General features: G+C 43.7%; 15 protein-coding genes, 6 long non-coding RNA genes, 2 other non-coding genes and 1 pseudogene across 95 annotated transcripts; 9 read left to right on the top strand and 15 right to left on the bottom strand.

Annotated features, from left to right (window-relative positions):
- Positions 1 to 103,916: 103,916 nt before the first annotated feature.
- Positions 103,917 to 115,613, bottom strand: LOC147380381 (uncharacterized). The gene is made up of 3 exons (XR_015168770.1): positions 114,876 to 115,613; positions 105,868 to 106,042; positions 103,917 to 104,726 (listed from the first exon to the last, which is right to left on the bottom strand). It is a non-coding gene; the product is annotated as an uncharacterized LOC147380381 (long non-coding RNA).
- Positions 115,614 to 120,188: 4,575 nt separating this feature from the next.
- MRPS6 (mitochondrial ribosomal protein S6) lies at positions 120,189 to 186,078 on the bottom strand. Of its 2 annotated transcripts, none has more exons than XM_086413931.1 (3): positions 184,846 to 186,078; positions 136,423 to 136,562; positions 120,189 to 120,751 (listed from the first exon to the last, which is right to left on the bottom strand). In XM_086413931.1, exons 1-3 carry the CDS (start codon positions 185,347 to 185,349, stop codon positions 120,562 to 120,564), a joined length of 834 nt encoding a protein of 277 aa, XP_086270057.1. In that variant the 5' UTR covers positions 185,350 to 186,078; the 3' UTR covers positions 120,189 to 120,561. The 2 variants fall into 2 exon arrangements, with proteins under 2 accessions (XP_086270057.1, XP_086270065.1); XM_086413939.1 differs by lacking the exon at positions 184,846 to 186,078 and adding an exon at positions 184,333 to 184,518.
- Positions 150,955 to 184,518, bottom strand: SLC5A3 (solute carrier family 5 member 3). 2 transcript variants are annotated; one of them, XM_086413909.1, is made up of 2 exons: positions 184,333 to 184,518; positions 150,955 to 162,241 (listed from the first exon to the last, which is right to left on the bottom strand). In XM_086413909.1, the coding sequence occupies exon 2, from the start codon at positions 161,899 to 161,901 to the stop codon at positions 159,745 to 159,747; it is 2,157 nt and encodes a 718-aa protein (XP_086270035.1). In that variant the 5' UTR covers positions 161,902 to 162,241; positions 184,333 to 184,518; the 3' UTR covers positions 150,955 to 159,744. The 2 variants fall into 2 exon arrangements, with proteins under 2 accessions (XP_086270035.1, XP_086270045.1); XM_086413919.1 differs by lacking the exon at positions 184,333 to 184,518 and adding an exon at positions 162,625 to 162,835.
- Positions 186,079 to 201,521: 15,443 nt separating the features above from the next.
- Positions 201,522 to 201,628, top strand: LOC147380378 (U6 spliceosomal RNA). The gene has a single exon (XR_015135437.1). It is a non-coding gene; the product is annotated as a U6 spliceosomal RNA (small nuclear RNA).
- Positions 201,629 to 311,635: 110,007 nt separating this feature from the next.
- Positions 311,636 to 336,640, bottom strand: LOC147380377 (uncharacterized). The gene is made up of 3 exons (XR_015168754.1): positions 336,470 to 336,640; positions 314,709 to 314,869; positions 311,636 to 312,917 (listed from the first exon to the last, which is right to left on the bottom strand). It is a non-coding gene; the product is annotated as an uncharacterized LOC147380377 (long non-coding RNA).
- Positions 336,641 to 374,720: 38,080 nt separating this feature from the next.
- ATP5PO (ATP synthase peripheral stalk subunit OSCP) lies at positions 374,721 to 382,105 on the top strand. Its single transcript, XM_086413868.1, has 7 exons — positions 374,721 to 374,778; positions 376,118 to 376,168; positions 377,115 to 377,225; positions 379,406 to 379,535; positions 380,221 to 380,333; positions 381,562 to 381,648; positions 381,925 to 382,105. The coding sequence occupies exons 1-7, from the start codon at positions 374,743 to 374,745 to the stop codon at positions 382,036 to 382,038; spliced, it is 642 nt and encodes a 213-aa protein (XP_086269994.1). The 5' UTR covers positions 374,721 to 374,742; the 3' UTR covers positions 382,039 to 382,105.
- Positions 382,106 to 396,047: 13,942 nt separating this feature from the next.
- ITSN1 (intersectin 1) lies at positions 396,048 to 639,788 on the bottom strand. 10 transcript variants are annotated; one of them, XM_086413813.1, is made up of 40 exons: positions 639,522 to 639,788; positions 638,691 to 638,852; positions 565,526 to 565,585; positions 563,307 to 563,399; positions 562,264 to 562,327; positions 550,727 to 550,887; positions 540,406 to 540,585; positions 538,598 to 538,694; positions 535,168 to 535,268; positions 531,960 to 532,023; positions 528,968 to 529,105; positions 527,297 to 527,412; positions 522,839 to 523,101; positions 519,928 to 520,077; positions 519,702 to 519,842; positions 512,086 to 512,173; positions 511,824 to 511,963; positions 490,673 to 490,800; positions 486,262 to 486,491; positions 485,129 to 485,250; positions 474,589 to 474,836; positions 472,395 to 472,554; positions 468,526 to 468,731; positions 467,211 to 467,293; positions 462,908 to 463,074; positions 459,085 to 459,130; positions 456,569 to 456,690; positions 453,062 to 453,179; positions 450,940 to 451,131; positions 427,114 to 427,235; positions 425,185 to 425,291; positions 418,414 to 418,597; positions 416,370 to 416,468; positions 410,170 to 410,337; positions 406,037 to 406,249; positions 403,909 to 404,030; positions 402,822 to 402,904; positions 402,416 to 402,499; positions 400,245 to 400,418; positions 396,048 to 396,557 (listed from the first exon to the last, which is right to left on the bottom strand). In XM_086413813.1, exons 3-40 carry the CDS (start codon positions 565,551 to 565,553, stop codon positions 396,409 to 396,411), a joined length of 5,151 nt encoding a protein of 1,716 aa, XP_086269939.1. In that variant the 5' UTR covers positions 565,554 to 565,585; positions 638,691 to 638,852; positions 639,522 to 639,788; the 3' UTR covers positions 396,048 to 396,408. The 10 variants fall into 10 exon arrangements, 8 of the variants coding, with proteins under 8 accessions (XP_086269939.1, XP_086269932.1, XP_086269941.1 ...); XM_086413806.1 differs by lacking the exon at positions 638,691 to 638,852; XM_086413815.1 differs by lacking the exons at positions 638,691 to 638,852; positions 639,522 to 639,788 and adding an exon at positions 607,612 to 607,822.
- Positions 639,789 to 640,680: 892 nt separating this feature from the next.
- Positions 640,681 to 674,518, top strand: CRYZL1 (crystallin zeta like 1). 5 transcript variants are annotated; one of them, XR_015168745.1, is made up of 13 exons: positions 640,681 to 640,741; positions 649,422 to 649,493; positions 651,077 to 651,154; positions 651,879 to 651,951; positions 653,989 to 654,033; positions 655,687 to 655,755; positions 664,315 to 664,448; positions 665,574 to 665,685; positions 667,942 to 668,040; positions 669,702 to 669,823; positions 670,944 to 671,049; positions 673,403 to 673,470; positions 674,013 to 674,204. XR_015168745.1 is itself a non-coding variant. In XM_086413847.1 (13 exons), exons 2-13 carry the CDS (start codon positions 649,428 to 649,430, stop codon positions 674,110 to 674,112), a joined length of 1,050 nt encoding a protein of 349 aa, XP_086269973.1. In that variant the 5' UTR covers positions 640,681 to 640,741; positions 649,422 to 649,427; the 3' UTR covers positions 674,113 to 674,518. The 5 variants fall into 5 exon arrangements, 4 of the variants coding, with proteins under 4 accessions (XP_086269973.1, XP_086269975.1, XP_086269974.1 ...); XM_086413847.1 differs by having other exon boundaries at positions 673,425 to 673,470; positions 674,013 to 674,518; XM_086413849.1 differs by having other exon boundaries at positions 673,421 to 673,470; positions 674,013 to 674,518.
- LOC147380373 (uncharacterized) lies at positions 667,836 to 675,065 on the bottom strand. Of its 2 annotated transcripts, XR_015168749.1 has the most exons (3): positions 674,501 to 675,065; positions 671,252 to 671,326; positions 667,836 to 668,098 (listed from the first exon to the last, which is right to left on the bottom strand). It is a non-coding gene; the product is annotated as an uncharacterized LOC147380373 (long non-coding RNA). The 2 variants fall into 2 exon arrangements; XR_015168750.1 differs by lacking the exon at positions 671,252 to 671,326 and having other exon boundaries at positions 674,501 to 675,017.
- On the top strand, positions 674,973 to 684,942 carry DONSON (DNA replication fork stabilization factor DONSON). 4 transcript variants are annotated; one of them, XM_086413841.1, is made up of 11 exons: positions 674,973 to 675,455; positions 676,207 to 676,287; positions 676,511 to 676,612; positions 677,218 to 677,421; positions 678,328 to 678,506; positions 679,720 to 679,898; positions 680,522 to 680,603; positions 680,712 to 680,816; positions 681,663 to 681,861; positions 683,043 to 683,255; positions 684,170 to 684,942. In XM_086413841.1, exons 1-11 carry the CDS (start codon positions 674,973 to 674,975, stop codon positions 684,305 to 684,307), a joined length of 1,965 nt encoding a protein of 654 aa, XP_086269967.1. In that variant the 3' UTR covers positions 684,308 to 684,942. The 4 variants fall into 4 exon arrangements, with proteins under 4 accessions (XP_086269967.1, XP_086269968.1, XP_086269969.1 ...); XM_086413842.1 differs by lacking the exon at positions 676,511 to 676,612; XM_086413844.1 differs by lacking the exon at positions 674,973 to 675,455 and having other exon boundaries at positions 676,207 to 676,429.
- Positions 684,943 to 685,014: 72 nt separating this feature from the next.
- On the bottom strand, positions 685,015 to 715,982 carry SON (SON DNA and RNA binding protein). 16 transcript variants are annotated; one of them, XR_015168638.1, is made up of 15 exons: positions 715,675 to 715,982; positions 712,705 to 712,871; positions 705,066 to 710,969; positions 703,613 to 703,773; positions 701,569 to 701,715; positions 701,187 to 701,375; positions 693,999 to 694,109; positions 692,866 to 692,982; positions 692,010 to 692,386; positions 691,740 to 691,843; positions 689,459 to 689,538; positions 688,687 to 688,834; positions 686,825 to 686,896; positions 686,608 to 686,723; positions 685,015 to 686,145 (listed from the first exon to the last, which is right to left on the bottom strand). XR_015168638.1 is itself a non-coding variant. In XM_086413785.1 (12 exons), the coding sequence occupies exons 1-12, from the start codon at positions 715,812 to 715,814 to the stop codon at positions 686,086 to 686,088; spliced, it is 7,332 nt and encodes a 2,443-aa protein (XP_086269911.1). In that variant the 5' UTR covers positions 715,815 to 715,982; the 3' UTR covers positions 685,015 to 686,085. The 16 variants fall into 16 exon arrangements, 6 of the variants coding, with proteins under 6 accessions (XP_086269911.1, XP_086269894.1, XP_086269914.1 ...); XR_015168646.1 differs by having other exon boundaries at positions 685,015 to 686,092; XR_015168645.1 differs by lacking the exon at positions 691,740 to 691,843.
- Positions 715,983 to 716,074: 92 nt separating this feature from the next.
- GART (phosphoribosylglycinamide formyltransferase, phosphoribosylglycinamide synthetase, phosphoribosylaminoimidazole synthetase) lies at positions 716,075 to 743,331 on the top strand. Of its 5 annotated transcripts, none has more exons than XM_086413837.1 (23): positions 716,075 to 716,239; positions 716,526 to 716,623; positions 719,723 to 719,908; positions 720,988 to 721,083; positions 721,558 to 721,732; positions 724,977 to 725,088; positions 726,058 to 726,126; positions 726,631 to 726,756; positions 727,833 to 727,920; positions 728,481 to 728,566; positions 728,731 to 728,899; positions 731,859 to 732,090; positions 733,976 to 734,070; positions 734,365 to 734,474; positions 734,817 to 735,015; positions 736,053 to 736,304; positions 736,597 to 736,749; positions 738,753 to 738,959; positions 740,046 to 740,183; positions 741,177 to 741,307; positions 741,549 to 741,690; positions 742,348 to 742,463; positions 742,546 to 743,331. In XM_086413837.1, the coding sequence occupies exons 3-23, from the start codon at positions 719,764 to 719,766 to the stop codon at positions 742,735 to 742,737; spliced, it is 3,033 nt and encodes a 1,010-aa protein (XP_086269963.1). In that variant the 5' UTR covers positions 716,075 to 716,239; positions 716,526 to 716,623; positions 719,723 to 719,763; the 3' UTR covers positions 742,738 to 743,331. The 5 variants fall into 5 exon arrangements, with proteins under 5 accessions (XP_086269963.1, XP_086269965.1, XP_086269966.1 ...); XM_086413839.1 differs by having other exon boundaries at positions 716,083 to 716,239; positions 719,756 to 719,908; XM_086413840.1 differs by having other exon boundaries at positions 716,108 to 716,260; positions 719,756 to 719,908.
- A 4,136-nt stretch (positions 743,332 to 747,467) lies between these two features.
- Positions 747,468 to 758,851, bottom strand: LOC147380369 (uncharacterized). Its single transcript, XR_015168753.1, has 2 exons — positions 758,206 to 758,851; positions 747,468 to 747,991 (listed from the first exon to the last, which is right to left on the bottom strand). It is a non-coding gene; the product is annotated as an uncharacterized LOC147380369 (long non-coding RNA).
- DNAJC28 (DnaJ heat shock protein family (Hsp40) member C28) lies at positions 758,796 to 762,196 on the top strand. The gene is made up of 2 exons (XM_086413846.1): positions 758,796 to 758,875; positions 759,798 to 762,196. Exon 2 carries the CDS (start codon positions 759,848 to 759,850, stop codon positions 760,988 to 760,990), a length of 1,143 nt encoding a protein of 380 aa, XP_086269972.1. The 5' UTR covers positions 758,796 to 758,875; positions 759,798 to 759,847; the 3' UTR covers positions 760,991 to 762,196.
- Positions 762,197 to 777,661: 15,465 nt separating this feature from the next.
- On the top strand, positions 777,662 to 814,545 carry TMEM50B (transmembrane protein 50B). 20 transcript variants are annotated; one of them, XM_086413638.1, is made up of 10 exons: positions 777,662 to 777,762; positions 778,190 to 778,373; positions 779,084 to 779,265; positions 784,609 to 784,870; positions 796,144 to 796,283; positions 798,262 to 798,374; positions 799,659 to 799,726; positions 806,668 to 806,760; positions 809,565 to 809,622; positions 813,069 to 814,545. In XM_086413638.1, exons 5-10 carry the CDS (start codon positions 796,185 to 796,187, stop codon positions 813,112 to 813,114), a joined length of 477 nt encoding a protein of 158 aa, XP_086269764.1. In that variant the 5' UTR covers positions 777,662 to 777,762; positions 778,190 to 778,373; positions 779,084 to 779,265; positions 784,609 to 784,870; positions 796,144 to 796,184; the 3' UTR covers positions 813,115 to 814,545. The 20 variants fall into 20 exon arrangements, with proteins under 20 accessions (XP_086269764.1, XP_086269848.1, XP_086269745.1 ...); XM_086413722.1 differs by having other exon boundaries at positions 812,854 to 813,094; XM_086413619.1 differs by lacking the exon at positions 778,190 to 778,373.
- LOC147380367 (uncharacterized) lies at positions 784,548 to 810,030 on the bottom strand. The gene is made up of 2 exons (XR_015168578.1): positions 809,978 to 810,030; positions 784,548 to 784,754 (listed from the first exon to the last, which is right to left on the bottom strand). It is a non-coding gene; the product is annotated as an uncharacterized LOC147380367 (long non-coding RNA).
- A 6,113-nt stretch (positions 814,546 to 820,658) lies between the features above and the next one.
- On the bottom strand, positions 820,659 to 820,783 carry LOC147380365 (small nucleolar RNA SNORA20). Its single transcript, XR_015135404.1, has one exon. It is a non-coding gene; the product is annotated as a small nucleolar RNA SNORA20 (small nucleolar RNA).
- An 8,315-nt stretch (positions 820,784 to 829,098) lies between these two features.
- IFNGR2 (interferon gamma receptor 2) lies at positions 829,099 to 860,500 on the bottom strand. Of its 4 annotated transcripts, none has more exons than XM_086413572.1 (7): positions 860,265 to 860,500; positions 851,019 to 851,151; positions 843,484 to 843,692; positions 839,069 to 839,214; positions 834,864 to 835,023; positions 834,003 to 834,160; positions 829,099 to 830,124 (listed from the first exon to the last, which is right to left on the bottom strand). In XM_086413572.1, exons 1-7 carry the CDS (start codon positions 860,341 to 860,343, stop codon positions 829,894 to 829,896), a joined length of 1,116 nt encoding a protein of 371 aa, XP_086269698.1. In that variant the 5' UTR covers positions 860,344 to 860,500; the 3' UTR covers positions 829,099 to 829,893. The 4 variants fall into 4 exon arrangements, with proteins under 4 accessions (XP_086269698.1, XP_086269705.1, XP_086269721.1 ...); XM_086413579.1 differs by lacking the exon at positions 829,099 to 830,124 and adding an exon at positions 832,121 to 833,248; XM_086413595.1 differs by lacking the exon at positions 829,099 to 830,124 and adding an exon at positions 832,121 to 833,015.
- Positions 860,501 to 865,799: 5,299 nt separating this feature from the next.
- Positions 865,800 to 917,020, top strand: LOC147380363 (uncharacterized). The gene is made up of 2 exons (XR_015168488.1): positions 865,800 to 866,475; positions 914,643 to 917,020. It is a non-coding gene; the product is annotated as an uncharacterized LOC147380363 (long non-coding RNA).
- Positions 917,021 to 918,737: 1,717 nt separating this feature from the next.
- Positions 918,738 to 949,430, bottom strand: IFNAR1 (interferon alpha and beta receptor subunit 1). The gene is made up of 11 exons (XM_086413568.1): positions 948,918 to 949,430; positions 942,920 to 943,040; positions 935,701 to 935,882; positions 933,248 to 933,405; positions 933,000 to 933,141; positions 931,348 to 931,462; positions 928,362 to 928,561; positions 928,096 to 928,253; positions 924,332 to 924,482; positions 923,691 to 923,836; positions 918,738 to 922,463 (listed from the first exon to the last, which is right to left on the bottom strand). The coding sequence occupies exons 1-11, from the start codon at positions 948,985 to 948,987 to the stop codon at positions 922,224 to 922,226; spliced, it is 1,683 nt and encodes a 560-aa protein (XP_086269694.1). The 5' UTR covers positions 948,988 to 949,430; the 3' UTR covers positions 918,738 to 922,223.
- Positions 949,431 to 1,016,215: 66,785 nt separating this feature from the next.
- On the bottom strand, positions 1,016,216 to 1,046,427 carry IL10RB (interleukin 10 receptor subunit beta). 11 transcript variants are annotated; one of them, XR_015135177.1, is made up of 8 exons: positions 1,046,289 to 1,046,427; positions 1,043,806 to 1,043,929; positions 1,039,070 to 1,039,227; positions 1,037,405 to 1,037,571; positions 1,030,761 to 1,030,908; positions 1,030,439 to 1,030,635; positions 1,023,181 to 1,023,338; positions 1,016,216 to 1,017,222 (listed from the first exon to the last, which is right to left on the bottom strand). XR_015135177.1 is itself a non-coding variant. In XM_086322432.1 (7 exons), the coding sequence occupies exons 1-7, from the start codon at positions 1,046,335 to 1,046,337 to the stop codon at positions 1,017,073 to 1,017,075; spliced, it is 954 nt and encodes a 317-aa protein (XP_086178558.1). In that variant the 5' UTR covers positions 1,046,338 to 1,046,427; the 3' UTR covers positions 1,016,216 to 1,017,072. The 11 variants fall into 11 exon arrangements, 10 of the variants coding, with proteins under 10 accessions (XP_086178558.1, XP_086178589.1, XP_086178636.1 ...); XM_086322432.1 differs by lacking the exon at positions 1,030,439 to 1,030,635; XM_086322510.1 differs by lacking the exons at positions 1,016,216 to 1,017,222; positions 1,030,439 to 1,030,635 and adding an exon at positions 1,018,975 to 1,019,247.
- Positions 1,046,428 to 1,047,927: 1,500 nt separating this feature from the next.
- IFNAR2 (interferon alpha and beta receptor subunit 2) lies at positions 1,047,928 to 1,082,470 on the bottom strand. 3 transcript variants are annotated; one of them, XM_086322401.1, is made up of 9 exons: positions 1,082,245 to 1,082,470; positions 1,071,433 to 1,071,524; positions 1,067,971 to 1,068,012; positions 1,066,240 to 1,066,363; positions 1,064,342 to 1,064,514; positions 1,062,088 to 1,062,242; positions 1,060,472 to 1,060,640; positions 1,053,938 to 1,054,068; positions 1,047,928 to 1,049,483 (listed from the first exon to the last, which is right to left on the bottom strand). In XM_086322401.1, the coding sequence occupies exons 2-9, from the start codon at positions 1,071,485 to 1,071,487 to the stop codon at positions 1,048,740 to 1,048,742; spliced, it is 1,593 nt and encodes a 530-aa protein (XP_086178527.1). In that variant the 5' UTR covers positions 1,071,488 to 1,071,524; positions 1,082,245 to 1,082,470; the 3' UTR covers positions 1,047,928 to 1,048,739. The 3 variants fall into 3 exon arrangements, with proteins under 3 accessions (XP_086178527.1, XP_086178543.1, XP_086178534.1); XM_086322417.1 differs by lacking the exon at positions 1,053,938 to 1,054,068; XM_086322408.1 differs by lacking the exon at positions 1,066,240 to 1,066,363.
- A 48,598-nt stretch (positions 1,082,471 to 1,131,068) lies between these two features.
- LOC147380359 (histone H4-like) lies at positions 1,131,069 to 1,131,389 on the top strand. Its single transcript, XM_086414902.1, has one exon. It carries the CDS (start codon positions 1,131,078 to 1,131,080, stop codon positions 1,131,387 to 1,131,389), a length of 312 nt encoding a protein of 103 aa, XP_086271028.1. The 5' UTR covers positions 1,131,069 to 1,131,077.
- An 11,344-nt stretch (positions 1,131,390 to 1,142,733) lies between these two features.
- LOC147380358 (small ribosomal subunit protein uS15 pseudogene) lies at positions 1,142,734 to 1,143,334 on the bottom strand (annotated as a pseudogene).
- Positions 1,143,335 to 1,153,433: the final 10,099 nt, after the last annotated feature.

Genomic DNA, 1,153,433 nt, shown 5'->3' with positions numbered 1-1,153,433 from the left:
TGATGGGGGTGTATCAAAGGGACCCAGGAGCAAGCTGAAGGAGCTCTTAATAGCCAAAGTCAGAATTTTTAGCAACAAAAATTTTAAAATAGTAATGGATTAAAACAGTGTATAAATATATAAATCAGCCCATAATGATATAAATAAATAAACTGGGGAGAACTGACAAATTTCCTGTGCACAGAAATTGCAATTAATTTATGTAGAATGGAATATACTCTCCAGGAGATAAAGTGTAACTCCTTATTCCTTAAGTGTGGGTATTAAATTTTTTTAAAAATTGGGGACAAGTGTTTTACAATGTTGTGTTGGTTTCTGCCACATGGCAACATGAAACAGCCATAAGTACACATATGTCCCTTCCCTCATGAGCCTCCCTCTCACCCTCCCCAACCTTATCCCTTGGGGTCATCACAGGGCACAGGGCTGGGTCCTCTGTGTTATATAGCAGCTTCCCACTAGCTATCTATTTTACACATGGTAGACTGCATAGGTAGCATAACCTCTTGATATGATGTGAAGAAAGTGGCACTTTACATCTATGGTCATCCTCCCCCAAACCCATCAGTTCAGTTCAGTTCAGTCATGTCCGGCTCTTTGTAACCCTATGGACTGCAGCACCCCAGGCCTCCCTGTCCATCACCAACTTCCAGAGCTTACTCAAACTCATGTCCACTGAGTCAGTGATGCCATCCAACCATCTCAACCTCTTTCATCCCCTTCTCCTGCTGCCTTCAATCTTTCCCAGCATCAGAGATTTTTCAACAAAAATGAGTCAGTTCTTCGCATCAGGTGGCCAAAGTATTGGAGTTTCAGCTACAGCATCAGTCCTTCCAATGAACAGTCACAACTAATTTCCTTTAGGATGGACTAGTTGGATCTCCTTGCAATCCAAGGGACTCTCAAGAGTCTTCTCCAACACCAGATTCAAAAGCATCAATTCTTTAGTGCTCAGCTTTCTTTACAGTCCAAATCTCACATCCATACATGACTACTGCAGAAACCATAGCCTTGACTAGACAGACCTTTGTTGGCAAAGTGTAGCCCCAGTTTAATCATGAGGGAAACCTCAGACAAAACCCAATTCAGAGACATTTTACAAAACAGCTGACTCGTTTCCCTCAAAACTGTCAAGGTCATTAAAAAAATAAAGTCTGAGAAATTGCCACACCCAAGGGGAGCCTAAAGGGACACAATGACTAAATGCCATTTGGGATCTGGATGGGATCCAGAAAAGGGGTATTAGGGGAAAACTGCGGAAATCTGAAAAAGCGGTAGACTTTAGTGAAAAATAACACATCAATACTGATTCATGAATCGTAACAAACGTACCCTATGAATGCTATATGTTAATGATAGGGGAAACTGGATCTAGGGCATTCAGGAATTCTCTGTGTTATCTTTACAATAATCCTACAAATCTCAAAATGAGATTTGTTCAAAAATAAAATGTATATTATTGGGTTGACCAGAAAGTTCACTTGGGTTTTTTCCATAGCATCTTACTGAAAACCCAAATGAACTTTTAGCCAATCCAGTCCAAAACAAAATTCAGTTCAGTTCAGTTCACTTGCTCAGTCATGTCCTACTCTTTGTGACCTCATGAACCGCAGCACACCAGGCCTCCCTGTTCATCACCAACTCCCAGAGTTTATCCAAATTCATGTCCATTGAGTCGGTGATGCCATCCAACCATCTCATCCTCTGTCATCCCCTTCTCCTCCTGCCCTTAATCTTTCCCAGCATCAGGCTCTTTTCCATTGAGTCAGCTCTTCACATCAGGTGGCCAAAGTATTGCAGTTTCAGCTTCAACATCAGTCCTTCCAATGAAAGAAACCTTACAAAAAGAGAAAAACAAAACCTGGGCCAGAGAGTCAGCTCTCTCTCCAGCATCACCAGTTCTGAAGGTCCTGGGACTCTCTGTAGCTCTTCTTGGCCACCATAGTTTCGACAGACTTTTTCTTTTCTATCCTAGATCCCCCTGGCTCTGTTCCTTGGATCCACCCGGGGTACCCTTCTTCTGCCATCCTTGGTACCAGGTCACAGGAACCAGCTGAGGAGCCTCTTTTTGTGGGCTGCAGTCCATGGGATCGCTAAGAGTCAGATACAACTGAGCGACTTCACTTTCACTTTTCACTTTCATGCATTGGAAAAGGAAATGGCAACCCACTCCAGTGTTCTTGCCTGGAGAATCCCAGGGACAGGGGAGCCTGGTGGGCTGCAGTCTATGGGGTCTCACAGAGTCAGAGATGACTGAAGTGACTTAGCAGCAGCAGCAGCATCTCCAGGTCCAAGTCAGGCATCCCGGGCAAGATACGAGGTTAATTAACACAGGTTTTCATTCAATGTCACTGAACACTTAGAGATACAGCCTTGTAACACCATTGCCTCTGCTCCCTTTTGCTGGCTTAAGCAGGAGAAGCTACAAGAAGAAAAGGCTACTTTTCTACCTAAGACAATGAGAGAAGAAAAATAAAAGAAGACTCAGAACATTCTGAGCCTCTGAAATTCCAACATCCCCTTGACCTTTCCTTAAGGCAATGCACAAGATCCTTAGCTGCAAATCCCTTTCAGAAAGCTGCAAACTGTCCATCTGGCCCATAAAATTTGTCCAGGCCCTAGCCTCATACCATAGAGTTCTCTCTGTCTCTGTCCCCCTTCTCTGCTGCCCCATCTTTCTCTGCAGCCCAAAGCACCAGCTCAGTGCTACAAAGACCTCAGGGAAAGCAAGGAAAGAAGACATCACCCAGGAGCTCAGGCAGAGGTGTCAACAGGTGGAGGGGGAAAAAGTGCACCCTCCAAAGAAGAATCATCACGATGGGCTAGAAAACCTCCAGGGTCTTAAATAGGGCCCACAGCTACGGGCTGTTGTGGTAGACGGAACAAGTTGGGGTCCCAGGAGGCAACAGTCATGAGAGGGTATGGAGAAATCAGAGATTATGCCAACTTCATTCTGGAAAAACAGTCGCAAGACATCTGGGAAAGAGCCAAAGAAAGGGTGAAGGAGAGAAAAAGGAAATAGGATGTATTCAGTTTCCTGTGGCTACTGTAACAAATGACCACAAACTTGGTGACCTAAAACAACAAAATTTTCTTTTCTCATGGCTTGGGGGTGGGGACAGAAGTCTGACCTCAAGGTGTCAGAGGGCTGTGTTCCCTCCAGGGGCTCTAGAGAGGACTCCTTCCAGCCTCTTCCAGCTTTTGGTGACTGCAGGCCTTCCTAGGCTGGGACAGCATCAAGCCCATCGTTGTCTCCATCCCCACCTTGCCGCCCCCTCTTCTCTGTGTCTGTGATTCCTCTTCTATCTCTTAAAAAGACACTTGTTTCTGGATGTAAACCCCATCTAGATAATTCTGGATGACATCTCAAGCTGCCTACATTTACTTAACCATACCCACAAAGATCCTTTTGCCACATAAGGTCACATTCAAAGGATCTGGGGCAAGGATATGTTTGGGGTGAGGGAGGAGGGCACCGTTCAAGCCACTGTATAAAACTTGGAAGAAAGGGCTCTCCTCCATGTGGAAAAGCAAATACCCTCAATGTGCTTGGTGGACATTTGATGAGGACGTTCTTTTCATTCACTGGACACAGCAGAGCTGGGAAGCATCTGTGCTTCATTGGATTTCAACTTCGCACACCAGAAAAAATACAGAATCCGAGCCTCCACCTTACACTAACTGAATGAGAATCTCTAGGGAGTGGAGCCTGGATATCAATTTTTTTCAAAGCTTCCCTGGTGATTCACTTTTTCTTTTTTCTTTGTCTGCACCATGCAGCATCTAGAATTTTGATTCCCTAACCAGGGATGGAACCCGTGCACCCTGCAGTCTTAACCACTGGACTGCCAGGGAAGTCCATTCCCTGGTGATTTTAATGTGCAGCCAGGGCTAAGATGCTTTCGAACTGCGGTGTTGGAGAAGACTCTTGAGAGTCCCTTGGACTGCAAGGAGATCCAACCAGTCCATCCTAAAGGAAATCCGTCCCAAATATTCATTGGAAGGATTGATGCTGAAGCTGAAATTCCTTTGGCCACCTGAAGGGAAAAACTGACTTATTAGAAAAGACCCTGATGCTGGGAAAGATTGAAGGCAGGAGAAGGGGATGACAGAGGATGAGATGGTTGGATGGCATCACCGACTCAGTGGACATGAGTTTGAGTAAACTCCGGGAGATGGTGAAGGACAGGGAGGCCTGGTGTACTGCAGTCCGTGGGGTTGCAAAGAGTTGAACACGACTAAGCGACTGAACAACCACCATAACAACAAGGGCTAAGAACTGTGTTGCTAGATGAGATGGGAAGGGAATGGCACTGATTCTTTTAAAATGAGGCTCCCAGCTCACCCTCAGGGCAAACCAAAGCAGAATTGCCACCATGTCTGGTCATCACCAACATTCAACTGTAGGATGTGCCATAGGACCTGTCCCTCAAGACCAGGGACAGCCAACGACATAATGGAGTAGATTTTCTTGGCTTTCTTTAGCTGGTGTCTGTGCAGTCTCCAGACACGTGTGCCTCTTACCACTCTGCACCGCCATAACTCCCTGGCCACAGTGACTCATGCCTCTTTGCATAGGAGGTCCTCCTTTTACAAACGGGAGTGTTCCAACCAGTGTGCATAGGGATCTCAGCTGAACAACAGAGTTTTTCTAAAGGTGCTCTCCCAGATGAAAATCACATCTCTGTCTAATCAAACTGTTTCTTTTCTAATTAGTTTATGCATGAACTCTTAGATCAGGTGAGAAAGACAAGAGCCAACTCATTAAAGTTATGTGATTTATACTGAAAGGAAAATTATATGTGTGTTTACCTAAAACATGCACTCTTGGTCAGATCATGAAACATGGATCACACAGTACTTAGAATGGAGTATGAATATACTTTGACTGTTTTTAATAACACTCTTTTACACAAGTAACATCAAAGGAAGCACTAGTTAAACAGAAATGAAGCCAAATTGGCTGGCCTTTTAAGGGAAACAAGTAACTCACTATCCTGTAGTGACTACTGAAACAGTCACTTAAAGACACTCCCTAGGCTTGAAACCACTTAGTCTCAAAGCTACAGGCAAAATCGGAGTGGACAGTGCCCCATTGTTGAGAATGAGGAAAAGATGACTGGATACTTCTCCAGGTTGACATTCTGACTTAGCAAAAAAGAACAGTGAAGACAAAATAAAAAATACTCCCAGGTTAAGCCCAACCATGAGCTCGTAGAGGGAGAGATGTCCACAGCAGAATTCCATGGCACAAACACCAGAGTCTAATGTTCTCAGAGAAGAGCATAAAATAAAGAACATTACACTTCTTTTTCTTCTCCCAGAATCTTTGCCTACCACAAGGTGATCCAAAAATAGATGGTCCATTTACAGAGGAAAAAGAAATAGTAAACCAAGATGTGGTTGTCATTAGTTCTGCCTTCTAGTTTTTCCTGGATCTCCTCTTGGGACCGTATAGGCTGTAGGTTCCTTGCCAATGAAGTAGGGTGTGACCATGGAACTCGCTTTGGCCAATGAAATGGTGGGGGAAGTGATACTTGTAACTGCAGCCCAGAGCCTTTAATGACCTACACATGATCTGACACTCTTTCTCATTTTCTTATGACCAGCAGCATTTCAGAGAGTGATGGCTTCAGCAGCCTGGACCCTATAGTGAGGACGTGAGGAGAAACATCAACTGGTCAACCCACAGTGGAAATGTAGCATGCGCAAGAAATGAACCTCTGTGGTTATGTCACTAAGCTTTCTGAGATGTAGTGAGTGTATTTCAACCCAGCCTAATTAGTTTGTATACATGATGTGAAAGAGAAATGTTCAGCTTCATACAATTCAACTATGAAATGGCATTTTGTATTTTTCAAATTAGCAAAAAATTTTTAAAAAGGAATTCAATTATTAAAATCCAATGCTAAGAATACCAGAAATTGTAAGGTTTTCTTTTTTTTTTTTTTACTGCACCACACACAGGGATTAAACCTGTCTTAACCACTGGACTGCTATGGAAGTACTCAGAAATCTTGAAAAAGCATTATTGATAACTATATAATTTGATGATACATTTCTGAAGCATTATCTAGTACAATCTAACAAGAATAAAAAAACCAATGAGTTCATTTGTTCATTTTTCAGATTCCACATATAAGCAATATCATATATTTGTCTTTCTCTGACTTACTTCACTTAGTATGACAATCTCTAGGTCCATCCATGTTGCTGCAAATGGGATAATTTCACTCTTTTTATGGCTGAGTAATATTCCATTATGTACATATACCACATCTTTATCCATTCATCTGTCAATGGTCACTTAAGTTACTGGGGTCTCTTTGTAAGGCCTAGGCCCACTCATGAGTGCTCTACCATTATGACTGCCTTAAGGGTCCACCTCTATCATATTGGGTATTAGGCTTCAACATGAATTTTGAGAGGACACATTTGATTGATAGCAAATACACACCAATCTGAAACCAGATGACAAATTTGTTAAGAAAAATGAAGGATAGTGGTTAAGGATGTACAGGCTAGCATCAGACTATCTGGGCTGGAGTCTTGATTTTGCTACTTCATTACTGTGTGACTTTATCCGAATTTTCACCTTCTCTGGGTCTTGGTTTTCTTATCTATAGAATGGAATTTATCTCACAGGACTGTACCGAGCATTAAAGAAAACAATAGGGAAAGCATGCAGAACAGTGTCTGGCACACAATAAACTCAATAAATGTTAATAGTCAGTTCATGACATTTATGGTTGTTAATAAAATCAGAAGGTACACCCTGAAGAAGAGAGAAAGCTGATCGTTTGGCCTAAACTTCCTTCTCCATAGTCATGGGATTCTGAATATGGTGTTTTAGTAGTTTTCAGAAAGGAAAAGATTTTTGCAAGGAAGGCCAGGTTCCATCCACTGCATGTTAGCTCTTGGCCACCATGGCTTGGCATGGGCCAACAGGAGCCATGAGAGTGGCAGGAACACAATAGCTTGTTTTCTGTGTCTCTCCTAATGTGTGAAACAGATGCTGTCTGGCCAGTCTCCACTCCGGGCTGTCTTCAGGAGGAACGAAGCCCTGCAACTCTGGCTCACGGCTCCAAGTTCCCAGTGGATGTGATCCCCATAAATCAGGCCACCGATTCCAACCTCCAAACCTGCAGCAGAGGAGTTTTTGGCAGAAGCTCCTATTTTGTTAGCCTATGACTTTCCGTCTAATCATTTCGTTCTGTAAAATCCAACTGGTGGTCGCTAGAGGAATGATGGTTTTAGCTGCGATTTCTCGTTCACACTGAGCATGTGTCTCCTGTCTGCATCCTTTGGTGAGTTCCAAAGCAAGAAGAGCAGATGATAGCAAATTCCTCCCAGCAGACTCCGGTCCTGGAATGGAGGCCAAGGAAAATGGAACATCCAGACCAAGAGCTCTTAGAGCTGGGACAGACCCAGGGCAGGATCAGCCTCCTGCCCATCACCTGTTGGGGGCCACCTCACCCTTGAGCCCTGGGGACCCCTCACCACCCAGCCCTGGGGGCCATCTCACTGTGGAGTTGCCTCCTTGCAGGAGGTGAGCTTGGCCTCAGTCATCTGGATATTACATGTCCTCAGGGCTATGACACACCCAAAGGTCTGCCTCTTGAATTTTCCAGAATCATGTTCACAGGCCACGCTTCTCATTCTCTCTAGGGAATGTGCTCTCTCTTCTGTCCCTGTGTTCCTTGCCCCCCAGACTTGGGTGTCTGTAAGACAGTTGGATGGCCTAAAAAATTGGCAGTTTGAACCCCGTTCCATCTGCTGGCGAAATGACCTTGGCCAAGTCACTTCATGTCCCCGGATACCAGTTTTCTTCTCTGGCAAATGTAGAGGAAGTGTGATCCCTAAGTCCTTCTGAGCGCTGCATTTTCCATCTCCCTGAGCAGATGGTGGTGGGTCAAAAGCAAAGGCTCACCGCTGCCCCCGATGAGTGGACCTCATCCTTTCAGGGAGAGCTGGGTATCCCACAGCTGGCCTGGCACCCCCACCCTGGCCCACAAACCCGGTGAGCGAATCCGGACAGGCCCCCAAACCCTTTGCATCATCAGCAGTTGGAGGAATGAGCCTGATGAGAAGACCCCAGGATGGGGGAAGGCAGCTTGTCTGAAAAAATAAAGGAGTAAATACATTAGAGTCCTCTTGCAGGGAACATGCTTGGTAACGAAGCTTCACTCTGTGGGGAGAGTGGTGTGCGAGAATGTGGGGCACGTATATGTGTGCTGTGGTATGTGTGTCTGTTGTGCGGGGTGTGGTGTGTGTGTATACGGTGTGGCATTGCTATGTCTGGGGTGTGTGTGTAGTATGGTATGTGTATGCCTGTAATGTGTGTGTGTGTGTGTGTGTCTGTAGTGTGGGGGGTGTGGGAGGTGTGTGTGGTGTGGTGTGTGTGTCTGTTTGTGGTATGGGGTGTGTGGTGTGTGTGTATGTCTTTCTGTGGTGTGGGGTGGGTGTGTGTGTATGTCTGTAGTGTGTGTGTGGTGTGGTGTGTGTGTCCGTGGCATAGGGTGTGTGTGTGTTTGTGGTGTGGTGTGGGGGGTGTGAGAAGTGTGTCTGGTGTGGTATACGTATATCTGTAGTGTGTGTGTGGTGTGGTGTGGTGTGTGTGTCTGTGGTGTGGGGGGGGTGTGTGTGTGTGGTGTGTGTATGTCTATAGTGTGTGTGTTGTGTGGTGTGTTTGTCTATGGTATGGGTGTGTGTGTGTGTGTGTGGTGTGGTGTGTGTGTCTATGGTATGGGGTATATGTGTGTATGTGTGTGTGGTGTGGGGTGTGTGTGTGTGTGTGGTGTGTGTATGTCTATAGTGTGTGTGTGGTGTGGTGTGTGTGTGTATATCTGTCTGTGATGTAGGGTAGGTGTGTGTGTGTGGTATGCATATGTCTGTAGTGTGTGTGTGGTGTGGTGTGTGTGTCTTTCTGTGGTATGGGGTGTATGGTGTGGTGTGTGTATGTATGTCTTTCTGTGGTGTGGGATGGATGTGTGTGTGTGTGTGGTGTGTATGTAGTGTGTGTGTGGTGTAGTGTATGTGTCTGTGGTATGGGGTGTGTGTGTGTGTGTGTGGTGTGGTGTGTCTGTCTGTGGGATGGATGTGTGTGTGTGGTATATGTATGTCTGTAGTGTGTGTGTGGTGTGGTGTGTTCTGTCTGTGGGGGGGGTATATGTGTGTGTGTGTGCATTTGTGGTGTGTGGTATGTGTATATGTGGGTGTGTATATGTGTGTGTGTGTGTGTGCGTGCGCAACCAGATCCACCTTTTCAAGAACTGTTGAGGCTAGGTTTTACTTGGGATCAGAAAAGTACAATAAAGGACATCTTTTGAAACATCAGTGAAACTTGAATATGGACTGTATATTACATATTAGTATTGTTCCTGTGCTAAATTTTCTGAACTTAACAATTGTACTGTGTTTATAAAAATGAGAGTCCTTATTCTTAGCATTCGGGGATGAAGGATCACAGTGTCTGCAACTTATTCTCGAACAGTTCCATAAATAATAATAATAACGTAATAAGTCTGGATGCAGGACTAAAAGAGCGCATGGCAATGTTAACCATGGGTAAATGTAGGTCAAGGGCAGACAGACGTCCACTTTACCAGCCTCACGACTTTTCTGCAGGCTTGACATATTTTAAAATAAGAGGTTAAAAATAAAATGAAATTTTAAAAGAGTGTCTAGGGATTTAAAAAACATCTTACTTTGGGATTAAAGGCAAGGGGTACAAAGACAGGTGAGAGCCTCTGATCCTGAGTTCACTGGCCCTCTCGGGTTTCAACCCCACCACGAGGGCCAAAAGGCGGAGCCAGGCTCACACGCTGTGTTTCAGGAGAGAACCAACGAGGGAGATCCATTCCTCCCCCCAGAAGACTGCTGAGGATGGGAAGAAAGGCAGGCAGTTCACAGATCAAAGACCGCCCTAGTGGGCGGGTCACAGGACGGCCCTTAGCCCTGCAGGCGAGGGTGCCTGCTTCTGGGGGCATCTATTCTGACTCCAAGTTCCAAACGGGGCTGCTTCTCAGACAAAGCTTCCCCTCTCCCTGCCAAGCATCAGTGCTCTCTTTACCTCCTTAACTTCTGGTTTTCATTTCAGTGACTACTGGGGTGAGCCCAGCAGTGGACCAGGCTGCCCTCAGGAGGCAGAAGGGCTGGGCCCTTGTCCACTTCTGCCACGTGGCCCCAGGTCAACACCTTGACCTCAGCTCAACAGAGGTCGTGGAGATGCAAGACCTGTTCGGAGGGATTAGATGACCATGGGTCTTTTTGAATGTCACTCCCTTTCTCAAATCATTTTAACTGTCCCCATTAAAAAAAAATCATTAGGGTCACTACAGAGTGGGCATCTGCCACCACACTGCACAGACAAAGGGCCCTCCCGGTTGCCTTTTTTTTCGGTGGCAGTTGAGATGGTGGTGGTGGTGGTGGTGCTGGTGGTTTAGTCGCTAAGTGGTATCCAACACTTGTGAGCCCATGGACTGTAGCTTGCCAGGTTCCTGGTCCGTGGGATTTCCCAAGCATGAATACCAGAGGGGCCACCCGTGAAAGGAGGACTTGGAAGACAAGTCCTGGTCTGGCTCTTTCCAAACTTTTTACTCCTTTTTACCAAGATGGCAGCACCTAGCTTCACGAAGCTCTGGAAACTTCTCCCTCACCTCTGCAGGTGCATTCTCCTTTTCTTCCTCCAGTTTTCAGGCATCCTGTGAGTCTATTTTGGTTTCATACAGCCAGGAAGGGGCTAAGCTGGGGTTCCTATTCCCAACCCTCTAGGCTTCTTTCCTGGAGGCAGCCTCCAACCTGGAAGCAACCAACAAGACCCTCCCAGCTCCAAGAGTCCCAGGAGCTCTGAGTGGTTTCCCAAGAGACCACAAAAGGTAGACAGCTTTGTCTGTCAGGGTGGGCAGCAAGAAAATCTGCTCCCCAAACAAGGGCTTGAAAAAAGATAAATAAGTTTGAGAAGGTATAAAGGAGGAAAGCAACCCTGAATATTCACTGGAAGGACGGATACTAAAACTGAAGTTCCAACACTTTGGCCACCTGAGGCAAAGAGCCGACTCATTGGAAAAGACCCTGATGCTGGGAAAAATGGAGGGCAGGAGGCGAAGGGGACCACAGAGGATGAGATGGTTGGATGGCATCACCGACTCAATGCACATGAGTTTGAGCAAACTCTGGGAGATAGTGAAGGACAGGGAAGGAAGCCTGGCATGCTTCAGTCCATGGCCTCACAAAGAGTTGGACATGACTGAGTGACTGAGCAACAACAAAGGAGGGAACTCAGCAAGCATCCCTCCCCCAAAGTCAGGGCACCAAGGAAAGTCCCTCCTACCACATTCTCTCCCTTTCTCTGACTCTATGTGGCATCCCTAAAGTAAATAAACCCTTTGGGTTAATTGCTAGTTCCATCCCAGGTTTCAGACTCCCACCCCTTCCGAATTTTGAGTTTGGACCCATTACTCTTCTCCCCTCTCCTTTCCTCACCCTGTACATACACTTGAGCCCCACTGATCCATCGCATGCTAAGGCCTTTCAGGTGTGTCTGACTGTGCGACCCTAGGGACCATAGCCCTCCAGCCTCCTCCATCCACGGCATTTTCCAGGCAAGGAAACTGGAGTGGGTTGCCATGCCCTCCTCCATCTTCCCACCCCAGGGGTCAAACCTGTGTCTCTTATGTCTCCTGCACTGGCAGGTGGATTCTTTAGCACTAGGACCACCGGGGATATATGAGGTCATGGCAACCAGGGAGAAAAAGAAAATTCCAGCAGACCCCTATCGTTTTTCTGCTCTGGTCCTTCGTCTCTTGGATCACTCGCCTCTCTTCCTTGCCTCCATCCAGCTGACCTGAGCTGGAGTGTCAATGCCCCCATCCATCCAGCCACCCCACCAGGGAGCCCCAAGGCGCCTTCCCCTCACCCATCCCTGCCCTAGGAGAAAAGGTGTGCGGATCACAGCACCTCCCATCCACTACGTGGAGTAAGAGAAGGCAGAGCACACTTCTGTTTGATACAGGCCCTTGCTAGGGTCCTCTACACAGCACTCACTATCATCCTGCCCACCCACCCCCACCCTTCCTACATCCCAGAGCATGGTCTTCAGGATGATCCTTTAAGGAAGAAAATGTTGCCCAAAACACCTTGAATTGTGGGAAGACATCAATAACACTAGAGATATTATTATTTCTTGATAGACTTACATTTTAGGTTCACAGCAAAATTAAGCCAAAGGTACTTAAACTTAAGATTTCTCATACACCCACCTCCACACGTGCATAATCTCCCCTGATATCAACATCCCTCATCAGATGTGATATCCCTTGTGTTACAATCAATGAATTGACACACAAGCGTCTCCCAGAGCCCACAGTTTACATTAGAGTTCCTCTGGGTGTTGTACATTCTATGCGTTTGGACATATATATGTTGGCATGTATCCATCCACCCATGTAGTCTCACTCAGAGTATTTTCACTGTCCTAAAAATCCCCTATGCTCTGCCTTTTTCTCTGTCACCCCTCCTCCCTAACCCTTGGTAACCCCTGATCTTTTTACTGTCTCCATAGGTTTGCCTTTCCAGAATGTTACATAGTTAGAATCATACAGTACATAGCCTCTTTGGGTTGAGCTTAATAATATGCTTTTATATTTGCTCCATGTCTTCTTATAGCTGATAGTTCATCTCTTGATAGCTCTGAATAATACTCCATTGTATGCATCAACTTCTTTTTTTTGGAGTATAGTTGACTTACAATGTTACCTTAGTTTCTGCAGTACAGCAAAGTGAGTCAGCGATATGCATGCATATATCCACTTTAATTTTTTCCCCCATATACATTACTACAGAGTATTGAGTAGAGTTTCCTGTGCTGTAGAGCGGGTCTTTACTGGTTATCTCTTTTATATGTAATAGTGTGCATCCCTCTTCCCTTTCCCCCCGGTAACCATAAGTTTGTTCCCTATATGTCCCAGTTTATTTATTCCATTCACCTACTGAAGGACATCTTGGCTGTTTCCAAGTTTTGGTGACTACAATAAAGCTGCTACAAACATTCATGTACAGGCTTTTATGGGGACAAACGTTTTCAATTCATCTGAGTAAACACCAAGGACCATAACTGGCGGATCATATGAGAAGAGGTGGTGCTATTACTAATTGTCCCTTTCAGCAAAGGCTCCATCCTCCTTGGTTCCTTCTGGGGGCTGCCTCCTGCTTCACAGCCCCTGGTTCTTAGCATCTGCTTCACTTGACTTTTTTAATACAACTTAAATTTTTTTTTAATTTCAAGATAATTGTAGGTTTGTTCCCAGTTGTAAGAGATAATTTGGGAAGCTCCCTTCACCCAGTTTCTCCCAAGGATAACATCATCTTGCATAACTAGAGGATAGTATCACAAGCAGGAAATTGACAGAGATGAGGAGGTACAAGTTTATTTAACCATTCACCCACTGAAGGGCGTCTGGGTTGTTTCCAGTTAGGGGCTATTACAAATAGAGCTGCTCTGAATATTTTTGTCGAGGTTTTATTTTTGTGAGCATAAGTTTTCATTTCCCTGGGATAATGTCCAAGAGCGAGAGATTGCAGGGTCATATGGTAAGTGCGTGTTTCGTTTTGTAAGAAGTTTCAAGATTCTTTTCCAAAGGAGCTGTGCCATTTCCATTCTTACCAACAACGTGCGAGTGATCCAGTCTCTCCCCATCCTTGCCAGCAGTTGGTGTTATCACTGGTTTTTATTTTAGCCATTCTGATAGGTGTACAGTGATAACCTGTTGTGGATCTAATTTGTATCTCCCTATTGGCTGATATTCATTGGGAGGACAGTTGCTGAAGCTGAAGCTCTAATACTTTGGCCATCTGAAGCAAAGAGTCGACTCTTTGGAAAAGACCCTCATGCTGGGAAAGATTAAAGGCAAAAGGAGAAGAGGCGGCAGAGGATGAGATGGTCACCTACTCAATGGACAAGAATTTGAGCAAATTCCAGGAGATAGTAAAGGACAGAGGAGCCTGGCATTCTGCAGTCCATAGGGTCACAGAGTCAGACACAACAAAAACCATGGCTAATGGTGTTGAACACCTTTCCACGTGCATGTCTGCCTTCTACATACCTTCTCTAACAAAACATCTGTTCATGTCTTTACTTGTTTCATGATTAGATTGGTTAGGACTTTTTGAGTTTTGAGAGTTCTTTATATATTCCAGATATAAATTCTTTGTTGGGTGTGTGTGGTTTGCAAATATTTTCTCCCAGGCTGTAACTTGTCTTTCTGTTGTCTTCACAGGGTCTTTCACAGGGCAAAGGTTTTAATTTTTGAGAAGGTAAAGTTTACCAGTTTTTCCCTTTGTGGATCATACTTTTGGTCTCAAGTCTAGAGACTCTTTATCTAGCACCAGGTCCCTATGGTTTTCTTCTATTTTTTCTGAAAGGTTTATATTTTACATCTTGTATTCAAGTCTATGACCCACTTTGAGTTGTCAGTTCAGTTCAGTTCAGTTCAGTCGCTCAGTCATGTCCAACTCTTTGTGACCCCATGGACTGCAGCACGCCAGACCTCCCTGTCCATCACCAGCTCCCAGAGTTTACCCAAATCCATGTCCATTGAGTCGGTGATGCCATCCAACCATCTCATCCTCTGTCGTCCCTTTCTCCTCCTGCCCTCAATCTTTCCCAGCATCAGCGTCAACTCTTCGCATCAAGTGGCCAGAGTATTGGAGTTTCAGCTTCAGCATCAGTCCTTCCAACTCAGAACTTTGAGTTGACTTCTATGTAACACCACAAGTATGAATACCATGTGTGAGGTTGAGGCTGAGGTTCATTTCTGTGCCTGTGAACATCCAGTGCTCTAGCACCAACTTGTTGAAAAGACCATCCTTCCTTCATGGAGTGGCTTTGACCCTTTTGTCCAAAATCAGTTTGACATATTTGTGTGGGCATTCGTTTAACATTCGTTTTGCCTTTATTCTTTTTTAAAAACTCCCCTGCCTGGTGGAAGGCAACTGGCTGGGCATACTCCAAAGTCTCGGAAACTCTGGATAGACAGGTAGACACTACTTCAAGCAGTCTGGACACAAACTCCCGCCCTGCTGGGAAGCACCAGGGGTGTGGCAAGCGGTGCCCTAACTTAAGAAAAGCAGGAAGCGAAAATGGTCTGAGGAAAGGCAGGTACCAATCAGGACCTAACTAGGTTTTATGAAAATGGAAATCATTAGCTTCAAATGCTAAAATAAATAAGTGTATCAGTTACAAAAAAAAAAAAAGGAAACAAGAAGGATAGGTCTGTTTCCAAGGAGGTGGCAAAATGAGAGTGAATTCCAGCTTTCCTTTCTCTAAACCAGCGGTCTCCAACCCTTTTGGCCCTGGGGACCAGTTTCATGGGAGACAATTTTTCCATGGACAGGGTGGGAGTGGGGAGGAGGGATGGCTTTGGGATGATTCAAACACGTGATATTTATCGTGCACTTTATTTCTATGTATTATCACATCAGCTCCATCTCAGATCATCAGGTATGGATCCCAGAGGCTGCGGACGGTGGTTGTAAAGCCCTGAGCTGCTCTGAAGGCTGTGGAGGGCAGTGGTGGGAGCGATGGCACCATTAAGTGTGCAATTAAAGCCCCAGGGGAGTGCCCTGGTGGCCCAGTGGTTAAGGCGTCATGCTTCCAATGCAGGAGGCATGGGCTCTATCCCTAGGTGGGGAAATAAAAATCTCACATACTGAGTGGTACAACCAAAAACCAAACCATTTTTAATAGCCAATTAAAAAAATACTTAAAAAAAAACAACCCACCTGAGAGACAAAGCCATTCCGGGCCACCAGTCATGGCCAGGGTGCACCTGTTATGGCATTTCTTGCAGCTCAGGGCAACATTTATTTCCAGACATGCTTTTCTTAAGAGTTTTTGGTTCTCCTGGCAAGTGTCAGGATTCAGTCTCCTCTCAAGAACTTCACCTAGAGCTAGAGGAGCCAGGTGGAGCTCGTTGTGAGCCAAGAATCCACCCTCTTCACTTCTCTGCTGCTGCTCTGGCTTCTCCATCACCCTACCTTTCAGCCAGTACCCACGCCAGGATGGGTAGGATGGGGGAGAGTGAATACTCCAATCAGAAGGCTCCCAAGGTGGTCCATTTTCATTCCAGGGCCAAGTATGAGAGACCAGGCCCACAGAAACAGAGCAGAGCCCCTTTGCCCTGCAAAGTACAAGGCTCAGAAGCACGGCTCTGTATCTTTTTTTTTTAATGTCAGAATGTCAAAAATTAGAACAGACGTCTCGAAAAGCAAGACATTGCCCTTCACAATTCCCCACTCAGGCTGGCTTTCTGAGCCACCTTAAAGAAATGCAGAGCTTCCTTCTGTGTGCCTCAGAATCTCCTAGAAACAAAGGCTATTCAAGACACAGCACTGCTCAGGTTCCAACGGTAGGTCTTTCTGCCTCTTGCTAGGCAGAAATGCCTGGCAACCAGTGTTCTCAGGGCAAAAGCGTCAAGAACATCACAGACTAAAATGAACACGTGCCAAAGCCATCAGCTCTTTTGACCCCCATCCTTCCCCAGATGTGTTCAAGAAGAACAGCCCAGGGTGAAGCCTTGTCAAAGAGCAATCTCCTCTGGATATTCACAAGACAAACTAGGAGGGCAGTCATAATTAGAGTGTCATAAACATACCACAGCTAATAAGTGACATAAATAACCATATAAATGTCAAGCTGTGAATCTGAAACTTGACAGGACCTTTCAGATCCAACCAGAGCTTGGCACCAGAAAGCATTCTCTGAATTTGCACATAATCTGTTTTTTGCAGCTCTTTTGAGAAGGAGCTATTTACCCAGTAAGCATGTTATTCTCCACCAGAGACTCTGGTCATTCCAAGTCAATTAACTGCATTCCAAAGAAAACAGGAGGAATTTAAAATACAGGATTTGAAGGTTTGTGAGGGAGATAGAGAAGACAGGAAGGGTCCTTGTAAATTGTGGTTACTAATACGTCCGCAATGCCCTGGAGTTCTGGACAGCAGACGGCACTGAGCCACTTGATTTTTTTTAAGAGAAAAAATTCCATGTTGTCGCTCAGATTTTCCCTTGGGCAGTGTGGCGGAGGCTGTCCAGCTCAGTTTCAGGATGGCACCAAAAACTGAGTGCTCTCTCCAGAGACACAGCGCAGAGGCAATCCACAGAGCCATCCGTGGCGCCAGAGTCCTCACAGACTCAGACCACCCCCTCCCCCACCGCCCCAAGACTTTCCCTTCTTGCTCCTTAATTTTTGTCATTGAAAATTAAATTCATGTAACATAACATCAACCATTTGAAATTGTACAATTCAATGGTATCGACTACATTCTCAACAGTGTACAACTACCACCTCTATGGATTTCCAGAATGTTCTTGCCTCATCCCATTAAGTCACTCCCCACCTTCCCCTTCCCCTAGCCCCTGGCAACTGCTAATCTGCTTTCTGTCTCTATGATTGCTCAATCCCAGACATTTCATGTAAACGGAATCAGACAATATGCGACCTTCCGTGACTGGCTTCTTCCATTTCGTATCACGTAGGATATATCAGAACTTCACATGGCAAAGTAATATTCTGTTGCATGGATATACCACAGTTTGTTTATCCATATCCATTCATCAGTAGAGGGACATTCATAACAACCTCCTAGCTACTGTGAATAGTGCTGTTATGAATACCGAAGCACAGGTTTTTGCTCGAATACATTTTTAGTTTCAGGAGATATATACCTAGGAGTTGGAGTAGCTGGGTCTTACGGTAATTCTATGTTTAACTTCTCGAAGAAACATTGAACTGTCTTTCCCCCACTTGCTTTTTTTTTTTTTTAAACTTTACATAATTGTATTATTTTTTAAGTGCAGTAATGCTTTCATTTAAAACTGTGTTTTCTCTATTGTTGGAACAAGGGAGACAAGTGTCCCTGGTGGCTCACTCGGCCATCTTGATACTGGAAGTCCATGTTAAACTAACCTTCCGCATCACTGGAGCTCCTGAAGAGGGCCTGGTCTTTCCCTACTCACCCTCCCTGCCCCAGTAAGAACTGGGGCTGAATGCTCATGGTGGGAGGAGAAGGAAGGACAGAGCTGAAGAGGCAGTGGACTCCAAAGAGAAGCACACACACACCATGGCTGCACTACCGTCACCCACCAGAACGCTAGAAGAAGACTTTAGAGCTTCTATTTTGATTTATTTTTATCTAAAAAGTAAGAAAAAATGAGGGGGGGGAGCAATTACTGTCATGAGTTTAATGGTATTACCCCCCATCAAAAGAAGACATGTTAGGGTCCCAACCCCAGCACCTCAGAAGTTAAGTGAAGTGAAAGTCACTCAGTCATGTCTGACTCTTTGTGACCCCATGGACTGTAGCCCGCCAGGCTCCTCCGTCCATGGGATTCTCCAGGCAAGAATACTGGAGTCGGTAGCCATTTCCCTTTTCAGAATGTGACTTTATTTGGCAATAGGGTCTTTACAGAGTTAATCAAATTAAAATAAGGTTGTCAAGGTGAGCCCTCACCCATTATGACTGATGCCCTTTAAAAGGGGGAAATTTGGTGGCACAGATGGGAAAGCGTCTGCCTGCTAAGCGGAAGACCTGGGTTCAATCCCCGGGTTGGGACGATCCCTTGGAGAAGAAAGTGGCAACCCACTCCAGTATTCTTGCTTACAAAATTGAATGGACAAAGCGGCCTGGTAGGATGGTACAGTCCATGGGGTTGCAAAGAGTCAGAGACGACTGAGCGACTTCACTTTTCTTTCACTTTGGACAAGCATACACAAAGAAAGAGAGAAAAAGATGACACAGAGAGAGAATGCCACGTGAAGATACAGGCAGAGATCAGGGTGATAAGACTTAAAGCCAAGCAATGCCAAAGGTTGCCCGCTGGCCACCAGAAGCTAGGAGAGAGGCCTGGAGCAGGTTTTCCTTCCCAGCCTTCAGGAGGAACCAACCCTATTGACACCTTCTTCTTGCACTCTCAGCCTCCAGAGCTGTGAGGACATAAATCTTTGTTGTTTAAGCCACCCTGTCTGAGGTATTTGATTATGGCAGTTCTAACAAGCTAATATCCTAATCTTTAACATGAAGGTGCTCCTGGGTGCCCCTACACGCAGCATTGGGGGCTCCTTGAGAGAGGAGCTGGCCTTCCCAGGTGGTGCTAGTGGTAAAGAGCCTACCTGCCAGTGCAAAAGATGCAGGTTCTCCACCTGGATCGGGAAGATCCCTTGGAGGAGGGCTTGGCAACCCACTCCAGTATTCTGGCCTGCAGAATCCCATGGACAGAGGAGCCTGGCAGGCTACAGTCCATGGGGTCGCAGTCGAATGTGACTGAAGCCACTTAGAATGCAAGCACGAGGGAGAAGGTAGTTATACTCCAGGGATGAGGAGCTGGCAAGCACCCCCCTGCCCCTGGGCAGAGTGGCTAGAAGCAAATTAAGTGGATTTATAAAGATTGGAAATGACAACCCACTCCAGTATTCTTGCCTGGAGAATCCCATGAGCAGAGGAACCTGGTGGGCTACAGTCCATGGGATTGCAAGAGTTGGACACCACTTAGAAACCAAACCACCACCACCACCATAAAGATTGGAGCATCTCATTGTGATGTAATCAATTCTTATAAAGCAAATGAGTAGTTTAAGGATTTCTACTAAGAAACCTGGAAAATCCCATGGGCAGAGGAGCCTGATGGGTTGTGGTCCTTACGGTCCAAAAGAGTCAGACACGAATGAAGTGACATAGAACACACGCACTGAGAAAGCCAAGCGGAAATAATGCCGAGGCCAGAAGCGCAGGGAGCAGAAAGGAAAAGTAGAGCTGACCTGTTTCCTACACACAGGCTTCCCCCCACCACCCTGCACCATAAAACACTGGGAGCTGATCAGAACCCACAGGAAGATGCCAGAAATCATATCCCTTCTGTTAACCATGAATCTCCAATCTAAATTTATTTTATGCCTTGGTCAATATTAACTAATGGTAATATAAAACCACCGTGATTAACAGCACTTTGAAAATTGTTTATTTCATCTTCTTCCTCTGTTTTAACCTTGACTTGATGTATATTTTATAATTCTCATAAGATACATTAAAGTCCCTTGGACTGCAAGGAGATCCAACCAGTCCATCCTAAAGGAGATCAGTCCTGAATATTCATTGGAAGGACGGATACTGAAGCTGAAGCTCCAATACCACTACCTGATGTGAAGAGCTGACTCATTGGAAAAGACCCTGATGCTGGGAAAGATTGAAGGCAGGAGAAGAAGGGGGTAACAGAGGATGAGATGGTTGGATGGCATCACTGACTCGATGGACATGAGTTTGAGCAAATGCAGCGAGATGGTGAAGGACAGGGAAGCCTGGCGTGCTGCAGTCCATGGGGTCACAGAGTTGGACACAAATTAGCAACTGAACAACAACAACGTTATAAATAAATGTATGGGGGTAAGTATCCCTCCCACACACAACTTTTTACTAAATGAGTGCATAATCATAAAAGCTTGGAAACCACTGATTTAGGGTAAGGGCTGCAGATAGATGTGGGACACTTAATCAGAAGGTGCTGGAGCCCTTGTATCTGACCTTCAGCCAGAGACAGTTGCTGTTGGGATATGAGAGAAGTTCTGGACCAGAAAATTCCCCAAGGATGATATGTTCAGATCAAGGAAAGAACTTGGCTTCCCAGGCAGTGGAACCAGCACAGAGGTCATTGGCAGAGCTGTCTCATAAGTCCAGTGACACATAATGGCTGAGAGATGGAAAGGACTTCCCCACATACCAGGTGCACCACACAACCATACCGAGCCATGCATGCACCAGAAGAGGAAGGAGCCAGGTTTGCAAGGTCACAAAGATTCCCACTAAGATGAGAACTTGGCAGGGTGGTTTTCCCACTGCCTGTGGCAGTGGAAGGGGCAGACTGGAAAGGGGCACGTGAAAGTGATTTCTAATGTATTTCAAGGTTGGTGAGGAGACAAATGGGCTTTCCAGGTGGTGCAGTGGTAAAGAATCTGCCTGCTGATTCAGGAGATGCAAGAGATGTGGGTTCAATCGTATGGCTGTCTTCCTATAAGGACGCCACTCAGATGGATTAAGACCCACCATACTCCAGTCTGGAGATGCAGGAGATGAGTTAAATCCCTGGGTCAGGAAGGTCCCCTGGAGGAGAAGAACACAACCCACTCCAGTAGTCTTGCCTGGGAAATCCCATGGACAAAGGAGTCTGGGGGTCTACAGTCCACAGGGTCACAAAGATTATGACACGACCAAGTGCAGATCTGGAGGAGACAAACATTCTCCAGCAAGTACTGCCACATAGAACCTGGAAATCTCAATTGATAACCTTGAAGTGAAGCATTTAAACACTCAGGGTTAGGAGAGGGGTGGTGAACAATCTATGGGAATTCCAGAATCCAGATCCCTCCTCGCTTTCTCCACCTTCCTAATCTGAACCTCCCCACTCTCTCCTGACCCCAAAGCAGAAGTGAGTGGGGAAAATCCAGCAAAGCAAGAAGCTTAAAGAGTTTCCAGTGAAGCAGGAGAAGGCAAGGTTCTCAGGCAAAGAATGGAGAAGGAAGGGAAGTCAAGAAAAAAGGAGAAATGGATGGGACTTTGGGGTCTTAGGGGCATGTGTGAAAAGTGCAGGGTTGAGATGAGGTTGCTGTGGGATGCCCAGAAGGTATGAGCAGTAAGCCCCACCTCCAGAAACACACATTCACGCGCACAGGGATGAATTGGCTAGATAAGAAGCAGTGCGCTCATGTTCTTGGGTACAGCACACCTTAGGAGCATGACACCATGAGGCTGAAGACGAGAACAGATGGAGCCTTATCCTACACTCTGAGCAGGTTTCCTTACAGAGGTTAGGAGAACCCGTCCTCTCCAATGGTGATTTAAGGGAGCTTCAGTAATAAGAATGGCAAGTAAAGGACTTGCCTGGTGATCCAGTGGTAAAGAATCCACCTTGCAATGCAAGGGTCGCACGTCTCATCCCTGGTTGAGGAGCCAAGATCCCACTTGCCTTGGGGCAGCTAAGCCCACATGTGGCAACTATTGAGCCCAAGCGCCACGGCGAGGGGGTCTGTGCACAAGATCCTGCCTGTTGCCAGCAGGACCCAAGGCAGCCAAATGAATAAATAATCATTTTTCTAAAAAAAAAAAAAAAAGAAAGAATGGCAAGTCAAAGGATATTACACTTGCCAATGACCCAACCAACCAATAAGACAGTGTCCTCATCACTTAAAAAAAACAAAATCTGACTTTTTGGGGGCAGTTATTGGTGGTTCTTTGATTTCATAGTGGCCTATGCCCCTGGCAATCAACCACTCCAGGATACTCTGGGAGGCCTTCCCTGTGTTCCCCTGGGAGGCCGATCCTGCTGTTGACGATACCCAGATGTGAACTTTCCCCACGGAAACAGTGACCCACCAACCAGGGTGCACTCAGGGTCGTCTCTGGCTTCCTGTTGGGGGGCGACCACAGGTGCTCTTGGGAGGGTCCACGTGGACCATGAGAGGCTAGAGACCAGTGAACAGGAGCAGCTAAGCGCCTCTGAGGCCAAGGTAGATGAAAAGGTACGCGGGAGAGAGGCTGTCTTGTGCCCCCAGCTGCTCCTACAAGAACTTAGATTTGCTCTGCTGGATCCAGGGGTGTCCTGAGTGGGATCACCAGCCTCTCTTGTGGATGCACCATGATTGAGCTCGGGGGAGACGCAGTGGTGCCTGCCGCTCCTTGACCATCGCTCAGAGCTCCAGATGAGGCTTCTCCTTTGTCTCTAGAGAGGGATCCTTCTCGAGGGGGGGCCTTGGGAACCCCAGATGCACCTGGTTCCAGCTGGCAGCTTCATGGAAGGTCCCAGAGGGAGACCATCAGGGCTTGCGTACCTGGCTTCTCCAGGCCCAGCCCCACCAGTGCTGACTTTGAAAGAGATATTTACCCTAAAAAGCTGGAGCAAAGGGAAGATTTCACCGCCTCTTATTTCGTGGAGTTGAGAAAAACATCCAACATTTCACTGACAGCTGAGCCCGTGGCGCCTGTGCTTGTGGCCTGCTTCTCTGGGGAGCTCCCTCTTCACAGAGCCCTATCTTGGCTTCCACAGCTCTGCTCACTTCCTCTCAGACTCCCAGGGGAAAAGAAGAGTCTCAGGAACATGCCTTGACCTTGGTGAGGTTCCCCAAGCATTGCAAGGGCCCCAAGCTCGAGACAGGCCTGGCTCCACATGCTATCTGTGTGATGGCACCTCCCAAGTCTAGACCTCGAGCCAAAGCATCACGCGTGTCTTGACTTGGAGGAGCCCAGGAGACCCTCCTACCTGCCCCAGCTCAATACTCAGCAGAGTCACAAGTGCCCCAGGGCAATCCAGAGCCATCTGCTCGGCTTGTTCACACTTGTCCCCACCCCCACGTAGGTGCTGCTCTTGTCCCTATGCCACCCACACTCTCCCCAGAAGACTGCAGGCAAAGGCTCTCCACCCCACATCCCACCACTGTTCTCCCCTTTCCATCCATGCCAGGTGCTCTCTGCCTCCCGTGCCTCCCATCTTCTCGGGAGCCTTGTGCTATCAATTTTCCTGTCTCTGGCTTATTTCTTCCATCTTGTCTCTGGTCTAGACGCTTCCCTTCAGTATTTTTTTTTCCCACTTTTTATTTGGTTGCATTGGATCTTCACTGTGGCATGCGGGATCTAGTTGCCTGTCCAGGGACCAAACCCTGGCCCCTGTATTAAGAACTCAGGGTCTTTGGCCACTGGACCACTGGGGAAGTCCCATTCCCTTCAGTATTTATATCCCCTAGATTCTGCACTCCTTTAAAAAGAAAGAAAAAGAGGAAAACAAAAGGGTAGGAAAGGAGAGGAGAATAGTGGAAGGGAAAAGAGAAGAGAGGGGAAGAGAAAAGAAAAGGAAAGAAGTCTCTCCAGCTCCAACTCCTACCCTCTCTTGTTCCCTCCATCACAGCACACTCACCGGAAATGTGGTCTATCTCTTACCTGCCATTTACTCCTTACCTCCTAATGATGGCTATATCCCATCATTTCAATGAAAGGGTTCTTGATAAGGTCACCAATTATTTCCATTTTAAACATGATGGCCCCATTTGGGGCCTCTTCTCACTTGGCCTCAAGCATCACCAGATGACTAGTCCAATGTGAGAGTTGGACTATAAAGAAAGCTGAGCACCGAAGAATTGATGCTTTTGAACTGTGGTGTTGGAGAAGACTCTTGAGAGTCCTTTGGACGGTAAGGAGATCCAACCAGTCCATCCTGAAGGAAATCAGTCCTGAATGTTCATTGAAAGGACTGATGCTGAAGCTGAAACTCCAATACTTTGGCCACCTCATGCAAAGAAGTGACTCATTGGAAAAGACCCTGATGCTGGGAAAAATTGAAGGCAGAAAGAGAAGGGGACGACAGAGGATGAGATGGTTGGATGGCATCACGGACCCTATGGACATGAGTTTGAGTAAACTCCGGGAGTGGGTGATGGACAAGGAGGCCTGACGTGCTACAATCCATGGGGTCGCAAAGACTCAGACACAACTGAGAAACTGAACTGAACTGATACCCTCCTTCCTGGTTGGCCACACCCTCCTTCTTGGCTGGCCACGCCCTCCTTCCTGAAACACACCTCCCCCATCAGGCTCCTTCACATCATTTTCCTTTCCTGATTCTCTGGCTTCCTCTCCTTGGCCTCCTCAGGGTTTCTTCCTCCTCCACGTGACTATTATACGTTGGAGTTTTTTAAGGCTCCATTCTAGGCCCTCTCCTCTGCTCCCTCTAGTCTCTATTCCTGGATAATCTCACTTCCGTCACTGTAAATATCATGCAAATGTTGATTCCTTTTATCTGCAAAGGCATGAAATATCAATGGCCGTGTCTCTCACATTGTATAAGCATCTTGGGCCGGTATAGTGGTGCCATGGTTTGGGGAACCAGGCTCCTTCAGTTATTATGCAAATATATCAAAGAGCCACACCTAGATCCAAGGAGGACTGAGAACTCGAAGCTTTATTCTGGGTGATCACATGCCCCTTTAAACTTCTCTTAATGTGGAAGAAGGGGAAAACCAATTTTGACAGAAAGCTAGCAGAACCAGCCACAGGGATCAACTAGATCTGCCAACTTTTTATTTTGTCAAATAAGAACATTTTTTAAACCTACCACTTACTGCCATCATTTCGCAAAAGAGGACACATTTAATGCCAAAATTGGAGAAGACATAATCTCAAAATAGAGAACAGACTCCTAAATTAAATGAATTTAGATTCATGGAAGACAGCACTGTATTACCCTCATTTTTCTCTCTCCCCTCAAAGCTGACACAGCAGCCAAGCCTCCGTCTCCTGACCTGAACTGAGAGCCATGACCGAGGTGTGGCTGGTAGAACGTTGTCAGCATCATCTTTACCTCCTTACACCACCCTGGCTTAGGGGGACAGCTGTGATTGACCCCGGCGTGGTCTGACTCCCAGTTGCCATGTGGTACTAATATGGAAACCTAAGCCTTCACCCTCTTAAGTCCCTTCCCACTGCCAGATGCCCGAGGGGACCCAGGTCCTGTGTAGTTGGGGTTAACTGCAGCGTCTGGAGAACCTAATCCCTTGCAGGACTGTACGTTTTATCCGGGTCTCCAGAAACTTCAGCAGCATCACCTCTGCCACCCACTCCCCGAAGGTGCTCCAAACAGGAGAGCATCCCCAGCAGAAGCAGCCGTGTCTGTCTCTTTTTAGGCCAATCTTGAAAGGCCACACCTTTCCTAACAGGTTCCCCTCTTCTGCATCACATCCCATCCACAGAGAACGTGTCCTCGACGTGTCCTCGGGAGACCAGCCCAGATGACCTTGAGGGACACTGGGCAGTGTATTATCTATGAGGGGCCTCATCTCTCACAAAAGACTCTTGTTTTGTCTTGATTTGCTCTATTTATTTTTTGAAAGGAAGTACTTTATGTTATTTCATTGGCCCTGCAGCACGTGGGATCTTAGTTCCGCGGACAGGGATCGAACCCACAGCCTCTACAGTGGAAGCACAGAGTCTTAACCACCAGACCAACAGGCAAGTCCCTTGATTTACTTTGGAGACCTTGGTCCTCTCCATTCTAGGATCCCAACATTTCTCCAGGGAGCCTGTACCCCCCACCCAGTGTCCCGGAGTCCCTCAGGCGGTCACACAGGTGAGATCGTGGAGTAGAAGCGAAGCTCAAGAGCTGAGAACTGCCCTTGGCTCAGGGCGGTGGGGGAGGCCTCTTCCACGCCCCTTTCTGCTCCTCCAGTCAATCGCAGAGTATGTCCTGGAGAGTTGAGAACAAGCCTCAGCTCTCCTGTTGCAAAGGAAATCTTGGAAGAGTTGGTTTGCCATCTTATTTTTTGTGTGTTCTGTCTTTTGAAAATGAAACCTTTCACTCGCATAGTCTATTGCGTATTGTGCGCGTCTGCGTGCTAAGTCGCTTCAGTCCTGTCCGACTCTTTGCGACCCTATGGGCTGTAGCCCGTCAGGCTCCTCTGTCCATGGGATTTTCCAGGCAACAGTACTGGAGTGGGTTGCCATTTCTTCCTCCAGGGGAACTGCCCGATCCAAGGATCGAACCCACATCTCCTGCTTTGGCAGGCCGATTCTTTACGGGTGAGCCACCAGGGGAACCCAGGAGGGGCTCAGAGAGCCTACAATCCCACGGCTTTGTTTTCTGGCGGAGGAAACTGAGGCCCTGAGAGATGACGTGACTGCGCAAGCTCACAGCCCGGGGTCCAGGACTCAGGACTCTGCGCCGTGGGCTGGGTGCCACCACTGCGGAATGGGACCAATGGAGAGCTAGCCTGGAAAGCGGGAGTCAGGTCTGGAAGGATTTGATGCTTCCTTCCAGCACATTCAAGGTCGTCTACCCTCCTCCCTGTGCTTCGCAGCCCCTGCGCGCCATCCGCAACAAACCGAGTTGATAAACAGAGAAGAGTCGCACAGGAAACTCTCACGGGAGGACTCTTAGAGATCCTCTAAGAAAAATGTCCTCTTGTTTACAGTAGAGTGCATCCTAGGTGCAATGCCAACAGGGTTTGCTTCTTTGTTTATTTTAACCAAGAAGGGAAATTAGTGGCCAAAGAATATTTTGATAATGAATGGAAAGTTAGTCATGACATTTTTGAGGGGGAAAAATATAAATAAACTTTTAAAAAACTGAGAGCGGTCTCAACAGATGATAGAGGGGACTCACGCGTTTCCACCAACTTCAAGAAATATTTGAGGGGCCTGGAGTGCACACTGTGGGTTTTGGATTCTCCCCCACACCCCACACACTGCAGTGTTAGGCTTTGTGTGTGCCTGTGTGCTCAAGTACACGTGTGTGTGTGTGAGAGAGAGAGAGAGAGAGAGAGAGAGAGACAGTTATCTCCTAAAGCCATCCTTGTTAATGGAAAGGTTTTAAATATTTGCAAATGGATCTCAGAACTTTACAGAACAAAATGGTATCTATTTCAAAACAGCCTGGGAGTTTTTGGTGTCTGCTCTGGTCTGGTAAATTTCCACTGTGGGCAGAGCTGCCCAGTTTCTCATTCCAGCCCAGCTCACTTCAAGTGGCACGATTTGATTAAGCATTTCTCCACTTTTAATTGCGTGCCAAGACCTCAGGGCATCATTTGTTGGGTGGCCCCGAGTGGGCTGAGTCGGGGGCAGAAAGACACGTCCGTCCAGAAAGGTCTGTGCCTGACCTTGTTCTCCAGCATGATTCCGTCTGCTACCTGGCAAAGCCTTCCTGTTATTATGAACGAGCCTGTCTTGGCCAGTGACGTTTTCTAAGGTTCAAGGTGAGGTGCAGTCAGGGGAGCGCCTGGATATGAGGCACTCTTGGCCTTCTGGGAAGCTGGGAGGGCATCACCCTGCATCGGCTGAACTCCACCCACCACCTGGGAATGGCAGCCTTGTGCTGCCCACTTGCAAACTCTAACAGCACCATCTTTTAGAAAAAGGGCTGTTTAAGAATATCAAAAAATCTTAACCCCAGAGCACAGTTTCTGCCTCTGTGAGATGAGGTCATAATAATACCACCTCATGGGGTTGGGGTAGGAGTTAAAAACATTGCAGACGGAGTCCCAGAACTCGGTGAAACCGCTCAGTGAAACCGCAAATCGTCTTTCGAGATGGCACCCTTGACGGTCATGGTATTTATGATCTTCATCCTCCTCCTGCTGAGAGCGGTCATTGTGTTCAGCAGTCATTGTGTTCAGGGAGGTGGGCATCCACCCCCTTCCCGGGCAGCTGTGCACTCAGGGCAGGGCCTCAGGGAGCCATGCTCCACTTCAGATGCCTACTGATTTCCTCTAGATGAGCCTGGTGCACAAGTATGGGCCCGTAAGACGTGACCTGCAGGTTGGGGTCACAGAGAGGCAAGGGTTGGAAGATTCTCTCTCCCAAGAAAAAGCCACAGGAAGAGAGTCTCCTTCGTCCTTCAGGATGTCATGACTCAAGTTGATGCCATCATCTGGAGTCAGCTGGAGGATGAAGCCAATGCCAAGGGTGGCAAAGCACAGAGAAGGAAAGAGACTGGGTCCTGGAGGACATGACCATCAGGGTCAGTTGTCCAGCCAGCCTCAGGTCCCATGGCCTTAAGCTTCTCAGCATCCTGGAGTGTATCCTGGCTGCTTACAGGTAGTTCCTAGACAGACGAGCTGTTGCACACCAAGCACACTCACCGTGATGCTCTTCTCCAAGTCCTCTCTGGCTGGAAATCTTCTTTGCCATCCTCCCAACAATCAGTCAACCCCCCAACAGTGAGTCAACCCCCCAACATTGCACCATCCCCCCAACAGTGAGTCAACCCCCCAACAGTGCACCATCCCCCCAACAGTGAACCAACCCCCCAACAGTGAGCCATTCCCCCAGCAGTGAGCCAACTTCCCCACTAAAGAGCAGTGATTCCCTCTTCTTCACAAGCAGGGGGCTGACATGCCCAAAGGGACGAAAGACACACACCGGTGGGAGGTTTTCCTGAACTTTCCCAGAAGAGTGAAGCCAAGGGAACGAAACTGAAAACCTCAGCAGAGATGAGAAGCCTGGCTCCCTAGAGGGGAATGAAAAGGGAATTTCATCTCTGAGATTTGCAGAAGAGCACTGCTGCTGTGAATCTTTGGATACTGCTCCTGGGGCGCCCTAAGGAGCTGTGGACTTCTCTGGGGGAGGGGCAGAATTGGCATTATAACTGCTCTATTCACTGGGAGGCTCTGGCCACAAGTAACAGAATCCCCAGCTGCAACTAGCAGCACCAATGCAGGAATGTACTATCTCCTGTAATAAAACCTCCCTGGAGGGGAGCTTTGGAGCCAGTTGAATAAGTGGTTCAGGGATGTCAACAAGGACCCAGTTCTTTGCCTCTCTCCACTTGCTTTCCATGTGGGCTTCATTCTCTGTCTGGTAGCAACAAGGCTGCAGGAATTCTAGGCATTTTAATAATGACCCCCACCAAGAAAATAGCTGGCTTTGCATTCCATGCCACTCAAGTACTGCTGACTAAAGATGAATAGGCTTTGAAGAAGGACAAAATCCAAAGTCCCAGGGCCCCAAGTGACAGTGAGTTCCAGCGAAACATGTGAAAGTCTATGAAAAGACAGCCTGTGGCCAGCTACCCAGGGCAAAGAAGGATGTTCAATATCATAGTGACCTGCTTGGAATTTGGAAACAATGTCCCATGTCCCAGCCATTTACTACAGCCTCTATTCCAGATTACTGGAAAAGGAGCTAGATTTGAGGAGGTCCTATAGCAAGATACTTTAGAAGTCATCCAGGCAGCAGTTAAGCACACCTCGTCTGGAGCCTGCATCTCCCTCAGATTCTATGGAATGAGTTATCCAGGACAACATTCTGCCTATGAAGCCTTTGGCAAGGAGACTCATCTGTCCATAAGTGTGCATGTGTGCTAAGTTGCTTCAGTCGTGTAAGACTTTTTGTGACCCTAAGGATCACAGCCCACCAGGTTCCTCTGTCCATGGGGATTCTCCAGGCAAAAACACTGGAGTAGGTTCCCCCTGCCCTCCTCCAAGGGATCTTCCCAACCCAAGGATTGAACCTGCATCTCTTACATCTCCTGCATTGGCAGGCGGGTTCTTTACCACTAGCACCACCTGGGGAAGCCCTCTGTCCCCAAGACTACACTACTATTTCTCAGCCTCTGGGTTTCAGGACCCTCTGTTGAAAGTCAACTCCTGGGGAAGGAAAAGATAGACTTGATGATGAATCAAATCTCTTTTTCAGAAAAAAAGAGAAATTCCCCCCAAAATATAAGAAAAATATTTGCAACACATATGACAGAGGTTTCTCTTGTAGCTCAGTCAGTGAAGAATCTGCCTGCAATGCAGGAGACCTGGGTTCAATTCACGGGCTGGGAAGATCCCCTGGAGAAGGAAATGGCAACCCACTCCAGTATTCTTGCCTGGAAAATCCCATGGACAGAGGAGACTGGTGGGCTATAGTCCACCAGGTTCTGAGTCAGACACGACTTAGCAACTAAACCACCACCACCATGACAAAGGTTTGAGATCCTTATTTTATACCAAACTCTTTAACCAGTTTTTAAAATTAAGCACACACAGCTTATATCATATAAAACAAAATGATACTACTCACTATAATTTAAAAAAAAAAAGAGTTACAAAACAAGACACATTTGTTTCTATTTTTTTCTGTTTTTTTCCTCCCATTTTTGTTGTTTTCTTTATAAAATGGTAGAGAAATGCCACACAGTGGCAAGTAAAGTGGCTTTGGCACTATGTTGCTTGTTGTTTAGTTGCTAAGTCCTGTCCCCTCTCTTTGCGACCCCACAGACTCTAGCCTGACAGGCTCCTCTGTCCATGGGATTCTCCAGGCAAGAATACTGGAGTGGGCTGCCGTGTCCTCCTGCAGGGGATCTTCCCCATCCAGGGATTGAACACAGGTCTTCTGCTGGGCAGGTGGATTCTTTACCACTGCGCCACTTATGATGCACTGCTAATGGTGATACAAATTCAGGCAACCTTTCTAGAAGTCAGTTTAGCAAAACAGAGCAAAAAGATTAAAAAATGTATGTATGTAACCCTTGAACCACTATTTCCACATCCAAAAATGAATCCTAAAGAAATAAGTGTGCCAGGCAGTTCTGTACACTCCAGAATATTCAACACAGTGTTCCTTTTGACATTAACATGTTAGAAAATACTTAATATTAAATTAAGTATTAATGTTTAATGAAATCTGAATTAAATAGATGGATGATGGGACATCCATTTCAGAATCTTCAGTCACCAAAAAATAATGTAAAATAATAATTTGTCAGAGAGACAATGTTAAGTTAAAACAGAGAGCTATAAATCGTTAAGGTTATTGCAAACTTTGGTAACTATTTGCATGGTGTAACTCTGTGTTAGCATTATTTTCAAATTTTCTGAGCACACAGTATATACCCAAGATACATGTTCACAATATTTAACAACTGATTTTTAAGAATGAAGGGCCAGGACTCCCCTGGCCATCCAGATTCTGCACTTCCAATGCAGGAGGCATGGGTCTGATCCCTGGTTGGGGGAGATCCTTCATGCTGCACCAAAAAATATGGCCCCCCCAAAATTAATTAAAATAAAATTTTAAAAAATTTATCACATGATGCTTAAAAAAAATGAAACTATATCCCCAAATACACGAACTGGAATTATTTTTATCAATTACTTAGTGTATCAACTATCCCCACACAAAGTAATTACAATTAATTAACTCATTTTCATTATTTAACTACAACTAAATAATTTAACTTTCAAATAATTAGCTTTATTTAATTACCTACACAGTATAGCTTTACTAACTTCCTTGCGTGTTTGCCTATTTTCCACTTCTTTTCTGGTGAAACTATTTTACTTATCAAAAAAATCAAAAAACAATAATACAATTGAATTAAGAAATAAAAAGTTCAGTGTGTAGGTATTTTTGAACCACTGTCTTTCATTCTGCCTTCCCAGCCTCTGCTCCATGTCTGGTCTTCGTCTGGAATCTCAAAAGCAACTCAAGCAAGTATGTTTCTCAAAAGCCCTCAAAATCAAATCTTGATATCAATAACCAGATGTTTGTCCTTGACGAGGTGTCAGACAGTGCTATTCCTGCACAACCTGGAGATGCCAAGCAGAGGGGCGCATTTGGAGGCCCCTTAAAGTCCTACCCACCCAGTGGTGCTCCCAGTGTTGGCAACAATTATATGGCTCCCACACTTTGGGGCAGCAGTCCATCCCTGTCTATTCAAGGTTTAATGCACAAACCTTGGACCCAACACTCATTCTATAGATCTGCTCACACACTTACAAAAAGGTGTCTGCATAATACACTCCCTGCAGTGTTTTTTGAAATAGCAAATGTCTGAAAAACAGACCTGATGTCTATCAATAGAGAGTCATTGCTTCCAAGCGTGCTAAGTCACTTCAGTCCTGTCCAACTCTTTGTGACCCCATGGACTGTAGCCCGCCTGGATCCACAGTCCATGGGATTCTCCAGGCAAGAATACTGGAGTGGGTTGCCATGCCTTCCTCCAGGGGATCTTCTCAATCCAGGGATGGAACCTGTCTCCTGCATTGCAGGCAGATTCTTTACCATGTACCGGAAATCCACTATAGCTACTGAGAACATGAGGTAAAGCTACATGTGTGGATAGAAAAATATATCCAAACTACAAATTAAAAATTTAAGTCTGCAAAACAAGTATCTTGATCTCATTTGTGCTAAAAGAGGGGTGCGGGAAGACCTGTTTGCACATATACAACATTTCTGGAAAGGTCCAGGAGAAGTGAGACTTCTGGGGCTTGGGGAGGGAGGGGTGGCTGGTTGGGACTCTTTTTCCTTCCACTTTACAGCCTTTGGTAATGTTTTCACTCTTTGTCACGAGCAATAATAACTTTTAAAGCTCTGCCTCCTGACGTTTTAGGGCAGGCCTAGACAAAGTGAGAGATGCAGACCACCGAGCCAGGGGAGCGCTCTCAAGTCTGGGGCGTTCGTTTCCACAGCAGAGACGTGCCCACAAAGCAGTGAGGGTCATCTCAGGGCAGTGCTTCTCAAACTTTTCCACAGAAGTACCCCCGATGACAGAACAGAACAAACACAGAGCCTCAGGGGAGGAAGGAAATTGGCCCAAATCTCTGCTTCAAGCAAAATTTCTTTCGCATTCAGACTATCTTAAAATTTCAGGCTAATTTTGATTTTTTTTACTCCACAATAGAGTCATCTTTGAATTCTTGTAGAAAATAACTTTCTCCTCAAATCTTGTTTGTGGAATTCTGGTCACAATATTGGTAAATCCTTTACTTCCACTTTAAATGGATAAAGGTTCCTGTTAAGATAAAACTTAATGAGAAAAAAATTTATTCGTAGTCTCTAAGGGAAGAAAAGTAAAACTGGTGATGGGAACTCAAGATGAGGGATTTGTGGAAAACTGTGCCTCTGTGTGTGTGTGTGTGTGTGTGTGTATTCTCAGTTGTGTTTGACTTTGTGATCCCAAGGACTGTAGCTCACCAGGCTCCTCTTGTCCATGGAATTTTCCAGGCAAGAATACTGGAACGGGTTGCCATTTCCTACTCCAGGGATCTTCCCGACCCAGGGATCGAATCTGCATCTCCAGCATTAGCAAGAAGATTCTTTACCACATACTAGGACTTGATAAAGGCCAAGAGTTGCAAATTTAATGTTCATGTGGAAAAAAAAAAAAGTCTGATCCTGACTCTAGAGCACACAGAGTCAGAACTGGGCTGCAATTTGCAAGCACTGTTTAGACCTGAGAGAAGAAAAGGGTTAGGATTGGAAACGTTCTACCCACCAGTCTGAGAAGTGACAAGGAAGCTGTTCATCTACTTGGACTTTGAGGAAGAAAAAGAGAAAAATACTGGATATCAGAAATCCAGGCCAGTGCTGTTAAAGAAGGTAAGTTCATACTATTTGCCTGGTAGAGTGACTTTAAGCCACACCAATGTTAAAAGCAGTCCAGCAATTAAGAAATTCATATGGACCCTGGAAGAGGGAGCAAAAGCTAAAACTGTTTTCTAAAGGTGGTCCTCAAACCCAGGGTACTGGGGCTTACCATAAAAATATGAACCACACTAAAGATAAACAGAATTAAAAACTTCATGAGGAAATGAATCACCATGAGGGAGAATCACAGATATAACAAATAAGAAAAATTGCATATCAAGAACCAAAGATAATAGGATAGTATAAAAGAGATATCTAATACATTTAAAAATATAAAGGAAAAAACATAAACTGTAGAAACAGAATGCAAATAGAACAGGAATATTGCCAGAGGACCAAACAGAAGTCTGAGAAAGGAAACATATAAACTTTCTATAGGAAAATGCAATTAATGTAATTATAGTTGCCATAGATGAAGAGAGTGTTAGGGAACTGGGAGATTAGAGGAAGTTATCCAATATGCCCCCAAAAATAAAGAGATGGAAAATGTGAGAGAGAAGTTAAGAAACATGAATATTTGAATGGGAAAACCCAACATAAATCTAAAATGAGTTACAATACAAAAAAGAAAAATTAGGTAATAATCAAAGACATAATGGCTGAGAATTCTTCAATAACAAAGTTAAGACATGAACCCACAGTTAAAGCAGTATTCAGTTCAGTTCAGTTCATTTCAGTCGCTCAGTCATGTCCAACTCTTTGAGACCCCATGAATCGCAGTACGCCAGGCCTCCCTGTCCATCACCAACTCCCAGAGTTCACCCAGACTCATGTCCATTGAGTCGGTGATGCCATCCAGCCATCACATCCTCTGTCATCCCCTTCTCCTCCTGCCCCCAATCCCTCCCAGCATCAAGTCTTTTCCAATGAGTCAACTCTTCGCATGAGGTGGCCAAAGTATTGGAGTTTCAGCTTTAGCATCAGTCCTTCCAGAGAACACCCAGGACTAATCTCCTTTAGGATGGACTGGTTGGATCTCCTTTCAGTCCAAGGGGCTCTCAAGAGTCTTCTCCAACACCACAGTTCAAAAGCATCAATTCTTCGGCGTTCAGCTTTCTTTATAGTCCAACTCTCACATCCATACATGACCACTGGAAAAAACATAGCCTTGACTAGACAGACCTTTGTTGGCAAAGTAATGTCTCTGCTTTTCAATATGCTATCTAGGTTGGTTATAACTTTCCTTCCAAGGAGTAAGTGTCTTTTAATTTCATGGCTGAAATCACCATCTGCAGTGATTTTGGAGCCCAGAAAAATAAAGTCTGACACTGTTTCCACTGTTTCCCCATCTATTTTCCATGAAGTGATGGGACTGGATGCCATGATCTTAGTTTTCTGAATGTTGAGCTTTAAGCCAACTTTTTAACTCTCCTCTTTCACTTTCATCAAGAGGCTTTTTAGTTCCTCTTCACTTTCTGCCATAAGGGTGGTGTCATCTGCATATCTGAGGTTATTGATATTTCTCCTGGCAATCTTGATTCCAGCTTGTGCTTCTTCCAGCCCAGCATTTCTCATGATGTACTCTGCATATAAGTTAAATAAGCAGGGTGACAATATACAGCCTTATACTGAAACCTAAAAAGGATAATTAAAATGAATGCATTCCCAGATACATCATAGTGAAACTACAGAATATCAAAGACAAAGAGAAAAATAAATCTTCAAAGGTTTTGAGGACAAATGAGAAAAAATTTAACAAGGCTAAGAGAGAACAAAATTATATAATAAACGTAAAACATAGAGAACATCTTCTTCTCAAGTGACCACAGGACCAACCTCAAAATTTCCAGAAACAAAAACAGAACAGAAAACATTCTTTAATGACAATGCAGAAATTGCTGTCAAAAATACAAAAACAAAAAGCCCTAGCTAGAGGAAATCTTTAACCATTCTTTCAAAGAAATGTTGAGTCTGAGAAAAAATATTAATACAAACTTATATTGCAGATAACAGAAGGTCGTAATAAAAAAGACACACCATCAGTATTTATGGCAATACAGTTAAAGCAGAGCTTAATGAAGAAGCATGGTCTTATATACGTTTACTACTATAATATGCTAAGTCACTTCAGTCGTCTCAGACTCTGTGTGACCCCATAGACAGCAGCCCACCAGGCTCCCCCGTCCCTGGGATTCTCCAGGCAAGAACACTGGAGTGGATTGCCATTTCCTTCTCCAATGCATGAAAGTGAAAAGTGAAAGTGAAGTCTCTTAGTCGTGTCCGACCCTCAGCGACCCCATGGACTGCAGCCCTCCAGGCTCCTCCATCCATGGGATTTTCCAGGCAAGAGTACTGGAGTGGGGTTACTAATATAAAGTAACATAATAAAAGCAACATAATAAAAAAGTTAGAAAAAATCAAATAAACTGAAGGATATACGAGCTGAAGGAATAAATTAATAAATTTAGAATACAATGATCATAAAACAAGACTGTGGAACTATTTAACAAATTCAAAAATTTGTTTCTTTGAAAAAACAAAATATCAATAAAATATACAAACTTATGGCTGATAAAATCAAAAGGAAGGAAGGCAAATATACAAAATGAGATTAAATGAATCCAAACAACTGGATAAACCATGGAAATTAAGCAAATCATATTAAAAATAATTTGTCCAATGTTATAAAAATAAATTTTCAAATACATTTGAAATCATGGATGAAAAGGACAGTATCCTAGAACTGAGCTCTCCAATACAGGAGCTACTAACCGCATGTGAAAACTGAGCATCTAAAATGTGGCTAGCCAAATGTTCTTAAGGAAATAACCATAATACCAAAACCTGAGAAGGATTTCACACAGAAGACTCATAAATTAATTTCACTTACAGATATTAACGCAACAAACAAATGATGACAACAGCAAAAACTAAATAAAATATTGACAGTTAGTGTACTTGACCTTCCAGGTAAGAATACAATGGACCAGAAAGATCAATGCTCTCTCAACAATAACACCAGTCAGATATATTTGAAATATTTGTATTTTAAAGACAGTGGAAAACTATGAGAACAACAAGGACCAGACAGACACAGAATTTTCAGAGGAAGAAGAGATCATCTCAAATCACCTGGCAATTACCAGGTAACTAATGTCAGCTTGGCTCAAACAGAAGGACACTATAGGGTAAGGTGGTTGAGTGGCAACACTGACTCAATGGACATGAGTTTGAGCAAACTCTGGGAGATAGTGAAGGACAGAGGAGCCTGGCATGCTGCAGTCCATGGGATCACAAAGAGTCAGACATGACTGAGCAACTGAGCAAAAACATATGGTAAGAGAAATCGGTAGAGTTTTTGGTTAGTGCAAAGGGTTGGAAGTTGAAAGAACCCAAAATACAAGACTAATTTCCCCCTTGAAACATTTGTTAAGTTCCAGGGTAGTCGAGATGCCTGGGGGCTGGGGTAAAAAGGCAGAATGGAATATTCTGCAGTCTTGTAGTTCCTTAGGAAGCAAAGTCCCATCAGAAAGAGAGGTCTGCAAAACATATGACCAGTCTTCCCCTCAAGACATTTGCCAAATTTTAACTTGTTTGGGGTGATGCTTAGCTCAAACAGTCAAAAAAGAAGGACTTTCAGGGCAAACCCAAGGTGGAATGCATTTTGCTAAAGTAGAATCCAGCCCCTACCCAACTCGGTCCCTGAGTAGACTGAAGCAATCTGCTCTTTGCCTTAACTGCAGAACAGAAGGGAAGGGCAAACTTCACTGTAGGAAGATATCATCTGAGGCCTTTATGAGTCTTTAAAAAAATAGTAAATGTATTGAAGAAAATAATTAGAATCTATGAAGATAAGCTTGAGCAAGCTCTGGGAGATGGTGAAGGGCAGGGAAGCCTGGCATGCTGCAGTCTCTGGGGTTGCAAAGAGTCCGACACAACTGAGGGACTAAGCACTGCACTGCAGAATATTCTCTAACACCACACACACAATAGACTCCAAAGAAAAGACCTAAGTATAACACTGGATACCATAAAACTCCTAGAGGAAAACATAGGCAGAACACTCTTTGATATAAATCATAGCAGTATTTTGTGGGTCTGTCTCCTAAGGAAAAAAAAAAGAAAGCAGAAATAAACAAGTGGGACCTAAACAAACTGAAGAGCTTTTGAAAAGCAAAGGAAGCCATCAACAAAAAGAAAGGGCCACCTACTGAATGAGCAAGTGAAAGGAAAGTGAAAGTGTTAGTCACTCAGTTGTGTCCAAATCTTTGTGATCCCATGGGCTGTAGCCCACAGGCTCCTCTATCCATGGGATTCTCCAGGCAAGAGTACTCCAGTGGTAGCCATTCCCTTCTCCAGGGATCAAACCTAGGTCTTCCTGACCCAGAGATTGACCAGATCTCCCACATTGCAGGCAGATTCTTTACTATCTGAGCCATTGAATGAGGAAAGATATTTACAAGTGATTTATCTAATGAGTTAATACCCAAGATATACAAAGAACTCATACATCTCTACATCCAAAAAAAAAGTTAAAAGATGGAAGAGGATTTAAGTAGACATATTTCCAAAGAAGACATGAAAAGATGCCCAAGATCACTAACCATCGGGGAAATGTAAATAAAAACCCTAATGAGATATCACCTCAAACCTGTCAGGATGGTTATTATCAGAAAGACAACACATTCAAGTCTTGGTGAGGATGTGGAGAGAAGGGAACAATCATGAACTTTTGGTGAGAATCCAAATTTGTACAAAGGAAAGCAATATGGAGATACCTCAAAACACTAAAAATAGAATTCCCATGAAAGTGAAAAAGTGAATGTGTTAGTCACTCAGTTGAGTCCAGCTCTCTGTGATCCCATGGACTGTGGCCTACCAGTCTCCTTGGGATTCATCAGGCAAGGATACTGAATTGGGTTGTCATTTCCTTTAGGGAATCTTCCTGACCCAGGGAGCAAACCCAGGTCTCCCACACTACAGGCAGATTCTTTACAGTTTAAGCCACCAGTTCAGTTCAGTTCAGTCTCTCAGTCTTGTCTGACGGTTGGCTTTTGTGACCGCATGGACTGCAGCACACCAGGCCTCCCTGTCCATCACCAACTCTCAGAGTTTACTCAAACTCATGTCCATTAAGTCGGTGATGCCATCCAACCATCTCATCCTCTGTCACTCCCTTCTCCTCCTACCTTCAACCTTTCCCAGCATCAGGGTCTTTTCCAATGAGTCAGCTCTTCGCATCAGGTGGCCAAAGTATTGGAGTTTCAGATTCAGCATCAGTCCTTCTAATGAACACCCAGGACTGTTAGGATGGACTGGTTGGATCTCCTTGCAGTCCAAGAGACTCTCAGGAGTCTTCTCCAACACCACAGTTCAAAAGCATCAATTCTTCAGTGCTCGCATCCATACATGACTACTGGAAAAACCATCTAACAGAATGTGGTCCACTGGAGAAGGGAATGGCAAACCACTTCAGCATTCTTGCCTTGAGAACCCCATGAACAGTATAAAAAGGCAAAAAGATAAGACACTGAAAGATGAACTCTCAGGTCAGTAGGTGCCTAATATGCTACTGGAGATCAGTGGAGAAATAACTCCAGAAAGAATGAAGGGATGGAGCCAAAACAAAAACAACACCCAGTTGTGGATGTGACTGGTGATAGAAGCAAGGTCCGATGCTGTAAAGAGCAATATTGCATAGGAACCTGGAATGTTAGGTCCATGAATTAAGGCAAATTGAAAGTGGTCAAACAGGGGATGGCAAGAGTGAACATCAACATTCTAGGAATCAGGAAACTAAAATGGACTGGAATGGGTGAATTTAACTCAGATGACCATTATATCTACTACTGTGGGCAGGAATCCCTTAGAAGAAACGGAGTAGCCATCATGGTCAACAAAAGAGTCTGAAATGCAGTACTTGGGTACAATCTCAAAAACGATAGAATGATCTCTGTTCGTTACCAAGGCAAACCATTCAATATCACAGTAATCCAAGCCTATGCCCTGACCAGTAACACTGAAGAAGCTGAAGTTTAACACTTCTATGAAGACCTACAAGACCTTTTAGAACTAACACCCAAAAAAGATGTCCTTTTCATTATAGGGGACTGGAATGCAAGATTAGGAAGTCAAGAAACACCTGGAGTAACAGGCAAATTTGGCCTTGGAGTATGGAATGAAACAAGAGTACAGAATGACCAGTGCATTCCCTTGGCAAAATAACGCACTGGTCATAGCAAACACCCTCTTCCAACAACACAAGGGAAGAACTCTACACATGGACATCATCAGATGGCAAACACTGAAATCAGACTGATCATATTCTTTGCAGCCAAAGATGGAGAAGCTCGATACAGCCAGCAAAAACAAGACAGGGAGATGACTGTGGCTCAGATTATGAACTCCTTACTGCAAAATTCAAATTTAAATTGAAGAAAGTGGAAAAACCACTGGACTATTCAGGTATGACCTAAATCAAATTCCTTATGATTATACAGTGGAAGTGAGAAATAGATTTAAGGGACTAGATCTGATAGAAAGAGTGCCTGATGAACCATGGATGGAGGTTCATGACATTGTACAGGAGACAGGGAGCAAGACCATCCTTAAGAAAAAGAAATGCAAAAAAGTAAAATGGCTGTCTGAGGCCTTACAAATAGCTGTGAAAAGAAGAGAAGCCAAAAACAAAGGAGAAAAGGAAAGATATAACCATTTGAATGCAGAGTTCCAAAGAATAGCAAGGAGAGATAAGAAAGCCTTCCTCAGAGATCAATGCAAAGAAATAGAGGAAAATAATAGAATGGGAAAGACTAGAGATCTCTTCAAGAAAATCAGAGATACCAAGGGAACATTTCATGCAAAGATGGGCTCAATAAAGGACAGAAATGGTATGGACCTAACAGAAGCAGAAGATATTAAGAAGAGGTGTCAAGAATACACAGAAGAACTGTACAAAAAAGAGCTTCATGACCCAGATAATCATGATGGTGTGATCACTCACCTAGAGCCAGACATCCTGCAATGTGGAAGTCAAGTGGGCCTTACGAAGCATCACTACAAAAAAAGCTAGTGGAGGTGATGGAATTCCAGTTGAGCTATTTCAAATCCTCAAAGATGATGCTATGAAAGTGCTGCACTCAATATGTTAGCAAATTTGGGGAAGTCAGAAGTGGCCACAGGACTGGAAATAGTCAGTTTTCATTCCAGTCCCAAAGAAAGGCAATGTCGAAGAATGCTCAAACTACTGCACAACTGACTCATCTCACAGGCTAGTAAAGTGATGCTCAAGATTCTCCAAGCCAGGCTTCAGCAATATGTGAACCGTGAACTTCCAGATGTTCAAGCTGGTTTTAGAAAAGGCAGAGGAACCAGAGATCAAATTGCCAACATCCGCTGGATCATTAAGAAATGGTAAAGACTTAACCCTTAATCCAGAAATGAGACAATTGTTTGTTCACTATCACATCATTTCATTTTCTACCAGCAGCACTAGCCAACACAATTAGACCAAAACAAAAGTTGAGCAAAACAAGTAAGACTATCACTATTACAGGTGATTTGTTTTGTACTTTGAAACCCCAAGGAAAAATGTGTGAAAACAACTACAATCAATAAGAGAATGAAATAGGATATGTAAAATTAATATGCAGAAATCAATAGCCTTTGTTTGTATAAACAAAATAAATGAGTCAATAAAATGGAAGAAAATACCTCATATACAATAAAAAGATAAAACTAGCTTAAAAGATACATATTTACATAATCTTTTAAACATTCATAAGAAAAAAAGACAGAGATACAGAGAGAAAGACAAATAAATGAAAAAACATACCATGTTCTTGGATAACAAAACTTAGCTTTGTGTCAATTTCCTTAGCACATAAATGTTAATGGGCTTCCCAGGTGGTGCAGTGGTAAAGAACCTGCCTGCCGATGCAGGAGATGCAATAGACATAGGTTCCATCCCTGGGTCTGGAGGATCCCCAGAGAAGGAAATGACAACCTGCTCCAGTATTCTTGCCTGGGAAATCCCATGGACAGAGGAGCCTGGCAGGCTACAGCAAAGGGTGTCTCAAAGAGTCGGACACGACTGAGTGACTGAGCACATATATGAATGTTAACTAATAAGTACCATCCCAATAAAAATACAAAAAGCAATTTTTATCTATACAAAATGATTCTAACTTTCACATGGAAAAATAATCAATAGCGTGGGTAATTCTGATAAAGAAAAGGAGAAGGAATAGCTACACCATATGTTAAAATATACTTAAAGTCTTCAATAACTAAAACTTTGTAATAGTAGAATATTATTTTGTCAGACCAACAGATGGCACAGAATTGAAAATCCTGAAAAATACCCAAATATATATGGAAATGTTTAAGATAATGCAGGCATCTCAAACACATGGGGAAAAGATGGACTATTCAAAAAGTTGTGTTGATACCAAACATTTTTTAGATAGATTTTGCATCCACAGTAGAACAAATTCCAGTTTTATATCAAAGTTTTAAATATAAAAAATAAAACATAAGAACACTAAAGCCAAAATGGAAGATGAGGGAAGTCTTGGTTTTCATACTTTTCAGCAGTATGAAAAGGCAACATCTAGAAGTCACAATATAAATGGTTGACAATTTCGACTACAAGGAAATCAAAATTTTCTGCATTGCAGGAACAAAACTAATTTTTTAAAATACCCAAACAAACACAAAATGAGAGATACAGGTAATTCATACCACAAAGAGCTAATTTCCCCAATACTATATAAAGAGCTCCTGCATATTGATGAGACAAAAGACCAAAAAACAATATAAGGATAGGCATGAGTATGGACATTTTACACAACACATATTTGGTTTTGAAACATGAAAATATACTCAACGTCAACCATAAGAAATATACAAATTAAAACCACATTGATTTTTAAAAATTTACCAGAAATGGCAAAAATCTGATGACAAAACTCTATTGGTGGGCCGGGAGACACAGATCTTCTCCCTCCTACATTGCTACTAGAAGCAGAAATTGTCATAGCCCCTGCAGAGAGTAATTTGGCAACATCTGTCCATATTAGAGATGCATTTACCCTTTGACCCAGCAAAAATTTCACTTTTAGGAGTATACCTTCTGTATATACATGATTATGTACTCCATGAAGAACTTCAAAGTTATTTGTGACAACGCTGTCTAAAAGCAAAAGGCTGCAACAACTTAAATGTCCATCTAGAGGGGATCTTTGTACATTTTGGATTTGTAAGAGATAGTAAAGAAGAATGATGACATTTTGCCATCCTGGACCATCATGGAGAAGGTCTAAGACATGCTACCTGAGAAGAACGAGGTACAGAATGCTGGATCATGAACTACTAAGCAACTGGAAAAAGAACTGGGAGTTGGTTAGAAACGAATGAAAATTAAAACACAACAACCCAAAACCTGTGGGACACTGTAAAAGCAGTGCTAAGGGGAAAGTTCATAGCAATACAGGCATACCTCAAGAAACAAGAAAAAAGTCAAATAAATAACCTAACTCTACACTTAAAGCAACTAGAAAAGGAAGAAATGAAGAACCCCAGGGTTAGTAGAAGGAAAGAAATCTTAAAAATTAGGGCAGAAATAAATGCAAAAGAAACAAAAGAGACCATAGCAAAAATCAACAAAGCCAAAAGCTGTTTCTTTAAAAGGATAAATAAAATTGACAAACCATTGGCCAGACTCATCAAGACACAAAGGGAGAAAAATCAAATCAATAAAATTAGAAATGAAAATGGAGAGATCACAACAGACAACACAGAAATACAAAGGATCATAAGAGACTACTATCAGCAATTATATGCCAATAAAATGGACAACTTGGAAGAAATGGACAAATTCTTTGAAAAGTACAACTTTCCAAAACTGAACCAGGAAGAAACAGAAAATCTTAACAGACCCATCACAAGCACGGAAATTGAAACTGTAATCAGAAATCTTCCAGCAAACAAAAGCTGGGGTCCAGACAGCTTCACAGCTGAATTCTACCAAAAGTTTAGAGAAGAGCTAACACCTATCCTACTCAAAGTCTTCCAGAAAATTGCAGAGGAAGGTAAACTTCCAAACTCATCCTATGAGGCCACCATCACCCTAATACCAAAACCTGACAAAGATGCCACAAAAAAAAAGAAAAGAAAAGAAAACTACAGGCCAATATCACTGATGAACATAGATGCAAAAATCCTTAACAAAATTCTAGCAATCAGAATCCAACAACACGTTAAAAAGATCATACACCATGACCAAGGGGGCTTTATCCCAGGGATACAAGGATTCTTCAATATCCGCAAATCAATCAATGTAATACACCACATTAACAAATTGAAAAATAAAAGCCATATGATTATCTCAGTAGATGCAGAGAAAGCCTCTGACAAAATTCAACGTCCATTTATGATAAAAACTCTCCAGAAAGCAGAAATAGAAGGAACATACCTCAACATAATAAAAGCTATATATGACAAACCTACAGTAAACATTATCCTCAATGGTGAAAAATTGAAAGCCTTTCCCCTAAAGTCAGGAACAAGACAAGGGTGCCCACTTTCACCACTACTATTCAACATAGTTTTGGAAGTTTTGGCCACAGCAGTCAGAGCAGAAAAAGAAATAAAAGGAATCCAAATTGGAAAAGAAAAAGTAAAACTCTCACTGTTTGCAGATGACATGATCCTCTACATAGAAAACCCTAAAGACTCCACCAGAAAATTACTAGAGCTAATCAATGAATATAGTAAAGTTGCAGGATATAAAATCAACACACAGAAATCCCTTGCATTCCTATACACTAATAATGAGAAAATAGAGAAATTAAGGAAACAATTCCATTCACCATTGCAGCGAAAAAATAAAATACTTAGGAATATATCAGCCTAAAGAAACAAAAGACCTATATATAGAAAACTATAAAACACTGGTGAAAGAAATCAAAGTGGACACTAATAATGGAGAAATATACCGTGTTCGTGGATCAGAAGAATCAATGTAGTGAAAATGAGTATACTACCCAAAGCAATCTATAGATTCAATGCAATCCCTATCAAGCTACCAAAGGTACAGTATGGTACTGGCACAAAGACAGAAATATAGATCAATGGAACAAAATAGAAAGCCCAGAGATAAATCCACGCACCCATGGACACCTTATATTTGACAAAGGAGGCAAGAATATACAATGGAGAAAAGACAATCTCTTTAACAAGTGGTGCTGGGACAACTGGTCAACCACTTGTAAAAGAATGAAACTAGAACACTTTCTCCGAGAAAGTCTTGTTGAAACTTGTTGCTGGGTCAACAACAAACTTGTTGACCCAGCAACAAACTTCCCAGCACCACTTGTTAAAGAGATTGTCTTTTCTCCATTGTATACCACTTGTAAAAGAATGAAACTAGAACACTTTCTTGGAGAAGGTGATGGCACCCCACTCCAGTGCTCTTGCCTAGAAAATCCCATGGGTGGAGGAACCTGGTAGGCTGCAGTCCATGGGGTCGCCAAGAGTCAGACACGACAGAAAATTCACTTTCCCTTTTCACTTTCATGCATTGGAGAAGGAAATGGCAACCCACTCCAGTGTTATTGCCTGGAGAATCCCAGGGACGGGGGAGCCTGGTGAGCTGCTGTCTATGGGGTCGCACAGAGTTGGATACGACTGAAGCGACTTAGCAGCAGCAGCAGAACACTTTCTAACACCATACACAAAAATAAACTCAAAATAGATTAAAGATCTAATCGTAAGACCAGAAACTATAAAGCTCTTAGAGAAGAACATAGGCAGAACACTTTCCGACATAAATCACAGCAGGATCCTCTATGACCCACCTCCCAGAATACTGGAAATAAAAGGAAAAATAAACAAATGGGACCTAATTAAAATTAAAAGCTTCTGCACAACAAAGGAAACTATAAGCAAGGTGAAAAGACAGCCTTCAGAATGGGAGAAAATAATAGCAAATGAAGCAACTGACAAACAACTAATCTCAAAAATATACAAGCAACTCCTGCAGCTCAATTCCAGAAAAATAAACGACCCAATCAAAAAATGGGCCAAAGAACTAAACAGACATTTCTCCAAAGAAAACATACAGATGGCTAACAAACACATGAAAAGATGCTCAACCTCACTCATTATCAGAGAAATGCAAATCAAAACCACAATGAGGTACCATTTCACACCAGTCAGAATGACTGCTATCCAAAAGTCTACAAGCAATAAATGCTGGAGAGGGTGTGGAGAAAAGGGAACCCTCTTACACTGTTGGTGGGAATGCAAACTAGTACAGCCACTATGGAGAACAGTGTGGAGATTCCTTAAAAAACTGGAAATAGAACTGCCATACGACCCAGCAATCCCACTACTGGGCATATACACTGAGGAAACCAGAATTGAAAGAGACACGTGTACCCCAATGTTCATCGCAGCACTGTTTATAACACCCAGGACATGGAAGCAACCTAGATGTCCATCAGCAGATGAAAGGATAAGAAAGCAGTGGTACATATACACAATGGAGTATTACTCAGCCATTAAAAACATACATTTGAATTAGTTCTAATGAGGTGGATGAAACTGGAGCCTATTATACAGAGTGAAGTAAGCCAGAAAGAAAAACACCAATACAGTGTACTAACGCATATATACGGAATTTAGAAAGATGGTAACGATAACCCTGTATGTGAGACAGCAAAAGAGACACAGATGTATAGAACAGTCTTGTGAGGACAGCCTCATAGAGAAGGAGATCTGCCAGTAAGGGAAGGGAGGGCCCTGGCGGCCACGCCCTGCCCCCGCCCGCCCGGCCCCCAAGGGACACTAAAAACAAAACCCTAATAATTTATTAGATGTAAAGCCCCTTCCTTCCCCATCCCCTGCTTTCATTACAGTATTTAAACCTGGGGACTTCACCCCTCTCTCCCCCACCACGGAGGGAGGGTGGGTGGGAACTCCCCCCCAACCTCAGTGAGGAGAGCCCTGAGCCGCCCCGGGGCAAAGAGGGGTGTGGACAGGGTTCCCCCAAATCAGTACCCCCCTGGGCTAGTAGTATGATCAGGAAAGGGTTAGTGAGAGCCAAGAGGGGTACCTGGTGCCATGGCTGGAGACCTGGTGGGGGCAGACGGACCAGGGGCTGCCCGCCCCAGTTCTTACCTCCCCTCCCCTCAAGTCCCGCTGGGATTTAGCACCCCAGGGAAGTGGAGCCTCCAGCCCCTAGGGGGTTGCATGAGAAGGGAGAGGGTGCTGAGCGGAAGGAAAGAGTCCAGCTCTGAGCCAGGGGGACTGACCTGGGGGTTGGGGGTGGGCATGGCTAACACTGGAAAATGGGATTTTGCACTGGTTTTTTTGGTTTTTTGTGGGAGAGGGAGAGGGTGGGGCAATTTGGGGGAATGGCACTGAAACATGTATAATATAAGAAACGCATTGCCAGTCCTCGTTAGATACAGGATGCTGGTGCACTGGGATGACCCAGAGGGATGGTAAGGGGAGGGAGGTGGGAGGGGAGTTCAGGATGGGGAACACGTGTACGCCTGTGGTGGATTCATGTTGATGTGTGGCAGAATCAATAATATATGTAAAGTAATTAGCCTCCAAGTAAAATAAATAAATTTGAATTTAAAAGAAAAGAATTGGGAGTTGGGGGAAGACTGTATTCAATTCGCTCGTCTGTGCAGAAGAAGCAAGGAGGGGGAGAAAGGGAGGGAGGAAGGGGAGGAGGAAGAGAATCTCTAGAACGATAAACAACAAATTAATAGCAGTGGCTACCTTTTGTTGGGGGAGAGATAAGAACTGAGCAGATGGGAAAGTATGCTTTCCATTGTGCAATGTTGTATAATTGTTGATTTCCTGAACCATATGTTATACTACTTATTCAAAACGTTAAATGAGTAAAACGTTTCGTTATGAGGAGGAGGCCGAAGACAATGGCCCCTCTCTCTTCCTCTCGCCCCCAGAGCGGCAGGGCTCCAGCTGAGCATGCCTGGTTGTCTTGGTTTCACAGAGCCAGCCCCAGTGGGCATAGCTGATTCTCTGAAGGTTATGGGACTTGATAAGGCCTGCCCAGGGAGGGCAAGGGTGATGCTAGAGCTGGAAGCCCAGGGCTGGGTCACCCTGCAGTGATGAATCCTGTGATTTCAGAGTGGAGCCCCTAACCTCCAGGGAAGCGGGTAGGAACACAGCTGGCCAGGTCTTCAAAGAGTTCTGAGTGTGGCAAAGCATTGTGGGCTTTTCCGAACTGGCCTCATCCAATGTCTCCATCCTTGATCACCCTCCTTGCCCGGTCAGAGCAGCTCAGATTGTGGGCTGACAACTCTGACCCGCCCAGGAGAGGCTGCAGGCCGGCCGGACAGGGGAGAGGAGACCTCTCTCTCGACTTCAGGCGCTCCCTCTGTCCACATCGACTTTCACCATCCCTGGCCGCCTACTAAGATCTCAGCACAATCCCAGGAGGCCCCTGGGGTTCCCAAAGCTCCCAGTTTCCTCCTGCTTGGGGGGGCCCTCCCTACAATTTAGCAAGTCTGAGAAACTGTTTTATATTGGTCACTTACTACTTTTCTGCAGCTAAACCAGATTCCTGACAGGACTGTGGCCTCTTTAAAGCATGCCTCTGCGTTCTACTTCCTCCTGTTCTCCAGAGTCCCCAGCACATTATCAAACACAGCAAAGCTTTTGATAAATGCTTGCAGGTGGATTTCTTTTTTTTTTTTTTTGGACTTCCCTTGTGGCTCAGCTGGTAAAGAATCCACCTGCAATACAGGAGACCTGGGTTCGACCCCTGGGTTGGGAAGATGCCCTGGAGAAGGGAAAGGATACCACTCCAGTATTCTGGCCTGGAGAATTCCATGGTCCATGAGGTCGCAAAGAGTCGGACACGACTGAGCGACTTTTACTTCACATGCAGGTGGCTTTTCAGTATCCAAATTAGAAAGAAAGCTGCATTGCAGTCAGTTAAGATCCAAGGTGGCTCCTCAGCTGTGCTGTCCAATGACTGCTCAGAACTTTCATGGTGAAAGCCCTCCAGCCTTTCCTAACAATCCAGGCTCCCTACCTCCACCCAGCCGGTCCCTGACCTCAGCCCCATCACTCAGTCCCCTCTAGGGACAGTACCTGTTCCTCCAACTCAGAGGACCACAGTCCCACCTCAGGCCCTTTGCAACCTCTGGCAACCTCCCCACCCTGCACCTTAAATGCCTAGAATGTTCTTCTTCCAGAAATCCATAGAGCTTACCCCCTCACCTCCCTGTCAGGCCTCTGCTGAAAGACCAGCTCCTCAATGAGGTCCTACCTCCTCACTCCCTTCAAAATCACTCCCCCTGTCCCCCTTGCGTGTTTTAGTTTTCTCCACTGGAAACACACCTTTGTTTTCTTATTTATCATCTGTCTCCCCCATCACAATGGGAGTGTCCCAAGAGCAGGCACTGTTGTGTTTTCTTCACTGCTGTATGCCCCAGCACATAGTAGATATTTAGTAAATATTTACTGACTACATTAATACAAGTATTGATTGATTAGCCATGACTCTCCATCAAAGTTTTGTTGTTCAGTTGCTCAGTCGTGTCCAACTCTTTGTGACCCCATGGACTGCAGCACACCAGGCTTCCCTGTCCTTCACTATCTCCTGGAGTTCCTCATGTCCACTGAGTCGGTGATGCCATCAAACCATCTCATCCTCTGTCATCCCTTTCTCCTCCCGCCTTCAATCTTTCCTAGCATCAGAGTCTTTTCCAGTGAGTCAGTTCTTCACATCAGGTGGCCAAAGTATTGGAGCTTCAGCTTCAGAATCAGTCCTTCCAATGAGTATTCAGAGTTGATTTCCTTTTAGGATTGACGGGTTTGATCTCCTTGCTGTCCAAAGAACTCTCAAGAGTGTTCTCCAGCACCACAGTTTGAAAAGGTCAAAGTTAATTCAACTAAATTAACATAGATTGTTCATGCATGTGGACTAAAAGAAACAACAACACTTGGATAGATTTCTTGACAGCTTTATAGACATAATTTCACTTTCTTTTAGTGTCAGGAATTATCCAAATTTTGCAGAGATAAAAACTAAGATTCAGGGAAGTTAGGAGATTCTCCAGGACCTTCAGCTGGGCACTAGCAGAACTGGGGTGGCTGTTTTTCTGGTCTCCTGTCTCCTGAAGCTCAGCTCAACTCATCTAGCTCAGGACTGGGGATGGCCCTTTCTTATCTTTCTGTTCTGCAGGTTCTTCCTGAAGCTTCATATTCTCCTTTAAGAAGAAACACCTGTATTTTCTCCTTTCCTTCTGTTTTCCCCCTCCCAGATCTCAGGGCACGTTGTCCCCTTGCCCTCCCAGCCCCTCTCTAATCCCAGAGGAAGCCTTTGTGACTGTCTTCTGGCAGAGGCTCTCCTGGGCACTCTAATTTTTGGACTCTGTTCACTAGGTTCTTTTATATTGTGAGGAGCAAAAACAGGCCTGGATCCCATGAAATCATGGGGATTTATGGCAGTAATTCACGTGGAGTTAAGAAAGATAGGGATCTCATAACACAGCCCAGCTTCATGGAAATGCTTGCCCAGCAGCCTCGCTCCAGGGGCTGGAACACCGGGCCCCGGTGTCTCCTCTGCTCTGTCTGGCTAACTTCTGTCCTTACAGCTCCGATCGGCATCCCCCTTCTACCCCGCAAAGGCAGACCACGATGTCCCTCCTTTGTGGCCCTGCAATTATCTCTGGATCACTGCACTGGTCCTCCTGTCCTGGGTCTCTGCACCTTCACGAAATACACACCTTTGCTGACTCCTAACCCTTCGCTCTCTAGGACCCACCGGCCCCCTCTAAAAGGGCGCCCGCAGTTCGCGGTTGGATAGAAAGGGGGCCCCCAGCTCATTCATTCTCCGCACACATATCGGGTTGCAAAGCCCAGCGGAGGCACTTGGAGGGGACAGTTGCGCACTGAACAGTTGTTGCCTGGGTGGGCGAGGGGTGGGGGCAGTGGTTTATATTTATATCACACACACGCGCGCACACACACACACCCCGTATGAGCGGAAGATGCCATCATAGCCCCCCTCCCCCGCTCCCCGCAATGATTCAGGCTTCGCCAGCCTTTTCTTGGATTGGCTGAAAGCATCTTTCGCAGAGGTGCGGAGAACCAGAGAATTATAAAAACGCCGCCTGCCCTGGGACTCGTGTGACAGCGCCCCGAAACCGGGCGGCTTTGGGGGTTCTCGCAGCGGCGGGGCCCGGCCGGGGATCGCGGGGAGCCCAGGGCTACAGGATGCGGGGCGCGCGCCGCCGCCAGAGGCCGCCGCAGCCGCCCCGGGCCGGCGCATGGAATTTTCCACCGTTCAGCTCCAGCTTGCATGGTCGCGTCTCATTGGCCGAGCGGGGGTGTCTGTCCCCGCTGGGGGACGCAGATTAGATTAGCCTGGGAGCCCTCCTCAGTGGGTTTGGCAGGGCTCTTGATTAATCAGGTCAGCGGGGCCAGGGAAGGGGGGGACGAGGGGACGGTACGAGCCAGAGGCGCCCGCGTCTTGTTTTCAAACCCAGCTAAGCTCCGGCCTTTGGATGTCACCTTCCCGCACAGAAAATGCTCCAGGGAGCCGGGAACGGTCAAGGGCAGCGATCAGAATTTGTCTCTTTCATAGTAACATTCCCCTCAGAACCACTGGAAAAGAAGATTCCAGAAGCCCGAGTCCCGCCGCCTCCCCCATCCCTCGCCGCACCCCCCGCCCCTCTTTTGAGTCTCCTTCTGGGTCTGGCATTTAACCCTTTGAGCCGCAGAGCCTTCCAGGGATTCTCCTTGACAGTGACTTTCGCAGATGCCCCCATCCAGATCAGAATTTCAGAACCAAACCAGGATCTGCGCACACCCATCCTCCCCTCCTCCCCTGGGGTCAGTCAAGAAATGCAGACAGCGAGACAGAAATAGGGAGAGTGACTCTTTTCTGCGCCTTGAAAAATCGGCATGAGCTGCCCCCACACTGATGTTCAAACAGGCAGCAAGACCTGAGAAACCATCGCTGTGCTCTGCTAGATTGTCTGCGAGTAATGGGGTTTATGCATGACCCCCTTGTGTTGATTTATGATTTAAAAACTCCCCTTGTTTTGTTTTCTCCTGAAGTTTCTGGCATGAGGGAGCTCCTTTCTGAGACTTAACTGTTAAATCTGCCGCAAAGGCCCGCCCTGGCCCTCAATGGATGTATGGTGAGTGAATGAAGGATCTTCCCTGCAGTCTAGGTCCTTAGAATGACCGCAGTATGAGCTTCTGGGTCCTAGTGTTGGTTGTATAATTTACTGGTCATATGACCTGAAACCACTCAATTTCTTTGAGCCTCAGATTCCTTGCTTTTAAAATGGTGTTCATAGGTTCCTCAAAAAGTTAGGTAGAGAAATACCATTTGACCCAGCTATTCCAGTCCTAGGTATATACTGGGAAGAATTCAAAGCAGGTACTCAAAATCGATGCTTGTACAGGAATGTTTATTGCAGTATTAGTCACAACAGACAAAAGGTAGAAACAACACAAGTGTCCAACGATGGTTGAACAGAAGCAAAATGTGGAGGACTCTCCATACAATGAAATAGTATTCTACCACAAAAAAAGGAAGGAAGTATTGATGACAAAAGGACAAGAGGTGGCAGGGGATGAGATGGCTAGATATCATCACCAACTCAATGGACATGAATCTGAGCAAACTCTGGGAGACAGTGAGGGACAGGGAAGCCTGGCATGCTACAGTCCATGGGGTCGCAGAGTCAGACACGACTTAGTGACTGAACAACAACAAACTGATACACCCTACAACCTGGATGAGCCTCAGAAACATTATGCTAAGTGAAAGATATGAAAGGCCACCTACTAGACAATTCTCTTTATACAATATGTCCAGAATAGACCCATCTAGAGACAGAAAGCCAGAGAAGGCAATGGCACTCCACTCCAGTACTCCCCCCTGGAAAATCCCATGGACGGAGGAGCCTGGTGGGCTGCAGTCCATGGGGTCGCTGAGGGTTGGACATGACTGAGCGTCTTCACTTTCACTTTTCACTTTCATGCATTGGAGAAGGAAATGGCAACCCACTCCAGTGTTCTTGCCTGGAGAATCTCAGGGACGGGGGAGCCTGGTGGGCTGCCATGGGGTCACACAGAGTCGGACACGACTGAAGTGACTTAGCAGCAGCAGAGACAGAAAGTAGTTAGTGGGGTTGCCAGGGGCTGGGGGAGCAAGGAATAGTGAATAAATTGCTTAATGTGAGTATGGAGCTTTCTTTTGGGGGTGATGAAAATGTTTTGGAACTAAAGGTCCATCTAGTCAAAGCTATGGTTTTTCCAGTAGTCATGTATGGACGTGAGAGTTGGACTATAAAGAAAGCTGAGCACCGAAGAATTGATGCTTTTGAACTGTGGTGTTGGAGGAGCCTCTTGAGAGTCCCTTGGACTGCAAGGAGATCCAACCAGTCCATCCTAAAGGAAATCAGCCCTGAATCTTCATTGGAAGGACTGATGCTGAAGCTGAAGCTCCAATACTTTGGCCACCTGATGTGAAGAACTGACTCATTTGAAAAGACCCTGATGCTGGGAAAGATTGAAGGCAGGAGGAGAAGGGAATGACAGAGGATGAGATGGTTGGATGGCATCACCAACCCAACGGACATGAGTTTGAGCGAGCTCTGGGAGTTGGTGATGGACAGGGAGGCCTGGTGTACTGCAGCCCATGGGGTTGCAAAGAGTCAGATGCGACTGAGTGACTGAACTGAACTGAAAGGTGATGGTTGCGTGGACAAAAAAAGTGCTGCCTGCCATTTCGGTAAACAAAGGATGTGGCCTGCTATCCTGGTACACGAGTGGTGCTAGCTATCAAGCCACAGCCACTGCAGTCACCCCACTGTGCGCCTTGAGGGACATTCAGGATGAAGAAAACAGGATCCTGGGCCTAGACAGTTAACATGCACGTCAAAGGAATAATGCCGATGACCCCAGACTCGTGCATCTTCCCATCCATAGAAAAGCACTAAAATCACTAACTTGAGATGTCTGACTTCAGTTGTTAGCAGTGATCATTTGATGTTCCATTACTTGTTTTGTTTTTCAGCAAATGAAAGCGAAAGTTGCTCAGTCATGTCCGACTCCTTGTAACCCCATAATTCTCCAGACCAGAATACTGGAGTGGGTAGCCTTTCCCTTCTCCAGGGGATCTCCCCAACCCAGGGATCCAACCCAGCTCTCCTGCATTGCAGGTGGATTCTTTACCAGCTATCAGGGAAAAAAAACTCTTGCATAGCCTGACCTCTTCAGGACAGTTGCTCACAGCCACCTGAGAGGCTGTCTTCGGGTCCTCAGTAAGGTCCTTGAATAAACCAAAACTCGCAACTCTTAGGTTGTGTGGGGTTTTTTTTTATCGACAGTTGCACGACATTGTGAATGTACCAAATGCCACTGAAACGTTCACTTTCACATGGCTAGTTTTATGTTATATGAATTTCACTTCAATACAAAAAATGCAATGGGGCTAATATAGAAATACCTGACTGAGGATTAAATGTGACATCTATAGAGAGATATTTGAGCAAGTTAAACATCTTATTCTTTGATTCCCTCTACCTCATGCTCTGGGTCACGTGGATCTGTGAGAATAGGGGGTTTTGGCATGATGTTGATCTGAGCTCAAGCACTGGAGTCTCCACAGTGGTCTGTCCTGCACACAGGAAAGCCTTGAGCAACCATGAAAACCACTGAAAATGTAACGAATGCTGGGGAAGGGGTGCAGAAAAGGGAATCCTCCTACACTGTTGATGGGAATGTAAATTGGTGCATCTACTATGGAGAACGGTAATGAGGTTCTTTAAAAAACTAAAAATAGAACTACCATATGATCCAGCAATCCTACTCCTGGGCACATAACCAGAAAATATGAAAACTCTAATTAGAAAAGACAATACCCCAGGTGGTGCTAGTGGTAAAGAACCTGCCTGCCAATACAGGAGACATAAGAGCCGCAGGTTCAATCCCTGAGTCAGGAAGATCCCCTGGAGAAGGAAATGGCTACCCACCCCAGTATTCTTGCCTGAGAAAATTCCATGGACATAGGCTGCTGGGTTACTGTCCACAGGGTCTCAAATGGCTGGACATGACTGAGCACAAATTATTAATTAGAAAAGATACACGCACCCCTACCTGGAAAATGGCAACCCACTCCAGTATTCTTGTCTGGAAAATCACATGGGCAGAGGAGTCTGGTGGGCTACAGTTCATGGGGTCACAAAGAGTTAGACATGACTGAGGGATTAAACCACCACCACCATCATGAACCCCTGTGTTCATGGCAGCACTATTTAAAATAGCGAGACATGGAAGCTACCTAAATGTCCATTGACAGATGAATGGATAAAGATGTGGTGTGTGTGTGTGTGTGTGTATAGGCTTCCCTGGTAGCACAGATGGTAAAGAATCCACCTACAGTGCAGGACATCTGGGTTCTATTCCTGGGTCAGAAAGGTCCCTTGGAGGAGGGCATAGCAACCCACTCCAGTATTCTTGCCTGAAGAATCCCACGGACAGAGGAGCTTTGGTGGGCCACAGTCCATAGAGTCGCAAGAGTGGGACATGACTGAGCAACTAAGCAGCAGCAGCATCATATATATGGTGTATATACGTGTGTGTGTGTGTGTGTGAGTGTGTGTGATGGAGTATTACTCAGCCATCAAAAGGAATTAAATAATGCTATTTGCAGCAACATGATTGGATCTAGAGATGATAATAATAATAACTGAAGTTAAGTCAGGCAGAGAAAGACAAATATCATGATACCACTTATATGTGAAACCTAAAAAAATTTATAAAAATGAACTTTACTAGATAGAAACAGACTCACAAAGAAAACAGACTTATGGTCACCAAAGGGGAAGGGGCAGGAGGGATAAACTGGGAGTTTAGGATTAACAGATATACACTATGATACGCAAAACAGATGCCCAACAGTGTCTTACTATATAGCACTGTATTCAATATCTTGTAATAACCTTTAATAGAAAAGAATCTGGATATATATATATATATAACTGAATCAGTAAATCACTGAATATATATATATAACTGAAAAACTTTGCTATACACCTGAAATGAACACAACATTGTAAATCAACTATACTTCAAAAAAAACTCTATTGAAAATGCTGACTGATAGGATGGGTGTTTAAAAAAAATTAATACAGACTTCAGAGAGAAACAACCACAGAACCAGCGCTGCAGCTCAGCACTCAGGCTGGGAGCCCAGGGGCCCTGCCAGCACTACCATCACCATGTGTGGGACCTGCAGCTGAGGACCTGCATTTGAGGCTCTTTCCAGGACTCAGTTTCCTCATCTGAGCAATGGGGTTTACTGACCTCCCTACCACATAGGGCTGCTGTCAGAAGTCGGTGAATTAACACACGTGCTCAACAGATTTTAACAGATGTTATCAAGTATGAGGCAAACAATGACAAGAAAGAATTGGGTGTTTGGGTTCTGCAGGGGGCTGGTAGGGTGAGGAAAGCAAGGGGCCACTTCGAGCATTTAAAGCAAAGGCAGGCATTTTGAAGCTTTTTTGAAGTTGCTTTAAGCAGTTTGCAGCACTGCTGGGTGGGAGAGGATAGAGGAAATTGGGGGACAGAGGATAATGACAAGGGAGAGAAGTCACCCATCGAAGGGATTATTCTGAAGATGAAGGAAGGAGGAGCTGTCACTACTGGGAGTGGCTCAGAAGTGAAAAGGACCCAGAGATTCAGGCGTCTCCAGAGGGCATGGGGCTGGCTTTCTTTGTTGTACCAGTGACAGAGGCACTGGAATTTTGTTCCTTGCCACAGGACACCGGGGAAGCCCAGCTCTCAAAGCAAAATCTGCTGTGTTAGGCAGACTCCCTCGGAGGAAAACCACCAATGAGCTCAATCAGTGGACCCGCCACGCAGGTGGCCCAGCACGCCTCGTCTTGTTTCTGCCAGAGTTGAGAGTCCCATCGTGAGAGGGAATCTTGCCGCAAATCAGCCTTTAGCAGCAAAAGGGAGGGCTGCATGGTGCAGAATTTAATGGGAATCAGGACATTTTGTGGTTTTTCTATGGTGCCCATGACTTAGTGTCTATAACATTAGTCATCATCCTAATGGTTTGCTATGACCAGTGTGTTCTCTTGGCAAAACTCTGTTAGCCTTTTTTCTGCTTCATTTTGCACTCCAAGGTCAAACTTGTCCATTAGTCCAGGTATCTCTTGACTTCCTACTTTTGCATTCCAGCCCCATATGATGAAAAGGACATCTTTTTTTAGTGTTAGTACTAGAAGGTCCTGGAGTCTTCATCCAACCTTTCAACTTCAGCTTCTTCGGCATTAGTTGCTGGAGCATAGACTTGGATTATCGTGATGTTGAATGCTTTGCTTTAGAAATGAACTGAGATCATTCGGTTGTTTCTGAGATTGTCCCCAAGTACTTACTGCATTTCGGACTCTTTTGTTGACTATGAGGGCTACTCCATTTCTTCTCAGAGTCAGACACAACTGAGCGACTAAACAATAAACCCTCATGGCCCTTCTTCCCTCACTGGAACTGGAGGCCTCCTGCTCCTGCCCACTCCTCAGAGACATGTCAGTGTAAAAACCCAAGGGTACCCCCAAATGACGCACTGGTCTGTGATGCCACTCCCTGCGTGGTTAGCCCATGCCCACAAAGCCCAGTTCCCCCAGTCTCAGGGAAGGGCACCCATGAACTAGTGCTCCAGAGTGAACAGGTTACCAAGCCCCAGAGGTATGTGCTGTTTGGGTTTTCTTGGAAAGCACTGTCTTCAGTCTTTCTTAAGCAACTGGAAAAAAAAAAAAAAAATCCACACAACCTGAAAGCTGAGAGTTGTGTTTTATTCGGGGCCCTTACTGAGAACTATCACCCAGGAGACAGCCTCTCACATAACTCTGAGGAACTGTTCTGAAGAGGTAAGGGAGAAGCCAGGTATAGAGGAGTGTTTACTGGAAAAATAAAAAACAAGTAGTCGAACATCAAACGATTATTGCTAATCACAAAAAAAACCAGACATCTCAAGTTCATCATCTTAGTGCTTTTCTGTGTATGAGAAGAAACAAGAGTTTAGGGTCATCAACATTATTCCTTTGATGTGTATGTTAACTATCTAGGTCCAGGAATCTATTCTATTCCCTTGGGGTGCTCCGCAGGCAGTGAACGCAGTGGCTGATGGCTTGATGGCTGGCAATATTCATTGTTTACAGACATGGCAGGCAACATTTTTGGGGTCCACATGTGGATAAAAAGATAGAGATAACAAGTGTATCAAATCAATGTGTGTTCACACCTTGAACTTAAACAATATGTTATGTCTGTTATATCTCAATAAATCCAGAAAAAATATACAGATATACTCTTAGCAAGGGCTTCCCAGCCCTTGTGGTAAAGAAGGTGGTGCTAGTGGTAAAGAAACCGTCTGCCAACACAGGGGACATAAGAGATGTAGGTTCAATCCCTGGGTCAGGAAGAGTCCCTGGAGGAGGCCATGGCAACCCACTCCAGTACTTTTTCCTGGAGAACCCCATGGACAGAGGAGCCTGGTGGGCTACAGTCCATAGGTTGCAAAGAGTCAGACAAAACTGAAGCAAATTAGCATGTACACATACTGTTAACAGTATTTAGATACTGAAACTCTATGAAAGACTGACTATAAAATAGCAGAGGTGTCTACCTCTAGGAATAACCTGTATAGAACAGTCTTATAGACTCTGTGGGAGAGGGAGAGGGTGGGAAGATTTGGGAGAGTGACATTGAAACATGTAGAATATCATGTAAGAAACGAGTTGCCAGTCCAGGTTCGATGCGCGATACTGGATGCTTGGGGCTGGTGCACTGGGACGACCCAGAGGGATGGTGTGGGGAGGGAGGAGGGAGGAGGGTTCAGGATGGGAAACACATGTATGCCTGTGGCGGATTCATTTTGATATTTGGCAAAACTAATACAATTATGTAAAGTTTAAAAATAAAATAAAAAAAAAAAAAAAAAGGAATAACCTGAAACCACATTTCTACGTGATTTTTATGCCTATGCCTCCCTTCCCCCCTCCCCCTGCCACCCACCCCCCTGCGCTCCCCACTCCTACCCCACCCCCCTGACATTGACACAGGTGAAGTACTTTGCCTGGGATGACAGGAAACTCACAGTTAAATGTACTAAGCAAGCAAGTGGATTCCGTTATTTGGAGTCATAATTGATTTCAGGTACATTTTTATTTATAATGGCTGAGCAGTGCTGCCATTCAGGATCTTAGTTCTACAGTCTGGGGTTGAACCGTGCCCCCTGCGTCAGGAGCATGGAGTCCTAACTACTGGACTGCCAGGGAAGTCCCTTAATTTTTTAAATATAAGTAATACATGTTTATCTTCCCCCAGCAGTTCAGTGGTAAAGAATCCACATGCCAGTGCAGGAGATATGGGTTTGATCCCTGGGTCGGGAAGATCCCCTGGGGGAGGAAACGGCAACCCGCTCCAGCATTCTTGCCTGGAAAACCCCATGGGCAGAGGAGCCTGGCGGGCTACAGTCCATGGGGTCTCAAAAGAGTCAGACACAACTGAGCATGAACACCACCCAATACATGTTCACTGTAGAAGTTTTAAAAACATAAGTAAGCAAGAAAAAGCATTTTTTTGAACATTCAAGTGCCCTGATGTTGCCATTCAGAAATTATTAAAATTTTTAAATTTCAATTTACACTACTTTAATACTACTCGCGAGTGTGTACGCACACACTTATGGGGGGCGGCAACTGAGAAGGGTGAGCTTGGCGGTCCCCATGAGCTCATTTGGGCAGGGGGAGAGTTAAGAGGTCGGTGTTAGACGTATCGGGGTGTGGGGTCAGGAAGCTCTGTAGCAAATGAGGAGGTCAGTGTGAGTGTGACTGCTAGCACGGCCACTGGGCCCCCGTCTGCCCCGAGCCACAGCTCAGCCCCGTGGATCAGCCCGTGTTCATCCTCCTCCTTCTTGGCAGAAAGCAGCTGACTCCACACTGCACAAGACCGAGGCAGCCGTCTGCAGCAGAGTGAAGCATGCATCTGGGCCAGGTCTCTCTGAGGCACCAACAGCAAGAGCTGAGGCTGGGGCTGTCTTTACACCCCTTTGCATCTGATGGAAACCAAGAGGCCAGAGAGGGAGAATCTGAGGGCTCATGGTCCTAACAGATGGAAAACATTCCTAAGTCTCACTGAGGAGGAAGGTGCTACCACCATGCAAATAAGGGCCACCAGCCTGGGGAATCTGAGTAACTACCATTAAAGAGGAAATGGCAACCCACTCCAATATTCTTGCCTGGAGAATCCCATGGACAGAGGAACCTGGTGGGCTACAGTCCATGGAGTCGCAAGAGTCAGACACAAATGAGCGACTTTCACTTACTTCACCATTGAGGTGACTTCATTTTTTTCCCAAATACTGGTGAAGCCTGGGAAAATTAGTGTGTGGTATGTGTGTGTTTATTTATATTGTATATAAATATAAAAAATATTTGTAAGAATATAAAATTGCATCATACCATAATTTGATGAGTAAATTGATTTCTTCATTTAACAAGATTTTTCATGTAGATAAAGAGATAACTACAACGGTTTCCAAATGCTAGAGACCAGTGAAGGTGTTCCAGGGCCCCCAAAGAAGGGAGAGAAGATTTTGCAGGTGGAAGAGAAGATACGAGTTCCCAGCCTCAATTCTCCCAGAATGGTTGCCTTTTAATAGTTCTGTATACTAGGATCCCATGAAAGACTGGATATTAAAAGCCGGAGATGTCTGCTACCTTTGTTGCTGTTGTTCAGTTACTAAGTCGTGTCCGACTCTGCGACCCCATTCATGCCAGGCTCCCCTGTCCTTCACTGTCTCCCAGAGTTTGCTCTGATTCATGTACATTGACTCGGTGATGCTTTCTAATCACTCATCTCCTGTCGTCCCCTTCTCCTCCTGCCCTCACTCTTTCCCAGCATCAGGGTCTTTTCAAAGGAGTCAGCTCTTCATATCAGGTGGCCAAAGTACTGGAGCTTCAGTTTCAGCACCAGTCCATCCAGTGAATCTTCAGGGTTGATTTCCTCTAGAATTGACTGGTTTGATCTCCTTACTCTCCAAGGGACTTTCAAGAGTCTTCTCCAACACCACAATTCAAAAGCATCAATTCTTCGGCACTCAACCTTCTTTATGGTCCAACTTTCACATCCATACATGACTACTGGAAAAACCATAACTTTAGTATGACATAATTTTGCTGTATGGCATTTCATTGTGTGGATAAATGATAATGAGTTAACCAAACCTCTCCCTTTCAACAGTTAGGTGGCATGTAAGTTAGGACTTGTATTCAGAAGCAAATATCACATTCCTGAGACACCAGGACTCAAACAAATTAAGATTTTTTTTCTTCATATAATGAAAAATCTGCAAGAAGGCAGTGCTGACATCAGGGTTAGTGGGTAATGGATCTCCAACATCCCGTGAGAATTCCAATTAAGATAAAAGGGGACAGGGGAGCAGAGGTCATAGCTCACAAGGGGGCTGGCAACTGAGTTGATTCCCTTCATAAAGAGGTTTCCTGGAAAAACCTCTGAGTGATGCCTGCTTACATTTCATTGTCCATCTCTATTTGCAAAGAGTCCAGAAAACATTTTTAGTAAGCACCATCCTCTCTTCTGCTCCCACAAAACTGGGGTTCAGTTACTAAGGAAGAAGATTAGAAAGACAACTAGACCATTGTCTGAAAATCCTTTTCACTAATATCCTTGAAGCTGCACCACAGCCTACATTTTAACAAGATCAAGTCTCAGAAATGAAGTTGGTCCCTCAAAGGACAATTCTGTGGATTGTTCTACAACCCCCCAGCAGCGTCTAATAAACAAGTAACAAAAATATTGGTGTAATCTCTATTATGAATCTTTGCTCCTCTAATAAGCAAAATGCCTTCATGATTGTTTTTCCTAGGCTTTTAAAAATGTTTTTAAATGATACAAGCATCTTGTTTCCATTCTTATCAATGTGACCTGAATGCTCCAGAGCACTGCTTCTTACATTTTCATGTGTGTTCAGTTCAATTCAGTTCAGTCGCTCAGTTGTGTCCGACTCTTTGCGACCCAATGGACTGCAGTACACCAGGCTTCCCTGTCTGCCACCAACTCCTGGAGCTTACTCAAACTCATTTCCATTGAGTCAGTGATGCCATCCAACCATCTCATCCTCTGTTGCCCTCTTCTCCTCCTGCCTTCAATCTTTCCCAGCATCAGGGTCTTTTCCAAAGAGTCAGTTCTTCACATTAGGTGGCCAGAGTACTGGAGTTTCAGCTTCAGCATCAGTCCTTCCAATGAATATGAACTAAGTACGTAATTAAAATGCAGAATCTGATGTGACAAACTGGGATCAGCTGAGGTTCTGCATTTCTGAGAAGCTCTTAGATGACGATGTGGTCCACATCACACCTCAGAGCCCAGAGGTCCTAGTGCACTTTCATCAGAAGACAGAAGACATGTGTACTTTTGAGTCAGAACTGCTCTCTTCCCTAAGCAGAGAAGGTCAAGAGAAAGCATCCCAGGCAGGGACTTGCTTCCCAAGTCAAATCTACACCCATATACCACTGCAGAGGGAATAACTCAGGCCTGCTCGATTCAACAGGAGGTTTCAGAGTGAACTAGGCGGTTCCTGGGGAAAGTGAGGGCTGCCTTGAACAGATTAAAGTCAGAACAGGCTGGGGTGGGGGTGAGGTGGAAGTCAGAATAAGAAAATCAAGCATCTCTGCAGCTCTTGTCCAAACAGAGCCCCAGAGACTGGAGGGTGCCGCTGGTGGGAATCAAGGCAAATTGGAAGTGGTCAAACAAGACATGGCAAGAGTGAATGTCAACATTCTAGGAATCAGCGAACTAAAATGGACTGGAATGGGTGAATTTAACTCAGATGACCATTATATCTACTACTGCAGGCAGGAATCCCTCAGAAGAAATGGAGTAGCCATCATGGTCAACAAAAGAGTCTGAAATGCAGTACTTGGATGCAAGCTCAAAACCGACAGAATGATCTCTGTTCATTTCCAAGGCAAACCATTCAATATCACAGTAATCCAAGTCTATGCCCTAACCAGTAACGCTGAAGAAGCTGAAGTTGAACAGTTCTATGAAGACCTACAAGACCTTTTAGAACTAACACCCAAAAAAGATGTCCTTTTCATTATAGGGAACTGGAATGCAAAAGTAGAAAGTCAAGAAACACCTGCAGTAACAGGCAAATTTGGCGTTGGAATACGGAATGAAGCAGGGCAAAGACTAATAGAGTTTTGCCAAGAAAATGCACTGGTCATAGCAAACACCCTCTTCCAACAACACAAGAGAAGACTCTACACATGGACATCACCAGATGGTCAACACAGAAATCAGATTGATGATATTCTTCGCAGCCAAAGATGGAGAAGCTCTATACAGTCAACAAAAACTAGATCAGGAGCTGACTGTGGCTCAGATCATGAACTCCTTATTACCAAATTCAGACTTAAATTGAAGAAAGTAGGGAAAACCACTAGACCATTCAGGTATGACCTAAATCAAATCCCTTATGATTATACAGTGGAAGTGAGAAATAGATTTAAGGGCCTAGTCTGATAGATATAGTGCCTGATGAACTATGGAATGAGGTTCATGACATTGTACAGGAGACAGGGATCAAGACCATCCCCATGGAAAAGAAATGCAAAAAAGCAAAATGGCTGTCTGGGGAGGCCTTACAAATAGCTGTGAAAAGAAGAGAAGCAAAAAGTAAAGGAGAAAAGGAAAGATATAGGCATCTGAATGCAGAGTTCCAAAGAATAGCAAGAAGAGATAAGAAAGCCTTCCTCAGTGATTAATCCAAAGAAATAGAGGAAAACAACAGAATGGGAAAGACTAGACATCTCTTAAAGAAAATTAGAGATACCAAGGGAACATGTCATGCAAAGATGGGCTCGATAAAGGACAGAAATGGTATGGACCTAACAGAAGCAGAAGATATTAAGAAGAGGTGGCAAGAATACACAGAAGAACTGTACAAAATAGATCTTCATGACCCAGATAATCACGATGGTGTGATCACTGACCTAGAGCTGATGTGTGATCCACATCCTGGAATGTGAAGTCAAGTGGGCCTTAGAAAGCATCACTACAAACAAAGCTAGTGGAGGTGATGGAATTCGAGTTGAGCTATTTCAAATCCTGAAAGATGATGCTGTGAAAGTGCTGTACTCAATATGCCAGCAAATTTGGAAAACTCAGCAGTGGCCACAGGACTGGAAAAGGTCAGTTTTCATTCCAGTCCCAAAGAAAGGCAATGCCAAAGAATGCTCAAACTACTACACAATTGCACTCATCTCACAGGCTAGTAAAGTAATGCTCAAAATTCTCCAAGCCAGTCTTCAGCAATATGTGAACCGTGAACTTTCAGATGTTCAAGCTGGTTTTAGAAAAGGCAGAGGAACCAGAGATCAAATTGCCAACATCCGCTGGATCATCGAATAAGCAAGAGAGTTCCAGAAAAACATCTATTTCTGCTTTATTGACTATGCAAAAGCCTTTGACTGTGTGGATCACAATAAACTGTGGAAAATTCTGAAAGAGATGGGAATACCAGACCACCTGACCTGCCTCTTAAGAAATCTGTATGCAGGTCAGGAAGCAACAGTTAGAACTGGACATGGAACAGACTGATTGCAAATAGGAAAAAGAGTTCATCAAGGCTGTATATTGTCACCCTGTTTATTTAACTTTATATGCAGAATACATCATGAGAAACGCTGGACTGGAAGAAACACAAGCTGGAATCAAGATTGCCGGGAGAAATATCAATCACCTCAGATATGCAGATGACACCACCCTTATGGCAGAAAGTGAAGAGGAACTCAAAAGCCTCTTGATGAAAGTGAAAGTGGAGAGTGAAAAGGTTGGCTTAAAGCTCAACATTCAGAAAATTAAGATCATGGCATCCGGTCCCATCACTTCATGGGAAATAGATGGGGAAACAGTGGAAACAGTGTCAGACTTTATTTTGGGGGGCTCCAAAATCACTGCAGATGGTGACTGCAGCCATGAAATTAAAGGATGCTTACTTCTTGGAAGGAAAGTTATGACCAACCTAGATAGCATATTCAAAAGCAGAGACATTACTTTGCCAATAAAGGTCCGTCTAGTCAAGGCTATGGTTTTTCCTGTGGTCATGTATGGATGTGAGAGTTGGACTGTGAAGAAGGCTGAACACCGAAGAATTGATGCTTTTGAACTGTGGTGTTGGAGAAGACTCTTGAGAGTCCCTTGGACTGCAAGGAGAGCCAACCAGTCCATTCTGAAGGAGATCAGCCCTGGGATTTCTTTGGAAGGAATGATGCTAAAGCTGAAACTCCAGTACTTTGGCCATCTCATGAGAAGAGTTGACTCATTGGAAAAGACTCTGATGCTGGGAGGGATTGGGGGCAGGAGGAGAAGGTGACGACAGAGGATGAGATGGCTGGATGGCATCACTGACTCGATGGACGTGAGTCTGAGTGAACTCCGGGAGTTGATGATGGACAGGGAGGCCTGGCGTGTTGCGATTCATGGGGTTGCAAAGAGTCGGACACAACTGAGCGACTGAACTGAACTGAACTGAACTGAGGTCAGTCTGCTGTGACCTATGACACCAGGGCTGGCTGGGCAAGGACAACTCTGCTGACGTGGAGTATGATCAGGCGGTGTCAGGGTCCATCCGATGTACCCAGGCCACATGGGAACAGCATCCGACACTGAGCAGGTCACAGCTACAACACGTGAACAAGAGGAGCCCTTCTTGCCCTGCGGCAAATAATCAGGGCGGAAAACAGCATTACTTGATATCTATCTCCAAGGTAGTGCGAATGAGTGGATCTCCTGGCTTGGTTTCTTCCCTCGAAGCCGATTTTTCAGTTGCCTCCATTTCCTCCTTGATCCCAACTACATTGTCCAACATGTTTGAGTCACTCTGAAAACAAGGCTGCATGTGGATATCGTGGAAATAAAACCATTTCCATGAGACACAGTGTGTCTTATTAAACTCTGCTTACAAGAGCTTCCTAAACGGGCAGGGAAAAAAGCAGCAATTTTCAAAAGTATGAAAACCTACTCATTATCCATTAGAGAGAAGCCAGTTGAAGTTAGGAGCTTTCAGCTTCGGGCAGAACAAGAGTTTGAGGCTCATCTTTTCCATGGAAAATGCTCTTTTCAACTTTGCTGCTCTTAGCCACAAGTTCCCCATATGAAGCCCACACCAGACTTTTTAAGAATGATATTGTTCTAAGATGGGCTTCCCAGGTGGCGTTAGTGGTAAAGAACCCATCTGCCAATGCCGGAGACCTAAGATGCAGATTCAATCCCTGGGTCAGGAAGATCCCCTGGAGGAGGGCATGGCAATTCATTCCAGTATTCTTGCCTGGAAAAACCCCACAGAGGAGCCTGGCAGGCTACAGTCCATGGGGTCACAAAGAGTTGGACATGACTATATTTGACTTAGTACACACATTGTTCTAGGACTAAGGGGTTGGGAGAGATAGAGGTTTTCAGAGGATGAGAACTTTCTTCTGTCCCCTTGGCCAAACTGATCGCCATCTGCTTATTCAGTCCAAGGATCCCAGCCCTGCCAGTCACTGTCCCCTGATGCGAACTTGCCAGAGGTCATTAATTCAAACCAAAGCTTCCCACTTGCAGGCACCAGGTCCCATTGCTGCCCTGTCTTTTGCAGTGTCCATCGCAGGGGGTGAGATGGTTAGATAGCATCACTGACTCAATGGACATGAATCTGAGCAAATTCCTCCAGGAGACGGTGAAGGACAGGGAAGCCTGGCGTGCTGCAGTCCACAGGGTTGCAAAGAGTTGGACATGACCTAGCAACTGAACAACAACAATCCCAGCTTTTCCTTCCAGCCATCCTCCTCTACCACCATCCACTCAGCTCCTGCAGAACCGGGGTAGGTGTACAGCAAGACGCACACCTCATGGGGGTGCACCTTTCCCCATCCATTTCGTGCACAGGTGTCAACACAAATGTGCTTAGGATAGAAGGCTGGAGAAACGGGGGGCGGAGGGGGTCAGAGGGTTATGCAGGGATCTTGTGGTTGCCAAAGCCCAGGAGAGAATCCTCCTCTGTTACTTAGAAACAGCAGTCAAAGGTCACAGCCGCCACCTCTTGAACTTCTGACCGCTTGATAAGAGCAGTTAAAGATGCTTAAACGGGACTTCCCTGGTGGCACAGTGGATAAAAATCCACCTGCCAGTGCAGGGGACACAGATTTGATCCCTCATCTGGGAAGATTCCACATGCCACAGGGCAACTAGAGCCTGTGCACCTCAATGACTGAGCCTGTGCTCTAGAGCCCACGAGCCACAACTAATGAGCCTCTGTGCCACAGCTCCTGAATCCTGTGTGCCAGAGCCCATGCTCTGTAACAGAAGAAACAGAGCAATGAGAAGCCCGTGTCCCACAGCTAGAGAGTAGCCCCTGCTCATCACCTCTAGAGAACACCCATATGCAGCAACGAGGACCCAGTGCAGCCAAATATAAATTAAAGTAAACAAATAAATAAAGGAGTGTGTACATGCCCCCCCCCAAAAGGAAACAACTGCAAACTTAAACCAAAAAAAAAAAAAAAAAAAAGATGTTTAAATACTCCTTCACCAATCTTCCCTTCAATGAACAGTTCAGATACATCTTTTTTTTTTAATTAATTTATTTTAATTGGAGGCTAATTACTTTACAATATTGTATTGGTTTTGCCATACATCAACATGAATCTGCCACGACTGTACACGTGTTCCCCATCCTGAACCCCCCTCCCACCTCCCTCCCCATCCCTCTGGGTCATCCCAGTGCACCAGCCCTAAGCATCCTATATCATGCATTGAACCTGGATTGGTGATTCGTTTCACATATGATATTATACATGTTTCAATGCCATTCTCCCAAATCATCCCACCCTTACCCTCTCCCACAGAGTCCAAAAGACTGTTCTATACATCTGTGTCTCTTTTGCTGTCTCACATACAGGGTTATCGTTACCATCTTTCTAAATTCTATATATATGCGTTAGTATACTGTATTGGTGTTTTTCTTTCTGGCTTACTTCACTCTGTGTAATAGGCTCCAGTTTCATCCACCTCATTAGAACTGATTCAAATGTATTCTTTTTAATGGCTGAGTAATATTCCATTGTGTGTATGTACCACAGCTTTCTTATCCAGATATATCTTCTAAATTTAGAAAGTGTTACAGTTACTCAGTCGTGTTCAACTCTTTGCGACCCATGGACTGTAGCCCACCAGGTTCCTCTGTCCATGGGATTCTTCAGGCAAGGATACTAGAGTGGTTTGCCATTTCCTCCTCCCAGGGATCTTCTTGACCCAGGATCAAACCCACATCTCCTGCATTGCAGGCAGATTCTTTATCCACTGAACCATTGGGGAAGCCTCATCTTCTAACAGCTCAACAACTGCTGTCTTGGACTGCCAGCCTGAACACCATGGGGGGTGGGGACAACATGAATTCTCCTTCACTCTGAGGCAAGGGTGGCTTGATAAAAACAGAAAGCCTTGAGAGAGAACGGACTGAGTCGTCACTAAGTGCCAATGGCATCAAGGCTAAGATACACTGAAAGGCTTTGGGGATTACATCTGCTAACAAAGACAATGAGATTTTGCCCTCACCTACGGAGGGCATGGCAACCCACTCCAGTATGCTTGCCTGGAGAATCCCATGGACAGAGAAGCCTGGTGGACTAAGGTCCATACGGTCACAAAGAGTCAGACATAACTGAAGTCACTGAGCATGCACACACACAGAAATTCTACTAGTCAGATACCTGTGTCCCAACTGAGAGTCAGTTTTTTGGAGGGTAACTTTATTCTCAGGCATCCTTTCCCTGGACTCACTATGCCAGGTGGGAAGTTGCAAGGTTTGGTTCATTCCCTGTTGCACTGCTTTCGGTAGCTCGAATTTACAATGTGGAATTTGTAAATTCCACGTGGGCTCTTCTGTAAGAAGGAGTGGCTCCTCTGTAAGGCCAGTAGTCAGAGGCAAATCTTTCTGCAAAAAGGAGAGCTTGCCACAACAGGTCTGGAGATAAATGACCCTGTAAGTCGACCCAGCTTTGCCACCTGTGCCTGCTCCGTGGATGCCTTGGGGAAAGAAGCAGTGAAAATGCATGAGTAGATCTGGATTCTGCTCTGCACCCCGAAGTGTGTGTGAAGTGTATGTGTGTGTGTGAACCTGTACACACACATTTTCATTTTCCAGGTACCAGTACCTGCCCCATGCACCTCGCAGAATTGGCTGGAAGATCAAATAAGAAATGAATAGGTTAGAGTCTTCCAGAAAAAAAGAGAACCAATAGCACATGGAGATAGAGATGGCCTGAACTTACATACAAAACAGAAACAGACCCACAGACCTCAAGAACGAGCTTTGGTAGCCAGGGTAGGGGAGAAGGTATCGGGGAAGGGATAGTTAGGGAGTTTGGCATGGACATGCACACACTGCTATATTTAAAATGGATACCAAACAAGGACCTACTGTATCGCACAGGGAACTCTGCTCAGTGTTAGGTGGCAGCCTGGATGGGGCGAGTTTGGAGTAGAAGGGATCCATGCATATGAATGGCTCAGTCCCTTCACTGTTCACCTAAAACTACTGCAACCCTGTTTGCTCACTGGCTATACCCCAATACAAAATAAAAAAGTTTAAAAGAAAGAGAGATGGAAAAGAGTTATTATCAGGAACTGACTCCTGTGATTGCAGAAGCTGACACGTTTCAAGACCTGCAGGGGGAGTTGGCAAGGTGGAGACTCCAGAATGCAATGGTGTAGTTCAAATACAAATTGAAAGGCCTGAGAACCGGAGAGACAATGGAGAAGTTCCAGCCTGAAGACCAGGAGACTTAAGACCCACAAAGAACTGATGCTTCAGTTCAAGTCCAAAGGCAGGACAGAGCTGACATCCCAGCCCAAGTAGTCAGGCAGGAAGAGTTCTCTCTTCCACGGGGCAGGATCAGCCTCTGTTCTATTCAGGCCTTCAGCTGATTGGATGAGGCCCACTTCCATTGGGAAGGGGAATCCACTTATTCAGTCTACCAATCTAAATGTCGCTCTCATGCAAAAACACTCTCTGAAAAACGTTTCAAGACCTGCAGGGGGAGTTGGCAAGGTGGAGACTCCAGAATGCAATGGTGTAGTTCAAATACAAATTGAAAGGCCTGAGAACCGGAGAGACAATGGAGAAGTTCCAGCCTGAAGACCAGGAGACTTAAGACCCACAAAGAACTGATGCTTCAGTTCAAGTCCAAAGGCAGGACAGAGCTGACATCCCAGCCCAAGTAGTCAGGCAGGAAGAGTTCTCTCTTCCACGGGGCAGGATCAGCCTCTGTTCTATTCAGGCCTTCAGCTGATTGGATGAGGCCCACTTCCATTGGGAAGGGGAATCCACTTATTCAGTCTACCAATCTAAATGTCGCTCTCATGCAAAAACACTCTCTGAAAAACATACCAGAACAATGTTTGACCAAATGTCTGGGCACCCTGTGGGCCAGTCAAATTGATGCATAAAATGAACCATCACAGTGGAGTCAAAGACTGGGTGAATTCTGAAAGAATGCCCATTTCTGGAACCCAGCAACCCAAGGTCAAGCTATCGCTTTGTTATTTTCTAGTTGGGTGATCTGTAGGTTCTTCAAGTCTCTCTGGGGCTGCTGAGATGGGGATAATGAAAGGGTCAGCCTATGTACATACATGACACATACTAGGCACCAAAGCATTAGTTGTTTTGGATGCAAAAAGGTACTTTTTAAGGTTTAATTCGTCTTTTGCATTTTAAAAATTTATTTATCTATTAGGCTGCTCACATGGGATCTTCAATCTTCATGACAGTCCACAGGATCTTTAATTGTGGCATGTGAACAGTTAGTTGCAGCACGTGGGATCTAGTTTTCTGATCAGGGATGGAACCCAAGCCCCCTGCATTATAAGTGCAAAATCTTAGCCACTGGACCACCAGGGAAGTCCCTGTCTTTTGCTTTTAATGTGTATTATTATTTTAGGCAACAGAGATTGTTGGACATAGAACATATAGGAGGAAAAAGAATGGCATTAATATCAAGAAGAAAAACAGAATAACAGACCAGCGGGTGACAGAGACCTCATCAGCATATCTTCACTACTACATGAGTGGACCAGGGTCTGGGAGTTTCTGGGAGACATCAAAACTACTTGACTGTGGGACTCCTCTCCTCTAAGGGAAACTTATTTATTTTTCCTGCAGGTTTATGGGCCCATAATTTACCTTGGAGCCCATGGGAGGATGGCTGTGGTCTTTGTAGAATATGTACATGTTTTACATGAGAGGCATGAATATTGGATGATAGTGAAACCTAATACATGTGGGACCTGATATACCTTCATCCTCCACAAAAGCAAAATATTTTCCCATCTGGAAATCAAGTTGGAAAACCTCTCTCACAGTTGGTTTGGATGTGAAAGTCATGGTAATGGCTGCAAAGATGGCCTGTTGGTCCAGATAAGACTGGAGCCAACCTGACACCTCATTGCAGGACTGGTCCCTCTTCCAAAGTCCTGTTAAGCATGTGGGTGGTGTTAACAGCATCCTGCTGGCAGCTAAAACAGACCAGGAGAACAGCCTAATGGTTAGAGAAAACCTAGATGGTACGGCAAGCAATGTAGTGGCCAGACTGGCCAGATGAGACTGCTGGGGGCCAGCAGGATGGCTCTTACCGAGTGTGAGATATTTGGGGTTTGGCAAACCCTAAGAAGCTGGCTGCCAAGCTCCACTGCCCCTTGTCCCCCTGGTGTATTTCAAAGGAAATTAAGTCCACATGTTTCTGATTTGCTGACACTTAAAGCTCATCCAAAGGTGATTTTGCAAGAGTGGTTTGGACAGGAGAAGCCTAGAGAAACTTTAATTATTATTGTTTTTTTTTTTCATTTTTGAAATGCAGACCTGTATGCTTACATAACAGATGCCATGCCTACAAACCCGGAGCCCAGTTCTGCCTTCTAAAACTTTTTGTCCTGGGCCCACCAGAAACAGATAATTGGAGTCAACTAGGGGAGGTGAACAGTGCCTTTAATATCCAGTCTAGAAATCCACCTTTAAAACGGCACTCTCAGTGGCCATTTTTGATTGGGCTGAATTAGAACTGCCAAAACTAGAGTTCAAAGATACATGCACAGTGTGGATTCTATAGACTCAATTATTTCCTCAGACTCTGGCCAAGGGATGAAAACAAAAACTCAAGATGGCATCGACAATACGTCTTGGGAACCCGGGTCCAAGGATGGGCGCGTGAGGCCTCAGGGACAAGGGACCGTCGCAAAGGTGTTCTGTGGAATGTTCTGAAGCGTCCTGCCACTCCCCTAAATGTAACCCGGACAAGCAGCAACCCAAACTTTGCTTCAGGGAAAATGGAATCATACAACACGCTTAGAAAGAATTAGCGCTTCTGGACGCGACCTGTGACCTCTCCAAGTCCAGTCACCTGAAAACTACCAGCCAGAGAAACCTTTCTTCTGAACCCGGGGTTAACAGTCGGGCTTCTCCCATCCCTGCCTCTGGCCACTGCATGAAGCTTTTCCTGAAGATTCACCTCAGAGGCAGCTTCCTCCACGGCTCTGAGTTCTCCTGACAGAAGTGATGGCTATGTTTTCTCCAGCCGTTCCCACCCCTCTTCCCAGCCCTGGGCCATCCACGGCTTGGTTGGCAGTTTACACATTAGGCTCTGCCATTGGTATCCCCCAGCCCCTAGCTCGGGGTCTGGTAGAGGTAAGTATGCCTCAAATCTGTGATGGCTGAGGTGGTGAAGACCGAGATGAAGAGCAAGAGATAGCTTAGCCCTCCCCCATGTCCGCTCTCTGCTCCCTCCCCCTTCCCCAGTACTGGGAAATCAGTACCTGTTCACTGACCAACTTCTCAGCCTTTGCCACCCAGACAGCTCACTGTGTCTGTGCACCGTGAACCATACAAGCTAAGAGCAATGAGAGAGTTTTCAGCAGCTCTGAAACCAGTCCCCAATGGAATTAGTCTGCGAGAGCTGCCATAACAACATATCACAAGTGGACGGCTTAAAACAGCAGAGATGTATAGGCTCCCAGTTCTAGAGACTGAAAGTCTGAGATCACGGTGCCCACAGGGTTGGTTCCTCCTGAGGACTGTGACGGAGGATCTGCCCCAGGCCCCTCCGTTAGCTTCCGGTGGTTTGCTGGCCATCATGGACACCCCTCGCCTGTGGAAGACCGCCCGGTCTCTGCCTCTGTCCGCACATGGCCTACGCCTGGTGTGCACATCTGTCTCTGTATTCTAATTTCCCCTTTTTATAAGGAAGCCAGTCATACTGGATGAGGGTCCACCCAGATGACCTCATCTTAAGCTAATTGTCTACAAAGACCTTAATTTCCCAATAAGGACACTTTCACAGGTACAAGCATTAGAACTTCCACATCTTTGGGAGAAACACAATTCAACCTATAACACCACACTTCTGGCAGAGAAAAAAGGCAGCTGAAAACTGACACTGGAATACGGTAACTATTTAGATTTTAAATTGGGATGCTTTATGAGAATGAACTGGCTTCCCACATGCCCAGTGGTAAAGAATCCACCTGCCAGTGTAGGAGATGCAGGTTTGATCCCTGGGTTGGGAAGATGCCCTGTAGCAGGAATGGCAACCTGCTCCCATATTCTTGGCTGGAAAATTCCATGGACAGAGGAGCCTGGTGGGGTACAATCCATGGGGTCGTAGAGAGTCGAACACAACTGAGCAACTGAGCACATGCACACACACATACACACACCCACCCGAGGATGAAAGAGGGCACCATTAATAACTCTGCAAGGACAACAGACATAGATCGGGACTGTCCCCGGCAGGCAGCTAGGGCATATGGCCACCATCTGGAGCGAGGCTTGCTGCCCAGCCTTCCCCAGGCAAAGGTGCCCTGGACCTTCACTTCAAATCCCTCTTTGTTTGTGTTCTTGACAAGTCCAGTCTGTTTTATACACAGACGCTGTGATATTGGGGGATTAGCTGTATTCCGGGGGTAGTTAATTCACTGTTTTCAGTTAGCAAATGCAAGCCCAATCTCAGCAATTAATTTGGCTGGATCAAATCGGGCCCTATTACACCTGTTCCCCTGTTTAATTAGTCTCTAATCCTCCCGGGGGATTGAAGGCACTGGGGACCATGCCCTAACCCTTAGATTAGGAGGGCAGCGTCAGGTACCCCCTGCTGCCACCATAATGGAACACCCCTGAAACAGCTGCAGACCTTCCATCTAGAAATTCGCCTTGACAACTGTGATCCTTCCAGCATGGCCGAGGAAACATCCCTTCTTTTGTTACAGACTCTCTTTCATCTCCTCCCGAGGGAAGGAAATGAGCGGTGGTGCTTCTCTCTGAGGTAATTGTTGGCCAGGAGTCAGCCAGTTAAGGCTGCCCATCTAATTAACAGGGTCTGTTATGATTTATCAGGATAATGAGGTGGGGAACAAAGACATCAGTATTTTTTTTTCCCTTCCTGATATTTTGGCCTCTTTTTTCCTTTTGGAAGATGACCCAATGTTAATGAGAAACGAGTCACTTATGGTTGGGGTGCAAATAGAGAGATAAATGACATCAGTAATTAAGTCTCAATCCCTCTTTGGTTTACAGAGCCATTTGTCAGGCACTATTATTCAATTAATTAATTCCATTAGGGCAACCACATTGCCCCAAAACCCGCCATTCAACCACCAGCAAGGATAATTTGTATGGTACAAAAATAGAATGATTAATAAATGCACAGCAAACCACCAAGCCTTCAAATCCTCGATGGTTCAGTGGTTAGAGAATCCACCTGCCATGCAGCAGACACAGGAGACGGGGGTTTGATCCCCAGGTCGGGAAGGTCCCCTGAAGGAGGAAAATGGCAACCCACTCCAGTATTCTTGCCTGGAGAATCCATGGACAAAAGAGCCTGGCAGGCTACAGTGCAAAGGGTCACAAAGAGTCAGACATGACTGAGTGACTAAGCACACATGCACAAACCCCCAAAGAAAGTGTTAGCCACCACGTATGCTCATAGCTAGGAGCATTCGATTTGAGAACATGAAAAGTCAAAGCTATGGTTTCTCCAGTAGTCATGTATGGATGTGAGAGTTGCACCATAAAGAAGGTTGAGTGCCGAAGAATTGATGCTTTTGAACTGTGGTGTTGGAGAAGACTCTTGAGAGTCTCCTGGAGAATAAGGAGATCAAACCAATCAATTCTAGAGGAAATCAACCCTGAAGATTCACTGGATGGACTGGTGCTGCAAATGAAGCTCCAGTACTTTGGCCACCTGATGTGAAGAGCTGCCTCCTTTGAAAAGACCCTGATGCTGGGAAAGAGTGAGGGCAGGAGGAGAAGGGGACAACAGAGGATGAGATAGTTGGGTGGCATCATCGACTCAATGGACATGAGTTTGAGCAAACTCTGGGAGATATAATAAAGGACAGGGAGGCCTGGTGTGCTTCGATTCAAGGGGTCACAAAGAGTCGGACATGACTGAGCAACTGAACAACAACAAAAGTGCTCACAGCCAGCCATGGACTGGACAAACGTTCCGGGTATCATCATGGACTGGACAAACGTTCCGGGTATTTCTAAGTTCAAATGCCTAGAAGGCAAAAGAGGGACACGGATTGGTCCGAGACATCTTTTTATGCTGTATCAGTGGTCACTGTCAAGGCCTCGGGTCAGCTGCCATCTGTGACCAGAGAGGGAACAAGAGGATATGAACGTGGTTGCGTAGGGCCCATTCTTGGGACAATGCAGTGGGAGGAAACACTTCCAGAACAGCAGCTCCCACGCTGCACAGTCAGTTTCTGTCTGCTTTTTGTCCTCTCTCTACCCATCCATTGCTCACTGTTCACAACTCAAGTCAATTCTGTCTCCACTGATGCTCGTGTTAATAAAAAACAAACCCACATTCTCTTTGATTCCCTTACTCTTCCTGCTTGCCTTTTCAGCTCCTGCCAACTCGTCTCAGAATCCTTTACCTCCCTCCCAGTGAGACATTTGACTTCAGAAAAAGATAAAGTAACAGTTCAGAACTACGTTTTACTAAAGTCTAACTAAAGGAATTGGTCTCATGACATTCTAAAGAGAAAGGCCAGCCACTCACCATAGTCTTGACAAATCCCCATTTACCTCTTCATTCACGTCCACATCAACCTCTTTGTTGTTGTTTTGTTGTTAAGTCACTAAGTCATGTCTTACTCTTTGTGACCCCATGGACTGCAGCCCACCAGGCACCTCTGTCCATGGGATTTCCCAAGCAAGAGTACTGGAGTGGGTTGACATTTCCTTCTCCAGGGGATACTCCTTACCCAGGGATTGAACCCACATCTCCTGCATCGGCAGGCAGATTCTGTACCAGAATCACCTGGGAAGCCCAACCTCTCTTTCTACCACCAATATTAGCATTTATTGCCTTATTCTGCTTTGATTGGTTTCTAATATTACAGGACCATTGGGAATCTCTATTTTGTTTGACACAGCAATCTTTCAGCTGGATTCAGGATTAAGTATGCTAGCATGGCGGAGAAGGCAATGGCACCCCACTCCAATACTCTTGCCTGGAAAATCCCATGGGCGGAGGAGACTGGTAGGCTGCAGTCCATGGGGTTGCTAAGATTCGGACATGACTGAGCGACTTCACTTTCACTTTTTCACTTTCATGCATTGGAGAAGGAAATGGCAACCCACTCCAGTGTTATTGCCTGGAGAATCCCAGGGATGGGGGAGCCTGGTGGGCTGACGTCTATGGGGTCACACAGAGTCGGACATGACTGAAGTGACTTAGCAGCAGCAGCAGCATGCTGGCATGGGAACCTGTCTATCACTCCCAGGAAAACAGCTCACATTCCAAACAGCTGACTTCCAAAGTCAAGAACATAATCTGTTTGTAAGTTGGGTTAGCTACTTACACAGTCCTAGCCTCTTTCTCATCTCTGAGCTAATCAAGTAATCTTTGGTTCCCTAAGCCCATCCTCTGGGCAGGAGTGTGAAATCAACATTGAAGGCCACCAAAGCTTGAATGCCAGGGTGTGAAGGAAAAGACCAAGGGCAGTGGTTTTCAGACTTGAGCCAGCATCAGAATCTCCTGGAAGGTTTGTCAGACCAGACTGCTGTAGAGGTGGGGTGGGATTCAAGAACTGGCATATTTAACCTGCCTCCTGGGGATATGTGCCTTCAGAAAATGATGGTCTCGTTCAGGTATCACACTCAGAACTCCTGGACTAGACCATACAGGTCCAGAGAGGTACAGGGAGGGAACTGAGCTGCCAACCAACAACCTGGCTAATGCAAAGATTCTTCTTCTTTGGGATGGGCCATGACAGAAGCAGAGAAGCCCTACCTACCTGGTCTCCTCCACTTGTACCTAGAGACAGAGACCATGCCTAGAGTGAGACCAGCAATTTCCTTGGAATACACCAGTATCACTTACAGCTTTATGACCAGATCTAGAAACAGTGCAGAAGTCTTCTAGGATAGGGGGACTTCTGAATGCTTGTCAGAATGCTCTGTTTTATTTGTTCTCTGCTTCTCCTTGATGTCATACATACAGCTGTTCGACAGGCTTGATGAGACTTAGGGATCTTCTTATACTGGTCTTCGTGGAAGACTCAGATACTCATGAACCTGTTAGAGCTGGATGGCAATCTGACAATTCTAACTTTACATGTCACTGTAAACCCAATGGCCATCCAGTCTAGGATTTCACAAACTTTTCTTTGAACCCCATTCACAGATCTATTGATGTGTAAGTAGCTCAGATAGTAAAGAATCTGCCTGCAATGCAGGAGACCTGGGTTTGAGCCCTGGGTCTGGAAGATTCCTTGGAGAAGGGAAAGGCAACTCACTCCAGTATTCTGGCCTGGAAAATCCCATAGACAGAGGAGCCTGACTGGCTACATTCTGTGGGTTTGAAAAGAGTCAGACAGGACTGAGCGATCAACATTTGCACTTTCATAGATATACACAACCCAACCAACCTCTTAAGAATTCATCTGTCTTCACTCTAGATTATCTTAGCATCTTACCCTGAGTTCCTCACAGAAAGCAGAAAGCAGAGCCTGTGACAAGGACTTTTGTAAAGAAAGGCTATTCTGTAGAGTGGTCCCAGCGGGCAAGAGTCGAGGGTAGGAGAGAGTGAAGCAGGGGAGGAGGGACAGTAAGTGGCCATGTGATCCATTACGTCTCTGGTGCTGACCCCCTAAGAAGCTGTGTAGAACTCACACATGGATTTTCAGACTGAGGGAAGAAAAAGGGAAGCACTGTCCCATAAACTCCTGTTTCCTTTCAGAGCTGTTTCATGAAGTGTTGACACTCTCACAATTTCCAGGCTGCACACACATGTATACCAGGTAATGTCCAGAGAAAGCCAGTGCTGAAAGGGAGACACAGGATGCAGCTGAAACAAGGCACCCTGTGGTGATAGCTGCGCAAAACTGGTTGCCTAGCAACAGCTGGCATCAAAGGTGGGCCAGAAGGTGAGAGGCAAGCATAGAAGATGTCCAAGATGCTGTACTATGAAAAAGAAACTGGGAGTAAAAACAAAAGTTTATATTTTATCCCCATATATTGTTAATCTCATATTAGTATCATCTTCAATAGCCAACACATTTCAACACTGAATAAAACGTGAGGATTAACACTGGATTTCAGGAGTGCATGTCTAAAACCCAAGAAACTTACAACTTACCTGCTGCTGCCGCTGCTAAGTTGCTTCAGTCGTGTCCGACTCTGTGCGACCCCAGAGATGGCAGCCCACCAGGCTCCCCCGTCCTTGGGATTCTCCAGGTAAGAACACTGGAGTGCCTTTTCATCTTGCTAATAGTTTCCTTTGTTGTGCAGAAGCTTTTAAGTTTAATTAGGTCCCATTTGTTTGGCAAAACTAATACAATATTGTAAAGTTTAAAAATAAAATAAAATTAGAAAAAAATAAAAAATAAATCTTGATATAGGTAAAAAAAAAAAAAAAAAGAACACTGGAGTGGCTTGCCATTTCCTTCTCCAATGCATGAAAGTGAAAAGTGAAAGTGAAGTCGCTTAGATTGTCTACTTGAAAGTTATACAGTCGTGTCCGACTCCTAGCGACCTCATGGACTGCAGTCTACCAGGCTCCTCCGTCCATGGGATTTTCCAGGCAAGAGTACTGGAGTGGGGTGCCATTGCCTTCTCCTACACCTTACCTACATGACCTATTTCTAGAATTTCTACCATTTCTGTGCCCAATGTTGTTAGGAAACACTAACTAAACAATAAATTTTATGTCAGCCACTTCAAGGCCATCGAATACAGGGAGGACGTCAATAAATGAGTTACTTTGTGTTAACTGTTTGACACTCAACATTAAAGTATAGTTTTGGAGCATCAAAACTTGCTTTCATGACCTCATATCTGAAATTCTTATACTTTGTGCTTTAAAAAATCAACTAAACTGCTATTTATAGTCACTTCTGTAGGATTGGTTTGCTCTTGATTAAATGAAAATCAAATGTAGACATAATTGGAGCTGTCTTTTCTTTCTGTAACACTGTTGTGGAGGTCCAGGGGCCTCTTCAGAGGGTCAGACTTTTGAAGCGAAGAAGAAGATGGTCTTTAGATAAAGTGAACAGTATCGTCGGGCAGTTTGCTGAATTATTAACACCAATTTCAGCATCTGTGTTGCTAATGCTTCTAGTCTCTTAACAAATGATCCATTCAAGATATAGACCAAAGCACATATGGCGAAGAATAAAGGCCATTTGAAGCTGTACATCAATTAGAAGCAAGGGGGTGGGGGTGGTGGGGATGGGGGTGGTTCAGCTCACAGTGAAATCGGCCGGAGCATGCTCAGTTGAACTGCTCTCCCTGACGCGCATGTGTACATGATACCCACCCGGGGCGGGGTTGGGGGGAGCTCTGCAATCATTCTGAGATGAAAAATGAGAAGTATTTAAATACTTTCTGAAAACTTCCTATTATTAAAATTTCAAAAATACACAGAGTACTAGAATAATGGGGCCCTCAGATACCTCACCCAGCTCGATTATGGCCAATCCTAAATATCTTTTCTTCTTTAAAAAAATTTTTAACAAGCATCATTTTTGCTTCTGAAGACAGGAAACACGGGAAGATTTTCATGACCCCCTGAGGGTTTGTGACCTGCTGGTTCTCTGGTTCACTGACCTCGTTCAATCCTCTCTTTATGCAAGGGAATGCTCTGTCTCCCATTCTCTCTGGCTATCTCTCATGCTTGTAGCCAATTAAGTGGACTGTGTCTATGATTTCAGCCATGGTGACATATAATCCCAGTGCTAAAGGATGGAATTTTCCAAAGCAAGAAGCAGCAGAAAACGAACAGAGGAAACGTTGCCATGAGCAAAGGCTTCTCAACAGTGTCTCCAACTGTGCTACAAAGGAACCCAGCGTTTGGATGAAGAGTGGGAAAAAAAAAATCTGACAATGAAGTGATTGTTCTCCCTACACAAGCAATCCTATTTCTGACCCCTCCATGAGCTGTGCTGGCAACAGGCAGGCATCGCTTAGGTCTTCCTCAAGTGGTGGGCGACCCCCAAAGGCAAAGGGGAAGGGACGGGTTGTTTCCAGGAAACCAGGATCCCACAGCAGCATCGCAGACGCTACCACTTTTTCCTCACTGCTCACCAAACAAAGAAGGGGGATGAGCAAGGCAGCCGCTCACCTGTCTCATTTGTTCAAAGAACCCAAAGCCAGCAGCATGGATCTGCTTCTTGCTTTTTTGTCCAACCACTTGCCTACTACTAGAAAAACAACCGAGGGCTGCCAAGAATCTGCAGTCTTCTAAATCTCAAAATAATGACTAGCCTATCCAGTGTTTCCATCCAAGAAATTGTTGGTTCCTATACAAGAAAACCCTTTGGGGTGAGAGTCAGGAGTCCAGGAAAGGCATGTGGTTATTTTTTGCCACACTCTGGAAAGAAAGGAAAATCTATTTTTGACATCAGCTATTCAGATTTCAAATAACATCAGTCTGTAAAGCATACCTAATTTAAATGTTGATTCCAAATTTTACTTAACTTTAAGGCTTTTGGTTTCCTCTAATCTTTGCTTCAAGCACACACACGCTCTCACACTTATCTTTTCTTGGCATATATGAGCAAAAAAAGTTTTAGAACAGGTTAAGGAGTGAACACCCCCATTTCCATCTGACAACTTTCATCTTTAAAAAAATAACAATAAACAGGAGTGATGGAGCAGAGAGCTTGATTTCTTCATTCAGATTACAATGTCTGTAAGTCTGGTCACGGTATTCTATACAATTGGTAGTTAAAGACTATTTTTATGAGCTATAATGGGAAAATGAAATGCAGAGGGGTAAGGGTGGGAGGAAGAACTCATGTGATGGTTTTGAAATATTCCAGCAGGTGTGTGAGTATTTACATATCAACCCTGAACTGAAGGCAGAGATCAAACCTAAAGTTCACTGAGGGCTTGTGAAGATAAATAAAGATTGTAGTATCACTGACAATCTAATTACCCCATTTGTATACAGACACAAAAATGACTTCACCATGTGGTGGGCCCCTTGCCAGAAGAAAAAGCCAAGAATATGTGTTTTGTTGTTTTAAAGAGAAAAATATTAATATATATATATAGTTCCAAGAATCATGAAACCATTTGTAGTCCAGAGTTCAGTTAGTCTTTTAGTTGAAAAACAGAAAGGCACACCAAAATGATTCCTCCCATGAAAGAATGAAGTTGTTTTTGCCTTTAAGTCGTTTCAAAGGCAAAGAAAGTTACTCTTCTTCGGAGATGTTGGTTTCTGTTGTTTGTGTGTGTGCATGCTTAGTCGCTCAGTCATGTCCAACTCTCTGTAACCCCTTGGACTGTAGCCCACCATGCTCCTCTGCCCATGGGACTCTCCAGGCAAGAATACTGGAATGGGTTGCCATTTCCTTCTTCAGGGGATCTTCCTGACCCCATTGAACCTGAGTTTCCTGCATTGCAGGCGGATTCTTTACCATTGAGCTACCTGGGAAGCCCCTGTATTGTTTATCTAAAGTGAAATAAAAGCACAGAATCAAAAAAGGAAAGCAGCTTCCCCTGCCCTCCTCACCTCTGCTTTCACCCACCCTCTCTGAGCCCCTTGGGACTTTGGTGAACATGCTCTTAGGCTGTCACCTTATCTCCTCGAGCTTTTTTGGACAAGTCTTCTAACCCCTGGCAGCCACCTTGACCCATCATTGTAGCCCCCACAGGACTTAACTAGGAACTGAATCAGTGTTGTTGAGTGATTGAATGGAATTGATTTAGTAACTATGAGATTTAAGTCATGTTTGTCAAATTAACCTCTTTCTATGAAATCAGGAGAGATGAAAATAAAAGAAAAAAAAGTCACACTTGTAGGTTTTTTATCAGACTTAATGAGACTTGGAAATAATAATGCAGATATTAAACTAAAAGGAAACAGAATTAGAAGCCCTATCGGGTGACCAACTTTGCCAGTTTGCCTGGAAGTGCTCCCTTTAGGACTGAAATTCCCACACCCCAGGAGATGCCTCAGTTCACTTCCAGGCAAACCTTGAAACAGGTCTTCCCTCTGCAGGCCATCAGTGATTCTTAGAGACCAAAATCCAAATGTTGACTTAGTTAGAACTCTGCAAGATCTGCAAGAGCGCAGCACAAATGCATGATACACGGTACCCCGGCCCTTCCGTGAGTCTCTATGTAACCCCACCCCCATTTTGCCGCACTTAAAAAATGTGATGATTTTTCTGTTTACTCATTGTCTGTTCTTCCTACTCAACGTGAGCTCCATGTGGTCAAGAGAGTCACCTAGCCAGGAACTCTAGAACAGAGGCAAAAAGAGGACATTCAAGAAAAACGGGCTGAACTCTCTCCCAAATCATGGAATCTAATAGAATGGCTGTATTTTACTGATCCTAAGATACACAGTTTTGCAAAATATATGTACATTTTTAATATTTATTTGGCTGTGCTGGGTCTTAGTTGCGGCACTCAGGGTCTTCAGTTGTAGCATGTGAATTCTTAGTTGCAGCATATGAATCTAGCTCCCTGACTGGGGATGGAACCCAGGCCCCCTGCCTTGGGGAATGCAGAGTCATAGCCACTGGACCACCAGAGAAGTCCCCACAGTTTTGCAAAATTTAACATTTCTGGAAACCAGGGGCATCTGAACCAATGGCGTCTTTCAAAAGCCATTGGCCCAGTGGCAGTCACAACATGGCAGCCATGGCCTTTGCATGTCCATCCACTTGGTCATAGCTGTTTATACTGCCTTCACTTCTGCTTAGGTATCTGTTAGTTTAACCTGTGTGCTTAACTGCCATTCAGAATGTTCTCCAAAACTTTTTCACTGTGATTCAGCACTGAAATGACAAGCTAGTTTGTACACAGAAAGGCACAGAGGCCAAGCCATAGGAGGTCAATGTGATATTGCTGAAGAGTCTTTGTCACAGAGAAATGATCATGAGTCCACGTTTTCTTGTAAAGGAATAACCAAGTGCCTTAGAGACAGCAGAAAGGAAGATACTCACGAAGTCAGGCAAGCTCTGCTACTTTCTATTACCAAAATATTTGTTTCATTGCAAAGCCCTCAGAAGAGATGAAGATTGATTTCAAAGAAATCTGGTGGGATTGATTCATATGGCTCTCAGGACTGTTGTTAAAGGCACGGTCTATTGAAAGTGTTTTTCCCTTCTTATCGGTCCATAAAATAACGGTAGATTGTACAATCAAGAGCATCTTAGACTTGACTTAATGAAATGACTTACTAGCTTTTCTCATTCTTTTATTCAGGTCTATGGACCAACGAGGAGATTGTTGGTACGAGATAAGGTCAGCGAAGTGTAGCAGTTCATCCAGTCTGTGCAACTTTTCCAGAAACTTCTGGTGATTGAGTTCTCCACCAGCCCTGCTACTAGCTGAGCACAAGCAGGGCTCTCCAGTTCCATTTCCAACTTTAGTTTTCAGGGCTCCATAAATTTCCCACTGGTGCCCCTCATGTGAAGTACCATGTGAGCATCCTCAGCTCGACCCTCACCCCAGACTCCGTGTTAGCCTGAATAATCCCACTTGCAAAATCTTATCATTGTCTCAGCACTGCACCTACCAAGTCCTGTCCTACAGGGCACAGGAAATCTCAAACACTAATTCCCACGTGCACTTTTTTTTGGATAGTAATCTACCATCTTTGATAATAATAATTCTGTGCATAATTCTGGAGGAAGGATTGGCATATTTAATTGTGTTCCCTCTGTTATTGTTGTTGCTCAGTTGTTGTGTCTGACTCTTTGTGACCCCAAGGACTGCAGCATGCTGGGCCTACCCGTTCCTCACCATCTCCCTGAGTTTGTTCAAGTTCATGTCCATTGAATCAGTGATGCCATCCAGCCATCTCATCCGCTGCCACCCTCTTCTCCTTTTGCTTTCAATTTTTCCCTCTATAGGATCACAATTAAATATACTGTTCCCTTTACAGGATGGGCTTCCTTGGTGGCTCAGCTGGTGAAGAATCTTCCTGCAATGCAGGAGACGGGGGTTAGATTGCTGGGTTGGGAAGATCTGTGGAGTAGGAAATGGCAACCCATGGACAGAGGAGAATTCCATGGACAGAGGGCCCTTGCAGGCTACAGTCTATGGGGTCGCAAAGAGGTGGACACAACTGAGCAACAAACATGCTACAGGATGGAAACAGGAGATGCTCAAAAATAAGGCAGGTACTACAACACAAGACAGTCAAGACAGTCATTAGAGTCCAGTTCATAATTATCAACAGTGAGCACATGTTGGATTAAACAAAATGTGCCCATTTTTCTTAAAGTCTTTAGAGTCTCTCAACACATGGGTTTGTGTTTAAGTCATTTCATAGTTCATTCACTAATTATAGGCAGAGAACATACTTTGCATGATTTCAGCTCTTTAAATTTTTTTTGAAAATTATCTTTTTTTTTTAATTTTATTTTATTTTTAAACTTTACATAATTGTATTAGTTTTGCCAAATATCAAAATGAATCCATCACAGGTACACATGTGCTCCCCATTTTGAAAATTATCTTACAACACAGGATCTGGTTTATTTTGGCAAAGGTTCCATGAGCACTTGAGAAGAATGTATATTCTGTTATTTTGGAGTGGACTGTTGTATAAATGGGCTTCCCTGGTGACTCAGACTATAATGAATCTGCCTGCAATGCGGGAGACCTGAGTTCGATCCCTGGGTTGGGAAGATCCCCTGGAGAAGGGAAAAGCTACCCACTTCAGTATTCTGGCCTGCAGAATCCCATGGAAAGAGGAGCCTGGCAGGCTACAGTGTTCTATAAATGTCAATTAGAACCAGTTGCTTACAGTCTGATTCAGTTTTGTAAACTATACCCTTGCTTGTCTTCTGTCTGCCAGTTCCACTGATCACTGCAAGAGGAATGTTGACGTCTCCAGCTATTACTGTACATTTGTCTGTTTCTTTTTTCAGATCAGTTAGTTTTTGCTTCATACATTTCCAAACTCGTTTATTTGGTACATATCCATTTAGGATTGTGTGTCTTCCTGTGAATTGACCCTCTTATCACTATATATTGTCTCTTTTTATCTCTGGTAGTTGTCTTTGCTGTGAAATCCTCTTTGTCCCATATTACTCTAGCCACTCCAGTTTTCTTCTGAATGTGCGTGTGTGCTAAATCGCTTCATCATGTCTGATTCTTTGCGATCCCATGGACTGTGGCCCACCAGGCTCCTCTACCTATGGGGATTTTCCATACAAGAATACTAGAGTGGATTCCCATGCCCTCCTCCAGGGGATCTTCCCAACCCAAGGATCAAACCCGAATCTCTTATGTCTCCTGCATTGGCAGGCAGGTTCTTTACCACTAGTGCTACCTGGGAAGTCCTTTTTTTCTGAATAGTGAGATACATACATACATATATATATATATATATTTCCATCTTTTACTTTTAGGCTACTGAGGTCATTATATTTGAAATGAGTTTCTTGTAACAGTATATAATTAATTTTTGAAATCTGTTCTGATAACCTGTCTTTTCATTATGCTCAGTCCATTTACATTTTATGTAATTATTGGTATTTAGCATTTAGGTATACCATTTTATTATTTGTTTTCTCTTTGTCTCTTTATTTTTAGTTTCTGTATTTTCCCTTTTCTTCTTTTATTTTAGGTTCTTTAAACTTTGTTTATTTTCAATTTTATCTATTACATTTTTACTATTTTGTATAACTTTTAAGCTGCTATTGTAGGGATTAAAATATACACACTCAACTTTTCATAGTCTATGTAAAATCAATATTTACCACTCTAAGTGATACATTATCATTATATAGGTACCGTTACCCTCCCTTCTTTATGTTGCCATTGTTGTATTTGTTATATCAATATACATTGAAATCATACTGCTACTGCTGCTAAGTCATGTCAGTCATGTCCGACTCTGTGCAACCCCATGGACTGCAGCGCACCAGGCTCCTCCATCCATGGGATTTTCCAGGCAAGAGTACTGGAGTGGGGTGCCATTGCCTTCTCCCTTGAAATCATACTAGACAATGTTATAACTTTTGTTTTTCACCATCAAACAAAGTTAAAGAACTCAAGAGGAGAGGAAGAGTCTATCACATTTCCCTAGGTATGTACCTTTTCTGCTGCTTTTCCTTCATTTTTGATGTTTCAGCTTTCCTTCTGGTGTCATTTCTCATCCCGAAACAACAGAACTGGTGACAGTGAAGTCTCTTGTGTGTTTTTCACCTAAGAGTGTTCTTATTTCATCTTCATTTCTGAAGGATTTTTTTTACTGGACATAGAATTGTGTGTTGACAGTTTTTTAAAAATGTTTCATTTCCTTCTGGAGAGATCTGTGACTTTTTGAATCATGTTCTCCTATAAGTGTTGTTTTTCTCTGGTTGCTTTAAATGTTGCTTTTTCTTCTTTACTTTTCATCAGTTTAATAATGATGTGTCTGGGCATGGATTCTTTGGGTTTCTCTTGTTTGGGGCTTCTTGGACTTGTTGTGTCCGTAGGATTATGCCTTTTTACAAATTTGGCAGGTTTTCAGCCATTGTTTCTTCATACATTTTCTATGCACCGTATCCTTTCTAAGACTTCTATGGTAAGATTGTCAGACTATTTGGTATTTTCCCACCAGCTGATGATATTCTGTTCTTTTTTTACCTTTAATCTTTTTCTCCGTATTTTTCAGATTTTATAATTTCTATTGATTCATACTTAAGTTCACTGACTCTTTCCTCTGTCATCTCCATTCTGCTATTGAGTCCTATCCTGTGACATTTTTACATTGGTTGTAGTCTTTTTTCCATTCTTCTTTATATCTTTTATTTCTTTTCTGAGACTTTTAATCTCCTCATTCATTTTAAGAATATTTCCTCTTATGTGTTGGGGTACTTTTATAATAGTTGCTTTAAATTCTGTGTCATCTAAGTATTGGCTTCTGTTAGCTGTCTTTTCCCATACAAATTGAGATTTTCCCAATTCTCCATATGTGTTGAGTAATTTTTAATTGTTTCATGAACATTTGGATGATTATAAGACTTTAGATTTTGTCTATTTTTTTCTAAATCAGAGTCTACCAGATTGAGTTCCACCCAGTCTTCCATGGGTTATGGTTCTAAAATAAGTCCTGTTTTCCAAGATTTCAGATATGAGCCTATGTACACTACCCAATAACCAGTCTGAAACCTGGGCGATGGTCTATTTTGTAGTTCTCAGAATTTATGGTGTGCTATTTGAGGTCAGATCTATTCTTGTGCATCTCAGGGGTGAGTCCAGAAGTTCATAAACAACTTCACGGTTGCTTTCCCTAGCGCTTCCTTCTCTCTGGTACTTTCCAGTTCCCAGGGGCTTCAACTTTTTGGCCCCTTAGCCAAAAAGCTGGTGCTCTACTTAGCCTGCTCTTCTATGCATTTCCCACAGCTGCATGTGTGTCCAGGGACAGCAATAGGAGGACGGAAAGGACAAAATGCATTGGGAGTGTGCTCCACACTCTTGGGCCCACAGCTCTTCTAATCAAAGGGAAGATCCTCCTCCCTCAGTTTAAGGATCCTTTGAGCTTTCATGCCCCTGACATGACAGGATGGCTGGGGGTCTGGGGCACAAGAGAATGGAGAAAAGAAAAACAAAACAGGGAATTTCTCCACCACTTCTCAGTACTAGGAGACATGCTTCCTGCTCCCTAAGGCAGGACCTGAATGGGATTCTATAGGTGTGTGTGCACACTCAGTCACTTCGGTCGTGTCTGACTCTTGGCGACCCTATGACTGTAGCCCACCAGGCTCCTCTGTCCCTGGCATTTCCCAGGCAAGAATACTGGAGTGGGTAGCTTCCTGACCTAGGGATCAAACCCGTGTCTCCTGCATCTCCTGCATAGCAGTCAGGGTCTTTACCACTGAGTCACTGGGGAAGCCCTGTCGGCACCAGTGCCCATCTCTGGGTTTAGAGCTGTACTGAATCTAGGCTGGGGGTGTTCTGGAGGGGGAAAAAATGGTAACTCATCAAGAGTTTGGGGATATTTCAGATTCTGTCTTCTTACAGTCTCTAAACTACCATTTGCTTTTCAGACAGAGTGAAATGTGCTTCACTCCTCATTGCCCCCCCCAGTTGGAGCCCAGCATGTTTTATCTCATGCACTTACTTACAACTTAAGATCCATAGGCCTCTTCAGCTTCCAAAGAGGTGCCTGGCTTAGTAAGGACTTTTAGTCAAAAGGGATAGACATATCAACAATGACTTGCAAATCAGCACTGTGCATTCAAAAAAGAACCAGAGCATGGAAAGTGTCGGTCATGGTGAGTAGTTTTGAATGGCCAGGACCTGAACTTCCCTTGGCTTTTGAGACCATGGCAGAAGAAAATCACATTGTTTCATTAAACAGCATTGGTAGACTATTAAATTCAATGAAACTCTAAGTCCATTGGAAGCTGTCATCCTGATGATATCCATGAGAGAGGCCAGTTCTAAGTCTCCATCGCAGCTCTATACATAGACTCTGCTGTGTAGGCATTTCGCATTTCAATAAGGAATCCATTCACTTTGTATGCTTGGCAACAAACTCTGGGGTGGGTATGTATACCTTTGGATAGCTATTTTAAATTGCTGTTTCAGAGATCCAAAATTTGGTGAGGGAAAGCAAAATAGAAAAATTGAGAATGCAAAAGAACAAAAGGAGCCAAAGGAGAAAATTCCATCTTTTCATTACTATAAACTAGAAGGACAACCACAAATTACAGATACAATCAGTATAATACATTTCTCTGTGCTTTTTGAAAAATTCATATTTGTCGGAGCTGAGGATAGAGAAAGGAAATAAATATGATGAAACAGAGGAAGTGTGCTAAGAAATAAAAAAGGAACTAAATTCCCAAGGTAGGTAAATCCAGTATGCAATAACACGGATTCAAATCCCCAAGAAAAACATAACACAGGCCTGTGATAAGATATTCAGTGAGTTTGCCACAGAGACTGGGCTGAATCTGACCTCAGGCTTAGAGTTCACTTCACTACCATGCAGCAGCAGGATATATTTGGGAGGAGGGCAGAGAAAGACCTGTATTCATACTAGAGAGTTTGTTTTTTAACACAAGCTATGTCAAACCTAGACAGCATATTAAAAAGCAGAGACATCACTTTGCCGACAAAGGTCCGTCTACTCAAAGCTATGGTTTTTCCAGCAGTCATGTATGGATGTGAGAGCCGGATTATAAAGAAGGCTGAGGGCAGAAGAATTGATCCCCTCCTGATCCTGCCCTCAAACTGTGATGTTGGAGAAGACCCTTGAATGTCCCTTGGACAGCAAGGAGATCAAGCCAGTCAATCCTAAAGGAAATCAACCCTGAGTATTCATTGGACATGTTAGAGGAAACCCACTGACTGAAACCACCCACCCTGACCAGGCACCATAGTTACCATTTGCATGAGTTGTTTTATGACAGGAGGTCCTGGTAAGGGGCATGGAACTAATAAGCCACCACCAACCAGAAGAGTTCAGGAAAAGTAAAAAGGTGACACCATATGTCCAATCACCTCCCACAATCCTTGCTGGCGTCCATTTTGGCTGAGCAATGCGTGGGCCACCAGGAAGGACTCTGAATCAGAATGCTTGGCCAAAGACAACCCGGAAACTAATCCCATCACTATAAAACCCGAGACTGCGAGCCACGTGGCAGAGCAGTTCACCTGGGTTCCCTTACCCTGCTGCTGTCTGCCCAGGCGCCCCTTTCCAATAAAATCTCTTGCTTTGTCAGTGTCTCCTTAGACATTCATTTCTGAATGTTAGATGAGAGCCCACTTTTGGGCCCTAGAAGGGATCCCCCTTCCTGCAACAAATGGTGACTCTGACGGGGACTCTTCTTCACTATGACTGACATCCTGACCACTCGAGGTACTCAGGGACCAGCTTGCCTGCTGATGGACCAGACGCAGCGACTGCAGCTGGGACCCTTTTGTCCCTGGTCCCCTCCTGATCCAGACAACTGGCCAGAATGCCCTGACTGGGTAAGGAACAAGAGATTTTATTGACCTCTCTCCCCTCCTCTCTCTCTTTCTTCTCCTTAACCCTTCCTATCTTTCCCCTTTTTTTAGTCCCCCAGTCCTGGACGCAGGAATCTGGTCAAAGGGCCTCAGCCTGAGCTGAGGATTGGAGACTAATCACCTCCTCTTGGCAGAGAACTCGAATTCTGGTTCTGTTCTGGTTTCTGTTAGGACCGAGTTCCAGTCCTCCCTTCTCTGGAGGCCTAAAGTTCCATAATGCCTGGGTTCTGCAGCTGGCAGGAGATGCCTGTAACACGCCTTTTGCCCCCCTCTCCCATCTCCCCCCCCTTCTTCTTTCAACCTGGCTTCCTTTCCTCCCTTTGAAATCCTTGAAGACCTGAGATATTTTCACTTACTCTGTTCGTACTTGGATCTGAAGTTCTGTGTCTCTTAGGTTTTCTGAGAGACTGTAATCTTGTATTAAGAGAGGGTATGATTAGGACTGCCAGGTCTATGTGTATGTGTTATACTCTGTGTTCTGTGTTGTGATTTGTGATGGCCATTTTGCTTTGCGTGGCCACCATTTGGTTTAGACCTGCTGCCATTTTGTTAGAACTTGATTTTCTTTCCCTGTGCCTTGAGACCAGGGCCCTCAGGAACACTTATCTAGACCATCTCTAACTCCTGAGACTGAGGAAAAATGGAAAGCAGGCTTAAAAAATTTTATTGATTCCAACTGTTATTTATAAACCAATGAATTTTACATTGTAATATCAAATTGATGACTAAGCTTAGAAAATGAAGCTAGATCTTACATTGTATCGTCTGTATACGTATATGTCTCAGTGTGTCTTTGTCTCTGGATGATATCTTTGAGATTAATTTGTAAATGAGCTCTATTTAATTGGCTTAAAGAAAAGTAAGTGCTTACAAATCAAATAATTATAAATTAAACAATGAATTCCAGGTTCATGTGAACTGGGAAATATTCAGTATTAAATTAAACCTGGTAACATAGACATGTCTTTAGAACCATCAATAAGTATAATACATCTGTTGTACCTAGGTTTACTAGAGGTCAAATAAGACTGTATTCTGTTACAAATCTGTCAACAAGAAATGTACCTCATTGTAGAAAATACTTTAGGGAAACTAAGATGTGTTTTCAGTAGAAGAAGGTATGGAAAAAATACTGAAAAGAGTTATGCATGATAAGGATTTTCTAAAATTGGATTACAATTAGTTGGTTAAATGGTTTTCTTAGGAATGACACAACCATAGGAAAACTGGTTAGAGCTAACTAGGTCAAAGATGGTAGAGTCATTTTCACTAGACACTGAGCCTCAGTATATACACCCATTGTGACATAACAGCAAGTTAAATGATATACCCATCAGCATTGACTAAATCTAACTAAATTGACTAAATGGTCCAAACCCTTTTGATTGATTTTTTTGACGAAACTTCCTAAATCGAATTCTGTTGAAGTTCTTTTGACCTCTAGCTAACTTTGGGATACTTCAGAGGGCCCCTGAAACATCCCAAAGAGAGATATTAAGCTAATTGTGCTTATTTGGTTGGTTAAATTACATGGGAAATATTATCAAATGAGTGAAAAGTCCTCTCAGGTTATAATGTATGGTAAATATTACTAACATAGATATCTTAAAAATTATATGGAATTCCTAACATTCTGATATGTCCTGGTATTCTAATGAGAAACCTGATGACTTCACAAAAGGTAACAAAAGGACTGAATGAACAAGTGAATATGCTTATAACTGTAATAGTTTCTACCTGAAAAAAATTACAGGTTTGAATCTGTGTTTTCCAGGAGTAGGGAAAACCTTCCCATCAAACTAATTATGAGAGTAATTTGGTAAACATACATTATAAACAAATTAAAACAATTATATTTTCTATCTGATTCCTCCAGAGACTGGAAACTCTTAGGTTTCCAGTAACTTTGTCGGATGAGTTAGTAAGTTTATTTCACTAACAGGTACAGAAATCTCAAGGAATTTTTGAGAACTTGAAAAGGGAGGAATTTACTCTGTTAGGCAAAATCTGTGATAAGCCTTTGGCAGGACTTTCCTAGCCCTGGAAGGTTTTATTTTAAAAGTTCAGTCTGCGACTCTATAAAAGTTTCAGCAAAGCAAAAAGGTCTATGATCAATTATGGTTATATAAAAGAGGAGAGTGAAAAAATTGGCTTAAAGCTCAACATTCAGAAAACTAAGATCATGGCATCCAGTCCCATCACTTCATGGGAAATAGATGGGGAAACAGTGGAAACAGTGGCTGACTTTATTTTTTTGGGCTCCAAAATCACTGCACATGGAGACTGCAGCCATGAAATTAAAAGACGCTTACTCCCTGGAAGGAAAATTATGACCAACCTAGACAGCATATTAAAAAACAGAGACATTACTTTGTCAACAAAGGTCCATCTAGTCAAGGCTATGGTTTTTCCAGTGGTCATGCATGGATGTGAGAGTTGGACTATAAAGAAAGCTGAGCGCCGAAGAATTGATGCTTTTGAACTGTGGTGTTGGAGAAGACTCTTGAGAGTCCCTTGGACTGCAAGGAAATCCAACCAGTCCATCCTAAAGGAGATCAGTCCTGGGTGTTCACTGGAAGACCTGATGCTGAAGCTGAAACTCCAATACTTTGGCCACCTGATGCAAAGAGCTGACTCATTGGAAAAGACCCTGATGCTGGAAAAGATTGAGGGCAGGAGAAGGGGATGACAGAGGATGAGATGGATGGATAGCATCACCGACTCAACGGACATGGGTTTGGGTGGACCCTGGGAGTTGGTGATGGACAGGGAGACCTGGTGTGCTGTGGTTCATGGGGTTGCAAAGAGTTGGACATGACTGAGTGACTGAACTGACCTGAACTGAAATCATCAGGCCAAGTTTATTGAGACCAGACCTATATCACAAACAAGTCTTAATTTGGTTATATTTGGTAAAAATGACAGTGATTTTAGGAAGAAAAAGATGTTTCAATGAATGTTAAATCCCAGTTTGTTAATGGAGGTCTATATCTAGTAAGACTCATTTCCTGGATAGTTCTTTGCTGTTACGCGATATTAATGTAAAATTTAATCGAATTCTTAAAGAACACCCTAAGTTTGTTTCTGAAGCTTATCTCAGTAATCTATCTTTGGATAAAGATCAGATGCCTCATGACCTGCAACCAGGACTGGAAAAAGACACAATTTAAGGAACTATCTCCAACCTGGACAGAAGGACCTTTTTATCAAGTACTCTTAGCTGGCACATGCACAGTGAAACTGAAGGGAAACTGACTCGTAGATTAATTCCAACTTCCAAAGGCCCCTACACTGGACTGGTCTATAGACAGGACAGCTGACCTGATCTCACCTTAAAATGGTGCTCAAACAGAGGAGAAACTGCACTATACCAGGATGAGAAGAACCTGACATCAGAGGTAGACAGCTTACCCAAGATGCTGGACCTGATTTGTATGATCAGTTATAATGTTTTCTTGACTTCTTAGACCTTTGCATATAAATCAAATGCTTTTCTGTCACAGGCCTGATCCTATGCTAGTTTTAGAAATCAATCCAGTTGTTGGGTCTGTGGCCTGTTCAGTTCAGGGTTACCTTGGTAAATTTCTCTACTACAAGGCTCTAACTGGTTGGCCCTGAGAAAATTTACTTAAAAAAAAAAAAATATATATATATCATCATATTCAGGTCACTATTGATATTACTAGATGGGATCCCCTCACCTGGACAATTGTTAATGCCTGTTCTGGCCCTGGTCGTAAATTTGAGTTTTCTTCTAGTACTCAAACTCAATCAGAGCAACAAGCAAAGTTTCAGCAAAGGAAAAAATCTCCCACAGTTATGGGATGGATTTATATATACACCAGGCTATGGTAATTTAAAGTCTCCTCTATGTTGGAAACAATTAAATCATACTAAGGATAATCAGTCTAATAACACTAGGAAACTGGGCTATGTGCCTTATAGACAGTGCCAATACGTAATTTCCCTGGAAGATAAAGATTTGTACAGAATAGACTAAGTCAGATGACCTGGGATATATTGGGCTACGTCTAATGAAAGTTCTTAGCTTAAGACTTACTTACGACTTTACTAATACTGTTGGCTATATTATTTGTATTTTGCCTGTTTTACAAAATTGCTGTTTCTTACACTGCCAAATGTGTGACTGAGGCCTCTGATAAAATAATATATAGTTCCATATGAGATCAATGATGGTAGCAGTGTAACTCCAGATATGGGAAGAAACAACAAGAGGAAATGTTTTCCTGGACCAAGAAGCTAGTAAGACAGGTGGTCCAAAGAATTCTGGGTACTGGGTACTATTTTATGGCCTAGTCCAGTAATAGTACATTGAGTGGCCTGTCAACAAAAATCTTTGCCTGACCTGAGAATGAACATTCTCAGCACTGTGGGATGAAATGGTCATGAAATGAGCCCCCACCCCCCACCCCGCACCCACTGCCTCAAAATCATGGTCAAGTGTATGACCAAGAAGGGGCCCTGTCAACTGAAAAGTGACACTTGCCATCTACGTCTACAAAGATTAAATCATGGCCGCTGCAGCTGCTGACCTTCAACACCCCTGAAAGGAGTTCAGGATTTAAATCAGGGATGAGGCACTCTGTACTCTGGGAAAAACTGGCAGAACAGGCCTTCAGATAGTTAGATCTTTTCAGGAGACGATTTTATGAGTCCCAATTCTTGCATCTTCTCATACCTAGAAAAATACTGACATTGTTAATGATGACATCTGCTTTGGCTATTAAAGAGAATTTTACAATTAAAAGTCAAAAGAGTAACTATGGTTTAGACATCCAAGGAAATAACTAGGTGATACTATGGGTGTAATTTCAGACTAGACCTTGTATTGCTAAACACTTGAGTTTTCTGAGTTGTGTCAGGCTTGGATGCCACCAGACATTCTCAAAACAATGTCTGCTGGCAGCTAGTAACTGCAACCTTGCTTTTTATAAAACTAGGCAACTGGCTACGTGGCAACAAGTCTCCCCGAAGTGCCAGGTCCAGACTGAGTTTCAGGACTATTCCCCTGAAAAGAAATGAGATTTATTTTTTCCATTAAAATTCCAGTTGTCACTCATCCAACTACTTCTAATTGGGTCTGTTACACCAAAATGGCAGACCAAGAGATTGAAATTTTAATCATACAAGATTTAGATCTAGGACTTGGCACTCAGAAATACTTCCAATTCAGACTCTATTCTCCAAGCTGAGCCAGTCCTATGCCCCGTTTTGGCAGGAAGTTATCACAGTCATAGCTGCCCAGTTCCCTGAATTAAAAACGTGCAGGACTCTGTGGGTCTCTGGAGTAGAGATCTGTTCTGTGTTCTCCATTTCTTGTCTATACGATATAGGCTTCATTCAGCCTCCTTGACCTTCCCTGAGTTCCAAAGGGTGGATTCAAACAATTGCTAATCAGGGAAGGGAGGGGATACAGAAACAGAGGAGGAACAATCAAATGGTGGTACAGCTTCCAGACGGGGTCCTGGTTCCTACTCAAAGAAATATGCACAGTGATGTCTTTGAGTTCTTCTACAGAACTGGAGATCCAACCAGTCCATTTTGAAGGGGATCAGCCCTGGGATTTCTTTGGAGGGGATGATGCTAAAGCTGAAACTCCAGTACTTTGGCCATCTCATGTGAAGAGTTGACTCATTGGAAAAGACTCTGATGCTGGGAGGGATTGGGGGCAGGAGGAGAAGGGGAGGACACAGGATGAGATGGCTGGATGGCATCACTGACTCGATGGATGTGAGTTTGAGTGAACTCCGGGAGCTGGTGATGGACAGGGAGGCCAGGCGTGCTGCGATTCGTGGGGTCGCAGAGTTGGACACGACTGAGCGACTGAACTGAACTGAACAGAACTGGGGCTCCCACCCAGGTGGAGGATGGTAACTTCAGAATGAGCACAAGATTCCTGGAGCACAGCTCTGATGCCTCACCACCAACCAATCAGAAGAAAGTCACACACCCTGCAACCCTCAGCCCAAATGTTTCCTTCTGTTTCTGGGGCCCAGGGATGACCATCCTTTTAGGCCCCCTGTTTGGCCCTGTCCATTTCATCTCTGACAGGGGCCAACACCTTCAAGCTAAACTGCTGTTCTTACAAGGGTGAATGCTGGTTTCAGGCACAGAATACTTCAACTCAGATCAGGCAGAGAGAGACTTCTGCTCTGCTAGGCAGGCCTAAGCCCAAGCACAGCAGGAAGAAATTACAGAAGAAAGAGACCTCTGCCCCAATTCCCAAGAAGTATCTTTAGCATGAAGTCTCTCGGGGGAAGTTGTTAGGGGTAACACACTGACTGAAGCCACCCACCCTGACCAGGCACCATAGTTACCATCTGCATGAGTTATTTTATGACAGGAGGTGCTGGTAAGGAACATGGAACTAATAAGCCACCACCAACCAGAAGAGTTCAGGAAACGTCAAAAGGTGACACCACGTGTCCGACCACCTCCCAGAATCCTTGCTGGCATCCATCTTGGCTGAGTAATGTGTATGCCACCAGGAAGGGCTCTGAATCAGAACAACTGGCCAAAGACAACCTGGAAATTAATCCCATCACCATAAAACCCGAGACTGTGAGCCACACAGCAAAGCAGTTCCCCTGGGTTCCCTTACCCTACTGCTCTCCACCGGGGCTCCCCTTTCCAATAAAATCTCTTGCTTTGTCAGCACATGTGTCTCCTCGGACAATTCATTTCTGAGTGTTAGACAAGAGCCCACTTTTGGGCCCTGGAAGGGATCCCCCTTCCTGCAACAGAAGGATTGACACTGAAGTTGAAGTTCCAATACTTTGGCCACCTGATGCGAAGAGCCAACTCATTGCAAAAGACCCTGATGCTGGGAAAGATTGAGGGCAGGAGGAGAAGGGGACAATAGAGGATGAGATGGTTGGGTGGCATCAGTGACTCAATGCACATGAGTTTGAGCAAAGTCTGGGAAATAGTGAAGGACAGGGGAGCCTGGCGTGCTGCAGTTATGGGGCCACAAAGAGTCAGACACGATTTAGAGACTGAACAACAACACAAAAGACAATAAAGAGATAGCTCATTTAATTTATCTTAGGAAAGCATTTGCTGTCTCTTGCATTACAATCTGCTTGAAAATGAATATAGGGAAAAAGAACACATTGGGAAACTTTCATTTAGGTACTCAACAAACCTTTACTGAGCATCTACTACACACCAAGCCTGCACTAAGCTCCAGGGATATGTGAAGGACTGAACTGTGTGCTCCAAACTCATGTTACAGCCTCAATATGCAATACGTCAGAATGTGACTCTTCAAAGAGGTAAATAAGGTTAAATGAGGTCATTAGGGTGGGCCCTAATCCAATCTGATTGGTTCTTTAAAAGAAGAGGAAATTTGGACACACAGAGAGACACCAGGAACATGCACACATGGAGGAAAGATCATGTGAGGGCACAGCAAGAAGATACCATCTGCAAGCCAAGGAGAGAGGCCCCCCAAAACCAGCCCTGCCAACACCTTGATCTTGGACTTCCAGCCTCCATTTGTGAGAAGGTTCTATTGTTTAAGCCACCCGGTTTGTGGTCCTTTTGGAGAAGGAAATGTCAACCCACTCCAGTACTCTTACCTGGAAAATCCTGTGGACGGAGGAGCCTGGTAGGCTACAGTCCTTGGGGTCGCAAAGAGTTGGACACGACTGAGCAACTAATACAGGTGGGAGATGAATAGAGGTTACAGGAACAAGAGGAAGCTGGCCCTGGGACAAAAGATCACAATACCCAGAATATAGGGTGGGGTGATGACCAAGCCTGTGGGCCCATAAACAGAGCACAGAGGGAGAAAAGACATGATTCCAGGAAATAACTAAGAGAATCAAAGAATAAACTCAACTTCAAAACTGTCAACACCACTACCTCCTCTAGAAACTGGATCCATCCTGGGCTTGGTCAGACTGAAAAATGCCATCTGAATCTGAAACTATCCCCTTGCTGACATAAGTCTCCCAGTCAAGGGGTTTGAGATCCTCTTGCCTTCCAGGTGTAAACCATCCCCAAGCAAGTACTGTAAAAAGTGCTAACAGTTTCTATCCCTCCCCAGCCTTGAACTTTCTTATGGTGGTGCCAGTAAACAAGCTGATCTGCATGATCAATAATCTGACTGACCCCAGAACATAGAGCACAAATTCAATAAAATGAAAATCATGAATAAAATACAAGAGCTAGGGAGTACATCCTCAAGAATATTACGTACTGGGAGAATATTAGCAACTGAATATTGGGAATTCCAAAAAAGGAGAGAAAAATAATATGGCGAAGCTAACTTGAAAAACAATGAGAAGAAAACAACTAAATAAAGACCAACTTTTGGACCAGAATGTAAGTAAACTCTAAGTACCAACTAAGAAAGATAAATAAAAATCACTTGAAAAGCAAAAAAAAAGAAACCAAACCTGGGCAAAATCTGGTAAATCCCCAAACTCTAACTACTAGAGAACAAAAATAAATTATTAATATAAGGGATGTTATGATGCTGAAGCTGAAATTCCAATACTTTGGCCACCTGCTGCAAAGAGCTGACTCACTGGGAAAGACCCTGATGCTGGGAAAGATTGAGGACAGGAGGAGAAGGGATGAGATGGTTGGATGGCATTATCAACTCAATGGACATGAGTTTGAGCAAATTCTGGGGGACAGTGAAGGACAGGGATGCCCAGCATGCTGCAACCAATGGGGTCCCAAAGAGTCAGAAACAACTTAGTGACTAAACACATAGGGAAGGGAATTTGAATGGTACTGGATCCTCCTGGAAGCAGTTGGAGCCCCACATAGTGGAGCCAGGCTTACAGCTTTTGAGAGATAAGACTGATCCAGGATCCCTCTGCCAGCTAATATGACACATACAGGAAGCTAAGAAAAGAGACTTTGGGCACTTTGCAAGGACTTAACAAATTTCTAACCATGTCCCATTTTTAAGAAAAGATTACGAGGACTCGGGATTAGGAAAAATCAAATTATCAAAAAAGATACACAGGTGAGCTTCTGATTACCAGTGAGGATGGGGGCAAAATGGGTAGAAGAGCTAAAGAGAAAAGAAACAAAAAAACTTGACTCATCCAGGAAAAATAAGGAAAGTAAAAATACACAAGAAGCTTTAGCATATGGTTTAAAAAAACAAAGAGAGAGAGAGAGACAAGATGAAAAATAAGACCAAAGATATCAGACATCTTAATAAATGTGACTAAATCCTCCACTAAATGAAATATTCTGAAATAGTTTTTTTAAATAATTTTATTTACCTACTTACCATTATTTTTTGGCTTACTGATTGTTGCTGTGTGAGCTTTTCTCTACTTGCAGCTCCCAGGCTCTAGAGCACAGGATCAATAGTTGTGGTGCTCAGGTTTTTAGTTGCTCTGCAGCACGTGGGATCTTCCTGGATCAGGGATTGAACCTGTGTCTCCTGTATTGGCAGGCAGATTCTTCACCACTGAGCCACCAGAGAGGCCCTGAAATAGTTTTAAAGCACTATTTGTTATATGCTCTTTATGAGAAACAGCCAAACAAAATTACAAAGAAAACTTGAAAAGAAAGAGATGGGAAAATATACCAGTCAAGACTAAACAAAAGAAGGAGACAACCTGAAGATCAGATAAAGTGGAATTTAAGACCAACAGCTTTAAATAGGACAAAAAGCAATGTTTTATAATGATAATAGGTATAACTCAGAATGTTACAAGCCATTATATATTCTTTATGACATTATTTCTAAATATATAGGGCAAAACTTTCCCAAAGTTAAAAAAAAAATGGATGAATCCATAGTCCTAGTAGGATATTTTAATGGCTCTCTTCAAAATTACCAGATCAAGTTGTCAAAATGAAGACGTGGAGACACTGAGTAACCAATAAGCTGCATGTCATCTGCTGAGAAGTTCAGACTAAATTTAGAAAAATTCTTTTCAAACTCTTATAAATGATTTGACAAAAACGGACTGATGAGCGTATTAGTTCAGGCTGCTATAACAGAATAGGACAGACTAGGCAGCTTAAACAACAAGCATTCATCTCTCAGTGCTCTGGAGGCTGAAGTCCAAGATCAGAGGGCCAGATGGTCAGGCTCTTGGTAAGAGCTGATTTCTCGTTGTAGGAGGGAGAGAAACAGGCCAGGGGCTATAGTGGGGGAGGAATAGAGAGGGAGGGCTTTTGTCTCTTATAAAGGCACTAACGCCGTTCATGAAGGCTCCATCCTCATGACCTAATCACCTCCCAAACCCCCCTCCCCGCCCCTCCCCAGCCAATTAATAGCATCACACTGGAGATGAGGGCTTCAACATATGAACTTTAGGGGATGCAGACATTCAGTCCATAACAATTAGGCCACAAAGAAAAAGGTAAAAATAGATAAAAACATCCTGTTCAGTGTGGAAGACTGAGATAATAAGAAAGGATGACCTGCTCCAAATGGATGGAAATACAACTGTATTTTGTTACATAGCTGAGCTCAAAACCGAACAGAGACCGGAACAAAAGGGTGGTGACATAGAGCAGTGAGCAGTAGCTAAAATATTAAAGCAGTCCAAGGCCTGACAGAGTCAAACATGGGTTTGAACATCTGGGCTGGGATTGGGGGGCCATGCTGGAGGGTCAGGCGAGGTGGGGAGCCAAAGGAGCCACCGGCATGGAGCCACGAGTTACCAAGAGTGATCTGTCTCCAGAGACCAAACTATTAATAGAAGAACTCTCTACCCATGGATCCAGGAAGCTTATCTCAGGCCCAGACCAAGCCATGGATGGAAAAAGAATGACCCATGAGTAACTGGAATAAATGAATATATGACAAAGTTTCCTCCTGTCCATGAGATCAGAACTGTCCCCACACTCATTATCTGGGTGCAGGAGCAAGACTACTTCTTGGTGCCTAAATCTTTTACCTATTTATCAACTTCAACAGTATGTATCAGAGCTACAGAAACTGCACATGTCTATGTGTTCTGCTTCTTCACCCAAGGACACAGTTGTTGGAGAAGGTGAAACCACACTGTAACAGGTTCTTTTCATCATTACCCCTCACCCTGCTCTGCTAGCTGGAGGTCAAGTGCATCCTTCAGGAGATGGATGCCTCACCACTCCTGCCACTTCTGTGCTCGGCATCTCACGTTTCGGAAACTCTCAGGAGGCAGGACTTTGGGGACAGAAGAGCTGGGGGCTGCAGAATATATTCTCTAAACCTCAGTTTCCTCATTTGAAAATGGGAATGATAAGAGCTATTTTTGAAGATTATCATGAGAATCAAATGAGATATATAGAATAACTATAATAAACAAATGAATGCTATCATTATTATTATTTAGATATAAATAGTTTCCTTGATTTGAAGTAAAAATTGCCCCCGATGATTTATTTTTGGTTTACATAGCTTGTTAAAATTCTTTTTTACTGCCAAATTTTATTCCATTGTATGGATGTATCACATGATATTTATTCATTCATCACTTGAAGGACATTTGGGTTGTTTCTACTTTTTGGTTATTATGACTAATGCTGCTATGAACATTTGTGTACAAGTTTCTGTGTGGACATAAGTTTTTCAGTTCTCTTGGGTAGATTCCTACAAATAGGGTTGCTGAATTATATGTATGTATGTATATGGTATGGGGCTTCCCTCATAGCTCAGTTGGTAAAGAATCTACCTGCAATGCAGGAGACCCCGGTTCAATTCCTGGGTCAGGAAGATCCCCTGGAGAAGGAATAGGCTACCCACTCCAGTATTCTTGGGCTTCCCTTGTGGCTCAGCTGGTAAAGAATCTGCTGGCAATGCGAGAGACCTGGGTTCAATCCCTGGGTTGGGAAGATCCTCTGGAGAAGGGAAAGGCTACCCACTCCAGTATTGTGGCCTGGAGAATTCTATGGACTATGGCTAATTTTTGAGGAACTGCCAGACTCTTTTCCAAAGCAGCTGCAGCAGCTTAAATTCCCACCAGCAGTGTATAAGGGTTCCAATTTCTCCATGTCAGTAGGGCAGTTTAACCAAGGCACAGCTGAACTACAGAAAAATGGGATATTCAGCATCCCCAACTCTTTCCTGGAGAGCATCACAAGTTGATAAGGATCTGCTTCCCTTTTATTTGTATAGATTGAAGCAGAAACAGTAAAGTTCGATCAAAGTCTTCCTCCTAAATTGTGCAGATTCCAGGCAAGGCAAGCACCCTCCTCTGTGATTCCATTTTCTCTCCCAGAAATGAAGACAGAGGCAGAAGCAGCTCATTAAAGTACCTGTTTAGTCCAACACAGCAGAAAACACGGTAGAAAACAGTAAGAAATGCGGGTTCAAACCTAAGATTAGCACATGTAACAAGGCTTCCTGTGACATACAGCCAGATCTTCTGCAAGTCTGAAGCTTCTTGGTTCCAAGGAGAGAGGTTTTTCTTATTCCCTTTCTAGGACTAAGAAAGCAAACACCAGGGAAGTAAGCTGGAGAGCCAAGGTGGCTATAACCAAAGGGTGGTAGCAAAATGCCTAGTTAAGTAATGTCTTCAACTGGTTTCACTAGAAAGAAAAGCAAAAGGAATAGCAGGTCCAGACTTCTCTTAGCCAAAAAATAAAAATAAAAAAAACAACCCTTCACGCTCTAAACACTGTGCATCCTTGGAGACTATCATCAACCAAGGAAGAAATGGACTTTGTATGTGATGCATGGGGTCAGCCATACTTTGAACCTTATATCCACTTGCATTGAATTGAAAGGGTTCATACAGAGAATTCTTTTGAGTGTAAAATGTAATTCCATTGGTCACAGGCAAAAAACCATCGCAGTGCAGAATGACTAATCGGATGCTACACTTTTTTTCTGCAATCAACTACAGGAGGAAAAAAAAAAAAAAGACAAATGGAGTATTCTTTGATGTGTTCCTTCCCCTGTGCAATTCAAAACACAAGGTGGTAGAGTAATAGAATTACAGACGCCATAATGGAAAAAGACACTTCACTATCACGAAGCAGTATTATTCCATCCAAGAAAGAAAACAGGGGGCTAGAGAGCCTGTGCCTCTCCCTTTCAAAACCAAACAGTAATCAAAAGCAAACAGGTTCAAAAACACAACAGAGATAAAACTGGAATTTGCAGCTGTGAAGAGGGATGCCCCTGGGGGTGAAAGAGCCCCCACACAACGAATGAGCAGAAGTGTGGCGTTTTGTTTTATTCGAGACAAGACTATGAGGGGCTCGGACCCCAAACACTCCACAGTTGGGTCCCGCCGTGTGACACGACATCTGAGCCTTGGACCGGGGTCAGGTGAGCAGCCCCACCGTGGTGGGGGAGGAGAGTGTGGGGTCACTGCATCCTGCATGACACCCAGCCCTGCAGGTCCGAAGCCCGCAGGAGCTGTGTGTTACCTTCTAAGGCCTGAAAGGGTGGGTCAGTGTCTCCTTGAGAGAGGGAGGAGGCTGCTTTCTTTTTTTAATTTTGTTTACTTTTAAATTTATTTATTTCAGTTGGAGGATAATTACTCTACAATATTATGATGATTTTTGCCATACATGCATGTCCTCTCTCCTAATCCCTCTCTCACCTCCCTCCCCATCCATTCTTCCAGGTTGTCACAGAGCACCGCCTTTGGGTTCCCTGCGTCATACATCAGACTCCCACTCAGAGAGGCCTCGGTTCAGCCCAGTCACTCAGTCGTGTCCGATTCTTTGCGACCCCATTGCCTGCAGCACGCCAAGCCTCCCTGTCCATCACCAACTCCTGGAGTTTACTCAAACTCATGTCCATTGAGTCGGTGATGCCATCCAACCATCTCATCCTCTGTCATCCCCTTCTCCTCCCGCCGTCAATCTTTCCCAGCATCAGGGTCTTTTCCAATGAGTCAGTTTTTCGCATCAGGTGGCCAAAGTATTGGAGTTTCAGCATCAACATCAGTCCTTCCAATGAATATTCAGAACTGATTTCCTTTAGGATGGACTGGTTGGATGTCCTTGCAGCCCAAGGGACTCTCAAGAGTCTTCTCCAACACCACAGTTCAAAAGCATCAATTCTTTGGCTCTCAGCTTTCTTTATAGTCCAACTCTCACATCCATACGTGACCACTGGAAAAACCATAGCTTTGACTAGACGGACCTTTGTCGGCAAAGTAATGTCTCTGCTTTTTAATATGCTGTCTAGGTTGGCTATTGCTTTTCTTCCAAGGAGCAATTGTCTTTTAACTTCATGGCTGCAGTCACCATCTGCAGTGATTTTGGAGCCCAAGAAAATAGAGGCCTAGAAAGTGAAAATGAGCGTGTTAACCACTCAGTCCCATCCACTCTTTTGCGACCCCATGGACTATAGCCCGCCAGACTCCTCTGTCCATGGCTGCAGAGGCCGAGCTGAAGAATAGGATTTCAGAGGCAGAGAGGTTCAGGGGAGGTTAAGGTCCTCATGTGAATGTGGGGGAAGGTGGCTGCTGCTCACGGGGGTGAGGGGGGAGAGCAGAGGGTGGCCAGGAGCCACTCCTCTGTCTCCTCCAGGCACAAATACTGGAGTGGGTGGCCATTCCCTTCTCCAGGGATCTTCCTGACCCAGAGATGGAACCCATGTCTCCTGCATTGCAGGCAGATTCTTCACTGTCTGAGCCACCAAGGAAGCCCGCTGGCCGTTTCCTGAGAGAGGCCTAGAAGGAGATGTCAATGCCATACAAGGCAGGCTCCAGGCTTGCCTGTGTCTCTGCCTCGGGGCAGGGCAGGCAGGGACCTTCCTCGGACACCCTGCCCCTTGGGTCACCTGCGTAATTTGTACGATGCTTAAGCCTCTCAGGGCTGACCTCCTTCCCTCCTGCCCTCACCCTGGAAGCTGTTGGCACAGCCTGAGTTGTTGGTTCCTCAGCTCACCTGTTCTCTCCTAGACCCTCGATGGCTCCCCTACAGAGCTCTGCCACGACCCTGCTCCCATGCCAGCCCCACTCTGTTTTAAGGGGCCTTTCCTTGGCCCCCTCCATGGAAGTCATTCTCTGGCCATGGCCGAGGCCTGACCCTCCTCCATCCTGGTCCCCTCCAGCATCCCAGGACCGGTGCTCCTGTCGCCACTGCCGGGCTCTGTTACCGTCAGGGAGGAGCCGTCACGGGTAGCTTCTTTGGCTCCTGGACACCCTCTGCCTTAACCCCTCACCCCAGTGAGCGGCAGCCACCTTCTCCTACATCAGGACCTTAACCTCCCCTGAACCCCTCTGCCTCTGAAATCTTATTCTCCAGTTTGGCCTCTGCATCCACCAGGGTTCTCACTCCAGGATCCTAATCGTCCTGTCGCTTGGAATTCCCTCCTTTTGATTCTGGCAGCACCAACTTCACCCACACTCAATCCTACAGACCTCGCTCTCAGCTAGCCTCAGTTAAGGCTGGAAAAAATCCAGTCATCTTTTGCTCACCAAGTATTGGCTCATCATCAATTACACAAGAACTGACGAATCCTTCTCCTTCCAATAATGACCAGAGAAACCTCTATACAGAGAGAATCAGCATTATGCTCTTAAAGTTGTTCTCCTAGCGGGACTTCTCTTTCCTCTCAAAGTATTCATCTTCAAAAAGCGAAGCCTGTGATTCCTACAAAGACATAAAAGGAACACATGCCCAAGATTTATTTAACTTGTGAAAATGAGCCAATCAGTAGGATAGAAAAGATGGTGCAAAGGTCATTGGTGGACTTTCCTGACCTTTAAAAACAAAACAGAATGTCAGAAGGATGGCTGGATCATTTGATAGATACTCTACCAAACTGATGAATGCCCTAGATGAGAAGAAAACCATAACCTTTGTGGTTTTCATTTCTAAGGGACAGAAATGGACAAGTTAATATGTCCCACTACTGTGTCTGGGTTTCTCAACTAGTAAATGGTGACAGAAGACACAGATAAATTCCCTCAAGAATTAAGTGATTCCTGGGTGAGCCTGTCCAACAATGCCCCTAGTTGACATGGGGAGGGCATGCCCTCTTGCCTTATTTCTGAGGGTTGGGTAATTTTTCTTGACCATCTCTAAAAGAAATTCTGAACTAGTTATCTCAAAATCTCCACATTTATTCCTTCTTGAACATAAGAAAATTAAAAAAAAAAAATCCTAAGTGCATCACTCACACTCCATTGGGCTCTTGATGACCAAACAATGGTTGTCACTTGGTGGAGTTTCCAACAGCGTGGCTCAGCAGGGGACTGGCATGCTGGCAGCACTGGCATCACACAGATGGCCAGCAGCTCCCCCAAGACCAGTCCTGGCCAAGAGCACAGACACTGCACGTCCCAGGGCAGGTTGTTCAGGAATGGACTCAGTGAGCTTATACTTTCATGGAGACATCATAGGATTGGAACTTCAAGGAACCTTCTGGAAAGTCTCCCCCAGATTTTCTAGGATGGATGGTGTTTCCTATATTTAGTTCTCCCAGGACTGAGTGAGCCCACAGTCAGGTCAGCCCAGGCCAGGCTCTCAACAGCCTCCCTAGCGAGGATCTCTTCTTCAAACTCTCAACCAATTCCAGGCCATTTCTTCTTCTGCCCTCTGTGCAAATGATTTAGAATTGATCAGTGGCTTCATCTAAAACCTCCTGACTTACTTAAGCTTTTTAAGCCCCAATTTCTTTTATGCTAAATAATCCAAACTGTTATGATCCTCTTAATTCTGTTATTAGCTGTGCTTTGCTGAGCCCTCTTGGGTCTCTTCTAAGACCTGGAAGAGCCTAATAAAGCTCCCAGGGACCATGACTTCACAAACCAGGTCTACTATCCCCTGTGACATACGAGCTTTCTCTAAATCACATGTTTGCAGAAAACATGGGAAAGTTGCTGTGATGACCCCTTGGGTTGTTTCTCCTGCTGTTTTGCTTGCTCTTTGTTGTTATTGGTAATATTTCTACTGTGTGCTTCAGCACATAACGACTGTTTTTTTTTTTTTTTTTTTTCATTTAGCAATTATAGTTAGCAGAAAGAAGAAAATTAGAAATACCATCATGACACTTCTCAGAGGCACCTGCTGCTGGTAGGTTGGTACTTAGCACTTCAGGCTTTGTTGTTATTGTTGATCAGTCAACTCTTCTTGTCAGACTCTTTGCAACCCCATGGACTGCAGCACACCAGGCTGCCCTGTCCTCCACTATCTCCCGGAGTTTGCTCAAATTCATGTCCACTGAGTCAGTGCACTATCTCACCATCTCATCCTCTGCTGCCCCCTTCTCCTTTTGCTGTCAATCTTCCCCAGCCACAGGGTCTTTTCCAATGAGTCGGCTCTTTGCATCAGTGACCAAAATATTGGAACTTCAACTTCAGCATCAGTCCTTCCAGTGGATAGTCAGGTCTTTTACCCTGATCTCTTAAGACAAGATCAGACCGGACTAGACTGCTCTTAAGCACCTTTTTTCATCCAGTAACAGCCGGGGTCCTACGCTCTCCCCCTGGTCGGGGCTGTCTCACTCATTTAGGGCTGTTGAGTCACCATCGCTACAACCCAATTTAAAACAAAAGCAGCTCCTAGTCTCGGAATCAGTCATAGCAGCAGTTCAGATTGGCTTAGGGGTCAAAATAAAATGAATCTACCAACACTGATTTATTTAACCTGAAGAAAAGCCAGCCCAGTAAGTGGGGGAAAACACCAGCAAACGCTCAAGACCTGGGCTGACATATTTATTCAAACCCCAAACTCTCCTTTGTTCTGTCTTCTGAGTCCACCCAGGTTTACATGAGAGACCTTCTCTGGGGCACTGTGGCCCCCACAGTGGGTTTTCTAGGCCGCCATGTAAGGGTCCCAACACGAGCACCGGCGGATCATTGCTGTTGTTCTAGACAAGCTTGCCAAATGCCTACCTGGTCCTTCTTTATGGATGACCCCCATGCTGGTTGCTGTTCTTCCAAATTGGTGCCAATCTAATGCCCTTTCTGTGCTCAAAATTATACCAGACACTGATTTCCTATTATTCCTATCAATATATATTGATATTATTAATACTGACCCATCCATATATTTATTACTATCTTTGTAAAGCTGTTTCTCTTTTTTGGTACAATTCTACTTTCATGTTAAGCTTCTGTATCTAAGACACCACTTCATCTTACCTTCATTGAGATATCACTAATATTTTCCCATGCTGTTATATGTTTTTAATGGTGGCATAGTAAGTTGATAGGGCCTCCCTGGTGGCTCGGGGGTAAAGAATCCACCTGCTATACAGGAAACCCATGCAGGAGACGGAGGATGAGATGGTTGGATGGCATCACTGACTGGATGGACATGAGTTTGAATAAGCTTGAGGAGTTGGTGATGGACAGGGAAGCCAGGTGTGCTGCAGTCCATGGGGTCGCAAAGAGTAGGACACAACTGAACGACTGAACCGAACTGATCCAGGACAACGCGAGTTCAATCCTTGGGTCAAGAAGATCCACTGGAGAAGGAAATGGCAACTCACTCCAGTATTCTTGCCTGAAAAATCCCATGGACAGAGGAGCCTGGTGGGCTACAGTCCATGGGGTCGCAAAAAAGTCAGACACGAGTTAGCAACTAAATGACGAATAAGTTGATACACGATTTAGCAATATCCTACAGTAGAACATTCAGGTGATTTTCAACATTTTGATTTTATCAAAGAACAATGTGGTGACTCTCTGTGTCAAGCATGATTCAAAGTAAATGCTCACAAGTGGAATTGCTCGGCCACAAGCCATGCATTTATTGGTGGCTTTTGTTACCTACTGCCAACTCACTCTTGGTAGGTCATGATTTTACATCTATTTTGCTGGACTCATCCTTATCCAGTTTTGACCAATCCATTCTTCCCCTGAGACATATGGGCGACAGGGCCATTGAAGCTGGCTCTCGGGATGGGAGGTTTCAAAGTCTAGGACACTAACTTTAGATCCCCATGTTCTCTTGGAAAATTCCTCTTCGTTCATCCAACCGCAATGTTCCAGGCACCACTCCATGAACCAGCCAGATAAAATTCATACCCAACAGAGCTTACATTCCGTCTGGGAGGAGACAGTATGTGTGTGCTCAGTTGCTAGGACTCTTTGCAACCCCATGGACTGTAGCCCGCCAGGCTCCTCTGACCATGGGATTCTCCAGGCAAGAAAACTGGAGTGGGTGGCTCTTTTCTTCTGGGGATCTTCCTGACCCAAGGATCGAACCTGGGTCTCCTACATTGGCAGGCAGATTCTTTACCATGAGCTACCAGGGAAACCCAAACAACGCGTATATCAGATGGCAAAGTAAGCACAGTGGTGAAACATACAGCAGGGGAAGGAGGAGGGGAAAGCAGGGGTGTGAGCTGCATTTCAAAGAAAGGTGGTCAGGAAACAGCCCATGGGGAAGGTGATGCTCGGCCAAGCCCTCAAGGAGAGGGGGTGCTGTGCCCCCATCAGGACTGGGCACTCCGATCGTGCACACACAAGACATGTGGTCTTGAGACAGTCGCTTAACTCCTCTGTACCTGTGTTTTCTCCACATGGCGTAAGGATGTTAAGAGATTAAATAGAATGAAGTAAGTTAATGTTCATAAAATACTTGGAACTGGCATATAATGGGGCTTCTCTGGTGGATCAGACAGTAAAGAATCTGCCTGCCAGTGCAGGAGACCTGGGTTCTATCCCTAGGTCAGGAAGATCCCTTGGAGAAGGAAATGGCTATTCACTAGAGTATTCTTGCCTGCCAGCAATTTCACTACAGCTTTGTTTGAAACACTATAAATTTAGACATGCCAATTAAGAGGCAAGTGGCCACAGTTCTCTGCAGTCACACAAGGCACCTGATATAACATAAGAGATCAATGAACTAGATCTCCATGACAGGGCACAAGATGATACTGTTGAAGGAAAAAAACCATGTTGCTGAAGCCTCCAATATCCAGTCAGTTCATTAAAAATCTAGTTGGTTCATTCAAAATCCAGAAAGCAGTATTATGAAATTATGATAATATATATGTACATATGGGATTCCCTGGTGGCTCAGAGGGTAAAGACTTTGCCTGCAATGCAGGAGACCAGGGTTCAATCCCTGGGTCAGGAAGATACCCTGGAGAAGTGAATGGCTACCCATTCCACTATTCTTGCCCAGAAAATCCCACTGACAGAGGGTCCTGGCAGGCTACAGTCCATGGGGTCACAGAGTTGGACACAACTGAGCAACTGTGTATATACATATACATATATATATAGTAAAACATAAAAGATGGATATAAATAATACATACTGACTTGAGAATGATGGCTACTTCTTGGGAAGGAAGGAATAGATGAGAAGAGATACAAAAAAAAAAAAGGACTTCAACTATATCTAATATTTTGTTTCTTGAAAATAAAAGACCTGAAAGAAATACAGCAAAAATACATCCGTTCAGTCTGAGTGATAAGGACCTCAAGTCTGTTATAGTATCTTCTGTTCTTTTAGGGATGTTTGAATTTTTTTCAAGTAGACTATTTCTAGTGTATCAGTCCATGTACAAGTTTTAAGAAAGCAAACAGCATATGGATGGTGCCATAAAGTAAGGGCAATCATGATTAGAGCATCATGTTTCACCGCAATGGAGATTCAACCCAGAACCATCATGGGATGAGGAGGGATAAGGGAGCATTAAGTAAACAGAGATTCCCTAGCCATTTTGCAAATCAGACTATGTAACTTGTTCCACATTATTGTATTTACACTTGGAAAGAAATAAATGGAAGGGACTTCTCTGGTGGTCCAGCAGTTAAGAATCCACCTGCCAATGAGGGAGGCACAGGTTTGATCCCTGGTCGGGGAAGATCCCACATGCCTCTGAGCAACCAAGCCTGTGCCCCATAACTACTGAGCCTGCACTCCAGGGCCCAGGAGCCGCGACTGCTGAGCCTGCGCTCCAGAGCCCGGGAGCCACGACTGCTGAGCCTGTGCTCCAGAGCCCGGGAGCCGTGACTGCTGAAGCCCTCACAATCTAGAGCCCGTGCTCCACAAGAAGAGAAGCCACCACAATGAGAGGCCTGTGCACCACAGCTAGAGAGGAGGGATTAGGGGGGATAAGGGATAAGGGATAAGGCAAGCTCCCCACTTGCCACAAGTAGAGCAAACCTGCACAAAGACCCAGTGCAGCCAGAAATAAATAAATATATATATATATATATATATATTTTTTTTTTTTAAGAAATAAATGGAAGAGGAACAAGCTTTCAGAACACTGGCTGTAACTGCCTACTTAATAAATTCAGCACCTTTTTGCAGTTGTTTTAAGGTAATTAAAACGTATTTGATTCAGAGGATGTGATGAAAACCCTTGAGATATCATAGAGCCCAAGGAAGGGGGCAGGGGCTGCTCTACTGCTGATCTAATTATCCCTTTTCATGGCCTTAACTAAACCCACCAAATTGCCTGCTTCTAAGGCTGAGACACAAATGGACAGTGTCCAGGCTTTTGCTGGCCACATCGCCAAACCCTTCTGCCAAGGTTCTTTTCTAAGTGTTCCTTTCAAAGAGCGGGTCCCTGGCACACGTAGATGTGTGGCGCTCTAGCGGATGGGAGCTGGTGAAGGAGAATGCAAGTGTGATGAGAAGGGAAGGCAGGACAGTGAAAGATGAGCCAGACACACAGAGTAAGAACAAGGGTGGGAATAAAAATCTTCATTGCAGATAAAAGTTGGAGAATTACTGGACGACCAAAGAGGTGCTCAGCAGAAAAAGCACAAACCCGCATCAAATACAGTCCATTCTCATCGTCCATGATATTTCTGTCATATAAAGTAGCTGCTAGTGCTAATTTAGAGAACTGGAAACCTCTGTTCCTAGGGCAAATGCAGGGCTAGGCTCCTGTGAGCCTTTCGTCACAACAGCTGTGTCACCCACCAATAGATAACCTTGCTTTATGTGTGTTTCATTTTAATGGCATCTTCGTAGGAGTAGTGTTCGTCATTCAGTCGTATCAGACTCTTTGCGACTCCACTTACTGTAGCCCGCCAAGCTCCTCTGTCCATGGGATTCTCCAGGCAAGAATACTGGAGTGGGTTGCCATGCCCTTCTGCAGAGGACCTTCCTGACCCAGGGATCAAACCTTGGTCTCCTGAATTGCAGGTAGATTCTTTACTGTCTGAGCTACAAGGAAGTCCCTTAATGACATCTTACTTAATACATGTTGTTGATCCATATATAGGAAAAGAATTCCCCCCAAAAAAGTGGATATACAGAAACGTATAACTGACTCACTTTGTTATATACCTGAAACTAACACAACATTTTAAGTCAACTGTATGCCAGTAAAAGTTAAAACCAGAAACATTGGACAAAGCCAACAGCACTATAACTTGGGCCTGAACAAAGCCAACCTAACACACACATTTTTTCCATAAGGCACATCCCAGCCTTTTTGTGCTCAGGGACACTAGACAGCATTTCTGCATGAATGGTAGGTGGAGGGGACATTTTACACAGGAAAATCACAACACTAAATTGACTGAGGAAAAGACACTTATTCACAGCATAAGAGCTGAAGCAAGAAGTCACCTGGTCATCCTTGCCTGGGAACAGACACATTGGGAGACTCAAAATTTAAATTCATAAAAACAGAATCTTTGAATAATGAACCCCCTTCGTACCTCCCTCCCCGTCCATTCTTCCAGGTTGTCACAGAGCACCGCCTTTGGGTTCCCTGCGTCATACATCAGACTCCCACTCAGAGAGGCCTCGGTTCAGCCCAGTCACTCAGTCGTGTCCGATTCTTTGTGACCCCATTGCCTGCAGCACGCCAGGCCTCCCTGTCCATCACCAACTCCTGGAGTTTACTCAAACTCATGTCCATTGAGTCGGTGATGCCATCCAACCATCTCATCTTCTGTCGTCCCCTTCTCCTCCTGCCTTCAATCTTTCCCAGTAACAGGGTCTTTTCCAAGAAGTCAGTTCTTCGCATCAGGTGGCCAAAGTAATGGAGCTTCAGCTTCAGCATCGGTCCTATAAATGAATATTCAGGATTGATTTCCTTCAGGATTGACTGGTTGGATCTCCTTGCAGTCCAAGGGACTCTCAAGAGTCTTCTCCAACACAATAGTTCAAAAAGTATCAATTCTTCAGCACTCAGCTTTCTAGGGAGAAAGCAATGGCAACCCACTCTAGTACTCTTGCCTGGAGAATCCCAGGGACAGAGGAGCCTGGTTGGCTGTCGTCTACGGGATTGCACAGTCGGACATGACTGAAGCGACTTAGCAGCAGCAGCAGTAGCAGCTTTCTTCATGGTCCAACTCTCACATCCATACATGACTACTGGAAAAACCATAGCTTTGACTAGACAGACCTTGGGCAGCAGTTAATAGTAGCAGTTACCCTCCATCCAAAAAGCGAAATCTCATCTTCCACAAAGAGGTGCGTACACTTTGGGATCCACAGGGACACACAGTGCTCCATCCAAGTCAGATCAATACGAGTTTATGGACACAGTGGTCTCCCACTTGGCATGGAGAGCTCAAGAACCCATTTTGTATTAATACAATCCTCACTTCTGGCATTATCCACTAGACAATGCATCCTTGTCTTTTCCACTCACAAGGCAACTACAGCTTAGAGTGAAATCTCCGGGAAATGAAGTGAAATCATAATTCCTGCCAAAGAAGGGGCAAGCTTAGCCCCAAGTGTTCTGGAGAAAGGGGTTCAATTGCAATACGCAGATGACAACTCTGCTCCCTTGCAGCACCCCAAAGGTCTCGAGGACTCTGGACACTTGGTCTGGCTTCAGGAGCTCGACTTTTGCTAATCTCCCTGTTGGGTCAAGAGGAGCTGGAAGCATACAAGGTTATCAAGCTATTGCTGCTGGTACTATAAACAGGAAATCAACCCTGTATTCATTGGAAGGACTGATGCTGAAGCTGAAGCTCCAATACTTTGGCCACCTGATGCGAAGAGCTGACTCATTGGAAGAGACTCGGATGCTGGGAAAGGCTGAAGGCAAAAGAGACAGGGGCGGCAGAGGATGAGATGGTTCGATAGCATCACTGACTCAGTGGATGTGAATCTAAGTAAACTCTGAGATAGTGAAGGAGAGAGGAGCTTGGTGGGCTGCAGTCCGTGGGGTCACAGAGAGTTGGACACGACTTAGTGACTGACCAACAACAACTATAAGTTTAGGGGCTGATTTAGGTAGTTATGGGGCAACTCTCCCAAAACCAGACCTCACCACCACCCAGGGACTTCCTGGTCACACCATTGTCCTCCCACGTACTAATGGGATGCCTCGCATTTGTGTTTGGGTCTAAGTCATGTGCCTTAAAGCTTTGTTCTCAGAGCCAAAAAGAATGCTGGCAATTCAAGTGCAGCCAATGGCCATGCTGGCCTCAGAGGCTCCCTTGGCTGTTTCCCTGTGGTCAAGTACAGCGCCTATTCTGTCTAGAATTAGAGCGACAGCCCCACCGAACCCCCTGGCAGGCTACGGGAACAACAGGCATCCTTACCCGAAGACGAAGAGTGTGCAAAGAAGAGGCCTCTGAGAAACTCTCCCCATCTCTGCATCCCACCAGTCAGCAGGTTCTTAAGTCGCTGACTGAACACCCCAAGCCCCAGCAGACTGGGCAGTGGGATCTGGGCCAGGGCCGGACAAACTTGGAAGGACTCTTCAAAAGCAGCTCATGCAATGGAGGCTGAAAGAAGAAACAGTCCGTGATCACACAGTCCATGCGGGTCTCTAAGCCCAAGTGCTATGCTCATTCCACTACTACGTTTGCGTTTTCTCCACAGTGACAAACAGTCTCGCAAACAGACCTGGACACCTGCTGCCACCGGCACCATGGCAGCCTGTTCCCAGGTCCACTCTGCTGCTGGAGGACACCCGGAAACCTTGCTCAGCCCTCTTGGTGCTTCTCCGTGAGGAACTGGTAGAATCATGTCTTTCTAACCAACGTGTGGGCACCATGTGGGCTGGCCCATCGCGAGGCTCATTGCATAAGAATATGCGCAGGACTCATTCTTGGCTCTTGGAAGTCGTCCCTTCAGTTCAAGAGACCCTTGGCAGCCATGAAAGGCCTCTCCACCAGCTGATGGCAACTCGGACCCTCCCTGAATCTGCAGGGTGTCCCGCACCCCACGCCTCTCTTGCCATCACACCACACCTGCCCGCTCCCAGGTGCTTCCAAAACACATTTTTGGCACCTCCCATCTCCACCACCCCTGCTCCATACGAGACGTCCCGTGCCTGCTCAAAGGCCATCTTTGCTGGAAAACTACCCCACCCCCACTCCCTGGACTAAGGAATCCAGTTCTTTGTTCGTATAGCACTCAGTTTGCATCTCATATCAGGGCGGAATAATTTCCACCTTCCCCAATCCGTGACAGCCTCGAGGTTAGGGTCACGGCCCACTCATCTTTGTATCCTGCCCAGGGCAGCGCCTGCCCTGTGCATCGCCCATACACACACCCCTCGGGGAATGCGGAGAGGAAAAAGCTCTGTGGGAAATGACAGAGCAGTTTGGAAAAAACAGGACAAAAGGAGGCCTGGTCTCCAGGGTACACACTAACTTTACTTCCGACGTTCTCAGGACTTCCCTTTGAAGACCTGAGATTAAAGCAGGTCCCAGGAGTCCCAGCTCCACTCTCCCTCCTACAGGGATGAAGCCAGGGGCCCTGGTCTGGTGGCGGGATGGGAAGGGCCCGGGGCAGAGGTCATTCAGAGCACAGTCTGGGCTGCAGACTGGCAGTGTCCACCTCTGGAAGGGTGTGGCGTGCCCAAAATGGACGTTCAAATGACCAGTCCCACCTCTTCCAGTAATCATCTCGGGGTGTGTGTGCGCACACGCTTAGCTGCTCAGTTGTCTGATCCCACGGACTGCAGCCCACCAGGCTCCTCTGTCCATGGAATCTTTCAGGCAAGAATACTGAAGTGGGTTGCTATTTTCTTCTCCAGGGGATCTTTCCCACCCAGGTAATGAACCTGTGTCTCCTATATTGCAGGCAGATTCTTAACCTGCTGAGCCTTTGGGTCACCTCGGAGGAGTCACTTATCTTAGCACTTGGGTGCCCCATCTGCAAAATGGGTATAATATGCGCCTTAGGGTGTTGAGGAGGGTAAAGGAATAATGCCCACACTGAGCTTTTGCTGAAGCTGTGTCTTGTGTCCCTCAGCTGTGTCAGGATGGATGGATCACTGCTCTTCTGGAGTAGCTCATGCTTCCAACACCTCTTATCATCAGCATTTCACCTTCATCAACACAAACCTGGTCTTTCAGCAAAAGGCTCGCTTGGGCTCAGTGGTTCTTCCTTGCGGACATTTCAGGGTACAGGACTTGATTGTCTCAAGCTCAGATGCTTGCCCAGTGCTTCCCTGACTCATGTCTCTGCGAAGCAGCTTCCAGGGCACACCTGGGACTAGCTTTCTGGCCTACAGTCTCCCTTTCATTCTCCACCTTCCTGAGCCCACCTCGTGCAAAGAAAACAAAAACAAAGAGCAGAGCTTCAGAAGTTCAATCCTGTTCAAAGTGGACCACAAATAGGGTGACAAGTGTGAGAAAGAGGCCCCCAGAGGCAGCTTTCCAGAACTGTGGAGTCACCCCAAGGCCTGGCTTCTTTGGCTTCTGCAGTTCAGTTCAGATGGCAGACTCCTATCCCTTTGCATTTATTCTCGAGGGTGTCCCGTCAGCCTCCCAGATTTGGCCCGACTCCTCATCACACCCCCTCAGCTCACAGATCCAGGTGTCTGCAGGTGCTGCGCCCTCTGCCGGAACCACCACATCACGTGACTCGCTCCATATCCCGCGGGTCTCAGCGCCCCCCGCCCCCTCCCACCCACATCCTCTGCCCTTTCCCTTCGTGGCAGCGCCCACAGTTCTCTGCCTTCCGAACTATCAGTCCCCAGGACCGTCTTGTTCACTGCTCCATCCCCAGCACGCCGCAAGTCACCATCCACTGAAGGAGGCCGGCCACCCAAACATCGCCCCTGCCCACCACCCACCTGAGCAAGAGGACGCCCCCCAGCCCGGGGACGACCTGCACATGAGCCCTGCCGCAACGGGCAAGGGTCGCCCTCAGCGCTGAGAGTCCAGCTATGAATCAGCACCTGGGGGGGCAGGGGGGCGGCGGCAGGGAAGGGACAGTGGCTTCATTCCGGAGCTTCCGAGGAGGGGAACTGGCACACGCACGGCTGTCCTACTTAGCCAGCCTCCTTCCGAACACTTTCTAAACTGTGCCGTGAGATTCCGCACACCTGGTGACCTGGAATGCCCAACAGCATCCATCCATCTTCCTGGGGACCAGCAAGTGCAGGAAAAGGAAGTGGCAGTACCACCCCCAGGCCCCAAGGGTGGCTGCTTACCACCTGCGTGGCACGTGGCACACGCTCACCCCAGAGTGCCTTGTTTATAACCAGAGAGGACAGACAGCCTCCACGCTACCAGACGGATAAGACGACATGGTGTCAGGGTCCCCAGCTCAAGATCTGGGCAGTCACTCGGAAGTTGCAGGGTCAAGGTCAAACCTCTTGGGAGTCTTGTTTCCTCATCCAGATAACAAGGGTACTGCTGCTCTATCAATGAGCTGAAGAGGCTAAATGAGGTACAGACTGTGTGTGTGCAGCATGGAGCACACACGTAACAAAAATGCTCTAGGAAAAAGCAAGCTTGCACCTCGGTCATGAGCACCTGAGTGAATCTGCATCGAGACCCAGACCATTGGTAGAGAATCTGTGCTCCCTCCAGCCTTGGCTGAGCGCCTGCACTCTCAGGAAATTCCGAATGAAACAGGAAGTAGCCCATTTTCCCAGATAATCTCTACTTTATCCCTTTTATTTCCAGTGTCCAGTTCTTAATGACCCTCTTTACTGAACTATTGCTCTTCAAAGAGACTTTTTTTATAGCTTTTTATGCCTCTGGAGGAAGTGGAAGTTGGCTCTTTTAAGAGAAAGCCACGTGAGGAATTCGAGGATCCAGGGCAGCATCACGGAGGGAGGCAGCCCCAGGCGAGTTCAGAGCTGGGCGAGTCAGGAACCTGTTTGCTCATCTGTCAGTGCTTCAGCATCATCGTGGTTAGAAGAGGCAGAGGCCCAGTCCCCACCCTCTCCACTCCTACCAGGATCTGTCTGTAGAATCAGTACAACCGGAGATCTATCTTGGCAACTGACGCTTCTCCCAACAACCTAGGTGCAGAAGCTTTGGGTTGTGGGCAGACACCCTGTGCAGGGCCCTGCTCTGGGAAGATGGAAAGGCTGGGCAACTTCTTCCAAAGCACCAGCCGCTGGGAGGAGATACAGAGACTATTCCATCTTCACCCATCCTCACTCGCCACGGAAGGTATCCCACTGCCAGGGAACCTGGGGCCTCGGCTCGCCAGGCCTGGGGCAGAGACCAAGGAAGTCAAGGTGTAAGTTGCTCACACATGTTCTACTCTTTGCGACCCCAGGGACTCTAGTTGGCCAGGCCCCTCCATCCATGGGATTCTCCAGGCAAGAATACTGGAGTGGGTTGCCATTTCTTCTCCAGGGGATCCTTCCTGACCCAGGGATCGAACCCGGTCTCCTGCATTGCAAGTGAATTTTTTGCCGTCTGAGCCACCAGGGACGTACGTGCAACTTGGTGAAGGAGAATTCTCAGACTGGGCTGTAAATTCAGGCTCACAGAACAGATTCTCTGGGACTGACCAGACATGAAATCTCAGTTGGTCTCCTGATCGGTTTTCTAGTAGGTTGAGAGAAGAAGGGCTTGAGGCAAATTAGAGCACGCCTGCTGTGTTCTCGTCTGTCATTTGCCTCCCTGCCAATGTAGTCAGCCGAGAAGTCAGAATGCTGGACGCTGACTTCATTTGCTTCTCAGCTTTGCTTTCTCTGGCTTGGTATTATTTATTCCTTTATGTAAGTTCTACTAAAGCTAACCACACAGAATATACAGGACACCCAGGTAAATCTGAATGTCAAACAGACACAAATAGACAATGCATCATTTTTTTTTGGTATAAGTGTATTACCATGTAATATTGGGGGCATACTTAATGTGAAAGCTGACTTGTCATTTAGCTGAAATTCACATTTAATTGGCCATCCTGCATTTTTATTTGCTAAGTAAATTAATTCAATCAATTTCAAGCAAAGACTGGTTGCTTCTAAGTCTCAAAGTATAACATTTCAAAAACCCAACTTCTCCTCTGCCAACATAAAGAAACTCTTCAAGCTCGTGTTTTTATTTTCAGGATGTTTTTTGTTTTTTTTTTTTTAAAAGGTCTATAAGTATCAAATAAAAACAACAACAAAAAAGATGCATCTTCTAATAAGTGCCCAGACTTAAGAGTTCAGCGTGCCGCCGGCCACAGGCACTGGCACCAGCTAGCACTTCAGGCATCTCCAACTCAACTGCAATCAGCCTCCAGGCCATCAGGGTGGCGGGGAAAAGCGACGGGGTGTAGAATTCAGAGGTGATGACTTCCCCAAAGAGGCCTGTGGGGCTGAGGGGTGGGGAGCGGGCAGTGCTAGTGGCAGAGGAACGACAGGATGCAGGGCCACCGCCAACTGCCACCTGGCATGCGCCCCTTCCCCAAGAGTAGCACCTGCCACAAGGATGAGCAGAGGAGCAGGCACTGCCCAGGGGTCAAGGAGCAGACGCACCCCACCTGCCCGTGCCCCGGCTTCTGCCAGGCTTGAACCTGGGCTCCTCCCAACACTACCAGCAGTCTGGGCGGACTGGAGCTGTGTCTGAGGCCTCAGCTGGTGCACAGTGCCATGGAGGGCCAAGAGGCCAAGGGTCTTTAAAAAAATCACACACTTTCACTCAGATCGAAAGTGACACATATAATACAGTGGTCTTAAAATTTTATTTTGCATGGGTGTATACAGTGTGAATAATGACCATGCAATCCAAAGTAGTTTTTATGAGCTTTGCTCTTCAAACTGGGGTTAGTGTTGCTGTTGGGCAGGAAGTCCTCACTGACAAATTATACTCATGAAGTGAAAGCAAGGAGGACGTGCTGGTGCCAAAGATTACCAAGTGGCCCTAAGGAAGTCAGCCCCCAGTTCTCACAGCAAAGAGGACCAAGAGCTAAAAGTACCTCTGGAAAATCCAACAGCGCCAACAGCACCCTCAGATATAAAGATTAAGCCTGTACACTATCTATCCGTGGTGCTCAAAAGTGAGAGAATTAAACAGGAGGCTAAAGTGTGGTGCCTTCTCACTTCCTCTTCTTGGTGGAATACAGCTTTTCTTCAAGTGGCACCGGGACGATCCCTTCACATTCTTTCACTTCCTGGGTCAGAGGGTGTTTTACAACATTTGGTCTAATCACATCAATGTCTCTAGACAAGTGCTCCATTATGCTTGCAACAGTTGTTGTTGGTGCATAAAAGTCCACCAAGAAGTACCTGCAATAAAATAAACATGTGTGAACGGCTGCATTCGGAAATACAGCGATTTCACAATCTTGGTCAATGTTTTCATTTTATGTCTCCCCACATAAAGACATCAACTACCCACAAATACCCATCTTTGTCACAAAAGAAACTGCCAGCGGACCAGTTAAACACAAGTGCAGCAGCATGCCCAACCTCCCTTTCCCATTCACTCTACTGAATTTTCCAAACCATGAGTTGACACTTTTTGTGAAAACACCTACAAGTCTTCTAATTTTCCACAGAATTTTACAAGTGACTTGATGCACCTATGAGAACCATGAGCCATATTCACAAACCATGAGCCATATTCACAAACAAGGAGAATGATTAAGAGAGGCCTAAGACTCATCTATGGAGAAGGAAATGACAACCCACTCCAGTACTCTTGCCTGGAGAATCCCATGGACGGAGGAGCCTGGTGGGCTACAGTCCATGGGGTCGCTAAGACTTCCCTGGTGGCTCAGATGGTAAAGCGTCTGTCTACAATGCGGGAGACCCAGGTTCAATCCCTGGGTCTCATGGACCCAGGCTACAGTCCATGGAGTCGCAAAGAGTCGGACACGACTGAGCGACTTCATTTACTCACTTAGGACCCATCTAGGCCATTCGGTACCTTCAGGAACTGACAAGGAACAAAAAGAAAATAACTTGAATCTTGTGGTGAGAGAAAAGAATTTAACATTCATCTACTCAGACCAGACTAACACAGATAAGGATCTCTTACAGCTCACTGGTCTTAAAAGATCAATAACTTTATCAGTGGTTGTCTGTACACGGATACAAAGGAAGAAGCGCCTCTATTCCCTGCCCACCCCACCCCTCAGTTCTAAAAATTTAAGCCTCCCTTGTGCTGTTTAGTTTGGACCACAGTGCTGTTAAACGGACAGTTTTCAGGGTGGTATTTCAGAATTCTTCAGTGTTCCAGCTGGCTAAGATGACCTCTGACATCACTTACTTGGTTCCGGCCACACTCTCCTCCCAGGCATATTCCTATCCAAGGTCTCTGCAGGCGCTGTGCCTCTGCCGGAAATGCTCTTCGCCCAGGTCCACACGGCCCATCCCTCACCTTCACCACATCTCGGTCCAAGAGTCACCTTGTCAGAGAGGCCTGCTGCCCCACCCACCTGGCCTCGGTTGCTCTCCCCTCCCTTTCTGAACGCTGTGGTTCTGTTACCCCCACCCGCACCTGATCACCACCGACAGTGTGTTTGTTTACAGTCGGCCTCACTGCACTAAAACAGAATGGCCCTAGGAAGGAGGGCTTTGTCACTACACCCCCAGCACCCTGAACACAGGCTAACACACGTCAGATCCACAGTAAATACCTCACCGTGATGTGTTAGCCTGAAGGGTGGAATTCTCACAGAAAGCAGGAAACACCAAACTGAAAATGAACAAACTCAGCAAGGAAGAAAGTTATTAGACAAACTATGGCATTTTGTGTAATTCTACACAAACTCAGCGTTCAAAACTCGTAAGGAAACTTCCTAACTTCACGTGTGACCATTCACAAGCTTAGTGGGAAAGTCAATCAAGTAAAAATAATTAAAAGTTAAAGGACAGAAAAACATATCATGCAAAAACACTAATCAAAAGAAAGTTCAAGTAGCTACAGTAATATCAGACCAAGGAGACCAGTGAACAACAACAAAAAATTACCAGGGGAAAAAGCAGACAATACAGAAAGATGGGTGCCCCAAGAAGACACAACAATCCTCCATGTGTACGTAGAGGTAACAGTTTCAACATACAGTAAATAACAACTAACAGAAATGAAGAAAAGAGACAAGTCCACAACTAGAGCTGAAAACTTCTAACATGCCTCTCAGTGACTGACAGATCTAGTACGCAGAACATCAGCAAGGATACAGAACAAGCGAACACCACTCAACCAACTGGATCTGATATTTATTGAACCCTCCACCCAACAACAGCAAGATATTACACATACTTGTTCTCAGGGTGTATAAAACATTTACTAAGGATGACCATATTCTGGGCCATAAAATGAGTCTCAGTAAATCTAAAGGGACTTGAGTCATGCAGATCTTGAGAAAAATCCCCCAAACACATAGAAACTAAACATGCATCTAAACAACCTATGGGTCAGAGAAGAAATCAAAAGGAAAATTACAAAGGACTCTTGACTGAATGAAAATAAAACAACACATGAAAATTTGGAGAATGCCACTAAAGTAGTGCTTAGGAATAAATTTACAGCACTAAACATGTAGGTAAGACAAGAATAAAGATCTCAAATTAATGATTTCAGCTTCCACCTTGAGAAAATGGGAAAAGAAGAGCAAATTAAATACAAAGTAAGACCAAAAAAGAAAATAAAAATCAGAGCAGAAACCTCTGAAACACAAAAGAGAATATCAGTGAAACCAAACACTAGCTCACTGAGAAGATTGATAGAAGTGATACAACTCCAATCAGATTGATTAGAAAAAAGAGTTAAGATACAGATCACTGATATGTGGGAATAAGAAAGGTGAAATGACTACAAAGTTTACAGATACTGAAAGGATGATAAGTGAATATCATAAAAAATATTTTACAATAAACTTGATGACCTAGCTGAAATTTCTTGAAAAAATACTATCAAAACTCACTCAAGAAGGAACAGATGACCTGACCAGCCCTGTATCTATCAAAGAAATTAAATTTGTAATTTAAAATCTTCCCATAAAGATTACAGGCACAAACAGTTTCACTGGTGAGCTCTACCAAATATTTAAGAAAAAAATATCAATTCTGACACAAACTGATCTGGGAAGTAGGAAAACACTTTTGAACTTGTCCTAAGAAGTCAGCATTACCCTGGAATCAAGATCAGACAAAGACACTTTTTTAAAAAGAAAAGAAAAACAGACCAGTGTCCCTCATAAACATAAATGAAAAAATTCTAAATAAACCTCTAGCAAATTGACTACTATAATAAATAAAAAGAACAATATATCCTGACCAAGTAGGATTTAGTTCAAGAAGGCAAGATTGGCTTAAACATCTGAACATGAATGAAATCAATCATATTAACAAGCTAAAAAGCCATGTGATCACTCCAATAGATGCAAAAAGGCAAAACCCCATATCCATTCCTGATAAAACCCTCAGCACACTACAGAAAGATGGAATCTTCTATGACCTTATATAGAGCATCTGTGGAAAACCCCACATCCGACATCATACTAACTGGTCAAAGTCTAGGTGCCTTCCCCCTAAGAAAGGGAACAAGCAAGAATGTCTACTCTCACTGCTTCCATCCAACATTTTACTGAAGTGCAAAAGAGTAAAAGGCATCTAGATCGATATGGAAAAAGGAAAACCATCTTTTTGCAGATGTCATAATTATGTGTACAGAAAAATCTGAAGCTTATAAAAAAGATATCAAAACTCTAGTTTAGCAAGATACAAGATCAATAAACAAAAATCAACTGTATTTCTATATACTAGCAACAAATAACCAGACCTTGAAATTATAAATGAAATATTTAGCAATAAATCTGACAAAAGATATGCAAGACTTCTACACTGAAATTACAGAACACTGCTGAAAGAAGTTAAAGAAAATCTACATAAATGGAGAGGTATACTTTGCTCATAGGTAGAAGATTCATTTTATTTAGATGTCTATTCTCCCAAACTGATCTAAAGAGCCAAAAATATCCCAGTCAAAATCCTAAGACTTTTTGTTAGAAATTTACAACTGATTCTTAAGTTCATAAGGAAATCCAAAAGACCAAGAACAGCCAACACAACTTTGATAAAGAATAAAGTTGAAGGACTAACATTACCTGATTTCAAGACTTACTATGAAGCTATGGTAATCAAGGCAGTAAGGTATCTGCATGAAGATAAGACAAACAGATCAACAGAAGAGAGTTCGGAATAGATCCATACACGTAAGTATGCTGACTCGTGACAAAGGTGCCAAGGCAACTCAAAAAATAAAGGACAGACCCTTTCAACAAAAGGTACAGGAACAATTTGATATCCACAGGCCAAAAAATGAACTCTTTGATCCATACTTGTACCATATACAAAAATTAACTCAAAATAGAATACAGATCTAAACATAAAACATAACATTATAGAACTAGAAGAGAACCTGAGACAAAATCCTTGTGACCCTGGATTAAGCAAAGATTCTTTAGAGAAGACACCAAAAGCACAATTTCCATAAAAGAAAAATCTGATATTTTAGGCCTCGTCAAAATTAAAAACTGCTCTTTGAAAGAGACTCTTTAAGATAATAGAAAGATAAGCCATACACTGGGACTTGCATGATAGAGGGCTTATTTCTAGAATATTAAAACCTCTCCAAGTTTAATTTAAAACTATTTCTAAAACTATTCTAAAAAAATGCACCAACAATTTGAAGAGGCATTTCGCTGAAGATATACAATGGCAAAGAAGTGTATGAAAAGATGCTTAACACCACTACTCATCAGAGAAATACAAACTAAAACTACAAAGAGTTACCTACGAGAATGGCCCAATGGACAAACCACAAAGAATGACCTATTAGAATGACCACAGCAAGTGCTGGTGAGCATGCAGAGGAATGGGCACGTTCATACACTGCCAGTGGGAATGCAAAATGATATGACCAACTTCGGAAAACAGCCTGGCATTCTCTTAAAAAATAAAACATATACCTGCCATTATGATCCGGAGAAGGCAATGGAACCCCACTCCAGAACTCTCGGCTGGAAAATCCCATGGATGGAGGAGCCTGGTGGGCTGCAGTCCATGGGGTCGCTAAGAGTTGGACACGACTGAAGCGACTTAGCAGTAGCAGCAGCAGCCATTATGATCAAGCCACTCCATTCCGAGATTTACATTCCTAGATACACCCAAAGAACAACTCGTATATTGATGTTTATAGCAGCTTAACTTTTAACAAGCCCAAACTAGAAATAACACAAATATTCATTAACATGTAAACTGATAAGCAAACTGTGGTATATCCATAAAATGGCATACTACTCAGCAATAAAAAGGAATAAACTGTTCATAAATACCAGTGATGAATCTCATAATAATTTTGCAGAGTAAAAAAACCTACATCTTAATTATGGAGGTTTCGTGGGTTTACATGTTTATGTGCAGTTCGCTGTGTGCCATTTCTACCTCTATAAGGCTGCTGAGTTTTAAACAGTATGCAGAAGTTGAATGAGCAAGATTTGGTGAATGACTTGACGCAGAGTGGTGGGAGTAATCACAGCTGATGAAGATACCAAAGGTTTTTCAAGAAATGAAATATTAATAAAGACACCAATTCCTCCACTACCTGGGCAAACTTCTTGAAGCACTGCGTTGCACATTTGCTCAATGAGGAGACCACCATTTGGGCTTCCTCTGAACGTTACACACCAACCTGGCCACACTTTCCAAGGTTTAGCTCTACTTGTTTATTTCTACTACACATAGCAGGCAATAGTACTGCAATCACCCAACTGAAGAACTGCTCGTTTGTTCAATGGCTGATTACTGATTACTTATCTTGGTAAGGCTCTGAATTAGAGCCTAAGAAATAAGTGCGGAAAAGTTAGTCGCTCAGTCATATCCAACTCTCTGCGACCCCATGGACTGGAGCCCACCAGGCTCCTCTGTCCATGGGATTCCCCAGGCAAGAATACTGGAGTAGGGTGCCATTTCCTTCTCCAGGGGATCTTCCTGACCCAGGGATCGAACCTGCATCTCTTGCATTGCAGGTGGATCCTTTACCATCTGAGCCACCAGGGTAGCCCAAAGTAAGTGTGCTAAGTCGCTTCAGTCGTATCCGACTCTGTGCGACCCTACAGACGGCAGCCCACCAGGCTCCCCTGTCCCTGGGATTCTCCAGGCAAGAACACTGGAGTGGGTTGCCATTTCCTTCTCCAATGCAGGAAAGTGAAAAGTGAAAGTGAAGTCGCTCAGTTGTGTCCGACTCTAGCGACCCCATGGACTGCAGCCCACCAGGCTCCTTGGGATTTTCCAGGCAAGAGTACTGGAGTGGGGTGCCATTGCCTTCTCCAAAAGTAAGTGTAATCAACCTTAAATTACCTTCTCCTTGTCCACCCCCAGCACAGTACCCACTCCTCCAACCCCCAAATAATTATGCCACCTGGTGGCCAGGGCTGGGAACTCACTCACTCAGCATGGCCTCCAGCATCTCTCTTCCTTTGTAATCCATTCGTTCTTTTATCCTGTAGTCATCAGAATGCCATGGACAAGCTGTGACCTCACCCTCTGCCTGTCAATATCCCACTGTGCTTAATCCTACAGCAGGGAGTTTTACTTTAAATATATACGCATGCTCTCTGAGCTCCCTTTTGCTCAGGGTCCCCTAGAAGTGTCCTCTTTTTGCTTTGCTCCACTTAAAGCCCTGATGGCCTGATAAGTGCACTGTGAACTGCCATCTCCTATATGGGGTAATCTATGGAGGGAGATGCTTATGAGCAAGGGACTGACAGGCTCTGGGTACACAGCAACCCCGGCAGCTACCACAACCAGCTCCCAAGTGTCCCAAGTCCCCTCCCTCCAGAAAAGTACACAGAGGTCTCTTGCACTAGTGAGTTAAGCCTACCCTTCCTTATGGTCAAGTCATTCAAATACCATATCTGGGGTTCGGAAGTATTGTTTTCTTCCGTTTTCCATTCTACTAGGCGTTTCTGTGGGCTCGCCTCCAAGTCTCAACAGTTTCTGAGAGAGAGTGTGTTTACGACAGCCAGCAACCAGCCCAGCCGCCACCAGTCACTTCTCATGCAGGCTTCCTGGGCAGGGCTCCCCGTCCACCGGCACTCGTCAGATAATGCCGAGAAATAACCCCAGCCTTCGGATGCCACTTTGTGATAAGGGGAAAGAAGATCCCCAAGGACGGAAACCAGAGGCCAGATGGATCAGACACCTCTCATTTCAGAAACAGAAAGGAAAACGTCTCAGGTAGAACTTTCTTTTGAACAGCTCCTGAAGAAGAGGGAGGAAGTGGATGCTCCACTCCACATGGCAACTCAGGGAGTGCGAGCAACGGAAGCGTGCGGGTGCTGGCTGGGGCCCACGAGCCTCTCCCCAGCAACAACCAGCGCTCCAGCCTCTCTCAACACGGTTTCCTATGCCATACCCTCCTTTGAATTTCACACCGATTAAGTCATTCGTTCAAGGTCACTCAGCTTACTAAGTGGCCACTGCCAGAATTCTAACAGCCACCGAGAGCTCTGGAACCTGAGGGTTAAAGAATCAGAGAACGGAAGGGCTGGAGGGGACCACGGAGACAATGCAGTCCAACCCCTGCCACTGCTTTCGAGAGAGCTGAGCTGCACTGAGTCACAGGGTGAGAGGCAAGCTCCAGACCCCCATGGCTCCCTCTCAGTCCAAACTACAGCAACCAGCCTTTTGGAGGGTTCTCAAGGATAAAGAAAAAGCCCAGGAAAAAGGCCTGGAGAGCCTAAGCTTGGCTTTGTGTGGCAGGGGGGAGGCTCTATGACTTCCAAACCCCCCCAGCCTTCACCTTCTTTTTACCTATTCTGTCTTCCCTCTCCCAGTCACACGCGCCCAGCAATCAACTCCAGACAAAAGCACTGGCCAAGATGCAAATGGGCTTGTGCCCACAACCACAGCTGTGACACTCATTTCACGCTTATCACCCTGCTGATCTACGCCCGGGGCCCATGTGGGCAAAGACAGCTTCCACTCCCATGCTCCTTATTACATCATGGAAATTTCCACCAAAAGGAAACACCACCACCACAGGGAAGGGGAGGCGTGGCTCACAGATGGGCAGGTCTTGCTTCAGTCAACACTCCTGGGCCAGAGCTGAACCTCTGATCTCCTCCATCTCCCCCCCCGACCCCACCCCCTGGGAACCAAACTGCCGCTCCCCACCACAAGGGAACCAAGCCAGGGTCCAGAACAATCTCTGTCTGCCTTAGCGGTCCAAGCTCATAAATCAACAGTCCACCGTGGCTTCTCCACACAGGGGTGCCCTGACCAGTTCTGCCAGGACATACTCTTTTTCTCACTGACTTGTCTCGGGCAAACTTAACCTGTCAGTGACCATCGATGATGGGCAAAGCTCAGCAGACTAAAAAGATGAGGCACTCGTGGCCTTGACCTGAGTCCGACTGGGCACAGAAGTCACAGGACCGCTGTGCTGGCGGAGACCCAGTCTTCCACAACCCGTGCATGTCTTCCTGTCCTGCCGAAGGCTGTGGAAGGGACATGGCGGTCATGGACACCGACTCCTGGCTGCTGGGGTTTCTAACCACAGGGGACCTGAGGAATGACCATGGGACTTTCTATACGTGAGGACGTGAGGCTCAGCAACAGCCTACACAGGGTTGTAGGCCTGGGCAGCTTCTGATGCCTGCAAGGATCCTTCTCCCGTGAAAGCACAGGTCCAGGACAGACCTGTAGAGATGGGAGTGTGGCTGACAAAATGACCTCAGCACGCCCTCCCACTGAAATCCGCCATGGAGAGGCCATTCTGAAATTCAGATGAAAGGCTGTTCTCATTGTTGTTCAGTCATATCCATCTCTTTGCGACCCCATGGACTGCAGCATGCCAGGCTTCCCTGTCCTTCACCATCTCCCAGAGTTTGCTCAAACTCATGGCCATTGAATTGACGATGCCATCCAACCATCTCATCCTCTGTCAGCCTCTTCTGCCCTAATCTTTCCCAGCATCAGAGTCTTTTCCAATGAGTTGGGGTGTTTGCATCAAGTGGCCAAAGTATTGGAGCTTCAGCTTCAGGGCTGTTCTAAGGAAGGCGCCAAAAGAGGGGCTCCATGTCTCCAGAGGAATCTCTGCCCCTCCTTTACCCACAAGATTATCCACGTGGGCTGCCTGCCCTAAACCAGCTAGGCAGGGTCAGAACGCAGACCCCCAATGTCACATCACATGGTCACTCTTTCGTCACCTCCATCCTCACGATAAGCTCCTCGTTCAAGGAAGTTCAGAATTATGACTGTAACTGCCTGGCCTCGACGGGCCCCAAAGCTGACATTTCAATAAGGGGGAAAAAAAGAAATCAAGTTCTCCAAATAGCTAGTTCTCCCTTCTCCCCATTTACTCCAATCAGTGATGAAATCAATAAAATGAATGGATCACTTTGGAAAAATCCAGTGTAGTAATCTGAAGTCTAATCATAGTGTATACTCCCAGGATCTTCAACCATGCTTTCGGTGGCACCAGGGAAATGGTTCTGTGTACCAGGTAGGCACGATAAGTACTGCCCTTGCCTTCAACACAAAACCCGGTGGTGCTGGCACTTCGAGGTGTGTTTTCCCCACGTGTGGTTCTAATGATAGGATCACTTTATCCGCAAGACAGACACGAGCTTCATCCCAGCATCTCGTCTTTCCACAGAAAAGCACTAGGGTTTTATGCGGCACCAGCTCTGCAGAAGTAGAGCCAGGAGATGACTGATACCAGGCAGGGAGAGAAAGGGGCTTCCCTGGTGGCTCAGACAACAGAGAATCTGTCTGAAATGCAGGAGACCTGGGTTCGATCTCTGGGTTGGGAAGATCCCCTGGAGAAGGGAATGGCCACCCACTCCAGGATTCTGGCCTGGAGAATCCCATGGACAGAGGAGCCTGGTGGGCTAGAGTCTATGGGGTCACAAAGAGTCAGATACGAGTGAATGACTAACACTTTCACTTTCAAGGAGAGAAAAGGCAAAAAACGGTCCAGTACAAGAGTGCATTTCTCATCACAGAGTCCCACGTTCCAAAGCTGGAGAAACGGGGGAGCCGTCTCGTGGGCAGAACTGCCCACGTGGTCTTGAAGGTGATAATTCACCCTCCTGTGTATTTCTGAAGACACTCACTACAAAGCTCTCCACTACGAAACCCCACAGAGACCAGAGAAGACCCCATCAACAAGGGCTTCCCCAGGACGGGCTGAGCCCAGCGCCACCAGGACGCTCCAGCCCAGCCCGGTTTCTCGAGGGAGCCAGCAGCACCGAGCATCCTTTCGGCTTCTCCTCTCTATGTGATGAGCCCGGGGACCACTCAGTCGCCTCCTGACACAAGGCTCAGCTGGCTGCCAGCCCCCGGCCCACCCAAGGGGCGGAGGGAAGAAACGTGCCTTCCTGCCATGCTCCTGTATGGAAAGGGTGTATTTGGTTTTCATTTCACTTTTGTCTTCACCCTGCATTTACAAGTTTTCCATAAAAAGTGCCTGCTTGAGTGTGAGTTACGTTCTTTGTCTGTCTCTCTCAGACACAGCCACACACGCGCTCACGGCCTCCCCTTCCCCCGCGGCAGACGAGTGGAAATTTCCAGTGAAGCGCGCAGCCGCTCACAGGGAGTGGGGTGGGCGAGGGGGCGGGGGGAGGAGAGGGCTCTGCAGCCTAGCCATGCAGCGTCATCAAGCCTTTCTGAAGAGAAGAAACAGACCCAAGTGAACGCCACTGCCTAGACTGCACGGGTTAAACCTTGCCAGATTCAGGCTTCCCTGAGGCAGTGGACTGTTGGCCCTCAAACCACCCTCTGCGTGGAAAAGCCCCCGTTTCTTTTGATATCTACTGGGTCTCGTACATTTGAAAAACCACTAAACCTGCTGCAGAACGCTTACACATCTTGAGACACTGCCACCGAAAAAGAGAGCGAGACCAGAACAGTCCTGCCTTGAGACCCCGTCATGAAGCACCTACATGCAAGAACGGGGTCAGGATGGTGGCCTGGGCCTGATGCTGGCAGCAAAGCGCAAGAACAGGGAAACGTTAGCGAACAGGAAAACTACAGGGGAGAATCAATCTCGAGAGAGAGAGGGTGCCAGTGCTCCTGGAGGACTCTGCAGACACATTTGGGGAGCGAGTCAGTAAAATTCCACTGATTCACCACAGAGCCAGTTATTTTTATCGTTCTGCTTACCCGTAAATAGAAGGGCATCTTATATGTAGGCCAGAAGATCTCTGCTGTAAGCACCTACTCACCTTTTACAGCAGATGAGAACAGAGAAAGAAGGGACAAAACAGGCCAGGAAAACCCCCTTCACTACTTAAGCATTCATAGACACACATGTTCTGGAGTCAGCCCAGTGGCACTGCAGGACAATCAGACGCGGTAGAAAACAGTCAAAGCCAGCCGGGGCATTGGGGAGAGGGGGGTTCTTTTACACACGAGCTGAGGCCCGATGCTGCCATACGGACCAGGGTTTCTTCTAAGGTTCCCTCTCCCGCATGAGGAATCACTCTGAGTCTCAGTCCAGCCCCATCTAGTGGAAAGAGAGCCCTAAGCCAGGCTGTGTGGCCCGGGAGGAAGACGCTGTGAGGCTGCAGGCGGAGGGTGACGGACGCATGCTACGCCTCGGTGCGGTGCCTGCCCCTTCTGAACAAGGGTCTAAACGAGCAAGTACTCCCGTGGCTCCCTTCTGAGCATGTCACGCTGGACCCTTGTAGACACCAAGGAACACAGGGAAGAATTTTCCATAACACCAAACTTGCATTTCCCACAAAGTCAACACGGGTACAAAGGTGAGCGTGTAAAGGCACAAAGCAAAGAGAATCTGTGCCACCCCCCCTCCCACCCCGCCCCGCCTCCGAGACCCAGGCAAAGCCTAGCTGGGACTAAATCCCAGGCCTTCTCGGACCTTCCTCACCCAGCTCCCTAACCACGCTCCCTTCAGAGGTTTCCAGACACTGCCTGGTGAAACAGGGCTGGGGGGCTGGTGACTGAGGCTGGAAGCGGCCATCTAGAGAGCTGGCCCAGGAGACCCAAACTCCCCAACCATCCCAACCCAGCCCCAACAGTGACAGGGTGTCTGGTCAACGGCCTCCCAGTTCCTAATTTCACATCACCGGGGGACAAAAGTGATGCGTCCAACTCTACGGACCCTCAGAGATGATGAGATTAAAAGTAAGTTCCTATGGATCAGCCTAGGGAACTTAACCATCCAATTGTTCCAGTGAGAAAACAGGTCCCCAGTTATAAACAATAAACACAAATTCCTGGAATGTAACCTGCTCCCTAAGTCAGGACTAAGTTAGTATTTGGAATACAACGATTACATGTTTGGGGGCATAATCGCTGGTAATAGACTTGCTATAATAATAAACACCGGGTACCACCTCCTCCTTTTGGAAAACTCCCGAAATCACCTAGAGAAGCCCTACCTCTCCCACCTAAGCACTCTCTCCTTCTTTCAGGCCTATTTGGCATGTGTGCAGCAGGGGTGCGAATCTGGGGGAAGGAGGTGAGGGTGGCAGGTGATCGCTCAACATGAGGCAAGTAACTGGAAGAGGGACGGCTGGCAGGCAGCCTGGCCGGGGGGACCCTTCCACACAGAGCCCCTACCCCGACGCACCCTTGGCTGGTGCCCAGGTTAGCAATAGGCAGGCAAGTCCTCAATTCAACTGAAAGCTCCCTGAGGTGAAACCATGACGATCACAAGAACCATCCTGAGACCTAGGAAGACCACTAGGATGTATCACTTCTTCCCATAAAATGTAAAGGCAACAAGCCATAAGACCCACAGCACCACAACACAACATGGATTCTTGGGGGCATCAGGGCTCACTTGTCAACCAGCCAAAACCTGGCTCTCACACATCAACTTCAGGATTCAAATCAGCACGTGCATGCTCAGTCATGTCTGACTCTGTGGCCCTATGGACTGTAGCCCGCTAGGCTCCTCTGTCCATGCGATTTCCCAAGCAAGAATGCTGGAGTGGGTTGCCATGTCTTCCTCCTGGAGATCTTCCCAACCCAGGGATCAAACCTGTGTCTCCTGCATCTCCTGCATTGGCAGGCAGATTGCCTACCACTGCGCCACAGGGCCCCAGGAAAATTACAGATCCATTTCACAGCCTCCAGGGCTGTTTGGAAAGAAAAACTTCTGACGCTGATAAACGTGTAACGAACAAGTCTGCTCTGTCTCTTCTCAACCACGTCCTAAAAGCAAGCCTTGACTGTACCTAACACACCCTGGCACACAGTCTGCTAAGCACACGTCTGTAACACCTCCTCTGGCTATGCCAGTGCACAGAAAGAACTCTCCAAGTGAACACCATGCCCACTACAAGTGTCGCTGGGGTCAAGAACTGTGGAGCACAGCAGACCGAAATGAAGCTCCCCACTACAGACATCTGGCACATCGCTCAATTCTAAATCTCCGACCCGGGGACTCCAGACTACACGAGCGCCCCCATCTCATTACCAAGAGCCACTGTGAAGAGTATCAGCGAGTGTTACAAAAACAAAAGAAACATGGTCAAGTAAAACTGACAAACGGAGACATCTTACGAAGGGGACTCTTGCCACTTATACACTAAGGTATGTTGTCAACCTCCAGGAGGATTAGATCATGCAAGGTTTCCCATCTTTTTTTAAACAAACCAACCAACCTAGTGACATGTGGAATCTTAGTTCCCCGACCAGGGATCAAACCCTTGCCCCTTGCACTAGAGGCACAGAGTCTTAACCACTGGACCAGCAGGGAAGTCCCCGCCCCACCCCTTTTCTTTAAGGCTCCCCACATCTGACTGATCACACACAGCCTCCATTTTTTGGTGGAGCGTATCTGTATCACTAGAGTTTCAGAGACCACACTTTGGAAAATATTACCTCAGACAATTAAACCCCACATACTGCTTTATCCTCAGCAAAGCAAGCTTAAAAAACATGACCCGCCCCGCCCTCCCCAGACTGGTGCTGGGCAACGCCTTTCTGTGGAGACGTGAAACAGATACGGCCTGATACACGTCAAGGATGCTACTTCTCCTTTCCTAAGGAGTTTGAAAGTAAAAACAAACAAACACCCTCAACCCCCACCCCAGAAATAAAGTTCTTAACTGTAAATGACCACAGAGTCCTCGAGGGGCACAGGCACCTTGACAGGAACCCAGGATGTGGAGCCAGTGTTGTCAGCAGCTCTGGCTTAATTTCAGGTGAGCTCTTTTCAGAGCTGAATTTATTCTACCCTTGAAGGAGACAGAGAACCACCCTACCCCAGCACGGCACACAGAGGCCGGGAAACAGTGAGTCAGTGCCGTGGCTCTCAGAGCGTGTTCCGCAGCACCCTGAGAAACGCAAATTCTAGGGTGCTGGCTGCACCAGCCCTCAACAAGGTCAGAATCCTCTACGTGGAAAGGGGTTTGTGCTGTGCTTAGCTGCTCAGTCTTGTTAAGACTCTTTGCAACCCCATGGACTCTAGCCCGCCAGGCTTCTCTGTCCATGGGGACTCTGCAGGCAAGAATACTGGAGTGGGTTGCCATGCCCTCCTCAACAAGGTCAGAATCCTCTACATAGAAAGGAATCAGAGGAAAGCATTCCTACTGTACATTCCTGCAAGTAAATAAGGAGGAAACTGGCTTCTCTCCCTGTTCAGTACCTCTCACCACAGAACCTTGCTAATAAGTCTTGGCCAAGTTTTATCGGCTTCTCTTAAAAAAAAAAAAGTGGGGGGGGGGGGTGGGCGGTTGGCAAAAGGATTCATAGCCTGGCTATTAAGACCAAACTTTTTGGTTAAGCTAAAAAAAAAAAATTCAGACACACAATCTCCATCGCTCACTGCTGTTATGATGGTGGAGAGGAATAAGCCACCATGCATTTCTGTTGCCTAGCAACGCCTCAGGCACGCTCTTTAGAGGTGTTCTGAACACTAGCACAGAACAAGGGGAAGCAATCAAAAGATGGCACGTGCCATCCGCGCCACATCTCGGCTGAAGGTTTACAGGCAAGGAAGAACACCCGGGGTGAGATGAGACTCCGCCTGGGCCATCACACGCATCGCACCTGCACAAGGCCACGTGCCCCACGTGACTAAGGGCAGTGTCATATGACACGCAGTGTGTCCCACAGAGCATGTCCTTCGAGGTCATCTCGTTCCACCCCTGTGGCAGCATGGACGGGAGAACGACCACCTGAGTTCCTTCCAGAGAAGCTGAGTGGCCTGGTTTAGGCCACACAGCTGGGAGAGCCAGAATCAGGTCTAGTCCTGGGCTTTCCCAACAAAGCTAAAAACTGATTCCCATGTCTCCATCAACCCACTTCTAGGAAACACAACAATGTAAGATTCCTCCTCCAAACAGAAACCAGGGGCACAACTTTAGAGATGCGTCAAACCAACCCAACAAACTGACCTCAGAGCATTTCTCCAAGACAGTTACTGCTACAAAATCGAACCCTTGACATGTTTGAGGAACTTGCTATATACTATATGGAAAAAAAAAAAAAACCATTACAAAATATTGTGATTAAAATTGGTTGGAGTAGGTAAAACCATTCTTTTGGGGATTTTAAGCTCTAGTTATATACATTGGTATTAAGAAGCGCATCTTGCTTGTTATCTGCAATCTTCGTAATTACAAAGGAAGCACTGAGTAGGTGGACAGCATGTTGCTCAATGAGGTGTTTTAAAGGCAAAAGTTAAAGAACTATCAAGGGAAGACAGTGCTTACGCTGACAACAAAGGGTTCCCACAATCAGAAGCTCATGAACGTCTTTTCCCTGGCACGGCCCCTTTCGGGGCTCTGGTTAGTTCACTGTGGGTGAACATGCATGCACCCCATTTGCAACAGAACATGCTGGGGTACACAACCTGCACGCCGCCTGGCACAGTGGGGTGGGCCTGTGAGCACCTCGTCACCTCTGAGACGAGCTCCACAGTGCTCCTGAGGCGTCAGGCACGGGTCTATGACCCGCGGAGGACTTACCCTCCCCTGGTGTGCCGCTGACTGTGGGCCGACATCTTATAGGGAAGCGTGCGCTCGCCCAGGTTCTCCAGGCTCCTCACCACCGCCCCTCTGTCCATCAGGGCTTCCAGCGTCCGCTTCAAGGCCGCAGCAGTCTCAGGCTGGGGTTTGTTTTGGTTTTTAAAAAGAAGAAGAAGAAGAAAAAAACACATGAGAATCAGTGTAAGAAGCAGAATGATTAAAGTCTGGTCAGTTCCGATCATAACAGCTCTATTGGAAGGGATCTTTGGGTAAAATCAACAGAAAGTATTTCTGGCTAATTTACAGTTTGTTTTTTTTTTTTTTTAAAAGAGAGAGAGAGAGAGAAAGATACATTATTGTAAGGATACAAATAGCTCACAGATACGGAGGAAAATCTGGAGAGGCAGGCCTTGGAGAGTTCAGGGACCACAGCAGCTCCAGGGGTCTGGGAGGCAGGGACTAACCAGTGGCTTCTTCAGAGCACCTTGGCCAGGGTGAGTCAGCACCAGTCACTGCCAGTCCTTGCAGCCCAGGACTCAATATTCAAACTCCGGGGAAAGGGCATCCTCTCGGCAGGACGCTTGGACCGGCTGTCCCACCAGAACCATAGACAGCCAGTGGGGAAAGGGGCTGTCTCCCAAAGAAAAAGTAAGAGACTGTAAACCAAAACGGGGAAAGGATGAGAAAGACCCAATCTCTGCCCGCATGGAGCTTACAATCTAATGAAGACATGAACACCAAAAACCCACGTTAAGAAGACCAGAGGGCAGGAGGCAGGAAGTGACACGGGGGCCAAAGAGCTCGTGAAAAGAGAAGACACACTCGGCTGGGAGAAGGGCTCCACTGAGGAAGGAGGTCTGGACAGGAGCCCTGAGAAATGGCCACGGGGGACGCAGGAGCACACCACGCGGGCACTGAGGAAAGGAGCAGAGACAGAAAGGAACGAGACACAGCTCGGAGCCCCACGGGACGAGGTTCAGGACGAGGGAGGGCTGAAAGGCGAAGACTGCCGGCTGCGTCCAAGTACAGAAACAACTAAGATCTGTGACCGAGACCCCAAATTGAAATGATAGGAAACTCCATCATCCAGAGATAGAAGATTTTCAACACTGTGGTGAATTTTTTTCAGGTTTCTATGCATATGTATATACCAAAAGCTTTTGGAAGAAGAGATACTTCACAGGGGTAAACTTAAGAAGACAACTAAATAAAGCAAGGTGGAATATGGGGGAGAGATGAGGCCAAAGAGAGGCCCCAGACATGGTAGCTGAGAGAACGGGGTTACTGTTAACAGCTAAGGGAACAGCTGACCTCTCAAGATGCGAGCGTTTAGCTGAAAACCACAGGGCAGGCTATAGGGTTATGTTTCAGCGTCGTCAGCAGAGAAGTGCTACCTGAGACCCGGGAGCAGGGAGGGCGTGAGAGAGGGCGTGGGGCGAGCAGCAGAGACCAAGAGAGCCTCGGGAAGCACAGACACTCGGGGGCTAAGATGAGGATTCCAAGTGAGAGAAGCAAAGAGCAACAGGAAAACCAGATCAGCTTTATCACAGAAACTAAGGGAACAGGGAGCTGCCAGAGAAACAGCATGGAGAAGGAAAGCCCACAGTACGGGGACCACACGGTCACTCAACAATCTTGCCAGAAGCTGGACTGCCAAGGTAGAGACGTGACGGAAAGAGAAAACACCAGAGTCTGAGGTGCAGACAAATCTGAGCAGAGTCTGAGGAGAGAAAACAACGAGCAGGTCAGCAGTTAAAGGGGAATGGACCAGCCAAAGGATAACAAGAGGGATGTTTTCATACATTGCCAACACGATGTGTTGCATAACTGCTACATGACCTGGTCTAGTGTTTTACTGTTACATATATTTAATTTTCATCAGGACCAAAAAAAAAAGGGAGCAAAGAAGGTTTACAGATTTGGCAATTGGGCCTTTGAGAGATGTCATGACTTAGAGACCATGTGGCCATTAACAACTGGAAGAGCCTGATGTGAAGAAAAGGAACACTGAAAAAGCTGAGTCAGGGAAGAAGGTCAGAGGACGAGGAACATGACAGTCAGACATGACTGAAGGAACGCAAGCAAAGAAATCTTGAAATGCAGGAGTGAACTTCAGAAAAGGCTACCTTCCGGTGGCTTGTTTTGGATCAAATGAAAAGAAAACTGCAAAAAAAAAGTTTAACGTGTACAACCTGAAGAAAACCCACCACGTACCTGTGTAATTTCTTTCTGACAAACACTGCTAAAATGCTGTGAATGCACTGTTAGTTCAAGGTTTAGAAATAAAAGTTCTACTTGAATTTCGTATTGTAGCCCACTAGGGATTTTTTTTTTAATTCCTAATGAAAATTATGTGTATTTACATACTTAACCAACCTTATGATAAACAGAAATTTCCTGGAAAAAAAAAGGGGGGGGGGGCCAAAATCTGCTTGTATTAACACTGGGTAAAAATCTATAGCAATTTCTCCATAGACATTTTTGTATAGCTCTAATCGAGTGGAGCCTAAATTCTTCTCACATTTCATTAGTTCCCAGACATTTCCATGTTCTGCAGAAACCTCATATCTAACAGGAGGGGAATATTTCATTTCATTAAAAATGCTATTTCTTGACTTGGTATTACATCAATTAACTTATGATAAGACAGATGGACAGTCTATACAAATTAAGAACGAATAAGGGAAACACACACACACACTCTGACTAATTACAGCCTTCTGACTAGCTCCTCAAATCATAAATTTTAATTCAGCTTTGCCTGATTAGAAAGGAATATATCTCAATGCCTCTTGCCTTGTTTAAACTCCGACTGAAGAGTTTACAGTATGAAACATGGAGCACCTCTTCTGAAGTAAGAGCTTGTAAAATCAAAGATTTTCTTCTGTCCAGAAAAGGGGAAAGGCTACCTAACAAGAATGTAGCTCGGGAAAACATCAAAACACACTCTAACTTTGGCACGTCAAGGTCAAATGGCCAAATGGCAAACTGCTTGAATGGCCACATTCATTTCACTGTAATTCATGTTACCAAAAGTTAAAAAAAAAAAAAAAAAGACGAAGGAGGGGTTAAAAGTCTTGTTTGTGAAGAGAGCTGCTCAATTTGTCCTATATACCTGCCTCATCAACTCGAAGTCTGGGCCTGAGGGCTGAATCTTAGCACGCCAGAATTGCAAATAAAGTTTTAGCGGCACATAGCCAGCTCAGGCATTTTACATAGTGCCCATGGCTGCTTCCACGCTAAAAGCAGACTTGAAGTTACAGCCGAGACTGTATGACCTGCAAAGTGGAAACTAATCTGGCTGACCTCTGCTCCACTGTTACTGGGTTGAGGGGAAGCGGGCAAGACAGGAAGCGGGCAAGACCTCAACCCACTCTCCCTAAAATGTGCGGCAGCCAGTATGGTGAGCCTGGGCCGCTGAGCTCCAGACCCCCCAGGATGGGTCCTCAGGTGGACGCGCTGGGCACCAACGTGCTGAGGGACATCAGCCTCACCACACAAGCACGCCGGGATGCAGACGGGTTTCTGCAAAATCCACCACTCTCCATCCACTGGCTCCTTATCCAATCAACCCATGAGCCCAGGCATCCAACTTTCCTCATTTGGTGAAACTCAGAAATCTATTAAAATAAAAATGCTAGGATTCTTAAAAAAAAAAAAAAAAAAAGTTCTGTTCAACAAAGCACAATGTTCAATTTGTTAAAAACAAACAAACAAACAAACATATGTCTACAGGAAGCACAGGACCTTGCTGGCGTAATTCTCATTTACAAGGCTTCTGAACCCTTTAATTCCAACTATTCTGAGAGAGGTTGTACACACGTGCTTCTTGCGGGCTTCTCTCACCCTATCTGTAAAGCAGCTCCTTAAGACTTTCCTCCAACCCACCATATGTCAATGAAACACAGTTCTGTTACGGCACAGATTGGGAAGCCGAAAACGTTCACTTGAGAAAAAAAATATGGAAAAGAAACAGTGAATGAACATGAATGGGAACTAGAAAAACTGAATTCCAGTCACAATTCCTTCACTAATACTACGCAACTCTGGATAAATTATTAAAATCTATCCATTTTAAAGCTGTGCTTCAGTTTTCTCAGGTGCTAAGTCAGTGGCTCTCAACCACTTTTCTGTCTCTGTTGAGTTTCACACAAACAATACTTATGCCACAATTCTCAAAATATCCTGGGGGCACATAAAAGTTTTGTGTGTGTGTGTGTTTACCAAGTCTTTTCTCCCAGTGTTCCTCCTTCTGATACCCTATCATCCAGAGGTGCCCATCCCAACCCCAGACTCTTTAAGTCGTTCTCCTTCTTGCCTGGAGAACCCCATGGAGCCTGGCAGGCTACAGTCCACAGGGTAGCAAAGAGTAGGACACGACTGAGCGACTATCACTCACTCCACTCACTGATTCAATACAGCAACGTGAGATTCAGGAGAGCATGCACATTTGTCCATCTTGCACACGACTGTTACCACAGTCCGTATTGCTAGAAGAGGCGCTAGAAACGGGCTGTTAAATAAATTACCGCACCTCCTCCCAAGGGGGCCTCTTGCTTACCTATTCCCAGTTTTACCCTGGAGGGACATGAAGTTTCCTCTTTTCTCTAATACAGTCTGAAGCCGCTTTTCACATACAACACAGCTTACTGTCAGGGCAGTGACTGTAACACCGAAGCAACATTTCAGTGTGGGTGTTTTCTGCACCTGTCTCATGTATGCCAAAGTGCTGCTAACACTAATACTACAGTTTAAAGGAACCCAGAATTCATTTAGTACAAGTGGAACTAAATAGCTCATGTACTTCAGGAATAGAAAGTTCACATGTACATAATCATAAATGTTAAATTTGGACTGTTTTAATAATCTGCTGGTAAGATACAGTATTATCCAAAAAATTTACACTAAACAATACTTTAAAAAAGACAGTTCATCCTAGACAAAATTAAAACTTAAGCTAAAATTTTGAACTATTATTAATTACTGGAACTACTGGTGTTCAGCCTACCGAAGATGACTTAGGGAGAAACTTCAAATATTTACAGGGCTACTATGTAAAAGATAGACATGTTTTGATTGGGCCCTAAGACTTAGACTGGAATCAAAAGATAAAAATTACAGAGAAACAGAGCCTTGATGTATAACAAAAACACATTTCTGAAAATTACAGCCTTGATGTATAAACAAGAACACATTTCTGAAAATTACAGCTACATCAAAGTGAAACAGGCTGCCTTGTGAAGCACTGACCTACCCATCACTCAAAATGCAAAGACATCAGGTGACCATCAGATCACTCCTTGGACCAGGTGGAAGGTTAGACCTGTCCCAGGCAGGAATCCTAGAGTGGGTTGTCATTTCCTCTTCCAGGGGATCTTCCTGACCCAGGGATGGAACCTGCGTCTCCTGCATCGCCTGGCTCTCTAGCGCTGTTGTCACCTGGGAAGCCCCCTAAAGCCCCTGCTGAGATTAAACTCCAATACTACTCTGGCACCACTAATCATTCTGAAGGACACTAGGAAGTAAAATGGCATTTTTAAAAACACTCCAATTGCATGGTGGTAAAGAATACATTGACTACGAGTAAAATCTGGTGGTGCCTAGATTTATACTAAGGCAACAGCTGTTTTACCCACTGTTGTCTTTGCACCGATCCCCTGAAAATGTCCCTGGGAAGCCCAAGGCTCCTCAGATCACAATTTGAAACCTGCAGCTCTAAGGACTCTGATAGGCAAAGCTGCTATAATAAACAAAGAGCAAGAAGATGAGGAAAACAAAGGAAGAGCATCTCCACTTGCCATCAGCAGCATTATTTAAGCTGAGTTCACGGGAGTACCATGAGCAGCACCATCAGTCAATGGCCAGTGTTTAATTGAACGTATTTTCATCCCAGAAGAGAAGCCTGTCAACAAAACTTATCTCATAAATTAGATTCTCTGGCAAACATGGCTTTGAATCAGTGGTATATGCAGCTATCACTACAACACCCTCACGTCCCACCCGAAAACCATACAGAATACACAATATTTTTTTTAAACATTTATTTATTGTGCTGCACCAGGTCTTAGTGGCAGCATGTTGGATCTAGTTCCCTGACCAGGAATGGAACCTGGGCACTCTGCACCGGGAGAGCGGAGTCTTAGCCACTGGACCACCAGAGAAATCCCCAGGAATTCACAATACTTAATGGCATACAGCACCCACTCATATCTCACCTTTCTCACTCTACAAAGAGGAGCCCAATTCCTGGGAGCAAGGAGGATTTACAGAAGGCAGAGCCAAGTCAGAAAACTGGCAAAACCTGTGAAAATGTAAATGTAAAAGCCTTTCCCTATCTTTGCTGCACCTTAATTCCAAGGTTTGTCTCCTTAAAATAATTTCCTTGAAATTTACATTTCCAAATAGAGAGACTTGTGCCTGGAAATTCTGCATTGAGATTCTCACAACAGTTGGAAAAACAAAATCTGTGAGCACCTTCCAACAGAAGAACCAGATTCCAAGGAAGCTGTGTCACTGGCAATCCTGGGTTAGAAAAGAGAGCAGACACCACTTACCTCCAGCCCTGCCTAGCATCCACAGAGCCCGACTCTGGGTATGAGTCCATGGGAACTGTTTCATCAGATATTTTTTATGACTCAAGAAAATCTCTTTGCCCCACAATTTATTGAATCAAGAGCTGCAGTTCTCACAGTAATTAAGGATTAAAACTGTTAAATACAGAAGCTATTTTAAAAATCTGAATAAAATTCAGTAAGGACAAATGTAAACTAAAAAAAATTTTTTAATGTAAAGATATATAAATACATGCTGGAACATGATTATACTTATCTATAATGGACTATTATACACTATATAACTTGTAGGTTAAAGCGGCTAGAAAAGTAACTCTTAGAGAACTTTTAAAGGTCAAAGACAGAAAACACTTTAGAGATCTTAACTGCTCTACTACTTTGTCCATGAATCATATTTAATAAGACCATTTTTTAAAAATGTAAAATAACTATGAACAAAAGACTCAACAGACTTTAAAAGGCAGAGAAGAGGATGGGAGAAGAGACGGGAACCAAAACACATCAAGTGTAGCAGGAAAGTAACAAATACTGTAACGCTGTGAAAAACTATTTCTTTTTATATGCCTCTGCTGTGTGCTTTACAAAACCGAAAATACCTCAAAATTTTAAAATATTGTTAAATACATTCACAGTTCAGACATTCCAAGTGGTGGTCATTTAGCCATTAAACCAAAAGCACCCTAAGAGCTGCTGAAAAATGTGCTAAGTGAAAAAGCCTTCATGATTATGAGATTCAATGTTTTACATAATCATCTTTTATAGTAAACAATTATTGGGGGGGGCATCTAGAAATCTCTACTGGGGAACAACTTTAAAATAATCTTAATGGCATAAATCAGCTGTAAGAGAGAACGTGCAGACATTCACATCTGGAAATGGAGTGAGAATAAATTGGATAGATCTCCCATACATACAACACTCTGTGGGTATCAGAAATACAGGTTGAACCTTGTGAAACTGCCATTTGGGGAGGACCAAGCAGTCCAAATAGTGACTATTTCCTAAGGTTCAACCTCATATTTACCCACCCACATTCCTCTCCAAGTGTCTCCCTCAGGACAAGGATTTCCAAGTCACTCATCAGGTAATCCACCTCCAAAAGAAATGCCACAGGATAAGAGACACAGAGCCCCCGCCCTTCAGAGGGCTGTGAGGGGGACACGCAGATACACATGAGTAACTAACAAAAGGGGAGGGCAAACACTTCTGGGGGGGCGCGGTTAGAGCTGGCAGACTTCAGCCAGACTCCGACGGCTAAGCACCTCTTCAAGACGTGGGTGGAGGGTTAGCTAGGGTCCTCTCGGAGCACGTGTGGGATGACAGTTCAACAAGCAGCAGCTTCTGATGGAATCTGCATTTGGGACGGAATCCACGTGGGCACTTTACTCAGTACAGGTGGAAGCCTTGCTTTTTTCCACTCATGGCCATTTTTCGCCTAGAACACTTAAGACTTCAGTTTCTTTGAACACACTTTCGGTAAAAACAAACTTTCTGGAGGGCCATTTGGCAATATATATTAGTTTAAAATGTGTACACCTTCAATCCTACAGTCACTCCTAGGAAATTACTCTAAGAAAACTACGATACCCATGCACAAGAATTTAGCTACCAAAATACCACAAAATTATTAAGACAGTAAATAGATGAAAACATAGTTGTCCATTAATAGGAGTTTGGTTCAATAAGTTATTTTCACTGATTGAACAAGTACTATGCAGCCATTAAAAAAGTGCTGACCCTAATATCCTTAAATACTGACATAAAAACATTTTAATAAAATAAAGAAAAAAATCGGCATGCAGGGTCAATACACAGCTTCTTTCCGGAAGAAAAAAGTACTAAAATATACACATATAGCTTCTGGATGAATATACACCTAAATTGTATTAGTTTTCCTTAAGTAGTAAGATGAGAGTATTCCAGTCTCTTCTTTTTATGTTTCGTTATATTAATTATATTAATTTCTTTTAAAATGAAAAGGTGTTTTAAAGACAAACTTTTAGGATGGGGGTGAAGGGCAAATTCAGTTTTAAGAAGAATTTCTTCCCCTAAGCCTATGCCAACTGCTATCTTCTTAGATGCCATAGTTTGTGAATTCTGTGTCAAAGCCTTGAAACTATGCCTCAACACTGGGAACTCCACCGACTCCATATCCATACACATTTTAAATATTTTAACAATCAGGGTGGTACAGATAGCTTTTCCGGGTTTACTGAAAGAGTCTTGCAAACTGTACTTCAAGCATCACAAGCGCTTGCAACTGGCTGCTCCGTCTTTGGGGAATGAGAGGGAAAACTGGATCCCTGAGATCTCTGAGTCTAGAATCAGGGCAGACTGAAGAGATGCGATGGGGAAAGGCCAAGTGTGGCCTTGAAAAACACAACAGCCAAGGAAAGCAAGAGAATGAGAACAGTTAAGACAAGCTGCCCATTCTACGGCCAGGCAGCCAGGGCTGAGATTCTTGAGGATCTGGGAAAGCTAACACCAAAATGTATGCTTTGGATGATATGAGGAAAATAGAAAGAACCCAGGGAAGAATGGAAGAAAAAAAAAATCAGAGTGGTCAGTGTCCAATGACTGCCAAGTTCAGCACAGATGAACACTGTGCCTACAGCAGAGTGCAAATAGTAAAGTCGGGTCACGGTCCGCGGCACGGTCGAACGTGCGGGTATAAAAGGGTTAGCCGCAAGATTGGCACCATGCCTTTAAATCACAAACTGGACTTACCTTAAATGCAGTGGGCGTCCAAAGGACCCCTGCAGCTAGTCTGTGCAGAGACATCAATAACGGCATTGGTGTCAAAGGTTATAAATGAATAAATTTAAAGAACGAGCAAGAAAGAACCCGTGATTACAAGAGAGCCAGAGAATGGCTACCCACTCCAATATTCCTGCCTGGAGAATCCCATGGACAGAGGAGCCTGGTGGGCTACAGTCCATGGGGTCGCAAAGAGTTGGACACGACTGAGCGCAACACACGAAATGACTAGTTGTCGGCTATTTATGTGCCTGGGTTATCAGTAAACATGGGCTTCCCTGGTGTCTCTGATGGTAAAGAAATCTGCCTGTTATGCAGGAGACCCAAGTTCGATCCCTGGGTTGAGAAGATCCCCTGGAGAAGAGAATAGCTACCCACTCCAGAATTCTGCCTGGAGAATCCGAACAGAGGAGCCTGGAGGACCCCAGCCCATGGGGTCACAGAGAGTTGGACACGATTAAGCACACTAGCGCTTTTCTTTTCACTCATCAGGAAACGTGAGTAGTTCAATCGCAATGTAGTTTTTCTTCCTTAATAAACCTACTTGTGTCCAAGGTCTCAACTCAAAAAAGAATGTCATTCAGAGGTCACTTAGGGCCAAAGTGGGGGCTCGTTTGCCCATAACCAACCATTCCCTTTGTGATTCGGGTTAGTCAAGGGAAAAGGGCGGAATCCCCAAGGCATTGCTCTAGATCTCATCAGAATCATCTGCGGAGTCTTTAAAGGGCACTCTGTTTCACCCTCAGATATGCTGATTCAGTTAGACTGGGGGTTCAAAAACCTTGGGCATTACAATTCTTCAGAGTGCCCCAGGTGTGAACAAAGGTGGGAATGACATTCTAGTAGCAAGTTGGCTGGCTTCTCATCACTCCAAAGCTGAATGATCCTGGCTGAACTATAGTTAACAGAGGATTTTCAGCAATGCTCTCCTCCAATTTTAAGAAGCATAAAAGCTCCACTTTTCTCACAGTAAGAATGGAGCCCTCCCTGAATGTGAAATGACAATTTTAATAGGTGACTACTTGTGGTTAATACTACCTGAAAAGGTGGGAAAATGCCAAAACTGAAGTATCCATGTTTGCTATTCTGAGAACATTGAAAACCCACAATCCTTTTAAAACTGGGGGATTTCCATTTCGGTCCTCTTCATACCCCCTCCAGATGCACTTACAGATGAATAAAAGATAGGAATCAAGAAGACTGGCAGGAGTCCTGGTTACCATGGCAGCAAGCAGATGAAATGCCACAGCTCATGAAACTGATAGTGAGAGCAGGCATCAGGTGGACAGCATGGAGCAGCACCTGGCTTATTGACTGCTCTCCTTCATGCACAATTCAGTGCACAGCCTTCGCCTTATATTTCAACCCGTTCAGGGCGCAGGAGGGGACGCAGCACTGGAATGACAGGGAGACCAGGGAGATAAGAATCAGCAAAGGGCTTTGATACTAGAGAACAAGGGTTATCAGCAGAGTCAGTTTAGCTTCTGTGAATCTTCTAAGTGTCACTGTATGTATGGGTTTAGCAAAAAATATCAGCCGACTGGTTTAAGGGAAATTTTTTTAAAATATGCCTCGAAAAGAGGCAGATACGTGGGCTTTGGCAAGAGAGTCAGATTTGCGTTATCTTGGTGAACAACAGACCCAAACTGTGACTATCCTGCAGGGGTGCTTAATTCAAGCAATGGGAGGAAGGTTCTTACAGGACTACATTGCTCTAAAGAGAAGAGAAAGGGCTTAAAAGCACAGAGGAATTCAAGAAATCAAAATACCCTTCAAGAATCAGCTACTTCCAAGGAAAAGTGTGCCTCTCCTTCCCTAATCCTGTGTGTGTGTCTCACTCCACACGCATCTTGAGAGTGCCATTATTTAGGACACCCTCTTCCCCAACCAAGCCTCTCCAAGTGGCTTTCTGTTCCATCGTCACCAGGTGCTGGAAATCCAAAGAACCTGGAGCACAGGATGCAGTCGACCAATGTCTGATGAGTAAGTGCATCAGAGTATGTGGAAAGACAGATGGACGTTACTAACTGTACTTAATTCAACTAGAATGGAAAAATGGCCTCAACTAAAAAATGAAAATTCAAATGAAATAAGATCTTCATTGCAAAAAGGCAAACAGCACACACATACACATATATACAACTACACATTATATATATAATATATGTATATAAAGGTAGAGACACGTAAGAAAGTTAAGCATATCTTGTTAGTCAAAATCAGAGACATACAGTCAAGGAACTAGGAACAAACAGGTGGAGGGTGGAAATAAAGACACGGTGGGAGACTCAAAATGGTGCCTCCAAACTTCTGAAGATTCTTGGGATGCAATAAAACCAGTGGACATTTGACTCTTAGAGTGTACCAGAGAACATTACAACACAACTGAGACTCCAAACACCTATCAAAACTTCTGTTAATGAGTCAGCAAGCCCCATGTAAAGACAATAGTATTTTACAGAGAATCTGCTATCGGGCATGACAATAAAATCTCAAATGAGAGCTAGAAGGAGTAAAATCCAAAGTTAACGACAGACCTCATTCTGTTCTATTTCCTTTTCCTATCAGTCTAAAATCAGCAGGATCTACCCTGGAGTACTGCATTCAAACTTGGAGGTCACATATAAAAGTTGTCTAACTCCCAAGGTAAGCAGAATTTCTCAGTTCCCACTGTGCTTCTGGTTGACAACATGTTCTTTCAGGATAAGGCAGAAATGGGCAACAGGCCCTGAAATTTCGAGCTTCAAAAGCTAAGTGAAGAGTGGATACCAGGATTCCCCAGCAAGTTAGGAGGATTCAACAGAAGCATATTTCACCCCCTCTTGAAAACCTAGGAGAACTCCTGTTAAACAGTGTTGCTGTTAACACACAACTCTACAAGAATGAGGGAGAGGAGGGGAAAACAGCAGTATGATTTTAAGAAAAAGAAAGCAGGTGGAGAAAAAGCACCAGTGGGGAAAACCAAGAGTCAACCATACTTACACTGTAGAATTCCCAAGACCTGGGGACCGGCAACACGGAGTACACCTTTGAAAATGAGGGTGAGTCGGGAACTAAAATAAAGCTGCTTGAAGTTTATGGAGTAGTTGGACCCCTAGATGCATGTTTGGAGGCTGAGTCTCTGGAGTGGATACAACAGAGAAATACATGGACTGGAGGGCACAGACACAGCTGTTAAGAGGCGATATCATGCACACTCAGTCATGTCTGACTCTGTGACTCCATGGCGTGGACTGCAGCTCTCCAGGCACCTTTGTCCATGGGATTCTCCAGGCAAGAATACTGGAGTGGGTTGCCATTTCCTCCTCTAAGGGATCTTCCCAACCCAGGGATCGAACCCACATTCGTGTCTCCTGCATTGTCAGGCGGATTATTTTACCACTGTGCCAGGAAGTACTCAAGAAACAATGGAACGTGCCACAGAGAACCCAAACTAGCTTGAAGGGACACCTGCTAGCTAAATCTGGAAACATCTGAGCAAAACAATGACAGTAATGAATCATAACCTACTAAATAAGGCAGTACATGAGTTCAAACTGATAGATAAACGGGGAGAAGAGGAAATTCTTGATTTCAGTATAGTGAAAAAAAGAAAAAGAAAGAAAAATCACTGTTTTACACCACCACAGGAATAACTTGCTCAGGCAAGAATTATCAATGGATGCTAAAACTATGGGCTAGTTTGATGAGGAATAATAAGTTATTTATGTGAACTCTGTGAAAGCCACTCAGTCATGTCCAACTCTTTGCAACCCCATGGTCTATACAGTCCATGGAATTCTCCAGGCCAGAATACTTAAGTGGGTAGCCTTTCCCCTCTCCAGGGGATGTTCCCAACCCAGGGATCAAACCCAGGTCTCCCACATTGCAGGCGGATTCTTTACCAGCTGAGCCACAAGGGAAGCCCAAGAATACTGGAGTGGATGGCCTATTCCTTCTCCAGCAAAATCTTTCCAACCCAGGAATTGAACTGGGGTCTCCCGCATTGCAGGTGATTCTTTACCAACTGAGCTATCAGGGAAGCCCAAATTAGAGTTTATCAGGGAAAGTGAAAGTTAAGTCGCTCAGTCATGTCCAACTCTTTGCAGCCCCATGGACAGTAGCCCACCAGGATTCTCTGTCCATGAGATTCACCAGGCAAGAATACTGGAATGGGTTGCCATTTCCTTCTCCAGGGGATCTTCCTGACCCAGGGATCGAACCCAGGTCTCCCGCATTGCAGACAGACACTTTAACCTCTTGTGCCACCAGGGAAGCCCAGGGAGATAAACCCAATTATCTCCCCCACAACCTACTTATTAGCAAAAGGGAAGATGTTTACTAGATAGTGGAGAGACACAGTACATACCACTTGAATCAAATATCAAAGTTAATGTCAACAATAATGAGACAACACATCACACACCTCCCAATGTGAGGCTTTGTGGACCTATTATTATTGCTTATGTTGTAGTCAAAATGTAACCAAAAATGTATAGTGAGTCAAGTCATGAGGAGAACAACCCTAAATAGGAGTGGAATTCACAAAATGACTGGCATCTAAACTTCAAAAATATCAGTACTACAAAAGACAAAAAGAACAGCTGAGAAACTATTTCAGACTAAAAAAGATAGACATTAAAGCTAAATGCAATGAACTGGTTTCCAAACTTAAGAATATAAAAAAAAAAGTTGCTATAAAAGGACATTTAACAGAGTAACATTTGAATAAAAGCTTTAGATTAAAATATTGTACCACTGTTTTCAGATTTTGATAATTATTTTATGCTTATATGGGTGACTGTCCTTGTTTTAAGAACTATACCCCCAAATACTTAAGAGGGTAAAGGGGAGTGAGGTCTGCAACTTATGTTTTCAAATGGTTCACGAAAGTGTCTGATGAGAGAAATGACAAAGAAGCTGTGGCCAAACGTTAACTACTATAAATCTGGATGAAAACGATTTCTGGGTTCTTCACACTATCCTTACAATTGTCCTACCATCTGCAATTATTTCAGAATCAGAAGTGAAAACACTGAGCGTATTTTTATTTACTCTATATTATCAGTTAATACTTGCGAGTCCATGCTTACCAAGGTGAAGAAGAGCAATAAGCAGTAGGGGAAACGTACTGGAACTCTTCATGAGCTAAGAGAAAAGGAACTGAGGCGCAACCTCGAGGACGGGCATGTGTTCGTACTGAAAATACTCAGTCACAGAAATGTAAATTTTTCATTTTATTCAAAGTTGGTACAGAAGTGCTAACGTTTCCATAAAATAATTACTATACTTCAGTTACAGGACAAAATACCACAGAAAGGAATATACTTTGCAAGAAATGTAGTTCATCTTAAGTTTCCAAATACTTTTAAAGGCTAATGCAGCAGCTGGCAAAATAACACACAGTACACAGAGAACAGTGTATTTTACAGAGTCAGTAATGAAAACTGACAGCTCTTTAGCAGATATGCTTCATTTTTTTTTAAAACAATAACACTTTTAAAAACACATTAAACCAAGATCATACATGTCTACAATTTAAAAAATCAGATTGTATACAATAGAAGAGTCAAGTTAGAATTGTCATGTATGGTTAACAATCCTAAATCTACAATTTCAATTGTATTCCTTTCAATATGGAAGTTACCTGGTTTATACCAAATTCTTCTTTCTGTTCGCAACTAAAACATTATACAATGAGATGGACTTGGTAAGTCAAACCTTAAAAAAGAGAAAAAAAAAAACAAACACGCTGCAGACAATGACGGGTACACTGGAAATCAGTTTACAATTCAAAAAACTCACCAATAACTCAACAACTTCATTTAACATCACATTTGGTCTACAATGCATAACTGACGAAACAATCCATGTACACAATACACACCCCAGTGCACAGACTGGTCTCATAGAACGTGTGAACAAAGCTTTAATAGGCAGGACACTGGGAAAAACATTTTTCATTGTAGACATCTGTTAAAAATGCGTTAATACTTACATATCAAAATTACTAGATAGAAGGCAGCAGTACTCTGCTGACATTTGGCTTAAAAATAAAGGAATGAATGAAGCAATTTCACAGGATATTAGAAAAGGAATTGGTTTTCTTCTTGAAGAAGACTACTAACTTTTGCACAGCAACTATTTTTGATATCCACCTTATCAAAAAAAAAAAAAGGAGAAGCAGCAGCAGCAGCACTGAGAAACATAGCACAGTTCACATGTGACTGCCAACATAGGCCCAGGCAACAGAAATGGGACATTCAAGCAAAGAACGGGTAAATCCCTCGCTTTCATTTCTGAACTCTGTTGGCAATCCATCAACTGAAGCAATATTGGTGGGGGGAAGCAGGGCAACAGGTTCCATACCATCATCTGACACGAATGTAATATTCATTATTTAAAAAGAAAATAATAAAGCTTTTGCATATTAACAACCCCACAGAAAAGTCCATGAGCAAAAAAGACTAGTTGATCTGTTTGCCACTCAAAAGAGATCTCATAGTGAAATGAGAAAGTTCTAACTGTACGTATTTACACCGCGACAGCCACGTGCACCTATACTAAAGCAATCATTCATGGAAATTAGAGATGAAAGATATTCTGCCAAAGGCATCTTCAAAAGCATCCTTTAAGTTCTTAAAAACAATTGTAGATTTAAAAACAAAATTTAAAGGTACAGAGCACATTCTATATAGTATATAGAACTAACAGGTTATTACTCCTTTGCCTTATCCCACATGGCTAAGCCAAAGATGTTCCTCACACCTCTCCTTTTCCCTGTATTTCTCGTTCCTCTCAACTCCACCAAAGCCTGAGGTGCTACATTAACTGCTGTAGGGACACACCTGCTGGCTCTTTGCTGTAGGCCATACTCTCTCCCTCAAAGTGCTCAGGCTAATTCTTCTAAACCATGTTCCATTAGTCTACACCCGCTTGAATCTTCTTTCCATATTATTATTACAGTTGACTATCCCTAAGATAAATATATGAAACAGAGCAGAGTGGGAAAAAGGTAGTCCCTTGTCTCCATTGAGAGTTTTCCTATCTTTTGATGTATAGGCAAGATCCAAGAGAGAAATGCATTTATTCATTGCCAATAAACAGGGGCTAACTATTCAAATGAAGTGAGGAGTAAAATAAGGGCAATGCCGAGTGCAAGAAAACACATTATTTTTCTTCTTTTGCAGGCATATTCATAGATTTCATCTAACCTAGTCTTGTAACACAACAGGCAAAAGAATCCTTTAGACTCTTACAATCAATGTGAAAAGCAAAAAGTAGTTGATTTGGCAGATGTCTCACTTTGTTTGATGCTTGTGACACCTGGATCGAATTCTGCTCTATTAAAATGAAGGTAGTCAGGCATATGAAAAAATACCTTCATTAAGCTTATTAAACTTATACAAAGATTAAAGATTAGTATTTGTCCTATTAAAATGTGAGATTTCTCCATGATCTCAGGGTGCTATTGACAGGAGGTAAAATTTCCTACAGATTTATGATTAAAAAAAATAACCCAAAGGCTCTACAGCTTAAAGCATAAGTTTGTCAAAATGCTCCACCCACAGAAACCTACAAGCCTGTTCCTGTTTCTCCAGTTCGATCGTAGGGAAGAGCCCACAGGCCCCATTTTAGCTGGTAACCCCCCAGTACAACTGCAGCAGTCCTGACACTAGTATTCTCTCCTCCACCAAAGCAGAACACAGGCCCTCAGACTAGGACACTGACCCTCTTATGACTGAGGACCCCTGATTCAGGTACCTCTCACTGGCCAGGGCTTGCAGCACTGCGGTGCTCATCCCGACAACTCCGGAGATGACCCATGGCAGGCTTCTTATGCCGGGCACTTGTGGGATGCTGAGAGTACTGTTAGCCTTGTGCTTTCCACACGCGGAGTTACACACATGAGGGAACATGGTTTTGTGCTTTCTATAAAACTTACTTTAAGCTTTGTTATCATGGAATGTGAAACTCTTGTCACATGTATGTTCTCAGACATGCCTACCCAACCTACACTGGAAAATGATAAAAGTTAAAAGATACTCACAGAATAAGTAACCTTAAATCTTTAATTAAGGATATAAAGGAAACAAACACAGATGAATAAATAACATTTAAGCTGCAACACAAGCTAGACCTACCTGGTTCTTTGAACCTAAATAAAGGCTGCATGTAAAATATGTAAATATAAATGTATTTTCTTTACTAGTCATAGCAAAATTTAAAAAGAGGAATTATGTAAGAGTTATGTTTCAAGAAAGGGAAAGGTGTGAACTAGCAGATTAAATATCAGCAACTGAAAGGCGCTAATCAAAACATAAATTTCAGAAGCTGATTATATTAAGGAATACCCTACAGAATGGCCTGTGCCAGTTTGGGATTTCAATACTCTACACAGCAATGAGCTTAATTTCAGTTTCCAACTACTAAAACAAAAAAGTGAGTTATTAGTGAACATTCCACTTACAGAGGTATAGGCGACACTGATATACTGAAAAATTATCCAGACAAGTTTCTCCAGAGGCAATAAAAAAAGTAAACACTCCTTTATCCAGCAGCACTTGGGTATACAAGGTGAATTTACCAGGGAAAATACAAGTCTCCAATAAAGATGTGGTTAGCTACTCTTGATCTGTGCTGTTGCCGAAATCACTGAAAAATGTACTTCCCTCATTGATAGAGTTCACTCTCTGTAAACTGTCTGGGTGGGGGGGGGGGGGTGCCATGGCTCCATTATCGGGGAAACAATTACAATCCAGGGCTTCTCTGAGGAGAGCAGGGCACTGCACCTACACTAGCAAGAATCTGAGGCCACTGTGCTTTGTCTGATTTATTCTAGCATCCCTCTACCCAAACACACCATAAATCCAGGTAGCCAAATCGAACCTCAGACGTCATTACATAAATTAAGGTTACTGGTTTAAGTCAAGTCTCAGATTATGGTCCTCCCTCCAAAAAATAAAGTGCATGAGATGAGAAATGATGCAGATATATCAAACCTTTGTGTTTACTTCTGAACAAAAGACTACATGCCAATGGTTAAGGCTATTAGTTACCAGATAAATGGGGCACTTAACCCGAAACAAAAAGCTAAACCCTATCTTTTACAAAGGACTTGAGATGGACACAAACATATAAAATTATATCAATTCACACAACATTCCTTTAAAGGTGAATCAGTAGTTTAAAGCCTTATTCCCAGCATTGGAGAGAGAAGTTTAAATAAAAACATTTATATGACAATGTGAATAATGGTGTGAGACTCAGCACTGGCAAAGCCTATCAATTATTTTGAACCTTAGCTAAATTCTGTTCTGCAGTCAAAGTAACTGAAAGTAACTCTTTCATCAGAGGTGAGAGTTTGACCAAAAAAAATACCAAATTAGGAGAAGTTAGCTTAATGGAGGAAAAGGGGGTTGGCAGCCCTGAGTTAAGTCAACCAAGAAAACCAAGCGTAGTGATTAAAACATCAACCGTAGTGATTAAAAGATTACTTCTTACATAATCCAGCTTCACACCTAACTAGTACAGAAGAGTTTCTCTATATGCCAACTGACTAGTTCCAACTTTTTACCTTTAATTGCTGCAACAAGGCTTTTTGGCATCAAAACAAACCCCATTCCTCTCTACATTGCGATACCATCATTTCCAAGGGACTGGTGTGAATTTTAACTACTTCTGCCTAATTTTTGAAAAGTGAGCTTCGAGAATAAAATTCTGATGAATTATTAGGGCTTTTGTTATTAGTGAACACAAAGTCTGAAAATAAAACTCTGGAGCATTAACAGTTTAAGCTAATAGATATTTTAGTATATTTAAACACAACTACTATTTAGTGAATCATTCTCTGGATCCAGGCCTTCAAATCTGGGGCAGAGCACCACTTGTGCACACCATGGCAATAAGCCTGAAAGTGAATTAAGCTGACAAAAGATCAAAATAGGAACATGTTAAGTGTTCAAACAAAGAATAGGTGAATTAATTAAAGCAACGTGAAAGAAGACAAATCAAGGGGAAAACCAGTCTCTCTCAATGGTAGGTGGGCCGACACACAAACAGGAGTTAAGTCCTATCTCTGACGTCTGCTCAGGCTAATGTCAACATTAAAAGGACAAGCAACTTAACACCCAGCTAATGAGAAATCTTATGAATACTGAAGCCTATGGCTGCTACACCCAGGTACTCTTCTCAGCATCTCATCTAGTAGTTTTTCCGACTTCAGAAAATCTTGTCCTGGCAGGTCTCTGTAGTAACATAATTTAACAGCAATGGTCTTTAAACATCTCTCAACCCAAACTCGGAAATGCAGAGGTGTCACTGCTAAATACCTGTGTGGTCATTTTCAGCCATCATACCTCAGATGAAAATGACACAGGGGAGTACAGCGTGAACAAAGGAATGCCAAGTGGGAACATTAATGGGTCTAACTTTTTAATAGCTAATAATATAGCAGGTCAACAGGGTGGTGAAGAATGAAAGTAACCTGTATCACGTGATCTCTAAAGAGAGAGGATCCACAAAACTCAATATAGAGAAGATAACAAGGGACCGAGAACTGTAGAGACTTAAAGGTTCTAACCACCCTGGACAAGACTTTTCCAAGCCCCTACTCAGCCTCAGGTTAGAGAACTGAGTAGCAACCTTCCTCCCCAATTCTTAAAATGTGAAATTTCATCAAGCAACAGGCCCCTGTTAATTACTTCACATGCCATCCCTGAGAGTTAGGGCTTTGTGACCCAGGCCAGCCTCTTTCTGCAAAAAGACAATGGCGCCTTTGAGCCAAGTGAAAAAGAAGCCTTGGGAGATGAGATATGCTGGACGGAGGCCAAAGGACACAGCAGCACTGCTACTGCTTGATGCTTCTCTAACCAGAAGATAAGAGTGGTATCTTCACTAGCAAAGAAAGGCTGGGGAAAAGATTGGCTCTGCTGTTTCAAAAGCCACTTACTATCTCAGGGTAGAAAGACAAAATATTCTTCAACAGGGAAATGAGACATTCCACAAAGGAACCCATAATCACTCTGCATGCCAGGGCAACAAGCTCTTCTCATCAGATCTTGAGACTAAGACTGCCCGAGAGGACAAAATCTAAGAACTGGGGATACCAGATGAGACAGTATTTTTCTTCACCTTTGAATACCAGTGTCCTCACTTCATTCTGACTTTTAGCTAACTATTTCAGTCAATCACTCTTAGCCAGTTCTCAATCTTAGCTTGAGCCAATAAGAAAATATATACATGTTAACGTCTAGGTATCAATGTCATCACTTAGGACCCATTTAGTGTAAAGTATGACTATTTTGCTAGCTTTATGAGAGACTATGTATCATTCCATGATCATTCTAACGAAGTAAAGACTGAAGAATGGTCCCTTGAAATGAAGCGGCAATCAGGAATTCACATACTCATTCAAGCATATTATCTATTACTGGGAAGCAATAAGAAGGGCAAGCTTCAGGGACTTCAGTCTAAATAAAGTGATGTTTACACTGGCAAGAATAAACAATCCTAATGGATATGCTAACAACCATTCCTTATTTACAAACATTAGTACTCTAAACTTGACCTACTGCTATATACACACAAATAAGATACAAGATGATGTATTTTACGTATCATACTAAGACAACAGCAGAGAGAAGGCAGGGGGATGCTAAGACCCCAAACTATTAGGAGTCAACATTAAACAAAGCGGGGGAAATCCACTTAGACACCACCTATTCATTTATGCTTTTAACAGAAGAGATAAGAAGGCTGCTCAGCCAATATGTCAAACCTCACTGCTGAGTTACACAGCAATGTGTTCAAAGAAAAATTTTAATTTCTACAACTTAATGGCAATTTGAAAAATCTAAGATCTTATTATTTCCCCAAATACCAAAAGGCTGTCTCAAAAGAAGAACAGTTCCTTTGAGAAAAGAAGAGGACAAACCATAAGTCCAGACTTGGACACCTGGTTTTCTGTTCTTCCCAACAGACTTTGTAACCTTGAATATGTCACAGCCTTGGCCTCCACTTGAGGACGGTCCTTACTTTCATTTGGCCCCCAGCTTATTAAATCTTAAGAATGAAACTAAAAAAAATTTCACAAGGCACTCTAATAAGCTCTCAGAAATCATACTATTCAAACACAAATTATTTTCTCAACTACAGACTCAGTCCATCACAAAGCCCCCTGGAGATGGGAAGACATTATACTACCTAGTAATTTCTAAAACTCAACTTTGAACTAATCAAGTCCATCATAATGAACTTAGTTTACAAATACAAAAAAATTTAAAGTCATCATGACTGAGTTTTGATTCAAAATCTAAAAAAGTATCTAAAAAAGTAATAATTTTCCCCTAAAGAATACAAGGTTAATAAAATCATGCAATTTAAAAAATATCAGAGATTACAGAAAAGTCAAAGAAAGTAGATACAAAATTAGTTTCCTTCATGTGCCATGGAGGAAAAAGGACAGCATGCACAAAGAACGACATCCTGTGGAGAGCTTTTCTCAAACGTCTTTTGTACCCTGTGCTCATGAAGGGGAATCCACCTGTGAAAAATGGATTCTCTTCCAGGAACGCTGGAACTGGATACTGAGCCATGCCAAGACAGAGGATCCTACAATTACACAAGTCCTGTAATCTCCATAGGACAAACTACTAAATCCGTAGAAGCTCTCTGGAATCTGTCATCCATTCTACAGAAAGGCTATACTGCAACCCCACCAGTGGCAAAGCATGCACTCTTCTGAGTTTCCTGTTACTGATGGCCTGTTTGCAATGAAATATCCTCATGCTCTAAGTCACTGTAACTGTTTAAACAAAAATGCAGAGGCTGCGTACATACGTTGTATTAAAAAAAAAATTGGAAAAAAACTTATGAAGGATACATTATGATCTCAGAATGATATTTTCACTCTAAAAACTCAACTTCAATGTATCACAATCTAATCAAGTGGGGCAACCCAACACAAAAGCCAAGTTAACTTTTCTTCAAATTTCCGGACATATCTTCCAATGGATCCACTAAGGAAGGTTAACGAATTAATAAAGAATGTTACCAAATGACAAAAACAAAGCTAGAGAATTAATGGTGTACAAGGAGTCACCTGTTCAGCTTAGCTGATCAAACACTGCTTTAGGGGATGCTAATTTTCAAACTATATAAACAATCTTAACTTGGTCAGTAAATTTGGGGATCATCAGCAATGTTAACTTCATTTTCTGCCCCCCATAATCATTTACAATACAGTCATGACATACAACTTTATAAAGACAAGACTACTTGGTGATCATTTGAGTGTGGTTCACTTAAACTTCAGAGGAGGGAAAAAAAAGAAAAAAGAAAACAAAAACAGCTGGAACTTTCCCCCAACATTCCATATACTGGTGGTACAGGAACAGCTACAAAAAACATTCCTCTTCCTTTCTTCCAGCATACAGAATCCATAGGCTCATGCTAACAAAACGAACCTGGCAAACGAACTTGCCCTGAAACAAGTACTCCACAAGCACATGTTAGATTTTCAGTACATAATGGATTATACAATGTACAAATTCAGTTCTTTAAAATGGGAGTAGGGATTACAGAGACAGAGAAAAAACTTTAAAATGAGCAAGTCTTCTATTTCAGGGTAAGAAGGCCTACCAAGATTTGGCAGTGCAGACAGTGTATCTTACTCACGATACCTTAGCATATAACTCTGCTCTAAGTGCTCTATGAGAATAATTGGTCTCTCCTCACTTTGGTATGGAAAATTTTAAACCACATTTGCACAATTCAGTCTGTTTAAACAAGTTTTACTTCATTTAGGTTGAAAATTTACTTTCATCCATCTCTGGGAAAATAAAAGTCTTGCAAATAGATGATTTTTCTGCTAAGTAAAATTTGGCTAAAATCTACAGCGTAAACAATGCCTGAGAGATGCAACAGTTACATAAGTTTGCAGGGTTTTTTTCTGTTGTTGTTTTCCAAAGACCAGTATTTTCTTAAGTTAGTGTCTCATCATATCCTTAAAAGTTCATAAGGAGAAATAAACAAACATGAAAATTCCAAGTGAACACACAGCAAAAAGTCCAATATTGAGTATTACTTTAACTTGTGGAGGTTCTTCCAACATTTGTAAACAAACAGCCTCCTCCTCCATCAGGTCTCTGAGACTCCTCTTGCTGAGGCTCTTACTTTTAAAGCCACAAAACCAATCGATGAACTTCCAGTACCGGCTTCCGTCCTCTGCTTCTTTCTTTCTCTCTTTCTCACCCATGAGAGCTGCCTGCCCGTTGGAATACGCATCCACGGGTGTTTCTGCCTCCGAATGACCTAAGGAAGCCACTGGGTTGCCCTCCTCTCTGCAGGTCACCAACAGATTCACATCTTCCGGCTGCAGGCCCTTGATGCTGTCCTCAGACTTCCCATTGGGGATGACGTGGTTGATGGCCTCACTATTCTCACTGCATCTCAGAATGCTCTTCTCTTGCATTTTGTATGGTTCATCTTTCGGGGAGCAGCTCTCCTTGACCACCAGGCTCTTCTTAGACCAAAAAGTGGTGGTGCGAATCTGTTCCTTCGTAGGAGGTGGTGTGAGAAGGCTAACAATTACAGTAATGAGTCCTGTGATCCAAAACAACGCTGTGGCCACATACATGTAATGGATGTCTTTAATGAAGACTGGCCTGTTATCAGGTTGGTCACATTCCGGGGCACGGTAGGCAAAGGCCAGTGTCAAGCGGACTGCTCCAAGGATAAAGCCCGCCATTCCACCATAGAAAGCCCCTTGTTCATTGCAGCGCTTCCAGAAAATGGCCAGAAGGAACAGGGCTGCAACTGGGGGCGTCAGGTAGTCAGCTACCTCCTGGATGTAAAGGTACATCTGGCCTCCTTGCATCTCCACGATGATGGGCACCCACGCGATGCTGATCACCACCATGAAGGCCACAAATATCCTGCCCACGATCATCAGTTCCCGGGAACTGGCGCTCTTGCGGATGAGTTTGTACACATCGAGGGTGAATATGGTGCTGGCGCTGTTGAAGATGGAGTCCAAGTCACTCATCAGAGCGGCAATCATCACGGCCATCATCAGGCCCCGGAGGCCCACGGGAACCAGCTTCATCACGAGGCGCGGGTAGGCAATGTTAGAGCACCCAGCTCTGCTTCCACACACCTGCATGCAGTGCTCGGGGTTGATGCAAGCTATGTCATCGGCAAACAGTATCCGGGAAATCATTCCGGGGACCACTATGATAAACATTGGGAGAAGCTTCAGGAAGCCGGCCATCAGGGTGGAGCCTTTGGCATGAGCAATGTTTTTGGCTGCTAGGACCCTCTGCACGATGACCTGGTCGGCACACCAGTACCAGACTGAAGCCGGGGTCTGCCCAAGGATGAATCCAGGCCAAGGAACATCTTCATCTGTTGGGTTCCGCAACATTTTCAGTGCGTCTTTCTTGGGGTGGACATTACAAGAATTTGTGTTGGAAAGGTTGTACGTCAGCAAGATGGAAGTGACATTGGGTGAGGCCAACATGTACCTTCTCTTAACTTCCTCAAACCCGCCAATCTCCATCATGCTAATCACCATAAGTGTGAGTGCCCCAACGATCATGAGCAGAGCCTGCAAGGTGTCTGTGTAGATTACTGCGACAAGGCCTCCGGTGACGGTCAACAAAGCGGTCATGCCAATGAGCAGGATGACAGACACATAGAGGTTCCAACCCAAAGACTCCTGGATAAAGAGGGCACCCGAATACAGATCCACAGAGAGCTTGGTGAAGATATAGAGAATCAGAGACAACGCTGCGAAATAGACCTGAATCCTATGGCCACCAAATCGCTTGGACAAGTATTCAGGCATGGTGTATACCCCCGACCGGATGTAAATCGGGATGAAAACCCATCCCAGAAGTTGCAAAAGCAGCAAGGCATTGAACTCCCATGCGCCCACTGCAAATCCACTTGCCGCTCCAGATCCTGCCAGCCCAATGAAGTGCTCACTCCCAATATTGCTCACAAATAGAGAGGCACCAATTGCTACCCAGGTCATAGAGCGCCCCGCCAAGAAGTATCCACTCACGGTGCTTCTATTAGATTTCCACATGGCAAAAAAACCAATGCACATGACCAGGATAAAATACAGGGCCACTATGGCAATGTCTGCTGTCTCCAGTACAGCCCTCATGTTTGGTAACTTTGCGAATACAAGCGTCCAATGACAGAAGTGTCCGACTTTTTATTTACTCATGAGTAACCCCAGCCAAGTCTGGAAACCATACGTGAACTGGACTACACAGAGCAACACAGCAGGTCAAAGTCTTTGTCCTTTGGTTTGCTGTCTTGATGGTGGTGGTTGTGATAAACTTTGAAGGAGACAGTTTAAATTTTCCTCCGCTTCTTAATTGGGATTGAGAACTTAGCTCGTCCTCTTAATCCACTCTCCACAAGACCATCAGCATTTACTCAGGGGCTGGAGGAGACATTCTGAGTTGCAGCTAAGTCTAGTGAAGCCTACTGTACCAACCCTGCAAGGCAGCAAAGACAAAAGACAAAGATTGAATTAGAGGAGGGGCTCACCAAGCGATGAGGAAACTTTCAGTCTAACAAAACGGCGCAACAAGACATTATTGAAAAAAAAAAAAAACTTTAAAAATATATATACTTTAGTTCCACAGGAAAGAGCAATCCATGCTATCACTTAATGTCAGGAAGAATATTTATCATTTTGAACTGAAAACAAAAATACACTGTCCTAAATAAGTGGTCTAACTTCTCTGGCAACAACAACTGCCCATCATGACACTGCCCTTTCTTCTCTTACTGTGGTAGTCTCAGACTGGAAAAGCACCGAGGTCGTAAAGCAACCTGGGGGAGGGGGACTCTAATTATTCATTATAAATAAGGTCACCTATATGAATCTTCAGTCTTCCCAGGTGGCTCAGTGGTAAATAATCCGTCTGCCAATGCAGGAGACACAGGTCGATCCTTGCGTCGGGAAGATCCTCTGGAGGAGGAAATGGCAACCCACTCCAGTATTCTTGCCTGGAAAATCCCATGGACAGAGGAATCTGATGGGCTACAATCCATGGGGTCGCACACAGTTGGACACGACTTAATGACTAAATGACAACAAAATGAATCTTCAGATACTGCTGAGTTCTAAGAGTAATGAATTTTGTAGCTAAGTTAGGGTCCTGGATAGAACAGGTATTTACTAGGTATTATCATCCACTCCCAAACACAATACCAAGTATTGCTTAATCTAGGTAGACTACTGTCACAAAATTTCCCTAAATTCCTACTACAAATGTACATCTGTGCTAGTCATCACACATTAACCTAGAAACTTGACGTGACTCCTGCCTCAAAGGGAACCAGATGTTCCTACAAAGACAGCAACATACAATTTATAAACAACCCTAAATTTTTATTCTGCTAGCTAGAAAGAAGACACTGAAAAAAGTGTTTTTTCTTGTTGAAGGGTATACAAGGCAAGGAGAGGAGGGAAAAAGAGAAAAATTTTCTGGAAGACTGAAAAACAACATCATTATTGTTGTATCTTCCAAACCTAAACAAAATAGACATCTGTAAGCCATTAGGTAACAAATTATTGTCAATATTAATCAGATTTTTTCAGTCCCGGATTAAGAAAATCACTGAAAAACCGACATTTAAATTTACCTAAAATTGAGTTTATGTGAATATGACAGGTTTTCTCCTGGAAAAAGAGAGAAATTCTGAACCTTCAAAGTAATTATAATTGGAGCTGAGGAACAATATGAAAAACATTTTGTTATTCAATCTAATGCCTTCCACATGTTAACTCCTAAAGTGATTTCTCCTTTTGAGATAAGGCAACCTCAGAGTGAAATGTTTTTCTATGCTTGACAAAGCAGATGCTTTTTGATGAACCTAGATTATTTTCCTTTAAAAATTAGTAGCAAAGTTATCAAGTCCTATAAATGATACTAAAGCCATCTCTTTTCAAAACAGACCACAGTACAAGTCACTTAACAGCATACCTCTTAAGGAGCTGGAAAAAAAGCTTAAATATAAATGCTCTACTGTATTAGTTATTAAGTCTAATTAATAATAGTGCCACATAGAAATGTCTTAAACCCTTCTCTATGCCTTTTTGAAGCTTAACACACTACAACAACTATACTAAAAAAAACTGACCAAATAAAATCCTTCGTCCTAAAACTCAGTGTCAATAATGACTGGCATGAGTAAAACTGCCACAAACAAAAACACACTAAAAGCTGGGACTTGTATCACTTTATTCTTGCCAAATCCTGAAACTGGTAGTATTTCTATGACTACTTTCTCTGACCCTGAAACATTCCAGTTATTTAAAAAAAAAAAAAACAAAAACCTGGATATTATTTAGGAAGAATTACCTAAATTTCAAACAAAATCTAATCAAATAACTAATTAGCAATTATTATTTATAAAGGCACCTTTAATGTTTCACTGTAAGAACTAGGTCCTCAACTACAAAGAAAACTGTAGCTGGCAGTTACGAGATTCTTCCCTGTCATCAACAGAGCTCCCACTGCCACCCAACATCCAGCCACACCCCTGCCATTCTCTTCCAACTTACACACAGATAAGCCTAGTTCACTGGTCCGAGGGCCATTTCAAGTGTCTCTCTTCTCAACAGCAGTAGTTGGCCATCTCCTCAAGAAGGGACAAACACCCAGTGTGTTTATTTTTGTTTGGAGGGAAAGTGGAGTGGGGTACGCACTGTAGTGGCCACTACAGCAGCTTATTCGTTCAAAGAACAAAGCGCTCAGACACAAAATGAGCCCTTCCTTCTCCAATCACTAGGAAGCACTGCAAATCGACCACACTGTTTCCCATTGTCAAACATGATGCAAGTCAGACATCTAACCCATACTGCGCTCCCTGATGAACACTTAGGCTGGTCTAACCCCTAACTTCCCTAGAACAGCAAGCGGGTCAGCTAGAGAAAAGATGTTCTTTCTGCCCAGAGCAGGGGTGGCAGGAAGAGGCAAACACTAGCTCAGGGCTTGAGTTCGCAACGCTTTCTGCCTCCTCAGATCCTTCAAAAGCCACTGCCGGCAGCCCCCATCTCACAGGACACCGTCAGTCTGTGGACAGACTTAAGATTTTTCCAATTTAAACAAAAAACATCCAGAAATCAGCACCTAGTTAAGATTGGAAAAGGAAAATAGGTCAAATCAGTTTATAGAAAGATGTAAAATACTACAAGGCAATGCACCAAATTCATATCTAGTCATTTAGAGATTGTCACAGCCTTGAACTTCAGCCTTTCAGAAAATGAACTGTGCAATTCCTTAAAATGGTCTCAAATAAAACATACAGTATGTTTTGCATATTTTTTCTCACTCTTTTTAAAAGCAAACATTTCTACAACAAAAATATAATGAACACTATCCAGAGTTCCTTTACTGTTAGAAAGAAGCCACATGGAAAAATTTTTTCTCCAGCTGCTAAAAAGAAGCCTTTTAATTTATGTTTTCATATTTCTAGGACTAAGCTGGTTCACAGTTGAGAGAAATCCCTTAAGTGAGAAATGTAGGACAAGGAATAAAGTAGGTATAGTAACGATAAGTATGTGAGCTGGTTCCTTCGTAATGCATTTTTAAGAAAACAATATAAGGTAAGTAATAGTCACAGAATGTATAAAGAAATAGTCCCCTAGTTATAATGGCCACTGTAATAAATTCAGCCAATTTCAATCAAACACAAGGGTGTCGTGAAACAGAGAGACTCCTCCCAACAGGAAGGGGCTTCCTTCTCAAAAAGCAGTGTTTTATTGGGAGTTCTTCACAAAATTAGAATACAATCTTGGTACATGAAAGCACCATTTCATGTACTTGGATGAACTAAATTACAACTGAAGAATTAATCCAGATAGAGAAGCATACATAAATATTTGCTGCTTGAACTAGAATCAAATAGCAAAGACCAAATTAACATCATCTATTAAACTCCTTCATAATATATCAAAACATAATTAGTTATAATGACCAAATCTAACATCTCTCTTCTATTATCTAGGGAGACCATACAATTTATCTTCCAAACTAGCAAGTTATTCTGGGACAGTCCATCAAAATAGGATGTATGGTCACTCTAAAAAGAAAATCATCTGCTATAGAAACCAAAGAATAAGTAAAACAATTCCTAAAGCCATCAGGGCTCCAAATCATAATCAACTCAATGAGGCATGTGGACTGAAAAAGAGTAGACAATGACGATCAAAGTGACCAAACCATGATCTTTTTAGCTTTGGGCTCAAAAAGGACAATCTGAACAGGCAGAATCCAGTACTGTCAAAAGTCGGCTTGCCAAGTCTTGTGCATTTGCTGACCCAATGGTCTGATAAGGAGTAAGTAACACCTAGGAAGTATGTCATCTTGCCCGGTGCAACAGACAGGTGTTCAGTGAATGTCACTTCACCATCTACAACTTGCATAGACTGGAAGTGGTGCTATAAGCCTCTTTCAAAGTAAACTGCCAACGATACCCCTGGCATTTTAGGAGCTTCTTGTGCTGTGCCTGCTACGTGCTCAGTTGCTCCGTCATGTCCGACTCTTGTGACCCCATAGGCTGTAGCCCACCAGGCTCCTCTGTCCATGGGATTCTCCAGACAAGAATACTGGAGTGGGCTGTCATTTCCTCCTCCAGTCCAACTCTTTAGGACCCCATAGACTGTAGCCCTACAGGCTGTTCTGTCCATGGAATTTTCTAGGCAAGAATACTGGAGTGGATTGCCATTGCCTTCTCCACAGGAACATCTCAGAAATTATTTATTGATAAAAGATGAAATAATGTATTAAATACGCAGTTCTCTCACAAATATTTTAAACTGACTCCCAACCACCTCATCAACTATTAGTGCCTATCTACAACACTTCATTCAAATAAAACTCACTCAAGTAAAACTCAAGAAAAAAAAAAAAAACCTCACTAAATTTATATAAAAATCTACTTTTCAGACATATTTTTCACCTTGACTCGAAGTCCAATAAACCCAATTCCACTAGTGGGACAGGTTACTCGTCTGGGTATGTAAATGCTCGTAACAAGACCTTCCGTTGCCCAATCCCTGCTTACCTTAAAAACGTACAGTTGGCTATAAGAGCAGTTTATCAGTGACACCAAAATGAAAGCTGAGTGCTTCTAATAGAACTTAGATCAATTCCAGCCTATTCAAAATTACAAGTGGAGCTGGAGATATTATCTGTAGTCATATAACAGTCCCTAAAACTTTTAAGGAGTCTGCCCTTAAATTTCTTTGGCAAAGTATTTCAACTATGCCTACAATCTCGCTGAGCTTTTCGAAGTATATAAGAAATGTTCGAAGCCCTGAATTAAACTCAAATGGCTTATTCTGAGGGTTTATATTCTGAGGGTTCCTAGTCCCCGTGTCCCATCACAGGGGAGGGAGGTGAGGCGGAATGAGCAGGGATTAAAGCCCCACTCCAGCAGCCTCGACCAAGCAGAACTTTTCAGCCAAGTACTGGTGGGAAGGGGATTAGGAGGGATGGCTTCCCAGGTAAGTAAACTAATTCTTCAAATAAAATCTTCTTCATCTAGGAAAGTTCATAAACCATCAGACTTATCACTTCATCCATATACAAAAATCCCCTGAGATGTAGTCATTTTAATTTGTTTCTACCACTGCACAAGTGTGGCTCACAATGGCTCTTTTTGGTTTTGTTTGTTCTTCTAAAGAAGTCTCAGCGAATGAAGGCGGCCTTTTGGGTATGGGGGCAACTTTGAAACTACCACGGGTTTCAACCTTTATTGGATGATACTAGAACATGTGTATGGAGCAAACTCCAATAACCTATTTCTATGAGAGAAATGAAAACGTAAAATAACAGAGCTGTAGTGCCTATGGTACCGTATCATGTAATCCCAACGACTAAACATTGGTGTTAACTTTGAATGGGGAAGAATTCAAAAGGCTCAGCGCGGTTTGCTTATAAAAGATTGATTATCATGTTAGTTATACATAATGGAGATTAAAAAATAAAACCTTGGCACTAAGTCCTGACACCTTGCAGGTATTGTGCTTAAAGTGCTTTCTGCATTACTTTAATCCTCACAATAATTGTAGGAGAAGTACAATTATTATGATATTACACACAAGAAAACTGAAACCAGTGAGGTAGTGTAACACCCCAAGATACAGTTATTTGTGTTTACATCTGGATTTGTACTCCCATCTGTGTCTAAACTGCTTCTTCACTTAATCACCACACAATACTACCTTTAATGAAAAGGGCAATTTAATAACAGAAACAATATTAATAAAAGATCGTTCAACATCATCATCAAAAAGTTTAAAAATTTTTGAGCTTGCAGAGAAAACACCTGAGATGTATAAATAACAAATGTTAACAGAAGAGACTGCAAAAAGTACATAGGATAAAGTCCAACTTAAATATCTATGTATAATCATACGTGATGGATATATGTACAAAGAAAATAAAGAGATTAAAACAAAAATAAGTCCCAGGTACAGGCTTCCTATATAAGTACAAACATGCAGATCAGAAAATCCAGCTAGAAGACCAAGGTTTAACCAGTTTCTCATCCAAGACGAAGGCTTTTGCTTCCATTCTCTTTTTCAGCGTTAGAATTAAAAAATTAAGTCTCAAAGTCTATTCTACACCTGACCTTGTTACCATGGCTATATGAGTCTCAGTCATCCTTTCTTCTGCTAACTTCCTTCCTCTGCTAACCTCCATCTTTAAGACATTAGACTGAAAGAGTCAGCTCTATGATCTATAAACATGAGTTCTCATAGTAAAACCTAAGGACCACTTTTCTTACTGAATGAACTGTTTGTAACCACCTATCCTTTTCTCGGAGTACGCACAATTTGGCTCATCCACTCTGAAACTATTCCACTGAATTCTTCCTCATCTCAGAGAATGTCAATTCCATCCTTACTATTATTGCTCCAGTCAAAAATTAACAGCGATCCTTGAAGGCTTGGGCTTCCCTTGTGGCTCAGACGGTAGGTAAAGAATCCACCTGCAATGCAGGTGATCCAGGTTCAATCCCTGGGTTGGGGAGATCCCCTGGAGAAGGGAAAGGCTCCCCACTCCAGTATTCTGGCCTGGAGAATCCTATGAACTGCAAAGACCATGGGGTTGCGAAGTCGGACATGACTGAGTCACTTTCACTTGAAGGCTTGCTCACTTTCCCTCCACCCACACACAATCAATCATCAGCAAAATCTGCTGGCTTTATCTCAAAAATATACCCACAATCAGAACATATAATCTCAACTGCTAGCACCCTGACCATTTCCCTAATCATCTCCATCTCTCCTTAACCTGATTTATTTTTTCCCCCACAGCATGCAACACCTTCTAACATACTTTAATAAATTTTCCTTATGTATACTGTCACCTCACTACCAGAATGTAAATTCCAAGAGGGCAGAGGCTAGTTTCTCAGGTTCACAGATGTGGCTGGTCTGTCTAGATCATTATCTTACACACTACAAGGCTCAAATGTTTGTTAAATGAATCCAATATTAATGAGTAAGCACCTGATCAAGAGTATTAAACTTCCAATAGTCTATACAGTCATCAACAACTGGGTTTTAAAGCAGTATAAGAAGGTAGATTAAAAGGCCAAGAAGTAGGTCAGCATTTCCTCCCTGAGGAAAGTGATTTGCAATCTCAAACAGCAGTGGTTGAGAGTGTACAGAATGACAAGGTAAATCAGACTAGGCAAGCATGCTGCCCTTTGTTCCGATAAAAACCTCAATGGGCCATGACACAATAGAAACCTGTCTGGAGCCACCATCTCATCTATCTACCTACATTCCTTCGCTGTGCTAACTCCACTTCAGAACGTGTCCCAGATCTCACCTCTGCAATCATCAACAGCCGCTTCACCATGAGCAGTGACACGTGCTTCGTGTGTTACAGCTGTTTCCATGCTGGTGTGGGCAAGCAGCACCTCCCTCAGCTCCCTCGACACAGGCCCCAGCGTCCTGCTGATGTCAACACAGGAAGAATCTTTCCCATCTCTGCCTCTCCACTAACACCTGAAGAGTTCATTAAAAACTTACTTTAATAACTGCTACTGCTACTGCTGCTAAATCACTTCAGTCCTGTCCGACTCTGTGCGACCCCATAGACAGCAGCCCACCAGGCTCCCATCCCTGGGATTCTCCAGCAAGAACACTGGAGTGGGTTGCCATGGCCTTCTCCAATGCATGGAAGTGAAAAGTCAAAGTGAAGTCGCTCAGTCGTATCCGACTCTTAGCGACCCCATGGACTGCAGCCTACCAGGCTCCTCCATCCATGGGATTTTCCAGGCAAGAGTACTGGAGTGGGGTGCCATTGCCTTCTCTGACTTTAATAACTAGCACTTCCCAACTCGAGTGCCAGGCACCACTTTTATACAACATGCACCAGATCATTTAATCCTCACAAGAGGTAGGCATGATGACTGCTCCCAATTTACAGATAAGAAAATTTGAGGACATATTAAAAGAATTACTAAGGAAGTCCAGAACCATCCTCTGCGAAGTAAAGATGAAGAATGTATCCTTTCACAACACTCCCCAGGAAGATATACGTAAAAAGTAGAAATAAATACAAGTCAGAAAAAAAAAAATCTGCTAATCAATTCAGAGGAAATGAGGCCATCTGAGAATCATCTTCTGTAATCCCTAATGAAATAATGTTCTGAGGCAATGGTTATGGTTGATGCTAAAAGGTGAAAATGTCTGATGGGGACTTCAGAACAGATGGATGAAGTTGACAACAGCTGCCTTCTGACATGATGCTATACCCCAGAACTCTTGCAAAAACATCAAGTAAATACAACCTGTCGACTCTGCTGGGATTCAGATTTAAGCAAGTCAATTGTAGTGACACATCTCAGACAATTTAGGACATTTGTATATGGATATCACATGTTAAGGAATTATAGTTGGGTGGCAAAAAGGCACTGTTTTTTGTTTGTTTTTAAGCCCTTACCTTTTAGATATATACTAAATATTTACAGGTGAATTTTTGTATCTGCATTTGCTTTGAAAGACTCCAGCAAAAACTGATTTAGTATGTGCATGCACATACACACGTGTGTGTGTGAGTTGCTCAGTTGTGTCCAACTCTTTGTAACCCCAACTGATTCAGAATTATCAATAAATGCTAAATCCAATGGAAGACTGCTGGAGAAAAGAATATTCAGCATCAAGTTTGTCACTCCATAAACCACTTAATAATTTCTAAAGGAAAAAAAGTACATTAATAATGGAACAATCTGGTGGATATCACCCTAACCAAATGATTGCATGACATCCCCAAGAGTGGGACAAACTGACCTGTCTCCTGGTATAATACATTGGTATCCCTGTGTAATATTCCTGCCAAAAATGTTTAATCTATCTCTAATCATGAGAAAGCAACTAGACAAATTCAAATCGAGGGACTCTCCAGACCAGAGGTCCTGGACTCTTCAAACTAACAATGTCTTTAATGACAAAGAACGGTTCAAGATCTGTTCAAGATCAAGGAGACTACATAACAACCAAATGCATGAACCTTGATTGAATACTGAATTAAAGAACTAAAGGCTAACACTGGAATAAGGTAACCTTGAACACAAACTGAACATTCTGCAATTGCATTGCAGTAATGTCAAACCTGATTGTAATGGTCATGCTATGGTTAGAAAGTCCTTATTCCTAAGAAAGGCATGACAACAATACCTGCAACAAATGGTACAGATAAAGAGCCAATAGGGCAAATTTTAATCCCCAGTGATCTAGGGGAAAGGCATACAAGTGTTAACTGAATGGTTCTTATAACTCTTCTAAAGGTGTAAAATTTTCAGATGAAAAAATATAAAGTACTCCAGCAAAAAATAAACGAATAAAAGGAAGGAGTGGTGGAGATAAAGCAAGAATGGTAAACACTGATAACTGTTGAAGCTGGGTGATAGGTACAATACAGAGATTCGTTAAACGAGTTACTTCTGTGTATGCTCGAGCCCACGTCTTAATTCTCACTTCTACAAAACGGAAAAAAACATGTACTTCAAGTCAACATCATCAAGACAGATTACTAATCAAGGTGGATTACTAGGTAAAAGTCCTGTGGGAAAGAAGCAAGCATTAAACAACCATCATATACAGTCAATTCTTTCGGGAAAGGCTTGGAGATGACCTATAAAAGAGAAGCCTGCTAGACTGAATGCATGTTAATATAATCACCCCAACATGTCTGCACTCATCTCTGCTCTTCTGCCCACAGCTAGTGGCCAAGGCTCGCTAAAGTCTCAGCCTTGCCTGAGCACTGTAACAAAAATACATTACGCCACATTTTGTCCCTTCATCTTGATGTTTCTCTTCACAGCATCTACTAGTCTGTCTCCCTCATTAGAATGTAAGCTCCAGGAAAGCTGGAACTTTTTCCTATAGTTTACAACACAGGGTAGTGGTAGGCACTCAAAATAGATGTGAAACACTTCCTTCAGTCTAAAGTGACTTTTTAGCTCTAATACTATTACAGTGGATGCAGTGATCAAAAGTTTAGCTTCTAGCTTTGAGACTGCCTTTAGGATCCTAACTTGGCACCTTACTGAGCTGTGTGGTCCCGGGTACCTTTCTGCTTCAGTGTTTTCATGTGTAAAATGGAGAATACACACACACACACACACACACATATAATACACACACACACACAATACACACCCCTTGCTTAAACCAGCCACTGAGGATTAGGTATTACAAGCCGTAAGTTTTATAGATGTGGGACATCCAACCATGTCAACTTGTGGTGGTTTACCTTCATGTTTTCCATCTTATCTTACTTGGTTCCAATTTTATGTTCCTAGAAAAACTGTTCCTAGAAGAAGAGAGGCCAAGAAGTTTCTCATTTTTCCATGAGACTGAGGCCAGAAAACGTAAACACAAGAGTCTTCCTGGTAAACCAGATTCTAACTCCCAGGAGGCCAAGTCATAAAACAGAAGATCCTGAAATTGGGATGATTCCTCAGGCAGATGCTTTTGGTTAGAAAACTTTTAAATCTTCTAATCTTCTCAAAGGTTTGGGGAATACAGGATTTTCAAGAAATAAACAACAGGACCATAAACAGGCTAACGGTTTTTGGAAGGAATGGTCGAGATTATGCCCTGAACAGAACCTAAGAAGTGAACATAAAACTGAGGCATGGTTTTGTAGATTACAAATCCAGCTGATTTTTCTCTTACATTTCAAAGACAGAACAAGTAAAATACAGAGAAATAAGATCAGAAATGCTTTCCTTGGATGTCAGAAGGCAGGAGATCTTGAAATTGTAAGTAACTTCCAATTATTTTATCCAAATCAGGTAAAATATTTAATAAAGGAAAGGCTATTAGGAGGAATTTCTTCACTTTCATCTTCTTAAACTGGATTTGCACAAACTCCTGGTCCTCAGTCTACACATAAGAACGCATTCCTGAAACCAATCAGGCTACGAGAGTCAACGTTACAAAACTGCACTCTCGTGTCACTGCCAACAAAACAGAAAACAAACAGTATACCAGCACAAAGAATGAGAATCAGAACCACCTACTACTGGGTCATAGATTTACCTTGGTTGAAGCCAACTTTTTTAAAACGACACTTAAGTACACCTTCCCTGTAATATGTGCCTGACAAAGATCCTACCTCCAAACTTAGTTGACCACCACACAGCCAAGGTGTTCTCGTACTAAACTGCTGCTGCTGCTGCTCAGTCGCTTCAGTCGTGTCCGACTCTGTGCAACCCCATAGACGGCAGCCCGCCAGACTCAGAGCAATCTGGCTGTTATAGCTGCCCTTGGGTTTCCACACGTGACAAAATCAAAGCATTTTAATAGCCAAGGAGACATTTTCAACACTGAAGTCTAAACAAAGTTACAAAACCAGGAATTTTTTATTTTTTTTGGCTGCACCACGGGGCTTATAGGATCTTCACACTCGGCAGTGATAGCTCAGAGTCCTAACAACTGGACCACCAGGGAATTCAAAACCAGGAATTCTTGATGCTAGGGCACAGACAGGCAAATGCCAGTTTATGAGCATTGAGTGCTTCAGATGGAGGTTTTAAGAAGCCTCTGCTTTCACTTGCGATTCCATTTTTAAGCTCTCATCCATGTCAATCTCTACTGAAATGTTCCCAAAGTGGGTAGGGATTCCCTTAACTAGGGCACTGTAATCGTAATAAAAATGATGAGGGAGATGAGTGGGAACAAGTCAATTGTACCCTGGACTTGAAAGGTAGGGAAGAACAAACTGGACCCAAGTTTATCTGCAATCTGCTGTAGAGTACCTGGAGTGGGAGTGGGGAAGCAACAGTCAGGGTAATGACTTGGTTTCCGTTCTATGGAAACATGAAGCCTGGCCAAAAATTGTAATGTCACATCATCCCCTTGATCTACACTCTGACTAGAGGAACACCTAATTTTTTTTCATAGTAATACTATATTCCAAGGATCATGTGTCATATAAGCTAACGTGAATTTCATAGACATACCCTGAGGAAAAATGTCATCTTCTAGATAAAGCAGACTCTTTCAAGAAGCATTATTTCAAACCTGTAGGACTTCAGTACAGCAGTTGTAAACCAAACTGTACTAAGGCATCCTTAAAATAAGCAATCACCCAGATGTCTAAAGACAAAGTGGACTATGAATACCAATTTCTGACAGTTCATACTAAGTCATACCTCAGTCTTTGTGTGACTCTCTGAAGTCTGTACACTTGGCCTAAATGGGCATACATAATCCACTAGTCCAAATAAACTGATACTCCTTTTAAAGACCTGGATGTGTTTGCCATTTACTATTAGTCCTATTGTAAATCAATGGTCAATTAACTAGATGGGTTCTGTCAATGTGAGCAGCAATTTCTGTAAGCTAAATGCTGAAAGAGGTCCAAAGGCAATTAAGGATGTCTTTAAAGAACATCTAAAACCCATTATCTAAATCAGAAATTACAAGATGTTAGCCAAACCTGACCAACAGATACATTTCCTTAGATCCATGGTGCAAACATCTAAAAATGTAACAAAGACAAAAAGTAACCCCAAAAAATCAACTTCCTGTAGTATCTGGAGTTTTGGCTAAGAATAGGATAGATAAAGACAAGCTGGCAAAACCAGGCCCGCACTCCCCATGGCAATAATACACAGTGGTAGTAGGCGCCAGCACCACCAGCATGAGCGAGCACGCACGTGCACGTGCGCACACACACCCCTGTAGCAGCTCCACCATTTTGCCACAGGCCCACTAACTCCTTTCAGTCTCTGAATTACAACATCACAAACTCCAACAAAATAATCTAAGGCTAATTCATACTTACCAGTTTTAACACACCGAAGTCACGAGAATTCAATACATAACCTTTCTATTCCTCAGACAACTTTGTTAACAGTTTTCATTGACTCATGAACATATTTACTTCACACTGCCATCTCCAAACACAATGAAAATGATTTTAAAATTACCAGCATTACTATTCAACCTTCTTGGTCACATTCTTATCTCTTCATCCACTATTATACACTCACACACATTTCTCAAATCTGCTTAATAAGTGTTCAATATTTTGTATCATCCAGTATCTCATTATGGAGCTTCAGAGTAAAATAATCCAGTACAAAGAAAGTCACAAATTAAGTCTGAAACAAAGTTGGGCTTAAGAGGCTGACAGTTAAATATACATCAAAATAAAATGTGCATTCTCTTGTAAATGGTCTTGAAGATTTGGATCATAGGTACCTCTGGCTTACAAGATAATTATTTAAAATTCAATCATGTTAATGATATATATACATTCCAGCAACATATGCTATAATGCAAAATACTTTTAGTTCTTTTATAAAAATAAAGTCTGTACCAATAGGAATGGGAAAAAAAAAACTTTTAAAAAATCAACTATTAAATGGAAAGATGTAGTCTTATAATACATTGCTCCATCAAAAATTAAAAGTTAAAAAAGTAAATGAAAAGAAAAATACTAACTGAAGGTATCACATGGCAACAGAAATCGATTAGGCTATGATCCACCAGCTCCACGCGTCGATTCTACTGAAACAGGGTCATTCCTGAAGTTTCAGCAGCAATTCAGCAAATAGCAATCAAAATTTACTTGAAGATTAAGATACTAAGCTTTCCCCTCACCTGCCTCAAATCATTTTGACACTTACAAGCCTATCTAAAGTAATTCTTTTCTTTAGATTTTCTTCACTTTCTCCAACCTTTCCTTCACTTACAATACACGTAAGTCTAACTAAGTACAAGGTCAGATGACAGACAGAGATGAACACAAAGTCCAGCTTCAAATAGTTTAGTTCTTGATGAGGAATCCCACCCAGTGCATTCAGCCTGGCAAAGGCTGGCAGCTGCTGAATCAATGCTGCACATCTGTCTGACAGAAAGGCTGTTCCATGTGGTGGAGTTCATTCACCGGACCCCTCACATACATTCTACATTTCACGGAGGCAAAAGCTCAGCCTTACTTAATCAGCATGCAAGCTATCAGGAAGCATGGCTCATGTTCACTTCTAAAACTTTCACGTTCAATTCAAAAACTTCTGAGCAAGTGCTATATGTCAGGTTTGACTCAAGTCTTGGATTCTGGTAACTTACACATTAACAAAATTTATCTTCTGGAGTCTCTTCATTAATAAAGTGGGAATAATGGAAAATTACACAGTAAAGTTTAATACCTTACCTGAGAGAACAAAGGTACCTTAATGACACACTGAACACCTACTGCCTCCAAGGTTATGTTACCAACTTATCTTCAAAGACCCTCCAACTGACGGATCACTCCCATTTCACAGACAGAAATGAGGATCCAAGAGGGTTACGATTCCTTGTAGGCAGGTGCCAGGAACCAAACCCAGGTTCATTGTCTCTAAAGTTCTTTCTGCTGCCCCAGTGTCAGTTCTTTGTTTATTCCAACATAACACAACCAGGACCTTCATTTCAGACCTTTTGCTCTTCTATTCATTGAGAAAACAAAAACTGGAGCACTGACTAAAGTGGAAGCGTCTGTATCCAAAACAATCATACACAAAAGTATTAAGTAAAAAAGGGATTAAAGCTGCAAGAGGAAATTCTTAAAAAATCATACATACCTTAAACATTTTACCTACATTTAACATATAAGTGTATTTCCCAATCTTAGTATGGGGCCAAGCCCTTGAGAGAACGGGACTGATGACGTAGAGCTCCTTGCTGAAGTTCCTTCTGCTTGATCTAAAGCATTATCTATAAATCCATCATCTACCATCTCCATTCCAGTTGCACCAAAGTGCAAAGCTTTAAGGAGTCCTTGTAACGCAGTCTACATACAGAATCATCCTGGACTATTGTTATCTTCTCTCCAACACTTTATGGCAGCTATTCTACAGCCATTATTTTAGGGACTCACCTTCAGCATGTTTTTCCAAAGAATCCAACTTGGTTTTCGGGAGAGGAAAAAAAAAGTTTGTACTCATTTAATCAGTTTACATATTTAAATTATTATAAGAGCAAGACTACCTGCCATGAAATAGTCGTGGAAACCAACACAACTTCTGGTAAGCATACAACTCCCTCAGTGCAACATGCACTGATCTGAAAGCAACTTACTAGCACCAGAGGTCAGCATGCTGTCTCATAGTCAAGAACTGCTTTAGACTGATGAGAACAGGAAACCCCAAGGCAGCTAAATAAGCATCAACCTTGTGGGTAAAGCAGAGCAGACATGAAACAGACCTGTCCCTCAAGCACATGTACCCTACCAAAGGGGATATGAAACATTCACCAATAAACTGTAACACTAACGAGAAAGCTGTCCACGAGATAAGACACAGAAACACACCGTCCAAGTTCAAAAGAAAGATCACAATTCCTAACAGTGCAGGTCCACAGTATTTGTTTCATATACCAACTGAGTCAAAATGAACTTGAGGTATGTTTTCTTGGAGACGATCATTCCAAGAAAAGCAGTGTCACACAAGCACCAAAGGAAATTAAAGGGAATGATATTTATAGGGATATACAGCAATTTTCTTTACTCAGTACTGTACAAAAATGGAGAATGAAAGAAATTAAAAGATGAGGTTAAAATAAAAGACTGGAGTCGTATTACAGGTGGCCTTGGATGTCAGACTTCATTCCGAATATCTCTGAGAAAGAGCAGATTTCTGAACGTGCTGTAATTTGGCAATGGTGTTGACACAACCAACTGATATGGGAAGGTGATGAAGTAATCAAAAAGGCATCACTACACAATGCTTTGTAACAATGGTTTGTATTATTTCCCTAAAAATGCATCCCAATTTAACTTTCAAAGTATTTCAAGAACTTGTATCTCTGCACCCCAGAAAGCATATTTATAGGCATGGATTACCCTCCCCTCAGCAGTATGAGATCGTCTAAGAAACTGCAAGAATCCAAGCAAGAAACCTAAGTAGCTCAGCTAGAGCAGAGAAGACTATATGGGAATGAGACTGCAGGAACAAAGAGTTGGATTGGTTTAGTCCCATGTGACAGAAAACAGGAGCCACAAACAGAAACAACTCAGGCAAGTTTGGGGGTAGGCGACTCATTAAGTTTGAACCAAACCAAGTTAGCAGTGCCATGGGAATATACCAGCACAGAAAAGCACAAAATGCCAGAGTTCTTGGCTTGTTACCAAAGAAAGGCAAACCATATGAAGGTCAAACCATACGAAGGCAAAGGTACAGTACAGAAAGAGGAGGGAAAGGAAGGGATCAAAGCAGAAATCTCAGGATATAGCACCGTAGGAAGTTAAGACAAATGGTGAACCTAGGAAATTATAACTGTTTCCTCTAAATCAGGGGTCAGCAAACTTTTTTGTTGTTGTTGTAAAGGACCAGATAATAAATATAAACAAATGAATATGGTTATGTTCCAACACACCTGTATTTATGGACTCTGATATTTGAATTTCATATAACTTCCATAAAAACTTTTAATTTTTTCCCAACTACTTAAAAATGTAAAATCCTTCCTTAATCCCACAGGCCACACAATGCAGGCAACAGGTTGGATTTGGCCTGTGAGCCATACAGTTCGCCAACTGCTATTTGGAGCACAAGAAGGATATCAGGACTGGATTAACTGTCTTTTTCCAAACTTCTGACGGTAGTTTTCCCTTCAGATAAATTGGTAACTTACCAGATATTCATTAAATGTTAATGACTTCTTTAAATCTGACTAATTCCTTCAATTTGATTTCCCTGAGAAAGATTAACTACATGTGTCGGCAAACAGTCCCTGTTGGTTTAGAATTGCCTTCCACTGAACAGATGCATTCCTCATGATGAACAGATAAATCCTACCTGTACTACAAATACAATGAAGGTACTAGATGAAAAACATTACTCTAGAATTTCTTCATTGCTTTCCAACTTAAGTTTTCCTTAGAGTGATTTTATAATCTAAAGGTTGAGAAGCTTCAATGGTAGTCTGCATTGTGATTTTGAAAGGCAATAAATATCTGCTTTGAATGTGCGAGTCACAAAGAAAAAAAACAAAGTTTAGTACAGAAAGTCAACTTATGACCAGCAGTCTTCACACATACAAACCATGTTTGTTGAGGAAGGCTTCCTCAGCCCCCAGCCACTCCTTGTACCTTAGCTGTAGCTCAGGGGCGGGGACAGCATTCCTTCTTCAATCGCTTGCTGCAGCAATGAGCTGGAACCCAAGAAAATTTTAGTACCAAGTCAAAGTACGACACTGCTTGCCCACAAGGCTCAGTTCTTTCCTTACTGGGTAACTGTTTTAAGTGATCTGATTGCAAGTAGACAAAGCACGAAGGCTGGTTACTGAAGATAAAGATACAAGCTAAGCTGTTAAGGGCAGACTGGTGAGGAGGAAAAAAAAAAAAAGACCAGTCATCTGACAACTAGAACAAGGATGTTTCCATTTGAACTTCTGTCTGCCACCACCTGACAGCAAAAATACCACTAGTTCCTAGTTATCAAATATTGCCAAGCAAGCCAAGCTACAATGACCTACGGTTGGCCACTCTCATAGTGAGTTCCCAGTTAGACCCTATGCCTCCAGAAAGTATCTAAAATGCTAACAGTTTGCGGAAACTACTTTCACAAGACACTAAACTTGGGGTGCTGCTGCTGCTGCTGCTAAGTCGCTTCAGTCGTGTCCAACTCTGTGCGACCCCATGGACTGCAGCCTACCAGGCTCCTCCGTCCATGGGATTTTTCAGGCAAGAGTACTGGAGTGGGGTGCCATTGCCTTCTCCTAAACTTGGAGTATAACTCTAGAATACACTTTTGCCAGGTCTTCTAATCAAAAAAGCTTGACTGAGGAAAAATATGACAAACTCTTCCCTGCATTATCAGAAAACCTATTGCTTTGTTCAATTATAGAAACTAGAATATAATTATACTTCTATTTCTAAATGTATAAAACCTAAGTCATAAACTCGGCACGTCATAAACTCTTTACTTGCAAAGAACTATTTCAATGGGCTACCTTAAAATTTAAAATATAATCTGACTTTCAATGAAATATGAAAGATATTGAACATAAAATAACTTGTGAAATCTGTTTTAATAAAAAAGATTTTCAAAGTAGCCATCTGCTTTTACTTCTATTTGAAAAAATACACAAGAGGATATATAAATGCTATTTTATTGTACACACCTATATTTACTTACAACTAAACTAAGAATTAGAACTAATTATTGTTTAAACCATTAGCCTTTAATTCTTCATGGAAAAATTCCTGAGTAGCAATGAGAAGAGTTCAGGAAAAAATATTTTCCCAGGGCTTTTACAACTCGAAATATTCCAACTGGTTATCATCCTTTGGGCAAATGTGATAACACATGTTAAGTGTTCCTAAACTAAGTAACCAAAAAATATAAATGTTCTGCATAGATATCTTTTTAACCTCAAAATTCCTCTTCCTGAGCCTATCCCAAATGTACAAATTTTTCTACAAAGTTCAGTTTTTCAACACAGTACATGCCTTTAGTTAAAAAACTGTCGATTCATTCTTTTACCTAGCTTAAATGAAGTGCCAATCTTTTATATCAAATTTCAAAGTGAACTCAACAGACATAACCCATTTCTCAAACTCTCAAGAGAAGGGACCTCAGAAATCAGAGTCATATCTCACCCACCGAAGTCAGGACCTCTCATCTCCTCTATCGACCTAAACTTTCCACAGCAAGAGGTCAGCGGGAACGTGGAGAGAAAAATCATCTCACAGGTAATTTGTTAATTTTTCAGTTGTTGAAAAATGTCTTCCAGAGGCTGGACTGAGACTGCTTGCAGTGTATGGTCTTTCCTCTGCAGCCATGTCCTTCCACACTACAGCCTTGAATACTGTGTTTGCAAGAAGTTAATGTAACTCTCACAATGCTAATCTATGATAAGCTTCTCAAAACCTTTTTATTCTGGAAACTCTTCTACATAATGGTCTAATACTGGTCTAAGCATCCATCTTCTCAAATGGCTTTAATCATGACCTTTAAAAGTCTAATTTCACCACGTCCATGACTTTACTGCATCAATTTTCAGAATTAAAGTTATCTACTTTTCACATCAGATTACGGAAATAAGACAACTTTATATATACATGTTTAATAAAACTCAAGCTAAATGGTACCTGCAAATAAATTTCTTCTTGGGAGGTCTGGCATCTACATTCCTAAGTGCACAGACTTGCAAGTGCAAAAAAAGCAGAGACCCATGCTGACTCCCAACTGCAAACAGAGAAAAGGCACTGAAACGTTTAAGTGACTAACATACAACTGAATATAGTTCAATAAGGATTCATTCTACCTACTACACCCTGAAGTCTTCCAATGGGGACTCACAGAGAGACTGCTACAATGCAGTGGGGCTCCAACACAAGAAATGCTATGAAAGCCTCAACACAGTGTCTGCCTGTTAAATTCAACACCTCTTCTATGCTCAATTTTAAGGACTCTGAGCTAGGGAGTCAAAGGAAATTCAAGAGTTGGGAGAAGGAAAAGTAATACACCCTAAAGAGAGGAGGAATACTCTTCAGGCCTACGGTGGTGGTTTAGTCACTATGTCACGTCCAGCTCTTTTGCAACTGCATGGACTGTAGCCAACCAGGCTCAAACGCTCTTCAGGCCTATAGAATATCCCCCCCAAAAAAGAAACAGGAAAATCTCTCTGGAAATCTATGAAAAGACTGCAAAAATTAGTCTCAATATCCGCATCTAAGAATTACCTAGAGTATTCCCTCCATTCCAAAATACATAAATGACTTGAGGGAGGTGGAAATTAAATCATCAAAAAGGTACACCATAAGAGACATACACATTTCAGAATCTAAAAATATAAAAGATGTGTTACTTAAAATTGGGGAATTACATACAACACGCTACCTACAACAGAACCACAAAACTGCTGCATATTAGAAAGGTTTCCCTAAAGCCTGTCAAAGTTCATCGTCGCATTTTTCACTTATTTCCCCCAAAGTATTGATCTTATTTTAGAACTCAATTTTCCCAAATTGAAAGCAAGCAGAACTTGGAAGACAGGAAGTTTTATGTTTGTTACTCAAATTGACAACCTACTCAAAAGTTTTATGAATACAAAAAAGAGAGGGTTTTTTTTGTTGTTGTTTAATCTTACTTTATTTAGGTCAAGGATCTCTTCAACACAACTTCATCATCGTTACAATGTCCTTATCTGCAGCCATGGAGGCCTGCGCCTCCAGGCAGGAGTTCACCTTGATTATCTGCAAAGCACCCCCACACCACACTTGCCAGGATTTCAAGAAAGGTTAATTGAATTATTATTTTAAACTGCACTATGTAGCTTATGTGAAATAAAAATATGTGTGCTCCACACCACAGATGATTGAATAGTGGTTGGTACAGGATACCAAAAAAAAAAAGTATATAACATAATAAATACATTTAACATACTAGAAGCTCTGTGAACAAATGTACAGTACTTGGCAGCTATGCTAAACATAAAGAGTTCTGAATTTTCATTTCAAAGGTTTATAGAATAAACAAACACTATACACTTTGACTCATGATACTTGCTTTCTCCCTAAAACAAGGTTAAAAGAAATTTCAATACATTTCCCAGGTTCTGATACCTCCTAAAACGGGTAAGTTAAAAGGAAGATTTTTTTTAATTGTTCCTATTCTCTTTAAGCACTACATTTTAGAGGGAAGTGGGCCAAGAAAGCGGTAATACTTAAGAGGCTAAACAATGCAACCTTACCGTCTCCCAAATTCAGGAAGAACAAGCTTGAGGCCACAACAGCATGCCTGACCAGTCTCTCCAGACCTGATCCAGAGACACTGGTGCCTTCCCAGCTCATAGTGTGCCAAGAACGTAAAAATTTCCTAATGCTCTGGGATTGGTAGTTTTCCAATAGCCCCAAATTTAAGTACCACCTAACTTTCTAACAGCTCGTTTTCAAAACTGACCCGAAATATACAATGTGCCCAAGTCTCTGGCGCTGTTAAGAAGCTAGCTATGTTCCCAAAGTCCAAACATTAACTTTTGTTGTTGTTGTCGTTATCTATACCTGCAAGGGAAGGGGGGGAGGGGGGAGGAAAAAAAAAAGCATACACCACACGCTACATTACCAAATTCACAGAAGAATGGGGGTTTCGGCGACGGCTTGAGGAGCACCTGACCCAGAACAGAGAACGAAGAGCGGCTCCGGGCTGCGGGGTCCCTGTCCTCGGCCACACCATTCCCTGGAGTAGAAAGGGCTTGCAGGATCGCTTAGCATCCCTCCAAATCTGAAATCCCCTACCTCAAGAGCAATCAAAAGCAGGGCGGGGGTAAAGTGGGGAAGCCAAGTTTCTTTCGGAAGGCGCAAAAATAAAAAATAAATAAGGCCACAACTTGGATGAATGAAAACTGGGCTAAGGGCACCCGGAGCAGGACTGCCGCTGAAGTCAGAAAAAGAGAAAGTCAAAGAATTTTTTTTTTTTTTTTAACGTGAGAGCCGGTTCTACGCGACCGTGGTCCAGACACAACCGCGCGCGCACGCACGCACGCACACACACACACACACGCTTTGGAGAAGGTGTTATTGAGCACGGACGGTTCCGGGGCGGCCGGCGGGCGCTACAGTGGAAGACGGGCGGGCGGGCGGCGGAGGCAGGCTGAGGCGAGTGGGCGGCGGCGGAGCGGGGCCGGCGACGAGGCAGCTTCGCGACGGCGGGCGCACGGGGGGCCCCGGGCTCCGGGCCCGCGCTGGCGCGTGTCCTCCCCGCGGACCTTCTCACTGGGATCCCGAGGGCCGGCCCGTCCCCCCACCTCCCGCCGCCCGCCCGCCCTCCCGCCCGGCGAGGCCGCGTGCGAGGCACACACCCTCCCGCGCCGGCACACCCCCGCCTCCCGCGCGCACGCGGCCTCGCCGGGCCGGCGGGGGCCTCCCTCCCTCCACAAGCGCCCCCTCAAGCGAGAACGCCCCCCGCCCCGGTCCCCCCGCCTCCCTCCTCAACCTCCGGCCGCGCGGGGACTGAGGGAAGGGGCGGCGGCGGCGGCCTAGCGGGGAAGGCGGGCTCTGAGGAGAGGTGAGATGGTGGGGGGGGGGGGGGGGGCGGTAGGAAGGTCACTTACCCGCTGCATGGCTTTCAAGATCAAAGCCAGCTCGTAGCGGGGCATGCCCGAATGGATGGCGCGCGGCTTCCGCACCGAGCCAGCTCCCGGGACACCGGAGGGGTGGGAAGGGGGTGGGCTGACCCGCGCGGAGAAGCTGACGGGCTCGGCTGACTGGGCCGGAAGGCTCCCGGGCGGCGACAGCACGCTCTGGCCGCGCGAGCCCGGGCTTAAAGGCGCTGGCAGCTGCGCAGACGGAGCTGCCACGCCCCCTCGGCGGGCCACACCCCCCACACGGGCGCCAGCCACGCCCCCTCCTTAAGGCGGCCGCGCCGCGCCCCCATCGAAAAGCCCGGCTCTCGGCGGCGTGCGGGCCCCACTGGGGCCCTTTCCCCGCCCCGCCCCAGCCCCCAGCACCCTAGCCGGGCCGGCGCGACGGAGCGGAGACGCGCCGCGGGTCTCTCCGGCCGGAAGCCGCAGGCAGCCGCCGGCAGCCACCGATAGCCTCCCTCCGACCCTGCGCTGGCTACGTACGCTTCTCGAACCAGCTGGAACTTTCCAGGCCTCCCGTCGCGTCCTGGGCGGCGGGCGATCCTGCCCCCCCGTGTGCGCGTGCGCTGCGGTGCGGTGCGATGCGGTCCGTGCGCGCGCGCGCGCGCGCGCGTCCCTACTCCGCGACTCCGGAGCGCGAGGGGCCTGGTCCACGGCCACGCTTCTCCGCGCGGGAATGTCTGCGGGACACGGGGTTCTCCTTCCCCGCACCCCCCGCCCCACCCAGGTTCTGGAACGTTCTGCGGCTTGGATTTGCGCCCCCCTCCACACACCACCACCCCCGACTCCGCAGGGGGTGCTACCAGGGTGGGCTGCCCTAAGCGCCCTTGCCCACAAGCTCTCCTTTTCCAGCGTGGCTGCCCGGGGGCGGCTTCCCGGGACCCCTTCGCCGGGAAAAGTGGGCGCCTGGCGCCGGCAGTGGTGGGAGGACTCCCCTATTCGCCCCATCCCTCGCGGGCTGCCTGACCTTGGGGCCGGCTCCTGCATAAAAGGGGGATGTGAAAGACACCTACTTTCTAGGGGCCGTGATAACCTGCGAGTGACTTGATGCTCATAAGCCGCTGAGAACGATGCCTGGCACACACTGGCATTTGTTGTTGTGTCGCATAGCCTGACCCACGTGTTGTTGCTAAGGACAGGCTAATACTCCGGCTCAAACCGATATTCTTTGAATGTTTACTGGGCGTTCACTTAGAGAACCAAGCTGAAAGCTTGGAAGGCCATTTGGTAACCGTCTGGGATCGTGCGTGCCCTGGACGCAGTGCCACTCCACCCCCCAAACATGCACACAGCTCACTGCCCAACAGCCTTGGCTGTGCTCGCCCTGGCACGTGGTGGTGGTGGTGGTTTAGTCGCTAAGTCGTGTCCGACTCTTGTGACCGCATGGACTGTAGCCCGCCAGGCTCCTCTGTCCGTGGGATTTTCCAGGCAAGGATACTGGAGTGGGTTGCCATTTCCTTCCCCGGGGGATCTGCCAGACCCAGGAATAAAACCAGGAAGGGAACCGGGGGTCTCCTGCATCACAGGCGGATTCCTGCATTGCAGGCGGATTCTCTACCAACTGAGGCAGGAGTTGGACTCAATGCATCTTTCTCAAGCTACGCTCCTGATACCCCTGCAACTGTCGCCCCTGCCCATGCTTGCCCCATTAAAAGGGTCTATAGGCAAGATGTTGTCAACATTTCAGTGCTTTAATAATAAGGAAAGCTTACTGAGCGCTTACTATGTGCCAGGCACCACAATGCGGCTTTTATATGTGTCTTATTGGTGCAGGCTACTATCCGTGGGGTCACAAAGAGTCGGGCACGACTGAGCGACTTCACTTTCACTTTTCACTTTCACTTTATCAGTCTCAAACAGCTCTATGAGGCAAGAACTATTATGGTAACCCCTCCTTAGGGATTTAGAAACAGGCACGCAAGACCGGCCCCAGGTCTGATAGGAACAGGGACCGAGTTTGGAGCCAGACTGACTATATGGAGGCTGAGCTCATACTGTTTTGCAGTAGGTCTACCATGTACTCTGTGTAAACCAAAATTGAGACTCCATTTACCATCTTATCCAGACACCTTATTGGTTCTTATCCCCAACCTCCCATCCACCACCAAAGGTGAGGATGGTTTGAATACAACCACTTCTGTGATACCTGGATTTTGACATTTTCTTTGACCTCTCCATCACCTTGTCCTTTCAGGGAGAAACCATGGAGGCAGTAGTACAAATTACCTGGTTAGTGTATTTCGCCTTTGGTTAAAGAGAGTAGGATAGTGTAAATAAATAAAAAGAAGGAAGTAAGAAATTTCTGAACCTTCAGAAGTGAGTTAGGTACAGGTTTCCCAGGATGGTTCCTACCTCAGCTGTCCCTCTTGATGTGAACCACATGTCCAAGTTTAAATGAGAAAATGTGGACCCCCGAAAGATACGCCAAGCCAAAGACCAGGGCAATACCATGAGCTGACCTTAACTTTTAGCATCTCCTCTAGAGTCGCCATAATTTCCCCTAATGCCCAGGGTTGCTTGAGAATCTGGTTTCCTCCCCTCCTCCCTCTAACCTGAAAAGTAGCATAAGGAAATTAGCCTGATTGCATAATATTTCAACAGTCAGCACCCCCAACTCTCCCAATCTGGTGACTGACTGCCTGAGGGCTCATCGGTTTCTTCTGAGAAGGAGAAAAAAGAGTTGTACTCCTTTGATTACTTGAAATGTTGGTTAAAACATGCTTACTGCAGTTGAAACATGTAAATAAGAAAATATATTCAGTAGCCATTTACTGTTCCTTCTTTTTTGGTTGTTAGTAAATTTTCTGCTGTGTGCTCAGTTGCTTCGCTGTGTCTGACACTTTGCAACCTCATAGACTAGCTCGCCAGGCTCGTCTGTCCATGGGATTGTCCAGGCAAGAAATACTGGAGTGGGTTGCCATGTCCTCCTCCAGGGGATCTTCCCCACCCAAGGATCGAACCTGAGACTACTGTGTCTCCTGCGTTGCAGGCGTATTCTTTTACTGCTGAGCCACTGGGAAAGTCCCATTAATACATTTTACAACCCTTCAAAAAATTTTTTAAGCACAGTAGCAGAATACTGGTGGGTTCATTTAAAAAAAATAATAAAATCATAGAGAATGCTGCTGCAAATTGAGTGTCTTTCTATGATAACTATAAGTGTTAATTCACCAAAAAAGACTTTTTGAATTTTGTACTATGTGTAGACAGTTAGTGGGCTTCCCGTGGTAGCTCAGATGGTAAAGAATCTGCCTGCAGTGCAAGGAATCCAGGTTCAGTCCTTGAGTTGGAAAGATGCACTGGAGAAGGGGATAGCTACCCACTCCAGTATTCTTGCCTGGGAAATCCCATGGACAGGGGAACCCGGTGGGCTACAGTCCAAGGAGTCGCAAAGAGTCACACACAACTGAGAGACTAATACACACACACACAGAGTCATTTAGAATTACAAAATGTTTCTGCAGTATTCATTTATTAATTTTAAAAATTGCTCTGATACTTAGAAATAAGCTTAACCAAAAAAGGTGAAATGTCGATGTACTGAAAACTACAGAACACTAATGAGAAAAATTAAAGCAGACACAAATAAATGGAAAGAGATCCATGTTCATGAGTTGGAAGAATTAATATTGTTAAGATACCAGTACTACCCAAAGCAATCTACAGATTCAATGCAATTCTTATCAAAATCTCAATAATAATTTTAGAGAATTTTGAAAAACCAATCCTAAAATTCATATGGAATTTAAAAAACAAAACAAAACAAAACCTGAAAAGCCAAAGCAATTTTGAGCACGAAGAACAAAGCTGGAGGCATGGTACTTCCTGATTTCAAACTGTATTACAAAGTTATAGTAAGCAAAATAGTACTAGCATAGAAACAGACACATATACCAGTGGAACAGAATAGAGTGACCTGAGATAAACCCACAAGTATAAGGTCAACCAATGACCTTAACAGGGATCCAGGAATAGATAATGGGAAAAGGATAGTTTCTTCAGTATATTGTGCTGGAAAAACTGCATGTCCACTTGCAAAAGAATAAAAATGGACTTGTCTTATACCACCCACACATGTGCTGGGTGCTAAGTCAATTCAGCTGTGTCCAATTCTTTGCGACCCTATGGACTGCAGCCCGCCAGACTCCTCTGTCTATGGGATTCTCCAGGCAAGAATACTGGAGTGGGTTGACATTTCCTCCTCCAGGGGATCTTCCTGACCCAGGGATCGAACCCACATCTCCTGTGGCTCGTGCATTGCAGGCAGATTCTTTACCACTGAGCCACGAGGGGAGCTTCATACAACCCACACAAATCAACTCAAAACAAATTAAATATATATATATATTTGAACTGTGGTGTTGGAGAAGACTCTTGAGAGTCCCTTGGACTGCAAGGAGATCCAACCAGTCCATTCTAAAGGAGATCAGTTCTGGGTGTTCTTTGAAAGGAATGATGCTAAAGCTGAAAATCCAGTACTTTGGCCACCTCATGCGAAGAGTTGACTCATTGGAAAAGACTCTGATGCTGGGAGGGATTGGGGGCAGGAGGAGAAGGGGACAATAGAGGATGAGATGGCTGGATGGCATCACCGACTCGATGGACATGGGTTTGGGTGAACTCCAGGAATTGGTGATGGACAGGGAGGCCTGGCGTGCTGCTATTCATGGGGTCGCAAAGAGTCAGACATGACTGAGTGACTGAATTGAAGACTTGAAACCATAAAGCTCCTAGAAGAAAACATGGAAGAAGCTTCTTAACATTGGCTTTGGTAACAATTCCTTGGGGACTTCCGTGGTGGCCCCATGGTTAAGAATCTACCTGCCAATGCAGGGAACCTAGGTTTGACCCCTGGTCTGGGAAGATCCTTGGAATTACCATCTGGGAAATGCAAATCAAAGCCGCAATGAGATGTTACCTCACACCTGCTGAAAGGACTGTTACCAAAAAGCCAAGAGAACACAGTTATGGCAAGAGCCTGGAGAAAAGAGAACCCTATACACTATTGGTGAGAATGTAAATTGGTGCAGCCACTATGGAAAATAGTGTGGATGATCTGCAAAAAAAACAAAAAAAAAAAAATAGAAGTACCATATGACCTGGAATCCTTCTTCTTTTTCTATATCTAAAAGAATTAAAATCAAAGTCTTAAAGAGATATCTCACTCATGTTTGTTGTAGCATGATTACAACAGTGAAGACAGGAAATAAAATGTCGAAGAATGGGGCTTCCCTGGTGGTCCAGTGGTTAAGAATCCAGCTCCCAACGAAGGAGGTATGGGTTCGATCCTGGCTCCAGGAAGATGCTGCAGACCAACTAAGCCTGGGTACCACAGCTACTGAGCCCACTCTGGAACTACAGAAGCCCAAATGCCTGGAACCTGTGGTCCCCAGCAAGAGAAGACACCATAGTGAGAAGCCCAGGCACCACAACAAACAATAGTCCTGGCTCACCACAACTATAGAAAGTCCATCGCAGCAAAAAAGACCCAGCACAGCCAAAAAATAAAATAAGTAAATAAATCTTTTTTTAAAAAAAGTCCAAGAGTAGATAAAGAATATGTGGTAAATGGGATATTATTCAACCTTGAAAAAGAGGAACTTTGCTGTTTGTTTGCAAAGATGGGCTCAATAAAGGACAGAAATGGTATGGACCTAAAAGAAGCAGAAGATATTAAGAAAGAGGTGGCAAGAATACACAGAAGAACTGTACAAAAATGATCTCCATGGATGAACCTGGAGGATATTATGTAAGTGAAATAATCCAGACACAGAAAGACAAATGCTATACGATGCCACTTACATGAAATATCTAAGGTAGTGAAACACACAGAAGCATACATGGGAAGTGATTGGCAGGAGCTGCGAGAAGTGAGGAACCAGAAGGTATTAGTCAAAGAATACAAAGTCTCAGTTTGACAAGAAAAAAAAATTTTTTTTTCTGTAATTTAGAGTTTCCTCAAAATTCTCCAAGCCAGACTTCAGCAATACGTGAACCGTGAAGTTCCAGATGTTCAAGCTGGTTTTAGAAAAGGCAGAGGAACCAGAGATCAAATTGCCAACATCTGCTGGATCATTGAAAAAGCAAGAGAGTTCCAGAAAAACATCTACTTCTGCTTTATTGACTATGCCAAAGCCTTTGATTGTGTGGATCACAATAAACTGTGGAAAATTCTGAAAGAGATGGGAGTCCCAGACCACCTGACCTGCCTCTTGAGAAAGCTGTATGCAGGTCAGAAAGCAACAGTTAGAACTGGACATGGAACAACAGATTGCTTCCAAATAGGAAAAGAAGTACGTCAAGGCTGTATATTGTCACACTGCTTTTTTAACTTATATGCAGAGTACATCATGAGAAACGCTGGACTGGAAGAAGTGCAAGCTGGAATCAAGATTGCCGGGAGAAGTATCAATAACCTCAGATATGCAGATGACACCACCCTTATGGCAGAAAGTGAAGAAGAACTAAAGAGCCTCTTGATGGAAGTGAAAGAGGAGAGTGAAAAAGTTGGCTTAAAGCTCAACATTCAGAAAACGAAGATCATGGCATCCGGTCCCATCACTTCATGGGAAATAGATGGGGAACAGTGGAAACAGAGTCAGACTTTATTTTTTTGGGCTCCAAAATCACTGCAGATGGTGACTGCAGCCATGAAATTAAAATATGCTTACTCCTCGGAAGGAAAGTTATGACCAACCTAGATAGCATATTCAAAAGCAGAGACATTACTTTGCCAGCAAAGGTCCATCTAGTCAAGGCTATGATTTTCCCAGTGGTCATGTATGGATGTGAGAGTTGGACTGTGAAGAAAGCTGAGCGCCAAAGAATTGATGCTTTTGAACTGTGGTGTTGGAGAAGACTCTTGAGAGCCCCTTGGACTGCAAGGAGATCCAACCAGTCCATTCTAAAGAGATCAGCCCTGGGTGTTCATTGGAAGGACTGATGCTAAAGCTGAAACTCCAGTACTTTGGCCACCTCATGCGAAGAGTTGACTCATTGGAAAAGACTCTGATGCTGGAAGGGATTGGGGGCAGGAGGAGAAGGGGATGACAGAGGATGAGATGGCTGGATGGCATCACCGACTCGATGGACATGGGTTTGGGTGAACTCCAGGAGTTGGTGATGGACAGGGAGGCCTGGCGTGCTGCAATTCATGGGGTCACAAAGAGTCAGACACGACTGAGCGACTGAACTGAACTGGATTGAAACGTTTTATATGGTATATGTTTAAGATTCGATTAGCCAGAAATTGTAATTCATTTTCAACTAAGTTTTTGTGATAGGGAATAAGTGGTGCAGTGGTAAAGAATCCACCTGCCAATGCAGGAGATGTAAAAGACTCAGGTTTGATACCTAGGTTGGGAAGATCCCCTGGAGAAGGAAATGACAACCCACTCCAGTATTCTTGTCTGGAGAGTCCCATGGACAGAGGAGCCTGGTGGGCTACAGTCCGCAGAGTCACAAGGAGTGAGATACAACTGAGCACACACACTACATTACATTATTAGAAAAGAAAAAATAAGAAGGGAAGTCAAGAGAGTTCCCTGGTGGTCAGTGGCTACTCCGTCCTCTCAGTGCAGGGGACGCAGGTTTGACCCCTTGTCAGAAAGCTAGATCCCACGTCACAGCTAAAGACCCCACGTGCCACAACCAACACCTGGTGCAGCCAAAGAGAAGCCCAGGTGTCAAAATCTGATCCTTTTCCAAAAAGGAACTTCAGTGCATGCCCTAGGCCAGTGTAATCACCTCTGCCTTCTTATTTTATATTCCTGTATAAGGAGACTTGACCTTGAGTTCACACAAGATCATTAATTCTCAAAGATACCTCAAAACTAGACCTGAGTTTCTAACTACAGCCCTTAGAAAGTGAAGAAATGTGAATGTTTCCAATCAATGGAGAAAAAAAATCCCATGGTGTCACCGAGTCATATTTAAAGCTGTCAGTCATGGCTCTCATCAGCCTATCAGCTTCTCCGTGGTGAAAAAGGGAGCCACCATTTCTGGCCAATTCAAGCTCTGTCTCCCAAATCCCTCCTCACTGAGACCTGGGGCTGTTTTCTTCGCTAATTGCTCAGAGCCAGACTGTGGCCCTGTAAAATCCTGTATCTCTGCCTGGCTGCTCAGTACCACCTTTGTTCCTCAAACAGTGGCTCATACCCAAGTCACAACATTTCAAATGTATCTTGTTCCTAAATGTTTTACCAGTGAGCCAGTGAAAGAAAAAAAAAAAGCGTTAGTCACTCAATCGTGTCCGACTCTTTGTGACCCGTGGACCATAGCCCACCAGGCTCCTCTGTCCATGGAATCTCCCAGCAAGGATACTGGAGTGGGTTGCCATTCCCTTCTCCAGGGGGATGTTCCTGACTTAGGGATCAAACCCAAGTCTCTTGCACTGCAGGCAGATTCTTTACCGTGTAAGTACCCGGGAAGCCCCGTGAACCAGTGGTGTTTCCTGTCCCCCACTCCCGACACCCTTGCCCCCACGTTTAGATCCTTTCAGCCGTGTTGATTTGCCTGCGGTTGTCTGTCTTCTCAGCAAGCCTCCCGGAAATATCTAGACTAATCTTTACCTCTCTCTCACCCCATCAACTTGCATGTGCTATTGGTTGCGTGCCTTGCGGAATGAAACCCTGTGGGCAACATACATTATTAGGTAGGCATTAGGCAGTCCCTAAACATTTTCCTCCCTTTTGATCCACCAATTTCAAGTTATTTTTTAATTTTGAAAAAATAAGGGTTGTTTTTTTTAATTTTTTTGGAAGAGGGGCAGCTCAACTCTGGGCTTCACTTACAAAGAAAAATAAAAAGATAAAGCAAAAGTTTGCCTAAATGAAATGTCGGAGAAGGCAATGGCACCCCACTCCAGTACTCTTGCCTGGAAAATCCCATGGACGGAGGAGCCTGGTGGGCTGCAGTCCATGGGGTCACACAGAGCCGGACACGGCTGAAGCGACTAAGAAGCAGCAGCAAATGGAATGTTCTCTTATTTTCACCTTTGCCCACCCTCTCCTGCACATAAATTATGGGATGTTTGTGGGAGACATTCTCCTTAGCACAGTATCTTTTTTTTTTTTTTTTAGGAAACAAATACTTAATGTATTTTTTAATTTTATGACTGTAAAGAGACAATACTTCCTGTATCTCCACTTACTGAAGCAGTTAGTTTTTCTTCTAACTTTATCATGAAATATCCTCAACTGCCTGTTGGAGGCCTTTAAGTGTTCTTAATGTTAAACGTCAATAATGTGGGAGGTATTAAACAGCTTTGTGTTCTTTCTCCACAAGTGCAAAGTCCAAAAGAACACATATAGGAGGATTTTAGATTTATAATAGTAAGATGAACAAAGGCCATGAGCTGGAGAAGCTTGCAGATGGATCAGACAGCATCTGCAGAGGTCTTGGAGGGGCCAGGCTTCCAGGGTGAGGTGAGAGCACCCAGAAAAAATAAACTAGGGGGGCAGTCATTCAAGGGTAGGCCTGCTCAGCATGGGGGAGTTTCTAAGCTGGAGGTAATTGGGGCTAAATGGATTCAAAGGGAGCAGGTGTGCAAGTGTGCACCTGTGTAAGCAGGAACACACTCAGAGGTCACCGTGAACCGGGCTCGTGGAGGTTGAAGGAAGGAGTGTGAGGGATGGAACCTGTCAGATTGGGAGACTGACAGGATATTTGAGGGGCAGCTAGAAAGGCAAGGGTCAAGAATAGCGAAAACATTCAAAGGCTTCCCCTTGTTTTGGTCATACTCCCGGGTGATGTTTCCTCAGCTCCTAATTCATCACGCTTATATTACAACTCAGCGTGTTGGTGTTTTTTCCTCTGGTTGTTTTATCTTCGTAAATCTTCATAGCAAGTGTATAATCTTCTGTAGAGCCCAGGTGATGTCTTTTACTGCTCAAAATAATCTCCCCTTTCAGAGAACTTTAACCAAAGGAAGGAAGACGATAGTCCTGAAGCCTGCTCAAGAAGCACCCCCAAAATGACCTGGCCACCCGAGGGATGTCGAAAGGTGGATGTTGTGACACCATGGGTCAGCACTTCCTGTGGTAAGAAAGTCAACATATAAGCACCATCTCAAAGTCTAGCCCTCTGGGAGGAGCATCGCCCCCTGTGTTACTTGGGCTCTGTTGATGGACACTGGCGAGAATGTCCCCATTATCATCAGACAGGACTGAAGAGACATTTAGTAAAAAAAGCAAAGCACATAGGCACTAGATTATAAGTAATAGCTATGCAGCCCCCTGCTGACGCAAGGTCAAGTTTGCCTTGGCAAAACAGATCTATGCCCTTGTTCTGAACTTTGTTGACCATCCTTGTATAAAGGAAGAAGAGGACAGCCAGCTGAGAGGGTGTAGGAGGCAGAGGGGATTCCAACAGAGAAGATATTCAGAAGGTAAATGATTATTTTTACTGGAGAAGGTATTTAGTAAGTAGCCAGCTTCCTCAAAAGCTGCTATGAGGAAGATTCTGTACTTTAGAATGTATCAAATCTAGATAGAATGTTTTCCTATTAGATAGTATCTATTTTTTCAGATTGCCCATATTTTTTGAGAGTCTCTAAAAGAAATTCATTAACTTTATAATGCTTGAAGTTATTTTCTTTGAAAGTGAAAACTGCTCAGTTGTGTCCAACTCTTTAGGACCCCATGGACTGTAGCCTGCCAGCTCCTCTGTCCATGGGATTCTCCAGGCCAGAATACTGGGATGGGTAGACATTCCCTTCTCCAGGGGATCTTCCCAACCCACGGATGAACCCAGGTCTCCTGCGTTGCAGGCAGATTCTTTACCACCCAAGCCACCAGGGAAGCCCAAGAATACTGGACTAGGTAGACTATCCCTTCTCCAGGGGATCTTCCTGACCGAGGGATTGAACCAGGGTCTCTTGCATTGCAGGCAGATTCTTTACCGGCTGAGCTACCAAATACTGGAGTGGGTTGCCGTGCCCTCCTCCAGGGAAACTTTCCGACCCAAGGATCCAACCCAGGTCTCCCGCATTGCAGGCAGATTCTTTACCGTCTGAGCCTTATAAAATCGTAGCATATTATTAGCTTCTACAGGTAAACCTCCTTCCTTGTGCTGCTGCACTGTGCTGTCTTTTTAGTCATGTCCAACTCTTTGCGACCCTATGGACCATAGCCCATCAGGCTCCACTGTCCATGGGATTCTCCAGGCAAGAATACTGGAGTAGGTTGCCTTGCTCTCCTCCAGGGGATCTTCCCAACTCAGGGATCAAACTCTGCTGTCTCTTATGTCTCCTGCATTGGCAGGTGGGTTCTTTACCTCTAGCGCCACCTGGGAAGCCCAACCTCTTTCCTTACAGAACTGTAAACCAGGGGTTGGTTTGCAAACCCTAAGCAGTGGGCCAAATCTGTTCTGCCGTCTGTGTAAATAAGGTTTTATTACAAGAATACAGCTAGGTGACTTTTTCACACATTTTCAAGGGGCTGCTTTCATGCTATAACTGCAAAGTTTAGTTCTCAACAATTTTACAGGCCACAAAGCCTAGAATATTAAGTATCTAACCTTTAACAGAATGTTTGCTGACCGCTGTTACAGATAAAAAGACACATAAGAAACATGCCAACAAAATACAACCTGTGGAACTTTTCTGAATCCTGATTTGAACAAACCCAAGATAAGAAAACATTTTTAAGATAGGAAAATGGACATGGGCAGATAGATTATAATAAAGAAATATTGTTAATTTCATCAAATTGGCCATATTTTAAAAAATAAATACAATGGCAACAATAGCAACTATTTATGCTGCCAGAAGGAAAATAATTTTCCGCACATGCAATTAAGATTACAGGATAATTGGGAGCCATTGGGTGGTTCCTCCCACATTACATCAGCTTGAACTTTCAGCCTAGGTTTACTGAGGTCTTAGGAGAACATTGAATAAAGAAGTCCACAACTGACCTTAAAATCAAATATGTAATCACTAAAAAAAAAATTCCCCATGTTAACTAAACACTCATCTATAATATTATTGCAGATGGAACAAGTCTTTTTAGCAATAAAGAATCGTTACATAGAGCGCTATTATTAAATGATTCCTACAAAGGGTGAACTTTTGGGATAATTAGTTACTTACAAATCCTTTCACTTGTTTTTCTTTACCCCTCTCCACCAAAATGTCCAGCATGTAAATGAGAGGGCCCTTGGGACCCAGAATTACAGTTCACCTCCATCAGTAATATTCCTGATTGATGTTGGAGAGTAGCCAGGTAGGGACTCTCCTCCAGTTACAAATGATTCTGTGATTAAGAAATGACAAGTCCCTGGATGCAGCAGAGCAGAGCAGTTGGCCTGATGGTGAAGAAGACCAGCCCCTGACTACAGCGAGGACCAGGCACCCTCCTCCCTTCCCCAGCTCATCCCACTCACCTGGATCTCGGAGGCACATCCTCATGCCAGGGCCGAAGGATCTTTCTGGAAATAGATCTCATTCCGTTTCTCCGCAGCTTAAATACTGCAGTGGCTCCCTATTGCCCTCCGGCTCAAACTCCTCCTTGTGCGGGGTCCTCCATCTACCTCCGCCACCTGCCACTCCTCACCTCGTCACCCCACTGGATTTGCAAGTCCCTAACCCCTGCACGCACCTCCCCTCCTGTCCTTTGCCCTCTGCTTGGAACACACTCCACTTCCTCCACGTAGCCTACTCCTATCCTCCTTCCTTTTTGAAAAAAAAGAAAAAACTACGAGTTATACAGACAGAGATTGCATGAAGCACATATGAAGAATTTAGGGAAAAATTATTCAAGACAAGCATCCTGGATTCCCCCATCCCAGAATCCTCTTCTGTGCCTCTCCAGAAACAGCCCCAACTTGCCCCCACTTTCCCTGCTTTTCTTTTCTTTTCTTTTTTTTTTTTGATATTTATTTATTTTATTACCACAGATCTTAGTTACAGGGCTCAGGCTTAGTTACTTTGAGGCATGTGGGATCTTGGTTACCGGACCAGGGATCAAACCCAGGTGCCCAGCACTGCAAGACAGATTCTTAATCACTGGACCAGTAGGGAAGTCCCTCCTTGTATTTCTTTATGGTCTTACCATCTATGCATATATTCCCTAAGCAGTATCTTATTTCTGCCTCCTTTTAAAATGTTGCATTCGTGACTTGATTTCCACCCCCCAACATTGTGTTCGTGATCCAAGTTATTGAGTGTAGCCATAAATTCACTTCCTTTCCTTGCTGATACTATTCCATTGGACCACAAGTCTTCTGTTCTGCTGATGGACATGGACTGTTTCCTTTGTGGGTGCTGAGTACCAGTGATACTGCTGGGCACATTTTTGTACACACAGACCAGAGCATCCATGTGCATGGGCAAAAATTTCCTCTAATTGCCATCCCCAGGAGTAGAGCGCTACCACCCAGGCCATGCAACTACTTCAGCTTCCTACATACCGCCAGTGGTTTTCCCAAGCGGTGGTACCAGTATGCACCTGCATTAGCAGCATGTGTGGTTTCGCTAATTCATCTTCTCTGCTCCTGTGTCAGTTTTGACCACTGCACTGCAGAAAAGGAAAGGAAAGTGAAGTCACTCAGTCGTGTCCGACTCTTTGCTACTCCATGGACTGTAGCCTACGAGGCTCCTCCGTCCGTGGGATTTTCCAGGCAAAGGTACTGGAGTGGGTTGCCATTTCCTTCTCCAGGGGGTCTTCCAACCCAGGGATTGAACTCAGGCCTCCCACATTGCAGGCAAATGCTTTACAGTCTGAGCCACCAGGGAAGCACTGCAGAAAGTTTTGCCCTCATTCTGAAAGTCTGGATGAGATGCCTTTGTGCTCCTTTAGCACCTGTGCTCACCTCATGGCCACACGAATCCGACCCTATGGCATATGCACGACAGGTGTGAAAAGATGCGGCTCAGATCCCTAGCTGCTGGCCCCTGGGACCCCCTGCTCCACTCGTGCTAAGACCACACGTCCCTCAGACTGCTCCCAGCCAAGGACTGAGCACAGTGAGGGTACCATTCCAGGCTCAGTTCTATTACCCCCAGGACTCCTCTGATGGATGACGCGGGCTCAAGGACTTCTCAGTGAGCTGGCACGTCCTTTCTTGGAATTGCACTGCAGCACAACACTCTCTGTCCCCACCTCCTCTCCCCCACCTTGCACAGATGTACTGTAATGCAATCTGAAAGCTCTCCCACCTTCTCTGGTTCCCTCCTTCATAGGTCTGTCCTCGATAGGCATTTCCTCCAAGAAATCTCTTACGTGAACATGTTTCTACTCTCATCTGAGGGCAGAAGAAAATTGCTCGGCCCAACCTGGATACCTCTTTTATTTCCATGGGTGTAGTCCGAAACTGTACTTCCTTAATTAAAAGGTGTGGCCAATGTGCAGCAGTGAACGAAGGAGCTAAGATTTTCTTTTCAGGAGGAGAAAGCAAAGTCTCCTCCTAGGTCATTGGCTCGGGAACGCTCTGACCTCTCATTCCACAGTTCAAAATCCTCTGAGCACAACCCCACCTATCAGACTTGTGAGAATCCTAGAAAGGGGAAGGGGCCAGTCATCAGTGGCCTCTCAGCTGGCTCCTGTGATCCCCACCTACTGGTGTTATACTTTAGATAATTCCCTGTCCTTGAGTGTGAGCCAGATTTAAAGACTAGCTTCTAGAGTAGTGAATACAGCAGAAGTGACAGAACATGACTTCAGAGATGAGGTTATAGAAAGACTGAGGCCTCCATTATAGTCTCAGAGATGGAGTAGAAAAGACGCTAGGTTCTGTATCAGAAGACTTAAGTGTAGTTTTTCTCTGTGTGGCATGGCCAATACTGATAATACCTCTTTTCATCTTCTTTATCTGTTAAAAGGAACAATAAAAAAAAATTAAAAATTAAAAAAAAATTTTAAAAAAGGAACAATAATACCCAACTAGCTCCTATTTTTGTTTTATACAGGAAGTTATATAAGAGAAAACTTTCATTGAATGTTGCTCTATCTACCTTTTTTGGACCAACACAATGATCACAGCAATCTGATGAGTGGATACTGTCATCATCCCCATTTTATAGATGAGTAAACTGAGGCACAGAGATATTAAAGAATTTGCCTAAAGTAATATCTGGATAAGGGAAAGGCTACCCACTCCAGTATTCTGGCCTGGAGAATTCCATGGACTGTACAGTCCATGCGGTTGCAGAGTCAGACACGACTGAGTGATTTTCACTTTTCAAAATAATATAACCAGTGGGCTTGCCTGTTGGCTCAGCAGTAAAGAATCTGCCTGCAATCCAGGAGCTGCAGGAGATGTGGGTTTGATCCCTGAAGAAAGACCCCCTGGAGAGGGCACGACAACTTACTCCAGCATTCTTGCCTGGAGAATCCCATGGACAAAAGAGACTGGTAAGCTACAGGCCATAGGGTCACAAAGAGTTGGACATGACTGAAACAACTTAGCACGCAGGCACGATATAGCCAGTAGTGCTGGAGCCAGGATGTGCCCATAAGTAATTTGGCTCCAGAGTCCACATCATGAACACAACCCTATTATCTATGGGTGAAAGCACTTTATCTAAAACATTATAGGAATATAAATCATGCAGTGACATATTGGTGTAAAGATAGACACAACAACCATCGGAGCAGAATAGAGTTCATAAACAGACCCACACACATATGGTTAACTGATTTTCAACATGCTTGCAAAGGCAATCCAGTGGAGAAAGGATCATCTTTTCAACAGATGATTCTGGAGAAACTTAATGTTTTTATTTGAAAAAATGAACCTCAATCAGTACCTCACACCATAGGCAAAAATTAACTAAAAAAATTTATCATAAACCTATTTAGGTAAAACTTAAAGCTATAAAACTTTCAGAAGAAGAAAATCTTTGTGACCCTGAGTTAAAGATTTCTCAGTTGCAATACCAAAAGCACAACTCATAAAAGAGAATAGTAATAAACTGGACTTTATCAATATTTAAACCTCCTACAACTTGAATAGACATAGTTAAAAAGCAAGCCAGGGACCATGAGAAAATATTTCCAAGTCATGTGTATGATAAAAAATTGCGTCCAGAATCTACAGAGAAACTTGAAACACAACAGTAAGAAAACAACTCAGTTTTAAAAATGGACAAAAGATATGAACAAACGCTTTGTCAAAGAAGATGATGAATGAGCTCGTGAAAAGATGTTCTTCATTAGTCATTAGGAAAATGCTAATTGAAACCACAGTGAGCTACCACTCACTACAATGGCCTGAGTTTGTTTTTTAAAGCAACTATTGGTGAGGAGAAGGAGCAACCGCAATTCTCCTGCATTGCTGTTGGGAATGAAAATGGTGCAATCATTTTGGTAATTCCTTAAAATGTTACATATAGACCTAGCCTAAGGCCCAGGCATTCTACTATTGGGTGTAAATACCCAGTGTAAATACCTTAGGTGTAAATACCTAAGATGAATGAAAACATATGTCCACATGAAAAGACCTGTATAAATGTTCATAGCAGCTTAACTTGTAATAGCCAAAAACTTGAAACAACTAAACAACTCAGATGACCTCAATAGACAAATAAATTGTGGTATGCTCATGCGATGGAATACTACTCAGCAATAAAAAGAATAAGAGTGAGCTATTGATCTGTTCAACAACATGGGTGACTCTCATTATGTGGAGTGAAAGAAACCAGACAAAAAGAGTACATACTGAATGATTATGTTTATATAAAATTGTAGGAAATTCAAACCATAGTGACAGAAAACAAATCAGCAGTTGCTTGAAGGCTTGAAGTAGAAGTGAATGAAAGAGTCTATGAAGGGGCATAGGGAAACTTTTGGGAGGAGATAGATATATTTATTATCTTGATTAGGGCAATGGTTTCATGGATGTATACATATGTCAAAACTTAACAAATATGTGCAGTTTTGCATATCAATTATAACTCAAAAAAGCTGTAAAGCATAAATCACTCACAACATTATTATAGCCTAAGAAGTAATTGTAAGTCATTGCCTGACTTACCTCTTCCCTCATCTTCTGCTTCCTCTTCCCCAAATTCCTGGATAAGGAGTCAAGACCATATTTACCTCTGGTATTCATATCAATTAAGGAAAGAAAAAGTCCATGTGGAAAGAATTTTGTTAAGTTCTACAGGAGATACAAAGTTGGATAAGAAATAGTTCATGTCTTCAAGAAGTTATAATCCAGTGCTCACTTCAGCAGCACATATACTAAAACTGGAACGATACAGAGAAGATTAGCATGGCCCCTGCACAAGGATGACACACAAATTCGTGAAGTGTTCCATATTTTTAGAAAAACACCAATACAGTATACTAACGCATATATATGGAATTTAGAAAGATGGTAACGATAACCCTGTACGTGAGACAGCAAAAGAGACACAGATGTAAAGAACAGTCTTTTGGACTCTGTGGGAGAGGAAGGGGACGGATGATTTGGGAGAATGGCATTGAAACATGTATAATATCATATAAGAAACGAATCGCCAGTCCAGGTTCGATGTATGATACAGGATGCTTGGGGCTGGTGCACTGAGATGACCCAGAGGGATGGTATGGGGAGGGAGGTGGGGGGGGGGTGCGGGTTCAGGATTGGGAACACGTGTACACCCGTGGCAGATTCATGTTGATGTATGGCAAAACCAATACAATATTGTAAAATAGTTAGCCTCTAACTAAAATAAATAAATTTAAATTTTTAAAAAAGAAGTTATAATCCAGATAGAGAGGATATAAGTATGTTTAAAGTTAAATTATCTAACAAAGTATAAATATCAATTCTAAAAAATAGAAAACATTTAAAAAGAGAATGATTAAATGCCTAGTGAAGCATACAGGCAAACGATTTCCAAAGAGTTACTTTGAGCTGGGATGGTTCAGGAATGTTTCGTGTAGGATGTGGGATCTGAGCTGGAATGTGAAGAATGGGTAACATTTAGATAGACAGGAGAAGTAAAGAGAATAAACATAAGATGTTTTGATGGGGTCAGAGGATGGTGACATTGAGTGAATAAGTTGGATGGGAAGAAAGGCTTTTATAGAAGAATCACAGAATTTAACTGTTCAAAAGTAGAACCAGAGTTGGAGGGTCTTGAGTGTCAGGCAGTCTAAACTCCCAGCCTTTATTTCATCTTAACATGAAGAAGAACTTGTGAACTAGTGAATTTTTCAGGGTTGGAATCATTCAGCAGAGAGTATACAAGCATTAGTGAGGAATATAGAACAGAGATAACTTCCCTGAACAGACAAGTTCTTCCCAATCACAAGACATGGGTCACAAATTCACAGGCTTTTCAAGAATCATTAGGGGTGGCCCTGGAAATTTGTCTGATAGTTATCTTGGTTCCTCCTGGAGGTGGTGCCTGACTTCCACGTGAGAGTCAACAGGGACCTTATTTTTCCCCTAATCCACCCTGCCTTCCTTCAGCCAGGGAATGGATGATCTAGGTGCAACCATAAGACTTTCTCCCATAATTCTGACTCCTGAATGAATGACTCAGGGACATGAGGACCAGTTAGAAGTCATTCATCATTCTGGTCAAACCTTGGTCTGCTCCATGGCTGTGGCTATTCTTCCTGCTAACCAGCACTCCGGATACTATTGATCCCTGGCCAGTACTCTGTGTGCTTAGTTGCTCAGTCATGTCCAACCCTTTACCACCCTTTGGACTGTAGGCCACCAGGCTCCTCTGTCCTTGGCATTTTCCAGGTAAGAATACTGGAGTGGGCTACCATTTCCTTCTGCAGGGGAATCTTCCCAACCCAGGGATTGAACCCTCATCTCCTGTGTCTCCTGCATTGTACGCAAATTCTTTACCTGCTAAGCCATTGGAGGCCAGTACTCTGGTATATGGTTAATTCTGTGATTTCCCCCCAAAATACCATTCTAGCAAGTTTTGTTTTTGCCTAAGACATGAGAGTCTGTTTCTATTGCTTAAAGCCAAGAACCAGAACTGACATGGAAACCTTTGGATCTTAGTGCTTCACTTCCCTACATGCTTTACTGGCCTTACTTCAGCCACCTGGGATCATATGGAGCAGATGGAGCTATTGTCTTTTCCACATGAGTTCTTTCTAAGTCTTATGACATCTCTCCAACCTATCCTAACCTTTTCCCTCCCTAGGCTAAATGGTCCATGTTCTTTTGGGCGTTTCTCATTTCGTATGAGCTGGATTGCTTCACTAGCCTGCACACTTTTTCCAAGGGTACTTCACATTCACATTTAGACCTCTGTGACTCAATAAATCTTTGTTGAATGAGTGTTTCACGAATTTAAAGTCTTCCTTTTGGCTGCACTTCCTGTTGTAGAAAACTATGTAAAGACTGTGTTATAGTTAAGGGACTGGCTCAGCTACTGAAACATAAGTCAAAATAATAGGGACTTAAAGAAAATGGTTTATTTCTCTCACGTGGAAAGGTCTAAATGTGAGTAGGTCTGGGGACCCTAGCTCTTTCTAGATTTTTGATCTCCATTTACAATACATGACTTTCATCTTGAGTTCCGGCATGGCTGGACCTGCTGCCAGAACCACGTTCAAATTCCAGGAGAAAGAAGGGAAAAAGAAGAAAGGGACATTCCTGTAAGGAATGTTCTGAAAGTTACTCCTGTCATGTCCACTCCTTTTTTAATGGGTCAGAACTTAGTCTTATGGCCTTGCCTTGCCTTCAAGAGGGGCTGGGAAATGTAGTTTCTGCTGGGAGAGAATGGTGAACTAACAGCTTTAACTACAGACCGTGTAATGCAATTTGGGGATCTCCCAGTAGACTAAGTATAATGAGATGCTATACAAGTCACAAGTGGTTAATTGACTGTAACTTTCTTACACCAGTTCTGGGCATTTTGCAAGTGAAGAACTGACTCATTGGAAAAGACCTTGATTCTGGGACAGATTGAAGGCAGGAGGAGAAGGGGACAACAGAGGATGAGATGGTTGGATGGCGTCACCAACTCAATGGACATGAGTTTGAGCAAGCTCCGGGAGTTGGTGACAGACAGGGAGGCCTGGCATGCTGCAGTCCATGGGGTTGCAAAGAGTTGTACATGACTGAGCCACTGAACTAAACTGAACTGTCAGAAGTCACAAGTGGTTAATTGACTGTAACTTTCTTATACTCAGCATTGGGTATTCTGCAAGATTTATCAGGCCAGAGTTACTCTAATAAATGAGTTTTAGGTAAATGCAATTTTGTGAACTTCTCAGGGGACCCACCTTGGACCAGTACTTATAACCCTAAGGTCAGATCCACACCGGAAAGTTCCTCTCATTGAGACAACCAAGTAGCCATTTCTTTTTAAAATAAAACCCTTGAGTTTGCTTAGTATGAAGTGTATATTTTCAGGCATATTATATAGCATTTTTTGGTTACAAATAATAGAAACGGACTGTTTTGTTCAGAAGGGAGAGATGAATTATTATTAGTGTACCAGATGTCTCCCAAGACTCAAGGCTATGTGCAGCTGACTGGGCTTCAGGAACAGACTAGAACCCAAATGCTCCCCATCTATCTTTGCTTCAGTTTCTCTGCCATGAGCTTGATTCTTCTGTCTCTAAAAGGACCCTTTGCCCCTGCTCTCCAGTCTCCAAGAGTAGACAAGAGCTAGTCCCAGTTCCTACATATGATTCTTCTAGCCACCTAGAGAGAGTCTGAGGCTCTCTTTCAGCTGGCACTCCTATTAACCTTGCTTAGGTTAGTGGTCACCTTGGACCAAGGTGGACCAAATCACATCATTATGACAGCTAAGATACCTCTGAACTCTGTAGATACGGGGATTTGGAGTGGGGAGAAACAGTATGCAGCCAGGAGAAGCCTAGACAAGCATCCCAATAGGCATCTTGTGCGCCCATGTGTGCATGGAGGAGTATCACAAGCAGAATGAAATGTACAGATATGACCGTGAGACTATGACACAGACAAACTGGAAACATGATGTAATGGGGTTAGGGAGAAACTGAATCTCCCTCAAGACATTCTTGGTTGTAAATAACAGAACCTATGGAAAGGCTCATAAACATGGCACTCGAGATTTTTGTAACATCTGATGAAGGCTTTTACGTGTCAAGGATCAGGCTTCCCTGGTGGCTCAGTGGTCAAGAATCTGCCTGCCAGTGCGGGAGACATGGGTTCAAGCCCTGATCTGGGAAGCTCCCACGTGCCACAGAGCAAATAACCCTGTGCACCACAACTATCGAGCCTGTGTTCTAGGGCCCGTGAGCCACAATTACTGTGCCCATGTGCCTCAGCTACGGAAGCCTGAGGACCCTAGAGCCTGTACTCTGCAACAAGAGAAACCACCGCAATGAGAAGCCCATACATCACAGCTAGAGAGTAGCCCCCTCTCGCCACAACTGGGGAAAGCCCACCTACGGCAACGAAAACCCCAGTACAGCCAAAAATAAAATAAATATACGCAGAGAATCACCTATACCTACTTGTTTTAATTAATATTCAAATTGTTGGATTTTTTTAGATTCCTGGAACTTATTTATCTTAGATTCCTTGTACTTTGGAGAAGGAAATGGCAACCCATTCCAGTATTCTTGCCGGGGAAATCCCATCGCAGAGGACCCTGATGGACTGCAGTCCACGGAATCTCAAAGAGTTGGACATGACTTAGCAAACGAGCATGCCTAGTACTTACTTATCTTATAACTGGAAGTTTCTGCCTTTTGGCTACCTTCATCCAATTCAACTTCCCCCAGCAGCCACCCCTGGTAACCACAAATCTATATTTTTGTCTATGAGCTTGTTTGTTTGTTTTTGAGGTGTAATTGACCTACAAAACTATGCTATTTCCTGTTATACAACATAATGAGTTGAAATTTCTATCTATCTCAAAGAGATCACCATAAGTCTAGTTATGATCTGTCAGCATATAAAAATATTACATAATTACAAAGATATTATAATTATTCTCCACATTGTACATTTTATATGTGTGACTCATTTATTTCACAAATGGAAGTTTGTACCTCTTAATTTCCCTCACTTATTTCTTTCCTCCCTCACTCTCCCCTCTGGCAACCATCTGTTTATTCTCTATAACACTGTTTCTGTTTTGTTCTGTCTGTTCATTTGGTTTATTTTTTCAGATTCTCCATATAAGTGAAATCGTGTAGTATTTGTCTTTTTCTGCCTGATTTGTCTCACTGAATATAATACTCTGTAGGTCCATCCACATTGTCATAAAGGACAAGATTTCATTCCTTTTTATGGCTGAGTAATATTTCACACACACACACACACACTCCATATCTTCTTTATCCATTCATCTATTCATGAGCATCTGGTTGCTTCCACAACTTGGCTATTGTAAATAATGCTACAATGAACATAGGGGTGCATATACCTTTTCATATTAGTGTTTTTGTTTTCTTCAGATGAATATCCAGGAGTGGAATTGCTTGATCACATGTTAGTTCTATTTTAATTTTGGGGTGGTCTCCATACTGTTTTCCATAATGGATGCACCAATTTACATTCCCACTAACAGTGCATGAGGACCTGCCTTACTGCAAATCCTCTCCAGCACTTGTTGTTTCTTTTTTTTTTTATAATTGCCATTCTGACAGGCATGAGGTATTCTACAGTAACGGAAGTTCAGAGAAAGCTGGAGTAATAATACTTACATCAAGCAAAATACATTTTAAAACAAAGGCTGTGACAAGAGACAAAGAAAGATATTATATAATGGTCAAGGAATCAACCCAAGAAGAAGGTATAGCAATTGTAAATATATGTGTACCCAACATAGGAGCACCTAAATACATAAAGCAAATATTAACTGACAGAAAGAAATTGACAATAACACAGTAATTATAATAGGACTTTAACACCCCGCTTACATCAATGTGACATCAATGTGACAGATCATCCAGACAGAAAAATCTAAGGAAACACTGGTTTTAAACAACACATTAGGACTTCCTCAGTGGTCCAGTGGTTAAGAATCCTCCTGCTAGTGCAGGGGACACAGGTTCAATCCTTGATTCAGGAAGATTCCACATACCATGAAGCAATAAAGCTCATATGTCACAGTTGCTGAGCCTGCTCTCCAGAGCCTGTGAGTTGCACAAACTACTGAAGTCTGCGTGCCCTGGGGCTTGTGCTCCACAGCAAAAGAAGCCACCACAATGAGAAGCCCATGCATTGCGATGAAGGCCCAGCACGTTAGACCCAATGGACTGTATATATAGGGAGACAGCATTTCATTCAGAAGAATACACATTCTTTGCAAGTGCTCCTGGGAATATTCTCCAGGATAGATCACATGCTAAGTCACAAAACAACTCTCAGTAATTTTTAAGAAAATTGAAATCATATAAAGCATCTTTTCCAAACACAACACTGTGAGACTAGAAATCAACTATAGGAAAAAAAAAAACCTGCAAAAAACACAAACAATTGGAGGCTAAAAATGTGCTACTAAACAAGCAATGTTTCACTAAAGAAACCAAAGAAGAAATTCAAAAATACCTGGAGAGAAATGAACATGAAAACACACTGATCCAAAATCTAGGGAACACAGTAAAAGTGATTCTAAGAGGGAAATTTATAGCAATACAAGCCTACCTCAGTTCAGTTCAGTCACTCAGTCATGTCCGACTCTTTCCGACCCCATGGACTGCAGCACGCCAGGCCTCCCTGTCCACCACCAGCTCCCAGAGTTTACTCAAACTCATGTCCATCGAGTCGGTGATGCCATCCAACCATCTTATCCTCTGTCATCCTCTTATTCTTCCACCTTCAATCTTTCCCAGCGTCAAGGTCTTTTGCAATGAGTCAGTTCTTCACATCAGGTGGCCAAAATATTGGAGGTTCAGCTTCAGCATCAGTCCTTCCAATGAATACTCAGGACTGATTTCCTTTACAATGGACTGGATCTCCTTGCAGTCCAAGGGACTCTCAAGAGTCTTCTCCCACACCACAGTTCAAAAGCATCAATTCTTTGGTGCTCAGCTTTCTTTATAGTTCAACTCTCACATCCACACATGATTGCTGGAAAAGCCATAGCTTTGACTAGATGGACCTTTGTTGACAAAGTAATGTCTCTGCTTTTTAATATGCTGTCTAGGTTGGTCATAACTTTTCTCCCAAGGAGCAAGTGTCTTTTAATTCCATGGCTGCAATCACCATCTGCAGTGATTTTGGAGCCCCCCCAAAATAATCTGTCACTATTTCCACTGTTTCCCCATCTGTTTGCCATGAAGTAATGGGACCAGATGCCATGATCTTCATTTTTTGAATGTTGAGTTTTAAGCCAACTTTTTCACTCTCCTCTTTCACTTTCATCAAAAGAGGCTCTTTAGTTCTTCTTCGCTTTCTGCCATAAGGGTGGTATCATCTGCATATCTGAGGTTATTGGTATTTCTCCCAGCAATCTTGATTCCAGCTTGTGCTTCATCCAGTCCAGCGCTTCTCATGATGTACTCTGCATATAATTTAAATAAACAGGGTGACAATATACACTTTGACATACTCCTTTCCCAATTTGGAACCAGTCTATTGTTCCATGTCCAGTTCTAACTGTTGCTTCTTGACCGGCATGCAGATTTCTCAGGAGGCAGGTCAGGTGGTCTGGTATTCCCATCTCTTTAAGCCTACCTCAGAAACAATAAAAATCTCATAATAATTTAACCTTACACCTAAAAAAACTAGAAAAAGAATTACAAACCAAAAACAAAGTTAGAAGGAAATAAATCATAAAGATCAGAGCAGCAATAAATGAAATAGAGGTTAAAAAAACAATAGAAAAGATCAAAGAGCCAGTTCTTTGAAAAGTTAAACAAAATTAGTAAACCTTTAGCTCGACTCTTCAAGAAGAAAAAGAGTCAAATCAATAAAATCAGAAATAAAAAAGAGAAGTTACAACTGAAACCTCAGAAATACAGAGAATGATAAGAGATTACTACAATTATATGCCAATAAAATGGACATCCTAGGAGAAATGGATGAATTCCTAGAAATGTACACTCTCCTGAGACTGAACCAAGAAGAAACAGAAAATACGAAGGGAGACCAATTACCAGCAATGAAACTGAATCAGTAATTTAAAAAATTCCCAGCAATGTAAGTTCAGGGCCAGAAGACCTCACAGGTAGTATTTATTAAGATTATTTCTTTAGAGCTGTTTTCGATTCATAGAAAAATTGAACAGAAGGTACAGAGATTCCTCATAGACTCCCTGACCTCACACATACATAGCCTCCAGCACAGTCAACACCCCCCACCAGAGTCATACTTTTGTTATAACTGATAAACCTGCATTAACACATCATCACCCAAAGTCCAGAGTTGTATTCGAGCCTTCTATGGGATTGGACAAATGTGTAATGCCACGTTTTCACTGTTACAGTATCATGCAGAGTCTTTTCACTTCTCTAAAAAGCCTCGTGCTCTGCCTATTCATCCTTTCTTCCTTTCTAACCCGTGGCAATCATTGAATTTTTTTTTTACTGTCTCCATAATTTTACCTTTTCCAGAATGTCACATAATTGAAATAATACAGTGTGTAGCCTCTTTAACAGAGAAGGCAATGGCACCCCACTGCAGTACTCTTGCCTGGAAAATCCCATGGACAGAGGAGCCTGGTAGGCTGCAGTCTATGGGATCGCACAGAGTCGGACACGACTGAAGTGACTTGGCGGCAGCAGCAGCAGCCTCTTTAAACACAATACCAAAGGCACAGTCTATGAAAGAAAGAACAACTCAGTTGTGAAATAGGCCCAAGATCTTAACAGACACCCTATCAAAGAAGATATACACATGGCAAATAAGCATGAACATACGCTCTACATCATGGGTTACAGGAAAATGCAAATTAAAATGATGGGAAAATATTACAACACACAGATTAGAACGGTCAAAATCCAGAACGCTGAGAGCGTCAGATGTTGGTGAGGATATGAAGCAATAGGAAATGTAGGAATTCAAAATCATACCAATCATACAGCCAGCATGGAAGACAGTATGGTGATTTCTTATAAAACTAAACATATTTTTAACATACAATCCGTCGTATTTCTTGGTGTTTACCCAAAGGAGTTAAAAGCTTATATCCACACACAAACCTGCACATGAATGTTTATAGCAGCTTTATTCATAACTGCCAAAACTTGGAGCAACCAAGATGTCCCAGAGCAAGAGAATGAAGGAAGACACTGCGAAGTAAAATGGAGCCGCTTTTATAAAAGGGTTTTTAAATGAAGCTGAGAGAACATTAAGATCATACATACTCATCCTCCCCAGGTGGAGCCATGAACTTTTGAACTGGGCCAAAACACAATTATTCCAAGGACTCTGCAAAAACACCTGCAACTTATCACATTAATGAACTTTTTCTTCCCTCTAGCAATCAATCATGTCTAGCCAAGACTTACTTCTGCCTCCAACTCCAGATAAAATTCTTTGTAATGCAAACTTCTCTTCTTTACCTTTAAAAGCCCCTGACTTTTACTCACTAGTGGGACTCTGTTTGGATTGCTAACTGAACGTGTGTGTCTTGAATTGGAATTCTTCAATCCCCAATAAACACTTTTTGTTTGATTATTGCCTCCTAAGTTTATTTAGGTTGACAAAACTATGGTACATCCAAACAATTGGATATTATTCAGCAATAAAACATACATGGACTGTGAAGCCACGAAAAGACATGGAGGAAATATAAATGCTATTAGTAAGTCTAAGACGTCCATCTGAAAAGATGTACATTTTTAAACATTTTTAAAAGGTAGGATTTTTGTAACCATTTATGTTTAAGGGGTTTTGTAACCATTTATGATGGTGACTACAGCCATGAAATTAAACAAACGCTTACTCCTTGGAAGAAAGGTTATGACCAACCTAGATAGCGTATTGAAAAGCAGAGACATTACTTTACCAACAAAGTCAAGGCTATGGCTTTTCCAGTGGTCATGTATGGATGTGAGAGTGGGACTGTGAAGAAAGCTGAGCACCAAAAAATTGATGCTTTTGAACTGTGGTGTTGGAGAAGACTCTTGAGAGTCCCTTGGACTGCAAGGAGATTCAACCAGTCCATTCTGAAGGAGATCAGCCCTGGGATTTCTTTGGAAAGAATAATGCTAAAGCTGAAACGCCAGTACTTTGGTCACCTCAAGCAAAGAGCTAACTCATTGGAAAAGACTCGGATGCTGGGAGGGATTGGGGGCAGGAGGAAAAGGGGACGAGAGAGGATGAGATGGCTGGATGGTATCACCGACTCAATGGATGTGAGTCTGAATGAACTCCGGGAGTTGGTGATGGACAGGGAGGCCTGGCGTGCTGCGATTCATGGGGTCGCAAAGAGTCGGACACGACTGAGTGACTGAAATGAACTGAATAGAACTGATGATTGAAGGGAGAAATATCAATAACATCGGATATACAGATGACCCCATCCTTAGGGCAGGAAGCAAAGAGAAATTAAAGAGCCTCTTGATGAAGGTGAAAGAGGAGAGTGAAAAAGCTGGCTTAAAATTCAACATGCAAAAAACGAAGATCATGACATATGGTCCCATAACTTCATGGCAAATAGATGGGGAAACAGTGGAAACAGTGGCAGACTTTATTTTCTTGGGCTCCAAAATCACTTTGGACAGTGACCGCAGCTATGAAATTAAAAGACGCTCCTGTGAAGAAAAGGCATGACAGATCTAGACCATGTATTAAAAAGCAGAGACATCACTTTGCTGACAAAGGTCCGTCGAGTCAAAGCTATGGTTTTTCCAGTAGTCATGTACGGATGTGAGAGCTGGACAATAAAAATCACTGAGCGCTGAAAGATTGGTGCCTTTGAACTGGTGTTGGAGAAGACTCTTGAGAGTCCCTTGGACTGCAAGGAGATCAAACTAGTCAATCATAAAGGAAATCAGTCCTGAATATTCACTGAAAGGACTGAGGCTGAAGCTGAAGCTCCAATACTTTGGCCGCCTGATGCAAAGAGCCAACTCATTGGAAATGACCCTGATGATAGGAAAGATTGAAGAAGGAGAAGGGGATGATAGAGGATAAGATGGTTAGATGGCATCACCAACTCTATGTACATGACTTTGAGCAAACTCTGGTAGTTGGTGATGGGCAGGGAGGCCTGGCGTGCTGCAGTTCATGGGATCACAAAGAGTTGGACATGACAGAGTGACTGGACAACAAATGTTTAACACAGAATTTTTTCTTAATTAATATAACATTATTTGTTTCCATTTTTCTCTGATTAATGTTGAACTGACTCTTAAATTTAACATAGGTCAATTCAGTTGCTCAGTCATGTCCGACTCTTTGCGACCTCATGAATTGCAGCATGCCAGGCCTCCCTGTCCATCACCAACTCCTTCGAGTCGGTGATGCCATCCAGCCATCTCATCCTCTATCGTCCCCTTCTCCTCCTGCCCCCAATCCCTCTGAGCATCAGAGTCTTTTCCAATGAGTCAACTCTTTGCATGAGGTGGCCAAAGTATTGGAGTTTCAGCTTCAGCATCAGTCCTTCCAATGAACACCCAGGACTCTCACATCCTTTAGGATGAACTGGTTGGATCTCCTTGCAGTCCAAGGGACTTTCAAGAGTCTTCTCCAACACCGCAGTTCAAAAGCATCAATTCTTCGGTGCTCAGCTTTCTTCACAATCCAACTCTCTCATCCATACATATCACTGGAAAAAAAATAGCCTTGACTAGATGGACCTTTGTTGGCAAAGTAATGTCTCTGCTTTTGAATATGCTATCTAGGTTGGTCATAACTTTCCTTCCAAGGAGTAAGCATCTTTTAATTTCATGGCTGCAGTCACCATCTGCAGTGATTTTGGAGCCCCCAAAAATAAAGTCTGACACTGTTTCCCCATCTATTTCCCATGAAGTGATGGGACCGGATGCCATGATCTTCGTTTTCTGAATGTTGAGCTTTAAGCCAACATTTTCACTCTCCTCTTTCACTTTCATCAAGAGGCTCTTTAGTTCCTCTTCACTTTCTGCCTTAAGGGTGGTGTCATCTGCATATCTGAGGTTATTGATATTTCTCCCAGCCATCTTGATTCCAGCTTGTGCTTCTTCCAGCCCAGTGTTTCTCATGATGTACTCTGCATAGAAGTTAAATAAGCAGGGTGACAATATACAGCTTTGACGTACTCCTTTTCCTATTTGGAACCAATCTGTTGTTCCATGTCCAGTTCTAACTGTTGCTTCCTGACCTGCATATAGGTTTCTCAAGAGGTAGGTCAGGTGGTCTGGGACTCCCATCTCTTTCAGAATTTTCCACAGTTTATTGTGATCCACACAGTCAAAGGCTTTGACATAGTCAATAAAGCAGAAATAGATGTTTTTCTGGAACTCTCTTGCTTTTTCAATGATCCAGCGGATATTGGCAATTTAGTCTCTGGTTCCCCTGCTTTCTCTAAAACCAGCTTGAACATCTGGAAGTTCATGGTTCACGTATTGCTGAAGCCTGGCTTGGAGAATTTTGAGCATTACTTTACTAGTGTGTGAGATGAGTGCAATTGTGCGGTACTTTGAGCATTCTTTGGCATTGCTTTTCTTTGGGATTGGAATGAAAACTGACCTTTTCTAGTCCTATGGCCACTGCTGAGTTTTCCAAATTTGCTTGCATATTGAGTGCAGCACTTGCACAGCATCATCTTTGAGGATTTGAAATAGCTCAACTGGAATTCCATCACCTCCACTAGCTTTGTTCGTAGTGATGCTTTCGAAGGCCCACTTGATTTCACATTCCAGGATGTCTGGCTCTAGGTGAGTGATCACACCATCGTGATTATCTGGATCGTGAAGATCTTTTTTGTACAGTTCTTCTGTGTATTCTTGCCACCTCTTCTTAATAACTTCTGCTTCTGTTCAGTTCAGTTCAGTTCAGTCGCTCAGTCATGTCCAACTCTTTGCGACCCCATGAATCACAGCATGCCAGGCCTCCCTGTCCATCACCAACTCCCGGAGTTTACTCAAACTCACATCCCTCGAGTCAGTGATGCCATCCAGCCATCTCATCCTCTATCGTCCCCTTCTCCTCCTGCACCCAATCCCTCCGAGCATCAGAGTCTTTTCCAATGAGTCAGCTTTTCGCATGAGGTGGCCAAAGTACTGGAGTTTCAGCTTCAGCATCAGTCCTTCCAAAGAAATCCCAGGGCTGATCTCCTTCAGAATGGACTGGTTGGATCTCTTTGCAGTCCAAGGGACTCTCAAGAGTCTTCTCCAACACCACAGTTCAAAAGCATCAATTCTTCGGCGCTCAGCCTCCTTCACAGTCCAACTTTCACATCCATACATGACTACTGGAAAAACCATAGCCTTGACTAGACGGACCTTTGTTGGCAAAGTAATGTCTCTGCTTTTGAATATGCTATCTAGGTTGGTCATAACTTTCCTTCCAAGGAGTAAGCGTCTTTTAATTTCATGGCTGCAGTCACCATCTGCAGTGATTTTGGAGCCCCAAAAAATAAAGTCTGACACTGTTTCCACTGTTTCCCCATCTATTTCCCATGAAGTGATGGGACCGGACGCCATGATCTTCGTTTTCTGAATGTTGAGCTTTAAGCCAACTTTTTCGCTCTCCACTTTCACTTTCCTCAAGAGGCTCTTTAGTTCCTCTTCACTTTCTGCCTTAAGGGTGGTGTCATCTGCATATCTGAGGTTATTGATATTTCTCCCGGCAATCTTGATTCCAGCTTGTGCTTCTTCCAGCCCAGTGTTTCTCATGATGTACTCTGCATAGAAGTTAAATAAGCAGTGTGACAATATACAACCTTGACATACTCCTTTTCCTATTTGGAACCAGTCTGTTGTTCCATGTCCAGTTCTAACTGTTGCTTCCTGACCTGCATACAGATTTCTCAAGAGGCAGGCCAGGTGGTCTGGGATTCCCATCTCTTTCAGAATTTTCCACAGTTTATTGTGATCTACATAGTCAGAGGCTTTGGCATAGTCAATAAAGCAGAAATAGATGTTTTTCTGGAACTCTCTTGCTTTTTTCATGATCCAGCGGATGTTCTCCTAAATAATCAACCCTATTTATAAACTTATAATTTAATTTCCTGAAATATTTTAAGTGCATTTAAAATTAAAATATATCTGTCTCTCTAAAACACTTCAAACATCTGCCATGACAAATGTATAAAACTGACAAGTGAAATCTTTCTACGTCTTTAAGCAATTACTGAAATTTAATAATTTAATCTACTGAATGAAGTTTCTTAAGACTCATGGTGGATGACTGCCAAATATTTTCTGTTGTTAATTCTCCCATTTCTTCCTTTAGCTAAAATCCCCGGGTTTCAGCTGGATACATGTCCACCCAACCGTAGGGTGCGTTTTGCAGCTAGTGTGACCATGTGACCAATGAGACATGAGCAGATATGATGTGTGCTCCTTTAACATCTTGCCCTGGACTCACTTCTTTCCCACTTCCCTTGGATGTCGTGGTGTGCCAACATTATCCAGGTTGATAAAGATAACCCCTCAGGCCATGGCAGCGCCAAAGTACAGAAGGACCCAATTTCCTAGAGACCTCACATAGCAAAGTTGCTTGGTCCACTGCTCTGGACCACACACCACCTGACTGTTACAGGAGCATGAAGTAAACTTCTATCATCTTTTAGCTATTGTACTTTAGGGAGCCCCTTCCCTGCTAGCCTAGCTTATTCACAGATGAACAGCTTCCCTGATAGCTCAGTTGGTAAACAATCTGCTTGCAGTGCAGGAGACCCCGCTTTGATTCCTGGGTCGGGAAGATCCGCTGAGGAAGGGATAGGCTACCTACTCCAGTATTCTGGCCTGGAGAATTCCATGAACTATATAGTCCATGGAGTCGCAAAGAGTTGGACACAACTGAATGACTTTCACATACACAAATGAACGAATTGTTCTAAAACATGTATGTCATACAGTATTACAGTCACAGTCATAATCCAGTATTGGAAACATCATTACATTCTTTAAAAAACACTAACCTGTGAAGATAGGTTGATACACAATTTCTCCAATTACAAAGGAGAAGGGTGTTCTGTAAGACAATGTAATTCTTTTGAAAGTAAAGTGGTAAAACAGTAAGAAAACTAAGGTATTACTAATTTGATGTTCGCTATCACTCATCCTATGTCCACGTAAGGAGAGGCTATCCACTTCTATATTAGTCTTGTCCGTGATGTTCTACATGATGAACACTTAGGCCATGATGATGGCATGAAAGTGTTCCACACAGTTCTTGATGCACAGTTATTAGATTTTCATACAAAGACACTCACATACACACAAAAGATATGTTCATGAACTGTATGGCTTGATGACTGTTTACTGTACATTAAGTGGAAGTGAATCATCATAAAGGTCTTTGTCCTTGTTGTCTTCATGTTCAAGAGGCCAAGAAGAAGAGGAGGAAGAGGCAGCAGAGGCAGAAGAGGTGGAGAAGTGGGGAGGGGAGCAAGGAAGTGCAGACACACACGGTGTCACTTTCTGGAAATGCATCCTGAGTTCAGTCTGACTTCTTTGTTTTTTCAATTCTCTAAAAGTGTTTCTACCTGGTTCCGATCATTCTCCCACTGTTTTTTCAGTTTTGTCCATATCATAAGAGGATACACATTGTAAAAGAAGTCAAAAGCAGTCTTCAATAATCAGAACTCTTTTATTCTTCTACCAGATTGTCTGACGTCAACTTGTTTTCTGGCACTGTCTTTTCTGTCTTCTTCTTCATCATTTGACACTCATCTCCATCAAGTCATCTTCTGTTCATTCCTCTGGTGTGGTGCCTATTAGCACTTGAATTTCTCCAAGACCCATATCTTGGAACCCTTTATCCCAACTTTTTTTTTTTTTAATTTTCCCATATCCACAATCTCTTTCATGATTTCCTTGATTGGCTCTGTCATAAGTCTTGTGAAGTCATGCACAACATCTGGACAGAGTTTTCTCCAGCAGGAATTCATTGTTTCAGGCTTGACGGCTATCGCAGCTTTCACTACAAAAATGATGCCATCTTCAATGATGTAATCCTTCCAGATGATCATGATGATCTTTCTCCTGGGGGTCCCTTCTATAGCACTGACAATCCCTTCCATAGAGTACTGGATATAATGATACTTCAAGGTTCTTACGATCTAGAGGCTGAATTAGAAAGGTGACCAATAGACCAATTCAGCATCACGGTGAGTTCATGGGATTCTGGGTGGCCAGGAGCACTGTCCAATTAACAAAAGGATTTTAAAAGGCAGTCCCTTACTGGCAAGGTAACTTCCTAACTTTAGGGATAACACATTGGTGGAACCAATTCCAGAAAAAAGCGTGGTTGTTCAAGTTTTTTTGTACAACCAGCAGTCCTGATCAGAAACCCACCTGCATTTGCACAAAACACTAGAGTTGGTTAGTCTATCACTTCCTACCTTAAATCATGGTGCTCACTTCTCTTCTTTACTAATAAATGTTCTTTGTGGCATTTTATCCCAGAATAGGGCACTTTCATCTGCATTTAAGACCTTCTCAGGCACATTTCTTTCTCCTCAATGATGTCTGGGAAGTCATCTGCCTCTTGGTCAGCAGAAGTTGCTTCTCCTGTTATCTTGACCTTTTTTACGCAAAGTCTCTTTCTAAAATGATCAAACCATCCTTTGCTGGCATTAAATCCTCCTGTGTTAGATCTTTCACCTTTCTTTTGCTTTAAGGTGTCATACAATGACTATGCCTTTCTCAAACTATGTTAGAGTCCATAGGAATGCTAATCCTGCATTCCCACAACAGCTGCATTTTCAATACCAGATAAAAAGATACTTCATAAACCTCAAGGTTTTCACACACACTGATATAGCTTTTTTTTTTTTTTTAACCAGAGTCCTTACATTGCATTCATTTGTCTTGAAATGGTGGGCCACTGACATCTCCATGGCACATGTCAAGCAAGTCAGCCTTTTCTTGTAATGTCATGGCTTTCCTCTGCTTCTTGGGAGCACTTCCAACATCACCAGTGGCACTTTGTATGGGTCCCAGTGTGTTATTCAAGGTTTACAGTATTGCACTAAACCCAATGAAAAGTGAGCCAGAACCATGGTCACTTTTTACTTTGAAACACAATATATTTGAGAGAGGAACTGCTCACTTGGAGATGATAAGCATCACATGGTGTTTTAACCAGATATCACAGCTCTTGAGCTCACATACAACAGAAAGTGGCTATGAAATCGTTACAGTAGCACAGTATATACCACAGTTTATTTTATGCAGTTATGATTTATTACTGTATCTTTACATTTGTTTGTATTTCTCTTAGCAGCAAATGGTACCATGTGTGGTCTGTAAGTGTTGGTGTACATGCTTTGATAAAATTTAACTCTTTATAATAGATTTTTGCATATTTTACTGTACAAGAAAAATCTTCACTATCCAGATCATCACGATGGTATGATCACTCACCTAGAGCCAGACATCCTGGAATGTGAAGTCAGATGGGCCTTAGGAAGCATCACTATGAACAAAGCTAGTGGAGGTGATGGAATTCCAGTGGAGCTATTTCCAATCCTAAAAGATGATGCTGTGCAAGTGCTGCACTCAATATGCAAGCAAATTTGGAAAACTCAGCAGTGGCCACAGGACTAGAAAAGGTCAGTTTTCATTCCAATCCCAAAGAAAGGCAATGCCAAAGAATACTCAAAGTACCGCACAATTGCACTCATCTCACACACTAGTAAAGTAATGCTCAAAATTCTCCAAGCCAGGCTTCAGCAATACGTGAACCGTGAACTTCCAGATATTCAAGCTGGTTTTAGAAAAGGCAGAGGAACCAGAGACCAAATTGCCAACATCTGCTGGATCACTGAAAAAGCAAGAGAGTTCCAGAAAAACATCTATTTCTGCTTTATTGACTATGCAAAAGCCTTTGACTGTGTGGATCACAATAAACTGTGGAAAATTCTGAAAGAGATGGGAGTCCCAGACCACCTGACCTACCTCTTGAGAAACCTATATGCAGGTCAGGAAGCAACAGTTAGAACTGGACATGGAACAACAGATTGGTTCCAAATAGGAAAAGGAGTACGTCAAAGCTGTATATTGTCACCCTGCTTATTTAACTTCTATGCAGAGTACATCATGAGAAACACTGGGCTGGAAGAAGCACAAGCTGGAATCAAGATGGCTGGGAGAAATATCAATAACCTCAGATATGCAGATGACACCACCCTTATGGCAGAAAGTGAAGAAGAACTAAAGAGCCTCTTGATGGATGTGAAGAGGAGAGTGAAAAAGTTGGCTTAAAGCTCAACATTCAGAAAACGAAGATCATGGCATCCGGTCCCATCACTTCATGGGAAATAGATGGGGAAACAGTGGAAACGGTGTCAGACTTTATTTTTTTGGGCTCCAAAATCACTGCAGATGGTGACTGCAGCCATGAAATTAAAAGACGCTTACTCCTTGGAAGGAAAGTTATGACCAACCTAGATAGCATATTCAAAAGCAGAGACATTACTTTGCCAACAAAGGTCCATCTAGTCAAGGCTATGGCTTTTCCAGTGGTCATGTATGGATGAGAGAGTTGGATTGTGAAGAAAGCTGAGCACTGAAGAATTGATGCTTTTGAACTGTGGTGTTGGAGAAGACTCTTGAGAGTCCCTTGGACTGCAAGATCCAACCAGTCCATTCTGAAGGAGATCAGCTCTGGGACTTCTTCGGAAAGAATGATGCTAAAGCTGAAACTCCAGTACTTTGGCCACCTCATGTGAAGAGTTGACTCATTGGAAAAGACTCTGATGCTCAGAGGAATTGGGGGCAGGAGGAGAAGAGGACAACAGAGGATGAGATGGCTGGATGGCGTCACCGACTTGATGGACGTGAGTCTGAGTGAACTCCGGGAGTTGGTGATAGACAGGGAGGCCTGGCATGCTGCGATTCATGGGGTCACAAAGAGTTGGACACAACTGAGCGACTGAACTGAACTGAACTGATGGTAATAAATGATCAAATGGACTAGCATCTATATGTATTTTGTACATTCATGACTTACCTTTTCCTTTCTGTCTTTTTTTTCCTTTGGGCTATGCAATTTACAGAAAAATTATGTAAAATTTTCAAATTGTTGCAAATATCAAGAAAAAATTTTCCAATGTATTTATTGAAAAAAATCCACATATAAGTGAACCTGTGCAGTTTGAATCCGTGTTGTTCAAAGGTCAACACTATTTCAAAGGATCTAAGATATCTTCAATTATAAGATGCAACATTATTTTAATATCATTCAGTTCAGTTCAGTCGCTCAGTTATGTCCGACTCTTTGTGACCCCATGGACTGCAGCACGCCTGGCTTCCCTGTCCATCACCAACTCCCGGAGTTTAGTATCCTAGAGCTCTTAATATCATTAAGAAAGAAGAAATAGCACCATTTATAATTATATGATATCATTGACTGTAGAATACACTCCAATTTCCAAGATGCTAAAATGGATAAAATACAGCAGTACTCTGGTCTTGATTAGTTCATTTTCTATTCTGATCTCCACATTTTCCAGAGGTTACAAAATCACTAACCCAACAACCAAGAAGAGGATATTTGCTATCTCAGGCCAACTGAGTCTAGTTGTGAAAAATTCAGGACCTTGAAGTAGTTACAGATTCAAGTTTTTGGTAGAGATGTGAAGACTGGTAGTGGACGTGGGAGCATGGTAATTCTAAAATGATTCTTCCTGAGCAGCTGTGAAAACTAGGGTTGAGACATTAGAGTTGGAATCTATCTGCTGGGTCAAAAGGAATTTCCTTGCCTACACATTTCACCTACAATTTTGTTTTCATTAACACTATATCATATGTTCTCTGGGTGGCTTTCAAGTTTCTCCTTTATACTCTTTTAATTGAAGTCTCTTTCAACTTTTTGTCCCCTGATATGAGTAGACATACCCTATAAATATATGCAGATTCACACCCACATACAGACAGCAGATTGCAGCTCATCACTTATCTGTAAGATGAGAGTTAATTAAATGCTGACATTCTTTTTATGTTTTTGCCTGTCTCATTGACCATCATTTTGTAATTATTGCAACAAAGAAGCAAAACCCAGGAATTTACTAAGGATTCCAGAGTATATCCTAGAATCCAGAAACAGAAGGTGAAGCTGAGGCTACTAGAACTAGATGAGACTAAAGAACTAGATGTGACAGTCTTGGTGTTTCTGGGACTCCATATATCCTCCCTGCTCCAGAAGTATCTGATGCTGTCTCCCCCTTCCCCCACCCCATCCTGTCTCTCTGCTTTTCCACCCAGCCCTAACTCCCACTGTGGAAGGTGGCTGTCTCATAGCCCGACTTCCCTGAGGACACATGTGCTGAGTTCAAGTGACTGTTGACATTGACCATCATCTTTGGTCTGAAGAAGGAAACTCACTTGAGATCCACCTTGGGAGACACCTCCACCTTGAATCCAAGGGAGTGTGGCCATGAAGTTCAAATACTTGATCCTCAGAAAAGAGCTGTTCTCGGCGGTTTGGGGATAGTAGAACTTGCCGGTAAAGGGTATGGTGTCAAAGCTAGACTTTCTGGATCCAAACTCATGGTCCCACGGTGTGACCTTGGCCAAGTGGGCAGATTTTCTGGGTCTCAGTTTCCCCATCTATAACACAATCAGGCCCAAGGCAAAGGACGGTGGTGAGGATTATATGGTAGCACGTGGAAAGCGTGGAAAACCTGCCTGCCATGTAGGAAGTGTTTCATAGCTGTTTGCTGTGTATTCTGATCAAAGAGACAGACAAGAAAACAGATGGATATTGCATGAATTTACTCCCCATCACAGGCACTAGAATTATTGCATTCACTAATTAACCTATCTACCTACATATCAATCTAAATCAGATTCTCTGGTTTGGCTCCCACCACCAGGCCTGACGAGGGACTCTATCTCAGTCATGACTTGCCCCTGGGATGTTCATTCTCTGTATAGAGCAAAGGGATGCCTCCAAAGGCAGCAAAGCCCCAGGCCAAGCACTAGTGTGGAGTTCACATGGACTCACCATGGAGTGGTCAGTTTACATGCTGGGGGGCTGGACCCAATGACAACCAAAACCACACACCTTTCTGCCTCCTGAAGAAAAACATAAAAGGTAAAATCAGCAAGGCTTATTGATTGAGTGGACATGGAGGGTGAGGCAGAAGAAGGTGTCAACAGGGACTTCTGGGCTCTGATTCTCTCATTGGATGGATACTGGTGACATTTAGGGAGATGACATGAAAGGGAAATCACAATTTCTATTTAAGGCAAAAAACAGGAAGTTTGGTAGTATACAGAATCAGGCTGCCTGGGTTCCAATCCAGTTCTGTGCCCACTAACTGCACATCCAGGCAAGCCCCTTGGCCCCTTTCTCAGGTTTCTTCTCTGACAGTGAGGAAGGTACTGTTGTGAAGATGAAATCTGCGTCCATGTGCGAAGCCTCTGAGACAGTGCCTGGCTCCGTCAGCATCAGCCTACAGAACATTAATGGGTTTGTGGTGCCTCTGGGACGTCAGACGGATGTGGGCTGCTGGTCCTGGCTCCTGCAGGACGCCCAACACACAGAGGGCATCCAGTAAGTATCTGTCGACAGCACAAGGCAGCGTTTCTCGCATTTTGTCCAGGGGAAGGCTATGGGTGTCAACCTGTGAGTCCGGGGATGGGAGGTACCCAAGCCTTTAGCTCAGTGAAGCTCCCGGGAACAGAGACTAGAGGAAGAAGAGCATCAAACTTGAGGCTATGGGTTCCATTTGGGACACAGATCACAGCCATTTCTGCCCCCAGGCCCCCTCCCCCTAAGGAGTCCCATGACACACTCAGTCGTGTCGGACTCTTTGCGACCCCGTGGATTATACAGTCCATGGAATTCTCCAGGCCAGAATACTGGAGTGGGTAGCCTTTCCTGTCTCCAGGGGATCTTCACAACCCAGGGATCGAATCCAGGTCTCCCAGATTGCAGGCGGATTCTTTACCAGCTGAGCCCCAAGGGAAGCTAAGGGGTCCCTTCAGGGGGCCTAAATTAAGAATATTCTAGGAGGAATTTCAAGACAGCTCAGTCTTCAGACAAACGGCGGCCTCCCCATCCTGGTGTCGTCTGGAGGAGGGGGGCATTCTCCTTTCTTGGGTCCACAGCTGTGCAAAACAACACGGCGACCCGTGGGCGTTTCATGTCCCTGATAATCCAGCCCCCAGAGTGCGTGCGCGCGTGCTCAGTCGCCGAAGTCGTGTCAGACTCTTTGCGACCCCATGGACTGTAGCCCGCTATTCTGCTCTGTCCATGGGATTATCCAGACAAGAATCCTGGAGTGGGCTGCCGTTTCCTTTGGTGTTTTGCGTCCCCCGTAATTCGTCCGGCAGAGAGTCAGCTCTAAGGCCGGCTGGCTGCCCTGTTCCTGCGGTCCAGTCCTGCTTTACCGCTCCCCCCGGTCCCCGCTCCCTTTCCTGCCTCTGCCGCCATCCACACACCTCCCGGGTGGAGAAACAGGCCTCGAACCTTGCTGCTGCTGCTGCGCCTTCCTGGGCCAGCTGTCTGCTGGCTTGCCTCTCCAGAGCCTCCTGTGATACCATTCCCCTGCCTTTTAAACTGGAGGATAATTGCTTTACAATGTTGCATTCGTTTCTGCTGTACAACGAAATGGATCAGCTATATGTGTGTCTATATCCCCTCCCTCCCCACCGCACCCCCTGCCATCCCACCCCTCCAGGACATCACAGAGCACCAAGCTGAGCTCCCTGTGTCATGCAGCCCCTTCCCACTGCAGCAGCTTTACACATGCCAGTGTAATCTTAATCTCCCAGTTCGTCCCACCCTTCTGTCCCCACCCCCAACTGTGTCCTCAAGTTCATTCTGTCTGCGGCTCTATTCTGGCCCTGTAAATAGGCATCTGTGTATCATTTTTCTAGATTCTACATATATGCGTCCAGTTGCGATATATGTCTTTCTCTTTCTGACTTTGCTGTGTGGATGGCCTGGGAGTCCACTATGGGGAGCCAGGATGGTGTGCTAAGGGGCTCCAGACTGGCCCCAAGAGGCTGAGTGCTCCACCCCCAGGAGTGTACCGGGGTGTGACTTCGTGACAGGTGTCAGGGACAGGGTGTGGGAATGGCCCTCAGGAACTTTCTGGTAGTTCTCCCTGCTCAGTGTGCTCTTCACAGCCTGTTTTTAATAGCTTTTGCACATTCTGAATGCCAACACCCCAGGACAGAGCCGTATCTGCCCCACCTCGAGGAAGGGGTCTAGTCTCCAGGGGATGCCCTGCCTAGAAGGTTCGAGCTTATTTCTGTTCTTGAAAAGCCTGAGAAGAGAAGATAGCTTTCCAATTAGACTTCAGGGCTTTTAAAGTTTTTATTATGTGTATTTTCCATTGCCAGATCAATATAACCTCATTACAGAAAAATTGAGAAATAGTTTTTTTAAAAAAATGCCCGTAATCCCACAATCAAACCCAGCCACTGTTGACATTTTAGAGTTTCCTTTCTAGACTTCTTGTGCATTTTTATTTACATAATTTTAATCACACTACACACATCATTTTGTATTCTCTTTCCTTCCTTAATATCTTACCAGCAACATTTTCAGATTCTTTAATTATCTTTGTGACTATTATAAAAACTGTTGCATTAGGAACTTCCCTGGTTGCCAGTGGCTAAGACTTCACACTTCCAATGCAGGGGGCCTGGGTGTGATCCCTGGACAGGGAACTTGATTCCACATACTGCAACTAAGACCCTCCAGAGCCAAATAAATAAATACTTTTTTACACCTATGTGTTATATTCCATCCGAGGAAATGCCATTGTCCTCTTAATCATTCCCCTGCTTTTGGCCATTTTGCTTCACCATTTTTCATGCTTCATTCTTTTTTTTTTTTTAATTGGAAGCTAATTACTTTGCAGTATTGTATTGGTTTTTGCCATACATTGGCATGAATCAGTCACGGGTGTACATGTGTTCCCCATCCTGAACCCCCCTCCCACTTCCCATCCATTCCACCCCTCAGGGTCATCCCAGTGCACCAGCCCTGAGTGACCTGTCTCATGCATCGAACTGGGACTAGCCATCTATTTCACATATGGTAATATACATGTTGATGAAAGTGAAAGTGGAGAGTGAAAAAGTTGGCTTAAAGCTCAACATTCAGAAAACGAAGATCATGGCATCCAGTCCCATTACTTCATGGGAAATAGATGGGGAAACAGTGGAAACAGTGTCAGACTTTATTTTTTTGGGCTCCAGAATCACTGCAGATGGTGACTGCAGCCATGAAATTAAAAGACACTTACTCCTTGGAAGGAAAGTTATGACCAACCTAGATAGCATATTCAAAAGCAGAGACATTACTTTGCCAACAAAGGTCCATCTAGTCAAGGCTATGGTTTTTCCAGTAGTCATGTATGGATGTGAGAGTTGGACTGTGAAGAAGGCTGAGCACCAAAGAATTGATGCTTTTGAACTGTGGTGTTGGAGAAGACTCTTGAAAGTCCCTTAGACTGCAAGGAGATCCAACCAGTCCATTCTGAAGGAGATCAGCCCTGGGATTTCTTTGGAAGGAATGATGCTGAAGCTGAAACTCCAGTACTTTGGCCACCTCATGCGAGGAGTTGACTCATTGGAAAAGACTCTGATGCTGGGAGGGACTGGGGGCAAGAGAAGAAGGGGACGACAGAGGATGAGATGTCTGAATGGCATCACTGACTCAATGGACGTGAGTCTCAGTGAACTCCGGGAGTTGGTGATAGACAGGGAGGCCTGGCGTGCTGCGATTCATGGGGTCACAAAGAGTCGGACACGACTAAGCGACTGATCTGATCTGATCTGAATATACATGTATCAGTGCTATTTTCATGCTTCATTCTTAAAACCAATCTGAAGATGAACATCTTTGGGCATCGGTTTTTTTCTGCATTTAGGAAGGCCTCCTTCACTCAGCATCCCAAGGAAAAATTTCCTGAACTGTTTATGGCCTTAAGGTCACACAGTTTTCCCAAAGAGGGCACAGCAGGCTGGAGCAGCCCTCAGAAGAGAGCCAGAACTGGGGGGAAAATAAGGCCCACATAGCAAGCATCCTAAGTTCTCAGTCTCCAAGAAACTACAACCAAACTTCCCCAGAACTAGGGAAAGAGGTCAGAGGACCCAGGAAGAGAAACTGGGAATGGCTGAAAACACCTGATTTATGTGGAGATCTGTGCCAGAGAATGTGAGTAATGAGTCTAGACGTGGTAATTGCCCACGTGTGCAGACGGTGCACTTGGACCTGCACCGCCCTGAATTGCTCAAGTGCTCTGCTGCAGAGGCTGGGCGTGGGAGAAGGATGGGTGAAGGCCATGATCCCAGGGGCATGACACTTAGAGAAGCTCTACTGTCCTGGGAGATGGCATCCAAAGTTATAAAAAGACAGAAACCGCCCCAACCCAATGGTTCCTGGAAGTCACCCCACCTAGCACCTCACCCAGCGTGAAAAGTATTAGTCACTCCGTCGCGTCTGACACTTTGCGACCCCATGGTCTGTAGCCCTGCCAGGCTCCTCTGTCCATGGGATTTCCCAGGCAAGAATACTGGAGTGGGTTGCTGTTCTCTTCTCCAGGGGATCTTTCCAACCCAGGGATCAAACCTGGATTTCCTGCATTGCAGGCAGATTCTTAACCGTCTGAGCCACCAGGGAAGCCCTGACCTCACCCAGGGCATCATGTAAAGAGGGAGCCCCTGCTTGTGCCAGGCTGCTTGCCTTGGTCCGTTCCTTCAGGCCACACTCCATCCTGGATTTTATCCTTTCAACTTTCATTCTTATTGGTCATTCTTGCATGCTTCAACGGTGTTCATAGGCAAAATCCTTTTGCTTTGGACTTTGGTTCCTTCAAATCGTAGTTCACCATCCAACATCTCTGAGCCCATCATGGGCACCTCTCTGCTTCGTCCTTTCACATGCCTCCAGGACCTCTGCAGTACCCACCCTGGAGGGCCCCTTCCCTGGGTTGTCTCCTCACTCACAGGCTCCATGCACTACCTCAACACTGCTGGCACCTAGAGAGATCTTCCAGCCCAGATCTCTCTCTTGGGCTCCAGGCCCACATTTTGGCTGACTATTGACATCTCTACCAGGATGTTCCAAAGCGACTCAGATTCAAGACTCCAGCTGAATCCAGTAACTCCTCTTTGGGTCCTGTGTCTTGTGCGTGACACTAACAAACATCTAGTTCTTAAGCCAGAAATTTGCAACCCTTCTAGCCTTGACTCTGGAGAAGGCGATGGCACCCCACTCCAGTACTGTTGCCTGGAAAATCCCATGGATGGAGGAGCCTGGTAGGCTGCAGTCCATGGGGTTGCTAAGAGTCAGATATGACTGAATGACTTCACTTTCACTTTTCACTTTCATGCATTGGAGGAGGAAATGGCAACCCTCTCCAGTGTTCTTGCCTGAAGAATCCCAGGGACGGGGGAGCCTGGTGGGCTGCTGTCTATGGGGTCACACAGAGTCGGACATGACTGAAGTGACTTAGCGGCAGCAGCGGCAGCCTTAACCCTACTTCTTACTTCCCATCATTTAATCAGTTGCCAAGTAACACTCAAATCCATCTCATCTTTCTGATCTACCTCACTCCAGGGTCCTTAAATTCACTCCTGATCACCCCTCACTGACTTGAGTCTTCTTCTGCTTCCAGAGTGGTCTATTTCAAATGGCATTCTGAGCAGGTCCCCCCCTACTGACACTCTCACTGGCTCCTGGATACTCTGGAGTAACATTCCAAATCCATTCACTCATTCAAAAAATATTTACCCAGGTCTTACCATCTGACAGGCACTGTGCCAGCAGTGGGTATACATTGATAAATAGAGAAGACATGGTGATATAAAATTCAATGAAATCCAAAGTCATCTGTGAATGGCTCTTCCACATATCCAGCTTAACCTCTCAGTGCATCCCTGCCTTGCACCAGACGGTTCCCCCAAAGTACCACTTCCTTGCTTTTAGTAAGTTGGTGCCCTTTACAAGCTTCCCCACATATTTGGATGATTATTATGTTCCTCCTAACTCAGCTGCATTCTCAGCTCCTCTTGAAAGCTTTCCCTCACACCCCACTATAATCCTGTTCATATTCACCTGCCCTTCCTCTATGCCACCAGCATCTGTGTTTAACTCTACAGTTGCACTTACTACACAGTGTAGTATTCTCTTTCCCACCCACACCCTATACACACACATACACATACTCAGAAGCTCCTTAAGTAATGGTTATTTTTTTCACCCATACCCAACAATGTGTGGTACATAGTCAGCATTTGGTAAATGAACTAGATAGATAACAGACTTCATTCTTATTATTGAATTAATATCATATTTAATGTATGGTGACTCTTGAACAACCCAAAGTTGAACTGTGGGAGTCTACTTATACACAGATTTTTTTTTTCATTACATATACTATATATTTGGGGGAGATTGGCAACAGTTTGAAAAAACTCACAAACTGTGTAGCCAGCCAAGAAAGATCTTAAAAATTAAGAAAAAGTTAGGTATGTCATGAATGCATAAAATATATGTAGGTATACATACAACATACAATATATGTATTAACTGACAATTATTTTATCAGCAATGCCTCTGGTCAATGAGGCTGCTAGTAGTTAAGTTGAGGGGGAGTCAAAAATTATACACAGATTTTTCGAATGTTGCAGGGCATCAGTGTCCCTAACCCCAATGTTATTCAAAGGGTAACTCTTTTATTTACATAATTCATTATAAATGCAAGCAACTATATTAATCACTTTGGATGTAACGTAATAAGCTCCAGAGGGACTAGCATTAAGCTCACCTGTTCAGTGCTTAGTGAACAGTTTTCTTGACTGCCCACCGTATGTCAGGCATCATTCTTGCACTTGAGATACTGCAAAGTTAGCAAGTCCCTCTCCTACTGAAGCTTGTATTTGTATAAATGTATAAATATGTATAAATATGTGCTGTTGTTCTTGTTTAGTCACTAAGTTGTGTCTGACTCTTTTGGGACCCCATAAACTGTAGCCCTCCAGGCTCCTCCATCCACGGGATTTTCCAGGCAAGAATACTAGAGTGGGTTGCCATGCTCTCCTCCAGGGGATCTTACCAACACAGGATAGAATCCACATCTCTTACGTCTCCTGCATTGAAGGTGGGTTCTTTACCACCTGTACCACCCGGAAAGCCCCTATAAAAACATTTTGTTGTTCACTTATGCAGTCGTGTCTGACTCTTGTGACCCCATGGACTTCAGCACACCAAGCTTCCCTGTCCATCATCATCTCCCGGAGCTTGCTCAAACTCATGTCCATTGAGTTGGTGATGTGCCGAGGACCAGCCCCGGCTGATCCAGGGTATTCGAAGGAGAGACGGCGTAGGCGAAAATCAGGAGACAATTGCTTAATTAAATGTTAATTAAGGATATAAAGAGTAATAGAATGAGGATAGCTCAGTAAAATTCAGTGAAGAAAAGAGGCTGAAATAAGGATAGCTCAGTGAGGAAATTCAGTGGAGAAAAGAGGCTGAATAATTCAGCCAGAAGGTAAGAGAAAGAACGACATGGTGAGACCAAGTTTCGGTGAACAAGGCCCGCACTTTATTTTCCAAAGTAGTTTTTATACCTTAAGTTATGCATAGAGGATAATGGGGGAAGGGGTAGAGTCAGGCAGCAAACCAGGCTTTCTTCCTGCAAACTTATCATATGCAAAAGCTTAGGTGATTTGCATCATCTTCTGGCCCGGAGGCCTGTTAACATTTTAAGACCTTTTCTTCAGAAAACTTATTTTTCTGTAAAGGTGATTGGTCAGGAGCCACCCTCCAAAAGCATTAGATAAAGTTGCATTCCTACAGCGCAAAGGTGTGGTGGGCTATAACAAGAAAAAGAATTAACTCAAGGGTCCCAGGTTACAAACATTAAAGCTACTACTTACACCAATTATATTAATCAATACACTGCCAGGGACACAGCAGGTAAGGGATATGGAGACTTAGCAGCAAACATTGGCCCAACGAGTGAAAATCCCTTCACCAATACAATTTCTAATCAATCTTTTAACTACTCAAAAAAATCTGTGTTTAGACAGTTTAGAACATCTCCTGCCTCTCACAGTTGGGAGGCTCTGAACAATCACATGTGGCCGGAAAAACCTATTCAGGCAGGCTAGAGGACTTCCAAAGGAGTTTGTAGGTTAAACACTGTCACACCCAGGAATTATTAACTGGAGCTATAAGCTAACTTTTTTCAGAGAGGTAGTGGGGGACAGCCCCCCGTAAAGTCAGAGGTGTAGGTGAAAGCACAAAGCAGAAAGTAGGCAGACTCTGGTTTTGGGGGTAGATTGCTCGAGAATTTCCAGGGAGACTCCTGAGGCTTGATCCCGCCTTTGCGTATGCCAAGCGTTCTTCCTCATGACCTTTGCCAGAGGCGGAGCTCGCTCCCCGCAGTGATGCCATCCAACCATCTCATCCTCTGTCGTCCCCTTCTCCTCTTGCCTTCTCTCTTTCCCAGAATTAAAGTCTTTTCCAGTGATTCAGTTCTTTGCATCAGGTGGCCAAATGATTGGAGTTTCAACTTTAGCAACAGTCCTTCCAATGAATACTCAGGACTGATTTCCTTTAGGATGGACTGGTTGGATCTCCTTGCAGTCCAAGGGACTCTCAAGAGTCTTCTCTGACACCACAGTTCAAAAGCATCAATTCTTTGGCGCTCAGCCTTCTTTATGGTCCAGTTCTCACATCTCTATGGACATTTGTTGGCAAAGTGATGTCTGCTTTTTAATACACTGTCTAGGCTTATCATAGCTTTTCTTTAATGCCATGAAGAAAATCTCAAAATAATGGGAGAGAGCACTGAAGGAGGCAATGAAGAGGCACTCATAATTAGCTAAAGGATTCATGAAGACTGGACTGGAAAAGGTCAGTTTTCATTCCAGTCCCAAAGAAAGGCATTGCCAAAGAATACTCAAAGTACCGCACAATTGCACTCATCTCACACACTAGCAAAGTAATGCTCAAAATTCTCCAAGCCAGGCTTCAACAGTACGTGAACCGTGAACTTCCTGATGTTCAAGCAGGATTTAGAAAAGGCAGAGGGACCAGAGATCAAATTGCCAACATCTGTTGGATCAATGAAAAAGCAAGAGAATTCCAGAAAAACATTTACTTCTGTTTTATCGACTAGGCCAAAACCTTTGATTGTGTGGATCAAAACAAACTGTGGATAATTCTTCAAGAGATGGGAATACCAGACCACTTGACCTACCTCTTGAGAAATCTGTATGCAGGTCAGGAAGTAACAGTTAGAACCAGGCATGGGACAACAGACTGGTTCCAAATAGGGAAAGGAGTATATTGTCACCCTGCCTATTTAACTTATATGCAGAGTACATCATGAGAAATGCTGGACTGGATGAAGTACAAGTTGGAATCAGGATTACTGGGAGGAATATCAATAACCTCAGATATGCAGATGACACCACCCTTATGGCAGAAAGTGAAGAAGAACTAAAGAGGCTCATGATGAAAGTGAAAGAGGAGAGTGAAAAAGTTGGCTTAAAACCCACAACTCAGGAAACTAAGATCATGGCACCTGGTCCCATCACTTCATGGGAAATAGATGGGGAAAAAGTGGAAACAGAGGTAGATTTTTTTTTTTCTTGGACTCCAAAATCACTGCAGCGACTGCAGTCACAAAATTAAAAGATGCTTGCTCCTTGGAAGGAAAGCTATGACAAACCTAGACAGTGTATTAAAAAGTAGAGACACTACTCTGGCAACAAAGGTCCATCTAGTCAATGGTATGGTTTTTCCAGTAGTCATGTATGGGTGTGAGAGTCGGGCCTTAAAGAAGGCTGACTGATAAAGAACTGATGCTTTTGAACTGTGGTGTTGGAGAAGACTCTTGAGAGTCCCTTGAACTGCAAGGAGATCCAACCAGTCAATCCTAAAGGAAATCAGTCCTGAGTGGAAGTACTGATGCTGAAGCTGAAGCCCCAATCCTTTGGTCATCTTATGTGAATAACTGACTCATTAGAAAAGACCCTGATGCTGGGAAAGATTGAAGGCAGGAGGACAAGGGGACAACAGAGGATGAGATGGTTGGATAGCATCACGGACTCGATGGACATGAGCTTGAACAAGCTCTGAGAGTTGGTGATGGACAGGGAGGCCTGGCATGCTGCGGTTCATGGGGTTACATGGAGTCGGACATGACTGTGAGACTGAACTGAACTGAACTGAAGAAAGAAGCAACTAGTGAAGCTGCTCTAAACTATCTCCACTTTAATCTTGTGTGACTTGGTCCAAATTTCTGAGCTTGGTCCTTCCTTCCTCCCTCCCTCCCTTCCACCTTTGTTTACTTTTAGTTGTGCAAGTGATACATACAGCATCCACACACCAACAAGGACTCAGGCCTCTCCCTAGAAGTCACCACTGTTTTTAGATTTATACAAATACTTCTGAAATTATTTCTATGTACTATAGAAGTATATGTAGTTGGATATGTATGTATGTACTACAAAAGTGCATGTATGAATGTACATACAAAAATATATAATAATGTTTTGTTTTGATATAAATGTATCACATTGTGTGCATCATTATGAAATTTGCTTAGTTTTCTCAAGGGTAACAGTATGTCTTCAAAAGCTCTCCAATGTCAGTATGTATAATTCTACTTCATTTTGTTAAACTGAGGCTCAGCATCGCTAGACACTGTAATTTACATGTATCTTAACATATTTAATAATTCTTTTTTCTTTTTGTAATTGTGTGTGTGTGTATGAGAGAGAGAACCCAAGTACAGAAAAGGAAAAAAAAAACATATGGCTTAATTGTTTAAGTGAACATCTCTTTAGTTCAAAACAGAATATTACCAGCCGCCTAGAAGTCTCCTCAATACCCCAATCATCATACCTGTTTGATAAGAGTAGCCATTATCCTGGCTTTTATGGAAGTCACTTCCTGAATTTTAAAAAGTTTTTAACCTCCTAAGCTTATATCCCTAAACATTATAGTTTAGTTTCACTTGATTTTTGAATTTCATATAAATGGAAATTTGTAGTATGCCTTCCTTTGCATTTGGTTTCTTTGTTTATGACGGTAATCCGTGTTGTTACATACAGCTGAAGTTCATTCATTTTCATTGCTCACTTTATTTTGTGAATATGTTCTCATTCAGTTATGCACCCCACTGTTATAGGACTTTTTGACTGTTTACAGTTTGAGGTTCCTGGGAACTTTTTCCTGGACATTCTTGTGCATACACATGTGCATGTATTTCTATTGGGCATAGATATAGGGGTGGAACTGTAGGAATATAATGTGTGTGTACTTTCAAATTCAGAAGTAATGCTAACCTGTTTTTCAAAGTGGTTGCATTTATTCTTTTATTAGCAATGTATGAGAGTTCCCTTTGCTTTATTACTTCGCCAACACTTAGTATTATCAGTCTTTTTAATCGTAGCCATTTTGATGAATCTGTTGATTCTCACTGTGGTTTTAATGTGCACCTTTTTGATTTAGAGGTACATTGGCCATTTGGATTAATGTCTTTTGCCCATTCAAATTGTTTGCCTCTCAGTTATCTTTTTCTCATGTGCACATGTGCTCAGTTGCTAAAACTCTTTGTGACCCCATGGAATGTAGCCTGCCAGGCTCCTCTGTCCATGGAATTCTCCAGGAGAGACCACTCCAGGAGTGGGTAACCATTCCCTTCTCCAGGGGATCTTCCAGATGCAAGGATCGAACCCAGATCTCTTGCATTGCAGGCAAATTCTTTACCATCTGAGCCACCAGGGAAGCCTTTTCTTATTGGTTTATAAAAGTTGCTTTTAAGAAAAATCTTGAATGGTTGCTTGCCCTTTCTCTATGTTAATGGTATCTTTGGTTGAACAAAAATTCTTAATTTTAATAAAGTACAATTTTTTAATCTTTATTTTGATGGTTAATACTTTATGTGCCCTCTTTAGGAAGGTTTTTTTTCTCTCTCAAAGTAGGAAAAGAGTATACTCTATTATCAACTAAAAGTTTGGTTTTATCTTTCACATTTAGATCTAGAATACATCTGAAATTGAATTTTATGTATGATGTGAGATATGGGTTGAACTTTTTTCTTTCCATGTAGATATTCTTTGTCCTATATCATTTGTTGGAGAGAGCTGTGTTAAATACCCAGGCTCCAAATATGCATGAGTGTGTTTCAAGATCTCTTTATATTGTGCCATTGAAACATCTGTCTACCCACCCACAAATACACATTATTTTAATTAATGTGGTTTCATAACTTGATATCCAGTAGAGCAAATCCTTCTGCCTTATTATTCTTCTTAGGAAAGTTTTGCAATTCTCTGTCCTCTGCATTTCAATGCCACTAGATCTTTTTGACACATGGTATGATATTATTTATGAATAATGAGATTTTTATATTTTCCTTTCTAATTCATCTCTCTTTCATTTCCCTATCTTGTTTTCTCTACATTGGCTAGGAGCCCCAGCATAATGCTGAATAGGAGTAAGAGTGGACATTTGTGTCATATTAACATCTTCAAAAGGAAACCTTTTAACATTTCATCCAATAAGTATGATGTTTGCTACTGTAGTTTTTTTTCCTTAGATAACTTTTACCACCTTGGGGAAGTTCTCGTCCATTTCCAATTTTCTAAAACAAAATTTTATGGATGATAAATTTTATCAAAAGATTTTTTTCCAAATCCCTGAGGTAGTCATAATTGTTTTAATCTCTTAATGTAGCAAATTACACTGATTATTTTCTAATGTTATTCACAGAATAAGTTTAATTTAGTCAAGATATCATTTTTTCATAATGCGGAATTTGGTTGGCCAGTGTTTGGGTGTTTTTTTTTTTAGTTTTGTCAACTTTATTTATTTTTTAATATAAATTTATTTATTTTAATTGGAGGCAAATTACTTTACAATATTGTGTTGGTTTTGCCATACATCAACATGAATCCACCACGGGTGTACACATGGTCCCCATCCTGAACACCCCTCCCACCTCCCTCCTTATACCATCCCTCTGGGTCATCCCAGTGCACCAGCCCAGAGCATCCTGTATCATGCATCAAACCTGGACTGGCGATTCGTTTCACATATGATATTATACATGTTTCAATGCCATTCTCCCAAATCATCCCACCCTCTCCCTTTCCCACAGAGTCCAAAAGACTTCTATACATCTGTGTCTCTTTTGCTATCTCGCATACAGGGTTATCGTTACCATCTCTCTAAATTCCATATATATGCATTAGTATACTGTATTGGTGTTTTTCTTTCTGGCTTACTTCACTCTGTATAATAGGCTCCAGTTTCATCCACCTCATTAGAACTGATTCAAATGTATTCTTTTTAATGGCTGAGTAATACTCCATTGTGTATATGTACCACAGCTTTCTTATCCATTCATCTGCTGATGGACGGCTAGGTTGCTTCCATGTCCTGACTATCATAAACAGTGCTGCGATGAACATTGGGGTACACGTGTCTCTTTCAATTCTGGTTTCCTTGGTGTGTATGCCCAGCAGTGGGATTGCTGGGTCATAAGGCAGTTCTGTTTCCAGTTTTTTAAGGAATCTCCACACTGTTCTCCATAGTGGCTGAACTCGTTTGCATTCCCACCAATAGTGTAAGAGGGTTCCCTTTTCTCCACACCCTCTCCAGCATTTATAGCTTGTAGACTTTTGGATAGCAGCCATTCTGACTGGCGTGAAATGGTACCTCATTGTGGTTTTGATTTGCATTTCTCTGATAATGAGTGAGGTTGAGCATCTTTTCATGTGTTTGTTAGCCATCTGTATGTCTTCTTTGGAGAAATGTCTGTTTAGTTCTTTGGCCCATTTTTTGATTGGGTCGTTTATTTTTCTGGAATTGAACTGCAGGAGTTGCTTGTATATTTTTGAGATTAGTTGTTTGTCAGTTGCTTCATTTGCTATTATTTCCTCCCATTCTGAATGTTGTCATTTCACCTTACTTATAGTTTCCTTTGTTGTGCAGAAGCTTTTAATTTTGATTAGGTCCCATTTGTTTATTTTTGCTTTTATTTCCAATATTCTGGGAGGTGGGTCATAGAGGATCTTTCTGTGATTTATGTCGGAGATTGTTTTGCCTATGTTCTCCTCTAGGAGTTTTATAGTGTCTGGTCTTACGTTTAGATCTTTAATCCATTTTGAGTTTATTTTTGTGTATGGTGTTAGAAAGTGTTCTAGTTTCATTCTTTTACAAGTAGTTGACCAGTTTTCCCAGCACCACTTGTTAAGGAGATTGTCTTTTCTCCATTGTATATTCTTGCCTCCTTTGTCAAAGATAAGGTGTCCATAGGTGCGTGGATTTATCTCTGGGCTTTCTATTTTGTTCCATTGATCTATATTTCTGTCCTTGTGCCAGTACCATACTGTCTTGATGACTGTGGCTCTGTAGTAGAGCCTGAAGTCAGGCAGGTTGATTCCTCTGGTTCCATTCTTCTTTCTCAAGATTGCTTTGGCTATTTGAGGTTGTTTGTATTTCCATACAAATTGTGAAATTATTTGTTCTAGCTCTGTGAAAAATACCGTTGGTAGCTTGATAGGGATTGCATTGAATCTATAGATTGCTTTGGGTAGTATACTCATTTTCACTATATTGATTCTTCTGATCCATGAACATGGTATATTTCTCCATCTATTAGTGTCCTCTTTGATTTCTTTCACCAGTGTTTTGTAGTTTCCCATATATAGGTCTTTAGTTTCCTTAGGTTGATATATTCCTAAGTATTTTATTCTTTTCGTTGCAATGATGAATGGAATTGTTTCCTTAATTTCTCTTTCTATTTTCTCATTATTAGTGTATAGGAATGCAAGGGATTTCTCTGTGTTGATTTTATATCCTGCATCTTTACTATATTCATTGATTAGCTCTCGTAATTTTCTGGTGGAGTCTTAAGGGTTTTCTATGTAGAGGATCATGTCATCTGCAAACAGTGAGAGTTTTACTTCTTCTTTTCCAATTTGGATTCCTTTTATTTCTTTTTCTGCTCTGACTGCTGTGGCCAAAACTTCCAAAACTATGTTGAATAGTAGTGGTGAAAGTGGGCACCCTTGTCTTGTTCCTAACTTTAGGGGAAAGGCTTTCAATTTTTCACCATTGAGGATAATGTTTGCTATGGGTTTGTCATATATAGCTTTTATTATGTTGAGGTATGTTCCTTCTATTCCTGATTTCTGGAGAGTTTTTATCATAAATGGGTGTTGAATTTTGTCAGAGGCTTTCTCTGCATCTACTGAGATAATCATATGGCTTTTATTTGTCAATTTGTTACTGTGGTGTATTACACTGATTGATTTGCAGATATTGAAGAATCCTTGCAACCCTGTGATAAAGCCCACTTGGTCATGGTGTATGATCTTTTTAATGTGTTGTTGGATTCTGATTGCTAGAATTTTATTAAAGATTTTTGCATCTATGTTCATCAGTGATATTGGCCTGTAGTTTTCTTTTTTTGTGGCATCTTTGTCAGGTTTTGGTATTAGGGTGATGGTGGCCTCATAGAATGAGTTTGGAAGTTTACCTTCCTCTGCAATTTTCTGGAAGAGTTTGAGTAGAATACATGTTAGCTCTTCTCTAAATTCTTGGTAGAATTCAGCTGTGAAGCTGTATGGACCTGGGCTTTTGTTTGCTGGAAGATGTCTGACTACAGTTTCAATTTCTATGTTTGTGATAGGTCTGTTAAGATTTTCTATTTCTTCCTGGTTCAGTTTTGGAAAGTTGTACTTTTCTAAAAATTTGTCCATTTCTTTCAAGTTGTCCATTTTAGTGGCATATAATTGCTGATAGTAGTCTCTTATGAGGAGAAGGCAATGGCACTCCACTCCAGTACTCTTGCCTGGAAAATCCCATGGATGGAGGAGCCTGGTGGGCTACAGTCCATGGGGTCACTGAGGGTCAGACATAACTGAGCAACTTCACTTTCACTTTTCACTTTCATGCATTGGAGAAGGAAATGGCAACCCACTCCAGTGTTCTTGTCTGGAGAATCCCAGGGACGGGGGAGCCTGGTGGGCTGCCGTCTATGGGGTCACACAGAGTCAGACACAACTGAAGTGACTTAGCAGTAGCAGCAGTCTCTTATGACCTTTTGTATTTCTGTGTTGTCTATTGTGATCTCTCCATTTTCATTTCTAATTTTATTGATTTGATTTTTCTTCTTTTGTTTCTTGATGAGTCTGGCTAATGGTTTGTCAATTTTATTTATCCTCTCAAAGAACCAGCTTTTGGCTTTGTTGATTTTTGCTATGGTCTCTTTTGTTTCTTTTGCATTTGTTTCTGCCCTAATTTTTAAGATTTCTTTCCTTCTACTAACCCTGTAGTTCTTCATTTCTTCCTTTTCTAGTTGCTTTAGGTGTAGAGTTAGGTTATTTATTTGACTTTTTTCTTATTTCTTGAGATATGCCTGTATTGCTATGAACTTAGCTCTGCTTTTACAATGTCGTGTTTGGGATTTTTGCTTGTGGATTCTAGAGTATAATTGACTTGAATTTTCCTTTCTCATAATGTCCTTGTCAAGTTTTGACATCAAGGTTGTGTTTTACTCATATAACAAGTTTTGGAGAATTCCTCCTTTTCTATTTTCTAAGACCATACATATAAGACTGGTGTTATTTCTTCACCAAACATTTGAATTCACCACTGAAGATTTCAGGGAACAGATTCTGACTTTCAGGACTGTGGAATTATGTAGTGACTGTTTAAGTTTTCTCAATTTAATCCACATGACATCATATCTGGACAATATTATTCAGAGTTTATATTATGTTAGTGAAAGAGTAATTGCAATTTTGGATTATGAATTTTAAATCATTGTAACTAGGCTCAAACACATCTTTACTAGTCAAAATAGGATCCATTACAATGAACACATTTTTGCCAATGAGAAATAATTTTGTTTATTCCTGTAATGTAAAAAAAGCATTTTTAGCATCCTGCTAACTGTGGAAGCACTTTTCTTACAAAAAGTTGTAGAGATGCTTGAAGAAGAGGTAGTTGGTTGGTGAGAGATCAGGTGACTATGACAGATGAAGCAAAACTTCACAGTCTAATTTGTTCAACTTTTGAAACTTTGGTTGTGCAACATGCTACGGTTGGGTGTCATTGTGGAGAAGAATTGGGCCCATTTCGTTGACCAATGCCAGCTGCAGGCATTGCAATTTTCAATGCATTTCATCAATTTGCAGAGTGTAATTACCAGATGTAATGGTTTAACCAGGATTCAGAAACTTGTAGTGGATCAGACAGGCAGCAGACCACCAGACAGTGACCATGACCTTTTTTGGGCACAAGTTTGGCTTTGGGAAGTGCTTTGGAGCTTCTTCTCAGTCCAGCCACAGAGCTGGTGGTTGCCAGTTGTCATATAAAATCCACATTTTTGTCGCCCTTCACAATCTGAGAAATGGTTCGTTGTTGCACAGAATAAGAGAAGACAACACTTCAAAATGACATTTTTTTAAATTTCCAGTCAGCTCACCAGGCACCCACTTATTGAGGTTTTTCACTTTTCCAATTTGCCGCAAATGCTGAATGGCCATGGAATGGTCAACGCTGATCTCTTCAGGAGCATCTCGTGTATTTGTAAGAGAATCAGCTTTGATGATGGCTCTCAGTTGATCGTTGTCAACTTCTGATGGCTGGCCACTACACTCCTCATCTTCAAGGCTCATTTCCTTTGCAAAACTTCTTGAACCATCACTGCCTTGTACATTTGTTAGCAGTTTCTGGGCCAAATGCATTGTTGGTCTTAAGAGTTGTCTCCGCTGCTTTAAGACCCATTTCGAACTAAAAAATAAAATCGCTCGTTTGTTTTTTCTTTTTCTAACATCATTTCTATAGTCTAAAATAAATACAAAATAAACATCAGGTAACAACTTATTAGCGAAAACAAAGCTAGAAATGCACATTAAAATGATGTGTAACATAATCACATATATTTTAAAATGTATTCCAGTATCAAATAGCAAATTCAACAAAAAAGGGAAATTTTCTTCATCCAGTTAAAAGTAATTTCTTCTGTTTGCTTAATTCTTCCTCTACAGTTTTTTAAAGTAAACTGTATAGTTAACCTTTTACTACATAAGCTTATTAAACTTATGCCTTAATTTTTGTGTCAACAGAGACTACAGTGGAGGCTAGTATGATGTTTGGCAGAAACCAACACAATTCTGTAAAGCAATTATCCTTCAATTAAAAAAATAAAAATTTTTAAAGGGTGATGGGTTTTTGTGATTCAACTAGGCCTAGTGCAATGGGACAGGCAAACCTATTTGGAAACTGCTGGAGAAGGAAAAACAAAAAGTCACTACAGAAGACATGAAGGAACTTTCAAAAACATTCTTATTTTCATCCTTATCTTAGTCTGTTCAGGCCACTAAAACAAAAACATCATAGCCTCATCTTCCCAGGTAGCACTAGTGGTAAAGAACCCAATGTAGGAGACGTAAGAGATGTGGATTCAATCCCTATTCAGTGCTCTATAGTGACCTCCATGGGAATGGAGTCTAGAAGAGAATGTATATATGCATACGTATGGGCTTCCCAAGTGGCTCTAGTGGTAAAGAACCCACCAGCCACTGTAGGAGATGTAATAGCTGTAGGTTCGATCCCTGGGTCAGGAAGATGCCCTGGAGGAGGGCATAGCAACCCACTCCAGTATTCTTGCCTGAAGAATCTCATGCACAGAGGAGCCTGGCAGGCTACAGTCCATGGGATTGCAAAGAGACTCAACGGAAGCAACTTAGCATGCACACATCGCTGATTCACTTTGCTGTACAGCAGAAACTAACACAACAGTCATGAAATTAAAAGACACTTACTCCTTGGAAGGAAAGTTATGACCAACCTAGATAGTATATTCAAAAGCAGAGACATTACTTTGCCAACAAAGGTTCGTCTAGTCAAGGCTATGGTTTTTCCTGTTGTCATGTATGGATGTGAGAGTTGGACTGTGAAGAAGGCTGAGCGCCGAAGAATTGATGCATTTGAACTGTGGTGTTGGAGAAGACTCTTGAGAGTCCCTTGGACTGCAAGGAGATCCAACCAGTCCATTCTGAAGGACATCAGCCCTGGGATTTCTTTGGAAGGAATGATGCTAAAGCTGAAACTCCAGTACTTTGGCCACCTCATGCGAAGAGTTGACTCATTGGAAAAGACTCTGATGCTGGGAGGGATTGAGGGCAGGAGGAGAAGGGGACGACAGAGGATGAGATGGCTGGATGGCATCACTGACTCGATGGACATGAGTCTGAGTGAACTCCGGGAGTTGGTGATGGACGGGGAGGCCTAGCATGCTGCAATTCATGGGGTCGCAAAGAGTTGGACACGACTGAGCGACTGATCTGATCTGAACACAACAGTGTAAACCAACTATACTCCAGTTTAAAAATCAGTTAAAAAAAAGAACACTAATCATATTCACGAAGGATAATTAGGGAGTTTGGAATGGTCATGTACATACTGCTGCTGCTGCTGCTGCTAAGTCGCTTCAGTCGTGTCCGACTCTATGCGACCCCATAGACGGCAGCCTACCAGGCTCCTCCGTCCATGGAATCCAGGCAAGAGCACTGGAGTGGGTTGCCATTTCCTTCTCCAATGCATGAAAGTGAAAAGGGAAAGTGAAGTCGCACAGTCATGTCTGACTCTTCGCAACCCCATGGACTGCAGCCTACCAGGCTCCTCCGTCCATGGGAGTTTCCAGGCAAGAGTACTGGAGTGGGTTGCCATTGCCTTCTCCACATGTACATACTACTATATTTTAAATGGATAACCCACAAGGACCTACTGTATGGCACAGGGAATTCTGCTCAATGTTATGAGGCAGCCTGGATAGGGGGGGATTTGGGGGATAATGGATACGTGTAAATATATGGCTGAGTTCCCTTGCTATCCACCTGAAATTATCACAACATTGCTAATCAGCTATACCCCAATATAAAATAAAAAGTTCCAAAGAAAAAAATCTTAACAACAACAAAAAAAGCCAAATTATAGATCCGGGGTAGGGGGGCAGGGAATGGCTCATCAGTTGAAGAACTGAAGCCTCCAGCCACCAGCCGTGGGAGTAAACCGGGAAGCCAATCCTTCAGTCCTAATCAAACCTTCAAATGAATGCAGTCCCTGCTGAAATCCTGAGCCAAAACTACCCAGCAAAGCCGTTCCTAAATTCCTGGCCACAGAAATTGTGAGATAATAAGTATTTGTTGTTTTCACTTCAGTTCAGTCCCTCAGTCATGTCTGACTCTTTTCGACCCCATGGACTACAGTAGTCCAGGCTTCCCTGTCCATCATCAACTCCCAGAGCTTGTTCAAACTCATGTCCATTGAGTTGGTGATGCCATCCAACCATCTCATCCTCTGTTGACCCTTTCTCCTCCTGCATTCCATCTTTCCCAGTATCAGGGTCTTTTCCAATGAGTCAGTTCTTTGCATCAGGTGGCCAAATTATTGGAGTTTCAGCTTCAGCATCAGTCTTTCCAATGAATATTCAGGACTGATTTTCTTTAGGATAGACTGATTGGGTCTCCTTGCAGTCCAAGGGACTCTCAAGAGTCTTCTCCAACACCACAGTTCAAAAGCTTCAATTCTTTAGAGATCAGCCTTCTTTATGGTCCAACTCTCACATCCAAAAATAACTACCGGAAAAACTATAGCTTTGATTAGACGGACCTTTGTTGGCAAAGCAATGTCTCTGCTTTTGAATATGCTGTCTAGGTTGGTCATAGCTTTTCTTCCAAGGAGGAAGAGTCTTTTAATTTCATGGCTGCAGTCACCATCTGCAGTGATTTTGGAGCCCAAGAAATAGTCTCTCACTGTTTCCATTGTTTCCCCATCTATTTGTCATGAAATGATGGGACCAGATGCCATGAGCTTTGTTTTCTGAATGTTAAGTATTAAGCCAACTTTTTCACTCTCCTCTTTCACTTTCATCAAGAGGCTTTTTAGTTCCTCTTCACTTTCTGCCATAAGGGTGGTGTCATCTGCATATCTGAGGTTATTGATATTTCTCCCAGCAATCTTGATTTCCCCTTGTGCTTCATCCAGCTCAGCATTTCTCATGATGTACTCTGCATATAAGTTAAATAAACAGGGTGACAATATACACAGCCTTGACATACTCCTTTTCTGATTTGGAGCCAGTCCCTTGTTCCATGTCTGGCTCTAACTGTTGCATCTTGATCTGCATACAGATTTCCCAGGAGACAGGTAAGGTGGTCTGGAATTCCCATCTCTGTCAGCTTTTTCCACAGTTTGGGACTTCTCAGGTGGTGCTAGTGGTAAAGAATCCATCTGCCTGCCGATGCAGGAGATCTGGGTTGGATCCCTGGGTCAGGAAGATTCCCTGAAGAAGGAAATGGAAATCCACTCCAGTATTCTTGCCTGGAGAATCTTATGGACAGAGGAGCCTGGCGGGTTACAGTCCCTAGGCTCGCAAAAAGTGAGCCTGAAGTGACTTAGCCCTTAGCACAACTGAAGTGACTTAGAACAGCACAGCACAGTTTGTTGTGATCCACACAGTCAAAGGCTTTGGTGTAGTCAGTAAAGCAGAAATAGATATTTTTCTGGAACTCTCTTGCTCTTTCAATGATCCAACAGATGTTGGCAATTTAATCTCTGGTTGCTCTGCCTTTTCTAAATCCAGCTTAAACTGGATTAAACTTAAGTTTAAACTAAATCCAGCTTAAACTTAAAATGGAAGTTCTTGGTTCATGTACTGTTGAAGCCTGGCTTGGAAAATTTTGAGCATTACTTTGCTAGCGTGTGAGATGAGTGCAATTGTGTGGTAGTTTGAGCATTCTTTGGCATTGCCCTTCTTTGGGATTGGAATGAAAACTGATCTTTTTTTTTTTTTTTTCTGTTTGTTGTCATTGTTTTCTTTTTTTTTTTTAACTTTACAATATTGTATTCTTTTTGCCAAATATCGAAATGAATCTGCCACAGGTATACCTGTGTTCCCCAGTCCTGTGGCCACTGCTGAGTTTTCCAAATTTGTTGACATATTGAGTGCAGTGCTTTCATAGCATCATCTTTTAGGATTTGAAATAGATCTATTGAAAATTCCATTACCTCCACTAGCTTTGTTCATAGTGATGCTTCCTAAGGCCCACTTGACTTCATATTCCAGGATGTCTGGCTCTAGGTGAGTGATCACACCATTGTGATTATCTGGGTCGTGAAGATCTTTTTTGTATAGTTCCTTGTATTCTTGCCACCTCTTCTTAATATCTTCTGCTTCTGTTAGGTAGCAGAAAGATATTAATAAAGCATGTTTCTGTCCTTTATTGTGCCATCTTTGCATGAAATGTAACCTTGGTATCTCTGATTTTCTTGAAGAGGTCTCTAGTCCTTCCCACTGTGTTGCTTTCTTCTCTTTCTTGCGTTGGTCACTGAGGAAGGCTTTCTTGTCTCTCCTTGCCATTCTCTGGAACTCTGTGTTTAAATGGATGTATCTTTCCTTTTCTCCTTTGCCTTTAGATTCTCTTCTTTTCTCAGCTATTTCGAAGGCCTCCTCAGACAACCATTTTGCCTTTTTGCATTTGTTTTTCTTAGGGATGGTCTTGATCACCATCTCCTGTACAATGTTAAAACCCTCCATCCTTAGTTCTTCAGGCACTCTGTCTATCAGATCTATACCCTTGAATCTGTTTGTCACTTCCACTGTATAATCATAAGGGATTTGATTTAGGTCATACCTGGATGGTCTAGTGGGTTTCCCTACTTTCTTCAATTTAAGTCTGAATTTTGCAATAAGGAGTTCATGATCTGAGCCATAGTCAGCTCCTGGTCTTGTTTTTGCTGATTATATAGAGCTTTTCCATCTTTGGCTGCAAAGAATATCTGATTTTGATATTGACCATCTGGTGACGTCCATGTGTAGAGTTTTCTCTTGTGTTGTTGGAAGAGGGTGTTTTCTATGACCAGTGCGTTCTCTTGGCAAAACTCTGTTACCCTTTGCTCTGCTTCATTTTGTACTCCAAGGCCAAATTTGCCTTTTACTCCAGGTATCTCTTGACTTCCTACTTTTGCATTACAGTCCCCTATAATGAAAAGGACATTTAAGTCACTAAAAAAAAAAAAGCAAACAAACAAAAAAACACTAATCATATTCACAAGGATTCCACCACAATGACTTAATTGTCTCCCAAGGGCCCCACCTCCCAATATACTGCACTGGGGATTATTAGGTTTCAACACATGAATCTTGGGGAGGACACAACCATTCCATCTACAGCAAATTTTTTGTTCACAAAGCAAGCTGCTATAAAAATGAAGAAGATATCTTAGAGGCTTTTTTTTTAAGTACATCAAAATAACTTCAATGGGGATGCTGAATAGTATAAAGAACAGATCTGAAATCCAATGCATGAATAACTAAAAAAAAAATTTCAAAAAAACAAAAGTCAAAGAAATAGACATTTTAAGACTAAGATAAGAAATATGAGGAAAGATCTAAGAGAGTCAGACACTTAAATGGGTTCCAATAGACAATAATTTACTTGGAAGAGAAGCCATAATCCAGTAAGTAATAAAAGAAAATTCCCCTGTGCCAAAGAAAGACTTGCATTTTCACATCAAAGGAACACAACAAACACAAGTCAGGAATACTAAATAGAAGACGGTCAACCGAAACTGCCATGGTGAAATGTCTTTCATTTCCCCCAGTTTCTTTGAGGGATAATTAACAAATAAAATTATACATATGTAAAGTATATAATATAATGAGTTGATAGATGTGTACACTGTGAAATAATTATTGCTCTGTCTTGGGTTTGGAGACAAGATCGTAAGGAGGCAAGAGAGAACGAACCAAGATAGAGTCTACTGCAATGATCCAAGAGATATGTGTTTTGGACAAGGATGGTGTTAGCAGAAGAAGTGGAGATTTACACTGAAGACACAAACAACAGAATTTGCTGGTGTATTGAATGTGCAGGGTATAAGAGACAATACAAATTTGATTCTCAAGTTGTTGACCTGAGTAACTGGATTAATCATTTAATTAACATAAAAACTGGATTAATAAGGTGTCATTTTCTGAGATGGTGAAGAAGAGAGGAAGACCGAGTCTGGATTTGGTTTTGGACATGTTAAGTTTGAGATGCTTACTGAACATCCAAGTGGAGACGTCAAACTGGCAGGTGGAATTTAGGAAAAAGGTCAGGACTGAGGATACAAACTTCAAAATCTGCGAAAGATGTTGTTTAAAGCCATGGGACCGGGTGAGATCACTTAAAGTGTGAGGTACATGAAGACCAGAGGTCTGAAGGCTCACTCTTGTGGTATTCCAGTATTAAGGAGTTCAGAAGAGAGAATCAAGCAAAAGAGAATGAGAGGAAATATGCTAGAAGTAAGAGAACAGTGGGATTCTATGTTGTCATAGAAGCCACAGGAGGAAAATGACTTTAAGAAATCAATTCGGGGACTTCCTTGGTGATCCGTGGTTGAGAAACTGCCTTGCAATGCAGGGACAAGGGTTCGATCCCTGGTTGGGGAACTAAGATCCCACCTGCTGCAGAACAACTCAGTCCCTATGAGCCACAACTAGAGAAGTCTTCACACTGCAACAAAGACCTGGCACACCACAACTAAGACCCAACATAGCCAAATAAATAAATGAATGTTGGAAAAAAAAGAAATCCGTACAAAAAATCATTGACAGTGTAGTTACACGACTTAATTTAATATTGTTTGAAGGAGGCTTGAAATAGAAGACAGTGTTTTCTCAAAAAATTTTCTGAACAGTCTGAGGAGTAGTTTGCTGCTGCTGCTGCTGCTAAGTCGCTTTAGTCGTATCCGACTCTGTGCGACCCCATAGACAGCAACCGACCAGACTCCTCCATCCCTGCAATTCTCCAGGCAAGAGTACTGGAGTGGGTTGCCATTGCCTTCTCTGGAGGAGTAGTTTGAGGTGGTAGTTAAGAGCTTGGGGAAAATGAGACAAGGTGTTTAAAACAAACAAGGTACCTGGCACGTGACACTCAATAAGTAATACTTATATTTCCACTATCATTATCAGCTACAAAATCTAGGTTGTAGAGAGGTGAGTAGGGAGAATAAGAACATTAAATTCTCAGACTGTGGAAATAAAGAAAGGAAGGTGATTTATAAATGCTATTTAATTCTTGATGTTGATGGATAAATGAAATGTGGCTTAAAATAGGTTTGTTAAAAACTTAGAATATCTAGGGACTTCTCTCATGGTCCAGCAGTTAAGAATCCAGCTGCCAATGCAGGGGAGAGGGGTTCAATCCCTGGTCCAAGAAGATCCACATGCCATGGGACAGCTAAGCCAGTTCCACACAACTATTGACCCATGTATCCTGGAGCCTGTGCTCGCCAACCAGATAGGCTACCATTGTGAGAAGCCTGAGCACCGCAACTGGAAGGGAGCCCTTGCTTGCTGCAGCTGGAGAAAGCACACATGCCGCAACAAAGACCAAGAGGGGCCAACATTTAATTATTTAATTAAAATTTAAAATACCGAAGAATAAATTTTTCCCCCACCTTTTTAACATTTTCTTTTCTTATTTTTATTTAAGTTTTATTGTGGTTGTTCAGTCCCTAAGTCATGTCCAACACTTTGCAACCCCATGGACTGCAGCATGCCGGGCTCCTCTGTCCTCCACTATCTTTGGAGTTTGCTCAAACTCATGTCCATTGAGTCAGTAATGCTATCCAACCATCTCATCCTCTGCTGCCCCATTCTCTTCCTGCCCTCAATCTTTCCCAGCATCAGGGTCTTTTCCAATTAGTATTTTTGCATTAGGGGCAAAGTATTGGCGTTTCAGTTTCAGCATTAGTCCTTCCAATGAATAGTCAGTGTTGATTCCCTTTAGGATTGGCTGGTTGGATCTCCTTGCAGTCCAAGGGACTCTCAAGAGTCTTCTCCAACACCACAGTTCAAAAGCATCAAGTCTTCGGTGCTCAACCTTCCTCATGGTCCAACTCTCACGTTTATACATGACTAGTAGAAAAACCATAACTTTGACTATACAGAGCTTTGTCAGCAAAGTGATCTCTCTGCTTTTTAATACCATCTAGGTTGTCATAGCTTTTCTTTCAAGGAGCAAGCATCTTTCCATTTCATAGCTGCAGTCAACATCCAAAGTGATTTTGGAGCCCAGGAAAATAAACTCTGTCAATATTTTCCATTGGTTCACCATTTATTTGGCATGAAGTAATGGAACTGGATGCCATGATTTTAGGTTTTTTTAATGTTGAGTTTCAAGCCAGCTTTTTCACTCTCCGTTTTCACTTTCATCAAGAGGCTCCTTAGTTCCTCTTCACTTTCTGCTATTAGAGTAGTATCATCTATATATTTGAGTTTATTGATATTTCATCCGACAATCTTGATTCCAGCTTGTGCTTCATCCAGTCTGGCATTTCACGTGATGTACTCTGCATATAAGTTAAATAAGCAGGGTGACCATATACAGCCTTTCTCAATTTGGAATCAGTCCATTGTTCCATGTCCAGTTATAACTGCTGCTTTTGACGTACATACAGATTTCTCAGGAGGCAGGTCAGGTGGTCTGGTATTCCATCTCTTTAAGAATTTCCCACAGTTTGTTGTGATCCACACAGTCGAAAGCTTTAGAGTAGTCAATGAAGCAGAAGTAGATGTTTTTCTGGAATTCTGTTGCTTTTTCTATGATCCAGCATTTGTTGGATATTTGATCTCTGGTTTCTCTGCCTTTTCTAAACCCAGCTTGAACATCTGGAAGTTCTTGGTTCACATACTATCGAAGCCTAGCTTGGAGAATTTTGAGCATTAGTTTGTTATCATATAAGATGAGTGCAATTGTGAAGTAGTTTGAACATTCTTTGGCATTGCCTTTCTTTGAGATTGGAATGAAAACTGATCTTTTCCAGTCCTGTGGCCACTGCTGAGTTTTCCAAATTTGTTGGCGTATTGAGTGCAACACTTTCACAGCATCAGCTTTTAGGATTTGAAATAACCCAACTGGAAATTCCATCACCTCCACTAGCTTTGTTCATAGTGATACTTCCTAAGGACCACTTAACTTCACATTCCAGGATGTCTGGCTCTAGGTGAGTGATCACACCATCATGATTATCTGGGTCATGAAGATCTTTTTTGTACAGTTCTTCTGTGTATTCTTGCCACCTCTTCTTTATATCTTCTGCTTCTGTTAGGTCCACAACGTTTCTGTCCTTTATTGTGCCTGTCTTTGCATGAAATGTTCCCTTGGTATCTCTAATTTTCTTGAAGAGATCTCTAGTCTTTCCCATTCTATTGTTTTCCTCTATTTCTTTGCATTGATCACTGAGGAAGGCTTTCTCATCTCTCCTTGCTATTCTTCGGAACTCTGCATTCAGATGGGTATAGCTTCCCTTTCTTACTTCCCTTTTGCTTCTCTTCTTTTCTCAGCTGCTTGCAAGGCCTCCTCAGTTAACCATTTTGCCTTTTTGCATTTCTTTTTCTTGGGAATGGTTTTGATCACCACCTCCTGTACAATATTACAAACCTCCATCCATAGTTCTTTAGGCACTCTGTCTATCAGATCTAATCCCTTGAATATATTTGTCACTTCCACTGTATAATCAAGGGATTTGATTTAGGTCATACCTGAATGGTCTTTCCCTACTTTCTTCAGTTTAAGTCTGAATTTTGCAATGAGAAATTCATGATGTGAGCCACAGTCAGCTCCCGGTCTTGTTTTTGCTGAGTGTATAGAGCTTCTCCATCTTTGGCTGCAAAGAATATAATCAATCTGATTTCAATATCCCGGTCTTGTTTTTGCTGAGTGTATAGAGCTTCTCCATCTTTGGCTGCAAAGAATATAATCAATCTGATTTCAATATTGAATATCTGATGATGTCCATGTGTAGAGTTGTTCCTTGTGTTGTTGGAAGAGAGTGTTTCCTATGACCAGTGCATTCTCTTGGCAAAACTCTGTTAGTCTTTGCCTTGCTTCATTTTGTACTCCAAGGCCACACTTGCCTGTTACTCCAGGTATCTCTTAACTTCCTACTTTTGCATTTCAGTCCCCTGTGATGAAAAGGACATCTTTTTTTGGTGTTAATTCTAGAAGGTCTTGTAGGTCATCATAGAACCGTTCAACTTCAGCTTCTCTGGTATTAGTGATTGGGGCATAGACTTGGATTACTGTGATAATGAATGGTTTGCTTTGGAAATGAGCCAAGATCACTCTGTCATTTCTGAGAATGTACCCAAGTACTGCATTTCAGACTCTTTGCTTGATGATGAGGGCTACTTCATTTCTTCTAAGGGATTCTTGCTCAAAGTAGTAGATATAATGGTCATCTGAGTTAAATTCACCCATTCTGGTCCATTTTAGTTCGTTGATTTCTAAAATGTTGATGTTTACTCTTGCCACCTCCTGTTTGACCACTTCCAATTTACCTTGATTCATGGCCCTAATATCCCAGGTTCCTATGGAGTATTTTTCTTTACAGCATCAGACTTTACTTCCATCACCAGTCACATCCACAACTGGGCATTGTTTTCACTTTGGTTCCATCTCTTCATTCTTTCTGGAGTTATTCCTCTGCTCTTCTCTAGTAGTAGACTGGGCATCTAGGCACCTACCAACCTGGGGAGTTCATCTTTCAGTGTCCTATCTTTTTGCCTTTTCATACTGTTCATGGGGTTCTCAAGGCAAGAATGCTGAAGTGGTTTGCCATTCCCTTGTCCAGTGGATCACGTTTTGTCAGAACTCTCTACCATGACACATCTGTCTTGGGTGGTCCTACACAGCATGGCTCATAGTTTCATCGAGTTAGACAAGGCTGTGGTCCATGTGATCAGTTTGGTTAGTTTTCTGTGATTGTGGTTTTCTGTCATATTTATTTACATACTATAAAAATCTCCTTTCTAAAGTTTACAATTCAGTATATTTTAGTAATAGTCACAAAGTTGTACAACTGTTACCATTATTTTACTATAATCACCACAAAAAGGAACCTCCATACCCCTTAGCAGTCCAGTCCCATTTTCCCTTCCCCACAGCGACCTATCCCTGACAATCACAAATCTTCTATTTATCTCTGGATTTTCTTATTCTGGATATTTTATATTAATGGATTCATACAACTTGTGGTCTTTGATATTTGATTTCTTTCATTTAGCATGATGCTTTTAAGATTCATCATGTGGTATTATGAATCATTACTTCATTCCTTTTATTAGCAAAATAATATTCCATTATATGGATATAACACATTTTGTTTATCTGTTCATCAGTTGATGGGATTTTAGGTTGTTTTCACTTTGTGTGTGATACTCTGAACAACGTATGAACATGAATGAACATTCATGTAGGAGGATTTGTGTGAACATATGAGGTCATTTCTCTTGAGTATGTATCCATGAGAAGAATTTCTGGGTCATATGGAAACTATATTTAACTCTTTGGTGAAATGTTAAACTCTTTTCCAGAGCAATTGCACAATTTTGTATTCTTGTCAGTAATGTAGGAGGAGTTTAGTTTCTCCACATCACTGTCAACACTCATTATTGCCTGTCTTTGATTATAACAAACCTAATGAGTGTGAAACAGTATCTTATTGTGGTTTTTATTTGCATTTCCCTAGTGATTAATGATATTGATCATATTTTCATGAGCTTAATAGCCATTTGTAATCTTCATTGGAGAAATATCTATTCAATTCTATTCCCACTTTTAAGTTGGATTATTTGCCTTTTTATTGTTGAATTTTAAGTTTTTTCACATTCTGAATACTAGACCTTTATTAAGTTTATGATTTACAAGTATTTTCTCCCGTACTGTGGCTTGTCTTTTCACTTTCTTGATAGTGTACTTCAAAGCACACATTTTTAAATTTTTTATAAAATCCAATTTATCTATTTTTCCTTTAATTGCTTGTGGTTTGGTGTCATATCTAAGAAAAAGTTGCCTATTCCAAGGTCATGAAGATTTACACCTATATTTTTTTCTAAGGGTCTTTCCTGGTGGCCCCGATGGTTCTAAAAGTTCTTCAGTTTTAGCTCTTTTTTTTTTTTTTAATTTTTATTTTTTATTATTTTTTTTTCTAATTTTATTTTATTTTTAAACTTTACATAATTGTATTAGTTTTGCCAAATATCAAAATGAATCCGCCACAGTTTTAGCTCTTATACGTAAGTCTTTGATTCATTTTGAGTTAAATTTTGAAGATGGTATGAGGTAAGAGGTACAATTTCATTCTTTTGCACTGTGGATACCCAGTTGTCCCGGCATCATTTTGTTGAAAAGATTATTTTTCCCTCATTGAATTGTCTTGCCGTGCTGTTGAAAATTAATCAACCGCAAATGTGTGGGTTTATTTCTGGACTCTCAGTTCTAGTCCATTGTCTACATGCCAGTACCACACAATCCTGACTATTGCAGCTTAAGTTTCAAAGTTGGAAAATGTAAGTTCTCCAGATTTCTTCTTTCTCAAGATTGTTTTGGCTATTATGGATCCCTTGTATTTTCATATGAATTTTAGGACAACCTTGACAATTTTTTCAAAAAGCAAAAACTTGAACTGTGATAGAACTGTGTTGAACCTGAAAATCTCTTTGGGACGTATTGCCATCTTCCTATCTGTGAACATAGGGTGTCTATTTATATAGGTCTCCAGTTTTTTTCACCTAACATTCTGTAGTTTCTAGTGTACAAAACTTGTACTTCTTTTTTTAAATGTATCTTGTGGATGCTATTGTATGTGAAATTGCTTTCTTAATTTCATTTTTGGAATGTCCATTGCTAGTGTATAGAAATACAATTGGTTTTTGTATACTGATTTTGGTTTTCTTTTTTGTAGATTCCTTAGGGTTTTCTATATATAGAAACTTTTTCCTTTTAGTTTGTTAGCCATAGTTTCCTTCAGCTTTTTAGAACATATTTAACAAGACTGACTTACTTTGCATAGTAAATCCAATATCTGTGCTGCCTGAGAGACTGCTTCTATCAACTGCTTTTCTGCCTATGTGAGATATTTCCTTGCTTCTTTGCATGTCTCATAATTTTTTGTTGAAGATTAAACAAATAAAATAGCAAATTGATTGCTAATAAAACTGAACAAATTGTTAAACAAATTGAACAAATCAATTGTTAATAAAATTGAACAAATCTGATTTTCAGATTCCATCCCAGGTTTTGTTGTTGTTGTTGTTTGTTGTATGTTTGTTGAATTTTCTGAACTAATTCTGTGAAGTGTATATTCCTTGTTGTATGAGAACACTGAAGTCTTTGATTAGTGGTCAGTTAATGATTCAGGAAAGGAGTATGTCAAGGCTGTATATTGTCACCCTGCTTATTTAATTTATATGCAGAGTTTATCATGTGAAATGCTGGGCTGGATGAAACACAAGCTAGAATCAAGATTGCTGGGAGAAATATCAATAACTTCAGATATGCAAATGACATCACCCTTATGGCTGAAAACAAAGAAGAACTAAAAAGCCTCTTGATGAAAGTGAAAGAGGAGAGTTAAAAAGTTGGCTTAAAACTCAACATTCAGAAAACAAAGATCATGGCACCCAGTCCCATCACTTCATGGCAAACAGATAGGTAAACAGTGGAAACAGTGAGAGACTTTATTTTGGGGGGGGGGGGTTCCAAAATCACTGCAGATGGTGATTGCAGCCACGAAATTAAAAGATGCTTGCTTCATGGAAGAAAAGCTATGACCAACCTAGACAGTGTATTAAAAAGCAGAGACATTACTTTGCCCACAAAGGTCCATCTAGTCAAAGCTATGGTTTTTCCAGTAGTCATGTATGGATGTGAGAGTTGGACCATAAGGAAAGCTGAGCACTGAAGACTTGATGCTCTTGAACTGTGGTGTTGGAGAAGACTCTTGAGAGTCCCTTGGACTACAAGGAGATCCAACCAGTCCATCCTAAAGGAAATCAGTCCTGAATATTCATTGAAAGGACTGATGCTGAAGCTGAAACTCCAATAATTTGGCCACCTGATACAAAGAATTGGAAAAGACCCTGATGCTGGGAAAGATTGAAGACGGGAGGGCAAGGGGATGACAGAGGATGAGACGGTTGGATGGCATCACCTATTCAATGGACATGAGTTTGAGTAAGTTCTGGGAGTTGGTGATGGACAGGGAGGCCTGGGGTGCTGCAGTCAATGGGGTCGCACAGAATCCCCTATGGGTATCCATTGCCCAGATTTTCCTTTTAAGCTTTTTGGTTAGCCTCTTGCTTGTCCCAACTCTTATTCTACCATCTCAGGTGATCATGCTGTTCAATAATTGCCTCTGATTGTTTTCAACACACACCTCTGTGGAAAAGACTGTTGGCACTAGACGAACTCTGAATGAGAGAAAATACAGACAGTCTCACTAGGTGGGGGGGTCTCCCAAAGAATTATCAGACAGGTCAATTATGACATTACTCAAAGGATGGGGCTTCGAAGGAGCTTCAACCCCATTCTGCTCCCTCCAGTAGCTGTTGGGTTGCTGGTTTTCACTGTGATTTCAGGCTGTTGGATTTTGAAGCTGCTGTGGTGCTGCGGGTGGTGGTGGGGGGGGGTGCTCTAATGGAATATGACAGGAGAAAATTACACAAAGCTCATTGTTCCCGCCAGGATTCAGCTATTTTTCTTGAACAAATGCTCCCAGATTGCTGCAAGCTTCTGGTTAATTTCCAGAGTTCTGAAAATGTTGATTCTAACTTTTTTGCCAGCATTTTTGTTGCTTTTATGGAGGAGAGAATTTTTGGAGGTCCTTATTTCATCATTTTTTGCTGGCATCTTAAAATGCAATTTTGATGGAGACCTTCAAACCTCTAAAAGTATGCTGTCTAGTACTGTAGCCATTAGCCACATGGGGCGATTGAACCCTTAAAACATGGCTAGTGCAAATTGAGATGTGCTGTAAATATAAAATACATACTGAATTTCAATACAGTAAAAGGCAATACAATAAAAAAGAATTTTAAGTATCTTCTTAATGACTTGTTACTTTGAATATATTTTTTAAATTGGAGAATATCTGCTTGACAATGTTGCATTACTTTCTGCTGTACAACAGTGTGAATCAGCTATAAGTATGCACATATCCCCTTCCTCTTGGACCTCCCTTCCACCCCACCCCCACCCCACCCGTCTATGTCATCACAGAGCACTGAGCCGAGCTCCCTGTTTTATACAGCAGCTTCCCACTAGCTACCTATTTTGCACATAGTAGTGGAGAAGGCAATGGCACCTCACTCCAGTACTCTTGCCTGGAAAATCCCATGGATGGAGAAGCCTGGTAGGCTGCAGTCCATGAGGTCGCTAAGAGTCGGACACGACTGAGCGACTTCACTTTCACTTTTCACTTTCCTGTATTGGAGAAGGAAATGGCAACCCACTCCATTGTTCTTGCCTGGAGAATCCCAGGGACAGGGGAGCCTGGTGGGCTGCCGTCTATGGGGTCCCACAGAGTCGGACATGACTGAAGCGACTTAGCAGCAGCAGCAGCAGTGTATATGTCGATGCTACTCTTTCAATTCATCCCACCCTCTCCTCCCTGTGCTGCGTCCACAAATCCATTCTCTACATCTGCATCTCTATTCCTGCCCTACAAATAGGTTCATCAGTACCATTTTTCTGGATTCCATATGTATACATTAACATGTGATACTTGTTTTTCTCTTTCTGACTTACTTCACTCTGTATAACAAACTTTAGTTTTGTCTACATCACTGCAAATGACCTAATTCTATTCCATTTTTATGGCTGAGTAATATTCCATTATATATATGTACCGCAACTTCCTTTTTTTTTTTTTTTAAGTAATGATTCCATTTAGCTTGCATAATTGTCAAGCCCAAAGAGACTTACAGGTGTCCTGATCAAACAAAAAATCACAAAGAATCAAATAAAATGAGCAATAACTCCCATGCCCCTCTGTGATTCACCTGTATGTTTGGAATTCAGCACCTGCTACCCTCGTATTCATAGCATTGCTGCATCTCTTTGCATACATCCACGAAGACTCAAGACAAGGCGCATACCACAACTTCTTTATCCATTCATCTGTCAATGGACATTTAGGTTGTTTCCATGTCCTGGCTGTTGTAAACAGTGCTGCAATGAACTGCACTGGGGTACCTGTGTCTTTTTGAATTATGGTTTCCACAGGGTACATGCCCAGTAGTGGGATTGCTGGGTCATGGGAGTTTTATTCCTGGTTTCTTAAGGAATCTCGATACCATTCTCTACAGTGGCTACATCAATTTACATTCCCATCAACAGTGCAAGAGGATTCCCTTTTCTCCACATCCTCTCCAGCATTTATTGTTTGTAGATTTTTCTATGATGGCCATTGTGACCAGTGTGAGATGACACCTCATTTTAGTTTGATTTGCATTTCTCTAATAATGAGAAATGTTGAGTATCTTTTCATGTGTTTGTCAGCCATCTGTATGTCTTCTTTGGAGAAACGTCCATTTAGGTCTTTTGCCCACTTATTGATCAGGTTGTTTGTTTTTCTGATATTGAGCTGCATGAACTGCTTGTGTATTTTGGAGATGAATCCTTTGTCAGTTGCTTATTTGTGATTATTTTTTCTCATTCTGAGAGTTTTCTTTTCATCTTGTTTATAGTGTCCTTTGCTGTGCAAAAGCTTTTAAGTTTCATTAGGTCCCATTTGTTTACTTTTGTTTTTATTTCCATTACTCTAGAAGGTGGGTCAAAGAGGCTTTTGCTGTGATTTATGTTAAATATATGTTGAAATAATATATTCATTATCTTGGATTAAGTAACATATGTTATTAAAATTAATTTCATATTTTAATAAACCATTTTTAATGTGTGTGGGAGTCAGAATTCTCAGATGATCCCCAATGAGTCATGTCTTCATGGCTGCTAGAAAATTTTACATTACATATGTGGCTCTCATTAGCTTTCTATTGGAGAGTGTTGTCTGGAATGAAAAAAGCACAAAGGAAACTACTAATCTGGTAAAATGAAACAAAAAATCTATTAAAAATTAGAAGGAAATAGCAAGAAAGAATACTAAACAGAAAACATGAAACATGGCTACAGGAATGAGACTAAACATATTTGTTAGATTCTGTATGATGCAAGGAAAAGTGAAAGTTAGTCTCACAGTTGAGTCTGACTCTGCTATCCCACGGACTATAGCCTGCCAGGTCCTCTGTCCATGGAATTCTCCAGGCAAGAGTACTGGAGTGGGTTCACATTTCCTTCTCCAGGGGATCTTCCTGACCCAGGAATTGAACCCAGGTTTCCTGCATTGTAGGCAGATTCTTTACCAACTGAGGTACTAGGGAATTCCTAGTATGATGGAATACTCCGCGGACATTGAGGTGATAGGCATTGTCTTGACTGGTTCGTGGGACATGGACTCTGAGATGGAGGTTTGGAGGCTGGAGCTTTGCTGGGAAATGCCCTCAGAGACAACACCTGTACAGGAGTGAAAGGAGCAGGAGGACATAAAAGGAGAAATTCAACTGAAATACAGGTGGACCAGGAGTCTCAGCTGTACCCACTGGAGACTCTGACGCTGGGAAGGCCTTTCAGAGTGAAGGCTGAGCCTTTAGAACCCTGCATTGACCAGCCCCTGGATGTGATCTGTCCCCTGGGAGAACGGGTCACTTTGAACAAGAGCAATTCCAGGGCGAGGACTTAGCTGTGATCTGTCACCAGTGAGCTTCCAGACAGCTGAGGCAATGAGTGTCTCACTTTTGAAACAGGACCTGGGGAGCACACCACACCATCCACTGTAGTGTCGTACATTAAGTGAAAATAAGCAGATTTTACATACCGGTTCATATGTTAAGTATTAAAAAGTATGTTTATATGCAGGCAAATCACTAGCAGAGACTGTTTTGGGAGAGCTAAAGGAAGAGCTTCTTGATGTGGGTGAAAGAGGAGCGTGAAAAAGCTGGCTTAAAACTCAACATTCAAAAAACGAAGTTGGTGGCATCCAATCCCATCACTTCATGGCAAACAGATGGGGGAAAAGTGGAAACCGTGGCAGATTTTATTTTCTTGGGCTCCAAAATCACTGCAGACAATGGCAGCAGTCATAAAATTAAAAGACGCTTGCTCCTTGGAAGGAAAGCTATGACAAACCTAGACAGCATATTAAAAAGCAGAGACATTACTTTGCTGACAAAGGTCCATAGAGTCAAAGCTATGGTTTTTCCAGGAGTCAAGTATGGATGTGAGAGTTGGACCGTAAAGAAGGCTGAGGGCAGAAGAATTGCTCCTTTTGAATTGCAGTGTTAGAGAAGACTCTTGAGAGTCCCTTGGACTGCAAAGAGATAAAACCAGTCAATCCTAAAGAAAATCAAACCCAAATATTCACTGTAAGGACTGATGCTCCATACTTTGGCCACCTGATGTGAAGGCTCATTGGGAAAGCCCCTGATGCTGAGAAAGGTTGAGGGCAGAAGGAAAAGGGGGAAACAGAGAATGAGATGGCTGGATGGCATCACCAACTCGATGGACAAGGGTTTGAGCAAACTCTGGGAGATGATGAAGGACAGGGAAGCCTGGCATGCTGTAGTCCATGGGGTCACAAAGAGTCAGACATGACTTAGTGACTGAACAACAACAAAGGAAGGGTTGGCAGGGGCTATGATGGGGAAAAAATTCATACTTTCAGCTATTCTAGTTTTTTACAATCTTCATAAATTATGGGGATGCATGCATGTGCACTAAGTTGCTTCAGTCATGTCTGACTGTTTGCAACTCTACGGACTATAGCCCATCAGGCTCCTCTGTCCATAGGGATTCTCCAGGCAAGAATACTGAAATGGGTTGTGGGCCCTCTTCCAAGGGAATCTTCCCGATCCAGAGATGGAAGCCACACCTCTTACATCTTCAGCACTGGCAGGTGGGTTCTAGACCACTAGTGCCACCTGGGAAGCCAATGGTGGACAGTGAACAGATGGAAATAAACAGGTTTCCAGTACAGGTATCCCCTGTGGTGACCAACTGTGGGTCAGGATTACAAAGCTTCCAATTAGAATTGCCTTCTGAATTTTGTCTCCAACGTGTCCCAAGACTCAAAAAATAGACAACAGCCCAGGGGGTTCTGACATTAAATAGAATGATCCCATCTTTACTGGCCCTTCTGGGCCAGAGGACAGCTGCCTCATTGTACAAAACTCATCTTTTTTAGGCCATATGTCTGCTTATTTTATTATTTCAGTGACTTTCTTACTGACCCCTGCAAAAAAAAAAAAGGCTAACATCCCTTCTGGACCTTGTCAGGGTCTTTTCTCAACTTGATTTTCTCAATCATCTAAACAAAGACAACACTTAGGGAGTCCTTTCATCCTGAAAGAACCATGGAGGCTTTTCCAAGCAAAGGAATGCATGGCACCTGATGCCACACCGAATGACAACTATTTAATGACTACTTGCCCCAAACAACAGCAATTTAATGATCAGTGTAATAAAAAGCATTGACCAATTAGAATGAACACAGACCCTTGCGGACATTGGAAAGTGTCCAGTCAATGGTTATTTGGCAACCAACATGAAAGTAGTTCAATATTTTAATAGACTGAGCTGAACATGCCAAATATCAGTCCTGACCACGGGTGCAAATGCAGACACATGACCAGGAGTGGAGGTCAGTTAAGCTTACTGGGTGAACGAATGGTCTCAAATCCACAGTGGCCTCATGATCCTTCTAATTAAGTCCAGGAACATGTCAGATGGACAGGAAAGCACACGCACGTCATTCACTTATGGCTCGCCCACCTGGTTCCCCATGATTTAACATGAGTCACCAGCATCTGCAGGTCTGTTGTGCACTTCAGTTCAGTAAAGATGGAGGAGCCCAAATACAGGGCGAATAGTCTTCATTCATGGAGAAGGCAACGGCACCCCACTCCAGTGTTCTTGCCTGGAGAATCCCAGGGACGGGGGAACCTGGTGGGCTGCCGTCTATGGGGTCGCACAGAGTCAGACAAGACTGAGGCGACTTAGCAGCAGCAGCAGCAGTCTTCATTCGATAGAAAGTCCATGTGTGCGCTACCGGCTCCAACAAACCAGGATTGGGAGGCAGGAAAAGGAAAGGGGAGGGCAGCTATTACACTGTAAAATTCCTCCGGACCTGGGGTAAATTGAAACATTGTTTTAAGGAATTGTAGGTATTTCCAGGCAGGAGAAATATGAGATCAGCTCCATCGAACTAATGTTGACTTTAATTTTAAGTAGTGTTCCTTGGGCAGAAATCTAAAACCATTGTGGACAAATGGTTGTTCTAAAACACCTCACCGTGGGCAGAGCACTGAGGGTTTAGGACGTGCTGTTGCTTTTTACTAAATTGAAGAACTGCACAAGCTGTCTCTTTCCATCGCCTCTGAACTTGGTCCTTTGACCCCTGTATGGGTCAAATCAGGTGATGAGCCTCTCCAAAGTCTCATCTCCCTACTCAGCCCAAATTGCCTCCCTGGGTATCCTTCTTCTCTCTGAGTTACAACCTTCTCCTTGCATACCATCCTCCCGAGAAGTACACCCCCCTCCCTGAGTCCCAACCTCCTCCCAGGCTCCAACTCAATCTCTGGGTGCTCATCTCCTCACTGGTGCCATTTCCCACCAAGGACAAATGCTCTCTCATTCTGCCTGAATGTGTATTGCCTCCCAACCAAGAATAATTATCACCTGCTTCCGTGTGGCCCTGGCAGTGGACCAAGCACATTCATTCACAAAGTCTCTTGGACCCTCTTCATCACCCTGGGAGGAAGTCAGGGTGGTAGAACCTTCCGTTTGACAGATGAGGAAGTGAGGACATAGCGAGAGTAAACAACTCCGCCCTCTTCCCCATCTTCAGACCCTGGTGCCCTGGTCTTTCCATGGTGCTCTGAGGCATCACGGCGCCCGCCGGGGTGTAGACTTTGTTCCACCTGAAGAGGACACGTGAGTGCCCGTACCCCCATGAGGCTGGCACATTCCAGAACCACAGGGTCAGGCTCTCAGGGTGTCTAGTTTGGGAAACGATGGGGAGGTGTGAGCGCCTGAAAGAAGTTGCCCTACTGTTTCCCGGCCTCGCTTCCAAAGAAGCTGAGAAGATCAAGAGATGATGCAGGTCAAGCGTGTATTGTCAAGACTGGTCCAACAAGAGGCCGGCGTTGTTGCGAGTTTGGTAGAGACAAGGCTCAGGAGGAAAATCTCCTTGTAAACCCTGCGCAGCCCTTTTCCCGCCAAGGACAGTTACCCAAGCAGTTCCACCTCTCCCTTGGCAGTGTCAAGCCTGGGGCCCTGTCCAAATAACTTCCTTTGCAAGGCCATGCACCACACCTCCCAGGAGGCTTCCACTTTTGTGCAAGCTCATGCTCATACCACATGCCGTGCTCACATTCCAGAGCTTTATGACTGCGCAGCAGGGAGAGGACTTGTCCTGCCGTGTGCAAAGAGGGTGCCCAGGCCAACATCCGGCCAGGCTTGGCATGGGATCCCCATTCAGTCACTGCTGAGGGACCATCCAGGACTGAGATCCAGGATGGATCCAGCCCCCTGATATTTTACAAGACTCCCCTTGGCTCCAAGGGGTCCCAAACGACAGCCAGGATCTTGAGTTCCAAAGGTCATCGGAACAGCCAGCAGACCACCGAAATATACCAGGGTTTATACGGATGTAAGCTCAGAAGCTCCAAAGGATGTACTGAATTTAAGACGGGCTCATAGGAAAGATATGGCTTAGAAGGTTACAGTCTATGCAGGTACTACTATGTGGGTATTGTAAATGGAAAGGGATGGGAGTAGTGTTTCAGGAAGCTGACAGGCCATTAACAACAACAACAAAAAAACTCAGTGATCTGAATGGGCTTGAGGATCATGGGGGGATAAACCAGCTGACCCCCAAATTCACACCAGATCTCTCAGGTGTCAAAACTGGGCTCGCCAAGATTGCATCTAGAAAACAATTGCCTCTTTGTTCTTGAGTTTAACCTCAGAAAACTACCAGAATCTAGAGAGATCAGGGTTGGAAGTGGTCCTGGCGAATTTTCTATAGGTGAAAAAAAAAAGCGAGAATAACAGTGACAACAACAAACACCAGCAGATCTGGCAGGATTTTCCCTCCCTTCCCTGGGGCCTTTTCTCTGAGTGTTTTATCAACTACTGTTGTGGGAGGCATCTGGGCTACTGGTGTTTTTCTACTTAAAGGAGCAAGAAAATTCCATTCACTGAAGAATAACATGGTTGACTGCCCCAACGGGAAAGGCATTCAGCGTGCTGCGTTCTTGCTTTCTGGGTCGCTGTCAGGACCCCGAGGTCCAGACTGGCTGGCTCCTGTTCCCTGGGTCACCCAGGCCTCTGGGGTTGTGACTCCCACCCACAGAGAGAGTACAGTGCGTGCTAATGGGGCACACAGGGACAGAGGGAAGAGGGTGGGAGGCAGGTGAATTATTTCCTTTTCAAGAAAAAAAAATAAATAAAGACAAAAAAAATCCTTGCATAAATCTGTCCTAGAGCTCACAGTGTGGGCTCTGGAAATACAATCAGGTCCTGGAATCATCCAGAAAGCATCCAGGAATTGACTCCCACCCATCTCAGCAATCTCAACCTTATTATTTTTTGTGTGTTTTTTAAAAGAGGATCAACTATCAAGTGTGTTGGTGGATATATAAAATGGTATAGTCACTATGAAAACTGGACATTTTCTATAAAGCTAAACACACACCTGCTCTATGCCACAGCAATTCCATTCTGAGGTATATTTACCCAAGAGAAATGAAAACACACGACACACAAGGACCTGTGTAAGAACACGCCTAGCAGCTTGATTCAGAAGAGCTCCACATTAAAATGTATCAAGAAGTGAATCGATAAATCCACTGTGATAAGCCTCTGTCCATGGAGTTCACCAGGCAAGAATACTGAGCCCTTCGCCAAGGGGTCTTCCCAACCCAGGGATTGAACCTGGGTCTCCTTCGTTGCAGGCAGATTCTTTACCATTTGAGCCACCAGGGAAGACAGGTATAACCATACAATGGAATAATAATAATTTCCTGTTGCTGGTATAACAAATTCACACAAACTGGGTGACTGAACACAGACTTATTCTCCGATAGTTCTGGAGGTCAGAAGTCTGAAATCACTTTCACAGGGTTAAATACCAAAATGTTGGCACAGCTGGTTCCTTCTGGAGGCTCCAGGAGAGAATGTTTCCTTGCCTTTTCCAGCGTCCAGTGACCCCTCCTGTATTCCTTGGCTGATGGTCTTTTCACAGTGTATCACTTCGATCTGTGGCTCTGGTCACATTTCCTTCTCATCCTCTGAGGTCAAACCTCCCTCTTCCTCCCATGTATTTGTGACTACACTTAGGACTACTTGGAAAATCCAAGCTAGTCTTTCCATTTCAAGTTTTTTGCTTAATCACACCTGCAAAAGTCCTTTTTGCAACACAAAATAAGATCCATAGGCTCCAGGAATTAGAACCTGGATATCTTTGAGGCCAGTATTCAGTTGACCACAGGGAAATACTACCCAGGAGAAGAGGATGAGCTGCTAACACAGGCACCATGAGTGAAGTTTGCAAACAGGATGTTGAGCGAAAGAGGACAGACCAAAAAAAGAGAAAACATGTATGATTCAATTTATATGAAGTTTCAGAAGAGGCATAAGTAATCTATGCTGATAGAAATCAGAACAGTAATTGCCTAGAGGTAAGGTAATTTACCGGGAAAGGACACAGAGAACTTTCTTGGGGGATGAAATGTTCTGTATCTTGACTGGCAAGTGTACAGGAATGTGTACATTTATCAAAACTCATGGAGCTGTACACTCCAGATCTGCACATTTCATAGTGTCTAAATTGTTCCTTGGGCTTCCCCAGTGACTCAGTGGATAAAGAAATCCACCTGTGATGCAGGACATGGTGGAAACTCAGGGAAGGGGGAAATGGCAACCCATCTCAGCATTCTTGCCTGAAAAATCCCATGAGCAGAGGAGCTTGGTGGGCTGCAGTCCCAAGGGGTCACAAAGAGTCGGACACAACTGAGTGACTGGGTACAAACTGTTCCTTAATGGTAAAAAAAAAAAAAAAAAAAAGAGTGTAAACAACAAGGAAAAAAGGAAGAAAGAGGGCAGGCAGAGTAAAGCAAAGCTCAATGCATATTTTTTAGGGAAGTTTAATTTTTTTATTTTGGCTCTGCTGGGTCTTTGTTGGGCTTAGTTGCAGGCTTAGATCCCCCTGGAGCATGTAGAATCTTAGTTCCCTGACCAGGGATCAAACTCACGTCCCTTGCATTGGAAGGGGGATTCTTAACCACTGGACCACTAGGGAAGTCCCAAGACCAAAGTCTTTAGGACACATTTTCCTCCCTCACTATCACCAAGACAAGCTCTTGTAGTAGAAGGAACCTGGACTCAGAGGAGGGAGGACCTGGGATCTCACGCACTTGAGGTCAGCCAACCTCCTGCAGCTTGTAGCATTTAAGGTACCTGAAGTCTACCTTGAATAAATTTACAAGACAAGACACCCAATGAAAAACCTTAAATATACTGAAAACCTCCTTCCTCTCACAAGTGAGAGAATAACTATTTTTTACATATCAACGGTTTTCACTTTCTTACTCCCTTCTAGAACTTTTACACAGTTCCGTATATTTTCTAGATCATTGTTATCATGCCAGACGGATCATTTATTCTCTGCCTTTTTCATTCAACATCACATAAAAAGATGTTTCTGTTTTGCTAGAGAGTCGTCATAAACATCCTCTTTGATCACTGGATGATATTTCAGTGAGGTGACTGAAATCATAATTCAGTTAGCCTTTTTCTTTTTATTGGATATTAGGCTATTTTTTTTTTTTTTTTTTTGCTCCCTGTGGAAAAATAATGGAGCTCTGGTTGACTTTGTTCTTCTTTTGAATTATTTAAGAAATGAATATTGGAATAAGAAATCAAGAAGAGGAGAAGGAAGCAGCAAAGAAACCTGTAGCACAGAATTCAGAGCTTAAGGGACCTCCAGAATTATCTAGTCTAAAATCCTAATTTTACAGCAGAAACCAAGGTCAGGGCACATCTGAAGTCCAACACTCCAGTTGAGTCACGGAGTTAAGACCCAAGCTCAGAAGCCCTGAATCTAATTCAAACAAAATAAGCACAAGCTATGATCTCTGCTTTGCCTATACAGCAAGCATCAACAGGGACAAATTTCTCCCATCTAACCTTGTCTTAAAGTTGTGTCTATCAGATAAATTGTGAGAGAAGTTAATTTAAACAAAAAAGAATAGTTGATTAACAGAGACACAGTGTCGTACACAAATTAAATAAACAACGAGGGCCTACTGTATAGCACAGGGAACGGTATTCAGTATCTTATAACAATCTATACCGGAAAAGAATCTAAAAAAGAATGGATATATATATATATAACTGAAGCACTTTGCTGTACACCTGAAACAATGTAAATCAACTATACTTCAATTTTAAAATTACTTAAATAAAAAAAAGAACCTATAATGCTGGCATAAGATTAGAATTTAAGTTACCCTTTAGTTCAGCTGGTAAGGAAAATACTACATCTGAAAAATGGAAAGAAGAGACTTGTCTTTGCCTTTGTGTGTCTGGGAGATCCTCTGATCACATGGGTGTTGATGTGAAAGACGGTTGGCTCTCAATTAACTGGACTAATAGCAGGAAACCCTGCGGTAGATCACAAAAAGGAGAACCAAAGGCAAAAATAATTTGCAAGTGCCTTACATAATTTTCCAGCAACAGATTCACCTTCTTACATTTGCCACAAAACTTGGGTTCCTAGAATATTCATCAGTTGGAGCATAGAACGTGGCTTGATTTAGATCTTGTTAGGAGGAGGAAGATAACAGCTATTTACAATGTGCCTACTTAGTGCCAGGCAATAAACCAGACACTTTTCATACCCCTCCTGGTGGATTTTTATCCCCAGTAAGTAGGAATCTGAGCCTAGGCTACAGTAAGTAACTTTCCCAAGGTCACTCAATTACAGTATCAAAGTTGCAGCCCCGTCTGAAGCTGAAACCCACATTTTCAACCCAACCGGAAAAATCAGATCACATTTTGTTCAACAAATATTTATGGGCCAACTATGTTTCAAATCCTGCTTGCTAAGTAGCAAGGGTATAAAAATAAATAAGAGAAATAGCATTCCTAGTAAAGCACAATCCAGCAGGTGAAAAGAGAAGCAGTGACGCATAGTAGATTCTGCATAAATATTGGATCAATGAGGGAATGAGTCCTCTCGGGTTTGTGAAGCTGTTCATATCTGTCCGGTGGGTCAATGACAGACTGGGAGATTTTTTTTAATTTTATTTTTTTCAAGTATAGTTGATTTATGATGTTGTGTTAATTTGTGTGTACAGTAAAGTGATTCCGTGGTACATATATATACCTTTTTTAACATACGCTTTTCCATTGCGGTTTATCACAGGGCATTGAATATAGTTCCCTGTGCTCTTCAGTAGGACCTTATTGTTTATCCGTCCTGCATATAATAATTTCAATCTGCTAATCCCGAACTCCCAATCCATCCCTCCCCCTTCACTACCCCTTGGCCACAAGTCTGTTCTCTACACTGTGAGTCTGTTTCTGCTTTGTATGTAGATAAGTTCATTTGTGAATGACAGGCTTTAAAAAATGCCAATTGTCATAGTCATATTCTTGATTGTTTCTTACAGAACGTGAATTTCATGCAAATATTCAATCTTACTCTAACTCCGACACAAAAAGTATTTTGATTCCCACTTCCTAGTGTGTTGTAAAACATTATCCAAGTCTGAGTTTCCTAAAACCCAGACCAGTCTTCACCTAAAATAAAATATAATAATCTAAAAGGGTAATAACTTGTTTAAACAATGTAACTAAATTCATGATTTTTAAATGGGAATATTTTGTGTTGTTGAGTTAAAAAAAAACCAATTGACTAATTTAAAACAGTTTAGTAATAGGAAAATTTGTTATTTCTCATTAAGAAAAAAATCTAGAAAAAGCACATCCCCAGCTTGATTAAATTGGCTATTTGGTGATGTCATCAAGGACTTAGTTTCTTTGCATTCCCCACCCACCCTGCCCCCAAAACTTCCATCTTTAGCTTGCTAGATTAATTGCCTTCAGGTTTGCACTGCGGCTGCCGTAATTCCAGACATCACATGAATGGCTTTTCAACTCCAGCTCCCAAATGCCTCTCCCCAAACTGCAATGGTCCTAGTTCACACCGTCGCCATTTTGATCCCAGACGATTGTAGGAGTTTCCCATAGTGCCCAGCTGTGGAAACCCAGATATTATTGTCATTTTCACATTAAACATTTCGTTTGTCCTTATTACCCTCGAAAGAAAATCCAAACTCTTTAACTTGGTTTACATGGCCCTTCAGGATCTGGCCCAACCTACCGGCTAGTTTCATTTCTCCATATCTCAGCTTTCCAGGTGGCTCAATTGTAAAGAATCCATCTGCCAATGCAGGAGACATAGGAGATACAGGTTCGATCCTTGAGTTAGGAAGATCCCTTGGAGTAGGAAATGGCAACCCACTCCAGTATTCTTGTCTGGAAAATTCTATGGACAGAGGAGCCTGGCAAGTTACAGTCCATGGGGTCACAGAGTCAGACATGACTGAGCGCACACACACACAGGTTAATACTCCAGCCAAACCAAATGCTATAGGGTAAATGATTGTATCCCCCCACCTCAAATTCTTATGTTTAAATCTGATCCCCAGTGTGATGGTATTTGGAGATGGGGCCTTAGGGAGGTGGTTTGTTATGAAGGTGAAGCCCTCAGGAATGGGATTAGTGCCCTTATAGAAGAGACCCCAGAGAGCTCCCAGTCCCTTCTCATGAAGACAATATGAGAAGATGGCCAACTGAGAACCAAGAAGAGGGCCCTCACTACACATCAAGTACGCTAGCAACTTGGCATTGAACACCCAGCAACCAGATCTGTGAGAGACAGATGTCAGTGGCTTGTAAGCTCCCTAATCTAGGATACTGTGTTATAGTAGCCCCTACAGACCAAGACACCAAACCCATGTGTGCTCTACAGCTCCTGGTCCTTGCTTATGCCTATTCCTCACCTAGAATATTCCTTCCTGTTCATCTAACACTTACATTTCCCAATAATTCATTCAACAAACATCTGCTGAGTGCCTACTCTGCACCATGAACTAGTCTAGGTACTGAGAATAAGGATACTGTAGGGAACAAAAGAAAGTATCTAAATTTATGACCTTATATTTTGGTTGAGGGAGACAGACACAAAGCATAAACAAGTAGCCATGTAGTGTGTGTCAGACGGTAATAAGCGCATTGAAGGAAAATAAAGCTAGATGGGGGACAGGGTGTACAAGAGGCTGGGCTAACTTTTTAAGTAACGTGGGTATGAGAGTCCTCACCCAGAAGATGACATTTAAGCTCAGCTTGGACATTCCTTCTTCCTAGAAGCCTTCTTGAAATTTTCCAAGTCCAGGTTAAGTGCCATATTTATGAACTTCCACACGATCTCTATTTCCCCATTATAATACTTCACATGTCATAGAGTATTTTTCTGTTTATTTGTGTGTGTCAATTGTAAACTCGGGGGCACAGGGAATTGTAGATATTCATGCTGTTTGCTGAACCCACAAATGAAGTGACCACCTACATTATTTATAAGTGCTACAGATAATTTATGTAACGTTTATGGCAGTAGTGCTGTGTTTTTACAAGGCACTCCTGCACACTTGGCCTCATGTGAGACAGGCAAGTGGCATTGTCCCCTTTTAACAGACTCTCCAAAAAGTTACATTTCTTGCCCAGGGTGTCACAATGAGAAGAAATTCCAGCTCAATCCCACCCTTCACATCTCCAGAACCAATGTGCTTTCCAGAAAAATCCCACTGCCTTCCTGAAGCATGTTCTGTAAAAACACGAGCCACTGACCCAAGCACACTTGGCGTGCTCAGCCAACGTCTATTCACTTTTTATCACGAAAAGACCTTGGCTCTTCCCCGGGGTTCCCATATTCCCACCCCCTAGGAAGCTTTCACCAAATGCTAAAGCCACGGTGTAAACCCAGAGGTAAACCTTCAGGAATTCCTTGATGGAGCTGCTACACGGTCTGCCTGCCTTTTCACACTATTTTCCCAAATGTTTACTGTAAGCGTACTCCTCCGAGTATGCTTCTAGCAGATCCAATTCAGACAATCACAGAGTGGGGATCCACTGAAATACTCTCACTGCTGGCACTTTTCAGCTGATGTTGCCTTTGCGATGTGTTAATTAAAACATGTGGGGTTCATAAAAGCTGCAGGCAGAATCGCAGATGGGAGTCATTTAGCAATAATGAACACCCTCCGGCCCCAGCCTCCCCACCCTGCTTGCTGACAAACTGTCACTACGTTTGGACAAGAGGAACTGAGAAGGGGCTGACTGGGCAAAAAAGTCAGTGTTTGGCAAAATCTCTGCCCCTTAGAGCTGTCCCATGTCAAAGAAGCACAGGGGAGGGAAGTGAACCCAGGCTCCCCTCATTTCAGAGAAGTGATTTAAGCGGCAGGCAGGGTTGAACAGTTCTTGGTAGTTTTCCACTTGCTGCTCACAAGTCCTGACCCTCTTTGGTTCTTTGTCACTTGGCTCCATAAAAACACCCACTTCAGGGAACTTGAACACTTGCTCACACCACCCACCGCCCCACTGGCATGTGGGGAAGAGGGTTAGAAGTTCACATACTCTCACGCCATTGTTTTCTTGCGTGGTTCTCTGGACAGGCACCTCTAAACGAGCCAAACGCTTGTCACTGTTGCCGCATGATTTTGTACCGGTGGCTTCCTTCCATCCTCCCATCCTCCAGGCAGGTGGGCAGCGGGAGAGAGTTAACTATTTGATAAACAGTTTACAAAATGAGTGGGCACGGACAATAAAGCAAGCCTGGATGCTCTGAAATGGGCCGCTTGGTAATCAGAGGGCTTCTTTCCACCTGCAAGACTTCTTTGCAGTTGAATAGACACGGCACAGAATAAGCACTCTTATCTTTCTTGGGGAAATAAATGTTTTCTCAGGGAGCTGGAAAATTCTCCCGTAAGTATAAACATTTAGAGGGGGAAGAAAAGAGATAAACTCCCTAATTCTAGTAACTAGGGGTAACCTATTGGATCATATGTTCTCGCTTCCATCACTGTTTATGTCTAAGGTCTGTGCAGCCTGAATTCCGCCCACGTTAGCTTTCAAGAAGGAAGAAGCAATCCTTCCATTCCTTTCCCTGCTTCCAACTCAGAGCGTTCAAACAGCTGGACGCCTTTGAAAAAAATGACTGTAATCATGACAAAAACATACTACTGGCAACACAGAACTGAGAGAGAAAAGAAAAACATTTTCTGTGATCATTTTTCCTTTGCATTTCTGAAAAGTGAGGGAAATTTTCATTTAAAAAAAAAAGGCCATAAAACTGTCTCAGGATCCCCTCCACATAGATGAGAGAAGACAGCCATGAAAAGAAATTACAGAATGAGAAAACAACACTGTTCTGATCCTCCTCTGCTTCTTTTCAGAAGTGAATCTTTCCAGAAACTTCTAAACATCTAATAAAAAACCAAATCTTTATAAGTTATGAGTGACTTTTCAGAAAGGTGTCCCATGGCCTCAATTATATGACCAACAAAAATGAATAAGGTAAATCCGAATGGAAGCAAGAACTCAATCAAAATGAATCAGCTTCTTTCTCAGCTAGAGATTCGTCTAAAGGATTGTGTTGAACCATTATTCTTGATGATTGTGGACTGACGTTTCTGGAAATATAAGTGTCCTGGCCAAATGGGAGACAGAGAGTGTGGTCAGAAGAGTTCCTTGGAGTTTGTACTCAGTTCAAATACAGACTGAGTCATTTCCTAACTGTGTCCTCTTAAGCAAATCACTTGGCTTCTCTAACCTGAGTTTCCTCATCTACAAAACGGAAGTAAAAATAAATACAGCCCCGTCCATCATAGGTTCTCAAAAAGATGAAAAGATAAGACAAAGTGCTTCAAGACACTAACTTCTTGAGATGGCACCTGGTATCTCTTATGCAGTTGTTAAAAGAAAACCTCCATTATTATTACCATATGGAGGAGTCACAAAGATGATTAACTGCTGCTGGTACACCTGACTTCTCCTCCTGGGTACAAGAACTTGAAGCTAAAGCAAACCGATGGAGGTTTTCCCATATAGAAGCATGTTTAATGTAGACTCAAAACCAGACTGAATCATATTTGCAAAATCAGCTAACAAACTTCCATCATGTCAGGTCCCATGGGGAGGTTCCCAGGGGTGAAAACTAAATTTTGTCCTCCCAGAACTCATATGTTGGCTACTGAGTGAAGTAAGTCAGACAGAGAAAGAGAACTATTATATGATATGCCTTATATGTGAAAGTTTCCCAGTCGTGTGTGACTCTTTGTGATCCCATGGACTCTATAGTCCATGGAATTCTCCAGGCCAGAATACTGAAGTGGGTAGCTGTTCCCTTCTCCAGGGGATCTTCCCAGCCCAGGGATTGAACCCAGGTCTCCTGTATTGCAGACCGATTCTTTGCCAGCTGAGCCACAGGAGAAGCCCAGATTCCCTTATAGATAGAATCTAAAAAGAAATGATACAAATGAACATATTTACAAAGCAGAAACAGACTTACAGACTTAGAGAACAAATTTATGGTTACCAGGGGGGAAGGTTGGTGGGAAGGGATAGTTAGGGAGTTTGGGATCAATATATACACACTGCTGTATTTCAAACGGATAACCAACAAGGACCTACTGTATAGCACAGGGAACTCTGCTCAATGTTATGTGGCAGCCTGGATGGGAGGGTAGTTTGGGAGAGAATGGATACACGTATATGTACAGCTGAGTCCCTTTGCTGTCCACTTGAAATTCACAACATTGTTAATTGGCTATACTCCAATACAAAATAAAAATATTTTTAATTTAAATTTTAAAAAATTCATATATTGGATGTCCAAACCCCCAAGTGATTGTTTTAGGAGCTAAGTAAAGGTTATATGAGTTCACGAAGGTGGGGTCCTAGTCAAATAGGATTAGTGGCCTTCCTAGAAGGTACCGCAAATGGTGCCCCAAATGCAGGCAGCAAAGAAAAGCCATGCAAGGACAGAGCAAGAGGGTGGCCATGTGCAAGTGATGAAGACAGCTCTTACCAGGATCTGAACCAGCCAGTACGTTAATCTTGGACTTCCCAGTCTCCAGAACCAATAATGAATGCTGTTGTTCAAGCCACCCAGTCTGCAGTACTCTCTGTTTTTTATGGGAATTAGAAATAACTAAGAGAGAAAGATGTCACTTTCTTCTTTCCCCACCAGCAATAAATTGGAAGTGTGCCTTAATGAATACAGAATGCCTCCTTTCCCAAATAGCTCTGTCCTAGTCTTGAAGGATGGCCGGTGTATGTAAAATTTATAATGGTTTTATCTAATTTTGGAAGATAAATACATCAAATACCATATTTTAGGTGAAGTAACTTTCACATGGGGAAGAAAATTCACCTCGCACTGGAGAGCTATGATGTACACAACTGTCAACTGGAGAATATATTTTGTTGCACGATTTGAAACTCTTGGCAGGACTGAGCAAGAAAGCCACTCCCGACGACTTTTGTAAGAAACCTCCTTGAAGCTTGGAGGCTTAGTTCTCTGCTGACACACATTTCTGCAACCGATTCACATGTCTGAAAACAGATGTTATCATCAGTTATGGAAATTATAGTTTCCCCAAGGGAGCGGGCAGTGTACCAAGAGATGAAAATATAGATAGAGGATGAGTAAATTCTAAAATGTTCTAGTAATTTCTGCAAAAACAAGTTAGGTGGCCTCCAGCTCTACTCTGAGCAAAATGTTGCACAGTCCTTTGAACCCTCAATAGGTGGCTGGTGCCAGATAGTGGCAAAGATTCTGGGCCGGGAGCCAGGAAGTTCCAGTTCAAATCCACTAGTTCGATGACTATTCATTGAGGACCTAATACACATTATGGTAAAGTGGAAGGGAACAGAGACAAAACAAAACTAACAGGTCAAGTCCTGGCCCTGCCCTTGACCAGGGCCAGGTGACCTTGGGGGAGTTGGTCACTCTTCCTGTGCCTTAGTTTACCACGGTTGATGGGACAGACTAAGAACAGTATCTGCACATCTTCAGAGGCCCCATGTGTGTTTGCTGCCATCATCACTGCCACTTGAGCCAGGGTCCATCCCAGGTTCTGGCCTTGCCACCCCCTTTCCAACACTTCAGAGCTCTGTGTGACTTTCCATGAAACATTTAGTCTGCCAGTGCTTCAGTTTCCTCATTCGTAGATTGGAGAAGGCAGTCAGATGAAGTGAAATAAACTATGCAAAATGCATGGTATAAAATGATTGTAAGGTTAATATTGGAAGGAAATCCAAAAAGAGAAGATGTACGTACACATAGAGCCAATTAACTTTGCTGTACAGCAGAAACTAACACAGCATTGTAAAATAACTCTATTCCAATAAGGACTTCCCAGGTGGCACTAGGGAGTAAAGAATCCACCTGCCAATGCAGGACATGCAAGAGACGCAGCTTTGATCCCTGGGTTGGGAAGATCCCTTGGAGTAGGAAATGGCACCCAACTCTAGTATTCTTGCCTGGAAAGTTCCATGGACAGAGAACCTGGCAGCCTACAATCCATGAGGTAGAAAAGAGTCAGACACGACTGAGCACAAATACTGCAATAAAAATTAATTAATAAACATAAGGTTAATATTCTTTTTCCGTTCCTTTCCACCTCCCTCACTCTCCCATCACCACTGAATTATTCACCACAGACCAGGCTACAGACAGACCCTGATAATGTCCGTGGGTGAGGGAGGGCATTGTGATTCCTTTTGTGAGCTTTGTCTCTTTGATCATCTGTAGTCAGGGTCTTACACACATAGCACACAGTGGAAATAGAAACAATTGTCTAAATCAGGGGTCTGCAAACTTTTTCTGTAACGGGCCAGACAGTAAATATCTTCGGCTTTGTGGGACACGTGGTCTCTGTCACAACTATTCAACTTGTGGAATGTGTGAAAGCAGGCTTAGACAATCTGTAAACAAATGAACACAGTTGTGTTCTAATAAAACTTTATTTACAAAAACAGGCAGTGGGCCAGATTTGGCCTGTGAGCTGTACTTTGCTACCCCTGATCTAGACTCATCCATTCAACAGATACTCTGTTCCTCATACATGAAAGATACTGTCCCAGGTGCTGGGGATACTGCTGAAAATGAAATAATGTCCTTGCCCCAGCCATATCATCAAGGTATTTATTCTTGTCCATTTCTCACACCGAGGAGACCAAGTGAAGACACTTTTTCCAAAAAGGAATCATCATCTGTGTAAGAGGCTACTAGAAGTGTGAATGAACTGAGGACTGAGAAGTGACCACCAGATTCAACAGGGAAGAAACCGTCGGGTGACGAGAGCGTGTCCCTGGAACAGTGGAGATGGAAGCCTGTTGAGTGAAATCCAAGGCGACAGAAGGCAAGGAAGTGAGGACAGGGCAGAAGTGGGCTGTAAACGGAAGCACGGGGCGGGGTGGAGGGCATCGGGGACTTGGGCGCAGGGAGGATTTTTTTTTTCTGGCTTGTGCTGGGTCTTCACTGCAGCATGTAGGCTTCTCATTGCGATGCCTGCTCTAGTCGCAGCACACGGGTTTAGTTGCTCTGGGGCATGTGGGATCTTAGTTCCCAGACCAGGGATCAAACCTACATCCCCTGCATTGGAAGGCAGACTCTCAACTACTGGACCACAGGGAAGTCACATGTTGTTTCAAGATGAGAACCTTTGGGCATGTTTGTACAGAGCAAGATGCAAAAGTCATGTGTGACTCTTTGTGACCCCATAAACTGTAGCCCGCCAGGCTCCTCTGTCCATGGGGATTCTCCAGACAAGAATACTTGAAGATGTTGCCATGCCCTCCTCCAGGGGATCTTCCCAACCCAGGGATCACACCCATGTCTCCTGGCATTGGCATGTGGATTCTTTACCATCTGAACCACCAGGAAAGCCCTGAGGGAGATAAAAACATTCAAGACAGCCATCTCAGAGGGTAGGAGAATGTGTGGATCAGTGACAAGGAACCAGCTTGCCAGGCAGCACTGAGGTCCCTCCAGAAGAGTGGCCAGCCAGCAGAACTATTGACCCTCGTGAGAAGAATCGTCCCACTAGGACCCTTGCCAGACCACTGGCCAGCCTACAGAGTGTACCCCTTCAGGTTGGATGTCTACTTCTGGTGCCATCAGTGATGGCCTTGGGGCAGGAATCGCAGGCTGCTCCCTCTGCTTGACTGTCCATGACTCTTCTGTGTTGAGTGGGGGTTATTTCCCAGAGGGATCTGTAGACATCAAGCCCTAGAAGTGGGTGAGAGTGGATAACAGTCTGGGGTTAGGTCTGGGAATATCCACTTGGCATCATGTGACTTTGATTTAGCCCATGACAATGAAATCCAGAAGTTGTACAATACTCAGAGTGTCCAAGACAACACTCAGATCCTGCTCTATTTTTTTCTTAATTCTTACATATCTGAGGTGGGAGGCAACTCCAGTCTTGTACTACCATCTATTCTGTCCTTAATAGTCCTTAATATGCACCAGACATTGTGCTTATAACCATTAAAATATGTTCTTTCAAGTCATCCTTAAAACAATACTGTGGTCAGAAGTGCTACTGAGTCCATTTCACAGATGAAGTATCCAAAGTTGGGTATGCTCAAACGCACATGGCAGAACACATAACCAGGCCAGGCAGACCTCAAAGTCTGTGCTCTCAACCACAAGCATCAACTGAATATACCTCTCATTCAGTTAGATACGGGATTTGACTGCAAGTAGCAGAAACTCCCAAAATATCAACTTAAACAAATTAGGGTTATTTTTCTCCCCTCATGTAAAAAATAAAATTCAGTGGTAAATAGTGCAGGACTGGTAGAAGCAGTACAACACCCTCTAAGTGTGACATTTCTCCTATCTTTCTGTATGCCTATCCTCAGTTTGTGAACTTGGCACTCATGATCTCCTCATGGCTACAGGGTGGCAACTCCACTTCCAGCATTCCATCAGCATTCCAAGCAGAAGAAAGAGATGGACAGAGGACAAAAGGTGTATGTCAATTTATTCCCTCCCACTTCACCTTTCTTTCTGTCTTTTATAGAGTTTACCTGGAAGCCCCACGCCACAACATCTGCCTACATCACATTGGCTGCAGCTGTCCCCAGCCCTCTCTGGCTAGTCCAACCCTAGCTAGTCCAACCTTAGCTGAGTCCAACCCTAAAGAAAGATGGTGCTCTGCTGCCACTTCCATTGTTTCTCCAGCAAACCCCCTTTGCCAGCATTGGTGAGGCACTATGAATTCTTTAAGATTAAAAAAAAGCCATGTAGTTATCACCAGAATGTTTCTGTAAGTGTGCAGTGTGGTTATGTCACAGAGAAGCTCTTACTTATCATCTGTAGGAAATACTGAACGTCTTCAGAATGACTAACTGGCCCCCATGAGGAACAAGGTACCAAGAACAGCCCAACTGTCAAAATTCATCCACGGATTTCCCAAAGCATGCCCCAAGGGTCTGGATCTTCACAAAGGGGACAGGCACAACTCTTCCAGGCTCACTGCACCAAGTCTTTAAGAGCTAGAAGAATTTCCTTCTCTTTCTTCTTGGAAAGAAGACTCCTCCCCTTTGAAAAAGAGACTAAGGAATTTATGCTTCCAAGGAAACCAGACGCTCTTAAATCAGTTCCATGTGCATCTGGAGGGTTGACGCTAATGTGTTTAAGGCTTGATGACAACATCTTGCATTTGTGTGGTCCCTTTATTACAATTGATGAGCCAATGTTGATACATCATTATTAACTGAATTTCATAGTTTACACGAGGGCTCATTCTTTATCCGTACTTTCTATGTGTTTGGACAAATGTATAATGATACATATTCACCATTGTAGTACCATACAAAGTAGTCTTTTCACTGCTCTAAAAATCCTCTTGTGAGCCACCTTTTCATCCCACACTTCCCCCGGCCCTTGAATGCCACTGACCTATTTACTATCTCCATAGTCTTCCCTTTTCCTCAATGTCACACTGTTGAAATCAAATAGAATGTAGCTTTTTCAGATTGGCTTCTTTCACTTAGTGATACGCATTTAGGGTTCCTCTATGTCTTGTCATGGTTTGATAGCTCCTTTCCTCTAACTGCAGAATACTATTCTATTGTCTGGATATACCACATTATTTATCCATTCACCTACTGAAGGACTTCTTGGTTGATTCCACTTTGGGGCAATTAATGAATAAAGCTGCTATAAACCTACCTGTGCAGGTTTTTTGTGTGGACATAAGTTTCTAATTCCTTGGAGTAAGTATTAAAAAGTGCTACTGCCAGATTGTATGCTAAAAGAATGTTCAGTTTTGTAAGAAACTGTCAAACTGACTTCGCAAGTGGCTGTACCATTTCACATTCCCATCAGCAGTCAATGAGTGTTCATTTTGCTCCAAATCCTCCCCAGCACTTGCTGTTGTCAGTGTCTTGAATTTTAACCCCTTCAGTATTTTTAAATTCATTCATTCAATAAACACTTAATGTGTACCTACTGAGTGTCATACATTAGATAGAGTCCTCTCTTCAGGTGCTCAGAGCTCAAAATACTTTTAGCTTTAAGGCTGAAAGTTTGGGAGAGTCTTGCATCTTTTTGATCAATGGTTTCAAAGCTTTATCTGGCATCTGAATCATTTAGAGGGCTTGTTAAAACATAGACTGTAATGGGCAGGGGTAGGAGGCAAGGCGTACATCCAGGGTGTCTGATTCAGTAGGTCTGGGATAGGACCCAAGAATTTATATTTCTAACAAGTTCCTAGAGGTTGCTGATGCTATTGGTCCAGGAGCCACACCTTGAGATCACTAATCTAGATGCTTCTTGATTTAAAGAAAAACATCACGTGAGACAACCACAACCTCCATAGTAAACTCTATTTTAAGACTTTGGGGACACACCTGGTCCCAGCAAAAGTTCATGACATCTATGCTTCACCTGCCCCTAAAAGTTCTCAAGACTCTCTGAAGCACCTTAGTTTAAATACTGTTTTCCTTCCAGAACAGAAAACATTTGATAGGCTCATCATCACTGTCAGGGGAAGCAGCTCTGTGGTGGAAAACCCTAGCACGAAGATTCCTTCTGGAACCTCAAGCACACATTGACATCGGAGGCTATGTTAATGCATCCTGATAAGCATAAATCACAGAGATGGAGGTGGGAGAAAGTGGCAACAGCCGTCTCGTCCCCCTGGTGCTAAGTTTTGTGCTGAGCCCCCATTCGCCAGGTGACCCCAAGACCTCCGTCACTGATGGTTCACATCTCAAAAACAGTGTCATCTGCAGGACAGACCTGACTGTGACCCCAGGAGTCAGACCATTCTGCAGCCACTTCTTGGGCTCTGCCTTTACAGCCTGTTTTAATCACAGCCTCGTCTGCATCTCTGTCCTAAGAATCAGTGTCACACTCAAGGTGATGCTGCCTCCAGAGGGAATCCAGTTTTCATTGTCATTCTGCTTGCCAGCATTTGTTGTTCGTGACTGTGCCAGACACTGTGCCAGGCACTCCACATGCCTTCTGCTGAATCTTCCCAAAGGCCTCCAAAGGTGGGTCCTATTGGCATCACCATCCCCACTGTGAAAACACAGGCTCCAGGCCACATAGCTAATAAGTGACAGAACCAGAATTTCAACTCAGCTCAGGCTGATATAACAGACCGTAATGTAGAAGGGCAGATATGAGCCAAGCTACTAAGATATGGACCTAGAAGATAGGAGGTAGAGTCTAGAATCAAGAACAGAGACTTCCGTGAAATGGATCTCCAACTGGAAATGGACTTTCGCCTCCCGGTTGCTGTGGAGCTCTGTGCATACCAAGGGACAGCACTTCTCTTGGGCCACGCAGAATAGAATTGTTTACACTTCATTCGTCTCTCCTGCTCTGGAGTCTTGTCCAAAGACGGCACTGGGAAAGGTATATCCTTAAGAAAGGGATGGATGGATGAAGAGTGGTCAAACAGCACATCTAGCCCTGAGGTCTTGGTTTCTAAAGCTGTTCTCCAATATAAGGCTCCAGGGCTCCTTAGAGAAGTGGCTGACTGTAGGACTGGAGCAGGAAATGTACAAGATGAGCCTAACGTGGGATGCAGTACCAGAAAGTAATATGAGCAAATAGGGTAGGGAGTCCCTGGAAAAAGAGAAATGGGAATGGATTTCTTGACAGAAGAGAAGCCATTTTTGCCTTAAGCCATTCTGTGATCTAAGCTTGACCACAGTGCTTGCCCTTGAACAGGTCTCAGTAGTTACTAATTGTAGAGGAACAAAAGAATAGAGAAATAAAACTACTGGTTTCAGGCAAGAGAAGTAACCATAGCTTAGATAAAGTATCAGTTGTAAAGACTCTCCAGCTTCCCAAGTGGCTCAGTGGTAAAGAATCCGCCTGCCAATGCAGGAAACCAGGATTCAATCCCCATGTCAGGAAGATCCCATGGAGAAGGAAATGGCTACCCGCTGAAGTATTCTTGGAAGTCCCATGAACAGAGGAGCCTGGTGGGCTATAGTCCATGGGGTTGCAAAAACGGTCGGACTTGACTCAGCAACTAAATAACAACAAAAACTCCCAGTTCTGTTTCAATGCTAAATATTAGCCTGTAGGCTCAACCACCAGATCAGCTGGAACTTAAGGGATGATGGTGTTGGCCTTTTCTGACCCTCACGACTTCAATCCACTAAAGCTTGAACTCTGTCAACAACCCAAGCCTGTTCATGAATATGCATATACCCTTAGCTTAAATGGAGAAGGGAATGGCTACCCACTCCAGTATTCTTGCCTGGGGAATCCCATGGACAGAGAAGCCTGGAGGGCTACAGTCCATGGGGTTGCAAAGAGTCGGACTCCACTGGACTAACACTTAGCTTAAAACTTTCCCAGTTTTCTGTTCAGGGAGACACTGCTTTGGGAAAGATCTTCAGTGTTTTCCTTACTTACTGAAAGTAATAATAAATCCTTCTTTCTCCTGATCTTTGGCTTGGTTGTGTTTTTTGGCTGAACAACCACCGAGAGACAAACTCAGTTTTGGGGTAACACGGGGGAGGAGGGGATCAGTACAGAAAAAGGAAAGCATTTAAAGTTCACAATATGAATATTTTCCCATGAAAGATTCATGTTATAGATGGATCGTTGCTCTAATAATCGCTGTATTTTCCTGACCATATTACTTCAGTATAGCTAAATAGTGTAAGTCAGTACAACTATCCCAAGGCACACACCTTTCCTTGGAAAGAACCAGCATGGATTAATACAGAGCCTCCATCCCAGATTCACAATCCCTGAGCAGAGGAGGATCTCTGAAAGTCGTGGTCCTTTTCTTAGAGGCCCTAGTTACGTTTTTAACTTCTATCAGAACCGCCACACTGCCCCAGGCAGCCACAACAGGTGGATGATGCCAAGTACCGTGGTTATTCTATGCGGTGGGTAAAGGTCTGCACTTGCTTTGTCTGTATTGATGATCACGGCATATCACACTCAAGCAAATAAACAATTCAGAAGGAAAGTTGCCCTACTGCGGTTGGCCAAGAGGCTGGGCCAGAGTTCCAACAATTCAGTGAATTCCATGTTTGACAGCAAGGAGTCAGTCCTGCCTTACTCCCAGCAGAGTGACGCGTCCATCCACTCCTCCTTCCCCTGTATTGATCACATGGAAATGAACCTCTGTCGATTGTGTTTTCCAGGCTTCCTGGCTGAAGGACAGCATTGGAAAGAGACTGAGGAGAAGGAGGAAGGGAGAACCCAGGGGGCCACCCTCTTTCTCTCTCTGCTTCACGGGCTGTCTCAGCAGCTGCTGCATCTCCAGCATGGCTCCAGCTCCCACCAGACACGCCCACCATGGGTGCTGAGTGACTCGGCTCCTGACTCTGCTAACACCCTCCTTCCTGAGTCCCCAGCCTAGGGGACTGGGGGCCTCCTGCTCTTGCTGATTTTTGGATTCCTTCACTTCCCGTTGCTTGGCTTCTCAGAACTTTCATCACCTGTGTAACCAATTTCCTGTATTAAACATCCTCTATTTTAAATAGTTAGAGTGGGACTTCACTGGTTGTGCAGTGGTTAAGAACCTGCCTGCTAATGCAAGGGGACACGGGTTCGATCCTGGTCCGGGAGGATCCCATATGCCGCAGGCAGCTAAGCCTGTGTCCCACAACTACTGAGCCCATACCCTAGAGCCTGCTAAGCCTCAACTACTGAGCCCACATGCTGCGACTACTGAAGCGCGAGCACCCTAGACCGCGTGCTCTGCAACAAGAGCAGCCACTGCAATGAAAAGGCTGTGCACCATAACTAGAGAGTAGCTACAGCTCGTAGCAACTAGAGAAATTCCACATGCAGCCACAAGGACCCAGCACGGCCATAAATAAATAAAACTTTTAATAAATAAATTTTTAAAAGACTCAGAGTAGATTCTGATTTCCTGATTAAACTTTGCAATGTCTAACACCTGATATTTTTCATTTTAATCCAGATCAAGTAAAGGAAACACATACATTTTGAGATCACTTTTCATCAGCCCTGGACACTTCATATCATTTATTTCATAAGTGTTTATTTGAACGAGGTGGATCCCCATCACTGTGACGGAGTAATAAGAGGACCTGAGACAAGGGTGCGGAGAAGGCAGTGGCACCCCACTCCGGTACTTTTGCCTGGAAAATCCCATGGATGGAGGAGCCTGGTAGGCTGCAGTCCATGGGGTCACTAAGAGTCAGACACGACTGAGCAACTTCGCTTTCACTTTTCGCTTTCGTGCATTGCAGAAGGAAATGGCAACCCACTCCAGTGTTCTTGCCTGGAGAATCCCAGGGACAGGGGAGCCTGGTGGCTGCCGTCTATGGGGTCACACAGAGTCAGACACGACTGAAGTGACTTAGCATAGTATAGAATAGCATAGAGAAGGGTGCAGAGAAGCTTGGCTGGACTTTATAGAACCTCCTGGCCCAACAACTTCAGCAAAATCAACGTATCTCCTCTAAAACTAATAAATTTGTGGGCTATACACTTTCAAGGGCTTCTCTGGAGGCTCAGACGGTAAAGAATCCACCTGCAATGCAGGAGACCCAGGTTCAATCCCTGGGTCAGGAAGATCCCCTGGAGGAAGGCATGGCAACCCATTCCAGTATTCTTGCCTGGAGAATCCCCATGGACAGAGGAGCCTGGCGGGCTCCTGAGCAGCTAAGCACAGCACAGCACACACTTTCAGGACTCTCCAAAGTCACACAATGAAGGAAACAACATTCTTCTTTGCTTGCTAGGTTGTCCAGGACACCACCTTGGTGTTTCTAGGTTAACTAGACAAACTACAAAGAGCTTCCTTGATGGCTAAAAGATTCCTCCGTTCATAAGAAGAAAGATGTAGTTTTGGCCTAATGTTGATGTTTTCATTTTGTCTCATTGACTCCATGTGGCCAGTCCCTAGATGCCATGGTTTGGGATCTGTTAGAGAACTAGAGTGGTTTTGCAGTAATTAAAGACTATTTGTTTGAAGAGCCACTTGTTACTTTGTAGGGGAAGGGTTATTTGTTTCCATTGCTGTCTAATGCAATAGGCCTTGCCTAAGGTAACCAGACTATGCCAAAGCCTTTGACTGTGTGGATCACAATTAACTGTGGAATATTCTGAAAGAGATGGGAAACCAGACCACCTGATCTGCCTCTTGAGAAACCTATATGCAGGTCAGGAAGCAACAGTTAGAACTGGACATGGAACAATAGACTGGTTCCAAATAGGAAAAGGGGTACGTCAAAGCTGTATACTATCACCCTGCTTATTTAACTTATATGCAGAGTACATCATGAGAAATGCTGGGCTGGAATAAGCAGAAGCTGGAATCAAGATTGCCAGGAGAAATATCAATAACCTCAGATATGCAGATGATACCACCCTTATGTCAGAAAGTGAAGAGGAACTATAAAGCCTTTTGATGAAGGTGAAAGCAGAGAGTGAAAAAGTTGGCTTAAAGCTCAACATTCAGAAAACGAAGATCATGGCATCTGGTCCCATCACTTCATGGGAAATAGATGGGGAAACAGATGGGGAAACAGTGGAAACAGTGGCTGACGTTATTTTTTTGGGCTCCAAAATCACTGCAGATGGTGATTGCAGCCATGAAATTAAAAGACGCTTACTCCTTGGAAGGAAAGTTATGACCAAACTAGATAGCACATTCAAAAGCAGAGACATTACTTTGCCAACAAAGGTCCGTCTAGTCAAGGCTATGGTTTTTCCAGTGGTCATGTATGGATGTGAGAGTTGGACTGTGAAGAAAGCTGAGCGCAAAAGAATTGATGCTTTTGAACTGTGGTGTTGGAGAAGACTCTTGAGAGTCCCTTGGACTGCAAGGAGATTCAACCGGTCCATTCTAAAGGAGATCAGTCCTGGGTGTTCATTGGAAGGACTGACGCTAAAGCTGAAACTCCAATGCTTTGGCCACCTCATGTGAAGAGTTGATTCATTGGAAAAGACTCTGATGCTGGGAGGGATTGGGGGCAGGAGGAGAAGGGGACGACAGAGGATGAGATGGCTGGATGACACCACCGACTCGATGGACATGAGTCTGAGTGAACTCTGGGAGTTGGTAATGGACAGGGGAGTCCTGGCATGCTGCAATTCATGGGGTCAGAGTCGGACATGACTAAGCGACTGAACTGAACTGAACTGAAAGGTAACCAGATAGCTTAAAACTAAATTTTTCCTAACATAAGCAGTGCAGATAAGGCTTCCCAGGTGGCACAGTGGTAAAGAATCTGCCTGCCAATGTAGGAGACACAAGAGATGCGGTTTCGACCCCTGGGTAAGGAAGATCTCCTAGAGGAGGAAATGGCAACCCACTCCAGTATTCTTGCCTAGGAAATCCCATGGACCGAGGAGCCTGGCAGATTACAATCCATGAAGTCACAGAGAGTTGGACACAACTGAGCAACTTGGCATAGCACACACACACACAAGCAATTCAGATCATCCAAACTTTATCAAAAAATTTTTGACTCCCTGCTACATTGATCTAACATGAGCATCCTTTCAGCAACCAAACGTCATTCTAGATTCAGGTATAGTGCAAACTCCAAAAAGCATGCTTTTTGAGGACCAAGCAACTCAGACTCTTGGATGATTATATGTGCAAGGATCTGCGTATGAATACACAGGCCCATATCCCTTCTATCATTAAGCTCCTGAACAGTAAGTTTCACTAAATTGCTTTTTTATCACTTGAAAACTGCTTGCTTCAGAAAAATGAGAAACTCAACAAAACAGTTTTATTGTTTTTCTCTTGCTTTTATCAACATGTTGCAATCACATATACTGAAGGACAAATTCTTTCCAGAAGAGGCACAGAAACAACTTCTTAGAAACACTGTATTTGGCAGATGGCGACCTATAACTGAGAAAGGACAAGATACACGCCATTAGTCAGCAAACACAAGACACATAAGTTTCCCTGTCTTTTGTGGTTCAAAATTTCCCGTCAATGGACATACAAGTTCAAAATGAAACAAATGTCATTCTCTTTACATCCCCGGCTCACAAACTTCAGGGTATATCAGGATTGCCTGTGGGTTGGCACAGTGCAAGTTTTTGGCTCCAGTTCTCACATATTTGGTAGTTAGGAGCCCTCAAATCTAACTGAAACAGATCCCCAGGTTCTGATGCAGGAGGATCTCAAGAACATGCTTTGAGAAATGCTGAATGAGGCACCACTCGGAAGACACAGCCCCAATTCCTGAACAAAATGCATTTTTACCTTACAATTTCCATTTTAATCGACAGGTGCCACCAGCTGTTCACGCATGCTCAGTCACTAAGTCGAGTCCCACTCTTTGCAATCCCACGGATGGTAGCCCGCCATGCTCCTCTGTCCATGGGATTTCCCAGGCAAGAATACTGGAGTGGGTTGCCATTTCCTTCTCTGCGGGTCTTCCTGACCAGGGATCCAACCCATGTCTCCTGCATTGGCAGGAGGATTCTTTACCACTGTGCCACCTGGGAAGCCCCTGCCACCAGCTGCGCTGTAGTTGAATTAGCTGATGAGGACAGGTGTGCTAGGAATCAAACAAAACCTTCACTTGGTTCATACACAGAGGGTCCTTTCTCTTGTCTGAAATTCTTGTGGGGACACCAGAGGTACACCGAGTACTTTCACCCCATGTGCTCTCTCCCAAGGGGGGAGAGGTCATTTGAAGAGCAATCCACTTACCCTCCTCAACCGGATTTCCTTGGGAGACTCAGCAAGTATTATTTTAGAGCACGGCTCTCTGCCCAGACCTGGAGGTCCTCTCCTAATCAGTGCCTGGACAAGGTCTGACAGCCTGGGCCAAATTTGGAACAGGTTTCTGAAAGCCAGTATTGGAGTGTCTGTGATTGAGACCTGCCAAATCGTGTGTCAGGAATGTCTAGTTCCTTCCCCGTGAAGAGTGACAGTGTTTAATGAAGAAACACAGCTCTGAAAATTGAGACATTCCCTGCATTGTCCATATTCATTAAAACTGGAACAAAGCCCCAGGAGACGCAGACACCTCCTATCATTGACACCTCACATTTTCCAGTGGTTATTTAACATAAATGCCATGGAAGCTATTCTACAAGGACATACCACGTGGCAGCATCTGCCAGGCTGCTGTTCCCTCTCTTCTTGTCCAACCTGATCCTGGCAGGTGGCAGGAAGGGGGGCTGCAAATTAAATGAAAACTTTAAGAACAAGATTCTGGCTGCGACATCTACTCCACGGATTACCCAGGGGATAGGCATTTTATTTTGCTAAATGAAAGGGCTAGTTTATATCTTCCCTGGATCATTTTCTAACCTAACTGCAGTGAAAACATTCTCAGAAAGAAAGACTCACTTGTCCACTTGCCCTTTATATCGCCACTGGTCATCCCACTCGGGGAACTTGGGCAGGGATCTGCTGGGTCTGCTTGCGGACCAGGCCAGCAAACTCCTCCAGAAGGTGACTGACACCAGCATTTCACTGTATCCCAGTCAACCCAGAAGCCCTCAGCAGTGTCATGTGTGAGGGTAGATGGCGTTCCAAGCCCATCTTTCACGGAGGGACACAACTTGTTTCTGTAGCTCCTCTAGACAAGGACTCACATCTAACTCAAGCTGGACAAATTCTACAGACTGGGTTTTTTGCTTGCTGGTTTGAGGCTTTATTTTTGCTGTTAGGCATCTAGCGGTTTTCCTCTGAAAGAATCCATGAAAAGATGGTTTCCCTATATAGCACAGAGAACTATACTCAGTATCCTATGATAAACCATAATGGAAAAGAACACTTAAAAAAGAATGTATATATATGTATAACTGAGTCACTTTACTGTACAGCAGACATTAATACAACAGTGTAAATCAACTATGAAAGTGAAAGTGTGAGTTGCTCAGCCATTTCTGACCCTTTGTGACCCCATGGACTGTAACCCACCAGGCTCCTCTGTCCATGGAATTCTCCAGACAAGAATACTGGAGTGGGTTGCCATGCCCTTCTCCAGGGGATCTTCCTGACCCAGGGATTGAACCCGGGTCTCCAGCATTGCAGGCAGATTCTTAACCGTCTGCACCATCAACTATATTTCAATAAAAAATGAACAAAAAACAAAAGCAAACAACAAAACAAAATGAACAAAAAATAAAGGTGGCACTCCAAGAACCCCAGGGAATCCCCTGAGCCTGGTTCATGGTAGGAACACCCAAGCTTCCTTCTCAGAATTAAAGCAAAGGAGTGGGCGTGGCCAGTATCTCCCTCCCTCCCCCGCCCCCCACCCGCGACTCCTTCTACTTTCCTGCTTCTTCCTCTGACAGCAGCTGAGTGGCAAAAAGAGACCAATCCTAGGAAGCGTTTGCATCCCAGCCCTCCAACCCACCTGACTGCCAGCCAACTTCTGAGCTGTTCTGAGCCACCTTGCCTCCACTGATAAAATCAGTGTGGGTAATCCTTCAAAGGGTTGGGGAATGAATACAGTGAGCTAGGGAATTAGAAAAAGGGACCGAAAGGCTGGGTCTTTCTGTTTGGTCTTTTTTCCGTGACAGGGGGAAAAGATTCGAGGGTTGGAGGAAACTGTGGTTGTTCATGGGGTCCTTGGAAAATCTCTTCCTTGCTGACACATTGGGGTGTCTCTGTTTCAACCACACAGCTGTAGTGATGCGTCAGTCGTGTCTCTGCAGAAACCTGCCCGTCTAGATCCAAGTGCACTGCACACAGTGTCCAGGGGCCTTCCATACAGCCTCTTAGATGACGATGATGAAGAAACCCTTTCCTGCCTGGAGGAACACAGTAATGCTTCTCACTAAAGGTGATCCAATGTTCATATGAACATTCTTCGTGTATATGTTGAGTGTAAATGGAAAACAACCTTTAAAACAGTCATTTTAGAGTTACATAGCTGAGGCACGACTGAAGCAACTTAGCAACAGCAGCAGCAGCAGCTGAGGCTTTAAGGAGTCTTCATGTCTGAAATTATACGAATGTTTATGTGTACTGTGAATAGAATGGTATTTCCAAAGAGAAACCCTACAGCTGTACTTCCAGTGAAAATATGTGTGTGTGTATGTGTGTGTTAGTTGCCCAATCTTTGCAACCCCATGGACTGTAGCCCGCCAAGCTTCTCTGTCCATCGAATTCTCCAGGCAAGAAAACTGGAATGGGTAGCCATGTCCTCCTCCAGGGGATCTTCCCAACCCAGGGATCAAACCCATGTCTCCTGCACTGCAGGCTGATTCCCTACCATCTGAGCCACGAGGGTAACCTAATGTGGGCCAAACAGGTAGTTTAAAATTTTCTAGTAACCATGTTACATAAGTAATTTAATCAATTATAATATATTTTCTTTAACCTAATAATCCAATGTATTATCATTTGAACATGTCACCAATACAAAAAAAATTGTTAGTGAGATTTTACTTATTTCTCTCTCTCTCTCTCTCTTTTTTCTTTTTACAACAGTTCACATTCTTGTGTGCGTCTCGGTTCAGACTAGGTCTATTTCAGGGGCTTTACAGTCATATGTGGCTCTCATACTGGACAGAGCATCTCTGTACCTTTTTTCAGCTTTTCACATCCCATTGCTAACAGGGAGCATCACAACACAGCAGTCAACAGCAAAAGATTATCGCTGAAAACTCCAAAACTGAATTCTTGGTGGTCCCAGTAACAATTTACATTTCTCCTTATGAGCTCAAAAGGGCTTTCAGATAAATGATCTCATCAGATCCTCATAACATGAACCTCATAACATGAACAAGGAAGATGTCATTTCCTCATATTACAGCTGAGAAAACTAAAGCCTTAAAAACATTGAATAATTGGCCAAAACTCAAAGAGCTAGAGGTTGGTGAGTTAGGAACTTGAACTGACTCTTGGGATTTTAAATCCCTAGGTCTGGCTGAGAAGGAGGCAGCCGCCTCCCTCTGTCATCACACTTCTGTGGAAGGGACGTCTGTTTGCATCCCCGGCCTAAACATAAAGTCCAAGAAGGCAGGAACTGATGGACTCTATGCACAGTGCCTGGCATGAAGCAGAGACACAGATCATATACCTGAATTAAATCCAACTGAACCAAGAGAGTCATCCACACCAGACCCCTCATAGACATCGCCCAAATCACCCCACCTCTGAGAATTTTTGTGGAGCCCCAGCTACAAAAACCACCTACATGCTAAGGTCCTGAATTGACTTTGTTCACCCTTTGATGCCCCTTTATTTCCCAACACACAAAACAGGGGGATTTTTTTTTTCTGGGCTTCATGTGGCTCTGTTTTAATTCTCACTTTGTACTTTTAAATGGGAATTTACATCTCTAGTGGAAAATACACCTTGAAAGTAGATTCAAAGTTCCTTAAAAAACTAAAAATAGAAAGAACTACCATATGACTCAGCAATCCCAGCCCTGGGTATATACCCAGAGAAAACTGTACCTCAGAAAGATGCATGCTCCCAATGTTAACTGCAGCACTATTAACAACAGCCAAGACATGGAAGCAATCTGCTTGTTGGTTGACAGAGGAATGGATAAAGAAGATGTGGCACATATATACAATGGAATATTACTCAGCCATAAAAAGAAATAATGCCACTTGCAGCAACATGGATAGCTCTAACGACTACCACACTAAATGACATAAGTTTGGAAAAGACAAATATCATATGATACCATTTATATGTGGAATCTAAAAAAATTATACAAATGAACTGATTTATGAAACAGAAACAGACACAGATTTTGCAAACAAGTTTAGGATTACCAAAGAAGAAAGTTTGGAGGGAGGGATAAATTAGAAGGTTGGGATTAACATATACACACTACTAAATATAAAAAAGATAACCAACAAGAACCTATTGTATAGCACAGGGAACTCTACTCAATTCCCTGTAATGACATATATGGGAAAAGAATTTGAAAGCGAATTGACATATGTATATGTATAACTGAAGCACTTTGCTGTACATCTGAAACTAACACAAAATTGTAAATATACTTCAATAGAATTTTTTTTTAATTTTAAAAGAAAGGAGATTAAGTCTGACTTGTGCTTTGGATGCCAATCTCTACCCACCCAAGACCACCTGGAGGAGCCCAGCGACCACCCGTGAGCCTGGTGAGGCACAGCACGAGGGAAACGCCTCATTGCCCCTCCACACTGCCAGCTGAGCTGGGCTGAATCATACACATTCAGGAGAGTGGTAAAACCCCTGACAAGCACTGTCAGAGGATAGCTTGAAACCTTGGTGGAGACATGAATCTGTTCCCAGCAGCCTCCAGCACAGTCTCCGGCTGGCCCCTGGCTCACTTCTCTACCTCTGTCAGCACCAGCCCCCTCCACTGAAGGTCCCTTGCCTGCCTGTGCAGCACCCTGGCATTTTGGGTGGCTGTGCCAGGGTTTCATGGAGACCCTGGGCCAGGTGCTGAGAGCTGCTATCTTCCCCGAGGTGTTAGGATGTCAGAAGGCGGCAGAGATCCAGGTCTGACCCTGTCTGCCCCACGCCTTCATCAGCTGCTTCTTGCCACCTTGCCACTGGGCATGAGAGAGGAACTTAGAGGAGGAGGGTACAAGCAAAAGCTTATTCTGAACTTTGTGTGAGCTCCTTAAGTCAGACAGGCAAGCATTCCATAGCTCAGGACCTCACATGCGCCCCTACAAATGCAAACTGTGATCCAACTGAATCCCATACTATTTCTGTCAAATGAGTCTTATTTTTGTAATGCTTCTCCATGAACTAGTTTCTCTGGAAAACACCCAAAATCATGTTCACATTTTGTTTGAAATAATATTTTAAAAGCTTTGTTAAAAGAGCAAACCGAGCGAAGTGCACTGAAAGAGCTGTGATTAATTCCATCAATATCTGAGTACCTGTTGTTCCTGAACGTCAAAGTTTTAGACACTAGAGAGACCGAGGTGATTAAACCACAGAGTCTCTTGTGAAGGTTATAATCTAGTGGGCGAGGGCAGACAAAAAAATAAGAAAACAAATCAATGAGATCACTGTTATAATCACTGTTATAATGGTTATACAGCCAATGAAGAGCACAGAACAGGGTAATGGGGCATAGGACCACGCTGGGATGGGGAAGACCACTTAGAACGGTGGTCTGAGAAAAGTTTTCAGAGAACTTGACACTCAGGTTGTGGAATGAACGACTAGGGACAGACAGCCACATGAAGATCTGGGGAGGAGTGTGTTACACAGAAGGAATAGCCAAGGCAGGAGTGAGCTTGGAGCCTTGGGAGAGGCCAATGTGGCCAGAGTGGGGTGAGCAATGGAGAAAATGGTGAAGAATGATGTTGGGGCTCACTGGGGGCCCCATGATGACAAGTATGGATTCTACTATAAGCAGCAAGCAAAGTCATTGGAAGGCACCACAGTGGAGCAATGCAAGCGCAATCAGGCTTCCTAAGACCCATCCCAGCTGCCACTGGGGATGGATGGTGGAAGGGGCCAGAAGGAGAGCAGAGAGCAGGGGGGCCAAGCCCAAGATGGCAGGGAGAGCACAGCATGAGTTGACCCCCCTACTGATGTGAATGTCTGTTTCTGCATGACATTAGTCTGCTATCAAATAATCATTCTCATTCTCTCCATCCCCACAGAGGGCACAATTAGTATCTTCTAGAGCCTGATGGAAACAGTGACAGACTTTATTTTCTTGGGCTCCAAAATCACTGTGGATGGTGACCGCAGCCATGAAATTAGAACATGCTTGCTCCTTGGCAGAAAAGCAATGGCAAACCTAGATGGCATATTAAAAAGCAGACACATTACTTTGCTGACAAAGACCCATATAGTCAAAGCTATGGTTTTTCCAGTAGCTGAGCACCAAGTAATTGATGCCTTTGAATTGTGGTGCTGGAGAAGACTCTTGAGAGTCCCTTGGACAGCAAAAAGATCAAGCCAGTCAATCCTAAAGGAAATCAACCCTGAATATTCATCAAAAGGACTGAGGCTGAAGCCAAAACTCCAGTACTTTGCCCACCTGATGGGAAGAGCTGATTCATTGGAAAAGACCCTGATGTTGTGAAAGATTGAAAGCAGGAGGAGAAGGGGACAACAGAGGATGAGATGGTTGGATGGCATCACCAACTTGATGGACATGAGTTTCAGCAAAGTCCAGGAGTTGGTGAAGGACAGGGAAGCCTGGCGTGCTGCAGTCCATGAGGTCTCAAAGAGCCAACACGACTAAGCGACTGAACAACAACAACAATGGTTACCCTGAGCTGATACCCTCGTCATGGGGTAGAGAGTCAATCTTTCCACAGGAACAGTACAGTCGCTTCCATGTGAGTAAGAGCAACAGAAAGGCATCTTTGTCTTTCTTTGATGTGGGGAATTCATAAGATGCTGGAAGCCACAAAGGGCATGGCCTTATTTCATGATTAGATACTAAGACACATCCTGGGTGGAGCTCACTTTGGTGAGACTGAGACCCTGTCTGCAGGGATCAGACTGTGACACTTGCTCTCCACGGTCCCCTGGATTTTCAGCTTACCAGTCAATTCACCCTGAAGATTCTGCACTTCCCAGCCTTCATAATCACATGAGCCAAGTCTTTATAATGAATCTTTAAAAAGTTTTTTACAATAAATATAAATATATACACATATAAATCATATAAGATTTAGATAAATCTTATGCTACATAAGATATATACATGTTTCCTATAAAATAGTGTGTTAGTCGCTCAGTCATGTCTCACTCTTTGTGACCCCCATGGACTGTAGCCTGCCAGGATCCTCTATTCACTGGAATTTCACAGGCAATAATGCAGGAGTGGCATGTTTATACTTTATCTTAACTTATATAAATCTTATACTTTCTTAATATGTATACAATTATATGTACATATATATGTATACAATGATAATGTATATAATTAAATATATAATAGGATAGTGTATATATCCTTTCTCTGGCCTGACAAATAGAGCATGGTTGAAGAGTATCCTCCTAAGGTTCCCATTCCTGCTGCAATGGAGAAGTCACACAATCCATTACCTGTCTCGTTCAGAGTGAGCTGAATGGAGATAGGAAACCCCAAATCTAGGAAACAAAAGAAAACCAGGGACAGCAGCCAGTGTCATTCTAGGAGGATAAAGGAGGAAAAACGGTTTGAGTTCTGCTCTTTCCTCCAATTGCCTTGGAGCAATCAATAGCTGCTCTCCCCCTTCAGAAATTAATAGTAATAGCCCAGACTGCTGGTCTAGGAGCAAAAAAAAAAGAAAAAACAGCTCAAAAGTCCTGTTCCTGTGAAGCGTTTCTGAACACAAGTGAAAGCTGAGTAGACTCTGCGTTCCCTGCTCTCCCAACCCAGGGCTGGGATGATCATCTCTGAGTTCCTCTATCCAGGGCTGCCTCTACCTCAGACTCTGAAGGGGAAGACTGGGGCTCAAGAATTGCTTGGTGGATTATACCAAATATGAGTGTCCTATTTGGGGCTTTCTCTTGGACTTCCCCCTTTCCTTTCCTTGTTCATGAGAACAAAACAATAAAAAACAAAAATAGGGGGAAATATAAGGTATGAAAATTAAATAACGGGAATAAATAACACAGTAAGTCTTCTACGTGGTTAAATGGATACAGCTGGAGAATGAATTAGTGAGTTGGAATATCAGATGAGATGTCTCCAGAAAGAAAATAGGGTTCAGAAATAGAAAATATAAAAGAATAGTTAAGAAAGTTGTAGAAGCACCAGTATCCAGAAAACAGGAGTCATGGAATAGAAGAAAAAATAAAATAAAAATGGAGAAAAGAAAATATTTGAGGAATCAATGGAGATAAAGTCTTCAGAATTAAGGAAGACAAATAACTTCAAACTGAAAGGGTATATAGAATTCCAAAAGGAGAGAGAAGGAAAATCCAACACTTACACACACTAGAATGAAATTTAAGAAAAACCACACTCAAAGAAACGGAGAAGGCAATGGCACCCCACTCCAGTGCTCTTGCCTGGAGAATCCCATGGACGGAGGAGCCTGGTGGGCTGCAGTCCATGGGGTCGCACAGAGTCGGACACAACTGAAGCGACTTAGCAGCAGCACTCAAAGAAAAAAATTTGAAAACTCTCCAAAAGAGCACATCAACTGCAAATGAAAAAGAATAAAATGGACATCACATTTTTTAAACACAATGTTAAATGAGAAAAGATAACAGAGTATCAGTTTTAAAGCATTGGAAAAGATGCTTTGAACTAGAATTCCATTCCCATCAAGGTTGTCATTCAAATATAAGAATGTAATAAAAATATTATCTAACATACAGGCTTGAGGAAATCTGCCATACTAAGAGTCACATTAAAACTTTTTGAAGATATTATACTCAGGAAAAACACATCCAAAAGAAACTGCAAGAACTATGTGAAAGAAAAGGGATCATACATCTTGGAATTTTTGTTGTTGTGGATATTAATATGGGGAAAATGTTCAAAGGATATGAAAGCATGTTTAAGCTATATAAAAGATACAGATATGAAAATGTCTAAATAACAGAAGCAGAAATCTTCTATTTTAAATCTTTTTACTAAACTTAAAATGAAGACAAATACATCAAAAAAATAAATAAATATAAATGGTCTAAATTTTCCAATTAAAAAACAAATTTTTAGATCAGATTTTAAAAACAAAATTCACATATGTACTATTTGTGAGATATATCTAAAGCATTAAAACATGAAAAAGTTAAAAATTAAATAATTTTTAAAAGGTAGCAGACATATATTAGATAAAACATACTTCAAGACAAAAGGCGTAATTAGGACTTGAGGATCACTCAGTAGTGATGAAAGAGTTCTCCAAGAAGACACAGCAATTCAAAATATGATTGCATCTAATTAACTAGCTTCAAAATATAAAGAGAAAGAATAGAAATTCAAGGGGAAATGGGCAAATCCACTTCATCGTGGAGATTTCAACTATTTGATAGGTCTCAATTGTTTAAAAGTTGGGCAGATAAAAGTCAACAACACAATTAACAAACTTGACCTAATAACCACAAACAGAATTCTGTACCCAATAATTAGAAAATGCACAGCCTTCTCACACATGCATGAAATACTTTTTTTTAAATCTTCCAATAATCAATGAAGGATTCAGCTGAGTTCATAGAAACTCAGGAAAAAACAACATTTCCTAGCTTCACTACATATGGTCACATGACTAACAGCAAGTGGGATATGACAGAAGTGAACTATGTGACTTCCCCACGAGACCCTTAAATGGCATCCTACTGCCTGGCTCAAGAAACAACCAAGAGGTATCTTAGATCACGCAAAGGGAGCCAAGCAATAAGACAGAAGGATCATGGGTTCCCAGATACTGAGGGCTGCTAGGCTGCTTATACTGGGGAGATTTTGCGAGGAAGAACATTCGATCAAGTTGAAATCTCCTCTTGCAGTGGAATGAGGTCCTTCCCGTTTTGTCTACCTCAGGACACAGAATATGTGTTGGAACTGGCACATCTAAAGCAAAGCACACCAAATTCACTCCAGAAAGAGAAGACACTGATAAGCACGGTAGACAGGAAACCAGTCTTTGCCTTGCAGCAAAAGCTTAGATGCCAGTGGAGATTTTGAAGGGGGATCTCCATATGAGATCAGAATCTTTCACCAGTCAGTTCTAGGACACCATCAAATAAGCAGGGCCCGGTGAGAGGAGTCCTGCCCACCCTCATTCCCACAGAGGGGAAGTGAAGTGAAGTGAAGTCGCTCAGTCACGTCCGACTCTTTGTGACCCCGTGGACTCTAGCCCACCAGGCTCCTCCGTCCATGGGATTCTCCAGGCAAGAATACTGGAGTAGTTTGCCAGTTCCTTCTCCAACAGAGGGGAAGGGCAGAGAAATAAAGAGGAACCAAGGGAGAAAACACGTGAAGGAAGTGACAGTGACTGGTATGGGAGGCCAGCCGTTACAAGGCAGGCTCGTTCTGCCAAAACCATATTTGTTTTGAGGTTGGATTGGAGGAAGGAGCACTCCTTTGTAAAAAATAAAATAAAATAAAATAGTTTCTGAATGCAACAGGAAAACTGGGAGGCAGGTGGTAAGCGTAGGCCATGGTGAAAAAATAAACCCCTTCATCACAAATTGCTGAAGATGGGTGAACACAAGACTGAAGAGAACTGAAGATGGCGAATGACTCTGAGGAAAAAAACTCTCTGTGGTGACGTCGACAGCCTTGGAGTCACGTGATAGGGGACAGCTCAAGCTTAAAGTCCCGGCAGAGAACCCCAGCCCTCTCCGCAGTCACGGGGGCGGTCATACCAGGAACTCTAGAAACACAGGTCAACTCATGAGGTTGAAAAGTAGCCATCTTTGATGGTTGTGCTGTCTTTTCTTTCCAAGGATTTCCTTAGCTGGCTAACATGTAGCACCCACCACCGGAAAGGGGTGAGGCTGGAGATAAGCCTGCTCCCAGATTCAGGGGTGGGGTGTGCGCAGCAAAATCCCAGCAGCTGGAGGCATCTTAAGTGCCTTCTCTCCCTTCTGGAAGCCCTTCCTACCACCTAGACCTTTTCTACCTTGTCCCCTTCTTCCTCACCCCAACACACCCAACCCCTTCCAGAACATTCTTTCAGAGCCCTCTTCTGAACCCCCACACTCCACACCATAAAGCCACTGGAATCCTATGGTGTGTCTGAGAAGGCAGCCATGGAAAGTCCAGAGCAGCACTACCTCCCCAAGGCTATTTACAATTTAAAATAGAACCCTATAGAACACCTCTTGAGAGTCCCTTGGACAGCAAGGAGATCCAACCTGTTCATCCTAAAGGAAATTCATTGGAAGGACTGATGCTGAAGCTGAAACTCCAATCCTTTGGCCACCTGATGCGAAGAACTGACTCACTGGAAAAGACCCTGATGCTGGGAAAGATTGAAGGCAGGAGGAGAAGGGAACAACAGAGAATGAGATGGTTGGATGGCATCACCAACTTGATGGACATGAGTTTGGGTAGACTCCAGGAGTTGGTGATGGACAGGGAAGCCTGGCATGCTGCAGTCCATGGGGTCACAAAGTGTTGGACACTTAGAGTCACTAAGTCAGACTTAGTAACTGAACTGAACTGAACTGATAAAACACCCGTGGGTGCACACGGGCCAAGTCACCTCAGTCGTGTCAGACTCTGTGTGACTCTATGGACTGTAGCCTGCCAGGCTCCTCTGTCCATGGGATGCTACAGGCCAGAATACTGGAGCAGGTTGCCATTTCCTCCTCTGGAGGATGTTCCCCAACCAGGGGTCCAACCCAAGTCTCCTGCATTGGCAGGCGGGTTCTTTTACCACTAGCGCCACCTGAGAAGTCCCATAGAACACCCGTGAGCCTCCAAGTCGGTACCTCAACGTTGGTGAGGTGTCTGAATCCAGGTGAGGTATCTGAATCCCTGTGGAGCTTTACAAAATATAGATTTTGGATGGCCACTCCTCATCTGGGTAAACAGAATATCCAGAAAAGGCGGTAAGGTGGGAATGTACAGTTTTCAGTCATTTGCCTAAGGGATTCTGATATCTGCCAAGGCTGAGAGCCAGGGCTGGGGGCAGTATCAAACAGATTTTGATACTTTGTAGCTCCAGCTTTACTGACTCACAGGTCTAGAAGGTTAAAGAGATTGAAGATGTACCAAGACCTACAGAGAGACTTCCAACTGTTGTTCTTGCCTATTAAGGGCCTTAATTGGCTTGCTAATAGACATTCTCTGTTTAAGGACATGATCCTGAACACAGACGTTATCAACTTCAAATGTCATTTTCGTCGAGTTACTCGTTGAACTCGATTGTGATCCCCCATCATGTCTTCAATTAAATTAAAACCAGATTTCCCACGGAGGCTCTCCATATGGCCCTCCCCTGCTTAAAAAGCTTCTTCTTGTGTCCGTGTCCCCTAATTGAGTTCTTCTATTCCCTCTTCCCGGAATCTTCTCCTCCCTGTCGTACCACAACCTCTCCTTCATCCTTTAGGATGGACACCTACACCTCCATCTTCCCTTTCTAGGAAGCCTTCTACATCTTTTTCAGTAAGGTTTGCATCTTCTTCCTCCAAGCCTGCCTCTACCAGAGCTCAGATATATTGTCCTGGGATATCTACACCTCCCTCCTCCCAAACTTTGAACTCTACAAGTGCTGGAAATGGGGCTTGATCATCACTGTGTCCCCAGTGTCTTGCACAAAGCCTGTGTGTAGTAAACGGTCAATAATAAATGCTGGAGGAATTAAATGAAAGTACAAATGAAAAAAAGCCCACTTGAAGCTCATGTAAACAATGCTCACTCTCTCTTCCATCTTCCTCAAAATTTCATTCTTTTGGCATGAAACAACCTGAAAACCGCACGCCTACCATGAGGGCAGTGATGGTGTCTCCTCTATTCTCCCCTGTCTGCCCTGTGCCTAGGACCAGGCTTGGCATACTGTAGATGCTAAAGAGCTCTCTGTTAACTAGGAGTCAGTCCTTCAAACTGATTGCTCTAAATCCACCTCCTGTACCCAACTCACCCCACCCCTCCCAGCACTGTCCCCACCAGTACCCGCCTCTTGTTGCCACATCTTCATGGTGTGACTGAGTCAAACAAACCCATGCCTGAGTAAACTGAACATTTCAGGAGCTTCCTGCCCCAAAGCAGATATGATCTGATGATCCACTCACCACTCAAGCAAAGACAAAAGTGTCAGAAGGAAAAGCCACCTTTTGTAAATCTCCATCCATCCTGCCATTCTGTCTCCATCTAGAATTATGGTATAAATATACTGATTTGGAGCTCAGGGAAAATTTTTTCTAAGGTGATGCAATCCAGAAATTGATTATGTACTCATTTTCCCCTAGGTACAAAAGAGGGAAAAAAGAGTCTGTTGTGCAGATTTTATAGGTAACTATTAGTTATTATTAATAGTCAGGTAACGATGTGAGTAGGTAGAAGAATAGAGTATTCTGCTCCATTAAACATGGTAGAGGATTGAAAATTGCTGTTTACATCATTCATTCCCTATGTTTCCAAGAATTAGAACATAATGAAATACACTTCCCAGTTAAAACCTATTGAACATGAGCCGATCTTTCGTCATTTTTACAAAAGGTACAGAAGTCCTGTGGTTAAAGGACCCATTTGAAAGGGTGCTGTGTGCGTTGGCTGGGCACACGCTGCCCCTTCCACATGCACTGGGTCTGTCTGTGCCTTGGCGCTCACCCTGTAACAGCTTCACATCGATAAACTCCAGTGACTCCTTGTACTGGCCTGTTTGCTAATGAAATCAGCCACTGACCTCCCGCTCTGGCTCTTGCGCTCCCAGGCTTCATCTTCTTGCATACTCTAATGGGAAGCTCAGTTGTTTTACTTTATACTACTTTTTCAGTTTTCACCTCCTGACATTTATATTTCTTAAGGTTAGTGCTACAAAGGACTTTGGGTACACCCAACAAGCCATAGCTTTTATGAAACAGTGCTAGAGGGCCACGTACCACAGGATAAAACAGCAAGAAAAACCTTATGCTTTGAGCTTAGCATAATCCTTTTTATTAAAACACCTGCATTTTGATGGCTGTCACTGTGAGGTGAGGAAGATGAGTTCACCACTGGAGACATTGGTGAAAAAATCTGGAAGACTGATCTAATGAGACCTTGTCGTTAAGCCTGGAGTCCATAACAGATGAGTCACTGCATGGCTCTGCTGATATTTCTAATAATAACATCAATAATGATAATAATAATGGCTACCATTTTATGAGGTAGGTATTATTATTCCCCTTTTACAGGAGAGAAAACTGAGGCTTAAACTGTAAAAAGCCAGGATCGAGAGCTCATAACTGAGGGTGCTGATACTCTGACCCATCTGTGTGATGCTAAAGCTCATTCTCTTCGCTACTCTAACGAGAGGTCAATGCCATCCCCATCTTGTGCATGTGTGTGTGCACACACACGTCCCATCATTAGAGAGAGTCTGTGATTATTTTGGTTACCCAGCATCCTTGCGTTTGGGGGATCCTTCATCCTGTGGATGCATCTGGTGGGAGGCAAGGTCAAGAATGTCCTTGTACAGAAGCTGAACACGTGAACTACTCCCATTCCTGCTACAGTTGCCATTAGGACTCAAGCACATAGCCCAGGCTCAGCCCATCCGGGATCTGACTCAGGAGTGATGATGGGGAGAAGAAGGGACCACAGGAAGCCATCCCAGTGAAGCCGCAGAGGCCTCCACGCCACAGGGCCAAGGGCCAGTGCTCAAGGTGTCCGTGTGGGGACCTGGTTACGGTCTTGGCTTCCTTCTGTCCTGTCTGCCATCTTCTGTTTTGCTTTATGAGCTTGGCTTGCCATCAGAGTGGGTACACAAACCAAGACCAAGCATCTCAACGCTGAGGGTATCAATGCCAACCAAGTATTTCATGAGGATGCCTGAGGGTGGAGAAGGGCTGAACAGTCAGCGAGCCCCTCCAGCCCCCACCCCATGACTCCTTAACTCCACACGTGGCCAAAAGTGGGAATAGGGCTAGACAGCCTTTCCAAGCAGGACAACTCCTTTAATAGTCTGCTCGGGCTGCCATAGACTAGACAGGTTAAACAACAGAGCTTTACTGTCCCTCAGCTCTGGAGGCTGCAAGTCCAAGATCAAGGTGCCGGAAGGGTTGGTTTGCGGATGTGTCCCACATTTTCTGGCTGTGTTCTCATACGGTCATTCCTCTGTGCCTTTTTGTGTCCTATCTCCTCTTTTCACAGGACACAAGTCTGATTGGATTAGCACCCTTTATGGCCTTATTTTAACTTAATCACCTTTAAAGTCCTCCATCTCCAAATATAGTTACATTCTGAGCTACTGGGCCTCCTTAGGGCCTCCACATAAAGATTTGGACAGGGAACACAATTCAGTCCATCGCAGTGTCAAATAATTTCGTTTGTCTTCATTACACTTTTGTGTTTGTGCATTAGTCGCTCAGTCGTGTCCGACCCTTTGTGACCCCACAGACAACAGCCCAGGCTTTGCAGGTGGTGCTCGTGGTAAAGAATCCACCTGCCAGTGCAGGAGACGTAAGAGACGCAGGTTCGATCCCTGGGTTGGGAAGATCTCCTGGAGGAGGGCATGGCAACCCACTCCAGTATTCTCACCTGGAGAATCCTTTGGACAGAGGAGCCTGGAGGGCTAGAGTTCATACTGTCACAAAGAACTGGGCACGACTAAAGCAACTTAGCACACAGATTGTAACCCACCAGGCTCCCCTGTTCAGTTGTGTCTGACTCTTTGCAACACCATGGACTGTAGCCCCACCAGGCTCCTCCATCCATGGGATTCTCCAGGCAAGAGTACCGGAGTGGGTTGCCATTTCCTCCTCCAAGGGATCTTCCCCACCCACAGATCACACCCGCGTCTCTTAAGTCTCCTGCACTGGCAGGCAGGTTCTTTACCACTAGCACCACCTTGGAAGCCCGTCTATTGAATGGGGGTATGTTAATAAAACATTGAAATTGGGGTTTCATTCATCACAGCATCACCGAGATTTGAAATCTGGATTTGAGAAAGTGGGAGACACATTAGTCTTTAGACAACAACAACGGGGCACAGTCTGGGTCAGCCCCTCACAATGTCTTCACATCCCAGGGTCTGATACCCAGTGGCTGGGACCTGGTGTCCAGTCAGGGTGATGGTCCAAAATCCTCGCTGGCTGCTGCAGTAAGGAGGCTTCCCAGAGAGGAACAGCACCCCGTCCCAGCCTGCCTGTCTGGCCGTCCTGTGTCATGTCCCAGCTTCTTACTGATCACTTGGAGCCTGTAGGCGTGGACTCTGTGCTCTCAGCCCCATGTCCACCTTGAGGTCACCAGCTGCTTGCAGCCAGACTCTGTCCTGCTCCCTGAAGGTGTCACACAGCAGAAACACTCACCTGTCACCAGGCTGGGTCCTCAGCCACCAAAGTGTTTACCTGCCAAGTGAGCCTGCATTTAAGTGGAAAGAAGTGATTACCAAAAGGGTTTTGCTTTCAACTGAGGCTAAACAGCACCTGTGGGGCTTCCCTTGTGGTCCAGCGGTGGAGACGCCACACTGCCAATCCAGGTAGCATGGATTTGATCCTTGGTCAGGGAACTAAGATCCCACATGCTGTGCAACACTGCCAGAAGATTAAAAAAAAATTTTTTTATCCACTGTTTAAATAAAATGTGTTCAAAAGAGATTGAGGGGAGAACTGGTGTGTCCTTAGCTGAATTAGTTACCCATTACCACAGCCTTGTCTTTCTTCTTTGTTTTAAAGTGAAAGTGTACTCCGATTTCTGGACTGTAGCCCACCAGGCTCCTCCATCTATGGGATTCTCTAGGCCAGAATACTGGAGTGGGTTGCCATTTCCTTCTCCAGGGGATCTTCCCAACCCAGGGGTTGAACCCAGGTCTCCCACCTTGCAGGCAGATGCTTTAACCTCTGACCCACCAGGGAAGCCCTTTGTTTTAAATGTAATCCACAAAGCCTCCCCTCCAAGCTTGGACAGTAGACACCATCTTTTCCCCCAGAAAAATGACTCCTGGGAGAACTGCAGACCTTCCAGGGAACTCTGATGCTCTTAGCAACACCCTCCCCACCCCCTCCCTTCTCCTTTTGCAGATCGAGCAGCCTCCATGGAGGGTCTTCTCCAAGGATAGCTTCCTCTCTGAAAGAGCTGCCTCTAACCCAGAGGCCATGTCAGGCTGGGAAAGGAGACTTGGGCTGGATTTCTGAAGAGAGGAGCTTCTTCTCACTCGAGGCTTACTGACTCGGGGACCTTGGGCAAGTCATGGTAGACTCTTTTCCCCAGCTCTAAAAATGGCAACAACAGGATGGCCCAGCCAACCCAGGAAGCTCTTTGAGGAAGCAGACAAGATAACACACCAGTGAGTGTCTGGGAGCCACACAGAGCTCTTTAAACACTTGTCCCTTCCCCTTTTCTGCCTGCCAAGGTCCCACCCATCCTGTAAGGCCCATCTTTGCCTGCAGGTGGGGGGAAGTGGGAGGCCTGGGGGCCTGAGATTTTGCTGTGGGAATGATCCTAGAGACTAGAGCCAGCATGACCTGCAGGCACAGCTGCAGGTCACTTGCCTCCAAGGACTAGAGAGACGTCTGTGGGAATCCTGCCTCGGACGTGCTATGATTTAGAGGGGGTTGAGACATGGGGCAGCAGAGGGTGTCCTCACAGAGCCCCAAATCAAGAGTGGACTCAGTCTAGCTTGGCGTCATCTTCAGATTGATTTGCATTAACTGACACTCACCCAGGCTACCAAGAGAATCTTGTCGAGAGAGGATTGCTTAGAGGAGAACTGGTTCTGTTGGCCTCAAAGACTGGCTTTGAGCCCCAACGGAGAGAAAGCTACAAGAGTTTCTATTTTTGAATAAATGGTGTAAACGGGTGACAGTGGGTCTTTTAGTCTCTTTGGACTGCTGTAACAAAATACCATAGGTGGGGCGGCTTAGAGACAACAGAATTTCTTTTCTAACAGTTGTGGAAGTGGAAGTCCAAGCTCGGAGTGCTCGTGTGGTCAGGTGAGGGCTCTCTTCTGGGTTACAGACCTCTCACTGTGCGCTCACGCAGTAGAAGGGCCGGCGAGCCCTCCAGGGTCTCTGCTGTAAGGGCATTAATCCCATTTGTGAGGGCTCCACAATTATGGTCTAATCACCTCTTGACACCATCACATTGAACACTAAGATTTCAACATAAGAATTTGAAGGGTGGCACAACAAACACCCTCTTCCAACAACACAAGAGAAGACTCTACACATGGACGTCACCAGATGGTCAACACCGAAATCAGATTGGTTATACTCTTTGCACTCAAAGATGGAGAAGCTTTATACAGTCAGCAAAAACAAGACCGGGAGCTGACTGTGGCTCAGATCATGAGCTCCTTATTGCCAAATTGAAGAAAGTAGGGAAAAACACTAGACCGTTCAGGTATGACCTAAATCAAATCCCTTATGATTATACAGTGGAAGTTGGAAAAAGATACAAGGGACTAGATCTGATACATAGAGTGCCTGATGAACTATGGAAGGAGGTTTGTGACACTGTACAGGAGACAGGGATCAAGACCATCCCCATGGAAAAGAAATGCAAAAAAGCAAAATGTGTGTCTGGGGAGGCCTTACAAATAGCTGTGAAAAGAAGAGAAGTGAAAAGCAAAGGAGAAAAGGAAAGATATAAGCATCTGAATACAGAGTTCCAAAGAATAGCAAGAAGAGATAAGAAAGCCTTCCTCAGCGATCAATGCAAAGAAATAGAGGAAAACAACAGAATGGGAAAGACTAGAGATCTCTTCAAGAAAATTAGAGATACCAAGGGAACATTTCATGCAAAGATGGGCTCGATAAAGGACAGAAATGGTATGGACCTTAACAGAAGCAGAAGATATTAAGAAGAGGTGGCAAGAATACACAGAAGAACTGTACAAAAAAGATCTTCATGACCAAGATAATCACGATGGTATGATCACTCACCTAGAGCCAGACATCCTGGAATGTGAAGTCAAGTGGGCCTTAGAAAGCATCACTATGAACAAAGCTAGTGGAGGTGATGGAATTCCAGTTGAGCTATTTCAAATCCTAAAAGATGATGCTGTGAAAGTGCTGCACTCAATATGCCAGCAAATTTGGAAAACTCAGCAGTGGCCACAGGACTGGAAAAGGTCAGTTTTCATTCCAATCCCAAAGAAAGGCAATGCCAAAGAATGCTCAAACTACTGCACAATTGCACTCATCTCACACGCTAGTAAAGAAATGCTCAAAATTCTCCAAGCCAGGCTTCAGCAATATGTGAACTGTGAACTTCCTGATGTTCAAGCTGGTTTTAGAAAAGGCAGAGGAACCAGAGATCAAATTGCCAACATCTGCTGGATCATTGAAAAAGCAAGAGAGTTCCAGGAAAACATCTATTTCTGCTTTATTAACTATGCCAAAGCCTTTGACTTTGTGGATCACAAAACTGTAGAAACTTCTGAAAGAGATGGGAATACCAGACCACTTGACCTGCCTCTTGAGAAATCTAACTGTCAGGAAGCAACAGTTAGAACTGGACATGGAACAACAGACTGGTTCCAAATAGGAAAAGGAGTACGTCAAGGCTGTATATTGTCACCCTGCTTATTTAACTTATATGTAGAGTACATCATGAAAAATGCTGGGCTGGAAGAAGCACAAGTTGGAATCAAGATTGCTGGGCGAAATATCAATAACCTCAGATATGCAGATGACACCACCCTTATGGCAGAAAGTGAAGAGGAACTAAAAAGCCTCTTGATGAAAGTGAAAGAGGAGAGTGAAAAAGTTGGCTTAAAGCTCAACATTCAGAAAATGAAGATCATGGCATATTGTCCCATCACTTCATGGGAAATAGATGGGGAAACAGTGGAAACAGTGTCAGACTTTATTTTTTGGGGCTCCAAAATCACTGCAGATGGTGACTGCAGCCATGAAATTAAAAGACGCTTACTCCTCGAAAGGAAAGTTATGACCAACCTAGATAGCATATTCAAAAGCAGAGACATTACTCTGCCAACAAAGGTCCATCTAGTCAAGGCTATGGTTTTCCCAGTGGTCATGTATGGATGTGAGAGTTGGACTGTGAAGAAAGCTGAGCGGTGAAGAATTGATGCTTTTGAACTGTGGTGTTGGAGAAGACTCTTGAGAGTCTCTTGGACTGTAAGGAGATCCAGCCAGTCCATTCTGAAGGAGATCAGCCCTGGCTGTTCTTTGGAAGGAATGATGCTAAAGCTGAAACTCCAGTACTTTGGCCACCTCATGTCAAGAGTTGACTCATTGGAAAAGACTCTGTTGCTGGGAGGGATTGGGGGCAGGAGGAAAAGGGAATGACAGAGGATGAGATGGCTGGATGGCATCACTGACTCGATGGACATGAGTCTGAGTAAACTCCGGGAGTTGGTGATGGACAGGGAGGCCTGGCGTGCTGCAATTCATGGGGTCACAAAGAGACACGACTGAGTGACTGAACTGAACTGAACTGAACAAACATTCATTCTCCAACTGAATGCAGAGTTCCAGAGAATAACAATGAGAGATAAGAAGGCCCTGATAGCTTAATGGTAAAGTATCTGCCTGCCAATGCAGGAGACGTGGGTTCGATCCCTGAGTCGGGACGATCCCATGCAGTAGGAAATGGCAACCCACTCCAGTATTCTTGCCTGGAAAATTCCGCGGACAGAGGAGCCTGGTGGGCTACAGTCCATGGGATCACGAAGAGTTGGACATGACTGAACAAATACTCTTGCTGCAAAGTGTCTGGCTGCCACTCTTACATGAACATTTTAAAGAGGTTTAAGAAAACAACAGAGTAGAAGGGACAAGGGATCTCTTCAGGAGAACTGGAGATGTCAAGGGAACATTTCATGCAAGGATTGGCATGATAAAGGACAGAAACAGTAAGGACCTAACAGAAGCATAAGATATCAAGAAGAGGTGGCAAGAATACAAAGAATACACAGAAGAACTATACAGAAAACGGTCTTAATAACCTGGATAACCATGATAGTATGGTCACTCACCTAGAGCAGACATCCTGGAGTATGAAGTCAAGTGGGCCTTAGGAAGCATTACTAATAATCTAGTGGAGGTGATAGAATTCCAGCTGAGCTATTTCAAATCCTAAAAGATGATGCTGTTAAAGTGATGCACTTAATATGCCAGCAAATTTGGAAAACTAAGCAATGACCACAGGACTGGAAAAAGTCAGTTTTCATCCCAATCCCAAACAAGGACAAAGCCAAAGAATGTTCAAACTACTGTACATTTGCACTCATTTCACATGCCAGTAAGGAAATCCTTAAAGCTGGCTTCAGCAGTACATGGACCAAGAACTTTTAGATGTGCAAGCTAGGTTTAGAAAAAGCAGAGGAACCAGAGATCATATCCCTTGAATTATAGAGAAAGCAAGGGAATTCCAGAAAAACATCCACTTCTGCTTCATTGACCACACTAAAGCCTTTGACTGTATGGATCACAAGCTGTGAGAAATTCTTGAAGAGATGAGAATACCAAACCATCTCACCTGTCTCCTGAGAAAACTGTATGTAGGACAAGAAGCAACAGTTAGAACTGGACGTGGAACAATTAAGTGGTTCAAAATTGGGAAAGGAGTATGGCAAGGCTGTACATTGCCACCTTGCTTAGTTAACTTAAATGCAGAGTACATCATGCAAAATGCCAGGCTGGATGAATCACAAACTGGAATCAAGATTTCCAGGAGAAATATCAACAACTTCAGATATGCAGATGATACAACTCTAATGGCAGAAAGTGAAGAGGAACTAAAGAGCCTCTTGATGAGGGTGAAAAAGGAGAGTGAAAAAGCTGGTTTGGAACTCAACAGTAAGGAAACTAAGATCATGGCATCTGGTCCCATCACTTTATGACAAATACAAGGGGGAAAAGTGAAAGCAGTAAAAATTTTTATTTTCTTGGGCTCCAAAATCACTGCAGATGGTGACTGCAGATATGAAATTAAAGACACTCTCTCCTTGGAAGGAAAGTTATGACAAATCTAGACAACTAGAAGCAGAGACATCACTTTGCCAACAAAGGTCCATATAGTCAAAGCTGTGTTTTTTCCAGTAGTCATGTATAGATGTGCGAGCTGGACCACAAAAAAGGCTGAGCACCAAAGAATTGATGCTTTTGAACTGTGGTGTTGGAGAAGACTCTTGAGAGTCCCTTGGACTACAAGGGGGTCAAACCAGTCAATCCTCAAGAAAATCAACTCTGAATATGCATTGGAAGGACTGATGATGAAGCTGAAGCTCCAATCATTTGGCCACCTGATGCGAAGAACTGACTCATTTGAAAAGACCCTAATGCTGGGAAAGATTGAAGGCAGGAGGAGGAAGGGGCACAGAGGATGAGACGGTTAGATAGCACCACTGATTTGAGCAAACTCTGGGAGATAGTGAAGGACAAAGGAGCCTGGCGTGTTGCAGTTCGTGAGGTCACAAAGAGTTGGAAATGATTTAGCAACTGAACATTAACAAACAAAGATTAAGGAAAAGTAAGAGAGTTAGATGTGGTGTGATGTGAGGCGTGTGTTTGTAGTATGGGGATGTGTATGAGGGGTGTATTGGGTGTGTGTGTTGGAGGGGGTGCTGGTACGTGATGTATGTGTGTGTGAGGTGTGTGTTTGGTGTGCGGGTGGTATTGGGTGTGTGGTGCGATGTACGTGTGGTGTGTGCATATGTGTGTCTGGTGTTGGTATATGAGTGGTGTGGTGTGGGGAGTTGGTATGTTTGTGGCATGATGTGATGTGTGTGTAGAGGATATTAGGTATGTAAGGTGTGATGTATGTGTGTAGGGGTGTGTGTGTGGTATGATGTGTGTGTAAGGGGTGTGTGTGTGGTGTGATGTGTGTGTAGGGGTGTGTGTGTGGTGTGATGTGTGTGTAAGGGGTGTGTGTGTGGTGTGATGTGTGTGTAAGGGGTGTGTGTGTGGTGTGATGTGTGTGTAAGGGTGTGTGTGTGGTGTGATATGTGTGTAAGGGGTGTGTGTGTGGTGTGATGTGTGTGTAGGGGGTGTGTGTGTGGTGTGATGTGTGTGGTGTGATGTGTGTGTGGTGTGATGTGTGTGTAGGGTGTGTTCTAGGGGAGCAGCAGCAGGGAGGCGCCCTGGTAGCAGGTCGAGCTGGGAGGAACCACAGGCTCCCCTCCAGCCCCTCCTCCTGTGCACCCCTTCCCCCAGGGCCACAGGCTCCTTCTCTTCCTCTTCCCATCAGCCCAGCGCAGGGAAGGGAAGAGGGAGCAGGAAGACACACCAGTCCTTCCAAGGTGCCCCTCCATTTCTTCCTCCTCTCCTCCTGCCCCTGAGACCCTGTGCCCAGCCTCAGCCTGGAGAACAGAGGTGAGTGGACACTTTCTTAGTAAGCAGTTCAGTTCTGGGCCCTGCAGCACAAAACAGACCTCTGTCTTCTTTGGCTGGAAAAAAATGTTGGCAGGACAAAAGCACACACACACAGTAAAAGCAAAGATGCCACTGACCCTTCCACTGTTGATGTCCCTCGCTTCCCCAGATGCGTTATCTCCAAATATAAAGTACTGTGCGCGCCAGGCCTCCGGCACAGCGTGGGAGACAGAAACAGACTCACGGGGACAGGAAGCGCACACACCGGGGGGCCGTGAGTGACACTGGCGACGGGGCCGTGAGTGACACTGGCGACGTGTCCGCTGCCTGTGGAATCAATCCTGAGTCCCGCACAGACACCCCCCACCCCCCGGGAGGTGAGGCCAAGGCCAAAAGCCAGGCCTGGAGGCTGAGTCCTGAACACACAGCCGGGCTCTCACCAGAGCCGCGGAGCAGGGGCCCGCGAAAATTATGCGCCCTCATGTGCCCAGTGGGGCGGCTCATGCGCCTGCATATCTTGGACCTTCCCCGGCCGGTGGGGATGGCTTGCCGGAGTGACCGGGGTGCGGCAGGGCCAGGGGCAACTTTGTTTTTTGCAAACACCGTTTCCCGTAAATAGCTTGGTTAGAACTAAAAACCAAAGTGGAATGCATCCAGGCTCCAGAAACACTCTCCTGCTGCATTCCCTGGGCTGAGACCATTCTCTCCTCCGACATATGGCCTCCTCAAACTTCCTCCTGCAGCTGCTTCCAGCCAGGCCTCCCTTCACTTCCAAAATGTTCTTCAAAGGACATCCCAGCAGGAACATACAGCAGGCTGTTTGGTCATCCAAGGAAAAAAAAGCCTTGGTCAGAGATGGCTCCAAGGACTTCACTGGCGGTCCAGTGGTTCAGACTCCACGCTTCCAATGGAGGGGGCACAGGTTGGATCCCTGGTCCGGGAACTAAAATCCTACAAGGCCATTTGGTGCAGCCAAAAAGAGAAAAAGACATGGCTCCAATCCATCCAGGAAATTAAAAGTCTGCCGTGTGAAAGGATTCTTCTCATCGACTCCCTCATGGTGCCCTGGGGGCATAGTTCCATGGGGGTTTTACCCCAAAAATAAGAGAAGTGGAGAGGTGACAGGTTCACACTGTCAGACCAAGGGATCCTTTGACCCCACATTCTTCGCATCCCTCTAGAACACTGAGCATAAATAATACATTTACCTACGTAACTCAACCCATTTGGTTGTATATCAATGTTATTGTGAGTTCCATGTGAGTTATTATGAGTTCATGGTGTGTGTCTGGATCTAAACTGAGATGCCTTGGGAGGGAGGTGGGAGTGGGGTTCAGGATGGGAAACACATGTACACCCATGGCTGATTCATGTCAATGTATGGCAAAAACCACTACAATATTGTAATTAGCCTCCAATTAAAATAAATAAATAAATTTAAATAAAATTTTAAAAAAATTTAATAAAGTAAAAAGTAAATAAATAAACTGAAATGCCTTTTCTGCTCCCCTAAGAGACAGTAGAATGTTCTCTGAGGATCAAAGAGCTGTAAGAGCCAGCCCATGGCGCACTGGAAGAATAAGGGGCTAGAGAATAAGGGCAGGAGAAGAAAGGGTTCAGGACAAGAGGTAGCCTGAAGGGGCCAGCAGACCCATTACAGCAGAGTGAGGAGTTGTCAGGAGATTTGAACTGGGAGTGAACAGGTCCCCTAAGCTTGACTCTTCAGCCAGCAGGGCCAGGCAGCCAGGAAGAGGGACTTGATTAAGATCAAGTCCAAGACCAGGGGACCATCCCATGCTGACAGGCCTGTCCTCTGCCCCATGAGTACTGCAGAGGTTCTAGTCAGCTGACCCATATCCTCACTCTAGGGTCAGCTCTCTGGTTCTGGAAGATCTGCATGAATGATGGCCATGAGTGACCTACCAGGAGAGGTCCCCGAGGGGACCAGAGTGGGGGTACCACTGGCTACCCCCAGGGCCTCCAATCATGCAGGAAAGACAGAGAAAAACAAGCAGCTGGCTTGTTCAGGAGGCATTATTGCATTTAACAAACCAGGTGTTCAGACATTATCTGGGAGAAACCGAAATCCTTATACATGCTGATGGAAGTGCAAAATGGTGCAGCCACTATGAAGAACAATCTGGCAGTTCCACCACAAATCAAACATATATATATGCCAGCCGCTCAGTCCTGTCCAACTCTTCGTGGCCCCAAGGACTGTAGCTTGCCAGACTCCTCTATCCATGGGATTTTCCAGGCAAGAATATTGGAGTGGTTGCCATTTCCTCTTCCAGGGGATCTTCCCGACCCAGGGATCGAACCCGTGTCTCTTGTGTCTCCTGCACTGGCAGGCGGGTTCTTTACCACGAGTGCTACCTGGGAGGCCCCCAAAGAAGGATGCCTACCAGCACTGTTTCTGCCCTTAGGAGAAGCCCCGGTGACCCAACAATTCCGCTCCTAGGTATGTACCCAAAAGAACTTGAAAGCAAGTGTTCCAGCAAAAATGTATACAGCAATGTTTGTAGGAGCAGTACTCATAAGAGCCAAAAGGCAGAACAATCCAAAGGTCCATCAGCGAATGAACAGATAAGCAAAATGCAGCGTATTTACACAATGGAGTATTATTCAGACATACAAAATGAAACACACATGCTACAGCATGAGTGAGTCTTGGAACCATTATGCTACGTAAAAAACCCAGACACAAAAGGCCACATGTTGGGTGCATCCATGTAAAGGAAATGTCCAGAATAGGTAAATCCATAGATACAGAAAGCAGATTTGTGATTGCCAGGGGCAGGGGGTGGGGCTGAGCAGAAACGGTGAGTTACTGCTTGGCAGAAACAAGGCTTCTGTTTGGGATGATGAAATATTCTGGAACTAGAATGTACTTAAGGCCACTGCATTGTACACTTTGAAATGGTTAAAAAGGTAAAGTTTCTGTTATGTCTATTTTACTACAACTGGAGAGGAAAAGGGAGGCTGGAGGAAAAACAAGTTATCTGGCAATTTTTCGAGTTCGCAAAATTTGATTTATTGGAAAGAAACTTGATCCACTACAGATGAGATGCTAAGTGTCAGGCTTTTAGTCATGCTATGATGTCAGGTTTGCTTCATCTGGAAACAACACTTTGCGAAGTGCGTGCTGCGTCCAGGGCTCAGATTTCCGCTCATCCTCATGGTGACACCGAGAGAGGAGAGATGGGGCCGTGGTCACTTCCTTCCTGCAGAAGGAGCTGAGGTCCAAGGGGAGCAGCAACAGTGACATGCTGAAGGTCACGCAGCCTCAGGATGACAGCCCCTAGTCTCTGGGTCCAGGGCTCCTTCCCCCCCAGTCTCCTCGCTGCCTTTTCCTGTGGCATCTCAGGCCTGAGACTTGAAATTCCTGGCAGAGAACCTCTACCTGAAACTCAAGAAACTCCACAGTGGGTTGCCTGAGCTCACTATGACATCAGAGATGTTTGTGTTCTTCTCCTGCCCAAATTCTGCCCATGGGGAGGCAGCCACTCCACCCAAAGGCATGAAGATCATAAAACCAATAAAGGAATTTTTTTTTCTTTTTTCCTCCCCAAGATCAGTCTCCTGGCTGTGTCCTTTTTTTTTCGCTTTTGATTTTGGCTGCGCTGGGTCTTCATTGCTGTGCACGGGCTTTCTCTAATTGCCGTGAAATTTCTCTAATTTCTCTAGTTGCAGGGAGTGGGCTTCTCCTTGCAGAGGCTTGTCTTATTGCGGAGAATGGGCTGTAGGGCTTGCCGGCTTCGGGAGCTGTGGTGCATAGTCTTAGCTGCCCCGCAGCATGTGGGATCTTCCTGGACCAGGGATCGAACCCATGTCCCCTGTACTGGCAGGTGGATTCTTAACTGCTGGACCACCAGGGAAGTCCTGGCTGTGTCCTTTTAAAAAACATCTCAAGAACTCAGGCATGCTTCGATCAACGCACGTGATCTTTGTGTGTGCAAGTGTCATGGATAGAACAGTGTGTCCCAAAGGGTGTGCTGAAGTTCTCACCCCAATGCCTGCGAGTGTGGCCTTGTTTGGAAATCAGGTCTTTGAAGATGTGATCGAGTTGGAGGTCACACTGGATAAGAAGGGGCCTAATCCAGTGACTTATGTCCTTCTAAGAACATGATGATGCCGAGACACAGGGGAGAAGGTGTGTGAGAACAGAACCAGACTGTAGTGAGGCAATTATAAGCCAAAGGATGCTTAAGATGGGGTGTCAGAAGCCACAAAGAAGCAAGCTGGATCCTCCTGTGGACCTGCCAATCCCTCCATTTCAGACTTACATGTTCTGAAACAGTGAGAGAACAGATATTAAAGTTATGCTGTTTGTGGTCATTTGTTACAGCAGCCTACAGAGGAAAACAAGGCAGGACGCCAGCCATTTCACGTGGAAGTGAAAATGTTAAGTCGCTCAGTCATGTCTGGCTCTTGGTGACCCCATGGACTGTAGCCCATCAGGCTCCTCTGTCCATGGGACTCTCCAGGCAAGAATACTATAGTGGGTAGCCATGCCCTTCTCCAGGGGTTCTTCCCAACCCAGGGATTGAACCTGGGCCACCTGCACGGCAGGCGGAGTCTACCGTCTGAGTGCTTCTTGTGGACGCTCTGACCTCAGCCATCCAGGAGATGCTAAGTAGGCCTGAATGCAGGAGGTGAGCAACCCTGGCTTGCTGGTCCCCTGGACTCGCAGGGGCAGTGGCTGACCCTTGACAGGCACTGCCCAGGCCTCAGCCCCCGCGCCTCTTCTCTGTCTTCCCTCTCTCACTCAGTCCCTAGGCCACCAAAGTAGCCACAGATGATACATCAACCAATGGGCACAGCTGGGTACCTAGAAAACTTTATTGGTGAACACTGCCATTTGAATTTCATACAATTTTCATGTGTCAAAAAGTTGATTCTTTTCAACATTTTTTTTCCATAACATTCAAAAATGTAAAAACCGCTCTTAGCTAGCCCTTGGTACAAAAAGAGGCAGCAGGCTGGATTTGGCTCATGGGTGGTAGTTTGCTGACCCCTGACCTAGACAACCTCCTTGGGTCCCATGTGGTTTGGGAGACTGCACATGCCTCAGGGCAACTAGGCCGTGTACCACAACTATTGAGTTGGCAAGCTCTAAAGCCGAGCAAGAGCAGCCACTGCAAGGAGAAGCTAAATATGTATCAGTTCAGTTTCTCAGTCATGTCCGACTCTTTGTGACCCCATGGGCTGCAGCACGCCACAGGCCTCCTTGTCCATCACTAACTCCCAGAGTTTACTCAAACTCATGTCCATTGAGTTGGTAATGCCATCCAACCATCTCATCCTCTGTCATCCCCTTCTCCTCCCGCTTTCAATCTTTCCCAGCATCAGGGTCTTTTCAAATGAGTCAGTTCTTCACATCAGGTGGCCAAAGTATTGGAGTTTCAGCTTCAACATCAGTGCTTCCAATGAACAATGCACAAATCTGATCCCTATCTTTTACCCAGCCTTCTCTCTGAGCTTTAAAGGCCCCAATCCATGCCCTCTTGGATGTCTAATATGCATTAGACTTCCCAAATGTAACATTCTAGATGCAACTTTTTATTTCCCTCCCCACTTGAAATTTATCTCATCCCTCTGGCTCCCGTCTCAGTTAATGGGGTTACCACTGCCTATCAGGCCAAAACTCTGTAGTCATCTTTGACTCCTTTCTTTTTCTCAAACTCCATGTTCAATCCATCTGCAAAAACTGTCAACTCTGTACTACCTTCACAGTATACCCGTATCTGACAACTTCTCCCCACCTCCTCTGTTCTCATCCTTATCCAAGCTATCAGCACCTCCCAATTCACCGCTGGAGTCTCCTACCATCTGTTTGCCACACAGCAGCCAGTGAGGTCCCTTTGAACTTGAGCATCCTGTTCACCTACCCTCAATCCTGCTTCTCATCCTCCCAATGCTCCCTGCCACCCTTAGAATAAAATCCAACACCTGAAGATCAAAGCCACAGTGAGATACCATCTCATACCACTTAGGACAGCGAAAGATCATCTATACCATTTTTCTAGATTCCAAGTCTGTGCATTAATATATGATATTTGTTTTTCTCTCTCTGACTTACTTCACTCTGTGTGACAGTCTCTAGGTCCATCCACATCTCTACAAATGACTCAATTTTGTTCCTTTTTATAGCTGAGTAATATTCCATTGTCTATATGTGCCACATCTTCTTTATCAGTTCCCCCGTTGATGGGCATTTAGGTTGCTTCCATGCTCTGGCTACTGTAAATGTTTGCAAAACAGAAATAGAGACACAGACATAGAGATCAAACGTATGGACACCAAAGGGGAAAGGGGAGGTGGGATGAATCGGGAGGCTGGGATTGACATATATACTCTATTGACACCATGCGTAAAATAGATAAGCAATGAGAACCTACTTGTATAGCTCAGGGAACCTTACTCAATGCTCCTTTTAAATGTTTTCATCAGTTGGCAATGCAGTTAACAGTAGGAAAAAAAAAAAAAAAACAATTCTCCCCAAGAGTAAAACCACAATAACTCATGACTTGTTAAACCTAGATGTCATGGGGGAGAGGAGGAAATGCAGAGGAAAAGGGAAATTTACTGATTCTTGGAAAAGAAGAAGCTTCAACTCAAAACTGCATTATTCACGGTAACATCACTCATTGTGACAAGCTGCTGTGTTTTTCATGAGGGTGGAAGATGTGACTCTTCAGGCGAATCAGATGGTATGAGGATGGTGGAGTCCCCTCTCCTCAATGAAAATGGAATAAACTCTATTTTCAGGGCGGCCAGGTGTGGGTCTCAAGGGAGGGATACAGAGGGTGACGCTGTTCTGGGAGCAGTGCCTGGGACGGGACATAGAGTGCCCCCGCCTAGGAGGGTGGGGTACTCCTGGGGCTCGAGCCCTCCCCACAGGCTCCCAGCAGACTCTGTCCATTGAGGTGAAACAGTGAAACAGGAAGTGGGCGGGCAGGCCAGGCGCTCCGCTCTGGGCACTGGGCTCGGGCTGGGAGGAGGGCAGCGGAGACTTCCACAGCGGGGCTGTAGGAAATTTACCAGGTGGAACCTGGGGAGGGAAAGAGTGCATGTGCTTTCCCCAAGAAAAGCCCTGAGGCACTTAGGCCAAAAATAGGTGAGCGTGTGTGTGTGTGTGTGCGCGCGCGCGCGCGTGCATGTGTGAGAGTGTGTGTGTGTGCGTGTATGTGCATGTGTGTGTGCATGTGTGAGAGAGAGTGTGTGTGGTGTGCATGTGTGAGAGTATATGTGTGTGAGTGTGTATGTGCGTGTGAGTGTATGTGCATGTGTGAGAGTGTGTGCATGTGTGAGAGTGTGTGCGTGTGAGAGGGTGTGTGTATATGCATGTGTGAGAGTGTGTGCGCATGTGTGAGTGTGTGAAAGTGTGTGTGCGTGCACGCATGTGTGTGCGCATGTGAGTGTGTACACATGTGTGAGTGTGTGCGTGTGCGTGTGTGTGTGTGAGTGTGGGGGGGCCCGCGCGTGTGTGTCAAGTTCTGGTCATTTACGAAGCAGGCTCTGCGGCTCTCGCCTCCTTAATCCTCCCACCCCTAGCGCTACCCCCGGCCCCCAACCTCCGCCTCTTGGGTGTTCCACGTGTCTGAGCATGCCTGGCAGCGTGTGAGGTAACATTCCACACCCCCACCTGCCGCACCCCCTCCCAGACGCTAATCTGCGTGTACCAAGCTGTCGAAGTGTCAAGCTGAAAGGAACGGAAAGTTAGGCTGACAAGCTGGGCTGAAGGCTGAAAACAACAACCGTCATCAGCGGGCGGGAGGGGCTGTTGTATTTACAGTCTACTCTGATCCCTGCCGCCGGAATGTATCCCCGTGGGAGGTAGCCAGCGGAAGACAAGTGAACATCGCAGGAGTTGTTTTACCCCAAATATTAAAAAGCCAACCCAAGCAACTGAGGGGCCCATCACTGGCTCCCCACCCCCCAGCGCTGTTGCACAGGGAGCCCAGCCCCGCAGTTTCCTGAGAACCGCAGCGGATGCAGAGTCGCTCTGGCCCTCCGAGCAGAATAAGCGAGAGAGGCATTGGTTGTGTGGGGAAGTGGCAATGACCTGTGGGAGGCAACTTCCACTGAAGGCAAAAATGAGGTGATTTCACCCAGCTCTGCAGATCCTTGAATGTAACTGAGCAGGAGAGGAGGACCACGTGGAACACTGCTGAAAGGTGGACAGGTTACTTTCATGAACGCTTGCTGTGGGCCTTCTGGGCACACTCAGGAGAAAACTGGAGCTGGTTATATTCAAAGGCAACCAGGCAACAAGAAAAGGTGGCATCGTGGGTGAAAGCCAACAGACAAAAGAAACACAAAGATTTCAGATCCTTCAATTACTAGACACAGACTCAGTCAATTCTGTCTAAGAAATAATCAACAAGATTGACAATTTTAGCAAAAAACTGAAAATGATAAAAAAAGATCCTTCTCCAGGGGATCTTCCTAACCCAGGGATCGAACCCAGGCCCTCTGCATACCGGGGAGATTCTTTGCCACCTAAGCCACCAGGGAACCCCCCAAAAGTATCACAATTGATATTAAAAAGAATTTCTAGTTGTGAAACATACATTAGTTAGAATTAAAGATTAGAGGATGATTTTTTTTAATGATTTTTGTAATGATTACTCACCTGAGGATGTTAATGGGCAAAGTTTTTTAACTTTTATTTTTGGCGATACCAAGCAGCATGCAGAATCTTAGTTCCCTGACCAGAGATTGAACCCAAGTCCCTTGCAGAGGACCAGAGAATCTTAACCCCTGGGCCACCAGGGAAGTCCCCTAGTAGATGATTTTAATGACACTTTTAGACACAACTGCAGAGAGAATTTGTTTCCCAAGACTAAAGCAGAAAAAGCTATCAAAATTATATTCTGGAAAGACAAAATGATTAAAAAGTTCAGGTCAGTTCAATTGCTGTGTCGTGTCCAACTCTTTGCAACCCCATGGACTGCAGCACGCCAGGCCTCCCTATCTATCACCAACTCCTGGAGCTAACTCAAGCTCACGCCCATTGAGTCAGTGATGCCATCCAACCATCTCATCCTCTGTCGTCCCCTTCTTATCCAGCCTTCAATCTTTTCCAGCATCAGGGTCTTTTCCAATGAGTCAGTTCTTCATCTCGGTGCCCAAAGTATTGGAGTTTCAACCTCAGCATCATTCCTTCCAATGAATATTCAGGACTGATCTCCTTTAGGATGGACTGGTTGGATCTCCTTGCAGTCCAAGGGACTCTCAAGAGTCGTCTCCAAAACCACAGTTCAAAAGTATCAATTCTTTGCTGCTCAGCTTTCTTCACAGTCCAACTCTCACATCCATACATGACTAGTGGTAAAACCATAGCCTTGACTAGACAGACCTTTGTTGACAAAGTAATGTCTCTGCTTTTTAATATGCTGTCTAGGTTGGTCATAACCTTTCTTCCAAGGAGTAAGCATCCTTTAATTTCATGGCTAAAATCACCATCTGCAGTGATTTTAGAGCCAAAAAATAAATAAATAAAGTCAGTCACTGTTTCCACTGTCAGGTATTCCCATCTCTTGAAGAATTTTCCACAGTTTGTTGTGATCCACGTAGACAAGGGCTTTGGCATAGTCAATAAAGCAAAATAGATGTTTCTCTGGAACTCTCTTGCTTTTTTGATGATCCAGTGGATGTTGGCAATTTGATCTCTGGTTCCTCTGCCTCTTCTAAAACCAGCTTGAACATCTGGAAGTTCACAGTTCACATACATGTTGAAGCCTGACTTGGAGAATTTTGAGCATTTCTTTACTAGCGTGTGAGATGAGTGCAATTGTGCAGTAGTTTGAGCATTCTTTGGCATTGCCTTTCTTTGGGATTGGAATGAAAACTGATCTTTTCCAGTCCTGTGGCCACTGCTGAGTTTTCCAAATTTGTTGGCATATTGAGTGCAACACTTTCACAACATCATCTTTGAGGATTTGAAATACCTCAAATGGAATTCCATCACACCCACTAGCTTTGTTCTTAGTGATACTTCCTAAGGCCCACTTGACTTTGCATTCCAGGATATCTGGCTCTAGGTGAGTGATCATACCATTGTGATTATTTGGGTCATGAAGATCTTTTTTATATAGTTCTTCTGTGTATTCTGAGGTTACTGCTGAGTTTTCCAAATGTCCTGCCATATTGTCTCAAGGCAAGAATACTGAAGTGATTTGCCATTCCTTCCTCAAGTGGACCACGTTTTGTCAGAACTCTCCACCATGACCCGTCTGTCTTGGATGGCCCTACACAGCATGGCTCACCATTTCATTAAGTTAGACAAGGCTAACTGGGAGAAATATCAATAACCTCAGATTTGCAGATGACACCACCTTTATGGCAGAAAGTGAAGAAGAACTAAAGAGCCTTTTGATGAAAGTGAAAGGAGAGTTAAAAGTTGGCTTAAATCTCAACATTCAGAAAACGAAGATCATGGCATCTGGTCCCATCACTTCATGGCAAATAGATGGGGAAATAGTGGAAACAGCGCCCGACTTCATTCTTTTGGGCTCCAAAATCACTGCAGATGGTGACTGCAGCCATGAAATTAAAAGATGCTTACTCCTTGGAAGAAAAGTTCTGACCAACCTAGACAGCATATTAAAAAGCAGAGACATTACTTTGCCAACAAAGGTCCATCTAGTCAAAGCTATGGTTTTTCCAGTAGTCATGTATGGATGTGAGAGTTGGACTATAAAGAAAGCTGAGCGCCAAAGAATTGATGCTTCTGAACTGTGGTGTTGGAGAAGACTCTTAAGAGTCCCTTGAACTGCAAGGAGATCCAACCAGTCCATCCTAAAGGAGATCAGTCCTGAATATTCATTGGAAGGACTGATGCTGAAGCTGAAACTCCAATACTTTGACCACCTAATGCGAAGAACTGACTCACTAGACAAGACCCTGATGCTGGGAAAGATTGAAGACAGGAGGAGAAGGGGACAACAGAGGATGAGATGGTTGGATGGCATCACCAACTCACTGGACATGATTTTGAGTAAGCTTCAGGAGTTGGTGATAGACAAGGAGGCCTGGTGTGCTGCAGTCCATGGGGTTGCAGTGTCGGACATGACTGAGCAACTGAACTGAACTGAACTCTGTGTATTCTTGCCACCTCTTCTTAATATCTTCTGCTTCTGTTAGGTCCATATCATTTATGTTTTATTGTGCCCATCTTTGCATGAAATGTTCCCTTGGTAAATCTCATTTTCTTGAAGAGATCTCTAGTCTTTCACTGTGAGTAGATTTAATAAACATTTAATGTAAGTATCAGTTGGAGTAAAAAGAGAGAAAGGCATAGAAAGAAATATTTAAATATAGGCTGATAGATGATTATCCCAAACTGATGACACTCACCCACAGAATCGAGACCAACGAACTCCCAGCAAGACAATAAAAAATATACCCTTATATTCGGAAAAGAGAAAAAGAGACGGGAAAAGAAAATCTTAAAGCAGCCTGAGAAAAAAAGGAGCTTGCCTTTAAATAAGTCATCTATAATTCCATAATTGCACTACTATAACACAACCACTGCAAGCAATTAAATGTATTCCCCTCCACTAATCTAAGGAAGAGAAAAACCATTAAAAGAAGCAAGTGTGAAAGTGTTCATTGCTTAGTCTTGACCCCACTCTTTATGACCCACGGACTGTTAGCCTACCAGCCTCCTCTGTCCATGGGATTCTCCAGGCAAGAATACCAGAGTGGGTAGCCATTCCCTTCTCCAGGGCATCTCCCCAGTCCAGGGATTGAACCTGAGTCTCCTGCATTGCAGGCAGATTCTTTACCATCTGAGCCATCAGGATAAACATTCAACTGACTCCTTAAAACACAATGAAAGCTAGAACACTGTGCAACGATGTCTTTGATTTACCAAGAGAAAAACGCTAAATCCTCTACCCATGGAAAATATCCCTCAAGAATTAAAGTGAAATTCAGACATTTGGGGATAAGAAAAAAATGCAAAAAAGCATTCACCACCGGCAGACCACCATCTGAAAGGAAAAGGAAAATAACTCCACATGGAAGGTTTAAAGTGTAAGAAAGAATGAGAATGAAAGAATGATGAATACTTTCATGTGAAAAAAAGTGGCTGGACTGTCATCAAATCAGAAGTGTACTTGCAACAACCTAAGCTTGGGTTCGAGTCATTGACTTCGAGGAGCCTTTTGTGCATGTATGCATGTGTTTAGTTGCTTCATTCATGTTCAACTCTTTGCAACACTGTAGTCTGCCAGGCTCCTCTGTCCATGTGATTTTCCTAGCAAGAACACTGGAGTGGGTTACCATGCCCTCCTCCAGGGCATCTTCCTGACTCAGGTCGAACCTGCATCTCCCGCATCTCCTGCATTGCAGGTGGATTCTTTTTCGATGAGCCACCAGGGAAGCCCCAAGGAGCCTTGGACAGACCTCAAAGATCAGGCCAGCAGCCATCCTCAGCTGAAGCTGAGCCAGCAGGACCCACCTGGCGACTTGATCAGAAGAGGCATGTCATGTCCAGCAAGATTCAGAGAAAGTAAAATGGGTATTCTAACATGAGCCAGAAATGGAAAGTCACAAAGGCATTTGCCATGGTAGGTGCTGGTTTGCAACAACACTGATTCTCTCATGACTCTTCAGTGTGCCCCAGTGTGAGAAACTTCAAGGGTCTGTTTATTCAGGCTTGGTTAATGACCACCCAGTCTCTCCAGTAATCAATGAAAAAAACTATACCCAGCATAAGAGGAAAAATCTGTATGGTCATGTAAGTTGGAGGGGACTTCCCCACTGGCTCCGTGGTAAAGAATCTGCCTGTGATGCAGGAGATGCCAGTTCGATCCCTGGGTCAGGAGGATCCCCTGGAGGAGGGCACGGCAGCCCCCTCCAGTGTTCTTGCCTGAAGAATCCCATGGACAGAGGGGCCTGGCTGGCCACAGTCCATGGGGTCACAAAGAGTTGGACACGACTGAAGCGACTGAGCACACACACAAGCACGTAAGTTGGAGATGACACTGGCTTGGAGTGGAGTGGTGGCCACGCAGGTGAAATATGAAACGTGTTTTGGAGGGATAGGAGATCTGGGGTGGGGACCAAGGATCACTCAAAAAACTTAAGAGACTAGGGGGTGCCTTTGACTGAGACGAGAAAGACATAGAAAAGTACACTTTATAAAATTTTGGGACAAGAGTCAGGAGAAAGCAGGTTCAAATTTTCCATTTTAGACTTTTACATTGATAACACCTGTGAGACCTCCAAGTGGAAGACATCACTTTTGCAATTGGAGCCCAGAGGAGGGGTTTAGGCTACAGATATAAACCTTGGAATTATTAGCACATTATAGATGGTATTTAAAGCTAGGGTATGGAGAAAATTCATCTAACAAAAATGTGTACAAATTTAAAATACACATAATTTTTAGAAAGAAAATAAAAATCATCCATCATCCATGAACAGATATCATCTAGAAATGATCTAACCACCTAATTATAAACTTATAGAATTTTGTATTGTCCACATATGGAGAAGGCAATGGCACCCCACTCCAGTACGCTTGCCTGGAGAATCCCATGGATGGAGGAGCCTGGAAAGCTGCAGTCCATGGGGTCGCTGAGGGTCGGACAGGACTGAGCAACTTCCCTTTCACTTTTCACTTTCATGCATTGGAGAAGGAAATGGCTGCCCACTCCAGCGTTCTTGCCTGGAGAATCCCGGGGACGGGGGAGCCTGTTGGGCTGCCGTCTGTGGGGTCACACAGAGTCGGACACGACTGAAGTGACTTAGCAGCAGCATATATGTATCACTAGGAAGATAATGTTATTGATATTTAATTGGCCTTAGCCACAGTTTCCTTATACCCGTGACCCCCTCTTCTTTCCTAAAACCTTTATGGGGAGCAGTCGAGCCATCTGATGCCCATTGCCTCAGCAAAGGGATGTGATAATAGACTGTCTTCTAGGTTTTAAGTTTCCAAGGGCTTCCCTGGTGGCTCAGATGGTAAAGAGTCTGCCTGCAATGCAGGAGACCTGGGTTCAGTCCCTGGGTCAGAAAGATCCCCTGGAGAAGGGAATGGCTACCCACTCCAGTATTCTTGCCTGGAGAATTCCATGGGCAGGAGCCTGGTGGGCTGTAGTCCATGGGGTTGTAAAGAGTTGGATACGACTAAGCAACTCACACAAGGGACATGGAAAGGATCAAGATCACTGTTAGGTGACAGGTTGCAGAGTGCCCAGAGAACACATGTTCCAGCTTAAGTGAAGTTCCCCTGGAGTGAGAGGAGAGGGAGGACCACTGGGAAGCAATGGGCCTCAAGGGCTGGTGGGTCCCAGTGAGAAGGACCCTCTATCCCCACCCCAGGGCAAGTGCTGGACTGACCTCCCTGTGGATCTGATAGCAGGGGAGTCCTGTGCCTCTTTGCTCAGGTTCCACCCAGCAAGCAGGGCCTAGACCCCAAAGAGAGAAAGGCTGCCAGGTGAAGGGGCCCTGGCCCCATCGTAAGGGAGAAGCAGGGGCAGGTTACTGTGCAGCCAAGTGTGGATGGGAAACGCAGAGCTTATGGACCACACAGAGCTTCCGGCAGGGGAGGGATCCTTGGCAACCTGTGTGGACCAGTGACCATGGACAACTCCACGGACATTCAGCAAGGACTGGAGGGACCCCCGGACATACCTTGGCCCGTCAAAGCCCCTTGGGACATATATAACCCTAGGGAAAACCTGGAAACCTAAGATGACATAGAATCATGGGGGCTCAAGACAGGAGTTAAATTCTGCCAGGGAAGAATTTCTAAAAGTCATACTTCCTGTGGTATATCAATAAACTACTGGAGGTGGGCTTTGCAGAGAGGTTGGAGATTCTGCAAGAGCAGGTAAAAGTGGAAGAAACACCATCCATTCCTATTCATGGTATAGCATCACATCCCCAGGGTGATGGGGTTTGGGAAGGGTGACGGGGAGGAAGGGAAGGACAGAAGGAGGGAGGGAGGCAAGAGAGTAGAGGGAGTGAGAGGAGAGAGCTAAGACAGAGGGCAAGCCCTCTCCAGTACCTGCGACACAGGTGGTGAGCCTGGGGAAAACGCCAATCACGCCCACTTCACCCATCACTGGCACACCACCTCACTCAGTGTTCAGTTCAGTCCAGTCGCTCAGTTGTGTTCAACTCTTTGTGACCCTATGGACTGCAGCACGCCAGGCCTCCCTGTCCATCACCAACTCCTGGAGTTTACTCAAACTCCTGTCCATCGCGTTGGTGATACCATCCAGCCATCTCATCCTCTGTTGTCCCCTTCTCCTCCTGCCTTCAATCTTTCCCAGCATCAGGGTCTTTTTCAATGAGCCAGTTTTTCGCATCAGGTGGCCAGAGTGTTAGAGTTTCGGCTTCAGCATCAGTCCTTCCAATAAATATTCAGGACTGATTTCCTTTAGGATGGACTAAGACTCTAATAAACGTTTGTGGAATGACTGAATGGTAGGAACACAATAAATATTTGTTGAATAAACACACATACAGTATATGTGAGATACAGTTTGTTGAAGCAACTTATTCAGGAGGTTGTTGGGGAACAAAAATAGAAGAAAAAAAATTGATCTCATCTAAATCCACCATCCCCTGAAATCAAAACATTAAATCTTTCAGTACTCCCTCCTGCTGTGTTCTGGATCAAGGTGGAGTCAGAACGTCAAGCTGTGATTGTTTTTCTGAAAAAGTTTTCCTTCTCTTGCAATGAGCATTTGCAGTTGCAGCCATTAGGCTCCTAGAGGTTGGAGTCTCATGCCCAAGTCCCTGCTGTCAGTGTGAAGGGCTGGATCCCATGCACTTTGTTGACACCTGTGCATTGGGCCTGTAGCCTCCCGGCCCAGTGGTCCTTATGGCAGAGGCTGACCCAGCCCCAGCGCAGGTGGACCCTGTTGTGGTCCTGACACGGGCACTGCCATCCCTCCATCAGAAGTCCCGGTTTCTCTTCCTCATCTGAGTGGTTGATCTTAGAGATGGCTTTCAGCTTAAATGTTTGGTGATTCTCAGCTTCTTTGGTTAAAGCAGCTGATTGTCATGAGGGATTGATTCCAAACCTGTGTGTCAGCACTGAAGCTGTCATATGAAGAAGCCTGGACCTCCCCAGGACGTGAATCCCAGGCGTGAAGAATGTTCTCCTGTCTGGCCAATGAGCCAGGCTTAAGAGAAACCTGGAGTAACAGGGAAGTTTGGCTTTAGAGTATAAAATGAAGTAAAGGCAAAGGCTAACAGGGTTTTGCCAAGAGAACACACTGGTCATGGCAAACACCCTCTTCCAACAACAAGAGAAAACTCTACACATGGACATCACCAGATGGCCAACACTGAAATCAGATTGATCATATTCTTTGCAGCCGAAGATCTAAAAGCTCTATAATAGTCAGCAAAAAACAAGACCAGGAGCTGACTGTGGCTCAGATCATGAACTCCTTATTGTCAAATTCAGACTTACATTGAAAAAACTAGGGGGAAACACTAGACCATTCAGATGTGACCTAGATCAAATCCCTTATGATTATACAGTGGAAGTGCAAATAGATTCAAAGGATTAGATCTGATAGACAGAGTGCCTAAAGAGCTATGGATGGAGGTTCATGACACTGTACAGGAGACGGTAATCAGAACCATCCCCAAGAAAAAGAAATGCAAAAAAACAAAATGATTGTCTGAAGAGGCCTTACAAATAACTGAGAAGAGAAGCTAAAGGCAAAGGAGAAAAGGAAAGAGATATCCATCTGAATTCAGAGTTCCAGAGAATAGCAAGGAGAGATAAGAAAGCCTTCTTAAGTGAACAATGCAAAGAAATAGAGGAAAACAATAGAATGGGAAACACTAGAGATCTCTTCAAGAAAACTGGAGATACCAGGGGAACATTTCATGCAAAGATGGGCTCAATAAAGGACAGAAATGATATGGACCTAACAGGAGCAGAAGAGATCGAGAAGAGGTGGCAAGAATACATAGAAGAACTGTACAAAAAAAGGTCTTAACAATGGTGTGATCACTCGCATTGAGCCAGACATCCTAGAGTATGAAGTCAAATGGGCCTGAGGAAGCATTACTACTAACAAAGCTAGTGGAGGTGATGGAATTCCAGCTGAGTTATTTCAAATCCTAAAAGATGATGCTGTTAAAGTGCTGCATTCATTATACCTTCAACTTTGTAAAACTCAGCAATGGCCACAGGGCCGGAAAAGGTCAGTTTTCATCCCAGTCCCAAAGAAAGGCAATGCCAAAGAAGGTTCAATCTACCATACAGTTGCACTTATTTTGCATGCTAGCAAAATAATGCTCAAAATCCTTCAAGCTAGACTTCAACAGTATGTGAACTGAGAACTTCCAGATATTCAAACTGGATTTAGAAAAGGCAGAGATCAAATTGCCAACATCCATTGAATCATAGAAAAAGCAAGAGAATTCCAGAAAAACATCTACTTCTGCTTTATTGACTATGCTAAAGCCTTTAACTGTGTGGATCACAACAAACTGTGGAAAATTCTTCAAGAGATGGGAATACCAGACCACCTGACCTGCCTCCTAAGAAGCCTGTATAGAAGCGGGTCAAGAAGCAACAGTTAGAACTGGACATGGAATGACAGACTGGTTCCAAATTGGGAAAGGAGTATGTCAAGGCTGTATATTTAACTTATATTTAAGCTATTTAATATATTATTACATTAAATAATATATTATTTACATAATATATTAAACTGCTTATTTAAACCTCTTTATTCAACTTATATGCAGAGTACATCATGAGAAATGCCTGGCTGGATGAAGCTCAAGCTGGAATCAAGATTGCCAGGAGAAATATCAATAACCTCAGATATGCAGATGATACCACCCTAGTGGCAGAAAGTGAAGAGGAGCTAAACAGCCTCTTGATGAAGGTGAAAGAGAAGAGTGAAAAAGTTGGCTTAAAACTCACCATTCAAAAAAAGAAGAGCATGGCATCCAGTCCCATCATTCCATGGCACATAGATGGGGAAACAATGGAAACAGTGACTGACTTTCTTTTCTTGGGCTCCAAAACCACTGCAGATGGTGACTGCAGCCATGAAATTAAAAGACGCTTGCTCCTTTGAAGAAAAGCTATGGCAAACCTAGACAGTGTGTTAAAAAGCAGAGACATCACTTTGCTGACAAAGGTTGATATAGTCAAAGCTATGGTTTTTCCCAGCAGTCACGTATGGATGTGAGAAATGGACCATCAAGAAGGTTGAGCATCAAAGAATTGATGCTTTTGAACTCTGGTGTTGGAGAAGACTCTTGAAAGTCCCTTGGACAGCAAAGAGATCAAACCAGTCAATCCTCAAGGAAATCAACTCTGAATATCCATTGGAAGGACTGATACTGAAGCTGAAGCTTCAATACTTTGGCCACCTGATGCAAAGAGCCAACTCATTGGAAAAGACCCTGATGCTAGGAAAGATTGAGGGCAGGAGGGGAAGGGAGTAACAGAGGATGAGATGGTTGGATGGCATCACCGACTCAATGGCCATGAGTTTGAGCAAACTCAGGGAGAGAGTGTAGGATAGGGAAGCCTGGTGTGCTGCAGTCCATGGGGTCACAAAGAGTTGGACATGACTTAGCAACTGAAGGACAACAAAAAACCAATACAAAATAAAAAATGTTACAGAAAGAAAAATGTCACATCTGATTATTATCACGTTGAGCTTAGAACCAGAAAAAAATTGCATTTGTGGGTTAAAAAAAAAAGGACTCGCCTAAAGCTGAAATGCAATGAGAAGTTTATAAATGCAGGTTATAAACAGGTGATGGGTGAGATGTGATTTATACTCTAAGACCAGCTACTCTTGAGAAGAGGAAGCATCTGAGGCAAGTTAGAGCAGAGGTGAGTTCTGTGTTTTTCCCTGTGGTGCTGGTAACAAAGAAGGAAAGGATGGGGTCAACCTGGCAGGCATTTCAGAGCTGTCATGGACCAGACCTGCTGCTGGTTGAGAGGTGGCTCCTGAGTGATCAGGGAGCCGCCGGGTGCCCTCTCTGCTCGGCCTCTCGGGCTCAGCATTTCCGGTTCCGGCCAGTCTGTCTTGTTTCCTCATCCTCATTCCTCCAGGCTTGGACCTGGCCACTTCCTACCTTCTGACACTTGACTTTGAACAATCCTTTTCCTGTGTTTGTCTCTTTTCCCTCGTCACACCAACACCCAGTTCTGCTAGAAGCGTCTGTGTGTGTCTCATATCCAGGTGGGCCCAAGTTCTCAGAGGGTCCTTCCCCTTGTGTCCTACGTCACCTCTGATGATGCCCACGTGGGCATCTCCCGCTTGGACCCCACCCCCTGACTCCAAAATTCATATCTCCAGCTGCCCCCTGAGTGCCTCTGTTGCAACAGCAAAGGGGCATCTCAGACAAAGCTTGTTCAAGACTGAGCTCCTCAAATGCCCCCCAAACTTTGTTCCCTTCTGATGCTTCTCCTTTCGGGCTCTACTCTCCAAAGGCATCCTCAGCCTGATCGCTTCTCACAATCTCCCCATCGCTCCCTGCTTCAAGCTACCTGCATCTGCCACGTGGATAATGGCCACGGCCTCAGATGGAATCCTTGAGTCTTCTCTCTGATGTCACCTGCAGCTGCTCTGCCCCGCTCACTCCCCTCCCACCATATGCTCTTCCTTTGCCACAGGGAGCTTGCTCCCCCAATCAGAGTCTCTGTTTGCCTGGAAGTCTTTCCCCTATGTATCTGCTTGGAGCATCCCCTGTCTCCTTACACAAATCCCCCTTCTTGGTGAGGTCTTTCCTGATCATCCTAATGAAAACAGAAAATAACCCCCTTCCCTGATCCCTGACTTCCCCCTACCCCAGTTTCCTGATCTATGTCCCCCATAGCACAGATGATCTTCTACCATTCTATAGGTTTTTGTTTAGGGGAAACTTACTAGTTTCGTTTTGCTATCTTTTTGTGTATCGTCTCCCTCTTCTTGCTGGAATGTAACTCCACAAGGTAGGAGTGTTTGTTTACGTTGTCATCCTTGTGTGCCCGGCTCCTGAAACACTTGAGCAGAGCCAGCTTGCACACAGCCATGTTGGCCTTGTGCTCAGGGGGCCCTGCACTTGGTTTAATGCTCTGCTGTTCATATTTTGAAATCCTTAATACATTCTGAATAAACCCTCCCCCCTATTTTTATTTCATGTGAAAATTATACTGCCAGACATACAGTAGGCACTCCATAGATAATTCATCCCTCGGCCAGGTGGAGTCCCTTTTTAAGTCATCTCTGAAGCCTGAGAGGCAGTGCTCCACCAAGAAGGACTTTCTTTATAAACAATAAGGATGTGTTTGTTTATTCCTGACCTCACCACACAGCATGCGGGATCTTAGTTCCCTGACCAGAGATTGAATCCGTGCTCCCCGCAGTGGAAGTGTGCAGTCTTAACCACTGGACCCACAGGGAAGTCCCCGCCAAAAAGGACTTTTAAACCTCAGGAAGCAAGTGGTGAGGCCCTGGGATAGATAGGGACCCCGAAGCCCTGAAGTTACCCCCGAATGTGTCCACACACATGGGGACTGGCCCCAGAGAAAAGAGATGGAAAAATAGTCTTATTTGGGGCCAGAGTCTAGAAAGCTGTGAAAAGCTAGGGAAATCCATTTTGAGTAACACCTTTAAAGAAGAAGAGAAAATGAAAGTGGTTAATCATAGGATGAGCTTTGTTAGACAAAAATGGCAATTCAGGTAGAAAGACACATTTACAGACATCTCATGGGGGCGGGGTCTGGTGATTAAGTCAGAAGCTACCATCTGCATCCCTGGGAACTTACAAGCTAAAAATGGGGACTAGACCTTATTTATGAAATACACAGAAAACCATTCTACAGGAGCCAGATGAAAAGATGGCAGTTCCAAATAGTTCATGCTGGTATTTGTCTTTGTGGTTTCATCTGAAAACAGAGTATGCCTGAAATTCTCAGAATTTATAAAATTTATGAAATACATAATAATACGATATAGACTGTAAATGTGAAAATAATCAATAAATATATAAACATATCCTCTGCTGCTGCTGCTAAGTCACTACAGTGTCTGACTCTGTGCGACCCCATGGACGGTAGCCCATCAGGCCCCTCTGTCCATGGGATTTCCCAGATAAGAATACTGGAGTGGGTTGCCATTTCCTTCTCCAGGGGATCTTCCTGACCCAGGTACTGAACCTATGTCTCCTGCATTGGCAGGTGGATGTTTTACCGCTCAGCCATCAGGGAAGCCCTTATGACTACAATAAATAATAATACGTACTATGTATAATATTATGTAAGAATAAAGATTGAGAAATACATATAAAGATATAAGTATTAAAACTGTGAGCTTGCTTTTTGCACTCAGACCCACTTCCCTATGGTATTAGGAGGCTTTAATTGGCAAATAAGAGAAAGCAAAACCGGTCCAGCTTAGGACAAAAGGGGATTTTACTTATTAATGTAGTATTTCTGCTCGGGGATGAGCAAGGTTGGGAATTTGTCCACCACCCTTGGCCCCCGACGGAGAAGGCAATGGCACCCCACTCCAGTCCTCTTGTCTGGAAAATCCCATGGATGGAGGAGCCTGGAAGGCTGCAGTCCATGGGGTTGCTGAGGGTCGGACATGACTGAGAGACTTCATTTTCACTTTTCACTTTCATGCATGGAGAAGGAAATGGCAGCCCACTCCAGTGTTCTTGCCTGGAGAATCCCAGGGACGGGGGAGCCTGGTGGGCTGCCGTCTTCGGGGTCGCACAGAGTCGGACAGGACTGAAGCGACTTAGCAGCAGCAGCAGCCCTGGCCCCTGAAGCTTGGCCCTCCCAGACAGCATTCCTTCCAGCTCTGGCTGCAGATCCTGGGTCCTCGGCCAGAGAAACGTGATGCCTCCCTCCCAAGTCTTCATGGCCTGATGCCCAGAGGGGCAAAGGAAGCATCTCTCTCTCCCAGCAGGGACATGTGAATTGTGGACGAGCTGGCTGGCTCTGCTTGGTCACATGTCCTTCCCTTGCCCTTCTAGGTTGGCAAGAGCCAGGAGGACCCTGATTGGCCAGAACTGCATCATTGTTGCCACCTCCTTGGGGGCACTGAGGCTCAGAACCACACCAGCTTGGGGAGCAACAGCTTCTCAAAGGAACAGGGAAGGAGAACAGCAATCATTTTCAAACAGCCCTTCTTTCACCATGCTAACAAAAGACATTTTCTTTCCATAAATGATGCAAAGCACCGCTTTTTAAAGAACATTTATGAAACCTTTTCTCCTGGATATTTCCATAAACCAGGTGTTTTGCATTCCAGTCAAAGACTTGGATGAAAAATTCCCCAACCTAAAGATCAGCTTATTTCTTATTTTAGGAGCAGTTGATAAAATGTGGGCTCTGACAGTAAACTGAAAAACTTCTGCACAGCAAAGGAAACCATCAAAATGAGAAGGCAACCTACTGAATAGGAGAAGATATTTGCAAATCTTATATCTGATCAGGGCCTAATATCTGAAATATATAAAGAACTCATACAGATCAATAGCAAGCAATCTGATTTTAGAAATGGGCAGAAGCTATGAAGAGACATTTTTTTCACAGACAATATACAGACGACTGAGACACAGAAGAAAAGATGCTCAATATCAGTCATCATCGGGAAATGCAAATCAAAACACAATGAGTTGTCATCTACACCTGTTAGAATGGTTATTATAGTATTTTAAAAGACAAGAAATAACAAATGTTGTCCAGGGTATGGAGAAAGGGGACACTCTCACACTGTTGGTGGGAGTATAGATTGGTGCAGACACTAGGGAAGACAATATGGATGTTCCTCAAAAAAATTAAAAATAGAACTACCATATGATCCAGCAATTCCACTCCTGGGTATTTACCTGAAGACAATGAAAACACTCATTTGAAAAGCTATATGCACTCCCATGTTCACTGCAGCATTATTTACAATAGCCAAGACATGTAAACAAACTCAGTATCCACCAACAGATGAGTGCATACAGAAAACGTTTACATACACACAATCTCATACTTTCTCTATATGTACATAATTAAATATTACTCAGCCATAAAAGAGTGAAATATTGCCATTGAGGGCACTATGGTGAATAAAATAAGTCAGACAGAGAAAGGCAAACATCACATGATCTTACTTATATGTGGAATCTGAAAAAAGCAACAACAGAGCTCATATATACAAAGAGAAGATTGGTAGTTGCCAGAGGCAGGGATGGCAGGTCGTTGGGTGAAATGGCTGAAGAGGCTCAAAAGGTACAGAGTTCTAGTTTTAAAACAAGTCATGGTGACGGACGCAATGTGCAGCATGGTGACTACAGTCGACAACCTTGTATTACACAGTTGAAAGGTGTTAAGACAGTAGATCTTAGAAGTTTTCATCACAAGAAAAAAGTTTCTAACTATAGATGGTGATGGGTGTTAACTAGACTTAATATGGTGGTCTGTTCGGCAATATATAAAAACATTGAATCATTATATTGTACACTTGAAACAAGTATAATGTTACATGTTCAACAGACCTCAATTAAAAATGGAACAAAACAAACAACCACAAAACATGGGCTCTGAAGTCAGACAAACCTAGATTTAAATCTTGTTTCTGTTGTGGAGTGTAGCAACTTGGGAACATTATTTAGGTGGTGTGGGCCTCACTTTCCTTGTCTGTAAAATGGGGTAAAATTACACCCCTCTTAGTTTTATGATAAAGATTAGATAAGATTACATGTGTTAGGAAATATCACAGGGTCTCAGTAGATGTTCTTTTATTTATCTTCCCCTTCGAGTACTAAACGGGCAGTTCTTTACCCCTTGGGAAGTCTTAACAAAAGTTTGTTTCTTTCCCGTGTAACAGTCAGCAGTTCAGGGCTGTTTGGTCAGCTTACTTCCTCAATGGCTACTGGACCATATCTGTGTTCTAAGGAGCCTGCTCCAATGCCTGTCATCTCCTTGCAGCAAAGGAAAGGTGGAAAGGACTGGGAATGGAGAGGGGATCATCCTTCCAATTCTTTGAGGGCCAGGTCAAGAAATGACTCCCCTTACTTCTGCCAACAGTTCCCTAGTCACATGACCAAGCCCACTGCAAAGCAGCCTGGGAAACACAGTCTTTAGCCAGAGGGCCATGTTGCCAGCTACGATGTTACAGCATGAAAGGACAGAAGAACCCAAATTAGGGGATGGTCAGCTGCCTACCAGAGCCACTCAGGACCTCATTAAAAAGGCAGGAGTGATCGTTACCTTTCGAGAGGGCTTTTGCTGGATTCCCGCAGCAGCAGGGCATGATACAAAGCCAAACACCCCACGAACCAGAAGGGAATTTAGGAAATGATTCAAGCTCCCTGGGTGACTCATATATTGAACATCCTGGAGAGAAAAGTAGCCATACACCCATTTGAGGCTTGGGGTTTAGTTTATAATAATAATAATGACTTTGGCACAGAAAACTTCCTGAGGGTTAATGAATGACTGGCTTCGATTAATAGCCCAAATCGCTGCCTGAAGTCTATCAACTCCTTCCAGCTTCATTTAATCTACAGGAAATTCTTTGTACACCCAGCTATTACTGCTTCAATCTCACAAAATAAAAATGAAAGGATGCTTCATTGGAACTTGGGGGGAAGGGGGAAACTTGGTCCCCATTGTGTGTGGCCTCCAGGCTATTATTACTTTTTTTCAGGCAAATTTCCTGCCTTTTTTTTTTCCTTCTCTTTCTGGCTTCCATTTGCTTCAGTGGCAGCAACAGCAGCAGCAGCTGGCCCTCTAGATTAGCTTTAATCCGCTTGCTATTTATAGCACACTCTGTAAACCTCATCATACTTGTGATTCCCTATTTAAACGTGTCTTCCTCACTAGACTGGGAGCTCCATGAGGTCAGAAGTAGAGTAGACTCTCGACTGGGCACGGCCTGGCCACAGCCCGGCTCAGTAACCACCTGTTGAATTTAACCAAACAGAGTAGTACTTAATTCTGAACAACTTGCCACCAGTCCCAGTGCATGCCTCCAGCCCAACCTGGGAATCTCTGCGTTTAGCTGGATTTAAGATAGTGCACTTTTAGCCCATCAAAATTTAATCAGAGTTTCCCAAAATAAAAACTTGAAACAGGCAAGTTTGTAGAAATCGCTGTAGAAGATAATGTCTAATGCCATCAAGCTGTCAACTGTGAAGAGAAACCAGGGACATGCTAACATAACTGGTGATTCTTCGTGCCTGTAGGGACACCCACTTCTTCCCTGGCCTCCAATTCTCTTCCAGTAGATGTCACTGACAAAATAAGCATGTTTCCCGTGGCAAAGTCCTCTGGTTTAGGGAATTAGAGTTAGGGGTGCCACTAGATTTCCTCTACCATGGTATTTAAACTCCTACCTTCCTTTTTTTTTTAAAAAAGATTTGTTTATTCATGGCTGTGCTGGGTCTTTGTTGCTGCGCATGGGATTTCCCTACTTGTGGAGAGCAGGAGCTACGGTCTGGTTCCGGTGTTCAGGCTTCTCGTTGCAGTGACTTCTCTTGCGGAGCACAGACTCTAGGTTCACGGGCTTCAGTAGTTGTAGGTCTCGGGCTCTGGAGCTGTGGGGCACAGGCTTAGCTGCCCACGTGGGATCTTCCCAGACCAGGGATTGAACCTGTGTCCATTGCGTTGACAGGTAGATTCTTAACCACTGGACCACCAGGAAAGCCCCCAAACTCTACAGTCTTGTCTGGCACACAGTTGGCATCCATGAGGACCTGCTAAGTGAAAGAAGAAGGCCCCAAGCAAAGCTCTCCCCAGCACATCTTGCCATTGCCGCTTGGTGAGCCAAGCAAATGCAGTGGTATTGGCAGGACCTCGTCTCAGTGGAGGATGGCCACCCAGGTCATCCATAATCTACCTTGATTCCACACTGGTCCCTCCAAGTGAGCTTCAGACAGCTCTCCACCTCAATTTTCTAATTAAAACAAGTCAGGACTTCCCTGGTGGTCCAGTGGTTAAAACTCCTCACTCCCAATGCAGGGGGCCCAAGTTGGATCCCTGTTTGGGGAACTAGAGCCCACATGCTCTAGGACCTGGCACAACCGAATTCAACAACAACAAAGCCAAGCGAGTCCCAGCTACAGAAAAGCCCTGGCAACAGAGGAGGTGTTGGTGGCTTTAAAACCAGCAGTGGAGACTAAGTTGAAGAAACAGGAAGCCTGGCACAGTCAGCGGGTGGGGGGAGGTTAGGTGGGAATAGGATTAAGGCTTTAGAAAATGCGTGTTTCCTTCTGTTGTCCTCTCAAGAGCTGATAAGGGGATTTCAGAGTTTTTGAGGTGGAGGGAGCCTTGGAAAAGAATGAGGGCACTTAATCAACTAAAGAGACTTTCCCAACTCACCTTTCTCAGTGTTGTTACACGGTATGTTTCCCCAAGGCAAAGCTGCCAAAAGTAGAAATCAAAGCCCATCACGTTATGCTGTGACACACTGTTGTCTTCTGGCTAGGGGTCTTTGACTTTTGTTTTTCTCTTCAACCCAGGACACGAAGTGTGCCGTGATCTCTCAGATAATACCATGATATTGTGTCCAAGTAACATGCATCCTAGACAGAGAAACCTGGAGTGCTATAGTCCACGGGTTACAAAGAGTTGGACACAACTGAGTGACTGAACAACACTATGCATCTAAATAGACATCATTTGTACATAAACATAGAGATTATTAAGGCTAAGTGAGGCCAACGGTTCTGTATCAAAGAGAGTAGCATGTAGCGACGTTTTCACATGAAAAGATCATTGATAGCTCAGCAAGACTTTCCTGATGAATTGCTTTCTCGGAAGATGAACCAAGGACAGACAGCTGCGATTCTTCTTGGAGAGCTTTCAGAAAGAGATGCTTTCCCCATTCCTTCTAGTAAGCAATGGAGACATTCCTTCACTTCTCTGGACCCCAGAGTCCTCGTTAAGTGAAATGAGATAACTTTCTCAGCCTACTCTTTCTGGGGTTTCAGAAGAGCTAAAAATGAAAGAGAAAATTCAACAAGGTCAGGTGAACAGGCGTCAAGGCTGGGCTCTGGCACAAAAGTGACCAGCATCTATTCATGGACGAGCTTGCCTTCTCACCTCCTTCAGGAAAGCCAAATGTTGAAGTTCAGGACCTCCCATATTGCAGTCCTGGCTGCAATTCCATACGACTCACATTCTGTTATTTAGCAGGACTCTCAAGGATCTTTGCTTTCTTGCAAACCTTACTTTTAGTCCACTGCTGGAGGTGAGCACATGGGATCGAGAAGGCCGTCACTTTATATCACAATACGAGGACTGCAATGTGGGCAGAGAAAAACACAGCCCAAACCTGAGCTTAATGACACCTTTTAAAAGCTACTGGTCCTAGTCACGTTTTTACTTGGTGTGTCTCAATTTCCTATTGGCTATAGTTTAAGAAACGAATGCAGTTCGATGATATGCTGTCTTTCAGATGCTTCCCTCTCTTCCTGCTAGTGTCCTGCATGCCTTGTGCGCATGCACACACACACACATGCTCAGTTGCTCAGTCGTGTCCAACTCTTTGCAAGCCCATGGACTGTAGCCCGCCGGCTCCTCTGTCCATGGGGATTCTCCAGGCAAGAATACTGGAGTGGGTTGCCATTTCCTCCTCCAGGGGATCTTCCCAACCCAGGGATCGAACCTGTGTTTCCTGCATTGCAAGCAGATTCCTTACCGCTGGGCCACCGGAGAAGCCACACACACACACACACACACACACACACACACACACACACTTGCATCTTACTTAATTTATCTGTTTTCCAATTATTGCACCTGAACTGCTGCAGTCTCAGAAGCAGCATGAAATAGCAGAAAGAATGTGAGGCTTAGAATCAAAAGGCCAGAGTGTGAATTCCAGCTCCACTTACCTGCTGGGTGGCTCAAAGCGACTCACAGTAAAGCTCTCTGTTTACTCATTTTGTTAGTTTCCTACTGCTGTACGTTACCACAAACGTGGGCTTGAAATAAGACTCATTTGTCCTCTTAGAATTCTGGAGATCAGAAGTTCTGCAACTGACTTCACTGGGCTGCAGTGCTCTGTTGGCAGGCCCACGGTCCTTCCGGGGGCTCCGGCGGGGAGTCAGTTTCTTTGCTTCCTCCTTCTTCGAATGCCACATTTCCTGCATTTCGTGATCTTTGGCTCCCTCCTCCATCTTCAAAGCCAGCAGCTTAACATCTTGCTTCAGTGGTCACATTGCCTTCTTTCCTGTCGGACCTCCCCCTTACCTACCTTTTTTTTTCTTTCTTTCTGACCATGCCCTGCGGTATGTGGGATCTTAGATCCCTGACCAGAGATCGAACCCATGCCCCCTGCAGTGGAAGCCTGGAGTCTTAACAACTGGACCACCAGTGAAGTCCCTCCCTCCACCTTCCTTTTATAAGAAGATTTGTGATGGTATTTAGTGCCCATCTGGATGATCCAGGATAATAGCTTTAAGACCTTTAACTTGATCACATCTGCAACAGCTCTTTTTCCACATAAGGTATAGTCACAGAGTCCAGGAATGAGGCCATGGACATCTTTGGGGGCCATTTCAGCCTTCCGTACTCATTTATTAAGATAGTAACTCCTATCCTAAAGGACACGGAAGTTTGTTTCTATTTAGTTTTTGTTTTCAGCTGTGCTGGCTCTTGCTTGTGGCACTCAGGCTCTTGCTTGTGGTGTGTAGGCTTTCTCTCGTTGTGGCACGCGGGCTTCAGTTTCTCTGAAGCATGTGGGATCTTAGTTCCCCATCCATGAATTGAACCCACATCCCCTGCGTTGGCAGGTGGATTCTTAGCCACTGGACTAGGGAAGTGGGAAGTCCCAGGACACAAAAATTTTTTAAAGGCAAATGCACCCAGTAGAGTTCAATAAATGCCATTTAGTTTGGAAGAGGGAGAGATTGCCCTCCCACTGGTCAGTCTCTACTGATGGACGCAATTAAGAATGAGAGAGCCACAAGGAGACCCAACCAGTCCATCCTAAAGGAAGTCAACCCTGAATATTCACCGGAAGGACTGATGCTGAAGCTGAAGCGCCAATACTGTGGTGAGCTGATGTGAAGAGCCGACTCCTTAGAAAAGACCCTGATGCTGGGAAAGATTGAAGGTGGAGGAAAAGAGGGAACAGAAGATGAGATGGTTGGATGGCATTACTGACTCAACGGACACAGCAAACTCAGGGAGACAGTGAAAGACAGGGAAGCCTAGCCTGCTGCAGTCCAGGGGGTCACAAAGAATTGGATACAACTCAGTGACTGAACAACGACCACGTTAAAGGGAGCAAAAGCATGAGGGAAAAAATACGTTTTTCTAGGACACGTATGTAAAGATATAAAAAAAAGAAGTTATTTTCACAAGTCCAATTTATTTTCTAAACATACAGTGCTATTCTACTTACCATGGCAGTTAGTATGACAATATTTTTAATGCCTCTCATCCCTATTTACTAATGTTTTGGTCTTTGTTATGGGTTTTTTTGGTTGTTTTGCTTTGTTTCATTTGTTTGTAATTTGATTAACAGAAATACATTTAAATCTACAAAAAAAAAAAAAAAAAAAAGGATGACAGAGCCAGGGCTGCTGTGGACTAGGGAGTGACTAAGGGCTGAGCTGGCTATAGATGCCAGTGATCTTGGCCACAGAGTGACTCCAGGAGCAAAGTTCAGAGGAAGGCAGAAGAGGCTCCAGGAAAAAGACCCAGGGGTTTCCCTGGTAGTCCAGTGCTTAGGACTTGGGGCTCTCACTGCAGTTGAGTTGGTTCAATCCATGGTCGGGGACCTAAGATCCCATCAGATCCCATGAGCCATGCCCCCCGACAAAAAAAGACACCTAGATGCTCATGATCATAGTGTCAAGGCTCGCTGACCTTGTTTGACCTTGATGTGGATTCATTTCTCCCAAGTGGGAAGATTATGATTTTTACTAGAGATCAATAGTGTTTTCCTGGTGGCTCAGTGGTAAAGAATCCACCTGCCAATGCAGGAGACCCAGGAGACATGGGAAGATCCCCTGGAGAAGGAAATGGTAATCCACTCCAGTATTCTTGCCTGGAAAATCCCATGGACAGTGGAGGCTGCCGGGCTGCAGTCCATGGGGGGCTCACAAAGAGTTGGACACGACTGAGCACACGCATTTGTAGTACGAGTTACCCTATGATGCTGGGAGGTGTCAGGCTGAAAACCACCATCAAGAAGAGTCTTCATGCATTTGGGGCTCCAGCTCCAGCCACATCAGCAAACATCTTCTTTCATTTCCTTGAGCTGGATGTTCACCAGGCAGTTACGATGTTATTATACAGGAAGAGAAGACACACAAACATCTTTTGTTCTGCAGAAGGCAGTGTGGTCATGTGCCCAGTGGGCTATTAATCCTTACTTAATCCTTCTTCCCCAGGAAGCTTTATTATCCTGGGGAATGCAAGTACTGTTCGGCATCCTTAGGGCAGGGGGCTGGGCCAGTGGGTGCGGCCACTTCCCTGGAAATCTGTCACCCTCCTTCTGGCCCCTGGGGTAGAACTGCCAGTGCTCAGAGATGGAGGTATGTTGGGAATTCCATGGGGGCAGCCAGGAAGAATGGGATCACAGGCCTACAGTTGGGAAAGAGGACAAGGCCCGGTGAGGAGCTCCCCTAGGGAACACGTGGGTCCCCCAGGTTCAGTCATGAGATGAGGAGTTGCCATTGGGCTCCCACCCGATGCACCTGTGAATTCTAATCACAAGAGCTTGATGTATTTATCGTTTGATGAATTGCCTGAGCCTGACTGATACTGTTTCAGTTTCTGTAAGGGAGAAGGGCTTCCCAGGTGTCACTAGTGGTAAAGAACCCACCTGCCAATGCAGGAGACCTTCAGAGACCCAGGTACAATCCCTGGGTCAGGAAGATCCCCTGGAGAAGGGAATGGTAACCCACTCCAGTATTCTTGCCTGGAGAATCCCATGGACAGAGGAGCCTGGCCAGCTATAGTCCATGGGGTCGCAAAGTCGGAGTCAACTGAAGCAACTTAGCAGGCACACACTTGAGGGAGTGAAGTGAGGCCCCCATGTGGCTCTTATTCCCTTTCCAGGTGCTTCTCCAGATGTCCCTCCATGGACCCTTCTGGTAACTCAGCAGGTGACTGAGATGCAACGTCAGAGGTCTCATTCTTTGTTCTTCACCCCACAGGAATCAGACCCAGAGAGCTTGAGTAGTTTCTCAGAGTCACACAGACTCAGACTCAGGCCCAGAGCTGACTGTGGCTCAGATCATGAACCCCTTATTGCCAAATTCAGACTTAAATTGAAGAAAATAGGGAAAGCCACTAGACCATTCAGGTATGAGCTAAATCAAATCCCTGATGATTATACAGTGGAAGCGACAAATAAATCCAAGGGATTAGATTTGATAGACAGAGTCCCTGAAGAACTATGGACCTATTGTACAGGAGGCAAGGATCAAGACCATCCCCAAGAAAAAGAAATGCAAAAAGGCAAAATGGTTATCTGAGGAGGCTTTACAAATAGCTGAGAAAAGAAGAGATGCAAAAGGCAAAGGAGAAAAGGAAAGCTATACCCATCTGAATGCAGAGTTCCAAAGAACAGCAAGGGGAGATAAGAAAGCCTTCCTCAATGATCAATGCAAAGAAATAGAGGAAAACAACAGAATGGGAAAGACTAGAGATCTCTTCAAGAAAATGAGAGATACCAAAGAAACATTTCATGCAAAGATGGGCACAATAAAGGACAGAAGTGGTAGGGACTGTTAGAAGCAGAAGATATTAAGAAAAGGAGGCAAGAATACACAGAAGAACTGTGCAAAAAATATCTAATGACCCAGATAACCATGATGGTGTGATCACTCACCTAGAGCCAAACATCCTGGAATGCGAAGTCAAGTGGGCCTTAGGAAGCATCACTATGAACAAAGCTAGTGGATGTGATGGATTCCAGTTGCGCTATTTCAAATCCTCAAAGATGATGCCGTGAAAGTGCTGCACTCAATATGCCAGCAAATTTGGAGAACTCAGCAGTGGACACAGGACTGGAAAGGTCAGTTTTCATTCCAATCCCAAAGAAAGGCAATGCCAAAGAATGCTCAAACTACCACACAATTGCACGCATCTAATGCTAGGAAAGTAATGCTCAAAATTCTCCAAGCCAAGCTTCAACAGTATGTGAACCGTGAACTTCCAGATGTTCAAGCTGGTTTTAGAAAAGGCAGAGGAACCAGAAATCAAATTGCCAACATCCGTTGGATCATAGAAAAAGCAAGAGAGTTCCAGAAAAACATCTATTTCTGCTTTATTAACTATGCCAAAGCCTTTGACTGTGTGGATCACAACATACTGTGGAAAATTCTTCAAGATATGGGAATACCAGACCACCTTACCTGCCTTCTGAGAAATCTGTATGCAGGTCAAGAAGCAACAGTTAGAACTGGACATGGAACAATGGACTGTTTCCAAATTGGGAAAGGAGTACATTGAGGCTGTATATTGTCACCCTGCTTATTTAACTTATATGCAGAGTACATCATGCAAAATGCTGGGCTGGAAGAAGCACAAGCTGGAATCAAGATTACCAGGAGAAATATCAATAACCTCAGATACACAGATGACACCACCCTTATGGCAGAAAATGAAGAAGAACTAAAGAGGGTCTTGATGAAAATGAAAAAGACAATGAAAACCCTTGCTTGGAACCCAACATTAAAGAAACTAAGATCACAGCATCGGGTCCCACACTTCATGGCAAATAGATGGGGAAACAATGGAAACAGTGACAGATTTTATTTTCTTGGGCTCCAAAATCACTGCAGATGGTGACTGCAGCCATGAAATTAAAGATGCTTACTCCTTGGAAGCAAAGCTATGACCAACCTAGACAGCAAATTAAAAAACAGAGACATCACTTTGCTGACAAAAGTCTGTCTAGTCAAACCTATGGTTTTTCCAGTAATCAAGTATGGATGTGAAAGTTGGGCCATAAAGAAGGTTGAGTGCTGAAGAACTGATTCTTTTGAACTGTGGTGTTGGAGAAGACTCTTGAGAGTCCATGGGACTGCAAGGAGATCAACCTAGTCAATCCTAAAAGAAATGAATCCTGAATATTCATTGGAAGGACTGATGCTGAAGCTGAAGCTCCAATACTTTGACCACCTGATGAGCAGACTCATTGGAAAAGACCCTGATGCTGGGAAAGTTTGAAGGCGGGAGGAGAAGGGGACGACAGAGGATGAGATGGTTGGATGGCATCACTGACTCAGACGTGAGTTTGAGCAAGCTCCAGGAGTTGGTGATGGACAGGAAGGCCTGGCATCCTGCAGTCCATGGGGTCATAGAGTCGAAGAGAACTGAGTGACTGAACTGAACTGAACTGATCATTCCTAAAGGATATTTTCTCTAGATACAGAATTCTGGGCTAACAATTCTTTAACCACTTTACTATTCTAATGTTTTCTGGCCTCTGTGGTTTCTGGTGACAAATCCTCAGTCATAGTTCCCCTGTATATATATATACATGCAGGAGACATAAGAAATGTGGGTTCGATCCCTGGGTCAGGAAGATCCCCTGGGGGCAAGGCATGGCAACCCACTCCAGTATTCTTGCCTGGGCAATCCCATGGACCGAGCAGTCCATAGGATCGCAAAGAATCAGAGTCGATTGAAGCAACTTAGCATGCATGTGTGTGTGTGTATATATATATATATATATATTTTCACAACTCTTTACCAACGAGCCCCTGGGGAAGCCCCTTATATGATATGTTACTTATATCTGGCTGCTTTCAAGAATTTTCCATCACATTTCATTTTCAACTGATTACGACGTGTTTAGGCATAATTTCCATTTTGTTTATCCTGTTTGTGGTCTATTGAGCTTCTTGCATCTACAGATACATATTTTCCACCAAATTTAGGATATCTCAGTAATTAATTCTTACATATTTTGTTTCCACTTTGGTTTCCTTCCTCCCTTCTTTTGGTGCTCCAACAACAAGAATGTTAGAAATATTTATCATTGTTCCACAGGCTGCTGAGATTGTTAAATTTGTTTTTAATCATTTTTGTCTTTATCCTTCAGATTTAATAGTTGTTTAATTTATCTTCAAGTTGACTGACTTTGCCATCTCTACTCTGCTATTGAATCCATTCAATGAATATTTTAATTTCAGATATTACTATTTTTGTCTCTAAAATTCCTCTTGCACTCTTTTTTAGTGGTTTCTGTTATCTGCTGACCACTTCTACTTTCCATTTGAGGGTGTTTACCTTATAGGTCTGGTTCTGATAACTGTTTATGACATATACTTAAAGTATTTGTCTGATGATTGCAATATCTGCGCCATCTCAGGGTCAGCATCATTAATTGCCTTTTCCTTGGAGAAATGGTGTCATTTTCCTGGTTCTTTGTATGTCAAGTAAGTTTGCACTGTATCCTGTACATTTTGAATATTATGCTGTAAAACTCTAATCCTGTTTAAAACAAGCAAAAAACTTCCACAGAATGCTGACTTTTGTTCTGTTGTGTTTATTCTGTTTATACAGGCAGCCGACCCATTTGCGTTCAGATCATAAGTGCCGTCTTGTCTTCTGTTTCTGGGGTCCCTTTGTCAGGTCAGTGGTCAAAACCTTTGCAGCACTGGACATTCTGCCAGTGTTTGCCCTGGACATTCGCAACTCTGGGCCAAGCTCAAGGTTTGCATGGGTTCACACACAGAATTATCCAGCTCGCTCATCCTACTTCATAGCTCTCTGGACTCCCTTTTCTTGTCTTCTGGCCAGAAGATAAGATTTTTCTCAGAATTTATGATCACAACTAGACTGCCTTCTGATGAAAGTTGGGACATGAAAGGAAGAAAAATGAGAAATTTACCCCTGAATGAGTCATTCTTCAAGTTTTGTCTCCCCTCCCCAATCTGATTGCTGTTACCTGAGAGTCCTCTAGTAATGACTCATTTTGTCCAGCGTTTGGGCTGTGATCAGTGGGAGAGATAGACTTAAGAGGGTACACTCCAGGAGAGGAACCTGTACCAGGAGAGGAAGCTGATGTTTCTTGCATTGAAGTTATTTTTAAAAGCACTTCAGATACTTTTGGATATACCTAATATATCCTTCTCTCATCCCTTTTCCTCCTTTCATGTCCAGAAAAACACCAGGCTGAACTTGGACTTCATTGCTCCCAAGTGTTTCATGATTTTAATATGTATAATACAAAGATTGTGTAGTATAGTCTTACAACTTTTTAAACATTATATAAAATGGCCTTATAACGTAAATGCCTAGTGTACAGTCAACTTCTGTAAATGTTCCATAGCTGCTGCTGCTGCTGCTAAGTCGCTTCAGTCGTGTCTGACTCTGTGCGACCCCATAGACAGCAGCCCACCAGGCCCCGCCGTCCCTGGGATTCTCCAGGAAGGAAACTGGAGTGGGTTGCCATTTCCTTCTCCAATACAGGAAAGTGAAAAGTGAAAGCGAAGTCATTCAGTCCTATCTGACTCTTAGCAACACCTTGGACTGCAGCCTAGCAGGCCCCTCCATCCATGGGGTTTTCCAGGAAAGAGTACTGGAGTGGGGTGCCACTGCCTTCTCCCCATAGTTGCTTAGAAAGAACATATATGCTCTATTGTTGATGTAGAACTACATGTCTGATTATTGCTCAAGCTTCTTCATTGTATGGGCTTTCCAGGTGGTGCACCGCCTGCCAGTGCAGGAGATGTAAGAGACCCAGGCTTGATCCCTGAGTAGGGAAGATCCCCTGGAGAAGGGAATGACTACCTGCTCCAGTATTCTTGCCCGGAGAATTTCATGGACAGAGGAGCCTGGTGGGCTACAGCCCATATGGCAAAGAGTCAGTCAAGACTGAAGTGACTTAGCACACACGCAGGCTTTCACCGCATTGTTCAAATCTCCTAAAATCTTACTAATTTTCTGTCTTCCTGCTTTATCGATTACTATGGAAGATAAGGAGATCAACCCTGGGATTTCTTTGGAAGGAATGATGCTAAAGCTGAAACTCCAGTACTTTGGCCACCTCATGCGAAGAGTTGACTCATTGGAAAAGACTCTGATGATGGGAGGGATCAGGGGCAGGAGGAGAAGGGGACGACAGAGGAAGAGATGGCTGGATGGCATCACTGACTTGATAGACGTGAGTCTGAGTGAACTCCGGGAGTTGGTGATGGACAGGGAGGCCTGGCGTGCTGCGATTCATGAGATCGCAAAGAGTCGGACACGAATGAGTGACTGATCTGATCTGATCTGATGGAAGATATGTTAAAATCTCCCACCATGACTATGAATTTGCCCATATTTCCCTGTAATTATGTAAGTTTCTACAATATATATTTTAAGGTGACCTTGTTAGGTGCAATCCAGGGGGATATATCTTGTGTGTGCGTATGTTAGTCGCTCAGTCGTGTCCGACTCTTTGAGACCCCATGAACCCACCAGGCTCCTCTGTCCATGGACTTCTCCAGGCAAGAACACTGGAGTGGGTGGCCATTCCTTTCTTTAAATTTACTTCTTTATTGTTTATTTTCGGCTGCACTGGGTCTCTGTTGCTGCGTCACCCGCTTGCTCTAGTTGTGGTATTCGGGGATTACTCCCCAGTTGCAGTGCTCAGCTTCTCACTGCCCATGGTTTCTCATGTTGCAGAGCACAGGCTCCAGGGCAGGTGGGCTTCGGTAGTTGGGGCACACGGGCTCAGCACTTGTGGTGCATGGGCTCAGCCACTCTGCGACATGTGGAATCTTCCCAGATCAGGGATCGAACCTATGTCCCCTGCTTTGGCAGGTAGATTCTTTACCACTGAGCCATCAGGGAAGTCCCAGGGGGATTGATCTTAACGAATTGTTTCTTTTATCATGTGTAGTGAGTATTTTTCTCCCCAGTAGTGCTTTTATGCCTAAAGACTATTTTGTCTCATTTTATTGTAGCTACACTAGCTTTCTCTTGATTTGTATTCTGTTGGTATGTGTTTTCTCACTATTTTATTTACTCTTGAATAATGTATTCTACGTATAATATTCACAATGATTACTCATATATTTAGGCTTATTACTATTGCTTTATTTTGTCCTTTTCTCCTTACCCTACCTTTTCTTTTTCTTTTCTCTTTTTCTCCTTCTATTGGGTTGTTGCTGCTGCTGCTAAGTCGCTCAGTTGTGTCTGACTCTGTGTGACCCCATAGATGGCAGCCCACCAGGCTCCCCGTCCCTGGGATTCTCCAGGCAAGAACACTGGAGTGGGTTGCCATTTCCGTCTCCAATGCATGAAAGTGAAAAGTGAAAGTGAAGTTGTTCAGTCATGTCAGGCTCTTTGCAACCCATGGACTGTAGCCCACCAGGCCCCTCCATCCTTGAGATTTTCCAGGCAAGAGTACTGGAGTGGGTTGCCATTTCCTTCTCCATTGGGTTGTTGAGTTTTCTTGATTTTTCTTTCCATTTATGCTACAGACATATATTTTTAAAATTCCACTCAGAACTTACTGGGCTTCTGATCTCTTAGGATTCAAGTCTTTAATAAATTCTAAAAAAATTTTGGCCATTGTCACTTTGAGAATTGCTTCTTCCTCGTGACCTATCTTCTTTTTGAAAACCCCATTATCCGCATATGGAAAATCTCTTCCTGTCCTACTTGCCTCCTCAGCTCAGCTCAGCCCAGTCGCTCAGTCATGTCTGACTCTTTACAACCCCATGGACAGCAGCACGCCAGGCCTCCCTGTCCATCACCAACTCCCGGAGTTTACTCAAATTCATATCCATTGAGTTGATGATGCCATCCAATCATCTCATCCTCTGTCGTCCCCTTCTCCAGCCTTCAATCTTTCCCAGCATCAGGGTCTTTTCCAAATGAGTCAGTTCTTCACATCAGATGGCCAAAGTATTGGAGTTTCAGCTTCAGCATCAGTCCTTCTAATGAATATTCATGACTGATCTCCTTTAGGATAGACTGATCTTAACCTTTCATATTTCCCATCTCTTAGTCTCTCTGAGCTGCTTTCTGTGAGATATCCTCTACTCTACCTTCCAGTTTCCAAATTCTCCTTCAGGTTTGTGTGACTTGTCCACCGACTCTTTAATGACTATATACTTTTCATTTTTTGTTAGTCCTATTAGATTCCTTTTTCAGAACGGCTTTATTCTTTTTAACAATGTCTAATTCTCTTCATATATGTTTAATACCTTCTGTTAAGTCCTGACTCATTTTAAATATATTTATTTTATAATTTTTTTGATGGTCCTATTAGCTTAAGTTGTTAGGATCTAATCTCGCAGTGGTCATCTGCTGGCCCAAGCTCATGCTGGATTGCAGTCTTAGTTTGTGAAATCATATTTAGTATGCTTCTATTTTAGCAATCTAGAGCTCCCTCGATTGAGGGCATATTCTCTGAGGAGGTTTTTTATTTGCTTCTCACAGGCATTTCAGGGATATTAGTACTGCTTGGGAACAGTTTTATATTAATTTCTCAGCTTGGAAATTCCCAGACCAAATGTACAGTGTACATTTAAACCCTGAACCTATATGAGGAATTTACAGTAATATCAATAAAACATCAAATACCTAGGCATTAATGTAATGAAAGTTGTACAAGAGCTTTTCCATGTTCATACATTGGAAGATTCAAAATTATAAAGACATAAACACTCTACAATTTGAGATAGTTAGAGTTTTCAAAGTAGTCATAATTTTTAAAAAATCCCAGAAGGTTTGGTGACTACGCATGGAAATCAAAAAGTTGATTCTAAACTGTACATGTAAATGCAAAGGATCAAGAAGAACCAAGACAAGCTTGAAGAAAAAGACTCTCTCTACCTGATATCAAGACTTATTATAAAGCTAGGTAACAATATACAATGTGATATTGTCATAAGGGTAAATAAACTGACTAGAGGAAGAGAATTCAGAAACTGACCAATATGTATATGGTCACTTGATTTATGGCAAAGATGACAATGCAGTCCAAGGGAGGAAAAAATACAATTTTTAATTAAATGTTGGAATCAACTGGGTAACTAGATGGGGAAAAGTGATATCAACCTATATATATACAAAAAAATCTATACAAAAAATGAATTCCAGATGGAATGAAAGATAATAAAGCTTCTAAAAGAAGACATAGGAAATATCTTTATTACTTTGGAGAAAAACAAGCATTTCTTAAATAGGTCATATAAAGCAAGTGCTATGAAGAAAAGTCTGATAATTGGACTTTATTGTTAAAAAGCAGAGACATTACTTTACCAACAAAGGTTCATCTAGTCAAGTTTATGGTTTTCCCAGTAGTCATGTATGGATGTGAGTATTGGACTATAAAGAAAGCTGAGCACAGAAGAATTGATGCTTTTGAATTGTGGTGTTGGAGAAGACTCTTGAGAGTCCCTTGGACTGCAAGGAGATCCAACAAGTCCATCCTAAAGGAGATCAGTCCTGGGTGTTCATTGGAAGGCCTGATGCTGAAGCTGAAACTCCAATACTTTGGCCACCTGATGTGAGGAGCTGACCCACTTGAAAAGACCCTGTTGCTGGGAAAGATTGAGGGCAGGAGGAGAAGGGGACGACAGAGGATGAGATGGCTGGATGGCATTACTGACTTGATGGACATGGGTTTGGGTGAACTCTGGGAGTTGGTAATGGACAGGGAGGCCTGGCGTGCTGCAGTTCATGGGGTCACAAAGAGTCAGACATGACTGAGCGAGTGAACTGAACTAAAACTCAGGGATGTCTGTTCATCAAAAAACATCACTAGAAGAGTGAAAAAGCAAGTCATGAGAAATGATACTTGCAATATATATACCTGACAAAGATCTATATTTGAAGTAGATAAAGAACAATAAATCAAATAAGAAAGAACAAAAAAATTAACAAAATACTTGAACAGGCATTTCATAAAAGCATATACAAAACTGCCAAAATACTTATGAAGAAGTATTCATTCTCATTAGTCATCATAGAATCACAAATTTAACCAGAATGGCTCAAATGAGGCAGAGAGGAAAAGACAATATCAACTGTTGAGGAAAATATGGAGCAACTGGAATGCTTATGCACTGGGAATTTAAAATGATCAACCACTTCAAAAAACTGTATAGAAGTGTCCTCCAAATGTGAGTTTATGAATACCTGCTGCTGCTGCTGCTACTGCTAAGTCACTTCAGTCGTGTCCAACTCTGTGCATCCCCATAGACGGCAGCCCACCAGGCTCCCCCGTCCCTGGGATTCTCCAGGCAAGAACACTGGAGTGGGTTGCCATTTCCTTCTCCAATGCATAAAAGTGAAAAGTGAAAGTGAAGTCGCTCAGTCATGTCTGACTCTTAGCGACCCCATGGACTGCAGCCTACCAGGCTCCTCCATCCATGGGATTTTCCAGGCAAGAGTACTGGAGTGGGGTGCCATTGCCTTCTCCGTTATGAATGCCTAAGGTCCATTAATTTTTCTCTTATATATTTGTCCAACAGAAATATCTTATGTTCCATCAAAATTAATGTACTAGAATATTCAAAGCAGCAGTATTCACAATATCCCCAAACTGGAAGCTAACACAAATGTCATGGATGAACCTTCAAACCCAAGTGCCAAATTACCGAAACCAGTATCCCACCCCCCGGGTTATCCCTGCTTCTGTCATGTGCTTGATGTTGTAGTTTGCTATTCCCTCTTCATTTGGCTTCTGGGGATTTCCTTTATTTCCTTATGATCTCAGATCTTTACTTAAAAGGCTGAACCTGACAGCTCATCCAGGACATCAGGTGGATTTGCAACAGAAATGTCACCAGGCCACATAGATCATAACACGCCCTTTCCATGTCCCTACCAAGATATGAAGTCTTCCTGACACTGTTTTTATAGTCTATATGTGATGTTTCATTGTAAAGGAAGAGGAGAGGGAGAAAGCGAGAGAGAACATACTTTCACTTAACACAAAAGAGACTGGGGAGCTTAGTGGGGGAAGAACCTCTTCCTGCATGTCCTCTGCTAAGAGGCCCAGGTGTAATACATTCCACATCCTTGCTGCCCTACCTGGCCAGACACCAACTGCTTGACAGCTCTCAGGACCCACCTCTGGTCCCATGAGGTTGGCAGCTATTAGTGGAGCCTCCCTCACTCAGATGAGCAACTATTCACCCCCATCAGACCCCAGGGTCCTGTGACCCGGGCTGGAATTGAGGCTGTCAAGCCCTACTGACAGGTGTGCAAAGAGGGTGGGCGTGAGAACAGTCACGCCCCCCTTCTGCTCCACCTCCACAGTCCTTGTGAAATCCCCTTCAAGGTCACACCCTTGTGATGGAAGAACAGATTTAATACCTGGGTGCAGCTTGCACTTCTTGTATCCTAAGTTTCAACAGCCCATGAGGTCCTGGTGCTATGTCCCCAGGCCATGTCCAAAAGAAGAAAACTGTTGGCCAGCTGGGGAAAGAGTTGTTCCTCCCAGGGAGCTAGGCTGGGCCCCAGAGGCCATGATTGTGAGCTTCCTGCAAACCACCTCTCTGTGGTTGAGTGGAAGTTGTTCAGTTGCTCAGTCATGTCTGACTCTTTGTGACCCCATGAACTGCAGCACACCAGGCCTCCCTGTCCATCACCAACTTCCGGAGTCCACCCAAACCCATGTCCATTGAGTCAGTGATGCCATCCAACCATCTCATCCTCTGTCGTCCCCTTCTTCTCCTGCCTTTAATCTTTCCCAACGTCAGGGTCTTTTCTAATGAGTCGACCCTTCACATCACATGGCCAAAGTACTGGAGTTTCAGCATCAAAGGCTTTCACATTTTGAGGTAGAATTGGGGCTTCTTACAACCCACTGTCACTTCTAACACATAGCAAAAGAAAATGTGTGGGTAAACAGCTTCTTTTCCAGAGAGATGCTTAGGCCAAAACAACAACAGATAAGAGTTAAAAGTTCTGGAGTATTTTGTGTGCCAGGCACTGTCCCAAGAACTTTAAATGGATTACCTCATTTGTCTCAAAATAATCCAAAAGGTATGTATTATTATCTCCCACTTTTCCTGATGAGGAAACTGAGGCTCCAAGAGGTTAAATAAATAACTTGCTGGAAGTGACACAGTCAAGCGACAAAGCCCGGGCAGAGAACAAGTAAGTCTGTCTCATGTTCCTTGACCAGACTTCTAGATGTAAATATTTCATCATTGATCCTGGCCTCTATGTCACCTCCACTGCACAGAGTGTCCTGCCTTTGGAGCAATCTTTTCTATCTCCTCATGGGAGGAGCAGAGACCCTCCCTGGTAGGACTCCCAAGGGCCCTTCCTCACCCATTTCCTCTGCCTGGCCACCAGGGCAGCCCTCCTCCCCATCCTCATAACCAGAGTCTCCCAGATGCACTGGCCCACCTGTCTGTTTTGATTTTACTTTGCTAATCAGTCTTCTCCCTCAACTCTGAGCTGCTGTAAACCTAGACGGATCCCTTGTTCCTCTTCCCAGGCTCCGAAAAAGGACTGGCTGCCCCACGAACCATGGGACGTGGCTCCCAAAAGCTAGTGCTGGGGGTGGTCTGTTTGGCTCTTCCTTGGCTGGAAACGCCAGGTCAGGAAGGCCCAGCTTTCCTTCAAGGGGAGTAGTTTCTCTAAGTGAAGGGTTCAGATTCTTGAGGGTGAGAGGTGGAGTCTTTAAATGTAAAAAAAAAGTAGAATTTTTGGTAATAACTGAGGAGGACTTGCTGGCACTAACCATCTTCAGTGGTTGTGGTTTAAAAGCTAAAATTAGAAAGTCACCTTCAGATAAGGCATCCCACATATTTCTTGTTTAAAAGATCAACCTCAATGGGGCATTAGACATAGCTTTAATGGCTTCAGAGCAGAGGGAGCATAAAGTTTGCCAGAGCTGTTGGAGGAAAACCCAGCAAAGTCATCCTCCTAGGTTTCCAGGGAACACCCTTCAGTTTTATTAGACCTCTATCAAATTCCAGGTCTTGACCACCACCAAAATCTCGCAGTCAACCAAAGGTTCCTGCCAGCCAACATTGTTCAGTTTTATAAGGAAGAACAATGGTCCAATGTAAGGCCCCCAAAACCAAGAGATAACTTTAAGGAAGGTGACAGACATCATAATCAACCCAATCATCAAGCATCAACCTTGGCAATCCAGCTGGATCCTGTCCTGATTATCCACTGGAAAAAGTAGGCAACATAGAATTCTTTGTTGGGCTGAACCAGATGACACCTTAAATTCCCTTTCGACTGAGAATCATCTGCGATTCACTCAATCCTTGTAATTGTTGTTGTGTTGTTCAGTCACCAAATCGTGTCCTACTCTTTGCAAGCCCACGGACTGCAACACACTGGGCTCCTCTGTCCTCCACTATCTCCTGGAGCTTGCTCAAATTCATGTCCATTGAGTAGGTGATGCTATCTAACCATCTCATCCTCTGTCGTCCCCTTCTCCTTTTGCCTTCAGTCTTTCCCAGCATCAGGATCTTTTCCAATGAATCAGCTCTTCACATCAGGTGGTCAAAGTATTGGCGCTTTGGCTTCAGTATCAGTCCTTCCAATGAATATTCAGGGTTGATTTCCTTTAGGATTGACTAGTTTGATCTCCTTGCAGTTCAAAGGACTCTCAATCCTTGTAATATCTGTCCCTTAATAAACCCAGGAATATTAATGCGTTGACACACTCAACCCTCCCCAAAACCCAGTGAAGTGGTTTTTATTAACATCTTTTTCAGAAACGGGGAGAGAAACTTGCCAGGCTGCCAGAGCTGGTTGGAGAAAAGAAAGGATTTGAATGTAGGTTTGTCTCACCCCAAAGCTGATACTCTTCCTGTCCATCCCTCTGCCTCTGGCATTTAATCAGCTTATTCAGCCTGCTGCCTCTGAAAAGGAAGTAAAGGATACAGACAGCTGGGGCCCAGGTGGAGACCCCACCCAGAGAAATGGGCACTTCCGGAGCAAAGCTGCCACTCGATGGGCCTTGTGATTGGCAGCCCCCAATGGTTAACCACAGGGCTGTCTCCATTGTAGAAAGAGGCTCCCTTTGTCCACACAGCCCTACGCGCAAACAATAGCTTTATCACCCAGGAGACCACAGAACAAAGGGAGGGAGGTAGATATGGACAGAACAGGGTATAAATAAGATGCTGTATGGGCAGAGAGAGGAAAAAAAAAGATTTAAAGACAGAACACACCAGGATATCTGACATGCAGGCTTTTAAACTATGCCTACGCTCTTTATGTGTAGAGCATACACAAATGAGCCTGTATTTTCAACTACGTCACATGCCTTGCTTTGCAACCAAAAACAATATTTGCGCTTCATGTGCTGCACTGTGGTGTTCCTCCACAGAATCACCTGGCACAGGTCCTGTACTCTAGATGCAAATGAATGCTTTTGTGGGGGAGGGGCGGGAGGGCGGGGGGTGGGGTGGGGGCGTGTTCTGGATGCCACACTGGCTAGCTGACATTGCTGGGCATGATGGATGCTGCCAGCACCGTTGCTTAGCAACCCAGTACCCTTCAAGACAATCCAGCGGTCTCGCTGGCTCGAAGAAGCAAGCAGGGTTGGTTCAGCATAGCACTGGACATGGAAAGATAATAATGGCTCTGTTCCAGTTATTAATAATCATTGTTTCTGATTTCCTGTGTAGCTCAACATACCTGAGGACACCCAGAGCCCTGCACTAGACTAGAGCTGAAAGAAGCCCAGGGTTTTTCAATGACTTCCAAATCGGCTTCAGAGAGTAGTGGAATTTTACTGGCTGGTCCCATGATGCTCCTGCAATCCTGGTCTTTTCCACAGCATAAAGGCAGATCTCCATGCCGTGACTCACCAGCATACCTCCAGATAACTGTTTGTCAGCCCTGTCATGAGTCATGCTTTCTTCAGCTTTCTTTTTTTCTCAAAACTGAGACACTTGACATTTTAGAATGGGGCTGGGGGAAGGTTCTGATATTTTTTTTTTCCTGTAAGTCCGTCTGTGGCTTTGTGTGCAAGTGTGGGGGTGTGGGGGACAAGGTGAGTAATGGCTGCAAGAACAGGTAAACAGGGGTGGAAAGCCCTGGAAAGCTTTCCAGGTAAACAGCACCTGGAAAGGCATGGAGGGAAGGCTGCTGTCGTCTGTATCACGCAGGGACGGAACGCCCCTGGGCTGTATTCTAGCAGGAGTGGTACCCTGGGCGGCAGCCTGCCCTCCACCCGTTCCTTTCCAGGATCAGACTGCTCCCTGCATCCCAGACAAAGAGAACGGCTTCACTTCGTGCAGTGTAGATGACGGCATCACTCTAAGGCTGTTAGAAAAATTCTGCCTGAGTTCTAAGGAACACAGGAAATTGAGATTTTTCTGATGCAAAAGGCGAAGCTCAACTGCCACCTAGAAATTGTGCTGGACAGAACAGACAGCAGAATTCCAGGGTTCTCGTTCTGACGTTCACTGGGAAAGGGATGAACTTCCATTTATTTTGCATGGCCCAGCACAAGTCTCTTCTCCTCTGTGAAGCCCTCAGCCTTGTAGATTTATTCCCTTAGCACACCCCCAAGTGTGAGCACCTCACGGTCAGGCAGTATTTCGTATGTATCGTGTCAGTCCTGCCCCATACCAAGATGTGCACACGATGTTCAGCGCATGCTTCTTGTTTGGAGGATAAATAACAAAAGAATTAATTAACCAGTCCAATAACTAAATCCAGTTAACCTCTGGCAACCTTTATTTGTTCCCATGCTTAACAATACACAGTCCACTCACAGAAAAGAAGTAGCAAATGGAAGCATTTTGAACATTACATAACACCATGTTATTACAATGCATCATTAGAAAAAAAAAATGATGATCAAAAGTGTCTCCAAAGGTAGGAATCAGGTTCAATTCTATACCTGATCGCTAAAGTAGGGAAGGAGAACATTCAAGTTAATACAAATACTTCTCCTATTAGGTTGGAGTAATGCCTAAAATTTCTAAAGTATTTCCTTCTTTGGGTTAAGACATTGCAGATCCTTGTTTAAAATGTAAGTGCTGGACTTTCCTAGCAGTCCAGTGGTTAAGATCCACTGCAGGGGGCACAGGTTCGATCCCTGGTCAGGGAACTAGATTCCACATGCCACGTGGTCAAAAAACAATGTAAATTCTCTCTTACAGCAATCACACGTTAATCCGTTATTAGCCTCAAGCGTTGTAGTGATACGTACTAAATCCACTCCAGAGAGTAAAGGACATGAGACAGGAAATTAGATTTTACTCTTCATTATGAAAATATTCAAACATACAAAACTAGAGGCAATAGTATAACAAGTCTTTTTTGTGTTCATCAGCCAACTTTAACAACTGTCATCCTAAAACTGATCTTGCTTCATTCATCTACTGCCCAAATCGAATTATTGAGAAGAAAATCCAAAACCTCCTAGTAGTTCATTTATACATATTTCAGTATAGAGCTCTAAATATAACCTCCTTTCAACATAACCACGAAGTCAGTATTATACCCAAGGTAATAAAAATAATAATTCCTGTGTGTGTATGTGTACTCAGCTGTGTCCAACTCTTTTGCAACCCCATGGACTGTAGCCCACCAGGCTCCTCTGTCCATGGGATTATCCTGGCATGAATACTGGAGTGGGCTGCCATTCCCTCCTCCAGGGGATCTTCCTGATACAAGGACTGAACTCATGTCTCCTGCGTCTCCTTCAGGCAGATTCTTTACCACTGAGCCACCTGGTAAGCCCTAATAATTCCCTAATATCATCAACTATCTGGTGAGTAATCAGTGCTCAGAAGTTTCCCTAGTAGAACAGTTCAGGGAAAGCAACGCTGCATCAGAACACGGCAGGGACTGAGCCTAGGGCTGGTCTTACCCCTGGGGAGGAGACATGAATTTCATCACTTTCACTGTGTTGTTTGTCTTTCAGTGTCACAATTGCCGAGAGCAATCCACACATGAGGAAAGACATGAATATGTAAACAAAAATATGAATTAGTCTCCCTACTGGCCAATGGCATTCACCAGCTGTTATAAAAATAATAAAGTTTCCCTAGCCTGGCAGTCGTAGCACTTGATTGTTTAATCCTCCCATCAGCTTCACCTGACCATAGGTAAGTCAGAGGTACTTCTTGAGCCTCAGTTTCCTTGTACAATGGGGTAATAGTAGGACCTACCCCAGAGGACTCTTAAGAGCACTAAAGAACATAATGTATGTAAAGCACTTAGAAAAGCTCTTGGCACAGTAAACCTGTAATGAACATGAAGCACTGTGTTGTTATTTCCCAGTCTCCTTGGAAACCAAAGCTTGGGCAAGCTGATGCTTGATGAGGAATATCCGAATGGCCTTCTCTTGGCGGCCTTGTCTGCTTGACAAAATACTGCACCTGAAATATTTTAAGCTAGTGTTCCTTACAGTGTGCTTTTTCAGACCACTGCATCTAATCACTCTGAACAAGTATTTAAAATGTGGACCACTATGCCCAGAGGATGAGATGGTTGGATGGCATCACCAACTCAGTGGACATGAGTTTGAGCAAACTCTGGGAGATAGTAAAGGACAGGGGAACCTGGCGTGCTGCAGTCCTTGAGGTCGCAGAGTTGGACATGACTTAGTGACTGAACAACAACAAGACCCTAGGCAATTCTTAAGAGCAGTAAAGTCTGAGAGGGCCTGCTCTCAATTTATGGCTTCCCAGGTGGTGCTAGCTGGAGTCTGTGTAGAATGACTTTCCTAAGCAGAGAGGAAATGGGGTGTCTGAAAGAACACGGGGGTAGCAGAAGGGACCTGAGACCAGTGGAACTTGCCATATCTCCCTAATGGAGCCACAGAGGGAGCCAAATGGGACCTGGAGAATGGGAAAATATTTTCCATTAACCAACTGATGTATGATGTTACTCACTTGTATTTTTATCCCAATTCTAAGAATCTAAATATAGAATTCCCATTTGGTGCTTCCAAAAGAAGACCACGTGGTCTAATGATGTTTGTGACAAAGGGCATCATTCATGAGAGTCTCATCCATTCATTCACTTAACAAATATTTGTTAAGTGTCAATTATTTGCCAGGGACTGCACTGGCATAAATGAGTAAAAAAAAAAAAAAAAGCAGTAACATCTCCTGCCTTCTTGAGCACATAGAGGGCTCCAAAGTAACCAAGGACAAAGAAGAGACAAGGAGAAACTTGAAGCTCCCAAGAGCCTGGAGCGAGGAAAGGACCTTAATGGACACAGTTCCTTCACTGAACTGGTGAGAAGACAAAGACTCGAAAAGATGCAAGAGTCCTGTGTCACCAAGTGTCACGGGAGCTACAAAGGCACTTGTTTCTCAGTTCGTAGAACTCTTTCTGCCTTGTCTGTTTCACGCCTTCCTGCACCAAGAAAAGCAAAGGAGCAAAACAAATACTGAGTTGCCTTTTCTCCATGTCATTAGAGTGAGTCATTTGAATTGAAGGCGACAAAAGTCTTCCCACTTAATGCAACGCTTTTAAATGTTCATTTTTCATTCAATTTTAAAACAGCCTACAACACAGCATGCAGAGTGGGATCTCGTTCTTGTAAGCAGTCTATCTGTGGTGCGCATGTGTGCAGAGAAAAATGGCTGTACAAATCAAAGGTTATCAGTAGATACTCCTCAGGGGCTAGAGTTAGGGGTGCTTTTATATTTTCTCCTTTATATTCCTAGAACTTTCTCAGGATTTTCTAAATCTTCCACAATGAACACAAATCACTTCTGTAATGAATAAAAACGTTATTTCAACAATAAGGTTTGGTTCTGTGTTTAAGTCACAAGATTTCCCTTTTGGGGACTAAATCGATTCTCATGAAAGGTTTCCAGAATCTTTTTGTCCAGAAAACAACTAAAAATTAAACTCAGTGTTGGTATCCCAACAGAAGAGACCAGGCACATATGGTCACCTATTGACAGGACTCCTCTGGGCTGTTCCTTGGATGTGTCTGGGCAAAGATTCAGTGTATGTAGTCTTGAATGCAATCAACTCTTCTACAAGTATTTCCCGAGCCCTTCCAAGTTCAAAGAACTGCACTGTGCCTTGTGCATAAAACGCATAAGACATGACTTCAGTCTTCAAGAAACTCAGGGTTTAGCTGAGGAATGAAGGCGCAAATGTTTACAAACTTTAGTAACAAAACATGAGCAACAAAGCGATATTGGAAAATACACTGTGTGTGTGTGTTGTTTTTTAACACAAGTTCTTTTTAAGTGTTTTTTTTTTTTTTTTTTATTTTTGGCCGTGCCGGGTCTTTGTTGCTGCATGGTCTTTTCTATAGTTGTGTTTTTTCTCTAGAGCAGGGGCCGCTCTCCAGTTTCAGAGCAAGGACTTCTTGTGGTGTGGTGGCTTCTCTCGTGGAGCCAGACTCTAGGGCAGAAGCTCAACAGTTGTGGCGTGGGGGCGTAGTTGGTCTGCAGCATGTGGAATCTCCCCAGATCAGGGATGGAACCATGTCTCCTGCACTGGCAGGTGGATTCTTTCCCACTGAGCCACCAGGGAAGCCCTACACTGTGTGTTGAACCAAGAGGGCAGTTTCTTCCAGAAGCCAAGTGGCAGAGAGGAGATGAAGGACAATGGGAAGCCGTGGTGGATTTTTAGCAGGGAGGTGGTGTAAGATTTGTGTTTCAGGAATACTAAGGTCTGTGCAAGGCACGACCATTTTTGAACGGGGAGACTGAGGAGAGGGAAGAAAACAAAAGCAAAAGCGGTCAAGTGAAAAGAAGGCTAAGTTTGGGGTTTCAGCCTCTAACAAAGCAACCTTGAACATGTCACGTTACTAGATTCCTCACCTGCCAAGCGAGACAGCAGGACTAAACTCTCCAAGGTCCTTTGCAGCTGTCAACATTCTTTAGTTCCACCACCCAGGCAAGAATGATAGAGGCCCGAATGAGGGTGTTTCCGTGGTGAGGGCATGAAGAGTTTTACTCCAGTAAATGCCTCTCAAAGGGAGTGGCTAGTTCATCTTCAGCACAGACACCAGAAAAAAAAAAAAAAAAAAACAGATCAGATTTTTGACCCCCTTACCCTTACTTTTAACCCCTTAGGAGGTTTGGCAACAAATCTTCTCTTTCTTCTTTTTTTAAAAAAATTGAGATATTATTTATATACCATGAAATTCACCATTTATTTTAAAGGATACAATTTAGTGGGCTATAGTATATTCATAAAGTTGTGTGCAACTATCACCACTATCTAATTTCCAGAACATTTTCATCACCTGCAAAGAAGATATCTGGAGACTTCCGTGGTGGTCCAGTGGTTAAGAATCTGCCTTGCCATGAAGGGGACGTGGGTTCAATCCCTGATGAGGGAACTAAGAGCCCCCATGCGGCGGGGCAGCTAAGCCCATGTATCCCACAACTACTGAACCAGCATGCTCCGGAGCCTGAGAGCCACAACCGGAAAGCCAGTTGTGTGCTGCAATGAAAGGTCCCGCATGACACAGCAAGACTCCAAGTGCAGCAACTAAGACCCAACACAGCCAAAGAAAGAAAGAAAGAAGCACTTCCCTGGAGGTCCAATGGTTAAGACTCTGCACTACCATTGCAGGGGGGATGGGTTTGATCCCTGCTCGGGGAACTAAGATCTGCACAGCATGCCTAAAAGGAAAGAAAGAAATCCCATACTCATCAGCAGTCACTCCCCATTTCCTCTCCCCCAGACCCTAACAACCACCAACCTGCCTTCTGTCTACAGATTTGTCTCTTCGTGGACATTTCACATAAATGGAATCATACCATCTGTGGCTTTCCGTGTCTGGCTTCTCTCACTCAGCACGCTGTTCTCAAGGCCTACCCTGTGGTCACAAGTGTCAGTACTTCATTCCCTTTTTAAGGCTGAATACTATTTTGTTGTTGGGAGATGCTACATTTTATCTATCTATTCATCCACCAGCAGACATCTGGGTTGTTTCCACTTTTCAGCAGTGTACTGAATCATACATACCCTTGTTTATCAGAGGTAAAATTGTCACATAGCTTCCACTATTTGAATTTTAAAAGAAGTGGAAATTTTGGGTGGAGGGAGCATAGTGAATTCTGGATGGAGACAAAACCCACTTCATCTGCGGTAACCGTTGCAGACACCTCTCTGACAAGCTTTTCCATAGATACTGCAGGGGTAAACAACAACTTTGTATCTCCAAAGAGGGTGTGACTTCAAGCAAAAATTTTTGAGCAGCAAAGCCCATTCCATGGATTTAAAAATGCCACAGGATTAGGGGATAATCTTAGCTTTCATGCTCTGCCAATGAGAAGGCATTGAGTTTGGACCTCCCCAGGCATGACAGAAGCCAAGTCTCAGCCTAGGTGTGACCTGCCCTTTGGTCTGTAAATAGCCAATCCAGACCCTTGCCTATCTGAGTTTCAACATAACTTTTCCTTTCCCAGAGTCCAAGTTTCCTCACTGTATCTTTATGAGCTGGAAAAACATGAACTGTCACTGAACCGTCAATGTTCATGTCACATTATAAGACCCAAGATATCTTTGTCTTTTCCTAGATCAAACTGAAATTTTATAAGTCCAACAAAACATTTATCAGGTTGGCATGAGACCTCTAAGCTCAGGCCTTCTTAAATGGGATGGAGAGGGTGGTGGGGGTGAGGGGGGTCAGCTGCATGTTTTCTTCCTCTGGTCATTTAATATAATTTTTCAATTATCACATGGACCCCCTCAAAAAAAACAATGGAGAGTCTTAAGGTTGACAGCTTTATCCTCAAGGAAAAAAAAAACATTTACTGAGCACCTACTTTGTGCCAGGAAGAGTGGTAAATTCCACAGTCTCTTGTAATCCAGGTGAAAACCATTAAAAATTCACCATAATTTGCCAGAGGCTGATGGGGACAGAGAATGGGGAGGTATTGCTGAGGTATTGCTGGATTAGCATTCTGACTAATTTCTTTTCTGACTGAGTGAAAATGTTCCTAGATCAGATACAGTAGCGATAGACGCACAGAGGCAAAGCAGCCGCCTGCACTGCAAAAGACTCAGGAGACGCAGGTTCCATCTCTGGGTCTGAAAGATCCCCTGGAGAAGGAAACGGCAACCCGCTCCAGTATTCTTGCCTAGGAAATCCCATGGACACAGGAGCCTGGTGGGCTACGGTCCAGGGGGTCGCAAAAAGTCGGATACAACTGAACACGTGTCTCATCGGTAAATATACTAAAAATTACTCGGGTGTACATTTAAAAAGGGTACATGAATTTTATGGTATTTAAACTATATCTCAATAAAATTTAAAACTGAGATAGTAATAATGCCCCACCACTGTGTTACAAACAAGACTGAGAAAACCACGCCGGGGGGTAGAATAGAACATAGGTTTTCTTTTAAATCTGTAGTAAATTTCCCTGTATCCTTGTCAACTTGCCCAAATTTCCCAAAGCCCTCCTCTGCTGCTGCTGCTGCTAAGTCGCTTCAGTCGTGTCCGACTCTGTGTGACCCCCATAGATGGCAGCCCACGAGGCTCCTCTGTCCCTGGGATTCTCCAGGCAAGAGTACTGGAGTGGGTTGCCATTTCCTTCTCCAAAAGCCCTCCTCTAGCTGTTCCCAATCCCCAACTTTACGTGGTTCAGTGGACACCCCCTGTTCACAGACTTTGGTGGAAGTTCTCTTAACTGCATTGCACCCGAGAATGTCTCGAGAGAATGCTGCCTGACTTACAAAGTGATTTGGAAATATGCTGCTGGCTGTGTTTTACGCATTGTATCAAGTGTTTCTAACTTTGTACTGGCTGGGACCATGAAGGGCACAGTTTTCAAAGGTTGAAGTTAATAATTTCACACCAGAAAATGATCAACTGGGACCGCGGAGCAGCAAGCTGCCTGAGTTGCGATATTCCTGAGTCCTGGAGGCAGCCTCACCTCTAGAGGTGACACAGTGGCCACTGGTCGGCTTTGAGGCTGGTTGATGTAGTAGTTGAGCCCAGGGTTTCTTGGAGACAAGCCAACTGTGACATAATCACAGGTATGTTAATTAAGCTCTCTAAAACCTCAGTTTCCTCATCTGTAAAAAGGGATAGATAACCTATAGGTTTTTGAGAAGACTCAATAAAATGCCTGGGCTTCCCAGGTGGCGCTAGTGGTAAAGAACTCGCTTGCCAATGCAGGAGACAGAAGAGACACTGGTTCGATCCCTGAGTTGGGAAGATCCTCTGGAGGAGGGAATGGCAACCCACTCCAGTATTCCTGCCTGGAGAATCCCACGGACAGAGGAGCCGGGTCAGAAAGAGTTGGACATGACTGAAGTGACATCACACACACACACACACACACACATACACACACTAAAATGCACCACTGACAAAGTGGTGACTGCTATTAGAGAGCTGTTGCTTTTCAACTGTCCTTTAGGAAGGCAGATGTTCACCTCATCTGAGGACCCTCAAGGAGGCTGGCAACCCGGCTGGGTATATTCTGATTGTCTTCCCTCTTAAACATGTCACATTCTAAAATAAGGCAGCTAAGGAGCATGGGTCCATGGATACCCTGGGGGAACTCGGTCAACATTCCACGATGGAACCAACAAACCAGGTTTCCACATTCACCATTTGGACTCCCCTGATAGCTCAGTCGGTAAAGAATCTGCCTGCAATGCAGGAGACTCCGGTTCGATTCCTGGGTCAGGAAGATCCACTGGAGAAGGGATAGGCTACCCACTCCTGTATTCTTGGGCTTCCTTTGTGGCTCAGCTGGTAAAGAATCCACCCAGGAGACCTGGGTTCAATTCCTGGGTTGGGAAGATCTCCTGAAGAAGGGAAAGGTTATCCTGGCCTGGAGAATCCCATGGACTGTATAGTCCATGGGGTCGCAAAGAGTCAGACAAGACTGAGCAACTTTCACTCACTTCACTTAGACTTGAAGCTATTTAAGCTCAAGGGCCCACTCCTCCCAGGTTGTCAAAGGGTGGTACCAGAGAGTCTGTCAGAACCACATGGAGTGTTTGTTTAACAAAGGCCGTTGCCAGGCTCTCCCTTCACCTGTGCCTCCGGAGAGGGAACCGGCCTGACAACAGCTCCTCGCAGCCTCTTCTGCATGCTGGATTTGAGAATGCTGAGCTTCTGTCGTCCAAGTGCCTACAACCGTCAATGTTTAGCACACAGCAGGTGCTTAAGACATTCTTTCTTAATAAATAGAAAGTGAAGGTGTTAGTTGCTCAGTTGTGTCCGGCTCTTTGTGACCCCCATGGACTGCAGCCCACTGGGCTCCTCTGTCCACGAATTCTCCAGGCAAGAATACTGGAGCAGGTTGCCATTCCCTTCTCCAGGGGATCTTCCCCACCCAGGGATCAAACCCAGGTGTCCAGTACTGCAGGCAGATTCTTTACCATCTGAGCTACCAGGGACACAATAACATTAAATAATATTAACAGAAAAAAGTTAAAGGCTAAGTAGAAATCATGAATGAGTGAATGAATGAGACAGTCATGTGTATCTAGCTTATTCGCTTGTTCTCACTACATTGTCCCTAATGGGGAAACCACCAACGTTTATTGAAGGAATTTTCCCCCAGTACAAAAGCAATATATGATTGATGCTTAAAACTTAGAAAATAAGAAAAGCACCAAAGAAAAGACGAACAAGTGATAACCATCTTTGGGTATATTTGTGTGAGGCCTTCTGGCTTTTTTAAAAATAATTTTATGTAGTTAGTTATTTTTGGCTATACTGGATCTTCATTGACACGTGCAGGCTTTCTCCAGTTGCGATGCTCAGGCTTCTCGTTATGGTGGCTTCTCAACTTGGAGACCACAGGCTCTAAGCAGCTGTGGCCTGAGCATAGTTGCGACACCGCATGTGGGGTCTTCCTGGACCATGGATTGCACTGGTGTCCCCTGCACTGCAAGGCAGACTCTTAACCACTGGACCACCAGGGTAGTCCCTTTCTGGCTTTTTGTATGATGCATATAAGTGTGTGTTTACCAAAAATATCATCATGTTGTACACCGAATACTCTTTTCAGCCTGCTTTTTTTAACTTAGCAATGCATTATGAATATGTTCTCAGCTCAGGGATTCTTCCTCACCATAATTTTAAATGGCAGCAAGGTATTCTTTCAAACTGTGGTGTTGGAGAAGATGCTTGAGAGTCCTTTAAACTGCAAGGGCATCAAACCAGTCAGTACTAAAGGAAGTCAACCCTGAATATTCATTGGAAGGACTGATGCTGAAGCTGAAGCTCCAGTACTTTGACCACCTGATGAGAAGAGCTGACTCATTGGAAAAGACCATGATATTGGGAAAGATTGAAGACAAGAAGAGAAGGGTACGACAGAGGATGAGATGGTTGGATGGCATCACCGAATTGATGGACATGAGTTTGAGCAAACTCCGGGAGATAGTGAAGGACAGGGAAGCCTGGTGTGCTGCAGTCCATGGGATTGCAAAGAGTTGGACACGATTTAGCAACTGAACAATAAAATAATCTTAAATGGCAGCAAGGTATTCTATCTAGACATACTACAGTTTATGTAATCTCTATGTGGTCATTGAACATTCGAGCTCAATAATTAATTTAAAATAAAATGTACATGAATACTCCAATTCACGTCTTCAGTGGACATCTGTGCTTTTCTAAATTTCACAGCTGATTTCAATCAGCAGCCAGGACTGATGGTTCCCACCATGAGAGGCTATTTCTAGGATGTTCTCTCAGGAAACCTCTGGAGTTGGAACACAAATAAGGAAAATTTCCATGCCTCAAGAATGTCAGCAAACCTGGCTTACAAGAACTCTGTTAATTCCAGGAGGCATAGTTCTGTCACAGATCACAAGAAGAAAGAACCTTTGTGTTCTTGTCATCATCACAAGTGGACCAGTTTGACCCAGTGCCACCAAAAGGGTATCAGATTTATTTCTGGTAAACAACCACTTTGAGAACTATACAGTGATACTCTGCCAACTGGAATGATTTATTTTTATCATTTCTTTCCCTTTCGTTGCTTCGATTAGTTGCCAAGATATGAAAGGAGGAGCTTGCTGCCTCTTAGGAGCTCAGATATAGAAGGGATTCCTACAGATGTAAAGATCTAAAGATTAAAGAAAGCCCAGAGTTTATAAAAATCATGTTGCAATTTAGTTTATTTGATTTTTAGCCCAATACCCATACCAATGTCTTCTCCAATATGTATAACAAAAGTGAAAGTGAAGTCGCTCAGTCGTGTCCAACTCTTTGCGACCCCATGGACTGTAGCCTACCAGGCTCCCCGATCCATGGGATTTTTCCAGGCAAGAGTACTGGAGTGGGTTGCCATTTCCTTCTCCAGGGGATCTTCCCGACCCAGGGATGGAAGCCCAGTCTCTTGCATTGCAGACAGATAGATGCTTTACCTTCTGAGCCACCGGGGAAGCCCCATGTATAACAAAGGGAAGGTCATTTTTTAAAAAGTTAAAACCTGGGAGTTCCTGGGTGGTCTAGTGGTTAGGATTCGGCACTTTCATTGCTGCGGCCTGGGTTCAGTTCCTGGTTGGGAAACTGAGATCCAGCAAGCTGCACAGCATGGCCAAAACTCTTTTAGAAATAAAAAGTGAAAAACTGATTCAAAGGGAACTGGCAAGCTCCTTGAAGGCAGAGTCTGTCTTGGTTGCTTCATTCCCTGGAGCATCTTGATCTCTAGCATGCGGCTAATGTTAAATGAGTTAATGCCCGAAAGAATGAATGAGGACATGGTCCTCTTCAAGCCATACAGTATAAATGATTGGAACTATTCAGTGTTCCTGCAGATTGGCCTTAATCTCCAAAGACCACCCAGCAATAACTCCCCCCATGGCTGAAAACTCAAAAAATGTAGTGTTTTTATTTGCCTCACAATTCGAAGGACAGAATCAAAACCCCACACAAATATGTCACCAGTCTCCCCCAAGGAGGTACTGTCAATTGATATAATAATAATAACGCAAGATGCTGCAAGTAAGAGTTTATTTGCAGCCTTATGAACTGCAATTCAGGGGGCTACCCCAGCAGCTTAGTAGTAAAGAATCTACCTTCCAATACAGGAGACCTGGGTTCGATCCCTGGTCCAGGAAGATCCCACGTGCCTCAGAGCAACTAAGCCCATGTACCATAACTACTGGAGCCTGTGCTCTAGAGCCCGGGAGCCACAATTACTGCGCCCATGTGCTACAATTACTAAAGCCTGCTCACCCTAGAGCCCGTGTTGCCCAATAAGAGAAATCCCTGCAATAGAAGCCCGTGCACCACAACCAGAGACTGGCCCCCAGCCTCTGCAACTAGAGAAAGCCCATGCAGCAACAGGGAGGACCCAGTACAGCCAAAAACAAGGAAATAAATGCTTTCTTTAAAAAATAACTGCAATTCAGGAGTCATGGATTCAGGTTACTAAGAAAGTGTTCTGGGGAACAGAAAAAAGTTGCCTGGAGAGAATTATGATTGATTCTGATACAAATCAGAAAACATCTGTCCTTAAGGAATCACAGTCTGTTTTAGGGCTTCCTTGGTGGCTCAGACGGTAAAGAACCTGCCTGCAGTGCAGGAGACCTGGGAAGATCCCCTAGAGCAGAACATGGAAACCCACTCCAGTTCTTGCCTGGAGAATCCCCATGGGCAGGGGAGCCTAGCGGGCTACAGTCCATGGGGTCACAGAGAGTCAGACATGACTGAGTGACTAAGCACAGCACAGGGGTCTGATAAGTAGGCAGGCTGCCATGAGCTTCGGGTAGATGCTCTGGATGACTTGATTAAGTCAAAGGTCAGATTCCATCCAGGGTAAGACGTCCATAGGTCATCCTCTTTGGTGGCCTCCCGTTTCATTTCAAAGAGCTCTCTTAGCAATACCAACTCCATTTTGATCTTCCTTTCCCAGTACCCAATTAGCCAAATGAAAAGTCTCGGTATTCCTTATCACTTTCGGGGCACAAGGGCTATCTGCAAGGTCACATTAATTCATTTGCTACAGAGACAGTGGCAGGTGGGGAAAAAGCCTCCTTTATTCTCAAGTCACATCATCCATGCCGTTCCCAGGCGCTCAGCTCCATGAGATTGGCTGCAACCTCTGGGCTGACCACTGTTCTCCATCTTCCTTCACTAAAGTGCATCGTCCCAAACAGAGCTCCAGCCTTACTTACCAGGAACCTCAAGGCAAGCGTTCCTCCCTGTGTGCTTCTTTATTGATAAAAACGACAGAGTGGTTAGTCTGCCACTAGGGCTCATCACCACTTTCTTGGGAGGTGCATCCCACTGTGGGATCCGGGATAATCCCATCTCTCCTACGGGGCATTCTGAAATCTGACTACATCACACACTGACCCATGTTCTAGGAGGGCTTCTCCTCCTGTCTGTATACGTTTCATTCCCTGATTTTATTTTTCCTTTTACTATGTTTATTTTTCCTTTTACGATCACTGTGTTAATCGCTCAATCGTGTCCAACTCTTTGCAACCCCATGGACTATAGCCCACCAGGCTCCTCTGTCTGTGGAATTCTCCAGGCACGAATATTGGAGTGGGTTGCTACTTCCTTCTCCAGGGGATCTTCCCAACCCAGGAATCAAACCTGGGTCTCCTGCATTGCAGGCAGATTCTTTACCATCTGAGCTACAAGTAATTGTGGAAAAAAAAAAAAATATATATATATATATATATATTGCCAGTATGTATATATATATACATACATATATATATAATCTTTTTCTTTATCATATAATTTCTTTTTCACACCAAACTCCTACAAAGCCTTCACTGTTCCCACATTTTTACTCACACCAGATATATATATACTCCTTTTTTTCTAAAAGGAAGCAGTACTCATTTCTTTCTTGTTTACCAGCGTATCCTGAGAGTTGGATGTTTTAAAACCACAAATCTGGCTTCTCTGTGACCTCCCAGATGAGGAGACAGGTTGAGACACACCAGCTGTGGCCCCTCCCTCTGCAGGCCAGCTCCTTCGAGAAGGGCCTGGTTTTGACAAGAACCATTTCCCAGCTTTCAGAAGCCATGATGAAGCTCTGCTCCGCTGTTCTGGACCACCACTCAAGAAGGAGATGAAAATAAGAATTAAAATCCCATAATGAAGGATAACCCAGCTTGGGACTTCCTGGAAGTCCTGTGTTGAGAATCTGCCTTCCAACGCAGGGGCCGCAGGTTCAATCCCTGGTCGGGGAACTAAGATTCCACGTCCTTTGGGGACAACTAAGCCTGAATACCACACTGGAGAAGCCACAGAGAAGACTCAATACAGCAAAAAACAAACAAACAAACAAAAAAGAATGACTCGAGTCTGTGCTCCTCCTGCCTCCCTAGAGAGACTGTATTTAGAGAAACGACCTTGAGAAAGAGAGGAACCGCTCAAGTTCATGGCGCATTGCCTTGATGCTAGCACTTGGTCAGACCCTCCTCAGGCATTCAGTCACATGACCTGTATGATTCCTGCCCCTATTCTCCAGGTGAGGAAACTGAGGCACAGAGCTGGTGACTGGCAGGGCTGGGATGCCAGCCCCAGGCAGTGGGGCTGCAGAGTGCGGCACTACCATCGCAGCCCCAGCAAATAACGACCAAACCACGGGGACCCAAGGGACCCCTCCCCCCTCACCTCTACCCCCCACTCCCAGCCCCCGTCCTCGCCCACCACCACCTTAGTCCCCAGAGCCCCCCCGCAGGATCGCCAAACAGAAGCAAGCAGGGAGCTGCAGATCGCTTCCTTACATCCGAAAGGCCCCCAACATGCATTGTTTACTGTGGTCACTGGTCTCCTCAGATTACAGGTGGCATTTTTATCTAATCAACAGACAGAAGAATGCTTTGCATTGATCATTTGCTCATTCCTGTCGTCATTACCATCTCCCAGAACAGGGCACCCACTGAATGGTATAACCTGTCTCTGAACCGACCCAGACCCAGAAAGAAAAAGGCACTTTGATAAGAAGGACTTAGGTGGGGCCGTCTTCGGTGGTCCCGTGGTTAGCACTCCACACTTCCCAGTGCAGGGGAAACGAGTTTGAGCCCTGGTCGGGGAACTAAGATCTCACATGCCACCCAGCACGGTCCAAAATACTAAATAAATAAATTATCTATTTATTTATTTAAAAAAAAAGACAGAGATCCGCTCTAGCCCAGAGGCGAAGTTCTCCTGGATCTGTGGTGGCAAATGTCAAACCTGCCTGGGGAAGCTTCAGGACTGCGAAGGAACCAGGGCCAGCTGCAAAGAGCATTGGAGGGTGGGGGCCCCTGGGGAATGCAGAGACTGGCTCCCCCACCAGGCTCTGTGACAAGAACAAGAAACTGTACCTGTCTAAGCCCCGAAACACAAGGAGCCCGGATTAGAGCATCACTCAGAAGTCAGTTCATGAGTCAATCTCATAATACTCTGATTCACGCTTGCTTGTGTGAGCGGTGACACGGAGGTTTGAATGGCGAAAGCTCTAGAAAAAAGTCATGCCAAGGCCAGAGGCGGAATTGACAATGTGAGGAGATGGCGCCCCCCAGTGTCAAGATGATGCCTCGGAAACCTAGATCAGGCCGAGCATCACCCGTGACCTTGAGCACCGAGTAGGTGATGCTTCAAGATAGGCACAACCACCCGCGGCCCCGGAGAGGCCCAGGGAAGATGCCTGTGGCCAGGGAGGGGGACCGCTTCCCGCAGTACCTGGTTCGCCTCAGTCACCGTCTGGATCCCCTTTGTGTGCTGCGGACCCACCTAAAGCAACCTTCTCCAAAGACTCGAAAATACCACCAAGCCGTATTTATGTTTGTTGGTTTGTTTTTATGGTTTTGCCATACATCCACATGAGTCAGCCATGGGTGTACATCCTGTACACCTGTACATCGGGTTCCCCATCCTGACCCGCCCTCCCACCTCACTTTCTCTGTAGTAGATGCATCGGATCCCAAGGATAAAAAGTTTAAAATCATATGGCCGCAGCACCTGGGGTCCCATTGTCCACTTTCTGCAACACTTTTTCTTGCCCAAAGCCAAGTCAATTCCAGCCCAGGGGCCTCTGCCCGTTGACAGGACTCCTCTCAGACCCCTTTAACGCCATAGACATGCGTAGAGAGCTGCCAGAGGCACGTTCCCATTCTCAAGGTTTAAGTGGAAAAACAAGCTACATATGGAGTTCTAAATTGGGGCTGCCAACCTGGGCCCCCAGGACAGCAAGTGGCTCTGGTCTGCTGTAAAGGATCCATGTACAGTTCTCAAAATAAACTCGGAGGGGAAAAGAACTAAAAGAGAGAAAAAACTGATGCGAAGTTCAGTCCAAGATAAACATCCAAATGATGCAAACATTTCCTAGGTCCTTTCAGTGTAAGAAAATGCATGGGGACAATCTTAACACCCTTTGTTCTGAAGATACCATCCTTAGATACATTGTGCAAAACTGAAGAACAGGTTCCCTGGGCTGGGGGAGTCTAGTTGAAGTTAACCTGGGGAAGAAAACTTAGAAATCCTTTGGTCTAACTTTGGAGCCCGGTCCTTCCTGGAACTCATCAACTTGAACTTCACCCTACAGGTCAGAAGCTGAGCGTTGTCAGAAACTGGAATGGGTGGGTCTCTCCTTCATGGGGCAAATCGTTAAGGGACAGGACCGTGGCATCCCCCTCTTTTTTCCTTTTGATTATGATAGCAACACTGCGCAGTATAGAAAAAACAGAGAATGTAGTTTGGAATTTTTCCCTCGGTGTCATTAAATATGTTTCTATGCCACTAAATACTTTTTGAAAATCTCGTGGTAATGGTTGTACAGTGTTCCATTTTAAAAACCATTCTCTTATGCTCAGACATTTGTTTCCAATTTTTTGTCATTTTAAACTGAGCGCAGTGAACGTGCTGCCCGTTAACCTTTATCCAGATTTCTGAGTTTCAGAAGGTTCTTTCTTGGGTCAAGGGGAAAAATCACTTCATTTTTTTTACACATGTGCAACTGAGGGTCTCGTGACACCATGCTGCTGTCTTTCATGTCAGCATATGGTGCCTTTGCAGAGAAAATAAAATGGTGACAAATGTTTGTTTTGAATTGAAAGTCAGCATGAAACAAAAAAGCTGAGATTTGATGTCTGGGTTTCACCACCGCTAGAGCCCCAGACTATGACCTTGGGCAAGTCACTTTAACTCCATCAGCCTCAGCTGTTAAAATAACTATCTTAAATTTAAGTTTGTACAGGAGGAAAGAGCCTAAAAATAAAGTGCTAAGTCGTTTCCGTTCTTCTACGGGACAAAATTCTTTTCTTCTTTCAAATTCTCTACTCTTGCACAGAAGAAGGTTTGACATTGCCGCAGTTGGGAAATTGCTGTCAGATGGTACCTGGTGGGGGCTTCCCAGGTGGCGCTAGTGGTAAAGAACCTGCCTGCCATTGCAGAAGATGTAAGAGACTCGAGTTTGATCCCCGAGTTGGGAAGAGCCCTGGAGATGGGCATGGCAACCCACTCCAGTATTCTTGCCTGGAGAATCCCATGGACAGAGGAGCCTGGCGGGCTACAGTCCACAGGGTCGCAAAGCATCGGACACAAATGAAGTGACTTAGCACCCATGGTACCTGGTGAGAATTTGCTTCTGAGACCCTGGTCGGTCATTGCTGGGCTTTGTCTGCTGTGAGAATTCAGCAGACGCCCAGGAATCTAAGAGCAGTGTAGGGCGGTTTGACTGCAGAGGCATCAGGTTCAGAGTTCTTTCTGTGTTTCTCCACTTGTCACATCATCAAGATGGAAGCAGCATACACTGGCATCAAAATCCCATGCCGAGACTGGGACTTCCCTGGCGGTCCAGTGGTTGGAACTCCAAGCTTCCAATGCAGGGAGCCTGGGTTCAATCCCTAGTTGGGGAACTAAGATCCCACATGCTTCACATGGCCAAAAAAAAAAAAAAATCTTATGCCCAGAAGTACATCCTGAGACCCAGAGCTGCCATTTCCTAGACGAGCTGCCTAAACAGGATCCAGAAAGTTTCAGCACATATAAAGTAGGGGAGCGGTACCAGACTCCCTTTATCTTAGAGTTATCCTGAACTCTGGGATTTCTTTGGAAGGAATGATGCTAAAGCTGAAACTCCAGTACTGTGTCCACCTTATGCGAAGAGTTGACTCATTGGAAAAGACTCTGATGCTGGGAGGGATTGGGGGCAGGAGGAGAAGGGGATGACAGAGGATAAGATGACTGGATGGCATCACTGACTCGATGGACATGAGTCTGAGTGAACTCCGGGAGTTGATGATGGACAGGGAGGCCTGGCGTGCTGCGATTCATGGTGTCGCAAAGAGTTGGACACGACTGAGCGACTGAACTGAACTGAACTGAACCTCAAAATAAAAATGAAACCATACACATGCAGCCACTTGATAAACCCTTAAATTCAAATGACCACAAACTACTATTTTAGCAACATACAAAGGGCTGAAGTGAGATGGGGATAAATGCAAAGGAGACAGAGGGAATCTCCCTGTTACTATGCAACCTTATAGCTTACTCATAATTAATTACCAATGCCATAATTTAGAGTTTTTCAAATATAGTTAGTCCCAGAACTTTTGACTTGAAGTACATCTAATAAGGCCCATACATTAGAAAACATGGCCTTGGGGTTTGGTTCCAGGTAGAACTTAAGACCTGCGAAGGCAAGCACTTTGTCCTGTACCCTGCTGTACCTCCAGGCATAGAAGAGCTGCCTGCACTTAATGTTGTTGCTGTTGTTGAGTCCCTCAGTCATATCCGACTCTTTGTGACTGCATGGATTGTAGCCCACGGGGCTCCTCTGTCCATGGAATTCTTCAGCAAGAATCCTGGAGTGGATTGCCATTTCCTTCTGCAGGGGATTTTCCTGACCTGGGAATCGAACTTGTGTCTCCTGCATGGGCAGGCAGATTCTTTACCACTGAGTCATAGGTGCTCAATAAAACGTTCTGCATAACGAATACACCTTCCCTTAGACTTATTTGAAAACAGCCTCCCAGAAGAATTTGCAGAGGGAAGTAAAACAAGGGTTTTTTGCACTGCTAGTGAAAGTGTAAAGTGGTTAAAAGTTTTGAAAAGAGCATGCCCTCATTCATCAAAGACTTTTTAAATTATTTACTTGCTTATTTGGACGCATCAGGTCTTAGTTGCAGCATGCAGCATCTTTGGCCTGGGGGACTAGTTGAGGCTTTCAAACTCTTAGCTGCTGCCCATGGGATCTAGTACCTTGTCAAATCCAGGACCTTTGCATCAAGAGTGCAGAGTCCTAGCCATTGGACCACCAGGAAATTCCCTCATCAAAGACTTTTAAAGTGTTCATACCCTCTCACCAAGTTGTGCCATCTCTGGAAATCTACTTGGAAGTTATCCTAAGTATGAAGAAAAAAAAGTTTGTGTCTAAAGATGCTCAGGAGATGAAGTACTGTTTTAAAAGGGGGGAAAAAGGCAACCATCTGAATTATGTTCAAAAGTTATTGAATTATTACATCACAGAATATCCACTTGATGGGTGAAAATCTTTTTTTTTTTTTTCTTTGGCTTGCGTCTCACCCGTCCAATGACACCCCGGGCGCGGTGGGGTGGAAAGGAGCGGGCAGGGGCAGGGGCAGGGCTAGGGCGGGGGAAGCTGGGAGGGAGAGAGAAGGAGAGGGCGGGCGAAAGCCCGGAGCGGGAGTGCGGGTGAAAATCTTATAACTAAGAAATACGATTATATCATGCTGGAAGCGTGTATTTATGAACCATATATAATTTAGTACACTTTTTTCTTGTATTAAGGAAAAAGGCAAGATACTAAATTATACATACTGTGAGTCCGTATATGTGATAAAAACAAAAGCAAAATAAAGAGCATTATTGAGTGCTAGTCGGTCAGAAAATTGTTCTATATCTTGTTCATTTTTCCTAACAGCCTGTAAGGTAGGTGCTATTATAATACTCACAGATAACAACACTGAAACACAGAGAAATTATATAACTGGGTAAAGGTCAGTGAAAGGACTGGGATTCTAGCCTGGGCAGTTCAGGCTACTCTCTGAAAAAATAATGGGAGACAACACACTAAAATATTGACAATGGCTGCCCTCAGGTGGTCCAAAAGAGGGCAAGTACATTCCTTCTACTTTTCCGCATTTTAACAAGTTTTTTGTAATGATGAGAAAACTGCACTCATCATTAAAATCAATGACTTTTCACGTAAATTAATGACTTAATAATTATAAGATATATAATTCATATATAATAATATATAATATAATGTTATATTATATATAATAGATATATAATTATAGTAAAACTGAGCAGAAAAACACCTTAATTGACCATAGGGCCCCATTACTGCAACCCAGAAACTCCAACCATGCTCCGACTGCAAACTCTCTTCCTTACAGAAAAGAAAAATGACAAGTCCAAGTTCGATGCATGAAACAGGGCACTCAAAGCCAGTGCACTGGGACAATCCAGAGGGATGGGATGGGGAGGGTGGTGGGAGGGGGGGTTCGGGATGGGGGACACATGTACACCTATGGCTGATTCATGTTAATGTAGGGCAAAACCACCACAATATTGTAAAGTAATTAGCCTCCAAATAAAATAAATTAATTAATTTTAAAAATAAGTTTAAAAAACTAGTGTTCTTTTTATGGGGGAAATGGGTTGAAAATAGGTTGTTTTTATGAATGCAGAGAAACTAGCCAAAGCTAGTGTTGGATTCTCAGTTTCAATGTCACACTTTACTCAAACACCAGTTCTATTTTTAGGTCTGCTTCTCAGCTAATTACTCTGCCCTACCCAGAAGGAAGTATTTAATCACCAGAACCTCACGCGTCCGCACAAACCAAGGGGGTCAATGTTGTACTCAGGAAGATGGGGTGGACTGGGGATGGCGGTCAGCAGAAGCAGTCACGGTCCGAGTATTAGGGTCCGCGGCTTGAGCTGCAAAGCTGCATATACAGCATATACAGAGTGCAAGGACCTGCACTTGATACACACTTTGGCGCGGTAGGAAGAAAGAGTAAACATGCTAATTGTGCTAGTGATGAATGTGAAACACAACAAATGCCACCCTACTTATCCAAATGGAAAGTTAAAACTAGGGGCAATAACTCTATTCTACACTAAGGGCCAGTAAGTAACTCAACAATCTCATTTCCAGATGCTCTCCGAGCCCTCTAGCCTCCACCCCCACCAGCTCTGAGGACCACTCGCTTCTGAGGACTACAACTCCCAGCCTGAGGGAGACCCCGGGCATGCGGCCTGACGACCTACGCCTACATTTCCCAGCAGGCCGAGCGGCTACGCTGACGCACGCGTGCGCTCTCTGTCTCTCTCGCCGACTCGGGTTTGACCTACAGCTGCCAGGAGAAGATGGCCGCGCTAGCAGTGTCCGGGCTGTCCCAGCAGGTGAGAGGACGGAGGTCCTGAAAGCCAGCGGGAAGAGCCCTCCCGGAGTGACCAGCACTGGACCCCCAAGCCCCACGGTTCCAGGCCACACCTGGGGAGCGTAGCGGCCGTTCAAGGTCGTGCGGTCGGGAGAGTGGGGGCAACGCTGGGCGGCCCTGTTTCCCCCCACCCCTCCTTTCCACGGGATGCGCGCGGGACACAGTGGACGCTGCACGCTCGTTTCTAACCTTGGCGTCCTCTGAGCACAGCCCCGGGAAGGAGCTGGTTGAGAGACCCAGGAGAAGGGGGATCTATCTTTGTTGTTGTGATTAAACGACTGCTAGTATTACTGGGTCAACAGTAATCCTAAAGAGTATTTGTAAAACGTGTTTCACATTTTTATGAAGAAAATGAGGTTGGAAAGTTTACATGACTGGTTTTTGACTAAGTAAGGGTAGAACTGAGATTCGAACCACAGAGTCACAGAAAAATTTGTGCTCTTTATGTTATACGATGCTTTATATATATATTATAACACCTTGTACCTTCCGTAAATTTTCCCTAAGTGTTATATAAAGTCTTTTAGCCCTCTCAGCTGTATAGTACACTCTGGAATTATTTGAAGGTGGAATTATTTGAAGGTGACCTATACCCTTGCGGGTGCTTTTTAAACTCTGGATTCCAACTCTTGATAGACAAGATACCATTTCAACAATATCAAGGTTAGTATCTTGGTAGGAAACAAGCTGGAGAATTCATCTTTATCTTCAGATAGCTTTTGGAGTCTTAAGAAGGTACCTCTCTCGCAGATAATGCCTGGAATCGTCCCACTTGTTACTGGAATCGTGCTCCACGATGGTAACATAAATGCTGGAAATCTTGTCAATTTTTTTTTTTTAAGACTGACTTCTGAAACTTGGGCTTCCCTGGTGGCTCAGTGGTAAAGAACCTGCCTGCCAATACAGGAGACATGGGTTCCATCCCTGGGTGGGGAAGATCCCCTGGAAAAGGGAGTGGCTACCCACTCCAGTATTCTCACAGCGGGGGAATCCCAGGGACAGAGGAGCCTGGTGGGCCGCAGTCCATGGGGTTGGAGAAGAGTCACACACAACTGAGCAACTAAATGTTTCTCAAATTTAGTGTTTCCTCTCCCTTACTCGTGAGCCAGCCTCACAGTGGGAAGGCAGTTTTCCCGTGCGGCCTGTAATGACTCTTCAGTGGGGAAATTTACTCCTGGGTGAAGAAGAGCAGCTTAGCCTCATAAAATCTATGTGTTGATATAAGGAAACACAAGAAGTGAACCATTTACTATTTTTTACTATCAGTAACCTCATTCAGTCTTTCTGTTTTTGTGTTAAAGGTGCGATGCTTCAGTACATCTGTGGTCAGGCCATTTGCCAAGCTTGTGAGGGTATGTCAGCTTATTTTTCTGTAATTGTAAAGCAAATAAATGTATGTGGTTTCAGACAACAATACATTTAGGCATGGATTTTGTACAGTTAACACTTAAATCTTTCTGCATGATTTGTGGTTCCCCAGACATGCTGGGGAGTAGCGGAGCTAGGGAACAGGATAGTGTTGAATGCCTGTCATAGACCAGGCCCACGAAAAAACCTTTTAAGTTGGAGAATTTCTTAAAACACAGTAACAGTGATGGGAGGTAGCTGGTCTTCCCATTTTACAAAAGAGGAGGGGTTATTCAGCTTAATCTCTGAGCTGGACAGAAACTAAATCTTGCTCATTAAAAACCTAAGCTTTTCCAGTACAATCACACAGTACCACTAAGCATATGTAGTCATACATTGATGATACTGTGGTTTAAAAAGCCTGTGGTTCACTGTAAAAAATAATTCAAGCATCAGGCACTTAGTAAATTGCTAAAGGGCTCCATTAAACTGAACATTTATGGAGATACTCTAAGGGAAATCTGCAGTATTGCTATGAAATGTATAAAACTGTGCTTGTATGTGTCTCATAAACACCTGTTTTCCGGCTCTAACGTGTTCAAAACTGCCTTCTATCAGTGTTTAACACCGCCTAAACTTGGAACTAAGTAGTTACTGGATTCGAAGGAATCCTAAGTTTATCTCAAAATTAGCACGGTTGAATTTTCTGTAGAATGGAAAGGGACTTTAGACACCATGTTTTCTAAGCCCCTCATTTTAAGAAGAGGAATTGAAAGCTCATAGATGGAGTGACATGGCCAAGGAAACATCCCTTACTTGTTTGAGAATTGTCATTCAGAGTAGCATTTTACAATAATTTTAAAATTATAAATATTTCTGCTCTTGATACCATGATATGGTCTTAACTGATTTTCCTTTTCTCTTCTTGCCTTACTCCACCGTTGTTTAAAGCCACCTGTTCTGATATATGGCATCGAAGGCCGCTACGCCACAGCTCTGTATTCCGCTGCATCTAAACAGAATAAACTGGAGCAAGTAGAGAAGGAGTTGTTGCGAGTAGGAGTAAGTAGCTTTCCTGTTCATTGTTAAGTTCTCATTGTATGTTTTTTCCTTAGATCTTTGACTGTGCATCCTTAATGAAGTATATCCTAAGAGAAAAAGAATTGCAAAAAAAGGGAAAGAAGAAAACATTTCCTGTAACCATGTTGATAGTTATAATACTGGGTAAAATTGTTCTGAACCTATTTATAATAGGTATATGTAAGAATGTTAATGTTAGGAACCGAGATTTGGGGCTCAAGAGAAGAAATAGAAAATCTAAATTTTAAGAAACAACTGCCATTTCAAAGGAGGGTTAAAAATTACCTTGAGCATTTATGCTTGTACTACTCGGTATTTCCAAAGTAGGCTTCAGGATATATTATGACCTTGTTTTGCTGGGAATTTATTTCCCTTCTGAAGTCTTTTCCTCAGCGTCAGTTGTCATTTTATTCCCAAGATGTGAGGGAAAGTGAGCAGAGCCCACTGGACCGCACATTAGTGAAGGTGCCCGAGCTGCAGGACGATGACAGAACGACGGAGGAAGACCAGGAGACTGCGGGGGAAGCTGATTTGTATTTTTTTGTAAACATGAAGAGTACATGAACTGAGTTAACAGGAGCCTGCAGTGTGGCTTAAACAGGAGGATCGCCACTGCAGGTTCCCTGAGTCGTCTGATAGTTAACAAGTCGCTCCAGATTTTGTTGCTTCCCCTTCTTTTACTTTCTAGTCACCACCTAGAGTTTGTTTTTGTGTTTTTAATCTTAGAAGGGGAAAACCCTCACAGACTAGCTGTATAGAACAACACTTAGGCGTTTTGTGCATTTTTTCATTTTGAGCTTTTGTGGGAGCCTTTGTCCTAATGCTCAGTAACTCTAGCTCTGTATCCCTCCCTCTGTCCAGTTATCCAGTGTGCTTGATCTTCGCTGGTACCCTCACCTGTTAGGATGTTCACAGACGCAGCAGCCTGACTTGGAGATGCTTCTGGGCTGGGGTAGCTGGAGTCTACAGGGTCGCACAGGCTTTTGGGGAGGTGATGGTTCCTGCCCTCTGCTGTCATGCACACCCCTCGTAAACCTGTGATGTTCACAAGCAAGATAGCACCTGGCTTGTGGGCCTTAGAATAGGGTTTAATTAAAACTGAAGTCCGTTAAGCTGTGGAGACATACAAAGGCGGCAACCTTAAGACTCTTTATGAAACAAAATCAGCCATTTTTTGGCGCCAGGAGGAAAACGTGATGCTGCCAGGGTGTCGCTAACGGTCCGTGGATGATGCAGCAGAAATGGTTAGAGACCTGAAGCTGGGATGGCTCCAGTTCCAGAATGCTTGTCGTCGTATAAGCCAGCAGTGTGTATGGGAAAACCTTGTTTTGGGGGGGTCACTCGAGTTGAAGTTTTAACATTAGATGGCAATGTAGGCACGTAGCTAGAATCAGAGGCAGAAATTGTCCAGGAGCCCAGGAGAGGGGTTGATCGAAAGGTCAGTGGAGGTGTGTGACCAAGAGATACCCACATGGAAACAGCAGTTGGTTTGCTGGAGCTCTGGCTTGACGCTGAGGGGAGCAGAGTGCTGGAAGCTGCCCGTGGTCCCGGACTTGACGTTTGTGATGTAGTGGGACGGCGACAGAGTCGTCTCTCTTGTGGTCGTGGAGACAGAGTGGTCTCTCTTGTGGTCTTGGCACTCTGAATTTTTTGGCCGTTTTTCCTCCCAGGAAAAGCACCAGAGCTCCCACCCAGCAGTGGGTTGGTTTTCCCGAGCTCTGGGCAGCTGGCCGGAATCCGGATCAGCCTTAGAGGGAGAGGCCCCCGAGGGAAAGGCCAAGGGGCCGCCTGCACTCAGTGCGTCTCGTTAGGTCTGCGTTGTGTGTGGGCATCACTGCACCCTCTTAGCAGGGAAAAATCAGAGTAATACCCACAGTAGATACATTACAGTATGCCACAGATCCAGTCTCATGGCTGCTTAGTTTTTTAAAAATAATCTCTCTTGAAAAGCAAAAATCAACTTCATTAGAATGGTTTTAAATATTTTCACACAATACCATATCCTGTGTAAAATCATCTGTGGTGCATTCTTAAAGGCAAAAATTTATTTGACTAAACTTTTCTAATTTTATTCATGAAATGCATGATTCATCAGAAAGCGTGTGTACAGCAGCTGGCATCATTTATGTTCTAGAGTCTAAGATTATTTTTGGTCCTTTTAGCAAATCTTGAAGGAACCCAAAATGGCTGCTTCTCTTTTGAATCCCTATGTAAAGCGTTCAGTTAAAGTGAAAAGCCTAAGTGACATGACGGCAAAGGAGAAGTTCTCTCCTCTCACGTCCAACCTGATCAGTAAGTATTAGCTCTTTTTTTGAAGTCTCTGAAAATTCTGCTCCTGAAACTGTGATCCCTGGACCAGGAACACCACCAGCCTTTGGCAGTGCAGAGTCTCATTACCCGAACCTGCTAAACCAGAATCTGCATCTTCACTGGCCCCCGAGTGAGTCGCTTGCACATGCAGTTTGAGGAGCACTGTCGGAAGGACGTTAAGATGCAGGAGTGTCTCAATGCGTAGTTTCACCCCTTGGAGGAGGCCAGTGGGATCCCTGCCGAGAAAGTGGTTTACAGCCAGTGGCTGCGTCTCTGTCCTTAAAGATATTTGCGTTCTTTGGTACATTTTAATTGTTTTTCAAATCCCTTGATCACTCAGAATCCAAAGAAAATGTGTAGTGAATATAAGTATGTTAATTTGGGGATTCATGGGATAAACCTGAAAATCAGATTTCAAGCTGTGATGAAGAAATCTATTGCAGATTCGTTTAAGAGACACACCCCTTTACACATTTAAGTCCTCGTTGGTGCATTCTTTTAAAAAAAAAAAAAATTGAATATTCTTTTTAGATAACAGGTTGCAGCTTCTCCATCCACATCCTTAACTGACATTGAATATAGTATTTTAAGGCCATGTCAGTTTGCGTTTGAGGTGAATATACTGCTTCATGAATATGACTTAAGTGAAAAATGTTCACTTTCCCAGATTTGCTTGCTGAAAATGGTCGCTTGAATAATACCCCTGCGGTGATTTCCGCATTTTCTACCATGATGAGTGTCCACCGTGGAGAAGTACCATGCACAGTTACCACTGCATCTGTAAGTAATGAGTTGTTGCCACTGCATTGTCTTGACTTTCCATTTTGTAGAACAAAAAGAAAAAGGCTAAAATCAAGAAATCGGGGAGCCTGGCATGCTGCAGTCCATGGGGTTGCAGAGAGTCAGACACAACTGAGCAACTGAACTGAACTGTCAGTTGGGAGGTCTCTTCATTTATACCAGCTTCTGTGAACATGGCAACCCACTCCAGTATTCTTTCCTGAAAAATCCCATGGACAGAGGAGTCTGATCGGCTACAGTCCGTGGGGTCACAAAGAGCCGGACACAGCTGAGCAACTTCACTTCCCTTCTGTGAACCTCTGCTTTACAAGGCCCGGCAGGTGTCTCCCTGGTGCTTCCCTATTCAGCGGTTATTCGTGAAGACTGCAGGTTGGGTTAAAATGTGTCAGGAAATACTGGTTTATATTCCAGTACAGGTTTGAATTATTTTTTAAACATCATGCTCAGTAGTTTACTCAAATGTAATCTGTTCATCTTTTGTGGTGATGAAGCAGAAAGTATAAGGCGCACGGGCCCCATTGGTCTTATGGACTTGCTGAAGTAGAGTATAATAATAGTCACCATTTATTGAAATACAATGTGCTGGGCACTTTATAATTTTTTTACTTAATGTCAAAGGTCTGCGTGAAGCACAAGTATTGTTACCCTTATTTTACTAATGAGGAAACCAAAGCGCAGGGAAAGTAAGTTGCTTGCTGGAGGTCACAGAAGGTGGAGCTGGGATTTGAACCACAGTCCTGTCTTCTAGTAGTCCCTGCTCCTTACGTGGCACTGCCTCGCTGGAATGAGTTTCATTGTTGTCCAGTGCACAGTGGAGTACGTTGTATTTCCCTTGTATTCTCTTTGCACTGTAGTTCATTGTAGGAGAACAGTCTGTTGGGCTTAGTTACCTACCAAGCATGGTAGAGTTACTTGGGGTATGCAGCACCTGATCTTACCTAGATGAGTGTTTGTAGTGCTTCAGAGATTCTGACTCTCCAAGAGCGTAACCAATGGTGCTCCTGTGAGGCGGGCTTTCACACGCCCGAGACCAGCGCCGATGAGTGCCTCTTGGGGTGCGCCTCCAGAGTGGGTCCCCAGATACCGAGCACAGGAATTCACACAGCCTGTCTTGGTGAAATGTTCCCAGAGGGAGATTTTTCTCTCCTTCTACTGTAGTAACTTGTTTTACTTTACCTGAATTTAAGGATGTTTTGTCCTTTTTTAGGCTTTAGATGAAGCCACTCTGACTGAATTGAAAACGGTCCTGAAGAGCTTCCTAAGTAAAGGCCAGGTTTTGAAATTGGAAGTTAAGGTAGGTTTTTAATTGTGTACAGTACATTTCCTGAGGTTGTTTGGCACTTAAAATGGACTGGAAAGTGAGAGCAGATTATGTAAAACTGCCTATAGTAGAACCTTTATGTTTATTTTCAAAATAGACTATTACTGAATCCATTCACAATTTGACTTCTTTTTCCAGATGTAATTATTACATGTTACAATAGACTTTTCAGAGCACTTTTTTTTATCTTCTTTTTCATTAATGAAATGTCAGCGTATTTTCACATTTCCAACCTATTTTCTTTCCTAGATTGATCCGTCGATCATGGGTGGAATGATTGTCCGTATTGGAGAGAAATACGTTGATATGTCTGCAAAAACCAAGATTCAGAAGCTGAGCAGAGCAATGCGGGAGATTCTGTAAAAGTGTTGATTTTCTAAAAGTGAGAATTCTTAAACTTGGAGCAACAATAAACACTTCCTGAACAGGGCACACTGTGTTTACTGCCTTTTAAAGCGGAAGTGCAGGGAGCCTTAGTTTTTATCTTTCTCTCAGGATCCCCTTAAAGGTTAAAATGCCCTTTGAAATTTAGTTTTTGTCGATTGTTCTTAGAAATTGGATGCTTATATATCCCTTAGGGGAAAATAGCCTTCATAGCAGGCGCTATTAAGTTCTTCACGTGTCTTACCTCATCCCTTTGTCTCTGAGTCCAGAGCCTGGGCAGGGGCTGAGCCTGCAGGTGAAGTTAAGGTCGTCATGTCTTGAGTTTTTCAGCTGTTGGTTTCATCTTGATTCAGAACTGGAAGTGGCCTCAGCCCACGCTGGTCAGACGCCGGCCGCTGCTCCTGCTCTGCCACTTTGTGCTGCTCACAGCCTCTGCAGCATGTGGGCCGAGCCCCTCGGCCGTGCTCCCGAGGCCACGTGCCTGCCACGTGCCTGGGCTGCTTAGCCGTCCAAACAGGGCCGGTTTGTGCTCACCCGAGTATTCTGACAGGTTCATATGTCCAGCCTGTGCGTTCTGACGAGCCGAAAGTGATCCGTCCTCCACTCCACTCTCCGTGTAATTCTAAGTTCAGAGGCGGTGATGTCTATAAAAGCTTCCAGAGAGATTCTGGCCAAAAACACATGTCTCTTCTGGAATCGAGAGAATCTAATTAAAAGCAGTGACTGCTATCACTGGGGCAGAGGTCCAGGTGAGAGCCGTGCACTCAGCAGGCGGCAGGTTTCTCAGCTCGCCGGGCGCCACAGCCCTTGGAGTGTCCTCTGAACCAAGGATGCCCGGGAATGTCAGCCCAGGACAGAGTCAGGACGTTTCCCCTCTTGGGCACACCAGTTCCAGTACACTGATGGTTAGAAGTCACTGCTCTTGGGTCGAGCTTCTGCCCGTTGTGTGTGTGTGAGTCGCTCAGTCATGTCCGACTGTTTGTGACCCCATGGACTGTAACCCACCAGGCTCCTCAGTCCATGCAGTTCTCCAGGCAAGAATCCTGGAGTGGGTTGCCATTTCCTCCTCCAGGGCATCTCCCCCACCCAGGATTGAACCCAGGTCTCCGGCATTGCAGGCAGATTCTTGACCATCCGATTGGTTCTGCAAGTTAAGGCCTTCCCAGCCAGGTTGGGGGAGCCAAGCACACAGCAAACTTTCCTGCTTCTCTGAGGGTTAACAGTCACCCTGAAATTGCCAGAAGATAACATCTCAAGAGACAACCTGATGCATACTAAGCCACCGCATGTCAGGTCATAGGACATCCTGACGGGACTAGAAGGCTTGTGGCCACAATAAGCCTTTCTCCGTGTTTCTCCCAGACTGAAAGTGACCTCACCAGGAGTAACAAGCACTCTAGAACCGTTCAGCAGGAGGTTCCATAAGGGGATATGACGTGCACCCACAGTGCGCCCCCTGACTAGACTGTTCTGCTCTGCAGCAGTAGGCGTGAGGGTTAAGGACGCGTCTTAGAGCCGTCTGGGGGTGCACATGCAGGCCTCTGCTGTTTAAATCCCTAAAGCCTCCTGCTTTTGGGGATCAACTTCCACCCCGTACGTGGAAGAAGCTGTAACATCCACTTGGTGAGTAACTGCTGCAAGAGTGAAGCGAGGTCATGACGAGTTCAGTACTGGGTCTCCCAGATGTAAAGATGTCGGTGAAGGGTGTTGGTCCCTGGCCTGACAGCCTCTGATTTTGGGCCATCTGACCCCAGGGATTGCCTGACTGGCTTCACACAGCACCTGACAGGAGGTAGGCACTAGACCAAGTCCATCTAGAATCGCCTGCAAAATCTCCCATCTTCAAGGATGTTCAGAAATCCTGTTCAGAAAACCTGTTCAGAAATCCTGGTTTCTAATAGACCATTAGGGTGACTGACTCGATCAGTCCCCTAGGAAAAGCTCCCCAGTAAAATGCCCTTAATTTGGACCTAATACCCGCAAACTGAAGGCTGCTCTGTGGTTTCCAAGACTGCTTCATGTTACATCTTAAATATTTAAGCTTCAGATGGCTCAGACAGGAAAGAATCTGCCTGCAAGCCAGGAGATGCACGTTTGATTCCTGTGTTGGGAAGATCCCCTGGAGAAGGAAATGGCAATCCACTCCAGTATTCTTGCCTGGAGAATCCCACGGACAGGAACCTGGTGGGCTACAGTCCATGGAGATCGCCAAGAATCAGACACGAGCGAGACAGACCTCACTCTGCAAGTGAGGGAAGAAATGGAGGTTTGCTCAGGGCCCCCGCCCCCAGCCTCCCCTGTATTGTGTTTGTTCCTGCTTGCCCCTGGCCACTCCCTGGCACGTGGTGCACCCGCACTGGAGCCAGCAGGCAACACTGAGCTCAGGTGACTCTCTGGGCCCCTCGCACTTGGTCCCTTAGACACTCTTGATTCGCCCTTTAAGCCAGGCCAGCTCTTCCCTGAGCTTGCCCTCCTACTGGCCTCAGAGGGAAGAGCGCTGTCCGGACAGCAGCCGCCTCAGGTGCCCATTCCTTGGTCACCTCCAAGTGTTTGGACAGCGAACAGATTCCCTTCCCAGAGCCACCCGTCATGGGCAGAGGCAGGGCTGTGCCATCTAGGAAGTCCTCAGGGCACTGAGGGGCCCGAGGCCACCCCCTGCACCTTGGGCAGGGACCAGTGTGCCTCCACCTGACGTGACGTCACCCTCCTGGCTATCACAGTGCTGAAACGAACTTCCTCCTGGCAAAGCAGCTCCACCGTCAGCACGTGCAATGGACAGAGACACCACTGCAGGCCTCTCCGTCCTCTCCCAGGAGCCAGGAGGGCTCAGGCTGGCCTGTGGCCCCAGGATCCAGCCACCTAGCTGCGGACATTTGCCAACTTCCCTGGCGATTCCTGGTGCTGGAGCTACTAAGTTCCGGCAGATGAAAAGAGAGGAAAAGTGTCCCTTCCCAACTGGCCTCACGAGGACCGGGCTCGCAGTTCCCTTTCCCTCTCACTAGATGTGGACGCAGTGGAAAGTGCAGCTTTTACCTCTTTACTTCAAGGTAAAAGTCAAATGATCGCAAGGCCCTGCCAGGCCAGACCTCGGACCTCTGGGCTATTAACAGGAGGGAGAAGAAACCTCCCACTGACGCCACGGGAGGGTGGTCTCTAAGGGCTCAGCAGCTGCGCCTGTAACGCAGCCAACACTGCTGGTTCCCCAAGACCATCTGCCTTCCTTCCGGCTTGCCTCCTGACAGGGGTTGCACACCGCACACCCGAGGCAGACCACAAGCTTTGAAGACGTGTAACAGCTGATGAAATATCTCTGCCGGTAATACTGCCCAATCCAGAATCCAACTCAACAAACTCCTTGTTGATTAAGCACATAGAAACGGGGGGAGGGAAGTGACGAAATGCTTCAAACACTACCTTGTGTGCTTATCAGAGATGAACCTAGAGATCTGTGTACAGTGACAGTCTTCATGGCACTTTTTTTAAATCTAGATAAAAATTTTAAAGCAGCCTCAACACACAACCATTCAGGATTCTTTTTAAAACTTAGGGTAAACTGGAATATATTCAAGCAATGGGATACTATGCAGTTCTTAAAAATCAAGATGTTCAAAAACAGATAGATGACAGATACAGCTGTATAGTGGAGAAGGAAATGGCAACCCACTCCATTCTTGCCTGGAGAATCCCATGGACAAAGGAGCCTGGCAGGCCACAGTCCATGGGGTCACCAAGAGTTGGACACGACTTAACAACTGAACAACCAAACAGTCTGCTCAGAAAGGAAGAGGGGCAGAAAGAACCCAAAGCAATCCATTGTAACAAGGTTGGTTTTTCTCCTTTTATTCATGAACTATGTGAATTTAAACCGTACAGGTCAAAATGACCAAAGAATTGTTTGGAAGAGATTGTTCTTTTAGATTCCAGATACACAGAAATATCCATCTGTATTGATGTTGCTACTGGTTTAAAGAAAACAACACTCAGTTACCATAATCTTGATCAGTCAAATTTAACATTTCTTACATAATAAGGTGCCAAAGGAATGCTCAGAGAGCAAACCTAACCTCAGCTTCTTTTAAACAGAAAAGAAACCTAATGTCTTGGCCCTGCTTCATCAAACAAATACAGAATTCTACAATTTATAATAGTGTCTAGTAATTTTTGGAACTCCATTGACATTACACACCAAACAATATAGTCTCCCTTTGATGGGAAATTAAACAATACCGTTATTTGGCAACAGAAGTATATTACAGTTAACAGGGTGTCCGTCGGGGAGGTGGAGTGGCTCATCCCACCCCCCGGGCAGGGCTGTGAGGGGAGCAACATGCCCCCAACACTGTGACCCATCTGCTGCTGGAAACACAAGGGACTCGTGTCAGGACCGATACATTCTTCTCTAAATAGGTGAAGGCTAACTGGAATGGTCACTGCTGAGCAGGACGCCATGTTCTCTGGCTTTTCTTGACCCCAGACTTTATTGGAACAAGCAGGACCCAAGGGATGGTTGACTGGCTGACTCATCTCCACGTATAGCCCTCTTGCCACACCAGCCATGAGGACTTGGTGCCAAGGAAGGAGGTCAGGACTTACTCTGGGTGGGTCGATAGGAGCTTATCCACTTCTGCTGGCTAGCTTTAGATGGCCTTCCCAGGCCACCTTGGACAAAGAGGTCCCTAAACAGCTCCATGTTTGGAAAAGAAGTCACTCACATCCACCCAGACAGTTCCTCAAGGTGATTTTCAGATCACTCCTATGATAACAGATTCCACGAAGCTCCCAGAAATCACAGCTCCCTGCGCCCCCTGAACCCTGAATTCCAGGAGGTCACTTACACGCCAGCATTTGCCAATTTGAGGTGTATCAAAAAAGGACTTGGACTGTTGGTTGACAGCATTGGGAAGCATACAGCTCATTGAAAGAAATGTTGAAAACCTAAGGCACGCATTCCCTATACGTCCTTTCAAGCCAGGGCCCTCAGCGTCCCACACACAGCGATCTGTATGCAACACCCGCGGCTCACCAGGAACATGGCCTTTTTCACCGCTCCATCGTTCGCAGCCTGACGAGGGAGGCTGACCTGACAGGGTTGCCTCCTCCTGAAAGGACCTCTAAACGCACCTCTCGGGGGTTTGCATCTTGAGTTTCATAGGATTTTGCGTTGTATCCATCCTTAGGTGGCCTGTGGGGACATTTCCGGTGGCAAAGGATACGAAGTCTGTGCCCAAGAAGCAGCCTGGACCTCTGACCCTTTTCTGGGACAGGGCAAAGAGGAAGGCCTCTTGCTTTGAGGTCTCCATCATGGACACAAGCAGCTAGAAGGCTGCTCTGTGCTGCCTGTCCTGTGTGCCAGGAACAGCTTAACCCAGAAAGCCTCAAACTTCATCCTTCACCCAACACAGGAGAGCCACAGTGGGGATAGTGAGGATGCCTCCAGGAAAGGAAAATGCAAACACCAAAGGGATGCATTGAATCTATTCAGAAAGAGAACTGCAAAGGGTGACCCAGAAGTCAGGACATTCGGAACTTTCTAGAAGAACGATTGCTCCACCCAAGATTCCTGGCCCATCTTCCAGAACCTATGGAAGCTTCCAGAGCACATCACTCAGATCTGATGGGAACCAGACTCTCAAGCCTCCTATCCTTCCTGACACAAGCACCTTCCCGAACAAGTTACCTGTTTAATGAAATACAGGGGTCTCACCCAAGGTCATGGCTAGAGGACACTCATCATCTTATCATAACACCACCCGTTGCATTCAACTTCACATTTTCTTTGCCCCTCCAAAATGACTTCTTTGAATGTCTAACATATGCAACTCTGGTTTTCTTTTTAATATATGAAATTTAGTTGGGTCGAACCCAAGTAATCTGATTAAGCACTCTCTACTCTTGGAATAGGTTTTTTAACTTTTTCTATAGTTTTATGCACTTAAATTAGATTCCTAAAATACTCTCATATACATACAGAAAAATAATCTCTCAATGACAAATCACATTTTACAATAACAAGTTAATTATTTATAACTACAGAATCTGCATTAGTTTATGCAACACTTAACAGCATCACCTCTTACACACCATATGTACATTGAGTCATAGACATTCCCATAAACTTACGGCAGAGATTTCTGGACAAACCATTGAAAGAGCATAACTTTTTCCACTTTACGTAGTGGAATTCTGCATTTTTCTTAGCTGCAAACTATATAAAATGCAGAAAACCAAGAGCTGAGGACTGCTTATCATACACGGGACATTCTGTTGCAGACTCTCATCTGTATACATGTATTTACACATATGCTAACCACCTATAGATGTGAAGATATACGCTGATGTAGCTAAGGCAACAGGACATGAATTATGAGATCGCCAACTTCTCTGTCCAGGTAGGACTATGAAAGGGTAGAGAAAGGGCCCAAAGGGTACAGATCTCAGCCTGCTTGGGCTTCAGCAAAGAAGATCTGAAGTTGGTTTTACAGTTTAAAGACACTTGGGCTATTGGCAATGTACATTTTAAATGCATGTGTTAAAATAAATATCGTTACCAAAGATCTTGCTAGAATATCTACTGTCTGATAGTGAATATTTACCAGACAACATTTTAAGATGTTGATTTGTAAAATGTACAACAAAATGTTCACTCGTGAAAACTAACACTGACACAATATTAATTAAATGCCTCTAGAAAACACTTTCTGAACTTTCAGTAGTCCGGATGATTGCAATACAAGTAGAAACAAAGCTATAATTTGTTATTTCATTCAAAATGACACAACCAAACCCATGCAAGATGAATTTGATATCTCTATTCAACTTTCTGTCAGTATTTTTACTTAGCAAACTTTATAATCCCAGACAGAATCAGGAAACATAGACAGGATTATTGCTCTGTGTAGGTAGACGTGAAACTGATTTGCAAAGGTCAAGCAAGGGTTTTGGAGTGTCCTGCTAAGCGCTAGAAAGTGCTAGTGAAAGAAAGTAAGACCCAGCACACAGCGGGAGGGGCGACTCCCGTGTCAGCTGCCTCCCTGGCAGCTGGTCTTCTAGAACCCGAGGCTACTCACACAGTGGGGTCTCTCCTCCCGTCAGCCCCCTCATAGGCGGGATCCTATGGCAGACACCCCAACTGGGAAGTAGCTGCATCTCAGTAGCAGGTACCTGCAGACACCTGTGTACCCAGCACCCAGCCTGGGCAGGCTTCACTCTCTCCAGGAAGAGGAGATAGAGGAGCAGCATCCAGCCCCGGGGAAGGGGCACCGGGCACCACCCACCCCCACCAGCTCCCTGCTTCTTGTTGCCATCACTCAGATGGTCACTTGGAAGGCAGAGGCTAGAGGAGCCTGCCTGACCCAAAAGCAAAGAGGAGAAAAGCCCCCAGTGGACGACTAAAAGGAAGGGTTTTATTTCCGATCAGTGGGTTAAATGGTAAGGACTTGGAGGGCTCTCGGCACCCGTGGCCCGCCCTGGACTGGGAGCCCACAGACCAGGTTCATCTGTCATCTTGGGGCTTGAGTCCTACACCTCTGACTGATCCAGATCATTTGTGCTTTTAAAAGCAGACATTTTGAAAAGTGTTACCAGCCCAGTTCTCCACAGCCTGCCAGGGAGACTTTGCAAAGTAAGAAGCAGAAGGTGAAGCCCCACCTGCTTCAGAAACCAACTGAAAAGACAGTGACCAGGGCCGGCTTCGTGGGCGTATGATCTGTGCAGTCACAGGGGACCCTGTGCTTAGGAGGACCCGCTCCTGGTTTCATTCTCTGCTGTCATCACCTTGAAATTCTTCACAATTCTCAACAAGGGGCCTCACCGTTTCATTTTGCACTCAGCCCACGAATTCTGCAGCGGGTCCTGACCTTGACTGCAGGAAAAGTCAGACCCACCTGTTCACATATCCACTCGTTCCCCCTGGTGCACACGCAAGCACACACACGCGCACACGCACACACCATGCAATGATCTGCATTGCCCCCCTCAGCTCCTTGACATCTGAAATCCCAAATGTTATAGTCTCCACCTAGAAACTCTGCGATCCAGTCTAAGCAGAGGGGACCTGACTTCTCCAACCCCTTGTTGGGGTGCCTCCTCCCCATGGACCCACCGCGGCTCGGCCCAGCAGTAGGCAGAACACCTCCAACTTCACACCTGAGGCCCCTGCAGGGCTGAATCTCAAAGAGGCCTTCACCAAAGCAGATGCAGAAAAAGCATAAGGGCTGAGGACCCCTTATCACCCCAGCCCCGGGAGCAGAGAAAGGCAAGGTGTCACCAAGTACCGCAGGAGTGCTGGCTTCGAATCCCAGGCTCGCCGCTAAGCTCCCTCCCCCACCACCCTGCTCAGACCCAGCAAGTCCCTTCCGATTTGCACAAGAGCATGGGCTGCCGTCTATGGGGTCGCACAGAGTCGGACACGACTGAAGCGACTTAGCAGCAGCAGCAGCAGCAGCAATGCCCGGGGAGCTGCACTAGGTGGAGCCAACGGCCTGAGATCCGCCAGTGGGACCGGCTAGTTTCCAACGCCGGGGAGCGCGCCTCCTAGCGGTGACAGTGGGTAGAACGGCAGGGGCTAGCTCCTCAACCAGACGCGGCAAAGCTACCATCCCCCCTGCCCCTGGTTCCTGCATCACCCTCTCTGCCCCAGGCCCCTATTCTGTTTAGACTGAGAAACAGGAGGAAATCAGGGCTTTGAGTATGAGAGGGAAAATGCAAAGGAACATAGCTTTAGAAACAGCCGCACAGGAATGTTATTCTTTTTCAGTGAAAAAAGTACAAAACCAGAGTTCCTAGAAGAAAAATATGCATTCTTTCCACTGCATAAAAAGAAACCCTGGTTACTGGGTAAGTTCTCAGTAAATATCAGAGAGAGAAGTGCTCGATTATTTTCAAGGCTGACCACATATGCCCACTTCTGAACAGGTTTATTTGGTGGGCTTTGAATCCTAAAATAGTCACACATTTCTGATGATTTCAACAATATAGGCTGGTATAGAAAGTAGAACAAAATCGTTTTAAAAAATGACTCACAAAACACCCTGACATATACTAGGGGCAAATTTACCCTGAAATCTGACAACCACACATAGTGTTGAAAAAAAATTATTCTGTGGGTGTTATCTGGTTCCCCGAGGCCAGATTAAAGAGGGTTCCTTTCAGTGCAGGAACGAATTGAAACTGCATGTCACTGAAATAATTTTTGGAGGTGGAGGTGAGTTCTTACAAGCACTGGGTGTTATTCAAATGACTTAAAATAGATCTACAATGAGGTTGTGAAAGCCACAAAGGCAGACCCCCTCCTCACCACCTCCCAGCCCCTTGGATAGTGGTCAGACCCAGGAAAGGGGACTCCCTGAATGAACAATGTATTATTAACATTACTGACAGTGTTACCAAGAGGTCACAACCCAGGGATAAGACTTGCCAGCTGTTGGCATCTGGGTTTTAATACTCCCGAGATAGGGTGCTGTTAGAAGTTTTCTATCTTTCATGCAGGATGAATTTTCCAGGCTTATTAGGAATAGATTTTGGCTCCCAAAGGTAGCAGATTATGTACCTTAGTTGAGCCTGGAGACCTACGAAGATATTCCTGGATCTGACACAATGCAGGGTGAGGAAGTGAAAGTTCTAGAATGTTCCTTTCCTCTAGCTCAAAGAAATGGCTGCTTTCCAAGTGCAATAAACATCCCAACCATACTGACACAGTACTAAGCAGCCCCCATAAAACATGGCTCTGGGCACTGCCAGCTGAGTCTTGGCAGCTGACCTGAGCCATACCCTGCAGCCAGGAGAAGCCGCTGGGTGCAAAAAGAGGACAGTTTTAGTTTAACCAAATACCCTTTAGGGTGACTCAGACCACAGCATCTGAGGGCTTCACCATGTCCCCAGTTCACCAATCATGCTTCTGCTGGGTAAGAATTAAAGTCCTAATCCTAAAAGCCAGTCAAGAATATCCAGCCTCCTCTGTCGTCATTGCCTCACTTTCCTGCGCAGGAGGCTCTGAACTTGTAAAGCAAGGGCACCTGGAGCAGGCAGACCCCACGCTAAGCTCACACTAGCCTCAAGTCTGAAGTGACCCTGCCACCGCGAAAGCACACAGGGGTCCATTTCTACATGCCAGTGTCTGCTGTAAAGCTCGTCTCCAGCCCCAAAAAGAAGGGAAAATACAATGAACTGACATAGAATGAAAATCTACTTGCTGTTCCCAGTGGAAATTCTTAAAACTGTTACATGCACAAAAGAAACATCCTTTCTGTGAACCAAAAAAGCCCAACCAGCGAGGGAAAAAACCATCTGGAGTAGAGAGAAGTCTTTTTCTGCTTCTCAAAGTACAGGCAGGTGGTGCTAGCGGTAAAGAATCTGCTGCAGTGTAGGAGACCCAGGTTCGATCCCTGGGTCGGGAAGATCCCCTGGAGAAGGGAATGGCTACCCACTCCAGTATTCTTGCCTGGAAAATTCCATGGACAGAGAAGCCTGGTGGGCTACAGTCCATGGGGTCACAAAGAGTCGGACATGACTGAGCGACTTTCACTTTCACAGTACTGGCGAAACTCTAAAATAGACTCCCAGGTCTCCGTCCGGATAAAACCAGAAGCATTTCACTCCCTCCCTTTGCTTTGTTGTCCAGCTCCACTGGATTCTAGAACACCCCCACTCTGCTGTAGTCAGTGGCTTTATGCTTGCACCAGTCTACTCCTGGAGAGACAGGAGTTTGGGGTACCAGGTCACCAAGACAATGCAAGTGGTAATTTACTCATTTTTGGATGGATTTTTTCTCCATTAAATTCGATAGTACTAACCAGCTGAAATGAGTTACCTTCCTAGACTTAGGTCATGCTTAAATTGTTCCAAACGCAAAGAAAAGAAATAATTCCCCTTTTAACATGAACATTCCTTGGAAGCATAGCTCTCTCCTCTGCCTTCAGAGGTCAGGGACATGTAGGATGCCTGGCCCCAGTCTCTCAAGCACATCTGGATACCCCAGCCTAGAAAGATCTGTGTGTGTGCATGTTTGAGTGTGTGTGCCTGAGGCCAGCCCTGAATCTGAATGAACCACATCCTCAGGCTCTGGTGGGAGGGTCACAGCTGCTCTGGTTCCAGGAGACATGTTGCCCACCTGCCTGACAGAAAGACCCTGCCCCAGAGGGACTGGGAGAGCTGGTTGACAAAGGAGGCCCAGCCCAAGGGCTCCTGTCCTCAGGGCACGTCTCTGTTAGCAGTTCCCTTGCTGGGCTTAGACGAGGTCAGTGTGGCTCAGAGAAGGAAGAAACTCAGGATGTCTGGAGGGCTGGAGTCAATGCCAGAAGGGAGTGGCCAGGGGAAACCCTGTGTGTGGAAAGCAAAGAGCTAGGACACAGAAGGTGTCATTTCATCTCTATGAAATACAGCCCCGGCTGCCCAAAAAGGTAGACGCGAAGGACTAGTCTCAAAGAACTGGAGACTCCATGCGTCATCCACATTCCTGAGTCACAGCTGGATCTGACAGGCAGCCTATCTCATCCGTAAGGAGGATCAGTCACCTTACAAATCAGCCTGGTGAGTACAAGGGCACTCATCCAGAATCGCTGCCCCGGAGGAGCACCGCAAGGGTGCTCAGTACAGTCACCTGGGAGAAAAGACTCACATATTGCTTCTTCATGCGACATTAATTCCGATAATGGGACTCTGCATGGGTGGGTGAGCTGGTGGACCAAAAAAAGGCGACAAGATGTTTGTCACTGAGCGCATCACATCCACCCTACATGAATGGTGATGCCCAACATCCACACGCAAAGAAAGCCAATGAAGAAAAGGAAGGAAGAAAGGCATTGCTCTGGTGACCCAATATGACTCCGTGCACACAGGTAACCCTTCTTTTTCTACCATAGTCACGTATCCTCCATAAAGACACTGAACAAACTGTATTGGGTATAGACATTGGAAAGTGTGACTGGTAGGTCTATTCATAGGTTTCACTTAAAACGGTTTCCTAACAGCATCGAAACATACATATACACTTAAAGTATCCGAACCATGCTTGCTGCTGGAAAGTGGTAAATGAATGCATGCTTGAAGTTGAACTTGGTCTCTAAGGTCTTCAGCTGAGAGTTACTAACTAAAGGGTAGATCTGCTTGTTTCAAAAAATACTTATGTCTGTTGTTCTTGATACAAAAGTCTACACTATCTTTAATAAATAAATAATAAAGTGTATCTTAAAAGTATGAAATGTAAACTTTGTTGCCCTTTCCGACACATACATTTTAAAAATTGCTTGAATGATGACAGAGCTCTTATGGGAAAGGATGACATGACACATTGGGTTCCCCGCAAAGTGGGTAGTTCACTATCTTTTTTTTTTTTTCCTCTTTTTTGGCCACACCATTTGGCACGCAGGATCTTAGTTTCCCAACCAGGGCTGGAACCTGCACCCCCAGCAGTGGGAGAACAGTCTTAACCCCTGGAACCACCAGGGAAGTGCCAGTGCTATCTTTAGAATGCATTTCTACAATCCTAATTAAATTCTAAGGACCTACAATCAAGGAGAACACCGTCTCACCCAGGAAAGCTAGACTCCAGGACTGAGAGAACATGCAATGAACATTTCATGAAAAAACGACAAACTGGGACTATGGGAGCATTAACATGCAAACAAAGAACGATCCACGCTTGCCACGAGCAAATCAATTCTTACCTAGTCAACCAGCCTATCTCCTGGCATTTAAGGAGAAAAACTGAAAGAACTCAAACTGGCATTACTCAGCCACAAAAAGGAACGGAACTGTGGCCGTTTGCAGAGATGTGGATGGACCTAGAGACTGTCAGATAGAGTGAAGTCAGAGAGAGAAAAACAAGTGTCATATATTAGCATATATATGCGGCATCTAGAAAAGCAGTATCGATGATCTTATGTGATAAAGACATAGAGAACAGATGGGTGGATACCAAGGGAGAAGGAGGCGGGGGGGTGGGCGGTAGATTGGGAGAGTGGGACTGACATGTATTTATACACTACCATGGATAAAATGGGTGACTAGTGAGAGCCTACTGCACACCACAAGGAGCTCCACTCAGAGCTCTGCGGCGACCTAAATGGGAAGGAAACCCAGAGAAGAGGGGACATATGAATATGCATGGATGATTGACTTTGCTGTACAGCAGAAACCGACACCGCAGTGTAAACCAACTATACTCCACTAACAATTTGAAAAACAAAAAACTCAAACCGAACTTGGCACATGGTCATACACTCCTAATTCTGGCATCACGCTGTGCGTCCTTCCGTTACTGAGAGGTTGGCTGTGTACGGCGGGCTTTGGGAAGGAGTCTCAGGTCTCCTTCCCTGGAACCGAGGGGCTTGCCCACTCCTAGCGTCTCTCCCCCACCACAGTAATAGATTTCCTCCGCGGATTGTCAGTTTTCCTTTGCACACCTTGGGGACACCTTTGGGAGGAACGTACCAAAGACACGTGTGGAAATTGCCCATGACAAGCAGGCAGGAAGAGGCTCAGAGCTGGTCACCAGCAACCACTCTTGTTCTGAAACACAGGACCTCCAAGCAGAAAGGGAATGTCCAGCAGGGCTGGAGATGGGGACCCCATAACACCGTCAACAGCCTTTCAGGTGAGCTACAGCGACCTAGTCCCACATAGTATAACTAGGTAGACAACCTCCCTTAACCCTCTTCCAGGGGTGTGGGAAACCAGGATCAGGCCTCCTGGCAGTAGCCAGTGATAGTTTCCATTGACAGCTACCAGTAAAAAGATCTGGAGGAGACTGGAAAAACCCTAACAACACGCCTGCCGGAATCTACCATGGATTAGACCAGCATCTGATCGGAAGACCATCTCCCCAAGTGATCAGACCCAGGGCAGCATTTCCAATGAGGTCCCAGTGGGGAAATGAGATTCTGAAGCAATGACATCATCAGTGGGATCATTTCTAAACACACCAAGGACTAGACATCCTGGAGGGCCTGCTTGGAGGCTGGTGGAGGTAAGAAGCAGGAGGGTCCCATGAGTTCTCCAAAAATACAGACATTGCATTTATGAACCTATTTTACAGTAACGACTCAAGCCTCAGGCCCAGGGACGGGCCGGACACCCCACCAAACATAGTTGGGGGGTGATGGGACTTCAAAGACCCTAGAAGCCACGATGAGCCCCGCAGTGAGGACAAAGGAAAACACAGTGCTGTTTCCTAACATGGGAAATGATTTAGGGGAAAGGATTGTCAAGAAGTTTGGAGGAGCCTGTCTTCTCTGCCCTGTTGCCCTGTGGCCGAACACCAAACGCCGGTCCTTGAAAAACCATGCTGTTTCCAGACAGGCAGCATCTGCTGCCTCGGGCTGGAGTTCTGCCAAGCACGTCTGGGTGGGCTCCCTACGGCTCATCGAACAACTGCAGGTCCAAGCGGACCACGATCTCTCCCGTGGGAACTTCGTGCAGCAGGAGACACTTCGTAACGGGACCCTTGGAGCCCTGGTCCTTCTTGATGTCGGCCACGCGGATCTCCGTCCGACCCAAAAAATCTGAAAGGACAGACACACATACCCTCCTCAGAGAGGATTCCTTCTCATCAGGGCAGGTACCTGGCATACTGGGAGTGTCCCAGCGAGGTGTTACGCTCTCTTCTTCAAAAGGGAGTTAGTTTCTTGGAATCCAGGGACTACAGTGACAGCATCATTTTTAAATGGAGTGAAAACAAAAAGGTACTGGGCTGGGGATGAAGAAGAGTCTAGAAGAAACTCAAAATACAGATTTTTTCCTTGCACCCAGGGGGCCCCTAAAGGGCCAGGAGCTTCCTGGGAGGCAACGCAAAACCAGATATCATAACTGCTGTGCAATTTGCAATATATATGAAATTTAAAGAAATCTCCCAGGAGAAAGTCAGTTGTTTCTTTTTTTCTCTCTTCACTTATTTATCTGGTGGGGAGGAGATGATAGCACAGGAGCTGCGGGCTCCCAGCCGAGCTCCTAGGACAATCTCAACACCACTGTTTCTCTTATCTTTGGCTATACCATGCAGCATGTGGGACCTTTGTTCCCCAACCAAGGATCAAATCCACACCCCCTGCATTTGAAGCCCAGAATCTTAACCACTGGACCTCCAGGGAAGTCCTTCAACACCACTTTTCGTCAAATATCAAGTGTCAGGGACTTCCTGGGTGGTCCCACGGTTAGCGTGCAGAGCTTCAACTGTAGAAGGCACAGGTTGATCTTTTGTTTGGGAACTAAGATCCTGCATGCCGCATGGCAGGATCGAAAAAAATTATATATATATATATATATAGAGAGAGAGAGAGAGAGAGAGAGAGTCAGTAATGGACATGAGAATGTTTGAAATTTTTTTAATGCTATGCATTAAAATGATGGTACCAAATGGGCTTCCAGACAATTCCTTGCTTTTTTCATTCAGCAGTTGGCAATATACTATGATACAGGCACTCTTGTACACGAAATAGCTTCTCTTTCAAGGTTTAAAACCTGGGAACTTTTTCTGGTGGACGATACCAGTGCATGTCGCCCCTTGTACATTTCAGGAATAACCTCTGAAACAAGAGCTACACTAGGGTTTGCAACGGAAACTCCAGGGGCGCTGCCACTGTGTCATGATATTTCACTATTTAATAAAAGAATCCAGCCTCAGGTCTTTATTTATCAGAATAAAAATTGCCAGTGAAGCACCATGGTTAAGAGTCCAGACTTGAGTCACACTGTTCTTAGTTCAGTTCAGTCGCTCAGTCATGTCTGACTCTTTGCGACACCGTGGACCACGGCACGCCAGGCCTCCCTGTCCATCACCAACTCCCGGAGTTTAGTCAAATTCACGTCCATAGTGTCGGTGATGCCATCCAACCATCTCATCCTCTGTCGTCCCCTTCTCCTCCTGCCTTCAATCTTTCTCAGCATCAAGGTCTTTCCCAATGAGTCAGTTCTTCGCATCAGGTGGCCAAAGTATTGGAGTTTCAGCTTCAGCATCAGTCCTTCCAATGAACACCCAGGACTGATCTCCTTTACAATGGACTGGTTGGATCTCCTTGCAGTCCAAGGGACTCTCAAGAGTCTTCTCCAACACCACAGTTCAAAAGCATCAATTCTTTGACACTCAGCGTTCTTTATAGTCCAACTCTCACATCCATACATGACTACTGGAAAAACCATAGCTTTGACTAGACAGATATTTGTGGGCAAAGTAATGTCTCTGCTTTTTAATATGCTATTTAGGTTAGTCATAAGTTTTCTTCCAAGGAGCAAGTATCTTTTAATTTCATTCCTGCAGTCACCATCTGCAGCAATTTTGGAGCCCAGGAAAATAAAGTCTGCCACTGTTTCCATTGTTTCCCCATCTATTTGCCATGAAGTGATGGGACCAGATGCCATAATCTTAGTTTTCTGAATGTTGAGTTTTTAAGCCAACTTTTCACTCTCCTCTTTCACTTTCATCAAGAGGCTCTTTAGTTCTTCTTTGCTTTCTGCCCTAAGGGTCATGTCATCTGCATATCTGAGGTTATTGATATTTTTCCTGGTAATCTTGATGCCAGCTTGTGCTTCATCCAGACTGGAATTTTTCATAATGTACTCTGCATATAAGTTAAATAAGCAGGGTGACAGTATACAGCCTTGACGTACTCCTTTCCCTATTTGGAACCAGTCTGTTGTTCCATGTCCAGTTCTAACTGTTGCTTCCTGACCTGCATATAGGTTTCTCAAGAGGCAGGTCAGGTGGTCTGGTATTCCCATCTCTTGAAGAATTTTCCACAGTTTGTTGTGATCCACATAGTCAAAGGCTTTGGCATAAATCAATAAAGCAGAAATAGATGTTTTTCTGGAACTCTCTTGCTTTTTTGACTATCCAATGGATGTTGGCAATTTGATCCAACTGCCTTTTGTTCCTCTGCCTTTTCTAAATCCAATTTGAACATCTGGAAATTCATGGTTCACATACTGTTGAAGCCCGGCTTGGAGAATTTTGAACATTAGTTTGCTAGCGTATGAGATGAGTGCAATTGTGCGGTAGTTTGAGCATTCTTTGGCATTGCCTTTCTTTGGGATTGGAATGAAAACTGACCTTTTCCAGTCCTGTGGCCACTACTGAGTTTTCCAAATTTGCTGGCATGTTGAGTGCAGTACTTTCACAGCCTCATCTTTGAAGATTTGAAATAGCTCAACTGGAATTCCATCACCTCCACTAGCTTTGTTCATAGTGATGTTTCCCAAGGCCCACTTGACTTCGCATTCCAGGATGTCTGGCTCTAGGTGAGTGATCATACCATCGTAATTATCTGGGTCATGAAGATCTTTTTTGTATAGCTCTTCTCTGTATTCTTGCCACCTCTTCTTAATATCTTCTGCTTCTATTAGGTCCATACCATTTCTTTCCTTTATTGAGCCCATCTTTGCATGAAATCTTTCCTTGGTAGAGTGTTCTGGTCATGCTCTAACATTTAGCCAGCTATGTGACCATCTCTGGCCCATAATTAATAGTAACTAACTCACAATGAACTAATTCATATGAAAGTCCTATAAAAGACAAAAGCCACGTGGAGCAATTTAAGCCTCGCACAGATCATGTCTGCATTGGACCCTCACTCCTAGCCCTCAGTTATCCTCCCTTGAATATAATCAAGTTGAGGCCATAATCTTTAACCTTACTCTCTTATTTTTATTGGACTGAGGAAGATAGAGACAAGTGTCTTGGAATCGTTGGCCAGACCCATTTTTTTTTTCCAGCTTCAAGCAGTAATAGGAAGTTGACTGAAGGAATGATGCACCCAACATAATTTCATTCCTTTGATTAAGCTGAAATGTCACCCAAAGGGCATTGATGAATTCTGCCACATTGTTCGTGCGCTAATGCTCTTCTTGCTCAACTGGATAGTTTTATCGTTTTCACCAAAGCTTTTAGCCAAGGACTAAAGAATTAGGCTGAAGCTTTGGGGGTACAGCCCTCTCTGCAGTTATCTGCTTTAGGGAAGCATGGGACCATGATCTTTGTCCTAGGGAAGCTGGACCACTCTAGACCAAGCATGCTTTGTCCACCTTCTCTGAAATGCTCTGGCATCAGTGAAGGCCTTTTCCCAGGGGAGGCCAACCTCATCTCTCCAGCAGGAAGCCCAGGAAATTCTGCACAGCAAGTTCCCAGGTAGAAAATGCCAATCCATGAAAGCCAAGGGGCAGGGACAGGGGCAGGGTGCCCAGGGCCACTGTCTACTCACCATCTGGCGAGAACTGGTCCCTCTCAAACACAGTGATGCACAGCACCTCCTGCTCCAGGTCTCTGATGAAGAACTGGCAGTTGGAATTCCACTTGGGATTCAGAGTGTCCTGGATCGTCTTGGTGATGTGACACTGGGAGCCCATGGTCACCTCGCAGTACGGGTTACTCTTTCCTGGAGGGGACAGAGCCTGGCTGTTCTGGGTGCCTGTGGCAGGGCCACAGCCCCGTGGCACCTCTTCCCTCTACACCCCTCATTCCAACCCCCCTCCAATGCCATGCTTAAGATGCAGCATAAGATAGAGAATCCAGAGGAAAACTTACATAATCCAGCATCTTAAACTATATTAACACTTAAATATTTATCACACTTCATCACATAAGTGGGCTTCAAAACTAAATCTTCCCTGTCTCCTCACTTTAGCTTAGATTGTGTCAAATCTGCAATCATCCCTCAGTATCTACAGGGATTGGGTCCTCAACCCCACAGATACACAAATCCTCAGAGGCTCAAGTCCCTTATATAAAATGGTCTAGCATAAACCTGCCCATATCCTCCATCCACTTGAAATCATCTCCAGGTTATATATAATACCTAAATCAGTGTAGGGCTGTGCTAAGTCACTCAGTCGTGTCCGACTCTGTGCGACGCCATGGACTGTAGCCCACCAGGTTCCTCTGCCCATGGGATTCTCCAGGGAAGAAGACTGGAGTGGACTGCCATGCTTAGTCTCCAGGAGATCTTCCTGAGTCAGGGAGCGAACCCATGTCTCTTCTGTCTCCTGCACTGGCAGGCGGGTTCTTTACCACTAGCACCACCTGGGAAGCCCATGGACAGCAGAGCCTGGAGGCTACAGTCCGTGGGATTGCAGAGTTAGACACGACTGAGCGGCTGAGCACACACACAGATAACTGCTTTACAATGTTATGTCAGCTTCTACTGTACAGCAAAGTGAATCAGTTACTTGTATAGGCAATGGCACCCCACTCCAGTACTCTTGCCTGGAAAATCCACGGACGGAGGAGCCTGGAAGGCTGCAGTCCATGGGGTCGCTAGGAGTCAGACACAACTGAGCAACTTCTTTCACTTTTCACTTTCATGCACTGGAGAAGGAAATGGCAACCCACTCCAGTGTTCTTGCCTGGAGAATCCCAGGGACGGGGGAGCCTGGTGGGCTGCCGTCTATGGGGTCACACAGAGTCGGACATGACTGAAGCGACTTAGCATAGCATAGCATCCCCTCTTTGGATTTCCTTCCCACTTAGCTTACCACAGAGTGTTGAGTCCTCCTGGCTTTAAAACAAATTGGCCCCTAATCCTAAATTTCCTTCCACACTGGGTTATTCCCATCCACTGTTTTGCCTTCCAGAGAGATCTGAGTGGCTGCCCTCTGACAACACAGTCAACCCCTCTGCAGATTCAACCGACTGCAGAGCGAAAACATTCAAAAAATGGAAATACAGTGAAATTCCTATGTAAATAGTTGCTGGTGTGTGGCAAATTGAAGTTTTGCTGTTTTGAAATTTCAAAAATGTTTCCAAATATTTTCGTTCTGCAGTTAGTTGAATCTGCAGGTGTGGAATCTACAGATACAAGGGGGGCTGACAGTGTTGTGAAAAGGCAGCCACTCAGCTCTCTCTGAAAAGCAAAACGGTGGATGGGAATAACCAAGTCTGGAAGGAAATTTAGGATTAGGGACCAATTTGTTTTAGAGCCAGGTGGACTCAACCCTCTGTGGTAACCTAAATGGGAAGGAAAGCCAAAGAAGAGGGGATAAATGTATTCATGTAACTGATTCACTTTGCTGTGCAGTAGAAACTAACATAACATTGTAAAGCAATTATCTGTGTGTGTGCTCAGTCATGTCCAACTCTTTGCAACCCCATGGACCGTAGCCTCCAGGCTCCTCTGCCCATGGGATTACCCAGGCAAGAATATTGGGTTACCATTTCCTTCTCCAGGGGATCTTCCCGACCCAGGGATAGAGCCCACATTTCCTGTCTCCTGAATTAGCTGGTGGATTCTTTACCACTGAGCCAACTGGAAAGCCCCTAAAGCAACTATCCTCCAGTAAAAATTAATTTTAGAAAATAAAGTAAAGCCAAGTGGAGGAGATACAGCAAAGGCTTCCCCCACTCACACAGGCTAGACGGGGCTTCTAGGGCCCTTACCATGGGAGCGACAGGGTTTCAGCTCAATGCCTTCAACCACGTTCACCATCAACCTTCCGATGCCTGTGGCTCTTTGGGAGCGGACTGTGATGGGATGAAAAACAACACAAAACGCTCCTGTTTAGCGTTCACGGTATTTCCAGTTTGCCTCGTGATTTATTTTATGCCCCTCTTCAAGAACAAGTCTCCCCTTCCTCCCTTAAACTCTTGCTTCCTCGATCCTGGAATCCGCCCTCCACGCCTCACCCCATACCCTACCCTCCCTCTTCTGCCTGCCTCCACCCTCAGGCTCTCCTCAACCCCCAGGTCCACCTTCCAGCTCTAAGTGTTCTGGGCCTGGCCAGATGGCTCTCTGCCCCCCAACTCTGCGGGATTCCCATGGCCCTGCTGCCCAGCTATGCGTTACCCAGGTACGCCTTCTCCCGCTTCTTCTTCTCTGTCTCTATGTAGAGTTCAGAAGCTGCTTTGATTTTCTGCACCCAGGCAGTCCTTGGAAAGAAAGAGACAGAACTCAGGCGTCAGGTCGGTACCAATTCAGTTTCCAGGACTCTGCTTTGTTCTTTTGATTTTTACAACAAAGGCTCAGCATAGAGAGTCTGGTTTTATGTCACATGGACCTAAGGATGATTTCTACCATTCATAACAAAGGCACAAGTGACGTTTTTATTGATTTGCTCCAAACTTGGGTTTGTGTCCCCATGGAAGCAAATCTACAGTGATAAACACTGTTGCTGTCGTGCTCACAACAGCTCCTCTTCTTTCCTTACTGAAAAACATCACAAATTTGCCTAATCTGAGAAGGCTAGAAGGATCTCTCTCACTAAACCATCCAAAGAAAGAAACAATTTCCCAGATAAGCAGCCACTTTCTGTGAAGGAGCAAACGTACACGGGGAAAGCATCCTGGCGTGATTTTGTTCTTCTCCATTTCTCTGAGAACCATATGCATGATAACTTTAGCCAATTTCTTGCTTGGCACAAACGCTCTTGGGATGTTGTTGGTCTTGTGTCAAGTTCACCCTTCATAAAAATACTCTGTTTCATTAGGCTCCAGGAAATAGCCCTGATTAAGGCAAACATGCCCTCAGCTTCTAGGATCCAGGATGTCTGTCCAAGGGAGCCAGACATCAAGGGGGTCAGGATTGGGAGGTCTTCTATCCCCTGAATCATTTTCCTATTAGTTTCTGCCACGTGGGAAACTTTGGGAAATGGGAGAGCCTCCATTATCTCAAAGAATACTGAAAACTGCTGTTCAAAAAAATTCTCAAGCCAGATTCATTTCAATGTATTTCCTTTTGAAAAGTTAACTTCTGAAAGACGCTGGAAAAATGAACTAAGACCACTTCACTGCATGCCCCACCCCCACCTCCAGCCAGATGGGATGGCGCTGCAAGTGAGGGGATGTTGGCACCCACTGATTAATTAACTGTCCCACATCCATCCTACACCTAGTGGAACCCAGGTGCCCAGGGCCAGGGAGGAGTGGGGTCTTACCTTTCATTTATGCTCTCTGCTCGGAGGGTGTAGACTCGGTCAATGTGGGAAATGTGGAAGATGGGTTCATCCCCAGAAGGGTCAGTGGGCAACTTCACTAGAACCTCATTTAGGAAAATAGGCTGCAAAATAATGCACGGGCATTACAAGACCAGACTGGGGGTCTGTGAGGACGTGTGTGTGCTTAGGTGCACATGATCCAGTAAACGAAACTGAAGGTGAGGGGTGTGTCCGTTTGTGTCTGGGGGGTGGCGGTGGTTTCAGTAAACCATACTGAAATAATGATTTTATTTGGAATGATAAGCGACTCATTGGAAAAGACCCTGATGCTGAGAGAGATCGAAGGACGGAGGAGAAGGGGATGACAGAGGATGAGATGGTTGGATGGCATCACTGACTCAATGGACATGAGTTTGGGTAAACTCTGGGAGTTGGTGATGGACAGGGAAGCCTGGGGTGCTGCAGTCCATGGGGTTGCAAAGAGTCAGACATGACTGAGCGACTGAACTGAACTGAATAAGTGTTGATATCAATTTTCAGATAAATGGAAATTGTAAATATGGATTCCCCCCCACCTCCATTCTGCAGGTACTTTTTTCCCCTCATCTGGCTAAGGTATTATTTCCCAAGTTTCTACTTGTGAATTTTTATTTTTACTTCCCCACTTTTCATACTGAAGTCTTTAGAAGGAAGTCGATATGGGCAGCAGCCTACGCTTAAGGAGTACTCTGCTACAAACATCAACATACAAGGTTTTATGCAAAGATAAGTTTTCAAATGAGTTGCAGAAGTACTAGAGTGATCAGTAACCTGGATGGTATTGCAGGTATTTCTAAAGTCCTCCAGAATAAGAACCGATGAGTTTGTTTTTTCCATGGTATATCCTAGTCAGCAAACAATCTCCATCAACTTTAGATGTATTATGCATTTAGAAAGTGTTAGTCACTCAGTCGTATCTGACTCTTTGCGACCCCATGGACTGCAGCACGCCAGGCTTCCCTGTCCATCACCAACTCCTGGAGCCTACTCAAACTCATGTCCATTGAGTTGGTGATGCCATCCAACATCTCATCCTCTGTCATCCCCATAGCCTGCCAGGCTCCTCTGTCCATTGAATTCTCCAGGCAAGAATACTGGAGTGGGTAGCCATTCCCTTCTCCAGGGGATCTTCCTGAACCAGGAATCAAATCCAGGTCTCCTGCATTTGCAGATGGATTGTTTACCATCTGAGCCACCAGGGAAGTCCCCATCAACTCTACCTCCAAGCAACTCCCGCCAAGTTGTTCATACAAAGCTGCTAGTGACAATCTACATAAGTACATTGTTCTTTTTCCCAAAAGAAGGCTAACTGCTGCTTCAGAGAAAATTCTTCTGTGAAAACACCCCCACAGAGATAAATTTAGAAAAACAATACCCTATGACACGAAAACACACAAACACAGCCATACACACAGAAGCAGATCAAATAAACAGCTCACGAAAACTGTCCACACATGGACTATTTACATCTGCTTTTGTTGGAAAAGATGAGGGGCACAGATGTTCCAAGCCATCTTGAGAAGTTTGGAGGGGGATCTGGGAATGTTTGGGAAGTGGACACTGAAGTTCTAGTCTAGAGCTTTCCCACGCCTGCCTCATCAGTACAGTGGACTGTGAACCCCATCAAGACAGGACGTGCCTTAGTCACATCCAAGGGGACCCACAGCAGCCGCTTGGCAGCTAATAGATGTTTGTCAATTGAACTGAGTATTGTTCTTTTTCTGATGGGTTCCCATGGTGGCTCAGTGGTAAAGAATCCACCTGCCAAGCAGGAGACATGGGGTCCATTCCTGGGCCTGGAGAAGGAAATGGCAACCCACTCCAATATTCTTTTCTGGGACATCCCATGGACAGAGGAGCCTGGCAGGCTATAGTTCATTAGATCTCAAAGAGTCAGACACAGCTGACCAACTCATCACACACGCACCTTTGCTGATAACTGCTGGACCCGTGCTTGTGGTCTCCCTAAATCCTGCCTCACCTCCTCTGTGCCACAGATCCCAAAGCCCGCTCGAATGGTGACTCCCTTTAGACATGGTCTCCTCCCCCCAGCATCAAACCTGATGTTGCCGTCTAGAGTTGGACTTACTGTTTTGTACATTTTATACTGCAGGTTTGATTTGGGGCTGAAGACTTTGTCGGTGCCCGAGGAGCCCAGGGGCTTGATGATTTGGGTCAGCAGCAGGAAGTCGTTGAAGAGGAAGCCATACAGCTCCTTGTTGCTCTTGGCCTTGTAGAGCTTCCCACTGTGCAGGAACTTGCGCGGCCCCAGGCAGTTGGTCACGGAATTGAACACAAGTTGCTGAGGAAGGGAAACAAAACCCAAAGAAGACACGATGGAGTGAGGTCGTTTTTTTGTTGTGGTTGTTTTTTTGTTCGTTTGTTTTTTCGCATCTGAAAGCCATGGGCTCCATTAGAATCTGAGGCCCGTATCTTAGGCTCAGATCGAGGACGGCTTTGAAGACTTCAGGCAGGGGCTTTGGGAGCCAAGAAGTTAAAGGCGTGGTTTGGGAGACTGCATGTGCCAGGATGAACCCTGGCTGTGATTCCTAGTGCCCTTCCTTGAGGTCTAGTGTCTCAGGGTGACTTTTCTCCCTTTTATTTATCGGGGAAACAGGGCAGCCGGAAGACAGCTCTCCGTCCTCGATGAGCGCACGCTGTGTGCAGGCTGGTTCGCCAGGGGCGGCATGAGCCGGCACCAACCACGGCCCACACAGGCTCAAAGGGTCATGCCTGCTGCTGGAAACAGCGCGCCTCTCTCTGCACAGTTCCACAGGACAAACGCCACTGTCCAGGGCACGGCGTGAGTCCAGGCCCCTACCGCGTGGGTGGGCTGCCAACCGCGGTGGTGCTGGCGGAGGCCTCAGAGCCAAGCAGGACAGGAGCTGTGCTGGTGCACGTTGGAGCTCACCCAGCTCACTGCTCCTGAAGACAGGGAGGGGACAGCTCTCTTCCTGCCACCTCCCAAACTTTGGAGACAGCTCTAAGCACTGAAATGCAGCTCTACTGCTCACCCCTGGGTGCTGTCATCCTTGCTCTGTCACCCCCCCGGGCACTATCATCTTATGCTCTGCCATCCCTCTGGGCTCTGCCATCTCATGTTCCTACACACACACACACACACCCCTGGTTCTATCATTTCATGCTCTATCATCCCCCCTGGGTTCTATCATTTCCCGTGAGCAGGTTCTCAAGGGGCAGAGGGAAACTGTAGAAGATATGACCTCACTAAGGACCCCCTTCTGGCTAGCGGAGGAGAGACTGAGGGAGGGGAAGGCCACAGCGGTGCCTCAGAAGCAATATGATCCAGGCAGCAGTCAGACCTTCAGGGTTTCCACCTGCTCACACTTGGGCCCCAAGAGTACACTCCATCCAGCAACCTTCAAGGCTGAGGCTCTCCGCAGCTATAAACCCTACACATGTCCTGAGGAGTATTAATGAAGAGTTTACAACACACGTCCCCCCATGTTGCTGGCTACCTGTCTGCCTCTAGTGTGGAAGAAAGAATCAACAGTGCCTCTGTGACCAGAGACCTATAGGCCTCACAGGAGAGAGGCCACTCCAGTCCCCTCTCAGGTACAAGGAGGAATGAGTGCCCACAACCTCCCACCGAGGTTCTGAGGGAGCCCGAACAACTGAAGATGACACCCCAAAGGGAGCCTTCTAAGAGTGGGCCTCTGAACAAGAGCCTGGAGGTCAATCCAGTCCTTTTTATTTGCCAAGAGGGAGTTCAAGCCACTTGGGGCAATGAATCCAGTGAGTCACTTGGATGAGGTAGAGGTGGTGTGGTTTATTCTTACTCAAAGGTCAGAGCCTCCAGTTATTCAGGCTGACACCGAACATATGTGAATTGGAAACCGTCTTTATAGTTCTTGATCTTAAGACAAGAATGCCAAAGACAGCATTTATGTGAAACTTAATCACTGGTGTATGCTTAGATCTGGGCCAGGAAATGGAAGCCAACATGCCTCGTTCCCATGACCACGAACCCTGACCATACAGACAAAACAGACCTTACAGAAAGCTGGTGTACAATAGTCAGGAAGCACTGGTCACTTAAGAAGGACAACAGTCTATTTCAAAGAGGGTATATACACCACAGAAAGCAAATGACAAGAGTTTATTTTATTCTTAAGGTTTTGTGGGGGTGTTGGCTGTGCCTCAAGGCGGGTGGGGTCTTAGTCCCCCTAAATTGGTGCCCCCTGCAGTGGAATTATGGTGTCCTAACCACTGGCCTTCCAGGGAAGTTCCTATTCTTAATGTTTTATAATGAAGACTCAGGCCTCACTGAGTCCTGTGACTGCAGCCATGAGATTCAGGGAAGGGCCCCTTTCAAAGTACACAATGCGGGGAATTCCCTAGCGGTCCAGTGGTTGGGACTTTGCGCTTTCACTACTGGTGCAGAGTTGATTCCCTGGTTGGGGAACTAAGATCCTACATTCTGCATGGTGCAGCCAAAAAAAAAAAAAAAAGAGAGAGAGAGAGAAAGAAAAAGATAAGAGAACATCTTTTAAAAAAGAAAAAGTGCACAGTGGCCCTTCAGCTCAGTAGATCCAGGAGCAGTTCAAGTCCACTGTCTTCAAGATCACCTTAGTGCTCCTCGGAATGATGCACAGTTCTTCCTTGCCCTGCCTTCAACTTGCCTTAAAGCCTGTCGCCTGTGACCTTCCATTCCTCACCCACGCCCCGCACAGGCTGAGGCCTCCACTGAAATGCCCTCCCCTGGATTCTTTCCTGGGGAGATATCTTCATCCTTGAACACGGAGCCAAGTCTCACCTTCTCAACCTGTCCCTGAATCCTCCACGACTGTTCCTTCCTCCTCGTCCAGTGTCCAGCAGCACTTGGCACCCGGATCTGCCTCATCATTTCTCACACTGTGCTGTAAATGTTGGACCTCTAAGTGATCCAGGACTGCAGGTTTCTTGAGATGGGGTAGGTCACATCTCACTGATCTTCATGTCCTCATGGTTGGTACTGAGCAGTGTTTAGTACCAAGCAAGGCACATGGGCCCGGTGCTCAGTAAGTGCTGAATAAATGAATGAATAACGGAGCCAACCAACCAGTGACTACGCCTGGATCGCATATCAACACAGTTCCAAAATGGGAACCCACATCCATCACCTTGGTTTCCACATGGCTGCTTCCATAACTTTGCCTATCCCACACCTACGTTGAAGGGGACAGGAGGTAGGGCAGGGAGGTAACAGTGCGGTAACTTCCTCAGGTAGGGAATGTCTTTGATGCTCGTAAGAAGAAAAGAGTCATGGGGAGTGTGGGTAAGGGAGATGGTCTGCCTGGGCATTTTGGTAAATCCTAGTGAATTGTGTAAGTACATGAATGTGTGTGTGTCTGTGGATGGGTGGGTGGGTGGGTGTGTACAAAGAGAGAGAACAGCAGAGTGGATGCGACTAAGGGAAAGATTAGGGTCAAGAAGAGAATCAGATACTATAAGAGGGTATTTCTGGCAGTATCGTGGACTAAAGACTGACTCAACCAATGAAAAATGTTAAAATGGAATTAAAAAATATAGAACTGTACTTTTTAAACACAAGCAAGCTGGTAAAAATAAATATAAAAGCAAAAACAATTTGCAGAAGCAGAAAATGGCATGGAAATGTGAACCCAGAAAGATAAATAAGCACCAAAGCTGGCTTTAGCTTTGAGAGTCTTTCTTAAATCTGGTGACCCTGAGCCTCCATTTTAAAGGCTACTGGGGGGAGAAGGAGAAAACAGATATATCTAGTGTCTGCATGAGGTGAGGGACATAACAAGAGATCCCAGAAAGCTGTATCACAGAGGAAAAATGACAAGTAAACTCAGTAGAGATGGGAATAGCAAGAAAATTTGCTTGTTTGTGAATTTGCCTTAACCAACCAACCACAAGGTTGGTTGTGATTACTGAGAATTTGTAACCACAATACAGCTCTCACACAAGTTTAAAAATGGCCATTTGTGAAAGGAACAAGACAAGAAAAACCAGTAGGTTAGAGAAATAACTAGAACTGCTGAAAAGGCAAAAGAAAACAACTGAGAACAAAAAATAAAGAAAAGAACGGAAATTGAAAACTCAGTAGATGGCTTAAACAACAGATCAGATGCAGCTGGAGAGAGATTAGCAAACTGGAGGTTGCAGAAGAGGACGATTCACGATTTCTCTTGTCCTCCTCCCGGCTGGCTGCCGAGACGCAGAGGGGCAGCCCAGGTCCCACCCAAGGTTTACCTCCGACAGGCCTTCACACAGCACGTGGGCCTGGATCCACTCCAGTCTGTCCGAGTTCTCCTTCTCCCGCACCCCTTCGTTCACCTGGGAGCACAGCTCCTCCGCCTTCTCCAGGGCGTGCTTCAGGTGGCTGTGGTCTGGGTGGTTTTCAGGAGTGTTTTCCAGGATCTACATCGGAGAACAGAAGACAGTAGCCTTAGGCAGCGAGCAGGCCTGGGGTTCACTGTTCTGGAAGGCTCGCCCCAGCAGAGAGAGGGCTCTGTACAGACCTTTCCTAGACACTGCCAACGTTTACAGCTACAGCTCTGAGCACCCACCTTGGCAACGACACGGAGAGAGAAGGCCACTCTTTGTTGGCATGGGACCCCTATGGGAGCAGGGGCTGCCAGATTATCTATACTTGGGGTATGAGGAGGGCAGCAGCTGCAGCAAGGGCAGTATCACACCCCACATGGATTCCTCCAAGGAGAATCATTCTTCCCTGAGTCGGTGCACAGCTGCAGGCATCTGTGTACCTATGGAACTTCATGCTAGTGGGTGCATCGGAGCAAAGGTGCATTTTTCTGAATGAATCATTCCAGACCAGCAATTAAGAGTTCAGTTCTAGAGCAAGAGCTTCTGGATTAAAATCCCTGCTCTGCCACTGACCAGTCATGATATGGGTCAGTCACATAAATGTTCTGAGCCTCATTTTCTTCATATGAAAAATAGGGATACTACTAGCACCTCCTTTGGGCTTCCCTGTAGTTCAGCTGGTAAAGAATCTGTCTGCAATGCAGGAGATGCTGGTTCAATTCCTGAGTCAGGAAGATCCACTGGAGAAGGGATAATCTACCCACTCCAGTATTGGCTTCCCTGGTGGGTCAGATGGTCAAGAATCTGCCTACAGTGTGGGAGACCTGAGTTCGATCCTTGGGTTGGGAAGATCCCCTAGAGGAGGGCATGGCAACCCACTCCAGTATTCTTGTCTGGAGAATCCCATGGACAGAAGAACCTGGCAGGCTACAGTCCATGGGGTCACAAAGAGTCAGACACAACTAAGCAACTAAACACAGCACACAGAACCTCCTTTATAAGGTTGTTGGGAGGACTACGTGGCTTGATACAAGAAAGCACTTTGCAGAGTACTTGGCTCTTTGATGGTGCTCCCATCAGATTCTCAAAGGAGTCTGAGGACACTGAAAACAGTCCTCGTGGGGAAAGACACGAAGACTGAGGAAGCATCCTAAGCCACTTTGCAATGTACTAGGGGCATGTTGAGTGTGCACTTGCTCATGCCTTATCCATATACAGGCTTCCCTGATAGTTCAGATGGTAAAGAATCTGCCTGCAAGGCAGGAGACATAAGAGATGCAGGTTCGATCCCTGGGTTGGGAAGATCACCTGAGGAGGAAATGGCAACCCACTCCAGTATTCTTGCCTGGAGAATCCCCATGGACAGAGGAGCCTGGTGGGCTACAGTCCATGGGGTCACAGAGTCGGACATGACTCAGTGGTTAACACTGTCCACATATAAATAATTCAAGTGGGTTTTACCCTGAATAATATCTCATCCCCAAGGTATACTTTGGTTTAAGGTCCTAAGTAGGCACTCGATTTGGGAAAAACACCCAATCTAGGTATTGTGAGTTCCCCAACTTCCCTTGTGGCTCAGCTGGTAGAGTCCACCTATAATGCGGGAGACCTGGATTCCAACCCTGGGTTGGGAAGATCCCCCAGAGAAGGGAATGGCTACCCACTCTAGTATTCTGGCCTAGAGAATTCCATGGACTGTATAGACCATGGAGTTGCAAAGAGTCAGACACGACTGAGCAACTTTCACAATCATTTCCAAACCACAGCTCCAGCTCTGGGTGGATCCTGGCTATACATTCAAATCCCTTTGAAAAGTCCTGACCTTAACTCTGACCATATCAAAATCCCCAGGGGTAGGACTCAGGCATTGGAATTTTCTAGAGCTTCCCAGGTAATTCTAACGTACAACTGAGTCTGAGGACCACTGCTCTAGACGGGAATCCCACATAGCAGATTGTGTGAGTTCATTTTTTTTCAAAAATGAAAATAGATATATTGCTTTTTCTCATTGTAAAAGTACTATTGTATAATGTATGAAAGTTAGAAAATTTAGAAAGTTATAAAGAACCTAAAAAAACACCTTTAATTGTGCCATCAGATAATAATCTCGGTCTTTCCTGTCCACTGACTTCCCAGGTGGCGCTAATGCTAATGAATCCTCCTGCCAATGCAGGAGACACACAAACACATGTTCAGTCCCTGGGTTGGGAAGATCCCCTGAAGAAGGGAATGGTAACCTGCTCCAGTATTCTTGCCTGGAGAATCCCACGGACAGAGGAGCCTAGCAGGCTCTAGTCCATGAGGACACAGAGATTTGGACGTGACTGAGAATAGCATATTGAAAAGCAGAGACATTACTTTGCCAACAAAGGTCCGTCTAGTCAAGGCTGTGGTTTTTCCTGTGGTCATGTATGGATGTGAGAGTTGGACTGTGAAGAAGGCTGAGCGCCAAAGAATTGATGCTTTTGAACTGTGGTGTTGGAGAAGACTCTTGAGAGTCCCTTGGACTGCAAGAAGATCCAACCAGTCCATTCTGAAGGAGATCAGCCCTGGGATTTCTTTGGAAGGAATGATGCTAAAGCTGAAACTCCAGTACTTTGGCCACCTCATGAGAAGAGTTGACTCGTTGGAAAAGACCCTGATGCTGGGAGGGATCAGGGGCAGGAGGAGAAGGGGACGACAGAGGAAGAGATGGCTGGATGGCATCACTGACTCGATGGACGTGAGTCTGAGTGAACTCCGGGAGTTGGTGATGGACAGGGAGGCCTGGCATGCTGTGATTCATGGGGTCTCGAAGAGTCGGACACGACTAAGTGACTGAACTGAACTGAACTGAGCGACTAAGCACACATACACATTCTGTTTGTTAATACATTCTGCCTAGATACAAATACATATAATTTTTTAAGAATAAAAATTAGATCACACTGCCATACTACACTACCATTTTGTACTTTCTTTTTCCCCACTTCATGGCAGTTATAGCATGTTATTAATATACATGAATTATAGATCATCATATGATGATCACTTCACATGAATCTAAATCATAATTTTAAAAAATTTTTTATTGAAGTATATTTATCATTTTCTATAGGATTCTATAATATGTCATTGTAAGGATGAGCCACAATGCATAAAACTTCATATTTTTCAGTATTTCTCTGATTAATTCTTTAGAATAAATTCCTAGAGATGGAAACGCTGAGCCAAAGAGAACATGGAGTTTGATGTATACATCACCCTCCAAAGGCTGAACCAGTCTACCCTCCATGAGCAAACCTGCCAACACTGTGGACTCACAGTCCTTCCAATAAATGCGCACCTGTCAAGCCAAAAGCAATGTATTTTCTTGTTTAGTTATGCATTTCTTTCATTATCAGAGAATTTGAATTTTGTGTACATTTAGTGCATAAGTACATTAAATGAGAAAGCTAACATTTATGTACTGCTTAGTATGAGGCAGATAGACATAGATTCATTCACTCACTTAACTTTCTCAGAACACCACGCAGTAGGTACTATCAACGCCTCTATTTTACAGATAAAGGAATTGAGGCCCAGAGAGGCAAGCTAAGTCTCCCAAGGACACGCAGCAGTGGTACGGGAGATTCGGATCCAAGCAGCCTGGTTCCTAACAACACATGCTTTACTACTATTCCACACTCCTCTCAGAGATGCCTAGTTAAAGGTTTTACCTATTTTTCTTTTTTTAAAACCTATTTTTCTATTAGGGTATTTGTCTTTTTCTTTTTGAGCTGTAAGAGTGCTTTAGATACAAACATACACACACGATCTCTATATCTTTCAGTATCTACTTGGATACAGTTAAAGTGTTTACTCAGTTTATATCTGTCCTTTGTCTTTTAATGTTTGTTATATTTTGTTACACGGAATTTTTTAAGAAAATGTTTATGCAAATAATAATGTTCTTGATATGCAAGATTCAAATAATACAGAATATTGAGAACCACTGTGCTGTCTCCCTTCTGCTTTCCTGCCTCAGAGGGAAACATGCCCAGAGCAAAGGGCATCCCTTTAGATGCTCCACACACATTTAATACCCATCCAGAGTTTTTCCAAAATAGACCCTACTGCAGGATGGCTTGTGAGGGGTTTTGTCTGTTTGCTTGTTTTACTTAATAGCATTTTCTAGATATCACTCCAACTAACACATAACAGTCTCTTTCATAGTACAGATTCACCACTTTAAGTACTCTCCTTAATGAACATCTAGTTGTTCCCAGAAGAAAGTATTTTTTTTCAAGTTGCTGCAACTTTAACTCCTTTAAAGCTCTGTCTTTGGTGCCGTGCTAAGAATTTCCCCATCTTACTATTATAAAGAATATTTTTTGCAGCTTTCCATCTGTATCTTGTAACGGCCACCTTTTAAAATTCTGTTCTTAGTTTTGCTAGTTTTCCAATCATTCTTTTGGGTTCTCAAGGGGGTGGAAATCATGTTTCTGCAAAGAATGATAATTTGTTTTTTCCTTTTTAATACGTATGCTTCTCAGTTCTTCTCTTGTTTTTGTTTTTCTTCCCATTGACTAGATCTAGAACGCCTATTTTAAAAACTTGTTTCCAACATCAATTTGCAACTAAATATTGTGGAAAGTAAACAAAGTTTTGAATTAGTTTAATAGTAACCATATGTTGGAGAAAAGGAAACGGTAGATTGAAAGCGTCTTTCAAAACTAATTATTTAACTCAGCCAATGTGACCACAGTGTACTCTGTGGGGTAGAACTGGGGTTGGACTGAGGAGATGCTTACATGAGACAGAAACTTGTGACATATAAGCGGATTCAGCAAATAAGTAAATATACTGAGGATAATGAGAGCAAGGCTTCTCATGGAGAAGGGAGTTATATACATAGAAAGGGGGAAGGCTAGAATAAATTCTATGATATCAGATTAGAACAGGAACTACTGGTGCAAACTCATGGCTTCTAACATATACATATATGATCTTAAATATATGTTTGTACACTTATGTGTATGTAACAGTGTGTATGGATGTATACACACATATATGTTTCCCAACTCTGCCACTGAGAGACTCAAGAGGCAACAACACCTCGGAAGCAGTGAGCACACCAGTTACAGATGTGGGTTTCTAAATTCCTCACTGAAAGGAACCAGATCTAAAACCTCTCTCCACAAGCCAGCCTCCCTGTGCTTACAGAATCACAGGCTCAGAGGGTGTCCAAGTCTGTTCACTCACTTTAAGGATGGGCACACTGAAACCCTAATTTCTTCTTTTCTTTTGGCATTGGCTTTCTTGAAATGACAGGAGAACAACAATCATCTAATATCAACATAGAGTATCTCACAATGGCTTTCTGAAGACAGGTGGTGGAAACTGTATTCTTTTCTCTCTTAGAGCTTCCCTGATGGCTCAGATGGTAAAGCATCTGCCTGCAGTGCAGGAGACCTGGGTTCGATCCCCAGGTGGGGAAGATCTTCTGGAGAAGGAAATGGCAACCCACTCCAGTATTTTTGCCTGGAAAATTCCATGGATGGAGGAGCCTGATAGGCTATAGTCTGTGGGGTCCCAAAGAGTAGGACACGACTGAGCAGCTTCACTTTCTTTTCACTTTTCTCTCTTTCTTATTAGGAAAACCAAAGCATCAAGACCCTGCCTGTATTAGGGAAAGAACTGACTTACAAGGTGGAAGCCACGTGTTTGTTTGCACAGCTGATGTGTGTATTATTAGCTCTGTTCACAATAAACCTTTCTGGGGCTTCCCTGCTGGCTCAGACTGTAAAGACTCTGCCTGCAATGCAGGAGACCCAGGTTCAATCCCTGGGTTGGGAAGATCCCCTGGAGAAGGGACTGGCTATGAGATCCAGTATTCTTGCCTGGAGAATCCCACAGACAGAGGAGCCTGGTGGGCCACAGTCCATGGGGGTCGCAAAGAGTCAGACACACTGAGCGACTAACACTTGCACAGTAATCCAGCTTTTCTTTCGGAGTTACCATGCAGACACCTCCTACAGCCTGTTGGTATACGGTTTCTACACAACAGATACCCAGTGTGTTGGCTGGGAACCTGCCCATGACCCCAGATCCCAGACCTGCTGAGATAGCATTCTTCTGCTTGAAAAGGCAAGGCAGTTACTTACATTTTTAATGATCAGTGGGTATCTCGTTACTCGTTGCATAGGCTTCAGTATAAAACTAGACAGGGGCATTCCCTTACAGCGTGGGTCCATGGCCAGTCTCTGAAAAAAAAGATATATATTTTTTTAATGTACTTAAAAAGTCTGCAAAATCCGGTAGTGATATCACACCGTTATTCATGACTCCCCACCCATCGCATTGTCTCATTTATCTGGACGACAACTGGGGAGCCTGGAGCTGGAAGGACCGGGCTGGTTGCCCTGGGCCAGGGGGAGGCATGTTCCAGATGGAGGGTGGGAGCTGACTGTGGGTGTGACTCAGCGGCAGGGTTAACCCCTGCTCCCTGGTCCCGCAGACCTTCCAGGCTCCTAACTTCCAGAGATGAGATTCTAGCTTTACAGAGAATAGCCCATCTGGATACCTGCCAAAACTCTACAGCATTCCTAGAACAAGGAGAGTCGCAAAACTCTAGGGTCAGAAAAAGAATGCCCTTGAGTGCCAGAGACACTGCAAGTCCCAAGTCTCACTGTACCCACGGGTAGGAGCCCCCAGGCAGGGTGGGGATGGCGAAGCTGAGACGCGATGCTCAGGCCCCTGGGACTCCGGTTGTCTCCACTCTGGACTCCTTCACCTCTTTCTTTTCGCTTTTGTCAACTGAACTGGAGGACAATAGTCCTTCTGCACCAAAAAGGTGACTCTTTGTTCTATAAGTCACAGGGGTTATATGGTGACAGCACTCTGGTCAGGCTAATGCCTTAGGAACAGGTTTAATGCCCTAGGGCCTGTCAGCACCTGGACCCGGTCCAGCCATGGACACCCTTATTCCAGGAACTCTATGCAGCTGCCAAAGGCAGGACAAAGTCCCGCAGGGATGAGGCCGGGAGAGGTGATGAGGCGTGGCACAAGCAGGGGAGGGGGAATAAGGCCCCTCCCTGGGCTGAGGTCAGCGTTTCCCTGAAGTTCAAGTGCGTGCAGTGATGGACTCATTCTGCCTGCGCCCAGGGGAGACCCTTGGCCCTTGGGGGGACCCCCAGGTGGCCCATGGTACCCACCAGCCCAGCACTACCTCCAGTCTCCAGCCCACCCTAGGCCTACTTCTTGGCCATGTTTCTTCTTTAGAATGACTTTAGACGTTCCATTCACTGGATAGCAAATCCAAGCATTTAATATTAGAAACAAGAAGAGAAAGAAAGAACGAGAACACGTGATGCTGTAGCCCAGAAGAGATGGCACATTCCCCTCTCAGTGATGATGCCACAAACACGGTTACAGGGAGGGTGGGAAAGCCTCCCCCCACCTCAAATCCAGAAGGCACAAAGATAAGCTTGTTGTTAGTATGCTGACTCTGCTGCCCACTCATCAGAATGTGCCTGTTTAGCACAAGTCACTTTAGTCTCCTCTCTCCACTCTGGGAGAGGTGGGGGCTGATGGGGGGGGGCTGGCCCCGCCAGCAGGGACCATCCCCACCAAGGCCGGGTCCCGGGGCAGCAGGCCCAAAGCCCGAGGCCCCCAGCAGCTTGGGGTCCCCTCCCCACAATGTCCCCTGGTCACACATGACTCTCCAGACCCTGGTTACCCTACAAAGCAGAGGTCCTGTCATCTCACACTCACCCCCGCTGACTTCCTAGGGCTTGAGCTCATGGAAAAGAACCAACTAGGGTGGGGAAATTAAAGGGTCCATTGGGATTCCCTTTGCAGCAAAGGGCAGAGAGCAGCAGAGAAATGAAGATACTCAGATTCAACAGAATAGCAGACCTGAGACCTGCCAGTCCTCCTAGGCCTGAAAATGAGACAAAGGATTTTAAATCGGTATTGCAAGAACACCACGTGCACCTGGACTGCAGACTGGAGTTTCCAGGTCAGCGCTGGTCCCTCGCCAAACCCACCCCCACGGCCCCAGTCACACCCATCGGTGGGGCCAGCCCCCACTCCTGTGCAGCTGAGACCTCGCCCTTGTTGGCCTCCCGTGCACGTGCGACCGCACACCAGCTGCCTGCGGATGGCCCCTTGCGGGGGCAGGGGCTTGGCTGAGCCAGGGCTCCTCACTTTGACAAACTCCTTGAAGTCTGGGGCCTCATCAGTCTTCTGCTGGATCAAGGCGGCCCCATTGAGCTGGCAGCTGCAGAAGCGGATGTAGGGCTGCATGTGTGGCAGCTGGGCCGTCAGGATGTCTCCGATCATCTTCACGGGCATCTTCTCCCCAGACATCTTCTTGCGGACCCTCAGCGCTCTGCACGGAAACGCAGCAAGTGAGCACCCCACCTTCGCGCTCTCTGATGGGAACATGGCACACGTCTAGGTGGCACAGAAATGGGATGTGTGTGAGGGGCACAAACCCAGGGCCACTAAGCATCTATGTGGGAGACAAGGGACAGAAAAAGAAACGAGTCTAGTGCTACAGAGAGGTGTCCCTGCGGCATTTTTCTTTTTTTGGCATGATGGTTATCTGCTGGCTCTTAGAAAGAAAGACTAAAAAAAAAAAAAAATTTTTTTTTTTTTTGCCAAACAAGTCAGTATAAAAGACAATATTTTCGTGTGGAAATATATAGAATCTTTCTTAAAGAGAAAAATAATCTGGACATGATCCCTGGGTGGATGTCTTGCTTGATGCATGGTCCATCCAGGCTGGTCTGGCCCCAGCCCTGAATCCATTTCCAGGACCAGTGCTGTCACCCAAGGGAAGCTGTTGTGGCCAAGGGCCGTGGAGGCTCAATTTCAGATCAAACAAAACACAATGCAGATGGCAAATCAACTGCCACAGGAAAAGAATCCCACTATGTTCATGAAAGCCAGGTTTAAATGATGGGCTGAACTATCTGTGCTTCACGGCTTCACTCCTGTGGCCAACTTGCAGTTGACCGGATTAAGAGAGCTCTGAAGAGAGAAGGCTATTTATATGCTAATGGAGCAATGGACCTGGAAGTTGAGAGGGGACCAGAGGGGCTGCAAAGTGCTTGTTCAGGAGTTCTCTGTAGTCTGAGTGCTTGGGGCCGTGGGAGCCAGGACGGTGCATCTCACCCTCCTAACTTGTATGGCAACTCCTAACCAACTACGATAAGAAGGGTTCGGTACTGAGCTTCTACACAACAGGGACAGCAATGTACCCGGAGGCGGGGCCACAGCACGGGAGGCCACGGGCGAGTCCTGCTCACCCTAGTGACTATGGATGATCAACAGATGGTTGGATAGAACAGAATGGCGTAACACATGATTTCAATGTAAGCGTGGGAGGACGTTACTCTGAACTCCTCTGGTTGCCTTCATGGTTGTGGGTAGGGCTATGTGATTCCCCAAAGGTGCTGCGGTCTTAGTATCAAAGACTTCAGATCACTTTCTTTCCCCCACATCTTTGGTTAAAGAAAAAAATTTAAAAATCTTTGTACTGGGCAAGCAAGCTAAGGAAAGAAACTTTAGGGACAGTGCCTTATATGGTCTAAACAACCAGTGATTCCCTCCTTAAGCAGATGCCATTGTGGGAAGAGGTGCTGGCCATTGCTGGTTGGCTGGGGCATGAGGAGTGGCAGCTTGGTATCCCCAGGATGGCCAGGTGGCGACTGCCCATTGGGTGGCTGGTGTGGAATATCTCCCAACATGTAGAAATTGGCTAAAGGGCAACATCGCCACCAATTCTGGGGGGCGAGAGCGGTGAGTAACCAGGTTATTAATACAAACTTGGGAAGATGGAAACAGGAAGAAATTCCATCATTCCGTGATTTTCCAATGAGGAGTAACATAGTCTTTCTGCAAGGGAATAAAAGTGTTTTTACCTGCCTCCCTCTTTTTTCTTTTTTTCTAAATGATGAGGAGACAAGAAAAAGGGAAAAGGAAAAAGATGACACGCGGATCATCACTGTGTTGAGGAAGTTAAGCCGGGTCCCAGGTTCTGAGGCCCACACTTGTAGACTTGAGTTGATCTTGCATGGCGGGCAGACAGGGCCTGCAATGGACCAGGCACCTCTTAGGGTTAGCTGCGGGCCTCCTTCTGGGATGTTCTACCGCACAGGACTGGGCTTGAGTGGGTGGAACAGGGGTCACCAAGCTCAGGGGCCGCATGAATGCTGCAGCCACAGCGCCGCCCCTTGGGGAGCTAATCCGTAATCTCACAGAAAGCTCAATACATGCAAGGTCTTCAACTGTGACAGAAATCAAATCAGTCAGTGAACGCATTGGAGTGCTCACTGTTTGCTGAGCAAAAGAGTAACTCTCTGAAGCCTGAGGATCAAGAGAACGGGCAAGAGAGTTGGCTTTCATGAATGTGTCCTAGGCATCAAACACTTTTTTTTTTTTTTAACATGTATGACTTATTAGGTTGGCCAAAAATTTCATTCAGGTTTCTCCGTAAGATGGTATGAAAAATCCATTATGAACCTTTCGGCCACCCCAACAGTATCCCTCTTGACTGTTGGGGAAACTGAGGCACGTGGCAATCGAGTCACTTGACCAGAGTCACACAGCTTAGAGGTGACAGGAAACCCTGGAACTCGGGGTAGGGGAGGGATCTGACTCCAGAGCCCATAGAGTATAAGCACCAAGAGCAGCCCCACCTCCAAGCTGCCCTGGGCTCCTGGCCCCCCTCGCTCCAGATGTCTCCTGCCATTCTGCCAAGAGGGGCTTCCCCAGCCCCTCTGGTCTGCCCTCCCTGCTGGCCTTCCTCTCCCCTCCTCCAAGGCACTCCCATCTCCCCTCTCACCCTGTCCATGCCCAACCAAAGTCCTTCCTTCTCCCCATCCTGTCTTTACCCACCAAGGTATCTTTTTTTTGGTGTATACCTTGGAGTATAGTATACCTTGGGCTTCCCTGGTGACTTAGATGGTAAAGCGTCTGCCTGCTATCAATCCTTGGGTCAGAAAGATCCCCTAGAGAAGGAAATGGCAACCCACTCCACTATTCTTGCCTGGAAAATCCCATGGATGGATGAGCCTGGTAGTCTACAGTCCATGGGGTTGTAAACCGTTGGACACAGCTGAGCGACTTCTCTCTCTTTGGAGTATAGTTGCTTTACAATGTTGTGTTAATTTCTGCTGTACAGTGACGTGAATCAGCTGTACATACATCCCTTCCCGCTTGAGCCTCCCTCCCCACCACCATCCCACCCCTCTGGTCATCATGAAGCATGGAGCTGAACTCCCTGAGCTATATAGCAGGTTCCCACTAGCTATGTATTCAAGGTATGTTTTCTAGTTCTAATCCATTTTTCTTTGTTTTTCTGCCTTAAAGAAAACTGTGTCTTCTTCTTCTTAAATTATTCTTGTTATCTTCTTCTTTAGAGAAGGCAATGGCAACCCACTCCAGTACTCTTGCCTGGAAAATCCCATGGACGGAGGAGCCTGGTAGGCTGCAGTCCCTGGGGTCTCGAACAGTCGGACACGACTGAGCAACTTCACTTTCACTTTTCACTTTTCACTTTCATGCACTGGAGAAGGAAATGGCAACCCACTCTAGTGTTCTTGCCTGGAGAATCCCAGAGACGGCGGAGCCTGGTGGGCTGCCGTCTGTGGGGTCGCACAGAGTCAGACACGACTGAAGCAATGTAGTAGTAGTAGTAGTATGTTCTTCTTATCATACTTAAGTTGGAAACTGAATACTTAATATTTAAGAAAAACTTTTTTTGGAGAAGCTCTTTCATTTATTTTTATTTCTTCAAGCAAGGAAACAGGAAAAGATCCCGATAAAAACAGTTTCCAGCACTTGGTTCCACACGCCCTATCTCACTTCTGCATCCCTTCTCTTATCTCTTCTAATAGCCACTCCTAAGGGTCTGCATCTAGCTCCTAACTGTAAAAGGTTCTAGATTCTTCTGTCCTACTCTGCTTTCGAAGGCAAATTTCTCAGCTCTCTGCTCACAGGTAAGAGAGCCCAGAAGCAGCATTAGTAAGAAGTCTGAGCGCCCCAGGTAGCTCCCTTTTATGTTCATTATGTTTGTTTCTTATTTATCTGTTTAATAAACCCTATGTCCCCCTTTAAGTACAAGTTGTCGCTGGCCCTTGGATCAGGAGTGGTGCATAAGTGACTGTCCACTGCAGCCCTCCAGGGAATGAAAGTGAAAGTGTTAGTTGCTCAGTCGTGTCCAACCCTTTTCGACCCCATGGATTGTAGCCCACCAGGCTCCTCTGTCCATGGAATTCTCCAGGCAAGAATACTGTGGTGGGTATCCATTCCCTCCTGGTGGCTCAAATGGTAAAGAATCTGCCTTCAATGCAGGAGACCCAGGGTCAATCCCTGGGTCGGGAAGATCCCCTGAAGAAGGAAATGGCAACCCACTCCAGTATTCTTGCCTGGAGAATCCCCATGGACAGAGGATTCTGGTGGGCTACAGCCCACGGGGGTCACAAAGAGTCGGAACACGACTGAGCAACTTCACCTTCTTCAGGGGATCTTCCCAACCCAGGGATCGAAACTGGGTCTACCACATAGGAGGTAGGTTCTTTACTATCTGAGCCACTGCCTTAAATTCTCTTTATCCTCAAATGCCTCCCTCTTCCATTGTGCCGGAAGCCCTAAATCTTCCCATTGCTGGGATTAGTCCTTTGCACAAAGAAGGTAAGTCTAAGCAGTGAAATTGTATAATCTACAATATGGGTGCCCATCATACAATTCTTTCCATTTTTTCTGGTATGTTTGAAAATTTTTCATAATAAGATGCTGAAAAGGGAAAAAACAAGAAGAGAAAGAAAGAAATCAGGTCTCCAGAAAGCTCTTTCTAAATACAAGTATTAATATTTTATCTGGAAGATGAAAAGCTTAGCCAAACTAACCAATCAGGTCATCAGAGATGATAGAAGACGGGGGTCAGAGATGCCTGATGGGGCCGTGATTGGCAGGGTACCAGCTGTACACCTGATCTACTTGCTCCCTGGAATAACCCTGCATGCTAGACTGGGCAGGTGCTCTGACTGCAATCCTACAGCTTCTGAAACAAAGGGTCGGGGAGTTATCTGCCTGAGATAACTGCCCAAAGTGAGCTAGAAGGTGCTGGAGCCCGGATGAAAAATTGAGATGCCTCCCTTCTGGTTTCACCTGCTTTCCATCGAGGGCAGAACCAGGTGGAACCCCTAGTAGGGCCCTGAGTGTCATCCACAGAGCAGCCCGGGGCCCTGATCCCCTTCTGTGTGACCTTGGACAAGTCACTCAACCTCTCTGAGCTCGTTTCCGCAGCAGCAAGAGTGCTCTCAGTTCCTACCTCTGGGGCTGTGGAGCGCATCGGCGCTGATAGGAGGAGGGAGCACACGGGCCTGGCCTTGACAGAGCCCAAAAAAGGGGCTTCCAGTTCCCTGTCAGGAGCAGGAGGGAGGGTTAAAGTGCGAAGACAACAGAGAAGCAAGGGGGATGCTGAGGCGGGGTTTAGGGGCTCTCTGGAACATCAGACAGGTCTCCCCTCTCCCCACCCCTCACACACCCACCCAAGGAAAGCAGTGTTAGCGCGTAGGTGTGTTTTCAACAGAAGGTCTTTGTGTGCGTTTCAAAAGAACTCATCTCCCACCCCTTTAGGTTGAGTACTTGTAGGTTCAGGGATAAATGAGCCCACCTGCCCCCAAGTGACAAGGCAGCCTCTCTCCGAAGGCAAGAGCGGGTACTCAGCTCACCCCAAGGCCCAGGCCCAGCACTTACTATGGACCAGGCACTTGGTGTCTAAATGCTCCTTAATGAGAACCCTACGTGGTGGTTACTACCCCACTTTACAGATGAGGACACTGAGGCTCAGGGAGCACAGGTGGCAATCAGAGCAGGTGGGCGACAGCAGGGCTGAGAGCCCAAGAATCCGACTCAGATCTATGCTAGAAGACTCTGCAGAATCTTTCTCAAGGGAGATTAATGGAAATACCCCCTCTAAACCATCCTCATCCCATCATCTTTGATTATTTGTCTTCTAGAACGTACAGAGAGAGGATGTTCTGCTTTTGCTTCACGTCCACCTTGCCGCACCGCTCTGTCCATCCCTTCATCCACGCCCAAACACGCTCACAGTGGAGGGCTGAAATCACTTTAGCAAATCCCAGGGACCACACCCAGGAAAGAACTGCTTCCCGTTTACATGAACCTAGAGATCAGGAGGAACCACCAGTTCCCAGGGCCTGTGTGCTGCCTCTGGGATCCCAGGACACCATGGACCTAATCTGTGTTCTAGCAAGTGTTATACGGAGGCCTGGTGGACACAGATTTGGAGGTTTGTTGTTTGTCTTTTTTTTTAGGGATTGGATGATACAATCCAACCCCTTCCTTTTACAGGTGGGGAAACTGAGGAAGGGCGGTGAGTTGGGCTCCAAGCCCAGGTCTGTAGACACCTGGCCCAGTGTTTCTCCCTGGCCCCGCAGCTGCGACTGGGAACTGAAATATGAATAAAATACCCACTGCTTCAGGCCAGTATCTCAGAGGGACATCCTGAGAACCACTGTGGACCGTGGCCATGGACGGTCCCACTGATTCCCATCTTCAGGAGGCAAGAAAGTCCCAAGAGACCAACGTGTCCCCCTGTGGATCCTGGGTCTGAGGGAAGGCATGAGGGCTGCCGCTCACCCCGGGTGGGGCCGGTCAGGGATCAGAACCCAGGATCAGCCCTTCTCTGTTCATTCTAGAACCACGGTAAAAGTAGGAACTGGGAGACCCGAGAAATCCACCCTCCCCAGGGAGAAACTGGGACTGTGATTCTAGAAGGCATCAGGCAAGAAAGAGTGATGGTGCCTGTGAGCAGAAATGAGGAAAAGATGTAGGAAGACACGCAGGGGGGGCATGCACGGAGAGGACACACGCGTGAAGCCACGCGGGGGTGCTAGTGTGTGAGCGCGAAGCCAGGCCGGGGGTTAGACAGGAGAGGCTTACTTCAGTAGTTTGATATTACACATAATCAGCTCCTTCCAGTTAACAAAAATCATAGCACCCTCTTTTTCTGTCAGCAGCTCAGACTCCATCAGGGGTTTCTGAAAGATCTACAGATGCAGAAAACGAAGCAGTTCAGAAAGCAAACAGTTAGCTTGAAATTCAAACACACGCAACGCACCGATCTGTTCGGAGCAACGGGAAGGCCTGAGGCGTCTGCAGCCCTGCTCGGAGGCTCAGAAGCCGCAGAGTTTCTGAAGAAGGTGGTCCTCCCTCTGCCTGGGGGGAGGGGGTGCATGGGAGCGGGGTTCCCCATTGGGTCCACGCACAGGTTTACAAGGAGGCCCGCTAAACTCTGGAGGACCGGCCTGAACTCAGCTGGGGGGTCTGGACAAAGGCACTCACGCTCTCACTAGCTGGCCACGGCTGGACGTGGGGACTGAAAGATGCCCTGGGGTCGGTGGGGGGTGGATCCCGCATTCCTGGCCTGGCATCAGCGGCCCAGACAAGCCTCAGGAGCTCCCGGGGAGCAGGGCCTCCAACCAGCAGCCTCAGGGACGAGATGGACCCCACGGCCCTGCCCACAGTGGGGCTGGACCTCAGGCAGAGCCAGGGGGTGCAGGCCTAGCCCCGAGGGGGCGCAGCTCCTCTCCTGGGCTCCAGGAAGTACAGATGCCTGCCCAAGCCCCAAAGGGGTGGGCCACTCGCAGTACATCACGGATCTCAGCTGAGCCCCCCAAGGAGAGGTTGTTGCTACCCCTGGAGGCAGGCCACTCACTGCAAGGTTCCTTAGGGACCTAGTTTATTACAGACCTTAGTTTATTTCAGCCTGTCTTTGAAATAAACTTGGCTGGGCTAAGGCTGATCCCCAGGAGCCCCTACCCTTCACGGGTCCTTAAGCTGATGTTGAACCGGGCCTCCACCAGGCCACGCACAACGTACCACATTTCAGGGCATGACACACATCCTCGACATGCAAGACTCCTAGTGACAGTCCTGTATCTTGAGAAAGGGGTGCTTTTTCATCCCAATGCTTCCTAAGCACTCACGATGGCCTTGGGGGCCATCAACCCACCCTGCGTCTGGGACTGCTCAACACTGGGGCAGTGAGCCTTGTCTTCCCTGGTCAGTTATGAGGAGATGATCAGAGGAGACGGTTTCATGACTTGGTGGGGGGTGGGGGTGGGGTTCCCACACTCTCACAGTACTTCGCAGACTATAGGGGGACCCAGACACCCAGCTCGGCAAGCACCTGACCCCTAACATGCCAATGTCCCACAGGTCTGGACCAAAAGCTTCCCAACAAGCAGGGGGTTCCCAACTCTGCATCTTCTCATCCGCCTGGACCAGGCAGCCAAGGCCTGTCAAGAGCTTCCTGGGAGGAAAGCCAAAATGAGGCATCGTCCTGGACGGGGTTGCGGGGTGTGTGCACGGGGCCCCAGGGAGGAAACATCTTCATTCCCTTTAACGGACGTTTCTCGGGAGTCATGGGCGGCATGAGGGATAATGCAAGCCATCAGCCCCGCTGGCCACCGTTTTGAAACACTACTGCCAAGGGCCGGGAGGTGGTGCTCTGTGGCGTCGGGTAGTTGGTGGCAAGTTCTCTGAGTGGAGCCCTGATGCCCACCTCGCCGCTGTGAGTCCCACCCCAGGTCTCCTCGCCCCGACACCCACCTCGCTGCTGTGTGTCCTACTCCAGGCCTCCTCACGGGCTTGTCTGTCCCTGGCTTGAGGGACCTCTGCCCTCTCTGTGGACAGGACTCCCAGTTGGCCATGGATGAGAAGGAACCCTCTTCTCTCGGGACAGCGTCTCTTACGTGACATCCCGTCCAGAGGCTCCCACACACCTGAGAGCTTCTCAGCCTGGGAAGCAGGACCCCACCTCCTTGACAGTGACCCCAGCCCCCACCCGGCACCCCCAGCCGCCCTCACCTCTGTGACCAGCTGCAGGTCATTCACGTAGTTCTCCTCCGTGACGATGAGCTCGTGGATGTACCCCTGTCGCTTTCTTTCAGTTGGGGTCAGCATATCCAAGAGGTGTAAGTCTGAGCACCCTGCAAAACACAACCATGGGGACCGTTTAGTCCAGGCCTGGGGAGCTTCACGGGGAAGGTTCCCCAGGGCCCTGCGGTCTCGCATCAGTGGGACCGTTGTCGTACCCTAAACAGATGGGTCCAAGTCCTACCCCAGCACTTTGTGAAAGTGAGCTTATTTGGAAATAGGGCCTCCAGATGCAATCAAATTAAGATGGAGTCACACTCGGGACTCCACAGGGCAGCCCAGTGGTTAAGACTCTGTACTTCCATTGCAGGGGGCCCAGGTTCAGTCCCTGGCTTGGGAACTAAGATCAGTGCATGCAATGTGACGTGACCAAAAAATAATTAACATTAAAAAAAAAAAAGATGAAGTCATATTCAGTTGGGGCAGGACCTAAGTCAATATGACTGTTGTTCTTATGGACACAGAGACAGACAAGGAACACCACGTGACAACAGAGGCAGAGACTAGAGTGACGTGTCTACAAGCCGAGGAATGCCAGGGATTGCTGTCAGCATCAGAAGCTCATGGAAAGGCATGAAACGAACTCTCCTCTGAAGCTGTCAAAGGAACATGGCCCTGCCCAAGCCTTGATTTTGGACGTCTCACCTCTAGAACTAGCAGAAAATTAATTTCTGTTGTTTTAAGCCCGCCCAGTTTGTGGGCATCTCTTTTTGCCTTTTCATACTGTTCATGAGGTTGGAAAAGACCCTGATGCTGGGAAAGATTGAGGGCAGGAGGGGAAGGGGGCGACAGAGGATGAGATGGTTGGATGGCATCACGGACTGCATGGACATGAGTTTGAGCGAACTCCGGGAGACAAGAAGCCCAGGGAAGCCCAGCGTGCTGCAGTCCATGGGGTCGCAAAGAGTCAGACACAGCTGAGCGAGTGAACAGTAAGTTTGTGGTCATCTGTTACAGCAGCCACAGGAGACTAACACAGACGGTACACGCCTGCTTCAGCAGAACCGCTGAGAGTGTTGAGAGTGAGAAGCCGTAGTGACAGCTGGCTGACATTCCCCGAGGGCTCACACCGTGCCAGGTGCTGTCCCAGGAGCTAGATCCTGACAGCTGTGTTTAATGCTCACTTAGATCCTACAAATATCTCCATTTTACAGACAGGGAAACTGAGGCTTCGAAAGGTTGCCTCACCCAAACTCTGTCAGCAGGGTGATGATGGTGAAGCCAAGACAGGACCCTGACACCGTGATCAGAGCCTGGGCTCCTACCTCAGATCACTGCTGCTGGGTCCCAGGTACATTAGTGGGGCAGATGGTTGTCTCAAGTTTGGTTTTTGGAGGATGAGGCAGCTATGCTGAGACTCTGAAGAGGCCTGGGGACAGGGCCAATGTGGGCACATCCAGACACCACTGGGCAAACTCTCCTGGACCAGGCTGCGGCCCTGCACCCACGGGACCTGGGTGGCTGGACGCAACTGTGGCTGCAGCTTCCCAGGGGAGTAGGTTCTGTGGCCCTGTGCCGGGTGGGAGTGGGCATGCACAGCAGGTGATGCCTGCCCTGGCTTCTACTCACTTAGCTGGTTATTGGGGTTTGTCCGCTTCTAATGTTCTCAGGTTATAATCCTAGGCTGCCCCCTGACTTGGGCACACTGGAATGCTGGGTGGAGAAACTCGATTCTCAGGGGTACCCCCCATGCAGGTCTGGACCCACTTCTTCCAGGTCAGGGTTCCCCTACCCCCTTCTTTTTATCAAGGGTTTCTTTTTTCAGTCACAGAAACCAGATTTGTAAAGAAGACTGGGAGGTGTCTTGGATGCAGGTGGGGGTGAAGGCACAGAGTCCCATTTCAGTCTCTGTTCTCATCCCTCCTTCTCCCACAAGGGGGCACCATGGAGCACAGTGTGAAACCCTGCCACCAGACACCAGCCGTTCTCGAAGTGGGGTCCCCAGGCCAGCAGCATCAGTAGCACCTAGGTGCTAACTAGAAATGCAGATTCTCAGGCTTCTGCTGAATTGACTGTGGGATCAGGGCCCAGGAGTCTGATTTAACAAGCTCTCTGGGTGACTTTTTAGGGACACTAAAGTTTGAGAGGGCTTCCCTGGCAGCTCAGACTGTGAAGACTCTGCCTGCGATGTGGGAGACCCAGGTTCGATCCCCAGGTTGGGAAAATCCCCTGGAGAAGGTAACAGCAACCCACTTCCATATTCTTGCCAGGAGAATCCCATGGACAGAGGAGGCTGGTGAGCTACAGTCCATGGGGCCGCAAAGAGTCAGGCACAACTGAGTAACTAACACACACATGGTTTGAGAAGCCTGCTCTGAAATCTGGTTCCTCAGCTTCCATCTTTCCCTGAGGGAGTTTCTCCGTTCATGACTGATCTAGTCCAGATGCTGGAAGCTTCTGGAAAAAGAATGATTCTTCTGGGGTGAATGGTAAACGCTTCATTGTGCCCGAGATTGACTCCAAGTTCAGAGTCAATCTCGGGCCCTTCCAACTTTCAGTTTTGTCCCCTCCCCTGGCCAACTTCCCTTTCTAGAATTCTAGAGCATCTCTTCCTAGGCTAGGACAATCCCAGGATGGGCAGATTGATGCTGGGAAAGCCTCAGGGATGAGCCATCATCATATTAACACCTGGCACACCCTTCCATCCAAGACCTCATTCAAAGCCACTGCAGTGCGGCCCGACTACAGTTCCACAGGGCCCCGGGCCGAGAACGAACCTTTGCTTAGGTCTGCAGATGCTTCTGGACCTTGAGCCCTCTGCTCAGCCACCAGCTCAGCCCAGCTGTCCTTCCTGCCCCGGCACAAAGTGTTTTACTTAAACAATTGCATCGACAGTGAATCCTCAGGAAGGAAGCAAGTCATGATTGCTCCCTTGCTGGCCTCAGCCGCCCTCTGCTGAGCTGCTGCACGAGCCCCAGCTTACAGGACGCTGAGTGATATCACCGATTTCTTTGTCTTTCATGAAGAGAGCCACCCAAAGAACACTCCTGAGATTGGCAGGAAAATATCTCCCTTCTGTCCTGTTCTCACCCAACTCTCCTGTCAGGGAATCCAAGTGCCCAGCTTCAAGGTCGTTTCTTGTTAAAGGGTAGAATACCGCCCTTGCACTTCAGAGACATGTATGAACGTGGCGGAGCAGTCTCCCCTGCAATTCTCAGCACATTTCTTTCTGCAAGGGTATCAGGATAATGGTAGAGACCAGTAGCTCTAAAGCTCAGCTCACACCCACTATGCAATGCCATTTGTAGGGATACAAACATCAGCCTAGTAGTGGACACTGGTTAGACCAGTCACCCCAACATCTGTGTAGATCACAATTTCCCCTGGAGAATCTGGTGGATGCTAGAATCCTTACCCCTCCAAGAAAACTTATGGATACAATGCACATGATATACAGACCCATTCTGCACACAGTTTTACAGGATTCATAGACCTTCTTGAAGCTTGTTCATGGATTTCATTCCTTCATTCATTTGACAAATATTTACTGATATCTTAACACAAGTCTGGCACTAACTGCCAGGTGCTGGGAATTCAAGATGGAAGAGGAGAAATGCCTGACCCTCAGAACATACAGCTATGAACTCAGGGTCTTCAGCTAGGGGTAGTGCCCTCCGCAGGCTGAAGAGGGTACTCTCCCCCACAGGCTGAAGATGGTACTGCCCCCAACAGGTTGAAGGTGGTACTGCCCCCCACAGGCTGAAGATGGTTCAGTTCAGTTCAGTTGCTCAGTCATGTCCGACTCTTTGCAACCCCATGAATCACAGCACAACAGGCCTCCCTGTCCATCACCAATGCCCAGAGTTCACTCAAACTCATGTCCATCCAGTCAGTGATGCCATCCAGCCATCTCATCCTCTGTCGTCCTCTTCTCCTCCTGCCCTCAATCCCTCCCAGCATCAGGGTCTTTTCCAATGAGTCAGCTCTTCACATGAGGTGGCCAAAGTACTGGAGTTTCAGCTTTACATCAGTCCTTCCAATGAACACCCAGGACTAATATCCTTTAGGATGGAGTGGTTGGATCTCCTTGCAGTCCAAGGGACTCTCAAAAGTCTTCTCCAGCACCACAGTTCAAAAGCATCAATTCTTCGGTGCTCAGCTTTCTTCACAGTCCAACTCTCACATCCATACATAACCACTGGAAAAACCATAGCCTTGACTAGACGGACCTTTGTTGGCAAAGTACTATCTCTGCTTTTCAATATGCTGTCTAGGTTGGTCATAACTTTCCTTCCAAGGAGTAAGCGTCTTTAAATTTCATGGCTGCAATCACCATCTGCAGTGATTTTGGAGCCCCCCAAAATAAAGTCTGACACTGTTTCCCCATCTATTTGCCATGAAGTGATGGGACCAGATGCCATGATCTTAGTTTTCTGAATGTTGAGCTTTAAGCCAACTTTTTCACTCTCCTCTTTCACTTTCATCAAGAAACTTTTAGTTCCTCTTCACTTTCTGCCATAAGGGTGGTGTCATATGCATATCTGAGGTTATTGATATTTCTCCCTGAAATCTTGATTCCAGCTTGTGCTTCTTCCAGCTGCACTTTGCTGGAGCAGCAGTGAAGAGATACCCCACATCCAAGGTAAGAGAAACCCAAGTAAGACTGTAGGTGTTGCGAGAGGGCATCAGAGGGTAGACACACTGAAACCATAATCACAGAAAACTAGCCAATCTGATCACACGGACCGCAGCCTTGTCTAACTCAATGAAAGTAAGCCATGCCACGTGGGGCCACCCAAGACGGGAGAGTCATGGTGGAGAGGTCTGTCAGAATGTGGTCCACTGGAGAAGGGAATGGCAAACCACTTCAGTATTCTTGCCTTGAGAACCCCATGAACAGTAAGAAAAGGCAAAATGATAGGATACTGAAAGGGGAACTCCCTGGATCAGTAGGTGCCCAATATGCTACTGGAGATCAGTGGAGAAATAACTCCAGAAAGAATGAAGGGATGGAGCCAAAGCAAAAACAATACCCAGTTGTGGATGTGATTGGTGATAGAAGCAAGGTCCGATGCTGTAAAGAGCAATATTGCATAGGAATCTGGCTGAAGATGGTACTGCCCCCATAGGCTAAAGATGGTACTGCCCCCCACAGGCTGAAGATGGTACTGCACCACCAGGTTGAAGGTGGTACTGCCCCCACAGGCTAAAGATGGTACTGCCCCACCTGCCCCCCACAGGTTGAAGATGGTACTGCCCCCTACAGGCTGAAGGTAGTATTGCTCCCCACCAGGTTCAGGGTTGCACTGCACCCACACCCCAAACTCCAAATTCTTGGTTGTCATAATGACTGGACTGAACCAGGGCAGATGACTGGTAATATATGGGACAGAGAAGGGCTCACCTCAAATGTCAATGCTGCTGCTGCTGTGTCGCTTCAGTCGTGTCCGACTCTGTGCGACCCCATAGATGGCAGCCCACCAGGCCTCCCGTCCCTGTGATTCTCCAGGCAAGAACACTGGAGTGGGTTGCCATTTCCTTCTCCAATGCATGAAAGTGAAAAGTGAAAGTGAAGTCGCTCAGTCGTGTCCGACTCTAGTGACCCCATGGACTGCAGCCTACCAGGCTCCTCTGTCCATGGGATTTTCTAGGCAAAAGTACTGGAGTGGGGTGTCAATAGCACCCCACTAAGAAATGATGACATTCCTAGAAACTGACAACTCTGCAGCAAGAATGGGGCATGTGACCTGAGATACACAGAATGACTGACGAAACAGACATAAGAACCAGTGAGGAAAGATGACAGGAACTGGCTTGCTTTGGATTTTGGCAATTCATTCTTCAGAATCTTCAAGTGTTACACAGTGTGGTTGGGAAGAAGCTCAGAGCCAGGAAACAACAGGAAGTCCAGGGTGGATTTGGGCCATTGGTCTAAGAATCCCAGCTGCTGGGGCCAGTTCAGGGTGAACTGACCATCTCCTACTCATGGGGTCAGAGGGCATGAAAAGGCTGTATGGCCTCCTACTCCAGTCAGCTCCAGCCTTCAGTCAATCTACCCAACAGGCAGAGAAGTTTTGGAGGTCAGTGCTGTGTGAGTCTGGTTTATTGGCCCCAACAAATCCCACCCTTCACTGCCCCCCCTACTAGCCTGCCTGGAGAGAGAAGGATGGTCCAGATGACCTCTCCAGGACCCAGAACACAATGAAAAGTAAAGATTTGGGGGTGGGGTGAAGATTCATCTCAGCATTATGTGCCAACAATGCTGGCTTGGAACAGTCTTTTCAGCTACTGAACCAACCCATAGGATACTGTTTTAAAAATTCTTGCTGGTGAATGCCAGACCAAGAAAACCATTTAAGACTTGAAACAGGCGCTTTGAACTAAAAAATATCCTTCCTTTGAAATTTTAATACTTAGAAAAACAAGAGAGCTTAAAAAGCAAACCATTATTCAGAGTAGGGTAAGTGGAAAGGACATTTCAAATGAGAGGGTTTTCTTTAGGGGTGGAGGGACGTGGTCCTTCTCTCTTTTGGGAACCAGAATAAACATTCTGTGCTGACTTCCTTTCCCAGTGAAAAATGAGAGGGTAAAACACAGCAAATAAATTCCACGGACATCTCAGTGTGATGGAGGGACTCTTATAACTAACTAGAATCCACTCACAGCTGAAATAATATTGCAATGACTTCAGGCAGTTAGAAATGATCCCCAATTACAACCCACATAAAATTCCTAATCTATGTGCTATCCCTTATAGCTTCATGCAGTTACATACATTTGCAGAACAGAGAGAACCACAATGCTCCTCCCTGCCCCCCAGAAAGGATTCAAGTCTGGAATACTAGAGAAAAGTACCTTACCCCCAAAGATAATCTTGTCCCTTTAATGGGACATTGTTCACAGGGACAGCATAATCTAAATAAATTGCTTTATTACAAAAGTAATGCATGAACATACGCTTATTGTAAACAGTTCAAATGACATAGAAGGGTAAAAAGCGAGAGTTGCTCTCTCCAGAGCTCCAACTATCCTACTTCCTTTTCCAACAGGGACCAGAATTCTTAAAACCAAACCAGGCCCCACAGCAAGCTGGCCACAGAGCAAAGCAAATAAACAGGCCTCATTCCTGTTATGAATGGGCCAAAATATACTATGAGATGGTCAATAAATATGCATTAAATTCCCCTTGAAGTCCAAGAGACACAGAAAGCAAGGCAATGTCCTTGTCCTCAAGGAAACTCACAGTTCTGGGGGAAACTTGATGTGAAAATTAAATATAAAATAGCAAGCAATAAAGAATGGCCTGTGGGCTGTGCCGATGGTGGAGGCTGCAGGAACTCAGAAAAGTAGATGTTCTCTGTCCTGTTGGAGGAAGGTTCTACGAGGACCTGATCATATGTGTGCCAGGTTTCCATATAGCTGGGGAGGAGGGGGGCATTATGCTGGGGCATGGGGCCAGAGTGCCAGGTACATGCAGGGATGCTGCAAAAGATAAGCCAGGGGCGCGGGCAGGGTAGGAAGTAGATGAAGTGAGAAGTGGATTAAAGAGGTCATAATGCCAGAGGGATCGAGAAAAGAGCAATATGGAAGCTTGGGCCCTGATTTTTCATCTTTAAGGGAAAGGATCTACTGATATCTCTGAGGACCTTCAGCCCAAATCCTCTGGCTAAATGGCCCCAGGAAATTTCCCGGGTGGTCCAGTAGTTAAGACTTTTTTCTTCCAATGCAGGGTATGTGGGTTTGATGCCTGGTCAGGGAACTAAGATCCCACATGCCACACGATAAAGCCAAAAAACTTTTAAAAATAATAATAATAAATAAAATGCTATTTGTGACCCAATGGACTGTAGCCTGCCAGGCTCCTCTGTCTATGGAATTCTGCAGGCAAGAATGCTGGAGTGGGTAGCTCTTCCCTTCTCCAGGGGATCTTCCCAATCCAGGGCTCGAACCCAGGTCTCCCACATTGCAGGGGGATTCTTTACCGTTTGAGCTACCAGGGAAGCCCACCCCTCCCTATTTAAAAAAATTAATTAAAAAAATAAATGGCTCCAGGTTCGGGGGCCAGTTAACCCAGTTTCTGGAGCTGGCATCTACACAGAAGGCATCTCCAGGGTTGGCCTGAGCAGAGGAAATGGAAAAGCCACAGCCCTGGTGTCTCCTGCCAGGTGTGAGCTTAATTCCCTCCAGGCTACCTAGATCCTCCTGGGAAAATGAATCTAATCTAATGTCCTCCACCTCCAGGGCACAGTGGCATGTGTGAGGCAGCCCATCATGTAGGGAAGGCAGATGAAGCCCACAATGGATGGGTCGAAAAGAAGACTCTGTGATCAAAGCCGTTTTTCCTTGCCCTGCAGCTGATGTCTGAGCCCCTCCTCTCTGACCTGTGCTCTTATGTGTATGTGTTCAGTCACTAAGCCACATTCAACAATTTGTGACCCCACGGACTGCAGCATGCCAGGCTTCCCTGTCTTTCACTATCTCTCAGAGTTTGCTCAAATTCATGTCCATTGAGTGAGTGATGCCATCCACCCATCTCATCCTCTGTCGTTCCCTTCTTCTTTTTCCTTCAGTCTTTCCTAGCATCAAGGTCTTTTCCAATGAGTCAGCTCTTGGAATCAGGTAGCCAAAGTATTGGAGCTTCAGTGTCAGTCCTTCCAATGAATATTCAGGACTGATTTCCTTTAGAATGGACTGGTTTGATCTCTTTGCAGTCCAAGGGACTCTCAAGAGTCTTCTCCAGCACCACAGTTCAAAAGCATCAATTCTTTGGCACTCAGCCTTCTTTATGGTCCAACTAGCACATTTCCGTATATGACTACTGGAAAAACCATAGCTTTGACTGTATTTATGCATTTTCACGGTATGACCGTAACTGTGCTTGATGCTGGGATTCAGTGATGAAAGAAGTAAGACAGGTGTTTGTCCTGCGGGAGCCTTGGTCCACTAGCAGCTGAACCATCTCATCCACACTCTGATCTTTGCCGATGTGCAGTCATCTCGTAGAAGGCACCATGCCCCTTGTCATCCACGCCTGAGACCTCAGAGTTGCAAATCCCTAAGATTGGATTTTTATGTGGGGGTCTAGAGATGCCAGGTGGACATGGAGGCCTGTAGCGAGAGTTGGGGAAAATTCCACCCAATGACACCAAAGCCCCCACTGGGATATGTCTAGCTGAGATCAGGCACCCTTCTCCAGCCTGTCCTGGGTATCCCCCATGGCCTTCGACTCAGCTGCACTCAGTCCCAATCCAGAATCTTAAAAGTTGCAACGTGGTTTCCAGATTAGCTTAATTCTCTCCCAAGAAGGAGAATCCAGCTCCATGGACTGCTAGGTAGTTTCATGACTGTTGAGAAGCAGTGAAAATCCAATTACTCTCAGGGATAAGTCATCTCTTTATTTTGCATCAAGAACTTTAGTAATTTTTTTTCTAATCAAAGGCATATCAGTCATGACTTTATAACTAACGCTGGAATTCCTGGCACGCTGTCAAGCGCCCCACTGGTCTGCACTTGTTAGCTCATTCCTGGCCTCTTTAATGTCACCCACCATCCTTATTTCCCTTTCTTTCTGAGTTCCTGCTTTCAATGTGCGCCATCATGCAGTATTTTAGGGGTCCTTGGTGTTGTCATTATTTAGTTGTTAAGCCGAGTCTTACCCTTTTGTGACCCCATGGATGATAGCCAGCCAGGCTCCTCTGTCCCTGGGATTTTCCAGGCAAGAATACTGGAGTAGGTTGCAATTTCTTCCTCCAGGCATCTTCCTGACCCTGGGATCGAACCCACGTCTCCTGCCTCTCCTGCACTGACAGGTGGATTCTTCCCACTGAGCCTCCTGGGAAGCCCTTAGGTGTCCTTACTAGCCACCTTAAATAAATCCTTTGGGTACACAAGGCAGATTAAGGTATTGGAAGTACAAACACACTTTTATTGCAGTATGATGAAGGAGGCTGTGGTTTTGCTTAGAGGGATCTAGGAATATTTTTCAGAGGAGGAGGAATTCAAGTTGGGCTTCATTGGGCAAAAGGGTGGGTGGGTAGGAGTGAGTAAACATAGAGAGGGAGCCATCAGTGAAAACAGGGGTAAGAGTGGGGTGGTGGGGCCAGGAAGCAGGTGAGGAAGAGGGAAGCAGAGGCTGGGGTACCAAGAGGGAAGGAAAGTTAGCATGGATGCTACTCTGAGCCACACGGTTCCAAGCACAGTTCATGGACTCACGGAATCCTCCCCAATAATCCTATGTGCTAGCTATGGCTGCTATACCCCCTTGAACAGATAGGGAAACGGAGGCACAGAGATGTTAAGGAACTTGGCAGAGCCTCTGTTAATAAAAGGTAGAGGGAATCCGACCCCCGTGTTCTCGGTCCTGATCACTCTGCCTCTCGCCTTGGTGGAAGGGTGATGAGTCAGTCGGCCAGACTGCTGGAACAAAGACGGGGTGGCTTAGACCACAGCCATGTGTTGTCCCACAAGTCTGGAGGCTGGAAGTCCAAGATCAAGATGTGATCGAGTCTTGGCCGGCCGTCTTCTCCCTGTGTCCTCACATGGACTTTCCTCTGTGTGCCCTCATCCCTGGCGACTCTTGGTGCCCAGAAGTCTTCTTATTAAGGACACCAGTCAGATTGGATGAGGGCCCATGCTGATGGCCGCATCTTAATGACCCTTTAAAGGCCCCATCTCCAAACACAGTCATATTCTGAGGCATGAAGAATAAGGGTACGCACTTCAACACGTGCATTTTGGAGCCACATTTCAGCCCCTAGTAAGCGGGGAAGTGCGGTCCAGGGGGCTCTGGATGAAAGAGTGAGGCACCTGCACTTTGTCGGCGGGGGTTGCTGTGCGGGTTTTCTGTGCAGGCTCTCTCTAGCTGCGGGGAGCTTTCTCTTCATTGTGATGCACAATGGCTTCTTGTTTCAGAGCACAGGCTCCAGTGTACGAAGACTCAGTAGTTGTGGCACATGGGCTCAGTTTCTCCATGGCGTGTGGAATCGTCCTAGATAATCAAACCCATGTCTCCTGCATGGGCAGGTCGATTCTTAACCACTGGACCACCAGGGAAGCCCAGTGTCTGCATTTTTGTCTTTGGCTGGGGAGCTCAGGAAGGTCTGGCTGTACTTTGGGAGGGTCACTGCAGCAGCTACAAGAAGGATGGAGGCGGGTCATGGCTCTTGAGTTTGGCTGCACATCAGAATCACTGAAGAAGTGAAAGTGAAAATCGCTCAGTTGTGTCCGAGTTTTTTTGACCCCATGCACTGTAGCCTGCCAGGCTCCTCTGTCCATGGAATTCTCCAGGCAAGGATACAGGAGTGGGTTGTCATTTCCTTCTCCAGAGGATCTTCCCAACCCAGGGATCAAACCCAGGTCTAGTGCATGGCAGGTGGATTGTTTACCATCTGAGCCACCAGGGAAGCCCAAGAATACTGAAGTGGGTAGCCTATCCCTTCTCCAGGGGATCTTCCCAACCCAGGGATCAAACCCAGGTCTCCTGCATTGCAGGTGGATTCTTTACCAGCTGAGCTACCAGGGAAGCTCAGAACCACCTAATGAGACTTTAAAAAAGCCCAGTGTCCCCGCTGTACCCCAGATCCACCAAATCTTACTGGATGGGGTGCGACCTAGGTGTCCATAACTTGTGAAGCTTTCAAGTGGTTCTGATGTCCAGCCAAGAGTGAGGACCACGCCATGATGGGAAGCTTGCTGGAAACAAGGTGCCTGGTGTGGAAAGGGAGCGAGATTCAGAAACTAGATCTGTCCAGGCACATGCCAGATGAGGGTGGCCACAACCACTGAACCGAATGCAGCCCAAGGCAGGTCACTCAGGGCACTTGTCCAAGGAGACGTGATGGCCGTGACCACAGAATGCCATCCTCTGAGGCCATCCACACGCCAGAGTCCAGAGAACCTCCGATGCTTTGTTCCCGGAGACCACACTGCCATCACCAGACTCCAGCACCAGGGCCAGAGCTTGAAAGGTCACTCTGCTTGATGCCCTCATTTTATGGATGGGACAGTAGAGTCCAGAGATGGATGAAGATCAGGAATAAAACTTCTGCCATCAGGAATAACTTTTTGCTCTTGCTGTCTTGGGAAATGCAGACTCACCAGGAAATCGTGAGCTTGTAAAACAGCAGGTCTGAGAGTAGTCCATACCTGTGGCTCTCCCAGTCCATTCCCAGATAGCCCAGTTGAGAGGAGACTCCCGTCCTTGGAGCTGGAGACTGCTGGGGGCCGGTGGCAACCAGGCTGGGTCAAGGCAGCTAGTCCCAGGTTGACCAGTCCCAGGGAAACTCCAGCCCAGAGGCAGCTCTGGACACCAGACCAGATCAGGGTGGTCCATGGACAGGTGGGGACTTCTCACCGCGACGGAACTTTCTTCCCAAGGGTCTAAGAACAGCCTGGTCCCCTGCGGTCCTCCTAACTTGGCCAACTGACCCCGCCAGAACACAAGAGACCACCTGAGCCCGTGACATCTCTTGCTCATTTGTCAGCAACGGCAGAGAGGCACCCAGGTCCCTGCTTTCATGGAGCTTCCATTCTAGCGGAGGGGAGACAGAAAACCAAACACAGAATCAATACATAGTATTCAGGATGGTATAAGACTGATGAGTAATAAGTCTCACGATTAAGAAGCTCATTGCCTGGTCTAGGGTCTTCTGTGGATTTATCCTTTCAACAGTGGTGCTTCCCCAGACACAGCTGGTGTGCTGTTCTAAGCCACATGCAGCGGGGAGACTGGACACTAGGGAGGGGGCTTTCCTTTCTCTCCAGCCTTTCTGGGCAGGAAGGAGTGAGCCTGTGGAACAACAGGGTGGAAACAGGACTGTTCATTCTGGACACTTCCTAAGCAAGGCACTCTGGGTGATACCCAGGTGGAGAGGTAGGTTCCACCTCCAGTTTCTAAGCTGACAGGGAGGACTTGGTGTCAGGCAATACTAAATACAAAGGCAGCTCCCACTGCTATTGATTCACGTTTGTAGGTCTTCATGGGATAGGGCCTGGCTCCCGAGAAGCTCACAGTCTAAGGAGGGAGTGTCTGTGCGTCAGTCTCCATCCACTCAGTTTAGGTACAACAAGTGACTGGGATTCAGCAAAGTGCTCAGACATGGCGGGTGAGTGGAGCTGGCCAAGGCAGCAGAGAAAGAAGGGGTGGAGGCAGGCAAACAGCTGGGGAAGATGGGGTGAAGGCATTCAAGCCGAGGCCCACCAGTGGCTTCAGCTTCATGCAAGAATCTTGGAGACCGTGGGGATAGAAGGTCTGGGTAGGTGAGACTCAATAGGCAAAAGGAAGGGCTGGATGATGGGAATCCGTCGACTGAAGCCTGAGCACCACCTCCCACTGGATGTGCAGGCACACAGAGCCCTGGAAGGAAGACGAACCTCGGGAGGTTGACTTGTGCCATCTCCAAGGCAGAGAAAGCCTCCACATCCATGCCATCTCCCAGCCACGATGCCACAGTGGGGACCGGTGATGAAAGCAGACCTCTCCATCACGTAATCTGGAAGTCAGATGAGACGGTTTTCCAGAGAGCGAGCTGGAAACCCACTGGGGCATCAGAAGCCTGGACTTCTGTTTAGGGTTAGCGTGGTGATCCCAAAGGTGGCCGAAAGAGCTAGAAAGAACATTAGACCATGAGGCGGCAGATCAGCCTGGGACTTCACCTCTTTAAGCACCAGCGTCTCCTCCCGGAAGCCAGAGTGGCCACAGCCCCTGCCCCTAAAACCCGTTTTGATGTCAGAAACCTGGAAGGTTTTTAGGTTAACAGCAGTCACCTAATAATGGTCCTGTCAGCAGATTAGAAAGGAAGGCCCTGGTTGGAGAAGGCTGAGCACAAATGGGCAAATAGGTGGGACTAGGAGATCCAAGCAGTCCATCCTGAAGGAGATCAGTCCTGGGTGTTCATTGGAAGGACTGATGTTGAAGCTGAAGCTCCAGTACTGTGGCCACCTAATGCAAAGAGCTGACTCATTTGAAAAGACCCTGATGCTGGGAAAGATTGAGGGCGGGAGGAGAAGGGGACGACAGAGGATGAGATGGTTGGATGGCATCACCGACTCAATGGACATGAGTTTGGGTGGACTCCAGGAGTTGGTGATGGACAGGGAGGCCTGGCGTGCTGCAGTCCACGGGGTCACAAAGAGCTGGACTCGACTGAGCGACTGAACTGAACTGAACTGAAACGAGGAGAGAGTTGGGCCAGGTGAGGGCCTCACATGGGTGGGAGAAGGAAGTAGGATCAAGCAGGGCCTCACAGATCAAATGCAAGATTTAGGACGTCATCCCAGGAGCACTGGGACACCCCTGGACAATTTTAAGCAAAAATAGTTGCATGCGTATGTGTGTCCTAACATTTACTTATTTATTTGGCTGCCTCTGGTCCTCGTTGCGTCATGCAGGAGTTTTCACTGCTGGATCTGGACTCTCTAGTCACAGCGCCTCGGCTCCGGAGTGCACTAGCTCAGTCGTTGCAACATGTGGGCTTAGTTGCTCCGAAGCATGTGAGATCTCAGTTCCTCAAGGGATTGAACACACATCCCCTACATTGTGAGGTGGATACTTAACTACTGGACCGTTGGGGTGACTCCAGTTGTTAGGTTCTCAAAATAACTCTCTGCCTGTGGTATGCAGAAGAGGCTGGAAGACGGGAAGCAGGGAGCAGGTACCAAGTAGAAGACTTGTGTGTCTTTATGAAAGGAGCAGGAGAAATCCATCAGCCCTCAGGACCTTTGCACCTGCCATTCCTGGGGCTTAGATTGCGCTCGCCCTTAAGGCTTGCATGCCGGCCCTCCATGCCCTCTGATCTTCCGCCACCTGTCGCCTCTTCAGAGAAGCCACGTGCTCCAACCCTGGCCCTCCGGCACACGCAGCCCATTTCGGCCACCACCGACTGCAATGATTCTGAAACGAGTCTGCTCCTCCTCCCGCTCCTGCAAGCTTCAGGAGCACAGGTGCCTCGTCTGCTGGGGTTCTGCTGAGCCCAGTCTCATCACCTGGATCTGTATTCCTCAGCTAATATTCCCCAGGAAGGAGCAGCAGGAGAGGAGCTGTCTGCTAGAGATTGCAGGCAGGCTTGTCTCAAGGGTGGCGTCCTGAGCCTTTGATACAGCGGTCAGGAGGTGGGTGGGGAGGGAGGGGACAGACAGATGTCCTTCTGCCCCTTGACGATGGGGCGCGGGTAGGGGGAAGGTTACTGCCAGAGATCACACCAGCGGAGGATTCAGACTTTGGGGTTCTTCTCATGGGGGCCTCAGGACTCCAAGGTAACACCCCAGAGAGGAGGCAGAGAAGGTCTTCTGGCTGCGCCTCTGCTGCTGAGGCCGGAGGGTCAGTGAGCAGGGCAGAGGTTCCCAGGCCCAAAGATCCGGATCCTGAGAAACACAGGGAGGCAGGAGGGAATTAACTTCCTGTCTTCAAGCGTGCTGGGGGCGGCTGCTCAGGAGACGGTACCGCGGGGAAGCACCCCCTAGGGACACACATTCCTTAGCCAAGCCGCATGGTTGCTTTAAAAAAACATCGAGCTTCTGGCATGTTTGGGGGCCAAACGTTCCAGTCTCTGCTGGCAAGAGAACACAAGGCCGCAGAACGCAGGGATGAGAAATAAAGGACCCAGTGACTCAATGCCTGTGTGACAGGTTTATTGTGGTGCGCCGCCTGGGCCTGCCAACCAAGCCCACAGATGTGACATTTGAAAGCCGCATGCATTCCACGGGCTCTGTTGGCCTCCCCGCTGCCAACCAGCCATGTGAAATCCGGGGCAGCTTCTCCCCCTCTGCTAGGAGGGCTGCTGAGGCTGGGGCCCAGGGCCTGGGTGTCCCTGCACGTTTAGAGAGCACGGGAAGGTGTCGGGAAAAAAAAAAAAGCTGCTGGCTTCGACATGGGTGGGCCTCCCGCTGACACAGAGGGGGCCCCCGCTCTGCACACACGTGAATGAGGCAGTCTGACAGTTTTCGGGGAAGCTGTCCAAGCTCTCTGAAATCCCCATCTGCAAAAGCATGTTTTCCGAAAAGTCTTAAAATGCACACAATCTATAGGCTGCCTGAGTTGAATGCAAGAAAGCAGGAAGTCAGTTAAATGCATTCCGTGATTCTCACCAACCAGGCACAAACGCCTCTTCTCCCAGCAACGGTAACAACAAGGCTAATATCTATCGGGAGCTTAATATCTGCTAGGTGCTACTGTGATCTTTCCATCTGGACATGAGGAAACTGAAGCACAAAGAGGACTAAGTAATCTGACCGTGACCACACAACCCGTAAGAGGCAGAGCTGGGATTCAAACACGCGCTGTCCTGCCATCTTGTCCTGCTTCCTAGCCTCTAAAAGGGCCCAGGATACAGTTATGTGGCTCCCTCATGCTCCCCTCTACTACTCCCCAGAGGAAAATAAAACATTCCAGGGAATCCCCTGATGGTGCAGTGGTTAGGGTGGCTCAATGGTAGAGAACCCACCTGCCAATGAGTCAGGAAGATTCCCTCGAGAAGGAAATGGCAACCCACGCCAGTATTCTAGCCTGGGAAATCCCATGGACAGAGGAGCCTCGTGGGCTATAGTCCATGGGGTCGCAAAAGAGTCGGACACGACTTAGTGACTAAACAATTACAACCAGTGGTTAGGACTCAGTGCTTTCATTGCTGTAGACTGTTTCAATCCCTGTTTGGGGAACTAAGATCCCCTAAGCCGCACAGCGCAGCCAAGAGAAAAGAAAAGGAAAGAAAAGCAAGTTTTCCAAAATTTTAAAAGAAATGGAGCCAAATATTACATTAATATTGTAGATAAGTTGTGTTATTATATACGGCAGCCAAGGAATGAAAATTGAGAAGCTAGGCTGGGCACAGAGCAAGGAGGGCAAGGCTGTCTTTGGAAAATCCGCCTGCAGTTGGGGTGAGAAGGACTAAAGGCTGAAGAAGCCAGTGGCATCTCGAGCCTGTGTGTTGAAGGGGTTCGAATCCTTCCCTCCCACGGAGCCCCAGCCAGGGGAGGACCACGCAAGGGGAAGGGGAACTGGTTCTCCGTCTTTCCACAGATGCAGCCCCTGATGAAGAGAAGGCAGGCGGCTCTGAGGCCCTGGCAGAGATGGGCTGCTTTCTCAAAATCACCCCGTGAGAGAGGAGCAGAAGGCAAATCCGGGAGCTGCCTTTGAGAATGTCACTACAGCTCCCGGACCCTCAGCGCCCTCAGCTACAAACTGCAGGCTGGATGCCCAGTGCTCTCCAAGATTCCAGCCTCACCAACTAATCTACCTGCCACCACCCTGGCCCTTTCCTGTGAGGGGAGCCGGGACTGCAACAGAGTGGACTGGTGTGCATGAAAGCATGGGGCAGGGCCCGAGGGGGGAAAGGACAGCTTGGGCCTTGTAAGCGGAGTCACGTTACGCGATACTGAGTGGCATAGCATCCTCCATGAACAATGGCAGCTCCTCCTCCTGGGTCTGTTAGGAGAAGCTACATCTAGAAGATGCTCTCATTTTTAAAAGCACTGAGAGGGTAACAGGCAGGAAGGCCAGAGGTTCCCAAGTGGCAGGCGGTAATAAACTGCACGTGGCAGATGTTTTTTTTTTTTTCCCTTCTCTACACAAGATGAAAAGAGGCTTCTTTTAATTCTGTGTTAAGGACATCTGGTTTTGCCTTGAGCTAACCAATGTACTTTTCTTATGGAAATGTTTTTCTTAATGAAACTATGTATTTGCTTTGCAATTTGCCTTTCTTCAAAATGGTTCTGCCTAAGACTAACCTTTTTTTCTTTTCTCAAACCTTGGGCTGCTAATGGCTCAACAAACCAGTATTCCTGTCAATTGTTTTATGGCCAGGGTGGGGAATGACACGTCTCGTGCCATCCTATCTCAAAATTGCCTATTGTGGAGGGGCCTGGTGAAACTCCCTCAGCCTTGAGGTGTCTCTCTTATCTGATTAATAGCTTTCTAACAGACATAAAACACCTTGCTAAAAACTAGCAAGGGGGCACTCTTTCTGTCCCCTTCTGACGTCTATGTCAGAAGCTTTCCCTATCTCTATTATACTTTAACAAAACTTTGCTACACAAAAAGCTCCAAGTAGTCAAGCCTTGTCTCTGACCCTGGATCAAAATCCTCTCCTCCAGAGGTCATGAATCCTAGCTCAACACAGGGCTCGCAGCAGCAACCTTTCAACATGATGGGCTGGGTCAAAAGGAAGGGACACTTCCTCTTTTGAGGCTCTGACACTATGTGCCAAGCAGATGTGGGAACAGCAGCCGTCAGCCTCTACCAGAATCTTTGATAGAGTTATACTTGTCTGCTTGCTGGTGGCACTGTGACCAAGCTACTGATGTGGGCGTTTAAATCACAGTCTCTCTGTGTCTGTCACACACACACACACACATCCAGCCTGTTGACAACATAAAATAACATTGCTGCTGCTGCTGCTAAGGCGCTTCAGTCGTGTCCGACTCTGTGCGACCCCATAGACGGCAGCCCACCAGGCTCCCCGGTCCCTGGGATTCTCCAGGCAAGAACACTGGAGTGGGTTGCCATTTCCTTCTCCAATGCATGAAAGTGAAAAGTGAAAGTGAAGCCGCTCAGTCGTGTCCGACTCTTAGAGACCCCATGGACTGCAGCCTACCAGGCTCCTCCGTCCATAGGATTGTCCAGGCAAGAGTACTGGAGTGGGGTGCCATTGCCTTCTCCAAAATAACACTGTAGCATGCTTAACAGGAAGTTGTATTGACACAACAATTTTATGGTTGATTCTCATCTTCTATAAACAACACAAATTTTTGTGACTGAAGTTATATTATCTTTAAAAAAATGCCTGAGTTTTCAATTCAAAGAACAGAACCTTCTTAAGAGGCAACGGAAACTTCTGAAATGGAATTGCCACACACCCAGGAAAATATTCTGGAAATCCGCTTTTTATGTGTGGCGTTTTCTTAAAGAAAGCCCCAACAGAGGCCTGGCTGCAATGAGATATTCACATGGAGCTGTTGTGATCCTTGACTTTATTATGTTTCTCTAGCCTACCAGATCCAAAACATCAGACATTTCTAAGAAAGGGCTATTTTTCTGGACAGTTCTGGAACCGCTGGCATTCCATGCAGTTTCCATAAAAAATTCTCTTGGGTATTTTGGGAATGAAAAAGAATGAATAGGATTAACTTATCACTTTGCTAGAAGGGAAAATGAATATTCACTGTCCTTCAGAAGTGATGTTCACTCCTCCAGGAAGCAGGACTGACTGAGTGTCAGGCCCGTTCCCCAGCTGAGACTGGGGCTGGCACGGAGACCAGGCAATGCCCCAGCATCCCTGGTCCTCAGCCTCCTTCACTGACCACTGATGGAGCGGCTTCAGGAACAGCACCTGCCAAGGAGACTTGCTCTGGGGAAGCTCACGCCTAAAAGGGAAGGCAGACACAGCATGGTCTCCTCTCCAGCGGGGATGGATTGTATGAGAACCTGAACTCAGCGCTTTCCTGTTTCACTAATCCCTGGACCCACCCATTCAACAGGCTTTCTTGAGCACCTGCCCTACAGCATGCCTGGTTGTATGAGTGTACTAGGTTGAGTCACATGCAATCGCTGTTTTATAGGTAAGAAGAATACTGGCAAATGTTTCATATGGGTAAACCGCTTCGATGGGCTTCCTAAACAAGGGTTAGCAGGTTTTTCTTCTGGTGGCACCCGAGAAGGTGGTTGTGGTTGTTGTTCAGTCATTAAGTCATGTCCGACTCTGTGACCCCATGGACTAAAGCATGCCAGGCTTCCCTGTCTTTCATGATCTCCTGGAGTTTGCTCAGACTCATGTCCATTGAGTTGATGAGGCTGTTTAACTGTCTCATCCTCTCAAGCAGAAAAGAACTCACCAAGCATTTGTCTGTTCACCCGCTAACAGGGAACGTGAGCTGGGTCTAGACCGCTGTAAGAGAGGTTAGTTTTACCCTACCGATGATGTGCTGTTGCCATAGTAATCCTGCTCAGTTTGAGAGGAACCGCAGAGGACCAGTTACCACTTGGTAGGGGATCTGGGCCTGCCCTTTTTTCTCCCAGAACAGAGTGGACATGCAATGACATACAGCTCTGTAACCTTACAAGGGAATGAATCCTTCCTTTAGACTGGCTTCTCCCAGACATCGTTTTAAGCAGAGGCAGCGTGGGCCTGGAGCGTGGGCCACGTGGCCACCTTCAGCCCTGTGGGTTCTGCTCTGCACAGCAGAGACAGCCAGACACAGAAAAGCAAGTCAGAATGGCAAAACGAAGGCCCTCTCATGTGTCCATGTGCCTCTGGGGCAAAACTGTACCTAGAGTTCAGTCGTAAAAATATTCACCCAGAGCAACCAGGGGAATACTGCCCACAGCAGCCAGAGGGATGAGAGACCAGGCTGTCTCAGCCCTGGTACTGGTGACACGGGACCACGTCCGCTGTGGGGGTCATCCTGTGCATTGAGGATCTTCAGCAGCAACCCCGCCTCTACCCACCAGAGGCTGTCATCTTCCTTCCCTCTGGTTGAGAAGCCCAGGGTCAGAAGGACACTATGATCAAATGCAAACTGCATGATCTGTGAGGGGGAAAGAGCAAGATTCCTGGAGACAAACCTGTGTCAACACAGCCTAAGAGGGTTGATCTACAGACAGGGGGATGGAGAGAGAGAGTTGTGGAGAGTATTATCGTGGATTACCCACCTTGACAATTGCATCTCTGCTAGCCAAAACTCAAAGCTGGAAACACTGACTTATTCGGGTGAAGGGGGCGGGGTAGGGGGTGGGAGCAGGTGGTCCTGGACAAGAGACAGGGCTTTGCTGACCAAGAGGGTGGGGTGGGGGGCAGTGATGGGGATCTCTCCCTGCACCTTGGGGCCCCTGTATGACACTTCTGCCTCAAACAGCCCCTTCTCTTCCCAGCTTCATCTGGCTCCTTCTCATCCTTAGGTCTCCCTTCTTTCTGGAAGGGTTCCCTGATCTCTCTCTGCAGCTGCCCTTCCCGAACGTTGGCTTTGGATGTCCTCCTCAGGGTCACCTGGCACCCGTTAGCTGTCCTGGCACATAATGCATCAGCTTCTCTCACACACACACACACACCCCTCATATATTTATGTACATACATGTATGCAGCAGTTTGGTTTTCTGCTTGTTCCTCCCATTAGAAAGTGAACTCCATGAGGACAGGGACCCAGTCTTCACTGATGGAGCGGCACTCTCTGCCCCAGAACCCAGAGCAGCGTCCACACCTGGTAAGTCTCTCCCCGCAACTATTTGCTGAACTGATGAAGGAACTCACTTTTCCACTGAATGGCAGGGGAGGACCAATAAGCGAGGTTCCTGAACGGATTCAAGCCGTGGTCTGTCGTAGCCAACAGTTTCATCAGGGTGTACACCCGTCTGTTTCTGCAAATTCAACTGGAGTTTGCAAGGCAGATACAGATGGCAAACAATGGCATGGAAGATGTGAAAGTTTCAGGATGTACTTACATCTGTCAGCTCAACAGACCCTTTTGTGATACACCTTTTGGGCAAATGTGTGGTTCTCTGAGTCACATCGCTCACCTGTCAATGTATCAATAGCACATATGAAAGCCCGATGAGAGAGTTAAGCTCAAAGCTGAACTGCCGTCTTTTTTTCCCTATTTTTGGCTGCACCATGCAGCGTGCAGGACCTTAGTTCCCTGACCAGGGATCGAACCCCTGCCCCTTGCAGTGGCAGTGTGATGTCTTAACCACTGGACCACCAGGAAAGTCCCGGGAGTTCTATTCTTCAAAATCAGTATTAGGAAGGGTACCTGTCTGCATGTTGATCAGGGAGGGGCAGGTAGCAGGGTAAGAGCGAGGGTCCCCATGGCATCTGTATCATAATGGACACGTGGGCAGCAGGCCACCTGCTTAGGTCTAGTCTGGCTGGTTCCCCATCACCACTGCCACCTTCCAACATCAAGAACACAGAGACATTTCCGTCTAACTTTTATATGAAGAATTTAATTATCTATACACATAACTAATTCAAAAGGTTGTATTACAGTTGTTAAAGCCGCAGGTTTATATATTTATATATTTTACATTCATATCCATGAAAATACTGACGCGCCAGCGAACGAGGCGGTGTCCTCGTTCTCGGCACCGTGTGAGTGGAGAAGGACCGCTACACAATGCCAGCACAGAGTCCCCAAGGGGACAGACGTAAAACAGAAGATCACTACTGTTAAAAAGTCATTAGTAGAACCGCTAGGTTGTGCTTGAGGCTCCCTGCCCCCCGCCCCGTTTTCTGTGCTGTCAGCAACGGCGTTTTTATTGAGAGCTTCCAACTAGTGTTTAAAAGACACACATGGCTTCAGCTACAACATCCAACACATCAACGGACCATGAGCTCCATTTCATATTAACCTGTAGAAATTCCACAGTCTAGTTAAAAAATGTAAACATTGGAAATTAATTGCAGGGAGACTCCTATACATTCTTTCTTGTCAAGAAAATTACTTGTTTGAAATCGTCATTCCATGAAGTCACTGGAATAAAACTTGGTGTAACAGAGACTAAGGCGAGATTGTAGATACTGTTGACCGTGACAACCTCAAAGGTATCGTCTACGGATTTATGGTATGAAAATATGCAAAATTAAAAACCCCAAACAGAAAACACCAACTCAACCAGATAAATCTGAGACCGAACAAAAACACACATACTTTCTCATGGGGCTACAAGGTCACTGTGCAAAATAAAATTAATGCAATGTGATTAGAGCATCATACAAGGTAATAGCTTTTGCCATGGAAAGAACTAATTTCATATGTACAGGATGTATTATTACATGCTCAGCAAGGTACATCTGATACACACAAACAAGCACAAAACACCTTCTGTTTAATTGGCCTCATTCTACACGTCTTTAAAACAGATATACTGAACTCCTCTGTACTTCTACAGTAGGGGGCAACAAACCCAAACTACACAATTTAGTTGATAACACTGGACAGAATGAAAAACAAAAAATACATCAAGTCTCAGATTTATGGACATTTGGAAACATTTTTTTAATAGCACATGCAGCATTCCTTGATAGTGGGTCTTTTTGCAAAACCAAAATAGCAAAGAAGTCATTCATTTTTTTTTTTTTATTAAAAGGCTAAAAGATTTATTGAAAAATAATTTGAAAACTATTGAAAGCACCTGTGCAAAGGTGGGGGGAAGTCAATTTGAGTCACTAGGAAAGCCACAAAAGGACCCACTACCCTGTGTATTTTTGTAATTTTTTGCTTCTATCTCTGCAAGTAATAACTCAACATTGTCATCACATGCAACTAAGGTAAAATGAGGTAAACTGCTCTGCAGTGAGTTCTTCTACTCAGAAGGCAGTAGGTGATCATGCTGGAAGTCACATGATCAAGGCTGCATCTCCCATCATCCCTCGGGGCAGTGATATGGGATAGTGGGTCTCTTTGAGGACTTTCAAGCCTGAGGGGGGGGTGGACAACATATGATTCCTAGAAAAAGGAGGAAAACAACACATAAGCAAAACAAAACAATGAGCAAAATTCAAGCTAGGAAAATGAGTCAGGCATGTAAAACAGCATGGTGCCAAAATGATTAAAAAGGAAAAAAAAAAAAAGAAAAAGGGGGACGGGGGAGGGGGGAGGGGACATGCTACAGAAGGAATGATTTTTAAAACCAAAAACAAAAAAACCAACAAAACGAAAACCCCACGAGATAAAAGTCTTGCATTATGAGGAAGGTCTTCAAAGAGACTGTTGCGAATGCAGCAATGGTCTAGCTAAGTTCTGCAAACAAAGCTCAGCAGAATCAGAGCAATGCTGCATGTTTCACCGTGAGACGCCAGAGAGGAGAGGCAACCGGGCGGCCGGGGCACTTACATTGCTGGCTGGGGTCCGTGTCCGTGGTCAACTTCACGTAGTTGGACGGGAAGAGCCCCACCTGCCCGTGGACTTCACCCTTCCACCAGTCGGGGTCCTCCTTGTTGAGGACATTGATGACCTGGCCCTTGCTGAAGGCCAGCTCGTCGTCGTTCTGCGCGGTGTAGTCGTACATCCCGATCACCTGGCACACTGCGGGAGACAGGCCCGGTGAGCGGGAGGGGGCGCGGGCTGCCTGAGGCTCTCCGGGCCTCCCGTGTCCCGACCGTGTCCTTGCCCGAAGAGGGTAGAGCTACCTGGAGGGCTCGGAGGGCTCTGTCTAAGTGTGAGCAGTGGAGGAAGCTGGAGGGCTGGAGACCAAGACAACAGCAGAATGGCAGGCCTCACCTTTAGTTCCCATCCCGTCTTCCTCTTGCATGTGTTCCGCTGTCCGCAGAAAACGGGCAGGGGTAGGGGAGAGCTACCAGGGAATCATTTCTGTTTGAGGGTGGTGATGTTCCTTCAGGATGCTGACTCGGAATGTTAGCCCATCTGCACACACTGCTGTGGATCATGGGGACTTGAACCCAGCTCTTTTTTTCCTTTTCTGATTTTTTGTTGGATTGTTTTTTGTTGTCTGTTTGTTTTTTTAAGGTGGAAGGTGATTACCAGCTGACCTCCAAGAAGTTCAACTCTTGTGCTCAGCTGTGTCCGACTCTTTGCGACCCCATGGACTGTGCCCTGCCAGACTCCTCTGTCTGTGGGATTTTACAGGCCAGAACGCTGGAGTGGGTTGCCATTTCCTTCTCCAGGGCATCTTCCCGACCCAGGGATCAAACCCACGTCTCCTGTCTCTTGCGTCTCCTGTGTTGGCAGGCAGACTCTTTACCACCAGCACCACCTGGGAAGCTCTCAGTGAAAAGGAAAACCAGTGCCTTATTCTGCTGTGCTTTTGTGTCTCAGAATCTTGTCTCCAAGAAGCAATTTCCACATTCAAGGACAATTCTCCTTTTCTCATTTTCCCTCAAACCTACAGGAGGTTACACTGCTTTTATTCCCTGACATTTTTACACTTCAGAGAAGTCTGCCTAGTTAGGTGTTACCCCTGTTCATCTTTCCTGACCAACCTGTATACAGGCTCAGGCTTTAACGATGTTCCAGCTAATCCCATCCCCTTGGCAAACAATTTCTGTGGGTTTTAACCAACCTGATGAAGGGCATGCCACTAGGCCTCCCCAAGGGAGAGGAGACCCAGTGGGCACCACACCCCTCTGCCTACAAGAGAGGCCACGGCTCAAGCACAGGGGCCCAGCTGGGGTCAGCAATCAGTCACAAAGTTGACCAATCCTTTCATTTCTTGCAAAGGCTGCCAAGTTTTGATCTGATTTCACTGGGGATGTACAGCACAGACATTTAGCCACAAGGTTCTGGAAGGAAAAGCCTGTGTTTCCACAAATACCACCCAAGATTCCATTAATGGCTTAAAGACCCAAGCAGAAGTTGGCTGCCCTTATCTCACCCTCTCACACATTACCGAAGCATCTAATTTGGTCTCTTCAATCAGAAGATAGCCAACCATCTCAGCTGCAGGGCCCTCTGTTCCCTCTTGGTCCCTTTAGGAGAGCGTGTATAACATCCTGCCCATTAAGCGAAGCCCCTCTGTTCACAGGAAATGTCACAGGGGAGCTATTTCTGTCTTTACTGAGCAGCACATGACAACCAACAGACCCCTGTGGCCTCTCGGCTCAATCTCCTGACCTATTTAGACCCCGGCCATTTATTTTTAGGAGGCCCTTTTTGTCTCCCCCCAACCCCCCACCGCCGCCCCAGCCCAAATCCCAATTTAAATAGTTGGAAGGAAATCAAGAGAAAAATCTGGCTTCAATAGCACAGCATTCAGGGCCCCTTTAGGAAGCCAGTTCCAACAAGGAGTCTGTTGTACCCAGCACAGCAAAGCTGCTTAGATATTTGGTCCTTTTGAAAAACATATTCCATATCACATTCATGGGGTATCAGCCCCTCCAAGTACAAGAGGCGGTTACAGCCGATGTGAAAGACAACTTTCGCCACTCCACAAGAGAACTGAGTAGGAGGCCTACCAGGAAGCACAGACCATTTTCTGAGCAGAGTGTAAACCACTCACCTGTTGGGAAAGCTGTTGGCTTCGGTGGGTCTGTTGGAGTGATTTTGCTTGTCCCAGGGCTTAAAAGTTTGACGTAATTAGCAGGAAACCAGCCTATCTGGCGCTTTTTCCCACGTGCCTAATAATAAAAAAAATTACATTAAAACGTTTCAAAGCTTCATCCTCTTTCATGGTGTAGTTTGCTTCTGAACATGGTGTGCTTATGCCAAGCTTGCTGCTGCTGCTGCTAAGTCGCTTCAGTCGTGTCCGACTCTGTGCGACCCTGTAGACGGCAGCCCACCAGGCTCCCCCGTCCCTGGGATTCTCCAGGCAAGAACACTAGAGTGGGTTGCCATTTCCTTCTCCAATGCATGAAAGTGAAAAGGGAAAGTGAAGTCACTCAGTCGTGTCCGACTCTTAGAGACCCCATGGACTGCAGCCTACCAGGCTCCTCTGTCCATGGGAGTTTCCAGGCAAGAGTACTGGAGTGGGGTGCCATCGCCTTCTCCGTATGCCAAGCTTAAGCATAACTAAAACAGAATAACATCAATAGACTCTATGGATTGCTACATTACAAAACGAAAACACCACAGCTGAAATTCAAATTGTGGCAGCCGTTGGTCGGCAAAGCCCGGAGTATTTTCCTACGAGCTCGATGGTGTGGGTCACAGTCAGAGGACAATGCAGCACTTACAGGACAGAAAACCCTGCTTGCTGAACACCTCTCAGATGTCAATTTCAGGTAGGGCAGAGATTATGGTTTATGTCAACGTTATATATGGATTTTAGGAATAATAATAATAATAATGGCAGTAACATGTACTGGGAGCTTCTTATGAGCTAGGCCTGTGTTAAACATCTATCATACATGTACCTACACAACAATTCCAGAAGAATACTACTACTACAATTTCCATTTCCCATGTCCCACTTTCACTATTCCCAGTTCTCAGACAAAAAGAGTAAGGCTCAGAAAAGTTAAGCGATAACCTCAATGTTACAGGCTAGTCAATGGCAAGCCAAGATTCACACTCGCATCTATGATCTTACGGATATTAACTGTACATATACCAGATGATGGACATGCGATATATGCAGGATACAAGGGGGCTAAGCTTGACCTTGCCTTCGAAAGCCATCAAGCCTGTGTGACAGATGAGTCATGTTTCCCACTGCCAGTCCTTTCTCCTTCACTTTAATCTAATTCAACACAAAATCCATTCATTGAGAGCTTACATGCTGGGAGTTGCTGGAAATGGATAGTATGTGACTTGAAGGAACTTATAATAAAGCTGGTGAACCAAGACTTGTCATCCTGACATAATTCTAAGAGACAAAGACTCTAATTAGGGATGATAAGTGTCAGAACTACCCTTCTGCACACCACCATGAGCAGAGAGTTCAAAACAATTTACAGGGCACACACGCACGCCTCCCCTCTAACCTACTCTCAAAATAAGAAAATAAAATTCAGAGAAAAGGAAGCTTTCCATACCTCACCCTTACCCTCTTATCTGATGCAATCTGTCGTGAAGGATACTTCTAGGTTACTTTTAGAAAGTAGATCAGATTTTACTTTCTTTGTGGTCTGATAGACTTCATGCTCTTGGCTCAAGGACTAAAGCTTTTATCTTCACGCTGAACCCACCCATGGTTGAAGCCACTTCTTTAAAAGGTCCCCCACATTCATCTATCTGGTAAACACTGCCGTGGGGCTCACAGAGACACCACCATTTCCCGCATCTGTGCAGTTTCCCAAGGGCAGAACACAGAACTCACTGGCAACTTCTATTTTTCTTTAAAAAATAACTTCTGTTATTTTTTGGCCATGCCTCTTAGCGTGCAGGATCTTAATTCCTTGACCAGGGATTGAACCCGTGTCACCTACAGGGGAGGTGCGGAGTCAACCATTGGACCACCAGATGACGTTCCCAATTTCTTCATCCGTGTAGTCGCAGAAGACAAAGTCTGGTGAGAGCACCAGAAGCCCTCCTGGGCAGACAACTGAGGGTTGCAAGGACCCTCTCAAGACTCTTTCGCGTAAGGTACTAGGAGTGAGAGGATGAAAAAATACGGTTTCTGCCCTCAAAGAGTTGATAACCTACATGAAGAAGAAACATGCATGGGAAGCTAAGTAATAGTATTGGCATCAATACTAAATGTCAAGAGAAGCTCGGGCATAGGGGCCACCAGGGTTCACGGGAAGATGTCGCCTCGGGTAGGACGGTCACAGAAAGCTTCTGGAAGAAGTGGGTTCTGGCCAGCTCTTGAGGAAGGAGGCGGAAAGGACCATGTGGGGAGATGCTCTGGGCAAAGGCAGGAAGAAATTGGGGTCTGAGGCTGCTGCTTGTCTTCAGGAGAGTAGATCACCAACCGCGGCTGGAGCAGAGACGTCACTTTGAGAGCCAGATGGGCAAGACGCATGGAAGGGCAACAGGGCACACCTGTGAGCAGGCTGAGGAGGAGGGCCACGGGGACCCCCGTAAGTCTTCAGAACAGGGGAGTCATCTACGCACAGGAAGGCCACTAGGCGACAGCTTTCTCCAGGAAACGACACCACAAGTCTGTGGAAGGCCTCCCCCACCCAGCAAAGGAAGAGACATTAAATAGGGGAGGGAGGGAAGTCCTGGCAGTCCAGTGGTTAGGACACAGTGCTTTCACTGCCACGGCCCTGGTTCAGTCCCTGCTTGGGGAACTAAGATCCCACAAATTATGTGGCACAGCCAAAAAAAATCAGTAAATTTAAAAAACAAAAAAAATTTTTTAAAGGATGAGGGGAGTGGATTCCCCTCAATGAAATACTAAACCAATAAACTATCTTGTCCGCCCTGCTGGATGGGTTTTTTAATGGCTGCCCACCAGTGAGATCCCAGGGGAAGTTCTGCCTTTGGCTACTCCAGGCCGTACCTTCTATTCCAGCCAAGATACCTTTCTTTTAGTCTACCAGCCCACTCTTCACTCTCTGGCACTTTAGTTTCTAATTTTAATCTGCCCCATATGCACAGAAAGTGCTGTATTTATTTATTTCACCAAAATGTAGATCTTTGCCTTCCTGATCAAGGTTTACCTTGACAGACTGATGAACTGAGGATGGACACACAGACACACACACACACAGAAGAACTAAAACTGTCGTGCCACACAGATGTGGCTGTGACTACACAGGCCACTGTGGCGTCACACCTCACAGCACCGCGGAGGGGAAGCTCTGCTCCTGTATTGCTGTGACAGTAAGGATGAAACTCTCCATCACGAGCTCTCTCCTTCCCACCACTCACTGTCTCAACTTAAGAATCCAGCAGATACACATACATCTTCAAAAGAATCCTCAGCTCTCACATTTCTGTTCCTGGCTGCCCAAGGCTTAGGAACAAACTGGGTTTAGAGAACATGGCATCTCTTGTTACACAAATGTAGGATTCAGACAGTGTGGGGGTATCTGCGCTTTGCCATGAAATAGCATCCCTTCAAAATCTTGCATGCTGAAATCCAGGCAGGGGATTTTAAACCAATGGAAAAGACACTAACCTGTAGCTCTCCTTCCCACCATCCACCTGGGTTCTTTTTCCGGATCAGGATCAGCTGACCGGGGGCCAGGGTAAGCTGTTCAGGACCCGTAGCTGTGTAGGAGGCAATGACCTGCGCGATTTCTGGAAAACAAGACCAAACATGGTAGAGTGTGTCGTTAAGAGTCAGGAGAAGGACAGCCAAGACACAGCCACCTCCCAGGTTCTCAGGTAAACGTCCTCAAAGCCAGCACACAGGGCCGGTCTTCTACTCAACGAAGAAGGCCCTGTGGGCTCCCATTCCCCGCAAGGCAAATGCAGTGCTCCAGGACTGGACTCGCCTTCTGGTTCTGCCTGGTGTGCCCGAGGGTCCCCTCATCTCTTGGAACCCACCAGCTTGCCCCCACAAATTCCCCACCCACCCTGCCCCTCAGGATGCCAACAGCTGAGCCTCATTTAGCCCCACCCGCCTTCCGGCCCCCACACAGGGCTTATTATTATCACACGGTCCACAGAAGGATGGTTGAGTGAATCAAGGAAGTCAAGTGAAGCCATTCCACCCGCCAGAACAGCAGAAAGACAAACTGTGTTCTTGAGAAGCCACCGGGGGCAGGCACTGGCTTGACTTCTACACCATGACTTTCCTCAGCCTCTCTCTTCCGTCCACAAGACCATTCCCTCTGTGGCTGACACTTTAAGGGCGATCCCTGAATACCAGCTAGGGATCACGTCAACGGAAGTTTACTTCTTTTTATTGCAAGTTAAAGGAGGATCCTAGAGTCAAAAGGGGGATTTTAAGCAAAACAGCAATTCCGCACAGAAAAAATGAAAACAGTTCTGTACTTTTCCTGACTGAACAGTTTCATGGGAAAAAGTCCAGCAGTACCACAGACCAGGCTCTGAAAAAGTACACTTCTCCTGGCACAGGAGGTCGACTACGAAAGGACAAAACCCTTCTCTGACTGAATTCTGGCGCATCCGCAGGGACTAACTTGTGGATTTCTAGATGCAAGACGGAACAGACTGTTCTATTCCTCTACACTCTCTCCCCATCGTAACTGTTCTCAGAAGAAAGAGATGAAGACACAAGGAATGAAGTAAAGACAGACAGAAGGAGAGAAGTAGAAGGCCCGTCTCTGACAGCATTTCCTGCATTAAGGAACATAACCCGGGCCCTCTGCCCACCCGACCCTGTGCTGTAATCAGCGGCCACCACGCTAGGAGCACTGGGACGTCCCGGTGCAGGCTGGCCCTGTCAGACGCATCCCAGAACTCAAGGAAGCAAGAGAGAGCCCAGCTCACTCATGTCTGGGCTCCCCTGAGAGCCCAAGATGGGAAATCTGCGCTGGGGACGAGAACTCTCCCCCAGCCCACCAAGGATTAGCTCTAGACTCCAAAGAGTTCTCAATTCAGAAAACATCCAAATTATTACCCTATTTGGCCCCTGGTGTTCCCATTGCTCAAAGGACCTGGCCTGTGTAGCTGGTGACCTGCCTCAATACTCTTTTCCTTTTTTTTTTTTTGAGCAGCTTGCTGATTTCAGTGGGATGTTAAGCCCCTCTGGACCCTTTGGAATGACCATTCAAAATGTATAGGGTTGGCCAAAAAGTTCATCCAGGTTAGCCTGTAAGATGCGATGGAAAAACCCAAACAAACTTTTTGGCCAACCCCATAGCATACTCAGGGTTAAAACAGAGATTTGACTGGGGTGGTCTGATATCTTGAGTCAGTCTGAAATCCTACAACTACCGAAAAACCCACTTTTCCTTGTCAGGTGAGCCTGTCTGGAGGCTGAGCGCCAGGCACAGATACACAAGTCCCTCTCTCAGTGCTGTGGTGACTCTCAACCTGTAATTTCTCAAGGCTGTAATAGCAAAAGGGCTCAAATGACCTAGGTGAGGAAGACAGGTCATACCAACCGTATGATTTCCCAGCTGCTTCTTTCTTCTCTTGTTCATGTTTCTATTAATAGAACATGTGATTTTTGTTTAAATAAAGTGAAACACTTTTGAGTTCAGGGGGATGACTATAATTTTGTGCCTTCACTGTGTACCTGAGGAAAACTACTCAAAAGCTTCTAATTCATAGGCCCCACTGTCTGATAATACGTGCGGCTCCTCTAATCTCCTCCACTATTTACATCCTGGGACTGAATATGCTTCAGGAAAGGAAAAAGTACTGAACCCAATGAGAGAAGGATTAAGTAGCAGCTGACCCCAAATCCTACAGTTCCAAGCGTGACGTCTCACCATCTTGCCTGAATTATTTCTTCACATCCCAAGAGAACATTCTGTCTGATTAATGTCCCTAATACCCCATGTGTGAAGCAACAGCCATTATTTCATAATCATGGATACACATTATTAATGGATTCCAAGGAAAGGATCTATTCCAACCACTCTTAGGACAGATTCTTTAGTCTTTACTTTTCTTTCTTTTTTTTTTCCAAAAAGGTTTCTAGCCCTAATAAAAGATTGGGAGCAACTATCAATTACATTAAAAACATTGAAAAAATAATCATCAGGGTTTGTCACTTACCAGGTTTTTTTCCTAAACTCCCTGTTTTCCCAGCAGTTCCAGAGCCCTTGAAACAGAGCAGAAGGTCTCATTTGCATACTGAAGAGTTTTGGTCAAGCAACTTAAAAAACGATGAATGATGTCACGAACCCGCGTGAGCCCCTAAATTCCTTTTTTTCATTCTGGAGAAACACAGCAGCATTTTATCTCCTGGCATTACAATGTGTATCAAGGAAAACATGGGGCAAAGTAAGTACTGTAAAGCACACAGCCTTTACTCTCTTCTTGAGGGGAGAATAAGCAGTGGCACTGTACAGATCCCCCAGGGCGCGGGCACTGACTGTGTGTAACTCGAGTGTGGCCTGTCCCCGTGTCAAATCAAACGGGGGCTGCCCCACCAGGAGACTGCCGGTCTACATCCTAAACACTAAGCTCATGTTTGATGTCCAAGTGGTTAATTAGCAAACATTTCACAGACAAAAAGTACAGAGGTTACAGCAGACATCCATGAGCTCGATACCCCGACTTAGTACGTGAACATGTTACCATTTTAGTACATCTGCTTTAGGGCTTTCTTTTTTTTTTTTTAAAGAAGGAAAACAGGATAGTGGCGATTCAAACACCCCTGCCCCCCATTCTATTATCCCAAGAGGTGGTCACTCTCTCCTGTGAGTCCTTTCTACCCAAACTTTACACTGTTTAAACACTAAAATTTCTCTCTTAATGCTGGACACACAGTGCATAGAAGCAGACAATTTTTTCCCCAACTTCTAAGTGTTCCAAAAGTGCTCTCGGGTTGAATTCCTTCATGAATACTCATGGAATTTTAAACTAGCTGAGCAAGCCAAGCCGGCAGAGACTTGGCTGGGACAAGGGCCAGGCCGTAATCTGTTGTTACAAAGTGCTTTATTCCGAATTAATTTTCACTTGTGTGTCACTATCTTCCAGTAAATTAAGTATTCCAATTAAAATAGAACAAAGCGAACGGCTTAATTAACTAAATGAGAGTAACTGTAAAATAAAAATATGTAATTTATCTACCAGGAACACAACTTCTCGTTGTCCCTTTATTTATACTGAAATTCAATAACCATCTAACAGGGAAAGTTCAAATTAAAATGTTTACTCTGATTATGCTTTCTGTATTAACAAAGATATATATATAAAATACCCATCTCCCTCGGAATTTTCATAGGCTACGTATCAACATGAAGGCATACTAATGCTACAAAATTCCAAACGGCCAGTTAATTTCCCATTGCAGGCTTATAATAGGCTTTCTCTGTTCTATAAAAAGAACAAAGCGATTGGCAACCCAGTGATGGAGTTCCAGCCATTTTAATGTGCTCCCTTTTAAACACCACAGCCAGCACTTAAGCTGAGACAGACTCAGATGGCCATGTTTGGCTCTGGCACTTCTCAAGAATGCAGTAGAAAAGCTGATCCAGGCGACATGCCCCAGCCCTGCTCGTGCAGAGAAGGGAAGCAGGCTTAGGAAAAACCCCCCTCTGCATCCATGGGTCAATTCTGGTATCTGAGGCTCGGGCTGGTTTTTAAGTTTGGCATGATATTGCCTTATGCACTGAATTCTATGTCCAAGTAGGATGAAAGATTTTTTTAGATTTTTTCATTATTATGAAATAATGTAGCTAGATGTTTGCCCAAAAATCATTAGCACTGCCAGTTCTTCGGTGGCTGATAATTTAAGACGCCAGTTAAAAAAGCACTTTACAATTCAACTTACCTTTAGAAAATGTCACAGTGCATTTTTTCTAAACTTACTGACTTGGGATGGTTTGGGTAGAAAACTCAAGTTTATTAAAGGATAATACAAGTAATGGCTTTGGTGTTTAATTGATCTCAAAGGTAAAGCCACTTTAAGAGTTTCTGTGCATGGGAGCAGAAATTGAGTTTAGTTTGTAATGTTTTCCCTCTGCTCTCCTAAAATATCATCTCCATGGTTCTTACTGGATCTAACTAACTGGTCTGGATAAGAGTTGAATTTTCCCTCTCCTGGTCTTCAAAGGATAATACAATGACTGTCTTACAGACAAGAAGTATTTTCATTCCAGCTTTAGCCAAATTCTCCAAGGGGAAGCGGACTTATGCAAACCCCTCCAGGGGAATTTCAGCAAGCTGCTCTCAAGACCAAAGGAAGGGAAAACAAAAAACCCCCCAAACAATAATAATACTCCCTAAAAAAAGAAAAAAAAAAAGCCAAAACAAAAACAAATAAAAATCTCAAGCAAATACAACCACTCCAGGGAACTGTAGGGAAGCAGAGAAGGCAGACAGAAGGGGGAATCACAGTTTATCACCAGGCCCAGCCTTGCACCCCAAGTGGCTATGGGTCTGGTAAATGGCTACCTTTATGACCTGAAATTCCCCCTAACTTGAAATTGGCCACTAGGAGATGGGCTCCCATACGCCAGGAGGCCCGTGCCACTATTTCATTAATTCTGTATCATCTCAGGACGACATTTTATGCAACTGAATTTTTAGGGCCCCATTAACAACAGTTGGGAGCCACTTTCAATTTGTAAGCATTGAAAATAAACTGAGTCTCTGCTCAATCTCTGATCAGGAGATACCAAGGCCTGGCCAAAGGCCTTAGTGAAATCTTGTGTCTTGCTATTGTGTAGGTAAAAATATAAATTCTAGCAGTAAACATGATTTATATACAAATTGTAAATTTATCCAACTAACTTTTTGAAATAATTCCAACGAATTGGAGCTGATAGGAACAAGGATATCCAAAATTTATAGTTCTGAGTCCAACCTGTAATAGATTTCCCCCTATTATATAGACAGGTGGCTTCCCTGATAGCTCAGTTGGTAAAGAATCTGCCTGCAGTGCAGAAGATCCCATTTCTCTTCCTGGGTCCAGAAGATCCCCTGGAGAATGGAAAGGCTACCCAGTATTCTGGCCTGGAGAATTCCATGGACTGTATAGTCCAGGAGGTCGCAAAGAGCTGACACGACTGAGTGACTTTCACTTTCACTTTTCATATAGACAGGACTTCATCAGTCTTGTATTTATGTGGGTATATTTCCTAAAACTCTACAAATGTTATTAATACATTTTTAACCTTTGGTAATATGATATTACAAAATAGTTGCTTTTCTTCTGGTACTGTTCAGCTCAGTCATCTTCACATATGCTTAATCCTCATAATCACTTGTATTTTTTCATTTTCTTCTGTCTTCCCTTCCCCTGAATATATCAATGTGTTTGTTACAGATTTCTAAGAACTCATTTATGACTAAGGATGTTAACCACCTGTTATGCAATGCAAATGAGATACCATATTTTATTGCTTTCAGTTCACTATGGTGGTTTATATTTTGGCTGTGTATTCAAGTATAACCATGTTGTGTTTCATGAAAGATAAATAAATTCTAAAAACTCTCTACTACCCAATATTCTGGGGCTAGTATCACCAAAATACATTTGTTTACATGGGGGAAATACTGCTGTGTATCTTTCTTGGGGTAGCCCAGATCAGTGACCATGGAGACTTAATCAAGAACATTTACTCTAAATTCTAAGTCAGTTACATTCAGGAACAGGGAGGAATCCTGAACGTTATCCCAGCTGACGCAGACCAGCCTCATTCAGGGCAGCCTCCTCTGAGCCTGGGGGGGTTCTTTTGTTGGGGGAAGCCGAGGCTGAGCCTGCAGCGTCACTAGGCAAGCTCACACAGCGACACGCCACACTGGGTTTGCAGCCACGCTCCAGACCTTAGCAAAACCCAACAACGATGTTCCACCGGCGCACCTCACGCCTCCCTGAAAAGAGAGTCACTGCACAGAAGGGGAGAGGAAACAGTTAATGTGGGTTTACCTCCGAATCTTTAAGCCTCACATAGTTAGAAGGGAAGACGCCGGACTTGTCGCCCACTGTTCCTGTCCACCAGTCACCATCTTTCTTGGTAACCAAAATCACATCCCCTTGCTGAAAGGTTAAATCGCCTTGCTCAGAACTCTCGTAAGTGTACATGGCAATAAATTCTGGTGGGGAGAAATATTGAGATACGGAGAGAGCTTGATTGTTTACAGAAATCCCAGACAACTTTGCAAAAGCAAGTTTATGAACAAGGACATTAGGATAAGGTCCAGTCAAGAGAAAGCCTAGTCACAGATAAAACACAGAGTTGCAGAATCCCCTGGGCTCCAAATTGACCAACCTGCATATAAATTTCAGTAATTGCAGCCAGGGAGACAATTCCTGTGAAGACCCAGCCCCAGAAAACAACAACAGCAACAAACCTGCATGTCCACCAATAACAGTACAGACACTGATCTCCAACTTAATGCCATGTTTTCTTTTTACTTGGCATTTTTATATTTACTTTTTTTTTCTTCAGGATTAAAAAAAAAAAGTGCAGTTGATTTACAATGTTAATTCCCGCTGTATAACAAAGTGATTTGGTTATACATATATACACCTTTTCTTTTAATGTTTACTTTGAATTAACATTTATTGAGTGCCTAGGTTGTGCCAGTGTTAGAGGCACTGACATGCAGGCTCTCGGTAAGCTCATCAAATATCTGTAATTCACTTTTTGAAGGTACCAAGTCACCATTTTAGAAAACTTTTCGATGTGGTATATCCTTTATGTAAATTAAATAAGACACTTTTCAAAGTGCCTCGGTGAAAACCTAAGTCCTTTTGTGCCATACTACACAGATGGCAGAAGCTGTTAGAACACATAATTTTAAATATATATTATTTAGTTAAAAATGGACATCACTTGTCATTCAAACAGGAACAGGTAGAATGGGCTGCTGATAAAAATAGTATCTACCCAATCCCAGGAAATAATCACGGCTTTCTGAACAAGATGAAAAGACAAATCACCGTTTCTTACATGTTATTATTCATGTAATTTAGTCTTAAAGGTCCAGAATTAAAGTTCTTTACTGTCTTGAAGGTGAAGGCTTTGCATTCCAGAGGAAATTTTTCTTCTAAAACCCCTGATTTTTCTAAGGCTTAGAAACCAAGTCATAATCTCAGAAAGATCACTTGACACAAAATTCTAGACACTATACTAGGTACAGAATAAAAGATTTCTAGAAAGATGAACATACATTTCCTGTTTCTACTTTTTCTCCATTTTATCCCAGGCTTTTTAAAAAAAGCAATTAAAAAAATAACAAAGTTTACCCAAAGTGTTTGTTTTATAACAGATGGTGTGTTTCTAAATTTCTTATGATAGTCCTTAAATGCAGAGCTTAATGTCAATTAATAGGCAGAGATTTAGTCTGGAGCACTCCACTGGCTAATTGTAAGAGCCTTTGCAGGAGGCACTAATGGAAACTAAAATAAACACTAGCAAACACAAACTATCCTGATGCTTATGCTAATGTGGGCAGCTCTCCAAGGGGCCACTCCAGCCTCAGCTGAGGCCAGCAGACCCCCAACATACAAGGTCATCCAAACACGCTAGGGGGAACAGAAGCCTCTCTGTCTTTAGCCCTCCAGCACCGGTGACACACACCTCCACCGTTAAAACTGGCAAAAGGATTTCCCGCACAAGGAAATCAAAGTTTGGCAGCTTGAATAAGGACACTGCTTTTTCATTAATATATTCCTTTTTCTGATTTCTCAGTATTTCGAACCTTCCCTTTTTATTTTGTTCTTTTACTTGTTCCTTAGCTCATGTCTGGCCATTTAAGATCGGATCCTTGGCCATCAGTCCTTTTCCCAGTGATTCCTGCACTTAAAAGTCACTTTCTTAAGAACGGATCCAAATTTTGAAGTCACTTTTGAAATCCTTAAGAAACTTCATAAGCATGAACTCTGGCTGAACTTCACACTGCAGTAGAAGATACCAAGGAGACTGGGAAGACTGTGGCTTTACAAGCCCTGCATGTACACGGGCATCTGTGAGGACCTTCAGGATCCAATGAAAGTGGGGAGACAGGAAGACAGATATGGGGGGCTCCTCACTACTCAGACCCTCCTCATCAGACATGTAACACAGGGTACTGGCCATTCCCAAGCCCATATTTTAAAAGCTACCCAAACTGACCATCTATTTAATTTGGTTTCTGGTGTCTCAGCTGGTAAAGAATCCACCTGCAATGCGGGAGACCTGGGTTAGATCCCTAGGTTGGGAAGATGCCCTGAAGAAGGGAAAGACTACCCACTCCCGGATTCTGGCCTGAAGAATTCCACGGACTGTATAGTCCAAGGGGTCGCAAACAGTTGGACATGACTAGCTGCCTGAATCACTGGTTACTTTCAATCTGATTACATTTAATACAGTATTTATAAACATATCCCTAATATATCTAAGTGCCTTTTCCTAGAATATCAGATGCCATCGTCCTCCCATACCCTTCCAGAAGCCAGAAATCTTTCCTAATATTTCTAATACTGAAATCACTGTAAAATGGATGTAATAAATGAGATTAGACATATAACCCTCTGCTGTTGCCCAAGTTAAGGATGTGGGTGGTCCATCTGTGACCTACTTATCGAGGCCTCAAGCATGGAGGCCTCTACATGTTTCAAAACAAAGCGGCATTCATCAACACTGTTGTCAGATGAGGACGCTCACTGCTCTAAGTGGCTCCATCAATAATCTAGGAACTGAAGCAAAAAGGAAATACGAGCAGCATTTAGTGACTTTTATTCTAAAAGCTTACACTATTGTCTCATGATTCCCATGATAATTTGCTACCTCAAGTGGCGATTATTACGTTCCTTTTACAGATGAGAGAGTTGAGGCATGACTAAAATTATACAGTCACTAGGTGTGAGAGCCAGGATGCAAACTCTGGCACACCACTGAGACGTAGTGGCTGTAACCTACTGAATCTGGGCGGGGGGGCAGGGAGTATTGCTTGACACAACACTGACTACATGAGCTGTGTTTAAAAGACCTTTTGAAAAAAAAAAAAATAAAAGACCTTTTGCCTTGCTCTCCCAACAGTGGCTATAAAAAGTCATTAGGATGACAAAAATGTATGAAGAGAACTATACTAATGATTGTTTTGGTGGTAATGGCAAAAACTGGATACAATAAAAATACCAGATTTATTTAGTGATGATGAAGTTTTTTATAGCTATACCTATAAACTAAAAAAATTTTTTTACTTCTGAAATTCCTCTTGAAAAAGTAACTTTGTCACTATTTGAAACATCATTAAACCTTAACCCTTGCTTTAATAATTCTATTTTTCATAAAGCAAAGTTTCTAAAGAATAGAAGTCTCATAATGGCAAACAAACTAAAGATTCTACAAGTATTCAAGGAAACAATGAAACACTGCTACAAAACAGGTTAGACATCTGTTCTCAACAAACACTGTTCCTACTTCCGACACGGAAAGCCTGTCTGACTTGGGTCATGCTCACTCTTCAATTAGTGCTCTGATAATGGCTAGACCAGATGTAGCAAAGACCTGAGATTTTTACCACTAGAACCTGAATTATGTAGGTTTTGTTCATTGTTAAACTTATGCCATATACTGGCATATGTTGGATGGGCCAAAAATTTCATTCAGATTTTTCCATATGCTCTTATAAAAACCCAAACAAACTTTTTGGCCAACCCGATATAATCCAAAAGATGGTGTCACGAAGTAAAGATGGGGGAAACAAAGCAATTAATTACTTTTGTAAGAAACACTCAAAATAAAATTTTTAGGCCTAAATAATCTGTTGTGGTTATTTCCATGGAAAACAGAAATGACACTTCTGTTTCATTTGGGTACAAATGGCACTGATGCTACTGTGACAGCTTTACTGAACAGCCCAGTTATGGCCTTAAACCAAAATATTTATCTGTAAGTCAGAAAAACAGCAAGCATCACAAATAGGCTACAGAGATGCTCAGAGACCTTGATCTTTAGTGACTTTGATGGGCCTCTTTCAAGAGTCAAAGGGCTTTTAATTGAACATCATCAGAAGATTCGGTTTTTATGAGCAATATATCTGATCGTATTTTGGAAAGTCCCTGTAAAGTACTATGACTTTATAAGGAGCTAAACCTCATTTTACCTTCAGGTTTAATATAATGAACGTAAATTAAGGCAGATTCTTTAAACATGAAATCCAACCTCGTTTTCAATGTTCACTCTTTGTATTACATAATCGCCTCCACCGTCTAAAGATCTTAATTTCACTCAAGTTCTCACCTTCTCCCGAAACGGCTGGCTTGGCTGCTGGGGAAGCTACCCTCTTTAGACTTGCAGGACTTTCTGAGGGACCAGAATCCATGCTGGAAGAGGGAGGGGAAAGTATTTGAATTTTACTTTTCATCCTCAAAGAAAACAGTACAAATAACAATGATACTTTCTTTTTAAAACTGCTTTAACATTTATAATTATTTTTTAAAAAAGTAGTTATTTGTCCAGGTCTTGATTGTAGCATGTGGGATCTAGTTTCCTGACTAGGGATTGAACCTGGGCCCCCTGCATCAGGAGTCTGGAGTCTTGGCCAATGGACCATCAAGGAAGTCCCCACTTCACATTTAAAACCTTGATAATCTACAGCTGAAATAGATGCACTTTGCTAAGTCAAAACACATCACAAAGGCCCATGGTGGCCCGACTCTAAGCTCACATCCTTGTCTGTCAGCACTTTGCTTTGCTAGATACACAGCCAAAGCACTGGTCTATTTCAAAGTACAACGGACATGCTCATTCAGTATTTTTGAAGAGATTCTCTTCTTAAAACTCTTAATTCATTTTGACCATCTATTTGGTTAGAACAATGAAACAATAACCTTCAGGGTAAGGTTTCATACCATAAGGTTCTTAACAAAAAAGATAATTCACTCTTCTAATAATTTCCCCCAATTCTTTGGGCTTCTAAATATTTGTGGATATCTGGCACAGTAAGTGAAGTGAAAGTGAAAGTCACTCAGTTGTGTTCAACTCTTTGCAACCCCATGGACTAGGCAGTCCATGGAATTCTCTAGGCCAGAATACTGGAGTGGGTGGCCTTTCCCTTTTCCAGGGGATGTTCCCAACCCAGGGATCAAACCCAGGTCTCCCACATTGCAGGGGGATTCTTTACCAGCTGAGCCACAGGGAAGCCCACGAATACTGGAGTGGGTAGCCTATCCCTTCTCCAGCGGATCTTCCTGACCCAGGAACCAAACTGGGGTCTCCTGCATTGTAGGTAGATTCTTTACCAACTGAGCTATACTAAGCATGAAGAGGAACAGAATCTCCAGCAAACCCGCGAGACTGTCCCAGGTCTCAGGGTAGAATTTCCTCTTGCACAAGTCAATGAAAAACAAGATGCAGAGGCTTCTGGGTGAGGAACAAATGACCATCATCTGCAAGAGGCTCTCTTCTGTTGACACATGCCCTAACTTCTGCAGTGAGAAGACCCAGAAGACGAAATGATCCAGCAACTCCTATCTGTGAATCCTAACTAGTGCAAACAACAGTTTCATGCCAAACACGGCATTTGTCCAGTGGAAGCAGATGAACACAAGCATACCTTGTCGATTTCCTTATGGGCCCTGAAATGAGTTTCACGTAGGACTTGGGGAACCAACCCTTCTGGCCTTGAACTTCTCCAAACCACCACATGTCTTGCTGCTCCAGTACGGTGATGACATCGTTTTTGTTAAAATTTAAATGGTTGTCTTTCTTGGCTCTCCACGGATACAGGGCTTGCGCCTGTAGCCCCTCCACCTTTTCACCCTTGTGTGGAAGAACATAAAGGACCTCTTGTCACTTTGTGATCTGTTATCAGTTCAGGTGCTGCAAACACCATCACCTTCCCTCCCATGGGTACATGCGGGTACATGTGCAACCACAGAAGACACCCCCCCGCCTCCTCCCCTCCCCACTCCCCCGCAGTACAGCGTGGCTGCCACGTGCCCCCTGGTTCTCAATAGCTATTTCCTTCCCAAAGTGGAGGTGAAAACCTGCCAGCCTGTTCACAAAGCCATGGCCGGCCCATCTAGAAGTCTCTATTTAAAGCAGCTAGGAGATCATATTTATTCTGTTGCACCTGGCCGAGTGCCTTTTCTATTTTGGTTCTATTTTTAATTCTCAAGTTGCCCAGGGCAATCCCTTTCCCGCCAGTTTCCAACTGGATTTGGATGTTTAGTGAAGGGTTAATACCAAAGCAGAAACCTTCTGAAAGCTCAAAAGGCAAGCAACTCATATCTTAGTTTAGGTGGACACAGGGAAACGGGTCTTGGGTTGGGTTGGGCTTGTCCTAGCTCCTTTTTAAGACAAACAGGGGTTGGGCAAGCATAAACCCTCTGTAATCCCATGTACTATAGAGCTATATGAAAACTCTATATGAAGATGAACAGAATGCCATCTCTGCCTCCCCAAAATAATCCAGGTTAAAATACTTTATTAAGCAGAAAGCATGATAAAAATGGGCAGTAGGACATGGCCAAGGAACTCATGACTAATGAAGAAGAAAGAGATACAAACAATCATGTCTACCACTGGGCAGAAGGAAATATGCTAAAAAGAGGTCGCAACCATTCATGGTGGGAACAGAGAGAAAAGATGGATGAAAGCTGCCTGCAGGCAACAGGGCCTGTTTCCCAGAGGTGGCAGTGTTTGAGCCGGGCCTTGAAGGACAAGAAGGATTTTGATAGCTAGGGCTTCGGGGGGAGTGAACTCCAGGTGGAGGGCATGACCGTGAGATGCTTTCCTGCCAAGGTTCGAGGAGGAGGAGCAGGATCCGGGGGTGCGTGTGGCCTAGTCTCATGGAGGGGTGCAATAGGAGATGAGGCTGGAAAAGGCAGGGGGAGGCATTTATTATCTCTTAAAAGACTATCACATAAAACTATCACAGTATATTAAGACAATACTATTATAAAAAAATATGCCAACTTTCGATTATACATGTATTCATAAATGGACAAGAACAAGGGATAAAGCCTAAGGACAGCTCATTCAGAACCAAGCTGGACTTGCCTTCAGAAGATACTTATTTTCATAATGACATTTAACTATGATTATGCCTGATAAGAGAGAATTTATGATAGATTGAAGAGTTTCGGCTTTCATGCTGGCAACTTTCAACTCCTGGTCTCCATGGGTTCTCGTCTGCTCAGACCCATGACATCCCCATTTCCTTCCATCTCAACTGTCCACTCGGTCCAGTCTTCAGAAGAGAGGAGGGTTCTCTGGATTGCAAACACCCCGAGGACCACTGCGTCTCCACCTCCCGTTTCTCCGGTCGTGCTCACAGGGCGCTTCCCACCTGGGCCGCGGAGCTCATGGCTTCTGTGTCCCCTAATTTTCCATCTTGTCTCTGCAATTTCACCTGGGCCCTCGCTGGTGTATCGTAACCTCTCACCCTGAGACATCTTGGCTGCACCTGCCCTGTCTCCACCTCCCACACGGAGAGCCTGGAATCAGGCAGAACACAGACTCTGGGTTCAGACCCCAAGTCCGTCCCTTACTAACTGTGTGACCTGAAACAACTGCTCAGTCTCTCAGCTGTAGGCCTCTCAGCTCATGCCTCTCAACTGTTCACTCTCTCAGTTGAGGCCTCCGTCTCCACATCTCTAGAACACAGACACTTTCTTCAAGAAAATTTAATAAGCTCCATCTGCAGAGCTGCTATGAGAGTAATCATTATAACAGGAGTAGTTTCTATTACTATCAGTTCTTCCAAACGATACAGTATTGCTGGAGAAAGCCAAGACAACGTGTGATGACAAGTCACAGACTCAGGTTAAATTCAGCCAAGTCACGCTTCATCCTTCTTTGCTCAATTCCTATTCTGCATGCCCCGCAGGCCCTGGGGGCCCCTCCCGAGAAAGCCGCCTGGAAGCACAACCTCAACTTCCTTCCCTCTTTCTCCAACCTCTCTTCACCCTTTCTCTCCCAGAAGGAAAAAGAAAAGCAGCCTGCGTTTTCTCTGCTTGTAATGCTGTTTCCCCTTAGACGCTCGACTTCTCAGTCTCTGTTTCCACTGGCCACACAGCTGCTCCTTGTCCTCCTTCTACACGGCTCCCTGTCTATCCTTTCACCAGCCCTTCCCACTTTCCCACCTATCCTTTTCTCTGTATCCCTTTGCAATCTGGAGTATCCTCTTTCCCAGATCACAAATACGTGCCGCCTGCCTCTTTGTCTGGACCACCGCCTTTAATAATACAAGAACTGCCACCATCCGCTGTTCTGGTCCTGCGCCCTCCTCCTCCACCAGAGTCATCACTCTGAGCGTGACACATGTGCTACCTGCCGAGCAGGACAGATGCAAAGGCAAAGAGCACAGCTCCTGTCCAGAGCCGCCCTTCTTTCCAGGTCAGAGAAGACACACGCTGTGTGCGGTTTCCCTCCTTCCCCTGCAGTCTCGCTCCTCTGAAGCGCTCACTTCACTTCCTTAGATCTGACTGTGTTCCCATTTCCCAGACAGGAAGGCCTGACTGTCTCACTCTCACCTGGCAATCAGTATGTCGAAAATCCAACTCCCTCCTTTCATGAAAAGTCAATTTCTCTTTCGGCCTGACTTGTTCCCTCTTAAGGTCAAATCTCTCCTCAGTCTTTTCCTTTCCTACTCCCACAGGCGTTGGGATTCCACCCCTTTAACTGTTGTCACATCCCTCTGTGCTCCCCCGTCGAATCTTTCTGCACACCTCCACGTGAGTCTTCCCAGAGCCTGTGTTCAAGCTGCTTGTTCCCAGAGCAGAAATTGTCCTTGACCCCTAAATGCCTGCCAGATGGGCAATTTCTCTGTTTGATTACTTATAGAAATGTCATTTCTTTTATCACATTAAGTAGAAATATTATCCTTTCAGCAATTACTTTTCTTAATGAGGCATTTAAGAGCTTTGCATTTAATCTGCAGTCAATCTTCTCTGATAAATACTCAGTGGTCTGGCCACATGGATGGACCCCATGTCTTTCCCGAATCACACTCTGGCCTCCTAAAGAAAGCCTCTCTCCTCAGGGCAGTTTCTGTCTGCATGCCAGGTCTCTCCACTTTCTAATCAGCTCTTACCTCCTGTTCGAGATGGAGTTCAAATACCACGTGATCAGTGAAGCTTCCCTGAACAATCCAGGAGCGTAATCCAGTTTACCCTCCTCTGAATAGTCACGATTCCCTCCACTGGGAAAACGTGAACTGGATCCTTGCCTGCCAGCCATGCCAGATGCATATAATGAGGCTTACATTTTTTTTTGGCCACACTACATGGCTTGTGGGATCTTCGTTCCCCGACTGGGCATCGAATGCAAGCCCTCTGGAGTGAAAACGAAGCGTCCCAACCACTGGACAGCCAGGGAATTCCCAAGGCTTACTCCCAATGACAATGACGACAAGCACTGGCTGAATCTTTCCTCCTCACACAGCATGTGGGGGCCTCCCGCTCCCAGCAATGCTGTTACCTGGCCTAGAACAGGAGACGGAGATGAGCCCGTGGCCGTGGCTGGAGTGAAGGCCGACCTCTGCCTCAGCTGCCCGGCGCTTGGTACGGTGAGGGAGGGCTGGGTTGCCCATGCGTCCCAGCTGTCGGTTTCTGGTTTCTCATTCGTGCTGGTGGGCCACCTGGAGGGGAAGTGCAACGGCGTGAGCGGCAAGGACTTCCAAACGTGTCAATGCTCCTCCCACAGCAGACACACCGCGACGTGCGTGGGGCTAGTTCAAGAGCAAGGAGGGGGTAAGAGCACTGGACTTGGGCTTGGGTCAGAGCGTCACACACTAGCGATGGGTCTCAGACAAATGACAGTAGTTTCTCTGAATCCTGATTTCCTTGTTGATCAAATGGGAACAGTACTGCGTTACTCTGGTTAGCTGTCAGGGTGACATGAAATCCTACGTAGGGAAATACTCTGTAACCTGAAGGCACCAGAGAAACACCCTCATGTGACCATTATATTCATTTGCAACAACAATGCTAAATCAGCAAAAAAGAAGTTTCATGTCACATAGGAAGTCCTGCCAGGCTGGCAGCTGGTGCTTCATAATACCATCTCTCTGTCCCAGCACCACACAGCAGGCACTGGGCCACGAGCCTGGACACCATGGTAACCCTATAGGTGGTATCCTTAGAGCAACCTGTTGGGCGCAGCTCAGGAACAGTTTTAATTTTGTGATTTTATAATTGTAAATAAACACATCTGTGCGAGTTGCCGATTGAAATGCAATGGACTTTTGAGAATCTTTATGAGAGATAAACAAATTTGCAAATCAAAGTATTTCCTTTGATAGACGGCAGGCACATCCTGATTCTGGGTCCAGAAATAAGATGCCCAGGAGGATAGCCAGAGAGCCGCAGATCACACATTTATTGAGCAAGAGAGGCATGCTGCCTAGACCCACAGCAAAACGAAATCCTGAAAAGAGTGTTTGTCTTCTATTTTACTGTCAGCTTTAATTTAAAAAGTCAGAGCGTTTTAAGGGAATATAAACTAGTTGCTATACATAAAATAGATAAGTGACATGATTACTGTAGAGCACAGGGAACTATATTCAACATCTTGTAATGACATGTAACGGAAAAGAATCTGAAAATATACATATATACATACATATACGTATGTGAATCACTTTGCTGTATACCTGAAACTAACATAACAATATAAATCAACTATATTTCAATTTTAAAAAAAGATCAGGAGAGGAGAATTTCAATGTGGTTTCAGTCACGCTAATGGAACACTACTTTTTAGCAGAGATGAGACAGGGAGGAGCTTCTTGAGCACTTTCAATCTTTTACGTGAAAATACAAGTATGAAAACTATTGCTATTCATTATATCCTTCCCTCTACTTTCTCCTGCTCTTGGTCATTACACACCTTCTTTGCTGTATTTGATACACTTTCTCCAGCATTATGCCCCGACTCCTTACTTTCTATTTGTTTTTTCTGAAAGATGATTAGACTTTAAAACAAATTTAAAACATTTCTTACATCACTTTTACTTGAAGGGCAGTATAAACTATTTTTAGACCAACGGCACAGCTGGATCAATCCTATAAGTGGGAGCGTGGCAGCCCTCCATCTGTCCTTTGAAACCTCTGCTTACACACTGTTTTTAATGCCATTTCCTGATGACCAAGGGCATGGCACCAGTAGCTGCCAAAGGCACACATCTCTTTGCCCTGCTGTCTGCTTATTCAGGACTGATCAAAGAGGAAAGCCTCAGAGGAAACAGCCTTCTATCTTACTCAAAACCACATGACAAAATTCAATTTCTGTTTCTGTCCAGCAAAAAAAACCACCACCAAAACAGTGCTATTTCCATGCAGGAAATGACTCTAAATATTTGCTGACATGGGTATCAAGCAGATTATTAGGAAATTGTGTTTCTCCATTTCTTCCACAATAATGAAAGATACAGACAAATGAGTGAATGAAACAAGGGTAAGAGGCTTTACTTTATCCTAGGGAAAAATCACTATTAAGCCATGATATAATTAAATCCAGCTCAGAGAATACAATCCACAAATTGCCAAAAGACCAGTCAGAGAAAGAGGCCATGAACAGTACTCAAGAGGTACAACCCAAGGACTGAAACAGCACTTAAAAGATCACTAATGTGGGATTTCAGAAATCATCAGAAATGGCATCCAACACGTACGTGGAGCTGAAGTCGGCCCAGTTGTTGGGGGTCTCGGAGGGCTCTGCAGGGGTTGCGGATGAAGGGGCGGGGGTCTCACGCACAGCCACTTTGGGTGTAGGGGTGGAGGCCGCCTCAGTCACTGGTTTGACTGGGGCGGGAACCTCGTTTTCTGGGATTTTCTCTGCGTAGTTTGCAGGGAACCATCCCGTCTTTCCTTTTAATTCTCCTCCAAGCCATCCCGGTTCTCCAGTTTGGCTTTCGTCCACCTGCAGGAAAGTCATAAAGTTTAATTTAAGTGGAACTAAATCACCCCCTACAGACACCGAACACTCTTAACAGAACAAAGCCCCCATTTCTGACCTGGTCAGACTAACACACAGCACAGACCTTTCTCTGTCTTTTTCTTAGTCTGAGAGTCTGGAAAAATGGTCTCTAAACATTACCTCTAAAGAAACAGTAGGTGCTATAATTCAAGTTCTTACTCTTTTGTGCCTGTTTATCTTTTTCTTTTTCTCCTGATAATAGCAGCTAGGAAAAAGTGCCTGGAGTCTTAAGAAGTCCCATAATTAAAACATTTTGAGCTACTCTGAATTATAAAGTGATGTGACAGACTTCATCACTCAGGAACTCAAGTAATTATTAAAAAGTAATTTGACTTAGGTTTATTATTTAAAATGGAAAGCAAAGGGTGCAATCAATATAAATGTAGCCCTCTAGAAGTCTCTAATAACTAAGCAGTCCTTATTCCGCACACAGACAAAAGGGACAGAAAACATAGTCTTAGATGTTTCTACAGGCAATAAAACTGGCCGTGTGTAGTCTTTTGAAAGCTCCACAGATACATGAAGAGAAAATTAAGGAAATGATTATTTAGAGCAATGATTAATTTTATTAAAGTCCTATTACTTTCTTTTGCATAAATTTTACTGTAACATTCACAAATGTGCACAGGAGAATACAGGATTCTGCTGTTTAAAAATTTCAGAGGAGATTTATTACAATTGGGCTTTTAATGTTTCCATTTTATCTTAATTCTGACTCAAAAGGATTAGTCAGAATCACCAGAATGACTCTAATACTTATCCTTCCAAGTTATCCTCACTATTTTTGAGCAACAGGAAATCAATTTGAAGATAATTACATTCCCTAGTAGAAAATTATTTTCATTACAATAAGTCAAATAAAGTTCTGTCAGAGATCTTATCTTATTTTATCCCGTAAAATACTGTCTCAGGAAATAAGGCACTGAACACTTCATTGGACCTGAATATTGCTCTTTTGAAATCACAGAAATGAGTGCTAGGGTTTCAACAATGACTTTGGGAAAGAGTGGTAAGAAAATCCAGTTTTCTAACCCATTCAAATATTCAGTAAAACAAAACAGAGGGAAGGGACATTTGTATACCTATGGCTAATTCATGTTGATGTTTGGCAGAAACCAAAGCAATATTGTAAAGCAATTATCCTTCAATTAAAAATAAATTATTAAAAAAACACAAAATAAATATGGAACCACATATTTATTTGTATTCTGTGTAGAGTAATATGGCATGATGTTTATTAACTTATTTGAATTAAAAAAAAAAAAAAAAGACCCTGGGATAGGCATGGGGAAAGTAGAATTCAGGGCTTACTGAATTATTTCTACATGTTGGTTATAAAATAATCCATAGGAGAGCTTCCTTGCTGCTCTACCTTAGGGAAGCCTTACTGTCATAGGTAAAAGCAACTTTTAAAGCTGAGAAGTCTCCAAAAGAGAGTTACCCAGAGATAAAGCACAACACTGCTTCCAAAAGTTCTATTTTTGGCTTTAGAGTTCCAGTACGAACACCCCCACATTGTCTTCTTTCTTCCTCTTCTGGGCAGCCCCACGTGTTTCATGAGATGAGGATTCAGAGTGACATTTTCCCCACTTGGATCTTATTTTCTGCTAAGCTAAAGTGGCTAGATGCCCTTCCTCGTTGGTTGATATTTACCAGTGACACTACGACGCATTGTAACTTGCTAGCTGCTTTGTGTTGGAAACATAGCTGTTTGTAGGCCAGGCTTTGCCAGGGCCTCCCCAACTTCTCAGCTTCAACAGACAAGCTCCTGCCCTTTCCGTGTGTCCCAGGACCGAGGGGAGGATGGTCAGCAGTGAGTGAGGAGCTGGATGCAGACACACAAGCACTTTGCCTCAAGACCGCAAAGTCTCATGATCAAGGGTAGGGCTCTGCCATCAGACTGCCTCAGTTTTGGTGTTTCGGCTGGGGCCTTGTTGCTGAGGCCTTCTCTAGGTGCAGCCCGTGAGGCTACTCTTTGTGGCGGCACACAGGCTTTTCACTGTGGTTCACAGGCTTAGTTGCCCTGTGGCATCCTCCTGGAACAGGGATTGAACCTGTGTCTCCTGCATTGGCGGGCAGACTCTTCACCACGGAGCCACCAGAGAAGCCCCCTGTTGTTGTGCAGTTGCTCAGTCATCTCTTGACTCTTGGCAACCCTACGGACTGCAGCGCACCAGGCTTCTCTGTCCTTCACTATCTCCCAGAGTTTGCCCAGACTCACGTCCATCAAGTCAGTGATGCTATCCAACCAGCTCATCTTCTGCTGCCCTCTTCTCCTCCTGCAGCCCCTGCTTCAGTTTTAGCACCACTTCTACAATTTATTAGCTGGCTGACTTTGGGCAAGTTTAATTTCTTGGTGCCTCGGTTTCCTTATCTATAAAATGGAGGACAATAACAGTACCTGTTTTATAACAGTTGTAAGAAGTATCCAGAACACTGACTGGCATCTGAGATGTGCTTGATGACAGAGTCTCTTCTTTTTTAAAGATCTTTCTTGATACAAACTATTTTTAAAGTCTTTACTGAACTTCTTACAATATTGCTTCTGTTTTTTATTTTGGTGTTTTGGCCACAAGGAATGCGGGATTGTTGCTCCCTGAGACCCTGTGCTCAGACCCACACCCCCTACACTGGAAGGTGAAGTTGTAACCACTGGACCGCCAGGGCAGTCTGACAGACTTTCTAAAGCCATCTCTCCTGTTGTCCAGCTCTGACTCTACCGTAGTTCTCTTTTGTCCTGCAAAAGCCTGGGCTCTGTCTGACCCTGGTCACTTTAGGTAACCAGAGATTTGGGTTCTCTATGGGGAGGTCCCTGCTCTAGAAACCTGTCTGGTACCCCAGGCCCTCTGGGCTGGCCTTCCTGGCTTCCTGTAGGGGCTGGAATGTGATCCCAGATCCCAGCCTATCTGAAACCCCTTACTGGTCTGTCCTAGTTAGACCTCCTTGAGTACCAGCTGCTTTACTTAATGATGTCCAATGACCCGCTGTCATTTCCTTGAGACACGGGTCTTACTTGGTTAACCAGATTTTTGGCTGACACCTGGAATTGGATCTGAAGCCCTGAGGGAATGTTCCACCTTACGGGCAGGTCGAGCTCACATCCTAGTTAATTACAACCAGCCCTGCCCCAAAGATGACAGAAAATGAGCACCACCATTGAGACGTGCCTGTGTGTACTCAGGAAGAGGAGAGGGTGCCATGCCAGCCCCTTATCCTTGCAGACAAGAGCTTCTGCTACCCTTCAAGGCAATAATGAAACCAGCTTGTCACTTGTCACCAAGGAAATCCATCACTTTTAACCTAGGAAACTGTTTGCTAATTGAACAAACAACAGTCTCAATGAATTTAATTTATTCTTATAGAAATCCACTAATTTGAATGACCAATTAAATTTTAAGGTTCAGAGGATAAAATAAAAACTCACATTTAACATTAAATTAAATTAACCACTTAGAAAAAGTCTAAAGGGTCTTGTATGAAAATGAGAAACATTTCCTCCTGGAGTTGAAAAGCTTTACTCAAAATGCCAACCAATTGTGAAAAAATGTTATCTATAATTAGGATAGAATAAGCACAGTCAAACACATAGACTTCTTTGTATACGTCTATGGTTGGCTATAACGTGAACATATACGTGCATGGGGTAGATTCATCTATCTGTGGCTTACGTCGATCACTTACAAGTGAGGGGATTTTTGTGCTAATAACATTGGTCTTAATACAATTTCGCTTAGCCAGCCCACTGTAACACCTCAAAGCATCTGCGGTCGTTCTAGTGAAATGTCAAAGTAGGAAGCACAAACCCCAAATGTTGCTTAAAGGACTGGGAATATGTTAGGGACCTCGTTTATGGACTGTTAATAATTAGGCACTGCATACCAGAGAGCACTGAGGCGGCAGTATGATGAAGGCAGCATCATCAGGTTCAACGACCGAACCCCGATACCCAATAATATCAGATCTCCTTTCTCAGTGTCTATGGCACCATGACCGCCATCTCTGTTAGGTGACACTAAGATTTCCAACGCCTCTGACCTTGTCACAAAGAAGGGTAGCAGAGGTTCTCTCTCTCCTAACAAGCAGAACAAAGGCTGTGGACAGTAAACACGTGTAAACTGTGTACAGACTTAGACCTGCTGCTGCCGCTGCAAGGGATATGCTGGGGAGTATGGAGATAAGCACATGCTTCATGCGTTTGCCAGTTTGGAAATAAAAGGGTTACCCCTAAACTCCTGGATGAGGATACTAAAGCTGTTTTCTAGAGACGCAGCCCTAGAAAACGGACTTGTGAACACAGTGGGGGAAGGAGAAGGTGGGCCGAATTGAGACAGTGGCGTGGAAACATATACATTATCTGATGTGTAAATCAGTTAGCCAGTGGGCATTCGCTGTCTGACGCAGGGAGCCCAACCAGGTGCTCTGTGACAACCCAGGGGGAGGGAAGGGTGGGAGGTGGGAGGGAGGTTTAAGAGGGAGAAGACGTGTGTACACCTATGGCTGATTCATGTTGATGTATGGCAGGAACCAGCACAGCATTGTAAATAATTATTCTCCACTAAAAAATAAATAAAATTTTAAAACATTAAAACAACAACAACAAAAAAAAACCACCTGTTTTCTAAAGTGCTAATCTAGAGGTCAGCCAAAAAAATTTTTTTTAAATATTTATTTGACTGTGTCTGGTCTGAGTTGTGGCATGCAGGATCTCCAGCTGAGGCACGTGAACTCTTAGCTGCAGCATGTGGAATCTAGTCATGGAACCAGGGGTTGAACCCGGGCCCCCTGCACCGAGAACTTGGAGTCTTAGCCACTGGATCACCAGGGAAGTCCCCTTAACTTTCACAAGGACTCAAACCTGCAATTGTAGCACAAAGGCAGCTGTAGGCAATATGGAAATGAACATGCCTGAATGTGTGCCAGTAAAACTTTATTACAAAACAGGCATGGACTGGATTAGGCTCACTCTTGGAATCAGTGTATACTGGTCCCTCAAAACAGCAACGGCTCAGATGTTAAGGTTACAGAAATCTAAGAAAGGCAGGAAAGAAACAGTATTGACTACATTAAAAAAAAAAAAAAAATTCTCCATCAAAAGAAGAGAAAAAATGAGTTTAAATTGTTATAAGAGTAACACTAAATTAAAAGATAAATAATTTTTTGAATGAATGGGCTGGTTGATGGCTAAGAACCCCTAAAGAAGTCTCTTTTTTTTTTTGGATGGTTCTAAGAAAATGATATTTTTCAGAATGACTTGGGATTAGTTCTGACAGAAAAGAGATTAGGCAAGATCAGTGGTACCCAAAACTCCCTGACAGAACCACCAGAGAAGATTTTGAATTCTTATTGTTCAGTCACTCAGTCATGTCCAACTCTCTACGACTCCATGGACTGCAGCACACCAGGCTTCCCTTTCCATCACCAACTCCTGGAGTTTGCTCAAACTCATGTCCGTCAAGTCGGTGATGCCATCCAACCATCTCATCCTCTGTTGTCCTCCTGCCTTCAGTCTTTCCCAGCATCAGGATCTTTTCCAATGAGTTGGCTCTTCATATCAGGTGGCCAACATATTGGAGCTTCAGCTTTAGCATCAGCCCTTCCAATGAGTATTCAGGTTTGATCTCTTTAGGACAGACTGGTTTGATCCCCTTACTGTTTAAGGGACTCTCAAGAGTCTTCTCCAGCACCACAATTTGAAAGCATCAATTCTTCAGTACTCAGCCTTCTTTTTGAATTCTAAATATGGATTAAAAGTTCCCAGAGTCTCTGGGAGAGAGTCCTGGATTGGTTTTTTTTGTGTGTGTGGCCCAGATGGTAAAGCATCTGTCTGCAATACAGGAGACCCGGGTTCGATCCCTGGGTTGGGAAGATCCCCTGGAAAAGGAAATGGCAACCCACTCCAGTATTCTTGCCTGGAGAATCCCATGGACTGTGGAGCCTGGTGGGCTACAGTCCGTGGGGTTGCAAAGAGTCAGACACAACTGAGCAACTTCACTTTCACTTTCACTTTAAGATCCCTGAGCAGGACTGATGCATTCAGCCTTGCACCATTTAAAGCCAGCTGAGTTAGATGATCAGCCTGTGTTCTTAAGATAAACAAAATGGCAGTGAGCAGCATTGTTCTAATCTCTCATGCTATTATTTCAATACATTGTGGATATCAAATTGGGCTTTTTCACCCTCCAGGTAATGGGACCTCCAGATCAGAAGACAGGCCATAGATTTTCAGAGTATCTAAGCCTGAGCTGTTAAGGTCAACTCAACTAAGATGCCTCCACTCAGAAGTCTTCCCAGAGCACATCCATTCACTCTGATTCCTTTTTTCTTTTATATTCCTAGCAGCAGTAGTGAGCATTCACTGGGAACTTCATCACACACTGGCTTTTTCATGTGCTTCTCCCTATTTTTCTAAAAAGATTTGAAACATCTGAATGGTAGATGTTACCTTATATTTCTTTGTATTATCAACAACAGTTAGAAGAGGATTATATATGAAATACCACCTAATTTTTGTTAATCATGAAAAAATACTTTTGGAGAAATCTGAGCTGATAATCAAGATTTTAAAAAGCAAAATATTTTTTAAAGCCTCTTGCAAGACTGCCTGCATTAAAACAGGATACAAGTTGCTAGACCTCTAAAATCTCAACATGTATAGTTAGCTATTTTTCAAAGTTTGAGAAATATGAGAATTTGATGATGACTATGCCTACAAAAATAAGTGAACTCCTGATTACTCAACCAAGAGAGATTGCTAAGGATGTTCTACTATGTATTTTTCACAACTGTGTTTCTTAACTACAAAGTTCATGAAATAAAAAAACTGTTACTCTTACAAGTCAATTTCCACTTTGAGTGTCCAATTGTTAGCCTCACAAAGATAACACAGCTGAATGCCACTTGGGGTGTCTTGTTGCGTTCTGTGATATAAAATGAAGGTACCACTCCAGTCCCTTCAACAAGAGGCTACAGGATGCCTCACAACAAAGTCTCTTCATCACACATTTGGGATGTCGGAGATAAAGTAAACAGTAACCCGGGCCTGGGTAGGCACTCTGTTATATTTGTCAAAGTCGGATTTACCTTTAGTGCTTTATTAAAAATGATAAATGTTGATAAAGTTGTAAATATGAATATGGTGATGGTGGCTTAGTCGTTAAGTTGTGTCCAACTCATTGCAACCCCATGGACAATAGCCCATCAGGGATCCCAGTCCATGGGATTTCCCAGGCAAGAATACTGGATGGGTTGCCATTTCCTTCTCCAGGGATCTTCCTGACACAGGGATTGAACCGGAGTCTCTTGCATGCCAGTGGTATAGAAGTACACAAAATTAAACCCCCCCCCCACTACTGCCAAGTAGTAACCACTATTAACAGTTTGATGCCTACACTGCGAAACTGTAAACTATATATACATATAAACGTTTACATACACACACACACCTGGTTTTTTATTTACCCAAATACAATTATACTCTATATATTGTTTCTGCTTTTTTACTGGAGAGTTTATTCGTATCAGGTTGGCCAAATTGTACAGAAAAACACAAACGAACTTCGGGACCAACCCAATACATGTAGATCTGTGTAATTTTCGAAAACATCTTTATTGTTTAGCTGTATTGTAATTTATTTAAACCATCTCCCTTCTGAGGGATACAGGGCTGTTCCTTTTTAGCTTTTACCAGCAGTGCTGCAGTGAATATCCCGGGACACATTTATCTGTGCACTTGCCAAAAACAGCCTATAGAAGGGAGAATAACAGAGTTCCTGGGTCAAGGGGAATGAGAAATTTAAGACTGAATAAGCGTTGCCAAATTGCCTTTCAGCTGCCTTAGCCAATTCATATGACAATGCTCACGATGTGTATTATACTCACTTTTCTATACTGTTGACAAAGCTGGATGTTATCAAACTCGTAAACTTGCTCAGCTGAGAGACGAAAAATGTTATCTCATCTTTAACATTTCCATTTTCCTGATCACCAAAGAAACATTTTTTTGTATATTTTAAAAATGTGCATGTATTTCCTTAAAGCTGTAGGTTTCTTTCATATTAACTTTTCAGTCTTTATGTATCATGGATGGCAACCCTTTATCTCTCATATATTTCGCAATCTACAGGATTTAATTTTGTAATATTGTCAAATCTTTCCATATTGGTCACTGATGGCCTCCAGTTTTAACCCAGAAAGTTTTTTTTTTAATAACTTTTAAAAAAGAATTTTATCTTTTAAGTTTAACCTACTTATTAACCTACTTATTTTCGCCCATGTTCTGAGAGACTTGACCTGATAATTTGCCAATACGGAGCCTTCAAGTTAGTCCTTACATGGAAGCTAAAGCAAGCAGAAATCTGGCACGCAAACTTTTACACTTTTCTTTTCTTCTTTTCCTACTTCAAGCACAGCCTACTACACAAACTCAAAACATCTTTTTACTGCCAAGACAACACCCAAAGATATGTGTACTTACACAGAATTAAAGTCATTTAAAAGAACAAAACATTTAATAAGATACAGACTTCCTGACAGTGAGAAGGCACTCACCCATTCCCCTTTAACCTCCACCAGGAAAGCACAGGTTTGAAAGCAAGGCAAAACATATGTTTAATGAGATGTTTCATTCTTACAGTATATCTACAGTTTATTCTTTCAGAGGGGCTGGGGCTTAACTAGTTAATTTAAGGAAAAAGGACTCAATATCACTGTAACAAGACTATGTTTCCTTCAAAAATAGCAATATTTACTCATTAAAATATAGATCATCTGTAACATTTCCTTATCATAACACTTGGTTAACACTTCCTTATCTCAAAAAGAGAGTATTACTTTTTCTGCACTTTGTGCTGCAACAAAATCCAGTTTCAAAAATGTTAGGCTTTTTTTTTTTTTTTCTTTTGAAAGCAGTGTAAAAAAAAATCAACCTTGTAATAAGGTCCTATCTGCTACAGCATTGTACCTTCATACTGTTTAGATTCCTGCTATTGATTGGTATTTAGATAAATTACAGTTCATCTGCTTTAAAAGGCAGCCTGAGGTCATCAGGACAGAGAAGATGGGGAAGAAGCTGAGAAAACACTGCCTGCCTCGGGTCACCATTCGTGTGGAGGGTGTTCTGTGAAGAATAACTGAGGCTGGTGCCTGGGCATCCAAAGTTCAGGTTCCATTACTGTGAAGGAAATGTTGATTTTGAAAGATTCTGGACCTTTAGATGTAACCTCCTTATTTCCAGACCAAAAGAACTAGAGAAAAAGCTATCAGAAAATAAGAGGAAAGGGCATCAGCTTCTCTGAGAAACAAACACATTGCTCCTTCTAAATATTTTGATCCATGAAATATCACATACTCTAAATACAGATATTATACATAAATGCAAAATGAATGTATGAGTAATTACTGTGGCTACACGACATCCTTTATACTTCAATGACATAGGGTCCCAGTATGGGAAGTGTGTTTGTCTCAATTATTAATTTTCACAGTTCTTTGAAAATTCTGAACCATTTCCATCTTAAAAAAAAAAAAAAAAGCCAACAGTAATGCAAAGTTTGACCACTTCTAAGACGTACATTAACTGGATTGAGGAACTACTGATTTCTTTTAGGAAAGAATTCAGGTCAACCACATTCCTTTATTCTTTCTCAAACTGGTTACTATTGCTTTAGTTACAATCACAAGATTATATTTAATTATTTTATATATATATATATATTTAATTCTTATATTTAAAGAAAAAAGCTATGACAAGCAAAATCCTAAACTCTTTCATCTGTTCATTTACAGAGTAGGAAAGCAGATTAACTGTATTTAGTTCATTACTCTTCAGGCAATTCAAAGTTTACATGAGTAAAGGGAAAAAAATAGATAGAAAAGTTATCACTGGCAACTGTGATCAGATACTTTGCATTTAAAACTATTTCTGAAAGACTACTCATAGTATCTCAGTAAGAATCTAAACTCTGAAATTACCAGAGCTTTACAGATTTGAAAATACACAAGGCTATGTCAGGAACCCATTTTTCTTTAACAATTCTATTTTAAGGTGATGCATTTTTAAATGCTGTCTCTCATTCAAATAGAAAAGGAAGAAGACTGAGTCAGTACTTCAAAAACTCAAATGCTGGATTACTGGATTTCACACTCGCCCACAATTTTACAACTGTCAAATAAAGTACAAGAAGAGGACAGATGCTAACCATCAACAGAAACCAGACTTTCGCTGGAGGCTTTCTTACCATGACTATATCTCCCGGCTGGATCGTGATTTCATCGTGACTCCTGGACTCAAAGGGATAAAGTGCTCGGTAATACACCACTTTTATATTCTCCTGTGCAGAAATCGTAAGTGGGCCTTTTTCTGTTTATAAGGAAAGGAGGGGAAGGGGACAAAAATGAAATGCTACATGGGACAGAAATGTATGACACAAGCCAAATTACCGACATCTATCTCCTCTGCTGTCTGTCTTCACATCTGAACCACTTCCATCTACTCAAGGAATTTCTGGAAGACATTCAGTGAGGATGTGTCTGGTTCTGAAACCAAAGGAGAGCCAAATCTGATGTCAGCAGCTCCATCCCATCTGAGAGGTCATTAGTGGACGCGAAACAAAGGTTACTACGGTGCTAACGCCCCCGCTCTCTGCCTCCTGGCTTAGACACCAGCAGCGCACATCTGTAAGGCATCAAGACCTCTCTCCCCCAACGCAGGGTGTCTAGCAGGATGCAGTAGACTGAATGTGACGTAAATCTCAAATCAGTCAACTCATACGGGAGGGCTAAGAAGCACAACTTTAATTGCCCCTATTAAGTGATATAGAAATGTTGAGGCTGCAGGCCCCATGCGTGGTCATATAAAAGGTAAGTTAGGAGGCCATTTGTGTTCAAAGGGCAAAAAACATTCAAAAGGTAAGACCACAACTGGACGCAGTACAGACCAAGAACAGTGAATGCCTCCTGAGTACAGGCCAGGAGAAGAAATACCAATTCCTGCTGCTGAGACAGCTCTGAAATTCCCAGAGAAAAGAACACACTGGAGAAGCAGCAGGTTCCTCTTTGGCAAGAAGGGTAATGATCTCCATGTGGAATACAGCTGTATGAATGGCACTTGGCAATGAAATTTCATGCCACTGCTGTCTGCAAACGACTTCTGGATGCCAGCATAATTGGGCCAAGGGTTGCCATGGTGTGGGCCCCTAAAAGAGACCTCTAAACTGATGCTAGATAATGAACATCTGCACTGTCCAAAAAATGACTGACCTTCTCACGACTATGAACGTAGCCAAGACAGAGCCTGATCAGATATGGCTACTTCCCCGAAGGACCTGGGAGGAGAGTGCTTATTTGCTAGCCTAATTCTGGTCTCTCATACCTGCAGTGGACCAGGGTGCCTGGACAGCGGGCTTAGCTGGTTCTTGATGCTGGTGGAAAAGCCGACTCAGCTTGTCTTGCATTTCCGGTTTGCCCTTCTCCTCACTGTCCTTCTTTTTGACGCTCTCCTCCCTTTTGAGCTTCTCCTCCTCGTGGGGTTTTCGTGGCCGCTGCTGCTCATCCTCCTGATGCACGTGCTCCAGCCACTGCTGGTCCCTTTCCTGAGCTCGTCTGTCAACAAAACGCCTGGTTACAGCATGGAAGCAGCTCCATGTTAACACTGCCGTGACGTCTCTTTCCATAAAGAGCTCTATCTAGTCAATGGGATGCTAAGCACCAAGGGATACTGTTTGTTCTTCAGGTGAACGATCTGAATCAACAAAACAGAGGCTCTCAGGGCTCCCCTTCTGGGTAAGACGAGATCACATGATTTAGAAAGACACAGAAAGAAAATTCCTGATGTCGTTTATAAAGGGATTAGAGAACTCAGGAAAATACTCCTCCATTTAAAAACTGGAGCCTATTATACAGAGTGAAGTAAGCCAGAAAGAAAAACACCAATACAGTATACTAACGCATATACATGGAATTTAGAAAGATGGTAACAATAACCCTGTGTACGAGACAGCAAAAGAGACACTGATGTATAGAACAGTCTTATGGACTCTGTGGGAGAGGGAGAGGGTGGGAAGATTTGGGAGAATGGCATTGAAGCATGTATAATATCATGTATGAAACGAGTCGCCAGTCCAGGTTCGACGCACGATACTGGATGCTTGGGGCTGGTGCACTGGGACGACCCAGAGGGATGGTATGGGGAGGGAGGAGGGAGGAGGGTTCAGGATGGGGAACACATGTATACCTGTGGCGGATTCATTTCGATATTTGGCAAAAGTAACACAATATTGTAAAGTTTAAAAATAAAATAAAATGTAAAAAAAAATAATAATAAAATAAATAAAAGCATGGTTCGCAAAAAAAAAATAAATAAAACAAAATTTTAAAAATAAACAAACAAACAAAAAACTGGTATATAACTGCAAAGAAAAATACACAAACACACAGGAATATAACTTCCATGGATAGAAAGTATACCCAACACTGCAAGTGAAAGATTGCTTAGAGAAGTCTATGAACAATTAGATCATGGAGGGCACATGCCCGTTTATGTAGCACATGAATAGCTCTCCAGAACTGAAACAGAAACCAAGAGGTTATTCTGAACACTGGAGGTAGTAACCATCCTTTACTAAGCAACAGTTTCTATCTTTTACTGAATTTGACTACTTTGTTCGTCAAAGTAGCCGACACAAAGAGATAGAGTGCAATTAAATCTAGGCCTTGAAAAGTATGATGACCTCAGTATGAAATCCATAGGAAAAGACTAGGAATGATAAATTTTTCTTACCAAGAATTATTTTTCTCGCATTCCACAACATTTTACAAAATCAGAAAGTTCCTTAAACAATCACAATTTATTTATTTTTGTCTGTACTGAGTGGCTTGTGGGATCTCAGTTCCCAAACCAGGGACTGAACGCAGGCCACTGCAGTAAAAGCACTGAATCCTAACCACTAGACAACCAGGGGACTCCCTAATGATCACACTTCACTTTTGGGGGGGGCGGGGCCCCACACTGCATGGCATGTCGGATCATAGTTCCCTGACCAGGCATTGAACGTGCAGCTCCTGCACTGGAAGTGTGGAATCTTAACCACAGGACCACCAGGGAAGTCCCGATGACCACACTTTGAATGAAACTAATGTGCAATAATAAATGATACCATGTTATTAATAATTAGTCTTCCACATTTAAAAAAAATATTTATTTTTATTTATTTGGCTGTACCAGGTCTTCCCTGGTGGCTCAGATGGTTAAGAATATGCCTGCAATGCAGGAGACCTGGTTTCAATCCCTGGGTCGGAAAGATCCCATGGAGAAGAGAATGGCTACTCACTACACTATTCTTGGGCTTCCCTGGTGGCTCAGAGGGCAAAGAATCCACCTGCAGTGCAGGACATCTGGGTTTGATCCCTGGGTCAGGAAGATCCCCTAGGGAAGGGAATGGGAACCCATTCCAGTATTCTTGCCTGGAGAATCCCATGGACAGATGAGTTTGGAAGGCTCCAGTCCATGGGGTCACATAGAGTTGGACACGACTGAGCGACTAACACTTTCACTTTCACTTCCCCAGGTCTTAGTTTCAGGATGCAGGATCTGGTTCCCTGACTGGGTAACAAACCTGGGCCCCCTGGATTGGGAGCCTGGAGTCTTAGCCACTGGACCACCAGGGAAGGCTCCACATCTGTTAACTACTTTAACTCTCCCACCTGGTGCTCCGTCACTCAGTCTGTCCAGCTCTTGGGGACCCTGTGGACTATGGCCTGTCAAGCTTCCCTGTCCATGGGGTTTTTCAGGCAAGAATACTGGAGTGGGTGGCCATGTCCTCCTCCAGGAGTTCTCTGTGACCTAGGGATTGAACCCGGGTCTCCTGCCTTGGAAGGTGGGTTCTTTACCACTGAGCCACCTGGGAAGCCCACCAGGTAGGCAGGTCCTAATCATCCACATTTTACAGAAGAGGAAAATGAGGCAGAGGGAGTGAAGGACTTGGCCAAGGTCACACAGCCATACAGGCCTCAGGATTGACCCAGGCCACTCGGTTCTGTTCACAACCTGAATCCGCTAGCCTTGTGACACAGCCAAGGCACAAAGGTCATTTTGTGGAATCAGGAAACAGCCAAGGGAACATAACATAAACAAAGAGAACTTTCATTCTCCATTTAAAAATATTATATTTATTTCTACTCGAATAATCATGAAGATTCAGTGCAGTAGAATTCTTGTTAGTTTAAATCTTAAGCATTTCAGTTACAATTTTCAAAACATCTTTTAAGAATGCTATAAAAAACATTTTTTTGGAGGGGTAAGAATGTTAATTGTTATTCATAACACAACAAAAAAAACACAATAAAATTTGCTTCACATATTTCACTAACAAAGGGAACCATGTGGACACAGTGAGGGAGAGAAAGGGTGGGAGGAATTGAGAGAGTATCACGGAAACATACATATTACCATATGTAAAACAAATATTACCATATGTAAAACAGGGAGAATTTGCTATATACACAGGGAGATCACCCCAGTGCTCTGTGACAACCTAGAGGGGTGGATGGGGTGGGAGATGCGGGGGTCGCTCAGGAGGGAGGGGACATGTGTATACCTGTGGCTGATTCATGTTGATATATGGTAGAAACCAACACAATATTGTAAAGCAAATACCTTCCAATAAAAAATTAAAAATAAAATAAAGTATATAATCATGTAATTTCTGAAGTTAAATTCTGGGTACTATTTATCATATAATTGTACACAGAAAATTTAAACTTTCCATATGATGACACTGTATCTTTATTTCTACTCTGTAGGGATATAAAATTTTGGTGGAACATATTATAAATAATCAACTTTATAGATAAAAGAATGGAGCTAATCAACACATCCAAGGGGATAGGTCTAGGGGCATAATCCTAGACCTAGCCCCAAGAAAACCATAAAGTAGTCCTCTAAATTGGTTTGAGACCCTACCTACTTACCCACTGGCATGTAAAAACAAAACCAAAAACACCAGGTGCAAAAATTACTATTTCACTAGTAATTTACCAGATGCAAAATATTACTAGCAAATAGAAACAGACACAAATATTCAAACAGAAACTAACAAAAATATGTCTGGATCTTAAGCAGCAGCAACAGCAAATTTTCTCCTTTTGACCTCAAATTTCATTTGCTGTTGAAAAAAGGAAGATGGTGGTGTACACTATTCACCCCACTGGAGAAACCCTGTGCGGCCAGTGAGATCAGGGACTTTGATTTCAAACCCAAGACTCTGATGGTTATTGTTATTAAAAGGCTGTGAACTGGAAACATATGTTGGTCACTGGCATGCAAACAGGCATAACAATTGGCCCAAATCCTTGTGTAATTCCATTTATCTACATAATCATAACCTGAGAGATCTCTGAGCACCAACCGAAAACTTCAGAGGTTACTTATATACGCAAAGATTTACATGCATATGTGCTTTTGCTTGTTTTGTGTTTAGTTGTTAAGTTGTGTCTGATGCTTTTACAACCCCATGGACTACAGCCCACCAGGCTCCACTGTCCATGGGATTTCCCAGGCAAGAATACTGGACTGGGTTGCCACTTCCTTCTCCAGGGGATCTTCCCGATTCAGGGATCAAACCTGTATTTCCTGCACTGGCAGGTGGATTCTTTACCACTGAGTCACACACATTAAAAACTGAGGGCTCTTTCTGGTGCAGTAAGAACTTGGAGAAGTTCAGCGAAGAGTAGTGAGTACCTAAAGTTCCTTCCAGATGGGTTCACAATCCACTGAAAAGACTCACCTTTGGGCTTCTTCTTTTTGTTTTTCTAATTCCAGGATCTTTCGTTCTTGTTCCTTCTGTTTCAGTCGTTCAGCCTCTATGGACTTCTGTTTCTGGAGCTGCTGCTTATTATGTATTTCTCTAAGTTCCTATAAATAATTAAGAAACAGTTCATGTAGCAACATGTGTTGGGAGACATTTCTACTGTTTATCAGCATGCAACATTTCATAATGGGGAAGCCTGAACACGTAGGAGATAATGCTTCAGGTTTCAAAGACATTAACCCGGAAAACTAAAGTCACCCTACACTGACATGACTGATCTCCAGAAGCTGTTCGAGGTCTTATTTTAGGAGCCATAATACCCTGCACCACGTCCATGAGGTGTTTTAGAAGGAGCTTACGAGGGATGAATATTAGAGAAACTATACTGCTCAAGACACAGCAACAATAATAGAACACAACCAACTTTAAGAATGGTGATGACTATGAACGGAACCTTAAGATTCTTTTGATAATAATCAACACCAACCTTCATCGGCTCTGAAGATACACACATTTCTTCACACATTCCCTCCATCAAACCATGAAAACCTCGGCTCCTCCTTGTGACACGCTGCTTTAAAACAAAGGGACATCCTTCTCCCCAACAACCTTGAGTCTTCCCCTGGGGTCTATTTTGCTTCAAATCAGACATCTTCCAGAGCATCTTTTACTAAAACTGTGAAGTTGTCAGCTGCCCCAAACTAAACCAGTAGTCAGATGGAAGGTAAAAACCTATAATTTGACCATTCCTCTAGATCTGATTTCCTCATGTGACACTAACACAGGAATAACAGTAATTTCCTCAGAAGGCTAGTGAAAATAAAGTGTATGTTACAATATAGAAAGTATTCAAGTCAGAAGCTGAAATAATCAAAAATATGAAGAACAAAGAAATGCCTGTTGGTGAGGGAAAATCCTCTGATTCTATAGGAATCAAATGGTCACTAACAGATTCAGTCACCAAATCTCTTCTTACTTGTGTCAATAAAAAAATCAGACATGCCCAAGTGTCCAGCAGAACCATGAGTAAAGTTCTAGTTGACCTCCTGGTCTGTCCAATGAGGCTGGGGGCGGCGGGGGGGGAGGTGGGGGGGGCGGTGGCCCCAGGCTCTATTTGGTGCGATTTAAGAATGAAGACCTGCACTGTCTTCTCTTGCTTTGCTCATAGGTAAGTCCATGTGAGGAGGTTTCTTCTGGCCTTATTTCTACCTTTAGAGTTAATTCACAGCTCAGGCATCAAAGGCAGAAGAACTCTCTGGAGAAGATCAATGTTAAAATGCATTTATTCCTAGAGAAAAGCCCTAGAGTGAGGGTAACCTTTTCCCACAGGCTAAACTGTTCTTAAGATAAAGTTAAACTGTATGTATAAGCATTCAGTATACCATAAGTGACAAGGAGAAGTCCTAAAAGGGATCCATGGGATATGGGAAAAAAGTGTAACTGGCGATCAGGAGGTTAGGGGGAGCATGTACTAGGGGAGGAGGGATGGATGAAGAGGAGGAGGCTCTCCAGAGAAGGAGAAGGACAGAAAGTAGGAAGGGGCTTCAGTGGAGAACCCGGCGGATGAGTCAGGAAATAGCCAGGCAGGATGAGCAGGAAGATGCAACTTTGTAAGGTCAATATTCCTTAGGGCAACAGCCATGGGCATGTGACTTCCAAATTATGATGGGTATCTGGGACAGGGGGCTTCCCTAGTGGCTCAGTGGTGAAGAATCCACCTGCAATGCAGGAGACACAAGTTTGGTCCCAGAAAGATCACGTAGAGAAGGAAATGGCAACCCACCCCAGTATTCTTGCCTGGGAAATCCCATGGACAGAAGAGCCTGGCAAACTACAGCCCATGGGGTTGCAAAAGAGAGACACGACTTAGCGACTAAAGAACAACAACAGCAACTTGGGTCTCAAGTTCAGCTATGGAGGGGCCATGGAAGGCCAAGAGTGGAGACTAGAAAGTGATGATTAAGTCTTGCTTTGTGTACAGTTCTAAGAGAAGAAAATCAGCACCAGGAAAAAAGAATTCCATTTTTAATCTTCTTTCTCATGGCTGTACTATGGGATATAAAACTGATCTTGAATCAAACATAAATAGTAATCTCTAAACATATGAATGAAAAATCTGGTTAATATTCGGGATTTGATATTTCAGAGACAAGTGGAAAACAAGGATCAATTCCTGTTAAGAGTTGTTTGCACTCTTGGTTCAAGTTAATATCTCTACGAGAAAAGGAAAAACTGCAGTGGAGTAGTATTAATTGAAACTCTTTATGTCCTAAGAGAGGAATCCAAAAGTCAGCACACAGAAGCAGAAGATATTAAGAAGAGGTGGCATGAATATACAGAACTATGCAAAAAAGGCCTTAATGACCCAGATAACCATGATGGTGTGCAATCACTCACCTAGAACCAGACATCTTAGAATGTGAAGTCAAGTGGGCCTTAAGAAGCATCACTATGAACAAAGCTAGTGGAGGTGATAGAATTCCAGGTGAGCTATTTCAAATCCTAAAAGATGATGCTGTGAAAGTGCTTCACTTGATAAGCCAGCAAATTTGGAAAACTCAGCAATAGCCACAGGACTGGAAAAGGTCCATTTTTAATTCCAATCCCAAAGAAAGGCAATGCCAAAGAATGTTCAAACTACTGCACAATCGCACTCATCTCACATGCTAGCAAAATAAAGCTGAAAATTCGCCAAGTTAGGCTTCAACTGTACGTGAACAGAGAACTTTGAGATGTTCAGGCTGGAGTTAGAAACGGCAGAGGAACCAGAGATTAAATTGCCAACAACTGCTGGATCACAGAAAATGCAAGAGACTTGCAGAAATACATCTACTTCTGCTTTACTGACTATGCCAAAGCCTTTGACTGTGTGGATCACAACAAACTGTGTAAAATTCTTCGAGAGATAGGAATACCAGAGCACCTTACCTGCCTCCTAAGAAATCTGTATGCAGGTCAAGAAGCAATAGTTAGAACCAGACATGGAACCACGGACTGGTTCCATATTGGGAAAGGAGTATGACGAAGCTGTATATCGTCACCCTGCTTATTTAACTTATATGCAGAGTACATCATGCGAAATGCTGGGCTGGATGAAGCACAGCTGGAATCAGTTGCCAGGAGAAATATCAACAACCTCAGATATGCAGATGACACCACCCTTATGGCAGAAAGCAAAGAGGAACTAAAGAGCCTCTTGATGAAAGTGAAAGAGGAGAGTGAAAAAGCTGGCTTAAAACCCAACATTCAAGGACTGGGGGTTTACCTTAGGGCTTCCCTGGAGTGCAAAATTAAAGTCTGGAAAGATGGGTCCCCAAAGGCTCAACTGCAGCCCACATGGAAGGGCCCCTCCACTGTAATACTTTCTACCCCCACAGCAGTCAAGGTACCAGGGCATGACAAGTCAAGCCATGGAAGAAACCAGAAGAGGACACTCAATATACCTGTGAGCCCCTGGGAGAGTTCAGATACCTATTCAGGACTACAGATGAGTGCCATTCTAATGAACACCCCCAAAATTAAGTTTCTGGGGATAAGATTTCTCAGGCTAGCTCTAATGAGCCAACACAGCTTGGCAGGGGTTATACTCCAAATCAGACAGGAGATAGATCTCCTGAACCCTAAACAAGGAGGGACTTGAGCCATCTTGAATGAGAAATGTTGTTTCTGGGTAAATACCTCCAGCCAAGTTGAATAAAGTCTTACAGTCCTCAAGAAAAACATTCAGATCCTATGGGATCTCAAAGAACAAGCTGGAGAGTTCTCGGGGTGGCTACAATCTCTTTTTAGGGGATCCTTCTCCCGGCGAGGGGGGATTTGGAGTTGACCAGTGTCCCTACTAATCCCTGTCATCACCATATTGATGTTGCTTGTGATTGCTCCATGTATTATCAATTGTCTAACCCGTTTCATCTCTGCCCAGGTCAACTAGCTACAACATGCAGTGCCAGTTCAACAAAGATATATAAAACTACACCCGACCACGGAAAATATCAATCACGCTTAGATGGACACCGCTAAAAGGACTCTGAGGCTTGAGACTAATAGGGGGAGGCCCAATGCCCCTTGCTGTCCCAGCTCAGCAGGGAGTAGCCAGAGAGATCTCAATGCCCCTATTGCCAAAGAACTGGGCCTCCCATCTCTTGACGGGGCAATGTTAGGTAGTTAGAATTGGCAAAACGAGTCCAAAATGGCGTGGCTAAAAGACAAAGAAAGAGAAAAGCCCACAGAAGTGGAACAAAAGAAGATCCACAAACCATAGTGAGAACTTCAGGTGAAACAGACACGCCCCCTTCTTGGCCAACCTAATTTGCATAGGGCAAACTCAAGGGGTTGGGGGCAGGAGACAAATGTATAAAAGGAGGAAGCCAAGATGGATTGAGGCCTTTCCTTTGAGGTTGGTGTGCCATCACACCTTGAGGGTATACTATCCTGTTTGCCGAATAAAACTCTGGCAAAACCATGTTGCTAAAAAAAAAACAACTCAACATTCAAAAAACAAAGATCATGGCATCTAGTCCCATCACTTCATGGCAAATAAATGGGGAAACAATGGAAACAGTAACAAACTTTATTTTCTTGGGTTCCAAAATCACTGCACATGGTGACTGCAGCCATGAAATTAAAAGATGCTTGTTCCTTGGAAGAAAAGCTATGACCAACCTAGACAGCATATTAAAAAGCAGAGACATTACTTTGCCAACTAAGGTCCATGCAGTCAAAGCTCTGCTTTTTCCAGTAGTCATGTACAAATGTGGGAGTTGAACCATAAAGAAAGCTGAGTGCCAAAGAATTGATGCTTTTGAACTGTGGTGTTGGAGAAGACTTTCGAGAGTCCCTTGGACTGCAAGGAGATCCAACCAGTCAATCCTAAAGGAAATCAGTCCTGAATATTCATTGGAAGGACTGATGCTGAAGCTGAAGCTCCAATACTTTGGGCCACCTGATGTGAAGAACTGACTCATTGGGAAAGACCCTGATGCTGGGAAAGATTGAGGGCGGGAGAAGGGGATAACAGAGGATGAGATGGTTGGTTGGCATCACTGACTCAATGGACATGAGTTTGAGCAAGCTCCGGGAGTTGGTGATGGACAGGGAGGCCTGGTGTGCTGCAGTCCATGGGGTCTCAAAGAGTCAGAGACACAACTGAGCGAGTGAACTGAACTGACCTGACCTGAACACAAAGAGGGATGGCCTGACATCTCACTGGCCCAGTGGCTGAGACCCTTTAAAAGGAAGGGTAAAAGATGATGAAAAATAGAAATTTATCCTATTTTCAAAGTTCATTTTCAATCACACAAAATTCTCAAAAAGGTTCAGAAAAAATAATTTATGGTGTGCATGCTCAGCAGCTAAGTCATCTCGAATTCTTTGCAACCCCATGAACTGTAGCCTGCCAGGCTCCTCTGTCCATGGGATTTTCCAGGCAAGAGTACTGGAGTGGGTTGCCATTTACTTCTCCAGGAATCAAACCTGTGTCTCCTGCATTGCCAGGCAGATTCTTTACCGCTGAGCCACCAGGGAAGCCTGGGAATGAAGATAACAGGATTTTATTCTCAGGTCCCTGATGTGGGCCAGCAGCTGAAGCAGAGTTGATGATCTTCAGGGTTCTTTTTTGTTTGTTTTGTAGTTTTAAGATCTATTAAATTCTTAGATACTGTTCATCACCATAAAAATTTATTCTAAATTTATCTCAATGTCTCTTTTATTTATGATTTTATTTTTATGGCATAAGCTAAAAAAAATGCATAACTAGTAAGCAAAATCGGAGAAGGCAATGGCACCCCACTCCAGTACTCTTGCCTGGAAAATCCCATGGATGGAGGAGCCTGGTGGGCTGCAGTCCATGGGGTTACTAAGAGTCGGACACGACTGAGTGACTTCACTTTCACTTTTCACTTTCATGCATTGGAGAAGGAAATGGCAGCCCACTCCAGTATTCTTGCCTGTAGAATCTCAGGGACGGGGGAGCCTGTTGGGCTGCCGTCTGTGGGGTCGCACAGAGTCGGACACGACTGAAGTGACTTAGCAGTTAGCAGTAAGCAAAATAATTCTGAGCTGAAATTAAACACAAAAGAGTAAAAAATGACAGAGGAGGAATAACATTTTAGTTTGATGTTTAGGGACCTGCTGCTGCTGCTGCTGCTAAGTCGCTTCAGTCGTGTCCGACTCTGTGCGACTCCACAGACGGCAGCCCACCAGGCTCCCCCGTCCCTGGGATTCTCCAGGCAAGAACACTGGAGTGGGTTGCCATTTCCTTCCCCAATGCATGAAAGTGAAAAGTGAAAGTGAAGTCGCTCAGTCGTGTCCAACTCTCAGCGACCCAATGGACTGCAGCCCACCAGGCTCCTCCATCCATGGGATTTTCCAAGCAAGAGTACTGGATTTGGGTGCCATTGCCTGTATATTAAAATAGAAAAGTTCTTATTTCATTCAGGAAAAGTGTATTTTAGGCATAGTGGTATTCAGAATATTTAATAACATGTAAACACTGCATAAGCAATAGCCAATTAGGATGGACTCCAGCCATGGTGTACCAACGCATAGGGTAGACCATAGGCACAAATGAAGATTTTTCATTTTACTAAAGAATTATACGGCCCATTTCTATACTGGGCTCTAGTAATAGGAGATCTATTAATTTATGGATCAACAATTACCAAATACAAAGTCTTGACAGATGGGAACAAAGCTAGGAACATATTATGAGGCACTATAAAATGAAAAGCAATCAGAAATAAATTTAAAGAATAGGAGAAAAACCACTCTAACGAGACAATTTTAAAACAATTTTTAAATGTATCAAATACTCGAAGGAAGATATTTAAAAAAATTTTAAAGCACATTTATTTTGAGTATAAGAGAATTAGAGGATAAGCTGAACCTATCTTTGGAACTGTCTAAATAAGCTGCAACTTCAAGCACCTCCAAGGCAATGGAGTTTGCAGGAGCCATAAAATAACAGATGTCAAATTAGGTAACAGAAGGCTCTGACATCTTATGATCCAGATTTGAAGATTGAGAAGTTTTTCTGTCATTTCCTTCACCCGAGTCAAATACTGCTGAGATACACAATCAAATATAAGAAAATCAAGATGCTATGAATAGGAAGCCGTTCTAGATCTTCCTCTTTTTCTTGGACTTAGGAGTTTAAGAAGGCATGAACCAAAATAAGCAGAAAATGTATGATTCCTAAGCTGATTACATTCTTAAAAGTTGAACTTCTTCTGAGAAGGCAACCTATAGAATGAAGAAATATGAACTAAAAACTAACAACGACCCACCTTTCCAGGCATGACAAGGAGCAATGGGTCCCTTCACATGGGAGCAGAGAGCTGCCCTGATCATTCATTCTTTCTCAATACTGTTTCAGAAACTCAAGTATAAGTACTCTTACTTTACAAGTTGCCTTTTAATTTTTTCTGGGAAAACATTTTCCAGGTGGCAGATCTCATGTCATTACATTCTTGCTTTACTTAGGAAATGAGCAAACTACTGGGAAAAGCAGCTAAGAAAAACATCCTCACACAAATCATAGCAGCTATTGGGCGATTAGCCTGGCGTAAGTGACCTTGTAAATTCTACCAAATCTTGTCAGAGTTATTTCTCTATTATAACTAAGATAAATAGAACAAATCAGAAATTACTATGAATCAACACTCATACCTCACTTGTAGCTCTTCCTCAAATTAACCTACTTTCTACCAGTTTTTTCTATAATCACATATTTATTTTATTAGCTGGATATTCATCTAGCAATATCATTGTATGTGTACAACTCAGTTGATCTTTCTTCTGTGTTCTACTCAAAGGTGTATGTTTAACGCTAGATATGGTGAACAATAGCCTAATATTAACTCCTAATAAAGTATGGAGACTTTATTAATAAATAAGAAATGATTAGCCATTGAATAAGTTCCAACTATGGACAAATATATGGGAAAAAGAAAACTTCAATAAAATGTGTAGTATATATAAATTAAGATTTTTCTTTTCATCAGTAATATCTCCAGAATCCGAAGACAGAGAGGAGTTTCTTATCCGGTGTCTATAAATGAGCTTTAGATTGGTGAACATTATAAGACTGCACGCAAACTGGGGTATATGGGCATCTTTCTTGCTGAGAAGGCACACAGCTGCTTTTATTAGATTCTCAAAGAGGTGTTGGATCAAGCACAGATATAAACCACAATAAGCAAATGACTGGCAAATAACGATTGTCTTGTGTTAGTTAAGATAAATGAAAATCAGGTTGCCTCTTTCTTCTTTCAACTAAGGGGGAAAAGTCACTTATTTCCCCTAAGGAATGAAGATATTTGCACCAAAAAACATCTTTGGATATCCTGTGGCAGACAGCCAAAGTATTTCAAAAGCAATATGCTTCACAAATTGAATACTCGAGAAGATCCAATTTTTTGCCCAGAGAAACATGGCTCAATTTCAAGTTCACTAAAGACAGTTGTCCTATTGATAGGCAAGTGGCACAGAATCACTGAATTAAAAAACTGTGACTGTTTCTCCTTCATTTAGTCTTAGACTCTCAAAAATAAATGTATTATGTGACCTGATATTACATGAAATATAGAGAAGTATCTACCTTCACAATATGAATGGCATTTCTTTTCATAAACATGACTTTGCACAAAAGTTTGTGAATAGAGGGGGGAAAATGAAGTAGCAATATGGAGTCTATGAAAGACCAGCTATTTATGGAAATACATTGCTATTTGGTCATCTAACTCTTGAAGTATTAGCCTGCTTCTGGTTTGTTTGTTTGTTTGTTTTTCTCAGACTATCTCTTGGAACAGAAAGACAAAAGCAACTGGTTAATTAGTAGAAATTCATGGGCTTCCCTGGTGGCTGAGATGGTAAAGAATCTGCCTGCAATGCAGAAGACCTGGGTTCGATCTCTGGGTTGGGAAGATACCCTGGAGGACAGCATGGCAACCCACTCTAGCATCCTTGCAAGGAGAATTCCACGAACAGAGGAGCCTGGCGGGCTACTTGCATGGAGTCTTGAAGAATGGGATACAACCAAGGGACTAACACTTTCACTGTCATGAACTGAACACCACAAATCAACATACACTGTGGAAGACACATTTCTTAACAACAATCTTGGTACTGTCAACAATGTATTGACCACAGAGGTAGTCACACATCTTTTGTTATCTGAACATCACTCACCACAAATGTTTCAAATATCCACTTACATCAGGCATTAGTCTCTGCAAAAATCACCCGATCATTTATGTGTTAATAGTAAATGGACCACATAGGAAATTGATCTAGGTACCAGCATCAGAAACTGCAGGTGTTTGTTTTGTCTAGACCTAATACTTACAGAAAGCTAGAAGTGCTTTTTATTTTTCTCTCCACACTCCACCCAAGAAACTCAGCCTGAGTCTTTCCTGGCTTCCACAGAAAACTTCAGTGCATGCCAAAAAACTCAAAGCCTCCAGACCTTCCCTGTCCTTGGGAATCAGCTTGATAAGGGAGAGTACAATTGGCAGGTCCTTTTCTAGGCCTCACCTACAGCAAAGGGAAGGTGCTACAAAGAGTAAACAGATGATTCCACACTGGAAAAAAAGCCTTGTAAACTGTCCCGCTTCTATACAAACGTTGGGGGTGATTTACAGATTGCTCAGGTAGGCGTGCTTCTGCATAAATAAACGCCACTTTATTTCTCACCTAAGGACACTGCGTAGCAGACAAACTCAGAATTTTTAAAAGGATTCGGGGTCTTAAAATATGGTAACTTATCCCAATTAAGTGGCTGTAAAACAAATGGAAAATCAGTAAAGAAAGCCAACCAACAAACCTCATGAAGACTGAGGAACTCCTACCAGTGTGGAAAAATCAGAAATATCACTATTTCAAAACAGAAGTTTTACTCCCATCAAGATGAACTGATATTCCATTTCCTGCAAAATTATAAAATGTATTCATTCTTGATGCATGAAAAGCAGGAGTAATATAAAAAAAAATATTGATTGGAAATATATATATAGAGAGATAAATAGACTGGTTATTTGAATTCTGAGAACATGCTTAAAGATTATTTCTAAGTCTGTGGTCAATATTCAACCAAACAGAAAGTCCAGCTCCCCATGGCGCAAGTTGGCAGTCAGTGTATCACAGTGCCATGGGAGAGTCGAAGAGGAATGAATGGGTGTGTGTGTGTGTACATGTGTGTGTGTTTGTAAAGGGATGAGAGGACAGATAAACAAAAAAGGAGAGAAGAGCTATTAATAGAAAACCCTGTCTTTTCTGCAGTAGATATATAGCTAACAAAGAATCCTCTCTCACGTCTCCCAAGAGTCTTTGCTAGGTATCCTTATGCTCCCAGAAAGAGAAAACTGACTCTATTTTGTCCTGAAAATCTGAGTTTTCCCCAAATGTCTCAGCTTTATCTATAAAGCAATACGCCTTTATTTTAAAGTGCATGTCAGTCTGAAGGATCTAATTGTCAGGAGTTTGGCTAAAGAAGAGAATAAGAAAACATTTTTTAAGTTGTCTTTTTACCCTCCCTGGTCAGGAAGCAACAGTTAGAACTGGACATGGAACAACAGACTGGTTCCAAATAGGAAAAGGAGTACGTCAAGGCTATATATTGTCACCCTGCTTATTTAATTTCTATGCAGAGTACATCATGAGAAATGCTGGGCTGGAAGAAGCACAAGCTGGAATCAAGATTGCCGGGAGAAATATCAATAACCTCAGATATGCAGATAACACCACCCTTATGGCAGAAAGTGAAGAGGAACTAAAAAGCCTCTTGATGAAAGTGAAAGAGCAGACTGACAAAGTTGGCTTAAAGCTCAACATTCAGAAAACGAAGATCATGGCATCTGGTCCCATCACTTCATGGGAAATAGATGGGGAAACAGTGGAAACAGTGTCAGACTTTATTTTTGGGGGCTCCAAAAATCAGTGCAGATGGTGACTGCAGCCATGAAATTAAAAGACACTTACTCCTTGGAAGGAAAGTTATGACCAAACTAGATAGTATATTCAAAAGCAGAGATATTACTTTGCCAACAAAGGTCCATCTAGTCAAGGCTATGGTTTTTCCAGTGGTTATGATGGATGTGAGAGTTGGACTGTGAAGAAAGCTGAGCGCCAAAGAATTGATGCTTTTGAACTGTGGTGTTGGAGAAGACTCCTGCGAGTCCCTTTGAATGCAAGGAGATCCAACCGGTCCATCCTAAAGGAGGCCAGTCCTAGGTGTTCATTGGAAGGACTGATGCTGAAGCTGAAACTCCAATACTTTGGCCACCTCATGCAAAGAGTTGACTCATTGGAAAAGACCCTGATGCTGGGAGGGATTGGGGCAGGAGAAGAAGGGGACAACAGAGGATGAGATGGCTGGATGGCATCACCGACTTGATGCACATGAGTTTGGCTGAACTCCGGGAGTTGGTGATGTACAGGGAGGGCTGGCGTGCTGTGGTTCACGGGGTCGCAAAGAGTCGGACACGACTGAGCAACTGAACTGAACTGAACTGAACTCCTTTTGTTAAGTACTTTTTTAAAATCTCAAAAGAAAACCCCCCACTACTACTAAAAACCTCAACCAACCAAGCAACAAGCCTACTGGTATGGCACAGAAGCTAACACACAATGTTTGTTAATTATTTCGAGTCTTGGGAGTGTTTAATTACTTTTCTACATTGAAGGAATCTGCCTGAAGTCTCCATAATCACAAGTACATTCAATGAGAGTTACAGCATATTATTACTTCTATGCAAAAAAAGTCTTTTCAAAAGGATCATACAGGTAAAAATAAAATTTGATCTTGAACAAGCCACAAAACAGCCAAACATTACTCTACTAATATGAGAAAACAACATGGTTATTTGAATTCACACTGATTTCTCTTGCTGTCTCTGGATCTCCTCTTTCTGGATCTTCTCCTTTCTGTCCTTGTTTCTCTGCACATGCATTTTTTTCCTGACATCTCATTCTGTTCTGCAGTTCCTTCTCCAGCTCTTTTCTTTTCTTCCCTGGTTGCTAAACATTTTGCCTTTCACTGCCTTCATAATGAATGAGCCTGCCATTGAAAGCAAGTGTCTGAAACCAAGAGCATAAAAGCCTCAGTAAAGCCAAGAACCTTATTTACTATAACTGGCATTCTCATCTCAACAACAATTCAGTTCCTAGGAGCAATTTTTAGAACTGGTAGCATTATAGGCAGAGTTTATATTTCTAATAGCATCTTGTATCTAATTTACAAAGCCTGGATTTCCCAAGTATATTACGGAACATAATTCTTAACTCTGAATCAGTCCTAAATACTCACATTTTTCTGAGAAATAAAAGATTATCCATTTTTGGAATAGTATACTGACTATACTATCTGCTGCTGAAAATATGCATATTGACCCAAATAATGACCAAGTATGGTCTTTCAAATTTTTGCAGCCACATGGCAAATTCAATGATCTAAAATATGCTTGGTATAAAGACTACAGTATATAGTACCTTATCCATCTCGTAGTTCAGAGCTTCCATCACACACCCACACCAACAGACACACAATTTTCCAAGAGGAAAGATTCACTCATACTCCACGATTTATACTAATTAATCATGATTAACTTTTACAAAGAAGGCTTATTAGCACTTCACAGTAAATGCTGATTTAGACACTGAGCACTCATCTGCATGGGGGAAACTGAAGCACAGAGCTGGAGATGGTTCACCATCCTTAGTTTGAGAAAGATGTGCATTGTCTGAGCAGTGCAGGGAAAGCTTTAGAAAGAAGTCTAAAAGTGGATGACGCTGCCCAGGAGAACCGCCAGGCACTGAAACACTGCGTCCTCCATCGCCACTGACTGGAAAAAACGCCATTCATGCTAGAACTCGGCCAGCACACAGTGCCTAGCGGGGACCAACAAGGACTCGACTTTTCAGCACAAGACGTAACATCTAGACGCTTTGTGTCGATTCTGTTTTAGCTTACAATAGAGTCCTGACAACTATTAAGCTGCACTTTATGTTGCTGTTCTGTATCATAGTGAGGATATTAAAATATGGAACGTTAACCTGTAAGGGCCAAAGAAAACTATGCCAGTAACTACTAACATTGCCAAAGGAAATGTGAGGTCAAGTGCTGCTCTCTAAAAAGCTCCTATTTGTAATGGTATTTGACACTTGCTAGAATCATAATTTTACACCTACAGCTAAGCACTGTAGGTAAGAAAAATAATGATCAGAATGATTCTATGTGCCCTTAAGGCAAATAGATTCCCCAAAAAATTGTCTTGATTTTCCTGCAAAATGAGATAAAAAGAGAAAAGTCAAAGATAATTGAATTTTTAAATTGAGGTTTCTAGAACATGAATATGAAATTATTGATTCCTAAGCATGATAAAAGTTTCTGCATATAGAATACATTTTAAAAGCAGAAAATTTGATAGATAAATTTGGTCCACTGAAATTTACTGTTCACACAAAAGGTAGTAAAAATAAAAGGCTATCAGTTGGAATTCGAGCATAAAAGCTTTAATGTCAGAGTGCCATCGTTTCCTCCCTTTTTGATAGACCTACAAAAGCCAAGTTTATTCATTCTTTTTCCTTTTTAAAGTCATTCTTGATTTTGGGTGATAAATCACAAAGACATTTCTGACTTGGGATCATTTCTGGAAAACATAAATATCATATCTATAAGGTAGCTGTCTACTACAAAAGGATGCAAAAATGTATGCTCAGTTGCTCAGTCGTGCCTGACTCTGGCCCTGCGGACTGCAGCCCTCCAGGCTCCTCTGTTCATGGGATTCTCTGGGCAAGCATACTGGAGTGGGTTTCCATTTCCTTCTCCAGGGGATCTTCCTGACCCAGGGATCCAACTAGTGTCTCCTGCATTGGCAGGCAGATTCTTTACCACTAGCGTCACCTGGGAATCCCGCATGGAAAAATAGTCTTTTCTAAGAGGAAAAAAATGAGTCTTCAATTTCCATTAGGTGAAATAGAAATGGAAAGGTCCACGATTCTAGAGGCCATATGATCCATAGCTCTGACCAGTTCTTGACCAGAACTGTAAGTATGGTTTATATTTTTAGATTGCTACCAATCTGAAATATCTATTAATTTAACTGTAAAAGTAATTGATTTGCTCTTTAATTAATGACTTGAGTACTTCCATCATTGGTTATCAGAAACTGAGTGAGTAGGCATAAATGTAATTCTTGCTTAACTGAAGAAAAAAGGAGCAATTCTCAAAAGAATGAATCTGAACTAGACAGCTGGCAGACAGGACTAAACCAGACGGCATATTAAAAAGAAAGATAGAAAGAAAAAGGAAACAGCATATCTACCCTCTAAACCCTTTCTCATTCAAGAAACTAAATACAATTACACTTCCTGAACACAGTCTTATGCTTGAGAATCTGAGCTAAAACAGGGTACTATTGTTCCCTGTGCTATGTGCTGTGCTCAGTCACTCTCTGTGACCCCATGGACTGTAGGCCCCCAGGCTTCTCTGTCCATGGGTTTTCCAGGCAGAGTACTGCAGTGGGTTGCCACTTTCTTCTCCAGGGGATTTCTTCCCGACCCAGGGATAGAAACCGCACCTTCTGCATTGGCAGGTAGATTGCTTACCTCTATGTTATTGTTCCCTTCATGCCGTTATTGCTAAGGAACGGGACATGAACGTGAGTGTGCGTCAAAAGAAGTGAATTTGTACCAAATTTGTAGTTTTGTACCAAAGAAACTATGAGAGTTGGATTTTGCTAAATGGAACCCTCATTTATGGGGCTAGAAATTGAATACAGGTTTTAATGTTCTGATCAATGATTTCTTTTTTTGGCCATGCCCCATACCACGTGGCATCCTTGTTCCCAGACCACGGATCTAACCCAAGTTCCCTGCACTGGAATCTCAGTCTTAACCACTGGATGACCAGGGAAGTCCCCTTTGATGAACTACTTTTAAAAGTCTACGCTCTACAAGTATTTCTCCAGTGTCACCATACTAGTAGATAACAGGTGAACTAAACTTTCTTTCTATAGATGAACAATTTATAGGAATATAAAACAAAACTAAGTCCTAATTAGTTTTTTACTCCTAGTTAGTTTCCTAACACACTGAAACCATACTCACAGAAAACTAGTCAATCTAATCACACTAGGACCACAGCCTTGTCTAACTCAATGAAACTAAGCCATGCCAGTGGGGCAACCCAGGATGGGTGGGTCATGGTGGAGAGATCTGGCAGAATGTGGTCCACTGGAGAAGGGAATGGCAAACCACTTCAGTATTCTTGCCTTGAGAACCCCATGAACAGTATGAAAAGGCAAAATGATAGGATACTGAAAGAGAAACTCCCCAGGTCAGTAGGTACCCAATATGCTACTGGAGATCAGTGGAGAAATAACTCCAGAAAGAATGAAGGGATGGAGCCAAAGCAAAAACAATACCCAGCTGTGGATGTGACTGGTGATAGAAGCAAGGTCCGATGCTGTAAAGAACAATATTGCATAGGAACCTGGAATGTCAGGTCCATGAATCAAGGCAAATTGGAAGTGGTCAAACAAGAGATGGCGAGAGTAAACATCGACATTCTAGGAATCAGCGAACTGAAATGGACTGCAATGGGTGAATTTAACTCAGATGACCATTATATCTACTATTGCGGGCAGGAATCCCTCAGAAGAAATGGAGTGGCCATCATGGTCAACAAAAGAGTCTGAAATGCAGTACTTGGATGCAATCTCAAAAACGACAGAACAATCTCTGTTCGTGTCCAAGGCAAACCATTCAATATCACAGTAATCCAAGTCTATGCCCCAACCAGTAATGCTGAAGAAGCTGAAGTTGAACAGGTCTATGAAGACCTACAAGACCTTTTAGAACTAACACCCAAAAAAGATGTCCTTTTCATTATAGGGGACTGGAATGCAAAAGTAGGAAGTCAAGAAACACCTGGAGTAACAGGCAAATTTGGCCTTGGAATACGGAATGAAGCAGGGCAAAGACTGATAGAGTTTTGCCAAGAAAATGCACTGGTCATAACAAACACCCTCTTCCAACAACACAAGAGAAGACTCTATACATGGACATCACCAAATGGTCAACATCGAAATCAGATTGATTATATTCTTTGCAGCCAAAGATGGAGAAGCTCTATACAGTCAGCAAAAACAAGACCAGGAGCTGACTGTGGCTCAGACCATGAACTCCTTATTATCAAATTCAGACTTAAATTGAAGAAAGTAGGGAAAACCACTAGACCATTCAGGTATGACCTAAATCAAATCCCTTATGATTATACAGTGGAAGTGAGAAATAGATTTAAGGGCCTAGATCTGATAGATAGAGTGCCTGATGAACTATGGAATGAGGTTAGTGATATTGTACAGGAGACAGGGATCAAGACCATCCCCATGGAAAAGAAATGCAAAAAAGCAAAATGGCTGTCTGGGGAGGCCTGACAAATAGCTGTGAAAAGAAGAGAAGCAAAAAGCAAAGGAGAAAAGGAAAGATATAAACATCTGAATGCAGAGTTTCAAAAAATAGCAAGGAGAGATAAGAAAGCCTTCCTCAGTGATCAGTGCAAAGAAATAGAGGAAAACAACAGAATGGGAAAGACTAGGGATCTCTTCAAGAAAATCAGAGATACCAAAGGAACATTTCATTCAAAGATGAGCTCGATAAAGGACAGAAATGATATGGACTTAACAGAAGCAGAAGATATTAAGAAGAGATGGCAAGAATACACAGAAGAACTGTACACAAAAGATCTTCACGACCCAGATAATCACGATGGTGTGATCACTGACCTAGAGCCAGACATCCTGGAATGTGAAGTCAAGTGGGCCTTGGAAAGCATCACTATGAACCAAGCTAGTGGAGGTGATGGAATTCCAGTTGAGCTATTCCAAATCCTGAAACATGATGCTATGAAAGTGCTGCACTCAATATGCCAACAAATTTGGAAAACTCAGCAGTGGCCATGGGACTGGAAAAGGTCAGTTTTCATTCCAATCCCAAAGAAAGGCAATGCCAAAGAATGCTCAAACTACCGCACAATTGCACTCATCTCACACGCTAGTAAAGTAATGCTCAAAATTCTCCAAGCCAGGCTTCAGCAATATGTGAACCATGAACTTCCTGATGTTCAAGCTGGTTTTAGAAAAGGCAGAGGAACCAGAGATCAAATTGCCAACATCCGCTGGATCATGGAAAAAGCAAGAGAGTGCCAGAAAAACATCTATTTCTGCTTTATTGACTATGCCAAAGCCTTTGACGGTGTGCATCACAATAAACTGTGGAAAATTCTGAAAGAGATGGGAATACCACACCACCTGATCTGCCTCTTGAGAAATTTGTATGCAGGTCAGGAAGCAACAGTTAGAACTGGACATGGAACAACAGACTGGTTCCAAATAGGAAAAGGAGTTCGTCAAGGCTGTATATTGTCACCCTGTTTATTTACCTTACATGCAGAGTACATCATGAGAAACGCTGGACTGGAAGAAGCACAAGCTGGAATCAAGATTGCTGGGAGAAATATCAATAACCTCACATATGCAGATGACACCACCCTTATGGCAGAAAGTGAAGAGGAACTGAAAAGCTTCTTGATGAAAGTGAGAGTGGAGAGTGAAAAAGTTGGCTTAAAGCTCAACATTCAGAAAACGAAGATCATGGCATCCGGTCCCACCACTTCATGGGAAATAGATGGGGAAACAGTGGAAACAGTGTCAGACTTTATTTTTCTGGGCTCCAAAATCACTGCAGATGGTGACTGCAGCCATGAAATCAAAAGACACTTACTCCTTGGAAGGAAAGTTATGACCAACCTAGATGGCATATTCAAAAGCAGAGACATTACTTTGCCAACAAAGGTTCGTCTAGTCAAGGCTACGGTTTCTCCTGTGGTCATGTATGGATGTGAGAGTTGGACTGTGAAGAAAGCTGAGCACCAAAGAATTGATGCTTGCGAACTGTGGTGTTGGAGAAGACTCTTGAGAGTCCCTTGGACTGCAAGGAGATCCAACCAGTCCATTCTGAAGGAGATCAGCCCTGGGATATCTTTGGAAGGAATGATGCTAAAGCTGGAACTCCAGTACTTTGGCCACCTCATGCGAAGAGTTGACTCATTGGAAAAGACTCTGATGCTGGGAGGGATTGGGGGCAGGAGGAGAAGGGGATGACGGAGGATGAGATGGCTGGATAGCATCACTGACTCGATGGATGTGAGTCTGAGTGAACTCTGGGAGTTGATGATGGACAGGGAGGCCTGGCATGCCGTGATCGTGGGGTCGCAGAGTCGGACATGACTGAGCGACTGATCTGATCTGATCTGAAGTCCTAATTTCTTTTTTATACTCTCTAGGCTGGTTTCCTCTAGGGAGAGGAAGGTTTAGTATGGACCAAATTCATACCATCAAACCTGATGTGTGGAATTACTGGACAGTTGAAGTGTTTTGGCAAGGTAGAAGTAATTTTTGCCAACGTTAGCGAGGATGCTGCGGAGGACACACAGAAGAAATCCCAAAGGGTCAGAGTGCTGGGTCGCCTCATTCGTCTCATCTTAGGAGAAATTATAATTGCTAATGGTAACAAATTCGCCTGTCAGTGCAAGAGACACAGATCCGATCCCTGAGTCGGGAAATTCCCCTGGAGAAGAAAACAGCAACCCACTCCAGTATTCTTGCCTAGGAAATCCCATGGACAAAGCAGCCCAGAGGATGACAGTGCATGGGATCACAAAAGAGTCAGACACGACTTAGTGACTAAACACCAACAACAAAGTGAATAAGCTCTAAAGTAAAAAGAAAAAGAAAAAAGCTTCACATTCGCCAATGTGATTATAACAAAGAAAACAGACAGGAGATACTCAAGAGGCTAAAATCTTAAATCTGCCTCTGAGCTGTCTCAATCAAATTATACATCTTTTTTCTTTTTTTGCAAAAGAAGGAAAGAGTGGCTTTATTTCTTTGCCAGGCAAAAGGCTACAGCCTCAAGAATTGTTCCCTTCAAATTATAAATCTTTTGATCTTCAGTGTACCTGTTTCTGTTTTGATCTCACCAGGCTGGAGAGGAATACTAGAAATAACAACTGTCAGAAACATAATATGGTCACTATGTCCTCCAAACTTTTGTTTTAAATAATAAAACAATGTAGCTACATACTGACTTGTGATTTTTTTTTACTCTCCACACTGACTTAAATTTAAAGTAATAATGGAAAACTAAAAGTTACAACAGAAAGAAATATTTAAAAACAAGCATATTCGGGTTTCCCTGGTGGCTCAAATGGTAAAGAATGTGCCTGCAGTGTGGGAGACCCAGGTTCGATCCCTGGGTTGGAAAGATCCCTTGGAGAAGGAAATGGTGACTCATAGCAGTATTCTTGCCTGGAGAAGTCCATGGATAGAGGAGGCTGGTGGGCTACAGTCCATGGGGTCACAAAGAGTCAGTCACAACTGAGTGATAAACACACATATTTGGAAAAAGGGCCAGTAGAATAAAGGTCTAAAAACTCTCCTACTACTAAAGTCAGCATTAGTCAACTAAACAGTGAGACTGACTCACATCACATCTGCAGGGTGTTCTCTTTAGCAATGACAACAGTACAACAGCAAAAATAATCTGTAAGTTATCTAGGCATTATCAAATCCACCGACCAGAGGCCATCTTCTGACATGTGAACCTTGCTTTGGGCCAAACTTTTAGAGAAAGGAAATTTAAGAGTAAGGCATAAATCTGGAGTACTGCCTGGGTCAGAAGACACCTGAATACTTAAGTTTATATTCCAAGAGACTATGAAAAAGGATTGCTGGTAATAGTGACAAGTAATAATGAGAGGTAATGTCAGTGTTTCTATTTATTCTAGAGAAGGAGAACTGACAGCTGTAATTCCAATACTTATATGACACATAATCATATATGGACACATACAGAAAATATATACAGTGCACATACACACATATACAAACATATATTCAGTGTAAGCATGAAAGCAATATTTTAAAAAAACTCACAAAGGTAAATTGGCTCAAATAATATTTCCCCTAAGATCATCTTCCTGGAATTGTATAATTGTGAAAACCTCATTACTTATTACTCTGAAAAACAGTACAAATACCTCAAACTCAAATGTCTAGACAAGCTGGCCTAGAATCAAAATTTTAAAGTCAACTAAAAATCTCAAATATGCTTTCAAATTTGTTTTTGTATTTCTAATAATGAAGAACAGAACAATGAAGAAAAGTACTTAAACCTTTCCTAAGTATCAGAAGCTAAACTGGCCAGAAGCAAGTATAAAGGATTTTAGGTTGGAAACAGAAAATACTTGAGTGGGGGGAAAAAAAGTGTAAAATCCAACTTTTTAAAAGAACATAACTGATTAAAAACTTTAATATCTACTTAAATCTAAAGTATGTGATTGCTGTTAATAGGAAATAAGCTGCTTGTATTTCAAGATATTTTATTACAGGATAATAATCACTCTTAATTATAAAGCTGTCACGTTAAACCAAAAGCACCAAATCAGAAAAAGGCTGTGATTTCACCACCGGTACCTTCCCTGGGAGCTTTGGAATTTTCCTGTTACACTGAGAAAATTTAACAAAACCATGCACCACTTCCACCACAGAGACAAAGGTAATTACTCCACTAATCCATAATATTTTATTAAAGTGTGAGGTCACAAAACAAGGATCTATTTATATTCAAGGACAATCCTGAAGGTAAGAATTGGCGAAAAAAATTCTTAGCTTTCAAAGAGAAAACAGTTCCTTTTCAATCTTCTTCAAAGAACATAAGAAAGATGCAGCTTTTGGAGCCCAGCTTTTGGCAATTCAACTTGATGGCATTCTCAACAGACACAAGGATGAAGATGTGCAAAAATGCATTCATGTGAAAGACAGATGTCAAGTCGGGGCCACTTACTCAGCCCTTTATTTAAAGAGGCCAGATTCATTTTTATTTTTTAAAGGACAAAAATTCAACTCAGATTGTTTAATGTTCATCAATAAATGTGACGGCTTTTTATGAAGGCTGACAAACCAGCAGAATAAATTTTCCTGCCTGGAGGTCAAATATCAACTAACCATCTTGGCCACGTAGAAAAAATAACAAAGTAAGACATACATGTGGGCACACACAGAATAGGTACCTTCAGCTGATTGTTGAAAATATCAATCTCCTGTAATTTTGACCTAGTTTCTTTCTCCACTTCATCCAGTTGGTCTCGTAGCTGCTGCCGAGCCAGTTCTTTCGCTTCTAAGGCTCTTTTGAGTGTGAGAAGTGAATCCCCTGTTTTAGAAAAACATGGTGAGATAAGAAAAACAAACTGGCAGTGAGGAAAACGGCTTTTCAGGTTCTCATTTCTTGCCTGTGAGGAAGGAAAATGTCAACTTTAAAAAGAAAACACCTACTGTGCAAACTGTTTTGCTGAACTTGTTTCAATTGGTCATTGAGTATCTGTTTTTCTGGAATAAGTCTTCCAAGCATTTGCTGGGACTCCTAGGAGAGAAAGAGAATGCAGCAATGAATGGTGGAGAAAACTACCATGTTTAGATCCAAAGTCCGGGCAGGCAGAGGTCAATTTTCTGCTCTTTCAAAGATTCTCCTAACCTCATCCCAAATCGACTACAGTGAAACTGCATTTAATCACTAGTCAGGGTTGTTGTTGTTTTCTTGCCAAAAAATTAATTGTTTGCCAAATGCTTTTCACTGAAATAAAGTTTAAATAAGACAGTTATAGCTCCCTTGATATTTCTTACATTTTTATTGACTTACTGCCTATTTATAAGCTTTTAAAAGTGAACCACAAGTACAACTCAGCAGAGAAAAGGGAAAGGAATGATCTCTCAAATTGCACTAGGATCAAATACAAATGCAGTTACCCTGATATTTGTAAACTGACTCAGTAGTTTAACCAGGAACTGTTCTGTCAGGAACTTTGATCCTTAATAGGGCTGAACTGAGGGTGACCACACACCTGAAGTCAGAAACAGAATTCAAACCAGGACTTTAATAATTAGAATCTTAGCTGCAATATGTGGCTCCACCACTGAGGATAAAGCCACAGTTTTAAACAGCTGCACAGAAATCTTGAATCGACTATTTTTTAACCGACATAGATAAAAGCTAAACCATATTGTACAGGACTGTGAGGCATTTTCATGGGTGACTTGAGAATCAACTGTATTTGCCTAAGTTCAGCTTAAATTATTCAATGTAGTTTCTACATATATAAGAAAAAAGACAGCTTTTATAGGCTTTATTAAGGAATATTTGACTTTTGGGGCTTCCCGAGTGGCTCAGTGGTAAAGAATTTGCCTGCAATGCAAACCTAGGTTCGATCTCTAGGTTGGGAAGATCCCCTGGAGGAGGGTATGGCAGCTACTCAAGTATTCTTGCCTGGAGAATCCCATGGACAGAGGAGTCTGGAGGGCAACAGTCCATGAGGTCGCGAAGAGTCAGATATGACTGAAGTGACTTAGCATGCACGCACGCATGTATTTGACTTTCATTTTTACTCTGACTTAAGAAAAATAAATCTCTATGTATTAACTTTTCATTTGAAAAGTAAAAATGTCTTCATGAAAAATTTTCACCTGAGGCTAAAAACCAGTCCTTTCTGGAACAACCACCTTTAGATACCGACTGGCTTGTATGTAAGAAATCTTTGTGTACTATACATCCCAACCGTAGGGCGATACAGCTCAGTGGAGAACATTTGGAAGCATCTTCTCACATGAATAATTCACACAAACAAAAGTACTCTCCCCAATCCCATCAAATTTAGACAGAACAGAATACACAAATCAGAACATTTTCCCAAAAAAGCATAGCCAACTGGGCTCCTCCTCTTATTCGCCCCACTAAACCAAGGCCACGTCTCTGACCAATCCCCAATTTTCTTTCCTGAACCAGGGCAAACAAGGAAGTATCAAGATGAAGCCCGGCTCGAAATCACTGAGACACGAAATCTTAACCAGTGGACCACCGGGGAAGTCCCAACATTACTTCTAAATGTACAATCTAACTTTCTAAAAATAGGTCAAATCAGTATGAAGGGGTACTTGAATCATTTGCATAGCAAGAATCTGCTAATACTTATAAACAAAGAAAACCAATATATCATTGCCTACTATGTACCTGACTTTCTTCAAACCATGCATTATTTTTAACTTCACTGCTTTTTCAGGAACCTTGATTTGTATTTTATTTTCAATAACTAAACACACTAAGCATCAATCATAAACATATGTATGGATACACAGCATTCAGAGATAATAAATAAACCTATGGTTTTCGGTCCTAAATTTTCTAAGGGCATATTTTATGAAACTTCTCATTAATAGTTAGTGAAAGACACAGAGAGTTAACATAGAAAAGATCGTATTTGTGCATGCATTTTAAAATATTTTCAAATAATTTCTAGCAGTGAACTTCTGATACTATTTACATTATATGTCATATCCTAATATTTCAAATCTCAAATTAATTAGGATTTCTATGATAATGAGGAAGGACACTGAAGATATGAACAACACTAAGAACCAACTTGATCGACTTACATTTGGGGGACACCCTACTCAGCTTCAACAGAGTACATGGAACATTCACCAAGACAGATCACATGCTGAGCCATAACATAAGTCTCAATAAACTTAAAAGGATTAAAATCACACAGACTGTGCTCACAGATCATACCATAAATAAACCAGAAATCAATCAGACAGCTCAGAAAAAAGAAATTCAAGTATTTGGAAACTAAACTGCATAATTCTAAATAACCCTTCAAAGAAATGACAAAGGAAATCAAAAACAGGTTCTGAATGGAATGAATATAAAAATACAACATGTTAAAATTTGTGTAATATGGCTATGATGATGCTTGGAAGGTAATTTACAGCTTAACATGTTTATATATTATCAGAAATCAAGAAAGGTCCAAATTCAATAATCTAAGCTCTTCTTAATAGGCTAGATAGAAGCAAATTAAACCCAAAAGAAGTAAACGGAAGGAAATAATAAGGAGCCAAAGTAAATGAAATAGAAAACAGAGACACCATAGAGAAAAAAACAATAAAATAAAACTATTTATTTAAAAAACATCAATAAAGCCAATTAGTTCCCAGCTAGACTGTTGGAGAAAAGAGGGAGGTGGAAGAGAAGGGAGAGAACAAAGAGGAGAGGAGGAGTAGAAATGGGAGGTAAATGACACAAATTTTCAACATCAGGATGTAACATCACTACAGACGCTACAGACTTGCAAAGAATAAGAGAATATAGTAAACAATTTTATACAAATAAATTTGTTAACTTAGATGAAACAGACACATTCACTGAAAGATACAAATTATCAAAAGAGAATACAGCACAAATAGAAAACTGGAATAGCCCTGTATCTACTAAACAAATTTTGCAATTATAAATCCTACCACAATGAAATGTCCAGGTCATAAGGCTTCACTAGTGAATGCCACCAAAAATTTAAGCAAGAAACAGTAATCCCTCAGTATCCATGAAGTACTGGTTTCAGGACCTCCACAATAAAAAAACCCAAGGACGTTCAAGTTCCTTACATAGAATAGCTAAGTATGATTGGCACTCTGAATCCTAGGGTTGGTTGAATCTGCACAGGTGGACCAACTGCACTGAGACTGGAGTCTGATAACTATGAAAGGTGGCGAGACAAAGTTTTTAAGAAATATATAGGGTTTTAATTTTCCCTGGTGGGTCAGATGGTAAAGAATCTGCCTGTAATGCAGGAGACTCGGGTCCAATCCCTGGGTCAGGAAGATCCCCTGGAGAAGGGAATGGCTACCCACTCCATTATTCTTGCCCAGAGAATCCCATGGACAGAGGAGCACGATAGGCTACAGTCCATAGGGTCGCAAAGAGTTGGATGCAACTGAAAAACTAACACTTTCATACTTTCATACAGGATTTTAAGAGAGAAGCTGAAAGGGTTAGCTAGGGAGGCAGGGTGGTGTCAAGTTAAGAAGGAAAGTTTTGAAGTAACATAAACTGGGTTAAATTTGGATTCTTGTTGCCCAGCTAGAAACTGATTCTGAAACAGAATATTCCCTTCTAGAATCTTCACTTTCCCACTTATGAGAGTAATGATACTGCCCTTACTAGGGTATTGTGGAATTCTATTTAATATTCACATTAAGGTCTTCACATGCCAGGCCTTCAATAAACAGTAGCTACCACCACAGACAGTCTAACATCCAGTCCATCTGGATTCAGCAAGTCTAGGATCAAATTTCCATTCAAATATGCAGACACAAAGGGACTATCATACTATCCATTTTACATAAAGAACTTGAGCATCCATGGATTTTGGTATCCTCAGTTAGCTTGGAACCAGGGCACCATGGATATCAAGGGAGGACTACCATTTCATATAATTCTTAGAAAATAAAAAAGAATATACCTTATTTACTTCCTTATTACCCTGATACCAAAGGTAGATGAGGACATTATGAGAAATGAAACTAATATCCCCTATGAATTTAAATAAAAAAACTCATAATAATAATAAGTTGATCTAAACAATAATTTTTAAAACAATAATATACCATGACTAAGGGCAGTTTCATTGAGTTAGACAGGCTGTGGTCCATGTGATTAGATTGATTAGTTTTCTGTGATTGTGGTTTTCAGTCTGTGTGCCCTCTGATGGAGAAGGAAAAGAGGCTTATGGAAGTTTCCTAATGGGAGAGACTGACTGAGGGGGAAACTTTATTTTTTGGGGCTCCAAAATCACTGTGGATGGTGACTTGAGCCATGAATTTAAAAGACACTTACTCCTTGGAAGAAAAGTTATGACCAACCTAGACAGCATATTGAAAAAACAGAGCCATTACTTTGTCAACAAAGGTCCGTCTAGTCAAGGCTATGGTTTTTCCAGTAGTCACGTATGGATGTGAGAGTCGGACTATAAAGAAAGCTGAGTGCAGAAGAATTGATGCTTTTGAACTGTAGTGTTGGAGAAGACTCTTGAGAGGACCTTGAACTGCAAGGAGACATAACCAGTTAATCCTAAAGGAAATTAGTCCTGAGTGTTCATTGGAAGGACTGATGTTGAAGCTGAAACTCCAATACTTTGGCCACCTGAAGCAAAGAACTGACTCATTGGAAAAGACCCTGATGCTGGGAAAGATTGAAGGCGGGAGAAGAAGGGGACAACAGAGGACGAGATGGTTGGATGGCATCACCAACTCAATGGACATGAATTTGAGTAAACTCTGGGAGTTGGTGATGGACAGGGAGACCTGGTGTGCTGCAGTCCACGGGGTCGCAAAGAGTCAGACACGACTGAGCAACTGAACTGACTGAACTGAAGGGCAGTTTACCCCAAGAATGGAAAGTTGGTTTAACATTCAAATTTTAATCAATGTAAAGCACCATATTAATAAAATAAAGGAGGAAAAAACACTTTAAAATCTCCACAGTTGCAGGTCAACAGAGGGAAATAGTGGTAAAAGGACAGATGTAGATCAGCGGAACAAAAGAGAGTCTAGGAAAGATTTTTACAAGTGTGGTCAGCTGATTATCAACAAACTACTAAGGTTTTTAATAAACATTGATAGAACAAAGTGGGTGTTGGTATGGAAAAAAGTGACTCTCATTACCTTACCTTGCACTTAACATAAAAATCAATCAAAACTGGATCACAGAACTAAGTATGTTAGACAAAAATATAAAACTTTTGGAAGAAAACATAAGGGAAAAACATCTTCAATCTTGGGGTAGTCAAAGCTTTCTTGGATAGAACATAAAAAACCGTAAAAGAAAAAATAAATTGAACTTTAAAAGTTAAAACACCTGCCCTTTAAGAAACACCATTACAAAAATGAAAAGGCAAGCCAGAGACTAGGTGAAAATATTTGCAAAACACCTATCTGACAAAGGACTTCTTATAAGACTATATAAAGAACTCTGATAATAAGATAAGCAACCCAATAAAGGATGAGTTAAAGATTTGTTCACAAAACACATACAGAAGATGCACACTAATACACATAAGAACCAACAGCCAACAGCATTCAGCCTTCAGGGAGATGCAGATTAAAGTTACATGAGACATTGTTGCCCACCCACCAGAGACGCTAAAAACAATGACAAAAGGGAGTGTTGGCGACAGTGAGGAGCAGCTGAAGGGCTGGTGCACCACTGGTGAGAATGTGAAATGACACAACCACTGTAGAAACAGTTTGATAGACTCTGACATGGCTAAGCACATACTTATATGACAGTAATTCCCCTCCTAAAATTTAACCAAGAGAAATAAAATATATTTCCACATAAAGAAATATAAGTAAATACTCATTGCAGCTTTAGTCATAAAGTCCAAAACTGGAAAAAACCTAAATGTCCCTCAGCAGGTAATGGGATAAATAAGGAAATACTACTCAGTGATGAAAAGGAAGAAAAGCTATGACCAACCTAGACAGCATATTAAAAAGGAGAGAGACATTACCTTGCCAACAAAGTAATGCCAAATTTTCCACCTAGTCAAAGCTCTGCTTTTTCCAGTAGTCATGTATGAATGTGAGAGATGGACTATAAAGAAAGCTGAATGCCAAAGAATTGATGCTTTTGAACTGTGGTGTTGGAGAAGACTTTTGAGGGTCCCTTGGACTGCAAGATCAAACCAGTCAATCCTAAAGGAAATCAGTCATGAATAGTCATTGGAAGGACTGATGTTGAAGCTGAAGTTCAATACTTGGGCCACCTGATGCGAAGAATTGACTCACTGGTAAAGGAGGAGATGGGGACGACAGCGTGAGATAGTTGGATGGCGTCACTGACTTGATGGACATGAGTCTGAGCAAGCTCTGGGAATTGGTGATGGATAGGGATGGGGTCACAAAAAGAGTTGGACAAAATTGAGTGACTGAACTGACTGAACTGATGAAATGGAACAAAGGACTGAGTCACTCAAAAATATGGATAAATCTCAAAACTGTCAGGCTGAGAAAAAGAAGCTGAAATTAAAGTCACGGTGTCCAAAACTGATCACCTTTTAGGACGGTATGCAGAACAGTATCTACATGAATTGGATACCCCCTCTAACTCAACACTTAAAACCAAACCAGATGAAATTTTAACAACTTGGTGGTGAAAGCTGAATAGGTAATAAAATGAAAGCAGAACTGCTTAGAGTACTCCATTGTGTCTCCAACTATTCTCTATACACGTATCTCTGGAACTCCTCCTGATATACTTAATTGCACTTCTTTATTGTGGTTATCATGGTAAAGCCAAAGTCCCAGGAGTAGACTACAGGTCCTGCATGATCCAGCCCCCAGCTGCTCCAACCATAGCTGTCTCCTTGCTGTAACTGGCATCCCAGAGACCAGCTTATAGCCTTAGTTCTTCTGCACAACTGTTGCCCTACCTAGAACTTGCTCTGCTAGATGTCCATCTGGCTCAGCCATTCACCTCTTTCAAGTCTTTGCCCCAACATCATACTCACAGAGATGCCTGACCTGACCACATTACTTAAAATCACAGTCCTCTCTATTGGAGACTCTCTTCCCTACTCACTCTCCAGAGCAACTTTCCCTCTTCTAATAGAGAACATGCTAGTCTTATTTCCTGAGTACTTGTCTACCCTGCAGACAGAAGGTAAGCTCCATGAGGGCAGGGTTTGTCTCTGCTATCCACTGCTGGATCCTCAGTGCTTACCGGTGCTTGCACTGAGTTGGCATGCAGCAGTCCCAGCAAGTGTGCTGAATTACCAGACAGCCTACTTTCAGAGGATGAGCTGATTGGACGGCATCACCAACTCAATGGACATGAGTCTGAGCAAATTCTGGGAGATAGTGAAGGACAGCGAAGCCTGGGTGCTGCAGTCCATGGGGTCACAGAGTCAGACACGACTTAGCAACTGAGCAACAAGTACTTTCAGGCAAGTACCCTGTCTGCTTCATCTTGGCCTGCTGGATGCTTGCTGCGTGAATAAGTGAATGAAGTGAATCAAAGAAAGGAAGCCAAAAGGCTTTTAAGGGACATATTTTCTCACCTGTAATTGCTGTTGTAGGTGGGTGATTTCTGCAATTCTCAACTCTCTAGATTTGTTTGTGCTCTCAATTTCTTGCCTTTGGGTTGTCAGTCGACATCTGATATCCTGAAGTTTTCCTTCTAATTGATGTTTTTTATCATTCTTTAACAAGTGAAAAATAATAAGAATCATTAGCATTTAACAATTCAATGCAAGTGGGTTCCCAAAGCACAATCAAACTACTCACTAGAGCTTCTAATTCAAATTCCAAAGTCTTTTTCTTTGCTTTCAGTACAACTATGTCTTCTTGTTCTTTGTTTCTTTGATTTAATAGTTCTTGTCTTCGATTCCGTTCCCATTCAAGCTGTCTTTGCCTTTCAAGCTCCCGTTTCGCAGCCTGTGACATACACAAACAGACGATTTATTAACTGCTCAGTTCTTACACTCTTCAATGTCTCTTAATAAACGTTACATCTCGTAAGTCTTTTCTTTTAGGGATGAAATGGTATTAAACATGACAAGTGATTTTCATTATAAAACAGCACAACATTTCATACAAATATGTTATTACTTCTATGGGAAAAAAGAGAATATTCAGAAAGGCAATCACAGTCACATGGGTTGAGAACAAAAAGGACTATTGGATCACTGACATTCGATTCCTTAGGTCTTTAAGGATGCTTGGTGTAGTAAGTAAACCTGCTCTTCCTTATTTACTGACTCATAAAAGAAAACAAGGAAAATTATGGGAGTTCCTTGGTGGCTAGGGCTCCGAGATCCCAATGCAGCATGCCCGGGTCCAATCCCTGGTCAAGGAACTAGACACCACATGCTTCAACTAAAGATCCCACATGCTGCAACTAAGACCTGCTGCTGCTGCTGCTAAGTCGCTTCAGTCATGTCCGACTCTGTGCGACCCCATAGACGGCAGCCCACCAGGCTCCGCTGTCCCTGGGATTCTCCAGGCAAGAACATTGGAGTGGGTTGCCATTTCCTTCTCCAATGCATGAAAGTGAAAAGTGAAGTCGCTCAGCCTAAAGCAGCCAAATAAATACAACAAAATTATCTTTTCAAAAAAGGCAAGTTAACCTAGGAAAACCCCCAGAACTAAAACACAAAACAAAAAAAAACTTTCTTCCATCAAACGAGTAATTATTATTTCTTCTGTCATAGGAGAAATTATTTATCTCAAGCTTTAAAAGTCCATGACTCCTATGTCCCTAATCATTTGTTTCCTTGTTAGCACAGAAGGCTCTGTAATTTTTCCAGCAACGTCAGCTCTCTTCAACCCTGACTCTGATGGCTGCTGGGCAGAGGAAGTGTCAGGGCACCTGGCACTCTTCATTGTATCATAACTGCTTCTTACATATTTGTGCTCCAGCTACACTGTAAGGGCCTGGAGGACAGGTGGGTACCTAGTCACCACAACATCTCCAGGAACTTAACCAATGCCTGGCACATCGTAAATGCCATTATATAGTTCTGAACAAACACTCTGAAATGCTTTAAAAAAAAAAATTAAAGAAGGAAAGGTGGCCTATCTTTTGGTTGTCATTCTGGAAAGGAAAATCTTGCTATTATCTGTGTGTATGTGCCTAAATGAAAAGGCACCTTAGAAGCTAGAAGTTTTCAAAAGCATTCATCAGGAGATGAAACCATATTATTTTTTTATAAAGAAAAAAATCCCTCATCTTTAAAATACATTTCATCCACACAAGAGGATCACGGCATTGCTTCTGTCACAACATACTAAAACTGGAAAGACAGACAAGAGATTGGCTTGGCCCACATCCAGGTATGGCACCAAATTTAGGAAGCCTTCCATAAAATACAGTAAAGATTACTAGACTTGTTTTCTAAAGTGGAAAAAGAAAAAGGTGACAAACACTTTAATTATCTAGTGTGGTACCATTACAGTGGTTAAAAAAACAATTTCAGTAAACGCTCAGCCTCTCCACCATATGAACCTTTCTATTTCTATATGTGTATATGAACGCAGAAAAAAGGCTAAAAAATACATAATTGATAGCAATAGTTTGTCATAAGACTCAGTTATCAAAAACTTGTATATGAATGTTCACAGCAATGTTATTCAAAATACCCAAAAGGTAGAAAAAAAAAAAAACAAATGTCCATCAAATTGATGAGTAGATAAATAAAATGTTGTCTATCCAGGTAACGGAATATTACTCAGTTATAAAAAGGAATAGGTATTTATTCAATCTACACACTGGATGAACCTTGAAAGTGAAAGCCAGACACAAAAAGCCACATATTCTATCATTCCGTTTATCCAAAATGTCCAGAATAGGCAAAGGTGTAGAGACAGAAAGCAAATCTGTGGTTGTTCAGGGCAAGGCGCAATGGGAAAGGGGAGTAGTAACTCCTTAATGGTTAACGAATTTCTTTTCAGGGTGATGAATCAGTGGTGATGGTCACACAACTTTGTGAATAACTAAAACTACTGAATTGTAAAAAGAAAAAAACAAGACTGGGTTAATGTATTATTGTTGTGTTGTGCTCAGTCACTCACTTGTCTCTGACTCTTTGTGACACCAAGGAGTATAGCCTGCCAGGCTCCTCAGTCCATGGGATTTTCCAGACAAGAATACTGGACTGGGTGCCATTTCCTTCTCCAGGGGATTTTCCCATTCCAGGGATCAAACCCGCATCTCCTGCACTGGCAGGCAGATTCTTTACCACTGGCAGGCAGATTCTTTACCACTGAGCCATCAGGGACGGCCATATTTTTATGCCTTCTTAAAATTTTGTTTCTTCAAACTTAGATGGTATAAAGAATCTGCCTGCAATGTGGGAGACCTAGGTTCGGATCTTTGGGTTAGGAAGATCCCCTGGAGGAGGGCATGGCAACCCACTCCAGTATTCTTGCCTGGAGAATCCCATAGACAGAGGAGCCTGGCGGGGCTACAGTGCACGGGGTCGCAGAGAATTGGACACGACTGAGCGACTAAGCACATGGCATGTGCGAATCTCAGTTCCCCAGATCAGGGATCGGACCTGTGTCTCCTGCCATCTCCTGCACTGCAGGTGGATTCTGTACCTGATGAGCCATCAGGGAAGGCCTGATATACTACTGACACTTAAACGATTCTAGAAGAGCGCCCGTGTTAATGACACGACTGTTTCCAGCTGCTCACCTCCCGCCTCTCGATTTCCTTCCTTCGCTCCTCCTCCCTCTGCCGCTCCAGCTCCCGCTGCTTCTCTAGCTGCTTTTCCAGCTCCAGTTGTCTTTTGCGCTCCTGCTCCTGGCGCTCCCGCTCCTTCCTCTCCTGCTCTGCCCGCTCCAGCTGGGCCAGGCGCTCCTGCTCTTTACGCTGCTGCTCCAAGAGAGCTTGTCTCCGCTTCTCCAGCTCCAGGTTGCCCCGTTCAAAGTTCTCCCGTTTCTTATCTTCAAAGGTTACTTTCAGACAAGAGATAGGACGATTATGAAAAGCCATATGATGTTCAACAGACACTTTCAAACGAAAAACTCCACAGCACATCGTCAATGAGTAACGGACCTGCAGATACGAACTCCCTAAGCTTCCCGCCCGCCTCTGCCCTCACGAATAAGCACCAGGTACAGGCCCTTTCACTCAGCGTCTCCTTTACATACCCTCCCCTGCAGATGAACCGCATCATAGCATTCAGAACGCCCAAAACTCAGTTTCTGGAATAATCTTTCAACAGAACTTCTCCATCACTCATTCTCCATACCTTCCCTGTTACTTTATCCTTTCCTTTTTCTATGACCTTGGTTCAGCAACTGACCCTCTCTCTCCTCTATACCACAAACTTCTCCTTTTCTACCTCTTTTTCTTTGGCCAGCAGTCGTGAGGTATCTTAATTCCCCAACCAGCAATTGAACCCTAGCTCCCTGCATTGGGAGCCCAGAGTCTTAACCACTGGACCACCAGGAAAGTCCTTCCCTTTCTATCTCTTTTTCCTTTGCATAAAACTGTGCCATTCTGTTTTCAATTTTAACAAACAGAATGGTTTCTGGAAATAGAGGTAAGATGATATGTCTCCTCCTGGGTTTCACACTGAAGAGCAGGTTGTGCCCTAATCACTATGCAGAGGACACTCAGTAAACTAGTTTTTCCAACCTATTATTCAGTTTCCTTCTTTGAAGAACACCAAGGTAATGAATTTTAGACGATCCTCAGGTCAACAATTTTTTTTCTCTGATCCTTGCTAACACTGTTTGCACCCATTTTATTTTACTTTAAAAAAAAAAATTCCATGCTCTATGTCCCTTCTGTGTTTTCAGCAGTGTCAACTCAGCTTTTTGTTTGCCTCACATGCTTCTCCTGGGAGCCAACCCCAGACACTGGAAGCTCTCGCTCCCAGCCTGTGCAGCACGCCATTCCCATTGTTCCCAATCTATTTCAAGAACTGTCACTTCACACTTTGTCTTGAGATATGTATCTGTGAGCATCCTTTTGGCTTCTTCCCACGTTCCTGCCTGGCCTCCACTGAAGACACTTTCCTTAAACAAGGCAGTTAGATGAGAGATCAGAGATGGTAAGCACGTTTTGTTTTCTTGTTCTTTTTGCTCCTTTGTGGTTTCAGAAGAGGCAACACCCATTTCACTCCCCCACTTTAAAACTGCAAGTCCTCTCAGCCAGAGAAAGGAATGAAGTAAATGATACATGCAAACCTAGACAGCGTATCAAAAAGCAGAGACATCACTTCACCAACAAAGGTCCGAATAGTCAAAGCTATCTTTTTCCAGTAGTCATGTATGGATGTGAGAAAAGTGAAAGTGGAAACCACTCAGTCATGTCTGGCTCTTTGCAACCCCATGGACTATACAGTCCATGGAATTCTGGAGGCCAGGATACTGGAGTGGGTAACCATTCCCTTCTCCAGGAGGTCTTGGACCACAAAAAAGGCTGAAAATCGAAAAACTGATGCTTTTGAACTGTGGTGTTGGAGAAGACTCTTGAGAGTCCCTTGGACTGCAAGGATATCAAACCAGTCAATCCTAAAGTAAATCAGTCCTGAATATTCATTGGAAGGACTGATGCTGAAGCTGAAGCTCCAATACTTTGGAAACCTGATGCAAAGAGCTGACTCATTGGAAAAGACGCTGATGCTGGGAAAGATTGAAAGCGGGAGGAGAAAGGGACAGCAAAGGATGAAATGGTTGGATGGTATCACCGACTCAATGGACATGAGTTTGAGCAAACTCTGGGAGATGGTGAAAGACAGGGAAGCCTGGCATGCTGCAGTCCATGGGGTTGCAAAGAGTAGGACACAACTGAGCAACTGAACAACATTGTGGATAAAATCTCAAAAATACTACGCTAAGTGAAAGAAGCCAGACAAAAGAACACCAACTGCATAATACTATTTCTATGAAATATTCAGAGGGGGTAAATCCAAAGACACAGATAGCAGGCTGATGATTACTAGGGACTGGGGAAAAGGGAGAATGTTGAGTAACTAGCTATGGCCATTGTTTTGGACTGAGTGTTTTCCACCCTATCAATTCAGACGTGGAAGCAGTGGGCTGGTATTTGGAGAGGGGACCTTTATAATTCGGGTTAAGATAAAGTCATGACTATGGAACCTTCGTTATGAATTAGTGGCCTTATAAGAAAAGAGAGAGTCATCTTTCTCTTTTCATGTGCTGCTGCTGCTGCTGCTAAGTCGCTTCAGTCGTGTCTGACTCTGTGTGACCCCATAGACGGCAGCCCACCAGGGTTCCCCGTCCCTGGGATTCTCCAGGCAAGAACACTGGAGTGGGTTGCCATTTCCTTCTCCAATGCATGAAAGTGAAAAGTGAAAGTAAAGTCGCTCAGTCGTGTCCGACTCTAGCGACCCCATGGACTGCAGCCCACCAGGCTCCTCCATCCATGGGATTTTCCAGGCAAAAGTACACACCCAGAAAAGGCCAAGTGAGGATCTGGTGAGAGTGCAGCCATCTGCAAGTCAGGAAAAGCGCACTCACCAGGAACAGAATTGGATGACATCCTGATCATGCACTTTTCTATCCTCTAGAACTGTAAGAAGTAAATTGCTGCTGTTTAAGGCACCCAGACTAGCTGACTTTGAATGATCAATATTATGTTAAGCAAATTTTACCTCAATTAAAAAAAACAACAAAAACTGAAAGTCCCTATATACCTTTTTAATTCCAAAATCTGGCCCCATTTCTGATACACAGAGGCACATAATAAACAGCTGTTGAAAGAAAGAATGCATTAACCAAAACCTCTAATAATGTCACATCTTGTTCAACACTTGAAATGTTGGACTTCCCTCGTGGCACAGTAGACAGGAATCCACCTGCCAATGCAGGGGACATGGGTTCGATCCCTGGTCCAGGAAGACTCCACACACCGTGGGACAACTAAGCCTGAGAGCTCCAGTTACTGAAACCAGCTTGTCCAGAGCCTTTGCTCAGCAACAGAGAGAAGCCACTGCAATGAGAAGCCCGCACACCATAATTCAGAGTTGACCCAGCTCACCTCAACTATAGAAGGCCCTTGCATGGCAATGAAGACCCAGTGCAGCCAAAAAATAATTAAATATCTTCCACCAACAGAAAAAGAAAATTCCAAATTCTAAGGATTCCTGTTCTTATTTGCTTGAAGACTTTATTCCCATGATTATTAACCTGAAATGTTCCTCTTTCCCAGCCCTGTAATGACCCTGTTGATCTTCAAATCTCAACTCCACTGTGACCTCTTCCATAGAGATTTAACTGCCAGTGTGTTTGCCAGTCTGTGCTAACCAACCACAAGTAAGCTCTGCTGTGTATCTATAATTCTGCCTTCATGAATTTATCACAGTTATGCATTGCTTTGATGGTTTTTATATGGATGTCTTAAATCCTCAGTTGTATCCTAACCTTCTAGAGGGCATGGACCATGTATTATTAACGTTTAGATTCTTCACTCTACTCAACACACTTCCATAAAGAACATTTTCCGGAAGCAGTTTCAGTAAACAAAAAGTAATTTAGTTAAGAGGAGGGCGGGAGAGCTAGTAGTGTCCTCAGCAGGTCGATTATTCCCTGAGCACCTGAAATGCAGCAAAATGACACTGACAGGGTATTTACCATTTTCTCTTGACTCCATAATAAATTTCATCAGGGTGTCTTAGTATCAATTACCATCTCATATTAATAATTCATAACCACCAGAGAATATTTTAATAGTATGATGAATTTCTCATTGTAAATGAGGGTAATTTAAATTAGGTTCCTATTAAATTTAAAATAGCTTCTTGCTATCAAGGAGCTTTCGATTCTATAACAACATGAGAAAACAATAGACGGCAACTTTATATTCTATTTCTATACTGGTGGTATTAAGCCATTACCTTAAAGACTTATCAATTTTCAGTGCTTAATAGATAACATTTATAAAATTTCTGGTAAGTGTTAAATAGATTTCAATTTCAGAGCTAGAACAAAGGTGCATCAGTACATTCTATACATATATTAAAATCCAAAAAGCATATGCAAAGTGTCTCCTTTCTGACTAAGGTCAGGTAAAGAAACATAGCAATAATGTCATTAGCTAAATACATTTTACCTCCATCTTTGCCCTAGAGACAGAAAATCTCTAACAGGCTGTAAAATTCCAGTATGAAGACTGTCTTACCAGGTAGTTTCTTTTCTAGTTGTTGCTGTTCATCTTCCAAAACTGGTTCCTCTGGCAACCTCTGATCCACCGAAGTTGAGGTTATGACAGATATACCACTACCAGATCGAACTCTTCTGCAATTGTGGAAAAAAGAAAATGGTTTCACGTCTAGCTGCCAAGATAGAATTGAGCAAACCATGAAAAACCACCTTTTAAAGATTATGCCATAGAAAATGGAGCAGATGACATTTTTGGTGAGGAAAAGATAAAGATGTGCTCTTCTCCATTTATATAAAGAGTTTTTAAAAAATGAATATCTGAATGTCATCAGACTATGAATCCCAAGTTCATTTAAGTATTTAGAACCATCACAAAATTAGGACAATTTCAAAGGATTAAATCAGTTAACAATCATCAAGTGGTTGGAGCAGTGTCTGAGACATAGTTTCCTTCCTGTGGAATATTAAATTCTTCCAAGGGAAGACTAGCAACTCCGCTAATTGTGAGCATCTCCTTTCCCTTTCCAGAATCTCTACATTTGCTCTCTTAATAAACACATGGAATGACTACACTTAATAGTCCTTAAATCACATAGTTTACCAGCTAGTTTCACTTTCCCCATTATCTGTCTCTTTTAAACCAGTCTACCTATCTTCTTTCTATGCTTTCTTTATGTCAGCTTCCACCTTGCAGCTCAGATGGCAAAGAGTCTGCCTGCGATGCAGGAGACCCGGGTTTGATCCCTGGGTTGGGAAGATCCCCTGGAGGAGGGCATGGCAATCTACTTCATTCTTCTTGCCTGCAGAACCTCCATGGACAGAGAAGCCTGGAGACGGACACAACTGAGCAACTAACACACACACACACATACACATACAAACATACCCACCAGTGTTAAGTGTCTCTTATGATTCTTGCAGCTGTGAGATTTTATGAACAAACTGTCCAGCTACTGGTTTCTTCCTACACCGTGTTCTCAGCTTCCCCGTACTTCATATGTGCTGACCGCAATGGTTCCATGTCTCATACTTTTATGGAGACTTTGCCCCTAATCTTTCCCGACATTGGAGGAATCGGGACAGAAATTCTTATCTGGGCTTCTTTTGTTCTTCTGTGCACTTGTAAGAGCTCAAATTTGTCTTTTGAGTTAAAGCTTTGAGAGGCAGTTGTCTGAGAGGGCTATGCGTACACGGCTGTGTGTGGGTGGGGGATACCAGTCCTCCCAATTGGACTCTGAACTACCCTCTTGACCTCTCCACTGAGATTGTAATTCAGACCAGGATAATTTTCTTTCATTATTTTGCTGATTATAATTTCTACATTGCCAGCATTTTGTTACCTCTGGAATGTGTAGAATTCACAGGCAGAATCTCCGTTATTTATTTTCTATGTGCAGGCTGATGTTTCACTTTAACATTTGATGAGTTTTGATTACATGGATAGTCTCAAAAGCACCAACTTTGTGATGTTATACTTGATTGTTTTACTAACAGTCTATTTAAGTACTTTAAAGTACGGAACAGGCAAAGATTAACACAAAAGCTGCCTAAGAAGATTCAGTTCAATACGTGGAGATTTCATTCACTTGCCAAGAAGAAAAAATGCACATAAGATATACAGCCAACAAAGCCAAGTTTGAAATGAACATACTTAGCACACAATTTCTTATGAGAACCAAATATTCCTTACCTAAAGGAAGGTGGAATGTATTCTGGGGGCAGGACCGGTGGCAGTGGTTGACCAGACATAGCTACATCAATGAGGTGCATAGCCAGGATAAATTCTTCTGCTGTGAGTTTTCCATCTTGATCAATGTCAGAAAGATTCCTATTCAACAGAAAGTTCATTGTAATCTAGTTTCATGAAAATGCATGCTCGTTACTATTCACGAGTGATTTCAATGATCTGTTTTCTCATTCTGACTCTATGCCAGTTGAGTCCTTCTGTACCTCCATTTATAAAAATCGTACCGACTTCATACCACTGTTACAAAGACAAAATGAGACAACCCATCTAGCTGGGATGGTGCTCAGCATTCAACAGATGTTAACTGTGATTATAATTACATGCTTCTCAGTCCTTGCACCCATTTAAGCTATGTCATACTCACATTCCATGTGTGTTTAAACACCACGCTCCACAGACTATCAGGTCAGATACTAAATGTTTAAGCTTTGCAGAACACACAATCACTATCACACTGAATTCTGCTGCTCCAGCAGGAAACTAGCCACAGACAGTATACAAAGAAATGAATGGGCATAGCTGTCTTTACAACAAAACTTCACCTACAAAATCAGCTGCAGACAACATTTAGCTAACTGGACCAACCCCTGATCCAGGACTCCAAGGGTGGGTCTTCACGGCCTCCAACCAGAGGCAAGGTGTTTTCTGTTCCTTAACCTCACGATTTAATCACCACTGTTCTTTATAATCTTAATTTAGGATTAGCTAATTAAACAGACCTTCCCCAGCAAGTCCAAGAATATGACTTTTTAAAAAAACAACTGGACACCAAAAAGAGAATGCAAGACAACAAAGCTGTTTGCTAAGATGTCAACAGAACAGACGCTACACTGAGCAACTAACTGGGCTTTGCTGATGCCATAAATCAAGAAACTCCTCCAAAGTCTGAAATTTCCTCAGGTGGCATAAACTTTTTTTTTTTTTTAAGGTACAATTTCCGTAATATCCACCCCTTTTATACAGTATGGTTCTGTGAGTTTTGACAAACACAATCAGTTGTATGGCTACTACAATGAAACAGAACAGTTTCATCACTGCCCAAATTTCCCTGTCTCTTTACAGTCACCCCTTCCTTGCCTCCAGATGCTGGTACACACATTTCATTATATGCTAGTGTCATGAAAACAACCAGCCTCCATAAATGTGAGGTCTTTAGCTTTTATTTCAGAGGGTCCTAGGATACTGGTACACATCCAGACTTCAAGAGGTCTGGATGTGTCACAAAGATAAGATGTTTGCTAACTGGTCTATTATTACTCTAATGCAAAAGGTAGGCTCTTTAATACAAAACAGAAAGGGCCAGGCTGGGCTTGACCTAGAGCTTGACCACTTATGAAACAACCAAATCAACGTGCCTGCAGCAAAATTAGGATCCTAGCAGGTAAGCAGTGCAGACCGGGTTTATCTTCCTGGCAGAATCAATGAATAATGCATAACTGAGAGAGAAACACTCCTGAAGAAACCATTCTAGTTAATATTTAAGTGTAAAGAATCCTACAGGATTTAGGCAATGCTCATCAATAGCTACTAAAAATCATTACAGAGAACCCCCTGGTGGTCCAGTGGATAGGACTCTGCTTTTCCATTGCAGAGGGTACAGGTTTGATCCCTGGTTAGAGAACTAAGCTCTCGTAAGCCACGCGGCACAGCCGGAAAAAAAACAAAAATTAATTACAAAATAGACATTTGTGTGCCTCCTGATAAAAGTACTCAGTATCATCTCTGATGCACTTTGCAAAAAAAAAAAAATCAAATTTGAATCTGACAAGTGGTTCTCCTCAGATCTGAATCAGTAGTTCTCAAACACTGATTGATTTGGTACAGCAAAGAACATCTGTCAGTGTCTGGAGACATTTCTGATTGTCACATGTTGGGGACGAGGGGGATCATACTACTGGAGTCGGCAGAGGCCAGAGACACTACTTAACCAGCAAAGAGTTATCATGCCAAAAATGTCAACAGCACTGAGGTGGAGAAACTCTACCTTAGATCTAATTTCCAATCTACAGGAAATACAAGAATGAATTAACACCACAAGGGTGCAATCAGCTAAAGGTGGGTGGAAGAAAGCATAGGACAAATGATCTGGGGGTTTTTTTGGTGGGGGTGGGTAAGGGAAAGGGGAGAATAAGACCAGGGGAAATTTATAGGTTAAAGGAGACTTAAAAGGTGTATCAACCATCTGTTACAAAATATAGATTTATTTTAGTCCTGATTTGAACAAATCAACTATAAAAAATTATGAGACAATCTAAGGAATTTAAACACTATCTGATTAACTTAATGATAAGAATTCCTATTAACAGTTTTAAGTGGACTTTTAGTATTATGGTCATGTAGAAAAAAAATTCCTATGTCTTCTCAAGATACAGGCTGAAATATTTGCAGATGGAAATGATATAATGACTGAGATTTGGCTTAAAATAATTGAAAGAAGGGGAGAGGCAGGACTAGCCATGAGGGGACATTTATTTAGGATGTGTTATGGAGGGATTGGGGGCAGGAGGAGAAGGGGACAACAGAGGATGAGATGGCTGGATGGCATCACTGACTCGATGGACGTGAGTCTGAGTGAACTCCAGGAGTTGGTGATGGACAGGGAGGCCTGGCGTGCTGCGATTCATGGGGTCGCAAAGAGTCGGACACGACTGAGCGACTGAACTGAACTGAACTGAACTGATGAGTTCTTGAGAATTCATTATATTAATCTCTCTGCTTCTGTATTTTTAAAAATCAAAAGAGGGTAGTAAAAGGGACAAGTTTAAATCATTTTAACTACTGAATCATTGTGAGTTAAAACTCACTGAAAAATTAAGCATACTCCATATATCACCCCTTATAAATAACAGTGTCAATCTAAAGACTCATTAGGCCCTATCTATTTAAGAAATAAAATTTCCACTTTATATAAACCAAGGGACTTTTCATTCCTTACCATATTGAAGCCAGCTGAGCCTGTGGTAAACTTGATTGCATAAGAATAGTTCTTGCTTGGGGACCTAAATGAAAGCCAGGAAAAAAAATAAAGATGAATCAGCAAATCTTCACTGTCTAGGAAGATCAGTGTTCTGCACACAGGTACTATGCAATCTCATGCAATCACAGTGCTTTGAACAATATTTGCTATTACCCAATGGGCTTTTCAATAAGGAAATTAAGCCCCAGTGAAAAAGGGAAAAAACACAAAGCATAGCGCCTGGCACACAGCCAATAAATTTTTGTTAAATAGATGTTTAATGAGGAATGAGTATGTAAAAAATAAGAGTTTCAATATATAACCTGCCCTTTGGTCCAGGTGACCATCTCTATTTGTATCAGGTTTTTATTCACAAAGCTGAACTCTCTAAATGCAATATCATCTGCCACCCTCTGCCACCTCCATCATGATGACTATCAAATTTAGACAAGAGTCAGAGAATCTCAAAAGAGGAAGTGACCTTAGAGAAAACTCTTCTACCCATTTCATTATGCAGACTTAAAAAAAAATTTGCTCATGGTTGCATAAATGGCCAATATCACAGCCATTTCCTAGGTTTGTGATAAAGAAGAATTCCTGGAATTTCAACTTTGCTCTCAAAATTAGCTCTCATTTCTTAAAATACTTGTGTATATATCTTCATTTCTGGCATGAAACTAGCTTTAGATACCAGGAAGCCTACAATGGAAGATTTTGAATGTTTAAATAAACTAGTGTTAAGAAGAGAGCGACAAATGTCTCATGTCCTTCAATGATTTCCAAGGGGTGGGCCCAGGATGACAGGTAATAGATCAAGGAATGCAAAGTGGTAGCAATTATGCTGGGGAGATTATCATGTATAATATTTTGCTTGGTCTTCGGTATACTGGAATGAGGAAAGTTCACCGATCATTTTATTTAGTCTCTAACACTGTATTTAGAGGGCTTCCCTGGTGGCTGAAATGGTGCCTGCAATGCAGGAGACTGGGATTCGATTCCTGAGTCGGGAAAAATCCCCTGGAGAAGGGAACGCTACCCACTCCAGTATTCTTGCTTGCAGAATTCCATGAACAGAGGAGCCTGGCAGGCTACAGTCCATGGGGTTGCAAAGAGTCAGATATGACTAAGGGACTAACTCTTTCTTTCACTGCATTTAGAATACTGGCAATATAAAAGTAGAATCAGCATAAGTTTAGTGAAAGCTTTCATTTATACTTGTAACAACACTGTGCCCACTACAGAACTATATAAAAGAAAGTTCATATTTCACTTACTTGATAAAAAATGTAACAATAAACTTTAAAAACTAGCCCTGGACCTGGATATCAGGAGATATGGATTCCACTCTTGACTCTTCCACTCTCTAATGACATGTGACATTAATAAAATCACTTTCCCTCTCTAAGAGGAAGTTCTTTCGTCTCTGAAATGAGGGAAATGATCTAGAACGGGAATTGGTAAACCACAGTCCATAGGCATTCTCCAGTCCTCCAGCTGTTTTTGTAAATAAAGTTTCACTGAAACATAGCTTGCCCATTCACTTAACATATTGTGGCTGCTTTCATACTGCGATGGCAAAGCTGAATAGTTACAACAGTGTATGACTGAAAGCCTAAACTATTTAGTATTTTGCCCTTTAAAGAGAAAGTCTGTGATCCCTATTGTCTTTTGCAATTCTAATATGGGACTCTGTTAAGTCTTAAGGTCAGGTTAAGAAACATTAAACTAGATCAGCAACAGTGAAGACAGTATCTTAGCATAACAGAGCAACCTCCTGCGGAAGCCTGCATTCATGAAAAGAGTACTGGCTTAGAAGAAAATATTAAGGATATAAATGAAATCTCAAGTTCACAAAGCCTATAATGGGTACCCATGATTGGGCAAGGAAGCAGGAATGTAAAGGACAGAGATAATTCAATGAAGTCAAAAGTTTAGTTCAAACAATGACTAAGACTTTTTAGCTTCTGAGATTAGCATATGAATAACCAAATAACACAGTCACTGTTTCAGAATGCAAGGAGATAATAAAATACCTCTTTGAGAAAAGGACTAGCAAGAATAGCAGCTCCAGAATTCTGTTGTGCGTATGTTAGTCACTCAGTCCTGTCCAACTCTATGCAAACCCACGGACTGTAGCCACCAGGCTTCTCTGTTCGTGGGACTCCCCAGGCAAGAAAACTGGAGTGTACTGCCATGCCCTCCTCCAGGGGATCTTCCCAACCCAAGGATCAAACCCAGATCTCCTGCATTGCAGGCAGACTCTTTAACATCTGAGACACAAGGGAAGCCTAGAATTGTAGAGCTACTTATATCACTTTGATTAAAGAAGAACTCTTTTTTTTTATGAGTGTATCTTTTAAGACCATGCAATAGTATATACATCAAGTTGGGAAGGAACAGGGGGATACCCATCTAATGAGGTGTATCAGATAAATCAACTCAGGGAATCTTCACCGACTCAGTGGACATGAGTTTGAGTAAGCTCCAGGAGTTGGTGATGGACAGGGAAGCCTGGAGTGCTACAGTCCATGGGTCACAAAGAGCTGGACATGACTGAGCAACTAAACAACACCACCCCTTATTAGAAAGATTTCTGGACAGCATCATAAAATCATTTGAGTCTTTCTGATGTAGACAACAGAACCTTTTTTTTAATTCACAGAGAGCATGTAACTTAACTCTGACCTTTTATACATGAAGAGATAAGATCCAAGTAGGTAAATTGAACTCCAGCTGGTAAGTGGCAAGGCCAGGTTCCAAACTCCCCAATCATTCCCCTTTCACCCCGCCCCTGCAGTCATCACTGATTCTTTGAGTAGGCAGTTTCAAGTTGACCTCCAAAGCTGGACTTCAGAAGGTGAACCAGGTTTCCTTCATAGCAGTGTTCCTTTCTAGTGCTTTGATTTGCACACTCGTGGCATTTGGGATGCTGGGGGATCCTTGGTCTAGGTTCTATTACCAAGAAGCAAAAGCCTGAGGCAGTAGAGAATGAAGTAACTGTGGCCTTATCAGTTGATGAGAACTTATCAATCAGTCGATGAGATAAAAGGAACAATGAAAACACTGTTTAGAAAGAAGTACAGGTAAATAGAGCAAAGTCTGGAAAATCTTTGGCCCAATATCTAGAAACAATTTACATTTAGAATGGAGACCATGTTTCACTAAATTAATTCTTATGTGTAAATACCTGTTAGGTGTCCACTCATGGTTTTGTCATGACTATTGAAGAGCTGTCTGTATTTCAGCCTGGATGACTGAGGAACAGCCCACTCAGCTGTAGGAGGGACACTGTGGGAGGAAAGACAGGAAAAGAGGGTGAACAGCAAGGACCTGCACATTCCAGTTCTTTAAAAAGTAAGAACTTTCTAGAAAACTAGCTTTAACATTTTATTCCGTTTCTAATCACTATTTCAGAATTTTCCATCATGATTTTTTTCATTTCTTAAGGTTACAACCCTTTCTCTGCATACAGATAAGCTCATTATTTTGAGCTTCCTATTACTTTGAGTAAACAGGACAGACCAAGTGGCTGGTTCAAGTTATACATACAATTAAACTAATTTAAAGGTTCTACAAAAGGATGGAAAATCTCCTAGGAACTGAGGTGATCACAGTAACATCCAGTCTTCTTTTGGTTTTAAAAGCCATGTGGACAGCAAACAAAAGCAACTGCCTTTAAAGGTATTAATTTTTTAAAAATGTTTAACAGTCTTACACCAAAATACATGATGGATTTCCTAATGAGGGGAAGTTATTTCATTCTGAGAATTTACATGCCCACATGTGGAGTTTCCGAGAGAGGAGAGAACACTTCTCGGCAGCGTAGAAAGGAAGGGAAGGAGTTCTGCTTCTGACTGCGACTCAGGGCTGGTCTTTCCTGCCAATGTGTAGCACCCCTGACCTCAGGAAACCCCTGACCAGCAGCCAGCTCGGTGTAGATCTCCCTGGTGATCAGTTCCTTAGATCAGTTCCCACACAGTATCACACTGGTTGTACCCACGGTTTGTTAAGAGCCCGCTGTTTATATAGGGTAATTTAAACATGATGATTGAGCTGACAGTAAAAAAAAAATGGCATTCCACTTCCAGGACAGATTACAACTAACGCCCCATGTGCAATGTCCTTTCATTTCAACAAAAATATCTATTTCTCACATGTTAAAGTGAATTTTTAATCCTCATTTATGTACTTTATCTGTGTCCTTATTCTTACTATGTACACTGCTTAAAGCACAGAAACTGCTCCCAAACACTTGAAAAGTACTTATAAAAATTTACTGTTTCAAGTTTTATGTATTTCTCTGTAAAATCATTTACCGAGGTCTATTCTGCTGTGCCTATTTCTGCAACAAATCTCTCATTTTAAACTAATATTTTGCAGATTCCAACTCTTCCCAATTTGTCAAGAAGCCAATTATCTCTCCCCTCCACCCCAGGAATGTAGGATATAAAACGCAAAGTGCCTAAGACTACACATATCAAATCATAGTTTTCTGCCAAATTCCTGAGAACGTAAACAGGCCTAAAAAGGCATGATCCAAAAAGTTAGATGCCACATCACACAAACTTTCTAGAAACTTAAGATACTGAAGGAAACTATTAAAAAAAAACAACAACAGTGTTTTTATAACCAAGCAGAATGCTGTAGGGTCTTCCTCGGACAGACCTCTCCCCTCATGTTCTCTGCCTCTCTCTTTTTTCCCTCTGCCTGTCTCTTGTTTGTAGAAAAGCTGTGGTCTCCCAGGCCCCACTTGAGTCACAGAAATCTGGCTCAAGAATTAATGATTGAAAGGATGTGAACATGTAGTGACAAAAGTCACAGTTGGGCCAGGAGAACTGGTAACAATTTAATCAGCAGATGCGCCATACGGCAGTCATAATCCTTAGTTCCTCCCTGAAGTACCTAGATAACAGGGTCTGAGGCACATTCCTGACTTGTTTTACAGATGATAAAACTCCACCAAAGGGAAGCTGGAAGCTAAGGACTGATAACATCAATCACCCGCCTCTTGCTGTTGCTGCTGTTCAGTTGCTAAGTGGTGTCTGACTCTGCAGCCCCATGGCCTGCAGCACGTCAAGCTCCCCTGTCCTTCACTAGCTCCCCAAGTTTGCTCAGATTCATGTCTGTTGAGTCAGTGATGCTATCCAGCAACCTCATCCTCTGCCACTCCCTTCTCCTTTTGCCCTCAATCTTTCCCAACATCAGGGTCTTTTCCAATGTGTGGCTCTTTGCATCAGGTGGCCAAAATATCTGAGCTTCAGCTTCGGCATCAACCCCTGTGGCATTGCCCTGGTACCTCACCATCAATTAGAGGTGTGCAGAAGCTGATCAAACACACCGTGACTCCCTTCCTTCACCTGGCCTTTAAAAATGGTCCCTTGTTGGGAGTTTGGGGTTTCTGAGCGTTAGCTTCCCCAGACTCCTTATCTGACGCCTTACAACCTATATTCGACAATTAACCAAAGTTACTAGGGCAAATTTTAAGAACATTTGCCTTAAAGTCAGAAAGACCTCAGTTCAGCTGTTGGCCCTATCACTTATGAGTTACCTTGAGCAAGTCACTTACTCTCTGAGCCTCCTCATTCATAACACAGAGAAAACCATAGTCATCTTCTGGAGAAGATGGTGAGCATTAAAAGGGTTACTGTGCATAAAGCATTTGACACAGTGCTTTGCAGCTTATGGATTTTCTTTATATTAATTTTTTAAAGGTAATGAATTTTTGAGTTATATTCAACATGCTCTTCTCTTTAAAGAGGAAACATGACTTGATTCACTTAGGAAAGATTCATAAAGAGGACTGAAACAAGAAAAGATATAATCAATCATTTTTATCTACATCTTCTCATTTGAAAAGTTTTGAGACAGCTTATCAAGAGACTTAATTTTTCATTTTAGAGCAGCATTATGCAAGGGGAAAATATGGGTAAAATAAAAACATAAAAGATAATGGGAACCAAGACTGGCCAAAATACAAGGCAGCAGGTCACATAAGCTTTACCAAAATCGAGCCACATATCCAATTAACAAGAGCTCTTCTCTAACTTGAATAACTCATTTCATAAAAACTGATCTAAGTTTTGCCAACAATCCACACAGGCTTCATAAGATTATCTGAGATAAAATTAGAGCCAGTTTTGACTCTGAGTTTCATATAAAATATTTTATACATAAACTTGTTTATTTTACAGCGTGAGGCACTTCAGTGGCTGTGGCACACGGGCTTAGCTGACCCGAGGCCTGTGGGACTGAACCGCTGTCCCTTTCACTGGCAGGGGATTCTTAACCACTGACCACCAAGGGAGCCCCGACACAGAAACTTTCAAATGACCGACACAAAATAGTTAACCATGGACTACTACATATTTATCATCCTCATGGGAAAAAAAAAAAAAAACACTAAATTTTTTAAGGAAAAGTAGTGTTTCTGATTCTGTCATTGCTACAACAAACAAATAATGAAATCTAGAACATTATCCAGAATTAAGACAAATATTAGCATGCTACAAAATAAAAGAAGATAAGTAAGGAACACGTAGCTAATTCATTTTCAAATTTATGAGTCAATCAGACAACAGTTTCAACCACAACATCCATTTGCAAACAAGCGAACTTACCTGGCCACATCGAATGACTGTGCCTTCTGCAGTTTTGTGTTTAACTGCGACCCTGGGCCCGATCTACTAAAGGAAGAACTCTTTGGCAATGTGGCAGCTGGAAAAATAAATGTTGGATAATTTTAATTCTACAAAAATAACAAGTTTCCCTTTTAAAAATTAAAATGCATTGTCATCAAAATTTTTTGAGTCATCAAATAATTTCTAAGGCAGAAATTATTTCTCCCTTCTGACCATTCTAGACTCAAAAACAGTCATTCCCTCCTTGCTTCCTGCCCTCTAGCCAAAAATGTTTTCTTGTTCCTTCGTAAAACCACCTTACTAGGTAGTAATGTTTACATCCACAAAGTTGGGCTCTTCATTAAACATTTAGTATTACATTTTATAGTATCTGTTCCTACAGCTGAAGAAGCAATAGCTTAAATAGATAGCTGGCATATTTGTAACTGCACTGAAGCAGCTGAAGCATCAGTTCCAGAGTCAGAGCCCAGAAGTCACAGACCTGTCTCGGCCAGAGGACACGTGATGCCACAGAAGGCCAGCCTCTGCGTCTGAGTCTCATTCAGGCTATGTGTCAGGAGAAAAACTCTGAGCCTTAACCAGCATTTCTCCCAACCTGGCCTACAGCCTTGCAACAATCACCATTTGACACAAAAGAAAACAAGACACGGGGCGTGGATTCACTGTTAACACGGGAAAAATAATCGCAAGCACTTTTTCAGCTGCCATGTCACCTACAGTCATGGTCACCTATGAGAGACAAGCTACCTGTGACAAGAACATCTTAAAAACAAAAGATCACAGAGACACATCCTGACAGATGTAATAAATCCAGGGGCGTAGGCAGACTCACAGATTAGGCTTAAACCCACACTCCATCATGACTGAATGTACTCAGACTTATCTAAGTACTTAAAAGATCAAACAAGAAAAAAATTTCCATATTGATATGAACCCACTCAGATTTGTCAGACTAAGGCTATCTACATCTACACTTTATGCTTTTCTCTGTTGTCACTGTTTAGTTGCTAAGTCATGTCCAACTCTTGCGAGTCCATGACGTGTAGACCACCAGGCTCCTCTGTCTGTGGGATTTTCCAGGCAAGAACACTGGAGTGGGTTGCCATTTCCTCCTCTAGGGAATCTTCCTGACCCAGGGATCACACTTGAGTCTCCTTTAGGCAGATGGACTCTTTACCACTAAGCCACCTTTTCTTTAAAGGGAAGAAAGACTTTGAATAAAGTCTCAAAATGAAATTAGCTAAGCCAGACACTTTGTAATCCTTTGTTCAGTTAAGCAAGCATGAAATACTATAAGCTTAATATAGTCATTCATTAGATTTCCTTCCCCTCTATGCCTGATTCATTATACCTCTTCAAAAAAAAAAAAAGCCAATGTTCTTTTTTTATCTCCCACATAATTCTACTCCTAAGAGATTGGCTTGTTTATTAGCAGTTCATGGCAGCTGAAGAAAGGTAGTAAGTGATACATGGAACTAAAAAGTGTTCAAATGCTGTTCAAACTTGAGCTGCTCTCATCAAGCCCTTGAAAGGGAATTATGCTCTTGGTTTTAGCTGTTGACTTCACTTTTGTGCACAATGGCAGCCAAGGGTACGTAATTTCATGCCCTCTCTCTAGACTAGCTGTTCCCCAAAATGAGACATTAAATGAAAAAAAAAAAAAGATGAATTCTTCTGGAATAAAATACTATGTAAATATAATCCGAGTGTGAAAACAGAAGACTTAATGAGAATGACGAGTAAAATACATATGGAACTTCAGCCTGTGGCTTTAGCAGGTCACATACCAGGATGAGCAAATGCAGGCAGAGGCTGTATGACCGGGGGCGCCCCATTGGCCAGGGGGGGCACCCCTGCTGCAGGAACAGATGACACTAGCGGGGGAGACATCCCAACAACAGGAATGGAGCCCATTGGCACAGGAGCAACAGCGGTCAGCGGCGGCATGCTGGCAATACCTCCCATACCTATGAAGGGAAAATCCCAATAAAATTCACATGGAACCACATTTCAGCATTCAACAATAATTAACCCAGGAATGCATGGAGAGGAAAACCCTCTTCCAGTCGTAATATACTCCCATTTAAAATCTGAATTCAGATTAATCCTTTTGAAAAGTATTAAACATTGTCAATGATCAGATGGAAAGGGCTCAAGACCCCAGCTTAAAGAGAAATCTACTGGCCAATGTTCACCAATAATAACCACAGTAGACTGAAAGCCAGCAAAGGGAAATCAATTCATAAATTCACAATGAGGTACTTTTTGTAAAAAATCCTAATTGGTCACCAGAGGAAATCTATTTATTTTGAAAACTAGTAAATAAAGGCAGAAAATAAACCATTAACCCACCTTCCCTTTACACATTGAACCTCAGAGGAATCAAACATTTGATGAGAAAGTTTCTGTTTATAAAAGTATTCTAACAACAAAAAAAAAGATAGAACTAAACTAAATGTCTCTATTCTTTTTCCTTTTTCTATCCTAACTTGTGATATTGTGACATTATAAGAAGTATAGATCTGATCTTTGGCCCCAGGTCCTTATTCTTGACAGAGCTCTGGCGTGCATGTGTAGTTGCTCAGTCATGTCCAACTCTTTGCGACCCTATGGACTGTAGCTCACGAGGCTCCTCAGTCCATGGGATTCTCCAGGAAAGAATACTGGAGTGGGTTGCCATTTCCTTCTCCAGGGGATCTTCCCAACCCAGGAGTCAAACTGGCATCTCCTACATTGCAGGCGAATTCTTTACTGCTGAGCCATCGGGGAGGCCAGAAGAACTCCTAAAATCCTTTTCATTTCCTGACTGATAGGAACATCTTCTGCCAAAATATTTGGTCTTAGTCCCTGGTTCATGACACTAGAGCTTTTAAGATCCTTGGAATCTCTGGAGTAGGAAGACTGTCATCTTGTGTTTGATGAGACATCAGGGGAGAATAGACGGGGGAAACTGAGCTAATCAAAGGCTGATGATTTCATCAATGAAGCCTCTGTTATGAAATTCCCATAACAACTCCTACACGATGGACCTCATTTCTGTACTGTAGTGGTTATCACATTCGCCTCACAACTCCTACACAACAAGGTCTGGAGAACTTCCAGGCTGGTGGACACATCCAGGTCCTGGATGACAGAAGCTCCTGCACTCAGTACCCTTTAGGACCTTACCCTACACACCTCTCCATCTTCCTGTTCATCTGTACCCTTTATAATATCCTTTATAGAAAACCAGCAAATGTAAATACAAGTTTCCCAAAGTTTTGGGAGCTATCCTAGCAAATTGAAAAAGTGGGAGAAGGGTTTGCAGGAGCCTCTGACTTGAGTCAATCTTAAAGGAAATCAGTCCTGAATATTCATTGGGAGGACTGATGCTGACGCTGGAGTTCCAATACTTTGGCCACCTGATGTGAAGAGCTGACTCATTGGAAAAGACCCAGACACTGGGAAAGATTGAGGACAAGAGGAGAAGGGGGTGACAGAGGACAAGATGCTTGGATGGCATCATCGACTCAATGGACATGAGTTTGAGCAAACTCTGGGAGATGGTGAAGGACAAGGAAGCCCGGTGTGCTGCTATCCAAGGGGTCACAAAGAGTCAGACATGAGTTAGCGACCAAACAACAACTCTGTAGTCTTGACTCTGGAGCCAAGTCACCCCAGCACTTGTGACTCAGATCTAAAGTGAGGTCAGTCTTGTGGGACTGAAGCCTGTGGAATCTGACACTAACGACCAGAGTGAGTGTCAGAATTGAATTTAATTATAAGATATAAAGTCAGTGTCCGCAGAGTTAGAACGTTGGTTGGTGTGTTTTTTCTGGATACAAAATTCTTGGCCGATTCCTTCCTTGAGAATCTTAAATATGTCACTCCATTTCCTTCTGGCAGGAAGAAGTCGGAAGATGCTCTAATTCTCTTTCTTGTTAGCCATGTGCTTTCTATTTGCTTGTGCCCAAGTGACTTTTTGTTTTACTAGAATGAATCTTGGTCTTGATCCTCTCCAGGACAATATTCCTAGGCACGTGCTTTATTTGTTCAAATTTAGTTTCAAACCTGCCGTGTCAGGAAAGCTGTTCTCATTTCCCTTCCCTTGCTCTGGTTTTCTTCTTCAGAGGCCCCATCTAACCAGCTAGTCAGTTCTTTTCACCTTCATCATTTGGCACTTGTTCTCAAATTCTTTTTGTCTCTTTTGTCGTTTCCTTTTAATGCTCGAAACTGTCCTCTTTTTTTTTTTTTGCTTTCTGTTTCTCTTCAGTCTCTCTCGTGCTGCCTCTGGTTCACTCTTCATTTCTGAAACAACTTTTTCTTTTATGTCTCATTCTTTCTGGAGCGGTCACCTGATTTCTGGAGTTTTAAAAAATTCGGATCGATGCCAGTCGTTCATGACTTGCACCATTTTCTTAGCGCCTCTCGGCTTGTTTTGAAATAGTCGGTCACTGGTGCACAGCCACTGTCCATGAGGGTGCTGCTGGTCTCTCCGTTGTCTCCTCTCTAATAATAACTGTGTGTGGGATTTGACCCTGCCTGATGCTGCCTGTTGCTCCTTTTGATGTGTGAGCCTGGCTTCCTGGGTGGGTTCAGTCTCCTCCCCCATGTAGGTCTGGACCTTCTCATCCTCCTGTCTCTGCTACCCTGCCCTGTTTAATCTTTACTCACTCCCAGTCATTCCTCCTTGGTGTGGGATCTGATCATCAAAGGCAGCCTTGTCGGTCAGTTTGAAGAGTCCATAGGGACCAGATCTTGCAAGTCTTCTAATCCAGGGACAACCCCCATCATTATTGTCTTAACACCATGATTTGTCCATTTCAGTTACCTACTCAGCTTTTAAATTGCCCCTCTTACCAAGTGACGGCCTCTTCTGAATGAATGGCATTTTCTGGATACCTCTAAACAAACACATCCCCCAGGCAAGGTTTTAGATGCCATCTCTTAATTCATGAAATTTTCCACACTCTCCTCAACCACTGAGTTTTCCCCTTGACTCTAAAAACACCGGAGCCTTTCCAACCATCAACATGCTATCCTTTAGCTGACAGGCTCCACCTCACGGTTAAACTTTCCGCCCTCCCAGGCCTCCAGCAGGCTTCTGTCCCTACCACTCCAAGGAAACTGCTCATCAAAGTGAAAGTGAAAGCGTAAGTTGTTCAGTAGTGCCCGATTCTTTGCAACCCCATGGACTATAGCCGGTCAGTCTCCTCTGTCCATGGGATTCTCCAGGCAAGAATACCAGAGTGGGTTACCATTCCAGGGGATCTTCCTGACCCAGGGGTTGAACCCAGGTCTCCCACGTTACAGGCAGATTCTTTACTGTGAGCCACTAGGGATGCCCAAGATCAGGCCCAAACCCATCTTATCAAATGTCAAATCCAATCACTCTCGTGTCCTATTCTTACTCAGTCCCTCAGAAGCAACTCTTCCCTGGTGGCTCAGCTGGTAAAGAATCCACTTGCAATACAGGGGACCCCGGTTAGCTTTCTGGGTTAGGAAGATCCCCTGGAGAAGGGATAGGCTACCCACTCCAGTATTCTTGGGCTTCCCTGGTGGTTCAGATGGTAAAGAATCTGCCTGCAATGTGAAAGAGTTGGGTTCAATTCCTGGGTTGGGAAGATCCCTTGGAGGAGGGCATGGCAACCCACTCCAGTATTCTTGCCTGGAGAATCCCCATGGACAGAGAAGCCTGGCAGGCTACAGTCCACGGGGTCACAAAGAGTCAGACACAACTGAGTGACTAAGCACAGCACAGAAGCAACTCAAACATGGAGACCCACACTTGAAACAAGGTGTGATCTTAAGTGTTCTGCATACTCTAGCTACACTCTGTCCACCTAAATGAAGAGGGACACTGAATCACCGGAAGTTGAGCTTATGCAGGAATAGCAGAAGAATTGCAATCCTGATATCTTTCTTTTTTTTCTCTCTCGGTTGGTAGGCATGTTGGATCTTAGTTCCCCAACCACGGATCGAACCCGTGCCCCCTGCATTGGAAGTGATGAGTCTTAACCACTGGACCAAGAGGGAAGCCCCAAGAATTGCAATTCTAGACATACCAACTGTAGTAAGCTACAAGTGAGTCCTTTGAGGGTTTGGGGTGGGCTGGATTTATGGATAAGGATCATAAAGAGGAGGGAATTCAGTTAGAATCCAAGCAGTAAGTTCATTGGCTTGAGGAAGAGAAGAAACTCTTGGTGGAGGTTCATCCGTCAACAGATCAGTTTCCGTTTTCTGTAAATCCCTGATCAGTAGTACCTCTGTTCTTAAGTTTCATTTTCCTGAGGATTCATGCATGAGATTCTCCACTGTATATATCCTCTGGTTCCATTTAAGATTGAAATCCTCTCCCAACTTTCTCTCTAAGATCCTATATCAGTCCCAGGGCTTTCGTTGCCATCCATACTCAAACTCACCAGAGCTGAGAATCCCTCCTGCGTTGCAGACATACAGATTTATCTGCCTCCCTAATATCTCGACTGCGAAATCAGCAAGGCCCTTCAAGCCTAATATGGTCAAAATCTGATTTACTTTTCCTCCACAATACAGGATATGATGAAACTAATTCTAAGCTATTTTTCACATTGATTATCACTGGCCAGATCTAGATTACCATAATCTCTTGCCTATGGAAAAAGCCTCTTTATTGATGTTCCTGATTTTAGGCTTGTCCCCTGTAATCTAGTCTTCAGATAACACAAATGACAAAACAACAACAACAACAGAAAAAACCCACACAAAAAAACCAAAACCATCTTCAGATAACATAGATTATATTTTTTTAAATGTCCATCAGCCATTTACACCCTGTTCAAAAGCTTTCAACTGAACTTACTTAGAAAAAAATGCTAACTTTTTAGTGGTTTCAGAGGTAAAGAATCCGCCTGCAATGTGGGAGCCCTGGGTTCAATCCCTGTGTCAGGAAAATTCCCTGGAGGAGGAAATGGCAACCGACTCCAGTATTCTTGCCTGGAGAACCCCATGGACAGAGAAGCCTGGCAGGCTGCAGTCCATGGGCCCGCAAAGAATTGGACATGACTAAGCGACTTTCAGTTCACTTAGTGGTTTTATTAGGTCCCAAACCACCTGGCTCCTACTTTACCTCCCCGACCTGAAGCCCTAAGGACACCAGGTGCAAGCCTCTCATTATTGTTCCTCTGACACACCAAGCTTTGCCTTAGGACCCGTTGTTTTTTCCAGGTGGGTTCTCTTCCCCCATACCTAAGGCAGCTCAAAAGTTATTGCCTGGGTAAATTCTCCCTAACCACCTGGTATCAGGAGAAATAACAATAACCTCAGATACGCAGATGCAGCTCTGTCATAGGCACCCTTATGGCAGAAAACAAAGCAGAACTAAAGAGCCTTTTGATGAAGGTAAAAGAGGAGAGAGAAAGAGCAGGCTTAAAACAACATTCAAAAAACGAAGATCATGGCATTTGGTCCCATCACTTCATGGCAAATAGATGGGGAAATAATGGAAACAATGACAGACTTTATATTCTTGGGCTCCAAAATCACTGTAGATTTCAGCCATGAAATTAAAAGACACTTGTTCCTTGGAAGTAAAGCTATGACTAACCTAGAGAACATATTAAAAACCAGAGATATTACTATGCCTACAAAGGTCCATCTAGTCAAAGCTATGGTTTTTCCAGCAGTCATGTATGGATGTGAGAGTTGGACTATAAAGAAGGCTGAGTGCCAAAGAATTGATGCCTTCGAACTGTGGTGCTGGAGAAGGTGCTCAAGAATCCCTTGGACTGCAAGGAGATCAAACCAGTCAATCGTAAAGGAAATCAACCCTGAGTATTCACTGGAAGGACTGATGCTAAAGCTGAAGCTCTAATACTTTGGCCACCTGATGCAAAGAGCCAACTCACTGGAAAAGACTGATGTTGGGAAAGACTGAAGGCAGGAGGAGAAAGAGATGACAGAGGATGAGACGGTTGGAGGGCATCACCGACTCCATGGACATGAGTTTGAGCGAGCTCTGGGAGATGCTGCAGCAGTCCATGGAGTCGCAAAGAGTCAGATACAACTGAGCGCCTGAGCAACAGCCACCTGGTCCTCTCTGCACCTCTCATGAGTACATGGGTGCTGAGTTGCTTTAGTCTCCACTCTTTTCAACCCTATGGACTGTAGCCTGCCAGGCTCCCTTGTTCATGGGATGCTCCAGGCAAGAATACTGAAATGGGTTGCCATGCCCTCCTCCAGGGGATTCTGACCCAGGGATGGAACGCAGGTGAGTTCTTTACCACTACTGCCACCTGGGAAGCCCTGGGTCTCTGTCATGTCACCCTGTTTCACAGAACTATTTGTCTATTTGTTTCTTCCCCTAACTTGCCAACAAGTTCCATAGTAACTGGGGTCACAATGTTTTACTCACTACCCCCTTCCCAGCAACTAGGACACACAGTCGGGACTTAAAGATATTGATTGGTTTGACCCAGTAAAACTGTGGACTCTGGCAAAAAACAGAAACAATCACAACAACCTCTCCCTGAAATATCTGAGTTCAGAGTCAAAGAAGAATGATGGTGTGTGCAAATACACTGAAGGGAGAAGGTACGAGGCATACTCATCACAGAATGTCTTGGAATACGGCCAGGCACCCTTAAGCAAATCACAGTATCACTGCACCCCATTTTCCTCTTCTTAACAAAATGACTATTCAACCTCTGCTGCTGCTGCTGCTGCTGCTGGTAAGTCGCGTCAGTCGTGTCCAACTCTGTGCAACCCCATAGACAGCAGCCCACCATGTTCCGCTGTCCCTGGGATTCTCCAGGCAAGAACACTGGAGTGGGTTGCCATTTCCTTCTTCAATGCATGAAAGTGAAAAGTGAAAGTGAAGTCGCTCTAGCCAGCCTAAATTCCACGGTGCGTTAACATTTGCATTAACCTCGGGAGAGTGATGAAGCCCTGTGTCACTCTGATGATCTGGTGATAATGAAGGTGGGAAGAGAGAAGGAAAAGAGGAAACCAAAGGCCTTGAGGACAACTGAGTTTAAAGAGGCTCTGCCTCCCTTTCAGAAACATGAAATAAAGTGTTCCTTGTGAGTCGTGTGTGACTCTTTGCAACCCCATGGGCTATAACCCTCCAGGCTCCATGGGATTCTCCAAGCAAGAATACTGGAGTGGGTAGCCATTCCCTTCTCCAGAGAATTCCCAGGGAGAGACCCAGGGACTGAACCTGGGTCTCCCACCCTGCAGGCAGACTCTTCATTGTCTGAGTCACCAGGGCAGCCCCTTGGAACATGCTTAGGTGTTCAGCTTCTTGGCGTCTCAGTTCTCTCCTTTGTGTGAAAGGGTTGACAATCCGTTGCACACTTTCAGGGTTACTGTTGTGACCAAAAAACACGCTACATGTGAAGACAGACCACAGGGCTAGAAAACCCATGGTCAGACAAAGTCTCATACTAATTATAAAATACTGATAATAGTAATAAGTTATGTTTTCAATTAGCCAGAAGAATCATAAGAAAAAAATTACTTTGGCAAAGGCCAGATTTTTGAGTAAACTTGGGCAAAAGTGGGGATTGGGACCATGTACTTTTAACTTCTCTTTATCGTCTGTTATTCCCTCACAATTAATCCTCTGGAAAAATTTACTGAGGTCGATGTGACAAGAATGACAGGAGGAAAGGCAGTGGAGAAGCCAAGGGGAAGAGCTAAGGTCTGAATGGCAGGAGGGCAGTTAAGAAATCCCAGCTTCCCAGAGACCTCCCTTGGGGTTCAGTGGTTAAGATTCCAGCGCTTTCACAGCAAGGGGCACAGGTCTGATCCCTGGTCGGGGAACTAAGATTCTATATACTGCGAGGCATGGCCAAAAACATTTAAAAAATATTTTTAAGTTAAAAAAAAAAAAATCCTGCATATGTATACCTGTGGCTGATTCATGTTGATGTTTGGCAGAAATCAACAATATTCTGTAAAGCAATTATCCTTCAATTAAAAAAAAAAAATCCTGGCTTCCTTTAGAGGCTGGGCAGGTTACTTAAGTGACTGTAAAACCCTCTGTACAATGATGGCACTGCTCCTGAAAATAAATCAGCAATATCCCTAGAGCTGAAATTCCTACAGCAGAACGGAATAAGAGAAGACATATTACATGTCAGAGGAAGAATTACTGACACCTGGGTTTGAGGGAAAAAGAGGAAATGGGATGCCTGTGGTTATCTGACCCTTTCTCCACATCAAGGTTTCTTCTTGCAGCCTCGGAAGGGAGGCCAAAAGCAAACCAAACACCCTGTAGTTCTTTTAGCTACAAGCACCGTCAGGCATTCGGAGCAACCACCCCTTTGAAATAAGCTGGTTAACGGAGGGCTCAGAACTGGGAATACATGGTGGAAGATGGCCAGGGAGGGCGCTGGTCCCTCGGAGCAGCCCACAGCACTGTTCACCTCTGCCCTTCCACCTCTAGCTCTCCTGTGACTTTGCATTGTTCCTCCTTCTCTTGGATCACTGTCTTATTTGCCTAACCCAAAACCTGGACCTTTCCCCTAACATACCCAGACTTGTGGCACAAACTCACTGAAAGAAAGGCAATGCACAGTGTGCTTTTAACAGTGAACCTCTTAAGAACACCATTTATTTATCTCAGCTTATCATTAACTGTGGGCTTCCCAGGCGGCTCAGTGGTGAAGAACCCGCCTGTAGATACAGGAGACGTAGGAGATGCGGGTTTGATCCTTGGGTTGGGAAGATCTCTTGGAAGAGGAAATGGCAAACCACTCCAGTATTCTTGTCTGTAAAATCCCATGGACAGAGGAGCCTGGCGGATTACAGTCCATGGGGTTGCAAAGAGTTAGACACGACTGAGGACACACGCATCATTAACTGTGTCAGAGACAACCTGAATGACTATGATTGCCCCCTCCCAAACCTCCTTCACTTTATCACCTGTCATCAGATATATCAGGATGAAGGGAGAGAGGGAAACTCTATCCACCATTTTTCTGTTTTGTTTAAACTGTCTAAGAACTTTCCCAAGAATCACGTGTTGGATCTTATTACTGTAATCTTTAAATCAAGCTAAATAATTAAAGCCTAGGGTGAGAACAGAGAAGAAATCAGAACTGTTGGGGACTTCCTTCATGATCTAGCAGTTAAGACTCTGCTAGCTTCCACTTCCCTGGTGGCTCAATTGGTAAAGAATCCGCCTACAATGCAGGAGATCTGGGTTTGATCCCTGGGTTGGGAAGATGCCCTGAGGCAGGGCATAGCAACCCAGGCCAGAATTCTTGCTTAGAGAATCCCCATGGACAGAGGAGCCTGGCAGGCTGCAGTCCATGGGGTCACAAGGACTAAGCGACTAAGCACAGCACAGCACAGCTTCCACTTCAGGGGGCACAGGCTCAATCCCTGATCAGGAAACTCAGATCTGACATGCCACACAATAAGGTTCAAAAAAGGAAAAGAAAAAGAAAGCAGAGTTGACTGTGATCTTAGTCAACTAATTATCATTTAATTTTCTTTTTTTCTTTTTGGCTATATCATAGGGCATGTGGTATCTAGTTCCCTGACCAAGAATTGAACCCATGCTTTCTGCATTGGAAGCTTGAAGTCTTAACCACTGGACCACCAGGAACATGCCTACCAATTAATGTTTAAGAAAAATATCTGACTAAAAGATGGCATTTTATGGAATTATGTTTTAAATTGGGATAATAATTTTCATTCCCCCCCACCGTGGCATTTTGTGTGAAGAAGTAACATAATGTAACCAAGTGCCTCAACTATTATTACAAAAATACATTTCTCTTGATACTATAAACAAAAGGAGCATAAGGAAACAAAACAATGCTCCAAAAAACACAAAACCAAAGGGAAGTATGTGAAGATGTGAAGAAGGGTCAAGAATCCAATAGGGGCAAGAAAGAGAGAAAAGATGCAACAGACACTGCAAGTTTAATCCTTTTTCCCTGACAATCTGCACCTTTGCTTTCATTTCTTTCTTTTTTTGCTTTCTCCCCTTCCAGCATTATCTTTGTGCACAGGGCCATCATTTTTCAGAGTGAATGTCTCCTAGAATTTCAGTGCTACAAACTGATATGGCAGGGAGAAGGAAATATTTATTTTAAAAACATACAATGAAATATATGAACTGATTCCTTTTAGACTCACCAAAGGCTGGTGCACTAGAAATAGCAACTGGTTGCTGTTTCATGACAGGGGGAAGTGCAGAGGGGAGCTGATATCCTTGGAGCTTCAGCTTGATGAGTTTCATAGCAATGGAAAACTCCACTTGATCCATCCTTCCATCATTATTCATATCAGCGAGCGCCCTGCAGAACAACAGCATGGGCTCAGAATGACTGTGACCTTAAAAGAACCTTTCCCAAACCACCAGTCCCACCCACACAAAAACTAGAGAGTCAGCTCCCTTGGTCCCAGAGAAAACAAAACAAAACTTGTTTACCAAGCTGTAGGGAAAAACTGAATAGGTTTTACATAACGACGAATTATGTTTTACTGTGTTAGTCTTCACTTATACACATGCATTATTTATATGATACACAAGGTAATTTTCAGTCTGAATGTCAGGACATATACTATGGACACCAAATGGAGCTTGTTTTTGGAGCAATGAAAATGTTCTCAATTGGATATTGGTGATGGTTACACAACTCTGAATAGACTAAAAAAACACTGAACTGTACATTTTAAAACTGTGAATTTTGTTAAGCTATTATGGGGGAAACAAAGGTATTTGGAAACAAGAGTTTATTTCTAGATTCTTGATTAGATTGCATCAACTCATCTATGGGGCTCTACAAACCTCACCACGGGGATGTGACATGCTATGCTCTACTATAATGTAATACTGGCATACTTTTAAAGCTGTGAAAATTAATTAAATGAGCTTATAAACACACTATCTGAAAGTGGTGTTCAAACATAAATGGTCAAGCACAACTTTCAATAAGCTGTTTATAGAGTATTTTTCTCAACAAAGAATAACCAAACAGAAGAACAGAGTCTGGACTTGCAACTGGAAACTACGTTTTGGCAAACTGAAACTGCATGTGACTTAACCTCTTCTGTACAAAAAATGGTCCTTCGGATTTCATTTGTTGAAGTCTAGATATCAAAGGCCTGAGGATTTATTTTTTAAAACCTGTCTTAACAAAATTTTTATTTGAAACTTCAAATGTTAAGACCAGTTACTCCAATTAAAATACTTAATCCTTAGCCATCTTTTAAATGAGCCACAGACTGTGTCCACAAAAGAAAATTACGTTACGTAGAAAATAACCCCATATTGGCTGGAGTTAATGCAAAGTAGTAAAACATGAGGCACAGAGAAAAGTGTCATAAAAAGATTACAAACCTTTAAAAATGTTAAAAATTCTAAAAGTCAACACTATCTCTCGGGAAAATTTGTAAAGCTCATAAAATCATAAAGGAAACACTATGGCCACACGAACCATCCTTCTGCCTCAGATAGGAGCTCCCCTGCCAGCAATGAGCCCTCCAGCAAACCACATCATGGAACCCGAATTTCTCTCACTGCTAGCGGCTTCAGCATCACTTGCCATGTTTCTTGAGCATTTGGACTCATGCGTCTATGAATTGCTCATTCACATCCTTTGCCAAGTTTTCTGATGGACTGCACGTCTTTTCCTTGTCAGTTTAAAAGAGCTCATTGTACGTTACACATCAACTGTTTATCTGTCAGTTGCTGAAAGAATTTTTTAAACTTGATCCATTTTGTGTAATTCTTCAGCATACAGAAATTCTACATTTTTATACATGTAAAATATTTCTTTGATAACATAGCTTTCTTTTCTGAAACTGTATTACTTTATTACATTTCAACCTTTAAACTGACTGTAATTGCATATATGTGTGGTATGTTACCCCAGGGTTCAATCAGATTTCCATCAGATAGATGGATACTTAACTTTCCCAGCAATGTTTAGGAACCAATCCATTCTTTTCTCGCTGAAGCATAAAAATATTTTTGTGGTTTATTAAATGTTTATATGAAATGAGATCTATTTCTGGATTATCTACTCTGAATAATTTCCAGGTCAACATGACAATAATCTGATTGCACTGACTCCAGTATCTGGCAAGACTTATATAAAAAAAAACTTGTGTTGATGTTTGGCAGAAACCAACACAAACACAAAACACAACACAAACAAAAAATTAAAAAAATAAATAAAAAAATTGTTGGATGAACCTAGAGATTGTCATACTGAGTGAAGTCAGAGAAAGACGAATACCACATGACATTGTTTATATGTGGAATCTTAAAAAAAACAAAAACAACAAGAGTAAAATGAACTTATCTACAAAGGAGAAACAGAGTTACAGATGTAGAAACAAACTTATGGTTACCAGGGGGTCAGGCAGGGAGATGTAAATTGGAAGACTGGGGTTGACATACACACACTACACCATATAAAACAGATAACGGATAAGGACCTAGAGTACGGCACAGGGAGGTCTACACAATGCCTTGTAACGGCCTACACAGGAAAAGAATCTAGAACAGAGTAGATTCATGTGTATGTGTAACCAATTCACTTCACTATACAGCAGAAACTAACACAACACTGTAAATCCCAAGAAAAGTGTTTTTAAAAATTTGCTTGGCTATTCAGACATTTCTTTTTCCCTATGAACTTTAAGATAATTTATCTATTCTATAAACAACTTTCTTGAAATCCAAAATGAAACTGCATTAGATATATTAATTTTTATAGAACTGACATATTTATGATAGTTTGTCCAAAGAAAACAGTACATTCAGTTCTCCTGATGTTAAAAACATTACATCACTTTCTCCATATAAGTAATTACTATTCTCGTTAAATGGGGTCTTAGGAATTTTATCATTTCTGTCACTCAAACAGAACAGGTTCCTCATTTCCATATTTAGACGCTTATGTCAAGCACAGAGAACAATTTTGCTTTTAATAATCATTTCTGCTGGCTGATCAATCTTACCAAACTTCTGTGAAACTTACACAATCACCTAAACAGCAAAAGAGTTAGCTTTCGTTTCCTATAGTTATACCCTTCCTCTCTTTCACTGTTCTTACTGTCTCCATCACATTACTGAGTGGGCATTCCAGCGTAGTTCTGAATTTAAGTTAAATGGCTGTAGTGTTTCACTGTTTAGTGTAATATTTGGTACTGATTTTTAGAATGTAATCTGACATATTTAAGCAGTTCCCTTTTTCTACTAGAAATGCTTGCTATACATTTTATCAAATGTTTAATCAGCATCTGAAGACCTGATCACACACATCTTCTTTTTCCTTTTATCTACTGATATAATATGGATTTCCCTGGTGGTTCAGACGATAAAGAATCAGACTACAATTCAGGAGACCTGGATTCAATCCTTGGGTCGGGAAGATCTCCTGGAGAAGGGAATGGCTACCCACTTCAGTATTCTTGCCTGGAGAATTTCATGGAGAGAAGGAACCTGGCAGGGTACAGTCCATGGAATTGAAAAGAGATGGACACGACTGAGCGAAATAATGTTGAGGGAATTCCTTGACCTTGAACAAATCCTGGCATAAACTCAAGTTGGTCATAGGTTTTATACATTGTAGAATTCCATTTGCTAAGATTTTGTTTTCATTTTTCCGTGTCTATGATCATAATTGAGATTAGTTTCTGGTTGCTTTATTTTTAGTCTGTTTTTCAGGTTTCATAAAGTAAGTTGAATCAATAAAATGAAATGGTGAGCTTTCTTTTACCAATTTTTCTTTTTTGGGGGACACTGTGCAGCATGTGGGATCACAGTTCCCTGACCAGGGATCAAACCTGTTGCCCCACCCCACAGTACAAGCATGGAGTCTTAACCCCTAGACGGCCACAGAAGTCCCTCGAATATTTTTTAAAAGACATTCAGGTATTTCAAATGGTTTTCACAGATATAATAAAGGTTCCCAATGATCAATACTGACATGCATACTTTACAAAAAAAAAAAAAAAAAAAAACCAGCAGATAGATTCCTACTTTCTATTCCCCACACTACTGCTCCCAAAACACATTTTCTAGAGAGAAACAAAAATATCTAGTGTGGGATAATGAGTGGGTTAGGGGAAAAAGACTTTCTAGTAATGACATAATTAGCAAAAGCCTAGATGGGAGAGGAGAGGAAACACGTAATGCTCAGGTTCTAAACATTCACTAAAATCCCAAAACATTTCTAACAATTTTGTGTGAATTTTTTAAAAAACTTCTTCTGCCCAACTAACATAACATAGCTGTTGGGATTCCTTGGTAATAAAAATTCAAAGGTCTTTTTAGAATTATAACAGTTACTCCTACAAAGCTCAACTCTCTCCAATCCCTCCTAAGACACTGGAAAAGAGTCAGAATTCTATTTCTCAAATTTTCTCTGCAAAATATGATTTCAGCTCTGCTATCCACTTCATCTCCTGTGTGTGTGTATGCTCGATCACTTAGTCTGACTCTTTGCGACCCCATGGACTGTAGCCCGCCAGACTCCTCTGTCCATGGAATTCTCCAGGCAAGTGCTGGAGTGGGTTGCCATGCCCTCCTCCAGGGGACCTTCCTGTACCAGGGACTGAACCCCTATCTCCTGCACTGGCAGATGGATTCTTTACCACTGAGCCACCTGGGGAGCTCGCTTTACGTATGTATAGTTATTTCTCAGTTTACTCAGTTCTAATAATCACCCCAGAAAACTAACTAAAAGTCTGAGAATCCTGAAATTAAATTCACACAACTTCCAAAGTTAAAAAATGTCTGATAAAAATATTTTTAATAAAAAGTGAAACAATATTTATGACTCTTGAATACAAACTGATCTTAAACACGATGTTTAGTCTGATATTAAAATCTATATATAATAACAGGCATGGTGGAGATGAGAAAAGGTCCACAAGTATACTGTATTAAGGGTAAGTTTTTTGTTTGATTTGTACAAATAAACCACACATTGCTCTTATATCCAATGGGAAAAAGTGCTTCAACTCCAAGCATAGGAAAATCTGGCAACACCTGCAGAACTACATATAGATTTACTCTTTGATGCAGCAACTCAATCCTATGAATTTACCCTGAAGGTACACCTCCAACAATACAAAAACACATGCTTTAGCTCATTCTTCGCTGCATTATTTGTAACTGTAAAATATTAGAAATAACCCAAATGCAGAAAACATAGGAAACTGGTTGAATAAACTATGGTATACCATTCACAATAAGTATTACATAACTGTAAAAAGAAAATATAATAAAGATCTCTATGCGATGATATGAGTGATTTTTAGGATATGCTGTTAAGTGAGAAAAGGAAAGAACAAAAGAACATTTATAGGAGGTTACTTTCAAAGCAGAAGGAAGAGGAAATAATTTAAATTCACATACATATTAGGGACACGTTTTTTCCCCACAGAAATAAACAACAAAAAGATAATAAGCTTTTGGAACCTTGCTAATGTGTTACATATTCAAAAATTAAAATTAAGTCCACAAAGATGAGAGCAGATCCCTGAACTGAATAAAAACTAAACCAAATAAAACTGGGGTTGGGGGTGGGGGTGGATAAAGGAGATTGGGACTGACATATACATACTACCATATATAAAACAGATAACTAATAAGGACTTGCTGAATAGCACAGAGAACTCTGCTCCATACTCTGTAATGACTTATATGGGAATTGAATCTTAAAAAAAGAGTGGATGTATGTTCATACATTAACTGATTCACTTTGCTGTATAGCAGAAACTAACACAACACTGTAAATTAACTATATTTCAACAAAAATTAATTAAAAACAAAACAACAACAATAACAAAGAAAAATACAAATAAACCTAGTAGTATTTTGAATGAGTACATGTCCACATAGGAAAAAAACATTCAAGTAACTTCTGAACACAGCACTTCATACATCCTCAGTCTGTAAACAAAAGAACTATGAGGTAACCTTGAACGCCACCGAATGGGTTTGGGGTTTGCGGTGGACAGGCGTGTAGCTCTTCTGAAACTTACCTTGTCTGTATCACACGATTCAGAGGAAAGAAGGACCTGTCTCCACTCCATCTCATTCACTGCATCAGACAGTTCCTTTAGGAGGCCACCTCACCCACAAAGGCTCATCACAGGCTGCTCACCTCCCCTGTCCAGATTAATCTGGTCCAGTCACTCACCATCTCTTTGTTTATTCACACAACAACAAAAAAAATTTTTGGCTTTGCAGCACAGCTTGTGGGATCTTAGTGCCCCAACTAGGGACTGAACTCAGGTCACCTCAGTGAAAGTGCGGAGTCCTAACCACTAGACTGCCAGGGAATTTCCCAACAAATATTTTTTGAAAAGATCACTTACTAAGGTCTCCATTCAGGAACTGGGCTTACAACTAAGGTAAAGACAGGCAAAGTTCCTGTCCTTGTTTCAGTGTAAGCAGACACTCCACAAGAAAACCAGTCAGACTACTCAACATATTGATAAGTGCTATTAAGAAATAAAGCAAGGGGACTTCGCTGGTAATCCAGTGGTTAGGACTTTGCCTTTCAAGATAGTGGGTGTGGATTCGATACCTGGTTGGGGACCTAAGATTCCACATACCTCGTGGCCAAAAAAACCCACCAAAACATAAAACTGAAGCAATATTGTAACAAATTCAACAAAGACTGGTTCACATAAAAAAATCTTAAAAAAAAAAAAAAAAGAAAGAAAGCAAAGCAATCGGAAAGAGAAGATGTTGGCAGGAGCAGGTAGGGAGAGGGAAAAATTTTATTTTTTTGCCTTTAAAACTTTTTGTTTTGTATTGGAGTATAGCTGATTAAGAAACAATGCTGTGATAGTTTCAGTAACCAGCCAAGGAACTCAGCCATGCATATACATGTATCCATTCTTCCCCAAACTCTCCTCCCATTCAGGCTGACACACCATATTGAGCAGGATTCTCTGTGCTATACAGTAGGTCCTTGCTGGTTACCCATTTTAAATGCAGCCCTGTGTACATGTCCATCCAAAACTGAGAGGAAAGTACTTTAGACAAGTGCTCAGGAAGCCCTTCTCAGGGAAGGTGACCCATGAATCGAAACCTGATGGGTAATCAGCCAGATATGTAAGGATCTAGAAGAGCTGCAAGGCAGGGAGAGAAAATGCCAAGTGCAATGACCCTGAGGCATTTAAAGAATATAAACAAGGTCAGTGAAACCAGAGTGCAAAAAATTAAGAAGAAAATGGTACAAAATAAAAGAGGGAAACAGCCAAGAGCCCAGTTCACATGGGCCTATGGCCTTGGTAACGACTTTGGGTTTTCTTGTTAATGAAGAGTTTTAAATGGATTTACCTTTTGGCGGGGGGCAGGATTTACTTTTTTGAAAGATTGTTGGGTTGCTGCTTGGAGAATGGAAGCTAAAGGGACAAGTGTGAAAGAGAGACTCCAGTCAGGATGGTCAGATCGTGGGCACAGTTATTCGGCCCACTGTGACAAATCAGGATGGTAGCAAAGGAGACAGAAAGTCAGGGGCCAGATTGGGGATACAGTCTAATGAAGTCAAAAGTATACGCTGATAGACTGGTTGTACAGGGTAACGAAAGGAGAGCAATCAGGCATGGCTCCCACCAGCTGGAGAGATGCTCACGAACATGAACTGAGATGGTGAAGACTCAGGAATGTTCTGGATGACTTCTGGGGGAGCCAGGGACTTTAGCAAACTGATCTTGCTGGGGGCTGAAGGCCCTCCTGACGTATGTTCAGAGGTTCCTAAATGGTATCCTAAGGGGTGACTGCCCTGATCCCTGCCCCTAATTTCTGCCTCTGGCTTCCTCCTCTTCTCTCGGGGCTGTTTCCAAGCAGTGCTCCCTCTCTTCCCCTCACTTCTCTCCTTAACAGCTTCTGTCCCCTCTTTCCATGGCCCCTACCGCCTCTGATTCCAAAGCCCTCATTCAACTTCTTTGTCTTCTCTCTACCTGTCTTCTATTCAAGGCTCTTGTCCATTGCCCTCTGCCTTGTTCTTTCCTGTCTCCACACGAGCCTAAGGTTGGAACGATGTTAAGCATTTAAGTTGCCAAAAGATAAGAGGATATTGGTGGCTTTCCTTTCAGCTCCTTAGTAGTAAGACAATTTCTAGGGAGAGGAATCATCTTTGGTTACTGTTATAACTTGGCTTTAAACACACCGACTTGACTCCATCCTCTGAGGGAGAATTTAGGATTTCCTGTATTCTTAATTAGAAACTGGACTGGACAGATACATATCTCCAAAGTATTAGTAGGTTACAGTTCCAAAGCTCATAAATAAATTAACTGGAGTACAGTTTCTACATGAATTCTAAGAGAGATTCCCCAGCAGCCCCCATCACTTCTACATTTCAACTGTGGTCTAGAGCAAAGAAAGAAAGGCACAAAGAGAAAGAGAAACTAGAAAAAGTTCCTAATTCTCAATACAAAAATTTTCTTCTTCTCCAGAGGAGTGGCACAGACTGCCTAAAACTCTATAGACTCAAACCCGCTCCTCTACCAAAAGGGGAAGGGCTTCTTTTGAAGCCTTTGACCTTATCAGAAAAAACAAGTGAGAACACAAGATTAGTATCAAAGATAGGGAGGAAAACCTACTTCATCAGGTCAGCTGTTATTTATAAACTTAAAAACCAAAACATGAAGAGGTGAAGTACTGCTCAGGCTTATAAAGGGAACAAGAAACTGTGCTGTGTGTGCGCAGCCGCTCAGTCGTGTCTGACTGTGTGTGACCCCAGGGACTGTAGCCCACCAGGCTCCTCTGTCCATGGGATTCTCCAGGCAAGAATACTGGAGTAGGTTGCCATTTCCTCCTCCAGGGGATCTTCACGACCCAGAGATCAAACCTGCATCTCCCGAGTCTCCTGAATTGGCGGGTGGATTCTTTACCCATTGAGCCATCTGGGAAGCCCTGAAGAAGCTGGTGCTAAAAGACAGATCTTCCTCACACTCTGCATCACACCATTCCAGCATCTTAGCAGGACATCTGTGCCTCATAAAATTTACAATGACCTTTCAAAGCTATTTCTTTTGGGAAGATACTTAAAGGTGTGTTTTTTTTGATTTGGGGGTTTTTGTTTGGCTAGGAAGGGGTCTTAGTTGTAGCATGTGGGCTCCAGTTCCCCAGCCAGGGATCAAACCCCAGCCCCCTGCATTGACAATGTGGAATCTTAGCCACTGGACCGCCAGGGAAGTCCCAATAGGTGTGTAAGTGTATTTTGTTTTGTTTCTTCCCCCTAGTAGTAATTCTCGATGAAACTAAAATATGCCATCACAAATTTAACAAAATGTCAGAAAAGAAAGATAAAAAACATTTTGGATTTAACCTAAGTCTGCCAACTCATTATCTTCACTGTTAACACAATTTTTCACAATGAAAAGAAAAAGTTGGCAAAAATTACTTTAGTGTACTCTGGTAAACAAAACAGAAACAAACAAACAAAAAAAAGCAGTTTTGTTTTGTTCTTTTTTTATTTTTGGCTTGTGGCATCTTAGTTCCCTGACCAGGAATTAAACCCAGGCCCCCAGCAGTGGAAGTGCAGAGATGTAAGCTCTGGACTGCCAGGGAATTCCCCTGTGCCCCACCCCAATTCCTGCACCAAAGAAAAAAAAGTTTGGAAAATTAACTGTGTTAATGGAAAGAAGTGAAATTTATTAAATAATACTTTGTTTTTCTCCATTACACTTATTAACATGTGACACTTTTTATGCTGTTATTGACCATCTCCTTCCACTGGATTACAATCTCTATGAAAGCACAAATTGTGTCAGTTTTGTTCACAGCTATGTTCCCAGCACCTACAACAGTCATTGGTCCATAGGAGACATCTGACAGATATTTTTCCACTGCTGAGTGAACAAATGTTAAGTGAGATCTCCTTGCAGTAATTCATCACAAGACTGCTTCTTGAATGAACCTTCACAGATTGTAAATACAGTATAGGAGCAGAATTCAGTGAAAGAAATTAATCTGGAAAAAGAAGAGTCTAGTGAGTGACCTTGGTTGATTGCATGAAACATAATCACCAGAACACAAAGCAGAAGTTTAACACAGACGTCACAAGTCTTTCCCATTTAGACTTAGGCACTTAACAGGGCTGCCAGTGCAGGAGATTTAAGAGATGCAGGTTTGATCCCTGGGTTGGGAAGCTCCCCTGGAGCGGGGCATGACAATCCACTCCAGTATTCTTGCCTGGAGCATCCCATGGACAGAGGAGCCTGGCAGGCTACAGTTCATAGGGTCGCAAAGAGTCAGACACGACTGAAGTGACTGAGCACACTTAACCAACATGTCAGTGACACTGCTCACTGATACATGAGTGTTCTCTCTGTCTACCTCTCTTTGTGTGTTTTTCTCTCTACCTGTTACTTGATTTCAAAAACCTTGTTTGATTGTTCTGCTTCAAATAGATCAGAACTTAGTACAAGAAGGGTATAATAGTTAAAAGGGACAGTCTGGGAGCCAATATGCTGACAACCAGGAAAAAGAGAACAAAGCAGACACCAAAAAAAGCACAGGAATCTGGGTATCATTTAATTTCAATTCAAATATATCCACTCACAAATAATACATAAATTCCCATGTAAGTTTTGTTATGTCAGAGCACAGTAAATCATTTTCATACTGATGACTTATAATCAGGCTTATGTACTGTAGACTCCACTTAAAGGCAATAAGGAACTACATCAACTTTATTAATTTTCATAAAATTAAAAATATTTTAAAGTTAATGAACTAAGGGGACAAGCAATTGGTTGGGTAATTCAGTCAACGTGGAACACCCAATCCCTGATGATGACAGCAGGTACCTTCCTGAAGTTTTGTTCTGAGGACCTGTAATGTGCCAGGGCCCACACTAAGGTCTTTGTATACAGTTTTCTCTGCTAAACCACTCAATACTCCTATAAATAAATATGCATCTTCCCATTTTCTAGATTTGAAAACTGAGGCTGACGGGGAGAGAATAAATACACGTTTCAAACCATAAAGATAGATAGTTGTACAGATGACACTACAGCAAGCTGTCTCCACAATACTAAGAAACCCAGGGAAATGAAGAATCAACTGTAAGAACCATCCACTGCAGGAAAGCATGGCCTCTTGGCCAAAGAATTCACCACAGCTTCCCAAAGTCATAGGCCTAGTACCCAAAACTATATTGGCCACTCTTTTTCATTCACTCTTTTTCCAATGGTTTCAAAAGACTGAGTACTTATTTGTGCCAGTTAATCAAGGGATTCACCAATATTTATTATGTGCTCACCTTGTACAACATTGTAATAAATACTGGTTTTTTCACTCTTTCATTGGTTATTTCCCTATTGAGCCTGAAATATTTTCTTTGCCTTTTATTCAGTGAAAGATACAATACCATCACATTACAAACCAAGAAATGTGGGACACTCAGTTGAGCATGGGTGATGTGAATGAAGCCAAAACAATTGGTGAGAAAACATTAAAATGCAGATTTCTCAACTGGGAAGTCAAATTTACAACAGTGTTATCTTGCAAATGTCACCACTTTTTCAAGTTCCATATCAGAAAGATAATTTTCAGAAGTATTTCTCTGCTGGAAGCATATTTCAGACTAGAGATACATGTTTTCCTTCAATAATTTAAGAAATTAAGATTAGATATTACTGAACTATTTTTTTTTACAACCTTCTGTATATATGAAGCTCCAACTTACCATATCTGTGCTAAAACAGGCTGAGGTAACCCAGATTGAAAAAAAAAGTTTCTAGCTTGATCACCTGTAAATTAAATGGATAAAGTTTTAGAAGAAAATAGTGGATGACAGAAAAGTCCTATGTCAAAATTACAAAAATGAAAGAGGCTAATAATCTAGTAAATACGAAACTGAATACATTTTAAAAGCCAAATGATAAGTTTGTAAGTAACAATAAAATGAATACATCAGCATGGACTTCAGAACGTAACACTTAAAAAAAAAAGTGTGTACCATTATGTAAGGGTAGACTGTCTATGTTAATAAATCTGCTAGTAATTAAAATGGTAACAGCTACATATTATGACAAAGTGTACCTCCAGGACTCCCCAAGAAACTGCTGACCCATACTCCTACTTTACAAAAGGGGTCTTTGCTATTCCCATTTACCTACACTTCAAATTATTGGTACTGCTAACATATTTATGGAGAATGAGTAACAGTGATCAAAAGAATGACATCAATGACTAAGAATTAATAAGTTAAAGAGAACTGAGACAAACATACACAAAAACAAGTCTCCAGGAAATCTAGATTTCATTTTCTCTAAAGCTAATTCCTGAAAAGTAATCAAACAGGAAAGACGAGAAAAGGCAAAGTACAAAGGCATCTTTAAGGACACAGTAATAAACAAAATGTTTTTAAATGTTCATATCTCTTAATTTACTCAAGCTTCTCAAGCCAAGGTCAAAGTCAGAATTCAGGAAGTGTTTTTACTCAAGGACCACAGGCCAATGCTACAATTACTTAAAGAATGTATCCATTAATTTCACCAATTCCCACCAGTGATACGGCTAAAACAGTGACTTGGCATCCATTAAAAACTGCAGAAAGGCTTGAGTGCATCGGAGGAAAAGTAACTGTGAAAATACAGAATCCAGGCTAAGTCAAATAAGTAAAGTACATCTTTGGTCATAGGTGCCGACCTTCACTCTGCATAATAGACTTTCCACAGATATATGCACTACGGTAAGTAAAAATGTAAAAATACTGACTCCAATTACCAGTAATAAATCCAGATATTGGCTTTAAACTATGGAACTGTTGATCATGCTTTGCTCTTTCCTCTACAGTTATGGCCCAAATATCCAGGCTGCCTACAAGCCAAAGAAAAGACAAAGGAATTATTCAACGAAAAAAGAAAAACAACACGCTCACACACAGTTTCCACAACACTTATATGGTCAGTATATTATAAACCATTTGATAAATTACCATCTGTTTGTCCTTGGAAGTTGAGTAGACACATACACAGTACTATGTATATAATAGATAATAATAAGAACTATACAGCATTGGAAACTCTACTCAATACTCTCTAATGTCCTAAATGGGAAAAGAATCTAAAAACAGTAGATATAAGTCTATGTGTAACGGATTCCCTTTGCTGTACAACACCAAGTAACACAACACTGTAAATCAACTATACTGCAATAAGATAACTTTTTAAAGGAGAAAAAAAAGAGAAAAGTAAGAGTAAAGCAAGCAAAGAAAAAAAGACATTAACATACATTCTTTGTGAAAGTTATGGAAAAATTGAGCTTCACTAAATTAGTATTCTAGTTGATTCCATGAAAATCTTTTTGGAGTGATAAAAATACTCAAACACTAGACTTCAGTAACTTTTATAGAATGTAGATTATAATTCACTGAAACTGATTTTAAAAATGGGAAATGAGTATCTTGGGGGGAAAAAAAAAAAACAATGACAAACCAGAGAAAACAGGGTTAAGTTCTTCAGTTTCAACTCTTGGACTGACCAGATGTTCCCTCATTTCTGAGACTGTCCTCACTTTAGGGCTCCACCAGGCTCCTCTGTCCATGTGATTCTCCAGGCAAGAATACTGGAGTGGGAAGCTATTCCCTTCCCCAGGGCATCTGCCCAACCGAGGGATCAAACCCACGTCTCCTGCACTGGAGGCAGATCCTTTACCATCTGAGCCACGAGGGGAGCCCACTTTAGTTACAAGGTCTCCTCACATGAATTCACCAAAATAACTCTTGATTACATTAAGAAAAAGGCTTTCAGGAGTTCAGACGTCTTCCCAAATGGTGGGAACAGACAATACGTGACGGGGCAGGTCTGATGACAGTGATGGTCAGCACAGCAATTCATTCCGTCCCTGGAAACGTACTTGCTGAAAGCCTTGTATGTGCCAGGCACTGCGACAGACATCAGGGAAAAGAGGGCGACCCAGGCAGATCAGATCCCTCACAGGTCCTACAGTCCTCAACGTCTGGGGCCCTGTCAAAATTCGTCGAGTAAAAGCAAACCCCAACAAACAAACAAACAAAACAAAAACGTGCTCAGTGATTAAGAAGGGGGACAAAGACAAAACACAAAATAAAATAGTAACATGAATGGTTTTGAAAAGATTGCAGATTTCTGCACTAAGAATCCCACAGAGACTTTTCCTGACGTGATCACAGGAATGAGGCTTTGGGCTGCCTTACTCTCTTCATGGTGACCAGGTGTGACAGTTGCCAAGAGATACTTTGGGAACTGTATCTCTTTAAAACAAAACAAAACGTGGCCAGTAAGGGAAACCAACATTTAACACTTTCCTAATAATCTTAGGGAAGATTACCTGAAAAGAAAATTTTGTGCAGATTGATGTTTCAAATAGATAAACTAAAGCAAAACAAAAATTGCATGCTTCAAATCCAGTCTTCCAAACAAAGTACAGAATATAAATGACCCAGTAACCCGAACAAATAAATTGCAGAAAACAACAAATCAAAACAGAGATGGGGGAGGGGGATGGTTCACTAACAAAGCAACTAAAGAGACACATGAACTAATTCACTGTGTCTTGTTCAGATCCTGAGTTGAACCAAACTGTAACAAAAAAGTAACACCTAAGGAATATCAGGGAAATTTTTAACAGTGACTCGATAGTTGAAGACATTAAGGAATTACTATAAATATCATTGGAGTGGTAACAGTATCATAGTTATATCTTTAAAAGTGTTACCTTTTAGAAATGTCCACTAAAATGTCTGTGGATGAAATGATCTGATATATATATGCGAGGTGCTCAAAAGAATCCAAGTGAATCAATATTGACCATAAGTTGATTGATAATCACTGAAACTATGCAATGGGTTGATTGAACTATTCCCTCTATTTATGTGAATATTTGAAATCTGCCATAATACTAAGTTTTTAAAACTACAGTTCCAAAGTACATTAAAAAAAAAGAAAAAATCTTTGAAAACTTACCACCAAAAGGTGTGGGAAACTGAGCCATGGTTCTGTTACTTTCACCTTGCTAAGGGACGCCTGCAATTGAAACGCAACATTTAAGTTCATGAAAACTTCACTTCTAGGTACTTATAAACACACTGACAGGCTGTCTTTAATGACCTGAAGACTGACACTAGAGCTAGGAGATAACACTGCAAATGAAGGTTACCACTAAGGGTTCATTCATTCATTCCTTCTCTGCACAGCTTCTTAGTCCCGGGTGCAGTGATGGGCACTAAGGAATGTGGATGAAAGCCTCTAGGGCAACAAGAAACTCTCAGTCTGGTGAGTGATCCTGTACTATTATCCCACTCATTGCATTGTTGAATTTGTTATTTTTTAAATCTATCTTTTTCCTAACCACCACATATACTAGTCCATCTGCTTGATGGTTACAACAACTGCTCTTTTTCATTAACACTAGTACACGCAGTGCACTGTCTTACCTTCTTCTTTTTTTTTTTTTTTTTGGTGACTCTTTGCGAACTCATGAACTGTTATCATCAGCAACAGATGCTGGCAGTCATTTTTCCTGAAGCAGCAGACCCACTTCATTTTTGAGAACACACACACACAGGATGTTCTCAGTCCTGTCTGACTCTTTGTGACCTCATGGACTTTAGCCCACCAGGCTCCTCTGTGGAGTATTCCAGTCAAGAATACTAGAGTGGGTTGCCATTTCCTCCTCCAGGGGATATTCCCGACCCAGGGATCAAACCCATATCTCCTGCGTCTCCTACGCTGGCAGGCAGATGCTTTATCACTGAGTTTCCTGGGAAGCCCAAGTACATGCTGTGAGGCATGAGGGAAAAAAACTAAAATAAAAAAATCTGAATACAAACTATTAAAGAATTTCCATTTGGGGGACTTCCCTGATGGTACAGTGCATAGGAATCCACCTGCCAATGCAGGTGACACTGGTTAGATCTTGGTCTGGGAAGGTTCCACATGCCTTGAAGCAAATAAGCCTGGGCACAACTCCTGAGCTGGTGCTGAGAGCCTGCACTCTGAAACAAGAGAAGCCATTGCAACGAGAGGCCTGGGTATCACAGTGAACAGCAGCCCCGCTCACCTCAACGAGAGAGCAGCCCTGCTCATTACAGCTAGAGAAAAGCCTGCGTAGCAATGAAGACCCGGCACAGTCATAAAGAAAGAAATAAAGAGAACCGAATGGAACATCTGTGAAGTAGTTAGCCTGGAAAACTAACCAGAATGAAGCTGGGGGGTGGGGTGTACTGTCCCACACAATAAAAGCTCTGGTAGACAAAAAAGACCACAGAAGGGAAACCAGTGGGTTTGTTGTGTTAAAGTGTTGAAGCAGACCACAAGAAAACTGAATGTGGGAAATAAGTAATAGAATTTTGCCAGATAAGCCCAAAAAGCTTTTATTTTTGTACAAAAAAGTCAAGTGTAAGCATTTATCAAATGGAAGTTGAAAGTCTTATATTAAAAAAAAATCTTATATTAAAAAAAAATCTAACAGTGAGGTTTAAAAACACAAAACAGGAGTGAGTGAAGGCAGAAGTTCAACACATACAATGGGATTTCAACCCATACAACCAGTTCAGCTAAGGTGAGCTATCTGTAACAGGGGATATAGAGCTATCAATAATATAACCCCCGAGCCAAAGACTGGTACAGTGAGCAGTGGGCAAGCAAGCAAAGCTTCATCTGCATTTACAGCCACTCCCCTTCACTCCCATGACCGCTTGAGATCCCAAATAGCTGTGGCCTTAGAGGTATGTATGAGTCAACTCGAACTCTCCATATGTTTAGGATTGAAGTCAAGGCAGAATATCCTGAGATTGCCATAAAAGCACTGAAAAGCCTGCTTCCATTTCCAGTATCCTATCTTTGCGAAACATGAGATTATGGAGTAAACTGGACATAAGCAAGCACACTTTGGATGTCACTGTCTCCCATCATCCCCAGATGGGACCATCTAGTTGCAAGAAAACAAGCTTAGGGCTCCCACTGAGTCTGCATTATGGTGAGTGGGATAATTATTTCATTATATATCACAATGTAATAATAAAAGAAGTAAGAATTATCCTGAAACTGTATTTCCCTCTGTGGAAAAACTGTCTTCCATGAAACTGGTCCCTAGTGCCAAAAAGGTTGGGGACTGCTGATCTACAATGAAAATACACAGGAACGTAGGCATCTACATAAAGGAAACTAGAGATGGGTGTTCTTCTCCCTGAAGAATCAGGGATGCAGGGCCATTGCCTCAGGACAAGTGCAGAAAGCTCACCAGCTGATGCAATATTCTGGGGAAGATCTGTTCTTCATCAGAGAAGGCAGCACCATGCACACAAGCCTGTCCACCCAACTTTATTAACACTTAGCATTTCTATTTCCTGTAGCCTTTTCTCTATAAATATATAATTGTTTCCTTCTTTTGCACACTTTACATTATAAAAAAATACTTTCCCCAAGTTGGGCTTCCCTGGTAGCTCAGCTGGTAAAGAATCCTCTCCAATGCAGGAGACCCCGGTTCGATTCCTGTTGGGAAGTTCCACAAGAGAAGAGATAGGTTACCCACTCCAGTATCTTGGGATTCCCTGGGGGCTCAACTGGTGGGTTCAATCCGTGGGTTGGGAAGATCCCCTGGAGAAGGGAATGGCTACCCACTCCAATATTCTGGCCTGGAGAATTTCCTTACAAAGAGTCGGACATGACTGAGCGACTTTCACTTCCCCAAGTTATTAAAAACCTTTCATAAACACATTGCTGGACTTACTTATATCTTTTTAGAGTGAGGCAAACATTCCTATATTTACATATTAAAAAATAGAAAAACACTTGGACTAAATATTGAGCAATCAAGAAATAGTAAATAGTAGTTTGAAAAGTTTGGCTAAATGTTAGGATTTTTAAGCCAAAAGCTAAAACATGTTTGAGAAAAGTCTTTAACCTTTCTTCATTTCAGCTTCAGAAAGGGGAGCTAATCACAGAAAGTTACAAAATAAATATGATTCTGAATTTCAATATTTACATTAAAATTCAAATTTTAATGTATTTAAAGTAGAAGACACCTCTGTAAATTTATATTTATAAAAGTGATAGGTCATCCTTAAAACAGTATTAAAATGTCACTTTGCATAAAAACTGTGTTAAAATACATTTGTTATTTGATTCAGTGTTTTGCTATTATAAAGGGAGATTACTCAAAAAATATTAAATGATTTCAAAAAATAAAATACAAAATATGTATAATTGGTCTCTAGCACACTAAAATACAACAAAAAAGGCAAAAATTAATTATGAGGAATAAAATTTCTAAACTCAATTATTGGCACAATTTAAAACTTTTAACTTTATATTAAATAAACTTTGCAAAACATCTTTAAAAATAGGTATGTCATATAATTCTTCCTAACTTCCTGGAGGTTTGAAAATTTTCTAACACATTATAAAATTAAAGGGGGGGAATAGGTAAATATAAAAATGAGCATTGGGATGAGTTAATTCAAACGTGTACTCATTCACAGAAAAAGAAATCCTCACAATTACACAATTCCAGTAATTAGCAGAATTCTAACAACCAAAACAGAATTTAGTTAAGGATTAGTGATCGAAAGACCAAAATGAGATTATGAGCATACAGTATCTATTTTTATACTTAATTAATGCCCACACTCTCACAACATCTTGGAATCATCTTATATAAAGAAGCAAAATGGGTGAGAGGACTTGGGAGACTGGGGTTGTGCCTATACACTATTGAACTATGCATAAAATAGATAACTGATGAGAATGTACTGGATAGCACAGGGAACTCCACTTAATGCGCTGTGTGAACCAAGTGGGAATGAAGGCCAAACGGGAGGCGATACATGTATGTGTATGGCTGATTCATTCTGCTGTACAGTAGAAACTAACAGGGGCTTCCCTCGTAGCTCAACTGGTAAAGAATCCACCTGCAATGCAGGAGACCTAGGTTCAATCCCTGGGTTGAGAAGATCCACTGGAGGAGGAAATGGCAACCCACTCCACTGTTCTTGTCTGGAGAATCCCATGAACAGAGGAGCCTGGTGGGTGGGGTTGCAAAGAGGAGCCTGGTCCATGGGGTTGCAAAGAGTCGGGACACGATGAAGCATAGCACAGCAAAGAAACTAACAGAACATTGTAAAGCAACTACACTCCAATAAAAATTATTCTGTTTTAAAGCAAGAAGGAAAAGTCCCAATAACTAGACAAGCAAAACCTACAGAAGAGGCAGAGACTTGAACTAATGCTGTGAACACATCACTGAACTATGTTGGTTGCTAGATTCCTAACCAGAGAATACTTGGTCTCAATATTTAAAGATATAATCTTAATATAAGAGAAGGTATTTTATGTACAATGGAACATTTATAAGCACTATTCTTTTTGTTGTTATTTTTGTTGTTTAGCCACTAAGTGCAGTCCAAATTCTTTGAGACTCCATGGACTGTAGCCCACCAGGCTCCTCTGTCCATGAAATTTTCCAGGCAAGAATACTGGAGTGGGTTGTCATTCCCTCTTCCAGGTACCTTCCCAAGTCAGGGATCACACTCTCATCTCCTGCATTGGCAAGAGGATTCTTTACCAAACACTGAGTCTTATCAAATCACTGAGCTTTACCGAACACTGAGCCAAAGACTGATTCTTTACCAAACCAGCTGCTGCTGCTAAGTCACTGCAGTCGTGTCCGACTCTGTGTGACCCCACAGACGGCAGCCACCAGGCTCCCCCGTCCCTGGGATTCTCCAGGCAAGAACACTGGAGTGGGTTGCCATTTCCTTCTCCAATGCATGAAAAGTGAAAAGTGAAAGTGAAGTTGCTCAGTTGTGTCCGACTCTTAGCGACCCCATGGACTGCAACCTACCAGGCTCCTCCATCCATGGGATTTTCCAGGCAAAGTACTGGAGTGGGGTGCCATTGCCTTCTCCGAACCAGGGAAGCCTTAAATTTACAGTATTCCAACAGTTCTAGATTGCAGGCAACTACTCATGCTGCCAGAGAAAGGCAAGCTGGCTAGAAGGTATCAGAAGTCAGAGAGGTAAGGAAACAAGAGACTATTCTTCTTCATATTTAAAATAACTTTATCACTGGCCTGCATTTTCACAGATCTATTGTCTACATGCAGTTCACAGTGTCCTTTTCTAATATTCAGGCTAATTTATTTCAAGCAGATTTTCGTGGTACTAAGGCAATAAACTTTACATTCATTTCTTACAAAAATTTATTTTTAAAATTTTGTTGTAAAGTTGATCAAAAGGTTTAGTTTTATGTTAAAGGACCTACAGGATAGCAAGGTACAGAAGAAAAATTTTTAATTTCTGGAAATTTGGCATCAGTTAAACATTGAGAAAGAAAGGAAAAGAAAACTGTCAAAATGTGAGACAAAAATGAAAGTATAAGCAACAATAAAATACCTTGTAAGGTACAAAAATATTTTCAGGAATACACAAAAGTACATAACATATCATGATATATCTGGTATTTGAGAGTTGTGATGGTCTGGTTTCAGGCGCTGTTCTACTCATATTCAACCACTACCATCACCACCACTATCCCACCCCATCCTACTCCCTCATTCTAGAATAAAAATGGAAAGGAATCACAAAAATTAAAATTAAAACAAAAACTACATCCCCCATATCTCTTACTTTTGGAGGCCATTACATCTCTAAGAATTCAAAATTAGAAAACCTTAAAAAACGAAATCTCTATTATTTAAAAAAAAATAAAAGTCTGCAATGAACAGAAAACAACTAGAGGAGTTTAGACCCCTGCATTTTAAGCAAGCCTTACACCAAATTCCAGTCCTGTGAAAAACAAGCAGGAGAAGAACAAAAGGCAGAAAGTTGCCCTGTAAGATTACACATAAAGGCAAGATGTACACAAAGGTCTTTTGAAATACAGAGAAAAGGTACCGAAAGCCACACAATACATGGACAAAGGAACTGACAAATCTCAAACATACAGCCAACCTGATCAATGCTGAATTGTCATGTCTGAAGTCATGGACCTCAAATGCAGCTTCTAAACGTGCCACTGTTTGAAGTTGAACAAGATGGCCTGTAAGGGATGTGCAGCTTGCTCACGAGTAAGATTTTAAAACTGCATGAAGGGTAAAGAACCCAATAAAAGAGAGAACTGAGTTCAAAGAGACAATGTCAATGTTCTATCTGAAAAGCTGGAGTGAATATTCAAGCTGTCCTCTCAAAAGAGAACAGGCATGCCTCCCAGGTTTCCGTTGTTGGGGGAAGGGGTGGTGGCCGGGGAACGAGGTGAGAAGGGGACGGGTCAGGAGCGGCCAGTGGCCAGCAAGCACTGTCAGGCCCAGCTGTCAGCACGTCTCTGGGCAACACACACTGGCATTTCAGACGACGCGTCCACTCACCCCTGCTTACGTTCCACAAAGAGAAATGCCAAGGCATCTTGCCTATGGAGCTCATGGAGCAGATTTTTAACCTTAGTTCTCCTAAATCACCCTTATTTTAATATTTGCAATAGGAGAGAATTCAGCAGGGAGCAATAAAACCAAAGCATAGCTACAAAGTTGAAAAATGAGGGACAGAAAACAAAAAGACAGAATAAAGGCATTCTTGTTTTAAGAGAGAAATGGAAATTAACCAGCCCCTCTCTGAAGCTTATTGGCACCTCCAGACCACCAACCAGTTGCCAAGTCACATCTAAGAAGTAAGTCATTAACTTACAGCTTGTCTAACGCTTCTAAGAAATCAGATTCTAGAACACTCACTAAGCTGCAGATAGGATAACCATTCATAAAGCTTCAATAAGTGAGGGACTTTATTTCTTCCAGAAGGTCCGATTTTCAAGAGGGTTATTAAGAATAAAACAGTTATCACTGGAAAAAAAAAAAAAAAAAACCAAAACAGTATCATTGAAAGGCACTAAAAGCTGAAAAAGTAATTTCTGGAAGAAAGCAGATTACCCCAAATCAAACATCACTAATTTTAAGAATCCATGAGTGGATATGTATATATACAGCTGATTCACACTATTGCACAGCAGATACTAACAAAACACTGCAAAGCAATTATATACCTATTAAAAAATAATTTAAAACAACATAAAATTAAAAACTATATAAGATACCATCAAAAAAAAAATCGATGAGTGGGAGAGGGGCATTTCAGACTAAATTTTATTTTAAATATAAATCTTTTGGAATTTTAAGATTATCTGCCAATTAATGAGATTATATAAATTTAACATATTATCAACTCACTTTCCAGTTTCTTCCCAAATAAAAATAAGGGACAAAAAATTGAAAATTTCACAGGTAACTGTAAACAGTTATCACATGGGGGAAAAAAAAGTAATGAACTCGGTAATGGGAATGTTGTCCTCTGTGTTATGTGGATAAATCTGGTCACTAAAAGGAGACGATCTAAAACTTTTCTTCCAAATAAAAACCGAATTCTCAACACACTGCAAGGCACAAGCATATTTTAAAAAGAAAATATTTAATAATAAAATAACCTTCCATGTTATATCACCAGAAATGATATCACCCTGTCTTAAATCAACACAGTGTACCGGTTGGCTACTCTCACCTTTATCGCTAAGGTAAATAAGCTATAAACCTCTAAATACAAGCAGCAACCAAGAAGGGTCTTATCAGTTCTGCTTCAGGAACAGTGATCAAAGCAAGGCAGAGAAAAGTCTTAGAGGAAGTCTCAGTTTTGGAAAAGAAGTCAAGAAACTACCCAGAAAGCACCAATTGTGCAAAACAGTGCTGTAACACTGAAAAGAGCAAGAAAGCAGAAAGGCCTCCTGCAAGAATTTTAAGACTCATTCCACAAAAATAGTGCAACAGCTGCAATCAGATAAATTAAATATGAGTTTACAGAGCACAGTAAAAGAAGAAATGAAACATACACATGCTGCACAAAAAACAACCATGTGCTAGTATTGATAAACTGCTCTACATTTGAATATACTCATCAAAATGAAATTTGCCTACATGGAAGCCTTGATAGGTAAACAACCTACCTGTCAATGCAGCAGACTCAGGTTCCATCTCTGGGGTCAAGAAGATCCCCTAGAGAAGGAAATGGCAACCCACTCCAGTATTCTCGCTGGGAAACCCCATGGACAGAGGAGCTTGGTGGGCTGCAGTCCACGGGGTCGCAGAGTCAGACATGACTGAGCAACTGAGCATGAGCACAAAGCTTTAATAATGAGCACACAATCGGGAAGCCAGCGAGCATGTCACATCTTCGACATCTTCACAGATGCAGTGCGTGACAGTTAGACCAACTAACTCTCCTGATGCCAGCAAGTGGAAACCTCAAGGGAGATGTGTTTCAATCTCTTATTAGAGTCTGTGCTAAGGACTGGTAAGTGTTTACCCAATCAGGAGATAAAGGAAATCTATAGGGCTACCTGTTAATAATCTCATCCATGCATAGATGCTGGCTGACTCCTGCTACAGCTGAACATTAATTTACCAACAGGTAAAGAACACCCATGAAATTAAAAGATGCTTGCTCCTTGGAAGAAAAGCTATGACCAACCAAGACAGCATATTAAAAAGCAGAGACATTACTTTGCTGACAAAGTTCCGTCTAGTCAAAGCTATGGTTCTGTATGAATGTCTGTCTAGTCAAAGCTAGTCATGTATGGATGTGAGAGTTGGACCATAAAGAAAGCTGAGCACCGAAGAATTGATGCTTTTAAACTGTGGTGTTAGAGAAGACTCTTGAGAGTCCCTTGGACTGCAAGGAGATCCAACCAGTCCATCCTAAAGGAAATCAGCCTGAATATTCATTGGAAGGACTGATACTGAAGCTCCAATACTTTGGCCACCTGATGCGAAGAACTGACTCATTGGAAAAGACCCTGATGCTGGGAAAGACTGAAGGCAGGAGGAGAAGGGAAAGACAGAGGATGAGATGGTTGGATGGCATCACTGACTCGATGGACATGAGTTTGAGCAAGTTCCAGGAATTGGTGATGGACAGGGAAGCCTGGTGTGCTGCAGTCCATGGGGTCACAAAGAGTCGGACACAACTGAGCGACTGAACTGAACTGACCTGAAAGAATGAGGGATGTCCAAAGAAAAAGCCTTACTGCAACATCAATGAAAAGTGACTGAGTGCCATGAATGAAAGTAAAGGACAATACAGTCATTAACAAAAGCCAACTGTGCCCTGGTAGGTGACCTAAAGGACGTCTGTGCAGGACAAGATTTATGACACAAGGAACTTTTAGGGCTAAAAAACTATTCAGTGACATTAGCATCACTAAACACTCAGCAGACTGCAGCCAACAGAAAACCAGAGTGTTTCAAGAGACAACAGATACATGATTCAAATCTTTAATTTCACTTCACTTGACTGAATTACACTGAAATATATTTATGCCTGAGAAAAAAAGACAAAAGCTGAAAAGAATCCTGGTCATCATTTACTAAGGATTTCACCCAATTTAAGTGGAAGTGGCTAGCTGTACCATTAAAGTACAGAAAAGAAACTTAGAAGTTTCTGTTAAAAATCACAAATACACTGTGCTCTGGAATAAAATTGAAAAAGAAGAAAATTCAAAAAAAAAAAAAAAAAGAAAATTCCAAGTTTTCTCAATTTCATACTTTCTTTAAAAAGGTTCAATTTCTCATAATATGAAAAACCTTAGAGAAGCCACTTTTATTCTTAAAATGCGAATTCTAGTTCAGTTTATCCAGAATTACAATTTAAGCATGTTTCAACATGTATAGTTGACTGCATTTGATCTAAATGTTGTGGAATCCAGTAGAGCTGTTTATAATTCCAAATAACATTCAAAAGATTTTGAAAAGATAACTATTGTTACTGAAGGGAAGAAAAGTTAATTTATTCAATATGCAGTTCACTGATTAACATTCATCTGTGTGGACATTATTAAACTAACGCTTTTATTTCCTCTCTGACAAAGCTTTTCTTATTTCCTTTACACCCCAACCTTTAAAATGGACCTTACAAAGTTTTTGTCAAATGGAAATTTTAATTGAGAATTTGAGCCAACTTAATTAAGGTCAATCCAGCGTGGAAAGTTCACCACAAAAGAATGAAGTAAAACCTCAAAATAACCAAGTTAATTATTGCAGATTTCCAATATTAATAACTGTAACAACTAGAGCCCCCTCTCCCACTGCTGGTGGGAGGATGAACTGTTATATCTCCTTTGGAAAGCAATGTGACAATAATGTTCCAAGAGTGAAAAAATGTTCTTTACCCATGTAACCAATAATTCAACTCCTGGGAATGTGCCCTAAGAAAATAATTAAAATGTCCAAAGCTGTTTACTGTGACCACTTGCGGTCCAGTGGTTAAGAATCTGCCTGCCAGTGCAGGGGACATGGGTTTGATCCCTGGTCTGGGAAGATCCCTCCCACCATGGAGCCACTAAGCCCGGGTGCCACAGCTACTGGGCCCATGCTCTGCAGCAGGAGCAGCCATCACAGCAAGGAGAGAGCAGTTCCCGCTTGCCGCAACTAGAGAAAGCCCACATGCAGCAACTAAGAGCTAGGGCAGCCAAGAACAGGGAAACAAAATGTATGATAAACTGAAAAATTATCTTTTATGTTCAGAACATCTGAACATTAATATTTTCTCCCTTCTGTGGTTATATTTCAATAGGTGAGATCCAGGAATTTGACTGAAAAATGTTATTCTGCTGTGTACAGAAAAATAGAATTGTATATAGATAGATAAATGGTCACTCCATCTATCTGGAATTCTAATAAAGCTGCTCCCTCCTTCTTGCCACCTGAGTATGTTGCTGCAGTGGAATTCATGGCCCTTACATCAGCACTGGCAGCAGCAAAGCCAGGAGTGATTCTCAAGAGAGGCAGACTTTACTAACTGTCAGAGTAGGTTAGCAAGGATTAACTGAGCCGTCACAGGCACAGTCCAGTTCAGAACAGGATCACCAGCTTCAGGCTGGCTGTGGATCTTGTGGAGTTATGTACACTATTTCTAAGCTTTAGAGTCTTTATCTGGAAAATACAGATAATAACAGTACCTAGTTTATTGACAAAAAAAAAAAAGAGGTGGATGAAACTGGAGCCTATTATACAGAGTGAAGTAAGCCAGAAGGAAAAACACCAATACAATATACTAACGCATATATATGGAACTTAGAAAGACGGTAACAATAACCCTGTGTACCAGACAGCAAAAGAGACACTGATGTATAGAACAGTCTTATGGACTCTATGGGAGAGGGAGAGGGTGGGAAGATTTGGGAGAATGGCACTGAAACATGTAAAATATCATGTATGAAACGAGATGCCAGTCCAGGTTCGATGCACGATACTGGATGCTTGGGGCTAGTGTACTGGGACGACCCAGAGGGAGGGTATGGGGAGGGAGGAGGGAGGAGGGTTCAGGATGGGGAACACATGTATACCTGTGGCGGATTCATTTTGATATTTGGCAAAACTAATACAATTATGTAAAGTTTAAAAATAAAATAAAACTAAAAAAAATAATAAAAGTAATTGATGAAAGAAAAAAAAAAAACTCATCATGACAAAGACTCTCTCCCTGATCAAACTTTCATCAGGCTCCTCTGAGCCCGCTTCTGGATGAGGGCTCAGCCTTGGCCCTGCCCTGTCCTTTCTTCCTAGCCCAGTTTAGCAAGAATCCTCTAGTCCGTTTAACAGAGCATCCCTACCTTTGATACCTAATTACATCTGATAACTGATCAAGTTCCTCAACTCCAACTTTTGATGTACCAGTCCTGGGCTTGCCTTTTGCAACATTCCCATTAGGTCAATATAGCAAGAATCCCCCAACCCATGAATGCCTCCTTGTAATAAATTTCCATCCACTGACCACCCCTTCCACCGCCGACCACCCACCCTTCATCCTGCCCCTTGGCTATAGATCCCCACTCATCTTTGTTGTACTCAGAGTTGAGTTACAATTCTCTCCTCTGTTGCAACAGTCTTCAATAAAGTCTTCCTTACAATTTTAACAAGTGTCAGAATAAGCTTTTGTTTAACAAGGGGAAATGAGTGTGAATGTAAAAAAAATGCTTGGAACATTAACTTACGCACTTCTGTTCAGTCATGATTCTCACCCAGTAAATATAAAAGACTAACTTAATGTTTAAACGCTAAACTGTTCAGCTTAAATCAAGTAATGGCTACTTATTACACAACGGTTTTTACTTTTTTTGGCTGTGCTGTGTGGCATAAGGTATCTTAGTTCTCCAACCAGGGGTCGAACCCGTGCCCCCTGCAATGGAAGTGCAGAGTCTTAACCGCTGGACCTCCAGAGAAGTCCCACAAAACTGTTATTGTGATAAAGATCCACAGAGAGCAACATTTAGGTGCTGCCTCAGAGAGCTCAAATTTAGACCAGGAACAGAGAATCACTCTAAGCGTGCGTCATACAACAGTGCGCGGCAGGTCAGGGTACAAACTCGGCAGAGAAGAGAAACTGATGAACGGAGTGTAGTGGAAAGGTCACCAGATGGGCTCTGAAGGAGGAAGACAAGTTGCAGAATCACTATCAAGGTGGAAGATGAACACTCAGGAGGAAGGAAACCACCCCAAGGGCAAAGGGGTAAAGGTGGAGCTGAGACTAGACTATGCCCCACTGGCAACACCTGGGCAAGGGAGCTAATGAAAGATGTAGCAGGAGAGGGCCAGGATCAGATTCACCTTTTCTAATTAACTTTTTCCGGTTTGTGCCCCTCTGGCAACTAAGAAGCGGGATGGGGGAAATGGCAGTTAGAATCCAAATAAATGCATACTATGGAATTGGCAAGAAAACATAGACACTGCCCATTAACAAGAACAAAACTGACAAGGAAAAAAACAAAACTGAGCACAGACACAGTTTGTAGAAATACACCAAAGGAAAAAAGATACAAAATTAATATGTCATCATTAGGTAACCTTAAAGATTTTATTTATGGTACAGCTATTACAAACTGGTAACTATTAACTACTGAACTATTCTTACAAAAGAACTGAATTTATCCCCTGCAGAACTCTACCCACACTCCCTCTCTGTCTTCCCTTCATGACCTGGCTAATTCTTCTTGCTATTCTAAACTCAGGCCACATGTCCTGTTTGAAAGTTAGAATGGTTTAAGTGGACTTCCTCTATTGTTCTTAAATGCTCTAAGCTTAGGTCTAAATCCACTGTAAACTGTTTGTTTAGTGTGTGTTCCTTAGACAAGACTTTAGTCCCTTGAAAACAAGAACCTGTTTCTGCATTTCTAGCCCTGTTACATGGCTCTAGCCATGTAATGACATGAATGACTCACAATGTATACTGAATGAATGGGTCTTAGAACAAATGAATAAAGGCTGAAAACTCCATGGGGTCACTCTTCCATCTTCAGTGGTCACCTGCATAAACTGAGAACTAAACAAGGAGTCTTTCTGCAGTCAGATTCCTGATACATTGTATAATCCTGCAACTCTTAGGAATCAAACTAATTTCAAATCTCCAAAGTGCATAAAGAAGGCTGAGTGCCGAAGACTTGATGCTTTTGAACTGTGGTGTTGGAGAGGACTCTTGAGAGTCCCTTGGACTGCAAGGAGATCCAACCAGTCCATCCTAAAGGAAATAAATCCTGAATATTCATTGGAAGGACTGATGCTGAAGCTGAAACTCCAATACTTAGGCCACCTGATGCAAAGAACTGACTCATTGGTAAAGACCCTGATGCTGAGAAAGACTGAAGGCAGGAGGAGAAGGGAAAGACAGAGGATGAGATGGTTGGATGGTATCACCAGCCCAATGGACATGAGTTTGGGCAAACTCCAGGAGAGAGTGAAGGACAAGGGAAGCCTGGTGTGCTGCAATCCATAGGGTCACCAAGAGTCGGACAAGACTTAGTGACTCAACAACAACAACAAAGCAAAAACCAAATACTGATTTCAAAAGTTCCAAGGAATACAAAATATTCCAAGAAAGACGACAGAAATGAACTAGCTCCCTAAATTTCACAGTACTATATTAGTCACTCTAATTTTCACATCAATTATCTGGAGTTAAGACAGAAATACATAAAACATATTCCAACTAATGAAGCTGATGCTTAAACATATGCCTTTTCAAGAAAAAACTAAAGCTTCATAGTTTTATTGAAAACACTAATGACTTTTTACTTTTTTCTTAATTTAATATTTTAAGAGAGGTGAAGCAGCTTCTTCTTCTTTATTAAATAAAACAGGCAACCATGCTCTAGAAACTTGCTATTTTGGAAGCAACAATCAAAACGCTCCCAAGGTTTCTCTTTATCTGCTCAGAGCACAAGTTTCTCTTAGAAAGTCTTCATTGATTTGGCCCTAAAATCAAATAAATTCAGCTTAACATCAGAGGCTTCCTCCGCTTATTTTATTTACTCAGTACCAAAGTACATTGTCACTGCTTTTTAAGGACCTTTTCAAAGCCAGGCAGTTGTCACAGGATGCAGACAATTCAAGCTGTAGGACACAATGAGGGCCACTGACAACCACCCTGTCTATACACTTACGCCTCCTGAGCAACTCCTCTCACTTGTTCTCAAAAGTTAATTCATTTCCAAATGAAATTAAAAGACGCTTGCTCCTTGGAAGAAAAGCTATGACCAACCTAGATAGCATATTAAAAAGCACAGAAATTACTTTGCCAACAAAGGTCCATCTAGTCAAGGCTATGGTTTTTCCAGTGGTCATGTATGGATGTGAGAGTTGGACTATAAAGAAAGCTGAGTGCTGAAGAATTGATGTTTTTGAACTGTGGTGTTGGAGAAGACTCTTGAGAGTCCCTTGGACTGCAAGGAGATCCAACCAGTCCATTCTGAAGGAAATCAGCCCTGAATATTCATTCATTGGAAGGACTGACGCTGAAGCTGAAGCTCCAATAATATGGCCACCTGATGCGAAGAACTGACTCATTGGAAAAGACCCTGATGCTGGGAAAGATTGAAGGCAAGAGAAGGGAATGTCAGAGGATGAGATGGATGGATGGCATTGCCGACTCAATGGACATGAGCTTGAGTAAACTCTGGGAGTTGGTGATGGACAAGGAGGCCTGGTATGCTGCAGTCCATGGGGTCACTAAGAGTCAGACAGGTCTGAGGGACTGAACTGAACTGAAATGTAACAGAAACTAACCCTTTGAGTAGGTCAACATAATAATGTAACAAAGGGGACCACCCTGTGGGAAAAAGAAACCTCCGGGTTCCCTGAAGAACCACTTCCCCAAATCCTCAGACCCTCAAGTTCTGTAAACTAGAATCATCCAAACCTAAATATACCATGGCTCATCTCCTTATGGGAAAAGCTCACGCCTACAGAAGCACTGAGGTGAGACTGAGGAATCCTTTAAGTAGTACCAAAGTTTGAATTCTTCAACCACCCCACTCCAGCACTCTTGCCTGGAAAATCCCATGGATGGAGGAGCCTGGTAGGCTGCAGTCCACGGGGTCGCTAGGAGTCGGACACGACTGAGCAACTTCCCTTTCACTTTTCACTTTCATGCATTGGAGAAGGAAATGGCAACCCACTCCAGTGTTCTTGCCTGGAGAGTCCCAGGGATGGGGGAGCCTAGTGGGTTTCCATCTATGGGGTCGCACAGAGTCGGACACGACTGAAGCGACTTAGCAGCAGCAGCTGCAACTATGTACAAGGTTGGACAACCATTGTTAGGACTCAGAGCAAATGAATCTTCTGTGAAATGCACATGACAGTGAAAAGTGCAAGTCGCTCAGTGGGTCCCACTCTTTGTGACCCCAGGGACTATACAGTCCATGGAATTCTCCAGGCCAGAATACTGGAGTGGGTAGCCTTTCCCTTCTCCAGGGGATCTTCCCAACCGACGGATCGAACCCAGGTCTCCTGCATTGCAGGCGGATTCTTTACCAACACAGCTATCAGGGAAGCACGTGAATTTGGTCCAAACTTTTCTCAAGAATACAATCCAAACCAGAGAAGGAGAATGATTTCATCCGTAAGCACACAGTAAGTCCAGAAAAATGGAGGAGTCTAGTGACATGGCCCTTGTCACAGATCTGCTCTGTTAATGCTTGCCACCTAATGCAAAGGACTCATTCTGACTTTCTGAGACAGCACAAAGCTTCCCTAAAGTGGTTAGCCCAGTAGATCACCCACCCTGAAGTGTAAGACATAAAATATAAGGTTGGGGGAGGGGAGAAGACAAACATCGCATTCAAGACAGCCAGGCAGCAGGCACACTGATTGAGATCCCCCAGTCCCAGACAGTGAGACTGGCACTGCAAACAGTAACTCTACCCTGAAAGGGGAGAAGCCAGAGGACACAGAGGCGAGCACTTGGTGCGGGTCAATTGCCTGACCATTAACTGAGCCATCTATCCACACTCGCCACTGTGCACTAAAAACAGGACACAAGATGGCTTTTATAGCATCCCCAGCTGCTAAAAATGTTAAGAAAACCAATTTCAAAACACGCAGCAGAACCTGTACACTGGGAAAAGAGGAAAAGCAACATGTGCATCCAGTGTCAAAAACACAAATCAAGAGAAACGAGATGTTCATAAAACACCTCACTTTTATATAGCTCCGATCTGTGAAGCAGCTCAAATATTTTTGCAAATTAAAGAAAAAAATTTAATTATAGGACTTCTAACAACACCCCTGTGAAATAGGTGGAATGCAAATATAATTACTTCTGTTTAGCTACTGAAGACAAGTAGACACATATTTAATCACACGAAAGTCAGAGTCCTGATCGAACTCAGTCCAGGACTTTCAGCATCCCATACAGCCAAGTTACCAGTAACTTGAGTGATCTTAATAAAGTAAAATATAAAAGTGAACCCCACGGTTTTCTATGCTCAAAAACTAAATTCTAAGAATTAACAATTAAGTCAAAATTGGTTTTAGTTTTAGAAGGAAAACAGTTCAAGAATTCCATTTCACCTGTTGAATCTACTTTTTAAAACTTTCTTTTTCAGGAGTCAAGAAACCATTACGACAATGATGATTAAAGCCACTTAAATTTAGAAATCATAGAGAAAAGTGAAAAGTCAGTTTCTCACACTCACCAATATAAACATAACAGTTTTACGCCTCCTTCAAAGGACAAAAGGAATTCAGTCTAAAGTGCAAGGTCAAAGTATAGAAAAAGACATGCTGGCCTGGGAAATCAATAGGTTTAACAACAAAAGATGAGTCAACCAATACTTGCAGATCTCAGGGTACTTGAAAGAATATTTTATGTTGACCCAGGAAAGGAATTAAATCATCCCACTGATGGCTAGGAAAAGAGATCACCCTTACGTGCCTCATTTGCGCTTTTTAAAAAGCTATTATTATGAGGTGCTTTTAAAAGCTAGTATATTATTACAGCATTAAGGGGCACTTCCTAAATATATCCAGTATAGCTAACTCCTCTCCAAGCCAACTCCTGGTGAAATAATTCTTTCTTCCCTTCAATACTGTTTAGATAAGGCACAGACAAGGCAGTGCAGGATAACTAAACCTGAACTTGCTACAGGAATTTCCAAACAGATAAGAACTTAAGAACTTAGCAAATACCTGCCATTTGAAAGACAAGAGAAACTTGAAGAAAGTATCCAGAGAAAATATGAGCTCACAAGGTAAGCTCTTCAATGTAGAGTCTGTCTCCTTATAAATCCTATTCAGCCCTGAGAGACTATGCCAGTGCCAAGAAAGAAAATGGCTTCCACTGTCACTATCAAAAGCAATCCACTTTAATGAAATGATATGACGTCTAGAATCTTTCAAATAATCTAGAGTTGGGCTGGCGGGAAAGATGAAACAACTCTGACCAAGAATTAACACTTACTGAAGCCTGATAATGGGGGTTAGTGGTTGGAATTTTTCATAATAAAAGGTCAAACAGAGAAACAGAAGAAAGCTCACTTAAGAAAGCAAATGCCTCTCCACTAGCCTATTTGAGTAAGGCCAGCTTATAGAAATGCATAACTGAGAACTGAAAAGGAATGTATTACGTCAAAACTTATTTAAATTCTTTGTGGTTATAAAACAATTAGGACGACCTGTGGTTTTTCTGTTATTCACACAGGTATGAGAGGATGAATTAAGAAATTACCTGTTTCTACATTACTATGTTTTCTCCTTTATGTCACTGCAGTTAAGCGTGATTAAAAAGAATGACCGATCTTTTTTTCTCTTCATTCTAGCAAAAGATACTCTAAAATGAAGGAAATTGAGATACCCTGGGGAAACTGTTTCTACCCCCAATCTAGACTTTTAATAAAGCTTAGCAAATTTCAAACTAACCTTTACATCAGTTTCTAAGAGTTAAGCTTCAATTAATTAAGCTGATTTTTAATATATTACTTTAATCTTGATAAATATTCTCACAAATTGTGTTAGCACATATTTGGAAATTTTCATTCTTTTAAATTCTGCTCAAAATTGCAACACAAAAGAGACCAAAGGCCTGATGTCTTTTAGTCAACAGAATCAGTACTCTATGATGAGTGCCGTCAATTCCACTTTCGCCTCCAGAGTTGATTTCAGACACTTGACAACCAAGATTAATGTCTGACCTGTGAGCTGATCTTACAATGGACACTTTTTATTTTTTTTTAAGGAGATAAATGTTAGACAAGTATTCACATGGAAACTCAAAAGTTATCACTGAAGCCCCTTTCTTTAAGAAGTTATCAGCACTCTTTTCATACTGAATTTACCAGGATACCTTAATAGAACTGGAAAAGTTAAACTCTAGGATGAGAACCCAAGAATCACTTGCGGGGCCCACATTCCTCTCCAGCGGTTGTCGCATGGAGCTTCATTCTCCTGCTCTTCCCTCTTTGTTCCTTTGGATCTGGAAGCCTGACTTAGAGGCATCTGCTTCAACAGCAAACATGCAGATTATTTAAACTGCCCTCTCCACACATTCCTAACTTATCTGGTGGAGCAGGCATTTCAAAACTAAACAGCTGTGAAAATTAAAACAGAAAAATTCACCAAAATTCAAAAACTGGTCACTGACCTCGCTGAGGCTACACTTGGTATTTCAAAATATTTGCAAATTACATCAAGCACAGGAAGTCTGGAATCATGTCATCTGTATGGTAACTTTAACAGGCCTGATCAGATCCCTTTGTAAAACGGACACAAACTGTATCTTTCAGTTAACATATAAGGAATTTGGTCCACACGTTTCAAGAGACAAACCGGTCCTCAGATCTATACTGAGACAGCAAATATTTCATGCATGTAACTCAGCAGGGTGGATCACCAGCAATGTGAAGGGCCTGATGACTCAGGACTCAGCCATGTTTCCAAAGCTTAGAGGGAAGATGATTAATGATACTGAAGAACAAGGCATGGTGAACTTTTACAATGGGTTGCTTACAAAAAGCTCAGTTGCTAACTAAGTGCTTTGACCTTAGATAAAGAGGGTACTCAACACAGAGGTTTAAGCAGGGGCTACATTCTGGAATGACTCACATTAAACTTATCTAGTATATTTCAAAAAGATAACAGGACTCAAATCAACTTATTAGCAAGTTTTGACTTTTCAAAAGATTGTGAAAACCCCAAGCTATGAAAAAGTGATTACATAGTAAATGAAGAAAAATAAAAGATTAAAAAAGAAAATAACCCTGATGCCCCAAGAACTGACAATCTGATCTTTGAACCACCTCCCACCAAAGTTTTCAGGACTCTGGTGTACTTTTCACCATTCTTCTACTCATTTCCATGCTTGCCTCATGTGTGAGAGAAAAGGAACAAGATGTAACTTTACTGAATGAATAGTTCATACGGAGGAAAGCAGAAAAGGGAAAGCTAAAATTAATTTTATGACTCCTTTATTTAGTCTATGACCCTTCCAATTGTTAATTCATGATACTATGTGTTAAACAAGAGATACAGCAAAAAGTAGAATAAGCGATCACAATATGACTATAAATATGGACAATGTTCAAACAGCACATAGAGAAAGAAAGGAGGAAAAGGAAACACAGTGCAATATACAATAAGCATTATCAGTCGTGGTCCTGAGCTGCCAGATAGAAGACAGTCCTTTCCTCAGTTGTATTTAATATAAATTTTGTATAATGGACATGTGGGTGATTAAAAAGCAATTTCTTTTATGGTAAAAATGACCCCTGAAGAATCATTTTTCATATAATAAATAACAGGCATAGTTTGTGGGAGCTTCTCTCTATAAAACTGTTTCAAGCAGCTGCAAAGGGCAGTAAAGATAATGAAAAGTATGGCTTTCCTATTATTGTTAGAAGTCATTGTCCACTAATCCAACAAATGTTTACTGAGCTGTTATCATGTATTAAATCCAGGGTCTGCTGAGATCCCCAAAATGGTAATTAAGATAGTCAATACACACTATCAAGGTGTTTGAAAATACAGGTTGCAAACCTTCCTGCCCTACCTCCAAATAAATATGCTTCAAAAAAAACCCTACGAGACTTCCTTGTAAAGTGACTACATCCAAAAATATACTGCAACAGATAGAGTGATGATCAAAATATTTGCTGTCCTTCCCTTGCCAAATCCTTCCCTAGCTGCTCATCCCTGGAGCACATTACATTTCTTGGACCCTGAGGCCATGTTTGACCACATGACTTGCTTTGGCCAATGAAGAATGAGTTCAATTCAGTTCACTTCAGTCTCTCAGTCTTGTTGGACTCACTCTTTGCGACACCCTGCACTGCAGCACGCCAAGGGCATTAATATAAGAAATAAACTTTTGTTGTTGGAAACTCTGGGGATTGTTACTACAACATAATTTAGCCAAAGTTGACTAATTCATACATTCCTGACTAAGCTCTGATACATTAAAGACATACCAATGGGCAGGAAGAAGAAATAAGTAACCTATAGTTTCCAACTTAATCTTTCAAGAAGTAGATAAAATTTGGCCCCCAACCAGGTAATCACTACTGTACTGCTTGTTTTGATTTGTTTTCTTCCAAAAGTCTGGAAAAGCCAATCTGTTGTACTTCAAGCATTTGCAGGGACTTGCCTCATGGTCCAGTGGTTAAGAGGTCACACTTCCAATGCAGGCGGCAAGGGTTCGATCCCTGGTAAAGGAACTAGGATCCCAAATGCCACGTGATATGGTCAAGGAAAAAAAAGCACTTGCTTTTTGTTGTCCTCTCATTCAACATTTTAGAGATGTATGAAATTCCCTTCCTTAAAGAAAACACTCAAAATGTGATACAATGAAAATACTCCACAAGACACAGAGAACAAGAAATGTCCAGAAGAATGAAATCTACTACTTTTCTTTCAAACAAATTAAATATAAGAATCATTGCTGTACACCTGGAACTAACATAATCTTATATATAGGTCAATTATATCTTGATTTAAAAACACTTAACTCAAAACATGGTCCACTGGAGAAGACAATGGCAAACCACTTCACTATTCTTTGAGAAACCTATGAACAGCATGGAAAGGCAAAAACACCTGACACTGAAAGATGAACTCCCCAGGTCGGTAGATGCCCAATAGGCTACTGGAGAATATTTAACCCCAGAAAGAATGAAGAGATGGAGCCAAAGCAAACAAAACACTCAGTTCTGGATGTGACTGGTAGGGGAAGTAAAGTATGATGCTATAAAGAACAATACTATATAGGAACCTGGAATGTTAAGTCCATGAATCAAAGTAAATTGGAAGTGGTCAAACAGGAGATGGTAAGAGTGAACATCGACACTTTAGGAATCAGTGAAGTAAAATGGACTGGAATAGGTGAATTTAATTCAGATGACCATTACATCTACTACTGTGGGCAAGAATCCCTTAGAAGAAATGGAGTAGCCATCATGGTCAACAAAAAAGTCAGAAATGCAGGACTTGGGTGCAATTTCAAAAAAAACAGAATAATCTCTGTTCGTTTCCAAGGCAAACCATTCAATATCACAGTAATCCAAGTCTATGCCCCAACCACTAATGCTGAAGAAGCTGAAGTTGAACAGTTCTATGAAGACATACAAGACCTCCTGGAACTAACACCCCAAAAATATGTCCTTTTCATTATAGGGGACTGAAATGCAAAAGTAGAAAGTCAGATACCTGGAGTAACAAGCAAATTTGGCCAGGAGTACAAAATGAAGCAGGGTAAAGGCTAACAGAGTTTTGCCAAGAGAAGGCACTGGTCACAGCAAACACCCTCTTCCAACAAAATAAGAGAAAACTCTGCACATGGACATCACCAGATGGTCAATACTGAAATCAGACTGACTATTATATTCTTTGCAACCAAAGATGGAGAAGCTCTATACAGTCAGTAAAACAAGACCAGTAGCTGACTGTGGCTCAGATCATGAACTCCTTATTGCCAAATTCAGACTCAAATTGAAGAAAGTAGGGAAAACTACTAGGCCATTCAGTTATGACCTAAATCAAATCCCTTATGACTTTAAAGTATAATTGACAAATAGATGCAAGGGATTAGATATGATAGAGTGCCTGAAGAACTACGAACTGAGATTCATGACATTGTACAGGAGGCAGTGATCAAGACCATCCCCAAGAAAAAGAAATGCAAAAAGGCAAAATGGTTGTCTGAGGAGGCCTTACAAATAGCTGTGAAAAGAAGAGAAGCTAAAGGCAAAGGAGAGAAGGAAAGATATACCCATTTCAATGCAGAGTTCCAAAGAATAGCAAGGAGAGGTAAGAAAGACTTCCTCACTGATAAATGCAAACAAATAGAGGAAAACAATAGAATGCAAAAGACTAGACATCTCTTCAAGAAAATAAGAGATACAAAGGGAATAATATTTCATGGAAAGATGGGCAAAATAAGGCACAGAAATGGTATGAACCTAACAGAAGCAGAAGATATTAAGAAGAGGTGGCACGAATACACAGAAGAACTACACAAAAAAGATCTTCATGACCCACATAACCATGATGGTGTGATCACTCACCCAGAGCCAGACATCCTGGAGTGCAAAGTCAAATGGGCCTTAGGAAGCATTCTGCCATAAGGGTGGCGTCATCTGCACATCTGAGGTTATTGATATTTCTCCTGGGAATCTTGATTCCAGCTTGTGCTTGATCCAGTCTAGCATTTCTCATGATGTACTCTGCATTTAAGTTAAATAAGCAGGGTGACAATATATAGTCTTGACATACTCCTTTTCCAATTTGGAACCAGTCTGTTGTTCCATGCCCAGTTCTAACTGTTGCTTCTAGATCTGCATATAGAGTTTTCAGGAGGCAGGTCAGGTGGTCTGGTATTCCTATCTCTTTCAGAATTTTCCACACTTTATTGTGATCCACACAGTCAAAGGCTTTGGCATAGTCAGTAAAACAGAAATAGATGTTTTTCTGGAACTCTCTTCTTTTTCAATGATTCAATGGATGTTGGCAATTTGATCTCTGGTTCCTCTCCCTTTTCTAAATCCAGCTTGAAAATCTGGAAGTTCACGGTTCATGTACTGTTGAAGCCTGGCATGGAGAATTTTGCTAGCCTGTGAGATGAGTGCAATTGTACAGTAGGTTGAGCATTCTTTAGCATTGCCTTTCTTTGGGACTAGAACGAAAACTGATCTTTTCCAGTCCCGGGGCCACTGCTGAGTTTTCCAAGTTGGTTGGCATATTGAGTGCAGCACTTTCACAGCATCATCTTTTAGGATTTGAAATAGCTCAGCTGGAATTCCGTCACCTCCACTAGCTTTGTTTGTAGTGATGCTTCCTAAGACCCACTGGACTTCACATTCCACGATGTCTGGCTCTAGGTAAGTGATCACACCATCATGATTATCTGGGTCATGAAGATATTTTTTGTATAGTTCTTCTGTGTATTCATGCCACCTCTTCTTAATATCTTCTGTTTCTGTTAGGTCCATACCATTTCTGTCCTTTATTCTACCCATCTTTGCATGAAATGTTCCCTTGGTATCTATTATTTTCTTGAAGAGATCTCTAGTTTTTTCCATTCTATTGTTTTCCTCTGTTTCTTTGCATTGATCACTGAGGAAGTCTTTCTTATCTCTTCTTGCAATTCTTTGGAACTCTGCATTCAAATGGATGTATCTTTCCTTTTCTCCTTGGCCTTTTGCTTCTCTTCTTTTCACAGCTATTTGTAAGGCCTCCTCAGACAACCATTTTGCCTTTTTGCATTTCTTTTTCTTGGGGATGGTCTTGATCACTTCCTGCTGTACAATGTTATGAACCTCAGTCCATAGTTCTTCAGGCACTCTATCATATCTAATCCCTTTAATCTACTTGTCACTTCCACTGTATAATCATAAAGGATTTGATTTAGGTCATACCTGAATGGTCTAGTGGTTTTCCCTACTGTCTTCAATTTAAGTCTGAATTTGGCAATAAGGAGTTCATGATCTGAGCCACAGTCAGCTCCCAGTCTTGTGTCTGCTGACTGTATAGAGCTTCTCCATTCTTCACGAGAACCTAGGGGAAAGAAGCAGTGACTGATTGAGACCTACCTGCTAGTAGGTCTCCTATTGAGGTATAGTTTGGCAGTGGTTTGCTGGAGGACAGAGGCATTGGCAGTAGCAGTGCTGGGACAAGACCCTTGTTTTGAGCCCTCTTGGAGGTCACCATTAGCCCTGCCATAGAGCCAGTAGATTCCACGGCTGGGTCACCTCAGCCAAACAACTAACAGGGAGGGAGCCGCAGCCAATCAGCAGACAATTGGATAAAAGTTTTATTGAGCCCTTCCCACCAGCACAGTTCAGTTCAGTTCAGTCATTTAGTCGTGTCCGACTCTTTGCGACCCCATGAATCACAGCATGCCAGGCCTCCCTGTCCATCACCAACTCCCGGAGTTCACTCAGACTCACGTCCATCAAGTCAGTGATGCCATCCAGCCATCTCATCCTCTGTCATCCCCTTCTCCTCCTACATTAGAGTCTTTTCCAATGAGTCAACTCTTCGCATGAGGTGGCCAAAGTACTGGAGTTTCAGCTTTAGCATCATTCCTTCCAAAGAAATCCCAGGGCTGATCTCCTTCAGAATGGACTGGTTGGATCTCCTTGCAGTCCAAGGGACTCTCAAGAGTCTTCTCCAACACCACAGTTCAAAAGCATCAATTCTTCGGCGTTCAGCCTTCTTCACAGTCCAACTCTCACATCCATACATGACCACAGGAAAAACCATAGCCTTGACTAGACGGACCTTTGTTGGCAAAGTAATGTCTCTGCTTTTGAATATGCTATCTAGGTTGGTCATAACTTTCCTTCCAAGGAGTAAGCGTCTTTTAATTTCATGGCTGCAGTCACCATCTGCAGTGATTTTGGAGCCCCCACCAGCACAATAACCAGTTTTTCCTAGCTAGCCCCTCCCATCAGGAAACTTGCACAAGCTTCCTAGCTTCATCCACCAGAGGACAGACAGAAGAAGCAAGAAGAACTAAAACCTTGCAGTCTCCAGTACGAAAAAACAATCACAGAAAGTTAATCAAAATGAAAAGGAAGAGGATTACGTCTCAGATGAAGGAACAAGTTCGTTGTTTAATCGTTCAGTTGTGTCCAACTCTTTGTGACCCCATGGACTGTAGCCCACCAGGCTCCTCTGTCCATGGGATTCTCTAGGCAAGAATACTAGAGTGGGTTGTCATTTCCTTCTCCAAGGGATCTTCCCGACTCAGGAATCAAACTCATGTCATGCATTGGCAGGTGGGTTCTTTACCACTTATGCTACCTGGAAAGCCCAAGGAACAAGATAAAAGCCCAGAAAAACAACTAAGTGAAGTGGTGATACACACTTCCAAAAAAAGAAATAAGAATAATGAGAATGAGAATGATCCAGGATCTCCGAAAAAGAATGGAGAAGATGCAAGAAATGTTTAACAAAGACATGGAATAACTAAACAACAACAACACAAAAAAACAAAACCAACCAGAGGTGAACAACAGACTAGAAGGAATAAACAACAGAATAACAGAAGCAGAAGAATGGATAAGAGACCTGAAGGATAGAATGGTGGAAATAACTGCTGCAAAACAGAATATAGAAACAAAGAATGAAAAGAAATGAAGACAGCCTAAGAGATCTCTGGGCCAACATTAAACGTACCAACATCCACTTTATAGGGGTTCCAGAAGGGCAAGAGATAGAGAAAGGACCTGAGAAAATATTTGAAGAGATGATAGCTGAAAACTTCCCAAACATGGGAAAGGAAATAGCCAATCAAGTCCAGGAAGGGCAGAGAGTCTAGGCAGGATAAATCGAAGGAGGAACACATCAAAACATATAGCAATCAAACTGACAAAAATTAAAGGAAGGATAAAACATTGAAAGCAACCAGGGGAAAATCACAAACAACATAAGGGAACTTCCATAAGGTTATCAACTGATTTCTCAACAGAAACTCTACAAGCCAGAAGGGAATGGCAGAATATTTAAACTGATGAAAAAAGAAGAACCTACAACCAGGAATACTCTACCCAGCAAGACTCTTAACCAGATTTGAAGGAGAAATCAAAGCTTTGCAGACAATCCAAAGTTATGAGAATTCAGTACTTTCAAACCAGTTTTACAGCAAATGCTAAAGAGATTTCTCTAGGCAAGAAACACAAGAGAAGGAAAAGACCTACAAAAAATAAACCCAAAACATAAGAAAATGGTAATAGGGTCATACATATCAGTAATTACCTTTAAATGTAAATGGTTTAAGTGAACCAACCCAAAGACAGTCTGGCTGGGTGGATACAAAAACAAAACCTGTATGCTGCTGCTGCTAAGTCATTTCAGTCGTGTCCGACTCTGTGCCACCCCATAGACAGCAGCCCACCAGGCTCCCCCGTCCCTGGGATTCTCCAGGCAAGAACACTGGAGTGGGCTGCCATTTCCTTCTCCAAAAACTTGTATATATGCTGTGTATAAGTGACCCACTTCAGACCTAGGGACACTTAGACTGAAAGTAAGGGGATGGGAGAAGATACTCCATACAAATGGAAATCAAAAGAAAGCTGGAATAGCAATACACATACCAGACAAAATTTAAAAAGAGACAAAGAAGGACACTACACAATAATCAAGGATTCAATCCAAGAAGATATAACAATTATATACGCATTCAACACAGCACTTCAATATGTAAGGCAAATACTAACACAACATAAAGGGAGAAATTGACAATAACACAATAATAGTGGGGGATTTTAACACTCCATTTCCATCAACGGACAGCTCATCACACAGAAAATTAATAAACAAACATAGTTTCTTTGTCATTTAATCCAGCTAAATGACACTGTAGACCAGTTGGACTTAACTGATATATACAGAGCATTCCATCGAACAGCAGCAGACAACACATTCTTCTCAAGTACACACAGAACATTCTTCAGGACTGACAAAATGCTAGGCCACAAGCCAAGCCTTGGTAGATTTAAGAAAGTCAACTTCATATCAAGCATCTTTTCTGATCACAAAACTAAGAGATTACAGATAAATAAACTATAAGAAAAAAAGCTATAAAAAACAAAAACATGTGGTGGCTAATCAATACACTACTAAACAACCAATGGATCACTGCAGAAATAAAACAATACCTACAGACAAAAGTGAAAGCACAATGGTACAAAACCTATGGGAAGGAGCAAAAACTATTCTAAGAGGGAAGTTTATAGCAATACAAGAACAGTATGGCAGTTCCTTAAAAGACTAAAAATGGAGCTCCCCTGCTATCTTACTTTTGGGCATATATCCAGAGAAAAACATGATCCAAAATGATACATGTAACCCAATGTTCACTGTAGCACAGTTTATAATAGGCACAATATGGAATGTTGTCCATTGACAGAGGAATGGAAGAAGAATGGATAAAGCAGATATGGTACATACATACAATGGAATGAGCTTCTCTGGTAAAGAATCCATCTGCCAATGCAACAGACTTAAGAGACACAGGTTCGATCCCTGGGCCAGGAAGATCCCCTGGAGAAGACAATGGCAACCCACTCCAGTATTCTTGACTACAGAATTCCAGGGACAGAGGAGCCTGGTGGGCTACAGTCTGTGGGGTCACAAAGAGTTGGACACAACTGAGCAACTAACACACACACACACAAATTACTAAGCCATTAAAAAAGATGAAATAATGCCCTTTGCAGCAACATAGATAAACTTAGAGATTGTCACTGAATGAAATAAGTCAGACAGAGAAAGAGAAATATTGTATGACATCTCTTATAAGCGGAAGTGTTAATCATTTAGTCGTGTCTGACTCTTTGCAACCCCATGGGCTATAGTCCATTGTAGCCCACAAGGCTCCTCTGTCCATGACATTTCCTGGGCAAGAATACTGGAGTGGGTTGCCATTCTCTTCTTCATGGGATCTTCCCAACCTATGGATCAAACCTAGGTCTCCTGCACTGCATGCAGATTCTTTATCACCTGAGCCACCAGGGAAGCCCCCTTATATTACATGTGGAATCGAAAATGAAATGATACAAATGAACTTACAAAACAGAAAGAGACTCAGACATAGAGAACGAACTGATGGTTGCTGAGGGGAAGGGAGCTTGGGATGGACATGTATACATTGTTATATTTAAAATGAATAACAAACAAAGACCTACTGTTTACAGCACATGGGACTCTGCTCAGTGTTATGTGGCAGCCTGGATGGTATGTGGGGGTGGGGGAAAATGGATACATGTGTATGTATGGCTGACTTCCTTCACTATTCACCTGAAACTATCACAACACTTTAGTTGGCTATACTCTAATACAAAATAAAAAAAAATTCCTAAAAGAAAGGAAGAGTTACTGAATTTAATACAGTATCATTTCAAGAAAAAAGCTGTACATGATAAAAAAATAACTTTTTATTTTCATAAAGTGTATAATCAACAATGAAAACAACAGTAATAAAACTTTACACCCCCAATGCTATAACATGAAAACACATGAGGCAAAAACAAAAGGCAATCTCTTTGAAATTACTGGTTAAAATGTGGCAAGCAGTAACATAAAACACAATTGATAAGAGTTTGTAATTAACAAGAGTAGACAGAAACTAAAATACTGATTTTGTCACAGGACAACTGTTACAAAATCAACTGATATTTAGGGAGTAGCCACCTGGTACAGAGTATACAGTGAGGAGTTAAACAGGAAGTCCAGAAGTCATAAACTATACAACCATATAGATATAGATCAAGGAGAAGATATGTTTATATGTATGAATAACACACCTAGAACATAAATATTTGCACAGTAAAGCTGTACAAATGCTTTGGCTTGAGATTCAGGAAGCACTCTTTTAAAAGGGTAAATATAAGATTATACAATCTCATAATCATCTTAATTATAGGATTAATAACAACCTTTGCTAAATAAAAATTTTTTTAATCTATGGTATGCAATTCAGTATGTAAAAAGGTACCCTCAAGCAGGAAATGTTTACAATCAAGCTGTTCTCATACCTGGCCTTCAGCCCAAAACATCAGGAACCTTATCACCAATATACTTAGGAAGTGAATGCAACACTGACAGAAATGTCAAATTAAAACCTCCTCTTTCTTTACGTCTTCAGAGTGAAGTCCAATCTTCTAAGGAAATTATCTTTAAATTTTTGTTAACCAAGAAAACTTATTGTAAATGAAGCTTCACACCAGCTCGAGATTGAAAAGCTAGGCTGCTCTGATTCAAATGTGAGTAAGGAAAGGCCACTAGACCATTCAGGTATGACCTAAATCAAATCCTTTACGATTATACAGTGGAAGTGACAAATACATTCAAGGGATTAGATCTGATAGAGTGCCTGATGAACTATGGACAGAGGTTCGTGACACTGTATAGGAAGCAGGGATCAAGATCATCCCTAAGAAAAAGAAATGCAAAAAGGCAAAATGGTTGTCTGAAGAGGCCTTACAAAGAGCTGAGAAAAAAAGAGAAGCTAAAGGCAAAGGCGAGAAGGAAAGATATACGCATTTGAATGCAGAGTTCCAAAGAATAGCAAGGAGAGATATGAAAACCTCCCTCAGTGACCAATGCAAAGAAATACAGGAAAATAACAGAATGGGAAAGACTAGAGATCTCTTCTGAGAACAATGGCTGTGATTTGCTGGAGCAGCCGTGAAGAGATACCCCACGCCCAAGGTAAGAGAAACCCAAGTAAGACGGTAGCTGTTGCAAGAGGGCATCAGAGGGCAAACACACTGAACCCATACTCACAGAAAACTAGTCAATCTAATCACACTAGGACCACAGCCTTGTCTAACTCAATGAAACTAAGCCATGCCCATGGGGCAACCTAAGACGGGCAGGTCATGGTGGAGAGATTTGACAGAATGTGGTCCACTGGAGAAGGGAATGGCAAACCACTTCAGTATTCTTGCCTTGAGAACCCCATGAACAGTATGAAAAGGCAAAATGATAGGATACTGAAAGAGGAACTCCCCAGGTCAGTAGGTGCCCAATATGCTACTGGAGATCAGTGGAGAAATAACTCCAGAAAGAATGAAGGGATGGAGCCAAAGCAAAAATAACACTCAGCTGTGGATGTGACTGGTGATAGAAGCAAGGTCCAATGCTATAAAGAGCAATATTGCATAGGAACCTGGAATGTCAGGTCCACGAATCAAGGCAAATTGGAAGTGGTCAAACAAGAGATGGTGAGAGTGAACGTCGACGTTCTAGGAATCAGCGAACTGAAATGGACTGGAATGGGTGAATTTAACTCAGATGACCATTATATCTACTACTGCGGGCAGGAATCCCTCAGAAGAAATGGAGTGGCCATCATGGTCAACAAAAGAGTCTGAAATGCAGTACTTGGATGCAATCTGAAAAACGACAGAATGATCTCTGTTCGTTTCCAAGGCAAACCATTCAATATCACAGTAACCCAAGTCTATGCCCCAACCAGTAACGCTGAAGAAGCTGAAGTTGAACGGTTCTATGAAGACCTACAAGACCTTTTAGAACTAACACCCAAAAAAGATGTTCTTTTCATTATAGGGGACTGGAATGCAAAAGTAGGAAGTCAAGAAACACCTGGAGTAACAGGCAAATTTGGCCTTGGAATACGGAATGAAGCAGGGCAAAGACTGATAGAGTCTTGACAAGAAAATGCACTGGTCATAACAAACACCCTCTTCCAACAACACAAGAGAAGACTCTACACATGGACATCACCAGATGGTCAACACTGAAATCAGATTGATTATATTCTTTGCAGCCAAAGATGGAGAAGCTCTATACAGTCAGCAAAAACAAGACCAGGAGCTGACTGTGGCTCAGACCATGAACTCCTTATTATCAAATTGAGACTTAAATTGAAGAAAGTAGGGAAAACCACTAGACCATTCAGGTATGACCTACATCAAATCACTTATGATTATACAGTGGAAGTGAGAAATAGATTTAAGGGCCTAGATCTGATAGAGTGCCTGATGAACTATGGAACAAGGTTCATGATATTGTACAGGAGACAGGGATCAAGACAATTCCCATAGAAAAGAAATGCAAAAAAGCAAGATGGCTGTCTGGGGAGCCCTTACAAATAGCTGTGAAAAGAAGAGAAGCGAAAAGCAAAGGAGAAAAGGAAAGATATAAACATCTGAATGCAGAGTTCCAAAGAATAGCAAGAAGAGATAAGAAAGCCTTCTTCTGCGATCAATGCAAAGAAATAGAGGAAAACAACAGAATGGGAAAGACTAGAGATCTCTTCAAGAAAATCAGAGATACCAAAGGAACATTTCATGCAAAGATGGGCTCGATAAAGGACAGAAATGGTATGGACCTAACAGAAGCAGAAGATATTAAGAAGAGATGGCAAGAATACACAGAAGAACTGTACACAAAAGATCTTCACGACCCAGATAATCACGATGGTGTGATCACTGACCTAGAGCCAGACATCCTGGAATGTGAAGTCAAGTGGGCCTTAGAAAGCATCACTACAAACAAAGCTAGTGGAGGTGATGGAATTCCAGTTGAGCTATTCCAAATCCTGAAAGATGATGCTGTGAAAGTGCTGCACTCAATATGCCAGCAAATTTGGAAAACTCAGCAGTGGCCATGGGACTGGAAAAGGTCAGTTTTCATTCCAATCCCAAAGAAAGGCAATGCCAAAGAGTGCTCAAACTACCGCACAATTGCACTCATCTCACACGCCAGTAAAGTAATGCTCAAAATTCTTCAAGCCAGGCTTCATCAATATGTGAACTGTGAACTTCCAGATGTTCAAGCTGGTTTTAGAAAAGGCAGAGGAACCAGAGATCAAATTGCCAACATCTGCTGGATCATGGAAAAAGCAAGAGAGTGCCAGAAAAACATCTATTTCTGCCTTATTGACTATGTCAAAGCCTTTGACTGTGTGGATCACAATAAACTGTGGAAAATTCTGAAAGAGATGGGAATACCACACCACCTGATCTGCCTCTTGAGAAATTTGTATGCAGGTCAGGGAGCAACAGTTAGAACTGGACATGGAACAACAGACTGGTTCCAAATAGGAAAAAGAGTTCATCAAGGCTGTATATTGTCACCCTGTTTATTTAACTTATATGCAGAGTACATCATGAGAAACGCTGGACTGGAAGAAGCACAAGCTGGAATCAAGATTGCCAGGAGAAATATCAATAACCTCAGATATGCAGATGACATCACCCTTATGGCAGAAAGAGGAACTGAAAAGCTTCTTGATGAAAGTGAAAGTGGAGAGTAAAAAAGTTGGCTTAAAGCTCAACATTCAGAAAATGAAGATCATGGCATCCGGTCCCACCACTTCATGGGAAATAGTGGGGAAACAGCGGAAACAGTGTCAGACTTTATTTTTCTGGGCTCCAAAATCACTACAGATGGTGACTGCAGCCATGAAATTAAAAGACACTTACTCCTTGGAAGGAAAGTTATGACCAACCTAGATAGCATATTCAAAAGCAGAGACATTACTTTGCCAACAAAGGTTCGTCTAGTCAAGGCTATGGTTTTTCCTGTGGTCATGTATGGATGTGAGAGTTGGACTGTGAAGAAGGCTGAACGCCGAAGAATTGATGCTTTTGAACTGTGGTGTTGGAGAAGACTCTTGAGAGTCCCTTGGACTGCAAGGAGATCCAACCAGTCCATTCTGAAGGAGATCAGCCCTGGGATTTCTTTGGAAAGAATGATGCTAAAGCTGAAACTCCAGTACTTTGGCCACCTCATGCAAAGAGTTGACTCATTGGAAAAGACTCTGATGCTGGGAGGGATTGGGGGCAGGAGGAGAAGGGGACGACAGAGGATGAGATGGCTGGATGGCATCACTGACTCGATGGACGGGAGTCTCAGTGAACTCCGGGAGTTGGTGATGGACAGGGAGGCCTGGCGTGCTGCGATTCATGGGGTCGCAAAGAGTCGGACACGAGCGACTGATCTTATCTGATCTGAGAGATCTCTTCAAGAAAATTAGAGATATCAAGGGAACACTTCATGCAAAGATGGGCAGGATAAAGGACAGAAATGGTATGGACCTAACAGAAGCAGAAGATATTAAGAAGAGGTGGCATGAATACACAGAAGAACTATACAAAAAAGATCTTCATGATCCACATAACCACAATGGTGTGATTACTCACGTAGAGCCAGACATCTTGGAATGGGAAGTCCTGTGGGCCTTAGGAAGCATCACTACAAACAAAGCTAGTGGAGGTGATGGAATTCCAGCTGAGCTATTTCAAATCCTAAAAAATGATGCTGTGAAAGTGCTGCACTCAATATATCAGCAAATTTGGAAAATTCAGCAGTGGCCACAGGACTGGAAAAGGTCCATTTTCCTTCCAATCTCAAAGAAAGGCAATGCCAAAGAATGTTCAAACTACCGTACAATTGCACTCATCTCACATGCTAGCAAAGTAATGTTCAAAATTCTCAAAGCTAGGCTTCAACAGTACATGAACCGTGAACTTCCAGATGTTCAAGCTGGATTTAGAAAAGGCAGAGGAACCAGAGATCAAATTGCTAATATCCATTGGATCATTGAAAAAACAAGAGTTCCAAAAAAACATCCACTTCTGCTTTATTGACTATGTCAAGGCCTTTGACTGTGTGGATCACAACAAAGTGTGGAAAATTCTGAAAGAGATGGGAATCCCAAACCACCTGACCTGCCTCCTGAGAAATCTGTATGCAGGTTAAGAAGCAACAGTTAGAACTGGACATGGAACAACAGACTGGTTCCAAATTGGAAAAGGAGTATGTCAAGGCTGTATATTGTAACCCTGCTTATTTAACTTATATGCAGAGTACATCATGAGAAACACTGGACTGGAAGAAGCACAAGCTGGAATCAAGATTTCCAGGAGAAATATGAATAACCTCAGATATGCAAATGACACCACCTTAATGGCAGAAAGTGAAGAACAACTCAAGAGCCCCTTTATGGAAGTGAAAGAGGAGAATGAAAAAGTTGGCTTAAAACTCAACATTCAGAAAACAAAGATCATGGCATCCAGTCCCATCACTTCATGGCAAATAGATGGGGAAACAATGGAAATAGTGAGAGACTTTATTTTGACTTTATTTATTTCACTGCAGCCATGAAATTAAAAGATGCTTGCTCCTTAGAAGAAAAGCTATGACCAACCTAGACAGCATATTAAAAAGCAGAGACGTTACTTTGTCAACAAAGGTCCATCTAGTTAAAGCTATGGTTTTTCCAGTAGTCATGTATGGATGTGAGAGTTGGACTATAAAGAAAGCTGAGTGCAGAAGAACTGATGCTTTTGAACTGTGGTTTTAGAGAAGACACTTGAGAGTCCCTTGGACTACAAGGAGATCAAACCAGTTTGTTCTAAAGGAAATCAGTCCTGAATATTCATTGGAAAGACTGATGCGGATGCTGAAACTTCAATACTTTGGCCAGGAGGAGAAGGGGACAACAGAGGATGAGATGGTTGGATGGCATCATTGACTTGATGGACACGAGTCTGAGCAAACTCTGGGAGTTGGTGATGGACAAGGAAGCCTGGTGTGCTGCAGTCCATAGAATCACAAAGAGTTGGACCCAACTGAGCAACTGAACCAACTGACTGAAGGAAAGAACACAGGCTGGGAGTGGATTCACAAATGGCTACATCCCACCAGGAAGGAGCACCACGAGCCAGGCCCTGGGCCAAGCACAAGGCATCGGAAACAAAACAGAGTCTCTGACCCCAGAGAGCTTACACCTGAGAATGGGGAGTCAGCTAATAAGGAAAATAAAAAATATGACCGTTTCACACATACAGAACCACTAAGAAAATGAGGTAGGGGAACAAGGCAGATGATGCCTGGAGGTGGTATGTGGGATTTCTTTGTGTGCTTGGGTAGTCAAGGGGGACCTCTCTTAAAAGAACAGGGGTCGCTTCTGAGAAGGTTAAGTCAGTGCAAAGATCTGTGGAAGGAAAAGAACCTATCCAAGGAAGAGAAAGAGGCCAGTCCAGCTGGAGCAAAGGGAACCGAAGGAGTGTAGAAACAGAGGAAATTGGAAAGGCAACGGAGGCCAGAATACAAGCCTGTCCTCAAGCAAGGCTTGGATTTAAGTGTAATGGGAAGGCTTTGAAAGGCTTTGAGCAAGGGAACAACTTGACCCGATTTACAGTGCAGAAGCTGCCGTGTGGAACAGATTCCACGCAGGCAGAATGGAATCAAGAAAACTAGCGAGGAGATCATGGCAGATATTCATCTGAGATACAGCAGTGGCCAGGAGTAACATTTTAACAGTGGAAACAAGAGGGATATATTTTAAACAGAAAGCCCACAGAAATTAACAATGGAATAGATATATACAGTACACAGAAGACAGAGGAATCAAGGAGAGCTGTGATGTTTCTGGGTGTATAATGGGGTGGATGAGGGCACCATTTACAAGACAGAAAGGTCTAGAGTGTACAGATTAGACTGGGGACAGCATCAAGAATTCTGTTTTTACAGATGGTCAGTAGGCACATAAAAGATGCTCAACATTTCTATTTATTAAAGAAATGCAAATCAAAACCACAGTAAGGTACCACCTCACACCAATCAGAATGGCCCTCATTTAAAAGTCTACAAATGACCAAAATGGAGAGGCTATGGAGAAAAGGGAACCCTCCTACAGTGTTGGTAAGAATGTTACTTGGTGCAGCTGCTATGCAAAACAGTATGGAGGTTCCTTAAAAAACTAAAAACAGAGCTACCATATATCCAGCAATCCCACTCCTAGGCATTTATCCAGAGAAAAAGATACTTGTACCCCAGTGCTCACAACAACACTGTTTACAATAGCCAAGACACAGAAACAACTTAAACACCCATCAGCAGAAGAATGAAAATGTGGTACCTTTATGCAATGGACTCTCACTCAGCCATAAGAAGGAAGGAAATGCCGATTTGCAACAACGTGGGTGCAACTAGAGACTACCATAGCAGTGAAGCCAGGAAGACAAACACCGTATGATATTGTTTACACGTAGAATTTAAAATATGACACAAGAACTTCTCTACAAAACAGAAACAGACTCACAGACATACAGAACAGACTTGTGGTTGCCAGGGGATGGGGGGGAGGGAAGGACAGATTGGGGGTTTGGGATTAGCAGATGCAAACTATCATATATGTGTGAATTGAATCACTGTGCTGCACACCCGAAACTAACACGACACTGTAAACCAGCTATGTCTCAATAAAATGAATCAAAAACAAAAAAGAATTGTTTTGATCATGTTAATTTTAAAGAGCCTGTAATTAGGTGCCCAAGAAGATCTGCCCAATAGGTGCCTCATTGGCCACTGAAGTCTATATATTCTTGGGAGAAGTTGGAGCTGGAAATATCCACATATCTCTCATACCTCTATTCCCATGGCAAACCCTTCAAGTCTTCTCTGAAATCCCAATGCCCCACAGAGCAGTGTGAAAACTCAATGCTTACCTCCAACTGGCTAAACTAAATTTGCCTAATTTTGCATAGTGTGGCCGAAAAATTAAATGAGGAAAACGTAAAATGCATTTACCCACACTAGAATTTGTTGACAACAAAACAAATTACAGATAGGTTAAAGATTCTAGTGGAAAAAAAAAGAAACCATGAAAGAATGCAAGAAGAAAATACAGGTTAATATTTATAAAATCTAAGTGAGAGAGGGCTTCCTTATTTGACCAAGGGCAGAAATTCTTAAAAGAGGAAAATAATGGTGGATTGAGGGGAGGGATGTTTAAATACTTCTAGAAAAGAAAATATCACAAATCTTAAAAGCAAATAAAAAATTGGGAATAAGGAAATATCCTTACATATTTATATAAGGAGCTCACACAAATTAAGAAAAAATCATTAACTCCAAAAAGAAAACATGACAAGGAAAAGAGAAAATTCAAAAGAGAAGAAATATAAGTGAACAATTAACACATGGAAAAAAAGTGCTAAACTTCTTATCAGTAGAAGGAATTAAAATAAGGAGACAGTATTTGTCACCTATCAAGCTCATAAATATGAAAATGGCAATGAGTGTAGACTTGGAGTCTGGACAGTAATTACTAAACTCTTTGTGATGACAATTTGGTAATGTATCAAGTGAAGTGAAGTGAAGTCGCTCAGTCGTGTCCAACTGTTTGCAACCCCACGGACTGTAGCCTACCAGGCTCCTCTGTTTATGGAATTTTCCAGGCAAGAATACTGGCATGGGTTGCCATTTCCTTCTCTAGGCGATCTTCCCAACCCAGGGATCAAACCTGGGTTTCCTGCATTGCAGGCAGATGCTTTACCATCTGAGTCACCAGGGACGTCTTAGATTTTACATGCTCTTTGACCTACCAATTCCACTTCAGGGAATTCATCCAAAAGGCAGGGGTATTGGAGGGTTGATGGGAAAGATTTAGGCACAAATTATATTTATAAGATGCTTCAGAATCACATCTAATGACATGAAAAGATATTGTACCTTAAAATAAGGGTTTTTAAATCATAAGGTCAGAATAATACAAAGTAATAAGAATATTCATATAAAGAGATCACTAACAATAAATTATAGGAAATCAACACTGGTTGTGTCTAGAAAAAATAACTGCTCTTTACGATCTTTTTCTTTCATTACAATGAGCATATAGCATTTAAAAATAAAAACTTTGTTTGGGGGGAAAACAAAACTAAAAATCCTTCCCATAAAAGATAAATTGAATAAAAATTAGCAAAAATTTAATAGGAGATCATTTCAAGTGATAGAATATAATTGGGGAAAATTTTCATCCTTTCTAGAATAGAAAATTCTCTGTATTTACATATGTTCCATTATAAATATGCACTATTATTTTTTTTTAAAGTAAAAGAAACTTAAAGATGGTTTTCCAATCTTTTGTTATCTGAAGTTGAATGACCGTTACAATGATCTCACTGTGTTTTAAAGGGTTTATGCCCTGTTCTTCATGGACCAAACCCAGTTTTTCTTTATAATTCCAACTAGCTTAGAGGGCACAAAGGGGTTCTCCTGAAATATGAAATACACTGCATCTCATACCTCCTTTCCATTTACTACCTTTAGTGGACTTCAGTGCTTCAGCTCCATGGCTCTCAAAGTCTGGTCCTAGACCTGCAGCCCCAGCATAAACAGGGAGCTGGTAAATGCAGATTCTTAGGCCCACATCAGACCTAGAGAATACGAAATAGGGCAGGGGGCTTCCCTGGTGGCTCAGTGGTAAAGAATCTGCCTGCCAGTGCAGGAGGCATGGATCCAATCCCTGGTCCAGGAAGATCCCACGTACCACGGAGCCACAAACCCCTGAGCCTGGGCTCTAGAGCCCACCTACTGCAACTACTGAAGCCCACACTCTAGAGCCCTTGAGCCACAACCAGAGAAGCCACCACAATGAGAAGCCCGTGCTCTGAAATGAAGACACAGCACAGCCATAAATAAATAAATTAAATTTTAAAAAAACCAACAGGCTAGGACTCAACAGTGTGCTTTATCAAGATCTCCAGCTGACTCTGATGCGTGCTTGAATTGGAGAATCACTGTGTCAGCCCATAGAGCTTTGCGCCTTCAGTATGCAGAAACTGTCTTGTGTGTGTTGCGTGCTCAGTGGCTCAGTTGTCTCCGACTCTCTGACCTCACAGACTGTAGCCCACCAGGCTCCTCTCTATCCACGGAAGCATCTATGCAAGAGTACTGGAGTGGGTTGCCATTTCCTCCTCCAGGAGATCTTCCCAACCCAGGGATTGAACCTGAGTCTCCTGCATTGGCAGGCTGATTCTTTACCACATGGGAAGCCCTCCAGAAACTCTCCCAAACACAGTCAAATCATTTTTCAAATTTATATCTTTCAAAATCCTAATGGTAACACATTAAATCATTCAAGAGGACTGAGCTGCTAGATCTCGAATCTTAACAGCTGGAAACAACATTTAAGAAAAATAAAAAGATAACAAGGAAAGAAAACCATACCTGTAGAAATGCCTTAAAGGGAGCAGTGAGTCCTAGAGACATCACTTCAAGCCTTCGACAGCCTTTGAGGTAAACACACTAGGCCTCCTCAAGGAACACACTAAATTCAAACTCATTTAATTACATGTGTCAGTCAGGGCCTCACAATCAAACAATCAACCAGACTCCTGTGTAATAACAACACTGAAGCCATACCTAGACATAAATACAATAATCAGGTGTGCCAAAAATATGTGAAACATTGTTACTTGAATTGACTGATGAGCCCACCTGGAGCAAGATCTACTGGCGTTTGAAATGAACAACTATTAATATAGTTGCTTATCTGTGATGGAGGTATAATCATGATAGAAATGAGACAAAGTCTAACCACAGCCCAAGGAAGTACCAAGTTTTCTGCCACATTCATCACTTCAGAGAGTCAGGTACTGAGCCAGTGCCAGAGACAAAATAGTGTCTAAAATATCCCTCCTGCCCTCCAGAGGCCTGCAGTCCACTTGGAGATTGGTAAACACCAGACTGCGACCTCCACTCACCCTGGGACAGAAACGTCACATGCCTTATCTCTAATACTCGTGGTTAAGTCACTTGGTCAAGGCCACCCAACTCCCTACAAGTCCATGCTCTGTTCTCGCCTCTCCATTCACGTGTAACGTCAGCACCAAAGGGATATGAGTATGTATGCACTATTGCACACTACATGAGACTGCGCTAAGAACAGACCTTTCCAGGTGGCGCTAGTGGTAAAGAACCCACCTGCCAATGCAGGAGACGCGAGAGACAGAAGCCGAAAGAGACAGGAGACATGGGTTCGATCCCTGAGTCAGGACGATCCCCTGGAGGGAGGGCATGGCAACCCACTCCAGTATTCTTGCCTGGGAGGTGGGGTCACAAAGAGTTGGACACGACTGAAGTAACTTAGCATGCACATGCTAAGAATAAAGCCAAGAATAAAAATGATTTTGTTGCTACTAAAAAAGAGACATCGAGTTCAGTAAAATCAAGTAGTGTCAAGCCAAGTAAAACAGTTTATAAATGGTACTGGTTTTGAATAGGAAAAATTACCCATAGAAGAACAACCAAGGGCAAGGCCAATATGGATCAAAATATCAACACTAATTATATTGAATGCAGAGATTATAGGCAATTATTGGCTCAATTTGAAATTCTTTTATAACACAAATTGTTTTTAAAAATGATCATCCAACATTAAAATAAAATGCTTTTTTTTTTTTTTTTTTAACCCAGCCAAGATTCCATTAATCAGCAGTTCTCAATAAGTATGTTCCACTCCTCAGGAGATGTTCAGAAATACGTGGGGGTATTTTTGGTTGTCACATTCACTGGGAGGCACCACTGGCATTTAACAGGCTACTCAGAACAGTCTCATACAAGTAACCATCCCAAGCGACTTGAATGTCTGTCTAGACATTCCTGTAGGGGGAAAAACCCATTTATAAGTATCTGGGCCTAGAACCAAACTCCATTTTACACATTAACACAAAAGACATTTTGCAAGTTTTTACTTGCAAATGTCCTGGGGTACTAGTAGTGTAAAATACTTTGATTTCTTCTTTAGAAAAAGTTGGGCAGTACATTGAGAGATTTCAAAGTATGTATATGTTATTGATAAATTTAACTTGATGAAAAGAAACTTGTTGTTTAGGCACTAAGTCGTGTCCAGCTCTTTGCGACCCATGGACTATAGCCTTCCAGGCTCCCCTGTCCATGGGATTGCCTAGGCAAGAATACGGGAATGAGTTGCCATTCCCCTCTCCAGGAGATGTTCCTGACCCAGGGATCGAACTCCTGTCTCCTGCTTTGCAGGCAGATTCTCTAGCACTGAGTCACTTGGGGAGAATAAAGGAAGCATTACAAAAAGGGAATGCTGGGTCTGACAAGGTTGAGAGCTTGCTGTGATGACCCAGGGAATATGTACGCAGTGAGGAGAATCCAGCTGACTTCTATTAAGCCAGACATAGAAGAGATCCGCAAAAAATGCAGAACAAGGCCATCCTTCTCACTACAACTCTTTGTTGTGAAAAATAGGGTTATTCTCATTAGTTATTTATGCTAACTTGGAATGATTTGAGTTTTAAATGAATAAAAGTGTTAAAAATAAGTAAATTTTCAGTTTCACTCTTACTATGGGAACATCAATAAAGAGAACAACCATAAGCAAAAGCTCTTTGATAGCCTTCGGTACATTTTATGTGCATGGAGGGATTTAAGATGAAAATGTTTGAAAACTGTTGCACTTATAGAAAAAGATAAGGAAGAAGGGCTTAGCTGGCTGGAGAGACCAGGTCACAGACCAGAGCAGTGGCTGGGTAGAGTGGGGAAACTTGGAGAACCAAACCAGATCAACAGGGCTGGATTACAAGCGGTGAAAGAAGAGGGAGGGATTCCGGATGAGGCAGAAGCCTTGCTTCAGGCAGCTGAGTATACACAGCCCAAAGAGATTTTAACATCATAATCATAAACATTTGTGTGTCATAAAAACAATTTTTCAGGAGAAAGTAAACCCACAAACGTAAAAAAGAAAAAAAAAAAAAACCAGCACAAACAGCCCTTTTCCATGCATATGCAATAGTAGAAAATACCTTCTTCTCTCCCTGCTTCTGATACGTGTAAACAAACCAGAATGTTTGGACTCTAGTCACGAATCTGACTGAGCCCAACCCTGGGTATCAAGGGTGGACCTGGGCAGTGTCCGCCCCCCTCCCTCCCCCGGGGCAGCATCTCCCCACCACCACCCCCGCCAGACCTCCTTCAGCCAGCATCTTCAAGGAGTCCACCCACTATTTCTTTAAGGATTCAGTTTCAAGAGCCTTTTAAAGCAGAGATGTTCAAAGAAGCAGGAAGGCGGGACCACCTGCGGCCCCATGGCAGGCTTCTGCAGGAACTCCTGGGCAGGCTGAGCCTCTCACGGCCCCCCAAGGACTGTGCTGTCCCTCTCAGGGCTCAGGACTGAGAACGGATATGGCCACGCAGCAAAGAAAGTCCCTTAAGGAAATGTCCAATCACGCCCAATTTTTAACACTCATGGAGCCTTCCCGTCACATGAATTGCCTGGAAGATCCTCAGGCCCCACCCTACTTCCCACATCACCCCATTGTGGACGTCGGACCTAGACAGGGATCTCAGGCAACAGGACTGAGAGTAGGGAAGAGAAAATGGAAGGAGGTGGGAGGACACACCCTTGAGTCCCCTGGGAAATCTCTTGGCCACATTCCCCTCCTAGCCTGGGGCAGGAGGCTTGGATTATTCTGCCTCTTCCAGCCCCAGTGATGACAAGCCTGGAGGAGCCCCAGCAAGGTAGGTGACATTCTCAGAGGCCAAGGGCTTTTATTTTATTTGAATCCCAAGGACCCCTACCACCACTCATAGCTATACCGCCTATTTCCAAGTTTCTTTTTCAAAGGTTTTCCTAGGGATTCCCTGGTGGCTCAGACAGTAAAGCATCTGCCTGCAATGCAGGAGACCTGGGCTCAATCCCTGGGTTGGGAAGATCCCCTGGAGAAGGAGATGCAATCCATTCCAGTACTCTTGCCTGGAAAATCCCATGGATGGAGGAGCCTGGTAGGCTACAGGACATGTGGTCAACAAAGAGTCGGACACGACTGAGCGACTTCACTTTCACTAAGGACCCCTACCACCACCAACAGCTATACCACCTATTTCCAAGTTTCTTTTTCAAAGGTTATCTTTAACACCCTCCCCCACCACAATCCTTTCTCTCATTTCTAGCTGGTAGTAAAAAATCTCAGAATAATTCAAATGGAGTAAATGCGGGACTCCATGACAGAGATTAGGAGAAAACTGTGAAAAATCTAAGTTAGTCCAAAGAACTGCAGAAAAGGGGAGAGATGCCCCTGTAAGCCACATGCTGAGGCAATCCCTAGGAAGGAAACATCCAGCTAGAAAACTGGACCGGGGCATTTAGGGGAGAATGGATATATGCATACATATGGCTGAGTCCCTTCGCTGTTCACCTGAAACCATCACAACACTGTCAATTGGTTACACCCCAATATAAAACAAAAAGTTAAAAAAAAACAAAACTGGACCAGAGGCATCCTGGGGCAAGGAGTCTGGCCCCCTATAGCTCCCCATCCTCCTATCCTTGCTCCCCACATCTTTGCTGGAGCCTCTGCCGAGGCTTCCCCCCGGCCCTACTACCGCCCTCATACAGCACTACTATAAGGGGGAAGTGTGGGCAGGCCTTCCAAGTGGGAACTGTCTATGTATATTCCCAGAGAGCTATTATGCACACACAGACGTAGTATACAGTGCTAACAGTGCAGATTTTGGAGTCAGACTGCACAGGTCCTAATACAAGATCAGCCACTTACCAGTTGTGGGATCATAGGTAAGTTACTTCACCATTATAACTACTTTCTCTGCAGAAAGTGGAGAGGATGAGATGAATTTTCACATGGGGAAACACCTAGAACACTGCCAACACACAGCAGGCACTCAGTAACATCAGCTGTGATGACGCTTCAAGCACTTTGTGTGTTCTAGAAGTTTGGGGGAACTGATTACAGTAATGTTAACCAACATATCTAGTATCATTCCTATTGTAAAATGCATTCAAATTTAAAAACCATAGACTTAACCAATAATCGAGACGCTTTTCCTAAACTGGAGACTTAAAAGTGTCCCGAAAAGAAAATCCTAGTTCCAGATCTAATAACCTCCGAGCAATAAGAAGGTAAAACAACCACCACCACCAAAAAAAAAAAAAAATCATCTAGCTTACAACTATTTTCCCTCTATTTTCAAAAATGTATAACGCAGGCACCTCATATGATTTTTTTTTACTAGTAGTATGTAACATTTTTGCTAAGATACTGATTCACCAACGTTCTGGCCTCAGGACTCTTTTTACTTTTCCTTTTTTTTTTTTAAGATTTTTTGGTCACTCCACACAGCATGTGCCTGACCAGGGATCAAACCTGTGCCCCTGCATTAGAAGGGCAGAGTATTAACCACTGGGCCACCACTTAAAAAATTGAGGAAACAAAGAGCTCACCTTAGAAAATCTAAGAAATAAACATTATTTAAGCATATAAACCATTAGCCATTAAAGGAATGATGCCATCAAGTGCATATAGCTACTGGAAAACTACACTGAACACATGAAGAATGAGAGTAAAAAAGGGAAATCGAAACTTAACTATCATTACAAAAATAATCTGAATTTGCAGACCCTCTGAAAGGGTCTCAAGGATCCCCAGAGCATCCAGACTCCACTTTGAGAAGCCCTACACTAAGGAAGAAACAAGTATCAAAATTCTCATCACTTTCATTTTCTACCTTTTCTAGCTGTACAAGAGAATAATTATGGTACATTTCACTGAACTATATATGAAATGAAAATGATCACATCCTAAAATCACCAAAAAATCATTCAATATTCTGACAAAATTGCCACTAGGTAAACTAAAATGCTATTTTTTCCCTTTTTTAAAAACAGAAAACTTACCATTTAAATCATCTTAAAATGGACAATTCACTGACATGTAACACATTCACAACGTTGTGCACCAACACTTGGTTCTAGAACATTCATCATCTCCGAAAGGAACCCCGCATCCAGCCCCTAGCAACAATCAACACTAACCTCTTTCAGTACATCTGCTGATCCTGAGAATTTCATACAAATGGGTCTTACGGTACACGCATGGCCTTGTCTGGCTTCTTTCACTTGGCATGTTTTCAAGGTTCATCCATTTGTAGCAGGCACCATTCACTCCGCCTTATAGCTGAATAATATTCATTATAAGAATACACCACACTGTGTTTGTCCACTGACAGACAAAAGTTGATGGACGTGAGTATTTCCACCTTTTGACTGCTGTTAATAGTGCTGCTATAAAAATTTCAGGTACGTTTTAGTGTAAACACCTGTTTTCAATTCTTTGGTTCTCTTCATACCCTGGAATGGAATTGCCGGGCCATGTGACTGTGTACTTCGCTCACCCAGGAAGAGCAGTAGCACAATTTTACATGCCTACTAGCAATTCCAAGTTTTTCGCATCCTTGACAAAGGTCTATTTTCTGTTACTGTTGCTTTGTAACAGCCATTCTAACGAGAGTGAAGCGGCATCTCATGCTTTAGATTCCCATTTCCTCTAAACACACTGAACATTTCCTCATGTGCTTGTTCGGCATCTTTGCAGAAATGCCTAGGCACATCTCTTGCCCATTTTTTAAATTGGGATATTTCTTTTTCTTTTAGGATTTTAAGAGTTCTTATTTTTTTTGTCAGTAGATGAAAGCACTTTAAACCTACCGGGCTTAAGAGGTCCTTTCCTCTCTACCAGGCTTAAGACAAATGCCAACTTTCCAGATGGTGAAAGAGCAACTAAGAAGTTACAAGAGGTCGCAGAACCAATTGTCGATAATACTATATAATGCCTCCATTTACGTCTTAAAATGGGAGTCCAGGATTGGGTCACAGATGATGATAAAATAATAGTCATTTTTCAAAAAGCACTTTTTAGTGAGACACCATCCCAAGTACTTTAACACCCTCACAGCAACCCCACAAGGTAAGAACCGTGACCTACCTCATTTTATAAATGAGGAAATAGGTACAGAAAAGTTAAATAGCTGGCTTATGGTCACACAATCAGTAGCTGGGGCAGGCTGCCTTCAGAATTTGTGCTCTTAATCCCTTTGCTATACTGCCTCTCAACCATGAAATAACACGCCTTGCCTGGATGCCTAACTGAAGACTTTTTTAGAAGCTGCTAGTAGCTACATTTTTGATCTGTCACTTTCAAGTTCTAACCTCCACTGCCTGCACAAATCTTGGCTCCAGAATTCTTTAACTGAGTTTAGGGAATGTCACAAAGAAAGAAGCCGAAAGCCAGAGGGGTGAATGTCATTTTATCATTCCAATTTAGATCTTTTCTAAGATTTTTTAATCCAACAAAGCCTATTCATAGGATAAATGTGCCAACAGACTATTTCTAAGAGCATGTGGCCAGCATCTTGACTGCGATTATCAGAGGTTTCAGTTACTACAAAGCCAGGGCTGAAAGGTCCATCTAACTCAAACCCATAATTTGCAGTATAATTATATAGCAGTAAATGGGTTTGTAAACTGAATCTCAAACTTGAAATCTAAAAGGTAATATGTTTCATAATAAAATCAATATGAACACAATGCCAGAGTTAACAGATTTCATTTTTTGAGCAATAATTACAGGCATCACTGACTGATACTTCCAGCATTGCTGCAACTGCCTGGAGTTATGGGACCTCAGAATTTGAAGGAACTTTATGGCATATCTAAAATAATCCATCACGAACAATTCCTGTTTCCTCTAGAATTAAAAGCTGGACTAAAGCCCTGAAGTGTGCCTATCTGATAAATGGTTCATGTCATAATGTTACTCTCCTATTTACGTCTGTGGTAACTCAAGAATTTTTTAAGTTCAGCTACCCAATACGCCATTTGTAAATATTTTCATGACTACAAAGGGTAGTAAATGTGAGGTTCTGTTTTCTCATCTGCAACATAGGTATTTACCATCTATTTACCACTCATCTCACTGAAGGGCTTCCCCTGTGGCTCAGCTGGTAAAGAATCCACCTGCAATGCAGGAGACCTAGGTTTGATCCCTGGGTTGGGAAGATCCCCTGGAGAATGGAAAGGCTACCCACTCCAGTATTCTGGCCTGAAGAATTCCATGGACTGTATAGTCCATGCGGTTGCAAAGAGTAGGACACGACCAAGTGACTTTCACTTCACTTCACTGTTTCACAGTATGGTGGGAAACAGATTTTAGATGGGATATGTGAAAGTGCCTAGCAAAATCCCAGAGCAAGAACAGGTGCTCAGTAAACATTCCTTTGTGTGTGTGTGTGTGTGCACGCACATGCATGCATGGGAGGGGCGGCAGTGAGTTAATGGGTGTGTGCATGGGGGATGGGGTGGGGATGGGTCTGGGTCAGATCACCAGAAGTCTTCCAAAGCATACTGACATACTTTACATAAGCTAAGCACAACTCAGATAACTTATCTAAAGATCACTTATCTGATGAACTTAGCTGTGGTTCAGTTAGTTCAGTTCAGTCGCTAAGTTGTGTTCCCAAGGACCGCAGCACGCCAGGCTTCCCTGTCCTTCACCATTTCCCTGAGCTTGCTCAAATTCGTATCAACTGAGTTGGTGATGCCATCCAACCATCTCATCCTCTGTCATCCCCTTCTCCTCCTGAACTTAGCTGTATATAACCCCAAATCTGCTGCTGCTGCTGCTAAGTCGCTTCAGTCGTGTCTGACTCTGTGCGACCCCATAGACGGCAGCCCACCAGGCTCCCCCGTCCCTGGGATTCTCCAGGCAAGAACACTGGAGTGGGCTGCCATTTCCTTCTCCAATGCATGAAAGTGAAGTTGCGCAGTCATGTCCGACTCTTTGCAACCCCATGGACTGCAGCCTACCAGGCTCCTCTGTCCATGGGATTTTCCAGGCAAGAGTACTGGAATGGGGTGCCATTGCCTTCTCCGAACCCCAAATCTAGATGATGGCAAAAGATCTTACCATTTAATAATGAGGAAAATGCTGATCATTTGTGTAGTTATTAAAGGAAATCAGATTATTCTTCAGGCAGGCCAGTCTATACCATTTCTGATAGAGCCGAAGACACTAAAGAAATATCTCACCACCTGGTTACTCAAATATTTCTCTGAATTAGGGCTAGGAAGGTTCAACATGCAAAACAGCAAGTATCTGAACAAAGCTTAAATCACAAGAGGGATGTTTTCTTGTTATGATGGCATTGTGAAGAACTGTAAATCCAAGGCATCCCTGGTGGGTCAGTGGTAAAGAATGCAGGGCACACGGGTTCGATTTCTGATCCAGGAGGATCCTACATGCTGCTGGCAGCCCCGGGGCCACAGCTACTGAGCCTGTGCTCTAGAGCATGTGCTCCACAAGAGAAGCTACCGCAACGAGAAGTCAACGCACCACAGCTAGAGAGTAACCCCGACCGCAGCAACTAGAGAAAGCCTACGTGCAGCAACTCAGCACAGCCCAAGATAAATTTTAAAAATAGCCTACATGAAAAAAAAGTCTTAAAAAAAATTGTAAATCGAGGGATCTAGGAAATAGATGGAGATAGTCAAAAGCTGGGAAGTGGGGTGGGAATCAGAAGGAAGATGACTAATAGCTGGGGTAGGACCTTCTACTTCAGGGAGACCCAGCAAGCCCAGAAGGATATCACCCAGAGTGAGGGAGGCAGAAGCAAAGGAACATTCTGGGTTGGGGGAAATGGAGTGTCAAGGCAAGTGCCTGTGACAAAAGGACCACTTTGTGAGATGCAGGTGGCCGGAGTCAGGGAAGGTGAGGTACAGCTGGAGAAAAGGAAAAATCAGGAAAATCAGCAGGGACAGAGCACAGAGCGCTCTTTAGACCATGCATAAAGGTTCAGACTTCATCCTGTGAGGTAGCAATTGGTGTGGTCTGGGGAGTCCCTGGAGTTCCCAAGCCCCTGTGAGGGATTCAGGTCGAGATCATCATAGCACTCAGACATCACTTTCCCTTTTCACCGTATTTACGTGCACTGATACTGACGACAGCCACCTCAACAGAGGCACCGAACTGAACTACCGGTCACTGTATTCTTTACCCCCACGCACTCACATTTATTTTTTTTTAATTTAATTTTATTTTTAAACTTTACAATATTGTATTAGTTTTGCCAAATATCAAAATGAATCCACCACAGGTATACATGTGTTCCCCATCCTGAACCCTCCTCCCTCCTCCCTCCCCATCCCTCTGGGTCCTCCCAGTGCACTAGCCCCAGGCATCCAGTATCGAGCATCGAACCTGGACTGGCGACTCGTTTCATACATGATATTATACATGTTTCAATGCCATTCTCCCAAATCTTCCCACCCTCTCCCTCTGCAACAGAGTCCATAAGACTGTTCTATACATCAGTGTCTCTTTTGCTGTCTCGTACACAGGGTTATTGTTAGCATCTTTCTAAATTCCATATATATGCGTTAGTATACTGTATTGATGTTTTTCCTTCTGGCTTACTTCACTCTGTATAATAGGCTCCAGTTTCATCCACCTCATTAGAACTGATTCAAATGTATTCTTTTCAACGGCTGAGTAATACTCCATTGTGTATATGTACCACAGCTTTCTTATCCATTCATCTGCTGATGGACATCTAGGTTGCTTCCATGTCCTGGCTATTATAAACAGTGCTGCGATGAACATTGGGGTACACGTGTCTCTTTCCCTTCTGGTTTCCTCAGTGTGTATGCCCAGCAGTGGGATTGCTGGATCATAAGGCAGTTCTATTTCCAGATTTTTAAGTAATCTCCACACTGTTCTCCATAGTGGCTGTACTAGTTTGCATTCCCACCAACAGTGTTAGAGGGTTCCCTTTTCTCCACACCCTCTCCAGCATTTATTGCTTGTAGACGTTTAGATCGCAGCCATTCTGACTGGCATGAAATGGTACCTCATAGTGGTTTTGATTTGCATTTCTCTGATAATGACGCACTCACATTTAAATAAACTAATTTTCAAAAAAATTTAAAGACAATTTCAAGTCAGAATATCCCTGATGAGTTATTAAAAACATTATATTAAACGTTGATCCTTGAGTACATGTGTTTAATACCAGTCTGAATAAAGGGGAGGCGTCATAAAGCATTTCTTTTATTTCTGTAACTTGTGGACTGTTAAGCTTCCCGACTACTTAAGGACCGAACCACTGCCCTTGGCAGTGAAAGCAGAGTCCTTACCCTTGGATCGCCAGGGAATGCCCATGAAGCGCTTCTATGGCGCACCAAGAAACACACTTATGCAAATGAGTTACAAGGTGAACTAGCCGCTGTTTTTCATGGATCACAATGTTTACTTAGCAGAATGACAACAGAAAAACTACGGTTATTCACACTTGAGTACTTGGCAGACAGTTTCTCAAAAACGAGAGCTCTACAGATGACTCAGTGGTAAAGAATCCTCCTGCCAATGCAGGAGATACTGGTTGGATCCCTGGGTTGGGAAGATCACCTGGAGAAGGAAATGGCAACCCACCAGTATTCTTGCCTGGGAAATTCTATGGATAGAGGAGCCTGGAGGGCTACAGTCCACAGGGTCGCAAGAGTCAGACAAGACTGAGCACGTCCTGTGATCGTGTGTTCTCAAAATGAAGTGGGCCTGCTGCTTCAAGAAAAATGACTGGCAGTATTTGATGCTGTAGAAAAAAGTTAAGCTTTGCATAAACATTTAAAACTTGGAAAACAAGTATCTGCCATTGTGAGCTTTCCCCAAATTTAGAGAATTTTCTAATAAGATGGGCAGTATTTCTGCTTTATTGACTATGCCAAAGCCTTTGACTATGTGGATCACAATAAACTGGAAAATTCTGAAAGACATGGGAATACCACACCACCTGATCTGCCTCTTGAGAAATTTGTATGCAGGTCAGGAAGCAACAGTTAGAACTGGACATGGAACAACAGACTGGTTCCAAATAGGAAAAGGAGTTCGTCAAGGCTGTATATTGTCACCCTGCTTATCTAACTTCTATGCAGAGTACATCATGAGAAACGCTGGGCTGGAAGAAGCACAAGCTGGAATCAAGATTGCCAGGAGAAATATCAATAACCTCAGATATGCAAATGACACCACCCTTATGGCAGAAAGTGAAGAGGAACTAAAAAGCTTCTTGATGAAGGTGAAAGAGAAGAGTGAAAAAGTTGGCTTAAAGCTCAACATTCAGAAAACGAAGATCATGGCATCAGGTCCCATCACTTCATGGGAAATAGATGGGGAAACAGTGGAAACAGTGTCAGACTTTATTTTTGGGGGCTCCAAAATCACTACAGATGGTGACTGCAGTCATGAAATTAAAAGACGCTTACTCCTTGGAAGGAAAGTTATGACCAACCTAGATAGCATATTGAAAAGCACAGACATTACTTTGCCAACAAAGCTCCGTCTAGTCAAGGTTGTGGTTTTTCCAGTGGTCATGTATGGATGTGAGAGTTGGACTGTGAAGAAAGCTGAGCACCGAAGAATTGATGCTTTTGAACTGTGGTGTTGGAGAAGACTCTTGAGAGTCCCTTGGACTGCAAGGAGATCTAACCAGTCCATTCTGAAGGAGATCAGCCCTGGGATTTCTTTGGAAAGAATGATGCTAAAGCTGAAACTCCAGTACTTTGGCCACCTCATGCGAAGAGTTGACTCATTGGAAAAGACTCTGATGCTGGGAGGGATTGGGGGCAGGAGGAGAAGGGGACGACAGAGGATGAGATGGCTGGATGGCATCACTGACTCGATGGACGTGAGTCTCAGTGAACTCCGGGAGTTGGTGATGGACAGGGAGGCCTGGCACGCTGCGATTCATGGGGTCGCAAAGAGTCGGACATGACTGATCGACTGATCTGAACTGACTGAAAGTTAACAAATGGGTTTTCGTTATATTGGTTAATGAAACATTTGGAAGATCCATATTACTCAGTAAAGCAGTATTTTCCAAATGACCAACACATGATGGTACAAAATCACAAAGGAGGAAAATATCCATTCAAATTGCAAGATAGATGAACAGATTTTATTGTAACAAAATATGAAGTTTACTAACATAACTTCAGATTCCACACAACCACTAACCCTTAAAAAACCACTATTGCTAAATTTTGGTATAGTATCAAAGAATAACCACAGTTTTCTGGAAGTGATATTAAAAGACTCCTGCTTTCTCCAACTGTGTTATCTATGTTAAGACCAGACTTTTGTCAACTACTTCAATCAAAACAACATTTCACAATATTCCACTACTGAGCAGATATGAGAAGCCAGCTGTCTTCTATTAAGTGAAACATTAAAGAGATTTTTTACGTTAAGTGTACAATGGATTTATGACAGATATTTTCAGTAAATAAATTAGTACTTTTAACATTCTCAGTTTTAATCACTAACCTGACAAAGAGGGATAAAACTCATGTAAAGAAAAGTTCCTTGGGGTCTTCAGTAACTTTTAAGAGTATACAAGAGTATTTGTTGTTCAGTCGCTAAGTCATGTCCGACTCGTCGGGACCCCATGAACTGCAGCATGCCAGGCTTCCCTGTCCTTCACTATCTCCAAGAGTTTACTCAAACTCATGTCCATTGAGTCAGTGATGCCATCCAACCATCTCATCCTCTGTCGCCTCTTTCTCGTGCCCTCAATCTTTGCCAGCATCAGAGTATATAAAAGTATACATCCCACTATACTACAGCACAAGTTTGAAACCCATCCCTGTAAGAGATGAAACCCCAGGGCAAGATTTCATCGTGAAGCAGCACTTGTACCACAACACACTTCTCTGGCAGCCTCGTGCAGGCGAGACCCAGTGGATAAGAGAAGCCAGACCAGTCAGGAAGCGGCAGGCGGTAAGAGCAAAGCAGCACAGTGAAGAACGCTAACTGCCAGGGCTAAGACAACAGCAGAAATACAAGAGAAAAGAGTAAATTCAAAAGATATTGTTAAGGCAGAATCAACAAAATCTAGCAACTTCAGAAGTGGAGAGACTTGGCTGCTGACTGCATGGCTGGATTGTAACTCACTATCCACCCGTCTGGCTTAGGGATAGGTACTAAGTCTATGCCAAATACAGTCAACCCTCCGCATCCATGGGACCCTCAGCTACGGATTCAACCACCCTTAGATGGAAAATTTCCAGAAAATTCCAAAAAGCAAAATTCAAATTTGCTGAGCATCAACAATTATGTGTGTAGCACTTATACTGTATTACACGCATGTATGCCTATTTGCTCAGAGAAGGCAATGGCACCCCACTCCAGTACTCTTGCCTGGAAAATCCTATGGACGGAGGACCCTGGTGGGCTGCAGTCCATGGGGTCGCTAAGAGTCGGACACGACTGAGCGACTTCACTTTCACTTTTCACTTTCCTGCATTGGAGAAGGAAATGGCAACCCACTCCAGTGTTCTTGCCTGGAGAATCCCAGGGATGGGGAAGCCTGGTGGGCTGCCGTCTATGGGGTCTCACAGAGTCGGACACGACTGAAGTGACTTAGCATAGCATAGCATAGGTTATATGCAAACACTATGCCATTTTATATGAAAGACTTGACTATCCAGGAATTCTGGTATCAGTGCAGGGCCCTGAAACCAATTCCATCACCCTGCAGATACTGAAGGACAACTGTATAGATATCTACAGACATTGTAATCCAGATATGTGTTCTAATGACACATCTCGAACACCAACTGGGTTTCATACAATTCAATTTAGGTAGACCCCACAGATACCCTGGAGGCTCAGATGATAAAGAATCCGCCTGCAATATGGGAGACCCAGGTTTGATCCATGGGTTGTGAAGATGCCCTGGAGAAGGGAATGGCAATCGACTCCAGTATTCTTGCCTGGAGAATCCCATGGACAAAGAAGCTGGCGGGCTGTGGTCCATGGGGTCACAAAGAGTGGGACACAACGGAGCAAGTAACACTTCCCACAGATTAAGGGCTCAGTTCCACCTCAGATGCCCAAGTCTCAAGGGTCCCCAAGCTACCAGCACTTCTGCCAGGCAAGCTACAAGTTCACAGGGTCCCACAACCACACCCAGCCCTGTTTCCCCAGGTTCAGTAATTCACAACTCACACAACTGAAGAAATCGTCATACTGGTGATTACAGTTTCATTATAAAGGATGTAACTCAGGAACAACCACTTCGGTTAAGAGAGCAGAGTGTGGGGGAAGCGAGGTGCAGAGACTCCACAGCCTCTCCTCCTCCATAGAACACAGGGGTCCACATTCCCAGCTCAGTGTTCTCCAAACCAGAAGCTCCCTGAACCTTATTATTCTAAGAGTCTTGGATGGGATTCCATCACACAAGCATGAATGACTAAACAACTGGCCATGAGACGGAACTCAGTTTCCAGTTTGTCCCTTCCTCTTCCTCGGAGGTGGTGGTGGTAGTGGTGAGCTGAAAGACACTTCATTAACACAAATTCAGGTTAAGGTCCAAAAAGTTTCTTTTTAAGATTTTTTTTTTCCACATGGGCCATTTTTTAAAAAGTCTGCATTGAATTTGTTACACCATAGCTTCTGTGTTATGTTTTGGTGTTTTGGCAGTGAGGCATGTGGGATCTTGGCTCCCCTACCCTGGATCGAACCTGCGCCCTCCTCCACTGCATTGGAAGGTCAAGTCTTAACCACTGGACCTCCAAGGAAGGTGTTCAGTTTGAATAACAGAAGGCATTCCTATCAACTCAGGGAAGTCCAAAGGTTTTAGGAGCTCTGGAACCAGGAACAAAAACTATCATTTTCTTTTTTTTTATTATACCAGGGCATGGTTGTTGATATACGGCAGGTACTCAATAAACAATTGCTAAAGAATGAACAAAAGGGCAGATAACAGCATCATTCACCAGAATGGGAAATACAGGCAGAGAAAAAGGTTGTCAGAAGAAAGGCGGTGGTGAGCTCTGAGTTGGACCGACTGTGTTGGAAGCACCCAAAGATCACAGGCGGAACTCAGATAAAGGGTTAGACCTTAGAAGAAAGGTCAGAGCTCCAGGTATGAACATGCAAAGATAATGGGACTTAATCCTGGCAGCCAGAACCGACAGTGGCCATATGACCATCCTAGAGAACAGTTCAGTTCAGTTCAGTTGCTCAGTTGTGTCCAACTCTTTGTGACCACATGGACTGCAGCACACCAGGCCTCCCTGTCCATCACCAACTCCCAGAGCTCGCTCAAACTCATGTCCATTGAGTCGGTGATGCCATCCAACCATCTCATCCTCTGCCATCCCCTTCTCCTTCCTCCTTCAATCTTTCCCAGCATCAGGATCTTTTCAAATGAGTCAGCTCTTCACATCAAGTAGCCAAAGTAGTGGAGTTTCAACTTCAGCATCAGTCCTTCCAATGAATATTCAGGACTGATTTCCTTTAGGATGGACTGACTGGATCTCCTTGCAGTCCAAGGGGACTCTCAAGAGTCTTCTCCAACTCCACAGTTCAAAAACATCAATTCTTTGGTGCTCAGCTTTCTTTATGGTCCAACTCTCACATCCATACATGACTCCTGGAAAAACCATAGCTTTGACTAGACGGACCTTTGTTGGCAAAGTAATGTCTCTGGTTTTTAATATGCTGTCTAGGTTAGTCATAGCTTTTCTTCCAAGGAGCATCTTTTAATTTCATGGCTGCAGTCACCATCTGTAGTGATTTTGGAGGCCAAGAAAATAAAATCTGTCACTGTTTCCATTGTTTCCCCATCTATTTGCCATGAAGTGATTGGACCGGGTGCTATGATCTTCGTTTTCTGAATGTTGAGCTTTAAACCAACTTTTTCACTCTCGTCTTTCACTTTCATCAAGAGGCTCTTTAGTTCCTCTTCACCTAGAGGTCAGGGTAGGATCAAAAAGGGTAGAGAAAACAGCCTTGGGAACAATAACGTTAAGGACTAAGAAGTCCTAGATGTAAGAGAAGAGAACACACAGAGCGTAAGATGGAGAAAGGCGAGGCAGAAAAGTGTTCCTACAGAACATGTTGAAGGTTGTGGAAAGATCGAGAAACAGACTGACAGAAGATGGTGCATGGAAACGAGATACAGGAGGCACAGGCAGGCTGCAAGACTGTAACACGCAGCCAGGAGCAGGAGACACCCGGCACAGAAGGCAGAGACGAGAGATGCGACAGGCAGCGCTGAGGGGCCAAAGCTGAGCGGCCGGGAAGGAGGGAGCAGAGGGCAGGGGGCCATGGAGGCCCCGGCGGCAGAGAACAAGCAAGATTCAGATTGCGGCTCCCAGATGGCCCTTCCGTACACGCCTGCAAGGCCCTGCACGGCCTGAGCTCGCCGCCCTCTCCAGTATTCCCACTGCAACCACAGTGGCCTTCTACTCAAACACGCTGTGCCCCTTTATGCCACAGACCCTGTCACAAGCTGGCCCCTCAGCCCAACAACTTCTTTCCTTCCCTGATGACTTCCTAGACATCCTTCAGATGCCAAGTAAATGTCACATCTTCCCTAGACTGTAGGACAATGTTAGGTCCTCTTGGACACTTTCGTCACAGCATTTCAAACGGTGAGGAATCATTTCTTTCTGCAACTGTGGGGACGGGGGGTATGTACGTCTGTCCTAATTAAAGAGTGAGGACAGCAACCTGTCGCCGCTGTCCCCTAGCTCCTACCATAGCATCTGCACACAGCGGTCACACACGACGGGGTTGCAGCACTAATGAGGGGCCTTCCGAGCACAAGCACGAGCCAGAGTCTCCGAGGAAACCGGGGAGGACAGCATCCAGAACCCGGGGAAGGGAAGGCGACATCTGCCTCTTCCTTCACTCTCATCTCAAAAGGCAAAGCGTGGATCAGATAAATTTACAAGATCTGCCTGGGAAGCGGGCACCTGGACCGGACAGGAGGAAGAGCCGCTCCTGAGAGTGAAGCTTCTGAGACATCCGGGGAGGGCTGGGGAGGCCTGAGGAAAAGGGCAGATCTGGAACAGCGTCTATGCAGAAAGGAAAGAAAGGTGAGGAAGAAACCTATTTGCAGGGGAGGAACAGAGACGCAGATGCGGGGGAATGGACTTGTGAACGTGGGGTGGGAAGGGGAGGGCAGGACAAGCTAGGAGACTGGAATTGATGAACACACTGCGGGGGTGGGGGCAGGGGGCTTCCCTGGGGACGCAGATGGTAAAGACTCTGCCTGCAATACAGGAGACCTGGGTTCAACCCCTGGGTCGGGAAGACCCCCTGGAGAAGAGAATGACAACCGCCTTCAGGATTCTTGCCTGGAGAATTCCACGGACAGAGGAGCCTGCAAAGAGTCAGATATGACTAAGTGACTAACACGCACGTGTGTAAAATAGATAGCTAGTGGGAAGCTGCTGTATAACATAGGGAGCTCAGCTCGGTTCGTACCTGTATATGTACCTGTATACATACAGCTGATTCACATTGTTGTATGGCAACAGTGTGAAACGAACACAACATCGCAAACAACTCTATTCCAATAAAAAATAGTAAAACATAATTTAAATATATATAGAATATTGAGAGTGAAGAGGAAAAAAAGAATTCTTAGCAGAATACAACCTGAGGAAGAATACAGCTAAATGGGTAAAGACAAAGTCTGCAAGTTTGTATGGTCTTCTTTGGCTGATTTTTTTTTAAGGTTTTTAAAATTAATTTATTTTTTATTGAAGGATAATTGCTTTACATGCCTGATTTTTAATATCACAAATACAGGAAACAGAACCCAGAGAGTTGAGCTGGTCAAGCGAAGGAGGTCGGTGGATCAGAAGTGACAGAAGGACAATAGGGCAAGGAACTAGCTGGGGTGACCCACCCTGAGGTCCCAGCTGTAGGGGGTAGGAAATGAGACGAGGAGGAAACTGACAATCTGAGATTAAAGGAAGAAGGTCCAGGAACCAGTTTTTGAGTGGAATTGTTGTAATCAGAATGTGGGAAATAAATTACACTGCAGATATATAATTTAAAAAACAAGTGCAACTGTTCTCAAGGTACCATAAGCTCTTACCACCTACTGTTATCAGTCTCATAGGACAAAACAAAACAATTCTCAAAAATAGGCCTGTGCCCTTCTGAAAAAGGTCAAGTTGCTATTTTCCTTGGAGTCTAACCTAAAAAAGCAGACACATTAAGAAATAATACCCCTACAAAGAATTAATCTCAAAAATATACAAGCAACTCCTGCAGCTCAATTCCAGAAAAATAAACGACCCAATCAAAAAATGGGCCAAAGAACTAAACAGACATTTCTCCAAAGAAGACATACAGATGGCTAACAAATACATGAAAAGATGCTCAACATCACTCATTATCAGAGAAATGCAAATCAAAACCACAATGAGGTACCATTTCACGCCAGTCAGAATGGCTGCTGTCCAAAAGTCTACAAGCTGTAAATGCTGGAGAGGGTGTGGAGAAAAGGGAACCCTCTTACACTGTTGGTGGAAATGCAAACTAGTACAGCCACTATGGAGAACAGTGTGGAGATTTCTTAAAAAACTGGAAATAGAACTGCCTTATGACCCAGCAATCCCACTGCTGGGCATACACACTGAGGAAACCAGAAGGGAAAGAGACACGTGTACCCCAATGTTCATCGCAGCACTGTTTATAATAGCCAGGACATGGAAGCAACCTAGATGTCCATCAGCAGATGAATGGATAAGAAAGCTGTGGTACATATACACAATGGAGTATTACTCAGCCGTTAAAAATACATTTGAATCAGTTCTAATGAGGTGGATGAAACTGGAGCCTATTATACAGAGTGAAGTAAGCCAGAAAGAAAAACACCAATACAGTATACTAACGCATATATATGGAATTTAGAAAGATGGTAACGATAACCCTGTATGCGAGACAGCAAAAGAAACACAGATGTATGGAACAGTCTTATGGACTCTGTGGGAGAGGGCAAGGGTGGGATGATTTGGGAGAATGGCACTGAAACATGTATAATATCATATGTGAAACGAATTGCCAGTCCAGGTTCGATGCATGATACAGGATGCTCAGGGCTGGTGCACAGGGATGACCCAGAGGGATGGTATGGGGAGGGAGGTGGGAGGGGGGTTCAGGATGGGGAACACATGTACACCCGTGGCTGATTCATGTTGATGTATGGCAAAACCAATACAATATTGTAAAGTAATTAGCCTCCAATTAAAATAAATAAAATTATATTTAAAGAAAAGAACAAAAAAATAATAAAAGGGTTCATTCCTAAAAAAGAAAGAAATAACATCCCTTTCCAGCTCCAGCTTTTTCCTAGTATACATGTTTCCCCGGCAGTTCCAGACAAATCATAAGTTAGAATGCCTCCAGATACGAGCCAAGAGAATGTAACCTACCTTCGGGCATGAAAAAAAATCTGTCATTATAGTAGTAGTCAAACTGATAAAGTAATGCCCACGGTTCTAAACCAGAAGTGATCTAGCTATATTATAGATAAGCAGCACAAACTTCATTCTACCTAGAGCAATCACAGGACAGTAGTAAAATATATTTCATTTTAAAATGAATGAACAATACAAATTCTTGGGCAGCAGAGTGAGCATTTAAATTTAAAAAGTAAACTTTATTGAGAAGAAAGTTCATGCACACATTGGGTTGCTTTGATGTTTTTGTATTATAGTTTTACTAAAGACTATCATTCAAGGGGGAAGTTCCCCTGGAGGAGAGCCTGGCAACCCACTCCGGTATTCTTGTCTAGAGAATCCCGTAAACAGAGGTGCCTGGTGGGCTACAGTCTATAGTGTTACAAAGAGTCAGACAAGACTGAAGTAACTTAGCAGCACACCATTCAAAAGGGAAAAAAAAGAAAGTCACCATCAGCCCCTTTCTGTCTGATCGCTGCATATGATGAGTGTGTTGGGTATGCATTTAGCCTGCCCAGCGTTCTTTCTTCTTGTAGTTGATCCACTTTCTCTCCTGCTAATTCCAGGGGTCTAGCTACTGACTTTACTAGCTACTTTACTTTACAACTGGTACAAAAGGTGGACCCAAAACCCAGGACAGCCAATGAGTGTCTTGCATTCCCTTGGCCATGGTGACTGGTTGAGGCATGGGATCATGCCAGGACAATCAGAACCCTTGGACCTAACAGACAGATATGTAACTCAGTAATAGTTGTTGTTCAGTCGCTAAGTTGTGTCCGATTCTCTGCAACCCCATGGACTGCAGCTTGCCAGGCTTCCCTGTCCTTCAGTATTTCCTGGAGTTTGCTCAAACTCATGTCCATTGAGTCGATGAGGCCATCTAATCATCTCATTCCCTGTCGTCCCCTTCTCCTCTTCCGGCCCTCCATTGGTCCCAGCATCAGGGGGTCAATACATTTCCCTTTTTTACTGAAGGCAGTTTGGGCTTCTTCCACTTGCAAATGAAAAAATTCAGACAATACAATTATGAATAAGGAGAATTACAGCACTGAGTTTTCTTTCTTCTACTACAATTCTTTCTTACTCTTCCTACCATTCTTTCTTATATATATTTTACTTATTTATTTGGCTGTACTGGGTCTTAGCTGCGGCATGTGGGTTCTAGTTCCCTGACAAGGGATCAAACCCAGAACCTCTGTGTTGGGAACGTGGAGTCTTAGGCCACTGGAACACCAGGGAAGTCTCTATCATTCCTTTTTTTCCCCCATCCCCATCCAACTTCTTCATTATAGCAGACTACTTAAATTTAGCACTGAGTACTTACGACACGACTGAAACAAAAAGCTAATTTGACAATAAGCCTAGCCCCAGGTAAATTCTTTACGATCTGAGCCACCAGGGAAGTGGTAGCTCAGACATTAAGAGTCCGCCTGCAATGCAGGAGACCTGGGTTCAATCGCTGGATCAGGAAGAGAAGGGAGAAGGGAATGGCTACCCACTCCAGTTTGTTGCCTGGAGAATGCCATGGACAAAGGAGCCTGGCAGGCTACAGTCCATGGGATCGCAAAGAATCAGACACAACTGAGGGACTAATACTACCACCCACCAGGTAAATTACACTGTGATTCAATTTCTTGATATTTAGATAGTAAAGTTAAGAGTCTTCTTTCAGTTTCTGGAAGAGTACATGCTTAAACAGATGCAGTATCATTTCTTTCATGAGGTCAAAATGTTATATGTATATGAAGGGAAATTACTCCACCAAAATTCTAGGACATTTTGAAATAAATTCAAAATCTCTTCCTTTTTGTTTTTCTTCACAAGAGATCTGAACTGACTTAAGAAAGGTCACCACATGTGCAAAATGGACTTTCTAATAAAATCGTAATTGTGTGAATTAGCTTAAATTTGTGCACTTCTGCTTCTCTTGCTATCCTTAATTTTTTAATTTAATTTTTATTTTATATTGGAATATAGCTGATTTACAATACTGTGCTAAGTGTCAAGTGTACAGTAAAGTGATTCGGTTATACATAAACATATACTCAATCTTCTTCAGATTATTTTCCCATATAGGTTATTCCAGAATACTGAGTAGAGTTCCCTGTGCTATACAGTAGGTCCTTGTTGATTATCTATTTTATATATACTACTGCTAAGTCGCTTCAGTCATGTCCGACTCTACGCCACCCCACAGATGGCAACCCACCAGGCTCCCCCGTCCCTGGGATTCTCCAGGCAAGAACATTGGAGTGGGTTGCCATTTTCTTCTCCAATGCATGAAAGTGAAAAGTGAAAGGGAAGTTGCTCAGTCATGTCCGACTCTTCGCAACCCAATGGTCTGCAACCCACCAGGCTCCTCCGTCCATGGGATTTTCCAGGCAAGAGCACTGGAGTGGGGTGCCATCGCCTTCCCTGTTACATATACTAGTATATCCTTAATTTTTGATGTTGCTGTTATATGGAGAAAATAATAATAAATTCACAACGTCCTCAGATGATAGTCAAGAAATACAAGAGATAAGGTAGGATTATAGAAAGAATACAGGGCTGAAAATGAAGAGAAGGTTTAAACAACCCAACCTCAGCTGGCTTCAGCTAAAAGGTATATAGCAGGTGGGGTGGGGGGAGAGCTGTTAATCTTAAGAATACAGGACTTCACAGAACTTCACAGAACATGAAAACACCCAGCCCCAGAAAGGACTGGAGGAGGAGGTTTAAAGTAATCTCAGGTGGTATTCTCTCTTCCTGCTTCTATATACTTAATTTAATCTCTCCATCCATAAATTACCTTTCTCTGTCCCCAGACACAACAGCAGAACACAACAGCCTAGAACTCCCAAGTTTTTACGCTGGGCCCTGTGAATGCAGTGAGGTCGAACCCTCACTTGGGCCCAAAGTCAATTTCCAAGAAAAGGACACTGATTGGACTAGCTTGGGTCAGGACCGAACTAAACCTGATTAAATCCTCTGTGTATTCTGTGGGGAGGAAGAAGTATGCAGGGGAGTGGATGTCTAGATTTGAGGACAGTTAAGGGATCTATGTCGAGTTAGACACTCCAGAAGTTCCCATTACACAGTCCTAGCACTGTACCCTGGTTTTTTCATCATCACAGGAAAGGAACTGCTCACCAAAGTCCACTTGTGACTTTTTGTAGCAGAGTTTAATAGAACTCAAGAGAATTAATGGAATTTAAGAAATTAGAGGCTGACTAGCATCCACCACTGGTTTGTTTTTTTTTGGGGGGGGGGGGCGGCGGGAGAAGGTTCATGTCAACAAGAAATAAAAGCCAAAAAATTATAAATTCTGGAAATAAGAATTATCTTTTATAAATATGACAGTCAATATGATAAACGCAAGAGAAATTAAAAAAAAAAATCATGAGGTCTTAGAGAGCTGAGACCGCTGTCATGGTTCAAGGCTGGACAGCCACAGCACTGCCAGATACAGAGCACGTGCTCAAACAGTCCCACTGACCAAACCCAGAGCTTCTCAACCGTAGCTCTTTAACACGGGTTACAGATGTGCTCCAGGTACCAAGGCCCTCAGGTTCGGGGGATGACACCTGCCATGAGTACTATTTACTAGGACTAATGGGGTGCAAATATTATATAATATAACAAAAGTTGAGACACACTAAATAAATGACCAAAATACTACTGGAACTCAAGAGTTCTAGCAAGGTGGTGAGTTACCAAGTAAATCTGAGTAAGGTCAATAAACATTTAATCAGTGTTCAACTCATTTTTGCTTTGCAGTCGCTAAGTCATGTCTGACTCTGCGACCCCATGTACTGTAGCCCACCAGGCTTCCTCTGTCCATAGGATTTCCCAGGCAAGAATACTGAAGTGTGTGGCCATTTCCTCCTGCAGGGGAGCTTCCTGACCCAGGGACTGAACTTGAGTCTCCTGCATTGTGGGCAGATTCTTTACCACTGAGCCACTGGAAGCCGCAGGGAAGCCCAGCAACTCAGTAACTGTACCAAAAAGAATGCAAATTAAAACAAACAAAACTGGCTAGGATTTTCTTTTTTTTTGAGAAGGCTTTACCCAATGCTAGTAAGGAAACAGGAGATCAGTACACACTGCCAAGGCAGCATACCCTTAAGGCTTGGGAGTATACTCCAATATACTGAGAGAGTTGGAATAGAGATTGCTGGGAGAAATATCAATAACCTCAGATATGCAGATGACACCACACTTATGGCAGAAAGCAAAGAGTAACTAAAGAGCCTCTTGATGAAAGTGAAAGAGGAGAGTGAAAAAGTGGGCTTAAAACTTAACATTCAAAAAACGAAGAGCATGGCATCCAGTCCCATCACTTCATGGCAAATAGATGGGGAAACAAGGGAAATAGTGACAGACTTTATTTTCTTGGGCTCCAAAATCACTACAGATGGTGACTGCAGCCATGAAATTAAAAGACGCTTACTCCTTGGAAGAAAAGCTATGACCAACCTAGACAGCATGTTAAAAAGCAGAGACATTACTTTGTCAACAAAGGTCCATCTAGTCAAAGCTATGGTTTTTCCAGCAGTCATGTATGGATGTAAGAGTTGGGCTATAAAGAAGGCTGAGTGCTGAAGAACTGAGCTTTTGAACTGTGGTGTTGGAGAAGATTCATGAGAGTCCCTTGGACTGCAAGGAGATCCAACCAGTCCATCCTAAAGGAAATCAGTCCTGAATATTCACTGGAAGGACTGATGTTGAAGCTGAAACTCCAATACTTTGGCCACCCGATGCAAAGAACTGACTCATCTGAAAAGACACTGATGCAGGGAAAGACTGAAGGTGGGAGGAGAAGGGGATGGCAGAGGATGAGATGGTTGGATGGCATCACCGACTCAATGGACATGAGTTTGAGCGAGCTCCAGGAGTTGGTGATGGACAGGGAGGCCTGGCGTGCTGCAGTCCGTGGGGTCGCAAAGAGTGGGACAGAACTGAACGACTGAAGTGAACTGATACTGAGAGAGAAACAGGCTACACAACTATACGTAGCTGAGGTTATAAGCTGGCAAGGCAACAAAGACTGAATGCAGCCGTCAGGTCTGCTCTGCCTGAATCCCAGTGGGTTATTAGTAGTTGTGTCTCACATAAAAATTGGGAGATTTCACATTAAATCTGTATTTCTAAATTTTCAACTTCTCTTAAAGACCTAGAAGGCGTGGAAGCACCAAGACACAACGGGCCGGGAATGTGTGGGCTGACCGACTCTGCGCTGTCCCATCTCCAGGTCCCAGAGTCCCAAACAGGCCTGCGAGTCACCCAGACCAAATGCACCTATGCTTCTAGGCGATCTGAGCAAAGCTGACCCTTCCCAGCGTATGGACAGGCATCATTTCTGGTCAGGGAGATTTGGAGTATGCTTTTTTACACCCTTACCTGTATTTTCCAAAGCTGTCTTCAATAAACATGTATCGTTTTGGTAATAAGAAAAAACGTGTTATTTTTTTAATCTCCCAAATCACAACTGCAATATCACTTCATCACTTCAGTTGTTGTAATGAGATCACAACAACTAAAGATAACAGATAATGACTATGGTTTAAAACTAATTGAACTAAGGGAGTAACATAAGGTTACAATTACCGCAGTATTTCCCTTCCTTTGATACTAATTAAAACACCAGATTGGACAGACAATATTAGCACTTAACAAACTGGATCTCCCTTCAAGTGCATAGCTTCTATAGACACTCAATTCATCAAAAAACCCTATTCTAAGGATTCATTTCCATACATTAAGTTTCTTTCACCAAAAAATGCAAGCAGAAAAATCTCTCCTACCAGAAATCTGCAGCCATAACCTCAATTAAGTTAATGGTTAAAAAGTTAAATTCCCGATCTTTATTTTACACGATGTTAATCGATCCATAAGAATAGTGATTTTACGGGGTTCTCGTCCTCAGAGAACTTCAAAAAGTTTATACAAATCGCCATTCATCTCACCCCATCAAAGAGTAAATCACACTACCTTCACGGTGAAGAAAAAGTACAACTTTCAGGTAACCGACAGCAAGGGGTGGGGTGGGGGGGTCTGTTAGTTCAACATCTCCCTCTCAGTTTCGTCCAGGCCACTCCCACATAACATCCAGAGGGATCTAGTCAAACAAAAGGGTCTCCCCTGCTTAAAACTGACATCAGCATCCTGCCTCCTCTGACTCTGAGGAAAATCCAAGCCAGAGCCTGTCTGCTTTGTCCCAGGGCTCACCTGCCCTGGGGCCAGCACATGGCTGCTGAGTGTCCACCATGCCCTGGACCCTGCTCCCGGTTGTGAGGCCAAGCCTTCCTCTCTCGTGGAACCCACCCCTACTCAACCGCCCTACCAAGTTCTCCTCCTCAGTTCCTCTGATCATCTTTTTTTTTTCATTTCTTTTTTTCTGTTTTGAGACCGCTTACATTTGTTCATAATTTGATTTATGTATCTATTTTCAGCCATGCTTGGTCTTCGTGGCTGAGAGGGCCCTTCTGTAGCTGCAAAGAGCAGGGGCTGCCCTCCTGCTGCAGAGCACAGGCTCCAGCACGTGGAGGCCTCAGCGGCCGCGGCTGCAGCACAGGCACAGAACTGTTGCACACAGGCTCCGGTGCTCCATGGCCGGTGGGTCTTCCCAGATCAGAGACCGAACACGTGTATCCTGCGCTGACGGGAGGATTCTTCAGAATATCCAAACAGCAATTTTATTAACTGTATCTCAAGGTATCTGAAAATAAGCAGTACTACCTATAACACACTTATTGTTATTGACTGGCTTTGTTTAACAATACTTTTTTGTAAGTGAAGAAGAGAGGAGGAGGGAATTTTAATCACTGAAGCCTGGTATACATACCAGGAATATACCACTAATTGTTTGGTCAACTTTTTACTAGCTTTACAGCTTTTATATGTCAGTGATCAAAATGGGATACTCCAATTCTGTAAGAATGGAGCAGTTGACTTTCAAATGATTCCAGAAACTGAAAGGCTACTTGCTTCTAAAATCTATTATCTTTACAGGAGAAATGAATTGATTTTTATAAAACAGTGGATGCACAACAAATACTCTTGTTATAGATAATGCACAGGAATGGGTACATGTGTGTGTTTATTCAATGGCTTATAATACATTACCCTTGTTACAGGGTTTCCCTGGTGGCTCAGTGGTAAAGAATGTGCCTGCAATGCGGGAGATGTGGGTTCAATCTCTGGGTCAGGAAGATCCCCTGGAGCGGGACTCGCAACCTACTCCAATATTCTTGCCTGGAGAATCCCATGGACAGAGGAGCCTGGCGGGCTGCAGTCCATGGGATCGCAAAAAGTCAGGCACAACTGAGCAATTAATGCTTTTACTTTCACCCTTGTTAGAATAAAGCAGGTCAGAAAATCTGCCTCAGAGAGAGGTGAGCAGGCCTCTACACAAGCACAATAAATGGCTCCAATGGCATCTTGTCCCCTACCTTTTATCATAAGATCCAGTGTTCTCCTTAACCAGGCCGGTGAAAACATAGCAGAAAAGCCAGTTGTCTTTGCCCATTTCCTGCAGTTGTATACACCAGTCACCAGAGGGACTTGTAGGCACAGTGCAGGGATGAACACAACCATCTCTGAGAGAGAAACCAGTCAAAATGCTCCCCAAGCCACAGAGAAGCCAAAACTGGCCCTCCTGCATGAAGGAGAGGATGTTTAATTTTAACCAAGAATAAAAAAAAAAAAATTCTGACCAACTGCTGTGACCTTGTAATTTTCACATTCAAATTCAGGTGAGTCTGAAACTATCACATCCCTCGGTTCAGCTCCTGGCTCCACCACTGGATGAGGACTGAAGGGGCCTCAGGACCACTCCCACCCGGCCGGGTGGAGCCCTGGCCCACACAGCACTGCGAAGGGTTTTGGTAACCAGCTTACCACTGAACTGGGGTGGTCCTGCCTCGCTCAATAGCACAAACTCGGGCCAGAGAGCTGAAGCCAAAATGATTTCACCAACCCTCTCTCTGGGAGATAAGCTGGCAAGGTAAGCTGCCAATCATTAATCCTACTAGAAAAAAAGGTGAAGAGAGCGATGGCGAATTCAAACAGATTCAGTTCAGTCGCTTAGTCGTGTCAGACTCTTTGCGACCCCATGGACTGCAGCAAACCAGGTTTCCCTGTCCATCACCCACTCCCGGAGTTTACTCAAACTCATGTCCATTGAACCTGTGATGCCATCCAACCATCTCATCCTCTGTTGTCCTCTTCTCCTCCCGCCTTCAATCTTTCCCAGCATCAGGGTCTTTTCCAGTGAGTCAGTTCTTCACGTCAGGTGGCCAAAGTATCAAACAGATTAACTTAGTGGAAATTCACTTTGTTAGCAGCCTGCTGCTGCTATGTCGCTTCAGTCGTGTCCGACTCTGTGCGACCCCATAGACAAGCAGCCCACCAGGCTCCCCTGTCCCTGGGATTCTCCAGGCAAGAACACTGGAGTGGGTTGCCATTTCCTTCTCCAATGCATGAAAGTGAAAAGTGAAGTCGCTCACTCCTAGCGATCCCAGGGACTACAGCCTATCAGGCTCCTCCATCCATGGGGTTTTCCAGGCAAGAGTACTGGAGTGGGGTGCCATTGCCTTCTCCGTGTTAGCAGCCTAGTCATTAGCAAGAAAACATCAATGATCTTCTACCATCACACTTTAGAAGGGTTTAAAAAAAAACAACAATCTCCCAGTGGATGGGTGACATCTCTACAGTAAGGCCTTGCATTCCTGAACTGAACTTCCACCAGACACTTCAATTCTCCAACAAGGCTGATGTGGAAATGTTTGTACAGGCTCCCGGCTGCGTCCCTAAGCTCACTTCTGTCCCTAAGCCCACTTGTCTTGTGTTTCCAAGGCAGGTCCACATCAAGTAAACTGCCTTTTCCAACTGTGCTAGTCTCCTCTGTGACTCTGATCCTGTTTTTCATATGGGGGGTGTTAGGAAAACTACTACAGAATAAAGGGTAGCATACTGCTTTCAGAGGTGAATGCTAGACAGGATAGGAGGCTTATTTGTGAGCTAAGTTTTGAGACTAACCCCTTACTGAGAGGGCTTTGAATCCGTGTGCCAGCTACTTTATAAATGAATACATGCCAGGAAACTGCTAGGTTAGTCTCAAACAGAAATCAGGAATGCAAAAAGTCCCCCAACACCCGTACAACATTTGCAGACAAGAGGCAGTCCAGCGCTGTGGAGTTTGGGCTCTAGAGTAACCATTCTGCAGTCACTTGCTGGCTCCTGTGACTTAACAGAGGGTATTTTGGTTTTCAAGTCACATTCATCTAAAAAACGAGAATTTGTAAATATTAAGTGAGTTTATGCTTATAAAATGCTGTAAACGGACTTGATAAGCGTTAGGTGTTATTCTTACAGGTGTATGAATATCCAGCTTCCAGATCACATCACCGACATGGTCACAATAACAACCCATTCTTCTTTCTAAAGATAAAACAATTCCCTAGGTTGGTCACTTATTAAGTCAGTCCTCAAAAAAAAGGAAGGGGGAGGGACATGGCACTCTTATACAACATGCTGAGTGTAGACTGCTACAACCTTTCTAAATGACTAACTGAAAGGATGTATCAAAAACCCTTAAACCATAATATGTACTTTGATCTTACAATCACACCTCTAGAAATTTATCCTAAAGGAAAAAAAAATCTCAAAGATATATAGAGATGCATAGAGGACAGTTATTGCAGAGATAATGATAATAGCAGTGGGAGAAAAATAATGTTTAATAAAAACAAATCGGCTGGGGACTTTCCCTGGTGGTCCAGAGGTAGAAAATCCACCTTCCAATTCAGAGGATATGGGTTCAATCCCTGGTCAGGGAACCAAGATCCCACATGCCTTGGGCAACGGAGGCTGTATTAACAAGGAAGACCCGACACAGCCAAATAAATAAATAAATCATAGATCTGCAAAATGGAATATTATTCAGTCAACATTACAACTGACTACATAGAGAAGAAAAGATTCATAATGAGATGCTAAGAAGCACAGGTTAGGAAACAACCAAATGTATACCAGGATCCCATATTTGCTACCCTAAGTTATATATACTGACAAACAGCATAGAGAAAAAACAGTTTGGATAGAAATGTATTCAGGTAGTGGACCTCTAAGTATTTTATGGTTTTTTACTCTTTACTTTCCTGTATTTCAATTGTTCTACCACAAACATGCAATTTTAAAATACAAGGGATCATCTAACTGATTAACAGATTCTTTCTGAAATAGTACTATTAAGCTGAGAGGGATGACAGGCTTATCTTTATTTAGAAAAAAATCTGCATAGAACCTGATGTTTTATTAGTTAATGTTTAGTTATTACTGTAATTTTAAAATTACACATATTCAGTGCCAGGAAATTAGCAAGAGACTTCTTTTTAAGCAATGGATTCTACTTACTACAATAAAGTACATTAGTACAAAAACTGAACAGACTAGAGTTTCATACATTTTTATATATCTCAATATTTTATCATCATAACTAACATATATTAAATGAATGTGTCTCAAGAACTTAAGTGAGAACTTAGAAGTATTAAATTTTTTAAACTATTGTATTTGAATTTAATTTTTAAAATTTTGGCCGTGCTGGGTCTTCCATGCTGCTTTCTTTAGTTGTGTCAGGGGGCGCAACCAGGGCGTCCCTGGTGGCTTCGATGGTAAAGGGTTAGGGTTAAAGCACAGCACAGCACTGCACAACTAGAGTTGTGGTGCCTGGGCTTCTCATTTTGCCAGGCTTCTCTTCTTTCGGAGCACAGGCTCTAGGGCATGTGGGGTAGCCGCTGCGTCACACTGGGCTTAGCTGTGCCATGCGCGGCATGTGGAATCTTCCCAGACCAGGGATCGAACTCATGTCCACTACACTGACAGGTAGATTCTTAACCACTGGACCACCACGGAAGTCCTAGAAGTATTACATTTTACTACAACAATTCCCATTTTCAGCTGAGAAAACTGAGGCACTGAGAGGTTGCTGCTACTGCTGCTAAGTCGCTTCAGTCGTGTCCGACTCTGTGCGACCCCATAGACGGCAGCCCACCAGGCTCCCCCGTCCCTGGGATTCTCCAGGCAAGAACACTGGAGCGGGCTGCCATTTCCTTCTCCGATGCATGAAAGTGAAAAGTGAAAGGGAAGTTGCTCAGTCGTATCCGACTCTTAGCGACCCCATGGACTGCAGCCTACCAGGCTCCTCCATCCATGGGATTTTCCAGGCAAGAGTACTGGAGTGGGGTGCCATTGCCTTCTCCGACTGAGGTTAGGTGACTAGATCAAAGTCACAGACCGTGCTGTGTGGTGCTTGGCCGCTCAGTCATGTTTGACTCTTCACAACCCCATGGACTGTCGCCCTCCAGGCTCCTCTGTCCATGGGGATTCTCTAGGCAAGAAGACTGGAGTGGGTTGCCATGCCCTCCTCCAGGGGATCTTCCCGACCCACGGATCAAACCCAGGTCTCCTGAATTGCAGTCAGATTCTTTACCATCTGAGCCACCAGGGAAGCCCAAGAACATTGGAGTGGGATCTTCCTCACCCAGGAACCCAACTGGAGTCTCCTGCATTGCACACAGATTCTTTACCAGCTGAGCTGGTAAAGTCAGACTATGTATGGTCAAACCCAATATCCTCTAGAGGTTGCACTCTTAACTATCCATACCCTCAACTACACAGCAGAAGCTGTTATTTATGGGGCCTATGCTGGGCTCTGACAGAAAGGAGTGAAGGTCATATATTAGGAGTATGAAAAATAAAATTGGAAAATTACTAATTTTCTTTATTTTGGGAAAAAACAATTTTTTATTGCATTATGTTGGACTTATCATAGGCTATAAAATGGCATTTTGATGTACTGATACCAAATAATTTACCATTATGCTGTGACTTAAATTTACATTTTGAGTCTAAGCAAACATTTTGCTAGGAGCCTTCTTTTCAGCTTATCATCTTGAGTTATGCTTGGGAAAGGTTCTCTCCTTTCAGAGCCAACCAAACTTACAGAAATGACTGGGGTGTGGTACTTATGACCAGTTTATAAAGTGACTATGAAATGATAAGATGAACTTTACAAGTAAAAGTTTAAAGGTGTGGCCTCACTGTGACGTAATTCACCCAAATATTTCATAGAGTTCCTCCAGGCACTACTCTAGGAGGTACAGTGATCTCTGCCCTTCTGAGATGTATTATTACAGGTGCCTTACATATCTGAAGGTCATGGTGTTTTATTAGATGTCCAAGGTATGAAAGTTATTCTGTCACTTTAAAAACATGCCATCCTCTTCAGGACATGGTCTGGGGCCACTCAGTGAGAAGCAACCACAATGCCAGTGGTTCTCCAATGCTACTGTGTAAGAAAACTTCCTGCAGAACTTGTTGGAAATCAGATTCCAGGAGTCTGTATTTTTACCAAGAACTTCAGGTTATGTTGATGTAAGTGATCTGAGGTCTAGACGTTGAGAAACCTGCCAGTAAGTGGAACTATTCAGAAGAGAAAGATCATTCACAAGAGAAGAGCCCTACGGCAGTGGAATGTGAACTGAGTAATATAAACCCAACCGACCTGTAATTAATTCCCTATAATTCACAAATCCACATTAAAGCTGAGTAAGAGTAGAGGGATTTAATGGCACCTCCTCCTTAACCCCCTTTATGGAGATTTGAGTTTGCCTCAATCTAGTTATTTGGAGAAAACATGAATTTAAGCAGAGTTTTATTTCCGATAATAGAGGGATAAGCATTAAGAAAAAGGAAATTGCTAGTCAATTGCAAAAAAAAAAAAGCTAAGAGAGACAAACATTTCAGGGAACTAACTTGCTACCACTCATTTTATGCCCTATTTCACAATGCTTAGTATCTGAACAATCCACAGAGTTCCAAAGTACATCAAAAATGTGTTCATTTCCTCTCTTACTCAGGCAGAATAATAACAGACTTTTGTGAAGGTACCATGTGCCTCAAAAATTTCAATAGATACATTCTTAAATAAAGAAATAGCCTTCAAAAACAATTCTATCAGAAATTCACCCTACTGGAGCTACTTATAGAAGTCTTAAATAGCTTTTGGACCATCACTAAATTAGTGTCCTTCATTTCTGAATTTGGATTACCTAAAGTTTTTGAGTTCTTTACAACTGTCCTACAGAAAGAACTCAATATTGAAAAATGTTTTTCTTCTTTTGTTATAAGCAAACAATCATAAAAATAACATAAATGTTTCAGGTGAACTATTAAAAATTTAGAAACAAAACAGAGTATTTTGTTCTCCATAATAAGTAGAAATCATAACTTTAGGAGGGGTACTAAAGCTTCTGCACCTTAAGTCATATTAAAAATAAAGGTATCCCAACAAATATATTCCTATTTCAGACAGTAAGAGTAGCACTACATAAACCAGCCGGGCTGCTGGCTCCATGGTCCCATTTCCTACCCTCAGATCCTGTCCACTACATAAACTCTGAGCCTGGTCTTCATCCTTTCAAAGGGATTAGTAAAAACTGCCTCCCCGATGACAGAATTGAGATTTTCCAGATGCATTTTTGGCACGGTACTTCTTATTATTATCTATACTTTTTATTGCGCTTGTTTTTATTATTTGGACGTCCCGACCACGTAAACATTAAGAGCAGGATGCCAGCAGATTAAGCACAAAGAAACGCAACTATTCGGAGTCGCATCTATTTAAATTTTCAGGCTGGTGCTGCCTCCAGAATAGCACCGAGGATGGCAAAGTTCTAAAGGAAACTTTCATATTCAGAGGCTATCAAAAAATCTCCAGAAGCGTCAACTCAACACAGACGCCCCTAATGGTTTTTTTCAAAAGCAAAGCCTTTAGTCTGAATCACAACAAAAGATGCCCATAGGAAATGTAATCTACGAAGGTGCTTCCTAATCCAAAAGGTAAACAAGAAGTAAGAGGGAAAGGCGCAACTCCATTCCTCGTCGGTTACCTTTTCCTGGGGATTCTGATTGCATTTTCCTCGGTCAAGCCAGACAGAGCCTGGTAACTGTGGCTTCGGTCCACACTAAAACCGTGTCAGTGCGTAAAGAAGGGGAAAGGGAAGCGGCCGACACCGGGGACGCGCTCCCCCCTTGAAAGGATGAGCCGCTTTCTGTGAAATACCACCGGAGTCAAGTCAGTACCAGCAGGAGGACGCGGGGCCAAAATGGCATTGACTGCCCTTCACTGACAGGGTAGTTTTTTTCTTTCTTTTTTTTTTTTTTTTTTTGCGGGCGGAGGAGACAGAAGAAGGGATGAGCCGGGGAGGAGAGGCCGGGCATTCCGGATCCCCGGCAGCCTGGCGGGGAGGCGAGGCTCGGCCGGCCCGCCCCACTCGGGCGACCGCGGGCAGCGAGGTCAGCCCTGCAAGGGACCCCACCGCCCCGCGTGCCCCTGGAGAAAGGACGGGACCTCCCCCCAGCTCGGCCGGCCACGGCGACCGATGCCCATTCAACCCCCCGAAGCCCGTCCCGCGGCCGCCGCCCACCCCCCAGCCTCTGTCCGCCGCGGAGCCCCGGCCTCCCGGCGCGTGCCAGCCGGCCGCCACCACCACCACCCACCCAGCCACCCCCGGCGGCCAGGGAGGATGGGAAGGACGAGGCACAGGGGCGCCTCCTGGGTGCGCGACTCAGGGTGAAGGGCGCCGGGAGGGACTCGCACACCGGCCCCGGGGTCGGGGAGAGGGGGGTGGACGGGCGTCCCGGGCGGCCATCGCGCCCACCCTCGCCCCGGCCGCCTGCCCGGTGCAAAGCAGGCCGAGGCGGTCCAGCCCTCTCCTCACCTCATCTCCAGGCGGGTCCACGCTGCCGCCTCAGGGGGACAAAAAAAAATCAGTGCAGCTCAGTCGCCGCGGGAAGGGGACGCAGGAGCCGCAGCCCCGCACACCATCCCCGCCCGCCTCTCGGGGCGTCCCTGAGTCCGCCCGGGATTCTCCCTCGCGAGCCGCCGTACTACCGAGCAACCAAGCTGCGCGCCCTCCCGTCTCCACCTCAGCTCTTGGCCTCCCTTCGCTCCCCTCCCTCAGTCCCTCGCTCCCGCCTATCTCCTCATCTCCCCCGGGACCTGCCTCCCCCGCGCCCTCTCCTCCCCTCCGTCTCCGCCCACGGTGGGTAGGTGGGGACAATGAAAAAACAACCAATCGGAAGAAAGGACTCACACCTCCTCCCGCCCCCTCATCTAGCCCCGCCCACCACGGGGGAAACGCAACTGAAAAAAAAAAAAACCTAGAAGAGGAGGGAGTGATAGCCGGATCGACAAATCAGCAAGCTCAGAGGGGGCGGGACCTAGTCGCCCCAACCCCCCCCCCCGCCGCCCCGCCCCCTTTCCCGAAGCGGGCGTCTGGCGTAGGGTTTCCCGACGTGCCTAGAGGCGTCTGGTGTGGGGCTTCGGGACGTTTTGTTCCATGGTCTCGGTGCCATTAGGCTGTTGCTGTGCGAGGCGAGGCACAAGTTAGGACACCTTCAACTAACTAACGGCAGGTGTCATAGGAGAGAACAATGTGGAGGCACAGGGAGGGCGGGGCACAGTCCCAGGAAGGAGATGGGGATACGGTTGGAATGAGGAAGGGTGTGGTCTTGAACATATTTACATAAAGCTGAACCCCTCGGCCTCTAGGACTTCGCGCATTGATTGGTAGCCCCAGGTGCGTCGCCTTGGAGCATGCCGGGAGATGTAGTTCCGCGTTCGGTTGCTATGGCGGTCTTCTCGCATTAATTGGTAGCCCCAGGCGCGTCGCCTTAGAGCATGCCGGGAGATGTAGTTCCGCGTTCGGTTGCTATGGCGGTCTTCTCGCATTAATTGGTAGCCCCAGGCGCGTCGCCTTAGAGCATGCCGGGAGACGTAGTTCCGCGTTCGGTTGCTATGGCGGTCTCTAGAGTCCGAGACTGACGAGCGGCCTGGCCAATGGGAACAGCCTCTGGCGCTTAGGGGGTGGGCCCTCTGCTGAGGGGCGAGAAGGTGGCGGAGGTGAAGCTGCAGGCCGTTAGTGCCGCTCCGAGCCAGGTGAGCACCGGGAGACGCGCTACGTGTCTTGGGAAACCGGCCTTTGGGCGGAAGCTCGGGAGACGCCCCGCGGGACCGTCCAGCCCTGGGGCGCAGGGTGGTTTCCGTTGCACCCCAACCTTCTTAACACCTCTCGGGCTCAGGCCTAGCTGGCTTAGCTGAGGCCGCTGAGGGGAGGGAGATACTTGATTTGCCTGACGATTTCCTGGTTTTTACTGGTTTTGATGGTGGATGTTATTTCAGTTTGCATCTTCCTCCACTTTCATGGAAGCAAAAGTCTCGAAGTTCCCTTCCACCGAGACTCCCAGTTTGGATTTTACCCACTCCCGCGTCTTTTTGTTTCTATACTTTTGAGTTTCTTTTTCTTTCTGGCTTACTACTTCTAACTACTGCTTTCTCCTCCGTCACTTTTTTTTCCCCCGTTGAACAATTACGTAAAGCAGGGGCATTCGGTTTTATGTAACTCTAGGTCCAGATTTGCCCTCCAGATTTAAGCTAAACGGAGGAATACTCTGGAGCAACGCGTGAAAATCACCTCAGAACCGTTTTGAAGTGCAGACTATGATGCTGTGGGTGTGGGCGGGCCCTGAGAATCTCCATTTCTGACAAGCTCTCGGGTGCTGCTAGTCCAGGTTATGGGCAGCAAGGTTTGCACATTTAATGGGAGCCACTTTTTTTAAATAAAGAGAAATATGTGAAATTAATGCTAGAGTTTTATTTAACCCAGTATATCTAAAATAGTATCATATCAGCACACAATCAAATGTTTAAAAATCAAGATTTTGTACATTCTCTCATTTTCTTCACATTTGAAGAAACCTGATAGACATCTTTTGCTAACAGTACATCTCAGTTCTGACTAGGCATAGTTCAAGGGCTACTGGATGATACAACCCACTGCAGAAATTAAAAGGTGTTAAATCTTAGGTTGCCCGTGACAAAACCCCTTACTGCTCTGTGAGATGGACTTTGGAAGTACTTTACCAGGTCTCAACTCAATTTACAGAAATAATAGCACGAATATCCAGCATTCATTTAACACTTCCTTTGTGCCAGGTATTGTACTGAGTGCTTTGCATGTATTATTTAAGCCTTTCTGTTACTATCCCTGTTTTACAAGTGTTGAATTTAAGGCCCAGATAGTTGAAAGTATTTAGTGTATGTGGCGGGGAAGGCAATGGCACCCTACTCCAGTACTCTTGCCTGGAAAATCCCATGGACGGAGGAGCCTGGAAGGCTGCAGTCCATGGGGTTGCTAAGAGTTGGGCATGACAGAGCGACTTCACTTTCACTTTTCACTTTCATGCATTGGAGAAGGAAATGGCAACCCACTCCAGTGTTCTTGCATGGAGAATCCCAGGGACAGGGAAGCCTGGTGGGCTGCCATCTATGGGGTCGCACAGAGTCGGACACGACTGAAGTGACTTAGCAGCAGCAGCAGTGTATGTGGGTCGTACACTGAATAAGTAGAAAAGCCAGGATTCAGAAGTAGGGTCACTTAGGACTTCTAAATCCTATCCATCAATCACCGCAGTGTATAATTATTACATTTTGTCACTAATTTCAATTCATTGATGCCTCTGCTCTAGTTTATGGCTAATCCTGAGACATTCAGATTTCAAACAGAGGGGGTTCACCATACAAGGCAAAGTTCCTTCAGTTGTAGTGACCTATTTTGGCAGTCTTACAACTCTCTGTGCTGTCCATTCAATATCAAAGTTCTAAATTGAAGAAGAGCGTTCCAAACCTCAAGGAGATATATAGGCCTTTAAATCAGTACTATATGCTGGACAGTAGTGTGTCTTGGTTCATCTGTATACCTCTTTGAAAGAAGGCTTGGGAATTCTTAAAATGTTTCACCTTGCAATCACAATGTTTTGGGGTTTGTTTTTGGTGAAATCTTTCATTCATTGATAAAAGTGAATCTTTTCTTGCTCATGCGAACTTCACATGGAATAGTTCAAATACATCTTTATTTAGTATTTTTGCAAAATGATTTTCTTCTTGTACATTGTAAAGATGACATCTCGTTAAATTATTTTCCCTTGATGGTGAATTTATTAGTAAATATTTAATCAAAAGTACAGTTCCTACTTTGCATCTGAAGTAATGATTAAAGAGCCTATAGTGATTTAGAGAATTAAATAAATGTTGGCAGACTGCAGTAAGATTGGTCTGTGGAGAAGAGGATCCCTTGCATCGGTTGGCAAGGAGGGAGAGTGTAGTAACAGTAGGGAGGGCCCTCAGTTTACCTTCCTCATCCTGTGCCTTGTCCCAGTGCCACATGATTAAGCCAGCGGGGAAGGGAGACTGGCATTCATGGCACCATGGGCTCCACTGTTCCCCAGGAGTACAGTATGGAAAAATGGAATGCCAACTCAGAAATATAAATGAAAGTTATGTTTCCGTCGTTCTGAATCTTACTGTATTAAATGGCCCTACATCGAATACAAACTGGAGCAGTGACTTCTAATCTACGAATTAATGACCATCCCGCTTTCCCAAAGCAGTACCCACCCCCCAGCAGTACTGGCAAGGGGGTCCACTAGTAAGAATTCTTAAGTGAAAAGGTATTTTGTAAATCAGCAAATAACAAAAGTTAAGCTCTCTTGGAGGGAGGAGAATTAATCAAAAATTCTTTTGAGATTCAGAAGAGGTCATTGTTGGAAGCCACTTGTTGCATGGATAGGCAACAGTTTGACATAGCTAATTAAATGCCTCTTGTCTTGCTTCCACATAAAGCCTTTATTAAAAAATTATTTTCCTTTCCTAATTCTTCACCTATCTTTAGATCTCAGCTTATGTGAGATGTCAAGAGGATGCCACACTTGTATACAAATTCAGTCAAGTATGTCTTGATAATGTCCATATAAATCTAGACTCTCATAATCAGAAGACTGATATGGTCATCTCATCCCCATGCCCCTCAACTGATGCTTGAATCTCCTTTATGATGCTGCTGTAAATGTGTATCCAGCCTCTAGTTTGGAGAAGGCAATGGCACCCCACTCCAGTACTTTTGCCTAGAAGATCCCATGGACGGAGGAGCCTGGTAGGCTGCAGTCCATGGGGTCGCTAGAGTCGGACACGACTGAGCGACTTCACTTTCGCTTTTCACTTTCATGCATTGGAGAAGGAAATGGCAACCCACTCCAGTGATCTTGCCTGGAGAATCCCAGGGACAGGGAAGCCTGGTGGGCTGCCGTCTATGGGATCGCAGAGTCGGACACGACTGAAGTGACTTAGCAGCAGCAGCAGCCTCTAGTTTAAATCCATCTAGTAATAGACCATGTCACTTCAAGCATCTGCCTAAGTTTTGTATACCTAAAATGTGAAAGTGAAAAGTTCTTATGATATGTGCTACTAGCTAGAAATGATTTCCAGAGTTTAGCTAGGTGTGAGCCACCATCACAGCGTCTCCCATGCCCATCTTGTAACGGGCACAGGAGAGCAGTACAGTGTATAACGCCAGTGTATTCATTGTTTATGTGTCCTTGGAATTTATAGATTTCTGGAGACTGTCTCCAGCACAATGTAGAGATGTCCCTTCCTCTTTAGGAAGCAGAGCTGACCTGTCCAGATAGGACTACCAGTCTCCTCTACAGCCTGCAAAGTATGTGGTATTTGAACCAGACCTCCAGCTAGTTTCTGTTTTGTTGACCGTAATAGGTTTTAAGGGTACATGGTTTAACATTCTTCTTTACCTGATATGTGGATATGTGTGAAAAGTCCCACAGGTGGTAAGAACATGGTTAAAACTTAAGCACCTCTTCAGTATAACTGAAGATTTACTCAGCCTGGCAAGATGATGAGCATAATAGGGCCACATTTCAGAGCTGACTTCATCTGTTGTTGTTTTTTTTAAAAGTAGCCCAGCTGCTTGACAGTTTGTCTGCTTTCCTTAAAGTAAAAATGAGGGTGGGTGAAGCATAATACTTCACTGTATTATGAAGTTTGTGTTGGGAATAATGAAAATTTGAACACATAAGAAGAGTCTGGACTTTGAAGTTGTCCACAGGTGTGTTGTCCACAAGGAGAGAAAGAAGCCGTGCAGCGGCCTGTGGCGGTAGCCCAGGCCTCAGGCATCACAATTTTGGCCTGTCATTGTGCTAACATCTAAGATGAGCACTTAAGCCAGGAGATTAAAAAGGAAAAGGAAGCCTAGAGGAGGGAATTATGGGAGACTCTAAGATACCCTCGATGGCTGAAGTTGGCACAACAAAATCTCGTTTGGGGGCGGGAAAAGTAAGTCTGGTTTTATGACTGTTGAATTTGAGGTTGAGCTGATACTCAGAACACTTTTGGTCTGAAGGTATAGATAAGGATTGATCCATAGAGGTTTTACTTACAGTCATTAATAGATGAGCTCCTTGGGGGAGCGAGTATAGCAGGGGAAGAGCAAGCGAGGCTCGTGTCGTTATAACTAAGAGGAAACCATTTGAAACGTCTTCCCATTGATTTTTTTTTTTAGAAATCCTTTAAAAGATTAGTACTTTCATTAACTACTTTCTTGGTATTATTTATGGTAAGTGTTTAATTTATGCAAAGTCTTTATTCTGCTTTTATACCAAAAATTATTTGTTTTTGTTTCTCCAGATTTATAATAGGTTTAATATGTTGATAGTATAAAAACTTAAAGTATTAGGAACGTAATCTTCAATTTGTGGACTTACGTCAGATATATTTAAAATTGGATGTAACTGAAGAATTATCAATAACCTCAGATATGCAGATGACAGCACCCTTATGGCAGAAAGTGAAGAGGAACTAAAGAGCCTCTTGATGAAAGTGCAAGAGGAGAGTGAAAAAGTTGGCTTAAAGCTCAGCATTCAGAAAACTAAGATCATGGCATCTGGTCCCATCACTTCGTGGCAAATAGATGGGGAAACAGTGTCAGACTTTATTTTGGGGGGCTCCAAAATCACTGCAGATGGTGACTGTAGCCATGAAATTAAAAAACGCTTATTCCTTGGAAGGCAAGTTATGCCCAACATAGATAGCATATTGAAAAGCAGAGACATTACTTTGCCAACAAAGGTCCGTCTAGTCAAGGCTATGGTTTTTCCAGTGGTCATGTATGGATGTGAGAGTTGGACTGTGAAGAAAGCTGAGTGCCGAAGAATTGATGCTTTTGAACTGTGGTTTGGAGAAGACTTTGAGAGTCCCTTGGACTGTAAGGAGGTCCAACCAGTCCGTCCTAAAGGAGATCAGTCCTAGGTGTTCTTTGGAAGGACTAATGCTGAAGCTGAAACTCTAGTACTTTGGCCACCTCATGCGAAGAGTTGACTCATTGGAAAAGACCCTGATGTTGGGAGGGATTGGGGGCAGGAGGAGAAGGGGATGACAGAGGATGAGATGGCTGGATGGCATCACCAACTTGATGGACGTGAGTTTGAGTGAACTCCGGGAGTTGGTGATGGACAGGGAGGCCTGGCGTGCTGCGATTCATGGGGTCGCAAAGAGTCAGACACAACTGAGCGACTGAACTGAACTGATAGTAGAATATATAATTTTGAGGTTAATGACATTCATTTTTGGAAATAGCATGATAAATAGTATATATTTAATTTTTATTTTTATTTTACAAGGTGTTCAGTTATTGTATTTCCTGTGTGCCAATGTCTTTATGTTCAATAAAAATTTTATTAAATAATGGATTAAGTGTTCCATTTAATCTGGACCACTCCCTAAGAAATTAAGTGGGTTTTGAATACCATTTGTTGTACCATTTCTCTGTGGTGAGAACTCAGTTTTCCTTTTTGGGCTTGCAAAATAAATATTTCCTTAATTTTCTTCTGGTCACTTTTATAAAAATACTTCTTTTTCTTCACTTTGTAATTTTGAGGGGTGGTTTTTGTTCCCACCTGGTTCCTTATTGAATCAACAACTAAACATTACTTTTTTCTACCAGCCAGGCTGATTATAACCTAATTTGGAGGAACTATTTAGATGATCTGACCAAAAATATGGGCATTATTATGTATATAATAGTCACCTTAAGGGACACCACGGGTACATACAAACAGCTTCCAGGGTCTTTCAAGTTGGGGTGCATACAGTATGAGACTCCTGTGACTGCTGATCTGAGAGAGATGCTATTTGTTTCAGATGCAGTGGGCAGAGAAGACAGTGGCTTCCAGAGTCACAAAGGGAGATGTTTTGAAATCAAGGTGTTGATGTGTAATTATTTCATTTCTCAAAAAGGCAATTCTAGTGGCTCCAGATTGAGTGAAGCAGAGTTTTATTTATTCAGTAATAATGGGATATTGATTCTTCAAAGCTGGGAGAACCCACTAGTTGAATGAATAAAGCAAGGTTTTGTCAGTATGTAATGAAATCTAAAAGCATGGAACAGATGGAGTAGACTGCGTGTCACTGGGAGGTGATTTCAGAGAGGGAGTAGGACTTGAGCTTTGTTTACTTTGCAGAATCCGTAGAGTAAGTACAGCACAGTCTCAGAGAGCAAGCAGGGCCTGGAGCCTGGAGACAGCGGCGGCCATATGGTATGAAGTTAACTTGGCTTCCCAGGTGGCACAGCAGTAAAGAATCTGCCTGCCGATGCAGGAGACGCAGACCCTGAGTCGGGAAGATCCCCTGGAGAAGGAAGTGGCAACCCACTCCCGTACTCTTGCCTAGAGGATCCCATGGACAGAGGAGCCTGGCAGACTACAGTCATGGGGTCACAAAGAGACACGACTGAGCACACACGCACACATAATGCCTAGATCAGACGGGATGTGTTGGAAGAATGAAGGAGTAAGGTAAACTAGGGACAGTGGTATGCATCTTAGATGGCTTGACAGCTAGGAAGAAGTTAGATTTCTGTCATCGGTAATACATAGCTGCTGTTCTATGCTTAGGTTCTTCCCCTCTCCCTTACAACCCTGACAAACTTACTGATGTGTGTACACACACACACACACACACACACACACACACACACAGATCTTCCTTAACCAGAAGCCTAGAGACATGTAAATTCTCTTTGTGTCTAGAATGTGTACTCGTTTCTGTTAGTTCCAGCATTTGATTACCACCTACTGGAAAGCAGCAACCATTGCTGAACTGCTTAGTAAAAACCCTCTATAAAGATCCTTTAGACCCATTACGATTCAGCTTGCAGAGCCAGCTTCATAAGAACAGTAGCTCTGCAGTCACACTGGACTCACAGTCAGAAGGCACTCATGCTTGGTTTGATGCTTGGCTGTTACCATCTTGAAATTTTAGTTTCTGAACAAGGTTCCCCACATTTTCATTTTGCAGTGAACTCTGCAAGTTATGTAGCTAGTTCTGTCAACAAGCACTTACTAATTATGAATCCTGAACTAAAGGAGATAGGGTTCTAGTTTTACATCTAATGTTAGCAGCTCAATAGAAACCATTAAGTATAATGGTAAAGGTAAATGACTTTGGAGTTGGTAGCATCTGATTTGTCTCAGCTCTGGCCCGGCTGGAGCCATGAGACCCTAGGAATGTGCCTCTGTAAGTCTCAGTTTCGTCGTTCATAAATTCAATAATACTGTAGTACTTTCATCAAAAAATATGTATAAGAATGTTCTTAGCAGGATAATTTGTAAACGTGTTAAACTGGAAACCATCAGATGTCTATCTTTAGTGCAGTGGACATTTAGTAATTCATACAGTGGAATACTATGTAACTGAATGAAATAAATACAACTGCAGGCAATAGCATGAGTGAAACTCATAATACTGAGAGAAAGAAGGAGCATAATTCATATAAAGTCAAAAACAGACAAAGCTAATCTCCACTTGAATATCAGGATATTGAGTATCCTTAGAAGGGGGATAGTGACTAGAAGGGAAACCAAGGACCTTCTGGAGTTCTAGTGACATGTTTCCTGCTATGGCATGGCCATGTTCACTTTGTAAAGTTCACCAAGCTATATACTTAGGATCTGTGAACTTTTCTCTGATTTTATATGGTACCTCTATAAAATTTACATTAAAAAAGTCTTGTCATACAATTACTATGGAATTAAAGAAACAGTTGTGGAATCCTTAGAGATGCTTCAGGATGTCCACAGAATACAGGTTTAATTGAAGGCAGGAGGAGAAGGGGATGACAGAGGATGAGATGGTTGGATGGTATCACCAACTCGATGGGCATGAGTCTGAGCAAACTCAGGGAGATGGTAAAAGACAGGGAAGCCTGGCGTGCTGCAGTCCATGGGGTTGCAAAGAGTTGGACACGACTGAGCAACTGAGCACCAACAAATGTCTTGTAAATGGATACAGAGGAATTAGGGACACAATTTCAATGACTGTCTTGATTATCCACTTTTTCCTTTCCAGTGGACTTTTTTAAGACTTTGAAAGCCCTTTAAATGACACTTTTGGTTATTAAAATTGAGCCCTCTGGCCTGCACAGTTTTTTTTTTTTTTAGGTACATCTCATAATTTTTGTTGAATAGTGAGATGAACTTAAGTCTTGGTGTGAAAGGCTGAATTATAAGCCCATTCTCAAATGCGTACCTGAGGTTATTGCATATTCTCTTGTTTGATTGCTTTCAAGAACTATTACCTAAATTCATTTGAAGACTGCAGTTAAACTGTCATTTTATCCTTTAGAACTATTTTTCATTTTATGCTTTCACTTTATCTGGCATATGTTTTGTTGGTTAGTATATTTCATGTATATTTTTTCTTTTATCATTTTTAGGTGACTATGAAAGGCTTGTATTTTCAACAAAGTTCTACAAATGAAGAAATAACATTTGTGTTCCAAGAAAGGGTAAGAAAAATGATTTAATCTTTAGATGGAACAAGATAGTGTATTTTACAAATGTCACAGACCTAGTTTTAAATACCCCGTTACAAATTATTTTTGAGTGGCACCCTATAAATTAATTTTATGTGAAAACAGTGGTCGATATGGTATACCTATATTTTTAAAAGAGTTGCTGCAAAAGAGTTTTTAGTTCCTCAGTGTGGTAGTATAAAAGATAATAAGAAACTAAACAACTTGAGTAGTCTTATGTATTGCAAAATTAACCCAATTTATTCTGAATACCACAATAAAACGAGTTTTTAGATTGCAGCCATATTTCAGAAAATACTTTCATATTGTGAAATTAAAGAGGTGGAAAAACATTGTTTTTCACACTAACTTCTAAGCATTGCAAAGTTACTTCATGAACTAAGCTTTAAAGGTTTCCAGTTTTTTTTTTTACTACTTTAAGGATAGAGAGTAGAATTTTTATCTATTAATGATTGTTTGAAAGGTTTGTGGCGGGCCAAAGACATTCCACTATTAGTTTAGGGACAAAAACTAAATGCGTATGTATTTCATATTGTATGTGTGTTTCATAGTAGTAATAAGAATCTCTGGATAACGAATACAATTCAGTTTTTCTTTTTCATCTTTCAACAACTCCAAAATCACTTAGATTAGGAGTCTAATCAGTTTAGTTTCTACCATTGGGTCAGGATGGAGGTCCAAGAGGTTTGATTGGCTCTCGGAAATAATTATCACCAGGTTCACACAATCATGAGTATAAAATTATCGATACTGCTGAATATCTTCACATAATTACCAAATATTATCAAATCTGAGTTTTAAAAAGGGAAATCCCAGAATACTGTGTTCATGTCAAATACAGTGATCACTTGGTTAGAACACAGGAGGCACTGCGCAGGTAGCTGTTCTAGCCAACTAGCCAACACTTGATCTAATTTTGGGGCATATCAAGGATTGAAGAAAGCATTTTAATTACTGATGTCATTGGTAGATGACACTAAATACCAACGTTTGAAATACCTTTGCCTTTGAAGTTATATCTAGCTATGGAATATGAGGGGTAAATTAAGTTCCATCAAGTTTGTATTTCAACCCCAGAGTCCCATGGGGCATGCTAAAATGTCCAAGACAGATGTTAAATAAGGTAGAAATCAACAAGTGACACTAAAGAACTTTCTATATAGCATTAAGAAAATTCCATGATCAGTACAGTGCATCTATTAAGTATATATGTGTTTAAGGACATCCCCACATGTTGCTTTGAGATTTAAATTGAACTGAAGGACAGTATTTATTGCTCTACTTTGTTATCCTCTGTTCATTGCCTGCAATATATTCTTATCCATAGCTTGGAAGTACATTTTCAGATTAGTACCCTAAGACTTTTGAAATTTTTTACCCCGAATTCCCTACATTCTTTTGTATTATATATTATAAAGTAATTGTTTGTAGCTTTTTCAGTTAACTTTGGTGTAAGATTTTGAGTCTTTTTTATTTTGTTCAGTTATATATGAAAATTTTTGCAACATGAAAGCAGTATTCTCAAAGGAATGTGCAATTTTATCATTTGACTCTAGGAAAATCTTCCTGTTACAGAAGATAACTATGTGAAACTTCAAGTTAAAGCTTGTGCTCTGAGCCAGATAAATACAAAGGTATGAATACTAAGATATTGGTGCTTTGATTTGGCCAAAAGTCAAATATATTTGGTATACAAAAATTATAATAATAATAACTGACTTCTGAGTACCAAGAAATTATTCCTAGAAGAATTGAACAGCTAGGAAAAAAACTTACCATGTATTTCTATATTAATTAGTATATTATTTCTATATTAATATATAGGATTAATATCTATATAATATATATTAATAATATAGAAATAATATACTAATTAATATAGAAATACATGGTAAGTTTTTTTCCTAGCTGACTGAGCGACTGATCTGATCTGATCTGATTAATTCTATATTAATATATATACTAATATGATTTCTATATTAATCAGGAAATTCCATCTAATTGAACTCATGTATTTTATAATATTATATGAAAATATTTTATATGTAATTGTGTTAGATGGTAAGTTTACAGATAGAAATATCTCTATGTATTTTCTAAGATAATGGAGATTAAATGGTAGCTAATTGATTTGCTCACACATTAAAATTATACATATCAACGAATCCCTTAGCAAACCTAGCTTCCTGCTCCAAAAAGGAACCTATTTTGTGAAGATACTTGCTTTTTGTCTTGATGCCAAAAATGGAGTCATATTTGCTTTTTCTGTGGTTTGATTTTTGCTCCTGCTTTTCTCTTGTATGAATAGAGGTTAGAATTTATTCTTGACAATAAGTTCAAGCCTTTGTCATTATTTAGCTTCTTGCAGAAATGAAGATGGAAAAGGAATTCTTTCCTGTTGGGAGAGAAGTTGCTGGAATTGTGTTAGATGGTAAGTTTACAGATAGAAGTATCTGTATTTATTTTCTAAGATAATGGAAAGTAAATGGTAGCTAATTGTTTTACTGACACATTAAAATTATATACACTTATTCAATACAAAGAAACTATACAGAAGTGTTTTTCCTTTTTTAATTAAAAAGAAAAATAGAACTTAATGGTATTTTGTAATTGAGCTTATTACAGTTTAGTAAATAAATATTTAGAGATTATGTATTTAAATCCACAAGTAATCATTTGGAATAGCATGACCAGCATTGTCCTTTTTATGATGTTTACAACCCAGCATAAATTACTTGTGTAACTTGGCTTTGGGTCAAAATTTACATAATGCTCAATAGCTGCACTCACATTATATTTTTAAGGTGTGCCTAAAATTGAGTATTTAAAAGGTAAATAGGGACTTACTTCCCTGCCAATCCAAGTGGTTAAGACTCTAAGCTTCCACTGCTGGGGGCACAGGTTTGATCCCTGATGGGGAAACTGAGACCCCGCATGAAGTTCTGGGCAACAGTCATAGGCAGGATACTTGGCAGAAGAAAAAAAAGTTTGTCAAGAAAATTCCCCTTCAAAAATTGCAGGATAAAAGATATCTAACAAAATCTTTTAATGATGGCATCAACACTGACTCCTTCCCCCGCCCCCAAAAAAATGAGGTGGGAGGGTAGGCAAGGGCCAGATCATGTTGAATCTCATCTCTCAGGTTGGGTTGTAGAGAACGTATTAGGGTGACCATATGAAGAGTGGATTTGAGGCAGACCGGACTGTAGGCAAGAGCACTGTTTGAGCCATAGACCCAACAAGCAAGAAATGACAAAGTCCATAACCTAGACAGATGTGGCAAAGGTAGTGTGGATACATTCAAGAAATACTGGGAAAGTCAAGTCAACAGAACTTAATAATTGACTGGAACAGGAGAATTCAAAACGCGTAAAGGCAGGAAATGATTTACAAGATTCTGGTTATATCTGAAAGTTGTCAGCGTATCGGTTGTGTTTGAAATCATAGAATGGTGATGAGCTCATGCAGGGAGAGGGAGGAGATGAAGGAGACACACAGATTGCATGGACCCCTTGGCAGTGCCACCATCTGAAGGACAATCCTTAATAAAAGGAGTATGAAGGACACCATGAAAAAAGGATCAGGGTGATTTTAGGAAGACAAGAATCTGCAGCAGGAAGGAAAGAGAAAAGCACAGAAAGCAAGAATATTAGGGGATGGAGGCACAGGCAGGATCCAGAGATGCAGCAGATTGGGACCCTTTCGCAGCCAGCCAGCCAGAGGTGCCACTCCCAGATGGCAGACTTCTGCCTTACTTCTCTGCCACACCTCAGTTTCCTCGTCTGTTAAACAGGCCTAATAATACCTACTTCATGGGTGTGCCATGAAGATTAAATGGGAATACACACTAAAATGCTGGGCACAAGTAGACATTCAGTGAGGTTTGGGTTTTTTCCTCCTGTTTCCTCTTGTAACTATTGGAAGAAAAATATTCTACAGAATTGACTGATGGTGGAGGCCTTTTCTCTACATACACAGGGGAAGTGTAACTTATCACTTCTGTATAGTCCTCAAATTTCTTGGCCCCATTCTGAATTTATTTCCATAATCCCAAATCAAAGTAATTGCATATGTAACTCTAACCAGAATTGCCATTGCATGTCTGCACTTCTGCAGCTAAAACCATGACAGATTGGACTAGCCGCAGGAGGAGGGGAACCCAGTGTACCCAGTGTAATCGTCATAAGAGCTGTGAAATGGATTATTTTTCTTTATGCCTTCATCCTTAGCTAAACAGAGAGATAGCCTGCTCTATGGTGTCAACAACCGCACAGCCCAGATTTTGCAGAGAATCCACATTTGAAGTGTTACATCCTATGGTCCCTTGCAGACTGTCAGAATGTCCTAAAAGTTCTTTACCTTTTCTCTGAGTCAGTGACTTTTATCAATCTATGGCTTTTGAATTTTAATTATTATGTTATATTTAATAACCTCATAATAATGATTATTAATTTTCTCCACATTTTAGTTGGAAGCAAGGTATCATTCTTTCAACCAGATGATGAAGTAGTGGGTAAGTTATAGGTCATAGTCTTATTTCAAGTCGTTTGTCTTACTATTGTCTCCTTTTTCTGTACAATTGCCAATGTTTACTGTGACCTTGCTTCATATACAAGTACTTACCTAAGATTTGGAATTTACTCTCAAGTATCCATTGATGAAGAGAATTGAGAGTTTGATCTCAATAGCAGAACATTTACAACTTTTCAGTATTTGGCTATAATGGGATAGAAAGAGACTTCCCTGGTGGCTCAGATGGTAAAGAATCCGCCTGCAGTGCAGGAAACCTGGGTTTGATCCCTAGGTTGGGACTATCCCCTGGAGGAGGGCATGGCTTCCCACCCCAGTATTCTTGCCTGGAGAATCCCATGGACAGAGGAGCCTGGCGGGCTGCAGTCCATGGTATTGCAAAGAATCGGATACAGCTGAGCAGCTGAGCTCACACAGGATAGAAAGGTGGCGACAGTTGTTGCTGCCCTTGGTGCAGCCCTTCCTGGACAGAAGCTCGGTCTATAATTAGACTGATGACTCCAGAGAAAGGAAGAGTCACAGGCCATCAACATGAAGACTACTGACTGACTTGGCTCTGCAGGTGCTCTTTTGTCCACATCCGAGTAAATTGTATGTAGCTGCTCCCTTACTACCCTCGTAAAACCAAAAATTTGCTGAAGACATTTATTCTTTTTTTTTTAACTCTATGGTTAATACCATTTTGCAAATATATTTCTTTATACTGTGTCCTAGACATTCATACACACAACTATGAAGTAGTTAAGAAGTAGTTTTTGAAGTTGCCATTTCTCTGTATATCATGCTTGAAGCTGTTAAGATAAATGTGTAGGAAAGTTTTCATCAGCTTTTAACAGAATTGCCTTTGATTTGAGCATTTTCTTTGAGAATTTATTATTTCCGTCTTTATTATCTGCCCAGGAGGGTGGGTAAGGGACTTCCCTGGGGGTCCCGTGGATAAGAGCGCACCTTGCAATGCAGGGGACAGCATTCGATCCCTGGTCTGGGAAGGTCCCACATGCCCAGGGGCAGCTGGGCCCAACTGCCGCGACTACCGAACCCTCACTCTAGAGCCCGCAACCGCAACTCCAAAGGCCCATGCACCGCATCTAAAGAGTAGCCCCTACTCACCACAACTAGAGCAAGCCTGCGCACAGCACTGAAGACCAGTGCAGCGATAGATAAATAAAATTTTAAAAAGAAAAAAGAAGTCAGATGACATTGTATTATTCAAGATTCCGTTTGTAAGAGACCAAAAATAAAATCCAACTGGCTCAGGAGAAAATGGGATTTTACTGGAAGCATACTGATGAATCCTGTAGAACCAAGGTTAGCCGTACATCAGGGGTCAGTTTAATGAGGAGCCCAGATGCCACCCCCATCTCTGACTTGGCTCTGTATGTCAGCCATCATCTCTGTCATCACTCAGGTGAAAGAGGAAGAAGAAAAAGAAAGATGTAGTATAGGTATTATAGTGCTCATATCAGAAAATAAACTGTCCACTCTGCTTCTGTATTTCTGAAATCTCTCCTTACTAGTGGTGGAAGCTTCCTCAAAATTCCACTGAGGAAAATGTAGACTAATGCTTACTGGCCTCTCATTAGGAGTGAGTTCACTTTTAGATAGTTGCCCTTATGTTTCTCATTTTAATTTTCAGGAATTCTGCCCCTGGATTCTGAAGACCCTGGACTTTGTGAGGCTGTTCGAGTCCATGAGCATTACTTGGGTATGTGGTTGTGCAGTGTTTTGGAGCTCATAAGTCTTACTTCCCAGGTGTGTGATTTTTATTAACAACACAATTGCTTTGCATCTGCTGTGAGTGTGCCTAGGAAATAGCTATTGGGTGGTCGTCATTTGACTACTTCTAGCTTAAATTTTCAGAGAAGGCAATGGCACCCCACTCCAGTACTCTTGCCTGGAAAATCCATGGATGGAGGAGCTTGGTAGGCTGCAGTCCATGGGGTCTCTAAGAGTCGGACACAACTGAGCGACTTCACTCTGACTTTTCACTTTCATGCATTGGAGAAGGAAATGGCAACCCACTCCAGTGTTCTTGCCTGGAGAATCCCAGGGAAATGGGAGCCTGATGGGCTACCATCTATGGGGTTGCACAGAGTTGGACACAACTGAAGCGACTTAGCAGCAGCAGCAGCAGCAGCAGCTTAAATTTTCGGAGAAGGCCATGGCACCCCACTCCAGTACTCTTGCCTGGAAAATCCATGGACGGAGGAGCTTGGTAGGCTGCAGTCCATGGGGTCGCTAAGAGTCGGACACGACTGAGCGACTTCCCTTTCACTTTTCACGTTCATGCACTGGAGAAGGAAATGGCAACCCACTCCAGTGTTCTTGCCTGGAGAATCCCAGGAACAGGGAAGCTGAGTGGGCTGCCATCTATGGGGTTGCACAGAGTCGGTCACAACTGAAGCAACTTAGCAGCAGCAGCAGCAGATTAAATTTTATATCTCTAAACTTTATTTTGAAACTGAACAGTGTTCCTACCTCTATATTTCCCTTACATTGTTCATGGTAAGAGGTTTGAAAAGCAGTTTCTCCCTTGGCTTTGAAATTATATCACTAATCAGAAGTTTTTACTTTTTTTTCTTTGTTATTAAAATTTTCATATGTATAAAATCTAGACAATACCTGTAGTCTGAGTCAGGAAAGACTCAAAACACTTATTTTTGGTTTCTGTTGTTAATATCCTTTGGCCAATATTCAATTTAACTTAAGTGCTAATTTTAAAATTTTCTTATCAGGTGGCCAAAGTATTGGTTTCAACTTCAGCATCAGTACTCATTGGAAGGAGGAGTCCTCACTGGAAGGACTGATGCTGAAGCTGAAACTCCAGTACTTTGGCCACCTGATGCGAAGAAATGACTCATTGGAAAAGACCCTGATGCTGGCAAAGATTGAAGGTGGGAGGAGAAGGGGATGACAGAGGATGAGATGGTTGGATGGCATCACCAACTCGATGGTCATGAGTTTGAGCAAGCATCGGGAGTTGGTGAAGGACAGGGAGGCCTGGCGTGCTGCAGTCCATGGGGTCAAAAAAATACACAACTGAGCAACTGAACTGAACTGAATTTACTTCTTAAATATTTAAATTAAAGTGAATAAATTATATAGACACACAAAACATGCTGCATCTCCTTAAGAATCAGGGGAAAGCACATTAAAACCACTGCTATGCATCCTTGAGCCTGACAAAGTCATAAAGTTTGACATTCCAAGTGCTGGCAAGGATGAGGAGCCACAGAATCTTTTGAGCACTGGGAGTATAAATTACTAGAAATGCTTTAGAAAAATTATTTGGCCTGATCTAATAGGTGATGATGTATTAACAACTCAAACCTAGTAACTCTGCTGGTACTTTCATGCCTCAGAGAGGCCTGATGTGCACCAGTAGACATGTGCAAGTGTCCATGTAGCAGCATGGTTTGTCACTGGAATAAAAAGAGAAAAAGCGTCAGTGTTCATCACCAGGAAAATGGATAATCAAAGATATTTCTAATTAACTCATCAGCAAAAGTGTATTAAAAAAAAAGTGTATAAATAACAGTCAAACATATCAAGATAGATGAACCTCACAAGCTGTGCTAAGTGAGAAAAGCAAGTTGCAGAAGTATACAACAGTGTGATACCATTTTATTTCTATAAAGTTCAAAACTACAAAATTTAATGAGGCATATCTCATTTAAAGATATGAGGAACATGTAGGGGAAAAGTCATGTGGAAGTTACCTTTGTGGGCGAGGAACGAGGATGTGAACACAGCATATCCACGGCCTCCAATGGGAGTCTTGTTTCTTCTTATGCTAGGATTCATGGTTTCTTCATAACTTACCTATAAGTCATCGTACATTCTTTCGTATTCTTGAACTATTTCATTAAATTTTTTCCTAAGTTCTTTCTTGAATAATATAACTGGTAATCAGACTATGTGGGGCCAATTTGGGACTCTTAAATTTGGATTTTGGACTATTAATAGTAGTAAATTTATATACCTCCTAGCAAGTCTGGTCTTCCACCAAATCAAAAAACTAGGTTCCAAGCAACTCCCTGAAGATGTCTTATTAATCTTGTTGCAGAATATTAAGGATAGAGGTAAAAAATTGAATAAATTCTTCCAGCTCTTTTGTGCTTTCAATTCTCAAGCCATTCTGTCAAACATAAAAAATTTATTTGTTATACAAACATTTCATGCAGCTCAATATAACAACAACAAAAAAAAGCCCAATCAAAAGATGGGCAGATCTAAATATACATTTCTCCAGTGACGACATACAGATAGCCAAAAAGCACATAAAAAGATGCTCAACATTGCTAATTGTTAGAGAAATGTAGATCAAAATTTCAATGAGGTATCACCTCATACCAGTTGGCATGGCCATCATTAAAAAGTCTACAAACAATAAATGCTGGTGACAGTGTAGAGAAAAGGGAACCCTCCTACACTGTTGGTGGGAATATAAGTTAGTAAAACCACTATGGAGAACAATATGGAGGCTCCTTAAAAAACTAAAAATAGAACTACTCTATGATCCAGCAATCCCACTCCTCGGCATATATCCAGTGAAAACCGTAATTCAAAAAGGTGCATGCAACCAATGTACTTTACAGCACTATTTACAATAGCCAGGACATGGAAGCAACCTACGTGTCCATCAACAGAGTAATATCAGTTCAGTTCAGTTCAGTCGCTCAGTCGTGTCCGACCCTTTGCAACCCCATGAATCTCAGCACGCCAGGCCTCCCTGTCCATCACCAACTCCCAGAGTTCACTCAGACTCACATCCATCGAGTCAGTGATGCCATCCAGCCATCTCATCCTCTGTTGTCCCCTTCTCCTCCTGCCCCCAATCCCTCCCAGCATCAGAGTCTTTTCCAATGAGTCAACTCTTCGCATGAGGTAGCCAGAGTACTGGAGTTTCAGCTTTAGCATCATTCCTTCCAAAGAAATCCCAGGGCTGATCTCCTTCAGAATGGACTGGTTGGATCTCCTTGCAGTCCAAGGGACTCTCAAGAGTCTTCTCCAACACCACAGTTCAAAATCATCAATTCTTTGGCGCTCAGGTTTCTTCACAGTCCAACTCTCACATCCATACATGACCACAGGAAAAACCATAGCCTTGACTAGATGGACCTTTGTTGGCAAAGTAATGTCTCTGCTTTTGAATATGCTATCTAGGTTGGTCATAACTTTTCTTCCAAGGAGTAAGCGTCTTTTCATTTCATGGCTGCAGTCACCATCTGCAGTGATTTTGGAGCCCTAGTCTGACACTTTCCACTGTTTCCCCATCTGTTTCCCATGAAGTGATGGGACCAGATGCCATGATCTTCCTCTTCTGAATGTTGAGCTTTAAGCCAACTTTTTCACTCTCCACTTTCACTTTCATCAAGAGGCTTTTGAGTTCCTCTTCACTTTCTGCCATAAGGGTACATATATCTGATGGAATATTACTCAGCCATTAAAACAGCATGAAATAATGCTATTTGTAGCTATGTAGACAGACCTGGAGATTATCATACTAAGTGAAGTAAGTCACACAAAGGAAGACAAATATTATATCACCTATATGTGGAATCTGAAAAAACACACTCACAGACTTAGGAAAAAACTTATGGTTATCAAAGGGGAAAGAAAGGTAGGTGGGTGAAATACATTAGGAGTTTGGGATTGACGTATGCACACTGGTGATGGTGGTTTAGTCGCTACGTCATGTCTGTTGTGACCCCACAGACTGTAGCCCACCAGGCTCCTCTGTCCATGGGATTCTCCAGGCAAGAATACTAGAGTGGGTTGCCATTCCCTTCTCCAGGGGATCTTCCCGACCCAGGAATCAAATGTGGGTCTCCTGCATTGCAGGCAACCAGCTGAGCTGAGGGAAGTCCATCATACATGCACACTACTACATATAAAATAGATGATCAAGAGAGACCTACTGTATAGTAAAGGGAGCTTTATTTAGTATTCTCTGGTGACCTACCTGGGAGAAGAATCTGAACAAGAATGGGTATGTTTATGTTTATAATTGAATTCTTTTCTGTACACCTGAAACTAGCACAATGTTTGAGTCAAATATACTCCAATATAAAATAAAAATTAAATTAAAAAAATTGGCACACATTTTCAGCATTATTTCTTGGACTTGTAGAAAGAATTGAAATGATAATTACAAAGAATTATAATACTGTTATTATTGATCCATATATGGCTCTCTATTATTAATTTTCTTAGTTTTTATAACACAATAAGTACTTGTGGACCACCTAATACAAAAGCAAGGATCTCAACATTAAACCACATCTAACCATGTAATTTTAAAGCCTCTGCAATTTTAAATGTAGTTTTATTAGTTAGCATTATTTTGATCTGATAAAACTTCTAAAATGTATTTTTAATTGGAGGATAATTGCTTTACAGTGTTGTGCTGGTCTCTATACCTGTGAATCAGCCACAGATATACATGTTTCCCCTCCCTCTTGAACCTCCCAGCCCCTCGTCCAGGTTGTCGCAGAGTGCTGGGCTGAGCTCCCTGTTGCACAGCAACTTCCCTTCAGTCGACTGCCGTACATAACAATGGCGTGCATGTCAGCGCTGCTCTGTACATTGGCCCCACCCTTTCCTTCCCCCTCTGTCCACAAGTCTGTTCTCTGTGTCTGCGTCTGTGTCCCTGCCCTGCCATTTTTTAAGCACTAAATTTTTTATTTCTTAATGAAAGTATAGGTAGTACCAATTCTTATGATGGAAGATAATCTCAAAAATATAAGCAAGTTCTACATAGACTGAACATGCACTGTTAGAGTAGATGGGCTTTAGAGTCAGACTTTCAAACTTGGACTCCCCTGGTGGCTCAGACAGTAAAGTGTCTGCCTACAATGCGGGAGACCCGGGTTTTATCCCTGGGTCGGGAAGATCTCCTGGAGAAGGAAATGGCAACCCACTCCAGTGTTCTTGCCTGGAAAATCCCATGGATGGAGGAGCCTGGTAGGCTATGGTCCATGGGGTTGCAAAGAGTCTGGATATGACTGAGCGACTTCCCCTTCTTTCTTTCTTTCTTTCAAACTTGTGGCATCAGACAAATTATTACCCTGAACGCCATTTGATAATCAGGAAAATTGGGGAAATTGCTGTCTCAAATTTATAAGGATTAAAGTACTGTGTGAGATATCCCCTGGTGCTTAGTATATTTTACTGTTTTAATGCCTTGCTGTCTGTCTGAACGTTTTCATTGTGTGCTTGGATGCTTTACGTCCCCACTAGATGGCACTGGTTGGCCAGTTTAATTCTAACTGTCCAACCCATCTGAATCTTTTGCCTTAAGAGGAAAAATACTTAGGGTAAACACTATTGAAAGTGTTATACACTTGATATCAGGTAAAATTAGAAAGGATTACCTATACTGTGAAAAAATCACATTAAGTATACACATTCATAAAAACAAAATATTAAATAATTAAACATATTAAGGAACAGCTTTGTTGCTAAGTCACTTCAGTCATGTCCAACTCTGTGTGACCCCATAGATGGCAGCCCACCAGACTCCCCCCGTCCCTGGGATCCTCCAGGCAAGAACACTGGAGTGGGTTGCCATTTCCTTCTCCAATGCATGAAAACGAAAAGTGAAAGTGAAGTCGCTCAGTCGTGTTCAACTTAGTGACCCCATGGACTGCAGCCTACCAGGCTCCTCCATCCATGGGATTTTCCAGAATGGTCAGAAAATATAGAGCTAATGTGGCTTAAACTATATTAGCAGTTTACGTTTTGTTTCAAGTGCAGTAGAAAACCATTGATGAATTTTAAAGAAGTGTGAGGATGTTATTTATGTTTTTAAAAGATCATTCTGACACTGCTGCATTTCAAAAACACCACTAAAGAGATTGAAAAGAGATGCCATAAAGTTGAAAATAATATTTATAACACATGAGCAAGCAAATGACTTACCTAAAATATACTACGAATTCCTGCAAATAAAGAAGAAAAAAGACAACAACAATAGAAAAATTGGTAAAACACCTGAACAGTCACTTCACAAAAGGAATTCTAGGGCTTCCCTGGTGGCTCAGTAGTAAAGAATTCACCTGCCAGTTCAGGGGACACGGGTTCAATCCTTGTTCCGGGAAGATCTCACATGCCAAGGAGCAACTAAGCCCAGATGGAAAACTATTGAGCTTGTGCTCTAGGGCCCAGGAACCACAACTACTGAGCCCATGTGCTGCGACTACTGAAGCTCGAGTGCCCTAGAGCCCGTACTCAGCCACGGGAGAGGCCATCGCAGTGAGGAGCCCACTGGCCGCAACTAGAGAGAACCCGAAGACCCAGCACAACCAAGAATAAATAATAAAGAAATAATTTTTTTTAAAAAAAGGAATTCTGTATGGCCCGCAAACATGGAAAGGTGCTCAACTACATTAGTAGGTGGGGGAAAGCAAATTAAAATCACAGTAAGAAACCATGACACACCCATATGATGGGCAAAAATGTGTAACACCAGGGTAGACAAGGATGTTCAAAGCAGCAGCTTTGTGAGAGTCAATTCATAAGCCACTGTGGAAGTGTTCAGTGATGTCAAAGGCAGAGTTCCATTCCTCAGTAAACACCCTGTAGAACACCTGTGTATCAGCACAGGAGTACTTTTATACATGAGCACTCTTAGTTAAGAATGCTTAACTCCCGAAAAGTTAAGAATACCTAACTACCAAAAACTGGGGGAAAACAGAAATGTTCCTTAACTGGAGAGTGGATAACCCATTCATTCTATTAAATTAGATGTTGCCATAAGACATCAAAAATGAAAAGCATGATAGCCTAGTGGCATTTCCCCAGCTCAGTGGTAAAGAATTTGCCTGCAGTGCAGGAGATGTAGGTTCTATCCCTGGGTCAGGAAGATCCCCTGAAGAAGGAAATGGCAACCCACTCCAGTATTCTTGGCTGGAAAATCCCATGAACAGCGGAGCCTGGCTGGCTACAGTCCATACCGTCCAAAGAGTTGGACACAACTGAAGCAACTTAGCATGCGTAGCCACAAGTACCAAAGAAGGATGTCTTAAAAAATGATAAGCAAAAAAAGAAGATAGAAATAAATGTGTATAAAAAAAAAAAAAAAGAAGTGTGTATAGTACAGTTCCATTTAGATAAAGTTCATAAACAGGCAAAACAAAATTATGTTGTTAGGAATGTATATGCCGAGTTGATGGCTTTTGATCAATTGATCAGTAAAGAATTAATGCTTTTGAACTGTGGTGCTGGACTACAAAGAGATCAAACCAGCCAATCCTAAAGGAAGTCAACCCTGAATATTCATTGGAAGGACTGATGCTGAAGCTGAAGCTCCTATACTTTGACCACCTGAAGCAAAGAGCCAGCTCACTGGAAAAGACCCTGCCTGATGCTGGAAAAGATTGAGGGCAGGAGGAGAAGGGAGCAACAGAGGGTGAGATGGTTGGATAGCATCACTGACTCGATGGACATGAGTCTGCATAAGCTCTGGGAGTTGGTGATGGACAGGGAAGCCTGGTGTGCTGCAGTCCATGGGGTCACAAAGTCAGACACAGCTTGGCGACTGAACAACAACTTGCGTTTGTTAAACTAGAATGGTTGTGACCTCTGATGTCAGTTATAGCTCAGTTTTTTAAAAATGCCTTTGGTGGGAGAGGCGAGGCTGTCAACATGAGGGCTGTGTTCTCTTCTTCAATCAGAATGGTAGTTACTCGTGTACTTGCTCTATGTTTATTCATCCAGCTATACTTTGTTTCATGTTCTTTTCTGCATGTTTTACTTCAACCATAAAACATTTTTAAAAATGCACACTGATTCCTGCATTCACAGGGGAGTGTGCATGGGCAAAAATGGCAGCAGAGAAAGCATGCTGCTGCTGCTAAGTCGCTTCAGTCGTGTCCGACTCTGTGCGACCCCATGGACTGCAGCCCACCAGGCTTCTCCATCCCTGGGATTCTCCAGGCAAGAACACTGGAGTGGGTTGCCATTTCCTTCTCCAATGCATGAAAGTGGAAAGTGAAAGTGAAGTCGCTCAGTCATGTCTGACTCTTAGCGACCCCATGGACTGCAGCCCACCAGGCTCCTCCGTCCATGGGATTTTCCGGGCAACAGTACTGGAGTGGGGTGCCATTGCCTTCTCCCAGAGAAAGCATAGTGGAGGTGAAAGATCCTGGAGTAGAGGCTTGGACCAGGGCCGTGGTGGCAGCGGAGATGGACGCAAACAGATCCAGGAGGCAGGTCTAATGGGCTTTGCTAACAGATTGTTTCCTCTTGTTCTTTGTGATAGTTCACAAACCAGAAAAAGTCACGTGGACAGAAGCTGCTGGAACCATCCGGGATGGATTACGAGTCTATACAGCCCTGCATTATCTTTCTCATCTCTCACCTGGAAAATCCGTGCTGATAATGGACGGAGCAAGTGTAGGTATTAATAGTTTTGTTAAAAAACAGACCATCATATCAATGTATGGCAAAAACCACTACAATACTGTAAAGTAATTAGCCTCCAGTTAAAATAAATAAATTTTTTTTAAAAAAGACCAAAATAGGATACTTAGGAAATTGAGAAATGGGCCATCCACTTACTAATACAATGTATTGCCAGTTAACTGATTCACTGATTTCCTATACCAAACTCCCATTTTCTAAAATAAGCAGCTTTTATCAATAGATGATAAAAGTGTTTAGTTTCCTACTGCTTTGAATCTGCTATTACTTTAAAAAAGCAGACAAGCCATTTTTATTCATGCCTGTTACACAAAACTTGAAATAGCTCCTAAAATCTTTGAAGCTAGACCCCAGGTCTCCCTGCCTATTTTGTATCATATCTCTCATATTTACACTTATGTGATTAAGGTGCTTCATTTATAGATATATCACACAAGATCAAAACTGTACTAATTTAAACATGTTATATATATGTAGTTATATATAAACATCATGTTTATACATGATAAACATCAAAATATAAAGACACTAAAAGATTACATAAAAATCTAAAAATGTTAGATTTTATATCTGACTGTTGATGAAAATGATTTTTCTTTGGAAAAAAAAAAAAAAGCAGTCTTCGTTGGCTTCAGCCCTGTGTCCAACATCAAGGTAGTAGTTATTTCCCTGAACTAACTTACAGGTCAGCAAAAGAATGGAACTTTTGAAGTGCTTTTATTTTCAAAGAGAGGTTGCTGGACTTGTATATGTACCATTTAATTAGCTTAGTACATTATGCTGACAAGGCCCTTAATGGTGCATTTTTCTCTTTCCAAGGTCGTGTTCTGAATTCGACCTGCCTCCATCCTTGAGGTTATGTGCTACAGTCAGACTAGCTGGGAGCCTGTAGCACACAGAGCTTTTCCTTGAGGCAGTCTATCAGAGTTTCCCTTTCTAATAAGCTTGTCCTATTTTTTCTTTGTATCAGACAAGATTTTAAAATATACTGAAGTAGCACTAAACTGTTACTCTTTATTAAAAAAACAACCTAGTAGATGAATTAGACACAGCCTCCGCCCTCTCTCTTGTAACCCCATTGTGTATTCCCCCACACAGGCACTTGGTACAATAGCCATTCAGTTAGCACACCACAGAGGAGCCAAAGTGATTTCAACAGCCTGCAGCCTTGAAGACAAGCAGTTTCTTGAAAGATTTAGGCCTCCTATAGGTGAGTAATAGTACTCAACACAGACTTGAATACATAAAATTTTGAAGAGATATCATATCACCTTGAAAACTCTATTTGTAAAACAAACTGCAAAATGCCAAATGCGTGTCATTTTTAAAATGCACTTAGTTCCTGTGCTAAGTCCAAGGTTACTTAAGTTTACATTGTAATTATTTGGGTTTTTCTGTTGTTGTTTTCTTTTGGCCACACAGTGTGGCACATGGGATCTTGGTTCCCCAGGGAGAGGACCCATGCCCCTCTGCTGTGCAAGCACTAGACCCCTAGCAAAGTCCCAATTACTTTTCAGAGTTTTTTCTTCTTTGCCCCATTATCAACTTAGTCAAGTTTGAATTAGGTGAACTTTGACACAGTTCAGAAACACCTGATACCTCTTTAATTTTTTTAGTCAATAAGTCATATTTTTGTATCACTTTTCGTTTCTCAACCTCTTTTACCCGGTGATATATACCTAAAGGGGCCCACAGAGAATGAGATCGATGGATGGCATCACCAACTCAATGGACATGAGTCTGAGGAAACTCCGGGAGATGGTAAAGGATAGGGAAGCCTGGCATGCTGCAGTTCGTGGGGTTGCAAAGAGTTGGATACAACTTAGCGACTGAACAACAAATGTCCCTAAAGTTGCCTGTTTCCTGTGATTCGCTGGCATGGGAGATGAGCCAGTTAAACAGAAACCCAGGTCACATATAGTTTAGGATAAACAGGATATGGCATCAGCTGGGGAGCTCTTGAAAGGACTGACCCTATCCCAAAAGCAATGAACACGGGAAAGAGAAAGAAAATAGAGATTGACAAAATAGAATGGAGATGGGAATGGAATTTAGTAGACTGGAGTTAACAGAATTAACATTGGAGATTAACAGATGAAGAGAAGAGCAGAGTGTAAGGCCTGCAGGAGGGAAAGTAAGATTCACTGGGTGTTGACATGAATGATAGTTCCTTAAATCCTCAACAACCCTGTGCCAAGTAACTGGGAAACAGCATCTCAGAATTTAGTTTTTCCAAGGATGTGCCAGGGTGTGTACCACTAGGCCTGGAATGGGATTTGAACCCAGGCCTGTCTAACAGTAAAGCCTGGGTTATTTCCATGGTTATGTTATGCTTTTGGCAGATAACCAAGAAATGGAAAGAAGGTTGAAACAGGCATTGAGAAAGGAGGGAGATAAGAAAAAAGGAAAAAAAGAAGAGATTGAAAATGGAGGGGAGGAGCATAAATAGTACTGTGGACAAGGAGCAGTTTCCTCTTGGTTAACCCTGCCCTTCCCTCCTGTCTCCCCACGCCCACCCCCAAGACTTCAGTCAGTACTGGACTGACTACACCTTGAACCTGAGCAGCTCTGAGCAGAATTCTCTGTAATGAGAAGGTATTCAAAGATACAAAAATGAAATAGAGATGTATCTTCATTTTCCAATTCAAATTCTGAGGTTTTTTAAAAAATATTTTATTGTATTTGGTTGCATCAGCTCTTAGTTGTAGCATGTGGGATCTAAGTAGATCCCTGATCAGGGATTGAACCTGGTCTCCCTGCTTTGGGAGCAGTAGTCTAGCCACTGGACCACCAGGGAAGTCCCCAAATTCTGAGATGTTTTAATTCTCATTGGCTTGTTCTCTTAATATAGTGCTTTAAAACAACCAGTTAAAGTTAGTTTTATTTTCACTAACTCTGCTTAGAATAATCCTGTTTTGTTTTTTCACCTTCAGGAATTTTTTTGTTTTGTTTTGGAGGGCAAGTCAGGGGATGCCGGTACAGGTTGGGATTTCTGTGACTGAGAAAGGATAAAACTGCCTGTAGTAGAGAAGTACCAAATCCAGAATAGATCTTTGTACTTTTGAGCTCTGAACTCTATTAAATCTGAACATTCTTAAGAAATTGTTTAATCTTTCAGTTCATATCTATATAAGTACATTTGCTAAATTAAGAGAGTCTCAGTTCTGGCAAAATACCCTTTACCTATAAAGAACAGTCCTCTGTGTCAACAGATCAACCTTGGAATATGTTATCTGTAGAATGCTCATATTTTAATTTATTGACTATACCAGTTTCTTCATCCTTTCATCCTTACCAACACTGGGTTAGATGAGTGAAAAACAGGATAATTCAGATTCAATAACTGCTTCAACCATTTAATTCATTTCAGAGATGAGAAATTTATTTGCTTTTCTTGCTCTTGCTCTGGGAGCTATGTTGATCACATAGGGAACAGTACAATCGCCTGACTTGCTGTCCTTTGCAGCTCGAGTGATCGATGTTTCTAACGGGAAAGCCCATGTGGCTGAAAGCTGTTTAGAAGAAACAGGTGGCCTCGGAGTGGACATTGTCCTAGATGCTGGAGGTGGGCACTTTACTAAATCAGGAGTCTCTGTCATTTTTTGTGTGTTATGGATAAATTTCTGGGAAAAAAATAGAACCAGGAAGTAATTACTTACACATTTATTAAGTTGAGGTCAAGAGTTTTTTTAACTTTTTGAACTGGAGCTTCATTTTATTCCCATTTTAAGCACCATCAGAAGAGAGAACATGCTTACCTTTTAAAAAAGTATGCATGCGTGCTTAGTTGCTTCAGTCATGTCCGACTCTGCAACCCTATGGGCTATGGCCCACCAAGCTCCTCTGTCCAGGCAGGAATACTGGAGTGAGTTCCTATGCCCTCCTCCATGGGATCTTCCCAACTCGGGGAGTGAACCCTTGTCTCACGTCTCCTGCATTAGCAGGCCGGTTCTTTACTGCTGGGGGCTTCCCTGGTGGTTCAGTCGGTAAAGAACCCACCTGCAATGCGGGAGATTTGGGTTCAATCCCTGGGTTGGGAAGATCCTCTGGAGAAGGGAACGGCTACCCACTCCAGTATGCTGGCCTGGAGAATTCCATGGACTCTGTAGTCCATGGGGTCTCAAAGAGACTGAGTGACTTTCACTTTCACTTCTTTACTGATGGTGCCACCTGGGAAGCCCTTTGGCGTCTAGGCATGGGAGTTTAAGTATCTCTGCAAGAAATCTGGGGCCTCCCTGGTTGTGCTTGTAGTGGTTGTGCTCAGTCACTCAGTCATGTCTGACTCCTTGTGAGCAGCAGCCCGCCACGCTCTTCTGTCCATGGTATTTTCCAGGCAAAAATACTGGAGTGGATTGCTGTCTGCCAGAGGGCTTTTCCTGACGCAGGAATTGAACCTGCGTCTCCTGCATTGGCAGGCAGATTCTTCACGGCTTTGGAGGTTCTTGGATTAGTTCAGGTCTCAGTCAGTCACTTGTTTCTGCTATGTGTGGCTGCCTTCTGTGGGATGGTGAGCTTCTGCAGTCCCTTTTTGGACAATGCAGAGAATTTTTTTGCATTTTACCTTTCTTGAACTTTTGCAGTTTAACCAATAGTTATTTAACACCTAATCTCTACACACTTAGGTAGTGCCACTGCACCTTAAGAAGAGGTTTCATAAGCCTGCCAAGGGATTCTATTTATATTTTGTTAGAATTTATCTTCTAAGATCATAACAAATGGAGCTATGGCCACAGCTGTTTGTTTTAGCCAGTATTTTCAAGATTTGAAATTAACTCAGAAAAATCTTTCAGTGGAAGTGAATGTATAGTTCATTAACTTTTCAAATGGACATTTCAATAATTACATCAAAGTAGGACATTCTTGAATCTATGAGTTCCTTACTCAGGAGTCAGCTTTCCCCAGAGTATTAAGCTATCAACGGTACGATTGAAACGGTCAGACTTAGTGGTGTGTGCTGTTATCCTGTCTGATTTTCAAACTGAAAGAGATGTTTTATCTTTAGTTATCTCATTTATAATTAAATCTAAAGTAGATTTTATAAACAGTTTTAATGCAAAAGTGTATTTTAAGGGGTCTGAATATATCGTATGTTACCTTGTTCTAAGAAAAATGCTTCCTTGTTACATTAAAAGTAAACAGAACTAGTTTGAAGAATAAATTTTTATCAGATTACTGTAAAATATATGTTCTCTCCCTCTCTTTCTTTTTAAACAATTCTTCTGTAAGTGAGGTTATATAGTAAAGATGACGAACCAGCTGAAAAATTACAACTACTACCACATAAACATGATATCATCACCCTTCTTGGTGTTGGAGGCCACTGGGTAACAACAGAAGAAAACCTGCAGGTATTATCAGAAACAGTAAAGCATTACTATTCCACCAATAGGGTATAATTAACAAAGAATGATGCCTAAGTGTTTTAGCACGGTGTGGTTAAATTTGTATAAATTTTTAATTATTTCCTATTTTTAAAGAAATATAGCTTTTATTTTTTTTTTAACTTTAGCTGTTGGCCAAGATGTTGAAACATAGTTGAAATATAGCAGAGGAGTTCATTTAATGGTTTGGAAATAATGACTTCTAAATTTTTTAATAGTATTTCAAATAAGATTTTTTTTCCCCTAGTAACAAACATTCATGTTGACATATACTTAGCAAAATATTTCTATATAAAATGACAATTTCTTAATTATTCAAATTAGAATTTACTCTGTGTGTGTGTGTGTGTGTGTGTGTGTGTGTGTGTAGTCTTCCATTTTTACATTTCTTCCAGTTTTACATTTCTCAGCAAAATTCAGGGATTTTTATTATGGTGATATTCACATACCAGAATTCTCATGTTCCAGTCTTCGATGATTTTCTAACATCCTCATGAAAATGACTGGTGAGTAGCAGCTAGAAATCACACACACACACACACACACACACACACACACTGGTGAGTAGCAGCTAAAAATCACACACACACACACACACACTGGTGAGTAGCATCTAGAAATCTCACACACACATTCACACACTGGTGAATAGCAGCAAGAAATCTCACACACACACACTGGTGAGTAGCAGCTAGAAATCACACACACACACACACACTGGTGAGTAGCAACTAGAAATCACACACACACACACACACACACACACAAACACAGACACCCCTAATACCACTTTATCACCTCTGGATTGGCACAGACACACACACACACACACACACACACACACAGACACCCCTAATACCACTTTATCACCTCTGGATTGGCCTTGCATTTTGACCTTGCTGTTTCATAATTTTGGACAATGAATTAGAAAAGAAATTACAGTGTACATACTGTTACTAAAGTCTGTGTGCTGATTACTTGCAATTTGGGTATTACTTGTGTAAAAATTTTTCTGACCTAAGATACCAATCATTCTCCTGCTATTAAACTCACAATAACTGAGAGTTCTTTGTGTATTTTATCCAAGCTGGATCCTCCAGATAGTCATTGCCTTTTCCTCAAGGGAGCAGCAGTGGCTTTCCTTAATGATGAAGTTTGGAATCTGTCAAATGTACAACAGGGAAAGTATCTTTATATCCTTTTTCCTGCCGATTTGAATTTCTGGCTTGAAATGTACCTTGTATTCTCATCATTAAATTCTGTAATAATGGTAATAGCTAGTTCCGAGTGTGTATAGGTACTTATTTAAATATGAAAACAACCCTGTGAAATTTAAGTATTGTTATTATTCCTCTGTCACAAGTAAAGAAACAAGGATAAAAGGTTAATACACACCCAAGGATGCAGCTGGCAAGTGCCAGGACAGGAATCACCCAAGCTGTCTCGCTCGTTTCTGAATGAGCAATCAAACTATAGGAGACATGGAAAAATTTACTTCATTTTAATTTGGCCTCAAGAAAATCACAGGTCACCTTAAGAGACTACATCTGTATTCCTATGGCAGCACTGCACAAAACATTTCAGAATATTCATCTACATTAGAGTTGGGGGGGGTGGTGTTTTTAAGAATATCAGTGCTAGGAAATCTTTATCAAAGAAAGATGGATTGATTATTTTTAATGGAAGTGATTCAGTAACAAATCAAGTGTAAAATAGAATCATTCCATTTTAGTAAAAGTAATCAAGTTTTCTTGAGACTCTGAAAGCAGTTCTGAAAGAAAGGTCCAAACCTCTTTAGAGCGGGGTCAATTTAAGAATAAATTTTGTTTCTGAGATGCCTGTCTTAAAGGCAGCTGTACCTGGTAAAATTTTTAATATTAATATATTGGATAAATATTAATACATTCTCGTTACTTAATAGAGTATAATTGTGCATGAAGAGACTTGCATGTCTCACTGAACATCATTATTTTTATCAAATGCGTATTGTATATGCATGCTATGTACAAGGCCAGCCTCCTCTAAAATCTATGGCAAGCTTATTTCAGAGCCTTCAATTAGTATATTCCATATTTTGAGTTTTAAAGAGTTCATTTCAAAACCAGAACATCCCCTTAATGTAGTGAATGTGTGTATTTAAAGTATTTTTGATTAAATATTTTCCTATTAAATTTAGAATAAACTTAATTTTTAACTCTCTAAAAGATTTAAATTTCAGCTTTAAATAATGAAATGTCCAATAACATTGTAATTCTCAAGAATACCATGGGATGTTAATTATAGACACTGTATTAAAAGTAACACAAGTTAGCATGTTTTGAATCTTACACGTCTAAAGGCAGGCTGGCTGCCTCTGCCTGTATTACTTAATTCTCTCAACTGCTCTCCTTTCCCCCACACCGTAAGATTTTAACCTCTCTGACAAACCCATGGACCAAGTTAAAATATGACATGTTTATAAGAAATGTTAAATTTTCAAAAATCAGAAATACATATTTTATATATATATACACACATACACACACTTACACATACCATTGGCAATTTCATTAACAGAAGAAAGCGAATTTGCAGTAACAAAGAGTGAATCAGTATTCTTTAGGTCCTTTAAAAAATATCTTTAAAGTAGCTTATGTTTCTGTTTTCTCCCTTACATTTCCTAAAGTCCTGAATCAAACTTTAGTCCTCACTTGTGCAAACCCCCCTCAGCTGCATCACACATGAGCCAGTTGATGCTTATGATTTATATAGAGATAGCCTTCCAATTGTGTGATTATACATCATAGATAATTCTCCTGTACTATCAGTTAGGCGATGGCACCCCACTCCAGTACTCTTGCCTGGAAAATCTCATGGACGGAGGAGCCTGGTGGGCTGCAGTCCATGGGGTCGCAAGAGTTGGACACAACTGAGTGACTTCACTTTGACTTTTCACTTTCATGCATTGGAGAAGGAAATGGCAACCCACTCCAATGTTCTTGCCTGGAGAATCCCAGGGATGGGGGAGCCTGGTGGGCTGCCGTCTATGGGGTCGCACAGAGTCAGACATAACTGAAGCGACTTAGCAGCAGCAGCAGCAGTTATATAGACTCTCAGCTCTAATATTATTTCAATTAAATGACTAGAGTTTTTAATTTTATACTGTTTATTCTTATTTGCATATATTAGATTATTAACTTTCTTGCATACATATCATATATCAGCTAGCTTAATAAATGTGCACCTAAAGTAAGAAATATAAGTGCTAAATTTTTAACTAAAATACCATATTTAGCGCTAAGATGAAACCCTGACCCATTCTGTTATTAATACCATTCACTTGGGTTAACACTAGTCATTACTTAAGGAGAAACATTAGGCTTCTTTCATCACTTGTCCTTTGAAGTTTTATGCTCTATTATGTCACTCTCTCTCTCAAATCACTTACCCCATTTTCCTGGTTTAGAGGTAGACTTGGACAGCTTATAGAACTTGTTACAAAAATAGGTGACCTGCCTAGCATCCTCTGCTTATCAGATAGTTTTATTTACTCCTTTACATTATCACCTTAACAGTCTTTTCCAGCTACGTATCTTAAAAGATGTGATGGAGAAGTTATCAACTGGTGTTTTTAGGTATGCTAAACAACCAAATCATTGTTCTTGTTTATTTTTCTATTCTCCAAGAGATAAAATGGGCATTCCCATTTTTGTTTCAGCTTTCTCAGTATACTTGTTGCCACCATATGTTACATTTTGCTTAAACAGCTGCTGTTTAATATTTCTAAAGTGTATCCTGTGATACACCAGTAAGTAATTATTCCCTAAGATAGAACTGGTTCATGAGTTTTCTTTACTGCATTCCATACTGTATCAGCCCCTTCGCTTATCCACATCACCCCTCCCAAAGCAATTTGAAATAACCCACAGGTAGACAGGAGGGAAAAGTACAATTTTTTTTCAGCTGAATCTGTTTATCAAAAAAGAGGAATTAAAAAAGGGAATGGAGAGAATGGGTCTTTTCCCCTCCCAAAATCTAACCACTCTTAATAGTGGAAATATTAATGGGCAAATTTTATTTAAACTAATAGAGCTGAACTACAGCAATTGTCAACTACCCTGCTGTGTACTCTCCTCATCCTTAACTAGACATTTCTAATCATTTCATTCTTCCTCAGACCTCAGTTGGATGAACCCATTCCACTATACGAGGCAAAAGTTACCATGGAAGTTGTTCAGAAAAATCAAGGAAGAAAGAAGCAAGTTGTTCAGTTTTAATGTTCTCTCTGACCTCAGCTGGATGAACCAGTTCCAGTATTTGAAGCCAGAGCTTCCTTGGAAATTGTTCATAAAAGTCAAGGAACCTAAAAGCAAGTTTTGTGTTTTTAAGTATATTTTCCTGCTGAAACAAGATGCTCATTTATTTGAAGTATTTGAAAAGTATCTGAAAAAAATTATCGTACAGACGGTCGAAGCAGTTGTAAATTTTAACATCTAAAGGGAATATTCTGAAAGCCTTTTAAATTATTGTCCTTATATATTTGCCTCTTATAAATTGTTTACATGAAGAAAAACGGTCATCGGAATCCACACTATGTCGACAAAACTGTTGGGAGTCTTGCTATGTCAAAATACTTTTCTGATGAACTCCTTTCTCAATACTTACCTTCTTTCTTTAAACATCCTTTGCTGTCGTAATTTAATACTTGGAATATATTTTCAAGTATCAAAGGATCTAGCCAAGAGAAAGCTAAATTTTTTTTTTCTTCAAATATTCATTCACTCCAGGGTTTCCTCAGGATGGAACCAGAGCAACACTAACGCGCCCGTGACCTCTGCAGTGTTTGCGTGAATGGCTGCAGCGGCGATGCCGGCTGGGGCCGCTTTGGGGGGGTCGGGAGGGGAGGCCCAGGCCCCTCAGCAGCCCTGGACGTCTCCGCTGAGCTCCGGAAGCTTACCGAAGCGGCAGCTCAGGTGTGACGTTTCCTTTCTTCCTGGCGCCTCACTGCGGACTTAAATAGCACTCGGCTCTCCCGGCGCGCTTCCCAGCCACCTAGCCCCGGGAGGTCAGGCTGGCGCGCCCGGGGAACGTCCTGGGACACAAGCGACAGCAGCGCATCTCCCGCCGCGGGAGGAACATGGCGTGGATGACCCGCGCGAACGCCCCGCCGCGCACGCGCCGTGAGAGGCTCGGGGACGGGGCCGCGCGAGGGCCCCATCGCGCACGCGCCATGAGCGGCTCGGGGGCGGGGTCACGCGGAGGCGGAGCCCGGACGCGCGGGAACCTCCTGTCGGGCTGCCCCCCTCGGCCTCCGCCGGGCGTTATGGACCTGTCTGTACCCGGCTATTCGCCCAGTTTCAAAAGGCCGCCCGAGACACTGCGGCTCCGCCGGAAAAGGGGTCGGAGCCTCGGCGCCGCAGAGCGGCCCGAGCCGGCGACCCGCCGCGCCGCCCGGGCGGCCGGGCTGCCCCTCCGCCCTTTCCCGGCGGCGGGCAGAGGCGGCGGCGGCGGCCCGGCCGGGGCCCGAAGGAACCCCTTCGCCCGCCTGGACAACCGGCAGCGGGCCGCCTCCGAGCCTCCCGAGGGCCCGCCCCGCGGCCAGCAGGAGGCGCCTGGCCGGGTGAGTGTCCTCGCGCCTGGGAGCCGAGGGGACTCTCGTAACAGTCCGGGGGTGGATTCGGCCGTGAAGTAGGGCTGGCTGGCTCTCGCGTCCCGGGAGGGAAATGGGCGCCGAGTTGAAGTCGCCCGCGGCCTCGGGTTGCCCGGGGGTGGGGGGCGGCGTGAAGTGCGCTCCGCGAGCGGCCGCGGGGCGTGCGGGGCTGGCGGATCCCGAGGAGCGGACCCTGCATCTCCCACGCTCCAGTCCGGTGCCCGGCCTGCAGACCCTGGGCGGCCGCCGCGGGGTAGAAGGGATGAGAGGTCAGTGGGCGTGTGGCTCCGAGTTGTCCTGGAGCCACCCGGGGAAGGCCCCCGTTTGAGGGGAAGAATACAGGACCCTCTTTCCTGCGGCATTCAGTGCGTCCCTTCTCCCGCCCTCCAAATTATTCTGGATTTGGAGGAATGGTGAGGATTGATCAGGGGATCAGAATTTACCCCATGATTTGTCTTACTCCAAAACCTTTTGAATCTTTTGAGTTGAGATTATTGATTATTGAGTTATCAGTTGTGCAGACCACCTGCCTTCTTCCCCGTGCATTTTGATGGTTAAAGTTCAGACACAAAGCTGAAGTGACACTCTCCGTCACACTGATTAGGGCTCCTGTGAATTCCTGGGCTTACTGAGAAACTTGTGTGCCAGGTGAAGCTCTGGAGGTTTAAAGCGAACTCCAGCATCATTTAGAATTTAAAAGGACCATTTTTTTTCACCTCAGTTTTTAGATTCTAATCAAGAAAATGATTTGCTCTGGGAAGAGAAGGTTCCTGAAAGAACAGCCATTACAGAATTACACCAGGTAATACTTTTGAAATGTCATTAGAGTGTATATTTTTATAAATTCAGACTGCTGAGAAGCGTTTTACTTGGAAAATCGTTTACCAGAGAGCCCTGTGTGATCATTTCTACCAGACTTGAAAGGACCACCGGCATCAGCCTTGGTAAAGGACTTTGTATGTAGTAACTGTTTATCATGGCACCAGTGCTAAAGCAGATGTAGAGGTGAGGTTTCTTTTTCATAGGTAGTAACAAGTCCAACGCATCACTCAGAACCAGTGCCTCCAGGCTTATCCCGAGTTCCCCCAAGACCCAGTCTCCCTTCCTTGCAAGTGAATGGCCTTCAGGTCAGTTGGAAATAGTTCCCCCTTTCCTATTATTTTTAAATAGCATCACTTAAAAGAGTCGTTTTAATATGGAGAACAGCGACTGGACAGCAGACAGTTTGGGGGAAGTGTTTGAGGCAGCAGACGCTTCTTCAACCAGCCTGAGAGGCTGATCAGAGGCCAGGTTCCCTGCAAGGAGCAGCTTAGCCCTGGCTCCAGAGTTTGGAAGCTAAAAAGTGCTTTTGAAAAAATGCTTGGAAGATTTGTGCTTTGACAGCAGTATCAATAGCAGATTTTTTAAAATTATGATCATGAAAATAGTATTTCTCTTGTGACTAAACTATGTAGAAGTATAATAAAAGGTGAAAACTGCCTTTCCAACACTACCACCACCCCCAACAACAACAATTCCCACTTTCCAGAGATACCATCACTGCTAATGGTCTAGTGTAGCTCCTTCTGGACGTTTTCACAGTGTGTAATTAGTTTCCAGTGTTATTTATTGTACAGTTCATAACATTTTGAGATTTCAGCAATCATGAGCATGTTTAGTGGATGACTTCTGTAGATTGAAGGGTTTTTTCCTTAGTACTCTACTAATTTTTGTGTTCTTTGTTTTCTAAAAGACTCCTCATGTATCATTCTCCGAATCTGATATTCCACCCTCAGAAAGTACTGAGTTACCTGTGGACTGGAGCATTAAAACACGACTCCTTTTCACCTCTTCTCAACCCTTTACCTGGGCAGATCATTTGAAAGCCCAGGAAGAGGCTCAAGGTATCATCCAGCATTGCAGGGCAACAGAAGTTACTTTGCCTCAAAGTATACAGGTAATCCTGTGAGAAAATAGCTATGCATTAAAGTAACAAATGAAGTATAAAAAGTACTTCTCTGCAAACCGTCAGCGATATTTCCTTCCGTTAAGTTTTTCTTTGGACATTTAAGACACAGAGACGTGGGAAATTATTTTATTTTCCAAATGCCGCATCCATATACTTTTTAAAATCATACTGAGTAACTGTTAAATTTACAGACCTGTCCTGAGAATTTCTCATTGTTGCAGGCAAGAATTGTTTGAACTAAACTTTTTAAGGCCTTTTGCGAAAAAAAAATTGAAGGAAATGAAAAGCAATTGAGGAGTAGGATTGCAAAGAGATTTTACTGGTTTCCTCATATACTGTATTCTGCATTTTGTAAATGTGCTAACTCTTACCCCCTTGGGCGACAGTCTGTTGTAAATTTAGTAGAGTTAATGAGTTCTAGAAAGCTTTTCAAAAATGTAATTACCATTACTTTCAAGCAGCTCAACTCAAACTAGGTTAAAAGAGATTACCTTGGTTACCTCTTTTTTAATCAGTAGATCCTGGTGATTTGTAATTGGGACTATCGGTTTTTACTGGCTACTTTTGAAAGAGTTTTGAGGCAAAGGAGTTGTATATAGTGTTATCTACATACACGCACCCTGCCCTAGGGTTGAGCATCATTGTCCTCAAGGAGGGTAGAGACAGGCAAATGCTCCTCTCTGTGTCCAGGTGTCCTTTCTGATATGTGGGTTATCAGACTGTAATTGCTGGCAAGGAAGCTTTTCCCGAATAATGAACTACACTTCAGCCTCTGTAACTGTTGTTAACACATTGCTACAGAAGAATAAATGTTTGGTATATTCAATGTCTTTTTAATTAAATTCTGTGTTTCTAATGGGGCAAAAACTGTCCAATATCATCTTTGGATTTTAGGATCCCAAACTCTCCACTGAGCTCCGCTGTGCTTTCCAGCGGAGCCTCATCTATTGGCTCCACCCTGCCTTGTCTTGGCTGCCATTGTTCCCTCGTATCGGAGCTGACAGAAAAATGGCTGGAAAGACAACCCCGTGGTCAAATGATGAAACCCTGCAGCACGTGTTAATGAGTGACTGGTAAGATGAATAAAAATTTGTGAATCCCATAGTGAATTTTCATTTTAGCAGTATTCTTTCCTTATTTATGATGTGTAATTGGACATTAGTAGATGGATTTCTCTGTCCTTCTGAATTGTTTTATTAAAATATTAATGATTAACTGCTGGAGAAGACTCTTTGAGAGTCCGTTGAACAGCGTGGAGATCAAGCCAGTCAATCCTAAAGGAAATCAACCCTGAATATTCATGGGAAGGACTGATACTGAAGCTCCAATACTTAGGCCACCTGATGCTAAGAGCTGGCTCATTGGCAAAAACCCTGATGCTGGGAAAGATTGAAGGCATAAGAAGGGAGCAGCAGAGGATGAATTGGTTAGATAACATCACTGACTCAATGGATGTGAATTTGAGTAAACTCCCGAAGATAGTCAAGGACAGGGCAACCTGGCATGCATAGTCCATGGGGTCACAGAGTCAGACATGACTTAGCAACTGAAAAACAACAGCCATGATTACCAATTTAAACTGATTTAAATTGTTTACTTTTGGGGAATTCCCTGGGAGTCCACTGGTTAGGGCTCGTAGCCAGAGTTCAGTCCTGGTCAAAGAACTGAGATCCTGCATTTTGCGTGGTACAGGCCACTCCCTGCCAAAATTTTTTTTCCTCAAATTGTTTACTTGTTTAGCTCTTATTCACTCCTTTTTTCCCCCCTCTGGCTGCATTGCAAAGCTTGTGGGATCTTAGTTCCCCAACCAGGGTTAGAACCCATGCACCCTGCGGTGGAAGCCAGGAGTACTAACCGCTAGGCTGACAGGGAACTCCCAGCTCTTGTTCTCTCTTTATGTAGTTATAGAATGCATGTAAGTATTTGATGACTATATAGAGACAATTCTTTAATATTACTTTTTGTTAATGGCTGTGTCCCTTCTCATCAGTAGAAGCTGCTTATTAAAAGTCAGCAACCTGATATCAACCTCAACTGCTTTGTCTAAAGAAAAAATGGCAAGCATTTAAATGTTAAACGCTACTTGTTAAAGTATTTAGAATTCATCAGTGAGTCCCATGACCAATTTCAGTCCTTTAAAAAGCCAAGTTCTATGTCATGGGAAAAATTCAGACCATTACCTGTAATAATTGTGTTTGAAATCAGGTGAGGATCAAGTGATATAGAAATTTTCAATATTGAGTTGACATTTTAATAATGCCTAAAGAAAAATATTTTTCTTCATAGGTCTGTGAGCTTTACTTCTCTATATAACCTGCTGAAGACAAAACTTTGCCCTTATTTCTACGTTTGTACCTATCAGTTTACTATCCTGTTCCGTGCAGCAGGGTTAGCAGGAGATGATGTAATCACGGCTCTCATATCTCCTACGACTAGAGGTATAAGAGAAGCTATGAAAAACGAAGGTAAAACTATACCTTTAAAGTGAGAATACCAAACTGTAAACACCTTAAAAGTTAAAATTTGAACTGTCTTCTAACAGTTGAATTATCTTCTACAACTTTTATCTTGTTACTTTAAAAATGACTTCATTTCTTCACTTTGGTCTTTTTTCTTAGCATTTAATTAAATTATCCGTTGTACATAGCTTTAAGTTACATTCCCTTCTCTAGTCTCTAAACATATGTCAAGCTGGAAAGTCCCAATCTGAATATACTCCTGTAGAATTTCTTTTATAGTACAAATTATCTACACTCTTCTAATAACTTGATTTTTAAACTTTGTCAACACGTTAGTAGATCATGAAGTCTGTTCAGTGGACTTATTCAGCACTTTTTTAAAAAGTGAAAGAGTAATGTATACTCGATGAAAGATTACCAAATGCAGTAAGAATATGTATTGTCCTGAACCATTTGTTTAAGGAGATATATGAGTATTGTGAGCTGCTGTCAAGAAAGCATGGAAAACACTGCTTTAATGATCAAATGTAGAAACTCATTTTCAAATATTCTCTACAAGTCAACAAGACTGTTAATTCTTTCAGAGTATATTAAATAAAACATAGTTTCATTTTTCTTGTCTCATGTAGGTATTGAGTTTTCTCTGCCTTTAATAAAAGAAAATGGCCCTGAGAAGAGGAAAGCGTCTGGAACAGGCTTGCGACACGGGGAGTATGTGATTAAGATAACCTTTTACGTCATCCATGTGACTTAAGGATTCAATGTAGAGGAAACAGCTTTATGAAATGTGAACCCTAACTAACTGTAGCAATGTCCTAGGGAGCAAGCCATCAGTGATGAGGATGAAGAAGAAAGTTTTTCCTGGCTGGAAGAGATGGGTGTCCAAGATAAAATTAAAAAACCAGACGTGCTTTCTATCAAGCTGTATCCTTTCAGTTACTGTTTAACTCAAATTGATTTTCATTGAATTCAGTTAGTGAGCAATGTAATTTTTTTGTTTGTTTTTTTTGGATGAGGATGTAGGATCTTAGTTCCCTGACCAGGGATCGAACCCATGCCCCCTGTAGTGGAAGGTCAGAGTCCTAAACACTGGACCACTAGGGAATTCTCTTGAGCAATGTAATATTGACTGGAAGTTTTCTTTTACTATTATCTTAAAGTATCCTTAAGATCATATTCAAACTTAACTTGCCACATGACATTAAAAAGCAAACCCCTAAGAGCAGTAAAACAAGAAAAATTAAAGTTTTTTTTAAGTAAAAATATTCTGTTTTGGGTAAATTTGGGGAGGGGAATGGAATGGATTTTTGACTAGAGAAGAAATTCATTTTTCTAAGGAATATCAATTTCTAGCAAATTCAGATGGTCATAAAGAAATTATTTTGATTATTAGGATGCCTTACAATTGCAAGAGCTTCCCTGGTGGCTCAGATGGTAAAGAATCTGCCTGCAGTCAGGAGACTTGGGTTCAATCCCTGGGTTGAGAAGATTCCCCTGGAGAAGGAAATGGCAACCCATTTCAATACTCATGCCTGGAGAATCCCATGAACAGCGTAGCTGGCAGGCTACAGTCCACGGGGTCGCAAAGAGTCGGACGTAACTGAGCGACTAACACTTTCACTTCACTTTTCATGATTGCAGTGAAGAGAATTAGCAAGAGCATTTTATTTGGAGTAGGGAAAAGGGTTCCTGGTGAGTCAAGATTAAGATAACCACTGTTACTGTTGGTATGGGATTTGCATTTGTAATTTCCTTGATTGTCATGTTCAGGCGTAAAGAGATACATGAAGTACAAATGGATCACAGACCAGAGTCTGTTGTGTTGGTGAAGGGAATGAATACCTTTACACTGCTAAATTTTTTGATCAACTGTAAGAGTTTAATTGCTACCTCAGGTCCACAGGCAGGACTTCCACCAACCCTCTTATCCCCAGTAGCTTTCCGAGGTGCCACAATGCAAATGCTTAAGGTAATAAAAAGGAAAGAAATTGTGTACTAATTGTCATCACCTAACTTCTGAAGACATATTTTCCCCTGTTTTGATAGGATGAATTCTTGTTTTTTTAATAGCTCAGCTTCCTTACAGGGGCTTTCCTGGTAGCTCAGTGGTAGAGAATCTGCCTGCAATGCAGGAGACATGGGTTTCAATCCCTGGGTCAGGAAGATCCCCTGGAGGAAGAAATAGCAAGCCACACCAGTATTCTTGTCTGAAGAATCCCATGGACAGAGCTGGAGGGCTACAGTTCATGGGATCGTAGAATCGTAAAGAGTCAGACACAACTGAGTGACTAAACCACAACCTTTTTACATGGTGCACATTTTCTTTCCTGCGAGTAAAAAAATTCCTTGATATAAAGTTGTTTCAAAGGAATTATATGAACTATACTAATTATTTGAAATGTTGTATTTGAATTATTGCTATAGGAAAAGTTGTTTAATTTCGTCTTTCTGAACCACTGAAAGAACAGAGCCAACCAAGAATGTTATGTTAAATTACATTGTTGTTGTTTAGTCACTAACTCGTGTCCAGCTCTTTGTGACCCCATGGACTATAGCCTCATCATGCTCCTCTGTCCATGAGATTTTTCCAGGCAAGTATACTGTGAGTTGGTTGCCATTTCCTTCTCCAGGGGATCTTCCTGACCTAGAGGTCAAACCCACATCTCCTGCCTTGGCAGGTGGATTCTTTACCACTGAGCCACGGGGGAAGCCCCATTTTCAAATTATAGTAGGTCTCAAAAACTGGATCATGGTTAAGTGAAAACAATCTCTCTCCATATTGTTGAAGAAATACGCATGCAGTTTTGATGTGAATTACATGGTGAATAACAGCAACAGAACCTTTTTATTTTGTTAATACTATGCATTGAATGTGCTTTAATAAACCACAAAGGATACCATTACTAGAAGTTATTTTCCCTAGAACTAGTACTTCCATTGACAGTCTCATAATTTGGAGGAGAGGATGCTGGAAGCTGAGAATTTCTGAACAGGTTTACTCACGAAACTTTCTTGTGGTGGACCTTATGAACTACTTTTGTTCCCTAACTGTTAAAGAGAGGAATGCCCAAATGAGAAGTTATTGGTCACATTTTTAGCTGGGGACAAAAGCTAAATGGTACCATAACTTTCTTTAAAATTTTCTTGAAGGCTCGAAGTGTGAATGTGAAGACACAAGCTCTTTCTGGATACAGCAATCAGTTTAGCTTGGAGATTACAGGCCCCATTATGCCTCATTCTCTACACTCTGTGATGATGCTACTCCAGTCTTCACAGAATGGGTCGTTTTCTGCAGGACTGTATACACATGAGCCAACTGCTGTATTTAATATCTGCCCACCAAAGGATAATGTACTGGATAAGGTAAGTAGACAGCTGGTAAACAAATTTAGTTGTAGTCTTCTCAAACTACATAAAAGTGAAAGTCGTTCAGTCGTGTGCTCTTTGTGACCCCATGGACCATACAGTCCATGGAATTCTCTAGGCCAGGATACTGGAGTGGGTAGCCTTTCCCTTCTCCGGGGGATCTTCCCAGCCCAGGGATCGAACCCAGGTCTCCTGCATTCGGGCAGATTTTTTAGTAACAGAGCTGTCAGAGAAGCTCTCAAACTAGATGGATGGAGGAAATCAGTCATTTGTGATGAGCCAAACTGGTGTTCTCAGTTATTAAACTGTACTAAGTATTAATTAGCAAGAGGAAAGGAAAAATGACTTAGTTTTTTTTGAGATAAATTCTATGAATTCACACTGTTATAGGAAACACTTACTAAAGAACTTCCCTAACAAAAGGCATGTTATTTTTGTGGTCCTTTCGGATGCAGAACTTAACAGTACCTGATTCCTTTTATAAATTATTGGAACATTAATAATTATGGATATTATTTAACCCCCATGCCTTTTTTCTATGTAAGTTTTTCTTAGATGCCGGGGGGAGGTGAGGGAGAGAGCTACTTGGTAAGTTCTACGTGATACAGAAGTTCCTAGATATGTATCACACACTTTTTAAAAAGCCTTTAATTTTGAACATATAAATTCTTATTTACTTATAAGGCCTTTTAAACTTTTTATCAGTTTGCCAGACTGCTAAAAATAACCAAAATTAGCATTTGGGGATGCTGTCATTGTGTAGAAATTCTCAGGGTGAGCTTCTATTGATGATGATAAATTTGCCTTTATAATCATCAATGAGGCATCTGTCAAAGATCCCATGGTAATTTTAAAAACTCATCAGTGTTCAGACTCATGCTTTTTACTGACTTCCTTACAAATTTTCATAGGAGGCTGTTCACGAGGAGCTTGCCAATTGTGGATTGCACCCTAAAACTCTGGACCACCTTTGTCGAACACCAGTACTGGGAAAATTGTCCTTACGGCATGTGGAAATGAGTGACTACATTTATAATTGGAGATCCTGAACACCAAAGTAAGCCTAAAAGGAATCTGTGAGGAAAAAAGCCTTCTAGCAAGGAAATTCAAGATTCTTATACATTTGGTTTTAAAGTTCACTTTGGAAGTTACCCAAATGTTTAGAGATATTAATCTTTCACAGTAACTTTTTATTACATGCACTAAGTTTAAGAGTAGGATTAAGGTTTTAAAATTTTGTTTTTACTCTCTTGATGAAGATAAAACTTTTTTAAAACTTGAATGAAAACTCTAGATCCATTAATTATAAACTGGGTAGAAAAATGAATGTTTCAATGCAAATGGAAATTGAGGATTAGTATCAATTATCTTGAGACAGTGTGAGTAATGGCATTGGGGCAAAACTAACAGTTGACTTAGGAGACAACTAGTCTACTGGGCTGACTGATGGTGCTTCCACCTCAGTTGTTTCCCTGCCTGTTTATGATTCCACTGTTCTCAAATACTTGTTTTAATGCGTGTTCATTCCGATTAGGGTATTTTGTATTCCGTATAGAATAGGGTCGCTCAGCTGTCATGACAAAGCAGTACTTAGTATGTTCTTGTAGGTTATTTATGTGTGTGTATATATATATATACATATATAATTCAAATTTTCTTAAATAAAAGTGTTTAGAAATCAAAAGCATTGGGTAAAGAAGTAACAGTAGTGAAGAAGTATGTGTTCACTTTGTAATCCAGAAAATAAAACACCACATTTATTCCAGAGAAGTTTATATTTGGGCCTTAAGCTTTTGAAAATAAAGTTTAGAGACATAGCATATGAATACCACTGTAATACACATGAAATATTCTATCAGACCCTAAAAATTAACATAAACTTAAACTTTCTCATAGTCAACAAAATAGTGGCTGGGTGCCGATTTTATTAGATAAGTTGGTTACAGCATTTTAATTATCATTTTACGTCTATCTAGATGTAGCTGAAATTCAAAATGCACATCAAAGTAAAACTATATCACAACTCAATGCCATACTAAATGTACTTGGCCTCTGCAGTAAAATTCTAGTCAGACTTCATTTTTGACTCCCTTCTCATTCATGGCCCAAGTGGCTCTGACAGAAACGCAGGACTTTATGCTGATCATCACACAACATACCACTGTCTTTTTTAATAACCTCTACAAAATTTGAAAGGGGAGGTGGTGGCATTAGCCCTGTGGAACAGATCTTGCTTGATTAACTCAGTAACACTGGCCCAGTATCTGTCCAGCAGAACCCATTGTGAACTAGTACAAGGTGCACAGCCCTTCACTGATTACAGGCAAGTGTTACAGCAGCCGAGCCATAAGGAAGGGGAGTTACATCATAGTACAAAATACAGTATAAAAGCGTTATTTTTAACATTCCACACTGAAGATTACGGATGCCTTCGAACAATCGTTTGGATGTTAGCCACTTAAACAAATACATCACTAAGGTAAACAATATAAACATACCAAAACCCTGTATGGTTAAATACAATTTCCATGGTACAAAAATCAAAGCCTGGAGATGTTTGTACAGATTGCTTTTTTACACAATGTCTTAAATTGCCAAATATTTACAACATTAAAGAGGAAATACATTTTGATGCAGAGTAAAATTATCTGAAATGATTAATATAAAACCTCAATCTATCTACGTGAGGCACTCCTGAAGCAAGTGGCATTAGCCATGAGGTCCTTTGGTACAAGGCCCATTGCTTGAAGAACCACAGTAGCTGCTGTGGCTTTAGCATGCTTCTTATTAGGGCTGGCAAAGCTGGGCTGGTAAGCGCTTCCATTTATCAATACCTATTCAAGAAAAACATACAATTGGGCTGGTAAGGGCTTCCATTTCTCAATACCTATTCAAGAAAAACATACAATAAGAACAGCATCAAACTTTAATATCTATTAGCTTTGTATTTTTTTTCACTAAATGCTAGAAAAATAACTTAAAGATATAAAACCCATACTATGTGAGTCAAATTAATCTCAACCCCAAAAGCAGCAAATCATTTGGGAAAAGGGACTGCAAATTTAAAAGCATGTCTCCAAATTGAAGGGAAAGAAAAAAACCTGATTAAAAACCACTCAGTTCCCCATGTTCCACTAGAAAAGGCCAACAAATTGTTCACCAGATTGTACCCACATCTTTCCCTCCAATATTGAAAAAATAGGGAAGCATACTTAAATGTTTAAAACTTCTACCACTCTACCCACACATATTCACACTCCCAGCCCACAACATTAACCCTGTGATCACAAAATGCTGATCCCTCACCCTCTAACATTGTTATCAAATTAACGCAAAAATTCATATTTACCCTAAAGAGAAAATGTTTGCGATGATCAGGGCCACTATCATGGACCAAGAGAAATTCAGGTGGTTGCCACCTTCTCTTATTACAGATTTCCATCAAGGCAGACACAGGATGTTTGCCTGCAGAGGAAAAAATAATTAATTATCTCCACACCTGTGGCAACAAATTATGAATTCAAGGGGAGGGTGGGACAAGAGAAAATGCAAAATCGTACTCTCACCTGATAGATCTTTCATTGCAGCAGAGAAGTTTCCGGACCTCTTTTGTGCTCTTTCTCCTACTGCAACAAGACCTTTAAAAAAAAAATCAACAATCACTGAATAAATTTCAAAACATTTAAAAGTATAATATGGCAAAACAACTACTCCCTCTGTAGGAATCTTAACCTCAATCCATGCCCTCAAATAAAATATTCAACAGACACTCACTACTCTTGATTTCTATATAAATCTGTTTTGACATTTCTATACATATATCCAAACTTCATTTATCTTATTGGAAATTATATAAAAATATTCAGAAAAACAATATGTGAATACATATATAAATTGCCATAATTAACAACCACTCTGCTGCTGCTGCTGCTAAGTCACTTCAGTCATGTCCAACTCTGTGCGACCCCATAGATGGAAGCCCACCAGGCTCCCCCATCTTTAAAAACTAGTGGCAAAAAAAGGTGGCTATTTGCAAATGATTTCTAAAGATTTCTCATCCCTTAAAAAATGATGCTCAGATTAAGAATGCTCCCCCAAATTCAAGGATTTTCGGCCAAAACGAAGTGGGAAAAGTGAAAAAGGCTCTCTCCATTTCTTTTTCCAGCAAACTAGCCCTTTCTGACTTCAAATGTGAGATGTACTCAAGAGACGCCAGCCTTGGCCTCCCTTTCCAAAAGGGGCTTAGCTATATTACTATCTATTTACTATATTACTATATTTACTATCTAAAATCAATGCTTTCCATTTAGGCTAGAGAGAATTCTTCACAAATTCCGCCACTATGCTTTCCCAAAACTAGGCCGTGCTGCACAATTCCGAAGGACTATTCCCTAGAATTATGCAATGTACCCACGGATGCTTTCTACCAATAAACTACCCTCTGTTAACAAAGAATCTATTCAACTTGTATAAAAGCAGTACAATGTCAGTGTGACATTCAGTTTCTCTCTCTCAATTAATGTTTTCACTAGTACTACATTATAGAATTGTGTTATTTCTGGCCTATTTTTGAGTAACAATATAATAATTCACTCCAATATGGAACAGAATGGCAACATAGTTATCTTCTGGATGACAATGTAGAGATTCTGATACAAAACATTTTTATTTCTATTTTCTTTTTCACAAAACTTTTAAAAATATATAATTTGATTAGAGCTAGTTGTTTCATTAGCATGACAATTTAACTGCATTAAATAACCTCAACTTAACCTATCTGATCACGAAGATAAGAAAAATACATTTCAGTTTTAAATTTTCTGGATTTTTAAAAAATCTGGTTTAAACAAAATCTCATTTAGCTGGCAGCCCCGTATGATTCTACAATGGACATTATTCCAAGTATAAAAATGCAGTGTTAAAGAGGAAACGCTTGTCAGCAGTTGGTCTATTCTCCAGCCTCAACACTCAACTACTGAAGTTTGATAAAAAGGGACATGCAAAAGGGTTTACAAAGTGAAGACTAAACAGAACTCTAACAGGAAATGAGAATATGTGGAATAAAAATCTTAGAAATAATAAATTCTAGAAACAGAATAAATCCTAGAAGCATATGTTCCCTGTCAAAAGAAAAAAAAAAAAAAGGAAATCCTACTTTCTAAATATGAAATATAATTAAAAACATAATTAAAAACCTACTACACATAACAAAGGCTGCCTTTTACCCTCAAATTAGTGTCTCCACCTATTATGTGTACAAAGCTTTCAAAACGGGTTAAACATTTTATTCCTAACTCTGTACTATAAGAAGTGCCCCAGTTCAGGATCACTGACATGAGAAGAATTTATGAATTTATAATAGTAAGGAAACCCTAAATGTTGAAGGAGGTATAATAAACATTCTACAAAAAAAAAGAATCAATCTTACCTTTTCGATCTGTCTTAAAATCAACTAGGATAGGTTCCTTATTTCCTTCTTTGTTTTTTCCTAATCCTTCTCCTTCTTTCCAGCCCATTTTTCTCATCAAAACGGCTCCCATCCCTCCAGTTACTGGGGCTGCTCTTAAGAACTGATCCTATCCAAAGAGAGAAAGGTAAAAGATCCCCAGTTTATAGTTAGAATCTGACTACAGACTCAGTGTAACTTTGTAAAGAAAGCAAGCTTACTTTACTTCTAGATCTGTTACAGCAATTAAACGCTTCTATACTTATATACATACTGTAGTGTGTATGTTCTAATTATTTTTCACATAAACATAACAGTATTTTAAAAGTCAAATACGTCAAATGGCAGTTTTAAAACAGTGGCCCTTGTGCCCCCCTCCAAAAAAAAAAAAAAAAATAGAACACTCCTGTTTTCGTCCACTATTTAGGTTCACTGGTATCTCTTCTTAGCTTGCAAAATAAAAAGAAGGCAATGTTAAAACAGTCAATAATATTAATTGTCCCAGGTGTACCTAGTTAATGAATAAAGCCCAGCCATCATTTAGAAATAGTTTGAACACTGAAGAAGCATACTGTTATCCAAAGCTTTTTCCCCCATTCTACCATAAGTATAAATATTTTACTTAGAAAATCCCTATGAAGCAAAAAGATAGCACATACAATACCCTGTAATTAAACCAAACTGAATTTGAATTCTTTTAAAACCTAGCTTGATGTTAAAAGACTTTTAAAAAACTCCTTAAATGTTTACATACCTAGGCCTCGGTAGCAGCAGTGTTGTGAATAGTAGGGCTGGCACTGACCGGGGCAAGAAGACAGCTACAAGGATTTGGCCCTGAAACAAGTTTCCATACAGAGGGGTGAAAGTTCACAGGTTATTCTGTGAACAATCATCTCTCTTGTATCCAACCCACTGAACCATAATTTCCATCAAAGCAGCAAACCACTTAATGTCGTAAGATGCACAACACTATATACATTAGCATGGTCAACAGTCAATTGTTTCCACACATTAAGAAATAAGTGATGCCTCTTTTTAAAGGGCATCCATGTATATGTAACAAACGACTGAATTCTACTGTTGATTTTTATGGTCATTTTCTAAACATTTAAAATATAATCTCCAAATCATGTCTTGTTTCCCCTTGTTACCAAGTATTTTACATTTACATTCTCTAGCAAATGTAAGCAAAAGTCATTTAACTTATCAACAGAGGGAGTCAAAAATTTTGGTAGCTCTGGACACAGTATAATCATTTCCTCTACTGATAAGTTACTACTAAATTTTGGTTTTACACAGTAGTAAAACTGTATCCTTTCCCCCCCCCCAGCTATTTAATTATAAGCTGGGGAGAAAACATGCCAATGGTATGTGACTAGACATTAAGTTCAACAAGGTGCTCTGATGGAAGGAGGCAGCTGTGGAGGTAAAAACATAGCCCTGGTTCAGTTCCTTATGTGGTGCAGGCCATGCAGTGTTGATGTACAGAGAGAAAAGTTAGCTTGATGCTTGGGTACCAACTGCCTTGTTTCTACACACCTAGAATGACTTTTACTTACTTTCAGGTTCATCCGCCCCTCTTTTCCAGGAAACACTCCTAAAAAAAAGGGCAACTGTGCAGAGTATAACACAAATCCCCAAATAACGCAGGTTTCTGTTTCTGTTCTCTATTATCTTCAAATGTTTCTTTACACCAGGGTGTATATACAGTTTAAACAAAAAGCTAATTAATGTAGTAAGACTACAATAGTAAACAATATTCATCAGGTCATGTCCAAATCATTTCAGAAAATAAAGGTTCTTTCAAATCAATAACCATTCGAATTTTTTCTTACTACTAATAAAACCCATTCCTTTTCATGTAAGAGTATACTGCAGCAAACAAAAAAAGAATATGGAGAATGCTGGCATTCCCTATAGTCCTTAACATTAAGAGGGTGTTGCCCTACAGGAAGGCAAGGAACACTGTATGAATGAACATTTGAAAAAGTTTTCTAAATGAACAAGTAGTTTGTGATATTTGACCACGAAGATGAATATTATAGTTGCCTAATGACTTTGTCCATGTTTTTGCTCATTTTTCTGAGTAAAATGTTCCTGCCTTAATTGATATTAGCAGCATGTATTTTTCAGCAACACACAAATAGAAGTTTCCTGAAAGCACTTTTCTGTAATTATTCAAAAATTTGGTGTGATAAATGAACACATCTTTATCTTGTGGTAACTTAACAAATACGATCTGCATCTACATTTTAAATGATCTGCCAACTGTCTACAAGGACTAGCAGTCAAAAAGAAAAAGGAAAGCTTATGAGGAACCCAATTTAATCATTTTTAAAAGTTATGTGATGTTTAGAAGTCTTCAGCAATATATATGTATCAGAACTTCAATGTACAAATGAAGACCAGCACTTTGCAACGGAATCACATTCTTAAGTTTCTACCTAGTAATGTACATGACTATTTAATTATCATGTGCCTAAACACTCGTAAAAGGTTCAAGTCTAACTTTCTGAAATATGGAGTATTCAGCTTCACTATTAGATAGTATTAAATTAAAATAAATATGTACATTTATAATTATTCCCAATGAAAGCCATTTTTCAAGCACTACATGAATCACTTTCATATTTTAAATACTGTAATTAATCCAAATTTCCTAATTTTCATTTTTTCCAACACCAACCCCTAGTAAACTACGTTCATTTTTTAACCAATCTGACTATGTACTCACAGTATATCATACTTATTAGTGCAACTATTCTGCTGCTCCAAAAAAGGGGGGCAGGCAAAGTAAGGGTATGCTTTATATTAATTTGTTAATAAGATCACCAGAGATAATGCTATCAAAATTGAAAAAAGAAATGTTATGAGATTAAAAAGTCCAAAGCAACCAAAAATCTGATTTTTCAGAAAAAATCAGCTCATTCACTGGCACTCAGCAGTTCTCTATTACCCATGACATTACATCGATCACCACCCCGCGAGGCAGTTAAGAAGGCACTTGGAAACTGAAATTCCAAGTAATTACTTGCCACGATCACAACAGGAGTCAGGAGTACAGCGCCATTAAGAAACCTTCCCAATCCGTTAGACCAGGCAGCCTCCCTGTTTCAGCACTGCTATGCTGCCAGTACTCCTGAAACAAAGTTCCCCATCACCCATCCAACCAAGCCACATCCCTTCGCCAGAACCCATTTCTTCAGAAAGCCCTTGGTAACCACCTAAGACTCCCCCAACAATGAGGCAGCCGTAGGTGGAGTTCACATGTTTCACTGCAGGAATCTGAAACCAGGAGCACCTACATCTTCACAGCACGAGGCGTCCGTCCTCTCCCTTGCATTTACGTCTTACATTTCCTGTTTTTTCACGGAATCAGTAGTTCTCAAACTGAACCTGTGGATCACCAGAGGCCACCAGGGCCTAAATGGTGGTCCACAGATAAGTCTTCTCCACCCCCATCCCAGCCAATTTCGCCACCCTTCAGCACCACCCACCCCACACTTCAGCCATCCTCCCCCATCCTTCTAGTCCCCTGGCAAGACCACCACATGCAGCGCTGACAAGGGGGGCTCCCAACCACTTGCTGTAACCAAGAGCTGATAACCACATGGACCTGGGGCTGGAGGTCACAACAGGAGTGAGGACTAGGGGCCAAGGGCGCTTACAGGAGGGACGGGCACTAAGGAAAGGGGAAAGAAGGGCAAAAGAATCAAGGAATGGAAAACCAAGTGGCAGAAGGTTCTTGGGGGCAGTGATTCACCAAAAATGAACCTGTAATAAAGTATCCCATGATGAGAAAAAATCTGAGAACTACTGCTTTGAAATCATAAGATCAGTTGTCCAACAGGAACCGTAGAATATTCTGAACAGCCGCTGAGATACACTGTTAGCATTCAAAACACAGTTTAAAAACCACCCCCACAAAATCCAGGAGCAGTAGGATATAAACTGAGTGGCTCTTGAGCCGTATTTATACATTAGCCATTGTCTCAGGGATCAATCCATCTTCATTGTCCATCCTGGAGTATATACACATAGCAAATTTACTCATGAACTTTAGTTAAATTCACTGGCTTCTTTATGCATTTTTAATAAAACATTTTCTTAAAATTTTTAACTTTGTACATGGACACTTTTATATGTGCATATGTTGTGTACCTTTTTAATCCAGGCTTGGGCACCAGTATTGGCCAACTGTTCTTGTGTCAAAACCTGTACTCCTGTACTTCCTGTGAACTGGCCGGGAATAGAGTTCAGCTGAGCCCAGGCATCAATCTGAAGAAAAAAGGCCTCAATTAAGTAAAATTACTTCTCTCATTAAAATGCCACTGGTATTAATTCTCTAAATGAAATGGTTTATTTGGCTCCCACAAAGACTAAATAACAGACTTTAATATTTAACTTTAAAAAATATATATACTGAATTTACTGTATCTTTAAAACTGTTTTCTTAAACATTCCAAAGCAGTTCAGTAACCGTTCAGTGGATCCCATTAATAATAACAAATTTAAAATATATATCTAACAACTGAAAAGCATGGCTGTGATACTTATTCTTCAAAATATCACACAGATACATGAATATATACAGAAAATTGTTCACATGGTAAAGGATCCTGCTCTCCTTACATATCTCATAAATGCATAATAAATGTTGATAGCCTCAATTTTTAATTACTTTCTCTTAAGTGTTATAAATCAATCAATTCAAGATACATGCTTAAAACATAATATAGGAAACCGGTCATTCAAACACTGTAATGGTTAAAGGATTAGTTGTCGTTCATTCAGAGTATATTTACTGAACACCTGCAACTGTCAGGCAGTATTTTCTATTTGTCTGAACATGTACTTCCTGTCTCCATATGTTTACCATAGAAAGAGGATGTATGGAGCAGCTGTCCACTGTTAAAAACACAGACTGGATTCAGACTGTCTAGGTTCGGATCCCAGTTCCCCTACTAATGTTGTGACCTTGGGCCTCACTTAGCCACTCTTTCTAAATGCAAACTCACAAGGCTGTTATGGGTACTTAGCTAATATTTTTATGTATTTGATTACAAACTCTATGAGGGCAGGTAATTTTTTCAATTTTTATTCTCTCAAATAGTTCCTGCCCCGTAGTATATGACATTTACTGAATAATCAAGCCCCAAGTCACTTTCACTTAAACAAAGCTTGCTAGATAAATGATTTTCAAAGACCTACATGTCAACAGCATGCCACAGTTTACTTATGTCACAACCCTCTAGTTAGTGAAATATCATTTAGACATTAAAACCACTACATACCCGTTCCTGAGCACGATTTAACATGCTCATAGCTTCAAGGTCAAATGCATTCTCGCTGAGTCTTTTCTGAGCAAGTGCCCGTTCACTCATTGCTGTAGAGATGTCCACAGGCTAAGAAAGAAAACACAGATAATTATCTCAAATAACCAAAGACTCCCTAAATTATGAAAACTGCTCACATCTTTTGTTGCTTCATGTCAAAAACCAGTTTTATATAAAATTCTGTATATACAAATATATAAAAATGTGTATATATATAATTTTGTAAAGCAGGGAGAAGACTCTAAAAGGTAAAATAACGTTGGAAAATAGACACGGATTGTTTAAGGTAAGTTACAAAGTATCAGGCAGCAGATAAACTCAATCCAAAATCCAACTGCTTTCTTTTTTTCTACTACATCAAACTACAATCATAGAAAGTTTCATGAAAAACTTAAAAATCTCTCGCCTTCTCTAACAAAATAATCATTGGAGTTTTCATTTTATCCTGCTTCTCAGCACAGCCCTCAGAGGCAATAAGCAAGGTTCTTAAATAAGCAAGCAGAAAACCACTGCCATGTCAAAGACCGTTCCTTTACTGATGTCTGCATGTTTTCACATACTTGTGGTGGTTCATCAAGTCTGATACAAAGAACTCAGCTTCTTCAAAGAATATATTCATTATGTATGGTTTTCCATTCATTAGTATGTGCACTGATGATGGGAGTTAAGACTGTCTCTGTGGGGTGCACAAGTATCAGGCCGGAGCACTTAAAGTATGTCTGAAATGCCTTAGGTTCGCCTCTTGAGTGCTCAGGTTCTACCTGTAAAAGCTGATGCTAAGCAGATGCGACTTAACTTTTTCATAATATCCAGGAAAACTTCAAGGATTATCTTTAGACCAAATATCCTATTTACCAAATTTGTGGAAGGCTCAACCATAGGAGGAAAAAAAAATATCAAGTATTTGATGCTGTTTAGTTCTAACATTATTAAGAGCTCAAGATGACTTGTGTCAACTCACCAATTCTTAATACTTGTTTTTCCTCTAACACTACTAAACCCATTAATATTTTCTAGTATCTCATCCAAGAAAATTCATTTTTGGAGAATGGTTATCTGACATGGGAGGATTTTCCTAAATTCATATAAAAAGAATAACTAGTAGCAACTGCATGTACGTGTCAAATATGAGGAAGTCAGTTAAAATAAACATAAGTTTTTTTAAAAAGCGAAACTAAGGCAACCTGTAATTTGACTGTATAGTTAAATATGAAATACTTCTTTTAAAGACCTATATAATTAAGAGTCAGTGACTATTAGAGAATAATTCTATCTCATGCATAAGGATTACTAATCTTCCTTTTTCCTATCTTCACTATTCTTAGTTATCTTGCTGAGTCACCTAGTATCATTCCTTTAGCATAAGTAAAATTTTCTTCCACAAGGTACCAAAAAGTACAGGTTTCTATATATCTGCCATCTTTAAATGAAAGCAGAATTAAACTGAATTCATTCTGTAATCAGACTGCTCACAGATCTCATTAATAAAAGATCCTAATTTCTTAATTAACTTAGTAAATTATCCACACTAACTGGAACATTTCTGGGGATATACAGGTAAAGGCAGACTGAAACACTAAAAAACTCAGCACGTCTACTTTTCAATTCTATTACAACTGTGATCACCTGCTGTGACTTTTTAAGTGGGAATCCAGATTACTTTAGATCAGAATCATATTATTTTTTGGCCTTAGATATTTCATAAACCTGTCAGGTAAGATGTAGGTATTTCATAAACCTGTCAGGTAAGATGATGAAGTAATTTTTGGAGGCCCATTAAATATGTGTGAAATACTATTCTTTAACTTTGCCAGAATTACTGTGGGTTTCATACTCGTCCACAAATCTAAGCATTAGGGTGTTTAGGTATAAATAAAGGGTTTTATTCTAAAAAGTTGAAATTCAGAGATACTACGGAAAACGTACCTACCCACCACCAAGCCAAGCTCTGATCCCACAATTTCTAACTGTAAATTAGCCATAAAAATGTAGTTAAGATGGCTCTGAAAATTCCAACTTTTCTAAAATAAAATTACTTCTTCCCAACTGAAAGCAAATTAACATACCTATCTGTGACTTCATCCTTCTGAAGACACTTTATATCTTCATACTTTTTTCTCTTTTAACCTTTATTAAGCAAGCAGGTAACCTAAATACCTCATCATTTATCCTCAGGATGAAAGTTCATTCAAATCTCAGTATTTTATGTTAAATTCACATCTCACTCTGAAAGGAACTTTTATTTATTTAAATAGTTATTTATTTAATATAACAACATTGAGATTTAATATAAATTTAGATAAAATTACAACTAGTTTTTTTCCTAAGGTAATACAACTTCATTTATTCTTCAACAGGCTTATCAAGTAAGCTGTAAGTTCGTGTCAAAACTTTATTAACAAATAGTAATTTGACTATTAATTTCATATTCATACTTTTTAATGTGAAGAAACATACCCAAAATAGGATCAATCAGGATTATCTTAATCTCTAAAGAATCCTCAAGAGTTTATATCAAAAAGCATATATCCAAGTTGCCAGGATAACTCAGGATATGAAATAAAAAACCAACTATAATTCTCAAAACATTAATATTCAAAGATTAGACCAAAGTTCTGAATCAGTATTAAAAGACTCATAAAACATCACAGCTACCCTTTAGAACAGCACTGTCCAACAGAACTTTTACAGTGAAAGCTAATGAGCACTTGAAATGTGCCTAGTGCAATTAAAGAACTGATTTCTCAGTGGCTCAGTGACTGCTGTATTGGACTGCATAGGATTTGTATGTGTATACATAAAGCATATAACTATTGGAGAAGGAAAATGGCAACCCACTGCTGTCTTCTTGCCTGGGAAGTTCCACGGACAGAGAAGCCTGGCAATGTGCAGTCCATTGGGTCGTTAAGAATCATACACAACTATACCACTACTACCAGACTATAATACATAGCAGAGTTTGAGTCTTAATGTTGCTCAAAAACAGTCAAGTGTGAAAGGTACCAAAATGATGCTAAAAGTTTTAGAATGCTAAAAAGTCGGGGGGTGGCGGGAATTATCTTAAACCCTGCAGAACACTATTATCAAGCTATCATCAACAAAGCAAATTTATTTTCACTAGTACACAATAGACCTTCCATGTAATGTGTAGTAATATTCTAGGCGTCATGATGGGGGGAAATGTTTTATTTCCTTCTCCCTAGGGCTTGTTCTAAAAGGTGAAATCCACATAAAAAGAGTATCCTGAATTATTATTCCAGTTCACACATCTATAAAAACCTGTCCAAGTTATTTCATCCCTCTACTTCAGCAACACAACAGATTACTGTTTCTGTAACCTAAAATGTTGTCAGGACTAATAACACACTAATATAACTGACACTGTAATATGCATTTCACAACCTTATTACCTGTGCATCTTCATCTTCCTTATTTTAAAAATCCTTCTAAGTCAATTTACCTTCCCCCTGTGTTAACCCAACTGTTTACATAAATAAAACAATTATCTTAAATAATTCTTAAAAAGTCAGTGAAAGGCTATTAAAGAACTAATGAGAATTATTAAAAGGTGGTCATTCAGGTAAGGAAAAAATAGTACCTGTAAAAGGCAAATTACTTTCTACATAAGAAATTGCAGGTATCTCCAATTAAAAGATGATATAAAATGAAATTTTTAAGAGAGTTAAAGAAAAAGCACCTAGCCTGCATACAAAACATGATTTAAAATATTTAGCAAAAATTAATAAAATACAAAGTAAATGACAACTATATAAACAAAAGCCACACTAAATACAGAATGCCTCAGGAGTTATGTGGCTTGGTTTTAAAAACTCATTTATGAGTCTTTTTATTATTTCACATAAAATTCTCTAGTGTAATTTTTATTACATTTAAATGAATTACAGTAATTGGAGGATTAGATAAACCATTAAATGGTAGAGAAATTCCACATTAATAACCTGGGAGACTCTAAAGAATGAATGAATAAAAAAGCTGTATGTAATATTCTCGCACTGCCAAGACCTATGTGTTTCATTTTCAATTAAAATTTTCATTTTACCACAAGAACTCAGTTTTCTTAAACCTCAAAAATACAGAGTTCCTAACCATAAGGGAATTTTAGGGGACATGATGGGGAAACTTTATGCCCGAGACTACATTTATATCCTCTACCCAGTAAGGCTTTGCTATCTTTATTACCGAGAATTAATGCCCCCAAAGGACAAGTTTTAAAATGTTTTCCAACACTTTTGGTTTCATTGTTTATAAATCAAAATTCACACAAATATGATCAAGGTTCTGCAGTCACTCTTTACTGAGGATGATGCTGGTTGGCTTCTGGGTAGGAAGACGATGCTATGGCAGCAGAGCCCACAGTGTGATGAGTTGGTATTTCCATAAGATATAGAGTTATGTTGATCCATCCACGTCTATCCACTCTCACTTATGTCAAAGAGCACTCATGTGCACAACTGGTAGGATTAAGGATCATATAGCAAAGCTGAGATCAAATCTGTGATCTTTGCCTGAATGTTTTATGCTCAAAACTAAAGAATCACAAATTCCAATTTTATTAAAATGAAAAAATAACAGAAAAATTCAAAGCACTATTCAATTAAAATATTGACCATTTAAAAATAACTTTCTTTTCTATATAAAATCTTTATTTCAACCCCTGACAGGGAATCAAGACTCAATGCTCCCATAAAATGTCACCAATAGTATTCTACAAACATTTAGAATATAGAACATTAATCTTACTAATATATTTGTAAGATACAGCTAAATAACTAGAACTAAACATTTCATACAGTGAACACTTCCTTTAGATGTTCAATATTACTTCTAGGTAAAAGTACACAGACCTAAAAACAAAAGCAAACTGCTGTCCCTTCATAAAATTTGGGGATTGTTTTACTTGAAATTAAAGTTAACACATATTTTTTAGTCTAACTGTCTAAGAAACTAGCTTAGAGTTCTGATAGCAATAGCTGTATATAATATCCCCCACAGGAGAAATCTGCTTCATGAACGGAACTTTTGTCTCCTGCTTTAATAAAAGGCTCCTTTTACTTATTTTATAAAATCTTAATACCCACCTACTCCCCTCTCCCAGATGTCTTTGGAGTTAATTCCCCCAACTTTTCATTCAAATTTGACAACCACTATTGATGACAGACAACGTAAGGCACCACAGTTTCAGTGTTAAGACTGAAAACGGCTAAATACGGTAATATATATACACACGCACACATTTATATATACTCTTAATCAAGAAGAACCGTAATCACCAGGATTCACTAAGCATCTTCCCCATGTTCCACTGAAGTTAAATAGTTATAGTCACTTATCTTCCCAGGAAAATCTTTTGGAATTATGCAATATTTATAGGGCTTTACCACGTTGGAAAATTTTTTTCACATAAATGTCTCGTTTTTTTCTAACTCTGTTAAATGCTTAATGTTTAAGAAATTACTAAAAGCATGTGTATTAGAATTTCTAAGTCAGTCAGTTCAGCCCTCTTACCATGGTTTATACTCAGCTATTACTAGATTCAAGTCAGTTATAAATGTCAGTTAACCTTTCCCTCTTGAGATGTGCAGTAAGTAGCCTGATTTGCGAATCAGCAACTGAACTACTCAACTGGCTTCACTAAAAATTGTCCAAATAAGCGGTCTCTCCTTCACTGGTGATGGCGTACCTTGCTTCAGTTGTTGAACCTCATGTAAGTATCAACAGTGACTGTAAGTTGCACTGGCTAATTATGTCCAGTGTCACTGCACAGACTGTGCTCTTTTCCAAATGCCACAGGTCAAAAACAAAACAAAAAAAAACAATGTCTCTTGTGAAGAGCTCAGGGGAAAAAAATACTACCAAAGTTTCTGATTTGGGTTCTGTTCACTTTTAACTTTATAAACAGAATTTGTTTATTTGTATTATCAGAGGTGTTTATTGGATGATGATGATATGGTCAATAAGGGGAACCTGTAGGTGAAGAGTACAGGTCTCTCTGGATCCACATATCCCAAAATGGCAAGGATAGGAACTGGGGAAGAATCCCTACACTGTACGGGCATCAGATATCTAGTCTAGTCCTTGGACAAAATGTCTGGGTTTTGGAAACCAAGGGCAAGAGGTGATGACTAGTCTATTGTATCATTTAAAACTCCCACCCCCCTAGTAAGTCTCCACCCTCCCAGATCCCCCAAGCGTGATTTTGCACAACAAGTTAAATAAAAGTAAACTGTTTATTAAAAGATACAGCAAAGGTACAGATACAGAGATACATACAAAGATACAGATATATATATATATATTTACATATATATACAGTCTCGCTGTTTTCATGTGCACTATATTTAGCAGCACATTATTTAATCAGGCGGCATTTTAATGGGGCTGTTTTGACACTTGGCATTATTACTGCGTCATTTTGACAAGATACAACTATAGCCTCCTGGAAATTTCAAGGTGTGAATTCCACTTCTCCAACTTTTAATAGTAGCAAAAAGGGGAAGGAGAAGGGAAATGAAGTACCAAGGCTGAGCATTAGGTTAAACACAAGAATTCAAAAAGGCCAAGGTAGCACACAGAAGGGGAAAATGATTAAAATTAAAGGCTATCTGACAAACAACCCAGAGAAATATAGTAAGAAACCATTATTTAAAGGGCAACAGGCTATGTATCTGAGATGCTCACATCAGCCTACAGGGACCTTTTCCAATCCAGTTCTTGTGTTGAACCTGAGGATCTGCCTCTCTCTGCTCAAATCCCTCCACCCAATAAATTTGCTACCACCAAAATCTAGAGCTATAGAGCCTTGAAGCAAAACGGGAAGCTAAATAGTTGTACCTTGGGCTACCTTCCCACAAGTGCAAGGAGGGCCCAATGTTGGGTAGGGATGTGATAACACTGTTCTCTGCAATTCGATGCTTTTCACTTTGTGGCTTGGTTCCACAAAGTGAATTGCATCGAGTTACTGTCAAATGAGAAGCTGCGGGTTGTTTCATCTGTCGTCTAACCCGGCCCTGCCGTTTAACCCGGCCCTAAGAAGAGTGAAACAGAATCCAAATCAGATATAAAATAACAATAAAATGCAGGTTCAGGTATATAAAAAGAAAAATACATAATAGTCCTCTTACTTACCTCAGAGGGCAAATTGCTGCTGAAAACATTATCATCATCTTTGTTTTCTTCACCGTTTTTCTCTACAGGGACCCACTCTCCATAAACACTATCTGCTTCTTTTTTCCGATGTTGCGATCCAGATGATACAGGGAATTCTTTTGTTAATGTTACCTGGCTTTTTGGTGGAGTTGGCTTTGCTGCAGCAATCTAAAAACATAATATTTTTCTTAATTCAAGAATGTTTTTCTTAATTCAAAATTCAATAGATTTTCAACATAATCGGAAAATGACTATTTCTCACAGTATTTAACCTAAATTCAAAACTAAATATTATTTCAGTTTTACTTAAATAGTTCTACAAGTTGTGCTGTTTTACCAGTTCAAAAACATTAATACTCACATTCAGATTGAAAAAAATGGGTTTGGGTTCACTGAGTTTAAAGGGATGATGATAAAAAGGAGGTTCTTCTTCCTCTTCATCCGAAACATGCGGCTTATTCACTATTACATCATCATCTTCTTTACTCTGTGCAATCTGTTTGCATTTCTTAAAAAGTAAAAACAAACAAAAGATAAATCTTACACTTTATGTAGAATAACACATAATTTCTTAAATTCAAAACCACATAAAATTTATAGCTGGGTAACTTAGCTCACTACTTATTTAAACACACTCTAGCTGGTCAGTCAGTTAACAACATTTATTGAGCACCTACTATGTGCAGAGCACTGTACTGGGCACTGTCCAGGGAATACAAAAAAATAAAAGACATGGTCCCTGCTCTCAAGGAGCTTACAATCTAGTTCAAAAGACGGAATACATACACATGAGATAATTGAGGAACGCTTTTACAGAGCAACACAGTTTAACAAGTGCAAACTGATATAATACAAACTGAGTACATAAGTGCTCAAAGAACAAAAGCTTAAGAGAGAACAGAATCAGGCAGAATCTGATAATCAAGGAATATTCCTTGAAAGTTCTAAGCCAGATTTTCATAGTTAAGAAAAAGGATTAGCAGGGAAAGGAAAAGAAAGTCACTCTATAGTCAGGTAGTGGTAAAGAGGTGAGAAAAAACTTATTAAAAGGGATAAGAGGGCTGAAGATGAGGCTAAAATATATAGGGAATCACTAAGTGTTCATAAGGTTTTGGATAAGGAGCTTGGATTTGATAAGCAAGCAATAGAAGTCTTCACTAGGTCCTTAAACATAAAAAAAAAAAGTTGTAATTCATATTGTAATAAATCTAAGGAAAGAGATTAAGAAACTATGCAATCCCCAAATGTATGGCTAAACAAAATTTGAAACACTTGCAACTGGGCTAGATAATAGCATGTCTTTCCATAAATGTTTTATAGGTTGAGTGTCTAAAGGAACAGAACTCAAGGATGGAATATAAGGCATGATGGAGAGGGTGCAATGATGAGGTCTGACACATAAAGCAAAGTCAATTCCTCCTTGAGAAGCAAAGGAACAGACTCCCATTACCTGGCTTTATAAAAAGGTCAGAGTAAATTTGGGTGGACTTGTCTCTATACAAGCAGTAGAATTTATCATATCCCTTATCAATTGAAAATATTTTAATCAGATAAAAAGCTCATTTAGCCAAAAACACAGAGTATACCAAGCTAGTAACCAAGGGGAACAGAATATATTGACAGTGGCAGGCTGGCATAAGGCTAGCCAATAACAAGTTTCAATATCTGAAACAGTGTGGTATTTCTGGATCCTAGCAGCAATATTTCAGCGTCCTCCAAAAAAAAAAAAAAAAAAAAAAAACCAAACAAATTTTAATAAAACAAAGCCATAAGACAAAAAAAAAGCCTCAATTGAAAAGATCAAATTCTTAAAAACAAAAATAATTGTGTTTAAAATATATATGTTACTGCCAAAACCCGAACCGCAGGAAGAACTGATAATGGCCGGCCATTATCACCAATGGCTGGTACCAAACAGCCAAAACCCGAAATGTTGATGCGAAAGAAGTTCCTTTCAGGCAATGGCCAGCTATTCTCATTAATTTCCAAGCTCCGGTGGCAAAAGATCATTTCTGAAGATTGTCTGTGTCTTTGCGTATATGCAGTACACTCGTGGCGATCAGTGAACGCGTCGTGAATGGAAACGAAACTGTAGGCGAGCTTCTGCGTGTTGCTCACTCAACACCTCCTCCATTCAAACGAACCGTCCCACTCCTCAGTCAGTTTGGCTTCTAAAACTGGAAAGCAAAAGTAATGGGAAGTAACTTAGCTAGCGGAGCTTAGCCATCCCGGATAATGGCCTGCTAAACAGAGCTTCTGCCGCTGCCACGTCTGTATTTCGGGTTTTGGCCACTCGGTGCCAGCCATTATCAGTTCAGCCCACAATTCAGGTTTTTGGCACGCTCCAGAGTCAACATCACTGGAGTAATCCATTTAAGAATGAAAACAAATTCTGTCTAGCTTACCTCAGTTAGTTCTTCTATAGTAGCTCCTCCTGACTTTTTAGCAACTTTCTCTTCTATTGTAGGTGGGGGTGCAGGCTTTAGGTTTGGTGGTAAAGGAACACCAGCCTTAGCACACATGGCAGCTGCATTAGCTTTGGCTATTTCAAGTAACTGAGCCTTATCTGCAAGAGGAAAAATACAAAAAGCAGTTTTCCTGAAAGGCTATACATTTTATATTATCTAATGTTTTACATGCTAAAAAAATTAAAGGCATCAATTTTCTGCCCAAACTTACAGCTGTGATGAAATCATTCTTTGGCTCAAAGATTTAAAGAAATAAAGAAAATGCCCCATATTTAAAAGTGAATTAAGTCCGTATTTAGCTTCCCACTCAAACACTATACAAAATAGCTAAACTATACAACTACAATAATCACCCTGCTATACATGCTAACTCCCACACCTGCCAAAGCCTACTTTATTTTCCAAAACTATGGTGCCCCTTAAATTACTCTCCTTCTAAATCTCTTAATAACATTCTAAATCACTCTTTGAGCCCAATTTCAAAACTGCCACCATTTCAAAGTAACAAGTCTTAAGTCAGAATTTAACATTCCTCTCCATTGTGCTCCCGAAGTACCTAATCTGTACCAGTATTTACAGCAATCATCACATTCTGCTCTTAGGCAGTTTCACTACTTGGTAAAACAGACATACATGCATTTTATCTGTGTCTCTTGTACTAGCTGGTAATCTTTATGTTTTTTAATAAAAAAAGCACTCAAAAACCATCTGTTAAACTGAATCATTCTCCCCTAAGGTTCTGTCTAGGACTTTTTCTTTAGACTAGTCTGACCTGGAAATGTCCAATCTACTGGGATAATGACAAATTATCCATTAACAGTAGTCATACATTATCCATCAAATTTTAGTCACCTCTGCTCACTTAAAAAAGCAGGAGATATTAGAACACTTCATTTTGTAAAAGACAGACTGAAATCATTAACTCCCCACATGCAAAATTCCCTACTCACTTACATTACCCATTATACCAATTAGAATTATCCTCACAAACATTTAACAGTTCTATATGCCATTTTAAGACATGTAACTATTTAAAAAAGAAATGTCTGATTTCAGGCTTATTTGCAAGAACCTATGTTGGAATAATTACAGTAACAACACCTAATTGAACTTCTACTTGCCATTTTTAGTTATGGTATATAGTTCAAGCAGAAAGAAAACATTAAAGTATGGAAATACTTTGGTTCTAATATACTCCAAAGCTAATCTTTTAAAGCTAATTATAAAAATACTTACTCCCACATTTTCTAAACAGAAGCTAATTACAAAAACTTAAAGATAGAAATATTTATCCTCAAAAACCAATAATCCCCAATATGTCATTAAACTCACAGAAAAAAATTCAGATTCAAATCATTCTTTAATACCATTAAATATTTAAATGACTCACTCAAATCTGTGAGACGTTTAGGTGATCTGCCTCTTTCTGAAGACCTGGATCGTTTGCGACGGATTGGAGACCTGCTAAACCTTCTTCTCAAGGGTGTTCGTGATCGCCGTAATCTGACTGGTGATATACTGAAGCTTCGTCTTCTTACCACAGATCTTGATCTTCTCCGACGGCTCGGGGTCCGGCTCCGTCGACTCGGGGTCCGGCTCCGTCTGCTAGGGGTGCGGCTCCGTCGGCTTGGGGTGCGGCTCCTTCGGCTTGGGGTGCGGCTCCTTCGGCTTGGGGTGCGGCTCCGTCGGCTAGGGGAAATGCTAAAGCTCCTTCTCCCCCCGGATCTGGATCTTCTCCTACGACTCGGAGTATGACTCCGGCTCCGACGACTTGGGGTGCGACTTCGAGCTCTACCTGTTTTCCGGTTATCCCTGGAGCTTGATCTTTTTCTTTTTCTTTCCCTGGACTTGGATCTGTGCTTTGGAGATCTTTTGCGCTTCTCTTTTGATACAGATCGCCTTCCCCTGGACTTTGATCTTGACCTGCTGCTCCTCCTCCTGCGTCTTGACCGTGACCGCGAACGTGTTTGAGAGCGATGAGACTTGGACTTAGATGATCTCTTCCTTGCCCTAGAACGAGATTCACTGGTGCGTTTTCGAGATTTGTGTTCAGAAGACTTGGAACGTTTACTTCTCGACCTTAATGAAGAGTCTCTTTTCTTCTCTTTCTCGCCTTTGTCACGGTTCTTATTTTTCTTGCTTTTTTCATGTGTGTCCTTAACCTTTACAAAAATTTCATAATCATCTTTTTCCTCTGAAGACGACTCTGAAGCTCTTTCTGGTATACTAATTACAACTGGACTGGCAGCAGATTTATCCCGTTCCACCTCACTCGGAAGTAAAGGTCCTTCAATACCAGCTCTAAGGTTTGTAAGACGTTCCATGTCTTTAGGAAGTAATGGTCTCACTAAATCAGCTTCATTAATATCATCAATGCTGGCAGGAAATCCTGAATCAGACAATATCTCTTTAGTAGTGAGAGATACTTCTTTATCTTCTCCACTACTTTCCTTAGGACTGATAGCAGCTGCTAACATCTGGTCACTCTCCTGTACAGGTAATGATCCTTCTGCATCCTTGTTGATAAAATTATTAGATAAATCAGGATGAATGTCTTTAGCAGGCAAAGGTCCCTCTATGTCAGCTTCACTGCCACCACTGGGACTGGTGGAAATTACCATGTCATGTTCAGTATCTTGAGTAGTTAAAGATACTTCACCATCATATTTACTAACTGAACTGAGCGCAGATGCTGTGCCAAATTCAAGATCCTTACCAGTTCCCACTGCTTCAGATTCAAGGACAACGGGACCAACAGAAGACAGAGTTCCTCCTAGCTCAGTTTCACTAACACTAGGACAGGTATCCAATACTGTGCATTGTTTAGTCTCACTGGTAGGCAAAACTGCCTCTTCACCAATTTCACCAATAGCACCAGTGCTGGCAGCAGACACTGTGCTACATTCCATCTCTTGAGCAATTAAGTGATTATTTATGTTAAGGTCTGTACTTATACAATTTTCAGTTTCATTAGAGCCACTCTTCAGGAGTCCTTCAGCACGTGGCTCTTCCTCTGAATGCATGGCTATCTCCTGCAGGCCAATCTCTGAAGCAATACTTTGATCACCAGATAGTAAATTCATTCCTTTTGTAACACTAGATTCTAATATTACTGCTGTAGACTCTACAACTGTCTCAGCTGGTATTACTTGAGTTTGCTCTGAGACAGTGACAGGAGGCTCTGAAATTGTCACAGTGGACTCTTGGACACAACTAGATGGTTCTGAAACAATCACATTAGGTTGAAGGATGGACACCACTGGTTCCAGAATAGGCACAGTAGGCTCCAGGGTAGAGACAACTGGCATAGCAACAGTAACATGCTCTGGCTCAGACAAGGCCAGGGGCTCTGGTACAGCCTCAGCTGGTGGGTCCAGGACAGCCACAGCTGGAGGGTCCTGGACAGCTGCAGCTGGAGGGTCTAGGACAGCCTCAGCCTGTGGCTCTGGGACAGCCACGGTTGATGTCTCTGAAACAATCCCAGCTGGGTGCTCTGGAACAGCCATGGCTGGCAGATCTACAGTGCTCTGTGATGGCTCTGCAATAGGTACTGCTGGCTCCAGCAGAGACATAGATACCTCTGAGGCAGTCTGTCCTGAAGCCCTCATGGAATCATAAGTTTCTGCTGTCTCTGACATAACAGAAGGCTCTGATGTTAACACAGTTGCTTCAGCTGATGTTGTGGGAGTTTCAGACACCATGTAAGTCACTGGTCTCTCTGCAACCATTTCATGCTCTTCTGCTCCAGCAGCAGACTCTACAGGTGTTGACATAACTGAAGACTCTGGCTCTAGCTGTGGTTCTGGAACAGTCACGTCAGCCTCTGATGCTAACACTGAAGGCTCCGATGCTGACACTGAATAATTAGCAGTCACTGCCAAAGGCTCCGCAATCTCACTTTGACTCACAGGAGGTTCAGGCAGCGATACAGACTCTTCAGGAGGTAATGCTGGCACCTCAGCAGACCATGTATTTTCAGCTGTTAATGCTGACTGCTCAGCGGCTAACACTGGACCCTCTGGTGGTTCCTCAGGAGGCAATGGTGGTGTCATTGGTGGCTCTTCAGGTGGCAATGGTGGCATTGTTGGAGGCTCTTCAGGAGGCAAAGGTGGCACCATATATGCCTCCGTGTATGTATCAGTATAAGAATCGGTGTAAGAATCAGCTGCCATAGACATCATTGAACGATCAGCAGTATAAGATGACATCATAGATCGGTCAGCTGCAGAGTACGATGACATCATAGACCGGTCAGCAGCAGAGTACGATGACATCATAGACCGGTCAGCACCCATGGACATCATAGATCGGTCAGCCATTGGGGACATCATGGAGCGCTCGTAGGCTGACATCATAGAGCGTTCATAAGCTGACATCATAGAGCGCTCAGCCATAGGGGACATCATAGAGCGCTCATAGGCTGACATCATAGAGCGCTCGTAGGCGGACATCATAGAACGCTCAGCCATAGGGGACATCATAGACCGCTCATAAGACATCATAGAGCGTTCGTAAGATGACATCATGGAACGTTCTGCAGCATAGGACATCATCATAGAACGTCTAGATGCTAACATCAGGGGTCTAGGTGCTAACCTATATGGCCTGGGAGCTATTCTATAGGACCTGGGTGCTATCCTATAGGGTCTAGGTGACATCCTATAGGGATCAGGAGTTAGTCTGTAGGGATCATGGCCTAATCTATAGGGGTCCTGCCCTAACCTGTAGGCATCATGACCTAGCCTGTAAGGGTCATGACCTAACCTATACGGATCCTGAGCTAACCTGTAAGGATCCTGAGCTAACCTGTAGGGATCAGGAGATTTTGAACCCAACATAGCAGAATCTTGGGTACTAGATGCTAACATCTGGGCATCCATGGTACCAGACGCTAACATCTGAGCATCCATGGAGCCAGAAGCTAACATCTGAGAGTCCATAGTGCCAGATGCTAACATCTGGGAGTCCATAGAGCTAGTGGCTAACATCTGGGAGTCCATGGTGCTGGTTGCTAACATCTGGGAGTCCATGGAGCTGGTTGCTAACATCTGGGAGTCCATGGAGCTGGTTGCTAACATCTGGGAGTCCATGGAGCTGGTTGCTAACATCTGGGAGTCCATGGAGCTGGTTGCTAACATCTGGGAGTCCATGGAGCTGGTTGCTAGCATCTGAGAGTCCATGGAGCTGGTTGCTAACATCTGAGAGTCCATGGAGCTGGTTGCTAACATCTGGGAGTCCATGGAGCTGGTTGCTAACATCTGGGAGTCCATGGTGCTAGAGGCTAACATCTGGGAGTCCATAGTGTTGGATGCTAGCATTTGAGAGTCCATGGTGTTGGACGCTAGCATTTGGGAGTCCATGGTGTTGGATGCTAACATATGGGTCTCCATGGTGTTAGAAGCTAACATATGGGATTCTTGGGCCATCAAGGGATCCACTCCTACTGTTACAGAAGTCTCCCCCACTAATGTAGTAGGCAGCTCCTGTGCTACCGTATTATACGATTCCAGCGCTGTCGTCGAGGGCACCTCCAGGGACTGCGACACGGTCATCGTTGACAGCTCCGTTGTCACCACAGACTGAACAGAGATCTCCAGCGCCACAGTTGCCACAGGCTGCCCAGGCAACTCTGGCGCCCCAGGTTGCCCTGGCAACTCCAGCACCCCTGTTGCCAAAGGCTGCCCCAGAAGCTCCAGTGCTCCAGCTGCCCCAGACTGCCCCGAGAACTCCAGTGCCCCAGCTGCCATGAGCTGCCCAGGCAACTCCAGTGCCCCAGTTGCCACAGGTTGCCCCGACAACTCCAGCGCCCTAGTTGCCGAAGGCAGCCCTGGCAACTCTGGCACCCCAGTCACCGAAGGCTGCCCTGACAACTCCAGCGCTGTCGTTGCCACCGGCTGTCCCGGCAACTCCAGCACCATTGCCGCCTCAGGCTGCCCCAGCAACCCTGTTGCCGTTGTCACCTCAGGCTGCCCAGGATGTTCCACCGCTGTCATCCCCACAGGCTGCTCCAATTCTGTCGTCGTCACAGGTTGTTCGGTCAACTCCATTGCTACTGTTACCACAGGCTGCCCTGGCAACTCTACTGCTGTTGTCACTGCAGGCAGCCCTGGCAACTCCTGTGCCATCACAGGTGGCTCTGGTACCTCCTGTGGTGGCTCCAACCCCATGGATGGTGCTGGAAGCCCTGACAATTCCTGTGACAACTGTGGCACTGATGTCACAGAGGGCCCCGCCAACTCGGGCACTGCTGTCGCAGGGGGCCCTAGCAACTCAGGCACTGGGGTAGAAAGGGGCCCTGGCAACTCTGGCGCCGGGGTAGCAGAGGGCCCAGGTAACTCCAGCACTGGAGTCACAGGGGGCCCCTGCAACTCCAGCATGGAGGTCGCAGGTGGCCCCGGCAACTCCATCACTGAGGCCACCGACGACTCCTGCAGCTCCAACGCTGTGGTCTTGGGCAGCTCCAGCATCTCCTGCGGTCGTGTCATGGATGAATCTGCAGTCTCTGACGGTCCTTCTACAGGCTGCTCTGGCAATCTTAGCACTTCAATTGCTGACGACTCTGGAAAATCCATTGCTGTTGACGTGCTTGGCTCAGGGTGCACCTCAGTAGGTGTCTCTGATGACACAAGAGTTTCTGATAGCTCTAGCACTTTTGCTACTGGAGGCTCTAGCAACATGATCTTTGATGGCTCTGGAGGTGTGCTCTCCAAAGATTTCTGCACAGATTTCATCTGACACTCCACTGACACTGTTACCACTGGCTCAGATGACTTTAGCACTACTGTTGTTGTAGGCACTGGTGCTGTTGCAAAGGAATCCAGAATCTTTGTTGTGGATGGTTCCAGCATTACTGCCACAGACTGCTCTGACGGCATTGAGACTACTGACGTAGATGCAACTGACAGTTCTGTATGTTTTGTAGCTGGCGTCAAAGTTTCTAAGATGTGTGGCTCTGAGACCTCCATCGAAACTACAGGAGGTTCAAGCACAACTGCAGGAGATTCACTGGTATCATACAGGCCAAATGCTCTTACAGAATGCTCCAGTGCCATCTCTGAAGGTTCAGAATCAAACTTCAAAAAGGAATCCGACTCTATGTTCCCATCATGATGTGATTTCGGCTTTGACTCGGATTCTTCTGACTGTCTTTTATACTTTTTCTCCTTTTCTTTCTTCTTTTTCTTCTTTTTATTTTTGTGCTTTTTATGCTTCTTCGACTTTTTGGTAGGAATTTCATCAGTAGGATCTGTTTGGACAGACACACATCTACTTTTTCTGGATGCCTCCTTCAAGTCTAAAATTAAAGAAAATTAATTATGTCAAATATTCCCCAAGATAGATTTAGATAAATCATAGAAACAATACCTTACATTCCATGTTAAAGATACCATAAGACATTTCCTGTTAAATAATTTTCCATAAACCAGCTATATGAAGACTGGCACCTTTGCAACACTTCTACAACTAAAGCCAGGGTTAAAAATAAGTTCTTAATTTATTATAAAAGTTCTTAGAATTACATTAAAATGTATTTTTCCTAAGTTCATCTAAAACAATTATTTTCTCCAGCTCTCAATATACAACTTTTAAACTACACTTACATATAAACATCTTTCATATTATTAACTATCAGAATTCCTAAAAATACATATACTGAATAATTTTTGTGACTATTTCATAACTCCTATTTACTCATTCAAGAAGCAATGTGGCACTGGCTTTAGAACAGACTGTCTGCTTTTGCATACTGAATCAATGCACCACTCAATTGCTGACACTGTCTTTCAGAGGCAGAGGACAAACTGAGTTAAAACATGCAAAGTACACTGAATAACGCGTGGCATCAAGTAAACTCTCAGCAAATGCTGCTGCTGCTGCTGCTAAATCGCTTCAGTCGTGTCCGACTCTGTGCGACCCCACAGACAGCAGCCCACCAGGCTCCCCCGTCCCTGGGATTCTCCAGGCAAGAACACTGGAGTGGGTTGCCATTTCCTTCTCCAATGCATGAAAGTGAAAAGTGAAAGTGAAGTCGCTCAGTGCTAGGGAACGCTTTTATAAAGATGGCAAAGGTCTGAGCAACAAACACAAAACATGGAACCTAAATCACTCATGCTGTATTCTAAGAAAAGTAACACCTCTTCCCTTCTCTTCTAAAGTTACTAAGAAGTTAATTTACAACCCTTAAGAGGTTAAGAACATTTCTGCATATCTAAACCAAAATATGGTGTACACTTTATTACTAGATGAGATTTATTCTAATGCCAGTATAAAATCTGATAAACCTTAGTGATCTCAGAAAAAGATCAGAAATCCAGGTCATCAAGATTATGGAAAAAGTGAATTAACACAAGACAAGATCTGTTTCAAAACAAAACTAATCATTTTCTACTAATTGTTTATTTTATGTACCAAATCTACATTATACTTCAACAAAAGTTGCTCAAGTCATGAATCTAAGCATGGCCAGTCTATACTATTTTTTTTAAGCCATACTCCGTATTAAAAAAAAAAAAATCCATAAAATGTTGATGGTTGATGATAAGACATTTCTAAGCACCAATTATTTAATCAGTTCCCCACATGCTCAATATCCAGCAATGCTTCCTCCCCATTTATTATACCTTTAAAAGTAGATGCAAAAACAAAGTAATCTCTAACCTTGAGTTTTACATTAAACTTTCCAGGGTTTTAAAATCATTACAATTTGGTCCAGACTCCTGTACCTTCCAAAACTTGACACTTACACAATTTTTCAATGAAAATCCATATTCAAAATCCTGGCACTGAGGCACTACAAATCTAATACAGTTACATTCCACCAGTAAAGCAAACAACTGCAATTGTATTTTCAAAAAATGGACATAAACAAAAACAAGTCTTCAGTAAATCAGTTAAATTAAAAATTCAACTTACTGACACTTTAGATCTAATGAACATCTTAAATACCGTGCAATCAGAAATACTATTATTTAACTATTAACTATTTTTAAAAATTTAGCTTTCAAGACAGGTAATTATCTTCAACTTACCTGGCTTATATCGTAATTCTGTATCTAAGACCCCAGAAAGTACTTCCTCTATCTTCTGAACTATGTCTTCATTTGGTAGGTTCCTGGCAGAGGCAGCTGCATCACCTGCCTGGTTTCCTTCAATAGGTGTGTTTGTTTCACCATTGAGCTGTCCTTCACTCCTTCCACTTGACAAGAAAAGTTATCAAAATTCGTTAATAATTCTATCATGACATATAAATATTTGTAACAATTTATTTAAAAAAACCTCATATTATTCATACATTTCACCATTTTGTATTTAATTTTGAATGATATTCCCCTTTTCCCCATCAACAGTGCTTCCTTAACACTACTTAACAGTTGGCACATTTTTATTTTCATACAATTTCTTAAAGTTTTCAGAAGTGTTAAAGTTAAAAAAAATCTTTAAAACAGGTTTCCAAGCTCTTTTAAAAAAAAACAAAAAACTAAATACTCCCCAACCAGCATATTTCTCTCAGGGGAAAAAAATTACTAAGATCACAATAACAAAACCAAAGAAGAAAAACACATTACCTAACATTATGGTAAATGCTATAGTGACAATAAAGCTACACCTCTGGATGGATCACAATCACCATCAGCAATATGAAGTAACAAAAATTTAGCCACAGACATTTAGTCAAAAGTATAACTGGTAGCTTCAGATCAGGTTGAAACTCTTCAGTTACTGAAATGCCATAATATTGAAAAGAAAAAATACATTTATATAGTTTTCACCCAGTTACCAAAAATCATGTAAACCAACTCATTTATAGTAAGAGTAAATGAATGAATCACTTAACATATTTTCAATTCATAGGAACAGAAGAATCTTGACAGAAGATACATTTTAATATATCATTTATTTTTATCATTTGCCACTTGTATTATTTTGTACAAATTTACAAAATTGTTTAGAAAACTATTTTCACAACAGCATGTGTGACTTACTGTAACTTAAGCTTTAACTAACAAAAAAATTCAGTAGCTTTTCATGATATTAAAGAATATTTGGTTTTCTAATACAATGAATCATACAATAAATATTAACATTTATTAATTATTAATTAGGGTCACATGGTTCTACATTTCTAAACTCATTTATCCCCACAAACTCTGAAATCAGCACTACTGTTCTGATTTTTCAATGAGGAAAATGAGGCCCAAAGAAAACAAAACAACAAAAAAACCTAGCTGAAGGTTACACATCTATTAAGCAGTAAAGCTGGCATTCAAAACCAGAGCTCTTACTCCTAACCATCTATATATAAAAACTTCACTCAAACCAATATACACAAAAAAATAAATGACACACACAGAAAAACTACAGCTCACTAAAATAGCAAATAATCTTGACACTGATACTGTATAAAGTTACTTGAAAAGAAGCTTTTTACTCCTCTAGTAATAAACTGCTTTATCTAATTTTCTTTTTAGACTTTCTTCCTGGACTTTCTTTACATTTTTCCTAAGCACTTACCCTGTGCTTATCTTACTAAAAAATCTACGGATTTAAAAATCAGAAAAGTCGGTATAAAAAACAAAACAAAACCAGACAGTCTATAAAGAAAGTAATCATCTTAAAGCTATCCGGATGTTCATTCAACTACTGAAAAAGGGTGGAAATTTCAAGGCACCTAAATATCAATACAATCCTACAATAAACAGAATTCTGTGGAGCCCGGAAAAATGTTCCAAAGCCTACTGAAACCATGATAAAAGTTCACAATATACAGGTGAAAAAAAAAACCAAACAAACACAAAACAAGATGATCACATTTCACAAAACACGTGCATCTGTATGGACAAGAAAAAAAAGTTAAAGAACATAAAGATCAATAACCATGTGTTTTAAAATTCGTTTCTCTATTTTTTCTAAACTTTCTACGACAATAAAACTTCTAATACAAAACGTAATTTTTGAAAAGTACAGAAACAAGACATTACAATTACCAAACACAACTACTTATTGCATGCAACTATTAAAAAGTTTCCAGGAAAATTCTATTCCCTTAGCTCAGGTCGTTTCTCACCATCCTAAAAATAACAAAATTTCAAAAAGCAACTAAATCAATGAACAGATATATTTCCCACTTAAAAAACAAGGTATACACAAAGAATTCCAGCAAATCTCTATCACTGCCCCACAACCTCACGTTAATTGGAGCGTTAAGTTTACAACTGAGTTTCCGGCTAATTTTCAAATTCACCTCACGCCTGATTCTAGCTCTCAACTTTTAAAACACAACTAACAATGCATTTAACTGGGAACAAATGTTTACGTTACACAAAATAAAAATACAAAAAGACAACCACTAAATAACATGACCCACGCGATTTTCCTTCCTGAGTAAGCAACTATTTCTTTGCAAGTCTCTTCCCATTCAAATTGTGTGGAACCAAGGGTAAACTAGTAGCGATGACAAAAACAGCATGTTGGTCAAATATGTCAATTGGGGCAGAGGGAGCAAGAATATTTAGACCAGTACACGAACTCCACTTTCCACTTGCTAAATTTAGTAATTACTAGTAATTCAAAGTTTCCTTCCATCCTCGCCTCGAATATTCTGTCAAAATAGCTAACGTTAACTCGAACTGCTTTAATTTAAATTTCTAATCTACCAGACTATTTAAAATGCTACCTGGTGGAAGCCACAGGACATTAGGACCCAAATCATCTTCTCAAAGGATCCCGACCCCCAAATGGTCCGAAGCTTGCAATAATAAAGCGTATTTAAGATTATTCAAGAAACGGCCGTTAGACCCCTTTCCGGTCAAAGACACCGGCCGGCGAAATCCGCGGAGGCGGAGAGGGGGAGGGGAAGCGCGGCGGCAGAGCTGAGGAAGGAACTAGGCCCATCCCTGGTGGACAAGCAGGCCTACAGTAGCTAGACGGTAGGGGATGCCCAAACAGGACAGAAGGCTGAGCATCTTAAGTCGGTTCTAGAAAAGAGAGCCTGGGATTACCTCGGAAAGGGCGAAGTTCCTCGCCGGGAAGGGAGGGAGCGGATGGGGGTGGGGGGGCCGGAAAATGGATCCCAGGCCCAGGCGGGGCTGTAGCCGGGCCTGAGACGAGCAACGACAGCGTCTCCGAAGAAAGGTTCCATGGAGGGCCCCGTGGGGTCCCAGCGGTCCTTTGGGAGCAGAAGAGTCTGAGGAGCGCTTACCTTGATAGTTCCTGTTGAATTTCCCGGAATTTACTGACCACGAAAGACCTAAAAATCTGCTCGATGTTGGTCGCCATGGCGTCCGCTCCGTTCTCTCAACTCCTCCTCACTAGTCCTCCAGGCTCCCAGCATGCCTCGGGAGGAGGCGCAGCGGCCAATTCCGTCTCTCGCCGTCCTGATTGGCTCCTGTGGGAGAGCCCAGACCGGCACGCTCCGCCTCCGAACCTATCAGTGAGCACGGCCCCTCTCTCCTTCGCTGTTTCTGAGCGTCTAGGGTAGAGCTGCTGACGTTTGCGCCGCGCACGACTGTGTCCGCCATGTTAGTGACTGACGCAGGCGCCATTACAGGAGAAGTCTCTCTCGAGGTGGCTGTGTCAGCTTCAGTTGTCAGTCTTCACCAGCGTTCGTGGGGGAGGGGGCGTTTAAGAGGCTTATTTTAGTCACTAACTACCCGAGATTAAATTCCGTGAGGAAAGGGAGCGGGAAGGGCAACAGGGTGCTCCAACATGTCTTCCGCGTTTCGGCAGGGGAGATCCCTCCGGGAAAGCATATTATCAGCGCCTGCCCACCGTACGAAGAATAACGTTTTCATCCCCCCATCTCTCTCCCATGGCATCCTATAATCAGCTTTTTTTTCCCCCTCCATTTTAGCATTGGGTCAGAGGTCACGAGCCAGCTGAGCTCAAACCCTGGTGCATTGTAATCTCGTCAGGAGCCAGGCGCGTCACGAGACTTTTGCACAGTAGCCGGTCAGTTCTGATTCCTAAGCAACACACAAGCAGCTGAACATGGGTTTAGCATTTTGGCGCTCCCCACCCTCAGAGCTCAGGAGGTTCTGGAGGGGGAGAATAGATTTTACGTGGCACCTGGTACCACAAAATTAAACACTGTAAACGAGTAAGGCTTAAGAGATTTGCTCGGGAGGGGAGGTTCAGGCCGCGCCCGAGAGCGAGAGGGAATCGTTCTTGATTACCACGGGGTGGGGACCACGGGCCGCGCCAGCCAATGGGGAGGCGAAGCCAGTCGAGGGCGGGATGGGAGGGGTGTGCGCGCCGGGTTCCGCGCGCCCAACTTCCGGCGCGCGTGGCGTGCGTTCCGATCCAGAGCGCTCGGCGAAGGTCTACGCGCGGGCCCCAAGGTCCCCCCTGGATCGCCGGGTGAGTTTCCTATGCCTCTCAGTAAAGTTGCTTTACGGTTTGGTTTGGCGGATTTACTCTCAGGCATGAGATGAAACTATCTGAACTGGTTTGGCTGTAGGAATTTTCATCTCGTTTCCACATACCATGGGTGAAGGTTGGGCATGTGCTTTTTCAGTTTTAACTGAGGTTTACAACGGGTCTGTCATTTCCTCTGCTTTAGGTGTCAGGGCCCTTTTTGTACCTTTATGCTTTTTTTTATGTCATGCACCAGAATTGCATATTTTCTTGTTAATTCCGTCCTTTGTCTCTAGCAAGTTACTTAATCCCATTTTGCAGTTGGTTTCTATGTTGTGTTATTCACCAAGTCTTTTGAAATGGCTTTTCTCTGTTATGTTATCCATTTAGACGACTGAGGCCCAAGAAGGTTAAGTCCCTCCAGGTTTCCCAGCTAGTAAGTCTTAACCCAGTCCCAGGTCTTCTGACTGAAGGGCTCCTAGCCTCTCCTGGATGTACATTCCCTCAGTCTTGAGTCCTAAAACTATTTCAGAGATCTATGGCGATAATCCTCTCACTGCCCCTGTAATTCACACTAATGTCTTCTCTAGATTTAAAGGTATATTTATTTCAAATATTTCAATACACATGGCAACTCTATGTTTTCATTAACCATTTTCCTTTCTGAGATAACTTAGTAAATGTTTTTCTTCTTCATATTTTCAATTGTATCTGAAGCAAAATTGCTTCTGTTGGAATCTCACCCTCTGATCTGTGTGACCTGCAGCAAGTTTCTTAACCTAACTGAACCTCAGATATGTTTATCAGAAAAGTGGATAGTAATCCTATCTGCCTCATAGAATTTTAAAATTAAAAGCTTTTAGAGTAGCATCTGGCAAGAAGTGCTCAAGAAGTGTTTTTATATTATCAATTTAGATTTTTCTTTAAATATGTATTCCTAGTATTTCATAAGTAACTGATTTCAGTTTTTCCTGTTACCAGTTTGCATTCTAATTAGATGTCTTCTGAAAATTAGTAAATGAATATGACAAATATGACAGATTATTCACTCTTTTGGCTTTCTAGAATTTCTATCCCTGAAGCATCAGTTTAGACAAAAGTAATCAAATGTAGCATGTTAGCATTCTTTTACTACTGAGTGTATGCACTTGTAATAATTACTTAAAAATAAATGGCATTTCAATTCTTACTATGCCTCATAAGGCACATTCTTAATTCCACCTTGTAAGATGCATAGAAATTGAATTGCAGACAGTAAGAGCTTAACCAAGGTCACATGCTAACTTGAGCGGAGAGATAGTTACCCATCCTGCTCAGCATCAGATGCCAGAACTAAGTGAGAGGTGTTTAAATTTGATTTTTGCCTTCTCCACCAATTTCCTTTGGGAGGAGGGGGCTGCTGCATCCCATGGGCTTAGCTGCCCTTTGGCACGTGGGATCTTCCGTTCCCCAACCAGGAATGGAACGCACATCCCCTGCATTGGAAGGCAGATTTTTAACCACTGGACCACCAGGGAAGTCCCTTTGCCAGCATATTGCACTTAAAAAAAAAGATTTATTTACTTATTTGTATTTTTGGCTGCACTGGATCTTTTTTGCTTTTGCTTTCTCTAGTTGCAGAGAGCAGGGTCTACTCTTTGTTGTAGTGCATGGGCCTTTCATCATGGTGGCTTCCCTTGTTTTGGAGCAGGGGCTCTAGGGTGAGGGGGCCCAGAAGTGCTCCCAGGCTCTAGGATGCTAGCTCAGTAGTTGTGACACACATACAACCAATGCTCCAAGGCATGTGGGATCTTCCCATACTAGGGATCCAACCTGTGTCTCCTGCATTGGCAGGTAGAGTCTTTACCGCTACACCACCAGGGAAGCCCTGCACCAGCTTCTTAAATGGGGATCAGCAGACTATAGCTCTTGGTACCAATCCTTCCTACTACCTGTTTTTGTACAGCTCACTAAATAAGAATAATTTTTATGTTGTTAAATGGTGGCGGGGCGGGGGGGGTGAGGAAAATGATATTTCTATGACAGTTATGCAAAATTCAAATTGCTATGTCCATAAATAAAGTTTTATTGAAACCTAGCCACACTTAATTCTTTATAAACCTCTTACAGCTTCTTGTTGCTTAGAGCAGAAATAGGCAAACTATGACTACAGCCCATGCCTGTTTTGTATAAGTTTTTGCTGAGCATAGCCAGGCCACATTTGTCTCTTGTCCAAGGCTGCTCTTTGTGCTACAATGGCAAAGTTCAGTAATTGCAACAGAGACTATATGGCCATCAGAATTTATTTATTTATTTGGCTGCATTGGGTCTTCTTTGTGGTGCACAGGCTTCTCTCTAGCTGTGGCACTCAGCTGCAGCACAGTAGTATATTGTGCACGCCAGCTACACGGCATGTGGTGTCTTAGTTCCCTGGCCAGGAATCAAACCCATGTCGCCTGCATTGGAAGATGGATTCTTAACCACTGGAACAACATTAAGACTCATTTTTAACTGAGGTTTGATGGTTATTAAATCTTCTAAAAGTGAAGCTCTAGAAAGGGTGATTGTTCGTAGTTTTTGCTTTTTTTTAAATCAAGCTCTCTAGGCCAGTCTGCCTTATTTCTAAAGTACCACGCTAATCCTTAAGAGTACAGTCATATTTCTTAAATTATGAATCCCAGTTTAAAACGGTCAACTGTGGTTTTCTTTCTGCAGCTTTCATCTTCCTGCTGCATTCCTGCTTTGCAGATAGCGCAATGGCAGCCCGAGTACTTGTCATTGGCAATGGAGGACGAGAACACACGCTGGCCTGGAAACTTGCACAGTCTACTCATGTCAAACAAGTGTTGGTTACCCCAGGAAATGCAGGCACTGCCTGCTCTGAGAAGATTTCAAATACTGGTAATGACTTTTTTTAAGTAAAAGTGAACAATTATAAATGATAAACTGTCAACCACATCTGTTCTTTGTAATAGTCAATTGCTGTTCAGATTTGAATGCTTTGCTTAACCCAAAAATGTATGTGGTAATTTGAATAGTTGCCATATGTTATAAATTTAAGGTATCCTGTTGTTCAGAGTATAGCACTTCCTTACCTTAAATTAGTTTAAACCTTTAAAACATGTCTAATAAGAAAGTCACAAAGCAGTACCTAATACAGATTCAAGGTGTTTGGCTATGTATTTTGGGGAATGAAAAATTGTGCAGAGTAATTTGAGACTTCAACCAGATTAGGAATGGTGGCCCAGATACAGTGAAGTGGAAGAGTGCCTATAAAACCAGCTCATGCTCAGTATGTGGTTGATCCCAGTACTACTTAGAACTTCGTCGAGAAAGATTTACCTCATTGGTAGGTTGGGAAAGTGAGGAAGGTCATAAAATCACCGTTCTATTCTTAGCTTAAACATCTTTGCACAAAGAGCCCCTGCCTGGCTGAGTTAGAAATAGCCTCCCAATTTACTTCACATCAGATTTGCCTAACTTTATTAGTTTGCTTGGATAGTCGTAACCCAGTATTCCCATAGTGAAATAAAAGCATCCTAAGTGTAGGGACCCTATTTGTGTGTATGTCTTAACTCAGTGACTAGGACAGTTATCTAGCACATAGTAATTTTTAGTAAATCTTGAATGAAAGACATTTAAAAGGCCAGTTTCTGAGTATATTCTCTGATACACTGTTTTGTTTATAATCAACACTAGTGATATGAACGCTACAGTCAGGAGAGTACAGCTCTTGGGAAACTTCCTCAATTCTCTGTCACTGTAGTGATAACAGAGAATTCAGCTTTGTTGGTTAGCCTAATGTACTCTGCTCTGAATTTCTCATGGTGAAACTCTCCTGCAACACTAAAAGAAAATCATCAATTGATTGGCATACCAGAGTATAGTACTTAAACTTCAGCAAGACACTTACTTATTATACCTTAAACAAAGTATGTTTATATAAACAAGATGGGTTTGTTTCTTTTCTCTTTTCACAGACATCTCAATCAGTGATCATACTGCCCTTGCGCAGTTCTGCAAAGATGAGAAAATTGAATTCGTAGTTGTTGGACCAGAGGCACCTCTAGCTGCTGGTAAAGTTCATTTCTATTTATTGTTACGATTTATACTGTGCCAACAGGAGCTTGGAGATCATCTAATCTCATACATTTTACAGATGAGGTTTCCTAATACATTACCTTGGGAAAAGTTGTCACTCTCTTGAAATTTATGGATTCTAGGATTTTTTTCCTCCGAAGAATTACTACTCTGGATAATATAAATAATAATATGATTAAATTTGAATGAGAGATCAAATTTGCAGCCATGAGAAATATTTTCTTTTTATTCTGCTCTATCCATATATTTGAATATCACATAAATTTTTGTTGTACTTGACTCATGTGTAAATAGCATTTTGTTATATCCTGTAGAAAGCAAGAAAAATGTTCATGTTTCCTATTCTCTGCCATCTGCCTTATCTCAGTGTAGATTTAGTCTAATCCTAATGCTTCAGAATGAAAAGGCCCTGCACAGACCTGACTAAGGCTGCTTATTTTCATCACTAGGAATTGTTGGGAACCTGAACTCTGTGGGAGTTCGGTGCTTTGGCCCCACAGCACAAGCAGCTCAGTTAGAGTCCAGCAAGAGATTTGCCAAAGAGTTTATGGACCGACATGGAATCTCAACTGCAAGATGGAGAGCTTTCACTAAACCTAAAGAAGCCTGTGACTTCATTATGAGGTAGATAGAAGACAGCCTGTGAAGGGCAGTTATCTTGTTATCTTATTATGATATTGGAATGTATGAGTCACTGTTACAAGTTTATAGTAAGGTAATTCTAGGGGAAAACTCATAGAATATAGATTGCCTTTTTCCAACATCAAAATAAAATGAGATTCACTCTTGTGGCCTTGCAGAAGGATAAGCTTTTTAACAATTCTGCTGAATAGTTTATAGGGGGAAAGGATACATTTGGTTCTGTAGTCATGCACTGTTAGCCAAATTGACATAGTGGCATCTTACAACGTTGGAGAAGGCAATGGCACCCCACTCCAGTACTCTTGCCTGGAAAATCCCATGGACGGAGGAGCCTGGTAGGCTGCAATCCGTGGAGTCGCTAGGAGTCAGACACGACTGAGCGACTTCGCTTTCACTTTTCACTTTCCTGCATTGAAGAAGGAAATGGCAACCCACACCAGTGTTCTTGCCTGGAGAATCCCAGGGACAGGGGAGCCTGGTGGGCTGCCATCTATTGGGTCACACAGAGTTGGACACAACTGAAGCGACTTAGCAGCAGCAGCATCTTACAACATAAAGGGTATGGATTTTTTTTTCATAGCTAGAGAGAAGAATCATCACTTGGCCTTCTGCCACCACTGTTCAATCCTAAATCTTGAAATTAAACATCCTGTTCTTTATTCTATGGAAAATAATGAGCAATAAGTGAATGTTCGAAGATACATGCCTTTGCCTTTTTTTTGTTGACACATCTAGCTACTTGGTATGTTTTTGTGTTCAGTTCAGTTGCTCAGTCATGTCCAACTCTTTGCAACCCCGTGAACTGCAGCACGGCAGGCCTCCCTGTCCATCACCAACTCCCAGAGTTTACTCATACTCATGTTCGTTGAGTTGGTGATGCCATCCAACCACCTCATCCCCTGTCAACCCCTTCTCCTCCCGCCTTCATTTTCCCAGCATCAGAGTCTTTTCAAATGAGTCAGTTCTTTGCATCAGGTGCCCCAAGTATTGGAGTTTCAGCTTCAACATCAGTTCTTCCAGTGAACATTCAGGACTGATTTCCTTTAGGATTGACTAGTTGGATTTCCTTGCAGTCCAAGGGACTCTCAAGAGTCTTCTCCAACACTACAGCTCAAAAGCATCAATTCTTTGGCGCTCAGCTTTCTCTGCAGTCCAACTCTCATATCCATGACCACTGGAAAAACCATAGCCTTGACTAGATGGACCTTTGTTGGCAAAGTAACATCTCTGCTTTTTAATATGCTGTCTAGGTTGATCATAACTTTTCTTCCAAGGAGCCAGCGTCTTTTAATTTCATGGCTGTGGTCACTATCTGCAGTGATTTTGGAGCCCAAGAAAATAAAGTCTGTCCCTGTTTCTGGTGTTTCCCATCTATTTGCCATGAAGTGATGGGACCAAATGCCATGATCTTTTTCTGAATGCTGAGTTTTAAGCCAACTTTTTCACTCTCCTCTTTCACTTTTCATTAAGAGGCTTTTTAGTTCTTCGCTTTCTGCCATAAGGATGGTATCATCTCCTTGTCTGAGGTTATTGATATTTCTTCCAGCAATCTTGATTCCAGCTTGTGCTTCATCCAGCCCAGTGTTTCTCATGATTTACTCTGCATATAAGTTAAATAAGCAGGGCAACAATATACAGCCTTGTTGTACTCTTTTCCCGATTTGGAACCAGTCTGTTGTTCCATATCCACTTTATAATTGTTGCTTCCTGACCTGCACAGAAGTTTCTCAAGAGGCAGGTTGGGTGGTCTGGTATTCCCATCTCTTTCAGAATTTTCCACAGTTTGTTGTGATCTGCACACTCAAAGGCTTTGGCATAGTCAATAAAGCAAACGTTTTTCTGGAACTCTCTGGCTTTTTCAGTGATCCAGCAAATGTTGGCAATTTGATCTCTGGTTCCTCTGCCTTTTCTAAATCCAGCTTGAACATCTAGAAGTTCACAGTTCACCTACTGTTGAAGCCTGGCTTGGAGAATTTTGAGCATTACTTTGCTAGCGTGTGAGATGAGTGCAATTGTGTGGTAGTTTGCACATTCTTTGGCATTGCCTTTCTTTGGGATTTGGATGGAAACTGATCTTTTCGAGTTCTTTGGCCACTGCAGAGTTTTCCAAATTTGCTGGCATATTGAGTCCAGAACTTTGACAGCATCATCTTTCAAGATTTGGAATAGCTTAACTGGAATTCCATCACCTCTACTAGTTTTATTCATAATGATGCTTCCTAAGACCCACTTGACTTTGCATTCCAGGATGTCTGGCTCTAGGTGAGTGATGACACCATCGTGATTATCTGGGTCGTGAAGATCTTTTTTGTGTAGTTCTTTTGCGTATTCTTGCCACCTCTTCTTAATATCTTCTGCTTCTGTTAGGTCCATACCATTTCTGTCCTTTATTGTGCCCACCTTTACATGAAATGTTCCTTAGTATCTCTAATTTTCTTGAAGAGATCTCTAGTCTTTCCCATTCTATTGTTTTCCTCTATTTCTTTGCATTGATCAGTGAGGAAGGCTTATGTCTCCTTGCTGTTCTTTGGAACTCTGCATTCAAGTGGGTATATCTTTCCTTTTCTCTTTTGCCTTTCGCTTCTCTTTTCAGGCCTCCTCAGACAACCATTTTGCCTTTTTGCATTTCTTTTTCTTGGGGATGGTCTTGATCCCTGCCTCCTGTACAATGTCACGAACCTCCTATCCATAGTTTTCGTTGTAGTTATTCTTATTTATTCTTTATTCTACATTGAAGTTTATCGTTTTCTAGTAGCCAGATTCCTTGGACGTAACAATGTAGTTACTTTCTGTAAGTCTCCTGGATCTCCAGGTCTACTCAACAGAAAAAACTACCAACAACAGTTTCTTACGTGTACTTGGAGCAGTTATGTATCCGTGCTTATATTGGTCCATGATTCACTACTTTGTATCTTAAAGATCTTTCCTTATCCATGCTATACTGCTGCTATTTCTTCTCCCAAAGATTTGTTGGTATGCTCTCAGGGTAGGTGAGAAAAGCAAAATCGTATGTAACGTCTGATCACAGGCAACTACAGAGGAATACAGAAGAAAAGAATCCTGATAAGAGGTGCATCAAAATGGTGTTAGCTGTTTTTTTAGTTGTTTTTAGTTTCTTTCTGCTTTTTAGTTGTTGCTATAGCATATCATCACAAAATCTGAAAGTATTTTAAACTTTTGAATCGTAAGGATTTACTGAATACTGAAACTTCCTCTGTCTTCACAGTGCAGACTTCCCTGCTTTGGTTGTGAAGGCCAGTGGTCTTGCAGCTGGGAAAGGGGTAATTGTTGCCAGGAGCAAAGAGGAGGCCTGTGAAGCTGTCAGAGAGATTATGCAGGTAAGTTGATCCTTTTGAAAAACTTTCATAATTTTCTAGTCACACTGGATAACTACTCCCAATTTTTCAAATACTTACAAATTCTTATCCTCAAGATGAGGGAAATGGGTAGTAGTTACTGTTTATAATACTATGTATTATAATCCATCTCTGTAAAAACAAGTATCTGTTCTTGGAGTCTCAAGTCTAAGAAAAGTGAAACAATGTTAATATATATTGCTTTTTATTTTAATATATTTTGCTTTTTTTTAATGAAAAAAAAGTATTTTTGGCTGTGCTGGGTCTCACTGCCATGCACAGGCTTTGACGGCAGGCTGACAGGTGGCCACTCCTCACAGTGGTGCCCCGGCTTCTCACTGCGGTGGCCTCTCCTGCTGCGGAGTGCAGACTCCAGGCACATGGGCTTCAGCAGTTGCAGCACACAGGCTCAGTAGTTATGCACGGGGGACTTAGCTACTCTGCATCATGCAGAACTCTCCGAGACCAGGTATTGAACTCGGGACCCCCATACTGGCAAGTGGATTCCCAATCACTGGACCACCAGGGAAGCCCCTAATGTTTTGCTTTTATGATCCATCTTGGTTGTTTTGGGTTTCTCCATCTTTTGGAAATCTGCTTTCACAGACACTACGGTATAATTACTATAACCAAATATAATTGTAATCGGAAATAAGAGTGAAGAAGTGATGATGAAAACATCTGTTTTTCTGTTGCCTTACTGAACCTGGAAAGGAGGCTACCCAGGAGGGTTCTAATGATGTATTCATTTCTTCTGTACTAGTGCTAACTCTACATCACTGCCACTTTAAAAATAGGAGACATTCATATGTTCCTATGCGGCTTTCAGAAAGGGAAAGAGAAATTATAAACTAGTGCATTGGTTCATTATACAAATGGTGCAAAATGAAGCAGCTGATTAAATAAGTAATGAAAGCTTATAGTTTCTCTTTGTATTTTATCTCCAATAAGGGTAAAGCTTTCGGAGAAGCAGGAGAAACAGTTGTCATTGAAGAACTTCTTGAAGGAGAAGAGGTGTCTGTATGTATATCCATCTTTTGAACTTGTATAGAGTATACACTGTGTTATCTGATCTATGATCCCCAAAAAAGGCTTGATTTGTTCTGGTTGCTTCAACCAAGAGCATAAACTGAGCAATACAAAGGAATTTGTATGTGTTTAGTATTTTGGATACAAATGAAAAAGTAATTTATCTTCTTTTAATCACCCCTAGTGTATCAGTAGGGGAACTGGACTTATATCACACATTATCTAAAGAGGGGGAAGGTTGAACTCTTTTACTTTAGGGAGTAGCTTGACCTGCCCCTTGACCAACCTAGCTCAAAAATTATAGATCCTTCCGAATTGAATATACAAAATCTTTTGATACTTGATCTAGGAAAGTTATTTATGTTTTAAATCATTTTACTTAAAAAAAAAAAATCTAACTGGAGTTAAGGTATGTATAGTTCTGCTTATGAAATTTTTTTTTTTTTTTAACTTTTTGGCATGGAAGGTTAAGTGGACTGTTTGTTTTTTCTGCAGTGTCTGTGCTTCACTGATGGACGGACTGTGGCCCCCATGCCCCCAGCACAGGACCATAAGCGATTGCTGGAGGGCGATGAGGGCCCCAACACGGGAGGAATGGGAGCCTATTGTCCAGCCCCTCAGGTAGCCATCATTTGGTCTTTGCAAAGAACTCTTTGACATTTTTACTTTTTCAAGTTTGTTTTTGTTTTTTTCCTGTAAATGACATTACGAATCAGCAAATTGGTTTTCCTGATAAATGAAAAATATCTTTTATGGCCTCACTTTGGGACTAAACTTTTCTAAAAGCCTTTGTGAAACTTAACTTTGTGGATTAAACAGATCCTTCCAGCCCCTCCTTTCTACACCCTGTTTTTACCCCTTGAGCCAGTTATAATCTGGAATTAATTATGCATCTTTTGGATATCCAGGGCCCAACAATAAGTGCTTAGTAAGAGTGGGTGTGTTACATCAAGAAGCAAGTCAGACTATCATTTCTTCTTCTCTTTCTACTATAATGGATAAAGTATGTTTCCACACAATTCCTGGACAGTTTTATGAAAAATCTGCATTGCTGCTGCTGCTAAGTTGGTTCAGTCGTGTCCGACTCTGTGCGACCCTATAGACGGCAGCCCACCAGGCTCCCCCGTCCCTGGGATTCTCCAGGCAAGAACACTGGAGTGGGTTGCCATTTCCTTCTCCAGTACATGAAAGTGAAAAGTGAAAGTGAAGTCGCTCAGTCGTGTCTGCCTCTTAGCGACCCCATGGATTGCAGCCTTCCAGGCTCCTCCGTCCATGTGATTTTCCAGGCAAGAGTACGGGAGTGGGGTGCCATTGCCTTCTCCAAAATCTGCATTGAGTATATTATAAATAGCACTTAAAAAAATAGCACTTAGAAACTCTCATTTCCTTTCACTGATGATAGTTAAAATTGTGCTGATAACATGGTGCCCTTTCGATATTTTTCTTAACTAAAAGATTAAAAAACAAACATGGTTTACTTTAGACTCTGTATTAAAACTACCATTTGGTGAAAATGATTTTAATATAAGAACTAACTCTAGCTCTAATTTTTGTAATTTTATAAACTCTAGATTTTCAACTTACAGGCTTATGAGGTATGCAGACTATATTGGAAGTATACAAAGGAGCCTCAATGTGGGTGAGGACTTTTTTAGTTTAATACCAATTACATTTAAATATTTCTCTGTATTCCCCAGGTTTCTAAGGATTTGTTGCTAAAAATTAAAAATAATATTCTTCAGAGGACAGTGGATGGCATGCAGGAGGAGGGTATGCCATACACAGGTAAGCACATGGATGTCATTGTGGACATGATTCATGGAGGAAGTTTACAGCATTTTCTCTTTTTTTTAAACGACTTTTTTATTGACCATTGTTGTAACATTGGTTATGGTCATTCCAAAACCTTGAGTCTATATTCTAAATTTCATAGTCAAAATACCTGCCGCCGCCGCTGCCACTAAGTCGCTTCAGTCGTGTCCAACTCTGTGTGACCCCATAGATGGCAGCCCACCAGGCTCTGCCATCCCTGGGATTCTCCAGGCAAGAACACTGGAGTGGATTGCCATTTCCTTCTCCAGTGCATGAAAGTGAAAAGTGAAAGTGAAGTTGCCCAGTCGTGTCTGACTCTTAGCCATTTCCTTCTCCAATGCATGAAAGTGAAAAGTGAAAGTGAAGTTGCCCAGTCGTGTCTGACTCTTAGCGACCCCATGGACTGCAGCCTACCAGGCTCCTCCATCCATGGGATTTTCCAGGCAAGAGTACTGGAGTGGGGTGCCATTGCCTTCTCCGAGTCACAGTACAGTGTCTGCATTAACGATTTTTTTTTTTCTTTTTTAATGAAGGTGTCCTCTATGCTGGTATAATGCTGACCAAGAACGGCCCCAAAGTTCTGGAATTTAATTGCCGTTTCGGTGATCCAGAGTGCCAAGTGAGTAAAAAAAGATGCGTGCTATTTTAATCTTAGGATTTTTCAGCCTTGAAATAATTATTACCTTTGAGAAATACAATGCAAATTCTGATATTTCAGTGAATAAAATGTCCCAGGAGAATTGAAATTTCTCTCAGTTGTCATACTGATTGTGTTTTTTCCAGGTGATCCTCCCACTTCTTAAAAGTGATCTTTATGAAGTGATTCAGTCTATCTTAGATGGCTTGCTCTGCACTTCTCTGCCTGTTTGGCTGGACAACTGTGCTGCCGTAACTGTGGTCATGGCAAGTAAAGGTTATCCGGGAGACTACACCAAGGGTGTAGAGATAACAGGTGAACATCAGGGAATGCAAGGTTGGGAGACAATGTGAACAGTACCGCAGTAGGCCTTTGTCCCATGGAAAGCTCCCTGTAAGGGTGTGAGGCCATCAGTATCTTTTCAGGGGTTCTTAACATAACTCTGTTGCTTATTGCTTGGATATGGGTGTCCAGATACCTAAAATTGCTGTATTTAGGAACTGCTATCCATTTCCCTTTCTGCACAATGAAGACTTAAGTGGGCCTAGCCAAGTTTACGGAGAATCACCCAGTCCTGCCTTTCTTGTCCATCCTCTGAGAGCCAGTAAGATAATAGGAATATATGAGTCAGAGGAACATAAGTTTAAACTACATAGGTTCAGTTCAGTTCATTCGCTCAGTGTTGTCCAACTCTTTGCAACCCCTTGAACCGCAGCACGCCTGGCCTCCCTGTCCACCACCAACTTGCAGAGTTTACCCAAACTCATGTCCATTGAGTCAGTGATGCCATCCAACCATCTCATCCTCTATCATCCCCTTCTGCCTTCAATCTTAGGGTCTTTTCAAATGAGTCAGCTCTTTGCATGAGGTGGCCAAAGTATTGGAGTTTCAGCTTCAACATCAGTCCTTCCAATGAATATTCAGGACTGATTTCCTTTAGGATGGACTGGTTGGATTTCCTTGCAGTCCAAGGGACTCTCAAGAGTCTTTTCCAACACTACAGTTCAAAAACATCAATTGTTTGGTGCTCAGCTTTCTTTATAGTCCAACTCTCACATCCATATGTGACTACTGGAAAAACCATAGCCTTGACTAGATGGACCTTTGTTGACAAAGTAATGTCTCTGCTTTTTAATATGCTGTATCAAGGATGTTGTAAATTTGAAATATAAATTTCAGATTTCAGGATATGATCTCTGATCACAGATTAACCCCTCCCCCAGTTTGCAGTATACCCATAGTCACTTTGATGGCAGAATTAAAGTAGTTTCAGAACTATAGCCTTCTCTTTTGTTTCTCTTTATAGGAGGTGAGGCATCTATCAGTAGTTAAATGATTGTAACCAATTTATATATAACTCAGTGTTTTGTTTTGTTTGTTTGTTTGTTTTTTTAACTCAGTGTTTTAAAATGGTAAATAAGTTCCAGACACCCTATTTACTGTCTTACCCAGACAGGAAGTCCATTGCCCTATGAATACCACACATGGTAACTGGGCAGTTAGGAACTGATTGCCTTTTAAAACAAAGAAAGGGAAGGAATAGAATCAAGATCATTGTATTGGTAAAATTTCCCTAAAGTTTTAGTGACAAGTGTAATAGTTTCTGATGCCCCAATATTGGATGCTACTGATACCACCAGGTCAGGCAGCAACAGTTAGAACTGGACATTGAACAACAGACTGGTTCCAAATAGGAAAAGGAGTATATCAAGGCTGTATATTGTCACCCTGCTTATTTAACTTCTATGCAGAGTACATCATGAGAAACGCTGGGCTGGAAGAAGCACAAGCTGGAATCAAGATTGCTGGGAGAAATTATCAATAACCTCACATATGCAGACACCACCACCCTTATGGCAGAAAGTGAAGAGGAACTAAAGAGCCTCTAGATGAAATTGAAAGAGGAGACTGACAAAGTTGGCTTAAAGCTCCACATTCAGAAAACTAAGATCATGGCATCTGGTCCCATCACTTCATGGCAAATAGATGGAGAAATACTGGAAACAGTGTCAGACTTCATTTTTTGGGGCTCCAAAATCACTGCAGATGGTGATTGCAGCCATGAAATTAAAAGACGCTTACTCCTTGGAAGGGAAGGTTATGACCAACCTAGATAGCATATTTAAAAGCAGAGACATTACTTTCCAACAAAGGTCCGTCTAGTCAAGGCTTATAGATGTGACAGTGAGATGGTGAAGAAAGCTGAGCCCCTAAGAATTGATGCTTTTGAACTGTGGTGTTGGAGAAGACTCTTGAGAGTCCCTTGGACTGCAAGATCCAACTAGTCCATCCTAAAGGATGTTCATTGGAAGGACTGATGCTAAAGCTGAAACTCCAGTACTTTGGAGTTGTGCAAAGAGTTGACTCATTGGAAAAGACCCTAATGTTGGGAAGGATTGGGGGCAGGAGGAGAAGGGGACAACAGAGGATGAGATGGATGGATGACATCACCAACTCGGTGGACATGGGTTTGGGTAAACTCCAGGAGTCGGTGATGGACAGGGAGGCTTGGCATGCTGTGATTCATGGGGTCGCAAAGAGCGGGACACGACTGAGCGACTGAACTTAACTGATACCACCAAATATTTGGGTATCTATGACTAAATGCCCCTATCTTATAGAAACACCAAGACAAGATACAATATTATAAACCACTGTACTTCAATTTTTAAAAAAAACTTTTTTTTTAATTGATACAGAAAAAATTTAACATTACCAAATACAGTGCTAAAGAGAAAAGGAAAAGGACAAACTGAGGATATAAAAATTTTTTTTAATCAAGAGGTTATCTTTGTATGAATTGCCCACTGCATAATTTAGAAAATATAGTTTAATAATATTTAAAAAGGAAAAGCAACCTTATCTAGTTGGCTGTGGTAAAGCAAAAAAATTCTTTTACTCTAAAGTAAAAAGTGATCAGGATTTATTCATTGATGTTTAAGTTTTTTACTTTTCAGGAGAAAATAACTGACTTCTAGTACCAAACTTTTCAGAGCTTGCCTTTTTTTTTCCCTTTATTGAAATAATCATTTTTACATGAGATCTATGATAAAAAGCTTTAGTGTAATACAGTTGTCACCCTAGAGCAGAACAGGCTGTTGTTAGGAGGAAGGTTCGATTTACTGTTATATCACATAATTCCTTTCTGTTAGGATTCTTGTGAAGATTCATTTAAATGAAATAAAGATTTTACTTTTAAAAAACCCTCTCGAATAAGCCACAGTGTATAATATTATTACTGTAATTGGTGTATCAAATATGCTTTCTCTTACAGGGTTTCCTGAGGCTCAGGCTTTAGGACTGGAGGTGTTCCAAGCAGGCACTGCCCTAAAAGATGGCAAGGTGGTGACTAACGGGGGCAGGGTCCTTACTGTCACGGCCATCAGGGAAAATCTCATCTCAGCTCTTGAAGAAGCCAGGAAAGGACTTGCCGCCATAAAGTTTGAGGGAGCTGTTTATAGGAAAGACATCGGCTTTCGAGCCATAGCTTTCCTCCAGCAGCCCAGGTAAACTTGTGACCCAGGTGATCATAGCACAGCTTTAGAACTGGCAGAGATGGTGATGTAGAAAACTCCACTGAACCTGAACTAAGGCATTCTGTATTTTGAACTCTGAAACTGGTCCAGTTTTGATTTGCATTTAGTTTGAATCAAAAGTATTAGTTATATTCAAATGAAATGGAAAAAACTTCGTGGTAGCTCATATTTGAAATGTGCTGTTAAAAGGTTTTTTTCACATTCTACATTTTAGGTGTATGCAATAAGCTGTCAATTATTCAAGAAAAATAGGGGAAGGGATTTTTATTCCTTGATTTATCATATATTTACATATTACTGTTATATATCTTAGTTATCCTGATTTTGTCAAAAGAATTTGAGATGTAAATATTGGTTATCTTTACAGCTTTGATTATACTATAAATTTTACCACTTCATTTGGTCATTGCATTTATATTACTGAAGTGTATTTATAACTTCACTTATTGTCATATATAGCTATTCCTTTGTAAAATATCAATAAACTATTAACTGCTGATGTGGGTGTCTTGATCTTATCACAGTATGTTCATTGAGTTCATGTATGAGAAATACTTGTTTTAGGACAAAATGCGAGTAACATGCTAAAATTTTGTTTTTTTAACTTTTAAAATGAGTAGATTCTGGGCTTTCCTTCGTGGTCCAGCAGTTGAGAAGTCACCTTCCAGTGCAGGAGGGTGTACAGGGTTGATCCCTGATCAGGAAGCCAAGACCCCACATGCCTTGTGGCCAAAAAACAAAAAAAACAGAAGCAGTATTGTAACAAATTCAATAATGACTTTAAAAATAATCCACATTTAAAAAAAAGAAATTAGATCCTATTGAAATTTCTAATCAGTAGAACTTCATTTCCTATCCTAGTGTGACCCTGGACTGCCAACTTTTTTGTAGTTAGCCGCCAAAAGTCTCAAATCTGTTTGTTCCCTGGCATCTTGTTTCTAATAAAACTAGAGGTATTTCTTTCGATATCCCTGAATCCCACTAGGCCAGTGTTGTTTTTGTAAGGCTAGACCACCAAAGTCACAGTGCCATTTAACATGACTGGGCTTCCCCCATGGCTCAGTGGGTAGAAAATCTGCCTACAGTGCAGGAGACATAGAAGACACTTTCAATCCCTGGGTCAGGAAGATCCTCTGGAGAAGGAAGTGGCAACCCACTCTAGTGTTTTTGCCTGGAGAATTCCACGGACAGAGGAGCCTAGTGGGCTACAGTCCATGGTGTTGCAAAGAGTCAGACAGGACTGAGCAAATGAGCACTAAATGGAATGCTCTAGCTTGTTGGCACTATTACAAAGATGGAAATGATGCATTGAATATCATTACCTGGTTTCGGTGGGGTTTTGGTGTGGGGGTTTTTTTTTTTGTTTTTTTTTTTTTTGTTTTTTTTTGAGTTTTTAAAATCATTTCTTATAGTCTTTATAAGAAAACTGATACAGTTCTCTATTACTGCAGTAAGAGCTCAGTTTCATTATTAAGGGATTTCTTTCTAGAGTTCTTACCATCATAATTTTCACTTTTTTGACTCAGTTTTGGTACTCTTTCCTTCCCATACCAAAATTGAATGGAGAAAGGTTGTGGCCAAATGTTGATATATTTACCTGCCTCTGACAGGTACTTCTGGAAGAAATAGATAATAGTTAGAGAAGTAGTTCCAAATAGTGATTATCAACTGGGGAGGTTGTTTAAACATATTTCAATTCCTAGGACCTGCCCTAGACCAGCCAAATTAAAATCTCTGGATGGGGCCAAGTACATTAGGGGATCTGAAAAATGCCTAATGAATATCTTCTGCTTTAAATAATTTAAGGTTAAAATTTTCCCTGGTGATGTCTTAGTTTATTTTTTGAACTTTTTAGGGGCCTGACTTACAAGGAATCTGGGGTAGACATTGCAGCTGGTAATACGCTGGTCCAGAAAATTAAACCTTTAGCGAAGGCCACCTCCAGACCAGGTAAGTCAGATCCTGTCCTTTGCTAGTTCATCAACCATGACAAACATTGTATATTGATTTGGGGCTTCGTAGTTAACTGAAGAAAATGTTCCAGACTAATGCCAAGTTGCTGTAAGTCTTGTCCTCTTTAAGCCAAACTCATAGTCTTCTGCTTTCTTACCTCTAATAGTAGGGAAAGCATTTCATATCCCTAATCTTAAACTCAAAAGGATGTGTCTGCCCCTTCAATATCTGCTTTCTTGATCAGTCCTTTGCTGTTGAAATGCAGCAAGAAACAAATTTTCTCTCCAATAGGCTGTGATGTTGATCTTGGAGGTTTTGCTGGTCTTTTTGATTTGAAAGCAGCTGGTTTCACTGATCCTCTTCTGGCTTGTGGAACAGATGGCGTTGGGACGAAACTGAAGGTAATCAGACACTTATGTGAGTAAAGGCCTTTTGTGAAAGATATGAATTTACTGTGTATCAAATATCTTTCTCCTCTTGACATATATGCACTAAAGAGAACCATACCAAATATTGTTTTGCTACAATGGCTACATGTTTCTAATAACGCAGTGTCTTTGAGAGTATATCTGGGACAAAAGAGAATAATTTTGGACCAAGTAGCTTATCAAAATTTAGTGTTCTTTTGTCTTTAGGTGTTCACAGCACTAGCCAAAAGTCATTATTTGTTAGCCTTCTCTGATAATTGACAAAATACAGTTTGGAACTTACTGTCTAATGCGGATGTTTATACCCTTCGGTAGATTGCCCAGCAGTGCAGTAAACATGACACCATTGGTCAGGATTTGGTTGCGATGTGTGTAAATGACATTCTGGCACAAGGAGCAGAGCCCCTCTTTTTCCTCGATTACTTTTCCTGTGGAAAACTTGACCTCCGTACTACTGAAGCTGTTATCACTGGGATCGCCAAAGCTTGTAAAAAGGCTGGATGTGCTCTCCTCGGTATGCACTTCCATTTTAATCACGCACCCTCACCGCGTTTCAGCCCTGCGTATAAGCCTGATTGGTGACTAGTATAGCCAGCAAGACAAACTGTGCCACACGATGAGGCAAACAAAATACAGACAGCACCAGCTAAGGAAAATTTAAACCTCGGTGCCCCCAAACCCTCCCCTCGAGGGTCAGACTCACACTTCAACACCATCAGCCAGGGCTTGTCTTCCCCCCCTGACCCTTGGCCCCTGTTTGACTCCCATGTCTCTCAGTGGCCTCCCGGACAGACAGGGCAGGGACTTGTTTCCTCCTCACGGCCCTGCAGCAGAGGCAGGTCAGTTCCTGGCATTCTGACTCTTTAATTTAAGCCTTCATTTCCCACAGAAATGACACTAAGGATAAAATGTACCCAAGGTTTATAGAACTATTGCAGGAGTACATACGTGAGGGTTTTAACAAGATAAATTTTTAGGTTGACCAGAGAACAAAACTACCTTTTTTACATCCCCATTTCTGTGGACAGGCCTATCCCAAAAGCCAAAATTGCCTTTCAACCATCTTTTAGAACCGTTCCTGATTTAAATCTGCCTGCCTAGACCCTGTCTTTATGGGATATGGTGGTAATGTGAACTTGATGTTTTAGGCCAGGGCATTTAGAGTTAGGCAGACCTGATTAAATCACTCTTCTAAGCCTGTACCATTATTGGAACATGAGGTGATTGTAAAGATCAAATGTAGGTGAAAGCATTTCTGAAACTAAACTGCTAGAGAAATGGCGTTACGTCCGACTGAGCATTCATTCTGTAATAATAACAATGTTTGGAGGCTATATTCACCCTTTGTGGAAATTAGTGCTATTTCCCCTGAAATCATGGTTGGTTGAGAGTTCTGTTAGACGGCCCTTAGAGAACATTTTACTGAATGTTTGCAGAATACAGCTTCCATTTAATTGTCCTTTTGAAGAGTAGCTGGTGTCAGTCACTACTTCCTAGACAGGTGTATAAACATTCAGTGATTTCTTTGTTCTTGTTTTCTCTTCCTGCCAGGAGGTGAAACGGCAGAGATGCCTGACATGTACCCTCCTGGAGAATATGATCTAGCTGGTTTTGCCGTTGGTGCCATGGAGCGGGATCAGAAACTTCCTCAACTGGAAAGAATCACGGAAGGAGACGCTGTTATTGGAATCGCTTCATCTGGTCTTCACAGCAACGGATTCAGCCTTGTGAGGAAAATTGTAGCAAAATCTTCTCTCGAGTACTCTTCTCCAGCACCTGGTGGCTGTGGTGACCAGACCTTAGGTACACAAGCTCACGTTTAAACTCTCCTACTTGGAAATGTCTGAGCAGCCGGTCACTAGGGTTAGGCTGATTTCGTTACTTAAAGTACTCTTAATACTAAGAATATTAAGTACTAAAGTACTCTTAATACTAAGTACTCTTAATACTTAGGCTGTGGTTTGGCTGCTTAGACATTATAGAACAGGTGTATCTGGCAGGGTCACAGTCCTCCTCTGTTTCAGAATTATTTTTTATGTATGCTTTGGTTTCATTTCATAGACTTAAGTTTTTATCTTATCTTCCCAACATACAGGTGACTTACTTCTAACCCCAACCAAAATCTACAGCCGCTCACTGTTACCTGTCCTGCGTTCAGGACGTGTTAAGGCCGTTGCACATATTACTGGTGGAGGATTACTGGAAAACATCCCCAGAGTCCTCCCTCAGAAATTGGGGGTGAATTTAGGTAAGATCACTAAAAGGAAATTTTGCTCAGAAAACTATTAGAAGAAAAAATACATTATGGAAGGAAACTCTTTGGGTAGTTTAAATACATATAGGATTATACCCAGAAATTATTCATCATTTGGACTTCTTGTGGAAAAAATAGAACTGACCCTTTACCATATCTTTTCACTTCATTGGCCATGTTTATAAGGCATAGACCAAGTGAAGTTGCTCAGTCATGTCTGACTCTTTGCGACTGCATGGACTGTAGCCTACCACGCTCCTCCGTCCATGGGATTTTCCAGGCAAGGGTGGGTTGCCATTTCCTTCTCCAGGGGATCTTCCCCACCCAGGGATCGAACCCAGGTTTCCTGCATTGTAGGCAGATGCTTTACCGTCTGAGCCATAAGGGAAGTCCTACATATAAGGCATACTACTACTAAGTCACTTCAGTCATGTCCGACTCTGTGTGACCCCATAGACGGCAGCCCACCAGGCTCCCCCCTCCCTGGGACTCTCCAGGCAAGAACACTGGAGTGGGTTGCCGTTTCCTTCTCCAATGCATGAAAGTGAAAAGTGAAAGGGAAGTCGCTCAGTCGTGTCCGACTCTTCACGACCCCATGGACTGCAGCCTACCAGGCTCCTTCGCCCATGGGATTTTCCAGGCAAGAGTACTGGAGTGGGATGCCATTGCCTTCTCCCACATATAAGGCATACAGCCCTGTAATTGACTTATATCAGATGAAATTTTCTAAGCAGATTCTCCAGAGGGTTGGTAAGCTTAAGCTCTGTCAAGATAGAATCAGGAACTTGCTGGGAGGGAAAGGGAAGTGGTAGTTATTAAATAGTCCATGTGCGGGATAAAGAGGACCCAAACCAAAGCATTGTGAAGAGAGACAGAAGAATCATTGTGTACTTAGCATGAAAAAAGAAGTCCCAGGTTTCTGGTTTAGTGGGTGCATAGGTGGGAACATGCATAGAAAGGAGAAGAGTAGATTTGAATAGAGAATGAGAATGCAGTGTTTTAAGTCTTTGACATGTTCATTGCAGTATTTCTGTGGGAAGTTAAAACAGTCTGAATCAGGGAGTAAACCATGTGAACGTATCAATTCCAAGCAAGGTTTTCAACATGACACTGGTTAGCAATGTCAAAAAGCAACTTGAGAGGGTAGATTCCACCCCCCAGATTATTGGCACAAGGGATGATAGCAGAGATACAGAGACAATAAGTGAAGATTGCTGTTTCAAGAAACTTATTGGTTGGGAATTCCCTGGTGATCCAGTGGTTATGAGTCAGCACTTCACTGTGGTGGCCTCATTTCAGTCCCTGGTCCAGGAACTCAGATCCTGCAAGCCATGCAGTGGGGCCAAAAAAAAAAAAGTTTTTAAACAGACCTAAGTCTAGCTTGTTTGTTGTTTTTGTTTTATTTTTTGGCCCCACTGCACAATTTGCGTGATCTTAGTTCCTTTAACAGGAATTGAACCTGGCACGTCCTAATCACTGGACTGACAGGGGGTTCCCTAAATTTTAAAATAAATGCAGAGGGGCAGAGTATTGCTCTTAAACTTTCTATATAGCATAAGTTTTCTACAGTAGTAGCTGTATTTCCTCTAAGTCTGTATATAAGCCACTAGTTTTGCATCAAACTTAGGGTGTGTTTTGGTCATCGCTAAGACCCAACTAGACATTCTCAGAGGATAGTATGCCAGCCTTTACTGGAATTCAGCCCCATTAGAGCATCTCTTTCATCAGGGAATTTCTAAGGATCTAGTTAGTTAATGCAGCACAAAACTAATTGAGCAAAAATTTGCTCAATTGTGAATATTGGCCAAGTGTGACACAAAAGTGTTCTTAATGCCTTAGTACAGATGGATCCCCAGAAAGCTTCTGAAAGGCCAGTTAGTAGTTTCTCCTTATATAAAATAGCTGTCCTGGTTTTAATTTCCATAATTTTGTAAATGTGCATGCTTTTATACTTTGGGTCAACAGTAGATTAAGGAACAATTCTTGCCTGTTTTTAGATGCCCAGACCTGGAGGGTCCCCAGGATCTTCTCATGGTTACAGCAGGAAGGCCACCTCTCTGAAGAGGAGATGGCCAGAACATTTAACTGTGGGATTGGGGCTGCCCTCGTGGTATCAGAGGACCTGGTGAAGCAGACTCTGCAGGATATTGAGCAGCACCAGGAAGAAGCCTGCGTGATCGGCAGAGTGGTTGCATGTCCCGAGGGTAACCTCTTCCTTCAGTGGCTCTTAGATCTATAATCTTCAATATAACTGTGCCCTGCCTTAGGAGCTCTGCCTACCCATTGCTATGGCAACTGTCTTTACACAGCTGTCACGTGGAAACATCCCAGCCAGTAATACCACGCGTCTCTTCATTTCTGCCTCAGGGTCTAACCCCTGTGTGTAGCAGTCACACGCACAACCACACCCTGCAGGAAGCAACCCTTGATCAGTGGGGTGAGAGATAATGAGTCAGCACCCACTTGAGAAACAGAAGGAGGGAGCGGTTCTAGGCACAGTCTGTCTACATGCCTCCTTTGAGGGTCCCTAGGATCAAGCCCAAGTTGCCCACTGCAGTGACCAGCTGAATAGCACACTCAGTATAAGAGTCTTCCCCATCACCATCCCCTGTCACTTCCCAGAGCAATCTCTCACGTGAGGAGTTGGGTCAGGCTCTGCTTTGTGGCACAACTCAATTCGAGGAGCAGTGAGCAAGCACCCTGATGAGCCTGTATTACCCGAAACTCTGTTAGAAGCACTAGAAATTGGCAGAATGGCAGAAAACCCATTCAGATTCTCTAACAGAGATGTCAAGACTTGCTAATTTTGCCTTTCATTCCTTTACTGTGTAGGTTTCATTTTCAGGCAGGCTCTCCAAATACCCATAAGATGTCTTGAGCCCACATCCTTCAACTCACATTGCACTAAGAGAGGCCCTCTTTTTCTCAACATCCTGTATCAAACCTTTGAATGGTCTTGCTTGTTCACATGCCTACCCTTGAAGCTGAGAGGTCATAGCACTAGTGTGGATGGAAGATTTACAGGAGAAGGGAGAGAACACTGGCAGGCACTAACATATCCACTTTATCTACAGTGCTGTAGCTTTTAGTTGAAGTGGGCAGTGTCCGCCTTCAGGAAGTTTCTATGAGTGAGTAATGATAAGTAAACAAACTTACTATTTGTTTTAATCGTGCATATTTTGAGAATAAAATAACAGCGTTCTAAAGTGTTTTTAAAACACTTCTCTTTCCATATTACTGTTAATTCAAAGTTGTTCTTGATTTACTTATTGAGTACATTTGCACCAAAGGTTCTCCTCGTGTGAAAGTCGAGCATCTGATTGAAACCATGCAAATAAATGGATCAGTATTGGAGAATGGAACCCTGAGAAATCATTTCTCTGTTCAACCAAAAAAGGCAAGAGTAGCTGTCTTAATTTCTGGGACAGGTGAGACATGGCTCCCTCTTTACTACAGAGCTGTAGATATGCTCTTCGTTTTCTCCTGTTCTTCCCCCTAAAAAAACCTCCAACTGTGAGAACACTGTTAGTAGAATAGGGCTGAGGATTGTTAAGGAATGTTAGCTATTCTGCATCCTCAGTCCTTCCACTTTTCTCAGGCATTTTAGACAGCTTCTAAAGGAAAATTAGAGGGTGTTGGGAAGATGGTTGAAGAGAGAGAAGCTTTTCTAGATAGAATGCAAATTGTAACTTTTCAATTGTAGCTTTATAGTTGAAAAGTCTTAAGACAGTTGAGGCTTTTTTTAATTGTCAACAGTAATTTAGTACAAAATTTTCATTTGCCTCTTGTGGGCAGAGGGGTAAAGTAATAAGAGCATTGTTTTCTCTCATATGGATGGATACAGCACGATTTTTTGGCTTATGGGGTTGAACCCAGGCCTTTGGCAGTAAGTGGACAGAGTCCTGACCGCTGGACCACCCAGCAGTTCCCACCACTGTTTTAAGTGACTTTGCTATGAACATTCTTGTAAATACAGTAGGTTCATAAGTAAATATCAGATTCTTTCTTTAAATTACATTATCAGAAATATAAATGCTTTACAAGTCTATTTTAAGGTTTCAGTATACTTTAGACCCGAGTTGATGGTAAAGCAAAATGATTGTAAGAGGTCAGTCATAGTGGTTTATTCTTCTTGAAAGTGTTCGGGTTTTTTTCTTGTTTAATTAAGCAGCTTGTTCCTCATCCTTCAGTTTTAACATGTGTTGAACTGTTTCTACTGCTATGCTCAATCATATTTTGTGCTTATGTTTTCATGAGATACTAATCCATTATTCCAAGAGGAAGGAAATGTAAAAGCTTCACATATTTTGCTAATCTTTACCAAGACATTTTTATTCAAAAACCTTGACCATTCCCTATTTGAAGTATGTAAACCTTTTAAAGAAGTATGCCTTCACCTGTGTTTTTTTGCCTTTTTTCAGGATCGAACCTCCAAGCTCTCATAGACAGCACTAGGGAGCCAAGTAGCTTGGCACACATTGTCATTGTGATCTCCAACAAAGCTGCAGTGGCTGGCTTAGATAAAGCAGAAAAAGCCGGGATTCCCACGAGAGTAAGTTACTTTGAAAAGTATCTTTACAGATTATTCAAGCTCATAATCTGCCCCTAAATGTTCTTAAGACATCTGGATTTGGGGTAGCTACTAGGCTTGCCTTTCCATTCTGGTTCATTCCTTCATTCTTGATATCACATGTGTCTTCAGATGGTCAATGTAGTCTATTTATAGGTTGGATTTTAAATTATTTTTGGTTAATTTGTTGGAGACAGATGGTACTTACCCATTTCTCTTCTAGGTAATTAATCATAAATTATATAAAAATCGTGCAGCATTTGACACTGCAATTGACGAAGTCCTTGAAGAGTTCTCCACAGACATAGTCTGTCTTGCAGGATTCATGAGAATTTTGTCTGGCCCCTTCGTCAGAAAATGGAATGGTAAGTAAAAAACTGTTTGATACCACATTGAGAAATCAACTGAAAATGACTCTAGGGTGGTTAATTTACCAAACCATTCCAGGCATGAGAGATCTACTATGACATTTTATTTTGACATACATAATAATTGAATTTCCTTTGCCTTTAGCCCGGAGAATGACCCAGTGATGACTTCTTATCCTTCTTCATCAGTTTTCTTTGGTGTGCTATAATTATGTTTTCTAAGATAGCTTAGATTGCTTTCACATTAATACAAATATAATTTCATCTTCTGGATAAATACTGGGAGGAGACTTTTTTCCTTGTTTAGAAGTGTGAACCACTGCCAGAAAATGGCAAAGAAGGTACTATTGTCAGATTTCACAGGATCCGCTGTTAATGTCAAGAGCCCTATAAGCCAGAGTAGACCCCTTCCCATCCAGCTTTGAGTCACTGCTGGCACCTGTTCAGAGTCCCTCATTGTGTCTTCATATGTGCAAGGCAGAAACCTGCTGCTCCCAGGGCCTCCTTGGATGAAAACGGGTATTTCACTTTTCCTCATTTCTGTCTTTGACAATGAAAACACCCAGCCTAGAGAAAGCTTGCTCATGTTGACTCCTGATTCTAGACAGGAAAGTGTATATTCCAGATTCTGACCACATTTTAATTAATTTCCAGGGAAAATGCTCAATATCCACCCATCCTTGCTCCCTTCGTTTAAGGGTTCAAATGCCCATGAACAAGTCCTGGACGCTGGGGTCACAGTCACCGGGTGCACCGTGCACTTTGTAGCTGTGAGTATGGCTCGTGATTAGTATTTGAATGTCAGTTGCACTTGCCAGAGGTAATGTTCAAAACTTCTGCTTTCTTTTCCAGGAAGATGTAGATGCCGGTCAAATTATCTTACAGGAAGCCGTTCCAGTGAAGAGGGGTGACACTGTTGAAACTCTATCTGAGAGAGTAAAATTAGCAGAACATAAAATATTTCCCTCAGCCCTCCAGCTGGTGGCCAGTGGAGCTGTACGGCTTGGAGAAAATGGCAGAATCTGTTGGGTCACAGAGGACTGAAGCGTCATCCCCCGGGAATGGAGACAGCTGAGAGCATTGTAGGTGCTGCAGGGGGACTTTTATCCTGGACTCCACCTAAAAGATGTGTGAGACATCTGTGTGTTGCCTCCAGTGGTCTTTCAGGTTTTACCTGTCTGGGGCCTTCTTGTTCATAATCAAACTAGGCCTTCAGAATTCCTTTTACTTTTAGCCAAGTATTATACCAAAACTTAGTCTTTTCTTTTTCAAAGAGCTAACAAGTCTAAAAAGTTAGTATCTTGTCCTCATATTGTATATCTGTACTAATTTGAATTGAGACTTCTCGAATTATTCTGATCATAAGTTGTTATCATAAAATTTCTGGGTAGTTCCCATTGAGGGATAGTGTTCTCTGTGCTTTGAAGAATCATTACACTTTCCTGTAATAATTGACGATTTCTATAATACCCAGATTTCAGCTTCACAGTTTGGGAGGATACAAGGCAATCTACTCAGACCAGTAAAGCGTTTATTTTTTTTTTTATGTTATTTAATTATTGCAATAGTAATTTTCTGTTTTTCATAACATGTACAGATTCCACAGTGTTATGGATTAAACAGTCTTCTGTCTAAAAAGCATTTATATTACTGTTTATTTATATTACTGTATATTAAAAAGAGTTACTAGTAAGTTTAAACAATTAACATACTGGTTACACTAAATTTTGAAATACAACTGAGAATTATCATTGCTTTTACCGAGTGAAGCAGACCCTTCCTCCTTATGATCTTTTCTCTTCTCTCCCTCTTCTTTTTCAATTTGTTGTGTCTTTGTGTTTGAAGGCCTCCGATACATAGGAGAGAAAGTCTCTTGCTCCACAAACATACCTTGAAATTGGATTCTTGCTGAAAAACGGACCTTGTTTCACAAATGATATTGGATCCAATGGCAGGATGTGTTTTTTTGTTTCAAAATTTTGATTGAAAATGAAAGATTCTCCATAAAATAATACATTTTCTTGGCACAGCTAAACACCTGGATTCTGAACAGATTGAATCCATGCCTTAAGTTAAAAAAATTTGTTTTGTGCTTCTCTGTCAAAAATATGAAAGAAGTTCAGTAAGTGGATTGCACATAAGCAGTCTCTGTCTGGGGAAAACCCAAACAGATGGTAATTGAAGTATTTGTTAGTAAGACATACAATAGCAATCCAAAGATGAATAAAAGACTTCCTAAAATTATTCAAAACAACCACAATAGAGTATTCAAAGGATGGTTTTTTTTTAGACACTTTTTGTTATTTCCAAAGAACTTTTATGACAACCTCAGAGGTCCTCTGACCAAGTCATTCAATTTCTGAATATTTTTCTAAGGATATATAAATTGTCAAGTACACAAAGTTACAATGCACCATACAATATGGTTTAATGGAAAAAATTGAAAAGCAGTTTAAATCTTTATTTATTTATTTAGTTTTAGGGTTTTTTCTCTTTTTATTTTTTAACTTTATAATATTGTATTGGTTTTGCCATATATCAAAATGAATCTGCCACAGGTATACACGTGTTCCCCATCCTGAACCCTCCTCCATCCTCCCTCCCCATACCATCCCTCTGGGTCGTGCCAGTGCACCAGCCCCAAGCATCCAGTATCGTGCATCGAACCTGGACTGGCAACTCGTTTCATATATGATATTATACATGTTTCAATGCCATTCTCCCAAATCATCCCACCCTCTCCCTCTCCCACAGAGTCCAAAAGACTGTTCTATACATCAGTGTCTGTTTTGCTGTCTCGTATACAGGGTTATTGTTACCGTCTTTCTAAATTCCATATATATGCGTTAGTATACTGTACTGGTGTTTTTCTTTCTGGCTTACTTCACTCTGTATAATAGGCTCCAGTTTCATCCACCTTATTAGAACTGATTCAAATGTATTCTTTTTAATGGCTGAGTAATACTCCATTGTGTACATGTACCACAGCTTTCTTATCCATTCATCTGCTGATGGACATCTAGGTTGCTTCCATGTCCTGGCTATTATAAACAGTGCTGGATGAACATTAGTAAAGCGTTTAAAGGGACCACATGGTTTCCCTCCCTGGCCAGTTGTTTCCAGTCTGGATATGCAATTCTGGAACTGGGAGGTCTAGGTTCACATACTGGACATAATGCATATGACCCTACAAACAGGACCACATTTCTGTCACAGCTGAGCTAACAGTGAATGGCCACCAGGCCCACAGGCACTTGCCAGCCAGCCTTAAACTTCTGAGCCACTTTCAAAGGGGCTTAAAAGTTCTGCCTGCCCAGCAGTGGGCACCTTACTGGAAGGTACCTCAAAGCCCTGTACAAGTCCTCCCTTGGAGTTTAAACTCAAAACCTTAACAGTACAGGACCCTTAGAGTAGTTACACATAGAAGATAGTAAGTTCTTGCCTTAGAACAGGAAAGAGTAGAGGGTGAAGAGAAACAAAGTCAGATGAAAACTGCCTCTGGTCCAAGCCAGGTTCCCCAGGCAGCTGGGCAACACTACCCTACCTTTCATTGACTGTGGTCAGCAACTGCCATCAAATGCTGTTCCAGGTACATCAGTTCATACTGGTACCTTTGCTGCAGAAACAGTCGATTCACTTGTCTAGGGAGTTCACTCAACATAATTATGTGCCTATTATGTGCATAATTAAGTGCCAAACACTATCCTATGAAGTTTTTAGAAAGTTGGAAGATACAAAGCAAAATGTTACTTAGATGATAAAATCACATCCTATAATAAAAGTAGAAGCTGATATCAAGATGTAAATTAGAAAAACCAATCCGTTTGTGACCCAAGAAATATAATTTTCCAACCCTTATTTAGACACTAATCCCCATAAAAAGAAACCTGGACTCCATGTAAGGCAGCTGATCCAATATCTTCAGATAGGAAGAATCAAAATGTGTCAGAAATACCTGATTGACAGAACCAAAAAAAAAAAGCAGGCAGGACTCTTGCATACTGAGAGGACAAAGGAGTCACATAGGGCGTCCTGCTGTCTAGTCTGTGATAGACAGTATTTGGACATGCTGAGTGTATGTGCAGCCATTGGTTTAAAATGATACTCAAGAAAAGGTCATTTAACTTAAAGAGGCAATGCATAGAAGGGTGAAAATAAGATGTTAAATTCTTTTGTTAATGAAATACAGATGTTTGTCTTTAATGTCTGTTTCTATTTGTGTAAGCAGGATTAAAACAAACAAGCCCCTACACCGTGTTCAGGTATAAAGATATGAGATAGGGGAAAGGGGGTTCGACTTTAATCAGTTGTGCAGGTTACACACAACAGTCAAAGCATTCAAGTGTCCATTTCAAAGGGATGGGTGAATCAGATATTCTGGAGAGGAATGTTACAATAATTTTTAAGAGATTTTAGCCTCTAAATGTACCTTCTTAAATGTTTCACCATTTTTTAACTACTATACAAACTTTTAAAAATAACTCAAGTACAAGGAATCCCCTGGCAGTCCAGTGGTTAGGACTCATCACTTTTCACTGCCAAGGTCCTAGGTTCAGTCTCTGTTGGGAACTGAGATCCCCAAGTTGTGCTAAATAAAGTTAATAAAGTAATGTCCCAAGTTGAGTTAAGCAACTCCAGTACAGTGTGGCATTTAGTTTTAGTAACTGGTGTAGCTAGTCCCTCATTACTTTGTTTCACCAGTTTTCTTGGCTATTCGCTCCCATGCTGAGCGGTCAGAACCACAGCCAAAGTCGAGCCAGGGGAAGACGAGCAAGGATGTGGGTGCCACGGCCAAGTCAGGCTCCCTCAGCCTTGCTTCAGTGAGCGCTCAGTCTGTCGCTGCTTCCACGACTGACGTGCACCCTGACTTCCTCAGTCTCTGGGTCACTTGCCCAGGCAGGATCATCTGACTGGTCACGTCTAGGTCACACCCTGCTCTAATGGCCTGAGGTAGAGAAACTAGGACACGGCCTTTGGGTTGCCTCACATGATGGTGGATACCCCACGTGACAAGGATTCCCATGCTCAGAGTCCCCGATTTGACAAAGGCCCAGCTCCAAAGGTCAGGTGACATGCAGCTGCAAGAGGTTTGGGAAGACTAATAACATTACAGTTATTTTTTGAAGTTCACATTATGCTGACAGTTCCTCTTACCCTTTTTATCTGAACTGGTAAAAAGCCTGAACTGCTTTTTACCAATTATCTAATACGCAATTTTTACCTCCTCCATCCCTATGCTCTTTTAGACAGTCTTCTAGCCATTCTTTCTCAAGCCATGTAAACCTTATATTAACCACAAGGCTGTAACCAGAGATAATCTAAATGTCCATTACATAACAAAATCAAGTAAATGTAGACTATCCCTGCAATGAAATATTACTCTGCCATAAAAAGGAAATAAGTACTGGTTGCAACATGGATCAACCTTGAAACATTATACTAAGTGAAAGAAGCCAGTCACATGACTGCACATTTAAGATTCCATTTATGTGGAATGTCTGGAACAAGCAAATCGTTAGAGACCGAGGAGATTAACAGTCTCCCAGGGCTATGGGAATAGAGGTTTTTGGAGGCGATGACCTCTGCAGTGTCTCTTGGGGTAATAAGAACATAGTAAAATCGATTGTGTGAACATAATTGCACCACCCCATGACCACACCAAAACCGCTGAACCGTACTCAAAAATGGTGAATTGTGTGCCATATGAATTACAGTCGATAAAACTATTCCCCCAAAAGATACAACTATTACCATAAAAAGATGAATTTGTATAATTTTTAAAATAGATCAGGATTACTTTTAATCTTATAAAATGCATCAAACTTACATATAAAATACTTTCACATAGAGCAAGAAGTCAACACAGACAATTTCCCACGCTTTGTGACAGCATGCCATCTGCTTTATAATGCCAAAAATTCTGCCTCTTTGCACCTGTGCCAAATCAAATCTCAGAGTTTGGGTGAAATAGAAAAGGAGAACCTTAAAAAAATAAATAAAAGGAGAACCTTACAGCTTTGCCAGGTAAAGATGGGCACAGAAGGCTCCTGGCTTGAAAAAGTAGGTGTCCTAACCCGGGAGGATTTGTTGAGTTTTATAAAAGCACTTCAAGGGTGGGGTTGCTGACAAGCTTGGGGGTACGTGTGGGGTCACAGGTGGTGGGTCTCCTGACCTTGATGAGTTCCCTGGTCCCTTTAATCTTGCCTCAGCTGGTTTCTTGGCTGCTCCTCACTTTGATTAGCAATGTTCAAATCCACTCTTTGGAACTCAGGGAAGGTCATGGAGGCTGGAGTCTTGCCTACAAAAAATGGGAGACAAAAGGTTTCCATGCCCAGGAGCCCACAGGATCCCCCTGGTTTCAAAACCATACTAATCCACCTGAACAGCAATCCTAGTCCAAAAACTGCCTGTTAACCTGGTAGGTCCCTGGCTAAGCTGCTTAAAAGTGCTAACTCCTGAGCCCCACTTCCACTGTGAGCATGGCAACACAGCACTGCATGGATACTACTACAAATGTGCTCAGTCACTCAGTCATGTCTGACTCTTTGCGAGCCCATGGACTGTATCCTGCCAGGCTCCTCTGTCCATGGAATTTCTCAGGCAAGAATACCGGAATCGGTTGCCATTTCCTACTCCAGGGGATCTTCCCAACCCAGGGATCAAACCAGCATCTTTTGCACCTCCTGCATTGGCAAGGTGGATTCTTTACCACTAGCACCACCTGGGAAGCCTAATATTACAAATAGATTTATTTTTTTAAAGGTTCATGAATTGAAATATCTGTTGACACTGAAGTCAAACTGCATTTTAAATCCTTCTGCACCACAAACCTCCAAAAATTAATATGAAGAAAGTTTTCTGGAGCAATATCATTCAATTCCTTGACTGCTTCCGTTATAAACAAAACCGAAACAAGTTCTATCATTAAACATTTTTAATTAAATATTCAGCTGAGGGACTTCCCTGGCAGTCCAGTGGTTAAGACTCAGTGCTCCCAGTGTAAGTGGCACAGGTTTGATCCCTGACAGGGGAACTAAAATCTGTATGGAGAAAAAGATCACCTGACAAATATACTAGATTGTGTTGAAAGCCAAGTATTGGAAACCCTCCAATTTTGTAAAGAATTTATTTCCTATTCTCCACCTCCACAGCAAATCAGCCTTTTCAAACATACCTTCATTTGGTGCCCTAAGGGTGTTCACAGCACCCTGTAAGACTTAAGGTATGTGTCAAGTGTGCCCTTTGTTTAACATCACTATAATCCAAGTCTATCCCCGAACCACTGATGGTGAAGAAGCTCAAGTTGAATGCTTCTATGATGACCTATAAGACCTTCTAGAACTAACACCAAAAAAAAGATGTCTTTTTCATCCTAGGGGATTGGAACACAAAAGTAGGAATTCAAGAGATACCTGGTGTAACAGGCAAGTTTGGCCTTGGAGTACAGAATGAAGCAGGGCAAAGGGTAACACTTTTCCCAAGAGAATGCACTGCAAACACCCTCTTTCAATGACACAAGAGAAGACTACACATGGACATCACCAGTCAGTCAATACCGAAATTAGATGGATGATATTCTTTGCAGCTGAAGAGGGAGCAGCTCTATACAGTCAGCAAAAACAAGGCCAGGAGTTGACTGTGGCTCAGATCATCAGCTCCTTAATGCAAAATTCAAACTTGAAGAAAGTAGTGGCCATTCAGGTATGACCTACATCAAATCCCTTATCATTATACAGTGGAGGTGATGAACAGATTCAAGGTATTAGATGTGGTAGAGAGACTGCCTGAAGAACTAAGGACAGAGGTCCATAACACTGTACAGAAGGCAGTGACCAAAACCATCCCAAAGAAAAAGAAATGCAAGAAAGAAACATGGTTCTCTGAGGAGGCCTTACAAACAGCTGAGAAAAGAGGAGAAGCAAAAGGCAAAGGAGAAATGGAAAGACATTTCCAACTGAATACAGGGTTCCAGATAATAGCAAAGAGAGACAAGCATCTTTTTTAATGTTTTAGTGGTTATTTGTACATCTTTGGTGAAATGGGCTTCCATGGTGGCTCAGATGGTAAAGAATCTCCCTGCAAGACAGGAGACTTGGGTTCAAGCCCTGGATAGGGAAAATCCCCTGGAGAAGGGAATGGCTACCCACTCCAGTATTCTTACCTGGAGAATTCCACAGACAGAGCCTGGAGGGCTACAGTCCATGGGGTCACAAAGAGTTGGACGTGACTGAGTGACTAACACTTTCACTTGGTTGAAATGTGGTATTCAAATCTTTGCTCATTTTAAAACTGAGTTAAATTTCTTTTTATTAATGAATTTTAAGAGTTCTTTATATATTCTGGATATCAGACTCTTATCAGATACGTGATCTGAAAATTGTTTCTCACGTTATGTGGCGTACATTTCCAGTTTCTTAATGGTGTTTTTTGAAGCACAGATATTCTTAATTTTGATGAAGCCCAATTTTCTATTTTTTATTACTTGTGCTTTTGGTATCATATCTAAGAAACCATTGCCAAATGCAAGGTTACAAAGCTTTACATCTGTTTCGTTCTAAGAGTTTTATATTTTTGTGTGCTAAGTTGCTTCAGTCATGTCCGACTCTGCGACCCTATGGACTGCAGCCCTCCAGGCTCCTCTGTCCATGAGATTCTCCAGGCAAGGATTTTGGAGTGGGTTGCCATGTCCTCCTCCAGGGGATCTTCCTGACCTGGGGATCAAACTCGAGTCTCTTACTTCTCCTGCATTGGCGGGCAGGTTCGTTACCACTAGCGCCACCTGGGAAGCCCTTTGATCTATCTTGAGTTCATTTTTTAATATAATGTGAAGCAAGAGTTCAACTTCATTCATTTGCAAGTGGATATACAGTTGTCCCAGCACCACATACTAAAAAGCCTATTTTTCCCATTTGTCTTGGCACACTTGTTAAAAATCAACTGACCAAAAATGTAATAGTTTATTTCTCGACTTTCAATTACATTTCATTGCTATCCTACATTCATTGTCTATCCTATGCCAGTACCACAAAGTCTTGATTACAGTAGGTTTGGAGTGAGTTTTGAAATAAGGAAGTGTGACTCCTCACTTTTGTTCTTCTTTTTCAAGACTGTTTTTTCTATTCTGTGTTCCATTTAATATATATATATATTTTTTATATATATATATATATATATATATATGGCTGCATCAGGTCTTGGTTGTGGCACGTGCAATCCCTGACCAGGGATCAAACCCAGGCCTCCTGCACTGGGAGTGTGGAGTCTAAGCTACTGGACCACCTGGGAAGTCACTATTCTGTGTACCTGGACTTGCCATGTAAATCCAGGATCACCTTGTCAACTTTTTTCAAAAAGCCTGACTGAGATTTTGAAAGGAATTTACCTTGTGGATTAACTTGAAGAGTACTGCCTCTGAATAATATTGTCTTCCAATCAATGAATACAGGATGTCTTTCCTTTTACTTAAGTCTTCTTTCATTTCTTCCAGCAATATTTTATAATTTTTAGTGTCTCCTACCTCCTTGGTAACATGTATTCCTTATTGGGTTTTTTTATTTTAATGCTATTCTATTAAATTTTTTAAAAGCTGATTGATTGCTTTTTTGTCACCCTGCTAACTATATACATCATGTGAAAGGCCAGGCTAGATGAAGCTCAAGCTGGAATCAAGATTGCCAGAATTTTCAATAACCTCAGTTATGTAGATGACACCACCCTAATGGCAGAAAGTGAAGAGGAACTAAAGAGCCTCTTGATGAAAGTGAAAGAGGAGGATGAAAAAGCTGGCCTAAAACTAAACATTCAAAAAACTAAGATCATGGCATCCGGTCCCATCACTTCATGGCAAATAGATGGGGAAACAGTGGAATCAGTGACAGACTTTATTTTCTTGGGCTCCAAAATCACTGCACATAGTGACTGCAGCCATGAAATTAAGACACTTGCTCCTTGGAAGAAAAGCTATGACCAACCTAGACAGCATATTAAAAAGCAGAGACACTACTTTGCCAACAAAGGTCTGTCTAGTCAAGGCTATTATTTTTCCAGTAGTCATGTTGTGAGAGTTGGACTATAAAGAAAGCTGAGTGCCGAAGAATTGATGCTTTTCAACTGTGGCGTTGGAGAAGACTCTTTGAGAGTCCCTTGGACTGCAAGGAGATCCAACCACTCAATTCTGAAAGAAATCAGTCCTGAATATTCATTGGAAGGACTGGTGCTGAAGCTGAAACTCCAATTCTTTGTGAAGAACTGACTGAGTGGAAAACACCCTGATGCTGGGAGAGACTGCAGGCAGGAGAAGGGGATAACAGAGGATGAGATGGTTGGATGGCATCACCGACTCCATGGACATGAGGTTTGAGCGAGTTCCAGGACTTGGTGATGGACAGGGAGGCCTGGTGTGCTGCAGTCCATGGGGTCGCAGAGAGTTGGACACACCTGAGCGACTGAGCTGAACTGAACTGACTGCCCTGGGTCTTTGTTGCTATAAGCAGGCTTTCTCTTCTTGTGGTGATTGAGGGCTCCCCTCTCGCTTCTCATTGCTGTGGCTTCCCTTGTTGCAGAATATGGATTCTAGACGTGGGCTTGAGCAGTTTCAGAACACAGGCTCAGTAATTGTAGCACACAGACTTAACTGGTCCACAGCATGTGGGATCTTCCTGGACCACGGATAGAACCTGTCTCCTGCATGGGCGGGCAGATTCTTTACCATTGACCTAACAGGGAAGCCCCACATAGGACTTCAATTGCTGCTGAACAAACTCAATGCATAGGAGAAAAAGAAGATAATGGATCTTAACTCCAGATAAAAAGTCTTTTTTTTTTCTGGTCCCCTGCAGTGGAAGTGCAGAGTCCTAACCACTGAACCACCAGGGAATTCCCTTATTAAAATTCTTTACCTATAAATGAAATCCTAAGTTTCCCAAGGATTGATGAAGGCTGTCTATCCTGCAGTTGGGATCTCAAAAAAATAAAAGGAAAAGATAACACTAACTATGTGAGGTGATGATATGTTAATTTGTTAATCAGTGTGATTGTGATGATTATTTCACACTTGTACAAATACCAAATTACCAAGTTGCACACTGTAAAAGTATACAATTTTTGTCAATTACAGCTCAATAAAACTGGAAACAAATTTTGAAGGGTGAGAAAAAACAAGAATGGGGACTTTCACAGTGGTCCAGGGGCTAAGACTGTGTTCTCAGTGCAGGGGTCCCAGGTTCAATCCTCAGTCAGGGAACCAGATCCCACCTGCTGTAACTAAAAGATCCCTCATGCAGCAACTAAGACCCAGCGCAGCCAAAGACAGAGATAATTTTTTTTCTTTAAAAAAAGAAAGCAAACATAGAGTAGTTGTGCTGTAAAGCAGTGATTTTGATAAACATGTTGGGTAAATGTTATATGGGCTGAAAACAATTCAAATCTTGATTCTCAGGCTACTGATGTGCAGTTGTTTTCCCCACTATTAGCCTGCAATTGGAGGTATATACATTATTCATTGTTTCAAGGAACAGAAAGCATTCACTTCAGCTCAGTCGCTCAGTCGTGTCCGACTCTTTGTGACCCCATGGACTGCAGCACACCAGGCCTCCCTGTCCATCACCAACTCCTGGAGCTTGCTCAAACTCATGTCCATCAAGTCGGTGATGCTATCCAACCATCTCATCCTCTGTTGTCCCTTTCTCTTCCCACCTTCAGTCATTCCCAGCATCAGGGTCTTTTCAAATGAGACAGTTCTTCATATCAGGTGGCCAAAGTATTGGAGTTTCAGCTTCAGCACCAATCCTTCCAATGAACATTCCGGATTGATTTCCTCTAGGATGGATTGGTTGGATCTCCTTGCAGTCCAAGGGACTCTCAAGAGTCTCCTCCAACACCACAGTTCAAAAGAATCAATTCTTCAGCACTCAGCTTTCTTTATAGTCCAACTCTCATATCCATACATGACTACCGGAAAAACCATAGCTTTGACTAGATGGACCTTTGTTGGCAAAGTCATAGCTCTGCTTTTTAATATACTGTCTAGGTTGGTCATAAATTTTCTTCCAAGGAGCAAGCATCTTCAAATGTAGGCTCAAATGACGATAAATCCTTATGTTGAATCAAGGCCAAAAATAGAAAACTGGCATCCTGGGTTGGGGAGGGTAGTTTTTCATTAGCAAACTTCCACAAATCCTGCGTGTGGCCCTTACTGACCACCTTAGGATGTTAGATAACTGGTTAACCCACTAGGGAAGATGAAGAACGGAAAAATATTCAAATGAGTGTGAATCTCTTTTCCAGGTTACCTCTTCCCAACCCTTGAAGATTTTCAATCTTATTATGCTAATTAATTAAGTTCATTTACCTCTCCTTTCTTTTAAAGCTGACACTGTCTACAACAAACACTTCCTTGATCAGAGTAAAAAAGGAAAAGATATAACCAAACTAACAATACTGTTCCTCAATTCTATTTCAATAGAATAAACCAAAAACAATGAATTGAGATGGCACCCAGAGGAAAGCAAATTCATGGTGTTTCTGGAAATTGTAGTTTCAGAAGATACAATTTGCAAACATCATTGAGCAAAATGTGACTTAGAATTCAGATGGGACCATCCATCTATCTTCAGGGGGGTGTGATTTTGGTTTCTATGGTACCACAACTTACTGGAAATAAATCAGCTTCTTTGCAGTTATCACAGAACCAGCAAATGAAACGAAGGAAGGAAGGAAGAGGGGCTTCTCTGGTGGTCTAGCAGTTAAGAACCCACGTGCCAATGCAAGGAACACAGGCTCGATCCCTGGTCCAGGAAGATCCCCATGCCAAGGGGCAACTAAGCCAGTGCACCACAAATACTGCGCTCACAAGCCCAAACTACTGAAGCTTGAGTGCTCTGACTCTGCTCTGAGATGCAGCGGAATGCACAGATGAGTCTGTCCACCACAACGATGAGTGGCCCTGCTCCCCTGCAACTAGACAACTAAATAAAGCCCATGCACAGCAAAAAGACCCAGCATGGCCCAAAATAAACAAATGAATCTTTCTTTTAAAAAGAAACAGATGGAATTAAAACACAGCCCTCACATGCTTTAGTCAAAGCCTGAAACTATATCCAAGAACAAAAAAAAAATGTTACTTTTGCAGTGCCAAGCTTCTTGCAGTAGCTCAGTAAGTATTTAATGTAACTATAAAGTAGAAAAAAAATTTTAATAACTTTTTTAAAGTATCACATCTATTTTCCACCCACTCAGAAACACAGTTAATGACTAAGTTTAACGCTAATGGAATTTGTGCCAACTCTTTACCTTCCCTGGTTTAGGGGGAAATTTGTTTCAAAATGCTCAACTCTATTGTAAGAGTACAGAATTACGAAAAAGATGTTTCAAACTAGGACATGTTACACACATGAAACCCAACAGACTTTAAAACCAGCCCTTTTGTACAAGATTATACTGCATTCCAGCTGAGAAACTTGAAGTGATTAATTAAGACTTTGTGGAAAAGAACAGACTGAGGTTCAAACATGTTGATTTGAATTATGACATAACCTTTAAGTGGTTAACAATTTAAACTGAAAATGAACAGGTTTAAAAGTCTATGGAGTTTAAATAAGCAAGGTAGCAGATCACATAAAAATTGGTAGTTAACCAGGTGTCCGTGGTGGCCCAGTGGTTAGGATTTGGCGCTTTCACTGCCACGGGCCAGGATCAGTCCCTGGTCTCGAGAGCTGCTCACAAGCGGCAGGATCGGAAAAAAAAAAAAAAAGCTAGTCAACCTATGTTTGGTTCTGACTTCTTTAAATTTGATTCTCTGACCACATCTTATAATCACTAGGACTGCTGACTGCAGAGTATGCAGCCACCTTTTAAACGGAAAAGAACTAAAGTTTTCTTTTCTAATATTTATTTATTTGGCTGCACTGGGTCTTACTTGAGGCATGCAAGCCCTTGGTTGCAGCATGTGAGGTCTAGCTCCCTGATCATGGATCAAACCCAGGCTCTCTGCATTGGGAGTGTGGAGTTTTAGCCACTGGACCACCAGGAATGTTCCTGTATTTTTCTCTTTAGATGGGAACTATATTTTTGATGGTGAACTCTTTCTGCCCATAACTAAACTGAGCAATACTGCTTTGGTTTATCACTCATTTGACCTGCTGATTTAAGTCTATGGGTTGCTCTCACAGACATCATCAGGACAACTGTTGAAACTGGAATACAAAACTGTACATTAAATAATATTTTGTCTATGTTAAATCTGTTGAATTTGTTAACAGAGCTATGATAATGTAAGAGAATGCCCTTGCTCTGATGAAACAAATACTGAAGTGCTTTGGAGTAAAGGAACATAATACAATTATTTTTATTGTAATATGTAATATTACATATCATAATATTTTATGTTTTAATATTCAATAAATTTTAAATACTAAAATTAATATTAAATTATCAACACTAATATTATTAAATAAAATGTTTAATATTTAATTATTAATATTTAAACATTGAATTTTAATATTTGAATTAAATATGGATATTTATTAAAGTTAATATGTAATATTGTAATGCTGATAAGTCTCTTCAGTCGTGTCCGACTCTGTGCAACCCCCATGGACTGCAGCCTACCAGGCTTCTCCATCCATGGGATTCTCCAGGCAAGAACACTGGAGTGGGTTGCTATTTCCTTCTCCAATGCATGAAAGTGGAAAGTGAAAGTGAAGTTGCTCAGTGGAGTCTGACTCCTAGTGACCCCATGGACTGCAGCCTACCAGGCTCCTCCATCCATGGGATTTTCCGGGGCAACAGTACTGGAGTGGGGTGCCATTGCCTTCTCCCAATATTGTAATAATTTATTGTAATATGTAATTATTTTATTGTAATGTTTTTATTGTAATTGCATTTAAAATAATGCAATTATTTTTTAAATGACTCAGAATATATATATATACACACACACACACACACACATATAGAGAGAGAGAGGATGATAAAGCACCTCGTGGTAGCTGAACCAATGCCAGGAACTGCCTACCTTCCGGTTTCATATACATAAGAAAAATAATCTCCTAGGTCAGTTAAGTAATTTATACTTTGCGGTTGAAAGTGTGCTTTACTGATTACTCGGCTGACTTCAGTTCTCTTTCTACATGTAAAGAATTATATCACAAAACTGACATTCTGAAAAGAGCAATGGACTTAAGAGTCCCAGTAACTTACAAAGTCTAGTCATTTATCCAAATCACTTAACTACTTGGACTAGTTACTTATGCAAACATAAAAATCACATTTGTGACTAGTGCATTGTATTGAATACAAAGTGCTACATAAGTATGGGTAGTTTCTAAAACTGTGTGCTTTCCCCACTTTTATAGCTGTGTTTAAAATATTGGCTAGAATTCAAACTTGTAGAAACTCTTTCACACTGGAGTTCTTTTATGTTCATTGTTTGCTTATAAGGAAATCCCTCTGAATCAAAATTTAAACCATTTTCTACATACCTAGTAAAAGGTAGCAAATTACAGTCAAAGCTGTTTTTCCAGTAGCCACGTACCAACGTGAGAGTTGGACCATAAAGAAGGCTGAACACCGAAGAACTGACGCTTTATCGGTGCTTTAGAACTGTGGTGCCAGAGTCCCTTGGACTGCAAGGAGATCAAACCAGTCAATCCTAAAGGAAATCAACCTTCACTGGAAGAACTGATGCTGAAGCTGAAGCTCTGACACTTTGGCCCCCGGACGCGAAGAGCCAACTCACAGGCAAAGACCCTAACGCTGGGAGAGACTGAAGGCAGAAGGGGGCGACAGAGGATGAGATGGTTGGATGGCATCACCGACTCAATGGGCTTAAGTCTGAGCAAACTCCGGGAGATGGTAGGACAGGGAAGCCTGGCGTATTGCAGTCCATGGAGTCACAAAGAGTTGGACACGACTGAGCAACGACTGAACAACAATTACTCAGAAGCCTTTCTAGGTTAGTACCTATTTCTGGCTTGTTTCAGGAGACATCGACATAACAACAAAAAAATTTAACGTGCCAGGCAGACACGATGCAAAGAGGTTTACATACATTGTGTAATTTTCACAAAAAGGTACTGCGTTTGATGCAATTATTATTTCATCATAAGTAAAATGGGGAAAACAATAGCGCTTACCTCAGAGGGCTGTTGTAAGGATTTTAAGACTGTACATAGCGCATTTAGTACAGTGCCTGACAAAAGGAAGGGCTTAACACACGTTTACCATGTGCTGGTACAATCATTTGCCAGATAAAAACAGAAACGCAAGTGTAAGCAAAAGGATTTTTAACTCAGGTCTGACTCCCCAAGGTTCTGCCTCTTTAAAAAAAAAAAGAAAAAATTATCTCCCTGTACAGGAGGGAGAAATATTAAATCCCCAGGACAGTGGCTGAACCTAAAGCCAGGAAACACACCTAATTTAATTTTGTCCTCGACTGTTCTCACCCACTACCGACGCCTGGCTAAAAGAGCTGCTCGCTAGGTTCTTGAACTAACAAAAGACCAGCTTTCTAACCTGGGTTAACTAGATCTTTCTGAGGTAGAATTTCCTGAGAAATTTCGGAGAGGGTGTCCCCGGCTGCACACCCGAAGAGGCTGTCCAGGTCCTGTTCGAGGAAACGGACTCGTCTCCTCCTTCTCAAAACAATTTTCCGAGGGGCGTCGCCCTCCAAACCACTCGGACTTCAAAGGTCCCCACCTACACCGGCCACAGGCTACGAGAAGCCCCACACATCTACGGAGGCGCCACAGCGTCCTTTTCGCCGCCTCACCTCTCCCCGCCTCCCTCCTCCCGGAAGCAGTCCTGCGCGCGCCGCACTTCCGGGAGAACTACATCTCCCAGAATCCCGCTCAATCGACCCATCTTCCGCTCCAGGTGGGGGCGGAGGTGGAGCTGGTGCCCGGGACGGGGTGGGGCCTCCCGAAAGGGCTCTAGTCCTCTTGAGAAGACTAGGGCCTAAAGGAAATTCTGGGGTTCTCTGGTAAGGTAGGACATCTGTCCCTATTAGGTATAATACTGCCCGCCGCACCCCGAGGGTTCCCTCTGTGTAAAACGCAGATGGTCTAGCCCAGCGGCGGAGCTTGCCGCGGGCCTCCAACGGAGACGCCTGTGGAGCGAAGGGCAGATGGCGCACGCACGCGCAAAGGCTCAGCTTGGTAGTGGGAGCCGCTGAGCCGCGTCTGAGGTGAGTAGGGGGCGGGGCGGGGCGTGTCCAGCGTCGGGACTGACCGCTCCCGCGGGACGGCCACCATGGGCACCATCACCGAAGTCCCAGTTAAACCTGAAAGTCCTTGATCCCAACTGTCCAGAAATTGGAGTCCCCGGGAACTCAGTTTTAGCATGTATACATCAAAGTCCTGTTTTCAGTGAAACCACTTCGAGCATTTCATTGCCATTACTTTCGTACAAGACTGCCTTCCTCTTCTGTATCGTGCGTTTTAAAAATAATAGTTAACGTGTTGAGGGGGCTCACCCTTTCATCTTGGTTTTTCGACTTGGAGCGAATAGCTCCTTCCTAACAAGCTGCAGAGCTTAAAATCTTTTTTGCATATTTGATTCTATTGAATTTAGTGTCAGACTAGATACATACTTTGGCGTGTGCTCTATTATTTCACATGTCTCCTCGTGAGAAGACTCCTTGGGACGGTAAAGACAATGATACATTCTACTAAAGATGTAATGGTGCTGATGAAATTCATGATCTGCTGGGGATACAGACAATTAAACAAGAGGCTTATTGTGCCCTAACCCTAACCATTTTGCTTCCACCTTGTTATTGGATTTGGTTATGTTGCTTAACCTTCTGGGTCTGCATTTTCTCATAAAACGAAAAGACTGGATTAGATGATCTCTGAGAACTTGCCATCTCTAACATCCTGGGGTTAGTTAGTGAGGAGTAGAATCTAGATCGTATCGCAATATGTTAATATAAGACATCATCAACTTCCATTTTTCTGCTAACATAAATGAATCGTAGCTCTGAGAATTTTAGCAGCAGCATTAGAAAGAACTGCCCTTATTGTATGCGTAATCTCATCCATATTGCTGAAAATAATGAGTTTAGCTGATAATACAACTTTTTTCACCCTATATTTGTTGTTTTATAGATCATTGCTAAGGAAGAACTCTGGGTACCATAAGGAACACAACGTATGTGATGATGGCTCAGATCTTAAGACCTCATCTGAGAAGTGCTTCAGTGATTCCTAATCGAATGAAAATGGGTCCATATCTTGTTGTCCTAAGAACTAGAATGATGTCAACTCATAAATCCAAAAGGAATATAAGAGAATATTATGGGCTGCTGAATCTGGATGAAGGCTGTTCTGCAGATGATGTCAGGGAATCTTTTCGTAAGCTTGCCAAGCAATACCATCCAGATGGTGGCTCTAGTACTGCTGATTCTGCAACGTTTATAAGGATTGAAGAAGCTTACAGAAAGGTACTTTCCCACGTGATAGAACAGACAAATGCCAGACAGAGTAAAGTTGAAGACACAGAAGAAGAAGAAGAAAAATTCAAATATAAAACACCCCAACACCGGCATTACTTAAGTTTTGAGGGTATTGGTTTTGGGACTCCGAGTCAACGAGAGAAGCAGTACAGGCAGTTTAGAGCAGACCGTGCAACTGAACAAGTGATGGAATACCAAAAGCAGAAACTGCAAAGCCAGTATTTCACTGACAGTGTCACTGTTAAAGATGTAAGACACAGTAAGGAACGAAAGATAACTCAGGCAATAGAGCGTTTGGTGGAGGATCTCATTCAGGAATCAATGGCAAAAGGAGACTTTGACAATCTCAGTGGGAAAGGAAAACCTCTGAAAAAATTTTCTGGCTGTTCATATATTGATCCTATGACTCACAACCTGAACAGAATATTGATAGATAATGGATACCAACCAGAATGGATCCTAATGCAAAAGGAAATAAAGGATACCATTGATCAACTCAGAGAGGCAGTTTTAGCGTCAAGGAAAAAACTTGGGAATCCAATGACATCAGCCGAACAGAAACAGTGGAACCAAGTTTGTGAGCAGTTTCAAGAAGACATCAAAAAGCTAAATAAGCGAATTAATGATTTTAATTTAATTGTTCCCCTCCTGACTAGGCAGAAGGTCCATTTTGATGCACAGAAAGAAATTGCCAGAACCCAGGAAATATACACAACCCTTATAAAAACAAAAGAAATTACAAATAAAAACCCAAATAACACTGATCCGGGAGAAGGAGAGAAAACACCTGGAGTTAAGACAGTTTTCTTTAACTGGATGAATTTGTGGAAATTTATTAAAATATGACCATCTCAATGTTCACAGTACTGCCCCAAATAATTTTCAGTAATATTAACACCACACATAGAGGCTGAGGTTTCTTTCTATAACACAAGAGTCTGAGAACTGTGCACCTCTGTACTTTTCACAAAACGACCCACATCTCCAGTGATGTGTAAGTGAGTGAGAGAACTGTAAGAAACAAACTGAGTCCGAGAAATATTCAACCAGCTTTGTTCTGAAGACATAGCAAGACAAGAGGAAACAATTTAATATTAACACTTGAGTTTATTAAAGCACAAAACTAGTCTAAGACTTTTGGAACATTCTCTATATGGTTGGAAATATTATGACAGGAAATTAGTGTAATGGACTTACAGCACTCTTCTCTTCTTTTTTTTTTATAAAGGCCTTCTCTGTGGGTACTGAATAAAGAAACCACCAAACATCTAGGTTGTACTTCGCGCTAACTTCATGAGCCATTGGCAGCAAAGATCCATCAGCCAAGCTAACTGATTTAGCTATTCTAGAAATAGACTCCAATGTCCACTTTAAAGAGTTTATTTTCTGACCTCTCAGAGGTGGGTTCAATGGAAACAAAGTTTCACTTATGGCTTCATTTCTAATCAGAGTCAAAATGTTTTACAGAAGCCTATCTGAAGCCTCTCTTGTATTACACTTCTCAGAGGCTTTTTCAATGAGAGTAATATATCAGTTTACAGTCTTAGGGATCCAATTTCCTGTGTTAGGAACCCTTTAATAAGCAACTACAAGATGTCAGAATTTTGTGCTCACTTGCACCTTTGGCAAATGAGAAGAGATTGACATCCATGAGACTGTGTCCCATCCACTCTCAGACTGATCTGACTTTTTAAGATCTGTGTAATTGCCTTATTCACAGAATTGGGCAACTAGACTTGTCAAAACAAGCTGGTCTGTTTCCTTATTTAATTCAGAGTGCTGTACTATGGAAGTGTCTCAGAAGCATGTCACTTGCCCCTCTGATTTTGGAAGAACAAGTGATTTTGTAAAGTGTGTGATAGATAAGTAAAATTACATCTTCAGAAGGAAATTTCAGACCTTGTGCTTAGATGATGGGGCATTAATGGGTATAATATGTGATTATTTTGTTGAATGAGTTATCACTAGCTTCTGCAATGATCTATTACTCTATATACAATTGTGACCGGTGTGAAATAAGAGCTTTATAATAAAAGCTATTGCTCTAAAACATTTTATAAGGTGATGCTTCTGTGAATCTTGTTAAATATTAGATACATGGCACCTAATTACAATACATGATACCTAATTATGGGGCTTCCCTGATAGCTCAGTTGGTAAAGAATCCGCCTGCAATGCAGGAGACCTTGGTTTGATTCCTGGGTCAGGAAGATCCCCTGGAGAAGGGACAGGCTACCCACTCCAGTATTCTGTATAGACCATAGGGTCACAAAGAGATGGACACAAGTGAGTGACTTTCACTTACCTAATCACATTACAAGAACATACATAAAGGAAACCGTTTTTATTTTTGGTTTGCTGGGTCTTCATTGCTGCTCGCAGGCTTTCTCTACTTGCGGTGAGCAGGGGCTATTCACTGTGGGGCTCAGGCTTCTCATCGTGGTGACTTCTCGTTGCAGAGCGCGGGCTCTAGGATGCGTGGACTGCAGTAGTTGTGGTGTGTGGGCTCAGTGGTTGCAGCTCATGGGGTCTAGAGCGTATGCTCAGTAGTTGTGGTGCATGGGCTTCGTTGCTCCATGGCATGTGGAATCTTCCTGGACCAGACATCGAACCTATGTCCCCTGCATTGGCAGGTGGATTCTTACCCACTGAACCACCAGGGAAGTCCAAGGAAATCTTTTTTCATATTAGCTAATGAGAAGGTAAGGTTCTCAGAAAACTCTAGTAATTCCTAATTTCAGCACAGCACTTTATGTTTGTAAATGTCTATATTAATACATTTAATCAGTAAACTTAATGATTATTCAATGGTGCAGTGTTGTCTAAACAACTAACAGTAATAATAAACATGTTTTTGTCTGACCATCTGGATGTTTTTTTATCTTCTTGCTTGATGATGTCAAAACTGACAGACTTGGACTCTTCTTGCTAAGAAAGCAAGTTCACTATGTACAAACAGGGTCACTTAATGAAGTAACTTCCAGGCCAGAAAAAAAATGTGGGCCAGTTCATTGGCATTTGTGGAATCAGAATCTGAACTTAGGCTCTGTTTTGATGGAGCATTGACCTTTTTCTGTTGGTTTTTCATCATGTAACTGTCAGCTTTTCAGATGTAGTAATAATTTATTGAGATCTCTTAACTCATTAATAGGCACATATCAGACTCTTGTCTGATTCCCAGCCTTTTCATGGCTCCTTTCTTCAAACTGTACGACGAAGACCCTGGCCCAGCCCCGCGAGTAGATCACAAGTGCCTTTTGTCTCCATGTCCTTGTTCTGTGTGCCCGAGTTTGGCCTCAGTCAGTAGTCTGGTCCCTCAGGACTATAGTTTTAAGTTCCTTGACAGAATGATTGCATTTTTTTTTTTTCACTTTGAGTAACTCTGGCCCTTTAATTTGTTAATTTAGTGATAGGCCAGTTACATTTGGTTCTTTGAATAATTGAGGTTAATCAGATTTCTCAGTGTAATGTAAACTGGGCAACAAGTCCACAAAATCTAACACTCCCATGTAGGGTAATAAAGTCTTTGTTGGGTTTGTTTGTTTATTTAATTGAAGTATAGTTGATTTACCAGGTTGTGTCAATTTCTGCTGCACAGCAAAGTGATTCAGTTAAACATATATACGTGCTTTTTAATATTCTTTTCCATTGTGATTTATCCCAGGATGTTGAATGTAGTTCTCTGTGCTATACAGTAGGACCTTGTTGTCCATACCACTGCACTGTCGTTCATTCTCTTCACGGTGCTCCCAGGCTGTAGCCCTACTCTTGGCAGTACCCCTCCCAGAGATGGGAGTCCCCTCTGGCCTTGTCTGTATGACTGGGGCCATACTTCCCTGTTATACTAACTGCCTGGATACCCATCCCTGGGCCTCAGCCACCTTCCAGGACATTTCCAGTACCCCTCAGGCACAACTCCTGCTTATTTGCCTGTTCCCAGAAGTACTGCCTTTCCTGTTTTCAACAAAGTTTTATTAATTCAACTACAGTTACTGAAGTCATACAAGGCAATCCACCATCCCACCATCTGGATTCTCAGAAATCCCAGTGACTGGGGCGAGGTGCTACAAAAGGACCCCTTACCCCCAAAGGTGGATCCCACTGGGCTAACATTAAAGTGCGAGCAGGGCTTCATTCCTCCCGCGGTTCTAGGGAAGAATCCGACTCCTTGCCTTTTCCAGCTTCTAGAGGCTGCCTGTATCCCTGGCTTATAGCCCTTTCTTCTTCAAAGCCAGCAAGGGCAGGTGGAGTCCTTCTCATGTCTCATCACTCTGACTCTTCCTCTTCTGCTTTTTGGGACCTTTGTGGTGACCCTGGGCTTCCTAAGTGGCTCCAGCGGTAAAGAACCTGCCTGCCAATACAGGAGGATGTAAGAGACATGGGTTCAATCCCTGGGTGGGGAAGATCCCCTGGAGGAGGGCATGGCAACCCCCTCCAATATTGTTGCCTGGAGAATCTCATGGACAGAGGAGCCTGGCGGGCTACAGTCCGTGGGGTTGCACAGAGTCGGACATGACTGAAGGCACTTGGCACACACTCACGTGGTAACCCTGGGTCCACCCAGTTCACTCAGCATAATCTCCCCCATTTTAAAGTCAGTTTAATATATACACACTAGTGAAAGTGAAGAATCCAACTGTGTGGATCACAGTAAACTGTGGAAAATTCTGAAAGAGATGGGAATACCAGACCACTTGACCTGCCTCTTGAGAAACCTATATGCAGGTCAGGAAGCAACAGTTAGAACTGGACTTGGAACAACAGACTGGTTTCAAATAGGAAAAGGAGTTCGTCAAGGCTGTATATTGTCACCCTGCTTATTTAACTTCTATGCAGAGTACATCATGAGAAACGCTGGGCTGGAAGAAGCACAAGCTGGAATCAAGATTGCCGGGAGAAATATCAATAACCTCACATATGCAGATGACACCACCCTTAATGGCAGAAAGTGAAGAGGAACTAAAAAGCTTCTTGATGAAAGTGAAAGAGGAGAGTGAAAAAGTTGGCTTAAAGCTCAACATTCAGAAAACAAAGATTATGGCACCCAGTCCCACCACTTCATAGGAAATAGATGGGGAAACAGTGTCAGACTTTATATTTTTGGGCTCCAAAATCACTGCAGATAGTGATTGCAGCCATGAAATTAAAAGACACTTACTCCTTGGAAGGAAAGTTATGACCAACCTAGATAGCATATTCAAAAGCAGAGACATTACTTTGCCAACAAAGGTCGATCTAGTCAAGGCTATGGTTTTTCCAGTGGTCATGTATGGATATGAGAGTTGGACTGTGAAGAAAGCTGAGCACTGAAGAATGGATGCTTTTGAACTGTGGTGTTGGAGAAGACCCTTGAGAGTCCCTTGGACTGCAAGGAGATCCAACCAGTCCATTCTGAAGGAAATCAGCCCTGGGATTTCTTTGGAAGGAATGATGCTAAAGCTGAAACTCCAGTACTTTGCCCACCTAATGCAAAGAGTTGACTCACTGGAAAAGACCCTGATGCTGGGAGGGATTGGGGGCAGGAGGAGAAGGGGATGACAGAGGATGAGATGGCTGGATGGCATCACCGACTCAATGGACGTGAGACTGAGTGAACTCCAGGAGTTGGTGATGGACAGGGAGGCCTGGCATGCTGCAATTCATGGGGTCGCAAAGAGTCGGACATGACTGAGCGTCTAAACTGAACTGAACTCAGTGAAAGTGAAAGTGTCAGTCACTCAATCGTGTCCAACTCTTTGCAATCCCATGGACGATCACCCACCAGTCTTCTCTGTCCATGGAATTCTCCAGGCAAGAATACTGCAGTGAGTAGCCATTCCCTTCTCCAGGGGGTCTTCCCAACCTAGGTATCGAACCCTGGCCTCCCCCATAGCAGGCAGATTCTTTCCTGTCTGAGCCACCAGAGAAGCCCATACACACTACTGCATATAAAATAACCAACGAGGACCTTCTGTGTAGCACAGAGAATTCTACTCAATGTTAGGTAATAACCTATATGGGAAAGAATCTGAAAATAATGGATATTCATATCTGTATAACTGAATCATCGTAAAACAGCACTGTGAAACAACTATACTCCAATATAAAAATTAAAATTGAAAGAAAGTCAGTCAATAGCAACCTTATTCCACTTGCAAATTTAGTTTTCCGTTGCTGTGTAACATAAAATATTCAGAGATTCTGGGGATTAGGACATATGGGGGGGGTGTTACCCTGCCACCACAATTGTTGAGTCGCTAAGTTGTGTCTGACTCTCTGTGGCACCATGGACTGCAGCACACCAGGCTTCCCTGTCCTTCACTATCTCCCAGAGTTTGCTCAAACTCATGTCTATTGAGTCAGTGATGCTATCTTACCACAATATCCTTTCAAAAATTTATTTTGAAATTTTTGTCTGTGCTGGGTCTTTGTTGTGCCGTGCAGGCCTAGTTGCTACGTGGCATGTGACACCTTAGCTCCCCAACCTGTGTCCTCTGCATTGGAAGGCGAATTCTTAATCACTGGCCCAGCAGGTAAGTCCACTTTGAAAAAAAATCTGTACCTGGTTGACCCTTAAACGACACAGGTTTGAACTGTGCAGGTTGACGTATCTTTTCTAAATTTGTTTATCTACTTTGGTTGCGCTGGGTCTCTGCTGCCGTGTGCGGACTCCGTCTAGCTGTGGCCAGGCAGGGGCGGTTCTCTGGTTGCAGTGTGCGGGCTTCTCACTGCAGTGGCTTCTCTCGTGGAGCGCAGGCTTGAGTTTCACGGGCTTCAGTAGTTGCAGCACGGGGGTTCAGTAGTTGTGGCTCACAGGCTTAGTTGCCCTATGGCATGTGGGACCTTCCTGGATCAGGGTTTGAAACCGTGTCTCCTGCATTGCCAGGTGGATTCTTTACCACTGAGCCACCAGGGAAGCCCTGTGTAGGTTCATTTCTATCTGTTTTAGGTTTTTTTCCCAATAAATGTGTACTACAGTACTGCACTAGCCAAGTTGGTTGAGACTGGCATGTGGAACCAGGATATGGAGGGCCAGCTATAAAGGTATGCTTGGATTTTTGACTGCAGTGAGTCAGCACCCCAACCCCTGAGTTATTGAAGGGTCAACTGTATATGATTTATAGACACACACTGTATCTCCATTGCTTTCTCAAAAATACATGGATTATCTTCGTCTTCACCTGCCTTTTAATGTATCTTCAACATTTTTCCAAATCAACACATATAGTTCTATCTCATCTGTTAAGCCATCATGAGATTGCTGCATGCGCTCATGGAAAGCAGAACTAATCAATACTGAGCAAAGGAAATAAATAGCAGTGCAAGGTGACACAAAGACAGACCACAAGGCATTGAGAGGGCAAATGCAAGCTGAAGTTATCACAAAGCAGGCACGAGATACGGTGTAACAAGTCATAAGCTATGAGCGACAGAGAAGGCAACAGAAGCTCATGCTTGTTGAACACCTTCCTTGCGTTAACTCACTTAATCTTCACAACAGTCCTACAACATAGGTACTATTATTAACTTTTTTGAGAGATGGAGAAACTAAGGCACAGATTAAATAACCTGGCACACAGCCAGAAAGTGGCGGAGCTGGGGATTTGAATCCAGACTGACTAGAGTTGGTCTGATTCCACACCCCTGTTCTTACCCACACACCGAGCTCTGGGGTTGGTAGGGAGGAGATGGAGCAGATCACATTACTGAGTGAAAATTCTAACATTTAGTTATTTAGGTTGTACCAGGTCTTAGTGGCAACATGTGGGAATCTAGTTCCCTGACCAGGGATTGAACTCAGGCCCTCTGCATTGGGAGTGTGGAGTCTTAGCCACTGGACCACCAGGGAAGTCCCCGAGAGAAGATTCGAGAACTCCATACACTGAGGTTCCCAGGAGCCACCTTGGATTCAGTGGGGTTTTTGTTTGTTTTCTTAAATTTTTGTTTGAGTACAGTTGCTTTACAATGTGTTAGTTTCTGCTGTACAGCAAAGTGAATCAGCTATACATGGACATAAATCAACTCTTTTATTTAGCCAAATATATAAATATTTGACTGTACTGGGTGTTCTTGCAGCATACGTGATCTTTAGTTGCAGCATGTGGGATCTAGTTCCCTGATCAGGGATCGAACCCTGACCCCCTGCACTGGGAGTTCAGAGTCTTAGCCATTGGACCACCGGAGAAGTCCCATATATCAACTCTTTTTTTAGCTTCTTTCTTCATATGTGTGTGTGTGTTTGTGTGTGTGTGTGTGTGTGAGTCGCTCAGTCGTGTCCAACTCTTTGCGACCCCATGGACTGTAGCCTGCCAGGCTCCTCTGTCCATGGGATTCTCCAGGCAAGGGTACTGGAGTGAGTTGCCATTTCTTTCTCCATATAGGTCAATACTACATATATATTGAGTAGAGTTCCCTGGCTATACAGTAGGTAGGATTCAGTGTGCTTTATAGCTGGATTATTCTTCTTCTTGAGGTCCCTGCCTCCCTGACTGCCTGTAATACCAGTGAGCAAGAGGAAATGTGATGTAGGGGAGACGAAATGAATGAGCTTCAGAGTTCGAGAGACTTGAATTCAGATCCAGGATTTTCCACTCGCCAGCTATGAGACCTTCCTAGGCATCTATCTGTCTTCTCTTATCAAATGAATATCATCAGACTCAACTTGCAGGATAGTTGTAAGCCTTTGAGATGATGAACATGAAATGCTGGATGTTGGAGGGGGACGGGCGTGTGAGCGTGCCTACGTGCTCAGTTGTGTCTGACTCTTTGAGACCCCATGGGATGTAGCCCGCCAGGCTCCTTTGTCCATGGGGTTTCCCAGGCAAGAATACTGGAGTGGGTTGCCATTTCCTTCGCCAGGGGACCTTCTCCACAGGTATTCGACCCTGTTTCTTGCAGGGAGTAAATCAGTGGTTCTCCGCAGATTTGCTGCCGCTACTGCTGCTAAGTCGCTTCAGTCGTGTCCAACTCTGTGCGACCCCATAGACGGCAGCCCACTAGGCTCCTCTGTCCCTGGGATTCTCCAGGCAAGAATTACTCAGCTGTAAATCAGTGGTTTTCCGCAGAGGCATTACTGCCCCCCCACAGGACATTATGGAAAGTTGGGGGAGAATCTTTAGTCAACAAGATGCGAGGCACTACTTGGACAGCAAGGAGATCCAACCAGTCCATCCTAAAGGAAGTCAGTCTTGAATATTCATTTGAAGGACTGATGCTGAAGCTGAAACTTCCAATACTTTGTCCACCTGATTTGACGAACTGACTCATTTGAAAAGACCCTGATGCTGGGAAAGATTGAAGGCAGGAGGAGATGGGGACGACAGAGGATGAGATGGTTGGATGGCATCACCGACTCAATGGACATGAGTTTGAGTAAACTCTGGGGGTTGGTGATGGACAGGGAGGCCTGGCGTGCTGTTCATGGGGTTGCAAAGAGTCGGACACGACTGAGCAACTGAACTGAACTGAACTGAACAGGCAGCCCATTTGGACCAGTATGTCACGCTATGTGTATTTATGTGTGTGTGCTCAGTCACTCAGTCATGTCCGACTCTGCGATGCCATGCACTGTGGCCTGCCAAGCTCCTGTGTCCATGGGATTTTTCAGGCAAGAATACTGGAATGGGTTGCCATGTTCTTCTCCAGGGGATCTTCCTCTCACCCAGGGATCAAACCTGAATCCCCTGCATTGGCAGGTGGATTCTTTACATGACTCAGCTGGTAAAGAATCCGCGTGCAATGCAGGAGACCTGGGTTTGATTCCCTGGATTGGGAAGATCCCCTGGAGAAGGTAATGACTACCCATTCTAGTATTCTGGTCTGGGGAATTCCATGGAGTATGCAGTCCTTGGGGTTGCAAAGAGTCGGACATGACTGAGCAACTTTCACTTTCACCTGGGAAGCCCAGTTTGTCATGTTGGCTGGCTGGATTGGTAAGTCCATGCAACCCTAGTTGGTAAGTATTTTAAACATCATTCCTGACCACAGGCACTTAAGAGATGGGGCCAGGGACACCAGGTGTTTCACAGTGTATGGGGTACTTGACCCAAATGAGGAATTGTTCCTTGTCCCGCTCAGCATTCAAACATCCCACCAGACATTCATGTGGGTGAATACTCGCTTATAGTCATTGAAGCCTAAAATGGGATTATATTTTACATATAAATATGCCAATTTTGCATGATTTTAAATACACTTATCTTTTCCCCCCATAAAAGCAACTACTGTGAAAATTGTACTTCATTTTCTTGGGAACTCACCAAGAATTGTACTTCATTTTAGAAAAATGTTACCAATGGCACCATGGCCTGTGGCATTTGACTTGCCAATACTATGTGTCTGTTGGAGTTTGCATTTGTAGTGCTAAAGACAAATGTATACCAGAGATCAGACACCTCCCTGATTTTTGGTTTAAAAAATTTATTATTATTATTTTTTTTTTTTGAGATCCCTTTTAATTTAGAAGTAAATGGCACCCCACTCCAGTACTCTTGCCTGGAAAATCACATGGACGGAGGAGCCTGGTAGGCTGCAGTCCATGGGGTCGCTGAGAGTTGGACACGACTGAGCGACTTCACTTTCACTTTTCACTTTCATGCACTGGAGAAGGAAATGGCAACCCACTCCAGTGTTCTTGCCTGGAGAATCCCAGGGACGGGGGAGCCTGCTGGGCTGCCAGACGTCTATGGGGTCGCACAGAGTCGGACATGACTGAAGCGACTTAGCAGCAGCAGCAGCAAATGTTATTTTAGTAATAATTAATCCAAAATTAAATTAATGGAGATCAAAAAAAAAATTAATGGAGATCACAGCCAGCATCCAAGACGACCCCTAAAGATCCCCACTTTCTGATATTCACATTTTTTGGTGTGCGTAGCATTCTCCCACAATCGGCTTCCCAAGTGGTGTTAGTGGTAAAGAACCTGCCTGCCATCGCAGGAAGTGTAAGAGATGGAGGGTCGGTCGTCCCTTGAGTTGGGAAGATCAACTGGAGGAGGGCATGGCAATGCACTCTAGTATTCTTGTCTGGAGAATCCCATGGATAGAGGAGCCTGGCAGGCTACAGTCCATGGGATTGCAAAGAACCAGACACAACTGAAACAACTTAGCCCACACTCACTCCCACAACGGCGCAAACGTCATGGTATGCTCTGTGTGACCAACAGAATAGAGCAAACGTGCTGCTATGTCTCTTCTGAGGCCAGAGGCTTCCTGCTGTCTCTCTCAGATCAGTCACTCTGAGTGAAGCCAGTTGCCATGTCTTGAGGCAGCCTTGTGGAGAGGGCGCCCGTATCCAGGCGCCTGTATCCAGGAATCAAGGCCACCAGCCACCAGCCATGTGAGTGAGCTTTATGGGAAGCAGAGCCTTAGGCGAGTATTCAGTATTTGCAGCCCCAGCTGACAGTTTGATTATAATCTCGTGAGGAATCCTGAGCCAGAAACAAGTCAGCTAAGCTTGTCTCAGATTCCTGAGTCTTAAAATTGTACAAGATAATAAATAAATAAATGTTTTAAGTTGCTAAGTTTTAAGATAATCTGCTGTATAGCAGTAGATAACTGATAGAGAAGACATACATGAAACTCAGTAGTCTCATTCATCAATAAGCATTGTTTTAAAAACATTTTGTACGTGCTATCCTTCCAGTATAATTAAAGTCAATCTATATTATAAAAATTGGAGAGGAAAATGGCAACCCACTCCTGTATTCTTGCCTGGAGAATCCCATGGACAGAGGAGCCTGGCAGGCTACATGGGGTCCAGGCTACAGTCCATGGGGTCGCAAAGAGTCAGACGTGACTGAGTGACTAAACAACAAATATTATAAAAATTACATGTTGAAATGATTTATTAATTTTGACATCACTCTGGTCTTATACTGTTCCCAGAGGCCTTTTATCTTTTTTTTTTTTTAATATTTATTTATTTGGCTGCACTGGGTCTTAGTTGAGGCATGCTGAATCTAGTTCCCTGACCAGGATTGAATTCTGGGCTCCCTGCACTGGGAGCATGGAGTCCAAGTCACTGGACCACATAGGAAGTCCCCTACCTAACTTCTTTATGACTTCTTATACTTTTATACTACTGTATGTTTTTCTGACTCATTCTTTGTTCCATAAAGCATTGAAGAATCTGTCTCCATATCAGTATTTTAAACACTGGTGTCTGAATATATCCCTGACATAGAGTACTTGGACTATTTCATCACCACCTTTTCCTGTATAGGTGATTATTTTAACATGGCTCATAAAAAAGCATGACTCATTTGTGAGAGTATCATACTTCTCATTACCTCCATTTTTTAAAAATCGGAGTATAATTGTTTTACAATGTTGTGTTAGTTTCTGCCGTACAACAACATGAATCATATGTGTATGTATATGTATATCCCTTCCCTTATGAGGCTCCTTCCTACCTCACTGCCATATCTCTATTTAAACTGAGATCATATCCTCTTTTTTCTGTTCTAAAACTAGTTTTTTTTCTTTTTACTATGCTGAAAAGCCAGTTTGACATTGTTTTTTGTTATTTGTAACTGAAAGAAAACCAGCTGATAAATGTATCCAGTGTCATCAGAGTCTACACTTTAGAAAGAAATGTTTCCTCTTCTGCTTGGATCAAATGATGGCCAAGTTTTGGTATCCTGTTTCCACTCTAAAAGACCATCTTTTCACCTACAACAAAACACCGGTACCATGCTTCATGTTGGTACTGATCCTCTCATTGTTGTAGGCAGTAAATGTTTCAGTTTTGTAGGAAAAAAAAACCAAAAGGGCTGTCTTTTACTCAGATGACTGACACTGCATATCCATCCTTTCAGAAGAGGGTCACTTGAGGTCCATAGGAATTTGATCCGAATTCTAAGTCCAAATACAACCGTTCTAACGGACTTACTAACATGAAGTCTTTCTGTTTCACAACCCAATAAGCTTATGGTGAAAGACAATATATATAGAGAGAGTTCTTTTTGTTTAGTTGCTCAGTCATGTCTGACTGGGTGAGCCCATGGACTGTAGCCTACCAGGCTCCTCTGTCCATGGGGATCACCAGGCAAGAACACTGGAGTGGGTTGCCATTTCCTTCTCCAGGGGATCTTCCCAGCCCAGGGATAGAACCCGTGTGTCCTGTAAGTCTCTTGCATTGCAGGTGCATTCTTGACCGCTGGGCCGCTGGGTAAGTCCCACTGTGTGTGTGTATATTTTATATTTACTTATTTCCTGTGTCAGGTCTTAGTTGCGGCATGTGGGATGTTCTGTTATGGCACACAGACTCTAATTGCAGCATGCAGGCTTAGTTGATCCGAGGCACATGAGAGCCTAGTTCCCCAACCACGGGTCAAACCTGGGCCCCCTGCATTGGGAGCTTGCAGTCTTAGGCACTAGACGACCAGGGAAGTCCCAGAAAGGCAATAGTTTTAGAAGTCCACTATGTTTTACACAACCTAGCTCCTGCAGTACTCTTTGGTGTATATTTCTAAAAGATGGGAAATGAACGCCATCCGTCAGAGTAAATTCATGAAGCAGCCTCAAGAAGAACAAACGAGAACCCACGGGACCTGGTGTGAAGAACAATCTAGATCGCTTCTTTCTCTTAGTAGGCTTGAACCACCTGGACTAGATTCTACCTGTCTAGGTTTAGGTGGAGTAGGCCCTTTAGAACTCGTCCTGGCCCAAACTTGAAAATGGTTCTGAAGTCACAAAGACTCCAGAATCTAGGAAGGTAATAGGAATTTAAGAAAACATATGCTTAGGTAGTTACAGAATTGAATACCACCTGATCAGGGCATGTGTGGAGATTTTCTTAAAGCTGATTTGCAACTTTTTGTTTTTCAGTCGTTCAGTGGTGTCTGACTCTTTGTGACCCCAGGCACTGCAGCAAGCCAGCCCTCCCTGTCCTTCACTATCTCCTGGAGTTTGCTCAAACTCATGCAACTTTACTAAAGATTTAAATCAGTACATTTGAAATGCAACTCTGAAATGTTGACATTAGTAATTTAACCTGAATAGCTTTCAAATGCCTATATTTTTTGAAAGCTCTATACGTGTTTGACTCTCTGTGAAGTAAAAGCTTACAGGATGATAGAGAAACAAGCTGCATTAGTGTGAGTCCCCTCTCATGTCTGGGAAGGCAGCTCAAAGCATGTGCATCTTAATGGTAGGTCAACAGCAACATCTTCATAGATACGTGTTTTGCTCATAGATATTCCTCCGTAATCAAGTTTAAAAATCTCGGGAAATTTTTTTTTTTTAAACATTTATTTATTTGGCTGCTCTGGGTCTTAGTTGCAGCATGCAGGATCTTTAGTGGTGACATGTGGGATCCAGTTCCCCAACTAGAGATCAAATTTGTGCTCCCTGCATTGGAAGCACAGAGTCTTAGCCAATAGACCACTAAGTAAGTCCCTCAGGGAATCTCACAATACTTAGTACTTTCAACAGTGATGAGATTTGAGACCATGATAGAAGCTTTGACTTGTCCCCCAATATCTCTTCATCCTTTTTCCTCAGTACTGAAACTGCATGTTCCAGCTTCCCCTGTAGTTTAGTGTAGCTAGGTGACTACGCTTTTGTCAGCAGGATGAAAGCAGAAATGGTATATATAAACGTTGGGAAAGTTTCTTAAAGAGAATACATGTTCCCTTTGTCCTCTCATCTGCTGGTAGGAATGTAAGCATAATGGCTAGAGCTCCAGCAGCTCTCTTAGACCATGAGGTGACATTGGGAATGGAGGCTGGTATCTTTCAAATGCCCATGTACTTGATAGCATAAATAAATACATGGGTGACTTTCTTGGCTGGAATAAGGAGGCTCCATCTGTCCCCATAAAGTACCAGAGCAGCTCTAGACTAACTTTGGACTTCTTAAACATGAGAGGGAAATACCAATTTTTGTTTCAGATCAGATCAGTCGCTCAGTCGTGTCTGACTCTTTGCGACCCCATGAATCGCAGCACGCCAGGCCTCCCTGTCCATCACCAACTCCCGGAGTTCACTCAGACTCACGTCCATCGAGTCAGTGATGCCATCCAGCCACCTCATCCTCTGTCATCCCCTTCTCCTCCTGCCCCCAATCCCTCCCAGCAGTCAACTCTTCGCATGAGGTGGCCAAAGTACTGGAGTTTCAGCTTTAGCATCATTCCTTCCAAAGAAATCCCAGGGCTGATCTCCTTCAGAATGGACTGGTTGGATCTCCTTGCAGTCCAAGGGACTCTCAAGAGTCTTCTCCAACACCACAGTTCAAAAGCATCAATTCTTCGGTGCTCAGCCTTCTTCACAGTCCAACTCTCACATCCATACATGACCACAGGAAAAACCATAGCCTTGACTAGACGAACCTTTGTTGGCAAAGTAATGTCTCTGCTTTTGAATATACTATCTAGGTTGGTCATAACTTTCCTTCCAAGGAGTAAGCGTCTTTTAATTTCATGGCTGCAGTCACCATCTGCAGTGATTTTGGAGCCCAGAAAAATAAAGTCTGACACTGTTTCCACTGTTTCCCCATCCATTTCCCATGAAGTGGTGGGACCGGATGCCATGATCTTCGTTTTCTGAATGTTGAGCTTTAAGCCAACTTTTTCACTCTCTACTTTCACTTTCATCAAGAGGCTTTTGAGTTCCTCTTCACTTTCTGCCATAAGGGTGGTGTCATCTGCATATGTGAAGTTATTGATATTTCTCCCGGCAATCTTGATTCCAGCTTGTGCTTCTTCCAGCCCAGCGTTTCTCATGATGTACTCTGCATATAAGGTAAATAAACAGCATGACAATATACAGCCTTGACGAACTCCTTTTCCTATTTGGAACCAGTCTGTTGTTCCATATCCAGTTCTAACTGTTGCTTCCTGACCTGCATACAAATTTCTCAAGAGGCAGATCAGGTGGTCTGGTATTCCCATCTCTTTCAGAATTTTCCACAGTTTATTGTGATCCACACAGTCAAAGGCTTTGGCATAGTCAATAAAGCAGAAATAGATGTTTTTCTGGAACTCTCTTGCTTTTTCCATGATCCAGCGGATGTTGGCAATTTGATCTCTGGTTCCTCTGCCTTTTCTAAAACCAGCTTGAACATCAGGAAGTTCATGGTTCACATATTGCTGAAGCCTGGCTTGGAGAATTTTGAGCATTACTTTACTAGCGTATGAGATGAGTGCAATTGTGTGGTAGTTTTGTTTAAGCTAGTGTTATTTTGTGGTTGTTTCCCCCTGCTTCTTGCAGCCAAATCTGATCCTAATACAATAATCAAAAAAGAAGCAAGACTTAAAAACAGTATTATTTGGCCATACTTGACAGTTTGTGGGATCTTAGTTCCCCAGCTAGGGATGGAACTCAGGCTGGCAATGAAAGCACTAAACCCTAACCACGGGACTGCTGGGGAATTCCCTACAAACTTGTTTTTAAAAGTCTACTTTCATAGATCAGCAATTCAACTAGTTTTAAGGTTGCACATATTGTATTGTATATTCTGTAGGAAATTTAGAGGGACAGAGCTTGCAAAATCTGTTGAAATTACACTGAAAATTCAAGATGTAACGTCTTTAAAGGAGACAGGAAGAGACCTGACTGTAAGAAAAAGAAAAATCTGGATGCCCGGTTAAAGCATCAGGATAGAATCAGAAGACTAGTCAGTTGTTTTGGTAACCATGGGTAACAGTACTCGTTGGTAGCCTCGGACAATTAACTTCACCTTTCTAGGCTTCCATTTCTGAGTGGTTGTTGTTGTTCAGTGGCTAAGTCATGTCCGACTCTTTGCGACCCCATGGACTGCATGCAGCACGTGTGCTTCCCTGTCCTTCACTATCTCCCGGAGTTTGCTCAAACTCATGTCCATTGAGTCGGTGATGCCATCCAACCATCTCATCCTCTGTCGTCCCCATTTCCTCCTGTCTTCAATCTTTCCCAGCATCAGGGTCTTTTCCAGTGAGTCGACTCTTAGCATCAGGCGGCCAAAGCATTGGAGCTACAGCTTCAGCAACAGTCCTTCCAAAGAAAATTCAGGGTTGATTTTCTTTAGGATGGACTGGTTGGATCTCTTTGCAGTCCAAGGGACTCTCAAGAGTCTTCTCCAACACCACGGGTTCAAAAGCATCATTTCTGAGTGGTGGGGATTAGAAAAGGACATCTCTACAGGCCGCAGTTTCCAGAGAATCCTTCAGGACCACGTGCCCTACACTTGGCCAACGCCGAAGGGCCTATAGGCAAAGAGAGCCCCTGCCCCCGGGTCCCGGGATACCCTCTGCACGCGATCTCACGGATGCTACAATTGGAAGTTCCTGAGCAGAGACGCAGCGGGGTTGCCACCCAGAAGCAGACCTCGGGACCGGTCTTGTCTACGCATCCGCGAATCAGAGGACTCGGACCCTGGCGGGCGGCGCCCTAGCTCAGACCCCTGGCGTCAGGACCCGCCCCCGGAGCCCAGCCCCCGAGCCCCGCCCCGCCCCGGCCGGCCACTTGCTGCGCGCAGATTGGCTGCCGCGGTGCGCACGGCGCCGCGCCCCGCCCTGCCGGCGCCCTCAGCCTAGCGCCGGTCGAGCGCTCCCCTCCCGGGGCTGAGGTGGCGCGGAAGACGCCGGCTCGGCCGCGGCGTGGCCGCCTCCGCCTCTGCGTGTGAGCCCAGGGGGTCGGCGTGGGCGTCGGGGAAGCCGGGTGAGTGCTGGCGGCCCGTTTCGGGGGCGCGCGAGGGGACCAGCGCCCGCCTCCGAGGCGCAGGGAGGCACCCTTGGCCCGCCCGGGGCCTCCCCGGTGCGCGGCGCCGCCGCCGGGCGTATCGGGGTCCGTGGGGCGTCGGGGCGACGCCGCCCCCTTCCTCACCAGCCCGCTCCTGCGACCGTGGCCGGCGCTCGGGGGTCGGGGTCGGGGAGAGCCGCGATCTCTCGTCGTCGGGTTGGTTGCCCTGAAAGGTTTCCATCTCGGAACTGTCGGCTTTCCGGCGTTGCGGGGAAGGGGAAAGAGGTGCGCTGGCGCGGGGCCCCGGGCCCCTCAGGGGCTTCTTCGCCTCTCTTCGCGTTGGCTCTGAACCCTTCCTTGCTGAGAATGTGGTCCGTGTTGAGTGGACTTTTCCGACTCTGTACAGAGGTGTGGCGTGGAGATGGAGGAGGATGGACATTCTTTGGAGGATTGATCGTACAGGGTTGGGTGTCCTTTGAGAAACAGAACAGCTCGTGTCGCAGAGGTAGTTGCACTGGGGACGGCCGTTCTCGTTTTTAAGCAATAAATTGACTCTCCAGTTAATCATGGGAAGGTGCTTAACTTGAAAGGTAAGTACGTGACCTAAAGCCAAAGCGCTGATGATGAGAGGCACTGTCCTCGCTCCCTCCCCGTTGCTGACGCTGTGTGTGTGTGTGTGTGTGTGTGTGTGTGTGTGTGTGTGTGTGTGTGTGTGTGTTGGGCAAGGATTCAAGCTTCCGATTGGAGTGAATGTGTCGTCAGTCTTGTGCCTCTCAAAGACCTTGATTTCTCTTCGCAGTGTGCCACCTCTTCTCTCAAACTCCTCACCTACCCGCACTGTAACACCCCTTAGCTTCACAATTCCCAAGCCCCGGACTCTCAGGCTTGTCACACTTCTTTTCCATCATCTTCAGACACTTGGTCATCTCTTTTTGCAAACATAGTTTTCAGACGTAGAACAAACATTAGACTTTTTTTTTTTTTTAACCGATAATACTGTTGCAAGCCTCTTTGTCCTTAAAAAGAAAACCCGGAGTTATCTTGAGTATCGGTGAGGCAGGAAAGGCTGGTTTAATGAGAGCAGGGGGAGGGCGCAGTGTTCCTCTTCCGGAGACGCGCTTTCCCCACCTCCATCCTCCTCCGCCCACTAGGATTAGGGCAGCCCTAACTGGCTGGTCATTTCTGAATTCACTTCTGGACTCCAGGGTGAAGAATTTATCTTATTTTATCATTATCAACTCCTTTAAACGATTACCGTAATACATTCAGGTTGTGAACTTTTTTTTTTTTAACATTACAGAAGAACATCAAGTGAAAAATTGAAACCAGGGAATTTCCTGGCAGTCCAGTGGTTAGAGCTCTGCGCTTCCCCTGCAGGGAGCAGGGATTCTCTTCCTGGTCTAAGAGCTAAGATCTCAAGTGCCAAAAAAAAAAAAGAAAAGAAAAGAAAAAGAAACAGCACAGAAGTGTATCAAGTAAAAGGTTAGCATAAATTAGAACTCCTTGTTTCTTTGCACCCTCAATTCCAGTCCCTAGGAGGTGATGTGCTGTGTTAAGTCACCTCAGTCTTGTCCAACTCTTTGTGAGCCAATGGACCATAGCCCACAGGCTCCTCTGTCCCTGGGATTCTCCAGGAAAGAATACTGGAGTGGGTTGCTCTGCCCTCCTCCAGGGGATCTTCCCAACCCAGGGATCGAACCTGCAACTCTTACATCTCGTCCATTGGCAGGCAGGTTCTTTGCCAGTGGTGCTACCTGGGAAGCCCCAGGAGGGGATAGTACCATGATACTGTTGGGCAACCTACTTAATATAAGGACAGAATCATATCATTGTGGATATGCCTCATTTTAAAAATGCTGTAAAGCACGCCACTGTCTAGAAGTACTTTAATATATTTTATTGGCCCCTTATTGGTGGATGTTTTGGTTGTTTCTGAGTTTTAGCCATTAAAAGATTTACTATGTGAATATCTTTGAAAATTGTAGGATAAGTCTCAGATAGTTTAAACGGATTATTGTATTTTAGAGTATAATTTTCATGCTCTTTTCACGTGGAATCTTTTTGTAATTTGAAGGACTTTACAATTTAAAGACAGTAGCTAGGCAAAACTAATACAATATTGTAAAGTTTAAAAATAAAATAAAATTAAAAAAAAGAAAAAAAATAAAGACAGTAGCTAATTTGTTTGATTTAAATGCATTTCTTAGTATCTGTGTGTCTTTTAGTATTTAGAGACTGGATCAAAAAATTTGTTGAGTACCAAGTTAGATAATGGTGAATTTTTTAACCTTGTTGCCACATAGTGGTGTTGACTTTAAGGTTATATTGACTCACTTGATTGGCTTAGTAGGAATGAATAGAGGGCCCTGAGGAAGGGAAAATGTGAACAGGTATGTTGTGTAGTACCCTCCTGTGGTAATCCCCCTGGAATATACAGCAGTAACTGGAATTCTTGTTCTCTTTTGAAATAACTTCCTTTTGTTGTAAAAGGTATCTCGGGTATGGAGAATGTTGTGGGGAATAAATACTGTTGCAGTGATCAGCACTGTATCTACAACCACATTAAGAAAGGAGACATTTACATCTTTCTTCCAGAGGGAGCCTCTGTCGTGCTAGAAGTTAATCTTTCTCTTGCTTTATCAAATAAGCATTACACACAAATCCATAAATATACACATATATGTATATGTACACACATGTAAATGTTTACATGTTTTAAACAGTATATTTAGTTTTGAGTGAATAGTGTTAAAAACATATTACATACAAATAGCATGTTTCAAAGTTTTATTTTACTGTTACTGAGAGTGCTGCCAAGAATAGGTTTTTTAAGAGCACTTAAGAAACAGATATCTATGTAGTCCCTAGAGAAAGGACTGTCTCAATAAAAGTGCTGGGTTGGATATAATTGGTTAATGTTCCAGAGGGCAACAAAATCATAATACCTTTGTGATGAATCATTTCTACAAGGCTATAATGATCATACCTTATTAATTTTTGCAGTTAAGCACAAACCTTATAGGATGATAAACTGTGTCTTTATTAACAGTGGATTGTTCATTAAATAAACTGAGATAAGGAAATTATTTCCCCAAGAGCCCAGATGAGGTCCTAACAGGCTTATTAAAAAAAATGCTAGTGCTTTCTCCCTTTGAGATTAAAATTTTGTTTCGTAATTGCGAGCACAATGCTGACCATGTAAGGAAAGGACAGGATTTATTGTCACTTTGAGATGAACGCTTCCAGGAAAAATGAGGGAGACAGAACGGCTTCAGCTTCCTTGACTTTTCCCCACTGGAGCCCTTTCTGAAGGGGTCAGTGGACAGTGTTCTGGGTGAGTCTTGGGAGACGTTTACTACGGTCTCAGGGGATCTGGGAGGCTTTAATGTGAAGCGAACACTGGAAGGACAGCAGAGATACGGTCAGAGGGCGTGGCCGGCTCTCTGTGGCCTCCCTGCAGTTACCAGGGTAGGTCAAAGCAGAACCTTCTGTCAGGGAAGTGCGTGTCCTTTGCTGATGCTGGCTGCAGGACTCCGAAAGAGAACAGGAACTGCCTCAGTGTATGATCATGATCCAGCCAAGCCCAGCTGAGGACGGATTAGTAGGAGTCTGGGCCAGGTTCACGGCATTCAGTCCTCAAGTGAAAAAGCTGGCGGAGCAGTGGGACCTCGCTTCATTCCAGCAGGTTGTCCGAGTCTGGGGGCCCTGCAGGGCTCTCGTCAGCTCTCCTGTGTGGGGATCTTTCCTGTATTCTCTTTTGTTGCTTTTCACTCACTCTGATGGCACTCAGACAGCAGTAGTCTCCTGACAAGGAGAATTATGATTCCTGATCCTTTGTGAACCTTTTTTTGTTGGTTGTTTGTGTTTTAATTTCCGCAGACTGTTCTCTGCTTTGACTTCAGTGATTTGGCGGCTTCCCTAATGGCTCCGTGGGTAAAGAATCTGCCTGCAATGCAGGAGATGCAGATTCGATCCCTGTGTCAGGAAGATCCCCTGGAGAAGGAAGTGGCAACCCCCTCTAGTACTCTTGCTTGGAAAATTCCATGCACAGAGGAGCCTGGAGGTCTACAGTCCATGGGATCTCAAAGAGTCAGACATAACTAAGCACACACACACACACATTTTCTGCTTTGACTTCAATGATTTGAAATTTAAAATAGTCTGTCTTAGTGTGGGTCTATTTTCATCCATTATTTTGAGTATCTGATGGGCCCTTTAAATCAGAAAATACAGTTCTTCCTATTCTGGAGAAGTTTTCCTGAATATTTTGTTATTTTTCTCCCTCATGTTTTCTCTGTAGTTCCTCCTGAAACACCTGTTACTTGGATGTGAGCCTTGTAAAGGTCTTCTCATTTTCTTACCTGTTTTCTTCTGTTTTCCATCTACTTACGGCTAGATTTTCTTAACTTTTACTTCCCAAACTTTATATTTGGATTTAAGAAAACCCCATGGTTATACTTTTAATATTCAAAGGCTATTTTTTAGTCTCTGAGTGTTCCTTACGATAACATGCTGTTCTTGCTTTAAGATGCAGTATGTTCTCTTGTTTCTGAGGTTGTAATGATTTTAAGTTTCCCTTCTCTACGTAGCTTTCCAGACTCCTGTCTGGAGGGGATCTAGCTTCAGTCTCCTGCACCAGAACAGAGGAATGGCAAACTTCTGTCCAGTTTTCAGGATGATGCCTGAGTCTGCCATTGTGCATGGTATCCCTCAGTCCAGAAGGCCAGATGTGGGGGAAAACCTCAGACTTCTATCTGGATATGGATGAGGCAGTTGCCAGGCCATGGAGGGCATGGCAACCCACTCCAGCATTCTTGCCTGGAGAATCCCCACAGACAGAAGAGCCTGGCGGGCTACAGTTTGTAGGATCGCAAAGGGCCAGACATGACTGAAAGACCGAGCAAAGAGAAAAGGGACAGGTTCTGGGCCCTAACTTGTTTTCCTGCCTCCCTCAAGTCTTTACCGTGTTGGTTCTCAGCTTTCCCTGCTACTGGCTTGGACGTCCAGCTTTCTTGGGCATGCTCAGTCAGTGACCATGGTCCATCTGCTTTGCAACTTTCAAAATTTTACTGCTCTTGTCTCTTCTGTTCTCATCATTGTGTTCACGACTCCTTTTACTGATTGCAGTTTTTAGTGATGTTTCAGGAGGGAGCAAAATGAGATGCTTGGATACATCTTCACCCAAAGATAGTAATAGTTGTTTTTGACCAAGTGGTAACTGAAACTCCAATACTTTGGCCACCTGACGCGAAGAGCTGACTTATTTGAAAAGACCCTGATGCTGGGAAAGATTGAAGGCAGGAGGAGAAGGGGACGACAGAGGATGAGATGGTTGGATGGCATCACTGACTCAATGGACATGAGTTTAGGTGGACTCCAGGAGTTGGTGATGGACAGGGAGGCCTGGTGTGTTGCAGTTCATGGGGTCGCAAAGATTGGACACGACTGAGCTACTGAACTGAATGGCAGTACTGCCATAAACAGAAGGCCGTCTTCAAAGCGGTCCTATGTTTGTGATGTTTGTGAACCCTCTTCTTGGTGGGTAGTGGTTGATAGCATTGAGTGAGCCCAGTGTTCTGGCCTGTCTTTTTAATTCTCACTTATCGAGGGACGTGCTGTCATATCCCCAGTTTACACATCAGAAGACCAAAACCTAGGGATATTTAAAGCTTGAACAGTTGTGGACTCCGCAGGGGAATGAGGGGGTAAGACAAATGGAGAGTAGCATTGGCATATATGCGCCATCATGTTTAAAATAGACAGCTAGTGGGAACCCGCTGCATAGCGCTGGGAGCTCAGCTTGGTGCTCCGTGATGACCCAGAGGGTGGGCTGGGGATGGGGAGCTTCAGGAGGGAGGGAGTATATGTATGCTTATAGCTGATTGCCATTGCTGTACAACAGAAATCAACATATTGCAAAACGATTATCCTCCAATTAAAAAAAATAAAGCCTGAACAGTGCCAGTCACATAGCAACTATTCCATTAAAAATGGAATTAAATGAGCCTGGCCAGGAAGGCACAGCTGGGAAGAGGCTGATGTAGGCGAGGGCCCAGGCTGGTGCTCACTCCATGGACTGTACTTTCAGCTGCCTGGGTGGTGGCTGGCGCTGGAGGAGGGTAATTGGTGTCTAGGCGTCTACTTCCTTTGTGCCCTTTGGCAACATTCTTACTCAGGTCTTTACCTGCCCATTACTGTTTGCCAGGTGGGTTCCCTTTCACCTACTTGGGTTCAGAGCTGTGACCCGGGGCCAGTTTCCCTGAACAGGGGAGGAGAGCATTTTCTGAGCAATCTCAGAGGACTCAAAGATTCCCAGGCAGGGCTCCTGCGGGGAAACCTGGGTAAAGGTGGCTTCCGAGAGTGAGTGATGTTTTCCTGTGGCTAGATCAGCTCTGGGGTTGTGTAGCAGTCATCTTACTTAGGTAGCAACTCATGATTATCTGCCACTCTATTTTTTTCCAGCTTTTTATTATAAAAAATTTTTAAACATACAGAAAAATTGAACAAAAGATTTAACATTTTGCCGTATTTGTCTCATTTTTTTCTTTTTCTTTGCTGAACCATTTGCTCATATGTTGCTGACACTGACACCTCACCCCCAAATAGTAAGCAAGCATCTCCTAACAAGGTCATTCTCTTTACATAACCACAATTCTGTAATGTTCTCTGACCTGTATTCTGATTTCCCCAGTTGGCCCAGAGTGCCTTAAAAGTTTTTTTTTTTTTGAAATGAGGACCAGTAATGGCTTACACATTTCACTTGGTTGGTTAATTGTATTTTTTGTCATAGATGAGTTTAATGGTGAAATCTTTTGAACCTTCTAGCTCGTATTGCTTTTGGCGACTACTTCATGACTGGAAATATGATGGTTCTCAGAATCTTCGAAATGGAGGGGACCCTTGATGTCATCTGGTTCAGTTATTTCCGAACTTGGCTTCTGTGTGTCCGAAAAGTTGAATTGGGAGTGTGTCTGTAGACAAAGAGATGAAGAGCCATTCCAAGGACACAGATATATAGAAATAGATACAGAAATATATACATGAATATATTGAAAATATCTAACAGTTTGCCTAACAGTAGTGTTTGGTAAGTATTGGCTGTCTTCTCCCTTTTATTTCTTTGTGACTGGAGTGAAGAGTGCCTCAGGATAGTAGGAGCTAAGGAAGCTATATTAGGGAGAGACTGTAAGTATCCTGTGTCATTTGGCTTTATCTTGAGCCATTGAAAGTTTTACAATAAAAGGCATGATCCCACCTGAGTTTGTTTTTAAACTACTTTTTTTTTCCTTGACTGTGCCGCACGGCTTATTAGATCTTAATTCCCCAGCAAGGGAGCAAAACCATGCCCAAGTGGAAGCAGGGAGTCTTAACCACTAGGCTTCCAGGGAAGTCCCCCCAATTTGAGTTTTAGAAAGTTCTGGCAGAAAATGGACTTGAGAAAGCACAGAGGATGGTTTTAAGAACTGATATGCTTAAATATATTGTCATGGCAAGATTTTATTTCCTTCACTGAAATAATGCTTTTTATTACCAGTGTTTACAAATTATCAATTTAAATAAATCTAGGGCTTCCCTGGTGGCTCAGAGGTTAAAATGTCTGCCTCCAATGCGGGAGACCCGGGTTTGATCCCTGGGTCGGGAAGATCCCCTGGAGAAGGAAATGGTAACCCACTCCAGCATTCTTGCCTGGAGAATCCCATGGACGGAGAAGCCTGGTAGGCTACAGTCCACGGGGTCACAAAGAGTCGGACACGACTGAGCGACTTCACCTTCAGGTATAAAGTAGACTCTTCTTTTTTTGGTGACAGGATAATGAGACATGTATTGCATTTCAGAGTTTGAAAGAATATTTAGATTCAGTCATTCAGCAAGTATTGGAGTGCCTTCTTTATGCCATGTACTGTGCTAAGCTCTGGGAGAACCACAGTGAGCAAAAACGGATGTGGGTGTCCTTTGTGGAGCTTACTTTCTTCAGAGGGAGGTAGGTATTGATCACATAGAAGATTAATACTGAAATGCTAGGGGAATTAGATCTGGCCATGGAGTCAGGAGAGCATGGAAGCCGTTATCATCATCCACGTGGATTATTTCAACAACCTTTTAACTGGTTTCGCTCCTTCCACTCTTCCCCCGGCAGTCTGTTCTCCCCACAACAGCCTAAGGGATGCTTTTAAATGTTTGGCAGACTTCTCAGACTCCCTTGCTGCTGCTAAGTCGCTTCAATCGTGTCCTACTCCTAGCGACCCCATGGACTGCAGCCTGCCAGCCTCCTCTGTCCATGGGATTCGCCAGGCAGGAGTACTGGAGTGGGTTGCTATTGCCTTCTCCCTTAGGGCTCCCAATTTTAATCAGTAAAGACGAAAGTTCTCACAGTAGCCTGTGAGGCTACCCTGTTACCTCTCTGGTCTACTTTCCCAGCTCACTGACTCCATTGCAACCTCGCCTGCTTCCGTGTTGCTCCTTGAATAACCCGTCCTGCCCTGGGGCCTCTGCCTTGCTGTTGTTCTGTCTGATACTCACGAGGCTAACTCCATGCCTTCAGGTGTCATCTTTTCAAGGGGGCCTACCTTGTCCACCAGTTTGACCTTTCAGCTGGCCCCACTCTAGTCCACACTCCCAGTGCTCCTAGTCTGCTTTGTTTCCCGCATGGCATTTATCATTTTCTAGATCAGATCAGATCAGTCGCTCAGTCGTGTCCGACTCTTTGCGACCCCATGAATCGCAGCACGCCAGGCCTCCCTGTCCATCACCAACTCCCGGAGTTCACTCAGACTCACGTCCATCGAGTCAGTGATGCCATCCAGCCATCTCATCCTCTGTCATCCCCTTCTCCTCCTGCCCCCAATCTCTCCCAGCATCAGAGTCTTTTCCAATGAGTCAACTCTTCGCATGAGGTGGCCAAAGTACTGGGGTTTCAGCTTTAGCATCATTCCTTCCAAAGAAATCCCAGGGCTGATCTCCTTCAGAATGGACTGGTTGGATCTCCTTGCAGTTCAACGGACTCTCAAGAGTCTTCTCCAACACCACAGTTCAAAAGCATCAATTCTTCGGCGCTCAGCCTTCTTCACAGTCCAACTCTCACATCCATACATGACCACAGGAAAAACCATAGCCTTGACTAGACGAACCTTTGTTGGCAGAGTAATGTCTCTGCTTTTGAATATACTATCTAGGTTGGTCATAACTTTCCTTCCAAGGAGTAAGCGTCTTTTAATTTCATGGCTGCAGTCACCATCTGCAGTGATTTTGGAGCCCAGAAAAATAAAGTCTGACACTGTTTCCACTGTTTCCCCATCTATTTCCCATGAAGTGGTGGGACCGGATGCCATGATCTTCGTTTTCTGAATATTGAGCTTTAAGCCAACTTTTTCACTCTCCACTTTCACTTTCATCAAGAAGCTTTTGAGTTCCTCTTCACTTTCTGCCATAAGGGTGGTGTCATCTGCATATGTGAGGTTATTGATATTTCTCCCAGCAATCTTGATTCCAGCTTGTGCTTCTTCCAGTCCAGCGTTTCTCATGATGTACTCTGCATATAAGGTAAATAAACAGGGTGACAATATACAGCCTTGACGTACTCCCTTTCCTATTTGGAACCAGTCTGTTGTTCCATGTCCAGTTCTAACTGTTGCTTCCTGACCTGCATACAAATTTCTCAAGAGGCAGATCAGGTGGTCTGGTATTCCCATCTCTTTCAGGATTTTCCACAGTTTATTGTGATCCCACAGTCAAAGGCTTTGGCATAGTCAATAAAGCAGAAATAGATGTTTTTCTGGAACTCTCTTGCTTTTTCCATGATCCAGTGGATGTTGGCAATTTGATCTCTGGTTCCTCTGCCTTTTCTAAAACCAGCTTGAACATCAGGAAGTTCACTGTTCACGTATTGCTGAAGCCTGGCTTGGAGAATTTTGAGCATTACTTTACTAGCGTGTGAGGTGTGTGCAATTACGTTTATTGTGTCGTTCCCATCTCCCTTCTTTCGCACTGCCAAAGCTCCACATGGCCAGTGCTTTTTATCTTCTCATTCTTGTATCTTAAGTGTCCACAGCAGGGCCTGGCGTGTAGCCGGCACTCCTTAAATAAACCTTGAATGAATGAAAGGAAAGCTGATGTTTGAGTGGAGAAGTCACAACTAAGGGGACATCTGGCATCATGAGTAGGAGTTAACCAGGTGAGCTGGGGGTGGAAAGGTAGGTTTCACGCGGAGAGGATGTGGTTTATATGGGGTGATTCAGCAAGTGTAAGGCACTACAAGAAAAATGAGGATCATTGGGAGAGAGAGGAGAAACTATTTCAAGAGCAGCTTGAGGAGAAAAAGTGCTGGGCCGTGCTACAGCGTCTTTGTCTTTAGAAATGGAAAGATGGTGAAAGGTTTTAAGCAGGGAGGAGATGCCAGCTTTGTGCCTTTTAAAAGCAACAACAACATTCTAGCTGTGGTATGGGGAACATATTGATGAGGGCACGATGGGTGAGGCTGGATCAGTTGGGTACCTGTTGTCATGGGACAGGTGGGAGAGGGACCTCTCTCCATCACTCAGGTGATGGTGCTGGAAGGGAGACGTGGAGAAGTTAGACTTGAGAGAGTTAAGTGAAAGTTGCTCAGTCATGTCCAACACATTGCAACGCCATAGACTATACAATCCATGGAATTCTCTAGGCCGGAATACTGGAGTGGGTAGCCCTTCCCTTCTCCAGGGGATCTTCCCAACCCAGGGATCAAACCCAGGTCTCCCACATCACAGGCGAATTCTTCACCAGCTGAGCCACAGGGAAGCCCTGAGAGAGTTAAAGGAGGCACAATCAGGTAAGGGATGTGAGAGGTAAGAAAGAAGTAAAGAGGAAGACACCTGAATTTCTGGCTTATGTAATCGAATGACTGGTGATTCATTAATTGTGAGAATACTGGAATAGGATCAGATTTGGAGGAGGGGACCATGCATTTGAATTTGTGTTTGGACCTGCTGATTTTGAAGTGACTGAGACAGCCAGAGGGTGTCAGGCAAGTAGTTGGATGTATGGAAACGTAAATCTGTGAATCAACTGCATAGGGAGGCAGTATAGGGAAGGTTCACCATTTTGAATAATTCATGTTTTGAATAATTAAAAGTTGTTAAGGATATTACTGGGGCAAATTGTATAGCTACAGGATTAGAGTCTCCTTAGAAACCTAAGCTCCCTGTCCTTTACTTTGGCTTTTAGTTTTAAATCTTTTACCAAAATTGATGCTACTTCCTAAATTTTATTTCTGTTTAATAGATGATTTATAGGTGAGAAGGCAAAGAAGCATCCTGAGATTAAGTATGTAAAATGTCTTTTCCAAAAGTGCTTTAGCTCTCTGAATAATTCATTCTGTTGGATCTTAAGGCCTATAAAATATTCACACTGTGAGTGCCCAGAAACCAGGTTTGTAGCAACCCAAGAAGAGAGCTTGTATTCTCCAGACTCGCTTGGCAAGATTTGAATCAACAGTAATCACACTGTCATTGTGGATCTCATTGGATGGCTTTCTTCTATTTCTGGGTGGTCACAGGGTTCCTGTAAATTGGGGCCCTTTCTCTTCCATCTTGTTTTTCTTGCTCTCTTCACCACAGGCAGTAGGATAGTAACTTTCTGCTTAAGAAACCAGAAATGAGAGGAATGCTGTGAATCTCTCTGGCATAGGTACAGTGTAATGGTCACAAAATGGGTTTTGGAATCAGATGTGAGCTTCAGTGGAATCCTGGCTTTCCTTCTTGCTAGCTGTGTGACCTTGGGCCAGTTCTTCTCTAAACCTTTTTTTAGTAATACCATAGAATCTTAGTAATTGCCTTAGAGTATTTGTGAGGAGTCAGTGGAATAGTCTGTGCAAAGAGTTCCTCCGAGGATGGAGTGGAGCTGTCTGTAACCGATAAGCACCTTGTAACTAACAGCCAGTAGTAGTCGTAGAGGTGGGGAGATGTATGTTTTACTCTGTATGACTCTTACACGTTTAGTTTGACCGCCTCGTGAAGCTTGTGGGACTTTAGCTCCCCAGCCAGGGGTTGAGCCTGGGCCCTCGGCATTTGAAAGCACAGAGCCCTAAGCGCTGGACCACCAGCGAATTCCCATAGATTTTATTTCTGTCTCTTTTGAGTCAGTTGTCTGATTATGTAGACCTACTATCTTGGACAGTATTTAAATTTTGTTAATTTCCTGATTTGGGGGTGAGGGGGTAACAGTTATTTTTTTTTTTTTTTTTTTACAAATTGTAACGATTTAAAAAACATCTCAGTTGATTTCTCTGCCAGTTTGTTCACCTCCTGATGATGGGTGCCAAGTTTTATTCATCTTCGTTTTTCCCACAGTACCTTGCTTGTAAAGCATGTTCTGTAAGTACTCCATACATGTTCTAGAGGAGTTTTGTGCTGGTTAAGTCCCACTGTGTGTAGTCCGCTGTGATGCCTGGCACACAGTGATGCAAGGAAGGAAGGAAGGGAGTCTCAGATGAGCACCGAGTCAGTCCTCCGCCCTCTTCCACGTTTCCTCCTCCAGATACGCTAGCTGCGCCCATGAGTTCAGCTACCACTTAATCACTGCAAACCTCCAGCCTCTTTTTCTGTCTTAAACCACTGTTCCTCTGTGCATGTCTTTGGCACCTCTCCACCTGCAGGCCCTTCATCATTTCAAGCCCATTATGCTCAAACTCTCCCATTCTCCCTTCCCTGTTTCGGTTAGTGGTGTCTTGCCAGGCATTGAGCACCCAACCGTAGTCATTCTTAGCTCTTGCTTGCTTGTGGATAATACCATGCTAGTATTTCTCAAACAAAACCCTTTAGCCTGTACCAGTCTGGCCTCAGTTCATATCCTTATTCTCTTTCTGTCTAGAAGGTGTCTTTAACATATTCTTTCAGTCCCTTCTCCATACTCCTGCTCCCAGAATTATCTTTCAAATCACAGCACTGATCTTGTCTTCCCTGCTTACAAGCCTCTGGCAGTTCCCTAGTTCTCAAAGCAAGGGCCTACAGACTCCGAGCTGTGGGCCAGGTCTGGTCTGCTGCTTGCTTTGTAAATTAAGTATTATTGGAATACAGGCATATGCTCATTTGTCCACATAGTGTCTGTGCTGTATAACAGCAGAGATGCATAGTCCTGGCGGAGATCGTTTGGTCTGCAAAGCCAAAAATGTGCACTCTCTGGTTCTTTACAGAAGAAGTTGGCTAATCCCTGGCTTCGAGGGTAGAGGTCAGATTTGCATAGGCTGAAAAAGTCTTCTTGATCTTGTTCCATACAGGTTAATCACCACCACCACTCTTTGAAATACCATAAACTCTACCCTGTTTTCTTGTGTGCCTACATGATTTCACATATTTTATTCCTTCTTTTTCATCTATCACATTCCTATTGTTGCTTTAAAACTCAGCCAAGTTTATTTTTCCTTTATTAAACTTCCCTCAACTCTTCCTGGCAACTCTTCTGTAACACTGTTTTTATATTTCTATTATACCACTTTTATGTTACAGCCCATAGGTTATGTATATTTATAGCACATTTACTCTTCTGACAATGTCCCCTAAATTCTTTACGTTGATTGTGGTAATCATTTTTGTATACACAGCACCTAACATCATTTGGCAACTAGTGCAAAGATAGATGAACAAACAGATGGTAGTATGAAAGTTTGGTCAAAGGAAAGAATTTTGAATTTTGGGACTTGGGTGTATATGGAAATTGTTCAGACCATGTTTATATATTATTCAAGTATTTGTTGTTTTCTCCTCTTGCCTTTTTCAGCTGTCCTTTGGTTTCCTAAACTAACTGTTTGGAAATGAAATTTTCACAATAGAATCATTTAAAATGCCCTCTAAAAAGGGCTCATTTCTGGGAATTCCCTGGTGGTCCAGTGGTTAGGATTCCGAGCTTCCACTTAAGGGGGCATAGGTTTGATCCCTGGTTGGGGAACTATGATCCTGTATGCGGCATGGCACAGGCAAAAAAACAAAAAAAGACTCATTTCTTTTTATAAAGAGTTACCTTTTAGGAGTGGCAATAATGACTGTCTAATGTCTGTCAAGGCTATGGTTTTTCCAGTGATCATGTATGGATGTGAGAGTTGGACTGTGAAGAAAGCTGAGTGCCGAAGAACTGATGCTTTTGAACTGTGGTGTTGGAGAAGACTCTTGAGAGTCCCTTGGACTGCAAGGAGATCCAGCCAGTCCATCCTAAAGGAGATCAGTCCTGGGTGTTCATTGGAAGGACCGATGCTAAAGCTGAATGGCATCACCGACTTGATAGACATGAGTTTGAGTGAACTCCGGGAGTTGGTGATGGACAGGGAGGCCTGGTGTGCTGCGATTCATGGGGTCGCAGAGTCGGACACGACTGAGCGACTGAACTGAAATGAGCTGAACTGAATGTATTAGAAAACTTCCTTTAGTTCAGTTTAATAATCTTGTTTTTTAAAAATTGCTACCAGGGTCAGTTTTATGGGAGAACATATCGGTAATTTCCTTGACCTCAAAAAAGTTTGTTTATTAAACATAGTTATAGACATAGTACATCATATAAGAGGTTTCAACAGGCAAGAAGAATCAACAATTCATAGTTTTAATTACAGTGTTAATGTTAAAAATCACTTTGCATTAAAAAAATGTAATTCATGCTCAGTGCAGCAGACTTTGAAAATAGACTAAAAAACACACACATCTTATTATCATCCATATGTAAATGATATTACGGAAGTACTGGTGTTTGTCGTTCTAGCATTTTTACACATGTGTGTGTTTATACTGCTGATTCTTTTTTCTAAAAAGGAAATAATGCAATAGATAGTTTTAATAACCTGCTTTTTTCACTTAGTCATTACCATTTACTCATGCCATTCTATGTTTTTCAGAAATAAATATAAAAAAAGTTTTTTTCACATGGCATGTGGGATATTAGCTCCCCAACTAGAGATGAAACCTGCACCCCCTGCATTGGAAGCATGGGGTCTCAACCACTGGACCACCAGGGAAGTCCCTCAAAAATACTTTTTTAAATGTCTGCATTAACGCCAAAGCCTTTGACTCTGTGGATCACAACAAACTGTGGAAAATTCTTCAAGAGACGGGAATACCAGACCACACCTGACCTGCCTCCTGAGAAATCTATATGCAGGTCAAGAAGCAACAGAACTAGACATAGAAAAACAGACTGGTTCCAAATTGGGAAAGCAGTACATCAAGGCTGTATATTGTTACCCTGTTTGTTTAACTTATATGCAGAGTACGTCATGTGAAATGTTGGGCTGGATGAAGCAAAAGCTGGAATCAACATTTCCAGGAAAAATATCAATAACTTCAGATATGCAGATGATGCCTCCCTTAGGGCAGAAAGCGAAGGAGAACTAAAGAGCCTTTTGATGAAAGTGAAAGAGGAGAGTGAAAAAGTTGGCTTAAAACTCAATATTCAGAAAATGAAGGTAAAGGCATCTGGTCTCATCACTTCATGGCAGATAGATGGGGAAGCAATGGAAACAGTGAGAGATTTTATTTTCTAGGGCTCCAAGATCACTGCAGATGGTGACTGCAGCCATGAAATTAAAAGATGCTTGCTCTTTGGAAGAAAAGTTATGACCAACCTAGACAGCTTATTAAAAAACAGAGACGTTACTTTGCCCACAAAGGTCCGTCTAGTCAAAGCTATCCAGTAGTCATGTGTGGATGTGAGAGTGGACTATAAAGAAAGCTGAGCACCGAAGAATTGTTGCTTTTGAACTGTGGTGTTGGAGAAGACTCTTGAGAGTCCCTTGGACTGCAAGGACATCCAGCCAGTCCATCCTAAGGGAGATGATCAGTCCTGGGTGTTAATTGGAAGGACTGATATTGAAGCTGAAACTCTAATACTTTGGCCATCTGATGCGAAGAGTTGACTCATTTGAAAAGACCCTGATTCTGGGAAAGATTGAAGGCGGGAGGAGAAGGGGACAACAGAGGATGAGCTGGTTGGATGGCATCACCGACTCAATGGACATGAGTTTGGGTAAACTCCAGAAGTTGGTGATGGACAGGGAGGCCTGGCGTGCTGCGGTTCATGGGGTCGCAAAGAGTCGGACACGACTGAGTGACTGAACTGAACTGAACTGATGCCATTTTATATAAGGGACTTCAGTGTCCACAAATTTTAGTATCCAAGGGGAGTCCTGAAACCAAACCCCCTGTATATACCGAGGGATGACTGTATGTTTTCTGAAATGAATTTTAAGGAGACTATTTATTCGGCTGTGTCAGGTCTTAGTTGCAGTATGCGGGACCTTTCAGGATCTTTCACTGTGGCGTGCTCCTTCGTTAGCTGTGGTTCCGCAGGCTCTGGGCCGAATGGGCTCAGTAGTTGCGGCGTGCAGACCTAGTTGCCCTGAGGCATGTGGGATCTTAGTTCCCCGACCAGGGATCAAACCCACATCTTTTGCATTGAAAGGTGGGTTCTTAACCCCTGGACCACTGGGTAAGTCTTGGGAAATGAATTTTACAATAAGAAGTACGACTTTTGTTTTAACCTTCAGACATTGTCTTAAATTCATGGTGACCTTCCCCTAAACTTGCTTTTTAACTAGTTAATGTTTAATCTTTGATAACAGTTCATCTCCATGTCTGCAGACTATCTTGATGAAACATACCCATAATGCATACAGAGTAAGTCTTTAGTGCAGCTAAAGCGTATCTAAATGATAAAATTAAAAAATAAAACTGCTTGTAGGTAAAATTTACATACTGTAAAATACACAGCTCTTAAGTGTACACTTCAGTAACTTTTGATAAATACATGTACCTGCATAATCAGTATCTCAACCAAGATATAGACCATTTCTATCACTCCCTCACAAAAAAAAGTTCCCTTGTAGTCAGTTCTCAGTCCCTGTAGGCGATCACTGTTTTGATTTCTGGGAACATTGGTTAGTTTTGTCTCTTAAGCTTCATTTAAATAGCATCATACAGTATATACTCTTTTGTGTCTGCCTTTTTTCACATAAATCAGGTTTCTGAGGTTTTTTTTCTGTGTGGTTATATGTATTATTCATCCTTTTTTGTCCCTGAATAATATTCCATTCTATGGATTGATCATAATTTGTTTATCCATTTGTTTTTCTGTTAAGCATTTAGGTTGTTTCAGTTTGGAACTAATATGAATAAACCTGCTCTAAACTTGCTTGTAAAAGTCTTTTTGTGTATGTGGACATATGTCTTTACTTCCCTTGGTAAATATTTAGAAATGGAATTGCTAGGTTATAGGATGGTTTATTTTTAACTTTGTAAGAAATTGCACTCAGAAATGTGTAAGATTTCCAATTGTTCTACCAGCAACAGTCAATATTTTTAAAAAATCTTAGCTCTTCTAGTGGATGTGATACTTCTTTAATTTGCATTTCCCTGATGACTAATGATATTGAATGCTTTTTAAGATGCTTTTGTTCATTGGATTTTAATTTAATTAATTTATTTTTGGCTACAGTGGGTCATTGTTGCTGTGTGAGGACTTTCTCTAGTTGCAGTGAGCGGTTAGTCAGGTATTTAAGAGAGTTTATATTGCAGTGTTTGGGGCTAGCTGTTGGCTGGGCCGCCACCTGGCACTAGACCAGAACACCTATATGTGGTCTGCTCACAGTACCATGGCCTTGGATTTTTCATGAAGGAACCAGGACTCTGGTCTTAGTGTTCCTTACCTTGTATGATCTAGTCTGAGAAGTTACATGGCATCACTTTCTCTACTTTGTTGGTCAACCCACCTTTGCTGTGCTGTGCTGAGTTGCTCAGTCATGTCTGACTCTTTGCAACCCCCTGGACTGTAGCCCACCAGGCTTCTCTGCCCATGGGGATTCTCCAGGCAAGAATACTAGAGTGGGTTGCTGTGCCCTCCTCCATGGGATCTTCCCAATCCTGGGATCGAACCCAGGCAGGCAGATTCTTTAACATATGAGCTACAGGGGAAGGCTAAGAATACTGGAGTAGGTAGCCTGTTCCTTCTCCAGGGGATCTTCCTGACCCAGGAATTGAACCGGGGTCTCTTGCATTGCAGTGGATTCTTTACCAGTTGAACTACCAGGGAAGCCCTCGACCCACCTTTATCGTTGGCCTCAATTCAAAGGAAGGTACATAGATCCACCTCTCAATTGGAGAAGTGTCAGAGACTTTGCAGACACGTTTTAAAAACACCCTGCTCGTTTAACAGATACTGTTAGTAAGCGCCCTCTTGTGTCTTAGCAGTCTTAGGTACATCTCAATAGATACTCAGTGTAGTACTGAATTTTTCTTCTTACCTATAGGAGATAAAGACCCGAAGTAAGTTGTTCTTTAAAGCTTTAAGAAAGGAGTACAATATTTCACTTCTTAAAAATATTTCCTTACATGGATTTTTTTTTTTTTTAAGAATATAGTATTTAATGAAAAATCCATGCTTCAGTGGTGAAAATGGCAGGCTTCCTAGATAATTTCCGTTGGCCGGAATGTGAGTGCATCGACTGGAGTGAGAGAAGAAATGCAGTGGCTTCTGTGGTTGCAGGTATATTGGTAAGTGGAAAGGCGTCGTTGGTGACATTTATGCCTCACCTTTCCCCCTGAAAATTGACCACGATTCCTTTGCACTATGAATAACCAAGATAATACAGTTTTTGTAGGCAGTAGTTTTTTCCTTCCTTTTTTGCTTTAATATTTATTTATTTAGTTTCTGGCCGTGCTGGGTTTTCGTTGCTGCGTGCAAGCCTTCTCTAGTTGCAGCACCTGTGCTTCTCGTTGCCATGACGTCTCTCCTTGAGGAGCACAGACTCTAGGGCACACGGGCTTCTGCCGTTGCTGCTCAGGGGCTCCAGTGCTCGGGCTCAGTAGTTGTGGTGCACGGGCTTAGTGCTCCTCTGCATGTGGGATCCTCACGGACCAGGGATTGAACCCGTGATCCTTGCACTGGCAGGCAGATTCTTAACTGCTAGATCACCAGGGAAGTTTTTTGTTTTTTTTTTTTAAAACGCTTTTTACTAAATATATCAAACATACAGACAAAAATAGAATGGTATAAAGAGTCCCTTCTCACCCCCTGTACTTAATCTTTGAGCTTCAAAAAAATTAAATCATGGACTTCTCTGATGGGCCAGTGGTTAAGACTCCACGATTCCACTGCAGGGAGTATGAGCTCCATCCCTCCTCAGGGGACTAAGATCCCACATGCCACAATGAAAGTGAAAGTGAAGTTGCTCAGTTGTGTCCAACGCTTTGGGAACCCATGGACTGTAGCCTGCCTGGCTCCCCTGTCCATGGGACTTTCCCATTTCCTTCTCCAGGAGATCTTCCCAACCCAGGGATCGAACCTTGGTCTTCTGCATTGCAGGCGGATTCTTTACCCTCTGAGCCACTAGGGAAGCCACAGGGCACAGCGCCAACCCCCCCCCCAAAAAAAATCAGATCGTGGCCAATCTTGTGATGGAAATCAAGCATTCCCAGGTCCCACTGAATAAGATACTTGCTGTATTTTACACGTCATTCCAGAGCTTCTTTATGATACTGGCATACTCCATCATGAAGTTTTGCATTAATTTTCTTGGTCTGAAGACTGTTGTTATAAAACTTTTCATTTTGAAGCTAAATGTATTCTGGTGCCTCCAAGGCCTGGAATGAGTTACATTCCCTTTGGGGAGCTCATCATTGAAACCACAACCACCTTGAGCTGGGACCAGAAAGATCTGTTACACTTAATGTAAATTTCTCTTTTTCAGTGTATAGGTCTACACCTGAAGTCCAATAGAAAAAAAAATAAGTAGGACAAGAACTAAAGATAACTGTGAAGCAGTATGCATGCAGAAGTCTTTTAGGTGTTTCTAAGTTTTTCTTGCTCTCTAGGGTCATCTCTCCTGCACTTAATTTGCCTATGAAATTCCTTAGTAACTTTTCTACTTTGTCTGTTCAGCCTAGTTTACATAGAAACTTTACATTTTCCAAACTCATATTTAATCAGTTTACAGTATTTAATCAAATTGCCTATTAATTAAAATCATAGCAAGCTTAGATGTTTTCTTGGAGACGTGGCAACTCATTTGTGGAAACGAAAGTGTTTGGTCACATTAAAAAGGAATGTCCGAGTGCTTTTTAATATGAACAAGAGAGTGAAACCAGGTAATCAGGGAACTGGTTAGTTAAGAGAGCTTTGGTTGTGTATAATTTTATGGTGCATTTATGGTGTATTTTATGGTTGTATATAAATTTATGGTGAAAGAAGCAGATAATTCATTCCTAGATAATAAATTTTTCATCTTACACTGAGAGCAGGACATCAGAATCTTACACCGATTTGATTAGTTGGATTTATCTCTTCACTATAAAGAAGTAAATAAGGGATTCTTATTTTTTATATTTCAGCATCTAAAACTCCAAGTAGACATATTTCATTGTATGTTTCAATTATATGGCCCATAGAAAACGTGAAATGTTAAGGAACACGTAAACCAAAGTGTTAGTGTTAGTGCTGTTTTAACGACATGGGCTCTTTCTCCTTCCCAAGTTTTTTACCGGTTGGTGGATAATGATTGATGCAGCTGTAGTGTATCCGAAGCCAGAGCAGCTGAACCATGCCTTTCACACATGTGGTGTGTTTTCCACATTGGCTTTCTTCATGTAAGTATGAGGTAACTCTCAACTCAAGATTATTTTTCTAAAAACTTTTTTTTCTCAAAAGTTTAATGCTATCTGGAATAACTTCGATTGAGTCTTTAACATGATAGATATATATGTGCGTATATCTATATTCCCATTTTATTAAAATTTTTAAAAATCAAGAATGACTGTTGAATTTGGTCAGATAATCTTTTTATCCTCTATAATGATTCAGCATGTGATTTTCGATCTTATATTTGTTAAACTGACAAATTACTATGTTTTATAGATCTTAAGACTGTTTTTTGTATTTTAACATCTCTGAATATCAGCATGCTTCTCATAGTCATTGGTATCTTATAATTCATAATTTTTTTCTTTGGCAGCATGAAAAATAATGGTGCATCTTAAAAATCATTGGCATTTTAGATTTAATCAAGTTTGTACATTTGTAGATTTTTTTAGGAGGGGAGTAATCCTTGAATATTCTCATATATTCATCTTTTACCATGGAATATTATTTAAATGTATTATTGACTATATTTGCTAGTATTTGGGGGAGGACAGGATTAACCTTTAAATTAAGAGATTGATCTATGGCTTTTCTATTAAATCATTTTCAGGTTTAGCCATTCTGTCACTTCCTAAAAGTTTAGAAGTTTTTCATGGATGTCTTTTAATAATTTAAAAACTAGGTTAAACATAAGATTGTATAATTTTATTATAGTCAGGAGCTTTAAAAACGTTTAAATTTGTAGAAGATGGATCTACTTATATTCATTCAGGATGCTAAGTAAAGACAATTCCTGCTACAAATGAACCTGCTCTGACAAAAGTGGAAAGAGAAGCTGAATAAAGTGAGCCTATTTATTATACGTAAACCACATGTTCTCTGAATTTGAGAAATGGATGAGAGAAAGACACTTGACTTTTAACACAAAGAGAAACTTTTGAGCTCTTGGTTATAGTGAGAGCCTTAAAATGGGGTCACACACAGCAGGCCACTCATGTAAAATAGGCAAGGAAATCAGAAAACCGAAGTCTCTTGCATAATCTCTGGAGGCACGTGATAGTAATCCCTGAAAATTAAATCTTTTCTGGGTGTATTTTAGTAAAGTAAGACTACTGTAATATTTCTATCCATTAGGACATTTAAGTTAAAAGATACATTCAGTTATTTAGATGTTGACTTTAGTTAGAAAATGTTTCTCTTCTAAATGACTTGTGAAAAAGATATACCCTTCTAAATATCTGTGACTCTCTTAGCAGCCTGAAAGCTTATTGGATGATTTTGTATTGTTCTAGGATAAACGCTGTGTCCAACGCTCAGGTGAGAGGTGACAGCTATGAGAGCGGCTGTTTAGGAAGAACAGGTAAGGCCCTTTTGAGTGGTTACTGTATGCTAGTGAAAGAGGGATTTATCAGTAGAAAAAACAAAGCCTCTTGTGAGTCTTTATTTAGGGATGGTAATGATTATGTAGAATTTTTAATGTTTTGCTTTATTAAAAGTTTAAAAGTTTTTGTTATTTAAAACTTTAAGAAAGTTAAAGTTACTGGTTTTTGACATGTTATATTGCCCATAGTATATAGATAAAATATACCACTCAGAATCAGTGGATCTTGACTCCAGGTTATTCTTCCTATACTAATGATGGATTTATTCTTATCCCAAATATTGACCAATAATATTACTTACAATATAGCTGATTGTGAATATCTAACACCAAAGTATGAACACATTAAGAGATCAAACTTAGGGCTACAGCGTGTTTCACATTTAGTTCTGATCACCTGAATAACCAACCCATAGACTACAACAAAAGTGTCTAGAACAATCATGCTGTCTACATACACATTTTTTTGTTTGAAATCTTTTGATTTGTCATCCAATAGTATTTTTTTTTTATTCCGACTATAACACATTCTATTAGAATCCAGGGGTTTGTTTCCAGTGGAATTTTCTTGCTGTATATGAACAGTACAGGACTAGACATCCTGTTTCTAGCCTTTAAGGATGAGGGAGGGTAACTTGTAATTATAGTCAGAAATTGGGAATACGTGGGAAAGGAATTTTGAACGATGATTAGGAATAATAGCAAGCACTTGCAGAATTCAGTTGAGTTCAGTTGCTCAGTCATGTCCGTCTCTTTGCGACCCCATGGACTATAGCACACCAGGCTTCCCTGTCCAATACCAACTCCAGGAGTTTGCTCAAACTCATGTCCATCAAGTCGGTGATGCCATCCAACCATCTCATCCTCATCCTCCTGCCTTTAATCTCTTAACATCAGGATCTTTTCCAAGGAGTCAGTTCTTTGCATCAGGTGGCCAAAGTATTGGAGTTTCAGCTTCAGCATCAGTCCTTCCAGTAAATATTCAGGACCCATTTCCTTTAGGATGGACTGGTTGGATCTTCTTGCAGTCCAAGGGACTCTCAAGAGTCTTCTCCAGTACCACAGTTCAAAAGAATCAAATCTTCAGCACTGCTGATTTCTTTATAGTCCAACTCTCACACCCATACATGACTACTGGAAAAACAATAGCTTTGACTAGACGGACTTCTGTGGACAAAATAATGTCTCTGCTTTTTAATATGTTGTCTAGGTTGGTCATAACTTTTCTTCCAAGGAGTAAGCGTCTTTTAATTTCGTGGCTGCAGTCACCATCTGCAATGATTTTTCAGCCCAAGAAAATAAAGTCTGTCACTGATTCCACTGTTTCCCCATCTATTTGCTGTGAAGTGATGGGACCAGATGTCATGACCTTTGTTTTCTGAATGTTGAGCTTTTTTTTTTTTTTGAAAATCTTTTGAACTTTAATGGTAAAGAAAATATAATACATTGAAACATTTGCAATGTAAATAAAACACTGCTTAGAATGAATGTTGAGCTTTAAGCCAACTTTTTCACTCTCCACTTTGACTTTCATCTAGAGTCTCTTTAGTTCTTCTTCGCTTTCTGCCATAAGGGTGGTGTCATCTGCATATCTGAGGTTATTGATATTTTTCCTGGCAGTCTTGATTCCAGCTTTTGCTTCATCCAGCTGGCATTTTACATGATGTACTCTTCATATAAGTTAAACAAGCAGGGTGACAATATACAGCCTTGACATACTCCTTTCTCGATTTGAAACCAGTCTGTTTTTCCATGTCCAGTTCCAACTGTTGCTTCCTGACTTGCGTACAAATTTCACAGGAGGCAGGTCAGGCGGTCTGGTATTCCCATCTCTTGAAGAATTTACCACAGTTTGTTGTGATCCACACAGTCAAAGGCTTTTGGCGTAGTCAATAAAGCAGAAGTAGATGTTTTTCTAGAACTCTTGCTTTCTCAATGATCCAATGGATGTTGGCAATTTGATCTCTGGTTCCTCTGCCTTTTCTAAAGCCAGTTTGACATCTGGAAGTTCATGGTTCACATACTGTTGAAGCCTGGCTTAGAGAAATTTGAGCATTACTTTGCTAGCATGTGAGATGAATGCAATTGTGCAGTAGTTTGAACATTCTCTGGCATTGCCTTTCTTTGGGACTGGAATGAAAACTGACCTATTCCAGTCCTGTGGCCACTGCAGAATTTTCAAATTTGCTGGCATATTGAGTGTAGCACTTTCACAGCATCATCTTTTAGGATTTGAAATAGCTCAACTGGAATTCCATTACCTCCACTAGCTTTGTTCGTAGTGATGCTTCCTAAGGCCCACTTGACTTCACGTTCTAGGATGTCTGGCTCTGGGTGAGTGATCACACCATCATGGTTATCTAGGTCATGAGGTCATGAAGATATTTTTTGTATAGTTCTTCCATGTATTCTTGCCTCCTCTTCTTAATATCTTCTGCTTCTGTTAGGTCCATACCATTTCTGTCCTTTATCGAGCCCATCTTTGTATGAAATGTTCCCTTGGTATCTCTAATTTTCATGAAGAGAGCTCTAGTCTTTTCCATTCTGTTGTTTTCTTCTATTTCTTTGCATTGATCACTGAGGAAGGCTTTCTTATCTCTCCTTGCTATTCTTTGAAACTCTGCATTCAAATGAGTATATCTTTCCTTTTCTCCTTTGCCTTTCGTGTCTCTTCTTTTCTCAGCTATTTGTAAGGCCTCCTCAGACAACCATTTTGCCTTTTTGCATTTCTTTTTCTTGGGGATGGTCTTGATCACTGCCTCCTGTACAATGTCACCAACCTCCATAGTTCTTCAAACACTCTGTCTATCAGATCTAACCCCTTGAATCTATTTGTCACTTCCATTGTATAATTGTAAGGGATTTGATTTAGGTCTTTCCTAAATCGTCTAGTTGTTTTCCTCACTTTCTTCAATTTAAGCCTGAATTTGGCAATAAGGAGTTCATGATCTGAGCCCCAGTCAGCTTCTGGTCTTGTTTTTGCTGATTGCATAGAGCTTCTCCATCTTTGGTTGCAAAGAATATAGTCAGTCTGATTTCTATATTGACCATCTGGTGATGTCCATGTGTAGAGTCTTCTCTTGTGTTGTTGGAAGAGGGTGTTTGCTATGACCAGTGCATTCTCTTGGTAAAACTCTATTAGCCTTTGCCCTGCTTCATTTTGTACTCCAAGGCCACATTTGCTTGTTACTCCAGGTATCTCTTGACTTCCTACTTTTGCATTCCAGTCCCCTGTGATGAAAAGGACATCTTTTTTTGGTGTTAGTTCTAGAAGGTCTTGTAGGTCTTCATAGAACCATTCAACTTCAGCTTCTTCAGCATTAGTGGTTGGGGCATAGACTTGGATTACTGTGATATTGAATGGTTTGCCTTGGAAACGAACAGAGATCATTCTGTCGATTTTGAGATTGCATCCAAGTACTACATTTCTGACTCTTGTTGACTATGAGGGCTACTCCATTTCTTCTAAGGGATCCTTGCCTACAGTAGTAGATATAAATTCGCCCATTGCAGTCCATTTTAGTTCACTGATTCCTAAAATGTCAATGTTCACTCTTGCCATCTCCTGTTTGGCCACTTCCAATTTACCTTGACTCATGGACCTAACATTCTGTGTTCCTAAGCAATATTGTTCTTTATAGCATTGGACTTTACTTCCATCGCCAGTCCCATCTACAACTGGGTGTTGTTTTTGCTTTGGCTCCGTCTCTTCATTCTTTCTGGAGTTATTTCTCCATTGATCTCCAGTAGCATTTTGGGTACCTACCGACCTAGGGAGTTCATCTTTCAGGGTCATATCTTTTTGCCTTTTCATAGTGTTCATGGGATTCTCAAGGCATGAATACTGAAGTGATTTGCCATTCCCTTCTTGTAGAATACTTTGTGTGTACCAAAGACTAGCCTGAATTCTCTACATATATTAACTCAGTTAATTTTGCAATAGTCCTTGGAGCTAAGCGATCTTGTCCTCAATTTTAGGTGAAGGAACTAAGGCACAGAGCTCAAGTAACTTGTCCAAAGTCAGAAAGCAAGTGTGGTGGGGCCAGGATTTACACACTGACAGGCTGGTTTCAGAGCCTACGCTTTTAGCCACTGTGTCATGCTTGTATCCAGTCGAGAATCGTTTAGTCTCCTTGTCTGTTACCATTACTCAGTGTAATTGAGGATAATTTTATATGAAATATAAAGTTCAGTTTAAGGTGTACAACTTGAATTTTGACAAATGTACGCAGTGTGTAACTACACCTGCAGTCATAGTGTAGAATATTTCCATTACTCCAGAAAGTTTAACCCCCTTTCCCCTACCTGGCCACCACTGATCTGCCTCCTGTCAATGTAGTTTTGCCCTTTCTAGAATCTCATGTACCCACTGAATGACTCCCACTTTCCCTCTTCAGCCCCTGGCAACCACTGCTGTACTCTCTGTTTCTGTGAGCTCGACTGTCTTAGATACCTCACATGAGGGCATGGGGCTGGAAGAAGGAAATCCTGCCGTATGTGACAATAGGGATGAACCTGGAGGACGTGATGCTAAGTGAACTGAGCCAGTTACAGGGGGACAAATAAGCTTTCTTTTACACCTGATGCTTTAAATGCTGATGCAGATTTTATAATTTCACTTGCATTGTGATCCTTGAAGAATTGGAGAGGCTGGAGATAGTGACAAATGACAGACAAACCTAAGTTAAAAGTGCATTGCGGGGCTTCCCTGGTGGCTCTGTGGTAAAGCATTCACTGCCAGTGCAGGGGACACAGGTTCGATCCCTGACCTGGGAGGATCCCACATGCCATGGAGCTCCTAAACCCGTGAGCTGCAGCTATTGAGCCGCTGCTCTAGAGCCACGAGCCACAACTACTGAAGCCCATGCACCCTAGAGCCCGAGCTCCGCAGCAAGAGCAGCCACCACGGTGAGAAGCCCCCACACTGCAACTAGGGAGTAGCCCCCACTCGCAACTAGGAAAAGCCCACAGAGCAACAAAGACCCAGCACAACCAAAAATAAAAATAAATAAAAATTATTTTAAAAAGTGCATTGTGTGTGTTTGTGTGTACATGCTCACTTGCGTGTCTTGTGCCCCAGCTTCGGCAAGTAGTGTCAGAAATGAGTGAGAATGAAGAATAAAAGCATGTATTAGCAAGTGAAAATGTTGTGCATAGAGCGCACATTTATTTATTTGATCATTAAAAATATATTCCACAGACATTGCTGTGGATTATGTTACTATTATCTATAGATAATAGTATAGAAAATTGTGCTGTAACTTACCCAAAGCTTTTTAGCTTAAAGGTAGAACTTGTATTTGTCTTGGGTCTGTCTGGTTCCAAAGCCTGTACTTTTTACTCTTAGTGACTATTACATTTTATTCCATGATTATTCTCTACTCAGTTAAAGTTCATAGTACAGTTTATACATGGTGCCTTTAGTGCAAGTTCTGTCTAGTACTTAAAAAAATAAAGGCAGACTGTCTTATAGGCATGCTCAGTTATTGCCACACTTTCATACTATTTTAACAGTTTATTTGTAATTTATTCCTATTTAATTCCCAGAGTAACTTGCAGGAGAGTGTTATCAAAGTAATAAATATACAACAAATGGGAATGTTAAATAAGAAGGAACAGGAACCCCAGGTAGAAAGGAGATCTTGTACTTAGAATCTAGGACAAGATGGATACTCTTATTAATTGTTTATTAACCTGACTCTGAGCTTCCTTGTAGTCAAAGCAAAAAAGGGAAAATATTAGTTTTTTATTTTTTGTTAAACAAAAGCATACTCATTTTTTAAGGGAAGTTTTTTTTTTCTTGTTCTATCAGAAGAGTTTTGAGTGGTCACATATAAAGGACATGAAGGAAAATAATTACAAGGAGTTTTGGTAGTTCCTTTTCATTTATTTTAGAAAAAAGCTGTGATTGAATTTGGAAGATGTCTTTCTCCAAGGAGCTAAACATTACTGTATATTTCTGGAGATCTGCTTAGTGTTATGATAAAACTGAGATAATCTGGAGACCCGTTTTTTTCAAACATCAGCTATTCCAGCCATGCTGAGCTTTGAGCTTGCTGCTTATCTGGTGTCCAAAATATATGAATTTCTGTTCACTTAGTAACAGAATATCTACAATGAAGGCAAGTTTAGCTATTATGGAAATCAACTTGGGTTTTATTTTCATTCCAGTGGAGCTTTATTCAAACCCTTCCACAGGGTGACAGGCTGTCAATATACCTGTGATCAGGGTCTGGCACAAATGCTAACTTGCTTTCCAATACGTGTGTTGAATCTACTCACGTGTCCAGATGTTCACTGTATTGAGATTCTGTGTTGTATAAATTCAAAAATTCTACATAGTGAGGGGTTGAAGAGATGCTTTTGTCCTTGAACTTTTCAAGGATACGTGGCACAAGTTGCCACCTCAGCCATAAGAGAGACTGATATATGGCTGCTGTTAGTACCATATCGAGTAGTAACATGATATTAATACTGATGAAGAGGGGACATATGGTCTTTATTCATTTGCAGTCTCTCTTTCCTGTATGGTAATGGCTGTCTGAAATACATTTGTTACTTCTAATAGAACAATTACTTTGATAATATATAAGAGGATAACTTTTCAGTTAGGGTTCAATTAATCAGTTTGGTTAAGTAGGCAGACTTATGAAGCCTGCCTACTTTAATTTACTCAGCTGTTAGTTTTTTTAGCCAGTAGAACGGCAACTTACCCTTTTTCCCTTCCCAAGTATTGCTTTACCCTTTTTAGTTTTATTTTTTTAAATCTTCATTCAGTTAATTATTAAAGCAGGTGTATATAAATATGTGACTATCTTTGATAGGCATAGTGTATATTAAGTTGTGTGTTCTAGTGTTATGTATTACTGAGACATAGAACTGCGGAAATGAGCAAATCATGAAGCCTGCTTTTCACACAGGTGCTCGAGTTTGGCTCTTCATTGGTTTCATGTTGATGTTTGGGTCACTGATTGCTTCTATGTGGATTCTCTTTGGTGCCTATGTTACCCAGAGTAAGTATTTATTCCTCTTTTCTTTCGTAGGAGAGATTCAGATATGTCTTTTCTATGTGGCTTAATCTGTTATCTTCTCATGGAGTAAAATTTAGTGTAATTACTCAGCTTCAAGCTAAGACTCTGTGTAAAAATAAAAGTTGTTTAATGTAACTTTCTTGTGGGGTCATTGAGTGCAGTAGGGTAGGCTCGCTGGGAAATCCAAGCCACTGACAAGACCAGGCAACTCTCAGCCGTCTCTCGAGGTTCTCATTCCTTTCTTACCCTAAGCAGCCAGGCTCTGCACTAGAGGCCTTTTACTGAGGGTCATGGTCTTAAAGTGGGAACCCTGCACAGGGCTACAGCCCCTTATACACAACTTGAAAATCCATGAAGTGCTGAAGGTCAAGAAATTCATAACCAGCTTGGCAGCAAAACCTGACTTAAATTGACCTGGGGCTCATTATTATCTTTATTTGCTTTAATAAGCATTCAAATGTTTTATTATGGGAGGGAATATGGTTATGTGATTGTGGGATACTGGTCCAAACCCAGTTGCAGGTGCTATGTAATATGCCCTGTGTTATCATTCTTAAATCTGAAAAATTCTGAGTTCTAAAACATGTCTGGCCCCAAGGATTTCAAGATAAGGTGTTATGGACACCAGTATCTTTCTGTCCACTGATACATCTCCTCTCCAACCCCAGTCTCTAATTTTTCATTCATAGGTACAAGGGGAGTCTTTTAAGTGCAGGATTGAAGACGTGTGTAGCGTTCATGTAGAAACTGTTGATGCAATGGAGCAAGCTCTTAGTACACTGTTCTGAGTCTTAGGACTGTTTCAGTCACCACAGCTTTTCATCAGGGAGGCGATGAGAGGTTTTGAAAAGCAGGACCCAGTTGTACCCTGTACTCCTGGAAGCATCAGAAGAACCTTTAACTGGCTCTCCCCCTTCACTCCAAAGATAGGATCAGTTTCAGATAACACTTTATTCATCATCTGATGCCTCTGTCTTTGGAATCTCTTTGTCACTCTGCTTAACTGTCACATCTCCTTTTCCTGACCCCCAGCTGACCTTTTAATGTAGTGATAGGATCCCTTAAGTATCATAGGTTGATCAGTATTAGATTTTGGAATACCTTCATCTCTCATTTTGTGCAAAATTAATAGGTGTAAGAGGTCAGTGGTTGACTAATGTTTAAATAATACCACTCACCAAATGTATCTAAAATGTGTTATTTTAGTTAATTAAAAATACTATGGAGCTTGCAGTTGTTGGGCTGTACCATGTAGCATATGTTGGCCTGTTCCATGTAGCATGCGCAATCTTCCTTCCCCCACCAGTCGAAGTGCAGGATCCTAACCACTGGACCGCCAGGGAATTCCCTTTAGTGGTTGTATCTTAATCTTTAAAGATCCAGTATATATTGAGACATTTCTTGATTATGGATTTTCATATTCCTTTTCATATTCATATTCATATTCATTTTCATATTCCTACAGCACTGCTTATTACATATACTTAAAGTGTTTTGGCCAAACCACACAGCCTGTAGGATCTTAGTTCCCTGACCAGGGATTGAACCCGCACTCCCTGCAGTGGAAGCTCAGAGTCTTAACCACTGGACCACCGAGGAATTCCCTATGTCTACATGTTAGTTTGCAAACTGAATATGCATTTACTTCAGAGAGCATTTCTAACACGTAGTTCACATCTTTTAGTGTACAGGTTTCCTGGAACTGTTACTGATAGTAGCAGCTGACAGTCACACAGTGCTTCATGAGCAAGCAGTGTCATGAGAGCTGTGCGCAGTCTACACCTCTCACACTCTGTGCAGTAGCTGTGCTTACAATGTCCATTTTACAGATGAGGAAAGTAAGGGATAATGGGTTAAATAATTTGCCCATAATTATGCATTTAGTCAGTGGTAGAGTTGGGATTCAGATCCCAGGGTACGGCTCAAACTTGGAGCTTTTAACCATGTAGCTGTATTGTTTGCTGTGATTTCAAAGGCTACAAACTGAATATTTCTTCATCCTACCTAGTATTTTTAATCAACATTGATTGTTTTATAAAAGTTAATATCCACAAAAATTTGAATCATTTCCAATGTTTTCTTTTTCCTTCTTAGAAAGAGAGTGACTCTTTTCTCCAGGAGAATATGATGATGAATTCTAATGATTCTTTTTGCATATGTGTCAGATTTATGAAATAAAACTCTTAAATTCATGAAGGAAAATGAGCTGAACAGACTGTTAGATCATCAGAAATGTAATTTGCCTCTTTCTAACATTGCATATTCTAACGTTGTGTATTTCTATCACTGTGTACTTCTAACATTGTGTGTTTCTGACAATTGTGTATTTATTGGCCATGGGACGTGACGGATGAGCTGCTGCTTCCTCAGCAGTTCAGATGTAGCTGAAACCATAGCAAATACTTAAGTCAAAAAGAAAATCTAGTAAATTCTTTGTCTTTTATCCAGAATGAAAGTAATCTTTTGTTTTAAGAGAATAAGATTGGCATTTTCTTACTTCAGTTTTGTTGTAGATTTCTTTTTTCTTTTCTTTTTTTGGCTGTACCATGTGGCTAGTGGGATCTTAGTTCCATGAACTGATTGAACCCTGAAATTGAGCCCCAAGAGCGAAAGCACAGAGTCCTCGCCACTGGACTGCCAGGGGATTCCCTCATTGTGGATTGCTTGGAGTTAATGAATAATAGTAGTTATTTTATAATATACAGAGCATTATAAATGTCACAAATACTTTGTTGTTGACCTTTGCCTTTTGTAATCTTATGATCTGTTTCACTTTGTATGTGCAGATACTGATGTTTATCCAGGACTAGCTGTGTTTTTTCAAAATGCACTTATATTTTTTAGGTAAGTTGCCTAATTTTTAAACTATACTTGTATACCATTTACAGAAACATCATCTTTATTATAAGAGCAGCATATGCAATGAAACATGGATAAATCTACAGTGTATAAAACTTATTTTAAAACGTGAAAGTTCTACTATTGCATAAAAGCATACATAAACCACTTAATTAGGGGCCCTGCTATATGCCAAGACCTAAGCTGGATGCTTTATGTATGTTAACTTTTTAAATTCCCGTGTAATTGTCTTAAGTATGTGAACCAGATGGTGCTCCTATTTTATCAATGAGAAAATAAGACTCAGAGGCTTACTTAAGTTCACTTAATAAGCAAATGCAGAACAGAGATTTGGACCCACCAGACTGCTGTTTCCATAGGCTGTGTTTTGTTAAGAAGCCATATCATGCACCTTCAGTTAAAAAAAAAAAATTAGAATTAATACATAATATGCATGTCATATACAAAACCTGATTGGGGAATTAAACTTTTTTTTTAAGTTTTTAAAGATAACTTTAAGTAAAATAATAAAATGATCAGAAGTGCTTTTTAGGGGTAATCTTCTATAAAGCTTCCAAAATGAAGCCTGTATCCTTTGCTTTTTGAGATGAAAATGTCTTTTAGTGTAAAGATAGGTAGGTACTTTGGGCATCATTTATAAAATTACACCCCTTACCCTACTCCTCACTCACTGAAGCATTAAGATCTAAGTGTTGAAGAAGTTTGTTTTTGTCATTGGTTTTAAGGAGTTGGATTATGGAGGGCTATGGTGTCGTTTTCTTCATATTTCTTCTGTTTGGGGTTCACTGAGTTTCTTGGATCTGTGGATTTATAGTTTTCACCATACTTGGAATCTTTTCAGACAGTATTTCCTCAGATCTTTTTTTCTGTCCACCCTTCCCTCCTGGGTTCCAGCTATACACGTAGTAGGCTGCTAGATGTTGTTCCACAGCTCACTGGTGCTTCGTTCTTTGCGTGCTTTTTTCCTACCTCTCCACCACCGCTCTTCTGCCCACCAAGTCTTCTTCTCTTTTCTTGTTTTCTCTCTGTGTTTCATTTGGGTTAGTTTCCAGTGTTATATCTTTAAATTCACTGATGTCTGCTTCCATCACATCTAATCTATTACTCCCATCCAGTGTGCTTTTCATCTCAGATATTGTATTTTTCATCTCTGTTAACTTGATTTGGGCATTTATTTTTTTCACCATTTCCACGTCTCTCCCTAACATGCTTATGCTTTTCCTCTGTCTTCTTGAACATATGAAGTATGTTTATAACTATTTCAATGTCCTTGTCTAATTGTATCAATTCTCAGTCTGTTTCTGTTGATTACTTTTGTTTCCTTTTTTCATTCTGGGTCTGAAGCTCTGTTTGCTCTTTGCTGGTAGCTGACTGGGAGCTGGACTTTTGGGTGTTCCTTTAAATGTTTTTGAGCTTTGTTCTGAATGCAGCTCAGTCATTTGGAAACGCGTTGATCCTTTGGATCTTGCTTTTAAGCTTTGTTAGGCAGGCCCAGAGCAGCTTTAGGGCCCCCTTGCTAAGGCAGAGAGCACTTCTCAGTGTTCTTCCTGATGCCGCATGTGTTCTGAGGTGTTCACTCTGCTATGAGATTGTAAGGTATTCCCAGCCCTTTGGGAGCTCTGGGAATGGTTCTTTCCAATGTTTCCTTCCCTTTTCTTGGGTAGTTTCCACACACGCATCTACTGTCAGTACTCGGCAGAAGCCCATGGGACCCTACCCTCTAGCTCTCTGTCCTCCACCTTGCACACTCTGGCTGCTCAGCCTCCCGGAACTCTCGACACTGTCTCGACTCTGCTCACCTCAGGAGACCCCTGTGCCTGGGCTCCCTCTTACTGCACCGCGGCTGGGGCACTCTTGGTTGTGAAAGACATGTGACTGTTTCTGCGTCTTGTGACTGTATTTCTTGGCACATGACTGACACCCTTCTGGGAATACATTGAATTTGCACAAAGATGTCTTAGGCACTGTTTCGAGATCAAATTTAAATTCAGATTCAGCCCTTTGCAGGGGCAGATGAGCCTGTGTAAATGACAGTTGGTTGAACAGAAACCTTGTGTGTGTAAAGGCCTGTGCTCACGTGGGCAGTGGCTGCTGCACCAGCTGTGTGCTCCGCCCAGAGGCCAGCAAGTTACGCAGCCAGCCGTGCTTCCCGTATGCCAGGCCTTTTCTGAGTGCAGAGGGCAGCTCCTCCTCCTCCTCTGTTTGCTGTGCCTGCTGGTCCGCCACGCCCTGGCCACTCACCGTTGAAGTTTCTTAAGGTTCTGCTCTAGGCCTCTTCTCGACTCCTTCCCTCTCTCGATGAGGTCCTTTTTGCTGGGGACTTCAGTTAGTACCTGTGTGCCAGGGAGCCACAGATGTCTGTCTCTGTGTCTAAACCATGTATTGGATTCTTACTTATCCCTTCCTGAGTGGCTGATGTTTCAAATCTAACACAGCCAGTGTACCCAGAGCTCAAACTCCTGGTCCCAGAGTGTCCTATCTTTCTGGCCTTTCCTTCTTCCCCTCATGCCTTGCTGAGGTAATTATTTCTTCCTTTCCTCTCTCTCCTCCTCCCTTCCTTCCTCCTCTCCTCCCTGCCTCCCCCCAGGTCTTCAGGGCTGTGGCAGCTTTTCTCTAGTTGTGGAGAGTGGGGGCTGCTCTTGCTGGTGGTGTGTGGGCTTCTCACTGCGGTGGCCGCTTCTGTTGCGGGGTGTGAGCTCTAGGTGCGTGGGCTCAGTAGTTGTGGCGCATAAGCTTAGATGCCCTGTGGCATATGGGATCTTCCCAAACTGGGGATCGAACCCATGTTGCTGCATTGCCAGGTGGATTCTTAACCACTGGACCACCCCGGAAGTCCCACACTCCCTTTCTTTTAGATCTCAGTTCAGTCATCACTTCCTTAGGAAAACCTTGACCTCTAACTAGGTCTGATCCTTGTATTTCTCTCTCTTGGTCCCATGGGTATCACTGAGTTGGGATTTGGTTTTCTCCCACTGGTGAGCACATTTGTCTAGTTTTGGCTCACAGTCCCATTCCCAGTGCTTAGCCAGGTGCCTCATGCCCAGCCAGCACTCTGTACAGTAACTTTCTGTAAATGAATGAAGAATTGTGTCATGGTCTGTTTTAGGATGCTTCAGTTTTTGTAGCTCAGATATTGTAGAACCCTAGAGATGTGAATGACCTTATTGCTGGCCACGATGAGAAATGTGCTCTTTCCTTTACTGGTGTCCTATCCAGTAACTTCAGGCTTTAAGAAGATACTAAACTCAGCCATGAGGTCCACAGACTGCTTTATAAAACAAGCAAATTCAGACCAACAGCACCACAGTCTTTAATTTTAGAAGCTGATAGAAAGGATCAGTGAGGTACCCATCAAAGCATATTTAGAAAATGAATTCTCTATTGTGTTTCTATGTGATTTTACCTCACGATTTATTTTAATATCTTTCCAGCACTCTGATCTACAAATTTGGAAGAACTGAAGAGCTGTGGACCTGAGATCACTTCTCAAATCACGTTTTCCTTTTGTTATATTCTATCTGTAGATAATTTTTTATTTCAGTATAGTTTACACATTGCCAAATGGAATAGATTGTACATTAAATGTTTTGTCTCTTTACACTTTTATGTAAAGCCCTGAGTTTTTAAATAGTTTTATGAAATTTCTGTCCTTTTTTTTTTCATTGAATTAGATTGTTAATATGTACATAGTGTAAGACTATATAGATGAGATGAGGAGTGTCAGTTTTTTTATTCTTGAAGACTTAAAGCTTAATCTGTTCCCTGAGCCAGGGTTGTATCATCATGGTCATTGTAGCATTAACTACTTTGCCTGATTTTCAAAGATGTGCAAAAAATACAGTTCCACATATCTGAAATAAGCACTGAGCCATTAAAAGGGGTATTTTAGCAAGTTGTAATTTATTTTGGCTTAAAAATTAGATTTTTTTTAAAGGAAAAATGTTTGTTCTTATGTATAAAAAAAGTGGACTTTTATATGAAGATTTTTAAAAATGCCCGAAGGACTAGTTTGAAAATCTGTTCTAAAAAACAATTCCTCTACTAAGACTTTATTTGAGAAAGGGTAATACATGGTCGCATAAGCTCAGTTTTACACGGCTGATGTAAAAAGATTGGTAGGCAGCTCAGCAACATGCTTCTTAACAAAAGCAGCTTAAACCGTTGTCGTTTGACAACCTACTATTATCTGATGTTACCGAATTCTGTATCAAGCAAGTTTGAAGACAACTGCAGTTTAAAAGCATGAACCATATAACAAAAAGTGGAATAATTAGATTCAGGATAAAAGCACTCTTCCCAAAGGGGATCCTCATGACCTAGTGAAAAATTAGGCATTTCGTCACTCAGTGACTTGACTGCAGGTCTGTCTTTGCTTGAGCTCTCAAAACATGAGGTGAACTCTCCCTGCCAAATACATCTTTAACCTGAAAGTTCTTACTCCAGTTGAAAGCTTCTTTTGCTGAGTATGAAATACTGTATTTGCACTATGTGTATTCCCTTGAGAGATTTCAAAGGGAGAGCTGGGTCTTTATTTCTACTTTGGCTTTCCTTTGTTTTTTTTGTTGCACTTTTCAACAGGTTTGTTGTTGTTGTTGCACTTTTTTCCTCCAGAGGGACTTTTCTAGAGCCTTTTGTTGTAAGACAGAATAGTATTAGTGATATTATATGCAGCTTCTAACATAAGCCGTGTTTTGCTTATGTTAACGTCTCTCCTCTCTGAGGTTTTACTGCGCACAGAGTATGAAGCAGTTGTGGAATGCTGTGCCTTTGTCTGATATCATCTTGTTTAATCACTTTCTCTTTGTTGTTTTTTCCTTCAAAAATACCGTCTGGCTTCCAATAAACTGTAAGACTAATTACATGTTTCTACTCCCTTGTAACTTGTTGCAATAAATATTACTTCTCACACATTGTAATATTGTTAAATCTGTTGGAGAAAACAAACTCTACAATTTGGCTTGCTGCTCAGGTTTCAGTCATTCCCAGTGGACCTGGTCAAAGAAGTGACTTCCCTTTACAAAATCTATATATATATATAGATTGCCTGTTGGGCTCAGGGGACACAACCGCTCAGCTTGTGAGATTCTAGCTCCCTGGCCAGGGCTCAAACCTGGGCCCTCAGCAGTGAAAATGGGGAGTCCTGACCACTGGACCAGCAGTGAACTCCCAGGAGAAATATATTCTTCTCAGATTTATGAGGTGCTAGTGTGAAGGCTCAGACAAGGCGATGGCACCCCACTCTAGTGCTCTTGCCTGGAAAATCCCATGGATGGAGGAGCCTGGTGGGCTGCAGTCCATGGGGTCGCGGAGGGTCAGACACGACTGAGTGATTTCACTTTCCCTTTTCACTTTCATGCATTGGAAAAGGAAATGGCAACCCACTCCAGTGTTCTTGCCTGGAGAATCCCAGGGACGGGGGAGCCTCGTGGGGTCAGACACGACTGAAGCGACTTAGCAGCAGTAGCAGCAGCAGTGTGAAGGCTAATGAAGGGAAGGCTGACTGAAATAGTGGCTGCTTTTTCTATTTTTGACTCTGTCATGAATTTGTTTTTTAATTGGGAGCAAATCACTTGATTTCCCTGTTTGTTTCCTCATTAAAAAAAAAAAGATAATGTTAGTATCCACTCCTATCAGACACTGTCAGAATAGACTCCTTTGTAAACCTTTAAAGGTACATGTGATTCCCTTAAAATCTCCCTGCTAACACAGGTTCAGTGGCTATTGAATCCAAGTGTCTTTTGGTGTTTTGTGTAGGACCAACATCACCAGAGCATTATATGTTATTAATTACACTGTTTCTGAGTCCTCGTTGTATACTTTGGGTTGTTGCTATAGATGCTGCGTCTTTCCATTATATAAATTTTTGACGTTTATCAATGTAATGAGGTAGCAGAGATTGCAGACTGGAAGATCAGTGCCTTATAGCATTTGCTGCTTGTGCAAGAAACCCCAGGGTGTTTGACATGTGTGTTAGTCACTCAGTCGTGTCTGACTCTTTGCGACCCTATGGGCTATAGCCCGCCAGACTTCTCTATCTATAGGGTTCTCCAGGCAAGAGTACTATCGTGGGTAGCCATTCCCTTCAGAAGATCTTCCCGACCCAGGGATCGAACCTTGGTCTCTTGCATTGCAGGCAGATTCTTTACCATTTGAGCTACAGGGAAGTCCTTTTTTTTTTTTTTGGGTGTTTGACATAGATGCATTGAACTCAGGTTCGCTGTAGTTTTCCATGATGGGAGGGTTTTCAAATATAATGTTAACTCTAACCGCCCCGCCCCGTTTTTTTTTTTTCTATTGCTTTTTTTTTAAGCAATTTCATTGCTCTGTTTTGTATTTAATTGGCTCATATCAAACATCAAATCTCTGCCAACCTTATTGATTTATCCCTTTTTTTTTTCCTGTACTCTATCACCACACACTCATTTTGATTTTGTTTAAAGTTTATAAAAATGACGGGCTACTGTTAGACAGTTTCATCTCAAATACACCCTAATAAATCCTGAGGGATAAACATCTGATGCTAATTTTATCCCTCTCTAACAGTCACATTTGATTTTAACAGCCTGTGCTCTTATTTCAGAGCACTCTCTTCACTGTATCATCTATTCAAACTGGGAGGATTGAAGTAGAAATTATTATTTTAGTCCCTTTGTTGATTGTTTTTCTTATTTCTTTGAAAACAAAGGAGTAGCCTAACATGATGGATAGGTTGAATGCTTTTCTGAAAAATTACTGAGGAAAATCAGAACATGCTCATTTAATCCCAGAACAGTTCTTTTTTAAGGAAATTGTGATGCCATCTTTGTTTTCACAGTCCACCCCCATTTGCCTGTAAATAGCCTTTATTATGGTTGCATTTTATTTAAAATGAACTATGTATCCATCCTGGTTCCTTCATACCTAAAGACAGTGAACTTTTCTGTTCTTCCCCTGCTCTCAATTTCATTTGGACCAAACCCAAAATATCTCTCCACCTCTTCTTTTTCCTTCCCGCATGCTTTAAACTTTCAAGCTTTCCAAATCCAGTCAATTGTCTTGCTTTAAAAATAATTTTTATTTACTTACTTTGGGCTGTGCTGGGTCTTGGCTGCTGTGCGGGCTTTTTCTAGTTGCAGCCAGCGAGGGCCCCTCTCTGGTTGCAGTGTATGGGCTGCTCATTGCAGAGCAGGGGCTCGAGGCACGTGGACTCAGTAGCTGCGGCTCCCAGGCTCTAGAGCACAGGCTCAGTGGTTGTGGCACTGGAGCTTTGTTGCCCTGTGGCATGTGGCATCTTCCCCGGTCAGGGATCAAAGCCGTGTCTCCTGCATTGGCAGGCAGATTCTTTACCACTGAGCCACCAGGAAAGCCCCAGTCAGTTCTCCTTTGCTGTAGAATCTGTAGAGCCTCCCCAAGACCAAATTAGTGAGTTCTGAATCTTTGCTTCTGATGGAAATGCTGGGTTAGGTGAGCTTTTGGCCACAACATTTTCCTCAGCCATCAATACATAACCTTGCTTCATGTGTGTTTCTACTTAAAAACACCTTGTTTAAATGTAGTTGATTCACAGCCTTGAGCGCAAAGCAACACTATACCTTACGCCTGAAGGAAGCTTCTAACTCACGCATTTTTTTCCCTGCTAGCATTTGTGAAGAACCTTCTATGCCCTGTGTATGGTCTCATTTCACCCTCACAATTGGAGGTAGGAACTTTTATTGGAGAGGTGAAGGGACTTGCCCACGGATGGGAGTCACGGCTCAGGCCCTTTGTTCCTGAGTGCGAAGTCCTCTCCTCAGCCAGCATTTCTGAACTGCCCTAGAACCTTGGCATTTCTTTAGGAAAAGATGTACAGTGGTCAAAGAAGCTTGGAAGACCTTTGGTTGAACTAGGTTAAAATTTTTTTTTTCCTGTAAAGTTCCTTTCTTAGAGCTTTTTATAAAATGTGTCCTGTATTTTTTAGGAATGAACTATCAATTCTATGGGCTGCCCTGGTAGCTTAGTGGTAAAGAATCTGCCTGCCAATGCAGGAGACTCAGGTTCAATCCCTGGGTCTGGAAGATCCCTGGAGAAGCAAATAGCAACCCACTCTGTATTCTTACTGGATAGTCACATGGACAGGGTAGCCTGGCAGGCCACAGTCGCAGTTCAGTTCAGTTGCTCAGTGGCGTCCAGCTCTTTGCAACTCCATGGACTGCAGCGTGCCAGGCCTCCCTGTCCATCACCAACTCCCAGAGTTTACTCAGACTCATGTCTGTTGAGTCAGTGATGCCATCCAACCATCTCATCCTCTGTCGTCCCCTTCTCCTCCCGCCTTCAATCTTTCCCAGCATCAGGGTCTTTTCAAATGAGTCAGTTCTTTGCATCAAGTGGCCACAGTATTGGAGTTTCAGCATAAGCATCAGTCTGTGGGGTCCCAAAGAGTTGGACACGACTGAGTGACTGAGTACGCACTTCCCCAGTAGCATATTGGACACCTTCTGACCTGAGCGGCTCATCTTCCAGTGTCATATCTTTTTGCCTTTTCACACTGCCCATGGGGTTCTCTGGATAAGAATACTGGAGTGGTTTGGCATTCCATCCTCCAGTGGACCGTGTTTTGTCATTACTCTCCACTATGACCCACCTTTTTTTTTTTTTTTTTTTATGTTTATTAACACCAAAAACATTTTGCATTGGGGTATAGCTGATTAACAATGTTGTTATAGTTTTAGGTGAACAATGAAGGGACTCAGATGTACATACACATGTATCCCATGTCTTGGGTGGCCCTGCACGGCGTGGCTCTTAGCTTCACTGAGTTACGCAAGCCCCTTCACCACAAGGCCGTGATCAATGGACGGGGTTTAGATTGCTTTACTTTTCCCTAATTCTGCCACTGCCACTTACTAGCTGTGTGAGCCCCACGCTGTTTGAGAATTGACAGAAGGAAATGCCTCGTGGTGCCTGGAAACAGTAAATGATAAATAAAGCTGGGTCCTTCTTTCCCTGGTGGCTCTGCCTGAAGGCGTTTTTCCTTTGTCATTTGATGGCTTTTTAGCCTTTGGTCACAAGGTGGCGTGCCATCTTAAGACAGCAAACGAGACACAGATGTAAAGAACAGACTGTTGGACTCTGTGGGAGAAGGCGAGGGTGGGATGATTTGAGAGAATAGCACTGAAACATGTACATTACCATATGTGAAATAGATCACCAGTCCAGGTTTGATGCATGAGACAGGGTGCTCAGGGCTGGTAAACTGGGATGACCCTGAGGGATGGGATGGGGAGGGAGGTGGGAGGAAGGTTCAGGATGGGGGACACATGTATACCCGTGGCTGATTCATGTTAATGTATGGCAAAAACCACTACAATATTGTAATTAGCCTCCAATTAAAATTTAAAAATAAAAAATTTATAAAGATATATAATTTAAAGTCAGAAAAAAAAAGAGTCTGGAGACGTTTGTTTTTTTGAGCCTGCCAGTGGTTTTTTTTCTTTCTCGTAGTAGATTTAACACAGGTTTAGTCATTTTATATAGGGTTTTAGATGATAGTATATGCCTCTCCAATTCTTATATATATATATATATATATATAGGCTGCACTGGGTCTTGGTTGGTGCCTTCAGAGAGCAGGCGCTACCGTCTAATTGCCGTGAATGGGGTTTTTATGGTGGCTTTGCTGGTTGACGAGCACAGGCTCTAGGGCGTGAGGCCTTCCGTCGTTCCTGCATGTGGGTTCTGTAGTTGCGGTTCCTGGGCTCTAGAGTGCGGGATCAGTAGTTAGTTGCCCTGTGGCATGTGGGATCCCTGGTCCAGGGATCGAAGCTGTGTCTCCTGCATTGCCAGGCAGATCCTTAACCACTGTCCAACCATGGAAGCCCCCTCTTCAATTGTTTAAGCTGCAGAAAATAGGATATTTTAAATTTCTACAAGAGTAGCAAGGCAAGCCTTCTGGAACCCTGTGGATTATGCCAGTGCAGAGATCAGCAAATCTTTGACATGGGAGCACCTTATCCAGGTGACAAGAGGGATTCAGTATGAGGCAAAGTGTATTTACTTCTGTTAACGAAAGTTAGGAGTGTAGAGATTGACTGACTTATTTTGAAATAGCTTCAGACTTACAGGAAAGTTGCAAAAATAACTCAGAGAATTCTAGCTTCCCCAGATGGTAACATTTTACCACAATCGCTTTAGTCTTTTTTTTCCTGAGACATTTGACAGTATGCTGCAGACAAGATGCCTCTTTACTCATGAATACTTCGGTGTATTTCTGCAAATCACAACTGTTCTACAATACCAAAATCAGGAAGTTACCATTGATAGAGCACTAAGCACTTCATTTGAATTTTGTCAAGTGCCCCACTCGTATGCTTTATAGTAAAGAAAAATAAGGTTTTTTTCCGGTCCAGAATCCAGTCTGTGATCACGCATTGCATTTAGTTGTCATGGCCCTTTAGTGGCTCTTTTTTAAAAAATAATTTTATTTATTTACTTTTGGCCGTACTAGGTCTTCGTTGCTGCGCGGGTTTTCTCTAGTTGCGGAGAGCAAGGGCTGCTCTCTAGTTGCGGCACACCGGCTTCTCATTTCGGTGGCTTCTCATCGTGGAGCACGGCGTCTAGAGTACCGGCTCAGTAGCTGTGGCTCTTGGGCTTAGTTGTTCCACGGCATGTAGGATCCCAGATCAGGGATTGAATCCGTGTCTACCGCATATGTAGGCGGATTCGTTACCATGAGCCACCAGGGAAGCCCCCTTTTGCTGTGCTGTGCTTAGTTGCTCAGTCATGTCCAATTCTTTGCGACCCCGTGGGCGGGTCCCCATGGCGACCCCATAGCCTGCCAGGCTCCTCTGTCCATGGGGACTCTCCAGGCACGAATACTGGAGTGGGTCACCATTTCCTTTTCCAGGGGATCTTCCCAACCCAGGGATCAGGTCTCCTTCATTGATAAAGAATCAGGTCAGATTCTTTACCAGCTGAGCCACAGGGAAGCCCCCTTTAGTGGCTATTAACTTGGGACAACTTCAGCCTTTGTCATTCATGACTAGGTTTTTGGTTTTTGTTTTTTGCAGTGTCTAGACCATGGAGATGAAATGGTGACTTCACCTCCATTTACAATGGCCCAGTATTATTTTATCCCATGTGTATAACCGCTCATATCACTGAAAGACTATAATGGCTATTATTTTGTAAAATTATTTATTCACTGTTTTTGGCTGTGCTAGGTCTTTCTCTAGTTGCTGCAAGCAGGGGCTCCTCTCTATTTGCAGTGCCCGGACTTCTTATTGCTGTGGGTTCTCCTGTTGTGAAGCAACGGCGTGCGGGCTTCAGTAGTTGAGTGCATCAGCTGAGTTGCCCCCAGGCATGTGGGATCTTCCCAGACCAGGGACTGCACCTGTGTTCCCTGCAGCATTCTTAACCACTGGACCACCAGGGAAGTCCATGACGAGGTATTTTTGAAGAATGCAGACCAACTGTTGTGTAGAATGCCCCTCAATTTTGGTTTGTCTGATGTTCCGTTGTGATTAAATTCAGGTTATGCAGTTTTGGCAGGAATAACATAGATGTTACATTTTCATGACATCAAAGCAAGCATACATCTGTCCCCGTCCTGGTGTTTTTAACTTTGCTTGCCTGCTCAAGGTGGGGTCTACCAGGTATCTCTACCGTAAAGAAGCTATTTTTCTCCTTTATAATTTTAAAAGTACTTTGTGGGAGGGGAGACTGATTAAGTCAAATAGAACAAATTCAGTGTACTTTTTACTAACAGCATTGTGTAGACTTGAACTAAAGTGACCCTGTGATATGTGGAGGAGATAAATAATTTGTGTCTAACAAGTTACAATCTTTATAAGTGGTTCTTGTCTGGTTGAAGAAAAACCCAGGTGCAGCAGGGAGAGAGGATTTAACCTCACCCTGAAATCTGCCTGTTTTCAGTCTCTACCATCCTGGTGTCTCTTGCGCCAGAGCACTGAGCTTTCATTTTATAAAAAATTCCTGATATTATTTCATTATAAAAAGGAATATTCTCCAGAAAATGGCTGGAAAACATAGGAGTAAAAAGAAGAAATTCACATTACTGTCTAAAGTCTACTAATGGCTTTTGGGTGTGTAATATGTTTTAAATCTGATTTTGCATGTTAGCATGGAAACTCACTATTAATTTTGACAGTTTTTCAAGAAGAAGTTCTAAGTCTCAAAGGAACCAAATACTTTGTATTCTGTGTATATACAGGGCACCACTGGGGTCGTGCAGTGCACAGTCTATGCAGATGTACACATGGCTAAGACTGTTGGTGCTGTGTTCATCTTTCACTTGTAGCGTGGGGCTAGCCACTTGAGAAGGGTTTGGGTACCCAGAGTTACACACAGTCATACTGAGGTTCACAGCAACACTTCAGAAAGGAGTTAGTCAAGAAGCACGTCAATTTAATTGATGAATTAAATTTTACGCTGGGCCCTTTACTTGCCTGTTGGCAAGGACTCAGAGTCCTATCTGGGCTCATCAGCTCTTGGAGGTCCTAGGTTTTCGCTCTTGCTCTCAACTACAAACAGGACACTTATCCTCAGGGATATGAAATCAAATAGTTCTATTCACCTGAATGCAAAAATGAAGTAAGCCTAATTTATGTGTGTGTGTGCGCTTAGTTGCTCAGTTGTGTCCAACTCTTTGCAACCCCATGGGCTGTAGCCCACCAGGCTCTTCTGTACATGGGGATTCTCCAGGCAAGAATCCTGGAGTGGGTTGCCATGCCCTCCTCCAGGGGATCTTCCCAACCCAGGGATTGAACTCAGATCTCCAGCATTGCAGGCAGATTCTTTACCATCTGAGCCACCAGGGAAGCAGTCTAATTCATGTTCGTTATAAATTATTAATTCACATCACTAATTAATTAAAGTGTAATATAATTACTTTAATTGATTATATTAATTTCACTAGTTAATATATTTTGCAAGTGATTATGTTTTCTATTTTTTTAAACACCAAAAACATTTTGTATTGGGGTGTAGCTGATTGACAATGTTGTGAACAGTGAAGGGATTGCATCATACATATGCATGTATCCATTCTCCCCCAAACCACCCTCCCATCCAGGCTGGCACATAAGATTGAGCAGAGTTCCATGTGCTATATAATAGATCCTTGTTGGTTGTCCATTTTAAATATAGCAGTGTGTACATAACCTTCCCAAAGTCTTTAACTATCCCTTATCCCCCTGGTAACCATGAGTTTGTTTTCCGTGAGTCTCTTTCTGTTTCTTAAGTAAATTCATTTGTATCATTTCTTTGTAGATTCCACATATAAAGGATGTCATATTACATTTCTCTCTCCCTGATTTAACTTCACTCAATATGAGACTCTCTAGATCAATCTATGTTGCTGCAAATGGCCTTATTTCATTCTTTTTAACAGCTGAGTAATATTCCACTGGGCAAGAATCCCTTAGAAGAAATGGAGTAGCCATCATAGTCAACAAAAGAGTCAGAAATGCAGTACTTGGATGCAATCTCAAAATCGACAGAATGATCTCTGTTCGTTTCCAAGGCAAACCATTCAATATCACAGTAATCCAAGTCTATGCCCCAACCAGTAAAGCTGAAGAAGCTGAAATTGAACAGTTCTATGAAGACCTACAAGACCTTCTAGAACTAACACCCCCAAAAAATGTCCTTTTCATCACAGGGGACTGGAATGCAAAAGTAGGAAGTCAAGAGATACCTGGAGTAACAGGCAAATTTGGCCTTGGAGTACAAAACGAAGCAGGGCAAAGGCTAACAGTTTTTCCAGGAGAACACACTGGTCATAGCAAACACCCTCTTCCAACAACACAAGAAAAGACTCCACACATTGTCATCACCAGATGGTCAATACCAAAATCAGATTGATCATATTCTTTGCAACCAAAGAAGGAGAAGCTCTATACAGTCAGCAAAAACAAGACCAGAAGCTAACTGTGGCTCAGATCATGAACTCCTTATTGCCAAATTCAGATTTAAATTGAAGTAAGTAGGGAAAACCACTAGACTGTTCAGGTATGACCTAAATCAAATCCCTTATGATTTACACAGTAGAAGTGACAAATAGATTCAGGGATTAGATCTGATAGACTGCCTGAAGAACTATGGGTGGAGGTTCATAACACTGTACAGGAGGCAGTGATCAAAATCATCCCCAAGAAAAAGAAATGCAAAAAGGCAAAATGGTTCTCTGAAGAGGCCTTACAAATAGCTGAGAAGAGAAGTGAAAGGCAAAGAAGAAAAGGAAAGATCTATCCATAGGAATGCAGAGTTCCAGAGAATAGCAAGGACACATTAGAAAGTCTTCTTAAGTGAACAGTGCAAAGAAATAGAGGAAAACAACAGAATGGGAAAGACTAGAGATCACTTCAAGAAAATTACAGATACCAAGGGAACATTTCATGCAAAGATGGGCTTGATAAAGAATAGAAATGGTATGGACCTAACAGAGGCAGAAGATAATAAGAAGAGGTGGCAAGAATACACAGAAGAACTATACAAAAAAGGTCTTAATGATGGTATGGTCATTCACATACAGCCAGACATCCTGGAATATGAAGTCAAATGGGCCTTCAGAAGCATCACTACAAAGTTAGTGGAGGTGATGGATTTCCAACTGAGCTATTTCAAATCCTAAAGGATGGTGCTGTGAAAGTGCTGCACTCAATATGCCAGCAAAGTTGGAAAACGCCGCAGTGGCCACAGGACTGGAAAAGGTCAGTTTTCATTCCAATCCCAAAGAAAGGCAATGCCAAAAAAAAATCCAAACTACTGCACAATTGCACTCATCTCACACACTAGCAAACTAATGCTCAAAATTCTCCAAGCCAGGCTTCAACAGTACATGAACCATGAACTTCCAGATGTTCAAGCTGGCTTTAGAAAAGGCAGAGGAACCAGAGATCAAATTGCCAACATCCGCTGGATCATCGAAAAAGTAAGAGTTCCCGAAAAACATCTACTTCTGCTTTATTGACTACGCCAAAAGCGTTTGACTGTGTGGATCACAACAAACTGTGGAAAATTCTGAAAGAGATAGGAATACCAGACCACCTGACCTGCCTCCTGAGAAATCTGTATGCAGGTCAAGAAGCAACACTTAGAACTGGACATGGAAAAACAGACTGGTTCCAAACAGAAAGGAGTATGTCAAAGCTGCATATTGCTTAACTGCTTATTAAACAATGCTTATTTAACTTATATTCAGAGTACATCACATGAAATGCCAGCTGGATGAAGCAAAAGCTGGAATCAAGATTGCCAAGAAAAATATCAAGATATGCAGATGACACCACCCTTATGGCAGAAAGCGGAGAACTAAAGAGCCTCTTGATGAAAATGAAAGAGGAGACTGAAAAAGTTGGCTTAAAACTCAACATTCAGAAAACTAAGATCATAGCATCCAGTCCCATCACTTCATGGCAAATAGATGGGGAAACAATGGGAACAGTGAGATACTGTATTTTGGGGGGCTCCAAAATCACTGCAGATGATGACTGCAGCCATGAAATTAAAAGACATTTGCTCCTTGGAAGAAAAGCTATGACCAACCTAGACAGCATATTAAAAAGCAGAGACTACTTTGCTCACAAAGGTCCGTCTAGTCAAAGCTATGGTTTTTCCAGTAGTCATGTATGGGTGTGAGAGTTGGACTATAAAGAAAGCTGAGCACCAAAGATTCGATGCTCAAGTGTGGTGTTGGAGAAGACTCCTGAGAGTCCCTTGGACTGCAAGGAGACCCAACCAGTCCATCCTAAAGGAAATCAGTCCTGAATATTCATTGGAAGGACCAATGCTGAAGCTGAAACTCCAATACTTTGGCCACCTGATGAGAAGAACTGACTGATTGGAAAAGACCCTGATGCTGGGAAAGACTGAAGGCAGGAGGAGAAGGGGACAACAGAGGATGAGATGGTTAGATGGCATCACTGACTCAATGGACATGAGTTTGAGTAAACTCCGGGAGTTGGTGATGGACAGGGAGACCTGGCGTGTTACAGTCCATGGGGTCTCAGAGAGTTGGATACGAATGAGCGACTGAACTGAACTGAATGTTCCACTGTGTGTATATACACACCACATCTTCTTTATCCATTCCTCTGTCAGTGGGCATTTAGGTTTCAACTAGATATATCTTTGTAAAGAAACCCTGGGGGTCTACCTCACCCCCTTTTTTTTAATAAATGGGGGAGGGCCCAGAGAAGCCCCTCCTGCCTGTATTCTGTTAGCAGGATGAGATTTTGGGCAGCATCCTTCTCAGTCTTCCTAGAGCGCCTGTGAGCAGCACCGACCAGCTCCCTCCACCGGTTGGGTGCTGCCCCAGGTATCCTCCTGGACCTGTGGGTCGGCGCCCTCCTGATGCAGCTGGCAATCCTCAGTCACCAGAGACTGGAAGCAAGGAGGGTGAGGTGATTTCCACCATGTTCCCATCAGAGGGCTGTAGCTTCTTCAGAGGGCCTGTGGGCACACCGAGGAGCCGGAGGCCTGACTGCTCCACGGGAAGATGCCTGTGTGGATTCGCACTGTCACCAAACAGTAGGGATGGTTTAGGAGGTTCTTGCCTAAAACACAGGCTTCTGGCATAAAACACCTTTATTCTGGAGAGCCTTGGAGCCCCTTGGGGATACACAGTTGTTTTCCGGTAGCCGAAAGCAGTGTAACTTAGTGGCTATGCAGACTTTTAAACATCCTATGGACTGAGATAAATGATGGTGAATGAAATAGAAGTCAACAAAGGCCGACGCCCTGAGCACAGGCTAGGACCTGAGCCGTTCTCCACATTGGCAGTTTCTGAGTGAGAGGGCAGCTGTGGTTTTTGCAGTGAGTGAACGAACATCAGCAGGTGACCTATGGGTGTGGACAAAGTCTCCCTTCTCTGCCCGTCCTTCATCCCCACATCCCACCTGGGGTTCTCCCCTCTGCACCCTCATGTCCATCAGCTCCTCATCCTGATGGCCTTGGTACCACCCAGAGCAAGAGGGGCTGCTTCCTCTCCCATGGCCCTGAGGTGTACCCCACCCCTCACCCCCCAACCCCCCCTCACCTCCCCAACCCCCCCCCACATCCCCCTACCCCCCAACCCCGTCTGCAATCTGCATGCTGAGCACTGCGGGACCCCCAGGGGCGCTATTCACAATGAAGGCCCAGAACATCCTATGTTTACTTAAAACTCCGCACAAAACAAAGGATCTTAAAGGACAGGGTCTTTATCTAATGCACATAGCAGTCATGTATGAGTTAGCAGTGGCCTTGATCCAACTCTCCCATCATCTCTGGGTGACCTAGCATTGATCTAGGGCCTATGTTTCTCCATTGATTTGCCTACACCTAAATGACCTCCAGCCTTTCCTAGTACATATTCCATAATGTACTTTATAGAATACAGGCAAGCCTCAAATACCCCTCCTCCCATGTAATATATGACCTTTGAATTAAACAGTCTCAGCATTAAATGGGGTGGGGTCTTGTAGGGACCTTCTGTAACTGTATAAACCTAAATAATGGGAGTAAGTCTGTTTTCTCCTATACAACATACACTTCATTGTACAGATCAGAGTTCATCAGACTCTTTCTGTAAGGGTTCAGGTGGTGACTATTTTAGGCTTCGCAGGAAAACAAGCTCTTGCAATGATTCAGTTCCACCTTGCAGCACAAAAGCAGCCACAGGTTATACATAAATTGAATGAGCGTCACTGGGTCTCAATAACAGTTTACTTATTGGCTTGCCTGGTGGCGCAGCTGGTAAAGAATCTGCCTGCCATGTGGGAGACCTGGGTTGGGAAGATCCCCTGGAGAAGAGAAAGGCTACCCACTCCAGTATTCTGGCCTGGAGAATTCCACGGACTGTATAGTCCACAGGGTCGCACGCAGAGTCTGACACAACTAAGCAACGTGCACTTTCACTTTCACTATGGACATGCGTGCATGCGTGCTCAGTTGCTCAGTTGTGTCTGACCCTTTGTGACCCCATGGACTAGTCCATTAGGCTCCTCTGTCCATGGGATTCTCCCGGCAAGAAGACTGGAGTGGGTTGCCATGCCCTTCTCCAGGGGATCTTCCCGACCCAGGGATCGAACCCCGGGTCTCCTGCACTGCAGGCAGATTCTTTACTGTCTGAGCTGCCGGGGAAGGAGTGTCTTAAATAATTTCTGTCCTCTCCTTCTGCATAACAGGCCAGCCCCACGCTTACTGAGGAAGGATGGGGAGGCCCCGAGAGGCCCTCAGTGAACCCAGTTGGAACCCAGTGTAGCCCCTCCCCTACACGAGCCTGGCCCCTGAGAGGCACCTGGTCAGAGTGCCGGCCCTGCACTTGAACTCTGTCACTTGCTGAAGCTGCCGCCTTCAACTAAGAAGGGCCTTTCCGGGCCTGAACCCCACCCAGTCTGCCCCAGGACACTGGACTGTCTCTGCCCTGAATCCAGTACAGCCTCATCAGAATCTGGTCCCCATAACCAGCCTGCCTGCCCCTGATCAGCTGGCACCTCCTTTTATGGAGGGTGGCACAGAGCGCTTATTCCTAACAGCGTATCTGTCCCCCTTCCTGCTGGACTCACTTTTAGCTGGTTTTCTTCCTGCTGTACACACATCCTCCCCACCTCAACCAGCTGCATCGTATGGCCCAGCAGAGGAAGCGCTCAAATCCTCAATTTCCTAAATGGTTTGAGGGTGGTCTTTACAATTGCCCTCTACTAACTCTGGGAGTTGGTGATGGACAGGGAAGCTTGGTGTGCTACAGTCCATGTCGCAGAGTTGGACACGATTGAGCAACTGAATGACAACTCTTTTTCCAACCCTGTCCCAACTCAAGGTGAACCTGATTGATAACACAGACATCTCATAAGGGGACTCCTCTGGGGTGGGTGGGTGGGGGGCAGCTGTGGGTGGGTGTCCTTTCCTCTCTTGTCACCCTGGATGGCAGGGGTCACGACTGGTTAGAAAGTCAGCCCAAGGGCCAATTCCTCACCAGAGGTACAGGGCCCACCTGAGACAGCAGGTGGTTCCATCAACCAGTCCTAGGTACTTCATGGACCTACCGTCAGCATTTCTACTTCCCATTGTCAAGGTGAGGCTGCCCGTGGGGGCTTCTTTCTGAAGCAGAACTTACGGCAACATGTCACTTTCTATGTGTGTTGGAGGGGAGCCGTGAAGCGACGCATCCATTTCCTAAGCCTCAGGAATCAGATAAATGGATTTTTAGCCCATCAATACTTGCCCCATGAGAAGACCAGCAGCCCAGCGGATACACTGTTGGCCACAAGCTCGTTCCCTTTACACGCCTTGCTCGACGTATGCGACACATCACATTTGAATGCAGTGCTGATGCAGCTTCTAAACCCCCTGCCTAACTTTTCAAGCAGTCCAGTGACACAAGTCAGAAGTTCTTGCTGCGTGGCCTCTGGGTGAGTCTGCTGGGCATCATAGATAGCGTCATAGCAAAAAGCTGAAACTTTGCAGAAAAGAGGCTAAAATAAAGAAGGTGGAGAGGAAACCTTCACACAGACTTTCAAATGTCTATTGATTTCTTTACAGTTTTTGGCCACACTGTGCAGCAATGTGGGGTCTTAGTTCCCCGACCAGGGGTCAAACCCGCCATCTCCAGCACCGGAAGCATGAAGTCTTAGCCACTGGGTCACCAGACATGTCCCTACACAGGCTGATAAAAAGTTAGTGAAACAGTCTTTTATTTCTAGTTTGGAAAAAAAAAAGGCCCTTAAATTACTAGAAGATTATTCATGGGATTAATCACATTTTAAGCCAGGAGATGGGTGTCAAGGGCCACTGAGTGTCCTTTGACAGGAGAGGCTGGGACAGGTTCCGTGACCTGCCCAAAGGGCCCGAGGCCTTGCCAGAACCAAGGAAAGGACCCCGTCTCCTGACCACCCAGGCCAGGCAACAATGTCCGAAATATCACAAGGGTGTCACAGCCTGTTTGCTAACAAATGATTACATGCCTTTTTAGTGTTTAAGCAAAAACTTTTTTTTTTTGGTATGCAGAATCAGTCTAGAAACTTGCAGGATTTAGGTCTCGTGGCTCAGCTGGTAAAGAATCTGCATGCAATGCAGGAGATCCTGGTTCCATCCCTGGGTTTGGAAGATCCCCTGGAGAAGGGAAAGGCTACCCACTCCAGGACTCTGGCCTGGAGAATTCCATGGACTATACAGTCCCTGGGGTCGCAAAGTCGGACACGACTGAACGACTTTCACTAGTTAAAAAAAATGTTTGTCTCTCCCACAACTGACTTCTTCCCAGGCACCCCCAAGGTCTTTTTGTGATGAGACTAAGGATCAAGTGGCTCCATCCAGTCCTGACAGGCATGTCGCAGCTTCCTTGGCACAGAGAACTCCTTCCGTGGGCTGGTGGCTTGGACCAGCACTTTGGTTCAAAGTGCTTTGGGGACTCCCTTCTTGCTCATTCTCTGGAAACGTCACGACCGACACGGAGTCCCAAGTGTCATCCTTTGGCGAGCTGTCCTTGTCCAGGGCGTCTAAGATGGGCTGAGCCGGATCCTTTAAATACTTGAAAAATTGAAAACCATCACCATAATTAGTCTGTAAGTTCCAGATATAAGACCTTTTGACTTTAGTTTGAGTTGGCATAATCCTATATCATTTTGGTGTAACTTCCACTTCTGTCCACCAATGAAACAGCTTCAAAAATCCTGAAAACCCCTCCCCACCCCTCATCTCAATAGCTTGCACACGAATCCAAGGGCCAACCAAGGGGATACTCTGAAAGTGTGTAAGGTGTGTAACTCGAGAAATGAAGTTCTGACTTGATGCACTGGCTGGATGAGGGCTTGTGGGCTATTCACCTGGAATGTCTCGGAATTCTAACTTTTCAGGAAAGGAGGAAATGAAGCCTCCTGGTCACCTACAAGGTAAGGGTGAAGAGGGAAAGTTCATGGGCATTTTTTTCTCAGCTACCCCACCCACTAGGTGTTTCTGCTTTATATAACACACACATGGGTGCGGAGGATCTGCAGCGGGCAGCCATGGGCGAATGAGAAAGTGCAGGTCCTTGATTTGAAATGCTGATCCACACCCTTAATGTGCTGTGTCTCTCCTGCCTCTGCTTTGGGCTTAGACATCATTACCAAGTTACAAAGGGCTTTCCAGGTGGCTCAGTGGTAAAGAATCTGCCTGCCAAAGCAGGAGACGCAGGTTTGATCCCTGGGTCAGGAAGATTCCCTGCAGGAGGGCATGGCATCCCACTCCGGTATTCTTGCCTGAGAAATCCCATGGACAGAGGAGCCCAGCGGGCTACAGTCCATGGGGGTCGCAGGGAAGTCAGACATGAATGAGCGACTGAACAATGACGACCACCACAACCAAGTTACCAAGAACCAACCGCATGGCTCTTGGAAATGCTGAAAGATACTGAAATGCAGTCAGCTTAGCGCTGGCTGGTGAGCAGAGGAGCAGCAGCATGTCACGTGCACTTGCGAAACCTCAAAAATACAAGTGAAACATGAGTCATTTTCTCATGAAACTTCAGTGACCTTTGATACAGACTTTTCACACTTTCCCAGGAAAGCAAATCGAAAGGCTCTGTGTTTTAGGTTCAAGCCCCAAAGAAACAAGTAGCAGTAAACTCACTTACTGGGGCCCGGCTGCTAGTTCTACTGAGAGACAGAGTTTTTTGGTTTTTTTTGGTTTTGTTTTTTAGTGTTTTGGCTTCATCACACGGCATGCAGGATCTTAGTTCCCTGATCAGGCACTGAACCTGCGCTCCCTGCAAGTGCAGAGTCCTAACCACTGGACCACCAGGGGAGTCCCGAGACGGAGATTATTAATGCAAGTAAAACTCCGAGGTGACAGCTGTTCTGTTGTGACAGTATTAACCAGGAAAATCGGTTGCTGTTGTTGTTGCCGTTATTGTAATTTTGTGGTAAGAACACCTAACTTGAGTTCTACTCTCTTAACACATTTTGAAGTGCATGTGTGTGCTCAGTCACTCAGTCATGTCCAACACTTTGCAACCCCATGGGCTGTAGCCTGCCACGCTCCTCTGTTCGTGGGATTTCCCAGGTAAGAATACTGGAGTGGGTTGCCATTCCCTTCTCCGGGGGACCTTCCCAACCCAGGGATTGAACCCAAGTCTCCTGTGCCTCCAGCATTAGTAGGTGGAATCTTAACCACCTGGGAAGCCCCTTTAAGGGCACAACACAGTACTAATTATAGCACAATCTTGCACAGCAGAAACCAGAACTTATTCATCTTGCATAACTGAAACTTCCTACCATTTGAAAGCAACGCCCCACTCCCCTCTCCCCTCACCCCTGTTAACCACTGTGTTACTCTCTGCTTTTCTATGAGTTTGACTGTTATTCTACTTAGAGTCTTCATAGAAGCAGACTCCTACAGCATCTGTATGCAGGTCCCAGTAGGGAGTTCAATGTGTATTTCTCATAATGTCTGTGTCCCTTAAACAGCTCATGACATATGAAGGAAAACAAGTGACTACAGCTCTTTCTAGACTTTGTCTTTATAGACGAGATACAACAACATGAGATTCTGTTTCTAGTACTTTTATTCTGATTTTACTGAAGAATGATAAACCTCCAGAGGCAAACAGTTTTAAGTATTCTTCTATCAGCGAGCTTCTGATCCCAAGAATGTCCCAATGGCTCTGTCCTCAGAGAACCTGGCTGCCTCACTGAGCCTTGGGGAGGGGGGCTGCGGTGTGGCTGGGCAGGAAAACAAGACTATCTGTAAGACCCGCTAGACTATGAAGAAGGCTGAGCACCAAAGAGTTGATGCTTTCAAAGTGGAGTGTTGGATAAAACTTTTAAGAATCCCTTGGACAGCAAGGAGATCAAACCAGTCAATCCTAAAGGAAATCAACCCTGAATATACATTGGAAGTTGGAAGGACTGGTGCTGAAGCTGAAGCTCCAATACTTTGACCACCTGATGCAAACAGTCAACTTGTTGCAAAAAGACCCTGATGCTGGGAAAGACTGAGGGTAAGAGGATAAGCTGGTTGGATGGCATCACAGACTCAATGGAATGAGTTTGAGCAAACTCTGGGAGATGGTGAAGGACAGGGAAGCCTGGTGTGCTGTGGTTCACGGGGCCGCAAAGGGTTGGACGTGACTAAGCAACTGAACAACAAGGCCCACCCATTCCACTTTTCTTTCTTAAATTCTTTAAAGTAACATGGCCTGTGCGCTAGGCATGCAAGGCTTTGAGCTCATGGCTCTGGGTGTGTTTACTCTAGAATCCTCCTGCGTGCACACTGTCTAACCCAAAGCTCATGCTCTTGACTGCAGCCTCCACTGGTCCGTGAGCTCCAGCCAGGCTCCCTGGGGGCAGTCTCCAAACGCCTAGGATCGATGTGTTGTCTCCAGTGGGACCTACCACGGCCAATCTCCTGGATGGGCCAGACTAGGCCATCTTTTGGCCAACCTCGTGCCATTAAAAAAAAAAAAAACACTTTTTTTAATTGTGGAAAAGTACATATAACATAGGGGCTTCCTTTGTGGCTCAGTTTAAAGAATCCACCTGCCAATGCAGGAGACACGCCCTGGAGGAGGAAATGGCAACCCTCTCCAGTATTCTTGCCTGGAGAATCCCATGGACAGAGGAGTCTGGCGGGCTACAATCCATGGGGTTGCAAATAGTTGGACACGATTGAGTGACTAAAGAACAACAACAAACACATAACATAAAATTTACCGTCCTGACCCTTTTTAAGCATGCAGTTCAGTGGTGTGAAGTCTATTTAGATTGTTGGGCAACCATGAGCACCATCTGTCTCTAGAACTTTTTTCATTTTTTTCATAGTAAAATTGAAACTGTCCCCGTTAAACACCAACTCCCCATTTCCTCCCTCCCTTCAGACCCGGGCAACCTCTATCCTACATTCTGGTTCTGTGAATGTGAGTACTCTTAAGTGCTCGAGTATGTGCAATCATGTAGTATTTGTCATTTTGTAACTAGTTTATTTCCCTGATCGTAATGTCCTCAAGGTCCTCTATCGTAGCATGTCTCAGAACTCCCTTCTTTTTTTTAAGGTTAACATTCCGTTCATATGTATATACCATATCTTTTTGGTGGGGGCGGGGGTGGTGAATCATGAGGCTTGCAGGAATCTTAGTTCCCTGACCAGGTTGAACCCCAGGGCCGTGGCAGTGAAAGTGCCACGTCCCAGCCACTGGACCGCCAGGGAATTCCCACCACGTCTTATTTATCCATTCATCTGTCAATAGACATTCAGGGTGTTTCTGCCTTTCGGCTATGGTGAGTAATGCTGCTGTGAAGACGAGTGTACAAGTAACCAAGCAGCACTTTTAACTCTGACCTCTGTGTCTGTGGCTTTGTCCACTGTCCTACTCTTAGGTTTTACTAGGGGCAAGAAAGCCTGACCAGTCACCCCTGTGGGCGTGTACATACCTCCTCTATCTGCGGTGGAACGCGTGGCGGAGAGTGGAACCAGGGTTTAACCAGGCCTCTGTATCTCAGAACCAGGAAGAGACAGGACCCTACCACCACTGACAGCACCAAAAAGGTGGTTCCGGCAGCCAGGAAGTCTTGTTGAAGCTTGACAGAAGCTAGAGAGACAACCGAAAAACCAACAAGATGACCCACACATCAGGTAATTTCTCATCCACCACTGCATAAATACACTTGACGTCCCAGGGAAATGAATGGATACTGCTCTCTTCCACCCTGCCCTGTATGCTTTATTGAACTCTTGAGGGTCCCTTGGACTGCAAGGAGATCAAACCAGTCCATCCCAAAGGAAATCAGTCCTGAATATTCACTGGAAGGACTGATACTAAGGCTGAAGCTCCAATATTTTGGCCACCTGATATGAAGAGCTGACTCACTGGAAAAGACCCTGATGCTGGGAAAGATTGAGGGCAGGAGAAGGGGGAAACAGAGGATGAGATGGTTGGATGGCATCACTGACTCAATGGACATGAGTGTGAGAAAACTCTGGGAGATAGTGAAGGACAGGGAAGCCTGGCGTGCTGCAGTCCGTGGGGTTGCAAAGAGCTGGACACAACTGAGTGACTGAACAACAAAGGCAATCCTAAAACAAAGCAGGTGTTACCCGTCTGGCAGTTCTTGTTCTGGAGATTCCAGCACAGCCTCGTTGTATCTACTGTGAATTGCTGTCTTAGCCCGTCCTCTCTGGATCTCCCTACACTCATCACCACCCTTCACCGAAAAAGCAACTCCTGATTGCACTATTTTAGGAGTGTTCTGTTTCCAGCTCAGAAAGAAAGCACTTAGGAAAGCATACATTACCATCTGCTGCCGTTTCACAGCAAGATATGTTGCTTAAATGTCCAGGTCGAGAGATGTTTTCTTTGGTCAAAAACAGTTCTGCCTTGACTTGAAAACAGTATACTCTTAAGGGTTTTAAATCATTCAATGTGATGAAGTTACTCCTGAACGGGCGTGTCACCTGCGTAGCAAGCATCAACAACCGCACATGTAAATTACCCGCACAGGGATGGTCAAGGCCTTCCGTCTTCTCCAGTGTTTCCCCAAATTCACATCGAACACAATAACCAAAGAATAAGGCAATTCTGGTTTTAAAGAGACAGAATACCAATTTTATACATATAACGCTTACAGCCGACAAATTTCACGTGTGGAAACGGGAGGAGTGTTGAGAAACATGCTGATGGCATTAGAGCTGTGTTTCTGGCTGTGAGATCTGAAGCCCCATTGCAGCAATGGAGGGTCCAGAGCTGGAATTTAGCAAATCCCAATTTCCAGGACGAAATTTTCTCCTTTGAAATGAACATTGTATATTTCATGGTTAGTCTCGTCTACAGTTTCAAGTCAGTGGATGAACAGAGGGAAAAAGGGCATTCTAGAAAATACTGTTCCTTGGGTTCCGAATCTGCTTCTGGTTTTCGCTTCACTGTGCTGCTTCCCTTTATAGTTCTGGTGAACACGGTCTTAGAAATGTATGTCATCAGGGAAGAGTTGGGTCCCAGATTCTTAGAGGATCTTGTCCCCTGTCTCCCTCGCCTGCCGTGACACCTCCCTCCGGTTTGTCACCTCCACATGTTCGGTCAACGGCCCCTCTCTCATTCCGGACAAACTGTCACTATTCTATGGGGAAATGAGAAAAAGACACCACACACTATGGGGATACGGGATTTCTCCTAAAGGACTGCTTTCATATTGGGAGATACAGTAGAAAACACTAGGGCTTCCCTGGTGGTGCTAGTGATAAGGAACGCAGGAGACACAGGTTCGATCCCTGGGTCGGGAAGATCCCCTGGAGAAGGAAATGGCAACCCACTCTGGTATTCTGGCCCGGGAAATCCCATAGACAGAGGAGCCTGCCAGGCTACAGTCCATGCGGTCACAAAGAGTCGGACATGACTGAGCACGCATGCGCGGGCGCACACACACACACACACACACACACACACACACACACACACACAGAATACGCTACAACCATTGGAAATGGTGGCAGCTTCAGAGTGTGGAGATAAAGTGGCTTATTATATATGTTGACTGAAAAAAAAGGCAGATCATTCAACAGTATATAGGACATGATCTTACTTTTAAAAATACAAACGGTCATACTATATTTGAACAGTAGGATTATAGATGATTCAAAACTTTCTCCCCTCCTGTTTAACGATGATAACTGCCAGGGCAGAAAAGAAACAATTTTTACTCCACATAAGGAGTAAAATATGACACCACATAAGGCAATTTCAGGGAATTCTGTGGTAGTCCAGTGGTTTAGGACTTGGCGCTTTCACTCTCATGGCCTGGGTTCAATCCATGGTCGAGGAACTAAGTTCCTGCAAGCTGTCTGGCACAGCCAAAATTTTTTTTTAAGTAAGAAATAATTATTTTAAAAAAGGTAAATTTAAGGACAATATGCTTTTCTTAAAAAAATTATCTATTTATTTGGCTGTGTTGGGTCTCAGCCGCAGCACGTGGGATCTTTCCTTGTGGCACACAGGCTTAGTTGCCCTTCAGTATGTGGGATCTTAGTTCCCTGACCTGGGATCGAGCTCAGGTTCCCTGCCTTGGAAGGCAGATTCTTAAGCACTGGACCGCCAGGGGAGTCCCAACACTATTCTTTTTTGAGTTTATTTCAGCAGCCAGTTGGCTATTCCAGAAGAATCACAGACTACAGAGAAGAGCTACCGTTCAGGCCTGAGACAGTAAGGAACGCAGGAGACCTGTCCTTAGAAAGGTCTTGTTTGCAAGGCTGACCCAAGGCTGACATCTGGGAACTTGGCTTTGAGGAGCGTCCCACAGATCCCTAAGTGATAAGGCTGTTTTAATGTATAAATGATGCTTCTGATGCTGAACACCTGCTCTACCTCTGGGAGTCAGGAGCCCTGGTGGCTCTGCTGGGTCGAGGGTGCCTGTGTGACCAGCCCCCAGTACGAGCCCTGGGTACTGAGTCTCCCAGGAGCTTCTCTGGGAGATGCGATTTCACATACTCGGTTACTCTTGTTGTCGGGGGAATTGAGAGTAGCCTGTGTGATGAGGGGAAGACTCCTGGAAGCTTCTGCCTGGACTCCTTCAGACTCTGCCCCCTGTGTCTCTTCCCTTTGTTGACTCTGTTCTGTGTCTTTTCTCTGTAATAAGTCACAGCCTTAAGTACAACTGGACGCTGAGTCCCCGAGGATCCTTGGAGCAAATCTAGGGGTTGGGTTTGGGGACCCTTGACATTTGGACTCACAGCTGGAATGGAGACCATATCAGTGGCTTTCAGAGTCACTTTAGCCGCAGAATCTTTTGCTCACAGAAGTCCAAAGCATAGATGCTCTGGTTGAAAGGGGAATCCCTCCCAGATTCTTCCAGACCTCCTCTGTTCCAGTTGACCAGAACTGTGAACTCAGATTTTGGGAAACGATTATTTCTTTCTTCCCTATTTGCTGAGAGTCTGCCCTTCAGTGAGTTTTGCCTTCCTTGGTGTTTTTACACTCACTGTAAAGAAACAGGGGCTTCCCTCGAGGTTCAGCTGGTAATGAATCTGCCTGCAGTGCAGAAGACCTGGGTTCGACCCCTGGGTTTGGAAGATCCCCTGGAGAAGGGAAAGGCTACCCACCCCAGTATTCTGGCCTAGAGAATTCCATGGACTGTGTAGTCCATGGGGTTGCAAAGAGCTGGACACACTGAGCGACTTTCACTTTCATAAAGAAACAGAGCAAGTGCAAACATCAGCAACGTGGGAGACACAGCACTGAGAGCACGGGCCCTCTGGAGCCAGGCGCCTCCTCCGCGTGCCTCGGGCAGTCCTTACACTCCCTCTCCCTCTCAGTGAAACTGATGGGTGCAAAGGGTAAACGAAAGGATGTATCCAAAGTGCCCGGCCCAGTGCCAGACACGAAGAAAGCTCCAGATAAACATACAGCTCTTAAAATTCTTATAAAAATTAGAGTAATGTTGAACGTAGGAAATCAGGAGGTTCACACACATAGTGAAACATCATTCAATGTAGCTTGAAGGGACCTCCCTGGCAGTCTAGCGGTTATGACTCTGGGCTTCCACGGCAGGTGGCACAGGTTCGATCCCTGGCTGGGGAACTAAGGCTCACCCCCCACCCCCACTGCTGTCATACAGTGTGGCCAAAAAATAGGAAAAAAAATGCAGCTTGGATGATCAGACACTGGAGATGACCCTGGCCCAGACACCAGGCCCCTTTGCTCTGACCCCTCCTTTGTCAACCTTACCCTGCCCAAGGCCCTCACATGGCCCCATTTCTCTTTTTTTAATTAATTAATTTATTTTTATTTTGGCTGTGCTGGGTCTTTGTTGCGGTGCATGGGCTTGGTTGCCCTGCGACATGTGGGAATCTTAGCTCCCCAACCAGGGATTGAACCCGTGTCCTCTGCATTGGAAGGTGAATTCGTAACCACTGGACTACCAGGGGAGTCCCAGGCCCGCATTTCTGATGGATCCAGGCATGTGCGGTTCCCGGATGTGCCCAGCCTTCTCCAACCTACTGGCCCTTCTCCTTGGAACATGCCCTCTTCTCGCCTTCACTGAGACTTTTCACCTATTCGCATTGCCTTCTTTGAAAACCATTCAGATCAGAGATGTCACATAGCTTAACCTTGCAGACTGCAGGAGTAAAAATAGGCCCATGAGTAGAAACAGGCCCATGAGACCTTCCCAATGCTGGAGTGTGGCAAAGACTCCCTGGGCACCAGCTGAATCCAGACTCAGACCACGGGGACTGTGTGATACGAGGCAGAGAGGGCCCTGCAGATGGGTCTTGTCCTCTAAGGGTGCACTGGGATACCCTGGTGTCCTTGGCCATTTGATTTTCCTTTTGGCTGAGCAGAGCAGCTTGTAGGATCTTAGTTCCCCGACCATGGGTTGAACCCACCAACTGCAATGGGAGCTCAGAGTCTCAAGCACTGGACTGCCAGGGAAATCCCCTCCTTGGCCTTTCGTTTGCTACCCAGAAACTCCAAAGAAAAGAACATCAAAAACAAAGAAGAACATGCTCTTGCCTGTTTAGCTCCTGCCTTCTCCCAGTAGTAGACACAATACACAAAATAGGCCTCGGTGGCAGGGACATCGAAGGGAGCAGAAAGCCTGATGATAAGGGAGCCTTCTTCTGGGGTCACCCGGATGTTTTCTGGAGGCCCAATGGTAGCTGAAATAGAATTACAAACGAGATCCATCAGTCTATGTAGATACACGTGTGTGCATGTATGTGTGTGTATATATATACTGTGCAGTGCCGAGTTGCTTTAGTCGTGTCTGACTCTGTGCCGCAAGGGACTGTAGGACTGTAGCCCACCAGGCTCCTCTGTCCATGGGACTCTCCAGGCAAGACTACTGCAGTGCGTTGCTATTTCCTCCTCCAGGGGATCTTCCCAACCAGGGAACGAACCTGTGTCTCTTGCGTCTCCTGCATTGGCAGGCCGATTCTTTACCAGAGGTCTTTCTGCCATATGCTATGCTAATAACAAGTTTTATAGGCTAGCTTTTATCAGGTTTCCAGAGAGCTGGAAGGTTAACCAAAGGTCAAATTTTCATGAAAAGATTTTGTTAGCTCTTACCTTCTATATATATTTTCTTTTTGTTACATATTTTTTTATATAGATAAAAGTGGTGTTTACAAACTTTTAAATACATTTCTCTTTTAGCTTTTTCCAATAGGACACACTTAAACATAATAACATGAAACACTGCTATCACAAGGGCTTCCCCAGTGGCTCAGGGGTAAAGAGCCTGCCTGCAATGCAGGAGACTTGCAGGAGATGTGGGTTCGATCCGTGGGTCAGGAAGATCCCCTGGAGAAAGAAGTAGCAACCCACTCCAGCCTGTAAAAACCCACAGACAGAGGAGCCTGGCAGGCTATCATCCAGGGGATTGAGGACTGAGCGACTGAACAACAACACTATCATGTATCTATTTGTTAAGACTTTTCATGTTCTGGAATACACATCACTGGAGAGTACTGTGATTCTGGTACACTATAGAAGAAAGACTACAGCCTTTATTAAGTAAGCATCTAACCTGTATAATTAACCGGAGGAACTCAGATCAAGGAACAGGTCATGTGCTCCAAGTTCTTAGGGGCCTGTTTCTGCACGTTTGACACACGCACGCAGACGATCATATCGCTGGGAACCGTCACCTGTTCACGAGAGGAGGGCTGGCTTTCTCTCTAGCTTCCACGCCCCACCCTGGGCTCTCCCAGGTTGGGGAGGGTTAGGCACGTGGTCTGGCCACCTTTCTCTCTGCGTAAAGTAACTGGTCCCCGGAGGGCCTGCACTCTTGCCCTCTCACCTCCTTTGTTCTGGTGGAGGAACTAAGTCCAGACAGATACACTGTCGGGTGGGGCCCGTCTCAAGCCTCAGTGTTGTTAGCAGACTGGCCACGAGGAACAGAAAAAGCTTGCATCACACCCCCCACTCACGGACACTGGCATGAACATCTTCAAGGTGCCCTTCAGACGGTGAAGTCGCCAGAGCGCCGGTCAGCCCGCCCATGTGCAGAGCCAGGGCCCCCTCCCCGCTGAGCAGATTCTCCACACTTTTTTGTGACTCACCCAAGGGAGTGGGTGTATGTGCCTGGATGACCACATCCCTTCACCACTGAAAGGTCAGTGCCCAGGAGTCTGATCCCAATGTGATGAGCCTGTCTCTCCAGGGCGGACAGCCTGCCTTCTCTCCAGGCCCAGAAGGAGGACCTGATAGGTCTGTGCGGTGACTACCGACAGCGGCGCCCACGGCCTGAGCGATCACTTGAAACCTGGCAACACGGATTTTACATGTGTGTCCGCACAGATCTGCATGTAACAACCATGCAAGGCCATCCCCATTTCTCAGAGGGGGCAACTGAAGCCCAGAGGGATATGACCTGCCCAGAGTAACAGCCGGTCAGGGGCAGCGTTGAGGTTTGAACCCAGGTTTACGTGATGCTAAAGCCTGCCCCCTTCAGCCACTGTCCCAACCCCTCTCCCCTCGAGCCCTCGGTAAGGCATCGTCACGCTGTTTACCCATCCTGACTCGACCACAAGTGCCGAAAGCAGCAATGGGCTCTGCAAACACCACTGGCTCGAAGAGACACTCTGCCAGCAACTTAACCAATGACACAGCCAGCCGTTTCCAGCCGGGAAGACAGACAGCGGCAGCTGGCTGCCAGGGGCCTGGTGACATCACGACGGGCCCTGCTTCTGTCGCTGCCTACTCTGTTCCCTACTAATCCCACTGAGGTACAGCTCAGATGTCTGGCGGTGCTCCATTCAAGGACAGAGGCCTGGTCCCCAGTAGATGACCAGCTGGCAGGGACCACCCTGCCTTCTCGTCCCATCCTCAAACTGCTAGCAAATACTGATTTTTTTCCCCCCTTAGCTTCTTATTACAGGAAATTTCAAACACATAGCAAGTAGAGAAGACTGTAGCCAAAGAGCATGTACTAGTCACCCCATTGTACATCAACTGTCTTGGTCCAGGAAGTTTTGTTTCTCCTTCACCTTGTAAGGACCACCTTGACCCTCCCACTCTCCGGATGGTTTGGAACAAATCTCAGGCATTACATCGCTGCATCTATAAGATATGTATCTTGAAAAGACCAGACCCCTCCCTTTAAAAAATAAACAAAATACCATTATAACATCTACAGTATGTGAACAACAATTGCTTAGCAAGTCATCAAATATCTAGACAGCAATCACATTTCCTCAACTGTCTTATACTTCTGTTGAGCTTGAATAAAGATCCTAAGAAGTTCCATACTTTGCATCTGTGTAGACATGGGAGAATCATCAGGCATAGCTGACCATGTAAAAAATGAATCGTTAAACCTGATGCCAAGAGCCAACTCATTAGAAAAGACCCTGATGCTAGAAAGATTGAGGGCAGGAGGAGAAGGGGACAACAGAGGCTAAGATGGTTGGATGGCATCACCGACTCAAAAGAGATGAGTTTGAGCCAACTCCAGGAGATGGGGAAGGACAGGGAAGCCTGGTGTGTTGTGGTTTATGGGGTTGCAAGGAGTCGGACACGACTCAGTGACTGAACAACAGCAAAAGGAACAAGTCTATGAACTAGTGTTTGATGACTCTGATGCTCCCTTCCAATATCCGGGAGGACATCTGTTCATGCAGTCATTCCACAGATATTTTCTGCTATGCGACAGGTACCAGTCAAGGCTGAATTAAGAGCTTTCCTGAACATAAAAGAAGTTGTGCCAGATGATGGTGACCAGTGAAGCCAATACACTATTAATAGTATCACACTCAGCAGAGAGGTTGGCCAACTTTCTCAGTCAAGTGCCAGGGTGAATTTAGGCTCTGACAGGTCAGACAGCCCCCAACATAACTGCTCAGCTGGCCTGTTGCAGCATGGGAGCAGCACTGGGCAGTCCATCAATAGATGGGGAAACTGTGTTCTGATAAAACTTTTTAAATTGAAGAATAGTTGATTTACAATACTGTGTTAGATTCAGGTGTGTGTGTGTGTGTGTGTGTGTGTGTATATATACCTTCGCGTGCATGGTGCTAAGTTATTTCATTCGTGTCTGACTCTGTGTGACCCCATGGACCGTAGCCCGCCAGGCTCCTCTGTCTGTGGGGTTCTCCAGGCCAGAATACTGGAGTGGGTTGCCGTGCCCTCCTCTAGGGGATCTTCCCAACTCAGGGATCGAACCTGTGTCTCTTATGTCTCCTGCAGTATCAGGTGGGTTCTTTACCACTAGCGCCACCTGGGAAACCCCTATATACATTCTTTTTTTTTTTTTCGTATATACATTCTTTTTCAAATTCTTTTCCATTATAGGTTATTTTAAGTCCCCTATGCTACAGAGTAGGTCCTTGCTACTTATCTATTTTATATATAGTAGTATGTATCTGTTAATCCCACACTCCTAATTTCTCTCTCCCCTTTCTCTACTTTGGTAACCTTAAATTTGTTTTCGATATCTGTGAATCTGTTTGTTTTATAAGTTCATTTGTATTATAGATTTAAATTCCCCATGTAAGTAATATCATATAATATCTATCTTTCACTGTCTGGCTTACTTCATTTAGTGTGACAATCTCCAGGTCCACCCACACTGTTGCAAATGGCATTATTCCATTCTTTTTTAATGGCTGAGTAATATTCTATTATGTATGATAATATCTATTATGTGATGCGTGTACACACACATCACAGTTCTGATAAAACTTTATGTACAAAAACAGGTCGATGGCCGGATTTGACCTGCAGGCTGTGGTTTGGCAACTCCCTAGTGTAGCAAATCACCCTCCCCTAGCCCCAGCCTCTGTGGACAGTACTCTGGTTTGACCATCACACCCATCTGGGTGCTGGTTATTTAGGCTGAGAGGCAGGACTTAGGCGCATGGAGTCAGTACCGCTTAGCAAAGAGCAAAGTGCAAACGTTAAAGGAATTTGTACCCAAGTCCCCTTACCATTCCGATAGTGTTCGAACCAAGGTGCTGTTGCCCAGGCAGAAACGAGGCCCCCGAGCTTAGCTCGAACACGTAAAGAGATGTTGAAACGCCGTGGGAACCCCTCCGAGAGGCTGTTTGCGGTAAAGTCACACTCTGTCCTGGTGAGGTTCGTACAATCCACCTTGCTATCTTCTTTGTTGACATCATACCAGTTACTACTGGTGCTGCTGCAAACAGAAAAAAGGATTTCACTTAGCAGAAATCTCTCTTTGATCACATATCACAGTTCCCCCAGGGTTGAGTTTTTAAAAAAATTTTTTCATTGAGATATTCCTCACATATCACACACTGCTCTCACTTAAGGGGACAGTTCAATGGCTTTCAGTATATGCGCAGGGTGGTGCAACCCTCCCCATACCCGTTTTAGAATATTTTCATCATCCCCCAAACAACCCCCATGCTTAGAGCATCACTCTCGACCTCCCCAATCCCTAAGCCCTAGGCTACCACCGATCTATTTCCTATCTCTAAGGATTTGCTTGTTCTGGCACTTCATAGAAATGGGATCATAACTGATGTCGTCTTTTGTGATTAGTGCCTTTCACTTAGCCTGTTTTACTTAGTATGTTTTCAAGTGTGATACATGTTGTAGCACGTATCAGTACTTTATCCCCTCTTATGGCCAAATTAACGTCCGGTTGCATGTTTATCCATTCATGTTCTGACGGACAGGTGGGCTGTCTTTTGGCTATTTGTCTTTTGGCTTATTCACTTTTTGGCTACTGTGAATAATGCTAAGAATATTCACATACAAATTTTTGTGTGAAATTATGTTTCCAGTTCTCTGGGGTGTATACCCAGAAATGAACTTACCAGGTCATATAGTTACTCTCTTTTTAACTGTTTTCCAAAGCAGCTGCATCATCTTATGTTCCCGGCCACAATGTATGAGGGTTCCGTTTTCTCCACATCCTCACCAAGGCTTGTTATTATGACCTTTTTATTGAAGCCATTCAAGTGTCTGTATTTTCTCTGGTGACTAATGATGTTGGGTATCTTTTCATGTACTTACTGGCTATTTGCATATCTTCTTTGGAAAACCGTCTACTCAAATCCTGTGTCTCTATTTTGATTTGGCTATTTGCCTTTTAATTGCTGAGTTGTAAGAGTTCTTTTATATGATATATTCTGGATACAAGTCCCTTATTAGATATATGGTTTGCAAATATTTTCTCCCATTTTGTTCCACAGCCAATGTTAATGCTTCAAACTCAGCCTCTGTAGCCTATGTCTTAGAACCGATACTGTGTTCATGCAACCACACCCCAGTTTCTCACTGGTGTAGAGCTTTGTTTTCACCCCATAGTTGCCCATTTAAAAAGAGTCATGGACTTCCCTGGTGGTACAGTGGATAGGAATCTCCCTGCCAGTGCAGGGGACAAGGGTTCGATCCCTGGTCTGGGGAGATTTCACATGCTGCGGAGCAACTAAGCCTGTGTGTGCCACAGGCTACTGAGCCTGTACTCTGGAGCCCGCCAGCCTCAACTACCAAGCCCACGGGCTGCAACGCCTTAAGTTGCAAGCCTACAGTCCGTGGTCTCCAACAAGATAAGCAAGCACAGTGAGAAGCCCACACGATGCAATGAAGAGCAGCCCACCGCTCGTTGCAAATGGAGAAAGCCTGTACAACAACGAAGACCCAGTGCAACCAGGAAAGAATAAACCATTTGTAAAAAATAGAGTCCTGCCCACAAGGAAACCTTGCTGCCTGTAAGGCCATGCATCCTTGTAACTGAGAATGTACCCCCTGTTCCGATACCACATGCCCATGCGGGATTCTATTACTAATCCCCGACTCTGAGCTCTGTCCTAAGGTGACAGACTTGAGAAAAGGCAGAGGGGTGACTCCAGAAGCCTCAGTGGGGGCAGCAGGCAGTGTCCCCTTGAGAGACAGGCTGTGCCCTGGACAGCAACTCTGGCCTGGAAAGCAGGGCCAGGGGAGACAGGAGAGATGAGGCTGGGGTCACAGCCGCCAGCTCTCCCACACCACGTGGGCTTCTAAGGGTCTCTCTGACCCAGTCTGGAGACTCAGCTTCTGCTAAAGTGGCAGGTAACCCGATGAAAGTGATATCAATACATGTGGCCAAGGCTTCCACCGAAGATGCCCACCAGACTCACACACCACTGTACCTTGGAGTCCTGGGACCTAATTGGGAAGGGGATCACAAACCACAGGCGCCCCCTCTCAGACTGGGGGCTGTGCTACAGAAGCAGGTGGGTGATTTTTTTTTTAAAGTTACACAGATACCTGAAGGTACTCTCACCTTCTCCCTGCCAATTCCAGCTGTTGAACTGGGGCAAAAGGCCCCCTCTGGGATTAGCCGGGGAACTGACCTACCATGTTCCACCTCCTCCCCTCTCCTCCAAACTTGTCCGTTTTGGATTTATCCCAAGGATGCAAGGATTTTTTCCAATATTCACAAATTAATCAGTGATATGCCACATCAACAAACTGAAGAACAAAAACCATACCATCATCTCAACAGATGAAGAAAAAGCTTTTGACAAAATTTAACAGCCATTTATGATAAAAAAACTCTCCAGAAAGTGGGCATAGAGGGAACACATGGCAACACAACATAGGCCATTTATGACAAACCTACAGCTAACATCACAGTCAGTGGTGAAAAGCTGAAAGCATTTCCTCTAAGATCAGGCACAGGACAAGGATGTCCACTCTCGGCACTTTTTAAACACAGTTATGGAAGTCCTAGCTACAGCAATCAGAGAAGAAAAAGAGATAAAAGGAATCCAGATTGGAAAAGAATAGGTTAAACTGTCACTGCTGCAGATGACACGACATTACACACAGAAAATCCTAAAGATGCTACCAGAAAACTACTAGAGCTCATAAATGAACTTGGTAAAGTTGCAGGTTACAAAATTAATACACAGAAATCTGTTGCATTTCTGTATGTTATTTCTGTACATTCAGAACTACTTTTTTAAAGTGTTTCTTAAGAACGGGGTTTAAAACGGCACAAACCATCCAAATTTAAATGACAGCTGACACTGTTTGGCTCCCCATCTATTTGTAAAGGGTAAAAATAAATTGCTGTGGGCCCCATTTAAATGGATAATGCAATGAACACAGCCTCATGGCATGACACCGCCCAGGCCTGGAGCCCCAGCCTCTTGCCCCAGCCTATGATGAATCAGCCAGTCTGAGCAATACCCAGCAAGCGGTCCTGGCTCCTGGCAATGTGTTCATATGGACAGCCTCTGTCCCCCAATTTGTCTAATTTTGAAAGCAACCTCAATCATGAGAGGGAGCACAGCCTCGTGATTAAACACATGGACTCTAGAGCCAGAATACCCAGGTTCAAACCCAGTTACTTCACTTCTCTGTTCCTCAGTCTCTTGATCTATAAGATGGGGATGCGCTAGAGCATCTGATTCTTAGGATTGTCTTGAAGGTTGATCTCGTGGACAAGAGGAAAATGCCTGGACCAGGGCCTGGGGTTTCTACTCAGTTCAGTTCAGTTGCTCAGTCATGTCCGACTCTTTGCGACCCCATGGACTGCAGCACACCAGGCTTCCCTGTCCATCACCAACTCCTGGAGCTTACTCAAACTCATGGAGTCACTGATGCCATCCAACCATCTCATCCTCTGTCATCCCCTTCTCCTCCTGCCTTCAATCTTTCCCAGCATCAGGGTCTTTTCAAATGAAAAGGCAGCGGTGCCTACTAAGCACCATCTAAAAATATTTATTAACAACCTGAGCAACCAATGATTTCCCTGTTCACCTTCTGTTACATCATTTCCAGAAATGATTAAGTAAGTCTGTCCTCTGTGAACCCAGCAAGTCCTCTTCCAGAAATGGATGAAAACAGTCATCGATTTGAGGACATTACTTTTAATAGTCACAAACTGTCAACTACACCACTCGTGGGTGGGGAAAAGTAAAAAAAAAAAAATCATGAGTGATACATCATATAACAAAACATAGAATAAAAATGTTCACACTGAAATAACTGTAGGAAAAAATATTCACAAGCTTAACTACATTAAGTTAAAAGGGGAAAAAAAAAGGAAGCAGGACCCAGAGGTGTGACTCTAGTCTTGTTTCAGTCTCACACAGATGCTGGCATATTTGCAAACAAGTCCATGTATTTAGAAAAAACATCTAGAGAGAAATACACTAAAACAAGAATAGTGATTTGTCTTGGACCCCAGGTTGCTTTAATTTTGTACTTTTTACTTTTCTGGGTTTTCCAGATTTTCTATAAAGAAGGTGCTTTGCTATTAAAATTAGAAAAACGTGAAGTTAAGAGAAAAAAGTGAAGTTAAGAAAAAAGGGGTTGGGAAGACTGGGGTGGGCAGGCCCTGGCGTGGCAAGAGGCCAGGTGGGGTGTGACCTAGAAAGGGCCCGGCTCTCTGCCTGCCTTTATTTTCAAGAAAAAACAGAAATTCGGTTCTTTTTTTAAAGTGAAATTTCCAGATTTGTAAATGTTAACACTAGTTAGGAAAACAACAACAGCAACAACAACAAAAAACCATTGTGGGCCAAACAGACTCTAGGCCAGAGGATCTGCCACCTCAGATTTAAACTTAAAATTTTCGCACAATGTGTTCTATGTAATTTTGGCTTTGCTGGCATGACTGTCAAAAAATGAAGGCACATTCATTTAAAGTTACAGTGATGTTTCCTGGAGAGAAACAGAATGGAAAATTTAAAGTTCCATGAGCCTCATAATTAAATTACTTCATGTAACTAAAAGGTCCTAAACTTGTGAAAGTATCTAAAAACAGACCAGCAAAAAAAATCAAAGGCCCTCTTCCACAATCAAGTCTGTAATTTGAAAAGAAAACATAAAAATTTGCCTCTGTTTGAGTTTTCATGAGCCCTCAGCTTTTCCAAACAGGGATGATGCGTGAATGCGTGTGCATGCTGTCGCTCGTCGTGTCCGACTCTGTGACACCATGGACTACAGCCCGCCAGGTTCCTCTGTCTGTGGGATTCTCCAGAAAAGAATACTGGAGTGGGTTACCATTTCCTCCTCTAGGGGAATCTTCCTGACCCAGGGATCAAAGCCAAATCTCTTATGTTTCCTGCACTGGAGGGCGGGTTCTTTACCACTAGAACCCTAAACAGGAACATTCACATTCAACTCTGTTTCCTTTACCAAAACCAGCCCCTAACCTGAAAAAAATATCTTACAAAATGCTTTCCCAATAGAAAACAGAGTGAAACAGGTTAGTCTGTGATGTGAAACCGTCAAAGGCTTTAACAAATCCTTCTAGTGTCCAGAGGCCCTCTGTCAACTCATAAATGTACTTCCCCAATCAAGGCTGACAAGTGCTAGTGGGTAGATCAGCTGTGACTTCCTCTTACTGCAACCTTCGGGCAGCGCTCTAGGAGACTGTGTTCACTGAAGGTTGAGCGGGGCCAGCTCTAAGCAGGTGGCCGGTGCAGTGGCACAGAGCTGTACTCCTAAGAGGGTTCCTGACTTCAAGCTCTGCTGTTGCCATCCTGAACTCCCCAAAGTTTTTGAACCAGGAGCCCCACGTTTTCATTTGGTACTGCACACAAAATGATGTATCTGGTCCTCACGGACAGGTCTGTTTATTACAGATGATCATGTTTGAAATTTACCATCACTTAAGAAGTAGATAGGGATTTCCCTGGCGGTCCAGTGGTTGGGACTTTGCCTTCCAGTGCAGGGGAGGTGGGTTTGATCCCCAGTCTGGGAGCTAAGATCCCCAATGCCTTGAGGCCAAAAACCCAAAACGTAAAACAGAAGCAATATTACAACAAATTTAATAAAGATTTTAGAATACTAAAACCACCTTAAAAATCTCTCTAAAAAATAGACATAGATAAATGCAATCCAGAGATAGGCCTCAAATCTCAGTTTAGAATTAATTTTTACAATGTGCTCAGTCATGTCTGACCCTTTGTGGTCCCATGGACAGTAGCCTGCCAGGCTCCTCTGGCCATGGAATTTTCCAGGCAAGAATATTGGAGCTGGGTGCCATTTCCTACCCCGGGGATCTTCCCAACCCAGGGTGTGTCTTGCATCTGTTCTGATAGGCAGACTGTTTACCACTAGTGACACCTGGGAAGGCCATCATTTTTTTAAGCAAATATTGTTACACTGAACAGTTAAAGATAAAAAAGAAGTCCTCTGGAAACCTCCTCCTCTAACAAATTAACCACTTGTAATTTTTCCACATGCCCTACCTGTTCTGACCACAGATTCATTCCAAATTGGATACAGCTGCACCTGCTGTCATATGACACATAATTACCCTTTTCAGTGGTCCCTAAGGGCTCATTCACAAGTTAACTTGACACAATTCGTCAACTTCTAGCCAATGGACATGAATAGACACTTGAATGTATATCTTCATGAGTGTAAGTTTGTTTGGTTTCTTTTTTTTTTGATACAGAAGGTTGTATTGTCTGCCTGGAATAAAAAAAGTAGTATGGACATTCCCACGATTCTAAATGAAGAGAACTGACTTTTCAAGAGGGCTGTGCTCACAACTGATTCTGATTCAGCGTGTGTCCACCAGCCACATTCTCACCAGCACTAGGCATTCCCACTGTTAAAACTTTTGTTTATTTAGTAATCTAAAAATGACTTAGCCAATAATTTTTGTTTGTTTGTTTCGGCTGCACCTCAGGGCATGTGGGATTTTGGTTCCCTGACCAGGGATCAAATCTCTGCCCCGAGTATTAGAAGCATGCAGTCCTAAACGCTGGACCACAAGGGAAGTCTCACAATAATTTTAACTTGGTCTTCACTTAATGCATCTACCAAGGTAAACGACGGCTTGGATTTTGCCTTTCTCCTTCCTCTGTGTGTCTACATTGTAAATCAAGTGATGGCCAACTGTAGGAAGGCTTGAACAGGAGGTGAGGGAGAGAATGAGGGGCCAGAATAAAATGCAAAATGGATCACCAGCTTAGAAACTGGGAATTAATTGTTCATTAATTGAACAGCTTTCTTATTAGGCCAAATTCGGGCCAGAAGGCTAAATAATCCAGATTTTGAAACCTGAAGACGATGAAGACCAAAAGATACCTCTGGCCCTTTCCAGACAGGAAGCTCTTTCATACAATCTCCGCCTTAAACTGATGAATCAACTTCCACACAACTAAGCTGTCCTGTGGTGAGACAGCTGAGCTCCCTGAGGGTCAATATCCTTTCAGCCTTCCGATGAGTGGAGGGGTTGGAGGGGAAGTTGTGAAATCTCCATCCTTGGAGATTTAAGAAGTACAAGAGAGGGACGTCCCTGGTGGTCCAGTGGTTAAGATTCTGGGCTTCCAATCCAGCGGGTGTAGGTTTGATCCCTGAGCAGGGAACTAAGTTCTCACATGCTGCACAGGGTGTGGCCAAAAAATAAAAAGTCCGAGAGGACTATCTGCTTGTGACGACTTTGCTTACAGTGCTGCCAAGGAGCAAGAACAGGCAGCTGGCCCCAGGTTCTGTAACAATTCCACTCCCAGCTCCCAGGAAGAAGGCCAACAGAAACATTGCTTACTATTTATACTGCACCTGGTAGACCACCGGCCTCGGGTCGCTGTCCAGGGACACCGGCTCCCAGCTCAGCGCCTGCTGGGCGTTGTACAGGTGAACCTTCAGGTTTCCAGGAGCAGGCAGCTGGGCCAGGGAGTCTTGAAAGGGACAGAGAATAAGAGAAGGAGGGAGATGAGGGAGAGACAGGGAGGGTCAAGAGGAGAAAAGTCGATTACAAAAATATGTAATTCATGCGGCTGGGGTTTTGATATTACCCATTCTCCCCACACATCCCCTACGCCTTTAGCCTTTGACTAAAGACAGCCCTTCACCCTAGAAATGGCATATGGGGGTTCCCTTGGCTCTCTTCCCTGGAGATTGCATGAAGGGTTCCCTCAACTTTCTTATCTTGGTTTAACTATTTGTTAATCCCATAATTGATGCTTTTGAACTGTGGCTTTGGAGAAGACTCTTGAGAGTCCCTTGGGCTACAAGGAGATCCAACCAGTCCATCCTAAAGGAAATCACCCCTGAATATTCACTGGAAGGACTGATGTTGAAGCTGAAGCTCCAATACTTTGGCCACCTGATGCAAAGAGCTGACTCATTTGAAAAGACCCTGATGCTGGGAAAGATTGAAGGCAGGAGGAGAAGGGGATGACAGAGGATGAGATGGTTGGATGGCATCACCGACTTGATGGACATGAGTTTGAGCAAACTCTGGGAGACAGTGAAGGACAGGGAAGTCTGGTATGCTGCAGTCCATGGGGTTGCAAAGAGTTGGACATAACTGAGCGAATGAACAACAAAAGATGGCACAGTTGACACAGTCTGTGGGGAAAGGGGCTTGGGGCTGCCTTTCCACCTGCAGGTTCCAGTTCCATATGAGCAGGTCCTGGCTGAGGCTTAATGAGGACACCTGTCTACCTTTAGGAGTAGTAGTGTTAGTCGCCCAGTCATGTCCAACTCTCTGTGACCCCTTGGCCTATAACCCACCAGACTCCTCTGTCCATGGGATTCTCTAGACAAGAATACTGGAGTGGGTGGCCATTCCCTTCTCCAGGGGATCTTCCCAACCCAGGGATCAAACCTGGGTCTCCAGCACTGCAGGCAGATTCTTTACCATCTGAGCTACAGGGAAGTACAGGCTGGTATGGTCCCACAGGGGAATTGGTAGGTGGCAGGGGGAGAGGAAGGAGAAAGGCTTCCCTGACCAGGAATTGAACCCAGGTCACAGCGGTGAGACTGCCTGTAGTAAGTGAGGGTAACATAAGAGCTTGGGCCTTGGTTTCTTCTTCAGGAATAAGGAATAAACCATAGTACACTGGAGAAGGTTCTGGAGAAGATTAACTTGATGGCTACTGGACAAGCATGAGACCCTGACTTTGATATAAGGAATATTTGGGAAATCTCCACAAATGTGTACACACACACCCCAAACCAGATGTGCAAATCCCAAAGACACCTGGGAGGGTGAGGACTTGTCTTCTGGGCTTCATGTGTTTCTCAAAGACTCCCCCAACGTCATAATCACTGAGGCTAAAATACAGATTCCCATGCCCCACCCCAGACCAGGAACTGCATTTTCAACAAGCTTCCCAGCTAATTCGCATGCACGTCGAGACGTTTGAGAACCACAAATGGCAGAAGAACACGTTCTGCAGGGAACCACTGCCAACGTCAGAATCTCCCCTCCTTGGGATGGCCCGTGACCTACAGGACGGGGCTAGAGGCCACCAGGGTGGAAGGCTTTTCTCTCGTGAGGAAACACATGGTGATGATAAGGCTTTCTCTGAGACCAAAAGATTAATGAGAAACACCCAGAGCTGGAAAGTCTGAAAAACAGGCTATTCCAGAGTTCCAAGCAGGAAATTCAAAACACACATTTTCAGTAAATGCATCTCAAAGAAGGATGCCAAGACCAGCTGAGAGCCTGGCCCACCGTGCTCCTGCTGAAAGAAGTTGTGGCCTGGAGTCTGTGGCCACCTGTTTACTTACAGAATGCCCATCACTTTCACAGCTAAGGCCTGGGGCTGACCTTCCTTCCAGACCTTAATTCAACCAGCTACCTTGACACTCCAGCCAACTCATGTCAGGCCTGACGGAAGCCGGCCCAAAGATGCAGCGTGGCGGGAGGCTGCTCTTCCAGACTGGCCCACCCTGCTCACTGGGGCTGCTATGGCCCAGTGGATCCCAATGTGAGCTCAGGAAATGAAGTCCTGCTTCCAGGAGATGCTGTGCAGGGTCTCAGGGGGTGAGGGCTTGGTTAGGGCTGGGCACGGGACCAGCCAGGAAGGCCAATGTAGTGTCTTAACCCGGATTCATGCTCTTATTGTTCCTACAGGTCAGACAACAGGTCTCACAGGCCAAGGTCAAGGTGTTGGCACGCTCCCTTCCTTCTGGAAGCCAGGGGAGAAATAGTTCCTGCCTATTTCCTTGCTGAGAAGCTGCTCACATTCTTTGGCTCCTGGCCTCTTGCTCCAGCAATGCTGGGCTGAGCCTGTCTTGTGCTGCCAGCTCTTTGGTTCCAACTTCCTCTTCCAGCTTCCAAGGATCCATGTGATTGCACTGGGCCCACTGAGCCCAATAATCCAGGAAAATCTCCCCAGCTCAGGAACCCTCATTTAATCACATCTGCCAAGTCCCTTTTGCCACGTAAGGCAACGTGGTCACAGGCTCCGGAGATCGGGCTGTGGATCTCTCTAGGGACCATTATTCTGCCTGCCTCCCCCTCCCTGGGGAGGATTTAGGAGGCATCCCCTCTCTCTCCACCTCCCTCCCCACCCCCATCTAGACAGTCCGCTAAGAAGGGGAGCACTAGGGACCACCGATGTCTTCCAGCCCGCCAGGCAGGCAGACCGGAGGACAGCCTTCTCAGTAAATATCAGGAGTCTCCATCAGAGCCTTCCGCTTTCTGCACCTTTCATGTAATAGAGGTGTGGCCAGGGGACCTGCAGCCTGGCTCTCATATTTGAGTTTGTTGGCATCCCCTGTTTCACTGCATTCAGAGAAGAAACCGAGTCTCGGGGCTGTGGGTTTCACGCTGAAGCACCAGAGGCTGCCCTCTCACTCACACCAGCAGCCTCAGTTCCGCCCCGCGCATGCATCATCTCGGGAGGGAGGCCCGTTCCTGCCCGGCCTCCCCTGGCCACCTCCTCGCCCCAGGGGATGGATGGTGGGGGCAGGAGGGAGGGCCCTTGCACTTCGCCCTGCCTTTCTCTGGAGCCTTCTTTCTCCCTGGGCCACGCTTCTCCCCCACTCCCTTCAGTACTCTGCTCAAGCGCCACCCTATCAAAGCACTTTCCTGCCTCCCAATCCCCCTTTCCTTTCTCCTGGGTTTCCCACCACCTGGGTTTCCCACCACCTGGGTCCTGTGTTTACACCCGGGGGGTGGTGAGGAGGACCAGAATTTGACTGCCTGGGTTCAAAGGCCCATGCTCTTCGCAGGACCTTCGGGTGCGAAACCTCCTGCTCTTGGCAGAACCTTGTTTCACCTCTCTGTGCCTCGGTCGTCTCATCTGCGAAACAGCAATGATCACTGTGCAGACTTCAAAGGGTTCTTAGGAGGAGTGAGCGGGTTAATTTCATGTGTGCTGCTGAGACCTGCAGGAGCACAGCGTGACCGGTTCCTCTTCCTCAGATGCTAGAGCGGGAGCTCCAGGGAGGCTGGCTGTTGCCAGACTTGGGGGCTGTCCCATCCCCTGGAGCTGGAGAAGCAGGCTCCTGGGGCCTGGGGAACAACGGAGCTGTAGCCCAGTAACCTGCTGTCTCTCCTTCAGGGATTAAGCAGCCAGTTTCTGCATTTGTCCAGGAGAAATCCAGGCTAAGCTCAAGCTCTCTTTCTTGCTTTATGTGTAAGTCCTGCCTTTTCTCTGGTCTCGGAGAGGCTGGGGCAGGAAGTGGGTACAATTCTGCTTGCCGTTGTTCGCTCACTAAGTATCTGACTCTTTGTGACCCCGTTGACTGTACCCCGCCAGGCTCCTCTGTCCTTCACTATCTCCTGGACTTTGCTCAAACTCATATCCATTGAGTTGGTGATGCCATCCAACCATCTCATCCTCTGTCGCCCCCTTCTCCTCCTGCCCTCAATCCTTTCCCAGGGTCTTTTCCGATGAGTTGGTTCTTCACATCAGGTGGCCAAAGTACTGGGGCTTCAGCTTCAGCATCAGTCCTTCCAATGAATAATCGGGGTTGATTTCCTTAAAGATTGACTAACTCTGGACTTATCTGGATGGCTCTAAAGGGTCCATATATTTAGGGCCATATGACCTGCAGTCAATGGTGTTAACAAAGGCTTTGGGAAGAGAAGAGAATTTGTGGGCAAAAGGCTTTAGCTGGAATCCTGATCCTGCCACCAAGAACCATGGAATCCTGCCACAACACACCTGAGCATCAATTTCCACATGAAAAGTGAAATGATACCATCTTTCCTAGAGATGGAGTGAGTGAGGGGCAAATGCAGGACCACAAATGAAAGGCAAACCAGACACCAAACCACACACTGCTGCCTAAGTGTGATTTTTAAGATGTGCCTGGTGGCTCAGACAGTAAAGAATCTGCCCGCAATGTGGGAGACCTGGGTTCTGTCCCTGGGTCGGGAAGATCCCCTGGAGAAGGAAATGGCAACCCACTCCAGTATGCTTGCCTGGAAAATCCCATGAACAGAGGAGCCAGTGGGCTACAAGTCTATGGGGTTGCAGAGAGTCAGACGTGACTTAGCGACTAAACAACAACAGTTTCAGGGTGTCCTGATGGATGGCTGCAGGTGGTGAGCTGCAAGCTGTTACCCAGACCAAGCCTCCAGTGACCACCAACAGAGGGCTCAGCCTGTGCTGACTGCTGGGTCAATGGTCTGACCCCGCGTGAGGCAGAACAGCGCCCTCCCCCCAAGACGTCTGTGTCTTATGAACATATTAGGTACATGGGGATCGGAGTTGCAGATGAAACTTAGGGCCCTACAGAAGATCTAAAGACAGCTTATCCTGGAGCACCTGGGTGGACCCAGGTCACCACTGTTTCTCCAGGAGCTGGAAAACGCAAGGAAATGATTCTCCCTCTAGAATCCTCAGAAACGAACACACCCCTAGGACACCTTGATTTAGCCTCAGCCCGGTCTGCATCTGACCACGACTTCCAGAACTGTAAGACACTGAATTCAGTTCTAGGTATCAAGGAAGTGACAACCCATTCCAGTATTCTTGCTTGGAAAATCCCATGGACAGAGGAGCCTGGCAGGCCACAGTCCTTGGGGCTGCAAAGAATCGGACACGACTGAGTGACTACCACACATCTTCACCGTAAGCTTCTTTACCGCAAGCATTTCCACTGCAGACACTTTCACTGAATAACTAACGGGCCGTAAGGCAATTTAGCTTATGTAAGTTGTAAAAGTAAATTTCACAAATCTCTTTTGATAAAAGTAAATTTTATCAAAAGGAAAATGATGAAAAATAAAAGAGAAACATAACATTGGCCATAATGAAACATGAAAAATAAACAACAAAATTTAAAAGACTATTGCAAAATGAAAAACATTTGAATACATTTAAAATGTGTGTAGATTCACAGCAATACTGTGCAAACAACTGATTTTATTCTGTGGGCTTTACGAAGTACTGGTCTTCAAAGTCTTTTCTTTTGTTTCTTATAATATATACATATTTTTTGTGTGTGTGTATTGATTTGTCTCATGGTTTTTCTTTTTCACTGACATTTCTTCTTTTGTTAAGCAAGGTGTCAGCTTCTAAACATTGGGACACGTATTTGTAACTGAGCTTTGGACCGTGTGTGCTGGCATATTGTCACATGTCTGTTGATAAATATTTAGTTCTATGGGAAGCATTGGTTCAACTCTGCACCTTTAATTAAGGCCATCGGCCTCTTTCTCTCCCAGGGTAGTGTGTTTCCTAATAAGAACACCAAGTCATCATCATCCATCAACTTGATAAAGCCATCAGCAACTTCACTACGAAATGCTTTCACATTTCAACCACTTGAAACCAAACTGTCAAACCAAGTTGTCAGCCAGTTATTTTATCTATTATGGCAAAACTGCCTGATGCCAATTAGTCATGCACTGAAAATGTCTGAGGTTGAAAATGCTTGTGGCAAAGGTATCTATGGCAAAGAAACTCACAGCAAAGACACCAGGCACAAATAAGTTTGTGCTATATTAAGGCACCAAGTTGGTGGTCATTGTTACAGCAACAACAGGAAACTAACACAGTCCAGGGAGGTGGACACCAGGCCTTTAATGGCACCCTAGCTCCTACAAGATAAAGCTCACAGTCCTAAGAAGGGTGCACAAAGCCCCACTCTGCTTCCTTCTCCATGGTCTTTGGGGCAATGGTTCACTGTTAATGGTAAGAAGAGAGAACCTAGGGAGATGCCAAATGTATCTTCCATACAATTACTGTACAATCACACCTCCTGTTCCACCTTTCTGCCCCAACTGGCTACCTCCGGTCCACCCTGGATCCAGGTGTTTGAGATTTTATACGTTTTTAAGAACAGGCTCTCCTGGGTCTTAATAGCCTAGTTTGATTAACACATATCACACACAGATAATAAAGTACTACTAACATCAGAATTAATCATTTAATCTTCACAATCGAAGACCCCTTCCCTCCTGAAACCCCCTCCCCCTGAAGGGTGACTGACTCGTGTTGCTGTCGTATGGCAGAAACCAGCACAACATTGTGAAGCAATTATCCTCCAATAAAAAACATGCAACAACAAAAAAGAAGACCCTTCAGGATCCTTCCATGGATGGGTCATTATGATGAACATCAGTGATCCCATCTCCAATTAATACCTTGCAGGTGAGGAGAAGTAAAAAACAAAAAACTCCCTGAATTCTCACCCATAACCAGGAAGTTGGTCTTGTCCGTAAATACTGGATATCAGCTTATCTACCTAGACCATTTGTCTCTTCCTAAAAAGAATGGTTTGATTTCCTAGGGAGCAAAATGGGGTTATTATCTACTTCAAAAGAATGGCTTAACAGCCTGTCCACGTTAAAAGAGTAGCCCAATAAATGGTGGCCACTATGGTCATTTATAGAGTTTGCCCCCAAACATTCCTATTACGTATTACTTTCCACTGTTGAGGTTACGGACAAACAGGAGTTCCTTAATATACATTAATTTGCTATGGTTTTTCCTATGGTTGGGGATTTACTATTTTTCTCAGTGGTCTCTAAGCTCTGAGAAGCTTTGGATGTTCAAGTCAGCAAGTTACGGTAAGAGAATTTTGTGGCCTTAAGTACTAAATACTTCTATCAACCTCTGGACCACAGCAGACAAATCACAAACAATTCACAGACTAGTCAGGAGCAGCCCATGTATAGAGGACCACCTTGGAAAATTACCAACACCCGAATCTCATCTGAGGGCTTCCCTGAGCTTTCCCTTTCCCTTCTCACCTGAGTAGTAAAGAATCTGCCTGCAATGCAGGAGACATGAGACCTGGGCTCAGTCCCTGGGTTGGGAAGATCCTCTGGAGGAGAGAATGGCTACCCACTGCAGTGTTCTTGCCTGGAGGGTTCCATGGACAGAAGAGCCTGGCAGTCCATGGGGTCACAAAGTGTCAGACACGACTGAGTGGCTAAGCACAAATCTCATCTGAAGGAAGCCCAGGGAAGGAGCAAATGTAGGTTGTTCAAGACTCGAAGCTTGAGGAGCAGAGTTAAGATACAAACCCATCTGTCCAGCTCCCAGGAGGAAACAGCCATTTAACTAGGAGCACACAAGGGGATGACAGAGGACGAGATGGTTGGACGGCATCACCAACTCAGTGGACACGAGTTTGAGTAAACTCCGGGAGGCCTGATGTGCAGTAGTCCATGGGGTCGCAAAGAGTCAGGGACGACTGAGCGACTGAACTGAACTGAACTCACTCCCTGAGTGCTCCCCAGATGGCTTAGCAGTAAGGAATCAGCTTGCAATGCAGGAGACAATGCAGTCCAAAGGGTGGGTAAGAGTCGGACATCAGGGAGCGTGGGAGTACACACACACACACACACACACACACTCTCTCTCTCTCTCACTCCCCTCTCACACACACATACACTCACACATACACACACTCTCTCTGATGCAATGCTTCCCTTATCCAGGACCTATGGAGTTTAATGGCGTTGCAAGGGATGCTGATAAAAAGAAACAAGCCCAAACAACAGCTTGAGAATCCAAGGGGGAGGAAACTTCTAAATTCTTGAGACTTTTAAAGTGTTACTCAAACTATGATATCAGTCACTTCATGAGAAATAAGCCAGCAAAACACAAACACAGAGTGATGCACAGAGAGAATGTTCTCAACCACCTTTTTCCTTTCTCTCTGTCTCTCTCTCTCTCTCTGTGTGTGTCTCTCTCTTGGTAGTTTGTCCCTGGCTCATAGGTATGGTCAGTTAGTGTCAGAGGTAAACAGGAGGCTGAGCTTAGGTGGGGCAGTCCAGATGGGAACAGCGCTAGGATTAAAATTCTGGCTCAGCTGACCCGCTGCCCACCGCAGGGCAACATTTCTGGGTTTTGCGCCGCCGCCCCACTCCCCCTCCTCCGCCGGCCAGTCTATCCGACCCCGGGGGAATGACCACCTGGACTTCACACCCGCTAATCAGACACACCCGGCCTCAGTTAAGATTGAGGTACAGTCACGATCCCCAGGACAGAGGTCCCCGCCGGTGGCAGGCCTCCCTGGCACGGAACTGCGAGGAAAGCAGGCCTGGACCTGGTTCTGGCTGCGCCCCACCCCAGGGAGGAGAGGCCAGGCAGCGCTACATTCAGGCGGTCGGGAAGAGGAATCTGTGGCCGGCGGAAGCAGCCTCTTCTCGAGCCCTGAATCTGGTTTTTCCTCTGCTCATTTGGAGACATTCAGAGTCGAGCCGCGCTAGCTTTGGGGGCTTCTCTCTTAAGAGAAGGAGCTACAGACTGTCCAGACTCGTGCAGGGGCAGCGCGGCCCGGGGCTCCTCCCGCCGCTCCAGCTCGCGGCCCGAGACTGCCTGGAATCCACCCCCCCCACCACCCCCCGCGACCATCCCACACCCGCTTCGGGCTCCCACGCCCCGCGGAGCCCACCCGATCGGGGCAGCCCTGAACCCCTTCCACTGATCCTGGCTCCCCGCGGACCTCACCCGCACGGGACACCCCTGTTTACTGCCCCCCCAATCAATGGGGGTTCCCGTGGATTCCCACCTACTGCGGGCTCCCCGCGGACTCCCACTCGCGAGACGCCGCCTCCGGCAGGCCTCGGGGTCACTCCGGCCCCGCTTACCTGCGGGGGGCGCCGCAGCGCCAAAGCCGCTGAGCATCAGAAGCAGCGGCGGCAGCAGTGTCGGCGGCGGCGGCCGCATGGCCCAGGGCTCCGGGCGCCGCACGCTCCGCGGCGCTGGGGGCGCAGCCCGGCCCCGGCGCGGGGTCGCCGAGCCGCTCACTTCGCCGCCTCGGCGGCCATGGCGACCGCAGGGCGCGCGCGGGGCCCGCCTCTTCCCGAGCCCCGCCGGCTGCAGCGGCGGCAGCGCGTCCCGGGGCGGACGAGCGCCCCGCGCGGCCGCCGCGCCCGGGCCCGGCCCTCCTGGAGCGTGCCCCGCCCCTGCACCCCGCCCGCCGCCGGGACTTTCCTGGCGCCCCCTACCCGCGCCGGCGCTCCCGGGAACCGCGGCCCCAGGGGTCCCCGGGCTCTCCGCGGCCCGAGCGCCCCGCGCGGCTCTGCGCGAGCCGGGGTCTCCCTGAGGGGCTGGCGTCACCCAGCAAGCGCAGAGCCGGCTGGCCCCGACCTTGGCTCAGAGGAGCCGGGGGAAGAGGGAACCCTGCCACCCGCCGCCTTCTGTGCTGGGGACGACGGGTTGCGGCTCGCGATCCTTCGGGAAAGACCCCTCGGCACCCAGAGCCCCGGATGGGCCTCGCGCGGAGCCCTCGACCCTCACCCCACCCCCATCTTCGCCCACTGCCCCCCGATTTCCTGGGATTGCACAATTCCAGCGTTCCTCCCTTAGGCTGAAGCTTTTGCTTGTTTATCAGACTTTCAAGTACATATTTAGCTTTTAACCCTTTTTTGACAGTAGGGTCGAAGGGTATAGGGGTTGGAAAGAGCCTTGGAAAGACTGATTGAAGGAGGGGAGCTTTGGGGGCTCTGGGCGCCCGGCAAGGCGAGGCAGAGGGACCCGCCCCACATTTCATAATGGTCTGTGGCTTTGGCCCGGGGGCAGGCCGTGAAGAAGTCTATGAGGAAGTGACCCCGGGAGCTGGGGGTGCGGGGGTGGGAGTCTGAGTTGGCTTTTATCCGTTGGATGCCAGCAAGGATTTGAGTCCATTCTGTTCTCTCAATATGAGCCATAAACCAAGTTCAGCAGGAAAGGAAGGAGGCATAAAGGGGAGGTTGGGGGGAGGCTGGGGTGGGGGTGCGGATGGGGGCGGGCGGGACCAAGGAAAGGGATCACGAGCCCCCTCGGATCGTGCTGGACATCCTGTGGGTGGCTTGGCAGCGCACTATTCCGTAAGTCAGTCAAGCTTTGCTTTTGGACAAAACGGAGAACTCTTTTGAAATTGGCCACTCTTGTAAACAGAGGTGCTGAGATATCTAGCAGTGTTTGAATGATGCTTAGAGTGAGTTTTTCCAAGACAAAGACATGGTTTAAATGTTAAGTGAAAACAGCAGAATCCTTGCAAAAATGACGCGTTGAGAATGGCTGGGGGAAATACGCCAAAACACTGGCCTGAAATAGGGTGTGGGATTACAGAATGATAACAGGGTTTCTTTACTTTCTTCTTCTTCTTTTTTTTTTTTCCTTAGGCTTTTTTCTTTTTCCCCCAATGGGCATATTTTCCTTTTATAATCAGGAAAAAAAAATCAAGTTAAAGAAAAGGACACATGTGTTTGTGCCTCAGCCCAGGCCAGGGAAGGCTGGTGGTCTTCCTTGATGTGGAATGCTCAGGGGCAGCGACAGTGAAGCCTGTGGTCTTTGAGGGTTCTTGGAAACCCCCTGACAATCTCCTTCCAGGGCTTTTCTCTGCTAAAATGTAGAGGGTTTATGTTTTCCTTACAGTTCCTGGCAAAGTACTAAAAGGAGCCCTACCCAGTTCGCTGCTTGGGTGGACCTTCTGCTGACACCCCAGGCATGTACTATCCCCAAAGCAAGTAACTATCCCCCCCACCCCCGACATCAAGGCAGCTCGCCAAAGACAATTTCTCTCAGGGACTGGTATTTCTGCTTCCTCTTTCTCCTGGCTGAGAGACTGCGAAGTCTTGGAGAGATGACTGGGATTTCCACAGAATCCTCAATCTGAAGAGAATAGGAAGCCAGTCTCACTGGAATTGGCTGTGAAGGATGTCCAGCAACCACTGTCCTTTGGTTCCATCTCTGCCCAGCCAGAGCATCATGTCAGAGCTGAGTTTATTGGGTGTAACCTTTGTAAGTGGGTGACCCTCTGGCTCCCCTTTGGAGGCAGGTTTACTGAGAAACCACTGAAAGCAAACACCTCAGAGGCTCTCCTTTCCACAACCTCGTCCACGGCCGTAGAAGGGACTCCCCGCACTTGGTCATATGCTTTTGTGAAATCTGCCAAGTAAGAGCTTTTAACCACAGTCGTTCAGACATCTGTCTCTTTCCTCATCAACTTCTCCTTTAACACACTTCTAGACCATGCAGGATGGTGTTGGGGTGCCTGTGGTGTTTTCCAGAACTGTCTTGACATGATACAGCAGTAGCATTGTGAAGTTAAAAGACACTTTTCTAAACTGTCAATACGAAGAAACATTTTGATTAAATCATTCTAGAGGAAAAGACTGAATTAACATTTTGTTCTTTCTATACAGCATATTTATGTATTTATTTTTAAATATTATTATTAATTTTTTGGCTGCGCTGCATGCCTCCTTGCAGGACCTTGGTTCCCTGACCAGGGATTGAACCCTTGCCCCCTGCAATGGAGTCCTAAGCACTGCACCGCCAGAAAATTCCCTAGAGCGTATTTTAAAGGATTGTTGCATGTAGAGGCCACAATTACACAATCAAATGTGTAGATAAAAGAGTATTTTGGGGCCATGCCTTGGGAAATGCAGGATCTTAGTTCTCCCACCAGGTATCGAACCCTGAAGTGGAAGCACAGTCTTAACCACTGAACTGCCAGGGAAGCCCAAAAGAGCGTTAAAGAGGTATGTCAGGCGGTTAACTAACACAGGTATTCTATTTTCCGGAATTTTTGCAACGTTAGTGGTATTCAGCAGCTTTAAAAATGTGTAACTTGTGATTTATTTTGTAATGCGAAGTGAACACTTTTGTGCCTGACTTTATACTCTTAGTTGGGTATTCTTTACGGGTATTATATGAACAAACAAATTTCAGCCTTACAAAACCTGAATTGCCTCATTCCTTTCCGTTAATCTGCTACCTTCTGACCTGCTGATCTTCCTGAAATGTTTTCCTTATATGAATAATCTAGAGATGCTGCCCTCCCCGCCCTCAGGAGGGTGGGAGAGGGGTGGAGAAAGAAGCCCACATTGGTTGATGGCTTGGGTGCTTCTGCATGTGTTTTACCACTTCGGGCTGCCATGATTGCCGTGTCACAGATGAGGACACCGAGAAGAATTAAGTAACTTGCCTTGAGGTGAATTTATATGGTATCTGTGGCGTCTTAAGGCTTCCCAGTTGGCGCTAGTGGTAAAGAACCCGCCTGCCAATGCAGGAGACGTAAGAGAAGCAGGTTCGATCCTTGGGTCAGGAAGATCCCCTGGAGGAGGGTATGGCAACCCAGTCCAGTGTTCTTGCCTGGAGAATCCTATGGACAGAGGAGCCTGGAGGGCTATAGTCCATGGGGTTGCAAAAAGTCAGACATGACTGAGCATATACTATCATGGAGTCCTGTACCAAGGCCACAGAAGTAGAGCCACAAGCAGCACCATCTCTGGAAAGGACTGAGCCCCTTTGTAACTGTTGCCAAAAGTCCCCCAGCAGGCATCCTGACCCCATATTAGGCAAAAATGCCCACAGTAGTGCTCACTGTAGGCGCCCTAACCAACCTTCCACCAGGAATTTTCTTGGTCTTGAGGCTGTAAGAACTGGCAGCTAACCCAGGAAATGTGTCGACTCTCCTTGGTCTATTAGGAGGTTGCCCCACTGTGCTCAAAGTGCCCTTATCTCTGCTCTTTGTTCTTAATACACTCATTCCCCCCTGAAATGCTGTGTGTCTGAAAATTCCTTTCCAACCGCCCTCCGACTGCCATGACAGTATGCATTGAGCTAAGCCAAAACTGCTTTTCCTCAAATTCCCTTCTTGCAGAGTTCTGAATTAGCATGGAGCAGCGGATTTTTTTTTTTTTTTTTTTTTAACAGGATTTAGAAGGTAGAATGTGGCCATTCTCCTCTCAGGAGACTGGGGCAGGGCGAGAGGGATTGCTGCTGCTCACAGTATTGTGGCTTATCTACTGGTGTCCTGTAGAACAGGGAGGTAGCCAGTCTCGACGTTTCCTCCAGCATCTGCTGCTATGGCTTCCCTGTCTCCTGAGCCAGGTGCCCATTTAGCTCCCTGACAAAAGCATCCCCTTTTCCTGCAAGGCACCCTGCTGGAGACTTGGAGATAGTGAGAGACTGATGGTGGGTTGAGCATGTCCTTGTACCCGCCTCCTTTCGTCCACCTTCTCTTCCCCCTCCTGCCCAGACTGCAGCACCAGATACAGAAAAAAAAAAAGTCTTACACAGATTATGTAGCCAACTTCCCTGATTTATTTATTTGTAAAATAGTTCTTTCTTTATCTGACTGTGCCGGGTCTTAGTTATGGCACGTGGGGTCCTTGATCTTTGTTGTGGGTGTCCCTGGTGGCTCAATGGGTAAAGAATCTGCCAGCGATGAGGGACACCTGGGTTCGACCCCTGGGTTGGGAAGATCCCCTGGAGAAAGGCATGGCAACCCACTCCAGTATTCTTGCCTGGAGAATCCCCATGGAAAGAGGAGCCTGGCGGGCTGCAGTTCACGGGGTCGCAAAGAGTTGGACAGGACTGAGCGACTGAGCACACAGCACAGTGGCATGAGGGATCTTTAGTTGTAGCATTAAACTCTCTAATTGTGGCATGTGGGATTTAGTTCCCTGACCTGGGATCGAACCCAGGCCCCATGCATTGGGATGTAAGATCTTAGCCACTGGACCACCAGGGAAGTCCCTCCCATGATTTCTTAACATCAAGTCACACACACACACATTGCAGGGTGGTTTTGTTTCTCTGATCAAAATCTAACTGATCATATTCCCAAATTACACAGCACCTAGGGGTGCACTCCTAGCCAGTCCTGGCTAGCACTGGAGCCCTTTGCATCTCAGGCCAAACTTCTTATCGTGCCTTTTCAATTCCCCCAATCAAACCTGGCTCTGACCACCCCCGTCATACTTTTGAGGCTCACCAACAAGATCCTGCTTTTCTATCGTGAGACTTTAAGGATGTTTAAAAGTGAAGTATACTTGATTTGCAATGTTGTGTTAGTTGCAGGTATACAGCAAAGTGATTCAAATACACATATATATTCTTTTTTTTCTATTCTTTTCCATTTTAGGTTATTGCAAGATAATGAATATTGTTTCCTGTGCTATACAGCAGATCTTTTTTTGGGGGGGGGGCATCTTCCACGTGGCATGTGGTATCTTAGTTCCCAGAGCAGGGATCAAACCCATGTCACCTGCATTGGAAGCTCAGAGTGTTAACCACTGGACAACCAGGGAAGTCCCAGTAAATCCTTCTTGTTTATCTGTTTTCTATATGGTAGTGTATATCTGTGAATCCCATACTCCTAATTTATCCCTCCTCCACCATCCATCCAGCATCCACCAAAGAATTGATGCTTTTGAACTGTGGTGTTGGAGAAGACACTTGAGAGTCCCTTGGACAACAAGAAGATCAAACCAATCAATCCTAAAAGAAATCAGTCCCATATATTCATTGGAGGGACTGATGCTGAAGCTGAAGCTCCAACACTTTGGCCACCTGATGCGAAGAGCCAACTCACTGGAAAAGACGCTGATGCAGGGAAAAAGATCGAAGGCAGAAGGAGAAAGAAGGGGGAGACAGAGGATGAGATGGTTGGATGGCATCACCGACTCAATGCGCATGAATGTGAGCAAGCTCTGGGAGATGGTGAAGGACCTGGAAGCCTGGTGTGCTGCAGTCCATGGAGTTGCAAGGAATCGGACACAACTTAGCAACTGAACACCACCACCATCCGTGAGTCTTTGAAGACGAACTTCTTAAAAGCTGAGTGTGCTCTACTTTTCTTCCTACTCTGTCTGCCCCGCCTGCGCACCCCTCTTATTTCCTTAACTTCTCCCTGCTTCCTCCCTCCCCAAACCCACAATCTAAGTTCTAAACCTCCATTTCTTGTCTGAGCTTCCACTTCTTGAGGACTTTGTCGCTGTCCCAGTTTAGCATCTTCTACTGCTGCACAGCGTCTCGTGTCACGGTGGATCCCTGCTGAGACAGACACCTTCAGAGTGTGGGCAGGTGAGTGCCCCTGTCAGTCAAACCGAGCAGCAAGAGCTCCAAACTCGAAGTAGGCCCTGACCATTGCTTGACAGGGTGTCCTCTGAGCCAAGAAATTCCAGCAGTAGGATCAGGGGAACTGGCACAGAAGTAAAAGGATACATTCAGCTGGGTCTCTAGTGACCCCGTCCTGTCTCCTCATGGAGTCCAAGCTTGCTCTGCTCGCCGCACAATAGACCAGTGTATCTGAGAGACGAGGTGTTGAGGCAGGGAAGAGACTTTAATCAGAGAGCCGGAAGGCTAGCACCTCAAAATAACCATCTTATTGGGGTCTGGAGGCCAGGTTCTTTTATAGATTAGACGTGAGGGGGTGGTGAGGATGCAAAGTTAAAAGGCCAAGAATCTAGCAAACATTTCCTAGAGCGGCAAGCCTCAGGGCAGGGGATGTGTTAATTCGTCCTTCCTGCCATCCGCAGGTGGACAGGGTTCTGAACAGAAGCGCCTTAGTTCAACAGTCAGGCAGACGGTTTACCTCTCCGAGGCAAACCGTTCTGCATGATTATGGAAACCGAAGCAACGAAAGGCGAGTCAAAGAAGAAGTTCTACTTATGGAGTCAGAATTGGCGTCCTCCCTGCAACACTCACTGTGTCCATCGAGGGCCACAGCGCCTTCCATTCCATTCCCTGCTAGTGTTGCCTTTCTGCTTCCCCGGTGGGGCCATGGCAAAAACTCCATCCGAAGAAGTCAGACTATTTTCTTCTCTCTTCCTTCCCTTGCCAGGGTAACTATTTTAAAACGTGATACTCTGCATTTCCCTCCTCTGGGAAACAGGAAATGAATACCTGAAAATTTGGCAAGAAGAGAGAGTGCAGAGAGAAGGAAATGTGCATGTCCTTTGAACCCCTATAAAAGGAGAAGTTACACCTACATATTATGTAAATATCAAAGCTTTAATATTCCTGCCTCTGGCGAGTCCCTTGGGAAAGCCCAAAAAAGGGGCCCAGGCCTTCTGGAAGCTGCCCGTGGGAACTGGGAGGGGCTGGCAGGAGATGTCTCCACTGATTTTCTGGACAGGGTTTGTATAACTAATTCAGAGGAACTCAGATGGATCTCTGTTTTCTGGGAAGGCTGAGATCATATCATTATCCTTCCATGTGTAAACTTGCCACCTGGGTCCTGCAGACTTCCAGGAAGAACCTGGTAGGTAGGTTGGACAGGAATAAGAGTGGCTCATTAAGAGACAGGCCTAGATGAGGCAGTGGCTGCTGTGAATCAGCTCAGTGCAGCTGGGTGGTGTCACCAGAGCCTCTGATGAGTCATCATTGACACCATTAGCAAAGCAGAATCAGGCCTCAGATCAAATCAGATCAGATCAGTCACTCAGTCGTGTCCGACTCTTTGCCATCCCATGAATCGCAGCATGCCAGGCCTCCCTGTCCATCACCAACTCCTGGAGTTCACTGAGACTCACGTCCATCGAGTCAGTGATGCCATCCAGCCATCTCATCCTCTGGCGTCCCCTTCTCCTCATGCCCCCAATCCCTCCCAGCATCAGAGTCTTATCCAATGAGTCAACTCATTGCATGAGGTGGCCAAAGTACTGGAGTTTCAGCTTTAGCATCATTCCTTCCAAAGAAATCCCAGGGCTGATCTCCTTCAGAATGGACTGGTTAGATCTCCTTGCAGTCCAAGGGACTCTCAAGAGTCTTCTCCAACACCACAATTCAAAAGCATCAATTCTTCAGCTGTCAGCCTTCTTCACAGTCCAACTCTCACATCCATACATGACCACAGGAAAAACCATAGCCTTGACTAGATGAACCTTTGTTGGCAAAGTAATGTCTCTGCTTTTCAATATGCTATCTAGGTTGGTCATAACTTTCCTTCCAAGGAGTAAGCGTCTTTTAATTTCATGCCTGCAGTCACCATCTGCAGTGATTTTGGAGCCCAGAAAAATAAAGTCTGACACTGTTTCCACTGTTTCCCCATCTATTTCCCATGAAGTGATGGGATTGGATGCCATGATCTTCGTTTTCTGAATGTTGAGCTTTAAGCCAACTTTTTCACTCTCCTCTTTCACTTTCATCAAGAGGCTTTTTAGTTCCTCTTCACTTTCTGCCATAAGGGTGGTGTCATCTGCATATCTGAGGTTATTGATATTTCTCCCAGCAATCTTGATTCCAGCTTGTGTTTCTTCCAGTCCAGCGTTTCTCATGATGTACTCTGCATATAAGTTAAATAAACAGGGTGACCATATAGCCTTGACGAACTCCTTTTCCTATTTGGAACCAGTCTGTTGTTCCATGTCCAGTTCTAACTGTTGCTTCCTGACCTGCATACAAATTTCTCAAGAGGCAGATCAGGTGGTCTGGTATTCCCATCTCTTTCAGAATTTTCCACAGTTTATTGTGATGCACACCGTCAAAGGCTTTGGCATAATCAATAAAGCAGAAATAGATGCTTTTCTGGAACTTTCTTGCTTTTTCCATGATCCAGCAGATGTTGGCAATTTGATCTCTGGTTCCCCTGCCTTTTCTAAAACCAGTTTGAACATCAGGAAGTTCACAGTTCACATATTGCTGAAGCCTGGCTTGGAGAATTTTGAGCATTACTTTACTGGCGTGTGAGATGAGTGCAATTGTGCGGTAGTTTGAGCATTCTTTGGCATTGCCTTTCTTTGGGATTGGAATGAAAACTGACCTTTTCCAGTCCTGTGGCCACTGCTGAGTTTTCCAAATTTGCTGGCACATTGAATGCAGCACTTTCACAGCATCATCTTTCAGGATTTGGAATAGCTCAACTGGAATTCCATCACCTCCACTAGCTTTGTTCATAGTGATGCTTTCTAAGGCCCACTTGACTTCACATTCCAGGATGTCTGGCTCTAAGTCAGGGATCACACCATCGTGATTATCTGGGTCGTGAAGATCTTTTTTGTACAGTTCTTCTGTGTATTCTTGCTATCTCTTCTTTATATCTTCTGCTTCTGTTAGGTCCATACCATTTCTGTCCTTTATCGAGCCCATCTTTGCATGAAATGTTCCTTTGGTATCTCTGATTTTCTTGAAGAGATCCCTAGTCTTTCCCATTCTGTTGTTTTCCTCTATTTCTTTGCATTAATCGCTGAAGAAGGCTTTCTTATCTCTTCATGCTATTCTTTGAAACTCTGCATTCAGATGTTTATATCTTTCCTTTTCTCCTTTGCTTTTCACTTCTCTTCTTTTCACAGCTATTTGTAAGGCCTCCCCAGACAGCCATTTTGCTTTTTTGCATTTCTTTTCCATGGGGATGGTCTTGATCCCTGTCTCCTGTACAATATCACGAACCTCATTCCATAGTTCATCAGGCACTCTATCTATCAGATCTAGGCCCTTAAATCTATTTCTCACTTCTACTGTATAATTATAAGGGATTTGATTTAGGTAATACCTGAATGGTCTAGCGGTTTTCCCTACTTTCTTCAATTTAAGTCTGAATTTGGCAATAAGGAGTTCATGGTCTGAGCCACAGTCAGCTCCTGGTCTTGTTTTTGCTGACCGTATAGAGCTTCTCCATCTTTAGCTGCAAAGAATATAATCAGTCTGATTTCGGTGTTGACCATCTGGTGATGTCCATGTGTAGAGTCTTCTCTTGTGTTGTTGGAAGAGGGTGTTTGCTATGACCAGTGCATTTTCTTGGCAAAACTCTATTAGTCTTTGCCCTGCTTCATTCCATATTCCAAGGCCAAATTTGCCTGTTACTCCAGGTGTTTCTTGACTTCCTATTTTTGCATTCCAGTCCCCTATAATGAAAAGGACATCTTTTTTGGGTGTTAGTTCTAAAAGGTCTTGTAGGTCTTCATAGAACCGTTCAACTTCAGCTTCTTCAGCGTTACTGGTTGGGGCATAGACTTGGATTACTGTGATATTGAATGGTTTGCCTTGGACACGAACAGAGATTGTTCTGTCGTTTTTGAGATTGCATCCAAGTACTGCATTTTGGACTCTTTTGTTGACCATGATGGCCACTCCATTTCTTCTGAGGGATTCCTGCCCGCAGTAGTAGATATAATGGTCATCTGAGTTAAATTCACCCATTCCAGTCCATTTCAGTTCGCTGATTCCTAGAACGTCGACATTCACTCTTGCCATCTCTTGTTTGACCACTTCCAATTTGCCTTGATTCGTGGACCTGACATTCCAGGTTCCTATGCAATATTGCTCTTTATAGCATCGGACCTTGCTTCTATCACCAGTCACATGCACAGTTGGGTATTGTTTTTGCTTTGGCTCCATCCCTTCATTCTTTCTGGAGTTATTTCTCCACTAATCTCCAGTAGCATATTGGGCACCTACTGACCTGGGGAGTTTCTCTTTCAGTATCCTATCATTTTGCCTTTTCATACTGTTCACGGGGTTCTCAAGGCAAGAATACTGAAGTGGTTTGCCATTCCCTTCTCCAGTGGACCACATTCTGTCAGATCTCTCTACCACGACCCGCCCGTCTTGGGTTGCCCCATGGGCATGGCTTAGTTTGAGTTAGACAAGGCTGTGGTCCTAGTGTGATTAGATTGACTAGTTTTCTGTGAGTATGGGTTCAGTGTGTTAGCCCTCTGATGCCCTCTTGCAACACCTACCGTCTTACTTGGGTTTCTCTTACCTTGGGCATGGGGTATCTCTTCACGGCTGCTCCAGCAAAGGGCAGCCACTGCTCCTTACCTTGGACCAGGGGTTATCTCCTCACCGCCGCCCTTCCTGACCTTCAACGTGGGATAGCTCCTCTAGGCCCTCCTGCGCCCGCGCAGCCACGGCTCCTTGGACATGGGGTTGGTCCTCCCGGCCACCGCCCCTGGCCTCGGGCTTAGGGGCGTGGGGTAGCTCCTTCAGCCCGCTGCCCCTGGTCTGGGACTTGGGGCGTGGGGTATGTCCTCCCGGCCGCTGCCCCTGACCTCGGACGCGGGGTAACTCCTCTCGTCGCCACCCCTGACCTCGGACACTGGGTATCTCCTCTCGGCTGCCCCCACCTGACCTCGGACGCAGGGTAGCTCCTCTGGGCCATTCCTGCGCCGTCGCAGTCTAGTACTCTAGGCCACTGCCCTTGACCTCGGACGTGGGGTAACTCCTCTTGGCCGCCGCCCTTAGGGCATGGGGTCCTCCTGGCTTCTGCCCCTGACCTCGGACGTGGGGTGGCTCCTCTCGGCTGCGCTTAGCGCGCAGCCGCCTGCACTTTAGAGCACCCATCGCAGCCGCCTGCGCTTTTTGGGAATCAGGCCTACACCCTCCTATAAGAGATCCTGCTTTGGGCATCTCTCCACCTCATCGCAAGCCTTTGAGGTCAGGGCAGTGATTGTTCTGCTCAGCACTGTTGTGCTTGATGTTTTTAATATTTATTGATTGATTTTTGGCTGCTCTGGGTCTTTTTTGCTACACTCACACTTTCTCTAGTTGCAGTGCATGGAAGTGCAGTGAAGTGAAAGTCGCTCAGTTGTGTCCGACTCTTTGTGACCCCATGGACTATCCAATCCATGGAATTCTCCAGGCAGAATACTGGAGTGGGTAGCCTTTCCCTTCTCCAGGGGAATCTTCCCAACCCAGGGATCAAATCCAGATCTCCTGCATTGCAGGCAGATTTTTTTTTTTTTTTTTTTTTACCAGCTGAACCACCAGGGAAGCCCAACAATACTGGAGTGGGTAGCCTACCCTTGACCAGCAGATCTTCCCGACCCAGGAATCAACCTGGGGTCTCCTGCACTGCAGGCGAATTCTTTACCAGCTGAGCAACGTGGACTCTGGAGCAAGGCCTGAGTATGGGCTCAGTAGCTGTGGTGCACAGAATTAGTTGCCCTGAGACACGTGAGATCCTTCCAGACCAGGGATCAAACCCATGTCTCCTGCATTGGCCGGCAGGTTTTTAGCCACTGGAGCGCTAGGGAAGTCCCCACGCAGCACGTTTTGAGCACCCTTAGTATATCTGGGAAGTTCTCAGTCTTATCAGTCCTGCCCCTTCTAGAAAACTCCAGATCCCAGCCCCCATCACTGTCCTGTTAGTCTCAGCCAAGTCTCCTTCTCTGAGCTGAAAAATCTTGAAAAATTTTACATCTAAGAACCACCAGGAGTTCCCCCTCACATCTCAGTTTTTCAGTGATTTCTCATGAGGGATTCACTTTGTGGTACAGCAGAAAGTAGTGCAACATTGTAAAGCAACTATACCTCAATGAAAAGAAAAAAAAAACAACAACGAGGGGGTGGAAATCACTTGAAGACATTAAAAAAATACTCATGAGGGAAATCAGCCCCATATAATCAAAAGAATTTTATGTTATGTGTCCTAAAAGTTAACACATATTATTCCACCTAGCTGGCCTATAACTGAGACACCAAAAGATTTTGTTATTTACTTGAGTCTTAATTCTTTTACAGTTCATTATTTCACTCTTATAAATGCTTATTTTCATTGTAATAAATCTTTTGGGGAAGAAAGACTGAAAAAAAAAAGGGAAAGAAGTCTTTGGAAACACAAACTGCTAAAAGGTCTCTCTAGCCCAAATTCTAATAATCAGCCTCCTTAAAATTGCTTGCCAAACGCAAATACAGATTTTGAAAGACTTGAACAAATACTGAAAGGCTTTAGTCATCCAAATGAGTAAACGATTTATTTCAACTGACTTTTATAAACTAGTGAGTTTTCTATCATACCTAATTTATAACTAAAGCTTTAAAATGAAAACTAAGGAGAAAAAAAAACACATATTATTCTAATTCTCTTTCTCTGTAAACATTTATATGAATATCCTTTCAGATATATTCTTTACCTTGTTCACGGATTCCTTTTGTTTTAAAACATATATTTGATTTTTTTTGAGACATGTATTCTAATTTGATACTGTTACTCTTTGTGTTTGCAAAATGTATACTGGAACTACTGAGATTAAAAGATGCTTGCTCCTTGGAAGGGAAGCTAGACAGTGTATTAAAGAGCAAAAACATCACTTTGCCAAAAAAGGTCCATATAGTCAAAGCTGCGGTTTTTCCAGTAGTTGTGTATGGATGTGAGGATTGGACCATAAAGAAGGCTGAGCACCAAAGAATTGATGCTTTCAAATTAGGATGCTGGAGAAGACTCTTGAGGTTCCCTTGGACAGCAAGGAGATCAAACCAATCAGTCCTAAAGGAAATCAACCCTGAATATTCATGGGAAGGACTGAAGCTCCAGTACTTTGGCCACCTGATGTGAAGAACTGACTCATTGGAAAAGACCCTGACTCTGGGAAAGATTGAGGGCAGGAGGAGAAGGGAGAGGCAGAGGATGAGATGGTTAGATAGCATCACTGACTTCCTGCACATGAGTTTGAGCAAACTCTGGGAGATAGTGAAGGACAGGAGAGCCTGGCTTGCTGCTGTTTATGGGGTTGAAAGGACTTGGCCACTGAACGTTGAACTTACCAGGACTTATCAACTGAACAACAAAAATACTGGAACCTCTTGTCAGATGTATACTGTTTGTCTGGGAGAAACAAAGACCTTTCTTCTCTTTGTGTCTGTTTTTAGAGAGGTGTTACGGACTGAATGTGTCCTTTCCAAACTCATACATAAAAACCCCAACCCTCCATCCTCTCCACCCAACCCACACCGGGATAGAATTTGGAGGCGGGGCCTGTGGAAATTAATTAGGGTTAGGTGGGGCCCTGCGGATGGGGGGGCGCCTATGGTGAGACTAATGACTTTTCTATAAGCCAGTGTCAACCTAAATAAACCTATCAGGCATTAATCAAGCAAAAAATGTTTATTTGGGATCAAAGACTTGCAATTCAGAGCACACAGATTCCAGCAGCATTTTTAAACAGTGTCTTGCTGCTGCTGCTAAGTCGCTTCAGTCGTGTCTGACTCTGTGCGACCCCAGAGATGGCAGCCCACCAGGCTCCCCCGTCCCTGGGATTCTCCAGGCAAGAACACTGGAGTGGGTTGCCATTTCCTTCTCCAGTGCATGAAAGTGAAACATGAAAGTGAAGTTGCTCAGTCGTGTCTGACTCTTAGTGACCCCATGGACTGCGGCCCACCAGGCCCCTCCGTCCATGGGATTTTCCAGGCAAGAGTGCTGGAGTGGGGTGCCATTGCCTTCTCCAAAGAGTCTCTTACTAGAGACTAAAAGTCAGGGGCTTTTAAAGGCAAAGGAAGAAGCTTGAATTACAAAGAATTTTAATTAAGAGTTGGAAGCAGAAGCTAGTCTTGGCTAAACAACATTGAGTGCTAAGGCTCTCACTCAAGGGAGTAAGGGTTGCTTCCTGTGACAAGTTGTGGGTGTTCTTGCAGAGTGCTTGGAATATTTATGGTTTCCCAGTTCAAAAGTTCATGATTCCACCTGGTGCAGATGAGTGTAAAGGTCAACCTCTTTAATGGCCTCCTAGTTTCCTTTTAAAAAACCTCTTGACATAACTTCATTTTATTTCACATTTCATACCAGGAAGAGAGCTCTAACCAGAACCCAACCATGCTGATACCCTGGTCACAGATTTCCAGCCCCACAGCTGGGACAGTTTCAGTTGTTTAAACCACCTGTTGCTGTTCAGTTGCCAAGTCACATCCTACTCTTTGCGACCCCATGCACTGAAGCACGCCAGGCTGCCCTGTCCTTCACTACCTCCTGGAGTTTGCTCAAACTCGTGCCCATTGAGTCGGTGATGCCATCCAACTATCTCATCCTCTGTTGCCCCCTTCTCCTGCCCTCAATCATTCCCAGCATTGGGGGTTTTTTTTCCCAGTGAGGCACTCCTCTCATCAGGTGGCCAAAGTATTGGAGCTTCAGCATTAGTCCTTCCAATGAATATTCAAGATTGATTTCCTTTAGGAACTACCTAGTCTTATGGTATTTTGTTATGGTGGCCTGGGCTAAGACAAAGGGTCTTGATCTCTGGCTATGACAATGTGTATAGAAGAGCTCATAAAACAGGTGTCAGGAACTCAAGTGAATAAGTCACCTGGCTTCTGTTCAGTGGAGGCCCCTCTCACTTTACACAGATTATTTAGGGAACAGCAATAGGCACATTTTTGGAAGTTAGTGCTTGGGCTGTCAGGATATAATCTCCTCTGAAGAACTAAGTCCCAGGTAATGCAGTTCCTGTTCTACAAGTCACTCAGAAGTTGCCAGTCAGCATTTCTGGGTCAGAACTGCATTGCCACATGGAGGGAATACAGTTCCAGCCACAAGTAAAGAAACCTGATGTTTTAACCCATCTGGGAAGCCTTCCTGAGGGCAAATGAATGATTCCCCTGGGGCTTTGTGAATTGGCGAGTCCGTTCTAGGGGCTTTCATTCCTTCCATCGATGATTCCAATGATGCATGGACCCAGGCTGGGACCTCTGAGCTCTCAGATGGTTGACCCAAGAGCCCCTCCTCTCCATGTGGAATCCTGCCTGGGATCCCCTCTTCTTGGGAGCTGCATGACTTTCTTATTGATGTGGTAAGAAATTTTCCCAAACTTAGTGGCTTAATGGGCATGAAATCAAGCAAATTTCAAAAGATTGTGAAGGACAGAGAAACCTGGCATGCTGCAGGCCATGGGGTCGCAAACAGACTTAGAGACTGAACAACAACAACAGAAGCTGGAAGTCCACAACAGGTTAACAGGGCTGCCTTCCTTCTGGAGATTCTAGGGGAAATCAGTTTCCTTGCCTTTTCCCACTTCTAGAGGCTGCCTGCATTCCTTGGCTTGTATTCCTCTGCCTTTAAAGCCAGCATTGTAGTGTCTGCAACTCTCTCCAGTCTCTGGTGCTGGAGCTGAAGCGCCAATCCTTTGGCCACCTGATGCGAAGAGCTGGCTCATTGGAAAAGACCCTGATGCTGGGAAAGACTGAAGGCAGGAGGAGAAGGGGGCGGCAGAGGATGAGATGGTTGGATGGCATCACCGACTCAAGGGACATGAGTTTGAGCAAGCTCCGGGAGCTGGTGAAGGAGAGGGAGGCATGGTGTGCTGCAGTCCATGGGGTCGCAAAGAGCCAGACACGACTGACAACAACAGCAATACCATCATAGATCTATTTGTTAAGGCTTTTCATATATTAGGATATGCATTCAACATAATATTCAATATTTGTATATGTTGCAAAATGACCTCTACAGTAAATCTACTTAATATCCATCACCACACAGTTATAGAATTTCTTTCTTGTGATGAGAACTTTTAAGATCTACTCTCAGCAACTTTTAAGTATGTAATACCATATTATTAACTATAGCTACCTGCACATTATGTCCTGAAGACTTAATTGTTTTAAAACTGGATGTTTGTACCTTCTGATCGCCCTCACAAGTTTCACCCCACCCCCTGCCTCTGAAAACCACCAATCTGTTCTCTGTACTTATGGGTTCAGTTTTTTCTTTCTTCTTCTTCTTCTTTTTGAAGATTTTATATATAATTGAGATCATATGGTGTCTTTCTATGTTTGACTTATTTCACCTGACATGGTACCTTCAAGGCCCATCCAGGTTGTCACACATGGGAGGATCTCCTTCTTTTTTTACAGCTGAATAATATTCCATTGTATATATACCACATTTTCTTTATTCATACCTCCATCAACGAACACAGACCCTTTTCTGACACTCCTGCCCCACCCCATTCCTTATAAGGATCCTTATGATTACATTGGGTTCAGTTCAGTTCATGCTCAGTCGTGTCTGACTCTTTGCGACCCCATGGATCGCAGCACACCAGGCCTCCCTGTCCATCACCAACTCCCGGAGTTCACTCAGACTCAAGTCCATCGAGTCAGTGATGCCATCCAGCCATCTCATCCTCTGTCATCCCCTTCTCCTGCCACCCTCAATCTTTCCCAGCATCAGAGTCTTTTCAAATGAATCAGCTCTATGCATCAGGTGGGCCAGTGAACACCCAGGACTGATCTCCTTTAGGATGGCCTCGTTGGACCTCCTTGCAGTCCAAGGGACTCTCAAGAGTCTTCTTCAACACCACAGTTCAAAAGCATCAGTTCTTTGGCACTCAGCTTTCTTCACAGTCCAACTCTCACATCCATACATGACAACTGGCAAAACCATAGCCTTGACTAGATGGACCTTTGTTGGCAATGTAATGTCTCTGCTTTTCAATATGCTGTCTAGGTTGGTCATAACTTTCCTTCCAAGGAGCAAGCGTCTTTTAATTTCATGGCTCCAGTCACCATCTGCAGTGATTTTGGAGCCCCCAAAATAAAGTCAGCCACTGTTTCCCCATCCATTTGCCATGAAGTGATGGGACCGGATGCCATGATCTTTGTTTTCTGAGTGTTGAGCTTTAAGCCAACTTTTTCACTCTCCTCTTTCACTTTCATCAAGAGGCTCTTGAGTTCTTCTTCACTTTCTGCCATAAGGGTGGTGTCATCTGCATACCTGTTATCGATACTTCTCCAGGCAATCTTGATTCCAGCTTGTGCTTCTTCCAGCCCAGCGTTTCTCATGATGTACTCTGCATACATTGGATACCCATATAATTGAGGAAAATCTCCCCATCTCAAGATCCTTAACCTAATCACACCTGCAAAGTCCATTTTGCCAAGTAAGATAACATATACATAGGCTGTGGGGATTAGGATGTGGGCAAATTTGGGGACCATTATTCAGCCCACCACAGGGGCTGCACAGAATGACACCAGACAGATCGGTAGACACTCTCAGCATCTCTGCTTTGGCCTCTTCCACCAATTCAGTCTTGCATGGCACCTGCAACCCAGCACACCCACACCTCTACAGTCTGGCATCCTCAGGTTGGCCAGTATACCAACACCCCCCTGTCTCTCAAAATCTGAAGGCTGCGACCCTTGCAGGGCTGTTCTTCCTGGGGCTGGCATTCATCCTTTTCTTGTTAAACTCAGTGCAGCATTAGCTTGGCGGGTGTAAAAGCCTACCTTAAAAAAAAAAGAGGGGATAGAAGAATTAACCTCGTTTTCTGGAGCTTGGCAACCCACCCCAGTATTCTTGCCTGGGAAATCCCACAGATAGAAGAGCATGGCAGGCTATAGTCCACAGGGTTGCAAAAAGTTGGACACGACTTAGCAACTAAACAACAAGTGGAGCTTGGAGTTGGGACATGTGAGGGTGGAAAAGATTTGTGGCACTTCCTAGTAAGCTGTATATACTCATTTGTAAACAAGACTCTGACTTTCTGGTTGCAAAAGTGCACTTGTTGGGCCAAGATGAGAGCGGTGCTGGCCAGTCATTCTGTCTGCTGGCAGGGAAGAGAAAGGCTTATTGGGAACAGCAGGCTTCTTCATTTAATTCCTCCTTCACTGCCAACAATTCGTTCTGGGTACACATTCCTCTTGAAAGGGCTCGTGCCAGAGTTGAGACTTACTTCCAGGAAAAGCTGGAGTTTGATGTGATAATGCCAGTCAGCCAGATCAGTACTCTGGCTTAGCTTGGGCAGGAACTATTAAACATCAGCTGATTTCTTGAACTTAATAAGAAAAAAATGCCATACCTCATTCTCTAGAATGTTAAGGCACCATATCATAATTTATAACAAATGCATGTATTTTTTTTAAATGACATACAGTTGACTTACGATACTGTGTTATTTTCAGGTATATAGCAAAGTGATTTGGTTATACATATATTTATCTATATACATATGTTTTCAATTCTTTTCCATTACAGTTTATTACAAGATATTTAATATAGCTCCATGTGTCATATAGTTAAGCCCTTGTTTATTATTTTAAAAAATATTTATTTATTTGGCTGCACCAGGTCTTAATTGCTGCACGCTGGATCTTTAGCTAAGGCACATGGGATCTAGTTCCCCGACCAGGGATCGAACCCCAGCCCCGCTGCGTTGGGAGCTTAGGGTCTTAGCCACTGAAACACAGGAAAGTCTCTATCTGTTTTCTATGTGGTAATGTGCTTCTCTTACTCCCATGCTCCCAATGTATCCTTCCCTCATATGATGTGTTTTTAATGTAAAGATTTGTAAATCAAAAAGAATACATGGTATAAAATATTAGGTTAAGAAATTATGTGTTGATGTTGTTGAGTCACTAAGTCGTGTCCGACTCTTTTGCAGTCCCCTTGACTATAGTCTGCTAGGCTCCTCTGTCCATGGAGTTCTCCAGGCAAGAACGCTGGAGTGGGTTGCCATTTCCTTCTCCAGGGGCTCTTTCCTACCGAGGGATTGAACCTGCACCTCCTGCATTGCCAGGCGGATTCTTCACCACTGAGTCACCTGGGAAGCCCTCAGAAATTATAGGCCTGTGGAAAATGTATGTCTAGGACATTAAGTCAGAGACTGTGCTGTGGTGGGGGGTGGAGTGTATGCCCACATGCAGTCAAAAAGTCCTACACATTCACCAAAATCAGCTTCCTTGCAACTAACATAAAAACCAGGTTGCTCAATGTCCAAAGATGCATAGTGTCTGAGGAAAAAGCAATCCAGTTGGATTTCTGCTCCAGACAAGGACAACTTTGGCATTTGTTGGGCCCTTAGTGCTTCCCCAGTGGCTCAGCAGGAAAGAATGCAGGAGACTCAGGAGAGGTGGGTTTGACCGCTGGAGAAGGGCATGGCACCCCACTCCAGTATTCTTGTCTAGAAAATCCCACGGACAGAGAAGCCTGGCGGGCTACGGTCCATGGGGTTGCCAAAGAGTTGGACGTGACTGAGCACGCGTGCAGGACGAATGCAAGGGCCCTTAGTTTAGCTAACTTACCCTGGAATTTTAATTGATTCGGAACTTTTAAATTTAACAAATACACACAAGCTCTTATCATTGTTTTCCCTTTTATAATAATATTTAATCACTCTCATGAATCTATAAAATACTTAAAAATAATAAAGAAGAGAAAATACTCCCCCGTAGTCTTACAACCCAGAAATAACCACAGTTTACATCTTGGAATGTCTAAATTCTTGAGCACCATTAAAAAGCAAGGAGGCAACATTATTTCACCCTTTTTGAGAAGACTGGAGAAACCGCATCAGGATGGAATAGAAAGGAATCTTTCGTTTCTCACATGCTTGTTTTTCGTGACGGTGCAAAAATCAGACTGCTTATGGTTTTACGAGATTATACAGATAGTTCTGACTCTGCCAAGTCCCACCCATGTCTTGGGCCATGTGAACCACGTCTCCTGTATTGGCAGGCAGATTCTTAACCACTGAGCCACCAGGGAAGCCCTTCAAGGCATCCTTCACTCTTCAGCAACCTTCGAACTTAAGCCTTTGGTCAGCTGACTCCTTTCGGGCACGGCCATGCAAAGTCGTGGGCATTTGTGCTGCAAGCCGAGACCTGGGGGTCAGCCTACGTTTCATGGTGTTACATGCCTGTGAACTTCTATGGTGGACTCAAACTATTTTCATTTTTTCTTAAAACATTTTCACTGGAGTAGAGTTGGTTTACAGTGTTGTGTTAGTTTCTGCTGTGTAGCAAAGTGAATCAGTTACATAGACACATATATGCACTTTTTTTAAGGATGCTATTCACATACAGGCCATTGCAGAGTGTTGAGTAGAGTTCCCTGTGCCTTACAGTAGGTTCTCATCAGTTATCGATTTTATATCTAGCACTGTGTCAATCCCAGTCTCCCAGTTTATCCCTTCCCCTGCCCTTCCCCCCGTTGGTAACTGAAAGTTCGTTTTCTACATCTGTGACTCTATTTCTGCTTTGTAAGTTCATTTGTACCATTCCTTTAGAGTCCACATATAAGCGATATCATAAAAAAAAGAAAGATTGTCATCGTGAGATTTCCTTTCTATTTCCCCTTGAAACTTCAAACACCATACTTCGGTGATCTACATAGAAAACAAACCAGAACAAAACAAGTGCAAACTCACTTCGGTACATTTGTTAGCGACGGCAAGACCAGAAAGGGTCCAGGAGGTGATGCTCAGAAAGCACAAGGCTTTCAACCGTGTGTCCTTCCCCCCTTGCCGCGCTCCTGCCTTCCTCATGCCAGTTATTCCTTTTTTCCTTCCTTCTCTTATTCATTTACCATTTATTAAGCACCTACTCCACGCCAGGCCCTGTTCTGAACACAACAAAGACTCTGAGTTGGTGGAGTTTACATTTTAGCAGAGGTGACAGAGGGCACCCTGGGCAACCCCCAAACGCAGCGCCTCGTGTCTCGGACAACGGTGGACCTGGGACCCAGAGGATGGTGGGTCCGACTGGACTCCGTCCCAGGTGACCTCGGGGTCTGCAGAGCGGATGGTGCGAGAATCCCTTCTCTCCCTCTGTTCCAGCACTGGTGGCCGGGCCCCAGTTCTCTGGACCCTCTGTGTGTGTGTGTGGGATGGGGAACCCCAGGTAGGAGCCCTGAGGGACCCCTTATGCTGTGCCAGAGAGGTAGCGCCCCACACAGCTTTTCATAGTTGCCTACTATAGCTTGAAGGGCTTCCCAGGTGGCTCAGTGGTACAGAATCCACCTGCCAGTGCAGGAGACGCAGGTTCAATCCCTGGGTCGGGATGATCCCCTGGAGGAGGTCATGGCAACCCACTCCAGTCTTCTTGCCTGGAGAATCCCGTGGACAGAGGAGCCTGGCGGGCTACAGTCCGTGGAGTTGCAAAAGAATTGGACATGACTGAGTGACTAAACAACAGTAGCTCAAAGAAAATACTAACTCAGGCGCTTGGGAGGTGTTTCCCAAAGGTCAGTTCAAAGGGTCTCACCACGAGCTCACATTCCCACCACCTTCCCTGACTTGGGGGAAGACCTCTTGCCTGACAACCTTGGCTTTTCCAGGGTATGTGGTAGGGGGGGCCACCCTTCTCTGCTGTCACTGTCCTTGCCTAATACCAGGGACCTGGGTACAGCCGTAAACTCTTCCGTACTGCCTCCCCCCACATGGCACGGGGGCACCTATGCAGATGAAGCCTCAGAACCTTCCTGGACGACATCACTCAAGACCAAGGGAAGCTCTTGTTTTTTTCAGACATTACACTGTCCCAGGAAGCAAACAGTCCTAAAGAACTTTGATTCCGACGAAGTCAACTAACCCTGAAGTGTTGACTTACTCAAGTTTTCATAGAAAGGAATCTATTTACCTATTAATTCCTCAGCAAATATTTATCAGCACTCCCTGTGCGACAGGCATTATTCCAGAGACTTGAGACCAGGCACTGTAACTAAATGGAAACATCAACATAGCCTCCGACCTGCTACAAGAAATTGTGTCATTTAAACAGGAAGACTAGTGGGCAAAACAAATTACTGAAAATAATCTGCACTTCCTGACCTAGATAAATCTCTCCATCAGCCTAAAGAATGCATCTGTTAGAAAAGTGGGCACTGCTATGTGCTCGTTTGGCCACACCCAGAAACAGAACCATCGCATCACTTTTGCTATGTCAGTCCAATCCAGTCTATGCCCAACTTTCCAGGGCTCTAGAGTTGGGCAAGACGGCAAAGTCAGAGAAGGCAATGGCACCCCACTCCTGTACTCTCGCCTGGAAAATCCATGGACAGAGGAGCCTGGTAGGCTGCAGTCCACGGGGTCGCTAAGAGCCAGATACGACTGAATGACTTCACTTTGACTTTTCACTTTCATGCATTGGAGAAGGAAATGGCAACCCACTCCAGTGTTCTTGCCTGGAGAATCCCAGGGACGGGGGACCCTGGTGGGCTGCCGTCTATGGGGTCGAACAGAGTCGGACACGACTGAAGCGACTGAGCAGTAGCAGCAGCAGCAGAGTTGGGCAAGACAGCAAATGGAGAAGAGGGCAGCAGAGGATGAGATGGTTAGTTAGATCGCATCACTCAATGGACATGAATCTGAGCAAACTCGGGGGGGACAGTGAAGGACAGGAGAGCCTGGCAGGCTACAGTCCATAGGGTCACAAAGAGTCGGGCACGACTTGGAGCCTGAACAACAAAAGAGTTGGACAAAACCCAGGAAATGTGAGGAGAGCGGGCTGGCATTCAACCTGCTGGGTACACGGCTAAGATGCTCACTGGTCCATTCAAAGCCTGTGAATCCTCATGCATCGTGCTCCCTCCGAACATCCCTAGCAAACCCGGGCATCCACATCCGGGGCCTCGCTTCTCCTGCCCCCCGCCCCCCATGCTCCTCACCAGCGGCAAGGAAAGGGCCCTGGTGTCTCTACAGACAGTCCTTGTGCAAACGTTTCCTGCGCCCATCTTCCACCCCAAACTACAGCAATGTCAACATCAGGGCAAACACAGAGCAGAAGAGACCAATTCTAGCCCACGAATTAAATTCCTCTTTAGTGCCCTCTGTGAAACAGTTTAGTCTTATTTCCGAGAATCAAAAATACCGGCCTTCTGTTCAACCTTGCATTTAGAAATCGCCGTGATGGAAAAGGAAAGGGCCCCACAGGCGAAAATGGAAAGCCTGAGAGATGATACAACCTATGATGGGGAAGGCAGCGCTAGGAGGTGACATCTGTTTTGTTGTTACTCTTAAACAACATAGATGTAGTTTCTTGCCCATTATTTAGAGGGATAATAATTTTTTTTTTTTTAATTTAAAGCACAGCACCTGTGATAAAATGTGGTTTTCCTTGAGTAACTGTCATTGGGTCCTTTTTTTACATGCGAAGTGTATATTTTGGATAATTTTCAGTTCAGTTCAATCGCTCAGTCATGTCCGACTCTTTGCGACCCCATGTATCACAGCACGCCAGGCCTCCCCGTCCATCACCAACTCCCAGAGTTCACTCAGACTCACGTCCATCGAGTCAGTGATGCCATCCAGCCATCTCATCCTCTGGTGTCCCCTTCTCTTGCCCTCAATCCCTCCCAGCATCAGAGACTTTTCCAGTGAGTCAACTCTTTCTCATGAGGTGGCCAAAGTACGGGAGTTTCAGCTTCAGCATAATTCCCTCCAAAGAAATCCCAGGGCTGATCTCCTTCAGAATGGACTGGTTGGATCTCCTTGCAGTCCAAGGGACTCTCAAGAGTCTTCAAAAGCATCAATTCTTCGGCGCTCAGCCTTCTTCACAGTCCAACTCTCACATCCATACATGACCACAGGAAAAACCATAGCCTTGACTGGACACACCTTTGTTGGCAAAGTAATGTCTCTGCTTTTGAATATGCTATCTAGGTTGGTCATAACTTTCCTTCCAAGGAGTAAGCGTCTTTTAATTTCATGGCTGCAGTCACCATCTGCAGTGATTTTGGAGCCCAGAAAAATAAAGTCTGACACTGTTTCCACTGTTTCCCCATCTATTTCCCATGAAGTGATGGGACTGGATGCCATGATCTTAGATTTATAGAATTATAGGATTATAGATTTATAGGTTCTGTCTGTGGAGAAGCCTCCACACAGACAGTGCAGAGGGTTCTGTACGCCCCTCATCCAGCTTCAGTTTCTCCTAAAGTTAACATCTTATGTTTGTCAAAACCTGGAAACCAAACTGACATCTCATTATTAACTAAAATTCACACTTTATTTGGATTTCATCAGTTTCCACATTAACATCCTTTTTCTGTACCAGGAGTCAGTTCAGGGTACCATATTACATTACACTGGATTCTTTTTGAAGTGGCAGATGTAGGATTACATAAAGGGTAGAATTAATTATATGTTGTCTTGTTGGTATTGAAATTTGGACATATTTCTTGTTGACTGTGGTTTGCTTTTTGAAAATAAACCAGATCAAAGACAAACACCTGGATTTGTCCCTTACAAGCAAGCTATTTCAGAGAGGGGAAACTTTATTTTTATTTTTTTATATTTAGTGGCTGTCCTGGGGGCTCAGATGTCAACGAATCCACCTGCAATGTGGCAGACCCGGATTGGGATGATCCTCTGGAGAAGGAAATGGCAACCTGCTCCAGTATTCTTACCTGGAAAATCCCCATGGACAGAGGAGCCTTGCAGGCTGCAGTCCATAGGGTCGCAGAGAGGTGGACACGACTGAGTGACTAAGCACAGTGCACAGTTTTATTTTTAATACTTAGTTTTATTTATTTATTTGGCTGTTCCAGGTCTTAGTCAGGATGTTCAAACTCTTAGCTGTGGCACGTGGGATCTAGTTCGCTCACCAGGGATCAAACCTGGGCCCTCTGCATTGGGAGCATGGAGTCTTAGCCACTGGACCACCAGGGAACTACCTAAGGGGAGAAATTAAATGTCTTATAATCTCGACAGGCTTTACTTTAAAGTTGTGCCCAATGAAGAAACTTTGGGAGTGATGGACATTCATTATTTTTATCGTGGAGATGGTTTCACATGTGTAAAAACACATCCGGGGGCTTCCCTGGTGGCTCAGTGATAAAGAATCCTCCTGCCAACTCGCGAGACACGAGTTCGATCCCTGGTCCAAGAAGATCCCTCTCACTATGGAGCAGCTAAGCCAGTGTGCCACACGACTGAGCCTGTGCTCTTGAGTCCAGGAGCCACAACTATGGAGCCTGTGTGCTGTAACTGCTGAATCCCGAGCAGCCTAGAATCCATGCTCTGCAACGAGAGAAGCCACTGCAATGAGGAGCCCGAATACCTCAACTAGAGAGTGACCCCCGGATGCCGCAACAAGAGAAAACGCCCTCACAGCAGTGAAGACCCAGCACAACCAAAAATAAACACATTTTAAAACTTCAAAACTCATTCGAAGGTACACTTCCAATGTGCACAGCTTCATGTATACAAGTTATACTGCAGTCAAGCTGCAAATAAACAAAAAAATTGCGTGTCATGCTTAAGATCTTAAGATAGGGTTGCAAAATGCTTTGTTAATGATTGCCAAGGCATCAGATTATTCTACATATTCCAGAGGTCAAATTCTACCTTTTATAAAACCTCAGTGAGAGGACATTTTAACTCTAAAGATATTCCATCTTTAACGTGAATTAGGAGTTTCTCCCTTGGAAATCAGACCTGGACCCATATGAAAAATGATCCCAATTTAACCCTAGTGGCTCTGATCCCTTAAGGTGTTTCCAAGAACTGGGCAAACTCCAGCGTCTCTTTGAGTTTGGCGATACCAACAACCCAGTGATGTCATATGCAAACTGGGGCTCACCCTACCTGCCTGGCCAAAGGTCAGTGGGGCTGATAAGAAGTGGCAATGTGCCAAGAAGCCGGAGCCATCTCCACTGAGAATTGAATGTGTCACATTTCAGGCTCACGTTGAAGGATTTTAAAAAAACAAATAGAATAAAATAATTAGGTCATGGGAAAATGCAGTAGATATAATGTGTGTGTGTGTGTGTGCTTAGTCCAACTCTTTGTGACCCCGTGGACTGTAGCCCACCAGACTCCTCTGTCCATGGGATTCTCCAGGCAAGAAAGTTGGAGTGGGTTGCTATTTCCTTCTCCAGGGCCTCTTCCTGACCCAGGCAGGGATCAAACCTGTGTCTTTTATGTCTCCTGCATTGGCAAGCGGGTTCTTTACTGTCTGAGCCACTAGGGAAGACTCAAAATACAGGTGTGTAATTCTAATCCATAAATCCAAAATCCAAAGAGCTTTGAAGATCGCAGACTTTCATAACTCACGACCTGAGTTAACACAAGGCTATATAGTGTTTAATTATGCCACGCAGTGTGAAAGGCATGCATTTCCCTTGAGACTGGTAAATGGTATGACTGTCTTTGATGTAGGTATGTGTACCTGACACTGCTGTAGGTAGGTACTATGTGGTATCACCCGCAGCAGGTCACTTTTTTTCCCCCTTAATTAGGTTTTTAAAAAACTTTTAATTTTTATATTGGACTATAACCAAATTGTGATAGTTTCAGGTAAACAGCCAGGGGACTCAGCCACACATAAGCATGTATCCATTCTCCTCCAAACTCCCCTCCCATCCAGGCTGCCACATACCACTGAGCAGAGTTCCGTGCTATATATATCAAGGTCAGGTCACAACTCTAAAACCCCAAATTGCAAAACATAACTGACCTGCGGTTTCCAGGTAAAAGGTTGTGTGTCTGTGCTGTTGGCCACTCCCATTGATTACACATCTGTACGTGATGTATCTTGGAGAACCTTCTCAGTCGTCCTTGTAAAGACGAACTTGGCTTCCCCTTCTTACTTGAGGCTCTCCATCAGAAGTCAGAGTCTACATTGAAAACAACAGAACCCATCCTAGCTAGATCAGATGGAAAACAAGTGTCTGAAAGGGTGTTAGGAAGCAGAATCCTTGAAGAGGCAGAAACCAGATCTGGGGTACTTCATGGTCACTCTGGGCATTCTACTGGACACGCTCTTTTCCTAAAGCCTCGCTGTTCTTTTCCTACCACCTGGAGGTGGTAAACTGGGTGATTTTTGCTCTTGTGGTAGGAAAAAAAAAACTTGTCAGATTTGTATCCTTTAACCATGAATGACGTTGACTATCTTTTGTCTAGGAGCGTTTGAGTTTCCTTTTCTATGAACTGTCTGATCACATCTTTAACCTTTTTTTGGAAAACTCCAAAAAGGAAGCTCAAATGTTCTTAACAAATTTTAGTCAATCCCATATATAGTCGAAAGATACAAATCTGACAAGTTTTTTGATTTGTATTAGTGATATTAGCCCCTTCAGTCAGATGTGTTGCAAATATGTCCCCCAGATCATATTTTGTCTTTTGAATTGGTTTGTGACAATTTTTCCTATATAGAAATAAGTAATTTTTTAAGTTAATAATTTTAGAACAATAAAATACTATACAACTGGAAATGAATGAGTCAGAGCCAAGTTGGCAGATAGAGACTGATGTCTTGGTTGGAGCAAGTGAAAAATCTCAGGGGCAGGGGGGTGTGTATAGCAAATCCCATTAATAGATAAAAGAATATGGTTGTGCATGTACTGGATATCCTGTAAAGACATACAAGAAAATACTAATGCCGGTTCAGGGCATTGTTTCTGTATGCTTATATACCCTTTAGACAAACATTTTTTTAATTTCATGATCTGTGGATATGTTACCTTCTAAAAAAAGATCAATCATTTAATGCAATTAAAGTGATAACTCCTTCCCTTTCTGCTTCTGAATTTTTTGTTTCCTCAGAAAGAAATGGATTCTGTAGTTTAACATTGTTAGCAGATCCATTCATGCTTTCTTCTAAGACTTTCATTGTTTTATGTTTATTTAATTGTAATTCATAGCTATGTAAAGAATAAAGTTAGGGTCTCCATCCTGTTTTTCCTTTTGGCATTTTAATTGAGATACTCCTGCATATAGAAAGTCATTTGGTGAGAATTGATGTGTATTAGAAGAACCAAGGGGGATCTTTCTATTTATTCAAGTCTTCTTTTGTTTTCTTCAAAATAATCCCTTACAGTTCTTGCTAAGTTTATGCCTTAGCATTTCATCTTTTGATGCGCTGTTACAATGACTGTAGAAGAGATCTCCCCTTCCATTATGTTTATTTGTTTTTCTAATACGGAGTGCCTTTTTTTTTTTAAGGCCTAATTCTTTTTATTTTATTTTTTAAATATAAATGTATTTATTTTAATTGGAGGCTAATTACTAGGGAGTGCTTTTTAATGTTTTTGTCCTTCTGAAAGAAGGTGTAGGTATTGGAAGTAATACATGTAATACAAGTAATACAAGCTTTTTTAAAACCGAGAGGTAATTGACATATAACATAGTGTTAGTTTTAGGTGGGCAACACAATGATTTGATATATGTATATATTATAAAATGATCACCACCACAGGTTTAGTTTGCACTCATCACTACAACTTTTTGTTTGTGTGTATGATGAAAAATTTTCAGAGCAACTCTCTTAGTACTTTTCAGATGTACAAGGTTGCCAACTCCTAGTCACCACGCTGTATATGATATCCCCAGGACTTATTCATCTCGTTCCTGGAAGTGTGGACCTTTGGACCGCCTTTCACCCATTTTGCTCCGAACCTTATCCTCTGTCTCTGGCAACCACCAGTCTCCTTTCAGTATCTAGGAGGTGGTTCCTTTATTTTGTTTTAGATTCCATGGTGAGTGAGATCATACAGTATTTGTCTTTCTCTGTCTGACTCATCTCATGGTGCATCTGACTTAGCATGATGCTCTCAAAGTTCATCGATGTTGTTGTAACTGGCAGGCTCGCCTTTTTTATGGATGAACAATATTGTAGCCATGGTATCGATTTGAACTGGTTCTTGTTTCTCTGCTAGAAATGTGCGTGTTATAGATTACTTTTGCAATGCGTTCCATGATTGAATGTCCTGACTGTTTCTAATTCTTTTCTCACTGATTGTCTTCAATTCCTCTCCTTCACTCTCACATCGTCTTCAGCGGGAATGACTTGGCCTCCTCTTTCACCTGCCATCACGTAACATTCGGATGAAGCCCATGTTCTTATGTGATGTTTCCAGAGACCTAAAAACGCACAGACCCGAACGGCACTTTGGTGTTTCTAAACAGTGGCACGGCCTCAGCTGGCCGGGGGTCCAGGCATGAGGCTTCGGATGGTTGGCATTTGTGATTTTGCCCTCTTGCCCAGCCTGCTTGTGAACAAATAGATAGCTGCTCCTCTGTCTCCGAGCTCTGGACAGGACTTAGACTGGGGGGCTTGGTGGCCAGTGTACAGCACTGGTTATTTAACACATCTCCCCTTAGCGTGCTGGCAGGGCCGCCCCAAAGGAGAGTGGTATGTGAGCAGTAGGATTCTTTGTTTTTTTGTTTAATATTTATTCATTTATTTGGCTGCGCCGAGTCTTCGTTGTGGCACTTGGACTCTTCGACCTTTGTTGTGGCCCGGGAGATCTTTAGTCGCAACATGTGGGCTCTAGCTCCCTGACCAGGGATTGAACCCTGGCCCCTCTGCATTGGGAGTGCAAAGTCTTAGCTACTGTACCACTGGGGAAGTCTGGAGCAGTAGGATTCTGAAGAGTCTTACTCTTGCCTGGAAGGAGGTGGGCCCTAAAAAGGTGCTGGGGGCTGGAGGATGGGGGACCCCTAGGACAGACTTTACCACTTAACTCTGGGGTCAGTTTCACCGTCCAAAATGGCAGAGCAAGGACTGGAAATTCTTGAGAATTTCAGCAACTCCCTAGGAGTCCAAGGGGAGAGATGACTCATTAAGGAGGGGACTTGGGTTTCTCAGCTGGTGGTTCCCTCAGGGGCGTCCCCCTCCACCTCTGGGGCCAGAGAAATAGGAGAGCAAGTTTCCCAGAGGGGGCACTGTGGGGCAATGAAGGCGCCTGAACTGCTGGGTCCCTCAGGGAAGGTAGACTCTCAGGGCAGGGAGGGTCTGGGCTCCTCCTTGGGGAGGAGAGAGGGGAACCGTGGTCAGGAGGCGAGCCCAGACCCTTGATCCTGGTGGCCAGTCCCTGCCCCACACACCCACTGGGCAGGACCTGCCCTCCTGGGAGCACGTTCCACTAAAGCTGGAGGAAGTTCAGATGGCAAAGGAAGGAGGTGCAATGGCAGCTGAAGGGCCCTGAACACGCTTAGCTAAACAGAGCTTGGATTCTCCCGATGGCAGCATCAAACAGACCTTGGAATGTGTCATCAGTCAGCCCCAGAGCTGGTGAAGAGCTGGCAGGAAAGAGAACGCAGAGATTTGTCTCTCCCAAGGCACGTGTTTCGGCAAGCCCACACTGCGCGGAGCCTAGGCGGTTATGCAACTGCCTTGTCGGTTGAGCTCAACCCGCTTCATGAAAATAGCCATCTAGCTCACATCACACTATGTGCTGCTATGTGGTTGACGTGAGAAGACACTTTTACCAGTGGTTAAAGCCCTTCGGATTTTTCACTGTTGAAGACAAAGCGACATGTGGTTATTATGTTATAACCACACAGTATCAAAGGTTGCTTAACTAAGTGTGAAAGTCATCGTAAGCACTGCAAACATCAAGAAACTCAGGAAACTATTCCTCGAAGCCGTCTGAATACAGCCAGTACTGGGTAGAAATCAAGTAGCTTCTTCTCAGGTCAAGATTAGGTGCTAAAGCCCCCGCCCAGGGTGCTGAGAAATCAGACCTTGGTGAAACAGTCTCCTTTGTACATTTTTAAAAAAATTTTTAGTTGAAGTGTAGTTGATTTATAACGTTGTGTTAATTTCTGCTGTGCAGCAAAGTGACTCAGTTACACACATATGTACGTTCTTCGTTCTTTTTTAGATTCTTCTCCATTATGGTTTATTTCAGGAGACTGGCTACAGTTCCCGGTGCTATTCAGTAGGACCTCGTTGTTTATCCAGTCTATATGCAATAGTTTGCATCTACTAATCCCGAACTCCCATCTCCCCAACTCCCCCTTGGCAATCATCAGTCTGTTCTCGACGTCTGTGAGTCTATGTCCGTTTTGTAGATTGATTCATTTCCACAATACCTTAGATTCCACATAGAAGTGATATCACATGGTATTTATCTTCCTCTTTCTGCTTACGTCACTTAGTCTGATAATCTCTAGGTCCATCTATGTTTCTGCAAAAGGCATTATTTCTTTCTGTTTCATGGCTGAGTAGTATTCCATTGTATATGTGTATGCTGTACTTTCTAAGGTCCCAGAGAAAAGCACTTGAGAGGTTCTTGATCATTTTGTTGAGACACAGGGGAGTTTACAGTGGGAGAGGTGGACCTGGTTTCCTTCCAGAAGTAAATGTAAATAAAGAACTCAAGTGATGTCAAACCAACCAATATGGAAGAACTGATCAGGCACATGATATTCCAGAGGGTGTAAAATGATAACATAGACTATGCCTCCAGGGTCTTGCAATGACATAGGAGAACTAGATGGGAACACAAAGAAGGCAGAGGAGGAAGATGGCAAAGGAGTTCTTAGAACGAGGGGTCTGGTCACTGCTGAAGAGCGAAAAGATGGGAGAGGTTGGACCAAAGCGTGGGGTGTGGCTGCCGGGAAGAGCAGCGGCTTTCAGAGAGCCGCCTGCAAAGAAGCCAGAGAGGGACTCATCAGTGAGTGGGTGTGAGGATGCTGAGAAAAGTGTGGTGATGGGGCACGGTGGTGAACCCAGGAAGTGGTAAGGCTCAGAAATTTGTGTTTTTTTTTTTTTTAAAGTAGAGGGAGACCTGGGGATGTTTACAGATGGGGAGGAGGCATCGGTGGAGGAGGGATTAAAGGTACAGAACATGTGACAATGATCACCAAGCCCTCTCCATGCCCCGTGTGCAGACCTAGCCGTGCTTCTTAACTGCTGGAACACATTCAGAGCACGAGTGTTTCATCACTTGATGAGCATTGTTTTGAGTTTTGTTTGTCTTACAATGGGAACCTATGAATATTTGTGAGGTTAGAAACAAGAGCCAGAAGATGTGTTTGCTGAGGTCTACCTTGTTTCATAGGTCAGCAAATTTGGAAAACTCAGCAGTGGCCACAGGACTGGAAAAGGTCAGTTTTCATTCCAATCCCAAAGAAAGGCAATGCCAAAGAATGCTCAAACTACCGCACAATTGCACTCATCTCACACACTAGCAAATTAATGCTCAAAATTCTCCAAGCCAGGCTTCAACAGTACATGAACCGTGAACTTCCAGATGTTCAAGCTGGTTTTAGAAAAGGCAGAGGAACCAGAGATCAATTGCCAACATCCGTTGGATTATTGAAAAAGCAAGAGAATTCCAGAAAAATATCTATTTCTGCTTTATTGACTATGCCAAAGCCTTTGACTGTGTGGATGACTACAAACTGTGCAAAAATTTTAAAGAGATGGGAATACCAGACCACCTGACCTGCCTCTTGAGAAATCTATATGCAGGTCAGGAAGCAACAGTTAGAACTGGACATGGAACAACAGACTGGTTCCAAATAGGAAAAGGAGTACGTCAAGGCTATATATTGTCACCCTGCTTATTTAACTTCTATGCAGAGTACATCATGAGAAATGCTGGGTTGGAGGAAGCACAAGCTGGAATCAAGATTGCCGGGAGAAATATCAATAACCTCAGATATGCAGATGACACCACCTTTATGGCAGAAAGCAAAGAAGAACTAAAGGGCCTCTTGATGAAAGTGAAAGAGGAGAGTGAAATGTTGGCCTAAAGCTCAACATTCAGAAAACTAAGATCATGGCCATCTGGTCCCATCACTTCATGGGAAATAGATGGGGAAACAGTGGAAACAGTGAGAGACTTTATTTTTTTGGGCTCCAAAATCACTGCAGATGGTGACTTCAGCCATGAAATTAAAAGACACTTACTTCTTAGAAGGAAAGTTATGACCAACCTAAACTGCATATTAAAAAGCAGAGACATTACTTTGCCAACAAAGGTCTGTCTAGTCAAGGCTATGGTTTTTCCAGTGGTCATGTGTGGATGTGAGAGTTGGACTATAAAGAAAGCTGAGCACCAAAGAATTGATGCTTTTGAACTGTGGTGTTGGAGAAGACCTTGAGAGTCTCTTGGACTGCAAGGAGATCCAACCAGTCCATCTTAAAGGAAATCAGTCCTGAATGTTCATTGGAAGGACTGATGCTGAAGCTGAAACTCCAATCCTTTGGCCACCTGATGCGAATTACTGGCTCATTTGAAAAGACGCTGATTCTGGGAAAAATTGAAGGCAGGAGGAGAAGGGGTCGACAGTGGATGAGATGGTTGGATGGCACCATGGACTTGATGGACGTGAGTTTGAGCAAGTTCCAGGAGTTGGTGATGGACAGGGAGGCATGGTGTGCTGTGATTCATGGGGTTGCAAAGAGTCGGCCATGACTTAGGGATTAAAAAACAGCCTTGCTATGCGGACAAGTCACCGAAGCCCACAGTTTGCTTGTCTCCGAAATGAGGGTCCTCACAGTGATCGGGCTGGTTAACCGCCTGCCTCCCCACGATCCCAGCAGGCTTCCGGCTCTCCTCCCCTCAGCGTGAATGGGTGCGTCTTCCTAGAGCTTAACTGTACCTCAGTCTGTAGCTGACGTTGTGACTGAAATGTACCAGGCTCTGCAGGGTGCCTCACGGTCCTGGCTAAGCTGGGATGGAGCGTTTCCTCAGATGAGGGACTTTCAGCCCTGAAACTGAGGTGAGGAGGTTTGCCCTATCACATGCTCTGCTCCAGTGTTTTGCAGAAGTCAAGGGTATAATCGCTCCAATTTTTGGGGACAGTCCCAACTTCTCTCACCGTGAAATGGCCTTCCCCCAACTCATGGTGGTCACATTACAGAGACATATTACAGGGCTCCCAAGGGCCAGGATTTTTTTTTTTGGCGATGTGGCTGGTGGGGTCTTAGTTCCCTGACCAGGAACTGAACCTGGGGCTTTGGCAGTGGCAGTAGGGAGTCCTTACCACTGAACCACTGGGGAATTCCCAGAAGTCTGCATCTCAAGACTAGTGAAGCTGGACCAGCACTAGATTATGGGCTGGAGTAACTTCTCCTTTCATAATGGAAACTGGAATTTTTTCTGAGGTCCACTTTGCAGCCAGGATGAAATAAGGGACAGAGATGCAAGGCAACCTCCCACGGATTATGCTGATGGTAGTGGGTAGGGGAAGCTTGACAGGACCCTTCAGGTTGGGCAAGGATCTGGGACTTAGATGCAGTGGGGGAAATTCGGAGGTGCCTCAACCTGGGAGATGCAAATTTATAAGTGATGCCAAGGAGACTCTGAGATAGAGTGACTGGGACTCTCTACTATTTTGCTTTGATGTTCAGTGTTATTGGAGCCTGTCTGATGCATGGGGGCTGGACTGAGGCTGATGGAAGAAAGAAAATCAAGGTGGGGGCCTTGATTCACCATAAGGGCCAGGGGTCTGAAGAGATTAGGACTCAGGCGATCTGAATGGTGGTTCCAGAGCCTAAGGCATTTGGGAGGAGCATTCGTCTGGGTCAGCCTGTGAGGGACACGGCCACTGTGCATTGTGGGAAGAGGATGCTTGTGAATTGAAAGTGGGGACTAACACACTCTTTGTCACAGCCCCAAAGTGGCAACGACTTAAATATCCATCAGCTTATGAGTGGATAAACAAACTCTGGTCTATCCACGTAAGGAAAACTTTCAGCAATTAAAAGAAGAACTTTCCTAGTGGTCCGGTGGGTAAAACTCTACACCTTCAGTGCAGGGGACACACGTTTGATCCCTGGTCAGGGGAGATCCCAAGGGCTCATATATTACAGGATGTACGGGCCTTGACAACCTTGCGTTAAATGAAAGAGACTAGTCACAGGTCACGCGTATGATTCTCTTTGCATGAAATGTAGCAGCTAGGGAAATCCATGGACAGAGTAGAGAGGCCAGGGGATGGGAGGAAAGGGGATGAGAAGGGACGTTGGTGGGGGGTTCAGAAGATCAATTTGGGGTCCACACATCCCCCCGTGTGCTTCTGGGCCCATGCCGTTTACCTCCTGTGGCGCCATCATCTCTGGGGTCTGTTTATGCTTCAAGACCAGCTCTTAGTTACTGTTGCTTCTTTATAGATTGCTGTTTTTATTTTATCTTTTGTCTGTGCTGGGTCTTCGTGGCTGCACGCGGCCTTTCCCCAGCTGCGCCGGGCAGGGCCTACTCTCCATGGCAGTGTGCAGGCTTCTCACTGTTGCAGACTGCAGGCTCTAGGCATGTGGACTTCCGTAAGCACGGCATGCAGATTCCGTGGCCGTGGCTCGTGGGTGGTAGAGCCCATGTCCCTTGCACGGCAAGGCAGCCTCTTCATCACTGGGCTGCCAGGAAAGCCAAGACCAGCTTCGTGAGAGAGTCTCTGACACCTGGGGATGGTGAGGAGGGTGAGTTCAGGCAGGCCCAGCCAGAGTGAGGACAACGTGGCCCATGTGCTCTTGGCGCCCTTAGTCTCTTTTGCTCAAATGTGGGTTTCTGGGGCACAGAGCTGCTGGTGGCCTTGAGGTTTCAATTTCCTGTCTCTTGCCAAGCTTCTGTTTGCCATCCTGCTGTGTGAGTTAGAGCGAGTCGTCACTTCAGGCGTGGGAGGCTAAGGGTTCTCAGTTCTGCCCACACCTTAGAGATGTCTGGGTCTGTTTCAACATTGGCCACACCCAGCCTTGTCCCCCAGGTCTGAGTCAATTGAGGTGCATGGTGGGGACCCACACCTTTGACTCTTCAGCCAGGAAAAGAACCCTTGTTCTGCAGAAAATATTGCACAATAGATCAAAGTGCACGCAGGCAAAAACAGAGGGGGGAAAATAAATATTATAGAGATGTCTCCAGCAGTTGATTAATACAAATTTGGTGTTATTTTCTGGGGTTTTGTGATATCCATGATAATTGATTCCTTTTTGAGATTTGTAACTTGTGATTTTATTTTCTCGTTGTACACAAACATTCACTTTTGCATCTAATTTTGTTTTCTTTTCTTAAAGACGGACTCCCAGGATTCTAAACATTTGGGATTTGCCTCTTATTTGAGGGCTTCCCTGGTGTCTCAGCTGGTAAAGAACCTGCCCGTAATGCAGGAGACCTGGGTTTGATCCCTGGGTTGGGAAGACCACCTGGAGAAGGAAAGGGCTACCCACCCCAGAATTCTGGCCTGGAGAATTCCATGAACTGTATAGTCCATGGGGGTGCAAAGAGTCTTTAACTTTCACTAACTTTCTTGTCTAAAGGTGGCCGTTGGTGGTAAAGAATCTGCCTGCCAGTGCAAGAGAGGGAAGAGACACGGGTTCAATCCCTGAGTCCGGAAGATCCCCTGAAGTAGGAAGTGGCAACCCACTCCAGTATTCTTGCCTGGAAAATCTCATAGACAGAGGAGCCTGGCAGGCTATGGTCCATGGGGTTGCAAAGAGTCAGGCACAACTGAAGTGACTTAGCATGTATCTTGTCTAAATGTTCATGTAGGTTCAAGTTTAACATTTGGGAAAGAATATTTCATACTTATAGTAAAAGTTAAAGTCGCTCAGTTGTGTCCGACTCTTTGCAACCCATGGACTATACAGTCCATGGAATTCTCCAGGCCAGAATACTGGAGTGGGTAGCCCTTTTCTTCTTCAGGGGATCTTCCCAACCCAGGGATCAAACACAGGTCTTCTGCATTGCAAGCAGATTCTTTACCAGCTGAGCTACCAGGGAAGCCCTCATACTTATACATCACATCAGTTCTCCCAGGTTGTCTGTGTATCTCAATTCAAGTGAGCACTCAGTTCAGGCGGTGGCTTGACAGCTAGATCTGTCCACTGTACAGGTCCATTCGCCCACTGCAGTTACTAAGCAGTCAGTGGAGTCGTATGTTGTCAGTGTGCAGATACTGCACTCCCTGACTTACCACTGCATGGTTTTAACAAACATTGATGAGCCTGTCCTGAATCAGTTATATCACGGGGAGTGGCAATAATGCTAATTATCAGATTCCTTCACTCATTCTGCTTTTGTTGGCTGGAATTCTAAAATAAAGGAAGCTTTCCTTCATTGATTTCACAGATAATTTTAATGTCAACCAACTATGATTTGGAAGCACCGATAAAATCTATTCATTTATAGATGAGAAAAACCGAGGTTCGTGGAGGTATAAAGATTTGCTGAAAATCACACAAGAACTAGCAATCAAAGGCTGTGTGTGTGTTTTTTTTGATACCAAAAGAAAAATCTTTCCCTTGAAAAATTTCGAAACACCAGAGTACTGCATCTCAAGCTGTTGTTCTTTTAGAACTCCTATCAACATTTCCCAGAACAGGGCCTGGCTTGCAAAATACAACCAGGTTTTCAGAAACATTAGAAGCCTTTTTGTTTCATCCAGGAGTGAAACTGGCTCCCCACTCTCTCACGGCCACTGCCCCAGCGTGGGTTCGTGCTTCCTAACTCACTTCATCCGTGTCCTACTCTTTTTGACCCTATGGATCACAGCCCGCCAGGCTCCTCTGTCCATGGGGATTCTCCAGGCAAGAAGACTGGAGTGGGTTGCCATGCTGTCCTCCAGGGCATCTTCCTGACCCAAGGATCGAACCTGCGTCTCTTATGTCTACTCATTGACAGGCGGGGTTTTTGTTTTTTGTTTTTTTTACCACTAGCGCCACCTGGGAAGCCTCGTCATGCTCTGGAGGTTCTGGCTAGCAATGATAAAAACTAAAAAAGAAGTATAACTGCTAGAAATAAGAATACAAAATCACCATTATTTGCGTACAGTATAATACCTTTTCTAGAATACGATGGTTATTTATTATATTAGAAATTAAGACTGGGAAAAAAAAAACTTCAAAATATTTACTTATCAGGAGTTCCCTGGCTGTCCAGCAGTTAAGACTCTGCCTGCCAACGCGGGGGACACAGGTTCAATCCCTGGTCCGGGAAGGTCCCACCTGAGGCAGAGCAACTAGGCCTATGAGTTGCACCTACTGAAGCCCCTGGGCCTAGAGCCTGTGCTTCTCAACAGCAGAAGCCACCGCAGTGAGAAGTCGACATGACATGAGGGAGAGCAGCCCCTGCTCACCGCAACTAGAGGAAAACCCACACTCAGCAACAAGGACCCAGCGCAGCCAAAAGTAAATACATCAACAAAAATTACTTATCAAGTCATTCAGAAATAGAAAAAAGCCAGTTACATGTGAACGCAACAAATCCTTAGGAAAAATTATTATATTTTCCCAAACAAAAAGCATTTGCTAAGAACCGTGCTACTCTTTCATAGCTTCACAGATCTCTTTAACTTCTGGACAGTAGCTTCTGGTGGACAGTAGCTGGGTCCTATGGCAGCTCTGCACACAGTAGGTGGGCTGTCACACGTAACACAGTCGGTGGGAAATTCCACTTCACACTCATGAGAGAATGAAAGTGAAAGATGCAAATAACCTCTTGGTTATTATTTTGAAAATAGTTTTTTTTTAATTAATTTATTTATTTAAATTGGAGGCTAATTACTTTACAATATTGTAGTGGTTTTGCCATACATTGACATGAATCAGCCATGGGTGTACATGTGTCCCCCATCCTGAACCCCTCTCCTACCTCCCTCCCATCCCATCCCTCAGGGTCATCCCAGGGCACCAGCCCTGAGCACCCTGTCTCATGCATCGAACCTGGACTGGCGATCTATCTCACATATGGTAATATACATGTTTCAATGCCATTCTCCCAAATCATCCCACCCTCCCCTTCTCTATTTTGAAAATAGTTTTGACTTTGCCGACCTCCTGAAAGGGTTTCTGAGGCTATACTTTGAGAGCCACTGTTCTGGAACACTCAGGAGACTCAGCTCAAAGTTTTACTAGCGTCTGTTAGCTTGCCAGAGTGATGGATAAATGATAAATGTTTGTTTGTTCAGTCGCCAAGTGGTGTTTGACTCTTTGCAACCCCATGGACTGCTGCATGCCAGGCTTCCCTGTCCCTCACCCGAGTTCATGTCCATTGAATCAGTGGTAGTGATAAATATGTGAAGACAAGTTACTTTCCCATTTACCAGCATCTCTAGAATGTCTTAGGCCCACACCATGTGTGTGTGTGTATCTACTGTATCACCTTTATAGAAAATCTGGAATCTCAGCAATCCATGGCGCATGATGCTGGGAGTTGAGGCTTTTCAGAGGTTCCTTTTTCCTAGTCTTTCCTTCTAGGGCTCCCAGATGGAATTAAAGGGCAGACAGGATGGTCCCCAGCTGTTTCCAGGAGACCCATGACTTCTTATGGTTAAATCTAAAAGATGCTTATTAGTCTCTTTATCCTAAAGCAGTGGACATTTTCAGGGTCATTCAAATTGATAACAAAAAAGCTTCTTTCCTTTGTAAACAGAAAAAAAGCTTTTTTAAATTATTATTTTTGTGCCTGTCAGAATTTTGTTCATGGTACTAATTTTCAAGTATCCCTAAAACTTTATTCTAATTATGTTGAAATACGCAGCATCTAGTTTTGTCTCAGCCCTGGAATTCTGTTGTTCAGATGTTTTTCATGAAACAGAAATGCTTTTACATGACTAACAGTTCATTTATTATTCATTATTATTTTGAGCTATAATTTACATACCATAAAACATCCATTACAGTTCAATAACTCTTCATAATTTTATAGAATTGGGCAACCACCACCACAATCCAAAATATTTGCTTATTTTTGTTTGACTCTTTAAAATATCTTAAGTACAATTAGCATTAGAGAAAATATGGATGTCTACTTTAAAACAAAAAAACCCCTGAAATTTGAAAGTATTTTAAAGTAGTGTTTTTTCCTTCAGTGACTATGTCTTAAACTAAGCCAACTGAACTCATTTTAATGTCAGTCAATTATTAAATAATTTATTAAGGACTTCCTTGGTGATCCAGTGGGTAAGAATCCACTTGCCAATGCAGGGGACACAGGTTTGATCCCTGGGCTGGGAAGATTCCACATACCACGCACGGGGCAACTGAGAGAGAAAGTTACATGTGACAATAAGAGAATCCACCGCAATGAGAAGCCCACGTACCACAACTAGAGAGAAGCCCACGTACCACAACTAGAGAGAAGCCAACGAGAGAAAGCCTACATGCAGTAATGAAGATGCACCACAGCCAAAAATAGATCTGGAAAAATTTATCAAGCATCACATCGTTATCGAGAGCTCTGTGTGTGGTGAGTCCAGCTGCTCACAGCTCAAAGGCCCATAAAGAGGCCAGGCTGGTGGAAAGGAAGGTTTGCTTTATTTCAGACGCTGGCAACTGAGGCAGGGGGATGTCTGTCCAAAGGCCCACTCCCCCATCCTGACAAGCAGGAGGCGAGAGCTCCTATAGACAGAGGGGGCAGGGGGCTACATGCAGAAACACACAGTCGTCTCTAGCAGTCACCTTTAAATCGGTCATCAGTGGTCTCACCAGCATCAGCTCGTTTCAGGTACAGTTAATCTTCAGTTCCAGGGTGCACTTGTCCCCATTTCTTTACGATGCGATCAGTTCTCGGAATTGCGGCAGCTCGTCTCCTGGGTACCGTCTGGTCGTCACGTAGTTAGCTTCCCCACCTGGTGTTTTGGTGTCTATAAGACAGCTCCCAGGATGTGGCGCAGAATATTATCTACAGCCCTTGAGAGGGAACTAAAGGTCCTTGACTGCGCTTAATGACTACATTTTCATTTAGTCCCCTTTGACTGTTTTTCTTTGATTCTGCAGTTCTCATTTCTCTGACTAATCTTATTCGTTGACTAAGGTTTTCCACAGACAAGAGGCAGGCAGAGGGCACGGCGGTGCTGGTGTGGGGGAGGGCAAGGACTGTAAGGTCCTTGTCTTCTGCTCTGTTTCAACTTAATGGCTCATTTTGTGTGTCAGCCTGGCTTGGCTGCACCACCCAGATATTTGGTCACTGTTCTAGATGTTTCTGTGAAAGTATTTTTTAGATGTGTCCCAGTCTTTTTTTTTGTCATAAAGACAGTAGTTGTATGAGATTAGGGCCTACCATATTGACTTTACTTTACCTCAGTCACCTCTTCAAAGACCATGTCTCCAAAGACAGTCATTCTGAGCTACTGGGTGTTACCACTTCAACGTCAACATTTACAGGGGATGAGAAGAAACACAGTTAAGCCCACGGAAGGCTAGTCTACTTGACTAACTTCCTTTAAACTTTTAAAAATTATTTTTCCTCTTGAGACATTCAATTGAAAATAAGAATTTCAAAGTCAGTTTGGGTTGATATAGCACAGCACCACAGCCTGGTGGCTTATAGACAGAAATTTATCTCTCACGGTTTTGGAGGCTGGAAGTCTGAAATCAGGCAGGGTTGATTTTGGGTGGAAGCCCTTCTCCGGGTAGCAGATTGGTGACTTCCTCTTTTGTCCTCACTCTGATGAGAGCAAAGAGGGGAAGTGAGCTCTCTGACAACCGTTATAGGGGCACCGATCCCACTCATGAGAGCTCCACCCTCGAGACTACATCTAATCTTAATAACCTCCCCAAAGCTCCACCTCCTAATAGCACTGTGGCAGGTAGGGTTTCAACAGATGAGTTTTCAGGAGACATAAACACTCCAGTCCACAACACCCAATTTTAATTTTCAATCCTCTGAGCTCATTAAGGGTTTAACTTAACATTCTTGTCAAAGCAATGATGTCTGGAGAATGACAGCAGCCTTAGCTGTTTGTGTTTGCTCAAGTTTTCAAAAGTGTAGAGTAAATCGAAATCTGTAAAGAAGGTTGAGCTCTGCCTGATTTCCCCTCCTACAGGTCACTTCAGGTTAAGTCAACAAATAGGGCTTAACTCTTTCAGCTTTCCTTAACACTTGGTGAATAAATCATGTATCTGTTCATTCACCATTTAGATTCTTGAGCGTCTACTGTGTAGATGTGCCGGGTACTCTCTAATCTCTTTTGCAGTGATCAAGATTAAAAGAAGAAAACAAAAAGCACAAAAGTTCTCCCCAACTAGAACTCACATTCTAGTGGGAGAGACAGAAAATATTCAAGAGATAAAAGATGCTTTTTTTTTTTTCCTAAAGAGAGAAAATAAGTCATGGAAGGGACTTAGGAAATATGTGGTATGTGTGTGTGTGTGCAGGGTCGGGGGGTGCAATTTAAGGAGAGGGAGCAGAACAGGCCACCCTGAAAAAATAACACTGAAGTCAAAACTTGAAATCAACATATGAGTCATGGGGTCAAGCATGGTAGAAGAGCAGAACTAGGGAGAGAAGTTGGTAAGTGCAAAGGCCCCGAGGCAGGGGCAGGCTTGCTGTGCCTGAGGAGCAGCAGGAGGCTGAGGTGGCTGGAGAGGAGGGTCAAGGGGGAGGTGATGTCAGAATGCTGATGAAGTGCCCTGGAGGTCACTGAAGGCTTGGAGGTTTTACTGTAAGAAGGAAGCCGTGGGAGGGCGTGGGGTCAATGAGCAGTGTGATTGGCTGATAAAATGATGGAAGACGGGCAAGGGCTGAGGAGGAAGGAAGATCAGCCAGGAAACAATGCAATCACTTTCCAGGAGATGATGGTGGCTAAGATGAGGTGGTAATCGAGGAGTGTGTGAAAGTAGTCAGATTCGAGATGTTTTAGTGGAATCTCCCAGCAGATAGAATGTAAGCCAGGAGTCAAAAGCAGCACAAATTCTTTGGCCTCGAAAAATGGGAGAAAGGAGTTGCTATTTATTGTGATGGAGAAGCCTGAGGGGGCGGGAAGGTTGATTTGGTTTCAAGTCAGCATCAGCATCTCTCATTTCATAACAGACGACTTTTGAAAAAAAGATACTGTATCTGAGGCACACAATTCTAGAATCTTCTAGATATTCTGCAACCATAAATTGTCTGAAGAACCACACATGCATCACTGCTTAACTCAATAACTGCTTATCTTAGCTCATCCATGTGACATGGTGCGACTTGCCAAATTTTGGTTCATTGCTGTATGATGTATTTTGTTGTGCTGTAATTAAAGGTCACTCATGCTTAGCAAGCACTTCTTGGGCTTCAGGCAGAGGTTTACCCAAGTTTATCTAATTGGTTGTTGGCAGACCTGGGACCTGTTTCCTGGACCTTGAAGCGCCTGCCCCTCTGACACAGATTGGTGCCTAATTGCAAAACTGAATATCGTGCCCCATCAGAAAGAAGGGCTTGAAAACATTCTGAATTATCCATCCTCATACTCGAGAACAGTGAACTCAGTAGGTTATTTGTTCTTGCGGCAGTTGAGTTTTTGCTCAAGTCCCACCCTTGAAAAAGATGAGCTTCCCTGCATTAGAGGAAGTGTAACTAGATAACTGCAAGCTTAGTCAAGGGGAAATTTTTGAAATAAAAGACAGTACACATTTGAGGAAGTGGGTTAACATGCCAACAAGAAGTCAAGAGGCCTGGGCAAGAGGCCAACAAAGAATCAGAGAAATCCACACTTCTCCATGATAATTGTTGAAGACTGGACAATGCAGAAGCAGTAAACATCCTGAACTTGTAAGCAGTCAGAGCTGATGATCCTTAATGAAGAGACCGGCATGGTGTGTAATACAATACACGATCAAGGTTTGTAGGGTGAATGAGTGCTCTCGGCCTTCTTCTTCTTCTTCTTTTTTTTTTTCCAACTTCCTTTCCCTGAAATGACAGACAGCAACGGAACTAGGAAGACCCAGGCTTCAGTTGACTTATTTACTGTTGATGGTTATCATCATCAAATGTGAACTACAGGAAGCAGATACCAGCTGGTACAGGCCCAAGTACGGAAGAAAGCTTTTGGGTACAACCTCAGTATAGTTTCTGAGGAAAACATATATGCAAGACAAATGTTTCATTTTGCCAAATCTTTTCTAAAAAAAAACCCAAAAACTACATGCATCTATTATTTTCCCTATGGTTATGATTTTAATAAAATCAAATGAACAGTTCTCATTCTGGGTAAATATGTATTCAAATCCCATAAGTCAGTGGTCATTTAAGATGAATTCTCCCAGTTCCTAGGGCTGCAGGTTTGTTAACCACACCATGTAGGCACAGCAAGGTGCTCTGCTCAACACGCCATAAGGCAGGAAAATCTGAGTGTTGACTGGACTGAATGCTTGTCTGGAGGCTCTGCGGAAAAAACCCTCCTTGAAGGTTGTTCTTGTTGGCCGAATTCCATCCCTTGAGGTATAGGACTGAGGACTTGCACCTTATTTCCATGCTGAATGTGAGCCAGTGACTACAGGCCACCTGAATTCCCAGCCATGAGGCTCCCACCCTTTAGCAGCAGTGTGTCAAATCTCAATGCTTCAAATTTCTGACTTCCTCTTCTGTGATGAACCAGAGAAAAGGCTCAGCTTTTAAAGGGTTCCTAAGTCACGCCCATCAGGATAATCTTCCTCTCCCAAAGTCAGCTGTGTTCTATACTCTAACTTGTTAATCACGAGCGTAAAACCCATTATACTCACAGCCCTGGGGATCATGCAGGATGTTTATACCAGGTGTGGGGATCTTGAGCACCCTCTTTGAATTCCGTCAAAGTTGTTTCCTCTTGTAGAATCAGCTCCCCAAGATGAAGGTTAGCTAGCTTATTGCTGTTGTTCAGTTGATCAGTCGTGTCCGATTCTTTGTGACCCCATGGACTGCAGCACACCAGGCTTCCCTGTCCCTCCCTATCTCCGGGAGTTTGCTCAAACTCATGTTCGTTGAGAATCAGTGATGCTATCTAACCATCTCATTCACTGCTGCCCTCTTCTCCTTTGCCTTCAGTCTTTCCCAGAATCAAGGTCTTTTCCAGTGAGTCAGCTCTTCGCATCAGGTGGTATTGGGTAAGCTTCAGCTTCAGTCCTTCCAGTGAATATTCAGGGTTGATTTCCTTTAGGATTGACTGGTTTGATTTCCTTGCTGTCTGAGGGACTCTCAAGAACTTCTCCAGTACCACAAATTAAAAGCATCAATTCTTTGGCTCTCAGCCTTCTTTATGGTTCAATTCACAACTGTACATGACTACAGGAAAAACCATAGCTTTGACTATACGGACCTTTGTTGGCAAAGAGATGTCTTTGCTTTTTAATATGCTGTCTAGGAGCTTTCCTTCCAAGGGGCAAGCATGTTTTAATTTCATGGCTGTAATCACCATCCACAGAGATTTTGGAGCCCAAGAAAACAAAATCTGTCACTACTTCTACCTTTTCCCCTTCTATTTGCCAAGAAGTAATGGGACTGGTAATTAACTTATATGCAGAGTACATCATGAGAAACGCACAAACTGGAATCAAGATTGGTGGGAGAAATATCAATAACCTCAGCTATTCAGATGATACCACCCTTATGGTAGAAAATGAAGAAGAACTAAAGAGCCTCTTGATGAAAGTGAAAGAGGAGAGTGAAGAAGTTGGCTTAAAAAGCTCAACATTCAGAAAACTAAGATCATGGCATCCAGTCCCATCACTTCATGGCAAATAGATGGGGAAACAGTGGAAATAGTGGCTGACTTTATTTTGGGGGGCTCCAAAATCACTGCAGATGGTGACTGCAGACATGAAATTAAAAGACGCTTATTCCTTGGAAGGAAAGTTATGACCAACCTAGATAGCATATTGAAAAGCAGAGACATTACTTTGCCAACAAAGTTCCATCTAGTCAAGGCTATGGTTTTTCCAGTGGTCATGTGCGGATGTGAGAGTTGGACTATAAAGAAAGCTGAGCACCGAAGAATTGATGCTTTTGAACTGTGGTGTTGGAGAAGACTCTTGAGAGTCCCTTGGATTGCAAGGAGATCCAACCAGTCCATTCTGAAGGAAATCAGTCCTGAATATTCATTGGAAGGACTGGTGCTAAAGCTGAAACTTCCAACACTTTGGCCACCTGATGCGAAGAGCTGACTCATTGGAAAAGACCCTGATGCTGGGAAAGATTAAAGGCTGGAGAAGTAGGGAACAACAGAGGATGAGATGGTTGGATGGCATCACTGACTCAATGGACAGGAGTTTGAGTAAACTCCGGGAGTTGGTGATGGACAGGGAGGCCTGGTGTGCTGCAGTCCATGGGGTCGCAGAGAGTCAGACACGACTGAGTGACTGAACTGAACTGACTGAAGAGGACTGGATGTGATGATCTTTGTTTTTTGAATGTTGAGTTTTAAGCCAGTTTTTTCACTCTCCTCTTTCACCTTCACCAAGAGGCTCTTTAGTTCTTCTTCATTTTCTGCCATAAGGGTGGTATCGTTTGCATATCTGAAATTGTTGATATTTCTCCTGGCAATCTTGACTCCAGATTATGATTCATCCAGCCCGGCATTTTGCATGATGTACTCTGTGGAGGACAGGAAAGCCTGGTGTGCTGCAGTCCATGGGGTCGCAAAGAGTTGGACCTGAGTTTACGACTGAATACCAACAACAACACTGCATATACGTTAAATACACAAGGAGACAATATACAACCTTGTCATACTCCTTTCCCAATTTGGAACCAGTCTGTTGTTCCATATAAGATTTTAACTGTTGCTTCTTGACCTGCATACAGGTTTCTCAGGAGACAGGTCAGGTGGTCTGGTATTCCCATCTCTTGAAGAATTTTCCACAATTTTTTCTGATTCACACAGTCAACGGCTGTCCCATAGTCAGTGAAGCAGAAGTAGATGCTTTTCTGGAATTCTCTTGCTTTTTCAATGATACAACGAATGTTGGTAATTTGATCTCTGGTTCCTCTGCCTTTTCTAAACATAACATGTACATCTGGAAGTTCTCAGTTCACATACTGTTGAAGACTAACTTGAAGGATTTTGAGCATAACCTTACTAGCATGTGAAATGAGTGCAATATCTGGTAGTCTGAACATTCTTTGACGCTGCCCTTTTTTGGGATTGGAATGAAAACTTATATTTTCCAGTCCTGTGGCCACTGCTGAGTTTTCCAAATTTGCTATCATATCGAGTGCAGCACTTTAACCCCATCATCTTTCAAAATTTGAAATAGCTCAGATGAATTCCATCACCTCCAGTAGCTTTGTTTGTAGTGATGCTTCCTAAGGCTCACTTGACTTCACACTCCAGGATGTTTAGCTTAGGTGAGTGACCACACCATCGTGGTTATCCAGGTCATTAAGACCTTTTTTGTACAGTTCTTCTGTATATTCTTGCCACCTCTTTTTAATTTCTTCTGCTTCTATTAGGTCCACACCATTTCTCTCCTTTATTTTGCCCATCTTTGCATGAAATTTTCCCTTGATATTTCCAATTTTCTAGAAGAGAAAATTTTTCCCCTTCTATTGCTTTTTTGCATTGTTCATTGAAGAAGGCCTTCTTATCTCTTCTTGCTATTCTCTGAAAGTCTGCATTCAGTTGGGTATATCTTTCCCTTTCTCCCTTGCTTTTTGATTTTGTTCTTTCTCAGCTATTTGTAAGGCTTCCTCAGACAACTGCTTTGCCTTCTTGCATTTCTTTTCCTTGGAGATGGTTTTGATCACCACCTCCTGTATAATGTTATGAACCTCCATCCATAGTTCTTCAGGCACTCTGTCTATCAGATCTAATCCCTTGAATCTATTCATCACTTCCACTGTATAATCATAAGGGATTTGATTTAGATCATACCTGAATGGTCTAGTGGTTTCTCCTACTTTCCTCAATTTAAGTCTAAATTTTGCAATAAGGAGCTGATGATCTCAGCCACAGTCAGCTCCTGGTCTTATTTTTGCTGACTATATAGTTTCTCTGTCTTCAGCTGCAAAGAATATAATCAGTCTGAGTCTGGTATTGACCATCTGGTGATGTCCATGTGTAGAGTTGTCTCTTGTGTTGTTGGAAGAGGGTGTTTGCTATGGCCAATGTGTTCTCTTGATAAAACTCTGTTAGCCTTTGCCCTGTTTCATTTTATACTCCAAGGTCAAACTTGCCTGTTACTCCAGGTATCTCTTGACTTCCTACTTTTGCATTCCAGTCCCCTGTGGTGAAAATGACATCTTCTTTTGGTGTTAGTTCCAGAAGGTCTTGTAGGTCATCATAGAATCATTCAACTTCAGCTTCTTTGGCATTAGTTGTTGGGGCATAGACTTGGATCACTGTGATATTGAATGGTTTGCCTCGGAAATGAACCAAGCTCATTCTGTCATTTTTGAGATCTCACCCAAGTACTGCATTTTTTGTTGACTATGAGGGCTACTCCATTTCTTCTAAGAGATTCTTGCCCACAGTAGTAGATGCAATGGTCTTCTTAATTAAATTCACCCATACCAGGCCATTTTAGCTTACTGATTCTTAAAATGTTGATGTTCACTCTTGCCATTTCCTGCTTGACCATGTCCAATTTATCTTGATTCATGGACCTAACATTCCTGGTTCCTGTGCAATACTGTTCTTTACAGCATCAGACTTGACTTACATCACCAGACACATCCACAGTCAGGTGTCATTTCCGCTTCATTCTTTCTGGAGTTGTTAGTAATCACCCTCTGCTCTTCCCCAGTAGCATATTGTACACCTTCTGACCCTGGGGCTTGTCTTCTGGTGTCATATCTTTTTGCTTTTTCCTACTGTTCATGGGGTTTTTGCAGGAAGGATACTGGAGTGGTATACTACATGACTTCATCAGTAAACATTTCAGTCTTATTTCATCTACAAACATTTCAGCATGTCTTTGAAATACTAGAAACCATGATCTCATGATCTCATCCAAAATACATTAATAATTCATATTATAAGAATGCAGTTAGTGCTAATTTTTAAAAACCACGATTATCGTCATTATTTTAAAAAATGTTTTAAAAAACCTGCTCTCTAGCTGTGGTGTGGGGGCTTCTCATTGTAGTGGCTTCTCTTGTTGCAGAGTCCTGGCTCTAGGGCCAGCAGGCTTCGGTAGTTCCAGCGTGCAGGGTCAGTCATCGTGGCTCACAGGCTTAGTTGTGGCATGTGGGGTCTTCCCAGACCAGGGATTGAACCGGTGTCCCTTGCATTGCATGGCGGATTCTTAACCACCAGAATCCCAGGGAAGCCCCCAGTTTTTAAATTGTCTCAAATGTCATGACTCCCTCCTCCTCTCCCCCTATTTCTCTCAAGTTTGCTTGTTTAAATCAAAATTGAGACTAGATGAACTCTTTCTTTTCTGATGAACTTGATTTTTAATGAAACTAGACCATTTGTCTCGGAGACTTGCTCAGAGTCTGGAGCTCGATAACTGCATCGGTATGGAGGACTTTTCTTTGTCCCCCGTACTTCCTGTAAGTTGGTAATTGGCTCCAAGGCTTGATCAGGTCAGGATTTCTTTTTTGGGGTAGACTACCCTGTCAGGAGGCGCACCCTATGTTAATATGTTTTCTTTATCCATCCACTCATCATTGGACGTTTGGGTTGCTTCCTTGTCTTAGCTGTTGTAAATAATGCTGTGATGAACATGGATGTGCTATTCTCGCTCCAAGATCATGCCTTCAGTTCTTTTGGATATATACACAGAAGTGGGATTATTGGATCATATGTTAGGTCTAGTTTTAATTTTTTGAGGAACATCTGCATGATTTCCATAGCAACTGCACCATTCACATTCCCAGCAATAGTGCACAGAGTTCCAGTTTCTCCACATTCTCACCAATGTTTTTCTGTTTTGTTTTGATGATGGTCATCCTAATGGCTGTGAGGTGATATCACGTTGTGGTTCTGACTTGCATTTCCCTGAGGGCTGGTGACGCTGTGCATCTTTCATGTGCTTACGGTCATTCCTACATCTTTGTTTGAGAAGTATCTCATCCTTTGTCCATTGCTAAGTATTTTGTTGTTGTTGTTTTTGAGTTGTAGGGGTTCTTACATGTTCTGGACACTCACCCCTTAACAGATATGTGATTTGCAAATATTTTCTTTCCGTGGGTTGCCTTCCACTCCGTTGATTTTTTTCTCCTTTGATATGCAGCCATTTTTGAGTTGTATGTCACCTGCGTTGTCTATTTTTCTTTTGGTTGCTTGTGCTTTTGGTGTCATATCCAAAAAATAACACTGACAAAATCAGTGTCATAAAGCTCTTCTCTTATGTTTTCTTCTTGGAGTTTTACAGTTAGGTCTTACGATTAGGCCTTTTATATATTTTGAGTTAATAGATGGTATAAGGTAAGTGTCCAACTTCATTTTTTTGCTTGTGGATATAAAGTTTTCCCAATATATATATATTTTTTTTCAAAAGGCTGTCGTTTCCCCATTGGTGGTCTTGGTACCCTTCTCAAAGTTTATTGGAGGACCAGTTTAGTTCAGTTCAGTTGCTCAGTTATGTCTGACTGTTTGCAACCCCATGGACTGCAGCATGCCAGGCCTTCCTGTCCATCACCAACTCCTGAGTCGGTGATACCATTCAACCATTTCATCCTTGTTGTCCTCTTCTCCTCCTGCCTTCAATCTTTCCCAGCATCAGGGTCTTTTCCAATGAGTCGGTTCTTTGAATCAGGTGGCCCAAGTATTGGAGGATATGTACCATCAAAATTTTTAGTGAGTTCAGTTTACAAAGAAGGAAGGAGTGATACCAGACTCTGTCTGCACGTTGTACTCTATGCTCAAACTCAAACTGGTACCACTGTGGTCTGGCCTCTCCCTGGAGGTGGGGGATAGGGCGGGAGAAGCTACCGTGTTGGTTATCTGTCTTGGGTAATGGCTCTGATAGTTCTGTACCACTCCATCCTCAGTAGCTTGTTCAAAAGGTGAAAGAGATGAGTCAGAGGTAACTCAGCCAGGAAGGGTGCAGGAGGGGCCAAGGCGTCTCCTTTCAAGTCCAACTCAGCTCTGAAGCAGGGTCTACTTCTTCCCATCCTCCCCAAGGGTATTTCTACAGATGTGGGGTTTCCTTCTGAATGATTCATTTACTGCAAAGTCCTAGTTGTTAAAAGACAAAGGTGGTTGTAGTAGAGGAGGTGGTGGCTATGGATCTCTACTCATTTGCTTTATCTTGTTTAGCAGAACCAATAACCAAACCATTTCTGGATCAGGTCACGGTGACCAACACAAGATTCTTACTTTTTCTTTCCTTCCCTCATTGTTTAAGAGGAGATATTTACAAATAGAAGAACTTCAAGAAGCTCCCTGCATAACCACACTTTGACTGACTATCCTCTGAGGGTAACAACACCTAAGGATTCCCATGGAGCCCTTTGGAAAGGATTATGCATGTTCAGTCGCTAAGTCATGTCCCACTCTTTGTGACTTCATGGACTCTAGCCCACCAGTTTCCTCTGTCCATGGGATTTCCCAGGCAAGAATATTGGAGTGGATTGCATTTCTTTCTGCAGGGATCTTCCTGACCCAGGGTTCAAACCCGAGTTTCCTGCATTAGCAGGCAGATTCTTTACCACTGAGCTACCTCTAAGGGCTAGAAAGGATTGAGGCATACCATTTAAGAAAAGTTTTAAGCCAGTGTTTTTCAGCAGGTAGGATATACTAACTCTCTCCAGAAATTTAAGAATTTGTTTGCACTTTGGTGGTAATCTTTAAAAAAAACTAATACAAGCATATTCTGAAATCATCAGAATGAACATCAGAATGTGTTTGTGTTTAGGGTCTCCTTAAGATGTACTGGGCTTCCCTGGTGGCTCAGATGGTAAAGAATCGGCCTGCAATGCAGGAGACCAGGGCTCCATCCCGGTCTGGGACAATCCCCTGGAGATGGGAATGGTTACCCACTCCAGTATCCCTACCTAGAGAATTCCATGGGTGGAGGAACCTGGCAGGCTACAGTCCATTAGATATACCAGCACAATTCTGATAATTTCCAGATAATGGGACCTAAAGAGAGACAGACTTAATATATTCTATTCCAGCGAAATGTGAAAATGAAAGTTGCTCAGTCATGTCCGTGTCTCTTTGAGACCTCCTGATCTATACAGTCCATGGAATTCTCTAGGCCAGAATACTGATGTGGGGAGCCTTTCCCTTCTCCAGGGGATCTTCCTAACTCAGGGATTGAATCCAGGTCTCCTGCATTGCAGGTGGACTCTTTACCAGCTGAGCTACCAGGGAATCCCCAGCCAAGTGTAGTCAAATTGTATTAACCATGTATTGCATAAACAGAGAGTCATCATAGTTTGATCATAAAAAAGTAAGTGCTAAATTGGTTAGTTACAACTAATAATACAGGGGAGACAAACCATGCTGAAGTCAGAAGAACCTTCATCCTGATCAGATTCATTCTGTCAGTGGCAATTTAATTTCATCAAAGTAACATTATTCTAAATATTGAATTAATGCTTTTGCTTCAATATTATCATCTTGTAGTTTTGATTGTGCCTGCGCTAAGTTGCTTCAGTCATGTCTGACTCTGTGTGACCCCATGGACTGTAGCCCTCCAGGCTCCTCTGTCCATGTGATTTTTCAGGCAAGAATACAGGAGTGGGTTACTATTTCCTCCTCCAGAGGATCTTGACAACCCAGGGATCGAACCTACATCTCTTATGTCTACTGCATTAGCTGGCGGGTTCTTTACCACTGTGCCACCTGGGAAGCCCTCTGGAGTTTTGATTAGAAGTCATTTATAAATTTGATTTAGTTTTGTGGTTGTATGAGAGCTACAAATTGAAGATTATATTTGGTTTTATTTTTTATTTTATGCATTAGTTTTTTTACTTTTTGACTGCATGGCGTGAGGGATCTTAGTTCCCCAACCAGTACCCCTTGCAGGGGAAGTGCAGAGTCTTAACCATTGGACCTGCCAGGGAAGACCCTACATTTGGTTTTAAATTCACACATATTTAAGGAATGTTATAATTTCAAAATTGTCAATTTTGGGAGATGCCGAAGAATCCAGTTATCATCCAGCTTTCCACAAAGAAAAGCTCAAATCAATGTGGTTTCACTGCTGAATTTTACAAAACATTTTAAAAAATTGACATAATTCTTCATAAGCTGTTCCAAAAAGTAGAAGAGAGGGAAATCTTTCGTAGCTTATTCCATGAGACCAAAACCTGATACCAAAACTGGACAATGGCATCAGAAGAAAGCTACAAATCAATATCCTTTATGAGTATAAATGCAAAAATCCTCAGTGGAATACTAGCAACTGAATTCAGCAATATGTAGAAAGGATTATACACCATGATCAAGGGAGAGTTACTCCAGAACTGCAGGTAGGTTTAACGTACAAAAACCAACCAATGTGATGTGCCATCTTAATAGTATAAGGGGGAGAAATGATCTCAGTAGACACAGAAAAAGCCTGTGACAAAAGTCTAACACTTGTTCAAGATAAAAACAGAAAAGAAACGAGGAATAGAAGGGAACTTCCTCAATCTAATAAAGGACATCTACAACCCACACCCCAGCTAACATCTTAGTTAATGGTGCAAGACCGAAAGCTTTCTCACCAAGCTCACGAACAGCACACTCTTTCGTTTCTATTCAACATTGTATTAGAGGTTCTAGTTGAGGCAATGAGGCAAGAAAAACAAATAAAAGGCATCTGGATTAGAAAGGAAGAAGTAAAACTGTCTCTATTTACAGATGACATAATCTTGTATATAGATTCCTTCTAAGGAATTCACCATGAAAACAAAACACCTGTATGAGATAATAAATTCAGTGATATTGCAGGATACAGGGCATTCCCAGGTCACGCAGTGGTAAAGAACTCGCTTGCCAATGCAGCAGATGCAAGAGACATGGGTTTGATCCCTGGGTTGGGAAGATCCCCTACAGTAGGAAATGGCAACCCTTTCCAATATTCTTGCCTGGAAAATTTCATGGACAGAGGAGCGGCCATGGGGTCGCAAAGAGTCAGACATGACTGAGTGACTGAGCATGCACACACACACAGAGGATACAAGATAAATGTAAAACTAATTTTGTTTCATACTAGCAATGAATAATTTGATATTTAAATTAAGAAAATAATTCCATTTACTTCAAAGCATCAAAAAGAATAAAACAATTAGGAATAAATGTAACTAAAGAAGTACAAGGCTATCATACTGAAAACTAAAAGAGATTGAAAGAAATTAAAAGAAAACTAAACAGAAAGCTACCCGTATTCATGGATTGGAAGACTTAATATTGTCAATATGGCACTATTCCCCTAACTTGGTCTAGAGATTCAGTTCAGTTTCTGTCAAATCTAGCTGGTTCTTTTGTAGAAATTGAAAAGCTGCTCCTAAAATTTATTCTTTGTCGTCCTGTGCTTTGTAGGATAGTTAGCAGCATCTCTAGCCTCTACCTTGGAGTCCTTTGACCTGTACTCTTGAGAGTCTGTTGGACAGCTAGGAGATCAAACCAGTCCACCCTAAAGGAAGTCAACCCTGAACATTCACTGGAAGGACTGAAGCGGAAGCTGAAGCTCTGATCCTTTGGCTACCTGATGCGAAGAGCTGACTTATTGGAAAAGACCCTGATGTTGGGAACGACTAAAGGCAAGAGAAGAAGCGGGGTGACAGAGAATGAGATGGTTGGATGGCATCACCGACTCAATGGACATGAGTCTGAGTAGACTCAGGGAAGGAGTGATGGACAGGGAGGCCTAGCGTGCTGCAGTCCACGGGGTCATAAAGCATCAGGCATGACTGAGCGACTGAACAGCAACTGGTTTCTACTTGCTTGATGCCAATTCTCATCAACTCTTGGGTAAAATGGGCTTTGGAAACTAGAGATTTGGAATTTCCCTCAGGCTTGGAAGCATTATATGCCAAGGAGGTGTGGGGAGGCACCAGCAGCATCTGCTACAGTTAACCCCTATAGCACTCGGATGGGCTGCCCAGGTAGCACCAGCAGTAAAGGATCTGCTTGGCAGAGCAGGAGACACGAAAAACAAGGGTTCGATCCCTCGATCGGGAAGGTCCCCGGGAGAAGGAAGTGGCAATCCACTCCAGTATTTTTGCCTGAAAAACTCCATGGACAGAGGAGCCTGGCAGGGTACAGTCCATGGGGTTGTGAAGAGTCAGACATGACTGAGCACACACACAGCACTCAGAACCATTTCTGTCCTACATTAACTCACTTCATGCTGTACTGGTTCTTCCAGGTGATGGCTGCTCACGATTGAAAAAGAATTTAAAAAATCATCATGATAGAGAGATTAGGGGGACAGCTATATTTCCTGTTTCTTAAGATGGTCTTAAGGCCATATTAGACATTCATCTTCTCCCTCCTCTTCCACCCATTTGAGATTCTCCTCACTCTTGGTGAGCAATTTTTTTCTTTTTGGCCACAACATGTGACCTGCGGAACTTCCATGACTGGGGATGGAATCTGTTCCCCCTGCAATAGAAGGACAGGAATTGTAGCCTCCAGAGTTATTTTAACTGGACCACCAGGGCAGCCCTCATCTAGCACTTCTGGTCTGAACTGCTCACCTGGGGGGGTGACCCAGACTGTACCCCCATAACTGGGGCCTTACCAGGCTGTCATGGTAATTATCCACTCCCAGTCATGACTTGACATGAAAGCATGAAGACACGCCCCAGGGAATTCCCTGTGTTCTGCAAACACTCCTTCTTACCTCATTATGTAGACGTGACTGTATCTCCTCAGAATAATTGGAGATGAATTACTCTGGCCTACAGCACTTCCCTTTTCTGTCTTCTGGTTTATTGGCACGTTGCTTAGTTGCCAAGCTGTATCCGACTCTTTTGAAACCCCACGGACTGTAGCCCACCAGGCTCCTCTGTCCATGGGATTCCCCAGGCGAGAATACTGGAGTGTGTTGCCATTTCCTTCTCCAGGGGATCTTCCCAACTCAGGGATTGAACCCAAGTCTCCTGCATCACAGGTGGACTTTATTGCTGAGCCACCAGGGAAGCCCCTATTGGCATGAGGAGCTCAGAATAACCAGGTTTTAGCCACACAGTGGAGTTCTATATCCTTTTGCAGAACACCTCCTTATCCCCCATCAGGAGATTGAGACTTCTAGTCCAGCCAAACCTGAAGTGCAGATTCCTCAGGGAGACCCTGGGAGTGGTGATGAGAGATGCCACTAGACATCCATCCCTTGGTTCCCAGAACTTTGGGGATTCTACCAATTGGAATCCAGCACCCCCATCCCTCAGGATTCACCTACCAACGGGTGCCTTCGTTGTGCCATTTCAGGCCATCACAATGTTTAATCAAACTGGTAACTTCCAGGTGATGTTCTACACAGCAGGATCACTGGATCCCATGATCACATGCCCATTTTGACATAAAATGGAGCCCTTGGTTTGCGGCATGTATCAGGATTCAATCAGAGAAGCAGAGCCATTGTGAGTGACATAGTGACCTAGGTATTCTTTTTTTGCCATGTTATGTGGCATTTGGGACCATAGTTCCCCACCCATGGATCAAACTCATACCCCCAAGCATGGAAGCGCAGTCTTAACTGCTGGACTGCCAGGGAAGTCCCTCAAAAGTTTTTTTTATAAAATTTCATAATCATCTCTTTCCATAGGTAAAATGCCAGAGTATTCAAAGCATTGTGTAGCAACAAAACATTTTTAGTAATGTCCCACGCCCTATTTGAAACACACTTATACTAAACAATTATTCACTGTTTATGAATTATTCATTATTCACTGAAATGAAAACTCAGTTTCACTGGGTGTCCTGTGTTTTTGTTAAATGTAGCAACCCTAAACAGTATACAGTCTTCAGATACATACCACTTTCTTCACGTTTCCTCATGATACAACCATTTAGGAACCTGTTTTGAAAATACCAGCTAGTTGTGAACCTAAAGAGGGTGACTTGTCGTCCCCTAGTGGTGAATCCAGTCAAGTGGTAATTCAAGGTCGCACTTAATCACTTTAACTAAACACTTACTGTCAGCTGCAAAAGTGTGGAAAAAAAAAAAAAAAAAAAAAAGGTCCTTGCGTTTATGGAGCTCACCGCCTAGAGAAGGGGATGTATTCTGGGGGATGCTATAAAATCTCTCCTAAGGCAGTGTCTCTGACAGACATGAAGGGGCAGGTGGGCACAAAAGTGACTTCCATGTATGCACATCGTGGAGGTCTTCCAGGAAGACTTCAGACTGGATGGTGCCCCTTTATTCTGAAACACTCAGAATCATCTTTTTTTTTTTTTGGCTGCTCCACCACAGCATGAGGGATCTTAGTTCCCTGACCAGGGACTGAACCTGGGCCCACAGCTGTGGAAAGTTCAGAGTCCTAACCACTGGACCACCAGGAAATTCTCCATGTCTTTTTAAAAGTTAAATTCCAGAGGATTAAAGCATTATAAAATCTGGATCAGACAGTGGTACACAAAAAGACACTTCGCTATTTTATCATACATTTAAGGCCTAAATCCAGTCTTTTGGAAAAATGGTCCATCTTTCTAGTGGAGAGATAGGAAAATGTTTTCTTCTTATTCAGTCATTCACTTTTTCCTCTGCTCCTTCTGATGGATCCAGGAAATTTGGGGAAGTAGGACCTTGGAGGGATTGGCAAGTCTCTGTGAGGAGAAATGTTTATTGAGTAACTTTTTTGGGGCTATGCCACGCAGGATCTTTCCCAACCAGGGATTGAACCCCTGCCCCCTGCACAGGGAGCTTGGAGTCTTAACCACTGGACCACCAGGGAAGACCAAGAAATGTTTAATTTAAAAGTGCTACTGAGAGACCTAATTTTTCCATTTTCTCCCTCTTCCCAAGACCTTTTTCTAAGCCACTGAGAGACCTAATTTTCCATTTTCTCCCTCTTCCTAAGACCTTTTTCTAAGCCAGAATATCGACTCTGCCCACTCTTTCTTTTCATGGTTGGCAACTACCATGAGCTGTTGACATGAGCTACCATGCAGAAGAAAAAAAAACTGGATGTTACCAGTATTTGTCACTAGTGTTAAGTAACAGGGCGTCTCTTGTGCATCAGAGATGAAATTAACATTCACTCCCCTGTACATTTTGGGAAAGTATTTGAGGACGCTTACTAAAAACACATGAGGGTTCTCAGCCTGAATGTCAATGGTGTTTAACTTCAGATCAATTTACATGTGGGACTGTGGAGTCTCCTTCAAGAGCGTATCTGGAGAAGAAACGTTGGTCAAAGGGAACAGCATGCTTTGAGGGGGCAGGGTCTGCATTACAACTGCAGACCCACTGGCTCAAGGCTGTGTCCGGCCAAGTCTAAACACAAGGTTGTGAAAATAAAGCAAAGACTGCGAGAGCTCCCCGCCGGGGTGGCCCCTTCAGGACACCAACGCTGGGCGCGGCCCACCCGGCATGGGACCAGCCCCCTCTGTTATGAACACCTCACGAAAGCAGCAGCCACCGCACCCGTGATGCTTACGTTCAATCAAAACCACCATGGAACCCAAGACTTTTGGCCTCAGTGTTTATTACAGAAACTGTTACAAATGTTTAAAAAACAATGGCAGTGGGCATTAAGACAAAGTACCCACGAAATAAGACACAAACACTGGCAACACTCGCTGTGTTTTCATAGAAACACTGGAAATATGGCCGTGTCCTCTGCCTCAATAAGACAGACAAACGGAAACACCCACTTGGTTCAAATTCTAGGTTTCCTTCACTTGACAATTATTTCCTATGCAATTCTTCCGCGTGAGCACCGCACCCTGGTAGGTACTGGGGATACAGTGCTAAGTGTATATTCCTGAGCTCACAGAGCTTCTGGTCCCCTGGGAGGGGCAGACAGACACCAGCTGAAACAAACACAAATGTGTCAGGTAGTCCAAGGGTTACAGGGATGGGGAGGAGGTAGGAAAAGCTGGACACTTCCAAATTCTTAGAAGCAATCTGAGGCTGCTTTGAAGGTAGGTTTGGGGAAAAGATGTTATACAAACTATATATATATACACATATACACTTAAAAAATTTATTGGACAGTGCCGAGTCTTAGTCGTGGCATGTAGAATCTAGTTTCCCTGAACAGGGATCAAACCCAGGGCCCCTGCATTGGGAGCTCAGAGTCTTAGCCACTGGACCACCAAGAAGTCCCTAAATATATAGAAATAACTTTATATGTTGCAAATTTCTGGTCAAGATTTAGAAGCTCATAGTTCTAGAGCAGCATTTACCCTTTTCTAACTAGAACCTATGCTAAGTGTTTATGGATGTACTAGTGGCACAGTCGAAGGCGATGGCACCCACTCCAGTACTCCTGCCTGGAAAATCCCATGGACGGAGGAGCCTGGTGGGCTGCAGTCCATGGGGTCGCTAAGAGTTGGACACGACTGAGCGACTTCACTTTCACTTTTCACTTTCCTGCATTGGAGAAGGAAATGGCAACCCACTCCAGTGTTCTTGCCTGGAGAATCCCAGGGATGGGGGAGCCTGGTGGGCTGCCGTCTATGGGGTCGCAGAGTTGGACACGACTGAAGCGACTTAGCAGGAGCAGCAGCAGTGGCACAGTAGCCAGCATCATGTGTGAACACGTATGTTTACAGACCCGTGTCACTATGTATATATTAATCTACATTACATATGAATACCTGATTTCTGGCTGCAATGACACAAATCTTCTACATAAATGCTTACATTATATCCAGCCTCTCCAAGAGTTATCAGTATCACAGATTTGAGGAAGTTTATTGCTGCTCTCAAGTATATAGTGTTTGCAAGCAAACTATTTTTTCAGAAAAAATACTTACCATCTTACAAGTAAGCACATCTTGATTAAGCTACATGTGGACCACAATGAAGAATGGGATGGAATTGCATTTTCAGGTCTGCAAGATGCGGCAAAACGGAGGGGTTTTTGTTCGAGGCCGCTCAGATGCTTGTTTATTGAAAACCACAGGGGATCTTAAACCCCAGACACACATACTCCTACATCCAGGGACCTAGCGACTTTAGCAGCATCTCTGCCTTATAATGCCCTAGTTTTCCCTCTGCCACGTCCCACAAAGGCACTGTTCCCAGTCCGAAGCAGTGTTTTTCCTGTGGAAAATCCCAGGCCCGACTGCAGGGCAGGCCGGCCGCCTTGACCCAGCGCGGAAGCCGGCGGGGGCAGGGTCCTCTCGACAGTGACAAGTTCCCAAGGACGGACGGGGCCTTTCCCAGCGAAGGGCGAGTCCTGATCTGCTTTAAACCAAATGCCTCTGGTCAGAGGATCTGAGGTGTGTTTGGGACTCTGGAAGGATTCTGCAGCAGAGAAACGCCCTGGTTGGGGCCTCCTGACCATGCGCTCCCTGAGGAGCTGGATGGAGGCCCAGCGGAGCCCAAGGTGCTCTGGAGAGGACAGGCGGGGCGCCACAGCCCTTCTCAGCGCAGCTGCTTTCAACCTCTTCTTCCACCCAGAAGACCCTGCGGACCACTCTAAATGAGCCCAGCCAGACTTGATGCGCTGGGTGGTGCCATCTCTCTTTCCTCAGTCCTGCTGCAACGACTGAAGCTGAGAACTTGGCCTCAGAGGTAGCCAGAATTCCTACACTTCCTTTCTCTGCAGGAACTCCATGAATAAGCCCAAACAGCAAAATCATTTAAACATAAGTTATAGATGCCTTTGAGAGGTTTTACATAATTTTAAAAACTCAGGTTTCCTTCCTAGTTCATTTCCTCCCACACTCTGATGATAAATAACTTGCATTTCCTTGAGTGCATGCAGGCTGAGCGGAAGCGATACCTGCATGCCTGTGAATATTGCCCCACAGTGGACAGAAGCCGGCCTGCTTATGTTAAGAAGTGACACAGATGAGCCGTGAAAACAAATGCCACCCCTCAGGATGTTAGTAATCAGAAGCTGACGATGCACATTATTCTTATTTTTCACTAAAGCCACCTGCTTCTTTCCCACTGACTCACACTACTTACTGTTTCTCAGTAGCATTTTCTGATCCCAAGACTTTACATACACTGCCACTAACGTTCCACACTCCCATATCCTAAGAGATAACAGTAACTTCTCTACTCAGCCTGTTCCCCATTTCTCTGTAATTTTAGGGATTATGCCTTCTAATCAGAAGCTAGTGTCCTAATGTTCTGAAACAGGAAGCCTTAATGTACATATAGTAAAAGATGACATGGTTTTAATTCTAAACTGTAGAAGGGATGGGTAACTGTGATGCAGAGGCCAATGTAATTGGTACGCGTGTATGCACGTTCAGTCGCTTCAGTGTCCGACTCTCTGTGACCTCGTGGACTGTAGCCCGCCAGGCTCCTCCGCCTATGGGATTTTCCAGGCATGAATACTGGAGTGAGTTGCCATGCCCTCCTCTAGAGGATCTTCCCGACCCAAGGACTGAACCCACATTTCTTGCAACTGGTATAAATGTGATTGGTATAAACAGAGAGAATCCCCCTGAAAAATCTATAAGAACCTCGTTTCTGGCATCTGCAGCTGTTTTCCAGAGTAAGCTACTTTTTCAGAAAATCAAGTGATGGTGGTATTCAGGTTCTTCTTTGAAGAAGACCAAATGTTCTGAATACCTCCTGAAAAATAGTGAACTATAATGCTGTGGGGGAGAGGGAGCAGCGCAGCGTCACACAGCGACAGCACCAGCTGATGGGAACACAAGCACCCCCAAACCCCACGCCAGCACAGGGCTGCTTACAGTAGCGTGAGGGAGACAGAGCGTATCTTCTGGACTTAACGCCTCTCATCCAAGGCAGGTCCAATGACAGGCCTTTCAAGACTTGACACGTGGCAAAGGACGCAGAAAACTTCTTGAAATTCATTTTAAATAGTGAAGTGCTTGCCTGTATTTTTTCGACCTGCGATCTGAAGACGCTTTTTCTTCCCCGACACGGACAATCTTCTTTTGACAGTTACTGAGAAGAGCAAAAAGCCCAGGCTCCCACTCTGACTCTTGCAAGACTCCCTAATGTTTCAGGGTCATTCCTGGTCACACACTGTCCTGTTGCGGAAACTCTTCGCTTATTTTGCTTCCACTGTTTTCATCTTCGTTTGAATAGTTTCCTGAATCTTGACTAGTTTGGGAACTGTACTTTTTGTGAACTTCATCAATTTCATCAGTCTCTTCTATTTCAGTAATAACGCTTGCATTTTCAATTATAAAACATCTTTCCGTTTGCTCCTCAGAAGTGGAAAGGAGTAGATTCCTTAGTGGCTGATCGGAGAAATACTAATTCAAAAGGGAAAGAACAGAAACAGATTATTTAAAAGAACAAAAAGTGGTTTTCGAGTTCCAATAAGCTTCAGTTTCTTAAATCCTTTATCTAGAAATCCTATCTTTTGACACGCGTATTAAAAGCGAGCTAAGAGCATATCCACCGCACTATCGTGTTTAGAATAAAGGCACCACCAGTGAGGTCACGCACATCTCAGTACTGTTTTGGGGAAATTATCCAAACAGTCTCTAAGAAAGTCCACTGTGCTACGAGGGGTCAGGGTGGAAGAGCGTGGTGGGTAAGGAAGGAACGGGAGGGCACTGGGATGGGGGACATTTTGTTGTGAAATAATAAAATGCTGGTATCCAATCCGAAAACATCCAGAAGAGGCACAAGGGAGAGTTAACTTTTTCCCAGTTCCGCTAAGAGTAACTTGCTAGTCTTAAAGTTCTTTAAGTAACAGCTCTGAATAGAAGAGCACGTAGAAATGACACTAGAAAACTCAGGGATAAGAGGGTGAGACAGCTCACGTGGACAGAGTGCTGGCGCAGCGGCGGGTCTTTCTGGTCCCCCGCCCTCGCTCCTCACAGTTCTACGGGATGGCACTGCTGGCGCTGCTGTACAGCTATGGGCACTTGTGCAAGTGCTCATGACTGAGCTGCACAAGTTCAGAGCCAGTCAGTGCAAATACACTACAGCCCGTCAGTGAGCCACCTTCTGGCCTCCAGCTCCACGGCCTCAGAACCTGCAGCAAGGCAGGCAGCGTGGGAGCCACTCCAGGTGCAGACGCCACCCTGGGCAGCGTCCATGCTGACAGTCATTGCTTCGTGCTTCCACGAACTGTGCCAACCACACAGACGTGCCAGCCAAAACACCGAGGTGCTGCGAGAGGAAACGCGCGTTCCTCTGTCTCATTTTCGGTGATTTCATCCACAGAATAAAGTTTTTGCGCTGGCGACAATGTTTTAACCTTTTTGGGAATATAGATGGTAAAACAAGTGCCCCAGCAGCCAAACTGCCAGAAAAACACGGGATTAAGGACACATCCTTCTATTCCACGTTACTCTGTTACATAGCTGCTTCTGAAGTCAATTTTCTAAAACTCTGAAGAAAAAAACCCAGGTCCGTCTGTATTATTTTTTGAATATCAGGAACACATTTATATTCTGTTGCAATCAAATATATTTCCCTTTCATTTTCAGAAAAATCCAGCTAGCTGTTGACCAAGAAAAGTAACCTACCTCGTCAACAGAGGAAGGAGGTTTACTTGATGGAAAGAACACATACTTGACACATCTCAAGAAGACGCTCACAACATAAATGACCACAGGAATAGAAAACAATGCAGTGCAAGTTCCAACTATAAGCCAGGTTTTGGAAGTATTTCCTGAAAAGAAATAAATGGTGTTTAGCATCAATATAGGTTTTGACACACAAATACATTAAGACTGCTGACAGTTTGTGTGAAAGAAATACAGCCATGTGAAAGGAAATTTACATTGTTAAATAATACCAATAACATAAAAAATTCACAACTAAGGGATTTCCACATGATAATTATATCAAAGGTTATATAAAAATAGCAGTCTCATTAAATTCTAAGAGTAATGCAAGAAATTAATTATGTGGCTATGCATGAAATATAAAGCATGCAGAAACCACTGAACTAAGTTGAGTATTAAAAATATTTTCTAAAACTCAGTGTGAAGTTTTGTGAAGGTCAGTGTGAAGGTCTGATTTTGACTTACATAGTCCATTAAGAAAATATTCTCTATATTTTCGCAGCAAAACACAAACATTTTACAGTTTTCAATGAATTGGTTATTTTTTTTATTAAATCTAGCGACATTAAAAAAGAAAAAGTATAATAAAAGATCCTGACCTGGTTTTGTTTTCTCACACACAGTATCACTAAAACTGCTCCCTTTATTCCGCCTGTCATTTTCAATGAGTGCTCTGGCTTTGACACAATACACAGTCAGCGGTTTCAAGTCAGGAAAGATAAAATTGGTTCTTTTCTCTAGAACTTTTCTCTATAAAAAAAATAAGTAAATCATTGATAAAATTTAGAACCCCAAGAAATCATAGAGGGAATATCTGTTTTCTGAATTCCTTAAATATTCATTCTAAGATTAACCTCTTCCAAACGGTTGGTATATTTTAAGAAATATAAATTTATTTTGGACAACACACCATTTCCAAACTCAAAAGTGAAACATGCTCCTGCCAAAAGAATACCATATAGTCCTAAGACAACTCGAAGTTATTTTATCAGTACATATCGACTTGGCTGAATTACCATTGTGTTACCTCTGGTTAGAGGCAGAACAATTAAGTGCGGGGCGCGGGGGTGGGGAGGTTCTGGTCTCAAACTGCCTGTATCAAGATGTTACTTATAGCTATGTAGCCTTAGGCAAGTTATTTAATTTCCTGGGCCCTATTCCCAGATCTATAAAGTGAGGACAATTACTACTCCTATTTGTATTAATCAGCTAGCTATTGCTATTGTTTTGTTACTGTGGTGTAACAAAACACAGCAAGTACAGCAAAATAACACTGTGCAACTCTGTGTAACAAAACAGCTGTGGCTCAAAACATATTTTTCTTTTTTAAAAAGATTTAAACTTTTTATTTTGTATTGGGGTATAGCCAATTAACAGTGCTGTGAGAGTTTCAGGTGGACAGCAAAGGGGACTCAGCCATGCATATACATGTATACAGACGTATTTGTTTTTGTTACTCATGAGCAGATCATGCGAGGATCGGCCTGGGGAGCTCTCTCTGAGGCCGTGGACCACGTTCAGGTGTGCTCTACAGCCTCTCATCCGCCTTGGCCCACAGACCATGTGGAGCTTGCTTCAGTTCAGTTCAGTTCAGTTCAGTCGCTCAGTCGTGTCCGACTCTTTGCAACCCCATGAATCCCAGCTCGCCAGGCCTCCCTGTCCATCACCAACTCCCGGAATTCACTCAAACTCACGTCCATCGAATCGGTGATGCCATCCAGCCATCTCATCCTCTGTTGTCCCCTTCTCTGCCTGCCCCCAGTCCCTCCCAGCATCAGGGTCTTTTCCAGTGAGTCAGCTCTTCGCATGAGGTGGCCAAAGTACTGGAGTTTCAGCTTTAGCATCATTCCTTCCAAAGAACACCCAGGGCTGATCTCCTTCAGAATGGACTGGTTGGATCTCCTTGCAGTCCAAGGGACTTTCAAGAGTCTTCTCCAACACCACAATTCAAAAGCATCAATTCTTCAGCTGTCAGCCTTCTTCACAGTCCAACTCTCACATCCATACATGACCACAGGAAAAACCATTGCCTTGACTAGACGGACCTTTGTTGGCAAAGTAATGTCTGCTTTTCAATATGCTGTCTAGGTTGGTCATAACTTTCCTTCCAAGGAGTAAGCGTCTTTTAATTTCATGGCTGCAGTCACCATCTGCAGTGATTTTGGAGCCCAAAAAAATAAAGTCTGACATTGTTTCCCCAGCTATTTCCCATGAAGTGATGGGACCAGATGCCATGATCTTCGTTTTCTGAATGTTGAGCTTTAAGCCAACTTTTTCACTCTCCTCTTTAACTTTCATTAAGAGGCTTTTTAGTTCCTCTTTACTTTCTGCCATAAGGGTGGTGTCATCTGCATATCAGAGGTTATTGATATTTCTCCCAGCAATCTTGATTCCAGCTTGTGCTTCTTCCAGTCCAGCGTTTCTCATGATGTACTCTGCATATAAGTTAAATAAGCAGGGTGACAACATATAGCCTTGACGTACTCCTTTTCCTATTTGGAACCAGTCTGTTGTTCCATGTCCAGTTCTAATTGTTGCTTCTTGACTTGCATATAGGTTTCTCAAGAGGCAGGTCAGGTGGTCTGGTATTCCCATCTCTTTCAGAATTTCCCACAGTTTATTGTGATCCACACAGACAAAGGCTTTGGCATAGTCAATAAAGCAGAAATAGATGTTTTTCTGGAACTCTCTTGCTTTTTCCATGATCCAGTGGATGTTGGCAATTTGATCTCTGGTTCCTCTGCCTTTTCTAAAACCAGTTTGAACATCTGGAAGTTCATGGTTCACGTATTGCTGAAGCCTGGCTTGGAGAATTTTGAGCATTACTTTACTAGTTTGTGAGATGAATGCAATTGTGCAGTAGTTTGAGCATTCTTTGGAGCTTGCTTTCCTCTTGGCAAATGTGAGAAGTGCAAGAGCCAAGCCAAACCCCACAGGCGCACTTAGGGCCTCAGTCATACCACATCCACTCATGTTTCACTGCCTACGGCCCAGCATCAGCGAAGCAGTAATGGATACTCCATCCTAAGTATTTGCTGAAGAGTAATTTAATCGATCCAACTGTCTGGCAGGGTTGTTTGGAAGACCGATTGAGACAATTCATGTAAAATACTTAGCCCTGGCACCCCATACATAATGAGTATCCAATAAATATGAGCTGTTATTATGACTGTAATTATTGATGTCTTACCCAGCATAAGACAGGATGGCAAACAAAGGTTATTGAATCTCTATTTGTCAAGCAATGCGGTAGGTATTTCCATAAATACTACCTCATTTTAAACCTTAAAAACATCTGTTTAAAAAAAAATTAAGTTGCTATGACCCCTGCCACTTTAGAGAAGAGGAAATGAGTTTCAGTGGATAAGCAGCTTGCCTAAGCTTACACCATTTGGTAGTCTGAGACACAAATTTAGGTTTTCCAGATCTAGGGAGGACTTAGAACTAACCACAATACTCAACAAGGCTAAACTGTGCAGAGTCTTCAGATAGTTAAAATCAAAGTATCCAAATCACTGGACTTTTCTTAGATTTTCAACAGAAAATGAAGTTACAAAATTCACCAACTGTACCAGATTTTTAAAGGCTGATTCCCTGATGGTAATTCCACAGGGAAAAGTGATCTAGGAATAATGTGGATTATCTGATGTGCATTAGCCTGTCAGTGGTTTCCGAATTTTAGGGTCTGACAAAGCATGATAACAGCTAAGAGTCTTTTGTCCCCTAAAAGCCAGTCTTTGTCCTCGTGGAGGTGCCCAGTGTCTGGCACTGCAGGGAGGGGGTCTGGGTTGTCACACCTGGGAGGGAGGGCTACCAGCACCTAGTGAGGAGTGGGGAGGGCATTACTAGCCCTCCTATAATGCACAAGGCAGCTCCTGCAACTGACCGAAAACCCAAATGTCAGCAGTGTTGAGAAACTCTGGTTCATGAATCCCTGAGGGTCATGATAAAAACTCCTGAGCTGTACCCTCAGAGGTTCTGACTGAGTACAGATGAACTCAGGATCTGAGGTTTAGAAACTAGCTGGGGGCACTTTCCTGGTGGTCCAGCGGTTAGGACTTCATTTCCACGGCAGGGCAGGCGAGTTCCCTTCCCTGATCAGGGAACTAAGGTTCTGCATGCCACTTGGCGAGGCCAAGAAACTCCCCCAAACCAACAGCAACTAACTGGGACCCAGATGCAGATGACCGTAACTCTTACCAAGTAAAACATGAAATGCCAATTTCTTCCTACGGAAAATATCTGAGTTAATCATATAGCCTAAAAGTTTAAAAATTTCCCTGCAATTTTAACTTCAAGCTTTGCTTACCCAAATCATAGTCATAACTCTAAGTTATAAACCTATACTACACAGTCTTTTTACCTCAGCATTTGAAGTGTTTTCCCAAAAAATTACTTCATAAATTAGCGGGTAGAGCTGATTCACAGACATGTTTTCAGACTCTTCTGAAGCACCAACACTGACATGCAGTGAATCATCAGTAACGGATTTCACGCTGATGACTGGAGGAAATATGATAGCTAGGGGAAAAAAATGTGTAAAGACACAAAGTTCAAATCAGACTACAAAACAATTGTAAGAATTCATAATTGGAGAATCACAAAGTAAAATAAAAACTACTGGCTTACTTTTCATTTCAATATTAAATTCCTTCTCTTCAGACCAAAAAGAGGTACCATTTCCATTAGATGCTCGTACACGGACATAGTAAATTCCCCTTGAGGAAACCTCTCGAGGAAAGACACAGTGGGTACTTGTGACATTTTCACAGTTCGGTATTTGTTTCCATTTGTCTGAATGATTCCCAGGAATCTTTTTAAAAAAGGCACTTTAAGACAAAAAGATATTTTTCATTCTAAACACATTAGTTCAGTAAACATCTACTGAGCACCTGTAATAGGTCAGACATTCTGTTAGAGGCCGAAGTCACAGAGGTAAACTCTCCTCAGCCTTGGGAAACTCACAGGACACTGGAAGAGATGTGTTCACAAAAGAAAACCAAAGACCGTGCTCAAGCGTGCAATAAGGAAGTAGTGTGAAGGGTTGGCTCATGCCAGTGCACAAAAACAACTGCTAAATTTTCAGGAATGCAACCAGCTAGCTGTTAAATGCAGCCACTGTTAAAAGTTACGTAAACTTATAAATAAATATGTTGTATTAAAAACTAAAGTGATAAAAATACAAAACTCATCTTCTCCTAATTGTTTTCCCTACATTTTATCTATGCTCAATGCTATTTACATCTATCGTGTCTGAACAGTGGAATATGGTGGAGGGCTTACTGTGCCTCTTCCCGACTCCATGTCCAGTGGACAGATACGCTGCTGGGAGCCTCAAAGCCGGCAAACACTAAAGTAAAACTTTTCCCTTCTGGAAGGCCAGCTGCTAGACGTGGACCAGCATACCCATGGGTCAGTGCTAAGACACACACCAGGGTTCTGAGAGTGAGTCTGAACAGTCAGAGCGGGTCTGGATAGGTTAATGGACTGCTCTGAGACCAACAGCTCCAAGCCTGTCAGTTCAAGCCCGGAACCACGGCAGCCTGCAAGCGGGCTCCCTTGTCTTCAGTCCCCCACACCACACACCATATGGCCATCGTCACGCTCCTCGAACACAGGCCTCATGTTACCCATCGCTCAACACCAGACTCCCAGTGGCTCTTGAATGCCTGTAGCAGAGTCTAAGGCGAAGCCTGACTTTACTCCATCCTGTTAACTCAAGGCTCCCTCTCGCTGCTCTCCCAGACCCAGTGTTCTGCTATTCTCGAAGCAGGTCTTCCCCTCTTGTAGGCAAAATTCCAAACTGGCCCCCAAGATTCCTACCCTCTGGTGCATGAGCCGGACATCATCCCCTCCCCCTGACTGCAGGCAGGCAGAATCCATGAACTCTTGATTAGGTTACATTACTTGAAAGGTGAAGGGATTTTACAAATGAAATCAAAGTCCCAAGCCAGTGGACTTTGAGTTAATCACATGAGACCCTATCCTGGTTGGGCCTGACCTGATCAGATGAGCCTTTAAAGGAAGGTCTATGGGGCAGAGATTATCTCTGTTGACGGCCTCTGAGGCAGCAGGCCACCATGCATTCTACAGCTGCCAGAAATGGATTCTACCAACCACCACGTGAGCTTAGGAGACACCACGAGACAGTCTGGATGAGACAGCAGACCCGGCTGACACCCTGACCGCAGCCTTGTGAGACCTCAAGCAGAGGACCCCACTAAGCCACACCTGAATTCCTGACCTGAAGTCACTGAGAGATAATAAGGCGTGTTTTTTAAGCTGCCGAGTTTGTGCTAGTTTACTACAGAGCAAAGGGAAATGGATACCTCCTCGTTACCCTGATCTGATTTTGTCTCTTCATATCCAAGCTTTCCCATGTGTGTGTAGCCCCAGCCTGGAATGCCATCTCTCGTCATTGAAAAACCTCCTTCACGAAACCTCTCCTTCCAAATGGCTTCTGCGGACTCTCCAGTCCTGTGCTCACCTCTACATTTCTGACCTCTGCAACCTTTATTGTCTGTACTCCACACACGAATGCATTTATTATCCAGACTGTTGTTGCTTCAAAACTAACACCAAAGAGTGGAGAGGAATCAATTGCAGCAGTATCGACTTCCCTTCTCCCTCACCTTTTCTCTGTCTTTCTAGTCTCTTTCTTCCCTACCTGACCTACACTCGCCTTTGGTCCCGCAGTTCCTCTGCCCTCGGTAACTGTCTTTGTGGCCCCCTTTTCCCCCAGAGTTCACTTCACCTTCCGCTTGATGACCCTCTTCTCTTCTCCCTCTCCGTTTATCCTCTCCAGTTTTCCAATCAATATAAACTACACCCGGTCCTCTTCCACTCCTGTCGTGCTGAGCTTTGCTCCTGTCTGGCTGGTCTCTACTCAAGCACAGAGAGCACAGTTCTCTCCAACTTCCTCAGTTTCCCACTAATCACTAAGGAACCTGCCAAAGCCACCACAACAATCAAGACAGTAGGAGGACTGACTTGAACTGAACTAGACCGAGTGACTGGACTGAGATAATTTCAAAGACTCATGGAAGGAGTGGGTTTTGAAGAAAATATCTTGGTCATCTGTCAAATATTCCAGACTGAGGAAATACACATGTAATTAGAATTACACCTTAAAAAAAAAGCCAGTAAGTCCCTGGTGGCTCAGACAGTAAAGAAGCTGCCTGCAATGCAGGAGACGTGGGCTCATTTCCTGGGTCGGGAAGATCCCCGGAAGAAGGGAATGGCCACCCACTCCAGTATCCTTGCCTGGAGAATTCCATGGACAGAGGAGGCTGGCGGGCTACAGTCTATGGGGTCACAAAGAATCGGGAGTGACTGACCAACTAACATTACTAAGAACACTAGATATTATAATACACCCATTTCAGAAGTGAAGAAACTGAGGCCAAAAGAAGTGACTGGGTCTCATTGACACTCCAGACGGTTATTGGCAGAGCTGGGACTAGAATTAAACACCCCAGTTCCAATGCATCATAACCACCTTTCCATCAGGCCAAATGTGTGCAAAGAACAACAGGTGGCTGAAGCAGAGTGAAAAGAAACCTAACACACTGGGCAAAAATAAACTGCAAAAGGACATTTATGGGAAAGAACTTACCGGAGCCACTGAGCTTGAAAAGTTGCGTTTTCATATGGGTAATCCCACTTAAGAACATAGATCTGGTTGTCAGCATTGATTTGTATATTTTCTGGTGAAGGTACTTTATGTCTCTCTAGAAGACAAGGAACACACAAGAAAGCACACACATTTACTCTAGTAAGAGAACAGATGGCAAGAATTCTTAACAGCATGGGCAAGAAGAGAAAAGGATAGCTAAATAATGGTGTGTATTCACACAAGGTAATACTATACAGCCATTTAAAAGAATGTGATAGATCTATATGTATTGACATAAAAAGAGAACCTCAATATATTGGCTTAAGCAAGCAAGTTTAAAATATATCTGACATGACTTTATTTATTTTTTAAAACTTTTTATTTTGTTTGGGGTATAGCAGATTAATAATGCCATGATAGTTTCAAGTGAACAGCAAAGGGACTTAGAGATACATGCACATGTATTTATTCTCCCCCAAACTCTCCTCCCATCAAGGCTGCCACGTAACACTGAGCAGAGTTCCATGTGCTATACAGTAGGTCCTTGTTGGTTATCCATTTTAAATACAGAAGAGTGTACACAGAACTTTATTCCTTAATTTAAAAGATAAAACAACCCGAAACTGTAAGTCTGAGTATATGCTAATATAAGCCTTGAGGAAACGCAGGGAACACTGTGTGCACACTGCTGGGGATGCTTGTCTCTGGTGAACAGAGTGGGGTCAGGAAGCAGGAGAGGAGATCTTTCCTTTAACTCCCTTCTACACTGCTTGATTTTAAGAACAAAGCATACTAAATTTATAATTAAAACAATAAATTCAAGTTCCTACCCTTAAACCTTAATTGCTGGCAAGATGCCACAGATAAAATGTATCAGGATGCTTTCATAATTTAACTTTTCACCTATAAACGTATGCTTTTTGGAATACTAACTGCTTTTCTAGTGACTATCTCCCCTTCTCATGGATTCTGAACAAGTAAAAACAATTTCTGTCATTAGAAAATACTTGGACTTTTACACAGAATTTTCATTACTGTTTACTTGAGACAAAAATCCCAAATAACATTCTTGCTTGTGTAAATGCTGTTAAAATGTGTGCTTTTTTTTTTAAAAGGTATTTCTTTTTAATTGGAGGATAATAGCTTTACAATATTGCTTTGGATTCTGCCTACATCAACATGAGAATGTTTTTGTTTTGATGTCTACTAAACCAACACAAAAAATTCAGCAACTATGGGAAAAATGCCAAAATTAAAAGGTTGCCAATTAATTAATAGAGTACAAGGAGATCAAACCAGTCAATCCTAAAGGAAATCAGCCTTGAATATTCATTGGAAGGACTGTTGCTGAAGCTGAAGCTCCAACACTTTGGCCACCTGATGCAAAGAGCTGACTCACTGGAAAAGACCCTGATGCTGGGAAAGATTGAAGGCAAAAGGTGAAGAGGGCAGCAGAGGATGAGATGGTTGGATAGAGTCACCAACTCAATGGACATGAATTTGAGCAAACTTAGGGAGGTAGTGGAGGACAGAGGAGCTTGGTGGGCTACAGTCCATGTGGTTGCAAAGAGTCAGACACAACTTAGTAACTGAACAACAACAAACAACTTATATATATAGTTACTGAATTGAAAGCAAAACTTCCTTCTTACCTGTGGTATTTATACAATACACTGGACTATAGCAACCAACTCTACTTTGTAAACGCAGTTCTGCTTTAACTTTTAAACAATAAGTAATCTCTGGTGACAGTTTATAAATTTTATCTTCGGGATAAACAGTTTCCGTTCTTTCCTATAATTTTAAAAAAGAGAAGTCTGTTCTTTAAAAAAAGTCAAATTTTACAATTAATTCATGTCATTCTTCTCTCACATCAAACAAAGATAAAAATAATGCTTACTTCTAGACTTGAAGAGTTTTTCCAGATAATGACGCTATACCTAAAGCTTGAACGATCCATAGCCCACATGATACTATCTTTTGTTCCAGGGGGAGAGATACTCAGTATTATTGCCTTATCTTCAGCTTCTAAATGCACATCTGGGGGACCAATCTGAGCTGTGAAAATCAAAACATTTACTATGTAAGTTCACTAATACAAGTCAAAACATTCATACAATAAATAATTCTAAGCACTTAAATATGTGCCTGGCATCTAAAAAAGGAGAAAATCCCTCATGGAGCTTACACTTTACTGAGAAATGTGGCCAAAAATCCCAAATATATATATATATATATATATATATATATATATATATATATATAATGTTATAATGTCATGCATGCTGTAAGAAGAAATGAAGCGATATAAAGGGACAGAGAAGGGTGGCAACGACTGTTTTAGGTGAGTCAGTGAGGAGAAGGCTCCCTGAGATGTTTGAGCTGAGGCCTGATAGAGGTGAGGTCTGAATACGGTGAGGTCAAGCAAGGCAGGCTGAGAGCACCCCATGGGCTCCGGAACGTGCTCACCGTTTTCAAGAGACACTAGGGGGCGCTCGAGTGCCTGGGTGGTAGAAAATAAGATGCGAGATGCAGCTAGACTCTGGCTAACAGGCAGAACTTGTAGTCTGGGACTGTAAGGTCGCCAGAACCTGATTTACATTTGGGAAAGACAACCCCAGGTAGCATGTCAGGAAGCAGGAAAGCTCCTGGGCAGGTGAGAGCAGCAGGGAGGGCTGACAGCCGGGCTGGAAGTGAGAAGCGGTCTGATCGCTCGGAATCTGTTGATGGACTGGATGGAAGATGAGAGAGAGGTATCAAAGGTGATGTCAGGGCTCCTGCCTGAGCAAATAATAGGTGACGTCATTAACAGAGATGGAAAAAACTGCAAGAAGAGTGGGTCTGGAGGGGGGAAAGCTAGAACTCTGGCCATTTTAAATTTGAGACGAGGAACTTCCCTGGGGCTGGTGGTTGAGAATCCGCCTTCCAAAGCAGGGGACATGGGTTTGATCCCTGGTCCGGGACAATTCTAGACGCCTTGGAGCAAATAAGCGCGTGTGCGGCAACTACTGAAGCCTGAGCATCTAGAGCCTGTGCTCTGCAACGAGAGAAGCCACTGCAATGAGGAGCCCGAGCACTGCGACTGAAGAGTACCCCCACCTGCCCATGAGAGGCAACGAAGATCCAGCATGGCCAGCTATAAATAAATAAAATTTAAAAAGAGTTTTTGAGATGACTTTCGGACCTCTAAGAGGAGATGCTGACTGGAGAGCTGGTGACGCAGCTCGCTGAGGTAGGAGAAGGATGGCGCTGGGACGTAAACTGAGGAGTTGAGAGCACAGAGGGTGTTGAAAGCCTTACGATTCCTGGTGGAGGCTGCACTGAGAGAGGAGGTTCAATGGCGGAGCCCTGCAGACTGAGGCCCGCTGCCGTCCAACATTTTAAGGTCTGGGAGACAAGAAGAAATTGGCAAAGGAGCAACCAAGGAGCAGGAGGAGAGCCTGGAAAGCACAGTGCCCTCGAGAACTGAGAGGGAAGGGTTTCAGAAGGGAGTGACACTCACTCCCTGGGAATCCACCTGGCACTGTCGAGGTCACGGTGACCTTGGCAAGTGGTTTTAGTGTAGTGATGGGGAACAAAGCTCCAACGCGGAGGGCTGGAGAGGGAGTGGGAGGGAAAGTGTACATGTACAGAGAAGGGATACGGATCATCCTTGTGTGAGTTATGGAATAGGGTGGTGGTTCTTGAACTTTCTGGTCTTGGGATCCGTTACACTCTTAAGAGAAATCGAGGGTCCTAAAGAGTTCTTGTTTACATGGGCTGTGTCTTTCAATGTTCAGCATATCAGATGTCAAAATTGATAAAAATGTAAAATATCTATCAATTCATTAAAAAACAGTAATGATGAAACCTATTGTATGATAAAACAATGTCTGTATTTTCCAAAACAAACAAGCCAAAAAACTTAGAAGAGCAGTTTGAACATTTTGTTCAAATCTCTTTAATGTCTGGCCTAATAAGGAAGACAGCTGTGTCTCACACCTACTTCTGCATCACCAGTCAGTCGCCATCTCACATCAAACAGCCTCTAGGGTACACCCACGACAGAATGAAGATGAAAAAGGCAAGTAAGTTTTATTAAGTAAGTTTTATTAAGTAAGTTTCCATTAGGAAAATGGTTTTGACTTGATAGATCTCTTGGAGACCACACTCTAAGAACCACCACTAGAAGGAAAGCAGGAAAATGAAGTCATAGCAGGAAGGAGATACCAGTTTAAGGGAATCTTTGTTCTTTTTGATTTTTTTAAAGATGGGAGATTTTATATTATGCAAATGAATGGGCTTGAGAAGTGAGCTGTGCTGGTAATATTTAATAAAGAATTCAATATAATTCAGCTGGCAACTTTTTCTTACCTTCTAGAAATGGTACAAATGGCTCAACCTCATACCATGTGGAAGTGTTGTTTCCTTCTTCTGCTCTTATGCGCAATTCAATTTTTTCAAAAACATTTTCAAGCTCGACTGAAGAAAAGTTGCATTTGGTACTAGTAATATGTTGACACCCAGACAATTTCTTCCAGTTATCCGTTCCTAGTCTTCAAGATAAAAAGCAAAGGAATGAATGAACATTATAAATACAAGAGTGACAAACATGTTTTCTATTGACATTAACATTATAAAGCCAGTGTGTGTGTGAGTCTCTCAGTCGTGTCTGACTCTTTCAATCCCATGGACGGTAGCCCACCAGGCTCCTCTGTCTGTGGGATTCTCCAGGCAGGAATAAGGGAGTGGGTTGCCATTTCCTCCTCCAGGAGATCTTCCTGACCCAGGGATGGAACCTACGTCTACTGTGTCTCCTGCACTGGCAGGCGGGTTCTTTACCATTGGAGCCACTAGGGAAGCCTCTAAGCTAAGGCAAGTAGTTATTTCTTCTAGTAACTCTACTTCAGTTACTGTTTTGATAATATTTTTGTGTGTAACATTCTACTACTCTTTTTCATTGCATACACAGCCAAGTTATTATTTATACAGTGGAATCATTCTAACATACAGTCAACTTAATAAAGTTCTGTAATTCTGTGGGTGGTTGCATTAGGATTTCAAATAAGCAGAGAAAGAACCCCTAAGACGAACGAGGACTTAGTGTTGGCTTTGTTAAAAACAGTTGTGTCACTTTTGGCCAACTGCTTTCTATTCTGGATCCTCTCTTCCCTCCTGAAAATCTGTAAAGTGGATTTGATTCCCTTCTGATCTTCTCCTAGGAAGAGATTTACTAGCCCTAAGCAAGACCTCAGAATCAGTATGGTTTGAGAACTTCCTCTGCTCTCCTTAAAACCAAACCATCCCTTCTGCATACTGATCTCTGTAATTCCTTCTATTACACCACCAGAAACAAAGAACTTAACATGTTAACATAAGCTAACAAACTTCTCCATGTGGACTCAGTCCATCATGAAGCAAGCTTAAGTGACTGATACTAGACTTTTTTTTAAAAGCACATGAAGAAATCAAGTTGACACTGGGTGCCTAAAACAAAAAGGCCATGCTGCCACAAAGAGGAGAGGCTGAAGTGAAGGTGAGCAACAGAAAACAAATACTAGATTTCAAAATGTTTGCCTCTGGAAAGCCCTGTCTGCCTCATATCAAACAGGGAAACTAACCTCTGAGAAGACATTTTTGTTAAGCCTAATGCACAGTTCTAGCATAAGCTCATGTTTATATATTATAGACCTCATTTTAAAGATGCTAAAGTATCTTTTGGAGAAGGCAATGGCATCCCACTCCAGTACTCTTGCCTGGAAAATCCCATGGACGGAGGAGCCTGGTGGGCTGCAGTCCACGGGGTCGCTAAGAGTCGGACAAGACTGAACGACTTCACTTTCACTTTTCACTTTCATGCATCGGAGAAGGAAATGGCAACCCACTCCAGTGTTCTTGCCTGGAGAATCCCAGGGACGGCGGAGCGTGGTGGGCTGCCGTCTGTGGGGTTGAACAGAGTCGGACACGACTGAAGCAACTTAGCAGCAGCAGCAGCAAAGTGTCTTTAATAAAGAGCTAAAGGATGGACTTCCCTGGTGGTCCAGTGATTAGGAGTCTGTCTGCCAGTGGAGGGGACATGGGTTCGATCCCTAGTCTGGGAAGTTTCCAAGGCAATTGGGCCTATGCACCACAACGACTAAAGACCTCGCACCTAGAGCCTGTGCTCTGGAAAAACAATAGCTCCAACTGGCCGCGACTAGAGAAACCCGTGTGCAGCAACAAAGACCCAGTGCAGCCAAAAATAAATAAAAACTGTTTAAAAAGCTAAGGATATTCTTTACGAAAAGCAATAGAAACTAGGAGTGATATCTAAATAATTTTTGTGCTGACTCCAACTCAAGTCTACCTTATTTTTCAAAAAAAGAAGCATTTTAAAAAAGGTGCCAATAATAAAAACTACCCTATGGGCACACTTCATTCCTGGCCAGTCTGCTCTTCTAACTTTACCTGCTTGAACCCTGAGAGTAGACTTGGCATTAGTAACACCTTTGTTTATTTACTTATTAATGTTCACAACCTTTTATTAAATTATCAGAAATAACAAATAACAGCACAACAGTGGAGTACACAAAAGTGCTGTGGCATTTCTACAATTCTGTTCAGAAAGATAACTCGTCTGGAGAGAAATCCTTCACGAAGCTTCTGGAAATCATGACTGGCACCCTGATTGCCAGTTGTTTGCATATGTGGCATACATGATATTCCCTCACTCAGGACATCCTTTGCCCAGAAACGTCTGTTTCCTGAGACTGTATACGTAACATGTGGACAAGTCTGGATTTAGTCAGAAAAACCACAGCGGTGAGAAGTGCTCCCAAACAGAATGACCTGCGTCAAGCAGCTGTGGCTTCCCTTTCACAAGCAGTATTAACACCTTAATTCACATGCAAATCTTCCTGAGAAACTCCTCCACATCAGAATCTATTTTTTAAAATTCAGATTTTAAACATCTAAACCAAAATTCAGTCCTCCCCTCATGTCATTTATTAGAAAATACAGTTCTAGAGAAATCAGGAGATATAAGGACGTCTGGGAAGTGGGAAGGGTACACAGACTTCTTTCAATCAGGGGCACAGAGGGTCCAAATAAAATGAGCTCCAGGCAAAAAGCCAGTAACGCATCTCTTCTCCTGTTACCTGGAGAGCTCTTATTATAAGCAGAAAACGTTATAAAAAGTTTGTAACTAAGCCTTGATATGGTTTCAACCCACCCTCACTCCACGTCCGTCCTTTCTGCTCGGGAGACACAGCTACTTGCTCTATTATAATTGCTTTTGCACGTAAGGGGGCTACTGCAGCTTCTTTTACATTTTCTTTTAAAAAAACTTTATCATATACAGTACTTAGATCAGAGCAGAAATATAATTTGAAAATAAATATGCAATCAATAGAAAATTCATTTCATGAAACCAGTGTCATAATAAAACTTCATGCCATCTTTGTCTCTCCTATTCACTAACGTAATCCCAAGTACTGAGGAAAGTATTCGGCATAAAAGGCAATCGGTATTTGTTGAATGAAAACTCCACGCTACCTATAATACATTTTATAATTAAAAAAGCGTTTTACAAGTTTTGGCTGTGCCAGCTCTTTGCTGCTGCATGTGGGCTCTGTCTGCCTGTGGAGAGCAGGGGCTGCCCTCCAGCTGCGGGGCACGGGCTTCTCTCGTTGTGGAACACAGGCTCTGGCCCGTGAGCTTTAGTAGGTGTGGCTCTTGGGCTCTAGAGTGTGGGCTCAGTAGTTGTGGTGCATGGACCCAGCTGCTTCACAGCATGTGGAATCTTCCCAGACCAGGGATCAACCAGTGTCCCCTGCACTGCAGGTGGACTCTTAACCACTGGACCGCCAGGGAAGCCCGGCCATTATACATTTTAGATGTCAGTCACAAACACTGAGGGCTTCCAGGTAGCTCAACAGTAAAGAATCTGCCCCCCACAATGCGGGAGACGTGGATTTGAACCTTGGGTTGGAAGACCCCCTGGAGGAGGGCATGGCAACCCATTCCAGTATTCTTGCCTGGAGAATCCCATGGACAGAGGAGCCTGGCAGGCTACAGTCCAGGCGGTCACAAAGAGTCAGACATGACGGAGCAACTAAATAACAACAGCAAACACTGATGTCTTCAGTTCAATTCAGTTCAGTTGCTCAGTCGTGTCCGACTCTTTGCGACCCCATGAATCGCAGCACGCCAGGCCTCCCTGTCCATCACCAACTCCTGGAATTCACTCAAACTCATGTCTATCGAGTCAGTGATGCCATCCAGCCATCTCACCCTCTGTCATCCCCTTCTCCTCCCGCCTTCAATCTTTCCCAGCATCAGGGTCTTTTCCAATGAATCAGTTCTTCACGTCAAGTGGCCAAAGTATTGGAGTTTCAGCTTCAATATCAGTCCTTCCAATGAACACCCAGGGCTGATCTCCTTTAGAATGGACTGGTTGGATCTCTTTGCAGTTCAAGGGACTCTCAAGAGTCTTCTCCAACACCACAGCTCAAAAGCATCAATTCTTTGGCACTTAGCTTTCTTCACAGTCCAACTCTCACATCCATACATGACCACAGGAAAAACCATAGCCTTGACTGGACGGACCTTTGTTGGCAAAGTAATGTCTCTGCTTTTGAATATGCTACCTAGGTTGGTCATAACTTTCCTTCCAAGGAGTAAGCGTCTTTTAACTTCATGGCTGCAGTCACCATCTGCAGTGATTTTGGAGCCCAAAAAAATAAAGTCTGACACTGTTTCCCCATCTATTTCCCATGAAGTGATGGGACTGAATGCCATGATCTTCGTTTTCTGAATGTTGAGCTTTAAGCCAACCTTTTCACTTTCCTCTTTCACTTTCATTAAGAGGCTTTTTAGTTCCTCTTCATCTTCTGCCATAAGGGTGGTGTCGTCTGTATATCTGAGGTTATTGATATTTCTCCCAGCAATCTTGATTCCAGCTTGTGCTTCTTCCAGCCCAGCGTTTCTCATGGTGTACTCTGCATAGAAGTTAAATAAGCAGGGTGACAATATACAGCCTTGACGTACTCCTTTTCCTATCTGGAACCAGTCTGTTGTTCCATGTCCAATTCTAACTATTCCTTCCTGACCTGCATACAGGTTTCTCAAGAGGCAGGTCAGGTGGTCTGGTATTCCCATCTCTTTCAGAATTTCCCACAGTTTATTGTTATCCACACAGTCAAAGGCTTTGGCATAGTCAATAAAGCAGAAATAGATGTTTTTCTGGAACTCTCTTGCTTTTTCCATGATCCAGCTTAGGTGGTGTATATTCTACAGGCACTAGCATCCCAGTAGCTTATTCATGTGTCTGTGCATCATTCATCACCAGTGATGTGTCTTATGTTCTGAGAAATACTGTACTGAAAAATGTGTCTGCTGCTGCTATTAACCTCATTTTAGTTGATCACATACTCTGTACCACTGTTCTGTGCACTTTATACACAATTAGCAACACTTGCAACAGGCTTCTGTCTTAGATGCTTCATCACTGGGGTGTCCCAGACCAGTCTGCCTGGCACTGTCCTGCTTTAAATTTGTTGTTGCAGCTTATCTAAAATCAAGTGCTTCTGTTCACTCTCAGAAGTATCTTGGTTTGAAAGATAAATTACATGTGGTCATATTAGTTTTTTATCTTTACTTCACAGATAAGGAAACTGATAGAGTAAGTAGCAGAGGATGGACTAAAACCCAAGCAGAACCGACTCATCGGAAAAGACCCTGATTCTGGGAAAGACTGAGGGCAGGAGGAGAAGTGGGTGACAGAGGATGAGATGGTTGGACGGCATCACTGACTCAATGGACATGAGTTTAAGCAAACTGTGGGAGATAGTGAAGGACTGGGAAGCCTGGTGTGCTGCAGTCCATGGGGTTGCAAAAAGTTGGACTTGACTGAGCGACTCAACAACAAGCCTGGCTCAAGCCCATACTATACTATCCCATACTAACTGCTGAACTGGCTCTCCAAACTTGTAACCTGGCATATTCTTACAAGGCAAGTGCTTATAAAGCTAGCAGAACAGAATAGAGAAAGGACAGACTAAGAACACACTGAAACAGTGCCCTGGACCAAAGTTAGAACAAAGAGTAAGAGATTGTCATGAACTGGAGAAGTTAGTAAAAGCAACAGAATGTGTGAAGGAACATGAACACGAGACCACGGTCTATGACTCTGCTCTTTTAATACAACGGTCATTTAAAATAAAGGAATATGAAATAATCTCTATTATGCCTAAAAAATAGTTGTTTAATAAGAACTAAGGCAAAGAACAAAATTGGTAACAAAACTCAAAGTTCAATTTAAAGAAAAAGATGAAAAATTTTACACGATCCATTGTGAGGAAAACAATATATAGTGTGTGTATACATATATACCCTTGACAACATGGGTCTGAACTATGTGAGCCCACTTACACACAGATTTCTTTCAGTAAATACACACTTTACAGTATTATAAGATCTGGGGGTGGGTGAATCCACGGATGCAGATATGAAGGGTCTACTGTGAAGTTATACTCAGATTTCTGACTGCAGCCAGCAGCGGCAGCGGGTAGGAGCAGCGGGTTAGGCACCCCTGTTCCCGCCATTGCTCAAGGGTCAGCTGTACACCCACACACACACTAACAGCTTATTCACAATCAACTAGAGAACAGCTGGGGCTTCCCAGGTGGCTCAGCAGTAAAGAATCTGTCTGCCCATGGAGGAGACAGGAGATGCAGGCTCAATTCCTGGGTCAAGGAGATCCTCTGGAGAAGGAAATGGCAACCCACTCCAGTCTTCTTGCCTACAAAAATCCCATGGAGAGAGGAGCCTGGCAGGTTACAGGCCATGGAGTTGCAAAGAGTCGGATAGGACTGAGCGACTGAGCACGCACACATGCAGAGAACAGCAGGGCTGTGGTTGAAATGGCGGAACCCTGGTTCTAGAGACCCCACACCCTGTTTCTTCATGCCTGACTTCCTGCCTACGCTTGGGACAGGGGTCACAGTGAGCAGACAGGGTCTTAGGACCCAAAACAAAGTGCTATACTTCCTCTTTGCTTCGGAAATCCTTTCCGCTGTCAACTCCCAGTCTGCCTACCCTCTTGGCAATCAGTAGGTGGAAAGTTAGCCCTAGGGAGGAGGCAGAACCTCCAGAAACACTGAGGAAGTTCAGGGCCCAGCACACTGATACTCAGCCAGGGTGTCCAGAACTAAGACTGTGCGTGATGGAGGAAAGAGGAAAACCTGACCACAGAAGACCTGGTGGCTGATTCCAAGACAGTGGCTAGGCTTTTAGGGACAGTCTCCCATATTCTCAGGGTATGCTCTAGGTCAGACCCTAATTTCTGCTTTAAGAAGCTGGAGCGTCCAGAACAGAGAGCGTATGGCTAGCACAATCCCCCGAATCTTTTGCTTCAAAACCCAAAGATGAAATCTGAACTCTCACTCTTAGACTAAGTTTCTAACTGTAGCAAAGAAGTTATACTTAGTATGCAAAACTGCCATATATTTTCTTTAAAAAAAGAGGAAACACCAAATGTTTCCCAAATTTGAAAATTTATGGTGTTAAAGTGATAAAAATTATTCAGCAGACCCCTGAGTATAGAGTAACGTACATTTGATAATCTGCTGAAAAAGTCACATTCTTGACAGACTCACTGCTGCTGTTCCACTTCAGGAAAAAATTGTCATCAATGATGTGGATCTCGACATTTTCAGGCTTCAGATTTGCCTCCCCTGTCAAGATAATAAGACAGAAGACAGTTAGACAGACATACCATACAGTTATATGTATATACATGCTATAGATATTTTTAAAAATCATTCTTTCCTTGACATCACTGACTGGACAGTGAATACATTTAAATATAACAAAATTAAGTAAATAAAAAAATCTAAAAAAAAACCTAGTGCTTGTTCTCAGCATGGGAAGACTGCTAATTACCTCTATCTCTGCATTCAAGAGAACTGGAAAATGGTTGAGGTTTTTAAAATCTATAAAAAGCAAATATTATATGTCAATTATAGCTCCATAAAGGTGGAAAAAATGAACTGTAAAAAGGTACTTGTCTTTTAACTGGGAAGAAAAGTCTGTGTATAAAAATAGTATTTTTCTTTTGTCTTAGAAGTGATACTGACATAAAGGACATGGGCTCGGCTGTTTAACACCCTCAACTTGGTTTTTCTCATATACTGTGTTCAGACAGGGATATACTCTGACACAGAACTGAACAGATGTGGTTTCAGAACTGACAACTATTTATAGAAGCCAAACATTCACATACAAAATTGATAAGAGATATGAAAGTTCATCATGTCAGCCAGGTCCTTTAGCACCCTGAAAAGGTCTTGACTGCTTAACATATGAAGTCTGAGCCCTTCTGTTTATTTTACAGACTTCCATCTAGAGACCTATTTCATTTCCTATACTGTTAAAAAATGTGAAGTATAGTTGATTTACCATATTGTGTTAGTTTCAGGTGTACAGCAAAGTGATTTGGTGATATGTACATATTTATATTTATACTTCTAGTACAAATCTTCCACCAGCTGGATGCTCTCTCTGTCTCTTCTGATTCTTCCTTTTTGGCCCCCCACCCAAAAAGCGTTTCTCTTCCTGACCACTCAAACCTTCCAAGACCCAGCTCAAGCTTGCCCTCCAAGAGAAAACCTTTCTCAAATATTGCAGCAAATGCAACCTTGCTCTCTTTTCACACTCTGCACCATGAATCTGCACCACTCAATTTTACACTGAAGCAGATGTACTCAGCACAGTACTGACATCTAGTAGGCTTAAAAACTTGATGTGTGAAGGTGAAGACATCTTTTTAAAAATTGCTTATGTTAAACACAACCTCCAACCAGAACACAAGTTCCTTAAGGCAGGGTCTGTACAGCTTTAAACTTAATCAGCATTTCTCAGCATCCTCAGACTAATGCTGAGTTCAGAAGAACTTTTTCCTCATCAGAGAAGACTGATCTTTCACTACGATAAATTGCAATTTTTAAAAGACCAGTTTTTAAGTTTATTCTTTTTCCTACGGTAGTTCTGCCATAGGACAAGGATGCTATCTCCTTACAGACTTTCTACTATAGGGGTGGATAACCAACAAAGATCTATTGTATAGCACACGGAACACTGCTCAATGTTACGTGGTGGCCTGGATGTGGGGGGGGGGGCGCATTCAGGGAAGAACGGGAATATGTACGGCTGAATGCCTTCGCTGTTCACCTGAAAGTATCACAACATTGTTAATCGGCTACACCCTAATATAAAATGTTTCTGGTGTTAAACATGAAAATAAATATATACATACAGAAATACATTGTTCCAGTCATGTATGGATGTGAGAGTTGGACTATAAAGAAAGCTGAGCGCCGAAGAATTGATGTTTTTGAACTGTGGTGTTGGAGAAGACTCTTGAGAGTCCCTTGGACGGCAAGGAGATCCAACCAGTTCATCCTAAAGGAGATCAGTCCTGAATGTTCATTGGAAGGACTGATATTGAAGCTGAAACTCCAATACTTTGGCCACCTGATGTGAAGAACTGACTCATTGGAAAAGACCCAGATGCTGGGAAAGATTGAGGGCAGGAGGAGAAGGGGATGATAGAGGATGAGATGGTTGGATGGCATCACCGACTCAATGGACTTGAGTTTGAGTAAACTCTGGGAGTTGGTGATAGACAGGGAGGCCCGGTGCGCTGCAGTCCATGGGGTTGCCAAGAGTTGGATGTGATTGAGCGACTGAACTGAACTGAAAAAAAGAACTTTAAAAAAATGGATTGCTGCCTCTGGTTTCCATTTAGAGATATTATGGTACGGAGTCAAAGAGGGAGATGCCTGAGAAAATATTTTCTGAATTTTTTTTAATTTGGGGAGGTATTTATTGAGTCTCCCCACCCTCAATTACCTATTTTACACTTGTATTCTCTGAGACTTCATTACCAAATAGAATTACTTCCCTTTATCCCACTCTAAACTTAATTCCCATGCCAAGCTGTTGGAATTTTAGATTCTATGCAGCCAAAAGAGAGCGACTGGGTTTATGGCATTAATAAAAGGTTTGATGGCATTTTTAGTCTACAGCCTTGAGAGAGGATAAGGAAATCTGATACCCAGGGTACAGCCAGGCATTTCCTTTGGGATGAAATCCTTCTGTTCTAATGGAAGGAGACCCTGGAATTACAGGCATCTTGGCTTTTATGAGACCAACAAATGTCCATGGGATTCTCCAGTGAAGAATACTGGAGCGGGTAGCCATTCCCTTCTCCAGAGGATCTTCCCAACCCAGGAATCGACCTGGGGTCTCCTGTACTACAGGCAGATTCTTTACCAGTTGAGCTATCAGGCGTGGACAGGGACTTGGAAATAGTTATTAAATAAGCTTTTAGAGTTCATAGATTTTGTTCTGTTGGACTTCCCTGGTGGCTCAGACAGTAAAGTATTAGCAATAGCCCTTTAATAATAATTTACCTCAACCTTTAGCATGTAAAATATATTAATGGGTAGCTGCATGCGTGCGTGCTCAGTTGCTTCAGTTGTGTTTGACTCTTTGTGACCCCATGCAGCCTGCTAGGCTCCTCTGTCCATGGAATTTCCCAGGCAAGAATACTGGAGGGGGTTGCCATGCCCTGCTCCAGAGGATCTTTCTGACCCAGGAACCGAACTCAAGTCTGAGTTTCCCGAACTGCAGGCAGATTCTTTATGTACTGAGCTACCAGGGAAGCCCTAAATGGGTATGTAATCCAATACTTTTTATACAATTGGTTGTTTCCAGCCCTTCAGATTCATAATGATGACTAGAAACAGTTTACTGTATTTTCAAGTCTGACGTAAACCCAAACACATAACATCTATACAAATATAAATTTCCTACTATATTTTGGACAGTTTTCTTAGACTAGGATCTCAGAGCTGCATTTACTAGGTTTGAAAGTACAAACATTTTGATTACTTTGAAACACAGAGTTTATTATGATCTCAGGTCAGAGTTAACATTACATTTAGTTTTGAACATTACTCTTCCTTTGTGAAAAAAACTAGATTAGTTAATTGAAAGAGAACTAAGTCCTTAACATATAGGTGGATAATCAAGAACTAAATTGTGTGGTCTTCAGAAAACAGCTAGCCTGTAAGCCCCAGGGCTTTGGGGCCAGATTTTCAGGGTCTGATTTCTCCCTAAAGCACAGGCTAGCTATATGGCCTCAGCCTGCTTCTCTATAAAATGAGGATAACGGTGCTCAGCTTTATTTTGAAAGCTAAATGAGTTTGTACCTTTAAAACACTCAGAGTAGTGTCTGGTACGTAGTTAAGAGAGCAAAAAATGCCAGTTGTGTATGAAGTTTATTTTAGCTCTCCTCTAATACAGATTACAATTATGATCTTAATGAACAGCTTCCTGGAATGTTAATTTTACATGAAAATTCTGGGGAAATTCTTTTGATATGAAAGCAAACATAAGTTAATGCAAAATTTTCATGAACAAAAGACTCCAAAGAAATTATTAGGGGTTACAACAGGACCCTAGTACCCATATATTATATACAATATTTGTGGGACAGTCTGAAAAATAGGTGTGAAACATAATAAAGGAAACCTCATTTAAAATGAAGTCAGGAGGCCAGAAGCCGGAGCCCTCATGTATGTTCACTCACCAGCAATTCCAGACCCCAAAAGGAAAAATTCTCCTCTCCCAGCAACCAACACAGACAATGCGAAGAGTAGCACCACCCCGAACTCTCACCTTCAATCAACGGAATTTCTTTTAAAACCCCACCAACTTCCTTCTTTTGCTCTATAAAGTAATGTTCTCCTTTCCTTGTTGGACTTGGCTATGGTTTTTGCTGTAGCTTGTTGTTGTAGTCACTAAGTTGTGTCTGACTCTTGGCGATTAGATGGACTGTAGCCCACCAGGCTCGTCTGTCCATGGCATTTCCCAGGCAAGAACACTGGAGAGGGTTGCCATTTCCTTCTCCAGGGAATCTTCTCCACCCAGGGATCAAACTCATGTCTCCTGTACTGGCAAGTGGATTCTTTACCAGTGAGCTATCTGGGAAGCCCTTGCTATAAGCTTGGTTGCCCTAAATTGCAATTCCTCTGCTATTCTGGAATAAACCCATTTTGTTGGTAAAAACAACATATTTTTAGGACAAGATAGATAGGATATCATGTACCCCAGAAAATCAGAGTATGATTTTCAAAGCAAATAAGCATTTAAGCCACTAGGCTTACCAGGTGTCACTAGTGGTAAAGAACCTACCTGCCAATGTAGGTAAAGGTACTGAGTTGGGAAGATCCCCTGGAGGAGGGCATGGCAACCCATTCCAGTATTCTTGCCTGGAGAAACCCAGAGACAGAGGAGCCTGGTGGGCTACGGTCCATGGGGTTGCAAAGAGTCAAACAGGACTGAAGTGACTTAGCAAGCATGCAGGTGGCCTCACCAACTCCCGGATTTCTGCTCTGTTGCGAGGCCCTGTTTGTCTTTGGTATATCTTCTTACTACCACGTCAATCTTCCAATAGCTATTTCCCCCATGTATCCCCCCTAAATTAAGAAAGGTGGCAAATTAGCTTGGTGGCTCCCAGCCTTCCTATTTGGCCCTGCCTGGTGGTCCGGTGGTTAAGAGTCTGCCTTGCAATGCAGGGGAGGAGGGTTCCATCTCTGGTTGGGGGATTTTGTTGTTAGGACTTCCCTTGTGGCTCAGACGGTAAAGCGTCTGCCTACAATGCAGAAGACCTGGGTTCGATCCCTGGGTCGGGAAGGTCCCCTGGAAAAGGAAATGACAATCCATTCCAGTATTCTTGCCTGGAAAATCCCATGGATGGAGGAGCGTGGTGGGCTACAGTCCATGGGGTCGCAAAGAGTCGGACACGACTGAGAGACTTCACTTGGTCTTACTATTATTATTAGACTGATTGAATCCTGAGGGCACAGAAATCCTTGCACACCTTACTGGGCATTTACCCGTGGGATCAAGAACTCTCTACTGAATAGAGGAAACCAGCAGCACAGCTCTAAGCCTTGTTTATTATTTAACTGTGCAGTGGAGCTGCCTGACTTTTAGGAAGGAAACAAACTGGTCACCAAAGCAGTGCACACCCAGCCCTGCGGGGGTGGAAGGTGAGGGCAGGCAGCAGGCACAGGCGAGGGCGCCCCCGAGCAAGCGGCTGGGGAAGAATCTCGAACATCACTTTCTGTTGTTTCATCTTTGGAAGGACCGACGCTGAAACTCCAATCCTTTGGCCACCTGACTCCTTGGAAAAGACCCTGATGCTGGGAAAGATTGAGGGCTGGAGGAGAAGGGGACGACAGATGGTTGGATGGCATCACCGACTCGATGGACAAGAGTTTGAGTAAGCTCCGGGAGTTGGTGATGGATAGGGAGGCCTGGTGTGCTGCGGTCCATGGGGTCGCAGAGAGTCGGACACGAATGAGCGACTGAAACTGAAGTTTGATTTGAGTCCGTTTCAATGAGGCACTGCGACCGCGGACAACCAGAGGTCTCCCAATGAGGGCGTCTGTCCCTCCACCCCCGTCCCCGGGGCCGACGTTTCCCGCGCCGCCACCGCAGTCCAGCTGACGCGGCAGCGCCGGGATCCCTCTCTCTCTCACCTGAGGCGGCGGGCAGCACCCATCTCCCAGCGACCAGCATCAGGGTCGTCGCGCCCAGGAGAGCGAGCATCGTCCGCGGGCCGCCGGTAGCCCTCCAGTCACATCTTTCGGCCACCCACTACCGCGGCAGGCACCGCGCGGCGGCGCGACGGAGACTGAGGCACCCAGGCCGTCCCGCCAAGGCCAGCGCCCCTAGTTCGCCGTGTCCCCTCCAGCCGCTCCGGCCCCGCCCACTCCGCGTCGGCCCTTCCCTCAGCCCTCCGACCTGCGCACGCGCCGTGCCTTCACCTCGTGTGTCCCAGTCCGCGCACGCGCGCGGGACAGCGGTGTGGGAGGGGGTGGTGTCGGAGGCGGGTGGTGTCGGGGGAAGGGGTGGTGGTGTCGAGGGGGGAGGGGCGGCCCCGCCTCCGCCGCCCGCCCCCTGGTTCTCGGCATTGACTGCTTACTAAGCCTTGCAACACCGGGTTCCGGGAAGACCGCGCCTCACTGGAGGCCTTGACCCCGGGCGGGAACGCGGAGGTCGCCAGGGCGCCTGCGCAAACCTCGAGGCCCGCTGTCCGCCCTTCCTGTTAGTGGCAGTGGGAGGGCACTCTGGGCGCTCTTGGCCCTGGGGGCGGGCCGGGGGGCTGGGAGGCCACGTCACGGACTGGGGAGCCTGGGGGAACGGTGTCGGGGAGGCTAAGTGGGGAAGGAATGAAGACTCTCCGAGCGGGTCAAGCCATTTCCTTTGTGCAGAGCTTGCCTGGTGGCGCAGACGGGAAAGCGTCTGCCTCCAATGCGGGAGACCGGGGTTCGATCTCCAGGTCGGGAAGATCCTCTGGAAAAGGGAACGGCTTCCCACTCCCGTGCTCTTGCTTTGGAAAATTCCGTGGATGGAGGAGCCTGGTAGAATGGTACAGTCCATGGGGCCGCAAAGAGTCGGACACGACTGAGCGACTTCACTTTCTCTTTCTGTGAGCCAAGGCTTGTTGATATTTAGTTGCTAAGTCGTGTCCAACTCTTCAGCGACCCCATGGTCTGTAGCCCACCAGGCTTCTTCCTATGTCCATGGGATTTCCCAAGCAAGAATTACTGGAGTCGTTTGCCATCTGGGTAGGTGTGTCCAGAATTAAGACTAGGCACGTAGAGAGCTGACTCATTTGCAAAGACCCTGATGCTGGGAAAGATTGAAGGCGGGAGGAGAAGGGGATGACAGAGGATGAGATGGTTGGATGGCATCACCGACTGGATGGACATGAGTTTGAGTAAACTCTGGGATTTGGTGATGGACAGGGAGGCCTGGCGTGCTGCAGTCCATGGGGTCACAGAGTCGGACACGACTGAGTGACTGAACTGATGTAAAGAGCTCGTTTTTGGGGGGACGACCTGGGTGCGAACGTGGTTACCTACTGGCGAGGATCCAGAGGATGGCCTTGGGATGCTGTCTGGAACAGAGGTCTGTAAGCTCTTTTGGTCGTCTGCCCTCGTAGTTCAGTCCATAAGTCGTGTCCCGCTTGTTGCGATCCCATGGACTGCAGCACCAAACTTTTAATCCACGATTAAGTACCTTAATAATAGATTATGCACATTATAAAAATAAAAGGGAAAATATAAAGGATGAGTGATGAAATAAGCAGTCAAAGATGTAGCTGTTAATTCTAACAATCAATTTAATTATCAACTGTAAGGTAAAATGAGTTTTTGTAAAGAACTTTGCTCTTGAGTGTGGCCTTGTAAACAACAGGTATAATTTAGAGGGGCTTCCCTAGTGACTCAGAGTTAGGAGACCACCAGCAATGCAGGAGACCTGGGTTCAAGCCGTGGGGGCTGCCACTCCAGTGTGCTTGCCTGGGAAGTCCTAACACATAATTTAAATACCATGAAATTCACTCATTCCAAGTGCACAGTGATTTTTAGTGAATCTGTCTAGTTGTTAGGCCTATTTTTTAAAAACTTCGTATTAGTACTCTGTGATTCATAAATTTTTAGGTTTGATTCCAAGTATGCCAGTGTTTGCTTCAGTGAGGTCATAGATGGAAAAATACCCGGTGAGAACATGTGGATCTAAAAGGAAGAAGGAAGTTCTTGGTTGCATTTATTAATCATACTCTCATTGAAATCTATGACAATGACTCTTTGACTTACAGTTTACATTAAAAGTTTTATTTCCTGCTGTTCAAAAGTTGTTTTTACAAACTAGTTGGAATAGAACAGTGGGCCCAAAACATCTCATGAACGGAAATATTTCATTTGAAGTCTTTTAAAATATGTTGAAAAACTTCCCTCCACTTTTGTGGGCAGCTAGAGGTTTTTATAAAGCTATAAAGAAAGCTAAGCACTGAAGAATTGATGCTTTTGAACTGTGATATTGGGGAAGACTCTTGAGAGTCCCTTGGACTGCAAGGAGATCAGTCCTGAATATTCATTGGAAGGACTGATGCTGAAGCTGAAACTCCGATACTTTGGCCACCTGATGTGAAGAACTGACTCCTTGGAAGAGAGCCTGTTGCTGGGAAAGACTGAAGGTGGGAGGAGAAGGGGACCACAGAGGATGAGATGGTTGGATGGCATCACCGACTCTATGGACATGAGTTTGAGTGAGCTTCAGGAGTTGCTGATGGACAGGGAAGGCTGGTGTGCTGCAGTCCATGGGGTCGCAAAGTTGGACAAAACTGAGTGACTGAACTGACAGAGGTTTTTTAGATGCACATAACATTTGGCAATGAGAATCACATTCAAATGGAAATATTTCCAAATACATTTTTAAATGCAAGAATTATATTTAGTGAATACCTATAGAGTTTCTTTTGATTTTCATTTTTATACAATAAAAACAATTTTAGGGGATTTAATGCTTTGTTTTTCAGTATTGCCACATGACATGCTAATGTTTTCCACTTGTTAAAGAAAGGTCAATCATATTTTATAAAACTACAATTCACCTTTAAGTTGACAGTACTTGCATGGCACAGAAGACTTTCATGGTCTTTCCCATCTTAATACAATAACTGTAAAGTTTGAATTGTATTTTAATAAAATTGAATTAAAAAACATGACCACAGGCATGACACCCTGTATTACTTTGTGCACTTCGTTTTCTCCTTACTTGCTGTAAAAGTTTGTCTCTGTGTGAAGCATTAACTAATTTCCTGTGTGGTGCTAGCTCTGTAACCTTAGCCTAGAACCTCTCTTACCCCTTTTATTCAAGTCAAAACAATCCATCTGAGGTTAGATAACTGAGCAGGACCCTGTGAGGCCTTCCCAGAATAGAGCCCCCACGTCTGTATTCTCCACCTTCCCCTTTGTCTGTAGAAGAACTTTGGTCAAAGAATAAAATTGGCCAGAGAAGTGAGAAAATGCAGAAAGAAAGGAAAACAGTCAAGCAAAACAAAATAGTAGTATTAATACTTTAGCCATTAAAGTCAAAGACCTTTAGTTCTTCCTCAGAGACTATAGATAATATTCTGAGCCATGTCCTTGGAGCTGTTTTGCAGGTACTGAAAGCCCCACTGGGTGGAAGAAGTTAACCGTAAACTGCCCACAAGCACACAGATTACAGACCTTTTGGAACTGAATGTTGATGATGCTGACCCCCGATTTCCTCACCACCAACCAGTCAGAAGATTGTCCACAATCACACCCCACTCCTAGAACACCATAAGACTCCTCACCATCTCCCTCCACCAGGGAGGGGCACAGAGTCTGAGGGCTTTAGGTCTTTGTGGCCCCCTTTGCCCTGCAAAGCAATAAAGCCCTTTCTTTCTATTTCATTGCAAACTCTGTCTCCAGAATGTAATCCAGTGCCAGTGTATACAGAGGCTGAGATTTGGCATCAGTGACACTTGCAGTTTTTCTATAAAGCGTAGTATTTTGGAGCTTCCCAGGTGGCTCTAATGGTAAAGAATGTGTCTGCCAATGCAGGAGACTTAAGAGACTCCAGTTCAATCCCTGAGTTGGGAAGATCCTCTGGAGAAGGGCATGGCAACCCACTTCAGTATTCTTGGCTGGAGAATCCCATGGACAGAGGAGCCTGGTGGGTTACAGTCCATAGAGTTGCAAAGAGTTGGACACAATTGAAGTGACTTAGCATGCATGCATGGTCTTTTTAACTTTTGAAATAATTTCAAGCTTGGAGAAAAGTTGCAAAAATAATAAAAGAACTCCTGTACATCCTTTACTCAGATTCACCAAATTGATATTTTGCCGTATTTGTAATCTCTGGCTACACACACAAGTATGCATACAAACTTCTTTTTCCTTGAACTTCTTTAGCTTTCTTTAATCTGGAGCAGTTACCTGGTCTTGGTCTTTCACAACGCCTACTTTACTTTTTTAAATACAACTGATTATTTTATCTATTGTTTAGTCACTAGTTTGGGAAGGTCTCCTGGAGAAGTATATGGCAACCCACTCCAGAGGAGCCTGGTGGGTTATGAGTCGGATATGACTTAGCAACTAAACAGTAATAACAACGCATTCCTGAATGGAATACTGCGTAAATTGTGTTGTGTCGTCTGATATTCCACCTGAAGCCACACTGTGTTCCTTAGTGCCTGTTTGGTGATGCTAATTTTGAGCAGATGGTCAAGGTGCTATCCAATGTCCTATTGCCTCCTCACAATAATCTGTGGAGAGATGCCCTGAGATCCTGCAAATACTCAGCTCTTAGCAAATTTTTACATCTAGAAAGAACATACTTTGATGATCTCTGCCTGAGCCAGTCTACCCTGATGGCTGGGAAATGGTCGTTTTCAACTGTCTCTCCAAATGCAAGTACTGGTTGACACGTTGTCGGAGAGAGATTTCTCTTCTTTCCATTTATTATCAGTATGGATCCACTGGGAAAAGAGTACAGCAAGGTTGTACATTGTCACCCTATTTAACTTATATGCAGAGTATATCATGAGAAATGCCAGGCTGGATGACTCACAAGCTGGAATCAAGATTGCCTGGAGAAATATCAACAACCTCAGATATACTGATTGTTGTTGTTCAGTTGCTAAGTCATGTCTGACTCTTTTCGACCCCATGGACTACAGCACACCAGGCTTCCCTGTCCTTAACCATCTCCCAGAGTTTGCTCAAACTCATGTCCATTGAGTTGGTGATGTCATCCAACCATCTCATTCAAGTAGATAATACTTCACTTTCTAACAGTAGAAAGTGAAAAGGAACTAAAGAGTCTCTTGATGAAGGTGAAAGAGTAGAGTGGCAAAGCTGGTTAAAACTCAACATTCAGAAAACTAACATCATGGTGTCTGGTCCTATCACTTCATGGCAAATAGATCGGGGAAAAGTAGAAGCAGTGACAGCTTGTCTTTTCTTGGGCTCCAAAATCACTGTGGATGGTGACTGCAGCCATGAAATTAGAAAACACTTGCTTCTTGGGAGGAAAGCTATGACAAGCCTAGATAGTGCATAAAAAACAAAGATATCACTTTCCCAACAAAGGTCTGGATAGTCAAAGCTATGGTTTTTCCAGTAGTCATGTATGGATGGGAGAGTTGGCCCTTAAAGAAGGCTAAGTGCCAAAGAATTGATGCTTTCAAACTGTGGTGCTGGAGAAGACTCTTGAGAGTCCCTTGGACTGCAGGAAGATCATACCAGGCAACCCTAAAGGAAATCAACCCTGAATATTCATTGGAAGGACCGATGCTGAAGCTCCAATAATTTGGCCACCTGGTGCAAAGAGCTGACTTATGGAAAAGATTCTGATGCTGGGGAAGATTGAAGGCAAAAGAAGAGAGTGGCAGAGGACAATATGGTTAGATAGCATCATTGACTCAATGGACATGAACTTGAGCTGACTCTGGGAGATAGTGGACAGGGAGGCTTGGTGTGCTGCCATCCATGGGGTAGTGAAGAGTCGGACATGACTTGAACAACAACAACAACAGCAACAACATGGATTTATAGATTCTTATTTTATTTAATGTTTATAGTTTATTACTATCCTTATTTATTTAAAAACTTTAAAAATTAATTAGACTTCACTTTTTGGAGCAGTTTTAGATTTTTGGAAAAACTGAGCAGAAAGTACTGGCAGTTCCCTTCCATCCCCTTCCGTCCCACCTCAGTTTCCCTTGTTGCTAATATCTTGTATGGTACACTTGTTACAAATAATGATTCTACAAGATAAAGTAAACTGTTAGTTGCTCAGTCGTGTCTGACTCTTTGCAACCCCATGGACTGTAGCCCACCAGGCTTCTCTATCCATGGGATTCTCCAAGCAAGAATACTGGAGTGGGTTGCCATTCCCTACTCCAGGGCATCTTCCTGACCCAGGGATCAAACCCAGGTCTCCAGCATTGCAGGGAGATTCTTTACCATCTGAGCCACGTGGGAAGCCATTGACACATTATTATTAACTATAGTGCATCATTTGAAAACTGGTCAACCACTTGTAAAAGAATGAAACTAGACCACTTTCTAACACCATACACAAAAATAAACTCAAAATGGATTAAAGATCTAAACGTAAGACCAGAAACTATAAAACTCCTAGAGGAGAACATAGGCAAAACACTCTCTGACATACATCACAGCAGGATCCTCTATGACCCACCTCCCAGAATATTGGAAATAAAAGCAAAAATAAACAACTGGAACCTAATTAAACTTAAAAGCTTCTGCACAACAAAGGAAACTATAAGCAAGGTGAAAAGACAGCCTTCAGAATGGGAGAACATAATAGCAAATGAAGCAACTGACAAACAACTAATCTCAAAAATATACAAGCAACTCCTACAGCTCAATTCCAGAAAAATAAATGACCCAATCAAAAAATGGGCCAAAGACCTAAACAGACATTTCTCCAAAGAAGACATACAGATGGCTAACAAACACATGAAAAGATGCTCAACATCACTCATTATCAAAGAAATGCAAATCAAAACCACTATGAGGTACCATTTCACACCAGTCAGAATGGCTGCGATCCAAAGTCTACAAGTAATAAATGCTGGAGAGGATGTGGAGAAAAGGGAACCCTCCTACACTGTTGGTGGGAATGCAAACTAATACAGCCACTATGGAGAACAGTGTGGAGATTCCTTAAAAAACTGGAAATAGAACTGCCTTATGATCCAGCAATCCCACTGCTGGGCATACACACTGAGGAAACCAGAAGGGAAAGAGACACGTGTACCCCAATGTTCATCACAGCACTGTTTATACTAGCCAGGACATGGAAGCAACCTAGATGTCCATCAGCAGATGAATGGATAAGAAAGCTGTGGTACATATACACAATGGAGTATTACTCAGCCATTAAAAAGAATACATTTGAATCAGTTCTAATGAGGTGGATGAAACTGGAGCCTATTATACAGAGTGAAGTAAGCCAGAAAGAAAAACACCAATACAGTATACTAACGCACATATATGGAATTTAGAAAGATGGTAACAATAACCCTGTATACGAGACAGCAAAAGAGACACAGATGTATAGAACAGTCTTTTGGACTCTGTGGGAGAGGGAGAGGGTGAGATGATTTGGGAGAATGACATTGAAACATGTATAATATCATATATGAAACGAGTCGCCAGTCCAGGTTTGATGCACGATACTGGATGCTTGGGGCTGGTGCACTGGGACGACCCAGGGGGATGGTATGGGGAGGGAGGAAGGAGGAGGGTTCAGGATGGGGAACACATGTATGCCTGTGGCGGATTCATTTCGATATATGGCAGAACCAATACAATATTGTAAAGTTTAAAAATAAAATTAAAAAAAAATAATAAAGTGCATCATTTATATTTGGATTCTCTCTCTGTATTGTATAGTTGTATGGGCTTTGCCAAATGGTTAATGTCATTTATCCACTACTGCAGTAATATACAGAATAGTTTTACTGCTCCAAAAATCCCCTGTACTCCAGCTATTCACCCTATTTATTTATTTATTTTTTACATGAAGAAAACTTTTTGTTTTTCTTTTTTTTGGCTGCATCGGGTCTTAGTTGTGGCACATGGGCTCTTCTGTTGCAGCATGTGGGATCTAGTTCCCTTGACCAGGGATCGAACCCACATACCCTGCATTGGAAGACAGACGGTTAACCACCGGACCACCAGGGAAATCCCTTCACCCTCTTCATGATTAGTGCTCAGATTGTCCCAGTTTTGACCAGTGAGAGCCATTTCAAGCTGGCTCCTGTTTCTTTTGATACAATCTACCTTTTTTCTACCTCTTTTTTTTTTTTTTTTTATCATTTCTTTACTTTCAGGGATAAGATGTTCTAGGCTCATCTTATACTTTTCCTGCCCCAGCCCTGAAATTAGCCATCTCTCCAAGGGACCCAGGCTTCTTTTAGTGGGTTATAGTATTTAGAAACCAAGATCAGGGCACTGAAACTTTGGTTTTAATTACAGAAATGCAAATCACAAAGTCAAAAGGAAATGAGCTAAGGAAGTCTGTTTGGCCTAGTGTCTAATCCAGCAGATAACCATTTAGCACCATTTTGTTTCTTTTTTTTTTTTTTCCAGACTGTGGAACATTTGACTGATAATAATATCAGTCAAGGATAAAGGTAGGCTTAAAAATTGGGTGGATAAAGGATAAGGAAGTCCATTTTACTCTGTCAACTCTGTGCTAGTTTAGTCGCTAAGTCATGTCTGAGTCTTGAGACCCCGTGGACTGTAGCCCATGAGGCTCCTCTGTCCATGGAATTTCCCAGGCAAGAATACTGGAGTGGGTTGCCATATTTCTTCAGGGGACCATCCCGACCCAGGGATCAAACCCAGGTCTCCTGCATTGCAGGTGGTCTCCCGCATTGCAGGTGGACTCTGCTGCTGCTGCTGCTAAGTCGCTTCAGTCGTGTCCGACTCTGTGCGACCCCATAGACAGCAGCCCACCAGGCTCCCCCATCCCTGGGATTCTCCAGGCAAGAACACTGGAGTGGGCTGTCATTTCCTTCTTCAACTGTTCCCTAAAGATGTAGAATCTGTTTTCTTAGTATGGGCTGAACAGTGACTGGTAGCAGTTTTAGAAGGGAAGTGGGTGGTTTGTCATAGGGCAGCAATTACATGCCCTTTAGCAGTAGGAGTGCCTGCACAGATTAAGAATCCGGGGGATTTCCAAGTTGAGCCAACAGCAGGGCAGACTCTGATGAAAGTGACGGTTTTCCCTTTCGCTAATGCACACACTCTAGTAAAGGCTATGAGTTCAGCAGCCTGGACTGGCTTTACAGTGGCTTCATGTGTTTCTTGTGGAGAGACTATGGCATAACTAGCTATTATGTTTCTGTGAAAATTTCACTTGTACGAGGCATCACAAAAGAGAAGTCTGGGTTGTCTGGAGGGATGTCTGAGAGGTCTTCTTGTGGCTTTGAGACTGTTTAGTGGCTGCAAGGCAATCATGTGGAATGAACTGGGCTCTCCGTCACCAGGGAGGGGCATGAAATAGCTGAATTTAGAGTATTATGAAGATGGAAGATGAAGGAAGGGGGAGTTAAAACAGCCTGCTCATGGGTGGTTTGTTCCCTCTGTAGGGAGATGCTGCGCACTATGATCTGTAAGGTAGAGGACACAGAGTGGGCAACAGAAACCTGCATTTGGGAGCCTCTTCTTAGAGTACTGGGGCTTCCCAGGGGGCGCTAGTCGTAAAGAACCTGCCTGCCAACATAAGAGATGTAAGAGACGCATTGAACCTGTGTGTCTGTGTCTGATCTTCCCTGGGTTGGGAAGATCTCTTGGAGGAGGGCATGGCAAGCCACTCCACTATTCTTGCCTGGAGACTCCCATGGACAGAGGAGCCTGGCAGGGTTAGAGTACTAGCTTTGTCAATCCAGGTGGCAGCTGTGCCCACGCAGGTCAGCGTGGGGCCTTACCTAATGCTACAGGGTCTTTTTGGCATGAGAGATAAGCTACAGACTCATCCAAGAGGCAAAAGGCTGTCCTGTAATGCCTGTAGCCACTCTATTGCTTTCATGGCAGCATGATGAAAAGGTCTGTCAAAAGGAGGTAAGCCAACAGCTGGAGGTGTAGCCACAGTCTATCTGGAGGCTGCCAGAAAAGTAGCAAAAGGCTTGCTGGTGAGGCCCTGAAGATATTAGGGTGGGCTGAGACATGGGCGATGAGGCAATGCCCGCAGACTCCAGCTGCTGAATAGATTCAGAAGTGACAGGTAGAGAGAAGGCTTTTGAGTGGATGGGAGAAAGTCTCACCAGTGCCAATTAAGAAATCCAATTAGGAGCCTCTATTCTAAGCTTAATGGTAGGCTTTCGGGGTTGAATTGAGGATCAGCTGACACTGTCATTTGAGGGAATTTTTGTCCCTCAGGAGGAGAAAAATGAACGTGGGAGTACTGGGGCCTAGAGGGGTCTTAAACCTTCCTTCCTCTTAAGTGCAGGACAATTTCTCTTCCAATGTCTGGGTTTCTTACAATATCTGCAATTGTCTGGAGGCAAATAGGAAGATCTCTGAGTAGTCTTGGAGTTGCTCTTAGGGTCTTGCTTTTGTTTTTCTGAAGATTCCAGTTGCAAAGCAAGAAGTGTTTCTTTTATTAATAACTCTTTCCCCCTGCAGCATTTATTCCTGCAGACTATTTTCAAAGAATTGGCTGCAGCTTCCATTAGCTTAGTGGTTGCCCAGACAAACCAATCACACCATCTTTTTTTAGTGCCATGTGTTTTGTTTTTTTTTTTTAATACATTTTATTTATTTATTTGTTTGGCTGTGGCATGCAGGATCTGCTATCTTCCTTGGAGGCTTGTGAGATCTTTAGTGGTGGCATGTGAACCCTTAGTTGCAGAGTTCTCATTCCCTGACCAGGAATGGAACCTGGGCCCCCTGCAGGAAGAAGGTGGCGTCTTAGCCAAAGGACCACCAGGGAAGTCCCTGACCACACTATTTTTAATTTGCTTTTAATAATAGGGAAAACATTTCCCACTAAAGCAGACATGAGGAGATCCCTGTGTCCTAAGGCTTTCAGCTTCAGTGCTGTGTGCCCTTGAAAAGTTTGTATAAAACATTTAACAAACACTTTGGATGCTTTCCATTCTTCTGAGTGTATAATTCCACCTCAGACCAAGTAATTCTGGGGGAAAGACCTCTAGTATTGCTTAAACAGCAGACTTACGGGTCCTATGCATATGTTCTGGCCGGTATTTCTTCTTCCTTCTGACAAATGACACAACAGAGAGAGACAAGGGAAAACAGTGACCATCTGGGAGCAAGGAATCAATATAAAGCAAGAATACTCATTTACCAAATGGTGGAGGCTCTATGTCATAAGGAACTGGCTCAAAAACCTCCTGCAAATCTAAACAGAAGAGAGAAAGGGAACTCCCACGACTTTCCCCTCAACCAGACCTTGTAGGCAGAGACCTGGGTGCGTGTGTGTTAGTTGCTCAGTATGTCTGACTCTTTGTGATCCCATAGACTGTAGCCAGGCTCCTCTGTCCATGGAATTCTCCAGGCAAGAATACTGGAGCGGGTTGCCATTTCCTCCCCCAGGATATCTTCCCAACGCAGGAATTGAACCCAGGTCTCCTGCCTTTCGGGCAGATTCTTTAGCCTCTGAGCCACAAGCTGGTCTTTGTTATGTGTCCCAGGATTTCTCAGCTGTAGCAGTCTTAGGGTGGCAGTCTGGCCAGTCTCCTGGCTGGCTTACCAACTGTCAGGGAGGAGGAAACATCCTCCTCTTGAGTTCTTGCAGGTGGATTACTAATGAAATAGACACAGACAGGTTAACAGGAGAAGAGAAACAAACATAAATTCATGCACACGGAGTTCTCATAGAAATGTACTCTAAGAAGTGGCCAAAGCAGGCAGCTTCTGTACTTTTTCAATAAAGAAATAAATCTCTGAGGAATAACAGGACAAAGAAACTTGGTTTTAGGTGCTTAGTTAGTGACTAATCTAAACAGAATTTGGGCTTGGGTAGTAAATTAAAGAAATAACAAGGTTGGATTCCCTGTCTTCTGAATTCCCCATCTCTCCTGATAAAGGTGTCCTACTTCTATTTTTCACATGGGAGACTTATTTCCTGCTTTTCAAGGGGACAGAGGAGGGTCAGTTTTTTCTTGCATTGGCTACCTCTCTTTTGGCTCAGGGGGTGCACCCAAGTCTGCTATTCTGAAGGATCACACAGCCCCAGAGATCGAAACTTCTTTGTCTAACCTCAGCTGGGCTGAAATTTAAACCTTCTGCCCTCACTGCACATCTCTGCCCCCCTGCTTCCCACTTCCAACAGATGTCCCACCCAACTCCTACCTTCTTCGAAAATTCAAGCAGCCAACAGATCAGACTGCAGTTTCTCACCACCAAAATCTCACACACACCTGAAACTGCAGCCCTTCTCTCTCTCTCTCTTTTTAGCCCTTTATTAAGTTGAGAGGTTTGATTTTTAGACTGAAGGCTATGGAGATTATCCGAAAGGCGTTCTTCAAAAGGAGAAATAACTTGCTCCAACTTTCCATGCAGAAACATTCTGGCAGCAGGGTGGAGAATGAGTTAGAGAGAACAGTGGGAGAAGGAAAGGTTTCTTAAAGTATGATTGCATGCATCCTTTTGGATCACGTTCTTCTTCAGATATATGCCCAGGAGTGGGATTGCAGGATCATATGGTAGCTCTATTTGTAGGTTCTTAGGGGACCTCCATACTGCTCTCCATATGTAACAACCTAAACGGGAATACAATTTGAAAAAGAATGGATACGTGTATATGTATAACTGAATCACTTTGCTGTACACCTGAAACTATCACAACATGTTTAAAAAGCTGAAAGATTTAGAGGATCTGAAGAGAAACCAGAGCCTGTAGCTATCACAACATTGTGAGTCAGCTTTGTTCCAATATAAAATAAAGAGTTCAAAAAAATACAGTTACAATAAGGCTTGGATGAAAGGGTTGGCCTTTAAAGGCAGAACTGGAGTCACGGATAAGGGAAGGAGCTAGTGAATATCATGGAGTAGCATCTTCTTTTGCTAATTAGTTGTAGAAGAGGTTGTAGTTGAGGATGATGGAAGAAATGTTCACATATTGAGGAATGCGGAAGTCATTCTAGCTTACACATGATTTAAATTTATGCTAACCAGAACAGCTTGTTTTGTGGCCTATTAAACATGCATTGTACATCTGCTTTAACCATTAAAGGAAAGAATGCATTTAAAACTCAATATGGAGTAGCTATACTTCAAGCATTGAAAATGGAACTGGTTAGTCCCTGTGGATGTGGTTTCAGACATGTTCCAGCATTACTGGGAACTTGAATTTTCTTAACTTGAAGACACCATCAGACCATTCTCAAAACAATTATCTGCCAGCAGCTGCCAGCTGGAGCCTTCTGGTCTCAACTTCTTCTCTGTAACCAGGCAACTGTTTCAGACCCAACCAATCCTTGCTTGACAAGCACCCATATTTCTTGTCAGTTCCAATTATAATTCTTGACAAACTTATATAATTTTGTGGGTTTTGCCTCTATAAGCCTCCCCTATCTTGTCATCCAGCAGAGCACAGTTCAAGTACTTCTTGAATCTGCATCTTCCAGGCTATAGTCCTCAGTCAGTTCAGTTCAGTCGCTCAGTCGTGTCCGACTCTTTGTGATCCCATGAACCGCAGCACACCTGGTCTCCCTGTCCATCACCAATTCCTGGAGTCTACCCAAACCCATGTCCATTGAGTCGGTGATGCCATCCAACCATCTCATCCTCTGTTTTCCCCTTCTCCTCCTGCCCGCAATCTTTCATAGCATCAGGGTCTCTTCAAATGAGTCAGCTCTTCACATCAGGTGGCCAAGGTACTGGAGTTTCAGCTTCAACATCAGTCTTTCCAATGAACACCCAGGACTGATTTCCTTTAGGATGGACTGGTTTGATCTCCTTGCAGTCCAAGGGACTCTCAAGAGTCTTATCCAACACCACAGTTCAAAAGCATCAATTCTTTGGCGCTCAGCTTTCTTCACAGTCCAACTCTCACATCCATACATGACCACTGGAAAAACCATAGCCTTGACTAGATGGACCTTTGTTGGTAAAGTAATGTCTCTGCTTTTGAATATGCCATCTAGGTTGGTCGTAACTTTCTTTCCAAGGAGTAAGCATCTTTTAATTTCATGGCTGAAATCACCATCTGCAGTGATTTTGGAGCCCCCCAAAATAAAGTCAGCCACTGTTTCCACTGTTTCCCCATCTATTTGCCATGAAGTGATGGGACCGGATGCCATGATCTTAGTTTTCTGAATGTTGAGCTTTAAGCCAACTTTTTCACTCTGCTCTTTCACTTTCATCAAGAGGCTCTTTAGTTCTTCTTCACTTTCTGCCATAAGGGTGGTGTCATCTGCATATCTGAGGTTATTGATATTTCTCCTGGAAATCTTGATTCCGGCTTGTGCTTCCTACAGCCCAGTGTTTCTCACGATGTACTTTGCATATAAGTTAAATAAGCAGGGTGATCGTATACAGCCTTGATGTACTCATTTTTCTATTTGGAACCAGTCTGTTGTTCCATTTCCAGTTCTCAGTTTGGCTCAAATAGAACTATTTTCTATTCCAATTATAGACTGTTTATTTCTGTCAATAAGGATGACTCCTAAGTTTCCACCTTGAGGAATGACTTGATGGTTGAGCCCATAACCAAGACATAAAATAGAAAAGGAATAAAGAAAAAGGTGGAAAACATGAGTTTATGTTGAGACCTGTTAGAGCAGGTAATGGCTGTATATAGAAGTCTGAGTTGGAAAAATAGATTTCATAGTCATCCGCCTTATATTTTACTAAATGAATCCATGCATGTGTATGAGGTCCCTAAGAGGGAAGGCTTATAGAATGAGAATGACAGAAAACTGAGGAACAGGCATGTAAAATCAGAAAGGAAAAGAAAATCTGCAAATGCGTCCCAGAAGGGCTAACCAGAGAAAAAAGAGAAACCAAGGGAGTGGCATAGTCTTTCTTTCTTTTTACTTATTTGTTAAATTTTTTAAAAAATTGAGGTATAGTTGATGTAGAATGTTATATGCTTCAGATGAACAATTTTTAACAATATGTTAGTTTCAGGTGTATGGCAAAGTGATTCAGTCATACATAAACATACATTCATTCTTTTTCGTATTCTTTCCCCATATAGGCTACCACAGAATACTGAGTAGGATTCCCTGCTATACTGTAGGTCCTCGTTAGTTTTCTATCTTCTGTACAGCAGTGTGTGCACATTTATCCCAAGCTCCTGATTCATCCCTTCCCACCATGTGTCCATAAGTTTGTTTTCTGCATGTGTAAGTCTGTTTCTATTTTTGTAAATAAGTTCATTTGCATAATTTAAAAATTGTATTCCACATATGAGTGATATACAATATTTGTCTTCCTCTGACTTGGTTCACTTAGTGCGATAATCTTTAGGTCCATCCTCGTTGCTGCAAATGGCATTATTTATTTTTTTTTTTATGGCTGAGTAACATTCCATTGTATGTACATGCCACATCTTCTTTACCCATTCCTCTGTTGATGGATATTTAGGCTGTCTTAGCTATTGTGAATAATGCTATTGAGACGGGAATCCGAGATCTTGTCTGAGGCGCTGAAGAATGGAATCCATGAACATGCAAACACTCACAGTAGCAAGTGAATAGGATTTATTAAAGAGGAGGAAAGTACAAAACTCTCAGCATAGACACCGAGAGGGGGTAAAGGGTCCCCCCATGGTGGGACTTACAGCAGTTTTTATATCCTTCCTTAAATCGCATTATTCATAACCAATCGATTTTTTAAAGGTCAAGATACTTAACATTTTCTCTTGATCCTTGAATTAAGTCACCACCCTTTTTCATGACCTCTGGCCATTTTGCCATGAACCTGATGTATGGGCTTAAGGTTAATGATCACAAGTTGTTTTTCCCTCAAGCATGTGGAACAGAATTTAATTACTGCCCTTCCCTGGATCTGAGTGCTGATAATTTATCAGACTAAAGACACTTTCCTAGATACCATATTGAAAAGCAGAGACATTACTTTGCCAACAAAGGTCCGTCTAGTCAAGGCTATGGTTTTTCCAGTGGTCATGTATGGATATGAGAGTTGGACTGTGAAGAAAGCTGAGTGCTGAAGAATTGATGCTTTTGAACTGTGGTGTTGGAGAAGACTCTTGAGAGTCCCTTGGACTGCAAGGAGATCCAACCAGTCCATTCTGAAGGAGATCAGCCCTGGGATTTCTTTGGAAGGAATGATGCTAAAGCTGAAACTCCAGTACTTTGGCCACCTCATGCGAAGAGTTGACTCATTGGAAAAGACTCTGATGCTGGGAGGGATTGGGGGCAGGAGGAGAAGGGGACGACAGAGGATGAGATGGCTGGATGGCATCACTGACTCAATGGACATGAGTCTGAGTGAACTCCGGGAGTTGGTGATGGACAGGGAGGCCTGGCATGCTGTGATTCATGGGGTCACAAAGAGTCAGACACGACTGAGCAACTGAACTGAACTGAACTGAACTGAAAGACACTTTCTAGGAATTCAGGACAATGGAGCAGGATGCTTACTGAAAACAAGACTCAGAGTTCTACACTAACTGCCTAGTAATTTCTACCTCACAGTTATAAACATAGGGGTGCATGAATCTTTTGGGATTATATTCAGTTCAGTTCACTCACTCAGTTGTGTCCCACTCTTTGACACCCCATGGACTGCAGCACACCAGGTTTCCCTGTCCATCACCAACTCCTGAGCTTGCTCAAATTCATGTCCATTGAGTTGGTGATGCCATCCAGCCATTTCATCCTTGGTTGTCCCCTCCTCCTCCTGCCTTCAATCTTTCCCAACATCAGCCAAAAAGTTTGTTCAGGTTTTTCCATAAGATTAGTCTTAGTGAAAAATGAACTTTGTGATCAGCCCAATAGTTTTGTCTGGATATATGCCCAGAAGTGAGATTGGCATTTCTAGTTTTCTGAGGAAACCCCATACTGTTTTCCGTGCTGGCTGCACCAACTTAATCTCCACCAATACTATAGGAGAGGTCTCTTTTCTCCACATAAGCTCTAGCATCTCTTATTTGAAGAGCTTTAAATGATGGCCATTCTGACTGGTGTGAGGGGAAAAACCTAATTATAATTTTAATTTGCATTTCCCCTAATATTTAGCAATGTTGAGCATCTTTTCATGTCTGCACTGAGTATTAATCCAACTTTATTTGCATGTATGGCCTGGAGACTAACTTGGATATATTTTCAAGATTTATCTTCCTCAAATAAATTTAAATCAGGCTGAGTTTCTAGTAAGAAAAGTAAGAAATTTGGGGCTTATTTGAGAGGATGAGATGGTTAGATAGCATCACTGACTCAGTGGACATGAATTTGAGCAAACTCCAGGAGACAGTGGAGGACAGAGGAGCCCAATATGCTACCATCCATGAGGTCGCAAAGAGTCAGACACAACATAACAACTGAACAAAAACAGTTCCGTGACTTCCATTTTCTCTCCTTCACTCCTTCTCATCAACAATAAAACATTCCCAGGTCTCTCCCATCTTCAAAAAGTATGTATCCTTTACTTCCCCAGAAGTAGTTTTTCTTTCCTGTCATTTACAGCCAAGTTTAGCTACCCATGAACAGTATGAAAAGACAAAAAGATATGACACTGAAAGATGAATTCCCCAGATGGGTAGGTGCCCGATACACTACTGGAGAAAACTGGAGAAGTAGCTCAGAGAAGAATGAAGAGGCTGAGCCAAAGCGAAAACAATGCCCAGCTGTGGATGTGGCTGGTGATAGAAGTAAAGTCTGATGCTGTAAAAAACAATACTGCATAGAAACCTGGAATGTTAGGTCCATGAATCAAGGTAAATTGGAAGTGATCAAACAGGAGATGGCAAGAGTGAATATCAATATTTTAGGAATCAGTGAGCTAAAATGGAATGGAATGGGTGAATTTAATTCAGATGACCATTATACCTACTACTGTGGGCAAGAATCACTTAGAAGAAATGGAGTAGCCCTCATAGTCAACAAAAAAGTCAGAAATACAGTGCTTGGATGCAATCTCAAAAATGACAGAATGATCTCTGTTTGTTTCCAAGGCAAACCATTCAATATCAGAGTAATCCAAGTCTATGCCCCAACCACTAATGCTGAAGAAGCTGAAGTTGAATGGTTCTATGATGATCTACAAGACCTTCTAGAACTAACACCCAAAAAAGATGTCATTTTCATCATAGGGGACTGGAATGCAAAAGTAGGAAGTCAAGAGACACTTGGAGTAACAGGCAAATTTAGCCTTGGAGTACAAAATGAAGCAGGGCAAAGGCTAATAGAGTTTGGCCAAGAGAACGCACTGGTCATAGAAAACACCCTCTTCCAACCACACAAGAGAAGACTCTACACATGGACATCACCAGATGGTTAACACTAAAATCAGATTGATTACATTATTTGAAGATGGAGAAGCTCTATAAAGCAAAAACAAGACTGCAAGCTGACTGTGGCTCAGATCATGAACTCCTTATTGCCAAATTCAGACTTACATTGAAGAAAGTAGGGAAAACTACTGGGTTTTCATTCAGGTGTGACCTAAATCAAATCCCTTAAGATTATACAGTAGAAGTGACAAATAGACATAAAGGATTAGATTTGATAGAGTACCTGAAAAACTATGGACAGAGGTTCGTGACATTGTACAGGAGGCAGGGGTCAAGAGCATCCCCAAGAAAAAGAAACGCAAAAAGGCAAAATGGTTGTCTGAGGAGGCCTTACAAATAGCTGAGAAAAGAAGAGAAGCTAAGCAAAGGAGAAAAGGAAAGCTATACCCATTGTAATGCAGAGTTCCAAAGAATAGCAAGGAGAGATAAGAAAGCCTTCCTCAGTGATCAATGCAAAGAGGAAAACAATAGAATGGGAAAGACTAGAGATCTCTTCAAGAAAATTAGAGATACCAAGGGAATATTTCGTGCAAAGATGGGCACAATAAAGAACAGAAATGGTATGGACCTAAGAGAAGCAGAAGATATTAAGAAGGGGTGGCACGAATATACAGAAGAACTATACAAAAAAATATCTTCATGACCCAGATAACCACAATAGTGTGATGACTCAGTCAGAGCCAGACATCCTGGAATGCAAAGTCAAGTGGGCCTTAGGAAGCACCACTATGAACAAAGCTAGTGGAGGTGATGGAATTCCAGTTGAGCTATTTGAAATCCTAAAAGATGATGCTGTGAAAGTGTTGCACTCAATATGCCAGCAAATTTGGGAAAGTCAGCAGTGGCCACAGGACTGGAAAAGGTCAGTTTTCATTCCAATCCCAAAGAAAGCCAATGCCAAAGAATGCTCAGACTACTGCACAATTGCACTCATCTCACATGCAAAGTGATGTTCAAAATTCTCCAAACTAGACTTCAACAGTACGTGAACCAAGAACTTCCAGATGTGCAAGCTGGATTTAGGAAAGGCAAAGGGACCAGAGATCAAATTGCCAGCATCTGTTGGATCATCAAAAAAGCAAGAGAGTTTCAGAAAAACATCTACTTCTGCTTTATTGACTATGCCAAAGCCTGTGACTGTGTGGATCACAACAAACTGTGGGAAATTCTTCAAGAGATGGGAATACCAGACTACCTTACCTGCCTCTTGAGAAATCTGTATGCAGGTCAGGAAGCAGCAGTTAGAACCAGACATGGAATCATGGATTGGTTCCAAATTGGGAAAGGAGTAGGGCAAAGCTGTGTATTTTCATCCTGCTTGTTTAACTTATATGCAGAGTGCATCATGAGAAAAGCTGGGCTGGATGAAGCACAAGCTAGAATCAAGATTTCCGGGAGAAATATCAATAACCTCAGATATGCAGATGACACCACCCTTATGGCAGAAAATTAAGAATAATTGAATAGCCTCTTGATGAAAGTGAAAGAGGAGAGTAAAAAAGCTGGCTTTAAACTCTGCGTTCAAAAACCAAATATCATGGCATCCAATCCCATCACTTCATGGCAAATAGATGGGGAAACAATAGAAACAGTGACAGACTTTATTTCCGTAGACTCCAAAATCACTGCAGATGGTGACTGTAGCCATAAAATTAAAAGACACTTGCTCCTTGGAAGAAAACTTATGACCAACCCAGATAGCATATTGAGAAGCAGAGACATTACTTTGCCAACAAAGGTCCGTCTAGTCAAGGCTATGGTTTTTCCAGTAGTCATGTATGGATGTGAGAGTTGGACTGTGAAGAAGGCTGAGCGCCGAAGTATTGATGATTTTGAACTGTGGTGTTGGAGAAGACTCTTGAGGGTCCCTTGGACTGCAAGGAGATCCAATCCATCCATCCTAAAGGAAATCAGTCCTGAATGTTCATTGGAAGGACTGATGCTGAAGCTGAAACTCCAATACTTTGGCCACCTGTGTGAAGAACTGACTCATTGGAAAAGACCCTGATGCTGGGAAAGATTGAAGGTGAGAGGATAAGGAGACAACAGAGGATGAGATGGTTGGATGGCATCACCGACTGGATGGACATGAGTTTGAGCAGGCTCTGGGAGTTGGTGATAGATAGGGAACGCCTGGTGTGCTGCAGTCCATGGTCACAAAGAGTTAGACTGGACTGAGTGGCTGAACTGAACTTAGATACATTTATCCACACTCTCTTTGTTTTCTTACTTCCCATGTATTCCTCCACATACTAAGTCTGGCTTTCCCTTCTACCATTGTGCTTACCTTGTTCTCAGCAAGATCACCAGCTAGTTTCTTCAAAGCTATTAAGACTCTTTCCAGGCTTTATCTTATCTGACTTCTCAATAGCATTGTCTATCTTTCCCTGTTCCCTTCTTCTCAGGCCTCATTTCATTTCACACTCTTTTGCTGTTTCTTCCATCCCTCTGGCCACTCTCAATCTCCATTGCAAACTCACACCAGTGCTTTTTAGTTAATATTAATGTCCTCAACTGCTTTGTCCTGGGCCTTCTTTCTACTCATTTTAAACTATCTCCCCTCATGATCTCTTCCCCTCCATGACTTTATTGACTGTCATATACACTGATAGCTCCCCAAATTGTTATTAGCTTAGATCTCTCTCCTGATTTCCAGATTCGATACCCAGCAGCATATCAGAAATATTTCTCAGTCGTTCTGCATCCCATTTGAGGATTCTGCTTCCAGGCCAAAATCCTAGTGTGACTTTTCAGTCCAGATCACAGGCAAGAATAAAGCTTTGCCTGGCAGGGGTCCTCAGTAAAGGGAAGCTAAGTTCCATATACCAGCCCCCCACCTTCAGCAAGGCTAGCTGAGTTCAAAGGCATATCTACATTCTAGGGATGTCTGTTCAGAGGTCTCAGCTGAGGTACTTTCGTCTACTTTGTTTGTTTGATTGATTTGGCTGTACTGGGTCTTAGTTTCGGCACATGGATCTTTGACCCTTGTGTCAGTATGCAGGTTCTTTAGTTCCGGCATGTGGAGTCTTTTTAGTTGTGACACGTGCGATCTTTAATTGCAGCACTGGAACTCTGAGTAGCGACATGCAGGATCTAGTTCCCTGACCAGGCATTGAACCTGGGCCCCCTGCATTGGGAGTGTGGAGTCAGCCCCTGGACCACCTGGGAAGTCACATTTTCTCTGCTTTGATTCAGTACCTTTTCTCTCCCTCCCTGACCTCCTTTGTTCAGGGGTCCTTGGCAGTGAGACATTTCTCCTGTCTGTGCTGTATCTGGGACCTCCCTGGTGGCTTAGATGGTAGAGAATCCACCTGCCATGCAGGAGACCTGGGTTCGATCCCTGGGTCAGGAAACTGACTGGCCTGAGCAGTGCTGCGGGGAAAGGGAACACAGGAGAGCCTCCATGGTGCCTCTTTGGCAGGCTCATAGAATTAAGTGAATAAAGGCTTGCTTGTTACTTTCAGTTTGGCTCTTGCCCTAATGGACTACCTGGACACTTTGATTGCTTGACATAATTTACTGGGCCCTTTCAATTTGAAAACTGTGTCTCTCTTTGGCTTAAGGAAATAAGAGTTGTTGAGTTTCTAGATCTTTGTGTATTTATAGTTTTCATCAAGCCTGGGAAATTATTTGGCATGATTTTTTTCAAAGATTTTTTTCTTTACTGCTCCCTCTTTCTAAACACACATATATTAGGTTGCTTGAAGTTGTGCCACAGCATACTGATATTCTTTTCACTTTTCTCCCAATCTTTTCTCTCTCTCTCTCTCTCATTTTAGATAGTTTCTGTTGCTATGTCATCAAGTTCACTGGTCTTTTTTTTTTCTGCAGAGTCTAATATGCTGTTAATTTAGTATATTTTTCATCTCAGACATTGTATTTTTCATCATCATGAGTCTGAATTTTTATAGCTTTCATATCTCTTTTTTTAACATAAGAATGCTTCCTTCTACTTTCTTGAATGGTTTTAATGTTCCAACCTATGAATTCTATTCATGCTTTTTAAAAAATTGATTTCCTTCCTCATTATGGGTTATATTTTCCTGCTTCTTTGCATGCCTGGTAATTTTTGATCAGATGACATATATTGTAAATTTTATATTGTTTGGTGCTTGAAGTTTCTGTGTTCCTGTAAGTATGCTTGAGTTTTCTTCTGAGATGCAGTTGAGGCATTTTGAAAGAGCTTGGTTGTTTTGAGGCTTGGTTTTCTTAGGTGGGAGTGGAGAAGTGTTCAGTATGTCCTAAATTTGCCCGACTGCCTGATGTCCCATGAGTCATCAGGTTTTCTGCTCTGGTGGGAGAACTATCCCTACTCTGTATGAGTCCGAGGTATTGACCTCACTGTTTCTTTGGGTGGGTCTTCCCATAGCCTCAAGTTTTCTCATAACACATGCTCTGATCAGTACTTAAGCAAAAATTTGAGGGAGCCCCTTTGCAGATATCTAGAGCTTTCTCTCTGTCAGAATTCTCCCTGTTATCCTGCCCTGTGAAATCCAGCTGCCTCAGTCTTTGTGGGCTCCTAGTTCCATCTCTTCAACCCATAGGGGCTTTGGGTTCCTCTTCCTCCTCTCTTTGCTGATGCCTGGCAGTTCTCTCTGGAAAATCAGCTTGGGCAATCACAGAGCTTATTTCAGTTGTTTCTCTTCTCTCAAGGATTGCTGTCCTGACTGTGATCAGAACCGGAAGTTCTGTGATCATCAGAACCGGAAGTCCCACCATTGTACTGTTTTTCAGCTACTTTGTCCTCTCCATTTTCTCTGCTTTCTTATTACTAGGACATTTTACTTTCTTCATTGACCCTCAGTGTCTCTCAATCTGCTCATTCTATCTATTTTTAAATTTCTTTGTACTTCTGCGCTTGATTTTGGAGGACTTATTTGAATTCTAATGAAATTTTTATTTCTGCAATTGTGAAAGCACGTTATTATTCTGATTTTTTTTTAAAGTAGCACCTTTTCTTGTTTTATGGATCCACAAGCACCTCAAATCTTTTGAACTTGGGTTTTTGTGACATTCTTTTCTGTTCCAATAGTCTGTTTTGTCCCGAGTCAATTTGCTCTATTTGCTTATCTTTATACTTTTCTTTTATGCCACTAGCTTTTCTCATTGTCTGGTAATCTTTGGGCATATATTTAACTGATCAAAAGTTGTTCTTTTCTTTCAAAACGCACCAAAAATGGTTGTTGAGCATCATAACTGATGTATTATTTAATAGAATATGTTGTGTCTGGGTTGGAGGTAATAAAAGGTTATGAATCCACAACAGTAGGCTCTTTTTGGTGCAACTGCTGAGACCACAGAATTATGAAAGTGATTCATAAGGGAAGCCACTGAGAGCCATGTGTACCCACCTGTTTTTTATTTTGATCATTTGCAATGCTTATTTCCTGCTTCAGGAATAAACTAAAATAGCACTCCATCCTAAGAGGGCCTGAGTCCTATTTTTCCATCTTAGAGTTGGGACCAGACATTATTGCCTGGTCTTGAGTATACCGATGCTGTTGTAAACCATGACCCTTGGGGATCCCTTTACCTGTCTGTGTACATCTGCTATTGGGAAACACATCTATACCTTTGTTGGATCCAGCCTAGAAGTTGTCAGGAATGATATGTGGGGGTACAAATACCCCAGCTTCCTAATCCCTTGACAGGATACTTCTGAGGAATGTGTTCTACACCATTTTCTTGAGCTTCTCCATGGGATTAAGATTTGCTCATCCACTTTGAAAGCTGGTTCACTGGAAATCTTCCTTTCCCTGTGTCATGTTCTCACTGCTCTTGTCTTTGCACCTGCCAGGAAAACTACATGCTGTCAGTCATCACCTTAGGATCTTCTTCGGCGGGGAATCCAGTTGAGATAGAGCGTAATGTGAACCGAAAGCTGACACCTTCTCCATTTCTACCTCTACCAAAAGCCCCAGTCCTTTCTCTCTGGAGATTCATAAAGAGAGTCTGGTGAGGAGGGACAGATATCTATTCTTGTGCTTCCGAGGGTGTATCTACCCCTGCTAATGGGAGGAAGAATGCCTGTACTCAGAATGCGGCAGATCTGTCTCTAAGACTGTTAAACCACAAAGAACACAAACCTGTCAGCCGGGCAGCAGCACAGACCTCAGCTGTCAGAAAGAATCTCTTCTGCTGATGTTGGTGTTTCACATCCACTATCTCCACCACAGTGGGTGCTTTGTGAGTCCTGCAAAATAAGAAGGCACAACAATACAGAAATCTGCAAATTTCATAATAAATTAACAATTGATGCATCATTTAAGGGAGCATCCTTCCACCTTTTGTGTGCCTCAGAGTCCCTGTGTCAGGACAGAGAGTTATTTATAAGTCTCACTCCTAGAGCTTCTGATTCAGTACTGTCAGGCTGGGACCACAGACTTTGCATTTCTGATAGGTTTTTCTGGTGATTGCTGCTGTCCAATGAGCACATTTGGAGAATCATTGCTTTAAGAAATTTTGAGACTGGTGATTATATTTTTTTAGCCTCTGTTCCTTTCATGGAATTTTCTAACACAATCTTTCTAGTTTTCCACGTGATTGTATTGTATTGGGTTGGGTAAAGAGTTTGCTTGTTTTTTTTTTTTAACCCATAAGATGTGATGGGAAATTTGAACGAACTTTTTGGCTAACCCAACATCTAGTGGATTCAAAGTTTCTTATTAGGGATGATAGGATGTTCAGAATTTTCTACTATATCAGGCTAGCCTCTTCCACTAGCATTTCTTTAGTCCCAATAAAATATTAGCCTACTGCGTTGATTTTTAAATGCCATCGGAAATCTCATTATTCTCAGATGTGACAATGAATATAGCCAAATATATTGCAAAGGCAGTTCAGTTTCTGTCAAAGGTACAAAGTTTCCAATCTTTTAGGACACTCTCTGCCTGCATAAAGTGATTGCCTTTGAAGGAAAAGCTTTGATTTCCCTAAGTCTGAATAATTTGTATTGTACTTCCCAGAATAAAGAACAAAGTCCCCTAAGGAGTTTGTGGACTGCAGTGTTTCTGGAAGGTAGAAAATTGGTACCAGGAATGGGGTGGAGAGAGGAGAGGGAAGACCCGTGCTGCGAGGCCCTGGCAAGCGTGGCCAGCAAACAGGAATGCCACCAGCAGAGCTTACCGGTGCACCGTGGGGACCCAGACGGTGCGGGCAGGTTGGAGAGGAGGAGCAAGGGAACAGGGGCTAGGCGGCTCTGAGGAGGGAGGCGCGGAGCAAGGAACAGACGCAGGAGAGAGAGAAAAGTGGTCCCAGGGGTGGGGTGGGGAGCCAAAAGAACTCCCCGAGTTGGAAGCAGCAGAGATGTAGCTGCCTGTCGCACCACCAGTGTGACTTAAGCAGAAATTGTCTCTGAAGGGCCCTCATCAGGAAATATGCTACCATTTTCTGTAATAAGAAACACTGTAAGCTTCAACCGCTCTGTTGAAGAGCAAGATACAAAAAAGGTTAGAGGCTATTTTATTTTTTTAAATGTTTCATCCTATATTGCCTAGGGCTGATTAATGATGTTGCAATAGTTTCAGATGGACAACAAAGGGACTCAGCCATGCATACGCATGTATCCATTCTGCCATGCCAAATCTTCTCAAGTTTATCAAGAGTTGAGATGAAAAAGGAAATGAGGCTTTCTGGAGAAATATAATGTATTTGATGACAAATACACGAGGTCTGTTTGTTTTTGGAAATGGAATTTGCTCCAAAGATGGTAAATAAGCACACTAGTCATACTTAACATACCACTCTAATCTATGCCAAAACTAACTGATCTGCTAAACCAGTGTTGTGTTATTTTAATTCTTCACTGTGGTCGAGATTCTTTCATTACTTAGAAAGCACTAAATTCCTGTCTTAGCTTTATCTTTACAGATCCCCTGCAAAAAACATTGCCTGAAACTACCCAGATATTCATCAATGGGTGAATGAGCAAATGCTGTGTGCATGTGTGTATATGACTATTAGTCTTCACGTTAAGTGAAAGAAGACAGACATAAAAGGGCACATATTGTGTAACCCCATTTATACACATTCCAGTCAGAATAAGCCAATCTGTAGAGACAGAAAGCTGATTGGTGGTTGCCGACTGGGGGGTGGGGAGAATGGGGAGTGATTACTTAATAGGTATGGGTGATGAAAGTGGAACTTGATATGGGTGGTGATTGTTCCACACTGTGAATGTACTAAATGAAACTCAAGTGTACACTTTCACAAGGTCAATCTTATGTTATGTGAATTTCACTTCAGTGGGGAAAAAAGAAAAAAACATTGCCTGTGGTGCAGCAGATTCAACTATAACGCGAAGCTTTCTGTCTTAAGGGCTGGGGATCTAGCAGTGAACAAGACACACAGTCTCTGACCTCCCAGAGCCTGCAGTTTAACATGGACACAAACAGCTCTGTAAACAAATATTTGTTGAGCTGAACTGAAATAACGTAAAAGCTCTAGGAGCTGGTGATGGACAGAGAAGCCTGGCATGCTGCAGTCCATGGGGTCGCAAAGAGTTGGACACAACTGAGCGACTAAACTGAACTCAAGGTCAAGTAATGATACCTGCTATGAGAAAGAACCAAGCAAGACAAGGGACAGAGATAAGTAAGACCTCTCCAAAAAGGAGACATTGCAGCAGAAATGCAAGGACATGAAGAGAGGGCTGTGTAAACAGAGAATGTTCTGGGCATAAGGAGAAACATGTGTGAAGCCTCTGAGACATACATGTGTGGCATGTCATTGGCACAGCAAGGAGGATGAAGGAGCTGGAGTGCAGAGAGGGAGGGGTGCAGAGGAAAGGAGCCAGGCAAGTAGTCTGTAGGGCCTGCAGGCTCTGGGGAGGGTTTGGGTTTTGTCCTGAGTGAAATGGAGACCATTATAGGGATTTCAGCAGAGGAATGAACTTGTGTCTCAAAAGGATCACTCTGGTTTCTGCATGTTGATTACAGTATTGAGTGGTGGGCTGGAGAGGAAGTAAAGAAACCTGTTGAGATGGTCCTGTAGTAATCCAGGTGATTGGTTAAAGGAGGGCTGGTTGGGGTGGACAGAACTGCTGCACATTGCAGCAAAAAAAGGAAAAAAAAAAAAAGACTTCCCTGGTGGATCAGTGGTTAAGATTCTGCCTGCCAATGCAGGGGACATGGGTTCAATCCCTGTCTGGGAAGATCCCACATGCCTCCAGGCAACTAAGCCCATACATCATAGCTATTGAGCCTGTGCTCTGGAGTCACAATTACTGAGCCCATGTGCTGTAACTACTGTGCCCCCCAACAAGAGAAGCCACCATAAGGAGCCCAAGAAGAGAAGTCACCTTAAGGAGAAGGCTGAGTACCACAACGAAGAGTAGCCTGCGCTAGCTACAACTAGAGAAAGCCCATGAGAGGCAACGAAGACCCTGCACAGCACCCTTCCCTCCCCCAAAAGCTCCACATTGGACTGTTCTGAAGGTAAGCCATACAAGTCTGGTGATGGATTGTATTTAAAAGTGAGAGACAAAGAGGAGAAAAAGATGACTCCAACATTTTGGCCAGGTCCTTGACTCTGTAAGTCTTTGGTTCTTCATATTTAAAGCGAGGGGGATTTGACTAGGCCATGTCTAACACTCCTTCCAGCACTGAGAGTCCAAGATTCTAAGGAACACTGGACAATACACAGAAATGGAAGGACCAAACCTCAGTTTGCTCATCTGTGAAATGCACCCATCTGAGGCTGGTGGTGAGGAGCAAGTGAGGTCATAGTTAACACTAGCATACCCTGAGGGTCAACTGCTAGCTGCCTTCTTTTTCTTTTGGATAGCAAGAGTAAAAGTTTTATATTGGCACACGTCTTCCTTTCTCTTGGGTATATCTCTAAGGGTGGAATTGCTGGGTCAAATGGCAATTCTGTTTAGGGAACAGCTGGACTCTTCTCTGAAGTGGCTGCACCATTTTACAATCCTAACAGCAGGGAACAGGAGTTCTGACTTCTCCACATCCTTGCCAACACTTGTTATCATCTGTCTTTTAAATTACGGCCATCCTATTGGACGTGAAGTGGTATCTCACTGTGGTTTGGATGGTGTTGCTGTGATGGTTAATGATGTTGAGCAACTTCTCACGTGCATCTTGGCCATCTGTGTTTCTTCTTTGGAGGAATGTCTGTTCAGAATTTTTGCCCATGTTTGAATTGGATTATTTGTCTTTTTTTACCCTGTGAGGCTCTTGAAAGCCCCAGTGCTTCTACTTAGAACAACTTGTATAAGACCTCAGGTTAAGAAACGGCTCTGGAACTGGGCTCTGAAGGCCAACCCAGGACAGAATCAGCTAGGAACTTGGGAAAGGAGATTTTCAAGGTCACCTGACACTTACCTCCTTCTTGGCTTATAATGACATTGCACTTACCCCATTTAGAAATCTTAATGTCCAAGGGATTCTTGTACACTGATAGGAATGCACATTAAATTATTTTTTTTCAAAGTTAACAATTATCTAAATATTCACATTCTCTCTAGATGATTATTATACCAAAAACATGAATTTCACAAACAAGAGTTCCCCAAACATTTTAACAGTTATCTTAATCAGTTAAACTATTCCAAAGGAAAACTTGATGAAAATTATAAGCCAAATTATGAGTTAGTATCTGCTGCTGCTGCTTTAATTGCTAAGTTGTGTCCAACTCTGCAACCTCTTGGACTGTAGCCCACTAGGCTCCTCTGTTCATGGGATTTCCCAGGCAAGAATACTGAAGTGGGTTGCCATCTCCTTCTCCAGGGGATCTTCCCAACCCAGGGATGGAACCCAGGTCTCCTGTGTTGGCAGGCTTTACTACTGAGCCACCAGGGAAGTCCCCATATAATAGTATAAAATGCCTTAAATATCTTAAAAATCTGACATACATAAATGCAATGATTATGAAATTTTCAATATTCAGCCCACAAAACTTTGTTGCAAAAATGCCACTGTCATATATCTAAATTTTCTCCTTTATTATCTCTGTTCTTATTCTTATTTTCTTTTTTAAAATTGGGGTAGAGTTGCTTTACAATGTTGTGCTAGTATCTGCTGTACAACAAAGTGAATCAGCCACATGTGTACCTGTATCCCTTCCCTCTTGAATCTCCCTCCCACTCAACCCTCATCCCATCCATCTGGGTCACCACAGAGGACCAAGCTGAGCTCCTTCTTTTTCCTATTGCTTTTCTGGGGTACTGGAGCCCTCCATTTGCCCCTCCAGATCCGCTCTCCCCCTGGTCTGCCCTGGGATACACTTTGTATAAAATGCAGCAATGGAGTCCTTTACCTTATGACTCTGGTTGGGTCCTGCCAGGGGGAGGCATCAGCCAGAGATTGGAGGATGAGGGACACTGAGGTGAGATCCCTTCCTGGAGGGTCTCCGTGGGTTGGCTACAGACCCTGCTGCCGACCCCTTTACTCTCTCTGGAATAATGGTTCCTCCCTTTCCCCTCCAGGCCTGGAGCTAGTAAGCTCTCCACCACCCTCATGCTACAGCATTCTTCCTGTTGGTTTCGCTTACCCTGTCCACCCCGCTAAGGATAGTCCCTCTTGTGATCCTCTTCAACTGCTCTGTTGGAGTGTGATGTCTCTTTCTTTTTAGACCCCTGATTGATAATCAGGTTACAATTTCAGTTGCCTAACTTTCAAAAGCAGAGTGACCTTTGCTGACCAGTTAGGCTGTTCAATGCATTCATGTGTGCTAAGTCGATTCAGTCATGTCTGACTCTTTGCAACCATATGGACCCTAGCCCAGCAGCTGCCTCTGTGGGATTCTCAGGCAAGAATCTCATGGGATTCTCCAGGCAAGAATACTGGAGTGGGTTGCCGTGCCCTCCTGCAGGGGATATTCCTGACCCAGGGATTGAACCTGTGTCTCTTATGTCTCCTGCATTAGCAGGCAGGTTCTTTATCCCTAGTGCCACATAGGAAGCCCTCAATAATCAATACAGCATTATCAGTTGATAGCTCAGAACCAGGGACAGGAGACTTGGATCTGCCATCCAAGGGATGTGTCCAGGCAGAAGAGCCTCTTTATCTTTTTTGCATGGACTTTATTTATTACATGAGACCCTGCCCGGGTTATTGGCTCTAAATAGTTTCAGTTCAATTTTTTTAATGTCCTCAGTCTTGTAATTCCTTGAGAAATGATGCTGTTTGGAGGTCTTATCTTGAAAGTAGAGGCTGATAATGGACTATGTCCAATTACATAAGTCTTTATGATGCATCCAATAGAAGTCATTTTGCAACTGCTTGTTCCAAGAAGTGCCTGGTTTGGATTGACTCATCATGGTCAATTCAATGGACCTAGACAATGATATTTTTTTTTAATTTTAAAATTACAAATTAAAAAAAAAATTTGTGTTATGATTAACATTAACAGGTTAACATTGTTAACCTGATTTAACAATGCTGTGATCCCTGGGTTGGGAAGATCCCCTGGAGAAGGGAATGGCTACCTACTTCAGTATTCTTGCCTGGAGAATTCCAAGAACAGAGGAGCCTGGCGGGATATAGTCCACGGGGTTGCAAAGAGTCGGACACGACTGAATAACTAACACTTGAGCACTTGATAGCTGATTAACAATGTGATGGTTTTAGGTGAACAGTGAAGGGACCCGGACAAACATACATGTATCCATTTTCCCCCAAACTCCCCTCCTATCCAAGCTGCCACATAACACGGCAGAGTTCCCTGTGCCTATGCAGTAGGTCTTTGTTTCTTACCCATTTTAAGTATAGCAGCCTGTCCATGTCCATCCCAAACTCCCTAAGAAGCCCTTTCCACCATCCTTCCCCCCTGGTAACCATACATTTTTTTCTCTACGTCTGTGAGTCTCTGTTTTGTAAGTTCATTTTATCACTTCTTTTTAGACTCCGCATGTATGGGATAGACAATGATTTTTATTTCTCAGTAATCATTAAGACTGACAAGAAGAGGCCTTTCTACCTCTCCGTCTGCTTAGGACCTCAGGGACAACTGAAGCCTCCAGGGCGGCGAGTACGGTCAAAATGACAGGGCCTTTTAGGGTAGCCTGCCTGGGGCAATTTCAGGCTTTCAAGAGAACAACCATAGTGATGAGTCTCATTAGCTGCCCGGGGGTCAAGAAGAGAAAGACCCCAAGATTTCACACTTGAGAACTTTCTGATACAAACTGTAATGTGTGAGTAGGTGTGGCAGTTTTACTGCTTGTACTGTGAAAACCAATTTGATATTTGAATTTCCCCACCTGTGGACGTGGGCTGCTCAACTGGGTGCCTCTAAGTCACTTTCAGACACACTTTCTTCTACTTGCTGGATCATTTTCTCCCAGGACTGTTGTGGAAACAAGAAACATAGCAACAGGTGAGCATCACCCCCGGGAGGGCTCTTCTTCTAGCCCTTTTTCCAGCTAATGAAGCGAAGCACCTGCTGTTTGCCCATCGCAGAGCCAGGCACTTTGCAGATAGTTGGGTTTTCAAGTACACTCCCAGCACTGCCCAGTTAGCTTGCTCCCTCACTGAGTGAGTTCACTGTATCACTGTCCCGGAGAATCATTTCACGTCTCCTTATTTCTCCCCCAAACTCCTCTGCTCCCTCCTTTAGCTGATGACATTTATTAGGAATGGAGGAGATGCCAGACTTTCTGAATTTCCCTCCCTGCTCCCCAGTCGGCGAGCCTGCCTGTGACGACCCATGCTCTCTTCTGTCTGTCCTGCCCAAGGCCAGGACCAGGGCTCTGGGTCCTGCCACCCTCTCCTGTCCTTTCCAAGGGCATCCTCCCAGCTCCCATGGGTATCATCAGTGTTTGCATCCAGGGCTCAGCTGAGCTGGAGAGGGAGATCCCAGCTGCCAGGGATCGGGGTAGCTGATAAAGCAACAGCCCCAGACGAGAGTACCAGTGAGGTTTCTATCTCTCACAGCGATGGCATACACAGAGGCACCCCTTCCATATCCTCCGGTAGAACATGCCCTGGTCCAGGTCAGATGGATCAGTGGGGGTTGTCTCGCTGTTGAGGGAGCCTGAATCAAAGGCTTCTGCAGTTTTGTGGATCTGGGCCTGGAGAGAGGGGAGGGCGACTGGGTGCAAGGCACGGTGGCCAACCGTACCTCAAGGCTTTCTCCTCCTCCCTCATAAGGGGGCCTCAGCAGAGGCCCCTGAAGAAGGCCACAGATCAAGAGACCTAGGAATGAAGGTGCCAGGGCTGCAAGCACAGAGCGTCAGAGCATGATCAGCCAGGGACCCGAGTCCCGGACTGCAGCTCCGGTCAGAGACTTCAGGCCTGGCTGTCACCAGTTCTCAGGTAGGGAGGGAACATTCCTCAGGTCCTGCCAGGTAAAGCCTTGTAATTGCCTATTAGTCGGACCCAGAAGGGAAAGGCATCTGGAAATGATTTTGGGAACAACTTTTGTAAGGGGTGAGGAATGGACGGCTAGGCAGAGGGAACCGCTGAACTCGGATTCGGTCACATCTCAGCCAAACCCTCAGGGAGCTCTGCCGAGGGGTGATACTTCGGAGATGCTGGAGTCGAGGCAAGGACTGGGTTTGCACTCCTGCTTGAAGCAGACATTGGACGTGGGCTTCCCCCAAGGGATGTGGGCTTCCCCCGAGGGAGGTGGGAGCTTGCACAAAGCCCTTCCCTCAGCTCTTCTGTCCTGACGGAGGGACTGGGAGGTACCCCACCATGTCTACTACATGTCCTCTGGGCCACTACATCTATTACACCTCCTGTCCTTATCTTACCTACCTTACTAGCTTTCAACACAGCTGACCAGTTCCTTCTAGAAAAATCCTTTTTCCTCAATTCCCAGAATGTCATACTCTTGTGGGTTTCTTTTTCTTACTTGTTTGACTATTTCTGCTCAGGCCGTTTCATGAAGCTCCCTTTCTTCTCTTGGGCATTCCATTCTTCTGGTTCTTCTTCTCAAGTGTTCTTGTACCGTCTTATCTTTTTAAAAAACACTACATCCTTGGGACTGCCCTGGGGGTCCAGTGGGCTAGGACTCCATGCTCCCAGTGCAGGGGGCCAATCCCTGGTCAGGGAATGAGATCCCACATGCTGTAGCTAAGAGTTCACGTGCCGCAGCTAAGACCTGGTGCAGGCAAATTACAAAAAAAAAAAAAAAGAGAGAAAACAAACAGAAAAAACAAAACAGAAACAACGACAACAACAAACTATGTCTTTGATGCCAATGTTAATGTCTTTAGCCCAAAATGATTTCCGAACTTCTGGCTCATACAACCAGCTACCGACTTGTCATCTTAACCTGATTATCTCACAGGCATCTCATACTCGGCATGGCCAGAATGGATGTCTTGGTTTCTCAGCTCACTCTATAGCTGCTCCTTCTCTGGCTGACCTTTTCCATTGAGGAAAATGGCACCCCTTCTTTCCAGTTGTCCAGAGCTAGAAGCCTGGTCTGTAGCCCAGATTTCTCCCTTTCAGTTGGTTGTTTCTGCCTCCGAGAATCCCTCCGCTGCTGTCTTGCCCCCACCTCCAGCAGACCCCACCATTATCTCTAGCTTGGCTACAGCAAGGGCCTCCTGCCGCTTTTCCCACCCCAAGCCCTCCACTGGGCAGTCCCTGAGGGCAGCCCACAGAGTCCACTGTTGACTCAGGTGGAACCCCAACTCCTCTGTGCTGGGCACAAGCTTCTTTCCTGGATTCCCATCTTCTTCTCCGACCTCAGCCCCTGGTGCTCGCGGCTTCACCCTCTCGTATTTAAGGATGTGGAGTCCTGGAAAAGACCTGAGTGTGGTGTGTGGGGTCGCCTCCTCCAGATATCAGAGTGAACTTTGGTTCATTTCAAGAACATTCTTTGGAAGGAGGGCTTCCCTGGTCGCTCAGTGGTGAGGAATCCACCTGCTAATGCAGGAAACACGGGCTCCATCCCCGGTCCAGGAAGATCCCACATGCCTCGGAACAACTGAGCCCATGTGCCGCAACTATTGAGCCTGTGCTCTAGAGCCTGGGAACCGCAACTGCTGAAGCCCAAATGCATCTTGGAGCCCCTGCCCTGCAACAAGAGCAGCCACCACAGTGAAAAGCCGCACACCACAACGAGAGAGTAGCCCCCACTTGCTGCAACTAGAGAAAAGCCCACCCAGAAACAAAGACCCAGCAAGCCAAAAATAAATAAATAAGATTATTATTACTATTTTTAAGAGTATTTTATAGTGGGAGTCACCTGCTTTTCCCAAAGGAAATCTGATTTTCATGGCTCAGTGCAAAAGGTGGGTCTGGGGTGCTCTTGGTAGGAGGGTACCAGAGGATGGTGGTCCTGGGCTGGTGTGTGGGCTGCACCACAGCAGAGAGTCTGACTATGGTCCCCGAGAGACCATGACAGCCCCCTAGGGAGCCTCCTTGCTGGCCTTTTCCTTTCTGTCTGGGACATTCCTGTGGTCAGCTTTTCTTGTTTATTGCTGTGGCTCTTCAACAATTTATCACAGAGCTGCTGGGGAACATAACTCTTTTATCCTGTTCACATAGACCCAATCAGTGACAGCTGCACTCAAGTGGCACAATTTATCTTTTTTTAAGAGGGAAATACCACTGAAATCATCTCCAGTTATACAGATAACATGGTTAGCAGTCAGAGGCTTGTCTTTTAGTTTTCCAAGAAAACCAAAGTCCGCTCAGTGAGCACCGAGGTTGTACACCAAACCACTCCTGGCCAGGCAGATCCCTTTCCCAGGACAGCTTCTAAGAGGCACTTGAAGGCACTGCAGGTGGCAGAGAATTTGCAAACTGTGTGTTCAGTTGCATTTGATTTCTCTGTGTTAGTAACTTGCCCTGCCACAGGGGCCTGGGGACAGCCACACATAGGAAACAGCTGTCTCCTTCTTAAGGAATTTCTCCTCCTGACGGCCAAGCCCTAACTTCCAGAAATCCAAAGTAAGATGGCTTCTGATTACTGCTGCATTCACCAGGGTTCTCTGGTAATGCCAGAATCTTACAAAGGACAGGTGTTGTGGCTCTAGGAGATATCAAGGCCTCTACATGTCCGTGGGTAATGCCAGCATGCATTAACCTATCCTTGGGTACTGCCAACCTCCCTGCACCCCTTGGCAGTTTGTAGACTCATCTGTGGATAACACACCCTTATTTCAAGTCTAAATGACAATCCAATGACTGGCTTTTTGACTCAAAAACATCCCCCAAATCCTCAACTTCCTCAGTTAAATGGGAGAAAGCAAACATTTATTGAGAGCCTTTAAATGATGAAATACAGTGATGAACAGGTTAGTCCTTGCCCACCAGTTGCACTGATAATTAGAGCTCTGATTAAGCTCTACACCACTGGCGAGAATACGAGATGATTTAAAAAGTTGTTGTTCAGTCACTAAGTTGTGTCTGACTCTTTGTGACCCCAAGGACGGGAGCACACCCAGTTCCTCTGTCCTCCACTATCTCCCAGAGTTTGCTCAAATTCATGTCCATTGAGTCGGTGATGCTATCTAACCATCTCTGCATTTACCTTCTTCCCTTAAAGGTATTTCCCAATGTTCATTAATTTTTTTTGAAAAATTAATAACCTTTAAAAACTTTGAAGTATAGTTGATTTACAATGGTATGTTAATTTCTGCTGTATGAATTTTATGTTTAGAGCAGTATTAGATCCACAGCAAAGCTGTTTGGAAAGGACCAAGTTCCTGTCTACACTCTGACCCCACACTTGCCCAGCGTCCCTCACTACCAACGTCCCACACCAGAGGGATCTGTTTGAAACAATCGATGAGCCTACAATGATGCAACATTATCACCCAAAGTTCATAGTTTACATTAGAGTTCACTCTTGGTGTTGGACATGTACGGGTTTTGGCAAATGTGTAGTGATAGGCATCCACCATCATCGTATCAGGTAGAACAGTTTCACTGCCCTAAAAATGTTCTGTGCTCTGCTGTCCCCACTCCCTCCCCCACCCCCCAACCCCTGGCAATCACCAACCTGTTTATTGTCTCCTTAGTTTTTTTGTCTTTTCCAGAATGTCATACAGTTGGAATTATACAGCTTGTGTTCCCTGGTGGCTCAGACGGTAAAGCGTCTGCCTGCAATGCAGGAAGATCCCCTGGAGAAGGAAATGGCAATCCACTCTGGTACTCTTGCCTGGAAAAGTCCATGGACGGAGGAGCCTTGTAGCCACCGTCAATGGGGTTGCAAAGAGTCAGACACGACTGAGCGACTTCACTCGTGCAGCTTGTAGCCTTTCAAATTGTCTTCTTTCACCAAGTAATATGTGGTTAAGTTTCCTCCACATTTTTTCCATGGCTTGATGGCTCATTTATTCAGTGCTGGATAATATTCCATTGTCTGGTTTTGTTTGTCCTGTTCACCTTCTGAAGGACATTTCAGTTGCTTCTAACTTTGGGCAGTCATGAATAAAGCTGCTATTAACATTAGGTGCACAGGGTTTTGTGTGAATGTAAGTTTTCAACTCCTTTGGGTAAATACCAAGGAGTGCAATTATTAGTTCATTGATTTTTAATATTTAATATTTCCCCTGTTGTAACCCCCACAGTTTCAGAAATTTCAACCCAGGAAAACAGATGAATCAAACACAATTGCTCCTCTTCCTTCCGTCTCCTCTTCCCTCTTTTCCACCTTGTTCCTCCCTTCGCCTTCCCCCACTCCTCTCCTTGTAGTTGTCTGCAGTTGTGCCCTGTTCCTTGGCCTGTAGTTGTTGGTTTGTTTTGGTCTCTGTATTTCAGCCCAAGGAGAAGGAATTTCATGAGAGCCTGAGCCAGGGAGCAGAGACCGACAGAGAAGGGATACCCAGGTTCAAGAGCACCTCTTTGCACAGTGATGTATTCTATTGATATACACTGAGCCAAGTTAAGTGCTGCAGGGAGAGAAAAGCTGTGATAGGGGAGGAGGATTGGATGAAGGAGTTCTCTAAATATAGTATCTCACTCCCACTTGCCCAGAATGGGATGCTCTCAACTTCTCAGTTTTTTTTTTTTTGAAGAGAATAAACCAGTGTGGGATTTGAAGAAATGCAGCTGAGTGTGTGCAAGCTTCCCTGGTGGCTCAGTGATAAAGAATCCACCTGCAAAGCAGAAGATGCAGGAAACTCGAGTTCGATCCCTGGGTTGGGAAGATCCCCTAGAGGCTACCCGCTCCAGTACTCTTGCCTGGAGAATCCCGTGGACAGAAGAGCCTGGTGGGCTACAGTCCATGGGGTCACAAAGAGTCGGATGCAACTGAAGCCTCTGAGCACACACACACACACAGCTGACTGTGTGCAAGCTTCGAGGGGACTTGGAGGGACCAAAAACTGCTCAACACACCTCCACCTCCCCCATTTACACCTTTGCCCCCTGGTCCTGCCTCCTGGGGTGCTTGGCACATCTCTTTCCAGAGCCTTTCTGGGGGCTTCTCACAGGCAGCCTTTTCCTTGGATACATAATTTCCAGGTTTTTCCACTCTGCTTAGCGCCGTTCTTGTATTAAATTGTCAGGTTCCAAATATGTGCCACTATCTCTTGGCTCTTTTTGCTCTGCTTCCACTATCGTACATGTGGGTTTCTGCTTTTTTATTCAGTTAATGTCACTTGGGTTGAAGTTTTCTGTTCTTGGAGGCAGATTCGACACCTTAAGTCCTCAAGGTGGTCGGTTAGAAAATGATGCAGGGTGGAGGTCTGTTTGCCCTCCTAGGGGAAGGATAGAGATAAATAAATGTGTCCAATGGGGTGGGTTTCATGACGAGGGGCTCAGGGCTTTCTGTTGAATATGAAATTCCTGAGTGGAGTTTTACATTGTTATTCTTGCACAAACTCACCATACTAGAAATCTCTTAAAAAAAATATTTAGAAACTTCCTTGGTGATCCAGTGGTTTGAAGTCTGCCTTGCAATGCAAGGGACACAGGTTTGATTCTTAGCCGGGAAAGATTCCACATGCCGTGGGGCAAGCGAGCCCAAGTGCCACAGGTACTAAAGCCTGTGCTCTAGAGAAGCCACTGCGATGAGAAGCCTGCGCACCGCAATGAGGAGCAGCCCCTGCTCGCCACAGTTAGTGAATGCCCACGCACAGCCAAAAATAAACAAAGTTAAATAAATACTTAAAAATAGTTATTTATTTGGCTGCGCTGGGTCTTAGTTGCAGCATGTGGGATTTTTAGTTGTGGCATGTGGGGTCTAGTTCCCCACACTGGGAGCCTGGAGTCTTAGACCCTGGGCAGCCAGGGAAGTCCCTAGACATCACTTTTGACTGCAAGATTTGTGTCTTTCAAATCAAGCAAAAACATCAAGGTACCTGTGAGGCAACTTGGCACTAAAGAATTGACTCTTGTTTAATACACAAGGAGGAAAATTCAAAGTCCCCCCACTGGCTCTGAACTGGCCGGCAGACACTACAAATAAGTTGTACATTGGACCTGGGCAAGTCAGTTAACAGAGGCTTAAATGGAGGGCAGGGAAGAAAGTGTCTGTGTATATGTATAAAGAAGGACTGGAATCTTCCCCTACCCCCGAAATATAATCGTCACACACCTCTTACCTGCAGGGTATTGCAACAGAAGGAGAAGGAGGGAACAATGCCGATGAAGACAGTCTCAGGACTCAGGTTCGCCCAGTCTCAGTCTATTACCTGTCAGCTGTGGGACCTGGAGGACTTTGTGTGCCCCCTCTCACTCCCTCTCTCCACTGTAGTCACACTGCCCCCTTGCCTGTCCTGGCTCAGGAAAAGGGAACACTTGCTGCTTCCTCTGTTGGGAGTGCTCTTCCCCAGATAGCTGCAGCTCTTTTTAAAAAAATTTATTTATTTTAATTGGAGGCTAATTACTTTACAATATTGTGGTGGTTTCTGCCCTACATTGACATGAATCAGCCATGGGTGTACACGTGTCCCCCATCCCGGACACCCCCCTCCACCTCCCTCCCCATCCCATCCCTCTGGGATGTCCCAGTACACCGGCTTTGAGTGCCCTGTTTCATGCATCGAACCTGGACTGGGCATCTATTTCACATATGGTAATATACATGTTTCAGTGCTGTTCTCACAAATCATCCCACCCTCGCCTTCCGCTCTTGCTTCTTCACTGCCTTCAGGTCTCTTGTTCAGATGTCTTATCTTCACTGAGGCCGTCTGTGATCTCCCTCCTACCTCCCAGCATTCCTTATCCACAAACCTCAGTTTTATTTCCCCCCCAGAGCACTTCTTGCAACCTGCCATATGACTCATTTACGTGTCTGCCATTGCTGCTGCATTTCTCCAAAGAAACAGAACTGATAGGACATGACATACACACACGTACATCTATATACACACAAATGCATGTTTATGTGCGTATATACACATACACGTGTGTGTATATATATATAGTGCATATGTATTTGTATATGCTCAGTAAATAGCTGTCGAGTGGATGAATGAGACAAACCATCACTCCCTGAGATGAGGAGGAACTCGAGGCCTGGCATGGTGCATGGTCAGTGGGCTTGTGGCTGAGGTGGAACTCAACACCAGGGGGCCGTGTCAGTTTCTCTGGCTGCATAACGAGTATCCAATATAACAGCTTAAAATAACATTATGAGACTTCCCTGAAGGTCCAGTGGTTAAAATTCTGCCCTCCCAATGCAGCGGGCATGGGCTTCATTCCTGGCTGGGGAACTAAGATTTTGCATGCTGCACGGTAAGGCCAAAAACAAACAAACAAGCGGAAAGCAAAACCTTACTTTCTCAGTTCTATGAGCCAGGAATCCGGGAAGAGCTTGGCTGGACCCTCAGTTCAGGGTCTCTCAATGTGTCAGCCAGAATGAGGCTCCACTAGAGAAGAACCCACTTTTTCTTTTAAATATAAATTTATTTATTTTAATTGGAGGCTAAGTGGTTTTGCCATACATTGACATTAATCAGCCACGGGTGTACACGTGTTCCCCATCCTGAACCCCCTCCCACCTCCCTCCCCATTCCATCCCTCAGGGTCATCCCAGTGTACCAGCCCTGAGCGCCCTGTCTCATGCATCAAACCTGGACTGGCGATCCGTTTCACATATGATAATATACATGTTTCAATGCCATTCTCCCAAATCATCCCACCCTCGCCCTCTCTCATAGACTCCAAAAGACTGTTCTATACATCTGTGTCTCTTTTGCTGTCTCGCATACAGGGTTATCATTACCATCTTTCTAAATTCCATATATATGCGTTAGTATACTGTATTGGTGTTTTTCTTTCTGGCTTACTTCACTCTGTATAATAGGCTCCAGTTTCATTCACCTCATTAGAACTGATTCAAATGCATTCTTTTGAATGGCTGAGTAATATTCCATTGTGTATATGTACCACAGCTTTCTTATCCATTCGTTTGCTGATGGACGTCTAGGTTGCTTCCATGTCCTGGCTATTGTAAACAGTGCTGTGATGAACATTGGGGTACACGTGTCTCTTTCAATTCTGGTTTCCTTGGTGTGTATGCCCAGCAGTGGGATTGCTGGGTCATAAGGCAGTTCTATTTCCAGTTTTTTAAGGAATCTCCACACTGTTCTCCATAGTGGCTGTACTAATTTGCATTCCAGCCAACAGTGTAAGAGTGTTCCCTTTTCTCCACACCCTCTCCAGCATTTATTGCTTGTAGACTTTTGGATAGCAGCCATTCTGACCTGCATGAAATGGCACCTCATTGTGGTTTTGATTTGCGTTTCTCTGATAATGAGTGATATTGAGCATCTTTTCATGTGTTTGTTAGCCATCTGTATGTCTTCTTTGGAGAAATGTCTGTTTAGGCCCATTTTTTGATTGGGTTGTTTATTTTTCTGGAATTGAGCTGCAGGAGCTGCTTGTATATTTTTGAGGTTAAATCTTTGTCAGTTGCTTCGTTTGCTGTTGTTTTCTCCCATTCTGAAGGCTGTCTTTTCACCTTGCTTATAGTTTCCTTTGTTGTGCAGAAGCTTTTATTGAAGTATAGCTGATGTACAATATTATATATTATATAAATTATTATATAATTATATAAAATGTATATAAACAATATTATTAATTATATATTTTATAAATTACAAGTGTACAATACAATGATTCACAATTTTTAAAGGTTAGATGGCACTTACAGTTGTTATAAAATATTGGCTATATTCCCTGTGTGGTGGTGGTGGTTTAGTCACTAAGTCATGTCCGACCCTTGCAATCCCATGGGCTGGGAAGCTACCAGGCTCCTCTGTCCGTGGGCTTCTCCAGGCAAGAATACTGGAGGGGGCTGCCATTTCCTCCTCCAGGGGATCTTCCCAACTGAGAAGTCGAACACAGGTCTCCTGCATTGCAGGCAGATTCTCTACAGACTGAGCTACAAGGGAAGCCCATATTCTCTGTGTAGTACAGGAAAAATCCACTTTTAAGATCACAGGGTTGTTGGTGGAATTCAGTTTCCTTAGGGCCATTTTTATCTCAGAGGGGCTTCCCTGATGGCTCAGATGGTAAAGAATCTGCCTGCAATACAGGAGACCTGGATTTGATTCCTGGGTAGGGAAGATCCCTGGAGAAGGGCATGGCAACCCATTCCAGTATTCTTGCCTGAAGAATTCCATGGACAGAGGAGGCTGGTGGGCTACAGTCCATGGGGTGTCAAAGAGTTGGACACAACTGATCAACTAACACTTTCACTCTCATTATCTCAGAGAGACACAGTAGTGGTCCTGAAGAGATATTCTAGTTGCCTGTCCAGGGACTGAACCTGGGTGGCTTGGATGAAAAACCAGGAATCCTAGCTTTCAGACCACCAGGGACTAGAGGCTAGAAGCAAAATGGCCCTAGGTCTTACCCCTGTTTGAAAGGAAGAATGTTTTAAGGAGGCAAAGACTGTATGCTGCTGCTGCTGCTAAGTCGCTTCAGTCGTGTCCGACTCTGTGTGACCTCAGAGACGGCAGTCCACCAGGCTCCCCCGTCCCTGGGATTCTCCAGGCAAGAACACTGGAGTGGGTTGTCATTTCCTTCTCCAATGCATGTAAGTGAAAAGTGAAAATGAAGTCGCTCAGTCGTGTCTGACCCTCAGCGACCCCATGGACTGCAGCCTTACAGGCTCCTCTGTCCATGGGATTTTCCAGGCAAGAATACTGGAGTGGAGTGCCATTGCCTTCTCCAAAGACTATATAAACAGGTACAAAGTTTAGAGACACAGCACTGCATATGGGAGAGCACACAAAGAAACAGTTACTTATTAAGTCAGAAACAAGACAGAACTACACCCCCGGAGAGAAAGGCTGTGGGTGTCTGGAATGAAGAACACAGTAGAGAGGAGGTTAAACCACTCACATAGGGTCAGTTCCTCCAGGTCTTTGTTTACCTTTGACCAGTTATCTTGTTTCTTTTCCCACCTCTGACTTGTCCTAAGGTCCTCCCCCATCTTCATGAGCATCTTTCCCCAAGATGGATTCCAGTGCAGAGGCCTGTGGGAAGCTTGACATCACCTATTATGGGATGGCATCCTCTCCTTTTTGACTCCCCAGGAGCCTTCCTGTGCGTGTGCAGACAGGGAGGTTCTCCTTGACCTCAGGAATGGGCATCTTATCTCTTTGCTTTGGCAGAACTCAGCTCTTGCCATTAACTTTGTCCTTGGAGTGTCTGGGTGAGAACCAAGTTCTAGTTTTACTCTGTTTGACCAACACCAGCTGTCCAGTCCCGGGGCCCATCTATTTCCTACTGCGGTTAAACCGATGAGCTCAATTCCTTACTGGCGAGTGCAGGTGGCTTCAGGTCCTTGCCACATGGGCCTTTCCACCCTGGCAGCTTGCTTCCCCAAAGGAGGCAAGCTGAGCACTACTCTGGTGGTTCAGTGGATAAGAACCCGCCTGCCAAAGCAGGGGACACAGGTTTGATCCCTCGTCCGGGACGATTCCACATGCTGCAGGCCAACTAAGCCCATGTGCCACAACTCCTGAGCCTGTGCTCTAGAGCCAGGGAGCTGCAGTACTTAAGCTCATACTCCACAACATAGAGCCTGTGCTCCACAATGAGGGAAGCTGCGCCTGGCAACAAACGGCAGGCCCCGCTTCCGCCCCTGCGCTGCAACTACAGAAAGCCACAGAAATAAATTTTTTTTTAAAAGGGTGCAAGCTGAGAAGTCACTCGAGAGAGTCAGCCAGCAAGACAGGAACCACCATCATCTGTAACTTAAATACAGAAGCAGCATCCCTTTGTTAGCTTCTATCGAGTCACAGGTACCATGCACGCTCAGGAAGAGTGGATTACGCAAAGGCGGGGATTACTCTGAGGTGTGAGCACCAGGAGGTGGGGATCAGCGGTGGCCATCCCAGAGTCTGCCTGTCACAGGTGGGTAAGAACACAGACTCCAGAGCCAGACCACCTGGCCTCACTTCCCTATTGCGCCACTCTTTTCCCATGTGATCTTAGGTGAGTTCCACAACCTCTCTGTGCTTGAGTCTCAACCTTTGAAAAATGAGGCAAACAACAGTATCCACTTCATAGGGCTACTGTGAGAATGAAATTAGCATGCGGAAGTGCTTATTTATATAGCTGCACACAAGACTGGCTATTCACTCCTGCTTCATCCGGGCAAGTACACAGTGTTGTCCTCAGAGGGAAAGATGTCTCAGTGGCCCTGGGTTTCCTGTTTTGGTAGAATACCTCAATGCAGTCCAGAGCCTGTCCTGGCCCTGATTTCTCCTGCTCAGAGACTTTACCCTCATAGCTTTAACCTTCTGGGCATATTTCTAGTCACAAACCCAGGGCAATCATCTAGCTCATTGAGTGCCAGCCAGTACGTTCCAGGCTGTTGAATGAAGAGCTCTGATGGGTGTGGAAACTAAGGCAGTGTTCCCTGGTGGCTCATAGGGTAAAGCGTCTGCCTGTAATGCGGGGGACCCGGGTTCAATCCCTGGATTGGGAAGATCACCAGGAGAATGACAGGGCAATCCACTCTGGTACTCTTGCCTGGAAAATCCCATGGACAGAGGAGCCTGGTAGCCACCATCTATGGGGTCGCAAAGAGTCAGACACTACTGAGCGACTTCACTCACTCACTCACTCTCACTTGGCTCAGACGTGAGTCGTGAGGCAACCAGGAGACAGAACGTGAACATGACTCAGGGAGGAAAATCACATTGAGTCTTTGTTGCACGAGACAGACTTTTACGTTTCTTTTACCCATTTTTTACCCCACAGGAAGTAGATTGGCTTGGGCACTGTCTGAACTAGGGTTCAGGGTATGAGACAGTTTGCAGTCACTCCTCTTGGCTGAGCAGAGGGTGGAATGGCGTTCCTGTACAGTCAGCTGCTCGCTCGCCCACCCTCCTTCCCATTTTAAACATTAAAAAGAGGTTAAGCTGGGCAGGTTAAAACAATGGAGCCCTTCACTACTCTGCCGGTTTCCTGTGGCTGCCTTGACAAATGACCATAAACTGAGTGGTTTAAAAAGCAGAGAAGTTATCCTCCCGCAGTTCTGGAGACCAGAACTCTGTGTCGTCAAGGCTGCGCTCCTCCACAGACTCTCAAAGAGAACCAGTTCCTTCCGCCTCTGATGGTTCTGGACATGACTCAACTTGTGGCCACATCACTCCAATCTCTGCCTCTGTGGTTACACCGCTTCTTGCCTTCCTATCCACAGAATCCCCCCCAACTCCACCTCTCATACAAGGACACTTGTATGGGCATTTAAGGCCCACCTGGATAATCCAAGACAGTGTGTATATCAAGACCTTGAACTTAATCCCATCTGCAAAGATCCTTTTTTTCCAAATAGAGTCACATCCACAGATTCCAGGAGTTAGGACCTGGGTATCTTTTTAGGGGACTATTTTTCAGGACTTCCTGTCCTGCTGCTTGAGTAATTTCACTACGGAATGATTGAATGATGGCTCTGTGGACAAAGTGGAGATGACAGATCAAGACAGTATGGTACTGGCACAAAGACAGAAATATAGATCCATGGAACAAAATAGAAAGCCCAGAGATAAATCCATGCACCTATGGACACCTTATCTTTGACAAAGGAGGCAAGAATATACAATGGAGAAAAGACAATCTCTTTAACAAGTGGTGCTGGGAAAACTGGCCAACCACTTGTAAAAGAATGAAACTAGAACACTTTCTAACACCATACACAAAAAATAAACTAAAAATGGATTAAAGATCTAAATGTAAGGCCAGAAACTACAAAACTCCTAGAGGACAACATAGGCAAAACACTCTCTGACATAAATCACAGCAGGATCCTTCTTCTATGACCCACCTCCCAGAGTATTGGAAATAAAAGGAAAAATAAACATATGGGACCTAATTAAAGTTAAAAACTTCTGCACAACAAAGGAAACTATAAGCAAGGTGAAAAGACAGCCTTCAGAATGGGAGAAAATAATAGCAAATTAAGCAACTGACAAAGAATTAATTTCAAAAATATACAAGCAACTCCTGCAGCTCAGTTCCAGAAAAATAAACGACCCAATCAAAAAATGGGCCAAAGACCTAAACAGACATTTCTCCAAAGAAGACATACAGATGGCTAACAAACACATGAAAAGATGCTCAACATCACTCATTATCAGAGAAATGCAAATCAAAACCACAATGAGGTACCATCTCATGCAGGTCAGAATGGCTGCTATCCAAAAGTCTACAAGCAATAAATGCTGGAGAGGGTGTGGAGAAAAAACAACCCTCTTACACTGTTGGTGGGAATGCAAACTAGTACAGCCACTATGGAGAACAGTGTGGAAATTCCTTAAAAAACTGGAAATAGAACTGCTTTATGATCCAGCAATCCCACTGCTGGGCATACACACCGAGGAAACCAGAATTGAAAGAGACATGTGTACCCCAATGTTCATCACAGCACTGTTTATAATAGCCAGGACATGGAAGCAACCTAGATGTCCATCAGCAGATGAATGGATAAGAAAGCTGTGGTACATATACACAATGGAATATTACTCAGCCATTCAAAAGAATGCATTTGAATCAGTTCTAATGAGGTGAATGAAACTGGAGCCTATTATACAGAGTGAAGTAAGCCAGAAAGAAAAACACCAATACAGTATACTAACGCATATATATGGAATTTAGAATGATGGTAACGATAACCTTGTATGCGAGACAGCAAAAGAGACACAGATGTATAGAACAGTCTTTTGGACTCTGTGGGAGAGGGTGAGGGTGGGATGACTTGGGAGAATGGCATTGAAACATGTATATTATCATATTTGAAATGAATCGCCAGTCCAGGTTCAATGTATGATATGGGATGCTTGGGGCTGGTGTACTGGGATGACCCCGAGGGATGGTATGAGGAGGGAGGTGGGAGGGAGGTTCAGGATGGGGAACACATGTACACCTGTGGCAGATTCATGTTGATGTATGGCAAAGCCAATACAATACTGTAAAGTAATTAGCCTCCAAATAAAATAAATACATTTGTATTAAAAAAAAAAGTGGAGATGACAGCCCAGCTATGTAAAAGTGAGAGGTGCTGAAATCGTGGACTGTAGGAAGGGCATTTTCAAATGTTTTAGGACAAATCAAGGCTCTCCCCAAGGCACAGTAGGGGAGGGGACAACCCATGAAGATGAGACTAGAGACTATTCGCTCAGTCGTGTCCGACTCTTTGCGACCCCGTGGACTGTAGCCCACCAGGCTCTTCTGTCTATGGGATTCTCCAGGCAAGAATACTGGAGTGGGTTGCCATTTCCTTCTCCAGGGGATCTTCCCGACCCAGGGATGGAACCCAGGTCTCCCGGATTGTGGGCAGACGCTTTAACCTCTGAGTCACCAGGGAAGATGAAGAGAAGTGTAACTAAATGTTTACTCACTCATGTTTTTTGAGCTCAGACTTACAGGATCCATTCTAAAGATTGAAGGCAGGCACACAGCTCTAGGCAAGTGTTTTAGAGCATCCAGAACCTTCTAGCGAGAGCGCCAGAGAGACTGCAGCACCAGAATGAGACAAGAATCTTCTAGAGATGAGCTCTGAGAAACCACATTTGCAGCAGAAAGAGGAAGGAAGGGCAGGCCCTCTCTCATGGGTAGAAGGTGTTTTGTAAATGAACCAAGAGGAAACAAAACTGTTCACCTGCTATTTTTGCTTCTGGCCTCACCATCAAAGCAGCTCAGATGGGAAAGGACAGATGGGGTGACAATATGCTGCTGGGCAAATCAAAGCCAGAGACAGATGTAGTTAAGGGGCCCACTGGAAGGAACTCTGGCTTCTGAGGCTGGAAGACTTGGCAGACTTGGCTGTGGACCAGTGAGAAATACAATGGGGGTGCTGGAGAGGGGCCAGTGGAGCGAGGGTGAAGGAGGCTCCAGGCGCCCACAAGCAGATTAGGGTTCTCAGATCATGAAATTCTCCAGTCTGACCCGGATTGTAGAGAGTTCATTAACCATGGCCCAAAGGGTAATTTTGAGTCTAGGGAGACTTGTCGGGGATGGAGCTATTTGGTTGAAAAATCAATAATGCAATTTATCCAGTTCTGATACATAGAGTCAGCTAACCAGGTACCCCTCTCTCTGAATGTTTATTCTTCTGTCTTTTTCAAGGAGAATCAACAGTGTGCATCTCTGGAGTCCACTGGATTCAGTTCTTGGGAGTTCCCTTCCCCTGCTCCATTCCCTAACCTAGTCTGCACATGGATCTTCTTGCTGATCCCCCCTCACCCCATCATTTTCCCCCATGAATATGAATGAGGCAAATGAAGACATGGAGCCCAGGAAAGGAAATACTGACAGCTCTGAACCAGCCAAAGGCTGGCAGCAGAAATTATAAATGGGCAGAGACCACTTAAAGAAGAAGTAAGGCCAAGTTAACTTGGAGAAGGGGAATAAAAGCATGTAAAGCTTTACCAAGAAATATTTCTTGGGACTCCCCTGGTGGTCCAGGGGTTAAGATATTCACCTTCCAGTGCACGGGCTGTGGGTTTCATCACTGGTCAGGGACCTAGGACCCCACATGCCTTGTGGCCAAAAAAACCAAAATATGTTACAGCCATGAACATCCCTTGCATTGCCACTAGAGAGTTGCCTCCACTTGCCACAACTAGAGAAAAGCCCGTGGAGTGATGAAGACCAATATAGTTTAAAAAAACAAACAAACCCACAATAAGATACCACCTCACACCTGTCACACACTAGTATCAAAAAGACAAGAAAAAAAAAGCCACTGTTGATGAGGATGTGGCGAACCGGCTGCAACGGACCTCGCAGAAGCTGGCCGAGAGGAGCTACCCTGCGTCCGAGGTCAGGGGCGGCGGCCAGGAATGCCAGGCTGCGACGGCGCAGGAGCGGCCCAGCGGAGCTACCCTGCGTCCGAGGTCAGGGGCGGCGGCCGGGAGGAGCTACCCCAGGTCCAAGGAGCGGTGGCTGCACGGGCGCAGGAGGGCTGAGAGACTAGTCAATCTAATCACACTAGGACCACAGTCTTGTCTAACTCAGTGAAACTATGCCATGCCCTGTGGGGCCACCCAAGACAGGCAGGTCATGGTGGAGAGGTCCAGCAGATTAGACTGACTAGTTTTCTGTGATTATGGTTTCAGTGTGTCTGCCCTCTGATGCCCTCTTGCAACATCTACCATCTTACTTGGGTTTCTCTTACCTTGAACGTGGGGTATCTCTTCACGGCAGCTCCAGTAAAGCGCAGCTGCTGCTCCTTACCTTGAATGAGGGAACACATGTATACCCATGGCAGATTCATGTTGATGTATGGCAAAACCAATACAATATTGTAAAGTAATTAGCCTCCAATTAAAATAAATAAATTTATATTTTTTTAAAAAAGTATGAAAAGGCAAAATGATAGGATACTGAAAGAGAAACTCCCCAGGTCAGTAGGTGTCCAATGTGCTACTGGAGATCAGTGGAGATATAACTCCAGAAAGAATGAAGGGATGGAGCCAAAGCAAAAACAATACCCAGCTGTGGGTGTGACTGGTGATAGAAGCAAGGTCCGATGCTGTAAAGAGCAATATTGCATAGGAACCTGGAATGTCAGGTCCATGAATCAAGGCAAATTGGAAGTGGTCAAACAAGAGATGGCAAGAGTGAATGTCGACATTCTAGGAATCAGCCAACTGAAATGGACTGGAATGGGTGAATTTAACTCAGATGACCATTATATCTACTACTGCAGGCAGGAATCCCTTAGAAGAAATGGAGTAGCCATCATGGTCAACAAAAGAGTCCGAAATGCAGTACTTGGATACAATCTCAAAAATGACAGAATGATCTCTCTTCGTTTCCAAGGCAAACCATTCAATATCACAGTAATCCAAGTCTATGCCCCAACCAGTAACACTGAAGAAGCTGAAGTTGAACAGTTCTCTGAAGACCTACAAGACCTTTTAGAACTGACACCCAAAAAAGATGTCCTTTTCATTATAGGGGACTGGAATGCAAAAGTAGGAAGTCAAGAAACACCTGGAGTAACAGGCAAATTTGGCCTTGGAATATGGAATGAAGCAGGGCAAAGGCTAATAGAGTTTTGCCAGGAGAATGCACTGGTCATAGCAAACACCCTCTTCCAACAACACAAGAGAAGACTCTACACATGGACATCACCAGATGGTCAACACCGAAATCAGATTGATTATATTCTTTGCAGCCAAAGATGGAGAAGCTCCATACAGTCAGCAAAAACAAGACCGGGAGCTGACTGTGGCTCAGATCATGAACTCCTTATTGCCAAATTCATACTTAAATTGAAGAAAGTAGGGAAAACCACTAGACCATTCAGGCATGACCTAAACTAAATCCCTTAAGATTATACAGTGGAAGTGAGAAATAGATTTAAGGGCCTAGATCTGATAGATAGAATGCCTGATGAACTATGGAATGAGGTTCGTGACACTGTACAGGAGACAGGGATCAAGACCATCCCCATGGAAAAGAAATGCAAAAAAGCAAAATGGCTGTCTGGGGAGGCCTTACAAATAGCTGAGAAAAGAAGAGAAGCAAAAAGCAAGGGAGAAAAGGAAAGATATAAGCATCTGAATTCAGAGTTCCAAAGAATAGCAAGAGGAGATAAGAAAGCCTTCTTCAGCAATCAATGCAAAGAAATAGAGGAAAACAACAGAATGGGAAAGACTAGAGATCTCTTAAAGAAAATTAGAGATACCAAGGGAACATTTCATGCAAAGATGGGCTCAATAAAGGACAGAAATGGCATGGACCTAACAGAAGCAGAAGATATTAAGAAGAGGTGGCAAGAATACACAGAAGAACTATACAAAAAAGATCTTCACGACCAAGATAATCACGATGGTGTGATCACTGACCTAGAGCCAGACATCCTGGAATGTGAAGTCAAGTGAGCCTTAGAAAGCATCACTACGAACAAAGCTAAGGGAGGTGATGGAATTCCAGTGGAACTATTTCAAATCCTGAAAGATGATGCTGTGAAAGTGCTGCACTCAATATGCCAGCAAATTTGGAAAACTCAGCAGTGGCCACAGGACTGGAAAAGGTCAATTTTCATTCCAATCCCAAAGAATGCTCAAACTACCACACAATTGCACTCATCTCACATGCTAGTAAAGTAATGCTCAAAATTCTCCAAGTCAGGCTTCAGCAATATGTGAACCGTGAACTTCCAGATGTTCAAGCTGGTTTTAGAAAAGGCCAACATCCGCTGGATCATCGAAAAAGCAAGAGAGTTCCAGAAAAACATCTATTTCTGCTTTATTGACTATGCCAAAGCCTTTGACTGTGTGGATCACAATAAACTGTGGGAAATTCTGAAAGAGATGGGAATACCAGACCACCTGACCTGCCTCTTGAGAAACCTGTATGCAGGTCAGGAAGCAACAGTTAGAACTGGACATGGAACAACAGACTGGTTCCAAATAGGAAAAGGAGTACGTCAAGGCTGTATATTGTCGCCCTGCTTATTTAACTTCTATACAGAGTACATCATGAGAAACACTGGGCTGGAAGAAGCACAAGCTGGAATCAAGATTGCCGGGAGAAATATCAATAACCTCAGATATGCAGATGACACCACCCTTATGGCAGAAAGTGAAGAGGAACTAAAAAGCCTCTTGATGAAAGTGAAAGAGGAGAGTGAAAAAGTTGGCTTAAAGCTCAACATTCAGAAAACGAAGATCATGGCATCTGGTCCCATCACTTCATGGGAAATAGATGGGGAAACAGTGGAAACAGTGTCAGACTTTATTTTTGGGGGCTCCAAAATCACTGCAGATGGTGACTGCAGCCATGAAATTAAAAGACGCTTACTCCTTGGAAGGAAAGTTATGACCAACCCAGATAGCATATTGAAAAGCAGAGACATTACTTTGCCAACAAAGGTTCATCTAGTCAAGGCTATGGTTTTTCCAGTGGTTGTGTATGGATGTGAGAGTTGGACTGTGAAGAAGGCTGAGCACCAAAGAATGGATGATTTTGAACTGTGGTGTTGGAAAACTCTTGAGAGTCCCTTGGACTGCAAGGAGATCCAACCAGTCCATTCTGAAGGAGATCAGCCCTGGGATTTCTTTGTAAGGGTTGATGCTGAAGCTGAAACTCCAGTACTTTGGCCACCTCATGAGAAGAGTTGACTCATTGGAAAAGACTCTGATGCTGGGAGGGATTAGGGGCAGGAGGAGAAGGGGACGACAGAGGATGAGATGGCTGGATGGCATCACTGACTCAATGGACATGAGCTTGAGTGAATTCCGGGAGTTGGTGATGGACAGGGAGGCCTGGCGTGCTGCGATTCATGGAGTCACCAAGAGTCGGACACGACTGAGCGACTGAACTGAACTGAACTGAACTGTGTACTGTTGACAGGCAGGTAAGCTGGTATAGGCATTATGGAAAACAGTCTGGAGTTTTTTCAAAAAATTACAAATAGAACTACCATATAATACAGGAATTTCACTTCTGGATATTTTTTCCAAAGAAAAGAAAAACACTAATTTGAAAAGATATACAGACCTCTATGTTCACCACAGCATTATTTGTAGTCAAGATATGGAAACAATCAGTAGATGAATGGATAAAGATGGTGTGGTAAATATGCAATGGAATATCACTTATCCACAGAAGGAATGAAATCTTACCGTCTTTTACAACATGGATGGAACTAGAGGATATTAGGCTAAGTAAAATGAGTTAGACAAAGACAGACAAATGTCGTATGATGTAGAATCTAAAAAACTTAACAAAAGAACAAACATAATAAAAACAAGAACAGGAATACACTCACAGATGCAGAGAACAAAGAGGTCGTTTCTAGAAGGGAGGGGCTGTGGGGATGAATAAAATACGTAGGGGTAACTGAGAGATAGAAATTTCCAGTTGCAAAATAAATGAGTCTTGGGGATGAAATGCACATCATGGGAAATACAGTCAACAATATTGTAATAACTCTGCATGGTCATGGCAGCTAGATCTATCATGGTGATCACTTTGCAACGTATCGAAATATTGAATCCCCATGTTGTACACCTGGAACTAACATAGCATAGTAGGTCAGTTATACTTCGATTTTTTAAATTAATATTTCCCCCTTCTTGTTCTAGCCTTCTAGAAATACTATGTAGAACTCGTGGCTAAGAAAACAACCTTAAGGAATGACAACAGATTGCATTTGCCAAATAAAACAAGGAAACAACACACAGATGGTTTCTATTTTTTATAACCAGTGGAAGCTTTTGTGACTAATGACAATGCCAGGCGGCTCCAGGAAGCTGTGCAAAGACGTGATGCTGGTGATATCAGTACAAAGAACACAGGAAGCTCTCAGGCAACCTTTAAGTCACGTAAGCAGCCCTCCTCAGTCCTGCCCTGGCATCCTGTGTGTTCTGCAAGTTCAGCACTTAACAAGAAATAAATAACACCTTTACTGAGATATAATTCAGGTACCATATAATCCACCCATCTAAAATGTAGGATTCAACAGTTTTTGTATATTCATAAATACATGATGGCCATCATCACTATCTTATTGCAGAACATTTTTATCACCCCAAAAGAGGTCCCCTATCCATGAGTACCACTCCCCATTCTTCTCCTCTTCCGCCCCGCAACCCCAGCACTTTCTGTGTCAATGGATTTGCCTATTCTGGACAATTCATAGAAGTGGAAAGATATCAAACCTTTGTGACCCTTTGTGACTGGCTTCTCTCACTTAGCATGTTTTCAAGGTTTATGTGGCATCTGGGTCAAGTGGCAAGGTCAAGTGCATGTAGGGATACTCATTTCATTGCTGCATACTATTCCTTGTGTGGTTTAGCACATTTCATGTATCCAGTCATCATCTCATGGACAAGTGGGCTGTCTCCACTTTCTGACTAGTGTGAATAACACTGCTATGCATATTTGTGTAGAGCTGGTCTTTGTGTAGATCTGTAGTTTCAGTTCCCTTGGTTGTATAACCAGGACTGGAATTGTTAGGTCATATGACAATTTTATGTGTATTTCTTTGATGAACTGCCAGACTTTTCACAGCATTGGTTTTTCACAGTGTTGGTTATTAGAGTGGTGGGACCAGATCCTTGTCTTCCCTAGCACTTAGGATAACAAAGGGGCTACTAGATGCTTGCTGAGACTTCTGCTGATTTAAAGTCCTCTAATCTTCAGGGCCCATCAATCCACTAAAGACCTTTACAGAGAAATATTTCTCTTTTTAAAAAGATTTTTATTTTTTGATGCGGACCATTTGTAAAATCTTTATTGAATTTGTTACAATGTTGGGTTTGTTTTCTGAATTTCTCTTTCTGATAGTTTGTTGTTAGTGTATAGAAATACAACAGATTTCTGTGTATTGATTTTGCATCATTGTACTGAATTCACTGATGAGGTCTAGTATTTTTTTTGGTGCCAGCCTGAGGATTTTCTATGTATGATATCATGTTGTCTGCAAACAGCCAGTTTTACTCCTTCCTCTCCAACTGGATTCCTTCTATTTTTTTTCCTTATCTGATTGCTGAGGCTTGGAATTTCATGTTGAATGAAAGTGGTGAGAGTTGGCATACTTTTCTTGTTCCTGATTGCAGAGGAAATGATTTCAGCTTTTCATCATTAAATATGATGGTAGCTGTGGGTTTATCATGTATGACTTTTATAACATTGAGGTATACTCCCTCTACAGCCACCCTAGTGGCTCAGCAGTAAGAATCTGCCTGCCAATGCAGGAGATGCAGATTTGATCCCTGGGTCAGGAAGATCCCCTGAAGAAGGAAATGACAACCCACTCCAGTATTCTTGCCTGGGAATTCCCATGGACAGAAGAGCCTGGCAGGCTATAGTCCATGGGGTTGCAAAAGAATCGGATGCAACTTAGTGGTTACACAACAATATTCCTTCTATACTCACTTTGTTGACAATTTTTATCATGAATGGATGTTGAATTTTGTAAAAAGCTTTTTCTGCATCTATTGAAATGATATGATTATTATTCTTCAACTTGCTAATGTAGTATACCATATCGATTTGCAGGTATTGAAACATCCCTGTATCCCTGGCATAAACCCCACTTGGTCTTGGTGTAGAATCCTTTTAATATATTGCTGAATTCAGCTTGCTAATATTTTGTTGAGGATTTTTGCATTTATGTTTATCAGGGATGCTGCTGCTGCTGCTGCTGCTAAGTCGCTTCAGTCGTGTCTGCCTCTGTGCGACCCCATAGACGGCAGCCCACCAGGCTCCCCTGTCCCTGGGATTCTCCAGGCAAGAACACTAGAGTAGGTTGCCGTTTCCTTCTCCAATGCATGAAAGTAAAAAGTGAAAGTGAAGTCGCTCAGTCGTGTCCGACTCTTCGAGACCCCATGGACTGCAGCCTACCAGGCTCCTCCACCCATGGGATTTTCCAGGCAAGAGTACTGGAGTGGGGTGCCATTGCCTTCTCCATCATCAGGGTATTGACCTTTAATTTTTGTTTGTGTGGTGTCTTTGTCTGGTTTTGGTATTTAGATGATGCTGGCCTCGGAGAACGAGTTTGAAAGTGTTCCTTCCTCTTCAATTTTGTGGACTATTTTGAGAAGGCTAGGCATTAACACTTCTTTAAATGTTTGATAGAATTTAACTTTGAAGCCACCTGGTCCTGGACTTTTGTTTGTTGGAAGTTTATTGATTAGTGACTCAGTTTCATTACTGGTAATCAGTTGGCTCATATTTTCTATTTCTTACTGATTCAGTCTTGGGACATTGTACATTTATAGGAATTTATGTATTCCTTCTAGGTTGTCCATTTTATTGGCATAAAATTGTCTGTAGCAATCTCTTATGATGCCTTGCATTTCTGTGGTGTTGGTCATAACTTCTCTTCTTTCATGCCTGGGTTTACTGATTTTTGCCCTCTCTATTTTTCTTGATGAGTTTGCCTAAAGGTTGATCAATTTTATCTTCTCAAAGAAAAACTTTTAAAATGTATCTGCTAGGATCTTTAATAGTTCTTTCCTCCTACTAAGGTTTCTTTATTCTTTTTCTAGTTCCTTTAAGTATAACTTTAGGCTGTTTATTTGAGATTTTTCTTGTTTCTTGAGGTAGGATTTAGTGCTGTAAATGTCCCTCTTTGAATGGCTTTTGCAGGGTCCCATAGATTTTTGATCATTGGTCTCTCTTTTCATTTGTCTCCAAGTACCTTTTTTTAAAAATTGTGATCTAGTTGCTTTACAATATTGTGTTAGTTTCTGCTGGACAGTGAAATGGATCAGCTATATGTATCCATATACCCCCTCCCTCTTGGACCTTCCTCCCACCTTCCTGCCATCCCACTCATCTAGGTCATCATAGAGCATTGAGCTGAGTTCCCTGAGCCATATAGCAGGTTCCCACTAGCTAATCTGTTTTGCACAGGGCAGTGTACATACATCAGTCCTAATCTCCCAATTCATCAACTCCCACCCCATGTCCACCCATCAGTTCTCTACATCTACATCTCTATTCCTGCCCTGCAAATAGGTTCATCTGCACCATTTTTCTAGATTCTACATATATATGTTAACACACAAATCTGTTGTTCTCTTTCTGACTTACTTCACTCTGTATGGCAGGCCCTAGGTCTGTCCACGTCTCTACAAATGACCCGATAGCCTTCCTTTGTCCATTCTGTGTATGTACCACATCTTCTTTACCTGTTCATCTGTCGATGGACATTTAGCTTGCTTCCGTGTCCTGGCTATTGCACATAGTGCTGCAATGAACATTGAGGTGCATGTGTCTTTGTGAATTATGGTTTTCTCAGGGTATATGCCCAGTGGTGGGATTTCTGGGTCATAGGTTTTTGTCATCGATAGCTGCTCTGTAAATAGTTGTAATTTGGGTGTGTCCATGGGAGTAGGTGAGCTCAGGGTCTTCTTACTTTGCTATCTTCTCTCTCTTTTGAAACAGAACTTTTAAAAAACTTGTTATTTATTTATTTTTAAAACCCTTAAGTTTCTTCCTGGGTATTTGGTCCATCCTTATCACATTTCTCCTTTTTTTTTCTTCTAAAGAGCTAAATTTTAAAAGCTCACTTGGTGAAAATATTCCATTATTTGTCCTTGTGCTCGAAGATGGCTTTTGACATTAAAACAAAGTTTGCCACTGAGGGTTTGATTTCTAACCCACTCTTCTGCTGCTAACTAAAATAAGGGCTAATCTTATTTTGGCATAAGAAGCAAAAATTGGCAACAAGAAGTAAAAATATTAAAAATGGGGAATAGAACTGAGATACTGTAAAATTTTGTGACTTCTGATGTGCAGTTGAAGGTGAAAAACAACTTCAACTCAATTTAAAAGTAGACAGAAGAGAATATAACCTTTTTCTTTACCTGATTTCACTGATTTTATTTTTCTCTTGCCTGTGTTTTGGTGTTTTGTTAACTTATTTAAACAGAATTAGCTCTATTTAATCTGCATGTGTTAATGAGTTTCTATCTGATTTGCAGTGTAGCTGTCAGGTACTCAAGGTTTCGGTTTACATTTTTATTATCTATTATTTCAACAGACCCTTCTTAGTAGTAGGTCTGTGTCAAGTGCCAGCATAGAGAAAGGGGTAGCAGCAGGGAGAATTACTTCCCAGATGACCAGTGGTGAGAAGCTCAGAAGCCTGGAGCAGTGCTGGGAGGAAAAATTTTCGGCCATGAACATATTTCCCTGAGATGTTCCTAACTCTGAATAATTTCTGATCTTCTTGTAAAAGCAGAAGGTGATGGGTAGACCTTTTGTTGTTGTTGTTTATTCACTGACTTGTGTCTGACTTCTTGGTGACCCCATGAACTGTAGCTTGCCAGACTCCTCTGCCCATGGGATTTCCCAGGCAAGAATACCAGAGTGGGTTGCTGTTTCCATCTCCAGGGGATCTTTCTGATCCAAGGATCTAACCCACATCTCCTGTACTGGTAGGTAGATTCTTTACTGCTGAGCCATCTGGGGAGCCCTGTGGACCCTTTAGCTGGGTATTAAAGACAAGAGAACAGGAAAACAGACAGGAGTGCAGGATAACAGTTAATTACCATCTCTCACACCTTCTCTGGCAGAGCAGCGATCTGCACCTTGGTTGCACACTCCCTGGAAAAAACCTGGGAAAGCTTTAATACCCAGGACACCCGAATCCCACCCCAGAGTGTTCTAATTTAGAGCAAGTCCTGGCACTGACACTTCTAAAGCTCGCCATGTGGCTGCAATGGCAGCTATGGCTGAGAACCACAATGGTGAGGAAGAACAGGGTGACTGAGAGGCTGATCTGGTCTTGGAGAGAAGGATTGGAAGTGCCAGTAAGGAAGCACAGTGAACTCTTCTCTTTTTCTTCCAGAAGAAGCTGGCAAGGGGAAGCCTGGGGAGGGGGTGACAGGAAGTTGGCTCAAGCTGGCTTCCCTCAGGGGGTCTTTCAAACAAACCTGACATATGTTTCTGCTATGGTGTCTTCATGGGGGCCCACAAGATGACCTGCTGAATCCCTTTCTGATCTCAGAATTCTTGGACATTTTCTCACCAGTGAGGTTCTCCCCTCCTTCTTCACTTCCTAGCTGCAAAGCTTGCAGCCTTAGCAGTTAGATTGCCCACATCCTTCTCAAGAGAACTGGGCTCCAGAGACTTGGCAAGGCCACAGAATCTACCCTGAGCCCTGGCAGGGCCTGAGCCACAGCCCTCATTACACATGAGGGTTGAACTCTCAGTGCAGCCCTGCAGCCTGCCTCGGGCTTTCCTTACAGGGCTTCAGAGGGTCCTGTGTAGGGTTTGGGCCCAAAGAATAAGTAAGATAATCAATGTAAAGTATTTATTACAAAGCCTGGCTGCTACTCCCTTGATGTCAGTTGAGACAACCAGAAGTGTTGTGGGAGACACTTCTGTCCCATCCTATGAGGGAAATGTCCTGTGGGAGACAAATCTGTCCCATCCTATGAGGGAAATTAAAATGAAGGAAGTCTTGCAGGGTGGGGCCAGAAGTGCCTGTAGGAAAGTGCAATCAGAAGCAGAAGCAGGAGAGCAGGCCTCTGACCTTGGTTCTGACCTTCCTGGACACTGTCCAGATTCCATGCCTGCCCGCAAGCATAGCTAGTCAGGCAGCACTTTAGATGAGAAAGGAAGTAGGACTTGGAATTCTTGAACCCCTGGAGGTTTGGCCAGTCATGCCGGGAGTTTAAAGAAATCCTATGACTCACAAGATAAAACAAACAGCGTTGTAAAAATGTTAAAGTCAATATTAATTAGACTTTGAAATGTTTCATCCTCAGTTGTTCTCCTCCCTGTGTTTTAGTTTAAACCCAAGATATATTATACAGAAAATAGTTGTTTAGATTTGCTCATATATCTACCAGTTTCTTTCCTGTATTACTTTCTTTTTTTCCTTTCCTATATTTCTTCTTACATATCATAACTTCCATCTGGGAATGTTTTTTTTCTGCCTTAAATATATCCCGGAGATCTTTCTCTAAAAAGGTCTTTTGATGTCAAATGTCATCAACTTTTGTTTGTCTGATTCTTTTTTATCTCTTTTCCTGAAAGATTGAAGTCAGTATCAGTTTGTGACCTGGGATTATGAGTGGGAACCCCTGGAACTGCAATTTGATGTCTCAGCCACAGAGTGGATGCACTGCCTGGGACCTTTTCCTGGTTGGGATTCCAGATTGCTGTTAACCAGGGACTTCCCAGTACTGTTTTAAAGTCTGGATGTAGGTCAGCCCAATTTGGTGATGTATGTGCTGTTACTCTTTTCTATTGCTTCCATTTCTCTTCTTTTAATGACTGTATGTTGAAATTAAGTCAAGTGATCTTTTTTAGAAAATTGAAATTGTTTGTGTGTTACAAGTGGTTTCTTTTGTTAACAAATCCTTTGAACGTAAAACAAAAGTAAAACTTTCAGTAAAACACCTCCCCAGTTAAGAACCACTTCTCTAGAATTGAGGTGACTCTAGAAATTTTATGATACTTAACTTACCCATATCTCAGATTCATCTTATTCTCCTCTGAAACAAAACAGGATCTTAAAACATTTCATTTTCAGTTGTTTTCCTCCCTGTATTTTATTTTAAACCCAGGATATATTGTTATTGTTTTATACAGAAAATAGTTGTTTAGATTTGCTCATGTATTTACCAGTTTCTTTCCTGTATTTCTTCTTATGTATCATAATTTCCATCTGGGAATGGTTTCCTTCTGTCTGAAATATATCCCTTAGATCTTTATTTGATCTTTTAATGTCAAATATCATTGACTTTTGTTTGTCTGAGTCTTTATTTTATCCCTTTTCCGGAAAGATATTTTTTCAGTCTTATAATTCAAAGTTGACAAAAATGTTAGTGCACTTGAAAGGTATACTACCACTCTTTGACTTCTTTACTGCTGAGATCATCATCCATAATTTAATTATCTTTTCTTTGAAGATAATATGCCTTCTCTGTTTTTGAGGCCCTGCAGTTTCACCTTGAATTAAATTTGCCCATTCCCATTCATTTTGGTTCACTGATTCCTAAGATGTCAATGATCAATCTTGCCATCTCCTGCTTGACAGTCTCCAATTTACCTTGATTCATGAACCTAACATTTCAGGTTCCTATGCCATATTGTTCTGTATAGCATCCGACTTTACTTTCACCACCAAACACGTCCACAACTGAGTGTCATTTCTGCTTTGGCCCAGTTGCTTCATTCTTTCTGGAGCTATTAGTAATTGCCCTTTGCTCTTCCCTAGTATCACGTTGGAAACCTTCCAACATAAGGGACTTATCTTTAGGTGTCATATCTTTTTGCCTTTTCATACTCTTCACAGGGTTCTTGTGGCAGGAATACTGGAGTGGGCTGCCATTTCGTCCTCGAGTGGACCACGTTTTGTCAGAACTCTTCACTGTGACCCGTCCATCTTCGGTGGGCCTGCACCACATACTCAGAGCCTCACTGAGTTATGCAAGCCCCTTTGCCACGACAAGATGATGACTGCAGCCATGAAATAGAGACACTTGCTCCTTGGAAGGAAAGCCATGACAAGTCTGTGAAAGTCACTCAGTCATGTCTGACTCTTTGCGATCCCATGGACTATATAGTCCATGGAATTCTCCAGGCCAGAATAATGGAATGGGTAGCTGTTCCTTTCTTCAGGGGACCTTCCCAACCCAGGGATCGAACCCAGTCTCCTGCATTGCAGATGGATTCTTTACCAGCTGAGCCACCAGGGAAGCCAAAGCGTGTGTGTTAGTCACTCAGTTGTGTCTGACTCTTTGGGACTCTATGGACTGTAGCTCACCATGCTCCTCTGTCCATGGGATTCTCCAGGCAAGAATACTAGAGTGGGTTGCTGTTCCCTTCTCCAGGGGATCTTCCTGACCCAGGGATCTAACCCGGGTCTTCAGCATTGCAGGCAGATTCTTTACCATCTGACCCACTGAGACAGCATATTAAAAAGCATCATTTTGCTGACAAAGGTCCGGATAGTGAAAGCTATGGTTTTTCCAGTCATCATGAGAGTTGGACCATAAAGCTGAGTGCTAAAGAACTGATGCTTTTGAATGTAGTACTGGAGAAGATTTTTGAGAGTTCCCTGGACTGCAAGGAGATCAAACCAGTCAATCCTCAAGAAAATCAAACCTGAATATTTATTGGAAGGAATGATACTTAAGGTGAAGCTCCAATGCTTTGGTCATGTGATGCAAAGAGTCAACCATTGGAAAAGACCTTGATGCAGGGCAAGACTGAAGGCAAAAGGAGAAGAGGGCGGCAGAGGATGAGAAAGTTAGATAGCATTACCAACTCAATGAACATGAATTTGAGCAAACTCTGGGAGATAGTAGAAGACAGAGGAGCCTGGCATGCTGCAGTCCATGGGTTGCAAAGAGTCAGACACGACTTAGTAACTGAACAACAGCAAGTTTTGCCCTGATGTGATTTCTTCTTCTTTGTCCAGCTAGGGATTTGTTGTCCTGAGCTTGTAGACTGGTGTCTTTCATCAGTCATTATCTTTTCAAATATTCAAATACTCCTTTTGCCTCATCCTTTCTCACCTCTCCTCCTGAGACTGTGATTCAGTTCAGTCAGTTCAGTCACTCAGTCGTGTCCGACTCTTTGTGACCCCATGGACTGCACCATGCCAGGCTTCCCTGTCCATCACCAACTGTCGGAGTCCACCCAAACTCATGTCCATTGAGTCGGTGATGCCATCCAATCATCTCATCCTCTGTCATCCCCTTCTCCTCCCACCTTCAATCTTTCCCAGCATCAGGGTCTTTTCAAATGAGTCAGTTCTTCAGATCAGGTGGCCAAAGTATTGGAGTTTCAGCTTCAGCATCAGTCCTTCCAACGAACACCCAGGACTGATCTCCTTTAGGATGGACTGGTTGGACTTGCAGTCCAAGGGACACTCAACAGTCTTTTCCAACAGTCTAAGGGACTCTCAAGAGTCTTCCTTGCAGTCCAAGGGACTCTCAAGAGTCTTCTCCAACACCACGGTTCAAAACATCAATTCTTCTGCGCTCAGCTTTCTTTATAGACCATCTCTCACATCCATACATGACTACTGGAAAACCCATAGCCTTGACTAGACGGACCTTTCTTGGCAAAGTAATGTCTCTGTTTTTTAATGTGCTGTCTAGGTTGGTCATAACTTTCCTTCCAAGGAGTAAGTGTCTTTTTATTTCATGGCTGCAGTCACCATCTGCAGTGATTTTGGAGTCCAAAAAAATAAAAAGACTGTGATTAGACATGTAATAGATCCTCTCATTCTATTCTCGTATGCGTGTGTGCTAAGTCGCTTCAGTCGTATCTGACTCTTTGCAACCCTATGGACTGTAGCCTATCAGGCTCCTCTGTCCATGGGATTTTCCAGGCAAGATTACTGGCATGGGTTGCCATGCCCTTCTCCAGGGTATCTTCCCACTCAGGGATCGAGTCCATGTGTCCTATGTCTCCTGCATTGGCAGGCAGGTTTTTTACCACTAGCGCCACCTGGGAAGCCCCTCTCATATTTCCCATCCTTATGTTATGTTAATGCATTCTTGATAATTACTTCAGATACTCAAATATCTGATCAAATACCAGTGAATGTTGCTGTGAAGATGTTATTTTTAATATGAGGTTGGCATTTAAATTAGAAGGCTTTGAGTAAAGCAGGTTACTCTTTATCATGTGAGTGGGTCTCTTCCAATCAGTTGAAGGCCTTGAGAGAAAAAAAGACTGAGGTCCCCAGAGGAAGGAGTAATTATGTCTCCATATTGCCTTTGGACTCAGCTGAAACATCAACCCTTCCCTGGGTCTCTGGCTGTCAGTCTGCTCGACTTTAGACTTGCCAGCCTCCGCAATTCCATGAGTCAATTCCCTAACAATGGAAATGTCTTGCTTCTCATTGACTCTGTCTGAATCCTGACTCTTATGCTCCCATTTCTGCCCAATTTACTTACATTAAAAATTTCAGTTTTCCTAATTTGCTGTTAAGCCCATTCTCTGACTTTTAAATGTCAGTTACGGTTGACCCTTGAACAATGTGGCGATTAGGGTGACTGAAATTCACATATAAGTTTACAGTTTGCTCTCATAGCTGTGGTTCCACAACCACTGACTGTGTAACATTATGGTATGTATTTAATGAAAAAAATCTGTGTATAAGTGGAACTGCACGATTCGAATCTGCATTGTTCAAGCAACTGTATCATAATTTTCATTTCCAGAGATCTATTTAGCACCTCCTCTACCATGCCCTCACCCCGTCACCAAATCCATTTGAAACTTAGTCTGCAGCAGCTTTTACTTACTGCTCCCAATTATTCTCTCTCATCCTTGTGAGGGAATCATACAGTCCTGACTCTTCCCAGGGAAGGCGCACACGTCCCCATTCTACTAACATTGGACTTGGCCAAGCTTCTGGCCATAGGAAGTGGAGGGCAGTGACATGCTCCATGTTCAGCAGAAGCTCTGAGGACAACTGTGGTCTGGTAGTTCTGTCCCCATTTGGCAGGTCCTTCAGCCTAGATTCTAGAATAAAGACATCACTGAGAAAAGAACAGACCCTCAGTTGATTGCCAGCCACACACAAAATGTGTGAGAAAGAAGTCTTTGTTCTCCAAGCCACTGGGGTTTGGGTTCCTGGGAATCACTCGGCCTCTTGTGCCATCCTGATGCTATCAATGCTTCTTACATTTATTTGACTGCACTCTGCGTGCTCTCTTTCCTTGGACCGTTTATGTCGGCATCTGAAGTCTTGGTGGATCAGGCCCAGCTGCCTGCTGTTTCTGCTGGCTTTTCCTTGTGATGTTTTCTTTTGAGATTATAACTTCTCAGGAAAGATACTACTTTGCCTCTCCAATCAGAAACAACACTGAAACCAAAAAGGCTCACTTGCAGTCCCTAGTAGGCTGAATAACGACACTCAAAGGTACCCACTGAATAACGACAAAGGTATCAGCTGAATCACGACACTCAAAGGCACTGGGTCCTAGTCCCTGGCATCTGTGAATGTGACCTATTTGGAAAAGGGGTCTTTGCAGATGTGATTAAATTAAAGATCTTGAGTTGGGTAAGTTATCCTGGATAATTACCTGTTCAGTTCTGTTCAGTTCAGTCGCTCAGTCGTGTCTGACTCTCTGTGACCCCATGAACTGCAGCATGCCAGGCCTCCCTGTCCATCACCAACTCCCGGAGTTTACCCAAACCCATGTCCATTGAGTCGGTGATGCCTGGGTGGGCCTTAAAATGCAACCACAGGTGTCTCTATAATAAAGAGACAGGCAGAGGGAGAGAACCAAACAGAGGAAGAAAAAGTGATCTGAATACAGGCAGAGATAGCAGTGATACTGATGCAAGCCAAAGACTGCTGGCATTTGGAAAAGGCTGGAGCAGACTGTCCCCTAGAACCTTTGAAGACTTTTCTGGCACCTTGAATTCAGCCTAGTGATACTGACTTTGGACTCCTGAAGTCCAGAGCTGTGAGAGAGTAAGTTTCTGTGGCTTTAAGTCACCAACTTATGACACTTTCTTATGGCAGGAAACTGATACGGGAGTGGGATGAGATTCATTTATTCCTAGTTCACACTTACACAGGGGAGGGGATGCGCTTTGGGATTTCAGACTTATGGGGAGGTGTCCTTTCCACCCCACCTTGGGTGAGCCCCTAGTCTTGTCTTCTGTCCCCTGAGTCCTTGCAAGGGGCTGAAATCCTACAGGGTTTGCTGACTGCCCTCCAGGGTGAAAGGTGGCATATTCCTTCCTTCCTCACTACGGTTCATTTGGAATGTTGTGTTTTTAAACATTATGTCCAGCATTCTACTTGACTTCGTCTGAGGGTCAGGGAAGTGGCCATACTATGGGACAGGGAAGCCTAGATGAGATTCCCTAAGATTGCTGACATCTTGGGGGCCAAATGGTAGACATGTCCCCCTCCTATTCATTGTGCAGAGACATGAGCAATATTTCCTCATGAAAGAGGCGGCCAGGAGACACACGGAGTCGTGAGGAGGGTGGCGAATACGAGGGCGACTTGGGCAGATATCCGTCATCAGTGGTGGGAGACAGGGGTGTGTGTGTGAGGTGTGCAAACAGACAGCGCATCCCCCAGTGTGGCTAGAGACCCTGGTCCCTGAGATGTCTCTGATTCCAGCCCCACAACACCGTATTCAGGGCAGGGTAGGCAGTAGCTCAGGGGTCAGCTCCTGGCCCAAGAGGGCCTGTGCCCTTCTCTGCCCTCATCTTAGCTGCACTGTGGTAGGAGGAGACGTGGGAGACACAGCTTCGATCCCTGGGTTGGGAAGATAGATCCCTTGGAGAAGGAAATGGCAACCCACTCCAGTATTCTTGCCTGGAGAATCCCATGGAGGGGGAGCCTGGCAGGCTATGGTCCATGGGGTCACAAAGAGTCAGACAGAACTGAGCAGCTGAGCATGCACATATGGGCTTTGAATTCCCCCATACTTGGTAGGAGGCTGTTACCCTTGCAGTCTCCAGCTAGTCAGTCTCAGGCTTCAGCTGGTCCCCTTGCAGCCCCCCAGGACCTCCCAGCCCTAGAGGATGAGCGCTGCTGTCAGGCCCTCTGCTGGGGAACCACACAGAGATGGCTCACTCCTGTCGTACCCCTATGCCCACCTGGGTGGGCTTTTAGGACTGCAAAATCCATATCTACTCTGCTTCGCTTTGGGAAGCCTGCTCAGGGTTTTAGCTGCAACCATTAGCAACTGACTGGCTAAAATGAGTGTCTCAGCCTGATTTGGGGGCGCTCACAGAATCTCAGGAAGGGCTGGAGGAACAGCCTTGGGAGGCGAAGGCAGGAACAATGTCCAAACCAAACCCAGCAGAGAATCTGCCTGCGGTGTCAGAGACCTGGATTCAATCCCTGGGTCTGGAAGATCCCCTAGGAAAGGGAATGGCAACCTGCTCCAATATTCTTGCCTGGAGAATCCCATGGACAGAGGAGCCTGGTGGCCTACAGTCCATAGGGTCGTAAAGAGTTGGATACGACTGATCGACTAACCCTTTCAACACTTAACTGCTGGTGGTGAGTCTCCCAGGCTACTGGATGCTTCCACTGGAACCCTGGCCTCTACTGCTGCCCTGCACGCCCCTCCCCGTCTCCCAACTCAAAGCCCGGCAGCTAGGGGGCTGCAAAGGAGCAGGTGGCATTTTAAGCCCCTAAAAAGGGAGAAGGGTTCACACTTTCCAAGATGGAGACTCCTGAGACACGTGAAGGGCTTTAGGCAAGGACTGGATGAATAATGGGCAATAAAGGAATATTCCTTTCCTTCTCTCCCAAGTCAGAGACATCCATGTGCATAGAACTTGATGGCCTTCCTGTCACGCCTCCTTCAGCGATGATGAGCTGAACTGGGGAAGGGAACTGACTTCTCCCCTGTCGTTAAGACTAGCTCCAAACCCGAGTCAGGGGCTGAGAAACCAGAACGTGGTGATTGCTCCCTCACATCACTGAACGTAGTTTAAAAACACTGAACAGGTCAACAAACTTTTGACCTTCCCCCCATGTTGTTTCCATTTAAAAAAAATGTCAAATTACTTCAAAAAATGTTTTTTTATTTTGGGGAACTTTGATTGAGCAACCTGGCCCAGAGGAAGGGACATTTGTTGCTGACCTAGGTTTGTGAAGTCAGTCATACCCATGAGATGATGAGTTACCATTTATTGAGTGAATGCTATGTGATGGCACCGGGGTGGGCATTTTTCACTGAGTGTCACTAATCCTTGGGTCTTTTCATCTTCATGTACAGATGAGGAAACTGTTAAGCGTCTGAGGGGGAATTCAAAGCTGATGCATGCGTGCTCAGCTGCTCAGTTCTGTCTGACTCTTTGTGACCCCATGGACTGTAGCCTGCCAGGCTCCCCTCTCCATGGGATTCTCCAGGCAAGAATACTGGAGTGGGTTGCCATTTCCTCCTCCAGGGGATCTTCCCGACCCAGGGATCGAACTTGCGTCTCCTGCATCTCTGGCATTGACGGGCGGGTTCTTTACCACGGAGCCACCTGGCAAGCCTGGAATTCAAAGCTGAGGGCCTTCTATTTTCTGAAGCTTCCCAGTTGCTGTCGGGCCCCTGTGCCTGGCACAGTCCCTGGCTGACCGCCAAGCGGGGACTGAGGAATATCCACTGAATGAGTCAACAGTAAAGACAGCATATGAGACCTGGTTCACTCTAACAGCCACACAGATGGAGTGCCATTTAACGCACGTGGACTAAATAGAGAATAAGGCTTTAATTGAGCACCAGCATTATACGAAACGTGTCTGCATAGAAAAATAAACCCAGTCCAAGTGTCCCTGAGAATCCAGAGTCTGCACTCTGTACAGTGCTTGGTGATAGCGACTTCTGAGTCGACGCCATTTCTCCCGTCAGAATGTCGGCACTCTCAGATTCCATGGTGCCTTGGTCTTTCTTCCTCATTTTATATATTTTTGTTTCTAACCATTTAAAACTTTTTTTTTTGGTGGTTTTGTTTTTTTGCCACATGGCTTGTGAGGTCTGAGTTCCGTGACCAGGGACTGAACCTCGGCCCTCGGCTGTGAAAGCATGGAGTCCTAACCACTGGACCTGCTGGGGAATACCCTAAAACCTTTTTATATTAGTGAATACACAGGAGAATCATACCTGAGAATCATATCTCCGGTGGCCAACCTCAACCTTTGTTTTTTTTTTTTTCTGGCCACATCATGTGATATGTGGGATCTTAGTTTTTCAACCAAGGATGGAACCTGTGCCCCCTGCATTGGAAGCATGGAGTCTTTTAACCACTGGGATGGACCATTAGGGAAATCACAGTGGCCAACTTTTTTTTCAAATCATTAAGGCCTCTAAAAAGTGGCAAGTTCCCAAGGTTTTGCCACATGAGCATTTGGAGTCCAGCTCCTTGGCAGTGTGGACGCTGCCCCGGCGTCTGCGTGAGCTCTCCATCTGGGGTTTACTCAGGCGGTCTCGGCCCGTCCTGGCTGGCTGCTCTGACTGCCCTTGGGGGGAGACAGGACAAGGAGGGGGTCACTGCGCCCGGCTGAGTGTGCTCCCTCCTTGGACATCAGCTGGAAGGACCCCTGCCCACGTCAGGTCGTGAGACCGCAGCCGGCCCCAGGGTTCAGCTTGCAGCTTTCAGACACTTCTGTGATGACGCTCAGTTTGTCAAAGACTTCATTCTCATCAGACAGTGGGAAGGAGAATAAGAGAAGAGTGCTGTGATGAGGGTGGCTCATAAACTGCAGGGAGGGGAAAAAAAAAGAGTTAATTAACAAATTTTCCCACTTCTTTTTCTGGGCTCACAATTTTCTACAGAACTCCTGGCTGGAAAATGCTGTTTTTAAAAAAATGTAATAAGAGTATGACAGTTCCTCACAAAATTAAAACCAGAATTACCGTATGAACCAGCAATTCCACTTCTGGGTATACACCCGAGAGAACTGAAAGCGGTGTCTCAGGGAGATACATTAATACATCCCCCTGTCTTCAGAGTCCATAATTCACGAGAGCCAAAGGTGGGAGTGGGCCAAGTGCCCACCCACACATACGTGTGTGCGCTCAGTCGCTTCAGTTGTGCCCGGCTCTGTGCGACCCCACGGACTGCGGCCCGCAGGCTCCTCTGTCCAAGGGGATTCTCCAGGCAAGAACACTGGAGTGGGCTGCCATGCCCTCCTCCAGGGGATCTTTGCATGGATCAGTTTCTTCCTAGATATCAAACCCACGTCTCCTGGGTCTCTTGCATTGGCACGTGGATTCTTTACCACCTGGGAAACCCCATCCACATATGACTGGACAGATATTGTGTTGGCCAAACATTTGTTTGGGTTTTTGTTACGTCTCCCAGAAAAATCCAAACAAACCTTTTGGCCAACCCGACAGAATGTAGTCTATCCATATAATGCAAATTTTTCAGCCTCAAAATGTAATGAAGTTCTGATACATACCACATTGTTGAGGAACCTTATGCTAGGTGAAATACGCCAGACACACGAGGACAAACAGGGCATGATTCCACTTACATGAGGTACTTAGACTAGGCAAATTCACAGACAGAGAGTAACGGTGGTGGCCAGCGGCTGGGGGAGAAGGGAGGGGGAGACTTCTGTTTAGTGGATCCGGTTTGTTTTGTGAGACGAAAGAGGTTCTGAGGATGGAGGGTGAGGAGGGTTGCACAACAATGTCTATTTACTCAATACCACTGAAGTGTACGCTGAAAACTGCATATGGTGGCAAATTTTGCGTTATGCGTGTTTTACCACAATTTAAAAAATTCGACAATAAATCTGCACCTCCTTTGCTTAGTGATCACAGGTCCTCCTCTGACAGTTCCTCTTGTAAACCCGGAGGGAGACTTAGGGATGGTCCCGATGCTGCCTGGGGCATCCTTGCCTCAAGGAAGCCAGCTTGGGATACCTGTGCCTTGGAATAAGTCACTCTCCTGTGCTCCCCAGCACCCCGAGTGTCCCTCTGTTCAGCCTTCAGCCCTGTGCCATTCAGTACGGCAGCCACCAGCCACATGGAATGTGGCCGGTCTCACTCTACGTGTGCTGAGAGGTAAAACACACACCAGATTTTGAGGACTTTGTATGAAAAAAAAAGAATGTAGATGTTTTGACAAATGAAAAAAATTACTGATTCCATGTTGAAATGATATTTTGGATATATTGTGTTGCATAAAATGTATTATTAATATTAATTTCAGCTGTTCCTTTCTGTTTGTTATTTACTAATTGGAGTCTAATTGCCTTACAATGTGGTGTTAGTTTCTGCTGTACAGTGAAGTGAATCAGCTATATGTATACATACATACATTTATGTATCTTCCCTTCCCTCTTGGGCCTCCTTCCCCTCCCCATCCTATCCACCTACGTCATCGCAGAGCCTGAGTTGAGCTCCTTGCACTTACAGCTTGTTCCTGCGAGCTATCTGTTGTTGTTTTGTGTTTTGCTTTGGTTTTCTTGGCCATGCCTCATGTCATGCAGGATCTTAGTTCCCCGACCAAGGATGGGATCTGTGTCCCCTGCAGTAGAAGTATGGAGTCCTAACTACTGGACTACCAAGGAAGTCCCCTGCTCCTTTTCACTTTTGACAAAACTGTGCATGCATGCTTAGTGGCTCAGCTCAGTTCAGTCACTCAGTCGTGTCCGACTCTTTGCGACCCCATGGACTGCAGCATGCCAGGCCTCCCTGTCCATCACCACCTCCTGGAGTTTACCCAAACCCATGTCCATTGAGTCGGTGATGCCATCCAGCCAGGTCATCCTCTGTTGTCCCCTTCTCCTCCTGCCTTCAGTCTTTCCCAGCCTCAGTGTCTTTTCCAGTGAGTCGGTTCTTCAAATCATGTAACCAAAGTATTGTGATTTCAGCTTCAGCATCAGTCCTTCCAATGAATATTCAGGACTGATCTCCTTTAGGATGGACTGGTTGGATCTCCTTGCAGTCCAAGGGACTCTCAAGAGTCTTCTCCAACACCACAGTTCAAAAGCATCAATTCTTTGGCATTCCACTTTCTTTATGGTTCAACTCTCACATCCATCCATGACCACTGGAAAAACCATAGCCTTGACTAGATGGACCTTTGTTGGCCAAGTAATGTCTCTGCTTTTCAATATGCTTTCTAGGTTGGTCATAACTTTTCTTCCAAGGAGCAAGCGTCTTTTAATTTCATGGCTGCAGTCACCATCTGCAGTAATTTTGGAGCCAAAAATATAAAGTCTGTCACTGTTTCCACTGTTTCCCCATCTATTTGCCATGAAGTGATGGGACCAGATGCCATGATCTTAGTTTTCTGAATGCTGAGTTTTAAGCCAACTTTTTCACTCTGCTCTTTCACTTTCATCAAGAGGCTCTTTAGTTCTTCTTTACTTTCTGCCATAAATAAGGGTGGTATCATCTGTGTATCTAAGGTTATTGATATTTCTCCCAGCAATCTTGATTCCAGTGTGTGCTTCATTCAGCCCAGCATTTCGCATGATGTGCTCTGCATATTAAGTTAAATAAGCAGGGTGACAATATACAGCCTTAACGTACTCCTTTTCCTATTTGGAACCAGTCTGTTGTTCCATATCCAGTTCTGTCTGTTGCTTCCTGACCTGCATACAGGTTTCTCAAGAGGCAGGTCAGGTGGTCTGGTATTCCTATCTCTTTCAGAATTTTCCACAGTTTGTTGTGATCCACACAGTCAAAGGCTTTAGCATAATCAATAAAGCAGAAGTAGATGGTTTTCTGGAACTCTCTTGCTTTTTTGATGATCCAGTGGATGTTGGCAGTTTGATCTCTGGTTCCTCTGCCTTTCCTAAATCTAGCTTGAGTATCTGGAAGTTCACAGTTCACCTACTGTTGAAGCCTGGCTTGGAGAATTCTGAGCATTACTTAGCTAGCGTGTGAGATGAGTGCAATTGTGCGGTAGTTTGAGCATTCTTTGGCATTGCCCTTCTTTGGGATTGGAATGGAAACTGACCTTTTCCAGTCCTGTGGCCACTGCTGAGTTTTCCAAATTTGCTGGCATATTGAGTGCAGCACTTTAACAGCATCATCTTTTAGGATGTGAAATAGCTCAACTGGAATTCCATCACCTCTACTAGCTTTGTTCATAGTGATGCTTCCTAAGGCCCACTTGCCTTCGCATTCCAGGGTGTCTGGCTTTAGTGAGTGATCACACCATTGTGGTTATCTGGGTCATCAAGATCTTTTTTGTATAGTTCTGTGTATTCTTGCCACCTCTTCTTAATATCGTCTGCTTTTGTTGGGTCCATATCACTTCTCTCCTTTATTGTGCCCATCTTTGCATGAAATGTTCCCTTGCATTTAGAAATTAGAAAATCTCTAATTTTCCTGAAGAGATCTCTCATTCTATTCTTTCCCATTCTATTGTTTTCCTCTATTTCTTTGTATTGATTAGTGAGGAAGGCTTTCTTTTCTTGCCTTGCTATTCTTTGGACCTCTGCATTCAAATGCGTATATCTTTCATTTACACCGTTGCCTTTAGCTTCTCTTCTTTTCTCCTTATTGCCAAATTCAGACTTAAATTGAAGAAAGTAGGGAAAACCACTAGACCATTCAGGTAGGACCTAAATCAAACCCCTTACGATTATACAGAGGAAGTGACAAATAGATTCAAGGGATTAGATCTGATAGAGTGCCTGAAGAACTATGGACAGAGGTTCATGACATTATACAGGAGGTAGGGATCAAGACCATCCCCAAGAAAAAGAAATGCAAAAAGGCAAAATGGTTGTCTGAGGAGGCCTTACAAACAGCTGAGAAAAGAAGAGAAGCTAAAGGCAAAGGTTATATAAGTATGTAATATCTTGGGGCTCCCGTGGTGGCTCATAGGTAAAGAATCTGCCTGCCAATACAGGAGACACAGGTTAGATCCCTGGGTTGGGAAGATCCTCTGGAGAAGGAAACAGCAACCTTCTCCATTATTTTGCCTGGAAAATCCCATGGACAGAAGAGCCTGGCAAGCTACAGTCCATGGGGTTGCAAAAGAGTTGGACACGACTTAGTGACTAAAGACCAACAACCGCATACTACCTCAATCTTGGTTACAAAGCCTAAAACAGTTATTATCCCAGAGAGGGACATTCCCACGAGGGGACACATTAGGGATTCCATCAAACTATAAGTTATAGCTGCCACCTTCTCACGTCAGGATCCTTGTGCCAAAAAATTAGCCGGCCAGGAATGCAGTCAGGAGTCACTACTTGGGTCATCAGGAGGAGAAAAGGCTGCTGCTACATGATGGGGCCCGGGGGGAGGGGCGACTCCTGCCCAATTCTCATGGCACGTGGAGAAGCACAAGAGCCGGGGTCTCTGGTGTCCTGTGACCAGGGGCTCAGTCCTCGCAGAGTGGAGGGTCTGAATCGCCCCTGTCAGGTCAGCAGTGGCTGGTCAGGCGAGAAGAGACAGCAGAGCAGTGAGATCACGGGTGTCACTTGTGCCTTTGGGACCAGCTGCAGTGGCGGGGCTGGCCCTTGTTCCCTTAACCTTCCTCTTGTAACCTTCCCCGGGGGAGGAGATCGACTCGGCTTTTAGAGAAGCTGCACCCCTGGGTCCTAGCGGTTTACGTGTAGGCTGGAGTGGACGCTGCGATGTACCACCCTCACCCCAATCTTTAGGAAGTAGGGGCTTGCTCCCTAGGCTGCTGGGAGTGGGGGTCCCCCCACCCCCTACCCTGGGAGGTTCCCTGAGCTGAAGGAACTGCTCCATCCGAACTGTGCCTCCTTCCTGGGGGAGCCCACACCCAGCCCAGGGGAGACGCGGGCTTCACTTCACATTTCCTTTCACTTCATTTCTAATGAGAATATAAGATTTCATTTCTTAAAGCCACTTCTGTCCTACAGGCTCTATCCAGGTACATTCTTTCTTCTACCCAAACGTTTTGAAAGTAGCTTTCCTGTAGTTCAGTTGGTAAAAAATCCACCTGCAATGCAGGAGACCCCGGTTCAATTCCTGGGTTGGGCAGATCCCCTGGAGAAGGGATAAGGCTACCTACTCCAGTATTCTTGGGCTTCCCTGGTGGCTCAGCTGGTAAAGAATCTGCCTGCAATGTGAGAGACCTGGGTTCCATCCCTGGGTTGGGAAGATCCCCTGGAGAAGGGAAAGGCTACCCACTCCAGTATTCTGGCCTGGAGAATTCTATGACTGTATAGTCCATGGGGTCACAAAGAGTTGGACATGACTGAGCAACTTTCACGTTCCTTTTTTTTTTTGTTTTTCCACTTTTCTGGAGGAAAAAAAAGAACTGCTTTCCTAAAGCCTGGGACACACATCCTGTAATTTCAGTCGCTCTCAGATACTCCCCACTCTGACACTGCTCCTGCCCCTCCACTGTCCCTGGCTGTTCTCCCCTCTTTCCCATCTTTTCTGCTCTGAGCTTGGCTTGGTCCCTTTCTGCTCCGGGACCAGCCCCTTGGCTCTCTGATGACTTGGGGCTCCAGGCATGGAAGGTCAGGGAAGGAACAAACATCCAGGCTGGAGGGAGGGCTTTTAGGAACAAAATCTCTGCCCCCCGCCCCCTCCCTATAGAGCTGTTCCCTGAGCTCAGACTTATCTGGAAGGGCACCAGGAACGGGACCTGCATGCAAGACTTGTGTCATCCTCCAAGAAACCACGCCAGGCTGAGTTAGGCGGCTCTGACTGTAAAGGTCAGCGTCTTCTTACGCATCCACATCTGGCTCCATGCCGCTACCTACCTCTTTCAGGTGCTGCGGAAGAGAATTCCTCGGGGGGAAGGCGTGCCTTGCCTTCCTGTAAACACACCGCAGCAGGAAGAAGCAGCCGAGCAGTAGCAGGAGAGCGGCGCACACGGAGGCTGCCAGGACGCTGGCCACCATCCAGGACGGGGTGGTTTCTGCAGCAATAAAGGGCTGGGTCATATTTGCGTCATGCCCGGCTTGGGTGACGGTGACCTTAATGCTCTTTTCACCATCATCTTCTAATGGTAACCCCTTACCGCTGGGGCGGGGCTGGGGTGGAGGGCACAGGTGTGTCTCAGAAGGAAACACAGCAGCTATTTGAGGATCTGGAGGTTTTCAAGTCTCACCCTTTCCTACCATCCTCCAAGTTGGGTTTCTGGGGCATGAATGCTGATATGCCCCAAAAAGCAGCAGCTGCACGAACTCTGATCCCCATTATCTACCCACAGGGGAGCTATCAGCTCCATGTTCTGCTGTTCCATCAGCAGAAAATGGGGCTCCCTGGGCTCCAGAGCCCCAGTGACACACACGTGCTACAGCATTTTGTACTGAGAACTGCACAGGGGACCCCCCCCTGACTACCTGTGCGCAGAGACCTCCCCTAACGCTAGTGCGGTGCCCAGCAGCCTAAAGCTGATCTCCGGGTGGCCCCCTCCCTCCCCAGCATCTCTGGGAGCTCCTGTCTGGAAAAACCCGAGGCTACCGAAAGAATCCACCTTTGTTCTACCAACTCCTGACGTTCCTTTCTTAGTGCATTTCCTAAAAAGCTCAGGGCTGGAAAGCCTTCCGCTCTCCCAGTGAGACCTAAATTAGCTCCTACAATCCAGGAGTGTCTTTCTCAAGGATCTAGAAGCCAATCCTTTGACATGTCATCATCAGGATGGAGCGTTGTGACAGAGGAAGAGTCCCTGTCTCAGTCCCAGTGGGAAGAACACCGCAGGTGGTAAAAGCCAGTTAGCAGCAGACGCAGAGAACAGCCTAAGTGCATTACCACCACCCCATGCATCCACCCAGTTTCGGTCATCTGTCACTTCCGTGACCCCGACCTCTTTTCGTCCCGATTCCCAGTTCTGTCTTTAAAATGCCCCATCAGCTCTTTCCCCTCCTCCAGTCACGAAATGAATCAAATCTGTTTTTACCACCTTAACTGATGTCCAGCTGTATCTTGGACTGTCTCCAGGGAGTCACCCTGGGTGGCCCAGCTCCCCTCATTTAGCACCAGGCCCCTTTGCCAGCTGCCCTCCTGGCCTCCCTGTGACCGGCCCTGTCAGCCAGCACCACCTCCTGATGCAAACTGAAAGCATTTGGTGCTGAGAGAGGCCAGGAGAATGAACCCTGCCCTGGAAGAGCAGGTCCCTCTATGGGGATTGCAGCAAAGTGTCAACTCTTACTTCCCCAGGGCAGATCAAAGAACCCTGATGGGCACACAGTCTTGGAGCCACCTGGACGGCAGGCCCCCTACTGGCCTCTCCCAGCACTTGGCACACTGCGTGGCCATAGACACTCCTTAAACATCTAGTGAATGGTGAGGGCACCCGTCATGGGGAAGAGGCTGGACAGGCCTGCTGCCCCCTCTTGCACTGTGATTAACACGGGCAGTGACCTTGCAGCCTGTCCAGGATGTGCCCTGGCTGAGTTCAGGGAACTCACTCCTTATCCCTGCACCCTATGAATTCTCATTTCAGTTACTAGAATCGAGTGGTGATGCCTTTAGCAGATTCAACTCAGATGGGTTTTCTGGGTGGATACAGGGTCGTGGGGCAAGGGAACTGGTTGGGGTGGCCCCCAGGCTTTACGAGAGCTGATGATGGTAGGTCACCTTGCGATCTGACGTCCCAGCTCTGGAGGAAGTTCCAGGACCCATCTACTCATCTCTCTATCTTTCCACTTAATATTTCTGTGGCTCTCTAATTTGCCATACATCAGAATTACTCATTAAATATTCATTAAACATTGACTCCTGGGCCCCACCCTGGCACGGTTGGTAACACTGTGATGATTCCCCTGGGGGCAGCTCCTGGGTCTCCTTGGGCCTCCAACCCAGAGGTTTCAGCATCTTACACAGGACATTATTCCGTGGGTACAATCGGTTGATGGTAATAAAATTTAAAAGATGCTTTTGTGACTTACCAAGAAGGGGGAATGGGGAAGGAGAGAAAGTTAGAAAGACAGTTAAGTCGCTCAGTCGTGTCCGACTCTTTGCGACCCCTGGCCTGTAGCCCACCAGGCTCCGCTGTCCATGGGATTCTCCAGGTAAGAATACTGGAGTGGGTTGCCATTTCCTTCTCCAGGGGATATTCCCGACCCAGGGATTGAACCCAGGGAAGGAGAGGGGATACTGCTTTACACAGACTGTGACTTGCGGAAGAATCTGGTCCTGAACTGAACTAGTAACCAACACTCTCTGTGTGAAGCTCTTAACTTGCCTCAGTCTGGCTGGTCATGCCTCAGGTGAGCTCCCTTTTCCTGTCTCACCCTCGGGCAAGTCTTGCCGTGGCTTCTGTATGGGATCAATCTGTAGGCATGGGTGGAGATGTTACTTCTTGTTATTTACTGGTTGAGCTGACTTCCGGCAAGTTACTTCATCTCTCTGAACCTTCACCTTCCTTCTGGGAAAAGGGAAAAGAACCTTTCCACACTTTCACTGAAAACTTGTGAGGTTTCAACAGAACTACATTTAAACAAACAAACAAACAAAACCCTAAACTGATGTTTGACAAAAGCAGGTTTTCAGTCGGCTATTTTCTTTTATAAAATGTCTGGATTTTGTTAGTTAATGAGTGATCGTTTAGAGTTAGAAGATATTTGAAATACTTTTCTTTTTGGTCCAAGTGTGTGCCTCATGCCATGTTTCATGACATAAGCCTTAAGTAATATTTAAAGGTGTGATTTTATTTTTAAAAAATTTTTATTTATTTGGCTGTCAGGTATTAGTTGCAGGGCTCTAGAGTACATGGGCTCAGTAGTTGTAGCTCAAGGGCTAAGCTGCCCTGTAGTACGTGGGATCCTCATTCCCCAACCAGGGATCAAACCTGCATTGCCTGAAATGGAAGGTGGATTTTTAACCACTGGAGCATCAGGGAGGTCCCTAAAAGTATGATGTGAATAATGTCCTTATTAATAACAGTAATGACACCTAACCTGTATTGCGGGCTGACTCTGTGCCTGGCACTGTCCTGGGTGACACCTTTGATTACTCTCATCTTGTAGATGAGTCAACGGAGGCAGTGGGCAGTTCAGGATCTGCCCCAAGTCACTCACTGTGTTGGAATTCACAGCAGGGAAGGATGGGACACGGAACCAGGCACGTACTCAGGCCTGGAGATAGCAGTTGGCAGGTGTTTAAGAGGAAAGAGCGAAGATCCCAAAGTCAGGATTCTAGTGATTTAAACATGATGGGTGCTCCCAGGGCACAGAATTCTCATTCAGGTACAAATGATTCACGAGTGGAATAAAAAGGTAGGCTTCTGGGAGTTCTCTGGTGGGCCAGTGGGTAGGACTCTGCGCTTTCACTGCCAAGAGCCTGGGTTCAATCCCTGGTTGGGGAACGAAGATCCCACAAGCCTTGCGGGGCAGCCAAAAAAAAAGGTTTTTTTTTTGGTTTTTATTAAGGCAGGCTTTTGTTATTTAGAGGCACTTGCTGAGAGGCTCAGCCACAAGGTGGAACACAGGCAGGTGGAACTTAGCCATGGACAGCAGTGCCTCGGCACTAGCTGGAGGCTACAGAAAAAACAGAGAGGCAGGGAATCCCCTCTAGAGAGACAGCAAGACTCCATCTTCTATGCGGCTCTGTCATCCTGAGAAACCGTGCTTAATATTACTGCAGAATACTTTTGGATGACACTGGAAAAATCACGTGACCAGGTGAGATGAGAGATTTCTGGATTTGGGCAAGTAACTTTGTTCAACTAGAAAACAAGGGAAAGAAACCTCAATCAGGAGACTCCAGGCTGGTAAGCCTGATTCAGTGTCCAGAAAAAAACACAAAAATGGATTGTTAAGTGGCTACTTGTTGTTTGTTGTTTAGTCACTAAGTTGTGTCCGACTCTTTTGTGACCCTCTGGACTATGGCCCACCAGGCTCCTCTGTTCATGGGATGTCCCAGGCAAGAATAACTGGAGCAGGTTGCCATTTCCTTCTCCCAGGATCTTCCCAACCCAGGGATCAAACATGCGTCTCTTGCACTGGCAGGCAGATTCTTTATCACTGAGCCACTAGGGAAGGCTGAAATTATGGCAAAGTTGTGCTTGACTCTTTGAGATTCTATGGACTGCAGCATGCTAGGTTTCCCTGTCTTTCCCTATCTCCCAGAATTTGCTCAAATTCATGTTCACTGACTTGGGGATGTTATCTAATCATCACATCCTCTGCAGTGCCTTCTTTTCCTGCCTTTAATCTTTCCCACCATCAGGGTCTTTTCCAATGAGTCAGCTCTTGGCATCAGGTGGCCAAAGCATTGGAGTTTTGGCTTCAGCATCAGTCCTTCTAATGAATAGTCAGGGTTAATTTCCTTTAGGATTGACTGGTTGGATCTCCTTGCAGTCCAAGGGACTCTCAAGAGTCTTCACAGGCACCATAATTTAGAAGCATCAATTCTTTGGCACTCAGCCTTCTTTATGGTCCAATTCTCACATCCATACATGACTACTGGAAAAACCATAGCTTTGACTATCCAGACCTTTGTCGGCAAGCTAATGTTTCTGCTTTTTAATATGTTGTCTAGGTTTGTCATAGCTTTTCTTCCAAGGAGCTGTGCTGCGTTGTGCTTAAATGCTCAGTCATGTTTGACTCTTTGTGACCCCAAGGACTGTAGCTGGCTAGGCTCCTCTGTCCATGGGGATTCTCCAGGCAAAAATACTGGAGTGGGTTGCCATGCCCTCCTCCAGGGGTTCTTTCCAACCCAGGTCTCTTGCACTGCAGGCGGATTCTTTACCATCTAAGCCACCAGGGAGGCGTCTTTTAAATTCATGGCTGCAGTCACCATCTGCAGTGATTTTGGAGCCCAAGAAAATAAAATCTGTCATTGTTTCCACTTTTTCCCCATCCATTTGCCATGAAGTGATGGGACTGGATGCCGTGATCTTAGTTTTCTGAAGGCTGAGTTTCAAGCCAGCTTTTTCCATTTTCCTCTTTCACCCTCATAAAGAGGCTCTGTGGTTTCTCTTCACTTTCTGTCATTAGAGTGATATCATCTGCATATCTGAGGTTGTTGATACTTCTCCCAGAAATCTTGATTCCTGCTTGTGATTCATCCAGCCTAGCATTTCACATGATATACTCTGCATATAAATTAAAGAAGCAGGGTGACAATATACAGTCTTGACATGCTTCTTCCCCAATTTTGAACCAGTTAGTTGTTCCATGTCTGGTTCTAACTGCTGCTTCTTGATCAGCATACACGTTTCTCAGGTAAGGTGGTCCAGTATTCCCATCTCTTGAAGAATTTTCCACAGTTTGTTGTGATCCACACAGTCAAAGGCTTTGCATAGTCAGTGAAGTAGATGTTTTTCTGAAATTCCCTTGCTTTCTCTATGATCCAATGTATGCTGGCAATTTGATCTCTGGTTCGTCTGCTTTATCTAAACCCAGCTTGTACATCTGGAAATTCTTGGTTCGCATACTGCTGAAGTCTAGCTTGAAGGATTTTGAGCATAACCTTACTGGGGTGTGGAATGAACACAACTGTACAGTAGCTGGAACATTCTTTGGCATTGTCCTTCTTTGGGACTGGAATGAAAACTCACCTTTTCCAGTCCTGTGGCCACTGCTGACTTTTCCAAATTTGCTGACATATTGAGTGCAACACTTTCACAGCATCATCTTTTAGGATTTGAAACAGCTCAGCTGGAATTCTATCACCTCCACTAGCTTTGTTAGTAGTAAAGCTTCCTAATGCCCACTCGATTTCACACTCCAGGATGTCTGGCTCTAGGTGAGTGATCACACCATCATGGTTATCCCAGTCATGAAGATCTTTTTTGTACAGGTCTTCTATGTATTCTTGCCACCTCTTCTTCATCTCTTCTGCTTCTGTGAGGTCCTTGCTGTTTCCGTCCTTTACTGTGCCCATCCTTGCATGAAATATTCCCTTGATATCTCCAATTTTCTTGAATATATATCTTGTCTTTCCCATTCTATTGTGGGCTTGTTTTTCTCAAGCTGTGTTCTTGGAAATGCTCCTTCTCAAAAAAGGTACTGAAAGATCAAATGTGCTAAAAATGCTCATATATAGCGTGTTTTTTTGAGAGGGAGATGGGGTGAGCCTTCGTGTCCAGGCCCATCTGACCACAGGGCTCTTGTTCTGAGAAACGCTTCATAAGCGCTCATGGGACACAGCTGGGACAATAAGCACGTGGCACGGGGTGTTGATTTCAGCTGAGATTTGCCAAAAAGTCTTTCACGGTGACTCTGCGGACAGTCAAACACAACAGCTTACAAAACAGTCCAGTGTGTTCCTATGGATTGGTGACCATTAAGTAGTTAAGGGGTCTAGAGAAAGGCATATCCTGGACACACCAACGGTTTAAACAACAAACTGGTAAAGATCCTGAAGCTCTTCCTAGCAAATCAGTTTTTCTTTGATAAGACAACGCAAAATTGGGCAAGAAATACGTCCAATGACAAAAACCCACATTCGGGAAGAACTTGATAAGCTGAAGTGATGAAGTATCATGACGGCAGCAACACAGCGGCCTCGGGACCGCAGTGACACAGAAGATGTAAAGTTTTCCCCTCTCTCTGGAGGAAATATTTTTTTTTGCATATGAATACTCAGTTGCTGGGCATCATTCTTGTTGCTTTTTGTTTTCAGACCTTTTATTTTATATTGGAGTATAGCCAATTATTGGCTTCCTTGGTGGCTCTGACGGTAAAGCGTCTGCCTGCAATGCGGGAGACCTGGGTTCGATTCCTGGATCGGGAAGATACCCTGGAGGAGGAAACGGCACCCCACTCCAGCACTCTTGCCTGGAAAATCCCATGGACGGAGGAGCCTGATAGGCTACAGTCCATGGGGTCGCAAAGAGTCGGACACGACTGAGGACTTCACTTTCACTTTCATAGCCAATTAACCATGTTGTGACAGTTTCAGCTGCACAGGACAGCGACCCAACCGTACAAATACAGGCTTCCAGTCTCCCTCAAACTCCAGAGGGAATTCTTTTATTACAATTGCTCTCCTCTGTATTCTGCAATCCCCAGATCACTGCTTTGCTTTCCAAAGGGACTCCATAAATGAAAAGAGCCAGGATCAGACCTCCTTGTATGCATCTGAGCTGGTGGATCAGTCAGAGATGAACTGGAGTTTGAGCTGGGTGATAATCTCCAAGGAGCCTTTCAGCCGGCACACTCGGTGGAAGTCTCTAAAGCCACTTAAGATGCTCAGAGGAGGGAATTCCCTGGCGGTCCAGGGGTCAGGACTCTGCTCTACTGTAGGAGACACGGGTTCAGTCCCTGTTTGGGGAATGCAGATTTCACAAGCCTTGCAGCATGGGGCCCCACCACCATTACCCACATGTAAAAAAAAAAGGGGGGTGCTCAGAGACACAGAGCTGCAGATGGTACGTCTCAAGACTCACCGTCAATGGTTGTTTGCTCGCAGACAGGCTCACTCCATTCTCCAGCTTTGTTCCGATCAGAAAGAAACCCTCGAACTTGAACACAATAAGTTGTCTGTGACTCAAGATTTCGGAGGAACTCGAAGTCATACTGACTAGAAATTGAAAACTAGTAACAGAGAAAAAATTAAGAACATGCCTCAGCAGTGAAGGGACATCATTTCCCATCGCCCCACCCCACCCCGCCACCTGCCACTTACTGGTTATAATCTTTACTTCAGGCTCAAAATAGGAGGATAAAGGAAGCAGATGCTCCTCCCACGTCACCTCAGGTGACCCTGAGATCATTCTAAGTGGGGAGGAGGGGGAAGGGAAAGGACTGACCATGGTCCTGGCAAACTGCTTTATTCCCTGAATTCCCTAGTTTAAATGATATGCAAACCATCCCGCATTCTTTTTTTCTTTTCTTAAAGATAAACCAGTTGTATGGGTTGAATTTTGTCCTCCCAAATTCTTACATCAAAATCCTAAAACCCTAGTACTTTCAAAAGTGACTTGGTTAGACAGAAGGTCTTTTTAGATGTAATCAACGTAAATGAGGTTATTAGCATGGGCCCCAATCCAGTATGACTGGTGTCCTTAAAAGAAGAGGACATTTAGACACAGACGGGCACACAGAATGCCACATAAAGATGAAGGCAGGGATTGGGCTGATGCCTCTATATACTAAAGGATCCAAAATTGGCCAGCACCCACCAGGAGCTGGGTGGGAGGCCTGGAACAGATCCTTCCTCTTGGTCCTTAGAAGGAACCAATCCTGCTGACACCTTGATCTTGGACTTCTAGCCTTCAGAACCTCAAGACGACACATTTCTATTGCTTCATCCATCCAGTTTATGGTACTTGGTTACTGCAGCCCTGGCAAACGAACACACCAGCCATCTACAGTAAGACCCAATGTGATTTCTGGCCCTAGCTGCCTGGGGTTCTCCTCTGAATCACTTCTCCATTCACGCACCTGGGCTGCCCTCCCCGAGCGGCTCATCTCACCTCAAGGATATACACCATAGCCTGCCTCTGGTGGGGCCATCCCAGACTCATCTTAGTTTAATTTGAATATATCATAATTGATGACATATTTCTGAATTTGAGAAACCAAAATAGTGTTGCAGGGAAGAACAAAATCTGACTCCACATTGCATCTGTTTCTTTGACTTTAACCTTTGCTTCCTACGAGGATACTATTTGTTTTTGTTCACTACGAGCATACTATTTATACATAATGGCCTGCCTGCGGGTACCCTGCCCCTCTCCTTTACTATTAAACCAAAGTGTCTTTCTTTGTTCAGGATGCTGTCCACCTGTGAACAGCTGACTATAGGAAGGAAGAAATGAACACACACCCTCCCCCAACCCCTCCAAGGTTGGCCATTCCAGGAGATACTTGCAAGATTAATAGCCTTTTTTTTTTTTTTTTTTTATTCTTCCAATTTTATTTTATTTTTAAACTTTACATAATTGTATTAGTTTTGCCAAATATCAAAATGAATCCGCCACAGGTATTCATGTGTTCCCCATCCCGAACCCTCCTCCCTCCTCTCTCCCCATACCATCCCTCTGGGCCGTCCCAGTGCACCAGCCCCAAGCATCCAGCATCATGCATCGAACCTGGACTGGCAACTCATTTCCTACATGATATTTTACATGTTTCATTGCCATTCTCCCAAATCTTCCCACCCTCTCCCTCTCCCACAGAGTCCATAAGACTGTTCTATACATCAGTGTCTCTTTTGCTGTCTCGTACACCGGGTTATTGTTACCATCTTTCTAAATTCCATATATATGCATTAGTATACTGTATTTATGTTTTTCCTTCTGGCTTACTTCACTCTGTATAATAGGCTCCAGTTTCATCCACCTCATTAGAACTGATTCAAACGTATTCTTTTTAATGGCTGAGTAATACTCCATTGTGTATATGTACCACAGCTTTCTTATCCATTCATCTGCTGATGGACATCTAGGTTGCTTCCATGTCTTGGCTATTATAAACAATGCTGCGATGAACATTGGGGTACACGTGTCTCTTTCCCTTCTGGTTTCCTCAGTGTGTATGCCCAGCAGTGGGGTTGCTGGATCATAAGGCAGTTCTATTTCCAGTTTTTTAAGGAATCTCCACACTGTTCTCCATAGTGGCTGTACTAGTTTGCATTCCCACCAACAGTGTAAGAGGGTTCCCTTTTCTCCACACCCTCTCCAGCATTTATTATTTGTAGACTTTTGGATCGCAGCCATTCTGACTGGTGTGAAATGGTACCTCAAGCCCAGAGATAAATCCACGCACATATGGACACCTTATCTTCGACAAAGGAGGCAAGAATATACAATGGATTAAAGACAATCTCTTTAACAAGTGGTGCTGGGAAATCTGGTCAACCACTTGTAAAAGAATGAAACTGGACCACTTTCTAACACCATACACAAAAATAAACTCAAAATGGATTAAAGATCTAAACGTAAGACCAGAAACTATAAAACTCCTAGAGGAGAACATAGGCAAAACACTCTCCGACATACATCACAGCAGGATCCTCTATGACCCACCTCCCAGAATATTGGAAATAAAAGCAAAAATAAACAAATGGGACCTAATTAACCTTAAAAGCTTCTGCACATCAAAGGAAACTATTAGCAAGGTGAAAAGACAGCCTTTAGAATGGGAGAAAATAATAGCAAATGAAGCAACCGACAAACAACTAATCTCAAAAATATACAAGCAACTCCTACAGCTCAACTCCAGAAAAATAAACGACCCAATCAAAAAATGGGCCAAAGAACTAAATAGACATTTCTCCAAAGAAAACATACAGATGGCTAACAAACACATGAAAACATGCTCAACATCACTCATTATCAGAGAAATGCAAATTAATAGCCTTTTTACTTCCTCACTTCCTCTCCCTCTCTACTCTATAAAAGAACCTGGCGTTCAGAGCCTGATAAGAAGTTTATTTTTGAGAGATTAGTCTGCCATCTTCTCGGTTTTCTGGTTTTTCAAATAAAGTCATTTTTCCTTGGCTCAATATCTTGTCTCTGATTTACTGGCGTGTTGTGTGGTGAGCAGAGTGAGCATGGAGTTGGTAACAATAGTTTCCAGCAAAATAAAGGGAATTAAAAGAGTACATACATACAGCCTGTATTTCCAGCACGGTTACAAATTCCTTATAAAAGGGCCTTATGAAAAATTTGCCATGTGAATAGGAGTTTCAATAGAAACTGAACAAAGACTCTGTTTTTACTTTAGTAATTGTTTACTTTTCTTTGGGTGCTGGGTTTGCTGACAGCTTGTCTCTATTCTTTTGTTGTATTAGAAGCTGAGCTCACTGAAGGCAAGAACTGGATTTTACCAATTGAAACATGAAGAGTATAGTATAACTTCTAATGATTAAAAACAGAAATAAAAACAAAAATCCCTGGCTTTCATTTCCAGAAACCCAATTATCTCGAAAACCTTACAATGCATTTTTTTCAAGGCTAAACTCAGAGGCTGACACGTCAGAAGTAGATAGAGAAGAGATGTGAAGTCTTTTTTCTTTTTTTTTTTAACTTCTGGACAGCTTCTTCTTTTTTTTTTTTAAAAAAGATTTATTTATATTTTCGCTGTGATGGTCTTTGTTGCTGTGCTCAGGCTTTCTCTAGTTCTGGCAAGCTGGGGTTACTCTGCGTTGAGGTGAATGGGCTTCTCACTGCAGTGGCTTCTCTCGTGGAGCACAGGCTCCAGGACACACGGGCTTCAGGAGTTGTGGCAAATGGTTTAGTTGCTCCACAGCACGTGGGGTCTTCCTGGACCAGGGATGGAACCCATGTCCTTTGCATTGCAAGGCCGATTCTTCACCACTGGACCACCAGGGAAGCCCCAACTTCTGGTTTGATCTCCCTGCTGTCTCCCGCCAGGAAGAAAGAATTTCTAGAAGCTTTTAATGTTTTTAGCTCAGGGACCTGAACTGGTGGCACTCTCTCAGAGACACCTGCATTCTAAAAGGGAACCATTTAATCCTATTTCTTTCAGGCTGCTGTAAATAGAATGCAGAAGACTGGGTGGCTTATTGACACACATTTCTTTCCCACAGCTCTGGATACTGGGAAGTCCAAGATGAAAGCACCAGCAGATCTGGCCTCTCAGGAGGTTCCTGGTTCATAACTAGGCTTTCTTGCTGAGTCCTCCCCAAGAGGTGGAAGGGGTGAGGGAGCTCTCTGGGGCCTCCTTTCAAAGGGTGCTAAGACCATTCACAAGGGCTCCATCTTTATGATCTACCTCCTAACACCATCACACTGGGGACTGGAGTTCAACACGTGAATTAGCAGAAGGGTGAGGGTGGGGATAGGGGTAAAGCGACAAAACACTGAGTTGATAGCAAGATAAACTGGCAAAGGTGGCCCTGCAGGCGCTGGTGAGAGACGTGCACTGGGGAGCATGCAGCCTTTCCAGCACTCTGTGTGTTCACACCGAAGTCTTCATACCCCAGGCAGAAGGAAGGGACAAACGTGTAACCAGATGCCAGTCCTGAGGGCATATTCTAGATAAGAAGCTAAAGATAGACTAGGTTTGCACTTCGTGCCTGGGGCAGGAGGCACTCAGGCCCTGGGTAACTGTGGAATCTGATTCTTAGGATGGGGAACACATGTACACCCCCGGCTGATTCATGTCAATGTATGGCAAAAACCACTACAATATTGTAAAGTAATTAGCCTCCAATTAAAATTAAAAAAAAAAAATCACAGTAGGCTGCTAGCTCCAGGAGTTATCTTTGTATCTGAGTTTAGCAGGGACCCCTGTGTTCAACAAGTGATCATAAAACTTATTGTTCTGTATTGCTTCCTAGGTACATGAAATCCCAGGGTCTTGATTATAAGCAAAATCATCTTTCCTGTGAAGAAGGCAGATATCCTGTATCATTTAACGAAGCATTTAAAAAAATCGAAGTGTAGTTTATACACAATATCTTAATGGTTTCAGGTGTACAACAGTGTGATCTGATATTTGTATACGTTATGAATTGATCACAACGGAGCCTTTTTTGGGGGAAATTAACTTGAGATTTTGGGGGACTACAGAGTATGTAGATATAAATTTAATTACATCATTCCTCAGACAATACAGGATTCCCAGGTAGCTCAGCTGGTAAAGAATCTGCCTGCAATTCAGCAGACCCCGTTTCGATTCCTGGCAAGGGTTGGGAAGATCCACTGGATAAAGGATAGGCTACCCACACCAGTATTCTTGGGCTTCCCTTGTGGCTCAGCTGGTAAAGAATCCGCCTGCAATGCAGGAGACCTGGGTTTGATCTCTGGGTTGGGAAGATTCCCTGGAGAAGGGAAAGGCTACCCACTCCATTATTCTGGCCTGGAGAATTCCATGGACTATATAGTCATGGGGTTGCAAGGTGTCGGACATGACTGAGCGACTTTCACTTCAGATAATACATATGGGTGACCTGTTCTTGCCAAATGCATGAGCATTAGTGATTTAATGTAGAGGAGATAACATATATGTAACATAACTTACATAACATATATGTAAGTCAGTTTAGGGCCAGAAATGACATTTGGCTCAGAAGCACTGAAAGAAAGGTGATCAAAGATGAATGAAAACAGCATTTTAACCTGTCTACACAAGGGGAAGGCAATCTCACATGTTGACCCATAACACATTGTTCAGGCAATGGGACACGTTTACCTTTCTTTTTACTTTTTTTCATATGTCATTAAATTCCTCAACAACCCTGTGAAGTAAGTTATTGCTGCTGCTTAGATGCATCAGTCGTGTCTGACTCTGTGCGGCCCTATGGACTGCAGCCTGCCAGACTTCTCTGTCAATAGGATTATCCAGGCAAGGGTACTAAGAACGGGTTGCCATGGCCTCCTCCAGGGGGGCTTCCTGACCCAGGGATCGAACCCAGGTCTCCTCCATTGCAGGCAGATTCTTTACTGCTGAGCCACCAGGGAAGCCCCAAAGTAGGTTATTATCCCCACTTTATTAATGAAATGGGTTATATGCCCATTTTTCAGACCTGAGAAGCTGAGGTCAAGAATGTGACCAGAGTCACACAGTGGCAGGGGCAACATGCCAGCAGGGTCTTTCCACTCCCAGCTCATGTTTTGAAAAGCATTGTTCCTGAAAGAGGAAGAAAGCAATGGGGAGAGGTGGGGTGAGTCCTATAAAATGTGACACCCACCATTCATCCAGGGCTGGGCTGCCCTGACCATGGACTTGACTGTTCTGTGGTGTATGTGGGCCCTCATGCCATGAAACAGTAGTCATTCACTGGTCACCTGATTCTGGTGACCCCAAGTTCCCCCAGCCAGCTGCTGAGTCAGCTTGGCCTTCTCCAGCAATTTCCCTCTGGGGAGAGAAAGGCTTGTTCTCCTGCACCAGACCACCCAGGACGTCTGCCCTTGAAGCCCAGGAAGTGTGACCAGACATACCAGTCACCCCCAGAATGGGTAGCTTCTGGAGCTCAAAGGACCAGGCCTGAGAGCCTCTGGACCATAAGGTGCTGCCACCTGGCAAAGCTTTTCTCCATCATCATGACCTCCAGCCATGCTCCAGCTGAGCAAAGGACAGGGAGCTGGCCTCTGCAATGTGCATGATTCACTGCACTTACCTTTTCATCAGAGCCATTTTTCCAATATTGCACATGGTAAGTCCATGAGTTATAAATGTTCCTCATGGTCCACGGTTCAGGTTCATTCTCGATTCTTGGGGCAAAGAAACGCACATGTAAAGAATTAGCAAGTGCTTCTACTTGCATTCTGGGAGGTCCGATAGTGGCTGAGGACGAGAACAAAGCAAAATGACAATCAAAATTCCCATGTTAAAAACATCAACATTTACTTTTCGTAACTGGGCAGCCCAACTGGGCTAGTGAAATACTCTGTCCTTGATACACCACTGTGGTGATGTTGACCGATGTGGCTAAGAACAGTTAGATTTTGTTTCTTAAAACAACAAAAAAAACCTTATTACCTTTGCCTTTATTAATCAGGTTTGGTCCTTTTATATTTATTGTGATTTCTGATATATTTGCAATTACTCCAACTACATTACTTTGTGTTTTCTGTAAGGACTGCTTTTTTTGTTTTTAATGGCTCATTCCTCTTCCCACCTCCCTTTTATTTATTTATTTTTTTGGTTGGGTTGAGTTTTCTTTATTTCCATTGCTGGGTTGGAAGCAAGAGATGGTATTTCTATTTTTAGTGTTTAACCTATATAATTAAACCACTTTCCAACAAATACATTTTCCAACAAAGTCTGAAACTACTCCCCTCTCCCCAAAGCTCTTTTACAAGACATTCACATGATGCGTTCCTTCAACTCATTTGGGTCTCTGGCCAATTGCTGCCACCTCAGAGAGAACTGTCTCACCATGCTATGTAAAAAGCACTCCCACCACTCCCTGTCCTGGCATCTTACTTTATTTTCTTTAGAGCCACGGTCAGTATCTGTCATAAAATACGTACCTGTCTATTTATCGTCTATCTTCCCGATTGGAATGTACATTTCACGGGGGCAGGGGTTTTAGTCTTGTTCACCACGGTAGCTTCAGCACACAGTAGGTGCTGGCACACAGAAGGTGCTCAATAAGAACTATGGAATGAATCATGAATGGCCCCTGGCAATCATGCTGTTTGAGTTATACCTTGTCTTCTTGTGTGGGGACTGTTACATTTGGGGGCCTGCGAATAGGCCTGGGTTAGCATTCTACCCTATTTCTACTCTGCTAGAAGTTGAAGACCAGATAAGAACATTCATCATGTGTTTTACCGAAGCAAGTATAAATAGGTTCCCATGACATTTTGAAGCACTCTCCCATCATATAAACTTCAAGAGGCAAATATCGGATGCGGGGTTGTCATTGCTGAAAGCCCTGCCACAGAGGAAGCCTGGGTGTGAATTCCTGTGCTGCTTGCTCATCACCCCTGTGGCCTTGGGGCAAACCGCATATCTACTGATATTTGGCATCAATTGCTAAAGAGAACTTCCATAAATGGCCCTAAGATAGGATCTGGAACCAGTCAGGAACCTGTAAGTCTGCTCAGTGCAGAAGCAGAAACCTGTACTGTGTTTTCTGCCTTATGCTGATCCTGGCCTGTCTCTCCCACAAACTCCCTTAAGGTCACAGCCTTCTTTGTTACAACCCCTTTGCTCCTCATCCAAGGCCATCCACTTGGTGGGCACTCAAAGAATTTCTGCCCATGGGCCAACCAAGGGGGAAATAATCAAGGCAGGGTGATGACATTACAATGAGATGAAAACTAAGGCGGCTTACTGTCATCCACAGGACAGAAGGTGATGTTTATCCACTCTGAACTCTCATCAGCAAATTCAGCCCTGACTCTCAAGGTGTGGTCACCATACTTGGAAAGACTTGAGAAATCGCATTCCGTCAACAAAATACTCGTGCATGTATCTTGGAATTTCCTGTAACTACAAAATCAGAGAAAAAAAAAATCATGAGAATTCTATTTGGGAAATTAAAACAGAAGAAGTCTTGTTCAGGCTTCAGAAGCAGGAAAGCAGGCCCTTGACCTTGCTTCTGACTTGCTTGGACACTGCCTGGACTCCATGCCTGCCCATAAGCACAGCTAGTCAGGCAGCATTTTAGATACGAAAGGGACTGGACCTTGGAATTCTTGAGCTTCTGGTGAAAGTCACTCACTTGTGTCTGACTCTGCAACCCCACGGACTATACAGTCTATGTTATTCTCCAGGCCAGAATACTGGAGTGGGTAGCCGTTCCTTTCTCCAGGGGATCTTCCCAACCCAGGGACTGAACCCAGGTCTCCCACATGGCAGGCGGATTCTTCACCAGCTGAGCCACCAGGGAGCTCCTGGAGGTCTGGCCAACCACTCCTGGTGGCTGGGGGTCTCAGTTTCAGTCTCTCTGAGGTTGTCATTGTATACGTGCATTTTCTAAACTGTGCTCCGTGGGACCTTAATGATCCTTGACGTATCATTAAGACATTTCAAAAATAATCCATCCCATGGTCAAACAATCTGGGGCAAAAACAAGGTGAAACATGAATAGATATTTCTTCTCAACAGAACTTCTCAGAGCACGTGTCTTTCCAAAAAGGGGTTGCTGCTGCTGCTGCTGCTGCTAAGTCGCTTCAGTCGTGTCTGACTCTGTGCGACCCCATAGACGGCAGCCCATCAGGCTCCCCCGTCCCTGGGATTCTCCAGGCAGGAACACTGTGCTGCTGCTACTAAGTCGCTTCAGTCGTGTCTGACTCTGTGAGACCTCATAGATGGCAGCCCACCAGGCTCTCCATCCCTGGGATTCTCCAGGCAAGAACACTGGAGTGGGTTGCCATTTCCTTCTCCAATGCATGAAAGTGAAAAGTGAAAGTGAAGTCACTCAGTCGTGTCTGACCCTATGATACCATGGATTGCAGCCTACCAGGCTCCTCTGTCCATGGGATTTTCCAGGCAAGAGTACTGGAATGGGTTGCCATTGCTTTCTCCAAAAAGGGGCTGAGTATTCAACATATTTGACCAAGAAAGCTTCCCTTTTTGATTATGTATCTCTGAAAGTTGTGGGGCATAGTTTGTGAAATGTTGATATACACACATTAGCCAAAATAGGTATATCACAACGATTTCATATAATGCCCTATATGTGACTATGGCTCAATTATGCTGGAAAAATTATAAAAAGAACTCACTGGTCTCAGATCTCCAGGCCAACACCCAGAGGGAGGGTGGCAGAAACATGGTGTGGAAGGAAAGGGATGTAACTTAACCTCATAATAGCCTCAGGAACTATAATCAGTGCCACCTGATGTAAGGAAATCCAGGATCTTGTCTTGCAAAAAGTAAGAATTTTGTCTGATTGGCACCCTCCTGCCTTGGTGCCAAAAACAATCTAGCTGCTCTCAGAGGTGACAACGAAGGTGATAAAAATAGTAACAACCAACATTTGTCAGCATGCAGGTGTCCAGCAGTGTGCTACTTCAACAGTACTACCTCACTGAATTTTCACAGGCGGGCAGAAATGACATCACCCTTATTCTACAGACAAGGAACAGGGTGGAAAGTCTAGAAACTCGCTCATGGAACTCAGGTCTGCTTGACTTCAGAGCGCCACCTGCACACTCCACCCCACTCTCAGGAGGCAGAGATAATTGGGCTTACTGTCTGCTTGTTTCACTAAATAGGCCATAAACACTTTCTCAATCAATCAACTTTTTATGGCTGCTTAACATCCCATCATTGGGAAAATCCAGGGGTCATTCCTTGAAGGGGCTTTTCCCACATGTAGCCATTTCTTCCATACATTTAAACTAAAGCATCAATTGAGCAGAACACAGAGTCTTTCAGGTTATTCTGCAGTGACTTCCCTTTCATTAGGTCATTTTTAAATAGTATCTACACATACCTTTCTTTCCATTAAGTAGTTAATGTGATCTGTTCCCTGTATTTACACCTAGTTGTTTTAGATGTTTCCATATTAAAACCACCAGTACATTCTCTGAAGCCCCACCCTTGGCCACCCCTATGCAATGCACACAGACAATGAGAATTTGTGCTGTGTGACCACTCAGGCTGAATTCTAATCAAATGTTTTCTAGAGCCATAGAAGGGTAAACACATTTTTCAGGGTCAAATTTCTTCCACACCCAGCGTATGTTTTGTTTTCCCCAGCAGAGGCCCGGCTCGGTCTACACATCTATGCTCAGGAGACTGGAATCCAGGTTTCACTCTTAGTTATTTGCAGCTCTCATCTAAAAGACAAACATCTAAAACCAAACCCTTCTACTCCAATGGCAAAGAAACAAAGAACAGAACAATAAGAAATACACTATAGGGAGAGAGAGAGACAGAGAGGAAAGTTAATTTTCCACAACGAAACTCCCAGAGCTATCAAGACAGAGTGGAGAAAACACAGAGATGAAATTAACCAATCAAGGCTAGAAAATACACAGCATGGGAAAAAAATTAAGTCTCCGGCTGACCCATCTTAAGTCCTCGGGGAGACTGACAAAACTGGAATATGGACTGAGATGCCAGGACAGCACCACTGGCGAAACTGCCAAATCTTGATGCTGCTGCTGCAGTAATGTAAAAGGTTATCCTTGCTCTTATGAAACACACAATGACATATCAAGGGGCAGAAGGCATTATGTAGGACAGAGGCACTATCAGTTCAGTTCAGTTCAGTCGCTCAGTCATGTCCGACTCTTTGCGACCCCATGAATCACAGCACGCCAGGCCTCCCTGTCCATCACCAACTCCCGGAGTTCACTCAGATTCATGTCCATCGAGTCGGTGATGCCATCCAGCCATCTCATCCTCTGTCGTCCCCTTCTCCTCCTGCCCCCAACCCCTCCCAGCATCAGTCTTTTCCAATGAGTCAACTCTTCGCATGAGGTGGCCAAAGTCCTGGAGTTTCAGCTTTAGCATCATTCCTTCCAAAGAAATCCCAGGGCTGATCTCCTTCAGAATGGACTGGTTGGATCTCCTTGCAGTCCAAGGGACTCTCAAGAGTCTTCTCCAACACCACAGTTCAAAAGCATCAATTCTTTGGCGCTCAGCTTTCTTCACAGTCCAACTCTCACTTCCATACATGACCACTGGAAAGACCATAGCCTTGACTAGACGGACCTTTGTTGGCAAAGTAATGTCTCTGCTAGAGACACTATGGCAGACCTTAAAAACTGGTGAATGTGGATATAGGCTATTTGGAAGTTTTCTGCATTATACTTGATATTTTGAAATGTTTTATTACTTGGGAATTATTTTGAACTAAAAAGTTAAAAAAAAAAAGTGTAAACAAAGGTGATCTTATTTATATTTCTCCTTCTTCTTTGACTCAGCAAGCTCTGGATATGGTGGTAAAACGAGGAGTGTAGGATCAAAGCATCTGAGACTTGCATCTCTCCCGGCTCACGGAGGGTGTCTGCACCCCCTCCCAGCTCACTGAGGGCGTGTATCTGCCTTTATCTGTTTCTGAGCCACACAGGAAGCAGGTGTGCGGCTCACTGCCCTTTGGCCTCCTGTTGCTGTTTTGCACCCGTCACAAAGATGCGTCACCTGCAGCCCAGCCTGTGACATATGGTGGCAGGCCCGGCACAGGGAGAAACTGACAGGGAGGGCAGGTCCTGGGAGCTCGGAACATCACTGAGGTCACACTCACCCTTTCTTCTTAAGCCTCTGCTGTCTTCAGAGGAGACAGCTTTCAACAGCCAGCAGCTCTCTTACAATTCAGTTTCGGGACACCACCTCAGAGTAGCTGAGCACCCACTATGCAAATGATCTGTACCTCCCAGCACTGAGGTATGCAGTTTATAACCTAGGCGTGTGAGTGGTAAGCTAGCAAGGGGCTTCCTGCCTGCTTTGCATACCTCGGTTTTCTTGGATAGCTCCCACTTACAAACTGTTGGCTTTAAGCAATATTACTCTGGGCCTCCCTGGTGGCTCAGACGGTAAAGAATCTGGCTGCAATGTAGGCAACTTGGGTTCGATTCCTGGGTCGGCAAGATCCACTGGAGAAGAGAATGGTTATTCACTCCAGTATTCTTGCCTGGAGAATTCCATGGACAGAGGAGCCTGGTGGGCTACAGTCCATGGAGTGGCACAGAGTTGTCCACAACTAAGCAACTAACACTCTCATTTTCAGCAATACTACTCTAATAACTGGAAGATGGTCTCATCATTGGCATTTTTCTCTTAAAAAACATCAACAGTGAAAAGCCCGATAAGTTCACATTGCAGCAAGCTGCCTTGGTGGCTGATGACACCCACGATCTATAGGCTAAAATGTCTGTCACACCATGAACCATCACAAGAAACAGGAGAAAGGATTTTACTGTCTGTTTTCAGGGAACAGAGCTTTCACAAGAATTCTGGGACAGAATGAAAAAGGCCAGGGGAAATGCTCTCCCTGGGCTGTTATGGTCACTTGGGTGACAGCAGTCAGGCTCTCTCCTTGGTCCAGCCCAGTGACCAGCCCTGCCAAGGCCACCATCCTTTGGTGCCCTCCTGCCAAGAGCGGCCCAGACTTGCCTTTGGTACTGAGCTGTGAACGTCAGATTCCCCTTGGGAAAAGCAGGTGACTCCCATCGTAGAATATTCTTGAAATTAACTGAATTCATTCTGACATTTTCAGGAGGTGGAACCATTCCTAATGCTGTAAACATAAAGGGAAAAAAGTTGGCAACTCTCTTTCTCAAAATAGTTGCCCAAGAAAATAACCATGTCCAATACTCAGGTCATGTACTCTGGCTCAAAGTCTTCACATGGGCTTGTGGGAGAGGGAGACACGCTTTAGCAGTGCTGAGGAGTCTGAGATGGTATTTGAAGAGAAGAAATTGCTAAGGGGAGGACAGCAATAGAGACGTGGGGATGGATGAGGTGACCTGGAATTTGGGTGGTGGCAGAAAGGTGTGAGGGCTTTCCAAGTGGCTCAGTGGTAAGGAATCTACCTGCCAATGTAGGAAACGTGGGTTTGATCCCTGGGTCAAGAAGATCCCCTGGAGAAAGAAATGGCAATCCACTCCAGTATTCTTGCCTGGGAAATCCCATGGACAGAAGGAGCCTGGTGGGCTACCGTCCATGGGGTCACCAAAGAGTAGGACATGACTGAGTGACTAAAACAACAACAGAAAGGTGTGAGGGGGTAGATTTTAAATCTATTTCCAGATGTATAAACTTTAGACTTCCTGATACATTTGGTGTGAAGAAGTAGATGTTAATAGCCACTCCCTGCTTAAGCACCTTATGCTCTGACTGGGGCTGGGGGTGGAAATCAAACACCACCAAATATTCACTGAGAGGACTGTTGCTGAAGTTGAAGCTCCAATACTTTGGCCGCCTGATGCAAGGAACTGACTCATCGGAAAAGACCCTGATGCTGGGAAAGATTGAAGACAGGAGAAGGGGACGACAGAGGATGAGATGGTTGGGTGGCATCACCAACTCAATAGACATAAGTTTGAGCAAACTCCAGGAGACAGCAAAGGAAAGGAAAGAGAAGCCTGGTGTGCTGCAGTCCATGGGGTTGCAAAGAGTCAGACACAACTGAACAAAAACAACAATTTTAGGATTTGCATTAGGTTTGAGATACTGAAGGATACATAAGTAGGAATGTCAGAGACAGCTGGATGAATAAGCCTGGGGCACAGAGGGTAGATTTGAGCTAGAGATAGAAATAGTTGTTAAACTTTTTAACAGAAAATGCCAAACATACACAGAAGTACAGAGAAGAGTATAATAACTGCCACCGGACCATCACCCAACTAGCACCAACAGATAGAAATTTGAAAGTCACGAGCCCATGTTGTTGTTGTTCAGTCACTAAGTTGTGTCCGACTCTTCTGCAACCCCATGGACTGTAGCCCACCAGGCTCCTTCTAACCATGGGATTTCCCAGGCAAGATTACCGGAGTGGGTTGCCATTTACTACTCCAGGGGATCTTCCCTAACCAGGGATCAAACCTACACCTCCTGCATTGGCAAGATAAATTCTTTATCACCAAGCCACCAGGGAAGTCCAGTGTTAGTGTTAGTCCCGCCACAGTGTTAAGACTCCTTGGCACCCCATGGACTGCAGCTGGCCAGGCTCCTTTGTCCAAGGAATTCTCCAGGTAAGAATACTGGAGTGGGTTGCAATTTCATTCTCCAGGGGATCTTCCCCTCCCAGGGAAGGAACCTGGATCTCCTGCATTGCAAGCAGATTCTTTACCATCTGAGCCACCAGGGAAGCCCAGAGTTGGTATTTAATGCCAAAGTTCTGCTGGTAGCCCCCGGAGAGGTAGTAGTGTAGGAGAACGGGAGAAGAGAACTGGGTATGAACTTGGCTGATAGAGGTGGAGAATCCCAGGGAGAAACAGCCTGATATAGGTGGGAGGGAAGCCGGAGAATGAGAGATCCATCAGAAAGGAAGGAGGGATCCATAGTGTTATTTGAACCTGGGCAGGCAGTTTGGCGGACTATCCTGTAGCCCAAGTGGTAAAGAATCTGCCTGCGATGCAGGAGACCAGGGTTCAATCCCTGGGTCGGGAAGATCCCCTGGAGGAGGGAATGGCAACCCACTCCAGTATTCTTGCCTGGAGAATTCCATGAACCGCTAGAGAAGCCTGGCGGGCCCCAGTTTATGGGGTCGCAAAGAGTCGGACACGACTGAGTGACTAACACACACACAGTTTGGAGCAGGACAGGAAAGGTTTCACTGGATTTAGAACTCAGAAGCCCTAGAGCTGTAGGAGTTGAGGGGCAGAATTCAGACTTTGGAGTGCTGGGCCTAACAGCCCGCCCAGGAACTTAAACTTAGAGTGCGCCTCTGGGGGTGTGCTCGGGGGAGGGCGGGGGGGTTGTCTTTGGGGGTCAACGCTGCCCGGCGTCGTAGCCACGCCTCCCGCTTCCCGCGCTCACTTCCTCCAGTCGGGACGCAGCGCCACAGGCGAGACGGGGTCCCAGCGCGGGCAGCCCCGGGGGTCGAGCCGACGCCCCGGAGGCTACCCGGCGTCCCCTCCCCGCAGACCCCTCACCTGACATCAGGAGGCAGCCGCCCAGCCAGCTCCGGAGGCTGCGCGCCATAGTCGCGCCGGGACCCAGGAGGGCGCTCAAGCGGGGGAGCCCCGCGGACAGCCGCCAGGCACCGGGGCACACCCCCCGACCCCTTACGCCGGGGTCGCACGTACGCGCGCCCGCCTGCCAACTCCGAGGCTGCTTCCGGGAACCGGGGGAGGGGCGGGGCGACAGAGGCCCCGCCCTGCGGGGCCCGCCCCCGTCTGGGCCCCGCCTCTCGCTCCCTGCTCCAGGGGCCGCTGTCAGCCGCTTGACTGTGGCAGAAAAGGAGGTGAAAGGGGACTTTTCCCCTGCGGGTGAGTGGAAAACACCGTTAGTAAAACAGGGTGCGAAACTGTACATGCAGTGTCCCCGATTACATTAAACGCATGCTTTGAAAGGAACCCTCAAGTTAAATGAATACACTCCATATAGTAAAGAATGTGCCTGCAACGCAGGAGACCCGGGTTTGCTTCCTGGGTCAGAAAGATCCCCTTGGCGAAGGGCATGGCCATCCACCCACTCCAGGATTCTTGCCTTGAGAATTCCGTGGACAGAGGAGCCTGGGGGGCTGCAGTCCGTAGGGTCTCAAAAGAGTCGGATACGACTGATAGACTAACACAGAGCCAACCCAGAGTTGGTATCTGGGTGGTGGGATTAAGGGTGGTGATGGTTTTTTTTTTTTTTTTCTTCTGTTTTTCCTGCTTTGTACTTTATTCAAAGAAGATGAGGAATGATCTTCAATATTTGGGAATACAGAGGTCTATCAGAAAATACAGCAATTCATTTTGAGCTAATTCTAATTCATCCTCTGTCTCTCTTTTTTTAAAATATATTTTTCCCTCCCTTCTTGCTGTTATATTAGTTTTTGTCCAGGTAAATGCTAACTCACATAGTGTTCAGTTCAGTTCAGTTCAGTCGCTCAATCGTGTCTGACTCTTTGTGACCCCATGAGCCGCAGTACACCAGGCCTCCCTGTCCATCACCAACTCCTGGAGTCCACCCAAACCCATGTCCATCGAGTCGATGATGCCATCCAACCATCTCATCCTCTGTCATCCCCTTCTCCTCCTGCCTTCAATCTTTCCCAGCATCAGGGTCTTTCCCAACGACTCAGGTTTTTCTTAACACTGTACCGTATTCCCCAAATTTTCTCCAGTGAACAGTTGCAGTCTCTATGATCGCCTCTCCCCCACAAATAAACTGATTTTAAAGCATTCCATTAGCAAATCTAGCTTGAGAGGATCTTCTTTACTTTAACTCCCCTCTCCCCTCAGGGATAAGCGGCAACAGAGAACCAAGTCATTAACGTGACCAGAATCATTTCTCTCACAAGACTGCTGACAAAGGCTTAATTTCCTCCTTTTCAATGCATTAGTAGCAGTGATGAGGTTGGAAAACCCAGAGCAGGGTAAGTACTAGGTGATGTAAGACACTGGCTGACTTCTGTCGCTAGAACATTCCACAGGAACACGAGCTCAGGGAGGCAGAAGGTTCCTTTGGCTCCCAGAGGCCACGAAGTAGAGGGAGTTTTGTGTAACCCAGAGATGCCAGCAGAACTACACATCTGCTGCATATATCTCCTGTCTAATAAGAAACAAATGTGGAAACATTTCCAAGTTTATATTAAAAAGTATGTTTTATTTTTTACCAACCACTGTACAAAATTATATCTTAAAATATGACACAGACCCTGTCCCTCTCCCTTATGCAAATGTTTCTCTATTAGTCACCTGTCTGGCACCAGAGTTATTATGTGTGTGTGTGTCTGTCTTCCTCACTCAGATTGAGGAGGGCTGAGAGTTGAATTCTCAAGAGTGTAGGCGACACAATATTATCTAGGGGTGCCCCAGACTTGGTTGGGGCTTCCTTTTTTCCAATCCCAACCCAGAGCATGTGCTTCTGTTTCCTCGTGCGTGTCCTTGCTTTCTAACTGCCCACCCTCCCTTCTCTTTTTCTGTGGCTTTTCTGGTCTTTCCTCAAGCCTGTGGGGGGGGAAAAAAAAACCACTGCTGACTGCTCCTGCTATGAACTCTGCTGAATGTCTTCCTTTTCTCTCCCTACTCCACACTGACCCGATTTAATAATTTCCCAGAAATCTTACAGGGCCCTGGAACATCGCCTGAAAACCACAGGGAACTTTGTTCTTTACTCTGGGAAACATGATGCAGAATCATTAGACATCCATGACAGGAAAGGGAACAGGCAGGGCATTTTCCCCATCAAGGCAAATTGCCTTGAACAGGTAAACAGTGCACTGAATAATTGCTGAATGCTCTGTTTCCCACCTCCCCTCCCCCCAGAGTGAGCATTTGCATAGATGATGTCACCAGTGTCCTACTCCTCCCCAGGGAGAACACTCGGAGGCCCCAAAGGAGCACGTGCAGGTGCTGGGGGTGGGGGGTGAAGTCCGGAGGCAGCGTGTGTCCAAGTTAATTAAATTTTTTTAGATTCACTTGTCTTACTATATACCCATCCCCCATGTCAACATCTGACTCGGAAGTGTCACTTTTATCAGAAGGAGCATCTTGGGGCCTCGGGCACTCCGTAGAGGGGTTGGTGAAGGGCAGCTGTGTCCCTTCTTCACTGGCCACCAAAACGCTTGATTCTGTCTCGTTGAGGTCCTCCAGCTCGACTGTCTCTTCTGGACAAGATGGGGACATTAGAGTGACTTCTGAGTCCTTGTCATCCTCAAGGGCTCTCACACACACAGAGTTCAAATTCACGTTGAAGACGATTCTGCCCTCAGACCCCTCTGTGGAGTCACTGTCCTCCTCGGAAGTGGGGTCCTGCCACAGAGTCCCTCTCGTCTGGTAGCCCCCACTTGTGCCTTCCGACTGCCAGGGGCCGGGCCCTGGTGCCATGGGGGTCTCGGCGTCCCCCTTGGGCTCAGGCAGATACGGCTCCTTAGCACTGGGCTCACTACAGTCCTCCAAGCTGCAGTCCTCCAAGCTGGCTGAAGTGGTGGAAGTTGGACACAGCTTGCCCGTTAGTCCGTGCTTGGTGTAACCACCTGAATTTAAGTGGGGAGCTGCCTCATTTTCGATGTCATTTTCATCGTCATAATTATAATTCCACACTTTCTTCTTCCTGTTGACGTGAATGACTTCCACGGTAGCCACTTTTTCCAACGGGGGCAGCTCGGGAAACACCCAGACTGACAGTTTATAAAAATTCTTTAAAGAAAAACAAAAAAAGAGAGAGAGAATGATCAGTCCTGAGTGTTTGTTCTCTATCTTTTTGACATCTTAAACTTAATGGAGTTAACTAACTGCACAGAGATGGGAAAGGTGGCCATGAGGATGATGACAGCAACTACAACAATAGCGGACAGTTACACAGGGTTTACTGTTTGCGGAGTACTGCTTTTAGTAAACTACACGTTACAATTCATTTCATCCTCACGACTTCTCTATAAAGTAGGCTTACTAGTCTTGCTCCACTTTACAATGCAGAGAGGTTAAGAAACTTGCCCAAGTTGCAAGGAACGCTCAGTGGTGGAGGCTGGGTTTCAAACTAGGAGGCTGCCTGCAGTAGAGACTGGCCCACTCCTTCCCACTGCTGTCCCCTTGCTGCTTCTTGCTTGTTAGGGGAATCTATCCGTCAGTAGTTTGATAGATGGATAGATTTCAACTGGATAGATTTCACCTCCGGATTGCTGACATTCTTATGGGTGTCAGGAAACTGAGTAAGGAGAGATTCTAGGGAGCTGATCCCACTGGGGTCAGAGGTCCCTGGACTGGAGGACCTTAGAGATGCAGGTGACCCCTAAAGGGTCAGAGTTGAGAAGGAACAGAGAGACTGGAGGTTGCTCTAACCCAGCACCTCCAAGATACAACAGGTGAGGTGGGCTAAGGAGACCGGCTACAGTGGGGTCATGGTGAGGAGGGTGGTCGTGAGATTCCCTTTGCAGACCGTGAATCATCATCAGCATCCTTCTCCTTTCCATTGTCTTGGTCAAGCTGCCCAATGTGACAAGTCTACTTTTCCCTGACTCTATTCAGATACAGCCTTAGGATGAATTGTTCTATTGGGTTGTTTCATCATTTTTCTTATTTATTTATAGGGGCTGTTTGTATAACCTTGGGCTTCCCACGTGGCCCTAGTAGTAAAGAACCTGCCTGCCAGTGCCAGAGACAGAAGAGATGCGGATTCGATCCCTGGGTTGGGAAGATCCCCTGGAGTAGGAAATGGTAACCTGCTCCAGTATTCTTGCCAGGAAAATTCCATGGACAGAGGAGCCTGGCAGGCTATAGTCCATGGGGCCACAAAGCGTTGAACACGACTGAGTGAGCACTTATAGAACCTAGATGTTAATTATTTGTTGATTGTTTATGCTGCATGGATTTTCTCCTAGTCTGTGGCTTAACGTTTTACTCTTGTTATGATGACATTTAATGGAAAGAAAATTTCCATCTTAATTTAAGAAGGTATATCAATTTTCTTTCTCCATGGTTTCTGCTGAATCTTCCTTATCTTTAAGTATGACTCCTATATGCCCTTCTAAAACTTTTAATAGTTTTGCTGTTCATATTACAGTCTTTAATATGCCTGAAACTGATGTTTGTGTATAGTGTGAGGTAGGAATCTGATTTCATTTTTCCCCACATGGGTAGCATTTACTGACCTCAATCCTTTCCCCACAGCAATTCCTACAAAACCCTAAGCCTAACCTTGTTTCCACATATGTGAGTCTGTCTCTGGGCTCCCCATTTGACTAGATCTTTGTTAATGCCTTTCAACAGGGTTTGATAATTTTCTCCACAATGGGCTTGTGACATCTTCTGTTAGATTTCTTCCTTAAATACTTTAACAAATATTTTTATTACTATTGTAATGACGTTTTAAAAACTGTATGGTTTCACTTAAATTGCATGATTCCATTGAACTGTATGATTCTGAGGTCAAAACCAGGTAAGACTAATCTATGCTGTTAGAGTGTAGAGAGTGGTTATCCTGGGTGTGGGCAGTGACTGAGAGGTGGAAGAGAGACTTCTGGAAGGGGTTGGTCATGTTTTCTTTCTTGATCTGCATGTGACTTATGTGGGTTTGTTGAGTTTGTGAAAATTCAGTTTTTTGCTATGACTTGTGCACTCAATTTCTTGGATGTTGAAAAGCAACTTAATAGAAAAACATTTATTTTTAAGTGACTGTTGCTAGGGTATAAAAAGCAGCGTTTTTATGTTGATTACTTTGTGTGTAACAAACTTATTAGTCTAAATAAGTGGCTAATGTGGCTCAACTTATTAGTCCTAATACCTCATCCCTAGATTCTGAATTTCTTACTTAGCCAGTCATATCATCTAATAATGATCATTGTCTCTGCCCCCATTTTTCAGACTTTAACCTCCATAAGGGCATCTTTTCTGTTTGTTTTATTCACCTCTAGATCCCCAGCACCCAGCACATGTGGATATACAGTAAATACACAACACATATTTGTTAAATGCAAAAGAGGAGGTGTAGGAGGAGGAAAAGAAGAGAAGGGGGAAGGCGGTGGGGGGAGAGGAGGAGAAAAGAAAAGACAGTTAAAATTTTTTAACTTCTGTTCTTGTTTAGACATACATACACAAACATACTAGACCTAGGGTGTTCTGTTTTACTGTTCCTAGAGTTTGTACTTAAACACAGAGCAACACTTTTTACTGGAGAAATAGCAGACAGACACAAGATAACTATACTTGCTTTCATTACTTGGAGATAACATAATAACTGGTATAAATATAATTGGCATATAATTTGGGTTCATTTTAAGGACAGGAAAAACCCAGGGAGACCTGGGAGAAGGGTTAGTAATGAGTTTAGGTAATTCAGGCAGAAAATTATCCAGGACATGATGGGTGTAGTGCTAGGGGTTTTTATATCTCAAGGCTGCATGAGAAACATCAGTTGGAGTGGGATTTATCTAAGAGCTCAAAGCCACAGCTATACATGGCCAACAGAAGAGTTGGAGTGGAGGCTGAGAGTAAGCCTGCAACTGAACAGTAACATAAAAAACTCAAAAAGATATACTGTTAAAGCTACAAAAGATTAAGTTATACTGATAGATAAAAAAAAAAAAAAAAAAAACCACGACAGGGATCACAGTATGGATAAAATCCAACACAGAGCCATTTACTTCTCGTAAGCCACAGCCAAATGCCACCTAGGTTCAAATACTAATTATAATGAAAAACTCCACAAGCACCCCTCCTCCCAAACAGTCCATCCCCCAACTCAACCTAAACAAACAAGAACAAGAAAAAGAAGAGAAGAGCAGTCATAACAGAGTGAAATAATGCCAGTTGCAAGGACTTGGATGGACCTAGAGACTATCATATTAAGTGGAGAAAGACATATTAAGTCAGAGAGAAAGACAGATATCATACGCTATCACTTATTTGTGGAATCGGAAAAAAAAAATGATACAAATGAACTTAGAGAATCCTGATGGGCTATAGTCCGTGGGGTCACAAAGAGTCAGACATGACTGAGCGACTCACACTTTCACTTTACTTTTTCATTACTGTATAAAAGTAGGTAAACAATAAGGACTTATTGTATAGCACAGGGAGCTATATTCAATATCTTGTAATAAGCTATAATGGAAAAGAATCTGAAAAAGAAATTATATATATTCTTTTTCAAATTCTTATATATATATATTATTAAACTGAATCAGTTTCTGAATGCTTGAACACAGCATTGCAAATAAACTATACTTCAATTAAAAACATTTAAAGAAACAAAAAAATAAAAAAAAAGGACTATACTTTTACCACCTGTAGAGAGAGATTTATTTGTGGCTATTTAAAAAATAGAAGGTGAATGAGTTCAAACATAGAATATCTTCTAATGTAGAAGGAACTATCTGAATATCTTCTAATGCAGAAGGAAAGTGACAGGACAGGGAAAATGAAAAATGATGGGCAAAGTGGTTGAATCAAAACATGTGAGGAGGTGTTAGAAATATGTAAGATCAGTACCTAGACTTGGTTGAGTGCCAAAGATTCTGAGCAGGAAGAATATGCCTCATGAAACACAGAGAAAACACAAGACCAAGTGGCTGGTTCCACTTACGAAGGACACACATAAGAGACCCCTGGGGGACCGTTATACTATGATAAATGAGTACAAGTAGGAAAAAAAAAAGATTAATCAATGTAGGCAAAGCTTTGGAGAAAGCTGTACACCATGATGTTGACACTAGCATTATAAATCAGTTCTTTATATTTTCATATAAGATATATTCACTTTGTGTATATATTCCACATAAGTAATCCAAACTAAAATGACAACCTGTATTAAAATGTTCATTGTGTTACTCCTAATGGCCGAAGAAATGAAAGGAAAAGAAATAATGAAAAGGAAATCAATCCAAATGCCCGACAGCTGAGAAATGATTAAGGAAAAAGGAGACATTAATAACAATGGAACACTGTGACGATGGAAAATCATATGTGGACAAAGTATGAAAAGAAAGCAGAAAATGCAATATATAGGTTTATAGGAATGGTAAAGAACCCAGAGTGATACAACACCTTGATGCTTTGAGAAAATAGGGTTTCTTCTATGAAGATATTTAAGTATATAATAAAAATTCTTAAGTCAAAATGAAAAATAAAGGTAGAAATGAAAAAAAAATACATACCAAAACTTTGGGGAAATCATTTCTTAAGCATATATAGCCAATCCGTTTCAGTATCATTACAGTGCTTATGAAGACAGCAGTTATTAAAAACAGAGTAATTATTCCTCCTATTGTAGCAGATTCTGATGACTCTGTTGATGAAAAATTAAATGGCTTTATTTAAAAGTAGATCCACTGAACACTCACAGTTGGGAACAAATGTATATTAATCTGGTGGTGGAAGAGTTTATTATGGGGGCAAAAGTTGGAAAATCTACTGTTTAATATCAAAGAATGGAAAGTAATCCAAGTATACATTTTTAAAAAATGTTAAAATTCAGTTTCTAAAAGTAAAATTTCTTCCAGTTGATAATTATGCTTTATGACTGCATTGTCCAATAATGTGGTGGTTTAGCCACATGTGACCATTTAAATATAAATTATTAAAAAAAAAAAAAAAAACGAAAAAACAAAAAACTGTTTCTGAGTCATACTAGCCAGGTCTCCAGAGGGAGTTGAAAAAGGGAGTTTGTCTAAAGATGACAATCGGGTCACTTGGAAGCTGGACTCTGGCCATGCCAGAACCCAGAACTGGGGTGTGGTAGATCTTGTTTTGTCCAGTTATGAGTTCTCCTTTAGCTTCTTGTCAAAATAACTTTTCAAAAATTTCAATTTTCTGAATGTAAACAGCTTTTTCCTGTAAGTCCAACTAGGCTGAGAAGAAATCAGTACTTATAGAATTAAGGCTGTCTTTGATATCCAGAAAATCTTTTATTAATATTAATCCTATAACCACAGCCTCAAGCAAAACAATACAGGAGAAAAACAACTAAAGATGGCTCATATCTTTCTAATGTCTTTTAAAAGGTTAAAGAATGGACAGAAAGAAACTCGGTGAAGATCTGAGCCCTTAGACGGCAGAAGACTCATGAACCCCTTTCATTCCCATCAAGAATGAATGGACCGTCATCAAGAAAATTTACAAATAATAAATGCTGCAGAGGGTGTGGAGAGAAGGGAACCATCCTACACTGCAGGTGAGAATGCAGACTGGTACAAACTTAAGGAGAACAGTATGGAGGTTCCTTACAAAACTAAAAATAGAGGTACTATATGATCCAACAGTCCCACTCCTGGGCATGTATACAGAGATATATGCGCCAGTGTTCACTTCAGCACTATTTACAATCACCAGGACATGGTGCAACCTAAATGTCCATCCACCGAGGAATGGATAAAGAAGACTGTGTACATATATACAATGGAATATTACCAAGCCATAAAAAAGGATGAAATAATGTCATTTGTAGCAACACAGATGGACCTAGAGATTGTCATACTGAGTGAAGTAAGTCATATAGAAAAAGACAAATATATGATATCGCTTATATGTGGAATCTAAAAAAATAGTGCAAATAAAACTTATTCACAGAACAGAATAGATTCACAGACGTAAAAAACAAACTTATGGTTCAAGGGGGAAGTGGGAGAGGGATAAACTGGGATCGACATATACACATTACTATATATAACGTAGCTAACTAATAAAGACCTACTATAATGCACAGGGAACTCTTCTCAATACTCTGTAGTGACCTATACGGGGAACGAATCTGAAAAACAGTGTATATATACATATGTATAATCGATTCACTTTGCTGTATACTTGAAACTAGAGTAATATTACAAATCAACTATATTCCAATAAAAATTAAAAAAAAAGAATGAAGATGTGTCATATCAATGGCAGCTATAGAATCAGATCTAGTCATAAAGGCACACCTTTATAATACAAAATCCTTACATGTATAGAGCTTACATTCCTGAAGAGGATTCTGTGAACCTACGTGGTTTCTTTGGAGGAGCAATATGATGTCATGGGATCTTGACCCGTGGGTCCCACCGCTCTGAGTCCCTTGAACTAGAATTTCTATTTTGGCTCTGCTTCCAGGGAATGTAAACATGACACCACCCTATTTAAAAGAGACCTGGGGCTTCCCTGGTGGTCCAGTGGTAAAGAATCTGCCTTGCCATGCAGGGGATGTAGACTCAGTCCCTGGTCTGGGAAGATTCTACATGCCATGGGGCAACCATGCACTGCAACTAAGACTCAATGCAGTCAAATTTTATATACATATATTCAAGTTAAAGAGACCTACCAGATGTTCAAGCTGGTTTTAGAAAAGGCAGAGGAACCAGAGATCAAATTGCCAACATCTGACGGATCATCAAAAAAGCAAGAGAGTTCCAGAAAAACATCTATTTCTGCTTTATTGACTATGCCAAAGCCTTTGACTGTGTGGGTCACAATAAACTGTGGAAAATTATGAAAGAGCTGGGAATACCAGACCACCTGATCTACCTCTTGAGAAATCTGTATGCAGGTCAAGAAGCAGCAGTTAGAACTGGACATGGGCTAATCTAACTGGTTAGAACCAGTTAGGACTGGTTCCAAATAGGAAAAGAAGTATGTCAAGGCTGTATATTGTCACCCTGCTTATTTAACTTAATAAGGCTATGGTTTTTCCAGTGGTCATGTATGGATGTGAGAGTTGGGCTGTGAAGAAAGCTGAGTGCCGAAGAATTGATGCTTTTGAACTGTGGTGTTGGAGAAGACTCTTGAGAGTCCCTTGGACTGCAAGGAGATCCAACCAGTCCATCCTAAAGGAGATCAGTCCTGGGTGTTCATTGGAAGGACTGATGCTAAAGCTGAAACTCCAATACTTTGGCCACCTGATGCGAAGAGTTGACTCATTGGAAAAGACCCTGATGCTGGGAGGGATTGGGGGCAGGAGGAGAAGGGGACGACATCACCGACTCGATGGACATAGGTTTGGGTGAACTCCAGGAGTTGGTGATGGACAGGGAGGCCTGGTGTGCTGCGATTCATGGGGTTGCAAAGAGTCGGACACGACTGAGTGACTGAACTGACTGACTGAACTGACCATCCTTTACCAGACATTACCCCTCCCCTGCCCTTTCTGCTTAATTTTTCTCCAGAGTATTATAGTATTATACTTAACCATCCCTTAACACAATACATATTTTATTTTTTTGAATCTTGTTCTTTTGTCTCCCAATGTAAACTCTATAAACTAAGGAATTTTTATCTGTTTTATTCACTGCTGTATCCCCAGTATCTAGAAGAGTATCTGGCCCATAGTGGGCCCCAATAAACATTTGTCAAATGGATGAGGACACCTTTCCCTGGGGAACTTACTGAAAAGAAGTCAGCTGATTAGTTTAAGATTTGACAAGAGGGAGGCATTTCTCCATTTCTCTGGAATAAATCCCCCTTTATCAATACTGCTTTAAGATATCAGTGTTTTACCACTGATATCCCAGTAACTTAACTCTGGTTCTAGCTCATCCTTTAAGGATCCCCCACCATCCAAACCTACCTGGTCCCTGGGTTTAGCTAGTTGAGGGTGGCTCACATGGCCAGTTTACACAGTGAGAGGGGTCACATGATCTGAACCTACTTGGTTCCTGAAGTTTCAGACAAGAATTGTGGCATGAAATATTTGGATAGCGAGGCATACCTGTACCTTAACTGTCTCATGTAATGATAAAAGAACAGACGCTGAAGTATACAAAGTGATGTGTTCCTACCACGGAAGCATGAAGCAATGGGCCAGCATGTTGCCATATGACCATTCTTAGCAGGTGAAACAGGGAAGAGTCAGGGGAGACACTGAGTCACCACAGAGCAAGGACATCACCTTCCAGTGCCTTTGGTCAGGCAGTGGCACCCCACTCCAGTCCTCTTGCCTGGAAAATCCCATGGATGGAGGAGCCTGGTAGGCTGCAGTCCATGGGGTTGCTAAGAGTCAGGCACGACTGAGCGACTTCACTTTCATTTTTCACATTCATGCATTGGAGAAGGAAATGGCAACCCACTCCAGTGTTCTTGCCTGGAGAATCCCAGGGATGGCAGAGCCTGGTGGGCTGCCGTCTATGGGGTCATACAGGGTCGGACACGACTGAAGCGACTTAGCAGCAGCAGCAGGAGCAGGTTCACCTAAGGGCAGACTGAGTTTCAGCCAACCACGGTCCGTCAAGTCCTATTTCTAATCTGAGTTTTTATTGCTGTGACACTCTGATTTATAATAAGAAGTACATATTTGGTCTTTGTCCTCAAGTCTGAAACCCTTAGAAATTCCTAAATAATAAGAGCAAAGAAAGTGAAAGGAGCTTTTTTTGTTATTCAGAACAAGCCCCTCTGAACTTCACTTGGTTTATGTGAAACCCAAAATGAATGAACATAATTTGTGTCCTAACACCAATTCTCAACATCAACTAGGTGTCCAGAGATTCGACTCGTTTCTGATAGTACCAGGAGTTAGTGCAGAACCCACAGGGCTATCTATGGGCTTTGATGATTTGCTAGAATGGCTCACAGAACTCATGAAAACAGTTTACTCCCTAGATTCCTGGTATATTATAAAAGATTATAACTCAGGAACAGGCAGAAGGAAGAGATACACAGGGCCAGGTATGCGGGATGGAGCTTGGACTTCTGTGCCGTCTCTGGGCATGCCATCCTCCCAGCATCTCAGTATGTTCACCAACTTGGGAGTTCTCCAAACCCCATCATTTATGGTTTTTAAGAAGGACTCGTTATATAGACATGACCAATTAAATTCTTGGCCACTGGTGGTCACTTCAACCTCTAGCCCTTCTCTCCTCCCCAGAAGTCAAGGGGTGGGGCTGATAGTTCCAACCCTCTACATCACAGGGTTGGTTGCCGGGGGATCTTTCCAAATGTCAACGGATATGAACATCCACTGCTCATTATTTTCTCAGGAAGCCTATTGTTTTGCCCCGTGTATCTCTTCCTTCTGCCTGTTCCTGAGTTATAATCTTTTATAATATACCAGGAATTGGTGTTAGGACGCAAATTATGTTCATTCATTTTGGGTTTACGTTTTTATAAGAGCCATAGGCATGAAGAGACTATATGCAGTTTTAGGTTTGTTCAGTTGCTAAGTCATGTCCAACTCTTTGCGACCTCATGAACTATGGCACGCCAGACTTCCCTGTCCTTCACTCACTGTCTCCCAGAGTCTGCTCAAACTCATGTCCAATAGTTGGATGCCATCCAACCATCTCATCCTCTATTGTCCCCTTCTCTTTCCCTCAATCTTTCCCAGCATCAAGGTCTTTTCCAATGAGTTGGCTCTTCAAATCAGGTGGCCAAAGGATCGGAGCTTCCGTTTCAGCACCAGTCCTTCCAATGAATATTCAGGGTTGATTTCCTTTAGGATTGACTGGTTTGACCCCTTTGCTGTCCAAGGGACTCTCAAGAGTCTTCTCCAGCACCATAATTTGAAAGCATCAATTCTTCAGCATTCAGTCTTCTTAGTGGTCCAACTGTCATATCCGTACATGACTACTGGAGAAACCACAGCTTTGACTATACGGACCTCTGTCAGCTGCTAGGTTGGTCATAGCTTTTCTTTCAAGGAGCAAGCATCTTTTAATTTCATGGCTGCAGTCACCATCCACAGTGATTTTGGAGCCCAAGAAAGTAAAGTCTGTCACTGTTTCCACTGTTTCCCCACCTATTTACCATAAAGTGATGGGACTGGATGCCACGATCTTAGTTTTTTTAATGTTGAGTTAAATATGGGCAAAGTTTTACCCATATGTAACTGACATTATAAACATGATTTAAGTTAAAGCTGTGAAATAGTTTTTCCTTTAAAATTGATCTGTGTATCATTTGATTCTGAGTAACACTGGTGAATAAACTCACACTGCCTGGAGTTATAGCAAACACCAGGCAACTTGACATGTCAGCTGCTAATTAGTGGAGCTCACTTCATCCGCAAAGAAGCCATCACACTTACAGTCACTCCCTTCTAAATCTCATCTTATTTTGACTCTGGTAAATCAGAGCACTAAAGAAACTCTCACTGGGATTGGGAAATTCAGAAAGGCTTCTTTGGGGGAGATTTTCATAGATTTTCACTCTGGGCAAAACAATTGGCTTCCTGAGAAAATAATGAGCAGTGGATGTTCCTAAGGCTGACTGTCCTTCCTGCAAATTCCTCCATTCGAAGGAAGGTTCGGGGAGGACGTTGTATGCTGTTTTGACACCTTGGCCACAGAAGGGCTTTCAGCCTTCATCCGTGACCAGCTCATCCACACTGGCAAGTTCCATTTTCATCCATGAGTTACAGCCAACCTTCTGGAGAGCCAGGCCATGTCTGTGGACCTCACTGCGACTGTCGTCCTACCCTTTGGCACCTCTGCAGGCAGTTGCTTCAGGAACCAAGCCTCCTCCAACACTTGACTTGAATAACGGCCAAACCAAGGCCACACAGAACTGAACCCGATCCTGCCCCAGAAATAAATCATTTCCACTTTAGCCTCCTGAAGTGGAAGTTACCTGACTGTCCCCATGGGATGGCAACATAAAAGCAGCTCTACCACATGGTAGAGTCTGACCAACAGAAGACATCTCTGTGATGTGCCTTGTCGGATGAAATATCATTAGTGCTTCGCGATTTTCAGATTAAGCAAACCATGAATTTTCAAAAACTGTCATACCTGATTCTCGTCTGGGTCGAAAGAGGGTACATTTTAAGGGAGATCTGTTTATTTTTCTTGGATCTTTAGGCTCAAAATAAACGGATATACAGTAGTTTGTGTTTGGAATTAACTTGTCGATGACATAATTGAAATTTTTGGTGATGTTTCCAGTTATTTGGGGTTGATGCTGTAAAAATGTGCAAAAGAGAAAAAAACATCAGTAAGACATTAAGTGAGAATTTCGTTTAGAGGCAAGCCCTAAGAGAGTCTTTGAGAATTGGTCTTCAAATCTTAAAAACACAGATAGAAATATCATAGGCTTGGCAAGAAAAAGTTATTTATAAGTTACTCAGGCAAATGATTTATTCAAAATTACATGCACATGTATAAACACACACATCTTTAACCATGAAATCTAGTCTAGCAACTTCCTTTGACAAATGAGGAGAAAAAGACCCAATGAGGAATAAAGGTCTCCAGGATGTCATTTTTGTAAGGTGATGTTACTCAAGATCACCTTGCAAAAATCAGAAAATAAGATTATCCTACTTCATTAATGATATGAATCTACACTTCAGAAACTGCTTTCATATATATTAATTCATCTGATTATCAAAAGAGTCTGAAAAGTAGGCATTATTCCCGTTCTCCAGATGAGGAAACTGTAGCTCAGAGTGGTTTAGTAACCTCCTCAAGGCCACACAGTTCTGTGGCAGAACTGAAGCTGAGGTCTAATTTCCCTGTCCTTTCCCTAAAAACACCTTGCCTCTTCTTCCCTGGCTACTTCTGTTCCATTTTGGAATTAAAGAGATGATCTGAAGAGGTTCTTTCATGAAAAATAACTTTTGTAGAATGGTTTATAGTCTTTAAAGTACATTCTTACCAAAGGTTTAATAAATGAAGCTTTCCACCAGCTCAAATACAGCATTCTATAATATTTTTCTGCAAGTTTCTATTTGGAAGGAAGAGGAATTTTTTTTTCTCACCCCACCCCGCAATAAACTTAAAGGTCATGCATGGCGGGACGGAGCAGAAGTGCCCTGGTGGGAGTGCTCTGGCCTGGAAGGGAAACCACCAAAGCGTAGCTGGGCACCAGAACTCTGGGTCCCACACATGGGATGTTCTTTGTGGTCATCATGTGATCTGCAGTCTGCAACGCTTGCTTCCTGTTTCACTGGAAGCTCCTTCCCCCTTGGTGGCCGTGGACTCCGCCTCCCCCACTATGACTCAGATGGGTAGTTCCTGCTCAGAGCCAAGGTCAACCCCTGCCCAAGGTCATGACAGTCTGCCCACTCATCTCCAGAACATCACTCCCCTCCCCCACTCCCCTTACCACCTGGAACATTCCCTCCGCATAGGGACTTGCTGTCATTTCTTCCATCTAAAAAGTCCCTCCATAGACCCCACTTCCCCTTCCAGCTATCATAGCATCTCCCTACTCCCCTTTATAGAAAACCCTGGAGACGTCTTTCCTGAACTCAAAAGCAATGAAGCCCAGACCCTTCGGTTTTGATTGTCCAAATCATCCACACTGTGGACAAATTAGCAATGGACATTCGACAAATTAGCAATGGACACATTGGACAAATTAGCAATGTATTCATTGCCAAGTCAGAACTGTTTTGACCACTTACCCTCTTAACACTGTTCCCTGCATGCTCTTCAATAAATGCTAAGTAAAACTGTAATTCTTCACTTAGTATCCCGGGACTGTCGAATTGAAATTTCACATTCACACTGATGTGGTTTGTAAAACCAACAATCTCAAACTCTGGTGGGTCCAAAGGCTCTGTTTAGAAAATGAAATAAACCCCAAGGTTGATCAATAAATAGCATAACCGTAATGATAACCATTGTCCTGATACAACCATACCTCTTTACAGCTCTCTTTTTGATTTCCTGTGGCCCTCGAGGCATGGGTTATATATATGCATATTTTATTTGGTGAAAAACTGAGAACAGTAAAAGTGAAGTGATTTGTTTACTATTACCACAAGAGATGGAGGACAGATTTTGGGGTGAAAGTATTTCACAATTTTCAGGTTGTATTCGAAACATAAGAGTGAAAAATGACTTCTCATCTAATAATAATATAATAACAATACATAGCCATTGCAGAAATATCAGAAAATACGGACAGGCAATTGTCTTTGAATGCGGTTAATCCTCTTTTGTGTATGCAGTATGTGGATAAATACACGCACACATATAAAACCGAACTAGTGTACACATGTACCGAAACTAAAATTAAATCATACTGTTTTACATGGTGTATATTTTCACTTATTTCATAAACATATTAAATGCATGTTTGCCTATGAGCTGGCAAACTAGGGCCTGTGGGTTAGATTTTGCACAGCCTGAAAGTTGAGAATGGTTTTTATTTTTGAAAGGGTTGTGAATGAATTAAGGCTATGTGACAGAGACCATATATGGCTCAAAAAGGGTGAAGTTTTTTTCTCAGTCTTCAAAAGATTGATTCACTCTTTTAAACAGTTAGATTGGCTCTAATTTTTCTGAATGGAATCTGCATATCAGTGAGTATTAACAGAGCTCAGTCTTTGCATTTGACTGTAATCATTTCTTTAGGACAAATTCTTGGAGGAATTTGGGATTAGAGCAAGCCCAGGTTAAGGTTTTCAACACATACTGCCAAATACCTTCGGAAAGACTGTGTCAAGCTATATTCTCTGCATTTCTTCTAAGTCTGGGTATTTACTTACTTTTTATATTTACCATTTGAGTCTTGAAAAAAGATATCTCATAACTGTGTTAATATACATTCTTCAATGGTCTGAGTAGTCTGAGTACCATGTTCTATAAGTTGGGCTTTCTTTCTTTTCTACGAGGACACGTACACAAACACGCAGTCCCACAATTCCGAGAATCTCTAAGTATCCAAGTTTGCTCCATGGGATTCAGCTATCATCACTTTGGAAGCACAGATGAGTGTGCGTGCACACCCACACAGCCTTTAACATGGCTCCTTTTGCTGCTGAGTCACTCAGGCACGTCTGACTCTTTGGAACCCCATGGACTGTAGCCCACCAGGCTCCTCTGCCCATGGGATTCTCCAGGCAAGAATACGGGAGTGGGCTGCCATTTCCTTCCCCAGGGGATCTTCCCAAGCCAGGGATCAAACCCATGTCTCCTGCTTGGCAGGCAGATGCTTTACCACTGAGCTGCCTGCAAAGCCCTCTGCAAGATCAGGATACCAGAGATGTGATGGAGTCTGGCAGACAGCCACTGCCAGCTGCTCCGGAGCTGTTAACACAAAGGCCAGAAGGAGCCGCCTCCCACGGTAGGGAAAGGAAGAGCGGGCACGCCTACTCCTGGCATCCAGGCTTCTCTCTCTGGGCCCCGTGTGCACACACACCTGGGTGCTCACACATGCCAGCGCTACTGGGATCTGATCTGGGGGAGGGGCTGCAGTATTAAGGAAAACACAGACCCCCAAAGTTATGACAGCTCAGACACAGGCCTTTCTGAACCCTGTTCCACACTTCCTGTCAGGCTGTGAAACAAAGCAAAAAGTAGCAGCTACTGTATATCAGAAGTGAACACAGCATTCTAAATCAACTATACTTTAATGAATAATAGCTTCAAAAACACGTAGCAGCTGCTCCTGCCTGAGTGACGGCTTTATACAGGCACAGAGAGCCCTTATTGTCAAAGAACAGGTTATCATTCCACTTTTTTGGAGAAGAAAATGGAGGCTCAGAGAAGCCAAGTAACCACTCCAGGGTGACAGAGATAGGAGGTAGCAGGGCTGGGAGGTGAAACCAGCCCTGCGTCTAAAACACCTTTACAGAACTTCTTGCTTTATGGCAAAGCAAGTAACGATGTGCTTAGCGATGATGATGAAGGTAATAAACAAGACAAACTCACTGTCTGGCGCCAGGAAGAAAGAGCCCATACAAATGACCAGCTTTGCGTTCTCTCTGAATCCAACCACCTGGGGGATGTACATGTCCGTCGTGTTTACCCACACGTCTGTGAGGTCACAAAACGATCTTGTGACGTTTATACAGTCCTTGACGACCTTCATATCTTCTCGTTTACTTTGAAAGGCAAAGAGATGGTCAAAGAAAGTGTTAGCCTGTATGTGATGAGGGTCCATTAACCCGAAGCCCCGATTGCATGTTCCTTTGTGGCTCTGCTCTCAAAGGTCCCTTGTGGGTTTTCTTTCCTTTAATTTTGAAATTTTAAACATTTTATTTTGTATGGGAGCACAGCTGATTAACAATGCTGTGACAGTTTCAGGCGGACAGCAAAGGGAAGTATCTCCATGTTGTCACCGGCTCTCACCCCCTTATTTCAAGTGGAACACCTTACCTCTCTCTCTTGATCCCTCTTTCCTGTCTTTATCTTTCTTCATACCACTTGCCCCCACCTGGCTTGTTATATCTTTGCTGACTGAGACCTCTACCTACTTTTGGAATGTCTGCCCCAAGAAAACAGGGATCTGGGTTCCGAGTGTTACCCCTGGCATGTGGTAGGTGCTCAGTAAATATTTGCTGGGTGAATGAATTAGCAAATGTTGGGTGTTCATGGAAGAGGCCCCAGATCTCTTTAATTCTACAGGACAATCATGACTGCCCCTCCCTGAGACTCCTTCTTTCTCAGATTGAGGATGTCACGGTCTGGTCCTAAGTCAGCCTATATGGGACCAACACAGACATCTGCTCTCTTGAGCTTCAGAAAGGCAGGTGGATGATACACGTGACTGCCTAAGGCAGGGAGAAACTTACAGTGTTAGCAGGTAACAAAGAGAAACCCAATCCTAAAGGAAACCAACCCTGAATATTCATTGAAAGGACTAAGGTCACCTGATGCGAGGAGCCAACTCGTTGGAAAAGACCTTGATGCTGGCAAAGATTGAGGGAGAAGAGGGCGGCAGAGGATGAGATGGTTAGATAGCATCCCGGACTCAAAGGACTCGAGCAAACTCCAGAAGATAGTGAAGGACAGGAAAGCCTGGCATGTGGCAATCCGTGGGGTGGCAGAGTCAGACATGACCTAGCGACTGAACACCAACAACTAAGAGACACCCACCAGAGGTCCTTCAGCAGGTCAGATAGCAGCAGTAAGAGCAATAAGATGAACAGCCAACTAAGGACACTCCGAGGGGCAACTGGACCAAAGTAAGGCTTAGGAGTGTGATTGTTGGATGTGGGAATAAGAGAGCCGAAGAGGACACCGTCCATTAGGCATGACTCCCTGCAGCCACCCCTGAGCAGGAGGATCGGCACAAGGAGGCTGAGCTCTGTGCCGAGGGCCATAGCTGGTTAGTGACCGAGCCAGACTTTGGACCTGGGCCTGTCCTCGTCGGGACCAGGTGGGTTTCTGATGTCCCGTGTGCCTCCCTGAGTAGAGAGGAGTAAATATAACCTATCAATATGGTCAGCAGGTCTTTGGACTTCTGTCCTCAGAACGATGCAGCACTTTCAATGCCCAGACTTACTGAACTAGGGAAGTGATTGTGAATAATGACGATAATTATTTTGCATCTGAGGCTTTGACTGTAGAAATTGGCATTGGTTCTCTAAGTACAAGTGTGTCAAAAATAACTTTGGGGTGTTCAGGCATTCAGTGCAATTAAAAATGGAGGAGTCTTTTGTCTTGGACTTTTAAAGCTCTGAATAAAACACTGAGACTGAGAGGGGCTGAGTGAGGGGGAGAGAGAGAGAAAAGCTCTATGACAAGTAAGGTCACCTCTTCCCTACTCTCCACATAATAGGAACATGATATAAATTAGCAAGAGAAAAACAGAATGTCAAACCTACCTCATGATTGTGTACCATAATGTATAGTGAGTTGGTACAATTGAATGGTTTTTTAATTCCCATGATAAGACTGACTGGAAATTTCGGAATCTCATCTTTAAAGTGCAATGTTCATCTGAAAGAACTAAAGGGAACAGAAGTTAAAAAAAAAAAAAAAAAGATTGAAATCTGGAACTCAGTGTTGTTATCTTGGCCATGGTTCAAACTGTCCCTTGGGATCTGAACTCCCACATTTCTAGCAGAGAAGCCCCTCTAAGAGGGCTGGGATCTTGGAAACCCAAAGGAAATGGTTTTGTTGAACACTAGAAATGAGCTAATACAAGTAATATACAGGAACTCAGCACCGTGTAAAGAGAATTTGGTGGTAGTGCTTTAAGTGGTTAATTCATATCCGACTCTTGCAACCCATGGACTGTAGCCCACCAGGCTCCTCTGTCCATGGGATTCTCCAGGCATTTGGAGTGGGTTGCCATTTCCTTCTCCAAGGGATCTTCCCAATCCAGGGATCGAACCTGGGACTCTTGCATTGCAGGCAGATTCTTTACTCACTGAGCTACAAGGGAAACCAGAATTTGGGCTCACCCAATTATCACAGGCTCGCAGCAGCAATTTGGATCAAAATGATCTATGTTATCCCGGGCTACCTCATGCTCTCAAGTCAATCCTCAACCCCTCCTCTGGTCCCCCCTACATAGCTCAGCCCATGGCAAGCTTTCCTTCCCATGAATTTCCCACTGTGCTTGTTCCCCATCACACAGGGGAGGTGAAGACTGTGTGCCCAGATTGGATCTTTCCAGGCATTTCATCCCCATGCCTATGCTGGAGTAGATTTGACTCACAGACCCATTTCACAGACTGTGAAATTGAGAAGTTGAGTTATGCAACTCAGCTGGGATGTGGCAGTGGCAAAGGAAACCTTACAGTTACATTTGTCAACTCTGCCTTATATGGTTAAAATTTAAAAGAGCATCTTAGTTTCCTGTGGTTAGGACCTTTACCTCTTGGTTGCTAAGTCTTCATCCCCCAGTGCTCATCACAAGGCTGGATACATATTTAACCCATAGCGAAGTTTTGTGGGAAGGTTTATATGTAGACAAGAAATTTAGTTTAAAAAAATGTATTTTCTCTTATCTGGTACCAGGTACCAGGTAACAGGTGGAAAATTGTAAATTAAAGAGAAATGATTTCTGGAAGATTTTTTTGTTTGGCACAGTCTCCTCATTCTTCTATTAGTGAGAATATTGAGAGCTGGATATATTTTTAAGGGGCTTCCCTGGTGGCTCAATGGGAAAGAACCCACCTGCCAACGTAGGAAACCCTGGTTCAATCCCTGGGTCGGGAAGATCCCTGGGGGAGAAGTGGCAACCCACTCCAGTATTCTTGCCTGGAGAATCCCATACACAGAAGAGTCTGGTGGGCTACAGTCCATGGGGTCACAAAAGAATCGAACGACTGAGCTAATAAACAACAACCACAAGAACAATTCCTTTAAGGGGTTTAAAAATTAACTCTAGTGTTAATTTCCTGTAATAGTTTTATGAGACAAATGTGAAAATCAGAATTGGCTAAATTCTCCTTCTACAGAGAAAGTATTTGAGGAAAAAGATTCAAACAAAATGGCAACAGATTTGGACTCAGAAATCCAATTTCCCACATTTTTTGACTTCTAAATGGTTGCTCCCCCACTCACACCCTTAGACAAAATTTTGTTAAGTCAAGAAAATCTCTTACCAGGCGCAACATACGAAATACCAAACACGAGGCTGATGTGCACTGGAAAGAAGAAAAACATGTTAGAAAAGCAAACAATACTCTCTCCAGGCTCAATTTATGACTGTCGCTCTGAGTCTGGCATTCTTCCACACACGTGTATTAATATTGGACTAAGACTTTCTTGTGCTAAAGAAAAAGGGTCAAGTAAATGGTTCTGGGCTTCCCAGGTGGTAAAGAATCCACCTGCCAATGCAAGAGACATAGGAGACTTAGGTTTGATCCCTGGGTTGGGAAGACCTCCTGGAGTAGGAAATGGCACCCCACTCCAGTATTCTTGCCTAGAAAATTCCATGGACAGAGGAGCCTGGCGGGTTATAGTCCATGGGGGTCACAGAGTTGGATACGACTGAATGAGCACACAAAATGATCTTAAAGAGTTGATGGTATCAGCAGTGCATCTTCCAAGGATGTTTCGTCCTCAGTGGATCCAAAATAAGCTGTTTGGGAACTGATACTAGTAATGAGGGTTGGCTGGTTGGGGAACCATCCTGAGAAGCAGTCATCCATCTGGAACAATTCTCAGAATGTGAATAAGCATGTTGCTAATTTTAAAACTTCCGAGGCGAAGATATTTACCAAGGTTGGTGGAGGGAGAAAGGTCTCGGTGAAGGGAAGGGGGATTCTCATTTGTTTTCTGATGTCACCACGACTCAGAAGTGGGAGGGCAGGGTTGGCGTATTTTAGTAGCTGAGGCCCTACTGTGCTCACTGTCACATCCTTCCCAATGCATGACATTTCTTGGGGGAGAAGTGTCCCAACCATGGATCCCTTACTGGTAAACTATGGAACGGATGACACAGTGATACTGAAATAGAACCAAAACAAAGGTAAAGAGAAGGCACAAATGAATAGGGCGATGGAAAAAAAATGATAATAAATGAAATGTGGAAACCAAAGTTTAGGGGTGACATTTTGGTTTTGTGATGAGGAGGGAGATAGGAGTTTTTTGTTATTTAGTTATTAAGTCATGTCTGACTTTTTGTGACCCCATGGACTGTAGCCTGCCAGGCTCCTCTGTCCATGGGATCTTCCAGGCAAGAATACTGGAGTGGGTTGCTGTATCCTTCTCCAGGGGATCTATTCCAGGTGGAATTTTTTGGAGGGGTTTGAGATATCTGAGGTTATTGATATTTCTCCTGGCAATCTTGGTTCCAGCCTGTGCTTCTTCCAGCCCAACATTTCCCATGATGTACTCTGCATAAAAGTTAAATAAGTAGAGTGACAATATACAGCCTTGGCATACTCCTTTTCCTATTTGGAACCAGTCTGTGGTTCCATGTTCAGTTCTAACTGTTGCTTCCTGACCTGCATACAGGTTTCTCAAGAGGCAGGTCAGGTGGTTTGGTATTCCCATGTCTTTCAGAATTTTCCACAGTTTATTGTGATCCACACAGTCAAAGGCTTTGGCATAGTCAATAAAGCAGAAATAGATGTTTATCTGGAAATCTCTTGCTTTTTCAAGATCCAGCGGATATTGGCGATTTGATCTCTGGTTCCTCTGCCTTTCCTAAATCCAGGTTGCACATCATGGTTCACATATTGCTGAAGCCTGGCTTGGAGAATTTTGAGCATTACTTTACTAGCGTGTGAGATGAGTGCAATTGTGCAGTAGTTTGAGCATTCTTTGGCATTGCCTTTCTTTGGGATTGGAATGAAAACTGACCTTTTCCAGTCCTGTGGCCACTGCTGAGTTTTCCAAATTTGCTTGCATATTGAGTGCAGCACTTTCACAGCGTCATCTTTCAGGATTTGAAATAGCTCAACTGGAATTCCATCACCTCCACTAGCTTTGTTCGTAGTGATGCTTTCTAAGGCCCACTTGACTTCACATTCCAGGATGTCTGGCTCTAGGTAAGTGATCACACCATCGTGATTATCTGGGTCATGAAGATTTTTTTTTGTACAGTTCTTCTGTGTATTCTTGCCACCTCTTCTTAATATCGTCCGCTTCTGTTAGGTCCCTACCAATTTCTGTCCTTTATCGAGCCCATCTTTGCATGAAATGTTCCTTGGTATCTCTAATTTTCTTAAAGACATCTCTAGTCTTTCCCATTCAGCACAGGCTGGAATCAAGATTGCCAGGAGAAATATCAATAACCTCAGATATGCAGATGACACCACACTTATGGCAGAAAGTGAAGAAGAACTAAAGAGCCTCTTGGTGAAGGTGAAAGAGGAGAGTGAAAAAGTTGGCTTAAAGCTCAACATTCAGAAAACTAAGATCATGGCATCTGGTCCCATCACTTCATGGGAAATAGATGGGGAAACAGTGGAAACAGTGTCAGACTTTATTTTTCTGGGCTCCAAAATCACTGCAGATGGTGATTGCAGCCATGAAATTAAAAGATGCTTGCTTACTCCTTGGAAGGAAAGTTATGACCAACCTAGATAACATATTCAAAAGCAAAGACATTACTTTGCCAACAAAGGTCCGTCTAGTCAAGGCTATGGTTTTTCCTGTGGTCATGTATGGATGTGAGAGTTGGACTGTGAAGAAAGCTGAGCGCCAAAGAATTGATGCTTTTGAACTATGGTATTGGAGAAGACTCTTGAGAGTCCCTTGGACTGTGAGGAGATCCAAACAGTCCATTCTAAAGGAGATCAGATACTTTGGCCACCTCATGTGAAGAATGACTCATTTGAAAAGACTCTGATGCTGGGAGGGATTGGGGGCAGGAGGAGAAGTGGATGACAGAGGATGAGATGGTTGGATGGCATCACTGACTCAATGGACATGGGTTTGGGTGAACTCTGGGAGTTGGTGATGGACAAGGAGGCCTGGTGTGTTGCAGTTCATGGGGTCACAAAGAGTCGGACATGATTGAGCAACTGAACTGACTAAACTGAACTGAAATATATTCTCCTGATCTGTTATTTCATTATTACCCTTTGTTGAATAGAAAAACATTTAATTTTCATAGAACACCTTTTTTGGTCATGATGTGTGCTTTATAAGCTTTAAGAAATCGTTCTTTACACTTAGGATACATAGATATTGTCCTACAGTTTGCCCAACCCAGGGATTGAACCCAGGTCTCCTGCATTGGCAGGTAGATTCTTAACCACTGAGCTGCCAGGGAAGTCCTAGGGGTCTGGCCTCTTTCCAAATATAGGAATGGAGTGATAAACTCCACCCTGGATTAGAATGAGAGTATTAAGGGGAATTCCTCTTCAAATTACAATGAAGCTAGCTCCCTTCATTATTGAGCCTCAAGCCTATGATTATTTAGTTGTTTTCCTAAAACACCAGTAGAACAGAAACCCATTGTATATCAAACCATCAACACAGAATTCCTATCTAAGTTCCACTTGGCTCTTGACATTGGGCAGCTTATACTGTGTCCTCAGGACCAGGAAATCAACTGGCTACTTCCTAACAGGGTCCCTGTAGATGGAGCTGTGAGAAAAAGTGACACTCACCCATGGGATACAAATTCAGTGGTCCAATCGCTGACACATTCTGGCTCAAAAGCATTTTTGTTGTTTTATGTGTCCTTCCTTTCCTTTCACATCTGAAAAGAAATCAATATTAGGTGATCAGAATTCTGAAGTACCTAATTAAACTGCAAAGACAACAGACAAAGACAATCTATATGCAGGTCAAGAAGCAACAGTTAGAACTGGACATGGAACAACAGACTGGTTCCAAATTGGGAAAGCAGTACTTCAAGGCTGTATATTGTCACCCTGCTTATTTAACTTATATGCAGAGTACATCACAAGAAATGCTGGGCTGGAAGAATCACAAGCTGGAATCAAGATTGCCGGGAGAGATATCAATATCAGATATGCAGATGACACCACCCTCATGGCAGAAAGCGAAGAAGAACTAAAGAGCCTCTTGGTGAAGGTGAAAGAGGAGAGTGAAAAAGTTGGCTTAAAACTCAACGTTCAGAAAACTAAGATCATGGCATCTGGTCCCATCATTTCATGGCAAATAGATGGGGAAAAAATGGAATCAGTGACAGACTTTATTTTTTTGGGGCTCCAAAATCACTGCAGATGGTGACTGCAGCCATGAAATTAAAAGATGCTTGCTTCTTGGAAGAAAAGCTATGACTAACCTACACAGCATATTAAAAACCAGAGGTATTACTTTGCTGACAAAGGTCTGTCTAGTCAAAGCTTTGGTTTTCCCATTAATCGTGTATGGATATAAGAGTTGGACCATGAAGAAAGCTGAGCACCAAAGAATTGATGCTTTTGAACTGTGGTGTTGGAGAAGACTGTTGAGAGTCCCTTGGATGGCAAGGAGATCCAACTAGTCCATCCTAAAGGAAATAAGTCCTGAACGTTCATTGGAAGGACTGATGCTGAAGCTGAAGCTCCAATACTTTGGCCACCCGATGGGAAGAACACATATGAGCAACTGAACTGAAGTGACCTGGGTCTTACTTGTGGTGCGTGGGATTTATCTCGTTGCAGCATACGGACTCTTTAGTTGTGTCCCTTGGACTCAGTAGTTGAGGTCTGTGGGCTTCATTGCCCTGTGGCATGTGGGTGGGATCTTAGCTCCCTGATCAGGGATTAAAACTGCATCCCCTGAATTGCAAGGTGGATTCTTAACCACTGGGCCACCAGGGAAGTCCCCAGCAGGAAATTCCTGATTCCAGGTTTCCTCTCTGCCCTTCTGGGAGCTGGATCATTCACCCCATTTACACAAGGAGCTTTATCTCAGCTTGTGGGACCAATAGCCATTTGGTTCCAAAAATTTAAATATACGAAAAAGCAAATTTTGAAGTGTCTCGCTCCCTTCGGAAAACTATTTTTATTTTTATTTTTTGGTTAGTCCTTCAGAATATCTTCATACATGTTGTTGTTCAGTCGCCTGGTCATGTCCAACTCTTTGAGACCCTATGGATGGCAGCACGCCAGGCCTCCCTGCCCCTCACTGTCTCCCGGAGTTTGCCCAAGTTCATGTTCACCTTCATGCATAAGCAAATACAAAAATGTATTCTTATTCTCCCCAACCCTATTTTTCTAAATCGGAGATAGCAGGTGACGCTAGTGGTAGAGAACCTGCTTGCCAGTGTAGGAGACAGAAGAGAGATCTTCTTGACCCAAGGGTCGAGGAGGGCATGGCAACCCACTCCAGTACTCTTGCCTGGAAATCCCCATGGACAGAGGAGCCTGGTGGGCTACAGTCCATGGGGTCAGAGTGGGACACAATTCAAGCGACTTAGTACACACGTAGCATATACACTGCCTGTCTAATTCCTGCTTTTTTCCACTTAAAAATAAATTTGGGAGCTCTTTCTGTATCTGCACCAAAGAGAATTTCTTTCTTTTTTTTTTTTTTTTTTTAATGTAGTTACATATAGTCTACTCTGTGGACGTACTGTGATTTATATGACTAGTCACCACAAAGAACATTTGAGTGACTTCCAACTGTTTCTGCAATGGATTCTCTTGAAAATGCCTCATTCTGAGCATGTCAAGTCTAAGTGTGAGAAAGCTTCCCAGAAATAGTACTGCTAGGCCAAAGGGGGTTCAGTCAGGGTCCCGGCAGGTAAGAACACATTCAACTCTGGCTAAGTTAAGGAAGATTTTCATCAAGGGACTATTTAATACAAATGTGTGAGCAGGCTACAGGCCAACCATAGGGATGAGCATAGCATCTGAAAGTAACAGCAGTGAGGGCTGTTATCATCGTGGGCTTGAGGTACAGAGGGAACGTCCCAAGCCTGGAATTAGAAAGGAGAGAGTCCAGCGTGAGGAGCACAGATATTCCTCACTGTCTTCCCTCTCCTCCCTTGGGGCTCCCCATTGGTTGACTCCAATCGAAGCCATAGGACAAGGCAGCTGGTGGCTGTACCTATACAAGATGGGATCCCAAGGCACAGTAAAAGGTGGGGAAGGTGGAGGCTTGGTTTGCAGGGGCAGACAGAAGAGACCAGGCACAAAGTGACCATGCACGTCTTTGTTTTTTTTTTTTGGCTTCACTAAATGTGAGGCTTGTGAGATCTTAGTCCCCGACCAGGGATAGAACCCTGGCCCTCTGCAATGAAAGCCTCTCTGAAATGAAAGCACGGAGTCTTAACCACTGGTCCACCAGGGACATCCTTGCATTTGCAGCTTTGATAGAGATGGCCACACTCTCGCCCTTACGGCTGTAGTGGTTTGCACAACCTCTTGCAGTGTGTGAGAATTTCTGCTTCCCCACAAAGAAAGAGCTTGTAGGGAATGATAATGATAAATAATGATTATGATAATAACTATCAAGCTCTTGGATTTCTGAAAATCAAATTCATGCCAAAATTCAAATTCAAAATTCAAATTCAAAATCAAATGCCAAGTTGTCTTCAGACTTATATTAATTCTGTACTTCTCTTATTCTAAGTAAGACCGAGCATATATGGCAGAGGTGTTTCCTTTTGAGTTAACTGTCTGTCTTTGAGTCGTTGCTTTTTTTTTTTTGCATTGATTCTTAAATTTTTGTTTTGGAATATAAATGCTTTACAATGCTGTGTTAGTTTCTGTTGTACAGTAAAGTGAATCAGTTATACGTATACATATATCCCCTCTTTTTAAGACTTCTTTCTTCACATCACTTTGAAGGAACTTTTTAAGTACGAGGCAAACTGGCCCTCTGTGATATGAGTCACATCTTTTTTTATTTTTCTCCGCCATTGTCACTTGTCCTTTGATTTGCCTGTACGGCTTTTTTTTTTCTTTTTTAACGGAAACTTCTGAGCTTTTAGACTTAAAGGTATTTTCTTTCTTAGCATCTGCATTTTGAGTAAGTTAGTCTTCTTCACTCCAAGGTGAGAAAGGAAGTCTTGAAACAGTTTACGGAGCCCCCAGTCGGTCTCATTCCTTCTCTCCCCCAGATCTCTGTCTCCATCCAGACTACTGGGTGTTCTCCTGTCCCCGCAAACACTGGGGTAGCACCAAGCCCCAAGTCAAAGTGAAAAATGACCCCCGAGTAGCAGACATGAATTCAAGCTAAGAATACATTAAAAAGTCCCCTCGACTATCACGCTATCAAGCCCAAAGACTCCAAGTCAAAATTGCCACCTGCCACCCATGAGCTATCCAGGCACCACAACTTTTCCCGTGACATGTGCATGCTTGGTAGTGTCTGACTCTTCACGACCTCCTGAACTGTAGCCCACCAGGCTCCTCTGTCCAAGGGATTCTCCAGGCAAGAATACTGGAGTGGGTTGCCATTTCCTCCTCGAGGGGATCTTCCCCACCCAGGGATGGAACCCACAACCCCTGCATCTCCTACATTGGCGGGCAGATTCTTTACCACTGAGCCATCTGGGAAGTGTACCATCATTAGAACAACCACAGAGATGTCTTTATGACATGCGATGTTATCTGCCATCATCACTCCTCAGCAGAGGGCTTGCCTGGTTGTGGATGTTCTCTAGATGCTGGGAGCACCAAGACCGTGGAATACCACCTTGGGGGTGACTCGCTTCTACCTGACCACTTGTCCTGTGGCCTCTGGTCTCTCTGTTTTGTTCTGATGGTGGCACATTTCTGCCCTTGTTCTGCCTCTGCAGAAGCTTCCCTCTCCTCAGCAGTTGAAAGTACACACACACAACCACACAACTAGAATCCCTCTCTCTTGCTCTGGGCCACAGGACGTTGCCTCCCTTTCTTTGTTCCTGGTGACTCATACTCCACTGCCAATTAGATATCTGATAGCAGATTCTTGCTTCCTTGGAAAATCTAATTTCCCATCTTGGCATCCCGCCTGGAACTGTTCATGAAGCTCTTTAAAACTTTCTGACTCCAAGCAGCTCAGCCTTCCTAAAGCTCTGGTTACTCTTATCTCTGCAGCCAGAGCCGGCTTCAGCCACCCTAGGGGCCCTGCACACAAGAAGGGTCCCACCCTTGGTTTATTGCTCTCCTGTGGCCATCTTGAATCATGGTGCATTGATGCCCTCCTGGCGTGTGTGCAGGGAGGCTGGGCCAGGCAGAGTGGAAGCTATCCCTGGCCCGCCTTGCCTAGTGGGTGGCTACCTGGTCTGGCGGGAGCTAAATGTCAAGGTCAGTCTTGATCGGGGTACATAGCAGGGCCAGGAGCAGAGGTTTAAAGACTCTTCACTGTCTGCCAGCATGCTATGGGTTGGGATGGCAGATCCTTGGAAAGGGGAGACTCAGGGTTTGCCTTGTCCAGAGTCCATCTCAGGCTGGTGGCTAGCAGTTGAGGGTTGTGGGCAGCCTTCAAGTTCAAGTGCATGTGTGCCCAGGGCTGCCAGGGCAGAAGGGTCCCCGGCAGCTGTGGGCAGTGGCACTGGCCCTGGCTGTGTGCCCATGGGAACCCTCTCTTCCTCTTTGCTCCCCTTCTGAGTCTGGGCCTGAGTTTACTGCTTCCACCTACTTCTAGGAATTCTCCCAAGATGTGCTAGGAAATGCCAACTCTGTATTATTATTTGGTGATTCACCATCAGGCTTAAATGCTTTTATATTTGCATTTAGATCTAGTTTCAGTTTAGTCACTCAGTCGTGTCCGACTCTTTGTGACCCCATGGACTGCAGCACGCCAGGCCTCCCTCTCCATCACCAACTCCCGGAGTTCACCCAGACTCACGTCCATCGAGTCAGTGATGCCATCCAGCCATCTCATCCTCCGTCGTCCCCTTCTTGCCCCGAATCCCTCCCAGCATCAGAGTCTTTTCCAATGAGTCAACTCTTCACATGAGGTGGCCAAATACTGGAGTTTCAGCTTTAGCATCATTCCTTCCAAAGAACACCCAGGACTGATCTCCTTTAGGATGGACTGGTTGGATCTCTTTGCAGTCCAAGGGATTCTCAAGAGTCTTCTCCAACACCACTGTTCAAGTGGCCACACAAGTGTCTCGCTCTGAACTCTGAGCCACAAATCACACCTGCTCTGAACCTCCTATCACCACGACCCCTCTCCCTTCCTCCCGCCCCCAACCGTCCTTGTCACTGATCCCCAGACAAACACTACTAATTTTCAAGGCCCAGCTCAAACAGATGCTACTGTGGCAAAGTGACTCTTTGAGTTTCAACTCCTCCTAACAAAGACAGACAGACAGACAGACAACCCTCACAGAACTTGCTGCCTGCTATTCTCCGGGTAGAGAGCAGAACTGTGTTGTTTCTTCTGTCCGGCACTGCCTGACACCTGGCACATCTTCGCTGGTCAGTGAATGAATGGATTCAGAAAAACTCTACAAATAAAATGACATATATCCCCCCTCCCCCTGAAATTAAAAAAAAATACAAAAAAGCACAAAGAAGAAAGTAACAAGCATTTTTATTTTTACTACCGGGCATCAACCATTGTTAATGTCTTGGCATATTTGTTTCTGGTTTACTTCTTGTTTTGGTAAGAATAGTTCAACTCACTCATTTAAAAAAAATAATAAAAATAAGGCATAAAAGTAAAATCTCAGTATCCAGATAGTTCCATCATTTACATTAATGAACAACATAATCCCAGAGATCTTTCTATGTACACACGCAGCACACACGCAGCACACACACACATACACACACACACAGGGTATTTTTGTCTAAATTTAATTTTACTTGGAAAAAAACTGAAGCAAAGGCAGAACAATTGTTGACATTTCAATTATTTTCATAAGAAAGAATAACTCCCTAAAATATCCCTCCAAAGTTAAAAAAATTACAAAGGCATTGGAAGTTGGAATACAATATTCACATCTCTGTTTACTGATCCACGCCTTCAAAGATGAGAACTATAGGGCCCACTCTCATATTTCCTTCCATCTTCCTCTTCTGCCCCTACCTGATCACTTTTTCTTTTTGTGTGTGTACCTAGAGTTGCGTAATAATCACATTTTATTCCACAATTTCCAAAGATGTTTTATATTAATTCCACATTTACATAAATCCCTTTTTTTTTTTTGGCTGTGCTGGGTCTTCATTATGGCACTTGGACTCTCTATTGTGGCCAACAGTCCTTTATATCATGAGTTCTTGGTGCCTGAGTTCTTTACTTTGACTTCTCTCTTTATTTACTATTTGCTGGATTTTATTCTCCAGCAGTTTGTTTTTTCCATAAGGGCTCATGGGTGCTGAATTTCCTTTGTTCTTTTGAAGAAGCCCCTTTCTGTTGACTTTCAATCTGAATGACATCTTCTAGCTAGATGACACACCCTCTTGGGAAAAAGTTTCTTTCCCTAGAACTTTTCCCTTGGAACCATTGTCCTCCGGCATCTAGCACAGCCCTGGAGACATCTGAGAGCAACTTGATGTGATTTTTCTCTCCTTTATTTACTCTTTTTTCAATTCCTAAATAATAATAATTCTTTTCCTTTGCATTTAAACTACTGAAGATACTAAGCATTCCTATATGAAAATTTCCTGGAAAATGTCATGCTCTTTTGGCCTAAAGACCATTTTTTCTTCATTTCAATAAAATTTATCTCATTTTTGTTTGCATTTTCAGTCCCATTTGTTGGTTTCACTATGTCAGGAAACTCAAGTGTCCTAATGCCTGACTGTGCTTTATCTGTCTTCCACATCGGATTCTTAATAAATGACTTCACGTTTGTCTCTGAATTTTTGGAATTAAGAGCCTTTCCTCTGTTAAAATATTTTTACTTTCAGCAGGATCTATTCTATTTTTTCCTCTTTTTTCTTCTGTAATATGTTTCAATGATCTTCAGTGTATTCCTGTAAGTCTGCAATCTTCTTTTCATCTCAATTAAAATTTTTCTTATCTTTGAGTTTCTTTTATTGAATTCATATTTTTAAATCAATTTTTGAAGGATCTAAAGCTATTGTGGTGGTTCAGATGGTAAAGAATTTGTCTGCAAAGCAGGAGACCTGGGTTTGACCCCTGTGTTGGGAAGATTCCCCTGGAGTAGGACATGGCAACCCACTCCAGTATTCTTGCCTGGAGAATCCCATGGACAGAGGAGCCTGGCAGGCTTTAGTCCGTGGGGTTGCAGAAGAGTCAGACACAACTAAACAACTAAACAACAACAACAACAACAAGCTATTGTAAAGAATGGCCTTCTGTCCCAAGAGTAATATTTTCTTTTCAGTAAGATTCCTGCAAGCTATCATTGGTGGCTCAGGTGGTAAAGAGTCTGCCTGCAGTGCGTGAGACCGGGGTTTGATCCCTGGGTCAGGAAGATCCCCCGGAGAAGGGAATGGCTACCCACTCCAGTATTCTTGCCTGGAAAATTCCATGGACAGAGGAGCCTAGTGGGCTAGAGTGCATGGAGTCACAAACAGTCGAACACAACTGAGTGACTAATCCTGCAAATTATCATATTCTTTCCTTTCTTTTTTTTCACACCATTTCTGCTTACCTCATTCATACTTTGATTCCTTTGTCTCCTGCAATTGTGATACAGTGGAGTGAAATCCTGACCTCCTTTTAAAAACTGTGCCTGATTCCAGTTTGTTCTGTGAAGCCTGGGCAGCTTCTCTAGCCCAAGGCATAGGTGCTGGGATGTGGGCGCGCCTATCAAGGAAGTGTAGTCTGGGCTCTGCTTCCTCCTGGAACACCCGGTTCACTGTCCTGCAGGCATGGTCGAGGAGGGGTGGGTCAACCATGGGGCCTTTGTGGGGTCCCCTGACTCTGGTGCTGGCTTCTCCTGTCCTGTACAGCGCCCCCCCCACCCCAAGTATATTTCCCTCCCACCCCTGAGCAGAAAGCGCCTGCTGCTCCTTTGTCCGAAAAGGAAACAGCATGTATAGATGTGAGAGTTGGACTGTGAAGAAAGCTGAGCGCCAAAGAATCGATGCTTTTGAACTGTGGTGTTGGGGAAGACTCTTGAGAGTCCCTTGGACTGCAAGGAGATCCAACCAGTCCATTCTGAAGGAGATCAGCCCTGGGATTTCTTTGGAAGGAATGATGCTAAAGCTGAAACTCCAGTACTTTGGCCACCTCATGTAAAGAGTTGACTCATTGGAAAAGACTCTGATGCTGCGAGGGATTTGGGGCAAGAAGGGGACGACGGAAGATGAGATGGCTGGATGGCATCACTGACTCGATGGACGTGAGTCTGGGTGAACTCCGGGAGTTGGTGATGGACAGGGAGGCCTGGCGTGCTACGATTCATGGGGTCGCAGAGTCGGACACGACTGAGCAACTGATCTGATCTGATCTGAAGTCATGCTAAAACTCATGGTTTCGTTCTTTCTTATTTATTAGGGAACACTTTTAGGATTTTTGTGGATTCCCTACCATTTTTTTTTCTGGTGGTCGGATACACTCAAATTTTAAATATATTTAAAAAAACCTCAGAATTAAAACAACAGTGTTTCAGAAAAACAAGGTTTAAGAATAACTCTCCCATGTACCAGTTTGTTAAACCCTGGCTCATGGGGATACTGAATGAATTCATTTTCCTGCTGGTTCTTGAAAAGATTCTCAATGGTTCTGAACTACTCCCTACCCAACATCCATCCATGTCTCTCTCTCCCTCTCTCTTTCCCTCTTTCATATTCTCCTTATTCCACTTCTTACCACCCTTACTTTGGCCAACTGCTCTCCCAGCAAACTGTTTTCATTTATTCTTCCTGAACTGCACACCACCAGTTTCATTCTTTGAAGCAATGAAAAGTTCTCAGGGAAAAGTGTCATCAAGCTCTGCCAAGAGAGCCTATCTCACAAATTATAAAACACACACTTCCTTCTGACATCTGAACATCTGTGAGATCAGGGTGCTCTGTATGGTGGCATCACATACCATAATTGACAGTGGTTTTTCCTACCCAGTGACATAAAAGTTTTTAAAGTACACCTTATATCCATCATTGTGTCTTACTTTTGGTAAAATATGATTGGCCATCAAAGAATACACATGCTTCAGACTACAACAGTTTAAAGATTTGTAAATGTCACAGGAAGTCCAACATGCTCTGTGTATGCAAGTGGAGGAGGATGGAAAATACATTTTAATAAAAGTTTCACTTTCAAGACAGTACCTCCAGGCAATGATTCTTCCTCTATTTTTTTTTTTTTTTTTTTTAAGGTAAATTACCAGGTGTCACATTTCCGGAACCAAATCTCAGGCAGATTGTCTTTAAGTTTGAAATAAATACATGAGAAACATTAGAAGAAATACAGGTAAGGATAAAAGAGTCACACAGATTTTTGATGATCCAACTCATGGACTAGAGAACTCTGAAGTTCACTTTCTGCCACAAAGAGGTCAAATCTTACCAACTAAGGGCACACTGATGGATGTTTTCTTTAGAGCAAATTTTGCTGCGGTTTTGCTTTCACCCCTGTCCTCTCCCAGTCAGGACAGCAGGAGGCGGGTACTTTGAAACCTGGCCAAGATGCGGGGCAGGTGGCAGCCCAGTTGGTCTCGGGGTCAGTTTGCCTGAGACCAGGAGCGGGTAGGCGGGGCTGGGACTCCAGGACTCTGGCAGCACCTGCCTCCGCAACTCCTACCTCGTTCCACTCAGTTTCTAAGACTTTTTTTTTGCCAAACAAATGCAAGGAGATCAAACAAATATTAAAAGAGAAAGAGAAAGAGACACAAAGAGAGACAGGATAGCTAGAGTTCCTCACAGCCATCGTTCGCTACGTTAAGTGGGTTGAAGGATCCAACTCCTAACTGGGTTTAACTGGTTCCATCGGTCAGAGTCGAAACGTGAAGCGTCGACTCGCACCCGGTTCCTCACTCCCTCCCGACCCCGGACGCGGGTCCACTCCTGTCTCCGCGACGCTGTCCATCGCCCTGTCCCCACTCCAGCTTCCAAGCGATGGGTTTGTAAGGCCGTAGGACCATTCAGCTTCGGGGGTCCCTCCGTACTCCTCTCCGGCGCGGGGACAAACTATGCCTAACCTTGTGTTCTGCTGGAGGGCGGACGGAAGACCCCGAACCGGAGACCCGAGCCGTTAACCCAGTTTTGCAGGGCGCTGTGGACCCTAAGGAATTTGACTCTCACCTCTAAGCGGCCAGGGCCCTTGTGGGGGGTCAGGTGCGGGTCCCTGGGGGCTGCGTGGGGGGCGATGAACGGAGGACGCCCGGACAGGGCCGAGGGCAGCGCGGCCGCAGGGGACAGTCAGTGGATGCTCCCCAGGAACCCTCCAGGGCTGCGGGGAGCTTGGAGAGGGGACGCCCCCGGGCAGGGGTGCGGTGTCGCGCGCGGAAAAACCCTGCGATCCGGGGCGCAGGCGGTAGGAGGAGTCCCGGGCAGATAGGCTCCAGGAGAGGGATTCCGGGAAACGGCGGCGCAGAGACGGTGTCGCCCGGTGCCCTCCCCAGCCTCCCCCGCACCGTGATCCCCGCCGCCCACGCCGGCCCGCGTTACCTTGGCAGTGTGGCCTCGCCGCTGCCCTCCGGGTGCCAGCCTCGGGCCCACCCGCTTCAGCCGGACTCCGCCGCCGCCCCTCCGCACCCCGGCTCGGCGCTCGTGACCCCGATGCGGGCTGCTGTTGGCCCCTTCCGCAGGGACCGCCGGCGCCGGGCAAAGGGTAGCAGAAGGGGAGTAGGGGTGGCCCGCAGCCTCCGCACCCGGGGCGCCCCGGATGGATCTCGGGGTCTCCGCCCAGAGAGGTGGAGCAAGTCTCCGGCGCTGGTGCGCGCGCCCGGCTGCTTTCGGATACCGCGCGGGCGGAGCCACCGGGGCTTATACTTTACCCGCGTGTACACCCTGGGGCCAGAATGATGTCTGTTCCTTTCCAAGGCAAACCGTTCCACATCACAGTAATCCAAGTCTATGCCCCGACCAGTAAATGCTGAAAAGCTGAAGTTGAACGGTCCTATGAAGACCTGCGAGACCTTCTAGAGCTAACACCCCCAAAAGATGTCCTTTTCATCACAGGGGACTGGAATGCAAAAGTAGGAAGTCAAGAGATACCTGGAGTAAAAGGCATTTTTGGCCTTGCAGTGCAAGGCTAATGAAGTTAATAGCAGGGCAAAGGCTAGAGTTTTTCCGAGAGAACACACAGGTCATAGCAAACACCCTCTTCCAACAACACAAGAGAAGACTCTACACATGGAAATCACCAGATGATCAATACCAAAATCAGATTGATTATATTCTTTGAAACCAAAGACGGAGAAGCTCCATACAGTCAGCAAAAACAAGACCAGGAGCTGACCTTGGCTCAGATAATGAACTCTTTATTGTCAAATTCAGACTTACATTGAAGAAAGTAGGGAAAACCACTAGACCATTCAGGTATGACCTAAATCAAATCCCTTATAGTGGAAATGACAAAGATTCAAGGCATTAGATCTGATAGACAGAGTGCCTGAAGAACTATGGATAGAGGTTCATGACATTGTACAGGGGGCAGGGATCAAGACCATCCCCAAGAAAAAGAAATGCAAAAAAGCAAAATGGCTGTCTGAGGAAGCCTTACAAATAGCTGAGAAAAGAAGAGTAGCTAAAGGCAAAGGAGAAAAGGAAAGATATACCCATTTGAATGCAGAGTTCCAAAGAAGAGCAAGGAGAGATAAGAAAGCCTTCCTCGGTGATCAATGCAAAGAAATAGAGGAAAACAATAGAATAGGAAAGACTAGAGATCTCTTCAAGAAACCTAGAGATACCAAGGGAATATTTCATGCAAAGATGGGCACAATAAAGGACAGAAATGGTATGGACCTAACAGAAGCAGAAAATATTAAGAAGAGGTGGCAAGAATACACAGAAGAACTGTACAAAAACTGTATCATGACCCAGATAACCACAATGGTGTGATCACTCACCTAGAGCCAGACATCCTGCAATGTGAAGTCAAGTGGGCCTTAGGAAGCATCACCACGAACAAAGCTAGTGGAGGTGTGATGAAATTCCAGTTGAGCTCTTTCAAATCCTGAAAGATGATGCTGTGAAAGTGCTGCACTAAATATGCCAGCAAATTTGGAAAACTCAGCAGTGGCCACAGGACTGGAAAAGGTCAATTTTCATTCCAATCCCCAAAAAAGGCAATGTCAAAGAATGTTCAAACTACCTCGCAGTTGCCCTCATCTCACACGCTAGCAAGTTAATGCTAAAATTCTCCAAGCCAGGTTTCAACAGTACGTGAACTTCCTGAACTGAACTGAACATTCTGGGATGGCTCAGCCATAAAGAATCCGCCGGCAATGCAGGAGCCATGGGAGACTTTGGATCCCTGCGTTTGAAAGATCCCCTGGAAGAGGAAATGGCAACTCAGTCCAGTATTCTCACCTGGAGAATCCAACAGACAGAAGTGCCTAGCAGGCTATGGTCAAGTAGGTCACAAAGAGTCCGACATGACTGAAGCAACTTAGCATGCAGGCACACTTTACTAAGACCATGCCTTCTGCCCCCACCCATGTAAGCTCTATAGGGAAAGTTTAGTTCAGTCACTTAGTCGTGTCCAACTCTTTGAGAACCCATGGACTACAGCACGCCAGGCTTCCCTGTCTATCACCAACTCCTGGAGCTTGCTCAAACTCATGTCCATCAAGTCAATGATGCCATCTAACCGTCTCATCCTCTGTCGTCCCCTTCTCCCGCCTTCACTCTTTTCCAGCATCAGGGTCTTTTCCAATGAGTCAGTTCTTTGCATCAGGTTGGCCGAAGTATTGGAGCTTCAGATTCAGCATCAGTCCTTCCAATGAATATTCCCTTTAGGATTGACTGGTTTGATTTCCTTGCAATCCAAGGGACTCTCAAGAGTCTTCTCCAACACCACAGTTTAAAAGCATCAATTCTTCACCGCTCAGCTTTCTTTATAGTCCAGCTCTCACATCCATACATGACTACTGGAAAACCATAGCTTTGACTAGATGGACCTTTGTTGGCAAAGTAATGTCTCTGCTTTTTAATATGCCGTCTAGGTTGGTCATGGCTTTTCTTCCAAGGAGCAAGCGTCTTTTAATTTCATGGCTGTAGTCACCATCTGCAGTGATTTGGGAGCCCAAAAAAAGAGACAAAGGATTTTGGCGGTTGTATCCTCAGGGGCTAGGACAGTGCACTTAGAACAATGCACTCAATTTAATCCATTCAATAAAAATGTGTTGAATGAATGAATAAAAGAGTGAATAGTGAAAAAAAGAGGTAATGAATTCTCTCCTGCACTCCTCCCCCACAAAGTTCTACAAAACTGCTCAGATCATAATTTTCCAATCAATAAAACTGGGATAAAAATACCATTGAGTTGTAAAGGCTTGGTATAGTTCCAGGCTCAAGCAGTCCTGTGTCTACATTGCAAATATTGGCTCCCCATTCTCTGTGGGTCTTGCCCCTTGACTTCTGGTTGCCTATCGAACTGTGGTGCTAGAGAAGACTCTTGAGAGTCCCTTGGACTGCAAGGAGATCAAACCAGTCAATCCTAAAGGGAATCAACCCTGAATATTCATTGGAAGGACTGATGATGAAGGTGAAGCTCCAATCCTTTGGCTACCTGATGCAAAGAACTGACTCACTGGGAAAGACCCTGATGCTGGGAAAGATTGAGGACGGAAAGAGAAGGGGGCAACAGAGGATAAGATGGTTGAATGGCATCACTGACTCAATGGACATGAGTTTGAGCAAACTTAGGGAGGTAGTGAAGGACAGGGAAGACTGGTGTGCTGCAGTTTATGGCATTGCAAAGAGTCAGACAAGACTTAGTGACTGAACAACCACTGATCAATATGTTTGGGGGCAGGTAGAGAGGCAAGGCAGTCCCTCATTGTTTTGTTTACCTATTATTTATATCCTGCCAATTTCCAAATTAGAATACGAGGTAATTTACAATAAAACACATGTATATTTTAAACATTAAAGCTGCTGCTGCTGCTGCTAAGTCGCTTCAGTCATGTCCGACTCTGTGTGACCCCATAGACGGCAGCCCACCAGGCTCCGCCGTCCCTGGGGTTCTCTAGGCAAGAACACTGGAGTGGGTTGCCATTTCCTTCTCGAATGCATGAAAGTGAAAAGTGAAAGTGAAGTTGCTTAGTCCTATCTGACTCTTAGCGACCCCATGGACTGCCGCCTACCAGGCTCCTCCATCCATGGGATTTTCCAGTCAAGAGTACTGGAGTAGGGTGCCATGGCCTTCTCCGAAACATTAAAGCTACTGAAATGTAAATGTTAAAATCCTTTTGAAAGAGAAGGAAAAAATATACTTACTATATTGGTTATTCTAGTTGAGCATTCACTTTCACTTTCAGCTTTCTAACAAAGGTGTTTCATACTTTTGTAGATAATTAAAAGGAAAATTTTCATCCATCAAATAAACTAACATTTGCTAATGCCTCTCCATATGAAATGCACAGAGATGATCATAAGAGGATGTCAGAGTGCGACTCAGAGAATCAGTGGACAAGGAACAGAAGCCTCAGGAAACAGGAAAGCAAACCATACTTGACTAATAGCTCGAGAGTCAGAAACTCCTTGAGACCCAGTTTTAGTGGAGTCCTTGTGCTTTCTTGAGCTTTTTTCACAGGTGTCCCACCAGGTTCTCATGGTGAACAACAGAGAAAGCTTCCTTCCTATTTGGCCAGAGGGAGGGTTTGATCCTGGGTTGGGAAGGTTCCTCTGGAGTAGGACATGACAACCCACTCCAGTATGCTTGCCTGGAGAATCCCGTGGACAGAGGAGCTTGGTGGACTACAGTCCAGGGAGTCAAAAAAGAGTTGGACACAGTTGAGTGACTATACAACAGCAACAACAACACCAGTTTGACCCAGCTCAAAGACAGTTAGACAACCCAGTCCCTGCAAGCTTTTCTGACATTAGGGGAGAAAAAAACCTAGCAGGGCAGAGGCTAGGAAGCTCCTCTGAAGGTCACAGTCCAGAGGTTCAGGCTCATTAAAAAGAGAAGCAGGCTCTGAAATTTAACTTTGAGGTTACTGAATGTTTCCCCTCCACAAAACCTTTCACCACACCCATAGGACTCCAGTGGATTACAACTCTATTTAAGAAGGAGCTTGTAGGGAAACCCAGAGGCAACGGGGAAGACAAAACACGAGGACACGGGATAAAATGAAAGCATCAGACACCTATAGGTGCAGCAAACATTAAACACAAACTCTTAGCCAGATAAGCATGGTGCTTCACAGTGAATGATTATTTATCTCAGCTCCTGTTATCTGACACATCATGTCCAGCTCTCTACAAAAAGTATGAGGCATGCCAGAAGGCAGGAAAACACAATCTGAAGAGACAAAGTAGGCTTGAGAACCAGACTAGGATTGAGAATTTGGAATTCTTAGCCTAGGTGGGTACATGATATTGCACCTTCATCAAAACCCATAGAGCTGTATAAGACACATAGAGAGTTCTAATGTGACTGTTATAACATGTGGTTAATACCAATGTATCAATATTGGTTCATCAGTTCTCACAAATGTACCACACTAGTGCAAGATGTTAAAGATGGGGAAACTGTGTGGAGGGGAAGGGGACTTTGGGACCTCTCTGTCCTATATGATCTGTGGACCGATGTTTCCTCCCATTTTTCTTTAAAGAGACAGCCTTCCCTGGGTTTTTTGGGGTTTTTTTTTTGTAATTTCTGTTAACATGTGCATGCTCAATCGCTCAGTCATGTCTGACTCTTTGTGACCCCATGGAGCCTGGCTCCTCTGTCCCTGGGATTCTCCAGGCAAGAATGCTGGAGTGGCTTGCCATTTCCTCCTCCAGGGGATCTTCCTAACCCAGGGATTGAACCCAAGTTTCCTGTGTCTCCTGTACTAGCAGGCAGATTCTTTACTTCTGAGACACCTGGGAATCCCCACTATATGCTCTATATTCCTATAAAGTCTACTATATGTTTAAAAATACACATTTGTTCATTTATTCAGGAATATTCACTGATGCCAAGCCCTGTTGTAAGTTTCAGAGACAGCACAGAACAGTCAGTCCCCTACATACAAACCTTCAAGCTGTGAACTTTCAAAGACTCAAATGTGTGTTCACATGTCTAGTCATATGTCTGGTATATGTTGCTGCATGATTGTGCTTTTTTGTGCTTCACTGTACAGTACTATAGAGTATAGTAATACACTATGTTTATGTCAAGCCCAGGATGCCTGGAAGCCATTGTGAAAGCAGTGGGGATGTAGCCAGTACTTCTGTAATTTTCAAGGTACTGTCAGTTCAGTTCAGTTGCTCAGTCATGTCCAACTCTTTGGACTTGCTGCGACCCCATGGACTGCAGCACGCCAGGCCTCCCTGTCCATCACCAACTCCTGGAGCCTACTCAAACTCATGTCCACTGAGTCGGTGATGCCATCCAACCATCTCATCCTCTGTGATCCCTTTCTTCTCCTGCCTTCAATCTTTCCCAACATCTGGGTCTTTTCCAATGAGTCAGCTCTTCGCATCAGGTGGCCAAAAGATTGGAGTTTATGCTTCAGCATCAGTCCTTCTAATGAATATTCAAGACTAATCTCCCTTAGGATGGACTGGTTGGATCTCCTTGCAGTCCAAGGGATTCTCAAGAGTCTTCTCCAACACCACAGTTCAAAAGCATCAATTCTTCAGTGATCAGCTTTCTTTAGTCCAAGTCTCACATCCATACATGACTACGAGAAAAACCATAGTTTTGACTAGATTTGTAGATTTTGACTACATTACTTTGTTGGCAAAGTACTGTACTGTAAGACTAAAAACATTTTCTTTGTTTTTCTATGTGTGTATTTTTTGTTTTTTATGTACCTAGGCTAACTTTGCTGGACTTACCCAAGCAAACTGGACTTACAAATGAACAGGATTCATCCGTACGTAGGGGACTTAATGTATATGACACAGGCTGAGTTCCTGCTGTTCTCTGGGCTTATGTTCCAGTGGGTGGGGAAGTTGGGGTGGTGGTGGTACAAACTCTAAACAAACAAAAATAACTGCAGTTTTAGATTTACAGTATGTCTCCTTCAAGCTGCAAACTTTCAAAGACGTGAACGTGCATTGCCACCTCCAATCACATGTTAGTTCGTGTGTCTGGTGTGCACCGCCACGCGCATGCACCTCCTACAAGTGGTGGTGCTCTGTGTGCTTTCCTGCACAGTATTGTACAGAGCGGGCTTCCCTGCTGGCTGAGTGGTAAAGAATCCTCCTGCTCATGCAGGAGACACAGTTTGGATCCCTCGTCTGGGAAGATCCCCTGGAGAAGGTGATGGGAATCCACCTCATTATTCTTGCTGGGAGAACCCCACGGACAGAGGAGCCTGGTGGGTTGTGGTGCATGGCGTTGCAGAGTCAGATCCGACTTGTGCCTGAACAAGAACAGCAACTGTATAGAGCACAGAAGTGCAGAGTCTTTATGTTGAGCCCAGAATGTCCAGAAGCAAGTGTAAAAGCAGTGGTGATGTAGCGGGTACTTTTCAGAGTACCATACTGTAAGACTAAATTTTTTTCTTTATTTTTTGTGTTTATTTTTTTATGTATTATTTATGTGAAAAGCATCACAAACCTATCATAGTACAGTACGTTAAAGCCAAGGGTTAGTTGGGTACCTAGACTAACTTTGTTGGACTTATGAACAAATTGGACTTAGGAATAGGCTCTTCAGAATGGAACCTCTTATTTCCCCTCCCTCCAGTTTCCTCTAGTAACATCTTGTAACAATGTGGTACATGTGTTATAATTGGGCTGCCCTGGCCTGCCTGCAGGGTGGGAGACCTGGTTGGATCCCTGGGCTGGGAAGATCCCCTGGAGAAGGAAATGGCACCCCACTCCAGTACCCTTGCCTGGAAAATCCCATGGACAGAGGAGCCTGGTAGGCTACGTCCATGGGGTTGCATAGAGTCCAACACGACTATGTTATACTTGGTGAGCCTATTATGCTTTGATTGATACATTGTTATCAACTGAAGTCCCTAGTTTATATTAGGACTTACTGTTCATGCTGTACCTTTTTTCCCTGCTGTACATTCTGTAGAGTTGTAACAAAGTTATGGTATGTATTCATCGTTAGAGTATCACACAGAATAGTTTCTAAAAGTGCCCAGTGTTCCATTTGTTCATCATTTTCTCCTCTGTAGTCCCGGCAACCACTGATCTTTTTACTGTCTCCAAAGTTTTCCTTTTTCTAGTATCACATGCAATTGGGATCGCATAGTTCCTAGCATTTTCAGACTGGCTTCTTTTACTCAGCAACATTCATTTAAGGTTTCTCCACATCTTGTTGTGACTTGATAGTACCTTTTTTAGTGCTGAGTAATATTCCACCATTTGTACCACAATTTGTTTATCCATTCACCTATTCAAAGACATATTGATTGCTTCCAGATTTTGGTAATTATGAATACAGCTGCTATCCACATCCATGTTTTGTGGCTATTAGGTTTTGGTGTGAAGATTTCCAACTCACGGGTGAATGTCAAAGATTGCAATTGCTGGATCATATTTTAAGAGTTATGTTTAGTTTTGGGAGAAACTACCAAATGGTCTTCCAAGGTGGCCATACCATCTTGCACTCCCATCAGCAATGAATGAGAGTTTTCACTTCTGCACATCCTCACATCTTCACCAGCATTTGCTGCTGTGAGTGTTTCGCATGTTAGCTATTTTAGTGGGTTTGTAGTGCTATCTCATTGTTGTTTTAAGGGATGGGTATTTTTAAGATGGGGCTTCCCTTGTGGCTCAGCTGGTAAAGAATCTGCCTGCAATGCAGGAGACCTGGGTTCGATCCCTGAGTTGGGAAGATCCCCTGGAGAAGGGAAAGGCTACCAACTCCAGTATTGTGGCTTAGAGAATTTCATGGACTCTATAATCCCTGGGGTCACAAAGAGTTTGACGCAATTGAGCGACTTTCACTTGAGTTCACTTTGTTTTTAAGGCGGAAGAATACTATATGTGTTCACAGTCTATTGAAAATGGTCCCATAGAGAGTGGTAAATCAATTGTGGGGAAGAGATAAAGAGTGAGATTGTTGAGATAGGAGGAACACTGTGGGTGGCGGAGGCCTGTCTTAGGTGGAAGGGACCCCTTAAAGGTCTTTCGTAACAGGAGAAAGGAAGGCAGAGTGGGTAGACTTGGTGGCAAAGATAACAGAGTGCCTGACAACTTCTACAAAAAGCAGAAGTTGTCAGGCAAAGTCATCTGCTGAAAACAAGGTGTGTGAACAGGGTCATGAAGGTGGTTTGTAGAGAGAGAATTTCTGAACATGGAGTACTCTTAACATGTCAAAGGCTTCCAGACGGGAGGGGATCTGTGAAGGATCTTTCCTTTCATAAAACCCCACAGCCCTACACCTCTCTGCTCTCCTCGGCGTGGGGAAGAGTTCAGTGGAAAGAATGGGAAATCAGGGAGTCAGAGAACGGGATTCTGGTTTCAGCCTCGGTCAAGTTGACTCGTGTGGTTGAATGCTGAGTTCTAGCTTGGGCTCGGTGACTCCAGACCGAGAGTCTCGATGCTCGCCCACAGGGCACTGCGAATTCTCCCTCAGAGCTGCACGTGTGAGCGTGTTGGGGGTCAGTTCCTCCCCTGGGTCTCGGGCCAGAAACCCCAAGCCTGGGTAGTTTGACCACATTTAGCCTCTCCATGCAGCTGCCCACCTTCGCCCAGGCAGGTGGAGGAAGTGGGGTAGCGAGGGGCTTGCTTCTTTCAACCCAGCTGCAGGTTGCCTCCACTAATTGTTCAGAGCACTGCAGCCTGACACCTCGGGGCCCCGTGTGACTCATGCAGAGTGGGCGGCCTCTGTCACCCAACCTCAGCTAGGGGACTAGACCATAAGCACATGACCCTGTTTCCCCACATCCGGTTCTCAGAGTGAATCATTTCCTTCCTCCTTCACCCTCTTTTTAAGCCAGGACTACCCCCTAGGGCTTGGCTCTGTCCACACGCACACCCTTACACACCTGCATGGGGTAGTGGGGTGGTATGCCGGGGCCCTGTGGCCACTGCGGTTGAGTGGGGTTGACATCATCCCCCAGGCTTGCTTGGGAAATGGGAGCCACCAAGGCTGGAAAGGAAAGAAAAAAGAAAGCGGGGAATTTGAGACAACTCGCTCATCTAGAACATGCTGATAGACCACGTGATTCCTAAAGACTCCTGAGACTTTGTATTGTGGCAATGAATTAATTTTGCATATGCATTACTAAATGTATCATTTAGTGAATTACTACATAAATGAAATGTAGATTGATTTTTTTAAAGCCTAAACCTCATTGTTTTCTCATGTACCCTAACTCTCCCAATGGCTCCTGACCATGTGTTGGGAGAGCTCTGTGCACAGAAAGCTGATGGATATCCAGGAGACCCTGCCTTTCTAGGAGAGAAGCCCAGGAAGACAGGGCGCTCATATGAGGCTGGCAGATCAAGGTGCCTGGACTCAATCCTAGGTCCCAGGGAGAATTCCATCAGTGTTCACAGAGGGAGGCTATAAGAAACTCCAAGACAGGGACTTCTTCCCTGGTGGTCCAGTGGCTAAGACTCTGCTCCCAAAGCAGGGGGCCCAGGTTGGATCCCTGGTCAAGGAGCCAGATCCCATGGACTGCAACTAAGAGTTTCCATGCTGCAACAAAGATGAAAGATCCCAAGTACCACAACAAGACCCGGCACAGCTAAATATATAAATCAGTAAATAGTAAAAAAGAAAAAGAAAGAGGCCCCAAGACAAATGCTATGAGCCCTCTTGATGGGCTTAGTGCCCTCTTAAGAAGAAGAAGGGGCTTCCTGGGTGACTCAGTGGTAAAGGATTCGCCTGCCAATGCAGGAGACATGGGTTTGATCCCTGGTCGGGAAGATCCCCTGGAGGAGGAAATGGCAACCCACTTCAGTATTCCTGCCTGCAGGATCCCATGGACAGAGGAGCCTGTGGGCAGACATGGGGTTGCAAAAAACCTGGGCCCGACTTAGCGACTAAACAACAAGAAGAGAAAGACTTTCCCCAGCAACCATACTCATCAGAACCTGGATTGTGGGCTGCCAGCTTCCAGAACCATGAGAAATAAAGATGTGCTGTTTAAACCATTCCATCTATGGCATACTGTTATATCAGCCTGAGCAGACTTAGACATATAGTTTTAATATAATTGAATTTCCCAGAAATGTAACTGCTGTGTAAATTGAGTGAAGCTTGTGCTTTGTTTTGTTCAGAACTTTACCATGAGTTCTCCACTCTGGAAACACACACCAATAATACCATTTGTGATGTCTGAGTCAGTGAGAGATCACGCCTGTCTCAATTTGTGTGACAGCCGTGACCTTCGTGGTGAGTCCAGAGCAGGAAATTAGCACAATCCAGTTTACAGACTAACAAGTTCTCTCCTTGCTGTGTCTAGGACAGATCTAAAGAAGGAGAGACTGGATGCAGAGTGCAGTGCAGAGGTTCTTGCTGGACCAGGATTTTGGCAGTAGGGATGGATTAGAATTATTAGGAAGAAGAATAAATAGAACTGGGTGCTAGATTGACTGTGTGGACTGAGGGTTACATTAGAAGACAAGGCAAACCCCCAGAATCCTAGATTAGATTTTTCTTTTATTTTTTAAACATTTTTATTGGTTACATTAGAAGACAAGGCAAACCCCCAGAATCCTAGATTAGATTTTTCTTTTATTTTTTAAACATTTTTATTGGAGTATAGTTGATTTACAGTGTTGTATTAGTTTAGGTATAGAGCAAAGTGAGTCAGTTAAACATATACATATATTCCCTCTTTTTTACATATTTTCCCATTAGGTCATTATGGAATATTGAGTAGAATTCCCTGTGTTAAGTCGTATCTGAATCTTTGTGACCCCATGGACTGCAGCCTGTCAGACTCCTCTGTCCATGGGGATTCTCCAGAAAAGAATACTGGAGTGGGTAGCCTTTCCTTCCTCCAGGGAACCTTCCCAAACCAGGGATGGAACCCACGTTTCCCGCATTGCAGGCAGATTCTTTACCATCTGAGTCCCCAGGGAAGCCCTTGGGCTCTACAGTATGTCTTTACTAGCTACCTATTCTGTATAGAGTAGTGTGTATATGTCAGTCTCCACCTCCCAATCCATCCCTCCCCTCACTTGCCACCCCTGGTAACCATAGGTTTGTTTTCTGTACCTGTAATGTCTGCACTGTTTCTGTTTTGTAAGTTAATTCACTGGTGCCATTTTTTAGATTTTACATGTATGCGGTATCACATGACATTCATCTTTCTGTGACTTACTTCACTCGGTATGACAATCTCTAGATCCATCCATGTTGGTGCAAATGGCATTGTTTTGTTCTTTTTTTGTGGTTGAGTCGTATTCCATTGTGGGAGAAGGCAATGGCACCCCACTCCAGTACTCTTGCCTGGAAAATCCCATGGATGGAGGAGCCTGGTGGGCTGCAGTCCATGGGGTCGCTAAGAGTCGGCACGACTGAGCAGCTTCACTTTCACTTTTCCTTTCATGCATTGGAGAAGGAAATGGCAGCCCACTCCAGTGTTCTTGCCTGGAGAATCCCAGGGACGGGGGAGCCTGGTGGGCTGCTGTCTCTGGACATGACTGAACCGCCTTAGCAGCAGCAGTATTCCATTGTATGTATGTACCACATCTTCCTTATCCGTCCCTCTGTCAGTGGACATTTAGGTTGTTTCCGTGTTCTGGTTACCGTCATTAGTGCTTCAGTGGACATTGGAGTGCGTATATCTTTTCAAATTATGGTTCTCTCTGTATATGTGCCCAGGAATAGGGTTGCAGCATCATATGATAACTCTATTTCTAGTTTCATAAGGAACTTCCAATACTGTTCTCCATAGCCACTGTACCAATTTACATTCGGTGGTACCATTTTCTAAGATGGTACGTGTGATGGTTAAGGTACCCAGGCTATGGTGGGTGATAAATAAATGTTCACATAGTGAGATATACGGAAGTCATTCTGACTTATTCATGAGTTATCTTGAATTTTATGCTGACTAAAACAATCTGTTTGTGGTCTATCAAACATACATTGTACATATGCTTTAATTATTAGAGAAAAGGGCATCAGAAAGAAAAACTAAAGAATGTCCATGTTAAGAATAAAGACGAAATGCACCTCATCCCGGGACACCAATGCTGGTGCTCCTTTGATGCTAAGACAATCTTCCCGGGTGCCAAGGCCAGGCTGACTTGCTGTATGTGTGCTCATCTGTGTGTGTGTGTTTTACCTTGGAGAAATATATCCCTAATTTGTTTAATCTCCTTTGCTCAGACAAGATATAAGACTGTGCTGAAAAACCAGGCTTCTCTGGAGCAGCTTCTCAGATTAATCTAGGAAAATAGTTTCCAGGCTAGTCTTTGATTTGACTCAGAAAACTCTTTTCTATTCTTATTATAGATTGTTTTTTGATTATTCACATAGGTCATGGTACCTAGCTTTACATTAAATCTCAGTCTAGATATAGTATGAAGGGAGATGCTAGTCCAGGTTCAATGCACGATACTGGATGCTTGGGGCTGGTGCACTGGGACGACCCAGAGGGATGGTATGGGGAGGGAGGAGGGAGGAGGGTTCAGGATGGGGAACACATGTATATCTGTGGTGGATTCATTTTGATATTTGGCAAAACTAATACAATTATGTAAAGTTTAAAAATAAAATAAAATTAATTTAAAAAAAAAGATGTGATTCATATTTAAATCAGTAGACTTTGAGTAAAGCAGATCACCCTCCATCATGAGGATGGGTCCAACCAAGTCATTTGAAAGCCTTAAGAGGAAAGACTGAAAGTCCCTTGGGGAAGAAGGAATTCTGCCTTTAGAATGCTTTCGCACTCAAGCGGCAACATCATCTCTTCCCTAAATCTGCAGGACACCAGCCTCCATGATCACTAGAACCAGATCAAACCAGTCAATCCAAAAGGAAACAAATCCTGAATATTCGTTGGAAGGACTGATGCTGAAGCTGAAGCTCCAATACTCTGGCTACTTGATGCAAAGAGCCTACTCATTAGAAAAGACCCTGATGCTGAGAAAGACTGAGGGCAGGAGGAGAAGGGGGTGACAGAGGATGACATGGTTGGATGGCATCATCATGGACAGGAGCTTGAGCAAGTTCTGGGAGACAGTGGAGGACAGAGGAGCCTGGTGTGCCATAGTCCATGGAGTCTTAAAGAGTCAAACACGACTTATTGTCTGAGAAACAACAGCAGCAATGGTGTAATAAGGGCAACCGATGCCCCGAGAGCAAATGGGCTACTCCAGAGAGATGAGGGAGTAGGACCCAGGGACATGAAGACAGAGCCACAAGCAACATTTAACATGTAGGGGACAGCAGAGAAAGTTGAGCCTGTGGATGAGACAGGAGAGGAGAGTCAGGGAGATGACAAAAAAATCAGGGTGCTGTCCCAGCTGCCAGGGGAAAAGGATGCACAGAGGAAGTGGCCCAGAGTTAAAGGGCACCAAAATGTCAGGAGAGTCAGGCGCTGAGCAGTCTCCTGTGACCTGGCGGAGCACACGTGTTGCCCAGTGGAGGGTGAAAGCGTGGGCTTAGGGCCGAGATCGAGAATGGAGGGGACCGGTTTGCGAGAAGTTTTGCTGGGAAGGCGTGGGACGGAGCTAGTGCTGCAAGTGTTGGCTGTAGGGAGGAGAGAGGTCCGGCTTCACTCTTAGCCTTTCTGTCCCCCAAATGGGAGAGCCATAAGTGTATTTGAAGGTTGATGGAAAGGATGCAGAAGCACTGGGAAGGCGGAGGCAATACAAAACCAGAGAGCCTGAGGTCTGAGTGCGTGGAAGTGACAGCCAATCTCTCCAGATATGTTCAGACTAGGGGTTCCTACGCTGGTAGTAAAGAACCCGCCCGTCAATGCAGTAGACTTGAGACTCAAGTTCAGTCCCTGGGTTGGGAAGATCTCCTGGAGGACAGCATGGCAACCCACTCCCGTATTCTTAGACTGGAGAACACCATGGACAGGGGAGCTTTTCTAAGAATCAATGCTAATTTCCTCTTACATTTTGGAAGTTTTCCAGGGTGATGAGTTTGTCCTGAAGAAATCAGTCACTGCTTCTTTGATGCTATCTGGAAACCAAGGGCTTCCCCTGCCCTGCTTTTTTATTCCGCATGTTCTTTCATTTTAAAAGTATTCTTTCTTTTCTGCTTCATTTTAAATTAGATCCAAAGTACACTGAGTGGGAATAAATAATCATAATCATTCAGTTCAGTTCAGTTCAGTTCAGTCGCTTGGTTGTGTCCGACCCTTTGTGACCCCATGAACTGCAGCACGCCAGGTCTCCCTGTCCATCACCAACTCCAGTTCATGACATTCTCTTATCATGGGTCCATATTTGTCCTGCTTCAAATCAATTAGTTATTTTATTTTGTTTTTAGTATTTATCCAGTTTCATTGAGATATAATTATCGTACAATGTAAGTTTGCTGTTGTTTAGTTAGTAAGTCCTGTTCAACTCTTTGTGACCTTGTGAACCGCAGCTTTCCAGGCTTCCCTGTCCTTCACTGTCGCCAGGAGGCTGCTCAAATTTATGTCGGCTTAGTTGGTGATGCTGTCTAACCAACACAACCTCTGCCACTCCTTCTCCTGTGCTAAGTGTCTTCAGTAGTGTCCGACTCTTTGCAACTCCATGGACTGTAGCCCGCCAGGCTCCCCTATCCATGGAATTCTCCAGGCAAGAATACTGGAGTGGGTTGCCATTTCCTTCTCCAGGGGATCTTCCTGACCCAGGAATTGGACCCAAGTCTCCTGCATTGGCAGACAAATGAAAGTGAAAGTCGCTCAGTCCTGTCTGACTCTTTGCGATCCCATGGATTAGTTCTCCAGGCCAAAATACTGAAATGGGTAGCTTTTTCTCTTCTCCAGCAGATCTTCCCAACCCAGGAATCTAACCGGGGTATCCTGCATTGTAGGCGGATTCAGTCCGCCTTCTCCTCCTGCCCTCAATCATTCCCAGCATCAGGGCGTTTTCTAGTGAGTTGGCTCCTCGCATTAGGTGGACAAATATTGGAGCTTCAGCTTCAGTATCAGTCCAGCCTTTCTAATGAATATTCAGGGTTGATTTCCTTTAGAATTGACTGGCTTCATCTCCTTGCAGTCTAACAGACTCCTGAGAGTCTTCTCCAGCACCACAATTCAAAAGCATCAATTCTTCAGTGCTTAATCTTCTTTATGGTACAACTCTGATATCCATATATGACTACTGGAAAAAGCATAGCTTTGACTAGATGGACCTTTGTGGGCAAGGTGATGTCTCTGCTTTTTAATACACTGTCTAGGTTTGTAATAGCTTATCTTCCAAGGAATAAGCATCTTTTAATTTCATGGCTGCAATCACAATCGGCAGTAATTTTAGAGTCCAAGAAAATAAAATCTGTCACTGTTTTCACTTTATCCCTTCTATTTGCCAAGAAGTGATGAAATCAGATGTCATGACCTTAATTTTTTGAATGTTGAGTTTTAAGCCAGCTTTTTCTCTCCTCTTGCACTCTCTCCTCTTCCTTAAGAGGCTCTTTAGTTTCTTTTGCTTTCTGCCATAAGGGTGGTGTCATCTGCAGATCTGAGATTATTGATATTTCTCCCATCAGTCTTGATTCCAGCTGGTGAGTCATCCAGTCCAGCATTTGGCATAATGTACTTTTGCATATAAGTTAAATAAGCAGGGTGACAATGTTCAGTCTTGATGTACTCTTTTTCCACTTTAGAACCAATCAGTTGTGCCATGTACGATTCTAACTGTTGCTTTTTGACCGACATACAGGTTTCTCAGGAGGCAGGCCAAGTGGTCTGGTACTCCCATCTCTTGAAGAATTTTCCACAGTTTGTTGTGATCCACACAGTTAAAGGCTTTACTGTAGTCAATGAAGCGAAGGTAGATGTTTTTCTGGAATTGCTTTGCTTTCTCTATGATCCAACTAATGTTGGCAATTTGACCTCTGATTCCTCTGTCTTTTCTAAATCAACTTGTACATCTGGAGGTTCTTGGTTCACATACTGATGAAGCCTAGCTTGAAGGATTTTGAGCAATACTTTGCTAACATGTGAAATGCATGCAATTGTGTGGTAGTTTGAACATTCTTTGCCACTGTCTTTCTTTGGGATTGGAATGAAAACTGATCTGTTTCAGTCCTGTGGCCACTGCTGACTTTTCCAAATTTGCTGACATATTGAGTACAGCTGAAACTCCAGTACTTTGGCCACCTCATGCGAAGAGTTGACTCATTGGAAAAGACTCTGATGCTGGGAGGGATGGGGGGCAGGAGGAGAAGGGGATGACAGAGGATGAGATGGCTGGATGGCATCACTGACTCGATGGATGTGAGTCTGAGCGAACTCTGGGAGTTGGTGATGGACAGGGAGGCCTGGGGTGCTGCAATTCATGGGGTCGCAGAGAGTCGGACATGACTGAGCGACTTAACTAAACTGAGTGCAGCACTTTAACAGCTTCATATTTTAGGATTTGAAACAGCTCAGCTGGAATCCCATTACTTCCACTAGCTTTGTTAGTTGTAATGCTTTTTAAGGCCCACTTGACTTCAAGCTCCAGGATGTCTGGCTCAGGTAAGTGGTAACACCATTGTGGTTATCCAGGTCATTAAGACCTTTTTTGTATTGTTCTTCTGTGTATTCCTGCCACTTCTTCTTAATCTCTTTTGCTCCTGTTAGGTCGTCACAGTTTCTGTTCTTTATTGTGCCCATCCTTGCATGAAATGTTCCCATGATCTCTCCAATTTTCTTGAAGAGATCTCTAGTCTTTCTGTTGTTTTCCTCTGTTTCTTTGCATTGTTCACTTAAGCAGGCTTTTTATCTTTCCTTGCTATTCTCTGGAACTCTGCATTCAGTTGGGCGGATCTTTCCCTTTCTCCCTTGCCTTTCACTTCTCTTGTTTTATTTGTAAAGCCTCCTCAGAGAACCACTTTGCCTTCTTGCTTTTCTTTTTCTTTGGGATGGTTTTGGTCACAGCCTCCTGTACGAACCTCTGTCCATAGTTCTTCAGGCGCTCTGTCTATCAGATCTAATCCCTTGAATCTATTTGTCACTTCCACTAGATAATCGTAAGGGATTTGATTTAGGTCATACCTGAAGATCTAGTGGTTTTCCCTGACAAAACATGGTCCACTGGAGAAGGGAATGACCAACCACTCCAGTATTCTTACTTTGAGAACCCCATGAACAGTATGAAAAGGTAAGATGAGAATAGCAGGACAATTGAGAGAGGAGGCTGGGCACTGCCCAGACCACATATTTCTCATTCTTGAGAAGCCAGAAGACCTCCCCGACCACACATGCGCAGAAGGGCTCCTTGGAGGTCAAAAAGGGAGGGATGTCAAGTGATGCTAGGCTACCCACAGGCCTTTGCAGTAATATCCACTTTGGCTAAGAGCGGAATGCACACATGGGATGATCTTGAGATATCCCAAATATGAACTGTGACCAGGGCAAATCAAAAATGATTCGCCAAAGGAAATCTGGAAGAAATGCCCCATAAAAGTAATTCAAACAGCCACAAGGGTGCAATTCAGTGACTCTCTCTCCGAGTCTGCCTGTATGTCTATCCACACGTACTGTACACTTTTTCCTCCTAATATTTACTTGCTTCCCTACTTTCTGTCTTTGTGGACTTTTTTTCCTGCAGAGCTGAGGGGCCAAGGCTCTTGTCATTGACCACAGGTCTAATGGCTAGAATTTGGTACTCTAACCACCAAGACTAGGCCTTAGTCTCTGGCTGGGAACCCAAGCCCCACTGGAAGGTATTTTGGGCTGAGGCCACCAGAGATTGGTCCCAAGGTCAGGGTGCCTGATGTGGGCAGAGCCGCTTCACTCCTCAGGGAGAAGCTCTGTTATTTGTGAGACTCCGTCCTGATGGTGGGTCTCCGCACCAAGCGTGGGGATTTTGGTGAGACCACATCCTTGCCTCTCCCAACTTCTTGTGCCTTGTTTACCCTTTGTTGTGGAGGAGTTGTTCAGCCAGTTTTCAGATTTTTTCCAAAGGGAATTGATTCATCTTCGTCTGTAAATTTCCTGTGTCTATGAAATGTGGGAAGTTCAGTATTTTCTTACACCTCCATCTTTAACTGCCCCTCATCCCTTATTTCTCGATAATTTATTTGTTGTTGTTCAGTCGCTCAGTCATGTCCAACTCTTTGTGACCCCACGGACAGCAGCATGCCAGGCTCCTTCTTGTCCTTCACTATCTCCCTGAGTTTGCTCAAACTGATGTCCGTTTGAGTCGGTGATGCCTTCCAAACCTAACTTCTTGGATTTTAACAACATCTCTGTTTCTGATGGAATCTGTAATCCAGTGTTTGTTTTGGAAATTGTTATGCTTATCAAATGTCTTTTGCTCTTTTGACCTGTGAGCTCATTTTTCCATCATGAGAGTGGAGGTTGGGGGGAGAGGGCTTGACCATCTTTGTTAGGCATTATCTACGGAAGAAAGCTGGAGTCTAGTCCACTTGCCCCAGGGTGATAGGCAGAGACAGGATCAGTCCCAGAAGCCATGTCAACCCAGTCAGAGTATCAGGAGTTCTCTAAGCATTGAGGGAAATTCCAGAGGTGGAATTCCTACGTGTTTTTGAGCAGTGGCTGGCTGCCCAAACAGGCGTCTAAGAAGAGCAAAGAATGACCTTGGCCTGTGGGCTTTTGAAGTGGCTCTGTGAAGCATGAATCATTTCATGACTGTGAACCCAGTTCTACTTAGGTCGGTTGGAAACAAGAGGCATTGAAACCATTCACCTCAGATTGGGACTTCAACTCATGTGCGGGGACTCAAATCCAGACAGAACTCAGTTTAGGACTCAAACCCATGTGGCGAAGACCTGAACTCAGCCAAAACCCACAGTCTTCCAACTGAGATCACACACCTGGTTTCAGGGCCTAATGAAGCTCAGATGCTTGAAGTCTTACCACAGAAAGAATCCAGTGAGAGACAAAGAGATAGGCAAGAAGTAGATTTGTTTAGAGAGAAGCACACCCCACAGACAGAGTGGGGGACATCTCAGAAGGTGAGAGCAGCCTTGAAATATGGTGTGGTTAGCTTTTCTGGGTTGGGTAACTTCATAGGCTCAGTGCTTCCCCCTCAGGGCTTTCCTGGTGGCTCAATGGTAAAGAATTTACCTGCAATGCAGGAGACCGCTTTTGACCCCTGGGCCGGAAAGATCCCCTGGAGAAGGGAAGGGCAACCCACTCCACTATTCTTGCCTGGGGAATCCATGGACAGAGGAGCCTGGCCTCCATGGGGTTGCAAAAAGTCAGACACTTCTGAGCGACTTACGCTTACACTACTTGCAACTTCATAGGCTAATGAGTGGGAGGATTATTCCAGCTCCTTGGGGAAGGGGGTGGAGATTTCCAGGAACTGGGTCACTGCCCACTTTTTGGTCTTTGACGGCTGACCTTGGAACTGTTGCGGTGCCTGTGGGTCTGTCATCCAGCTTGCTGATGTGTTACAGTGAGCATACACCGAGGCTCACAGTCTAGTGGAAGTTGACTCATCCGCCGTCTTGGACCCATTTGGTTCTAATTAGTTTATGTTATGTCCTAGGGCTGTGTCAGTCTTTCAAAGGCTGTATCTTACCTGCTTCCCTCCTGTTTCAGAATCATCTGTTGGACTGAATATTTTCTAGGAAAAAAAAATCATCCCAAAACCAAAGTACTGTGCTCTCGATGAGTCATCATCTGGCAGATTTAGTTACAGCTGTGGGAGTTGGATATTCTCTTTACATTTCAGGCTGTAGTTTCCAGAGTTGCTCCACTCTGTGTTTCTATGTCTGAATCACTGGATGTGACCGATTCTCTCTGTCCTGCATTTATAGTTTCACTTATTTAATAGCTAGTTTGAAGAAAAGTTATATTAATAGTAGAAACGCCTCATACCAGTCAGAACTTGTCCTTACTACGTGGCAAATGTGCTATTCTATTCCATTTCTTCTTTCCTACTGCCTGAGACTCACTACAGTGATTTCATGATCCGCTAATTGACTCCAGGCTGTAATTTGTAAAACATTGATTTGGAGGAAGGCAAAGGCAACCCACAGGCGTGCACGCTTAGTCCCTCAGTCATGTCCGACCCTCGCGACCCCATGGACTATAGCCCACCAGGCTCCTCTGTCCATGGAATTCTCCAGGCAAGAATACTGGAGTGGGTTGCCGTTTTCCTCCTCCAGGGGATCTTTCCCACCCAGGGATTGAACCCATGTCTCCTATGTCTCCTGCACTGCAGGCAGATTCTTTAATTGCTGAGCCATAGGGGAACCCCAGAGGAAACCCACAGGCCACTTCGTGTGAGGGGGTGATTAAAAACAAAAATGGGGAGTTTACAGCTTAGGTTAAAATTAGCTAGGCGAATGTGATGAAGGACCACCCCCCGCCCCCACCACCAACTGTCCTGGTCAGCTGGGAGGCTCTGCCCCTGCCCATTCTTGGCTGGGGCAGCCACGGTGGGGAGGGGGGTGCCCGTGTGCCACAGCTGTGACCCAGGCTGCCCTGGGAGCCCAGCCAGCCAGCAGATCAACGTTCACCTCACAGCAACCTGTGGGTTTCCTCTGCTTCCTTCCAAGTTTGTTTTTCCAAAGTCTGGTTCAGGACCTATTTGTGGGTTATGAAATCAATTTAGTGAGTCTCAGATAACATCAGAAAAAAAAAACAAGAAATGGAGTGGAAAATAGCAGAGTACATTGTACATAGTAAGGACAAGTATTGACCTGTTTGAAGTGCGCAGTGTATGGTGTACATGCAGTGAGTGGTGTGTGTGTGTGTGGTAAATGGTGTGTGGGAGTGCGCGTGGTATATGGCATGTGGGAATATGTGTGTATGTGTATGTGGTGAATGGTGTGTGTGGTGTCTGTAGTTTATGTGTGGTATGGTGTGTGTGTATGCGGTGAGTGGTGTGTGGTGTGTGATTGTGGTGTGTATGGTAAATGGTGTGTGGGAGTATGTATGTGTATGTATGGGTGGTGAATGGCGTGTGTGGTGTGTGTATTTTATGTGTGGTATGGTGTGTGTGTATGTGGTGAATGGTGTGTGGTGTGTGGTGTGTGAGTGTGGTGTGTGTGGTAAGTGGTATGTGGGAGTATGTGTGTGTATGTATGTGTGGTGAACGGTGTGTGTGTGGTAAATGGTCTGTGGGAGTGTGTGTGGTGTGTGTATGTGTGGTAAATGGCATGTGGGAATATGTGTGTATGTGTATGTGGTGAATGGTGTGTGTGGTGTGTGTAGTTTATGTGTGGTATGGTGTGTGTGTATGTGGTGAATGGTGTGTGGTGTGTGAGTGTGGTGTGTGTAGTAGATGGTGTGTGGGAGTATGTGTGTATGTGTGGTGAATGGTGTGTGTGGTGTATTTTGTGTGTGGTATGGTATGTGTGTGGCATATGGTGTGTGGGAGTACATGTATGCATGTAATGGGGTGAATGGTGTGTGTGTGTGGCATATGGTGTAGGGGAGTATATGTGTGCATGTAGTGAATGGTGTATGTGGTGTGTGTATTTTATGTGTGTGTGTGTGGTGAATTGTGTGTGTGTGTGTGTGTGTGGTATATGGTGTGTGGCAGTATGTGTGTATGTATATGTGGTGAATGGTGTGGGTATGTGTGTGTGTGTGTGTGCGCGCATGCACAGTGTATGTGACATGAATGTATTAGGATGTAATCAGAAGTGACTTTACCTCAAGTCTGATGGGGAAAATGTTCAAGTATTGGATTATGGGAAGTCATTCTGTCTTACATTAATATGTGGTTTGGCCTGAACTTTGTATGAACTAGAACGGCCTGACTCAAGGCCTGTCAAACGTACACAGCACGTCTCTAACCATCAAGGTCAAGAATGTCCAGTTTGGTGAGAGGATAAATGACCCCCTTCCTATGTGTCCATGTTAACAGTCCCCTGAAGATAAGACTCCCTTCCCAGACACTAGGGCCCAGCCAGCTCACTGTATATGTAGTAAGCAGTCTCTTTTTTTAAAAAAATTAAATAAAAAAATTTATAGCTTATACAAGATTTTTCTTTACGCAACAAGTATTTTCTTTAAAAAATGTTATAGGGGGATTTTTTTCATCGGCTCTTCATACAGTACAATCCTTTTGTTGAACTAAAGTTATCCTGGCAATGAGTATTTATGGATCCAAAGCAGACTGGAGCTTCTAATATGAAAAATTTAGCATTCATTCTATTTCACCGATTAGTTGCAGAAATGAAACATCTGTCCAGATTCACACAATTCTGTAAAAAGTTGTCTCTTTTGAAACCTCAAAGGAATGTTCCTTGTCACGTTAGATGTATGTCCTTTGTTCTGATAAGGTATGAATTTGCTGACGACCATGATTCTACGCATCAATTTCTCAGAGCTACCAAGAGGCTGCCTCCAGGGCTACCATCCTCAGTTTGGCTCAAATAAAACTTTCTTCTGTTCCTTATTAGAGATTGATTATTGATTATTTGCACCATAAGGCTAGTGAACTTGAATTTCCAGGGCCCTAGCCACTTGGAAAGGCTAGTCCCTATTTTGTATTTGGAATGCCCTATTATTTTTTTAAAGAGGGGAAAGCTTTATTCTCCTCAAATGCTGGGCCTGTTCCAGTTGTGCAGTAGCAAGCTTTACTTCCTATGTGTGCGTGCTGAGTTGCTTCAGTCGTGTCCGATTCTTTGTGATCTCTGACTATAGCCTGCTAGGCTCCTCTGTCCATGGAATTCTCCAGGCAAGAATGCTGGAGTGGGTTGCCACGCCCTCCTCAAGGGGATCTTCCTGACCCAGGGATTGAACCAGCATCTCCTGCTTTGCAGGCAGATTCTTTACTGCTGAGCCACTGGGGAATCCCAAATGAAACATAATTCTCAGTTTTTAGGTTTGTGCATTTCTTTTCAGTCGTAAAGCCGAGGGAATGCCACACTTTCAGGAACATAGCTAACACCACATGGAGTATTGACTTGTCCCTCTGCTGTGTGCCTGCCACACAGCGGTCTCCAGACACTCTTACTCCACGTGGGCCTTGCTGCACAAGCCTGTCACATGCTAAGTCCTCCCTTCACTTCAACCCAAAGAGCCAGGAACTGCTGGGGAGGGGCTATAAGACAGTTTCAAAGATGTGTTATGTTTTATACAACACAGGAAATATACTGTGTAATAACTGTAAATGGAAAGTAATCTTAGACAATGCTCTAAAATTTTTAAAAATTAAATAAAAAATGTAATTTAAAAGAAGATTCAGATGCTATTATCACTCTCCTCATTTTACAGATGAGAAAACAAAGGCCCAGAGAGGTTAAGTAATTGGCTCAAAGTCACACAGTAAGTAGTCAAGCCAGGATTCTAACTTTAGGGTTTGGTTCCAGAGTTCCCTCTGTGACCACAATGTAGAAGACATTTGATGGTTAGATGGGTTGTTAAGAGAACAGAAAATGTAAAAGCTGTACGTAACCTAAGCTGATCTTTAAAGGGAAGGTTTGGGTGAGCCCCTGGTGGCTTCCTTTGTGGCTCAGAAGAATCCACCTGCAATGCAGGAGACCTGGGTTCGATCCCTGGGCTGGGAAGATCCCCTGGAGAAGGGAACGGCTTACCCACTCCAGTATTCTGGCCTGGAGAATTATATGGGCTCTATAGTCCATGGGGTCGCAAAGAGTCGGACACGACTGAGCGACTTTCACTTCACTTCACTTGGGTGAGCCCCCAGGTGGGGTGGAGAATGGTAGGTGGCCTGGGGGCTGGGGAGAGCTGGCTTTCTCTGCAAGTGCCACTGTGGAGCTGGATAGGCTTCGAGGTAGCCTGGAGGTGGGGGAGCTCCAGGATGGAAGATGGGGCTCCAATGGGGTGTGCACAGTGTGTGAGAAGTGGGGAGATGGGGGGCACTCGGACATCAGAGAGGAACCCCCCCCACCCCCACCCCCCTGCAGGGCACTGGAGAATCAATATTTCAAAGCACGTGTTGTGAGGCTGTTTGCTGTGGATTTTGTGATGGAACCACTGAGCCCTTCATCTTCTGCCATGATTCTTCCTGAAATGCTCACAGGGCTTTTTTTGTGTGAGCAGATTGCTCAGACAGAGCTCAGAGAACTCTAAGGATGCAGGCCCAGTGGGCTGACCTCAAAGGTCATGACAGTGACGGGCCTGAGCCCACCACACATGGACCTGCAAAGGCACGGGGTCCTAGCCAACTTCTGGGGTCTAGAATGCATGGCTGAGGGAATCAGCCTTGATTCAGCGCTCCCCTCTCATTTCACTGGACCTGCCCCTCATCCCACAGCCCTGAGGGTTTGGAAAGACTGCCCTGCCTCTGGACCCAGACTCTAGTTTTTCATCTTTTTTATTAATTAATTTATTTATATTTTGGGCTGTGTTGGGTCTTAGTTGCAGCACATGGGATCTTTGTTGTGGCAGGCGGGCTTAGCTGCCCTGTGGGATCCAGTTCCCTGACCAGGAATGGAACCCTTGTCCCCTGCCTTGGAAGGTGGATTCTTAACCACTGAACCACCAGGGAAGTTCCCTAGCTTTCCATCTTTTATAACAATTAAGCTCTACCTCCAATGTCCTGATGTGCCCAGTAAGTACAAGTAACCTTATGGTAAACCAAGGGCACTTTTAGCAAAGAATCCTAAGATCCCCTGGAGAAGGAAATGGCAACCCACTCTAGTATTCTTGTCTGAAAAATCTTGTGGACAGAGGAGGCTGGTGGGCTATAGTCCATGGGGTCACAAAGAGGCAAAGCTGAGCAGCACCCCTGCTTTTAGCAGAGGATTGTTCTTTTCAGGTCATATTTGGGATATTAGTAGTGAAAGTGAAAGTGAAGTTGTTCAGTTGTGTCTGACTCTTCGCGACCCCATGGACTGTAGCTTACCAGGCTCCTCCATCCATGGGATTTTCCAGGCAAGAGTACTGGAGTGGGTTGCCATTTCCTTCTCCAGGGGATCTTCTCAACCCAGGGATCGAACCCAGGTCTCCCTCATTGCAGGCAGATGCTTTACTATCTGAGCCACCAGGGAAGCCCCTGGTAATGGTGTATTTTGCATGAAGTCTCTGATACATGGAGGCATAAAGCTGTATATACAGAATCTTTCTAATGATGTTTGTTTGCAATGAACTGATTGCTTAGTAAGATGACTTTGGAGGCATTTGTTATCCTTAAGGTAACTCTTTAGACTGGGTAGATCACAGTTTAAGATGGCAGGGTGGGACCCAAGGTGGGCCTAGGGACCAGTTAACTTGACCACCCAGGACACCTGTCCCTGCCTTTGTTCCTTCTCAGAGGCTCTAAATTAAGGGTGTATTATTGGACTCCATTTGTCTGGGGAGCGAGGGCGCTCCATTGTAGGCAGGTTGCTATGGTCTAACTGCAGGATGAATGAGGCCACCCCAGGCTCAGTGAAGCTTCTTGTGTCACCCCAGGCTAGCCAAGCAGAAGAACTGTTCCAGCCTTAGGGGGAGCATGGGTAGGGAAGGGGGAGTCGGGAGGGAAGAGAGAGTCCCCGAGACTGGGCTTGAGGATGTCCGCAGTGGCGCTTACCACCCTGGCCTTACCATCTGCAACTCCCCATTTGGTGAGTCAGGAACCCGACTGGGCCTCCACAGATGACTGCCAGCTGCCCTTCTTGTGTCCTGAACTTACTTTCTTCCGTATCTTTAGATACGGGAACTTGCGTGGCTTTCCTAAGAGTGACTGGGTCTGGGCTTTATATTAATTTGAGCACACCATTGATGCTTGCCAATATGGTGGTGGGGTGAAGACCTTTGACCCACAGGTTCATCATTATGGGAGTAAAAACAGCATAGGTGATTTAATTTTTAGAAAGCAATGAAAATTTTAATGCACATATTTATTTTTAATATATATTAAGTGGGCTTCCCAGGTGGCCTTAATGGTAAAAACCCACCTGCAAATGAAGTAGACTGAATAGACACAGGTTCGATCCCTGGGTTGGGAAGATCCCCTGGAGGAGGGCACAGCAACCTACTCCAGTATTCTTGGCTTAAGAATCCCATGGACAGAGGAGCCTGGCAGGCTATGGTTGATGGAGTCACACAGAGTCAACTGAAGCATGCACACATGCATATGTAATATAAACAAAATGAATATATAATATGTAATATATATAACATATGGTCTTCCCTGGTGGCTCAATAGTGAAGAATCTGCCTATAATGGAGGTGCTGCCAGAGATGCGGGTTTGATCTCTGTGTTGGGAAGATCCTCTGGAGAAGGGCATGGCACCCCACTCCAGTATTCTTGCCTGGGAAATCCCATGGACAGAGGAGCCTGGTGGGCTACAGTCCATGGGGTCGCACAGAGTCAGACACAACTAAAGTGACTTAGATGCATCCATATGTAATACATATGTAATGTATAAAGAGATATAGTTTAATAATGTATTAAAATATTAAAATTATTTTTCAGTTCAGTTCAGTTCAGTCGCTCAGTCATGTCCAACTCTTTGCGACCCCATGAATCGCAGCACGCCAGGCCTCCCTGTCCATCACCAACTCCTGGAGTTCGCTCAGACTCACCTCCATCGAGTCAGTGATGCCATCCAGCCATCTCATCCTCTGCCGTCCCCTTCTCCTCCTGCCCCCAATCCCTCCCAGCATCAGAGTCTTTTCCAACGAGTCAACTCTTCGAATGAGGTGGCCAAAGTACTGGAGTTTCAGCTTTAGCATCATTCCTTCCAAAGAAATCCCAGGGCTGATCTCCTTCAGAATGGACTGGTTGGATCTCCTTGCAGTCCAAGGGACTCTCAAGAGTCTTCTCCAACACCACAGTTCAAAAGCATCAATTCTTTGGCACTCAGCCTTCTTCACAGTCCAACTCTCACATCCATACATGACCACTGGAAAAACCATAGCCTTGACTAGACGGACCTTTGTTGGCAAAGTAACGTCTCTGCTTTTCAATATGCTATCTAGGTTGGTCAAACTTTCCTTCCAAGGAGTAAGCGTCTTTTAATTTCATGGCTGCAATCACCATCTGCAGTGATTTTGGAGCCCCCAAAATAAAGTCTGACACTGTTTCCACTGTTTCCCCATCTATTTCCCATGAAGTGATGGGACTGGATGCCATGATCTTCGTTTTCTGAATGTTGAGCTTTAAGCCAACTTTTTCACTCTCCTCTTTTACTTTCATCAAGAGGCTTTTCAGTTCTTCACTTTCTGCCATAAGGGTGGTGTCATCTGCATATCTGAGGTTATTGATATTTCTCCTGGCAATAACAAAACCGAAAGCAGGATGGCTAGCTGTTAAGGGCTGAATTGTATCCCTCCCCCCACCCCACTCCACCCCGCTCCAAATTCATACGTCAAAGTCCGAACCCCCAGGACGTCAGAATGTGACTGTGTTTAGAAACAGGGCCTCTGAAGAGGTGATTAAGGGAAAATGAAGTCAGTAGACTGGGCCCTAATACAATACAACTGGTGCCCAATAGGAGGAAATAAGGACACGCACAGGGAAGCCCCTGTGAGGACACAGGGAGTAGATAGTCATCTACAAGCCAAGGAGAGAGACTTCAGGGGAAATCAACCCTGCTGACACCTTAATTTCAGACTTCTGGCCTTCGGAACGGAGCAAATAAATGTCTGTTGTTTAGACCGCCCAGTCTGTGGTACGCCGTTTGGGCAGTTGGCCAGCTAAGTAGCCATCTTGTTCGTGTCTGTAGCATCCTTTAAGCTAGGGAAGGGCTCCCTCTGCTGTGATAAACACCAAATGCCCTGAAAACAATGCATTTCATGTTTGGACACCATAGAATTAAGAACCAAGTATTTAGATGCTTCTTTACAGCATCCTTTATAGAATCAAGAATATAGAATCCTCATCGAATTCTTTACAGATTCCTTCACCTGTAAGTTCAGTTCAGTTCAGTTCAGTCACTCAGTTGTGTCTGACTCTTTGCGACCCCATGAACTGCAGCATGCCAGGCCTCCCTGTCCATCACCAACTCCCAGGGTCCACCCAAAACCATGTCCATTGAGTCGGTGATGCCATCCAACCATCTCATCATCTGTCATCCCCTTCTCCTCCCCCCCAATCCCTCCCAGCATCAGGGTCTTGAAATGAGTCAGCTCTTCACATCAGGTGGCCAAAATATTGGAGTTTCAGCTTCAACATCAGTCCTTCCAATGAACACCCAGGACTGATTTCCTTTAGGATGGACTGATTGGATCTCCTTGCCATCCAAGGGACTCTCTAGAGTCTTCTCCAACACCACAGTTCAAAAGCATCAATTCTTCAGCGCTCAGCTTTCTTCACAGTCCAACTCTCACATCCATACATGACCACAGGAAAAACCATAGCCTTGACTAGATGGACCTTTGTTGACAAAGTAAAGTCTCTGCTTTTTAATATGCTGTTTAGGTTGGTCATAACTTTTCTTCCAAAGAGTAAGCGTCTTTTAATTTCATGGCTGCAGTCACCATCTGCAGTGATTTTGGAGCCCCAAAAATAAGTAGGGGTGCTATTAAAATATTCAGCAACTGGGGGTGGGGGGTTTTCCTATTGTGCCAGGTGTGGAGGAAGGGGTGGGGAGGCCCTGGGGAAGGCTGGGTGGCCTGGGCAGTCTTGGGAGGAAGTTGGGGGGAAAGACTATGCACCAACCCCTTACAGAAGATGTGGCCGTTCGGGGTGTCCCATTGAAGATCAGTTTGCAATCACATAAAATCTTCTTCTAGTACTTCCTTTATGAAACTGCAAATCTTTAACCTAGTTAGTGCTCCTAGAAATAGTCCTCAAGCAAGTACTTTTTACTATGCAGGAAATCACTGTTTGGCCTTGGTTTGTGGTTATTCAATACACATTCCTTGTAAGTCAGATTCATTCTACTGACCTCACCCTCCTTCTCGTGGAAAGTTCTATGAATGAGACAGCAAGTCTGGAGACTAAGTCAGGTGCATCACAGTTAGAGGGTGAAAGTCTCCATCTCTTCCATCGCTACAAAACAGAGGGCAACCCAAGCAAATTGTGTTCCTGAAAGCTACCAAGAGAATGGAAAGATCAGCCCCTAGATTGGTAGCACACGGTAGGTGTCCAATTAATAATTTTAAAATAAGCGAGTAGTGGCCAGACACCATGAAATGGAAACGGTTGGCAGCCTGTGTTCCGTGGTCACTTGGCTATTGTAGATTATTTCTGCAAAGTGAGAGTTGTCTTCTGCTGTTCAGAGAGCAAATAAGAAAACAGAGGGTGAGAGCCCAGAACCTGTCCAGGCTCAGTCTCCATGATCCTGTCTGATGCATAGACTCAGCATTTTGAGTAGGACCGCCTGGCATGTCCAGTCTTCATGGAGTGAGGAGTGTGGTCAAGCTATTCTGCTTAGAAGGATAAGGAAGCTTCTAATGAGTCCTGACTTGGGCCTCCCTTCCGTTCCACCACCCACAGATTCAGGAAGCATTTACTGAGTGCAGCCCACACGCAGGAGTTATGGCAATGAGCGTGACGGACACACATCCTTCTTTCTGGGAGCTTATGTGCTCATGGGGAGGACAATCACACACACACACGTGCTGTAATCGTGATGAGGCGAATTAGGGAGAAATACAGGGTGACATGAGCCTGGAAAAATGGGAGCAACTTCCAGCTGTGAGGGGCTGGGCAGGTTTACCAGTCATCTCTAAGGCGAGGCTTGGGAGGGGAGGCAGAGGGGGTGTGGTGTGGGGAAGCCTTTCACCTTGGGCAAATGTCTAAGGCAGCAGCTCCCTCAGAGCAGACTCGGGAATGGCATGCAGGGCTCGATTCCACGTATGGGGACGTGGGTTTACTCAGTCCCCGAGACGATGCCCATTCTTTGGTTGTCCTAGTCCAGAGGAGATGTCTTTACCAAACTGGCACAAGGGGACCTTCCGGCTGGCGGGACCTGAAGCCTGGCTGGTTTACGGAACTGAAAATACGACGGGTCACAAAGGGCTAAAACCTCTTGGTCAGTTACCAGCTGCTCCTCATAGATAATGGTCCTCATCTTTTTACATGTCCTGGACTCTCTGCCCAGGTAAAGCCCCACTCCAACCACTGACCTTACCCCTTAGGGAGGTATCGCTTATTTCCCTGCATAAGCTCTCATCTCCTCTGCTGCTGCTGCTGCTGCTAAGTCGCTTCAGTCGTGTTTGACTCTGTGCGACCCCATAGATGGCAGCCTACAAGGCTCCCCCGTCCCTGGGATTCTCCAAGCAAGAACACTGGAATGGGTTGCCATTGCCTTCTCCGCTCATCTCCTCTAGATCCAACCAAATGCCTCATCTGCTTACATCCCATTAGAGTCACCTGAGACCTGGGTCTGTTGCTGTCATCCCCCTACGCCCAGCACATAGCACATAGAAGGTGTTCAGCTAAATGCGTTAGCTGAATGAATGGATCTGTTTTCAAAAACACAGGGACCTGTCTATGGGAACAGCTGTGCCTGAATGCAGGCTTCATTATAACATGCATTTAGCACTCACTTCTGTGCACACTACTTGCAGCCATCAAAGGGGATACATACTCTTAATTTCTAACATTCCACCTCTCTGGGACTTACATCAGTCCTCCAGATGCCACCACAAACAAAATAAAGCCGTCTCAGAAAACAACGCCCTGACGACCATGCTCTGGATGTTGCAGAAACGACTGTCGGTACTCTCTGTCCTAGCTTATTAACCCTTATTTTACAAACAGTGATAACTGATATTCACTCTCTGTTGTCCTAGCCTCCTGCAGAATAGAAATTGTAGAAGGAAAGCTTGGGTCGTGGGTCAAAGAGCGGAAAGAAGGAAAAGAGGAAGCTAGCAAGGTTAGACTCTCGGATGATATTGACAGACGACAACAAATTGCTAATCTACCATCATCATCACTGGGGCTTGAGAAAGATCTTACCTGGTTCCAAGCAGGGTTAGCTCAGACACAGCTGCTGCTGCTGGGGCCCTCAGCACAACACTCTCTCAGAGACAGATGTCTTGTACACAGTTCTGCTTTTCTGTTCTAGTTCATCCTCGGTCGTTGCCTCTTTGGCATGACCATTAGCTGTCTGCCACCCTGGCTTCCTTCTGTTTCCTCCTTCTCAGCCCTAACCTCCGAGACACCATGGAACTGACACATTCTAATTGCATGCAAAAAAAAAAAAAAAAACTGTATACCAACTGTTAAGCCACCTGATGCAAAGAGGTGGAAAAGACCCTCATGCTGGAAAAGATTGAAGGCGGGAGGAGAAGGGGACGACAGAGGATGAGATGGTTGGATGGCATCATTGACTCAGTAGACATGAGTTTGAACAAACTCTGGGAGATGGTGAAGGACAAGGAAGCCTGGCATGCTGCAGTCCATGGAGCTGCAAAGAGTCAGACACAACTGAGCAACCGAACAACAACAGCAACAACCATCAAGCATTTGGTTCTCAATTTCTTATTAGCTGTAACTTGGTGATCACACAACCCTTGAACAACATAATTTCCTCCAAGTATAAGAAGAGATGCTTAAAACTGAGAAGTTTTTTGCTTATGCCATTTTTCTTTTTCTGGCCTCTGCCTGTGGTTCAGCTGCCATATTTTAACTTCTCCTTTCCCAAAGGTCAACTCCACACTGCTGATTTGTTCCTTCTGAACGTGTTCCCACTTCTACCCGCGATCCAGAGTGCACCAGTACTTCCCTCACCCCCTCAGCCAGGCTCCTTCCTTGGGCTCTGTCCTAAGGTAACTTCATTGCCGCTTCAAAGATGCCAAGTCACCCCAACTTGCATAATTTCCATTTTCTGCACATAGATCATACTTTTTTTTTGTTACTAATATTTGTCGTTGTTGTTCAGTTGCTCAGTTGAGTCCAACACTTTGCCATCCCGTGGTCTGCAGCATGCCAGTCTTCTCTGGCCTTCACCATCTCCTGGAGCTTGCTGAAGCTCACGTCCACTGAGTCAGTGATGCCATCCAACCATCTCATCCTCTGTCATCCCCTTCTCCTTCTGCCTTCTATCTTTCCCAGCATCAGGATCTTTTCTAATGAGTCAACTCTTCGCATCAGGTGGCCAAAGTATTGCAGCTTCAGCTTTAGCTTCAGCATCAATCCTTCCAGTGAATATTCAAGGTTGATTTCCTTTAGGATTGACTGGTTTGATCTCCTTGGAGTCCAAGGGACTCTCAAGAATCTTCTGCAACGTCAGAGTTCGAAAAAAATGAATATTTTGCTAATATTAGTAAAAATTCATATTTTTACTAATACGTCAGGAAATATTTAGTTACTTTGTATTTATTGCCCAGGATTCTGTAAAGCGTAGTCAGAGAGATAGACTGGAAAACCCAATCTTTCCAACTGGAGTCATGTCAGCGGGTGTGAATACAGGAAAGCTTGAGATATGCAGTCTGGAGCACCTTGCCCTGGGTCAGGGTTCTGCACCTCTCTCCTCAGGGATGCAAGGGAACATGGTATTTCTAGCCACGATGCTTTTCCACAGTCTTGGGGGTGCTCTGCCCCTTTCCCCATCAAGAAAATTTAGGGAATTCTGCTGCTGCTGCTGCTGCTGCTAAATCACTTCAGTCGTGTCCGACCCTGTGAAACCCCATAGACAGCAACCCACCAGGCTCCCCCGTCCCTGGGATTCTCCAGGCAAGAACACTGGAGTGGGTTGCCATTGCCTTCTCCAATGCATGAAAGTGAAAAGTGAAAGTGAAGTCGCTCAGTCGTGTCCGACTCCTAGCGACCCCATGGACTGCAGCCTACCAAGCTCCTCCGTCCATGGGATTTTCCAGGCAAGAGTACTGGAGTGGGGTGCCATTGCATTCTCCAAGGGAATGATGGGATAATATCAAAGGGACAATCTTTAAAAAATCTTTGTTTTATATTGGAGTATGGTTGATTAACAATGTTGTGTTAGTTTCAGGTGTACAAGTACAGAAAAGTGATTCAGTTCTATACACACACATATCTATTCTTTTTAAAATTCTTTTCCCATTTAGGTTGTCACAGAGTACTGAGCAGACTTCCCTGTGCTATACAGTAGGTCCCTGTTGGTTATTTATTTCAGATACAGCAGTGTGTCCATGTCTATCTCAAACTCGCAATTTATCCCTCCAACTACCCTTGTCCCACAAGTTAACCGTAAGTTCTTTTTCCAGGTCTGTGAGACTGCTTCTGTTTTGTATACAAGTTCCTTCGTATTATTTCTTTTTTGAGATTCCCATATGAGTGCTATCATATGCTATTAGTCTTTCTCTGTCTGGCTTATGTCATTTAGCATGATAATTCTAGGTCCATCCATGTTGCTGCAAATGACATCATTCCATTCTTTTTAACGGCTGAGTAATATTTCTTCATGTATATATACAACATCTTCTTTATTCACTCATCTGTCGATGGCCGTTTAGATCACTTCCACGTTTTGGGTATTGTGAGCAGTACCTCTATGCACACTGCGGGGGTTGCATGTATCCTCTCAAACCATGTTTTTAGCTGGATATATGTCCAGGAGTGGGGTTGCTGAATTATATGGTAGTTCTATTTTTAGTTTTTTAAGGAGCTTCCACTCCGTCCTCCATAGTGGCTGCACCAATTTGCATTCCCATCAGCAGTGTAGGAAGGTTCAAAGGGACTGCTATAAATATTCTGTCCTCCATTTCTCAGAGGAGTCATCGTTTTGAATCACCATATCACACCTTACATTGAGCCTCATTCATGCAGCTTAGGGAGCTGGGGCCGAGTATGACTGGCCAAGGTAGGGCTGTTTTCTGAGTGCAGATCACACTTTAAAGAAAGAAATTGAGTTCTTGAACTGCCTTTGCTTCCAAACTGCTGATTACATTTAGCGGGACAGCACTGTGCTGACAGATAAGCCTTGAAAAGGGGTGTTTGCCGTCACGTTCTTGGTTGGTTGTGGTCCATCCTTACTCTGGAGCACTATGTGAACACGAGTGTCTGCACCTTCACGCTCGAAGGCTAGAATTGTCATTTCTCTGACTCTCTGAGTCTCGATTTCCTTGTGCTGAAACACAGGGATCTTAATTCCCACCACACAAGGGCTGTGGTGGAAATTCAATAAAAATAATTCTATGAGAGCCCTTAGCACTGGGCTGGCATTAAGTGGTGGCTTGATAAATATTCTGCTGAGCGGGAAAAGAATGGTGTTTGCTTAGGAGTCCGCCACACAATTTTTCTTGATAAAAGTTCACAAGTGCTCTCTCCCCGTGACGTCTTGCTAAAATAAGAGCAGGTGGAAACTGTCTAAAGTGGAATCACGTACAGAAAAGATGTGTCCATTATCATTATTTTATGGGCTTTAGTTAATCCCGTGTGTTCCTGGCTTGCATTCTTTTCCAGGAATTGTTCCGTGGGTGAACTTTGTGAGCTGGGGGCTGTGATAATTAGACCAAGGTCATGCGTCTGTCCCCTGTGGCCCAGTTAGCTCAGCTTGGCTCCATGTCCACACACATTGATCTTAACCCAGCTGGCAGACTTGCAAATGTGTGATCACATCCCCAAGGACACCATGGGGTGGGTTTCTGCGGGTCTGGTGAACAACTCCTGTCTCCGGGAGGAGCAACCCCCCAGCAGCTCTCCGCTATGGTGATTGTGACCTGGAGGTGGCGCTGTTTCTCAAGGAAGGATGGCTTGGGATGCCCTCACCTCATTTTCCAGGCATTATGAAATGATAGACTGAGTTACTGCTAGGTAATCTGGTTCAATTCTTTCATTTTTCCAAGCAAGGAAATGGAGATCCAGAGATAGAACTCTTTCCTGAAGCCAAACCACAGAAGCAAGGCTGGATACAGGTCTCCCAGATGATACACTTTTGTAATTTTCACTAAGGGTTTCCTGGTCCGAATGATATTAAGCAGTTAATAGTGTTTACAACAAAACAGAATGAATCATTGAATATACCTAAACTGGTGATGTTTCCAAAGAGTTATATCGTCATTGAATTGCAAATGCCTGTTATTTCTAGTCACAGGCCAGGTTGGATCTATTTTGGTTTTTTATTGTACGAGGCATTTGTATGTATCTGTGTTTCAATGGATGATTTATTTTTCTCTTCCACACAAGCGAAAGAAGGAAAATGATTGGTGTGGGTGAAACTGTATTCTATACTGACTTGTTTGGGAAACGTAAACACGATTTCTGTCTAAATGATCACAGCTGAGACGACATGTGGGTGTTTTAAAAGGTGCTCGTGGATAGAAGGCTGATAATGAAAATACTTCCCAGGTAGCCATTTTTAGCCCCTTCCCTAATTCATGGCAAGTGAAACACATCGGGGGTGGATATAGTAGGAACATCCCCGCAGGCACGCACAGAATCAGAATTCAGTCTTTTAGAAGGTTTCCTCTGTGGAAATCACCTGTTTTTTTTTTTTTTTTTCAAAGTAAGCTTTTGCTTACTTTCCAGGGAGACTGAGAGCTGATGGGAGTGAGAGAGGCAAGTCCTCTTCTCTCATGAGGGCCTTGTTACGTGTACTCAGTGTGGTTCTCCAAGCGTTCGGAATTCAAGGCAGGGCCTGTGCCCCTGCTCTGGGCACCAGGTAAAACTTCTCTTGAGATGCTGACGGAATAGAAGACATTATCCCAGGGTGTGCGTGGGATGATCTGGGACATTGGGATTCACATATATACACTATTGATACAATGTATAAAATAGATGACCAGTGAGAGCCTGCTTTATAGATCAGAGAACTCTACTCAGTGCTCTGTGGTGACCTAAACATGAAGGAAATCCAAAAAAAGAGGGGATATATGTAAACATATAGCTGATTCACTTTGCTGTATAATAAAAATTAAGTGTTGTAAAGCAACTAAACTCCAATAAAAATTAATAAAAAATAAATTTTAAAAAAAGCCTCCCCAGTGACAGTGGCATCTTTTCCCCCATTCACCTTGGAGAGGTGGCGTTTATTAGTTCTGTATTTGTTTTTTTCCTTCAGAAATAAGGGAATCTAATGCAAGCAAATGTTTTCTTTTATAAAATTGGGGTCTACTGTATGCAGGAAGATTGGATTCCTACTTTTTTGAGAAATATTCTTTCTCAAGGAACTTAGATGTTTTTCTATTGCAGGTTCCTAAAATGTAACAGAATTGCAGAATCTTCCGGTACCTCCAGCCACATGCCCTTAAATGACACCCTTTTTTATATCAGCAGCACCTGGAAGCCGGTGAGGAAGGCAGAACCTCTGGCCCACCTTGGACCCAGGGAAACAGTGTCTGACATGTCGGGTTCCCCAGGTAAGCTGTTGCTGCTGCTGCTAAGTCACGTCAGGCGTGTCCGACTCTGTGTGACCCCATAGACGGCAGCCCACCAGGCTCCCCCGTCCCTGGGATTCTCCAGGCAAGAACACTGGAGCAGGTAAGCTGGGCCCCGACAAATGTTAGAGGAGGGCTGGCTAGGACACACATCTATCAGGGAGCTGAGGTGCCTGGAAACATTTACCTTAGTTTAGTCTCTGTTTTCATCTCTCCCGTTCATGCAATTCCGTAAATCCTTAGTGAGGTCTGTGATGCGGCTGAACGGCTGAGAGTAAAGATGACATGACCTTGGCCTCATGGAGCTGATCATGGGAGGTAGAAAATAAACTTTACTTATATTTACTTATATATACGGTGGCTCAGTTGGTAAAGAATCCACCTGCAACAAGGGAGACCTAGGTTCGATCCCTGGGTTGAAAGATTCCCCTGGAGAAAGGAACGGCTACCCACTCCAGAATTCTGGCCTGGAGAGTTCCGTGGACATAGAGACATGTATGGCAATGGCAATGGCACCCCACTCCAGTACTCTTGCCTGGAAAATCCATGGACAGAGGAGCCTCATAGGCTATAGTCCATGGGGTCGCTAAGAGTCGGACACGACTGAGCGACTTCACTTTCACTTTTCACTTTCATGCATTCGAGAAGGCAATGGCAACCCACTCCAGTGTTCTTGCCTGGAGAATCCCAGGGACAGTGGAGCCTGGTGGGCTTCCGCCTGTGGGGTCGCACAGAGTTGGACACGACTGAAGCGACTTAGTAGCAGCAGCAGCATAGACATCATATTAAAAAGCAGAGACATTACTTTGCCAACAAAGGTCCGTCTAGTCAAGGCTATGGTTTTTCCAGTGGTTGTGTATGGATGTGAGAGTTGGACTATAAAGAAAGCTGAGTGCAGAAGAACTGATGCTTTTGAACTGTGGTGTTGGAGAAGACTCTTGAGAGTCCCTTGGATGGCAAGGAGATCCAACCAGTCCATCCTAAAGGAGATCAGTCCTGGGTGTTCATTGGAAGGACTGATATTGAAGCTGAAACTCCAATACTCTGGCCACTTGACGTGAAGAACTGATTCATTGGAAAAGACCCTGATGCTGGGAAAGATTGAAGGCAGAAGGAGAGGGGGACGACAGAGGATGAGATGTTTGGATGGCATCACTGATTTGATGGACATGAGTTTGAGTAAGCTCCAGGAGTTGGTGATGGACAGGGAGGCCTGGTGTGCTGCAGTCCATGGGGTCACAAACAGTGGGACATGACTGAGTGACTTTCACTTTCACTTTCATGTCATAGAAGATAAGCTATGGAAGACAATAAGGCAGGGTAAGAAGGTGGGAGTGTGGGAATGAAGGGTGCAGTGACATATGGGATGGTCAGGGAAGGGCTGTCCCACCAGCCGGGCCTCTGAGCAGAGAGGGGAGGGAGGTGAAGGTGGGCACGTGTCTGGGAGGGCCTGGGAAAACCCTCTGTGGCCCTCCTCTAAAGTCACTACGTGGGTCACTGTGTGGGAGGGTTGCTAGATTTAGCAAATAAAAAGACAAGATGCCCTGCATTTCTGAATTGAATTTGAGGTTGAATTTCAGATCTGTAATAAATTTTTGGCATCATATACTAACTTTTTATAATATATGTATATATAATTTAATACATGCGTTAGTACATCTTTGTCCTAAGTTACAGTATATATATGTATTTTAGTACATCCCATGCCATATTTGGGAAATATTCATACTAAAAAAATTTCGCCATTTATCTGAAATATATTATATATAATATTTCATAATATATAATATATATTTATTTGAAATGTAGCATATACGCATCAAATTGGGCTAGATGTCCTGTATTGTATCTGTGAACAGTGGCCCCAGAGCAGGCCATATGCATAATAAATAATACATATTTATTTGAAATGTAACATATACCCATCAAATTGGACTGGGTGTCCTGTATTTTAGCTGTGAGCAGTGGGCCCAGAGCAGGCCATGGCTGGAGGAGGTGGCTTTCTCTGCAGAATCACTATTTTCTTTCTCCATCAACCCACAGCTTGCTTCGCAGGCCTTGGCCAGTGGAACCCGGGAGGCAGTGGCTGTTCACGACCTTGTTGTGTTATCCCCACGGGTGATGGCTGGACAGGGTTCTCCTGAAACTGTCTTCTGCAGTCAGAAAAGAATTTTCTGAGCTAAATTCTCCTAAAAAGTCTTTCCTGTAAAAAAAAAAAAAAAAAAAGCAAAATACAAAACACCCACGTCTTAGAATACCTCTAGTTACACATTGCATTGTGACTGTATCAGTCATCACCCACTGGAAAAAAATTGCCAATCGTTCCTTTGTCCATCTAGTATCTGTGGGAGAATCTCCTGATTTATTTGCAGGCAAACTCTATACAACGTGTCATTTGCCGTTTTCTGAGTGCTGTTTTCAAGGGGGCAAGTGGCCCAGGGGCCCGCCCCACCACTTCCCAGAACACAGGGCACAACATCCCTCTACCTGTGCTCAGAGTCAAGCCATGACCCTTCCACGTTTTTAAAGATATTTATTTATTTAATTTTGATTGTGCTGGGTCTTTGTTTCTGCGCGGGCTTCAGTAATTGCAGCACTCGGGCTTGGTTGCTCCACAGCATTTGAGATCTTCCTAGACGAGGGATTGAACCCGCATCTCCTGCATTGGCAGGCTGATTCCTTACCACTGAGCCACCAGGGAAACCCCTTCCACACTTTTTTAATCAAAATTAATGTCATTTGTTTAATCAACTGCTTATCTAACACTTGACTACTGCGTCCATGGTCAAAAGGATAAAGTGATGCTCTCTTACCCTAAGGGTCATTGAGACCAGGGGTCCCCAACCTCCTGTAGTCCCTGGTGGCTCAGATGGTAAAGAATCTGCCTGCAATCCAGGAGACCCGGGTTCGATCCCTGGGTCTGGAAGATCCCTTGGAGAAGGAAATGACAGCCCACTCCAGTATTCTTGCCTGGAGAATCCCATGGATAGAGGAAGCTGGCAGGCTACAGTCCATGGGGTCTCACAGAGTTGGACACGACTGAGCGACTAACACTTTCACTTTCCCCACCCTCCAGCATCTAAGGCTGATGATGTGAGGTGGAACTATAATCATAATAATAATAATGTCATAATAATAATAGGACTTCCCTTGTGGCTCAGATGGTAAAGCGTCTGTCTACAATGCAGGAGACCCAGGTTCCATCCCTGGGTCGGGAAGGTCCTCTGGAGAAGGAAATAGCAACCCACTCCAGTACTCTTGCCTGGAAAATCCCATGGACGGAGGAGCCTGGAAGGCTGCAGTCCATGAGGTCGCAAAGAGTCGGACACGACTGAGCGACTTCACTTTCACTTTTCACTTTCATGCATTCGAGAAGGAAATGGCAACCCACTCCAGTGTTCTTGCCTGGAGAATCCCAGGGACGGGGGAGCCTGGTGGGCTGCCGTCTATGGGGTCGCACAGAGTTGGACACGACTGAAGTGACTTAGCAGCAGTATAGCCAATTAACAAATAATGTGAGTTTCAGGTGAACAGCTAAGGGCCTCAGCCATACATATACATGTATCCATTCTCTCCCAAACTTTCCTCCCATTCAGGTTGCCACATAACATCGAGCAGAGTTCCCTCTGCGATAAAGTAGGTCCTTGTTGGTTATTCATTTTTAAATACAACAGTGTGCACATGCCCATCCAAACTCCCCAACTATCCCTTCCCTCCATCCTCCCACTATCCTCCCCAGCTGTGCCACAACCACAAGCCCACACAATAACAAGTGCGGCTTAAGAGAGGTCACAGCTGGTGTTAGAAATAGAACTTCCTCTCTTTCTCCTTACTCAGGGCAGTGGCTGGCAGCAGGGACTCGGTGGCCTATTGTAATGAATTTCTAGATCCTTCTCTGTATGTGTCACAGGTCCTGGGGTGGGCCTGGAGTGAGCCAGACAATGGGATAACTTTGATCGAAGTATTTTGTACAAGTAATGCCAGCACTGTGAACTCAGCTTGAAAGTAATTGCAAAGACATGGATTCTAAAGTACCCCTGGAGGTGACAATTTTCCCCATGTAATTAGGAATATACTTTATCTTTGTTTCTTGTGCTCTGTTTTCAGTGAACATGAGTAGGCCTATCTGAAAAGAAATTAATTTGCTGTTTATGTTAGTTTGTGGCTTTGTTGGAGGTGCAAACAGGCGTAGACCCCCTGTCTGCTCTTGTTTGGTGTGCCAGAGTATTTCTGTTGGGTCAACTGATTTGCAATTCTAAAAACTAGTTTCAAAATTTGGGATTGTGAATTAAATTGATGTGTGTATTGCATTTGTATTTTTCACATTCTACAGGCTTTTCTACTCATCAGTTATGGACTTAAATATGTGAAACTTGTACTCTTTGATGGAAACTTCAGGATGAAAGTAGAATACTCCATAAAAATGGAAAACAGGAAAACTACCACCAAAGATCAAACAAAAGCAATTAACCAGCCAACCAAAAAAGTAAACAAGAAGAAGAAAGAACACTTACATTTTAATTACCCACATTTTAATTTTTATAACTCAGGTTATATCAGCATTAATTTGAAAAAAATTAACTTACAGGTGAATTTTTTAAACATAATATTTAAGTAGGAAGTTTGATACCAGTTTGGGGTTTTTTTTGGTTGATGAATATAGTTTTCACATTAAGTAGCTTAGAAGAGAAACTTTATATAATTTGCACACTAACTGTAGAAGTCATGCTATTTGTAGCAGTTATATATTTTAAAATAATTCTTTGCTTAGTATAATATTGATGCATATATATTGTGGGTAATTGAGGACATAGAGATAAGCAAAAAGAAGACAATAATAATCACACCAGACAGGGAGGAAATTTGTGAATTTTAGGGTACCTCTTTCCAGTTCTTTTTTCTACATGTATTTTTAGAAAAAAATGATATTGCCCACATTCTTTAAAATTTCTTGTTTAATTTGTATATTACATGAGGAAGGAAGGAGACTGGAATGGCGACGAAGAAAAATGAAATTTTGCAGTGACTCCGATAATAACACACGACACAAAGAGCTTCTAGACAGAGAAAAACAGAGTGCCCGCGTTCTCTGCTGCTTTTATTTATGTCGAAGTAACAATCCGTGGCCCCCTGAAAATTTCACCATCAGAGTTGTTTATATGTTTTGCTTGGTTGAAAGTGTACATCTTCATGACGTAAGAAGGAAGGATACGTAGGATTAACTTTTCATTTATAGTTGTGACTCATTTCAGAAACATTTGAAATTTCGATCCTTGACATATTTGAAGCTTGCAATCCATGTACGTGCAAGTCTACGTAGTCATCCTTCATTACGTGGATTTAGGCAAACTAACACATCTTCCCCCCTGCTTTTAACAGGAATGTCTAGCTTCAAGCTGCCTGTGCTAGAGGCAGGCATAGCCAAGGAGAAGCTGAATGGGGCCAACGCAGTCAGTTCACCCCAGGCCAGAGGCCACCGGGAGACCCTGCTGCGTTAAAGACTCATTACAGCGAAACGTGCAGCCAAAGAAACTGAAAAACTTCACGTGTTGGCCCAACCCCTGAAAATGGTCGGAAAAGGAGACTCCAGGAAACAAATGGACTTATGCTTCATCATCAGAAAGATCTGCTGTGTTTACAGACAGAAGCCAGCATGAAAACAATAGGAACAAAAATAGCTGCGCATGTCAGCTGGGTGTGTCACCATATTGTACTCAACGTGAGGATATTAATTTCACAGTTTTTGTGGGTAAGTTTAAACATAGGAACATGTCACAAATAAGCAGCAATCTCCACGAGGCTATATCAGCTGGGATTTCACAGTCTGCAATTTTTAAATTCAGCTGGGTCCCCAAGGGCCAATCAATATTGGTGGCAATTATTCTTAGTACACAGTCCAAATGAAATGGGTGTGTTTTTTTTCTTTTTTGTCAAGGTGGGAGATGGTGATATAGAAATAAGCCAGTCCCCTTGTGGATGGCAATTGGGCCGCCTAGCAGCTGCAGCCAGTCGGCTGTGCGTCTCTTCTGGCCGTTTCTCGGGAATAGTCCAATAATGACCCCATTATTTTAACCCTTCAGCGTGAGCTGTGTTTGGTAGCTAGCTTGGAAAAACCTGGCATGTGTCAAACAAAGAGAGAATGAAAACAAAACAAAACAACAACAGCAATAACATAAAAACCCCAAACCAAAGCAGCAGCACCTCCCAAGGCAACTGCTCGGCCACAGCACTACCTTATACACAGCTTTTATTTATACCCTGGTTTCTAAGCCGCAGCCTCTAGAGGGCCAGTGCTTGGGACATAGGGATGTTTTCACGAAGCAGAGTCAATTTTCATTCTAGAGCGAAAGCAGTTGAAAACTTAAAAAAAAAAAAAAATTTTTTTTTCCTCCAAAAGGTAGATACTGAATTATGTACATCCCTAGATTTTATTCATTGAAAAGTTAGTTTTTTTTCTTCTTCTTCTTTAACTTTTGTTCTATTTAGGGGGAGTTTGGGGAGGAGTTTGGGGGAGTGGGGGTAGAGATGGTGGGGAATGGGGAACAGAGAATCAGAGGAGAAGTGGGTCTCAGAATGACGGTCCAAGTTCCTTTTCCTGGCGGGGCCCAAGTCTGAGTTAGTCAGCGCTCACTGGGAGGGATTTGGCTGGCAAGAGTCACAAAACCCAGGTCAGAGCGAGGCAGAGGAGCAACCGGAAAATGCACTCCTTCCAACACAGTAGGGTCCTGTTTGACTTTCCTAATCCTTGGAGCAGGCTTCATTTGTCTTCAACCTCGTCTCAGATTGGGCCTTTTCATTTTGCTTTTTATCTAATTAATCACTTAAGATATCAGAGTACTAATGTCATTTTATATTAGCTGATAAAACAAAACCCCAAACAAAACTCTCCTCTGACCCTACCTGTGTTTTCAAACTGCCAGTTCTCTTAAAAAACATTACAAGAAATGAAACATTCTGGAAAAGAGCCAAAGATATGAACAGAAAAAGGCCATAATAATAGCAACCCGGTGGTTCTTTCTACAAACCCAATAATCCATTAGCCACTTTGAAATTAGGGATTCTTCTGATGGAATTTGGTTATTTTCCTCTCTTGATTTGAAATAGAAACTAGAACGAAAGGGAAATTTTAGAGGTTAAGGTCATAAAATTCTTTGTGCCCTCTGAAAGTTCCAGGTGAAGGTAGATAATCATCTATTATTTGGAGGGGACTCCAGGAAGGAGGTAAGGATGAATAAACAGAACTGGGGGCTATTGAGTTTAAAATAGTATTTAATTTTTTCTTGCCAAAAAAAAAGTATGGAAGGGGTACTCATTCACTTATTCCATACTGCCTTTTCCGTAATCATGATTCTTTCCGTTTCTTTGAGTGAGTGGATCAAAGTCAACAGGAACTGGTGGTTAGAAGTCAATATTCTAAAGTTCAAAAATACATTTTCTTTCCCCCTTCCCCCACTTTGAAAATGTTTTACAATAAAGACTCCCAATTGCAATGGTGATTGGTGGTTAATGTCATTAGACTTCTGGTTTGGTTTAATGCTGCTAATTAGTTTCTGTCCTTGACTTTTTCCAATTAAAGCATAGAGGCCTTGGTGCTAAACACCTGGGCAGATTACCTAATTAGATGACAGAAACATACACAGTCATTCGTAGGTAATTGTTTTAACTTTCACTGCATCTGTGGTATTAAACACACTGATGGAAAGGGCATACTTTTTGTACCCTACTCGTCAGAATATCAGTTCGTTGGCAAGGAAGCTGGTACTGGTATTGCCTTCTAAACAGACAATGCAGAGTCCCTTTGGGTGAATATGCTCAGAAGTGACAGATTTGAGTTTTCCTCCTCAGACGTAGGAGAAAACACACATGCGAGTCATTCCCACTCTGTCCCTCACACGTTCCTTTGAGGAGGCAGTTTCCTCCGACGGGTCAAGTAGAACTTGAAACTTTCTGTGTGGGTGAACAACCATACTGGGCATTTTGGAAGTGTGCTTTTCGGTTCCAGTGCTGAATAATTTGGGGGGAGCCTCTTTGCTCTACAGGCAGGTTCGGTGGCTCAGGTGGTAAAGAATCTGCCTGCAATGTGGGAGACGTGGGTTTGATCCCTGGGTTAAGAAGATCCCCTCGAGAAAGGAATGGCAACCCACTCCAGTATTCTGGCCTGGAGAATCCCATGGACAGAGGAGCCTGACGGGCTACGGTCCATGGGGTCGTAAGAGCCTAACACGACTGAGCAACTCACAATTTCATTGCTTTAAAGGTGGGATGTATTCTGTGGTTTAGAAATCAGAACTGAAAACCCAACTTCTGCTCTTTTTACATTCTTAAAAGTGGAAAAGACTAAAAGCTACTGGGATCTTTTCAGCCGTGGCTGTGACGCCATGGATCGTTATTCTGAACTCGCAGGCGCACACAGGAAGGGTCGGGTCCAGACAGCGCCTGCACTGGGACCCAGAGGACATCTCTACCCTTTGGAGCACACAACTGGACTCTTGTGTCAGATCTCCACCCACTGTGGCAACTGGCCTCTGTGACCTCAGCCTCACCCAGCCCCTGAGGACCAGCCCAAGGACACCCCTGGCCATTTCCTAAGCCTTCTCTGGCTTTCCTTCCCTTGATTTTGCTGTTATTAATTCCCCTTCCAGTCAGACCTCCTAGCACATCTTCATCCCCTGGGACCCTCTGTCCCCTTTGGGATCAACCTCCCCAAGATGCCCCTTCTGCAAAGCCTTTCCTAGAACTCTCAGTTGACGTGATTTATTTCTCTTGCCCTGGAAACCCTGTAGCTTGTGTTTCTCTCCCATGAGCCTCCCTGCATTCTGGATTATTATTTATTTTTTAATTGAAGGATAATTGTTTTACAATACTGTGTTGGTTTCTGCCATTCATCAACAGGAATCAATCGTAGGTATACATGTCCTTTTCCTCTTAGTCTCCCTCCCACCTCCCACCCTATCCCACCCCTCTAGGTAGTCATGGAGCACCAGTTTGAGCTCCCTGAGTCGTACAACAAATTCCCACTGGCTCTCTCTTTCACATATGGTCGTGGATATGTTTCCACGCTACTCTGTCCGTTCATCCCACCTTCCCGTCCCCGCCCTGAGTCCACAAGTCTGTATTCTGTTTTGTCTTAGTGTTATTTGAGGCCCTATCTTAACTATGACATTATCAGCCTCTTCATTAATTTGCTCAGCAAACGTTTACCAAGTGCTTGACACGTGCTAGGTGCTGAGGATTCAGTGATAACAGAATAAACTTCTGCCTGCGTTGACTTTACAGTCCAAGGAGGGCAGAGAGCAAACAAGCAAAGGAACAAATGTATATCATTAGGTCATACAGTGATAATAGCCACGAAGGAAAGAGTATCACTAAACAGAGCGATGGAGGAGATAATTTACAAAATGATGACCCTCAGTGAGCAAGTATGGTTGTCAACTGTATCCATTAGTCTGTCTAATCCTCACAACACAAACTACAAACTACAACTACAAACTAGATACCAGACCTCAGTACGATTCCTGGGTTGGGAAGATCCCTGGAGAAGGGAAAGGCTACCCAATCCAGTATTCTGGCCTGGGTCACAAAGAGTCGGACACGGCTGAGCGACTTCACTTTTTCACTAGTAATCCCATTCTAGAGAAGAGACATTGAGACCAGAGCGGTTAGGAAACTTGGCTGAGGTCACACAGCTGGTCAGTAGCCACCTGCTCACCTTCCCTTCTTCCTTGTCTGGCCACAACAGTGCCTGGAGCACACCTTGGAGTAAAGGCCTTGATGACCTACATGGGTCGCGCATCTGCGGATTTCTTCCTCCGACATGACAGGGTGCTGGGTCAGAAGGGTGGACTTCCTGCAGCCCCAGGAGGACACCTCAATCAGGTGAGCCCAGCAGATGCTTGTCCCAAGAATCTGGCGTGGAGCTGAGGCAGGCCTTAGGGGTGGCTGGATATGAACCGGGACATGGCTGCCAGAGGTGGTCTTTCCTGCAGGGGAACCGTGAGAAGCAGGCACAGGGCGGGAGGCACGCCCACCCCCCCATCTCCTCCCACAGCACCTGTTCTCTCCACCAGCCACGCTTACCATCCACCTTGCAGTCAGACCCCCACTTTCTGGAAATCTGTCTAGTCCTGTTCGCACAGCCTAGAGCTTACTGTTGGGAGTTGGTGGTTGAATAAATGGATGCATGGATGAACGAATGCTGGGGAGAGAAGGCCTAACTACATCAGGGAATCATCTGGAGAAGGGGTTAAAATGTTAGTTCTCCGGCCTCATACTGATTTAGTCAGTCCCAGGGAGAGCCTGAGAATCTGCTTAGTTACAAGCCCTACAGCTATTCTGATACAGGGAGTGTGAGAATTACAGAGTTCGATCAGCTACAGTCTCCTGGGTCTGCTAATAACGCCAACTCTCTGACAGCCTCACCTGTAGCACACTGACTTTGTGCCAGGCTCGTGCTCAGACCCTCACACGTGTTTTTCACCCTGAGTGAGAGTTCTGCGAGGTGGTGGTCCTCTGGTTTGACAGTGTCAGATCACAGGCATATTAAGTCCCTGGCCACGGCCTCCAGGTGAGGTGCCCACAGGAGAGCTCTGGCCTTGGGCTCTTTTGAGCATCCTCTCCTTGTTTGGAGATATCTCCATCCCCTGAGTCTGCTCCTCCTCCAGGAAGCACCCAGACACTTGCTTTCCCAGCCTCTCGGTGCCACCTGAGACCTGGCCCCACCAATCAAACGTCCCAACTTGAAGTTTGATTCAGGACCAGCCGACACCAAGAAGTGTGATCTGCATGGACCCTTGGGGGCAGCCCTGGCAGAGTTTCTAGCACTGAATGCGGTGTCCAGTGTCCCCGATATGAACTTTGGGGGTCTCTGCCCAGCAGGAGTGGTGCAGGCCTTCACTGCAGCACCCCTGCAATGCACTGTGTGCTATGCTCTTGTCTGTGGAGTTGTTGTTCTGGGCGTCTGTTCCTGTGTAAGCTATCACTCCAGAACCTAGAGGCTGAAAGCAATGGCAATATTTATTTTGCATGTCAATCTGCAACTTGGGAAAGGCTCACAAGGACAATCATTTCTGTTCCACTCAGACTTGAAGGCATGACTTTCTATTCAAATAACCAGTACAAGGCAAGCGGGCGGGATGGTGAGGCTGAGTAGCTGGAGTGTCTTCACCCTGTAGGTAGGAGCTGTGCCTGATGACCCACCTCAGATTCTGATACAGGAATTTCCAGTGTGTGCAAAGAGGGTAAATGACCCAGGATTTAAATGATACAGTGTAATTATGCAGAACTGTTGTTGTTTAGTCATTAAGTCATGTATATGACTCTTTGTGACCACATGGACTGCAGCACGCCACGCTCCTCTGTCCTCCACTCTCTCCCCAAGTTTGCTCAGATTCATGTCCATTGAGTTGGTGATATTATTTGATATCTAATCACCTCATCCTTATGAAGAATAATGACAGGCAATTCTTGTTCTGCTTGGGTTTCTATAACAAAATACCAAAGGCTGAGTAGTTTAAACAATAGAAATGTATTTGTCATTATTCTAGAAACTGAGGAGTCCAAGATCAAGGTGCTGGCAAGATGAGTTTCATTCTGAGGTCTCTTTCCTTGACTTACAGGGGACTAGCATCTTGTTACATACTCCTATGACCCTCTTCTTTATGTGTGAGCTCAAGTGGGGAGAGAGAACAAGCTCTCTGGTGTCTTTTCCTTTTCTTATAAGGGCACTAATTCCATCATGAGGGCCTCACCCTCATGACTTTTTTAACCCCAGTCACTTTCCAAAGGTCCCACCTCCAAATACCATCACATCAGGGTTTAGGGCAACAACTTACAAATTCTACAGGGCAGCAGGGACACAAACATTAGTCCATAATAACAGTGGATGTACAATGAAATTGCTAACCTACCTAAAGGTCAACCCTGTTACTATCCCTTTTCACATCTGATCAATCATCTGAGAATTTGAGGAGATAATGTGAAATGTAGGAGTATGTAGATTGTGCTTACTGAGTTCAAGAGGTTGGATGGGAAGTGAAGCGAAGTGAAAGTTGCTCAGTCATGTCCAACTCTTTGTGACCTTATGGACTATGCAGTTCATGGAATTCTCCAGGCCAGAATACTGGAGTGGGTAGCCTTTCCCTTCTCCAAGGGATCTTCCTAGCCCAGGGATAGAACCTGAGTCTCATTGCGACAGCAACCATGTCTGGTCGTGGGAAGGGTGGCAAAGGCCTTGGCAAGGGGGGTGCTAAGCGCCATCGCAAAGTCTTGCGGGACAACATTCAGGGTATTACTAAGCCAGCTATCCGGCGTCTGGCTCGTCGTGGAGGCGTCAAACGTATCTCTGGTCTTATCTACGAAGAGACTCGTGGGGTGCTGAAAGTGTTTCTGGAAAATGTGATCCGGGACGCGGTCACCTATATGGAGCACGCTAAGCGCAAGACTGTTACCACCATGGATGTGGTCTACGCGCTCAAACGTCAGGGCCGTACCCTTTACGGTTTTGGTGGTTGAGCAAAGTAGCTTGAAACGTTTAGAAAAACTAAAGGCCCTTTTCAGGGCCGCAGAAAAAAAAAAAAAGAACCTGAGTCTCCTGCATTGCAGACGGATTCTAGATTTCACGTACTGAGTTCAAGGGGTTGGCTATATTTCATAATTACATCTTATGGTCTTTGGTGTAGAGACTTGAATTCAGAAATTGCAAATGAGATAATGAAAAAACAAGTTGGCATTTAAATATTACAAGATTTCACATAAACTTCTAGATTTATTACTTTTCTTGAAACCTTGCAAGACCTGGTTCAGTGATGATATGCATGAAAAAGAGGCTCTTTCATCAATTAATTGAGCAGATCAATTAATTAATCAATTGTTGCTGTTGTTCAAACAACAGGGAGGGAACACAGCCCTGATCATCAACAAAAAATTGGATTAAAGACTTACTGAGCATGGCCCTGCCCATCAAAACAAGACCCAGTTTCCCCTACAGTCAGTCTCTCCCATCAGGAAGCTTCCATAAACCTTATTCTGTCAGAAGGTGGACAGAATGAAAACCACAGTCACAGAAAACTAATCAAACTGATCACATGGACCACAGCCTTGTCTAATTCAATGAACCTATGAGCCATGCTGTGTAGGGCCACCTAAGACAGACAGGTCATGGTGGAGAGTTCTTTCAAAACGTGGTCCACTGGAGAAGAGAATGGCAAACCACTTCAGTATTCTGCCTTGAGAACCCCATGAACAGTATGAAAAGGCAAAAAGATATGACACTGAAAGATGATCTCCTCAGGTTGGTAGGTGCCCAATATGCTACTGGAGAAGAGTGGAGAAATAAAGCATGAAGATACGGAGCCAAAGCAAAAACAATGCCCAGTTGTGGATATGACTGGTGATAGAAGTAAAGTCCGATGCTGTAAAGAGCAATATCGCATAGGAACCTAGAATGTCAGGTCCAGGAATCAAGGTAAATTAGAAGTGGTCAAGCAGGAGATGGCAAGAGTGAACGTTGACATTTTAGGAATCAGTAAACTAAAATGGACTGGATTGGGCAAATTTAGTTCAGATGACCATTATATCTACTACCGTGGGCAAGAATCCCTTAGAAGAAATGGAGTAGCTCTAGTAGTCAACAAAAGAGTCCAAAATACAGTACTTGGGTGCAATCTCAAAAATGACAGAATGATCTCTGTTCATTTCCAAGGCAAACCATTCAATATCACAGTAATCCAAGTCTATGCTCCAACCAGTAAAGCTGAAGAAGCTGAAATTGAACAGTTCTATGAAGACCTGCAAGACCTTCTAGAACTAACACCCCAAAAAGATGTCCTTTTCATCACAGGGGACTAGAATGCAAAAGTAGAAAGTCAAGAGATACCTGGAATAACAGGCATTTTTGGCCTTGGAGTACAAAATGAAGCAGGGCAAAGACTGACAGAGTTTTGCCAAGAGAATGCACCAGTCATAGCAAACACAAGAGAAGACTCTACACGTGGACATCACCAGATGGTCAATACTGAAATCAGATTGGTTATATTTTTTTGCAGCCAAAGATGGAGAAGCTCTATACGGTCAGCAAAAATAAGACCAGGAGCTGATAGTGGCTCATACCATGAACTCCTTATTGCCAAATTCAGACTTAAATTGAAGAAAGTAGAGAAAACCACTAGACCATTCAGGTATGACCTAAATCAAATCCCTTATGATTATACAGTGGAAGTGACAAATAGATTCAAGGAATTAGATCTGATAGACAGAGTGCCTAAAGAACTATGGATGGAGGTTCATGACATTGTACAGGAAGCAGTGATCAAGACCATCCCCAAGAAAAAGAAATGCAAAAAGGCAAGATGGTTGTCTGAGGAGGCCTTACAAATAGCTGAGAAAAGAAGAGAAGGGAAAGGCCAAGGAGAAAAGGAAAGATATACTCATTTGAATGCAGAGTTTCAAAGAATAGCAAGGAGAGATAAGAAAGCCTTCCTCAGTGATCAGTGCAAAGAAATAGAGGAAAACAATAGAATGGGAAAGACTAGAGATCTCTTCAAGAAAATTAGAGATATCAAGGGAATAGTTCATGCAAAGAGGGTCGTAATAAAGGACAAAAATGGCATAGACCTAACAGAAGCAGAAGATATTAAGTGGTGAGAATACCCAGAAGAACTATACAAAAAACATTTTCATGACCCAGATAACCACAGTGGTGTGATCACTCACCTAGAGCCAGACATCCTGGAATGCGAAGTCAAGTGGGTCTTAGAAAGCATCACTATGAACAAAGCTAGTGGAGGTGATGGAATTCCAGTGGAGCTATTTCAAATCCTAAAAGATGATGCTGTGAAAGTGCTGCACTCAATATGCCAGCAAATTTGGAAAAGTCAGCAGTGGCCACAGGACTGGAAAAGCTCAGTTTTCACTCCAATCCCAAAGAAAGACAATGCCAAAGAATACTTCAACTACTGAAAAATTGCACTCATCTCACATGCTAGCAAAGTAATGCTCAAAATTCTGCAAGCCAGGCTTCAAAAATATGTGAACCATGAACTTCTAGATGTTCAAACTGGATTTAGAAAAGGCAGAGAAACCAGAGATCAAATTGCCAACACCTGTTGGATCATCGAAAAAGTAAGAGTTCCAGAAAAACATCTACTTCTGCTTTATTGACTACACCAAAGCCTTTGACTGTGTACATCACAACAAACTGTGGAAAATTCTTAAAGAGATGGGAACACCAGACCACTTTACCTACCTCCTGAGAAATGTGTATGCAGGTCAAGAAGCAACAGTTAGAACTGGACATGGAACAGCAGACTGGTTCCAAATTGGGAAAGGAGTACATCAAGGCTGTATATTGTCACCTGCTTATTTAACTTATATGCAGAGTACATCATGTGGAATGCCAGGCTGGATGAAACACAAGCTGGAATCAAGATTGCTGGGAGAAATATTAGTAACCTCAGATACGCAGATGATACCACCCTTATGGCAGAAAGTGAAAAGGAACTAGAGAGCCTCTTGATGAAAGTGAAAGAGGAGAGTGGAAAAAGTTGGCTTAAAGCTCAACATTAAGAAAAATGAAGGTCATGTCATCTGGTCCCATCACTTCATGGCAAATAGATGGGGAAACAATGGAAACAGTGACAGACTTTATTTTCTTGGGCTCCTAAATCAGTGCAGATGGTGACTGCAGCCATGAAATTAAAAGATGCTTGCTCTTTAGAAGGAAAGTTATGACCAACCTAGACAGCATATTAAAAAGCAGAGACAATACTTTGCCAACAAAGGTCCATCTAGTCAAGGCTATGGTTTTTCCAATGGTCATGTATGAATGTGAGAGGTAGACCATAGAGAAAACTGAACACCAAAGAATTGATGCTCTTGAACTGTGGTGTTGGAGAAGACTCGTGAGAGTCCCTTGGACTGCAAGGAGATCCAACCAGTCCATCCTAATGGAAATCAGTCCTGAAAATTCATTGGAAGGACTGATGCTGAAGCTGCAACTCCAATACTTTGGCCACCTGATGCAAAGAGCTGACGTATTGGAAAAGACCCTGATGCTGGGAAACATTGAGGGCAGGAGGAGAAGGGGATGACAGAGGATGAGATGGTTGGATGGCATCACTGACTCAATGGACATTGAGTTTGAGTAGCCTCCAGGAGTTGGTGATGGACAGGGAGGCCTGGCGTGCTGCAGTCCATGGGGTTGCAAAAATTTGGACATGACTAAATGAATGAATTGAACTGAACTGATCAATTAATTTTGCTTAACATGAAACAGGAAATCTCCTTAGAAACTTTAAAAGTATATTAATGTGAAAGACTCTGAAAAGTCTTAAAGGTGTTCACTTAATCTTGTCTAACCGCTTGTTTCTCAAATATATTTGGAACCTCTTTTTACAGGGAAGAATGGCTGAAGTCATTGAAAGCTGCCCACTTCTGTTCATTCTAGTCTCCACCTGTCTTCAGTGGGACTCCCTGGGTAACCAACTGAGAGGGGGATTTGTAGTCAGGATTATTTTGGAGAGTGGTCTCAGGAACATGGGCGCCCCATGTGGTGCAGTGGTAAAGAATCCCCATGCCAATGCAAGAGATGCAGGTTTGATTCCTGATTCAGGAAGATCCCCTGGAGAGGGTAATGGCAACCCTCCAGTATTCTTGCCTGGGAAATCCCACAGACAGAAGAACCTGGTGGGCTATCGTCCATGGGATCACAAACAGATAACAACAACTCTGGATCGTTACTGGTAATGGCAGGAAGGAGAAAGGATTGGTTGGAGAAACTGAATAACAGTGAGGTGAATCAGTCACAACCAAGGTCTCGGCCCGTCCCAGAGGAGGAGGTAAGATGGTCTTTCAGGCCTGTCGTGTCTCAAGAGAATGGAGGCAGAACTTTATATCCCACTTTGACCATCCCTGGACATGGGCTATCCCCAGGAAGGGGTGTGACCTTGGGCAAAATGGCAGTTTTCAGCTGAGGACAGTTCCCAGAGAATGACTTTGCAGAGCGCCACCAGCATCCACAGTCCGAGCAGTGTGTTCATCCCGTAGGGCATCTGGGCAGCATACCACAGTAACCACTACACCACCACCCCATTACCTCCCTGAGCCTGAAGCCAGGGTCATTTGTCATTTGTAGTTGCCCTTGAACTGTTGTTTGTCTGATGGTAGAGATTGTTTCTCTTTTACCTATGACTCTAGCAGGATTTGCGCTTCCCAGGTGGCTCAGTAGTAAAGAATCTACTTGCAATGCAGGAGACACAGATTCCATCGTTGGGTCAGGAAGATCCCCTGGAGGAGAAAACGGCAACCCACTCCAGTATTCTTGCCTGGGAAACCCCATGGACAGAGAAGCCTGGCAGGTTGCAGTCCAAGGGGTTGCAAAGGGTTGGACACAACTCCGTGACTGAGCATGCATGCCGTTAGCAGAAGTGACAACAGAATACCCAGGGAAAGCTGTCTCTTTCAAGAAAAATGGGTGAAGACATTGGTCCTTTTGGAAGTGAAGAATATTCATTCCTGTGTAACTGATTTGCAAACACTCCACCCACTCCATTCATCCATATCATATGACGGCCACCATAAATATTTGAGTGCATGCCTGGGGAATGCTTGGGCCTGGCTAGGAGTCCAAGGGGCAATTAGTTCAACCAGAACCAAGGTTCCTCTGACTGCACTGCTCTTCACATCTGTCCCTAAGATGGACCAGGCCTGACTGGAAGGGCTTTTTAATGGAGTTCCTCTAGAGGCACTGATTCTGCAGAGTTTGCAATGGATTCTTTTAGTGTCCTGTTGTCATGTGACATATTTCTGTGCAGCACATCACCCCAAAATTTAGTGGCTGGCTTCAAACAATAACAACGTACTAGTTCCCCGGGTTCTATGGTTTAAGAGCTGAGAAGGGGCTTAGCAGGCTACTCTGCTCCAGGCAATGTCAGATCGGATCATATATGTGGCTGCATCCAGTTGAGGCTGAAATGTCCAAAATACCCACTCATCCCCTTGTCCTCTCTCTACACGGCCTCACCATCCAGGACTCCGCCTTATGACATAGCAGATGAGCAGCGAGAGCAAAGGACCCGGAATGGGTGCCAGGTGACTCCGCCCCTGTGTTATTGGTCAATGCCGCTCTTAAGACCAGCTCAGAGTCAATGGGAGAAGCTGAAATAGACTCCACCCCTCAATGGAGGCGCAGGAAGAGAGGATGGCCATCTTAAATGCACTATAGTGACAACCCTCTCATTCCTATAGATTTCTGATGAATCGTTATTAGAAGCAGCTTTTTTTAAAAAGGGGCATATACTCATCCCTTTCATGTACCCTGAGTCTGGAAGCACACTTTTGGGAAACTCTTTCCAAAATACTCTTCTACAGACATAGAGAGATGGGCTGTCTCCTGGGAGGGTTTTTTCTATGTAGGGTTTTTTCTAGGTAGGAGTCAACAGGTGTGTGAATTTCAGCATCAGGAGGCCTTGCTGTTTGGCTTCACTGCTGCTGCTGCTAAGTCGCTTCAGTCGTGTCCGACTCTGTGCAACCCCAGAGACGGAAGTCCACCAGGCTCCGCCATACCTGGGATTCTCCAGGCAAGAACACTGGAGTGGGTTGCCATTTCCTTCTCCAGTGCATGAAAGTGAAAAGTGAAAGTGAAGTCGCTCTGTTGTGTCCGACTCTTCGTGACCTCATGGACTGCAGCCTACCAGGCTCCTCTGTCCATGGGATTTTCGAGGCAAGAGTACTGGAATGGGGTGCCATTGCCTTCTCCATTTTGTTTCACATCCCCTGCCTAACTCCATTAGCTTCTCCCAGTTGTGACCATCACCATCGCCATCATGTCACCATTATTCATCATCAGGGCAGGCCCTTTATTAGGCACCCAATGGCTTGTCCAGTGGTGCTGGGAGATGGAGTGCAAATACAGGAAGGCTCAGAGCAGGCCTGCCTGGGGTGATGCCCAAGGCTGAATCGGAGGTTCCAGAACCCCTACGGAGGCCACACAGGCCAGAACATGAAGGTTGAATGAGCACCGCAATGCATAGCCAGGGGCTCACACCATGTAAGCTCAACAGAGGCGACAGGATCAGAGGACCACAGCATAGCACTTTTTTTTTCTTCTTCTGAAATTTAATTTTCATTTTATCTTGGAATATAGTTGATTTACAATATCATGTTCATTTTAGGTATATAGCAAAGTGATTCAATTATGCATATACATACATCCATTCTTTTTCAGGTTCATTTACCATATAGGTCATTACAGAGTATTGAGTAGAGTTCCCCATGTTATATAGTAGGTCCTTGTTGATTATCTGTTTTGTATAGAGCAGTCTGTATATGCTAATTTCAAACTCCTAGTTTATCCCCCATCCTCCGCACCAAACAGCATCGCATTTTGCCTTCAAGTTCTCCTGGTCCTGCTGGTTACTGGGGCTCCAGTTCAGTTGTCAGAAAATTAATTCACAGAAAAACTCTTTGCAGAAACTGGGAGATAGATTCCTCAGTCTGGGTCTGAACAGATTTTGGCTTCTCCACCGAAAGCAGAGACACACTAGGGGCAGGACGTCCGTCTGCAGACAGAGAGGACAGGGAAACTCATACACAGGGCCGAACTCACGCGTTCATATGTAAAAACGTGATGGGCAAGTGCTTGACCCAGAAACGCGAAGCCGCAGCAGGGCCAACATACAGCTGTGCTGGGCCAACGGATTAACTGCAGTGAAAAGACTGGAACGGAACTCGAGTGAATCTACAGGGAGATGAAGACTTCCATACATTATCTGTCAATTCAGCAAGTTACTGAGTTGATCACTCAGCTAGTGCACGATGCGGCTGGCAGCTTTTTGCAACTCAGCGCATTTCCACGTGCCACTTGAGACCCCGAGCACATTTTCTCATTGGAGATGACCAGTTAGTTGCTACCTCACAAGGTAAGGCGAGGTAGGAGAAAGTACTTTGGAAAATGTAAAGTGTGTAAAAATATTAGTCTTTACAAACAGAAACAGACTCACAGGTTTCAAGAACGAGCTTATGGTTGCCGGGAGAAGAGAAGGCTGGGGAGGGGTGAGGCATAGTTAGGGAGTTTGGGATGGACATGTACACACTGCTGTATTTAAACTGGATAACGAACAAGGACCAGCTATATAGCACAGGGAACTCTGCTCAATGTTGTGCGGCAGTCTGGATGGGAGAGGAGTTTGGGGAGAATGGATACCTGTATCTATACGGCTCAGGCCCTTCACTGTTCCCCCAAAACTATTAATAGCCAACACTGTATGTTAATCGGCTATACCCCAATACAAAATAAAAAAGTTAAAAAAATTAGTCTTTCAAGAGAGGAAATAGATGGGGAAACAGTGGAAACAGTGGCAGACTTTATTTTTTGGGCTCCAAAGTCACTGCAGATGGTGACTGCAGCCATGAAATTAAGAGATGTTTGCTTGGCAGGAAAGTTATGACCAGCCTAGATAGCATATTAAAAGCAGAGACATTACTTTGCCAACAAAGGTCCGTCTAGTCAAGGCTATGGTTTTTCCAGTGGTCATGTATGGATGTGAGAGTTGGACTGTGAAGAAAGCTGAGTGCTGAAGAATTGATGCTTTTGAACTGTGGTGTTGGAGAAGACTCTTGGGAGTCCCTTGGACTGCAAGGAGATCCAGCCAGTCCATCCTAAAGGAGATCAGTCCTGGGTGTTCATTGGAAGGACTGATGCTGAAGCCGAAACTCCAATGCTTTGACCACCTGATGCGAAGAGCTGACTCAATGGAAAAGACCCTGATGCTGGGAAAGGTGGGAGGAGAAGGGGATGACAGAGGATGAGGTGGTTGGATGGCATCACTGACTTGATGGACATGAGTCTGAGTAAACTCCGGGAGTTGGTGATGGACAGGGAGGCCTGGCATGCTGCAGTCCATGGGGTCACGGAGTTGGACACGACTGAGCGACAACTGAACTGAACTGAAAGAGAGGAGAAGGCTGTGGCAGAGGATGAGATGGTTGGATAGCATCACTGACTCAATGAACATGAATCTGAGCAAACTCCAGGAAATAGTGGAGGACAGGGGAGCCTGGCAAGCTATAGTTCATGGGGTCACAAAGAGTCGGGCATAACTTAGCAGCTGAATAGCAGCAACAACAAAAGAGAGGACTAAGTACATTTTAGCAGTGGTCAGTGTAAAGATAAGTTCACAGAAAAACTGGAGTGGATCACACTGACCTGGGAAGAGTGTGTGTGTGTGTGTTGGTCACTCAGTCATGTCCAACTCTTTGGGACTCCATGGACTGCAGCCCACCATGTTCCTCTGTCCATGGAATGCTCCAGGCAAGAATATGGGAATGGGTAGCCATTCCTTTCTCCAGGTGGTCTTCCCAACCCAGGGATGCAACCCAGGCCTCCTTTAGTGCAGGCAGGTTCTTTATCATTTGAGCCACCAGGGAAGCCTGGGGACAGCGTGGAACCACCTCATATGGCTCTCGTCCTCTAGGTCTCTCTCTGCATCAGAAGCAGTTTCTGCTCCTCCGGGGCAGATTCCATGGTACAAATAGGCTTTCAGGAACTTCCTACTGTGATGTCTGATGAAAAACAGGCCTTTGGGTTTCAAAAGCCAATCCTTGGTGAGGAATGGAACCGATGCAGCTGTAGCTCTCAGATCTAGGAGAGGGATAATGATGTAAGAACCCAGACCCCTTGCTTCTGAATTAGAAAAGGATGCTCGTGGCTGTAGGGAAAGGATAATAGGAGAAGTGAGTGCATGAATATTTGCGGTCCCTGAGAGAAAAAGGGTCCTCTACCCCTCTTCCCCACTGGCTGAATCCAGATGGGTCTTAAGAGAAAGGTCTGTGGGCTGGACGAGGACAGGGCTTGGCTACGTGCTCCAGATTCTAGCAGAGGCAGCAAGTGCCCAGAGAGAAATGAGATTGTGGGTGTCAGCAGGCATGTAGGTGGTCCCTGCTTTAGAAGCCTCACAGTGTCCCCTGGAAGGCCAAGGGCTACATGATCCGGCAGCTGGAGCAGAGGTGACAAAAGCCCAGATGCATGCACCCTCCTTTCCTGTCACCTGGGGGCCCTAGGAGCCTCCTCCTCCCCAGATAGGAATGGCTCCTGGAGGAAATTTACCCAGGAAGTGGACTGAGGTGCCTTTCTGCCAGCTGAATGGGGCCTTGAAAGAGAATTCAGGTGACACTCCTGTTGTAGACAAGGGGCCTCTCTGGTAGCTCAGTGGTAAAGAATACGCCTGCCAATGCAGAAGACACCAGTTTGATATTGGGGTCAGGAAGATCCCCTGGAGAAGGAAATGGCAACCCACTCCAGTGTTCTTACTTGGAGAATCCCATGGACAGAGGAGCCTAGCTATCTACAGTCCATAGTGTGGCAAAGAGTTGGTCACGACTTAGTGACTAAACAACAACAACCCTGTTGTATAATAAAGTGTTTGGCTGGCTTTCATTTTTAGTTCATAAGAAGGAGTCTCTAAATCTTTGGAATTTCCCAGGTGACAGGAGAGCCTTTGTTACTCATGAGCCTCTTGGATCACACCTGAGTTTATACTAAGAGTTATGATGACCCAAGGATAGGACACAAGAAAGACCAATCATGTGATGAGAGTTGGGGTCTGGTCGGTCTGACCTTGGCAGGGGTAGGGGTGGGGAGGGAGAGGGAGAGAGGGAGGGAGGTGGGAGATTGATTGCCCACATGGGCAATGAGTCAGTCTATCAGGCTGACGTAATGAGATTCCGGTGAAAAACTCTGGACTTTGAGGCTGGATGGAGCTTGGCGGCTGGCGATCTCATTGACGTTCCAGGAGGGTGGCGTGCCTGCGTCCACAGGGAGGACCACAGAAGCTCTGCATCTGGACTTCTCAGACCTTTGCCTATGTGAGCATTCACTTGGCTGGGCCTGGCCTGGCTCTTTTATAATAAAACAGTGATTGTAAGTAGAGCACCTTCCTGGGTCCTGTGAGTCCTCCTGGGGAATTACTAAACTCGAGGGGTTGTGGGAAGCTCTGAATTTGTAGCCAGTCATCAGAAGTGTGGATGGCCTGGGACCCCCCCAGGAGTGTGGCCAGGATGTGAGGGAAGGGCTGTCCTGTGGAGGACCCAGACTTTAACTTGGGGTGCAGTGGGCCAGGGTGGGGAAGTGACTGGCTAGTCGTGCTAGAACTGTGTTGCAGTTGGTGGCAGAAGAGTTACCAAAGACTAAAGTTGCACACTCACAAAAGGAGATGTGAGTACCTCCTAGGGTTGGTTTCAAGAAGCAAGAAGAGGCAGGGAAAGCTATTCTCATGGTGCTTGGGACATAGAAGATCTCAGTCAGTGTCTACATTTATTGTTTACTGTTAATCTAATTTTTGGGGAAAAGTCCACTCTTTCTCAAGATTATGGTTCCTTCTTCTCCAAGATCACCTTTATTTATTTATTTATTTTTCATGGTGAGAGGAGGACGTGGGGAGGGGGACTGGAAGGATTCTTGGAATATTCCTCTTCAGTTCTTGTTTTGCTTCCATGATCATTTGTTCACTTATTAATTTTTTCTCACGAATAATCCCTGATATCATAGGTAAGAAGAGGTCAGGAGACCAGGGGGAGGCTTCGGGAAGAATCCAGACATCACACCGTGGTGGCCCGGATAGAGGTGTGAGAAGTGGTCATATTCTGGATATATTTTCTTTCTTTTTTTTTTCCTAGTCCTTTAAAAAATAATTTTATTTATGGCTGTGCTGGGTCTTTGTTGCTGTGCAGACTTTTCTCTAGTTGCTGCTAGGTGAGGTGACAGTCCAGTTGTGGTGTGAAGGCTCCTCGCTGTGGGAGCTTCTTTTGTGGTGGAGCATACACTCTAGGGTGTTCAGGCTTGTGGCACGTGGGCTCAGTAATTGTAGTGCTTGGGCTTAGTAGCTCTGAGGCATCTTCCTGGCCCAGGGATCGAATCCGTATCTCCTGCATTGGCAGGCAAATTCTTTACCACTGAGCCACCTGGGAAACCCCTTTCTTTCTAGTTTTATTGCTTGAGTATAACAGACAAGTTTATGCAATCAAGCCAAAGGCTGCAGATGCGTATTTCTGGTTGAGGGGAAGGACTTGTTTGGTCTTGTAATATCCAGCCCACCAGTGAATAGGGCTGTCAATCAGAATCAGATGCAATTGAGCATCTTTATCCTTTCTTTTCCTCTCAAGATGCTTTCAAACCGCAACGGCTTTCTTAATTAAATGGTAGAGATCCTCAGGAAAATCAGGAGCAAGTCCTTTAGACTTAAGAATTCTCAAGATTTTATTGCCTGTCACAGAATGTACTGTGTAACAGCATGTGAGTCTCTGAGGACCACCCCGATTCGTGAGGGAGTCAGGCTCTTCTTGACCAGTTTGTAGGTCTGCTCCTTCATGACCTCAGGCGTCAGCTTCAGCCAGGTGGGGACCCTGTGACGGGGGGACAGAACCAACTGGGACAGGCCTTTCCGGGGAGCGTGCATGCAACCCATGATGGAGGCAGTCTGGTGCCAAAGGAGAGAGATACGCTTTCAAGTTTAGGATTTGCCGACAGATTGGATGCAGGGTTAGAGAGAGAGAGGAAGATGCCTCCCAGGTTTTGGCCTAAGTCACAGCTGCCACTCACTGAGATGGGAAAGGTTGCAGTGACCTTTTGGGGACCATCTGCTAGTCCTGCAAAGTCACAGCCTGTTTGATCGTTCCCAGGTGGGTTTATCACTTTTTATTTTTTTACCAAATTGAAGGCAGGAGGAGAAGGGGACGACAGAGGATGAGACGGTTGGATGGCATCACTGACTCAATGGACACGAGTGTAAGCAAACTCTGGGAGATGGTGATGGACAGGGAGGCCTGGCGTGCTGCAGTCCATGGGGTCGCAAAGAGTCGTACATGACTGAGCGACTGAACAGCAACGATTTTTACCAAAATGGCCCGGTTTGTTCCAGCCTTTGGTGGAACTTCCCATGGAGAGCTCCGTCTTTACAGACAAATCAACTGCTTTTGATAAGGCTGATGTTTGGTTGGTCCATGGATCGCTCCTTCACAATCATTCATTTTGAGTGTTTATTTGGAAAGTGTGTATATGGATACATTTAATGTGGTGGTGATTGAAAACAAATTTTAATTTTAGGTCCAGTCTTTGGAGTTGAACTCTCTTTTTCACATGGCTTCTGTCTCAGTGATTAAAAAAAAAAATAAATGTGCGATTTTTTTCTTTCTTAATTGAAACATATTTGACATGTGACATTGTGTAAGTTTCAGTTGCGTAACATGTTGATTTGATCCATATATATATTGTAATACGATTGCCACTGTAGTGTCAGTTGACACCTCTATGGCATCACATAGTTATTTCTTTTTTTTTGTGGTGAGAATATTTACGATATAGTCTCTGAGCAAATTTGATATTTCTAATAAAATATTTGTTGTCAGACATGACTGAACAATTAACATTGTTATTTATAATCATCACACTGTGCATTAGATCTCCAGGACTTACTTATATACTAGTTGCAAATTTGTATTATTATTATTATTTTGGCCACTCTAGGAGGCCTGTGAGATCTTCGTTCCCCTACCAGGGATTCAACCTGGGCTTCCTGCAGTGAAAGTGCCAAGTCGTAACCACTGGAAAGTGAAAAAAATAAGTGAAAGTGTCAGTCATTCAGTTGTGTCTGACTCTGCGCCCCCAAGGACTGTAGCCCTCAAGGCTCCTTTGTCCATGGAATTCTCCAGGCAAGAGTACTAGAGCGGATAGTAGTGGTGGTGTTAGTCGCTCAGTCGTGTCCGACTCTTTGCAACCCCATGAACTGTGGCCCGCCAGGCTCCTCTGTCCATGGGATTCTCCAGGCAAGAATACTGGAGTGGATTGCCATTCCCTTCTCCAGAGGATCTTCCCGACCCAGGGATCGAACCTGGGTCTCCTGCATTGCAAACAGATTCTTTACCATCTGAGCTACAGGGAAGATCCCTAGAGAGGGTAGCCATTCCCTTCTCCAGGGAATCTTCCCAACCCGGGGATGGAACCTGGGTCTCCTGCATTTCAGGTGGATTCTTTGCCATCTGAACCAGCAGGGAAGCCCCCTAACCACTGGACCATTGGGGAATTCCTACACATTTGTATCCTTAAATAATATCTCTCTTATCTCCCCCAGCCCCTGGTAACTATCTTTAAGTCTTTCCCCCAAACTCCAAAAATAATATATTCATTGCACTGAATTTCCAAGGTCATTCTGGAATGTGTTTGGGAATACAGTCTCAGCATTTGTGAAATGATTCTGCTTGTTCAAATCACAGGGTTAAGAAGAGTTTTGTGACTTTGCAGTGTGTTCCCTTTTGAAAATCTGTTGTAATCTGCCTGTTTAACAAGACAGTTTGAATCATTCAGAGAGCATGTGGGAACCCATTAAAATGCCCAAGCATGCTGACTTATTTTACTGCCCATATGAATGGCACTTATTTGAATATTTACATAGTCAATATTTAGGTACTTGTCTTTTCTTATTTAACTTTGTATTTCGTATTAGAGTAGAGCTGATGAACAGCGTTGTGATAGTTTCAGGTGGACAGCAAAGGGACTCAGTCATTCACATACATGTGCCCATTCACCCCCAAAACCCCCTCCTATCCAGACTCCACAAAACATTGAGCAGAGTTCCCTGTACTGTACAGGAGGTCCTTGTGAGTTGTCCATTTTAAATATAGCAGTATGATACTTGTCTTTTCAAATTATGATCGAGGTTTAAATTTCCAGGTACTTTAAAACTGTTTTCAAGAATTGAAAACAACTGCATGGAAAAGATATAGAATAAAACCCTTTACAAATGGTCAAAACTGAAAGCACCTGATAAACACAAATGCAGACACTAAAACAGCGCCGTCAGAAGATAGAGCATTCGTGTTCACTGTCCTTGTTTTACATTTTGTACAAGATTTCTTGAAGTAATGGAACTTTGCTAGAAATTGGTGGTTTGTGTCTCCTGCTGGAGAAGGCAATGGCACCCCACTCTAGCACTCTTGCCTGGAAAATCCCATGGATGGAAGAGCCTGGTAGGCTGCAGTCCATGGGGTTGCTAAGTCAGACACGACCGAGCGACTTCACTTTCGCTTTTCACTTTCAAGCATTGGAGAAGGCAATGGCAACCCACTCCAGTGTTCTTGCCTGGAGAATCCCAGAGACGGGGGAGCCTGGTGGGCTGCCGTCTCTGGGGTCACACAGAGTTGGACACGACTGAAGTGACTTAGCAGCAGCAGCAGTGTCTCCTGCTAGATTTGTTTCTAAAATCGGTTTTCCTAAAGGGTTTAATAGGGCTTCCCTGGTAGCTCAGTTGGTAAAGAATCTGCCTGCAATGCAGGAGACCTTGGTTCTATCCTGGGTCAGGAAGATCCGCTGGAGAAGGGATAGGCTACCCACTTCAGTATTCTTGGTCTTCCCTTGTGGCTTAGCTGGTAAAGAATCTGCCTGCAAGGTGGGAGACCTGGGTTCAATCCCTGGGTTGGGAGGATACCCTGGAGAAGAGAAAGGCTACCCACTCTAGTATTCTGTCCTGTAGAATTCCTTGGACTATATAGGGGTCGCAAAGAATGGGACACGACTGAGCAACTGAACTGAACTGATATAGTCCATGGGGTCCCAAAGAGTTGGACGTAACTAAGCCACTTTCACTTTCAAAGGGTTTAATGATTTCCCGCAGTGCTGAGCCACAAGCCAAAACACTTTCTTTAGGATTGTTTGCTATTTTTTTCTTTTTAATCTGTTGCCATTGAAGAAGTCATGAAGTAATAATTTATCATCGCTCATATTTGGTGGGTTAGAGTTCGCGTTTGCAGGAGCATCAAGTTAGCACCAAAGAGCATCCCTGAATAAACGTGCTATGAGCTTCATGCTTCTTTGGCTGGACAGAGGGGAAATGTGGGTGAGCGTCCCTGTTGAAAAAGGGTGTGATACCAACCTTGTGAGTCGTATGTGTCATTTTCCCTAAAATTTCTACTTTGTTTCAAGTAAATTTTTCCTAGGATAGGGACCAAAAAAAATGTATTGTGGAAGAATTCAAACATATTTTTACTTTTTTCAAGCATATTTTTTAAATGTAATGCCCAAAGAAGAGAGAATGGTTTTTATCAATCCTAGGTATCCATCAGCCAGCTCCAGCAAGGATCCACACTCCTGGCTTGTGGGCTGGTGCTAATTCTAGCTTTATTTTGTCACTATTGACTTGCTACTTGGGACATGCTTTCCTATTCAATAAAAATGGATATATTAGCTATTCTGTGTGTATATCCTGGGACTATATTTTGAAGGCCGATTTATTTATCCAACAAATTCTGACTAATCCTACTGTGAGCCAGGACTGGGTTTAGTACTGGGGACTTGGAGGCAGAACTGCTGGCTCTGGGAAATCAGCCTGGATACAAAGACCTTGAAATGCTTTTCTGGCAGAGGTGTGTATGGATCGTTTTTTTGTCTGGGAGATATTTCTTTCTCTTGCTTACACTTTAGAAATGCACCTTGATCCCAGTTAAATGTCGCAAGTGGCTCATTAATTAATCAGGGATACGCAACTTACAACCCATTTGATCACAAACAGACCAGAGATGCAGCTTGACATGTGCAGCTCGAATAAAAAGGCTTGCACTGTTTCTCTCCAGCCTCGTCCCCAAACGGCACGTACATAGCTTCTGGTTTGGTAGCAGAAACACCTAATATGAGTTCTTTTCTTGGAAGAAGGGAAAGAGGAAGAGAGGGAACATGGTGGGAAGGTTAGGAGGAGGAGGAGGAGGAGGAGGAGGGGGAGGGCAGATACCAGCAGGGCCCTCAACGTGACCAAGTCCCCAAGGGCCTCCCTGGTGGGAGGTGCCAGCCAGTGCCTGGGTTTGGAGATGAAGTGACTGAATTGCTGTCAAATGCCTGTCTCACACACGCACACACATGCACACACACGCACACACACAGAGTCTCTCTGGAGCTCTGAGGGTCCCACTTTCATCACGTGGGTGCGGTGGGCCTAGCACAGTTGGTGGGGGCACAGCCCCCTTAGGACCGGGCTCCCTTACTGCCCCCTCTGCCGCGTCCCTCCCCTCCTGTCTCTGCTGAAGAAGACCAGATCTGTCTTGGAAGCTGCTGCTCCCTGACCGGGAGAGCGTGGTCATGATCTGTTCCTGTTCCCTCCTTCTCCCAGGCCTGAGGTCTCAAAGTTGGACCCGGGGTTGGTGGGCTCCCTCCCATGTGTGGCCATGTGTGCTCAGCACCCCCACCGGGACTGCAGGGAATACGCTTGGACCCAGGACCTCAGCGACTGAGCTGGTTAGTGAACGCTGGTGCACAGGAAGCCCCATCTGCTCCCAGGACAATGTGCCCCTCCAATCCCCAAAGCCCTCTGTCTCCCAGACCAGGCGGAACTCCCATCCCCTACCCTGCTCTCCCTAGAGACGGTCCCTCCCTAAGTGCCTTGTCGGGTGCTAAGCATGCGTGCTAAGTCGCTTCAGTCATGTCCGACTTTTGGCGACCCTGTGGACCACAGGGCCCTCTGTCCACGGGATTCTCCAGTCAAAAATATTGGAATGGGTTACCATTTCCTATTCCAGGTGATCTTCCTGACCCTAAGATTGAACCCACGTCTCTTATGTCTCCTGCGTTGGCAGACAGGTTCTTTACCACTAGGACCACCTGGGAAGTGCCTTGTCATGGGGCCCCAAATCAGTTGTCATTGTCTAGGTAAATCTGGCTCTCTACCTGCCTGCAGGAGGGGTTGGAACAAGTACAGAGCAGGACGACAGGGAGACGCGGGAGAGGCAGTGCCCACCATGATTGCTGGACCCTCCTGCACTGCCCACAGACCCTGGCGCCACTGCCCTTCTTTGTCAAGTGCAGGCATAGCCCCCTTGAAGATGGTGCATGGTGATACTGGCCTCTTAGTTGCATTCTCCCAATGCAGAGCCTGAGACAAGGGTTTGGGTGTGGGTGCTTTATTTGGGGGACACTCCAGGAAGCAAGGGTTGGGAAACAGAGGGAGGAATCACCAAGAAGTCCATGATGGAGATTGCTGCTGGAGGCAACAGAGATTTTGCCAGTGAGAAAATGCCTTCAAGAGTCCCTTCCCGGATGGGTTTAGAACATGTGAAGTCTTTCCAGGCTCCCCCATCATCATCATTCAAGTGGGCAGCAAAATAAGTAGAGGGCCTGGGGGAGCCCTAAATTGCCCTGAAATGTGTTCTAACCCAGACAGCAGGGCTAGATTCTCTCTCTCACTTCAAATGACTTAAACTCATCCACTATAGCAAATACTGGTCTGACACCTTCTCCTGGATTTAAAGGAATCTAAGACATCACTCTGCCTGCCAAGCAGGAGACGTGGGTTTGATCTCTGGGTTGCGAAGATCCCCTGGAGAAGGAAATGGGAACCCACTCCAGTATTCTTGCCTGGAAAATCCCATGGACAGAGGAGCCTGGGAGGGCTACAGTTCATGGGGTTGCACTAGACTCAGACACGTCTGAGAGACTAACTGTAACAAAAGACATCGCTGGCTGTAAGGCATGCTGTTATTCTCAGAAGCACTAAGGAGAATACTTCTGGTTATATTGTAATACACTATCCAGTGTAAGACACTGTCCTAGTTCAGAGATGAGAAAGTGTGAAAAGAATGTGGGTCTTGGGACAGTCAACTGTGTCCACCACACCCTAGTGGCTGTTGTGAAGATGATGAATGTGCTTTTACTCCCTAGAGAGGAGAAATGCCACGCACCATGCAGGGAGACGGCTGTGATAGCAAGATAGAATAGAATGACAAAAACAAACCAAGTAAGTGCCTTCACAGTACAGAGGAAGAAGAGGTGAATTCTGGTGGGGAGGAATTGGGGAGGCCTTCCTGGAAGAGGGGGTATTATTTGAGATGGGCTCAGAGGATGGCAGGGTTTGGATTATTGGACATGAAGGCGAAAGGTGCTCCATGCAGTGGAAACAAGATGGGTAAAGTCTCCGTTGTTGTTGTTCAATCACTAAGTCTTGCCAGACTCATGGACTGCAGGCCCCCCAGGTCCCTCTGTCCTCCACTGTCTCCTGGAGTTTGCTTAAACTCGTGTCCATTGAGTTACTGATGCTATCTCACCATCTCATCCACTGCTACCCCCTTCTCCTTTTGTCTTCAGTCTTTCCCAGCATGAGGATCTCTTCCAAAGAATTGGCTGTTTGCATAGGGTGGCTAAAGTATTGGAGCTTCAACTTCAGCATCAGTCCTTCCAATGAATATTCACAGTTGATTTCCTTTAGGATTGACTGGTTTGATCTCCTTGCTGTCCAAGTGATTCTCAAAAGTCTTCTCCAATACCACAATTTGAAAACATCAATTATTCGGCACTCAGCCTTCTTTATGGTCCAACTCTCACATCCATACATGACTACTGGAAAAACCATATGCACCTTTGCCAGCAAAGTGATATTCTCTGCTTTTTAATACACTATCTAGGTTTGTCATAGCTTTTCTTCCAAGAGGCAAGAATCTTTTAATTTCATGGCTGCAGTCACCATCCACAGTGATTTTGGAGCCCAAGAAAATAAAGTCTGTCACTGTTTTAATTGTTTCCCCATCTATTTGCCATGAAGTGATGGGACTGAATACCATGATCTTAGTTTTTTGAAAGCTGAGTTTCAAGCTAGTTTTTTTCATTCTCCTCTTTCACCCTCATCAAGAGGCTCGTTAGTTCCTCTTCACTTTCTGTCATGTCATTAGATTTGTACCATCTGCATATCTGAGGTTGTTGATATTTCTCCTGGCAATCTTGATTTCAGCTTGTGATCCATCTAGCCCAGCGTTTCTCATGATGTATTCTGCATATAAGTTAAATAAACAGGGTGACAATATACAGTCTTGACATACTCCTTTCCCAGTTTGGAACCAGTCAGTTGTTCCATGTCCAGTTCTAACTGCTGCTTCTTGGCTTACATACAGGTTTCTCAGGAGACAGGTAAGGTGGTCTGGTAGTCCTATTTCTTTAAGAATTTTCCACAGTTTTTTGTGATCCACACAGTTAAAGGATTTACCATAGTCAATGAAGCAGAAGTAGATATTTTTCTGGAATTCCCTAGCTTTTTCTATGATCCAGTGAATGTTGGCAATTTGATCTCTTGTTCCTCTGCCTTTTCTAAACGCAATTTAAACATCTGAAAGTTCTCAGTTCACATACTGCTGAAGCCTAGCTTGAAGGACTTTGAGCATTATCTTGCTGGGGTGAAATGATTACAACTGTATGGTAGTTTGAGCATTCGTTGGCATTGCCCTTCTTTGGGATTGGAATGAAAACTGACCTTTTCCAGTCGTATGGCCACTGCTGAGTTTTCCAAATTTGCTGACATATTGAGTGCAGCACTTTAAGAGCATCATCTTTTAGGATTTTAAATAGCTCAGCTGGAATTCCATCACCTCCACTAGCTTTGTTAGTAGTGGACACTGTGTGTCTCCAGATTTCTTTTTACTTTCGGCTATGATCTGCATGATATGCAAGATCTTAGTTCCTTGATCAGGGACTGAACCTGTGCCCTCCACAATGAAAAGTGTGGAGTCCCAACCACTTTTCCAAATTTCTTTCTTCTTCTTGAGGACACCTGGCATTAAATTTAGGGCCCACCTTACTCCAGTTTGGTGTTGTTACTCCCATCTTAACTCCATGGCATAAGCAAGGACCCCATTTCCAAATAAGGTCACATTTAGAGGGCCAAGGTTAGGATTTCAACATGTCTTTTTTTATTTAAGATGTATTTATTTATTTTTGGCTGTGCTGGGTCTTCGTTGCCGTGTGATGGCTTTCTCTTGCTGCAGCAAATATGGGCTACTCCTCTTTGCATTGGGTGGCTTCTCGTTGCAGTGACTTCTCTTCTCTGTTGTAGAGCTTGGGCTTCAGGGCACAAGGGCTTCAGTAGTTGAGGTGATGCGCTTAGTTGCCCTGTGGCATGTGGGGTCCTCCTGGAGCAGAGATTGAACCTGTGTTCCCCACATTGGCAGGCAGACCTCCAACCACTGGGCCACCAGGGAAGCCCTCAACACATCTTTTTTAGGGGATACAATTCAACCCCAAGCAACTGCAATTCACTGGACACCTTCCATGTGTTCAGGATCATGTTACGTGTGTTGACTGTAGAATCGTATTCAGTCACCCCCACAACCCTGCCAGCTAGGTTATATTATCACTCCAATTTCACACGCAGGGACCCTGATGCTCAGAGAGGCCCCACAGCTAGTTAAGAAAGAAGACCATACTATGGCGTACATCATATATCACCACCTCTGTGGGCAATGTGAGCAGATGGTTCGGACGGGGATACGGGAAAAGTGGGCTTCCATGGTGGCTCAGTGGTAAAGAATCCTCCTTCCATGCAGGAGACACAGGAGACTCAGGAGTGATCCCTGGGTCAGGAATATCTGCTGTAGGAGGAAATGGCAACCCACACCAGTATTCTTGCTGCAAATATTCCATAGACAGAGGAGCCTGGCGGGCTGCAGTTCAGAGGGTTGCAAAGAGTCAGACACTTCTGAGCACTCACTGCACAGAAAAAAAGGAACCCTGGGCTTTATCTTCAGCAAGCTGAAGTCTTGATGGTGGAGTCAGGCCCAAACTATTCCAAGAAAATGGAAGAATGTGTATAAGACAAATAGATATGCAATTACAAAACATCTCAGAATCAGAGCTTGAGCAAGGCTGGGCTACTTTTATTTTCTGAAGCTCCTGACATATTAAGAGACTAAAACAAGACATGCTGAAAGAGACTTCTTTGAAGTACCAGTTACTTAATTTATTTTTTAAAGTCTTCATTGAATTTGTTACAATATTGTTTCTGTTATATATATATATATATTTTTTTTTTTTTTTTTGGGCTGCAAAGTCTATGGGATCTTATCTCCCTGACCAGGGGTCAAACTTTCTGACCCTCTGCATTGGAAGGCAAAATCTTAACCACTGGACTGCCAGGGAAGTCCCTAAAGGATAAGACATTTTAACTGTTTACACTGAGCCACTGAACACTGTCAAAAATACAATGTCAGCATATTAAGAGATAAAACGGAAGCCTGAGCAGTGAAGCTTTCTGAGAATGTGAGCCTCGGGTTTTGGGTGGAATGTGGACCACAGAGCAGAGCAGATGTGTTGGTTGAGCAGTGAGGAAGGGGTAGGCGCCGCTGGGCACCACGGTCCTGGGAGGACGGGCCGTCTCCCACAGCACAGTGGCCAGCAGGGAAGGGCCGTACCCATGAGGGTCAGGAAGGGGACGGGTGCACCCGGAGCAGGCCGACAGAGCAGTTGCTGACCCCGTTTCACTAGCTTTCAGCCGAAGATAACCCAGATGTCCTGGGAGAGCCGTTGAAAGCTCCCAGCTTTGGGTTTTCATGTCTCTGCCAGGCTGACACCAGAGAGCAGACTCTGGCCAACAAATCTTTAGAGAAAACCCTTTCCTGGGGGACCTAAAACTTGTAGCTTCAGAATTAATCCAGAAAAAGATCCCTTTTGTGAGGGGGGAAGGGAGCTTCTAACCTCAACACTGCTCCTTGTAACAGGTATTTGAGGCTTGTTAGTCACTTGGTCAGTCGTGTCCGATTCTTTGTGAC

The sequence above is a fragment of the Bos grunniens genome, chromosome 1 (genome assembly GCF_055505025.1).
Source record: "Bos grunniens cultivar Pamir isolate PY7600 chromosome 1, Bosgru_T2T1.0, whole genome shotgun sequence".
Taxonomy (NCBI): Eukaryota; Metazoa; Chordata; class Mammalia; order Artiodactyla; family Bovidae; genus Bos; species Bos grunniens.
The sequence above is the reverse complement of the archived record's forward strand: the minus strand, read 5'-3'. Positions and strand labels throughout refer to the sequence as shown.

Bases quoted from the DNA above. Each gene is read 5' to 3' on its own strand.
- SON (XM_086413768.1), bottom strand. From the start codon at position 715,814: ATGGAACCTTTCTTCGGAGACGCTGTCGTTGCTCGTCTCAGGCCCGGC. The intron at 712,872-715,674 runs GTAATCCCAGGC...TTTCTTGTCAAG, and splicing joins GGAACTTCGCCCTTTCCGAG to TGGAAGGAGTGAAGGACAGC. The intron at 710,970-712,704 runs GTAAGTTGAAGA...CTTTAATTTTAG, and splicing joins AGAATTACGATATAAGCCAG to ACTTGAAGGAGGCATCCAGA.
- GART (XM_086413837.1), top strand. From the start codon at position 719,764: ATGGCAGCCCGAGTACTTGTCATTGGCAATGGAGGACGAGAACACACG. The intron at 726,757-727,832 runs GTAGCCATCATT...TGTATTCCCCAG, and splicing joins CCTATTGTCCAGCCCCTCAG to GTTTCTAAGGATTTGTTGCT. The intron at 742,464-742,545 runs GTGAGTATGGCT...TTTCTTTTCCAG, and splicing joins GCACCGTGCACTTTGTAGCT to GAAGATGTAGATGCCGGTCA.
- IFNGR2 (XM_086413572.1), bottom strand. From the start codon at position 860,343: ATGCGGCCGCCGCCGCCGACACTGCTGCCGCCGCTGCTTCTGATGCTC. The intron at 843,693-851,018 runs GTAAGCAATGTT...TTCTGTTTGCAG, and splicing joins TACCAGGTGCAGTATAAATA to CAGCACCAGTAGTAACTGGT. The intron at 839,215-843,483 runs GTAAGGGGACTT...ATTCTATTTCAG, and splicing joins GTTCGAACACTATCGGAATG to CTACCATTGGGCCTCCAGAA.
- IFNAR1 (XM_086413568.1), bottom strand. From the start codon at position 948,987: ATGCTCGCTCTCCTGGGCGCGACGACCCTGATGCTGGTCGCTGGGAGA. The intron at 943,041-948,917 runs GTGAGAGAGAGA...TTATCTTGACAG, and splicing joins GGTGCTGCCCGCCGCCTCAG to GGGAGGCAAATCTGAAGCCT. The intron at 923,837-924,331 runs GTCAGGATCTTT...ATTTCTTTTCAG, and splicing joins GTGTGAGAAAACAAAACCAG to GAAATACTTCCAAAACCTGG.
- MRPS6 (XM_086413931.1), bottom strand. From the start codon at position 185,349: ATGCAGGAGCCGGCCCCAAGGTCAGGCAGCCCGCGAGGGATGGGGCGA. The intron at 136,563-184,845 runs GTACGTAGCCAG...AACAAACCCCAG, and splicing joins TTCCAGCTGGTTCGAGAAGC to CCTGAGACTGCTGCGGCCTT. The intron at 120,752-136,422 runs GTAAGTCCTCCG...ATTTTATTGCAG, and splicing joins CAGCGGCACACCAGGGGAGG to GTACTTCTTGGTGGACTTTT.
- IFNAR2 (XM_086322401.1), bottom strand. From the start codon at position 1,071,487: ATGCTTTTGAGCCAGAATGTGTCAGCGATTGGACCACTGAATTTGTAT. The intron at 1,064,515-1,066,239 runs GTAGGTTTGACA...TGCCTTTCAAAG, and splicing joins TTATGGTACACAATCATGAG to TAAACGAGAAGATATGAAGG. The intron at 1,049,484-1,053,937 runs GTATGTATTTTT...TTTTCTTTAAAG, and splicing joins ATGATTTCCCCAAAGTTTTG to AATTTTTATAAACTGTCAGT.
- DNAJC28 (XM_086413846.1), top strand. From the start codon at position 759,848: ATGATGGCTCAGATCTTAAGACCTCATCTGAGAAGTGCTTCAGTGATT.
- CRYZL1 (XM_086413847.1), top strand. From the start codon at position 649,428: ATGAAAGGCTTGTATTTTCAACAAAGTTCTACAAATGAAGAAATAACA. The intron at 655,756-664,314 runs GTATGTGGTTGT...TCTTTGTGATAG, and splicing joins AGTCCATGAGCATTACTTGG to TTCACAAACCAGAAAAAGTC. The intron at 664,449-665,573 runs GTAGGTATTAAT...TCCCCCACACAG, and splicing joins TGATAATGGACGGAGCAAGT to GCACTTGGTACAATAGCCAT.
- DONSON (XM_086413841.1), top strand. From the start codon at position 674,973: ATGGCGTGGATGACCCGCGCGAACGCCCCGCCGCGCACGCGCCGTGAG. The intron at 676,613-677,217 runs GTCAGTTGGAAA...GTTTTCTAAAAG, and splicing joins TGCAAGTGAATGGCCTTCAG to ACTCCTCATGTATCATTCTC. The intron at 678,507-679,719 runs GTAAGATGAATA...TTTTCTTCATAG, and splicing joins CACGTGTTAATGAGTGACTG to GTCTGTGAGCTTTACTTCTC.
- SLC5A3 (XM_086413909.1), bottom strand. From the start codon at position 161,901: ATGAGGGCTGTACTGGAGACAGCAGACATTGCCATAGTGGCCCTGTAT.
- LOC147380359 (XM_086414902.1), top strand. From the start codon at position 1,131,078: ATGTCTGGTCGTGGGAAGGGTGGCAAAGGCCTTGGCAAGGGGGGTGCT.
- TMEM50B (XM_086413667.1), top strand. From the start codon at position 796,185: ATGGCAGGCTTCCTAGATAATTTCCGTTGGCCGGAATGTGAGTGCATC. The intron at 798,375-799,658 runs GTAAGTATGAGG...GTATTGTTCTAG, and splicing joins TCCACATTGGCTTTCTTCAT to GATAAACGCTGTGTCCAACG. The intron at 799,727-806,667 runs GTAAGGCCCTTT...CTTTTCACACAG, and splicing joins CGGCTGTTTAGGAAGAACAG to GTGCTCGAGTTTGGCTCTTC.
- ITSN1 (XM_086413813.1), bottom strand. From the start codon at position 565,553: ATGGCTCAGTTTCCCACACCTTTTGGTG. The intron at 550,888-562,263 runs GTAAGTTGGAGC...GTTGTTCTGCAG, and splicing joins CCTGTTTTAGCACAGATATG to GGCGCTCGCTGATATGAATA. The intron at 425,292-427,113 runs GTGAGGGCGGCT...CTGCATCTGTAG, and splicing joins ACCTGCAGCTGGTCACAGAG to ATCTTTCAGAAACCCCTGAT.
- IL10RB (XM_086322432.1), bottom strand. From the start codon at position 1,046,337: ATGGCGCGCAGCCTCCGGAGCTGGCTGGGCGGCTGCCTCCTGATGTCA. The intron at 1,023,339-1,030,760 runs GTGAGTCTTGAG...TTATTGCTGCAG, and splicing joins CGAGCAAACAACCATTGACG to AAACCACCCCGTCCTGGATG. The intron at 1,017,223-1,023,180 runs GTAGGTAGCGGC...CCCTCCCTGCAG, and splicing joins TTCCGCAGCACCTGAAAGAG to TTTATGAGCCACCCTCATCA.
- ATP5PO (XM_086413868.1), top strand. From the start codon at position 374,743: ATGGCCGCGCTAGCAGTGTCCGGGCTGTCCCAGCAG. The intron at 379,536-380,220 runs GTAAGTATTAGC...TCACTTTCCCAG, and splicing joins TCTCACGTCCAACCTGATCA to ATTTGCTTGCTGAAAATGGT. The intron at 381,649-381,924 runs GTAGGTTTTTAA...TTTCTTTCCTAG, and splicing joins TTTTGAAATTGGAAGTTAAG to ATTGATCCGTCGATCATGGG.